This window comes from Ambystoma mexicanum, chromosome 1p (assembly GCF_040938575.1).
Source record: "Ambystoma mexicanum isolate Mex_15411 chromosome 1p, UKY_AmexF1_1, whole genome shotgun sequence".
Lineage (NCBI taxonomy): Eukaryota > Metazoa > Chordata > Amphibia > Caudata > Ambystomatidae > Ambystoma > Ambystoma mexicanum.
The window spans coordinates 817,054,424-818,207,856 of NC_090921.1; the positions used below are offsets into that span (position 1 = coordinate 817,054,424).

Below are 1,153,433 nucleotides of genomic sequence, written 5' to 3' on the forward strand. Positions count from 1 at the left end.
GGTGGTGGCTGGTGGATAACCGCACGTCTATTTGTGCTAGTTGGCAACATTTCTTCCAAAAGTGGGAGATTAATTGAGTTCCACGGTCTGAGACTAATATGGAAGGGAAACCATGTAACCGCACTATATTTTCCATAAATTCCTTGGCCAAGGTGGAAGCTGACGGCAATCCTTTTAAAGGGATAAAATGGGCCATTTTGGAGAATAGATCCACTATTACGAGAATCGTGTTGTAACCACCACAAGGAGGCAGGTCAGTTATAAAGTCCATTGACAAGGTGTGCCAAGGTGCTGGTGGAATGTCCAAAGGTTGAAGTAGGCCGGCTGGCCTTTTCTTTTGACTCTTATTTTGGGCACAGATTCCGCAAGACAACACAAATGACTGTCTTTTCTCCAAGAAGGCCACCAGAAGTGGCGTTTGATCTTTTCTTCTGTTTTCGCGATACCGGGGTGTCCTTCCATTAATGATTCATGATGACGGGTAATGACAAGTTCCTGCAATTCTTTACTTGGCAGAAATAACCGCTCTTGGAAGTAGGGTAAATCATCCTTAACGGTGTAGTGAGGACCCTTTTGACTCCATTCCAGTAAGCCAGAAGAGTCAAAAAGCTGTTTTACTTGAGCTTGGATGTCCTCAATCGTTTGCAATGAAGTCAAGCCCAGAATTCTTTGTTCCGGTATGATTGGCACAGGTTCTAAACTCGAATTGGGTTCTTCCATGCCTATCCGGGATAAGGCATCTGCCTTACCATTCTTGCAGCCAGGGCGATAGGTAATTACAAAATCAAATTCCGCAAAGAATAAAGCCCATCGGAGTTGTCGCGAAGATTGAGCTTTGGCCGTCTTTAAATACTGCAAATTTCTGTGGTCCGTAATTACGGTGATGGTGTGTCTTGCACCGAGAAGATAGTGACGCCAAGCCTTGAAAGCTGATTTAATAGCCAGTAGTTCTTTGTCGGTAATTGGTAATTGAGTTCAGGTGGAGAGAATTTTCTGGACCAAAAGGCTACAGGGTGTAGTTGGTTAGTTTCTGGGTCTCTTTGCGACAGGACAGCTCCCGTGGCCGAACTGGATGCATCGGTTTCCACGATGTAAGGGAGATCTGGGCGCGGGTGCTTCAATACAGGTGCAGAGGTGAATTTGGTTTTCAGGTCCTGAAAGGCTTGTTCAGCCTCAAGAGTCCATTCAAAGCGTTTGTTTTTCTTTAGGAGAGCTGTGATGGGTTGAACAGTTCGAGAAAATTCCGGGATGAACCTTCGATAGAAATTGGCAAAGCCAAGCATGCTTTGCACTCCCTTCACAGAGCTAGGAGATGGCCATTTGAGAATGGCGTCCACTTTCCGCGAGTCCATTCGGATTCCTTGAGGTGTCAGGATGAATCCGAGAAACTCCACTTCTGTGGTATGAAAAACGCATTTTTCGAGCTTGGCAAATAATTTGTGCTGGCGCAATTTCTCAAGAACTGCCCTAACATGGTTTCTGTGATCAGATTCTGAGGAGGAATACACCAGGATGTCGTCAATATAAACGATGACACAAACATCGATAAGTTCCCGAAGAACATCATTCATGAAGTACTGAAAGGCGGCAGGTGCGTTGCACAAACCGAAGGGCATTACTTGATATTCGAAGAGCCCAAATTTGGTGCGGAATGCAGTCTTCCACTCGTCGCCCTCTTTTATACGTACCAGGTGGTAAGCTCCTCGGAGATCTAGCTTGGTGTACACACGAGCATCTTTTACTTGGTCGATAAGCTCAGGTATCAGGGGCAAAGGGTAACGATTCTTAATCGTTATCTGATTTAGGGCGCGGTAGTCTGCGCAGGCCTGGGGTGGATCTACTATCTGAGCTATAACATCTTTAAGCTCTCCGCGCAGGCCTCGATGAAACAATGTGATCCTTTTATTTTCAGGCCATCCGGTTTCCACAACTAGTCTATTAAAGGTGGCGATATAGGACAAAAGATCCTGATTACCTTGTCGTAAGGATAGCAGTTCGTTGTCAAGGGCCTGTCCCTGCGAGTGTCGAGCGAACAATCTTTCCATGCTGGCCTGGAAGCCCTGGAAATCCCGGAGAATGGGATCATCCTGATTTACCAATGGAATAGACCAATCGGCAGCACAGCCACTGAGGTAAGATAGTACAAAGGCTACTTTGGTCTGGTCGTTGGGGAAGGCCCCGGGCCTGCATAAAAAGTGTAAACGGCATTGGTTCATAAAAACGGCATATTTCTTGGGATCCCCCGCAAAACGTTCCGGCGGGGCCAAAGGCATGTGTCCAGGTAGATTGATTTGTACCGGGTTATTCGAACCCATTGTTGTAGAAATATCTCCGGAAACAGGTAAAGGAGTGTGCTCTGCTTGGCCCTGCAATAACCTTTTGGCCAGATCATCAGTTCTTTCCTTGGATAGGATTAGTTCCCTTCTGAGAGCATTAGTCTCCTGGCGGGCTGAGTGCACTTCTGCCCGTAATTCCCCTAAAAGATGGGCCAGCTGATCTGTCTCGGAAGTCTCCATAGCGCCCAGGTGGGAAATTGTGGTATGGCTTCGCGTTCTGTAACGCTCACCTGGTTCCCACGGAGGCGCGGCGTCGAAGGCGCAGAACTCTGAAGATGGACAGGAAGGGCCCCTCTATTCTGGCTTCCCTGGCTTGTTGGATACCCTCCTGTGCGTGAAAAGGGAGTATTACCAACTGTGGAACAATGCTCAAGCCTCCCACTCCCTTTCAACCCTCCACGATACCTCCTCCACGATTCCCCGTGAAGCCTCACCTTAGGGTTTGGAAGGATGAGCTCTCCATCCTGCTTCTGATGCAGGGGCGCGTTGAAATCCAGTTACTTCACTGGATTGAGGATTGATGGGAGTTCAGGTAAGCTTGACTGTTCAGGTAAGGCGCTGTAAAAGTTCTGTTCAAAAGTTCAAGCTTAATAATAATGTTTGTTGTCTAATTGCAGCAAGCGCTAATGCTTATGTCTTTTTCCCCTTAGGGGCCGGGGTTCGGAGTGCCGGAGATATGGCGCCGACCCGAAGTGAAACAGTTCTGGATGCGCGCTCAGGTAATGTCTTTGCATTCGCTCATTCAATGTCTTTGTCTTTTTCCCCCATAGGGGCCGGGGTCCGGAGATGCCAGGAAGCGGCAGGACCCGAAATGCAGTGGGAATAATCCAACAGGTAAGACTTAAAAGGAAACTGAGCTTTCCTTATTCCTTTTCTCCCTCTCACCTTTGTTCTTGTCTTTTTTCCTCTAGGCGCCGGGGCGTAGCTGAATCCAGAAGATCACTGCTGAAGATGGAAGCGCCTTGCAAAGGTGAGTAAAATGCAGCGCTGCAGCGATCGAAACGAAATGCCTTTAAAATGATGTCTTCATTTTCAGGGCCGTTGGAGAAATCACTCCGGGATGCAGATTTAGCAGGTAAGGGCTTTTCTTCTCCTATTCTCTTCCTTTCTCCCCTTGCAGGTGTTCCAGGGTGCTGGCAGGCGTGGCTGAAGTCAGGATGCAGGAGCTGACACGGTGAGCGTCCAGCTGCTAGGTGCAGAACAACGCGAAGCATGTGTGGCTGTTCGGGTGGGGTTTAAATAGTTCCTGGTATGTATCCTTCCCCGACCACACCCGGGTGGTGAAGTAGTCCTACAGGTTAAGTAGTCCCATTCAGGCCTCAAGAGGGCCTGGATGAAGCAGCAAGGTCTGCATCAGGTAAGTGTGCACCCAAGCACTTAAACACATATCCTCTTCTATGAGCCTGGCGCCTAAGGCGCCAGGACTGAGTCCAAAGGGCCCCGACTTGGGCCCGCTGAGACTTCCCTGGGGAAAATGATGTCTGCCTCTGGGGTTGCTGGGCCCGGCCTGGCTCCTTAGAGGTAGGCAACATGACACCTGTAGTCCACACTGAGACAGGCACCTCTGTCATGTCGTCATTAAAATATTCAGGACGTTTTTGTGCCAGCATCATTCTCTGGGGCACCTCTCTTTTGATCACTTTCACCCAATACACGAGATTAACCTCTACTGGTGTTTCATCTATACCTGTTTGCTCTTCAAACAGATCGTCATCAGTGACGTCAGTCAATCTGTATCCTTCCTCAATGGTGATCACTGCGCACCATTGTCTGCCTTCAGCATCACACCCATCGATCAAAGCCACTTTTCCTCATAATATAGCTGTGTGTTTTGCCAATGAAAACACTTGTCCCTTTTCCTCATGCATAGGTATTCTTGGCCTGAGTAGAAACTCATCGGGGGTTCTCATGGTTTTGTCTGCAAGGCCTGGTAGCCCTGCCATTAGTATACGCACTCCATATGTGAATATTTCTGGTTCCAATGGAACAGCTCTCATAGCCGTTTGTCCTGCGTATGCTCTAATCATTTTGCATACCTTCAAATTATGCATTCCTGGAGTTGAACATACCATGCCCTTCTCCGTGAACGAGATTGTCATGTTTAACTTCGTCATTAGGTCTCGTCCCAATATATTTACTGGGGTCTGCTGTGAATACAGTAGTGGCACCTTCATGTCACATTCTCCTATAGAAACTGGAAGTTTGTTTGTAAAAGGAACACGACTTGTTGCTCCTGTGAAGCCCTGAGTATTTATGGCATCGCCGGACAAGGAAAACTTGCCTTCACGTATGCACAAGTGTGTTGCCCCTGTGTCAGCTAAGAAGGAATATTCTTTATCCCCTATAATGACATCTACCCTTGGTTCCTCATGAGGATTTGGTGTCACTGATAGGATAGAATATATAGGTACGGGGGGTGTCCTTCCCTTGGTGTTTTGCTGTTTTACAATCAATTTGGTAAAACAGACTTATGCCTTTTTCATGAGGGGTACTCTGAAAGACGATTCACGTGTACCGTGCCTATTCTTTTCAACCACACTAAGCAATGTAATACACAAGTTCTTATTAAATTGACCAGTATTTATTGGTGGTCTTATTCTGTTTTATAATCTTTAGAACAGAGTAATTGTGGTGATATATACAGCAAACACTCAATGGTACTTGGTGCTATTTGTGAATAAATCCTTTCCCCTCCTGTGACTTGTGTAATACATCAGTTACTGTAGATAACAGTCACATTAAAGCATTCTGTATGAGTACATAGTTGCAAAAGCCAGACATCAAAAGGGGTGGCCTAATCAAAGGTCAACGTCTGGGTATGAATCAATAGTTTAGATGTAGTTGGGGGTAGTCTAAATGAAGACAGTAGGAGGCCCCGGACGTTTCGGCAAAATTAAGTTCAAGAGCCTTTTTCTGTGGTCTGAGAAGATTTCCCTACAGGAGGAACATATAAAAGGGCTAGTATTAGCAGTGTTGCATGTGTATTTATAAAGGTGATTTCAACTCAATGACATTAAAAAGGCAGAAACTTCTGCTGACACATGGAGACAGTACTGGGTGTGAGGTGAAAAGACACTGACCTTCAGTGTGCTGGGACCAGGATCTCTCTGCAGGATAGTGTTACATTTTTCAGGGTATTTGGGGGCAGCGAGTCAAAAGAAGACTTGACCTAGGGTTGTGACACTGTGGAAGACATGTGTGAACATTGTTTAAAATCTGTATAGGTTCGTAAAGTAGCAAGGTGGGGTCTGTGACATAAGAGTAGTTACCTTGCTTCATGAAGATGAGCAGATTCCGATGAGGCTGATTAATGATCTGCTGTCACCTCCTCAGAAAGGGTGGAGAGACATAGTTGTGGTCTGCTGGCCAGGCACCTAAAGTAGGCAGAGTGTAGATGGAAGGTGCGGGATCCTAAACAAAGAGAGGGACCATGTTACTTGTGGACCAAGCAAGGGCTCAGGAGAGTCTAAAGGAAAGAGTGGGAAGGGGCGGGTGGTGGTTCTCACCTGGGTGGGCTGATTCACGCAGCCGGACCAGTAGCTGGAAACAGGATCTGCTCGCTGTTAATGGTGCGGTCCCTGTATACATTCAATCTGAGCTGTAGTATTGATTTGGAGTGCGCATGCGTCGCAGGAGATGCTAGTCTCTATGCGCGCATGCGTATATCACTTATGTTCGTGGTGCTGGGGGGATGTGGAGCATCGGTTTAATGAGGCACCCAGGACTGGGTTAAGAATGTGGGCCATTCTGGGAAATAGAGTCCCTGTATGCTGTGAAGGGGGCGGGCACACCCTGAAATTGCTGGTGCGCGAGTTGCAGGCACAGTGACTGGTGAGCATGCGCCGGGATGGGTAACATACTCTCTGGGCGCATGCGCATCGGTATTAGCTTTGGTAACCATGGAAATGCCTGTAGCTGTGCACGCACGACCTGTATTGCTGGGGTTGGAGGAATCAGCTATATGCCGCCGAGTTGGATGGAGGCTAATGGGTTTGTAAAGAAGAGAATCAACACAGGCAGATGGGAATTCAAGATGCATTGTGTGGTATTATACACAGAGCTGTCTGGCTAAATGGAGCATAAAGGAAGAGATGGCTCGGAAGGGTAATCAAAGGAGTTGAGACCCGAGGTAATGGATGTGTTGCCCGGGGGGAGAGATGGTTACCCGTTTGGGCCACTGGGTACCACCTCGTTCAAACCCTTGGTTAGTGAATTGAGTTTGAACATCCACCAGTCCTCTTTATGATTGAGGGCACTGGTGGTGTTGGAGGAAGTAGATACCATGTCAAGGACCCACCATAGAATATTGTCAGGGCCATTTTGGAATTCCACATAGTGTCTTACCAGGGGAGCTGATAGAGTTCTGCGTCGGATTCTGGACCTATGCTCCCCTATTCTTTTGTGAACATTTCTTTTAGTTTGGCCAACATATCTAAGTCCACAGGGGCATTCTATTGCATAGATTACATTAGTTGTTTTGCAATTAGAGAAGTGGAGGAGGTTCCAGACTATGGGCCTCATTACAGGTCGGGCGGTCCGGAATTAACAGTGGCGGTAAACCCGCCGCCACTGTTAATTCCGGACCGCCCGATCCCAAGTCCTGCAGGCGGGAGGTGATGTTCCCGCCAGGTCTGACCTGGCGGGTTTAACACCGCCAGCCTGCAGGCGGACGTGGAAACACCAGCACCATGTCCTATGGGACTCAATGGGAATGGGGATTTACCGAATTCCGCCTCCGGAATTTCTGGGACACCAGGGTCGTAACGCCCTGGTATTTCCGGGAGTCACAGAGGTGGAATGGTAATACAAGTCTGGCGGTAACCAGGCGGTTTTACCACCTTGGTTACCGCCGGACTCGTAATGAGGCCATATCGTCAATCAGAATGAGGACATTTTTCTGGTAAACCTGCTGCATGAGCACATCCCGCAGGGGTGGTATCTTATGATTTCCCTCATGTTCCAGGTTAAAGATCTGGTGTTCTTCTTGCTCATTCTTGCATTGGTTAACAGATTGTGACTGTTATCTACTGTAACTGATGTATTACACAAGTCACTATCGATTGTCTCCCCGATGCTTCTGGTGTCAAAGTAATCTTCCATATTTGCCCTGGATGTGCCTGATATTGAATCGTACTCAGGAAAGAATTCTTCTATGTCTTCCCAGTCTACTAATGGATCGTTTCTTTCACCTCTCTCTCCAGATATTCAAGATCTCATGCTCTCTGTCTTCGATTGCGTTCTATGTCATCATCAAACTCTCTACGCTTCCTCGCTGACCCTATCTTCTTCCTGTTTCTTCGCATCTCTACGTTCATTTGCCCTTCGCATTTCCTCATCCCTCCGTCTCTTTATTCTCTTTTCCTGTCTCTTCTGTTCTTCTTCTTCTATTCTCCTTTGTTCTTGCCTGTCCTGATCATTAGCTGCTCTCTGCTTATGATCGCGTTTCATTTCTTGCTCTTCGCGATACAACTGCTCTCGTCTCTGTCCATCATTTTTCCTGATTCTTTCGTCTTTCAATCCTTTTTCTTTTTCCTTCTCTTTTCTTTTTGAATTGTCTGGCTCTCCCTTTTTTCTCATGTCCTCAATGCCTTTTCCATCGAGTATCAATAGAATCTGACCTCCCATCCATTCGTTCTGTTTGAATGCCATCTCATCAGTTCTGTCCTCATCTTCTTTCCATCTCTTTCCCCCTCTACCTGTATCTAGAGATGTACTTGCTTGTGCCTGGTCTCCTTTTTCTTTTTATCGCGTCTCTCCTTGTCTCTCAGGACGTTGGAGGTGATATCTCTGTCCCTATCTTTCTCTGGGTTTTCGTCACTACTTTGCGTAGGTGACTCATATGATGGGCTGCTATATCCTGTGGCTGCTTTAAGCTCCCTCACAGGGTATAATCCTTCATCTTTACTAGCTTTGCTTTTTGTTTCAGATGGGGCTGGTGGTGCAGAAGGCGTTTCACCTCCCTCTGTTCATATGTTAAGTATCCAATCTAACGGTGGCTCCTCCTCCTTTTCCTCTTGGTACATCTTCCAAAGATCTAAACTAGCTAGGCGTTTGCATGCCACGTACACTGGCAAAGAGTTAGACAAATATATCATCATGTGTTGCAGGACCGTTTTAGATAGCGATCCGCCCTGGGGTCATGGCATAAACATTTTGTGGGCGATTCCTTTAACCCATTCGGCACTGTACTTTTTCAGCTTAGGTGCATGTTTTGGCAACTGTTTGCACAAGTGTACTAATGGTGTAATGTCTTCCATGCTTAAATTTGTTTATCTTTTCCTCATAATACAGTTTGTTTTACGTTTCTCAAACAAAATCAACAATATGAGCGAGCACCAATCGTCGCAAGCTTCAATCCCGTTTTTTCACAAACATTTCCTTTTTACCTTATAAAACAACAACCATCAATTCATGTCATACAACATTCTGGCTACACAATCACACAATTTTCATGCTATTTCCCCCAAAAATGTTCTTACCTCATGACGTCAGAGAAATAAGAAAAACACAAGATAGACGCGACAGACTCCGGCCGGCTACATAAAACTCATACCCCTATCATTATTCTGACATGGAATGTAAGCCCATTTCTTTCAAAAACATGTTTTTAATCGTTTTGGTCTCCTGGAGCGTCCTTTTTTTCAGGACTTTAAATGCAGGCTTCTTCTAGCGCTATATTAAAGCGTAGGTATCTGGGCGTATCCTCTAGCTCGGGTATCCTCCCGGTATCCTCTCTCTGGCTCGGGTATCCTCCCGGTATCCTCTCTCTGGCTCGGGTATCCTCCCGGTATCTTTGTCTAGCTCGGGTATCCTCCCGGTATCTTTCTCTAGCTTGGGTCCTCCCGGTATCTTCCTCTATTGCTCGGCCACCCTCGAATCAATATTTCTTTCCCCTTATATATACATTATACTCTTACTCTGATGTTATTTTTGTCTCACCTCCCTCCGTTACTTTCCCTTACTTGTTCTAAGTCATGCAACTTTTTGCCAAAGTAGTTAGTCTTTTTTACCCATCGTTTGCATTTATTTTCCTCTCTGGATGCTCGGGATCACCGCCTTTGTTACCGCCTCTCCTTGCTGTTTGTCCAATCAGCTGCTTGTAGAAGTGGAAAGGGGTTTGTGGGGGAAAGCACAGGTTCCTTCAGAACTCAACCTGCAGGGTTTTCACTTAGACTATTCACTATCTACGGGGAGCCTCTCGGTCTACTTAGCCGGATGGCAAAGGACTAGAGATATTGCTGAGTTACTTATGTCGACGGCCAATGGGTGTCTTATCTAATCGATAATCAATAACCATCAATCCCTGCTACCGAGTGTGCAGTTGGACCCCATCTGGCCAATAGGACTGGGGGTTTCCCAACAGCACTTTAGGATGAGCAGCACCACCCTTAAGATGGATGGGAATGCAGATTAATACTCTCGCATCAAATCAATAATGACAAACCGATAGTTTGGCAAATTTTTTATTTTATTTATTTTTTTTTTTTTATTTAATTTGTTTTTTGGTTTTACAAGAAAACCTTTACAAAAGAATAGTGCGTTTCCTTAGATAAAATTACTAACGGTTCTCGGAAACGAGGGAATAGCTAGAAATCCTGAAAGGCCTATGAGTGACCACCAGGAAGCTCATTAGTCTGTGTCATCTTTTAATACTTTGTTAGAATGGTGAGTTCCTCTGATACTTTTACTATCGCTGCAGTGAGCATAATTTCCTGGCCGGAGATCAGTCTGTTCCAGAATGCATCTTGGATTAGGCTCTCTTCTCTGCTGACGAATCTCCTCAGTAAAGACACTCTTATGGCCCATGTGCCTTCGCATTCCAATAGTAAATGTTTCAAGGTTTGGAGGTTCGAGGTTTTGCAGATTTCACAGAATTTTATTGCCTTCTCTCCCTGGTTTCTTTGAGCCAGTATTTCTCCTGTGTAGGCTAAATTCAGACGTAGTCTGAGAAAACTGTTTCTTATTTCACGATCTGGGAATTTTTCCAGATAGCGTGGCATGGTTCCCAGTTTCCTGTCTACTATCAGGAAATAGTTCGGTGATTTTAGGTTTCTGACTCTTGTGATTGTGTCGATCCAGTCAGCCATTTTTAGATTTTTTTTTACTTTCAAAGGGTTTTGTAGCAGGATTTCTGTTGTTAAATCAAGCTTATGCAGAATCTGCCCGATCTTCTTTTCTAGGCTCGATAGCTGGTTTGATTTTGCTTTCTTTAGATGTTGACTTATGTCGAAAAAGAGGGTGGCCTTACTGGCTGTGATTATATTGCGGTATAGTGAGAGAAGTTTCCACTCTGCATAGCAGCTCAGTGAGGTCGATAGTTTGGCAAAGGGAGCCTGTTTAATGACAATTCCAAAAAACGGGGAGTTCATGAATATCAGCAATCGCTCGATCTTCCTTCTCGCTTCAACTCCAATTAATTTCAGAAAAAACATAGTATTTATAACAAAAACTCGTCCTCACTGAAGTGTAACTCTTAAAACTTTAACATGCAACTCTATTGGTTCTAAGAAGGTAACTTTAATATAGGCACTATATCTGTATACGGTAACAGGGAGTGTGGATTGGATAAACACTGTCAGGTGGGGCATCTAAGCCCTTCCTTCAAAATGGCTACTGTAGATGTCATTAAAAGTACAACGTCTCATTGGTTCTACTAACTATAGGACCCTAGATTACTTGGTCCACTATGATTGGGTTGGCATCGACCCCACTCATACTTTTCCACTTGCTTAGCAGTGTGCAGAAGAGCCGGCCAGGTGCAAGGAGTTCGTCTTCAACCCCAGTTTCCCTCCAATTATTGCTACAATCAATCATCGCTTCAGTGGCCATGTGTCAATTATTTCTTTGTGGTTGGCCTCGAGACTGCTTCTTGGTCTGGAAAAGTTAAGGCACCTGTGCATGGCACAGGTCCATGCGTAGGTGTGAAAGTTTCATCCCTTCTTGCTCGTCTGGTCACGTGATTTCAACACAGTGAAATCATCTTATTCTTCATGCAATTGCATGTATTTGATTTAATTCTTCCATCCATTTGCCATCTGTGGCTTATCTTGACCTTTCTGAACAGGATACTCTGTTCTTCTTCTCATTAATTGTATCCACTGTTGGTCTATTTCAGTCGATATGACCATGGCTTCTTGGCACGATTTACCTTTGTCTGGGTTTCTCTCCGTCTTTAATTCTCGATTTGTTTGCTGCAAAGCTCTCCTCTTCAGACCGTTAGTAATCGTTGGTTGATTCTGCTCTTGTATATAGTGGAAGTATACTTATATAAAGTGCTCCTTTTGAGGTAGATATGTATAGGTGGCGCTTGCGGCAATCTATTTTACTACTAAGCTAAGCACGCCTCATGATTTCTTGCTTCTTGCGGTTCCTTTCATATGTACACGTTTAAACTAACTGAATATCTTCATCGCGCATGTGGCATTATTTCTGACATCTTGACATCAATTATTTCACTTTAGACTCAGGATGTCACTTATCCATGGTGTTTCGTCTCTTTTCATCATTCACAGGTCGTCATATCTTCTATATGTGAGTCAGTCCGGGTTCTTGTGATGTCACCATTCGTCTTCCTTCAGTATCTTTTTAGCTTCCTCAGGGATTGCATTCTGACAATCGCCATTCTGTCTCAAGTGTTGATATGGTTTCCTCGATGGGTACCTTACTGTCCAGGTTTTCTTAGGTGTCGGTACTTCAACAGGTGCTGTTCTTCTGATAGGTACTGGACAGAGCCCAGCTGCGGCTCTCTGCTGGTTTATTTGCTCATCATACGTCACATATTTTGGCATGACCATTCCTGGAACTTCAAAATGGGCGGTTTGGAGTGTGAATCGAACCGGGCACCGCCTCCACAGGAGTGTCTTTAAAGGAGAATAAAAGACATGCATAATGGACATTTAAAGCATATTGTATAATATACAAATGGGCAAGTTAAAGCTTATTTTTTTTATTTTATTTATTACATTTTTTAAACTCCCAGACCCTCGGGTATCACAGCGTTTTTGCAGGCATCTTATAATACAATGAACAAGATTCCAAATACATGAAGAAGCAAAGGTACAATACATTATAAAGGTTAATACATTTCAAAGTCACTTACAATATTTACAGTTTCTCATGGCAGTCTACCCGAGGGAGCCATGTATATGGGTCTAAGGTGGATAGATATTTCAGATTGCGTGTGGTTGACTAATATTGGTTGAAAAGCCACGTTTTTTGCAATTTTTTAAAGCAAAGGAAGGAGTCTTTGTTTTTGATGTTGAGTGGAAGCTTGTTCCAGAGTTTCGGTACCATAAATAGGAAGCTGCTGCCGCCTGCTCTGGCACTTTTGAATCATGGGACTCCAAAGAGCGGTTTGTAGTTGAATTTCAGCATTCTCTCGGACGATTATTTGCTTATTGTGTTATTTAAATATGTGGGAGCTTTGTTGGTAAGGTATACCAGTGATTTGAAAATAATTCTCACCTTAATAGGTAGCCAGTGAGTTTCCCTCCTGATGTTAGAGATATGGTCCAACTTTTTGATTCCCAATGCTGCTCGTAGTGCATTGTTTTGCATTAGTTGTAATTTTCCTAGGTTGGAGTTAGAGGTCCCTAGTAGGAGTACATTACAATAGTCTAACTTTGATAGCATTAAGGCTCTGGCTAGGGTAACACAGTTGGTAGGCGTTAGGTACTGTCGACTCAGGACGATCAGTTTGGATGTGTAGGAAGTAGACAGTGATGGTCTGGCATTCACTAGTTGAGTGAAGTTCATGTCTTTGAGTGCAGTGTGTAGGGCTTCTGCTTTGGTGTTCCGCATTTTCGTTGAAACCTAGATTGATATCGCCAAGGATAATGCATTTGGTGTTAGGTTTAATGAAGGGAGCTAGCAACAAAGATATGTCTAGGTCTGGATGAATATTGCTATTGGGTGATCTGTAAATGAACACAAGGTTAAGTGTGGTTTTCTGGTCAGTGGCTAATAGGAGTTCATAACCTAGTAGGGCAGGATCTGATTTGCAATTCAGATTTGGCAATTATGGCTACACCACCTCCTTGTGCATTGGTTCTATCAGTCCTGATAATATTGTAATCTGGTGGGATGGCCAAAGCTAGTAGTGGTCCAGATGCTTGGTGCAGCCAGGTCTCTGTAACTACTAGTTGGTCCAACTGTTGTTCAATAATGAGGTCATGGATTTTAATGGCGTGGGCTCCTAATGAGCGTGTGTTAAGGAGGGCACCTTTAATTTTACATGAAGGATCAGTAGTTGGCTCTAGAGTAGTGTTGGGGATTTGATCAATCATTGCAATATTGGGGTGTTTAGCCGTGACTCCAGAGGGCTTCTTATGCTGTTTGCTATTAGGTTGTGGGTTGGGCTTGGGTTGTTTGAACAGGATACAGACTGAGTTGTGATTAGTGGAGGTGCGTGTTCTTAGTCTATATAGTCTAATAGTATCCTGAATGGGATAGGTAGTTGACTCTGTCAAGTTGTTTGAGGAGAGATTCTGGTCTAGCATAGATGTGAGCTTAGTCGGCGGTGCTATCTCAGGTCTGTCAATGGTTCTAGGTGTATTGACATTCTCCTGGATGGGCAAGAATGGAGATGTGGTGGGTAGGAATGGCGTGGGCCAGGGGACGGGATGGTGCCGGAGGCAGATTGATCTAGTGATGCCGTTTCCATGTATAATGTAAAAGTTGCCTGCAGGGTACGCAGTCTGGCATAATACATAATGGGAACATGATGATGAATAGCAGACCAAGCATGTCTGAATGCTCTTTGGGGGGGGGGGTCGGCAGGTATACAGTTCTCTAATCTGCAATTTAATACCAATTACCTAAATCAAGGGAGAATACCCAGTAACAAATCAGAGTGGCAGTTGGTTTAGTGATTAATTGGATACAATGGGTTGGAAGTAGTATTCCGCAGTAGTACAGAAGGCAGGTACGACTAGAGAAACAGTGAGCAGGTTCGCCAGGTAAAGCCGTGGGTTGGTAAAACAACAATACTATGGTGTAATGGTTAGTATTGAAAAGAATGGGCAATGCTACAGTGGGCTAGTTCCTCTTGAGATCTATAGGCAAGTTAGGTACAGAGGCCATGGGCTGGTACAGCACAGCGATGCAGTAGCCTAGTTTAACTGAATGCAGTGGGCAACAGAATATTTTAAACTAATTCAGCTAGAATTTACAGCATAGGATTTACGCAGTATGCGACGCATCTTCGGTGCGTAGTACGTGGCATGGCGGTGATCAAAGTTGGAGACAATTGTGTGGGAGCTATGGGCAAACATATGGTATTATGCAGTTACTAAGGCAAAACAATTGCTATTGAGTCCTCGCGATTGTATGGGGGTAATGGCTAAGCATGTAGTGTTATGCAGTTACTAAGGCAGTCGAGCGTAGGGTGATACAGTAACCCATAGGTGCTTCTTATGCAATTGAACACATACAGTTTAGAAAGGAAGGCGAGCATTGGTGGGTTTGTGCAATATGAATAGGTTGGAGGCAAATGGGTGAGTTACTGGACAGGACCAAATAGGCCAAGGTCTGTCCCTAGCGCGCATGTAAAATCACCTCACAGTGGGTGGGTACTCTGGCTTCTGGGACAATGCTCCTGCAGTGTTTTGGGGAGCTCCTGTTCCTCCATGGGGGTCACGCTCTTCTGAGTCGGCTCGGGACAGGTTTGCATCTTGCATTCATGTTACATTTGCTGCACGCTGTGGGCTGACTCCTGGTCCCCAGAGGTAGCTCCTACCTAACAGGTGTTGTCTAATACCAAGGAGCTGCTTTTTTTGCTTCTGGACAACAAATCCTATTTTCGACCCAAGTATCGCCAGATTCCACACTGAGTTGAGTCTGTATGGCACTAGAGGATGCCCACCTAACATTGAATGCTGACTGTGTGAATTCAACAAATCAACACTAAAGTTCTTTGGTCACATTTTCTCAGACACAGGTCTACCCCCTGACCGAGACAACGCACAAGCACTGATCACAACTCAAAGCCCTGCCAACATTTCTGCTGTGTGGTCCATTCTAGGAATGGCTAGTTATTACATGCAGTACATTCAAGAATTTGCGTCTAGCAGCACACCACTTTGTTTACTCACAAAGAAGGGCTGCAATTGGATTCCAACAGGCTTTCTGTCTGTTCAAAGACCATATTGCTGCAGGCACATGCATGGCTCATTATTATTCGGACCTACACATGGAACTGACAGTTCACGCCAGCCCACTAGGCCTGGGTGCCATCCTGGCACAACACAAACCTGATTCCTCCTCACCATGATTATGGAATCCTCAGCCGCAGGCTCTGCCGCATTCTTTGACACACTCGCTCACCATACACCAAACTAAACACATAGCACAACACCCTCTGCCATCAGAATGCAGCTGTGTTCTATGACAAAAATTTGGTGTAGCTGGATACATAATTGAGTCTCTTGCACTTGCGCTCTCTCCTGACCTCCCATCCACACGCCTAACCATCATGGGTAGCTCACGGGGGCTTGACCATTCCACCTACTCCCAACTTCGGCCAAATGCACACATGCATTATAATATGCTCTGGCAATATTTTCCCACACCTTGTTCCCCCACACGCGTGTTGAGGCCATTCTAATGGGATAACGGTGCTATATAAATGACAAACTAATACTATCATGCTGTATAGTTTTGTATGCAAGTCGTAGTCTAACCAAGACCGAAAATGCTTATTCACAAGCAGAGAAAGAGCGCCTTGCAGTAGTATGGGCTTTTATTTTTTTATGGGACAAAGTTCACTGTCCTAACAGACCATCATGCATTAATGACAATCTATGGGAAACATAATGCAAGTATGCCACCACCAATAGCTCTGCTGGGTCTGCAGCTGCAGGAATATCATTTTGACATTGTTTACAAACCAGGGAAGGACAACAACCTGGCAGATTTTCTATCCAGACATCCGCTACCAAAGACAAACCACACAAGCGCCGAAAGCTGATGAGTAGGTTAGTTACGTGATACATCATGCATGACCTCGGTGCTTCCAATAGACGTGATTGTGCGTGAATCAGTGGGTGATGACTTGCTTAGTTTTGTGAAGGAATGTGTCAACTCTGCACCATGGAAGAACATACCTGATGCTTCTAGTCAACCAACTGTCCACAGATGAAAGACTGGCATTGAAGACATTCGCACTGGTCAAAGATGAACTTTCAGACACAACACAAGGTGTCCTGTTAAAATACAACAAATGATTCTTATACCAACATCCTTACAGGACAAAAAGGACTACTGGGCATAGGTTTGATGAAGCTGTTGTTAACACAAAATGTGTGATTTTATAAAACTGACACATTGTTGGAGGAGGTGCTAAATGACTGCACCACCTGCAAGAGCATAGCACCTTCCCAGACCGCTAAGAAATGACAAGCTACCCAGTGATGTGTGGGATAAAGTGGCCATTAATGTATCTTGACCTTTACCAAATGACACATATATATTGGAGGCTGTGGACGAAATGTCCAGATATCCAGACCTTCAAATCATGTCTTTGTCAGCTTCTCATACTGTAATTCCAGTACTTGATAACCTGTTTGCCCTCTATGGCATCCAGAGAATAGTGAAATCAGACAATGGACCCCCATTTAGCAGTCAAGATTTTTCCGCGATTGGCAAATATCTTGGTTTTCAAGTTCACGCCCCTGTGACCACAGCCCAATGCGACAGTTTAATGCTTTATGGCTAATTCCAAGAGAACACTACACACATGCTACATCACAAAAGATTAGTCCATACAAGCTTTGTGTCAGTTACTTTGGGATGACCCCTCATAGTACAACTGGAACACGTCCAGCTGAGCTGATGTTCAAAGGGATGTCCGGACTAGAATACCGCGCGTGTGTGGAACTGGTCTGAATGAGAATCATCTGAAGGATGCACAAGAGAGAGATGCAAATAACAAAGGCACAATGAAGCGTTATGCCTATATGAAAAAAAGAGCACAGACAACTTCCTTGATGGTAGGTGATGCCGTGTTGGTAAAACCACCACAATTGTACAAGACGCAATGCCTGCATTTTGCCCGTTGCCTATGGTCATAAAAGACCTTCAAGAATCCATGATCTCGGCTGAAAGAGAGGGTCAAAAGATCACTCATCATTCTTCGGGAAGGCTCCTTTTCAAGGTGAGAGAATGAGTGAAGAGTCATGTGTAGTTTATTTTACCTCATGTGATTCAGAGGATGTTGATGGTGACATTGACGCTGATGAAAGTTGTGAGGAGGTGCCTTATTCTCCAACTGAAGTTTGAGTGCCCTTCCTGCATAATAAGGAAACCTAAGTGATGGATTGGGGAAATGGGTTAAGGACTTATGTCATTATTTAAGGAATGGGGGGGGTGTAGTGTCTTCTGTCTATGATCATTGGTGTATGCAAAACAAAAGAGGTGATAGCTGGAAGTTTTGGAATTAAGGCCAAGCAGTTCAGGCTGGACTGCCCATTTTGGGGTGGGACCAAGCCTGATTTGCATATGGTCTTTACCCCTTTTGTAATGGCTTGACAGGTGAAGAACAATGGTCTGGAGGTTTTCCCATAGGAATGTAAGAGATTAAGAATAATACAAAACCTTCCAGCCATCACCTCCTTTGTTTTGCTGTAGTCACCCTGAGTGGGATGGGTATACCCAGATGTGGGTTCCGTGCCTGCTGGCCCTAGAGACCCAAGCTACTCCGCACTGATGATGCCCAATGAGGCTGAAACATGTTTGGGGATGCTTGTCATCCCGTGGAGAAGGGATGTCAAAAGCAGTTCGGGCTGGACTGCCCCGTTTGAGGTGGGTCCAAGCCTGATTTGCACATGGCCTTTCCCTTTTTGTTTAATGGCTTGGCAGGCGAAGAATGATGGTCTGGAGAATTGCCAAGAGTAATGCCAGAGGCTAAGATTCATTCAAAACCTTCCAGCCATCACCTCTTTTGTTTTGCTATGACCATTGGCGGCCAGCTGGGGAAACAAGGTAGGTAACACATGGGTAAGGGAGGGGGTAGAGCAAAGTAGAGAAATAAAGAAGTAGTTGAACATACCCATGTCTCTTGTATTCTTTGTCAACCTGTGTGCTGCCCATACATACAAGGTCCCCCATAACAACCTCTTCTCACGTTAGTGAGCGAAACTAGGCATTTTGCTGCAAGAATGAAGACAGGTGTTTATGGAGGTTTAATGATTCTTTAACACATTACATGAAAATTGTTGAATTCTTTTATGAATAGTGGGCCTCATTACGAGTTTGGAGGTAGACATGCCCTTAATTTGGGCATGGCTACCCCCAAACCCGGGTTGAGGTCCAGCAAAAGGGAACTTACTGGTCCATTCCGACCTTGGAGGGCCCGGTAATTCCCATTCCCGGGACCCGGACCCGGTACGTCCCCATTCCCATTTGAGCCCCCAGAGGGCTCAATGGGAATGGGGAGGATGGTAGCAGCGGTAACGTTAATAACGGTACCGCTGCTACCATCCTAGTCGTTTCGCGGGTGCCGCTCTGCACGCCTGGTCTGACCAGACGTCCAGAGCAGCACCCTCGAGCAAACTCGTAATGTTGTGTCGAGGTAACAACGGTGCCGGTAGCACTACCGGCGCCGTTGTTGCCTTACCGCAACACTCCTAATGAGGCCCAATGTGTATTCCGACCTTCATTTTATCCTTCAGTTTTCCACCAAGGCAATAGTCTTTGATGCCACGACTTTGCAAGCACAAGGCTTTTCCCAGGAAGAACCATCACTTAAATCTTCCTTTGCAACCAACCCTACGGATAAGGATGTGTCGGACACTTTTACGCCTTCGGCACCTGCTTTCACCCACACAGCTCCATGGCTATGTTTGGACCAGCAGTGCACATAGCACCACAGAATGAAACTATTATCACTTCCTGATCCAAAGAGGTTAACATGCATCTTTTAATGCACACGAATAACTAAATGTAGAGAAATCGTTTTTTTTTTTTAAATGGCCTGTTTCCAGTTAAAACACATTTTTACCTGCTTATAAAATACTCAGATTGGGAATGCGACTTACTTTTTTCTCCCCGAAAAATCCTTTTACTATCAACTTTAAAAAATAGGGAGTAAACTACTCCCACTTGAGAATCTTATCTGCAGCAGTGCTCATTACCCATCTCATCCATGCGTAGAAGCTTGCTAAACCACACGAGATGTTGCTTGTTCCTACAACTGATAACATTTCACAAACATAACTTGTCATTACAGGAAAAACAAATGAGAAATTGAGGAAGATATGGGTTTTGCATATCATGTTAGGCAAAATATTAACCCCCTGTGGAGTGGTCATGCTGTTTCGATTTCCCGTTCATTTACAGTAAAAACTATTGAAAGATGTCCAATTCGCAGATAATTTTGAAGTTGGTTGTTTTAAAATACTAACTCTCTTAACTGAACCAAAGGAAACAAGTTGACACTATGTTGGCGTAGGAGGCATCCGCAGAATAAATGGCTATATCTCCTTTCTCGCTAATTGACCTATTGGATCACCTTGAAATAAACTGTCAGACTGAAACGTCTTATCAAATCCCACGCGGTGTTCTATAGGTGAGTCCTTCTACAAATAAACAGGCAAAAATCGACATTCCTACTGAAAAAGCAAATCATCAATGATTTTCACGTACAGGAACCACCAAATCCATTTGGACCATGAGGAATTGTACTCGGCTCCATCCCTGATATTGCAGGTCTTCAATGGCTTACAAAAGGCTCTCTTTAAGACCCTCGAGAGAGAAGGTACATACTGAGCAAGTCCACGTCATGGCAATGTCCCACCAGATCTGTGAGTGACAGGGCAAATACCTAGAGGACTCTGGAATTGTGTAGGTACAGCCTTTCACGGGCCAGAAACTGCATCTGAGAGGGTCACAATGGTGTTACAAACGCTGGCAACACTTACCTCGGAATCAGTTGCTTGAGCAAATCTGAAGGTGAGCATCTAGGTTAATGCTTCTGGAACCCGAATCCAGCTGAAGAAACAAGTGGGCTGACAGATGAAACAGTGCGAGGTCTGTCTAGAGGTGACCATATACCTTCTGATAGGAGGAAATGGACATTGGGAGCATCCATTTTCTTTTGTCCAGAGGATACCTGGGATTCTACCATGTATGAGATCTTTTGGATATAGTCTACTCTAAGGAAACTGTTTCTGCCCTGTGAAAGCCCAGTGATCTCTTACCAACTATGCCAAACCACTTGATCCTGCCCCTAACGGGTAGTTGATGGATTTATATGTGCAGAGATCATTGAACCCGGAAAGATCACAGCACGCCAAACTTTTGGAATGGGAATCACAGACCTACTTTCAAAGGTGCTATTTGTCCTTTGGAGAGCTCTGGGTTGAAGGGATCCAGAATGGAGGTCTTGATAAAACCTAACAAAGTGCTGATGCTTGTTAGGACAATCTGATGCGCAGTCATGTGGGTGGCACAACAGGTGGGAGGACGGTACCACGTGGCTATTTGTCATCCTCCTCGTCTCAGGAGGATCGCTCCGGGGCAACGTGCTCGCCTTGGAAACAAGACAACATGGAGCACCACAGGTGCGATCCCCGGGCTTGCGCTTAGAAACCTCTGCGTAATAAGCGCATTATAAATAACCTATCATATCATATTTAAGAGCCATGGGAGCGAGTGCACATGACTTGCAGCGTGCCTTTTCCCCACAGATTGATGGCTCCTAGATTCTGTGTGTTTCTGCCGCCACCTTGCATGAACTCATTCTGAACCCTGGGGGCTTCTTATGGTGTTTGTGGCTGCTGCTGCAGGCCCCGCCGCCATCGTGTGCTTTTCCTATTCAGATTTGGCAGCCACTTTCCGTTCCTCTTGCCTCCACCCAGCCCCTTCCTACTTGCGCCCACGCCTGCAATACAAGGATGCAGCTTTTATTTCTCTTCCCTTTGCCTGGAACCCTCCTACCCTTACTCCCACCTGGCACATGCAATTGCTGGTCTCTTGCCTTCGCCCGGGCCCCTCGTACCCGTGGCCAATACTGGCACATGTCGCTGTTGCTCTGGCCTTCCCTTCTGCCTGTCTGTCCCCAACTGGCTCTCTCACTGGCATCCACTCATGGTCAGGGCCGGTCTTAGACTAGATTGCACCCCAGGCAGGAAGCATCATTGGAGCACCCCTCCCCAAAATAACAACAAACATTTGATATTACAAATGTTGTAAATAGGGGCACTCAATAAAGAATGAGATGGAAATAAAGCCATTCAATTTATAAGCACTTTGCGTGTCCTTCACTGAGATCCTGTTTAAAAGGAGCATTGGCAAAAGACAACATGTATGGCTTGTGCATACGTTTTAAGCATTTGCCAGGCACTGCTATTAGAAGCCTGGGTTCTCGCACCATTTTGCACCTGCTACCAACAATGGGTAGTTAATACCACAATGGCTGTGAATGGTAAGTGCCTTTCCATGACCACACAAAAGCTCAAACTGTTGGCATTGCCAATCCTTGTTCGAGTTGTCCTAGGCTGGCCTGGGACATGTCTCCTGCGAGTGTGATCGACCCCCGCTCTGGACTCGTCTCCTCGTTGTTACTCTTTGGAAATGAGGGCAGCCGTTAACACCCATTCTGAACTTTAAAATCATTCCTTGAGCGCTATGTGGTGACACAATGGAATGTGTGCGCAGTTAGCATATGACAAAGAGGTCTTCATGAAGTTATCAAAAGTCATATACATTATCACATTTTCTCATAAATGAGATAAAGAACTGCACAGTATGCTGAAGGAGCTTACTTTTGGCACATCATATTAACAAAACTAACAAATGGCCAGACCTGAGCTCAGTGCACAACCTGAACTGCACATTGCTAAGCAGTAAGCCCAAATGCACTCCTAAAGAACCTCACTTCAAAACCTATATTTTTTCCACATTGGCGGACTATATCTCTTTACAAGTTTCTATTCATCATTCTCATTTGGAGAGATTTGCATACTCAGAATATGTTGGTTCTTCAAAAAACAACTTCAATCAATAATTCAATGAAGAGCAATCACTGAAAAGCAACTGTTTCAATAGACCAAAAAACATATCAAGCAGCGTTTACCACAGTGTTCAGGGATATGGTTATTTTTAATTAACCTGTCACCAATAATTTTCAAAGTTAAATTACAAAACTAAATTTCCATTTCCTGATAAGGTTATACAAATCAGCAATATAAAAAAACATTAAAGTACATCCTATAGTACATAAGTTTTCACATGGCAAAGACATTCATCAAACCTTGCTCATATTACCGTATTGCATATCAAACAACAGATATCGATTTGTCATGTGAAGATCACTTCCCTCTAGGGAGACTATCTATTGGAAGTTTGTACTAAGTAGTAGCTCCATCCAGGGAAGCCCTTTTAGTAGATATTGCAAGTGACCAATGCGTTTCAGATCTATTGATCCATCTTCAGGGTGGGGGCTTCGCTGTTCCTGTATGTAAAGGGTAATTAATGATAGATAGTTTCTTAAAGGCTTATCCTATAGGAAATTCAAAAGGACAGATATTATGATCTAGGCTAATTAGTGAGGCTGGATAACTTGGATTGGAACATGAGAGGTTATGGGTACTGACCTCTCCCCGTGGATAGCGGTATTCAAATTCTGACCTATCAAGGAGAAATAAGAAAGTAACTCTAATAAGTACCTTCCCTTAAAATGGGCAATCAGTTCAAAATGCGATAGTGAAGTGGTACTAGATCAAACCACTCACCCAGTCTTCAATTAGACTCCACTGGAGACTGGGAAGCAGCAAAGTGCGGCTGGCGAAATCCTATAAAAAATGATTGTAATAATTACAATTGGGCTGTCAGCCCTATGTCAGGCCGATTGAGGGATAGGCATGTACTATGCCAGTTACTGGACTGGTTGTACTATTAGTATTTTTTATATAAATAAAGTTAGGATTGTCTTGTATATAAAATCGGAAGGTGAGTAAAGGGACTGCAAACAAAATAGATACGTTCACATTCTTCCCTGCCAAGTCCATACACTTACCTAATGTACGGAGCTTCTCTGAGCGAGCCGACTACTGTAAGGACCGCGGCTCGACTGAGAGAAGCATCTTGTGTAGTCCCGGCAACCCCGCGCACGGGGCCGCCTGGGAGTCAGCCATGTTGGTGTGGGCGTATGCCAGCGTTGCCGTTGCTATGGGAATGCCGCCTGCTAATGGTGTAACTCAAATGGAGTCGATCTCCATTGTATTGTGCAGTTTCACCCGGTCCTCATACAGTTCCAGAGGGCCGTGCCTAATCATGTGGCAATGTAAGGTTAGTTTGGATCGTGCGTCTGTAATTAGTATCCGGGGATCCCTGTGGCATTCCGGATGGTCAAAGTTATACGGCTACATGATGCGAGTGGGGGCACAACCGCGTCTCCATTGGGTCCGCGGGGTGCCCCCATCTCGCATCCATTAAGAGAACGGACTTCATGAGCAGCCATATCTCCGCCGCTAAAGTCAGTGGTAAGAGATCTAGCATTCCGGGTTACAGCACACACGATCCAAACTAACCTTACATTGCCACATGATTAGGCACGGCCCTCTGGAACTGTATGAGGACCGGGTGAAACTGCACAATACAATGGAGATCGACTCCATTTGAGATACACCATTAGCAGGAGGCATTCCCACAGCAACGGTAACGCTGCCGTACGCCCACAAAAACATGGCTGACTCCCGGGTGGCCCGTGCGCATGCGCGTGGTTGCCAGGACTACACAAGATGCTTCTCTCAGTCGAGCCGCTGTCCTTACAGTAGTCGGCTCGCTCAGAGAAGCTCCGTACATTAGGTAAGTGTATGGATTTTGCTGGGAAGAATGTGAACGTATTTATTTTGTTTGCAGTCCCTTTACTCACTTACGATTTTATATACGTGACAATCCTAACTTTATTTATATAATAATTACTAATAGTACAACCAGTCCAATAACTGGCATAGTACATGCCTATCCCTCAATCGGCCTGACATAGGGCTGACAGCCCAATTGTAATTATTACAATAATTTTTTATAGGATTTCGCCAGCCGCACTCTGCCGCTTCCCAGTCTCCAGTGGAGTCTAATTGAAGACTGGATGAGTGGTTTGATCTAGTACCACTTTACTATCGCATTTTGAACAGATTGCCCATTTTAAGGGAAGGTACTTATTAGAGTTACTTTCTTATTTCTCCTTGATAGGTCAGAATTTGAATACCGCTATCCACGGGGAGAGGTCAGTACCCATAACCTCTCTCTTATGTTCCAATCCAAGTTATCCAGCCTCACTAATTAGCCTAGATCATAATATCTGTCCTTTTGAATTTCCTACAGGATAAGCCTTTAAGAAACTATCTATCATTAACTACCCTTTACATACAGGAACAGCAAAGCCCCCACACTGAAGATGGATCAATAGATTCGAAACGCATTGGTCACTTGCAATATCTACTAAAAGGGCTTCCCTGGATGGAGCTACTACTTAGTACAAACTTCCAATAGATAGTCTCCCTATAGGGAACTGATCTTCACATGACAAATCGATATCTGTTGTTTGATATGCAATACGTTAATATGAGCAAGGTTTGATGAATGTCTATGCCATGTGAAAACTTATGTCATGTACTCTAGGATGTACTTTAATGTTTTTTTATATTGCTGATTTGTATAACCTTATCAGGAAATTGAAATTTAGTTTTGTGATTTAACTTTGAAAATTAATGGTGACAGGTTAATTAAAAAGAACCATATCCATGAACACTGTGGTAAACGCTGCTTGATATGTTTTTTGGTCTATTGCAACAGTTGCTTTTCAGTGATTGCTCTTCATTGAATTATTGATTGAAGTTGTTTTTTGAAGAACCAACATATTCTGAGTATGCAAATCTCTCCAAATGAGAATGATGAATAGAAACTTGTAAAGAGATATAATCCGCCAATGTGGCAAAATTATAGGTTTTGAACTGAGGTTCTTTTGGAGTGCATTTGGGCTTACTGCTTAGCAATATGCAGTTCAGGTTGTGTACTAATTTTGAGTCCCAAGTGGTCTTGTGACGACAGCCCGCCTGCACCTGAAATTATATGTGAATTCTATTACTACTCTAGTTATTTTATTCTCTTTAGTTTATGTACCTGGCTGTGCACCCCCAGCCCCACAACAGACTTGGGCTCAGTGCACACCTGCTCTTCAGACCAGAGCAGTCAGCAGTGTTTGCACTCGCGTGTTTTGCATTGTTCCGTTTTGCATTGTTCAGTAAGTGAATGTTACAATGCTCGATTCAAAACCAATGTTTTTTAAGAGTTTATAGACAGCTCTGGCTCAAAAACAAAAGAGTTAATAACATTTCCAATTTCAGTGTGCCTGTGTTCCTCCATTAGTCCCAATGCAATGCCTGTAAAGAGCTTCTAAAACAAAATGGCACAACTGTGGGAATATACTATTTACGTTCTATCACACGATTACAGCCTTGTTTTGGTGTAAATCCCAGGCCCACCTTACAGAAATGGTGCACCGATGCAAGTGCAATTTTGCACAATATTAGCACTCGGTCAAAAATTGCCCATCTGCAAAAAAAGTTTTCTTTCAATGCATTTTTGACCCAGGGCAAAGTTTGCCCTGATGCTAATACTATGGCAAGCTTTGTCCTGGTGCAAAAAGGCACTGAAAGAATACATTTTTTCATTAAGATAGTAACATCGCTTATTAGAACATGTACAAACTTTGCCCTGGTGCAAAGATTCATTGAATGAATACTTACTTTGCTCTAGAGCCAAGTTTGCCCTAGTGCTAATACCATGCAGAATTGCACATGCAGTGGGGCAAAGGTTCTGTAATCTGACCCCACGTGTGTTTACTTTCTCCATCTCCATGTTGCCCTCGTCAGAGGGATGAAAGGACGAATGGACTTCTCTGGGATTTGAACCCCTACCAAGCACCTTGTATAAGGATCTCAACACGAGAAAATGCTGAGTTCTCCTAAAAAGAAGGATTGAACCCAGGACCAAACTGGAGCCTTGGTTTGGACCACAATGAAAATGTTTCCCCTAATCAATAAAGTCATTTTGATCCTTTTTTGAGAGACTGTTGTAGTGTTGCACATTAAGTATATTTGATCCATAACACTGGTCGAAACCTCTAGCTGCACAGCGAAAAACTCATCAACCTGGCCCACTTTGACCAATAAAATATGGCCCCACTAGCATGTTGAGCCTGCACTTCTGACATTGCCCTGGATACAAGCTGTAACACGTTTAAATCTAGGAATTTCCAGGGTATTGGCATTGGCTGCTCTCGTTGGACGTGTGGACGATCTTCTGTTTATCCTTTCAGCAAGGTAGGGTGGGGATAAGTTGTTTAAGCATTTGGAGGTGAGGGAGGCTGTTTTTGGGAGTATCCTGTCAGATATTTTTAGCCAATGAACCTCTCTTCTAGCATCTGAGATGTGTTCTCTCCTAGGGATATTCAGGGCTGCTCTTAGGGCATTATTTTGCATTCTTTGTATTTTGTTGAGTAGAGAGCATTACAGTAGTCTAATCTCGACATTACGAGGGCATTGGCCAAGGTGATGCAACTCCAGGTAGAGAGGAATGGTCTACATGCTCGGATAAGCTTACATGTATAAGCTGTGGAGGATGCCAGTGAGTTGACTTGTTTCTTAAGCGAGAGAGTGGCATCAAGATAGAAGCCTTGTGTTTTGACCACTGGCATCACCTTGATGAGATTGTTGTCAATATTGAAGGTGGTATAGCTAGGGCTAAGTTTTTTTTGTTAGTTTCAGAGCCTAGGATTAGTATCTCAGTTTTATCATCATTCAGGCAGAGGCCGTGAGATGCCCCTGCCTGAATGAGGAGGTAGACTCTGTTTGCTAAGGCTGTGTCCTCCAAAAAAGTTGCCCGAAAGGGGAATGAGGATATGGGTATCATCTGCATAATTTGTGTAGGTGATACCCAGTCTGTCCAATTTGTCGAACAAAGGCTTAGTAAAGATGTTGAACATAGTGGGTGAGACACAGGATTCTTGGGGTACTCCACAGGAAATTTGAGTTGGGTCAGCAGCCGTTAGTGGGGAAAAGACTTGCATTGTCCTGTTGGCCAGGAAGGATTGGACCCAGGCTATGGCTTCCCCTGAAAGGTGCGCCGCCGACCTAAGATGGTTGCATAAAACCATAAGACTGCATGATCCACTAGGTCGAACGCTGCAGAGAGGTCCGGGAGAAGTAGCATAGCTGTTTGTCCCTTGTCCTTCAACTCGTCAATTTGAGTCTTAAGGTCTAGCAGGGCAGTTTCCTTGCTGTGGAGTGGGCGGAAGCCAGACTGTTGTGATCCTAGTAGGTGATTAGCTTCTAGGTATTCCTGAATTTGAATATAGGCTGCTCTATCAATAATTTTAAGTAGAAAGGGGACAGTGGTAATCGGTCTATAGTTGGTGAGGATGGTGGGGTCTAGTGTTTGTTTTTTAAGCAGGGGGGAGGACCCAGGATTCTTTGAGGATATTAGGTACTGTATTGGTTTTAAAGGAAGCGTTTATGAGCTTGGAGATAAATGGGGCAAGGTCTCTAGCCGCATCCTTTATAATTTGTGCCGGCCAGCTGTCGCCCTTGCAGTTAGATGGTTTTAAAGAGAGAATTATTTTTTCCGTATCAAGAATAGAGATTTGTTTAAAGGTAAATGGTGTAGTTGTGTTATGCCCTGTGTCAGGGGATGGTTGTTGCTCAGAGCTCAGAAGGGGACAGAGAGGCTTTTTTGATTGCTATTTTCTGTTGGAGTGTAGTGATTTTGTTTAGGAGGGCTTTTTGAGTTGCAGTGCACCATGGCTTGTCCTTAGGCACAGTGTCTGCAGGTGGAGTTGGGGCTTCCATTTCGCGGAGGATGGAGAACAGTTTCTTAGTATTGTAACTAAATTTTGCAATGCTATTATTGAATATATTTTTTTGTGTTGGTTATTTCTTTTTTGTAGTGTTTAGAGAGTTCTGTTAATTTAGCCTTATTGACAGTAGTCGGGGAGTGGCGCCAGATAGTTTGCAGTTTTCTTTTCTGTAATCTTAACTCTTTAAATTGAGGTGTGAACCATGCATTGAGGTGGGATTTTTGTATGGCTTTGCGCATTTTTAGTGGGGCGGTGGAGTCCAAGGCTTGGGACATGGCAGTATTGAAGATTTCCACTAAAGATTTAGGGTCAGCATTATTGTTAGCGTTGTTCAGAGAAGGGAGGAGATGAGGGAGTAGTTTTTCTGCTGTGATGTCCTTTTTACTTCTTGTGGGGAATGGGGGTGCCATCTCAATGGTTTTAGGACTAAGGCGGTCGAGTGTGGCTGAGAAAGTAATGAGGTGATGGTCGGACCATAATTGTGGTGCATTATCTGTAATAATAATGTTACAGTTCAAGTCAGCCACCCAATCCAGGGTTCTGCCTTTGATGTGGGTAGGGGATAGGACTTTCTGTGAGAGTGCATGATCTTTGAGAAGTGCAGTTATGGCTTGGGTGTGTTTGTTTCCATCCTCATTGAAGTCGAGGTTGAAATCCCCCAGTAGCAGGATTTGTGAGTGTTTTTAGTGTTGCTAGTTATGATATCTGTAAGGTCCTCCTCAAAGGTTCCTAGTGGGCCAGGAGGTCTGTATATCAAGTGGATCGTTAAAGTACGGTTGTTGGATAAGGGAAGTTTGGCCGTGAGCACTTCGCATGTGGGACATGTAGTTGGAGTGGCAAGTCTAATGGAGAGGCTAGTTTTGGCTATGATGGCTGGGCCGCCACCGCGAGAGTTAGGCCTATCCACTATGAGTATCTGGTAGCCCTCAGGTATTGCTATCATGAGGGCAGGACCTGCCGCATCATGGAGCCAAGTTTCAGTTATGGCTAGTAGGTCTAGATTCTCATTGTGTAGTGTGTCTGCAATTTCAGGAGCATGGGCTACTAGGGATCTGGCGTTGATAAGTGATCCAGATAGAGATAGTGTGCCTTTATTTGTAGGGTAGGGGGGAGGTTTGGTTTCTGGTTTATTGGGACTAGCAAGATTTTTTTTTACTATATTGGATGGAATTCGGTTATTAGGAGTAGGTAACACTGTACGGTAATTGGTATTTTTAGGATCCTAGAGCTGGGATAGTCTGGTTCTAAGTCTCATATTTCTATCCAGAGGAGGGCGCGTTAGGAGGGTGGCTAGAGACATAGTGACTAGGAGGCTAAGTGTAAATGCTAAAGGTTGGGTTCTCAGGTTGTCAAGCATGTTCAGGGCTATGCCGTGGGATCTCAGTTGGTGTTTTGGGTCAGGTGAGATTCACTTCGTAGGCTAGTAGCAGGTTAGTGTTGATTGTACAACAATTACACTAGTGGGTTGGAGTAGGCAAGAAATAAGTTGCACAGGTAGGCTAATATCAATTGCACGTGTAGGCTAATATCAGTTGCATAGGTAGGCTAATATCAGTTGCATAGGTAGGCTAGTATCAATTGCAAGGTAGGCTAATATCAATTGCACAAGTAGGCCAGTATCAATTGCACAGGTAGGCTAATATCAATTGCATAGGTAGGCTAATATCAATTGCACAAGTAGGCTAGTATCAATTGCATTGGTAGGATAATATCCATTGCACAAGTAGGCTAGTATCAATTGCATAGGTAGGCTAATATCAATTGCACAAGTAGGCCAGTATCAATTACACAGGTAGGCTAATATCAATTGCACAGGCAGGCCAGTATCAATTACACAGGTAGGCAAGTATCAATTGCACAAGTAGGATGATGTCAATTGCAAGGGTAGGCTAATATCAATTGCAGAGGTAGGCTAATATCAATTGCACAAGTAGGCCAGTATCAATTACACAGGTAGGCAAGTATCAATTGCACAGGTAGGCCAGTATCAATTGCATAGGTAGGCTAATATCAATTGCATAGGTAGGCTAATATCAATTGCATAGGTAGGCTAATATCAATTGCACAAGTAGGCCAATATCAATTGCACAAGTAGGCCAGTATCAATTGCACAGGTAGGCTAATATCAATTGCATAGGTAGGCTAATATCAATTGCACAAGTAGGCTAGTATCAATTGCACAGGTAGGCTAATATCAATTGCATAGGTAGGCTAATATTAATTGCAGAAGTAGGCTAGTATCAATTGCATAGGTAGGCTGATATCAATTGCACAAGTAGGCTAGTATCAATTGTATAGGTAGGCTAATATCAATTGCACAAGTACGCCAGTATCAATTGCACAGGTAGGCCCGTATCAATTACACAGGTAGGCAAGTATCAATTGCACAAGTAGGATGATATCAATTGCACAGGTAGGCTAGCGAGAAGATTGTAAGGGTGAGTAGTAATGCATATAATCAAGCCTGGGACGGTTGCATGCGGCAGTTGTGTGAGCCAGTTGCATATATAACCCATATTGTGTTAAGGGGGTGACTACCTGGACTATCTGGTCATACAGATAAGTAGTATATAGTTACAAGAGGTAGGTGGCATTGTCATTCGAGTCGGATGGGAGTTGGCCGGCTGGTTCACTTGGAATCCTTAAAGTTTAGGATTGTGATATGGGTAAGGGTGTTTGGGCAGGTGGAGGAGTATGCGGCTCAACATTCGTGTCCGCCCGTTAATAGTTTTAGATTTGGTGGGCGGATAGTGGGGCCAGTTCACCGTCGTGCGAGCATGAAGGAGTACGTTTGTGGGGCGAGTAGGGATATAGCAGGATTGAAGAGGCAGGGTTGGATCATACCTTATGCTGTCGCCGACGATAGGGACGGTGCTCATTCAAGCGCATAACAGCGCAGAACAGGGCCTTTTCATGCCGGGTCTTCTCGTGTGAGGGCCGGCTTCCGCCTGCCAGCAGATGTTGCTGTAGACCATGGGTGCACAACATACGGCCCGCGGGCCAGTTGCGGCCCGCCATGCTGTTTTTTCCAGCCCGTGAGGCACAAAGACTTTCCTAATGGAGGGCGGCCCACAAGCATCATCGGACGCCCTCCATTAGGAAAGTCTTTGTTGTCTTCCGGGCCAGACAAAACACTGGCCGTCATTGGCTCAGCACACACGCACCACGTCACTCCTACGAGCCACGTAGTGCGTGTGTGCTGCACCAATGGAGGGCCAGCAATACGGCTGGCGTAGCCAGTAAGGCTTGATGCCGGAAGGCATTTCAGCCTTGCTGGCCACGCCAGCCGTAGTACGATTCCACTTACCTCGCCAGCGTTCCAGTTTACCTGCCTTCCAGCACGTCTCTGGTAAGTGGTCTGTGTGTTTGTGTTTGTGTGCCAGGTCTGTTCTGCTGTATGTTTATGTTGTGTATGTTGAGATGGGGGTGTGGGGGGCGTGTCGGATGTGTATGAATGTTTGTTTTTGAGTGTTTGTGTTGTGTATGTTGAGATGGGGGTTGGGGAGTGTCGGATGTGCATGAATGTTTGTTTTTGAATGTTCGTGTTGTGTATGTTGAGATGCATGTATGGGTGCATGCTTCAGAGTTTCTGTGCTGAGTTGGGGGTTTGGGTCTGTATGGTTTCATGCTTGAGAGTGTGTGTGCTGATTTGGGGGGTGGGGGGTTAGGGTCTGTATGGGTTCATTGTGTATGCTTGAGAGTGTGTGCTGAGTTGGGGGCGTGGGGGGTTTGAGTCTGTATGGGTGCATGTTTGAGAGTGTGTGTGCTGAGTTGGGGGGTGGGGGGGTTCGGGTCTGTATGGGTGCATGTTTGAGAGTGTGCTGATTTGGGGGGTTCGGGTCTGTATGGGTGCTTGCTTGAGTGTTTGGGGCATAGTGTTTGGTTGGGGGTGAGGGGGCAATGGGGCATAGTGTTTGGTTGGGGGTTAGGGACAGGGGGCATAGTGTTTGGTTGGGAGGGGGAGCCATGGGGCATAGTGTTTGGTTGGGGGTGAGGGACAGGGGGCATAGTGTTTGCTTGGGAGGGTGAGGGACAGGGGGCATAGTGTTTGGTTGGGGGTGAGGGGGCCATGGGTCATAGTTTTTGGTTGGGGGATAGGGCGCCATGGGGCATAGTGTTTGGTTGGGGATGAGATACAGGGGGCATAGTGTTTGCTTGAGGCGTGGGGGCCATGGGGCATAGTGTTTGGTTGGGGGTGGGAGCCATGGGGCATAGTGTTTGCTTGGGGGGTGAGGGACAGGGGGCATAGTGTTTGGTTGGGGGTGGGAGCCATGGGGCATAGTGTTGCACTCAAAGAGTAAACTCAATAATAAAGCTAAAACAGGCACAGTTAGGAGATGTGTACACCCTTTGATTTTTTGAGGAAACCTGACTCAACGAAGGCCATACTCCTCTTGGGCAAACCAAACAGCAAACTATAGCAGTCCAATATAACGGAATGTCCAATCAAGGGTCAATAAAATATATATAATTTAATTAAACAGACGATATACAATAACTAAATCGAAATAAATTATAACAATGGAAAATGTGTAGTACAAAATGTAAGTTTGAAATGCAATAAAAATCATTACCCCTCAAAAACATATTCTTTTTCCATGTGTTTAATACAAATCGGGGGTTGAAAAAGCCTCCTGACATGTCCCGCCTACCGCCCCGCCCACTTTTACTTTTCGGCCCACTATAGCCCTCATGTAAGGTACTTTCGGCCCTCTGTCAAAATCAGTTGTGCACCCCTGCTGTAGACAAAAGGAGGCCCGTTGCTTAGCAATGGTAAGCATCCTCAATATGGGGCCGCGTTGCACCAGCCATCTTTGAATCAGGCTGATGTATGAAAACAGCTGATCTGGTGCCGGATTCGCGCAGATGGGAACTTAAACAAGTAGGCAGGCTCGGAAAGTGCTCACCAGTACTGCTGGGAGGCGCATCATCTCAGGATATCTTATTCTGGGAAATTACGGTCCGCAGCTTGCGTCGCTCGATGTCGGTTTAAGGCGGGATGCAGGAGTGTAGCTGCTGGCGTTGGGGGGAGAAGGGCTCCTTGTGCACATGACGCATGAACACACATCTCTTCAGGAGGCGCCTTAACGCATCGAGGTATCTTCTCGCAGATGCAGATCCCTTGATCTTAGAGTCATTAACCATGCAACACACCACATGCGCCTTTGAACATTAATTACTATACTTCGAAAAATAGCATGACAGCCACCTCATCAAGGTAACAGTGGATAATGCATTGCTGGATTATATATACATTTGGTTTTACACTCTCATAGAGTTACAGTTACTTACCAAAAACACTGTTCAATCTTGGCAGTGGCACAGCAGCTGGTACAACAACGGTGGCTTCTCTGGGCTCGGGCTCCTTCTGGCTGGCCTGGGCACCTGACTACCTACGTCCTGCCTGGCTGGCTGGGCCTCCCTTGATGATTCCTCCAGCAATTTTCACGGCAACTGCCACAGAGTCATAGCAGGGCAGGCTGGCTGCTCCCAATCAATTAACCCCTGTGTGACTGTCAGCGCATATGCTGAAGGAGGGCACGTGCGGCCAGGCCTGAGGTCTGGCTGGCAGGCGCCACCCACCTGGGGAAGTGAAAGCAACACAGCCGAGAATGCTCAGTGCACTGCTAGCAATGCATTAAAATCAACGTGCGGCCTGTCTTTGCAGGAGCACCAAAATGGAATGCACTGCAGACACACTCTATTTGAAGTTATATGCACATGTCCGGTCCAGCGCCGGCGCCCCCTTAGAAGTTAAAGAGGAGATCCCTGAGTGACAGAATGCAGGTGAGGAAAGGGACCAATGGGCAACAGACTGCAGTTGAAGGTGAGAGATATTGTAGGTGCGCACTTTACACTGAAACCTACTAAATATGAACATAAGACTAATGCAGGTGCTCAGTGTGTGCTGGACCGCATAGTGCAGGCAGGGTCGGACTGGGACAAGAAATAGGCCCGGTCACCCAAAAAAAAGTGGCCCACCACTCGTCTCACGACCCTTGACCTCTGATGACATCACCCCTTGACAAAACAGGAAGTGCATCAAATGGCATTGTTCCTAAGTACAACACGAAAAATATGGTTATTTATTTTTTTATTTTTGCATTTGTAAAGCGCCTGCAGCCCGGAGGCATCGAGGCCTGTTTCAAGAAAATGTCCTAGTTACGATTTCACTAATGTGATATACATTTCAAACAAGATTGGATCACCATTGTATCATCAATATCTGTGTGTATAGATCCATATTACCAAATTATTGTGAATGCAAGCAGACGACCAAGGCCAAGTGATAATGTTATTGTATAGCACTTATGCTTAAGCTCTTCTTTTATAGAACAAATATACATACAATATCACCCAACCTGTGTTGGTACTCATTTATGGACCTAAGAAGGTTGCAAGGCTTTTTGAGAAAAAAAAATGATGCTCTTTTTCAATTTTCTTTTTACCAAACCGGCCTAGGCATGGCCAAAACCCGGCCCCACTCCCCAGGGATGTTTTCGGCCCAGCCATGGCCCGAAAGGCAGAGGGGCTAATCCGACCTTGAGTGCAGGTGCATTAGGATAGTGCGGCTGCTCACTCTATACTGAACTGCACCATACACGTACTCTGGCACAGGGCAGGTGTTCAGTCTGTAACGAAACTCTAAACTGAGCTGATAACTGCACGTGCACTGCGTCTCGTTACAAGTGTTGCGATACAAGCAAAACACGCAATATCACGAATCTCATATGTTCATACTGACGCCATGATTCTGAGCTAGCACCGCACGTGGTATCATCGCATGGGCTATTTACTGCATGCCACGGCAGCCCTTTAAATTCTGCATTCATTATTCACAAATACTACACAAGGAAAATGCCATGTGTTGTGACCTTAAAGGACGACAGGATGCTGTAAGGGGTTCCAACTGTCTTTATTGTAAGACAAACGGGTGGACCTTAAACTGCCTTAACTCGGGACAAACATTTACTCACAGTTCGGTTCAGTTCAGCTTCATGGCTTCCCAGTTAACTCACTGTGGGAAGGGTGTGCACAATGATGGCACGCTGCAAGCTTCTAGGGCCCCCATGTAGCCTCCTGTGGCTGTGGATTTATGCCCTAGAAGCTGTGACTGGAGGCTGCTCAAAACCTCCTGTTATTGCCTCCTTATCAGGAGCAGCGCTGTGGCATGACCTGCTTGGTCTGCCGCTGCACCAACACTGGTGTGAACATTTTCCTGCAGAGCATGGGCTTGCGAGATCACGTTATGCCGAGATCTCACGAGAACACGCTCCCGCGATTACGTGATGTCCCCACACACCTCCTTTGCTGGGAAAAGGATGGATGGTCATTCCATGACAAAGTCCGCAAACTTGCTGGGCTTCCTTCTCTCTCTCTGAGGTCTGCTTAGATCTGTATCTGGGGCAGGATTGCTGGAGTACTCTTGAGGAGGTGCGGGTGATTCGAGTTCTCCTTGTCTTGTTCTTCGCTGTGCCTCCCTGGGTGTAGTTGGAGAGTTGGGGCTTGAGAACTCGTTGCCATGGTGTGGCTCCAAGTCATCTCTTTCTGAGAGGCAAGGGTTTTCGAATATCCCCTGGCGGTCTTGATCTTCTCCGGTATCCCAGTGTGGTTGTTCCCTGTCTTCCTTCCTGCGGTACATGGCCCCTCTCTCTAGATTCCATTTCCTTCCGTCGCTGGTGCAAATGTGGTTTGACCCTCTCTCCATGACTTCTATGGGACTGCTGTATTTGGATCCAGTCGAAGTGTCTTTGTGGGGAAGGCGTATTTTCACCAGGTCACCTCTGTTAACTGCTGTGTGTCGAGCGGCTCGACGCAAGTCCCCTTGGGTCTTCATGGCTTCTTTGTTGCGCTGCATGCGAAACGCTATGTCATCCATGTCCACGTCTTCGTCAGCCCTCACTTGATGGAGCCAGGGTGGTACCAGTGAGGATGCTGCCCTTCTCCCCCTCAGCAGATGGAATGGTGAAACACCTGTGACGGCGTTGGGGGTGAGGCGGTGGGCTGCTACAGCTTCCTTGACTGTCTTGTACGGGTCTAGGCCCGAGGCATGAGCCAGTTGTCGCGCCCCTTTGATGGAGCGGTTTGCCCGCTCAACCAGGCCATTGGCCTGTGGGTGGTATAGGCTTGCTCTCCGCTGTCGAATGTTGTTGAGCTTGAGAAATTTCTCCATTTCTCGGGAGACTAGCTGGACTCTGTTGTCTGTGAAGAGTTCTTCTGGTAGACCTTCCCGCTGGAATACGGCGGTGAGTGCTTCAATGACTGTGCTTGTGGTGATGTCTGAGGTGAAGTCAGCTTCCACCCATTTGGAGAAGTAGTCGACCATGACTATCCCGTATTTGTGTTCTGGGGGCATGTTGTCCAGGGGCCCAATGAAATCCAAACCTAGTTTTCACCACACCCCTTTGGGGACTTCGGTGGGCAGCAAGGGGGCTTGCCTCACAGCTAGGCGCTTGTCACTGTTGGTGCACTCATGGCACCTTTCGACCATTTGTCTTATGACCTGGTCCATGCCTGGCCACCAGTAGGAGTCGCGTATCCTGCGTCTGGTCATGTTGCATCCCAGGTGGCCTGAGTGTGCTCTGCACAGTATCACCTTGCGGATTCCGCTGGGCGGGATGATTTGATCGCCTCTGAGGATGAGACCGTTCATGGTGGTGATTTCCTCGTTCACTTTCCAGGAGGGACGAAGGCCTTCGGGGATCACTCTCTCGTTGGGCCATCCTTCGCGAACCCAGGTACTAACGTGCCGTAGGGCATCGTCCTGTTCGAACTCCTCCTGCCAGTGGCACTCACTCAGGTCCATGTACTCGCCGTTCCTTAAGTCGCTGATGGAGGCTACGACACACTCATCTTCCAAGAATGTGGTACCGGGGGCGCTTTGGTTCAGGAGTCTGGACATGCAGTCAGCTTGTGCGTTTTTCCAACCCGCAATGTGGGCTATCTCGTATGTATATTCTTGAAGCTTTGCAGCGATCCTGGCCAGCCTCGGGGTGGCAGTCTTGGTGCCGCCCGGGCTCAACATGTGAATGAGGGGTTTGTGGTCGGTGATCAGCTTGAATCTCGTCCCCCATACGTACGATCTGAAGTAGTCGACGGCCCATGAGCATGCCAACATTTCTTTCTCAACCGTGGAGTAATTCTTCTCCGATGATGACAGCGCTTTGGATGCAAACGCCACAATATTCTCAGTGTCTCCCTTCTTCTGGGTCAAGGTGGCCCCCAGGCCATACGCGCTGGCGTCTGTGGTAATGCAAGTGTCCCATTCAGGGTTGTATGGTTTCAGGCACGGCGCGTGTAGAATTCTCTTTTTGATTTCACAGAAAGCTTTGTTCGGTTCAGGGCCCCAAGAGTAGGCTTCCCCCTTCTCCAGAAGCTCCCTCATGGGAGACGTGGTCTCGGAGAATCTAGGGACGAATTTGGCATAGTACTCCGCTAGGCCCAGGAATGAGCGTAACTCCTCTTTGGACATCGGAGCCGGGGCTTCTGTTATGGCCTGCATGAGGTTCTTCTTGGGACTGACGCCGTCACTTGAGATGCAGTACCCAAGGTATTCTACCTTGTTCACTCCGAAGACGCATTTTTCATGGCATAGGTGAATGCCCTCCTCTTGAAGCCTGCTCAAGACTGTCCTGAGTGCCTTGTCATGGGTCTCGTTGTCTTTGGCATACACGAGGATATCATCTTGAAAGAAGGAAACATTTGTGAGTCCTTTAAGTAAGGAGTTCATCATCCTCTGAAATGCGGATGCTGCCGACGACAACCCAAATGGCATGCGGGTATATTGGAAGGTGCCAAAAGAAGTGATGAACGCTGTAAGGGGGCGAGAGGATTTGTGCAGGGGGATCTGGTGATAGGCATCACGCATGTCCAGCTTAGAGAAGAGTGCCGCCTCTTTCATCATGAGGACGATTTGCTTGATGCTGGGGAGTGGAAAGCTATCCGTGATTACCTCTAGATTGAGGCTTCTTAGGTCGATGCAGATCCTGAGGTCGTTGCTAGATTTCTTTTTGACCAAAACTACTGGACTCAGCCACTCTGAGGATTCCACGGTCTCGATGGTTCCTTCTTCGACCATCTTCCGAAGGTGGGCATCCAATGCAGGTCTCGCTGTGGCAGGTACTGCCCTGACTTTGTGTTTCACCGGGATCGCGTTGGGTTTCAAGCGAATCTTGTGGACAAAGTTTCTCACCTTCCCTGGGTTCTCGGAAAACAGGTTCAGGAACATCTCCTTGAAATTTTGCGCTGCTCCTGAGGAGACCATGAGTACCTGTTCCGGAGTGCTGGGATCTAGTTTCATGCTGAGTTTGTGTTGATCGTCCCATCCCAGCACGGCTGGGCCTTTGGGTGAGAAATACACTTTGGTGGTGGTAGACCTCCCTTTGAAATCGATCCGGGCTTTGATGTAGCCTAAAAGGTCGACAGTTGCACCACCGAACACCGTCGGTTTTTGCCTGGTCGTTCTGATCTCTACTTTTGCTTGTCCCATCATCTCCTTGTATGTGTTGATGGGGAGGATAGTGAGGACAGATCCCGAGTCTGCCATGACGCGCGTTTCCATTCCGTCAACCTTAATGGTGCAGTGGGGCTTTTCCCTCCTGGCATGGGGGGCGTTGACCATGACGACCATGGGTCTGTCCTGTAGATCGTCATCATCGCTTGAAGCGCAGTCACCATCGACACGGGAAACAGTTTTCTCCCGCCACGTGCATGCCGGAGCCACGTGACCAATGCGTCCGCACTTAGAGCACTCCTTATTCCTGGCGGGGCAGTCACGATCATTCGCCATGTGCTTGGTGCTGGCGCATCTATAGCATTTGGGTGCCTCCTTTTGCCTGGGACCTTTGTCTCTGGGGCTGTCGCGGGACTGCTTGTCTCTGCGCCCTCTCCATTGTAGTGCCGCAAGTTCGGGCACGGGCAGGTGACTTCCCGCCTCTTTGCGTCTGCTGGAGGTTTCTTCCTCCGCCCTGGCAATTTGGATGGCCTTGTCAAGGGTGACCTCCTTTTCTTTTATGAACTTGTCCTGCACTTTCCTGGAGTTAGTGTGAACGACGAGCATGTCGCAGATGACCTGTTCTGTGTTTTCGCCAAAGGCGCAAAGAGAAGCCAGCTCCCTCATCCTGGTGATGTAGTCGTCCACGGGTTCGCTCCCTTCTTGTTTGCGGGTGTAGAACCTCAGCCTGTGCAGTACAACGGTCTCCTTATTGGTGAACCTCTTCACAATGCGACGAGTCGCTTCCTTGTAGACGTTGTCATCATCATCGGCCGCAGGTATTGCCTTCAAACTGGCAAAAATGCGCTGACCTTCAACCCCCAATGCATTTAACAGCATCGCCTTCTTTCTGACGGGGGCATACCGCGTGCCGCCCACTGCTTCCAGATAGGTGGAGAAAAGGGGCTCCCACTGCATCCATGGAATTGCTGGTGTCCCTGCTGAAGGGAGAAAGGCAGGGGGCGGTGTGGCGCTTTGCATGGTGGGGCCGTGGGTATTTTGATATCCTCGTCGCCAATTATGTTGTGGCCTTAAAGGACAACAGGATGCTGTAAGGGGTTCCAACTGTCTTTATTGTAAGACAAACGGGTGGACTTTAAACTGCCTTAACTCGGGACAAACATTTACTCACAGTTCGGTTCAGTTTCATGGCTTCCCAGTTAACTCACTGTGGGAAGGGTGTGCACAATGATGGCACGCTGCAAGCTTCTAGGGCCCCCATGTAGCCTCCTGTGGCTGTGGACTTATGCCCTAGAAGCTGTGACTGGAGGCTGCTCAAAACCTCCTGTTATTGCCTCCTTATCAGGAGCAGCGCTGTGGCATGACCTGCTTGGTCTGCCGCTGCATCAACACTGGCGGGAACGTTTTACCGCGATCACGTGGGCTCGCGAGATCACGTTATGCCGAGAACTCGCGAGAACACGCTCCCGCGATCACGTGATGTCCCCACACTATGTGATTATGAACTGGAAGGATGCATTAAAGTGCGGTAAATATTGCAACACAGTGCTTACCCATTTCAACATGATGGTTGCTTCCCCCCCCCCCCCCCTGCTTTAGAGTTGAAAACAATCTGGGGCACCGTGGGGTGCACACATTATAATGGAGACAAATATAGCCAGGGGTTAATTGCCGCTGATGATCACGAGACGGCCAGCCAGCCAGCAGGGAGCTGAAACACTAAATGCTCACTGATTAGCCCATCGTCTTTTAACACCGGCTACTCCACATCAGCCCCTTGCTGGTAAAGAAGCATGCATAGATTTTTAGTGGGCCTTTAGTGTTTCAGCTTCCTGTTCGCTGGCCTTCCCGTGATAAAAGGTGGCTATTAACAGTCGGGTGTATTTCTCAGCTTTAAATGTGCTTTTTGCCGCGCTCTTGTTGCAAACTTCATTTGCTGGAGAACCTTCGATTTTGATGGCCACCAGCAGCGCCGGAAGGTGCCCCCGACGACCTGAACAGCTCCAGCAAATGAAAAATCCCGAAAGAAAATAATACCGTTTCATAAATCTGCTGACTGGCAACATAGGAGCAGTTTCTGGGGACACCACTGAGACTCAAGGCCCGTTCCTTTGAAAAAGTTGAAAGGCCCGGACGCCGCCCCTAAGTTCCCGCCGCCTGTAAAGGATATACAAGCAGCACTCAAAATAGAAGCAAACCACGATTGAACGTGCTGGGAGTTGGAGCCTTGAATATGGTCGCTGAGGATGGTGCCAGGAAGCAGCAGAAGGGACAGAGCAGAGGAGAAAGTCGAGGACGAGGAGGCCCACAGTGGAGAAATTGAACCCATCCATCTAGGTGCTCAGAAACGAGTCCTGTACGAGCTAAACAGGACACTTACCGTCCACCTGCACTTACGCCATCCCCGGGGACACTGAGCAATGGCATTGGCGTGTATGCGGCTGTGCGCCATCTTGTAAAGCTCAGGGCTATGGTGCATGTATGTACTAGAGTCCTCTGACAGGCTTTAAAGACCCTCCTGCCAACAATCCCATAGACAGAAAAGAATGCTGCGAAATCCAGCGCGTCTGACACTTCTAGCTTCCTTATCATTCCGGGGGCGTCAAACAGCACTCACATTGCACTGGCACCCCACAAATGATAGCACACATTCAGCAAAGTGAAGCAAAGATACAGCATGAACGCACAGGTGACACCTGAGGACAGCCATTGCATCACACACTGCTGTGCATGCTTCCTGCGATCCGCAAATGATCCCCCCCCCCTCTTCTGTGGAATACCACGCTGCCCCGGCACACGGAGCCACAATCACCCATCATACACCTGGTTGTTCGGGATTTGACATGCCCGTCTCTACGTGTACCACAATCCCTTCACGCTACCCCCTCGCCACTTCACACCCCCTCTCCTCTTGTGCGTCCCCTTCCCCGCTTTCTTGTTCCTGTCACTACTTGTATGTAGCCGCCCCCTCCGCACTCCTTCTTGTCACATCCGCGCGCCGCTCATGCTCGCCTCCAGCGATAGACGTGGAAGGCAGGCATACAGGGACGCACGACGAGGACACCACAGTCACTGCATGCCTGTGTATTTGAAATGGGTGCACGGGCGTGTGTGCCCCCTCTCCTCATGTTTAAATGAGTGCTGTGGGGTAATGCAGGTGTGCAGTTATTCTGGTGCTCGTCAACCCGTTAAGTGCACAAGGAAGTGTGAGAATAGCACGATCTCTTCTGACGACGTGAGTCCTGTGAGAGAGGAGGGTGAGATGTGTATTGGACTACCGGGAGGAGGGCAAGGGGGCAAGGTTGCTGCTGCTGTGCTACAGGGCTGGAGGCGTGTCAGGACTCATTTCCATCCCCTCCTCATTTACTAGGTCGACTAGTCCTCTACGGCACTGACAGCACCGCGGCGGCTCTGGAAAGACGTCAGGGCTATCCATATCCCAGCAGGAAATTATAATGTACTGCAGAACTGAGCCCTCGGGCGCTTGCCACATCGCGCACCTCCGGTCCCCTGACACCCCTGCGGTATTTGCTGTCGCCTGGCGAGAATGAGAATTAATGGGACTGTGCTCATTTCTGCGCGCGCTGTACCGCTATGCGAGCAGGCCCGCCGTACAACTGACACGCTGCTTCCCTCTGCAGGCAGCGAGGTGTTGGTGCTGCCGCCTCTCTGAGCGTGCGGCGCGCCCGCTGCTCGTGATCACGCGTTACCCCTGCATGAGCACGGCGCTGCTTCCCTGCTCTGTGATCCTGCCTGTGCTCTTCCACGCGGTGGCTGCTCTTCCCTGTGATCACGCTTCTAACCTCCATGAGCGTGCTGTGGCTGCTCTTCTCTGTGATCACGCTTCTCCCCTTCGCAAGTGTGCTGTGGCTGCCCTTCCCTGTGATCACGCTTCTCCTCTTCACGAGCGTGCTGTGGCTGCCCGTCATTGTGATCACGCTTCTCCTCTTCACGAGCGTGTGTGGCTGCCCTTCCCTGTGGTGATTATGCCACTCCTCTTCATGGGCATGCCGTGGCTTCCCTTCCCTCTGATCATGCTTCCCCTTTCATGAGCGTGCAGTGTCTGTCGTTCCCTGCGAACATTCCACTCCTTTTCATGAGCATTCTTTGGCTGTCCTTCCCTGTGATGATCTTGCCACTCCTCTTCATGAGCATGCTATGGCTGTCCTTCCCTGTCATGTTCATGATACTCCTCTTCATGAGCCTGCCTTGGCTGCCTTTCATTGGGATCCTGCCTCTCCTCTTCATGAGCATGCCTTGGCTGCCTTTCACTGGGATCCCGCCTCTCCTCTTCATGAGCATGCTGTGGCGGCCTTTCCCTGGGATCCTGCCTCTCCTCGTCATGGGCATGCCCTGTGGCTGCCTTTCCCTGGGATCCTGCCTCTCCTCTTCATGAGCATCCCGTGGCTGCCTTTCCCAGGGATCCTGACTCTCCCCTTCACGAGTATGCGTTGGCTGCATTTCCCTGGGATCCCATCTCTCCTCTTCACGAGCATGCCTTGGCTGCCTTTCCCTGGGATCCTGCCTCTACTCTTCATGAGTATGCCTTGGCTACCTTTCCATGGGTTCCCGCCTCTCCTCTTCACGAGCATACCTTGGCTGCCTTTCACTGGGATCCCACCTCTCCTCTTCATGAGAATGCCATGGCGGCCTTTCCCTGGGATCCTGCCTCTCCTCGTCATGAGCATGCCCCGTGGCTGCCTTTCCCTGGGATCCTGCCTCTCCTCTTCATGAGCATCCAGTGGTTGCCTTTCCCTGGGATCCTGACTCTCCTCTTCAGGAGTGTGCGTTGGCTGCATTTCCCTGGGATCCCATCTCTCCTCCAGCATGCCTTGGCTGCCTTTCCCTGGGATTCCGCCTCTCCTCTTCACAAGCATGCCTTGGCTGCCTTTCCCTGGGATCCTGCCTCTCCTCTTCACAAGTATGCCTTGGCTACCTTTCCATGGGTTCCTGCCTTGCCTCTTCATGAGCATGCCTTTGCTGCCTTTCACTGGGATCCCGCCTCTCCTCTTCATGAGCATGCTTTGGCTGTCTTTCCCTGGGATTCCGCCTCTCCTCTTCATGAGCATGCCCCGTGGCTGTCTTTCCCTGGGATTCCGCCTCTCCTCTTCATGAGCATGCTGTGGCTGCCTTTCCCGGGGATCCTGCATCTCCTCTTCATGAGCATGCCTTGGCTGCCTTTCCCTGGGATCCCGTCTCTCCTCTTCATGAGCATGCCTTGGCTGCCTTTCCCTGGGATCCTGTGTCTCCTCTTTATGAGCATGCCGTGGTTGCCTTTACCTGGGATGTTGCCTCTCCTTTTCATTGGCATGCCCTGTGGCTGCCTTTCCCTGGGATCTCGCCTCTCCCCTTCATGAGCATGCCTTAGCTGCCTTTCACTGGGATCCTGCCTCTCCCCTTCATGAGCATGCCATGGTTGCCTTTCCCAGGGATGCTGCCTCTCCTCTTCATGAGCATGCCCCCATGGCTGCCTTTCCCTGGGATCCCGCCTCTCCTCTTCATGAGCATGCCTTGGCTCCTTTTCACTGGGACCCTGCCGCTCCTTTTCATGAGCATGCCATGCTTGCCTTTCCCTGGGATGCTGCCTCTCCTCTTCATGATCATGCCCCGTGGCTGCTTTTCCCTCGGATCCTGCAGACCCTGTGAACGTGGGTGCAAACCTTTTAGTTTTCACTTCGGGGCACAAAACACCTCCTAAATATGAGCTGATGACACAATGGAGATACCATTCACCTGCGTATCGGCATCTGCGCGGGTACGCGTCCTTCATGGTGGCAATACCGGCATGCCGCAAACAGGAGGACATTACGAGTCACACAGACATGCACTTACCGACATCCAGATGGCAGTAATAAGGGTTACCACTATGCCAGTATCCCCAGCATCGCGGATCACCCATTAATAGCAATCTGCTGTGTTCCCAACTGCCACAGGTGCACACAATCAGCACAGGTGGAGGCAATGGAGCGTAGCCCAGCACAAAAGGAGCACACCCACACACCACACCCCTTCCTAGACCAGAATGATCCCACTTGCGATTTTGGAGCTGGAGGACATGCCTGCGCTGCTACTCCATGAGCAGGCACTACATCAGGTACTGTTAAAGTGTATGAGAAATGATCCTGTAGTTGGAGGAGCGCACAGCTCCCAATATACGCAAGAGCTGAGTGTGTGTCTTGAAGATATTTAGTTATTGGAAGGTGTGCATCAGCAGTGAGGACAAGAAAGAACATTTCTCAAAAAAACCTTCAAGAAAATAATGACAAAATGCTTGAGAGTCTTCACTGTCTGCGCTGCCCACCTATATCAATCAACTAGTCAGATAGAGAGACACAAGTGATCTTGAATGATGTGAAAGAACTATAACAGAGCCACCTTTGGTTGCAAATTTTGTTATTAGACAATATGTGTCGAAAAATTAAAAGTATGAACTTCACAAAGAGTAGTTTCACAAATGAAAGTTTCACAAAGGATTTGTAAGCATAAAATACACAGATTCTAACCCTTGGAATTTTACAAATTCTTGCGAGGTTACAACAGAAAAATCCGCAATATGAAGTTACATCAGAAAAATCGCCTTCTTGCGAAATTACAACAGAAATACCCACAATACAAAATTGCATCAGAAAAAACGCCAACACGTGTTTCAACCCTAACCGGGCCGTCCTCAGGGCGTATAAATCTGTAATTAACTGATAGGTTGGAGGCAGGGTACTGGTTGTGCGCAAGATCCCGCACAATGTTTAGCTACGTTTTCTCCTAATCTTTACGAAACTTCCAGTGGTCAGGTACTTCAGAGGAGGTACTACAGAGGAGATGCAGGAGGAGAAGTAGAGCGAGACAGTCCCAGCAAGTACCACCAGTGCAAGCAGTGGTACGACGCAGGCAGCCACCAATCCCTTGCATAAGGGCCACTCCATTCAACTTGACTCCTGCACAGATCCACACCCTGTACCGCCTGGACAGGGACACCATCACCACCATTGTGGATCTAATACACGATGACATAGTCAGCCTGATTGAAATCTGTACTGCCATCCCCCCTCTACGGAAGGTTGTATCTGTGCTCCACTTCCTGGCCACAGGCACCTACCAGCACACAGTGGGGCAGCTGCATGGCATATCACAACCATGTTTCTCAGGCATGCTGAACCAAGTGCTGGATGCCCTCCTGAAGCACGCAGGGGACTACATATCCCTACCACGGACTGGCCAGGAGGTGAACGACACAAAAATAGGTTTACATGCACTGGCATACATGCCACATTGCATTGGGGCCCTCGACTGCACCCACATGGAGTTGGTGGTCATGCATGCCATGGAGGTGGTGTACCGCAATCGCAAGCTATACCAGTCCATCAATGTGCAGATGTGTGACGCCAGCAAGATGATCACACATTGCTGTGCCCGATTCCCCGGATCAACGCACGATGCAACAGTGCTGCAGAACTCCTCGCTACCCGCTTCATGGAGCGACATGCTGCACGACGTGCCTGGTTGCTGGGTAAGTCTGCTCACAGGCCCATGGTAGGGTTTGGGTGGGGGTGAGACATGCATAAGCTACCTGGGTGTGTTTGGGGGGGAACATGCATATTCTACCTGTGTGTGTTTGGGGGGGAACATGCATATGCTACCTGGGTGTATTTGGGGGAGAAACATGCATATGCTACCTGTCCGTCCTCTGGCCCATGAGCGTGAATGTGGTGGTGACTGGACACTGTCCATACTGGCAAACACTGCGCCCCTAGTCATCCCAACTTGAACATGACACTGACAATGTATGCCGACATACTCTGACCACACCCCAATGTCAAAATGTCACCCTCTCAAGCAGTGCACTACCCTCATCATATCCACTGCACATCATCAGACTGTACCCACAGCACCACAATGCACCAACATGCAGTCACAAGGCGTAATATACAAGACTGCATCAAAGCACCTCACAGATCATGCATGTATGAGTGCGTAGAATTAAATTCCGCTCAGGGAATCCACTGTCACTGGCCCTCCACCACAGGAACAACGCATACCACCATGGCGAAATGTGTAGATGGATGCCAACGCAATAATCTACTTGTGACAAGACTGCTGGAAATCCAACCCATCAAGTAGTCAACATCATCTATATGAGAGCGATCAGAGTGGTGATCATCCACTGCACACCAGCATGCAAGTGGACACCCTGCATCATCAAAAGAACGCATCCCTACACTTGTGGACCATACCACCAAACACATCGTGGCATGATTACATGTGTGCAGACGTGTAGGGACATGTGGATGGCGTCATCAAAATACTGCAAGCATGATACTCCAAACAACATGTGACATGGTGTATATGAGCCTATATCATCAAACACTGGCCTACATGAATTTGGTCATGCCACACATCCCTCACATGTGAGTACATCAGGGTCTCTCTCACTCCATCTGGGTGAGTGGTGAGTCTGATGCCAAGTCTCCTCAGTCCTGCATGTCACACATGCCTACCACCATGGTTTTGCAAGCTATGAACAGGCCAGATAGTTGCCCATATGTGTAGTCAATGGCTGCCATCCTAAATATCCTGCATATGAACATGAACAATGTACAGGCTGAGCACAGATGGAATCGAAGAATTACCCTCACACATACTTTATTGTGCTCCCATGCAGGTGATGCAGGCTATCCCCTGAAGCTGTAGCTCCTCACCCCTGTCAGAAATCCGCGGAACAGGCACAAAGAGGACTACAATCGGGCGCATACATGTTCCCGTGTCGTGATGGAGCAGACCTTCGGCTGGTGAAGGCACGGATTTGCTGCCTCAGCAGATCGGCTGGGGCACTCCTGTACCGGGCTGAGAAGGTGGGCAAGATCATCATGGTATGAGCCATCCTGCACACCATTTGCATCCGACGGAACGTACCTCTGCCGCCTGACATTGACCAGCAACCACTGGGTGTGGATGAGGATGATGAAGGAGAAGGGGTTGCACATCAGCCAGGTGGCGATGCACATGAGGGATGTGCTGTGCGCCAGTCTGTGATATACCAATTTTACTAATGCACATGAATGCAGAGGGTGCCATGGATGTGGGACTCTGGGCACTGGGTGTGGGGGTAGATGGACACTGTGCACTGCAATGCAATAAATTCACACACACCCAATAAGCAATGTCCAGTCATGTTTTTTTTACACAACAGGTATATTAAACAGGTGATATTTACAACGTGCATAGACCCTCCACCTCACACACACACACCCTCCCCCAACACCCCCACCCCCACACCCACACACACACCCTCCCTATCCCCCAAAACACCCTTCCCCCCTCCCCCTTCCCCGCATCCCCTCACACACCTCCTCCCCATCCCCCCACACACCCCCTGCCCCCTCCCCCCAACATCCTCACACATGAAGTGCACTAAATGTTTAATGATGCACTTGCAGTCAACACATGCAAGCTGGCCCTGCTACTTCTGGCCCCTCTTCGGAGAAGGGGGTTGCATTCCAGTGCGCTGCATGCTGCGCAGGGACCTGCGCACAGGGCTGGTCTGCGTGGAGCTGGCAGGTGTGGCAGATGATGAGGTGGATGGTTGCGAGTCGGTTGGTGCTGGACGCTGTTGCTCCATGTTGTCAGCTATTCTGGCCAGGATCTGGGCCACTGCTGCAAAAACATCATGGACCCGCTGGCTGTTCCTGTTTACGGCCTTGATGATGGCCACAGTGTTGGCACGCATTTCACGCCTGTTTGCCTCCCCATCTGCAACATATTGTTTGACGAGTTCATGCATCGCCTGTTGCCGGCCCTCCATCTGTGTCATGCGCCCCTCAATGTCCCATATTGCGATGGAGGTGGATGGTTCATTTGCTGATGTAGTCAATACGGGGGTGTTCTCAGATGGGGACCATGCCGCATGTGTGCCCTCGCCTCCAGACTCCGGCTGAGGGGTTCCCTGTGGGGTGACCTGGGGTCTTGGGGTTTGCACGGCATCCTCAGACAGGGTGCCTCCCTCGTGAGGGTGCTCCTCATCATGACCCTCTTCCTCATCGCCACTTTGGGGCGCAGATGCAGCTACCTCCCCAACAGAACTTGTGCAACCGACTGTGTTCCGTCATGCCCCAATTCATCGGTTGTGGCCATGTCCTGTGTGATGGTTGACTCCTGGGTGTTGTGCTAATAACCACACCGGCACAGTTCCTTGAAGTGGGTTTATTAGCATAGATTAAGAGATACAGACAAGACCCCCAACCTGTTCAGCAACCTCCATCAACTGACAACTTTGAGACATAACAAACAACGTGGAAGTTCTAATAAGAATGCTCTGACACACCAAGCTAAGCATGATGCATAACATTCTACACATTGTAATAGAAGACATTGAGAATGCAATACATTCTATAATAAGCATATACATAACACATCCCCCTCCCTTAATTAAAAAAAAACAAAAACCAACAAAATTCTATACTTTTAGAACAATAGTGTAGCATCTCACTGTAGAATGTTGAACTATCCCAACATTCTATATTTACATACCAATTAAGTGACATCTCACCGTGGAATGTTGGACTACCCAACATCATAATATATACACATTTCCTACTTTTTCATTCTCGCCACTCGGGACAAAGTCCACACTTGTCCACTTTCCAGTCTCACTGCATTTTCATAAACCTGTGTGACCCTCACTGGGTCGGAATACAGCGGTTCTCCCTTTTTAGATATAACGGCTCTCCTTATCCTAATGAGGTCTCCCAGCTCAACTTTTGTTCTTTTTTTAGGAAACCTCTCATTCATTCTTCTCACCAGCTTATCCTTTCTGTCGTCTATCCTTCTTCTTACCTCATCCACAACAATATCAGTTTCTCTTGCTCTTCCTAGCCAGGCAGGTGACAACATTGTGTTACCCTTGCGACCCCTCATAAGCTCGAAAGGACTGGTACCAGTTTCTGCACATGGCGCCATCCGCAAGGCATACAATTGTTCTTTCACTGCCACTTTCTTATCATAACCACACGCATTTGCTCCTCTGACGGCCTCCATTATGGACCGGTTTACCCTTTCAATCATTCCATTACCCTGTGGATAATACAGAGCAGATCTTTTGTGCTTTATACCACATTTCACTAGATACTCTTCAAACAATCTCCCAGCAAATTGTGGACCGTTATCCGTGAGTACGCTCCTGGGTAATCCTTCCCTTTCAAATATTCCAGACAGAAATTCCACAACCTGCTGACATGTTACATCTCTCAATATTTTAAATTCAGTCCATCTTGTGAATGTGTCTACTAAAGCAAGAATAAATCTCCATCGCCCCATTCACATATCAACAGGTCCCAAAATATCAATTGCTACATCTTGCCACACTGCCCTGGGTGCTTGTACCTTCCCCATTGGTTGTGTCACAGCCATCAAATTCTTCCCGGACTTGATACAATCAGCACATCCACCAACCAACTTCTCAATTTCATGCTCCATACCTGCCCGAGCTTTGATTATTTCTTTAGTTTTGTACACACCTATGTGTCTCTGATGTGCAGTTTTTACAAGTCTTTCCCTCAGACAATACGGGACAACCAATTTATCCCACCGGTAGACTAACCCATCCTTTACCGACAACTCAAACCTTACTTCCCATAATGCCCTTTCCTCACCAGACAGCAACCTTTTTTCAGGCCACTCCTCCCTAACAAAATTCACTATCCGCTTCCACATCCCATTAGACTCCATTATGTGTATCCATTCATCTTTTTGTATGATTTCCTCTGCAGTGGCAAAAACCATATTTCCCATCTCAACATATTCCTCTCTCTCCCCATCCTTATTTTCTTTTGTTCTCACCCTGGACGCATGATCTGCTTGTACATTATCTTTACCTGAAACAACCTCTATAACAAATTTGTGACTTTGCAACCTAGTCACCCAACATGCGACTCTCCTTGATACTTTATCAAGACCTTTTATTTCAAAAATCGCCTTCAAAGGTTTATGGTCAGTTCTCAAAGTAAATTCTTGTCCCCACACAAAATATTTGAGTTTTTCTATTCCCCAGTGACATGTCAGAGCCTCTTTCTCCAACACAGAATAGTTGTTAACTGTTTTGTAAAGACAACAAAATTGTTCCGAAATACACTGGGAAGAAACAAAAAACCACCTACCTGGGGATTTATATGGTGAACAGATGTCTGTAGAAACCCTGGTGGATCTTCGAAGAATAGGAGAAAAACCCCTGAGAACTACTCAAAGGACCTGCAAAAGCTTGTCCTTCGTGAAACTCTGAGGGAAACCCTCGTGGGGGATAAAACCCTGGAAGAGCTGCTGGTGGGCGTTGTCTTCCTGTGGAGACCCGGTGAGAGCTGGTCTGGGTATTCTTTCTGGCTGTTTTAGACGAGAGGCCTTTGAAACTGAGCTAAATATAGTGGGTAAAAATGAACCCAGTTATTCCTGAAAGTAAGGAAAGGAGAAGTTCCTATAGAGGGTTCTGAGAGCTTACCATGTGCTAAACATGAAGAGAGCGGAGAGGTAAGGAATCTCCGTTGTGTTGCAAAAGTAAGAGGGCACTATGATGAGGGAAAGAAAAGACCCGTAAGATTTAGGGTGGATGTATCTAGTTCTATAAGAGTAGGATGAACTAGGAGAAAGCCTACCCTTTTACTTCCAAGTCCTTTTGAGCCAGCCTGAGTGGATGAGAAAAATCTGGAGGTTCCCAACAAGGTATTGCTATAAAGGAAGGATGAGGAGTTAGAAACAGAAGTCCGATAGCCGGGAGTGATTGAAGAAGTAAGATGAAAAGTAGATTAGTACCTAGAGACTCCCTGGAGGGAGGTATGGAGGAGATTCCGGGTCTAAGCGTGCTTAGAAGTAGAATCGATCCCGGAAATGCCGGAAATGAAAATGAAAGGTTCCGTAAAGCCTTCTGAAATAAAAGGGAGGAATGGAGAACAAGAAGGTGAGTAAAGTAGACAAAAAATGGTTGAGAGGAAACGTCTTCGTAATCCTAGTGAGGTGAACTTACGAAGCGCGTGCCGGCTCCTGAGAGAGTAGCAACGCATCTTCCTTCTGTTGTTGCTGGATTATAAGGGAGTGAACAGGAAGTGATGGTGGAAGGTTGCAAGGCTTCCTGGGAATTAACAACTAGCCTGCATTGTACGCTAGCGATGGTAACCACTGTGGCGGCCATCTTGGAATCAGTCTCAACTAGACTGGAGTAGACGATTTCCTAGTGCAGAAGTGGCGGCCATTTTGGAAATAGGTTGGAAGGCGAAATGCACATTAGAAACCATCACAGTATGCCCCTTTTTAGACCTGCTTCCTCCCGGTTTAGACGGGTGTTTGAGGTGAAATTTCTTAATAAGGCGGGGAGCATGAATCTCAGTCTCAGGTTCCCATGTGCGGTCGGCAGGAGAATACCCCTTCCAGTCCACAAGATACTGTAACCGACCCAGATGGTACCGAGAGTCACAAATTTCTTTGACTTCGTATTCTGGTCCGGTTTCACACATCTCTGGGGGAGGACGAACCGAGACCACAGGGTGAAAAATACTTCGATTGTCTGGTTTCAATTGTGATATGTGAAAAACAGGATGAATCCGGGACCAGGAAGTCGGGAGTCGGAGTTTAAAAGCTGCGGTACCAATCGTTGAAATAACCTGAAAAGGTCCAAAAAATCGAGGAGAAAGCTTATATGGTACTAAATGGCGAGGGAGAAATCTAGAGGATAGCCAAACCCAGTCCCCTTTCTTGATCACTGATGCTGGGGTTCTGTGGCGATCTGCAAAATGTTTCCTTTTGACTTGTGAATTTTATAATGCGGTCAAGGCGGAGCTATGTCCGTGACGTATCTGGAGCATTAGAGAGTCCACATCTGGAAATCTGGTTTCGGATCTTTTCATTATCGGGAAAGAAGTGGGATTGAATCCATATGTACAATGAAAAGGAGTTGTGTTAATGGCAGAATGGTATGAGTTATTGTATCTGAATTCGGCCATGGGCAGGAGTTCCTTCCAGTTATCTTGGGCTGCAGAAACATAGCTCTGGAGATATCCTTCCAATGTTTGATTGAGTCTCTCAGTCTGGCCATTCGATTGAGGGTGATAGCCTGAACTGAGAGCCCGAGAAATACCGAGGTGTGAACAGACAAGCTTCCAATATCGTTAGGTATACTGTGAACCCCTGTCAGAGATGATAGTCTCGGGTAAACCATGTAAGGTGAAGATGTTACTGATAAAGATGCGGGCCATTCGTGCTGCCGATGGTACTCCTATCAGAGGAGTGAAGTGAGCCATTTTGGTAAGGGTATCGATGGTTACCATTATAGTGGAACAACCCCCTGAAGGTGGAACATCAACAATAAAATCCGTTGATATTATCTGCCAAGGGCGAGAGGGTAATGGTATCTTTACCAATTCCCCAAGAGGTGCTTTTCGAGGAACCTTGGTTTGTAGGCAGACGGGGCAGGACCTAACGTATTCCTTGACATCCTTCCGGAATGTAGGCCACCAAAAAAAACATGAGATCAATTCCAGAGTTGACAGGACTCCACGGTGTCCAGCTATCTGTGAAGAGTGACACATGTCCAAGACTTCTTTCTGAAGTGGTCGAGTGGGAGTGAATGCCTTATTTCCATCAAAATAACAATTGTCTTTCTTGATCAAAGCTGTTTTATCTGTAAATGACAGTTGGTCCTTGGTAATGTGCCTAGATTGGACCTTAAGTCGTGACAAAAATTCTGATGTGGTTTATAAACTTGAAGCCATCAGGGGAAAGATGGGTTCTGTCTTGAAATGTTCGTTGGGAAGGTGTTCCTTCCGTGAAAGAGCATCCGCCTTCGAATTATCCCTTCCGGGAATAAATGAGAAAGTGATCCTGTATGGAGAGAAGAAATGAGCCCAGTGAGCCTGGCGGCTATTACAGGTTTGTGCGTACTGCAGAATCCGGAGGTTGTGATGATCTGTCCTGACTTCAACAGGATGTCTGGCTCCTAAGAGTAAATGACACCACTCCTCAAAGGCTCGCTTGATGGCTAAGAGTTATTTTTCTAGAACAGTATAGTTTAGTTTGGCAGGAGCAAGTGTCTTGGATAGATATGCTATAGGGCGTTCTTGATTAGAATCGTCTAGTTGAAGTAGAACTGCTCCTAGAGCGTACTGTGAGGCATCGGTTTCAACAATCAACCTGCATGATTGATCAGGTGTTAACAGGATAGGAGCTGAGGTAAACAATTCCTTAAGTTTATTGAATGCTTGCTCTGTGATCGGAGACCATAAAAACTTTTTTCCCTTTTTTAGTAGATTCGTCAAAGGTTGAGTAAGTCTTGAGAATTCGGGAATAAACCTTCGATAGAAATTAGCGAATCCAACAAAGCGTTGAATGTCCTTGCCGGAAGAGGGAGTGGGCCAGTTCTGGACAGCAGACACCTTTTCAGGGTCCATTGCTATTCCTTCGGCCGAAAGAACATATCCTAGGTAGGTAACCTGAGTTTGATGGAAGGAGCATTTCTCTATTTTACAATACAAATGGTTTTGTTGGAGCCGCCGTAACACCTCTTCAACATGTTTCTGATGTTTTTGGATATTAAAACAGAATATCAAAATATCATCTAAATAGACGACCATATTATGAAGTACCAGATCTGCAAAGATGTGATCCATAAACCTTTGGAAAATAGCCGGTGCGTTGGACAATCCAAAAGGCATCACTCTGTATTGAAAATGTCCAAACGGAGTTCTAAATGCTGTCTTCCATTCGTCACCCGGTTTTATTCGAATAAGATGATACGCTCCCTTGAGATCCAATTTGGTGTAAATGTTGGCCCCTTTGACTGCTTCAAGAAAGTCGGGTATTAATGGCATAGGGTATTTGTCAGGAACTGTGATTTTATTCAGCCCACGGAAATCTATGCACAGGCGCAGTTCCGTAGAGTTTCTTTTGGAAACAAAAAACAAAGAGGCAGCCGCAGGTGAAGTGGATTCGGTGATCAGTCCATTCTTAAGATGGGTTTGAAGATACTCACGTAGGACCTCCTTTTCGTTTTCAGATAAAATATACATTCGCCCAAATGGTAATGGCTGGTCAGGAACCAGCTCTATAGAGCAGTCATCCCTACGGTGAGGGGGAAGTTGAGTGTATTCTGAGACAGAAAAAACTTCCTGGAATTTATGATAGCGTTCTGGAAGCCCAGATACATGGTTAAGGGAGGTTACCCACTGGTGATTCAAGGGAACTGGAGCAGAGTCAACCATCACCTTTTGCTGATATTTGACCCAATGGGTTATGCAGTATTCAGACCCCAGAAAGAAAGATCCAGACGTCCAGTTAATGAACGGGTTGTGTTTCCTTAACCAAGGTAATCCTAGAATTACTGGATGATGGGCTGCCCGAATGATATCCAACGTGAGAATCTCTTGATGACCAGAGATGTTCATCAAGTTTGGATTAGTTTGATCCTTGATGGGTCCGGAAGCCAAAGGGCTACCATCCACACTTTCCACTGGAATAGGTTCTACCTTAGTGGACCTGGGAATTCTGTGTGAGATGGCCCATTGATCATCAATGAAATTTCCGGCCGCTCCACTGTCCACTAGTGCCGGTATGTTCTGTAGCAGACGATCACCGAAGGAGAAAGAGACCAAGAGTACCACCATATGAGAATCGGTCTGACTAGCACAGAAGGAGGAGTAAGAGGTTTGTGAGGAACCCTGTTTAGGTGTTGGTTCCCGTACCGTGTTTCCCCTTACGGCCGGGAGCTGGCGTTTCCCGAACGCCGAGGCGGTGTAATTGGGCAATCTTGTACCGTGTGGTTATTTGAACCACAGTACATACAAAGACCCAAGGTCCTCCTCCGGTTTCTCTCTTCGGGAGTCAAGGGGCCTCGAGCTGTTGAACCCAATTGCATCGGTTCATCATTGGACTGAGGACGAGAAGAAGAAGGAGAGAACGTAGTTCGTGTATTCCTTCCCTTTTTTCTCTCCATTACTCTTTCCTTCATACGGTAATCTATTTGCATTACCAATGCAATGAATTCAGTTAGTGTAGAGGGGCGAGGGACCCGAGACACCTCGTCTTTGAGGTCTTCAGATAAACCTCTACTGAAGAGTGTGACCTGAGCGTCATCTGACCAAGTGGTTTCGCTTGCCATCTGTTTGAATTTGGTTATGTAAGCCAAAATATCTAAACTTCCTTGTTTTAGGTCAAGGAGGTGTTCTTGTGATGCTACACAAATCTCTTGGCGGCCAAACATGGTACGGATGCTATTGCAAAATGCTGTATGAGAGTCTAAAATAGGGTTATTGTTTGTGACTAAAGGTGTTGCCCAAGCCAATGCTGGTCCAGTCATTTGTGAGACCATATATCCCACACGATCTCTATCAGTATGAAAACAAGCTGCTTTAAAGGCAAATTGCATAGAGCAGGAGTCCAAGAACTCCTTAACCTTATGCGGGTTACCATCAAACTGTCCTCCTGGTAAGGGTCCTGGAGGAACGTCTGAGCAGTGTGGGATACGAGGGGCTGCAGCCTGTTGGGCCGTTTGCTGTTGGAGCTGTCTTAAGGAGGCATTCTCATGCTTTAACTGCTGTACTTAGGGATTGAACAGCAGCAATCAGCTGTTGAATTTGTTGCTGCTGATCCATGACTTGTGATTCCTATGTTTCTACCCAGAGTACTAGGAACAAAAGATAACACGGGCGTTGCTAACTGTTAACTGTTTTGTGAAGACAACAAAATTGTTCCGAAATACACTGGGAAGAAACAAAAAACCACCTACCTGGGGATTTATATGGTGAACAGATGTCTGAAGAAACCCTGGTGGATCTTCGAAGAATAGGAGAAATCCCCCTGAGAACTCCTCAAAGGACCTGCAAAAGCTTGTCCTTCGTGAAACTCTGAGGGAAACCCTCATAGGGGATAAAACCCTGGAAGAGCTGCTGGTGGGCGTTGTCTTCCTGTGGAGACCCGGTGAGAGCTGGTCTGGGTATTCTTTCTGGCTGTTTTAGACGAGAGGCCTTTGAAACTGAGCTAAATATAGTGGGTAAAAATGAACACAGTTATTCCTGAAAGTAAGGAAAGGAGAAGTTCCTATAGAGGGTTCTGAGAGCTTACCATGTGCTAAACATGAAGAGAGCGGAGAGGTAAGGAATCTCCGTCGTGTTGCAAAAGTAAGAGGGCACTATGATGAGGGAAAGAAAAGACCCGTAAGATTTAGGGTGGATGTATCTAGTTCTATAAGAGTAGGATGAACTAGGAGAAAGCCTACCCTTTTACTTCCAAGTCCTTTTGAGCCAGCCTGAAAATCTGGAGGTTCCCAACAAGGTATTGCTATAAAGGAAGGGTGAGGAGTTAGAAACAGAAGTCCGATAGCTGGGAGTGATTAATGAAGTAAGATGAAAAGTAGATTAGTACCTGGAGACTCCCTGGAGGGAGGTATGGAGGAGATTCCGGGTCTAAGCGTGCTTAGAAGTAGAATCGATCCCGGAAATGCCGGAAATGAAAATGAAAGGTTCCGTAAAGCCTTCTGAAATAAAAGGGAGGAATGGAGAACAAGAAGGTGAGTAAAGTAGACAAAAAATGGTTGAGAGGAAAGGTCTTCGTAATCCTAGTGAGGCAAACTTACAAAGCGTGTGCCGGCTCCTGAGAGAGTAGCAACGCATCTTCCTTCTGTTGTTGCTGGATTATAAGGGAGTGAACAGGGAGTGATGGTGGAAGGTTGCAAGGCTTCCTGGGAATTAACAACTAGCCTGCATTGTACGCTAGCGATGGTAACCGCTGTGGCGGCCATCTTGGAATCAGTCTCAACTAGACTGTGGAGTAGACGATTTCCTAGTGCAGAAGTGGCGGCCATGTTGGAAATAGGTCGGAAGGCGAAATGCACATTAGAAACCATCACAATAGTTAAGTTCCGCACCTTTCAACATGCGAGAAGCATGTAATACAATTTCTTCGTTTCCGTCTGCTTTCAATTGCGACATCACCACCCCAATACCCGTATCACTGGCATCTACAGCCAAAATGGTTCTCCTTCTAGTATCAAACATGCCTAATGGCTTTGCCATGTCAATCTTTCGTTTAATACTACTGAACTCTTGCTCGCATTCCTCGCTCCACAAAAATTCAGCCCCCTTCTTCAAAATAGCTCTCAAAGCGGTTACACTATCGGCATAACTTTCCACAAATCTATGGTAGAACTCAATTGTTCCCAGGAACAATCTTAATTCCGCTTTATTTTTAGGCGGTTGCATTATCACAATACCATCCACAGGCTCTCTTTTAGGCCTCAACCCATCCTCTGAAATGTCATGGCCTAGATATTCTACTATCCGGGTTGAGAAGACACACTTTTCACCCCTCAATGTAATGACCTTTGCTTTAAAAATTTCCAAGACAGTTTCAACTTTCTTTCTCAATTCCTCCTCACTGTTACCACAGATTGGGACATCATCCTGAAAACACCACACTCCATTTACACCCTTCAATAACTTATCCATAACCTTCTGAAATACTGAGGACGCAGAGATTTACCCAAAAGGCATGCGTCGAAATTGGAAAACTCCCTCGTAAGTAATAAAAGCAGTACGTTTTCTGTACTCAACATCTAAATTTATCTGGTGATACGCACTTGCCATGTCTAATTTAGCGAAGAATTTCGCATTCCCTATGCGACTTAGCATCTCTCCCATATTGGGAAGGGGATGTCTATCAGCGACCACACAACGATTAAGTTCTCTTAAGTCTATACAAACTCTTAGATCACCATTGGCCTTTTTCACAACTACCACCGGGGAAATCCATTCAACGGCTTTAGCATGTTCAATTATTCCATCTCTTTCCAATTTGCTCAATTCTTCACGGACAGCATCTCGCATGGATAATGGCAAAGGCCTTAGTTTGGCCGTAACCGGTACACTACCCTCCTTCACTACTATCTTGTGTAACATCCCTTTGAGACAACCCACTCCTTTACAAAAGATTTCAGGATAATTGATAATAATATCTTGACCTTTGCATGCAATTTTGTCAGAGGTTTCATTACTGCCCACATTGAGAACTTGTTCCCTGCTGTTGGGATCGAGCTTGATACCAAGTCCCCTCTGCTCTCTCCATCCAAGCAAAGTCTCCCCTTTTTCAGTGACATAAATCTTTCCATAAGTCATCCTACCCTTAAATTTAAATTTTGCATTACAACATCCCAATATCTCAATTTTACTCCCATTGTATCCCCCGGGATTCTTATCAGAGGGACTCAAGTCTCCCATAAATCCTCCAATTATATTTTCGTAAACTAACTTGGACATTAGGGTGATTTTTCAGCATGAGTCAGCCAACATCTTTACCTAATAACCGTTTACCTCAACCCAGGCAGAGGGATGTTCACAGCCATCTTGACCCGCACACTGAACCATATTTACAGTTACAATTTAATTCTCAGAAATATCTCCTTCTTCAGATGAAATATTATCATTATCAATCCATTATCCCTCCCTTTCCCACCACCAATGCGATACTTTCTGCAACAATTTTCAAAGTGGCCACATCTTTTGCAAATGCTGCAATTGGTCCGTCTCCCGGGACATACCGGAGAGTTGGACAGATGTCGCGCACTACCACAACGGAAACACAACCTATTATCTCTTTTGATACCCCCTTGCAGGTTGTCACTTTGGGGCCGTTTAATGTTCGGATCATTTAGACCACCTTTGCTGTGACTGGAACCACACTGCTTGGCTGGCTTTGCTTTATGTCTCCTTTTTTCCTTCATAATGTCCTTCTTTTTATCTCCCACTTTCAGAACTACTGTTGGTTGGCTAGATTTTGTGGTATTGACAGACAACTTCGCAACACACTGCAACGTGTGCTCAATCCTTTTGGCTATACCAATCACTTCCTCCAAATTAGGGTCATCTTTGAGCCACACTTCCTCACGTATTTTGTCGCTGGAACAGTGCATCATAAATTGGTCTCTCATGTGTTCGTCCAATCCCCCACCGAACTTACAGTTTAAAGACAAATGTCTTAAAGCAGTGATGCAATCTTCCACTGACTCCCCTTCATGTTGATACCTCATACCAAAATGATCCCTCTCAAGTACCGTGCTTATCTAAGCTTCAAAATGTTTATCTAGTTTGTGCAGTGCTACATCAAGATCAGTTGCTCTGTCTTTTAAGTCTAACTCCGAAGCATCAGGAAGAGTATCATAAATTCTTTGGCCCTCATACCCAAGAAAGTGCATCAACATCGCAACTTTACGTTCCATAAACATATATTCCCACACGTGGCTTTAACATAATGTAGGAATCCCTTCTTCCAAGGGGCCCACTTGATTCTGGGTGGGCCTGGAGTAGGCATAAATACTTGCGGATCCGGTACACCCGATAAAGCCATTTCCTCCCTAGCTGAGCAGGGGCTGCAAGTTCACTAGCTTCCTGGTGTCTTTATAGAGAATCAGGAATCAATTACCAAAATGCCACCAGAAATGCCACAAAATGCGACTCCACAGGGACTGATTTCCTCCTCACCACAATGTCATTCAGAAAATCATTCATTGAAAGTCAGGGTGGGGTACAGTTAGCACCATCCCATCCTCGTCACCATTGTTGTGCTAATAACCACACCGGAACAGTTCCTTGAAGTGGGTTTATTAGCATAGATTAAGATATACAGACAAGACCCCCAACCTGTTCAGCAACCTCCATCAACTGACAACTTTGAGACATAACAAACAACCTTGAAGTTCTAATAAGAATGCTCTGACACACCAAGCTAAGCATGATGCATAACATTCTACACATTGTAATAGAAGACATTGAGAATGCAATACATCCTTTAATAAGCATATACATAACACAGGGGTGTGGCGGCAGGTGTTTGTTTGTCCTGTGCTGGGGGCTCGGAAGATGGTGGTGCACTGGTGTGTGCCTAGCGTGGCACTCGGACCATCTGACTGCCCCAGGACATCGATGGCCTGGTGCCATCGTCCCCGGCCCTGGCCCTTTTGACTGGTGTACTGGCCTGGGCACCTGCTTCATGCTCATCGCTTTCTGCATATGTGCCTGTGGGGGACAAAGAGAGGCAGGGCATCAGTGATGATGGTACTTGCATCATGCATGCATTGGTCTCTGTGCAGTTTGTGCCATGTAGATCATTGCATGCTTGTTGTTGTGGCAGACAGGTTGTGTGCTATGTTAGGGGGGGTGGAATTGGCATCCCTCAGGTTTTGATATGTTAGCCGTGGTGTCTGCTGTGGGGCCTACAGGTGTGTTGTGGCTTGCATGCAGTGTGACACATGCTGTTAATCTGTGTGTCGGGTGTGTTTTGGGAATGGGTGCAGCATGTAGCATGTATGTTGATGTGACAGTGGTGGGGCCAGCATCTGGACAGGGATATGTGTATGTGTGAATGATGGGCCATGTATTGGCTTACATCACTATCACATTTGTTGGCCGACATTGTACTTTGCATGTCAGTTGTTAGTGGAGACACTCACCTTCATCAGCTGATGATGGGAACTCTGCTGCACCAACTCCTTCGATACCGTCCATGTCTATTGCGGAGCTGCACGTCTCTTCCCACCTTGTAAGTTTTATGGGGGAGTGGGCCCCGCCACCTGTTGCCTGCCCCTGGCTGCGATTTGCCGGCAGGATGTTTCTTACTCGTAGGCTTAGATCGTCCCACCGCTTCTTACAGTCCTTCACGGTGCGTGCGGTGGTTCCAACCACACTGACGTTCTGCGCCACTTCCTCCCAAATCTGCTTCTTCCGGAGCTGTGCCGGACGCCTCAGGTCTGCGCAGAATACCACGTCCGCCTTCTCTGCTAAAGTGTCAGCCAACATATTTAGTTCCTCGTCACTAAATCTTTCCTTGCGCTGGCGGGGAGCGCCTTTATGGGTGGCTTTAGACATCTTCTTCAAGGTGTGCATGGTATTTTGCCAGAACAGGTCCTGTCTATCAAGGATTGCAATGGATTGTGTTTTTGAAGATGGCCGCCAGTGTATTTCCCGTTCGGGTGCAATGACGCTACTTCCGGTTCCGCTGATGACAGACCCGGTAATACCCTTAGCGGTATTACCAGGTCTGTTATCTAGGGGTGGTCAGGGGCGGAGTAGGTATTAGCGCATTTCATGATGCCGCCATCGGGGGTTTGAGGGAGGTTACCGGCATGGCAGTACGGCCTTTACCGGCATGCCGGTACGGGCGTGCACGCACTCTCGTAATCACCTGCTATTTGCGGCGTCAAGGCTACACAGACACATTATTATCACCATGCCGGTAATGACTTTACCGCAAACCACGTAATGAGGCCCAATGTCTTTCCCTTTCTTTTGAGAGAAACACTCACTCATTGTTGCCATGGGAGACGAGAAACGCAATTCAGGTTGCAGGATGGCCTATATATATTTTAATTCTGTATATGGGACACCACTATGGGCTGCCAAACCAGTTAGGAGTGAGACTTCCTCTACAGCAGTATGCTAGTTTAAAGCTTACTCACCACCACTAATGTTACTTCGCCAATAGGTTTGAACTAACAACTCTTAAAAGACCAGTCATTTGACCAGTCTGCTAGAGTCATAAGCAAAAGCAAGAAGTGGACCAATAGGGTAAAAATAACAGGATTCTACGAACTCTAAAAAAGATATGGTTTTTCTTTCACATAACAAAAGTGATACTTTTTAGTAGAAGAGGAAAAAAAAAAAAAAGTGATACATATTTACTTGTGAAAACTTAACATACTAAAAAGGAAGGCTCAGCCTCTACACACCTTCTCCTATCATTCATCATTCATTCCTAACTCATACATACCATCTTCATACTAACACATATTTCAAATGTGTGTAATAATTGTCCCCAAACAAACAATAATTTGAAATTTGAAGTCCAACACTCTCGTGTCTATTAGATGTGCCCCTCTGTGTTAATACAGTTTTGTTTTGTCTACACGTGTTTCGTATGGTAGCATAACCAAGAAGTGTTTGTATACACTAGTAATCTTTTCCTGTAGCTTGTAAATCTGGCGTCATCTGTATGGTCTGTATCAGAACAGAAAAAAGTACCCTTGTGTTTTATTCACACCATTCTCACTGGTGGTGTGATAGGGTCTATATATCAGCAGAGCAATTCTCCCATGGGCGTAGTAAACAATCCAACGAAAGGTGTCTCTTAGGTAGTTACAGCTGTGTTAGTCAGTATCCCAGTCTCAAATCCCGGGTGGATGCAGCCTGCGTGATCCCTCCGATGCCGAACAATGGCCATACAGAATATACCCAAAACAGGGATTCATCCCACTATCAAGTCACCGCCCACTGAATGTACAGTGGAGACTGAAAGGCTCACCCATCCTGTCAAGAGGCAACATACATTGGACAGCTGAACTCCATCCTGATGAAGGTTGGCTAGAATATTCGGCCAAAGAAGTGTCAGCCCACAGTGAACTACTACCGAAACATGTGTAGACAAAAAAAAACCTGTGAAATAAACGCCATATCTTTTTGAGAGTTCGTAAAACCAAAGTAGAATCCTTTTATTTTTACCCTATTGGTCCAATTCTTGCTTTTGCCTATGTAAACTCACCTGGAGGACCATAGATAGTGACCAGGTACCCTTATTGTTATTAGATGGTAGAGTCATAATACACTTCAAACTCGCTCCGCTTAACAACACCTTCAAAGCCACTGAAAACAGACTCGTCAATCCCCAGCATCACCTCTCGGACGCTCCTGGCTGGTGTAGCTGTTGTCACCGGCCAAAATATTTTCCTGATGGCTATTAGCAACTGCAACACTCCCACAAGTCTATATTCTGCTGTTCTCTTCTTGAATTATTTGTGGCACCTCACCACATAAAGCTTTGGTATCTCTGACAGTTAAGGGTAGGATATCGACCTGCAATTGCACTTAGTGGTCTTCCTGGTGAAGAATGTCACTTTCTCTGGGAAACACTGGCGTCTACTTACCTCATCTGCATGTCACTAAGCATAACAACAGCAACAGCTGTGTAATACTCAAGGCGCCATTGTCCTGCCAACTCTGAAACAACTGAAAAATCTTCTGGACGTCCCAGAGAGAAGAGTACTTTGCACCCAGTGTCCTCCACATCTTCCTTCCCTTAATGAGGCAACATACTGTTGCGTGTTCCTCTGCTGCTACACCATCAACCGGGTCATGGCCAGATGCTAAACACTCAGATCGTCCGAACTGACTTCCCTTCCTGCGAAAGACATGCCAGAGACCTCGGCACCTCTACCAGAGGAACTGAAACGGGATGAAGAAATGCTCCCATCTGTTCCAGGATCTCCTGCAACTCTTGGCGTTGCTAGCACGAAGGACACTCCAATGAGCCCTGCAGCCATATCTGGAAGTGCTGGCATCCCCAACAATCCCGAAACCATGCAAGCCACCAGCACGACAGATTCTTCCCAGATCAGCGGGTGACCGTCTCTGACCGGATTCAAAATGACTGTCTCCTACACTTGCAGGAAATCCATAGAAAGGCCCAGAACAACTGGAAACCAAGCTGGAGCGGCCCACCAGGAAACCACAATCACCAACATCGCCATCTCACCCTTTCACTGATACTCTGGAAGTCAGTGCAGCAGGAGGCAAGGCTACGTCATTTCCCGACTCTAGTTCTGTAGCACATCGGTATTGGCTGAATTCAGGTCTGGTCTCCAACTGTGGAACTTGGAGATTTGAGCATTCAGCCTCAAAGCAAACGGCTACACTGGGCGTGGATAACCTCAAATAGATCTCCCAAAACACGTCTGGGTCCAACCTCCAATCGCTGATGTCCAGGAGGAATCATGAGTTCCAGCCCACCACTGTGTCTTCCCGGAGCCTGGCAGGAGAAGCATTGTTTCTTTTTTTTCTTCTTTTCTTTTCCTCCTCTCTCTCTCGAGCACCATTGTTTCTGCTAGCTGATTGTCCAGGCAGTAATTCCAAATGCCCTTTGCCAGATCTGGCAGCAACTTGGACTGTAACCCTCCAAGATGATTTGTATATCTCACCCGTGACTCGTTGTCCATGCGTAAACGTATGGATCAGCTTGCTCTCCCAGCAGTGAACGTAGTGAGCATACTGTGAAAGACTAATTTCAATGTAAGCATTGTATGCTTAGTTTGGGTTTCTCCACTGACCACATACCTCCTGTCTTAACTGACCCGCGTTGACCACCTTAGCCCAATCTGCTAGCGTCTGATTCTATCAGGATATCTGGAGCGTTTTCGAAAATTGCTCAGACAGCTCACACCACTATTTGACGTAACCACCACTCGGACCTGATCTAGGTGAAAATGTGCTGATACCCTATGCCTTTGTGTAACTGCTCTACTATCAACCCTTGAAAGCTGTAGCGGACGTGACATCACACCGCCCTTGACCTCTGATGGCGTCATAAGAAATGATGCCGTTTGACCCCACCCTGAAGTGACATCAGTGGAAGCTATGGAAGACGACCTTTCACCCGTTGACAAAACAGAATGTGGCATCACATAGCATTGTTCCTTAGTACACTACGAAACATATGGTTACAATATCACTGTAACGTGATATACATTTCATACAAGAATGGATCACCATATGTATCATTAACATTCATGTGCATAGGCCCATTTTACTAAATTACTGTGAATGCAAGCAGATGTCAAAGCGCAAATGATAATGATGTGTTATTATATAGCACTCACGCTTAAGCGCTTTAAATAGAACAAATATACATACAATATCAACCATCCTGTGTTGGTACTCATTCATCAACCTCAGAAGGATGAAAGGCTGAGTTGGCCTTGGTGGGATTTGGACCTGCAACCTGCAGATCACACAAACATCACAGCAGTAAGCGCAAAACGCACTGAGCTACTTACCAACTATAGTAAAAGGAGCAATTACATGACTGAATGCTCACAAAGTCAGAAAGCAAATTACACTCTGTAGTGGATACCATTAAACTGGTAACTGAGATTTAACAGCAGGCTGTTTGATCTACACGTCTGATGCAAAGTTGGCTACACGTCAAGCCTGTGTGGATCTACTTTTCATGCTTCAGATGTTGGTAAAATAGATGCCATTGGGTGGGTTCATAACTGCGTATTAAAGAATTTAGAGTAGCACAGTGAAAGTAGCACACTCACTTGCCATACTCTGGGCTTTCGTTACCTTATACATGCAAACAAACAATCTGAATAGCATGCCAGGGAGATAGGAAAGATAGACACATTTCAACAAAGCATTATTTGTGGCACAATGAAATCAAGCGCCACTTTATGTGCTATGGTCAAACATATCTACATTGTACACAAGCTTTTAGGCACAAGGATTTTGTCAAGTAACAGAGGACACCGAGATGGAAGGTCTTCTGATGATTGTAACAGAGACAATGGCAGAAAAAAACATGCGATAACTGCAACTTGCGAAAAGCAAACTACAGAGTCCGAAATGGATGCTTATTCTACTCTAAATGCTTTTTGGAATTTTTTGCCTGCATTGTGAATTTGAGGTGTTTAAGAACAGACTAAATCAGTGACTCACCCCTTGAAGTGTCCTGAAATAAACCGTTATTGAGTCTAGTGTGCTCTAGCACCTTGAAGCGTCCGTCTCATGTGCTAGATGGAATGACCAATAATGATCTCAGACCCAAATTACCGGACAGACTCAAAGATTATGGCAAAGTACTACTTTATTATCAGCATAGAAATAAAGTAGGGTCATCGGGCGAATAACAGGCAGTAATTCACGTGCTCACACCCAAATGTGATTATACAAAGGTTTTATACCTCGATATGGGTCATCTATGACGTTATCCTACGTGGCAAACTAAAACCTATTGAAGGGAGGGATTGGTTAAGGGAACAAATGTACCTATAGTATATATAAGTGTTAGTAACTTCATTGGCTGCTCCTTATCTGGTGGGCATGCCTGAACTAACTCTAAATGCGTATAATACTGATTATAGTGGAACAAATGGCAGCGCGTTGGTCTTTGCAACACTGTATAGCATGTTGCTACATAGATACTCTGATTGGTTGACATGCTTCCCAACCTTGGGCTTTCGTCTCATTAGCAGCATGTAAGCAAAACGAAACTCAGGTGATGCAAGCAACATCAGACTCCTCCCCACTTTCCCAATTAGTCCATCGTCTCTCATCAGTCAGGCCCCAAGCCAAGGGTTCTCCTTTGTATTTGACCTCTAAGCCTGCTCTCTGTTCTGAGACATTCATGTGAGTGTAGGCACACTATTATCTTCATTTTGGGCTTAATGAATAGCCTTTGTTTTAAGCTCCTGAATCACGTGTGAGGAGGCCACAAATGTGTCCATTGCAACCTTCTATTTACTGCTATTTGATTCACTGCTGGGTGTCATTACACTTCTTGGCTTCTGGAGACTTGTTCACTCCATCTTACATGGGTTTTCCGCATAATTAATTGTCTAATACTTGGCTCTTGCAGATGTTTTCTCCTTTGCTTAATATAAAAGAAAAATGTCTTACGTACATGGCTTATCCTATTGACTCGCCTTGTGCCTTGCAATTATTCCTTGAAGTAACATCCTTGATCCCAGGCCAATACACTCCTCTTTATTCCTCACACAAAGCTGTTTTCCAGCATCTCCTGATTCTGCAGCCCTGCTCTGTCTCTGAGGTAGCTTGAATGGTTTTAATACAAGTCCGACGTCCTTCTTTCCATCATAGCCGCTCTAGCCATGTTATGTTTTCCTGTGCAACAAGCTTGTATATGTCTCATCTACCTTGCGTTTCGGCATATATACATTTATTAATCAGCAGGTAACTTTATCTTCTTTGCATATTCAATTTCCTCATATTCGATTCCATATTTCTCTTGTTACTTCAGTTAAATCCTTATTCTTTGAGTATTTGCATATCGTTTCAGTGAGTCTCAGTATCTTTCCTCTATGACGTCACTCTGCTCTTGTCAGATTTCACTTATAGCTCTATGATGTCCAATGGTGTGTGCAGATATTCTTCCACCCTCTTAGTATGAGGGTACATTTGATACGGTTGTCTGAGTGCATATCATCTCTCATACACTCGATGCAGTATTGGGATGAAACCTGGTGTCCCACATAGGGCTCTTCTCCTGTTACAATATGACGCAGGTGAGGGGGCGGGAGCTAGGGATAAAATGTCCACCTGCTCCTCTACACAAGCAATTATTGTATAGAATTCCAGAAAGACAAACTATTTGTTATTCCTATTCTTTCTTATTTAGGGTCACTGCTCAAAGTGTTACACTTGTGTAACCCCCTGTTTTTTATTTAAGAGGCCTGCCACTCCAGCAACAAACAGCCACATGGCACTGGGCTCAGCCCAGGAGCTTCCATTTAAAAGAAGGAAAAGCTTTTTGTTTAGTGGTAGCAAGGGAGATCTCAAATGACATCCCTGCCCGAGAATATTGCTTGTGTCGAGGACGCTAGTATGTCCACAATTCTCACCAACTACCTGATCGACACTCCCCCTTTATGGAATTCTTGAGGTCCTTCCTGACCATTGTCCCCTGTCACGTGACTTCAGGAGTACTTAACATCAGGAGCACTTAACATCTCTCCTGCTTCAATGTGCCGGTCCCCAAAACTGCTGTCTTGCCTGTGCTGTCTGGTGAGGTGACTCACCTCTGGAACTGGACCGCTGCTGTCAGGAGGTGCCTCTCTACCACTGCTGTCACTGCCGGACCCCCCTGCGCTCCATCCAGCAACAAAGCATGGCAGCAGGCTCATCCACCCGGGCCTTCACAGGTCCTCTAATGTGTTATACTTTTCCCCTTTAAATCATTGTCCATTAGGGCGTCCTGTCTTTAGGGGTGGACATCTCAAAGGGTGGTTTTCATTCCCTGTTTGACCCTGTTCTCTCTGGTAGCGCATACTAACCTTTTGTCCTTATTACATTTTCCTCCCCATTGACTTTACCATCTCGCCCATGTCATGATGCTGCTTTGCCCTGCGACAACTTCTGCTTTTTCCCCTCTTCCTACTGATTATGACCTTTTCTATTCCTGTGCACTATTCTTCCAGATCCCCATCTTCCCCTCCATATCGTTTGCGTAACCAGTCTAATCTTACGTACCCTTTACTCTCTTCCACTACTCTATCTTCTATATCTGCTGGACCTTGGAATGCCAGCTCTATCTGTAATGATAGCCTCTCTTCTTCCACTTCCTTTACTTATATCCCTCGTCTCACTGGTAAAGGCAGGGGTGTAGGTATTCTCTATTATTCCTCTTGGACCTTTGCTTCTCCTAGTCCTTCTCTTCTGCACTTTTCATCCTTCAAATACAACTTGAGCACCTTTTCTTATCCTCTCTCCTGCCTTACTCTGTACTGCCCACGGGTCCTATTTCCTCATTTATTAAAGACCTTGACACACTTCTTTCATTCATACTTCCACTGCTTTCCCCCTTTTTTATCCTGGGGGATATCAATCTACATCTTAATTCCACACTCTCATCTTCTTCTTTCCTACTATTTCTTGAATCTTACCACCGGTCTCTCTTGATGCCCCTCTATCCCATATCTAAGGATCCTCTATTTTCCCCATAATACTTCTGTTACATATCATCCTATTTATTCCTCTGATCATTTTCTACTCACCACCCCCCCTTCTGTCCCTCTCTCTACTAATCACTCACCTCTGTCAGCCTCTTTTTCTCAGCGTGACCAGAGTTCAAAGTGGGCGGGAGCGGTCAATTTTCCTATACTTTTATTTTAAAAAGAAACCATTCTGGAATGGTTTAGTTTTAAAATAAAATTTTAGGAAGAAGTTGAAGCGTGCACTTCGGTGCACTGCACTGAAAATTCCCTTAAATAGCAGGTGTGTTTGTTTGGGAGTTTGGATTGAGTGTGGGAGGGTGCAGCGATGGGGTTTGTGGGTATTTGGGGGCAGGCCATCAGGGAACATAGTTCCACTACTTCTTTTCATACACTTCGACCACTGGGCGTGACCTCTGCTGATTTGACTCGTCTTCATTTCTTTCTTCGTTCTCCTCTTCTTTGCCTCCTCCTCATCAATTCTCCACTCTCTCTGCTGATCATGCGGCACGTACACTTCACTTTGGTATTCTGTCAACATTTGACACATATCATCCCTCCTTACCATTTACACCATCTCATAATAGCCCCACAGCTTTGGTTATCTCATCTCCGCTCTCTCCATTCATCTCTTCAGAAAGCCAAAAGAAAATGGAAAAATCCCTGCCTCCCACTGACCTGACAACTCTTACTACTTTACACTCTTTTACTCTCTGCTAAAAAACAGCATTTGTCTGATCTCATGCCATCTCTTTCTGCTCGCCCGCGACACTTAATTCAGCTCTTAAATCAAATTTGTCCTCGTCCTGCTCATCCTTCTCTCTCATCTCCTCCTTCCTCTTCTGCTTTTTCTGACTACTTCACCACTAAAGTTTCCTCTCTTTGAGCTTCTTTTCCATATGCTACTTCTAATCCTGTTCTCACCCCCTCTACTCCCCTGTAGTCCTTCCCTCTCACTTTTCTCACCTTTGTGCGACTGCAACACTTCCTTTTTACTCACACCTGCTCACCTCACTGCATCGCCTCTTGATCCTCTTGCCTCATTACTTATTCCTTCTGTCTATCCATCTCCCATCACATGCTTGACTTCCCTGCTCAACCTTTCTCTCTGGTCTTGTAATTTCCCTTTGCCACTTAAACAGGATACTATCATGCCTATTCTTAAAAGGCCTTAACTGGATCCCTGTTTCCCATCTAATTGTCGCCCAATTTCTCTTATGTTTTTTCTAAGCTACAAGAAAGAGCTGTTTACAACAAAATCTCTACCTTTATTACTCCACACTCAGTTTTCCCACGTTTCCACTTTGTTTGACACTCTTCTCACTCTACTGAAACTGCGGTACTGCATGTCTCTAACTCTTTCTCGATTCACGACACATCCACAGTCCTCCATTCATATACTTTTAGATCTTTCTGCTGCCCTTTACATGTTAGACCATTCTACTCTCCTCTTTACTCTCCTCTCTTCTCTGGCCTCGCTTGGCTTCTCAGGGTCAGTACTTCAATGGTTCTACTCTTATCGTTCTGACCACTTGTATTCTGTTTCATGGGCTGGCCAGACTTTCTCCTCCTAGCTTTTTCACTATGGTGTTTCTCAGGGATCGGTTCTTGGTCCCTTACTCTTTTCACTACATATTCTTCCTCTCTCTTCCGTGATCTCTTCCATCATTGTTATGCAGATGACACTCAGATCTTTTGATCTTTCTCCTCCTCTCCTGACTCTCTTCATTCCTCTGTCTCCTCCTATCTTATGGATATACAATCCTGTTGTCACATTTTCTGCATCTCAATCATTCTAAAACAGAAATCCTTTTTTTTTCTTTCACTTCTTCCTCCCTTTGTTCCCTCACTGGTCTACTAGTTCCCCCTACTTTCCTTCCTTTTCCACTTCTACCCGTAAACCTGGGGTTATCTTTGACTCGTGTATATCTGTTTCTTTATTAATCTCTGACACTGCTCGTATCTGTCGCTTTCATCTATTTAACCTCTGTCCTTCTCAAGTTTTTTCTTTTAGAGCGACCAAGCTTTGTATATTTTCTCGCAATCTCTCTCTTACTGTTTGTTCTTCGTCTATCTTCTCATTTCCTTGGCACTGTGTTCAACGCTCTTCATGGTCTTGCCTCTCCTTTGTTATCATCTCTACTCTCGTTCTACGCTCTCTCTCTGACCCTTTGCTCTCAGTCCCAATTTCTTCTCACTGTGCCTAAACCTCCCAGCTCCACCTCCCGTTTCTGACCATTCTCTCTCCTTGCACCAAAACCCTGGAATGCCCTGTCTCTGTTTGTCAGAGCTTCCCCTTCCCTTCACATTTTCTGAACCTGATTTAAAGCCTATTTTCCTCAATAATCTGTCTGTTTTAAATATCCTCATTTATTTTAATGCATTGTACAGCTTAAATTGTTACTAATGTACAGTGCTTTGGCGAAAGCGCTTAACAAATATAAATAAATACAAATGTTCATCTTCTGTTCCAGAAGCTGGAGTGTTGCTGAATATCATGAAACCTAGAAACTCCAACCGTTTGTTGGGTATCAACCGTTTAATTTTTACTTGTTCATGAGGAACCCTAAGGATTGTAGCAGCTCTGTCACTGAGCGAAGATGTTGCTCAAGTTTCTGCTTGCCCTTCACCATGACGATCATGTCGTTGAGATAGAGAATCAGCCGGATCCCTTTTTTCTGAGGGAAGCCACCACGGCCTTAATGAAACACTGCAGCATTCAAGAGAGCCCAATGGGCAGACACGTGAACTCCCACAGTCTGGCTGCCCACCTAAACTGGAGAAATCTCCTGTCCTGAGCTCAAACAGGAAACGTGAGATGGGCATTGTTGTGTCTGGCTTAGCTTGGTAGTCGGAATGCAGAAGGAATGTTGTGATGTCACGTGGAGTGTTTGTGTCTGAGTGTGGGAATGCCTGAGGGAAGGTTCTATGTTGGGCAGGTAGTCAGCCTGAAACCTGGGTGATGGGCTGCCAGTGTTTCTGTCCTATTAATGTAACTTATTTAAGGACTATGTAACTGCTTGTGAAGGTGTTCTGAGAAGCTGTAATAAACCTAGCATGTCAACCTAAGAAGGCTGGGAGCTGCTTCGTAACATTGGCGATGAGTCGGTCTGAAATAAAGTGCGGAGGCGAGGTGAGTGAGCAATGATCCTTATTATACGTCCCCCGGAGGCGAGGGCTGCCAGTAGGGAAATGGGCTATAGCGTTCCGTGGTGGAACATGGGGAACAGAGCATTCTAATTCCTGGTGGAATGAAGAGATGCTTAACATTATAACATCTCCTTACCTAAGGGAAAGAAGGGAACGGAAAGGAGGGGCGGGGGAAACAAGGAGAGTGGGATGGTTGGCTAAGAGAAATTAACCAGGTAGGCATTGGTGTTCAGTAATGGATGAAATCGTTGCTGAAGTTCTGGATGATCTTGCGATTCCTTTTCGACAGACTCTTGGCCGGTCATTCCTCATTGGAGTGACAAGGTTCGTAGTTTCTTGTGTGTCTGGGGTGGTATGTCTCTTCAGAAGAAAGTTCATTTCTTGATCTTACGCCATCATGTGAGTCTGTAGATGTGCTGGGTCTGCATGTGTCGTTGGTTGTTCTCTTCACGTTCTCTCTTGACCAAGCGTCATTGAAATAGTTTTCGGAAGTGCTGGGTCTGCAGGTGTCATTGGTTATTTTCACGAGGTCATCGTGTGACCATCTCTTTCCATCATCCAATGTGATGGATTTGTCGTGACAAATGTGTGACTTTTTGTGGAGATCTGAATTTGGATTCACCCTTGAGTATTTTCTTGGGTTCTCTAATGCATACCCAGTCTCCTTCCTGAAGGAGCATCTGTTTTGCTCCGTTCTTCTGGTTGTAGTATGTTTTGTACTTCTTGTGCTTCTCCTTTATAGTTTTGTGGATTTGTTCCATGTCCACTTTTGGTTCCATGTTCATTCTTGCCTCACCGGTGTCTAAGAAGATCCATGCTGGTCTCAGTTGATCAGTTGCGGTTCTGCCCCGCATTAAGGTGAAAGGTTCTGAGTTAGTGGTGGAGTGTGGCGTTGTTCTATATGCGTACAAGGCTTCCTTGAGGGTTTCTCTCCAAGGCATAGCATTGGCAGTGGCTAGTTGAATGACACTTTTTATCAGTCTGTTCATTCTTTCTACCAAGCCGTTGGACATTGGGTGGTAAAGTGACGTAGTGATGTGGTTGATGGATTTTTTATCGAGGAATTCTTTAAATTCCAACCAGGTGAACTGGGACCCGTTGTCTGAGACTATGTCTCTGGGGTCACCTTCCCTGTTAAATATTTCGGTTAGGGAGTCAATGACCTTCTTTGTGGTTTCGCTGGTTTCCACCACACCCCATTCAGTCCATTTGGAGGTGTAATCAACGATTACGATGATGAATATTTTTGCTTCCTCCAGATTTTCGAAGGGGCCCATAATGTCTTTTGCCAGCTTTGACCATACATGTTTGGGTGTTTCTACAATTGGGGTTTTCCTTAAGATTTTTGATTTGTCACAGGAAGCGCAGGTACTGCAGTTTTTTACTGTCTCTTCTGCCTCTTTCCACATATTGGGCCACCAGTAGTTGTTCCTCATTCTGTTTTTTGTCAAACTTCTTCCCAGATGTCCTTCGTGGGCTAGGTCAAGTAGTTTCTTTCTGAGTGCCATGGATGGAATTACTCTGCTTCCCCTAAAGATGTGGTTTTCGTTCATGGATATCTCATCTTTAAATGGTGTGAAGTTCGCCAAATTTTGACCAACACCGATCCAATCGTTCATCACAGCTCTTCTGATTTCCTGTTGTTCTGTGTCGGCTTTGGTGATGCGTGTCCATTCATCGGAGGGAATGGCAGGATTTATGGTGGCTATAATGTCCTCGTCTTGAACTTCGTTTTTAACGTCTTGTTTGTTTTCAATGGTGGGTAGTCTGAAAAGACAATCTGCTACTTGATTCTGTGGACCAGGATTGTAGTAAACTTGGAGATTGTATTGCATGATGACCAGAAACCAGCGTCTTATTCTCGGTGAAATAAGGTGTGGTGATTTTGATTGCAGGATGTTGACTAGAGGTTTGTGATCAGTCTTTAGGAGGATGGGTAGGCCCCAAATCAGATTTCTGAAGTGTTGTAAGACCCACTTGACAGCCAAAGCCTCTCTCTCTCGATGGTGGAATAGTTCAATTCAGCACCTCTTAGTACTCTGGAAGCGAACGCGATGGTCACGATGTTGACATTCTGTTGCTGCTCTAGTACTCCACCAAGGCCGATCTTGCTGGCATCTACTGACACTATTGTTTTGGCTTTATAATCAAACATGTTCAGGGCTGGAGCTCGGTTGATGTCGGACTTGAGGTTCTCAAATTTGTTCTTACATTCTGCGGACCATTCAAACCTGTTGGATTTCTTCATGAGATTCTTCATGTTCTCCGTCCTGTTGGCATAGTTACTCACAAATTTGGAGTAGTACTCCGTCATTCCTAAAAAACTTTTCAACTGGTCTTTGTTGGTGGGTTCAGCTAAACTCAATATTGTATGCAGGAGTTTTTTCTTGGGACGGATGCCCCTGGCGTCAATTGAATGTCCAAGATAGGAAATTTGACTACACTTTATGTTGCATTTCTCCAGCTTGAGGGTGAGTCCACTTCTTTGGATTATTCGTAATACGCCCATTAGCATGTCATCGTGTTCTTCCTCAGTTTTGGCTGATATGATGCGACAAGAGTCTCTGGAAGACTGCTGCGGCAGAAGCGAGCCCAAATGGCATTCAATTGAACATGTATGCTCCCAAAGGTGTGACAAAGGAGGTGAGGGCTTTAGAGCTGTCATCTAGAGCAATCTGGTGGTATGCTGAGGAGAGGTCCAAGGTGCTAAAGAAACTTGCCAGTTCCATGGTCGAGAGAAGTTCGGATATGTTAGGAAGTGGGCGTCTGTCGACCCATATGTTCTTGTTTAAATCCCTCAGGTCAACACACATCCGTATGGAATTGTCGGGTTTCTTCACCAGGACAATGGGGCCAGCCATTCGGAACTCTCTATGGGTTGTATGATGTTCTCATTGCATAGACGTGTGAGTTCGTCTTTAAGCGCTGCTTTGGTTCCAAAGGGAACTCCACATACTCGATGGATTACGGGGACAGCACCTCTTTTCAATATGATCCTGTGTTGGAAACCTTTAAGTAGTCCGATTTTATTGCAGAACACTTTGGGAAATTGCTCAGCCAATTGCTCAGCCAAGTTGGATTTGATGTCAGTATTATTCTTTAACACACTCAGAACAGGGATATCTTCCCCGGGATGAATTCTCACTTGGAGGGCTGCTTGCTCTTCCCATCCTACTACAGAGGACCCGTTCTTGGCTATAAACAACTTGCAGTATGTTTGCCTGTCATGAAACTTGAGCTTGATCCATGTGTACCCAATGATGTCAATTGGGGTCTTTCCGTACCCCGTGGCTCTCACCGGAGAGTTTCGTAGATTATGGACTTTGCCAGAGAGTACCTTCACAAGGGTTTCAAGGTCCACCATGGTATAGAGGGACCCTGTGTCCACCATTACTTTCAAAGGTATGTCGTTGACGTACATTTTGACCCATGGACCGCTTGATTCTTGGACGGAAGTGACCGTGAGGATTTGCACTTGTGGGTGTGCCAGATTGACGGATAACATGTTGTCTGACATTTGATCATAGTCCACTGTCTTCACGGACCCGTGTCTGTTGACAGGTCTTCTGTTGCCGTTGCCAGATCTCCCTGGTCTTCCTCGGTTGTTTCGGCAGACTTTGGCAAAATGGCCCAACTGGCCACATTTGTAGCATTCAACATTATTAGCCGGGCACATTTTCCCAGCGTCGTGGCGTTTATACCACCCACACTTCTGGCAGCGCGTGGGGTTTTGGTTGTCATAGGCTGATGCTCTCCCTCTTCTGGAGTGTCCTCTAGTGTTTTGGGGTACACTTCTCACAGCCGCTACTAACGTGCCATCTTGATCATAGTCAGAGCTGCCTTCCACATATTTCACTTCAACACCTTCTTTAAGGGCCAGTCTCTCTTTCATGCAATGATCCCCAAATTCCATACTCCTCACTATTTCAGTGGCCTGGTCCAACGAGGGATTCTTTGTCTGCCACAGTTTTTGCTGTATGCGGGGATCAGCAACATTGAGCACAAGCTGGTCTCTTAAGTACTCGTCACCAACGCCCGTGAATTCACACGTGGACATCAGTACTCTGAGGGAAGCTAGGTAAGTATCGACTGACTCACCCTTAGCCTGCTTTCGAGAAAAGAACTTGTACCTTTCCAGCACCACGTTTGTCTTGCTGCCGAAATGTTTGGTGAGCTTAGTTAAGGCAGTGTCAAATTTTCGATTGCTGTCTCCACCAGCACCATCTGGTTCTGGAAGCGCCCTGAATAACCTCAGGCCCTCGTTTCCTAAGCAGTTCAGGAGGGTTGCTTCTTTGAGGTCATCGTTAAATTTACTCCCGCCTATGGCTCTGAGATATATCTGGAAGCTGTCAAGCCATTGCTCCCAAGGGCAGGTTGGTGTTCCAGGGCAGGGAAGAAACTTGGTGGGATGTGGCACGTTCTGCATGACTGGCTGGTGAGGATGGTGAAGGCTTTGTGAGTTGAGCTGCGTTGCAGTGGTGGGCTATGGCACTGTGAGTGTTCTCAGTGGCGTACTTAGTTGCTGTGAATGACTGACTGATGATGTGTGGCAGTCTGGTGCACTGTCAGCCCATTCAGTAGTGCTAATAGTGTTAAATCATGTCACATTTTTATTTTTTATTTTTTGTATCTGAATATGAAGCACTGTCAATCCAGTAGTTGCTTGATGCACAGTCAATCCAGAGGTACTGGAGGTTATGCAGGGGTAGATTTGGTGCACTGTCAGCCCATTCAGTAGTGCTAATCGTGTTAAATCATGTCACAGTTTTTTTTTAATCTGAATATGAAGCACTATCAATCCAGTAGTTGCTTGATGCACAGTCAATCCAGAGGTTCTGGGGGTTATGCAGTGCTAAATCGTGTCTCAGTCTATTAAATCTGAGATTTCTTTCATTTCCGGGATGAACAGCTGGTGATTCGTTATGTCGAGTACAGCTGGAGCTCCGCGGCGTCGTCGCAACAAGGTTGGGCCTGCCCAAAATGGCCGCACGCACGGCACGCAGAGAGGTCCTTTCCTCTGACCGCCGTTGGTCGGCGAGTCGAAGGATGCGCGCTCGCGCGATAGGATCGTTGCGGAGATAGAGTTTTTGCCCCAAGTATGAAAAATTGGTACCTCTCACGTTGTCCCTGCCTGTGGCCGAGTGGCTGCCGACGGCCTGGCCCCTTCTCCTTCAGGGTAGAAGCCTCGGGGAGGCCGCAGTGATGGAGGGCCGCCGGGGAGAGGGGGCGCCGAGGATGCCGCTGTGGATACCACCAGGAACGCGGAGGAGGAACTCCGGGGGCCGGCTGTCGCTCACTGGGAAACTGGGGGAGATGAGCCTCGTCGCCAAATGAAATAAAGTGCGGAGGCGAGGTGAGTGAGCAATGAGCTTTATTCTACGGCCACCGGAGGCGAGGGCTGCCAGTAGGGAAATGGGCTATAGCGTTCCGTGGTGGAACATGGGGAACAGAGCATTCTCATTCCAGGTGGAATGAAGAGATGCTTAACATTATAACAGGTCTTAAAGAAGAAGAACCCAAGTGAAAGAAAAAGTAGGAAGCTGAAGAAACCTGCTGCGGGGGTGCAGGAAAGGAAAGGACAAGAAGAAGGACAACATTTCCCCCAATACAAGTAAGAGCCATCACCCAGGGTGCCAAAGGGGGCGGAAAAAGACCCCGTAGACCCTGTAGAATGAGGGACCAGCAGCTCATGATCTGGATGGAGAGCTGAGTCCCGGGGGCTGGAGAGGGAGCTGGGCCAGAAGATGAAAGGAAGCTGTGTCCCAGTAATGAAATGAGAAGTCGTGCTGCATAGGATGTAGAAAGGAGCTGGCCCATAGGGAGAAAAGTGATGCTGTCCCGGTAAAGTGTAGTGGGAAGTAGTTGTTTTCAATGTAAAGTGGGAGGTTTGCCCATAAAGGAAGAGCAGAGCTGTCCCATTAGGTGTAATCATATGTCCCAGCAGGTGAAACAAGGGACAAGTCAAACCAAGGGAAAGCTCCCCATGATGAAGAAAATGAAAGTAAATGAAGCCAGGCTGAAGGGATGTGTCCTTTGTACTGGTAAAGCGTAAAGCGATCATGGCGCATAAAGGAGAGTCAGTAGATGCCAGAGACAGTGGCCGTTGGGTGAGCAGAGATCTTCACTACCCTGCGTCTGGCAAGGGAATGGTGACGTCAGTATGGAAGTGAACGGAGTTGGCGAATGAGCCCAATGCTCAGGAGATGCAGGAATTGTTGCTTGCGAGGTTTAAACAAGCTGAACTTTCAGGAGTTGCAAGAATCGGGAGGCTTAAACAATGCGGCTGTATCGCGTCAAGGGTGAGAAATGATGGGAATTTCCGAGTAAGGAACACAAAGGCGTGAGTCTGCGTGTTCAGGATGCAGTGTAACGTTCATTGAGGAATAGTATGGCACACAGAAGTTGAGTGTGCACTGTGTTGTACTGTGGCGGGACGTTCAGGTAGCGGTCTACCCAGCGAAGGGAAAGTATACAATGCCCCGTTGGAGTACTACTTATGCATTCTGAGCGGCATGGAGAGGGGATAAGTCTATGTATTGTAAATGCAACGCAGACTTGGAGATCTATCATTCTACCCACCGAAGGAGGAACGGTGCGGGGGCCGAGGTGCTGTTTGGTTGTCCAAAAACTGATGGACAGACCACTGAGATGGTGACGAGTTATCTTCTAAGGATTCAAGGAAAAGGGACTTAAATATCCTTATGTGATATTATCCTTGTGTGTTGCGCCACTGATATTTGGTGTTTTAAGAGTGGATGGTTACACTTTGAGGATTTGTAGATACATAGGTGACATTGACGTCTTGTTTTAAGGAAATGCATTTCTGTTTAGCTACTTCAGGTAATCGTATGCGTGTTTGCTGAATGGATTTCTCATGATTATTTGTGAGTGGTGTGGGTCATGTTTGAAGACTAGGATTAACCTTTTGAGGACTTTCAGCTTTTAGGCCACTTTATAGCGACATGGACATTTATGATTGTTTATGGAAATGTGCGCATGAGATTTATTGAATTGTATTAGAGTCTAGAACTAACCTTCTTGAGGATTTTCAGCGTTTAGGTCGCTAAATTGCAACATGGACTATTAGGATTGGATTGGTTAGGAATTCATGAAATAGGGTGATTTAAAAAAAAATGCATCATTTCAAATGTATAGAGCAATGCAATGTGAACTGTATAATCTCTTATGTGATGCCTGATGGTCACCCAGCTCTCCCTCCAGATCATGAGCTGCTGGTCCCTCATTCTACCGGGTCTATGGGGTCTTTTTCCTCCCCCTCTGGCACCCTGGGTGATGGGTCTTACTTGTATTGGGGGCAGTGTTGTCCTTCTTCTTGTCCTTTTCTTTCCTGCACCCCATCACAACATTCCTTCTACATTCCCACTACCAAGCTAAGCCAGACACAACACATCTCCTCCCCTTACATTGGCACATTGCACAGAGCAACAATACATAACGCATACACAACAGGCATCCTTCAGATCTAACCATAAAAGCCAGCCTTCTTCTCTGAGATTTGCCCCTCAGAAGGTGTATGCCTTCCATCATGAAGCGTCTGTAAGTAAGTCAACCTTTCACTTCCCTCAGGTTCAGAATTTTTGAAACAGCTACTGGTATTGTGTCTTCTTATTGTTCAAAGTTGAAGTTTGAAATTCACAGACCAGTTTCATCCTGGCACGGACCTGTAATAAGTAAGATTTAAATCACTTTCCCTGAAGTCATTTCCCACAATGCTGGGAGAGAGGTTAACATTGGGGGGTGGGGCAGGAATGTAACATTTTTCAGAGGATAATTAAAAACGTGTGTATTAGATTTATAATTGCCACCTTACCCAACAGCAGCAATTATAAAAGCTTGCACACAAAGGGAACTAAATCAAAGCATATGAGTTAAACACCGCATTAACAAAGCCAATAGATCTTTTGATGTGGCTCTGTTGGATATTTGTGTAGGTTCGCATTACCTTGTATTCTGGAACTTGTAGAATCCATTTAAGGATGGGGAACATAATGCGGCAATCATACTCTTTTTTGCTTAATGTGTTTCTAGAATGATTTCTGGATTGGCAGGTTGCATTATTCTGTGACTTGTGCGTGCCTAAAGTCACCTCTAAAAAACAGAGTTTCAAACCCAAACATTAACAAATATTTGTAACAATTTGGGCCGGAGACTAAATTTCAGACTAGGGGCAAATCCTGGCTTCGCCACTCAACCAAAGTTCATGATCTTTGCCAACTCATTTAATCTAACTGTGCCTTATCTACCCATAATTAGTCCCCAGAAGTGGTTTTGTTTGTATTATACGCTATTCCAAAAAAGTCTCACTTTACTGCACTAGTGTTTCTCCATGTACAATACTAGTACTCATTCTTATTCACCATAAAAAAAGCTTTTGTTGTTTGCAAAGATTTGTGTCGCCCAGAGGTTCTTGGTTGCATTTCAATTGCTGTTGCTCTGGTATCTTGACTCTCTCTTCTGCACCCAAATACTCATTTGCAGCCTCAGCTGAAGTAAAAATGTGCCACAAAACGTATAACTTTGTCCTGCTGATGCCCTTTCAACCAATGACATTCACACCTCCCTCTTCTGGCTGAGAAATCTCTCTCTTAACTGTTCCCAAATGTTGGACTACATGGCATAGAGATATGAATATACTGTACTGGTTGTAGTGCTGTTAGTAGCACTTTAAAATTAATTTTACCTCATGATTGGGTGAATACAAAGAAATTCAAGATTTTTTTTAGGGTAAATGTGATCATGCATCACACTAGTGTGATATATCACATCCAAACCCATGGGGTAGTTGAACCATTCAACAGGTTTATAAAAGACACAATTAGGTGGGCTTGGTTGAACCAAAGAGAATGGAAGATTGTGGACCAGGAGATGATGATAACACATGAGTTCAGATCACATTCCACTACAGGCACATCACCATTTAGTGGTAGGTGAGCCAACATAAGTTTGAAACCCCCATTGTTCCACAAGGCTGGACCAGAAGTAGTCGCCTGAAAGAGCATGGATGACAGGAAAAGGGGAGTCCAGTTGAGAAATAAAAGAGAATATGTTGGGAAAGGTGGGAAAGATCCTGTATATCCAAATGTAGGAAGTTGGAATAGGGTCAGGCTACCTGAACCCATTGAAGTAACACAAGTGTTACATGATGCTGAGGAGACCGAAGATGGTAGAGTTTGGAATATGGATAGAGTGATGGTATGCAAGAGTGGACCAGAAGGAGGTAAAAGGTGTAAGCAATTGGCTTCCTTATCTAAAGATGCATGGAAAAAGCACACCAGTGAAGGGGAGAAGAAAAAAGAAGAACAAGGAAGATACCCTGCAGACCGCACATGTCCAATAGGTAGTGTCGTCTCTGAAAAGAGGGAGGTCTGTCGTGATAATGTGTGAGGAGGAACGCTGGGGAGTTTGAGATTGGGGGATTCGGAGCAATGGACAGGTGAGAGGAAAAGCAGTTGAGGTGGAGCAGAGCTCCTGTAACATTAAGAAAGAGGACTTACCAAATACCCGCCTTGGCTCACTTCATTAGGTGTAATGCTTGACTCCCAAGCTGACAGAAATTTGAAACACGCTGATGTTTAATGCTCCAAAAAACCTCATACATTGAAAAGGGCAGAGGGAGTTCTACATTTTACTTGTGATAAAGCCAAATTGGGGAATACGTGTCTGTGTTTATGGCTCATCTTTGAGAATTTTCTGCCCTCCATTCATAAAGTAGTGCTAAATTTGTTTTGCAAAACCGAAGAGTGATGGTTGGAGGGTTTTGAATAAATCATAACCACTAGCATTGCTTGGGGCAACGCTCCAGACCATCGTTTTTCACCCTGCCAAGCGATTACAGAAGGGGAATTATCATGTGCAAATCAGTCTTGATCCCACCCTAAAAGGGGCATTTTAGCCCAAAATGCTACAATACATCCCTTCTGCATGAAACCACAAGCAACCCCAGACATGTATCAGCCTCATTGGCCAATGACAGTGATATGTAGCTTAGGTCTCAAAGCATGGCAAGCCCAGGCCCCCCCTTCTGGGCATGACTGCCCCTCTCAGGTGACTTTAGCAAAAGAGAAGGGTGACTGCTGAATGATTTTGAGTGAATCATAACCTCTGGCATTACTCTGGACATTCACCCTTCTGCATTTGCAGAACGGGCTGAACATGTGTGGGCTGGAGGGTTGTCCAAAACTCTTCAAGTGTTTTTGTTATTCCGTTCTGAAACCTTCAACCATCACCCTTCTGTGTTGCACATTTGTTTTGACTGAGGAAGATTTCAAACAAAATAGATGTGAGTCGGATATGGGTGAGGGGATATGGAGGTGGGGGCCATGTTGAAATGGGCCACTGCTCGACTTCAGCCAACCCTGCAGTCAAGACCCGGGCGTGGGCACCTGTCCTGTTTCCTAGACGGCGATGCTTGTACAGCAGTTTGGATTCCAGGGATGGCAATTTGTCAGCTTTTCACTTCTCCTCCCTGCCGTGTTTCCGCAGCGTTGTCTTCTATCTCCACCTACCAATTAACCTAAAAATAAACGTGTGAACATTGGAGTTTTCAGAGCTGTGAGTGTGACTCTCAACACAGCACATTTCCTCCCTGTTGCGCACACATCTGTGTGTGTGCAGTCTCTCTTTTCGAGAACTATCTCTCCTGCTCCACACAACCCACACATACATACACACATTTCTGAAAAAGTTCGACTACATGATACTGTGGCGACTTTAAGGGGGGGAAAAGGGACGCGTGGCCCAGGACCCCATTTTGGGTATCTGTGGGAGGGGCGGTGCAGGGGGTGTGGCAGAGTCCACTTGGCTGTCTGATTCAAAGAAGGCAGTCCCCATATTTAAAAAAAACATAAACAGCACATGTCAGGATGTTTTATGGTGTGCTGTTGAGGCTCATAACCTGGCTGTTGTTGACAAGTACATTCTGCTCTGATATATTATCCCTATAGCGCTTTCTGTACACACATCACAGTACCAAATTCCATCAATGCCGGAACAGCCTTTTTAATATCAGAGGTTGATACCCTTGCATGTATATATATCCTTTTGTAATAGCACCTACTGTGCTACAAAACAGCATACGTGCCCTAGATAGTTACAAAAGTAAAAGCATCTGTCATGGGAAAGGTCTAGAGTTCTGTTCCTCCAGACAAGGGATGTAAAAAACTGGCCAGCCACCTCCAGTGGAGAGCATACAGAGTTAGTGGAAAGAGATGATTAGACAGTCAAATTCGAGATTGTGGTACCAATGTGTTAAAGCTCATATCCCAGCTTTGCCAGCGGATGATAAAGAGATACTGGACAAATCATCTTATCTCACTGTATAGTAGTGTGCACTTTTCCTTGAATATGTTTTCCTTCTCATGTATTGGTGCCATTATTTAGCCCGTTCCTTTATCAATATTTTGTATCTAGGACATTTGAGTGGAAGAGACCCTAGACAGAAGAGACCCAACACAATGCCACAGGCATCTGCCAAGCATAGTTCTAGATCTGCTTGTTTGACACACAAAAAACGGTTTGCTTTTTGGTACTATGTGAAAGGTACTTCTGTACATCAAATAATGGTGCGCAAGTATTTGTGTTCAGTGTATTTCAAGATTTAAAATACAATCGAAAATCCATGATACAATATTTGAAGCTCACATCAATTACTATTCTGGTACTTGATGATGGAGAAAATTAAGCTCAAATTATTCTCCTTTTGAATGAAGTGCTTCTATAAAGTTCTGTTTTGAAATATTGTCATGTTGGATTATTATGTGATTTGTGTACTGTCCAAGCCAGTTCTGCAAAACAGGGTACTAGTTAATATCATGAAAGTCAAACATTCACAATTAAATGCACTTTGCTCTATAGTACTTCACCTCTTAATGAAAATGTGTGATCCTGGGTAACACATTTATTGTCATGGCACATAACCCGAGAAAGATACCCAGTCCCTAAACATTTCAGAATTGTCAGTTCCTAAGAGTGATTTAGTTCTCAGCCTATGTTCTTAAAAAATGTATATATTGCACACCACAAAGTCATTTGTTTTGTTGCTAATAGGAACACCCCTTGAAAACCATGGCTATCGACTAATCTCAGTCTGTGTCAGGACACAAGGACCTTTCTGGTAGCTTCTAATCTATATGCACTATCTATGCTATGGTAAGTGCAGCTTTCTTGTTGCATCCAATATGTCTCCATGATTAAGTGCTTTTACATTCTGTGCGGCTTCTAATCTGAGTCATCTGTCTATGCTGGGGTATATGTTCCTTTTTCATAAGGCTGCTAATCTCTTTCCTGCATTTATACTGCACCTTCTTTGTGGCTTCTATTGTTAAAACATGCCCTGCGACCATGCTAGAACACAAGGACCCATGTCATTGGCTACTGATGTTGCCCTTGAAATACCACTTGTTTATTATTTTGATTCCAGCATTTCAGAAGAGGGTAAAGGGACTGAACGGGTGTACCCATGCATATACTGGGTGCTGCTGGGCAGCATGTCACACTATGGGTTGTGATTGTGATGAGAGGGGCATGGCCAGAGACTCGGGATCCCTTTATTTCTTTGGCTTGGGGTTGTGGGGGCCCAAATGCATATGTAAGACAGGCCCCATAAATTTCTTAAAATGGCTCTGACAGAAATCCTTCCTCCTTTCACCAGCATGACTTGGGAATTTGACTTGGACGACACATGACTTCTAGGGCATTGTGTGAACCAGAAGGAAAGACAGAGAGTCTGATAATGAGAATTAGGTGGACCGACACTGTCTAACAAAGCCTCCTAAAAATAATTATGGTAAGCCTTCTTTACTATGCACATAGCTATTGCTATCATATTGTTTGCAGTCTTGAATCGCTGAAAGTTACAGGTGCCATCATTGGCCACTCTAATGTCCATTCATCGACCTCGGAAGTATGATCAACACAGCCTAAATTCGCCTTTCACTTGCAGATTGTAAACAGATCCCAGCAGGGAGAACTTAGCTCAGTTAGCTAGCTCACTAGCTAGTGATAATGAAGGCTATCTAGCTTTAAAAACCTAGCCTTTGGATCCAGATGCAAAAACTTTAGAATGCAGCTGCCCTTCTGGCCATTTTGGGCTGACCATGCTGCAGTTGTGTCTCTTGCAGGTTCTCCTTCTTTTGGCTTCTCTGCCTCTGTCCTCCCTGGTCAGGCTCTGACCATGTCAACATCCAGAGCTCAGCCATTGGCCCAGGAAGAGTCATGTGATGTCACAACATGACTCTGCCTAGGCCAGAGTCTGTGACATCACATGACGCCATATCTTCCTGCCTCAAAGCATCGTCAAAATCCCAATGCCACGTTCTCTCCTACCTCTTTTGAATTCGCCATCTCTATTATTGCTCTGACTTATTCCGTTCATATCATCTATATCTATTGCTCTCCTGGTCCCACTGGACCATTCTTTGATGATCTTGGGCAACTCCTTGATTCTCTTTCCACTAAAAATCACCTCATTCTCTTAGGTGACTTTAACCTTCCCCCTCCTACCACTTCTCAGGAATCTTAACTTCAGACTTTTCTTAGTGACCACGCTCTCTACTCTATCCATATCATACCTACCCACACAGCAGGTAACTCTTTCGATCTCTTATTCATCTCCACCTCTCTCTCACACATTCTGATGAAGTGCTATCTCTACTGATGAAGGCTAACCTCTCTTGTGCCCCACCCGATCCTCTTGCTACTCAGCTAGTTAAGCCTTTTTGCCCTTTAGTGGCCTCTCACCTCAGTGAACTCTTCAACCTGTCCTTGTTTTCCCTCTTTTTTCAAAACATCCACAGTTCTCACTCTCCTAAAAAAGCAAGGAGCTGACCCGGACCTACTGGCTAACCTTCACCCTGTGTCTCTCCTTGTGCACTACTCTTTAGTGCTGGAAAGTGTGTGTTCAATCTTCTTACCAATTTCCTAGACATCCACAACTTTCGAGATCCCCCCAAGCAGGTTTCCACTCCCATCAATCCACAGAAACGGCTCTCATGAATGTGCCCAACTTCATTGCCTCTGCTAAGCTTTCCAACTTATCCTCTATCATAATTCACCTTGACCTGTCTGCTGCCTTTGAGACTGTCGATCACTCTGAACACCTAAATACTCTCTTTTTTTCTTGGGCTTGACAATCAAGCCCTTGTCTGGATTTAATCATCCTACCTCACACCTCATCAGTTCTCTGTATCCTGGAGCAACAACCACTCTGAACTCACTCCTCCAACTGTTGGTGTTCCACAAGGCTCTGTCTTAGGTCCACTCCTCTTTACACTTTACATCTCTGCTCTTGGGGCACTAATCGCCTCCTGTGGGTTATTGTATCAACTCTTTGTGGATGACACCCAAATCTTATTCTCTTTTCCCAAAATCTCCTCTGATCTCTCTATCAACATTTCCAACTGTCTCTCTGCCATTCAATATTGGATGGCTTTGCACTCTCTGATGTTAAATTCTACCAAAACAGAGGTGCTCTTCTTCCCTACCAAAAGCTCTTTCTCATCTCGTCTTCTGCCTATCCAGTTCCCACCTGACACTCTCCCCCAGTCTTCTTCAGCTAGACACCTAAGTGTCATCTATGACCCTTCTCACACCCACTCTGCTTTCATCTACAAAACTGGTACAGCAGGTCACCTCAACCTCCTAAATATTAGAAAAATCAGGCACCTCCTTCCTTTCAACAGTGACAAGTATCTCTTAACTGCTCTTGTCTTCTAAAACTGGACTACTGTGCCAGCATCCTCTTTGGTCTTCCCAACTAAGCTTTCTGTCATCCCGACAAGATCATTAACTTCGCTACCAGGACTCTCTTTGAACTCCCTCGCTTCACACCTACTTCCTCGTACTGTCATCATGCTGGATGGCTGACAATGCAAAAAAGGGCTAGATTTAAAATTTTTCTCCTGGTTTACAAATCTTTCCATGGTCAGGCACCACTGTATCTTTCCTCCTCTATCCAACTTTACGAGCCTTTTCGTAATCTTCGCTCTGCCTCCTCAACTACCTTTGTGGCTCCTCGGCTCCTCGCCCTCCCTGTGCTTCCTCTCGCTTCCGCTCCTTCTCTCTCCTTGCTCCATTTGCATTGAATTCTCTTCCGCTGGACATCTGAGAAACAGTCCACAAGGATTGATTAAAAACCAAATAAAATCCTACCTCCTCACCTCAGAGTTATCCTTTTTACCTACCTCTTAGCTACCATTTTCCGTCACCTCTAACCTGCCTCCGTCCCTCTCTTCCTCTGCCTCCCCTCTAGCACTTCACCCATCATGGTCAAATCCCGAGCACATCTGGCCGTACGGTCTACCTGCACTTAAACATTTGCAGTGTTCATTGTTCTTAATCTATGAATGTGTCCTTATGTATTCTCCCTGGTGACTGTTCCATTTACTCCCCTCCACAACCTGGTCAGAATGTCCCTCAAACTCACCCCATTGTAAGAAACTCCCGGCTTCCCATCAAATCTGATTTCTTATCCAGTGTACGCTCCTTTGTGATCAAAAGAGCATTATTCCTCCTGTATACAAATAAATATTTAACCAGCTTGCTTTCTACTTTGTTCTTGGCCCATCACATTGACCTTCTCACAATGTGGGCAATACTCTTGAATCTTTTCTCTTCTCACTTAAGGATTTCTACCTCTGCTTCTTTTCCCTTTGAATTGCTTCACAATATCATCATTCCTTTCTCTGGTTCTTTGCCTGACTTATGATTCATTCGCCCCCACTTTGGCTATCTCTAAAGTGGGAGTTGGATCCTTCTACCCTCAGCTTGGACTGCCAAACTGCTGGCTTTTATTACCTCCCTTCCCTCTCCATCCTCATCCAGTGCACATGTGTGACCACATGCCATTTATAAGGCTCAGAATGGCAATTGTCCATATTTAACTGGCCTGGCCAGTAAATTGTTCAAAAGCTGCCTGGGACCTAAGGGGTTAAGCTTTCAGATCAGGAGTTCCTGGTGTGATGTAATGCTTGTTGATCGTTGGTAGGGTGGCTATGCTTTTCGGTTGCAAGGGTTTGACAGTAGGTGGCAGTGTGTGTCCCTGTGGAGGCTAGACAAGATTACCTGTTTCTCAGTGACTGAATGATTGACAGTTGACCGAGCCAATGAGTGTGTGGACTGATGACAGGACAGGGAAGTAGGGACTATCTATGAGGGGAGTGTGTGAGGCAGTGAAAGGGAACAGACGCTTTTTCAAGTCAGTGATGCTGTAAACTGAGTCCCTGGCTGAAAAGAGTCCCTTTATGAATTGCCTCAGATTATTTGGAGTGGAAAACTCAAACACATAATGTCAGGAAAACTGCCGTTATGTGAACCAAGACACAATGGCAGAGGTACCCGCTATATAAATGAATAAATAAGAGAGGTGCAACCTCATCAGCTCAGGTATGGGAGAGGCACCCAGGAACGGATGAGACATCATTAGGTACTGATGACAAACTGACAGGCTGGTAGGACCTGTGGTATATCAAATCTAAAATCAGTTATGGAGAGGGGAGCTAAGGGACAGCAGAATCTCTATATCCAGTGAGTTCCAGTGGCTCCGTAAGTATATTGTGACCAGTGGAGTAACTTTGCTGAAAATGTTGGGGGGACATGACATCTGAAGAAAAGGTGCCCCAGCCAAATGAATGGGGACACAAGGGTGTGCCATGAAAGTTGGCGGGGACAAACACCCCTGCCCCCCCCTAAAATTACGCCCATGATTGTGACAGCAACCATATGGTGTGGTGGAGAGAGCTCAAGTCTCACACATCTTGCTTGAGTCTCACACAAATGGAGGTTAGCTTCAGCTGTCACACAGACCTGGTAGGAACACATGCAGCCTGCTGACAACTGCACCTGACCTCCAATGTTGTTATCAGCAACAGCTTTGCAGACCAGGCTGTAGGAATTATTTGGACCACGTGGGGAGCTCTCCTTCTAGTTTGTCCCCCGAAGAGCCTCTCCTCATACATGTGAACGTTCGTGCCAACTGCTAAATTGAAAACGTGTGGCCCTGGCGTCTGGCGCAGACATCTCAACTAACTCGCTTTTGGTCGGTTTCACCTGCAATGGAATCCAGTCACTCACCCTCCAAGCGCCTTACACACCCATTCAATTCAATGGGCTCTCATGCGCCAAAAAAGGAACCTGTTTTCCCCCACCCTGGGGACAGAAAAGGCTGAGAGCTATGCTGGCAGAGGCTGCGCGCAGGCTGGCAAAGAATGTGGAGCGCAGGCCCTCACCTTTCCTGCCTTGGAGGAGGGAGAAGGTGAAATCACCACGGGCCATCCACACAGGCGCGGAGGGAGTGGGAGCAGGAGGGCGGCCATGGACCTACGAGCCTATGATTAGACCTTACTTAAGTTCTTGCCGTCGCAACAGAGATGCTGTTTCATGAAATGTGTTGTAACTGCCAGCGCATGTGTCTGTAACAATGGTATTCAAATTTGTTTATGCTGGCCCAGTGGCCCCCCTTGAGTAAAAATAGTGGTTGCGTAGCCCCCTCCAGTAATAATACTTTTACAGAGCCCCCTCCCTCCCCCACCCAATATGCCATATCTGCTTATATTTTCTATTTAAAGCAGTCCCATATTCCCTTTTGGAAGCACCTTTGACATCCTTTGGGCACCACCCAGGGGGGCAGGCCCACAGTTAGAAGACCAATGGTCTATAAGAAACGAACTTCTGCAACATGTGTATGCTGGGTTTGAGGGGACTTTCCGTGGATAGCGTTTTATAGAAGACAATGTTTAGAGAGGGTCTGGGGGGAGGGGAGGTGTTCATGGTGCAGTTTGGTGTGTACACTCAAGTTATCTTGAAACACCATAAACTAATTCAGAGAGAACACATCAGATGTAAACTTCTTTTCTTCCCGTTGGGCAAAAATAGTTTCCATGTCTTCCCTGCAGGGGAATCAGCTGTTAGAGGTTTTGCAGGGGAGCCGCGAGCCTCTGCCGAATTATCATTGTACCACTGATTTTGCCAAGTAGGCCACAGCCACAACCTTTCATCTTAAGTGCAAGAACAATTTTAAACAGGTTTTCTTTGATCCCCCTTTCTCCTCATCTACTAGTTGCCAGGAAAGCCCTCTTTGTTGCGAATTAGTGGCGTGTTACACATTTCTCCATTTGATTTCACCTTACAGCATGGGTGCACAACATACAGCCCGTGGGCCAGTTGCGGCCTGCCATGCTCTTTTGTCCGGCCCTCGAGGCACAAACACTTTCCTAATGGAGGGCGGCCCGCAAGCAGCATCGGCCGCCCTCCATTAGGAAAGTCTTTGTCGTCTTCCGGGCCGGACAAAACACTGGCCGCCATTGGCTCAGCGCACACGCACCACGTCGCTCCTACGAGCCACGTAGTACGTGTGTGCTGCACCAATGGAGGGCCAGCACTACGGCTGGCGTGGTCCATAAGGCTTGATGCCGGAAGGCATTTCAGCCTTGGACCACGCCAGCCGTAGTACGATTCCAGCGACTTCCAGCTTACCTGCCTTCCAGCACGTCTCCGGTAAGTGGTCTGTTTGTGTTTGTGTGTCGGGTCTGTTTTGCTGTATGTTTGTGTGTGTATGTTGAGATGCGAGGTGGGGGGGTGTCGGATGTGTATGAATGTTTGCATTTTAATGTTTTTTGTGTGTATGTTGAGATGCGGAGTGGGGGTGTGTCGGATGTGTATGAATGTTTGGATTTGAATGTTTTTTGTGTGTATGTTGAGATGCGGGGGTGAGGAGATGTCGGATGTGTATGAATGTTTGGTTTTGAATGTTTTTTGTGTGTATGTTGAGATGCAGGGGTTATCATGTTTGCATCATGCAAGTCTGGGACGCCTGTATGTGTTCTGGACATGTGAGAGGATTCAATTCAATACTACAGCTAAGTCAATGCCTAGTCTGGGATACTGAATGGAAACCCTTATTGATATATCTTTACTTCCAGTTCATGAGTTCTGGATGACTACCCCTATATAACACCCCTCTCTTGGAATCCCCCTGACCCCACTGAGCCAAGAAGTAGTTCTGTTTTGCAAGTTTAAAAGGTTTATTTGATAATTTAAACAATATATATATATATATATCACACTTTATAATAAATTAATAATTGAATATCGCACTTAATCTGAGCAGTAATCAATAATGGATAGTCCGGCACTAGCACACTTCTTTATAATCAATGATGAGTGGTTATAGGATGGATACGATGGATACGATAGCAACAATACTTTTATGGTTTCAAATGGATGCAATGTGGAATGAAATGCAGTACAGAAAATAACTTGATAGGATTTCAGCAAAAGACAATGTAATCCCTTTCTTGGACAATTCACCCCCCCTTAATGCAATGTAAGGAGATGAATAGAATGGGACTCAGTTCTTAGGAATGCAATCAAATAGAGTTCAGTTCAATTCCCCCCCAGCAGCTTATACAACAGATAGGAGTTTTGAAACACAGACCCAAGTGCTTTGAATATGGTGACAATGCAGTAGAAATATGCTGAAAATGCTTTTAATTCCCTTCAGGAGGTTCAGGGTGAGTGGTATCTAGTTAATATTAGTCCAGGCTCACTCTAGCAATGATTCAGGGATGGTTCTTAAAAGGCAAACGAAATTTAGTAGTTCAGGCAAAAGCAGCTATCTTTTTACAAGTAAAGAAATCGGGCCAAATCGCGGCAAAATTCGCGGGTGCGTGAATCGTGATTACGGAGAAAGTATAAGCCTAGGCTTGTTGAAAAGCTGAGATCCTAAGCTTTCAGAGGAAAGTTAAACCAAGTTCCTAGCACAAACGGTTACGGAGTTATGAACGATTTTGTGAAGGTTGTTTTTCGGATTTGAAATTTTAAAAGTTCAAAGCGACAGGTTACAGCTTGCAGCTAGAAAATGACAGGTGACAGCTTTGCAGCTAGAATTGACAAGTGACAGTTAGGAGGCAGTTCTACTTAGATTAAAATAGTTTGGATTAGATTATTTTAACTAAGTGATTGGTTCTGCACAGTTCTGCTAGGTACTCACAATATATTTAGAAATAGGCCTCGCCACGGATCTGGTCAGGTTTTGGACTGGACTCCGGTCTGGTCTCGGCACTTCACAGTGATCTGGGTCAGCTCTCTGGTTCTGCGAACAGCGGTCTGGGTCTCTGGTTCTGGATACTGCTCTGCTTTCTCGGGGTACAGCACTGCTACAGGTTCTGGAGATTGATGGATTTGAAGTCTGGATCTCTGGATGTGAAGTCGTCGATCAGCATGCTCCGCAGCAAATGGAATTGAATGTCCTCTCTAGCTTCCAGTGGCTCTTTTTATGTCTTTTGAAAGTGGGTGTATGTGCAGCATCACTAGCCAGCCCCTCTTTCAACTTGTCATTGGCCCAATTCTCCCCTCTCCCATGATTGGGGAAGGAACTGTGAGTCAGAGTGATGCTGTAGGTTTTATGGGTCAGAGGATCCTCCCCTGGTCAGTTTGCCCACAAATATATATTTGATCAAAATACACATTTCTCAAATACATAGTGGTTTGTCATTGCATGTACATATTACCTATCACATGAGGTAGTGTCTGTCCCAAATCTGCTCTTCCTGAGGGCTTGCATTCAGAAACGGCAACATTTTCGATTTTAGTGGGTTATGCAACTTTGGTTCTTCATTAAAAATTATACACATATACACGGCCTGTCCATACATACTCCAGTAAATTCCCATGTCTCTAGCTTAAACACAGAGTCTGTAGTATCCATAAATAGCGGGGTTTTGCCCCAGAACATCACACAAATTCCCAACGCGTCTTAAAACGTGCACAGAAAAATCACAAGAATTATGGTATCATTTAAATAATGTTGACAAGTCCGCACTGTGAGTTATACATCTTTCTTAGAATCATATTCTGGCCAACAGGGGTATGTCTTTTCAGGTCACATGGTGTAGAAACCAGTTTATCCAGTTTCTGCCAAGTTCAGAGACCCTGCCCCTCCCAGCTTCTGCCAAGAGGAAGCTATTTTACAGCCACCCTAATAAACCATCTGCCTGGGCCCAGGACAGGCCTTTGTTCAACTCCCTGTAGCTGCTCCACCCCTAATCTAATCAGAGAGGTGACAACTCATTTTGGCAAGGGGAAGAGTGGCTGAGCAGGTTTTACTCCTGTGGGGGTAGATGTCAGGCAGAATTCAGTTTCATTAAGCCAGGCTTCAGATAAAATGTCACTTTTTGTTCCCCAGTTTAAGTCAAGACAATTTTTTACATATGCAGCTAGAATGCTGATTCTAAGTTCAAAACTATAACATTTCAACAGTGAGAAACTATGTGACACTCAAAGTAGGTCACTCAGTTAATTTAAACATTTTCGATTTTTGGTAGTTTTAAATCCAGTTTCAGACCTGCAGCGCTCAACCAGTCTTGTTATGAAGATTGTTTTGGGGCTCTTCAACTTCCCAGATTTAGTATGCACACATACTTCATTCTGCCAGATGTCAGCTGATGTTCAGTGAGATTTTTGGATGTGTTGCAATGTTTGAAAATAGGCATTTTGAGCTGGCATTCAGAGAAACCAAAGGTGATTTTAAAGTGCGGTTTTTCCTTTGGCACACATTTCACTCATGGCACCCCGGCCCATCCTGCTCGCACTGGTGGGTGGCAAGTTAGGCAACCATTTTAGTGTGCACAAACTGCGTGGTTCTCCTAGATTCTGGCGCATATGTGGGCTTTTTGGCTATCTTGGATTTTCTAAGCCCACAGCACCAAATGTTGCAGCATGATAGCTCAAACGTGGGTCAGGACACCCAACAAAGCCCCCCCACGTGACTACCCTTTGAATTTGAGTCGATGGGGAGTCGGGTGCACACGGGTTTTGACCCACGCACTGGTCTGTCCGCATAATCTTCTTCCAATTCTGCAAATGGCACAGCTCAGCATCTTTTCCTCCACCCGGTACTGATCGATCGGTTCTCCTCGCCGGTCCTGATGGGAATATTGGGCGGTACCCTGGGCCCCTCAGATCGTCCTCCCAGTCTCCGGATCGTCCTCCTTGGCCAGTCTCCAGGTTTTCTTTCTCCTAGGACGACAAAGGAAGAGCGGCATTACCTTTTCATAGACATTTTTCCCCCACCATTGATATAGTGGGGTGGCATATAAATTTATAGTCAAAACATATGAACATGCACATTTCTTTTTGCATTCAAAAACGAAAACACCCACATTGAGAAACTCAGAATTTGATAGGCGATATGTAGGATATTTTAAGTTAGAACTGAATTCATCTGAGACAGTACCCTCTAGGATTCCAGAGGATTCCTCCAGTTGTTGCAGAGTGTGCCTGGGATGGCAACACTTCAACTGGTTAATGTGGACCCACTTGTCTTCCCCCTCTGCCAAACCGCCTTTGGGGATGCGGATCGTGTAGGCCTCAGGGGAGATCTTGTCTATAATCTCAAAGGGTCCCTTCCATGTAGGCAAAAATTTTCGCTGTTTGGCCTGGTTCCTTTGGAAATTGTATAAATAGACCCAGTCCCCCACCTGATATTCCTTCCTGGAAGTTTTCAGGTCATAGTGGGTCTTCATACTCATGAGTTGTGGAGGCATTTATTAGTGTCTGCTCTTGGGTCCTGTAGAGCAAATGCTGCGGAAGCACCATCTTGCGTCCAGTAATCAACTCGAATGGTGACATTTTGGTTGCAGATGAAGGGGTAGATCTAATGGCCATTAGGACCAGAGGTAATCGGATATCCCAACTTGCCCCAGAATCTGCCACAAACTTCTTTAATATGCTCACAATGGTTCGGTTGTATCTCTCTACTGCTCCAGAAGAAGCTGGCCTGTAAGCAATGTGTAGCTTCCTTTTAACCCCCAGTATCTCCCACATCTTTGTCATTACTTCACTGGTGAAGTGGCTACCCCTGTCTGACTCAATCCTTTGAGGTAGACCGAAAAGGGAAAAGATGTGGTTAATCATCAGGGCAGCTGCAGTTTCTGCCTTGCAATTTGGGGCTGGGAGACATTCCACCCACTTGGTAAACAAGCATGTAACGGTCAACATGTACTTGTTTCCTCTAGTCGAGCGAATCACAGGGCCTACAAAGTCGATTTGCAAATCTGACCATGGCAGTGACATCCCCCTCTTTTGGAGGGGTGCACGGTGCATGAGGGATGATGGCTGAAATTGTGCACACACAAGACACCCATTCAAGTATTGGTCAAGGTCCTGCCCCATGTGTGGCCAGTATGCAACTTCTCTTAAGATTTCCAGTGTTGTGTGAAACCCCCTATGACCGGCGGTGGCCGCATCATGGGCGTGACTTAACATCAGGCTTCGGAATGAGGTAGGAACCACCCACTGATCGTGGCCAGCTTTGGATTTCCTTACCAGCAAACCGTCTTGGATTCGGAACCTTTTTGGACATTTCACTAACACTCTTAGGTCCTCTTTCCCAATGTAATCGGTATCCGTCAGGGGAAAGTTCTCAGGGTCCTCAAGGTGCTGGTAAAATTTACCAATTATTGGATCCCCCTTCTGAGCGGTAATCAAATCAGCATCAGGGGTCTCCTTACTCCATTGTGCAATTGAAAGGTCATTGTGAGCATTTGTCTGGGACCTACTGATAGCAGTGACCTGGATTTCCCCCAACAGGGACTCAATCTCAATTAGATCCCCTTGGATGGCCCCGGTTTTGGCCAGCTGATCAGCTAAGTCATTTCCAGTTTTGTCTGGTCCCTCTACTTTGGAATGACCCTTGATCTTCTTCCAATAGATGGTCATCCCCTTCGAGGTGACCAGATCATCAATGTTTTGGATTAACTTCCCATGTTTCAGGGGTTTGTTATTAGCACATAACATGCCTCTGGTTTTCCAATTAACCAGGTGCTCCACAAACCCGTTCCGTACATAATCCGAATCGGTGATTATGACCAGTTCGTGGAGTTGATGTTGGACAGCAGTGAGGATGGCCTGATGCACAGCCATCAATTCTGCCACCGGACTACTTCGGGGACCAATTTTGTATCCCGCGGAGGGTTCTGGGGACTCATTCACCCATGCATTCCCTACGCCAGCCACCAGTTCTTTCTCCCCGTCGTTGTCAACATGGTAAGAGCATCCATCCACATAGACAGTGGCCATTCCCTCACACTTGTCCTCTTCAAAGACTTTGTGTGGGGAATTAAGGTAAGCCTCCATGTTGTCCTTGATTTTTAGACTTTCGTTCTCGAGACAGTTTTCTCTGGCACAATCATGCAAGTCAGCCAGACCTTGCGCGAGGGGACTCTTCTTGTTTTGGCCATATCTGACCTCCACAGGAAAGCCTTGCATTGACAGAATCCAGGAAGTAATTCGGGAATTACTCACATTTCCGGCCCAGATTCTGTCACTTTGGAGATATTGCAGAGGCTGGTGTGGAGTCTCCACTATGATGTGTTCCCCCTGGATAAACGGGCGGTAATTCTTAAATGCCCACACCGTTGCCAGGAGTGCCTTCTCACAATCGTTGAATTTTTCCTCCACAGAGGATAAAGTTTTGCTCGCATAGGAGATTACTTTATTGACCTTGTCAGGCTTTTGGTATAATACTGCCGTCAAGCACGTATTAGAGAACCCCTTCTCCAGGAAGAACTCCTTGTTTCTGACTGGGTAAGCTAGGCAGGGCGCTTGTGAGAGGCTTCTTTTGAGTTGTCTTACTGCCTCGGCTTGTTCTGGACCCCATTCCCACTTGACCCCCCCCCTTCAGGAGATGAATCAGGCGTCTGGTGAACTCTGCGTAGCCCTCAATGAACTTTCTGCTGTAATTAGTCAGTCCAAGGAGGCTCCTTAGTTCCCGCAGAGTTGTGGGTTCTTTCAGTTTCTGAAGTGCTTCCACTTTCTTTTCCTGGGGACAGAGACCCTGAGGAGTAATCTCATGCCCCAAGAAATTAACACGGGTTCTACACCACTGTGCTTTCTGAAAGAAAAGTTTTGCTCCGGCGGCCCTCAACTGGGTCAGAACATAACGGATCTCCGCTATGTGTTCCTCCACAGATGAACTTTTGATGAGGACATCATCTACATAAGCCAGGTTACCCCTTGCACCCAGGTCGGGCATGGCCTTGTGTAGGAAAATGTTGAATTAATTGCCGGAGTTGAGGTATCCGAAGGGAGCCTGGGTCCATGTGTACTGCTGGCCCCCAAAGGTAAAAGCCAGCTTGTATTGGTCCTCCCTACTGACAGGCACAGTCCAGTATCCATTGGTCAGGTCTATTGCAGTGAATACCTGTGACCCCTGGATCTGGGCCAGCCCTTGGTCAATGTGGGGCAGAGGCCATCGGGAAGTATGGACCCGTTTGTTGAGCTCCCTAAGGTCAGCACAGAGTCTCCACTGGCCGTTTGGCTTCAATATTCCCAGCACCGGATTATTGAAGGTACTGTGAACTGGACAGATTATTCCCCGGGACTCAAGGTTCTTAATTATTTCAGTAAGGGACTCCATGGATGCGAGAGGCAAGCGATATTGCTTCACAAACACTGGAGTCATTCCAGGGTCCGTGGGGATTGTTGTTGTGTGGATGTCGGTGCGACCACAGTCATATGAGTCTACCGCAAAGAGATCTTGGAAATCCAAGAAAGCTTGTTTCAACTTTTGCTTCTGTTCCAGAGTCACACAGGCATCAGCTAGGTTGACTCTCTCTTCCACCATCTGCCTGAAGCCTGGAAAGACTTCTGGTTTGGCTATTTCAGCGGCCTCCTCCAGCTGGGTGGAGTAGTCCCTGGTCAGAGTGCTGATTTGGACTGGAGGCTTCAGGTGGGAAAGGCCACCCTCATGGACCTGGAAAATCACCTCATCCCTCCTGAAGTCACAAGTCACATCTTCCTTACCATAAGGGCAGGAAGTGTACACCAGGAAGTTCCCCCCATGCCGGGTAAAAATCCTGTCTGGTGTTGTATTGTCATCACTGTCACTCTCAAAACAGTCCTTGGGGATTGGTCCTAACAGTCCATTTCCTAAATCGATTGAAAAATGTCGGTCATCAACCGCCATTCCAATAATGGTGCCTGCGGCTAGAGTAATACTCTTTAAGTCGCTGTTATCCACCTCTATTAGAATGGTGTCATGTTCTATGTTGACTAATGGAGTTGGGTTTACCCCCAACCCTTGCTGTTGGAGAGAAGTGTTTAGATGTATATAAGCATCAGGGTTTTTCAAATGTTGTCCTCTTTTAACTTTCACTTCCAGGGAGAATTGTCGGGTCCTTTCTGGGATAGTGACTTCCTCTTTAATCTGAATTTCAACTGCATAAGGTAGCAATTGAGCTGACCTAAATGCTTTTTCTGGATCATCAAAGCCCATGGGATTATCCGCTAATCGGGACCAAGCTTTGAAGTTTATTAGGTCCAAACTAATGGCAAAGCGATTGAGAATGTCACTGCCTAAGTAAAAGGCGGCAGTGACGTCTCGCACGACCCAACAATTATGGACTATGCTCTTGTTGCCAATGGAGATTTTGAGCATACACCTGCTTGGCAGGAGATGTTTGGAATTGGGTGCTTCCAGGTCCATTTCCCATTTATCTATCAGTTTGAATGTGGGAATGGCTGGATCTTTTGGGAGTTGGCGGAACATGGCTTCGCTGATGAAGCTCTTACCATTGTTCACGCACACTCGAGCGAGAACAGAGTCCTTCCCATCATTTAACTGAACAGGGATGAACAACCGCTCTCCAATTTGCTGAATATCAGCCAGGCTCTGAGCTGATTTCACATCTTTCTGGACTATAGGAGTGGGAGTTTCTGATTGTGGATTAGTAAAGAATTTCAGGGTGTTTCCTTCCAGTGTGGAATACCACCTTAAACTGGAAGGAAGGTTGATTTTCAGAAATAGAGAGGACCCCCCAATCACCAGTCTGTTGTCCTACTGCTATTACTGTCACGTCTGGAATTTGGTTGTTCTGGAAGTGAAATTCTACTTGGTCAGATTTTTGTTCAACCATGTGGCAGGTGCCGTTTAAACTAACATGGTTGACACTCTGTTTTAATTTTATTGGTCGGCTAGTCTGGGTCCAGAGGACCTTGTTTACACAATCTATTAGGGGTGACAACCTTCTCAGGAGGTCATTCCCTAGTAAACAAGGGGTGTCCTCTGGAGTCACTACTATGACCGGGTGTTTCACCTTGTGTCACCCAATTTTAATGTCCAAGTCTGCAGTCCCCTCAACGGGAATTTCCTTCCCGTCAAAGTTCTGCAGTTGTCCAGGAAGAGAGGTGAGAGGAATACGGTAATTCTCCCCCCTTCCGGCATTTAGTTCCTCAAAGGCCCTTTTGGACAGAAGGGTAGCTTGGGATCCAGTGTCCACCAGTGCCAAAATTGTACCCTACCCCTGTACTTGTACCGGGGCATAGTATCTTCCCTCCTTCTCCTCAAGGGGGCACAGATAATGCACATTTTTGGACAACTGGTGGGCTAACTTTCTGGGTTTGGACATTGCTAGCGAAGAGATTTGGGCAGAATTCTGTGGAGAGCCTTGGGAATCTGAAAGAAAAAGTTGGCAACTGGAGATCAGAGCCATTGTGGGTTCCCCTGGTTCCGGTTCCGGGCCGCCCCCCCCTTTTTGGAGGCAGTCACCAGGATGGGTTTGAACCAGGGGATTTCGGTATTGTGGGTTCTGGGATGAGATGATGGGCGGCGGTAGCTCAGTCTCCATATCTCCCCAGTCTGAATTGACATCCCTTGGGACCCATTTTTCCTTGGGAGGAGTTCCCCCATCTCTGAAGGAGAAGATCCTTTTCCCAGGATCTTCTGAGGATCCCTCTCCCTCAAATTGGAAGACCTGTACCTCCTCCACAAAGTGGGTCTGTTTGGGTCCTTTGTTTCTCCTACCCCCCTCTGCTCCTTGGGAGGCAGGCTTTCAGGGGCAGGAGATTTTGTTTCCGGTTCCTGGTTTTCCAGGGGCTGTTTACAAGTTGGGAAGGAAGCTTCCTCCAAGGCTTTACACCCCCTTCCCCTTGTGCCTCCTCCCTGGGAACCGGTGTGTTATCGGGGTGCTGCCCCCGTCATTGTTCTGGAGCACCAGGTCCAGAGTTTGGAGCATTCTGCGGTGGCATGCTCATCTGCGGGTTCTGTTGAGCCCTCAGTATGTGACCCAGATCTCGTGCCATATTTTGGACCTGGCGCTCAAGTTGTGAAACCCGCTCAGGCTGATACGGGGCTCTATTTTCTCCCCTGGGCTGATCCCGGGAAGGGTAGCTATCCCTTCTCTGGTAGTACCCCTGGTTGGGAAGATTTTGGTACCCCTCCACCCTTGGCCTCCCCTCTCCCGGATTAGGTTGTCTGGGCTCAGGGAATTGGGGGAAAGAAGGATGGATGATTTTGGGGCTGGAAATTGGGCGGATACCTGGGGAAAAAGTTCTGCCCAGGATTTGGAGAATTTCTGCCCTCCTGTGGGAAGTTGGGAGGGAAGTTCCCTGGGTTAGGTGCTTGGCCGGATCCCCCCCCTTGGGCTGGAGGAGTCCACACATAACCCAGGATTGGTCGGTTTCCCTTATAGCGGGGATTTACATAGTCAGGGGAGCGGGGGACATCACACAAATTCCCAACGTGTCTTAAAACGTGCACAGAAAAATCACAAGAATTATGGTATCATTTAAATAATGTTGACAAGTCCGCACTGTGAGTTATACATCTTTCTTAGAATCATATTCTGGCCAACAGGGGTATGTCTTTTCAGGTCACATGGTGTAGAAACCAGTTTATCCAGTTTCTGCCAAGCTCAGAGACCCTGCCCCTCCCAGCTTCTGCCAAGAGGAAGCTATTTTACGGCCACCCTAATAAACCATCTGCCTGGGCCCAGGACAGGCCTTTGTTCAACTCCCTGTAGCTGCTCCACCCCTAATCTAATCAGAGAGGTGACAACTCCTTTTGGCAAGGGGAAGAGTGGCTGAGCAGGTTTTACTCCTGTGGGGGTAGATGTCAGGCAGAATTCAGTTTCATTAGGCCAGGTTTCAGATAAAATGTCACTTTTTGTTCCCCAGTTTAAGTCAAGACAATTTTTTACATATGCAGCTAGAATGCTGATTCTAAGTTCAAAACTATGACATTTCAACAGTGAGAAACTATGTGACACTCAAAGTAGGTCACTAAGTTAATTTAAACATTTTCGATTTTTGGTAGTTTTAAATCCAGTTTCAGTTAGGCTGCTGCAGACCTGCAGCGCTCAGCCACTCTTGTTATGAACATTGTTTTGGGGCTCTTCAACTTCCCAGATTTAGTATGCACACATACTTCTTTCTGCCAGATGTCCGCTGGTGTTCAGTGAGATTTTTGGATGTGTTGCAATGTTTGAAAATAGGCATTTTGAGCTGGCATTCAGAGAAACAAAAGGTGATTTTAAAGTGCGGTTTTTCCTTTGGCACACATTTCACTCATGGCACCCCGGCCCATCCTGCTCGCACTGGTGGATGGCAAGTTAGGCAACCATTTTAGTGTGCACAAACTGCGTGGTTCTCCTAGATTCTGGCGTACATGTGGGCTTTTTGGCCATCTTGGATTTTCTAAGCCCACAGCACCAAATGTTGCAGCATGATAGCTCAAACGTGGGTCAGGACACCCAACAGACACTGGTCAGGGAAGCGGCCAACTAATTTCAAGGCCGTTAACGTACGGTGGACTAATGACTCAGGTTCCCTCGGATGCCTTTTCTTTTGACAAAGTAATATATTTTGGGAGTTGTAGTCCTGATTAACTTACAATTAATACCTAGAGGTCAAACACTTCATATAAAAATTTTGTCAAGGAAAGCTGCTCTGTTAGTGCCATGCAGTAAAGCTGTTAATATTGGAAAGCTGGGTGCAGGAACTTTATTGTCATTGAATGAAGAAGTAAGCTTGGTTTTCAGTAGAAAAATGTGAAGGGAGACCCTGCTGTGAGGTGGTGCAGGTCCCCACTTTTACCTAGAATTAGAATCTGAGGCTGTGACGAATAAACTTCCGGGGCACCAGTGATTCAGGGATGAATATCGGTTTCTAAACCATCAATCAGCCCCACAGCCTCTAGTAAACCAGAAGGGATCCAAACAGATTGGAAAACAAGTGAATTATAAGACTGCCCTGTCCAATTTTAGTAATGTGGACGGAACGGAAGGCTCATCTCCGCAAGGTCTTGGATCGTTGGTTAGTTAAAACACAGCGAAAACACAATTATTACCCAGTGATAAAAGGTACTGCCCAGTCAAGGTTGTATACAAATATCAACTTTATTATTACTACAACAGACAGTTCTAGCACACTACAATTACAACCAAAACTGTTAAAGGAACACAGAGGACAGACAGTTTCACAAAGGAACGGGATGCACTCTGGATACTGACAGGGGGGTAGTTGGTAAAGCAATCAGTTTTACTTTTTAACGTTATTTGGTTTCAACAACAAAGGGGCAAAGGGTCGTAACTATCTCGAGGGGCCTTCAGAGAATGACCGGGGGGGGGGGGCAGAACCACAATGTACCTGGTGATGAAGAGGTTCTTGGTGCTTGACAGCGTCGAGGCGGTTCCAGGTCGCTTTGCAGCCCTTGAGACAGAGTTAGTGGAGGGAAACAGCTGCAGGTACCAGGTGGCAGGCAGTTCGGCAAGCGGGGCAGGACGGACATCTGCAGGATGTCCGGCGCGGTGGCTCTGGGACAACAATCTTCGTCTCTGTGCTTGTTGGTGGATCGGGAATGCTGGTTGAGGCGCCTCAGACCGCTCTGGTGACTGCGGCATGACAACAGTAAGCAGTGCAGCCGGATGCTGTTCAAGGGCTTGACTGTCTCAAAATTGTCCTTAAGAAGATGGACGCTGGATGATACTTGTATGGCACTCCTCCTAGCTTCTTCACAGGGCTCGTGTCCTTTCAAGGCAGACGGACCAAAGCTCAGGACGGTGTTAGCAAGCAACGGCCTTGTCCTTTGTCCAGAGACTCTCTGGCACGTCCCACCTAGGTAGCTTGCTTTCAGAACCTAGCAGGGCACGCTGTGTGCTGGCTGGGTACCAGTTCTGGAGCTGCTGGACGGGTCCTCTGAGTCACGTATCTCACTCTGTTCCCTGGGAGATGTTTAGGGGAGGGATCCTGCTTCCCCCTTAGACGATGTAAGATAGACTGTACCTTCAGCCTGGGTCCAAATTAGTCCTTCTTACTCCTGGCAAAGCCTTCAGATGATCTGCTTAGTGAAGGATTCAGCCCTCTTTTAAAGCCAAATGGCCCAGTGATTGGTGTAGGATAAGCCCACCTTAATTAACCAATCTTGGGTCCCCACCAACAATCTACTGCTGTGCATTAGGTCAGGACCAAAGTGCTCTGCAAGTGCAACTGGACAGACAACAGATGACAGCATATATCTAAGTCCCACCCACCTTCCTGTCTGTTGTAGATCAAATTGTCTCCCTGGTTAACTGAGCCATCTGTGACTCTTGATTAAAGAGCAGGTTTTCCCATGAAGTATGTTCTGGGAGTAGACTTCCTGTCTCCACCAAACCACACAATTCTCCCCTCTGAAAGGGGTCAGCTCTGCAAGGGGTTACCTACAGTAAATAGTGAACTGGGAACTAGCTTCAAGTTGACACATTGCACACCAAAGGGGTATTAGTCCCGCCTTCCTGTTGTCTCTCCGGCAACCAAGCCTACAGGCTTGCCTCAATTATCTCTCATTAGTATGCACTTCCACCAGCCGGAGAACAAAAGAATGCAGATCCATCGAGCCTTTGATATTTTAATTAGGCAGCTCATGGCTGGAGGAAGGTCTGCCTTCCCACTTCTTGTAGTGCTTTGATGTACCCAGGGCTGTCACATTCCTTGTGAATATGACAGGGGAAGACGGCATCTGTAGGCTGTTTCTTTCCAGAGTACAGGTGACTATGTGTTTGGCAAGAGAATTAGAAGAAATGAGTGCAGAATGGCCTCACTCAGGTTGGTCTCCCATCATTCATTTTCATACATTAAAAAAATCAAAAAAGCCCAGGCGAGGACACTCTCCCTGTGCGGATGGTCGAATTCCTCACAGAGGCATAGGGAAAGAAGGAGTGGCTTAAAGTCAGCTGCACCTGTTTATCTCTCTTCCCATTTTGTCAGTTTTTCCTCTATAACAGCAATCACACCTTGCCAGGCTCAGACTGGCCTGTAGGGTAAAGGGGCAATGCCCGAATTGAAGGCCCACCATGCTAGTGTGGGCTTGTTTTTTTTGTGGTAAAAAAGTGGCCTTTTTTGTAATTGTATTATGGTTAACACATGTTCAACCTCAACAATACCATACATAAAGACGAATATAAAATGTCTTCGAACAAAAGCAGAAAAAATTATAAATATGTGTCAGTGAATTATACAATCCCTTCAATACACAAAAAGGAACAAGAAAAAAAAACACACAGCCCAGCCCCTTAATGCGAAAGAAAAGAAGAAAGAAACAAAATACAAAAATCTATAATTCGATTTACGTGCTAAAAATTACATCATTCATTCATAATGGAGGCACCATGTCGATGAATACGCCCCCAAATTCAAACTAGTAAGAGAACCAGTGACTGCTAAAACCATGGGGATGACATGGCCCCGTTTTTGCCAAATTGGGCCATTTTGATTAGTTACTTCACTATATGCGACTAGTGTTTTGAACACTGTTACTGAAAATATATCCTTTAAAATGCTTAATTTGTAACACATGTGGCTAAATAACGTGCCCTTGGGTACTATTCAAACAGTCTGTTACAAAAGGAATGAATTGCCATTTGCAACTGCGGGCCACTTTTTCATTGCTGCCCCAGACAGTTTTATGCCCAAATCAGACCATGCACCTTACTCTGATGTGGGCCTGCCATCTTTCTGTGCTGCTAGGCTAGATGCAGGCACACGGTCTGACGGGCACAATATAAGACGGTGAAGGGAGGACAACAGGTTATTTTGGTTTGTAAAGCATTTTGCACATCTTGCTATGCCGTCTAATGCTTTATGAGGAACTGCATGCGTTGCAATGTCATGCTATGATCAGCTGTATGTTATTGCAGGTGTGCCTGAGTCCATCGCGCACCTGCACATCATCGTCTCAGACTGCTCTCCTCACTAACATGGACAAGTTCTGTGTTCCGGCACACAACCCCACATGGCAGTTAATCACACCTCCCAAAAGATGTCAATCATCAGCACATTATGCCACAACCAATTTACAACCACAGCCCCATCTCCCCCAATGCATCCCAGCAGTACAGGTACCCAGGTGCCCCCCTGGATGCAAATGCCTCCATGCACGTGACACAGAACATCTAGAAACTGACCCACACACAACTGTCTGCACCCATCAACAAAACAGCAAAGCTACCTTGTTTTTTTGCCACTCCCCACCAACCACACCAACCCCACTCGATCAGATCCACCAACATTTCTATAGACCATAAAAATGGCAGCAGTGCACAGTATAAGTCCCAAAGCCATCACATAATTGTACTGTTTTGCAATATTAATCCCTGGTATGAATGGGCTTTCTAAGGATGCTGCCATCTGGATACACTGTGCTTACTGGAAACACTGACATCTGGCCCCACTATAATGGAATTAGGCCACATTGTGCTTGCTGGTAATATGTGCACCTGGACTCACTGTGCTTACTCGCAGGACTGTCATCTTGCCTCATTGCGCTTACTAGGCTTAATGGAATTACACATAATTGTGCTTACTGGGGGTATTGGCATATAGCCTCACTGAGCTTACTGGGAGCATTGGCATCTGGCATACGGTGCATTCCGATCCTATTGGAATAATGTCTCACTAGGCTTACTATGAGCACTGTCATCTGGTCTCACCGTGCTTACTAGGCTGAATGGAATCACACTCCATTGTGCTTAATGGGGTATAAAACCCCACTAACCTTGCTGGGAGTATTGTCATCTGACATACTGTGCTTACCTGTCCTAATGGAATATTGTCTGACTGGGCTTACTGTGGGTACCTGTCCTCATTGTGCTTACTGGGCCTAATGGAATTGGGGCTCCCTGTGCTAATTGGGGAAAATGGTATCTGGTCTTACTGTGCTTTCTTGGAGTTCTAGAATCTGATCACACTGTGCATAGTGGCGATACTATCATCTGGTTTCACTATGCTTACTAAGCTTAATGGAATGGCTATCATTTTACCTAATGGGACTACTGTGCGTACTCTGTATATTGGCTTCTGACCTTGCTGTGCTTAATGGGCGTGAGAGACTACAGCCTCACTCTGCTTTTCTGGATAATGGTGTATCGCCGTACTCTGCTTACTCGGAATACTGGCTTCTAGGTACTGAGCCTAAGGGAATGTGTCCTCACTGGGAACACTGGTTCACTGTGCTTACTGGGAATAGTTATATTTGTCCTCACACTGCTTACGGGGAGTACTGACATCTGAACTCACTGTGCTTACTGGGGATACTGACATGTGGCCCCACTATGGTTACTGGGCTTAAAGGAATTAGGCATTACTGTGTTAACTGGGGACTGGGCCTGACTGTGCATACTTGGGTACTGAATCTTGCGTTTCTGTGCTTACTGGGAGGGTTGACATCTGGCTTCACTGTGCTTACAGATTGGGGTTAGAAGCCTGTGACGGAAATGTTCGAGGGAAAAAAGACCGAATGTAATCTTTCTGAAAATAACCTTCTGTCTTTTTTCCCCTGAACATTTCCGACTTGGCTCACGCGCCCACCCACACCCACCCCCATACCCCTACACACCTACTTACCTTGCAGCGGCACACGACTCGCTGTGTCCCTGCAACGCCTGTTCCCTTTCACTTGCGTGATCACGAACCGGCGCCACAGGGTCCTTTCCTTTTTTTGTTTTTTTACTTTTTGAGATTGGCTGCGTGGGACACCCCCAAAACCGCTGCTTACAATATAGTGAACAAGGGGGCGGGGTACACTGCCTCAGCCCCCGCAGCCCTTACCACCGAATGGGGGATTTGGTCGAACCTTTCGGCTGTTCAGCTTTTATTTTCTGGCTTTTTGGACGTTTCAGTGCTTACAGCGCCTAATGGACTTAGGCCTCACTGCAGGACCTGGGAATACTGTTATCTGGCCTCCCTGTGGTTACTAGGCCTTGTGAAACTGGGCCTCCCTTTTCTAACGTGGAATAAGGGTACCTGATTGTTATGGTATATATTTCATATATGGCACTGAAACCCAGAAGGCATGCTAACAAAATTATCAGAAGACAAAGTGTTAGATGAGCAAGCTCCCAAAGCTTATAAAGCTCACACTTTTAGTGTACTTACTTACGTAGCCTTATAGAACAGGCCTCACTTTTCAAGCTGGAATGAATGGTATCTATCTTACTGAGCAAAAATAGTCAGACTCTATCCTAACTGGGAATTATGATTTCTGAGCTTACTGTGTTTAGTGGGCTTAATGGAACCAGCCTTCAGGGCACACACTGGAAATAATGATATTTGACTTTATTTCACTTATTGAGCCTAATGGAATTATTGATCATTGGTCTTACTGGTAACAATGTGATTTGACCTTACTGTGCTCATTTGGCCTAATAGAAGCATGTGGTAATTCTCAACACTTACATTTTGCCTTAGTGTGACAATTATGGTGTCTGGCAAGGCTATGCCACTCAACGCATGCACTTAAATGTTCTCTGGGTGTATTGAGGAAGGCTCTCTGTGCTAACTTTATTCCCTTTCCAGGACTCTTTATTCTAGATTGTTGCTTTGCTGTGTGGTGTAGTTTGGTGTTGTGAACTGCAGTTCTCCCTCTCTCCCTCTTTCCCCCCTTCCTTCTCTTCGCGCTCTCTGTCAGTGGTGATCCCTATCTCCCCTATCTTCTCTAACTGCTATTCTATCACCTATCCTATCCCTCTGTCAATGTCTGGAAGATAAAAGTTCAAGAAGGTGCTCCTGGCCTCTAATCCCGGTCTGCCCATCGCTTACACCTATGTCAACGCTGCTTTCAGGCATATTTTCACCAACATCCTCTTTGTTATTCCCTCTCTGGACCTGTGGATTCCCCATATGGTCTCATTGCTCTTCCCTTTCTCTTCCTCTCCCATTAATGGTGGCGCCCATTGGGAAGTACTCTTAGCATCCTTCCTGTCCACTAGGGCCATCATTAATGTCTACCTAAATGGCACTATCATGGTCCAGGGCTCTCAGCCCAACCTCATCCTTCTTGCTAGGCGTCCTCCATCTCTGATCAACTTCCTCCCTTCTCCTGCCACTCCTCCTTCTGCCATCCCTCTGGCCCCTCTGCCATCTCCAACAGGTGTACCACACTCCTGTACCCCTCCTCATAAGACCTTCAAAAGTAACAACCTGCTCCACTTAGCTACCCTCAACTTTTGCTCTGCAGTCAACTATCTGACATCTGCCACCTCCTTGAAGACCTCGACCTTGATGTACTCGCTCTCACCGAGATGTGGTTCATGCCAGCTGTGTCACAGGTTTCTGACACTCTCCTCCCTGAGGGTTGCAAGATCCTGTCTAAGCCCAGGCCTAGCCGGTCTGGGGTGGAGTGGTCCTGATCTTCCCTTAGTGAGTCCCTGCTACTATCATACCCACTCAGGCCTACTAATCTTTCAAATGCCTCGTCTGCAGGATTGGTGTCTCTCCTGTCCTCTCTCTGACTTTGGCCACCATCTACAGACCCCTTGGCCAGGTCTCCCTCTTCCTCTCAGAGTGGGCTGACCTCACTTCTTCTCTCCTGGCCTCCACCTCCAAGCTTCACCTCTTTGGAGACTTCAATATTCACTTTGACTCCCCTGATGTGGCCTCTGGACTCTTACGCAACCTCTGTGACTCTCATTCCCTCTCCATTCTTCCCTCCGGTCCGACGCACTCAGTTTGACACACCTTGGATGCTCTCATTTCTTCAGACATCCACATCTCCAACCCTCTCATTACTCCTCTCTCCTGGTCTGATCATGCTCTCTTGTCCTCCCACCTGGACCTCATGGGTCCCACGGCAAAGCCATGCCCCCACTGCCAGTCTCATTTTCTGTAATGCGACCTATGAAGCAAATGTCAGTTTCTGCTTTTGCCGCCACCTTCATTCCTCCTTCTCCCACTCCAGACACTGACTCTCACACTGACACAGCCCTTACTAACTTTCAACCCTCCATCTCCAACACTCTAGACATCCTTGCCCCTTTCATGAAGATCTGCATGAAACCTGCCTCCAAGTGCAACTCCTGGTATGACTCCGACCTGGCCTCTCTGAAATGCAAGTGTACAGCAGCTGAGGGGAAGTGGCAGGCTTCTAGCAGATCCTCTGACAAACTGGCCTGCCGCCTGCTCCAAAGGCAATACAGACTTTCCATCTGCTCAAAAAAGAGGGTCTGTATCCAAGCCTGCATCTCTGGGGCCACTAACAAACATGGCAGAATTTTTCAAAATCTGCAAGGAACTCACCAATCCTACTGCAGTCTCCATTTCTCCTCTGCCTTCCCTCGCCCTCTGCAACTCTCAAGCCTCTCACTTCATTTCTAAAACTCAGGACATCATGTCCTCTTTCTCCTCTACACCTCATCCTTCTCCCTCACCAGCTGCCAGGCCTCCCTTGGCCCCCTCTCCTTCCCTCCTAATCTCCTCTTTCTCTCCCATATCACCTGGTGAGGTTTCTAGACAAGTCTGCTCTCGAAAGTCTCATCAAAACAAGTGCTACCCTGCTCCTTCAGAACTATCAAGGACAACATTGTCTCCCTTGCTCCAGCCTTGGCGGATTTCTGCAATCACTCCTTTGCCACTGGATCCTTCCTGCCACTCCTCAAACACTCCATTGTGCACCCTCTCCTCAGAAAGCCTTCTGCTGACCCTTCCTGTCTGGCTAACTACCAACCTCTCCATTACCCCCCCCACCCCTGGGCAAATTCTTGGAGAAGGTGGCCATCTCCAAGCTTATCCACCACACTGAAATAGTTGGTTGTCTCCATGACCACCAGTCTAGCTTCAGAGCTGCCAGTGGCACGGAAACTGCACTCCTGAACACTTGTGAGGACTAGCTCTCTAATCTTGATTCCAACGCTCCTTCCATTCTCATCCTTCTTGACCTTTCCTTTGCCTTTGATACAGCCAATCATGCCACCCTTATAACGACCTTCCAAGGTTCAACTGGGCCCCTTTCTCTCCTCCATCTCACTCTCCACCTGTGGTGTCCCTCGGGGCTCTATTGTCTCACCTTGGCTTTTCAACATCTACCTTGCTCCCCTAGCTCATTTGGTCTCTTCCTTCTCCCCTAACTACCAGTTTTATGCAGATGACACGCAACTCTCCTTCAAGCTCCCCACCTCCGCCTTCTCCTCTTCCTCTCTAATTCCTGACTGTCTGCTATTCAGGCAGGGTGCTCTGCTAAAAATCTCTCCCTTAATGGCAGTAAGACTGAGATCCTTCTCATTGGGACTCTAGCTCCTTCCTTACCTCCTACACTCCGGCCACCCTCCATGGGCCCCCTCCCCTCACTTTCCTTTGAGGCAAAACACCTTGGTGTCATCTTCGACTCCTCCCTCTCCTTCTTTCCTCACAAAAAAATCTTGCCAAGAAGGCCCACTTTCAGCTGCACCTCCTCAGAGGCATTCTCCGTTTGCTCACCTTCCCCCAGAAACTCAATATCTCCAGAGCTCTGGTCCTCTTCAGGCTGGACTACTGCAACAGCATCTTCCTCAACCTACCTAACTCCTCCCTTCGGCCCCTTCAACTAATATAGAATAGGACTGCAAGACTTATCCTTGACCTCAAGAACTGCCCAGGGACTGCATCTCTCAGCCCTAAAGTCTCCCCACTGGCTCCCGGTTGCTGTGAGGATCAAGTTCAAAACCCTCTGAATCATGCAGGTTTTCTGGGGCCTGGGACCCCGCTACGCCCAACTCTCTCTCCCTAAATACCTCTGTGGTGTACAGCCCTTCGGTCTTCTACCTCCAACTCTCTGCAGATCAGATGCTTCTCCAAGCAGAGAGTGGTGGGGAGGTGGGGGTAAATCGCTCTCCTCTGCAGGTGCCTCCCTCTGGAATGGCCCCCCTGCCCCTCTTAGACTTGAGCTGGATCTCCTTAAATTCCCGAAGCTTCTCAAGACCCTCCTTTTCTCTTCCTCCTTCCCTCTTGTCTTCCCCTGATAATGTTCCCCCTCTGCCTCTTGACTGGCTGCCTGGTTCCTTACTACACTGCAGTAGGCCCTCCCCGACCAGTCTACCCCTACACTTCGTCTCTCCTGACCCCGCAACCCCAACCTGCACTTTCCCTCTGGGCTCCCTCCCCCTTCACTACGCTGGCTGGGCCTGCACCGCCTGAGCCCTTCCAGCCCGATCCTCACACTTAACACGCGGAATGTCTGCCCCTGCACTCTCTACTCCCTGGGTTTCGTCCTCCTGGCCTCCCCTGACACTCTCAACCCTCTGGCACCCCCCCACCACCTGTCCACCTTCCCCTACCCAATCCCCTGCACTCTGTTTACTGCACTTGCATGATCTGAAAGTCACAATGCCGTTTTTGTTTTTCATCCCTGTTCCCCCCTGTGTTGTTGTGCCTTGAAACACATTGTGTATAGGTGCATTACAAAAACCCAATAAATACATGAACACATGAAATAACTTGGTCTAAAGGTTCCAGTCCCTCTGCTCTTAATCCTAATGATACCAAGCCTGACTGATGGCCATGAATAATTGTACCTCTGCTTTGCCGTTGTGACTGGACATCATTTTCTCTGCCCAAGCTTCCTTTGTTTACTGGCCATAATGGAATCTGGTACTGCCGTATAACGGAGGCAGCTATTATTGCGCTTTCTAGGCATAAATGGATTTGACACTGCTGTCTGAACTGGCATGATGGAATCTGACACTGTTGTTCCAATTGGTATAATGGAATCTTGCACTACTGTGCTTACTGTGCATAATTAAACATAACTCAATTAGACAAATGTCAGGTGGGCACAGCTCTATCGAGGCTGTTTTTATTCTTTGCATTCTGGCAGTTGCACATTTTCTTGTCTTTTCTACATGCAGGACTGCAAGCCCCAGCACGTAAAAAAGGACAGAATGGGTTTCAAGTACTTGACATGGTTCAATGTGAGAGCTTTACTAGATTCTGCCTCAGCTGTGCTCACTTAGCATGAGTGACTGTGGTGGTGACTGACAGGTAATTGCTATGTTGATTACTTGTTGCACAGATGGTGAGACGATATCAGGCACATGACACAAATTTGAGACATTGGACCTCATTACTTGCCGCTGGACTCGTAATATTTTACCGACGCCTGACTTCCCGGTGCGACCGGCTGATTAAGAGTCCGGCGCGCCCGGGAAATTAAGCGCCAGTAAAATGTAAGTCCCCATGGGAGTGGGGACACGGAAGCGCCTGCACCATTGCTAACAGTGCCGGTGCTTCCGTGAGGAGACTGCCTAACGTGGGCACTGTGCCAGGCAAGGTCCGACCTGGCCGGCACAGCGGCCACGTCATGCATACTCTGAGTTTGCTGATCCAGGAACCAGGGTGCTGGTGAGCTTACTGGCACCCTTGTTTCCGTACCGGCAAACCCCTAATGAGACCCACTTGTGTTCTGTCCACGTGGAACATGCCTGAGAATGCCCTAACTACTTTCTCCCCTCTCTTTACCAAGCCTTTTTGAGATGGGTGAGATAGAATAGTCTCTGCAGGGGCCATTATTACTCATAAAGCATGACGGGTGAATTTGCCATTTCGGAATGTGCTTTCCCTTTTATTGATATGCATATGTAACATATGTCTATTTTTTTGTTTTTCGTTTTATTGGATTAATTGCTGCGTAATTTGGGGTCTTTTTATGTACTCTTTCTGATCAACTTCCGGTGGTGTCCCTTCCTGAGATGTCATTGAAGTCAAAGGTCATGTAACATAATTTCATGGGATTTCGTTGAATATGCAAATGAGTGCTCACTCTTAACACTTTTGAAAACCTGAGAGCTCTGAGGTGAGGTAGTGACAGCTTGTCACCCAGGTCAAGGTGCCTCTGTACAGGTGCCCCTCTCTGAGTGTTAAAGGTGTGTTGCCCCTCAGGCAGCAAATACTCCAAACTAGTGTAATAGCCCATGTACACGGGCCAAAGTGCAGATTTTCATTAGCACAGTAGGACCACTACATATCCTAAGCCAATAAGCCCCCTCTAGCGGTGACAACAGGCGAAGCTACTGCATTGGACAAACATACATCTGGCCTTTTATTATATTGTTAGATTAGATGAGTGATGGTTTGGCGTCCATCCTGGTGAGCAAATGTAACCCACTTGTGAAGACACTCACTATGACAGATGTCTTGGGTATTGGAAATGGTGCCAGGAGTAAAAAAAAACACTGTTATTGAAAGGCCAGCTACTTCTTTATTTGGCATTGGTGATAGGTCGGGATGAACTAAATCCTGAAGAGTAAAAACAACATTGGTGACGGGTCATTCCTTTAAATCCAGTATTGAATTCTTATGCTATGGTTCCATCTTTTATGTTGTCAGCACTATGGAATAAGTGTTCAAATATGAAACCTTTATGTAAGGAAATAAAAGATCACACACATCCCTTGGGGATATGTTATGTTATGTTATTTTGCATTTGTATAGCGCCTTATGTACCATTGGTATGATCTCAAGGCGGTGGTAGGTGGAACGCCCTCGGGAACCGCAGTTCAAGTCAGTTGAGAGAGAGAGAGTCGTCAAGTGCGTGGGCGCACCGGGTATGTGTGCAGCCGGTGTGGTTGTTGCATGATAGCTGCTTCTTAGCGGTAGATGTGGGGCTGAGGAGATCAGTTGAATGTGCTCAGTCTGGAGGGTTGACATCCAGACTGAGTTATGGCTGCGTTAGGCCTGAGGAGACGCCTAAGATAGCCGGTGTGTGCTAGCTAGCTGTGTTTTATTAGGATGATGGGTGGTTTGATGGGTCATGCTAGTATGAGAACAGCTTTACTGAATGTGTCATAGTACTGCTGTGTTCTAGTTGAATGGTGGTGTATAGGAGAGAGTAAGCGTAGTAGTGTAATATTGTGGTAATCAGTGAAGTGTATGCAATCAGGCACAATCTACCTACTAAATTTAACTTTTAAAACAGTGACGCTATTAGGATACATTCAATGTTGTTGGTGATTCTATGTTAATTCAACTCTAATACAGTGACTCTAATAGGAGATGCTTCTTGGTTGAACTTTAACACAGTGACGCTATTGGTGCACACTGATTGATGTTGGGAATACTGTCTAGGTTCATTATAAACACAGAGATGCTACAAGGGTGCGCTTTCTAAGTTCAGCTTTAACACAGTGACGCTATTAGGTACACTTTCTAGATTCAACTTTAAGATAATGACGCTATTAGGGCACAGACATTGATGTTGGGAATATCTTCTAGATTTAACATTGAGACAGTGACGCTAATTAGGGTACGCTTTCTAAGTTCAACTTTAACACAGCGACGCTATTAGAACGCACTTTCTAAGTTCAACTTTAACACAGCGGCTCTACTAGGGCACACTTTCTAAGTTCAACTTTAACACAGTGACGCTATTCGGTAGGCTTTCTAAGTTCAAATTTAACAGAGTGACGCTATTAGGGCACACTGTCTAAGTTCAACTTTAACAGAGTGACGCTATTAGGGCACACTTTCTAAGTTCAACTTTAACACAGCAACTCTACTAGGGCGCACTTTCTAAGTTCAACTTTAACACAGCGCCGCTATTCGGTAGGCATTCTAAATTCAAATTTAACACTTTGACACTATTAGGGCACACTTTCTAGATTCATCATTAACACAGCGATGCTATTAGGGCACACCTTCTAAGTTCAGCTGTAATACAGTGACGCTATTAGGACGGGCATACTCTATAGATTCAACATTAACACAGGGACCCTATTAGGGCACACCTTCCAAGTTCAGCTGTAATACAGTGACGCTATTAGGACGGGCACACTCTATAGGTTCAACATTAACACAGCGATGCAATTAGGAAACACTTTTAGATTCAGCTTTCACATGGTGACACTTACTTGATTCAACTTTAACACACTGATGTCATTGGGCACACTCAATGATGTTGGGAATACCGCCTAGCTTCCATATTAGCACAGTGACGCTATTAGGGCACACTTTCTAGATTCAGTTTTAACACATTGATGCTATTAGGGTACATGTTATTTATCACAATGGTGTCTAAGTGCGGCACATGCCAATTCACAATTAAACTAAGAGTGGGACATGCCATCAATCACAATCCAAATAAGAGTGGGATATGCCATCATTCACCGTTCAGCCAAGAGTGGGACGCGCTAACATTCACAATTCCAACCAGGCGTGGGATATGCTAACAATCACAATTCAACTAAGAGTGGGATATGGTATCATTCAGCGTTCTGCAAGAGTGGGACGTGCTAACATTCACAATTCCAACCTAGAGTGGGATATGCTAACAATCACAAGAAATCACAACCTGCTGTGAGTTTAATAATGCTATAAAGGCGCACTTTCTAAGTTCAGCTTTAACACAGTGGTGCTGTTAAGGCACACTTTTTAGATTTAGCTCTAACACACTACACTATTAGGCATACTCAATGATGTTGGGAATACCATCTTGATTCAGCTCTAACACAGTGACGCTATTGGGGCACACTCAATGATGTTGGGAATACCGTCTAGATTCAACATTAACACAGAGATGCTATAAGGGCGCGCTTTCTAAGTTTAGCTTTAACACAGTGACGCTAATAGGGCACACTTTCTAAGTTCAGCTTTAACACAGTGACGCTATTAGGGCACACTTTCTAGATTCAACTTTAAGATAATGACGGTATTAGGACGGGCACACTCTCTAGATATCATTCACAAGTCTATCTAAGTGCGGGATATGCTATCATTCACAATTCCTTTCAGGTATGGCACATGCTATCGTTCGCAATTCTATCTATCATTTACAGTACCAACTAAGTGAGCTATATGCTACCAGTCATAATTCTGTCTAGATGAGGTAAATGCTATCATTTTCAATTCCATCTAAGTGTGGGACATGGTATCATTCATGATTCCATCTAAGTGTGGCTCTTGGTAACATTGTTGCACCTGTCTTAGTGTGAGGCTGGTTAATCTTCATCATTGTCTCTGGGAGTGGCACAAGTTAACATTGGTAAATATGTTAGTATGTTATGCAGGACAAAATGTACAGTCCAGCCTTGAATGGTTTTAGCTTGGTGGTCAAATCTCTCTAGGTGTGCATGGTGGATCTATGGCAGTTTACGTTAATGAAAGATAAAGTAGAGTGGCAGGGGCTTTCTGGAGTAGAGTGATTGCTCTACACCCCACCCATGCCACACTTACAGTTGTTTTGTTGGTGTCTGTTCACTGCTGGCTTCACTGGCTTCCCCTGCTGACACCTGCAGACACTTTCTGGAGCCGCCATTGCAGGAATCGTCCTTTGCCTTGGGGTCCTTAGCCGCAGGGGCTGCCGGGCAGAGGGCTGCCCTGGGATGGTCAGTTATGACCAGGTGAATGTACCAATCAGGGTGGGTTGGAGGGGGGAGAGTAGGACTGGGAAAAGGCCAGACACAAACAAAGGACTACACCCCACAGACTGCACCCTTTGGATGCAGCGCAGACCACAAAAACTGCCTCAGAAGCCAAAACAAGCACTAGACAGACACCAGATTAGTACACAGTGCTCACCAAAAATTATAAATACATAAATGGTTAAGTAAATAAATAAATAAATAATACAATTTGAGGAGAGAAATAAAATGTATTCGAATTTGAAGAAAACACTCACACCACTCCAAAAGAGTGCATAAAGCAGGCCAAAAACGGATTACAATCATTGTGAAACTACTCACTCACAATCAACCAGCACCTAAGGTTGATTCCAGACTGGAGTCCCTGTCACATCCTTCCACATGGCTCTTCGCAAAGCAATGATTGGGTTGTGTACGGGAAAGTTACTTCATGTCTTAAACTAGAAGTCAGGGTCCTGTGGCCCTTCAAAAAATAGGTGGGGAGGCACTGACAAATGATATCCGTGTGTGGGGAGGTACAGCTCTGAGTGTAGGCAGCTGGGAGGAGGGCTTGATCATGTACTCAGCCCTAACACGGATCTCATCGGGTGCCAGGTAGCGCCAGGGAGAGGTGCTCTGGCCTTCCACAATATTGCTACTGCGGTTGAAAACAATTTGACACTCATTCGGATGGCTACACAGCAATGGCCAAATTGCAGGCCTTCCCTTTTTAGGGAAGCGCCTTAAAACCTGTGTAGTACAGAACTTCAAGAGCACCTTTCTTATCACTCCTTGCTTCATTTATATCACTCTGGGCAGCATCCAGGATGCAGCCCCAAGGCTCGCACCCTGCGGTTGGTGGACAATGCATGCACCCACTGGATTGGAGCGTTGCCTGTTTGCTGATGCTCTTTGATCACTGGGAGGAATTTGACAGCGTCGACCATGGGGTCCTGCTTTCATTATTGCCTCTAGCAGGGGTCTGGTGGATCATGTCCTGGAGTAGTTTTCATGTCATATTTGGGCATACTCAATTCATCTACATGGTTTCATCCAGGTCTGACCCTCTTCCCAATGGCGCGTGCCCCCAGTTATTATCTCCCATGCTATTTAATAGCCAGCCGCGTAAAATCAGGATCAGGGATTGCAATCCATTGCTATACAGGTGATAACCAACTCTAACTTTGGGTATCTTTGGCGGACATCCTCCGCCACAGGACTTTTCTGCGTGATACTGAACCCTCGATGTCTTTCTTTCCCTTAAAACTCAATCTACCAAACACTAAGTTTATGTCCTGTGTCATGTTATCTTACAGTACCCTACATAGAACAGGAGACTCAGAAATAGTTAAGTGTTAAGCATTAAATGGAACTGAAAGAAAGCCTTAATTAAAGACGAAACATGACAAGTGAGATTAAAAACCCTGTAGATTAGACTGTCGGGGGAGTGTCTTGCGCTCAAAGTCAGTCCTTTCAAAAGGAAAATCGTTTAAGATAGACATTGCAAAAAGTCCAAATCTTGTAAGATGTGGTGTTTATTATCCAATGAAGAAAAACAGCCGACACGTGTTTCGACCCCTGGTCATTGTCAAGGCCTGAGATTAATCTGACACCAATAATCATTACTGAATTATGAATTTCTCATAAGCCTGCATTAGTATCAAAAAATTGCTTCCAAAAGAGTAGATTATTGAAGCATCTTAGTGTGAAATGGTAGATTGAAAGAATTCACGTTTCATGGAGCCATTTCTGGTATGTATGTTGTTAAATGGCCTTAATTAAATGGAAAATTCCTTGCACAATTCATGTTAGGGAACGCCTTTCGGCTCTTGGAGTGATGTTGTCCCAAAGGGTACCAAAGGGGTCGAAACACGTGTCGGCTGTTTTTCTTCATTGGATAATAAACACCACATCTTACAAGATTTGGACTTTTTGCAATGTCATCTAAAACGATTTTCCTTTTGAAAGGACTGACTTTGAGCACAAGACACTTGAGGGGGAGGTTTGATCTTGCTGCCAGGGTCCATAGATCAACATATAGTTTGGGTTCTAATCTAGCGTGGTCACTAGCGCACCAACGGCACAGATCCCACAGATTTCATTCTCCATTAGATTAAAAAACCTTGTTTAAGTGGCCAGACACAAGCAGAAAAGATACACTTCAATAGTATTTTGAATCTAGCTGGGTTCAAACCTTGTTGCAGCTGGATGATAACCTATTCCAAATCTGCGGTCTCAGCCTGGACCATCCAGCTCACTCCTTTATGAGCTCAACATGCTTTCAGACCAGGCTAATGAAATGGATTTGACCTTTTTAGTCAGATCTCACTTATGATCTCACTGAAGTATGATCGCCGCCTGTGATGCTGGAAATGCATCAGAGGGACAGGGCCTCTGAATCCTTGTCCTTTGTTGCTTTTTATCATGTATGTTCTGACTTGTTTTCCGTGCAGGAGTTCATGTGGGACTCCTGCCGGTGCGGCTCTTCCTGTATTTGGTTTGGTGAACAGACCCTTGGGATACCCTTATGGCACCCATGGGTGGGGGTACGACCCCGTACTCCTAGTGTATATTTTTGGGCACCTGTGTCTGGCCCATAGAGCAAGGTACGGACTGGTGGCAGCTCTGTGCTGAACTGACAGGTGCCCTAAGCGTCCTCCGTTTTGGGATGCCCAGGGCCTGTCATTGGAATCAGTGGATAACTGATGGAGACAAGATGGCCCCTGTGGCCTCTTGCCTTCCATCGCCTGTTACCTTGGATTCCCGAAGTCCCGGGAAGCCCTGACTCTGTCCCTTCCCCCTGACAGGCTGTTAGTGTGGGGAAGTGCCGACCAGACTGGCTGGAGCCTTCCCAACAATCCTATGTTGTGGGTACGCCCATGGGGTGGGACCTGGGTGAATGGGGTGTGTGATGAATATGCATTATGTGATATGGGTGTCTAGTATCTGGTGTGTGACACAATGACTGAGACAGCCCTGCCCGAAACTGGTATGAATGCAGCGAGTAGTGCTGAATGGCAGAGTGCTTGTCCAAATCCACATTCTGTGTTGTGAGTGTCTGGATGGAGGGGAATGGCCTGAATGCACTGTATGCCTGATTGCCTGACTGCCTGAATGCCCTCCTGAGCGATTGGTTGCCTGGGTGTGACCCGGCAGAATGAATGGGAGACCAACTAGTATATCTTGGGGCCTGGTGGGTTTCTCGCCACCCGAAGACCTCAGAGAAGCTGACGAAGCTACTGAATCCAGCCGTGGTCACATCCCGTTCGCCGATGCCAGGCACTGATGACCCAACGCCCTTGTTGGGCCAAAGTTCTTCACTAACTCTTTGCGGCAACAAACCATCGTCATCGAGGTGAACTGCACGCCTCTCCTGCTGCAGGACGTTGTCGATCACTCGTCAACGAGCACCGCAAGGACCGAGATGCTGCCTCAATGACAATGTTCAGCTTTTCTTCATCTCGGAAGTTTGACGACCCGGGGCTTCTGTTTGAAAGGGAGCGCACTCAAGAAGGGCCTGTTGATTCCCTGACGAAGAACTCTAACACACAAGGTACATTTGGGTTGCAGAACTATAGAAGAAGATACGACTTTAATAGACAACATAAGGACTGGGCTTGTAGTGCATCTTCATTTATAGGTTGCCCAGCTGGGGGGGTCCTGAGACAGAACTGTGTCTAGGTAACAGGGTCAGTATTCTGCCAATTGTCTAACCAATTTACCTTCCTCCTAAGTCTATGGTTGATATCGTTTTACTGTGTTGATTTGTATGCTATTTGAACTGAGTACAGTTGATGCATTTGAATGGAATCAGAGTAATAGTGGTACCACCTAGAACTGTATATATTTACCATTTTAGAATTGTCGGAGCACAAAGTGTATTATCGTGATTGTGTACATAACTGTGAACCTTATTTATATAAAGACTATGTTTTAACTAATACAGTGTGTGGACATTCCTTTGTGGGTGCTTGGGGACTACACTGTACTTAAGAACCAGCCCGCAAGCTCCTGAGAAGCTAGGCCTTGATTGCTCCCCACGTTTACCAATATAGAGAATCTTGGCTGGGGTCCTCTGTGCCGCTCCTCTAACATATAAAGAGCAGGAGTACAGACACACCCCCTCCAGTGGTTGCTTTACACCGCCTTTGCCATAGTTGGAGCTAAATAGTATTACAACTCAAAGTACTGCAGCCAATGTTGTATGAGTCATCCCCAATGCCACACGTAGCAATAAGCATGAAACGCATAGCGCAAAACAGAACTCTCATAGTAAATATGTGAAAAGCGTAATGTTACGAACTACACCTATGCATATGAATATGTAGAACACTCATAATTTAGCCTGCCCGATGGATGGAGAGTCCGTTATCGTGCATTAATGACCTACTCCAGTTTTTGCCCGAATTGGCAAGGGTTCTTATCCCAAATGATAATGACCCCTCTTGAGTACTATACGCCTCTTAGTAGTTGGAGTTGTGTAACTAAAAAGAAAAGTGTTTTTATTGTGATGAAAAATATCAGCACTGACAAGTAACATAACATGTTAAATTAGTCATCAGGGAAAAAGTCCTGATAAACTTTTCAAATTGTGTGTTTCATTGTTGTTTGTTAGTCTGCGGAATATAACTGAGCATTCTCCTCTCTGGCTATACAGAGCTGAGACACATTTCTGTGCTGCTTGTCAGTGTGCTGCTGAAGTGAGGATGGGCCTCATTACGAGTTTGGAGGTAGCCGTGCGGGTGAAATCGGCACGGTTGCCGCCAAACCCGTGAAATTACCAGCACCCGGCAAAGGGGACGTACGGGGCATTCCGACCCCGGCTGACCTGGTCCGTCCCCATTGCTGGGTGCCAGTATTCATTACTCCCCATTCCCACTTGAGCCCCATAGGGATCAATGGGAATGGGGAGGTCGGATGCACCGGCATCATTCATGAATGGTGCCGGTGCATCCGACGAGTTGTGCTTGTGGGTGTTGCTTCGCCCGCCAGGTAACACCTGGCGGGCAGAAAGGCACCCACGAGCACAACTCGTAGTTTGCCGGTCCGGTAGTAACGGCGCTGGTAGCTTACCAGCGCCGTTACTACCGGACCGTTCAGCTTATAATGAGTTTTTGAAACAAGGTCTGTGCCAGAGCATGTAGAAGGCATTCTACGCATTCTTATTGGCGGAGAGGAAGTCTATCCAAGTTCTCTAACGGGTGGTAACGGCTCGGGCCGAGTTAAAGGCCCGGGAAAAGCACGGGCTTTTAACTAGGGCCCTGCGATGTTACCACTCATTCCAGCACTTGGAACGGGTGATTAACGCCATTAGCACCCATCCCATGGGCTGGGATGGGGCTCATTTAAAGTATTTTCTTTCCGGGAACGGGTCGCCTTGAGGCGTCTCGTTCATGGAATGAAAAGACTGTTCAAAGATAGCCACCATGGAAAGGGAAGGCAGGGCTTCGTACGGAGCCCCTCTTCCCTTTCCATGGCGGCCTCATGCATGAAGAAGACGAAGAGGAAGCAGCGAGTGCCACTGCCGCAATGAGATAAGTGGGGAGGGGGGATTTGTTAAAAAGGGGTCTGGGTGAGGGAAAGATGGTGGGTGGGAGACACAGTCATCAGGTGGCTTGGCATGCGGGCTAACATCGGGTGAGTCAGCCTGCATTCTTAGCCTCCTGATTGGCTGGCTCCTCCGCTGAGGGTGCTAATGGAATCCATTGCAAATTAAGCTTTTTAGAACCCGCCCAAGGGCCCAACCAGGAGTTAGTCCTGAAGTCCAAGTGAAAGGCCAGAATGTAGCCATTGTCTGCAATGTCATTCCCCCGGCCGTGAATGGTTAGATTGTGATCAATCGGGAACAAATTGAGGATGAAATGTAGCATCCTGGTTACTCCGATGATTTGGGCATTTTCGTGTTAGATTTTATTCGATAATGTCTCCTAGGTCCCAGATCTTTTGTTCAGGGGTGGGTCAAGGACCAGCAGCTGCAATTGCAGTTTTTGAGCCCCATAACAATGGGCCGGTGTGGAATGTGATGATCTCCGCTCGGAGGACTTCTTTGTATCAGGAGGGATTCATCCCTGTGAACTTCAGCACCTTTATGCATTATGCAGTGACTTATGAGCTATCTATATAGCCTGGATTCGATAAAGGCAGCTCTGCCGAAACACGTGTCATCCACAAAGGCTCTAACATCACAAAAATAAACAGGAATTGATTAATCATCACTACTTGCCATTCCATTATTTTTCGGCGCACTATCAAGGGATAGCTCAACCCAACTATTATACATGTTCAGATTACATTACATGTCATTGGGCCTCATTATAAGTTTGCCGGTTTGGGAACTACGTTACCGGTAAGCATGCCGGTACTGTAGTTCCCAGACCGGCAAACTACGAGTTGTGCATGCGGGTGCCTTTTGCCTGCCAGGTCAGACCTTGGGCAGAAAGGCACCCGCGAGCACAGCATGTCGTATGCACCGGCACTGTTTGCATCCGACCTCCCCATTCCCATTCAGCCCTACGGTGCCGAATGGGGAGCATCTTTTTTCCGGCGCCCGCGATTGGGCAATTACCGGGTCTGGCAGGGTCATATTGACCCAGTAATTGCCCAATCGCAGGCGCCGGAAACTTTATGAAGTTTGCCGGCAGCCTGCCGGTTTTACCAGCAAGGCTACCGCCAAACTTCTAATGAGGCCCATTGAGTTCTTAAAAATCTCCTCACTTTTATCAGCTAAACAAGCTGCATCAGGAATCTCTTTTTGTGGTAAGGTGGCCCCAATCTATCAGTGACGCTAGTCGTACACAATCGTTCGGGATGCTGTTTCACACTGTAAAGCATACATCCCTGCACTTCGGTACCGATTCCAAAGAGACAACTTCCAGAGTGCCATATGATGTTTGTAAAAGTGTTATTTCATTCAGGGGTTGCCCCACACTATGGTGATTGTCCCTCCTACCAAGTGAGGCTTCAATATATCTATTTAACCAAAAGAAGGGACACATACATAATCACTAACAAACGAAGTTACCCTCAGCACTCAGAACTGCTACCACAGCCACTCAGCAAATATGGGCTGTGTGTACTATGATTAATAACATGTACACGCCATTAAGTAAAATGTCACCTTTTAATTCATTTACTTATTCGTTGCACAAGTATCAAAAAACATTTTAAAAAACACATATACACCACATAAACGTATGCAATGTTAAAAGTAGTATTTCCAGCACACAGAATCAAGTTTACAATTGCTTGACACACTGCGCAGTAGCACCTTAATTACTCTTGTTTCCTACTGCGGACAAAAAGTGGTGAGGGTAACTTGGTTTGTTAGTGTTTGCAAAAGTGTAGCACTGCGCTGGTCATTTGTCAGAGCCATAATCCCGGTCCCTCGTGTGCATTCAATGTGGCCCCCTCACCAATGCCACCAGCCTTCAAATGCACAATTCCAATCTTTCCAAGAACATAACTTCCCGCCTTGCCAAGGCGTCCCCATCTAAAACTTGTGGGTGTAGGGGGTAAGAGAGCTTGAATACAAGTGGTTATTCAGGCGTTTCATACAGAATGTATGCCAGTACTGCAGTAGCCCCTCCCCACTTAATGGCCCTGTACTGTGGGCTGCCACAAAGGCTGTAGAGCAGCTGCTGATGCTCAGAGTGATCCGATAATAGCATTGGCTATTACAGTGAGAACACATTATGGCAGAGTGGGTTTCCAGCATCAGCTGAAATAATTATAGCAGTGGCTCCTATTGGTAGCTGAAGCGTCGTCACTTGCCAGAAATAAACCCTGGTCAGAAATTGCATCCTGCAGTATCTGCACAAGGGCGCCACATACGAAAATCATGTGACAGTATTAGCCTACTATGACTACTGGATGGGGTTTCAATGGCATTCACCGTCCTTACAGTAATCCCCACATCTCTTACCAACATGTCTGCACCTCAGCCTAGCACAGGAGGCCTGCCAGTACTGACGCAGACCAGGGTGCTTAGAGGCCACAGTGAGTCCTGCCATTATTCTGTACTCTAGCTGCCCATCAACCCACCCGGCTGTAGTAACAGAGACCATAGCCTGTCTGCGAGGGCTCAGACAACTCACGGCCAAGTGCCATTACAGTGTATTGTGCACGTACATGACATGGACCCCTCTTAATTGTGCTCAGTGCGGGGAATCCATTTTAGTGGCCAGGATCTCTGCTAGTACACAATACTCAGGTAAATGATTGATGTCCATTCCAGTCTGGTAAAGAGTTGCATATAGAACTGCCCCCCATGTTTAACCTTTGTGCCACAAGTGAGATGTGAACATTAAAAGTTTGATCTAGCAAAGGTCACAGAGCAGAGCTTGCCAGGTGCTAACCATGTCCAACATGCAGGGCAGTGGAAGGATTGCATTGCTTGACGGTGCAAGGCCAGGGGCTACTTTCTCTCGCTAGTTATTACAGTCCGTAGAGTTGGGGACACTTAAGTGCTTTGTTTCCCAATGAATCATCACAAACAAATCTCCCCGACAGGAGTGAAAGAGCATCATTCTGGCTCAGATAATAATAATAATTTAGCAATTATATAGCGCTAAGAAACCTCAGGTATCTGAGCGCTACTTATTATTACCCACGCTGTGTGGTGCTCATGTATCGACCTCGGAAAGATGAAAGGCTGAGTTTGGCCCTTGCCAGGATTCGAACCTGCGTTAGCAGGCGCTCCACAGATGTCAAAGCGAGCGCTCTACTCGCTGTGCTATTGGACCAGCATTGATTACTGGAAGAGCCCAAATGAAAGGAGTTACAGATAATACTAAAACGGGGGCCTGAAGAGGAGATGGCAGGACATGTGTGGCAATGTGATCAAGTTTAGGAAAAGGCAACACAGCTTGCTGCTCTATATACTCAATTAATTAATGAAATCTGTAATATGACAAGCAATGCATTCAAACAGACCACAAGAGCTCTGAATGAATGTTCAGGATCACATGGTTATGCTGCACTACAATCCTTCCACCCACCCATTGATGCTGTAACTCTTTTCAGGCACAGACAGTATGAAAATACTGAAACTGCTAGACTCTACAATTTGATGTTTGCAAAAGTGTAACACTGTATTTTGTACTTCAGTTACTTTCTGAAAACGCGTGTTCATCAATGCCCACCTGTGTCTTGCACTTAACATGCGAATGGCCCGTGTGGGCCTGTCTCGACCATAAACGGCTGTGGTTGATTAGATTTTTCACTGTTGCTAGAACTTCACTCCTTCCTCTGTCTGTTTTTACCTCATAGAATCGCTCAAGTTAAAGAGGGGAAGTTTCTACGTCAGGTGCACTTAAAATATCCCAAGGAAATTGAGGGTTGACAACCCAAAATGTGGCCACTCCATCTTCTTAAAGGCACGCAGGCCACATTTCCGAAGCCGCGTGCAAGTTTACAGTATGAAGCTGCACTGTACAGTATGTCTCTTTCTTGCTCTCTCTCTCGCTCCCCTCATCCCCTCCTCCTTCTCAGTTTCCTCTCCATTTCTCACATTGGCATGGGCAATCTACAATGCTTGTCATTTCTTTTGCCAGAAACACCTGCTTAGTTGCTGGACTGGTCATTGGTACTTTTGGACGTGGAGGTCTTGGACTCAACCCATAAGTGGGACTTTGAAGGTAGTGATGGCGTGCAGGCTCTGGCACAGGGGGACCTTCCCGTGATTGAGGGAGTGCTGCAAATAGTAGGTGCCAACTTGGAGCTATCCCCTGAACCATCCTGGCCCTCCAGTGAACACAGAATGTGCTGACGGTTACTGAACTTTGCTGTACAATGTGTCTGTATCTTAGCTTTTTTCTAGAATCCCTCAAGTTCTCCCTTGGATAGCGCCATGCAATGGGCGGGCACCAGATCGGGACACCTTCTGGGAACTGGTGTGTCAAATGACCATCTCAGGGACTCTGCAAAGGTACAGTGCAGTGCAGTTGTGCACTTCAAACCAGTTTATCTGAAGCATAAAAGAGTGGTGAAAGTAGAACAGACACTGTATGTGATTTTGAAGGATGGTAATAAGAGTAAAGAGAGAATTGTGAGAACTGATGGTGAAGTACATGGATGATGATGTAAAGAGTGACTGGCAGCCGAGGAAAACATACCGTATTCAGAGAGGTTAATGACATTGACGCAATTGACAATGGTCGAAGGGTATGGACATTTGTGAATAGTGGATTTAGTTGTAACTGGATGAATGTTAACTCACTACTGGCTATTACAGATCCACCATTGCTGCTTTGTTCTGAGTAAAGATGTGAATTTTGTTGTGACAGTAATTGAAATGTAGTGCGTCATGGAAAAAACTGTTTCATTAATATAATTGTATCCAAATATATCTACTGTATTAACAGTGTACATGTTCTCTGAAGGGTCTACTTGTAATCTACATTAGGGTTACAATCAGGGAAGTCATTTCACCAAAATTCCAGGGGTAGAGGAAGTGACATCACACGACCCTTGACTTCTGATGACATCACAGGAAGTGATGTCATTTGACCCCACCCTGAAGTAAGAATCCGGGAAGCGGCATCACAGGAAGTGGCATCACAAAGTATTGTTCCTAAGTACAGTCCGAAAAATATGGTTACGGTATCACTATAATTAAGCAATATAACCCGAGCGGCGGGGGCATTACCGACTCAGGTAATGCCCTGGGGCCCATAGCTATAGGCCCGAGCGAAGCCAATCAGTTCTCACCAATCCCATATTGAGGCTGTCCCCACCATGCCTTCTTTGGCTTCCCTGTCTCCAACCCCTGTGTGGTGTCTGCTCCTGAAAACCGCACGGCCCCACCGGCCCCGATACATGACTCAATGGAAGAAGAGTGTTGGCCTCTGGACTTCCCACTGAAATCCAGGATGAGCGAGTGATTATTGCTAAGTGCAACCACTTCCCAGGCAATAGGGTACTCACACTGTTCAGACATTTGGTAACCGTTCGGCCGTATTAGCAGAGGTACAAGTGAGTCAACTTTCATGATACTGACAACAAGTCCGGGCTGCCTTTTCCTCGGAGGATGGATGGCTATCCTCGCCTTTGTATATGTAAAATGCAAAGCTGATAATTTGCAGCTTTGCAAGAATTGAATCACACATTTGTGTGTATGGAAAGGTGAAATTGCTGGCCCTACTGTGCCCAAATCCCAGCCAAAGCCCTTACCTGCTTGAAACCAAGTGGATCCCCAAGTCCACAGCACCCATGACTTGTCCCAATTGACCTTAAGACCATTATTTAACACAATCCCAGTGTTCCCTGCCTTGGCACCTAGCTCCTTACACACACCTGTTCCTCTTTCATTACCTCACTCGCCCACAATATCAGCCTCATACCTGCCCTGCCTGCACACCACCCACATCTCACCCCACCCTTGTCCGACGCCTCACATTGACCAAAAGGTCAGCCCATTTAGTGAGCCATTTCCCTCTCCCTGGTAAACAGCAATCCCTGATAATCCTTACTGATGGACGCACACCCAAATAAATCATTTTTCATGACTGATTAGCCCACCCCTGGATTTCTGATACCACTTAATGCACTCCGTATAATGAGTGTCACTGATCTACACTATCTTCAGTGCTGCGCATTCATTGATGCAATAACATTTGGATCTTTTACATGTGTCTTTTACTCGTTACATTGCATACTTTATTTGGGGTAGCAACAGCAGAACATGAAACCAGAGGACAGTACAGCACATGTTCAGTATTCTAGATTCAGAACAATGGGTCTAAAAACCAAGAACACTACTCCATTTGCATGCATAGTTCTTCACAGTATTGCTCAAGCATGATGGGACGGACCTTCTTGTCATGGTCTGCATTACGCAGACAGGTGTCAGTATCCTAAATTAAGAGCACACAACTTACTGTGGGAGCATATCTGGCAGTGACTACACATCCCAGCATGCACTGCATTAATACCGCCAAACCCACTGTGGGCACATAACCAGCAGTGACTGCACATCCCAAAAGGTACTGCACTTATATCACAAATCTCGCTGTACAAATATACAGAATTACACATGCACTGCGTTAAGAATACAAAACTCGTGGCACAAATGTACAAAACTACACATCCACTGCCGTAAGAGCACAACACTCATTGTACAACTATACAAAATTTCAGATGCACTGCATTAAGAGGCTACAATTCACTGTGTGCACCCATCTGGCATTGACTACATGTCCCAGCATGCACTGTGTTCATTGTACAACTATACAAAATTACACATGCACCACCATGCACTGCGGTAATAGCACAAAGCGCACTGCTGCCACATAGCTGGCTGTGACTACATTTCCCAGCATGCACTGTGTTACAAGCAGAACATTTACTATAGGCACATATCTGCCAGTGACTACATGTCCTAGCATGTACTATGTAAATTGTACAAATAAACAAACTTACACATGTACTCAGTTATTAGCACAAAACCTGTTTACAAACATACTGCATTTAACATGCACCTTGTTAAGAGCTCAAACCTCACTGTGGGTGCATATCTTTGAGTGACTATATTTCCCAGCACCCACTGTACTAATAGCAGAAAACTCAATCTGCACACATATCTGGCTGTCACTACATGTCCCAGCATGCACTGCATGAATAGCACAAAGGTCACTATACAAACATACAAAATTACACATGCCCTGCGTTAATAGCACAACATTAGGTAGGTGCACTTTCTGTGCATTACTGCACCTCCAGGGGAATTATTGAACCTGAAAAAATCGAAAATTGGAAAAAAGAAGAAAAAAGGAAAATTCCTTAAAATTGTTGGAAAAGCAATGTTTTATTGGGTATTTTCATCGTGCTGCCGTTTTTTTTATTTAGCTTTTTAATACCTGAAGCTGCTTTGCTATTTTGAAAGCATGAGTTTTCCCACTATTGACTGCTTATTTGATTAATTTTTGGCCCTTCCAAGATGGCTGCCATGGTTTTCTTTGTTGTGTAGGCAGGCTGGCTGAACTGCCTCTCCCTGTGCAGCACTCCCATTGGTTGCTGAGTGTTTTCTTCCATCGAATCAGGGACCAGCACTGCCTAGATCTGGTTTCTTTCATCTGCTTTTCACTGAGAGTGAGGTCCTGTTTCCACCCTCCTGGTCATCTGTTGTTTCCTGCACATGTGGAGTTTGTGCCTGGCTGCTGACCTCTCAATTAGGTAGGTGCACTTTCTATGCATTACTGCACCTGAATAATTGAACCTGAAAAATCAAAAATTGGAAAAAAAGAAGAAAAAAGGAAAATTGCTTACAATTGTTGGAAAAACACTGTTTTATTGGGTATTTTTATTGTGCTGCTGGTTTTTGAGCTTTTTAATACCCAAAGCTGCCTTGCTATTTTGAAAGCACAGGTTTTCGCACTATTGCCTGCTTATTTGACTTATTTTTGGCCCTTCCAAGAGGACTGCCATGGTTTTCTTTGTTGTGTATGCATGCTGGCTGAACTGCCTTTCCCTGTGCCGCACTCCCATTGGCTGCTGAGAGTTTTCTTCCATCCAACCAGGGACCGGCAGGCTTTATCCAGCCCTCTCAGCAAGGGCCCACTTCTCAGGCCCCTGTCTGCTCCCTGTCCACTTCTGGAACCCGGGGGACCTCCCTGCTCCTTAACCACAATGATGCTGCCACCTCACTCCTATAAGAACTCCGGACTGCCTTGACATTGTCACCTCCAGAACTATGGGTTAGTTCGCTCCTTTTGGACTCACTCCTACCACCTTTGACTATCACTGTTCTATCTGCTTGTTACTCCCACGTTGTGATCCTGCTGTGCAGTGCTTCTTAAAACCCTTTGCTAACATCTGAATCCCTGATGGGAAAGTCAAATCTTGCTGTTTTTGCCTTTTGCTAGAAAGTCAAATCCTGCTGTTTTTGCCTTTTGCTAGAAAGTCAAATCTCGCTGCACAATGCTAAATTCTCTGTATTTTGCTTGTATATTGTTTCTTCTCTGTAACTTGCCTGCCCAGTAACCTCACCACTCTCTTTTGTCCCACACCTACCTGCCTTAGCCCCCCCCTGTATCTCCATCCTCTCCTCGCTTTCACCCCTATGGCATGGCACTTTCTTTTTCTCCTATCTTTTCCAACTGCTTCTCCATTGACTATGCTTCCCTTCTCACCTAAGCCTGGTAGGAAGAATTTCAAAAAGGATATCTTGGCCTCTAACCCTGTTCTTCCTATCACAGACACCTACTCCAAAACTTCCTCCAGACAGACCCTCACCGACATCCTCTTTGTAGTTCCTTCGCCAGATCTATGGACTCTTCATAAGATCTCTGTGCTCTGTCCTATCTCCTCCTCTCCCATTAATAGTGGCACTCTCTGTGAAGTTCTCATGGCTTCCCTTTGACTCCTCTAAATTCATGATGAATGTCTACCTTAATGGCACTGTCATGGTCCAAGGCCCTCAGGCCAATCTCCTCCTCTTTGATAGGTGCTTCCCTATCCTCATCAATTTTCACTCATCTCCTGCTGTCCCCTCCTCTCACCCCTTGGCTACCTTGCCCTCTCTCTCCTCCTCCTCTGCCCCATACTAGGGCTCTTTCTCCTCCACAGGGCATACCTCTGATCTGTACCCCTCCCAGGAAGGTCTTTAAGGCTGGCAACCTTCTTCAAATTGACACTCTCAACTCTAGATCTGCTGTCAAGCACTCCTCTGACATCTGCCACCTCCTTGAAGAACTAGACCTTGATGTCCTTGGTCTGACTGAGACATGGTTCATGGCAAACTCTGTCACAAGCTTTGACACTCTCCTCCCTGATGACTTCAAGATCCTCTCTGCACCCAGATCCTCCCGGTCCGGTGGGGGGGGGGTAGCCCTGATCTTTCCTGAGTGGATTCCTGCCTCTATCATTCCCCCTCAGACCTACTCCTCTTTTGAATGCCTTGTCTGTAGGCTCGTTCTCTCTCCTACACATTATCTTACTGTGGCTACCATCTATCGGCCTCCTGGTCAAATCACCTAATTTCTCTCTGAGTGGGCGGACCTCTCCTCCTGGCCTCTACCACTCAACTCCTCCTCCTCCTCCTTGGTGAGCTCAACATCCATTTAGACTCTCCTTGTTCCTCATCTGTACTCTTCCGTGACCTCTGCGACTCCCTCTCCCTGTCCACCCTCCCCTCTGCCCCGACTCACCCTGAGGGCACACTCTCGATGTCTTGATCTCCTCTGAACTCCCCCTCTCCTCCCTCTGACTACTCCTCTCTCCTGGAGTGATCATTCCCTCCTCGCCTCTCATCTCCCTCTCTCTCTTCCCCCCAAGCCAAGCCTACCCCAACACTGCCACCTACCTTCTTGGACATCCGGCCCATGAAGCGTGTGTCAGTTGAGGCTTTCGCCACCACCTTCTCTCCCCCCCCTCCACCTCTGGCTGTCTCACATCCTGACACAGCGCTGTCTCTGCTCTGCTCTTCAATTTCTGATACTCTTGATGCTCTTGCCCCTGTCATGAGGATCTGTTTGAAGTCCAAAGCCAAGTGCAATTCCTGGTATGACTCTGACCTCGCTACACTTAAACGTAAGTGTAGGGCGGCTGAGAGGAAATGGAGGGCTTCTTGTTCATCCTCTGACAAACTGGCCTGTAGCCTGCTCCAAAGGCAATACCGACTCTCTGTCCTCACCAAGAAGAGAGTCCAAATTCAAGCTTGTGTCTCTGCGGCATCTAACAACTCGGCCGAACTCTTTAAAATCTGCAAGGAGCTGGCCAACCCTGTTGCAGTCTCTACCTTCCTGTTACCCCCCCAGGTCCTTTGCAATGCCCTTGTCTCTCACTTTATCTCAAAAACCCAGGACATCCTGTCCACCCTCACCACCTCTGCCCCCTCCCCTCTCAGTGTGTACTTGCTGACCACCCTTCAGCCACCACCCACCCTCCTTCTCATCCTTTCCTCTTTTCTCCCCTGATGAGGTCGCTAGACAAGTCCAATCTTTGAAAGCCTCGTTAAAACAGGTTCATCCCTGTTTCTCTAAAACCATCAAAGACCAAATTGACACCCTCGCTCTGGCCCTTGCTGATTTCTGCAATCAGTCCTTTGCCTCAGGATCCTTCCCCTCCCCTCTGAAGCACTTCCTTGTGCATCCTCTTCTGAAGAGACCCACCGCTGATCCTTCTTGTCTGGCTAACTATCGCCCAATTTCCATTACTCCCTTTCTGGGCAAACTCCTGGAAAAGCTAGCCATCTCTCAGCTTAACCTTCATTCCAATTCCGTTGGCCATCTCCATGACCACCAGTCTGGCTTCAGAGCTGCAAGAAGCACAGAAACTGCTCTCCTGAACATCTGCGAAGATCTCCAACCTTGACTCTAACATTCTCTCTGTAATCATCATACTCGATCTCTCTTCTGCCTTCGACACGGTCAACCGTACCATCCTGCTCAACCGTCTCTGTGATAACCTGGTTATCACTGATCAGGCTCTGGCCTGGCTGACCTCTTTCCTCTCTGATCGACCCTTCCAGGTCCAACTTGGGTCCTTCCTATCATCTATCTTCTGCTCTACCTGTGCTAGGCCCCAGGGGTCTCACTTCTCGCCCTGGCTTTTCAACCAATACCTGTCAACTCTCGCCCACTGCATTGCCATTTTCTGTTCAAATTTCCAGTGCTACGCTGATGACACTCAACTCATTTCCAGGCTGCCCCCAGCCACCTCCCCTTCCTCTCTCATTTCTGATTCTCTTAATGCCATTCAAGATGGGTGTGCCGCCAATGATCTTTGAATGCCAGCAAGACATAGAGATCCTCCTAATCGGCACACCTTCACCATCCTTTCCCCCAACTCTCTGACTGGCCTCCCTTGGCCCTCCTCCTAACCCCACCTGCGAGGCTAAGAACCTTGGGGTCATCTTTGACTCTACACTTTCCCTCTCCGCCCACATCTCTGATGTCTCTAAAAAGTCAAACTTCCTACTGAACCTCCTCAGAGGTACTCTGCCTTTCCTCTCCTTCCCCCAGAAGCTCATGTTCTCCCAAGCTCTGGTTCTCTCTAGGTTGGACTATTGTAACAGCCTCTTTCTAAATCTCCCTGCCTCTACTCTCTGCCCTCTTCAACTAATCCAGAACAGGACTGCGAGACTTATCCTTGGCCTCAAGCCCTGGGATCGTATCTCTCCAGCTCTGAAATCTCTCCATTGGCTCCCAGTGGATGCAAGGATTAAATTCAAAACCCTCTGCATTGTCCACAAGGCTTTCTGGGGCCTGGGTCCAAAATACCTTCAGCTATCCCTCGTCAAATACCTCATTTTTCAAGCTCTTGGCTCCTCTACTTCTAACTCCCTCAGGGTCAGTCATTTTTCGAAGAAACGAGCTGGGGGTAGATCTCTGCTTCAGCTAGGGCCTTCCTCTGGAACAGCCTCCCTGCCACTCTAAAACATGAGGAGAACCATCTCCGGTTCCGGAAGCAGCTCAAGACCTTTCTCTTTGCTTCTGCCTTCGCCCTCCCTCTCCCCTGCTGAAATATTCTCTCTTGGCACCGTGCACCTGGCCACCCTCTGTCCTCCGAGCCCAGGTACCTGCTCACCATAGCACCCTCCCGCACTGGCTCCGGGCCACCCCTTGCACTGGGGTCTGTATCTGTACCCATACAACCCCCGACCCCTTTTTCTTCCTGCACTTATCAGACCTACCCTGTCTGCTGCCTTAAACCAAGCACTTGCCACTTCCTTGCTGCACTACCACTGTTTGTTGCCTTTATTATTTATTTATTATTATTTATCTGTTTCTCCTTTGCTCTGCACTTTCCACTTCTCCCCCTTTCCACTTCTCCCCCCTTCCATGCACTTTTCCCCTCCCCCTCTCCCATGCACTTGCACATTCTCAATGTCACTGAGCCTAGTAAGATCGCTGTTTTGTTCTCCCCAGTTCCCCTCCCTTGCCTTGTCGCGCTCTGGAACACTTGTGTACGAGTGCGATAGAAATAAAATATCAATCAAATCAATCAACACTCGCTGTGAGGCATATCTGGCAGTGAATACACGTAGCAGCATGTCTGGTGCACATTTAAATGCCACATTAACAGGTAATCCTGTCTCCCAGAGTGGGAGACAGCCTCAAGGAATTTTGGGAGTGTCCCTAGCTAAACGTGCTCTGTGCCCCCCATGACAAAGGCCTGTCCTGGCTAAACAGCTCCAAGGTAAGATTCCATATAAAACAAAATGGGCAGCTAACATTTCCATTTCACGCGGACGAGAGGAGTAGAACTGTAGATTTCCGACCTCAGCTCTTCATCTCGCAAAGATGTGCCAATTAAATACATTAGTAAATAATTAAATGGGGCTGAAGAGTAATCCACTTATCTATCTGCTTGAGGTTGGTGTCACCGACATGTCTAATTTTGGGGGAAATTCCAAGTCTATCTTCAGGCTGAATGATACCGTCATACTGTAGATTTGCGCTTAGTTGTCTCTTATTAAAATGAAAGTGAAAAGAGGTATCAACTTTATACTCTACTGAAAACTGAATGTAGAGAAAGAGCTATGACCAATACCCTATTGGATGTGTAAAATAAGGGTGGAGACCCTCTTTTCTGTATGGGGGCCTGACTCCAGAGGGTAAAACAAGATTTTTGAAAGAGAGAAAGAGGAGTCAAAGGCTACCCTTGTCATTGACGCACAGGTGGTGGTCAACTATTTTGCAGTAGGGCTAGTTCATCGTGTGTACTATCTTATGGACTCATATCACCAACAGAATAGGAGTGTTTGCAAAATCAAAAACAAGAATTTAATTTTATGCATGGAACAAGGTTTAAAAGGGCAACAAATGCCTTTTCAAGTACGAAACATATGCATAAAACATAAATACAACATTAGATTTGCATGTAAGTGAGTTAGTAAATAGTACGTGACTATTAGTTCAAGTATTGTTGGAATGCTAACAATACACAGACATTGTCTGTAATCTTTTTATAAGTCCATAAGCTAGTATACATGTTGAACTAGCCCCACTGCAAAATAGTTGACCACCACCTGTGCGTCAATGACAAGGGTAGCCTTTGACTCCTCTTTCTCTCTTTCAATACCCTATTGTACACTGTGTGCACTACAGTACTGTATCCTTGCCAAGCAAAACACATGCATGTCCTGCCATGGGACAAAAGGGTACTGTGTGTCCTTGTTGCGGTACAGCTCAGCAAAGCATGATTTATTGCCCGTGTCCCCCTTTTGGATGCAGAATGTGTAGCGTATACCTGTCACTTCAGGCACCAAACCGTTGAGTGAAGCGTTGCACGTGTTCTCGCCAGAGGCCCATCAGTGATAAGAAAAAAAGAAAGAAATCAGCGAGAAGCCGATACAAGGGGTGCAGTCGGGGCCGGCCTTAGTGGCAGCAATGCCCTGGGCTGGTAAAAACATAATTGGTGGACTCCAAGATGGCGGCCGAGCCGGGCAGACGTGCGTGAGTGCTGCTCCGTCTCCCAGCTCGGGCCGCGACAATTAAGAACTGCAGAAGAAGCTCTTCCGTCCCTAAAACCGCGTCTCCCCTGATGGAAAATAGCAGAGGGCAATAAAATAAAGCAAGGAAGACCCATCCCGAGAACACAGACAGAAGGAGGGTCGGCCCGCCGACGGAGCACAGAGCGGCCGCATAACACGCAGCCTCACCAGGACCACCGGCGGAGTGGAGCGTGAGAGGAGACGGATCGGAAGACAGAGGGCCGAATATAATTAAAGTGAGGCCGGGCGCAGGGCAACAGCAGCAAGCCCTCCGATGACAGGATCAGGAGAGGAGACCCACCGCACAGACAGAAGAGCCGGAGCCCGTGCACAGGAACCAGGCAAGACTCCGGCGCTGACCCAAACCCATCTGGTGGATCTGAAAACAAGGCACCAGGGGACAGAGCCCCCGCCGGGAAAGCCAGCTACGCCACGTCTGGGCATGCGGAGAAGGTGGGTCGCCCACTCTCCCGACAGTGGAGATATTCGAATGCTCGGGAGAGGAGGAGCGCAACGACAGAAACAGACCCCCCCAGGAGTGCCCCGATTGACGGCAAATTGGATAGCATGGACCGGGTGAAGCGGATCAGGCCCCGTCACACACATACCCAAGACCAGGGAGTGAGGTATCGGCCAACATTGGAGGCGCCACCCAAGAGGGGAAGGGAACAAAGTCAACTCATACGGTAAGGAGGATTGACCAGATAAACTAAGGGCAACAGCCCATCCATACCCTAAACCTTCCCCCTCTGCATACGAACTCAAGGGAACCCCGGGGGCAACAGAAAAGGAGGCAACCGGGAGACATCAAAGAAGGTCCCCCCACAAATAGGACCTAACAATACTATACGGGGTACAGTACAGGACGCATTTGCTTAGTGGAGGTCCCCCGAGACCCCAGACACATCAGCGCATGCTAACTCCAGGTCCTACATAAGGCTACAACGGAGGAGGAGAGGGCATACACCATGGATAAAGGAGGAACAAGGGGTACTGCATCCGGAAAGAAAATAGACAAGTGCGACCGCCCCCCACTGCACCCCCAATTTGACGACCTGGGAACCAAACGAAAGCACAGAACCATAAGAACAATATTGCCAGAGGCAAGACCAAACTACCCACTCGGATCCCCATCGGCCAGCACCGCGACACCAGCGAAAAACCAGAAAGGGAAAAGGCAAAGAAGTTTAGGGTGCATACATGTCAAAATCCAGGAACCGCCAAACGCAATTGGCAACACAGGCCTTCACCACCAAGGCGAAACAGGACCAGAATCTGGTACACCTCTGGGGGGCAGACACAGGGGCGGCACCGAAGACCAACACACAAAAGGGCAGGGAAAAGAAAATACAAGAACAGACCGAAGGGGCCGAAATGGCCACCAAAGGCGATATGAAGACCTGGTTCAAAGAGTTTCAGGAACAATTTATGTCCTCCATGCACGCACAATTCGATACCATGATAGGAGAAATGAAACAGGTGATTCAAGAACTGAAGACGGACATAGGAAACCTGGAAGAGCGAACGGACACATTAGAGAGAATGGTTCAGAATCTCGATGAGGAAACATTACAGTATGCAGAAGCTCAGGAACGTCTGGCCATACTGTCCCTGGACTAAGAGACTCAATGTGAAGACTTAGAAAATCGGTCCCGAAGGTCTAACATAAGAATAAAAAACATGGCAGAGTTAGTGGAAGATAAGGACTTTCGGACGGCAGTACAGCAAGTCTTCCAAGATATTTCTGACCCACGGAACAGGAGAAGAGATCCAGATATATAGAATTCACAGGGTAGGCCCACATAGATTGGAAGAACCGGGGGCCCGCCCAAGAGACGTCCTGGTAGCAATGACGCAATACACACAGAAGGAACAAATTCTTTGGAAAGCCAGACTTATAGACCATATAAGGATGAACGGTGAAGAAATTCTCCTCTTTCAAGACCTGGCACAATCCACACTCCGGAAACGTCAGGATATGACACCAGTCACAAAGATGCTGACGGAAAAACAGATACGATACAAATGGACCTTCCCGTTTGGTCTCCTATTTACCTGGGAAGGGAAACAGCACAGAATCACCACCTGCGAGGAAGGCCTCCGGATAATGAACATGCAAGACCAGGAGAAGGAACTAACTGAGAGCAGAGAAGCCACCCGCGGTCGGTGAGTCCCACAGGGATGGCAGACAGAGAATAAAAGATCCAGACGCCCGACATGGAATCCGGAAGCCAGCTAACATCACCCCACCATGCTGGGAGGAAAGTCTCGATAAACATCAGCGATAGAGACACAATTCATTGAAAGATCCAAAAAAGGACCAAAGACCGCAACATAGATGCGGCTGGGCTGGGGGACAACCTTGGGACCCATAAAGACCTACCAGTGGGGTTTAGGACTCCCCAAGACAGAGTTATGCCTGAGATTATTGAGGGCATGGTGCGAGGGACTCACGCCCAAGCGATCATAGGGCCCAGTGCCCTCCTCAGGGAAGTTTTTTGGTGGGGGAGGAGTAGGGGGGAAGTTATGGGACTGTTACAAGGGGGAGAAGTGAAAACCACTGGGACGCACTGCTAACGCTGTAAGCCAACCCGAAAGATTTTCGAAAGACATGATTCATACAAAACAGGATGGGGCTGAAAATCTTAACATATAATATCAGAGGACTGAATTCCCCAGTCAAAAGGAAAAAAGATGGAACACTTTCTGCATATGGAGAAGTCTGATATAATTATACTTCAGGAGACACATATAAAGAAAAAGGAAAAAGGGAAGTTCCACCTAAAAGGTTATAACCAGATCCTCCAAGCGAACTTTGGGGAGAAGAAAAAAGGGGTCTTGATTGCATTCGCCACTTCTCTCAATGTGCTAATTCGAGAAACGTTATCAGACAAACAAGGAAGGTTCCTATTTGTGAAAATACAGATTGAGAATTGCCCACTGACAGTCGTGACAATCTATGTCCCAAATATGGGCCAGGACGGATTCATAAGGGACACCTTGAACAAATTAGAAAACTTTGCAGAAGAAGAAGTGATACTAGCCAGAGATTTCAACCTGGCTTGGAACCCCAGAGAGGACCACTCAAATCCCAAGCTCTCACATCAGGGGAACCCGACACAGTCGCTAAAGAAATCCATGGAAAAGATGGCTCTAGAAGATGTATGGCGGAGAATCAGGGGCTCGACCCCGGGATTCACATATCACTCACCGGTTCATGGCACAAGCTCTAGAATCGATTACATTTGGGCCTCGGTGAGCCTGCTATGGGAGATTCAGAATGCGGAGATAGGCTCCATGTCACTATCAGACCATGCACCCCTGTGGATATCACTCCCCACACTCCGTAAACATTCAGGTCTATGGCGATGGACATTACCAAGGGAAATCATACAAGATCCCGTCATGCGAGAGACAATCAGAGAACATATAGCAGAATACTTTGAACGAAATAATACGCCAGAAGTGACAACAACCACAATATGGGAAGCCTTCAAGGCCGTAATGCGTGGGCATATGATTGCGCTGAAAGCGCAGAAAGACAGGCAATCCCGAAAATGGGAAAATGAGCTAGAAAGTAACTTAGCGAAGATTAGAGAGGAAATGTCAAACAACCACACCCTAAAATTGAAGAGAGCCTACCGACACGTACAGGGCCAGTTGGAATCTATCCAGACCAAAAGAGCAGAGAATCATCTGATACATCTGAAACACTGGTACGCAATGAAAGCAAATAAAGCGGACAAACTCCTGGCAAGACAAATAAAAGGAAAACAATAAAACCAGACTGTGAAGACGCAAGTACGATCAGACTAGAACACTGCCGAAGGACATAAAAGATGTCTTTAGAGACTACTACCAAAGACTGTCCACATCGGACAAACCAAGAGAAGAGGAACAGACATCCTATCTAAGAGATATAACTCTCCCAACCATAACACCAGAGGAGAAACTACAACTCGACGGACCAATCACAATAGAGGAGGTAACAAGAGCAATCAGTGAACTACCAAAAAACAAAGCCCCGGGGCCGGACGGTTACACGGCCAGTTTTTATAAAACCTATGCGGGATCCATTACTCCTATCCTAGCAGACCTCTTTAATACCTTTAAGGACACATCCAATATCACACACTCTATGAATGAAACAAAAGTGCTGGTCTTCCACAAGAAAGGGAAGGACCCGGAGTGCCTGAGCTCATATCGCCCCATAGCTTTAAAAAACTTAGATACCAAACTATATACTAAGATACTAGCTAACAGACTCACACCGCTGCTCCCGCAGCTGATACATCAGGATCAATCAGGATTCATCTCCAACAGAACAACAGACGATAAAATCAGGCAAATCACCCATCTGATCAAGAAGGTGGGAATCACTAACATCCCGGGACTCTTATTGGCGATAGACCAGGAAAAAGCATTCAACCGGGTGGAGTGGTCCATGCTGTTCTGCATTCTGGAATAAATGGGCATGGGAGAAACACATATCAAAATGATACGCGCCAACTACAACTCACCCTCAGCCCGGATAGTGGTGAACAGAGAACTCTAAGACATGATCAGAATTGAAAGAGGTACAAAGCAGGGGTGCCCCCTCTCCCCGCTCCTGTACGCAATCTTCCTGGAGCCACTGTTGGTGCAAATTAGAGAAACATCCAACATTAAAGGCATAGCCATGGGAGGGATATCCCATAAAACATTGGCATATGCGGACGACATGTTGACGGCCCTGGCGTACCCGGTAATATTACTGCCACTTCTCATACAAGAAATTGAAGAATACGGAGCCATCTCTGGACTGAAGATCAATAGGCAAAAATCAGTGGTAATGGTCGTGGCCGGAGACAAACAAGAAATCCATAGGTGGGCAGGGGAGCTTCACCCTGGCCAGTACGATCAAAGGCCTCTACGCAGGGAACTACCCGAATCTCGTAGAACAGGTGAGAAAAGACTTGGAAAGTTGGAACACACTCTCAAATACATGGTGGGGCAGAATAACGGTCATCAAAATGACAATCTTGCCCAGACTTCTATACTTCTTCCAGGCGCTTCCCATCTGAATCCCATTCTCTTTCTTCAAAACACTCACCAAAATGGTGTCCAAATACATCAGGCAGAACAGAACTCTGAGGCTCTCTAGCCTATCACTTACAGCGCAAAAGACAATGGGTGGCATGGCACTCCCACACTTTCGAAAATATTATGAGGCAGCCCAGCTGTGGTCCTGAAGGAATGGATTCCAAACACATCCGAGAAGCTATGGGAAGCTCAGGAAAGGAAAGTGGCGACGATAAGCCTCCGGCAATTACTGTGGATAGGCACGGAACATAGACACCCAAATGTTCGCATAAGCGAGATCATGAGCACAACATTGGAGATCTGGAACAGAGCAACCAAGAAAGGAACACTAACAAAATATCATGCCGATACTTGAGAACCTAGATTTCCGACTGGGCACAGAGAGTGGAGCATTCCAAAAATGGGTAGAAGCGGACTGCACAAAGGTGGAGGACATGTTCGAGGACCAACAGATCAGAACATTCGCAGAATGCTGGGAGCTCTTCGGCCTCACGGAAAAAGACAGATTCAAATACGAACAACTTCATCAGTGGCTTTCCACCCCGAGAATAACACAGGCGGCAACTAGACCCCTGCCCAGACAGTAGAGACAAAATGGCAATATATGAAGAGATGGGAAACAACACTAGGAAGAGAAATCACAAGAGAACAGTGGACTTACGTCTGACAAATAATCCCCAAATGGACACGGGCGATCCAGACAAGAGAAGCATGGACAAAGATAATGATCCAATGGCATTATACACCGGAAAGGTTACATAGAATGTACAACACTACACAAAATAAGTGCTAGATGGGCTCTGATGCAGAGGGAAACTGATATGGTGGGACTGCCCGAAACTGCAAGGCTTCTGGACGGAGGTAAAGTCCCAAATGCAGGAAATGTCTGAGGGCGCAGAGGACTTAGGAGAAGAGGTATGGATGTGCGGCAAGTGGGAACCCCGGGATAGGACGATGACAAAAACTCAAAAGAGGAACTTTAGACTCCTTACAGCCGCCTGGCTAGCAATAGCCCAAAAATGGAACCAGAGGTTGACACCATCCAATCTGGAATGGCTTCAGAGAGTGTTTTCATATTTAGCGATGGAGCGCATCACATACAACATACAGGGGGCTTGCCAAAACTTTAAGTCAGACTGGGTTTGGCGACAGAATATCTACAAAGCGATTATATGCAACAGTGGTGCCCACACAGAATACGTATATTGGACATGTTTACATGACTTGATAATGACTCTAAGGGTACCCCTTTGAGATTTCAAGAACTCAGCAGTCTGGTGGAGTGGGGGGAGAGAGGGAGGGAAGGGATGAGGAACGATGTTAAGGGTCCCACTGTTGATGTTTGTTAAAATGCAATAAAAAAATTAAAAAAAATATAAAAATTGGTGCTCCCCCTGACCCTCACTGCGTGCCCCTGGTGAACACGGGGAGGGATGAGCAGGAGGGCAGGAGCACCATCTTTTTTTTCTTTTTAACTCCCCGCTGCGGCGCCTGGCAGGGAGTTAATCACTGGAATAGGACGTTCATGCTAATGTATGAGCGCCCTATTCCAATGAAAACCGCCTCGTTCCCGCGTCAGAGCGGGGAGGTAATTAATTATCTGAATAGGGCGCCTCCTGCACCTTCTCCCAATACGCCAGCTTGGGGGAGCCCTTGAAAGACTCCCCCGAGCTGGCTTTGCAGGGGCCTAATGGCGCCACACACTACATATCAGATAAAGTCAATAAAATTATGGAAACTATTACAAAGTTATATTTAAACACTTCAGGTCATTTCACAATTCACACGTGTTAAAGCATGCATAATGAATACCTCCACACGTTCATGCAAAACATGCAAAACAAAACAAATGTGATGTAGCGTGGTCCTGTGTAGCGCACTTCTGCCACTTTAGCAGCTTTGCTAAATGTCCCTGCAAGAAAAAAGGGGGAGAGGAGTAGTTAGAGGGAAAGGCAGATGGCAGTCCTGTAGTGCTGATGCATACAGACCAGAGGTGCCCAAATGCATTGTCAGTGAATATCTGTGTGGTCCTTGAAAATGACCTTGTGTGTGTGTTTCGTCCAGGCGGGAGAGCCTGAGATTGATCAGTTGGTCAGCACTGTGACCACCTAGTTACCTTCTGATATTGGGGTGTGACGGGATGGTGTGTTGCCACACTTTGTGTGGTGTGTATGTTTCGAGGCACCTTGCTGCCACATGTGGGTATCGATTGTGTGATTGAGTAGTGTAAGGTGGAGAGAGGAGTTTATATTTCTGGGTTAGTTGAGAATGGAAGTAGTTAGGTGAGACTCTTAGGTGAGACTCTTGGGTACAGGGTAGGTCACCCATTGCTGTTTGATTATTAGGTTATACCTGGTTGTAGCCTCTGTTGGCAAGGGTTAGATAAGGGGCATAATCCCAGGCTGACTCCCTGTGAACTGACCTGCTGGTGGCAGCATCAGTTCAATTCAATTTAAAGGTTGTGCGGAGACCAACCCGATTGAGTCCGGTCTCCAAAGGTCCTGCATGGATTGTTTGAGTGCTGGTTAGTGGTATGTACATGTAAGCTAGGCAGAAGAAGTTCTATTTGAGCAATGGTACCGTTTGTGGTGCTTGTTGTTTGAGGTTTTACCCTTGATTTTGTGTTAATGTTAGTCTAAATGGCTGGTCCAGTGTTTGATTACTCAGTTGTAGACCTTGTTGGCGAAGGGTCTTGCTGTTCTGAATTAGCTACTGGGTTGTGGGGAGTTCGGGCAGATGATTCTGCCCCCCCCCCCATACTATTAGGCTGACACATTGTCTGTTGGTCAATTACATAGTGGAACAGTATTCATTCGATTTCGTTTGAGATTGTGGAGAGCTTGACCGAAATGAGTTGGGCCTCCCATAGTCATTTACTGTCAGGTTGTGTGTGGGTTTGCGGCATGGTTGTGTAATTAGGCTATTGTTGATGTTAACATGAGTAGGCGCCATTTGGTTGAGGTTGAATAATCAGGTTTTCAGCTGTTTTGTTATTATCACGTGTTCTTTTTCAATACAGATGGCTCTTTGGCATATAATTCCAGAGTTTGGTTTAGAGGAATGAAAAGAAAGTTTCCGGTAGAGGTTAAGCACAGTTTACAAAAGCTGCGTTATTGCATCAAAGCAGTCTTGATGGATAAAATTCCATGCAGTGGATTTTGAGCCCCTGTGATGGAAGGAGCAGTGGCATATGCATAGTTCATGCAGATGTGCATGTGAGTGAGGCATGCACTACAAGCCAGTGCATTTAATGTGAGTCATTTGTAAGGCTGTGGATCATTTGGGGAGCATTTGCATAGTTGAAGCATGTGAAGCCCAATTTATCAGTAAATGATAGAAGTAGCAGATTCTTGCAGATGTTGAAAAGCAGGGGCAAGAGACTGGATCCTTTAGGTACTCCATATATCAGATTGTTGGCGGGTGTCCTGAAAGGGCCCCATGTGTGTTTGAATCCTCTTGGCTAGAAATGAAGGGATCCAACATAATGTGTTTCCTGTTAATCCAATGTCTTCTCATTTCTTTTTTCAGGATCAAGTGACTGATAGTGCCAATAGGATGAGGGCGCTAGATTGATTAGTGGCCACATTATTTGTTACAAACTGACATATTGAGTATGGATTCTGTTCCTATCCTGGATAGCAACTCACAAAATATATATTTCCACATGACACTTTAGACCACATTATTTTCCCAATCGACTTCATGTCTCAAATGTGTAGCTAGTTAGTTAAAATATAATAATTTGCTTCCAATTGGCAATAATGGCTACAATCACTTACAGATTTCTACTTCCACTACAGATCAACCAGAGAGGCATACCTTCAGTGGGAATTAATGTCTGTGCTCCTCCCCATCAGTAGACTATGCATAACTGTGGCCTGAGAGTCTGCTGCCAGAGGCTGAATAGAAAAAGCAAAGCAAATAATAATGGCATCAGAGAGCATGTCAGATTACTACGCTCTTGAACTTATGGTTCTTTAGTAACGTGCATGCAATGGATGGGTTCACAGAATAACTCTGAGTCCAAATAATCGAACCAACTCAGGAAGATGGCAAAGGTTGCTGTTTTATGAACAATTATCTTAAACAGGTAGGTTACAACTGACATCAGTGGACGTTTGCTAAGCTCTCGTCAATTTTCTCATTAAACATTGACTTGATACTAAAAAGTCTATGTAGCAAATAAGAAAAACCTATACGCGATTATAATTGGTTCCAGGGGAACATCCAAGTATACATTTAATAAGGACTAGGATTGTGCTTGGCTGCCCTTCTGGCAGGTGTACAATTTATGCCTACCTCTAAAACATGTCATCTCCAACACTATTAAGTACACGGTTTATCATTGGTTCTCAAACTATAACGCCCTCGTTATATGGCCCCCTACAATTGGTTGGCATGCTCGTGCCATGTCTGGAACATTTGGTTCACTTAGCAGCACGTAAGCTCAAACCCAGGCGCAAGGTGGTGGACTTGACTTTACCTCCCCACCCAATTAGCCCAACATCTCTTATCACCCATGCCTTCTGCCATGAAGATTGTCTTTGAACTTGGCCATGCACAATATCCTTGTCTGTGAGAATATATGGGAGTACAGGCTCTCACTATCGTTGTTCTAGGACTCGAAGCTCAACTCAACTATTTGCATCCTTGGTTCACGTGACAGGAGACCATGTTTTGGTCTATTTGGCAGCATTTAAATGTCTTAAATAAATAAAACTTGGCACTCTTGGTGTTATTTCTTTGCCCCTTAATAAGGGATGATTCATCGTTCTCACATTCACTGCTTTCAAGAATAGATAACTGACCTTGGCTGCTTCTGTTTTGATGCCAGGCCAGACAGCCTAGCCAGGCATTTCCATGATTCCAGCTTATTCTTGCTGTGACACAATTCCTAGTCTTTCCTCTCCATGGGTTCTGGCGTACTAAAATTCATGACACTGATGTCCAACTTCTATACAATGGCGGCTTCTCCTGCAGTCTATTCACTACATATAGCCAGCTTCTATGATGACTTGGTCTACTTGCGTTTCAGCTTATGTACAATTATTGAACGGTTGATTCTCTCTAGCACTTCGCACACGTGCAATCTTCTTCTCGCACATGAAAGTTTACTTGTTTTTTAACTTCGTCATCAGATTCTGTAAGGTCTATACATTCTCTTCAGCCAGTATGCTCAGGGCGTCACGCTTGTCTCTTGTGACGTCACTAGCTTCTCTCTTTTACTCATTTTCATATTCCTTCAGGGAGTTCCTCCCTCAGATTGTCATCTCTTCGGGGATACATGCGATAGGGTTTCCTCAGTGGATACCCTTTTTCAAAGATTTGCTGCGGTATTGGCACAACTGCTGGTATCAGACATGGCACAGTCTCAGACTTCCAACATATAGGAGGTAGTAGGGTGGGATTTCCTGTAGAGATGTGCAGCTGCTCCTCTACATTCCCCACTCTGGACGAGTCCTCGACCACCTCTTCAATGGTTTCCACAACTTGATATGTTCTCTTGAAGAAGTGCTTCTTCGGGGTCCAGATCTTCATCACCAGTCCTTCTTCCCATCCCTTCTTGGATTTCACTCATCCATAGACTGAGACTTGAGTTTGCTCCCAACATCCAGGTGAGCCAGCTATTTCTGTCACATTGGGACAATTTATTTTCTTCATCTCCTCAATGACCATCTCATCCTGTTCTGTTGCAGAATACACAAGCATCTTGCTTTTCCATCCAGTTTCCTTTTCCATCTGTGTGGTCTTGATATAGTCATCTTGGTATGGAAATGACCATTTCGATCTCCATCATAAAGTGGCCCAAATTCCTTGAAATAGTCCTCTGGTCATACCTGCCGCAAGATGGCTAAGAAACCTAGCATTGTGTACTGGAACTTCTCTGGTGATGAAAGTTCGTACTGTATTCATGGCATAGGGTATGAGAGAGAGCAGACGTAGCAACTCTCCATAGATGTTCTTTCTCCCACTTTTCTCACGTGCTGATACCACATGTTATTGCACAAGTGTGTCGCATTATCTAGATAGGTATTTATACCCTCACTATCTTCCTATGCATCTCTCTTGTGTCTCTCAAAGGTTGTGTAATGATCATGGAGCAAATCAAAAGTAGATCTCATAGTGGGGAGAACCATACAGACCTCTCCTTCAGTGGAAGTACTAACATTATAGAGAGTGTGAAAGATGAGGAACAGAGAGGCAAGGATAATAATCCTGCAAGCATATATTATGCATAAGAACATAGGCATCCATTTCTCGCGCCATCCTACTACTCGTTACACTTGTTCTTCTCCTAGAACCGTGCCATTTTCCTCTTTAATAATTTTTTAATACAATCATCAAAATTCTTTTATACTTGGAACTGCAAAATCTGCTTGATGATGGCAATAAGGAGCCTCCTTACCACTGGTCCATTTTTAAGAGCCTGTAAGAAAGTGCAAACATCAATGTTTCTTCTCATAAGAGCAGGGTACGCTTGAAGTATAAACACAGAGACAGCAAGCAAAAGTCAATGAACGTCACTTTCAGTAAGCACGATATGATTAACTGTTTAAAACAGATATTTTTCATGAAATGAATCTAGATACTGATCTCGTTTCTGATTTCAAATCAAGAACTGACATTTAGGAATAACTCTGAAGCTTCAATGCGTATTTCTAAAAGTTCATTTTCAGCCTACTGAAATTCTCTGCAAGTCATTTCACTCTCTTCTAAAATATCTATAAGGAGTGTCCACTTGAATTTCAGTCCAACATAAACCTGTATTAACCGCTGGTTGCTTTGTCATCCTTCTTTGTCATCGATCGAGTCTGCACATGCTTAAATGGTTCTTGTTGTCTTGCTTCTGGATCAGCAATGGTGGGAGGGCGGGTGTCACCTTTATAGGCCTTTACATCACCCAGGTGAAGCCAAGCTCGTCTCCCTTGGACCTTCACAGCTGAAGGGGTTATATTCTCAATAAAAAAGGGACCATAAAAACGCGACTCATGCCACTTTCTAGTAAAATGCTTGATTAGGACTAGGTCTCCAACATATAACTTAGGCGCTGATGGTAATTTAATTAAGTTGGTTGTTGAATTGTCTTCTTCTGTGTTCTGAGACCAACCCCCTTGCGCTTGACCTGATCTGAAATTAAAGAAATGCTAGAGGTTATTATCTAACGTTTTAGCTACACTCTGGGCATCACTTCTACTCCTAGATAGAGGTGTAACGGGTGTTCCCATATGCTGCCCTGTCACTAGTTCATGAGGGGTGAGGTGACAGTCTGATCATGGCTGATTCCGAAGGGCATATGAGGCTAGAGGTAGGCAATATCGCCATCCCTTCTTCAAAGTAAATTTAATTTTGACAATCCTTTCTTTAAGGAGGCCATTGAGTTTCTCCCATATTCCGTTCACTTGCAGGTGATAAGCAGAAGAAAACATGTGTTTTATACTCAATAGAAACCCTATTTGTTCAAATAACTAATTAAAAAAAATGTGGTCCATTGTCCGATCTCAGCATTTCACACACACCCCATGCAAGTGGCATCAGGGTGTGTACACGTACCTGCCTCGATCCATCTAGAGGAGGGACATGCCACCACTAATAGATACTGTAGAGGAGGAGCCACAAGCCTCTACCAGACCCACCCCTAACCTGCCTATATGTTGGGAGCCAGAGATAGCAACATGGACGACACATGTAATGATGCCAACAACACCAGCAGCCTTTGAAGCAAAATACCCATTGAGGAAGCCATTCTTTATATATCCACAGAGAGCTGATAGTTTCTTAGGGAAGATCCCAGAAGAACGCGAGAAAATGAATGAAAGAGCAGACTGGTGACGTCACAACACGTAAACATGACACACTGAGAAAAGGTAATAGTGGAGACTGTAAAGAAAACATATGAAACCTGATGATGAAGTAAAGAATCGAGTAACCTGTTACATACAAAATAAAGATTACACGTGTGAAGAGCACGGAAGAAAATGCAAGCTGTTTAACAATTGTACAGAGCCAGTAACGCAAGTAGACTAAGTGATCATAGAAGGTAGCTATACGTAGTATATACATTGCAGGCGGTGCCACCAAGGTATATGAACGCATCAGAAATCTGGATGTTCCACATTGTGTTTTAGCAACCTGGGATTCCATGGACAGGAGGTCTGAAAGTGTGTCGCAGTTAACAAACAGTGCTGACGGGCAAGAAAGAATGAAGGAGGCTTGTCTGGCCCAGTGTCAAGAATGCCAGTGCAGCAGAGAACTGGTTGTCTTTTTAAAGGATGCAATTAATACAAGAGATGAGCCAACTCCTGCAAAGGTGCATCTGAGAGACAACGAGTGCCAAGTTTTATTTGTTTAATACCATCCAATACAGAATTGAAGCTTGAAGCGTGGTCTTTTGACACATGACCAAGATGGAAATAGACTCAAGCAGATGACGTTGAGGCAAACAGATGCGAGTATACCTGTTGGGACACAAACCAGACCAGGTAAGCTTAAATATAAGTTTAATGCTTAGCTTTGAAGATACATGGTAGAGACCCCCGACCAGCCCTACAGCACAACATCAACTGCTGATGTCAAGCAATAACATTCTTTGAGGATTCTGACTCGAACTGCGTGACCTCACCACTCAACTCAATGAGAAGTCATACAGCAAACATCAGCACAATAATAACAAGGCATCTTCATAACACACCCCCCTCCCTTATCTGAAACAAAAAAACAATATATACAATGAAGGTGCAGCATATGAAAAGATGAATGTGCAGAAAAGAAAGAAAAGACATAATATCAAAGATTGATAATAATATGTGTGTTGCCAATAGATGAGAAACAACTGAACCTGAAATAAGGTCTTACCTCATTTCCTTATCCTTGCAACTCTGGATAAATTCCCTATTTGACCGCTTTCTAATTTCACAGCACCCTCAAATACTTGAGCAATCCTGACCGGATCCGAATACAGAGGATCACCCTTCTTGGAAATAACAGCTCTCCTTATTCTAATGAAATCACCCATCTCAACAGCCGTTCTCTTCCTGGGAAACTTCTCATTGGTCTTTTTAACCCATTTTTCCTTTCGCTCTTCCATCCTCTTCTTCACCTCATCCACCACCTTATCTGTTTCTCTTGCTCGACCCAGCCATGCTGGAGACAGCAACGTGTTCCCCTTTCGACCTCTCATTAACTCAAAGGGACTGACCCCCGTTTCGACATTTGGCCCCATATGCAAAGCATACACGCTTTCTTTAACCGCAGCCTTCCTATCAACACCACATGCACTCGCCCCTCTAATTCCTTCCATTATACACCAGTTTACTCTCTCAATCATGCCATTCCCCTGGGGATAATAAAGCGCAGTTCTCTTGTGCTTTATCCCACACCTGCGCATATACTCTTGAAAGAATCTCCCAGTGAACTGTGGACCATTGTCCGCGAGCACACTCCTGGGCAGCCCTTCCCTCTCAAAGACTTCCTCCAGAAATCCCACAATACTCTGGCACGTGACCTCCCTCATCACTTTGAACTCCGTCCACCGCGAAAACATATCTATCAGTGCACACACAAACCTACCTCGGCCCTTACCCATATCCACTGGGCCCAAAACATCTATTGCCAGGTCCTGCCAGACGCCTTTTGGTCCTTCCATTTTCTTCACTGGTTGCACCACAGCTGAGAGATTCTTTCCCGATTTGACACAATCCACACATCCTGCAACCGCTCTTTCAACCTCGCGATCAAGATCCGGCCACCAATAATCAGCTTTTATTATCTCCTTGGTTTTGTACGTTCCAATATGACCTTGATGGGCAATGCTAATCAAGCTTTTCCTCAAACAACCAGGAACAACTAACTTGTCCCAATGGTATACTAACCCATCCTTCACTGACAACTCCAGCCTCACTTCCCATGGAGATCTCTCTTCTCCAGACAGCAGCCTCTTCTCAGGACATTCCTCCCTGATGAAGTTGACAATGCGTTCCCACCTTTCATCTGACTCCAATGCTTCAATCCATTCTTCTTTACGAATAACACCTTCTACAGTAGCAAACACCATACTCCCTACCTCCACATACTTGTCAGTATCTTCATCATTGGCATCATCTATTCTTAGTCTAGATGCATGATCTGACTGCACATTGTCTTTACCTGATACTACCTCGATATTAAATGTGTGACATTGTAGCCTGGTTACCCAACAGGCAACCCTCCTCGAAACTTTATTGAGACCCTTACATTCAAAAATCGCTTTCAAAGGCTTATGATCAGTTCTCAGGACAAATTCTTGACCCCACATAACATTTTTGAGTTTCTCTATGCCCCAATGACATGCCAAGACTTCTTTCTCCAAAACAGAATAGTTAAGCTCAGCACCTTTTAACATACGGGAAGCATGCATCACCACAGCCTCAGTGCCATCTACTCCCAATTGGGACATCACAACTCCAATACCCATTTCACTGGCATCTACAGAGAGTACGTACATGGCTAAAGGTTTTGCCATGTCTATTTTAAATTTAATTTAATTGAATTCCCTTTCACATTCTCCGTCCCACTCAAACTCTACTCCCTTCCTCAACAATGCCCTTAACGCAACAACGCTATCAGCATAATTCTCCACAAAACGATGGTAAAACTCTATCGTTCCCAAAAACGATCTCAATTCTGCCTTATTTCTCGGCGATTGCATTCTCTTTATTCCATCTACCAAGTCCCTCTTTGGCCTCAACCCCTCTTCGGATATCTCGTGACCTAAGTACTCCACCACCTGGGTAGAAAAAACACACTTCTCCCCTCGCAGGGTTTTGCCACGTCCTTTGAAAATCTCCAACACCACCTCCACTCTTTTTTTTTGACACAATTCCTCCTCAGTTCTCCCACATATCAACACATCATCTTGAAAACACCAAACATCACTCACCCCCTTAAGCACCTTGTCCATAACTTTTTGAAAAAACCAGGGAGGCTGATATTAGTCCAAAGGGCATGCGATGAAACTGATAAATCCCCTCATATGTGATTAAAGCAGTGAGCTTGCGTGATTCGACATCTAAGTTAATCTGGTGATATGCACTTGACATATCTAACTTTGCAAAAAACTTTGCATTTCCAATCCGACTCTATAGCTCTCCCGTATTTGGAAGTGGATGTCGGTCAGCTATCACACATCGATTCAGTTCCCTCAAGTCAACACACACTCTCAAATCCCCACTGGCCTTCTGTACCACTACTACTGGGGAAATCCACTCTACAGCTTTGGCTGGTTCAATAATGCCAGCCCTTTTCAGCTTCTCCTACTCCTCACGCACAGCATTACACATTGACATTGGCAACGGTCTGAGTTTGGCATTCAAAATAATTTTGTGCACCATCCCCTTGAGACATCCCACACCCTAACTCTCACCCTAATCCCACACCCACACTCTAACTCTGGAACTGCATGACCTCACCGCGCAACTCAATGAGAAGTCATACAGTAAACATCAGCATAATAATAACAAGGCATCTTCATAACAATACCCATGCTCCCTAATATTATCAGGAGATGTGAAGCCTGTAAGGCCATGTTCAAAGGCTAATTGACTGACAAAGAGTAAGACTGATGATGGATGTCAGGCTAATTGACTGGAAAGCTATGGTCAAGACCAGCCCACCAGCACCTGTGTTGCCAGCCTGTGTGCTGCTAGCTAGTGGAATATTCCAGAATGGTGTGAGTGTGCCGAGCAATTATAGAGGGCCACGTAGCAAAGAGCCCTATAGTTTGAGAACCAATTGATCGTTGTGTATTTTGTGATCATGTAGATGACTTGCACTAGAGGAGGCCTTAGGAGCCCACCAGACAGTAGAGACCCAATCATAACTTCAACCCCCATAGAAAGTATATGTAGATGTTCCGTGTTACCCTTTCATAGCCCCACATAGGTTTTGCAAGTTGCCACGTAGTATGATGTCAATGATGATGAATATTTAGTATATAATTATGTTTTCTATGAAATGTGTGGAGATTATGCTGTGTGATATCTGCTGATGTTCGTTGTACTCCCTGTTTTAGATAATTGTTAATAAAACAGTGTACACCTTGCCAACTTCTTGAGTAGACCTTATTATTGGTGTTTGAGTAATTTCTGCATCCCCCATCCTTCCCATAGGAGTGCCACCTCGTCTTAAAATGCCCTTTATCCGGGTTCAAGTAGTAGCGGGTCGGATGGTTGAAATAAAAGGTCAGTCGATTTAGTAGACTGAAGACCTTCAGATTATCCAACACTCTCTACCCCTTAGCTGGAAGGACGCAAAGTTTCCTGTGGAGAACGGCCAACATAGTAAAGTTTGCAAGTAAAGAAGATATACGTAGGACGGGTCCCTCTTTGACAAAATCCCTCATGGTTTCCACAGGCACTGAGTGGACTGAAGGCGACAGCGGCCCGATGGCGGGAGGGGAGAGGATACCGAGGGCCTACAGCTGAAAAGCAAATGGTGAGTAGACTAAGAGACTGGCAATATTGTGGGGAAAAGGGGATAGTAATAGTCAAAAGTAACGGGGTTGTTTTAGTGTATGATGAAGGAAAGTCAAAGATATATGATGAACTGGTATGGTGAGGCGTATATCGCCTGAAAGCCCGATAGTCCTCGTTTAAGAAACACAGAAGAAATCATTTCAAAATCCAAGTGGATAATATAGGCTACACAAAGATAGATCTGTGAAAGGACTCGATTTAAACTCCCATCAGAGTATTTTAGGGGCTACTTGAAAAGAGGTCATGACTTTTATGTGAAGTCGACTGTTTGTCTGTTTGTGAATTTTATCTTTAAAGAAGTGTTAGGAGAAAACTGTAGAGATAGGCTGTGTTGTATGGAGACCAAAAGTCATTACACATTTTAGGTCATTGTCGGCGCTGACTAGAAATGATGTTGATCGTAGAGTCAATTACAATTATTGAGACATAAAGGCTTTGGGCGGCGAGTGTGGAGCACGCTCATATTGATTATTTTTCTGATATGTAATTTTGTGTAAACCCTGGCAAGTATAGACAGTCGATTGAGACTTGTCAAAATGGGAGAGGACACATCACTGATGCATATGTGTAAGACGTTATCCAAACACAGGCCCAAGATCAAACAGTATAGTGCTGAATGGTTGAAAGACATGGCAGATAGGATGTTCATGCCGTGGCCACAAGGGGGAACGCTGTCGAAAGCAGTTTTGCAACATATGACCACATACCTGCACGCAGCATTCACAGGGAAGAAATTAGAGAAAAGATTAGCTATTTTAGAGCTCTGGAAAATGTACCAGGAGGAGCAAGAGGATCCTCCCCCCGAAGAATGGATGCTTAACCAGAGCAAGCAGAAGGGTGTTGAGCCTTCTGCTCCCCCTACTCCATTGGAAATAAACAGCGATAGTACAGAAGATATAGAGCTGTATCCATTTAAGGAAATTAAAGCAGTGACAGGGTATACTAATCCGATACATGAGCCACCCACGTATAGCAGTGGTGATAGTTCGGAAGATAGTAGAAAAAAGAAGAAATCTTTAAGTCCTTACAGAACAAGGAGGAGAAAAGTGAACGATCAAACTTGACCACAGAGATATAGCGAGAGATCAAGCAATGGAAAGGAGAAAAGGATAAAGCTGAGGAGATAACGCTCATGCAGAATAATGGATGGGTGACAGATATTACTTAACCTTGATGGGAAATGCATCGAGGAAGTAAGGAAAGGGGAAGATCAAGCCAAACAAGATTAAAAAGACAGGGAACGAGAAAGAAGGTTGAGGGAAGATGATAACAAGAGAAAGAATAGACAACAGCGAGAACAGGTGTATCAGCAAGAACAGCAGAGAAAAGAAGAGAGGGCAGAGGAATAAAGGAAACATGACAATGGGCAGAGAGCACTCAAAGAACAAGATAGATTGGAGAGGAAAAGATAATGCAATGACAGAGAGATGTGCATAGAGCAAACAAGAGAAGGGAAGAGAAAAGAAAAGAGGAGGAAAGAGTTAGATCGGAAGCGTAGAAACAAAGAGAACTAGATGAGGAAATGGAGCGAAAAGGAGACAGAGGGCACGCGACATTGATCGCATTGAGAAAGAGCTCATGGAACCGAGTCCAGTAATATCGTGGAGCCATATAGAGAAGTTCCTCCCGTCACAGGGAGCAACGACAGAACCGCTTAGAATAAACTTAGAGGAGTTTCTTCCATTAAAGGAAGCAATGCCTAGGTCAGCTACAATAGACCTAGAGGAAAACCTTGAGATAGGATGTATCGGAGATAGAATCAATAAGGTTTATCCAGAAATGAGGACGAAGGGCGAATTGGGAAGCAGGGGAAAAGAAGATCAATCTATAATTACCCAATCACAAGGCAAGGAAGGAAGCCCGTTCAGTTTTAAGCACAGAACCTTGTCTTTAGATAGGTTAACTTTGGATAAGAATGACAGGGATGTAAGCCAAAGTAGTTGGGGACTCTATATGTCAGAAAAAGAAAGGGAAGCCTTCCGAGGGGAAGAGGGAGAAAGTGCATGTGGCCCAGAAAGATGCATGTTGTCAGACAAGGAAGTAAGATGGTCAGATCAAGAACAATATAGAGATAAAATGCCAGAACCTATGGTATGTCCTGAGCGCCCTAAAGAATGAGTGCATAGTGAGAGAGGAGAATCGCCACCATGTGTGAGCAAGCTAAGGTCATTGCTCGGTAGAGGTTGATGCAGAACCATTGTCCCTACTATGGATAGACAGGCGATGGGAGCTCATGCCGGAGTTGGGTATACGCAGTTCCCCCTATTAGAGAAATGAGGGGCCAGGCCACAGTATATCACATGCCGCAGATGGATAAGGATAATTTAAGGTGTAAACTCCCTAGTTTGATGGCTGGGGCAGGAAAATTGATTTATGAGCTAGAGAAAATGACAGGAGGAAATACTCTAGCTATAGGGGACATTAAAGGTCTCCTAGCAGCCATTCTTGGGGAAAGGGCTGATGACATTTGGACACGAGCAGGCTATTCAAGTGACATGGCACAGAATACAGCTCATGATGGGGCACCATTTAGCAATTGTAGAGCAGATGTTTGGAGAGCTATGAGAGTACAGTATTCTGATACCTCAGATATGGGTGCAAATATGGCACATACAATGCAACCAGACGAAGATCCGCTTGCTTACATTCAATCCATCCAGGAGCAATGGTTCTTGGAAACACGTGAGCCTTGGGTGAAATCAGTGGCAGTATTTTACCACATTTTATGTCAAGGACTGCCGGAGCAAGTGCAGAGACAGCTGTTACGCTTACCATGTCTCTGCAGGAGCGCCAGGAGCCTCTGATCTGGTGTTGCATCTGGGATGTGGTTTAGCACTGTCTGTGGGATGGCACCTAGCGTGAGAGAATAGGTATTAACTTATGCACCTCTGTACTCTTCCCCTCCTCTCTATTTTCCCCTGGTTTTGTGTCCCTCTGTGGTTCAGCTCACCTGAATGTTAGTATTGGTGAGCTCTCCGTCCTGCTACCACTTGCAAGGGCACCAAACGTCTGTGCAGCTATATGATGTGCTATCAGTTTCTTCGCTGATGCTCAAGCCCAACCTGGCTGCGACTTAAGGGTGCATCATGAATGTCTTTCCTGTTTTGTGCTGCAATGTATTGCTTCCAAGATGCAGGTAAAGTCTGTATGGAAGCAGACTTGCTGTTGCTTGTAGGTATGGTGTTTGTACTTCCTAGAGTTGTCATAGATCTTGCTGGGTAGTTTGTCTGCATACACGTGTGGAATCAGTTTCATTACGTGCACCGCGTGTGGTTTGTTATGATTTGCGGTTGACTTATTAATTGTGTTCCGTTTTCGTGCACTGCGTGCGGTTTGCTGATTGCAAAGTTTGCAGTATGCTTGTTATGAGCCAGGTCGGTGTGCAAACTGCGTGCGCTTTGCTTTTGTATTGCTCTACGGTACGTTAGCTTGCCTGTTAATGATGTGTTGTTCCCTTCCAGGCGTTCGCGGTGAAGACTGCAAGATCATAGCAGCTATGAGTGGGTCCAGAGCTTCAGGAGCAGAGAATCGGGGCAGCTGTGAGTGGGTCCGGAGCTTCAGGAGCGGAGGATCGAAGAAGCAGAGACACGTGAGCTGGCTGAGTTAAATCGCTGGGAGAGTCTCCTACGGTGCAGCTGGGCCAGGACGAACCATGTGACTTCAGCGGTAAGTGTGGGGTTTGGATTCTGTCTTTCTGCTGCAAGGCTACACCCGCTAACGTGTTGTTCCTTCCTTTGAAGCCGGATTGCCGGTAAGCGTCATGCTGTCTGTATTGGCAGAATAACGCAAAGCACGGCTGAGTGTCTGGGAGTGGCTTATATAGCCAGCCACTCCCAGCAACAGGACAGCAACCAATAATACGGTTCTACAGCCCACTGAACAGCCATCTTGGGGAAACAGGAAGTCTCTAGCCCCTTCACCGTAACCCATTTTTTAAGGGTTATGAGCTAGGTGCCAAATGCACCAAGAATGAAACCAGCTTGCCTTCCTCTCAGTCCTCTGAGGCTTGGACCTGAAAGCACCATGAGTAGGGAAACAACCAGGCAACCTATATCTACAGTGTGAGGGGGGTGTATGCTTGCAGGGTTATGTTGTTGGTCATGACAGTACTCCCCCACCCCCTAAAGCCCCTCTCAAGGATGGGTGGCCGGGTCCAGGCTTAGTTGGATGACTCTGATGAAACCTTTAAACTAATCGAGATGCATGGTTATTACTACTGGGCTCCCATGTTCTATCTTGTGGCCAGTATCCTTTCCAATCAACCAGGTAACATAGAGTCTTTCGGACTATTTTGGAATCTAGGATGTCCTTGACCTCATATTCCGGTTCACTTTGTACAGTTATTGGAGCTGGGGGTGCCTTGACACGAGTGCTGTGTCGGACTGGCTTAAGTAAGGATATGTGGAAAAATTGATGTATTCGCATGTTGGAGGGCAGAGCTAGTCTCATTGCAACAGGAGTAACTACGGCCTCAATGGTATATGGGCCCAGGTGCTTGGGATGAACTGTTCGTGGCCCTTTCTTCTTCTTTTAGTGGCCAGCCATATTGCGCCACCCACTCGATAGGTAGGGGCCTCTTTTTAGTGATGGTCTGTAAACTTCTTGTGCGTTTCCTTGGCTGCTGTCAGTTGCCCAGTTGCTTTCTGAAATACTTGGGAGATAGTTGTGTGCAAAGTTTTTACTGCTGGCATTTCTAGCGCTTCCGGTGGGTCGTAGATGGAAGTCTGCGGATGCCGCCCATATAGTACATAGAAAGGGCTATGTTCAATAGAAGTGTGGTTCGATTTGTTGTAGCCTAACTATTGTTTCCAAAAAGACCTTAGCCAGGGTTGACGCTGTTGGAAGCCCTTTCAAGGCTGTGAAATGAGCCATTTTGGAGAACAGATTCACTACAACCAGAATGGTGTTATACCTGTTACAGGGAGGTAAGTCTGTGCATTGGTGGAATTGCTAATGGGTGTAAGAGTCCTGCCGGTTTTTGTTTTTGGGCGTTATTCTGTGCACAGATCCTGCATGATAGTACGTACTGTGTGACGTCTTTACGACAGGTTGGCCACCAGTAAAACTGTTCAATCTTGGCCATGGGCTTGGCGACCCCCTGGGTTTCCCTCCAATAATGTGTTGTGATAGCTTGTAATAACTTGCTCTTGTAAGGCATGTTTTGGGAGGTACAAGCGCCCTTGATGATACGGTAAGCCATCGAGAATAGTGTGTTGAGTATCTTCAGTAGCCCATGCCTGTTATTCTTCTGCGGACATGTGTAGTTTTACTCCTGCTTTCAGGTCTTCAAGGGGAGAAGCTGTGGTTGCTAGGATGCCAAGGAGCGTGTCTCTTGGGATGATGGCTACCGGTTCAGGTGTAGCATAGGCATCCTCTCCCTTCCCCAGGCATGACAGAGCATTGGCTTTGCCGTTGCGTACTCCAGGTCGATACGTGATGACAAAGTCAAATTCTGTGAAGAACAATGCCCATCCGAGCTGGCACGTTGGCTGCGCCTTAGCCGATCACAAGTATTGCAGATTACGATGATCAGTGATGACTGTAACAGTGTGTTTTGCTCCCAGCAGGTAGTGCCTCCATTCCTTGAAGGCTGCTTTGACAGCTAATAATTCTTTATCTGTGATAGCATAGTTCATTTCCACTGCAGAACACTTCATTGACCAGAACGCCACAGGGTGCAGTTGGCCGGTCACTGGGTTCCTTTGTGAAAGCACTGCTCCCATTGCGACATTGGAGGCATCTGTCTCAACCACATATGGGAGGTCTGGGTGTGGGTGTTGCAGGACTGGGGATGTGGTGAACTTATGCTTTAGAGTCTGCAATGCCTCTTTGGCTTCCGGGGACCAGTCAAATTTCTTGTGCTTCCGAAGCAAAGAGGTAACTGGATGGACTAACTGGGAGAATCCGGGAATGAAACAATGATAAAAGTTTGCAAACCATAAAAAGCTCTGGACTCCTTTTATAGACACAGGCGAGGGCCAGTTGAGGATCGCATCCACCTTTCAATTGTTTATTCTGATTCATTAGGGGGTTAGGACGAACCCTAGAAATCCGACCTCTGAGGAGTAAATAGACTGCAGGTGGTGCCGCCATGATATAGAATCTGGATATTAAATGTCACAATTTTGGTAAGCCAGGACCCGTGAAGGAGAAGGGCTGAAAGTTTGGCGCAGTAGGAAAAACAGCTGAAGATCGAAGAAGGATCGAGAAGGCTGTCTGGCCCAGTGTCAAGGGTTGAGGCAGCCAAGAACTGGTTATCTATCTATGAAGATACAAAAGACGTGAGAAGCGAGACGGGTACCTGTTAAGGTGCAAAGAAAATACACTATGACATCCAAGTTTCATTCATTTAATGCCATTTAATGCGAAGAAGGAGCTAAAACACAGTCTCTGTCACATGGGGTAGATGGAAATAGAAAATGAGCAAGCTGCACCGAGACTTGAAGATAAGAACGTGCTTGCACTCCCTTTTATTCTCAGGAGCAGTGATACTTTGCAATGCGAAGTTCAAAGACAATTCAAATGGCAGAAGGCATGAGTGATGATGGGCTAATTGGGTGGGGAGGCATGGTCAAGTCCACCCAACAGCATCTGGGGTACCAATTTATGTGCTGCTAGCGAGTTGAATATTCCAGAAGGGTACAAGCGCGCCAACCAATTATAGAGGGCCATGTATTGAAGAGCCCTATAGTTTGAGAACCAATGATGTGTCGTGTATCTAACAAATGTCGAGGATGATTTGCACTAGGGGTAGGCATAAATTGTCCACCTGACTATAGAGACCCAATCACAATCAAATCCCCTTCAGAAAAAATATCTAGATGTTCCCAGTAGACCTATCACAATCCCATGTAAGTTTTGGTACTTTGCCATGTAGTATGACGTCACGTATGATGAGTTTTTACTATAAAAGTGTTATTTTTTATGTGATGAGTTGAGATTATGCTGTGAGACATCCGTTGATGTCCGTTGTACTCCCTGTTTTAGAAAATTGAGATTAAAACAGATTAGGTTTGCCAACTTCCTGAGTCGGTCTGATTATTGGTGTAAGAGTTATTCTGCATCTCCATCCATTTAATGACACACTACCTCATTTAAAAGGGCCTAACGGTTCTCTGCTATGGGTATGCTGACCATTTTCTGTGTCTTTCCTGGGTTGGTGTTGGTGTCGTTGGATGGGCATCCTGCTCACAATGATTGCTTCGTGGTCATGCCACCACCGGGTTTTGCACTCCAGCCGTCTTGGTTTCTCGCTTCTGGCATGTGCCGGATTTCCAGCACTTCCTTCGCTTGTTCAGAGCCTTTCTGAACCTACCGGGCTTCGCGATTCCCTTCAGCCTCATCTCCTTCAGGTGTTCTGCTTCCAGGGGGACTACCCTGCCTGTGTCTGCGTCTCTCTCTCTCTCTCTCTCTCTCTCTCTCTCTCTCTCTCTCTCTCTCTCTCTCTCTCTCTCTCCTGTTCGTTCAGCGTGCCCTCCCTCTTTAACCTACTTGTTGCAGTTAATTGGGGATGTTTATTTAAAGAGAGAACTTCTCTTTCTTCCTTGTAATGGCATGAGCTGACTTATTTTTCAGTCAACTCTTGGAACTTGCAATTAGTTTGTGCATTAGATAGTCCCATATATGCCATCACGTGGAGTGGGTTAGGGAGTTCCTCACAGGAACAGGAGTCCTTGTCCCCCAAGGGGAAGTCTCTCCCGGTGAGGTCCCACTTGCGTCGACCCCTAGAGATGGTGTTGTGGAGTGGGCTCCTCTCCCTAGCCTCACAGGGGCAGCGGTCCCCTTTGGGCAGAAGGCACACATTCCATCGATTCATCACAAAACCCATAACAAAACGTAAGCTTTTAAAGAAGTATTAATCCCTACTATTGAGTTGGGTATACTTTAATTTGCTAAAATCTGTCTGTTCATGCATTCTTGTTGTTGCATTGTGTTTACCAAACATTTGTATTGCAGCTATCCTGGAGTTTGCTTGTGTCATTCCAATCAAGGTTGAGACAATTCACTATTCTGTGCATAGTTCATGGTTTGCCCTTGAAGGTAGCACACTCACTTGCCCAACTATTTCAAACTATAGACCAAGAACTCATTGACGCTCAATGATCTGTGCAACCCATCTCTTTTTTCATACTTCCATCTTACATGTTGCTATCCCACTACCTGTCCCTTTGGACAGTTTATTCCCCAGCTTCTCTTATAGGTTCTTTACCACACCTGCCCAAAGATTTCACATTACAGAATTTAGGGTTGTATGTGCAAACTCCGTTTTCTTTTTTCCTGACTGGTTTACCAATGTTTTCCCTAATGAGTCCTCATCAAAGGTCCTATTAGGAAGGCAAATCTGCACCTGAGAGGCCATACACATTTTAGGATTAAGGTGCCCCAAAGGCACCCTGTTCCCTTGTGAGTCTAATTGCTTGGTGTGTGAGTCTTTCTGCTTCAATTGTTGGCAGCTTTTAGTGACTTACAGAATGCTTTATAGTGACTTACAGAATGGTATACCCTGGAGGTGTTCCTAAGGAGAACCCCTATGTAGATCTGGTACAGGGCCTGTAGTGTGTCCTGCATGAGAGTGAGTGGTACATGGATGTTTCCATACATGGTCATGACTTTAGCCTGATTCAATGTGAGAGTTCCCAGAACCTAATATGACAAGTGTATGCATTTCGTCTGAGCTGAGGCCTGGGAAGAAAACCTTGAAAATTCAATCTGGCAGGATCTCAGTGATGGGTTGACTGCCAAGGGTTTGAGTGTGAGCCTGTGAGTGGGAATGGAGTTTCCCACTGAGCCCTTGAGCTATTAAGAAAACGTGTGAGTCTGAATCCTTAATTTGTCAAATCTTAGGATGAGTGCTGAAAAACAGACTAATGGGCTAAGCTGAAGAGGAACTGTGAGGAAGCTCCTTTGGGCCTGCAATACTGACAGAACTGTTCTAGTGATGAAGCTCTGACAATGTTTGCAGACGCTGGGCTTCTATTGACCTGACAGAGGCCAATTGTGTGTACATTTTTCTTGGTAAAATGGAAACAGCTGAGCCACAAGTTCTTTAGGATCCTTTGCTCACAGGAAGCCTTGCTTCCTAGTCCCTGTGCAGACCCGGGTAGACCCCTGGATAGTGAGATTACCAGAGCCCAGCAGAGCCTGAGTCCTGTGGTTGTTTACTCAAAACAGAGATAAAGGCATTTGTCTAATTCTAAGTTAAATAATTGTCACAATGAAATGTGGGAGTGTCTTTTCATTGAATGGAATTTTATTATTTTTAATGGCAATATTCAATCTGATTGCCCTCTGACTTGTACATGATCGAACGCAAACAATTCATCCACTATAGATTATATTGTTGCAAGTAACAAACTAGTTCAGCACTGTAATTCGTTACATGTAGCTCCCATGTTACACAGGGATCACTCATCATTTCTAACAGCATTTTCCATCAAACCGTACGATCTTCCAGATCATTATGATTTCAATATTTCTGTGAACACACACGGGAATCGGGTTGTCTCCTTTAGAAAAGGGGGGCAGCAGTTGAACAACAAGCTAACTTCAATTGTGAATTCTGATTGTCTTTTTGATTTGAAAAGGTCTTGTAGTCCAGGAGAGTTTGTCAATTTTACCTGACATCTAAATTAATCCACCAAAGTCCTCTTCTGATGTCGTTACAACTTCCCATGCTCATACTGTTGACGAAATAACCTATATTAAAAAGAAAACCCTAAAAAAAATGTGCATGTATTAAAATCGGCACATATTGAATTAAATCTTTACGTTTTAGAAAGATCAAAATTGATCAAATATTACAAACGCTGGTCTAGAGGACACAGAGTTGTATGGAGTATTAAAGATGGACAAAATATGTGAATCTCTCTATTGCCTATGCATGCAAGGAATTTCTGGGTGTTGGTCAATACAAAAAACAAGCCCCAAAGTGCTTGCCAAACTACTATTATCCCCTCTGCCACTTGGGTGTTATATTTTACTGACAATTCTAAATCTAATACTTGTTGTCTACCATCTCTTATATAAGTTAAACATCCTGGACCTTAAGGATAGCAGAGGATGACATACACCACATTATTAGTCATCTTTCTAAATCTCGTGCAGCAGGTCCTAATGGTCTCACAAATTAGATATTTCATGCAGAACCTGATTTCTGGGTAGTCATTCTCTGTCATCTTTTTCGCTAGATAATTAAGATCCAAAAAGTAGTTCCACATTCATAGATCCAAGCCATAGTCATTCCTATCTATAATGGTCCTCGCTCAGATCCTGCAAATTACAGACCCATTGCGCTAATGAATGCTGACAGTAAATGTTTTACCAGGCTCGTTTTGCAGGATCTCGAAGCATGGGCACAGAAGAAGGGAATTCTTTCAAAATTTCAAGTCGGTTTTCGTAAAGGCTTATCTACATTGCTTAATGGCCTAATAGTTAATACCTTAAAAACACAGTCTCAAATGGAAAATGCTAGACCATCATATATTGCCTCCATCGATCTTTCAAAAGCTTTTGACCTAATAAATCGGTCAAAACTTTGGCAAAAATGTAAGATCATGGGACATTCCAGAGGACTTGTTGCATATAATCATTGCGCTACATACCAATAGTACCATCAAGATTTTGCTAAATCAAAAGGGTGATTTATCACCTCCCATCTCAATTGCAAAAGGAGTACGGTAGGATTGTTTACTTGCTGCTCTCCTGTTTAACTTATATCTTTCTGACTTGGCTGATTTTCTTCAAAATTCCATCTTTGTATCTCCTATGATCGGCAAATGCAAAATCCATTTTCTGGCTTATGCCGGTAATATAGCTTTAATCCACAACACCCCAGTAGGTCTGCAACGTCTCCTTAATGCTCTTGAGGTCTACGTAACAGATAATTAGCTAGTCGTCAACCCAGACAAATCTGCCATAATCAAGTTTGAGAAACACTGTAAAAGCACACCTAAATTACATTGGTCACCACTAATTGGCCAAACAATTCCCATAGAAAAAAATATCAAATACTTAGGATTTATTTGCCAAATGAAAAAATGATTACATTAATTTTGTAGATTCTGCCTCATATCCGATTTTACAAAGGTAAGATTTTACCTCCAATTTTATATGGCATGGAATGTCATCCCTGTGCCAATAAAATCAATTGAGAACGCCTTGAAGGCCGCTTATGGAAGAACTGCTTATCTTTACCATCATCACTACCCATTGCAAAATTAAGGTATGAGTTACAGTCATAATATCACTGGAAGGTTCTCACTCTTTATATATCTATTCTCATACCTCAAGATCAGTCACTATGGGCCTCATTACACGGTAGGCGGTAACCATGGCGCTAAAAGCGCCATGGTTGCCGCCGGTATTTTAGCGTGTCCGCCTTGATGGATAGCGGAATTACCACCCTATTCCAAGGTGAGCGGGGGTGGTAATTCCCCATTCACCAAGGCTCTTCCCCATTCCCATTTTTGCCCCCATAGGGCATAATGGGAATGGGGAAGGTGCTAATTATGGTACCGCAAATTGCGGTACCGCAATTAGCTCCGAGGTCCCTTTGCGGCACCCTACTTTAACGGCTGGTAAAACCAGCCGTTAAAGTCAGGCCCCGCAAAGGGAACTCGTAGTAAGGCGGTAGGGGTTTACCGGTACCGGTGCCCTTACCCGTACCGGTAAACCCCTACCGCCTACCGTGTAATGAGGCCCTATATGTAGACATTAATATCGATCTTGCTACACACCAGAATCCTTATTTGTCAAGTTTATATACTGAAGTTGATTCTATTCTTCAGAATTGGGACTGCAATGGTGATATATTAAAAGCCAATCCCGATAAGGTGAAACGTGCTTTGATGTGCGCACACTGGATTCAGACCGGAGCTTCTATTAGCAGTTTGAAACATACTAAAAGCTATACTCCATGTGAACAACCAAGTCAGTGGGCCTCATTACACGGATGGCGGAGAACCATGGCGCTATTAGCGCCATGGTTCATGCCGGTAAAATACCGGCACCGCCTTGGCGGAAAGGGCAATTACCGCCCCATTCCAAGGTTGGCGGGGCGGTAATTCCCCCTTCCACCATTGCCCTTCCCCATTCCCATGCGGTACCTTAATTAGCTCCCTGGGTCCCTTTGCGGGTTGGTTTTTAACGCCTGCAAAAAGCAGGCGTTAAATTCCCCAACCCGCAAAGGGACCTCGTAGTAAGGCGGTAAGGATTTACCGGTACCGGTAAAATACCGGTACCGGTAAACCCTTACCGCCATCCGTGTAATGAGGCCCAGTATGTTCTTCCGTATATTAGGCGCTTTCCTAATCCCTCAAGGCGCGCATAATTGTTAAGCTTTCGCCTTAACTTGCTCAAAACGAATGAAATGGAATGTATTTGGAAAAAACTTGATCCCGCAGCTTCCCATTGTAACCTCTGTGGCAAAGGTCTCATACAAGATTAATATCACTTACTCATATCCTGTTCTGCCACTTTTGAGCTGCGAGTAAAATATTTTACCCACTTCATTCACGATCCAGATTGGCTTCTTACCCACGCCTTCTGGCATAGGATATCCTCTGGGAAAGAAATTCCATTATCAACTTCCTTGTTAAAATTCTTAAATGAATTACATTTTTTTTAAATGTCTTTATGAGTGATAATTATGGGATTTACTGATTCCAATATGTTTGAGTTTATATCTTTAATTCTTAAGAGGGAATCAATTGATTCTGTTTATGGCTTGCAAGATTTAAATTGTTCCCTTTTGTTGCTCTCTTTGTTGTGATTTATATGTCTTAGATCATGTTTTTATTTGTCTGAAAGAAATGAATTGTAGATGTTTTTGTTTTATGATATGGATATGTACTGTTCTTTTTTTTCTGCTGTCGATAACATGTTATTTTAGTAATGATAATCTTCTTTTGTAATTCAAATGTGTAATAAGTCCTTTTGTGACTAATGCACAATAAAAAGCTAAATGTAAAATAAAGATAAAGGCAGAAACCTAGGTTCTGGTAGAGAGGGATGCCTTTGGACTTTGTGTCCTTCCAAAGTCTTGATTGTTCTGTTCAAGTCTCCATGCTGAAACCTACAAAGTAGATGTGAGAGGACATTCCCCAAGACACCTGCTAATGAAGAGAAATCAAAGGGTGTCTGACCCACTAGTCCTCGGGCACTTGTCATCCAGGTGGCGAGGACACGGCCATCGCTTTTGGATCCAGTTCCTGGGGGTGGACCAATGCGGGATGATCACCTGGGTGAGGGGCCTTCGGGGAGTAGGGGTAAGACAGCCGATGGTGAGACACGCTATTCGCCCCTTTTTTGTTCATCTACCCCATCCTATTTTGTAGGATTTTCCAAAAGTCTCCCCTTTTTACATAAACAGTGGGCAGAGGAAGAGGGTAACTGAGAGTAACCAGACTAACTCTCTCACAGCATACTAGACATGTCCCGTTAATTGGGTCAGGCAAAGTCAGGCACTTTACACTAAGTGTATACACCTGATACCAGTTAGCTCTCCTCACACGAATAAAAGGCAACACCTAAAGACACACTCTGAGCAAGACGGAACACGAGTATGAGCAGAACTTCTAGGAAGAAGGCACACCTACTGGAGCAGAGCAATGGATCAAGGGACGAGAGCAGCGGGCCGAAAACCCTAAGGGTTCCCTACTGGAGGTCGTTGCCTACGACAGACCGCAAAAGACATGTGGAGAAGGCCAGATCCCACAAGTGAAGATTGCATTGTGTTTCAAAGACGCCAGCGACCCTCTTGCATGAATGGCAGAGTTGGGGAGGTGAAGCCAAGCCTGTGGTACTAAACTTCACTCGTGAACTGGAAATAGCAAAACAAGAAAGATGTGCACACAGCCGGTGAGTTGGCAAGCGACCTGAGAGACTGGTGTGTGTTAAAGCGAATTAAGTAGCAACATTATATCACAAGTGAAGGCTGCACGCGTGTGGATGAGATGCAAAGAAAGGCAGACCTGTGAATGAACTTTGAAGAAAAAGGCAGCTGTGAGATTAGTAATACTAAGTAACGGAGTGGTCCGGCGAAAGAAGTAGCCCGTTTGAAAGCCTCAGTGAAAGGTACATTGTTTGAAGCTATAAAGCGAACAAACAGCAAAAGTGAATTAAGTGAGAGTAAACGTGAACTTTGAGTCGAAGTGGTCCTTCGGTGGTCTGTAAAGAGAGCCTCGCACATTCGAATATCTTCAACATCCGAAAGAGGTCCGAGCCCGATGGAGGGAGACTCGAAGTATTATAAGCTTGGGGAAGGGAGCCCCCCGGCAAGTTTGTGTTGAACTGTGGCGTGAGAGGTCTAAGCCCGACAAAGGGGGACCTACTTGAACTGTGTTCTGTAAGGTCTGTGCCCGGCAGAGTGGGGCCTTTGTGAACTTTACGCTGGAATACAATTTTTTAAGTCAAGAAAGAGACTTTAACGTGGAAGACCAGGCGGGCCTCAATCCACGGTTTGGAACTGCTTAGAGTGTTAGAAACTGAGCCCGAGTGTGTTATCCTGCCTACAAGGACAGACTTACTCTGTGAGGTTTAATGTTAGGAGGAGAGCTGGTTCAACTACCTTTTCTCTTTTGAACACTGATTTTTTCCATTGCATATATTTCTCCTTTTTACACTTTTTGTACAAGAGATAGGGTAGGCATCAGGTTTTTGTTAGCATAGGACATTTTTATTTGACGGATTCCAATAGGAATGTTTTATTTTTAATTTTTTTTATTGTGCATATTAGCCAAAACAAATTTTTACTTTTTACAAAGTGTATCAAAAAAAGAATAAAACATTTAATTGTTACAAATTATACAATCACATAATCGACCAATTTTAAAACTTTAAGTAGTTTAATTACTTCCATTGACAAGAAGACTTCAATGCCAGCAATTATTATTTCCCAAAAATCATTCGGGTCGGGCCATCTCCCTCTGTCAAAAAACCTCTGTAATCTCCCCTGAATAAGTTCCCTTGTTCCCGAACAGGATAGGATGAAGTGTTTCATAGTCTGTTTAGCAATCCCATCACATTCTTGACTAACTTCAGATGGATAGACATGCTTATCATGAATGTGTAGTTTTTCCAACGTTGGTAAAATATTTAATTTAAATCGAAAAAAATTAATCGTAGCCTTAGGGTCCAGAAACTGTCTCAGGTAGGTAGGAGGGGTAGCTCTAGGTCTATCATATAGGGAGAAGTTAGTACATAGTTTAGCTGCCCTTGCCCCCTCAATAGTCCTAGATCAGACCCTTCTCTTGATAAATTCCTTCGATCTTTGGGGGGTTAGAGCTTAGGGTATCGACATCCGAATCTGCTGCAGTGATGATATCAAGACATTTTGATTTGAGCATTTCCCAAAAAATATTATCCCCCTTAATCATTTGGTAATGAACATCCCTGTAGAGAGTTTCACGTTGGGGATCATTTATCAATCTAAACAATGAGACCCATCTTAGTTCCATAGAGAATAAGAGGGAAAGCAGACCCAACTCATAGCTTACCAACGCCATTGGAACAGAATTTGGGAGACTGAGAGCTCTTTTCCATATCTTCGCCTCGACCCGTTCCCAGTTGATAAGGAAGCCTTGAGTGTTGAACTCGAGACCAAAAAGCAGCATTGGTATAACCTTACCCACATAATACTTTATCAAGGGGGTAAGTGTAAATTTACAATATTTTAAATGTATCTTTATCATGAGTGACCCACTTTTGCTGCTTTCAGGTCTAAGATGCTTATCAGATCTGATTTAGTGCAGCATGGTGTGATCTTTAAGCCAATATAAGTGAGTTCTCCCACCACTGGTACAACCGCACCATTAATTTCCCATAAAAATGACTTCGTTTTTGTCAGCGGCCACTTGAAAATCATCACCTTGGATTTATCTTGGTTGATTTTCAGATCATTAACTAATGCATAGTCGCTCAGTGCCCTCATAAGCCTTTGTAGGCCAATTTGCGTCTAATCCAAAACCATTATGTCGTCCGCATAAACTAAGAATGATATCTTAGTCTCACCAATCTTAGGGCTGGCCAACAGAAGAGTCAAGAAGGAATCTAATATATCTGAGATATAAAGATTGAATAGGAAGGGGGCCACCAAGCAGCCCTGACAAACCCCTCTCTGAATTCGAATCAACTGTGATAGATCACCCACAGTCGATAGTCTGAATCTAAGTGTAGAGTTATGATGTAATTCAATAAGAATTGCCAACAGTGGTTCGGGAATGTTTTATCGTTTGATGGTCGAGACTACTCCCATCTTAGTTAAAGAGCAACAGTTTCTACGACCCCAACATTTTCAATAAAGGTTTTACACATTGTATCCATTTTGTCAGTGTCATACTTGTGATACCATGCTTTTCCTACATAATTGACAGAGTCTGTGGCTTAACCAATGTTTTAGCCAGCAAGATCGCCTGGGCCAGGATCCTCATCTTCCCTCCACCAGTTATTGCACATAGTCAACAAAGGTATTACTGGTTGGTGGAAGGAGGATAACTTATATCCCTTTCTGGTGATTTCCTGTCCCGTGAGGGGCAGTCGCCCTCAGTGGGGTCCCACTTGCCATGTCCTCTAGGGGCTGCTAAGTGTAGGGGAATCACCTCCCTAGTCCCAAAAAGGGTGGCTCCCTCTTGGGGAGAGGAGACAAACTCCTTGTATTCATCACAGTGGCCTGACCATAGCACATTTTAAGGCAGTAACTCCAAGATATCAATGGGAGCAAGATGGCAACCTGCAGGAACAAGACGAGGAAGATGAAGTTGAAAATGCAGAGGCAGCAACAATCTCTACAGCCTTGTCTCAGTCTCACGCACGGTCCATCTCAGAAGCAAGCTCAGCAGAAAGCAAAAGCCTGTGACTGAAACAACTCAAGGTGGAAATCTGAAAAACCCAGCTGGCTGAACAGAAGCAAGCCTGAGACACAAAAATGGAGTGCATGGGACCTGAGTGCCTTGAGAGGGAAGATGATCTGGCAGAGAAAGAAAATAACAAGGCTCACCATATCAAGCTGAAGAAAATTGATCTTGAATCAGAAAAATAAAGTAATCCGATCAGCATTCCCAAGACAGGATATGGACATTCTGTCAGTCCCCATCACATTAAAAATGTGGTCAGAGGGTATATTGCTGGTGCCAATATTTTATATTGGTTAATGGGTATTAGGTCAAAAGACCTTTTTTTTTAAAGCGACATTACATTTTTTAATTTAGAGCGGACTTTCTAAATCAAACTGTCGGCCCCTGCGATATGATATGATATGATAGGTTATTTATAACGCGCTTAATACCCAGAGGTTCTTAAGCACAGGCCCGGGGATCAGACCCGTGTTGCTCTGTGTCATCTTGCTTCCAAGGTGAGCACGTTGCCCCTGAGCTATCCTCCCGAGATAATTGTGCGCAGGGGCTGACAAGCACGCCAGGACCCCGAAGCGGCCACGCGGGATAACAGGTAAATTCAAGTGTGTGTGTTTGTGTGTGTGTTGTGTGTGTGTGTGTGTACGTGTTTGTGTGTGCAATGGTGGGGGGGTCTTGGGAGGGGTGGGAGGTGGCAGGGACTGCGGGAGGGAGGTTTGGGGATTGAACCCCCCAATTTTTATCAAATGGGGCAAGAGAGGGTGGGGGTCGGGGGTGAAGAAATGTCATTTATTCTATTTTTATAGGCCGCCTAAAATCGGCCAAAGAAAATCGGTCTTTTGGTTAGGCGCCCTACAAGAATTGAGATAATGACAGAACCATTTAATGGCGTGCACTGTGCACAACGTGAATGAGTTAGATAAGTATACCTGGTTATTTAGACAGTTACCCCAGAGTGGAATTGAAGCAATTCTGCAGCTGAGTAGGAATGCACACAGAAAATGAGTTAGATAAGTATACCTGGTTATTTAGACAGTTACCCCAGAGTGGAATTGAAGCAATTCTGCAGCTGAGTAGGAATGCACACAGAAAATGTAGTAGAATGCCAGAGGCCTTTGTCAAAAGTTTGGAAGAGCTCAGAATCGGTATCTGAGAGGTTTTGAAGACTTCTGTGAGCGTGAACTGGGAAACCTGGATGACTGAGTAATGGCAATTCTGAACGAATGGACTCGTGGCACTAATCGAAACGCATGATGGCCTTTACAGACTCATTAGAGTAGAGCACACTTGTTTGCTTGCCCCTTTGGTTTGAGTCTGCATCTTGCAGAATCCAAGGTTGGCAGCCCCAACTACTAAGTTTCTCAGTGAGTAAACTATAAAGAGAAGCAATCTACAGAGAATCAGGATGACCATCACTAAACTCTCCTCTTACCAGTTGCCTGTACAAGAAAAGGTTAGGACCTCATTGGGTCCTGACTGCTGTTGCTCCCTAATGCCCTGCTCCTCCCCTGATGGCAGGATACCCATTGTGCCCTTCACCTCTTCTGTTGTCTCCCTTAGTGCCATTCTGCAGCCCTGACTGATGTTGCCCTCTGTGTGCTCTGCTGCACCCTTACTGCTGATGTGCTATTATAGGTTATTTATAACGTGCTTAATACCCAGAGGTTTCTAAGCGCGGACCCGAGACTTCCCCTGTTGTGACTTTGTGCCTTTTTGCCTCCTGACTGCCCTTCTAGCACACTTCACAGCTGCCATTCCCTACTCCTTACCCCCTAACATTCCAACAACCCTGCATCACCCACCCGTCTTTGTCTCCTACCGTGAAGGCCACTCACACTCTCCTGCAATCAGGCTTCAGGAGCAATCACTCCAATAAATTGATCCCACTGATAGCCCCGGATTACATCTGAACACCCTTGCCTCTCCTGATAGGTTTCCTACTTCATCTTTCCCCAGCTTTGGACACTGTGGACTGTCCCTCACTCCTTATGACTGTCACCTCCCTTGTCCTTCAAGGACACTTCCCTCCGTTGGGTGGCCTCTTACCTCTCCAACTGTTCCTTCTCCATTTCACGCCCTCTCCCAGACACCTCCCAGACACCAACTCTTATTCATTCGCTAAACCCCCTCCCTGGGTGAATATGTCTCTTCCTTTGACTACCACTATCACCTCTTGGTTGGTTACACCCAGATCCTCTGTGCCTTCTCTCCAACAAAGTTGGCCTCTTGGGACGTTTCATCAATGGCCCTACAGACATCAGTGAAAGGATGAAGGGTAGCATAGAGAGGCCTTTACCAGGTACCTATGGCAAGACTTGTCCACACAAAGGGGAACCTTACAGTATATTGTATGTATACCTTCTTTGTCTATCGGCGAGATCCTCACAGTAGTGATGTGCTCCAATAGGTGATGGTCTGTCCCAGAAAGTGAGGTGTCCGTTCCTTGAGCAGTGTTCAGTTGCATCTAATACAGAAGAGGGGGTGGGGTAATCTCTCTATGATGGTGGAGGTGGAAAGCATTCTAGAGGGAGGGGCTGAGTAAGGAGATGGGAATGATCAGGAAGTTTAATGGGACCTGAGGACAGATAGGTGCAGGTTAGAGGTGCAAAGGGGAGTGCCGAGGAGAATGCAGCCACCTATATATGATAAATGTGTCGATGATGGACAGGGATGTGAGGAGGGGGCGGTGGTTATTGTGCATGGGGAACACTTCAAAGGGTTTGGCCTCATCAATTCAGCCACCTACCAGTTTAATGCAATGACGCAAAGGACAGCCTCTGTGGTATGTATCGCATCTAATGTACCTCATTTCAGATCAACACCTCCACAGAATGACATGATACAATACCACCCGGCGGCACAGCGCCTGTATGCATGCCTGAGTGTGTGGCTCCAACAATGTAGTGTAGTGACACACAGGACCCTGTAGCAGGTAGAATTTAGGACACATGAGAGAATACATGGAATTTGCATGTTCCTAAATCCAACCGTTACATAAACAGCAGTACTCTCCAGGCAAAAGGATTGGCAAGCACTGCAAAGCCTCAATCTGCATGAAAGAGAATGCAGAAATGATGTTCAATCAATCACAAACACGTTGATGTCTGAAGAGATGTCAGTGCATCAAAACTTTGACACTTGTGGGTAAGCAATTACCCAGGATTACCATGATGAACACTACCTCTTCACAGCTGTTCAAATTTGGATGGATCATTGGGAAGGAAATGCATGTTGTATGCCATGGAAATAACATGCAAGCCTACATGCATATCCCAAGTGCATGCAGAGCCCATGATTGTGTCCATAATCTCCATGCTGTTCCCTGTCCCCATCCAACTCTGAAAGCCAGCACTGTGGAAATGTGCGATGGAGAGGGAAAGGTTGCCCATCAGTCATCTGCAAGCACGCCTGTGGAGACACATGGGAGGGGAGGAAACAAAAAACATTGATGTCATGTCCTAGCATATCTACCTTATTTGCAAACCTCAAGCTGTGTCATAGTACCAAGCCATGTACCTGCAAATGAGAAGTCTTAAGCAAGTTTGTACTGTGCACGTCTACTCTCCATAATGAAAGTGCTAGGAAACATCCATAATTAACCTTCCATAGCATCAGTTCCCCATATGCAGGCAAGTCAAAGTCTATTACACAGACAGCCATGTGTGCATGATTGCGGCTCTATGTGTTGAAGTGCCAGCTTACCCATGGCATAACATTACCCCAACCATCTGACATGGAGAGCATAATCTCTAATGCCACTGTGGAATGGTAATACCTGATCAGGGGGTTGAAGTGGATTACCAGAAAGTAAAGGGGTGTATAATCTATAGCATTTTGGCAACAATGACATGGGTGCAAATGCTGGAGCAATAGTAGGCTTGGGAATACCCAATGACTCCTGAGAACCCCAGTCATTTTCTTTTCCTTTAATCATTGCCTACTTATTATTAGGCTCACACCTCGTCACCATCCCTAACCAGTGATGCCATTGACACCTGCTGCCCACAACATAAAGTCCTTATTTCTGGCCAAAACAGCTGCCCAGCAGCATTACATGTGGTGCACAATGGACAGAGAAGATCACTGTTGAGGCGACAAAAGTAAAGTTGGGTTTTATATTTGCACCGTGCCATTTTCAGAGTAAACTGTATCAAGGCGCAGGATAACATTTAAAGTGAACAAATATCATAAGAGTCGGGTCTTCAGGGCTTTACAAAATTGCACAGAATTATCCATTAACCAGTTGTATAATAGAAGAGTGTTCCAAAGTTGCAGCACATCAACAGCAAATCTGCGATCCCCCTATATTTAAACTTGGATTTAGGGACTCCATGTAGATTTTGTTCCGCTGATTGTAGTGAACGGGATAGTCTACATTGGTGAGTTTTGTTTTGCAGATATAGAGGAGCACGCCCCTGCAGGCACTTAGACCGGACGAAGAATTGTGTCTAAGAAGGAACCCAATGAAGGGATTGGCGAAAAACAGTGATCGATTCTACATGAGAAATTTGAAAGAACAAACAAACTGCCACATTCTGAACTTTATGAACTCATTCCAATTGACAGTCAAGAATGCCTAGATATAATGAGTTGTAGTAGTCATTCCTAGAGTTGATGAGCGAGCCAACAACCATGAGAAGATGATCGCTATAAGCATAAGGAGAGCCTCTTCTAAGAAAAAGGACCTTTTGTAAAGAGGATTTTAGATGTTGATTGATTTGAGTATGTAGGTCCAAGTGTTGCCAGTAGAAACCTAAGTTGTATACCTTGAGGGAATAGGAAGGGGGGGACATATATTGGTATGGGCACGTAATTTTCTTTTAGGACTTGTAAGGGGGCAGAAGGTGGAGACCGACACACAGGTGGCATGGTTGTTGGCATACACTTTTATTATCTAATAAATAATAAATCTGAATGGCCTAATCGCCATTCAAAATTGGTCTGCTGCAAATGACCTTTGTTTAAACGCTAACAAGACTGAGATCCTTCTCATTGGTACACCCACTCCATCCTTTCCCCTCTCTCTCCGGCCGGCCTCCCTTGGCCCTCCTCCTGCCCCTCTTTGACTCCATACTTTCCTTCTCTTCACACATCTCGGATGTCTCCAAAAAGTCTAAGTTCATACTACACCTCCTTAAAGGCACTCTTCCTTTCCTCTCCTTCCCCCAGAAGCTCCTTGTCTCCCAAGCTCTGATTCTCCCTAGGTTGGACTACTGTAACAGCCTCTTTCTAAATCTACCTGCCTCCACTATCCGCCCTCTACAACTAATCCAGAACAGAACTGCGAGACTTGTCCTTGGCCTGAAGCCATGGGATCGTATCTCTCCAGCTCTGAAATCCTTCCATTGGCTCCCTGTGGCTGCAAGGATCAAATTTAAAACCCTTTGTATTGTCCACAAGGCTTTCTGGGATATGGGTCCTCTTTACCTTCAACTATTCCTCCGTAAATACCTCCCCTCTAGAGCCCTTCGCTCCTCTACCTCCAACTCCCTCAGGGTCAGTCGTTTTTCTAAGAAATAAGTTGGTGGTAGATCTTTGTCTTCTGCGGGGGCTTCCCTCTGGAATTGCCTCCCTGCCACTTTGAAACTTGAGGAGAACCACCTACGGTTCCGGAAGCTCCTCAAGACCTTCCTCTTTGCCTCTGCCTTTTGCCCTCTTCTCCCCTGCTGATCTGCTTTCTCGCTCAGCAATGCCGCACCTGGCCAACCTCTGCCTTTGGGCCCACGTACCTTCTCACCCTGCCGTCCTCCTGCACTGTCCCCTGGAACCCCTTGCACTGGGGCTTGTATCTGTACCCATCCAGGTCCCCCCACTCTATCTGCACCAGGGGAGTTGCTAGGTCTGGAAAAGACCCGGGGCTATGCTGATGTCGGAACTGTTGGGACTGGGGGCTAGCTAGTCTTTAGGCTGTAGCTCCTGAGATTCTATCCGGGGCTACAACCAAAAGATCAGGGGCTATAGCCCCCTCAGCCCCCCCCTAGCAACGCCCCTGATCTGCACTAATCGGTTACTCCCTATTCTGACTAACCTTGCACTTGGCCCTCACAGGCTGCACTACCACTGTTGTTGACTCACCCTATTTATTTATTTATTTATTTATTTATTTATTTATCCACTTCCTATTTATTTTTCCTCTGTTATGCTCTGTACTCTCCAATTTCTCCCCCATCCAATGCACTTTCCCCCTTTTCCCTTTCCCATGCACATGCACATTCTCAATGTCACTGGGCCTAGTAAAATCATTGTTTTTGTTCTCTCCACTGTTCCCCTCCCTTTGCCTGGTCGCGCTCTGAAACACCTGTGTATGAGCGCGATATAAATAAACTATCATATCATATATCATATCATTATACCAGAAATAAAGAGAAAACCTACGTCTCCATAACTCTAAGAGGGGTCTGCCTACTTCAACTAAAATACTATGTCAGTCAGGATATCCTTCGAAATCAAGAGTCCACTGTCTTGTGTCAAAAACCTACTTCTGTCCCTTACACTGAAAACTAAACTAAAGAAGTGGTGGATCTTCTTGGTCCAGAAAAATGTCTCCCTTCTTCTGGATAATGACAGCTCACATTCTAAGGTGGAATCTCTAACTAAGGAAATGACACACTTCCTGAGGTCTCAATCCCTCACCAAGAAGCAAACAATTTCCCAGATTGTAAAGCAGTAAAGTTCTCAGTTCAAACCCAAAAGGTACATTTCCAGTTCAAACATCAGCATTCCTTTTTGCCCATAATTGTTTCTTCACTATCGGGTACCTGGAGAATGCCTCCCTTCTCCACGTATCTTGTTATCAGTGTTTTCACAATGCCTGGGGAATGACTCCCTTTCCCTGACTATCCTTGGCTTTGTTCCAACACTTTCTTGATTGTTATTTTCACAGTATGCAACACCAAGGGGCATGCCTCCCATCCCAGGGCCTTTTCTCTGGCTTGATTCAGCTCCCAATGTCAGGGGGAATTACTCCCTTCCCCTTCTCAGGTTTCTATCACAGTTCACAATGCCAGGGGGAATGACTCCCTTCCCCTGACCTTTCTCAGGCCTCTTATCACAGTTTACAATGTCAAGGGGAATATCTCCCTTCCCCTGACCTTTCTCAGGTTTCTTATCACAGTTCACAATGCCAGTGTAAATGACTCCCTTCACCTGACGTTCGTCGGTTTCTTATCCCAATTCACAATGTCAGGGGGAATGACTCCCTTCACTTGGCGTGGACCAACTTGGTTCACTAACCTGCCAAGTGTGGTCCTGTTAGTCTCAGTTAGGTGGGCTTCCGCCCCATTTATCTTATTCTTCAGTCTTCCTGCTAATACTGTGAAAAGGAAGATGTCCTCTACCTTCACATTGGCTTTCACAATTTGTGTAGGGTCTCCCACCCAACACTTTCTGTCTTTCTCTGGTTCCTGGGCTTCCCCACCGGTCACAGCAAGAGTTTGGTGGCTCTCTGCAACTCCTCTGTATCTGCCACAGCCCCCTTGGTTCCCCAATGCCTTCACTGCAACCCGCGTACATTTGTGTGTGGTCCGCAAGGGTTCTGGTTTCTCCTGGGCATCTGCCAACAGCTGTGGGGTCCCTGTGGCTTCCGTGGACTTCTGCTGTCCTGTGGTGGCTGCGTCGCAGTCTTTCACTTCTTCCCAGTTGTGCTGCTTTTCTTCTCTACACCTTCCAGGCTTCAAGAATGCCTGTACCTTCTGTCCAGTAGCATGCTGTGCTGTCCTTCCTACTTGGACCGACTTTGGGCCTCTCTGCTACCTCCTCTGTGTCCTAATCTGCTTCCGCTTCTCGTGCCGTACCGCCTTTACACTCGCTGTTCCTCCAGGCAGCGGTAGACCTGTTTTTATTTTTATTCCAGCAAAACAACTAGAACGTCCATGTACTTTCTCTTGGGGACTTTTCATTGCTCTGCATGTTCTCCTCATCCCAGTACTGTCATGCGGGAAGGCAATATCACCAATAGTTATTCCTTATACACCCACTAACCTGGATCAAGTGCAGCAGCTGAATGTGAAAAGTCTCCCCAAAGCCTCTAGTCTTCCGACCAAGTGTAATAAGTTCAAGAGGAAACAGAGGCCTCAGGGAAACCATCTGGGATAAAAAACCCTGATACTGGAGTCGGGTGCGTTGTTTACAGTTGGAGAACTGGACTCAGGTGCATTGTTTGGAGTTTGTCAGGAAACAAGCAGTTATTGTTCAGAAGTGTGGCGGAGTACGGGATGTTCCCAACTGCGGTCTTCCCTGGTGATGACTAAAGGAGAGGTAATAACAGATTATAGAAGTGAAAAGGGATAGTGGAAAGGATCAATGTAAGTAAGGAAAAGGGTGTAACCTGTATCTGTTTCCGTCGTAGTCTTAAAGACCCCAGAGCACCTCAGACAGATTGCGCGGATTTGAGTCGGGACTCTGAAGTTGAAAGAAGAGGAACAACAATAAGTTTGTTCAGTCGAGCAGCGAGCGGCAACGGAACTAGGGAAAGGGGCTTACTGAGTCGGGAGGATCTTTGTATCCGTTCAGGGCTCGACTGCCAGCGAGGGTAGTCAGGGTAGCGCTGGGGATGTCCGCACTGGCTCGCCTTGAAATGGGGAGAGAATTGGGAAGGCAATGCGAGTGAGTGTCAGTGTGAGGTTTGTACGGAAATCAGATGAAGCATCAGTAAGTTGTTAGTAGAATCTAACAAAGGAATACCTAGATTCGAACTTCAGAGCGTCTACGAAAGGATTAGCGACGCATAGCTCTTCTGTTTCCCACTGCTGATAAGCCTGGCTTGACGTGCGTCAAGTCAGGGATCTCGCCAAGACTAGAAAGCAAGTAGGAATTAGAGCGGGAGGCAATACGGCGGCCATCTTGGGTGAAGAACAAGATGTAGGGAGGACACAGTGAATTCCCCTTCTGCGGCGCAACCAAGACCAGCGCTTATAGGGCGTCTTGACAAGTACCTTCCAGGGAAGTCTTTCTAAAGTCATCCCTACTCTTCCTCGTCCCAGTATATTCCAGGGAAGTCTTTCTAAAGTCACCATTACTCTTCCTCGTCCCAGTTAAGCTTATGTTATTAATGCTACAGAGGCAAATGGAAGTGTGGGCTGCAGAGGGTTGATTGAAGGGATGGGAGGATGGGAAGTAGGTGGGTAGAGGTGATAAAGGGTTGGCATACCACGTTTCCCTTAGATGGTCAACACAATACAAAATGGAACCCTTAGATAGAGGATGACAATATATTCACTTGTTCTTTTTATAAATACTCACAAATGATTCAATATCTTCATTTAGAAAAAAAAAATTAAATATTTTTTGTATCAAAAAACACCCAACGGTGTACAAATTGTTTAAAACATAAAACACAGTTTGCATTTATTTAAGATCCACATAAATATTCAACCCTACATACTGTAGGGCTTTCTAGACTTTAGGTGGACTGACTAAAGTCTAGAAAATACACCCTGAAACACGTGTCGAGATACTGTCTGATTGAGAGACAGGCAGATACTCATAGGTTAAGATTGTAGTAAGAGGCTCTAAACAGAACAAAGTTATATTAGAAAATTGTAGGGTGACCTAATGTGTAAGGTTACAGAATATTTGTGTGAATGATGGTATGATAAAGTGAAATGAATGGTATGTAGGGTTGAAGAAACCCAGAATGACAGCCATCCAGTAGCAAATTAAGTTCATTAAAGCTTTGAAGTTGGGATGGCCACTACTTGTTCTAAAAATGTTAACAGCCAAGTTAGACCTGCCACAGACTGATAATTATTCAGTGCCAAAGGATTCAATTCAATAAAGGAGAGAGGATAGAGGATTTCAATTGGACTGTGACAGTAACCTCAAATAACAAATTATTAACAATTAATGTAATTCATTATTTGATGGAATCTGCAAAGGTCTTGGCCAATAGAGTAGGGTGTGCATCTTCTATATGAGTGGAACGAAGATTTCTAAGTAGACTAGAAATCCAAATAATGAATGAAAGAGATATCTAACTAATTAAATTGGCAGTGTCATTCCATCTTTTGATCACGCTTGACTGCTTTTCCCATCAAAATATTTGATTGGATATCTTACATGTTAGAAATAAAATAATCATTTAAGGCAAGACAATGGTCATAAGAAATGGAAATTTTATCATCAGCTACAAGTGGGTTTATTAGCGATTGGATAATTTGAATCAGTTTTCGAAAAACATTATTGCATTGTTCATCTCCTTGAGCAAAAATTATTTTATTGTCTGTGGATCACTGTTTTATATTACGTCAATTTAACCTTTATGATTCGAATTTGAGTTCTTCCAGGTTCTTTCTGCTTGGAGCAGCTCTTCTTCAATTTCACTTTTTTGTGGAGAAAACCAAGGAGTTGAATTCTTCTTGAAGCTATTACTAAAAGATTGAAGTGGGGCAATAGTGTCATAGATTTTGTGGAATGATGATAAAAGCATTCACTACATTAATTAAACTAAAGGGTCCAGTTTATACTGATATTCTTGAGCTCACTCATTAATTGTGATGAAATCAATTTCTTTTTTAGAAATGAAGTGCAAATATTTTCATTGATATAGATGCAGAACAAGATGGGTATTCCATGATGAAAAATGTAATAAGATGGTCGGACCAAGAAACTTGTGGATTGTCATCATGCAATACGGTAAGATCTCTGAAAAACACTTAGTCTAAGCAGTGAACCTGTGAATGGATAGTGGCCACTGGGAGGCAGACAAAATAGTTGAACAAAATAGTTGATTGAGAGGCTTCGTTTTCACACAGTTCTCACAATCTAACCAATCATTCACTGTTTAAAATCTAAGGCCTTATCGTCAGGCCACATTCAAGGTAATCTAAAAACAATTTTGAGGTACATGCTGGATGGTGGTCCAGCAAAGCTCTGAAAGGAAGGGAGTATAGCTCAGGGACAATGCGTTTGTCTTGGAATCAAGACAACGCAGCACAACGCAGGTTCAAATCCCAATCCCGCGCTTAGAAGCCACTTGCTGTTATTAAGCACGTTATAAAAGAACAATTTTAATTATGAAAGTCCTTTGGCTGTATAGTTTGGTAAAATTCATTCAGTTATTGTATGCCAATCAAAATTGTGGAGAGGGCATACTTCGAAAAGATGTTCATAAAAGCAATACTGCAACCATGGCTTTCAGTCCTGTTAAGCCAAGAGATGGAATAGTGAGGAGGAACAAAAGTATGAAAAAAGGCCTCACAATCATCACTGAGTCAGGTTTCTGTAATAAATAAAATGCCTATCTTGGAATCCATGAACACGTCATAAACCTCTGAGGCATTAGCGACGATTGACATCACATTAATTAAGCCACTCTTAAAACATGAGTCTGAAATCACAAAGAGTGATGGAATGCGTTAACTATTTTTTTTATTGAGTCTATATCAGTGGAATTAATATTATTAATATTAAAGAGTGTATGTTGGGAAAAGTTGCCACTACCATTATTTCATAATAAAAGTTGATATCTGCAGTAATGCATCGCAGAAGCAGAAAGTATGTGGAAAATAAGAAGTAACTGGCAGCCCAGTCAACTAAATAGAAATTAAATCTGAGATATTCAAGAAGATCCTATGGGTATGGGAGGGCTATTAGCGCTGGCGCTAATTACACCAAAAATGGGCACTAAATGTTATTTTTACTTCCAGCAAAAAGCTGGAGTTACTAAAGGCAATTTAGCACCAAACTCGCGATCAGGTCAGTCCTTAAATGCAGCGGTAATAGCGTTTCCACCCCATTTAAGGGCTAGCGCCCAACTCCTGTTGAGGCATGACATTGCATGATTCTAATTAAATAATAGGGGAATAAGACTACTCACTTGATTAGGGAGGGAACATTCAGTTCAAAAAGCTTGACAGACACAGATTGGTGCATCCAAGCCGAAGTGCCAGCCAAGAGATGCTGGGCTTGTAGTGGGTCCCTGGTCAGACAAGCGTGTAATACTATGTTAAAATGATACAAACGTTCGAATTATGGTTATAGAAAATAGCATATGTCTATGTGTCAGAACACTCAACTGAACCTAGCGACATATATGTATGATGGCTATATGCATGCAAGTGCTCTGTGCCCCCTAGATGCTGTGCTCAGACACAGGGCACCATGAAAACACCAGTGATGAAGGGGATGATGATGACAACCAAGACGGGACAAATATCCTGGCCAAGACTTTGGGTTGGACTCTGATCCACGGGGAAACCACCCCAACGCCAGCAGCCACAATTGAGGCCCAGCCCTCCACCAGAACAACAAGCCAGTTGCCCAGCCACAGTATTTCATTTTAATTTATTTTATTGTTTAAAGTGCGGACCTAGCTCTGGAGCAGCAGGGCACTATACAGGGTGTGGATAGCCAGCATTTGGGCTAGCATCTTTGAACGGTAGCACAGTGCTGTGAGGTGCCGTTTGTACCTCCATTGGGATTAGTCCTTGTCAAGTGTCCTTGAAAAAGCCACATTTTGATTGATTAGCTAAACTGCAGGATTTTGAAGGCATTTCAAGCTGATACTGGGATCAAATCAAGTTCTAGGGGGTGGGTGTGTGACAAAAGGAGGATTGTTTGTGGGTGCTCTGTTTGCAGATGAATTGTGATTCGAGCCGGTTGGTTGATTTGCTGCATGAGGAACGTGTGCCACCAGAAATTTGGAGCTTAGAAACCAAGCACACTGTTGTGCTGCTTGTGACTGCTTTGTAGATGATACATGCAGTCTTGAACAGGATCCTGCCTTGGAGAGGAACCAATGTGCTTTGCATAAGAAGAGGGGTGACACTACAGAATTTCTGGACACTTGTAATAAGATATGGTGCAATGTGGTGGATTGTTTTTAGGGAAGCCAAGCGAGTGGCTGGCAGCCCTAACAGGAGGGCATTTTCCCCATCAATGTGTGACAACACAAGCGCTTGCACTACAACCCAGAAGTCCTGAGGAGGGATGAAGGGTTTCATTTTTGCAATGGTGGAGATTTGGAGTCGGGCCATTTAGGCCTTCTGGAAGGATCAGCGGTGAAGTCTAAGGATTTAGCTGCATCTGAGACCTGTGTATCAAATCCTTCTAGGTTCATATTGTTGAGCCATTGTTAAACAAGTTGCTGTTTAGGAGGTGGGAAGGAGGAGGACGGATTCAGTCTTGGATGGGTTAAGTTTGAGGAGGGCAGTCTCGATCAAGAACTGGATGATGGCTAGGCAATCGCAGAAATGACTGATGTCCTGTGGGCTTTTTACTCTCATGCACAACTGAGTATCGTCCGCGTATTACCAGATGGGTATATCAGATCTTTGAGGAGTGTTCCCGTATGCTCCATGTAAAGGTTAAAAAGGATTGCTGAGAGGGTAGAGCCTTGGGGACTCCGCAGGAGAAAGGGTGTTCATCTGGATAGCCTGGTGTCTACCTGAGAGGTAGGAGGTAAACTAATTTAGGACAGTACCAGAGAATCCCATCCCGTCAGCGAGGAGGGAAAGGAGGATGTGGTGATCGACGGTGTCAAATGCAGCCAAGTGGTCAAGGAGAATGAGGAAGCATGAGTCACCTTTATCCATGATTTGGAGGGCATCATCCACCACCTGGATGGTTTCTGTCTAAATGCTGCACTTGGGGGCAGAACTCTGATTGATAGTCATTTAGGAGATGCAGTTGTTCAATTCTGACGAGTATTTGTGTAGCAACTACTTTTCCAAGATTTTGCCAAAAAAGGGGAGGTTCGTAATGCCCAGTAGTTGACCAGGTCGTCTGGGTCTATGGTCGTTTTTATGAGACCAGTCTTGAGGGTGCTGGGGAATGGGCCTTCGAGGTAGCTTGCCGGGTCTTCCCACGACGCTTAGCCATTTGAACCCTAGCAAGTGTCGGATATGTTGTGGAGGGAGGAGCCACATGGTGATGTCTTTTGGCAAGTAGTAGCAGTAGGTACTACTTTGTATGTGAAATGCAAGAAAGCAGGTCTAGCACCTGGCCCTATTCTCCTGCTTCCTCTGCTGGTGGTGGTTGCTGGCGTGCCCTCACTCCCCCTTCATCATACCATCGTGCAGTATTTTCAAAGGTGTCATGGTCATGAAGTCAGGGGCACAGGCATGCAGGGGTCGCATACACAGGAGACCTGGGTGGACACTGTCCTGGCGCCTTTGGCATCAGGCTCATGAACAAAAGTAAACAGGAACATCCATTTAACACCAAAAAGCTTTTATTATGGACATAGCATTTCAGATACATTAACCTTGAACATTCCATCCATTAAGCAGGATGCATTAACCTTGAACATTCCATCCATTAAGCAGCCCCAAGTGTATTCTTGGGTGTGGCTGCTAATGTATTGCCTTTGCACGTGCTCACTCTCTAGGAGTGGCAGGGTGTGGCTGGTAAGCCGGCCCTAATGGGCGTGCCCACGATCTCAGCTATATAAGCTGCCCCAATCCTCAAGACAGACGCTTCGCATTATTCTGCACTTGCAAGCAGCGTAACACTCACCGTCGCCTAAGGTCAGACTTACCTTTGAAGATCCTGCTTCCTGGACATCCTGCTTCCTGCCAGCATACTTACTAACTGGGGGAAGCTGTTCTTACCTGTACATCTCTTCGGCGAACCAAGTATTCATCTTTACACTTTCCGGGACGCTGAAATCTTCATCTTGGCACTGCAACACGACACGCTCCATCGTCGACAGCAGCGCCTGCAAGGAAAAACAGAAGACAAGGTTACACATCGAAAAAACAGTCCGTTTAAGGTTGCGCTTCGCCATACTTCATGCTTTCCTTAAACCATCACTTACCTGCTGTCGAACATTGCGGTAGCATCCATCTTCTATCTGGCCGTGTCTCACGTCTCACAGCTGCATTGAGGCCGCATTTCCATCTAAGGGAAGAAAACAGAAGAGACATTATTGCGGGCATAAATAGGAGCAACATATGAAGACATTAAACAGAACGAACAGCATCATAAGAGCTCAAGAAAGACTTACCAATCATAAGGAGAAGGATAGTTGCAGCTGGACTGGACTAATCCTTATTAGGGATCAGTGAAGAAACTAGATCCCATTCGACGCGCCCCTGCCAGAAGTAGCAGGACGGAGAGTTTATCTTCCATAATTCACAGGTGAGCTATTTGGGCCGGCATATGCTCACAGAAACCGTACTTTTGGGTGAAGGGTGCGAGAGGTACAACAATCACAGATTGGCGCACTCACACACTCTTATCTCCACACAGGAGCAGTATCACCACGTACCACCGCTCGCAGCTTTTCTACTGAGGGAGAGGCCTGAAGTGGGCGATTCAAGTTCAGGGAGGGCTGCAACCATGCCCCAACGCCTCCGCAGAGACCAGGTGAGCGTAACAGAATGCAAAGCCTCTAATACTCTCTGCCTGGGAATTATGGAAACTTCAGAAACAGATCAGTTAGCCCTCTTACTAGGGGAATTATGGGCTGAAGTACATGCTTCAAGACAGGAAACCAATGCATTACGGAGGGATCTTATTGTAACTCGAGAAAGAACTGATGAATTGGCAAGACAAATGCTACAAGCACAAGCAGGACAGGTTCCACTGCCTGGAGTGACCCATTCTTCTCATTCTTCCACACCACAACAATCAACACCGGTTCAGGTGGTTCTTCCAGGAGCAGTGCCTCTAGCTCCTCCCGAACGCTTCATCGACGACCCAAACAAGTTTGCTGTATTTATGAACCAATGTCGCCTTCATTTCTTGTGAAGACCAGGAGCCTTTCCTAATGACCAAGCCAAAGTGGCGTTTGTACTCTCGTATTTAGGAGGTAGTGCGGCGGACTGATCTATACCTTTGGTAAATCAAGATGACCCTTTACTCCAAAACTTTGGGAATTTCCAACATGAGATGGAGAAATTGTTTGCCCGTCATACTCAAGGACAAGCTCTGGACAACGAGTTGCTGTCACTCAGACAAGGGAGTCAAGATCTATTAGCCTATATTGAAACCTTCAATCGTCTCAAAGCCCAGACCAACTGGCCAGAAGAGAAGAGGACTACACTCTTTTACCGAGGGTTACGTGGAGAACTTAAGGATGTGTTGGCGCAAGTGGTGAATCCCCCTGAGAGGTGTGCGGACTACATAAACCTGACGGTGCAACTCGATCATAGGTTGCAGAATCGGAAAATGGATCGAGCTAGATGTTTATGTTTATGTTTATTGAATTTATATAGCGCTTTAAGCCAAAGCGCTTTACAATATAACAACAGGTACAAAAGTGAGAGAAGTATATTTACAAACATGAACAGGTCATTAGAACAATAAGTAGAACTATTTACAAGGGGTGGTGGGATAGGGTAGAGGAGGGGGTAGGTGAAGGGAGTTACGGTGTAGGATTTGAGGTGGGGGCTGGAGGGAGGAGGGGAGGGGAAGGCAAGAGGGAGTGATCTGGTGTCCTCATTGCCTTTAAGTAGTATTTGTTACTAATTTAAGGATCGAGGGGAAGGAGAGAGGATGGGGGAAAGGAGGGAGGCTAGGGTAGGAGAGGAGGGCTAGGGAAGGGAAGTCAGGGGGGAGTGTAGAAGATGAGCTTTCAGGGAGTGGCAGAAGGATGAGTAGGTAGGGATGGAGCGGATGCAGCGCGGGAGGGAGTTCCAGTGTTGGGGGGCCAAGAGTTGGAAGGAGCGGAAGTGTGAGGAGGCACATGGGGCTGGGGGTACAGTGAGGAGATAGAGGTTTGCTGAGCGAAGAGAGCGGGAGGGGGAGTAAAATGAGGGAGGAAAGGTAGGGGAGCACCAGGTCATGGAGAGATTTAAAGACAAGACAGGGGAATTGAAATTTCAGTTGTGAGAGGAAGGGAAGCCAGCCAAGTTGAGAGAGAGAGGAAGAAATAGAGTCTCGAGGGCCGAGGAGGCATAGAGTACAGATAGAGGAGTGGTAGATGGATTTAAGGGGAGTTAGGTGAGCGCCAGGAAGTCCAAAGAGGAGAGGGGAGCAGTAGAAGAGGGGGGAGAAAATGAGGGAGGAGATTAGGAGTTTGGAAGCATGGAATGTGAGAGAGGTGGTACCGACAAGCTCGAGATCAGATCAGATCAGAGGGACGGTCAGTTTATGTATGACCTTGTGATAAGAAGTCCCCTTACCAAAGCAGAAAGGGAAAAAAGAAGACAACAACAGCTTTGCCTATACTGTGGACAAGCAGGTCACTTCCTCCGTGACTGCCCGGTAAAACCACCCAAGAAAACGGTTGGGGCAACAGACAAAACTGATGAAGAAGAAGAACAGAACTCAGGAAATGCCAATGCCCGTCAAGTGTAGGGGTCCGCTTGTCGAGCATGAAAAAGGAATCCATACAGACCTCACATCTAGTCCTTCCAGTGCTTTTGGTGAATCACAAGCAACCATCAAAAATACATGCCTTGGAGGCATATATTGATTGTGGAGCTGTGGGTAACTACATTGACAGAAGCAGAAATCGGAAAATGCCACTGCTGTGGACGGTTCTCAGCTATCATCCGGCCCAGTGACACAATACACTGAGAAAGTCAAGCTTCTGTGTCAGGACGGGCATCAAGAGGACATTACTTTCGATCTCATCAGTGCTCCTCAGTTCCAGATGATATTGGGAATGCCCTGGCTGGAGACCCACAATCCTAGGATCGACTGGTGAAAACGAGTTCTGACATTTCCTCATGATTGTGCCGATACATGTTACAAAAAAGACGACACCAATCTGAAACCGAAGAAAGGAATCGTGTTGGACCTCATCAGCTCCCTACCGCTTGAATACCAACATTACCAGGATGTCTTCAAAAAAGAGCAAGCCAACGTTCTGCCCCGCACAGACCCTACGATTGTCAAATAGAATTTGTACTTTGCAAGGAGCCCAGATACTTTTCAGCCGAATTTACGCTCTGACAGAACAGGAAAATCAGCATCTTAGAACTTACCTGGATCAGTACTTGGCGAACGGTTTCATTCGCCCGTCCAAGTCACCTGCCTCCTCGCCCTTATTCTTCGTGCCTGAAAAGGAGGGGGACTTAAGAACTTGCATCGACTATAGAGCCATCAATCAGATCACAGTAAAAAATCAATATCCTTTACTACTAATACCAGAGCTCCTGGACCAAGTGAAACATGCTCAAATCTACACAAAACTGGATTTAAGAGGAGCATACTATCTTGTAAGAGTAATAGAGGGAGACGAGTGGAAAACGGCCTTCCGCACGAAGTACATCCTCTTTGAATACCAGGTCATGCCTTTCGGGCTATGCAATACCCCCGCGGCGTTCCAATTCTTTATGAATGATGTACTCCGTAAACTACTGGACGTTTGCGCTCTTGTTTATATTGACAACATTCTTATCTACTCAAGTTCCATGGAAGAACATGTAGGCCATGTCCGGGCAGTCTTAGAGAAGCTTCGACAACACCAATTGTATGCCAAGTTGGAAAAAAATGTTTTCCATGTAACCGAGGTCGAGTTTCTCGGTTTCATGCTCACACCACAAGGCTTACATATGCATACACGAAAGGTGGATGCAATCCTCCAATGGCCCTCACCAACATCCACGAAAGGAGTGCAAAGCGTGCTCGGATTCACCAACTTTTACTATCCGTTCATACCTGGGTTTTCACAAATTGTACATCCAATTACCTCCTTGTTAAAGAAAAATCAAAAGTTCCATTGGTCGACAGAAGCTGAAGACGCCTTCCCGAAGTTGAAACTAGCATTCACTACAGCACCAGTCCTTCAACACCCACAACCAGATCTACCTTCATAGTTGAGGCAGATGCTTCAAAAATAGACATGGGAGCAGTATTGTCACAACAAGACCATGAAACAGGACAACTACACCTGTCGCATTCTGGCCCTGCAAATTTTCAGCCTCCGATTTGAACTATGCAACCACAGATAAGGAGTTTCTGGCGATTAAAGCAGCATTCAAGGCCTGGAGACATTACCTTCTTGGGGCGAGACATTCGGTCACTGTCATCACGGACCACCGTAACTTGCAATACTTGAAAACCGATGAAGCACAATCCTCGCCTCAACTTCGTTGGGCTCTCTTTTTCGCGGAATACGATTTTATTATCACTTATAGACCTGGAGTACACAATGGGAAAGCAGACACTCTATCACGCATGAGTGAAGAAAAAGAGGCTTTTACAGCATCCAACCCCATGGCCATAATTCCTGAGGAAAGGATTTAAACCAGAATAGCTGCCAGCACATGTGTGGATGACCAAAGAACCAGTTTGCAATCCCTGATGGATCAATCAACACAACAGGAATGGCTGTTAAAAGCTGACCAGTACACCATCGAAGACAATCTACCGTATTTACAAGGAGGATTATATGTCCAAGACCAAGAACTGCAAAAGCAAATAATCACAAATTACGACCATTCATTAGTGGAAGGACACCCAGGAATAGCCAAAACTCAGGCTAAGGTAAAAGAAAACTACTGGTAGCCAACCTGGCGAAATGACATCACCCAATTTATTGAAACCTGCGGTATCTGTGCACAACACAAGTATCATAAACAGAACCCCGCTGGCTTACTACATCCCCTAACAGTACCGTCAGCACCTTGGCATACCCTGTTGATGGACTTCATCGCGGATCTTCCACCCTGCAATGGATACAACACCATATTAGTCGTTGTGGATTTATTCTCCAAAATGGGCCATTTCATCCCTCTGAAGGGATTCCCAACTGCATCAACTCTCGCTTCTGTGTTCCTAGAGCAAATTGTTCGATTGAATGGATTTCCATCAATATTAGTATCTGATCGCAGAACTCAATTTGTTTCTGCCTTTTGGAGAAAGTGTTGTACGATTGCCAAAATCGATCTCTGGTTGTCCACAAGCCATCACCCTCAAACTGATGGGCAAACTGAACGAACCAACCAAACTTTAGAGCAATATCTCAGGTGTATGTTGCAACAGTCTGAGGATTCTTGGAAAAATATACTCTGGATAGCTGAGTATGAATACAACAACTCAGTTCACACAAGCACAGGGCAAACTCCATTCTACACTGTGCACGGAAGACATCCGAGAACATCGTATTTGATCCACCCGATACCCTGGAAATACCAGCCATAAAATCCTTGCATAAAACCATTGCTCCAGTTCTTATCGACATCGGAAGGTAGCTCCGCCTATCAGATTGGAGAAAAGGTATGGTTAGCATCGAAATATATTCCCGTGAAGGGGCCAAGAGCTTTCCGCCGAAGATACCTAGGCCCCTATACCATAAAGTCCATAATCATTCCTGTCGCCATGAAATTGGAGTTACCATTTCACATGAAAATTCACCCCGTATTTCATGTCTCCCTCTCCTCAACCGATGAAGTCCAATACACGGCTTAGTTCTCCGCCAGAGCCCAAAGTAATAGATGGAGAACCAGAATATGAAGTCAAATCCATCCTGGACTCCAAGGTGGTTCGATCAAAATTGTATTGCCTAATTGACTGGAAAGGTTACAGACCTCAAGACCGAACTTGGTAACCCAGTGAACACATCCATGCTCCGCGTTTAATCAGACAGTTCCATCGCAATATCCAACCAAACCAGGACTGGGAGGAGAACCACCCTTGAGAGGGGCCTTGAGGGGGAGTGCTGTCATGGTCATGAAGTCAGGGGCACAGGCATGCAGGGGTCGCATGCACTGGAGACCTAGGTGTACACTGTCCTGGCGCCTTTGGCACCAGGCTCATGAACAAAAGTAAACAAGAACATCCATTTAACACCAAAAAGCTTTTACTATGGACATAGCCCTTCAGATGCATTAACCTTGAACATTGCATCCATTAAGCAGGATGCATTAACCTTGAACATTCCATCCATTAAGCAGCCCCAAGTGTATTCTTGGGTGCGGCTGCTAATGGATTACTTTTGCACGTGCTCACTCTCTAGGAGTGGCAGGGTGTAGCTGGTAAGCCGGCCCTAATGGGCGTGCCCACAATCTCAGCTATATAAGCTGCCCCGATCCTATATACAGACGCTTCGCGTTATTCTGCACTTGCAAGCAGCTTAACGCTCACTGCCACCTGAGGTCAGACTTACCTTTGAAGATCCTGCTTCCTGGACATCCTGCTTCCTGCCAGCATACTTACCAACTGGGGGAAGCTGTTCTTACCTGTACATCTCTTTGGTGAACTAAGTATTCATCTTTACACTTTCCGGAAAACAAAAGAGAGACATTTTTGTGGGCATAAATAGGAGCAACATATAAAGACATTAAACAGAACGAACAGCATCACAAGAGCTCAAGAAAGACTTACCAATCATAAGGAGAAGCATAGTCGCAGCTGGATAGGACTAATCCGGATCAGGGATCTGTGAAGGAACTAGATCCCATTCGACGCGCCTCTGCCAGAAGTAGCAGGACAGAGAGCTTATCTTCCAAAATTCACATGTGAGCATTATGGACCGGCGTATGCTCACAGAAACCATACTTTGGGGTGAAGGGTTCGAGAGGTACAACAATCACAGTTTGGCACACTCACACACTCTTATCTCCATGCAGGAGCTGTATCACCACATATCACCGCTCAAAGCTTTTCTACTGAGAGAGAGGCCTGAAGGGGGTGGTTCAAGTTCAGGGAGGGCTGCAACCATGCCCCAACGCCTCCGCAGAGACCAGGTGAGCGTAACAGAGGGGTGCTGAACTGTTTTCTGCAGGTAAGGATTTTGGGCTGTAACACACCCTAATTGTGCTAGTTAACTTGTTTCATCCACTGGCAGAAGACGCCATGATTTACTGGGAATTTAATGCATTTTGTCTGCATACATCCTAAAAAGCACATGGGGTGTTACATTTACATTTGCTGAACAATGAGGCTTCCCGTTTGAAGATGGCCGCCCTCATCATCGTCCGAGCGTTGCCATTACGCCCGCACAGCACGCTCCTGATTGGCTGTCAGGCGCAGCTTCCAGACCTACCAGGAGCCGGCAGGCGTGAGCCAGCCCCAGCATGAAGGTCCACACAAAGGCCTCTGTCTGGCCTGTCCATCCATGGACACCGGGTCTTCGGTTTCTCTGCTCTGCCTCACCTTTTTACGCCATGCCTTTGCTCCTCCAGGCCCTTGAGGAACCCGCATCAGGCACCTGCAACTTACTAAGGGATACGCACAGCCTGTTCCTTCCCCACTGTGTCGCTGTGTGGTAATCATCTTCCTTGCAAAGCCCTTGTTGCCCTCTTCGCCATGCTGTTTCTGTCTCCAGATCCAAGTCCATTTTGTACTCACCTGGAATGACTTTGCTTGCCCATGTTATTTGCTCCACTTCGTGACTTTGTACGCTCTCTATCTTCTTCCTGCATTCCCATACCGGATATCCAAAAACTGCCTCTTCAACTCCCTGTGTGGGACTTGACCACCCCCCAGTTCCCCTCTTATAATCACTATCAATATTTCCATATGGATGTTGTGAGAAACCTGAAGGTGTTTCACTTACTAGTCCCCGGGGATCTGTCATCCAGGTGGCCAGGACACAGCCATCGCTATTGGATCCAGTTCCTGAGGGTGGGCCATTGGGGGAGGATCACCTGGATGAGGGGTCCTTGGGGAGTGGAGGTGGGACACTGATGGGTGAGACATGGTATCCCCCTTCTTATAGCATCTTTTCCCCATCCTACCACATAGGATACTCAGACACTCTACCTCCCGCCCCCCTTTTCTGACACAAACATTTTCTTACACCATGAAAGACAAAAGACTAATACTAAAGCTGTTTATCTGACATGTTCCAACACAAGGGTCAGGCAAAGTCAGGCAATCAAACAGAACCACACACACCTGACGGCCCTTTCCCTTCCCCACAGGGATAAAAGGTGGGACACAAGAGCAAACTACGAGCAAGGCAAACTGCACAACAAGTCAGCTATCCCAGGCCGGCAGTTCAAGAGGAGGAGAAAGGCAGCAACAACCGAGGGGGCGACAAGGAAAGAAGCATCCTTGCCCTTTTTCGACCCCGACCCACAAAGCCTCTGTAAAAGGAATCCTAAGACCGCGAACAATAGCCACTGTGTATTGAAGCAGATGTCAATGGTACACAGAACCCTCCTACACTGATGATCAAGAAAAGGGAAGATGCTTGCTACCATGGTACCTAGGAGAGCCGCAAGGAAAAGGTCAAAGTGGTCATAGAGGGGTATAGCAAACCCACTTGTACAGTCAAAAGTCTTTAACCGGCACGTTATTGCAAAGCTAAGGGAGGTGAATCCTGCATAGTAAGAAAGGAGAAGGAAACTGTGTGGTTGCCAAGAGTGAACCCGACGGAGGGAGGCCGACAGAATGGGGCGAAGCATGATGCCCCAATTAAAATTGTGTTGACAAGAGTGAACCCGATGAAGGGATGTCCACAGTGGATTGTTTAAACAGACATTAAGACTTGTAAATGCAAAATGAGAAATCTTTTGGAATAAAAGCCGTACTCAGCCCGACGGAGACAGGCTAACATTTGAGGAGGTTCTGAGCCCGGAAGAGGGAGATGTAAGGGTGAAAAGCCATCACCCAACGACTTGTGAATAACACAGGCAAAATCTTTTTAATAACATCTGAGAAGGGTCTGAGTATGGAAGAGGGGGATCCAAGGGTGAAAAGCCATCACCCAATGACTTGTGAGTGCAGCAGGTTAAATCTTATGAATAAAAGCCATAGTGAACCTGACGGAGGTAGGCTGACATTGAGAGGGGTCTGAGCCCGGAAGAGGAGGTCCCAGAGGTGAAAACCATCAACCAACATTACGAAATAGATGGAATCTTGTGAAAACAAAACCTGTAGTTAACCCGACAGACGGAGGCTGCTATTTGAGAGGCATCTGAGCCCGTAAGAGGTGGATCCAGGGGTGTAAAGCCATCACCGACCGTGCATACAGAAAGGAACTTTTTGTTTTGTTATTTTGAACCCATCAGATCCTTGTAGACAGGAGACTTTTTTGTAGAAAAGAGACTTGACCACTGAAGATCCTTATACCTGAGAACGGAACTGTAGTCTCGTGCTGGGAAACTTGAAAATGTGCTACGCTGAGGAGTTCCGCCTTGTCCCGTGTTCAAAACGTGGGGAAGGGAGACCCCTGGCTATAACATCCTTACTTATCATTTGTGAACACTTCTTTCTTTCCTGTGAACACTATCCCACACTCTTTTTGTATTTAGTTGTAAGGATTGGCAATATTTTATTTTTATTATAGGCCCTTTTATTTGACAAGATGCCGCTAGGACTGCCTTATTATTATTTGATGGTTATAGCTTGCCCCAATCTTAGATTTAGGTTTATATTAGGTGTTTTTCCAACCTACCTATACAGTTTAATAATCACTGTTGAACTGTGATCACTTGTGTCTGTCTTTACTGTTACCACCATGAATTCCTTACAACGTATAAACCCAAATATATTTGCCTGATACTATTGAATTGCCCACAGCACCACATTCTACTCTCAAATCAGGGCGTTGTAATATTTGCTTCCCTACTGTATCTGCCTGCATTGTCACACTTGCTCTATCTCTGCTGTTGTCACCACTCCTGTCTGGTTTTAATATATGTGAAATTTTAGTCTTATGTCTGAATCTCAAATCTAGATGTCTCCCACACACCATCTGCATTATGCATGTGAGCAGTTTTAATCATATGTCTGAAATTCGAATCTAGATGTCTCCCACACTCCATGTGCATTCTGTATGTGCGAAACTCTAGTCTAATTGTCTGAAGTTTGAACGTAGATGTTTTGTACTCGCCATCTGCTTTTTGCATGTGAACAATCAACAGTCAAATTCTCACTGGTCACCTACTGTATTACTTGTTTTTCAAATCTATGCTACATTGTTATCTAATGTTGTGCTTTCTGTAATCCATGTGACCTGTCCTTACTTTACATTCCATTCCCGCTCTCGCCTATATCAGCTGCTGGGTCGCCTGGTGGTATTCCAGTAGTATATCTGCCCGACCGTCCACCCCTGCGCCATGCCCATGGTGCTCTCTGTCTCCCCTATCTACTCTAACTGCTACTCTGTCACATACCTTTCCTCTCTTTCGAAGTCTGGAAGGAATAAGTTTAAGAAATCCCTCCTGGCTTCCAACACAGGCCTCCCCATTGCTGATACCTTCGTTCATGCTTCCTCCAGACAGACTATCACTGATATGCTCTTCACTGTCCCTTCTCCTGACCTATGGACTCCTCATATGGTCTCTCCCCTTTCTCCTCCTCTCCCATTAATGGTGGAACCAGATGAGAGGTTCTCTTGGCATACTTCGCATGCTCTAGGTGCATCATTAATGTCTATCATAATTGCACTATCATGGCCCAAGACTCTCATCCCAATCTCCTCCTTCTGGATAAGCATCTCCCATCTCTCATTAACTTCCTCCCCTCTCCTGCCACCCCACCTTCTGTATTCCCTTCTGCCCCTCCCTGACAGGTGTACCACGTCCCTGTACCCCTCCTCTGATATCTGTCACCTCCTTGAAGACTTTGACCTTGACATCCTTGCTCTCACTGAGACCTGGTTCAATGCCAGCCCTGTCACTGCTTTTAACGCTCTCCTTCCTGAGGGCTACAAGATCCTCTCCAAGCCCAGGACCCACCAGTCTGTTGGTGGAGTTTCCCTTGTCTACCCTGATTGGATCCCTGCAACTATCATACCCACTCAATCTCATCCCTCCTTTGAATGCCTCGTTTGTAGGCTCAGTATCTCCCATACCCTCTCCCTCACTCTCACTACTATCTACAGGCCCCCTGGTCCTACCCCCCTTTTCCTCTCTGAATGGGCGGACCTCTCCTCTATCCTTACATCTTCCCCCAAACTTCTTTTCCTGTGGGACTTTAACATTCATCTAGACTCTTCTGATGTGGCCACTGTATCTTTCTGCAACCTGTGTGACTCTCTCTCCCTCACAATTCTTCCCTGTGGTCTGAGTCACCCTGCTGGTCACACCCTTCTTGGTCTTATCTCAGCAGACATCTCTCTTTCCAACCCTCTAACTACTCCTGTCTCCTGGTCTGATCACTCTCTACTATCCTCCCATTTGGAGCTCTCTGGACCCCCGGCATTGTCTCATCCCTCACTGCCAGTCTCCTTCACCATCATTCGACCGATGAAGCGTGTGTCAGTTGCAGTATTTGCTGCCACCTTCATTCCTCCCCCCACCCACGCTTTTGACTCTCATATCGACTCATCTCTGGCTAAGCACTATCTCTCCATCTCTAACACTCTGGCATCCTTGCCCCTGCCATGAGGAGTCGCAATAAAGCCTGCCTCCAAGTGCAACTCTTGGCATGACTCTGACTTGGCTGCTCTGTAAAGCAAGTGCAGAGTTGCTGAATGGAAGTGGCAGGCCTCGGGCACATCCTCTGACAAACTGGCCTACCGCCTGCTCCAAAGGCAATATCGACTCTCCATCTGCTCTAAGAAAATGGCTCATGTCCAAGTCTGCATCTCTGGGGCAATCAACAACACGGCTGAACGTTTCAAAATCTGCAAGGAACTTGCCAATCCTACTGTAGTCTCCTTTTTTCCTCTTGCCTCCCAGGCCCTGTGCACTGCGCTGGCCTCCCACCTCTCCACCAAAAGGCAGGACATCCTGTCCTCTCTCTTCTCTACTCCCCTCCCCACTCCTCCTCCTCTCCTGCTTCTCCTTGCCCCCCACCTTACCCCTTACTCTCCTCCTTCTCTTCCATTACATCGGAAGAGGTATCTAGTGTAGTCCGCTCTATGAAAGTCTCCTCCAAACAGGTGCTCCCCTGCTCTTCTAGAACTATAAAGGACACCATCTCCTCTCTATCCCCTGCCTTGGCTGACTTCTGTAACCATTCCTTTGCAGCTGGCTCCTTCCCACAACCCCTCAAGCATCCCCTTGTACACCCACTTTTAAAAAAGCAGTCTGCTGACCCTGCCTGCCCTGCCAACTATCGACCTTTCTTGGCTAAACTCCTGGAAAAGTTGGTCATCCCGCAACTGACCCTCCACACTGAATGTGTTGACTGTTTACAGAGGCACGGAAACTGCTCTTCTGAACACCCGTGATGACCTGCTCTCAAATCTTGATTCCAACTCTCCCTCTGTTCTGATCCTCCTTGATCTTTCCTCTGTCTTTGACACAGCCAACCACGTCATCCTCATAAATCATTTCCATGACACCCTCGGCATTGACGACCGGGCACTGGCCTCACTGACCTCTTTCCTTTCTAATGGACCTTCCCAAGTGAATCTCTGCCTTTTCCTCTCCTCCACCTCCCTCTCTACCAGAGGCGTTCCTCAGGTTTCTATCCTATCGTCGTGGCTTTTCAACATTTACCATGCCCCTCTGGCCCACTTGATCTCCACCTTCTCTCCTCACTTCCAGTATTATGCTGATGACACACAGCTTTCCTTCAAGCTTCCCTCCGCTTCCTCCTCTTCTTCCTCTCTCATACCTGACTGCCTGACTGCTATTCAGACATGGTGTTCTTCTAATGATCTCTGCCTTACTGCCAGTAAGACGGAGATCCTTCTCATTGGGATGCCTGATCCCTGTTTCCCCCCCACTCTCTGGCCTCCATCCTTGAGCCCCCTCCCCTTACCCACTTATGAGGGAAAAACCCGGGGGTCCTCTTCGACTCCTCTCTCTCCTTCTCCCCTCACATCACGGACCTTGCCAAGAAGTTCAACTTTCTGCCCCTCCTCCTCAGAGGCATTCTCCCTTTCCTCTACTTTCCCCAAAAGCTCAATGTCTCCACAGCTCTGGTTCTCTATAGGCTTGACTACTGCAGTAGCCTCTTCGTCAATCTACCTCTTTCCTCCCTTCACCCCCTTCAACTCATCCAGAATAGGGCAGTGAGACTTATCCTTGGCATTAAGGCCAGGGACTGCATCTCTCTGGCCCAAAAATCTCTCCACTGACTCCCAGTTGCTGCTAGCATCCAATTCAAGACACTCTGCATCATCCACAAGGCTTACTTGGGCCTGGGACCCCGCTACATCCAACTTTCACACCCTAAATACCTCCCTGCTATAGTCCTTTGGTCCTCTAGCTCTAACTCTCTGCTGATCAGACACTTCTCCAAGCAGAGAGTGGGGGGTAGAATTCTTTCCTCAGCAGGAGCATCCCACTGGAACGGCCTCCCAGCCCCTCTCAGACTTGAGACAGATCTCCTTAAATTTCGGAAACTTCTCAAGACTTTCCTTTTCACCTCCTCCTTCCCTCTCCCCCTACCCTGCTAAACTGTCCCCTGCCGCTGTGCCTGGTGCCTGGACCCTTATGTCCCAAACTGGACCCAGGCCCTCCTCATCTAGTCGCCACAGTATCCCTCACCAGCACTTGGCCTTGGGCACCCTTTCCTAACCAGCCTGCACTTGGCCCACCTCCCCCCTGCACTAGCCTACCCTTACCGCTTCCTTCCCTGGCACCTGCCCTCCCGGACCTCCTTTTTGCACTTGCCCAAATCTTGGGCCCCCTTCCCTCCTGCACTTCTCCCCCCTCCCTCACACCTTCCCTTCCTCTCTGACCTTCCCCCTCCCAATTGCACTTATTGCCAACTGCACTCGCACAATCAGAATGTCACAAGGCCTAGTAGGACCGCTCCACATTTTTATTGCTTCTCTGTCCCCTTCCCCATTGTTTTGTGGTGCCTTGAAACACTTGTGTATAGACACCGTACAAATGTTCAATAAATAAAAATAAATTAAAATAAGGCCTAAAAAGGCACAAACAGGTGAGGTCCTTGTCTTCTTCCTTCCTTTGGTGAGGACGCCGGCAATGAAGATGCCAAAGGATGACTGGTCAAATAGGTAATGAGGAGAACAGCTGAGTGGCAGCACCTGGTCATGTGTCCAGCCACCTCCTCAGTGCTGTCTGCATGGAGCTGGCCTGGGTTCCTTAAGTTGCTGCCTGGAAGGCACAAAACCTGATGGTGGGGGCGAGCAACTGAGTGGCAGGGCCTGGTCACGTGACCAGCAGCCTCCTCACTGCTGTCTGCCTGGAGCTAGCTTGGAGTTCTGAAGCAGCTACCTGGAAGGCATACAACGAGTAAGTGTCCTTGACAACTCGCACATGCACCAAAGTATTAATTACACGTTTGTAATGTACACAATAAGCATTTTAACAAAGCAGCCAGAAGTTATCCATTTGTCTTTTTTAATGATGGTATGTCGGTAGGGTGCCAACACATGTTTCGACCCTCCCACAGTGTCCTCTTCAGGGCGTTTCTGGTTCCTTACTAAAATCACGCTATATGCGATGTTCTGAATCTTCCCTTGTTTATGCCTGCTGGTTGCTCATTGCCCTTCTGTTTACATGCACTTGTGTGCCCTCATTATCCTGCAATCTCTTTCCAATACTAGTCTTTGTGCGCGGCTGCGCCCCAAATAGCCCAGTGGCATGCTCTGAGCAGCACCCATTCTAGCTATTGAAAGAGACACTGGGGCGAAAGTTGCCCCCTCCTTCCCACCTCGATCGGTACACCACTGCTCTTTTGGGGGTGATTTTCCAAGTCCCACAGAGTATCAAAGTAAGGCTGAGCCATTATACACTTTACTTTTATTCTTTGTTACATTCTCCTCCATATGAGCTCTTTCAATAGCCAGAATGGGACATTTGGTAATGGGACACCTGGGTGCCAAACGGGAAAGGTTCCCGCTGGAAGGACAATGAGGGTGCCGAGCAGCCCAGTGTTCCTGCTCAGCACCCTCAATGTCCTGGCAGCAGGACACCTTTCCCATTCGGCAACTTCATTGTCAATGAGGGTGCCGAACGGGGGAGGTGTACCTTTGGACAGTGTCCCGCAGAGCTCTGGGTAGCACAGTGGCTCTCCTGAGAACCGCATTGCAATGTGAGCCATTGGGCAGTGATGGGAGGGAGAGGGGACTATTAGCAGGGACTTTTGCCCCTTAAGAAATGTGAATAGGGGTGATCAGAAATGTAAAGGGTGCATAATGCTGCATGCTTCAGGAAATAATGGCTCCGGCTTTAAACCCAAGAGGGCTGTAGTGTAAAGTATATGCAAATTAGGAGGTTTGCATGTATTTTGCCCCGCAGAGCCTGGACAGAGCTGTAATAGCTGAGTTTCTTTCATCTGTAATGATCCTGCAGTTTAATGTTTTTTCCTGTGTGTTAAAATCTCATCTGTCACTAATGCTACCCAAAAAGTTGATTGTGGGGTTTTGGGGTCACGCAGATGACACATATGCAATCATATGCACTGCATTTGGGGGGGAAAGTAGCAGGGCTTTTTTCGTGGCTCGCCTCACCACTATTGCAATGCTGGATACTCCCCTGCCAAAGAGTAAAAACATTTTGCCTGTTTTTACTATTTAATTTTCGTCTCTTTCTTTGTAAAACTGTTTTTTCGAAATGCTATTGTTGTTGGTCCACTGCAGACAATCACCACTATTAACAAAATGACCCCCTTTTAAGGTTCATTTTCCAGCCCCTCCGATCAGAGAAAAAGGTGATACAGACACACAGGGGTGTTGCTAGGTCTGGAAAAGATCCAGGGCTTCACTAATGTCGGGAATGTCAGGACTCGGGGCTAGCTAGACTTTTGGTTGTAGCCCCTGAGCTTCTATCCGGGGTTACAACCAAAAGACCTGGTGCTATAGAGCCCATTTGCCCGCCCCACCCCCCGCACCACTCTAGCAACGCCTCTGAAGACACGCCTGCCTTAAGCACTTTTTTCAGATCCGGGCCATTTTCATCATTTTCGCAGGTGGAGTGGAATACTGCACTGGATGCCTTGCATTCTCGCTCCTCCTGCAAAAACGTTTGGTTTAACGCTAGCACGCACCAACGATTCAGAAAAGAAGTCAAGACCCACCTCTTCAAGCAGTCGCTCCTCCTGAACACCTAGGCCATCACGTTGCCCCTCGCGTCACCTGACTCACTTAATGCCACCACCCCTTTTTCTCCCCGCCGCCCGGTCCTGCTGTACCCCTTCTCTGTGCCCCTCTGTATCCAACCCCCGCTCTGTATCTGTTCTGTGCTCCTTTATGCATCTGTAATGTTGTATACCTCTGTAAAGCGCTATTTTTGCTCCTCTAAGCTAGGTATGCGCTTAATAAATACCATAATAATAGTAATAATACTTAGCAGGATATTTTCATGCTGGTGTTAAACAAATAGATTTCCTCGGAATCCGCCTATACGGAATCCACAGCTGCTAATATCAGGCAGATTCCATAGGACACCATTCTATGTGCCTCCCGCAATCATTAATTGGAAGAGGTATTTACCGCTATTGCAAAACGAAGTGCACAAAAGGGGTTAACCTGGAACTGTCAGGTAGAACCCCTTTTTCACTGCGTCTTGGGAATGAAGAAAATTGCGTGGAGAGGTCAGCATTGCAAGAGAGTGCAAATGGAGCCGGCCTCCTTCATGCAATCTGCTCTTCACCTCAATAGAAACTTTACACCATTGCGTTGAGGCATGCAGATCCCACAAACGATCTCTGATTGTACCTCGGTTGCCAGGTGCCCTTTGGGTGCCTCCTACTATCCCTCCCCCTTTCCACTGCCTCCGATTCCTCTGAGCATCTAACACATCCCAGCTCAGCTGCCTAATAATACCCCATTACCAGTGCCACCTCATTCACTGCATGTCAATGAAGAAGAACAAACCAATGCTGACTGCCAGGGTAGGGGTGATGCCCAGAACGGTCTCTGCTGAAAACAACTCAGTGGACGGCACAGCTTCCCCAAATACACGCAGATACCCCAGTCTATGAACACAACCCACGCGCGTTTATCATTTGGAGTGGAACGAATCCGTGTATTCATTGTCATCTGCTAAATATCAAACTCCCCCCACACCGCAAAATGGAACGGTCCAGTGATCCTGTGTGATGATGTGTAGAAGCGGCTGCTGAGCATCCTTTTGGTACCCAGGATCTGCCTCCTCCTGCATCCCCGTCGGGGCATCATTGGTGCAAGCGCACACACGCACACGCAGGCGTGAGAAGCGGACCAGCGAACTGGGGGCCACCGCCGTGAATACGACAGGGACCCCAGGGCTTCAAAGGCCACAAGAACAGGTAAGGCGAGCAAGGTGCCGGCTCCTACCTCACACTGGCAGGGCATCCCTGCTCGAGACACCCGCACATACACACACCGCCCAGCACAACGGGGGCAACCCAGAGATAACGCTACCTCATCGCCGCCCTCTCTCACCTTCTCCCCTTTTTGTTCCACCTGACCATCTAAGCGCCAGTCCTCGGGTATTTCTGCACCAGGCACACATGTGTTGACGCGGAAGAAGTCCTCTACTCTGCACGCTGTGGCCATTTTGTCCTGCAATCCGTGTCCCCGGCAGTGGCCCCCTCCTCCCCGTCACCTGTCATCTTCCAGCTGTAGTATAGGCGGCCACTGCAGTGTTTCAGCCCACTAGGGCGCCACGTCTGGCATCGCCCGTGGCTTCGAGGGGACGCAGTGTGTATTAAGGAATATGACCTTGGCCACCGTAGTCTGATATTGCAGTGCACGAAGCGCGTGTCAGAGAAAAACAATGACTCGACGCCTCGAATGGGTCTTCGAAAACCATGTTGGACACACTGACAAGAAAATTGTAATTGTAATGCCTTAACACCCAGAGGTTTCTAATCGCGGACCGGGGGATCGAACCTGTGCTGTTCCGCTCCGTCTTGCTTCCAAGAGGAACGCGTTGCCCCTTATCGCTGCATCCATCCCCACAAACACCCCAGTGGCGTTCACGCCATTCCATTCTTAATATTCTGCTAATTAAAACAACGTGTGTTGGTAGGTTGAAGGGAGTTGGTCGGGCGAGTAGTATTTTAACACCACACATGCGTCGCATCTCCATATGGCCCGCATTCCGCGGGTAGAGGGCGAGGGCGCCCCCCGTGCCCTTGCCCCCGTATCGGGTATTTGAAGCAGCTGGCTTGCTGACAGCCCACGAATGAGCGGTGTATCCCTGTCGGTTGCGACACCTTGGGGATGTGAGTGACTGCTGGAAGAGCGAGTGCAGAGGTGGTACGGCGCACTGGCTTTCGAGACCACACTGACCCCCTTCCCCCGATATGTTACCGTATTTATAGTAGGAACAGCTGTCAACGCGCAGGGGCTAGAGATGGGGATGTGGGCCACCCTCTGTCCCCAAGGGCGAGACCCTGGCAACCATCCGTGGAAGTGCCACCCAAAACATGCCACTGCCCGGGGGAGGGGCGGATATTAGGATCCACCGCGGTTTAGCACCCAGGCCCCCACCCGCTCTGCCGCTCGCGATCTCGCTCGGCTTCCAGTTTTAGAGTGTCCGACAGTCCGAGGTGTCCTGGAACAGCGTGGGGGGAGGGGCGGTTGAGCAGTTAATGACCTTGTTGCTGTGCGATGCAAGGTGGTGCGTTTCATCGTTCTGCCAAATATTCCGCTTCGAAGCAAGGGCACTTCCCATGTGCCTTTTTATTTTCTGTGATGACAGATCGCCAGTTCATATCCCCGGATGCTTGTTGCATCTCCGGCTTACGGTGACCTTGTCGGAGGCAGCGCTCGCATCCCGAAGCCGGGCGCCCCCGTATGGGAAAAGGCGGCGGCATTTCCTTAAAGAAGGACGTGAATAACGTACCAGGGTGTTCCCAGCTGGGACTCACTTTTATGGTGCCCAAAGATATTGGCTTCATTAAAAACAAACAAAACACACACATCAACAAGATCTAGAGCTGCACATGTAAGCACCCCTCTGGTCGTGGGAGGCAGACACACATCTCTTTTGCCAGGTCACCCACCGCACTTCGGAGATGTGCTCAGCGTTTTGATGTTATATTATGTTAATACGCTTCGATACTGCGCCCATCACAACCGCAGTGCTCTTACGTTGCCACAAGGCCTTTGGCGCCCGCAAACAAGTACAGCAGCTTTGCTAGAAAGGCATTAGGTGCCTAATAGTGTGTGGCATTGCAGTGCGGATGGGCTTTCGGCTCCAGGTCACAGCAGGGGTGTGTATATTTGCATTTGTATTTCTTTATTTGTATAGCGCGCCTGGCCCAAGGGCATCTTGCAGTGCCATTGGTGTCTCAATCAGGCTTTCATTGCAGTGCACCCGAGTCCGTTGCCTCATAGTGGTTCGTGCTGTTGCAGTCTGCCCGAGGCCTCACTGTTACGAGGCAGCCTCTGGCCCTGGGGATCTTGCTTCAGCAGCCTTTATTTGCGCCAGTTATGTACTTCTCAGGAGGGGGCCATGCGTAACACGCCTTCCACAGCTTTGCGACCTTGCTTGGCATGCTTGTTCAGCTGCAGCCCAGTCCCATCGCATCAAAGCCAAAAAGAAAATGCAGTATCAGAGTTGGTAACATGGGCATTTTTTCTCGTTTCTCTTTTCATTTAATCCACTACAATTGCTGTCCAAAGCTTTGCATAATTGCAATCTCCGACCCCACTCTTAAAGCACACTACAATAGAACTATTCTGTTGTATACATTAAGCCGGTTAAGATAGCTCAGCGGGTTGAGCGCTCACTGCTGCGATCTGAGCGTGATCTGCAGGTCGCAGGTTCGAATCCTGGCAAGGGCAACTCAGTCTTTCATCCTTCAGAGGTTGATAAATGAATACCAACACAGGTTGGGTGATATTGTATGTAAATATGTGCTCTGTAAAGTGCTTCGGATTAAGGCGCTATACAAATAACACAACATATTCTGTAAGGAAGCAAAATAAAAAAAATAAACATTATTAAGACAAGGCAACAACTAATGTGTGCCCTATCATAAACACTCATCAGCCATGCTCTAGGGTGCATCTAAAAACATAAAAAACAGACATAATTACATGTCCCCCTTTCTATCTCTGAGCATCCCTGTCACTCTAACAACCAGCACCACTGTTATGTTCGTGTGCACTGTCAATCAATCATACGTTGTCTCTGAGTTTCCACTACATAGACAGCCTCTAGTACCTCCCATACCTTAGGCACACCCCCAGTCAGTGTCAGCAGCAACTTGTCAGTCCTTGGCATATTTCTCCCAATTGGCACCTTGTATGGTGAATACCTGGTCTCACTCGTAGGCCATTGAGGACAACTGGCAGCCTCTCACTCGACTGTGTGCCTTTCACATCCATCTGCTTCAACAGCGCCTTCTTTAGCTCCTGTTTCTTTTTCAACGAGTCATTCAATTGTCCACGCAGTCCTGTCACTCATCTTTGGCCACGGGCCACCAGGCCATCTCTGTCAGCTGCTGATACCCATTGTCTTGCTCTTTTTCCGCATTCATTTATTGCATCATTTGTTCATCCTCCCCTTGCAGGTCTGCCAGGAGCTGCCCACATTTCCCTTGATCCTCCGTCTTGCCCTTCTGTAGGATCATCTTCGTCACTTTAATCTGTGGGTCCTCCACCACACGCCACTCCTGATCTTCTATGCATGCCAGTGGCTGCAGATGTAGGTCATTGCCAGGTGTCATGGGCCACTCTCGACAAGATGGGATTATCTTAATTATTCTCAGAGCCAACACCACAGATTGTAATTCACCATACTGTGCTCGGTTCCCCCCAACACCATCGAGTCATGCAGCTACTGCACTGATCACCTTCTTTATATGTGGGCACGTCAATGTCCTTCTCTGGTGCACATGCCCTGAAAACATCCTGGTAGGTTTTGACAGTCTCTGACTTGCATTCATGTGGTTCGTCTGACACTACCCCTTCCACTGGCATTTTCTCACTGTCCCATATAAGGTGCACACTGCACAGTTACCCATCCTTCCAAAATCCAGTTTATTTCTTGCCCTTCTGTCTCCCCCCATGCTGTCAGGACCCTGTTTGTATGTGTCAGAATGTTGGTGGTACTCTTAGTAGCGGCCATCGCCATAACCATTGGGACTACCTGTAACCTGCCTCTCTCTCCCTGCAGGCACCTATATGTCAAATCTGTCTTCGCACCCCCTATTTCCAGAATGTCCTCCTGCCCCTCTGTTGCACACAGTTGCCTCACGGGTACCCAGCCAGCATGTGTCTCCACACCGCCCTCTTCCTCCCCCACCGCTTTTTTGGAAATACATAGAGCCGCCCCCACAGCATTCTGCGTCACTCAGCATTTCCTATCTTCATCACCTTTGTGATATCTTGGGGCTTTGCTTGTGGTTCACGATCTCCCTCGTCCTTTCCCTGTGGTTCTCTTTGTAACTGCTGTCCCTGGGCGATCCCCACATCCCAATTGTCCACCATGTTCCTAAACCTCTCCACCACTGCCCTGGACCCTGATTTATATGACAGGTCTGCCCCTCCTACCGCCTATTAAGTGGAGCGGCGTCCACCATATTGTAACTGTCCCCGGTATCGACCACACCGCAAGTTAACTCAGGCTTCCGAGCTCACACTCTTCCCTGTGCCTTCTACAGCATCGTTTTCTCCACGACCAGCGCTCTGACTATATCACAGGTGCCTAAGAATGCTCTGACCCAATTGTAGTCCTGTAGTGACCCTTCGAACCCTGTACCACTCTAGCACTCCCGGGCACTTTCTCTGTGGGAATCCTAGAGTCCCTGGAGAAGGTTACATGTGATTATAATGAATTGAGAAATAACACATTTCTACTGAAGATAAATATGGATTTTATTTTAAATTGCCCCCCGAAAACCCTGTTTACCCATGCTTCTGACCCCACCTCAAACCACCCCACACATTTTAACTCATTTCCCCACCTCCTAAATATTTAACATTCAGTATTTTTTTCAGAAAATTGCATTCGTTATTTCCTATTTGATATAATCACTGCATACCTCTGAAGACTCCAGAGTCCCCGAGTCAAGCATGCAACAGATACAGCAAAAAACACTTTTTTCACTTACCTGCCATATACCCCAGTTGCACACGTGAGGAAGGGGAGCTCCCGGATATTGGCACCAATATGTTATAGGCTCGTCCTGCTCCCCCACGACCTCTTGGGCACTCAGACACAAATAATACACAGGAGACCAGAAGTACAGAGAAATGGCATGTAATACATTCAGACCAGCACATAGGAGGGCTGCTCACTGCCCTACCCCCCACACCGTCAGGTGTGGCTCATCCTAATATACAAATGGAGTGGCTAAAACCATTCTCCACCCATGAAACAGCATGTATAATAACAAAAAGGTCAATTCTAAAGAAAAGGTGTAAGGAGTATAATCGCAGTTGCAAAATGCTTCCTCTGTCATATCTGGGAGGCAGCCTCTGGCTTTGGGGATCTTGCTTCAGCCGTCTTTGTCACGTTAGCCACGTACTTCTCAAGGGGGGGGGGGCATGAGCGAGCCAGGCATCCTGAGGCGTAACTTGCATTCCACAGCTATGCAATCTTGCTTGGCACAGTTGTTCAGCTGTAGCCCCGTCTCATTGCATCAGAGGAGCCTCAGAGGAAACCAAAAAGAAAATGCAGTATCAAAGTTGGTAACACTCACCCTGGGCCCTGATCATTCACTGGTATTAAACCTTGAATAGGCTTTTGGAAAGGGGTAGTTTATAACGTGCCACAAAAGCCACTCAGGGGCCATGGGACAGCAAATCTTCGTATCGTCAGGGGGTCAAGCGCCCCTGTTGCCCACAATATGGGGAGACAATGTGATGGGGCATGCAACTCCAAATAGTGTGAGGATTTGTGGTAGCACTGGACTTTGACCCTGGATGATGTGAGTGCACTCCAAGTTTCCTTGTTTCATTGCATAACTCGTGAGGTTTATCATTCTGCTCCCTGGTCCTTTTTCAGTGGGGATATTTGTGACAAATCAACTTCTGGGGCACCAGTGTTCCGGGGATGAATATCGTTTTCTAAACCATCAATCAGCCCCACACCTCTAAAACAACACACCCTTTAAAGGAATGCAGAGGACAGACAGTTTCAAAGAAGGAAAAGGGATGCACTCTGGATACTGACAGGAGGGCAGTAGGTATAGTAATTAATCACAATAGTTCAAGGAGACTTGGCTACAACACAAAGGGAGCAATGACTTGTAAAATGTCACTAGGGGCCTCCAGAGAAGGACCAGGGGGACAGAACCACAATGTACTGTGTGCTGTAACAGTTCTTGGTGCTTGACAGGGTCGATTCGGTTTCAGGGTGCTTTGCAGCTTCTGCGACTTAGTTCAATACGGGAGACAGCTGCGGGTATCAAGTGGCAGGCAATTCGGTGAGTGAAGCTGCATGGATAGCTGTAGGCTGGCCTACACAGCGGCTCAGGGTCAGGAATCGTTGTCTCAATGCTGGTTGGTGGTTCTTAAGCACTGGTCGAGGTGTCTCGAGCGGTTTTAGCGACTGCAGTGTAACAACAGTCAACGGTGCAGTTGGTTGCAGCTCGAGGGACTCGACTGACATGAAAATGTCCTTTAAGGCAGATGTCGGTAGATGCTTGCTGATGCACTCCTTCTAGCTTCTTGGCGGGGCTAGAGTCATCCTTTAAGGTGGATGGCCCAAAGCTGGTGAGAGTGTAGCAGGCAACTGCCTTGTCCTTGGTTGGGTTCAGAGACTTTCTGGCACTTCCCACATTGGAAGCTTGCTGCAGAGCCTAGCAGGGCATGCTGTGTGCTGGCTGGTTACCGGTTCTGGAGCTGCTGGAAGGTCCTCTGGTTTCAGTATCTCCCTCTGTTCCCTGGGAAATGTTTACAGGAGGGATCTTGCTGCCCTGTTGGAGGTCATGGCCTTCCTTACCTGGCAGAAGATGTAAGACAGACTGTACCTTCAGCCAGATTCCAATGGTGAGTTCTTCTTGCTACTCCTTGTGAAGTCTTCAGATGGTCTTCCAAAAAGAAGGCTTTGACCCTCTTTTAAAGCCAAAATGGACCACAGAAATTGGTGTAGGCTAAGCCTACCTCAATGAACCAATCCTGGGTCCCAACCAACAATCTCCTGTATGCATGAGATCATAATCAGAGTGCTTTGCAACAGAAAAGGTAAAGGGGTGAAAACCCTTAATACTAAGTCCCACCCACCGTCCTGTCTGTTGTGGGCTGGCTTCAGGTTGACACAGTGCACATGAAAGGGTGTTGGGGTTTCCTGTCTCTTTTGTTAGCCTCTACGGCCAGGCCCCATGTGTGCCTGTTTGAATTAAACGCTGATGATTAGTATTCACATGGTGCCACCAGCTACAGAGCTAAACAAAAGGACAGGGCTGGTCCATGGTGCCTTTGTTAGTCAATTAGGCTGGCCATGAAAGGGTGAACGTTTGCCCCTCCCCCTTCTGAGTTTACCTGGTGTACTCCTGGCTGTCCTATCCCAACTAAATAATACAGGGGGGATTGCGCCTGTATGCTGTGTCCCCACAGAGTACACAGGTCTATGTGTATGGCGTTATACAAACAAGGAGCTGACCTCATCCCGGTAAAAATATTCTTCTTATTATAACACACACTATTTCTTCCAGTGTGGTACTCTGCGAGCAGAAGGCTTAAGACTAATTCACCTATAAACCAATGAATGTTGAACCCAAATGCTCTGGATATCTGACTAATTTGATATCCCAGGCTACCCCGAAGCATTCAGTGTTGATGCCTTGGAGCGAAAGACAATACATAAAGGAAAATACTGTAATAGCTCAGTGGCTATTTATTAGTTTTACAGTTGTTGTCTAACACATGAACATGATCTCCCAAAGGAGCATTTACAAAGATGATACTTTCAAAAAGAAGCAGTGGTCATTAAAATGCACAATAAAGTACATCAGATAGTATAGAACATATACTCTGGTGTTGGCAAGAAATAAACATTTTCAAACACAAACCATCCACAAGGTGTATAGCTGAACGAACAGTCTATCTAATGAAAAATAAAGCAAAACAAAAGAAAGGAAAAACGAAGCAAAAACCCCAACACGTCCTGGTTGTGTATGATAGGGCAAAGCAACCAAATGCAACCCCCACCAGAGTCTGGTGTGTTTGTGGCCACGGCCAAAGAACCAAATGTCAAGTCCTAAGGTTTGGAGCCCAGGGCATACGTAGTTCCAAACCAGTGCCAACGGTCAGGTCCTCCTGGTGACTTGGAGGATCAGCTGATGGGAGTTTACAAAGAGATCAATCCTAGGTCAACGTCGGTGGTTGTATTCCTGCTGATTTTGAAAAGTGGGCTGTATAGCAATTACGTGTCCAATAAGGCTTTTCGGCGGGCAGTGAAGGCTACCTTCATCTGGACATGCGGATGTCGCTTTCAGACAAGCTGAGAGTCATGTCAGAAGTCGGCGTGTGCGTCAATCAAAATTTCAAAATCAGCAGGAATACAACCACCGACGTTGACCTAGGATTGATCTCTTTGTAAACTCCCATCAGCTGATCCTCCAAGTCACCAGGAGGACCTGACCGCTGGCACTGGTTTGGAACTACGTATGCCCTGGGCTCTAAACCTTAGGACTTGACATTTGGTTCTTTGGCCGTGGCCACAAACACACCCGACTCTGGTGGGGGTCGCATTTGGTTGCTTTGCCCTATCATACACAACCAGGAAGTGTTGGGGTTTTTGCTTTGTTTTTCCTTTCTTTTGTTTTGCTTTATTTTTCATTAGATAGACTGTTCGTTCCGCTATACACCTTGTGGATGGTTTGTGTTTGAAAATGTTTATTTCTTGCCAACACCAGAGTATATGTTCTATACTATCTGATGTAATTTATTGTGCATTTAAATGACCACTGCTTCTTTTTGAAAGTATCATCTTTGTAAATGCTCCTTTGGGAGATCATGTTCATTTGTTAGAACAACAACTGTAAAACTAATAAGCAATAGCAACACTGGATGCTTCGGGGTAGCCTGGGATATCAAATTAATCAGATATCCAGAGCATTTGGGTTCAACATTCATTGGTTTATAGGTGAATTAGTCTTAAGCCTTCTGCTCGCAGAGTACCACACGGGAAGAAATAGTGTGTGTTATAATAAGAAGAACATTTTTACCGGGATGAGGTCAGCTCCTTGTTTGTATAACAGCGTTTTTGATGCCCTTAACCTGACCTTCCCAATACATAGGGCCTTCCCTTCGGTTTACCTATGTGTATGGCGTGCAGTGAGCATGGGAAAATGTGTGGGAATTAGCCCCACACATTTTCCAGTGGTTGACCTACTAACATTCAATTTCATGTAAAAAGTCTTTAAAAACCAGGCGGGTGCACAGTCACTGTGCAGATGGTCGAATTCCTCATAATTTCCCCCCTCAAGTGTTCTGCATGAGGCTGTCTGTGCATAGCAGTGCCTCCACATGTCCTGTTGTGTGGGCAGGGATCCCGTTTGTGTATGTCACTGCAGTCAGTGTCTCTGGCACCTGTATATGTGAACGGCAGAAATAAACTAAAGGAAACTCTCGTTCAAGAACTATATTTAGGGTGACAAGATTTTTTTTAAAAACCTGGGACGGGCAATGAAAATAGAAGTAGGACTAAAGTAAATATACATACCACTTTAGACCTACTTCTATGTCCTTGTCCTGTTGCGGAGGGATGGAGAGTGGGCGAGGAAGGGGGATGCTAACAGGCAAACTCATCTCATTGGAGCAGAGTGCCGGGGAGGGGAAGGGGAGGAAATGGGGGCATGAAAAGCATTTCACACCCCCATTCGCACAGGAAAAGTTGCGCTGGGACCTGATTTCGGGATTTCGAAATCGGGTCCCGGCGGAAAAAAGGACCGGAGGCGAAACCCCGGAGGGGGTTTATAAAATAAAAAATCTCCCGGGACCCCGGGACATCGGGTGATTCCCCTGCACTGTCCCGGGAAAACCCGGACGTCTGGTCACCCTAACTATATTGCACAACATGTTTATTGCTGTTACCTTTTGTTACATCATAAGGCATGTAACGCTCCACCTGTTTACTACATTTTTCTATCTTTCTTCTAACATTTCATCAGGGTTCTGGATCCATGGGAGAGATCTTATTCATTGGTATAGCTCGGATTAGAGGGGCGCAGTGTAAATATTGAATGACATAACCTAGCATTTCTAAAACACGTTTAAGTGAAAGACATGGTTCACCTTTTGATGGAAGGTGTACCCTCAAATCCTGAAAGAAAATCAGCGGTAGGAAGACCTCCGAAAGCCGCACAGGTGAAGTGGCACAATAATCAGGGGGAAAGGGCGCAGCTGCACTCGGATCTGTGGGTGATCTATAAGGGACTAGTTTAGGGAATATACACAAGCGATTGTTACTTTGCTCCCCAATCCTGCTTCTTCTCCCATTTCAATCATTCTCTTGTTTCTGGAAGGTACTAAACTGGGAGCCTAGCAAGTCCAATACTAAGCGTCTAACAGGCGTTAGTCCATCATTCATCACACCTGGGTGCAAAAGTCTCCCCAGAGTTCAGTCAAACTCCCTGACAGCCCCCTCTCCGGTGGGGCAGATCCATGCTTTCCATGTGTGGTAGCTCCTTAGGAGGGAGGGTCCTGTGCCCTCCTTAAAGCGCAAGCTCCCTGTCAATGGTTGTGCACATCCCCTTACATGATAATCTTAGGATCTGTCTGGAAACTGCTACTTATACTGCCCGCCACACAGCGGGCAGGCACCATGCAAATAGAGGAGGCCCACACAGGTACACCTGGTCTCAATTCCGATTATTTCTTAACTGAGACTTCCTGCCTCGCAACGTCACTTCCCTTCCATCTCCCCCCACCCTAGCCCACCTCCCACATAATAATGTGGAGGCTATAACATGACAACCTTGACGATTTTTAACTAAATAGTCAGCATGCTAACCCATTTGTTCAATGAGTCTAACGGATTTAGTCTTAGCCCGGACAGGCCGGCCTTCCCTGCAATGCTCAGGACAGCAGCGGGGAGAGCCGCTCGGTGATTCCCTACCTTCATCCGCCGAGGCTTCCCTGTCCCCCATGTAGGAGTCCTCTGTATCCTCTCTGGACCAGACATTGTCAGGATCGTCCCAAGGTGCCTCCCAGGAGGTCACTTCACTTCGACACGCTTTGAAGTGTGACACATTTCGAGTGATCTTGCTTCCTTCTTTGTCTGCTGCAGTGATCATGGTGCCCTTTATTCTTGTGACTGTGAGGGGGTCTGGCGCAAACCTGGGATCTTCTTTCCTCTGTTGGGTCTGGCGTTCTACGACTTGATGACCCTCCTCAAAGTTATTCTCTAGAGCACCCCTTTGCTCATTGGCTGATCTCTGCCTTTTGTGTTTCCCCTGGTCATCTGAGGCTCGGATTTCCTAGTCCTCTGGCATGGACCCTCTCAGTGGGGGCCCTTGTGGCAGCTGGGTCCGTAGTTTCCAGCCAAACAGGTGGTCAGCTGGGCACTCAACCGTGCTGCTGTGAGGTGTGTTAAGGTAGTCCCTTAGAAGTTGGTATAACGTCTGTTTGAAAGGTTTGTGGGACAGGTGGGCAACTAGTAGCGCTCTCTTGAGGTTCTCCATGAAACGCTTAATCATGCCATTGGTTTGAGGCCAGAGGGGTGTGAACTTTCAATGTTTGAACCCCATATATTGTGCAAAGTTGGCAAAGTATGCGCTGGTGAAAGTCGGCCCATTATCAGACTTGATTACTTGTGGGACAGATTATGCCATAAGGATGGGGTCCAAGCCCATAATGACAGCTGTCGCTGCTGTGGATGGCACGATCTGCACCTCAGGATATCTTGAGTATTCATTGATGACAACAAGGCCGTGGTGAGGTCGGTGCCATTACGCAGCAGATGGTGCCGTTTTTTTAATGTGTCCTGTACTTGCTTGTACAATTCAGGGAACCAGATCTTCTGTCGAGGCAATGTTTTTGTAGATACGACCCCTAAGTGTCCCTCGGGAGCCAGGTCTCCGACTTGTTGGTGCAGCGACGTGGGCAGTACAATTTTGCACCCCTTCATGATGATCTGGTCTTCAGTGGTAGTGAGTTCATCCCGTGTCAGCACCAGGGTTCTGATATCACCCTGCAATGTCTCATCAAGGTGTTTGGTCCTTTCTTTGGCGTGTTTCATTTTTCCTTGATCAATGCACTGTGAGATGACTGCTAATACTGGGTCGGCTGCTGACTCTTGCTGGAGGGTCTTCCATGCCACCAGGAATGGTTTCATTTGGTGAATAACGTATTGCAGATATGCATCTGCAATCGAGTGTCCGGGTTGTGGCGGTCCTGTCGGGTGGCGTGAGAGATAATCAGCCGGGTTCTTGTCCTTTCCTGGACTGTGTTGGATGGTGAATTTAGAGTCCTGAAGGTTTACCCCCCATTTCTCGATATGTGGCGGCATTCAGGCTGGTGGATTTCTGTAGATAGTGAGAAGCACTTGGTGGTCCGTTACTACTGTGAAGGCCTTTTCCGAAGAGAAACAGGTGAAAGTGTTCACAGGCCTAGACAACCGCCAGGCTCTCATTTTCAGACTGCAAGTATTTTTGCTCTGTGGCCATCAGACTACGGCTGGAGTATGAGATGACTTTCTTGATGTGCGAGGTCCTGGGGTCGTATTGTGCTACTATTGTGCCAAATCACACCAGACTAGCAACCACCATCACTTCGGTGTCATTGATGGAACTGAAGTAGGCCATGTCTGTGGCCAATGTGATGCGTGCCTGCATGTCCTTGAAACTGGCTTTGCATTCGGGGGTCCAGACACATTTTTGGTTGTTTTACTGTTGTGAAGTTCTCTAGGTAGCGGGAACAATAACTTGCTAGTCCCAAGAATTATCTGATACGTATGCTGGGTCAGAGCTTCTTGCAATGCCGCGATTTTGTCTGGGTCGGGGAGCATGGCTTGGTCAGAAAATATGTGCCCAAACAATTTAAGAGTATTTTGCCAAATTCACATTTGTTTTTGTTGAGGGTTACACGGGCCGCTTCCAATGCCATGCAGACCTTATGTTGTGTGAAGGATAAAGGAGGTAGTTGGATAGTGCAACAGTTCAATAATAATTATCTGCATATATCAAAATTTATTAAGAGATTCGTAGATTAAAAAACAACAATCACATCATGTTGTGAAATAAAGTGTATACATAATAAAAACTAGTATAAAAACAATAGTCTTGTGACAGGAAACCCTAATTATTAAGGCACTGGGCCGTGAGTCAGCTCGGTCAGTAGTAATACAGCATCAGAGTAATTATAATCTTTCTGCTTGTAACAGTTATTGTTTTACTTCACATGTATTTCTAGTTAGCTAATACTAGAAATTTAAACTCAACATGTTTCTGTTCTCAGCATTGTTACAGAACATTCATCAGGAGGTAGGCCACTTGGACTATAGTTGCAATAAAATGTTAGTTCTTCCTTTAGTGAAGACATTTTCTCGGAGTTGAACTGCTCCGGCGGGTGGATACAGTGTTGTTCCAAGATCGTTTACATCTGTGGTGGGGTCCTTTAAATGGGTCTAGGTAGTAGTGTAGATTCAATCTGCACGCCTGTCCCTTGTAGAGTAGGACAGGTTCAGTATGGGCGTAGTTCTATCAGCAAGTTCTTTATTAGGAATAGTCAGTATGATCAAGATCAATCACCTTACAAACAGTGTGTCTTCCCTTAGAGCTGTAATTTGCTTTTGGTGTAAAGATCCGAGGTCGGAAAAAAAGCTTTAGCTGCAACGCCACATGAACGGAACGAGTACAGCTCATTAAACCATCCTAAGCGGGAAACTCCGATATTTTCCACTACTGGACGCTGATCAAGAAGAGAATTTCCAAGCAAGAGGCAATAATATGGCAATTAGCAATGTAGAGGAGTGTCTTCCTCAGTTGTGGCCCATCTTGTCCGTGGTTGTTGGAAAGGATGTGGTTGATCCAGAAATTACTACTCTGTTTCGTTGGGATAACAACTGGGAGGTCCAACACACCAACAGGGATGAAGCTTTGAAACACGTTGACCAATCAACAGTGTTACTTGTGACTTGAGTACACACAGCTTGTCCTAAACATGAAACTTTTGAATTTGAAATGCTGCGCCCTCACCTCCGTACAGCAAGAGCGTAATTGATGTACCTGCAAGGATCTGCACCTGATAGCGGGTTATGCCTGCTTTGGTTGATTAAGTGAACAAGAACCTTGTCTTGCAGCCAATGGTCTGCTTTGACTTCCACAGCATCTATGAACCATTCTGGAACCCAAGGATAGCACAACCCCCATTATTCAGTTAACTTATGGCTGAACATCCCTCTGCTCAGCTGATACGCATGATGCTGGGTTTCAATCCACATTCTTGTCCTTCATAGCTGCCAGTGACCTTCTCTCAGGCAGTCCTTTGGGTCAATTGTGGCTGAAGATGAATTGGCAGTCAGGAGCATTGTCCGATCCGCCTCCATGGTTTCAGTCCAGACCATATGCTGGGGAACGGTGCTTGAAGGATGAACAGCTCTATCCTATAAGAGAGGGAGTGTGTAAGGTTATGGGCTGTGCCAATTTCGGCATCCCCATTGCAGAACTTAGAACCCTGCCTTGAGTCGTCCTGTCATTCGAATGAGAATGGGAATTTGTTGGCGTCCAGATAGGGTATTTCTGTCTCCTATCAGAGCCACATCAGGTTTGTCCAGTACTTGATCCACAATTAAGTTTGGGCTATCCCTCATTGTGGATCTTGCGGCAGCTTCCTCTCCTCTTGCACAGGTGGGCAGTACTAGGAGCAGAATGCTTTGGGACTGCTGGAAGAATACATCGAATCCATGTACGGCTAGGGTAGCCTCAAACGCAGCCGAATAACATAACGATCATATAAGGTGGAGCTTTTCCCAATCAACTGGCTGGCCTGCTCCATCATGCATTGGTTGACTTCTCCTTCAGTTGCACGGGATTTGCTACACCTTCCTGATCGAAGCTCACATAGACCCTGGAGCCGAGCTTAGTGTCACATGCCGACGATGCATGGTCTTCCTCAGCATGCTCCCGTACTGAAATAACGCAAGCAGTAGTCACACTGATGGACTGGTGATGGGAGGTCTTCACAGATTCTATTGACATATCGGCAGCAGCCTCAATCTTCTCAGTCTAAGGCCGAGCAATGTTGGTGCCTAAGACACACCATGGGGTGTTCAAGATCGATGCCACTCACGGCAGCAACCATAGCCTGTGCAGGCCAGGCCACCAGGAACTCCATGGGGCCACGCCCAGGGCTCCAGGGGCAACGTGGTACTACCTGTGCAGCCCTCTCCGACACTTCAGAAAAGTCATTATCAATTTCCAGGTCCTCATCTTCTCAGACACTGCACCTTCCTTGGGAAACACCTAGGAAACGCCTGACGATAGATCACATTTCCCCTAATTTGCTTGATAAGTTCCAGACTACAAAGCAAGACTGTCAGCAACACTATCCAGGTGTTTGAGTTTAGCGGCTTCAATAGTTATTGTTGAGAGTGCACAGTGTGCACACCAATCACATAGGGAAATAACTGATGCAACAGCAGCAGCCATCAACCTTTTGGGACAGTCTTTTGCCTCTCCACATGCTCTGCGTAGCTTGCAGCTTGAGTTCCCAGGCATTAGAGTTTGGGGAACCACCCTGGAAATGCACACAGCTACACTAGAGATCTCAGGAGGCGTGGCCATCCTGTCCCTTACTGCTCTAGCCCCAGCCAAGATGGTGGCCATCCCATGAGGGTGGGGGTGTTTGCAACACGTGGGCAGCATGGTATACCTCTGCTTTGGCGCCACATGGTCCCCTGCTCTCTCTACTCTTTGCTGGCTATCCTTTCATTCCCGTCTTAAATTTAATTATCTCTGCATTGTATTCAAGTGTCTTCACAGTCTCTACCCTCATTTTTCTTCTCTTGTCTCATTTTACTCGCCTGCTCGTTCTCTCTGCTCCCAGTCTCTATTCCTCCTAGTGACGACTCGTCCTCCCTGTGCCGATTCTCACTTTTGCTCTTTCTCCCTATTGACCCCATATCACTGGAACGCTCTACCACTCGCTCTATGTTCTCTTTCTTCCTGTCCTTTGTTCCGCTCTCAGGTGTGTGATCTCCTTCATCCTTATTTGGTTCATATTGGTCATGTCTATTCTCCACATATTGTACCATTTTGTTGAATAATTTCTGTCCAGCGCTTTGGCGTATAGTGATTTATAAATATAAATAACATACAAAAACATACACATACAAGTGCAGGCAAATTGCACAGCGCCATAGATGAGGTGCTAGGATTTTTCTCAACAACATCATCTAACACAGTCACATCCAGTAAATTTTGTCTCACATCATTTCTCCAACCACAGCATTAACCACCATTCGACCACTCATACGATTGACATGCCTATTAATGTGGCGTTAAGCACCAAGGGCTGCAATGGGTAATAACGGCCCGGCGGCCCAAGTTAAATGGTCAAGCGAAGCAAGGGCTTTTCAAGAGAGCCCTGGGCATTTACCACCATTTCTAGCCCTTAGAATGGGTGCTTAATGCCATTAGCATCCCTCCCATGGGCTGGGACAGGGCTAATTGAAAGTATTTTCTTCCCGTGAACGGGTCGCTTCGTGGCGTCCCATTCACTGAAAGAAAAGACTATTCAAATATGGCCGCCATGGAATGGAAAGGTGGGGCTCCATACAGAGCCCGTCTTCCCTTTCCATGGAGGCCATCAGGGGCAATGCGGAAGGAGCAGTGGCGGCGGCACTCATCGCTGCCGCAAAGAGGTAAGTGGGAAGGGGGTAATAATACAAATAAAATAAAGGTAACGGAGTGTGGGGGTAAATGGGCAGACAGGGGAACCGGTCATCAGGTGGCTTGGAATTTCCAGTCTGCGTTTACTCCCTCAAGTGTCTTGAATGATCTTGTTTATGTACTAAAGGGCCTCCACCTAACCTGTTGTGGGGATAGGGTCCCATTTTGTATTTGACTGCACGCAGTGTATCTGCCACTTGAATAAGTTAACTTCAGAAATAAACTCTCACACAGTATATTACAAAAAGGTTGTATTGCTTTCCTCGTTTGTTTAATTAGAAGATATTCAACACGCCACCTATATAATCTTCTTGCTCACACATTGTGGCACAGCAGTGTGACTAACACCTGGTAACACCTGGTCATGTGTTGCACTGATGCTGGGCGTTTGGCTCCAGACAATTTGGGTGTTTGTAGTGTTAGTGGTCCTTTTTTTGGTGATTTGTAAGCCTCTGGCACCTTATGATGTGGACCTTTCCGCAAAAAGAATGTTGGATTGTGCAGCGTTTAGTGATAATGTGGGGATTTGCAGTGTTGTTGGGCCTTCGACCACTGATAACATGGGGTTCTGTAGTGTCACTTGGCCCTTGACTTCTGGAAACTCCCAAACAACTTGGCTTTTTCTTTCAAACAAAAGGTTTCCTTGGAAGCAGAAACATGTAGAGGACCTTTGATCCAAGGAATGCCGCCAGTGCAACCTTAACACCCCCAGTGCAACCTTAACACCCCCAGTGCAACCTTTACAGCGTTCTTTTAGAGCGCTGTGCCACCAGCATTGTTCTATTACTGATAGTGCTGTGAAGCAGCTATAGATTTATGTGGTGCATTATAAAACATAAATAAATAAAACAATGCTGCTGGAACCCTGGCACATGCACGCTCCTTTGGGTGGGAGAAGGAGCACAGGCTTCTTTACCTTGAGTCTCCCATGATAGTGGGGGCCCTGAAGAGCTGGGGAAGCTGGCCTGCCATCTGTGCCAGGTGAAGGTGACAAAGCAGTGATGCTTCGCCCCAAACCTATCCTTCCTGCACGCGCAGCGCCTTCCACTTCCGGGGGAAAGGGTTGTAAGAAGGGTAACCATCCTGTGCCTTCCCTAACCCCCTCAGCAGCAATAGGATGGCGGGATGCGGGAGGAGCCAGTGGAGGAGCCAGGGGCTGGAGACCCAGAATGAAAACATGGCTATTAAAAAGCCCTTCTACTCGAAGGAGGCTGTCTCAGGCATCAGCTATGACCTCAAGTGACCTCTAAATCACAAGCCTGACCTTGACATGTACTAATAGGGGGTATTGCAGTCTGGCCAGTGCTGTTAACTCCTGATACTCTGTGTCATGCAGTGTGCTCGAGGCACTGTTGGGGTGCTGCATACTGTCTGTGGCCTTTGACGCAGAGAAATGTGACTTGGGCCCTTGACTCTTGGTAATGTGGGCTTTTTTGTTCGTAGTTTCACAGAATAATTCGGTTAGTCGGGCGCCCCTGACTGCTGCGTTGCTGCCGGGATATTGCATGAGACTTTCCTTTGACCAGTGGTGTTTTCACGGCGAGTGCTGCAGAGAGCCTGGTCTGGCCATTGATTTTGTTGGGTATTGCAGTGCGTCTAGAACTTGGAGTCCTGGTTTTCTGGATTTTCCCAGTGACAGGTGCCCTGATGGCATGTTCTGGAATGATCCAGCCTCTTGCAGTATATCTGTGGGCCTTGCGATCCCGATGCTTGACTTTCTGGGGTATTGCAGTACACCTTGGATGCAGGCTTCTGGGGATTGTTTTTCTGCCATTTTGGAGTGAGTGTGGTTTCGAGTGTATTGCTGTACTTCTTAAATGGTGGTATGCCGAAGCACTGCTGTGAGCTTTGGGTATCTCACTATTTCTTTTCTGAACTCTGACTTTTTTTTCTGGAGTATTGCACTGCGTCTCAGGTCCTGGCTGTTTTTTTTTCTGGAGAATTATAGCAGGCCTGCAATCTAACCCCTTGCTCACTGCTCAGAGAGGCACAGCTCCACCTCACTGATGAGGCCCAACAAGGCTGAAACACGTGTCTGGGGTTGCTGTTGCTACTCTTGTTCAAAAGAGGTTTGACTGGCTTTTCAGTGCTGGACGGTCCTTGTGCGTGGGACAAAGACTGATATGCAAATGGATATTCCTCCTTTGTGAAAGATACAGTGAGCTAAAAGTGATGGCTGCAGACTCTCAAAGTGGGAAAAAAAAACACAGAACAGGTTATCATGCCATGTTCTTTCTAGAGAGGGGCGCCTGCTACTTTTCTTGTATTATGCAATGTAAGGTGTAGGGTTTCTGACAGTGGGCATTCTTGGGTATTGCAGTGTGGCTGAGACTTTTGGCTGAGCTAAAAGTGATGGCTGCGGACTCTCAAAGTGGGAAAAATCAACAGAACAGGTTATCATGCCATGTTCTTTCTAGAGAGGGTCACCTGCTACCTTTTTTGTATTTTGCAAGGAACTTGGGATTGGTAACCCTAAGTTACCTGGGGGAACCCAGACGTGGACCCCTTGCTCACTGTGCTCAGAGAGGCACAGCTCCACCTCACTGATGAGGCCCAACAAGGCTGAAAAACGTGTCAGGGGTTGCTGTTGCTACTCTTGTTCAAAGGAGGTTTGCCTGGCATTTCGGTGCTGGACTGCCCTTGTGGTCGGGACAAACACTGATATGCAAATGGATGTTGCTCCTTTGTGAAAGGTACAGTGAGCTAAAAGTGATGGCTATGGACTCTCAAAGTGGCAAAAAAAACACAGGTTATCATGCCATGTTCTTTCGAGAGAGGGACACCTGCTACATTTTTTGTATTCTGCAATTTAAGGTGTAGGGTTTCTGACTGTGGGCGTTCTTGGGTATTGCAGTGTGGCTGAGACCTTTGACTGCTGGTATTCTGGGGCACTGCAGCAAGACTTTCATTTGTACAGTGATCTAATAAAAACACCAGGTTGTATCAAACAAATTACATTTTTACATTTCAGCTTGCCGTACTTTTTTCATATGAAAAGTAAGACTGATTTTGCTATTGATCAGAGGACTACTGGTGTCTTGTGCCCTGGTATCCATCCAACAGAAAAGTGGGCCTTGGGGAAGTTACAGTGGTTCATGCACCTTGTTGCATACGCCGCCTGCTCCAATCGGTGTACCTGCCTACAAGAGAACAGGACTACATAGCATTTCCTTTCATGTCACTGTTTAGTTTTGGGTATTAGGTGGTGGTTAGCATCACTTGTAAGCCAAAATTAATGCACTGGTGCACAGCTAGGAGGAAGATGCCATACGAGGAAGGACACACAGCTTGTGGGTGTTGTTTGGTATTTACCCACCCCTTGACTGCCATGGCCATGCTATTCCCTAAGGCCATTCCCACCCACTACCTGCCTCTCTCCACCCCAAACACATCCTATTGGGACCTCTTTCAGGTAGCCCTATCAAGCAGTCACATCAAACTTTGGCTTGCCAGTGTTATTTCTAAGCAGTCTGCTGAGATTTGTTGGCTTAATTGCAGCTGTAAATATGCTACTGGTGTAATAAAAATGTCTTAACTAAGTGTGCCACTTGATTTACATATTTTCCTTGTACTGAAGTCCGATTAAAAGTGGGCATTGACAAATCCAACAGTTTTGGCTTGTATATAGGTATAGATAGACATTTGCCTGCCACTGCTATAATATGCCCATGTAATCACACAATTGTCCAGTTGTTGACATATTATGGCCAGGTAGTACCATTATGAGACTGCCTGGCAAATGCCAAATCTATGTCTACACAAAAGCACAAACTATTGCTGGTTAGTCCTTGTAAAAGAACATGCCGCTGGTTGAGTAACCAGTCCGTGCCTACCTTGCAATTGTGCACTCAAGGGGAAGCTTGGATATTATACACTTTTGAATATTAGAATTTCAGAGGGACATCACTTGTATTCCTAACCACATGCATTCTAGTTTCAAAGCACTTGAAAATGCATATTTAACCTTCTCAATGTCAAACAGACACAGGCGACCAATGCTAATTATATACTAATTAAACAGCTTCCATCGCTGAAAGAAGACGCAAAGCCCCGATTTAGGTTAGGGTGCTGGGGGTGGGGGGCCAAGGGGTGGGGTCTTGATGCGGCATAGGGCACTGCTATTCTTTAGTAGTACATGTCAGATGAAACCCTGACATGCGCTATTTTTTCAAAGCGATAATGCATGCGTGATACATTATAGAAGCGCGGTCGCAACTCTATAGTTCAATTTTCATGATAATTTACATAGGAAAATGCAAAATTCTTTTACTCCATAACCTTGGACCTGGTTCGGGAAACGTCAGCAAATTTGGCAAGTGATCTGGCCGGCTCCAAAGATGCCAGTATGGTCAATTTTATAATGATAATGATGTGTTATTTATATAGCACTTTCGCCAAAGCGCTTTACATAGAACATATTTACATTCAATATCACCCAACTGAAGTTGGTACTCATTATGACCAACACTGACACTCCCAGAATAATATGTAGCTAATCCATTAAGCACAATGGACAATGTTCAGTAAGAGCAGAACATGCACTAAGAAGGTTCAACAATCAAAAGCGTAGGGGCGGAACACTGGGCCCAAAGGGTTCTACGAAGGTTTGCAGCATTTATTTTGCCGAATGGCCACTTCGTCAAATTTATTTTAGCCAAATGTGCTTTTTTAAACCATAAACCGCAGGGGAGTCCTCCTGCACCCTTTCCCACCATACCCCAACTTACCAATTACGAGTTTCTGGTAAAAAAAAAAGGCAAAGTAAATGCTGCAAAAACGTATTCAGCAAAGTTGCCATTCAGCAAAAGTGATGTATACCGCCTAGGGTGCATATATGACCAATGAGCAAAGACAAGACACAAGTTCACCATGACCAACAATAACATGCTCATAGCAAGGCACACATATTGCTGCAATTCAGTCAAACAGACACGACTAACGCCCAGAAGTCGTAGGTGTAATGGTAGACTGTACTTGACCACAGTAGCTCAAGTCAACACAAACTATCAACGTGCACACACAACAACAATGTACCGCCTAAAGACAATAGCCAGGGACAACATGCAGGTATCCCATGCTTAATTTAGTTCAGCATATGGTGAGGTAAAATAAATAACCAAAACGCAGACACACACAATTCAATTAAATTCAAAAAAGGGTCTTAAAAATAAGACTAGACCCCTAAAAAAAAATCCCCCCAAAAAATCAATTCAATGCAATATCCAGAGACAACAGGAATGCACAACACACACGTGTGCCACGCATAATCTTAGAACACAACTGATCAGTATGGGCTCAGAGAACACAAATGACCAATATATGATATGGCATTTATAACGCACCTATACACAAGTGTTTCAATGCACAACGATACCAGGGAGGGGAACAGAGGAAAGACAGAGACAACGATCTTACTAGGCCAAGTGACATTGAGATCGTGCAAGTTCAGTGGAGGGGGGAAGGGGAAAGTGCGAGGGGGAGGGTAAGTGCAGTACAAAGGATAACAGTTAATAAATAAAAACAATGAATAAGAACAATAATAAGAACTGCCAGTCAGCTGGTGGCAGGTACATGGGTAAGTGCAGACATCAGGTGCCAAGTGCTGGTAGGGGGCTTTAGCGATCCAGAAAAAGCCCCAAGTGCAAGAGTTGCTAGGGGGGCAGTGCAGGTGTGCAACTGGGGGAGGGGACCTGAGCCCGAGAACAGAGGGTTGCCATGTGACCATTGCAGTTTCAGTTTCAGCCAGGAGTTCAGCAGGGGAGAGGAGGAGAGAAAGCAGAAGCAAAGAGGAAGGTCTTGAGGTGCTTCCGAAACCGGAGGTGGTTATCCTCAATTTTCAGAGAGGCAGGGAGGCTGTTCCAGAGGCACACCCCACCCAGCCAAAGAAAGAGATCTGCCACCAACTCGTTGCTTGGAGAACGACTGACTCAGAGGGAGTTGAGGCGGATGAGCAAAGAGCTTGAGAAGGAAGATATTTAGGAAGAGAGAGTTGAATGTATTGAGGACCCAGGCCCCAGAAGGCCTTGTGGACAATGCAGAGGGTTTTGAACTTAATCCTCGCAGCCACTGGGAGCCAGTGCAAAGATTTCAGTCCTGGAGAGATACGATCCCTGGGCTCGAGGCCAAGGGCAAGTCTTGCAATTCTGTTTAAGATGAGTTGCAGAGGGCGGAGAGTAGAGGCAGGCAGATTTTGAAAGAGGCTATTGCAGTAGTCCAGCCTAAAGAGAACCAGAGCTCTGGAGATAGTGAACTTCTGGGGGAAGGAGAGGAAAGGAAGAATACCTCTGAGGAGGTGCAGCTGATAGTGTGACTTCTTAGAGACGTCAAAGATGTCAGAGATGTGAGAAGAGAAGGAAAGTGTGGAGTCCAAGATGACCCCGAGGTTTTTAGCCTCACAGGTGGGAGCAGGAAGAGGGCCAAGAGAGGCCGGCCAGAGAGTGACAGGAAAGGAGGGAGCCGGTGTGCCAATTAAGAGAATCTCAGTCTTACTGGCATTAAGGCAGAGATCATTGGCGGCACACCACTCCTGGATATGCACACACAACACACCCCCGCATATGATATCCACCAAAATATCTGATCAGGCTATGTACAGATGCATGCACAGTTAAAGCATTATAGGCATCCCTGCGTGTTTTTGTGTATGATGCCTGCACATAGAGATCACACCATGACCAACATCAACGTTTTCGGAACAACATGCACGGACAACAGGCACGTTTGGTAAATGGTGGAACATGTAAGTGCTATATTAGAGCCAACATCAACTCCCGCGAAGGACCAGCAGCAAACAACACGCAGGCGTAGTACGCCTAATGGCAGAATGTCACTATGCACACTTTCGCCCATGATGCATGCATTACCAACATCAACAAGCTTGGAATAACATGTGGAGAAAACATGCGCGTTGCAAATGCCGCAAGTGGAATATAGTCATATGTGCTTTTGCCTGTGACAGATTCGCAGGCAAGACCACATTATCACCAATTTAGACATGCTCCAAAAACCATGCACATACAACATGTACAATGTGAAGTGTGACCATTTTGGCATGATGCATGCACATACAAGCCAACACCTTGGCCAACACCAGTACGCTCGAAATAACACACATACAGAACATATACACATCATACACCTAAAGGCAGATTGTAGTAAGTGTAAGGGTGCAGAAGTACGAACCTTGACACAAGTATGGTGGAAATGGTTATTACACACTTTTATTTGCCCAAAATGGAAGGAAAAGGGGTTGGGGAAAGGCCTAACTATCCCTAACTACTATGAGGGGCTGCCCTGTCTCAACAAAAGAATACTATGGAGCCGGTCAGGATGTCCATCAAAAATGCCCACCGTCCTGTGTCTGGGCCTATTTCCATCCCTTACAAATTCAATCTAAATAAAGGAAAAAGGGATGTCTTCTAATTCCAGAAGGAGGCCTCTCCCGTTCTGGATGTTGACACCAAAGTGCAGTTCTTATGTCAAAGAATATGAATAGTTGAATGTTCACTGTTTACAAAATCAGCCATACTTAAAGATAACCCATCTCCCTGCTCTCCTGTGGAATCCTCTTCCTGGGTTACTAGTTCTCACAAAATAATGTTCCTCATAGGTCCTCTGGGGAATTCCTCTCCCCCAATCCGTAGCACAAAAACGATCTTTCCCAGTCTCTTTTCGGGCCTGGTTCACTAATCTGCCACACCTCACTGTAGACTTTTCAAATAGTGTATCAAGTCTGGTTTACTCACCTGGCAGACTTGACTTCCCCAATGTTCACCTTTATTCTTCTTCTTGTATTAAGGTGGGTCCTCAACCCTTATGCATTCCGCTCGTGGGCTTTGCCCGCTTTCATATGGGTTCCAGACCCTATTCCCTTGGCTTGACAGGATGCTTGTCCCCTCATTACCTAGTATCCACTTGGACAGAGCTGGTATTCTCCCCTGCCAGGTTTTGTCCCACCAAGGTGCATGCCCAATGTTTGTATATGTCTGTATGCCTCTTTTGTTATTTCCTTGTGTTTCTCGGGACATGCTTATCTGCTTCACCCAGTTCGTGCTATATGGTAGATTTTCTTTCTCACTCTGTGTGCTCTTCGGGGTGTTCTTATTGGGCTTATATAGTTTGTATCTATTTGCATGCGTTCCTTTTCATCCCCTTGGAATCTTCAGGGTGTTTTTGTAAAGTTTGCAAAGTTCGTATTATATTTCACAGGATCCCTTTCACTTGCTTGGGCTTTCCGGGATGCTCTCATGAGCCTCTTCAGCTCCCTCAATGCTCCCCTGAATGGTTCGGCCCTTTCCTTACCTTTGGGAACTCTCGGGCGGTTGCAATCTCTTCTGGGGTTGCAGAGAAGCTTCTGTGCTCCTTCTGCTCTCTGCATTCTCCTTCTCGTGGTTCTGCAGCTCCAGCATCTCTCTCTCTCCCTCTCGTCTTCAGCTGCCCACGTCTCTGTTCCTACCCGGTTTTCAGTTGTGTGGCTTCCCGTGTCTCTGCCACCAAGCACGTCCACCTTGATAAGACCTCTCAGGTACCTGTGGCAGTCCGTGTCCTGGCCACCAATCTTTGGTTTCCATGGTACGTGACCAGCATCCCGTTCCCTGCTCTGCCGTGGTTGTTTGCTCGACCACTCAATTAGTCCTTCTTTCCTTTTTACTATCAGACTTGCCTTTGGGCAGCTGTCTCGCGTCTGTTGGTTTGGTTCTGTGGTGGACTTTTGCCTCCTTGCTTCCTCTTTCTTGTCACAGTGATATTCTGCATCAGGCTTTTTAAGAATGCCCTCTATTAAACTGTAACACATAGTGCTGTGAGGGATCAGAGGTACTGGAGTTGGGGTCAAGGACGGTGGAGACACCATAGTGGTGTATGTTCTCCCAGGTCCATTGTCACCAATCCCTTGAAGGGTTTACTTCCGCACAAGATTCACTCTCCGAGGACCACCCTGAGGGGAATATTGTGTAGCGGCCTTACCTCCCTGGCCTCATGGAAGGGGGCCTCCCCCATGGAAGATGTGACAATACCATGGGATTCACCACAGAAGACTCACCCAAATTACATTCAGAATAAACAGGGAAATACGACATGCACTGGAGGAAATAAGTGGAAAAAACACATTTTTAAAAACAGTTATGGACCTTTAGGTTACATTTTGAGTGTAATTTGTAATAGGGAAATACTTAACTTATAGTCTTTGTAATGTAATGTAAGGTAAACTGGTCTTGTATAGCACCCATGCCGTTTTGGAGGCCTTGCAACATGTGGATCTATCTGTACGAAAAGAGGTGGAGGTTGTTAATGGGATAGAGGGAAAGTCGGATGCAAATCCTATCTTGTTGACGCTTGCAGGCCAGGAGTACGCAAGTCCTGAGTGTCAGTGTGACTCCAGGTTGGGAGAGGCAGAAACACTTGCATGTGTGTTTCATCCAGAAGAGAGAGCCTAAGATTGATCCATTGAAGTCAGAGATACGAGGACGTAGTTAGCTGCTGGCGGGGAGGGGGAGGTGGGAATAGGTGGGGGCAGTGTGTGGTAAGGCTAGAGAAGCGGTCAGTGACATGCTGTTATATTGTGGGTTTCTAGGCAACTTGCTGCCATGCGTGATGGCTGATTGCAGGATTAGTCTGAGGTGGAGATCGAAAAGGAGTTGAGTCAGTTAATGGGAGAAGGGGGAATGTGGTTCCAGGTGAATTGGTCCTTTGTAGTTGGAGTATTGTCAGCTCTGTTGATGAAGGGTTCTTGCTGTTCCGGGTTCACTGAGAGGCGCCGGAAGAAGGACCTTAATGAGTCCAGTCTCCCAAAGCTATAGGCTCCTGTTTTGTGTGCAGGTCTGTTATATGTTCACAGACGTATTGGCTCGATTCTATTTCATGGTTGTGGGGCGGGCTCATCTCAGTGGGTCCAATCTCCTCTAATCCGTTCTGGCTGCTTTGGTCGTAAAGATGTCCCTGACTTGCTGCTTTCCACCAACTCTCAGGAAACAGTGCATGTGCTCACTGCACATATGGGACGAGCGGACCAGGAAGTGATCGCTTACAGTGTAAGGTAAGGAGGGGGACTGTGGTGAAGGCTGTGTGTGTGTGTGTGTGTGTGGGTGTGGGTGCGTGTGTGCTATATGTGGGAAACGGAAGGCAAAGGGGGTGACTCAGGAATCTGGGGGGTTGTGCGGTGTTCCTTGCGAACACAGGGCAAGGAGTGGGGCTGTTCAGTGGAGAGAATGGGCATTGCTGGGGAGTCGCACGCATTCAGGGGGGGGCATGGAAAGGGGTGCTCAGATAAAATGGTGTTTCCCTGCAGTGTCGAAAGCAGGCTCGGAGACCTGGGCTTCGGTGAAAATGGCCTGTCGGGAAACATCATAGATCCTATAATCCTTGGCTGATGTGTTGGGTGTAGGTTCATGACACATTCTTATAACTTTCTGGTTTCAGTTAAATAGGCAAGTTTTCAGAGACTTTCTGGGGGCAAGTTCTGCTTCCTGTGTGCACAAATGTCTGGGTGTAGCACCGCTGAGTTTGGTTGAAGGGAAGGAAAAAGAGGATCCTCTGTGTTGTTTCCGACCAAAACATTACACCGGTAATAAGGCTGCCTGGCTGGATCCATGTCTTCTCAATGGTTTGCAATGATTAACTTCTTTCTGGTGAATTCCAGACATGGAAATCCATATGAGTTATACTATTTTGAAGACAACCCTTTGATGGATCAGGAGCCAGTGGAGTCTTTCTCAGGGCCGAGGTCATGTGTTTCTGTCACCAAATTCTAGCTGCCGCGCAAGTGCCAGATAGAGGCTGCTGGCACAGTCTAATCTTCAGAGCGCCTGTGCAGTGACTTGCATGCTTCTGTGCATGAAGGTCAGGTAAGGCACAATGAGCCGGATCCTTCCAAGTTAAAGGAAGCAGCTCCTTGCGAGAGCTTTAAGCTGCAGTTTGAGTGTGAGGTTGCTGTCCAACTAGAGTCCAAGGTTTTTGACCCATGTCATTGGCACAGGGCAAGTCCCCATTTCTTTGGGTCCCAGGTTTGCTGCGGTGGATCAGAAGTGTGGTGCCGCAAATCATAAGCTCGATTTCAGCTGGGTTAAGTTTCAGTCAACCTGTCATCATCCAAGAGTCTGCAAAACTGAAGGCTGGTGGCTGGAAGGTTTTGAATTAATCATTACCTCAGGCATTGCTCTGGGAAACTCTGCAGACCATCATTTGTCAGCTTTGCATGCTGTTACAGAGAAGCAAATCTGCACAATCGGGAGTTGTCCCACCACAAAGGCGGTGATCCAGGCCAAACTGCTGGTTCGCATACCTGCTGCACGAGACCCCAGGCAACCCAAGACATGTTCCAGCCCCACTGGGCATCAGCAGCGGGGTGCTGCTTTTGTATCATGCAGAATGGGGAAGTTAAGTGTGCAAAGCCTGAGGTGCTTGTGTGGGAAGGCCAGGTGCGACAGACGTTTGCGCAAGGCTACTAAATCTTTATATAGGAATATTGACTGCCAACATTGCATTGTGAAAGCTCATTCTCTTCCCTGTCAGAACTCTGACAACTATGGTGGCCCCATGGAGCCAAAGGCATTCTCAGGCATTCTGGCCACCCATGAAAGGACATGGGAACTTTGTTCTAATATTTAGGCACTGTTAAAAGTAAAATTACCATGCAGTCAATTTTCTGCATTCCACTCAAACACACCCTGTGATCTTTATCTTAAAAAAAGGGTAACCTTATGAGAATATTTGAAACACACATGGTCCATATTAGTATCATGAAAGTGGTAGGGGAGGTTTCTTCAGGTACTAAGCTCCACCTTGATGACTACACTGAGTCTATAGCCCCAAATCCCAGCCACGTTTATTTCTGATCATTTTGCGCCTTTTGATAGCGGGTACTAATAAGGCAAAATCACTGTGGGGTAGTGCCCGGGGGTACTGTGGGAGAATGAGAAAGGGAGAAGAGGCAGTGAGTCGCTTCATGCCAGGAGGAAGTGGAGTGAGGCACAAACTTGACACCTGCTACTCACCCAGTGGGACAGAACCGCACGGAAGTCATGCTAGGGAGGAGAAGGGGTGAGAAACTGCCCTCTGTTGGAAACAGAGTGGGGGTCTTGGAGAGAGACTCCTACCTACAGGATACTGGAGACGTAGAGGGTCTCGAGAGGATAGCTCAGGAGCAACGTGCTTGCCTTGGAAGCAAGACTATGTGGAGCAACACAGGTTCGATCCCCGGGTCCGCGCTTAGAAACCTCTGGGTATTAACCACGTTATAAATAATCAATTACTATTACAATAGAACCTCTGGAGAAATGTCCCCTGAACAGGGGAAGATCTGTTGCCGCTTTCACCCAGCCAGATGAAGCGCCATGGGAAGGGGAATTACCAGCAAAAGTGTGGAGACCTTGCAGACACGTTGCTGAGGAGATGGGGGCAGTACCATGGACAGGGGTGCCACAGAGAGCGAACAGCAGAGCTGCTGTCCATTCATTGTCTGTACCATCTAGTGTCAAGGCCGCTTCATCTCGCTTGCCCCCCACTACTTTTCAAAAGTCTACAGGGATTTATAGAAACTGAAGGTGTGCTCCTAGTCTCTCAGTTGACAGAGCTGCCACAGAGAGAAGCGAAGTTGAGGAGCGAGCAATTTAGAAAATAGAATAGAGGGAATGCCACGAGAAGCCACATTGGATGAGAGAAGTGGAAGGGATACCAAGATCAAACTCCAAAAAGTCACACCACCAAAACAGACCCAGTAAAGAAGAACTATGAAAAGGGGAACAATGCACTCTCGCCATTAAATGACGATCCTTGCCATTTTTCTACGTTTTCATGTAGCTGCGGGGTGGAGGCTAACGTTTTCTTCTGGTCCCCGCGCAGCTCTATGCTGTAAACCCACATGCATGTCCGCCTGCATGTAATGTTCACGTGGACGCAGATCCTGGAACCCCTATAGATTCTGGCTTCTTTTTCTACCTGCAAAAACCAGGTGAACGCAAAGGGATGCACGCGAATGCCACCAAGCGTGCACGTACTTGACGGGCAGCATCAACATTTTTTTGTTGGCTGGAAACGGGCATGGAAACAAACACTGGGCCGTCTGTATTTCCCCGCCGGAGCGACGCCTCTTCCAAATGCAAGCAAACCAGCACAGAGAGGAGCGAGCACGCGCACGTCACGTGTTACAGAGAGGAGCGAGCACGCGCACGTCACGTGTTAGAAGTCTTGCTCCTCTTCATGCTATTTCCGGGCCAAGCAAAATGGACGGCACATTTTGAATTCAAGGCAGAATTCACCAAGCCCTACGACAAAGGGGTGGAGCAGAAATAACTAACTGGAGAACCATTGAGAGACAAAGGACCTGGTTGGCAGAGCGTTTTCCAATGGGATTGCGCCATTATAAGACGCTTCTATGTGTTATGAATGCAGAGCGCTACGATGCAGTCACCTGATGTTGGTTTGGTGACCACAGCACGTCGTTTGTTGAGACGGCTGTGGTCAAGTGTGTTAATGAAGTAAAAGGGGCGGGTGGCTCCCCGCTAGCCAGGCAAGTGTAAAGCACCAGGTGACTCTGTGTCATTCCTTGCAGCGCTTGGCTTAGTAGGGCCTGGCCTCCCCAGCACCTGCAACACTGGGAATCAGGCCCAAAGTAAGGTAGTTTAGAAATGGAAGTTGGAATTGCAAGGCACCGCTGATGAAGAAGGGGTAGTTTATTTATTTTAGTTTATTTGATCATTTATAGAAGCACCCATAGCCCATGGGCATCTAGACACCGTTGAGATGAGGGGATCTGTAGTTGAAGAGAGGAAAAGTTAGTTGAACGTGTGGGTTTTGAGTTTCTTCCTAAACAGAGTGTAAGATGGTTAAATCCGCAAGTGAGGGAGTGGGTGAGGGTGCAGGTTGTTCCAGAGGGAAGAAGGTCGGACTTGACAGAGAACTTTGGACACCGAGTGAGGGAAAGAACATTCGTCTACTGGGAATTGGTGTTCAAATGTCCAGAACTCTCAGTTACAGCAAACCAGAGAATTGACATGACATCCCAGCCCTGACCTGAGCGCTTTCTTTGGCCAGAAGGGAATGCTGCCCAGTTCTCTAGCATCTGGCTGTCGATAAGTGAACCCCTATAACAGCCAACAACTGAGATGGTTTAACAAAGCACTTGTCTCAGTTAAACATCAATCTGTGTTCCTGGATAAAGCTAGGGACTCTCTTGACATCTTCGTAGGCTTAATAAAAGCAAAGGCGCTTCAATGATTCACTCATCAACATAAAGGACTCCAACTTGGGAAAGACTGGACTACCAGTTTGAAGTGCTCCCCAGAAATCTAAGGAAGGCCTGATGCGTAGGTTTCACTGCATGTCGGTGTGCATCCACGAGGCATGGGGATACCAAATGACCCCCCGCCTAAATTAAGGGGATTCGTGTCTGTAGTTGCCTCCCTGAATCGGCTATAGATAACACAGTGGTGATGTGCCACAGAGCCAGTGCGGGCTCGAAATCCCCAGATGGTTTCTGCACAAAAGAGGAGTATAGGGTAAGTTCCCCGTCCCTCCTGCTGCTGAGACGTTGCCACCGTCCCTCTCTGTGCCAGAAGAGACAAGATTCTCTTCCACATGCTCTGCTTGCACGATGGCCTGGCTGTCTAATTCTGACCCTTCTTGGATTGGCTGAAGAGATGAGTGGTCTGTAGTAGAGGTTTGTGGTGGTTCCAGGAATCCCGTGGTATGCCCCATCAGGTGCCTGATCATATTTAGAATGAAGATGATCATGAGTTTGCTGGAGTGGGTTGAGCATGGTAATTGGGGGGCTAGGAGCTAAGCAACCAGAATGTCTGGAGAACGGCTCCCCCGGCCACCGCCCCACCTCAAGGGTGCTGCCTGCCACAATACCCTTGAGCTTGAGCCGCTCTTGCTGATGTCTCAGCAGGGAAAGACCTGTCAGATGGCTGTTTGATGTGGTAGATCATTTTCCAATCACCAGCTGTTGTGTCATGAGGCCCTCCATACACACTCAGATCCCGGAAATGCAGCAACACTTTCTATCTGGAATCCAACCTGCCCGGCACTTGCAAATATGACATCTGCCTGCCAACCGCGGCAGATGCAGAGAGGCCATCAAAGGTTCCATCAGACAGTCACCTGCAAGTCTGCTGCATCTCTATCAGAAAAACCGCCCCCCCACCCCCTGATTCAGTAATGAGTCAAGGAGCCGCCAAACACACCATAGCCAGATTTCTGCAAAGTATGCAGCTCACATAATCATATGGCAAGAGAGGACTTCTGCGAAAAGGATGGAATCTACAGGTACAGCAGCCTCAGTGATAGGCCTGTCTGTGCTTAATTAATCCATGCTAATTAATTTAACATCATCCCAGGCTGGCTACCTACCAGCTTCAGATCTGACCAGATTGAAGTATCTAATCACAAATTGAAGGCTCAGCCTTTCATCCTTTTAGGAAAATACTACACATTGCCTTCGCATAGACAGTCCTTTCAGCTGTAGGGCTTCATAGTGTCTTAACCGCTATCTCCTCCTCATCTTCTGATGGCAGGGCTTTCAGTAAATGTGGCCTATCCCTGATAGTCTGGAAGGCTACAGCCAGCTGCACCCCTCTATTACATGCCTTTCTTTTGGGGGAGCATCCGAATGATCACGTCTTGCCACCAGTGCGGCCTTTTTAGTTCCCTGAAGGTAATGAACATCGCTCTGGTGATCATCTCCTCTAACCTTTCCTCCTCAATAATCCTCCGAGGAGAAGGAGGAGGTGAAGGCAAGAGAGGAGGAGAAGGAGGTGAAGGCAAGGGAGGAGGCGGAGGAGGTGAAGGCAAGGGAGGAGGAGGAGGTGAAGGCAAGGGAGGAGGAGGATGAGGTGAAGGCAAGGCAGGAGGAGGAGGTGAAGGCAAGAGAGGAGGAGGAGGAGGTGAAGGCAAGGGAGGATGCGGAGGAGGTGAAGGCAAGGGAGGAGGAAGAGGAGGTGAAGGCAAGGGAGGAGGAGGAGGAAGTGAAGGCAAGGGAGGAGGAGGAGGAGGAGGTGAAGGCAAGGGAGGAGGAGGAGGTGAAGGCAAGGGAGGAGGAGGAGGAGGTGAAGGCCAGGGAGAAGGAGGAGGTGAAGGCAAGAGAGGAGGAGGAGGAGGTGAAGGCAAGGGAGGAGGAGGAGGAGGAGGTGAAGGAAAGGGAGGAGGAGGAGGTGAAGGCAAGGGAGGAGGAGGTGAAGGCAAGAGAGGAGGAGGAGGAGGTGAAGGCAAGGGAGGAGGAGGAGAAGGAGGTGAAGGCAAGGAAGGAGGAGGAGGTGAAGGCAAGAGAGGAGGAGGAGGAGGTGAAAGCAAGGGAGGAGGAGGAGGAGGAGGTGAAGGCAAGGGAGGAGGAGGAGGTGAAGGCAAGGAAGGAGGAGGAGGTGAAGGCAAGAGAGGAGGAGGAGGAGGTGAAGGCAAGGGAGGAGGAGGAGGAGGAGATGAAGGCAAGGGAGGAGGAGGACGTGAAGGCAAGGGAAGAGATGGAGCAGCCAAGGTTGCTTCTATTGCATGTGCAAAGCGCTCGGGCTTCCGTGTGCATATTCAAGAGGCTTCACCACTTCAGAAGTGTTGCTGTGAGAGCGCTGCTGGCAATACAAGCGGTTGCCTAGCACATATGCAGACCAAGCTGTTTGCAAACAGGAGACACTATTCAAATGCACCAGTCGCACTCCATTTCATGTGCACTGATAGTTGTTCCGTCAGTAATGTTGCTGCCAGCGACCATTGTTAAAATGCAGTCAAATCATAGCTCCATTTCCCATACTCTGTGTCTACATTATCTTCCCTTGAGATAGCGCGTGGATGGCTATTTAGTAGATGGCCCCATCTCATTACATCTTACTTACTATTTTGAGCTTTCCCTACTGTCACAGATGCCTGTGTATTAAAGGTTTCAGCGGGGTGCTAGGACCGTCTCTGTCTCGCTCATCCCGATGTGACGTTTATAACCCTAACTCAGGCGCCCCAATCGCCAGGTAAGTAGACAGAGGATATTGATGCCCTACGGTCTATTTTTAGGATAGCTGGTCATGATAGACTGAAGGCAGTTTCCTTTAATATCTAGACTCCCTGAGGGCCTTCGTAGACTCGCCCTCCACTATCACTTGCTAGTGCCTATCAAAGGAGCGGGGATGTGTCTTCAGACACTCTGCCCAACTTGCTCATCTTCCTCTGGGGCCATTCCAATTCTCTCCCTCTCCCTATACTCTTGACTCCTCTTTCTCTACTCTCCTACTCCCAGCTCCTCCCACCTTTACCCCTTCTACTCCCTGCATCTCTCCTCCTTTGTTCCACTGATGTCTCTCACTCCTTCTATACGTAGATGTTACTACTTCCGCCTACACTCTACCACTCCCCCTCCACACTACTTCTCCTTCCTCTACAATACTACTTCTGCCTCCATATTACCACTCCCCCATCACATTACTACACCCTCCTCCACACTGCTACTACAATATCTCCTCCCCACCTTCTTATGAGATGCCTCATTCTCATATTGACATTCACTCCCTCACTCCCTCTCTTAAGTACCACTAGCATTAACACATTCCTCACCCACTCTACAATTGTCCTCCAAGTCCTTCTCCACCATCCTTCCTCCTACTAGCATCATGGTCTGCAATCTCTACCTCTGATTTCACCTAAACATCCCAAAATGTTAAGTTTCCTGGGTGTTCTTTTATAATGTATGCATTTATGTATGTATGTATGTATGTATGTAAGTATGTATGTATGTATTTATTTATTTATTTATTAACATTTATAGAGCACGCAACAGCCCGGTCTCCCCCCCTCTGGTTGCACATCTGGCCCTGGCCAATCTGGCCCTGTCTTCTCCTCCTGGAAGGGATCAGAATTACAGAAGGTTTTAAAAAGTAGGTTTTCTCAACACTGATCTGCCATGCTGAAACAATGGCAGTCTATGCTGCAAAGTGTCTGTGTTCCAGTTAGTGGACCATGGTGTGGTTCTCCTTAAGGTAAATTCAGTTTACAACAGAACAACAACAACAGACAACAACAGTGAGTTGTTGTCGTTCTGTTTTAGGTCCCTGGTGGCCTAGGGTGGCCACATCGGTTTTGCTACTGTGCGTGCCTAGGCGGTGGTTGTGCAGCGTCTGAAATAGCCACGCAGGAGCTCTGGCTCCTCGTTTGTTTGTACTTCCTCCCAGTGGCACCTGTACGCCGATTGCGTAGGGCTCAATGCAGACGTGGAGGTGCTCTAGCTCTCTTTCTGCTGGCTCTCCCTCAGTGGTTGGTGTGTACTATTGGAATGCATGGAAAGCTGACGGGTTGTGTCCTGCGGGTGGCCTCCACTCCTGTTTGTGGTTTCTCTGGCAATTTGGAAAAGAGAGAGACCTTGGCCTGCACCTGTTAAGAGGCATAGGGTGATGCAAATGGGTACTGCAAATGTATAGACCCGGGACTTGTGGAGGGGCCAGGAAATGGGGCCCTTTCAACTCCCACCGTCCCATCTGTGGAAAGACTGGCTCGGGATTCCTCCCAGGTAGGCCCCCACCACAGGCTGAAAGGGGGTTCTCTGCCCTCTTAAAAAGTCAGGTTACTGACCTTGCCACACAATTTTATAAAGATATACTTTATTTAAACCAAAAGTTCAGGAAAAGGTAACCCAACACCTTCTTACTGCCACTATCTTTCTGTGCTATTTATCTACAGCTTATAGTCAATTTATTAGGTTTGTCATTGAAAAGGGATCCTTTTTTTGAGGATGTCAATCAATATCATGTAAAGGAAGAAAACACTGCTTCTATATGAAGCTCTTCTTCAAAATCTGGAGAAAACATATCCCTATTACCTCCATGCAGTACGTCTAGGAAGATTCTACACTGGGAACCAATACAGCAAACTTTCTATTTGTTCAACTTCAGGACGTGGTCCTTAACATCATGAGCACAAAAGAGACTACTGCCCCATATAGACAAATTGCAATAGCACTGACCATTCCACTAAACCATTGCATCCTGTGACATGCACCTGGGTGACAGGATCCTGCACTCTTCCGAAACGTTCTGTCTGTAATGCATCTACTTCTATTACTCAGTTTATCCGTTCTAAAGCCAGCCATTTAATAATGTAATATCCCCACATGTATGATTTTGCGCTATAAAATGGTGTGCATTTGGAACTGTCATATTTTGAGTCCTGATCCTTGATCGACGTTCTTCTATATTGTCTGGGGAGGGTAGCTCAGGGCAACGTGCTCGCCTTGGAATCAAGACGACACGGATCAACACAGGTTTGATCCCCGTCCGTGCTTAGAAACCTCTGGGTATTAAGCGCATTATAAATAACCTATCATGTCTTATCATATACCCTTCTTCACTTGTCTTGTAGTGTGCCCAATATAGATCTTACCACATGGGCAGTATAAGCAGTAAATGCATCTACTTACCAGAGGGGTACAATAGATGTAGACGGGTAAAAAAATAAAATCGGCTAGGTCAGAAGGTCAGAAACTGGACCCAGTAATAACTACGGGTACCGCGGGGTCAGATAGAGGCCAATGGTGCGATGAATAAGAAAACAGTCACCGATTAATTGATTATTAACAAGAAAGAAATGTCAGGGGAAGAAAAGTAAATCTCCTAAAGGTGCCAGTAACAATGTCCAAACTAAAGAGCAAGTTATTCCCATTGCTAAGTAAGTAAAAAGTACTGAGGTCTCGGAAACAGTAGATATGGTGACAGATATATCCTCGGATTACAGTGTGGGTCAATTATTAGGAATTAATGGGCCATTGTTTACTGAAAAATATCACAAACCTATGGGTCCATCCAATATAAATAACTTGTGCAAACCCCTGGACAAATGGATAAATGGGGCCGGCAAGGACATTGTTACTGTGGGACAAAACACTAAAGTAATTGAAAGCACTGAAAGCCAACATCATCTGCAAACTAAACCTCTGCTGGAAGAGGCCGCGTGGGAGAATATTGGTGAGCTACCATCTTTGGGGGACAACACTAAGAAGGCCAAGATGAATAAAATGTGCTATATGCTGGAACAACAATGGGGTACTAAGTACAATAAAGATCAGTGAGATCCAAGCGGGTATGGATAGCTCCTTTCTTAGTAGAAGTAATGTAATATCTGTATTACATAGTTGCATTGATTTACGTGTTGTTATCTCCAAAGACATTGATAAGGCAGAATTCCTGTGGTCTACAGAAGAAGAACATTTGGCATTAGTCCATTTAGTTTCCACTATTATAGTGGATCTGATTATTGTGCACAGTTCAGAGCAGGAGGAAAAGGGTTTCACCATAGAACAAGTGATTAAGGTGGATGAAAGGCCCATACAGCCAGAGATGTCTATTGCGGAAGTTACCTCGAAACAACAGGACATAAAGATTTTGAATAATAGAGCGTAAAGTATTCTCACAATGAATAATCAGTATGTCCCAAGGAAACAAAGCTGGCCAGAAAACAAATAATTGAACAGGATGATACAAGGAATATGGTCCGAGCCTCATCCAGGGCATGACATGAACACGAGAGTTTATAAGTCATTTACCATACACCCTGCTGGGCAAGCTTACATTTTGGCAGCAGACATATTTCTCTTGCAGGAGACCTGGGTGTTGGGGCAATACTCGTTGGATGGGTACCAAATTACACAAAGCCTTGCAACACGCCCTATCAAGGGTCGGCCTTGGGGGGACTTGGTGATAGGGGTCAAAAACGATCTCCAAATGGAAGACTTTGAACTGATGATTAAGAACTCAAATTTATTGGTGGTTGTGGTGGCTCTCCCCCAGTCTCGTGATCAGTCTCATAGCCTTTTTATCAACGTGTACATTCTGCTTGATCATGAAGATTTGGAAAGGAAAACAGAAGCGTTAAAGGATACTATGGCACAGTGGTATTTGCAAAGTCCACAAGGTCATTGCATTATTGCTGGGGACATTATTTTTCAACTATTATATGGTAGAAATAAGAATATACTACTTGCTACGCCCCCTTAATAAGTCCGTATATGGTAAATGGTGTTGTTCATGTATGAGAAACACCAGCCTTTGGGGAGGGTCTATGGCATGAGTTTTTTGCGATACAAGATTTAATTTTTCTGGTGGAGTCTGCAAAAAGTGCACATAAATGTTCTTTCACTTGGATTAATTAATCCAGCCACTCACTGGTAGATTATATCATGTTATCGAAAAAGCTATTTGAAAAGGTCATGAGGTTTCATTTGATTGATACAGTGACCATAAGATTTTAGGATTTGCCATGGATCTGAAGAAGAATAATGTTGGTGGGATTTTGAAAGGGGACATCCAATTACCCAATGTCGGTAACAGAGTGATTTGAACAGAAAAGAATGTTACCACATTTAATGTGTGTTGTTTTGGAACTACCTGGCTGCACCCTTCTCTACAAAAACTCAAGACATCCTTTCCTCTCTCACTTCCACATCAGATCCCACACCTACACCTCTTGACCCTCCTTGGCGCCCCCACGACTTCTCCTTTCTTCTCTCACCATGTCACACCTGAAGAGGTTGCCAAACAAGTCCGGTTTATGAAGGCTTCATCCAAACAGGTGGACCCCTGCCCCTCCAAAACCATTAAGGGCAACATTGACTCTCTCGCTCCAGCCTTGGCTGATTTCTGCAATCTCTCTTTTTCCACTGGAGCTTTTCTAACTCCTCTTAAGCACTCCCTTGTGCACCCTCTGCTTAAGAAACCCTCTGCCGACCCTTCCATTCCGGCAAACTACCGCCCTATCTCTATCATCCCATTCCTAGGAAATCTCCTGGAGAAGCTGGCTATCTCTCAACTCACCCTCCACACTGAATCTGCTGGTTGCTTCCACGATCATTAGTCTGGCTTTAGAGCATCCAGAGGCACGGAAACGGCTCTCCTGAAAACCTGTGAAGACCTGCTCTCAAATCTTGACACTAACATTCCCTCTGTCCTCATTCTTCTCGACCTCTACTCTCCCTTTGACATGGTAAACCACAACATCCTGATCACACATCTCTGTGATACCCTGGGAATCACAGGTCAGGCTCTGGTGTGGTTAACCTCTTATCTATCCAACCGCCCATCCCAGGTGGAACTTGGGTCCTTTCTCTCTTCTACACTCTCTCAACCTGTAGCATTCCCCAGCACTCTATCCTGTCCCCCTGGTTCTTCAATGTCTACATGGCTGCCTTGGGATGTGTGATTGGCACTTCCATCTCTAACTTCCAATTTTATGCGGATGACATGCAACTCTCCTTCAGGCTACCCTCAGCCACCTCCTCTACCTCGCTCATATCTGAATGTCCGCAATTCAGTCTTGGTGTGCTACGAACGACCTGTGCCTCAACGCCAGTTAGACTGAGATTGTGCGCAATGGGACTCCCCATCTCCCGCTTTCCCACTCTCGCTTTGGCCAGCCTCCCTTGGCAAGCGCCCACACCCACCTGCGAGGTAAAAATCCTTGGGGTCATCTTCGACTCCACTCTTTCCTTCTCCACTCACATTCCGGACATCTCTAAGAAGTCCAACTACCAGCTGCACCTCCTCAGAGGTACTCTTCCTTTTCTCACCTTCCCCCAGCGGCTCCCTGTCTCCAGAGACCTGGTCCTCTCAAGACTGGACTACTGCAACAGCCTCTTTCCTCCTCTTTCTTAACCTCTTTGCCTCTGCCCTGCGCCCTCTACAACTCATCCAGAACACAACCTCAAGACTTATCTTTGGCCTTAAGCCCAGTGACTGCATCTCTCCGGCGCTGAAATGCCTCCACTGGCTCCCTGTGGCTGCAAGGATCAAGTTCAAGACCCTCTGCATTGTCCACAAGGCTTTCTGGGGCCTGGAACCTACCTATCATTAATGAAGCCTACCTAAATATTGTCCTTCCCGAGCCCTCCACTCATCTACCTCCAACCTTCTGCGAGTGAGCCGGTTCTCCAAGCAGAGATTTGGCGCGAGATCTTTATCTTTTGCAGGGACTTCCCTCTGGAATAGACTCCCGCGACCCTCCGTATAGAGCCTCATCTCCTTAAGTTCCAGAAACTCCTTAAGAAATTCCTCTTCTCCTCTTCCTTCTCTCTTCCTCTACCCTGCTAAGCTATCTCTCTGCTCTTTTCCCTCCCTCCCCCTTCTCCGTACTGCTTGCTGACTGGCCGCCTGGTGTACCACAGAGTGTACACTTGTGTATAGGTGCGTTATGAATGCCATATCATATCATATCATATCATATCATATCATATCATATCAGTCTCACAGGTCCCTGGCACCACCGCCAGTCCTCCCGCACTTGCATCCTGGCCTTGCACTTCACCTCATCATCACTGCACTTTGTCAGTGACCCAAGAGAGTGGCATCTCTCTGCACTTACCCCAGTCACTACTGACTGGGCGCATTTGTACCCCCACCATCCCCATTGACCCCCCCACCTCCCTGTAACCGTCTGTGCACTTGCGCAAATCCAAACGTACCGTGCCTAAAGATCTGTCTCGTGTTTTCCCCCTGTCTTCCCTCCCTGCATGGTGATGCCCTAAGGCACTTGGAAAAACTGCAGAATTGTCGTCAGACATATTTGCTGTTACCTCTATTGTTAAATGTATTATATGCCATTGTCTCAGAATTTCAAGGACTCTGAATGACTGTTGTTTTTTCCCCTTGTTCCCTCCCTCCTTGAGCCCTTTGAAACACTTGCCTTGTGTATAGGCACTATACAAATAAACATTACCTTACCTTACCTTACCTTACCTTACCTTGTAAGAGAAGTTGTTAACTATCATTGAAATTCTAGGATAGGAATCTGTAATTAATGATATTATCTGTAATATGGTCGGTGTATTGCGGAAACATCACTATCAAAGAAATTGTGAACTAGGAATTCATAAAATGGCAATTACCTGTAGGAACAAGCAATTGAAATTAAAGATGCTAGACATAAATCTATAACCCTGCAGGAAAGGAATAGTGAGATTGCTCATTTGAAGACCGTCTATAAGAACTGCATCCAGGCCCACAAGGTTCAGTGTTATCACCCAGTTGGCAGATAATGTTTAAGGCACTGAGATGCTCAGACTCCAAGAAATTCTGGGCACTCATTAAATGATACTCTTCCCCGGCTCTCAATAAAAGAGATATGAATCCTGGACAGGAACTCACCTGGGTAAAGTACACACGATACTTGTATTTTAGAAGTTCCAAGGAATTGGAGAATCCATCTAGCTATGACCACCTAGTAGGTGATGGCCCTCTGGTTCTGATTCTTGCCAATACAGGTTTCCGCTTAATATGAAGGTCTTTGAACTCTTCCGGCTATTGCCAGTATTCTTTTCCTCATATCATGCCCTCTGTGTTCACTAGATTTGCTAATACTTGTGTTTCAGATAATACAGCCCACTCTCTTGACGTGGTACTGTGGCTTGCTTGGTCACCATGCATTCATTACACTTACTTGTAATCTTCTAGCTCTGGCCAATAAAGGTTTCCTATTAACCTGCAGTTTCTCGAGCTTCTTTAGCTTTGGATAATACATGGTTTCTTATCTCATACTCTTCTTGGTATTTTCTTGACTTTGCCAATACTCGTGTTCCATACAATGTAGTCCATGGTATCTGCTACAAGCACCACCTTTGTTTGACTCCACTCACAAGTGCTCAAAACTTTGCCTTTACTCTGTTTGGCATTCAAAGTGCTTATTATTACTTTCAGTTCATTCAGTGTTCAAAAGTACTTGTTTCAGCATTCAAAAGTACTTGTAATGACGTTGAGTACATTTGATTCTTAGAAGTATCGGTTCGGCATTCAAAAGTACTTGTATTCAAAAGTACTTGTTTCAGCATTAATAAGCACTTGAAATGACTTTCTTTACATTCGATATTCAGAAGTACTTGCTTCGGCATTCAAAAGTTCTTTAAATGACTTTCAGCGTGTTCGGTATCCAAAACAACTATGTTCGATGCACATTTGCCTGTCAACCTGGTGCTTTCCACTCACTCACCGGTCAGAGCTTACACCACTGCAAGGTCACTGCCGCTGCAGGTTCTCGCCTGCCCGAGCTGTATCTCTCTCCTCTCCCAGCGGCTCTCCGTGGCGTTGCTTCCCAGCGATTCTCCACCTGCAGCCGAGGACTTCTGTGACGGCTTCACTCGGTCACTCCCATCTCCCTCATGCGGTCCGTTACAGGCCTTCAGCTTTTCTTAGCTTCGCTTCTTGCTGCATGAACTCTGCATCTGCCACCGGGTCTCGAGTGCTACACTTGCCACGCCATTGAATTGGAGTTGCTTCCCCAGTTGCTGCCTCAGCCTCCACAGCTGACTCTGCCTCCACAGCTGTCCCCTTTTCAAACAGAAGTCGGGTTTTAAAGTGCCTGCCACATACTGAGTCCAGAAAAGACTAGACCACTCATCATTAGAATGGAAGTTCGGTCTTACTCGTGTTGCCCTCCTCTTCATCCCAGTACACAGCAAAGCTCATAGGTTTCTGTATTAACAAAGGAGGTTGACATGTGCCTATATGAATAAAATGAGGTTGGCATGTGTTTGTCCCAACCAAATGAGGATGTGTCTTCCTAGTTGGTCTCTTCCTCGTCCCATTGTTGATGTGGTGTTTCTGGGGGACAGTTTAAAGGGAGGAAAGGGAACGGGACTAACAGTAGCCTACAAAGGCTTGAGGGATAGAGGGTTCATTTTGAAAAGGGAAAGGGGGATACCATGTCTCACCTAAGGACGCCCTCTCCCCATTCCCAAACGTCCCTCCAACCAGGTGATCCTCCCTTGCATGTCCACCCCCAGGGTCAGAATCCAAAAGCGATGACCTTTCCCTGGCCACCTGAGAGGAGGATCCAGGGGCAAAAGAAGTGAGGAGACCCTCAGGTTCCTCGCAGTACCCAGCAGGTGGGTTGTTGCAAGGGAACAGACACCTTGGCTTGTCTGTAGACATTGATGTACCTGATTCGTAAGGCTAAAGAAGATAGATCAACATTATTGTACATATGTTTCAAAGACTATAGAAAGGCATTTGACTCAGTTAACCTAAACATTTTGTGGCAGAAAATGAAAAGTATGGGCCTTCATCACCAGATACTGCATTTCATACAAAGGTTGTACAGCAATACCACAGTGCAGGTTAGGCTTAGTCAGGAAGGCATTCTTAGCAAAGCATTTCTATTAATCATGGTCTTAAGCAGGGGTGGACTTAAGCACCCATGCTTTTTAATTTGTACATCTCGAACCTCGATAGTGCATTGGCTGAATGTAGGAATTTCCCTCCACGTATTAATACCAAAGCCATTGCGTGGTTAGTCTACGCGGATGACTTGGCTATATTTGATACAACTCCTATAGTCATTTATCGCACAAAGACCAACATTATGGTCATTAATTCAAATATAGTAGTTCCAGGTGGAAAATCAAGGAAGAAACTATTGATAAAATTGATAAATACATGTCGCTGGGCATTTCCCTTTTGGATTCGCTGAGTGTGAAGAAATTGGCCTCTGACTTTATCACCAAAATAGTTAAAACATGCAATGCTATAAGAAGATTTTCCGACCATAGGTGTTAAATTTCAATGGAAGGTTAGGATTTACAACAGTTCCACCATACCAAGTGCTCTCTATGGGATGGAGGTGTTCTGTAACGATGAGGTCAAGTGACTCATGCAATTAGAAAGCAGAATTTGGTGAGTTACCTTGGGCATCTCTTCCTCACCTCTGATCAAAGAAATTCGATGTGAGTTAGGTCTTACCTCCCTTGTCACTATGAAAAAAAACGCTACAGGTATCTTCTTTCAATATAGTGTCCTTAAACTCTCAGCACAAGACCCTAAAGGCGTCGGGGTGGCAGTGAAATAAATAAAAAGGTGGGAATTCCCGACAGAGATGCTAACCGCTGCAAACTAAGAAAAAATCGTCTTTTATGGACTTTGTGAAACAGAGTTTTACTATTGACAGGACAGCTATGTACACTTTGAATATCAGAGATCCCAAAGCGAGAAGATTTATATTACAGCTGCGAGTAGAGAAGCTCTCTAGTTGGTCAGGCCTTGCTTCCTGGCTTGCTATCCCAAGACAGGAAAGACTTTTTCGTCTATGTCATTGGGAGAATTCCAGACATTTGTTAAGAGGCTGCCCTATTTTACTGACATTTACTGTAAAGGTTATGGAGGCTTTAAGCATATAAATAATATAAGGGAAGGTCTAATGTGGGCGTACATTTATTCAGGCCAAAATACACATTTAATTTATAATCTGTATCATATCTGGAAATTGATCATTAAGAGAATTGGAAATGTGAACATTTGATCTTTTATCTTTTTAATATTTTAACAGAACAATATGAATTATTAATTATTATGAATTTAAATGTTAATCTATTGGTGAATTTTGTATTATTGTATGTAGTGTTAAAGGTTTTTACTTTGTTGTTGTAACTCCAAACAGTTTAATAAAACAAAATAAAAAAACATATATCTACTTTTTGGAAGTTTGTATGAATTAATAACTTTAAAGGTATGTTTTCATAGCTGAAAACACTAGCTTCAATTGTAAAATGGGCTACCGAACATCTTCCGCAGGGGAAATGCCTGACTACCAGGGATAAATCCCATGATGTTGTAATCAATGGACTTGACACTACTTTTTTTCTTAAGTAATTTAGTAGAGGATCCCTAAGATTGTTTCCCCATTTGAAGGCAAACAATTGTAATCTTGTGTCTTCCAGGTTTTCATCCAATATTGACCAATGCTTTTTGATAGTCTGTTTAATACTTTGACAATAGCGTGAAATTGTAATTGCACATATCAGTCTCTAACAGAGTTTTTTCTGCATGTGGTATAAACGTATCCTCTTCATATATAATGCTCTTTTCATGGATTCTTTAATCAATCTTTTATGTTAAGTATGGTTTATGCGCCCAACACAAATTACTTCTGCTTCCTTACAATAATCTATAGGCGATGGACAATGAAGACTTAGTTTAAGAAATTGTTCAAAAGGAAGCCCACCCCATTGTGATTTTGGATGTTGGCATCTGCATTGAAGAACAGTGCTCCTATCAGTGGGTTTTCTATACAGTGGCATACAGATCTTCAATTTTCCATTCAATGTAACCATTTCCTTGATTTTAACAATTAAGTCAAGAAAAAGTAGCTCTTATATTCTGCTTATTATCACAAAGGTTAAAAGGGGGTCGTTTCATTAAGCTAGAACTCATCAAATGTGTCTTTACTGTCCTTCCAAATGACAATAAAATAAACTGTTCATATTATTGGCATATATGTAGCCCCCCAAAAATGCCAGAAAAGAGTGCCAAGTCCATATATACTTTCTCTATCAGTAAATGTTCTCATGAAGGTGTCTAGCAGCTCCTCTGTGAGCCAAAAGTAAATATGTTTGTTGTCAATGAAAATACATTTTTGCTTCAGGACCCAACCATGAGACAATTTATCTAAACTGTGCAGTGGAAGTGCAGAAATCCTATATCTAGAATGTGCGCGACAGAGCCTCCAAGTCAGCACCCGTGTCTACTAATATATCCATTTACTGATTAAGGTGTTTTGTCAAGTGCTTGCACGTTGCCTCCTGGCCCCTTTGGCGTATGAGTATATCAAAGTATATTTGGCATTTTGCGATAGCAGATTTAGCCCAGATGTGGCCCCGGCACACAGCTAAGGAAATTGTCTCATTTGGCCAGATCCTTGTCCAGTAGTGTGCCAGAGCAGTGATATTTTCAGACCCTTTACCGACCCAGATATGGTTAGTCTTCAGTGAAGGATCAAAGGGTTGTATGTGGTATCAGACAGATCGGCCTCCAGGTGTTTTACAGATGAGCTTGATGGGTGGATGCTGTGGCCTGGCTGAACTTTAGTCGTCTGGTGTTGGGTGCTAAGGTGGTGTAGAATGGGAAGGGAAGCAAGGTAGATGTCCCGGTAGGCTTCCTGTGTGGTGTACAGTGTCTCCAGCCTTTTATTTCACCAGTAGCCACTGGAGAGATATCGGAATGAGTGTGATTTTCTCATTGTTTTTCCATCTGAGGCTACCTTTAGCTGTCTGTGTTCTGCTTTTAAATTATGTGTGGATTCTAGAATTGTCGACTTTGTTTCTTTGTGACTGGCTGGGAAGTCATTCAAAACATATGTCAGTTGGAAAGCAGAGACCTCCTTACAGAAATGGGAGGTAGTGCTACACCCACTGGTAGCCCTGTTGCTTTCAGATGGCCCACTGTCGCCCACTACATTAGACCTGGCTGTACAGTGCAGAAGTTCCTGCCCGCTGTAAACAATCCTTCTGGTGGTGACTTCTGCCGTGCCACCAGCTTGGGCGGGATGTATTGGCAAGGGCCATTCCCCTTTGTAATTTGGACCCACCGCCCAGTCCCACCTCCGAGTGCCAGTTTGGTTTTGTGAGCTGGAGGTCAATGGAGCAAATATGCCCAATTTTAGTGCTGATTAAAATTGGGCAGATTTTGTCGGAGGCTCCCTTGCGTTTCGAGTCAACACGTTGATAGGGGGTCAAGGGGACCCATCTCCCTCTAGGGTTGGTACCACAAATGACCCCTCCCCAGCGGAAGCCTCTACATGGCCTCCCTCTATTGGCTGAGGTATTTCTTTACGGCGGTCGATGTGACCGATGGGGGGAAATGACCAGACAGGCAGTCAATCAGTCAGCACTGCCTAGGTACTTACCGTGTGTTCAGGCAGAGTGGAATTACTTTATGGAATTCCACTCCACTCATACTGGCCGGCGGGAATATTTACTGTCCACTACAGAGGACTGCAGTTATTCTGTAATAAAGCGCTAGTAATTGACGGCGTAAACTGGCAAAGACCGAGTGCTTCTGAGCTACAAAATCCACACAGACATGCTTTTTATCCATGAAGGAATCTGAAAAGTGAATTATGCTTTAGTGTGATATATAAATGTTATAGGTTTTGCATCCAAGAAAGCGCAGTGTTGGATCCACACTAGCTGGTGTTAATAAAATCCAGTGTGCTTACTGGCCATTCCCATGCACACAAATCACCGCGCACGTCACAGTACAAGCGCAGTTCTTGAATTAAGCTATGTACGGTGTTGCAAATTCAAAGAACTTGCAATGTGACATTTTATCATGGGAAAAATGCGAGATAAAATATGATAATACATGCCAGTGTCTACTGCAGTCGAATTCTGGTGGCCACTCTCTGGGGGCCTTCACAAGAGGTCTTAAAGGAAGTGTTTGTGGGTGTGTCGGGGAGAGGCGAGGAGAGAGTGGGACTGCTCCCTCGCCCCTCCACTCAGTCAATGAATACAATTGTAACATCAAAAATGGGCCTGTGAGGTAAGGTTCTGGCACAGCACTGCTCACGGTTGTAACAGGCGAAGCTGCGGGGCATCCAGGGCTGGCCCACTGTCAACAATCCAGGCGAAACAAAATTTGGAACACCCCCAAACAATTTTGGGTTGATTTTGGCTACTTTTCACGGCAGAAGGGAACATTCCAAAAAGTAGGGTAAGTGGGCCAGCAGAAGCCATGTACGGCCTGTGAGACTGTCCAGGGATTCGCTCTGGTGTGAGTTTTGAGCCCCCATCCACCTGTAGAACACCCATAATGGGGATACTGAGTTAAAACACCACTCACCGAAATCTGGCATTAAGGGTATGCAAATGCCGTAGCGTCTCTGCACATTTGGAAGCACGACTATTTGGCAATTGTAAATGCCTGCACATCTCCCTAAATTAGCATTGCCAGAAAAGGAAACCAGTTTATAGCCCAAATGGAGGTCGGAATTAGCCCAAAAGCTGCCACACCACATATTTCCCAATGGGACTACATGTTATGTTCAAAATATGATTTGCGTGCATGAAACACCACTTGTTTAGCACTGTATATCAAAAACTCCAAATCTGGTACAAAGACAGTTGGAACAGATTTCACAGTGAGAGAACATCACTGATTGCATGCAGTGTGTTCTGCCCAGCTGTCCAGTCGCAGAGGTGAGTGAATCGTGATATAAGAGCTGTAGGGAAAGCCCAGACTAGAAGCCCAGAATGCAACGTTAAAACCAAGACTGGACTTGTATTTCCCGAATTAAATGGGGCATGTTGGCATGTATGGCACCGCTCAGTCTTGGATTTATGGCACTATCTATCTATCTATCTATCTATCTATCTATCTATCTATCTATCTATCTATCTATCTATCTATCTATCTATCTATCTATCTATCTATCTATCTATCTATCTATCTATCTATCCTTTGTGTGTTCATAAAGCACCTTTGGCCCAAAGGGCATCTAAGTGCTAAAACTGAATTGAAAGAGGAAGAGAGGAGGCGTTTACTGAAACAGATATGTTTTTAGTTTACGTCTGAAATTCATGAGTTCATCTAAGGAGCATAAATCTTTGGAGAGGTTATTCCACAATGTAGTTGCCTGGACCTAGAATGAGCGTCCCATTGCTCTTGTCCATTTGTTGCAAATACTGAGTGAGCAGATCGAAGATTGCGGGGTGGAAAGTAATATTGGTGGAGATTGTTAGGGTTATTTTCGGTAGTTTTGGCGAGCCCCAAAGATACTATGTTATTCTTGTATTGGGATCATGAGTGGTAAACCAACAACTGGACCTGATGCACACTAGAGCACAATTTCACTATTAGGTGGTATTTTATCTACAATACCACTTTGGTTGTAATCCAAAAAACACTTACCAGGACACTTGAATGCTCTTATTCTTACAACCAGCCCCTGAAATTGACCCAATTCACAGTGACCAGTTTTGTTTTATATTTTACTACATGCAGTTATATGACGAAACCACGTGTGGTAAAATGCAACTACCACCTGCTCCTCATCTGTCTGTATACTAGTACAAGAAACTAGGACACATAATAAGTAGACAGAGTCTGACTTGCTTTTGTTTTTTGTTTATAAGTAGTTAGAATTTATGGAAGGAATTAAAACAATGTGCAATGCACAACCTTTTTCTATAACATCCCTTGTGACTCAAAGTGAAAATAAATAAAGACAGGCACACATACATTTCATTAGAAAGTCGCCCCACAGCAAATAGCTTTTCTCATAACAGGCTTTAAGCACCCTCCTTTTAGTGTTGCAATTCAAAACATTGTTATCAAGAGACCTTGGAACATGGCATCTGTTTTTCGCAGTTTAAAGACTTCAACTATATTTGACACTTGTTACATGGAATGAGTAACACATGAAAAATATCTGTTTACATTTAAGAACACACTTTCCCCAGCCTGCAACTGCCTATAAAAAGCACCCACAGACAACAAATGCACACCTCAATTTTCACTAGAGTCTTACAAAAAATAATGCTTGATTCTGTCTGCCCCCAGTATAGCAAGGTCAGGGCCCCCTCCGTCTACCTTGACAGAGCCTGCACTGCAGAATTTCTTTATCTGGTTTTTCCTTCCCACTCATCAGAGAGAGATATCAGCCTACTCGCCGACAGCAAATGCAGGACATCCACCCAGAGCCGGAGAGACAGCCAGCCTCTCTCTGCAGCTCCTTTTAAACTCCCAATTTGTGACCTGCCCATGAACATGATTGCCTACATAAAATGTAAGAAGATACCGCTTTGAAAGTGATGTCATGTGCCAATCAAGTCACCTCCCTTTGACAAAGCAACTCACTAGATTATTGTAGAGAAATTGTGATAAGCCTGCACCATTAGAAGGCATCAAACAGATGAAAAGTGTTCCAGTTCTCTGCACTGTTTCTTGTTCTGAAAATGAACAATGAGTTTGCTTTAAGCAAAACAGGCTCTAAATTCCGCAGCTCACATTCCTCACATCTTCACTGCAAACACAATTTTTATTCTGCACATTCATTTTCTTATGCGCTCTCCAAACATATTGCACAGCCTGTGTTTGCCATCTCCTATAGGGTGCCAATTTGTATCAAATGTTTGCACCAAAGAGCTATGCACTTAACCACATTGAATATTAGTAAAGGATGGGTTAATGAATTAGGAGTATTAGGAGAATTAGTGAAAGTTAGTTTTATTCTTCATTGCACTCAGTCCATATTACTGTGATGTGATGTGTCATGATAACAGCGCTTACGCAGTGCCAAATTCAAACCCCCCGTTTAGCTGGCATGTGCTCTGTGCATTCACAATACTGACTTACACAAGATTCAGCCCAGAGACTCACACTCTTGCTGACAAGTTTTCATTTTTGTTGAAATTCAGAGCCTCAGTAAAAATTTGGAGCCCTCTTTTTTTCCTACAAGATACTCAGGGCCAAATTAATTAATGGCCATAAATACCAACATAAACGCCTTAAACTTGAATGGGCAGTGACGAGCAGTCAGTGCAATTTATTGAGCGCTGGTGAAGAATGTGCTCTTTGCAGGATGTCTGTTACATTTCTAGCTGTTCTCTTTTGGACACTTTAAAGACAATCTAGTAAGTATTGGGAGGCTCCTAATAGCAGTGCATTTCCATGGTCAATCCTAGAGCTAATAATAGGTCAAGCTATAGATGATGCATGATTTTCTGTAATTAATGGTCTGATTTCTTTAAGGATCATCAGATAATAATTTGATGAACTGACTATTTTGTTGACGTGCTGGGTCATTGTAAGATCAGTGTCAAAAAGGCTCCCGATTACATACAGATTACGGAATCTTAATGTCAATTTTATGCAGGGGAATATCTTTCATGATTATTTGTGATGAAGAATGGCTCACTGCTGTATTGAGACATTGAGCCTCATTACGACCCTGGCGCTAATGGGTTAACGGCCTTACTACGCCTTACTACGCCTTACTACGAGGTCCCTTTGCGGGACCCGACCTGAACGGCTGGTCTAGACCAGCCGTTAAAGTAGGGACCCGCAAAGGGACCTTGGTGACTTAGCACCTTCCCTAGTCACATTGAGCCCTATGGGGCAAAAATGGGAATGGTGAAGGGCCAATGTTCAATGGGGAATTACCGCCCCGCCAACCTTGGAATGGGGTGGTAATTCCCCATTGAACATTGGCAGACTCGTTATGATACCGGCACCAACCATGGTGCTAATAGCGCCATGGTTTAGCGCCAGTATCGTAATGAGGGCCATTCTGTTTTGGAGGCATTTAGATGCAGCAGGTTCGTATTCATCCAATGTTCTCTCTTGTTAATGGTTACTAGTTTTAAGTTCATTTGTAAATTCGCTGTTTGAAGGCGAAATATCAGCATATTTCTGGATGCAAATCTTTTGGGCTCAACGCCAATCATGTAACGGTTTTAGATAAATGTTAAACAGAAACGGGAACAGGCAGGCACCCTGAGGTACTGCACAGTTGACCCTAATGTCTTCTAATTCATATATATCAAGTTTTACGCTTGCAGACCTTCCTTTTTAGAAGGAGACTCATTTGGACACATTATGTGAAACAATGCAGATGGACTTGCACTATCAACTGACAAAGCCAATCACGCACCACCAGCCAAGCAAACAGAGAAGTGACAGACCAGAGTAGCAACTCACAAGGGAGCCAATGACAAGAGGGCTGATGAACCAGATGAGTCGACACACCAAGCAGCCAAGGACCTGAATGGTGACTGACCATAGGGGAGTGACTAACCAGGCAGTCAACGACCAGTGGAGTGATGGACAAGAGGAGCTACTCACAAAGGCTTGCATGACACCATGAACCAGACCTGGATTTTCACTTTGCTTGCTGGTACATTTAGGCACATACTTACAATTGGAAGAACAAAAATACCAGGCCCAGCATTACACAGGAAATGTCCAGACTGGCTCATATTGTCACACATAACATGGGCTACCTGGCAGCTATGCAAGGTATTACAACACAACATAAACAGTTCTTTGGGAGAAAAGATTAACGTAGACTTTACTGACACATTCGTTCCAAGAGCTCTGATTGAAACAACGTCCCAGCTGTCCCTGCTAGAAGAACACCATGACCCTGTAAAGACTGCCTTACCCTAGGTCGTAGGTGATGTGCCGCCTATCTAATAGGGAGAGTGGGAGAAGAAACTGCCCCTTATCACTGCTAACTGAATTGCTTGTGTCAAACCTTTCTCCTTTTAAAAAATGAAGAGAACAACCAATCAACTCTTGTATGGACTGGACTGGTGATTAGATCCAGTCCAAGTGACTAATTGGATGGAGAAATTGGAACCAAGGCATTTTGTATAAATGATTTATTCACCCACAGGAATCAAATATTCCAAACAAGATGGGTACTGCTGAAATAGGTTAGTATATAAAAAAGTCCTGCAAACTTGGGACAACTGAAAAAGCTCACTGCGTGTGAGTATTGATTATATTTATGCCGTATCCACCATTCTTTTCTGGGATATCGCAATGTCCATGAGACCCCTCATGACCAGTTGGTCGACCGGTTTCAATGGAGAATGTAATTTATGCCATCCTCTTCAGGTGCGATTGTTTTTTGAGCGACAATTCAAATTCCAGTATGCATCTGTGTTTGACAGATCAGGTGAGCCCATCCGGTCCCTGTCAGGAGAAAAAACACATAGGAATCTGGGTGTAAGTACCCCATAGCTTAATGCTGTCTACATTTTAACAGAGTGACAGCCGCATCGTAAGATAATCATATATTCTTTTGTGTCTATCTTTGAAAAGCATTACACTGCCTCCTTTCTTTAAAAGGGGTGACAGATGAGAAGAGCCAATGACCAGAAGATTGCGACTCACCAGGAAGCTAAGGACCAGTTGGACAACAAGCCAACAAGCCAAGTATACGCTTTTATAAACCCCATACAAACAAAAAATGAAGAGACACAAATTGTCTAATACTATATGATAGAGCAAAAAGCTTTCTGTACAATTGCATTTTCTGACAATTCGTGTCTCTTAAACGGGAGCGGGGCACTTTTCACTTAAATAGGACACCACCACTATGCCAGGTTGGGGAAGCTTTTCAAGGGCTCCACCATGCTGGCGTGGCAGCATGCCCTATGTAAGAGAAAATCTCCTTTCCCGTAATGGCACTGCCAGTGCCAGCACAGGAGCGGGAAAGGGTTTGCTTAAGCTTGGCACTGCCACTGCGCCACCTTTCAATGGGTTCCCCATGCTGGTGCAGCAGCAGCATCGTGCCAGCATCACAGTGGGGGCTTTTCTCTAACATAGGGCGATGCTACTGTGCCACCCTGGAGGGGGGCTTCATTATACATAAGATGCCGTGGCTGCTGTCCCGCCAGCCCAAGGGAGCTTTTCAAAGGCTCCCCAGTCCTTGTGTGGCAGCAGGGCCCTATGGAAGAGAAACACGCCCCCGCTACTGGATCCGCTGCCCCGAACCCAGAAGTGGGGAGGTTTTTACTTACAGGGGGCTGCTACCGTGCCAGCATGAGGATGCCTTTCTCTTACATAGTGTGCCACGGACGCCATGCCAGCACAAGGGAACTTTTCAAAGGCTCTTCCATGCTGGCATGACAGTGGTTATGATGCCCTGTGTAAATGACATGAATTTGGTGCCCTGGACATCTGACCAAGTCACCCGTACCTAAGGCCGGCGCTGGGGCCAAGCCCTGCTAACATGATCCAGGGGGCGGGGTTTTGCGTCACTTCACTGACCAAAATGCCTTGCTGCTTAGTCAATGATCCACTGTACAAATGAGCAAGGCTCACGTGCCCATCTGAAGAGCTGTGTTCGCATGAAGTGTGGATATTGGTGCCCCCGTTATTTAGAAAGCCTTGCATTACAGCTGGCAGATGGGCATACACATGTGGAGAATCCAGTTTGTTCTGAAAATGTGTAAATAAGCATTGGCAAAGCCAATAATTCGGACATTGCAAACGTAGAGGGTACGTTTTATAAGGTAAAATGTACATGGGGTAGACAAAAAGGCGTTCCCTCTACATTTGCAACGCCAGGCTTATTGTATTTGAACATTCCCGTTTCTTTAGTACATAGAAATAATTTAGTTGGTGTCCTTTATACTGCGTGACACCACAAACTGGGTCAATCATGAAATCTGTTCCAAGTTATAAATACAATCATTAAAGGGGAAAACTACTTTTTTTCACAACAATCCTCAGTGAGACCTTTGCAATTTTATAATGCTGAAAGGAGAGAATGGCAGTCTGCTGTCATTTCTGCAATGTCAGCAGTCCTTTATCACCACCACAATTTGCAAGTGTGCGAAAGAGGAGAGGCCGCGCCTGCTATCCGATTTGCTGCCCTGCGATGCATATGTATATTTAGGCAAACTGGGGAGCAGAAAGGCGCCCCAGCTCTGGGATATTTGCCTCCAGAGCAGGAGTCAATAAGGCCTTCGCGTGACTCTTGACGTTATAGTAGGGTACTCTTGACGTTATAGTAGGGTACTGGAATTTACACCTACATGAAAATCACATTTTAATCGGACTCGGCTCTCAGATTCCCTACAGGACTTGAGAGTTGCACAAATAACACTTTACACATTCCGCCTTGGCACTTGAAACAAAACGACACACAAAAAGAAAGTTGCATACTGCTGTATTCAAATAAGACTTTTCCCCCTTACCATATGTTTTGGTTGATTTTCATTAAGAGTTTGCAAGCCCCTGCTACTTCTTAAATTTCTTGTTTGCGGTAGGACGTCATTATCCAGGATACCATACCTAAATCTGGATTTCGAGATTAACAATTACAATCTCCAGATGTTGGTTATAAAAAAGAAAAAATATATAGTTTATAGTGCACCTATTTTACCTAAGATGTTGTGTGATGTATGCCGGCATACAATAGCTGTAGCTTAACAGCAAGATACGACAATATTGAGCATAAAGGAATTGCAACAGACGACCCAGGTAAGATCTTGAGTTATGTTGAAGACTTGGTTTCTCAAAACATTGAGGTTTGCCCTGCCTCCCATGTTAGGCTCCTGCACTTCCTAGCAAGTTAATATCAAGTTCCACCACTTATGTTGCTGCGTAGCTGCCAAAGGGGTTGGCATAGCCCATTCCCTTCCATGACATCACAGAAGACTTTGTCATTGACATTATTGGGCATATGATTAATGACATCAGGAAAGGCCGTGCGGTGATTTGAAAGGTGATCTTACCAAGAGGAAACTTGCAGTGAGCTTGAGGTAATAACGAGACATGCCGTTTTATGCATTGGGTGGGACAGGGCACGTATCCAGGATCTTTTTCGACCATAGTCGGCAAAGTTGTTAAGTTCCTCCTTCAATTAAGAATTAAAATGTCCCCAAAATTCGAATGACTCTTTCTGGAGTATTAACTAACAAATCACAGGATGGCCACCATTGGAAGATCTAAATTCACGAGATATGCCTTGTCAGAAAAAACAAGGAGCCACATTGGGAGGTTTCTGAATGATTCCGTATTTGTGAAGAAAGCACATAGTTTCAAACACATTGTTTGAAATAGTGGCCAACAAGTGACTCTGAGAGCATGGATAACACCACAAGATTGCAAGCTTATCTCACAGCTTTGCCACCGCATTTCAAAATCTCTCCTGCTACACCATTAGTCTGGAAGAATGGCTTCCTATAAGTGATGTGATAGATGAACACATCGCCATGTTTGCATGGGAGCTTATAACATGACAGCCGAAAAAAGGTGGGCTCCTCTATAGCTCAGACATTGGCACCCTACTCTAAAGCAGACACCTCATGGGGTACAAGGACACTCATATAGTGACAATCAAACACAATGCAGGTTCATTGTAAGGTCAGCAGTGACAACCTAGCAAAATAGTCACCCTTTGCATGGAACACAGACCGTCACATGGTCATAAAAGGGACAGCCTATCAAAACATGGGCTTCTGTAATGGGAAAAGGGAGGGCATAAAGGGATAGCATGTCAGAATGGGGACTTCTTTAAGGACAAAAGGAAGGTCACCAAGTGACAGCCCAACAAAACGTGGGCATCTTCTATCGAACGAAGAGGGCCATGAAATGACAGCCGAGAAAAATGTGTGGATGCATATATCAGACAAGGACAGCGATGATGTGACAGCCTAGCAAAATATGGGTTCCTCACACCAGGGAAGTCCAGAATCATGTCCGAACTCTCCAGGAACCTCTGCCCGCAGAACATGGCCCAGGTGAGGTACACCCAAAAGGTCGGAGCAGCAGGGAGATGGGGTGGGATTGGGGGCCCTCATGTAAATTCAGCAAGAAGGAGCTAACGTTCCTTATCCGCATAATCTCAGAATAGGCCAAAGTAGGCAGTGCTTGCAGCACATTTACTCTGAAACATTTTCATTAGCATTAAGAACCTGATAGAACTTTTTAAGCAATGCCGGCAGGGCGGCCTCCAAGCACTCACCCACAATTGATGTGTTGCAATGTTTGCTCTCAAGTGGAAGTAATGTAAATGCATTCATGCAGCTTTAAAACTACTTCATGAATAAAAATACTTAATTCTGGGCAAACACACTATTTGAAAGTTGAAATTCTTTCTATGTAGGTGAATTCACAGTTCCAAGCATTATCTATAATTTCTTAGAAAGATAACAAAGAAAAGATGCCCGATTAATTTGACATTTTCTGCGCTAACTTTCAAAGCAATACAGGCCTATACTGGTCAAGCCTTGCTGAGAATATGTGCATGCTGAGGGTAAATGCATAGCACTCAGCCTGTCAAAGCTTTATATGGGTGTTATGATGTTAAAACATGATGGCCATACATTAAACTTATAGTGAAAAAGTAATAAACACACAGAACTACCCGCAATATGATGGTGGAAAAATAGGTCGGACCCTCGCAGTTGAGGGAAATTTTAAATCGTGGGCAAAAGCAACTAATAAGTTACTGTGGGTGCCATTGAACATAGGGGACAGGGATGGCACTTTGTCTGTGGTGCACCTTCCCTCCAAACAGCCACCTGGTACCCAGCTAAGGCGCAGTGCCCTGCAGTCGTAGGCCTTGCTCTCCGGCTGTCCCCCTCCCACCTCCATGGACACCCTGAGATTGACCAGTGAGTATGCAGGGCAGACTTGATAGTGGAGACTTTCTGCAATGGGCTAGCAGGGGGTAGGGGCGGAGTAGGAGTGTGTGTTTGTGTGATTTTTATGCAGGCTAGCAACAGCTGTGCTTAACATCCCATCTTCACCTGGCCCTTCCACTCCTGGTAATGAGCTATTGATGAGTGCAAAAAGGAGGCAAGCTTGCACAGTGCACACCCTGTACCCGGCCCACTTCTCAGCCAGCACACAGTAAATGATAAAAGCTGCTGACCGGGGTAGAGGGTGATATGAAAGAAGAGCTCTCCACATGGGGAGCTAGTAAGCTGCATGGCCCTATAGCTCCTGCTGTACCTGTCACAGCCTATACTGTGCAATTTGTTTGTTTAGGGACCTTACCCTGGCTTTGGCCATGCTGCACCTGTACAGTGTAGGAAGGAAACCTGCGCTGGCCTTGCACATGCCGTACTTGTACCAGTCTGTCAGGGAAGCTTGCACTGATCCTATCTGCCATAAATGGACCAATTTGATTGAGGTATGCTCTGCCAATGCTGCACCTGTGCACATGTATGAGGGAAATGTACACCGACCCTGGCGTGCTGTTCCAGTACCTGTTTGTACAGTACTTGCAACGACCTTGCCCATATTGTAACTGTTTGTGAGGGATGCTTGCATTGCCCCTGCACATAATGTATCTTTTTGGGAAGGAAGCTTGCCTGCCCCTAGCCACGCTGTCCATGTACCCATTTGTTAGGGAAATATGTCATAGACTTGTCCATGCTGTACCCGTCCCGGCTTGTGATGGAAACATGCACTGGACGGTCATCGCTATACCTGACAGTGCTTGTGAGGGACGTGTGAATTGTCTTTTGATGTGCACCATCTTACACTTGACCATGCAGAACCGTTTGTGAAAAAGGTTTGCTCTTGTATAAATAGTGTATCTGTTTAAGAGGGCATCTTGCACTAGCCTTTTTCATGCAGTACATATGCATGGTTAAGGGGGAGGTTTTAGGGACCCTGCACATGCTGTAGCTGTTTGTGGAAAGCATCCACTGGCCCTGCCTATGCAGCACCAGACAGTTTTTGAGGAAATATTGCAATAGCCTGGTCTATGTTGTATCTGTTTGATGAACGCATTTGCTGGCCATTCATAAGCTCAGCCTCTGCCCATTGCTCTATTTGTGAGGGAGGAATGTGTTGGTCCTGTGCATATAGTAACTGTATGTGCTGTAGTTGGGAGGAAAGCTTGTACTTTTAGAAACTTTGCAGCACCACTGCTTAGACAGCGACCTATGGGTTTCTGTGAGGGAATTCTGACCTGCTGCCTCCCATGCTGTACCTTTCTGCAGGGCCGGTGCAAGGTATTTAGTTGCACTAGGCGAACTGTCTGATAGGTTACCCCCAACTTGTACCCACCCCAGCCTCCAAAAACCCTGTAGATAGAAAGAGATTTGCCTTATGTTCAGATAGCGTGCGAAAGAGGGGTTTCCACAATTGAGGCCGGGGTGACGGAAAGGAAAGTAGTTACATACAGTATGAAGTATGTGCCGTCACTATATGCATGAATTGGTGAATGAGGAGATAAGGGTATGACTTAGTGTACCATTGTGCATTGTCGGTAGAGGGGTGGGAGGAAGATGAGATATTAGGGTAGTAGAGGATGCGAAACATGGGGAGGGAGAATGACAACGTGATATATGGAGTCCCTAGGTGTTCATCAGTGGCGAGGGATGCGATGGGGCATGTGTTAGTACAACAATGAGGAAAGAGTGGATGCAGAGCTGGAGGCATTAGAGAAAGGGAGGAGAGAATATATTAGGAGATGGAGTTAGAGGAACGAGTACCGAGTGAAGAACTGCAAAGTGTTGGGAGAGGGTGAGGGGAAAGGAAGGGGAAATGATGGATAGCAGAAAGGAAGAGACCCTCATGGTAAAGACGAGGGGGAAAACATACCTAAGGTCAGAATCATTGAACACAAAAGAACACAGTGTTCAAACGTTGTCAAAATGAAGAATGACAGCAGTGTGGCACCTCTTTCTTGTACACCTTTAACAACGCCACTATATCACTACCACATGTGATTCTGGATAGCAGCGACTTAAGAGTCATGGATCCTGTCTATTAGATCCCAATAAACAATGCATTGGACGTCAAAAATGAAAAGTCATCATAAACAAAGAAAATTACTTCCAAAATTAAAACAGTTGTGAGCATCCCAAACATGTGAACATATGTATAAACACAAAGTTTTAACTGTTGCCCTAAATTAGACTAAACGGTTTTGCCCAAAACATTGCACATCCAAATGACTGTCTTACAAGTTAAGGCCAAGCCTATCTGAGAGAAACAGAATCATTGAGCTGAAAATCATTAGTATTATACTAGGATCATTCTTAACTGATCAGTGAAGCTATTGCAGGCCCGATCCTGATTGGTGTCTGCCACTTAGGAAAGACCCAAACGATTCCTCTTTGAACCCTAATGTGATGATAATAGGATCGAGCAAATAGACCTACATTGGTTATTACCGACGGCACCCCAGTGCTGGAGGTGTCCTGTGCGTACAGTTAATGGTGCCTTTCCATCGTACTGGCCTTGCACACTTGCAAAAAAACACTGAACAATTTCGGACAAACACAGAACACGGATATTCGAGTAATATTTGGACTCAGAGAAGAAATCTTAGCCAGCTGTCATCCCGTTCCATGATCAACTTTAAACTCCTTTGTTTTATCCGACAAGGCCCCATTGGATGGGCGCCCAAATTGCATCACAACCCTTGATAAAGTTTCGTCCTCAAGTTGCTCTCATCTACACAGCGTGCAACCAGACTGAAGCCCGGAAGATTTAACCTTGTGCTATTTGGCTTGCATTACATTTCTATGTAAGGAGCAGAAACAGTGAACTGCCTGCCTCTCGACTTCCGGCAGCCAGGGTTTTCGGCTGTCTTTCGTGCAAACGTAAGCAGTATCTTACTGCTAACTCCCACGTGAATGCTTGCCAGTCTGTATCTAAATTTATAATATTTAGTCTGCCAATGAATGAATGAGTGAGTCACTGACTGACTGTCTGAGGAGGGTTGTATAACCCAAAACTGGGACCTCAGTCGGCCATATCCTGAAAACGTTTTGGGTGCAAGTGATGAGACATGCTTTCACATGTCATTATTTGTGCCCAAAAAAGATGCACCCAATTCTAAAAGGGCATGTGAATGTGCCCATAATAGTGCGCTCATTCACATACCCCTTTTTTTAACCCCATTTGTGCAAAGAGGGGGGTGTTTCTGTGTATTTCTGTGGGCATCCTGAATTCACAAACGGAACGTGCACCTGTTTAGGGATGCGCAACACATGGCATGATCAGAGATACATGCCTCAGTGTATGAAACACTGCTGTCACATATGCATTTCTATCCCCTATAGAGGGATCGAAATGTTTTTGTTTGTTTGCATTTCACAGTAATGGGCCCTTGGTGAAATAGGATCCCATAACCAATTTGTGTGCTCAGACACTGTCATACTAGTGTATGCAAGTGGTTTGGTCAGCACAACATTTGCACTGTTTGCACAGCCTCCAAAAACATGCAAGTCACCTTTTTCAATAAGGTGACCTGCGCATTTCTTAAAGTGGTATAAATAAAATAAAAAGCCCATTCTGTGCTCATTGTGTACCTTGCGCAATTTAATGTGAGTCTTGCCCAAAGTCTGTAGGCGCTACCAGGATGAGGAGGTGTTGGCATGAATTTGCAAAGAAGTTAATGTTCAGTCTGTTTTGACTTTCATTGACATCCCTGCAGCCACTATGGCTACTTTTTCTTCCTGTGGAATAGCATTTTTACTGAGCATCAGGGTTAAAGCAGACATGAGTGCTACTATAGTGCTATAATGCCTACATTGGGGCAACTATTCTAGATATATTTTCTAACTGCAGCATGGCATTTTTTACTGGCAAAGCCAACAGGAGAATGTTCTAATATGATAAATCTGTCATGTATTGGTGCAGCGAGAATGACATTTATTTTATACTGGAATATACTGTGGCCAAAGTCATCAAGAAAATTAGTTGGAAAATGATCTGTGCGGTGTTGGTGACTTGCATCTATTGGATTTTTCCATTTGTCACCCTACAAAACCAAATGTAAACGTGGTTTTTGACCCAATCTTTCACAGAAAGTATGCTGCAAAATGCACCATTTTAACCCAATATTTTTTAAATGTCCCATCCCCTACCCGAAACCTCCTTGCTTGGTTTAGGCTCCATCGCTACACATGGTGGCTTATGCACTTTCCTCGGCACGTGCCCATCATCTCCTGTGCCAGAGTTGTACTTATTCAGCACAATTTGGCAAAGCAGCAAAACATCCACAATAATGACGACGGTGGGATATATGCAAACAAAGCAGGGGCTCAGGTGGAAGCGGGAGAGCAAGAAGACCTACACACAACAACAACAAGCTCGGAGCAAAAACACAGCAGCAGGGCACACAGACTAACACCACAGCTGGTATTTCTGCCCACCACGGGCACACTAGTGATCACATTGGGCCAGGGGAGGACCAACTAGAAAGTGTTCTTTGGGCCACTAGGAGCAAAGGAAGTGCTGGCAGGCAGAAGGGCAGCACTGCTACTAATTGCTGTGGGCACTGAAGAGCTGAATATATTCAAAACACCCCCCACTTTGAGAAAAAGCCAGATGGCACAACTACCCAGGGAAAGTGTGAAGGGGCTTTCAAAAGAGTGGCAAAAAGATGCAACTCAAAGGCGAATGCAATAAAAAATACAGCCTGAAATGCTATGTCATAAGACACGGAGATGGTGTGTGAATCGTCATCCAAACTCAGGAAGTGAGCTGTTGCCTGCAATTTCGCAGGCAACACCAACAACACCATAAGGGATTAATTCTGCACACATCTAAGCACACACATGTAACCACTGCAAACAGACTTCCTATGTCGATCACCAGCTGTCTCCTGCACGGAGCCAGCCAGCCCAAAGAAGGCAGGCGCTGTTAAGTTCATAAACAGCAGCAGTATCTGCGCGTGCGTGGTCCTGAACTGGCTCCACCACGAGCTCTGATATGATTTATTGATTTAGGGTCCCATGACCTGCCAGTCACCTCGGATTCCTGACTGGCTAATTATAAATTGCAGATCTTGCCCTGCAAAGAAATTAAAGGAATGTTTTTTTTTAAGTCCCTATGGAAAGTTTCGAGCAAATGAAGCTCAAACTTTAAAATTACAATCACTAGGGGGCATCCATTTTGTGATTGCAGGCAGCCTCCTCGGCTCTGCATTTGTGGCACTAAACAAGCAGCAAAACCCCCCTATTGGGAGCTTTTGCTTACTGCAGCCTGAGCAGAGCTGAGGAGGCTGCCTTCACTTTCATGTTATCTTTTCTGTGCTCCCCAAGCCCAGGGAAGCACAGAAAAAGTCAAATGAAGGCAAAAAGCTGAGGTGCACCAATTAAAAATATAACGTTGTTCTATTTGTGATTGCTGTGGTTGGAAAACCACGGCAATCACAGATACAACAACGTTGTTATTCTGACAGTGGGAGCTTTCGCATGGAGTCTCCTGGACTCCCTCAACCCTGAGGGAGTCCAGGAGACTCCCAGCGAAAGCTGCCGCATTCAGAATAACAACGTTTTTGGATTTGTAAATACTGCAGCATTTATAAATCCAAAAACGTTGTATTTCTCACGGCGGCAGCTTTCGCTTGGAGTCTCCTGCACTCCCTCTGGGTTGGGGGAGTCCAGGAGACTCCACGCAAAAGCTGCCACAGTGAGAAGCACTGTGGCATTTCTAAACACCCACGTTGTGTTTCTGCCTGCAGCGGCTTTCACTTTGGAGCTCTCGGGCTCCCCACGGGGACCTGAGAGCTCCAAAGTGAAAGCTGCGGAGCCTGAGAGCTCCAAACTGAAAACTGCTGTAGGCAGAAACACCCCACGGGGAGCCTGAGAGCTCCAAAGTGAAAGCTGCTGTAAGCAGAAACACTGCGGCATGGAAACACAACCGCGTTGTGTTTCTGCCTGCCTTGGCTTTCACTTTGAGTCTCTGGTGCTCCCCCGGGGGAGCACCGGAGACCCAAAGTGATAGCCACGGCAGGCAGAAACACAACGCGGTTGTGTTTCAAAAACGCTTCGGTTTTTCTTTCTAAGTTTCTCAGGCTCCTCTGGCTCGGAGAAGCCTGAGAAACTTAGAAAGAAAAACCGCAGTGTTTTTGAAACACAACAACGTTGTATTTATGTTTGCGGTAGCTTCAGCTTGGAGCCCATGGGCTCCAAGCTGAAGCTACCGCGAACATAAATACAACGTTTTAAAAGCTGCTGTTTTATGTCTAAGTTTTCCGGCCTCCTCCAGCCCGGAAAACGTAGAAAAAAAAACGCAGCTAGTGCTTATTTTTTTTAAAAAATAGCACTTACCGAGATGCAGCTGCAGCTTTCCTGCCTGTAGTCTCTGGTCCCCGTCCTCCGCGTCTGGCACCAATGAAGCAAAAGCCACCCAGTTGTAGCTTTTGTTTACTACAGCTGGCTGGCTTTTGCTTCATTAGTGCCACAAACGCAAGCACAGGCGGCATCTATTTCACAAAATGGATGCCCCCTAGTGATTGCAATTTTAAAGTTTGAGCTTCAGTTGCTCGAAACTTTCCATAAGGACTTAAAAAAAATATATATTTAAGATATTTGTTTTATTATTGGCCATCTTTTTGGCCAATAATATTTCTGAACGAACTATTCCTTTAAGCAATGTAGCATTCGTTTTGAAACCAAAGTTAACTGCTTCTGCTTTTTCGGGGCCTTAGCAAAAAAAAAATGCCTTAAATGCCGTCCTAACGTTCTGCGCTCTAGGCGTATGACTAACCTCGCCTAATGGACGCACCGGCCCTGCCTTTCTGGTGTGTAATGGTAGCTTGCTGGGTTAATGACCGTGATGCATCTGTCCAGTGTGCGATGGATGTTTTCAATCCTGTTTTGCACATGGGCCACTTGCCATATTGTACCTTTCCTGTATGTCAGGGAAGTTTTAACTTCTGCTGCATGTATTACCTTTTTCTGTGTGTGAATAAAGTTTTCACTGAGTGTGACTATAATGTACCTGTTTTATGAGTTAAGGGAGTTTTGTAGCACACATTCGTGAGGCGCAATTAATGGCTTGAGACAGTAAACTGAGTAGTCCTAGGAGTACCTTTTTCGTGCAGTGTTAGAAATGGGACATTTTAAAGAATGTTTTACCAATAAAATTGGTTAGAACTCCCAACTCCACAGAACACTAAACCCCCTGCTTAGAAAACCTTGAAGAAGCAGAGCCTTTACCACATCTTCCCTCCATCTTGTGGCAGCTGGCGTGTGAGGCAGAGTCACTGCCCCATTTTTGTATCTGGCCCTGATGGCAGTCCGCTCGTGGTAATCAGCCTGGTCAAAGAATTCTCACCAGGCGGATTCCCTGAAAGACCAGATGGTGCTTTGCGTAGAGTACCACCTGCTTGGGGAGGGCAGGGGCTGGTTCACTCCTGTTCTCCTCTCATTTCTGCTCCACCAAAGGAATTTGTTCCACGTGGCTGTGAACGCAGACAAGGAAAGGGTATTTCTCTGCCATCACTGGTACTTGGAAAGAGGATGCGAGGGGTCTACCACCACCGACAGCTTGCTACTGACATCCATGAACACCCTCTCCCTTTCAGTGACTCAAGCAGTGGTTTGTGCCACTCTCTTTCGTGGAGGCTTAAGTGATGCAGTTGGAGTCAAGGCAGAAATATGGCAAAAAAGTCAGCGGTAGAGCCACCTTCATATTGGGGGGTGTTCGCTGAGAGCCAGTGGGGTGCTACCATCGTCTGTTGTTCTCCTGGTAGTCCGGCGTTTGCATTTTTCGCACCCGAAGGATACAAATGATCAGCTTGGCATGGTTTGCTTTCACACCAGACCATATCTCTTTGCTTCCTTTCAAGCTTGATTTACTATTCTCTATCAATTTCATCCATGCCCTTACGCCTTGTTGTCTCGAGCACTCAAATACTTCCGTGTCTGCCTGTTCCTTGGAAGATGTCCTCCCAGGGGAGGCTTTGCAGATTATTCTAGGCACCAGTCAAGGGGTTTGTTCATCATGATACGATAAGTTATTTATAACGCGGACCCGGGATCGAACCTGTGGTGCTCAGTGTTGTCTTGCTTCAAAGGCGTGCACGTTGCCCCTAAGGTATCCTCCAGAGACTATCATGCATCAAAAAGATTTCTTCCTTGTGAACCTGACCTCCAGCTTGCATATCCTAGGCCCTCTGGACCACAATTGAAGTGCAACCTGGGTCATCCTCCGTGACAGCGTTTGGTGTTGACTAGCGACGCTACACCGCCTCCAACCCCCGCCCCGCGCACCCTTCTCCAGCAGAGGCTTTTCCCCTAATTTGGAAGTTCTTGAAGTGCTGGGTGGCACCAGATTCTCGGTCAATGGAGCACAGCTTCTGCAATCTTAGAATGGTAGACGTTTTGTTGAACAAAGCTTTACAAGTCACATCGTCAAGCAAATCACAGAATTACCTATTTCATTGCACATTCACAACAATATGTTCTATTATTGTTCCATTTTTCTCCTCTAAGCACTATATACGAGGCAAGGCGAAATGGACAAAAAAGCATTGACAAAAAAGTGTAGTGTAGTTGAAAGGAAGGTTGTCTGCCTAGGACAAGGCTCTGCTATATCGGTATGAAAACCATTTAAGTTCACTGATAAAATGGTAAATTATCATCCTGGCGAGGATTCAAAATACGTTTTGTCATGTATGGCCAGTGGCCTGCACTTCTAAAAAGAGAGGGACTTAATTCGGCCTCCATTTTTTGGTAAATGCTTTTGCAATGCTAGTATATCTTTCATTAGCCCCCTTGGCGGGTGCATCAGCCGATCCGTTTGCTCCTAACCCGGGCTGAATCTAACGATCCAAGCCCAGCCTCAGAGCAATCCGATAGCTTGGCTAAGATGCTCTGCACCCAACACTGCCTGTCCCCCTTCCTATACTGCCTCCCACCTCACCTTAAGCCCCTCAACATTCCCCGCTCCTTCTCCTTTCCTTAATGGGACCTCTGCCAGGCCCGCACCACTCTGCTTCCTTCTCCACTCCTTCAGCCAGGAATATGGAAGCGGGGCTCAGAGTGAAGCCCTGCCTTTCATTTCCATGACAACCAATCCCCGGTCGCAGCCAACAACGCAGCGCGGCTGGGTTTTTAATTTCTTTTAATTGCACCTTGAGGGTTTGTCTCGGGGTGCTAATGGCAAGAAGCACCCATTCTGGGGACTTCACCGATCTGGTAACTGTACCCAGGCCTGATGTTAAGGCCCACGCTATGCGCGGACCTATATCTTGGGCTCCAGGCCATTACTGGCAGGTAATGTCCCCAGAATGGGTGCTTTCTGCCATATTGAGGAATAAGAGGAGTGCCCAGAAAGTGCCTTATATCCTGGATGTAGGGCCCAAAAGATATGTTCAACAGACTGGCCTTGATACCCAACGTGCAGAGCGTTGTTGTGGCCTCTGTATCTTCTGCCTCCTATACCCTGCTTTTTAACACCTGTTGGACAGTAAGTCAAAGGGTGATTGGCAAAGGGTCTCACCCGTTAGGCTATGTACCTAGTTCACCCTCCTGACACCATGTTCAAGAAAGCCACAAGCACCAAGAAAAAACAATGGGCCTCATTACGTGGTTCGCAGTAATCCAGCAGTGTTTTGCGCAGAATTACTACCAACTTCATTTACTTTTACTGCCACTCGGTCGTGCAGTTTTACAGTGGGCTTAAGAGTGGTGGTAAGCTTGATCATGGATTTACCGTGGACGGTAATTACACCATTGCAAATTCATCTTGCTCGAGGTAAATCCTACCCTTCAAGGCCAAAACTATAATTCGGCAAAGCAGTAAAACAGTGTCACCAATGGAATTACTGCCACTTTTTTACGACACTGCCAAACTCATATTAAGGCCCAATGACCAGTATCCACTCATCCACCAGCGCCTACATACCTAGAACTCCTACCTCCTGCCGGACTGCCCTCAGGGTTTCACACTAATTTCCCTCAAGCCCCACTGGCCTTACAGTCTTGTTGGTTGCTACTGCCCATTTCAAATGTGTGTACCTACTGGTCAGTACTGGACTATTTGTACATGTTTTAACTTTTGTGCACTATCTGCATATTTGCACAATTGTTTTACCTTTTGGTCACTACCGGCCTATTTGTAATTTTCTTTAACCTGTTGGCTGCCCTGGACCCTACTCATCACGTATCAACAACTCCCCCTACAAATACTGCTTGCTACTGATTTCCCAATGCCTTCAGCTCTGCGCTAATAAAACCCCTCCTCCTCCCTCTCACCTCCCCACCCCCACGCCTATGCCTTCCCAATGCTAGGGTTCACCCACAAAAAAGCCACTAGACAGCCAATCCCACACCAACCTCATGCATACCTCCCACCACCTAGAAGCAGTCTTGGCTTCACCCCTTTATCATCTCACACTAGCCTGACTCTCTGGCTCTGGAATGACCAATCATTAGCAAGGAATGTCCTTCCTCTTGACGCACTTTGACTCCCTTCATTCTCAACTTGCAGTGATGGTAGTAACTGAACCTTGATGTACCTCCCATGAGTCCATCACCCGGGCTGCTCTGCACTCCGACTCTTCCACTTTTCCTCAATCCTGCCGGGTGACCAATATAGGGGGCGGTGTCCTTATGATCAACAGCGCTCATCCCTCTGCCTCCTCCTGCCATTCTTTGAACATACATGCCCCTCCCCGCTCACCGTCCGCCTTCCTTACCGAACATCTGTCCTTCCCAACGCCATTTACCCTCTATCTTTAATTTCTCCTTTACTCCCTCTCATCAGGAGCCACACTGCTCTCATAGGGGAGTTCAACTTGAACATGTCCTCCTTCGCCCATTCAAGCTAGATTCTCTCCTCTCCGACCACTCTGTGACATTCCATTCACAACCATCCCACTCACACTCCCTACCTTATCTATCCTCATTATTGACTCCTACCCATCTGACAAAGTACTTATCCACTTTGGGGGCTGAGATCCCCATCTCTCCCTATGCCTCCTATCGCCACATATCCAAATGCAGGTTCAGGCTTGGCTTTCTGTGCCCTATTTTGGGTGAGGTTGAAAACGCTATCCTAACGCTGTCTTTTTCCAAGGTCTCTTTTACCGAACAAACCTTTCCAGGGTTCAAGTCTTAAAAATTAAAGTGGGGGGACTGATCAACAAATGCAATGGCATGTGACATCACCAGAAGTTAGCATATCAAGGTGAAATATGCCCATTTCATTAAATTGGCTTTGTATAACCACCCAAATTGCACAGGACGAATGGCATTTTCCATTCATAAAAACAACACACCCATAAAACCAAGAGAGGATATTTTCTTCTAATAGTGTTTTTGAAAACGTTAACAAATTTGCATGTTTTATACTCCAAGAACCAATACAAATGTTTTCCCTGGGAGTTGCAGTACCGAAATGGGACAATTCATCTTTAGTTGTTTTTTTTCATCAGGTTATATAGTACAGTGGTGGAGTGTCTGGCCTCCAAACCTGTTGACTGCGGTTCGATCCCTGTGGTCAGCTGTAATACATACATTTAAAAAGTACATTCAATGTTTCTCATTTTAGCTAAGGGGGGACTGAGTCCACCCTCTGAAAAAAGTGGGTGGACTCCATCCCCCCACGTGTACCCTCGCCTTGAGCCCTGAACCTTTCTCAACTTTAGCTTTGTTCTTAGCTCCCCGTTAGAGAACCTCCCATATCTTTTCACTCTCTCCCTTCATCCTCAGCCCTGATTTACCCTGATTTCCTTCAGGGTAGAACTGCAATGCATATTAACCTCTGCCAATTGAGAAAGTATTACAGCCCTAAACTGCTTTCGGCATAACAGAATCTCTCCTTGAACTCACTATACCTATGGACAAGTTCAACTGCTTACCTTAACTACTTCTTTCACGCTCACCCCAGCAAACTCTCCCATACTCTCTAAGCAAAGCTGCCTCCTCACCACCTTTAGACTGTATCTCGTTCTCTCTCTGCTAACCACTGCCTGTTTCTTCATGTCCCATAATTCAAACATCTGTAGCGCCCAAACCAATCTTCCCTTCTTCCTCCCATCTCCTTCTCCTCCCTCCACTACCCCTTTGCTATTTTTCATTGAACTTACCCCCATCCTCCGAACAGCCAATCCATCATGCCCACGTGTGGCCCACACACCATTAAAGGTCTTGCACACACTACTTGCTCCTATCTCCTTCCTTTCTTCAAACTCTTCCTCTCTCTCTCTTCTAGGAATTTACATGTGTGATTCAATGTAGCGACAGCACTACCTACTATCAAGAAGCCCTCTCCTAACTCTAATTGCCTGCCAACTATTGGTATCAGGTAATATTGTCCCCTTATATAATGTCGCCATACATACAGTTCCCGGGAAACAGCATAGGTGACATTATATAAAGGGACAAAATATGGGGTAAATGGGAGTGGAGGATGCAGGGGTGTCCCCGCTCCCTTAAAAAAAAAAGGGGAGATGCGGGGGTGTCCCTCGCTGGTTCCATATGATGTCTCTGTAAAAAAAGGCCCCATTCTTACATGGCAACATTTTTGCGGGGACATTATCACATGGAAACCAACTATTGGCCTATCTCCCACTTCTCCATTGTTGCAGAATTATGGACTGTGTGGTCTTCAACAGGATCGCTTGTTATCTTGAGACTAACAATCTCTGCAAGCTTCTCCAACCTAGATTCTGCACCAGTGACTCAGAGGAGATGGCAAAGGCCCACATCTGAGGCTTTCTATCCTCTTCCCACCACTCTAAACTCTCCTCCGTCCTCTTCCTTCTGGATCAGTTCACTGCGTTTAACACAGTTGATCTCCCCTCTTCCCTGCTAACCTTCTCGAACCTTTGAAATCATGGATTGCCTCCTGCCTCACTCGTCCTTCCCGCTCTATGTGTTGGAACACCAACATGTCTGACACCACTTTCTCCCGGTAGGATTCCCTCAGGGCTTTGTCCTTGGACCAGACCTCTTCATGCTCTGCACTTCCTGAGCAAAGTCCTCTCTGCCTTTGGCTTCAACTATTACCTCCCCGCAGATAGAACTAACATCTGTATCTAATTTCCATCCTTTATCCCTGACCACTTTTGGAGTGGCCACGGATAAAGGTCAGGTCAGACCAAAGTCATCCACAAATAAAAAAGCCAAACAACACAGTGCACGGCCAGAGGTATTGCCAACAATATCATAATAAAACCATTGAAGATTACTGAAAAAGAAAACTTCCGTTAAGGCGATGTTAAATCAGGGTGTACTAAAATGCACTAGAAATATGTTTGAAGTGATAATAAGGTTACAATACAAAATAAACATGCACATCCCTGTATCATAGATTATGACACAAATCACATCATTCGTGAAATTACATTGATGACATTGGCCCTCATTACGAGTTCGGCATGTAACCACTGTCGGGGTCCAGGTCCTCGGAATGAGGACTTACCGGGCCATTCCGAGTTTGGAAGGCCCGGTAATACCTCCCTCCAAGGACCCGGACACGGTCCTTCCCCATTCCCATTTCAGCCCCCATAGGGCTGAATGGGAATGGGAGAAGGAGCAAACAACGGGCCATTACGAGATGGCCCGTTGTTTGCTCCCTCTTCCCCTCGCGGGACCCGGTAAGCACGTCTGGTTTTCCCAGGCGTTGCTACCTGGGTCCCGCGAGAGGAACTCGTAATGCAGTGGTACGGGGTGAATGGCGCCAGCACCTTTTACGGCGCCGTTCACTCCGTACTGCCAGGGTCGTAATGAGGCCCATTATGTTATATGTAATCACTGATGTTTTCATCCATAACATTGCAACTTACACCATCAATGACATCACTATGCAAACTGTAACTGTGCTTTGCAGTTTAACAAATGTTACATTCTTGAACTCAACGGAGTCCAAGGTCTGCTGCTGTCCCAGCCTCTTTGTGCGCCACTACCAATCTCGGGAAACGAGGAGAGGGAAATGGCAAGTGTAGCCCGTATCTAAGAGTCAACAGATGGGAATACATTACTGAAATGGTTAATGCAGCAATTTAGCAAACATTACATTTCCAAATGTATGTGCAATTTAGCGGGTCTAACAATTGTATACGCAGGCAACATGCAAATTACGAGTTCAACTTGAGCGTGCAGAGACATATAGGTATCTGTGAAGCACACCAATGCACCACACGTGTGCGAAGCACATGCATATCTGTAATGACTTCATGAGCGCGAGGATTAGTGGATGGCACGGATGTAGGAATGGCTCGGATGCAAGGAATCGAAAGCATCTACCAGGGCTCCAGAAGGAACCTGAGCATAGCAACATACCGATTTTTATTTTTATTTATTTGGCATTTGTAATACAGACAATACAGCAAAAGTGTTTCACTGATTTTTATTTTTATTTATTGGTCATTTGTAATACAGACAATACAGCAAAAGTGTTTCAAGGTGCATCAATACAAGGGGGTGGGGGTGAATGGGAAGAGGAAGAAGGAATACAGCAAAAACAAAAACATTCTTAAAAGGTCTTCAAACATTCAGAACGTGCAAGTGCTATAGCATGAGATCAGGAGAGAGGGGGGAGGGGAAGTGCAGGAGGGGGTAGAGGGGAGAAAGCAAACAAAAGTGCTCTGACTAGGTCTGAGACGATTTAGAGGATTTAGAGCGTGCAAGTGCTGAGACATGAAAAAAGGGATGGAGAGAGTGGGGTGGGGGGAAGAGGGAGAGGGGAACAAAACAAACAAGTTAATTGCAAGGGCAAGTAGTTAAAACTCCATTAAGGAAAAAAGAGGCATGCATTTATGAGAGGCAGGTATAAGTGACTGCAGACTGGAAAAGCCTCGCCTCAAGGAGTGAGTGGCTACATCAGACAGGCAGGCAAGCAGATTATACTAGAATTGACAATGGAGTGGGAGCACAAATATGGAAAGCCTAACCCTAAGGGTCAGGGGGCTACATCACAAATTCAGGTACAATAGGTAAAGTGCAGAAAATGAGGCTTTGCCACAAACAAGGAGAGGGGCTGTGTCAAGTATGCAGGAGGGTCTCATAGATGAGGACAGGCCATGAAGCAGGGTACAGGGCCCAGATAGGCCATTAGATTCAAGCAGAGTCATGTGCCGCCAGAAAGTACAAGTGTCGTGCCACCGCGCACGATAGTGGGCGAAACAGGAGGAAATGCAGCGAGGCAGAAGGTGGAAAAGAGGGGGAGAACAAGTACAAGTACAGAGTAAGGCGTAGGATCTGGAAGCTGGGATCGGTGGTGTGTAGAAATGAAATGCCGCGGCACCATGCAGTAGCGGCCGTGGTGAATACCGCAAAAGTCTGGCCGGGCACACAATATGGTGAAGGGGGATGCCATGGAGAGCAAGGAGCGGGCAATGAGTGTAGCAGATTGTTTGGAGCAACGCATACCAGTGTAAGAGACTTCTGGATGGTGCTCCTAAAGGGAGTCATGAAGGATGGAAAGGGACTCCACCTGCAAGTTGAAAGGACTGTGGCCGGCACACTGGCTACAGCCGGACAGGCCAGACAGGCATCGGCCTTAGTGGAGTGCTGGCCTCGCCTGCCGACTCCCCGGGATTAACTCAATAGATGAAAAGTCAGCCAATCAGCCCTGTGGAGAACAAGAGCCGAAACGGCAATGCAGTAAGGATTGGCAAAGGCGGCGGCCATTTTTAAGAGGCACGCTGCCATATATTCTTAACGCTGTAGCCCAGCAGGGCTTACCTCTTCGGCGGTGGAATTCAGGCCGTGGATGGTGCTGAGGGCATTGCAGGCTGTCGGCAAGGGCATGGATGACGATATTGGGTCGCCCTCACAGCCGACAGACAACCTGCGACACTCCTCACGGAAATAGTCTCTTGCGAAGATCACAGAGTGTGTGCGTGGTGAACGACCCTGAGATGCCAATACCGTTAGCCAGGTAATGTACTTGCCCAAGATTACAGTGTAGAATTGGGAGGGAGCCAGGTAGCGCTTACACTAAAGGAGTCTTCTCAGGCGCCTTTAAACAGGACGGTATCTGCACTTCTCACCAAGACTCCTTGTAACTTACACATATGGCACTTCTCAGCAGGGATGCTATAAATAAGGGTTAATGGGACAGTACCAGCGCTTCTCGCTGGCACTGATATGCTATTAAGGCATTATACGTGCAATTGGACTGAACTGGCAGTTCTCAACAGGGCCCCTACGCTACTTACCAGAAGACGTATGAGTCAGATGGGTGTTAAAGGAGGATATGCAACCTAAAGGAGTATGTAATGGCTAGCGATGGGTATGTATATATATATATATACGTGAGAAGTAGGTACGCGTACAGGTACATTGGCACCGTAACGTCATCATATCATGACATTTCTGATTTTAACTCACTATTGTGACATTACTGTCATGTGTGATATTAGAGGTCCTCATACTGATACCATTCCTATTGGAAGAGAGTTATAACCTTAACGTTCTTTGAAACGTGTTTTTTTCTCCAAGTAATAGCATCCATTTTTTAGTGAGGAAAGTTTCATGCATGAGTTTGATTGTGGCTTCCTAACTGTTTTTATTCTGAGAGTTTGAGCTCAACTAAATGTATTGTGACTTATGAAGTTAGATGTTTGTGAGCCGTTTAGTGGGTTGCATTTGTCATCCTAAATAAACGTAACTCCCTTTAAAACCTGTTTATTTCATAAAAAAATAGCTTTTTTTAATCTAGTCCTTGCTACCTCGTGTTGTGTTTCTCTTTAAATACAAGCGTTAATATTAACCAATTTAATAATGTTATATTTTACTTTTATTATAGTGCACATTATGGCTTTAAATAAAGTTTGTGAACTGTTAGAAATCCAGTGAAATACCTTCACTTACCACTCTGGAAGGGGGCATTGGCCAATCAGGATGCTCAGAGCGCAGGCTGTGTTGTATGGTACAAGCCTGTGTTCCAAGCAGCCTGGGTCCCGCTAGTCAGTGCCCCCTTCCTTTCCAGAGCCCCTCCTCATACCCGTACCCCCTCCCACCCTCACCTCTGAGAACCCGTGTAGATCCTACGTGGGTGCTAAGAGTGTTTTTAACAACAAAAAAGAAAACTTACGCTGTGGTGCAGCGCAGCGTTGCTCCCTAGTAGCTCAGGTCCATTTCCTAGTTGATGATATTCCTGTCATCAACAAATAAAACGGGCCTCAGGTACTACGGAGCATCACCCTGCCGCACCACAAGGTACGTTTTCTTTAAAAAAAAAAAAAAAAACACCATTAGAACCCACGTAGGATCTACGTCACGGAATTTAACACTGAAAACAGACTTACGGAAACAATGGCGTGGCACCGGGCCACACATTCAGGTATGTTTCTTTTTAAAAAAACAAAAATAAAACCATTAGTACCGGCATAAAAAACTAGACAGGTGGTAAAGGCAATGTGTCCTTCGGAAGCGGATGGACCCTGACGGGAATGGCACTCATGCCCACATTAAGGAACCCTCGCTTCACACGGCCCTTAACTTGGGCGGAGGGCCTTTACCGACAGAGTGGTCCCGCTGCCTATGGGAATATCGCTTCAATACAACCCATTATCATAAAATCCAGGACACTTTCTAAACAACCTAATATTTATGTAAAATATCTAAAATCTGATTAGGGCAACATTGGCATAGTTACATTCCAAAAAGATAGAATACTTTGGGCCTGATTTTACCAAAACGTTTTTCAATGTTGCAATCCCATTGGAAAACGCTTTGTAAATCAGGCTCTTAGGATCAAAGAGATCTTTTACTACTTAGTATTCTCGTGAGTAAAGGTTTGGGTCCTGCTGGAGGTCTGGTGATCTGTGCCAACTTTCCCCAGGCATGAGGGTTCCTCAGTTGTTCAAGCTATTCTAAGTGCGTTTAAATGCCACAAGCCTCCCAGCTACCAGGAACCAGATAACAGAAACTTTGCACTAGTGAAAGTGCAATGTTGCACAGTATTAGCACTAGAGCAACGCTTTCTGAAGTGCAAAAAACATTTGGCCTGCATTAGAAAACCTTTGCACCTTCACAAGAGCAATTTTGCATGGTATTAGTATGAGGGAAAAGATTGCCTTTTGGCAAAATACCCCTTCTTTCACTGCACTTTTTGTACCTGTGCTATGTTTATTGTAGTGCTAATATGGAATGGCGTCAGCACTAGGGCAAACATTGCCCTGGTGCAAACATACATTGAAAGTATATGGTTTTTGCACTAGGGCAGTTTTTGCCCTAGTGCTAATACATTAGTAAAATTGCACATGCCATGGTGCAAATGTTTTCTAACGTGGCCCTAATCTGTTAGCACTAGGACACACTTTGCTCTAGTAGCTCTCTATCGACAATTATGATAAGGTCAGAGGGGGAATATTGAACCTGGCGACTATGGACTTGTCGATGGCCTTCCACGCCATGGACAACTCTCGATAGTTTGCAAACAGAAGATGGCTTATCAAATAGCATTAGCCGATTGTCTGATAACAGTGTGAAGAAAGGGGAACACAATGCCACTTTTAAGATATCAAGAGAGGTCCATCATGGCTCTGTTATGGATGCAGTTCTGTTCAATATTAATGTTGATGGTCTGGAAAAACATTGCGAATCTGATCCAGTTGATGTTCCTTCTTTTCTGGGTTGTAAGACACCCTGCCTCGCATATGTGGATGATTTGCTTTCATTGGGTAGAACTCTCAAAGTTCTGCAATTTGTAGTGAATCTTTATGTTAATTTTATGGAGTCTCAGGAAATAAAAGCTAACATTTCAAAATCTGTCTTTATGGTTTAAAATAGAATCATGAAGATGAACTCATCTATTTTTCTAGAAGAAAAACAGCTTGGGTTTACACTTAAAATTCTGCGCCACTGGTTCACTAATTTGTGCATTGGGATTGGTAGTCTAGCATGATAATATGCTTGATAATGTCATCCAACCCTAATGAAATTTTAAGATAATCAAATAACGACAAATCCAAGGGTCAGGCCCCCCCCCCTATTGAATTGGCTGAAAATACATTTGATGCTGATTTATATTCAATGATCAGAAAATAAATCAATTTATGAGCATAACATAAATCATTAGTCAACACTCTGTTCATTCTATACTCTTCAAAAATAATGTATACATATATAAACCATAAATCAATTAATCAGTACAATATTCATTGATGTATATTTGAATCTTAGTATATAATCTGTCCATTTATACATATGCTGCACAAATCAATTAATCAAGGCAGTAGTCATTGATTCATATTAAATCTTCTAATCAATATGTGACAATTAATAATGTGAATTTTTTCAATCACCCTTTATCAATTTCTAAGTTATAATACAATATACCTATTACAGAATTGTTCTTCAGTTAATTCGCTGTAATGAACCTTGTATCATAACAATCAGTAGTCGCACATGAATTGCTAAATTTCTAAAATCAGTTATGGGTCATTATTCAAATGTTACCGAACTAACTGTGAAAATCCTTACGGTTTGCTAAACCATACGCAATACAAGATTTCAAAATAGATGGTTGACTGACAAAATAAATGATGTACAAGTGGTGTGCCGACACGTTTCTTTGCCTTTTCCAAGCTTTTTTAAGGCTACAATTACTGGATTGTTAGAGGTTATTAACTTTGTGCACCTTTATATGGTACGTGAATAAAATGATCAGAAACAACTGTGTGTGTGTCTTGCTGTATTCATTATAGGGATATTCCAATATGTAAGGTCACTTTTCCTTGAGTTAATCTTCACCATTACACTCCGCTTTGTCAGTGTTGAGAATTGCATTCAGGCGACCTATCAGCACGTAAGAGCAAACATTGGTGGACCCCTGCATGCACTTTGTATTTTATTTTAAATTAGCCCTTTGGTGCCATTGTGAGTAACCTTGACTCCTTTTAAAACATGTTGTTTTACTAAGTTATGATATGAGTCTTGTGTACTGTGCACTTCACCGCTGTGTGGTTCTTCAAGTGCTGAGCTTTGTTCGTGTAGAGGTGAATTGTGACCCCCTCCCAGGAAGGCAGCCACCCCATGGCCCGGAGAATAAGTATAAGACAGCGCTTGCTGCCAATGGCTTTGCCATGTCATAGTGCTGAAAATAACAGGCTTAGCCAAGGAAATGCTATTCATTTATAAATCTCGGGAGGATGAACATCTCAATCATCCCTTCTGGGCTCTGACGGGGATATCTGACTTTATAGCTCACCTCTTTTGGTCCAGTCCACACAGATATTCACAGGAGAAAGTTTCAGTAATGTATTTTGAAGTTTAACCATCTTAAAATTAATTTTAAGATGGTAGGGGCAAGTTTGTGCACAGTGTTCCTTGTGGGTTGTACTTATTGTAAATGTTGAAGAAGTCAGAAAGACCCAAGTTCCCAACAGCTTTTTTTGGTGATACGTAGGACCTTGCAATATATACAGTGTTGTGTAATTAGTCAGTAAAGAACATGTGGTGCTCCTGAGAATTGGTATAATTATTTTAGGTTGTAGATCACGACTGCTGCTTTATTCTGGATGGCCAAAGGTTTGGAGAGCTCTTTTTTTGGGAGGTCAGGGTACATGCTGTCGTCGTACTCCAATTCTGATATCACAAGAGTGTGGATTGCCGGCATTTTGCCTTGTAGATCATGGGCTGATGGGATTCTTCTCAAAATGTGTAGTTGGAAGCACAAGATGCTTGACACTGCTACTGATTGTTGGGAGAAGGAGACATGTCGATAAAATAGGACACCTAGATTAGTCATCAGTGAATGGAGGTGGGCTCGGGTAACTGGGACAGACTCTTGGGGTGATCCAAACTGTGTGCTTGGCTGCAGAGGAGATTTTCCCTTTTTCATGGATTCAGGTGGCAATGCCTCTATGCCATCTATTGCTGGCTGCCTGCCAGGCACACTGCGATATTGGCGAGTAAGGTAGGCTCTTACTCAAAATGTATTCTCAATTGAGTGTCAACAGTGTAGATATTGATGAGAAGAATAAAGTCATTGTTAAGTGCTGCCAGACGGAGGATATATGCATTGAAGAGGCAGTCGAGATATGGAAGAGACCGGGTGAGTTTACCAGGTTTGGGCTGTGACTTTGGAGATGAAAGGCCACATCTTCACTTTGATTATGAGCCTCTTCAAGTCTAGGTTCCATATTGCTATGATCCTGGATGAAAAAAGAGGATGGAGTGCTTGGGCCTCATTACGAGGTTGGAGGTAGTCATGGCGCTATTAGCGCCATGACTACCTCCAATACTGGTACCGAGTCTGCCCTCGTTCAATGGGGACTTACCGGTCTATTCTGACCTTTGCGGGACCGTTAAGTCCCCATTGAAAATGCCATTCCCCATTCCCATTTCAACCCCCATAGGGCTCAATGGGAAGTGGGAAGGCGCTAATAACGGTACCGCAAATTGTGGTACCGGTATTAGCTCTGAAATCCCTTAGCGGGCCCCATCCATAACGCCAGGTAAAACCAGGCGTTAAGGAAGGGACTCGCTAAGAGACCTGGAATAGGGCGCAAAGGGATTACCGGCACCAATGTTCTTAACGGTGCCCGGTATCCCTTTGCGCCCACCTCGTAATGAGGCCCCTTGACTGTGTTGTACACCACTGTGAGTCAAGAAGAAATATTGCTGTCGGTTGTCTTCAATGTTTTTCTCTAGTGTTTAGATGGTGGATTTGGTGCTTTCTGCAGGAGGTAGCCAGATTGTTCCTCATGGGATATGTGACTGGATTAAGTGTAAACTTGAAGTTGTTTTGTGAGCAGGTGTTTAACATATTTTCCCCAAATGGGAGTTTGTTTATGGGCTAATGAAAGTCTAAACCGATGAGTCTGCAACAAGGTTTTATAGGAGTGGGTAATCAGTGTCGATTTAAGGGCAATAGGGAGTGTCCCTGCGGTGGAATCTCCACCAGGCCTGGAGGAGTGCTCTTCCACCAGGCTCAAAAGTGTGCCCCGCTCGCTGTCTACCCCCAAAACACTACTCACCTGCCCAGAACCTACATTTCATGAAACATTTTCAAATGAATTCCAAATGCAGCCTATAAACAATTGTCACACAGTCAAACATGAAATTGAACACATTACAAATGATAAAACATTACAGCGTTCACAAACACAAGTTACAAAGAAGTCAGTTAGTAGAACACAGGTGTCAGAAAACAAGGACAAAGATGGCAGCAAGGCAGGTCCCTCCAGACAGAGTTCCTTGCATCCCCTTGCTATTGCTGCCGTCGCCGCATGTGATGCAGCCCGTTAGACAGGGGCTAAAGTTTCTCTTGGTTTGATAGTTTTGATGCTTCTTATTTGTTTTTTGGAACGTGGTTTCCCTGCATGTTGGCAAGGCAGCAGCATGGTCCTGTTGTCTTGAGAGGAGGGGGAGCAGAAAACCGATTAAGGACAACAGGAAGAGACCAATGGATTGGGAGAACACCTTGTCAACTCAAGGATAATGAGGACAGAAACAGGTCTGCACCATAGACCCAAGAGAGCCCACCAGCAGCAAGCATAGTAGAGGAAGATGAAGCCTATGTAGGAGGGACAATATCATAGAAATGGGTCCCTGGAGATGGTCAATAAGACCGAAATCCATTGCACACCAACAGATATGCATATGTCTCTGGAATAAAAGCTTCATTCTATGAAAAACAAATTGAAGATTGTTAAGATTTTGTCAGAGAATTATTACAGTTGAAAATGACCTATGTATTTGAAAATGTATAATTTATTCCACAACTATATGTGAAATATTCGCACAAGGTCCTTCCAGGCGCCTGGGTCGCCCTGACCCAGACATCATTCCCCGTTCCCTGCATGTTGTGCCTTTGTGGGCACCCCATTTCCACTTTGTCACTTTCATGCTTGCTGGCTGTGGTGAGTGTGGTTCCTTTGTCTGCAGCAGCACTTCCCTATGTGTTCTGATCTCCAGGGAGATAAGGGGGACAGGGTGAGGGCAGAAGAGGGGTTGAGCTTGGTTGTTTGCTTTAGACAGTGTGGGTGTTTGGGCTGGATGTGGCCAGTTTTAGAGATAGTGGTTTTTGGGGGATGTCTGTCTGCCCAAAGTGAGGGGGCTGGGGAAGTTTCAGTGAGTGTGGGAGAGCGGATTGGCGTTTGCCTGGCCCTTCGTTGAGTTGGAGTGGGACCCTAGTTAGGGTTCTGGTCTTGTCCTGGACCACCTTGGCTGGATTGTGGTGGTCAGTTGGGGATTTGTACTGCGCCATGGCAACATGTTGGTGAGCTGCTGGTGATTGGTAAGTCAATCTCTGGGGCCTTGCCAGTTTCTACAGTTCTGTCTGCTGGGAAATTGTGTGGAGACTAGGCTCATAGTTCCTACGGTTTTGTGGGCTGAGGGTTTTTTCTAAGAAACATGCGTAAAAGGCCTGCGTAAGACGTTTACGCATGTTTCTTACGTCCCGCCTCATTTTCATGCATTTGTATGGTGGGGGCAGGGGCGGAACGCAACTTTGGAGTGTGCTGCCTTTTGCCCTGCACTTTTGCACCCCCTGTGCAAATGACACAAATTTAGTGGTGGGGACCCGCCTACGTGTATGCCTACACGAAACGGGTCCCCCTGCCGAGTTATGTGCTCATATAAAATAGGCCCCCAGGAGATACAATGCTCGGAATGAGCACCCACCTACGCTCTGACACTCTACCAGATACACGCATGCATGCATGCTCGTGTACACACTCTCACTGATTTTCTAAGATCGGGAGTGCAAAGGTAAGGCATGAAAGCTAGGCGTTCGACATGTACTCCTTACTTTTACTCTGCATGGCGTTTTACCGAAATATGGAGGTGGAGAAGGAACACAAAACAAAACGAACACTTCCCTGGTGCTTCCTTCTGCAACTCCAAAGACTGCACGACTTAATGACCGGAATTCATTTTTATGTTGGCGTTCAACTAATGAATTTCTCTGAAATCCGCCTGCATGTAGCACCTGATAAAAGCAGGCAAATTGCATCGGAATCCACTGTAGATGCTGTTTGCAAATCGTAATTTGGATACAGCATTTGCATGTTTTACAAAATGGGGAGTAAAAGGAAAGAGTGAAGGGATGTCACCTGATTTTAGTCTTTCATTTTTGACACTGTTTTGTGAATGTGCCAAATTTCATGCAGGGAAACCAACATCGCGTAAGTGCTGGTGGTCCCTGCCTAAAAATTCCACTTTTTACAAAATGACCTCCAAAGAGGCCAACACAAAACCGTTCTAAGAAAGAATGACTACCTATAATATGGCACAAAAACTCAGTCCACAAGTAACAACATGTCAATTGTATAAATGTGGAGTTCCAACGTTTAGTGCTAATGAACTATGTCCTGGATGCAAAGAACATCACACCACAAATACACTGAGCACTCCAAGGTTTGCAGACTTTAGCTTTTTATAAGCAGCATGCAGTGTATGTTTGTCTATAAAAGGCAAAGTAAAGGTTATACTTAAAACTGAACTCTATGCGGTGAAAGCGCAAATTCACTGAACAAATCTTGCATTGAACAAAGCAAAATCTCCAAACCATTAAAATGTTCTGCTTTGATTAGAGATCGGTAATCACACAAACATGCACACACACACACACACATACAAGCGCGCAGACACTTGCACACATTTAACAGTATTGATGCTAGGTAAAATCGACACAAATAATTGCATACTTTCATTATTTACAATGCTCTGCACACTGATCAGGGAACAGCTTTTGCTGGCTGAATGCACAATGAAAGCCCCGAAAATGATAGCAATTACACCTATTGTGCGCCTGGCTAGATCTCTTTGGGGCTTTCAAGATGCACACAAAGGAAGGCCAGGCCAGGCGCAAAGCTTCCCTTTGCAAGCGCCACATTATTTCCAATGCAAAAAAGAAAGAAGAGGCTTTTGCCTGAGTTTACCCACATTGCTCACCATCAAAAACGTAAAGAAAAAAATATAATATTTGACAAAGTAAAATAAAAATCATTTTTTTTGCTGTTCTAAGAAAATCAAGGATATACGTGATTTGACTGTGGCAGATTTGTTCACGGTGGAATTGACCATGGTCAATTTCGCTGCAAATACAATTTTGTTGCTGCCAAATCTGGTGAAACCTTCACCCCCACCCCCGCCCCCACTTACCTTTTGCTTCGTCGCTTCCTTCTAACCCTGCGGCATCGGTTCCGTCCCTCTTACGCGGGCACGATGCGACGCTGCAGGCGCCGCTTTTCTCTTATTTTTTTCTCTCGCCTCCAGTCCTCAGGAAGAAGGGGACACCTCTGCCAGCCCCAAGGCAATCACTACCAAACATGGGGAGCAGGGACACCCCCACAACCCACGCTCCCCATGTTCATTATTGATAGCCCAATTTGTTCGAACGTAATCGAACAAATGGTACTGGCCGAATTCAGCCAAATCTACCATGCGTTCAATTAAATGTGAACAAATTGGACAATACCAAAATTAACACCAAAAGAACCTTTTTCATCCACTTGCAGACTTTTCTCTGCAAATTTCTCTACAATATTGCTATTTGTGTTCTTTTTGCTGGCTCACTATGCAATCATGAGGTACTTCGAAGCGGATACTCCTGATTCCGTGGAGGGTTTCACATTACCCTGATCCAGCATGACCACTTTATCCACCAGGAGGCCCTCATCTACCTCAACCAACCTCACCAAAATTGTCCCTGTGTGATAGCTCAGGTCCAGGGCCAGCACCCTGTTGGACACCCCATGTTTAAGAGCAAAAGAGCATGCAGTGTCAGCTTCTGCATCACAGCTCCCGCTCTCTGGAACTCTCTACCCACAAACATCAGAAATTAACGCTCCCTTGCCACCTTTGAAAAACTGGTCAAGACCTGGTTGTTTGACAAATATGAGTATCATCTCTTTCCGTTTCTGCCTTTGCTATTTGTATCTACTGTATTTTCTCTGCCTATGTACAACACGCGGTGATACCCTTGAGTCCAGGCGCTACAAACATTTCTTAAATTAATAAATGATCCCCATCTCTTGCAATTGTCGCGCTGCATATAAAATACCCACCCCAAACATGCCTTAAATCTTGCATCATTCCCCTTCCACCAACCTTGATAGCACATGTCTAAAACCGACCGGCCATGCCTCTGTCACCTTCTTACCCTACCAGCACGAAGGAATGAATGCCCCTCTTCCAGCAAGCGGTGGGCTAGACATATATTTCTGACATTTCCCAACACCGCCAAAGGATAGCTTTCCATCAGATGCCAAATGTGGTGTCCCTTTCCATCCACCTTCTCGGGAAGGAGATTTTAGCACCCGCTATCTGTGCACGGGCCTCGAGAGTAAAGTCAGAGACCATTCAGAGTTTGTCTGGCAGTGCAGGCATGGGATTGGCTGGAGTTGTGGCGACATATCAGATATCAGACATTAGGGCTCATTCCCGAAAGGGCCTGGTGATAGGATGTGATCTGCAGAGTGTGCATCACACCATGCAACCCGGCTGAACAGCATGCAGACCCCGGCTTCACAAAGGGGACCTGGGAGATTTGGGGTGTAAACCTGAGAGCTGTACAGCCCATTATTCACTGGATAACTATGAAGCAGGCATGGGCCTGACACTTTGATACCCATGGTATCCCAGCAGCCATACTGTTAGACGTCTATGAGCAAGTACTCATCCGTCTAGGCATATAGACATGAGACCACATCGCAGCGAACGGGCTTTGATGGGCATGTGCCCTAGATTCTTTGTTTCCCATTTCCACCAATGACATAGGTCTGAAAATGTTAAGCACTATTATAATGCTCATGCTGCCCATGTCCGTTTTGAATGGGACTTTTCAAAGCAGGTAAGGGTCTGATCTATCACCCCTGCCAGATTCATGCAATCCCCTAGGCAAAGTCACACTACACTAGGCATACAGGAAGTGACTGAGAGGAGTGAGCTTCTGGGTGCATCCAGGAGTGTCTCTGGGATGGATTCAGCAATGCTATGGCGACACACTCTGCGTCTGGAGCACATAATAGGATTGCACACATGCAGAACCCCTTTAGTCCCCAAGTGAACCCACTTTCCACTGAGCAAGCTCAAGTTGGAAAGGAGTTTTATAAATTGTCCCTCATTTTTCTGCCTGAGATTGCTTTTTGTTGAGACTGCACATTTTGCTTGTACGCCATTTAGGTGCTGATCGTGACAGCAATGTCTACCTCTGCGTTGCCGCTTGATTTACACAACCTGAAACTGAACCTTTTGTCGTTTCAGCAGCAGGTTGTTTGTGGCTGTTATCAACCCCTGTGTCTTAACCTGCTGCAGCCTCAAAATGTCAATAGAGAGTGGATTAAAAAAAATCTAGAACAATGACACAACATTAAAGCCAGGGGTCACGTGATGTCATGTCTGCTAGCCCTACAATTTTGGTGAAATGAGTCTTCTGACATTTTCCTGCTGCCTTTTTGATTGTAATCCTACACACAACTTTATGAAGCTGTGTATGATAAGTTTTTTCTGAACTTCACAGCGACTTCAAGATCCCTGGTGTGCATTGGAGCCTTTTTGATGGAAGGCAATTTTCTTTCCAGAGCAGATGTTCTTCTGTTCATCTGCGCCAGAAAGTATACGGCGAAGCAGAATGTGCAAAACGAAGGCCTATTCTTCCTTTGCTTATCTGCACACCATACGAGTGGCATTCGCAATGCACATATTTCATAATACATTTGTGACAATCCCATGATCTTTCCTACACCAGACACACATTTTGCGAAACGTGTCATTGATTTTAAGCCATGCAAAGTAATTATTACACGGAGCTCCTCAGTGACTGGTGAGACACCGGACTGGTCGGACCCCCTGTGCCATTGCCCATCACCAGGCTGCCGCCAACGTCAGCCCACCACACCTGCATCATTTATTTGCCAGCCTCAGTCTCAGCCCTAAATTCCCACCCAAAAAAATAGCAATTGCCACTGGGAAGGAGAAAGAGCTGTCCTCCCACTTTGGCAAACGCAAAGCCATCCAAAATCCTAGTGTAATCCTGCTTTCTTGAGAAGAACCTTTTTGTCTGGGTTTCATGTTTGGGCATTTTCCTGTCGGTTGATCTCCCTGGGCTCTTCAGAAAGAATAATAAAAGTGGGTTTCCCAGAAATTGCAGTCTTTATTTATTTATTTTATTTTTACATTTGTATAGCGCACATACAGCCCAAAGGCATTATGGCACTGTTACTTGTGGCAGATTTAGTTACGCAAGGTTACATACATAAAGTTACATACAAGTTGTACATAGAGAATTTGTTGCACAGTATTTGTTACACAATCATTCAAAACGAGTTTATGTTTAGGGCACCTTGAAGCGTTCCAGTGAAGGCGGGGTGCAGGCTAGATTTACAAACATCAGTCTCTCGTTGTCTTGTCCTATTCTCCATGTGTTCCTTCTGCTAGAGGAAGAACTGGTAGCCAGCTGATCCTTTTGAGCTATTTTCAATCTGCCATGAAAAGAGTGGCTTATGCAACTGTCTTGGTTTCAGTTTAGAATACTGTTTACAGCTGCGGCTTTGTGTTCAGGATTTCCACAATACTATTTATTACAGGGCCTGCGTTAGCAGTGCTGTAGTTATGGTTAAATTGCTCAACCCATAGGAAGAGCACTTTTTGGGCTGATTTATGACTTTGCCCCCCCTGGACGAATCCTCACAATACTTTGCAGAGAACGTATGTGGCCCCGTCAGATTGATTCTGCAATGTTTGGTGATGTTTTGTAAGGTGAGGCAAAGTTATGGGGGGGGAGGCAAGGTGTGACATCCAAAAAGTAGGTAAACAAAAGTAATGATATCTGGGTTCGGTCTGTGGACTCACTTCCCTATTCGGTCCACGGACGTGCCTCCGATTGGTCCAGTGGGCGGCATAAGGTTTGCGGATATCAGACGTGCCCTCTGATTGGATGGTAAAAAGCGTCATATAGGTTGGAAACGGCCACCATGTTGGATTCGTGGACAGCACCCCTTGTCCATGAACATCACATTAAAAACACATATAAAAAAAGACAGCATTGTACTTGTCAAACTAATGAAACTATCTCTGAGGAAGTGAGGGTTGATATGATATTGCCATAAAAAGCCCAGAAATTGGTGGTTTTTCATCTTCGAAGTCCGCAAACACATCGGGAACAGTCCTGTGATGTTCGCCGACATCTCAAGTTTTTCAAGAAGCACTGGCAAGGACTTGAACGCGTGAGTTTAGAAATGTGTCTGTGTTTTATTTTTTGAAAAGTGTCATAATGTATGTACAAAAAATAGTCATACATCTTTGGTTACGGAGGTATAGCCGGTGGCCATGGGCAGTGGCCAGATTGTCCGAGTCATGGCCTGTGGCCAGATTGTCATGACTCGGATAATCTGGCTACTGGCCATGACCACGAGGAAGTGGCAATGGGGTTAAAGTGGGTATGGCCACCAGGGACTGCCTATGTGGTGACGTTTTTGAAACTCGGGATAGGTTTGAATGGGAAACAGAATTCTGCCCGTGGCTAAAATTCATCTGTGGCTGCAGCCCGAAGTGCTGCATAGGATTGCATCATCAGATTGCCGTCACTATCGCTGCATACACTCTGAGACAATGCTAATAAGCAGATAATTAACAAGCACGCTGAACCAGGTGCCCACATGGTCACCAGGCCACCCCTTAAAATCACTTCCCTTATATGTGACCGTAGTGGGACAATATATTGGGTGTTTGTCTTAGCAGTGCACGGTGGTGGCGTAAGTTATGATTGCTTAGTTTACCATAACTGGTGAATTTCTGTGTGTTTTCGGTTTTACTTGTAACCGTAACGTCCCTTTAACAACATTCTTTCATTGAATTTCATGGGGTTTTATTAGTGAAACTTAAACCATAACGTCCCTTTAACACATTGTTTTCAGTGAATATACTATATCTACATTCTGCTAAAAAGATGATAATTTAGAATAATTTTTACAAAACTGTTTATTGGTTTACTTATTTATTTTTGCTTCTATAGCACCTTAAGGCAAGGCGTTTTACAAGAATTCATGACTTGGCATAATAATTACAGTGGTGACAATATATAACAGAATACAATAGAAAGAAAGAAAGAAAAAACAAAAGATCATCAGCAAATGTAATGTACTAGGAACCAGAAAGGATATAACTCAAGCAGCATAATGAAATGGTGCAAGACAAAATAGCCCCCTCTCCCAAACAAAAATATTAGCAATAGAGGGGAGCAATTCTTTAAAAAGCCTAACATAACCAATATGCACTTAAGAAACAGTCTACAATTCTCACAACATAAGCCTATCCTGGTCCTGCCCAAGACTGTTTATTTGCATCATTAAGGGCTTAAACATGTTCACGGAAAAGAAGTGCATATTGTATTAGAAATACAACAAAACATGATGCAATGACATATCTGAATACACAATGACACATTGTTCAAGTATACGACAGTTTGTGTTATGAATCCATTTCTTAGAAGACACATCATCAAAACGCAAAATTAAATAGATGTTTCTACAATGGACGATTTAAAGGGCATCATGATAACGTACTACCCATCCCCCAACATTGCAAAGCTGAAAAGTGGAAATGTTAGGTCTGAAATAATTGTTGTGTTTCTAGCTACCATTTAAAACGTACTACCTAAAATGTATTTGAATGAGAGGTTAAGAAGGATGAAATCATTAAGAATTGCCAAGTGGCACCGCCTCTGCCACGGAAGGATAGTTGAGAGTTGCACCAGGCTTTCCAATCCATGTTGAAAGTCTTAACTGTGATAGAAATACCATCAACACATGACATTTGATGTATGATGATTTAAATAAAAGGTATTCTATTTCATCCGTGGCATTGTAATAAACAGTGCTAATTATACATTTGGAAGGGAGAAAGGGGAGCAACTGATGGCTCATTGCAAGCTGCTACTACCAGACTGCTTTTCCCTAGATTTAAAATATATTGCTACCACTGTTGTAAGTTTGGTACTTATCAAGTATGGGTATAGAACAGGTAATAATAATTTTTAAAAAATCAATTTTCAAAAAGAAATACATTTTTGATAATTAAATATTGCTAACCATTACACTGTGAGCAAACGTGCATATATTCTAGTTACTAAACATGTTTTAAGGAGATTAAAAAGCACAAATGGCTTTTCGCAAAGGCTCCTTGAAAACACATCAATTTCTTGCACATTCTCTAGATTTGCCTTAAAATAAATGATTTATAAATCCTATTTTGCTTAAACCTTCCACGTGAATACTTGAGCAAGCCAGGGTCTCAAAGGTTTTAGGGATTTTTTTGGAAAGAGACATAAATCTGAGTATCTTCAGCGTATTGGTCAGACTGCAGACTATGGCTTTCATTCAGAGTTTGCCGGTATGCTGCCGGTGCAACCGGCAGCTCACTGGCAAACTCGCCTTACTGTTTCCGCTGCCCGATATCCCGACGATTCAAGGATATTACGGGTTGCGGCAGAACGTAAGTTCCCATTCATATGGAACTACCAGCAGGCCTGACCTGCCGTTAGTGCACTCCTCCTACCAGCAGACTCAGAGTATGCCGGTCCAGGAACAATGCCAGAGCCGGTTGTACCGCCGTTTTACCAGCATTTTTCCCAGAACAGCTTACTCGTAATGACCCCATATCTCAGTCATATAAACAGATTTGATGAAAGGGCAATATTACTCATCAAATGTGGGACTCTCAAACATGCCTTTCCCACAGTTGATCTGTGCAACACCAGCTGATCTGTGCAACACATGCATCTGGCTTTTTTCTTGCCCTGCAGTCATGGAGGACAATTAATTGCATGAAAGGCCAACTGATTATTATCCGGTCCCACAGATGCTGCAGTAGCATCCTTTGAGTGACCAACGGTACTAAAAGCCGCCAATAGATTCAATATACAGAGGGGTACTAGGCAAGGATGCGCACTATCACCCATGCTTTATATCCTGGGGCTGGAATCAGCTGCAATATATATCAGGAAACAGTTTTGTGATGCAGGGATACGTATAGGCGAGAAATATCATATAATTTCACTATACGCAGATGATGTACTACTCTACTTGAGGGACCCACAAAACAATGCCCCAATGGTCCCGGAAGTGTTGGATAACTTTGCACGCTACTCTGGGATACACTTTAGTACGCAAAAATCTTGTATGTTCCCGCTGGCAGGCTTGAGGGGGAAGGCAATTGGGAATCTACTGGAGGTGGGAATACAGTGGCAACTGGACTCGTTCAAGTACATGGGGGTTAAGATCAGACATACACCAGATCTCACACATGAGCACAATACAATGGCTGTGATACAGGGCCTCCACAACTCAATGAAGTTCCGGTCCAAATTACCGCTATCAATATATGGGCAGGGCATCGATTGTCAAAATGATTATCCTACCGAGGTTTTTATACTAGTTCCAAAATGTCTGCTACTATGTCAAGTCGGCATTCATCTGAAACTTAGAAGCCCTGATCAGAGACTTCATATGGGGAATGACACGCCACAAACTAGCACTGACCTCACTAACTCTGCCTAGCAGGGCGGGCGGTATACAACTCCCTGATTTCGAACGGTACTACTTGGCGGCACAACTCAGCCATATAACCAGATGGCTATCCAATGATGTCACTGCTGAGATGGGACTTTTACAGGACCTGATCACTCCGGCACACTTGAAAGAAATACTGTGGATCCCGCAAAACTACATGAGACACACTGCCATGTTAGTGCTGTTGGGCAGGCAGGTGTGGAATAGGACTAAAAGTGTCTTACACCTGGTGCACCCTTACTCGCCTGAAATGCCAATAATGGCAAAGGTAGGGATGGCATCCGCTGACCTCCAAACCATGAGACACTGGGAAAGGCTGGGTTTATATACCTGGGGGGGCATGTATGAGGAGGGAACATTCAGAAACCTGGAATCGCTTCATGAAAAAGAGGGGCTACCAAAAGGACAATTTCTGTGGTACCAAAGAATTAAACATGTGGCCTGCGGGAGATGGGCCGAGTGGCCGGCAAAACCAACAATAAACCCCCTGGTGACAGAACTATATAACCTGAGCGATGGCTGGAGGCCAGTGTCAAGACCGTTTGCCCAATTAAATGACAGGCCTAATCCCTGTAGCACCACAATGAAAACTAAATGGGAGACAGATCTTGGTGAAATAATTACGGAGAAGGAATGGGAAAGGGCACTGATGCACCCTAAAGAAGTGTACAGGAATGCCAAGTTCAGATTAATACAAATGAATGTCCTATACAGAACATGTATGACCCCAATGAAAGTGGAAAGTTTAAACAAACAATCAAGGGTGTCATGCCCATGGTGCGGCAATGGCGAGACTGGCTTGATGCATATGTTTTGGGGTGTGTGAAAGTACGAAGTTTCTGAACATAAATTGAGCAGGAGTGTCAAAAAGCTGGAGTAAACAGATATGACTGGTCCCCGAAATAATGTCCCTTAGGCACGTACCCCAGACTGAGTAAAATCAAACATATTGTGAAGCTTATGGGCATGGCATTCATATTAGCGAAAAGGACAATTGCAATGGCATGGAAATCAAATGTCGGCCCACAATATGCACGGTGGAAAGGGGAAATGGAACGATGGGCTGCAGCAGAAACAGAGGCATGGGGTGCAGGAACTGCTGGGAACACTGAGGAGATCAATGCTACATTCGAAGCATGGAAGGCCTTGATTAGAGACATGTTCCTCCCATCCAATGATATGTCCCCCTGAACACACGGAGGCAACCGGAAACATAGTTAACACATTGCAAACATAAAAGGGATGCTGACCCACCTCTAACACCATCCTTCAGTTGCGTATTGATGGACTAGAATCATGCCCGTAAAATGTTGAGTGAATGAAGACAGTTAATGTTTATTGTTTGTTACAGGTTGGATTTTATTTTCCACAAATGTAAGTAATGACACTGCAATACTATTTAATACTGATCATTACGGAATACATAACTTATAAATGCCAATAAACAAAGTCAATAGATTCAACATGATACGTTTTGAAATACAGCCCCTACAGTGGCCATAATTAAACAATCTGCCACATAGACCAGAATAGACATCATCCTTCACTAAATCCACATCGCACTGCATTGATCCAACAAGACCGTTCGAAACAGATCCCCCTCTCCAAAACCTTTCTTTAGGAAGTCAGTTTACAGATCAGCACATGGCGATCGCGATTTACCTCCCCCCTGTCAATCCGAATGCTCAGAGTTCAGTCAATAACTACTAGTAATGACTGCATTATGAACATTCTGTTTTCAAAAGTAAACAGGGAAAAACCAATGCTTTTTCCAGGCAAGATTATTGTCAACAGAGCACTTCCTCTCTGGGGGGGTGGGGGTTTGCTGCAGCATCCTATTTAACACAACTAAGAGAAAGCTAAACATGGGGACATCATGCTTTCCCTTTCTTATAGAGAAATGTTTTACTTTTACATGCCACCTAATTGAAGCTTGTGTTAAAAACACTACAATATAACCAAGTTTTCAATTTAAATGCTTAATCTATAAAGACAACCTTTTTTAAATACTACAAAATTTAAAAAAAACACATTCAATTCACTAACTCAATTTGTGTACATACTTTTCTCACTGCCAAAGCAACGTTTTTACTATAACTCAAAAACTCAAAAAACATTTATTGCTCCTACCACTATGTGCTAATAGCTTTATAGACCTCGGTGAGGCTCATTATCACTTGGCATAATGACCTTTCCCCAATGTATGACCGTCGGCTTTGCCTCTGGCCATAACTTGGTGGTAGGTCGATATCCTGTGGTGAAGCTAGATTAGATGACAGATGGAAAGCTCATCATTGTCAATATCCGCTTTCTTCAGGGGTGGGAGCACTGATGCCTTTAGCCATCACCGGGATCTCTTGTGCTGAGAAGGAGCTCAAGTGAAAAGAATCTACCTCGCCGAAACGTTGAACCTGCTACTGACATGATCCTCAGATAAAGTAAATTCTGGAAGCAAATGGATCTTAAGCTAAAGACATTTCCCAAAAAGAAAAATGTGAGGAATCCTTTTTTTATTCCCTTGGTCACTCAGTATAAGTACCTAAATCTCCAGTTTTCAATGCGTACATACTTTCTTCATCTTGATTAGTGCGAATTACTAACCAACCCCTAAGGCAGGAGTGCAAACATGAAAAGACCAGAAACCAGCCTGAACACTGAAAGGTCTCAGGGAGGAAAACCGAAGAAGGCCATTAATGCTAGGAAATACAAGACTCAACAAACTACCGTAGAGAGAGAAAAGAGGAACCCATAAACAATGGTGTAACACACAGGCCCCCGTTTAGGCCATTCATAAGATATCAGTAAAAAGGATGTTATTACTGAGGGTGACATGAATTTGCCAGATGTTTCAGTAACTGTTACACTGCATCTCCTTCTGCAAGTAAAAGCAGATTTATAAAGACCCATTCAAGGGACGCAGTAGAAGCAGCTGATGACAACCCCAGCAGTCAGGACATCTTAGATCTGGTTCTACAACATAGAGATAATATCACGTGACCTCCGGCCATCACATTGGGTCACGTGCTCACTGAATGCTATACTTTAAACTACACATGTTGGAACATTTGGAACTCACTAGGGAAATGACTCAAGCCTTCAAGAGAGTGACCCAGCTCTTAGCTGGAGGGAAATCTGCTGAAATTTCGCGCTCTTACTGCCGGCGGGAAATCCGCCGGCGGTATGAGCACCAAAATTCCCCATTGAGCCCAATGGGGAATGGGGAATTCCCGAATGGGCTTAGTGGGGAATGGGCAATACCCGTTCCGCCAAACCCGTGATCCGGCGCTATTAGCACCGGGGGGGTTTGGCGGTAGGGTTATTAACGCCAGCACTAATAGCGCCGGCGTTACCGCCCAACTCGTGATGAGGCCCTAAGTCTGAGGAGGGGTGAGAGTGATCAGAAGACCAGAATGAGCACACACAGCAATGAACCACAAATTACTCTTAGACAAGGGTATATGAAAAATATCTATACATTTTTATTGTCGGCCGGACAAAATAGACACCAGTAAATTTAGCAATTAGAAGACAGTTATCACAGAAATCTTCAAACTATCAATATATATACATTACGTTTACTAATGCTATACAGTGGAAAAATACAGCCACAACCTGTAAAGAGAGGGTTGAATTAACACATAAATGTCATTAGGTAATTCTTCAGAGTTTGTTCCCTAATCCTTTGAGGTCAACCCTAAGAAGTTGTGCATAAAAACGCACGATTGCGCATATGAGGCAAAAAAATACTTCTTGGGAGGGCTGTAGCAAGTCAGGGGGCTTGAGGCAATGAAGAATCGGTTCTCACTATTCGAGGGGGGCCTGCCCTTGGTGGCAAAGCAGTGTTCAAATGGCGAGAATAGCTAGGGAGCGCAGGCTAACCCAGCCAAGTTCATATACATTCAAGCGGTACTCGTGCGTAAAAGGAATCAGTTGTGCCATGGGGCCACCCGTAAGTGATGCAAGTACTCTTATCCAACATTAGCTTTGAGCCAAAATCGAGGACTCCCAATAGAAGATCTGCTCTCTTGCAGGCAACCCAGACGTCGACCAATCATGGTCCAGAGTAGTCTCGGTCATTCAGGCACTCCGGACACCCTGGCATCCGTAGTGTGGATTAGGACCAGACTGTCCCAGCCCACTTCCTGGGCACACACACGTGATGGGCAGAAGCCTGCGAAAGAGATCTGTTTTCGCAGGAGGCTGCATGCCCAAATAAGGAAACCCGGGTTTCTCGACCCGGATGAATGCCAGGGACAAAATGGCCGTGGGACAGAACAAAAGACTTTGTGGCCCGGTCATTTTCAGACCTGGCAACAGTCTTTAGCCAAACGCGGTAAACTCTGTTTGCCTCAGTAAAAAGAAATAAAACATTATGAAAAGTAGCTGCTGCCACCAGTTCGTCCCAGGCACACTCGTACAATCACCTAAAAAATCCCTCAAAGGTGTCTAGGGACATAAAACAAAAAGGGACCCCAGGACACGGTACAGGAAGGTATAGTGTGCACTGTTAAAAAGGTACCCAGAAATGGTGATATAGTAAAAGACTAGGGGAAACATAGTTTCCCAGTACTGACAGTCATGGGGGCTCCATAAATGGAAGGAAAACTGCACATAAATGAAATCTTTCCTAACAGGTGTGCATCATCAAATGATGCCAATTTGGTGCAGCTGTTGAGGGACCGGCCTTCAACATTACATGGTGATGCTCCCTTTGTGGCCCGAGGTTTCATGGTAGAGGTGTCTGCTTTTCATCTGCACGCCTCAACACAAGCATCACAAGGAACAGACACTCTGAAGATCTAAAAGGCTGATTTATTTATTTTATTTTATTTATTTATTTTTTATTTGTAAGGCGCATATACAATAAATGGTGTTTTAATGTGCCACAAGACGAAAAAGGGGTAGGGGGGACAGAGGAGAAAGATAACGATAATAGTCCTACTAGGCCTTGTGACATTAGAATCGTACAAGTGCAGTAACAACAAATGGAAGGGAGGGGGGGTGCCAGTCTGCCGGGGCTATTCAAGTGCTAAGGGGAAGACGGGTGGGCAAGTGAAAGGGAATTGCATTGCATGAGGTGCAGCTGGGGTGGGTCCACATGCTAAGTGCGAGGAGGGGGGTGAACTGGTGCCTTGTAGAACACAGAGGGAACCAGGCAGCCAGTCCCTGCGGCAGATGGGGGTGTTAGCATCACTTGCAGCATCAATTGGTGCATGAATGCAGTTTGTAGGAAGAATACCAACCAGCCAATATTTTTCCAAATTAACTTGGTATGTCAACTCATGAGTGATGGTGGCATCGGCAGGTAGTACATCACTGATTCCTGTTGTACTTTCACAAAAGCACCAGACATATCAAATCTGGTTCACAAAACAAAACACCAAAAAGCAAAGTTCACAGGTGTAGAATCAAGTCTAGTTTACTATCCTGCCGGTCTTGACTGTAGCTCTTGTTATTCCAGAAAGTATATCATCTTTTAGCAATGGGTCCTCAACTCTTTGTCTCTACTTTTCGTATTTCTCTCTCTCTCTTGTGTGGGTTCCAGTCCCCTCTGGGATATTTTAGGGTCTCCCAGACTTTCTCCATATCTTCGCTCTTTTTCATGTTGGTCCATGACTCCTTTACACTGTCCTGGGGATTCCCCTTCTTGCTGTGTGTCTCAGCCCCTTTTTTGCGTGCTTCTTTAAACTGTAATGGGTCTTTCACCTTTCTGTACTGTTCTTGTGGGGCTTCCCAGACTTCTTGTGGGTCCCAAACGCTAATGCACTGTACTTGTAGGGTTCCCTTCATCTCATTTGGGTCCCAGCCGTCGTAGCCAGGCCTGGTTCAGTAACCTGCCAGGCACTGTTTACAGATATCTGCTTTATATTTTTCCTCAAGTACTGATACGAGGGAGAAAGGGTTCTTTGACTTTCCCCAACTGCCACCTTCGTTATCCACAATCACTACCACTTGCTATGGTAACCAGGGTACCTTTTGTGGTGTTACAGGCTTGCTCAGGCGGCTTAACGGGACTGCCTCTGCTTGCTGTGGGCTCCCGCACACCTTCCTACGCTCTCTGTGTTTCCCAGGTCTGGTCCCTCTTGGCTCGCGTCTCTTGCTCCGACTGCGTGGTCTGGCTTCCTGTTGCTCGCGGACCGCTGAGTCTCCAGCCAGGACAACTTTGAACACAACGTGTGTTCAGTAAGGCTCCGTCAGTGTCCCCTATTCTCTTCGGTGAGCCTCCAGCCAGCTCTCGGTTCTTCCAGGGAGGATCTGCCTTTGCACACAGTCATCTTTAAGGTTGACTCTGATTGACTGCCCCACGTATGTTGGTTCTACAGTGGACTTTATCCTTCTTGCCCAATATTCTTCATGTCAGTAGGTAATGGCACTCCATCGGGTAATTTTCACTCTTCCTCGTCCCAGTATGTTCTGTGTAGATGGGGTATCCTGCTTTACAGAACCACTGGTCTGTGTAGATGAGGTCTCTTGCTTTACAGAAACACCTAGCCTTTTGGGGAACTATAGAGGATGTAGTAGGGTGAGGGGGCAAAAATGGAGGGGCTGCATACCATGTTCTCCCAGGATAGTCGTCACGGGTCCTAAAGATGGTTACCAACCCCATGAGATCCACCCGCTGAGTATCACCCTCTGGGGGACTATCTGGTAGTGGCCTCACCTCCCTGGCCCCATGGAAAGGGGCATCCCCCATGGGAGCAGTGAAAATACCCTAGGATTCATCACAGAAGGGATGATGACCTATTATAATACTGGTACAGGAAGTGGTCTACCTGGCACTTGTGCAAAATGATGTGCAATCGCTATGTTGATCCCGGTGTGTTTGCAGAGTTTTCAGTGTGGCTGGTGCTATTGTCTTAACCACAGGAGAAGTCTTGCAGTGCCCCATATTGTAAATGTGATATTTATAAATATGAACAAGCATTTCAATCAGGAAGACAATGAAGCAACATCTACCCATAGACAACACACCATCTGAGGTGATCATTTTTCAGCCAGTACATGTCAGACGCTTAAAAGTGAAGCAGGGTTGTTTCTTTGTGTGTGGTTGGTAAATGGGTAGCTCTAGTAGTGACTGTAACTGCAAGACCCTGACCATATGCTGCCTTAACCATTCCATTACATTGACTATATTGCAGATAATGTTTTATTGAATCCTGATCAAAGACATATCAAAAGTGTTCATGTTCTCTTAAATGATGCAGCCACTGACTAAGGTTATCTTCTTTTTTCATAGGGCGCAGCCACCGTTTAAGGTTCTCAGGATTTTTCACAGGGCACAGCCACTCATTAATGTTATTGGGTTCTTTTGAAATATGCAGCCACCCAGTAACTATTTCAGGGGTTTTCTCATCACACACCCACCTACTACAATTCTCTGCTCTTTCTAAGGGCGCAGTGCCCACTAGAGATCTCAAGCTCTCACGAAGAGTGTTTCTTAAAATTCAACAGCTCTTCCATTAACTCTGTTACTATAGTGGGTTGGTGAGGCCCCTTGTGTCAGCCCTTCCACCATGACTGTCTCATTCTTTCCCCCCCTGCACAACGCCCTACAGGAGGGAAGGGTGGTGGAGCTCCATATGTCTCCTCAGGTTGGCTGCAACCACTGTGTGGTAAAGATTCCCACTGCTAACAGAGTCCCCCAACCAGTAGGTCTCCCCATGGTGCATGATCTCATCTAGGGATTCATGCTGAATTATGAGTGTTGACACTGGTGGCACACAACCTCTGACTGCTTGTGGGGGTGGCCCTGACAAAAGTGGCCTATTATTGTCTACGGTTGCCGGTGCCATTGACAGCGATTGGGCTGGCTTTATCAGTTCAGGTGTTTGGCCATGGTGTGCCCGATGTTGCTGCTGCTCTGCACCCCAGTGTGGGACATGCTAGGATCCTCCTCCTCACAAGTGGCTGCATGGATGATAGCTTCAGAGGACACGTGTGCATGGTACACCCTTCTGTGCCACTGGCGGAAATGGTTTCCCATCACCTTGGTCACCATGGAATGGCCCCCTTGCCATTTGCCTTGTGCCCCTGCTTGAACTGCTTCCACCAGCCCCCCACTGTGAAGACGACTTCAGTATCCTCTCCCCTCATGGTCTTCCCTGGTGTACGGCTATATATTCTCACACGCAGGATCCTGTTGGATGTGTTGGGGATTTGAGTTCATGGCTACCTGGGGCTCCTCTTCGCCTTCACCCTCCACCACAGATGGAAGATGTCCCTCCATCGCCACGTCTTTCGCTACCTGTTCTTTCTCCTCCCCATCAGGTAGGTCCACCTCCTACTGCAGCATCTCCTTGAGTGTCCCTTCCACTGGGCCCCTCTTGACAGTCCTTCCTCTCATCCTGAGTAGAGTAACATCCTTGCCTTGCTGTGGGAGACAACATCCACCTCCAGGCTGCACACCCACTTAAGATCCAAACACTTCCTCCACATGACAGACATGCCTGCCTGCACCTCCAGTGCCTCAATGGGGCCATCCGCAAGAGACCCTCCCTCCCCTGCATCTAGTGCGTGTCTCCGCTGGGACATCCTCTAATGGTCCCACCTCCTGCTCTCCCAATCCTGTGTCCTCTCCCACTGCCTCCACTTCCCCAACTGCCTTGGACATTCAGCATTGCTCTGTGCCCGTGAACCCGGGTCCCCAAAAAGATTGGCATTCCCTCCTCCTCACCAATCAAGGGGGAATGCAGATCCTCCTTCTGGCCCTTATATAGTGGGGTAAATTCCTTCGAAAGATTTGTGACCTTTGATTTGCTCCACAAATTTACAAACTTGATGAGTCACCCAAGAGGGCCACCACTGAGTAGACGAATCCAAGAAATTCTTTATTCATCACGAGATCCATCATTCCTGATTGGAAAACAAATCATTGTACAAGACACATAAGCCTACCACAGATTGTCTGGACTCGTCAGCACTCAGAAATCCATCCCATTCTCAGGGTAGGTACGCATCTTCTCTAAAAAATGTCTCCACTATTGCGGGTCCATTTTAAAAAAGGTTTGTCCAACATTAGTGAAACCCTTATTAGTTACACCTTATTAGTTACAAAATTAGTTACACCTTGAAAAATGTCCCATCAGTATACTCTTACATTGATTACATCCGTGCCTGGAATGTGAATGGCTTTGCCCTGGCTTTCCCGGTCCTTTAGAAGCACTGGCATGTCACAAAACCTTCAGATGTTCTCCATTAAAGCAGATTAGCCCAGCATTTGACATCACCTAGGAAACCCTGAACAGGTGGGAGGCTCATCAAAGAGAAGGATAAACTCCTCTCATGCAGCCACAACTCAGCCCTTTAAAAAAATGACATCGTCTTCTGTGTAATCAACCTCAATCACCCAACGCTTTTGCATGGAAGCCTTCTTTCAACGAGAAGTGCCACAATAGAAGCAATCAGCACTTGGCCATGAGCCAGCCCTTCATTTGCCATCATCAGAATTCAAAGTCATAATCATACGAGAGGGAAGGTTTGCATAAAGGTATTGTAGGTCATGTTCTTTCATTCACAGAGCCATGCATCAGGTGATTGAGATAATTTAGTACCTAATGATGCAAGTGACGCCTAGAACAAAGTGTTGGTCTGGGAGAATGGTGACTCATCGGGACTCACAACGAGCTGTGCCAATCTCATTACAGCCAGTTTATCTTGCTCACAAGCCTGGAGGTTCCACACAGATGCGTAGCAAATCCCCCAGAGGACAACTATTTCTGAATGTCGGACTGCCAAATATTCAAAGGGTGCTTTTTCTATGCCTACCCCGTGCCCTTGCACAAGACCCAAACCTATTGGAACCTAATAACACATCCCTGGTTGTTGGGCAAAGTTGCCGGACTTGATGCCCCTGTGATGAACTCAGCACATGCGGAAACACAATCGCAGTCTGCCAAAACTCCATCATAGCCACCCATGCCACTGACGCAGCAATCTGCACCAACACTTACCAACCAGTTCCCATCAATCCTAACATCACATGCAGGGGTTATTGAAAATAGTTAGACCTATGCCCATTTAGTGTCACCCCTTTGGGCAATCCACCCATATGTACACTGTGAAAAACCTGAGCAGTTTTCCCTCTCCGTTCCTGGGGATGTTCTATTCGGGGGGACAGATGGCAGCCAAGCAAGGGATGAATATCTGAGAGGAGGGTCCTCAGAGATTGGGGGGACCCCTAGATGAGATAGGGTATCCCCCTGCTACAAGTCACCCACAACCACACACACCCTCTACCTTTTCAGGGTACTTTCAAACACACATCTCCCCCTCCCATTTTTTCAAATGACTGTGAAGAAGGAGAGACCACTGAGAGTAGCAAAGATTACCTGTATGAAACACCTTACAAAAAAGAGAAAAAGACTACCCCTATGTTTTCCCATTATTGAAGTGAGGCAAGGTCAGGCAGACCCAACCCTGACTACACACCTGCAACCCATTAACATCACACAGGTGTATAAAGGGAGGCTGCTGAGGGAGAGAAGTCAGATGCAATGGGGAGAGAAAGAGGCAGGCTGCAAGGCTAAGACTGCCAGAGAATCCCTCTTCAAATCCCAAACACCAGAAGCATGAGCAAGAACAAGGCAAGGTAGGAGAAGGAGCAGTTCTTTTGGGGCAACAGCGAAGCAGGTGGAGCAGGACGGAAAGCTGAGAAGCAGAATCAAGGAGTGCCGAGGCCTTGGATGTCCCGGCAAACTATTGTTACCTCCAAAGAATCTTGAAGGCTGCACAAGTGACCCCGACGAAAGAGAACCATGAATCCAGCATTGTGTGCGAAAGATACCAGCAGCCCTCACGGGTGAGCGACCGAGTTGGGCAGGCGAAGCAGCAGCTGTGGTATCAACCTTGGCTCCTAGATAAAAAACGTGAGCACAGAAACCAGCACAGCCAGTGAGTTAACGAAAGCCATGAAAGGCTGGTCTCTTTTGAAGATAAAATTTACATGCGGCAACAGTGTATCACGAGAATGAAGGTTGCGCATATACTGAGAAGACACAAGTGAAAGTAAAATGTGATTAAGCCGCCAAAGTATTGCTGAACTGTAAATTGAACAAGTGGGACATGATATGTGATAACAGAGTGGTCCGGCATAGTGAAAGTGCCCAATTGAAGGTCTCTGTTTAAATGTGCATGGTGGTGGAAGCGGAAAAGTGAAAAGCCGAGAAACCCATGAATGACAAATGTATCTGACATCAATGGGAAAATGAATACAAAAAGTGAACTGTAATCAAAGTGGTCATGCTGAGGTATTCGTAAAACCTGTTGCACATTCAAAAGTCTTTGATAAAAAAAGCAAACTGTCAGTGATTTGGAGGGTCTGAGCCCGACCGAGGAAGAACTGTAGTGAACTGTGAGAAAGTGTGATTGGAAAGGTCTGAGTCCGACAGAGGGAGGCCTATATAAAGCTTGAGGTTTGTGAACTATGAATCCTGGAGGAAAAGAACCTTTTGTTGAATGAACTCAAGGCAACCTGCGAATAAGAAACTGTGTGCAAACAAAAGACTTTGTGCGACCAAGAGACTATTATCATGCAAGGCCCTGGTTCACCTCCTGAGCTGAATCCTTGTGTCTAAAGCCAGAGTGTGTTCTAAAACCGGAGTGTGCCACCTTATCTCATGCTAAAAATGTGGGCAAGGGAGTTTTGCTCAGTTACCTTGACATGTTGTTTTGAGCACTGCTTTTTCCTTTACGTATACATCTTTCCCTATACACATTTACTGTAGTAGAGTAAGAGCAGGCAATTGTTTTTATTTAGAACAGGCCATTTTATTTTGACTGAAAAATAAAACGACTATGACAGTGTTTTTTGTACTTTGATGGTTGAGAGTACTCCCATCTTTAGCCTTAGGGTAAGCTAGGAGCTTTCCAACCCCCCTTTTCAAGTTACAATAAAGGTTTTTGAACTTGCCCATCTTGTGTCCGTGTCTGAGTACTGGTACCATGGGTATCTCACAACACCCAATTCCAGCATATATTAATCTACTAACACCTAGTCCTACACATATTTCAACAAGGATACTTTCAGCGCAATGACTTAATGCAGTTAGCAGGGGAACCAACATATACACAGTGTCACCCAGGCAGTCATCAATGTTATGACTTACAATTGCTAATGAATGATCATAATATCATATGGCCGGATTATTGGGGAAAGTGACAATAGAAGTCGCCCCTCATGAGCAATCCACAGAAGAAAAACTCAAACCCAGATTAGTCTTCAACTGAGAATACTCTACTCTAAAACACCGTCACCACTCACACATTCTCCGGAATTGTACCTTACCAAATAGCCCATAGAACAACAGAGGGAAATCTGCAGCCCCCTACAGATGTATTGGCCGACAACTCCCAGGATCCCTCACCATTGACTATGCTGGCAAGGGCTGATGGGACTTGTAGGCTAAAATATCAGAAAGGCTGCTGATTTCCCACCACTGCCACAAAGAAACGTACATAAACAAGGCTGTTTGGCATAGTGCCAAGGACCATCTCCCATCTCTGCCCCATGGGCAGCCCATCCTATGGTGATTCTGAAAAGCAGTCCATATTCTGCTGTATCCCGATATTAATCCTCCACACATGCAGGCAGCCATGCGTGCTATAACCTACCACATGGGTTCTAAGTAACCGAGCAACACACTGCTGGAGAAAGTCACAAGACCCAAATCTATATCAAGAAATCAGCCCCTAGGGAAAGCTGATCCCACCTGACCTCAATCTACTATTTGAACCTGCATAAAGCAACCATCAATGCTACGAACATCCAAATAGCTGAAAAGCTATCACACACTACGGAAGCTCATCACACAACCTGATCCAACTCTTTTAGTCAACCTCTACAGGGGACCCCAAAACTAACAGATATTAATCTGTCATGGAAACACACGCATGCACCTCAGCCAAGGCTTAAATAGCTGTGATGCTGGGGCAGCTGATTGACTCCCAACTAATAGTTACGTCAATCTGGTTGTCATAAACTGGCCAACAGGCTAGACTGCGTTGACTGGTAACGGTGGTAGACCCGTCAGCCTGATCAGCAAGTGTATGATGGGGATAATTAACTCAGGGGGGAGGTGGGAGCAGCTAGCAGAGGATCCGGGCATACAAGGGGGTTGGGTGGGAGCAGGGAGGGGGGTCAGAGCGGTGGTGGAATAAGGGGGTCAGAGAGCAGAGGAGTTTGGGGTGAGGGGTTAGGGACAGGTAAGGCGTGCACCAAGGGGGTGGGGTTCAGTGCCAACATGGGGACCACCCTGATACGAGAGAGTGGAGGTGGATGGGAGTGGCCGAATTCTGGGGGCAGGCAAGATGAGGAAAAAGGTGTAAGTGGAAGGGGGTTGTAAAGGTAAGTGGTTGTGGCTCTATAAAGGGGCTGCAATGTGGGGCCCCCTTGCGAACAGGACAGCATGGAGTGCAGGAGTGGAGAGGAGGCACAGGGTTTGGGAGGCAAGGGATCTATTTTAGCCAAGTAGTTGCATAGTTCGACAACCAGGGGTCAACCATTAGGAAATAAAGTGCCTAACACTTGGATGGGGATCACTAGGCGTTGACGAAGAGACTCAACAAGCTCCTTTAGATGATCTTTAGACATAGAAACCACAGCTGTCCGCTCAAAGATTCCATGAAAACTACTATGAAATGCCTTATAAGAAAACATGCCAGACCCCCATAATCCCAGGCCCCCTGAATCCCGTGCCCCCTGAACCCCATGCCTCTGAATCCCATGTCCCCTAAATCCCATGCTCCCCTAAATCCCATGCCCCATGGAATAAGAGGTGACCTGGAGTTGTCTTCCTTTTGGAAACTTTTCAGGTGGCTATTGTGTTCCCTCGGATTCGTTTCCTGCACAGACATGCAGTTATGGCTCTGGGCGCCTAGCTGTTCCTGTACTTTTCTGCCTTTTGTTTTTAGTTGTATTTAATATTTGCTTCAGTTGATTGATCATTTAATCCGAAGTGATAAATAGCAATTGAAAAAAAGCATAAAATTCGAAATCATAATTGCTTAAAAACAAACGTTATACTCTAATAGTGGACTTAAAATATCTAAACGTTCCCATGGACAGCACCCCATGGTTACACCTATCCTGGCAGAGCTTCTAAATGGGGCTGTCGTGCATCCTTGTGGGCGACGCCCTGACTCTGGCTCCAGTCTCGACAGAGTTGACTGGATTTCCAAGGACAGATTGCCTCAGAAACTGAGTAAGTGCCATAGTTTCTAAAAATAGATCCCAGCCTCCTCAACTTGCTTTACAGAGTACAGACAAGACACAAATATACGACTGTTTCCACGGCTGACTGGCATCATGGGCACCGCCAGCACAGTCCCTCTGGTACACTGGTGCTCTGTTTACTGCGGCAGTCTGAGCCTGTGCTCGGAAGCAGCTGGAAGGCAGCATGTTAGTTCCATATAAAGCATCAAAACAAATGAACAGTAATGAGCCTTGTCTCGGCTGGCCTGAACAGCTCCACACCCATCCAGCCGGTGGCAGCTGGCCAAAGCCATGATTGGTTTGGCCTGGGGACACAACAGTCAACTAGAACCTGAAGGTAATTCATCCGGTTCAGCAAGGAGGCCATCCAGTAGCTGCCTTGGAATGGTTCCCGAATTACAGCCAAAAGGCTACAACCAATTGTGTCCAGGGAGGAGCACACCCGGGGCAGACTGAGTGAGAGAAGAGTTGGCTGAAGGCGCCAAGAAAACTTCAGGGCCCACCCACAACTCAGCAGGCCATTGATTGCTTCCAGGTACAACACAGATAATGAGTTTGGCCGGTTCTTAATATATGGGGTTGTTTGCCAGAGCTCAGCCCTGGCACTTACTTTTGAGCCCCAGCACTTATTGTCTCAGACTCACTTTAATTATGAAGTGGTGATAGTAAGTGCATCCATCAGCCACAATGAGCAGGTGCACGCTGTTGTGTAACTCCCTATATGTTGACACTGTGGGGGGCAGCCGTGGTGGTGAACTGGCCACCCACAGTGTTACAGGAGTGCTAGAAAATATTTGGGCTGTGGCACTTCTTTTCTTTTTGCAAATGAAGCACTGACTTTGCCCTGATAGATGTACAAAGCAAAACTAGACTAAGCTCGGTCTCTTCCAGGGTGCACATAGCTCCAGATATGGCTCTCATCCCTGGTGTAGAAATAAAGAACCCAAGTGGAAAAGTGTTACCTGCTAAACCAACTCTTCCGGCACGGGAAGAGTTTACTCTTGACAACTTTAGCTGATGTACATCCCGACCCCCTTTGACGCGGCTTCCATTAAGCTTCCAGTCAGCAAGGGAAGCCCAGCTGACCACCCACCAAGTTTGTGCAAGTGATACCTATAAGCCTAAACTATTGCATTAGAGTACAGATAGGGAGACTTGGCATATGAAGAGGGACACACAGATTTTAAGTGTTATTGGTTATTGACCGCCCATTGCCATGCTAAACCTTACGGCCATTCCCACTCAGTTCCTGCCCCACCCACCCAAAACACCTCCTCATGGGAACTCTTTGAGCTCCCTTTAATCAAGCCTTACCATCAAACGGTGCACTCAAAGTGCCTACCAGTGTTTTTTCAAAGTAGTCTTTTGAGAGTGCATCACTTAATTGGGAATATAAACCCGCTACTGGTGTAATAAAAATATCTCAGCCACTCGATCTATAAGCACTCTGTATGTCCTTCCCTGAAGTACTGTTAAAAACAGGGATTGGCAAAGCCACCGTTTTGGCGTGTGTATAAGTATTAGGAATTTGCCAGACACTGCTGTCAGATGCCCGGGTACTAGCACCATTTTGCACCTGCTACCATCAATGAACAGTTAATACCACTACTGCTTTTCCCATGCCTACACAAAAGCCCAAACTGTTGGCATTGCCAATGCTTGTTCTAATTGCTGCCTGATGCACCCAAAAACCAGACAGTCAAAATGAACCCCCTATGTAGTCGTCATACCCTTGCCTCAGCGGTAAACCCCAGGACAAAAACCTTTCCTTCACCCTAGGGACATCTCTCAACCATGATCTCGGGTTAAATTTCCAATCAAGTCATAAGAGACAGATCCAGAATTTGAAGAATGCAGTACTTGGATTGCGATCAGGAGAGAAGGATTACTAACCACATGCTGAAGGGAACCCCACAGAGAGAACCAGTTCAAGAAGCTGTGCGCCTGCAAGTGGTCGATAAAAGGCTACCTACAGCTGGCTACCTTCGGCACTATTTTTCAAGACATCCAACCCTCTCTCCCTTAATCTCCTCTTCTCCAGGGATTTGTATTGATTCCTCCCCACCCTGCTATGCTCTATATCAGAGGGAGAAAGTTTTACTAGTCTGGTTGGCTGAGGCGCAAGACCATCAATAGCTTTGTAGTCCAGGGGACGGAGAGCGGCTGTGCATGGAGAGTCAACCAGCAATTTGTCAGTAGGCAGAAGTGGGAAGGATCTGGGTAGGTTGTAGAGTTCAGGAAGCAAAGTTGAGGACTGTATGTAGAGGGAGGAAGGCATGGAGGGGAAGGCCAATGAGTAGGCTTCAGAAGTAATTAGGTTTGCTGACCACAAGAGTGGAGATTAGAATTTTTGTAGAGTGGTTGATTGTTACAAAACGTGAAAAAGGGATTAAAATAAATTTCATTTACTCCACTAAATCATCTTCTGTACAAAGCAATATCCAAATCTGTGGCCAGGAGAATGATATATAGTAAATAGATGACTAAATTACCTAGTGGTAAGGATCAGAAAAGAGTCTGAATAACTGCATTGCCTACCAATCTACCAGCATTAATTAAAAAACAAAAATTCCCATGGAGTGTTTTGTTATTCTTATAAATACATATGATATCAATGACATTTATGACATATCACACCACAGTAAATTATTCGGATAAGTGTCCATTAGTTATCACAGGAAAACTGACCTCATGTTCTGCATTTAATCTGAGGATGGTTGTTCTGAACAGACATATCAATTTTACTTCCTCTTGTTGTAAAAGTAACTCTAGATTGCTGCCTCTGATAGTGCTGCATTTATTTTTCAGTCCCAAAAATCTGATTTCCATCTTATCATCTTCCTGGTGTTCCTTGCTCCAGTGTGCCTCCAAGGAAGTGTTGGATCTTGACCTCCTATCCTTGCTATATGCTCTCTCATTCGCATGCAGAGTTCTCATACGGTGCTATCAATGTACATTTTAACACAGACACAAATAATAGCATATACTACATATTTCGTCTTGCAGTTGATCAAGTCAGTGATTTTGATGGTATGTTTCTTCTTTGTTACAAATTCCTTTAAATTGTTATGTGCATATTTGCACATTGCATGTGTTCCACACTTATAAAAACCTACTGTGCTAAGCCAATAATTCGTATTGCCTACATGTGCCATGAAGCTTGGGCATGATCTATTGCGTAATTTAGGTCCCCTAGTAAAAGTAACCTTTCGTTAGTCACCCAAGTATTCTTGCAGAGCGGCATCCATTTGTAAGTGGCAGTGTGTAGATAACATTCTTGAAACAAGCTTGATCTCGCTAGAATACATTTTGATAACTCTCACATGGTTAGAATTAGCTTTGTTGTCCTGGGCTTTCGGTACTAACACTGTGATGAGACTTAGTCAAGATATTTGCATCATACCCTTAATTTCAGTGGGTTTTCTGTATGTCCTTGTATGTAGTATATTTTCTTGCACAAAGATTTTGAGATCTAAAAAACGACCTCTTCCTTGCTAGCTATGCTGAAACATGTATCTCAAAATCATTATTGTTGAGGTGTGTTAAGCATTCTTCAAGTTCCTCCATTGTGCCTTGCCATATCATGAATATATAATGTATATATTTAAGCCATGGTGGTGTAACTGCATATTTTTAACTGCATGTGTTGTTTTGAAACAAATCCCATGAACATGTTACCAATCGCCGGGGCCTAACAAGCTCCCATAGCAATTGCTCTTGTCTGCTTGCAAAACTGCCCATGAAATAAGAAAATGTTGATGTCCATGGTAAATTGTAATAGTTCTTTTAACATGTCATATGATGATAATAGGAAGCTGAACTGTCTTTGAAAAAGTAATCAAGTGCCTCTAGTGCTAGTTCATGCCTGATCAATGTAGATAGAGCTTTAACATTAATTGTTGCTAAAAATTAAATTGGTGCTCCATTCAAAGTTCTCAATCAATTGTAAAATATGCACCGAATCTTGAGGTATGATTTTAATCCCAACACTTTTGGTCTAATAGCATTATCAATATATTTCAAGATGTTTTCTGATAACCAACCGTTACTGCTAACAATAGGTCTTACCTCTGGAAGTTCTTCATATGTTTTATGAAGCTTTGGTAAGAAATATATGTTCGGAGTTTCACAAGATAGGAACATTTTCTCATCATCTTTTAAGAGTCTTCTTCTATACCATTTGGCTATTTATTCTTTTTCATTTGTGATAATCTCTTTGATAGGATTAGCTGTGAGTTCTATGCATCAACCTGGTGTACTAAGGTGTTCTACTCCATGTTTAGTGTAGTCTGCCTGGTTGAGTATGACTACACTGCCGCCTTATTTTGCTTCTTTGATTATTATGGATCAAATACTAACAATGATTTTTCCTTTGTCTTTTCTTTTTGCTCCTCAAAATTTGTTTTTATTATGTGCTTAATCCTTTGGTGTGTTTTTTGCCTTTTTGCTTGGATATTATTTGATGTTATTGTTATTTGGTCTTTTTGTATATATTCATGTTAATGGACTACTTATATGGGTTTTTTAATGAATTTCCATGGTCACTGTCTTTATGCATGATATAAAGGTTTTTGTTGTTGGTATTATTTAGGGAGTCATTTAATGTTAGTCTGCCTTGATAAAGACCAGGCGATCGAAAACAAGTGTTGGCAGCAAATAAAGTATCTAAGATTCTATCTAGTGATTTTGAAGTGGTCTAAAATTGATTAGTACCCAGTGGGGGATGGGGGAAGCTCGGAACGGGGGAATTACCAGTGGTAATCCCCCCACTCCGAGCCTCCTCACGGCTGGAGTCTGTCATCTTCCCCCGCCGGGAAGTGAGGTAAGTGTGGTCTCCCTTTCCCCTCCCTCCTCCCCATCCACAGAATTCCCTCCCTGCACCCCACCCTCACTTACCTTCTTTTGAGTAAATTTTGGGAGCGTACGTGTTCGGCACACTTCTGTGCCCAGCATGTCTGTTCCCGATCTGTGACAGGCCGTCATGGAATGGAGTCCCTACACGTAGTCCCTTCTTCCTTTCCATGGCGGCCATAGTTTTTGTTTACTTTTTTAATGTGCGTCATGGAAAGAGAGAAGGGACTATGTGTCGTCCCTTCTCGCATTTCCATAGAAGACATTTCTTTTTGTTTACTTTTTTCTATTTTTTTCAATGGCCGTAAACAGACTTTGGTTTCCCTTACCCGGCGGGCATTTAAAAAAAAATGCTAAAACAAGATTTTAGGACCCCGATCTTACACTTCACTTGGGCCTGTAACTATGGGCCCTGGAGCATTACCTGAAGTGGTAATGCTCCCCCTGCTCTGGGTGTATTGCTTAAATAGTGACTCGGCATCAGTAATATAGGCGCAACAGTACACATCCCCAGTTAAAAGTGTATTTAATTATTTATTTAGCCCTGCAAAGCTCAGAAATGGCATTTGAGCGCTGAAGAGCTCCCAAACAAGACCAGCAAACCTAAAAAAGGGGGAGAGCCGACAGCTTAAATCAGAAGGTTTTTAATATTTTCTAAAAAACTGAAAGAAGTCCAATGCTGCAAATGTCAACAGGGAAAGCTTTCCAGTGGCTGCTTGAAACTGAAAAGAATGGCCCATTCGCTTTTTCCGTCTGTGTTATGGCATGAAATGCAGAAATGTATGTTTGGTGAGGAGGGCTCTACCTGGCGCGTACCACTTTGCTCGGTTTTTCAAATAAAGGGGTGCAGGATTACATAAATCTTAATGAGCAAGGGTCATGGCTTAAGACTTGACCCAAGACACGACAGGAAGCCAGTATAGTTTCAGCAGGACCCGAGAAGTATTTCATACCATTAGGTAGCCATATTTTGAAGGCCCTGGTGCTATCGAAACAGGTCCTTTTTAGTCCTCAGATGCACAACATTACAATAATCCAACTCGTCACCAACTATGATACAATGACAGGTGTATCAGGGGAAGGGGGACAGCTTCCCAGGATAAGGAGCAGAAGCTGAAGACAATACAGGGTGGGATGGGAGCTGAAAGATTGAGCAGTACTTGATAGCACAGAGGGCGGGACAGAGTTGGGACTCCCAACTTGAGAGTAGTATGAGCTAGAGGTAGCCAGGTAGGGCAGTAGGAGGAGCAAGCCCACACATTGATTTGAAGACAAGAACAAATAATTTAAAGAGAGATTAGTGTTGAATAAGGACCCACCTGCAAAGAGAGGCAGTCAGCAGAAATTGCAGAGAATTGACGAAGTTTAAAGAAAGCACGCTTACAAAGATAAGTACTTGATTGAGTGGGGCATAGAAATAGACAGGAAGTCCATGCAGGAGACCGCAGTAGCCTGATGGGCACAAGAGGGGAAATCAGGGTTTACGTGGAGTAGTAGATAAGTTGGGCTAGGTTTCCACATGTTCAGCTGGTTAATCCTGGACTTTGTGGTAGTGCTGGTGATGAACATTTGGAGTCACTGTTAACGGGAATCCCATGGTAGCAAGCACTGGGTGATGGGGAGAACACATGGGGTGAGTATATAGGAGAGAGTAGGGGTTAAGGATTACCAGCTGTGCACAAGGCTACTCAGTTCCATCCAGTGACTTGTGGCAGCTGGTGATACAACGGCAAAGCTCATTGATGAATGGGGAGAAGGAGAAGATTTAGGCAGGATAGTTGAATAGGTGGCAAGCACAGCCACAAGAGGAGAAAAGTTTGCCAAAGGAGGAGGTGCAGGGAGGCAACAGAGGAGAGACCCTTGGTGGATCCTAACTGGAAAGGATTGGCAGAAGAGGTTCCAGTATTCTTATTTGAGCCAGTGTTGAGGAACAGTAAAAGGTAAAGTTGTCACCAGAGAGATGAGAAGGAGGTACAAGTGCAGGGGTTGGGAGGTCAGGATAGCATGACAAGATAATATTCCTTTCTGCACATCTGGAGGGTAGGACAGCAATTTGTTTTGCCAGCTACGCAAATGCAGTTGTATGGTCACCCTTTGCTGTAGGATCAGAGAGATGGTACACAGGTGAGGGGCAAAAGGGCGTAAAGGTATATCTGTTTTTCTGTCCCTGCATTATTTGCAGGGAGATTATTTAAGATGAGGTTCGTGTTAATGTGCTATCCAGCGAGGAATGCAAATGTAATGTTTTATTGTTATTAGATGAGGATTGGTGTGATGCATAACAGCCCAAACCACTACAGAGTGCCGCAGTTAGGAACAGATATGACGAATCTGGGTAATCACAGAGTTTGCATAAGTTGCAGATACATAAATACACTCATAATGCAAATGGGCCTAGCCAAGGCATTACACAGGCGAGACGCATGCTGCCTCCTAGCACAGCAAGCCCATGCTACACAGTGGCGTGTGGATAGTAATTGCTAACCATAGATATTCCCAAAATAGGCCCATCCTACTCGGATATAACTTAATCACTGCAGGAATGACGCCTTCCTTGGCGTTATTTTGGCAATGCAAGATGCACGTTTGTTTCCTGCAAAACAGTAACCACCCTTCCCAGGAATCTCTTCCTTTTAACTTCCAATGGTTGCTGCCTCTTTCTCACGGCCTACCTTTCCAGCCTCTCATTGCGGGAGAGGGCAGAGCCTACAATGATTTCTTATGGGAATCCAGGACGAACATACCCATTCCTTTGAGATCTGGCCTGCTGCTACTTACCGGGCAGCGTCCGGCCACTGGAGAGATCGCATGAAAGAGGTGAAGCTTCACAATTTCTCAACACACATCGCTACCATCACCATTTGCACCCTTGTCAGGCAGGCATCAGTATCGGGTGTAGCACTGAGGCGGCCGGTGGACGGTGCAAAGCATGTGCTGGTTGTTCAGAGAACTTGTTGACTTATCCCTTTGATCTCTTGGCAGATTCTGGCACCATCTTCCATTGTGTGATACTTTCATTCTTTCCATGTAGAACAGGTTGCAAGACCATCTTTTGGAATGGCTTTGCTCGTTTGTCTTTCGACATACTTAGGCCAGATTGGGGAATTTGTATCTGTTTCCCTCCTGCCTACATGTGTGGTGGGGTCCTCCGCGGTCCCATTCGGTCTCCCGTGTTCTTTTTTTAAAAACTTTATTTTTGAATTTTCAAAAACCAAATCATAACATAACATACATGGAATTACTTGTACTTCTCGTGCCTGCCCCCCCTCCACTGTCCTCCGTCCCCTTTCGCCTTATAACCAAGCCTGGGTCTGTAGTGGTTTGTGGTTAATTGTATTGTTCATGGCGGGACTTGCGTCCGTGGGATTCCGATGAGGTTCAGGTAATGCATCCCGGGAAGCCTCACTGTCTCCGTTGGATATTAGATAAGCTATGTAGGGGCCCCAGATGTCAGGTGGCCGGGCGTGTAAGGGTAACAGTTTGGTGAAGTTTGTTTCCGTGTCTTGGCAGTATGATATATCATTTAGCCATTGCTGTGTGGTCCGCGCGGGACCCCTCCCCCAGGACATCGCAATTCTTCTGCGCGCCAACAGTAACAGCAACCCTCCAAGTTTGCGTGTTGTGGGGGGAAAGTGTTTGGTGAGTCCCAAAAGAGTGATTCTGCGGTCGGGTTCTATGGGTATGTCCACTATTGCGGCTGTCTTTTCCCGAACCGATTCCCAGAAGTGTTGTAACCTCGGGCAGGCCCAAGCGAGGTGGAGGAAGTCTGTCGCTGGGGCGCTACATCGGCCGTACTGTGGGGGGGTTGAGGGATGGTAGCGGTGAATTCTGGCTGGGGTGAGGTATGCTTGGTGTATAAATTTTAGGTGGATCAGTTTGTGCCTGGTGTTTAGGGATATCCTCTGGGTTTGTGCCAGAATGTATTCCCAATCTTCGTCCAGGAATGTGGTCTGGAGGGTTTTTTCCCACCTCACTTTAGGTGTTATCGGGCTTGGAGCTGTGTCTGCTAGTAAGGATCTGTAAAGCATCGAGACTAGCTTGCCCTCACCTTGCGACTGGATAACCCCGTGGAGCAATTGCCATGTCTCGGGCTGTCGTGGAAACGAGGGTAGTATAGTATGTAGGGCGCCTCTGAGGTGGAAATAGATAAACGAGTCTAGGGCAGTAAAGGCTCCGCGGGATCTGGCTTGTTCGGGTGTGAGGAAGTGTCCATCGACAAAGAGGTCACCCATGGTTTTAAGTTTTAGCTTGACAACCCAGTATAGGAAGACTTTTTCTGTGGTTAGTGGGACTCCGGGATTGAATTTAACCGGGAGTAAAGGAGAGAACCTGGTCTGGATCCCACACTTCAACGCTATTTTCTTCCATATTGCTATGGTAGAAAGGACCGTATTTAGGGTTTTATGTGGGGTGTGGGTCAGGCTGAGGATGGTTGCTCTGAGCAGGTTGGGGGAAGCCAAGGCGCATTCTAGGTGGACATGAGGGAGAATGAATTGCGTGGCGTACCAGTGCCCAAGGAATTGGGCTTGTGATGCCCAATAGTAGCGTTCTAAGTCGGGGGGAGCCATTCCACCTTTCTTAACAGTTTGTATTAGTGATTGGTAAGCTATTCTGGCTGGCTTGCCCGCCCAAAGAATTCCAGGATTATGCTTTTTAAATGGTGAAGCTGTTTTTGGGGCACTAGCAGGGGGAAATTTCCGAACAGGTAGAGGAGTTTGGGGAGTATCACCATTTTTACTAATGACACTCGGCCCCATAGGGTGAGCAGAAGTGATTTCCATCTGTCGACCTTCCCTTGTAACGCTTGGATTACTTTACTGTAGTTGTCTTGGAACAGTGTTTGGTGGTCTCTGGCCATTTGAATGCCAAGGTAGCATACATTTGTGTGTTCCCATTTAAAACCATAATCGTCTTGGAAGGTGTGGGTCTCTGGGGTGAGTGGGAATATGACTGACTTACTATGGTTAATCTTTAAGCCGGAGAAGTTGCCGAATCTTATTATGTCACGGATGACTGGGTTTAGGTTTGTTATCGGGTCGCGGATATACAGGGCAATATCATCCGCGTATAGGGAGATTATTAATTTATGGGGACCGAAGGATAGACCTCTTTGTATGTGTTTAGCTCGAAGGTCCGAGGCGAGGGGCTTCATCACCAATGCAAAGAGCAGGGCGGACAACGGGCATACCTGCCTTGTTCCTCTTTGGAGGTTGATCGCCGTTAATCTGGTTTTCCCTAGAATGATGTGGGATCGGGGTTGGTTATATAGTAGGGCTGTCAGTTGGAGGAATCTCTTACCGAGGCCCATTCTCTGAAGGATTTCAAAAAGAAACTGCCATTTGATAGAATCGAAAGCCTTTTCAGCATTCTAGAGGACTGCCACTGCCTGGTGTGCAGGGTCCATCGCCTCTAAAACCCCGAACATGTGTCTAATGCCGAATGTGGTATTGCGGCTTGGTATGAATCCGGCTTGGTCTGCTAGAACCAGTGCAGGCATCAGAGGAATGAGTCTGGAGGCCAGAATCTTGGCCAATATCTTGTTATCTAAATTGATCAGTGATATCCTTTTAGATAAAAACCTAGGAGTATGCTGTCAGCGGAGTGGTTGATTAGAAGGTAATTGACCCACCTTGCTGGCTTACGTAGCCCTCTTTGTGTGTATTGTTTCAAGCGCCCTGATGCCCTCGGGCTTTCGGCGCTATATAAAAATAAATACATACAAATACATACATACATATTGGCCTGTATGATCCACACTCCTCTGGGGGTTTGTCGGTTTTGTGGAGTAGTATCATGTTCGCCTCATGGAGGGTCGGGGGGAGCGATCCGGTTTCTAGTGCCTCCTCATAGACTTGTAATAGTAGTGGGGAAAGAATGGGCGCAAATGTTTTATAGAACTCTCCAATCAGCCCGTCTGGGCCTGGGGCTTTGGTGCCTGGTAGGTCTTTGATGGCCTGGAGGATTTCTTCAATAGTGATAGGTGCGTTCAGGGGTTCCCCTTAACATGGCGTCTACCCAGTATAATTCTATGTCTGCTAGATATTGGGACAGTTCCCTTTGGGTGGCGTGAAAGTTAGTCGTGTATAGGGTTTGATAAAAGATGCAAAAAGTTTCTGCTATTTCCTTGTCGTTGTACACCAGGGTTCCTTGGAGGTTTCGGATTTGTTCAATTTGTGTGGGTTTTCGGTCCGCTGCTATCAGTCTCGTAAGAAGGGCGCCTGGTTTCTGCCCCTCTCCATATTGGCGGACGCAGTGGCCGTGGGAGAGGAATTTCAGTTCTCGATCTGCAGCTGCTCTGAACTTATCAAGTTCTATCTTCAGTGACGCCAGCACCTGAGGGTCGTGTTTGGTCGATTGTAATTGTTCGAGCTCTTTCAGGCGAGTCTCGCTCTGTGACAGTTCTTGTCTAATGAGTTTCAGAATTCCTTGCTCTTTGGATAGACAGACTCCTCTGATGTAGCATTTTAAGAACTCCCACAGGGTCCCATCGGATGCCACCGATCCTTGATTGATTTCGAGGAATATTGTGATTTCTGTGTGGAGTTCGGCGGCGAACACCTGATCCTGCAGTGACCCAGGTTTGAGTCTCCAGTGTCTCCTTCCCTCCGATGGGTCTGGCGGGGTGTATTCCACTGTTACTGCCGAGTGATCGGACATGGTTCTGGGCAGTATTTGGCTATTTGACCATTGAGTTTGGCTGTGTGCGGATACAAGGATGTAATCCAGGCGGGAGCTGGTTTGGTGGACCCAGGAGTGGAACGAGTTCTCTCGGGACTCGCCGTGTTGGCGTCTCCACATGTCCACTAGGTCGTATGCTCTACAAATCTCTAGAACCTGGCGCACGGTTTTGGGAGTAGTTGTGGAGGTGGGGTGGGATTTATCCTTCTGTGAGTCTAGAATGGTGTTCAAGTCACCTGCCCATATGATAGTTGCTGATCTTGTTTCTCCAGGTGCGTCATGACCCAATCAAAGTTGTTGCAACCGTCTGTGTTCGGACCGTAGGAATTTATTAGTATGAGTTCAGAGTTTTCGAGAATTCCGTGTAGTAGAAGTGACCTTCCGTCCTCATCACTTTTGGTTGTAAGTAATTTGAATTTCAGAGTTCTATTTATTAGGATTGCCACTCCTCTGGCGTATGTGGAAAAAGACGCAAAGTATCTGTGGCACCCCCAATCTCGGGCCCACCGGTTCTCTGTTCCCGGGAGGAGGTGGGTTTCCCCTTGTGTGTTCGGAGGTATTGTGTCATTCTCCTGGTTTTAATCGGGTTATTGCCACCTTTGATGTTCCACGTTGCTAGCTTAAATGTTGTGAGTAATTGAATTTTGAGGTGAGTTTTGGCCAGGGTGGGGCACCACCTTGTCGTGGGGTGTTCCACATGTGTTGATTCTGAGTTTCCGCATTTTTAGATGTAAGCTAACTATGGTAAAGCCGTTGGGCGTTTCCGGGTGGCGGCAGGGGGAGCACGGGCCCCTGACAAGCACAATTCCATAATAATAAACCATTTCCCTCCCAATCACGGGCAACCCCCAACTTGCCCATCTGCTTTCCCCTCCCAAGGTTCCGAAACATAACTAAGCTGCGCTTGGGGCGCCAGGGAGCCTCCAAGGACTAGCGCACCTAAAAGTTTAGCATGGAAGTCTGGATCCGGGGGATCGTTTTTAAGCGTCACAGGGCAGCCTATTGACGGGTGGAGATGAATCTCAGGGTGGGTCCCCATTGGCTCGTTCTCTTCTTCGGGGTCTAGGGTTGTCTATGTTTTGTCTACACCCCAATTTATCAAGAAACAAATTCGCCTCCTCGGGCGTATTGAAAAATTGTGACTTGCCGTCGTGTTGGATACGTAGCTTGGCTGGGTAGAGCATGGAATACATCAACTTGTTGTCTTGCAGTCGATGTTTCACGCCAGTGAATGTTCTGCGCAAGCCCTGGACCGAAGGGGAGAAGTCGGGAAAAAATTGGATGTTATCTCCATCGTATTGCAAGTGCCCTTTCTCTCTTGCAAGCCGGAGGATTGTATCTCGGTCTTTGAAGTTGAGCAGCTTTGCGATTATTGGGCGGGGGGCTGCCCCGGGGATGGGGCGGGTAGTTGGGACCCTGTGAGCCCACTCCACCACGAACATGTCGGACAATGCAGGGTTTCCAAATATCTCCTTGCATAGTTTTTCGATGAAGTCCTCCATTTTTCCTGTGGTTTGTCGTTCCCTTACCCCGAGGATCCTGATGTTGTTCCGGCGTGATCACCCTTCTAGGTCCTCGTTCTTGGCCATAACAGCTTTCATTTGTGTTTCCAGCGTTGTCACTCTGGAGGTCATAGAGGTCACGTTATCCTCCACGTCAGAAATTCGTTGTTCAGCCGTGTCCAGCCTGTCCCCGTGTTTGTCTTAACGGTGTTGAAGTTGGTCAACTTTGGTGGACAGGGAGTCTAGCTTGCTATCTATGTTGCCAATCCCAGCTTTTAAATCGAGGAGGATTTCTCTGATGTCTGTATCTGGAGTGGGCTCGACTTCTCGGGGTGTGTCCCCTTCCAAGTTTTCTTGTCCCGCATTTGTTTTGGGGGTTTTCACTATGGCTCCAGCCTCGAATGTCAGCTTCCGCTGAGCTTTGTCTGCTTTCCCCATCGTGATGGCTTGCTATGTTTGCGTTAATAGAGTGGGGGGCCTTCGCCTGTGGTCTCAAGGCTTGTCTCGTGTGGCTGCATTTCAGATGTTTCTTGGGCTGCAGTTAGCCGGCCTTTCCTGTCCTGCCTTTGTCAGTGTTATTGGGGTTTCCTCTCGACCTGGCGGGTTGGTTTAGGTGCACAGCTCCAGCCCCGATGTGGGCATGTAGGATTGCCTGCCGCTTGAACTGTTGGGGCGTGGGAGAGGGGGGGGGGCGCCGAGCGGCCGGCCGGTTCGTGTCTCTCCCGGTGATGTGGGGGCCCTTTGAGTGCTGTGTGATCACCGGGGGCGGGCCCGCAGTCTGGCCGGCCTTGGGCCTGCTGTTGTGCCGAGGTGTCTATGCGGATCTCAACTCCCCGGCGCTTGGTGGGAGCTACCGGGCTCACGCGGCCTCGCGCTGGATGGACGCCGAGGAGGCGGGGGGGAGGCAGGGCGGGCTCGCCACTTGGTTTGGGGAGTTGTCTTCCACCCGCAGGGGGGGCGCAGTCGCCTGTGGAGTGGGCTCTACCCCCCCGCTCCCCTGACCCGCCGGTCCCCAGCCAGCGCCTCCGGTACTGCCCACCTCTGTGTCCGGCCTTGAATCTGCCTCACCTTCGGGGGTTTGGATGGCCCCCGGGCTGAACGCGGCGAGAGGGCTGGTGCTCCTCCTCCTTGTCTCGTTGCCTGTTCGCCAGCGATGCCGCTCAGATGGAACAACCCCGCCGGACACCGCGCCTTTCAGGGGCCGCTGGATCTGCTCACCAAATGCGGCACGCCCAGGCAGCCTCTTGCTGACTTATCTTCTTGCCGGGAAGGTTGTTGATCCCGGCTGCTCTCTCGTGTGCATCTGCCCAGGTCGCCCGTAGTGACGGATCACTCTCCTGCGGCGCCTCGCTTAGATGCCGCCACGGGCCGCAGCCGATCAGGGCCTCCTCGTACTACGCCTCTGCGTTGGATAGGAGGCCGCGGTCGTTCTCCCCATCTTCGGAGGGGGGTGTGGAGGTGGCGGTCGGTGCGCTATACTTTGAGACAGCTGCCCCTCCACTGAGGGGGTCGGATGGCCCCCAGATCCGCGTTATTGGGAAGGATTAATTAGGTGCGCTGATGGCGCTCACACCAGTGCGGCCATCTTGGTCACGCTCTAGCGCCCTCTAGCGGTCTCCTGTGTTCTTAAACATCTACAAGCAGGTGCAGTAATTCAGGCTTTGGCATTACAACCCTCCCCTTTATATCTGAGGCTGTAATATTTGGCTGATGTTTGTTATTTGAGAGAGTGTATATGTGCCATTGTGGACTGGATGTCTCCTCATTTTTCAAATGCTGTACTTCCAGTTTGAAATGTCTTGTTCTTTCGCCCCTGTTTCCTTTCTCTGGGTCTGCTGCACGTAGTGCCTCTGTACATTTCTTGCCTTTTGCAGTTGACCTAATACCAGGGCTACATGGAAATATGTTAATTAATCTTGTTCGATTGCCCCAGAATGCTCAAGACATTCGAGAGTGTATTGCTCCAATGGAAAATCCGTGTTTGATTTCTAATCGATTTCCCCCAAAGCTTCCATAGTTTCCGCACCAAATTACAATATTAACAAGCATCCTGGGGGTGTTTTGCAACCCCCCCCCCGGACAATCCACAAACTTCTGTTTTAACCTCAGGTGATGACACAGATGCTGGATGTATCTGTCAATGCACCAAATGTGGAGGAAACTCTCGTAAAGTAGTTTGGTTGACTGAGGAAGTTACCGCATTAAGAAATCTTCTTTGTAATTTGCTTTCTGCTAGTATAAAGTGGTCCCTTAGTAAGCCTACTGCAAGGTCTTTGTTCAAAACAGCCCAGTTGCCACGTGCCCGTACGCTGACCCAGAACGCGGTTAAAGATAATCCTGGGGAGGTCCTTCACACAATTCCCTCATCTAAGATTCCCCCCTTGGGACCTTTCACAGACAGACAGACAGAATGTGTTGTGTATGACTTTGGTTTCTATAATGACCAGTGCACGTCGACGAAAGACAGCCTGATAAATAAGACTATTGATTGGATTATACATACCAAAGGCTGTAGTTCGATTATATGAAACAATGTTGGTAATGCATGTAGACTTTCTGACCCTGCTTACACTAGTCATGATTTAATCAGACTAACCATCCTAAATCCAAATTTACTTCAAGGCCTCTTGGCAATCGATTACAGACCTTATCCCGAGTGGATCAAACATTATGTTTGATAAGTCACTGAAAGGACTGTTCAGTCTGAAGGGGTTTCTACCGTCTAACCGTCCACCCACTATTCATTTTACTTCGGAGAATTTACCAGTAGCCCAGTAGTGGAGGAGGTCAGAGGTGAACAACCATTCAGGAAGAAGTGATGTGATTTGCTCCCGCTTGACACTGCAGCCTCATATCACATTTCCAGTGGCATCAATGAAAACCTACCTTTTATTGTTTTTTGGAACACAGCAGGCGTGGTTTCAAAATATGACGAACCTGATTGCAAAAACGTCACTGCCATTCCAATCGTTGTCTTCAGAAAACATGGCCAACTGTTCCCTTAACTAGTTCTGGTTTCCCATATGTTGTCATACCAGCCACTCAAGGCTCTAAAGGCCGGCCTTGCAGGGGAATACTTGGTTGGACTCAAGTTACGCTGGGTTAAGACATCAAAGTTATTCTGACAGAATCTCGCAATTTAATGTGTTTGATTTTTTAACTGGGGCCAGTTTAAAATGTTTTCCTGTTTAACCTAATTTAAGACCTTTCAGAGGAGAATTGATTTTAACCCTTTGATGAACTGGAATCATTGATCTATAGTATTTCATTTTTTGGGCAAAACCAAGAAGAAGTAGTGTTTATAGTTGCTGGTGATTTTAATGTTCAGTTGGAACCACTGAACTGTGTATGGGGAGTCGTTCAGGAGGAAGATATTGGACCTCATTACGAGTAGGGCGGTAAGGGATACCGGGCACCGTTAAGGAGACCGTTGCCGGTATCCCCTTACCGCCCTACTACGAGTTCCCTTAGCGGGTCCCTCCTTCAACGCCTGGTTTTACCAGGCGTTATGGATGGGACCTGCTAAAGGACTTCAGAGCTAATGGTACCGCAAATTGCGGAACCGTTATTAGCTATTTCCCCATTCCCATTGAGCCCTATAGGGGCTCAATGGGAATGGGGAATGTTTTTTTCAACGGGGACTTACCGGTCCTGCAAAGGTCGGACTACACCGGTAACTCCCCATTGAACGAGACCGGTGCCGGTACCGTTATTGGAGGCAGTCATGGCGCAAATAGCGCCATGACTACCTCCAATCTTGGAATGAGGCCCATTGTTTGAAATATTCCCGATTTACATCTCCTTTGCTCTAGACGTAATTTTAAAGTTGCTTTTAATATCTCTCTTAAACTATTAAAATTAGCGCTATGGTTAGTTATCGGTCGTACCCAGGTGATCACACTGCCCAACCAACCTTTAGGAAGCATGCAATGTCATTTAATATTGATTTTATTCTGGCAGGTTTAGGTGATTGGGAATGTGTGTATGAATCTTGTGTTATTGGTAGGCATGAGAGTGATCACGACCCCGTCTTTTTATAATTATTTGATTGAAACTACCTGTCGCCTGCTACCTCCCTGTCATTCATGCCTGTCATCTGATTTGAGAGTTTGTATTAATGGTCAATGGGTAAAATTGAATTAACTTAAATTAAGTAAGATCTTACCCGCAATATACTCTGACTTCACACATTTGGTATCATCATATTGAGAAAGGAAGGTCTCCAACCCAGAAGATATAAATCAGGTTTATTCATTGCTGTGTAAAGCTATTACACATATCGTTACATCTATAAAGCCTCCTTCTTCATCTAAATGTCAATGAGCTAATTTGTGGTTAGAAGAAGATGGCAGGGCTGCCAAAAGTACACACACTCAGGCCCTGACGGCCAACTCATGTGTCAACCGTTTACCAATAACCAAATTAAGAGCTGATTATAAATCTTTCAACAAAAGGAAGAAATAGTTAAAAACGATCTATGAGGTATGTTAATGCAGCCTGGTTAGAAGAAGATGGCAGGGCTGCCAAAAGTACACACACTCAGGCCCTGACGGCCAACTCATGTGTCAACCGTTTACCAATAACCAAATTAAGAGCTGATTATAAATCTTTCAACAAAAGGAAGAAATAGTCAAAAACGATCTATGAGGTATGTTAATGCAGCCTGTCAAGGAGTAAGACCATCAACTATTTTGGAACATAGTAGCAAGAAGGGAACGTAATTTGTCCGTAGAGGAGATGGATCTGGTAACTCCTGACTGGCATTGGCCTGGTGGCTCGATGGCCTGAAACTTATTATAATAGATCTGCATACTCCTCTGGCAGTTATCACTGATGATGAGGTGGCCTCTACATTGCAATGACAGACGTTAGATAAGTAGCCCTGACCCATACACCTCTTTTAACGGAGATTGTACTTTTTCAGGTTCCTTTTACGACTATGTTTTTCAATGACATCAATAAGCAAAAGACACTGCCCAAGAGCTGGCTTATAGCTCAGATATTACTTATATTTATATTACTTATATTTAAAAGAGAAGACAAGTCGCTTCCTAGCAACTAAATACCTATTTTGCTTATTGACAGTCTAGCAAAGGTTTTTGAGAAATGTCTGTTTTGGAGGTTTGAAGACGGGGCATAACTAAATTATTTAATATCCTTTGCTCGGTGAGTATTCAGAAAAAAACGAGATACTATTGATCAATGCTTTCTACTTTGCGTCAATATCCAAAAATATCTTGTCCAATGTACTACCCATTTGTTCTTGGTCTTTCTTAATTCTAGAACAGTGTTTGATCAAGTAAACGGACACAATTTTGAGGATGTTCTAACCGATAAGGGTATTCCTCCGCCTTTGGTAAATATGATTCAACTGTTTCCTATTCATAATCAGGCTTCTGTCTGGTTGGGCCAAGGTTGTGAATGCACAGGGGATTTTCAGGTGAATCTGGGAACGCGTCAAGGCTGTGTCCTTGCTCCACTGCACTCCCTTCTGTACCTTGATGAACTGGCCCTATCTGTTGATGGTCTGTCCTGTGATGTCTCACTGTTAGGTAGGAGCACTGGAATCCTCCTCTACATTGCAATGGTGTTTTCATTTCTAAATTTCTTCAGGGTGCCAAGAAACAGCTAATGGCCTCATAAACTTTCTGTGAAACCCGTTCAAGCTCTGTCAATCTAGAAAAGACAGTTTTCATGGCATGTCATCATTCTAACCCTTGTTAATGGCACATTTGAATGTAACGATGCAATTAAGAAAGTAGATAATTTTGACTGGATGGGAATAAGGATCTCTTTAAAAGGGTCCTGGAAACACCAAACAGAAGGCATCAAGTCCATGTGTAGACAGAAGACTGGGGCAGCTCAGCATTTGCATATGCATTTGTGGGAAAAGCAATGCTGCCGTCAGTGGAAGTTTATAAAGCACAGGCGCGTTCAGGATTTTTGTACGGCTCAGAATTATTGAGCCATATTGCGCACAGCCAATTAGAGGTAGTTAAAAGGTTTTCTTTTTTTTTAAACGTCTTTGACTTCTGAAAAGTGCTCCAGCTTTGCCTTCCCTTGTACCTGGATTTGGGTTGGTGTTCAATAGAATAGGAGATTAGCTTTCGACCCCTTTTACTCTGGCTCGGGCTCAACACCACAGAAGCATTCATATTCCATCGAAAAGTTCTATTGGAAATGGCCAATTTGAATGCCTGTGTTGGCTGGAAATGGTTAACTCACATTAAGTGTATTCTTAACCGTTCACGGGTAAACCCTTTTTGGGACCCCTCTTTCGCTATACTTTGGACATGAGCGCCAAGGGACCAATCCAGTGGTGATAGTGCGCGTTATAAATATCCTTTAACAGTAACATTAACATGTAGTTGGTTAGCAGCATGAGGAACGGCGCATTCCATGCCTTGCCTTCTCTAGAGGCAGAACCAGCCCCTCACAGGACTACCTGTCGATCCAGGCCGAATGGGGGCACTGAGCAATATTTGTTCTGGTTCGTCGACCCTAGGAAAATAATGTTTTTCTTTAAGATGAGGTTACATATTTTACAGCTTGCTTCTTTCACCATAAAATGGTCCCCAAACACTTTGAGTAAATGCTGTTAGTGTGCACATGGTGCAGAAGATGAGAAGCACTTTTCTGTTGTATTGTCCTCTGTGTCGTGAGGTAAGAAGAAAGTCCTTTATGCACTATATAATTGAATGTGGGATCTTAAATTCCAACGACGCTTTGGTGTTTTCTTTAAATTGGGCACTATTCCTAGTGTTCCAGTGGCTCTGGAAATGATCTTGCTTAGGAAGAGATTGCATGCCCCAGGAGGTTTTAAATATTTAATTGGATGCCCATGTTTATCCTCTGCTTCATGTTTTTAGATTAGCTTTATTGCTTTTACTCTTTGTTATATTTTACTCTCGTTGTGCCTTTAACAATTGCATTATTTAGCACCCTGGAGGGGTGTGTCGGAGAGTCAGATGGCTTCCCAGCCATTCAGGAAGCTCGGAACGTGGTATTTTCCTCATGGTAAAGCCCCTGTTCCAAGCTTTCTCGGAATTGGGAGACTGTCATCTTCCCCGCCAGAGCAAAGGTAAGTGCGCCCTGTGTCCCCTCCCCCCAATCCTCAGACCTCATCTTCCCCACTCCACTTAAATGTGGCTTCCTTGTTCCTAGCCAGCGCCGAAAACACTCAGTGTTCGTGGTGCATGCCTGTTGCGAGAAGATGATAGCCATGGAACGGGAGAAGGGACTATATGTAGTTCTCTTGTCGATGGTGACCATCTTGTTTTGTAGTTTTTTTCAAGTTGAGAAACATCTGTTTCTCAACATGAACAATATTTATTAGCACACTTGTAAACTAATGCTGGGGTACTAATAGCAATAAACCCCTCCCAGTGGGTAGATTACTGGGTCTACTAATGCCCTGGGACTAATGTTAAGGCCCTTGCTTCTCTCTGGCCTGTAACTCGGCCCGTGGGGCATTACCTGAGCTCTTAATGCCCCTGCCTGTCTGGGTTTATTACTTAATTGTTTGATATTTGTATCTGGAGGTTTACTCACATGATATGGGAGTGGTCTAGTATAATAAGCAGCAAAGTGCTTTGGGGTAAAGAGTCCTAGGCATGGGCGTAATTTTAGGGGGGGCATGGGTTTTTGTCCCTCCCAACTTTCATGGCACACCATTTTGTCCACATTTATTTGCCTGGGGCACCTTTTCTTCAGATGTCATGCCCCCCCAACTTTTTCAGCAAAGTTACTCCACTGGTGCTACCATTTTCCCAAATATAAGAACTTCTTAACTTTAGGAACAGATATGAGATGACATTTATAACGCACCTGTACACAGACACTGCAGCTCTCATTATTAATCTAGTGACAATGATAGAAACCAGGCCGTGTTGCAGATATTGTCTGGTTTTACCAATCACCACATTATACTCCTGGGGGAGTATACCTCAAGGGGCATTCCATTGGAATACTGCATGAAGTAAATACTGCCTAATTGTGAGGTTGAAACCTTCCAAAAAATCCTCTATTTTTACCTCTGATGAAAAGGGGGACATTACAATTGCAAAGTCGAACACAAGTTAAACATATTTGCATATAAGTGAGAAGAAAAAAAACACAGAGCAGGTGAAAGATGGGTCATTTCAGATGGCCACATTCGCGCTTCTTTACTAGAATGGCCCTCCTCTGCATTATTCTGCAGTGCGATTCAGTGCTATCATATCCTGCTGCACACAAAAGTGCATCCTTGAAACAGGGATGCAAATGTATCGAAAGATTCTTTTGTAATACTGCATGTGGATTTTTTGACTCTGCAGTATTTTGTGAAATTCCCTTGCATTGGGGGCGTAGGGGGGGTCAGTGAGTTTGGAACAGTAACATTGCTGGGATCTTCAGATTTCTTCATGCCATAATTGAGGCTCAAAAGCTGCAAAGCTGAATAACCTGTAAGTGGCTCGTAAGCCAATGGCCAGACTATGGAGACATCCTTGACTCCCGACATGAGTGCCAAATGCGAATATCCCGTAACCATTAACCTCTGGTATGGGATTTGATGGAAGATGCTTTATCTAATTCTCTGGCATGCAGATTTGAGATCAAACAAGATGTAAAAGGCAAAAACAACCCCCTTATTTTGATGCATGCAGTAGGTATGTCAGATAAGACCTGGGCTGCATCCATGTACATGTCAGGGATTTGTACCAGCAGATAATGGCAATTTTACACACTGGGGTGGCTAATGGCACAGAAATCCGGACGGTCCCCAGGCTTCCATGCCATATCCATCCTAGGCCGAAAATGCACTAGGCTTACACTAGCTGTGCAGTCTTCAGTAATGGCAGCTGCATTTACCATGGATCATTCTGCCCTTTGCACCTTTGCATACTCAAGAGGACAGGCATACGCCATAGGGAACCCTGTCTCCGCGCCATCTTGCATGGAGCAGGGAAATGCCGGGAGCAGATTTCATGCTCGTGCCCCGCTCCATAGGCAATCCATGTGAAATGGCCTGGCGGTGCAAAAACAGCCGAAGAGTTTGCTGATGTAGCTATTACAAGCAGCTGGCCCTAATTGACCAATCGAAATGAGGCCACAGGAGTGCACGTGTCCCCATGAAGCAGCGGCGCTACCTCTGCCAGTTAATTATGAAGTATTTGCTACATCAGCTACCCTCTCAATCACTAGATCCCCATCCACTGGCTCAGCGACTGGGGGCCATATGCCTCTGGCTGACATGTAAAACGCTGGATTTAATTGGACTGGATTGATATGTATTAGGTGATAAGTCACCTGATCACGCAAGGCCCACTGGGATCATCTCCCGTACTTCAAATGTTTGGAGCTGCATATGTGGCTGGAACATTTCCCGCAGCCGTGATGCTGATCAATGCTAGGGAGCTATAGAAGCTGCCTCGTGATAAGCTCATTATTCATGGTACACTCCGCCTTCCACTGCGGTGGTGGAAGAACCGGCATCCCATTGGAGCCATGCTAGTCACTGATGTACCTGATTCTGGTACAAGGGGAGGACACAGATTTATTCATTGCTGCAACCCCCTCAAGGCCCATATATATGAAATATGAGGACATGAAGGGCTCTCCCCCTACGCCTTCAACTGAAGCCAGAAACCTTTAAATCATCTTCGATTCCTCTCTCTCCTTCCTCCCTCACACTCAGGACATTGCCAAGAAGTCCAACTATCAGCTATTCATTCTCAAAGGAATTGTACCTGTCCTCACTTTCCCTCGGAGGCTCAATGTGACTCTAGCCCTAGTTCTCTCTAGACGTGACTACTGTAACAGCCTCCTCCTGAATCTTCCTTCTTCCACTCTGCAACCCCTTCAGCTTATCCAGAATAGAGCAGCAAGACTTATGCTTGGCCTTAAGCACCGGGACCGCATCTCTCCTGCACTAAAAAGTCTTCACTGGCTCCTGGTTGCTGCACAGATTACATTCAAATCTCTCTGCATCATCCACAAGGCTGTCTGGGCACGTGGACCACGCTAACTTCAACTCTATCTCACCAAACACTCTCTCTCTAGACCACTTCACTCATCTGGCACCAACTCTTTGCGTGTAAAGCATTTTGCCAAACAGAGGGGGTTGCTGACTTTCCTCTGCGAGCTCCCTCCTTTAGAATAGCCCCCCCGTGCGCCTGGAGCAGGATCTTCTCAAATCCCGGAAACTTCTTAAGACTTTCCTCTTTTCCTCCTCCTTCCCTCCTTCTCTCCTCTGCTGATTCCATAGTTGCTGAATATGTGTCCTTGGCCCATATGCATCTTCGGTGCCTTGATCTCCCTCAGCAATTCTACCCAGCTCCTGTCTATCCACAGCACTTTGCATCTGCACATCGTCTGCTCTGGAGACTCACATTGCGCGGCCCAGGCCATGTAGCACTCAACATTCCTGACACTTCATGTATGGCTCATCCACAACCTCGGACTCCCCAGCACTTACCCCCTCTTCACTCTTCCTTTCTGCACTTGCACGTTCTGAATACTCACAAGGCATAGTAGGTTCTTCCCTCTTCCCCTTCTGCTCTTAATTATTGTGTTGTGTTGTAATGTATTTCCCACCCTCGCACCCTCCCTGCCCTGTGCATGCTTTGAAACAGTATATTCCTATTGTTTAAGCACCTAACAAGCAATCAATAAATCAATAAATCAATGAAGTCACAATTAAGATTTTCAAATCCAAGCTTCCTTTAGTTGTCCCTGTTCCTCACTTCCACCATGCACTTTCCCTCAGTTTTACTTCAAATCCTTTCTCTCTCCAATTATATATTGTTCCATTATGCATTTGCAGGGCATATTTGAGGGGCAAATATCCAGGGACTAGGCCCAGCAAAGTTTTTGTTATAGTATAGTTTCTTTGGGGTCCACTAGCCATGGCCTTCAGCCGTGGCCACTGTACATGTTGCAACAATAGGTTTCTTTGGGCCTTCGGACATGGAGACTGTACATGTTGTACCAATAGGTTTCTTTGCAGCCCACGAGCCGTGGCCTTTGGCCATGACCACTGTACTTTTAGTACCAATAGGTTTCTTTGTGGCCCTCTAGCCATGGCCTTTGGCCGTGACCACTGTACATGTTGCACCAATAGCTTTCATTGGGGCCCACTAGCCATGGCCTTTGACCGTGTCCTCTGTACATGTTGCACCAATATGTTTCTTTGAAGACCATTTTCCATGACTTTCGGCACAGAGACCCATTACCCCCTGCCTAGGTGATGTGATCTCCGAGGCAGCTTCCTTCTCGAGCTCTTTGCTACTTCGCCTCCAACTCCCTCAGGGTCATTCGCTTCTCCAAGCAATGAGTTGGTGGTAGATCTCTTTCTTTGGCTGGGGCCTCCCTCTGGAACAGCCTCCCTGCCTGTCTGAAACTTGCGGAGAACCATCTTCAGTTCCGGAAGCACCTTAAGACCTTCCTCTTTGCTTCTGCTTTCTCTCCTCCTCTCCCCAGCATAACTCCTGGCTGAAACTGCAACTGCACTGGTCACCTGGCTACTCTATGATCTCGGGCCGAGGTCCCCTCCCCGCTAGTTGCACACCTGCACTGCCCCCCTGGCAACCCTTGCACTTGGGGTCTGTTTCTGTATCCGTACAGTCCCCCTACCAGCACTTGGACACTTGATGTCTGCAATTAGCCTTGCACTTGCCACCAACTGGCCACAATTCTTTTTATTGTTTATCTGTTTGACCCCCATGAATTGCACTGCCCCTTCCCCTTGCATTTTACCCCTCCCATCTCCCCTGCATTTGCGCGATCTCACTGTCACCTGCCCTAGTAAGATCGTTGTCTCTGTCTTCCCTTTTGTTGTGCCTTGAAACACTTGTGTGTAGGTGCGTTATAAATGCCATATTATATCATATCATATCACTGCAGGTGAAAATAAAATGTCACTCTCTGCCTATTTACACATGATTCCCCTGATAGTCCCCCGATAATGACAATGAACTACACATACAGCAGTATTGAACTACCCATGCCTGTGGGATTCCCCCGGTATTCCCCCGATAACGCTTCCCTGTCCTCACAGGCACTACCAATTGCCCCCCTCCTCTTACTATGGACCCCCAACCCCCTCAATTTTAGTTTTTTTCCTCCTGATGCCTCTCCTGGCCATTACCCCCTATCACTGTTTGGTTTGTGTGACGCATGTTCTTCTCCGAGGTGGACTTGATTGAAATGCGAGTGCTGAATTTCAGGGGTTTTGTTGCCTTAAATCGTATCACCTTAACACTCGCTTAACAAATGGTTTTCCACTGAATCTCAAGGGTTTGACTATACCTTAGTTTCCTCAGGGCCCAGTAGCCATAGCCATCTTCAGTGGCCACTGTACATGTTGTACCAATAGTTGCTGAGCAACTATTTGTCGAGTTCACTGCAATGTGGCTTGTTGCGTTTTTGCTGTTTTGTGTAAGAGGATTCAATTCAACACTACAGCTAAGTCAATGCCTAGTCTGGGATACTGAATGGAAACCCTTATTGATATATCTTTATGTCCAGTTCATGAGTTCTGGATGACTACCCCTATATAACACCCCTCTCTTAGAATCCCCCTGACCCCACTGAGCCAAGAAGTAGTTCTGTTTTGCCAGTTTAAAAGGTTTATTTGAGAAATAAAACAAAATATAGATACCACGCTTTTATAATAAATTAATAATCGATATCGCCCTTATAAATATAATGTTAATCAACAATGGGTAATCTGACACTAGCACAGTTCTTTATAATCAATGAGGAGTTAGTATAGGATGGATAAAGTAGCAAAAATACTTTTATGATTTCAAGGGAAAAGCAATGAGGAATAAAATGCAGTACAGAAATACTTGATATGATTTTAGCAAAAGATAAGATAATCACTTTTTCTCTGGCAATTCACCCCCCTCCCCTATGCAATGTAAGAAATGGAAGGAGATGGAAGTAACACACACAGTTCTCAGGAATGCAATCAAATACAATACGAAATTCAATTCCCACCCCAGCAAGCTTAGAGAAAACCGGTATGAGTTTTAAAACACAGGCCCAAGTGCTTTGAATGTGGTGGCAATGAAATCAGAAATATGCTGAAAATGCTTTTTATTCCCTTTAGGAGGTTCAGGGTGAGTGAGAGATACTTGGGATGAGCTCAGGCTCACTTTAGCAATGCTCTATGATTTATTACCAAGTTGCAAACGGATTTTAACAAAGGAAAGAATGGAGCTGCTATTTTGACAAGTGGAGAAATTGAGCCAAAATCGCAAATCGCGGTAAATTTCGCGAGTGCGTGTCTCGCGATTGCGGAAAAAGTATAAGGAGTTGGAAGTCGATTCTAGGTTCGTTCCTAGCCCAAACGGTTCCAGAGATACGGACGATTAAATAAAGGTAGTTTTTCGGATTTAAAGTAAACTCAAAATGACAGGTGACAGCTTGCAGCTTCAGAATTGACAGGTGACAGTTGTGCAGCTTTACAAATGACAGATGACACGATTTCTAGGAGGCTGTTCTACTTAGGTTAAAATAGTTTGCATCAGATTATTTTAACTAAGAGATTGGTTCTGCACAGTTCTGCTAGGTACTCACAACATAAATTTGAAATAGGCCTCGCCACGGATCTGGTCAGGTTTTGGACTGGACTCCGGTTCTGGTCTCGGCATTTCACAGTGATCTGGGTCAGCTCTCTGGTTCTGCTCACAGCGGTCTGGGTCACTCTGGATCTCTGGTCTGGTCTCTGGCAATTGTTCTTGGCAAAAGAATTCAAACAGCTCGCCCGGCTGTGGAATAGTTCGCAAATGATTCTAAGGTTGCTGAGGCCTGCTGAGAAGAGTTCTCAGTTTGTGGGTTTAGGCCCTTGCTTTAAGTTCTGAAGTAAAGTTCTGGTCTTTGGAGATTGATGGATTTGAAGTCTGGATCTCTGGATGTGAAGTCGTCGGTCAGCATGCTCCGCAGCAAATGGAATTGAATGTCTCTACCTGTCCCAGCAGGCTCTTTTTATGTGTTTTGAAAATGGGTGTGTGCCTGGGCCTAGCTAAGCCTGCCCCTCTCTACTTGTCATTGGCCCAATTCTCCCCTCTCCAATGACTGGGGGAAGGAAATGGATTGTCAGCATGATGAAGTCTGTTTATGGGTCAGAGGATCCTCCCCTGGTCAGTTTGTCCACAAATCTATATTTGATTCAAATACATCCTTCCCAGATATACAATTTGTTGAAATTACATGTGCACATTATATATTCCTTATGGTCCATGCTTGTCTGCCTCTGATCTTCCTGGGGGCTTGCATTAAAAAATGACAACATTTTGCGCTTTTTAACTGGTTTTGCAATATCGGACATTTACCCAAAATTACACACATGTGCGCAAGGAGTATGGACATTAATTGATGAAGTGTCAGATTTTTAACATGCAGACATTTGGAGTGAGACCCTATTTTCCGCTAGCAACCCCCCAGAATACACCACAGGGTCCTAACGCCTCTCAAAATGTTCACAGAAAAATCACAAAAATAATGATATTACTTATATAATTCTGACAAGTCCGCACTATGAGTTATCTATCTTTTTAAAATTATGCCCTGGTCAAAAAGGGGTGTGGCTTCCCACATCACAGGGTGGAATAACTGGTTTATCCACTTCCCCCAAGCTCAGCTGCTAGCAGAGGCACTGCCCCTCCCAGTTTCCCCTAAGAGTAAGCCACTTTACGGCCCCCCAATATAACATTTGCCTGAGTCCAGGACAGGCCTTTGTTCAACTCCCTGTAGTCCCCAGCTGCTCCACCCCTAATCTAATCAGAGAGGTGACAACTCCTTTTGGCAAGGGGAGTGGCTGAGCAGGTTTCAACTCCTGTCGGGGGTAGTTGTCAGGCAGAATCCAGTTTCATTAAGCCAGGTTTCAGCTAAATGTCACTTTTTGTTCCCAGTTTTCTACATTCAAATCAAACTGACAATTTTTACATATACATTAAATAATTACTTCTTTCAAGTCATTTCAGAATATAGTTTTACATTGTATCCACCTCTTAGCAAGTCTTTCCTTGGTCTGGTTTTGTTTCATTTGTTCAGTTTTACACAAAAGTCTGGTGGTTTTAAAACGCCGGCTTTCTGATAGTGGCGAGTACTGGTAATGCAACCATTTTTGGGATTAAGAAAATTAATTCCCCACAGTTCTGAGTTGCTTTTTTGGCAATCAGCATTGCCATTCCCAATGGTTTCAGGCTACTGTGTGTGTAGCCCACTGGTGGTTTTAGGCAGTGCCCTCCTGTGCTCACAACATAGGCAAAAATGGCTGGCAGCCTATTCTTCATGTTTTCCCTGTGCACTCTCTGGGGAGTTTTGGCCATCATGATGTTTTCCATGCCAGTACTGCACAGTTTTACAGTTTTATTGTAGGGCTTGGATGCATGGGTAAAAACATCCCACATTTGTCTCAGCGGTTCCTGGCTCCCCCAGTGGGTTCCAGACGAAAGTGTTGGAAAAGGCTCTTGTACCTCACCCCTCCTCTTTCATTATATCTTGACTTTAGTCAGGGGACTATCCCGGATGGGGCTGAGTTAATTAGTAGACCTGCTCTCCCTTAATTGTAATCATGTTACAATTTGGTGATTTGAGCACAGCTCCCTTTTTAGTCACTGCTGTAACGCTCACCTGGTTCCCACAGAGGCGTCGATCGGACCCGGACAGCTGCGGTCTCCACCAATGTGATGCGTAGTGCCGAGATGACTGTCTGGACTGGCCCACCTAATCTCGTCTGCTTGATCTGTAGAAGTATTCTCCTGCAAGTGGAGAAAGGGATTTAGCCACCCGTGGATGTGAGTGATAGCTCCCTCCCACTGTTCTCGTTCTCCCTTCTTGTCACCTCCGATATCCCCTTTTAGGAACCTCACCTTAAGTATTTAAATGATGAGCTCTCCATCCTGCGTGGATTGAAGGGGCGCGTTGATGCCAGTTACTTCACTGGTTTGAAGGCATGGGAGTGTTCCGGAGAGCATTGACTCTGAGGTTCCTGGCAAAGTTCGATAAGTATCAAGTTCATAGATTTCAATATGTCCGATGATTCACTCTTGCCCCCCCTTCCTTCCTTGTCTTGCAACTAAGATCATGAGTAGATAGCCCTCGTGGCAGTTGGTGGCGCTCAGGTAAGAGTCTGTATTACCCGACGCCGTCCGGTAAATGTTGCCGGTGTTTAACGTGTTGTTTTCTCCCCCTTTGCAGGTGCGGCACATGAAGATGTGGAGAGTTATAGAATAATGCCTCCGGTGGTAATCAGGTAAGTCTATGATGATAATTGTTTTATTTGTTGGTTTTCTCGGCTCACATTGTTGTTTTCTTTTGTCCCTCAGGTGCCGGAGTTCTGCGAAGAAATGGTGGAGGCAGTGCCGAATCGAAAGATGCTGCGAGGACTGGTGAGTATGGCGCGGCGCTGCAGCTGGAGATGCGACGCGTACAGAATTGATGTTCTTTCCAGGTCCGGAGGCAAGATGGATCCGAAATCAGGTGAGGAATTCGAAATAGTTTGTTTTCTAATCTTGTCCTTTTCTTTCCTCTTGGTTTTAGGAGCTCCAGATTCGAGGCGGGCGTGGCAGAAGACTGGATGCAGACTGCATGCACGGTGCGCGTTACGCTGCTGGAGGCAGAATAACGCGAAGCGTGTGCTGTTGTTCGGGTGTGGTTTAAATAGCCTCCAAAGTAGTTCCAGGTAAGAAGTTCCCTAGAACCACGCCCGAGTAAAAAACAGTCCCTGTAGAAAAATAGTTCCATCCAGGCCTCACGTTGGCTTGGACTCACTAGCAGCATGGTCTGCATCAGGTAAGTAAAGTCTATGAGCCTGGCGCCTATGGCACCAGGACTGATTTCCATGATGAGCCTGGCGCCTAAGGTGCCAGGACTGAACCCAAACAGCCCCCAGCCGGGGCTGTTGGGGTTTTAATAAATATCTGGATGCCTGCTCCCGGAGCTGATGGGCTTGGTCCTGATGCCCGGGGGTAGGCATCATGACAGCACCCCCCCCCCTAAGGCCCCTCCTAAAGTGTTTCTTCCCCTTGGCCCTGGTTTGTCTGGGAAGTCTCGATGGAATTTCTTCACTAACCGAGGTGCATGAACGTGGTCACTAGGCTCCCATGACCTTTCTTGTGGTACGTAGCCCTTCCAATCAATTAAATAAAAAAGTTTTGATTTAACCATCTTGGAGTCCAGGATATTTTTTACCTCGAATTCAGGTTGTCCATCTATCAAGATGGGGTCGGGTGGTTTGGTTAATCTTGTTCCTGGTTGAACTGGTTTTAAAAGTGAAACATGAAAGACAGGATGAATTCGCATATTAGAGGGTAATTCCAATTTGACGGCCACCGGGTTGATAATGGCCTTAATGGTGTAAGGTCCCAAATATCTAGGGTTAAAAGTCTGAGTTCCCTTCAGAGGTATGTTTTGTAGCCTGCCAAACTTGATCCCAAATCTGGTATTGTGGAGTTTCACTTCTATGTTGATCAGCATTTTTCTTATATTTATCTTTTGCTTGTTTCAAATGTTCTGTTGCCTCTTTAAAGGCTTGTGTAATAGTTGAGTGTATATGACTAACTGCGGCCATTTCTAAATGCTGAGGCAAATCTAGTTCTGAGGTTTGAGGGTGATGTCCATATATGGTATAAAAGGGGCTTTGTCCGGTTCCTGAATGTACAGAGTTATTGTATGCATACTCGGAAATCCATAAAATATCTTTCCAATTACTTTGGGTCTGGTGTAGCATGCAACGTAGGTACTGTTCAAGGGTCTGGTTGGTCCTCTCCGTCTGACCATCGGTCTGGGGATGGTGACTGGTTGATAACCTCACGTCCATTTGCGCCAATTGACAACATTTCTTCCAAAAATGTGAAATGAATTGACTACCTCGGTCAGAGACCAATACGGAAGGAAATCTGTGTATTCGAACAACGTTTTCGAGGAACTCCTTGGCCAGAACTGAAGCAGAAGGTAATGCCTTTAAAGGAATAAAGTGGGCCATTTTGGAAAACAGATCCACAATAACTAGAATGGTGTTAAATCCATTACATGGAGGTAGATCTGTAATAAAGTCTAAAGATAAGGTGTGCCATGGTGTAGGTGGAATATCCAAATGTTGTAAAAGGCCAGCTGGTTTTTTCTTCTGACTTTTGTTTTGGGCGCAAATGCCACAAGACATCACAAATGACTTTACGTCTTTTCGCCAGGTAGGCCACCAGAATTGTCTCTTAATTTTTGCTTCAGTTTTTGCGATACCTGGGTGCCCTTCCATCAGGGTGTCATGATAATTGGAGATTACAAGTTCTTGTAGTTCCTTGTATGGTAGAAATAGTCGCCCTTGATAATAAGGTAGGTCATTGATGACTGAGTAGTCCGGGCCTTCCTTTACCCAGTCCTGCAGGGCTGTTAAATCGAAGAGTTGTTGGATCTTTACTTGAATATCCTCTAGTGTCTGTAGAGTAGTTATGCCAAGAATTCTTTGTTCTGAAATTATAGACACCGGTTCCGGGTTCGCATATGCTTCTTCCATCCCTATTCGGGATAAGGCGTCTGCCTTGCCATTTTTACAGCCTGGTCGATATGTGATCACGAAATCGAACTCGGCTAAGAACAATGCCCATCGAAGTTGGCACGACGATTGGGCCTTGGCTGTTTTTAAATACTGCAGGTTTCGGTGATCAGTGATTACAGTAATGGTATGCCTGGCACCGAGAAGATAATGCCGCCAAGCCTTGAAGGCGGATTTGATGGCTAATAACTCTTTATCGGTAACCACATAGTTTAATTCGGGTGCCGAGAACTTTCTGGACCAAAATGCTACTGGGTGAAGTTGTACGGTTTCAGGATCCTTCTGGGACAGGACAGCTCCCATGGCTAAACTGGATGCATCAGTTTCAACTATGTATGGAAGTTCAGGGCGTGGATGCTTTAAGACAGGTGCAGACATGAATTTCGCGTTTAGCTCTTGGAAGGCCTTTTCAGCTTCTTCGGTCCACAAGAAGCATTTGTTTTTTTGCAAAAGTGCTGTGATGGGGTGTACAACATTTGAGAAATCCGGAATAAATCTGCGGTAGAAATTAGCAAATCCGAGCATGCTTTGTACCCCTTTAACTGAACTGGGTGATGGCCACTTGAGAATTGTGTCCACCTTTCGAGAGTCCATTCGGACTCCTTTTGGAGTCAGGATAAATCCAAGGAATTCAACTTCCGTAGCATGAAAAACGCATTTTTCCAATTTTGCATATAACTTGTGCTGGCGTAGTTTCTCGAGGACTGCACAAACGTGCTTCACATGGTCTGATTCTGAGGAGGAGTACACTAGAATATCGTCTATGTATACGACAACACAGACGTCAATGAGTTCACGAAGGACATCATTCATAAAATATTGGAAGGCTGCTGGTGCATTGCACAACCCGAAGGGCATCACCTGGTATTCGAATAACCCGTACTTAGTGCGAAAGGCAGTCTTCCATTCATTGCCTTTCTTTACACGTACCAGATGATATGCCCCTCGGAGATCTAAATTAGTGTAGATGCAAGCGTCCTTTACTTGGTTTAGTAATTCGGGGATCAGAGGCAATGGGTATCGGTTTTTAACTGTGATCTGATTTAATGCGCGGTAGTCTATACACGTTCTGAGGTCACCTTCCTTTTTAGGCACGAAGAACAATGCTGAAGATGCAGGGGACTTGGATGGACGAATGAAGCCATTAGCAAGGTATTGGTCCAAGTATTGTCGCAGGTGAAGGTTTTCGGGTTCCGTAAGGGGGTAGATCCTACTACATGGAGGTTGTGCACTGGATGTGAGATCGATTTGACAATCGTATGATCTGTGAGGTGGCAAGGTGTTGGCCTGTTCTTTTTGGAAAACATCCTGGAATTCTTGATATTCCTGAGGTAACTGCACGACTGGAGTAGCAACTGTGGCCAGGCCTGGTTTCAAGGGTTTTTCTGGGTAACAAGTATGTGCACAATCCGGGAAGGTTATTCTCTTCTCTCGCCAATCAATACAAGGATTATGTGTTTCCAACCAAGGTATCCCCAGTATTATTTGGAACTGCGGGGCTTTGATTAAATCAAACACAATAGTCTCTCGATGCCCATCTTGACCCAATAATGTCATCTCTGCGGTGGAATGAGTTACAGGCCAAGAGGCAATTTCAGTTCCATCGACTGTGGTGATGACATCCGAAGTGGTCTTTTTGCAGAGAGGTAGATTCATCCTAGTAGCCAATTCGTGGTCCACATAGTTTCCTAAGGCCCCGCTATCAATGTATGCCCTTACTGCGTGCATGTGTGATGGCTGCCTTGGATCCACAAGGACCATTGGTATGATGAAGTGCGAGGTCTGAGTATCCTTCTTCAAGCTCGGCAAGCGGACCTCTACGCTTGTCGGGCGTGGTCATTTCCCGAATCAGGCTCTGTTTGATTTTTATCAGCAACTCAACTACTTTTTTGGATGGTTTTATAGGGCAATCCCGTAGAAAATGTCCTGAGGCCCCACAGTACAGACATAATTGCATCTGCCATCTCCTTTCTCTTTCCTTTTGAGTTAAGGGTCCCTTGACCCCCCCCGATCTGCATCGGTTCTGGTGCATCTGTTCCTTTGAGGGTAACATTGGGTTTAACCAATACCCGATTCTCGAACTTAGCTCGATCAGCCTTTCTATTCTGAAGTCGGTGGTCTAACTGGACCACTAAGTCTATATATTCTGCGCAATCCTGAGGTGGGTTCACAACTTGGGCCAAAACATCTTTGAGTTCACCCCGAAGTCCACGATGAAATAATGTAATTCGTTTTACCTCTGGCCATCCGGTTTCCACCACCACCCTATTAAAGGTTGCGATATAGGTTAGTAGATCCTGGTACCTTGTCGTAAGGATAAGAGTTCGTTATCCAGGGACTGTCCCTGTGAATGTCTGGCAAATAGTCTCTCCATGCTCAATTGAAACCCTTGGAAATCCCGAAGAAGAGGGTCATGCTGGTTGACTAGTGGAATTGACCAATCCGCTGCGCTGCCACTAAGGTATTATAGTACAAAGGCTACTTTGGCTTGGTCGTTCGGAAAAGCTCCAGGTCTGCATAAAAAGTGCAATCGGCATTGGTTCATAAACACGACAAACTTTTTCGGGTCCCCAGCAAAACGTTCAGGTGGAGCTAAAGGAATGCTCCCTGGTAGAACCACCTGCACAGGATTGCTCGATGAAACAGGAGTTGGATTCCCCCCGAGTCCAGGTAATGGTGTTTGCCCAGCTTGGTTTTGCAGCAATTGTCTAGCAAGATCCTCAGTGCGCTCCTTTGACACAATCAGTTCTCTCCTGAGGGCATTCGTTTCTTGGCACGCAGAGTGCACTTCTGCCCTAAGTTCCCCTAACAATAGGGCTAGTTGATTGGTTTCTGAGGTTTCCATGACGCCCGGGTGAGGATTTGTAGATGGGCTTCGCGTTCTGTTACGCTCACCTGGTTCCCACAGAGGCGTCGATCGGACCCAGACAGCTGCGGTCTCCACCAACGTGATGCGTAGTGCCGAGATGACTGTCTGGACTGGCCCGCCTAATCTCGTCTACTTGATCCGTAGAAGTATTCTCCTGCAAGTGGAGAAAGGGATTTAGCCACCCGTGGATGTGAGTGATAGCTCCCTCCCACTGTTTTCGTTCTCCCTTCTTGTCACCTCCGATATCCCCTTTTAGGAACCTCACCTTATGTATTTAAACGATGAGCTCTCCATCCTGCGTGGATTGCAGGGGCGTGTTGATGCCAGTTACTTCACTGATTTGAAGGCATGGGAGAGTTCCGGAGAGTATTGACTCTGAGGTTCCTGGCAAAGTTCAGTAAGTATCAAGTTCATAGAGTTCAATATGTCCGATGATTCACTCTTGTCCCCCCTTCCTTCCTTGTCTTGCAACTAAGATTGTGAGAAGATACCCCTCGTGGCAGTTGGTGGCGCTCAGGTAAGAGTCTGTATTACCCGACGCCGTCCGGTAAATGTTGCCAGTGTTTAACGTGTTGTTTTCTCTCCCTTTACAGGTGCGGCACATGAAGATGTGGAGGGTTATAGAATAATGCCTCCGGTGGTAATCAGGTAAGTCTATGATGATAAGTGTTTTATTTGTTGGTTTTCTCGGCTCACCTTGTTGTTTTCTTTTGTCCTTCAGGTGCCAGAGTTCGGCGAAGAAATGGTGGAGGCAGCGCCGAAACGAAAGATGCTACGAGGACTGGTGAGTATGGCGCGGCACTGCAGCTGGAGATGCGACGCGTACAGAAATGATGTTCTTTCCAGGTCCGGAGGCGAGATGGATCCAAAATCAGGTGAGGAATTCGAAATAGTTCGTTTTCTAATCTTGTCCTTTTCTTTCCTCTTGGTTTTAGGAGCTCCAGATTCGAGCCGGGCGTGGCAGAAGACTGGATGCAGACTGCAGGCACGGTGAGCGTTACGCTGCTGGATGCAGAATAACGCGAAGCGTGTGCTGTTGTTCGGGCTTGGTTTAAATAGCCTCCAAAGTAGTTCCGGGTAAGAAGTTCCCTAGAACCACGCCCGAGTAAAAAATAGTCCCTGTAGAAAAATAGTTCCATCCAGGCCTCACGTTGGCTTGTACTCACTAGCAGCATGGTCTGCATCAGGTAAGTAAAGTCTATGAGCCTGGCGCCTATGGCGCCAGGACTGATTTCCATGATGAGCCTGGCGCCTAAGGCGCCAGGACTGAACCCAAACAGCCCCCAGCCGGGGCTGTTGGGGTTTTAATAAATATCTGGATGCCTGCTCCCGGAGATGATGGGCTTGGTCCTGATGCCCGGGGGTAGGCATCATGACAACTGCATGATGATAATTTTTGTCTGGAGTGAACCACTATTATTGAATATTGGAAGTGTTGTTTACATTCCCATTATACAGAAATTGTATCTGTTTATCTGACTGTTTTCCTTTGATCGCATTTTTTCTTGAAAGTGTAATTTTTATCCAAACAATGGAACAGTTGTTGCATTTGCTTCACATTCTAAAAAATGCAAATGCACTATTTTTTAGAGCTGTATTAGTTGAATGAATGTATGAATGTCTGCTATATAGGATGTTTTTTTATAAAATGAACTAATTAAAGATTTTTTACAATTTATAACAAAATAAAATGAATATTTGATGTTATATCCTTTGTCTTGTTCTTCAGTTGCTCTCGTGTTCCCGGCACCACCACCTGTTTCATATATCATGACAACTGCAGCCAGTTTACTGGTCAGCAAAATGAGAGGAAGAGGAAAGCACAATAATTTGAGGAGCAATGAGGAGATTCTTGATAAAGAAATTGCACAGGCCCTAGGGAATGTGGACTCTATGCTCTTGCCCCTGCCGATGAAAAGACCAAAAATAATATCTTTTTTCTGCCGATGCCTCTTAAACTTTATAGTGAAGTGGTTCTTCTGATGACAGGGGCAGTGCAATCAGATACGCTCTATCCTAGGAGCACAGGCAGGAGCGGGTTGTCCTGTCCTCTTCTCAAAGCTTAGACACATACAATCCCTCATTATAATTGCACCTTTTAGTACCTTCTTATAACTGACAGTGCATGAGTAAGCATTTTTCTTTGCTTGAGTTCACATTTCAATATTCCAGATTTCTCAGTTTTTCTGTAACATGAATATGTCAAAATGAATATTTTTTAAATTTAACATTTTACACTTTACAGAGCCATGCTATATTTGCGAGTGTAAATACACTTCTTTTACAGTCTGTAATGAAAACTTTCAAAGTACCATCTTGTGTTTAGCAGATAGCTATGCTACGTTATGTCTCTTTTTTCTTTGATCTGTTCTCATAATCAAGTGATAGAAATAACATTTAAGCTGCTACATGTCCTCATCTTGGCATGGCATGAAGTAATCCTTTGACAAAATACTTTTTATGCAAATACAAGCTAGAAGTGAACTCTTTTTATAGGTTTTCTGTCTATTATGCTATTAGCTTTAAAATAATGTATTTTAAACATTCAGATCTTTTCTGGCTCTGCCAGCTTATCCCATGTCACTTACGGTGAACGCTCTTTTATTTATCATGCAACTGATAGGGTTTAATAATGGTTTGTATATTCTTACTTGTGCTTGAAAAGAAAGGCTATCAAAACCAATAACTCTGAAGGCACATATGTGAATATGCATCCCTACATGTGTTTTACCAAACTATGTCAAAGTCAATAGGCAGGTTCCAGGCATGTATGGGTTGCCTTGGATTGAGAGCTGTTCAAATCACAGGTATATTTAGACATTTTTCAACACTATGTCCTGCTCAAAACCTACTAGGTTTCATACTTTCCCCCCTGAAGGCTACCTACAACTCTGAAGCATGAGGGATCTCAGGTCAGCATGAATATCATCTTATCACCGATAACACCATTACCTCTACTCGCTAGCCCTTCAAGTGATCATCACTATTTTTCATCATTAACACACCCCATAGCAACGTATGTGACAAAGTGAGGGAGGTATTGCATCCAAATGACCTTGCACCATACACAGCTTCCATGCAATGTTCCAACAGACTAAAGAAAATAACAAAGTCCAGGGAGCAGGCCATCCCACACAGAGGCTCCTATACTCTTCATTATCAACAAGCCCCATACCAGCAAACTAGACCAAGTACAAGAAATGCTGCAATTCAGTGGTATGGGGCATCAGGAGCAGGGAGAGGCAGAGGGGAACATGGTTCCACTCCTTTTTGTACACAAACACTATGGCACAGTGCACACCTGCAACCTGTATGTTTTTTGATGATGTATCTCTCACATAAATACTATACAAAGCACTCTGCTGCCTGTCAGAATTGGGTCTATGCTTTTTATCACCAATATACTAAAACATAACATCAATTAATTAAATCAACCAATGGGATTGCGCATATTGAAATAGAAGAACGTTGTATATAAGTAATGTTTGCCCTACACAAGTAAATATTCAGTTCTTTTCAAACCGATGCCTGATTTGGTTGGGCTGTCTTATATTATGCCCATTACTGTGGGTGATAGTGTGGTGTTGTGTTAATGTTCGCCATTTCTGCACTTTCTGTGAGGCCGCTGGAGGGCTGTTTGCAGTGCTTAACTTGTGGCGGTGTTTGCATGGGCTGAACTGCAGTACTTATTAATGAGCACCAGCACATAGTTTAACTGTCTGTCAGTTGCACTGCACACATTAAGCACCAACAGTAAGCACAGTCCATGTGCCTATGCATCCCGAGCCAGCTTATAATTCTTTATGAACCTGATGAGCAACCCCTGCACTGCTGTTTTCGTTAACCAGTTTCTTGAATAACAATGAGCCAGAAGGTTTCATTGCTGGGTTATCCGCAGGCAGCCTGGATGATATTGCTGTCACTCCACTGCTGTAAGAAAATGCAGAACTGTCGCAGTAGGGGGTGGGGGGAGAGCTGTGGGGGACTTGGACATGTGAGATGGGCAGCAGCCACTCAGCCATAGAACTGGTGGCAGCAGTAGCAAGGCATGCCTGTGCCAATTTTAGTTCTCAAGGTTTCCCCCTTGATGAATGAGAGTGTCAAGCAGTCCTGATTGTATGCTTTGCATTCTGGAAATTTGAGTTTTGATCATCACATTTCAAATTCAGGACTACAAGTCCCAGAATTAAAATGAGAAAACATGACTGGACAACCTACTCATGCACAGAATGGGGAATCTGGAGTGGTCCAGTGGTATGGCTGGCGCATAGCACGTGGCATACGTGGCTCTATCACTGCAGGCGAGGACACTCAGCAGACTCAGCAGGCACATGCAGTGTCTTATTCAGCTATTCTGCCTTCTGCTATGAAGCCAGCCTGGGGTGAGTGCTGACATGCAGGCATGTGCAAGGCTGTTGTCTCACTGGGCCTCATTCCGAGTATGGTGATAGGGGGTTAACGGCACCGGTAAGGATGCTGGTGCCGTTAACCTTCTACCGCCATATTCCGAGGTCCCTTAGCGGGTCCCACCAGTAACGGCTGGTCTGACCAGCCGTTCTTAGCGGGACCCGTTAAGGGACCATGGAGCTAATAACGGGCCCGCAATTTGCGGGCCCGTTATTAGCTCCTTCCCCATTCCCATTGAGCCCTATGGGGGCTTAAATGGGAATGGGGAATGGTTTTCTGAATGGGGACTTACCGGGTCCTCCACGGTAGGAATGACCTGATAAGTCCCCATTCAGAGACACCGGACCCGGACCCGGGTTTGGAGGCAGCCATGGTGCTAGTAGCATCATGGCTACCTCCAAACTCGTAATAACCCCCACTGAGTCTTAAACATGGGCCTGCTCATCTGTCAATGCCATTAAAGTGGCAGAGGGACACCCGGCATAGGGAGGATAACAATGAGACAGTCACTCACAAGACAACAGTACCACCCTAGGGAGAAGCCAGGGAAAACGTCCCTCTCGAGGTGGAGTGTCTGTCCATAGGGCCGACCAATAGGTGAAGATCTTGCTGAAGTGCTTTACAGTCATGTTCATCAGTTCAGTAATGATGTGTATGGGCCTCATTACGACCCCGGTGGTCCCGTAATGGACGGTGCCAGTACGGGATCGGCACCGTTCATTACGGGATGCCTGATTACGAGGTCCCCTAGCGGGACTCGGAACAGACGTCTGGTAAAACCAGACGTCCTTTCCAGGTTCCGCGAGGGGACCAAGGAGCTAATAACGGAACCGTTATTAACGGGCGGCCCGTTTTAAGCTCCATCCTCATTCCCATTGAATTCTATGGGGGCTCAAATGAGAATTGGGAATGGTTTTGTGCATGAGGAATTACCGGGTCCTCCAAGGTCGGAATGACCCGGTAATTCCTCATTCACAGAACCCGGTATTGGAGCCCGGTATGGAGTCAGCCATGCCCTTCCTAAGGGCATGGCTACCTCCATACTCGTAAGGAGGCCCTATGTATTTGGCCATCATTTTACTGTATGAAGAAAACACTTTCACTCGATTTTTTGTGCATAGAGGGCCACAATGATCGTCTTACCAACTATAGAAACTTGAGTTTAAAAAAAGGGCTACAAATTTGGTGCGTCAGTTCCAGACCCAACTAAAATTGTACTTTATTTTATGTTATGTCTGATTGGTGTTTGGAATCGCACACCTGCCATAGGGAGTGCACCACCCCCATTGAGCCGGACAGTGCTGTAGCTGGAGCCCCAGATATATTGACAGTGTGGAGTGGGGCAGTGGGAGGTGGCAACAGCATGCCACCGCCCTTCCACCCACACATGTTGCACGGGCATACTATACAACATTTGGTCCCTGGCATTTATTCTTTTTTTATTTTTAACAAATATAGCGCTCCTTTTGACAAATGCTGGCTGTGCTGGAGTGTGAAATTATCAAAGATTCCAGTGATCAAACTGCAGCAATGTGTCATTTTCAGGAATCCACTGCCCCCTCCAATACATTCATGGTCACCCGGTGTCATGTGTGGTACCTTCAACCAATCAAGACTTTTTAGCTAACAGCACTTTCTATATCCCTACTTGAAGGCCAATACATATAATGGGAAACACTTCAATTCCCAGAATGCAGAGTGCTTATGCCTGAAAAGCCAGGATTGGCTGAAAGTCTCACATATGCAATAGGGGCCAGTTGGCGTTTGTTGCAGTGTGTGCGCATGTAGGACGGTGGCGTGTGCACTACTGACAGTGCGGATCTCTCGGTAGAGATGGGCAGCTCCAGGCATAGCTTGTCCTGTTCATGCAGCTGCAGTTAAATAGCCGCCGGGCCCCCCCCGTCCCTACTAGCACCCATGCTGTCAATTAAACATGCGGCACTGCACTTATGAGACACGGCAAACAGAGGCGCAGCTGTTTTCATAGTGAGCGGAATACGTGGGTGACATTTGCAGCACTTGCTGCTAACTGCTCATCTAAAGGTCTTCCTGGGAACAATAGAGAGCTATTAGCCATGCTTTAATCAATATGGATCATTGATGCTGCATAAACTGCACACCAGATTCTCTCCTGACGCTTGAGTGTCTGGTTTTATTTCTTCGGCCTTGGGAGGGTGAAAGGCTGTTCGGCACTACAGGGATCTGAATCCATGAGTTTCATGCTGCACAGAGAGTTCTACAGCAAGAACATTAACTCAGTGAGGTATCACAACATGTAACAAAAGGCAATTAACACCCTATGGTTTGTGGATGGCAGTTACAACTGCTCATGCGGTCTTTAAACGTCGATTTCATAGATTTCTATTAATATTAACGGCAAATTGTATCAATAGCTTCAGTGCGACAATGGGTGTCAGAAGTCTCCTTCAGGGAACGTAAGATAGTAGTGGATCCATAGTTGCCTCATTGCTCAGTGAGTAAATGCCTCTGAAGTGCAGATGTGTTTGCAACTCACAAATCACAGAACGAGTATCGATAGGCTGGCTCACACGTTCATCCTTCTGGAAAAGCATGGCACTCCATTGGTTTGACATGCACTTCTCTCAATTGCAGAGCTAAGAAGCTGCAAAACTAGGTCAAGACGCGCTAAATAAAAACAAGGATCAACCAAGGCGTCAGGCTCACCTGCCCCGTTGATTAACCACATGGTCTGCCATGGCCTCAATTCCACTCAAAAAGGACAGCCACTGACCCTTTGAGACAGGGAGAATGTTACAGACTATAAACATGAAACCAAATAAGAAAAGGTCACTACACGATTCATTCCCTCAGATCTTTGGAAGGGTGTCCACCACTCGTATATATTAATTTATTTTTTATTAAATCACTCTAATGACAAGACTCCAATATAATGTGTTGTAAAATTAAACAATGAGTTCTTTAGTCTTTCCAGGCTCAGGCACTAAACCGGGTAAAAAGGCGCCCCTCCAACGCCCATGTCAAGTGTTTGCTTTTCAGTGGAACCCGGAAAAACACAATTTTCATACCTTTGTATTTTGTATGTTAAAGCAATATTGTTCTTGTATCTAAACTGTTTTTGTTTCATAAAATTGTACATGCTCTGTAAATTTCCATATTCAAGATGTCGACATGCAGCAAAAAATCGGAAAACGCTCATAAACGCAGATTCAATTTTTTTATTTTTTGGAAAAATACTATCAGAAATATTCACTGAAAATAGGAAACCTAATTTAAAAGATTATATATTCCCTTTATGGCCATTCCACTCCAAATCTCAGAAAACGATTTTGTGATTCTAGAGAGTGACATTTACAAGTGAAGGGCAGTATTGTCACGCAACATCTTTTCATTGAATGTTAGTGTGTAGAAATGTTAGTGCGGGGAATGAAGTCGGTGAGCCCCGGCAGAGTCCTTTCTCAAGGGACTTTTTGGGACTCTGCTGGGACTGAGCTAAGGCTAGGCACCGGCCCACTTAAAGCCTTGCAGGCAGCTTTGGGTGCAGTGGGTGTGGAAATGGCCAATCTTAAGCCTATGCTGGGCATCTCTGAGAATTATCTGCATATGAATGTAACCCATTTCCAGAGTCTGTGCTGTAGTTGTGTAATTTTGTTGAAATAAGGCAGGAAGGTGAGTTGTTAAAAAAATTATTGGTAACAGGGCGGGAGAGCCAGCCAATCAGGTTGCTGGATCATGGGATGAATTTCACCATCAAAGCCCATGTTCCGAGCAAAATGCAGGCCTACAGACCCAAGCTACTCCTCACTGATGAGGCCCAATAATGCAGAAACAGGTTTAGGGATGCTTGTGGTCTCGTGTAGAAGGGATGTGATCAAGCAGTTTGGGCTGGGCTGGACTGCCCCTTTTGGGGTGGGACCAAGCCTGATTTGCATATGGTCTTTCCCCTTTTGTAATGGTTTGGCAAGCAAAGAACGATGGTCTGGAGGGTTGCCCAGAGCAATGCCAGAGGTTAAGATTAATTCAAAACCTTCCAGCCATCACCTCTTATGTTTTGGTGTTCTCGCGGCCCTGCCATCTTCCCACCACCCACCTCTTCCTTCCGGTCAACCTCCCTTTTCCTACCCACCCCACTACCCCACTTACCTGATTCCTTTGGCAGTGGGGGCAACCGCTGCCAGTCTGCGTCCATGGAAACAATAGAAGGGCTCTGCATGGCGTCCCGCCTTCCATCTCCAAGGGAACCATCTTAGGTAAGTATGTTTGAATGAACGAAATCCTGCAACCGCATCCTGTTGATTCAAACAAAATGGCATTGCATTCAGCATCTCGGGTTTCCTGATTGAAAACACGGGGTGCTCAAATCAATGAGATCATCGGAGGCGGGCTGGATCGGTTATAACTTTAAATTGGGCCCTGGGCCGTTATCACCTAATCCGGTTCGCCGGCTCAGGTCTTATTGCTTAAATATGTGTGCTGGGATTTTTTGTGCTACTGCTAACTTTGTCTTCGGACTGCTAGAAGGGTTGCTCTAGGAGGAGGCAAATAAGTACTGTAAAAACCCAAATGATAAATGAGAGTGAGCCGAACTTCTAGAGAGAATGAAAAGCCATTATGCTTCTGGGAAAACGGGAACTTGACAGAGACTCCATAGACACCACTGGCATGTTCTTTACTGGGCCATAAACTTGCAAAACCACGATAATATCGCTTGCTGGATTAACAAATGACTGCCCTAACCTTAAGCCAATAGGAGGGATGGTTCCACCCCATCCTCCTCCACTAAGTTCCCGAACTCAGATCACTCTTTCCCAACTGAAAAGATAATTGTTTACATTCAAACGTCTTCCATCCCCTGTCTGTGGTCCCGCCCACCTATCCTAACCAGGTACATCAACTGCCTCTCCTCCCACAGCTCTTATTAGTCAGGGTTAGTCCAGACAGAACTAACCAGCCCTCCATTACTTTACCAACACTAATGGAGGGCTGGTTAGTTCTAAACAGTGTAACACTAAAACTGTTAAACTAATCCAAACAGTAACCTAAAGCAACTCCATGAGCTGACCAATCACGCTGCTGACAGTTCGAGTATGCATATTTAGTGACGCCTAAATGACTAAACCCATCACATAAAACTCCCTGAACAAAATGACAAATATTGTTTTCAAAGATGCCACCTACACGGGTGCCGTCATCACCACCGATATATCCCATAAACATTGCCAGATGAGGCGTCCTAAAGCACAAATAAAAACCAACCAGGCAAGGGGTAGTATGCTCAAATCTTCACCGAAGTGGGCGACTCATTCCAGCAAGGTCCTACCCCTTAGAACCAGCAATAGCCTCCAACACCCCCATCTCTGGCGCCCCCTTTTAGGGATTGAATATCATTGGAGTGTGAGGTGTAACATATAAGATGTTTGGGGCGAAGGCACATGGGAGTGGAATGGCACAACAGCCAAATACAAGGAGGTGAGAAACACGCATTCCAACACCACTTTCACAACCTGCGCCGCCACTTGCCCTGTACCCATCAGTACCAAATGTGGGGTTTACTTTCCTGTAGGCTGAATGACAAGCTGTTTTGAGACATTCTGCTGAAAGCAGGCAGAACTTTAAGGTATACCTAGCAGTATCCAGCAAATCACGTGTCCGATCTAGCTCTCTCGCTACCCGACTCGATCTTCTCTCTCTCTTTGTATGCTCTGTTTCTCTTTTGTCTCTCTCTGGCTCTCTCTGTATCTCTATATCTGTAACTCTCTGGCTCTGTCTATTTCTATGTGGGTGAGAGTTATAGAGCCAAGAGCCCATTTGCTAGGGTCATCCCCAGACTCTGGAAGTCCTTCTGTCAGTTTCACAAATTGAGGGAAAAACACGGATACCAGGGCAGTGGGAGAAAGGAGAGTAGAAAAATAGCACCACTGAGGATTCTGGGATGCCTTTGAAATGAAAATTTTGGGAACATAGGAAGGACCACAGATTTGTGTCTGAAAATGTGTCTGTGATAAAAGGGATATATTATTTCCACTATAATCAGTATTACACATATTTAGAGGTAGTTTGAGGCGTGCCTTGCAGCTAAGAGACAGCCAATGGAGTACTAACCCATATAGATTCTATAAGTAGATATGTTCCCTTAAACAACCCCTCATGCCAATTGGTTTTGCAGTTTGCCACGTAGGATGATGTCATAGATGACACATATTGGGCTATAACATCGCTGTGTAATCAAGTTTGTGTGTGGGTGTGCAAGCATCAGTCTGATGTCTGCCAGTTTGCCCTACTTTATTAAACTGAGAATAAAATAGTACTTTGCCATATTCTTTGAGTCAGCCCGGTTATTAGGTCTGAGACCTTTATTGGTAATTCCATCTAGCACAAGAGACGCTCTAAGATGCTAGAACACAGTATCTCATAAATTCAATGCAGCACACACTTGCACTGAGTCATGCGGATAAGATGAAGTGCTTGTCTATCAAACTAATCAGAAATCGCAGTCAACTAAGGAACTGTCCTCGTAATTGTGGTAAATACACATATCTACATCATTAAACAATATCACAAAAAGGTCAATAAAAGCAAACTGTACTTGTTTCTTATTCTAATGGAATTGTTCTCAAAGTGGTGGGTTCACAGTACATTTTGTCCTTTTAGTGAGGTGGGTGGGGATATGTAGATCATGCACATTTTTGGAGCGTGGGAAAGAACACACAAGTGACCCTCGAGACCACTGTGAAAAGTTGGCATCTATGTAAATGTTAAAGAATAGAAGATGAGTGGCAATATTTCTCTTTCCCAGTAGATGTCACTATCAGCCATGTTTAATGATGTCATCTTTGATGTCCTGGGTGTTAGACTTAGCAGTGCACAGTGGTGGCACGAGTTATGGTTGCTTAGCTCACAATAACTGGCTAATTTCTGAGGTTTTTCGGTTTTACTTGTAACTATAACATCCCTTTCACAACGGTTTTTCAGTGAATTTCATGGGTTTTTACCAGTGCATGCTAATTTCCTACAATTTATTAATATCATACTTATCCCAATATAGCAACATTTCTGTCCAATTTACAAAGTTTCACCTTAAAAACCTGCCATTTCCCACCTTCTAGCATCATTGTTAACACTTCTATAGACTTTTTGCAACTTTTTCCACTGTTTTTGCATCCGTCGCCGTTTGCGAACATCTGATGTCATCACTGACATCATCATGACGGACAGCGTCATGTGATCTCACGCGCGCAGCATGATGACGGGTTCGCGAACACGTCCGCACTACGCAATTGTGTCTGTGCTTCGCAGACAGTTCGGAACTACACTTTCTACTGATCTAGCAACTTTCAAGCTCATAATTTACCCTTGCACATCTCCTACACCTATTCTTACGCATTATCCACTAACAATCTAGCACACAGCACATACTTGGAAGAATATTAGCAAAACTGCTACTTATCTTAAAAATGGCATCATCTACTGCCATACCATGCCTCCTCCCCATGAGCCACTACCAGCTGCAGGACGAGCACAACAAAAAAAGCGGTGCACTTCCAAAGATAATTAAGAGGACTAAGAAAAGGAGCTAGAGGAAGTGCCTACCTCTAGCACCAAGAGAAAATCATGGGTATGTCAGTTTTTTTAGCACTATTGGGAATGTACCAAAGGCTAAAGCTATGAATGTGAAATGCATTGAGTGCAACGTTATATTAGTCGTGGTCTACCCTGACAGTACTCCTAGGGGACCACATCCATGTGCCGCCACACCCAATCCAGCAACCATGATGCTCCCAGAAAGGCTGTCCCTTTGTTAGCAAGTAGTAGGCTGTCTTGCGCCACCTGCTCTTCCTCAACCAGTACTATTAGCATGCAGCCTACTTCTGTGGGACACAAAATCCCACCAACTACCTTGCAAGCAATAAAACAGGCTGTTGATCGCTATCTTTTGAAAACAGTCCTCTGTATATACTGCAACACACCACTGTGCAGGGGGAAGCATTTTCAAAGTGCTTTTGAAGCTGTCATCAAAAAGCATGAAAAACACTGCCCCTCCATATTACTGCTTGGTGCCTATACCCTAATTTCTAGCCCCACCTTACATTGTGACCTTTCCTGCACAAAAAAAGAAAGAAAAACAAAGAAATGTTCTGCTAGGAACCACCTCTCACAGTTAAAAAATAGATCTAAAAAAGTAATCTTATAGAATTCATCTACAGTTCAATAAAGTAGATAAACTCAATAAGATTCTATGGGCCGAATTTTAAAGAGCCTCACGGCACTGATTACATTCGCCCTCCCCTAACGCTAACATCACTATACGCTCAGAATGAGCTCCACCTATTTCAATGATGTTAGTGGGCAGCATAGCCAAACATAGATGGCCATTACCAATGTCATAAAGTTATGTTACTCAGAACAAGAAACTTAAACACAAACATCCACAACAAACGCAAAAAGTTTGGTCTCATTTTATTTAGAAGAAAACAGCAATAGTCATGGCTGTAAGAAATACTTTTCATTTTGACACAACAATCGAAAACATTCACTTAAGTCCACGAAACTTTGTTAACTTTTTAGAACACAGTTCATAGCTACCGCACGTTGCAGCGTTCACATTTTCACTGCAATTAACAACTGTAATCTTCTACTGCCAAATCCGATCATCGATCCATCAATGCAAGTCTTTGCATTCTTCACCAAAAATGATTTTCCATAAGCAACGAATGATCTGTGCACACTCCGCTCCATTACGCAGGACAAATTACTGCTCTGAAATTGAAATAAATTCAACACTTTCACATCCGCACTTTTCTAGAACATATATGCAACCATGTTGCTTCTTGTTAATGCAAATGCAAAAGGCCACATTGTTGTCTGGCAATTATCCCATACAATAGTTCTAACAGATCCGTTGTTGATAATTATTTCCCACACACTGTTGAAAAAGCCATTGGCCGGTAGACTGTGAACCCATGACAAGCACAGAGCGGGAGTGTATAACTATGTAAAATAGATAAGAGAACAATATATTTCAGTAAGCACTTTACATTTCAACATACAAATACATTCATATTTTGTGGCTATAAATTAAAGTTTTATGTAACATGTACGATGTCTACTTTTTGCGGCAAATTCAACATTTATCCGTCACAGCATTGATCATATGGCAGACAGTACTTTCCACACTTCAATAGCTTTCACTTAAAATGTTGCTTTCATTATGTTTTGCAAATCCATTTTTCTGATGCTGTACAGGAGGAACCGCTTCACAACACAGTTTTCTGAAATAGAAACTTTACTGTCCGATTGTCTGCTTTTAATACAGTGAATCTTATTATTTCTTTGCAGGTTGTCAACACATTTACTCCAATAAATGTTCAGTCCACTGTTTTGAAGGACACAGAACAATGCCACTCTACATGTAGCAATCAGAGCGTGCCCAAGTCAGTTTCATTTCTGGAAACACAAGACACAACAATTAACACTATTACTATCAAACAATGTAGTATAAAAACAACCAAATATTTCAAGTAAACCACGTATCAGAATATTTAGTTCCATTTCACCGGTATTAATGCGCTTGTTTAAAATACAATTACATTTTTCTTTAAAAGATAACCTTATCTGTGGTGCACACGGGAACCTATTTCCCTATATGTCAATAGTAATCTGCCCATGTGCTCTGAGCTATAAGAAGAATTTCTCTAGCACACAGTTGTAGCAGCAACATCGAATGTATCGTGAAGAAAGAGCTGCAGATAGTGTGTTTCTACGGGCCGGACATCCTTGTCTATGCAACAAGAATCATCAATTTCATCCTTAAAGCAACCACCATGGCTGCATAAAAAGTACCATTGCTCTACACACGTTCATCTTCTAGGTAAAAGTAAGAGGAGGACGATGGCAAGGACCAGCGCTGTGAAATAAGGGCACCATATGTAGCTAGAAAGCACAGGAACCTAGGTGGGGGCCGCGGGGACCCATACGGCGAGTACGGCAGCGCTAAAGCTGTACAATATTACAGCACATAAGCACAGAACAACAACAGTAGTTGTTATCCCCCCTTTTCCCGCCTAAGTTCCAGTTTTCCTTTCCTTTAGCCACACTACAAAAAGGGGTCTGGGGAACCAAAAGGCAAGTTAGGATCTCACACCATGGTACCAAAATGGCCCAGGTGTGACTCTGCAGAACAAGAAAGGAAGGCAAGCAAGTGCGGTATAGGAGGACGGGGGAGTAACACACACATATGCAAAATTGTCAGCGCCAGCCGACCGCCAAGGGAACCAAAGCCACCACCAAACTAATGGCCTACAGCCACAAAAAGCAAATAAAAGGAGGCCTGCCAGCAAGGGTCTTCAATTCGCACAGCACTCCGAACGGAGCACAAAGGAGCTGTTCTGCGACCGCAGAAGACTTCTACTTTTTCACCCAGAAAAATAAGGATAAAAAAAACGAAAGACAGACACAAAAAAGAATGACAGGTCAACAAATGTTGTCATACAGTTGTGGGAAAAGAAGACCGGACAGTGCCAGGGGGACACCCACTGACGCTTGCGCCCAAAAGGACTTTTTCATGTTTTTTTTGCAACATTTTATGAATAAAATATTATTATGATATATGTAATTGTGCAGTACAATCCACAGTCTTTTATTTCCAACACTACCTACAATGTGTCAGTAGTCTTTGGACAACCAACCCAACAAGGAGTAGGGGGTAATAACACAAGAGGCTCAGGTTGCCATTGCTGCTCCTCAGCTTATGGGTTAAGTGCAATAGATCTGGGACAACATTCAATGGACTCATACATATGTTCATTGAAGGAACAAGGTCTTCAAAGAAGAGTCTGCAGACACCAGCAGCGCGGTGTCCATTTGCGGAATAGTCACAGTGCATAAAATACCTTTCTGGTGCACATGGTGTACCATACATTCAGCGTCTCCATCCACCCTGCCCCCTTGCGAGCACACCATCACAGGTGACAACTGCCATTGATACTAGATGGGGGGGTATGTAGTATGTAAGGTTAAGGTGAGTGTCATAGGCGAATGCGTGTTTTATTGCACACCAATATGTAACAACCCGCTTATATGTATGAATGTGTAGTGCACTTACAGAAGTGTCTTACAACTGTTTACCTGCAACTATTTGGAATATTTGTATTATTTTATTTGTTCATCCAGTATGTTTTTTTTTCTCCCAATGACCCACTTTCATAATACCTCATATTACAAACACTTTATACTCCCACTACATTATGGACAATTACTTTACAAATATTGCTACTATGTTAATTCTGGCATTACTCCTACTACATTACCTATAATTACAATATACATACTACTACTGTAGTCATTGTGCCCAGCCCCCCAGAATCTAACCACTGACCACAACACAATTAACTGCATAACAAGTATGTATCATACACGGCGAACTAATGAAACTCACCCTCACCCCCCTGCAATCGAAATGATGTCGGTGAGATGTTTGCGGACACCACAGGACTGCCCCGGGCTGTTTCCAGACATTGGAGAAGAAACATACCAGTTTTCTGGCTTTTTACGGCCATATTACATCCCATCCTCATCACCATTCACCTCCCCAGAGATTATTTCATTAGTTTGACAAGTACAATGTTGTGTTTGTTTATGTTTTTACCACAATGTCTCTGTAAATCCAACATGGCGAGCATCTCCAAAAACCTAACGCGATTCACGCTCTTCACCACCCAATCGGCGAGTGCGTCCGATGTCTGCGAACATCATGTCTGCCCCTGGGCCAATCGGGTGCCCGTCCGTGGACCGAAGAGGGAAGTCAGTCCACAGACCGGACCCCTATATAACACATTTTGTTGGGCCTATTTTTTGGTTGTTTTAAAAAGAACAACTGGACAGATTTACACCAAATTTACAAAAACACGCTTTTGGGACCAAGCTGCTGCTCATGCCGCAAATTTGGTGAAAATCCGTCCAGCAGTTTGGGCTGTAGGCCTGAGAAAATTATTTTTTCCATTGCGTCTAAGGGAAAAACCACACATTTTGGGACCCCCATACAACTCCCCCCCCCTCCTTGATGAAACCTCACCAGATTTAGGAGGATAAATCTGACAGGACCATAAACTTTTTTTTGCAAAGGTTCATGAGGATACGTCCAAGGGGAGGTAGGGGGGGCAAAGTTATAAGCTGCCCAAAAAGTGCTCTTCCTATAGGTTGAGCAACTTAACCATAACTACAGGGCAGCTACTGCACCTACCGCAAGCCCTCTAATATATATACACGCACTTATTAAAATAGATTTGACCTGGTCCATTAGGTCACACTTGTAGTTACAAAGTCCCTAGGTTTTTTGATGGCTCCATAGCGACTTGTGATTCTTAAACTGCCCCATGCACTTCCTGGACCAGCCCCTGATTAACTTCACACCTGTTTATGCTCCCCTTGATTACCAACCCACTAATGAATTAATTAATCTTTTATAAAGCACGAGACGCCAGTCTCGAAGCGCCCGGCCGGGTTTCGAACTGTATTGCTCTGGGTTGTCTTGCTTTGAAGACAAACGCATTGCTCCTAATCTATCTTCCCGGCCACTTATATCTCTGAGAACATCTGTGTGTTGGCAGCTGCTATTTTGCTCAAGCTAAGGTTTGCCCGGTTTCTTTGTTGGCACCCATAGTTTCCATGTTCATATACAGTAAAGGTTATGAAAGCCCCGCATGAGCAAAGCGAAATGCCAGAGCAAGCCCAAAGCACAACTCATTGGATAGGATTGCTTTGCATCAATGCTAATAAGGTTGCCTAATACGTGCTACATCCACAAACTCAAACACAACAATATTATCAAGAGGCAAATAAAAACTAAACAAAAAATGACCAAAAACACAATTTACCCACTCGATCTGAATCCGTCTTCAAAATCCAAAAGACAAGATACCTAGACCAAACTGTCCCTGCACACAATAAAAGTGGTCAGGCAAAGCTGCGCTGCACTATGGTGCAAACTTCAAAATCCCCCCAAAATACTAACAACCAAAATATTTTGCACTAGCCAAAAAATGTGTATTTTCTGGCCACACCAGAATAGTGCAACGTGCTAAGGGAACTAGGGGGGCTATTCAGGAAAGGCTTCAAGATTTACAATTCACAAAGATTAGATTCACAAAGGGGACGTGTGCGCAGGAGGGATGTGGCAGTGGGAGCAAGAGGCCCACAGCCATCGCCAATGACATGTTCATCACTGTTCCTGGTGTGGAAATGTAAAAAGGATGGACATGCTCATGTTTTGCTGGATTTGCAATGTTGCAAGCTGTCTTTGCAGACCACTATCAGCGCTGAGCATTCCCCTGCACCTGGTTTCTGACAGGGGAGACCAGGTGGAATGGAAAATGACTCCGGCACTGTTGCATCCCCGAGCTCATCCCTTTGTGAATCGAGACTGCGCGCGCAGATGCGGCATCCGCTCGCGCACCGTGCCCTCTGCCGGAAACTTCTGTGGGCGTCAGGAATCTCATGGCACGAAGACGTTTGCGTAGACCCTTTCTCTTGTAAGAATACTGCCACCATTAATCTGCAGTTGGCACTCGCAAGTCAGGGAAAGGTTAAGCAGTGGCAGATTTAAAGCAAAGGGCCCCGTAATTGACAGAGGGCCCTGAGGAGCAGGGTTTAGGGTGGGAGCAGCTAATGATTACCACACGTGTGGCATTAATGAAGCAATAGAACCCGAGGAGTGGTCGTGGGGGGGTCATTACCTGTAGGGTAATGCACCACCGGTGATAGTTAGAAGCCCGAGCAAAGCGAGGGCTTTAAGGTAGCTCAGAGGGCCTTACCTGATCGGTAATGCCCCACCCCCAAGGGTGTGTCATATGGGATAACCTGTAAATAAGTAGATACCCTTTGTCTCACGAGAAGCGTGCGTCTCTGCGTGACCCCTATGTGCATTCCTGATCTCAAGTGAAGGGAACCAGGGTGCTATACTCAATGTGCATAAGAGCCTGTTTCTCTGCTTTTGACTGCAGAAGCCAGGCACTTCCAAACACTGTGGCCCTCATTACGACCCTGGCGGAAAGCGACTGACCGGAGCGCCACAGCGTAAATAGCGTTTCCGCCATTGCACGAAGGAGCAAAGTGCGGCCCATTCCGACCCATCGGGCACGAGCACCACGCCACGGCGGAAGTGCAAAGTCCGCGATGGCGGAAATGACCCCAAAACGGCCCACACCGCCGCCGTACGGCGCCCTAGGTGCAATACTGCCACCCCTCTTAGCGGTCACCGCAGTGTGCGCCTACCGGAAAGTACGGTGACCGGAAATATACGGAAACGGAAGTTAAAACATGGGCCCGGAACGGGAAACATCCCGGCGTACACCTATAAAAACACTAAAACCACACAACCACTAAAATCACTACCCTGAAACACACCCCAACCCGTCAACCACCCTAGCGAAACCAAGAAAAATGGGAAAAGTAGCGAAGAAAGCGTGCGACCGCAAGCGGCAGGTCCACTTCTCCCGTGAGGAACTCACCGTGCTAACAGAGACCCTCCAGGAGAATGCTGCCGTCGTCTTCTGCACGCAAATGACCAGGACGGCACTTGCAAACAAGAAGGCCATATGGGCTCTGGTGGCACAGCGGGTAAGTGCGGTGGGGACCGCACCCCGCACCCCACAGCAATGCCGCAAGCGATGGGACGACCTGCGGATACGCGTCCGCAGCATACTCTCTGCCAACCGCAACATTGCCACAGCCACCGGGGGAGGTCCTGAATCACCCATCAAGTTGACCCCCTGGGAAGAAATCTGTGCCTCCACCATCGGAATGGAGAGCATAGAGGGAGTCGGAGGGATGGAGAAAGGCGTGCAGACATCCGAAGATTCAGGTAGGTGGGCCAGATAAAACAATGCCAAATCCACACAGTCCATCCATGTGAAGTACCATGCGTCCACATAGTGCAACAGAAACACATGTCCAGGAGAACGTCCACACACATCGGCCTGATAGCGCACGTTAAAACCCACAATAAATACATAAATAATTAAAAACCCCTAATACACGCACTACACGTGCAGCAGGCACACCCTAACTGCAGGCTGCCAAACAACTGCACCCTCACTCCACACACAAATCAAAGCACCTCCAAGGCCCCGACCCAAATCACCCTCAGGTACCACCCCAAAGCATGTGATACAATGCCATTCCAATTCCCACAGACCCATCAATAACCCTCGCCCTCCTTTACTCCACCACAGGGTCCGATCCAAACGACGAGCTACAGGACACCCCTACCAGCACACCTGCAAAGAGGGCCAAGACCAACGGCCAGAGACCCTCCACCTCAGCTGCACGCATCAAGACACGGCAGCAGCACAAATCAGGTGGCAGCACAGAGGAGGGAACATCAACAGGCACCCCAGCAGCCAGCATGCCCACAACACCACCACCACAGGTCCCCCCAATGGATGCCACAGAAGGCACTGCCTCTGGTGGCAGCAGCACCATAGGTGACACCCCATTGATGGCAGCATGCTCGGACACAGAAAACGGGGATGCCGAAGTCAGATCCATCCATGACCTGTCCCAATCCCCCTGTCTGTCCCATCCCGTACAACATGAGGATACCACGCAGGGGCACCCACAAGACGACGACTGGCCATCCCCCACAAGCCCTGTGGCAAGGCAACATGAGGACAACAGCCCCTCTGTGACACCCCCGCAAATGGCCATGGCCCAGCAGAGGCAACAGTCCCTCGACCAGTTGATCGAACAACAGCAGCAACTGGCCACACTCCTCAAGGACCATGCCGATGAATGTGGGGGCACTAAGGCAGACATAGAAACATCAACTGAGACACTTAGGGCAGAAATGGAGAGAGGTACAGAGACGCTAAGGGCACAAATTGAGAGAAGCACCGAGAGCCTGAGGGGGGAACTGCATGCGACGTCCAAAGACGTATGTGCCGAACTTGCCGCAGTGCGCCGTGTGCTCACTGAGCTCTCGCAAACCCTTAGGGACATGCATGGACGTGAGCAGGCAGACACATCATCCGTTGCAAGTTCCGTCCAGGGCAGCCCCCAACGTAGATCTGGAAGGAACCTGCGCTCCACAGGCAGGGGTGCCCCTGATACCCGCAGAGGGGGCTTGCAATAGCGACAGCCCACTGACAATGAGCATCTTTGGACACTGGTGTTCGGGGGGGAGGTAGGAGGGTGGAGGCGGTGTGTTGGGCTCACTTGGGTGGCGGGTCGATAGGGTCTTCAACATGACATCACATATGCCATAAAAAGTGCACGATAAACCAATGAGATGTGTGGACATTGATCTTTGTGTACTAGGCCATCATAGGCGTAGAGTCCATATTGTGCATGTCCCAGACACACGCAGTGCCACGAGTCCCGTGTCCATGTATCAGCCACCAGGCGTGAGTGCTAGAAGCATACATCAATGAGATGCTGACGAATGTCACGGGCCTCCGGTGCCTCGCAGACTCCATGAGGTGGTGCCACATCCCCACCCTCATCATGACCATCATCAGGTGCTTGCAGTTCTGCGTCAGGGGGCATGGGCACATTTCTACGTACGCACATGTTGTGGAGCATGACACATGCCATTACCATCTTTGCAACCTTCTCATGGCGGTACAGGAGTGCCCCGCCAGACCTGCTGAGGCAGCGGAAACGGCCCTTCAGTAGGCCGAATGCCTGTTCTATGACTACACGGGTACGTGAGTGGGCATGGTTGTAGTCCTCCTCATGCTGGTCCCGTGGGTTCCGGACTGGTGTGAGGAGCCATCTCTTCAGTGGATATCCAGCATCACCTGTATGTGGACGAGAAACGTATGATGTGGAATGCCATTGATACGTACGCACACCCCCCCCCCTTCCTGCCAGGTCATTGCCAATTCACATACCCCACATCATCATGCATGTAATGAGACTCACCGAGTAGCCAGGATCTGTTCCCTGCATGTCGCTCCATGTAGCGTGGTATTGTAGAGTTCCTCAAGACCATAGAATCATGGGTTGATCCAGGGAATCGGGCACAACAATGTGTAATGATCCTGTTGGAGTCACACACCATTTGTACATTCAGGGAATGAAATTGTTTTCGGTTGCGGTACTGGGCCTCCATGGCATGTGGGACGACCAATTCCACATGGGTGCAGTCGATGGCACCAATGCAACCCGGTATGCCGGCAAGTGCATGGAATCCCACTTTTGTGTTGGTAATTTCCTGCTCCGAGCGTGGTAGAGAGATGTAGTCGTCTGCGTGCTGCAGGAGGGCATCGAGCACTTGCAATAGTGTCCGTGAGAACAGTGGCTGAGAAATGCCATGCAACTGTCCGACTGTGTGCTGGTAGGTGCCTGTGGCCAGGAAGTGTAGTACAGACACCACCTTCAGTAGGGGTGGGATGGCGGTTGGGCTATCTATCATGCTGACAAGGTCAGCCTGTGTCATGTCCACAATGGCGGCTATGGTGTCCCGGTCCAGACGGTAGAGGGTGTGGATCTGCTCATCAGTGAGGTTGAACGGATGTGCTCGGAGGCGTGGTATTGCGGGCTGCCTGCGTGGTGGTAGTGGCTGTGCTGGTGGGCCTTGCTGGCCCTGCCTTGGCCTCCTCCTCCTCCTGCGTCTCCTCCGTGCGGCTGGTTGTAGTTGGTGTTCGTCTTCTTCTTGGAGTCGGAGCACTTGCAGTGCTATCAGGTCCCCCAGGGCCAACATCGCGAGTCCTGCCGGTAGCATTTCGGTGTGGTTGTGGGAGGAGACTGGCTGTGCAATTTATGTGTTTCCAGGCTGTATGGCCTCCACCTGTGGTGATTAATTCCACCTGTGCAAACTGCTCTCCCCTTTGGCCGAGCACGTCCCGCGCACAACGCTGCTATTCGGGGAATGGTATCTTGCTATTGCAATCATGTATTTGTACCCGATGGCCGTGTAAGATTGGTTGATATGTTCATTCTGCTGTGGTCCCATTGTTTCCCATACTATCTGTGCAGTCGCGAACAGACTTGTGAAGGGTCAGTGGAACGTAGTACTCGAGTAACGGTGGGCCCTCATGCATCACTGTACCGAGTTGCAACGACGGGCGGGGGCGTCCCATTTGTGGGTGAAGGCAGTTGCCATTTTCACACACAGCCGCACTCGATGGAATAATTAGTGATTTCAAAAGGCCACAGATGCCTTTTCGACGTGATGTTGCAAATGAGGAATTCGAAGGGCGGCGCTTTCGGTTTCCAGCTAGCGGCGAGGAGATGCCCACAGGTCTGACTGCTAATATAACGTTCTATTGTTCAATGTCCTTGAGACAGGGCCCATGGCGAGGGAGCAATGATTGATATGAATAGTTTGGGATGCGCAATAGCTACGTGGGCGATGAGGCCGGCCGTTCCCAAATACATGTTACTTCACAACACTGGAATTACGGGCTGGGGCACTGTGGATTTAGCAGGCTGCATAACGCACAGACTCAATGGATGTTTCTAATGTTATGTGAGTAATTATTCAGGCGTTTTGATCCCGGGATGAGGGAATGATGAATGGATGCATGGGCAGGTGATTTGATACAGAGTTTGCCATGTACAGGGCTTCTTGGGATCTATCCGCCTCCCCTACGCTATGTGATGCAGGGCTGCCATAGTGGGACCATCGTCTATCTGGCCTTGTTGAGCCCTCCCTGTCTCGAGGCGCCCTCAGACACTTGTGTCCATGCACGTTAACATTCCCATCTGATGGATTCTGTTTTGACAGACGCATGCACAGGTACACTCGTTTGTGATGGTGTTTGCACCTCGATATAGATGGTTATGAGTCGCAAGTGGTTTTGGGGTGGTGATGATCCTTTTGAGTGGGCTAGCATGCATATGGCTGTGGATTTCGTGTGATCATTGAAGTGAGTTGTTCGAATGTAGTTCTGATGGCCATTCTGTTCTTGTTCTTTTCTTTTGGTTGACAGGTATCTCCTCCCCTTTTGCCACTGCCATCTGTATGCCACTCCTGCAGATGGATTTTACTCCCGACACCTGCTGCTTCGTGTTAATCAGTGGAGCAGCATTACGATCTTATGGGACGATCGCCAATGGCCCACATGCCCTTACGCAGTACTGGTGGCTCGGAGCAACATTTCGGCCTTTCAGCTGGACTAGTGCCTCCCCATTGGGTCGGCCCTGTGGTTCTGTGCGCTTCCATGTTGCCTTTTCGTACGTGAATGTGGCTCTGTGTACCATGGGGGAACAGGGCGAAACACAGGTAGTGGCTGGTCATTTCTTGCGGATGCAGCCCACAATGGTGATTAGTGTTTTGGAGTTCATGGCCTGATGGCTGTATGGGCTTGGTGACTTTGATGTGCATAAAATTTCTATTCTGATTTGGCCCGTGTAGCGTTTTTCTTTGCAAGTGATGTGGCATATGCCTATTTGGGGGGCGATGTATTGTGAGGAGATCTGCATTGGGTTCCAGCTTCGGGGTTTAGTTGCGTGGTACTGTGCTGGGCGCGTTTGCCTACGAAGCCCAGTGAGGTCAGGGATGGGGGCTGCCAATATGACTGTTTGAATGTTGTCATGCTCAGGGGCGGGGGATTGGGTTTTGTGTAACAGATGCCGGTCAGCCAGGTGGACTGGTGGAATGATGTGATTTTCGGAATATTGCTGGTCACAGGTGCCTGTGTTTGCGTGCGTTTCTTGGTGGGGGACTGTGGTCATGTCCATTGGGATGGCTTCTGTATTCGTGCCATCTGTGCCCTGCAGCTCCCATTGGCCCCTCTTGTGTTTCTTTTGTTCGTTGCCATGCATGGGTGACTTGTACATTTCAATGGTTGCATTGTGACTTCATTGCACCTACGGGGAGTTGTACTTTGTGGGCAGGGAGCGGTGTACAGGCACTCAGTGGGGCCGTTTACGGTTGATTCGCGATGCCGTACTTCTCGCCATGGCGGAATGGTACATTACGCCATGCCTGATGGCGTTAGGTACATGTCCGCTAGGGTCGGAATTGGCGTACCCTTGCGCCATGGTGGTGTTTGCGGTTTGGCATGGCGCGCGCGCGCGTGCTTGGTGCAGTTAGCGTTGGCGTTCACTACGGTGTCGCTAATGGCTTCGTACTTTGCGGTGACGGGTCATAGTCGCACCGAGCGCTATTCGATGGCGGTATTGCATTTCCGCCATCGTTTTTCGATTTCCGCCAGGGTCGTAATGAGGGTCTGTGCCTCATTACGACCCAGGCGGTACGTTACCGCCTGGGCCGTGACTTTACCACCATGGGGTAAACTACGTTTACGCCATGGTGGTTGGCGGACTTACCGCCCCATTCCGAGTTTGGCGGGGCGGTAAGTCCCTAATCCCCATTTTACCCTTCCCCATTCCCATTCTTGCCCCATAGGGCATAATGGGAGTGGGGAAGGCGTTAATTACGCCACCGTAAATTACGGTGGCGTAATTAACTCCATGGTCCCTTAGCGCCATGGATTTTAACACCTGCTAAAAGCAGGTGTTAAATCCGCCATGGCGCTAAGGGACCTCGTACTCAGGCGGTAAGGGTCGGCGCTGTTTACGGCGCCGTAAACCCCTTACCGCCTGAGTTGTAAACTGTGTTCTTTCCGGCTATTTGCACGGCCGAAGCTCCCAGGCAGCTTGGCTCAGAGTGGGACTTTTTTTTTTTATTTAAAGCTTTTGTGGTTCTAGGTCTAAAGTTGGACAATTGCAAACCTCCAATCAATTTGAATTCTGATAGTACAATAGCTAATTATGCTAAGAGGAATAAAAGGAAGAAAACAAAACAATAAAATAATGAAAACACGTTCAACTCCAATTAAAATACACAACACTATATGCAATGCATTGGTGTTCCTACAGACTCGATTATAAAGTCCATGCAGTACAAGGTTGCTATATGTTCTCCAATTCAAGCTAAGCATGTTCTTATGTGTTTGGCTTTAAACGTTGGCTATTGCTGAGAAGGCCTCGGGCAGCGCTATTTGTACTAGAGGTAAGCGCTGCCAGAGAGCTGTTGGCTCACACGCTGGTTGTAGTCAGTCCAACCCAGCCAACCCGCAAGCAGCAGCAGCCGCAGACCCCGCCTGCAGGCAGAGTCTTCATTGCTCCGTCCAAAGCTGGCTGCGGCTTCCCTGGGCTTTGAGGCACTAGAACACCATAAGGTGCAATCAATGGCCTCCTTTCTTTGGGCACACGAGATACAAGGGAAACTCTGCTTGGAGAAGGGAGGGAAGCGCAGGCATTGATTGGTTAACTGGATATATTGGAAACTGGTCATGATGTGCCAAGGGAGCTTAACAGAAACTTTTTCTGCTCGCTGGTCAATATGTAAACTAGCAATGAGAGCCCAAAGTTGGCGCCCTGGCAATAGGCGATTATGTGCCAAATCAAAGCGGCATGGATCTGCTAAGTGAGCCGAATGTATTTGGATAACTGGGCATCATGCAAACTGATAATGACGCACTGCGCGGGGATGCTGGAAAATGCCAATGTTTTGTTAACTCTGCATGGGGTAAACTGCACATTTTGCTCTAGCAAAGTTCAAATAGACATACAGAAGCAAAGCCCACGACTATTATTTATTCAGCAAAATATTGTGTGCCTTCTAGTGGCATTGCCAGTGGTATTAAATGTGTGTTTTGGATTGTGATTTATATATGTGATTCATACGAGATATATGTGAGCAAGTGGTTGGGAAACTGCGAAACGCGTCATTGCGTGTTTTTTTTACCTGTCCACATTATTTAATAATAAATGACTATGCTGTGGAAATTGATGAGCGTGGCTGTTTTTGTTCCATTCAGTTCGAGAAACTTTGCCTTGTCCTTCTGCTCCTGGGGAGTGCAATCCATGGTGTACACCTGTACGCGGTTTTTGAATATAATATGTGTATATATATATATATATATAAAACGGATGCAATGCCAAACTTTAAACATTCAAATAAAGTAGGCAATTTTGTACAGCATATTAATATGTTGATCTATGTGGCACCACGTAGAGGTGTGCCTATCACCACGGTCCATTCATTCCTCCGCACCAGTTCAGAATCACCTTACAAAGTGCAGAGAAAAGCATGGAACATCTCACCATCTCACACAGAGGACGTGTGTGTATATATATATATATATATACTAGACAGATATGTGTATGCACATCTATGAATGGCCTATGGTCTTCTCTCCTTTATGAGCCATAATACATAATTGTGTAATTCTGTAATGACATACCTGACGGGAGGCATTTGCTCCAACAAACATGCCAGTTAAATTGTATAACGTTAAAAGAGGCTAATACAGTGGATTGCTTTTCTAACTCTGTCTTCTTTTCCCTTTAGCACACCTGACATAAGGGAGGACAGAAGCACAACTATATCTAAAACATTCCAACAACAGCATCAGCGAGCTGCTTTCTAGGCCCTCACAGGACACACCAATCACTGGATGCCAAGCGCCTGCTTCTGACAGTTGGAAATTGTGGAGTTTTGTCTTTCACAATCCCGCTTCTATACTAATTCCAGAACTAGAGGTGCTGACCTCCAGATGCACTAGGAAAGCTTTATACCACAAGACGCAGACAGCCCAAGCACCCCTTGATCTGACCAGCAGCCATCATGGATGAAGGCTTCAGAGACCGGACTGCCTTCATACGAGGTGCCAAGGACATTGCCAAGGAGGTCAAGAGGCATGCGGCCAAGAAGGTGGGCAAGAACGTGGATCGGGTGCAGGATGAGTACACAAAGCGCTCCTACACCCGCTTTGAGGAAGATGATGATGATGACGAGCCCCAAGATGGCTATTATCGTGGCGATCAGCAGCACAACAATGACGATGAGGGTGCCTCCAGCGATGCCACCGAGGGCCACGACGATGACGATGAGATCTACGAAGGGGAATATCAGGGCATCCCCCGTGCTGACTCCATGAAGGGCGACCAGCTGGTGGACAACCAGGCAGTAGTTAGCGAGTTCAAAGACTTTGAGGACCTGGAGGGTCAGCGGAAGAAGGACAAGGAGGAACTCGCCCAGCAATATGAGCTGATCCTCCAGGAATGTGGCCACGGCAGGTTCCAGTGGACACTCTACTTTGTGCTGGGGCTGGCGCTGATGGCAGACGGGGTGGAAATCTTTGTGGTGGGCTTTGTGCTACCAAGCGCAGAGAAAGACATGTGCTTATCGGATTCCAACAAGGGCATGCTCGGTAAGTCCACTTATTAATTTTATATCAGTTTATATAGTGCCATTTATTGAAAACTTTTTAGGACTATTGGCTTGGAGCAGTGATAATTCTTGTTATTTATGTTGTTTTAAAGCAGCAAGCATGTGGCATTAAGCAATATATAAACAGCATCCGATGACCAGTACTGCTGCCTTCATATCGAGCTCGAAGAAACCACGCAGGTGGCAACAGTGCGCGGTATAAGAACCTTTAACATAACATATCAGATTAGTCATATATTGAACGTGCTGTCGGTTAACTAGCACATCAGTCCTAGCAGTCACTGAATGTCTGCCCTCCCCCTCGATCCAGTGGCGGATCACAAAATGAGGGGGTATGCAAGCTCTGCTTAGTGGGGCCCCAGCGCTCCTTAAAGAGGTGTATACTGCACCACAGACCGCCGGGCTGGTCTGGGCCAGCACTCATGCGTAGTGCTTGTGATGATCATGCTGCTGCAGGAGCATGCTATGCGCTGTACTAGTTCAAAGATGGCATAGTATAACTCCTTGTAAAGTGCACAGTTGCCCAAATCAGCGTCTATGAGCTGACATAAGTTTTTAAATCCGATCTTACATCTTACACCTAACATGGGAACAAAGGGGTTGGTGCTTGGTCCCAGGCACCAAAATGTTCCAGCCGCCACTCTGTGTGGTCAGTAACATTATGAAGTGCATCCCAGTGGTGCAGGCTGTTTTCGGTGCCAGGGGCTGGATTGATCATGAGGTGGCACTGGCATTGTAAACAATTGAATGTCAGTGGCAGCAGGTGATTCTCCTTAATGCATGGGCATGAACGTCTCCCACAAATTAGCTTGAGCGAACACACATAGCAAGAAACACTAAGTAATGTAAGGGGAGTTGGGTGGTTCTCTCCGAGAACATTGTAAACATTATCTGTTGAAATGGTGCACAAAGTTGGAGACGAATTTGATAAAAAGCCATACAATGTACAATTGGTTCTCTAGGGTACCACATGAAAACATCTATTCAGTGCCATATCACCAACAGTGCATTTTCATGATGCCTCTGTCCATAACATAGTCCAGCATTGCTATTATAAGTTATTATTCGGCAGCTGCCAGCATTGCCACTGTAATAATTTCATGAAGCTGAGACCATAATATATGCCAGCATTCCCATTCTAAATCGCTTTGAATATGAGGCCACAATCTATTCCATTACAGTCTCTGTAAATCACCTTTATGAAGCTGCAAACACAGTCTATGCTAGTATGGTCACAGTGAATCAGTTTTGTGAAGCTGAAGCCGCAAGCTATGTAAAAATAATTTCCAATTGAGTGTATTGGAAGATGCTGCACAAACAACACATCACTCACACAATAAATCAGGAGCTACTGCAAACATGTTGTTTGGGTCACACAGCATGGTCTTTGGTTATCTTGTTTGCATTCAGTCTGCATATTGACTAAGTTAAAAAATAAATTGCTTGTTTATAAATACATTACCCATTTATTTATTTATTTATTTATTTGGATTTGTTAAGCGCCCAACGGCCCGGGGGCATCGTGGCGCTGTTACAGAATATCTTACTTGGTACACGCTAACAACAGTGGTGACAGGCATAGATCAAGTCTGTTTGCGATAAGAAGTGCATGGAGTTCCATGGTTACAGTGGAACAGTGTGAGAACAATTGTTATTAACAATAACAGACAGAGATGGTGTTCCGTGGTTACAGTGGAACTACTTATTGTAGGAGGCAGAAGTGGAGCATAGTTTAGTTGAATAGTTTAGTTTTTAGTGTTTTTCTGAATGTGAGTAGGGATTCTTCTTTTCTGAGATTAGGTGGCAGTGAATTCCAGGCTTTGGGAGCTAGGACTCCAAAGCTGGTACCACCGGCCTTGGTTCTGTTGAAGGTTGGGACTGAGAGTTGGTTAGAGTATTTGTTGCGTTTAGGTCTGTGCGATGGAGCTTGATGTATTCTTTCCACTAGATAGGCTGGAGCTGTCTCGGCAAGTCATCTATGTGTGATCGTGAGGGCTTTTAACGTTATGCGATCTTTGATCGGGAGCCAGTGGGCCTCTTTTCTTGCCTGGGAGATATGTTCTATCTTGGGTATGTTGAGGGCTGCTCTGAGGGCATTGTTTTGTGCGTTTTGCAGTCTGTTAATGGTGTTTGTGGAGGTGCCAAGGAGTAGGATATTGCAGTAGTCCAGTTTTGCTCCGATTGTAGCTCTAGCAATGTTTAGGCAGTTCTTTGGCGATAGATGAGGTCTTACTGCATTTATGATTTTTGATGTAAGGGCTGCTGAAGGGGAAATGGCACTGACTTGCTTATCCATGGACAGTGTGGAGTCCAGGTAGACACCTAAGGTTTTTACAGCCGAAGAGGTGGTGATGACTGAGTCTTCGATGATGAAGGAATTGTATGAGTCATCTAGTTTTTTTAGGGCTTCTTTGGGACCTACCAACAGTATTTCGGTCTTTTCCCCATTTAGGCATAAGCCATTGGCTGCCATCCAAGCCTGGATGTGGGCATATATGCTTTGTAGGGGGTTGAGGTCTTGCTCATAGTTGCCTGTTATTGGGACTAGGATGTGTGTGTGTCATCAGCATAGTTTGTAAAGGATATGCCGAATTCTTCTAGGTCATTGAAAAGGGGGAGAGTAAAGAGATTGTAGAAAGTAGGGGGAGGTGCATGAACCTTGTGGGACTCCACAGTCAATTGGTGAAGGGATGGCGGATGCTTGGTCCAAGTAAACCCTCATGGCTCTACCGTTCAGGAAGGAGGTTATCCAAGCGGTGGCTTCTTGGGAGAAGTGGGCTGTGTCAATCAGATGTCTGCAGAGGATCTTGTGATCAACCAGATCGAAAGCTGCAAAGAGGTCTAGGAGAAGGAGGAGGCAGGTTTTGCCTTTGTCCATAGCCTCAAGAAGTTGGTTCTTGAGGTCAAGTAGCGCCGACTCTGTGCCATGGCGGGGGTGGAACCCTGATTGCCTTTTTCCTAGGATGTTGTGAGTTTCTCGGAAAGACTGGATCTGTAAGTATGCAGCTTTGTCTAGAATTTTCAAAGGGAAAGGCACAGTGGTAATAGGACGGTAGTTGTTCGGGGAGTCAGGGTCAAGAGTAGGTATTTTTAGTAAGGGCCGAACCCAGGCTTCCTTAAGGGTGGGTGGGACGGTACTGTTGGCAAAGGAGGCATTGATGAAGGTAGTGACAAAGGGGTCAAGTGCTGCGGCGCAGTATTTGATTAGGTTGGCTGGGCAGATGTCTCCTTTACATAATGAAGGCTTAGTGTGTTTTATGATATGGAGGACTTCAGGAATAGTTACTTCCCTAAAGCTGAAGGGTTTGGGTGGGTTTTTGCTGTGGGACGTATTTCCCTCTGGTGTGTTGGTGGAGGGGTTAGGTGGTGGTGAACTGGATTTGGGCAGATTCTTAAATTGGGTTTTGATTTTGTTTTTAAGTGTTTTGATTTTGTCTAGCATGGCATGTTGAATGTTGTTACACCAGGTAGCATTTTTCTTGGTAGGTTGTGCCGATGAGGGGAGTTAGTAAGCTCATTGTATATGGCAAAGAGCTCTTTGGATTGCAAGTTAGCTTTCTCTATTCTGGTGTTGTATGTGGCTGCTTTAGCTGTGGCGATGGCTTTTTTATATTGTTTGGCCATGGTGAGGTATGTCTCTCTAGTGAGGGAAGAGGGCTTAGATTGCCAGGCTGTTAGTGCTGCCCGTGCTTCCTTAAGTTCTTCAGAGAACCAGGAGTTAGCATGGAGTATTTTTTTGGCTTTTTTTCCTTTCCAGTGGGGCTATGGCCTCCACTATCTCTTTAAGCGTGGTGTTGTAAATCTCAGCTAATGTTGTTGGGACCTTAGAGGTGGGGTGGGCGAGGGCTGAGGTTTCTAGGAGTGGGTGTAGCCTGTCTGCAGTGAGCAATTTTTTTAGATCTGGCCAAGGTGGCTGGTGAAGGTCGGTATGGGTTAGCTCCTGTTTTTATTGGAATGACTAAGTGCAATAAGTGGTGGTCGGTCCAGGGCGGGGTGTTTGAGCTGATGTCAGCTGTGCAGTTATGGTCGGCGATCCAGTCTAGGATGCAACCTTTGGTGTGGGTGGGGTCGTTCACTCGTTGGGTGAAGCTTAAGTCTACGAGGGCTTTGGTGAGAGCTTTACTTTTTTTGTCTTTATGGTCTTTGAACCCAAGGTTAAGGTCCCCTAGGAGAAGGACTATCGAATTAGCTTTCAGGTTGTCTCCTAGGGTGTGTATGATGTTGGCTTGGAAGTCTGGGCTTGGGCCTGGTGGGCGGTAGACAATATGCATTGTGATGGTGTCATTGGGAGAGGGTGATATTTTAGCTAATAAGATGTCAAAGTTCTCAGCTTCATAGGTCTTCAACTGCCTAGTGTTGAGGGACTCCTTGAGGATTAGTGCAACCCCTCCTCCTTTACTGGAGGTTCTGTCTTGGCGTATGATGATGTACCCTTGTGGTAAGGTTTGGCAAATGGCTGGTCCGGAGGTTTCATGTAGCCATGTCTCGGTAATAGCGAGTATGTCCAAGTCTAGGCCTTGAATGAGGTCATGGATCTCAGTTGCATGTGCAGTTAGGGAGCGAGTATTAATGAGTGCACATTGGAGCTGTGTTTTCTGGTTGTCCCTTTGCTTAGAGTTGTGTAGGCATTAATTGGGGTGTTGGTTTTGTTTGCATTGACCTGCGGGGTGCATGTTTTTGTTGGTGGTGGTGGGTTCTGGGGGTGTGTACTTGGGTAGATCATAGAGTAGTGCGTGGGGCGAGTGGAGCGGACGCCTAGTCTTTGGTTCCTCAAGTGGACAGGCATGGGGCTAGTGGTAGTTTGTGTGTTGTGGTGTGGCTTAGGGGTTGTGGTGCTGTGGGTAGATGTGCTGTCTGGGCAATTGATGGTATGCGTAGGATTGGTGCTGGCCATAGCGAGCGCGGGTAGGAACCGTGTGGGTGGGATGTGGAGTGAGCAGGGAGGAGAGGGTGCCATGGTCAGTGGTGAGCAGTCTTTCTCGGGTCGACAATGAGGTGGGTGGGCCGTTAATGGGATGTAGGTACGATCAGCTTGAGAGACTATCTAGTCAGGTGGCTTAATATATAAATAATTCAATCAGTGAGAAAATCTCCCCCTTTCAGTAAATAAATCTCCTTTTGGGAAGGCTATGGGGTTAAACCGCACAATAGTTCCTGGCTGAATTGCATAAAATCGAAGAACATTTTGGGCCATACAAATGGCTATAGATATTTATTTTGAAGATATATGCCTATGATTGTAATGCAAACATGTACCTATTTTGAGCACACAATGCACAATGGGCTTATTGCTCATTTAATTTCTCACAATACTCACCCTAACAGTAAAATGTCTGCAAACTAGTAGTCATATATACAACTTCCAGGAAGGCTTACTTTGGGCGTAAGGCTTGGGCTTCAGCAGAAGATGACTTGAATTATCATTTCCTTCACTGCATTAATATTCATTTCCTAGCTTAAAATAGATGGTTTGCTGAGACAGAAAAAAAACCTCGTGAGGATCAGAACCTTGTTACAGGGGTCTCTTTTAGGCCCTCCCTTGGGCTGCGGTGGCCCAGAGATACCAGTGTCTTGTCCCCCGGACCGCTTTGGTCCATGAAAGGTGCCAGACGTTCCTGCTGACCTCACCCTTGTCAAAGTGACGCGGGTAAGGAGACTTACAAACTTCCTAAACAGTACTATTTCACGCAGTGTTAAAATCATTAGCAGTGACCAAGTGAAAACATTAACGAGCACGAAACTGGGGTGTGGAATCCTGTGCCGCAGTGAGTAAGCAATGGAAATGCTCACCGCCAAGCGCCTGCCTGCCGCTACGTGAAAACATATCAGGATCGGAAACAATGCCTTTAGGGCCCAAGTCATTAAATGATGTCCAATCCGATTCAATCACTTTGTCACCTAAAAATCACAACTATCAGTTGGCTTGTTGAGTCTTCATTTATTCATTAAATCAATGGTCTATTAATCATATTAAGCGTAGCCGACACGTCTTTCATGCAACTGTGAATAGTGATCAACAGGGCAACATATGTTCGATATGGTGGTCGTATCACTTGTGCCATGGTGAAGGGATGGTTCCCTACACGGGTAAGTCCTTGAGAATCGTGTTAGTTTTGCAAGACTCCACCTTACATTTGTGAAATCTTCTCAAACCAGCAATGGGCACCTTAAAAGATCGAACAACTGTGAGGTACTGTTTTCCATCAACAGCGTCCTCAGATCTGGTAGATGGGTGCCATTTGTTATATTGAAATGTAGAAAACTGTTGACTATTAAAATGGCAATCTCCTTTGCTGGAGGGGTTTAAGAGTCAGGAGTTTGCAAATGATTGAGGGGCACTTGTTGAAGATTGCACTCTCCACATCCTGCCAGGTTTGTCGATCTCTGACTCAAGTGAGATGCCCTTGTCATTTCTGATCGCTGCCCCACCTTGCGGCTCATATGCCACCCGTCTCCCTCTACGTGTCTGATCTCCTTTGCCCTTTTATTATTCTACTGGTCTCCTTCTCCCCTTCTTCCCCAATGGCAGCCATTAGTCATTGAGCCCGGTAGCCTAGCACACAATTAGAAGGGGGTAAAGGGCCCATAATGGTCCCACCTGCTGGAGACATAAACAGACTTTGGTCCACACTTGGGGATGCCTAAGAAGTGGAGGACCCTGCACTGTGATTGCCGGTGGGGCGGGGGCTCTTCCCTGGTTGAGCCCTGGCCAGTGGATGCTGTTTTGGTGGGAACCTCGTGAATCCAGTAGTGACAGCCTTCAGGGAAAGTGCAGATGCAAACTCAAAAGAACATGAGTAAACATTTTCCAGACAGGAACAAGAGCCCTGTAAGAGAAAAGAAACCACAAAAAAGGCAGTAGTATATCAAATGTATATTTATTTACAAAAGGGATTGCTACATCGAGGAATTGTATAAAATGTATTCCGATTTACACAAGAGACCTCTACGTGTGGCCACCAAGAATCCTGCTTAGGAATTTGGGTCTCAATATTCGCTAGTATGTGGATGATACCCCACTGCACCTCAGAACATTATCAATGTATTCTTCTCTCGAGGTCCACTGCCTTTCTGGAATTCAATGCCTTGAAGAGATAGAACGCTTTCTTCTTCTGCTGGGACCTGATGGAGCAATGGACTCCCATCCTCAAATAGCACTGTTGATTTGCATTTAGCTCTTCCTCCATTCTTCTCGTCAATTCTTACTTATACCTTCCTCACTGCCCACTCTGCCTTTCTTCTCTCTGCTGAAATATTGTTCATAAGGGTAGGTCCCTAGAGCGATTTCTATTTTTGATCTCTGTAAAGTGATCAAATAACCTCAGGGTGGAGCAGCACTATATAAAAGCAAAACAAAATAGGTGCTTGAATGATTCCAACCTCTGTAGCTTGATTCCCAAGTACATAAATAGATTTAATCTTATAGCAGCAACTAGGAAGGGGCTGCAACCTGTGGCTCGCCAGATGTTTTGGACTACGCCTCTTATGATTCCTCACAATTGACTAAACTGGCTTGGACTGATGGGATCTGTAGTCCAAAACATCCGGAGAGCTAAATGTTGCAGACCCCTGACCAGGATATTTAACAAGGGTTGATGGTCCGACTCAGGCTGTTGACTTCAGTCGATTCAAATGAAATCTACACGCTAGTCTATTGCAGAGAAAACATGTGAAACACATGAAAACCGTACACATTTAATATGCCCTGAAGTCATTTCAAGTCGTCCCAATTGGCTTAACATACTTTGCACCAACAGAACCCTGTATGTGCCAAACCCGGCCAAATTCCCTACAAATTATGTATCCAAATACTGTTATCTCTTTGCTTGTTCCCCTGTAAGTGGTCCTTAGAAGCTCGCTTTCCAAATGACCTGGAATTACTTCTTCCAAATCCAATTCCCCTCAATTGTCTATGCATCGTCACAGTCCATTAAGGCCATTCTTTCATTTTTAATAGGTAAGCTCTGTGCTTACATTGTCCAAGATGCCCACCTCTCTTAAATTAAGACTCAGGTTGTTGTTTGAATGCTGCATGATTTTGCTCCTTTTTGGCAGGAACCAAATTGTGGAATATTCTCCTGTACTCCCCATATTCACTCAGCACCACTTTCCGTAGGTCTTATCCTTTTGTGGCCACTGGGTAGGTGAAAACACAAGATTTAGTTTTTGGTGGGTGAAAGCCCATTCATACATGTCAACCCTTACGATTTAGGCACGAGACTGGCGATGTTTCAATTTAAAATCACTTTTTCGAACCTAAAATAATTCTAACCTCAATGCAATCCTATGTTGAAATGAATTTCTCCCACTTTCTCTGACGAAATCACCCTCCTCGGTGCTTGAGAATGTTGGCATGGATGCTGTAATGGGCTTGGCGGGTGAGAGAGCTGCATTATGGGGGACACCAACATGTTTTTTTCTGAGGTGCTGCAGTGAAGAGCATTGCAGTAGTCTAAGTTAGACAGGATGAGTGCCCGTGTGCAGTAAAGGAGGTAGTTGGAAGAGAGGTCTGGCTTACGAGCAGTGATGAGCTTTGTAGCATAGGCAGAGGTGGGGGCAATGTGATTCACATGGTGTGTCATGATAAAAGATGCGTCTAGGAAGACACCTAGGGCCTCATCACGAGTTGGGCGGTAACGCTGGAGCTATTAGCACCGGCGCTAATAGCCCTACCGCCAAACCCCCCGGCGCTATTAGCGCCGGATCACGGGTTTGACGGTTATTGCCCATTCCCCATTGAGCCCATTCCGGAATTCCTCATTCCCTATTGGGCCCAATGGGGAAAATTCGCGCTATTACCGCTGGCAGATTTCCTGCCGGCGGTAAACATGCTGAAAATCAGCAAATTTGCCACAGATTTCCCCCCAACTTTAATCTGGGGGGAAATCCGCCAAAGTCATCATCTGATGGACCCTTAAATGCGGCAGTAAAAGACACCTAGGGCCTCATCACGAGTTGGGCGGTAACGCTGGAGCTATTAGCACCGGCGCTAATAGCCCTACCGCCAAACCCCCCGGCGCTATTAGCGCCGGATCACGGGTTTGACGGTTATTGCCCATTCCCCATTGAGCCCATTCCGGAATTCCTCATTCCCTATTGGGCCCAATGGGGAAAATTCACGCTATTACCGCTGGCAGATTTCCTGCCGGCGGTAAACATGCTGAAAATCAGCAAATTTGCCACAGATTTCCCCCCAACTTTAATCTGGGGGGAAATCCGCCAAAGTCATCATCTGATGGACCCTTAAATGTGGCAGTAATAGCGCTACCGCCAAATTTAAGGCTTACCGCCAAACTCGTGATGAGGCCCCTAATGTTTTTACCGAGGTGGTGACTGGGATTGTGTGGCAATCGATGGTAAAGTGGTGGGAGGTTGCGTCATGTTTGCCAAGGGATATGATGAGTAGCAGCTAAGTTTATTCGTTGTTCAGCAATAGGCTGTGTGAGACCATCCAGATTTGAAGGATTTCATACATGTTTACTTTGTGGGTGTCTTGTGAGTGGTTTCCGGGGAAGGGGATGAGGAGTTGAGTATCATCAGCATTATTCGTGTAGGCGATGCCCAACGTGTCGAGGTGGTTGAATAGGGGCTTTGTGTAAATGTTGTGGAGGGTTGGTGAGACACCAGAGCCTTGTGGGACACCCCATGGGATAAGAGTGGGGGGAGGGGCCGGTTTTCCAGCAAAGAACCTTGAGGTTCTGTTGGCTAGGAATGGTGAGATCCGTTTAGCTGCCTCTTCAGAGAAATGTGCGGAGGAAGTGAGGTGATAACAAAGGGTTTGATGGTCGACGAGGTTGAATGCAGCTGAGTAGTGAGTAAGAAATGGACACATTTTCCAAATGTTGAGAAGGCTGCGCATACGTGGTGGTAGGGATGAATTGTTGTGAGGTGACTATAAAAGAACACCATATGGTTGTGTGCCTTGCACAAGGGAGCAAGAAGGTAAGGCGGGAAGAAGCTAGGAGAGGGGACGTGAAGGTTGGCGTTGGAGACCAGGAGAAATATGACATCTGTTTTTAAAGAGTTCAACATGAGGCAGTGGCATGGGAGTAATTTTAGGGGGCGTGGGGATGTTTGTCCCCCCCAACTTGCATTGTACACAATTATGTCCCCATTCATTTGGCTGGGGCACCTTTTCTTCAGATGTCATGTCCCCCCCGAACATTTTCAGCAAAGTTACTCCACTGGGCAGTGGAGAGACACCCAGTGACAGATTGCAGTTAGACAGTTGGTAATCATTCCGGGACGGCGGGGGTGATGGTGGATAAGGTGAAAAAGATTTGATTGCCATCAACAAAGAGATGGCAGTGAAAACCAAAGGACATGATAAGCCTTCCTAGAGCAGAGAAATAACAGATGAGGAGCAGTAGTCAAAGAACTGATCTTTAGGGGATGCTGACAGGGAGAGGGGTGGGATCCGAGGTTTCTGAATTGCAGGAGATTTAAAAGGAGAGACCTTTTCAGGTAGGTGGCAATCCAGACAAGAGAGGAATTGCAACCCACCAGGTCCTGGAGAGTGAGGGGGAGAGAGGAGTGGTTGGCAGTGTCAAAAGCAGCAGATAGGTCCAAAAGAGTGAGCATAAAAGAGAGTTTGCAATAGTGAGAATTAGATAGTTGGAGACATGCATGAGTGCTGCCTCAGTAGAGTGTTTAGGACATAAACCAGATTGAGGTGGATCTACAAGGCCATTATCCTGAGGTGGATCTACAAGGCCATTATCCTCATGAAACTGATCTGGTTGAAGATCACCCACTCAAGTACCTTCAAATAATGATGTTGGTGTAAAACCATGTGATATAGTGTTTGGGTTAGACGGGGGGTATCTTCAAAAGTAGTAGGAAAGTTCCAGATTTGAAGGAGGAAAAAAAGAGTTCAGCAGAGAGAGAGAGAGACGTTAAAGAGCTCAGAGAGATAGTGGCAGGTGATTGGGACTAAGTCGTTGACCGTCTGAGGAGCAACTAAGTCGATAGGAGCACAAGTTGTGTTGGAGCAGTACACGGTGGGTGCTAACTTGGTAGGAGAGGAAGGGGAAGATGGATAGGTGGTGGAAAGACGGAGGATGGAGGACACAGAGAGTAGGGTTGTGAGAGCGTCACGATTTGCAGAGATCTAAAAGGGAAAGCAGTGAGCAAAGTCATTAGCAGAGAGGAAGGAAGAAATGTATATAGACTTGGGAGGTATGTGCAAAGCTTGGAGGGTAGATAGAAGTTTGTGGGGGTGATTACAAAGAGAGTAGATTAGGTTTGTAAAGTAGGAGGTGTTGCAGAGTCCAATGCAGAATTGAGGGCAGCAAGAGGATTTGTGTATGGTAGTAGTATGGTGGGGGTACATGATTTGTGCCAGTGTCATAGGTCAAGGCATATGTTTGTTTTGTAGTTCTGGATCTCAGAAGTGATGCAGGCCTGGGGATGGAAAGGTACAGATGTATATGCTGGATTGTGTTGGCCAAAGGACGTCATAAGTATTTATTTGAAGTTAGAAAAAACTGTCTACCAGTTACTAAGTTACCAGTTAAGGCGTCAACTTTGGTCTGGCTTGAGTTGCAAGACAGTATTCTAGTTCTTCCAAGGGCAGGATCTTCAAAGAGTAGCAAGAATACCTGTAGTCTTTACCTGCCCCTTATTAGTGGGGAAGATATGCATAAGGAAGAAACAAATAGAAGCATGGTCTGTCCAGTCAAGTGGGATGGGATTGAGGTATTTTACCAGAGAAGACCAGGTTGAGTATGTTTCCGCTGATGTGGGTCGGGTTCAGTACATGTTGCTTTACGTTCATGGATTCCTTGCGATGATAGAGGGAATCCCTGGTGCTTTTTGCGGCTTGGGATTCAGATAAATGGGATTACCAAGGAAGATGTTTGTGGAGTATGTAATTGACATCGATGTGATGGGATCAGAGTCATCATTACGAAATGACCCAAACCTGTGAAGTGGGCAAGAAGAGGAGATGAAAAGTAGCAACTGAGGAGCTCAATTGAGTTTGCAGGCAACCAGTCCAAAGTGGTGCAGTCCTCATTGGATTTGTGGATGACTTCCAAACCTCCCCCAACTTTATGTGGGCCGCATGTTGGGTGTTGTACCCTGATAGGAAGAGGATGTTAAATCTGTGCATTGAGGTGGGGGAGAGCCATGTTTTGATGAGCAAGTTTGTGTGTGAAAATGAGGCCAGTAATGGTGATGGCGTGAAGGACGGCTGAGTGAGTATTGAATATCACCAGGCTGCACTAGAGAAGCAGTAGTGGAGTGGGGCAATGATGAGGGGGATGTGAGTGAGAATCCGATGATTTGTAGAGCAGGCATTCTTTCAGTATTGATGATCCCTGCTGTGAATGTGCATGCTGAATAGTGTTGGACAAAAGGAGTCATAAGTACATAGTGAAAGTAAAAAAAGGAGTGGTCAATGAAAGAAGCATGAATAGAGGAGAGAGACAGCAGGGGGTCCTCACATCATCAAGGTAAGGGGCTAGGGAGTCCTGCTTGAATTTCCTCTAGGTCAGTAAAGAGAGGAGTGGAGATGTAGGGTGTGGAGGGGTCAAGACATTGAAGTGAACAGTGGAGTCATCAGAGGGAGAGAGATCAAAAAAGAAACCAGAGGAGGAGAGTGAAGAAGAGAGAAAGACAAGATCAAGAGAGTTACCACCTGAGTGGGTAGGCTGGTTTTGGAGGGGGTGGTCAGGTAAGAGGGAGTCCATTTCAAAGCAGGTGGCTCCAGAGGGTTTGGAAAGGTCAAGGTTCCCCTACATGACAATGGGGATGTCGATGGGAGGTGACAGGTAATTCAAGGTGGAGTCAATAGGACCAGGGAGTCAAAAGGGAGTGAGAGAAGTAGGAAGGAGGAGCTGAATAATGAAATATTCAAAAGAGGAAGAGTATATGTGAGATGTGGAATGGGGCAGTGGTGAGGGCATTATTGATAAGGAATCCCACTCCACCGCTATTCTGAACACATCTGGGAGAGTGGGAGAAGGCAGCAGAGTCCTTGTGGAGAGCCACTAGTGTAGCTCAGTAATCAGGGGAGATCTGGGTTTTTGAGATAGCAAGAAGTGGAATTTGAGGGAGGCAAGAGTCAAAGTGATCAGTTATGTAAGCAGTCTTGTTGCAAAGGGATTGTGCATTCTCAGCATTTCATATCACAAGGCCTAGAAATAATGTAGTGAGGTTGCTGTATTATTTCAATCTCATTGCAACAAAATGGCTACTGCTCTGCAAGTGTACAGGGATGAGTAGTGGCTAAAGCACCTACTCAGCCCCACACTATTACTAAGCAAGCAGTGATCCCAATAATAAAGGTGAAACTGGCAAAGGCGGACAGGCAATCATCCTTTGCCTCTTTTAATAACGTGGACCGCGGGCAGGATTTACTCTGCAGGAGGGGTCTGAACTGGTACAGAAGGTAATGGTAATGTTTATTTATAAAGCACCTATACAAAGGCAAGTATTTCAAAGCGCTCAAGGAGGGTGGGAACATAGGGAAAAACAACAGTCGCTCAGAGCCCTTGAAATTCTGACACCATAATAGTCTGCACAGGCAGAGTAAGTTCATATAATACATTTAACAGTTGAGATACAGCAAATAGGCCTGACGACGATTCTGCAGTTCTACCAAGTGCACATTAAGGGGAGAAGACAGGGGAGAACAGACAGACGATCTTCAGGCAAAGGTGCATCCGGATTTTGCAAGATGCAACACAAAAACAATAAGACGTTGGTAGCAAAATAAAATAATGCCCAACCAAGGTTCTTGGAAAATAGGAACTTTAATAAATACTAGCAAATCACACAACCAACTAAGAACACTTACAAACCACACCTCTAAAGGAAAATCAGGGTATGCCGACTTTGGAATAAAGGGGCACTCTGGGTGAAGACAGGAGTGCAGACAAAGGATGTAAGCAGCAAATGCTAACGCTTTCGAAGATGCCTTTAGAAAGGTAGAGAAAGGGACTTAAAAGTCACTAGGGTCCTTTACATAAGATGAGGGGGAGAAGGACTCTTCAAATCCGTTATGCTCTTGTCTTTGGAGCTCAACAGCACTGAGTCAAGTCTTTTGACATTGAGGCAGGAGTATGGGTGCTTTTCGTGGTCAAGAGACTGGGATCAAGTTGCGTAGCGGAAACAATGAGTTCCAATGATGCAATGCTGTTTGGCAGCGGTGACATATAGTGGGTCGAAGACATTGGTGATGGCGGGCAATGTCGGGTCAGCAGCTTTGGAAGACTTGCAGGGGTCTTGGGTGCAGGGAAACAGACTTTCCTTCGGTAGCGGGTAGGCTCGGCTGGCTCAACATAACATCGGGGTACTTCATCAGGGTTGGCATAGAGCTTCAAGAAGGTGGTAACCAGGCAGGTGGTGTCGAGTTGGGGATACTAGAAGACTCGGTAGATTGCAGATGCAGAGACAGTGGAGCAGAGGTGCATGGGTGGTCGAGTGTTGAGGTCGGAGATGACTATGGCGCTTCCCGTGCAGGGCTTAAATGACGTTGGAGGTGCCCAGACCCGTTTGAAGTTGTTCGGCGATGGAGAGAGATCCAGGGATCACTTCCTTGAATCTGTGGTTGCTGGGCGACCTAATGCCAGGCCTCAGGGACAAATTAACTCATTTCTTCTACCCTTCTCAACCAAGAAGGTTTTTAGATGGCACTTAACTGGATTCTGTCACCTATGGTGGGAAGGGTCCTGGATACCAATTTCTCAGTTGCTTTAGACCTTGTCCAGCCAGCTGGTCACCCCACAAAGGCCCTGGGGAACCGTGAATGGTTAGGGACAATATCTTGCCTCTTGTTTGGAAGTCCCTGTTTTTATCTCGATGGCAGAGAACTTTGGAATATAATGTTTTACCAATGGAATACCAGGTGTATCAATCTAGTCCTGAAGTTCAAAAAAGATAATAAATAAAAAAGAATAATCGATTCCCCCCTCATATAGGCAGAATGTTGCAGTGGATTGGTCCAGAGCAAACCTGATTTCAACTGTCCAATTGAAGCTGCTGTAATAGGTTTTCTTTGTGTTCTTAAGTCATACCCAGCATGCTTTGTATGCAGGAAGTGGGGAGGGGGCAGGAGGTTCATAGAGCCCTAACAGAATCCAAGATGGTGGAACCGCTCTCTGGGCTAAACCTCTAATTTGGCTTCTCTAACTCCGGCCCAATCCTCTGTCTACCTACTTCTAAAGGACTACGCATAGGCCAAGTGACTAGGGCACAGCCCCCCTGTCATTAATGAGTCCCCTCACCACGCTGTCACTAATATGACATCCAAATTATTCTGGCTTTATAAATGTGTGATCCCAGTAGCCACTGCGTCATAATCAGGTATTGCTTATATTTAGATACTTATGTGCCACAAGGCTGCTGGGGTACACAATTACACGAATTTGAACCAGAGTTGCATATGAGCTATAAGCTACCTTGGAAATGTGTGTTCCAGCAGCTGTTCCAGTATGCACAGGTAACCTTTGGAACTGCTCTGAAGCCAATGCAGGGAAGGTGCTGGAGATGTCAGGAGAGAGTCACAGCAAATGTACATGGTTGCAGCATGTTTTTGGCATGGAGCACTATGAAAAGGGTTCTGACTAGCAGGCCTCCCCTTTTTAGAAATAGAATTGCTAAATATCAAAAAAAGTTTAGGATTTAACATTTTTGCAGATGGCATTCCATCAGACCCATCATATCTTCTCCACCTACCAAAGGCCTATCACTGGATCATCCAAGTACATGTCTGTGCACTGTACCATGAAGAGGAACCAGGTTCTTTATTTCACCATAGTTTGCATGCCGCCTGGACGTGGTAGAGGTTTTATTCCACAGTTGCTGGTGATAATCACTTGTACCATTTGAAGATCCACTACTTGGTTTTTTGGGAGACTTCAGCAGGTGGGTTAGTGATCTTTTAGGCACTGAGGGGACACCGTTTTGGACACCTTAGGGTACAGGGATCAATGCACCTAGACTAAACCTCATCTTCAGTCATGTGGTATCTGCAGGGCAGGGTAGTTTCTCTGCTACCAATGAACCGATTTTAAGGTGCTCCAGATAAAAATAAGAGGCACCTTAAACCACCATAAAAATTGTGGTGGTCCAGAGGCATCTTCAGTATGGCCAAACATTGCTTATTTACCCCCCTCTGACTATGAGCAATCATCTTAACTCCTGCCTTGAAAAGTATTATTTTGCTCTCTGTGTGCCAGTGGGTGACATGGTTCCTCTTCTCTAAATTCACATGTACAGGAACCTAAGCAGCCCATAATATTGTGTTGAATGTAAACTATTTAATTGGGATACGTGTGACAAGGCCAGTAATCAGGTCTTGTCAAGAGGGAGCGGGGACCCCGCTCAGCCTGGGGTAAGAGACCTACCAAGGAGCCATCCAGAGCTTGTCATGCCCTGAGGTGGACAGTGGCAACAGACAGGGCCCCAATTCCTGCCTCCCTTGGGCCAGAAATCTTGCATAAAGGCCCTTATCTCCTGCCATGCCTCTTTACAAAGATGCTCGCCAGTGTTTCTCTTCTTCTTACAGATCTAGAGTGATGCCAGATTGTCATCCTGACCAAACCATGAGAAACGAAGAAACAGTGCGACAGACATCACCCGCGTGAGAAATAAGAGCCCCTCAGTGCTACCCAGAGACTCTCGTGCCAGAATGAAGAAAGCAAGAGATACCGAGAGAATGGGAAAGAGCGAGAGAGGGCCACAGCAGTCATGAGCATATGCAGCAATCCCAGAGATAGCATAGTCCCGCCAAGACACACAGGCAGGAGTTCCCGCATACATCCACTAAATCAACGGAGACATTACCAGAAACATACTGACACTGTCAGCATTGAACTTGGCAGGCCACCATTATGCGTCAAACGCCCATGGAACCAGCAGGCAGGCCTAATGCCTCTTTTCAAAGCTTCCCTGTGCACCCATACATCCCGGTATGTGGAGAATAGCCGAAACTGGCTGGGAAAGGAAGAGCAACCCCTGAAAAAGGAGGGATATTTAAAAGAAGGAAGCAGGAAGTTGTGGGCCTACAGGATGGGGTCAGAGGTGGAGGATGACCAAGAGACCAGCAGGAGGAAGAAGGAGCAGTGACAAGGGGAGGAGATTGTTGGAGAAGGTGAGGTGTTGGTTTAGGAGTGGTAGTGATTTTGCAGCGTGAGTGTACTTGTGTGTGAAACAAGAGTGTAGAGAAGGTAGAGCACGGTGTGAGTGTCAGAAGGCTGGTGCAGAGTGAAAGGAGGGTGGTTGAGTAATGGGGGAAGGAGTGTAGTAGTGGTAGAAGGAGTGTAGTGGTGGAAGAGGGGGTGTTGTGATGGGAGGAGGAGCGCAGTAACCAGAGAAGGGAAGTGGATCAGGAGAAGTAGGTAAATCAAAGGGTGGACGCGAGAAGTAGGAGGAGTGAAACATCTGAGGACTGAGAGTTGGTGGGAGGAGTAAGTCCAGGGGAGTGGTAGAAAGAGTAGTAGAGAAGAAGTGAGTGGGTGTGACTGATCAAGCCTGAATACACGCATAAGTGCATGGCACTTTCCAAACTCCCTTCAGAACACTAACATATTACTAGAGTAGGGACAGGCAGGAAGTCTCTGAGGGAGTTTAGACAGCCTGCTGTTAGGGAAACCATCTATAGAGGAGGAGAAGAGTGTAGACAGTAAGGGCTACCAATCTCTAGAACTAACCAGGGGTTATGGATGCCTAAGTTAGGGAGGAGGTTCGAGGGCAGACAGAGAAGGATGGCAGAAGGACCCTCAAATGAAAATAAAATCCCTTGAGCTGTCCACAAGACACTGAGTGTTTTCTGTGCTAAGAAAGAGTGCTTCTGGGGCGAGAGCCACAGGAAGCTAACCCGACGGTCATGCGGATCGGCTGTACAAGAGCACATGCTTCAGTGTGAAAATATCCTACATTACTCTGAGTCTAGACTCCTCAAGAAACCTTGCTGCAGAACTCTTCAGGCTTGTCATATTGGACCTTTGGTACCGTTGACCGTGGCAAGCTATTGGCTTCTCTGCAAGACCGGATGGGGATTGGCAGAACCATTCTTGGATGGCTCTCCATGTTCTTGCGGGGCAAGACCCACAATGCAAGCATTGGTGAATATGATGCCGCCTTTGGGCCGCATACTTTAGTTTGGTCCCTTAGGGTTTGGTCCCTGTGTTGCTCAAAGTGTATGTCCGTGCATTGACCAATAGTTTCAGGCGGTTACATGTTGATAACACCCAATAGTATTCCTCTTTCCAAGGGAAACAGGAGAGTGTGCCCAGGGCCCTGACAAGGTCCTTGGAGTGAAGTGGCCATTGGCTGAGGGCATCCGTCCTGTACCTGTTTGCCAGGTGTGCAACCTGACCGTCCTATTTGTTCAAAGTCTTAAATTGCATGCCCAAACAGCCACGGGGGATGGGTGTCTCCATGTCGGCACTGTCAAGGGTTTGCAGCCTTCCCTTTTATCAGATGACCTGGAATCGCTTGTCCATCCCTTTATCTCGTTGCATTTGGACTATGGGAATGCGCTGTACGCAAAGCTACCCGCGCGCCTGCCACTGCAGCTTATGCAGAACGCTATTGTTCTAATGCGGCACTGTGTTTTGTGCTTCAGCCATATTATCTCCTTTGTGGGCATTCGCCACTAGCTTTCAGTAGCTCTCCATGGGAAGTACAGGTTGCTCATGTTTGGCTTTCAAAGCTTTCCAGGGAGTGGGACCGATATATATCACCAGTCGCAAGTGGTGCACTGGACTGGGACTATAAATAACCGAAGGTCCTCTGACGGGAAGCACCTGGCTGTGCCGAGGGTGTCGCAGTTGACGCTCGGTGTTTGCACCTTCATTAATGAGTTTTGTGAGGTGTGGAACACACTGCACCTTCACCTAGGTGGACACCTTTGAAGCCTCCCTTCCGGACACACTAAAAGACCCACTTTTTCTGCTTGTCTTTGCTTTGTAATGTTAATTGTCAATTGTGTTAATTAGTTTTGGTTGTTTAGAATTTTATTGTGTACAGTGCTCTGTTAATCTCTTTAAGTGAGGGTTGTTTACAATGTAAATAATCCATTTGATTTGATTGGTAAACGGATTTACATCGAGCCGGTTAATAATGATTCCTGGTCTATAAGTCAGTGGAGACAGTCACTTTGTCTCCATTAGATCTGTGATCAATGGTATTGAACGGGGTCTCAAAGGAAAAGTAGCTCTCACACACCTCCCAGGATGCCAAGCGTCAGCCAAGATGCGGTCCTGATGCTCCCACATTCAAAACGGAAGTTTAGGCATCCACCACATTCACAGCTGTCACCACCAAAATGTGGAACTCGATGCCTACAGAAAGCTGAACATTACAAGACCACCTCACATTCTGGAAAGTGCTTCAGTCTCTTCTCAAGACCCCAAGAAAACTGAGAATTCAAACAGATCACATAGACGTCTGATGCAAATATGACTGATTAAGGGACCCACTGACGCTACTTCACAACACCAAACAACGTCGAGGACGTCTGTGCACCAAGGACACATGTAAGACAGAGGAGGCCACCAAATGATGAGGGCAGCGCTAAGCACCCATGACCACATAGACAGGCCTGATTTGTAGTGCTGCAACCAACCAGTGGATGCAGTGATGGACACACATGACCCCTTTTGGATGCCCCGCCTCTGCTCTGACGCTACCACCCCACCCTAGCATTTAAGTCTTCAGTCTCTTACCCTAGCCAACACCCATGCGTTCTGCACATTAGGACCCTGCAGAGACTCCTTCCCTTGCAGCGACCGTCAGCCTTCTGCTGTGTTACACTGGAAGCCTAGTAAGAACCAACTCACTCCCCGCACCGTCACCTTCACTCAAGAGACTAACCAACACACCAACTGCCTTCCTGCTACTATACGTACTTAGGCCATTGTAATCCCTCCAGCCAATTCCCGGCATGAAGCCATGCATTGCCACACACCGCTCATCTCCCTTACCCCAGCACAGAGCACAGTTTCTATCTGCTACACTTTAGAAACTGTGCTCTCCTCTCACTACCACACTGATTATTTTACAGCCGCCGTGCAAACTGAAGCAGCTGTGCATATACAACACAATAAAATGATGTTGCATAACACTGATTGATTTATTCTTGGGAAGTGAGACTGGGGCTCCAGTGGGGCTCACCGGGGCTACACAGGCCTGACTTTGGAGTGCCATACTGATGGTAACTCCCCCCACCCCACTGAGGGCTAATATTGAAAAATGGGGGAGAGTTGGATCCTGGCTAGCTCTACACTACAGTTAACAGAATTCATGCTGCCACATCCTGGTACTTACCAGAGGGATTCAGCCCTGCACACCTGAATCCAATCCACCACCCTGAAGATCACTGAGGCATGAAAGCGTGTAGGAACGAGAACATCTTTGGACTGTTTGAGCTTACTGCAGCTGGGAGCCAGAGTCACACCCCTGCCACCCTTCCTTTTTGTTTTCACATTTGTGCAGCTATGCACCTTGCCACCATTTTCAGCCAAAATTCACTAGAATACCTGGCTGGTTCGAACATGTACGGACAACATCAAATTGTAAGACCACTATGACCATAATTGTGGCATCTAAGTTCTCCTCCCTTTTCCAATGTGGGTGCCCATTATGAGTTTGGTGGTACTTAAACATGGATTTCCATAAGTGGTATTTACAGTTACTGCAGTAGAAATCTCAAAATTACTGCTTCATTATGAGTTTAACTCATTGAAAACAAGTGGTACTTCAAAAATAACACCTGATATGTTTTTCAATAATTACACAAATTCATTTCCATCACTGTTTGAGGGATAGAAATGTAGACGGTACAGCTCCGATGTGAACCACTGCCATACCATCAAGGTTAATGAATTACTAGTAATGGCCCTTGTATGTATAATGCATAACAGAGAGAGAATAAGTGTTTGACGAAAGGACTACTGCTCTGTGCATGGATGCGTAGCGGCTAAAACTCCTGCTAAACCCCACACTACTACTCAACCAGCAATGATCTCAGTCATAAAGGTAAAACAGGCACAGCCCGCCAGACATACCTCCTTGCCCTCTTATGGCGATGTTGAGGGATCGCAGCTAGCAAAGGAGCAGCCAAACAACTATCGTACTGCAATGCCTTAACAATGGAAACTTCCAATGGCAGTTCTATGATAATAGGAGAGTTAACTAAACAAAAAATACAAACCCACTAATAATAATAATAATAATAATAATAATAATAATAATAATAATAGGGTTTTTTTGTGCAAACCTAGATTCAGGAAGCAACAGAGCACTTTACAATCATAGGGGGAAGAACACGGTGAAGGAAGCAGAGAAACAGGAAGCTGGGAGCTAACATCAAGGGAGGAGGGGGAGAGTGGGAAATTCGGCAACAAGGTATGTACAAGCAAGCAGGGGAGGAAGCACTGGGCAGCAGATCACCCCGTCTCAGGCAGGGTGTGGAGTTTTGGGCGTGTGGGCCTAGGTGTTAGAGAGGAATAGCTCTAACCACCCATGACCACACTTGAAGAGGAGGTTCTAGAGCTGATTCTTGAACTGTAAGAATGATGGGACGAGTCTGATGTTGACAGGGAGGAGGTTACAGAGTCTTGGGGCAAAGGCAGAGAAGGCCTGTCTTATGGTTCTTTCCTTCTTGCACTTGCGAGGTTCGCTAATAGAAACACTATTAACACACTGTTGTAAAGGAAGACACGGAATATGCAGACTTTTCAATAAAGAGGGCTCTCATGGACTGAAGATACAGGTAGGCAGGCAATAGTCTCTGCAGCAATGTTCCAGCTGAAAGTATATATCTTGTAGAAAGGTAAAGAGTGGGGTCTTAAATGTCACCTTTCAGACTTGTTATTTGGGCTCGACAGCATCAATCCAGGACGCTAGGAGCTCTCTGAGATGGCAATTCACAATCAGGTTGGTGAGCCGTCCAACACGCAGTATGGTTCAATAAGCAGAAACAGCATTTGGCCCTAAGAAGTTTGGAACAGGCAGGAGATTTCCCGGTCTATTAGCTCACAAGCAGTTTGGGCCAGGAACCAGAGCCCACAGCTGTTTCTTTGCCCTTGGAATGCTTTGAGACACAGCCCAGGATCTCAAAGGATAGGCTGATTCCTTCCTCTGCCCTTCCCAGTCAGGAGAAGTTTAGAGAGTGCACTTGCAGGGCCTCCACTTCCAGTGGGGAGAGTCCTGGTTACCAGTGTTCAGGCAGCAGCACGTCTTGTTCAAACATCAGGTCACCCCAAATGAGGCGATGTTATTGATCCTTCCCTGGAAGTCCTTCTATTCACCTCAGTGGTTGAGGGATTTGGACATAGTGGTACCACGGGTGGATTGGCCAATCGGGAACTCTGAAGATTTCCCAGTAGGCCTCTTCAGCCTGGGCCTCTTTTGTGTGGTAACCTTTTTTATTTCCAAATGTTCTCATCGGAAAAGGGTTGGGCTTGCTGAAAATGTGTAATATGTGGCCTCTTTCAAAATGATTTCAAGGGCCTATTTTGGTTTCCAGTTCACCCGTAAGTAGTAACCCAACAAGACTTCAATGAAATCTTCCTTCTTGTGTCTAAAGATGATTCCAAGGCGGTTCAAGATAAGGATGGTTGGTCCCCCTTATATACCCAATTTAACACAGCCGATTGATGTGTTTCAAGCCTTATGTATGTAAGTATCCAATCCTGGCTGCTGTGACACAAGTCTTTTCCTGATGGTGTGAGTCCCAAGGTGCGTGGTCAGCAGGAGGTAGGGAGGAGCTATATGAAATATGGGTGCATTATGAGATTCCAGGATAGTGGAACCCTTATCTGGACTGTAACCACCCTACCAGGCTTCTCTAACTCCCCCCTCTCTCCTGTATGCACTGCATCAAAGAGGCTCCAATGATTAGCACCCTAGTGTAACTTCTCTATTGTCCTGAAAGGGCTACCCCTTCCGTCCCGCTGAGGTATATCGTGCCTGCTCGGGAAGGTGATAATCCTTTCCGGAGAGACCAAAGGGGTTTTCTAGGGCAGAAACCGGATGGTTTGTTTTTGGTGAAACACAATCCTAGGTGGCTAATACAATAGAAAGCCCTGACAATTGAATGAGTCACTGGAAACCAGTTTGATAATAAATAACATCAATGGTTTTGGCCATTATAACTGTACATTCCCATAGGTCAACATGTCTAGCCAGAAATGTATTTTATTTATTTATTAATCAAACTTCCACCAGGATCTGGGGGTAAACAATAATGTATAATTGAAAACTACTTGTTTACTTTCAGTTGGGCGGTATCCCTGCTGTAATACCACCCAACTGTAATAGCGTTAGCACCCACCGGTCTGGCGGTATTACCGCTGCATCACGGGTTGGGCGTTAACTGTAAATCCCCATTCCTCATTGGGTCCATGATCCTTCGATGCTAATACCGTGCGCTAATACAGCTGGCGGTAATACAGGGCGCTAAATGGGATCTTCACCTCCAGAAAAAAGCTGGAAGTAAAACAGCCCATTTAGCACCCAACTCGTGATAGGGCCAGCTCTTAAATACGGCAGTAATACCGTTACCGCTGTATTTAAGAGCTACAGCCCAACTCGTGATGAGGCCCAAAATGATTTACGTGTTTTATTCCAAAAGAATAAAGCCAATGCACACTTTAGAATAACTTTGGTTTTATGCATGCCAGAAAGAAATAATTCTTTTTGTAGACTGCTACATCTTTTGAAGCAGATTTGGCAACCGAAATTGGGTACATACTTTTTAATGAACACATTGGGCCTCATCACGAGTTGGGTGGTATTCCGACTTACGATATGGGCTGTTGGAGCGGGCCAAGATGCTGGTGACGAAGGACCCAAAGACGAGGATCTTTACAGAACCATCCGAGCTCTGGGATTTGCTGCAGGAGTTGGAGACGCAGGCCATGGACATGCTTTTCCTGAAAGGTACTGGTAAACGAGAGAAGGAAGGGCACCAATCAGATGGAACACCGCGAAGGAAGAGAGAATGAGGGGCGGAGAGAGGTCAGGGAGTGCGTCACAAGCTGATAAGTGACAAACAGTCACTGAGAAATGTCCCAGACTTCAAAAGACTAAGGGAAAAGTCCAGGTCGTCATTGAAAAACTGAGAGCGGTGGTGAGCTATTAAGCAGAAGCAGCTGGGTGAGAGCGGGGAGTATCAGAGGGGTACAAACAGTAGGAACTGAAATTGATTGGGGATGGGAATAGCACTCGGGTGCAGTGGAGGTCATCGCTCACAAACCAGATGCATCAACGGAGAGGCAAGTGGCGAGGGGGAGTTAAGGAGGAAAGTGGCTTGACATATGGGGTTGGCCATCACACCAGAGAAAGATGTAATGGGGGGGAATGTGTGATTCGATTAGACCAGGGACTTATCCCAGGATGTTATGTTATGTTATTTTATTTATAAGGCGCCAAAGCCCGATTGGGACAAAGGGCCTGTGTTGGCCTCAATGGGAGAGAAGGGGGAGGTGAGGAGGTCTGGATCGCCTGCCGTTTTGTTGTTCGTTCACTAGGGTTCTGTTGATTATGTTGTTTATTGTCACAGCAGAGAGCGGGAGGTGGAGTGCGAACTCCGTTCAGGGAGAACAAGAAGGTAGGGGGCTCATGTCTGTTAGGTCACGGATCAGAAAAAGTAAGGTGGTCAGCGACTATGGGTAAGGGCTCTAAGTGCTATCATTATATGTTAATGGCCTTTGGCATTATATTAAGAAGAAGAACCTTCTCCAGTATTTAACCACTCAAAAGGCAGCTATTGCGCTACTGCAGGAGATGCATCTTAGCAAACTGGAAGTGGCCAAACTGCACAGGGAGTGGGTTGGGAAAGTCTGTCACAGTAGCCTGGAAAAAGGAAGGCAATGTGGTGTGGCAATCCTTATCCACAAAGCAATTCAGGTTAGGACCATGAAAATTTGGGAGGATGAGGGAGGGAGGATTGTCGCAATAAAAGCACACATAGGTAATGATAACATAGTCATTGCCTCGACATTTGCTCCCATAGCGCAGAAACAAGTCTTCTTTGCCGATCTTTACAAAGTGATAGCGGAGACGGGGGGATGCCCGGTGCTACTAGTGGGGAATGGAATTTACTGATGGATCCTTTTTAGACAAATCTGCAAAACCTAGGGATGGGAATGCAAAGGACAGGGAGTCCCTGCGGCAATTGATGGCGGACTATGTGCTCTGTGATCCCTGGAGGCGGCTCAACCCCTCAGGCAGGGACTTCACATTCACGTCGTGTGTGCATGAGATGAGGTCCTGTATTTACTATTTTTTGTTGTGTCAGCCAGAGCGGCCTATAATATAGTGCAGTGTGAGATTTTTCAGGAAGGGGTGTAGGATCATGAGGTAGTTAATCTTCTTCTGGACACAGCACTAGTCAGGCAACCTGTGAAGAGATGGAGAATGAATACTAGCTTGGTGAAACGGCCATGCGACAAGCAAGCCCTTAAGGACATGGTAGAAGAGTATTTGGCTCTGAATGAAGGATCAGTTAAGAGCGCCGAGCAGCCTGTGGGCAGCAGGAAAGCTTTATATAAGGGGACTACTGACACAGAAGAGCCTGTGCAGCAGAGGGAAAATAGGGAACAGGCGCAGTTGGAAAAAGAGGGGGCTTGTTTGTCATGTCTTTATGGTAAGACACCTTCTAGGGAGAATCTGCTGGCAGTTAGAGGATCTAAGTATGAGCTGAAAGAGCTGTTCACAAAAAGAGCAGAATATGCACTGTTCTGCTTGAAAGGGACCCACTATGAACAGGGAGAAAAAGCATGGCGCCTGCCAGCAGCTCAGTTGAAGCAGAGGGATGAGCAGAGGACGGTTGCTCTAATTAGGAGGGAAGCCAGGGGAGAGAGTACTATGGACTCGAACGCGATAGGCAAAGAGTTCTGTGACTTTTATGAAAATGTATACATGGCGGAAGCACCCACAGATCAGCAAGAGGAGGACAGATGTATGAGTGCCATATCTCTTCCCACCTTAAGTAGTGAGGATAGAGGCGAGCTAGGAGGTCCGTTCTTAGTGGAGGAATTTCGATGGGCTATCAATGAAATGAGTGCAGGTAAATACCCGTGAGAGGATGGGTTTCCTGTAGAGTTTTATAAGGCTGGGGGTACCAGAATTGCAGAATTGCTGAAATGGCTCTATAACGAGGCTGTGGAGGAAGGAGAGCTGGATCCGAAAATTCAACAGGGCGCTGATAACAGTGCTATCCAAGCTGGGGCATGACCCAGCTTGCTGCAGTAGCTATTAGCCAATATTATTGATTAATGCTGATATAAAGATACTAGCCAAGGTGTTAGTAAAACGGCTTTGAAGGGTTATCACAAAGCTGGTACATAAAAAAACAGGTAGGGTATGTGCTGGGCCACCTGGTGAGAAATAATATGTCACAGCTGTTGCACACACTATGGCAGGAAAGGGCCGGCAGTCCAGGGGTGGAAATATCCCTTGATGCAGAGAAGCGTTTGACAGGGTGGAGTGGGTGCACCTGTTCAGAACGCTGGAGCGCTTTGGATTAGGGGAGGAATACATCAGGAAGATTAAACTGCCATATTCTCAACCGAGTGCGAGGGTGAATGCAGGCAAGCACAGCACAGAACCCCTCAGTATCATGAGAAGAACAAGTCAAGGCTGTCCACTCTCACCATTCTTGTTTACGTTAGCCGTGGAGCCTCTGTCCACAGCCATACGGGAGAACACAGACATAGCAGGGATACAGATGCCGGCAGGGGAGACAAAGGCTCTCTTGTACGCAGATGATATTATGCTTATGCTGGACAACTCCAGCCCCTCCATAGCAGGTTTGATACAGGTGGGGAAAACCTTCTCTACATTTTCCTGTTACAAGATAAACTGGGATAAGTGTGAAGTGATGCAGCTGAATAGGAATACCATAAGGCCAGCGTGTCGCATCATAACATTCTGCGGGTAGAGAGGGGAATGAAATACCTGGGGGTGAATCTTCATCAAGTCCTGGGGGGCATGGTGAAAGACAATACTGAGAAGGTGTGGAACAACGATGAGGTGGAAATGGCCAAATGGAAGTCTCTAAATCCGTCCATCTGGGGGAGTGCAGATTGCAAAGCTGATGATTGTAGCGTGGCTCAATTATATATTTGTAATGTTGCTCAGGAAGTCCCGCCATGAAGAAGATACTGAGGGGATCAAGGATTTTGTGTGGGGGAGCATGAGGCCAAGGCTCAAACTAGACAAACTAAACGTCCCACTGATGGTGGTAGGGCTTAATTGACCTAATATGGAATTATACCACTTGGGGCAGTAGATTTCTCAAGTGGCAGCCTACAGTGGAGAGCTAAAGGGGATGTATGTCAAAGTGGGCCAAGATGGAGCACATAAGTAACGCGAAGGGGATGGCAGTAGTATATAACGGAATGGGCAAGGGCTCGAAGCACCCAATCCTTCAGTCCATGGCAAAGGCATGGGAGCGTGCACACTCCCTACATAAAGTGGACTTCTACTGGCACCAGGAGGATCCATTCTGGAATAACAGAGCCATTAGAGTTGGAGGGCATGCCATCGTGTGGGCAGAGTGGGCAGCAAAGGGAATAATGGGGCTTCTGGATATTTTTGACAGGGATAGACTCGTCAGCCATGAGGAACTAGTAGCCAAATTCAATCTGGGTCCCAGGGTGGAAATATATGCAGCTTTGGCAAATTGTGGCTGCAGCAAGAAAAGGTCTGAGCTATGAGCTAGAAAACTCTATGGTAGCCACAGTGATAGAGCACAGGAAGGCGAGACAGGCTTTGATGGGGGCTCTATATGCAGGGCTGAGGGACTGCTTGTATGGGAACAGGATCAGGGAGGGGGTTGTGGAAAGGTGGCAAGGGCTGCTGGGCACGCAGATTAGTGAGGAGGCGGCAAAAAGTATTATGGAAAAGTATGCCACTGCGAGTCGGGAGGTGCGGCACAAGCTAACGCAGTTGAACATTTTGCAAGAGTAGTACGGGACCCCCAAGCAGTTGCAGAAAGCAGGGCTTAACCAACAAGCCAAGTGTTGGAGATGCACTGCACAAGAGGAAGACATCTTGCATGTGCTATAGGCCTGCCCAAAGCTACTAGTGTTCTGGACGGATATGCATGGCCTGCTGCAGGAAACACTGGGGGAAAAGGGTACTGCTCACCCCAGAGTTATGTGTATTAGGGGATATGTCGCTGGAAGTCTTACCACTCAGGAAAAGAAGTGGCTTAGTACACTCTGCTGGTGGCTAAACAGGTTATATTGAGGCTATGGGGCACACCAAGGATACCAGAGGCAGCAATGTGGATGGTGGATTTGACAAATCAACTTCCGGGGCACCAGTGGTCCAGGGACGAATATCGGTTTATAAACCATCAATCAGCCCCAAACCTCTAGTGCACCAGAAGGCATCCGAACCGATTGAAAACACAAATAAATTATAAAACTCCTTGTCCAATGTTGGTAACGTGGACAGAAGGGCAGGCTTATGTCTGCAAGGTTGTGGATCGTTGGTTAGTTGCAACACAGTGAAAATACAATTATTACCCGATGATAAGAGGGACTGTCCAGTCAAGGTTGTATAAAAATATCTACTTTATTATTATTACAAGAGACAGTTCTAGCACACTGCAAAATACAACTCACCCTGTAAAGGAATACAGAGGACAGACAATTTCACAAAGGAAAGGGATGCACTCTGGATACTGATAGGTGGGTAGTCGGTAAAGTAATCAGTCTTAACTGTTCAAACTTATTTGGTTTCAGTACCAAGGGAGCAAGGGATCGTGAATGTCACTAGGGGCCTTCAGAGGACCACAATGTACCTGGTGCTTGAGATGATCTTGATGCTCGACAGCGTCAAGTCCATTCCAGGATGCTTTGCAGCTCCTGCGACAGAGTTCAAGATGGGAGACAGCTGCATGCATCAGTCGGCAGACATTTCCGTAAGCGAGGCTGGATGATGGCTGCAGGCTGGTCTACATGTCGGCTCGGGGTCAAGAATCATTGTCTCTATGCTGGTTGGCGGATCTGGAACGCTGGTTGTGGTTTCTTGGATGACTTTAGTGACTGCAGCATGATAACAGTCAGTGGTGCAGCTGGTCGCAGTTCGAGGGCTTGACTTCCTCGAAAATGTCCTTAAAAGATGGACGCTGGTTGATGCTTGTTGTGGCACTCCTCCTAGCTTCTTCGCCAGGCTTTAAGTAATCCTTTACGTGGACGGCCCAAAGCTGAGAAGAGTGTTTGCAGGCAACGGCCGTGTCCTTTGTTCAGAGACTCTCTGGCACTTCCCACCTAGGAATCTTGCTGGCAGAATCTAGCAGGGCACGCTGTGTGCTTGCTGTATAGTGGTTCTGGAGTTGCTGGACGGGTCCTCTGAGTTTGGTATCTCCCTCTGTTACCTGGGAGATGTTTAGGGGAGGTATCTTGCTTCCCTCTTGGAAATCCTGGCCTTCCTTCACTGGCGGAAGCTGTAAGGAAGACTTTTACATAAGCCAGGGTACAAATGAGTCCTTCTTACTCCGTTTGAAGTCATTGGATGACCTGCCAAAAGAGGGGCCGAACCCGCTTTTAAAGCCAAATGGGCCCCAGTGATTGGTGCAGACTAAGCCTACCTTAATGAACCAATCCCGGGTCCCCACCAACAAATTTCTGTTATGTTTGAGGTCATAACCAGAGTCCTTTACAACAGGAAAGGTAAGGGGTGACACAATGTACTACTAAGTCCCACCCATCTTCCTGTCTGTTGTGGATCAAAGTGACTCTCTGGTTAATTGCGCTCTCTGTGGCTCCTGATCAAAGCATTGAAGTTTGTAGCGAGAATAGGCTTTCAGTCTCCATCAAGTCACATACTTCTTCCCTCTGAAAGGGGGTCTTCCTGCAGGGGTTGCCTACTGTAAACAGTTGTCCCAGATATGCCATTCACTGCCCTTTATACAGAGGGGTGGGAGCTAGCTTCAAGTTGACACATTGCATATTAAGGAGGTGTTGGGTCTTCTGTCAACTTTTGTCAGTTCTGCGATCCGGCCTATCGCAGGCCTGTGTCAATTAACTCTCATCAGTATGCACTGCCACCAGCAAAACTTAGACAATAGAGAGGGCGGATCCATGGAGCCTTTGATATTTTAATTAGGCTGGCTATGGCCGGAGGAAGGTGTTGCCTTCTCCCTTCCTAAGATACTTTGATGTACCCCTGGCTGTCACATTCCAGCTAAATGTGACAGGGAGGACTGTGCTTGTAGGCTGTGTCCCCCCGGAGTACACATAACTATGTGTTTGTTGTGAGGTGAGCAGAGGAAAATGTGTGTGGCTTAGCCCCACACATTTTCTGAGGTTGATCTCCCATCATTCAATTTCTTTAAAAATATTTTAAAAGCCCAGGCGAGTGCACACCCGTCATGCAGATGGTCGAATTCCTCCTACGCTAATTTGGTGAAAGGGCCATTTACACATAGGATGCAATGTCAGCCAAGTCTAAATGACCCTAGCGCCAAATGACCGGCACTGAGTTGGCTGTCACACCTCTGTGGCCGTGCCGAATGGGGCTCTGTGTCCACAGTGGTGTGCCAAAATGGCCCGCACCAAAACTTATTGTATCAGGGCAGAGGGGAACAAGACTCCAGCCAGCAACAGCTTCAACAGCAGGCACACCTGCACCGCCCCACTTACCTCCCAAATATGTGCACCGAACAATAGAACTGAGTCCCCTGCTGTTCTTGTAAAGTGGGTTTAAGGGCTGCGACCGGCACAGCTTGATTCTGTGGTAGGACCTGGGCCAGACGATACTTAAGTTTACATGCCACTGAGCTGGAGGCAAGGCGCCCTTCAAGGGTTACAGGGGCTGAGGGGGGCACCCTTGTGCATATGCACCCCTTGACCGCACCATGAGCCAGCGCTGACTGAACCTCTTAACATAAGAAGACCTCCGGAATCTCAGCTGTTTGGAGAAAAGCTCTGCTCGACACTAGGTCTGAAAGTGGTAGAGTGGATCGGTTGCAGTGCCTGAGACTACAGTTAGAGTCTGTGTCTCTAACAATGAGCCTAAAAATAACCAGCTCCCGGAGGAAGCCCTGCCAGTGGAGGACAGGGCTTACGAAGAGGCACGCCCTGCCACCGTTTCCACTGATCTTCTAGCCGAAATATCTGTGTGCAGCCACGTCTGAGCGCTACATAAAGCACGCGGAGGCAGACTGCATAAAGGGGAAAGTAGGTCAGGGGGACGTCTCCCTTTTCCCATCCCCCAGTCACTGACATCCCGCGTGACAGATGCAGAGAATGAGCCAATCCGGCAGGGTGTCTAAAGCAGGCAATAAACAGCCCTCTTACCATGGATTAAAGAGGGATCTGTCAGGATGTTCCGTTCACAGCTGCACAATTAATGAACCCGGGAGGCATACGCAAAAAAAGGCACGTGGCATCAGAAGGCAGCACTACCCAGAAACGGTGCCTTTTTGTATGCAGGAATACAGTAAGGTGGAGGATTGTGATATCTGGCACTTCTCTGAAGCAATGGAGTAAAACCGGCGAATCGCAGTATCTGGGCTGCACTTCCATGCAATAATGCAGTGAAACCAGTGGGGTAGCCAGGAATCAAATTTAGAAGGGTCACAGAGGTGGCCAAAGACAAAAGTGGGGGGGAGGAGGGGCACAGACAAAACTGGGGTCCGCCTATGAAAGGTAATGTGTGATGTCACAAGCACTCCTGCAGAGAGGCTTTTGTGCACATCAGCTACTCACACCCATCAGAATGCGGGCAGAAGACCATTCAATGACTAATGGCCCATCATGAGCAGTTTCGTGCAATGCATTCTCATGGGAGGGGCTGCAAGCGGCACCTGCACACTATGGAGGTCTCTGTGCAGAACCTGGGCAGGAACACCTGAGAAGGGGCTCGTGCTCATGTTCATACCAATGCCAGAATGCATGCCAAGATCACTGCTAGCTTCGAGGCAAAAGGACTGTATTTGTCGTGTGATATGCAGGCATTTGCCTTAGTGAGTGTCACAAGGCAGCAGTGCAGTGAAACAAGAGGAGAGCACGGCTATGCAGTAATGCCATGGAACTGATTCCTGGCATGCCATATAGTCAATGCAGTGAAACTGGAGGATGGCATTATATAGCATGACTTTTAGTCTATGCACTAATGCCATGGAACTGAGGCATAGCAATTTATAGCATGCCATTTAGTGCATGCAGTAATGCCGTCGAACTGAGGAGAACAATATCTGACATCTCCTTTATTTTATGCAGCAATGCCACGGATCTGAGTCATGGCAATATATGGCTTGCCATTTAGTCTATGCAGTAATGCTGTGGAACGGGGGGGGTGGCAATATGTAGCATGCCATTTAGTGTATGGAGTAATGCTGTGGAACTGGAGGATATCTGACATCTCCTTTATTATATGCAGTAATGCAGTGAAACAGGTGCAGGGATACAGTGAACCAAAGAGGGCAGCGATTGCTGCCAAGGCCTCTAGACTATGCAGTGGCACTGTAATACCCAGCAAAGCTCGTCATTCTAAGCAGTAATGCAGTAACACTGGAGGACAGCAATTACTTGGATGGCCTTGAGTGATGGAAGGTTAAAATGCATGTGTTGCACTTTTACCACTCTGCAGCAAGGTGATAAAGTGGCTATGTGTGTGGGGTGCTGGGGTGCTGCATTCAAAGCAGAAGAATGACCAAGAATGGAATTCCGTGCATATGCTTCACTCGATGCAGCGTTGCACGGAGAATGGATTGAAACACATATCTGGGTGGTGTTATTCCATGCAGGAATACATTGAGATGGGAGTATAGTTACCTCTGGGATAATCTACTCTCCATGCAGAGATGCAGCGAGACAGATGGGAGATGGGTGCCCAGGGTGGTGGTATTCCATGCAGGAATACATTGAGATGGAAGTATAGTTACCTCTGGGATAATCTACCCTCCATTTAGAGATGCAGCGAGCCAGATAGGAGAGGCGTGCCCAGGGTGGTGTTGTTCCAGCAGGAATACACTGAGATGGAAGTATAGTTACCTCTGGGATAATCTGCCCTCCATGCAGAGATGCAGCGAGACAGATGGGAGAGGCGTGCCCAGGGTGGTGTTAGTCCATGCAGGAATACATTGAGATGGAAGTATAGTTACCTCTGGGATAATCTACCCTCCATGCAGAGATGAAGCGAGGCAGATGGGAGAGGCGTGCCCAGGGTGGGGTTGTTCCATGCAGGAATACATTGAGATGGAAGTATAGTTACCTCTGGGATAATCTGCCCTCCATGCAGAGATGCAGCGAGACAGATGGGAGAGAGGTGCCCAGGGTGGTGTTAGTCCATGCAGGAATATATTGAGATGGAAGTATAGTTACCTCTGGGATAATCTACCCTCCATGCAGAGATGAAGCGAGGCAGATGGGAGAGGCGTGCCCAGGGTGGTGTTAGTCCATGCAGGAATACATTGAGATGGAAGTATAGTTACCTCTGGGATAATCTACCCTCCATGCAGAGATGAAGCGAGGCAGATGGGAGAGGCGTGCCCAGGGTGGGGTTGTTCCATGCAGGAATACATTGAGATGGAAGTATAGTTACCTCTGGGATAATCTGCCCTCCATGCAGAGATGCAGCGAGACAGATGGGAGAGAGGTGCCCAGGGTGGTGTTAGTCCATGCAGGAATACATTGAGATGGAAGTATAGTTACCTCTGGGATAATCTACCCTCCATGCAGAGATGAAGCGAGGCAGATGGGAGAGGCGTGCCCAGGGTGGGGTTGTTCCATGCAGGAATACACTGAGATGGAAGTATAGTTACCTCTGGGATAATCTGCCCTCCATGCAGGGATGCAGCGAGACAGATGGGAGATGGGTGCCTAGGGTGGTTTTATTCCATGCAGGAATACATTGAGATGGAAGTATAGCTACCTCTGGGATAATCTAGCCTCCATGCAGAGATGCAGCAAGACAGATAGGAGAGGCGTGCCCAGGGTGGTGTTATTCCATGCAGGAATACATTGAGATGGAAGTATGGTTACCTCTGGGATAATCTACCCTCCATGCAGAGATGCAGTGAGGCAGATGGGAGAGGCGTTCCCAGGGTGGTGGTATTTCCATGCAGGAATACACTGAGATGGAAGTATAGTTACCTCTGGGATGATCTAGCTTCCATACAGAGATTCAGCGAGACAGATGGGAGATGCGTGCCCAGAGTGGTTTTATTCCATACAGGAATACATTGAGATCTGCAAAAAGTTGCCTACGCAGGAGAGCAACCTCTGCGGATATTTTGGGTGGACCAGTATTACCAGATGTACATTTAGGATTGTGACCTTTGAGTAGTTTTGCAGTGTTAATTCACGAAATTACTCTGTAGTCTCTGTTGCAAAGTAAAAGAGCTGTGTAATTGGGCATAAGGCCGGAAAATGTGCAATCAGTTTTGTAGGGTAACTCATGAAAAAATCCATTAGTTGCAAGTCACCAAAAGTTCACAGCAGCATTTCCCAATGCATTTGCATGCCTTTCCCTGCAATATATGACAGTATAAACAACATTTTCATGCTGGCTTTGCCCATACATTTACATGCTGGCTCCACCAATATATGCCAGTAGTCCCACATAAGAACATAATGATGTTTGCTTTGTGCATAATTCCGTACAGTTGGGGAAGATTCTGCCATCTTGTTTGTCTCTGCCTCTCTCTCTTTTCTGTCCCCTTCACTTCCTGTAGTACAAAGTACTTTCGGTGTGATGTCAGAAGAGCAAAGTCCACTCATTTCAAGAGCAGGGATTGGACCTATAGTAGGCTAGCTTTAGTCCAGTCACCTGTGGAATTTTACCTTTATAAGAAGGGGTCTCACATCACCACTTTGAACAATTTAGGAATCATGTTTTGGACTCTAACCTTTCAAGATGATTTCATTGGATCTCTGTTGGGAGAATTGATCATTTCAAAGTCCTCCACCAGTGAGGTGAATACTGAGTGCCCAAGGTAGAGGGATGCTCTGTCCGCTAACCATCCCCAGGGATCTGCAAGGGTGTACTTCACTGGAACAAGCACCTTCCTCTCTGCCAGCCATGGCGGTACCCATGTGAAAACAAAATCAAAATATCGAGGCTGAGTACCCCAAAAGGAAACCCACCGAACATGGGTTACAAAGGTACATACAAAGTACTTTATTTTATACTGAATCCAGTTACTAAGAACAGAGCAAAAAAATCAGATAGCTATCGGCCCTCAGTACAACACAACGAACTCCAGCATGGTTCAATGTGTTCAGTGAGAGACGCTGTACATTAGAATACATTGGCTTTTTATAATTTTGTGAGCACGATGTCCATCCCCACTTCGGGTTAATATTCCACTAATACATCACCGATCTAGGGTTCATGCCAAGTCTTGCACATCCGCATATAACTGGTTTGCTTTTAATACATATATCAACAAGCCTATACGGCAACTGTGTATTCTGGGATTTTCCATGTAAGTCTTCTTAAACATGAATACAATGTAGTTAAACAAGTGTTCTACGTTCAGTATTTGAATACATTGTTCTTATCGTATACTCATGGATTAGTTTCATAGCACGAGTAATCCTTTACACACAGGTCAATAAAGGACAAGGTCTCAGTTCACGACCTCAACAAGTGGCCTGGAGGTAAGTTACATATTAGCTACATACAGAGGTCAAGACGGCCATGTTGTATTTTGGCATGACATCGTCCACCATTTTAACTCACAGGGTGACTTTTACAAAGCGAACCTAAAATGGGGGATTGACCTAAAATGGCGGCTTACATTGATTCTAAGGTCAGGACCTTGCAGCACGGATCTCTTCGCAAGCGATTTACGAGCAGCTTGGCGTAGGCCAATATACATATACTTATTTCAATAGGAGGCACGATATAATTTCTTTTTTGACAAACCCTCCTTTTGGCCTATGCCAAGTGCTAAAACTACTTTGGATCTCCTTGCAAATAACTCCATGCATCATCGTCCATGCACCCTGAATCACTGTCGGAAATATCTATTGCCATTAGGTCATTTGCTAAAATTTCTTTCAACACATATTCTTTGGAAGTTTTATCTGGGGCATACAATTTATATCCTATCGAACCTATCGCTTGTGCGCAACATCCCCCTAGCATCGAACATATATTAGGTAGACACTGAATACAGCAACAAAGAAACAACAAGATTCCTAAAATAATCAGCAAGACCGAAAATACCTTCCAACCCCAAGATCGCAAGAAGTCCCAGGACCAAGCGCTAAGAACCCAGTTTCCCTCGGGAACATGCACTTCTGAACTAAGGACGTACAGATTCTGTATTGCCTTGAAGGTGGTTGGGGAGGAATCTGGTGCGAAAACACAGCAAGCAGACCCCTCCAATTTACACACTCCACCACGTTCAGCCAGAATGCCATCTAATGCCATCCGGTTTTGAAGTGCTACTAGTCTTATCGCCTTCTGTTCTAATGTCATATTATAGAGTATGTCTGTGGTCCGGTTGATGGTTCTCTCCAGTACTCTCGCTAGTCTTCTGATATCTTCAGAATTCGCTGTCTGTTCCCAAAATGGCACAACTGATTTTGCTATATCCCCCAAGATTTGTGCTCTGGTGTCACCAGTGTCGTCTCGGCGTGGACGAGCCTTTGAAACTTCTTTTGTACTAGCTATAAACACCCCAGGTAACAGGATCCATAAATAACAGGTTCCCTGCCAATCTCTGGGCAACCATGGGAATGCTACATTACCGCAGACAAAGTAGACAGGTTCGCCTACATACAAAGGTCTGTTTTCCCCAGTCAAATTTGCAACGTTGGCACAACCTAGAAAATCTTCCATTGACTGAGTTCCATTCCTCTGTATGCAAAAAGAAACTGAATCGCGGCTATGATTAACAGTGTAAGAAGGAGGCATGGCATCCTTATTGCCTATCGGAGCCATCTTAATGGAAATCAAAGATTGGAAAGGACGAGACAGTCTATCAGAAGGCCTAATAGAAGCAACATTAGGTTTACTCCTGTTTGCGAAAAGCGAGCATCACAGAGGAGTCAAAACACGTTTGTCAAAACTTTTCAAATTGGTGCCATCAAAGTTCCCTGAGATGCTATCATTCCAACGGCCAAAGAACAGTGCTCTAAGAGAAGCATAGCAAGCAGTTGTCAAAGGTAAAGGATGAATATACCAACCTAACCCCTTATCCCCATGTTGCGGTAAATGTGAGCAGACCCAACAGTTAGACTTATTAAAAATGGCATGCGTAGCATTCATGATAAGTAGTAGAGTATTATTGTGGTACCTTTGTCTATGCTGAGAGTCCCAAGGGGACAGCGTATGCAAATGTACAAAGGGAGTAGGAACAGTAGGTATACTTTCAGTAGGTAACAAAAATTCTAAAGAATGAGTTTCCTCAAGGTACCACAATCCTAAAGCAGGGACTATTATAAACCCAAATATCATTATAAAAACACAGCAATACGTTTTCGGGGCCCAGGCATTTTGTCCATTGCCCCGGTTGGTCACCCCCTCATTTACAAGTCCCATACGAGCGGTAGCGGTAGCAGGCATTGTAGTCTTCACACGGATACCCCAATGTTCGTTGCTGGCGACTTCCCGGTCGCACGATTTCTTAGTCATTCCACAACCCTAGCCAACAGAATCCCCTTTCTCAAATTTGGGCAAAAACAAGCCCTCAATGATCCTTTTCTTCTTCGAATGCACAGCCGAACCGTGCCGTAAGTCTATCAAATGCACAGCAAAACCGTGCTGTAAGTCTGTTTTCTTGGACGCAGATTGTACCTTGCTTTTCCCGGTACTGAGTGGTCTGGAAACAATGTGTCGTCACTTCCCGTTGGAAGCAACGTATCAGAGACAAGTGAAGATGCCGAATTTGGAACAGCAGTTTCCGGATCCGAAACTTTTGGAGAGTGTGGAGACAAAATGGCAGCTTCCCCAAGCCTCACAGGCTCAGAGAGATTCTCCGACACACTCTCGGCGCTATTTACTACTTTGGGATCGTTGGTTGCAGCATTAGCGAGGGGTTCTGTTTCTTCTGTAACGTATGGCACTGGGTGAGGAAGTTTCTTGACGTGGGACGCGGGGATCCAGTTCTTTCTGCCAGAGACCTGCACTGCTGTTTGGGTGACCAAAAGGACCTGGAACGGCCCACGCCAGCGAGGCGCAAGGCAGGAAGAGCGCTCAAATGCCTTGATGAGCACCCAACTCCCAGGCCGTATACTGTGGCCCGGGCCCTCGTATCATACAGGTAAAGCTTCTCGTACCTGGTGATAAATCAAATACAGGTTTTTAGTCAAGTGGCTTCAATAATCTCAAAGTAATACATTTTCAACATATCTCAATGAATTGCATTTAGGAAGGTTCCAAATATTGGCAGGTCTGCCCATTACCGCCTCAAATGGAGAGAGCCCAGTCTTAGTTTGAGGGGTTGTATGCATGGATAATAACACGATCGGTAAGGCGTCCGCCCATTTTAGTTTGGTGCCGGCACACGTCTTAGCAAGCTTGTTCTTGATGATACTGTTGTGTCTTTCTACTAGTCCGGCGCTCTGAGCATGTCTGGCCGAATGGAACCACTTGTCAATTTGTAAGGCCGCACATATCTACAGAATTGCAGCAGCGACAAAATGTGGACCATTGTCTGACCAGATAACTCTTGGTAGCCCGAACCGCGGGAAGTATTCCTTTAACATGGTTTTTGCAGTAGTCATGGCTGTAGCATCTTTAACTGGGAAAGCCTCAACCCATTTACTAAAAGCGCAGATGACCACCAGCACATATTTTTTATTGTCACATCGTTCCATTTGAATAAAGTCAAAGTGGATAACTTCAAAGGGGACAGAGGGTGGCCCAAGACTTCCCCTTGGAGTTACTGTCCCCTTTCCCACATTGTGGTGTAGGCAAATCATGCAATCCTGGACGTAGCGCTGGGAAATTTTCGAAATGTTGTAATTTACCCAAACTTTCTCTAACATTTTTGTCATCTTCTGGGCACATACATGCATAGGACCATGGGCTATGATGACCATCATCATTATATATGCATCAGGGAGTAGCCATTTCCCTTCTGCTATGTCCACCCAACACCCGTCATCATCAAGTTTCCCCAAGCCTTCAGCCCACCTCTTGGATTCTTCTAACGTGGCATCAGCTTGGATATCCCATGCAGACCCAACACCCTCATCCATTGCATAAGCATTTACAGTCTCCCTTGAAACATGCATCTCCATAAGGGGATAGTTAGCAGTTTGTCTAGCTATCTGATCAGCGAAAGCATTCCCTTTCCCTATTTCATCTGTAATCTTTCGATGTGCTGCACATTTCATAACTGCTAACTGAGTAGGGAGCACAAGCGCTGAGAGTAGTTGTACTATTAGTGAGCCATGTTGGATTTTAGTGCCATGTGAAGTTAGGAACCCTCTCTCTTACTAAAGTCTCCCAAAGTTGTGAACCACCCCAAAGGCATACTGACTATCAGTATATATATTTACTGCAAGCCCTTTGGAAAGTTCACAAGCTCGGGTCAATGCTATAATTTTTGCGGCCTGCGCAGAATTATGCGTGATTCTCTTAGTTTCCACAACCGTGCTTAATGTAGTGATTGCATAAGCAGCTGTGGATGTACCATCCAGAAGTTTGAAGCAAGAGCCATCACAGAACAGCTCTCCTAGCGGATTATCCAAAGGAGTGTCTTTCAAATCAATTCTACCCGTTGTCTCTTGTTTGGTAGTATACAGACAGTCATGTGACTCTTCAACCGTTGCAAGTAGTATCTTGCGGGAAAGGTAGGAGTTCAGCCGGATTAAGAACACAACACCTCTTAATTTGAATGTGAGGAGCAAACAAGATCAATTCATATCTTGTCAACCATGCAGAAGTGAGGTGTTGCGTTTGGGTGCGGTTCAGTAGAACATCTACAGAGTGAGGCACCATCAGGGTTAGATCATGGCCTAGAACCTCACTCTGCTTTACAGACGCAGCAGCAGCAGCGACAGCTCGCAAACATCTTGGCAAACGCATGCTACAGGATCAAGGGCAGAAGAAAAGTAACCGCACAGCCTATTCTTCCCTCCATGTTCCTGCGTTAATACAGCCAAAGCACATCCATCACATTCATGCAAAAACAACACAAAGGCCTTTTTATAGTTTGGTGTGCCCAAAACTGGTGCAGAGCATAAGCAAGTCAAACGATTGCTGGTGTTCCGCATTCCATGGTAATGGCGAAGAAATGCCCTTCTTTGTCAAAGCCAACATCGGTTTGATTACTAGTGAAAAATTTGGGATCCACAACCTACAGTAAGAAGCCATACCTATCAAGGCTCTAAATTCGTTTTGTGTATTTGGGACAGACATGCCAGAAATGTGTTTTATTCTTTCAGGTGTCAATCTTCTTCCCGCCTTTGACAGGAGATAGCCTAAATAGGCGACCTCCTGGCAACAATATTGACATTTTTTAAGTGAAGCTTTGTGACCATGCTTAGCTAGATGTATAAGCAATAACACAGTGCCCTCCTTACAGGCACTCTCAGAATCAGCAGCTAAAAGCAAGTCATCAACATATTGAAGCAATGTACAAGTAGAGGGCAATTCTAGGGTATCAAGTTGTTCTTTCAAAGCCCTACTATAGATGCTAGGACTCTCTGTGTACCCTTGAGGTGCACGAGTAAATGTGAACGAGCGTCCCCCTAAGGTGAACGCGAACAAGTATCTACTATCCTTGTGCATAGGAATACTAAAGAAAGCATTCTTTAGATCCACCACACTAAAGTAAGTAGCTGTAGCTGGAATCATGGTTAAGATTGTCGTCACATCAGGCACAATTGGAAATTGTGGAGCGACGACTTTATTAATGGCACGTAAATTAATTATGAAACGGAATGGAATTGCATTATCGCCTTTCTTGTACATGGGTAAAATCAGGCTATTACACAAACTTCCTGAAATTTCTTCAATCACCCCGCGATGCACAAAATCGGAAACAATGCATTTCAAAGCTTGCTCGCCCTCAACTGAAATCTTATACTGGGGAATGTGTGGCAGCTCAATTCCATGTTTCAAAACTATCTTAACAGGTTCAATCTGTAAAACACCGACATCATTGTCGTCAACAGCCCATAAGCTCTCTGGTACATTAATAAATTCTGGCGGCAAAGGTCTAGTCAAGAATTGCGAGACAGAAAATTGCTGTGGTGAAATCGTCAAGGGCTCTCCATCAGAAGAACAATAAATCACTGCATTTAATTCTTTTAACAGATTCAACCCCAGCAAGTTCTCTCCACAATTCGAAGACAACAGAAATGGACAGTGGTCCATAAAGGGACCCAAAGAAATGGGTACCGGACAAACAACTGGTGTGCCAGAAAACCCTACAGAAACATTGGTTTGCCCAGACAGTGGAATGTTTGGAACCCGTGAATGAACAATGGAACACTTCTGTGCTCCAGTGTCTATCAAAAACTGATGTTTCCTATTTTTCACCACCATTTCAACGTAGGGACCTTTCTGATTGACGGGAATAGGTGTAGGTTCCAAACCATGCTTCGGGCAATCCTAACGAAACAGAATGTCATCAAAAGGAAGCTCTTCAGATAAATATACAGCGGAAGGATGATCAAATATGTTCCTGGTGTCCACACTCGAAATGTGATTGTCCCGTGAGAAAGGTTGCTGAGGATCCTGTGTAAACTGACTTCTACCAGGGCCCCCTACACCCGGGCGACCTCTGGATCGTCTACCCATATTCCCGAATGTGTTATTCGACCTTTGCCGAAGGACGGGGCATTGTGCACGCCAATGACCCTCTTGGCAACAATAGGCACACTGGTTAATGTTCACAGGACCCAAGGGCACATTCCCTTGCGGGACATACTGACCTCTGATCTAAGAACTACCCCCTCTGGGGCCTCTAACAATTTGCTGCAATAGCACTTTAGTTTTCCAATCACCTTTTCATTTTTCAACTCTATCTTTTTCATTATTGACACGGTTCTCGTAGTACTGAGCCATGTGCAGTACTTCTGATTGCGTTTTCGCCTGCCAAGCGCTCTCAGAAGACATCATTTGTGAGTGGATGTCAGGCAGCAATTCACTCACAAATGTGTCCACAAATAATCTTTTCCCAGACTCTGTGCCTAGGTCTTGTCCACTGAAATCCGAGAATACCTGTCGAACCGATTAAAGAACTCGGTAGCACCCTCAGACTTTCCTTGGACACAGGCCGTAAGTTTGTCCCAAATAATTATTTTCTCTGGAATTATAGTTTTAGATTTTGCAATAATTCTATCAGGCAAAGTCAATATCACCTTAGGCGGTCTTTCACCAGCTGGCCTTTCTCCATCGAGTCTAGTTATTTTCACCCATGTATCTCCCAACCCTGGCACGTCGTCTTTAGTTCTAACTTCTTTCCACAAATCTATGGGCAGGAGAACAGGGAATAACAAATCAATATCACCTAAGGTGAACACTGAGGATTGTAAAACGGACTCTATTTCTTTATAGAATCCTGTCGATTTTTTCCTAATATCAGGAATAGATTGTCTATTAGTATTCACTTCCTGTCTTGAGAACGGGATGTGAACGAACTGTGATACATAATGTGCAGGAATGTTCACAGCGACTATATTTGCTGCAGGATCAGCCGCAATCTCAACCTTCGGGACAAATGTCGGAGGAACCTCTCTCATAGGCAACTGAGAAGTAGGTGGCTCTGAACGCTTACTAAGCAACAGAGCCAAGTCGAGCGCTAAAGCAGTCGAAGAAGTGTCAAGTGAAAAAGCTCTCTTGTATATACTCAATAACGCTGTGGGACAATTAATCTTTCTTTTTACACAATCATCCTGTAGGTACTCTATCATTACCTGTATCACTTTCCTCTGCATTTCTGGCGTATACTGACTATATGTGTCATATACTTCAACTGGAGTTATCGACATATCCGAAATCCATCTAAGTGCGTCCTGCATACAAATTTGTGCTTCCTCAGATATCGATTTACGACAAGGAAGGAACGGTTTCTGCACATACATACTTTCCTCCTCGTCATCCTCATTCTGCAACTTTTCTAACTCCTTTCTATACCCAAATAACCTCTCGACATGCTCATTTACCTTCTCCACAGTGTCTCTAGAAAACGCTAAAGTATTTAGATCCCTTAACCCTTGCGGGAGATCTGTATTATTTAATTTTCCCCACATTACACATAAATGAATCCCTAAACCTTCAATAAAAACATTTTTCTCAGGAAAATTATTCACATTACAAAGTGTGGCAAAAACATTAGCTTGATCATCCTTCTCCATAAAATACTTAGCCCATGCAATCAAATCAAATTTCTTCTCTGGTGGTACAGTATTGCGAGTGACAACCTTTGACCCTGCCCCTCGATCGACTACAAGCGGCTCAGAACCACTTGGAAGAGAGGGAGTAGGCAAATTCAATGGAGGCACTGTAACTGGTGCGATAAGAAGAGGTGGAGGAGCTGGAGGAAGGGGAACATTAGGAGGAGCAGGAACAACAGGAACAACAGCAGGTAGAGCAGGAATAGCAGGAGGAAGAGGCAAAGCAGCAGGAAGAGGAACATACGGAGGTGGCGCAGAGGCACCAGGCCTTCGTTCATTTAACAATTTGTCTATAAATTCATCGGAAGCATGGAGGTCTTTGGAAGGATATATTTTTTGAATTCCAAGTGAGAAAGCCCTGTCCATGTTCCTAGTCGATTCAGAATGTTTATCTTGGTCATACAATAATGCTTTTTCGGCGTTCGTCTTATGACGGCGTGCATGTTTTTCTCTACTTTTAAGTTGCTGCAGCGCTTCTTTTTTCCAATTCTGTAAAACATCAAATGCTGCAGGTCTAGCCTTTTTCTTTAATAGAATTCACTCTAAATACTCAATATGAGGGATTTCAAAACTGCCATTGATTGGCCACTGAAGTTCAGAGGCATGTCTGGTTTGTCTGTGCCAAATGTCATTAAATACTAAACTTCCAATGCCATGCTTACAGTACATAATACATGCCGGCGAACCCTCCTGTGGTGCGGGATGGCTAAATTCCAAAGATTGTCTATCGCTGCGGAACAACACCCTGAAGCAGGTAGACAATTTCCCAGGCATATCAAATTATTGGTGTTACCTGGTCAATAATTGTGTCTGCAGATACAATGCGCCAAATCCAAATTATCAAGGTTGAATTAAGAGTCGGGTCACGACTCACCTGAACAAACCTAAGGAGGTCCGATCGGATTTCAAAGAATCTTACCTAACTAATCTTACCTCGTGTATGGTGATTTGGGCAAATCTGCCCGCCTCAATAAGTGGACCCTCATCAAGATTCTGTCTCGGACCACAAGCTAATCGTCCAGGGATCGGGTCGTGCAGCGCTGCTGAGGAGTCGCGTCTCGTTCAGTGGGGCCCCCTTCTGTCACACCGTCCGATCCCGGTCCGATAACCTGAGTCAACCTTCAACAATCCGGCATCAATCTTGAGGGTCCCTATTCGGGCGCCAACTGTGAAAACAAAATCAAAATATCGAGGCTGAGTACCCCAAAAGGAAACACACCGAACACGGGTTACAAAGGAACACACAAAGTACTTTATTTTATACTGAATCCAGTTACTAAGAACAGAGCAAAAAAATCAGACAGCTATCGGCCCTCAGTACAACACAACGAACTGCAGCATGGTTCAATGTGTTCAGTGAGAGACACTGTACATTAGAATACATTGGCTTTATATGCTTTTTGTGAGCACGATGTCCAGCCCCACTTCAGGTTAATATTCCACTAATACATCACCGATCTAGGGTTCATGCCAAGTCTCGCACATCCGCATATAACTGGTTTGGTTTTAATACATATATCAACAAGCCTACACAGCAACTGTGTATTCTGGGATTTTCCATGTAAATCTTCTTAAACATTAATACAATGTAGTTAAACAAGTGTTCTACGTTCAGTATTTGAATACATTGTTCTTATTGTATTCTCGTGGATTAGTTTCATAGCACGAGTAATCCTTTACACACAGGTCAATGAAGGACAAGGTCTCAGTTCACGACCTCAACAAGTGGCCTGGAGGCAAGTTACATATTAGCTACATACAGAGGTCAAGACAGCCATGTTCTATTTTGGCATGACATCGTCCACCATTTTAACTCAAAGGGTGACATTTACAAAGCGAACCTAAAATGGCGGATTGACCTAAAATGGCGGCTTACATTGATTTTAAGGTCAGGACCTTGCAGCACGGATCTCTTCACAAGCGACTTACGAGCAGCTTGGCGTAGGCCAATATACATATACTTATTGCAATAGGAGGCACAATATAATTTCTCTTTTGACACCCAGGTGCTCACCTCGTTGAAAGACCCCTGCAGTTGTGTGTCTGCCTCCCCCTTGTTTGGGAGCACTAGAAAAGGACTCACTTGCCCATGAGCTCTTCGATTGGGACTCACAGCACCCTGAGAGCCAAGAGAGCTGGGACCCTAGTGTTTTTGCCATTGATATGATATGATAAGTCATTTATAACGCACCTATACACACATGTTTCTAGGCGCGTGCATGAACTGCTTGGAGTCGTGTATTCAGCCATTTAATCAATTTGACACACCAGGACCCTCCTGTGCTGCCTTTTGCACTCTCACAATCTTCAAATTGCGGGGCAGTGCCAAGAAGTCTGGTTTGCCAAGAACAAGGTGCTAATGACTGTTAACTGCCCCCTTGGTCCAGTTCTGGGCCCTAGAGACTGTTTAGGTCACCAATTCCCTTTTTGCATCCAAGAAACATACCTTTTTTTTTAAAGAACATTGCATTTTTTACTTGTCTTACACCTCTGATTCATTACTCAGAGAGCTGCATTGCACTATCTTTGCGTATTCTCTGTTCCTTTCTCAGGGGTGAGTTTTGTGTAGTTTTTTTCAATTTAGTTACTTTGCAGATGTTGTATTGAAGTATATCTATTTTTAAAGAACCTTGATTGCACATTCCCTTTATTTTGGACTGTTTTGCTTTGCTGTGTGACTCTCTACTGACTCACATTCATCCCCCTTCCTGTGGCCCACGTCACTGCAAAAGGCAAAGGAGGTATATTTCTTAGCTGTGCCTGTTTTACCTTTATGTTTGTGTTGGCACTTGGTTTGTAGCAGTGTGAGGGCTGAGTGGGAATTTTAGTCTCTAATCATCCATGTACGTCTGCAGGCCCAGAATCCAGTTTGTCACACTGCACATTGTGCCAGGGACATAACGCTTAATTCTACCTGTTACATTCTGAGCATTGTCCCACTCAAAGGAAGGAGGAGCAACACACATTTGCCCGCTGAAATAATGGGTTCAGAGAAATGGCAAGGTTCCAGGAAGAAAGCTTGTCTTATCACCGGAAGGATGGATGGCTCTCTGGATTAATAAAGAATAGAGAATCAGTCACCTGTAGAGAGGGTTGATTCAGGGAATTTGCTCAGGGACACAAACAAAATTTCCCTTGCTTGAAGAAGGGGTTCTGGGGAGTTACCCATGGACAAAGGGCCTGTCAAATATGGGAAGGGTTTGGTTGGGTGATTTGCGCATGGAAAATGAACCTACTACCTATAGAAGTAATGGTCTCTGGGGATCAGAATAAGGATTGAACCTGCCACTAAAATGGGAAATTGTGCCAGTAAGTTCTAAACAAATCCACATTATTGTTATGTTGGAAAAATTTGTTCTGATAATTACCAAAGAGCTGGTGAGCCAGTGACCTCTAGGAAGTATTATTTCTGGGGAACAGCCCTAGAATAATCATCTAGGTATTTGTGGGAGGGATGGGTTTGGGGGTTTCACCAGAGACAGAGACATTGGTCACCTGAAGGGAGGATTGTTCTGAACATTTAGAGAATTGGATAGCGATGAGGAACAAACAGAAAGGCTTAATTACTAAAGGTGAGCTCCCATAGCACCACATTCAACCAGCCACAGCCACAGGCAGAGATAGGGCAGGTTCCTCAGCAAAGTACCTCTGCTTACACATGAGTAGACTAGGCCAGCCTCAAGTGTTACCTCTGCCAGATGTGTCGGGAATGAATGTCCCACAAGAACAATGCAAGTAAGAAATGTAAAAGACATGTTCCGGAATGGATGAATGAGATTAAGACTGGTAACACTTCCTGTAGAAAGGATAGGTTCTGCGATTAATTTACCCAGGGATAGAAGAGCTGTCACTCAGAAGAACAACCAGTTCTGTGTTTTCAACTAAGACCATACAACATGTCACTTGTAGCAGCAAGGACAGGTTCTGATCAGTCACTCAGGAATTTAAAACGGCTCAAATGTAGCAAAGGTGGGTTCTGTGGGCGCATACAGATGGGAAAACTGTTGACCCTAAAAAGGATGGGTCCATGCAGGGAAGGAGAATATGCTATCTGCAGAGGAAATGGGTGTGGGTATTCTCTCTAGAGACTGGAAGGGCGTCTGAGGATTCATTATGGGGAATTACAACCAATCACATGCAGAAAGGATTTTATCTGGTGACTAAGCATAGAAGATAGTTTGGTGAGCTGCACACTCATCTGAGCCATTTGTGTTTTTAGTCTAGAGGGCACAGGTCAAAAGCCCGGGAAGGCCAACTCAGACCTTCTGCGGTGTGAAGTCTATCCACTTAGTACCATTGCAATGGCTATTAACAACACCTGTTATTACACGGCTTACAGGGTCAACAGGAGGAAGTGCTGCATAAAAGACATTGTTTTTAAGCTGGTGGCAGAGAAACTGTCTAACAAAATAGACCTCTAGAATTAGCACATGTGTTCACAGCTTCACATCTCTCGGGCAGGATGGTCCAGAGGATTGCCACCGGGATGCAGAGGCTCATCCTCCAAGACAGGATGGGCTGCAGTGGTGTTCCAGGGCCTTTCACTTGCAGAGCAGGATGAGGTGAGTGGATCAGAGCAGCCATAGAAACCTAGTTCCCCCAGTACTGATAGTCTGGCGGACCTATCGGTTTCCCCATAACAAAATGAGTGAAAGACCAGGGGAGTGAAGCTGAAGGCTTTACTTCCCTGTACAAAGCCAGGACGGTTTGAAAAGCATCAGCAAAAACTTTGGAGGTTCCATAGAAATATGGAGGGAAAGTTGCCAAAAGAGAAATATTTTCTAACTGCTGCTAAGACTCTGGCCATCGAAGCCTGCGCCAGCCATTATGGTCCACGTTTAGAACCTTTCCTTCCAATGACACCTCTGACCTCACCTCCTTTATAACCACCACCACCACCAGTGAAGCCAGCTCTCAACACGTGCTGCCTAAGGTACCTTTATCTCCTCGGCAGCCTCCCAAGCCACATATTTCTTAAGCTGATTTGGGCACATCCTAAAATGTACTCTTGTGGACTGGATATAGATGTGTCGAAGTCTGCCTGATCTATATGTTTTTTCATGAGCATGTCCTTCAAGTGGTGTGCTTGACTTCCTGTTGCCTGCTCCTCTGCTAGAGGGGGCTTTCTGATGGGGAGCACTATGGCCCAATTGGAACAAGACAAGTTCGCCTTGCAGCCAGACATGCAAAAGGTGGCCTTAAAAATCTGAGACACTCTACACTGTTACTCCAACAATTAGGAGGCTGGATGCGAAGCTCAGACTCCTTCCCAACCCATTTGACAGTGGTACAGGCCCCTTCCGTCGTCCTCAGCCTCTGGACAAACTCCATTCTCCCTCACGGAAAGAAGGCAAAGCACTTTATTCCTTGGTTTGAAAAAGAAAAACTGCTAACTACATTTACGACATCGAATGCAGAAGCCATCCTCTGTGCCTTTCACCTGTCATTCTGCTGCAACCTGAGTGAATTTGGTAATACCTGTCTTCCAACAGCACAGCTCAGTTGCAAGTGGGGTTTTCTAAGACCAAGGCAGTTGTCCATCATATTTTTGAGTCTTCCTTGGGCTAGAAAGTCACACCTTCTCGCAACATGTCCCGGCACTGAATGCCAGGTGCTTGACGTGGCTACAAAAGCCACGCCAAGCACAAATCTGGCAACGCCATTCTGATGTCCTAGAAGATACCTGCAAATACACATTTGAGATGTGGGCAGCAGTCCTCTGCTTTGAGCTATAGGGGACAGCACGCCAGTGGTTTGTAGGACACTGCTTCAGCCGGAGGAAAGGCCTCCACAGTTATTCCCTGTTGCCTAAGGAGACTTTCAGATTGAGGAGATGTCTGGGTCAAGGAGAATGTCTTTGCAAACGTGTTGCTGGGTACCTCTCTGGTTGTTTTGAGGATTTGATCACCTAGTAATAGTCCCAGGATGGCATCCCAAACATGTAAGAAGTCTGGTGCACCTGCTTCCCAGCATCCATGGATTGATCCTGTAGTCTTGTCTAAATCAGAAGAACCGGAAGCCCAGGAGCCTGCAGTGGTTGTGGTCTGTAACCTAAGGGAGTATCAGGGTTTACTTGTGCCAGTCCCAACGAGGAAGAATTCCAGCAGGGACGGCTATTAGCTAGGCTGGGCTCCATCATGCAAGTCCAGAAAAGCTGCAGACGTCTAGACCCAAAGCTTCTTGTATCCCATTTCATCGAGCGGAACTCTTGCCCCTCAGTAAGACAACTCAACTCAATGAGAAGTACATTTTTCATACATTCAAAGGGGTCTACGTTATTACAATGAAGTAAAGTAATTTACTTCTTTGCAATCAATACGAATTTGTTTTTCAAATTTTCTATTTTTTATTTGGTGGGCCCGTACCCATTATTCCCTTTCACTACCACCCCACCCGAAGCCCCAAAACCCACTGTTCTACCCCTTAACCCTTAAGAAAATATACACATTTCGAAGCCTAACTGTTTAAGATAGCCATATTTTGCATTTAGCCTTAATTGTGTAAGGTAGCCCTATAGTTGGCCACTGTGCTGAACTGTGCCCTGCACAATATTTCGCCACTGTGCGTCACGTGGAGATAGAATTATGAAGATTAGCCATGCGCCACATTTAGATAGAACCGTGAAGATTAACCCTGCACAGCACCACGAATGCTAGGATTCAGCTATCCCCCACAATCAATTTGGTCTAACTGCACACATAATCTTTTACTAACTTGCCAATTGCCGCGACCACTAGAATGCAGCTATCCCCCAAGATAAATTCGGCCTAGCTGCACAGATAATCTTTTACTACCTTGCACATCGCAACAAGCATTAGAATGCAGCTATCCCCCATGATAAATTCAGCCTAGCTGCACACATAATCCCACATACCCTACTCACTTCACAGCACCCCATTCATTAGAATGCAGCTACCCCACGACATATTCAGCCTAGCTGTACAGATAGTACCTGTCTCACATACTCTGCACACCACCCCGAGCATGGAATTCAGCTAGCCCCCACAATGAAATCCAGCCTAACTACACACATACCTAGTGCACACACGCACTATTTATTTATCTGACCATTTACACTTACCTGGACTGGGGTCCCCTATGGCGTTCAACCTACAGCATGTTGAGACCATTGGTGAAGGGCACTATGCAAATTCCCATTAACATAACATTAACATAAAAAATCCTTCTGCTCATATCGTTTTTAGGTACAAGAAGACTGGAAAGGGCAAAGGATGTAGCAAAGAAACACACCCTTCTATCCCTCAAACTTGATGGATTCAGAGCTGTTCCCAGGACCGTGCTTGGCAAATTGGCAAAACGATTGGCATCCATATCAACACCACATTTAATTAAGAATGGATGCACTTATAGGACTTTTAAAGGATGCAGAACTCGACAACACACCACTCAAGACTGGAATTGACCAGTAGTGCGTTTCTTAGTCTCTTTCTGGAGGTCTCTTGCATTGAGGTTCTTGAATGTACCTGATCATTTGTTCTTTGGCCTCTCTTTTTAAAAGCGCGACATCTTGTTGTGATATTGGATTCGAGGTCAATGCAGTACTTGGCTTATTACTCTAAACGCTCATCTACAATGAGGCTTTCTGTATTCATGCCCATCCAGTCCTCTCTCTGGGGAGATTTCAAACCAAAGGCGTGGTGCACACTCTATTTCCTTATTTATTCCCTTCTATTCCCAAAAGTGAGGCAGCTCCCTTCATGCCCTTCATCCTCTGCTACGCTTTCCCTGCCCTTCATTATGCCCACATCTTCCCATGCTCCCATTCTATGACCCATCAGCATCACTCTCAATACACTTCACCAGTCTAATCTGGCCTTGTGGTTAGGACCTAATTACAGCATCACTTTATCCTACCAGGAGTTCTGCTCTTACTATGGCTGTGAGCAGTATGTGAGACATGGAGGTGAGGAGACACACATGACAAGTGAAACACAAGAACATCACAATCCAGCGAAGGACATGGGCCAATGCCCCAAAGCCTTTGCCCCATTGATTCCCTGAATACATACATGTAGGTGGGATTTTCAGCTCAGGCAGTTTTTGGGAATGGAATTTGGGACATGTGTCTTTCAACTCACAGAGGAATTGATGGTGGCTGTGTTGAGCTGTGGGCAGCCTGGCTCTCTTCTGCCTCAATCTAGTGTCTGGCATTGCCTCTCTCTCTGGCGTAGTGGCCCGATACTGTGATGATGTGCACACTTAAGGCATGGGCCAGCAGCTTGCTTCTGCATGCAAGCAGACAGCCCTCCATGAGACTTCCAACTCAGAGATTGATATGAATTTTACCTACACCAGGCTGATGCAAGGGCAGCCCCGAGCAGCATGCTGCATGCTGTCTGTTGATTAAAGTAACAATAGGCTGCAGCAGATGAGGCCCAAGAAATAAGTCATAATAAGTCAAGTATAGGCAGCAGCACGTTCACAGCAAGATGAGCAGTTTGGGACAACCCCATCCTGTGACCGTGTTATCGCCAAGCCAGATTAATGTCTTTCAGTGAAACAAAATGAGGGGGTCACCCTTTGACCTGAGATGCTCCCTATGCTCCCCGAAGATGCGCACACCCCACCACAGACTGCCAGGCCTGCCTGGGGCTTCGTGCATGTGCAATTCACATCATGGACATGCTGCCTCAGGGCATGCCACACGATGCACTAGGCAAAAGATGTAAGTATATTTTTTAATCAACCTACCTAAGGGCTGGACTTAATTTATTGACTGTAACCACCTGAATGTTTAGATCTGTGCCTCTGCGCTACATGTACTGCTTCTCTCCAGCGCCCTGATGCCTGAGGGCTTGTACTGCGCTATACAAATGAAATAAATAAAAAAACATCTTTCACCTAGTGTTGAAGCAGGGGGGGGAGGATCCTGAAGATCTGCTGGGTTCTCGCCCGGCAACATTTTGAAAATAGGAAATTCAAAGGGTGCATTTTACAGCATTACGTTTGAGACAAAATTGGTTAAAGGCCCATGTAATTTCCAATTGGTTCTCTAGGGTAACACAGGAAAACATGCAATAAATGTGATGGTGTTACTAAGGGGTGCATGCCCAAAACAATAAATCATGAGACCCTTCAAACATATATTTTGAGTCACACAGCATGATCTCTGGTGATCTTATTGGCATCCAGTCTGCATATTGTAAATTAATCTCTCTAGCTCAATTTGTAAATAAATCACTTTCTTTAAACAAAATATTTTCTCACTCAGTCTATAAACAATTTAATCAGAATGGCTCATTTTATTCAAAGAGGTAATTGCATGCAGGGGATCACCAACGTTAGCACGTACGTGCTGGTGTGTCCCCTGCACACAATGTTCCAGTACTACAAAATGGAGTGCAAACACAAAGAGTACATACAGATGAAATCACTGATACACTTTCATTTTAATTACCATTTTGTAAAAAATGTAAAAGTTGCTAGGAAATAACCGCATTTAAATGTATTCCAATGTAATCAATCCACTTCTAGCATGTGCTAAATGGAGGCCTATTCCACAGGAATCCATTAATTGTATGTCTGCATGGAAACCTCATGAAAACGTATAAAGATGGTTTTGCAGGCAGGGAAGGACTGATGTGGAGGACATGTTGTATCCCTCCTGTCTCCCATTCAACCTGCAAACATTGTTTTTAAATGATCTGTTGCAGTGAAGTAAGTGTATAACACTAGTTTAAGCCTTTTACGGTTTATTTTTACACTTATTTTTCTGCACTGTGACTTGTAAAATGAGTTGCAGTGAGTAGATTGCCCCTTCTGTAAATAAATATCCAATCTAAATGGAGATGGCAACAGGAAGCACCTGGCTACTTTGCATAAATCAAAGAGCACTTTGGGATCATAAGAATGAAAACATGGTTTTATATTTGCTAAATATGTCTGTGGTAGTGACCTAAGCTGAAACCCTTCTGAACAAGTAATGCACTTTGCATTTGGTCCCGTTTTCATCTATCTCAGCACTCACCCTAAAATTGAAATGTCTTCAACACAGTAGACACATATACCAATTTGGTCTCCCTTTCTTTCAGTTGGGAAGCGTGGCCTGTCCTGCTTGAGCAACAGCTGTCCCTTCTAAATGAGTCCTTCTCAGTGAAGGAAAGGGGAGGGCAGAATATTGGGTGAGAACTAAAGGTCATGTTCCTTAAAGACAAGCCACCATTTCTGTGAATGACGATATAGCATTTTGACTGAATTATCCCTCCAAGGCAGGCAAGAGGAGGGTGCATTGCCAGCTTTGGAATTGTTGAGGGTGCAGTGCCCTTCAGCAATGTGGCAACGGGGGGGCCCTTGCAGTCAGACTTCATCTTTGGTCTCCACATTGGTGCACATCTCATCTACATCAGCAATGGTGACTGAGCGTTTAGCTAGAAAAACGAAGGATGCACCCATACCTGCCTAACTTCCGGGTTTATCCCGGAGACTCAGGGTTTTCACGCTCTTCTCCGGGTCTCTGGGTTTTCCGCAGCAGACCCAGAGTTTAAATAACAATACACATATGCAGGCATTTTGCATTAATTGTTAGCTGGGGCTCAACTTTACTGTGGTGTGGGGATGGGCAAAGAACAGGTGGGCTGGGTTTCAAGAGATTGACATCTGCAACATCCTGTGATTAGGAGTAGCTGCCAGACACAATGCCCTGTGATTATCTGTCCATTCACATGGAAAAGCCAGCAAGGGACCCAGCAAAGACACTGAGACATGGCCCCATGCAGTTAGCTAATCTATCCAGCTTGAACCACATCCAGTGAAAGGACTCAACACACCAAAAAGAGAGAGCGCACGCATTGAAATTAGAAGTGAAATGCTGCAAGTGCAGTGTCAAACAGTCCCTACCATTTAAAAATAAAAGAATTGGTCATTTTACGTGCCAAAAATACAAATGGAATTCACTTCTGGGAGACAGAATTTAGATCCAGGGAGGTCTTTTGCAGCTCCTATTCACATTAGACCAGTCCGTTTGCCCCAGCAGTCATAGTGGTTCCAAAAATGTAACAAACTATGGCTGGACCTTAACAATAGGTATATATGCCTTGGAGAGCAAATGCACAGCTCTCAACCATTTGTGTCGCAAACGCGGGTGAAAACACCCGATTTGATTTTTGGCGGGTGAGAGGCCCATTGAAACGAATGGGCGTGCGCGAGGCTTGGCGGGTGAGTCAGCTGTTTACAAGGCGGGTGACACCCGCCAAAAGCGTGTGAGTTGAGAGCTATGGCAAATGCCTGGCCCCCACATATGGCTGCCTGTTTCAAAGAAGTCAGTGCTGTTGATGTGCCGCACCTGCTTGCAGCGTGTGGCTTTGTCGTGTGTTCTGCTTTTGCGTGTTTGGAGTAGCGGCAGGTTTCCAAATGCAAAAGGGCACCCCAAAAATGGCAAATGCGTTTTTTCAGGGCACGGTTTCATTTAGTGCCGTTTTGTGCACATAGCCAATCACACTATCAATTTAGTTTAAGGAGCTGAAAGAATGAATTTGGTGCAAGATAGACAAACAACTTTCTTTTGGGGGATGCAGCTGTACGGTGCATGGATTATTAGAAATAGGGTTTCTAATACTGCAAACATGCTTCTATGGCAGCTACAACAACTGAGTTTACCTTTTTGGTATGTGGGCGGAGCCTTGTACAAGTGGGCGGAGTCTTGTGTAGCTATGGGCGGGGCTTAAATCTCAGGGTTTTTGATTTTCAAATGTGGGCAGGTACGGCTGCACCTGGATTTGCCTTTTTCATATATAGAAAATACCAGCAACCACAGAGGCAAGAGAGCCGTCGCCATCTCATACATGCCAAAATTCCGTAACACTTGGGAGGGAGATTTCTGCAGAAAAATCGGGAGACAACAATTTCCCCATAGGATTGTATTGGGGAAATCATTATTTTAGGTGGGAGAACATTAAAAATAGAAGTATTTTTCATTGAAAAATCAGGAGTCTCCCGCCTAAATCAGGGGAGTTGGCATGTATGCCATCTTTAAAAGGAGAAAGTCAACAATTGTCAGTGTGTCTGTCAGACAGCAGCCCTGTAGAGCGTGGTTTCATGACCATAGATGAAATCAGGACACAGGTGTAAAGGGAATCTCAGATGCAGAGGGTCCTCCTGGGCTCCGCCAGGGGCTGATGTAATGGCAAGTTGGAAAGGTCCATCGTCCCATCTTCATCTCTCATTGCTGCAACGTTTTCCAGAAAAGGCTCATCCTTTTGGGAGGGAGTGGTAGACATCTTCAGGACTTTACGAGCTTCCAGTGCGACGTTAACAGGACTAGTCAGTCGTAGCCTGCCTTTACCACTCTACATTACAACAGTTCAACCAATAGCTTGATTCAGCGCACATTTATGACGTAACGTCTCCCACTGAAGTGTCACGCTTCCCTGTTTGCGCGCAGGCGCCAAAGAGAGCTTTGTGGTCTAGTGAAATGCAGCCCTGGTTATCTGCTCCCCCTACAGGCCGAAACCGCCTTGAAATCACAGAGTGTTCCAATTAACAAAACGGTTTTCAAGGCAGAAGAAATGCATTTCAACATGGGCCAGTTTAAAATTCAAGTCAGGGAAGGAAAATGCCTTGTACATTTCAAAACATGAGGGTTTATACATTATTGTTCCAAGGTAAAATAAAACAACGAGGCTTTAAATGAGGGATGCATTTCCAAAATCCAAAGCCCCCCCCCCACCACCAAGCATGCTCAGCCTTCACTTAAACTTTAGGAGCACACATTTAGACAGCCACTTTAGCACATATCAAAGAAGCCCTGCCAGACACCACTCATTTGTAAATCTACACAAAGTGCCTTCAGCAAAACTCACATAAAATGCATGTTTTCCATACAGGCAATGAATCCAATTAGGGGGGTTCAGAGCCATCCATATGGGGGAAGAATGAATTAGGGAGGCTTTGCTTAGGAGTCTGACCTTCAGGCATTCAGACTCCTGACACAAAACCCACGCGCGCACAGACAACACACACACACCGCCGTTAGACGCCCACAGACATCCCAGACAGCGCCGACCTATCGAGAGCTTGCTAAATGCCACTAGGACACAATGCAAACTCCCATAGACCAGTGTGTTTATCCCAGCAACACACATCCACTCCAGTTTAAGAGGCAGTGCCTATAATACCCACTGCTACAGTTACAGTGTAACCACATGTAACCACCCCGAATTGAACTGAGCGCGTGGTGTACTTCTCCTAACAGCGACTGTGTCATAGTGGGTTGCGGGTCGAGTGCGCTTCCACATTTTCTCAGCATTTGCAACTATTTCCCGAGAGGGGGTGCTAACTGTAAACTAATACTTTAAGTGCACTGTTAGTGGGATATCTTATATCTTAGCTTCTTTTTTAGCATTCTCTCAATATTGACCATTTTTGTGCTCACCTTGGTTTTTAGGTTGTGTATTACTTTGCTTCCCGTTTCATGTTTTATGTGGCATTTCTCATTGTTTGTCTGTTACGCGCCATTATGCCTATGGGTCCATTGTGCGCTTTATAAATAAATAATCAAATGTAAATGTAAGTTTTAAGAGGGCTTTCAAGTTACAGTGAACCCAATGGCCACTCCCTTAGAGACAGATCCTTTCACAAATGCATAGCTACCACACACGTATGCAGTGAGTTGTCTCACTGCTGGTCATTGTACATTTTCCACCCAATGGTATGTTATGTTAATAGTTTTGTATGCAGCACCAGTCATCTTAGTGTTATTGCAGCAGTAAGGCTTCTCCAGAAAGTGTCGATTTGTGCCTCTGCCAGGGGCAATGAAGACACTAGTCTGTGGAGCAGTGGAAAGGATGACAGGAGAGCAGAGTCAGACAAACATGACATATTTGCACAGGTTAATGTTAATGTTAATGTTAAAGGACATTTGTACCGCACACTATCACCACCGGAGTGGGCCCCTGGCGCTCTGGCGGCTCTGAAAGAGGAGGGGAGGTTGAGTTAGTGGGAGGAAGCAGGAGAAGTGCAAGAGAGCAATGATGTGCTGTTGGCACAGGTAAGAGAGGGGATGGGCGGTATGGCTGGAGATTGAGATATTCTACAATCTTGTAGCATCAGTGAAGAGGGATCACACCATACATCTGACTAAAGTACAGTGTTCCGAAGAACGAGTCTGCAACTTGTGAGGGCAGTTTCTAGTGCTGTAAAGGAGAGCTGCAATTCACCAGTAGGCAGTTGCATCATCGGCTTGAATCGTGCTGCGGAGTAGCCTTGAAGTACATAGGCTTGTTTGTAGGGTGTTACCGTAACATGTCAGACCCGAGAAGGAAGCATCTGGCACTGGTTAGCCATATGCCAGAGCACGGGCTGGACTGTGTGCAAGGTGAATGCAGTGGGTACAAAAGGCACAAAAGCAGAAGAGGCACAGCAAATGTGGTCCGGCCCTCAGAGTGCCATACCTACATGGCCACATACTTAAAATACTGTTTCTGGAAAGCTGGTAGGGACTTGCACCCTATCTCAATGTGTTCCACTTGATTTGGCCAATGCAAATCTCAGACACATGTTAAGGTTTGGATCTTTGGTTGTTTTTTTGGAACCATTGCAATATTTGACTGCCCCCCCCCTTATAACATTCCATGGGCTGATCAACGCTGGACTGATTTCTCTTTCTTCTAGCCCGGGGACCTCCTGAACATGCTTGCATCTTTAAAACTGACCTCATACACCGACAATATCCTTTCAACAACCAGTCTGAAAAAAAACCCATGTGCTGCCCTAACAGCTCTTCTTAGTATAGTTAACACCTCCCTCAGCGATAGTATATTGCCAGACGTCCTAAAAATAGGGGCTTACAAACCCAATCCAGAAAAAAACACCCTCAACGCAGACGACCTAGCAAACAACTGGCCAATCACGGTTCCCCCATTTATCAGCAAAATCATTGAGATGGTAGTTCCTAATGAACTACTTACAATAATAGAGCAACTCAGTCTGCACCAGGATTACCAATCCTGGTTCTGCTCTGAATGCCACACTAAAACAGCCACCATGTAGATGGTCAATGACATCTTTCAGATTATGGAGCAGGGGGACCTGTATTCATTGGCTGTATTCATTGTGATTGAACACCATACACTACTCACCCTCCTTGCAGAAAGGATGGGCTTCTGTGGCCCCACCCAGAAATGGTTCTCATTCTATCTATCTGGAAGACACAGGGCTGTCTAGATGGGCTTCCTCAGGACTGAATGCTGCTCTGTCACCCGTAGAGTCACTCAGGGTTCCATTCTCTCTCCGTTCATCTTTAACCTCTATATGGATCTTCCAGGCTCTCTCCTAGATGGCCCCAACACCGGCACACAGATGAGACACAGTTGGACCTAAATGTCAAGGGGCCAGAAGATATAATTCGCCTTTGCTCATGTCTAACATGGAATGACAAATGGCTACTGAAAGCTTAGCCCCACCAAGACAAAATTTGCACTCCTGTGCCACTCCTACAGGAGGAACCCAGTCAAAGGTGGCTTGAGAAAATGAGCTTAAATGGGTTTAATCCTCAAATCACCCACTCAGCAAAATGCCTAGGTTTTATTGTGAATAGGAATCTATCTTTCCAACAACACATTGCGGAAAGGCTCAAATGACGTGGTACCAGGTCTTTCTACTCCACAAGATCAAGCCCTTCCTCCCACCTCAGGAAATCTGAATGGTGGTGCAGGCCTAGTGATCTTGCATATCAACAAGTATAAGACACACCTTGCAGGCAGAGGCGTTGCCCGGATTGTCTAACAAGTGGGTCCTGAAGCTAATGTAGTTGGGCCCACTGCAGTGACATTAACATCTCTAAATGGCACCACAGTGCTACTGAATGGAAATTTACAGATTTTGGGTGGGGCTGGCCCGCTCAGGCCCTTCCCTATATACTCCTCTGCTCGAAGTGCTCCTAGCTGCTCACCTAGCCCTCCACCACCTAGACCTCCTCAAAGCGACCCACCATGCTGCAACTTACCTTATCACTGGCTCTAGGAAATGTGACCACATCACCCTCACCATGCACAAATTACACTGGCTCCCTATCCCAGCTAGGATCTGCCTCAAAATCACATACCTCAGCTACAAGGCAACCAATTTTGGTACTCCCGGCATCCTTCACGCCCAATGCCTCTTCCCCCAACACTGCCTTCTCCAGCTTCCAATCCCTACTATATGACTCATTCTTCTTTCACCTACCATCGCTTTGTTCCACCCGTAAGCCTCAATCATGGGTTACCCCATTCATACTCTCTCTCTGCACAGACATGTATTGGCTGCTGCGCAAATGGAGGCATACTCACTCACATGAGGACCTGCAACTCTATCTCTCTGCCCTGATCGCTCTCAAGTCCACTCTTTATAACGCAAAAAGGGAATTCTACCTAACCTTCATTGACTCTCACTCAAACCATCCTATCAGGCTACAGGGCACCCTAAACGTAATACACACGCCTCCAAATTCTATGACTATCAACTCTACTCTTACAGCTAATGACCTAGCTGAATACTTTGCTGCAAACATTACCAAAATTAGAGACTCTTTCCTGACTTTCCTTACACTCCCTCCTCCTACATTTTACACTCTGCATACTCCAGCATCATCATCTGCCTCTATCAACCACTTCAGTCACACTAATACTGACAATGTCCTATCTCTACTAATGAAGGCTAACCGCTCTTGTGCAGCATCAGACCATCTTGCACCTCAGCTACTTAAGCCCATTGCCCCTTTAGTGGCCTCTCATCTTACTAAACACTTCAACTTGTCCTTCGACTCCTCTTGTTTTCCCTCTGTTTTCAAAACAGTCACATCCCTCTCCTAAAAAAGCAAGGGTCTGACTCAAATCTACCAGTTACCTTTCACCCTGTGACTGCCTTTCCACACTGCTCCAAGGTGCTTGAAAGGGTTGTTTTCAACCGCCTTACCAATTTATTAAACATCCACACCCCTGCAAGAAGGGGTGTGAATGTTTAATAAATTGTCCTGTCACTCCACGGACACTGCTCTCATGAAAGTGTCCAACTTCATTGCCTCTGCTAAGCACTCCAACCTATCCTCTATCCTAATTCTCCTTGACCTGTCTGCTGCCTTTGACACTGTCGATCACCTTGATCTCCTCAATACACTCTTTCTTCTTGGGATTCGCGATCAAGCCCTTGCCTGGATTGAAGCCTACCTTGCACCAATTCTATATCTCCTGGAGCAACAATACCTCTCATCTTACTCCTCTAACCATCGGTGTTCCACAAGGCTCTATCTTGGGTCCTCTCCTCTTTACAATCTACACTTTGCTCTTGGGGACACATCTCCTCTTTGGGGTTCTCGTACCAACTCTTTGCAGACAACACCCAAATCTTCTTCTCTTTTCCTGAACTCTCCTTGGATCTCTCTATTGCAATTTCCAACAGTCTCTCTGCCAGTAAATATTGGATGGCTTTCCACTCTCTGATGGTAAACTCTACCAAAACAGAGGTGCTTTCCTTCCCTGCCAAAAGCTTTCTCTCATCTCTTCCTCTGCCTATCCAGTTGCCACCTGACACTTTCCCCTACTCTTCTTCAGCTAGAATCCTCAGCATTATCTATGACCCTTCTCACACCTTTTCTGCTTTCATCTCCAAAACTGGAACAGCAGCTCACCTCATCTCCTGAATATTGGGAAAACCAGGAACCTCCTTCCTTTCAACACCGCCAAGCATCTCTTAACCACTCTTGCCTTCTCTAAACTGGACTACTATGCCTGCAACCTCTTTGGTCTCCCAAACTATGCTTTCTGTCCTCTCGACAAGATCATTAACTTTGCTACCAGGACTCTCTTTGAACTCACTCACTTCACATCTACTTTCTTGTACCATCACCAGGCTGGATGGCTGACTATGCTAAACCAGGTCAGATTTAAATTTATTCTCCTGGTTCACAAATCTATCCACAGTAAGGCACTGGTTACTCTATCCAACTCTACAAGGCTTCTCATAATCCCTGCTCCACCTCCTCGACTACCCTTGTGGCTCCACGCCCTCCGTGTGCTTCCTCCTGGTTCTGTTCTTTCTCTCTTGTTGCTCCACTTTCATGGAATTCCCTTCCCCGGACATCCGAGAAACAGACCACATGGATTTGTTCAAAACCAAACTAAAAGCCTACATCCTCGCCTCTGAGTTACCCTCTTAACCTACCTCTCATCTGCCTGCTAGCTAACATTTTCCCTCGCCTTTAACCTGCCTCTGTCCCTCACTTCCTCTGCCTCCTCTCTAGCACTTCACCCATCATGGTCATATCCCGAGCACAGCTGGCCGTACTGTCTACCTGAGCGTAAACATTTCCAAGATTGGTTGAACTTATTCCATGTATGTCCACTTATGTATTGTCCACAGTGACTGTTCCATTAGCTCCCCTCCACAACCTGGTCAGATTATCCCTCAAAATCACCCCATTGTAAGAAGGTCACTGCTTCCCGTCAAACCTGATTTCTCATCTATTGTGCGTTCTTCTGTGATCAAAGGAGCATTGTTTCTTCTTTATATAAATAAAAAAACAAATACATACAAAATAGATAAAATAACAATCCCTGAAAGTCAAACCAAAAACATCAGACAGCACATGGTCATCTCACTGTGAGATCATCTCAAGACTGGAAAGTAGACGGTCTTCCAGCGAGAAAACTAGGAAACCTTCTCGGTTTACATTTCAGTCCTCTGGAACTCCACCCTTGTGGCAATCTGGGCCATTCCAAGTCTCAGTCAGTTTAGGAACAAAATGTTGACCTGGCTCTTGCTATAGCACTTTGGTGTAACCTTGTGCACTCCCCCATCCTTATTTTGTGGTGTAATAATTATTACTAGTGATTATTTGATGGCTTGTTAAATTCTTGCTACCAATGTTTTGCCCTATGGCCTGATCAGTGCTCCATTACTTCCGGGCTAGATACATGCTTTAAACATTTATATTAACAATAACTATGATAATAAAGATAACATATTTGTGTAATTTACTTCTGCCCCCAACATATGAGGTAAATATACTTGACGTTTTTTAACTCAGCCTCAAATTTCATATAAGAATGTAGTTTGTCTGACTTGTTTGAACGAAGTTGATTTTGTTAATAACTGCGCATCCTTGGTAGTAATGCACATTTCAAACGTTTCCTAAGCAAACGTTTGTGTTACTCCTCATCAGTTGTCTTCACTGATCGCGAGAGACATTTACATTTCGAAAATCTCATCTTATAGAGTTGCATGTGCCATTTATATTAACTTGCATGTTACTCAGGTTTTAAGCCAATTTCAGACTTCCCGATTCAAACATGTTGTGCCTTGCTCTCATAGACATCCTTCTCTGAGAGTGAGGGACTACATTTACACCTCTAATAAATACATACATAATTAACCCTTCAAGTGCTAAGGACGAGTTTGCATAGGCTTGATTAAAGTTCAGCAGTTGGTACGTGTGTTCGGACCAAATTCCTTATCAACATTTGTTATGTGCTCTAAAAAAGTTATACTTTTATGGGTAGTTTAGTAGATTTTGCACAAGATGCAGAAAATGTGGCCTTTTCCGAAGCTATCATTATTAGAGTATTTATTGAGCGTGGGCTTAGCTTTGGGAAGCAATGGAGCGCTTTACAATCATAGGGGGGAGAATATACAGACAAGGGAGCGGGGAGCTAGCAGAGGAGGAGGAAGAGGGCAGGAAATTGGCAACAAGGGATCTACAAACAACCAGGTGAGGAAACAGTGGGGGGCAGATCTCCCAGTCTCAGTTAGGGTGGGCAGTGGAGGGTGTGTGGATCTAAGTGTTATAGAAGAGCCATTCCTAGAAAGGTTACATGTCTTTATAATGACACATTTTATGTAGAATGCACATATACCGAAACCTTTATAGCAAAAACAATAACACATTTTCTTGGGAGGGGAAACCCCCACCAAAACCCCAATTTCCCACCCCAACCATTTCCCCACTAGATGTAATGCTTTACCCGACTCCCACATACATTTTCGTTATAAAAGTTTCGTTATATGTGCATGTCTGCATAACATTTTCGTAATAAAGACTGTATACCTCCTAGAAAAAGCACTACCGTTTACTGTCAGTTAAATATTTTCTATTTCAAAACTGTAGTAAGGCGTTCGACATGGCTGGAACTAGAAGTGGTAACCATGGTGTGAACCCCACATTCACACCCCTTTTATGAACACTTCTTCACATTGTTTCAGCATACTCAGGATCCTCTAAGTTCCAATAATGGCATCTCCGTGACTTTTTTAACAATGAGCAGCCACAGTATATTCTTTCAGTCTCCTCCATCACCTCCGCCCAACATTGTCCATGATTGTTTCAGATGGGTCACAGAGACCTGCATGCAGGATGCAGCGGCGGAGTGAAAAACCCCTTCGCATTGTACTGCAGTAATTGAACGGGCCATTACTTGTCCATTTGGGACAATTATGGTGGCCCTTGAGTGCTGGAGATGTGCAGCCTGGGGCTCGCTGGCGCAATCTTCATTTCCTTTTATTTATAATACACTTCACCCGACAAAATCTCATCAGGAGAAGTGCGACAATGAATCCACATTTAATGCAACATTGGGACGATAAAACCTTTCACCCCCGGGCGTGCTATAATCTACCTTAAACGGATCGCCTGCCATCGCTCGACATAGGAAGCCTGTTATTGTGTCAGGGACAATCATACACAGAGATCAGTATCCCAAGATGCACCGGGTGCCATTGCAACAAGTATTGGCAAAGCCAACAGTTTGGACGTTTGTGTAGTTATGGGGTAGACATTTGTCAGGCACTGATATAATGGTTCTACCTGGCCATAAGATTGCAACAGCTGGAACATTGACTGATTACCTGAGCCTATGATGGCAGTACCTGGCAAATACCCATCTAATACTTCATGCCAACACTGTTGGCATTGTCATTGCAAGTGATATAAATGAAGTCGTTGATGGCATGCTTTGTAAAGACATTTGTTGTACACCAGTATCCATTGACAACTCCAATTAAGCCATTGACTCTCAGCAGGCTGTTTAGGAATTACACTTACAAGCTAAAGTCTGATGTTACTTCTTGATAGAGGAAGCTCAAAGAGATCTCCAGAGGATGTACTTTGGGCGAGGGGGGGCAGGTAGTGTGTGGGAATGGCCATAGAGATTATTATGGCCATGGGCAGTCAACAAGTGGGGAAATAACCAAACAACTCCCACAAGCTGTGTGATCCTCTTCACATGTCATCTCCGTACTACCTGTAGTCCAATGCAATAGTTTCAGCTAATAGGTGGCACTTGAGGGCCGCCTCATAGCCCAAACTATAAAGGACAGCAGAAGCTCCATGAACACTTATGGGTACAGCTTGCCAGGTATATTGCCTGGTGAGAAGCCGCCTCCACACCCTCCCGCCTGATGGCATCCGCACCCTGCCGTATCAGCTTCATCAATTTGAGACCCATCATCTGTAAAAGATCATTCTCACCCAGGCCTATTACTGACAAATCTTCCTTCATCTCCCACTGTTTCCTCTCCATCTTGAACAACACAGCAGGAGCCGATTCCAGCTCCTACCTCAGCCCCTCCCTCCACACACCATATACCACTCCTGCTTCCGAATACGGCACCCCAATTGCCTTCCACGCGATCCCTGAGCAGTTCACAAGCCACTACCCACAGCACAGAATCTCCTTCATTCTTATGTACTTTTCAGTCAATTCCAAAACAGATAAACAATCAAACGCAAGCTTCCTGTCAGATAGTTGCACAATTGGGAAAACGTGCATTTGACACATCGAGGACACCCACCTCTCCAGCATCAGTGGACTGGCCTATAGGGAGATTTCCCCAGTAGGCCTCTGCACCCTGGCCTCTTTTGTGTGGTAACCTATTTTATTTGCAGATGTTCTCATAGGAAAAGTGTTGGGCTTGATGAAAATGTCTAACATGAAGGCACTTTGCCCATTATTTCCAGGGCCTCTTTTGGTTCCCAGTCCATCCCTGAACACCTCTCATTCCCAACCTGGCCCCTTCAGAATTTGCCTGAATTCGCAATGAAGGGGTACCAAATATCAACAGACCTTCCGAGCCCAGTCAAGCGTGTCTTCATTAGAGCCAACATCTGTCTCCTGTGTACTCGGGCTCGATCATGGTGACCGAAATATTGTCCTTTTGGCCCATGTGCCATACTTTGGGGAGGGTCTGAAAAGCTCTGCCTGCCCAACACTTAGTTCTACCGATCCATTCCCCCACCTGACAAGGCCTTTACTTCTCTGGCCAGTTTGACATTTTCTCACCTGCAATCACACTTCTTCTTAAATCAGGCACACATCTTCCAGTCCGAGAACCGTCAGACTCCTGCCATCCAACAGTTCTGACACCTTGAATGCTCTGAAGAACATAGCAGAAAAGAGAGCCCGGAACATGAGCTGTTCCCAATTTGTAAAAGAATCCCCTTCCAACTCTCGGACCACACCCAGTAGCAGCTTTACTGATGGTGGCATTGGCTTCAACTTGCAGTCTTGTTTGCTGCTCCATTACTCTCTTTCCCATTTCCACTTCTGACATCTTGAAACCACAGAACCATTTCCCATAAAACCATGACTGTAAATATATAGATCATAGATAGATCTCATTATAGTACTGAGCCAACTCTACCGTATCCAGGCACTCAATCTAGTGTGAACCACCGACTCAACCATCTAGAAGCTGACTCAACCCTAGAAGTCTGTCTCAATGTTGACATGCCAAAAGAACAATCCTATAAGGTATTTGTAGTGATTCTGTCTCCATGGCCTGTCTTCAAGAGCCCTAGTGACAATGAAAACCTCACCTGTTTAAAGCGTGCACCTAGCTCGAGAGCAGTGGAGCGTGGTACAGAGTGTGGGTAGGCGGCATTTGGGCTGGCATCTTTTAACAGCAGGGCAGTACTGTGAGGTCTGTGTGTTGGTATTAGCGTTCATTGGAATCAGTCCTTGGTCAGGTGTTGTTGAAAGAGCCATGTTTTGAGAGATTTGTAAAATTGGAGAATCGTGGGTGCACCCAAGCCGACACCGGGATTGAGTTCCAGAGCGTGGGTGCATGAGAAAAGGATTGGTTGTGGGTCCTCTGTTTGCGGATGAGTTGTGATTCAGTTTGGTTGGTCGATTTGCTGCAGGAGGAGCTTATGCCACCAGATATGTGGAGCTTAGCCACTAGGTATGTTGGTGTAATATTCATAACTGCTTTGTAGATGATACATGCAGTCTTGACCATATCCTGAATTGGAGTGGAAGCTAATGTAGTTCACATAGGATGGGGTAATTCGGTCAGATTTCTGTGCTCCCGTAATAAGACGTGCTGCAGCGTGGTGAACTGCTTTTAGGGAAGCCATGTTAGCAGCTGGTAGCCCTGTCAGGAGAGCATTTCCCCCATCAATGTGCGAGACCACAAGGGCCTGCACTACGGTTTGGAAGTCCTGCAGTGGGATGTGGGATTGTGATTAATGCTGTCACAAAACATTCCCCCGCTGTAGCCTTCCCTCCATTTGTAACATCTATTTGCTGCTTTCCCTTCCTCTTAGCTTTCTCTGACCCCCTTTCTTTCTTCCACCTCCCTATGTATGGTCTGAACACACCTGGTGCGAGCACAGTAGGTCCCTCCAAAGATGAGCATAGGTGCACTGATATTACTACGGTCGTGATTTGGCACAGTATGAAATCAAATCAACATAACAAAACAGAATATAACATGAAAGGCTACCACGGCCATTCTGGCTTTTAGGGTGGGACCAGGGACAAGCACAAATCTGCTAACAATTGGAGGCAGTTCACAATGTCTTCCCAATCAATTTCAAGACTTTCACCCTCCTACTTACAACTCTCCTCTGGGGCCAATCAGCCATGCTTCTTCCTCTGCAGCCGGCCCCAGAACCTCGTCCATTGTGAACAGGGCAGGGCTTCATCTATGTGATTGACCACGGCAGGTATATATTGCATTGGCCACAATGTTCCCCTTCAAACACACCAGTACCATTCTTCGCAATAGCCTTTACACCCATGATCCATGTTTGACGGCCTGCTTACCACCATTATCACACTTTGTTCTCTACAAATGTAACTTTCCTGTGCCTCAAAGCTCAGCTCCAAATATAAAGGGTCACCAAAACCAAAGGAATGCCAAGAATGATATACAGTGTAGAGGAGCAGTTGGACATACTTTCCCTAACTCCCACCCTCTCACCATCATCATACTGGAATTGCAGGAGAAGACCTCTATATGGGACTCCATGTGTTATGCCTGTACTGCTTCGGGTGTATGTGAGATGATATGCACTCAGACAACCATATCAAATGTATCTTTGCACAGAGAGTGGAAAGATATCGAGTAGAAGGATGTCAGACCGCACCTCTAGACATCATGGAGCGCTGAATGAAATCTGACGAGGGCAGAGTGATGCCATGAAGAAGATGCGCAAAGACATACTGAATCAATATGAAAATACTTAAGAGTGACGATGCAACTGAATTGACAAGAGAAACATGTATGAAATGATAACGTGATTATATACAAAGAAGACAAGGTGACTTGCTGATTAATAATTGTAAATACGCAGCAAACCAAGGTAGATGAGACATATAGAAACTTCCTATAGAGGAAAATATAATGTGGCAAGGACGGCCATGATAGGAAAATGGACGTCAGCTTGTGTAAAGATTAAATTCAGCTACCTCAGAGGCAGACCAGGTGTGCAGAGTCAGGAGACGCTGGAAAACAGCTTGGTGTGCAAAACAGGTAGGTGTCTATATTGGTCTGGGATCAAGGATGCTATTTTTAAGGAATAGCTGAAAAGCACAAACAGAGGCATACGGATAAGTCGTGGACGTGAGACATATTTCTCTTAGATTAAAGAAGAAAACATTCACAAGAGCTAGGTATTGGACAATTAAAAGTGTATAAAGTCTATACAAGATGGAGTGAGCAAGTCTCTAGGGGCTAATAGGAGCAATGACACATAACATAATTGAATTAAACAGCAGAAAATAAGAGGTCAAAATTGACAAATCTGTGGTCTCTTCACACGTAATCCAAAAGGCAAAAACAAGGGCTATTCATTAAGGTTTGGATGAAGATAGTGATGTGCTCACAGTTCCTTCAATGTCCCAGAATAGAGAGCAGACTACAAGGTTAACTACAGATGGGAAACTTTGGCTAATGGCCAAACTGATGAGAGATGATGGACTAATTGGTAAAGCGGGGAGTAATCTGGCATTACTCAAGCACCTGCATTTCATAGTTTATGTGGTGCTAGTTGAGTGGAAAGTCCAAAGTTGCGTTGGGATGGCAACCAATCAGTGGGTCTCTGGGGCAACCTGCTATACAATGTTGCACATACCATTCTGCTGCCATTTTGTCTGCTATAATCAGTATTATTTGTATTTAGAGGTGGCTCGGGGCGTGTCTTACAGATAAGAGACAGCCAATCGTGTACTAACCCATATGTATTCTATAAGTAGATATGTTCCCCTAACCAATCCCTCCCGTCAATAGGTTTTACAGTTTGCCATGTAGAGTGACCTCATAGATGATGCATATTGGGGTATAAGACCTCTGTGTGATCAAGTGTGTGTGTGAGTGTGCATTCATCAATCTGATGTCTGCCAGTTTACCCTGCTTTATTTTTTTGTTTTTTTGTTTGTATTGTTTTATGGTAAAACAAGTCAACCTTTAACAACCTTGACAATTCATTAAGTTATAATAAACAAGCAATTAATCACAGCAATTAAGCACTAATAAAAAGAAAACAATATCAACACGAGGGAAAGAAAAAGAAAAAACAAAACATAGATACCACATCAGGCACTGCTAAATCCATAATCCTCTTTTTGATCGTAAGATTGATTCCTCTCATATGTCTTTTACCAATAAAGCTTTAAACTAATGATCGAAACACTATTTGGAAAGAGAGAGGAACCCCTCCTTGCTCTGGAGGAAGAGCGTAAGACTGACACCGCTCAGACCATTCACCCCTTAAAATACAATTGATCACAGCATTTTATTAAAAGAAAGATACAGAGTGAATGCAAGGGTCACTTCGTGCCTTGGGATGAATCCAATCAACCCTCATCAATTGCAGCCAACTAATCAGGATCCTATACGGTGATGCCTCAAGCGGACTGATTCCATGCAGTGTAGCCCACAGGACATGCCCAACACCCATCCTTGCAAGATATGCATGTGCCCACTAGCTCAAGTGGTTCAAAATTACTTCACATTGTTCCATGTATGCAGAAGATTCCTCGACCCATCTCATGCTGGATAGTAAAGTTGGAGTCAAATAAATATCAGAGACAGCCTGGACGCTGCCTGCCATTGGGTGAGGCAGAGTTTCATATGTCTTACTTGCAGCTTGCTCTAACTGGTGGAGAGGACAGGAGGATATATGGTGACCGTAAAGGGGAGTAGCCCAGACCCAACGTCAACGTCAGGAGCCTCTGCATCATCTCTGAGGTCGACAGAAAGATTGTATGTCTGGTATTCATAAAGAATGCAAACCTAGCTAGGAAGAGACAGAGTGCTATAGATCAGAAGTGGATCACACACAACGGAGAGGGTGCCTTGCTGCATGATGTAAGTGCACAGATCTGACTGCCAGGTGCCCTAAGGTTCACAGCGCTATTGGAGGAACTGCTTGAACAGAAAGGCCTTCTGTTCTTTCCTGAAGTGCAAGACTGGTGGCCATAAGAGTTGGGTCTCAGCAATGAGGGCCCTCCAGCCTAAAATGGCAGGCAAATGTCATCTGAGCAAGAGTACTGACAGAGCGTGTGCTCCTGGTGCAACTCTGATTAAAAAGACAATTTGTACTATGAATAGTTGTCTGGTTAATGGACGTTCCTTGGTGGCGCACGCCCATAACTGTAAAAATCTTGTTGCAGGGCATTGTCCGAATTTTGTAATAATCTCTGAAACCTGGTGTGGCCCCCATTCTGAGCCTGCAGTGATTCAAACCTTTCCTCCTAATAACGAGCTGGCGCGCTGTGATCGCAGCTCGCTACACCTGGGTGGTGGGGTAGCTGTAATTTAAAAAAAAAGAATAATAATTGTATTACTTTTTATTGGCATTTTTAACAAACAATAACATATTCAAACATGAATGGAACACCCCCCCCATCCCCATTCCCCCCTTGGTTCGAGTAAAGTCCGATCTTGGCAGTTCCCTTGAGGTACACTTGCTGTTGTATGACAGTTATTCCGGTGTGTCGGAGTTATGGAAGAACGCAGTCTGTAGCCCGTTCATAGCTCGCCTTCCCCGGGGCATTCAAATATGCCTAAGAGGCCTATGGTCCTTGGGCACCATACTCCCTTGCACCCTCCCTTGGGTATTTCAGTAGGGACTACCAGTCTGAGTTGAAGCTCTTGTTGTCCCATTGGATAGAGTATGTGAGCCATTCCAACACCACTAGGCTCCAGATTTGTGCCACCCATTCTTAATCCTGTGGGAGGTCCCTGGTGACGTAGAGCTTGCGACCCGACTTGGACGTAATGTCCTCCAGTATCCTGCCCAGTCCTATCATCGCCAGGCCTCTATTCCCCTTGCATTTAACCACTAAGACCTGCTCGGTGGCTTCCATTATGCCCTCCCAGTAATTATCGATTTTGAGGCATTCCCACCATATATGGTTCCAGGTACCCACACCACCGCACTCCCTCCAACACAGCAGTGAGGTCCCTGGGTATACTCTGTGCAGTTTTGACGGTGCGTTTTAGCCAGATATCCCTAATTTGGAGGGATCTTGTGAGTTTGGGGATATGGGCCCATAGCCTCGCCCACTCCGTGTCCTCTACTGTGCACCCTGTGGCGTTCTGCCAACTTCTCATGTATGGCCTTAACGGAGGGTCCTCTCCTGCCTTTATGTGCTTATATATTGCTGTAACCAGACTCCTGTACCCCGGGTCCCTATTGAGGTACTTTTTTTCGAAAGGGGTTAGTTGGCGAGTTCCTGCTTGTTGAAATCTGTTTTTAAGGTTGTTTCCATTGAACTCAATCATTCTCTTAATATGGCTGGCGTTCTTATTCGTATTCCTCTTTCTGCTACCAGCACCTTATATGTTCTCTCGATATATCGCCCTCTGGGCTATGACCGCAAGTTCTGTAATTCATTTCCTGCTCTCGTGGCTATGCTACGTCAGAAATACTTGAACTTGATTATTGTGGGAGATTTTATATTTCCTTAGAATTTATATATCAAATTTATAATATAAGTAGTCAACTGCAGCACAGGGAGGGAGTTTTGTTGGTATAAGCAGATGAATATCAGAGGAGCGTGACACTGGCTAAGGAGAAACACTTGTCTTCATAACAGTGATGTACCCCCGCTAGCAGGGCTCAAGGGGTGCATATCTATGGCACTGCACTGAGCAGGGAACCAATATAAACTGAAACCCAACCTCAACTGAAGAGCCATCTGGGTCATCCTGGTATGCCACTCATAAAACACACTGTTGGTGGGCATTTGGCGGCTTTGGGGCTCGAGTCAAAGCCTTTGGTGCGCGGCAGCTCACGCTGTTTAATGTGAAGTGGACTGAAGGAGTGATGTTGGGTCCATATTAAACAGCTAAACAGAGACAAATCTAGGATTTCTCCATTTGTACTGCAATACATGAAGATGAATAACTCCTGTGGGTGTCGGTCCATTCAATTACTGAAAAAGTGCAGAAAGAGGGCCACATTTGTTATGAGGGTCCCGTATTTTCACCTATAGAGCCGCTGGTGGGAGCTTCTTCCAGAGAACTTCTGCCAGTGCCAGTATTACTGCACTGCGCTTCCTGCTGGGTTCAGCAGATAACCTAAACTGACTGACCCTCCCAAAGGGATAGATGGTAGGTTATATGAGTGGGATAATACTTTACACCGGTGTCGAGGCCTTCTGAAAGTGCTGAGAGTTAAGCGAGTAGTAGTGATAACAGTAGGGAGATAAGGAGAAGCAGGCAGAAGTAGATGCCCTGCAAAAACTTCATGACAAGTTAGCCGATCCGGAAATCTCACCGGCATCCTTGTTTCCGAACTGGCAAACTACGGGTTTGCCTGCCAGAGCCGCTGTGCCCAACAAGCCTGACCCTGCCAGGTACAGCGGTCACGGTAGGCAAAGCTGTCACGGAAGCACCGGCACCTGCAGCTGTGGAGCAGGTACAAGTGGATCTAGGTCAGCTGGCCTAAGCCCTGCCCCCCTGGTGCCTTTCTGGTTGCCGCTCTTTTTCACCACTTAGCAAGCACCGCCCACCTTGTGCCTTCATTCTTGCAGCTCTTTTCCCTACTTAAGGAGCCCCCCAGCCACTTTTCCTTTGTAGCTGGGGAGCAGGTGCAAGCGGATCTAGGTCACCTGGCCTAAGCCCCGCCCCCTGGTACCTTTCTGCTTGCCGCTCTTTTTCACCACTTAGCAAGTCCCGCCCACCTTGTGCCTTCCTGCTTGCTGCTCTTTTCCCTATTTAAGGAGCCCTCCAGCCTCTTTTCCTTTGCAGCTGGGGAGCAGGTGCAAGCGGATCTAGGTATTCTGGCCTAAGCCCCGCCCACCTGGTGCCTTCCTGCTTGCTGCTCTTTTCCCTACTTAAGGAGCCCTCCAGCCTCTTTTCCTTTGCAGCTGGGGAGCAGGTGCAAGTGGATCTAGGTCAGCTGGCCTAAGCCCCACCCACCTTCTTAGCCCTGCCTCTTCCTTCCTGCTCTTAGCTCTTAGATCAAGTTCATCGCTCGCCCGGGTGTCCGAAGCGAAGGGCAGACAAAGAAAAATGCAATTCCTGTTTGGACCTGTTCAGACCCGGCGGATCCAGGGCTGGATTCCCTGCCCAGACAGCAAGTAAGCATGCACCATCATGTGTTTACACCCTCTGTTCCCACATACCATCCCCTACCCCTCTGGTCCCTCGTGATGTTCCCTTCTGCCCCCCTTCTCGCACACAGGTGTTGCCTCTTTTGCTTGATTCTTCTACCCTGCTTCCCCTCCCCCACTCTAGTTCTACTCTATGTGGATTAACAAAATTACCAGCGCCTGACTTCCGGGCCACCAGACTTGTAATAGCCCGGTGGCACCGGGAAGTCAGGCACCGGTAATATTTTACGGGTCCGGTGGCAACCCGCCAGTAGCACCGGCAGGGTTATCGCCGGACCCGTAACGAGGCCCATTGTCTTGAGTACCTGGTGAGTCCACATTGAGCCTCTTTACGGTTCCGGCGGTAACCCTGCCGCTGCACCTGACGGGTTGCCCCCAGACCCATAATACTTTACCCGTGCCTGACTTCTCGGTGCCACCGGTTCGCTGCAAGTCGGGCAGCCCGGGAAGTCAGGCGCTGACAAATTGCAAGTTCCCTTTCCCAAAGAGTCCTATGGGACTCTATGGGAGTGGGGACACAGAAGCACCGGCACCGTTGGGTCGTGTGTTAACCCTTGTGTGATGTTTGTAGTTCTTAGGGGTCTGTGTGTTGGGCATGCTAGTTTGTGCTGTGTTTGATGTGTTGTATGAGTGCAGCTGCTTTGCGTCTGGTGGCTGTTAACCCCTTTACTGCTGCATGCATTTCCCTGTAGTGCTAATGGCAATTAGCAATAAATATATACATCTTTTAAATGAATTCACGGTAATACAGCAGCTTTGCAAACGTTGACAGCATTTCTAGAATGTGTCTCCCCTGTCTCCTCGGCTTTCCTTGCTGGAGTTTAATGAGGCCCTACATTGTGTGCCTTCATTGGTTAATTGTCTGCTAGCATTTGGACATAGGCGGCTATAGTATGGATTAAAGTGTTCTGAGTTCTGCGCCGAATCGGGAGGTGTGCGGATAATTGCGGGGTGCAGCCAGCGAGGAAGTGAGCACTTGCCAGGCTGACGAATACCTGCTTGCCATTAACACCTTGAGAAATGATTCCTTCCACGCTGGATGGTGGGGCTGTTAGTCAGGCCTCGTGATGTGATTTGTGTCGCCTGCCGTCAGCTGTTAAGGCAGTGCGAATTGTCTGGATGGAGTTGTGCCTTACCGTGCCAGGCAGAATCCTAGCGGAACTGCTCTCTTAGGGGCAGCCTTTTGCTCTGCCCCAGAATGCACATCATGCGTATAAACTAGAGCTGGGTGAGACGGGGCTTGGGCCAGCGCGGGTCAAAACCTGGGCTCTGGCCGGACTCCCCTCTCGGGTGAGTGCCTGGCCAAAGCAGGGGCTGGCCACGAGTGCCGCCGAGTGCGCCCCAGGCTGGGGAAAAAGTGTGTTAAAAAAAAGCGTGCTCCCTGGCCGCCTGACTTCCTGTCCCGCCCCAGCCACTCATTGATTGAATGAGACAGGGCTAGAGTGCTTCCCGGTGCGACCGTGCAGCAGCTGCAGGCGAAGTGAGCAGAAACTGTTGCAAGACAGTGCCTACCAACTCTTTGTGCTCCTCTGGTGCTCGTTCTACTTCCCAAGTGCTTCCCCACCCCCCAAAATGCTACCATCCTTTGTTTTCCCTTCCCCAACCTCACACCTTCCCCAAAACACCAGCATTGTCCCTACATCTCAGTCCTCAGCCCCTTTGCCCCAGGACCCATTAGTCCCTTTTCTTGCCCCCAGTCCCTTTTATTGCTCCCAGCCTCCTTTAGCCCCAGCTACTTTTAGACACTTTTGCTGGCCCATTTTCTCTCCCCAGACCGTGTTGTCCCCTGCTGTGCCTCTTTTAGATCATTGCTCAGCCCGTTGGAGCCTTTTCTTGCCCCCAGCCCCTGACACAGGCCCCTCCCTGTTATGCTCAGCCTTTTCCCGGCTCGTGCTTCGTCCTAGGAGCCAGACCAGACCCCAGGCTCGGCCGAGCCCTGAATTCCCTTGCTCTCCCAGGTCTATTATAAACCGGTTCCTGTACAGCTTTACTTATTACAGGGGAGTTGCTAGGTCTGGAAAAGACCCGGGGCTAAGTTGATGTCAGAACTGTTGGGACTGGGGGCTAGCTAGTCTTTTGGCTGTAGCTCCTGAGATTCTATCCGGGGCTACAACCAAAAGATCAGGGGCTATAGCCCCTTTAGCCCCCCCCTAGCAACGCCCCTGACTTATTACGTTACGACTAGAGCGCTGTGTCTGCCATTTACAGGTCCACAAGGTGTGGGCAGCAGTTTTGGTTAACAGGTGGGCGACCCATAGGTGGGTTGGCATTTCACCCTCCCAGAAGTCGTTATGTTAAGAAGCTTGTACTCTGCTCCCATCACCACCGTAGTGCTCTAACGGCGTATGCTTGTGCAGTAGGTCGTTATTTATTGGCAATGCATCAAATGTGAGTGATGTCACTGAGCTTCTGAGCAATACTCGTAGGTACCAATGTTTTTAGGGGGCTTACAGTTAGTGCAAAAGTGAAGGTTGATGGGTGGAAGGTTTTGAATTAACCCCCACCTCTTGCAGCACTGTGGAGAAACTGAGCATCGTTTTTCAGTCTGCCAGGTGATTTCAGATGGGGAAAGACCATGTCTAGATCAGGCTTGGTGCCACCACAAAAGGGTCAGTCCACTCTTAACCGATTGGTGTAACCCTGTCTGCAAGAGACCACAAGCAATCCCAAGCATGTTTCGCCTCGTCCAGCATCACCTTTCTGTTTTGCTTACGTCCCCGTGAGTGGGGCAGGTCTGCCCAGACCTGGGTCCCACGCTGCCTTGCCTAAAGACTCACGCTGCACCTCACTGATGATGGCCAATGACCCTGAAGCATGTATGCAATTCTTTGTGGTCCTGATGTGACCCAGCTGTCCATGCTGGGCTGTCCCTTGTCTTTCCACTAATGTAATGGCTTGGCAGGCTGAACAATGATGGTCGGAAGAGATGCCCAGAGCAATGCTAGATGTTATAGGTCCTTCAGAACCTTCCAGCCATCACCTTTCTGTTTAACCTGCAGGTTCTGCCAGTGCAGGTGGTCATTCTCTCAGCAGGTGCACCAGGCTTCTGATAATGCAGCATTGGAAAAGATGGTGAGTGGCTTGCACTGCTCTTGATGGAGGTCCTCTTCAGGCAGTGCTTGTAATTTGGAAGATAGCAGACTGAAGCGGGCAGCGATTACAATATTTTTTCAGAGTCCTGATACAGCCACCCTCTGTGAGTCAGATACCAGCTGCACCACGAGAGAGACCTCCTAGATGGAGCCTATGAGACCACTGAAGGTTGGGGTGTCTGCCAGTGGGTGGTTGAGGTGATGACCACATCGGGCTCTGAGTAGCTCAGGTGATCAGGGACACCTCAGTGATATGGAACCCTCTAAAAGGGTTTGGCGGGATGTCATTCAGGCTGTTCCTGTGGTGGTGTCTTGCAAAGATCAGCACACGGGCCCAGATGGACTCCCCCAATGCTGACATCAGTCTTTATGCATGGAGCATATCTGAGTGAGGGGTACACGTTCCAGGAGAAAAGCTCGCAGGGGAAGCTCGCAGCTCTAAAATAGGGCCAGCCTGCACCTCGCAAGTGCTTATCCCAGTGGAACTGTGACCCCGGTGGGGGGCAGGATAGGCAGGAGGGCAGCAACGTGCAACACATTTTTCAAGGGTTGCAGCCATGCGGGTTGACTGCCTGTTCAGATGATCCGGATTTCAGTGTTGCTGTAACGGCTATTGGGTGGTAGAAGGGAGATGTGTGCTTTAACTTCACAAGGAACAGTTCTGGAAGGGTGCAAATGGTTGCAGGAAGTAGTGGAACTGTTATCAGTAAAACATAAAAGTAGTGGAACTCTGCTCCTGACCGTTCCTGCTCACTTCGACCACTGGCTAATCCTGGCAGGGGTAGACTCAGCCCTTAATCCTTTCAAGGGTGATACATTAAGAAAACTGATACCAGTTACTAACAGAAATTATTCCAGCACTTAAGCTAATTTTCATGTGCATGCAAAATAGCAGAGAGGCATTAAAGGAGGTGGGGGGTCAAGTTCTCTGCACATTCCTGCACCTCTGCTCCATTTCAATTGAGATTCCCCACACTGATGGGGCGCATGGAGTGGGAAATCCACGCGGCACGTTTCTCCATTCCATGCAGGGAATCCACATGCATCTCCCCCACATCACCTTTTCACGCGGGTGAAGAGGCTTGGAGCCCAACAGGTCCTGCTTATCCTTTTGAGGGTCTTTCATACCACGCCAAATCACCACCGCAGCAGTTTCAGAGCACCTCGACATGTCCATGGAGCGGTGCATATAGGTGCCATGGCCATGGCTGTCTGGACCTGCGTGCAAGACTCACTCCATGTGGATAATCATGAACATACGGCTGAGCAGACCCCAGGCCCGGAAGCTAACTGGGTCTGTGTCATCTAGATATTGGGGCTCATTAAAATGAGGCCGTTAAGTGCTCTGCAATTAAGCAATCTATGTGATATTTTCTAAAATAAAATAGCAAAATACGGATTTTTTTCATTCACCCCCTTTCACGGGATATATATGCTGGGGGAGACCATACCCCTCTACATTTTGTATTAACTTACCCCCCCAACCCCTATGTATGTGTTGAAATGGGTCACCCGAAATTCGGAAATTTTGGGTTTCAGCATGTTTTACCACAAATTAATGGGGCGATACCCCATTAAGTGCTTTAGGAAAACCTGATATCAATATTGTGGCTATTGTTACTACACCTGATCTCCTTTTTGACATTCCGTGTCCACTTCCCCTTTGTAGATACTATTAACTGTTTCCCACGGAGCAGCGGGACCTTCGCCAGCAGCCTCTCCGAGCCCCGGTCGCGGGTCCATCCTTGCTGATTCCTCGATACGAGTGCCATCTTCCTCTGCAGGGTCTGTCTCTTCCTCGCTGACTTCCGTGTCCTCCTTATTCAAACTCCACTCTCTCCCCTACCAAGAACCCAGAAATACCCTGCAACAGAGGTGTTGCTAAGGGGGGGCTGAAGGGGCTAAACCAAAAGGCTAGCTAGCCCTCAGTCCCGACAGCCCCGACATTAGCGTAGCCCCGGATGTTTTCCAGACCTACCAACAACCCCGCTTCACAAAAAAAAAATCATGATCTTCATAAATTTATGTTCTCACGAGGCATATAATAATAACAGTTAACATTTGCTGTTACTTTGACATTTGGAAAGCACTTAACCGTCAGGTGTCTGACCGTGTAGCGCTGTGCGGCTGTCATCAACGTGGTGCTGCTTCTAACTATGTCTCCTGTAGACCATGATGTGATATAGCATGCTTGGTGACAGAGACTTTGCAACATTCAGACATAGACTGACAGGATATACCACAAAAGAACTGCATTTTGGTGCTTGTTGATAGGTGTTCTTTCTGCTCACTTAATGGTACTCATTTTAACAAGAGCGGTCCGAGGGGATCCATCAGGGCTCTGACTGGGGGTTGCACACAGATGTCAGAAGCTGTTCCTTACCTACCATCTTCAACTGCTCAGTCCTGTGTGGGGGAATGTAAGATGGCTGACACTAGGCACTCCTGATTTGGAGAGGGTCGGTGGGCTCCCAAAGCTCAGGATTAAGTGCATATCTTTCTATGGTACTCCCTAAAATAATGCCAATACCCCACCATAGGAAAATACAGAGTAGTAGATAAGCATTTGTGTCTGACTCCTTATGCCACCCAGAGTGCTCGGGTGAAGTGTTCAGCCAAGTGGCACGCGCATCAGCATCCATAAAGAGGACCTCTGCTATGGTTCTGCTTGATGTGAAGACGCGGTAGACCAGGAACATGCTTCTTACATTTACAAGGACTGCTAGCTACACTGATCGATTTGATTACACAAAAAATGCTTATTTTAAATTTTATTCAAATATATTTGTACTTATCTGAAAATACTCATCTGTAATGAGAACTATGTTTTTACCATGTTGAACAATCCCATTATTCCCAAATTCCAAAAATAGGGAGTACAATTCTCTCATCTCTAATGAGCCCGAGGGCTTGCATAACACTCTCCTCGATGGAAGCTAGTAGGAAAGTAGTGAATCTCCCTTTCTGGTGATGGGGAGTAAGATAGTGTCTGCTACTGTTTTCTAGGTAGAAGATAGCTGACAAGCTTCTCATATCCTTTGCATATGGGAGACTCTAGGATAGATTCAAGTAATCTTTGTTGGATGGTGAAGTCAGTAGGGCTGTGAGTTGCCATCGGGCAGGGGTGCAGGAGCCGTGGCTTTTTGGCTTTTTGTTAGTAAATACAATTATGCAGGTAATTCCCTTTCAGGAAGTGAAATCTACTGATCAGATTTCCCTTACACATGATAATGTGTTATTTATATAGCGCTTTTACCCAAAGCGATTTACATAGGACATGTTTGCATACATTATTACCCAATCGAAATTGGTACTCACTTTATCTACCTCGGAAGGATGAAAGGCTGCGTCGACCTTTCCAGGTTTTGAACCTGCAACCTGCAGATGAAACACAGATCACAACAACAAGCGCTTAACCCGCTGAGCCATCTTACTTTAAAACTGAATGCCAAAAATATATATACCTGTGCACTGCTGCCTCAGTTACCTGATAGCAGCACCTTCCCTACAGTGGCACAAAGAAGGTACAGTTCACAGGTGACATCTTGACAGCTGCAATGACAGCCAAGTCTCTGTAGCACAGGGGCTGCATTTAAGACTGAGGATACTGTCCTGGTGGCACATTAAACTGTAAATATAAGCTATACCCGAGTTAAGGTATGATGGTCAGCATCTCTCATAGTTATTCCAGCCACATGTAATTAATATTACACATGTGTCAGCCCTGTGGGCACAGTTCAGCTTTGGAAGGATTATGTGAACTGTTTCCAGACAGGGCTCCCACTGCCCACTGGCAGGACTGTAGCCTCAGGGATTTCCACTCTTTGTTCCTTTGTAAGGGCAGGTAACACCCTTTCCCCAGTGACAGGCACTCCACAGGAAGCTGGCCTGAGAACAAAATGGATTCAAAGGGCACACCCAGGGGTGGACTGGCCTATCGGGAACTCTGGAGATTTCCCGGTAGGCCTATGCACTCTGGGCCTCTTTTCTGTGGTATTTCCAAATGTTCTCATAGGAAAATGGTTGAGCTTGCTGAAAATGTGTAATATTGGGCCACTTTGAAACATTTTTCCAGGGCCTCTTTTGGTTCCTAGTCCACCCCTGGGCACACCTTTCACAAAGGGCTAGGCCCCACACCAGGGTGCTGCATTTCAAAAGGCCATTGATTCTATTGAGTAGGGAAGATGGCTGGGTTAGATGAGACATCTGTATGGTGGAGGAAGCCTTCCACCATCTTATTTCTCTCTGCATCTCCCTCTCCTTCCTGTCCCCTCCACTTCCTCTAAAGCAAAGCACTTTGAGTCTGATATCAGAAGGGCAAAGGCCATGCCTTCCAAGAGCAGAGATTAGAATCCTAAAGCAGGCTAGCTTTAGTACAATCACCTGTGGACGTTTACCTTTAAAAGAAGGGTTCTCACACCACTTCTTTTAATCATCTCTGGAAACCAACAGTAGAAGATGATTTCACGGTACACTGCTAAGAGATAAGTCCTTTCTAAAGTCCTCCAGTTGTGAGGTGAAGGAAGATGTTCCAAGGCAGAGATGAGTTCTTTATCCTACCCATCCCCAGGGACCATTGGGGGTGAAGTCTGCTGCTGCACCAAGACCTGCCACCCTGCCATCCACCCTGTTGACTAGGACATCAATATGTTGCAGTATCCCTCAAGATGTGTGCCAGCCTCCTCCATTTTTGGGAGCCCAAGAAAAGGACTAACTTTCCCCTTGAGACCCTGGAGTGGGACTCACAGCCCCAAAACCACAAACAGTCAAGATCCCTGTTTTTTGACACCGACGCGCTGTGAGCTGCGATTTGAACGTGTTCGATGCTGAGAAAACCTCCAGGACCCTTCAAAGCTGCCTTTCGATGTTCATCACACTCCGAATTGCCATTTGCTTTTCAGCGCCATTCACCCTCTGCACTGCGCCAGCCGAAGCACGTTGATGCCTCTGCTCGAACCAGTGAAGTACTACTGCCTTGCGTTGCTCGAGTCACCATTCAAAGCATCAGCTTCTTCAACTTCGCTCTTGTAAGTCGATCGACCCGACCCTGGTGTTCCCCGAAGAGCAACCTGCGAGCCTCCACATCGAATTGACACGTCTGCGCATCCTGGTACCAGCTCACCGCTGTCAGACTTTGACTGCTGACCGAACTTGATGACCCCCCGATCCGCACTGTTCAAGTAGATGCTTCAAGCCCACAGCTACTTTCCGTTCAACCACGACACAATGCCAGCTTGCCACTGGACCATTCTGACTGCTGCATCCTCGAACCAAAAACAACCCACGAACAACAAGAGAAGCTGGGTTTGACACCATGGAACTGCCAAGATATTTGCAAAGGTATCACTAACTGATAACTTCCACCCTGGTCCATCTTTTGTACACTAGAGACTGAATAGGTGATTTTAATCCTTTTGCAACACGAAGAATTATCCATTTTGAATAGTGTGGTCTTATAATTGCCTTTTCTCCCCCTGTCTCATTACCCAGTGTGCAACATCTTTTCTATCTTTGCATATTCTGTGTTCTTTCTACAGGGGTGAATTTTACAGTTTTTTCTAGTTAGGTTTTATTGTACATGGTGCATTTGATAAAATTATATATTTTTATAGAACCATGATCAGACATTCCTTTATTTTGAACTGCTATACTTTGCTGTTTGGGTTGCTACTGAATGATATTCACACCCGTCTTGAGAGTATAGCCTTCCCTCGGCTTAACGTTACAACAAAAGGCGAAGGAAGTATATCCTCTGTAACTCTACCTGTATTATCTTTATGATTGTGTTGGTTCTTGGTTTGTAGAAGTATGATTGCTGCATAGGATCGCATCTTAACTCTAGGATCTCTAAAGCCAAATCTAGCTCCAAAGAGCTTTTCGTCATTCTCCAGGAGCTTAAAGGCTGTACTACCATTTCACTGCCCACGGCAGACAGTACCTGGTGTCAAAACATCCACAACAGCTTCACCAAAAAAACTCTTACTCATCAAAACAATATTAATTCTCAGGTCAAACTATTGACTAATACCCCCTCCATTTTAGATAACATGGCTTCGCCTAATGACTCTCATGTCTTCACCTTTAAACCCGTTTCTACAGCGGAAGTTATTGACATCGTCGTAAAACTTAAACCCACATCCTGTAGGGGAGATGCCTTTCCGGCCTCCTTATTTAAAGATCATATCCACACCCTTGCCCCATGGGTCACTACCTTTGTCAACAGATCCTTCAGTGAATCATACGTCCCCGAAAACATAAAGGAAGCATGGGTTACTCCTTTGCTTAAGAAGGAAAATCTGGATCCTGCAGAGGCAGGAAACTATCGCCCAATTACTAATGTTCCCTTTTTGCTGAAAATCATAGATAAGATCGCTTATTGTCAATACCAAACTTTTGTCGAGGAACATGATATTCTGGCCCCTCAACAATCTGGGTTTCGCCCCAATCACGGGACTGAGACTGCACTGCTAGATTTGAAATCCTACATTGCTGGCCTTATTGACAAAGGACATACTGCCCTGTTATTATTATTAGACCTATCCGCCGCATTCGATTTAGTCGATCATCAACTACTGGCGGATAGACTAATCACAATCGGCAAATGTTCCCCTGAAGCCTCTGCCTGGTTCAAATCATTTTAGGGACCACGGAACATGAGAGTTACTAAGGATAATGCTCACTCCATGGCCTCCCTACTACTATGTGGTGTTCCACAGGGCTCATGTCTCTCGCCTCTTCTCTTTAACATCTACTCTCGTCTTCTCTGTGCCCTCCTGTCAGCTCTAGGAATTTACTTTGCCAACTATGCTGACGACACGCAGGTGGTTATTAAACTCACTGGTGAGTATCAAAAAGATGTTGAGCACATCAACTCAATTTTCACTGAAATCCAGAAGTGGATGGCCTTAAACTCACTAGCCCTCAACAATGCGAAAACAGAGTTGTTGATTTTAGGCACCCAGAAAAATTTGAAGAAACTAGACACAAACTACGACAACTTTCTGATTGGACAACATACAATTCCTGTATCTAAGTCAGTAAAGACCTTAGGAGTTTACTTTGACCCGCAGTTATCTTTTACCCGTCAGGCTAATTATCTCAAATCCTCGTGTCACTATTACATCCAGCTCCTATGGCAGATCCGTCCTTATCTGTCGAAAGAGAACCTTGCTCTGATTGCAGCCGCCATTGTAAACTGCAAGCTCGATTACTGCAACAGCCTTATGATCGGTACCTCCCAGGCCAACATCAAAACCTTGCAGATCATACAAAACAACGCAGCACGCGCTGTAATGGGCCTTAAGCGCAATATGCACGTCTCTGGCGCCAGGCGTAGCCTTCACTGGCTCCCTGTGAAACAGCGCTTACACCACAAAGGCCTTACTACTGTGTTTAAATGCCTTCATGGCCAAGCTCCATCCTATCTCGCTACCAGGATCAAAAAGAAACCTGTTACCCGTCTCTTGCGCTCAAGTAGCAATATTGTCTTGGTTCAGCCCCCATCTATCCTAAAAAGATTTGGGGGTATTAGCTTTAATTCCTGGGCTCCAGCTCTCTGGAATGCTCTCCCTAAATACCTCTCTAATAGTGAGTCTCTGCCTATCTTCAAAAAGAAATTGAAGACCTTCCTGTTCGATAAAGGCTAGGTCCTTTTCTGCCTTCTTAGCGTAGACCTCTCGGCATCTGAAATTAATTTCCGTTATCTCCTCCCCCTTCTGCTGGCCTCACGAGGCTTCGTTATCACCAAGTCTTCATGTCTTTTTTTTAGTCCTTTGTCTGTCCATTGTTTCTTTGTTGTTTCTGTCCCTTTCCTTCTTTTGTGAGCGCCCTGAGGCCTATGGGTTGGTGGCGCTATACAAGAATATAGATAGATAGATAGATAGATAGGCAAATTAGCCTCTGCTCATCCTTGTACTCCTGTAGGGCAGAAGTCAATTTGTCACACGGACTTCCGCAGCTCGCTGCCGGTGTTCCATCACAGCAGCTTTTTAGCTACCTGAGCACATTGGGAGAACATGTACAGTGAGTGCAAGGACCTTTTGGCACAGGCAGGGACAGGTAGGTTGATGAGCATGGGGCATGAACGGTGTTAGGTAGCTTGGGGTACATAGACGAAAAGTGTTCCTAACGTGGGATAAGTGTAGAGACAGCACAAGGAAAGGAGCTACCGCAAACCCCCAACATACTTTTGTAGTGCCGGATTTTCTGGTCATGGCCCTATCGAGTGCACACATTCAAATTGCCCTGGGCCAGAGATTGACCACACTGGAAATACCCCACTACCCCAGACCAGCTGGCGAGGTGAGGTGCTGCGCAACCTGCACTTAAAGGTATTGAGTCAGAAGATAGGCCTCAAACCTGGGTTCCTAATAACAATCAAGGTACAGTTGGGAGTTCTCAGCCCTTGCAGGCACTTATATTATGAAACCATGCCTGTATAGGCAGTACATTCTCCATAACGCTGTTCACCCCTTCATTTCTCCCACTCACTGTTTGTCCCTTTATTATTGTGGGAGAAACCACCCTCCTAAATGAACCTTGAGCAGGTTCCTAATCTCCCCGTCCCCTGTGCTCCCCTTCCTCCCATTGCTAACTCTTTTTTTCCTCTTACACCCTCTTTTTAATATCACCAGCAGCTGCAGTCTGCCCTAAGTGGAAACTGAGGCCCTAGTCTGTCAGTCCTGGTCTAGATATAGATAATCACAGTGCAGTACTTTTCAAATCTTGAGTCCACCAATCCCTCACTGTCTGTACATCTCCCACTCTTCCCCTGGTGACTGCCCCGGGCTCATTGATATGATATGATATGGCATTTGTAACGCGCCTATACACAAGTGTTGTGCGACCGTAACATGCTCTTCATGCGCATGACATGGCAGTCTCGTGGAACCCATTTTCCTCCGTGGCGATGCCCTTATTATTGCTTGATTAAACAGCCCAGGTTTCCTCCATGGCGGTGTGATTGTTCATGTTTCCTTCATGGTGGTGTCATTCATAATTTTTCCTCCGTGGGGGTGTTTATTGTTCCTGAGTCCTGCCCCGCAGTGGGCCAGAGTGGGTATAGCCTGCATGGGGCTCCAACCAGGCCCTCCGACCTATACTTGCCTACATCCCCCTACCTGAAAGGGTCCCATTTGGGGCAGGGCTTACACTTTCTCTGCATACTGTCCAGCCCACCCCTCTTGCTAATGTGTCAGAGGAACCACCACCAGAATGCAGACAAGAATATGTGTTGACCTCTGTTGTCAACACTTCTGACCTTTTATAGTAGAGTTATAGTATTGTTTGTTTATTTGTATGGCGCCACAAACCTGTTGGCATCAGAGCGCTCACATAAAAACATACACATTAACTAAAATAAATAATACAAACAACACTAAAAAAACAATACAACCAAAACTACACTAATCAACAAAATAAATTACAAGCAAATAAACTAGGAATAAATAATGGAAAAAAGCAGGCAAATATACAATTATTATACAACTTATACAAATTCCACCACTAACGTCAATCTCGAAGGTCTGTCTGAAAACTGTTTGCAAATACTCATAAAATATGGGAGGTTGCGTTTCCCACAGCCAACAACTAGACAGTCTTTGCCTTCTTGAGAGCATCATTCCTTCACATGAATCCTTTGCAGGACCTTCAAATCAGATGATCGAATAACACCAGGCCCCATCCTCTGATGCAACCAAAGTAATACCTTCTCTGGGGTCTGCGGGCGGATGGTGCTATATAAAAACAAATATAGATAGATAGATAGATAGATAGATAGATAGATAGATAGATAGATAGATAGATAGATAGATAGATAGATAGATAGATAGATAGATAGATAGATAGATAGATTGATTTTCCTGAAGGCCGCTCTGGGTTCATTCCTTATCGGTCTCGGTCCTGATAATATTTCTCTTATCAAAGATAAACCCTCTGACGTATTCATCTGAGATCTTAGGCATTTGGGCTTTATCAATGCAAATGTTCCTTGGGGTACCGTTCTCTGTTTATGGCGAGCAGATCTAGCAGGGGGGTACCCTGATCCAATCATGTGATCTGCAGCCATATCCACAAGAAGTATCAATGGCTGATCTTGGGAACAAAATGTGGCCTTCGATCTATAAATAGATTTTTCATCAGCCATGGTCTTGCCACTGTCTACAACTGCAACAGTTTGACAGGCAATACCCCTTGACGGACATTGCACCATTGCCTTCCACAAACTTAAGCCAACACAAGCAATCCTCAAAGTTATTCGACAGAGAAAGATTAGTAATAATACAATCCTTCATTAGCTGCCAGTTAGCCAACCTATTTAGCTCCTTAGCTAAATTAGCTTGTGGGACAGATTGTGCTGGGTGATTTCCGATAGACACGGGATCATCTGTCAATTCTGCGAGTGATCCCTCAAGTGGCTTCTCGTCAGCCTGGTATATCTCCTCGGGTAGTGGAAGCTTCTTTCTCCACCCTCTTATTAACTTTCCACTCTAGTTGCGCTGGTGATGCTGGGACATTAATATGTATTTGTTATACCCTGCATCCACACAACAGTCATCTGTGGATGCTGCGACACACTTAATCCTTGCACTCCCTCCTCTGTCATTCTTCCCAGTGTGCACCTTCATCACCTGTGCACTTTCCCCCATGAGTACCTTTTCCACATTTCTTCTTGTACACTTTGCCCCTTGTACCCATACACCTTTCCTCGGTGCTGCCTCCTTCCGCCTCTCCAAAAGGTGTGCCTTTCCTGATGCTTCTTTCTTCTTGCACCTACGCTCTGATCACCCCCATCTCAGCACCTTCCCTCATGCTGTCCCCCACCACTCTTCTGTTTAGACTCATACTCTGGGAAGGTTGCTGACGCCAGGATACTAAATGGTCAAGTATCAGCACAGTGGAAACTGAATTATTCAGTGCCCCTGCATGGACCGGCAGTACACTGATATTTTAAGGACCGACAACAAAGGATGTCTATAAGTTAAGTGACACTAAGAAGTCTGATAAAGAAAGGGACAGACAGCATGATGGACAGGCCTTGTAGAGGGAGCATCGTGCACCCTGTGTTGGAATGTTTAAAATATGTATATCAGGCACATGGAAGACCCAACTGCATGTGGGCTCAAGAGTAACATAAGAATAGTATATGAGGGGAAACAGAGTCCTGCTTAGAAATACCACAAACTAGGCATACTGCTGCATGTTTAACTTATTGGTATGCCAGAAGTCCAGTATACCAGGCATTTGCGTAGTCTAATCTGGAATTAATCAGAGACCTACTGCCGGTTTGGGTTGTTCTTTATGAAGATACGGGAGGGTTTGGGACAAATGACGGCGTCAGAAAAAGGTGCTATGAGCCAGAGACTCTAACTTGTCCGTGAGCCCCAAATCAGCCTGCCAGGTAGTTCCTAGGAATTTGAATGAATCCACATTGGTGGTCCGGTGACCGAACAGTTTTGGCAGGAGAGGCCAACCTTGGATTTGCCCAGAAAATGGTGAGGGCCACGATTCATCCTGGGTCTTCAAGGCTGTCAATTGCAATCCATTAAGGACAAAACAAGACCCAATGTCCCCCAGGCAGTCTGACAATCTGGAAAAATCTTCCTCTGGTGCACTCATCCTGAGGTAGACCTGCGTGTCATCAGTGCACGAGTGTTAAGAACAGCTGTGAATAGTAAAACGTTCATCAAAGGGCACACATAAATAATAAAAATAAGGTGGGAAAGAGAAGACCCCTGTAGCACTCAACAATTAATACCTAGTAGGTAGATAAGGAATGGTCCCAGTTGAATTTTCTGAGATATATTATCAAGGAAGGTGTGAAACCGTGTGGTTGCTTGTTCTGAAATTTGACCAGAAGCTGTAAAGCAAACTTTAAAGATGTCATGATCCACAGTGCCGAGGGCCGCCGAGATGTCTAATATTAAAAGCAGGGAAAGAAGTACCTTATCAGCGTTCCCTAAGATGTAATCGCAGACTCGGGTCAAGGCTGACTCTGTTCCATGTCTAGGCCTAAACCCCCATTGGAAGGCATCTAAAATGAAGGGCATCCTCTACAAAGAGATGCAATTTTGAGGTAACTACTTTTTCAAGGGCTCTTGCTGTGCAAGGTAGACATACAATAAGTCTATAATCCCATTAGAAAACATTTAGTAAATCAGGCCCAGTATCTTTACAAACATCTTGTATTATGTCTTGTATTTCAGAGATAAAAAAGCTATTTAGGGCCTCACACTCAAAAGAAGGGACTACATTGCCAGGTAGGATTTAAGAAACCCTGAACCTGATGAAAGACCTTCCTTTTGTTTATTTTCGACTAATAGGATCTTTTTGTTTTGGAGAAAAATCCATTTAGATTCAAAGATGAGCTTTTCATAAGTATGCACGTGTTCTCTAGAGATGAGTAGATTGCCAGGTCTTTGACCTTTCCTTCATGCATCACCTTACCTTTGATAGGCAGGTTTGGCTGATTTTATTTCTGGGGTAATTTAGTAGGTGTTTTGTAAATAATTGGAAAATAGTGTCACACATCTGGAAAAAAGAATCTCAACAGAATTTGAAACAGTGGGAACGGGAACCATCACATGTGATGGCAGCAGGATGTGTTCTAGGTCAACTGAGATGAGAGCAAATTGTGTTTACTTCTAAAGGAGGGCTGGGGAGCGCTAAGGGACATTTTCCCGGATGTGTGAAATGGCCTCTTAAGAGGAAATTGCCTGATGTAAAGGTCAATCAAAGGAACAGGGGGAGGTTTTTTTAAAGATACAGACGCATCTCTAAAGTGTATTGGCTCCAGACTCTGCCCTTCTATATGTAAATCTGAACGTGCCTGACATGTTAAGCCATGGGAGATGAAAGAGCTGACCATGTATCATTCTCAGTCAGAGTTTTCAGGATAGTCATTCCAAGTCCTAAAACTCCAAAGAGAATAAAATACTTCAAATCAGAGGTGTAGCCAGGATTTCCTAACAAGTGGGGTCTGAAAATAACGTAGTTGGGCCTGCCACAGTGACATAAACATCTGTAAATGCCCACTCAGCGCTGCTGAGTGGGCATTTACAGATTTTGGGTGGGTCTTGCCCGCTCGGGCCCTACCCGGTCTACGCCTCTGCTTCAAATTCCAGTGCTTCAGACGGTAGAGGGAGACCTAAATCTTCCAAAAAGGGTTTGGAATTTCGTGGTTTAGCACAGTAATAACTAGATAACCACACCCTTACTGGGCTTTAAATTATCCATCCAAAGTTCGGTGGAGTCATCCCACTGTGGGGAAGAATAAACAAAAGTCTGAATGAAAAATAACAAGATCTCCTCCGTGTAGCTCTTTCGGATTTACTATCTTATAGTGCAATTTGTTGGAACGAAGTTTGAAAAAATGGGCCCTGAATCATCCCAGGAAACAGGATTTGGAAATAAAAAGAATGTCAAGTTTGTTGGACACTTTGAGGACAGTAATTGGATTCGCATTTGGGATGGCAGAACTTGCAATTGTGAGTTCACAATAAAAACGTTAGGGTGGCATATATATAGAGGAAATATTGGAATGAAGTCACTGGGAATGCAAATTAGTCCAGGTACTTCTGTAAAGTTAGACCTGTGCTCCTGTAAATCTTGTGGAGTGCCATTTTGTGTAGGGCTCCGGTGAATGCACATTAGTCCAGGTACTTCTGTAAAGTTAGACCTGTGCTCCTGTAAATCTCGTGGAGTGCCATTTTGTGTAGGGCTCCGGTGAATGAAAATTAGTCCAGGTACTTCTGGAAATGTAGACATTTGCTCCTGTAAATCTCGTGGAGTGCCATTTTGTGTAGGGCTCCGGTGAATACAAATTAATCCAGGTACTTCTGGAAATGTAGACCTTTGCTCCTGTAAATCTCGTGGAGTGCAATTTTATGTAGGGCTCCGGTGAATGCAAATTAATCCAGGTACTTCTGTAAAGTTAGACCGTTGCTCCTGTAAATCTCGTGGAGTGCAATTTTATGTAGGGCTCTGGTGAATGCAAATTACTCCAGGTACTTCTGGAAATGTAGACCTTTGCTCCTGTAAATGTTATGTAGGGCTCCGGTGAAGCCAACCCTGCCCACTATTGCAGGAGAGTAACATGAGATAAGCAGAAAACGGCTGAGTCAGTGAAAAAGAATCACTTGCCAGATAGGCAGGGGGCCCAGCACATTGTAAACAGTTGAGAGCACAGCAAAGACCTACCTGTAGGTGGCCATATTAGGCGAAATGAAGAAGGAAAACCAGAGTGGGCCAGAAAATTGCAAAAGCACAGCCTAAACGGGCAAATAGACTTCAGTTGTGGATGAGGTCCCGTGATGATGCTGGCAGCAGCGCGACTCCAAAGGATCATGTGAGGTGAAGTCTTTGAGCGACAATGAACTCGTTGCCATGAGCAGTACTCTAGGATCAAGATAACACTCGTGTTAAATAGATCGTCGCAGACAAGTGCCAACATGCAGGCTTCTGAGCTGCCATTGCTGTGATTTATGATGGGGTGTACAATGGGTTACTTGAGGGCGATTCATGAGGAAGTGGTGAGTGTGTGTGTGAAGCTTTGGGGAACTGCCTCCTGAGTAATCAGAACAGTAGTAAAGGAAGGACTTCTTGGGACGTCTGCAGTGGCCAGTAAAGACATTGATACAATAGTTAAGTAACTGAGGCAGATACGGCGGTAGTGCTCAAAGATAACATTCCCAAATAACTGTCTGAGAACGATGGCTCTTTAAAGCAATGAAGAGCATTCACTTCCTCTGATGCCAAACTGAGACAGTACCTTGTGATGGCGCGTGTAACCTTGGCTGTGCTGATAATTAGGGAGTCGATTGTGTTCATCGGTGGATTAACAATGCACTCTCAATTATGCATTTAATTATAAATGCATGCCCATCAACTACCAGGATATCCGTCCACCGAGGAGTTCTAAAAGACATCTCGAGTTGTCTCTGATGTCCCTCGAAACTTTGAGGCAGAATACGCAATGAAGTTGAAAGCCACCCATCTACAATTTTATGTTGCGTATGGCCCCTGTGCCTCCATTTTCTTCCTTCTGTGCTGCCGTCATGGACCAGCGTTGCTGGGCGGGTAGTGGATCGTTGAGGCATGAGGAACCTACGTATAACATTAAAAATTGCTGTGCTCCTTCTCACCTCAGCCCACAGCAACCCAAAAGGGAAACTGACATATCCGCCATCTGAGATGTCCAAGCAATTGAGCATGGATTCCATAATCCTCTGCAGCGACGCCACCGCAGGAGGGTCCCGCATTCAGAGAAGGAAAAAGCTCCTACTGGCTTCCTATGGGAGCAATGCACCACAGGCAGGACCAGCCTTTGTTTTCACAGCTTAGTGGAAGGATTTCATAATTTGGCAGGTGTGGACATGAGTTTATTTAATCTAGACCAACATTTCTTGTGTTCCTATGTCAATTTCGTTGCTGCTGATGATTGCATGCATGTGAATGCGATAGTGCTGATTACTGGTATTATATAAAACACATTGCAGTGCTGCATCAGCTGATAAATGCCTCTGCACAGATGTCGTGTGCAGGACAACCACCGAGCCACAGTGAGACACAGCACGGGAACACATATAACATGAAGTCAGATCACCTTCTCCCTTGTGGGGTCGGGTAGGCAAACACACTATGAGATGCACCTGTAATGTTTTTTTCTTTCATTTTCTTATTGTAGCTGTTTGCTAGACACCAAGCGTGCATTGCTTTGTTGTTATTTCCATGCAACGCGGAATGTCTGCAGCAGAAACATAATCCGTTGCAACCACGTTTTATTCTAAGAGCCGCACAGTGTGTCTTTATGTCCTGTTCATAGCTCCAGATAAAGCAAGTCACTGGGTTCACTGTCCTTAGGAAATTGAGTTGCAATGGACATCCTTCATAGGTGGGACCAGAGGTGGCAGATTCCTTCCATGCATTCTGGGCAGAGAATTCTTCTTCAAGCGGTTCCGTCCTGTAGTTTACAGCAATAGAACGTCGAACGTAGCGAACATCATGCTGCTATGCAGATACGCAGACGTTCCTTCGTCCTCGTTGCATTGACCTTGGAATGGACGCTGGGCCCAATGGACTATTTTTCTGATCAAGAAATGTAGAGCTGCATTGAAGAATGGAGAGAACCTGATTTAACCAGGCTTGAGCAAGGAATCCCTGTGGAAGAAGCAGGAGATGCGCGGAAGGCCGAGTCTCCGTTCGATAGCTCAGGGGCAAGGCGCTCACCTTAGAAACAAGACTACATGGAGCACCACAGGTTCGATCCCCGGCTATGCGCTTAGAAACCTCTGGTTATTAAGCGTGTTATAAATACCCAATTGAAAAAAAAAATACCCATTTACAGAGGGAATGGTTCCAAATGGGGATCAGATCTCTGTCCTCAAGCCTGCAAAGCTCGCAATCCCTGATAAGGAGAAGACCTTGACTTGACTTAGACGGACAGGGCAGCATCTTTTCTGGAGGACAACGGGAGGGGTCAGCCTTGAGGTGCTCACAGGATACACATGCCTGTATATACTCGCTGTTACTTATCGTTTTTGATTTCAGGTTGGACGGGTTCTTCCTGTGCGAGGGGTCCTTACTCAGCTCTCCTTGATTTGCCTTCGTGCTCAGATGTTGGGGAGATGGAGTGAGGGATTTTGTTGGAAATAGTTTTTTCTTTTTCTTGCAGCCTGTGTGTTTCTCCCACCACACTATCCTCTCCTCCCCGACCACTTCTCCGTAGAGCTTCCTTGGTTTGTGAGACGGGGTGCGGGGAGGTGGCTTTCTACTTGAATTGCTAGAGTGTATTGTCCTGGGGGGACATTTTGTAGCTGTTGGTGGATTCTCTACTGGATAAGGATGGTTGGTTTTTCAACACCTAATTCGTGCTACAAAAAGATTTAAGTCCAAAACAGGAATGAATAAAACGTACAATATAACAATAAACAGAGTATATTTGCTTGTGTGCGACATGTGTGTTTTTACTGCATTTTACAAACCACTGAGGTAGCCATAACAATCTATCTATCTGGAAAAGACTCCTACTGAGGTTTTACTTTCATATAACATTTCACATCTGGCATCGCCAAGTTGCCCTTTTTTAAGTGCTCAGCCCCTGCAGGTGAAGCAGGGAATCGGAGAGGAAGGCGCTGAAGAGTCAGGCTGGGCCCAGTAGGGAGAAACAGGGAATCGGAGAGGAAGGCGCTGAAGAGTCAGGCTGGGCCCAGTAGGGAGAAGCAGGGAATCGGAGAGGAAGGCGATGAAGAGTCAGGCTGGGCCCAGTAGGGAAAAGCAGGGAATCGGAGAGGAAGGCGCTGAAGAGTCAGGCTGGGCCCAGTAGGGAGAAACAGGGAATCGGAGAGGAAGGCGATGAAGAGTCAGGCTGGGCCCAGTAGGGAGAAGCAGGGAATCGGAGAGGAAGGAGCTGCAGAGTCAGGCTGGGCCCAGTAGGGAGAAGCAGGTAATCGGAGAGGAAGGCACTGAAGATTCAGGCTGGGCCCAGAAGGGAGAAGCAGGGAATCGGAGAGGAAGGCGTTGAAGAGACAGGCTGGGCCCAGTAGGGAGAAGCAGGGAATCGGAGAGGAAGGCGATGAAGAGTCAGGCTGGGCCCAGTAGGGAGAAGCAGGGAATCGGAGTGGAAGGCGATGAAGAGTCAGGCTGGGCTCAGTAGGGAGAAGCAGGGAATCGGAGAGGAAGGCGCTGAGAGTCAGGCTGGGCCCAGTAAGGGAAAGCAGGGAATCGGAGAGGAAGGCGCTGAAGAGTCAGGCTGGGCCCAGTAGGGAGAAGCAGGGAATCGGAGAGGAAGGCGATGAGAGTCAGGCTGGGCCCAGTAGGGAGAAGCAGGGAATCGGAGAGGAAGGCGCTGAGAGTCAGGCTGGGCCCAGTAGGGAGAAGCAGGAAATCGGAGAGGAAGGCGCTGAAGAGTCAGGCTGGGCTCAGTAGGGAGAAGCAGTGAATCAGAGAGGAAGGCGTTGAAGAGTCAGGCTGGGCCCAGTAGGGAGAAGCAGGGAATCAGAGAGGAAGGCGTTGAAGAGTCAGGCTGGGCCCAGTAGGGAGAAGCAGGGAATCGGAGAGGAAGGCGCTGAAGAGTCAGGCTGGGCCCAGTAGGGAGAAGCAAGGAATCGGAGAGGAAGGCGCTGAGAGTCAGGCTGGGCCCACTAGGGAGAAGCAGGGAATCGGAGAGGAAGGCGTTGAAGAGTCAGGCTGGGCCCAGAAGGGAGAAGCAGGGAATCGGAGAGGAAGGCGTTGAAGAGTCAGGCTGGGCCCAGTAGGGAGAAGCAGGGAATCGGAGAGGAAGGCGCTGAAGAGTCAGGCTGGGCCCAGTAGGGAGAAGCAGGGAATCGGAGAGGAAGGCGATGAGAGTCAGGCTGGGCCCAGTAGGGAGAAGCAGGGAATCGGAGAGGAAGGCGCTGAAGAGTCAGGCTGGGCCCAGTAGGGAGAAGCAGGGAATCGGAGAGGAAGGCTTTGAAGAGTCAGGCTGGGCCCAGTAGGGAGAAGCAGGGAATCGGAGAGGAAGGCGATGAAGAGTCAGGCTGGGCCCAGTAGGGAGAAGCAGGGAATCGGAGAGGAAGGCGCTGAAGAGTCAGGCTGGGCCCAGTAGGGAGAAGCAGGGAATCGGAGAGGAAGGCGATGAAGAGTCAGGCTGAGCCCAGTAGGGAGAAGCAGGGAATCGGAGAGGAAGGCGCTGAAGAGTCAGGCTGGGCCCAGTAGGGAGAAGCAGGGAATCGGAGAGGAAGGCGATGAAGAGTCAGGCTGGGCCCAGTAGGGAGAAGCAGGGAATCGGAGAGGAGGGAGCTGCAGAGTCAGGCTGGGCCCAGTAGGGAGAAGCAGGTAATCGGAGAGGAAGGCACTGAAGAGTCAGGCTGGGCCCAGAAGGGAGAAGCAGGGAATCGGAGAGGAAGGCGTTGAAGAGACAGGCTGGGCCCAGTAGGGAGAAGCAGGGAATCGGAGTGGAAGGCAATGAAGAGTCAGGCTGGGCCCAGTAGGGAGAAGCAGGGAATCGGAGAGGAAGGCGCTGAAGAGTCAGGCTGGGCCAAGTAGGGAGAAGCAGGGAATCGGAGAGGAAGGCGTTGAAGAGTCAGGCTGGGCCCAGTAGGGAGAAGCAGGGAATCGGAGAGGAAGGCGCTGAATAGTCAGGCTGGGCCCAGTAGGGAGAAGCAGGGAATCGGAGAAGAAGGAGCTGAAGAGTCAGGCTGGGCCCAGTAGGGAGAAGCAGGGAATCGGAGAGGAAGGCGCTGAGAGTCAGGCTGGGCCCAGTAGGGAGAAGCAGGAAATCGGAGAGGAAGGCGCTGAAGAGTCAGGCTGGGCCCAGAAGGGAGAAGCAGGGAATCGGAGAGGAAGGCGCTGAAGAGTCAGGCTGGGCCCAGTAGGGAGAAGCAGGAAATCGGAGAGGAAGGCACTGAAGAGTCAGGATGGGCCCAGTAGGGGGGTCAGAAGAGAACGCGGCGCCATGGGAGCCTCCACTTCCTCTTGTGGCGTAACCTTAGTTTCCGTCTTTAGTATGCACCTCGCTCACTATGTGGTTGGTTAATCAGTTGTCTCTCCTGGGCTATCTCATCTCACCCTCGGGCTCCCTCTAGTCCACCTGGGCCGCTTTAACGCCCTTGTGCAGGGCTCATCAGTAGTTCAATAACATTGAAAAAACCTTCGGGAAAGTATTCGTGTTGGCAAAGCAGCGCCGTCTACCTCGGCGTGTCTCAGCGGGCTCCTGTGGCATTGTGTTCCAATCTAAATAGCCACATTTGATGTAGCGGGAGGCGTGTGGCTGCCGGCACCCCTGCGTGCCCATTGTCTGCGAGTCACGATGCCAGCCGCGTCCCGTGGCTTTGCGCGCGAGGAACACAAAATGACAACGTCCCGCTGCTCCCACCCCGCGGCTCCTTGCTCCTCCCGGCAGTGGGTGGGCCGAGCGAGCGGGGCAGCGCGTGCCCAGCACCGCCGACAGCAGTCGACTGCCGCTCGTTCCAGAGCTTCCTCGCCAATTACGGCGACAAGTCCAACACCCGTCCCTCCCGATCCACCGCCTCCGCACACGCGGCAGAATAATTGAAAAAATGCAAATGTGGGCCCGGAGCTTATCTCCCACTTCCACGGCAAGCCAGCTCCTAATCTTCGCTCAATAGAGGAGCAGGCTTTTGAAAATGGAAATTGAAAATCGTTGGGGGAGGGGCAGTTGTAGGGCCGAGGAGAGCACCGCTGGGGAAACACACACACACACATACAGCGTTAGCATCGCTGACTCTCCCAAAGACAGCACGGCCCCATTGTTCTTGTTTGCTCTATTTGCATGTGTTTGCCGTCATATTTTCTACCGCATGAACATCCAGTTCCATTGTGTATCCCCAGAGCCTTGCATATGCTCCCAAATGCCTGGAAGGCAGAGGCGTTGCTTAGGGAGGGGGGTGGGGGGGCTTAGGGGGCTATAGCCCCGGGTCTTTTGGTAGTAGCCCCGGATAGAATCTCAGGGTCTACAACCAAAAGGCTATAGCTAGTCCTGAATCCCGACAATCCTGACATTAGTTTAGCCCCGGATCTTTTCCAGACCTAGCAACACCCCTGCTGGAAGGCACGATTAAAAAAGTATTGACAAGGCCAAAAGGCCTGGCTTTGCATTGAAAAGCTCTTATGCCTGGAGCAAGAGAGTGTTCTTTGAGTCTTGTGCAGGAATAGAGTTATTTGCAAATAAAGTTACAGTTGAAGACATGATCAAGCTCATTTTACAAGGGGCAGAGCAGGTAATGGAAATGTACAAGAATGGGGCAATGCTTGTATTCCTGCGCCAGGCGTTCCTCCTCCATCTTGTCTGTGCGTTCGTTGCATGGCCTACAACAAATACAGTAGAATCCGGCTTGGTTTTGCACCTGGTAAATACCAGGCGGATTCAATAGGCATCCATAAGTAACAATAACTAATCCATAATAAGTAACACCGCCACATGCAAAGCATACTTGCAGGCACCAATTACCGAAAGGAGAAGAAATTGAAAGAGTGAAATTGATTTGCCTCGCGTTGACTCTGTCCTTCTCCGCTCCACAGAAGTGCTAACATCGGTGGTCCCCGGAGTGCAATTAATAATATTTTGTAGAATGACCCGGCACGTGTGTGTCCAGTAGCCGCTGTAGTCTTGCCAGAGCTAGAAGGCATTGGGGACTTCGAGTTTGAGCCAGTGTGTGCACCCAGACCCTGCTCCCCGCTCCCTCACTCTGTGTACTATTACATTCTCCCACTGTCCCCCGCATTGGCTGCCATTTTCTCCACCCGCGTCCTCGTCCCCGAATGCCTTCACCCTCAGCTTTAAACTCCTACTTTAAGATTAGAACCGCCCCAAAGATGCCTGGCATCCCAAGCAGACACGCAGCACAGGCTCTGCCCATTTCCGAGTCTCAGGTAACACAGTAGGCAAGTCTCCAGCTCTGTCTTTTCCCCAACATTATGCTAGAATGCAATGTGCACATTCTACATCTCTCTCTATCCTCTAAGTGCTGATATCAATGATTGTACAGAGAGTGCTGCATACGCAGCACATTTTCTCATTATTCTTGCGTGAGTGAGATAGAGGGGGGAGAGAGAGGTGGGAGACTGTGCAAATACCTGGCTGGAAAAGCAATATACAAAAAATCTAAAGGTCGCCCCTCAGGGCAGAAAAAAAGTCTCTTTTCCCTCCAATTTCGCAAGGGTGCAATATTATGACATGTGCACTATGGCGTGCAGTATTACCTTCTCGGCACTCTCCTGTTTGCATTTATATTCATACCAATGTTTATCAACGATTGTAACAGCATTCATAGGGTAAAGGTTTGGAGCATGCGGTGGCGTTGGCAGTGCGCCTGGATGTTGCCCTATCCTGCCCACCCAGAGGCATCAGATGGGAAGGCTAGTTCCGTTCACTTCTGTCACTGGCAATGTGTAAAGGCCTTTCCTCTAACGGAAGCCGCCAAATATCGCAGGCCTGCTCAAGAAACCTCTCGACTGCTCCCTGCTGTGATGGTTGGTGGGTTAAGCGCATGTGCATCTTCCGGGTCACAGCCCAGCGGATGCCTTGTGAGGACCAAAAGGGACACATCCCCTATGGGCCCCTCTCTCCGCGTGCGGTGGTATATTCCAAGCTCGGCATGCATTCTTGCCATGAGGGTTGCAGGAGCACAAAGAGCAGGCCGGCCTGGCAGAGGTGCTGCCGCATACATACTGCCCACTTTTGATTTTGTCGGTGCACCTACCGACTCTCCATATTTCCGAGGGTTGGCGTTTTCTTTGGGTGGAATAAGAATTGAGGCTTGTTCTAGACTGACTGTCTAGGGTAGTTCGTAAAGAAAGGATTGAACTGTGGTTGTCTCTGTGGTCCACCACACCCACAGGGCCGTCCTTAAGGGCAGCAGCACCCTGGGCAAATTGGCGCCCACCCCCCTCCCGGTTAACCGGGGGGTGGGGCGGAAGGGGGGGCCATGATGGGCAACTTTTTAAAAAATGTTTTACATAATAGAGCGCGTTAGCACCCTATTGTCATTGAATGCGCCCCTCGCCGTGGACGCATTTGATGACAATGGAGTGCTAAGAGCAGCACCCTCATTGAATGCGCCCGCCGTCGCGGGCGCATTGGATAGAAAGGGGCCGCCTGCCCGACCTTCTCCCGCTGCGCCAGCTCGGGTGAGCCCTTGGGGGACTCCCCCCCAGCTGGCGTGGTGGGGGCTAAGGGCATCCTGGGGGGGGTGGCGCCCCGGGCGGTTGCCCGGCTCGCCCCCCCTAAGGCCAGCTCTGCTCACCCAAATGTACATTGGTCCAGCCAGGGTGGTGCCTTTCCCTGCATGGGGAGCTCTAGCTCCCACACCACAGTGCTTCGACGGGCCTTCCCTCATGATGCAAACCCTATGCTAAGTCTGTTAAACAAGCTTATGCTGTGTTTTATGTCACAACGCGTTTACACTGCACCGAAAAACCACCACAGTAGTCACAGAGCACTGAAACTTGTCTGACGGTTGGCATATCGTGCCCAAAACGCATGAAGGGAGTATATGCTCTCCTCTGTAGTACACAAAGGAAGTTGTAGATTGGGAGGATAGCTCAGCAGCAACGTGCTCGCCTTGGAAACAAGACGACACTAAGCAACACAGGTTCGATCCCCGGGTGCGCTTAGAAACCTCTGGGGATTAAGTGCATTATAAATACGCAACTAAGACATATTCCTGTAACAGCGCCTGGATGTCCCCAGGCTGTGTGAGCGCTTTAAAAATATAAATAAATAAATAAATATAGAACACGATACACTAATAGGTTTTCAATAGCTACACATAATGCAAATAAATGGTGCTGATAACATATATTAAAAGCTGTTAAAACTTTATGACAGTGCGAAGGGTTTGGTCAAAGTATGAATAACCTGACTTCATATTGAACCTGTCCGGTCTATTTAAACCCTTCCACCTTAAGAGGATTAAGTGAGGTGGTGGCCAAGTCCTTCAGTTTGGAGGTGCAGAGTTTGGAGGTGCAGTGTGGCTTCTTTGTCAATACTTTTCAACAAGAAAGAGGGATTGGCAACGGGCCTGTAGTTTGTTGAATTTTAGGATTTGGGAAGCTTTCTTCAGAAAAAGGGGTTAGTGCTGTTTTGTTCAAGGAGGTAGGGATTTCACCCCGAAGAAATTAAATATTAACCAATTCCTAGATCATGGGCCCTAACTCAATTGTAGGGTTAAAAAAACAATTGCGGGATAGCGACCATTAGGACTTGTTTTGGGATTCGTGGTGCTAACAATTTCAACTATTTGTTCTGGATTTACGGGAGATTCGGCATAGACAGGATTGTCTCACAATTGGGGCCTGCAGCTAATGTAGTTGGGCCCACCGCAGTGACATTAATATATGTTAATGCCCACACAGCGCTGCTGATTGTGCATTTACAGATTTTGGGTGGGCCTTGTCTGCTCAGACCCTGCCCTGTCTTCGCCTCTGCGGGAAAACATGCAGTACATCAGGAGGGAGAGGGGTTTAAAGAATGGAGGTGTACGTCAGACTTCCTGTAAAATACCTTTTCTGCTATAAGATTTCTGATGCTACAGAATTTCAACTGAAAGCGGGTAGAAAGAGAGTTGCACGATGGAAGTGATGAAGGGGTGGAATTAAGGATGAGTCGGGGGAGACACTGGCCCTCATTACGAGTTGGGAAAAATGACGGTAAAACAGGCAGCAATACCGAATCCAGCATTTTTCCCAGACCCACACTCTCCAACTTTGCTGGTTGGGGCAGTGAACTAGACCTGTCGGGAGTTCAGGCCCCTACTGACAAAGAATTGCCCCTATCACTTGCACTGCTACTACCAGTGCCAGTGATAGGGGCAAGCCCATTCCATGAAGCCCTACTAGACTCCATGGAATGGGGACTTATCACCGTTGCCGGCACCCGTAATATCCCAGTAACACCGGGATATTGGGCACCGGTAACAGTAAGGCAAGTCTGTCTGTAACCCGCCAGTAACACCGGCGGGTTACTGGCAGACTCGTAATGGGGCCCAAATTTGAAAGAGCTTCTTAAGTGCCGATTGATTGCTTATATTGAACACAAGTGTTTTAAGAACAATGTTAATTCCAGGAGATGAGTCTTTCCTCCATTGCCTCTAAACCTTCCTTAGGTTTAGTTTTAAGCTTTTCATTTCACCATAAAACCATTTGTATTTAGCGCCCAGCCTTATTTTCTTAGAGCGGTGCTGGACAGCACTATCAACAACTGCCTACAGTGAGGAGTTGATAAAATCCACTAGATTGGCATAAACTTGGTAATTTTTTGTAAAGGCGAAGACTTGTTATGTGGTATTTTCTAAAAATGCTGCACTTAGACGCTTAGGATTTCTGCACAAAAAGTCTTTGTTTTGCAGTCTAGTAGGATGAAGATGGGTTAAAAGCTTGAAACGAATAAGATAGTAATCCATCCATTGTTGTGGGTGAAAAGGGCTATTCGCACCCAGGGAAGGGTACTTAGCCAATCAGGTGGTTGGAACAACGGGCGAGTATACGCATTCTCCGCCTGCTGCTTCCAGCCACCCGAGGCCTTTGTCGGGTGGCACCATTTAAAAATAAATGTAGTGTGGGGGGGGGGGGGGGGAGCAACAGGGAGCCTCTGTAGATGTGGTTTTCAAGGATTTTGGCTGGGTAAGGTAGATTCAAAAAAGGTCTGTAGTTGGTAGGGCCTTCCACATTTCTTGTTTTGTTTTTTAGGAGGTGCTTGATGTAGGCTGATTTGAAAGTTGTAGGTACTATTCTCATGTTTAGGGATAGGTTCATTAGCAGTCGAAAGTAGGAAGCTGGTGTTCCGTGTTTGAGGAGTTCTTTGAAGATGCCCGGTCGGCATGGGTCACAGGAGGATGCAGCGAAGTTGGTGTCTTTTATTAGTTTGTTGTATCGTCACTAATTGGTTCAAAACAATTGAGGGTTGTAGGGGTTGGTAACGTGCTGGTTTCTGACGGTTCTCAGGTGTGTTTTTGGTAGGACAGCTTGCATTGATGTCTGTTGTACTGCTTCTATTTTTGTTCTTAGATAGGTTGTGATGTTGTCACATATGGATTGTGATGGTATGACGCATTCGTCGCATAAGGTTGGGTTTTAATGTCCTTGATTTAGAATACTTCTATTTGTGGGTTTGCTGCTGAGTGGATACTTGCACTGTCATTTGCTTTTTTTTGCTTTCAGGACTGCTGATTTGCACATTTGGATTTGTTGTTGGTATTTGTGTTTGTCGAGATTGGTTGTAGTGATTTCTTCATTGTTTTTCCAGTTTGCAATGTGTTCTTGAGTTCCCTCAGTTCTTCTGTGAACAATCTTGCAGCAATTTTCTTTGGGGATATTGCAGGTGCTAATTGGTCTAAGGCGTCTGTGATCCAGGCGTCAAGTTTCTTTTCCGCTGAGTCCGAAGTGATTCTATTTAGCTGGGAGGTGTTTGGTTGGTTCTATGTAATATTTCCGCATTTTAAAGACTGAACACAAAAAAGACAGATTTTTTTCACCTGTTTTTGTGTCGGCTCTAAAATGCCAAAATACGACATATTCCCCTTCCTCGCAAGGTGATCCCTTCTCCACCCCCACCCTCTCCCACTAGTTGTTTTGTTAATCGGGGGAGTTTAATATCTCAAACCCTGCTTTCCCCACCCACCACCCCCTACCCAGCACAACACACAGTTACTACACACACCCATTTGGTTTGGTTGATTCTAGTATTTCTGTTAGTGTTTCCAGGTCAAGACTCTTCCTGTTTCTTTTGTTTGTCACAGGGAGTTTTACATCAGTGGGCATCATGCAGTTTGTGATGTTGACATTGAATGGGATCGTATTGTGATTGCTCCATATGATTGCTATCGGTGGGGCAGTGGTTGAGAATTCATCTCTAAGGAGTGTCCAGCTGAATGGATGGGACCATTTACTATTTGTTTGTAGTGAAAGGTTTCCAGTAGGGGGCTGAAGGTGGTTGCTGTGTTTTTTTTTTTCTTTTGAACCAGATGTTGAAGTCCCCCAGAACAATTATGTTGTAATAAGTGGAGAGGTTGGCAATGGCGTCATGGAAATTCATGACAAAGTTCTGGTTGTAGGATGGTGGTCTGTATATCACAAGGAACAGTAGGCTGGATTGGTCGTTGAGCTTGATCTTGATTAGGAGTTATTTGCCATCTTCTATGTCAGTTGAGGGGAGTGGTGTGGGGTAGATGTAGGTTTTGTGCACTAGTGCGATTCCTCCTCCTCTTAAGTTTTCTCTGTTAGAATTGATTAGTTTGAGGTTGCCTGGTATGGCTTTGTGGGTGATTGGTTTGTAATTGTCCAAAAGCCATGTTTCAGTGATGAACAGCGTGTCAGTGCCGTCTTCACTTAAGAGGTCGTACATTTCTGTTTTGTGCTCAGTCATGGATCTTATGTCGAGTGGACTGCAGTGTACAGTGTGCGTTTTTGCTTGTCATTTGTTGGTACTCTTTTCTCGCATCTCGGTTGGGGTGGTGCCTGTTGGATTTTTGGTTGTCTCTTGGATGAGGTTATTTGCTGGTTGTGTAGTTGCAGCCTCTACCCCTTTGTTGAAGAGTTCAATTGAGTTCAGTGATGGGTGTCTTTGTTCTGGTTCGTGGTAGTCGGTGTTTGGTTGTTCGTGTGGTCTTTTTCAAGTCTCCAGTTATGTAAGGAATATGGATGGTTTGGGATTCTAGCTTAGCTCTGATTCTTGTTGGGGGTTTTCCAAAGATGTTTTTGGAGGTGCTGGGTTCTGTGTGTTGTGGTGTGCAGTTTGGAGTCTGGTGGGGTCAACTCTAGGGTTCAGTGGGCCCATAGTTGTTGGTTGTTTGTTTTCCGTTGTGGTAGGATTGTAGGTGGAGAGGTAGCGGAATGTGTATGCTCTTTTTGTTCTTGTCTTGGTCTGTATCTTTAGTCCGCTTAGTGGTGATCGGTGGTGATTTTGAGGTGTTGCAAATTCTGGTAGGTGGTTCCAGTTTAACGGGGGTGCGATTTCATTCTGCTTTCTTATTCTATTTTCCAATCTTGTTCTTTTCCCTTCTTGGCATGTTTGTGGTCTTTATGTGTTGTGCCGTTGTGACTTAGTGTTGTGTGGCGGGTTTGGTGGTGCGATTACACGATTCTCTGTGTTAGTCTTCCAGCTTGTGCAGTTCTAGGATGTTGCTTTATTCTCAGTTGTATTTGATCTGACTAGATGAGTCGTGGTGCTTAATTGTTTTTGGTTCAGAAGATTGTGGTGGGTCTAGATCTAATGGTGGCTGCCTCCCTGTGGTTCTGGGTTTGTGGTGGCTTGCTTTGTCCCAGGTGTTGCAGATTTGTCCTTTGTTCTGGGTGCAGGGTCCTTCTGGGATGACTTCTTTCTATGTCTCTGTGGTAAGTCGATGTGCTGTAGTCCACAGTGGCGTGTGCCTCGCTGTGGTTGTATTGTTTATTTATTTATAGAGTGCACTAGGCCGTCAGGCATCTGGGTGCTTACAAAAGATTGTGGTTACATTTACACTTGCAATTACAATTGAAGATGAGCAAGAAGGAGATAGCAAAGGAAAAAAACAAGTACATGGAGGCTTAGCAGTTACATGTGCAAGTTACTGATGGGGAGGAGACAAGATGGAGACAAGATGGAACAAGGTCGGACAATGTACAGTACAGGTTACATGAATATATACGGTCTCCAAGTGGGTGCAGATATATACATTTATACAAATAGTGGCTAAGGTGCAGGTAGGTGCTGACAAGTACATCTATGTACATCTATGCAGAGCAAGACTAGGGATACCAAAGTCTTTCGAGTGTAGCCAAAGTTTAGTACTGGTCTTAAAGGCATGGATGGATGGTGAGGCTCTTTAGGTATCCGGGATGGAGTTCCAGAGTTGTGATGCGAAGACTGGAAAACTGGAACCTCCTGTTCTTGTTAGTTTAAAGTTAGGGACTTTGATGCTGTTGGATTGGGCCTGTCTAATAGGGCGGTTGGAGGTATGTTGGGTGAATCTCTCAATTAGGTAGATAGGGGCTTTGTTGTTGAGGGATTTGTAGGTCAGGTTTAGTACTTTAAGTTTAATTCTGTCATTAATGGCTAGCCAATTGGTAGCGCGTCTTTGGTCGGAAATATTCATGCCTTTAGGGATCCCCAAAGCTGCTCTTAAGGCATTGTTTTGGAGGGTTTGAAGTTTGTTGGTGTTGTATCTGCTGGTGCCAAGGTAGAGTGCATTGCAGTAATCCAATTTGGATAGGATTAGTGCCTGTGCGATCATGATGCAGTTTTCAGTAGTCAGGAATGGTCTACATGCATAGATGAGTTTGCATGTGTAGCTGGTTGCTGAGCCTGTGGCGTTTACCTGTTTGTTAAGGTTGAGGGTTGAATCTAAGTAGAATCCTATGGTCTTAACTTCCTTAGCGACTTTGACTTTGATGCCGTCAATGGTGAAGGAGTTATATTGAGAGGGGAGTTTGTTAAGTTTCTTGGTAGATCCGATGATAAGGAGTTTGGTCTTATCATCGTTAAGACACAGGCCATGAGTGGCCATCCAGGTTTAGATGATTTGGTAGATTTTATTTATAAGGTTGGTGTCTTTGTCATAGTCTCTGAGTATAGGGCTGAGGATCTGGGTGTCGTCAGCATAATTAGTGTATGAGACACCCAGATTATCCAATGTATCTAAGAGTGGCTTTGTAAAAATATTGTACAAAGTAGGGGAGACACAAGAGCCTTGAGGTACGCCACAGGTGATGGGAACTGGGTCAGCTGCTGAGGAGGGTGAAAAGACTCTTATGGTTCTGTTGTCTAGAAAGGATTTAATACATGTACTGGCCTCATTGGAGAAGTTAGCCGCTGATTTGAGGTGGTTCCATAACACTTTATGGTCAACCAGATAAAATGTAGCGGATAGATCTAGTAATAGCAGAATTGAGGTTTCACCTTTATCTTTTCGGTCCTCTAGTTGGCTCTTGAGATCGACGAGGGGCGTCTCAGTTCCATGTGTTGGCCTGAAACCAGATTGCCGGGTGCCTAGTAAGTTATTGATCTCCAGATATGCCTGAATCTGTAAATAGGCAGCTCTATCTAAGGTTTTAAGGAGAAATGGTACTGTTGTAATTGGCGTAAAATTGGTGGGGACATTAGAGTCAATGTTCTTTTTTTTTAATAAGGGTAGTACCCAGGCGTCTTTGAGCTTAGTTGGGACAGAACCAGTTCTGAAAGAGGAGTTGATGAAGGTCATAACGAATGGGGCTAGGTCGTTAGCCGCTTCTTTAATGATAGGTGCTGGGCAGGTGTCACCCAGGCACCTAGAAGGCTTGAGAGATTTGATGATGTTTTCTAAATTTATTTGATCTAAATTTGAATTGGTTGAGTGGTTTGGTTTGGCTGTTATCAAGTTCTTGCAGGATGGTTTCTTGAGTTGCAAGAGCAATCTTGTAGAGGGATTTGTTTTTGGCTATTTTGTCTTGGAGCATAGTGATTTTGTTGCATAGGGTATTTTGTATGTTTTTGCAGCAAGTTTTATTTTTGGGGCATGAGTCATTAGGAGCAATGGGGGATTCTAATTCTCTAACTATAGAGAAGATGTCTCTAGTGCTTGAGCTGGCTTTTTTAATTCTTCCATTAAAGGGTTTCCTTTTTCTTTGAATGATTTCTCTTTTTTGTATTTGTCAGCGAGAGAGGTGAGGAGGTATTTATTCTCATTTGTGGGGTTCTTTCTCCAGATGGTTTCTGCCTACCTTTTTACTTTGCGCAGGGATTTTAGGCTAGGGGTGAACCAGGAATTAAGGTGGGCCAGAGGTTTCTCTTTGCTCAGTTTCAAGGGAGCGATGGTATCTAAAGCAGTGTCAAAGGTGTTATTGTATAGATTCAGCAATTCAGTAGGATCAGTGGGGAGGTAGGTAGGGTTGGTGATGGCCTGGATCAGGAGTAAAAAGGTTGGTGACTGTTACATTCTTTTTACACCTCGTTAGGGCTGGTGGAGCTTTAGGCTTAGTTACGTTGGATTGGGGAATGTCTTGGTAAATGTGATCAAGTGGTGGTCAGTCCAGACACAAGGATCGTGGCAATGATGCTTGAGAAGCAGTTAATGTCTGCTACCCAGTCCAAGGTGCAGCCTTTAGAGTGGGTGGGTTTGGTGTTCCTGATAGCGAGGCCTGCTTCAGCAATAGTGTTAGCTAGAATAGTGGCATTAGAGTCTTTCGGGTCATTAAGGCCCAGGTTGAAATCTCCAAGTAGGATAATTTGGGCTCCAGGTTTGACATTAGTATTCAGTAAGGATGTTATATCTTCGTCAAATGTTCCTGGTGATCCAGGGGGTCTGTAGATTGTATGCATAGTAATTGTTCGAGATGGTGTTAGCCCTATTTTTACTCTGAGTAACTCAGCAGACGGGAGTAGCATAGGTTCTACCTCTTTGATGGTTAGGTTAGATTTGTAGATGATTGCTAAGCCACCCCCTTTGGAGGTGTCCCTATCTTTCCTTATGATGTTATAGTTGGCTGGGACTACTAAGCCCAAGGCAGGACCTGCTGCTTTGTGGAGCCATGTCTCAGTGGTGTCTTGTTTTTTCATATTGGTGTAGGCTTCAGGTTTTTTAATATATTCCAGGGGCAGGTGCCGTCCTGGGTTGCTTTCTTTCCTGGGATCAGTGATAGATCGATGTGCTACAACATGATAGAACATATGTGTATGGTCTTCAAATATAGTGCATGTGGTCTGCAACTTGCAGCTTTCCAGATGTTTCGGGCTATAACCTCCCTATCCCCTCACCATTGGCTATGCAAGCTAGGACTGATTGCAATTTTATTTCTAAACATCTAGAAACCAAAGGTTGGCTATCACCGCTCTGGTGTAATATGCTAATTGCGTACACATTTTGCCCCATACATAAAAGCTATTACTGCTTAAAATGGGCGTTATTTTTCTTATTTGGAAAAGAGGAGAATGGATTTAGGTCGTTCTTATTGCAAATTGAATGACATTACTACAGATGTATGGACCACTCCGCCCCTTTCAGTTTGAGTGTATATAAAAGCCTTGGGTGCACGGGCAAGGACTTGGCTAATAAGCAATTCGCTCACCGCAGCGCGTGCACTGTCAGAAATTCCCACCAGAGGGGGATGAGGGAGCTGAAATTGGAAAGGCAGAGGATGGCAATAGGTGACCTGTCGCTTTCTGAAAGGTTGCAATGATGGATTGCAGCATCAAAGGGCACAACGCGCCGTCCTAGCTCACAGTGTTGTCTAGACAATAGAGGTCGCCGCGCAGGTGCAGCCTTTTCCATTAGAAGAGAGGCATGCAGCAAGCAATCACTTGGAATAATTGGGGCCAAGTAGAGGCGGGCGTATCCCCTCCCAGGTGATTCGGAGAGTTCCCCGACAGGCCAGTAGTGCCGTGGTACGGACAAACTCATGCCACCATAGCCCCCCCGTGACTGACAATGCCCCAGGCCTACATGCATCAACCTACTGGAAAATCGAGCGATGGGCACGAGTGACAAATTCTCATGGGGTATTGTGCAGGGAGAGTGGTGCGCATGCTCGGAAGGACTCACGGGAAAATCCTCTTATCCAGCAGGGCTACAAGTGCATTCAAACATCGAGGCAGGGGCGGCCGGTGAATGCTTTAATTGAAGGGGTGTCATTATTTACCACATATTTGTCAGCCCAGAAGCAGCCACAAGCATCTGAAGGGCCATTCAATGTTCTCACTGGGCTGGCTCATCTCCTCCAGAATGGGTGGGGGTTCTGGCGGGTCGGCACCCAGTCACCCGTTATGGACGAGCCACCCCCGGTGGAGGCAGAACCAATATTGTAACAAAGCAATATCGGTGGGGGGTGTGGCCTAAGAAGCGCAGGTAACCAAAGGAGCCTTCATAAGAGGTGTGGCAATATGTACTACCTGACATCCAAGGGGGACGAGGCTTTTTTTTACGAGGTTGTGTTGATATTTGACCAGCAGTATAGACAATTAACATATTCAAAAACTCAAATTAAAAGAAAAATCACAATACGTCAATACAGGTTTCAATTCTTGTAAGATAGCTCAGGATGACTGGCCCTGTGTTGTATAATAAAAGGGAATCAGCTAGCTGGATTTTACAACTTTATTAGTTGTGGCAATAACATGCAGTTAACCTTGAAACTGAGTTCCTTAAATGTTCATGAGCAAGGGAGGTCAGTAATGCAGGACAGGGATGTCCGGTGCTGCTCTGTAGTGCTGTGGCAGTCTTGGGTCTCTTGGTATGGAGGAGTGTCGTGAGCGCGACCTGCTCCTGAGCATTGGCGCCTTCAGAATCTTTCCTCTCACGCTTTGTGCGGCTCTCGCTGAGTCGCAGGGAAGTCTCGCGAGACTGCGCCGTGACGCGTCTCGCGAGGTCCCTACACCCTAGAATGCAGGTAATGGGGCAACACCACACTCAGTGGCAGAAGCAAAGAAATATTCGCAAGGGGGCACACTTCTACCCCCACAGGTCAGAAAATTCCCATTTCATTAAGATAGCTCAAGAGGCTAATGTGCCTGCTTTAGTGATCTGTGAGAACACACCTCTCTCCGCCAAAACAACATTAGACGTATGGTCCCATGCTCACTATTCCAGCCCATACCCCAAATGCTGAATAATCTACTCACCCATGTGCTGCTCAAAAAAGAAAAGAAGCATTAAAAAAACAGTCTTCTCCTTTCAGGGCAAAAATGTGCAAATGTGTTAGAAAAACAAAGGCTTTCCTTCTAGCTGCACCGTGCAGCCATCAGTGGTGGTGAGGTGTTCATTTGCCAATTTGTGTTTCAATAGCCCCAGGCATGGAAGGATAAGCCCCGCTGCTGCTGCTGCAGCACTGCTGGATGGTGGTGGTTGTGAGCAGAGGGGGACGGGAGGCCTTCTGAACTGGTAAAGGGTCTCCTGCTGGCCCCTATCTCCAAGTCGAATAACAGACCTTGCTTGGGCTCAACCCAAGGCAGCAGCATAATACCTAACGGTCTGCTTATTAGCCTATAAGATGTCCTTTTTCTGTGAAATGTGACAAAAGAAATGCAGGGATTGAACACCATTGACGACCTCTTTGAGTTTTGTGGGGGTTTGCAATGAGTATCCTGTTTAAGCAGGCCGGCCTTGGTGGGGAAGACTCCATCCGTTTGTGAGGGCTGAAGGACCTGTGAAGAGAGCAAAGATTGGGGGGCTCTGAGGCTATGGAGCTGTTTATTCTGGGTGACAGATCGAGTTTTGGAGCTCGATACTGTTGCTCGGCTGTTGCTGCACCGGAGGCCTAATCCTTTCACGCAGCATTGCTCTTGAATGGTGAATGCTCTTATATATCTGCAAATTGACGACCTGCTTGTCACCATCCTCCAGCGTTGATGCCCAGAGAAAAGTAAAGATTAAAGGGGCCCACATTATATTGAGGACATGCCCAGTTTATATCACTCTTTGCGGTAGCCTGACACAAGTACACAAGTGGCTGCAAGCTGTCTGCTTAGATCAGTGGTCTTCAAGCTTTTTTGGCCTTAGCTCCTCCTGAGCAAAATGTGGGCAGGCCGGGCACCCTCAAAAATGCCAAATGGACAGTATGTATTGCGCGCCGTCACTGCACCCTACTCCCAGTATAGTCCCAGTATAGTCCCTGGGCTCCCCCACCTGATCCCATCACAGTCAATGGGCTCCCTCATCTCACTCCTACCCAATCCCTGGGCTCTCCCCACCCCAGCACAGACTCTGGGCTCTCCCCGCCCTGCTCCCATCACTATCCAAGGGCTCCCACCCATCCTGCTCCCATCACAGTCCCTGTGCTCCCCCCCCCATTCCCAGCACAGCCCGAGGGACAGTGGTGGCTGGTGAATTTTTTAAGTGGAGGGGCATAACTAATTCCCACAAAAATGCTATAGCGACCGAGCGCAGCGAGTGAGCCCGAACCAATCAAGGGTGAATTTTTGAAAAATAATGGGTCAAAATGTTGCATTTTGGAACATACTTTTAAAAAAAATGGGTATAAAGCCAAACAATTTGCAATTGGCGCTGAAGGGGGAAAGCATGGTATTTTTGACTGGACATCTATGATAGATATCCAGTAAAAAAAAAAAATGCCATCCCTATCCCCTGGGCTCCACAGCACCTCAGAAGGAGAGTGCATTTTGGCAGGTGGCCAGGGGGATTGTGCAACAAAGGCATTTTGAAAATGCCTTTGTTGTACAAACCCTCTAGCCCCCTCAATCTCCCACTCGCCAAAATCAGCTCAGTGGACCAAAACAAACACACACACGCATATTCACACAGCAATCACTTTATCATTCATATGAGCACCCATCACTAAACACTCACTCATGACTCAAGCATACACGCATCCATACCCATATTTAAATAAAGAAAAAATTAACATAAATGTACCTTCTGCAGGGGCCTGCACGTGGGTGCTGAAACACCCCGCAACAGGCTGCTCTGTCCCTATGTGTGAGGAGGCGCAGGAGCTCCCCCTTGCACATACAGGCATGCAGTGCCCCAGCCAGCATTTCCTATGAGCTATGCAAGACTGGCACATCTAAACACCCCCAGCCTTGCACGGGTCAGTGAGCATGTGCGGCTGGGGAACTGAACTGAACTGTCAAATGGAAACAGTGTTTCCCTTTGACAGTTCAACCAGCCCAGGAGCACTCCCTCAGCTGGAAAAAGCAGCTGAGGGAGTGCTCAGTGTTTCACTGGGCTAGCTCCTCGGCTCCTCCATAATGGGTGAGGGGGCCACTGGGCAGACGCTGCCCATTATGGATGAGCCGCCAGGCTCAGACTGCCCTATAGGGCAATAGGGCAATGCCCATACCAAAAATGCAAAAGGCTAGTGTGGGCCAGTCAAAATAGGCCACTTTTTTGGCCAATGTGGGCAAGTTTGGTGAGTTACTTCACTATGCAGCTAGTAGTTTTGACCATTGTTGCTGAATATATATTCTATAAATATCACAATATGTTTATTTTTTTTTTAAAACACCCCCTTGGGTTCTATTCAAACAGTCTGTGACTAAAGGAATGAATATCCATTTGCAACTGCGGGACACTTTTTTGTTGGTGTCCGAGAGAGTTTTATTCTCCAGTCCGACCATATGAGCCACCCCTGCCCATTTCCTCTAATCTAATGCGGGGCTCTCGCGCCCACCTGGGGATGCGGGGGTGTCCCCCACAGTTAGAAGACCTCTGGTTTAGATGCAGTAAAACTAAAGTCCCCCATAGCACAGACTGTATTGTTTTAAAGACTGAAAGAGGCAAATGAGAGTAGGGGGATGGAGGGAGTCTGTAGGTAGATTTTGGTGCCGGAATCACTGTCTCGCAACATTTGCACCATTTTCTGGTCAAAACAGCAAGCTTAACGCTTCATTTTCTACATGCAGACATCGCATCTTTCACGGGTGCCTCCCTGGGAGTGAAGGGAGCAGCAATGAAACAGGCTGAATGCTTCATTTCCTGTACAGTTGGAAACAATTGGCTCAACTATTGGATGACACCATCTCACTGTGTACCATCTCTACTGCCTCTTCTCCTTACTAACCCACCCTGCATTCTTGTTTGCAGATCCGCCTGAGCGCCTGGGGACCAATTCCGTTGGTGACAGGTGCGCAGTAAAAATACCTTTAACATTTACCATTCAACATTTACAGCACTCTGAAATCTACATTGAGCGCCTGGAGACTGCCCCTGGGTGGTAGTGGTGCACGGTATAAATCAACATAACATAACATAACATTGCATACACATCACTGTACCTGCCTTCTTTTATTTGTATTTATATTTATTAGGCAAGAAGGATGTCATTTCTAATAGAAATGACTTACATGGGACACATAACAGATGACAGAGGCATTCCTTGGGATGGCTGCCTGTACAATATAGGGTAGTTGTCGGAAAGCGAGTATACTCCATGATGGAGGGATACAAAATGAGATATAAAATGGGGACAATTACTATGTAATGGTCATAAATAAGATACACATTAAGAGCCTAGTGCTAGAGACTACATAGGAATACATTCACATATTTACACGTGTGACACAATCAGGAGAGAGGGGCTGAGGGTAAGTTGGACAGGTATTGTGAGGGGGTGTGAGATGCCCCTTCATTAACTAGCAAGTGGGGCTTAAATTGGGTCCTGCTCCCACTGTGATGAATCAACTTCCGGGGTATCAGTGATCCAGGGATGAATATCAGTTTCTAAACCTTCAATCAGCCCCCCACCTCTAATACACCAGAAGGGAACTGAACAAATTGGAATAACAAGGAAATTATAAACCTCATTGTCCAATTTTGGTAACGTGGACGGAACGGCAGGCTTATCTCCGAAAGGTCGTGGATTATTGGTTAGTTTCAACACAGCAAAAATACAATTATTACCCAATGATAAAAAGGGACTGTCCAGTCAAGGTTGTATAAAAAATGTCAACTTGATTTATATCACAACAGACAGTTCTAGCAACACTATGAAATACAACCCACCCTGTAAAGGAATGCAGAGGACAGACAGTTTCAAAGAAGGAAAAGGAATGCACTCTGGATACTGACAGGAGGGGAGGCACTATGAATAATAGCCACAACAGTTGAAGGTTTCTTGGCTTCAGCAAAGAGGGAGCAGTATGTCTTAAAATGTCTCTAGGGGCCTTCTGGGAAGGACCAAGGGGACAGAACCACAATGTACCTTGTGCTGTAGGTATTCTTGGTGCTCGACAGGGTCGAGTTGGCATCAGGGTGCTTTGCAGGCTTCTGTGACAGGGTTCAAGATGGGAGTCAGCTGTGGGTATCAGGTAGCAAGACGGTTCAGTGAGCAAAGCGAACGGTGGCAGGCTGGCCTACGCAGCAGCTTGGGTCAGGAATCATTGTCTCGGTGCTGGTGAGCAGTTCTGAAGCACTAATTGAAACATCTCGGATGTCTTTAAGTGAAAGGGGCTTGGCAACGGTCAGCGTTGCCGTTGGTTGCAAATCGAGGAACTGAACTGGCTCAAAAATATCTAAGGCGGACATTGCTAGATGCTCACCGAGGCACTTCTCTGTGCTTCTTGAATGGGTTTGTGTTGTTCTTTAAGGCAGATGGACCAAAGCTGAGGAGTTTGTTGCATGCAACTGCCTTGTCCTTGGTTGTAGGTTGAGGGACCTTCTGCCACTTCCTATCCAGGAAGCTTGATGCAGAGCTTAGCAGGGCACGCTGTGTGCTATCTGGGTGCTGGTTCTGGAGCATCTGGAGGGTCCTCTGAGTTCTTTATCTCCCTTTGTTCCCTGGGAGATGTTTAGGGGAGACATCTTGCTCCCCTCTTTGGAAACCCCAGCCTTCCTTTACTGCCGAAATATGTAAGGCAGACTGTACCTCAGCCAGGGTCCAAGATTGAGTTCTTCTTTGTGACTTCTTTTAAAAGCCAAGTGGCCCACAGTGATTGGTGTAGGCTAAGCCTACCTTAATGAACCAATCCCCTGGTCCCTACCGACAATCTCCTGTATGCATAAGGTCATAACCAGAGTGCTTTGCAACAGGAAAGGTAAAGGGGTGAAAACTTGTGATACTAAGTCACACCCATCTTCCTGTCTGTTGTTGATCAAAGGGTCTCTCTGGTTAATGGATCTCTCTGTGGTTCCTGATTAAAGTGGCAGGTCTCCCTTGAAGCTGCAGTGAGACCAGGCTCTCTAGCTCCTGCAAACCACATTCTCGTACCTTATGAATGGGGTCCCTCTACTGGAGTGTCCTACTATAAACACACAGTCCCAGACATGACAGCTCACTGTCATTGATACTGAGGGTGGGAGCTGGCTTCAGGTGGACTCAGTTACATATGAAAGGTTGTTGGGTTTCCTGTCTCCTTCCTTAACCTCTGCAGCCAGGCCCCATGTGGGCCTGTTTGAAGTACTATCTAATTGGTATGTTAATCGCTGCTACAAGCTGCAGGGCCCAACAAAAGAGCAGGGCAGATCCATGGAGCCTTTGTTTGTTAATCAGGCTGGCCATGGCAGGGGGAAGCTTGGTCCTCCCTCTTCCTGGAGATGACACAGTGTACTCCTGGCTGTCACATTCCAACTAAATATGACAGGGCAGACTGTGCCCGTAGGCTGTGTCCACCCAGAGTTCACAGGTCTATGCGTTTGTCGTAGTTTGAACATAGGAAAATGTGTGTGGATTAGCCCCACACATTTTCCTGAGGTTGGTCTTCCATCATTCCATTTAATTAAACATTTCAAAAAGCCCAGGCGAGTGCACGGCAACCAGACGGATGGTCGAATTCCTCACACCCACACTTACATTTTTGCCAAAATATATATTTTAGGGCTGTGTTGCTTTCCTTACTGTATTAAATGAAAAGAACACGGTACCATAAATCCTATTATTTTATGTACATGCTAATTTTATTAGTTGGCAATAATAGTATCAGAAATAACATACAATAGAAATAGAACAAAGAAATTGCACTGCAAACAACAAAATACATATTTATTCTTCATAAAAACTACATTTCCCAGAATGGAAGAGGCACATTGGTATGTACTACACATAACAAACACACCTCGAGCTTGCTTGTCCCGCTTCTCGGTGACCCCCAACAGAACCAGCTTGTTCAATCGTGATGCAGCTCCCCTCCCCTCATACACTTCGCCTCAACCACCTATTCACACTTGGCAAGTTCTACAGTACAATTCTCTGAGCTTCAGTCGTTATCAGTGACATCAGGTGCACGTGGAGCTGCAGAGGAGTGTGAACTGGCGCCCTTAAGGGGAACACCTGCTGTAGCTGAAGAGACAAACGACTCACTTCAAAAGATACAAATGCATACCTTTGAAAGACACAAAGAGACAAAAGGCCAAAGGTGACCAGACCTTTGCAAAAGAGTCCCGTGCTATACTATCATCCTGGCGCCCAAGTCCGTATTGTTAAACAATACACACAATGACCCATCCTGGATTACTGTAGGTTTTCTTCAACAAGCGGGTAACAAGGAAACCCTTGGAGAGCATGGAACATTGCCTTCATTCAGGCACAGATTACTAAAGTGGGAAGAAAATACAGCCATTCATTAGCATAGTAATGAGCTATACAATTCATAGTTTTTCTCACAAATTGAGTCTTGTCATACCAAGTGAATCAATCACATTGTGGTGTAATAGGCAAGTGGTAAGGACATAAATAAAAAAGGAGGGTGTTGGTTTGGCCCTGAGGTTTCAATTCAAATAGGTATTAGTATATGTATTACTGTATATCAGTATTTTGTAAAAAAAAACAATAATAATAAAAATAGTGCTGGATTTCAAGGAGCCGAGAACCTGTTCAGTGCACTTACACTGTCAATGTGCAAACAAAATCAATACAATAAAATAAAAAAACACAAAGCCAATTAAGATAAACATCAGAGCAGGTTGTATTCTATCTTCTCAATCAGAAGCTAGTGTCTTTACAACTTAACAACCATTACCACCCTGGTGGGGGAAGCCAGCCAATCCGGTGGCTAGGAACATGGGCTTGAACTGCCAGTGAAAGCTTGTGTCCCATGTCGCCTGATCCCCCCTGCCACCATCTTCCCCCCACCCTCCGTCCCCGTTTAATTTCTTTTTATTACCCCAAGTTACCTTATTTTGGCTGCGGCGGCACTCGCAGCCACATATTCCGCTCTGCTCCCGATGGCAGTATGGAAAGGGAAGAGGGGCTCTGTATGGAGCCCTGCCTTCCCTTTCCATGGTGGCCATCTTGGAACAGTATTTCCGTTCTGTGAATGGGACGCCGCAAGGCACCCCATTAACGTAGAGAAAAGACTGTAAATTAGCCTCATCCCATCCCATGGGACAGGTGCTAATGGCCTTATGTACCCGTTCCACAGGCAACACCGGGGGTAACAGCCCGGGCCCACGTTAACTGCACATGCTTCACTCGGGCAGTTAACTTTAGCCCCGACCCATAATCCTCTGTTGATTCCCGTGGAACGGGTCCATAACGCAACAAAGTCATAAACATGACGGCCGTAGAAGCCTTGATGAGCTTTAGCATACCCTCATATGTCGTTATGTGCTTGGCAAATCAACAGGAGGTTCCCATCTCTATAATCTATTAGTGGGGTGCCCTCACCTCACAGTCATCCAAACCCAAAATTCAAAGTTAAGAAATTAAACGAAACATGGAATCCCAAGCAGAAGCGCACATTGCAATAAGAGGCTGCGGCTCAAAATGCCCCCACCATTCTCCATTCCTGCCAAACTCTAAAAATGGACTCTTTCGAGAATACCCTCAGGATGAATACAAATACCTTCCTCTCTGCATCAACAGTACTGCAGTACTGTATAAAACACCAAGCCCATTGCACCCATGGCACCCACCCGTTGTAAATTGTTCCACTGCTCTCAAGCTAGGTTTCTGCTTTAAGCAATGAAATAAAATATAATAAAGAGACTATAGTAAAACATGCAAAAGTTTAATGGGCGGGGATTAGGCAAGTGGGGCAGGGATTAGGATGGCTGTGATGCAGCACCCAATGCAAAACTCAAAGAAGAAGAAGAAATGAGGACCTAAGTAGCCATAGTTTGTCAAAACCAAACACCAAAAAACTATTCAGAATGGTAGCACATGGTATTTTTTTTATTCTTTAGTTGTGTAATTAGGAGATGCCCCTAACAGGATTCAAACCGTCAATGTTTGGGATCAGAGGTTCATGACTGCTTAAGAAATGTCGGCACACTAATGCCTCTGCATTTCAATAGACAGCATCACAGTGCATGGAGAATGGGAATGTCTGGAATGGTTCAAGTGCATTATCACACCATGGACCTGGTAAGCAGGTGTGATGGGCTTACGTTCGCGCGTAGGCAACATGATTTTTGCCTGCTGCCACAGGCCACAACAAGTGCAGATGGTCTACGTTGTATCGATGAGATGGAAATAAAAAAGTGACGTGCGGCCCACAGAGAAGAGAGATATTATATAGAACATCCATGACACATCACTTTCAGCTGAGATTCGAAATGGTGCTGACAAGTATGGAACCTCAGGTGGGTCAGCTGCCATCTTGGAAATGGCTTTGCTCCAACATTATGAACTCATCGGCTATCACTATAGACACCAAGTGCTCAAGATGGCTGGTGGTGCGCGTGCACATCCCAGGCTTCCACATGATGCCTGTGAAGATGGCAGCATCTTGCACTGCGTGGAGACCCTCTGTCTCCAGATGCCACAATGAGTGTGCACTTGCCCATGCAATGTCATGAGAGATTCATCTCATGAGACAGGGTGATGTAGGGCTGCCTAGTGCAATTAACTACCACTCGTAATGGCTCTTTTCTGCAGGGTATTATTCCCTCAGAGCTTAAACAGGATATTATTCACCCACTTTTTAAAAAGCATTCACTCGACCCGGCGGTTCTGGCTATCTATCGTCCTATTTCACTTCTTCCCTTCTTTATGAAATTGCTAGAAGCGTTGGTGTCGCCTCTTTTATCTTCTTTTCTTTAGAACTCAAATGGGGCCTCATTACGAGTCGAGCGGTAGGGGATACCGGGCACCGGTAAGGAGACCAGTGGCGGTAATCCCCTAACACCCGATTCCGAGGTCCCCTAACGGGAACCGCTAGGGATATGTGGTCCGACCACACGCCCCTTACGGGTCCCATTAAGAGACCAGGCCGCTAATTACGAGGCTGCCATTCGCAGGCCCGTAAATAGCGCCTTCCCCATTCCCATTGAGCCCTACTGGGGCTCAATGGGAATGTGGAACGGTTGGTGCAATGGGGATTTACCGGTCCTGCCAGGGTCGGACTAGACCGGTAAGTCCCCATTGCACCACACCGGACTCCGTCCCGTTATTGGTGGCATTCATGGCGCAAATAGCGCCATGACTACTACCAATCTCAGAATGAAGCCCATGGTCTTGATTAGTTTCAATCTGGTTTTCGGCTAGGGCGGGGCACCAAGATTGTCCTGGTGTCGGTGATGGATGATCTCACCTAGCTGGCCGATCAGGATGGGATAGGTACCTTGATATTGTTAGACCTTTCAGCAGCTTTCGACACGGACAGCAACCCCATCCTCTTGTCTCGCATAGCGACAGTAGGCCTCTTGGGAACCATTCTGGCCTGGTTTCTTTCTTTCATATCAGGTCGGGGTCAATCACTTTCTATTCCCCCTTTTCTTTCAGCATCTCACGCTCTATCTTGTGGTGTTCCCCAGGGTTCAGCTTTATCCCCTCTTCTATTTAACATCTACGTTCAGCCGCTGGTTGCCCTCATCCATTCTCGCGGCTTCAGATGCTACACCTATGCGGATGACACCCAGATTTTGGTGCAGCTGGAGCACGACCAATATGAGGTGTCATCTAGGCTGTGCAAGTGTCTGTCAGCCGTGAAGGGCTGGATGGATGGCAACTGGCTTATGCTGAACGGGGTTAAGAGAGGAGGCGATGGTGGTGGGTTTTCCATCTAGGGCTTCTGTCTAGACTTCCTCTTTTTGGCTCCTGCTCTGGGTTACCCCCCTGTTCTGGTGATGTCAGTTCAGAACCTAGACGTCTCCCTTTCATCCTTCATCCTCAGAACATCCTCATTATCGATGGCCTTGCAAGTGAGCATCGTCTGTAAAAAGGGTTTCGTCTCACTGAAGCTTCTCCGCAGGATACTTCCCTTTTTACCGAGGGCCTTACGTCCTCAGGTGGTTCCCTCTCTGATCACTAGTCGCATTGACTATTGCAGTGCCCTCTATCTGGCTCAACCGAAAGGTTTTATTCAGCGGCTCTAGTGCTTATAGAATATGGCGGCAAGGGTTGCCATGGGGTCTCCTTATGGAGCCCACATTAGCACGGTGATCTGTGCTCTTCATTGGCATCCCGTGGCTGAGAGGATTAAGTGTAAGGCCATCTGCTTATTCCATCATGCATACTATCGTCTAAGCACTGAGTTCCTATGGGACAAATGTATGCCTTACATCCCTTCTCAGGCTCCCTGCTCTGAAATGGCTAACCTTGTTATTATTCCGACATTTTGGCAGACCTGGGTGGGTGACCGTGCCTTTTCGGTTGCAGCAGGAAAACTTTGAAACAAGTTGCCTACAGCAATGCGGAATCTTAAGAATCATCTTCAATTCCGGCGTTCTCTTAAAGCAATCTTAGATAGGCTTTGAAGATCGTTCTCTGTTTAGCCTCCTAGCGCCAAGGTGCCCTTGTGGTGTATGTGCGCCGTATGCATTCGAAGAAAGGAAAAAAAAGGGTTGGAAGGTGACAATGCTGCTGTGGCCTGTCCAGACTATTTTGACTGGAGTGGCCCAAGTGGGGCACTGACTTATGCAGGGGTGGCATGAAGTATGAGCACACACACAGATAGTTTAGGATAATGGGGTGGCACCTCAGGTGGCAAATCAGATTCCAGTGGTAGCACGTGCCACCCCAGGCCATTCCGTGGACACAACACTGCAATGCTGGGCATTTGTGCTTGCCTTGACCGCACACTGCTCCAGTTAACCTGCAGGACATTGGTGCAGCTCCGCTACTGTAGTAAGTGGCAGCACTGCCCGAGCAGGGTGAGTTGCTAATAACAGGCCAGTCACCAAACTGCTGAACCAACACAGGGGCAAGGTCAGGGAAAAGGCATTGGCAAGGAGTTCCTGTCCTGAGCGCCAACCTGTGCAGGAAGATCTTGCTGCAGTGTTCGACAGGTAACCTCAGCAGCTCAGTAATCAGTGTACCTGCATTTGTCCATCAATTTACCATAGGAGGAAAGCATGTTTGATCTATTTTCTGTAAATAGATAGTAAATATGTCTCTGGAGGATAGCTCAGGGGCCAAGCGCTTGCCTTGGAAGCAAGACGGCGCGGAGCAACGCAGGTTTGATCCTTGGGTCCGCACTTAGAAACCTCTGGGTATTAAGCACGTTTTAAATACCCAATTACAATTAATTGCCGCCTATATAATCATAGCATAACGTTGATTGACATTTGCAAATCACACACCTGCCACCGTCAGTGTACCTCCAATGAGCTAGTGGGAGTTGAAGGCTTAATCCCGAATATTTTGACACAGTGGTGGCAACAGTAGCTGGGAATCTGAATGCTCTGATTACTTACCGGTAATCTTCATTACTCCTAGTCCTACTCTTCCTCGTCACAGTACTTACTTCATGAGGCACCCGCCTCCGACACAGGACCTTCTTCTATTTCTTTAAATCCATATAACTCCTCCCCCACATCCATGTCACTCAGTTTCATATTACCAAGCCGGAGCATGGGACCTTCCCCGCAGGGAGGGTGAGGAGGGTCGTCAGTACTGTGACGAGGAAGAGTAGGACTAGGAGTAATGAAGATTACCGGTAAGTAATCAGAGCATTACCTCCACGTCCACTCTTCCTCGTCCCAGTACTTACTTCATGAGGTATACCAAAGCATCAACGGGGAAAAGGTCCCAATGAGACAAAGCCAAAAACAGTGCAGCAAAACACACCCACAATAACTCTTAAATCACATCCCCACAGACAAAAACTCCAACCACGAAGGAACCAACCCCCGAGTGGGAGAAACTCAACCCATAGCGGTTGATGAAAATGCCTAGACCAGCCAAGGCAGCAGCCATACAAATCTCTTGCAGAGAAAAACCCTCCTTACATCGGGCCAGGAAGCCGCGAAACCCCTGGTAGACCGCCCCTGATTGTGCGCAGGCACAGGCAGGCCAGAAGCCACATAGGCCCTAGAGATCACAACCCGGAACCACCGGAAAATGGAAACCACAGATGCGTTATGCCCAGCCCCAGCCAGACCACAAGCAATCAGAAGACTATCAGATTGGTGGAAAAGGCAAACCAAGCCAAATACTCCAACGCGTCCCGCCGGACATCAATGTTAAGCCGAGCCGCCACCTCAGGCGTTCTTGGATCATGAAAGAAGTCAGGGAGAACCAGACCCTGAGAGGTGTGAAACCCGAGAGACAACTGAAGGGAGAAACTTCGGACCACACCCCGGCACCACCGAGTCTGGCAGCACCCTCAGGAAAGGAGCGTGACATAAGAGAGCCCCAATCTCCCCAAGCCTACGGGCAGAAGTGAGGGCAATAAGAAAAGCAGATTTCAGTGTAAGATGTTTGATATCAATCTCGGAAATGGGCTCAAAAGGAGGCCCATGAAGGAACCGTAATACAAGAGGGAGATCCCAAAAGGAAAGCCCTTTATCAGCACAAGGAAGGGAAGAAGAAAAACCCTGGATCAACTTCCCCACCAACACCTCCCCATCCAAGTGACCGTCAGAGTCCCCCAAAAGGAATTTCATGGAGGCCCGCTGAGAGCGAAGCCTGGAAAAACTGCCAGGCCCCTGTCAAAACCCCTCCTGGAGGAACCGAAGGATAGCAGAGGCCAGAACGCAGGGGAGGGATCCCAGACTGCCCATACCAGTCTCGGAAATGGCCCCAATGTCTGCCTAACACCTTCAGAGTGGAGGGTCTAAGAGCATCCATTTGGACTCAACTACAGGATCTGAGAACCCCTGAGATATCAACCTAGACTGAGCAATAGCCACACCGCCCATTGCATCCGGTGGAATTCTAACCGCAGATCCCCTTGAAGGGGACACGGCCACCTCGGAACCAGCCAAAGTTCCTAGGAACGAAGCTCCAACAGAGAGGGGAGCCAACTCCGGCGGCACCAGAACAGAGCTAACAACAACACAGTCACCCTGGACACTCAGATGCGCCAAACCACCCGGGGCAGAAGGGGAATAGGCGGAAAGGCGTAAAGGAAAACCCCAAGGCCACTGTACAGAGAGGGCGTCCATCCCCCAATCCCCTCAACCTGAAACCGAGAGCAGAAGAGGGGAACTTCTGCTGAGGCCGGGGATGCAAACAGGTCTAGAACCAAGGACCCTAATCTGACACAGGTCACCGCAAAGACCTGGGCCAACAGGAGTGAAAACCGGCGTCTGAGAAGATCCGCTTGAACATTGTCCACCCTTCTGATACGTGAGGCCAGCAGATACACCAGATGAGATTCCTCCCAGGTGCCTATCAGCGCTGCCAGAGCATTCAAGGAACAGCCGGAACCCCTTTTGCAGTTCACATATGCCAAGGCCGTCGTATTGTCCGATCGGACCAAAAACCGCCGACCGTCCAGCAACTCCTCGAAGTACACCAGATCTTGCACAATGGCACAACTCTTGCCAATTGGATGATCACCGGCTCTCCCCAGATCTCACAACCCTTGAGCTGAGAGGACCCCCAATGTATACCCTTTCTGCTGGTGTTGGTAGTAGGAGAGGTCACAGGAGGAAGGACCATGCACACCTCAGCCTGTAGACCTGAAACCCCCCGCCACCATAGCAGGGACACTCGCAGCACTGGGGACACTGAAAACAAAACTACGAAAGCCGAGATGTCGGGAGCCAGTGGGAGAGAGCATAAGACACCAGGAGACGTAACCGAAGACAGGCTCAAGGAACTGGAAAACATGCAAGCCACGTGCCCTGTAACTTCAGCAACAGGTGAGTCGAGACATACTGCCTTCTGAGAACCCAGCCCAGAACAGCCAGCAAGCGCCCCCCCTGCACAACATCCAGAGTACGCTCTCCCCAGACGTCCGGACAAGCAGTGCAGGGTGTTGAGACCCATAAGCAGGTGACACATCCTAGAAAGCATAGGGACCAGGAACACCCGCAAGTAGAAAACTTGACCCTGAACAGGGAGAGGAACGGGCAAGACGGTATCCCACAACAACCGTTCGGAGAGAACGGATCCCATGGCCAACTACTTGGACCGTGAGCTGGGTACCAAAGTCCTAACCATGCAAACCTGGACAGGAGGAGACAGGAACGGCAACTGATACCCCCTCCAGAAGGAGCCCATTACCCAGGAAGCGGAACCCCACTGGTCCCATACACCTCCGAGAAGATAGAGACGAGGAGCCAGGGAAAACCGCCAGTCACTGCACTTGCACCAGAGGGAAATCACAGGACGTTGAAACAGGCCTGCGCCACAATATAACAGCATGCTTGTCAGCCCACAAAAAGATTTGACCTATCAAAAGGAAGATACTGGACAGCCCAGAAGTCCAGCAGACTATGGCCCCCTCAGCCGACAGAGGAGCCACCAGGCTGGCATCAAAAGGGCAGAGTACTGTCACAAAGCGGGGCAAAGCAATCCATCCCGGATAGCCGACATCAAAGGCAACCCCCTACCTGAGGTATGCTTATACTGGAAAACCCACTGAAGTGACATCCCCCTCCACCGGCACCAGGGGCTCTGAGAACCCCTCTAAGCACAGACATGTGCCACCATGTGCCCTATCACTTCCCACAAGTCTGAGAGGAGGCGTGAAAGCAACACGTCAGCACCGGAGGACCTAGGGCCTAAAAGAAGAGACACTGGGAACCCCCTGCATGGCCGTTACTTCCATGCTCATTTTCCATAATCCCATGCCGGACAAGGGAAAAGCAAATCAACTCCTTTGACTTTCCCCTTGCGCAGTTTAGAGGAAGAGGACAGGACAAGGAGTCTGCGTCCATAGCTAGCACAGACCCAAACACACCACTAACACACCACATGACAGAGAGGTGGCTTGAGCCCTGTATCCAGTAGCTGGTAGCCCCATGCTCTAAATCGTTCCAATGCATCGGTCTAGGAAGGATGAAGGACCGAGTCAGCACCGCTGAGACTCGAACCCGAAGTGTAGACTATGCCAGGCCGGTACCCTTCCGGCCGCTTGCAGATGTGTCCAAAATCTGCGCCGTATTCACAGGCAGCACGCAAGGAATGCAGCCAACAACCGGTGCATACTGGGCTGTGTGTGTCTGAGGAGCTGGTGGTATGTGACATGTCTGTGACAGAACAGAGCCCCGCACTTTCAAATACTCTGTCACAGTCACCCCACGACAAGAAGCAGAGAGGCCTCACAACAAAAAAGGAAGGCTAGCCCATACTACCAAGTGCTTGCCATCATTTCCAATAAAGATGTGTACACAGAGCACGAGGTAACGGCCTTTCAAAGGAGTCAAGATGGCCATACCAGCAAGAGAGGGGAAAACATCAAGCACAGTCCTCCCCTCTCCTTACCTTCCCCCAGAGAATGCAGCTGACATCCGGTGCCAGGACCCGGGACACAATGCTCACGCTGCGGTCCGGAGCCCAGCAAAGAACCGAGCGAGGCAATCCAGCTCAACTGTGACCCCAAGCCCCGCAGGGGGCCCAGGAGCAGTGCCGCACCTGAGGGAGCCGAGGGCCCCGCCAGACAGCCCCCCCCAGGGGGCCAGCAATCTGGTGCTCCCTGGTGCCCCGCACCGGGAAGAAAAAGTCCAACCTGCCGGAGGCAGGAAAAATTTAAACTGAGTGACATGGATGTGGGGGAGGAGTTATAGGGATTTAAAGAAATAGAAGAAGGTCCTGTGTCGGAGGCGGGTGCCTCATGAAGTAAGTACTGGGACGAGGAAGAGTGGACGTGGAGGTAATGGCCCTAGTGTTTCACAGGTCTGCTGGACTATGTTTGGTTCCGAAATATGCCCTAGCAGCACACCGCCAACATCTCGTTGGCAGCGATATGCAGCAAGATCGAGGGAGCCATGTGCAGGTCACGTGCGCCCTATTGTAAAGGTGGCCACTCACAGGCTGAGGCATGGAAGCGTGGGAGCAGCGTCATCTTAAGATGGCCACGGGGAGGCTGCGGCAGCCTTGTCCTTGGAAAGCCTTGGTGATGGAAGGATGAGGCAGTATAATGAACGTCCTTCCCTCCAGCTGCACCGTAGGTACATTCCGCGAGCAGAGCGCTCATGACGGAGAATGACGTCCTGCGGGAGTGGCTGCGGAGTCTCCCATTGCAGCATGGGGTACCCTTGAGGCTCCCCTTCAACTCATCGCCATCACCCGTCACTGTAGCCTCCCCGTGCATTCTGGCGACTCACTGGGCATTGTGCTGTTGCACTGACGCCCCCCCTCCCCCTCAAAAGGAGAACGGCAGCGGCAGGATAAAAATAGGCCTTCCTCCTTCAGGCGGACTTCCGCTCCACTGTGGCTGCTTCTGCCACCGTTTACTGATGTCAAGGGCCAGGCCCAGCTTCGTCTCTCCGCTCCATTTCTCCTCTCTTTCTTTCCGCTTCCCTACTCTTGGCATCACTTGCCTACCCCTGCCTTTGCTATTCAGCCACTCTCACGTCACTCACCCACTCTCGCCTTTAACGTTCCTCTTCTCTCACTCATCTATCCCTCCCACCGCCTTATCCCTTTCCATTTTCCTGCTCTTTGCCCCTTCCCTTAACACTCCCCTTTAGTCCAATTCTCCCCGCCCCTCTCTGTCGCTTTTCCTATTCTCGTCTGTGCCTGCCCCTCTCTTTGTCGCTTTTCTTTCTCTTATTTATGTGAATATGTGTTTGTTTAGCAACAATAAAAATGGCAGCCGTGCTTCCACTGATTGACACCATTCTTTCCTGCTGCAGTGTCCCCATTCCCTGATCGATTAGGACCTAGGCGGTAAGGGGTTTACGGCGGCGTAAACAGCGCCGACCCTTACCGCCTGATTCCGAGGTCCCTTAGCGCCATGGAGGATTTAACACCTGCTTTTAGCAGGTGTTAAAATCCATGGCGCTAAGGGACCTTGTTGTTAATTACGCCACCGTAATTTACGGTGGCGTAATTAACGCCTTCCCCACTCCCATTATGCCCTATGGGGCAAAAATGGGAATGGGGAAGGGTAAATGGGGATTGGGGACTTACCGCCCCGCCAACCTCGGAATGGGGCGGTAAGTCCGCCAACCACCATGGCGTAAACGTAGTTTACGCCATGGTGGTAAAGGTACGACCCAGGCGGTAACTTACCGCCTGGGTCGTAATGAGGCCCCAAGTCTTCTTTGTCAGAATCATTATATACACCCTGTGGCTCTCCAGATGTTTTGCACTACGACACCCATGATAGCAAACCATTGACTACACCTGCTAGGGCTGATGGGACTTGTAGTCTAAAACATCTGACAAGCCAAAGGTTGCAGATAATATGCCTTATAACATGTGGTGAGTCCCAACCTCAGGCAGGGGAAACTTGTGTGTCTCTTAATAGGCAACAAAGTAATCAAGGCTCTAACGAGGAAGACTGGGACCCAGAGTAATGAAGATTACCTGAAAGTAATTGGGAGATTACCTTATGCTCCATCTTCCTCCTCACAGTCCTTACAAACATAAAGCCACCTTCAGTCAGGTATTCCATGCCAAAATACAGATGACAATCAGAAAAAAGACTGGGTACACTGTACTCAACATGAACCTAGTTTACTGTTTCACCAGAACCAGCTCTTGCTGGAGCAAGCACATGTGAGCACTGGGAAACTTGCTAAAATATCCTGAAACCCAGTAGAAAACCAAACTACAGCGCTCTTTTGAGACCACACCGGCTGTGACCTACTCTCTAGAAATGCCCTACACACTCGCCATCACCATTGCGCCCTCAAGAGTTACCGCCATGCAGAATCAGGACATCATGCACAATGCTCTCAGCAGCAAAAGGAGACAGATCTAATGCCGAAAGAGAATGGCGAGTACCCTGTGAGGCAGAGCCCGAGAAGCAGTGAGTACATACGCCTGGCATAGCTGACAACACGCCATGAGACTGAACTGAAAGGATATCCTCTGCTACACCGGTGCACAAAGCACCCCGTCCCCTAGAACGTACGAGCTGAGAAACAAAAAATAGAACAATTCCTCTGACACAACCCAAACATTGTGACTTAGGGAAGAAGAAGTGGAGAAGGCAAGGACAGGAGTGTCCCAAATTCTGAACCCTCAAACTCAAGAGAGAGGCACTAGGGAGCGACGGGTTCTTGAAGCCCAGAGTGCCCATCAAACCTACAGTGTTGTGGCAGGAATAAACACCAAAACACCTTCCTTTCACTGAAGATGCTTCGAGCCGTCCTAAACCATGACTTCATGATGCGCATCCTCATGTGTACGGCCACCGAGATGGATAAGATACTGTCTATTACATGAAAAAATGTCCATGCGTGGAGATAAAAGGTGGACATCAGAGGCAATCCCAGAGCACCAGGAGCAGCTGTTCCCAAGTGACAGGATTCTTCTGACCCATCAGCAATCCTACAAATTATTAATCATACAGAAGAAGGCCTCAGCGCCCAGGAACTGGGAAATATGCATAGTAGCGCGCCGGACTATGACGAGAAAGCGCCTCTATTCTATATACTATGCTGCAGGCCACAGACTCAGACTCGACAGTGACAAAACATTCACATTTGAGGTTGAGACCCCCTGGCCTATCAAGAAAACAAAGACCTTGGGCAGAGGATCGTTAGACAAAGAAGTTAGGACACCAGTCTCAGCTGCTCCGGCAAGTCTCTCCTGGCAGAAACAGATGCCAAATAAGGGTCCACAGCCCAAATGGAGAGACCACCACCTCTAGTGTCGGTTGCATGATGTGTCTCGGGAGATATCAGCATTTCCTCCTAATTTCTTCTACCTCAAGACGGACGGTCAAAAACAAAATATGCGTAATAGATTACCACCTCAATCCCTCCTCAAGATACTACCAGGAGTGGATCTGGTTCCAGGGTAAGTAACATACCACAGAAGCACGGATTTGATTAGGCGCTGTTCTAGAAGCCTGTATACATACACACCATGCTCTCAATTCATTCAGCGCAGCGGGCAAACGTGTGCTTATAAGCATCCCTGGTGGTTAACCCTGCAAGCGCGTGCATGTCTCGAAATTCCACAGCGCTGCAACAACTGAGCTATCTTTACTGTCTCACTCGAAGCCACACAATCCATCCACCCTGGGAGAGCGAGTGGCATGCAGTGTGTGGGCAGATGAACAGGCCATGGAGCTATTGACCTGCGGCTACACATCTGCCCAGGAGAAAAGTATAGGACCTGGAAGCACAGAATATGGAAGGGGTCCCAGAATGAAGACAGATGCTCCCCTCGGAATATCAACTGGGGACTTTTCTGTGCAGCCCAGGACATGGTCCACAGGGCAATACGTGGCACTGCCGTAAACACCACCAGCAGGGGGCGCAATATTGTCTTGAAACGCCAAATCTGCACGACTGATGGGCGGCAACATTGCGCTTTGCTTGAGGCGGCATTACATTTTTTGGAGAACCATCATGGGGTGAAGTGAAAGTAACATCAGCAAAAGAGACGCTGCCCGCGCCACTCTGCGCTCCCCAGCAGAGGGAGGAACGGAGCACGCACGGGTGCTCTTGGGGAGGTCCACCCATTTCTCCCATGAAATGCCAACTGCAGCAAAGGATGCACAAATACTGGGGGTAATGTGGCGTAAAACAGAGTGTTATCAATTCAGCAGTGGCTCTCAAACGCAAAACTGTGATACAAAGACATTTTCTCTCAGTGGGATTCGATAGAAGACATATTGCAGCTTCAGGTTAATTTACATTTTTCTCTTCATGAAACTGCCGCTGTTACCGCTGCAGAGCGTTGTAAACACAGAGGGAGGCCGAAAAGAAAAAAATCTACTTCCAGCCGCCGCTGAAACTGCCCTACAGGCGTGTGGCAAAGAATAAATCTTAGCGAAAAATAGGAAGTGTTGATGGGAGTCTAGGTAGGTCTCCACCAACAAATGTCCATCTGAAGAAGGAATACGTGTGTACTCCGTAGATACGGCAGTGTAACAATAGAAAAAGCCTTTGAGCAATTTCCCTCAGAGAGCACAAAACGGTCGCATTTCCAATAAACGGAAATGCTATTGCGGGCGTCGTTAGAAAAACAGGTGAAAACTGGATATGGCTCTCTGACGTCTTGGCGAGTGCGCCACAAAAGCGGCTCAGCCGCAGTTACTATGTGACGTGACTGTCACACAGAGAATCGGCAGTGCGCGCTCAATTGCACAGACTGTCGCCTACCTTCACTATGAGAAAACCGCCCATAACTGGGAAACATGCGCCATCAGAACACGACTGGGTGACCAAGAAAGAGTATTTTAGGACTGACACGTTGTTTCCTCGCCCCTGAGGCGGGATCCGAACCTGTGAATACAGATTGCAGAAAGGAAGAGAATGCTGAAGGCAGCTTTACCAGCAGCCCTTTCACGCCAAAAGACCCACGCAGCCTCCATAAGGAGGAGAGTACCCGGTGGTGTTTCTACTAATATAGCAACTGGAAGGTACAATAGTACATTTCCCGAGGATTTAGCCTGGCAGAAGGAAAACCACTGCCACAAGACCACCATGAAAAGCGTCCCCCCTTTGATAAAGCAGGATTAGGTCCATCTGTCATATATAGGATGATTACCACTTAGCCTATGTTATAAGGGTATTGGTAGTCGCTGGGGAGCTTAAACGGTCACTGGTGACGTGCAATATCCTAATTATGTATGGCAGGGGGTGTTTTATTTCTTATAATACGTGGCCACACACTTTCAGCCCCCCTTAATACCCGGCAACTTGCTTAGTCTAATGTAAGACGTCTTCCAATTGCCGATATATATAATCAATACGGAATCTCTTGGATTAAAAAAACATGCAACGTCTAATGTGTTGCAGAAAAATAGCCTAAGCAGTATAATCAAATGAATCTAAAACGCGTTGTTCTTTAAAATCAATGATAACACGTAGATCGATTCTTGCTCACGTGTGTATCTCTAGCAGGGCTCAAAAAACATACTACCATATACAGTTCCTTATCAGTTGATGGCTGTAAAGTGTCACAGAAAGATATTTTTCCAGACCGGCATTTGAAACGCTTGTCATGGCTTTAATTAGGTGCTGCAAAAGCAGCTGGAATTCTTCTCTGTGCAGGCCCAAGCACCATGTAGTGTGACAGCACAACTCAGCCATAAAAACCCAGTACAGAGCAATTTTGTAAAATTACATACCAGTAGTGACGTCACAACTAGCCTCTAACAAGTAAATCATGTACAGACATGTATATTGTATTGTAGGCCGCTGTGTATTCCATAAAACATACTTCATTATATTGTGTTAGTTGCCATGGATTTTTGATCTAAAAAATACCAGGTGTTACCATTATCCAAGGCTCTGGTATCCTTTCAGGCCCTGAAAGGATCAGACCCCTACAAGATTGGGAAGCAAAGTGATTGAATCTAATTACATTTAAATATACTATAGCAACTAACAGCTACTGAGACCTGACAGCATTCAACTTCGGGGTTAGCAGTCATATTAATCTGCATTTCTTAAGGCGCCCCATTATCCAGGCAGCCTGAGAGAAGGGCAACTACAGAGACAGTGTTGAGCCCTATTAGCCCCGGTTTGCCACAGGAGTCCACAAGGACACTTGCAGGTATAGTCAGATCCCTCTCGCCCGTCCTGCCCTCCACACCATGGCACCATTTGCACAACACACCAACCTGATCCCGATACCCACACTCACACACTCCAACAAACCAAAACCCTTCACATACACATGTATTCTCCCCAGTTGCTGCCCTGCACATGTACATGCTATCCACAACCTCATCACCGACAACTTCCTTGGCATCCTCTTCCTAATCGAGGCATGGCTCAAATCTGACCACCAACCCATCATCACCGACCTACTCCCCCAGGACTGCACCATCACCCACAGAGACAGACTAAACACACCGGTGGTGGAGTGGCCCTCATCCACAGGTTCACCCTTCACTTTCTAACTTCATTCATGCCACGTACTATCCTTTGAAGCGCTCGCTCTCTCTCTATGCAGCATACGTCTGCACCCCCAAAAATCCCCAAATTCACCACCTCATGTACCAGACTCCTAGCCACAACTCCTCCTTTCTTAAGGAATGGGCAGGCCTCACTCTCACAAACTTATCCTCACCATGCACTGACAATTATCTGGGGGGCTCGGCTTTCACCATTAAGAATATCGTTCTCCGTCTGTGGAGGAATCACGCAGGTACCCCTGTTTCAATGTCCGATAAAGTGTTCACTGCTGTAGCATCTGCCAAACTTTGTGCCAAATGTTTAATCGGCAGTTTTTAACTGTGCAAATGCTGGCGACATCACCTGCAATATTGGTTACTGCGCACATCACCTGATGAGTTGTGATAATTGTGGTTACAATTGAACTAGATTTGAGCGGACCAGTGTACTGCATTTGAGTGGCGCCAGGTTCAAACCAATTCACCATCAGAAAAGGTTTTCAATATCCCCATTATAAAGGTTCATTGTTTCAGTTGTGTTGTGCCTTTTGTTGGCTTGATGCTGAAAACTCTATGCAAGGATGCATTGTTCGGTGAACTACACACCACGGACCATGCTGAACAGAATAATACAACAGGGCCTTATTTGCTATTCTGTACCACGTTACAACTATGTTGTGTAAATGTGAATACCTTTCAGTGTCTGTAGCACATCAATGTGTGAGTTGTGGTGTTAGCATCACTGTGGTGCCCTGACTGAGAAGAAACTCTGATCTTGTGACTTTCAACCAATGATAGCGCTTGTTTTCTAGGTTCGAGTCCTAGTGTTAACACTAAACTATCTCTGTTTGAAAAAAAAGGACTATCTTTCTGACATTCATCCCCTAAAACATTGACCAACGCATCACAGATTCCACGCACAAAGCAGGCAACACCATGGACCATGAACATAGGTGTCATGGTCAGACCACGTCACATTCCAATTCAACCTCACAAATGACATCCACCACCCACACACAAAACCTCTCAAACCACCAAGCAGAAACATCAAACCTATCACAACACTAGCACCTCTCAGCTCAAACTGTCCATACAAGACACCCCAAATACCATGGCTAAACTCTTCACCCTCAACACCACCAGCTCCATAGCCCCGCTGAGGAAACAACATTCCCTCAACACCTCAACCACAGGCCCTGGTTCAATGACTCCTTATTGGCATTCAAGTAACACAGAAACTGGAGAACGCATAGACAATCCACTCCAAAATCACACTCACAACCACTCAAATAAGCAGCTCGGCATACCTCAAACAGATCCAAACTGCTAAAGCTACCGACTACACAAACTCATTACTCATTGCACACAACAGAACACAGACTCTCTTCAAAATACTTAAGTCTCTCACAACCACGCCGCAATCCTCCCACTCCCTCTCCACTGACACATGCATCAGAATCATGACATACTTCAAAGACAAGAAAAATCACATCCAAACCAACATGACCACCCCTTTACCACCACCGCCACCCAAACATGTAACCACGTGGGAACATTTCACACATATCACATCCAATACACTTTCTGCAGCACACCAAATCATTCACTTGTATGAGGGAGCCCACTCCGACGCAAGCAACCAGACACTTCCTTGACCCACTGCCCCTCGTCTGGGAAGACATCATTAAAGCCTCCTTTTCACATGACACCATCCCAGAGTTCTTGAAAGTGGTACAGAGCCCCCCCCTTAAGAAATGAATCCTTGACCGCTCACTCCCTGACAACTACCTCTCATCTCTGTCGTCCCTTACCGATCATGTATCATGGAACATCATGTCTGCACCCTCCTACAAGAAGACATCGCCACCAACAACCTCCTCAACAAAGCACAGGGACAGTCACAGTCAATATCCTCAACAACCTCCTCTGCACTACAGACAAAGGCAATCCCACTCTCCCCATACTACTCAACCTTTCTGTCGCCTTTGACACGAGTACACAAGGCTTACAAAACAAGGCCCTGAGATCAGCCCTGGGACTAAAGCTTTCAGCCCACATTTCCACAAAAAGAAGAGAGGCTCACTGGCTTCTGATCAAAGCAAAAATTGAATTTAAAACGCTGGCCATTGCTCGACGATGTCTGCACCAGAATGCCCCCTCCTACCACATTCCACGCATTTCTGCAAAACCATTGACACGCTCCCTCTGCTGCTCTCCCAGCCGCACTCTGCATATGCTCCGATTCAACCTCAAGCGAACTGGGGGCTCTAGCTTTTATGCCACCACCACCACTCTCTAGGAACACCCTTCCCGAGCTCATCCAAAATTAACTGTGTTTCTTCATCTTCAAAAAACTCTTAAAAACATGGTTATTCAACAAATATGTATAACATGTATTGTACTATGCTCACTGTCTTGGTTTGTCTGCAATCACCTACTTTGTAGAAGCGCCGTGATACCTCTGGGTCTGGGCGCTATATCAAATGAAAAAAAAACCAACAATAATAATACACACCCTCACCAACCAAGGGGTCGCCTTCCACTCGTATTCAGATGACACACAACTCGACCTCCGTATCTCCTCTCTGAAAGACTAACCCACTCTCGCCAACAGCATCCCCCTGATTTCCAACTCGCCGGAATCCTACTTCCTGAAAATGAATCCCACCAAGACTGAATAGCTCCTCATCCACCCACCCAAACTCTGCGTGCACTGCACCGACTGCGAACAAGCCCTGTTACAATGTAGCACACCTGTCTCACAACCAGTGAAATCTCTCATCTGCACACTAAACTACACATTGTGTTTCTCAGAAAACACATTGCCACCAGTGCCAAAACCTGCTTATTCCGACTCCACCACCTTATATGTCTAAAACTATACTCCTATATAATGACTTCTGCACCAATGACTAGGACCTCATCCTATGCAGACTGGACTATGGCAATTCGGTCCTCCTGGGACTCCCAGACTCCAGAGATTTCAGGATCTAACAGGACCTCAGTGGTTCCAATCCTAAGGTGCCATTTTGATCAAGAGGCTGAGGGTGCAAGGTACCGGTGGGGGCAACAGGGGTTTCTTTAGTTCTCTGAGGGATTTGCAATTTCAGATTTTGTACCTGCCGTAACAGCCATCGGAGCAACTAGGTGGGAATAGAAAAAATAGGCACAGAGCACCTTATATCACCAAGAACATTTCTAGTGTGTGGATGGTGCACAAGCTGTCGATTAGTTCCTATGTATGCTAAGGTGTGGATGTGTTTGTTGAAGTTTCAGTGGTGCATGGGTGTTGGTGGTCTTAGTTAGGGTGTAGTTACGTTCACTCAGTTGGGCGCTGATGTTCATTGAGGGGTCAGATGTGGAGGCCAAGGGGACGGTTTTCTTCCAGTGAGTTCATGGGGAGGTTGTTGAATGAATTGTGGGATGTCATGTGTGGTTTGGGTTGGCCCCGGTTGGGGAGAGGTGTTGCGATGGAGCAGGATGGGTATGGCTGCATGGCCTGTCCAGTCGAACGTAGGCTGGAAGATATTCAATGGCTGGCAAGGTGGTGTATACCAGGCTGTGTGTAGCGTTTGTTGTGTGTTGGTTCTGTGATAAGTAGATTGGGGTCATGGTGTAGTGCAATTTGATTGCCATACTTCTGTTTTTCTTTCTAGATTGGCTTATGTGAAGGTTGATGTTTCTGTAGAAGATGTTAGTTGGTTTGTTGAGGAATGCTGTTGTGAGAAGCACTGTGACCTCATTGAGAATGGCCTTGCAGGATTGGGGCGGTCAGTAGATCAGGTGGAAGGTGCCTGCCAAGTTCCATGGATGTAGGTGTGGTCTTCTCCTGAAGGGTGTATGTCCATGCAGTCTTGCGGATGACTGCAAGCCCTCCACCAGTCTTCCCTTTGTGGTCCCTGTATTGGATGCTGTAGTCTGTGTGGACAATGGCATCCAGGATGTGTATGGAAGTCGGGGTGAGCCATGTCCCTGTGACAAAGACTGCAACTAAGTTTTGAGTGTTGTCATAGCACCGGTGAGCATGAGGTCACATGTGTGTTTTGGAGGTGGAGTGAGGGTGGTGATGAGTGGATGAGGTTCGGAGGGTTGGAGGTGCATGGGTATGGAGTGCAGACTGAGTAGTTGCATGTGTGGGTCAGGGAGGGAATGGGAAGGGATGAGTGGGGCGTAATACACATGCTGTTGGCCTACCTGTGTTGCACGGAGCACAGGTTCTATCCCTTTCCAGGTCTTAATAGGACCAAACAAATATGACATGTTCTATGACAGACCTTTACTTCAGAAGCCTGGGCAAAAGCGGTCTTCAGGATTTAAGAGAAAAGAAAGGAAGAAAGGACTGGGACAGATAAAAAAGACAGGATTCGATTAGTAGAGTGGGGTTAGAGAGGGTGGGGTAGGGTAGATGGGTTAGGCTGGGTGGAGTTAGAGAGGGGTGGGTTAGGTTGGGTGGGGATAGAGACAGGGGGTAGGGTGGGTGGGTGAGGGTAGAGAGGTTGTGTGTAGGGTGAGAGCGTCGGGGCAGGGTGGGGGTAGAGAGAGTAGGGGTTTGGGTGGGAGATGGCATTTGATTGGGGACAAAAGACATGAAGAAAGCAGCCTCGGGAGGACTATTCGAAAGTAGCCCATACAAAACCCAAATAGCACATGTAACGGCGTGGGTGGGGCTAGGGTACAGACAGTGGGAGTGGGGTGGCGGTAGAGAGAGTGAGGTTGGGGGCAGAGAGAGTGGCTGTGTTTATAGAAAGCCCACATCAGACAGACAAAAAAGCGATTTGCAGTCAAAAGTAGCCAAAAATACCACAATTGTCCACAAAATAGCCCAATATGAAATGACTGTGCAGCTGTAAAATGAATAGCTGGCACCTGACATTCTTCTTACAAAGCTGCTGATTGGAGCAAATATTTTAGGGAATCTCTCATTGGGTAGTATTGTGGAGGAGTTTGGAAAACATTTTTTTTTGATTTGCCATGACATTGCCATTTGCTATGCCAAACAGATCTTCTCAGTTCAGAAACCCCATTTCCTCCCTCTCTTCTGTAACAATGGTTTCGTCCGTTTTGTGGTGCAACCGCCACAAAAAATTGTCAAAACCAAAGATCAGGACCCAGCTTCTAAAATGGAGTAAATGGCATTTGGCACACACACACTGAAAAATATTAGAAGTGATTAGCAGGTGGGTGAAGGTAAAAGTCACATGACCTGGATCTACTTGCACAAGCTGATCAAATGCAAAAGAAAAAAAAGTTGGAAAGCTGCCCAAGAAGGGAAAGAAGCAGGTGGGGCAGACAAACCATGCAATAGATGAGCAGTGCATCGCAGGTGGGCAAAAGCAGATCCACGCGCAACAGCTGACCAACTTCCTGCACAAATGCCCCACATTTGTTCACCCAAGTGAGTCGTGGCCAGGCACACTCACCATATGCATGAACACGAGGGCATCTCCTTTACACAAACAAAAAATGCGGCGAATTTATCAAGGGAAATCTGAATGCAACCATCGTAGTTATGCACAAGCAGAGGCCCTTTTTTGATCCTTGTGCAAATCCAGGATAGCAGAGAGGGGCATTCTCACACACTGAAAAGAGCATCCTGCATTCCTAAATGCGATGGCATTGGCAAGGGGAGGCCCCCCGCCTCTGTTTGGCATTAAGCAAGTTCCAGTGATGGTTGTGTGACCGGATTGAAATGATTAAGAGCACACCCTGAGAAGCTGCCTGCAGCTGGCCAGGGAAGCAAGCAGGACAGCGCAGGTGTGGCACAAGGACAGAGGGTTGAAAGTGTGGGCTCTGCCTTTCTGCCCATACTGCTATACATTGGTATAGTGAGGTAGCAGTGAAGTAGTACCTTGTGCACCATGTCTTGGTCAATGGGATAAGGTTCAAGTGGGATGCAGGCGTGAGGGTGGCCCTGAACGCGTACCATGGTTGGGAGGTATGTGTGTTTGGGAAGAAGGGATTGAATGGTGCCAGGTACTGCAATTGGCCAACAGGCTGCTGCTGCAGGGCAGTTTGTACCATATACTGTGATGTGGGCCAAGTGGTGCTGCAATGAGCCTGGGATAATGCTGCATAATGCGCAGATACCGTGATGGGCCGGCTTATTCTGATATATCGTGCCTATATCGCGACAGGCCATTTGCTTTCACTTGAGGCAGCAGCTGCATGATTCGCCGCTGCCTTACGCAAATCCCTACCGCTATGTCAGGGGCGGGACTTGTTTTTCCTGCCAACGATTCAGCATGACAGGGCTTGAAGGCTTGTCATTTTGAATTGTCCTCCGAGCACACATGTGTGGGCGGGGAGCCCATGAACACATTAGTATTAGTCATGCCCGCCGAGTAGCATTGTATTCCTGGGGCTGTGCACTGCATCATTTGAGCTGCCGCTCAGCCCTCTCTAAATGCACAGGCCAGCTTTGCATATTCAGTTATCTGTGCATTTCCAAAAATCAGCCACCTGAAAAAAGTGCATCCTCAATCCTTTATCAGTGGCCCAGTTCTTTGGGACTAGGACCCCTAGTGCCACATATGGTGGGCAACTTTACCCCACAGTGGATTTGCAAATGCCTGGTGTACCTTATGAGATTCGCCAGGAGTGTTGCTAGGTCTGGAAGAGATCCGGGGCTACGCTAATGTCGGGACTGTCGGGACCCGGGGCTACCTAGCCTTTTGGTTGTATCCCCTGAGCTTCTATCCAGGGCTACAACCAAAAAACCCGGGGCTATTGCCCCTAAGCCCCCCCTAGCAACGCAAAATCCCAACCATCTGCAAGATGCGCTGAGAAAAGTCACTTGTGCGTGAGAATCTCGCGAAAGCTTCGGAGACCCCCATCTTCTCCATTGCATATTAGATTAAAGGATCTAAGTAAAGACTCCCCTACACCTCCCGGGCGGCTTCTGCTCAAATCTTAATAAAGACAGAAGGCCACTTGCATTTCAAGATACATCCGCGATAATGAGTCCTTCAGTTTCAAACATGGAAACTGACGGCAGAATAGACACAGAGTAAACACGCAGGCACACAGTAATTTGTACCTGACAGCGAGAGTGGTTGCACGGGGATATGGACTTACTAGACACAGTTATTGACAACTGGCACAAGGAACTGCACTGTGCAGGCACGTGGCGATCTGTAGTGGCAGAAAGTGCCGCACCTGGCAAGCACAGAGTGGTTTGGTCTTGTCATTGTGAACTGCAGAGAGATCTGTGTATCCCAGGTGTACTTCCTCCTTTCGCATGGCCACAGGCCAGGGGGTGCTGAGGGGGCTACAGCCCTGGGTGTTTTGGCTGTAGCCCTGGATAGAAGCTTAGTGGCTACAACCAAAAGGCTAGCTAGCCCTGAGTCCTGACAGTCCCAAAATTAGCATAGCCTCGGATCTTTTCGAGACGTAGCAACACCCCTGCATGTGGCTGTGCCATCTGCTAGGAAACGGAACACTGCATAACACCCCTCCCCGGCCAGCTGTGAAGGAAATGCATGTCAGGTAACACATTCTATGTGATATTTCCGCACTTTAAAAGCTGATCACCACAAAGGCTAATTTCTTTCACCCGCTTTTGTGTGGCCCTTGAAATGACGAAATATCCTATTCTGGCCCTCCAGGAAACGTACAGGAGGAGGCTATAACCCGAAGGCGCTGTGCAGAAACCAATAGAGAGACTAAGCACATAACCTAAGAGAGCAAAAGTGTTGAATCTGCATCCAGAATCACCTGTAACATACCCTCTTTAGTGCCCGCCCAAGTAAAAAAACACACCAGACCTCAGGGCATGTCTGCTAAGGTCCCCCAGGAAAGGAGGTATATTCAACACATGAACTGTGTGCATGCTGTAAAAACATTGCTTCTGGCACGCACATGCTACTCATGTTTAATTGGCAGATGCCCCCCTATTAGCCACATATGCCCGTCTGCAATTTACTGGGGTGGATGGCACCAGGTTAGAAAAAACCAACAGCTCCTCCCACCAAGGGCCTAATTACATATCCCGGAGAGGGAAAGCAAGAACAAACGGAAAGAGCAAGTGGTCAGTAAGTGATAGATTGGGTTCATTACTAGTACGACGGTGGTGGAAAAAAGTGGCAGTAATGGAATTACCGCCACTTTTCCGGCTTCACCATACTACGAGTTTGGCCATGGAGTGGCGGTAAGTCCTGCCACTTTCTGCAGAAAAATTGGCAAAATCAGCAGAATTACTGCTGGCGGAATTACTGCCACGGTAATTCCACCAAAATCCCCCATGAAGTCCTGTGGACACCTGAGATTAATGGGGACTAAGACTGCCACCACCACTTGTAATCCGGCGGTAAATCTGCCAGATCAAGTGGCGGTAACAGTAATTCCGTTGGGCAGTATCCCAGTAGATTTACCACTAGAATACTACCTGACTCGTAATGAGGCCCTATGTGTAGACAAATACCACAGTCCCATAGATTGCCTCCCTGCATTAAACACAACCAAATAACGGCTTCCCCTGACAGCTGCAGTCTGCTAGGGGCCATTTTAATTAAATGCCCTTCTGCGGCCCTACAACTGGTCCAGTCTACTGGCTTCCTTGTTTCTCGTAGAGGTGCACACTCCTTGCATTCAAATACTTAGACATATATCATAGACTAGTCCAACAAGCAACGTGGTGAGGAGACAGCACATCTAAAAGACTGAGTGTCGTGCCCTCCTTGCACCCACTCTGCTGCGGGAGGCAGTCTTGAATGCCCTGCACGGCAGGAGCAGCCCGGGTGCTGTGAGGTTGAGTCGGCGTGGAGCTTAAGTCCCGAGCTGTGGTGGTGACAGAGCAGCCTATGTGAAGATCTGCCGCACCGTGCGGAATGAGGTGTGTGCCACAGTGCTCCTGTTCTACTCAGCATGTCCAACAGCACTGTGTGGGACTTTACAGATGTTAATGCAACTACAGTGGGCCCAACTTCATTAGCCTCAGGCCTCACTTGTTAGACAATCCTTGCTACGCCTTTGCTCTGCAACATGGCATGCAGGGACATCGGAGATGAAGGTGGTTCTACAATTGCATTGAAACCTCCCCCAGGAGGGGCAGCCTTAAACAAAGTCCATGTCGACATGTCCCCATGAAGGGGCCGATGAGGGCAGCAGCCCCTGAAGGGATCTGCTCCCCTTTCTTCCTATCTCACTCTGACTGTTTTCCTCACCTCTTCCGAGTGTCCCTTTTGGGTGGCCCCACTGTCTAAGGTTCCATGGGGGGAGCCAGCCCATCATCTAGTCATGAAAGCATGCTAGGTAACCCCTAGCCTAGACCTAACCAAAGACAGGCATGACATGGCTCGTGCCAGTGGGCTTGCCACAGAAAATGACGCCACAGTGGGTTGCCTGCACTGTCCTTATTTACATTGTCCATAACAGCACTAAAAGATGGACACTCATCTTGCATCTGTGCAATGGTGAAGCACTTATTTTAAAAAAAGTACACAGATTGTAACAAAACAGACGCAGTATATGTGTGTGTGGGTATGTGTGTGGTTTTGTTTACATTGCAGAGGGTGGGTATTGGTCCCAAGCATGCAGGGCTTGCGAGTGGCAGGGGTTACATCTATGTAGACACACACGTATCACTGCTTGTTGGACCTATTGTATGTTTTACAAATATATAGTCACATATCTGGAGTCCTGGTCAATGTGCAAGTCACTTGCAGAGTGACAGGTGCTCCAGGCTCGCCGGGTGATGTAGAGCAAGTTGCTCTACATCACAGAAACCACTGATTACATTCCCCGAATGTTCACCGCTGCACATCGCTAATTAGTAAAATAAAAGAGTTCCTCTCCAGCCACACAACTACCCACAGGATACCTGGCCAACGCCTCGCTCAAATGAGCCCCCTTCACACGAGGGCTCACCCACCTCACGAGAGCCCACCCACCTCACGGGAGCCCACCCACCTCTTCAGCGCTGTCTCACTCTAGCATGCACCAGGGCGCGTGATCATGTCGCAGCGCTTTCCAGTGTGGGCAACGCGCCAAGCGATATGTGCTTAACCCTTCATAGCCTCCACATGAACTCCCATGTGTGGCCTTTCCGAATCTCCTCATATGCCACTAAGCCAGGCCCGGTCTGCTCAGCAGGTTCTCCGCATCCAAGCGGCCGCCGTGTGCAGTCCTCAGCACCAGGTCTTCTGTCAATTATGGTAAACACGTTCTAATTTACCAACAGCAACACATGGCAGTTCCCGTCCCTTACTGAAATGTGGTTCACTGATTCGTCGACAGCCAGGCTCTCCAACTAGCCTCAGTATAACACCTCCCTAAAAAATCACAGATAAGGGAGAGTGGCTCAGTTATCTTTCAGTTTCCTGACCATCATGTCACGCATGAAAAAAAAAATGGACCGTTCTGCCCTGTCAGATTTTACAATAGGTTACCATAGGAACCTTCCCAATTATCAGTGCAGTGGCCTTCTATCCGTTTAATTCCCCACTGACATCCTCCACATTTCCCAAATCGCGCTCACCATCTAAACATACTCAGTCCTTCTTGGTGACCGGAATATCTGGGGTGACAATTCATTAAACGCCTTCGCTCAAGGGGTAAGTGACAACATTGGATAGCCTGGCCTATACACAACTGCCCAGAAACCCAGCACCATAGCTGATCAGAGCACCCATCCCTACTCCCTGAAATCCCTGACCTGTGCCTTTTGTTACCAGCCTGTCTCATGGTGCGACCATGTCCTCATCATGTGCAGCACCCCTGGTGAGCACTTCAACAAGGCCACCCTCACAGCTTGCCTGAGTGCCAGCTCCTGGGCTCGGAGCTGAAATAGCCTCTGTGTTCCCAACTGTCCATCCTAGCTCAGAAACAATCCTCTCAGACATCCTAATGAAAAGCAGGAGGTTAAATCGCCCGAGTCAATTAACTATAAATGGGGGACTGATCACCTGTGCCTACTGAACCATCAGCGGATGAGTGGTGGAAAAAATCAGCGGATAAAACAGTGTGCCACATCCCCCGCGAAGCACCAGTCAGAGCACAGAAGTATTACATCAGAACCACATCTCTGAAGTGAAAATTCCTGAAAATAACTCTTTCAAGATTTACTGCAAACTAGTCAGATCCCTGCAGAAGTCGTCCTTGTGACCCACATTCAGAAGATGTGTGATGCTTTATGACCTTCTTCCATCACCAAATCATTATGCACTAATCCAGCATCGGATTTGTGAATCTTCCTCAGTCCCTCGACCGCATAGGGTGAAGGGCCTGTCACGCAACCCTATGTAAGATGGCCATGATCACAAAGCTAGCAGTCCCTTAGATCCTTATCTATCCGACACCTTCAACCCCACAAAAACTACTGACAGCACAAAGGTAGTCAAGTTAGTAAGGGGCACCTTCCCAAGGATAATGAGTACCTACCCACACCACACATTGGGGAAGTCCCACAGGAACCCAAGCTCATCATTGTGACGCAACTTACTAAAAAATACCTTCTCCAGTGCCATAGATTTGGGCAACTTTCTGCCCTGCCGAAGACCTTACGAACAGTTATAACATCATGACTCTCATCAAATATATAACAAAAGTGCCAGGGGCATCATGGCAATACCTGGCATTGGTGCGAGAACCTAGGGATGTGATGGGTATATGTGTCACATGATGTGTAAACATGCTATTTGGCAGGTGATAAGAGTACATGCCATGTGATGGCAGTGTATGCACAAGCACCTGGGATTTAGATGGCAACACCTGGTGTATGAGATGTGAGTTCCTGTCATTGGAAGGGAACACATGACATGATGTGGGTAGCTTGCACTTACAGTCACTATCAAGCATGTACACTTTGAATGTAAAGGCAATACCTGACATGTGCTGGGAGTGTCTGGGGATTGGATGGGAATTACTGACTCCACAAAACCTATTTCACTACACAAGAAACAAAACGTTTGGCTTTTGGCTTTACACATGCGTTTGGCTTTAAACATGCTTGGTTGTACATGCCGTCGACGACATGTAAACATACTGTTCTATGTTATAGGATGCGTTCCCTTGATTGAAAGTTAATATGTTTTCAGATTGACTGTAAATATTCAATTCAACTTTACTAAGCACTGAACATTCATATCTAATATCTAAATCTTCCATTTCAATTGAAATGTTTTTAAAGATTACTTTAATGGTCGGCTCGTCTGTTTAAAACGTTATGTAAAAAAGAAATCATGCTAAATGCATGTAGCAGGCGGTACTAACCGTGGGCCGATAGATTACATGTTTTACTGAGCTATTTTTTGATCCTATCCACCTCTCCTAGAGGTGACAAGATGGAACCTTTTTTTTACTGAACACTGAAACCTTTGGCTTTTTCTTCACTCATTTTTTAAGACATGGGCCTCATGATATGTTTGGTGGTGTCCCTGCCGCTGGTAGATCTGGCGGGACACCACCAAACGGCAATACCGTTACCGGCGCCTGATCTGCCGGAATTACCGACAGATTACAGGTGTCGGCAAGAGTATGTTAATCCCCATTCCATGGAGTCCAAAGGACTCCATGGGGGATTACTGGCATCGATAGTACCGGTACAGGTCACACTGGCGTTTCTTTTGCCAGTGGGGTGCCTGGCGTACGTCCAGCTCATGGCTGGAGGTAAGTCAGGCCACTCCACTGGCCAGCTTGCAGTTTGGCAATGCAGGGAAAGTGGCGGTAATTGCAGTTTTTTCCCACACCACCAAACTTGTAATGATGCCCATTACGAGATTTTTCAGCAAAACCTTTTTTTGCACTGGATTCTGAAACCTTCGAGCTACTGGTTGGTTTTCTTTTTATACATTCGTTATTTATTTTGCCTTTTGGTGCCGCAATGCTAAAAGAGGTGGCGATGCACAACTGACTGTCAACACCATCAAGAAGAGTTACAACCTGGGGGCGAGACAGATTCACTAAAAGAGTTCAAACTTTTGAGATCTTTGAGATACCTCTCGAAACAGCAGTTCTCTGTGAATAAGAGGCTTGAGGCCACAGCGAAGCAAGAACCTCAAGCGACCCTCATAGGTTCCGCCAGCCTAAAAGGCACGTAGGGATAGTTCAGTTCAGATGGACTTGCAGGCGTTTTAGGATCCAGGATTCTCCAAGTGCAGTCCTCGGGTGCAAAATGCATGCCAGGCTTTCAGGCTATCGCCACAAAACAGTTGACCTAAATGGGAGTTGTATAAATAATGAGCAGTTATCCTGAAAACATGGTGTGGTTGAGACTTCAGAAGATTGTAGTTGTCCTCCTAGTGGAGAACCTATTACAAAGCATGACTCTCACTCCCCAGAATCCCACTCAAACAATTTAAAGCGACAAAGAGCCTTTTTATCCATCCTAGCTGTCTATGTTACCTGATAGACACCAGGGGCTGAACAGGATGCGGGTTCCAACAAGGCAATTGGAATTCCTGACCTTATTTGTGGGAAAGGAAAATATGATGCTGCCGCCCCCCCCCCCCCATTCTCCCAGCCCCCTTACTCTCTATGCCGACCATCAGGAGGAGACTGTACTCTTTGGTTGAATATAATCCGCCATGCAGACATTTGGGGAATTTGTCCTCCCCTCTTCTGATGGTGGCATCCAAGGAGTGCCCCAAATAAACAGGCTTTCAGCAAGATCTAAGAAGAGGAGTCTGGAATCAGTGATGTCTCCTCAATAGTCATGTTAAGGTATCTTTCCAGGGAGCACCAGCATGGGGGACAAAAGCGAGGGATGGGATAATGGGGGTGGCTTCAGAGGGATGAGGGAGAGGGTGATATAGGGAGACCAAGAGAAGGGTGAGATGGGAATGAAGAAGGATGAGCAGTAGGGAAAAATAATGGAGAATCTTGGAAGCAACACGTAAAGATAAAAGCTGGAAGCGAAGAAAGGGAAGAAGGGTAAAGGGGTACAGACAGGGAAGTAAGGAACATCAGGAGGTGATGAGAGGCGTGTGTTCAGAAACACAGCCGGGTGGTACAATGCAAACACCATAACTCTCAAACTCAAAATCATTCAATAATTCATTTAAACGTTTTGTGAAAAGCTGGCTTCTTCTGGGCACTGAAAGCCACAGTGAGGGCTGGATGCAAAGGTGGTCCCCTAAACAAGGGGCCATTTCCAAGATGCTGTGGGCAGTCACGGCAGAAACGCAGCGATGAGTCCTCAGACCCCCTTCTGAGCGCACCTGGTCCTGTCTGAGGTGAACCTAATGTGCCGGTTATTTCAAAATCGTTAAACCTTTTTACTGAAATAATCTATTCTCAAACAGTGGTCGTTTGGTTAGAGGATGCCACCAAGTTTTGGGAATCTGACAGTAGTCATATGTTCGACAGATAGCAGGCATGACTATTAGCCCCACCCAGTGTCAATCGTTTTATTGATATCTGCAAGGTGAAGGGATTGACCAAGCCTAAAAGGGATTGAAAAATGACCTTCTTTAATGTCTTCAACAGGGCCACTAACCAACTGAGGCTATCCTGCCACGAGAAGAACAACAGGACACAGCGCTGATAATACATATAATAATACATGCCCAACCTTCCATAAAAAGACAGTCCAACGCCAGATGCCAAGAAACAGCAAAGGGACTGTAAACAGTATTCCTAATGTATGCTCTGGGGTTTTGTGCACAATAGAGATGAATTGTAACTGTATGACAGATGTTTTTCCCAGTGGCCTTTGGTGCATCAGAAACATTATAATGACATTCATACAGAAACATTAAACCAACGCAGAACAGTGAGAAAACAAGAAAGAGAGAAGAAGCATTTTTTTGTCTATGGAGCAATCATCATGCACTACGGACGGTGTGGCACATGAACTCTATTTCTATGTAATCTGGGGTTGGGGTTCATTGAGTAGTAAGTAGTACACAGCCTCTAAGTGGGTATTTTACCCATCTCGTACACCTAAAGTCATGGATATAGGACCCAGTCAAGGGCACAACTAGACCAAATCTTTGGGCAGGGGGTAACGCTTCAAATGGTGGGTAAGGGCCTCCCTTCTGAGGCTGTGTGAGGGTGGGCCAAATTTCCTTGTGGGGGAAATTCATTGCCACGGAATGTTTGTGGCAACTAGTCTCAAGTTAGCAGCAAATAGCAAAAAGTAGAATAAATCCAGCCACTGACACTGCCTGTTAACATAAGAGGATTGAAGGACGCAATGCAAATTTCAATTGCTACTTGTCAGTGTGATATGCTGTGGTCATGATGCAGTGTCTGGTTGGCCTTTCAGCTGCAGCTGAACTGCGCATGTCTAGATGCACTGAGTGACTCTGACATGGCAGAGGAGAGGCCCCACAGAACTGACTACATATGGTGGGGCCTGAAGTTGTACCATGGCATAATGTACTGTGGCTTTGCATGAACTAGCCTAACATCACATAATACAGCATCATAAGGCAGAAATAATGCGTTGCCTGGAAATAAACAAATAAATGTGACCAACTCTGATGTTTTCAAAATGAAACAGGCTGTCACCAGTTGTTGGGGAGGAGTGAGGGGATCTGCTGAGTTAGGTCTCTTAACAACAAACACCTCAAAATCATTCTACCTCTCTTGCCAACTGACAACACATTTCAATACATCTCTAGAACCAAAAAAATACAAGTTAGCAGCAGGGACGTCATTTCACCAAAATGCCAGGGGTAGCAGAAGTGACATCACAGTGCCACGCCCCCAAGAGTGACATCACAGGACGTGATGTCATGTGACCACGCCCCCACTCATCACAGGAAGTGATGTCATTTGACCATGCCCCACAGGAAGTGATGTCATTTGATCACACCCCCACTCGACATCAAAGGAAGTGGTGTCATTTGACCACGTCCCACAGGAAGTGATGTCATTTGACCACACCCCCACATGACTTCACAGGAAGTGGCCCCATAAAGCATTATCCCTCAGTACACTAAGAAAAATATAGTTACGATATCTGTGTGTATAGATCCATACTGTCAAATTACTGTGAATGCAAGCTGACGCCTAAGGCCAAATGACAATATGTTATTGTTTAGCACTTATGCTTAAGCTCTTTTTTATAGAACAAATATTCATACAATATCACCCAACCTGTGTTGGTACTCATTTATTGATCTCAGAAGGATGAAAGGCTGAGATGGCCTTGCTGGGATTCCAACCTGCAGTTCACACACACATTGCAGCAGCGAGCACTCAACCCACTGAGCTATCATATCGGCTATAACAAAATGAGCATTTATTCTGTAGTGGATACCATTAAACTGGTAGCTGAGATTTAACAGTAGACCAGTTAAGTTAATCTGCAGGTCTGGTGCAAATGGTGCAAAATAGTGAAAGCAGCGCCCTCACAGGATATACCATACTCTGAGCACTTGTTACCTCATACATGCAAACATCCCGAACAGCATACCAGGGAGATGGGAAAGATAGAAACATTACAACAAAGCATTCATTGTGGCACAATGAAGTCAATGGTCACTTGATGTGCTACGGAAGAGGCACACTGCTGTTGACGAGTAACCTCTCTAAAACATAGCAGGGGAACACTCAAGTGCACCTGTATGTGCAGCAGCCAACCCTCTCATTGTGTAATCATGCACACGAGAGCAATGTAATTACATTTCTGTGCCTTGAAGCTATAGAAATAAATGTGACAAAGCAGGTACACATGCATATACTTGCACCTTGCCTGTCCAGTAGGATGAGCGTTTCAAATTAGAAATGGAAATTATCGACTAAAAACGAGAGAAGCCGAGCGGAAGATGAGCGCAACAGAAGATATGTTAAGCTAGAGATCCTTCTGGCGGCTGCCATGTTGGCTCCGATGGGGGATTCATGAGAACAATGCATCAACAGATCAGTTCCTTCAGTCCTCTGTCTATGTTCTCTTTATGAAGAATTACCTTTAGTGGCATAGTTATTTTGGGATTTGGCACAGGAAATGTATGTGTGCACCCCTTTTATCATACGACTATCATGGCTTAGAACCTATGTAAACAGTTGTACATGTGATTTTTAATGTGTGTTCTTTTTTTCACACAAAACGCTTCAGTGAGCTAATGTTGACACTTAAACACCTTTTATTAATTCACCCGCATCCAGAATAGTAGATTACAACTATTAAGTTATTGAATGGCTGAGATGGGTAATGCAACTACGAGCAGAGGAGCCCAGGACATGGTGCAGGGTCCACAATGAATCACAACAAAAGGAGCAGCTCCAGGCCCACAAGCCGCTCCTTTTGTTGCGATCATTGCATTTGCAACAACTGGCGCCACGCTGGCGCTACAACATCACTGGATGGGTCCAGGGCCAAGGGCACTGCCAGGTCAGCACGCCCACGTGATTCATTCATCAAAGAAAGGTAACACTTTCGTTTTACCTTTCTTTAATGAATGTATCCGCTGTGTGTCGTGAGGCATGAGCTGGCTGCTGAGCGGGCTGCAGCCTGCAGCCCGCAGGCAAGCCAGCCAGACCTGAGCATACCGGCCCACTTATAGCAGATGGCGGCACTGGCCCCAGGGGGCCTTGGATTCTGCCTACAGGCCAGTACGGCCCTGCTTCAAACTGAACATGCCCCCACCCAAGCAAACCCTCACAGGCACCCTGTCTTTTCTCTGGCTTGTGGTGGGAAAATTGTAATGCGTTCAGGCCCACAGCACCCAGGTATTATGAAGGGAGGTGCCACTTAGCACGCAGCCTGGCTCATGATCCGTTTCACCTGCATTATACCAACTCCACCTATGGGAGAAGAGGATGTCCCATTTATTTTAATAACTAAAGACCACTGCCGCCCCTGACACTTCTAATCGTTTAAGTGGCTTTTCACCTCAATACAAGTGACTTGGCAACTACCCCCTACCAACATCTTGCAAAGCGTCTTAGGCATGTTGGACTATAGACCGTAGTGTCTAAGCAGTATTGCCCACTTTACAAGCATGCTTACATTGTAATGTGTCAAGCCCTTAAACGTTGTTTGTTAGGGTATTAAATGGCGCTTGCCCGCTTTTAGGTTCCCGTAGTACTATGCATACTTGGTCATGTTTACAGTAGTTTCCATGCTCTTTGTAATGCCATCTTAACACCCGTAAATTAATATGTGACGTGCAGTACCACATGGATATTTTTGTATTATAACGTTCACGTCACTAATGGCACTCGTTCCACCCTAAACTGCCTGTGCGATACTGGTTTCCAGCTTTGTGCGTAGATTTGAATCAGAAAGCGAACACAAAAATGAGTTATTTCGAATTGCATTTAAAACCGGATCCACCAGAAAGCAGAGACTCCACTCCAGAAGATTAGCATGGCCCTGACTGCGCAAGGATGACACGCAAATTTGTGAAACGTTCCATATTTTTGGACACATGCACGGACAGAAATGCCCTTTGCTCTGCCTCTGACAGTATCATTGCTGTTTAAAGCATGTCACGAGGGCACGGCACCAGTGCTGACCACGTCGCAGACATCCCGCCGGAGAAGCAGCAGGCAGCCAGGCTGGGTAAGCGAAGCCTGGCTGCCTACTGCTGCTCCAGCGCGTGTGCGACGTGGTTAGCAGTGCCAGTGGCCGTGTGCCCTCGCCTGCGGCATCGCCGCCGGGTCCCTGGCTGCGCTGCTGGCTTTCAATAACAGTGCAGTGCACCCACACACCTGACACCCGCCTCGACCCACCCACCAGTAGTACTACTCACCTTCTTCAGTGGAGTGCTGGATGGTCTGGACACAGAGTAGCAGGAGCAGCGAGCACGCGTTGACACATGCAACTACTAAATAAAAATGGAGGGCCACAGAAGCGTCGCAGCACGCTGTGGCCACGCCCCCTCCTCATCTGATTGGTCGACGGCCAGAGGTCGCAAGAGATTGACAGAGGTCGCTGGCCAATCGGCAGCGGTCACTCTTGCGACCTCTGGCGACCCCCAAATGACGTCCCTGGTTAGCAGGATAGAAGGCACACCATCCAAAGACATGTGTGGCCTAATTTCCCTAAACACACTAACCCACACCAGATACGGCAACACAACTCCCCACCCTCCCCTTAATCACCACTTTGCCAGACACAACAGACATCCACACACACAATTTACATTATGAGCCTGAAGTGTACAATAACCATTGCTCCAGACTAATCACAAAATATCTCAAATTTACACACCATGGAATGCCTTCTCTTTCAGAGGCAGCAGGTGAGTGCAACCCCCCCCCAGGACCCTCCTGTGCCCTGGGGAGCAACATCTCGGCCTGTGTGGCTGACTCCCTGCTTCCGATCACCATCCTGCTTCCCCTGCCTTTTTCCCGCGTCCCTTCTCCCTCCTCCCGCCTCCTGGCCGACCCCCTCCCGTGATTGGTGGAGCCTGACTCCTCGTTGGGCCTAGCGGCCGCAGTGCCCCCTGCCTGCCTCCTTCACACCCAGAGGCAGCAGGTGAGTGCACCCCCCCCCAGGACCCTCCTGGGCCCTGGGGAGCAACATCTCGGCCTGTGTGGCTAACCCCCTGCCCCCGATCGCCATCCTGCTTCCCCTGCCTTTTTCCCGCGTCCCTTCTCCCTCCTCCCGCCTCCTGGCCCACCCCCTCCCGTGATTGGTGGAGCCTGACTCCTCGTTGGGCCTAGCGGCCGCAGTGCCCCCTGCCTGCCTCCTTCACATCCAGAGGCAGCAGGTGAGTGCAACCCCCCCCCAGGACCCTCCTGTGCCCTGGGGAGCAACATCTCGGCCTGTGTGGCTGACTCCCTGCTTCCGATCGCCATCCTGCTTCCCCTGCCTTTTTCCCGCGTCCCTTCTCCCTCCTCCCGCCTCCTGGCCGACCCCCTCCCGTGATTGGTGGAGCCTGACTCCTCGTTGGGCCTAGCGGCCGCAGTGCCCCCTACCTGCCTCCTTCACACCCAGAGGCAGCAGGTGAGTGCACCCCCCCAGGACCCTCCTGGGCCCTGGGGAGCAACATCTCGGCCTGTGTGGCTGACCCCCTGCCCCCGATCGCCATCCTGCTTCCCCTGCCTTTTTCCCGCGTCCCTTCTCCCTCCTCCCGCCTCCTGGACCACCCGCTCCCGTGATTGGTGGAGCCTGACTCCTCGTTGGGCCTAGCGGCCGCAGTGCCCACTGCCTGCCTCCTTCACACCCAGAGGCAGCAGGTGAGTGCACCCCCCCAGGACCCTCCTGGACCCTGGGGAGCAACATCTCGGCCTGTGTGGCTAACCCCCTGCCCCCGATCGCCATCCTGCTTCCCCTGCCTTTTTCCCGCGTCCCTTCTCCCTCCTCCCTCCTCCTGGCCCACCCCCTCCCGTGATTGGTGGAGCCTGACTCCTCGTTGGGCCTAGCGGCCGCAGTGCCCCCTGCCTGCCTCCTTCATACCCCGAGGCAGCAGGTGAGTGCACCCCCCCCAGGACCCTCCTGGGCCCTGGGGAGCAACATCTCGGCCTATGTGGCTGACTCCCTGCCCCCGATCGCCATCCTGCTTCCCCTGCCTTTTTCCCGCATCCCTTCTCCCTCCTCCCGCCTCCTAGCCCACCCCCTCCCGTGATTGGTGGAGCCTGACTCCTCGTTGGGCCTAGCGGCCGCAGTGCCCCCTGCCTGCCTCCTTAACACCCAGAGGCAGCAGGTGAGTGCACCCCCCCCAAGGACCCTCCTGGGCCCTGGGGAGCAACATCTCGGCCTGTGTGGCTGACTCCCTGCCCCCGATCGCCATCCTGCTTCCTCTGCCTTTTTCCCGCGTCCCTTCTCCCTCCTCCCTCCTCCCACCTCCTGGCCCACCCCCTCCCGTGATTGGTGGAGCCTGACTCCTCGTTGTGCCTAGCGGCCGCAGTGCCCCCTGCCTGCCTCCTTCACACCCAGAGGCAGCAGGTGAGTGCAACCCCCCCCCAGGACCCTCCTGGGCCCTGGGGAGCAACATCTCGGCCTGTGTGGCTGACTCCCTGCCCCCGATCGCCATCCTGCTTCCCCTGCCTTTTTCCCGCGTCCCTTCGCCCTCCTCCCGCCTCCTGGCCCACCCCTCCCGTGATTGGTGGAGCCTGACTCCTCGCTGGGCCTAGCGGCCGCAGTGCCCCCTGCCTGCCTCCTTCACACCCAGAGGCAGCAGGTGAGTGCACCCCCCCCCAGGACCCTCCTGGGCCCTGGGGAGCAACATCTCGGCCTATGTGGCTGACCCCCTGCCCCCGATCACCATCCTGCTTCCCCTTTCTTCCCGCGTCCCTTCTCCCTGCTCCCGCCTCCTGGCCCACCCCCTCCCGTGATTGGTGGAGCCTGACTCCTCGTTGGGCCTAGCGGCCGCAGTGCCCCCTGCCCGCCTCCTTCACACCCAGAGGCAGCAGGTGAGTGCACCCCCCCCCAGGACCCTCCTGGGCCCTGGGGAGCAACATCTCGGCCTGTGTGGCTGACTCCCTGCCCCCGATCGCCATCCTGCTTCCCCTGCCTTTTTCCCGCGTCCCTTCTCCCTCCTCCCGCCTCCTGGCCCACCCCTCCCGTGATTGGTGGAGCCTGACTCCTCGTTGGGCCTAGCGGCCGCAGTGCCCCCTGCCTGCCTCCTTCACACCCAGAGGCAGCAGGTGAGTGCACCCCCCCCCAGGACCCTCCTGGGCCCTGGGGAGCAACATCTCGGCCTATGTGGCTGACTCCCTGCCCCCGATCGCCATCCTGCTTCCCCTGCCTTTTTCCCGCGTCCCTTCTCCCTCCTCCCGCCTCCTGGCCCACCCCTCCCGTGATTGGTGGAGCCTGACTCCTCGTTGGGCCTAGCGGCCGCAGTGCCCCCTGCCTGCCTCCTTCACACCCAGAGGCAGCAGGTGAGTGCACCCCCCCCAAGGACCCTCCTGGGCCCTGGGGAGCAACATCTCGGCCTGTGTGGCTGACTCCCTGCCCCCGATCGCCATCCTGCTTCCCCTGCCTTTTTCCCGCATCCCTTCTCCCTCCTCCCGCCTCCTGGCCCACCCCCTCCCGTGATTGGTGGAGCCTGACTCCTCGTTGGGCCTAGCGGCCGCAGTGCCCCCTGCCTGCCTCCTTCACACCCAGAGGCAGCAGGTGAGTGCACCCCCCCAGGACCCTCCTGGGCCCTGGGGAGCAACATCTCGGCCTGTGTGGCTGACCCCCTGCCCCCGATCGCCATCCTGCTTCCCCTGCCTTTTTCCCGCGTCCCTTCTCCCGCCTCCTGGCCCACCCCCTCCCGTGTTTGGTGGAGCCTGACTCCTCGTTGGGCCTAGCGGCCGCAGTGCCCCCTGCCTGCCTCCTTCACACCCAGAGGCAGCAGGCTTTTGTGGCTGACCCCATATCCAGAGGCCTTTCTGATCCCCCAGCAGCCCGCTCCCACTCCGCACCCTCTTCCTTCTCTCCGTTCCCTCCCGCCTCCCAACCCGCTCAGGCCCGTTCTCATTGGTCCTCTCACCCTTCATCACTGGTCCTCCCAGGGCAGCCCTCTGCCCATGCAGCCCCCGGCTAAGGGCCCCAAGGCCAAGGGTGGCTCCAACAGAGGCGGCTCCAGGAAGTGTCAGCAGGTGTCCGCAAGGGGACGCCAAGGAAGCCAGCAGCCAACAGACACCAACAAAAACCGTGAGTGTGGCATGGGTGGGGAGTAGAGCAATCACTCTACTCCAGAAAACCCCTGCCACTCTATCTTACCTACCAATAACATAGAGTGCCATAATACTTCCATGCCCACTCTTAGATAGAATTGTGAACATTGGCCTGCGTCGCATCTAGATTGAATTGTGATACTTAGAATGTCCACTCTTAGATAGAATTGTGAATATTAGCATGCCCACTCTTAGATAGAATTGTGAACATTGGCCTGCGTCGCATGTAGATGGAATTGTGAATGTTAACATGTCCACACTTAGACAGAATTGTGAATATTAGCTTGTCCACACTCACACAGAATTGTGAATATTAGCATGTCCACACCTAGACAGAGTTGTGAATATTAGCATATCCACACTTGGACAGAATTGTGAGTATTAGCATGGCCACAGTTGGACAGAATTGTGAATATTGGCCTGCGTTGCATCTAGATAGGACTTTGAATATTAGCATGTCCACTCCTAGACAGAATTGTGAATATTAGCATGTCCACACCCAGACAGAATTGTGAATATTAGCATGTCCACACCCAGACAGAATTGTGAATACTAGCATGTCCACTCTTAGACAAAATTGTGAATATTGGCCTGCGTTGCATCTAGATAGGACCTTGAATGTTAGCATGTCCACACTTAGACAGAAAGGTGAATATTAGCATGTCCACACTTAGACAGAATTGTGAATGTTGGGGCAGACTAGAGTACGCAGGGCGGACCCGAGCGTGCAGGGTGGGCCGGAATGCATGAGTGCATGGAGCGGACCGGAATGTATAGAGCAAACTGGGGTGCATGGAGTAGATAGGAGTGCATGGAACGGACAGGAGCGCATAGAATTGCGTGACGTGTATACTATGGTCTGAAATGCAGATAACGTTTGAAAGAGCATATAACCCATCATATCACACCATCATGCTTACTCTCTCCTTTACATCACCACTCAACTAGAACACAGGGATACTATGACACCATTCGGTATAACTGTTCTCATATCAACATCCGCCGCTCACTCCACATCATTCTAAGTAAACACTGCTGGTTACACACCGCCCAGCCAGGCGTTCTCCTCAGGCCTAACGCAGCCACATCCGATCTGGATAAATCCTGCCAGAACGAACACATACTCCTGACCTCTAAACCATCACACCTACCGCTAGAAAGCAGCTATTACACGGATACCGCACGAGCTGCACACATACCCGGTGCTCACACGCACCTTTTGACCCTCTCTACTCCCTCTACTGATATGAACTTCGGTTCCCAAGGGCGTTCAACCTACCAGCGCCTTCAGACCATACCAATGGTATATAAGGCGCTATATAAATGCAAAATAACATAACATAACATAACATAACACTGAACCGAGGGAACCTTGCGCTGCTTCCTCCCCTCCTCTATCAGTGCCTAGCACATATATTTATTTTGACTTTCAGTAACTCCAGTAATATGATGTAATCGAATTCACAAATCTCCTAAAACAGCCTGACCATATATAAAGCATTGTATAAAAATGTTGCGCCAAAAGAGCATCATTGTAGGTGTATTTGTCCAAATCCCGAATGGAAGACCACATTTCCCATAATGCAAGCTCACTTTTCGTTGTATGATAGAGTAGTAGCGCTAATGGCTATAAACTCCGCTTTGAAAAGGAGGTTTATTTTGAGACTCAGTTTCTTCCTAGGAGCATTCTTGACTCTATGTGGTGTTGGGCCATCTAACGTCTTTGCAAACAGTCTAGTGAGACTTCTGCTGTAGCTTATACATTAAAAGTTGCAGAACTGTTCTCTTCTGGAACCAAACACTTGAGGACTTCAGTGAAGATGAGTTGTCTCTGCCTCCTCCACACACCCCAAATCACTCTTGTGCATGCAAGTATTGATAGTCAGAGTTAATTGATACCTGACTTGTCATTATTCATTCATTATATGGTTTCATCTGTTTTCTAGTGTGTGTGCCATTTGTTTACAAATTGACTACCCGAGACTCCCTTTGAAAGTCTTGCAAGTACGCACAGATTTTGGGCCTCATCACGAGTTGGACTGTAGCCCTTAAATGCAACGGTAACAGTATTACCGCCAAATTTAATCACGAGTTGGGCGCTAAATGGGCTGTTTTACCTCCAGCTTTTTTCGGTTGTATCGCAGCCGGCTGTATTAGCCCACGGTATCAGCGCCAAAAATGCCCCATTGGATCCAATGGGGAATGGGGACTTACCATTTTTAACGCTATTACAGTTGGGCGGTAATACAGCCGGGATATCGCTCAGCTCGTGATGAGGCCCAGTGTGGGGAATTACAGCTGTGTGGGGGCTTTCAGTTGAAAACATCCCATCACTGGACTGCTGCTACCAATGAAATGTGCTACCAACGTAATGGCCAGACCATTGCTAACAGTGCACACAGCCCTGGAAACCGTGTATCATATGTGCCTTTTCCTGATCAGAGGAGCGTTTGTACTAAAGAAAGTCAGATTGACTCCAGCTACTCTGAACAGCACATGTAAGTTTGGAAGAAAATTGGAGAGACCGAGCTAAGGTCCCCTTCTTTCAGTCGCTGGATGAGCCAGCTTTCATACTTATGTCCCGTTGAGGCATTCCTTATTAAAGTTGAGTGATGTCCTTTTTGCAATACTTGCATTAGTGTTGAGCTCTTACTTCATGCCATTTTAACATAAATTAAATTAGTTTTACAAAAAAGTAGCAATTCATAACTCTCATGGATGCAATTATGTTCACATTGAGACCGATTGGTAGCCACTCACATTGAGTTTACTCCCACCTTACAGGGGGCTTGACAGGGGGTCGTAGTCCCCAATTTTGAAAGGACTCTTCAGTGAAGCCTACTCCATGAGCTCCAAGGCATTTATTTTAAAAAAGAAAACCCGTGGAAGCAACAAGAAAGCAGCGGGTGCCACTTTAGTTCTAATGTGAACTGTGCTTGATTGAACTGGGACTAAGGGAAATGCACTTAATTGAAACAAGCAGGCTAAACCATTAAATGATCACACTCCCAGGCTAGGTGTTATCCTTGTGCGTGCTTGATGCTTAAAGTTCCTACAGAGGGCTCTGCTTCATATCTAGAGGACGTGAGCTGCAGGCCTCGAATAGTGCCCCGAAGTGGCTAATAAGCACATAGCGCGTTACAGTAAATACATTCCCAATATGATAACTAGTGTGATCTTTCGATGTGCAACCATGGGAGCATGGCATGGAGAATGCAGAATGCCCCCCTATTAGCAGAACTTCATTGGTATTGCAGGTATGTTCAACATTTCACATGCCTTAGCTTCTACCGCAGGGAAACAGGTCGCTGTATGCCAATGAGTCTGTCTGAACATACACGTGAGAGCAGGTGAGGCCATATCCGGAGCCCTTTCAGTCTCCGCAGGGATGTCAATTTAACAATGCTAGGGAAATCGGAATTGATGTCACATGCCCGATGACCTCACAGGAAGTGATGTCATATGAACTAAGACCCGGATGCTGTCACAATTCAAAGCCTAACTTAAATAAGCTTAAAATAATTCAATACCAGATATTTACTTAAACCTACAAAAGACTACTGTAGTTACCAACCATATTTTAACTAAGATGCCACCTTGATACGCCCTGGATAAGGCCTTGATATGACAGGACCACACACAGCTAAAAAAGGAGAGCTCATGGGCAATGAATGCCTCCATATGCCACTTTAGTCTTATATGGTCAGATACTGCCTTCTTATGCCAATTTGTATTTGACTGACCTGCTCGTTTGTTATCTCCCACGGATGGTGGTGTATAACCTATACTGTTTTATTTGCTTTCTTCAGATAGTTTATATGTTTTTGTGCTCAGTGTTTGGGCTACTTTATTTCTGTAAATGTTTGTTTGTTGGCGCCCTTAAGCCTCAAGGTCAGTGGAGCGCGGTATAAATAAAATGTCATTTAATTTCAACACCCCTAGAGTCAATCCCTGACCAGGGTGGCTCTACAGTGGGGTGGATTTCTGGATGTGAAAGAACTGGTTGATGAAAGGGCAGAATTGGGGGGGACCTAGACCGGGGACATATAAAAGAGATATAGCTAGAATGATAACCACCCAGGCCGCTAGATATAGTCATGATATGCTACTTGCAGCTCCATAATCCCAGGCGCTAGAGCAGATTCCTGTATGCAGATGCTACTCTCTCATGCCTATTAAAGTGTCACATGGCAGGTAAGTCCTACTACGGAAGGCGCCGCCTCACATATCATGGTGCTGTATTTGTATGGCAAGTGCAGCCTTCAATGCCTCAAAAATGCAAGCTGCTGGTAGGTAATGTCTCATTTCCCTGATAAAGTCATCATATGTAGGGTCATTCTTCAAATGTGTGGGTCTCACCATCCTATACCTAGGGTGGTCTCACATCGCTCAGAAAATTCATATAATGCTTGTTTATGTTTCCTATTATTATTATTATTATTATTATTGGGGTATTTATGGAGAGCTGGCCTAGCTCCAGGAAGCAACAGAGCACGTTACAATCGTACAGTGAAGAACCAGGTTTGAAGCAGGGAAACAATGGACTGTGAATCTAACAACAGGGGAGGGAGGGCAATTGTCAGCAATGGGGTCTACAATTCACCAGGGGAGGAAACAGTGGTGATCAGATCACCCAGTCTCAGGTATGGTGGGGAGTGTATGGTGAATGCACCTAGGTGTTAGAGAGGAGCCATGGTTTGAAGAGGAGGTCTTGACATTTCCTTCCTGACCTGTAGAAGTGAGGGGGCGAGTCAAATGTTGATGGGGAGGATGTTCCAGAGTCTTGGGGTGTAGACAGAGAAGGCCTGTCTTCTGTTTCTTTCCTTCCTGCGCTGGCAGAGTTCAAGTCTGCACATGCCCTTACTTCTGGTGGGTAGTAGGCTAAGTGCGGTGGAGTCATCATAAGCAAGTTCAAATCTCACATGTCCATCATTATGTGTGTAGTGCAGCCTCAAAGACCCCCACAGTGCCATCAAATGATGTTTAACCCCTCAAACACTTGGCAGAATCACCATATGTAAAGTACTGCTTAATATGTGCAGTTGCTTCCATCATATTCCAAGTGCACCCTCAATGCTCTAGACATGTTTACTCCACATACCTTGACATAACAGCTGTCGTCTTGTCTTAGTGATTCGGTCACTCATGTCTGGCTGTCTTCCTAAATTAAGGCCAAGATCAATGTCTCTTGTCCATTATCTAAATGTGCACAACTTTCTTAGTTCAGTTCAGTCCCATTATTACCAGTGTCTGGAATGTTCTAAGCGCCCGCCTTCATCTAACTCAAGACTTCCCTAGAATTCTCCAAATCCCTTTTCACTCTACCACACTGGTTCACAAACATTGTTATGCTGACCCCGTCGAACAAAGAATAATGCTGATGCTGCCCCACAAAATGCTAGAACTACATATATTTTTCTATTAAAAACAATCCCCCTCTTCCTTTTTAACAGAGACGCACAGCCCATCCCCGCCAGATGTCTTCTTGGTATCCCTTGGTGTGTCAGCCCCACAATTTGCAGAACAGCACTCTACACCATGAAACAAATTCACCTTCAAAATGCCTCCTTTATAGATTCTCCAATGTATTCTTATTCTGCATGTAGATATTTATTCTCCTTAAAAACGCTCTTTCGTACATTGTGATTAGCCCCCTGGAGGGGGTTTCTGGCCAATCAGGAAGCTCAGAACGCGGGCTGTATTTGCTGGTCAACCTGTTCAGCCTGAGTGCTGCTGGCCAACACCCTTGCTCCTCCCTCAACCCTTTGCTTGGTGCAGTGTTGAAGTTTCCGAGTCAGTTTCCTTTTTGATGATGTCATGGTCATCCACATAGAAAATGGAGTTCAGAAATACCACGTGGTTATCTTTTTTTTTTTTAAAGTTAAACACACCATTAGCACCTGCGTATAATCTACAAGGGTGCTAATGGCAATATAACCCTCAGAGGTGGGCTACTGCCGCCGGTAACGGCCTGCACTAGTGTTAAGGGGTGATGTGGTCATATTTGCGCAGTCCTTTGATGAGACGTAAGATCATGCTCTAACTCAAAAACAACATTTACCAAACTCTCTTGGCAAGACTCTTGCGTCAAATCACATTAAACTGTGTGCCTCCCATGGGCTATTTCAGCGACATGAATCCATCTACATCATGCACCAGTTTATCCAAAAGAACTCTGGAGCAATTGAAGTTGGCCATCACCGTCCCATTTCATAATGTATAAGTGGATGAACATCTTCACAGCTGTTCCTGCATTAAAACGCAACACTGGCCACTGCAGGGCCTCCAGGCAGGCAGATTAGGAACCACTTCACCTCCACCCCCTATTTCCTGACTGGTAGAGTCCCCATCCCACCATATTTAAGCATGGTCACACTGCATGAAAAGAGTAGGCAAGCCATATCTTACCTGAACACTCGTAGGGCAAGGAAACGGCGTCTAAGGATAGTGCGGAGGACATCCTTTTTTAGATGCCTGATTAAAGTAAAAAAGTACAGGTCATCTTCTCCTCAGAGTTGACATTTCCAAGGGGCTGTGCAGCAGCACACATGATACTCTGGCCAGCCCATCCATTGGTGTTCCTGACACTGATGCATGACCGGCTTCCAGCGTCTACGTGGGTGCTTGGGGCACATTTCAATCTCTGATTGGGGGATAGAAATGCATGAAAGGGTCAGAAATGACCCTCCGATACATTGTAAAGCCCTGTGCGCCGGTTGTGAGCAGGCCCAGGGGAATGGGTTCATTTTCTGCGCACTGCAAAATGCCTCTCATTTCCGAATTCAAGATGTACCTAGCATGGTGCAAAAATGGCCCCTGAATAGTGGAATTGCGCACGGGGGGTGGGGGTGGGATGAACAGGGCGCTGGAATGTACACATCTATGATGCACACGTCTAGATCTCCTTGTGAATGCTGCACAACATTCATGTGTGAGAGTGAAGGGAATGTGTTACTGCAGCCCCTCAAATGTGCCAAACATATTTTGAGAATAAAACTCTTAGAGCACGAGTCACATTGTGATCGCCCTGTGCTAAACATTTCTATTGAGATGTTTCATTGTGGTCACCTATGGCCCTGTGCCAGGCATAGGCGTTCTGATACTACCACAGTGGTGATTTGGCACAGCATAGAAACATATCAGCATAACATAACATTTGTGTTTTAAAAGTTACATACTCTCACCCAGTGCTCGCTGCTTTTCACCTATATTTTAAGAGTTGCACTGTGATGAGCCCTGTCCCTGTGTTACTTCGCCCCTTCCTAGGTCCACAGCCTTAACCCTCCCACACTGCCCCTGGCCACCACATCATGTCCTGACATTTCTCTCCCCAGTCACTCACACTCCTCTGCCCCACCTCGCCCTCCATATAACTCCCCCCTTGTGCAATGCATCTCCCACTCCCCTTACTGCTGCCTCACTCTCCCTCCCTGCTCTACTTGCACTCAGTATGGACTGTCCCCATGGCCTATCCTCATCTTCTCCTCCTTCTCATTGTTCACCTCTTCCTCCCTGTGTCCCTTTCTTGAATCTCATCCATCCTCCTTGCCTCCCCTCCAGTAATCCCTCCATTCGCTCCCCCCGCAGCCCCCCTAGATCCCAGAACTCTTACACTTGTGTTCTGGAATGCTCAATTGAGCGGCAACAAATCCTCCTTCATTACTGACCCTGTTGATTCCTGCAAGTCATTCATGGCTGTCACTGAGACTTGAATCATCCCCTTGGCTCTGCAATCCCTACTGCCCTACGTATTAACTATGCTACATTTTCTCACTTCTCCCGTTCTTCCAAAATAGACGTCGGTGTTGGCCTAATGGTCAACAAGGTGACAGTTCTCCTTTGAATTAACCGCCACCCATCGTCTCCCGTCCACCACTCTTACCATCCTCCTAAATGATCAGCCCCTGCATCCTCCAAACTCCACTTCTTACTTGGTCTTTTCCCTTAGTTCCATTTCCTCTCAGGTCCAAGTAGCACTCCTGCGAGACTTCAGCCTCCCCAAACTCTCTCCCACCCCCCAAAAATTAGAACTCAGCTCACCTCTTTCTGACCACTCCATGACCTCACTTCACAACCTACCCATTAACTCCCAAGGGAACTCTCTTGTCCGTGATTTCCTGTCTTGTCCTCCTCACCCCCTCCCACATCTAATCTCACTATTGACCCCTCTCCTTCTGACCACTAAAGCCTCAACCTCAGAATTGCTGTCCCCTCCCTTCTCTCTCCATCTACCATTGCTACTATCTCTAAATGTGTACTCAAACCTAATATCCTGGCCCCTTCCCTAGCCACAGTCAGCCCCCCTTCCCTCCTGTGCACCTACCATGGGCTTCTTTATTGTGAAGGCATTCCCCAACATACTCCTGTTTCACCACTCCCTCTTTGACCATCACTATCCCGCTTGTAACTTCAGCTCTACTGCTGCTCACCCCTAGCCTTCGATCACGCCTTGGATCCATCCCTCTAAGTCGGCATACAATGCCATGTTTGTACGTTTTAATTTTAGATGACCCTCTTCTCCTCACCTATATGAATGCCCTCCTCTCTTCACAAGGGCTTGTGAATTTGCACACACTTTACCAATCTACTGGTGACCCTCTGTTCTCTCCCCCGTAAACTCTTCTCAACACTAAAAGGTTTGCTGGCTCCCCCTCGGGCTATCTGTTCGTCCCTCTCTGCTAATGACTTTGCCCACTACATCTCATGAAAAATTGATAAGAACCCATGACAACCTCACCACCCTTCTATGCCTCGGCACATTTCTGTGCCTCCCACCCCCTGGTTCTTTCATTCCCACCACCCATCTCTACTACCTCCTTTAGCATTCTATCCTCCATAACGCTCGCTGCAAATAGGCACCCATTGAAGGACTCTTAAGCCCTCCTCTACCCACTGTTTGCTTTGCAGATAGTTATGGAGCCTGCACCTGCTGCCATTTCTCCTCCTTCTTCAACTTCTCTCTTTCACTTGGAGTCTTTCGAGATTGATTCAAAAAAGCAACTGACCTAAGAATGCAAAAGAAGTGCTAGCCTAACCACAATAACTCTGCCAACTATTAGTTTGTTTTGCACACCCACCACTATTCTGAAATCCTGAAATGACTCTTCCTCAACAGGATCTCTTTCTATCAAGAATGAAATGCCTTGTGTGACTTTCTAGAGTCTGGATGCCACATCCATCATTCTACTGAATCTGCCCTTGCCTATGTTTCTAACTTGCTGACCTCTGTTCACCAATACACACATTCCTCTATCCTAATCTTGCTAGACCTATCAGCCATCTTTGATATAGTAGACCACCCCTTTTTTGTGACTCTCGCTGACATTGGAATCCATCACTTTGCTCTCAAATGGGTTTCCCAGGCGTTGGGGGGAGTATAGGGGGCAAGTGCCAGGGGATGCCGCAGGAGGAACTCCCTTCTAAGTGCGAGGGAAGAGGGGTGGATCAGGGTCAGTCGGGATGCCCAACCCACCAGGCTAGAAAGGGAGTGGGGCACGGGAGGGCAGTGCTGGATAGGGGGATGCTGGAATAGACAAGTCAAGGAGGGCCTGGTGCCCAGTAAGGCTCATAAGGGGCCACGCCACCAGTCAATGGGTCGAAGGGGGGCTGTAGCAAGGGTGGGTTAGAGGGAAAGAAGTATAGAAGATAATGGTGTTAAGAAGCTTCTGGAACTTAAGGAGGTCTGGCTCAAGTCTGAGAGGGGCAAGGAGGCCATTGCAGAGGGAGACACCTGTCGAAGAGAGAGCTCTCTCCTCTACTCAATGCTTGGAAAAGCGTCTGATCTGCAGAGACCAAAGGGCTCTAGCACCGAGGTATTTAGGGAAAGAGAGGGATGTAGCGGGGTCTCAGACCTCAGAAAGCCTTGTGGATGATGCAGAGGATCGTAAAGTTGGTCCTTTCAGCCAGGGGAAGCCAGTGGAGGGATTATAGGGCAGGAGAGATGTGCTCCCTGTGCTTAAGGCGAAGGATAAGTCTTGCAGTCCTATTCTGGATGAGTTGAAGGGGATGAAGAGAGGAGAGGAACATGATTGAGGAAGAGGCTGTTGCAGTAGTCCAGCTTAGAGAGGACCAGAGCTCTGGTGATGTTGAGTTTCTGGAGGAAGGTAGGGAAAGGGAGAATGCCTCTGAGGATATGAATTTGAAAGGAGGACTGCTTGGCAAGGTCTGCAATGAAAGGGGAGAAGGAGAGAGAGGAGTCAAAGATGACAAAGGGGGTTTTAGCCTCACAAAATGGTGAGGAGGGGGGACCCAAGGAGGGTGGCCAGAGAGGGAGAGGGAAGCAGGGAGCAAGCTTCCCAATGAGAGGGATCTCAGTCTTACTGGCATCAAGACAGAGATCATTAGCCTTGCAACATGCCTGAATAGCAGTCAGACAGCCAGGAATGAGAGCAGAGGTAGAGGAGGTAGTGGAGAGAAACTTGAAGGAGGGCCAAGTGTCATCAACATAAACATGAAAATTAGGAGAGAAGGATGAAATCAAGTGGGCCACAGGGGCAAGGTACATGTTGAAGAGCCATGGTGATAGAATAGAGCCCTGAGGGACGCCACAGGTAGAGAGTGAGACGGAGGAGAGGGAAGGGCCCAGTTGCCCCTGGAAAGCCGATTAGATAGGAAGGAGGTCAACCGTTCCAGTGCCAGGTCACTGATACCAAGGGCATCATGGAGCTGTTTTATGAGGGTTGCATGATTGACCGTGTCAAAGGCAGAGGACAAATCGAGGAGGATGAGAACAGCAGTATTGAAGTCAGGGTTTGATAGCAGGTCTTCACAGGTGTTTAGGAGAGCAGTTTCTGTGGCGCTGGATGCTCTGAAGCCAGACTGGTGGTCATGGAGACAGCCAACAGTTTAAGTGTGGTGGGTCAGCTGGGAGATGACCAACTTCTCTAAGAGTTTTCTCAGGAAGCGGGTAATGGAGATAGGGCACTAGGTAGCTGGGCAGGAGGGATCTGCTGACAGCTTTTTTAGAAGAGGTTGCACAAGGGAGTGCTTGTGAGAAAGGTGGGAAGGAGCCAGTGACAAAGGAATGGTTACAGAAATCGGCTAAGGCAGGCGCGAGAGAGGAAATGTTGTCCTTGATGGCGTTAAGAATGATGGCAAGGCGTGCCCTCTGGTTCCAAGTCAAGTTTTCCTGCTGTAGCAACAAATTGTCTTCTCCTCCAAACGTTTTTTTGACTCCATCAATCATCAGGGAGGCTGTGTTTCTTTTCCTTTTCAGGCGTGTCTAGTTACATTTCCTTTTCAGGTTAATTCACATTGATGTCTCTAAGGATTCTGGTACTTGTATTCTCACACTTATTTCAATTGCAGGTGACTGGGAAACAACTCCCTCCAAAGCACAAATCTTACCCTTGATAGGGGGAGGGAGAAAACCATGTTTATGGCTCTCCATTGTCCTTGATGGTTCTGGAGGAGCAGGGGAGCACCTGTTTAAAGGAAACTTTCATAGAGCGGACAGCTTTATTGACGTCATCTGGCGCTATGGAGGAGAAGGAGGGGAGTATGGGGGAGGTGGAGATGGGGGTCAAGGGAGGCCAGAGGGCAGGAGGTGGATTAGGGTGTGAGATAGAGGAGAGTGAGGACAGGATGGCCAGGGTTTTGGTTGTGAAATGGGAGGCCAGTGTAGTACAGAGGGCTTGGGAGAGAAAAGGAGAGGAGGAAACTGCAGGAGGATTGGTGAGTTTCTTACAGGATATAGAGATACAGATGTACATGTCATCTCTAGTGCCCACCCCTTCACCTCCATCATACTGGAAGAATAAGAGGAAGACATTGTGTGTAACACCAGGTATCATCCCAATACTGCATCGAAGATGCAAGAGACCTTGTACAATCCAACAACCATATTGAATGTTCCCTCACACTGACATGCTGGAAGGATTTCTGCATACACCATTGGGCATAGAAGAGCTATAAGTGATTTCAGACAAGAGTAAAGTGCCATCATAAAGAGAAAGCACGAGGACACACTGAAACGATATGTGAATACTTAAAGAATGAAGATGTAACTGAAGTAACAAAGTAAACATTTATGCGAATACGAAGAAATCATACACTAAGAAGATAAGTAAGAATAGAACCAGTAGATGTATATATGCAGAAACACAAGGTAGATGAGACATATAGAAGCTTGCTGCAGTAGAAAATATAAAACGGGTAAAGCGGCCATGAGGATAAGATGGACGTTGACTCTGTATAAATATTAAGCAAGAAGCCTTAAAAAGAGAGACCAGGCTGCAGAGCTGACGTGCTGGAAAACAGCTTTGTGCGAGGAACAAAGAATATCTGCTTGGCTTAGGATCAAGGATGCCACATCAAGACGTAACTGCAAGGCACAAGGGGAGTCGAAGAGAATAAGCTACATCCGCACAACATATTTCTCATAGATTAACTAAAGGAGTGAACATTTGGAAGTGCCAAGTATTGAACAATCACAGATGCAGAAAGCATATGCAAGACAGAGCAACCAAGTCTCCAGAGGCCACGAGGAGTAATAGCACCCAGTATAATTGAAATAGCACTAAATAAAAGGTCAGAATGGACGAAATCGTGCTCTCCTCACACGTGGTGCAATGCCAGAAAACAAGACCCAGACGAAGATAGCGATGTACCTACACTCCCTCAAAGTCGACGGGAAGAGCACAGTCAGCAAGGTCCAGGGCTCAAGTCGAGTGTACACGCGGGGGGACGGAGTCCACCCACTTTATTCAGAGGGTGGACTCAGTCCCCCCAGCTAAAAGAGAATCATTGGATGTCCTTTTTGAATTTAAGAATTAACGCCGACCTCAGGGATGAAAAATAACAAACAACTAAAGGTGAAATATCCCATTTCGATACTGCAGGTCCCAGGGAAAACCTTTCTATTGGTTCTTGGAGATTAAAACATGCACACCTTTTAACGTTTCCAGAAACACTATTAGAAGAAAATATCCTGTCTAGGTTTTGTGTGTGTGTTGATTTTATGAAAGGTAAATGCCATTAGTCCTTTTAAATTTGGGTGGTTATGCAAAGCCAATTTAATGAAATGTGCATATTTCACCTTGACATGCTAATTTCTGGAGATGTCACATCCCATTGCGTTTGTTGATGTGTCCCGCCACTTTCATTTTTAGGACTTGACCCCTGGCAAGGTCAACTACAAAGAAGAAGCCTTGGCTTTGGGCCTAACTGATGAGAGATGTTAAGCTAATTGGCCAAGTGGGCAGTGGTCTGACATTGTAGCTTGCACCAGGGTTTTGTTTTGCTTTCGTGCTGCAAACGAGCTGAATGTCCAAGGTTAGGAGAGAATGCCAAACAATCATGAGGGCTTATGTAGCAGTACACCATACAATGTTGCAGGGGCCAATCTGCTGCTGTTACTATGCTATTAATCTGTATTACATGTAGTTAGAGGTAGTTCAAGGCGTGCCTACCAGAAGGAGGCAGGCATTTATGTTACTAACACCTAAACAAACTATAGGTATATATGTTATTTTAACCAATCCCTCCTTTCTATAGGTTTTTACTGTTTGCCTTGTAGGATGACATCATAGCCGATGTACATTGAGGTATAAAGCCTTTGTGTTATTGAAAAGTAGTTGAGAGTGAGTGAGCTGCAATCTGTTTGTTCACCAGGTTTCCCTACTTTATTTGAGTTGATAATAATGTAGTTTTTTGCCATATTCTTTCAGTCTTTCTGGTAATTTGGGTCTTAAATTGTTTATTGGTAATTCCATCTAGCACATGGAATGCTTCAGGTGCAACTGCACAAGATTTTAAAAAGTTCAGCCGTATTGTTTGTGGACCCAACAGTCTGAACTTGGATATGTGCCCTCTTTTTGGAGCAGATGGAGAAACGGTATTGCCTTTGGAGCAGGCGACAGGCCAGTTTGTCAGTGGATATATTTGATGTCTGCCGTTTGCATTCAGCAACTCTGCACTTGTATCTCAGAGAGACTAGGTCAGAGTCATACCAAAGGATGCGCTTGGAGGCAGGCTTCATACAGATGTTCATGACAGGGGCAAGGATGTCAAGGGTGTTGGAGATGGAGAGGTGAAGGTTGGCAGGGGCAGGATCAGTGGAAGAGTTAATGACAGGGGTGGGAGGGGAGATGAAAGTGGTGGCAAAAGCAGCAGCTGACACTCGCTTCGTCGGTCGAATGACGGAGAAGGAGACTGGCATTGCTGGCAGATGCCTTGCCAGTGAGCCTAAGAGCTCAAGGTGAGAGGCGGGGAGAGCATGGTCAGACCAGGAGAGAGCTGTGATGAGAGGGCTAGAGATAGGGATGTCTGATGAGATGAGTCCAAGGTGTGTCTGGTCAAGTGGGTCGGACCAGAGGGAAAAATGGTGAGGGAGAGAGAGTCGCAGAAGTCACAGAAGAGTACAGTGGCCGAGTCAAGATTAATGTTTATGTCTGCGAGGGAGAGAAGCTGTCATGCTGCGCCCTTGGAAAGTATGGCAAAAATGGAAGTACTTGTAGCATGGTGGCCAGTGTTCCGTTTTTGCCGGTCTAGTGTTCTTCCAACATGGCCGCCCCCACTATATTCCTGGGTGGAGCCCATTGCTCAGAGCGTTGTATCTGTTTCCTGGCATACGTTCCGCTGCTCTTCCTGTTGCAGTTTCGCTTTTCCTCTTTTGCTCGTGCTATTACATTTGCCGGTTTCACCTGGTTCCTTTGCCTTGTTACCTCCTCCTCCGTGTCTTTCCTTTCCTTCCTCCTGCTGTCCTTTTGTCTTCCGGTGTCGGGTAAGTGATTTTCACTTGTTATCCCTTCTTTTCGCCACTTTTGTTCGGTGACTTGCTTATCCTCTGTTTACTTTTTCTTTCGCTTCGACTCCGCCTACTCCCTTTCTCCTCCTTTCTATCTCTATACCGCCATGCTCCTTTGGGCACTTATGACCGTAACCTAGCCTTCCACTTTCTTTTTCCTTCCGATATCTCTGTCTCTCTCCTGTCCACAGTTATAATGTTTCTGACTTCCTTACCTGTTCTTCTACTCACTGCTCCTTTCATTTCTGGTTCCTGTACGATCCTTTCCTTTTTCGTTCGGTTCCGCGGATCCTTCTGCCCTCTTTGATCTCGCCCTCTCTCTAGTTCTACCTTTTGGCCTTGTTAGTGCCTCCTCTCCACTGGTGTTCTTCCCGCTTCCTGAACACAGGACGCCTTCCTTCTGCTTGGACAGTCTATCTTCATTTAAGCAGTTCTTCCAGCGTACCTCCTACCATCAGTTCATACTACAAGAATTTCCTCTGGCACCACGAATTTTCCTTCTTGTTTAACTACTATCAAGTACAAGAATCCTTATCTCATTCTTTTGCAAAACCCAACCGGAAGCTCTCAGGACTCATCCATCTCAGGGTTTTTTACGACAAAGAGGCTTTTTCCCTGATATTTGGGGGCTTGCTCCTTGGGGTCCCTCTGGGCCTGGTTACCTTTACAGGTCAAGGTGGCCTCCGAAGGAGCTCGTCCTTATCTTCACCAAAAGAAAGAAAGAAAGATCAAGGAAGTATGAAAGTCTCGTTGAAAAAAGGAGTCAGAGACATACAACAGCACAATTGAAGACACAGGTGAGGAGGAGGATCGGGAGGGTTCACTGGGACTTGACAGAAGCTTGGAGGTAGAGATCAGGAGAGAGGAGGTGAGGTCGGCCCATTCAGAAAAAAACGAGGAAGACCAGCCAGGGGGTCTGTAGATGTTTGCGGCAGTAAGTGAGAGGGTAGGAGAAATGCCAAGCCTGCAGACAAGGCATTCGAAGGAGGAATAGGGTTGAGTGGATATGATGGTAGCAGGGACCCATTCAGGGAAGATCAGGGCCACTCCACCTCCAGTTTGATTGGGCCTGGGCTTGAAGAGGATCTTGTCGCCATCAGGGAGACATTTCTATCTTATGTTGAACTCTTCCAACACAAAAGTCATCTACCTTCTGGCCTCCAGTACCCCCCTCTCCTTCCTTCACCCATCTCAATTCCACCTGGCTTACTCTACCACTCCCCTATGCAACCTTGGGGTCCTTTTTTAGAGTGAATTGAACCACCACTACTAAATTACTTCTACCTACACGGCAGCCAGGGGTAACCTACTTAATGTTCGGGCCAACCTCCTCCTTGGCCTCCACTCCCAAACACTGGCTCTATATAGTGGACCTTTCATGATAAACCAGGCTCTCTTTAAACTATTGCTGACTGTTTTCAAAGCTCTGCCTGGGCTGGCACCACCTCAGCGAGCCAACACAACCTCCCACTTCTCCGCTCTGTAACTCTCCATTCCAGCTCATTCCCAAATCCCCATCCCCTGTCCACCCTGTGCTTCCTCTCACTTCTGCTCCTTATGTCTTCTTGACACGCTTGGCTGATACTTCCTTCCTCTCCATGTTAAAAGCACTACTCCCAGCCACGCCGTCTTATCATCACTTTCGTTCCTCCTCCAAACTAAGAAGAAGCACATCTTGCCTACTCTCACATTAGTCCTCTCCCTTACCTGCGTACAGCTCCACTGCGTAGTCTAATCATTGAATAGCCAGTCCCTTTGGACTGCCGTCTGTAACGTCTGTTCTGTCCCCGGGTTGCGTAAAATGTATTCCCAAATATGCACTGGTCAGTTTCTCACTATCTGTCTCACTAGAGTAAGGTACCACATTCAGGACTGCTCCATTGAATGCTGATTGATGTACTGTTTCCGGCAGGAACACCCTGTATCCTCCTCCGCAATAAATACAAGTTAAAATATAAAATACGGATGTTTCCATGCACTCCACCTGCTAAGGCTGTTCATCACCACATCTGCAATGGAGTCGTGTGAAAAATCATGAGTCAAGAGACGGAATGGAAAGCTTCTCTGTGTATACTGCGAGGGGGGCTTGCGTCATGTCTTGTAACATGCAAACTTTCTGCAGAGTTGTGGCCGCCATTTTTAGGGGGTTTGTTCCATGCTGTATATTGGGAATGCTATGATGAAATGTTTGTCTCTCTTTAACTTCCTCATGGTTGTACAGAGACATTTTCGCTCGCTCTCTTAACAATGTTATTCAAGGGCTATTCACTGAAGCTGTTTGCACAACTATCCTACTTGATCATACCTCAGCAACTCTGTCTACGATACATGGATGCTCACATCATATGAAGTGACGTACACGCTCCCTTAGTTGTCCCAGTATGAAAACAAGGAAATAATATGAGGCAGAGTAACCAAAAAGGAAACACACCAAACACAGGTTACAAAGGAACATACAAAGTACTTTATTTTATACTGAATCCAGTTACAAAAGAACAGAACAAAATTCAGATAGCTATCGACCCTCAGTACAACACAGCGAACTCCGGCGTGGTTCGGTGTGCTCAGTGAGTGCATATATTCATTGAAACAGTCAGGCTTTTATACATTTCTCCAGCCTGTTGTCCAGTCTTTCTTCGAGTTAACCATTCCATAAATAAGTTACTGCTCTAGGGTCCTGTAACGCTCACCTGATTCTCGCAGAGGCGCCGGTCTTGACTGGGCGACTACTGTATCTTCAAAGGTGATGTGTAGCACCCGGTTGGCTCTTTGGGCTGGACCTCTGTGCACTGTATGCCTGACGTGTAGAGTAAGATGTCTGCAGATAGAAAATATGGGGTTAATGAACTGGGGTTATTGGGGTGTCCCTATCTCTTTCCTCTTCTCCTCTCCTGTAGACCCCCAAAGGTTAACGCTCTCACCTTAGGTAAGTGAATGCCGAGCTCTCCATCTGCCTCGGGGCAGGGTGCTGTAACCAGTTTCTTCACTGGATAGGTAGCGCAGGCCTCTTGACTTCAGAGGACTGCTGTCCGTCGTTTACTGCACGAACGGTAAGTTTCGAGTCATTCAAATGTCTTTAACGTCTTTAGTAATGATGTCTCTTGTTTTGCAGGGTTCCGGCGATGGCGGATGACGGGCTGAAGTGAGTTGAAGATGGAGCCCGTGTGATGAATAGAAGCGCCTGGAAGCACGTACGTAAGCGCTTGTTGCCTGCTTCACTATGCGCTCTAACTGTCTTTTTATTTTGCAGGTACGAGTTCGGAGCGGCTGCAGGGTGCCGGAATACCCACTGGATTAGATGTGGAAAGGAGTAATGGCACGTGAGTATTAAAGTTCCCCAATGTCTTTAAACGCACCTTGTTTTGTCTTTCAGATGCGGGATGCAGCGCCGAAGGCCTCCGGAGCGTGCGAAGAGTTGGTAAACTTTTGTCTTTCAGATGCCGGAATGCAGTGTGAAGACCTCCGGAGCGCACGAAGAGTAGGTAAGCCTTTGCCTTTCAGATGCCGGAATGCTAACCTGTTCTTTCTTGTCTTTATAGGTGTTGCTGAAGACTGGATTCAGGATGGTAAGCCTTTGCCTTTCAGATGCCGGAATGCTAACCTGTTCTTTCTTGTCTTTATAGGTGTTGCTGAAGACTGGATTCAGGATGGTAAGCCTTTTTCCTTAGGCCCAGGACCGGATGCAGAAGACACGATGAGCGTTCTGCTGCAGAGGTTGCAGAATAACGCAAAGCAAGATTCATCCACCGGGTGTGGTTTAAATAGCCTCCTGTAGTGCTTAGGTGTCTCCTTCCACAGCCACGCCTAAGTAAGAAAGAGTTCCTGGTAAGAAAAGAGTTCCTGCCTTCCAGAAGAGTTCCAGTGTTCTGAATCTAGGGAGTGGCTCCAGCCCCACCCAACAGGAAAAGTAGTTCCAAACAGAAGAGGATCAGGGGCTCAACTGGCAGGCAAGTAAGCAGCATGGTCTGCTGAAGGTAAGTCCACCCAAGCATTATGAGCCCGGCGCTTCCAGCGCTGGGACTGGGCATATTTATGAGCCTGGTGCCACTGGCGCCAGGACTGGGTCCAAAAGGTCCCAATTGGGACTGGTTGGCACTCGGAACCTGGGTTATGGATCTGCTTCCAAGGGAGTTGGGAAAACCCTGACCTTTTGGAAGCAGAGATCATGACAGGTCCCTTGCCAGGTCAAATCTAGTTCATCTTAGGTTTATACATTAACAAGAAGAAATGGTAATAATGTATGCTCTAGGCCTAACATTACAATGCGGGACTTAATTTATACAATATAGTTAAGCAGGTGTTCTCATTCAATTATAGATCAGTTTCGGTGATACAGGTAATCCATTGCACACAGGTCAGCAGAAGGACAAGGTCTCAGCTCATGACCCTAACAAGTGGCCGGCAGGCAAGTTATACATTAGCTGTACAGAGGTCATGACAATCGAGTTCTGTTCTGAATAACATAGGCTACCATTTTAGCTCACATGGTGACTTTATAGAGCAAGAAAACCTAAAATGGCGGCTTGACCCAAAATGACAGTTTACATGGTTTCTAAGGTCAGGACCTTGCAATGCGAGTTTATTCACATGTAGTTTATAAGCAGCTTGTTAGCAGCTTGGCGTAGGCCAATATACATATATTCATAGCAATAGGAGGCACGATATAATTTCTAGTTTGACAAACCCTCCTTTTGGCCTATGCCAAGTGCTAAACTACTTCTGATCTCCCTGCAAATAACTCCATGTGTCATCGTCCATACACCCTGAATAGCTGTCAGAAATATCTATCGCCATTAGATCTTTTACTAAGATCTCTTTCAGTACATACTCCTTAGAGGTTTTATCCGGGGCATACACTTTATGTCCTATTGTACCTATCGCCTGAGCGCAAAATCCCCCTAGCATTGAACATCCCAATACTTGCCCAGGGGTATCTCCATTCTTGTCCCGCCGTGGGTGAGCCTTAGAAACCTCCAATGTACTAGCTACAAATACCCCGGGTAACAGGATTACTAAATAACAGGTTCCCTGCCAATCCTTGGGCAACCAGGGAAATGCTAAACTACCACAAACAAAATAAACAGGCCCCCCTACATACAGAGGCCTGTTTTCTCCAGTCAAATTTACAATGTTCATACAACCTTCAAAATCTCCCATTGGCCGAGTGCCATTTCTTTGTACACAAAAGGGGACCGAGTCAGGGCTATGATTTATAGAGTAAGAAGGAGGCACGGCGTCCTTATTGCCTATCGGAGCCATTTTAAAGGAAAATAAAAGTTTGAAAAGGAAGAGACAGTTTATCAGACGGCCTAATAGAAGCGACATTAGGTTTACTTCTATTTGCAAAAAGCGTGCATCCCAGGGGAGTTAATTCACGTTTCTCGAAATCATTCAAATTAGTTCCATCAAAGTTCCCTGAGATGCTATCATTCCAACGGCCAAAGAATAGTGCTCTAAGAGAGGCATAGTAAGCAGTCGTTAAAGGTAAAGGGTGAATATACCATCCCAGTCTCTTGTTCCCATGTTGCGGTAAATGAGTGCAAATCCAACAATTACTCTTATTAAAAATGGCATGCGTTGCATTCATTACTATCATTAGAGTGTTATTATGATACTTTTGTCTATGTTGGGAGTCTCTAGGGGACAGAGTGTGAAGGTGTACAGAGGGAGTCAAAGCAGTCGGTACAATCTCGGTCGGTAGTAAAGGTTTTAGAGGATAGATTTCTTCAAAGTACCAAAGTCCTACAGCAGTTATTGCAAAAATAACAATTTTCGTTATCAAAACACAGCAGTACTTTTTCGGGGCCCAGGCACATTGTTCATTGTTCAAGTTGGTCACCCCCTTATTCACAAGTCCAGTGCGGGGAGCAGCAGTGGAGGTGGCAGGCATTGTAGTTCCTCAATCGACGACCCCAATGTTCGTTGCTGGCGACGCTATGGTCGCGCGATTTCTTAGTCCTTCCCAACCCTAGCCAGCAGAATCCCTTTTTTCCCTTTTGTTCAACAGAAACTTTCTTATACTAAGGAAAACTTTCGATCACTTCTCTTCCTCAAATGCACGGAAAAACCCGTGCCGTAGTTCTATTTTCTTCGTCGAAGGTTGTACCTGGTGGTACCCAAGATTGTTTGGTCTGAAAATAGGGTGTCGTCACTTCCTGAGGGAAGCGACGTATCGGAGGCGACGGAAGTCGCGGAGCTTGAAACAGTATTTTCCGGAAGTGATTTTTCAAAAGAGTGCAGAGACGAAATGGACTGTTCCCCAAGCTCCACTGGCTCAGAGAAATTCTCCGACGCACTCACAGCGCTGTTTGCTACTCCAAGATCAGGGACTGTAGCATCAGCGAGGGGTTCTGATTCTTCTGTAACGTGTGGCGTCGGGTGAGGAAGTTTCTTGACATGTGTCGCGTGGATTCAGTGTTTCTTTCCAGCCACCCGCACTGCTGTCCGAGTGACCAACAGCACCTGGTAGGGTCCCTTCCAACGAGGAGCGAGACAGGAAGCCCTTTCGTAGGCCTTCACTAGGACCCAACTTCCAGGCTGTATATCGTGTCCTGGGCCCGTGACCCGTACAGGTAAAGCTGAAAACATCTGGTGATAAATGAAATACAGGTTTTTAGTTAACTCGTTACAGTAGTCGGAGAGAAGTACATTTTCTACATCGCGCAATGCGCAGCTTTTAGGCAAACCCCAAATATTAGCAGGTCTCCCCATTACCACCTCAAAGGGAGAGAGCCCAGTCTTAGTTTGAGGGGTTGTCCGCATTGAAAGTAACACGATCGGTAAGGCGTCCGGCCATTTTAGTTTGGTGCCGGCACACGTCTTAGCGAGCTTGTTTTTTTTATGATACCATTGTGTCTTTCCACTAATCCGGCGCTCTGAGCATGTCTGGCCGAATGGAATCGTTTGTCAATTTGCAATGCCGTACATATCTGTAGAATTACAGCAGCGATAAAATGCGGACCATTATCCGACCAGATAACTCTCGGCAAACCGAACCATGGGAAGAATTCCTTTAATATGGTCTTTGCAGTGGTCATGGCTGTAGCGTCTTTAACAGGGAAAGCCTCGACCCACTTACTAAAGGCGCAAATGACCACAAGGACATATTTTAGATTGTTACATCGCTCCATTTCAATAAGTGGATCACTTCAAACGGGACAGAAAGAGGCCCAAAGCTACCTTTTGGAGTTGCTGTCCCCTTTTCCACATTGTGTTGTAGGCAAATCTTGCAATTTTGGACATAATGCTGGGCAATTTTTGAAATCTTATCATTTACCCAGACTTTCTCTAACATTCTCGTGATCTGTTGAGCGCACACATGTGTGGGACCGTGTGCCATGGTAACCATCATTACTATATAGGCATTAGGAAGCAGCCATTTCCCTTCAACCATGTCCACCCAACACCCATCATCATCGAGTTTCCCCAAGCCCTCAGCCCACCTCTTGGATTCTTCTAATGTGGCATCGGCTTGGATATCCCGTACAGACCCAACACCCTCATCCATTGCATAGGCATCTACAGTCTCCCTTGAAACATACATCTCCGTGAAGAGATCAGAGGCAGTTTGTCTAGCTATTTGATCAGCGAAAGCATTCCCTTTCCCTACATCATCTATGATCTTGCGATGTGCTGCGCACTTAATGATTGCTAACTGACTAGGGAGCGCAAGCGCTGAAAGCAATTGTACTATCAGGGAGCCATGTTGGATCTTGGTGCCATGCGAAGTTAAAAACCCTCTCTATGACCAAAGTCTCCCAAAGTTGTGAGCCACCCCAAAGGCATACTGGCTATCAGTATATATGTTTACTGTTAGCCCTTTGGAAAGCTCACAAGCTCGAGTCAATGCTATAATCTCTGCGGCCTGCGCAGAGTTATGCGTAATTCTCTTGGTCTCCACAACAGTACTTAATGTAGTGACTGCATAAGAAGCTGTGGATGTACCATCCAGTAGTTTGAAGCAGGAGCCATCACAAAACAGCTCCCCTTGTGGGTTATCCAAAGGAGTGGCCCTCAAATCAACTCTGCCTTTTGTATCTTGTTCAGTAGTATACAGGCAGTCATGTGACTCTTCGTCACCGCAAACAGTATTTTGCGGGAAAGGTAGGAGTTCAGCCGGATTAAGAACGCAGCACCTCCTAATTTGAATGTGGGGAGCAAACAAGATTAATTAATATCTTGTCAGTCGTGCGGAAGTGAGTTGTTGCATTTGGGTTTTGTTCAATAGAATATCTACAGAGTGAGGCACCATCAGGGTTAAATCATGGCCTAGGACCATTCCCTCACTCTGTTTTACAGACGCAGCAGCAGCAGCGACAGCGCGCAAACATCTTGGCAAAGCGCATGCAACAGGATCAAGGGCGGAAGAGTAGTAACCGCATGGCCTATTCTTCCCTCCATGTTCCTGCGTTAATACAGCCAAAGCACATCCATCACATTCATGCACAAACAACACAAAGGCCTTCTCATAGTTCGGTGTGCCCAAAACTGGCGCCGAACATAATGCAGTCTTGAGCAACTCGAATGAATGTTGATGCTCCGTATTCCATGGCAATGGCGAAGAAATACCCTTCTTCGTCAAGGCCAACATCGGTTTTATCACTAGTGAGAAGTTTGGGATCCATAACCTACAATAAGAAGCCATACCTATCAAGGCTCTAACTTCCTTTTGTGTATTTGGGACAGACATGCCAGAAATGTGTTTTATTCTTTCAGGTGTCAATCTTCTTCCCTCCTTTGACAGGAGATAGCCCAAATAGGCGACCTCCTGGCAACAATATTGAAACTTTTTTGAGCAAAGCTTTGTGACCATGCTTAGCTAGATGGATGAGCAACAACACAGTGCCCTCTTTACAAGAGCTCTCAGAGTCAGCGGCTAAAAGCAAATCATCAACATATTGAAGCAACGTACAAGTAGGGGGCAATCCAAGGGTATCAAGCTGCTCTTTCAAAGCCCTACTATAAATACTAGGACTCTCAGTATAACCTTGAGGTGCACGAGTAAATGTGAATGAGCGTCCCCCTAAGGTGAACGCGAACAAGTATCTACTATCCTCATGTATAGGAATACTGAAGAAAGCATTCTTTAGGTCCACAACACTGAAGTGAGTAGCCGTAGCTGGAATCATGGTTAATATTGTCGTCACATCAGGCACAATTGGAAATTGCGGAGCGACGACTTTATTAATGGCACGTAAATCAATTATAAAACGAAATGGAATTGCATTATCACCTATTTTGTACACGGGTAAAATCGGACTATTGCACAAACTTCCTGCAATCTCCTCAATCACCCCACGATGCACAAAATCGGAAACAATGCTCTTCAAAGCTCGCTCGCCTTCAACTGAGATCTTATACTGTGGAATACGGGGCAGCTTAATTCCATGTTTCAAAACTATTTTAAAAGGCTCAATCTGCAAAACACCGACATCATTGTCATCAACTGCCCACAAACACTCTGGTATATTACTGAATTCTGGCGGCAAAGGTCTAGTCAAGAATTGCGAAACAGAACATTGCTGTGGTGAAATCGTCAAACGCACTCCATCAGAAGAACAATGAATTACCGCATTTAATTCCTTCAACAGATTCAACCCCAGCAAATTCTCTCCACAATTTGAAGTCAAGAGAAATGGACAGTGGTCCGTAAAGGGACCCAAAGAAATAGGTACCGGTGAAGAAACCGGACAAACAACTGGTGTGCCAGAAAACCCTACAGAAACATTGGTTTGCCCTGACAGTGGAATGTTTGGAACCCGAGAATGATCAATGGAGCACTTCTGTGCTCCAGTGTCTATCAAAAATTGATGTTTCCTATTTCCCACTACCATTTCAACGTAGGGACCTTTCTGATTAACGGGAATAGGTGTAGGTTCCAAACCCTGCTTCAGGCAATCCTAACGAAACAAAATATCATCAAAAGGAAGCTCTTCAGATAGATATGCAGCAGAAGGATGATCAAATATGTTTCTAGTATCCACACTCGAAGTCTGATTATCCTGTGAAAAAGGTTGTTGGGGATCCTGCGAAAACTGGCCTCTACCAGGGCCCCCTACACCCGGGCGACCTCTGGATCGTCTACCCATATTTCCAAATGTGTTATTCGACCTCTGTCGAAGGACGGGACATTGTGCACGCCAATGACCCTCCTGGCGACAATAGGCACACTGGTTAATATTCACAGGACCCAAGGGCGCATTCCCTTGTGGAACATACTGACCTCTAATCTGCGAACTACCCACTCTGGGGCCTCTAACAATTTGCTGTAACAATACTTTAGTCTTCAAATCACCTTTTCTCTTCTCGACTCTATCTTTTTCATTATTGACACGGTTCTCGTAGCACTGAGCCATGTGCAGTACTTCTGATTAGGATTTCGCCTGCCAAGCGCTCTCAGAAGACATAATTTGTGACTGGATGTCAGGCAGCAATCCACGTACAAATTTTTCCACAAATAATCTTTTCCCAGACTCTGTGCCTAAGTCTTGTCCACTGAAATCTGAGAATACCTGTTCAAACCGATTGAAGAACTCGGTAGCACCCTCAGATTTTCCTTGGACACAAACCGTAAGCTTGTCCCAAATAATTCTCTTTTCGGGGATTATAGTTTTCAGTTTTGCAATGATTCTGTCAGGCAAAGTTAGTATCACCTGAGGTGGTCTCTCACCAGCTGGCCTTACCCCATCAAGCCTAACTATGTTAGCCCATGTATCTCCCAACCCTGGTACATCGTCTATAGTTCTAACTTGTTTCCACAAATCTACAGGCAGGAGTACAGGGAATAGCAAATCAATGTTGCCTAGGGTAAACACTGAGGACTGCAAAATGGACTCTACCTCTTTATAGAACCCTGTCGGATTTTTCCTAATGTCAGGAATAGTTTGTCTAATAGTATTCACTTCCTGTCGTGAAAACGGGACGTGAACAAACTGCGATACATAATGTGCAGGAATGTCCACAGCAGGTGTACCTGCTGCAGCATTAGCAGGAATCTCAACCTTTGGGACAAATGTCGGAGGAACCTCTCTCATAGGCAACTGAGATGTAGGCAACTCCGAACGCTTACTAAGCAACAGAGCTAAGTCGAGCACTAAAGCAGTTGAAGAAGTGTCAAGTGAAAAAGCTCTCTTATAAATGCTCAATAACTCTTTGGGACAACTAACCTTTCTCTTTAAACATTCATCCTGCAGGTACTCTACCATTACCTGTATCACTTTCCTCTGCATTTCTAGCGTATATTGACTGTATGTGTCATATACCTCAACTGGAGTTATCGATATGTCTGAAATCCATATAATCGCATCTTTTGTACAAATCCGCGCCTCCTCATATGTCGATTTACGACACGGAAGAAATCGTTTCTGTACATACATACTTTCTTCTTCGTCATCCTCATTCCGTAAACTTCCAACTCCTTTCTATACTCAAATAGCCTCTCAACATGCTCATGTACCTTCTCCACAGTGTCTCTTGAAAACGCTAAAGTATTCAGGTCCCTCAACCCTTGTGGGAGGTCTGCATTATTTAATTTACCCCACATTACACATAAATGAATCCCTAAACCTTCAATGAAAACATTTTTCTCAGGAAAATTATCCATATTAGAAAGTGTGGCAAGAACATTAGCTCGATCATCTCTCTCCATACAATGCTTAGCCCATGCAAACAAATCCTGTTTCTTTTCTGTAGGAACAGTATTACGAGTAAAAATCCTCGACCCCACACCCTGATCAACTACAAGCGGTACAGAACTACTTGGGAGTGAGGGTGCAGGCAAATTCAATGGAGGTACTATTACTGGTGCAATGGGAAGAGGCAGAGGAGCAGGTGGAGGAACAACAACCGGAGGAATAGGAACAACAGGTTGAGCAGGAATAACAGCAGGAAGAGGTACAGCAGGAGGAAGAGGAACATACGGAGGTGGTGCAGAGGCACCAGGCCTTCGTTCATTTAACAATTTGTCGATAAACTCATCAGAAACATGAAGATCTTTAGAAGGATAGATTTTCTGAATACCGAGTGAGAAAGCCCTGTCCATATTCCTAACCGACTCAGACTGTTTGTCCTGATCATATAACAACGCCTTTTCAGCATTTGTTTTATGACGGCGCACATGTTTTTCCCTACTTTTAAGCTGCTGCAACGCTTCTCTTTTCCAATTTTGCAAAACATCAAATGCTGCAGGTCTGGCTTTCTTTTTTAACAAGACTGACTCTAAATATTCAATACGAGGGATCTCAAAACTACCTTTGACTGGCCACTGAAGTTCAGAGGCATGTCTGGTTTGTCTGTGCCAAATTCTATTAAGTACTACACTTCCAATGCCATGCTTACAGTACATAGTACATGCCGGTGACCCCTCCTGTGGTGCCGGACGGCTAAATTCCAAAGATTGTCTATCGCTGCGGAATAATGCCCTAAAGCAGCTAGACAATTTCCCAGGCATTTCTCAAATACTCGGTGTTACCTGGTCAATAATTGTGTCTGCAGATACAATGCGCCAAATTCAAATTGTCAGGGTTGAATTAAGAGTTGGGTAACGACTCACCTGACCAAACCTAAGGAGGACCGATCGGTTTACAAAGGACTTACCTAACGAATTTTACCTTGTGTATGGTGATTTCGGCAAATCTGCCCGCCTCAAAAAATTGACCCTCGTCAAGATGCCGTCTCAGACCACACGGCTATCGTCCAGGGAACGGATCGTGCAGCGCTGTTGAGGTGTCGCGTCTCGTTCAGTCGGGCCCGTTATGTCACACCGTCCGATCCCGGTCCGATAGCGTGCGTCAACCTTCAATAATCCGGCATCAATCTTGAGGGTCCCTATTCCGGGCGCCAACTGTGAAAACAAGGAAATAATATGAGGCAGGGTAACCAAAAAGGAAACGCACCAAACACAGGTTACAAAGGAACATACAAAGTACTTTATTTTATACTGAATCCAGTTACAAAAGAACAGAACAAAATTCAGATAGCTATCGACCCTCAGTACAACACAGCGAACTCCGGCGTGGTTCGGTGTGCTCAGTGAGTGCAAATATTCATTGAAACAGTCAGGCTTTTATACATTTCTCCAGCCTGTTGTCCAGCCTTTCTTCAGGTTAACCATTCCATAAATAAGTTACTGCTATAGGGTCCCTTGCCAGGTCAAATCTAGTTCATCTTAGGTTTATACATTAACAAGAAGAAATGGTAATAATGTATGCTCTAGGCCTAACATTACAATGCGGGACTTAATTTATACAATATAGTTAAGCAGGTGTTCTCATTCAATTATAGATCAGTTTCGGTGATACAGGTAATCCATTGCACACAGGTCAGCAGAAGGACAAGGTCTCAGCTCATGACCCTAACAAGTGGCCTGCAGGCAAGTTATACATTAGCTGTACAGAGGTCATGACAATCGAGTTCTGTTCTGAATAACATAGGCTACCATTTTAGCTCACATGGTGACTTTATAGAGCAAGAAACCCTAAAATGGCGGCTTGACCCAAAATGACAGTTTACATGGTTTCTAAGGTCAGGACCTTGCAATGCGAGTTTATTCACATGTAGTTTATAAGCAGCTTGTTAGCAGCTTGGCGTAGGCCAATATACATATATTCATAGCAATAGGAGGCACAATATAATTTCTAGTTTGACACCAGTCTCCATTTTCTCGTAGGCAAACTCCTATCATGCGGGTAGTAAATCAGATACTTCAGGTATTCTGCATCCCACCCACTCTGTTAGTAGGTCAGATGAGGACAATCAGCGAAAGGGTTTATTTTTGCCATCCACACATGTTGAAGATGGCAATTGTAGGCGATGATCGTGGTGCAGCTCTCATGCCTACCACTTGCTGTGTTTTCTTTGATACCGCTGTTGATTGTGCTCTCATGCCCCTGATTGCTGGCTTGTTGTAGGTGGTGGAAGGACCTCTGCATTACCCACCACACCACCTCTGTGCTTGATGCATGGAATGTGGAGTGTAGAGGCTACCTTGATTTACACAGTTGATGCTGCAGTGCATCGAGTAAGGCGATGCCAGGTACACTGCAGACAATATTTAGTGGGCACTCGCCTCCTGCATCTCCATTATTCCCAACAAGGAGGAGAGGAGCGACCGGATAGGGTATCTTCAGTGAATATCTAGGGGTCCCATAGGGCTTGCTACTTCTATGTATACACCACCCTTGCACTATGGGATATCCAAGCTGCTATAACCTGTAACCTCCCCTTCCACCAACTGCTGTTGACCCCACATTGCTAGTACAGCACTCGGTTGCTTCCTCACTAGGTTTTCACTATATTTACCCAAATACAAAATCCCAAAAGACAAATCCCTCACCATTGACCATGCTGCCGACGGTTGATGGGAGTTGTAGTCCAAAGCATCTGGAGTGTCTGAGATTGTAGTCTCCCGGCAAGGAGCAGTAAGAAAGAGGAAGAGCTGCGGCCCACAAGTAGAGCGCACATGTCAGCAGATTACTCTGAACAAACTCGGAAGTCTCAACGACTGAGTGTTCTTTATGTCTGCAATTAGCAAAAAATGCTAATGTCTGACCACGCATCAAGCTGCACAAAGACACCGAATCGTGAAATGCCTAATTACAACGTGGGGGGATGAATCAGCTGTGACTCAGAGCCGTTTGTCACCATGGAGCTTTCCACTGCCTCCACATCACTGCGGTTGCAAGGCCCGCTGCATGCACCACATCTGTTCACGGCTATCAACATCTTTAAACCCATTCTCATCTACTGTAGAATGCGCCTTTGGGTCGGTGACATGCTGCTAGCATTCCACTTGGCGGTTTCAGACAGAGGAGCCCTTCCATCTTGAAAACATCCACATCCACCCCTCCCCTGTGGTGGGCAGGCTTCCATTCTAGAGTGACTGACAGGCCTACACCATAGCCCTCCTCTGTCATGCAGTTCGTAGTACCCCGCCCGCCACACACACCTCTCTATGGATGGGGCTGGGTGGATGTGAGATATGACATGATAGGTTATTTATAAAGCGCTTAATACCCAGAGGTTTCTAAGCACTGACCCAGGGATCGAACCTGTGTTGCTCTGTCGTCTTGTTTCCAAGGCGCGCACGTTGCCCCTGAGCTATCCTCCCAAAACGAATTCCTGAGATGTGACAGATTCGTTCTCAGCTATCCCTCCTGTTTTCCTTATAATAGCTTCTGTCGTTCTAGGGGTGCTCAGAATGAAAACTTGCAGAGTTGTTTACTGGCCCCATGTCCAGTCCCCACTGTTTCACCAGCATGCTTTGCATCATAGGAGTCTGGGACTTAGTGTTCCATGTGCGAATGGGACTCTCAGACATGACACTTGTGCCACATGCTCAGATTGTCATTGACTGCAGCAATAACAGCCTCTTAATTGCCCTTAACCCTCATTTTCATCCATTTTCATCCATTGCTTTGGTGGGACAGTCAGCTTACCTTGCAGTTGGTACAATGCCTGTATAGCCTGCACAAGCTGGCGCTATTTAAAGAAATATGGCACACCATAATGTTATGTTATATTGATTTATAGTGCACACAGCTACCACCCAGGGGCAGTCTCCAGGCGCTCACGTGGCTCTGCAAGAAAAAAGGGCAGGGTGTTTTAGTGGGATAGGATGATAGGATAGGTCCAGAACCAGGAGAAACAGGTGCCTGTACACGTTGTCTTGCGTGCAGGTTGGTAGAGCGGCCCGGCTTGTTGTAACCGTAAGGGTAAGATTCAGTGCCTCGGTTGTGTACTTGTGTTTACGTTGGATGCGTGAGTTGCGTGCGGTTAGAGTGGAAATATAATAATGTGCACTGGTTTGTTGTATCCCTGGGGGGGGGAGGTTCGGTGTCGTGGTTGTTTGTTACATGTCTGAGGGAGTTGTGTTGGTGTGTGTTTGTAAGGTTGGGTTTTATGGATTGTGTGCACTGGTATATTCCGTCTGACATTAGGTCCAGTGTGTTTGAAGGTGTCTCTGAAATGATGGTGTGCACCGTTGATCAGACACTCATACGCAATTCCGGAGCATGGAGTGCATGAAATGATGAAGGGCTTGGGAGGTTAAGGAGAATTTAATACAAGAACATAACCTGACTGAAGGGAACACATGTTTCCTCAACTCAGCATATTACCAGGGCCTGTGGGACGCCGGCGGAGGGAAACACACACGCATCCTTCGAAACCCAATTAGAGCCGTCCTTGGAGAAATGGAGCACGAGGCTATTTCAATGCCGGAACACGTCCTGAGGATTTTCCGAGCCGAGAGAGATCAGGGCAGATGGAGAGATTTTTCATTTCAGATGGGAAAGGGTACGAGCCCTTCACTTGAACTCTGACGAGGCATAACTGGTACTGGCTTAGCATCCCTAGAAATGTCGCCCGGGTCCAATTCGGGTTGACTTGACGTCTTCTATGTGCACACACTAGCCGTACTTCATTTTTTCAAAGGCAATATATCAAGCAATCTATGTAGGTATTTTTTTATTTCTATTTATTGGCAATCAAGTCAGAGTACAGTGGGTTAGTTAGGATTTACAGAGTGATCATTGAGACAGGTAGAATGGTTACATATCAGCTCTCGGTCAGGGGATATCTGACCTGTATACTTTTTCTCACATTAGTCGCATACAGGTAGAGGCGTGTATTTGTGTCGATTATACAGTAGCTTTTATTCTTGGGTAAGATTAGAGAGGTATGTCTGAAAGTCAGTCCACGTATTCCTGGGCCGGGAGCTGGGGGGCAATGAACCAATGTACCGTTTCCTGCATCCCCCAGCCCAGGTTAGTGCGGACAGCCCTTTCTTGTTGTTGGGTGGGGAGGCGTTTCTCCAGTTGTGTAGCAAGCATCTTTTCGCAATCATGCAACCCATATTGACGAATGCACGTGTCCTTTTGTTTGGAATGTTGTTCCAGATGCCGAATAGGGCTCCCAGAGGTGAGCCTGCAAGAGAAATGTTCACTCCTGTCGATAGGGTATGTAGTACTTTCTCCCAAAAGGATTCCAGCCGGACACAAGACGTGAATATATGTAGGTGATCAGCTGAGCTCGAGCGGTATCTGGGGCACAGATGTTCTGTGCCTTGAGAAATTCTAGTAAGTTTCAGGGGGTTGTAGTACAGCCTATTCAATCATTTAGATTGCATTCAGCGGAACCTAAAGTTCAGCGATACCTGCTTGGTATGTACACACATGCGTTTCCATCAGCTGTCGGATATCTCCACCGCCAGATTGTCAGACCAGCCACTTTGCGCCGCAGATGCAGGGTCAGTTTGGCTGCCCAGGAGCATTCTATATAATGTGGACATTATTCTATGGGTGTCGCTGGAGTTAGCGATACATATTACTTCCTCTGTTTCTAGGGGTTCCGTTGGGAAGCAGGACCATAACGATTGTGCCGCCGCCCTCATCCTGTTATATTGCAGTAATTCCGGACTTGATCCGGCATGTCCCTCCCTCCATGTCTGTGGTGTTATGAATACCCCGTCTGGGATCAGGTCCGCTAGTGCATGGTAGCCCAGTCCTTTCCAAGGTGTTGCCAAAGCATTATCTAATGGGGCACCTAGACCTGGGAATTTCCATATCGGGAGCTATTTATTGTATGGATACATCCCAGGTTGTGCTGCTAGTATGCAGCGCCAGGCTCGTAAGGCGGAGGAAACAGGGTCAAATAGCCAGTCGTCTTTATATGTATGGTTCATGACTAACATCCTAAGGTCTGACTCGCTAGATGATAAGCGTACGAGTTTGAGATGTGGTGGTAGTTGGTTCTCCCCATACCAACAAGAAGCAAATTATGCCTGTGCCGCCACCCAATACAGTTCACGATTGGGGGCTGCAAAGCACCCCCTGTCATATGGCAGGGTCATGTCTGCCCATTTCTTATGGACCGCCCAAGCGTGCCACAGGAACTCTGCGCAGAGTGAGTGTAATTTAGAGAAGAATGATTTCCCCGGACAGATTGGGACGTTGGCAAATATATATAGGAGTTTTGGTACTAACACCATTTTCACCAGGGATAATTTACCAGCCATAGTGACAAGGAGTGCTCGCCACTGAGTTAGCTTGCTTTCCATGTGTGCCAGCATTGCTTCATAATTATCAGTCAGGAGGGATTGTTTAGCCCTAGATATCTTCACCCCTAGGTACTTAATACTGTTGGATGACCAAAGGAGAGGGAATGTACCCTTCGGTTGTTTAGTGTTATTTGTGAGTGGGAATATTTCTGATTTAGTATAATTAATTGTGAACCCAGAGAAGCTTCCCAGGTGGATCACGTCACGGAAAATAGGGTCAAGATTTTCCCGAGGATCCCTTACGTATAACAATACGTTGTACGCATATAGTGACACTATCTTGGGCTGACCAATGAGGCGGATACCCCGGTGGCTGTGCCGGGGGTGAATCATATCGGCCATTGGTTCCATGGCCAGGTCAAAGAGAATCAGGGAGAATGGACAGCCCTGTCGTATGCCCCTACTTAGTGTAAATAGTAATGATTTGCAAGATTTGACTAGGATACTAGCCGTTGGGCTTGCATATAGAAGTTTAATGAAGCGGAGCATTTCGGGGTCAATTCCCATTTTCCCAAGGATCACCCGTAGATACTCATATGACACCATGTCAAACGCTTTCTGGGCATCCAGCGTCACTGCCACTGCTTCCGCCGTGGGGGTCTATTCTTGCCATAACGTCAAATAAGCGCCTGATATTCAGTGAGGTAGACCTACCCGAGATAAAGTCAGCCTGGTCATTGTCTACAATGTAGAGCATTAGAGGGAGAAGCCTGTTGACGAGAGCTTTAGCAAATATTTTGGTGTCCACATTCATCAAGGACAGGGGTCTGTACGACCCACATTCATTACTTGGCTTGTCAGGTTTGAGAACAATAGTAATGGTGGCGTCTCGTAAGGACGTAGGAAGAATGGCCTTGTGGAGTGAGTCTACCCACACCTCCAGAAGGCATGGAGCAAGTGAGGCAGCATGTTCATGGTAGAACTCGGATGTGAGGCTGCCTGGGCCCGGGGCCTTTCCATTGGGTAGGTTAGATATTATCGCTAGCACCTCCTCCAGCGACATAGGATTTCCAATTCTTCGCTGGCATGAGCGCTGAAACATGAGAGGGGGTTCTTTCTGAGAGAGAGAATATGGCCTGCACATCGTGGTGTTGTTCAGAGGTGTGTAGGGAGCTTTAGCAGTTGGAGAATTCTCTCAAGATTTCCTGGTCAGACCATTGGGGGTGTCTCAATGGGTCCTTAATGCAATCAACTTGAGTATGCCCTCTCTCTAATTTAGCAAGTCTGGCTAGGGTTCTGGCCAGTCCTTCCCCCTCCCCGTATTTCCTAGCTGCCTGTGGGCATGAGAAGTATTGCACCTCCCTAAGTGCATGTGATTCGAATTTCTCTAATTCAGAGCGTATTTGTGCCACGGTCTGTGAGTTTGGGTGGTCGGAGTGTTCTCGCTCCAGGAATTTTATTTTGGATTCAGAGCTCCCAAGATCATTTCTTATGATCTTTAGGACTGCCGCTTCTCTAGAGATCAACATTCCATGAATATAGACTTTGAAGTCCTCCCACCGCACCCCAACTACGGTTGTGCCTGCTTCATTACAGGCAAAATAGGTCTCGATGTCTGAACGGATCTATGCTTTGAATACTATATGCTTGAGTGCTTCTGACTTAAACCGCCAGGTGCCACCTGATCTGGGGGTCTCTCTGTGTTTAGGGCCAGCACTACTGGGGAATGACCAGATCTAAATCTTCCTGCCTCTACTCTCTGCCCTTTGCAACTCATCCAGAACAAGACTGCAAGACTTGTCCTTGGCCTCAAGCCCAGGGACCGTATCTCTCCAGGACTGAAATCACTACACTGGCTCCTAGTGGCTGCAAGGATTAAGTTCAAAACCCTCTGCATTGTCCACAAGGCCTTCTGGGGCCTAGGGCCAAAATACCTGCAACTCTCTCTTCCTAAATATCTTCCTTCTCGAGCCCTTCGCTCATCCACCTCCAACTACCTCAGGGTCAGCCGCTTCTCCAAGCAACAAGCTGGGGGTAGATCTCTCGCCGCAGCAGGGGCCTCCCTCTGGAACAGCCTTCCTGCCTCACTGAAACTTGAGGAGAACCATCTCCGGTTCCGGAAGCACCTCAAAACCTTCCGCTTTCTCTCCCTCTCTCCCCGGCTAAAATCACTGAACCTGCACTGAACCTGCAACTGGGCCACTCACTGGTCTCATGTCCTGGCCCAGCCACTCTTCCTTGCACTGCCTACATGCACTACGAGACTGTCTCTGTATCCTACAGCCCCTTCTCCCGGCACTTACCTTTGCACTTGCCACCAGCTGGCCCTATTATTTATCTCGTATTCTATTAACCATGTACCACACTTTCCTTGCACTTGCCACCAGCTGGCCCTATTATTTATCTTGTATTCTACTAACCATGTACTACACTTCCCCTCTCCCCTTCCCCTACCCTTTGCACTTGTGCGATCTGAATGACACCTGGCCTAGTAGGATCGTTGTCTGTCTCCCTTTGTTCCCCCACCCTGCCTCGTCGCGCCTTGAAACACTTGTGTATAGGCGCGTTACAAATACCATATCATATCATATCAGATAGACTATGGGGTAGAATTACCACGCTCCCCACTTTGCCCATTAATGAACCAGATGTGCTATCATGCACTGATGAATAGACCGTGTATTGTCACTCCTGCGTGTTAAGTGTCCCCCATGTGTCCCTTAGACCCAGGTGCTCCATGTGTGTACGGAGTTGGCGAGATGCACGGGATTGGGGTTTGGGAGCCACCCCGGTTCTGTCTATAGTTTGATCGAGAATTAAGTTAATATCCCCCCCATAGAATTGGGTCCCGATATAACAACTGAGGATTAACACTACTTCATCAAAGAATTTGGGGGAGTCAATGTTGGGACAGTAGGTATTGACCAGTAGCAGTTCTATTCCCTTCACAAGACAATGCAGGATGCTAGAACGCCTAGACCGTTTCCATGTCTTTGGTCACCCCAATCCTTGTCTCTGCCTCTGTGATGCACCCGGATTCCCAAGCGAGCTGTGACCACATGGATGCTACATTGGCTGTTATATCGTCCAACTTTTCGTGGACTGCCGCAAATCCCTTGGCCATAGCCTCCAAAATGTTGGTGAGATCTTGGGGAGGAACCATATTTGGTTGTGTTCGTTCAGGCTGCAAACTAGTGGAGGGCTCTGGGGTCTCACAGGTAATGGTTTTGGTGAATGTATCCATTGCGCCTGTCTTCGTTCAACCTCCTGTGCCTCTGGTCATGGCGGATGTGCAGATGTGCCACCGCGCGGGTGGCGATTGGGTCCGGAACCAGAAACTCAAAAGATTGAAGTCTCACTCTGGTTCCGCAATGGTTCTACAAGGCTGATATGTGGGCCCAGGGCCAGCTGTTCCTACTAGCTGGTATGTGCCAATTCTTGTTAGCGTGGGGCCACCCAGGAAAGCCCAGAGGTTTAGGGGCTCTTTCATGTATAGGCAGATATCTCAGACACCTGCCCCCTATCTGGTGCCCCCTAGCACAGTTGGCAGCCGTGCTGGCATGTGTGCAAAGCCAGTGGCTATGGGACCATGCGGGTAATGCAGCCCGGGGATCAGGTGGGTCTCATATCTGCTGGTGATGAGGTTTGACAACGGGATCCAGTGCAGGAGCAATAGAAGGACCGCTCTGTTGCTGGGTGTTTCCTCTGCACCCGGATAGCAGTCTTATCAGTATTACTGAAAGCAGGTTAGAGGCAGGGTCTCACTGTAGGAACAGCAGGGGGAGCACCTTTGGATGTTTCCTCCGCCCCTGGATAGTAGTTCCCTGCTATCAATGCGGGCACAGCCTTTTATTGTTTGCTGGCTCTGATTCCCTGGGCCACAGTGTTCCCAGGTAGCAGTGCAGCAGCCCCTCCCACTCTTCACTACAACTGCTGGTAGGCCACCAAAGTTGGGTGTTAGCCCGCGGGGCTTAGGCTGGCATGCTTGGACACCCCCATAAGTAGGAGGGGGGCCACCGCAGCACCCACGGCCAAAGCACAGTGCGGTGTCGGCAGGATCAATCAGCTGCCGCCCGCAGGGCAGGCCCAAAGAGTCGGGGTAGGTGGGGCACCTACCGACTGCACCCATGGGTGTGCTGGCCAGCTCTCCACCTCCCAATTAGATCTGGTCCAGGTTGCTGTAGCACAGACTCTCTCTGCAGCGTCCCGCCCTGGGCTTTGGGTTTTGTATGCCACTGCGCCGACGTTGGTTTCAGTAAGGTGTAGTCCTCCTGCGGCATCACGCCGTGCCTGCAACCCTGCAGCTGCTCCTTCAAAGGCTCGGGCAAAAGTTTAGCAGATCCCTTCAGGCAGCCCGGTCTCCAGTTCTTCCCGATATTGGAATCAGTTGTTCCCTGTGCAAGTGGCCATCAATGCTTCAAGTTAGAGGGCTTGTCTTTACAGAATACTGCCGCCGTTAAGAATATACTTCGAGCCATTAGCGCAGCTCCAGGGTTAAGCAGCCATCTTGCTGGCTGCTCAGCAGCGTCCCCGCATTCTTTGTATTTTAGTAGCCATCGTAGTAGCTATTTATGTGGAGGAAACATTATGCACACCCTTGTCCTCAAAGGACGAATTACTGAGTTCTGTGCAAATTATGAAAGGGACGGAAATTCAAGGGTATTGAACTGCATGGACCAACAGCTGTCACCACACACTATGATACGCAGAATAAGGGAAATGCACGAACACCCGAGGATCCAGTATTTGCGTGCGTTTTCCTGCATCTGCAACATTCCATGAAGGATTCCTGCACAGAGCAGAGGCGTGTCCAGGGAGTGGCCTGGGGTGGCACGTGCTACCGCTGGAATCTGATTGACCACTCAGGTGCCACTCCATTATCCTAAACTATGGTCATTATCTGTGTGTGCGTTCGTACTCCATGCCACCCCTGTATAAGTCAGTGCCCCACTTGGGCCACCTAAGTCAAAAGAATCTGGACATGCCACTGGCACAGAGTGGGAGCCCTGGCGGAAATCCTCTCTATAGGTTTCCCACACAATGTGGGGGGGAATCCACATGATTCTCTGCAGTCAGGGGCGTAGACTTTTGGTTTTCCTGGCAGCGAAAGGGGGGGCCGGCGGCAACAAAATAAAATAGTCCCATTGTAACATATGGGGACTTTCACGCAATTGGGCTTCACTGGGGAACCGGGGGGTTGGTGGGCTCCAGAGCATGCGTATACTCGGTGCCTGTGTCTGCAGGCATCCATTTTATGATGGCAGCAGAGATGCAGGGAGTCCTCCAGAATTAGCGAGCACTTGACATTTTCTGAAACTAGGCGGAATCTGTAAGAGTCCACTGTATTGACGGCTACCATGCTTTTTTATGGAGGCAGCCATTATTGATCTCCACCATGCACACATCTGTACATGGAGGAAATGAAAGCAAATTCACTGCATACAGCGGTGAAAGGCCCTCCACACTTCTGATGCATTTGATCGCTGCATGAAGTGAGCGATGAGAATCAAGCAGTAACTGCATGGCGCACAGTAGCAGTCATGTGGTTTACATATGATTTTGTGCTACCACAATCAGAATTACCACCACCAATGCCTATGTCGGTCTCACGCCCACCAGCTGTACACACCTCTCTGAAACTGTTCTCAGGATGTATCCTCCCAATTTCTTCAATCTTGATCTATGATCTGCTTTAGGATCAACATGCACCCAAGCTATCACAAACACACTCCTTCTTCCTTTAACCGGCCCTACTCCTGCTTGAACGACACTCTTTGTTTTATCTGTACCCTCGTTCTCCCAATGCTTCAACATTCCCCTTTCCTTTCTGCACAGACTACAGTCTGGCTTTTCCCGGGGATGAGACAAAACACTGCCTACCAGACATGCTGCTTTGAAATCACCAGTGTGGGGATTTGGTGCAGACACTTTGTTTTTCGAAAATGCCGTAAACTAGCATTACCTGTGCATGTTTTATTGCTTTGTGTTGTTATTGTTTCACGCCGTTGTTTGCTGCTTCATCTATCTTTTATTACCCAATGTTCCTTTCCCTTGCTACATGTACTTTAATAATGCCCCAATTCATGTTTTTATTCTATGTCCATTTGTATTGCCTAATATAATGATTTGCCTCGGGTACTTCCTTATTGCTCCATGGTGCTTTTTATTTTACGAATTGTCTATTATATAACCCATTCTCCTTTTTGTGTCTCGTGCCCTTTGATACTGTGCATGTCACCTTGTAATTTATATATACTTTTCTTTAGTGGCATACTTTGAAACACGTCACATTACAACAGAAAAAGAATAGCGATGCTGGTAGAAAGGGCCTGTCAGTCAGACAATTATATGGACAGTGCAAATAATAAGTACAGAAACATGCATAAGGAGCGGGGTGGATCACCCAGCACAAATCAAGAGGATTGAGGATCGGGGAGGTATAGTTCACTTGGATCGTGTGGTCATGGATCATCAGACGTTGACATTGTGTGAAGGAGGTAAAACTTGAAGGGGAACCATATATCTCTCAGACGAGATTGAGGTGGTTGCTTATGTGCCCACTGATCATTGGCCCACGCCACATCTTTTAACCAATGATCTTTGTTGGGGGCATGTGCGCGCATCCAGCGCAGCAGGATACAATGTTTGGCCAAGAGGAAGCATAACCGAACAAATTTATTTGTGGTAGTTAGGGGCTGATAAGAGATATGGAATAGGCAGTAATGGTAAGGGATCGAGAGTTTCACATATCATTTCAGATAGTGTTGCACACACATCCCTCCAAAAGGGTGCAAGTTGGGGGCAGTCCCATATCATATGAAAATACTTAGCATTCAGTGTGGGCATGTTCCAGTGGCCTCCTCTGAGAACAGGTGGAGACGACCTGGGGTATAGTGGTATCGGTGCAACACCTTTAGTTGAATCAGTCTAAATCGGGACTTATACGACACCTTACATGTGTGTGTACACATATCAGACCAGAGGTCATCATTTATATCTGTACGGAGGTCAACAGACCATTTAGCTCGTGCATTATAATGTGGTGTGCCGGACTGAGTTTGAATCAGGTGATATAAGGACAACACGCGTTTGCAGTTGTCACAAGCATTCAGGACAAATCCCAGCAAAGCATTGTTCTCAGCTTCAACCGGGAAGCAGTCCCATAGATTTGTACAGCCACTGCGAGGATGTGTTGCGCTCCAATCTGGGTATATCAGTCGACTGAATGAAATTATCCTCTCGGAACAGTGATCCCAATGTGCAGAATCCAATCCGCCTCCAGACCTCGCAGGAGCCCGAATCCGCCCTTGGTAGGGAGGAGACACAATTCCAGAGAGGTGCAGATGCAGGGGTTGGGGGGCCTCAGAAGAGCTGGCTCCCCAATTGTGTTCCCAGTGGGTACACAGCAACCAGCCAGTGCACCAACAGTGTTATCATGAGGGAGGTGGTGCCGGGGGCTCCAATGTAGGAGTGGTGTTTCACTCGTGAGAGTGGATATCCAAATTAGCAGGAAACCACCTAAGGAGCCCTCTGCAGTGGGTGCTTGAGGAGGGGCCAAGGTTCACAGGCACGTCAGATGGCACAACGTTCATTAAATATGATATTCCCCTCTCTGAGGCTCACCTCCGCTCCGGGCACCTGCTCGGATAGTGTAATGTGGCGAGGGGGACTCACCAGGTGTTGGATTGCCCAGCCACATGTCTCCACTCAATAACGTTGCAGGTGTGCCCTGCGGCGATCAGGTGTTCACTGAGGGGGTCGGAATTCTGGCCAGGAATACCCCTGGGTCCCGATGTGCTGTGGGGTATTCACCGGGTCTCGTCAGGGGGAGTTGCCCCAAGTGCGTCTCCTCCTCTAGCCGTCGCGGAGCAGGCCTTTCGTCCCTCACTCGCAGGATCACGTAGCAGAGCCGGGAAGCAATCGTCAGACAGCTGGCAATGTTGGGATCTGGTAGTTGCCTTCAAATGTTGTGAAGTCCATTTGAATCACACACATCTGTCCTTAGACACCGCCGGGTGCGGGAGCTCTAGAGGAGAGCCGCCATCATGAACGCCGTGCAACAGCACCCCCTCCTTTCACCTTGTTATTGATTTAGGCACCTACTATTGCTCCATGTGCATTTTTATTTTGCATTGCCTCGTCTCACATTTTGCTGCCAAAGGTGTCTGTGCCATACTCCGTGGCCCCTTTAAGTCTCCATTTTAATTGAATTGCATAATTTTATTGTTGCTTGCCCTTTTTATTACCTCACGTCTTTTAATCTCTCCATGCTTCTTTTCATTAGCCATGTCCTGTTCCCCGTGTTTTTTAACCATGAATATCCATTTCTAGCATCCTGTATGCTTTTTTCATTGTCCCATGTTGTATTTTATTGCCACAGTAAATTTTTTAATAATCAACGTCCTTTTTTAATAACCCAGAGCCATTTTAAGGCCAATCGTCGTTTACTATCGCTGCATATCGAGTTCTGTTGCCACCTTACTTTTTCATTGCTCTGCATTCTATTTAGACCGTTGTTGTTTCTATTTTGTTGCAATCTGTGTCTTTTTGTTCCCCGCCCATTTTTCTGTTGGCCCCATAGCCTCATTTTAGTTTTGGTTGGCTGCTGTCGCAGCCACATAGGTTCTAGGAGATTGTAGGAACTAAGGGCCTGATTCATGGAATTGTTTGCGCTGTGCAAAATGACTTTTCACTGGTGCAAAGTGACTTTGCACTGCCAACAAACACCCTGATTCGTGGAGCAGTACAAAGTGTATTTGTACAAAACATTCCATGAATCAGGCCCTAAGTACTGTATTCAAAGCATAGTATCTCGTGGAAGGCTAGCCTGCGGAATGCTGGCCGGGAGACAGAATTCTGTGGCATGCATGCTCGCTTCCCAAGGCTCTTGCAGCACTCAAGTGCAAGCGCTCTGCAGTCATGAAAAGGATGTGAGCATGCGTCAATATAATGCCAATATCTGGCAAACTGCGATTGAAAAACAAATGCCTATGCAATGCTTATGCAAACGCAAACACGGTGTCCTCTCTTTTACCTTCTTCTTCTTATTTTGCCATGGTTTCGTCCAGCATGGCGGTGAGCATCCTCCACCGAATCAGCAGATGCTGCCCATCGCATGCACTCTTTCTAGGATGTCTACCTTGACCGGTGCATGTGGTCATGTGGTGCTGGTGTGCTCATAGGACCAGGGGTTTGCGATACAAATATGACATTTACTAAAAACAAGACCAGTAACTTGAAAAACTCCACAGGCCCAGAGCGTTAAGCGATACAAGTTAAAAGCTCACAGGAAAAACGTGCCAATGCCCCCATTGTCTGGATGGAAGCAGGACAGTTTCTAGACAATATTGCGCCCAGGGTGAAACACCAGAATACGCACCCAACGCAACGCACCGGAATATGCAATCAGAGCAAAGCACGAAAATACACAACCAGTGAAAAACACCAGAATACACAACCAGGGCAAAACACCAGAATACGCAACCAGAGCAAAACACCAGAATACGTAACCAAGACAAAACACCAGAATACGCAGCCAGCACAAAGCATCAGAATACGCAGCCAATGCAAAACACCAGAATATGCAATCACTGCAAAACACCAGAATATGAAGCCAGCACAAAGCACCAGAATATGCAATCACTGCAAAACACCAGAATAGGCATCAAGCGCAAAACATTAGAATATGCATACAGCGCAAAGCACCAGAATACGCAACCAGCGCAAAACACTAGAATACGCATTCAGCACAAAGGACATGCAACCAGCGCAAAGCACTAGAATACGCATCAAGCACATAACCCCAGAAAGGGCATCCAGGGCAAAGCACCAGAATATTCAACCAGCACAAAACACCAGAATAGGCATCCAGCACAAAGCACCAGAATACGTTACCAGTGCAAAACACCAGAGTATGGAACCAGGGCAAAACACCAGAGTATGCATCAAGTGCAAATTCATCAGAATGCGCATCCAGCGCCAAGCATCAGAATATGCAACCAGCGCAAAACACCAGCATACGCAACCAGCGCAAAACACCGGAATACGCATCAAGAGAAAAACACCAGAATACGCATCCAGCGCAAAGCACCAGAATACGCAACCAGCACAAAACACCAGAGTATGCAACCAGGGCAAAACACCAGAATACGCTCTCCCACCACGTTACTACTCTACTGCTACCCCGCAACGCACTTCCACTCCCAAAATCATTAGGTCATCGTAATTTAATACAACAATATTATACAACGTATACAACAATATTAGAAACAGGAACTCATTTTCATTTTCTGATGTTTCTTTGTATTGTTTAAACGAAGGGCACTCTCCTAGATTCTGCTTCCACAAAAGCATCTATTGTTGCTGCCTGATCTATTTTTCCAACACTTTTCCTCTCAATGCAAAGTGTAGCAAGAGCCAAAGTTTGTGAACATAGCACTGAGAGGCTGCTTCAAATGCTCCGGCGGAAGAATGGAAGATAGGTGTGAAATAATGGGAAAGAGTTAAATAGTGAGGAAAAACCAGGCTGCCCCCAGCTGTATTTAGTAAGGTTAGTTTATAAAAAAAAGTGCCTTAAGCTACTTCAAAGCACTATAGGGGCAGGCCCGACAAATAGGTACACTAGGAGGTGAAGCACTCATATTGCCATATCATCGGAGTACCCAGGCAAACTAACAATACCTGCATAATGGTGTCAGTGCCTGAGCATTTAATGGGAAAACCTGGTATATTGTGAGAGTACCTGAGTATAGAATGGCAATAGCTAGAAAATGCTATACACACTTAGCAGTGTGATATCAATTCCTGCCCAATGGGTGGAAGTACATGGGTATATTGTGTGTCGAATGGATAGCTCATGTGCAAAGGGCATGCTTTGAGAATGGGACAATGCCACGAGACAAATCTGAAACCTGGTTGGCGACTAGGCCCTTTATCATTCTGAGGGCAAGGGTCAAACCCTGCCAGTAGGTAATAACAAAACAAATTTATGCACAACGTAGAATTTGAAGCGCTATAAAAATCACTACATTATAATTATGTGATGCAAGTACCATGCCCACATTGAAATGACCTGCACATTTTGCTAGATGCTGTTGTCTGACAGCAAAAGCTGGCCGTTTGTGTGACAGTGATGGTTTGTGTGGCGATGAAAAGCTGGCAATAATATGAGTACCTTAATATATGTTCACAACACCTGTGATAGGTTCTGTGTTAACATGTCCTGTCAAAGCCTATCAAATGATGGTAACTTGGACATGCTATTTAATAGCAAGAAATCGTGAAGGTGCGTGGGCATGTGATACCAATACCTACAGTAGCAACATAGAAAACATTTTCACGGCACACAAGTCAGAACTGTTGGCTTTGTTAATGCTTGTTTCTACATTTGTGCATATTTTTTGCAGTAAATAATACACACACACAATTAAAATTACTCCTGGATACATAAAACAACAAAGGAATTAATCCCTTTAATAGCAATTCCACCAACCTTCAAACCATTCATTTCCCAACTCCTGACCCATTTGCTAAAACTTAAAGTGCAGCAACAAAAATAATGGGTAGCAATTTAGCTTTTTTCCATACTTGCTACTTTTTGTTGTCTCTCAGTAAACAGCACAGTTAGGCCTGGTGACCGCAGGACACCTGAACATGTGTCATGGATTTTCATGCAACATATCAATGCATACTGGGAGTTGTAGTCTCTTTCTTTCAACCGAATTACCATGCCAGAAACAGTGATTTTCATTAGGCCCCTCAGTGGTGCTCAGATGACATAAAGTCCCTCATTTGATCACGCTAAAATAATCCACAAACAGGAAAATTAGCCTGGCCACTTGCTACAAGACCATCCATTTAATTAATGCCAATTTGTCCTTATATATTAAGACTTCCTTTGGCCATTTACTTTGGTCTTCTACTCCTGCCACCACAACCTCCTACTCCTGAAGGCACTAGGCCCATTTGGATTAAGCCAGCCAAAAAAAAAGTTTTTCCCAACATAAGTCACAAAGAGATGATAATTTGCGAGGTGGGAGCCTTCTCAGGAAAACACTGAGCAGAGGATGAAGCCATTGGCTGCATCATGAGTTAGGGTCAGGGCAGGCATATGACCCTGTCCGCATAGTTCTGTTAATTCTGTTCAAATCCAAAGACACTCTGCTCTCCCAGGTGGGAGATTTAACTGGCTCTCCCTGCTGCAACCCTTCCCATCATCTGTGCCCCGGGCCAATGTCCGGCCTGCCCGGCCTTAGAAACAGGACTGGATGGAAGACGTCCTGGGATTGGGGATAGGCTCCCAACTGAATGCAGTGTACAAGTGCCAACTAGTTTTCAAAATATTTTAAAATGAAACTGAATATTTCTCTCTTTATGCAATACTTTGACACCTAGTCCTACTATCTGACAAGACAACACCGATAGGCCAACCACGATTAGAGCCAAGAGGCCACTTGTGGTGACAGAGAGTGTTATAAAACTCTGTGCATAAAATAACAGATTCTTGTGCACTGTGTAAGGAGGACCCCATTACCCCTTTAGCACTAATTACTGCCATGTAGAGAAGTGCAGTCAATGTTCGGTGACCGTCATCTGAGTATTACAGTGAACACATATTTTAGCAAACAGCGGCAGGATCGAGGGCAACGTGGAACATTCTGGATCGCATAATGAGAAGCAATTGCTGCACGTTCTTCCCGCCTTGCTGCACTCCACCGCCACGGGAAATGGCATTTTTATCACACTTAATTAAAAATGAATCCGTCTAATTTAATCCCTGTCGCTGTAAATCCCTTTATTGCAAATGGAAGGCTATGTCACGTATGACGTGGCAGCCTGGCAAAGGAAGCGATAATTAAGTGGCACTACAGCGGGCCCTTCCTGGCATCACGTGCCTACGATATGCCATGGAAGAGCAGCTTCCATCACCATGGCGCCTGCGATATGCCATGGGATAGCAGCTTCCATCACCATGCTGCCTGCGATACGCCATAGGAGAGCAGCTGCCATCACCATGCTGCCTGCGATACGCCATGGGAGAGCAGCTTCCATCACCATACTGCCTGCGATACGCCATGGGAGCGCAGCTTCCATCACCATGGCGCCTGCGATATGCCATGGGATAGCAGCTTCCATCACCATGCTGCCTGCGATACGCCATAGGAGAGCAGCTGCCATCACCATGCTGCCTGCGATACGCCATGGGAGAGCAGCTTCCATCACCATGCTGCCTGCGATACGCCATAGGAGAGCAGCTGCCATCACCATGCTGCCTATACGCCATGGGAGAGCAGCTTCCATCACCATGGCGCCTGCGATATGCCCTGAGGATGGAAGCTGCTCTCCCATCTTCCTCTCGAGCTGCATATTTTTGTGTCATTGATTTTCTTTTACTCTTTTTCATGTACCCGTGGCCGAGAAGGGATGGATGTCCTTCTCTGCTACGGTATTTGAGGCAGGCGTCTTTCCTCTATAAGCATCACATGCAACCAAGGGGGAGCCTTGCCTGCATCCCACATGCATTCAGACCATGTTCTTGGATCCTGGCAAGCACCAGGGGTGTTGCTATGTTTATAAAAGATCCAGGGCTATGCTAATGTCGGGACTGTCAGGTCTCGGGGCTAGCTAGCCTTTGGCTGTAGCCTCTGAGCTTCTATCCAGGGCCACAACCAAAAGACCCAGGGCTATAGCCCTCCCCCCTCCCCGCCACACCCAGGCCCGCCTAGCAACGCCTCTGGCAAACACACTGGAGCGCCATGAGAACTTGACCCTGCAGTTGACATGTGCCCACCTTCCAGTCATAAGTGGAGCTCTGTTTGAGGACAGAATAAAGCCTCTTTTGGGTTTCCCTTAATGTTTAATGTAACACTCAGTGAAATTCCAAATACAGAGTGCTGTTTCCAATTTTCTATCTGCAGAATGAGAACTGCTGCTTTATCCCTTTAACTGTAGCATCAATACCCAATGCACAGAAGGATGTGTCTACCATTTCATAAATCAAAGATGAGTATATGCCATGTCCTTAGTACTGAAAACAGTGCTTAAGACAAAATATACAGGTCCTTGGCACTCAAGCAGTTAATGAAGGACGGTGAGGTCTAGGTGATGCTTTTTTGTGATATGATTTCATTGGATACTGACAGAAACCTTATAAAACAGGAAATACACTTGAAACTATGTAATGTCAGAAATTATTTGCAGCTTTGAAAAACTAGAAAACGAGGAAATCCTTTATGCAGTTGTACTTTTCAACACCAGCAAGGGGACAAACGCGACGTATACTCATTGATTAATGAGAATCTGAGCCGGTGCTCCTGGTGTATGGAAGACAAAAGGGGTTTGATGAAAATGTGTTATCAAGTGCTTGTATCTGACCAACGTTTGGCAGGTGCTAGTGTTGCAAATATCAGAGGAAGGAACCCTGGCACAGACAGCTAGATGACAAGGTTACATTATGACTCCACACGCTCCTTCTCTCCTCACATCTCTGATGTCTCTAAGAAGTCAAACTACCAGCTGCACCTCCTCTGAGGTATTCTCCCTCTCCTCTCCTCCCTCCAGAGGTTCACTGTTTCTAGAGCTCTGGTTCTCTCTAGGCTTGACTACTGTAACTAACTCTTTTTAAATCTGCCTGCCTCTACACTCTGTCCTCTGCAACTTATCCAGAACTGGACTGCAAGACTTGCCGTTGGCCTCAAGCCCATGGATCGTATCTCTCCAGCACTGAAATCCCTCCATAGGCTCCCAGTGGCTGCAAGGATCAAATTCAAGACCCTTTGTATTGTCCTCAAGGCCTTCTGGGGCCTGGGGCCAAAATACCTCCAGCTTTCTCTTCTGAAATATCTTCCTACTCGAGCCCTTCGCTGCTCCACCTCCAACTCCTTCAGGGTCAGGCGCTTTTCCAAGCAACGAGCTGGGGCCAGATCTCTATCTTCGGCGGGCGCCTCCCTCTGGAACAGCCTCCCTGCCTCTCTGAAACCTGAGCAGAACCATCTCCGGTTCTCGAAGCAGCTCAAGACTTTCCTCTTTGCTTCTGCCTTTTCTCTTCCTCTCCCCTGCTGATCTCCTGTCTGATACGGTACTGGCTACCTGGCTACCCTGTGAACCACTGGCCCAGGTCCCAGCCCTCCCAGCTGCACACCTGCACTGTCTCCTGGCAACCCTGCACTTGGGGCTGTATCTGTAACCCTACAGTCCGCCTACCTGCACTATCACTTGCTGTTTTGCACTTAACCTTGCACTGTCACTTGCTGGCCGTACTTCTTGTTTCTTGTTTATGTCCTATGTCCTGCACTTGCTCCTCCTCCCCTTCCCTTTGCACTTTTCCCCTTTCCTCTCCCCTGCACTTGCACAATCTCAATGTCACTGGGCCTAGTAAGATCATTGTCTTGCCCCCACCTGTTCCCCTCCCCTTCCTCGTCACGCTTTGAAACACTTGTGTAGGGGCAAGTTATAAATACAATATCATATATCATATTATGAGAGGAATTTCAACCCTGCACATTTTTTTTGCTGTAATGTTTCCTGTCTAAAGTGTGATTGACTGCATTTTCTAAAAGTTGTTCCTTTTCTCACAATAAAGAGAACACTATTAAACTAGGCAATAATCATTGTTGTTTGGTCTCTTGTTTTCAAGGACCCGCTGTAATAATGTGTCACGTGCTCGAAGGGTAGCATCCTGAAGTGGGGGCAAGTACAGCCTTTTCGACTTTGCATAGATCTCTGAAGACACAACACTCCCCAACTGAACGCAGAGAGTCCAGATTCAGTCACTGTTACTGAGCAAGGTCATCTTGCCAAAGAGAGCCCTCTTAAATTTCAAGCAGTCTGTAGACCAGCTTGGTAAGATAAAACGTGTTGTCATCTGGCATCCCACTTGAAGTGTCACCCATCACGACTTTCATAAAGATCTGGCAGCCGGCAAGGTCTTCTCTGTGCAAGGCCTGTCATGATGAGCACCCCCAATACATTTTGTTTGGCATCCTGGGGTCTCTTTATAGGGCCTAAAGTGTGATCTACCTGCATTGGGCGCTATACGTGTAGTAAAGGAAGCTCTGCTGCCTGGACACTGTTGCCACATAGTGCCTAGAGATCAATTCTGTGCATCACAGACCTACCTGGGACAGATGAACTGCAAGATACATCGTCTGGAGGGGGAACTCTGTGTCCAGAGGAGACAATAACAGCCTTTGCAAGGGCCTGTGAACTCTTTTTTTTAATGAACATTGCTTTGGAGCGTTGGCTGAGGCATTGCTGGATTCCATACATTCCCACAAAGGCTATGCCAAAGCGTGAGTCAATTCTGGCTTTTCCACTGATGGTTGCTGTAGCAACCCTTAGAGCCTGGACCCTTAGCACTCCTTCATGGTACATGACCAAGATGACTCACTGTAGACCTGGGCTGCCTTAAAGGTGTTTAGTTGTCAGCTTTAGCACAGACTTTTTAAAGAGACTTCTAATTGCCAAGTGTGTTAATGAGGCACTATTAGCATCCGATATAAATATATATATATATATATATTATGACAGGGCCAGGGAAATTATCCTGTCAGTGGGGAGTGGGGGGACCCCAACAGGAAGGGGAAAGGTGTCTAAAAGGGTTTTTGTCTGCGCCAGTTATGCCCAAGAGGTCGGTGAGGGAGTTGGGAGGACCCCAGTCTCTGCCCCCGCCCTTTATTTTCCTTGTTAGATGTGGAAGGTACCACTGCCAATACCTGAAGCACCTTGTTCTGGCAGGGTTCTGTTTCTCTAATTTTCAGACTCCATATACCAGGAAGCACTGCAGCATGTGGAACTCGCTGCGCTCTGGGAGAAAGAGTTGCTCACTTCACGTGCAAGACAGAAACAGCAGAAAGAGTCCCACGAACTGGTTCCCCAGTGAAACAAATCACAGCATCTCTGCAGCGGTGACCTGGCCGCTGGGACCCACATAAGAAAGACTAACGTTGTCCCGGAGGATAGCTCAGCGGCAAAGTGCTCGCCTTGGAAACAAGACGACATGAATCAACACAGGTTCGATCCCCGGGTCTGCACCCAGAAACCTCTGGGTATTAAGGGTGTTAGAAATACGCAGGTGACATATTGGTTGTGAGAGAAAGTGGTATCTGTGTGAGTGTGAGTGAATGGTTGTTGGAATGTGTGAGTGGGATTTAGAAAAAAGACCAGAACGATAAGAGAGTAAGAAGAGAGTCTGGCAGAAAGTAGGAGGAGAAAAATGCAGGAGAGTAGGGGAGAGGAGAGAGTAAAGGGCGAGGAGAGTGGGGGGTGAAGGAGACAGGAGAAGAGGTTGGAGAGTCGAGGGGAGAGGCAAGTAGAGAACAGAAGAGGAGGTGACGGGAGAGTGAGAGAGCACAGGGCAGTGAGGGAAAGTGTAGTTAAGAGAATAATCATAGGAGGGACAGGAGGGAGAGGGAGTGCAGTAAAGAGAAGGGAGAGAGTGAGTAAAGAAACATCAGGGCAGAAATGCCAGGACGAGGAAGTGTCGAGGGAGAGGAGCTGGGCACTTAAAACGCATCAGGTCTTACTGAAAACCAAATCCACTGGAGTTTGCAGGGTACGTTTCTTCCCTAGGGACTCAGATAGGACACATGGAAGCCTTCGGCATTTCCAACCCAGAGAATAGCCTTGGCTAGGGAGGTGGGACGATAGAGGGACGCCCCTTAGTGTGCCACATTCCATTCACATAAATACCATCTAGTTCTTGAATCATCTGAGTCCTACCAAATTAAAATCCTTGAACCATCTTGAACCATCATTCTTAAGGCCATCTGTGAATATATATCTTGTAACCATCGCTGGAATTGCACCTCCAATTCAGAGCCACCACAGCAAGGCTCCGGAAAATTGCCTTTGTCTTCCAGGGCAGTGCAACTTCATACATAGCTGAATCAACCCATGACAGTCATTTCTCAAGGCTGCGGACAGCCACATACCCAGCTGTACTCTTATTAGGATCATCTTGCATTTCAGCTACTTTGCATTCCAATGTCTTGCAGATGTGGCTCTGAACTGGAGCTGCACTTCCTGCGATGGTGGCACATCTGACTTGGTTCAAATGGACAATGTTACTTTCACATTTCAGGTGGAAGATTTTTTTTGTCACTCCTTTTTAAACCCACATAACTTTACTGGTGTTTGCATGATATACATCTATTTATAATTACCTGGTAAAGAATTATTCATTTGTTGAGATTGCACAGATTGCATTTATGTGCTGTGCGGAAATCTGAAGCAGCCCGTCCACTTTCTATAGAGAACAGCCTGAGTATTCATCCTGGCTACCAAATTGTGAAGCATCTTCATGTGTAAACCTTTTGTTTGACTTTGGATTCAATAATGCATATGGTAAGGGGCTGGGAAGGACTAGCTTTGGACCTTGCCAAATCACCCCATGGTTTACCAACCAATTCCCGGTCTCAGCCTTTCCGTTTCTCATCAATGTATCTATTCCTTCTATGTTTTCGGCATCTGTCCCAGATGCACTTAGCTAGGCAGCAGCACGTTGCTGTGGGATTATCTGAATGACCTGCTCTAAGTATCCCCCAAGAGCAATCTGAGATGGAGTGGATGGACTGCGTCCAGTGCCTCCCATCAGTGATGCTCCGCTGTCTGGTGGGACTTTGTTCAGTGCTCCTCATAAGTGGAAGGGTTGGACTGCGTGCAGGGCCCCAAGCGGCAGTAGAACCGTACATGGAGAGCCAATGGTGCTGCAGGTACAGTGACTCACCACAGGCTGCTGGGGAATGTGAGGTCAGTGAATGTATCCTTGCCATAGGCCATTTGTGAGCAAATGGAATAAATGAATAGATCAGAGCACATATCAATAGCTGAAGAGTTTCCCGGTAGAAGGATAGCAGATTAAGTATCTATCTATCTATCTATCTATCTACTATCTATCTATCTATCCTGGGAGGATAGCTCAGTGGCAACGTGCTCACCTTGGAAACAAGACAACACAAAGCAACACAGGTTCAATCCGGGTCCGCGCTTAGAAACCTCTGGGTATTAAGCGTGTTATAAATACGCAACTAAGAGACATATTCCTGTAAGAGCGCCTCGATGCCCCCGGGCTGTGTGAGCGCTTTAAAAATGCAAATAAATAAATAAAAATATCGATCTATCTTTCTCTCTCGATAAATATAGATCAGTGTTTGTATTTGGGTATCCATATATGTATTTTTGAACAGATAGTTAAACAGCCTGTCTATATATCAATTCCTCTATGCGTTCATGTGTTTTGCTTCATCTCTCCTACTAGCTAGCTGCATTTGCCATAAGTCTGCCTCTCCAGATAACATGTATGAATGGGCCCCACACAGCCATGCCTCTAGTTCAATGTTCCCCAATAATCTACACATGTCACGATGTCTGCATGTCTCTATCCATCATATGTACAAGCACCAGTAGCTGTCTCTTTTATTCTGTAGTGCTGACTGGCTTTCCTGAGAGGGATGGCTAGAGATACAGGCGGCTGTCTGTAGGCCCATCCGTCTCTCTGCGTGCATCGTGCTAGTATTTGCGTGGCTCAGCCCTGTCACTTCACATCCATAAGGATGGGGGCCAGAGGAGCCCCTCCAGCAGAACAGCAAATGGCATCAATTCATGTAAAGCTCTCCAGCTCAGCGGAGTGTTCACGCGGGCAGTAGGGCGTGGCCTGGAACGGTGGCGGTGCTGAAAATAATATTAAGAATATCACATTGTTTGGGCAAACCTTGATGCTTTATTTCTCCCAATGGGTGGTATTACTACTCAATTCAGTGGTTCACACTTTATTGAGCCACCTGCCCCCCCCCCCCCAAAAGGACCAATGACAGTCACATCTGCAAGGATTTAAACATACATCTCTGGAATACTGCAGTGGTGCCCCTCCTGGACGAGTGGCTCTTATATGGATGGGCAACTGTGCTACTTTGCTGTGTGACTGCTGATGCCTTGCGGTGCTACCGCTCAAGGATGCGTGGGTCTTACACTTTGCAGTGCTGCTTCGTAGGGATCGGTGGATGGAAGCCTCAGCTGTGCCATTCTGAGCCTTTCTGATTACATAGAAACCTGCTGAATTCAAAACCACACGGTTCCACTGTGTGCAGAGTGTGCAGGGTGCCTCACATTGTGTCCATGTAAATCAGATAACAGGTGCTGCAGCAGTCTTAGGAATAAATATGAGCCTATGTGATATTTCCGCATTTTAAAGGTCAAACCAAAATAACAATTATTTTTTTTGATCGATTTTTGTGGCCTTTAAAATCTAACATTCCTAAACCCACCTCCCCCCTGGAAAGGTGATCCCGCCCCCACTCTCTACCACTTGATTTCTAGTAAATCAGGGGGTACCACACTTTCATCACCCACCCCCCTTCCCAGCCCAATACATTCCCCACTCCCTCCTATCCCACAAAGTCTTGCAGGCATATTTCCCCAGGCCCTCCCTTCCCCACCACAAAACATCCCCCTCCTCTCCTGCACAGAAACACACACACTCACTCACTAACACACACACACACACACACACACTAACACTTAAAAAATACTGACCTTGCTCCTGCGCCTTCCCCTGTCTGCTTGCACCTGTCCGCCCCTGCACAGACTTGTGTGCAGCAGGGGCAAGGCAGTTTGATTTATAAAGTGTAAATCGTTTTTCCCCTTTCTTTTTAAAACTATGAATTCACTCCACACCATTAAAAAAATACATATAATATATAAATGATCAGCCCATGTGCATCTTTACGAGTATGTCAGTGCAAGAAAAAAGTGGCAGTAATGGGTTTACCTCCGCTTTTACTACAATGCCTAGCATTGGAGGAAACCGTCCACCACTTGGCTGAAGATATTTCTTCCAAAACAATTGAAGATTTACTGTAGGCAGGATTACCGCCTGTGGTAAATTCTCAAAACCACAATGAAATTCTATGGGACCCCAAAAAGGGGACTAAAACTGCCACTTGCAATTTGGCATAAATACAGAGCAGGCAAGTAATGATAACAATAAATAAGTTGGCAGTATTTCATCTAAAATACCGCCATACTTGTAATCCTCTGCACTCTCACTAATGTTCCCTGAGTATAAAAAAAGGCTTTAGGTACACACTCCCTATTCCCAGTTTACTCAGATACCGAGTCAAAGGGACAGACACACTCTGGGGGTGAATGCAAGCAGGGCAAAGTGATGGGTTGTAGGGACACCCTAGCAGTTAGGGTTGCACCCACACCAGTGGAAGGTGAACCCACCAAAACAACTTAATAGCCCAGTCATAACTAACATCCAGGAACGCCCTCCCATGGTGCAATGCACTCCTGGAGCACCCCAGCTCAGATCTGACCACGCCTCGGCCCGCCTGCACCTTGTGTGGCCATCATCTGTGCCCGCCCATCAGGCTTTGAGCTTTGCCTGCTCCGGTGGCAGAGAAAGGTACATCCTGCCCGGATAATGTTGCTGCTTCCCCCCTTTCTGTCCCCACTTGTAGAGGCATGGCTGTGAAAGAACAAAGAAATATCGAGGCTGCGTATCACAAATGAAATACACCAATCAAGGGCTGAAAAGATATAAGTGTGTTTTATTATTGTACAGTTTACAAAGCAAAACAGATAGCTATCTGGATCCCAACACCTCGCAGTGTGTACCAGCCGACACAGTGAGGAGAAAGAGGTACTGGACATCTGAATACTAGCATTTTTATACATTTCCTACAATATTGTCCAGCCTCTCTTCATGCTAATAATTCGTGGTCTAGAGTTTGTGCCTAGTTCACATACAGCTTTTACAATATCAAACGAAGGATTACATAAATTTGTATTTCCATGAAGACACAATAGTGATGTATGTTCCCGGATCCCGCGGTAAACCTTGTTTCAAGTTTCTACACAATGTAGTTCAGCTAAAGCATACGCTCAAGGTTTGTTCTTCATTGTCCCAATGTTTATACAAGGATGAGGCTTGTGAGCACAGACAACACTTGAATGACAGTTCATATGAAGCACAATGTCTCTTTGCTCAGTTTAAACAGTCGGCTCTCGGACAACCTAAACATTAACAGAACTCAAAGGTCGAAAGGCTTGGCTGCAAGCCGCAAACATAGTCCACCATTTTAGAACATAGAACACACGAGTGAAAATCAAAAAGGCTGATGAATCTTAAAATGGCGGCGAAGTTAACCCAAAAATCAGAACTTTGCAACGTGGTTTTCCGTGTAGCGCGAATGGGCTTAGGCCAATATAAATAATAAGGAGGCACTATATAATTACGTTTTAGCAAACCCTCCTTTTGGCCTAAGCCAAGAGCTTTACTAAAAATATTCGCTTTACTCGTAACTCCACGTTTCAATGTCCATACATACTGAATCACATTCATCAGATATATCGATCACCATTAGATCCTTGACAGTAATATCTCCATTACAAAAACTTTAGTCATCTTCTCGGGTGTGTGTATTTTCGGTCCTAATGTTCCTATAGTTTGCGCAAAACATCCTCCCAACATCGAACATATGGCAGGAAGGCATCGTATGCAACAACAACAGAAAAATAAAACACCAAGGATTACCAATAAGGCTGAGAAGAGCTTCCATCCCCAAGAACGTAAAGAGCCCCAGAACCAAGCACTAAGATCCCAATTTCCCTCGGGAACATGTCCTTCTGTACTTAGGATGTGCAGATTTTGTATTGCCTTGAATATGGTAGGGGAGGAGTCTGGTATGAAAACGCAACAAGTAGATCCCACCAATTTACATACTCCACCATGCTCAGCCAGGATGACGTCTAACACCATCCGGTTCTATAGAGCTACTAATCTAATTGCTTTCTGTTCTAACATCATATTGCAGAGTATATCAGTGGTCTGGTTGATGGTTCTTTCCAATACTCTTGCCAGTCTCCTCATATCCTCGGAATTCATGATCTGTCCCCAAAATGGCACAAAGGATTTCGCTACATCATCCATGACAAGTGAAGGAGTATCACCGTTCTCGTCCCGCCTTGGATGAGCCCTACAGACCTCAGAGGTGCTAGCTACATATACCCTTGGTAGCAAGATACCCAAATAACAAGTACCATGGCAATCCCTAGGTAGCCAAGGATAAGCTTCAATGCCACAAACAAAATAAACAGGGTCACCTACATACAAGGGTCTGTCCTCACTAGTCAAATTCACAATATTGGTACAACCCTCGAAAGTACCCATTGATTGAGAACCATTCCTTTGCATGCAGAAGGAAACAGAGTTGGGGCTGTGACTGATAGTGTAGGAAGGAGGCGTGGCATCCCGGTTTCCTACGGGAGCCATCTTGAAAGAAATTAACGATTGGAAAGGTCTAGAAAGTCTATCAGAAAGCCCAATAGAAGCGACATTAAGCTTGCTCCTATTTGTGAAAAGGGAACATCCCAGGGGCATCAGGACTCGCCTTTCAAACTCATTTAAATTAGTCCCATCAAATTTCCCTGAGATGCTGTCATTCCAACAACCAAAGAATAATGCCGTTAGAGAGGCATAGCATGCAGTAGTTAGAGGCAATGGATGAATATATCAGCCCAACCCATTTTCCCTGTGTTGTGGCAGATGCAAACAGATCCAGCAATTAGTCTTGTTCAAAATTGCATGGGTCGCATTCATCATTAACAAAAGTGTATTGTTGTGATAACTCTGTCTGTGTTGGGAATCCCTAGAAGATAGAGTGTGCAGCTGCACGAAAGGAGAAGACATAGGGAACACTCTCAGTGGGTATAAAAGTTTCAAGTTGACGCACCTCCTCAATGTACCCAAACCCAAGAGCAATAACTACTGTCAGACCAGTTAACATAATTACAAGAAAACAGTACATCCTCACGAACCATGTATTTTTCTGTCCAACATCTTTGTTAGCCACACAATCGATCGGTTGCTCCGTACGAGTGGAGATAACGACAGGCATTGTTCCTCAAAGCTCTTTACCGGAACGTTTCTGCGATAGACTCCTTAAGTTTGTTAGTTGGTCATCTCCTGACCACGTGATTTATCTTGATTGAAGATAACTTTTGCTGGTCTCAGCCACTTACTTATGTTTCAGCAAGAGAGTGGCAAAGGACAAGCTCAACAATCATTTCCTGTAGGCTCAGCCATGCTGTGCTGTAAGTCTAGTGCCGTGGACGCAGATCGTTCCTGAAGACGCCAGGCACTGCATTATCTGCGAACAGTGTGTCGTTGCTTCCTGATGGAAGTGGTGAAACAGAGGCAAGGTTGCTCAAGGGTGCAGAAAGATCCATAGAAGAATTCAGAGACAAAGCAGCAGTCTTCCCAGGCCCCGCGGGCTCAGGAGGAGTCTCTGAAACACACTTGATGGTGTTCAAGACAGATTTATCACCAGAAGCCGAGCAAACAGTTTCCTTCTTTTCGTCTCCATCGTGCGGCAAAGGGAAAGGTATTCTCTTAGTGTGGGTGGCATGTATCCAGTGTCGTCGGCCAGCTACTGGTACAGCAGTCTGTGTGGCTAACAGGACCTGAAACGGTCCTCTCCAGCACAGTGCGAGACTGGATGCTCTCTCAAATTACTTTGTGAGCACCCATTCACCGGGTCTAATTCTGTGACCTGGCCCCTCGTATTTAACTGGGAGGGCTTCTCGCACCTGTTGATACATCAAATACAAGATCTGAGTTAACTGGTCACAGTATTCAGCAAGAAGCAAATGCTCCACATCTTTCAACATGTTGGGTCTTGTTACGTTCCAAATTTTAGCTGGCCTCCCCATCACAATTTCATATGGGGAGAGTCTAGTTCTAGTCTGTGGGGTCGTCCGCATGGACAGTAGAGCTATACTTAAGGCGTCTGGCCATTTCAAATTACTGCTGGCACAAACTTTTGCAAGTTTATTCTTCAGGATACCATTATGGTGTTCTACAAGTCCGGCACTCTGAGCGTGCCTAGCCGAATGGAACCGTTTATTGATCTGTAATCCCGCACATACTTGCAAGATGACAGCAGCGATAAAATGTGGACCATTATCTGACCAGATGACCCTCGGCAAACCAAACCTAGGAAAATATTCCTTAAGCATGTTTTCGCCATTGTCATTGCTGTGGCATCTTTCACAGGGAAGGCTTCAACCCACTTGCTAAAAGCACAAATGACTACCAAGACATATCTGTAGTTATAGCAGCGCTCGATCTCGATGAAGTCGAAATGAATCACTTCAAAAGGCACAGAGGGGGGACCAAAACTACCCCTCGATGTCGTCGTACCCTTCCTCGTATTATGCTGTGAGCACACCATACAGTTTTGGACAAAACGCTCAGCAGTTTTTGAGATGTTGATATTCACCCAGACAGGTTCTAGTAATTTACAGATTTTTCTAGCACATATGTGAGTGGGACCATGAGCCATTGTAACCATGGTGATGACATATGCATCGGGTGGCATCCATCTTTTCCTTTTGTTGTCCACGCAACAACCTTCCTCATCCAGGATTGCTAAACACTTAGCCCAGTATTTAAGTTCTTCTGGGGTGGTATCAGCTTGTATATTCTTAATCGACCTAATCCCTACATCTACTGTACAGGTATTTGTGATTTCTTTCGTGAAATACATTTCCGAATATAAATCAGTAGCTGTCTGTTTAGCTATTCTGTCAGCAAAAGCGTTTTCTCTCCCTACATCAACTACCACCTTCTGATGTGCGGTGCACTTCATGATTGCTAGTTGAGTAGGAAGTGCAAGTGCTGAGAATAGCTGAACTATCAAGGTGCCATGTTGGATTTTTGTTCCGTGTGAGGTCAAGAAACCTTGTTCTGCCCATAGTCTACCGAAGTTGTGAACCACCCCAAAGGCATACTGGCTGTCTGTAAATATATTTACTCTAAACCCTTTGGAAAATTCACAAGCTCAAGTCAGTGCGATAATCTCTACGGCCTGCGCAGAGTTATGCGAAATTCTCTTGGTTTCCACAATCGTGCTTAGCGTATTGATGGCATAAGCAGCAGTGGATGTACCATCCGGATGTTTGAAGCAGGAGCCATTGCAAAACAGCTCCCCTTGTGGATCATTCAAAGGTGTATCATTTAAATCAATCCTGCCTTTAGTTTCTTGTTCTGTGGTATAGAGGCAGTCATGTGACATTTCATCATTGCAAGCAATTTCTTGCGTGCGGAAGGGGTAACAATTCAGCCAGATTCAATACGCAACACCTCTTAATTTGGATATGCGGTGCAAATAGGATCAGTTCATATCTTGTTAATCGTGCGGAAGTAAGGTGTTGTTTGTGTTCTATTTAATAGAACGTCTACAGAGTGAGGTACGATCACGGTTAAAGTGTGACCTAGAACCATGCCCTCACTTTGTTTTACAGACGGAGCAGCAGCAGCGACAGCTCTCAAACATCTCGGCAAAGCGCACGCAACAGGATCAAGTGTGGAGGAAAAATAACCGCACGGTCTATTCTTCCCCCATGTTCCTGCGTTAACACAGGCAAAGCACATCCATCACGTTCATGCACATACAACTCGAAGGCCTTATCATAATTTGGTGTGCCCAAAACCAGTGCTGAACACAGTGCAGTCTTGAGCAGATCAAAACCTTTCTGGTGTTCCAAGTTCCACGGTAGTGGCAAAGAAATGCCCTTCTTTGTCAATGCCAACATTGGTTTTATCACTAGTGAAAAGTTTGGGGTCCACTGTCAACAGTAAGAAGCCATTCCTATCAAGGCTCTGACTTCCTTCTTTGTATTTGGGACAGACATGCTAGAAATGCTTTTTATCCGTTCAGGTGTCAATCTTCTTCCCTCCTTTGACAGGAGATAGCCTAAATAGGCGACCTCCTGTCGACAATACTGAAACTTTTTTAATGAAGTTTTATGCCCATGCTTTGCTAGATGAATAAGAAATAACACAGTACCTTCCTTGCGAGCACTTTCTGAGTCTGCAGCTAAGAGAAGGTCGTCAACGTATTGCAACAATATGCAAGTAGAAGGCAACTCAAGTGTATCGAGCTGCTCTTTCAAAGCCCTACTATAAATGCTCGGACTCTCTGTGTACCCTTGTGGTGCACGGGTGAATGTAAACGAGCGTCCCCCTGCGGTGGACATGAACAAATATTTACTATCCATGTGTATGGGAATACTAAAGAAGGCATTCTTAAGATCCACCACACTGAAATGAGTAGTAGAAGCTGGGATCATTGTTAGTATCTTCGTTACATCAGGCACAATTGGAAATTGTGCAGAAACAATCTTAGTGATAGCGCGCAGATCGGTAATGAAATGGAAAGGAATCGCATTATCCCCTTTCTTATACACTGGCAAAATCGGGCTATTACACAAACTTCCTGCAATTTCTTCAATTGCTCCACGATGTACAAAGTCAGAAACTATACACTTCAAAGCTTGCTCACCATTAACTGAAATCCTATATTGTGGAATGCGTGGCAACTTAACTCCTGGTTTCAAAACAATTTTAACAGGTTCAATTTGCAAAATAACAACATCATTGTCGTCAACTGCCCATAAACACGCCGGTACTTCACGTAATTCTGGCGGCAAAGGTCTAGTCAAAAGCTGTGAGGCAGAAAATTGCTGCGGTGAAATCATCAAACGCACTCCATCCGAAGAACAATGAATTACAACATTTAATTCCTTCAACAGATTCAACCCCAACAAATTCTCTCCACAGTTCGTTGTCAGAAGAAATGGACAGTGATCCGTAAATGGCCCCAGTGAAATCGGTACCGGCAGAGAAACCAGACTAACCACTGGCGTGCCAGAAAACCCTACAGAAACATTATTCTGCCCTGACAGTGGAATGTCTGGAACCCGTGAATGATCAACGGAACACTTCTGTGCTCCTGTGTCTATCAAAAATAGATGCTTCCTATTCCCCACCATCATCTCAACATAGGGACCTTTCCGATTAACGGGAATAGGCATCAGTTCCAGACCCTGCTTCGGGCTGTCCTAACGAAACAATATATCGTCAAAGACGAGATCTTCAGAAAGATAGGCAGTTGAAGGATTATCAAAAATATTTCTGCTATCTACACTAGGTTGCTGATTATCTTGCGAAACTGACTGAGAATCTTGAGCGAACTGGCTTCTACCAGGACCCCCTACCCCAGGGCGGCCTCTGGATCATCTACCCATGACACCATATGTGTTATTCAACCTTTGCTGAAGGATCGGACATTGTGCTCACCAATGACCCTCGTATCTGCAATAAGCACATTGGCTCGTGTGTACAGGACCCAACGGCGCATTACTTTGTGGAACAAATTGACTTCGAAACTGTGTACTTCCACCTCTAGGCCCTCTGACCATCTGTTGCAATAATACCTTGGGTTTTAGATCTCCCCTTTTCTTTTCAATCCTTTCTTTTTCATTATTGACGTTATTCTCGTAATACTGAGCCATATGCAATACTTCGGACTGTGATTTAGCTTGCCAAGCACTCTCGGAAGTCATAATTTGTGACTGAATATCAGGCAACAATCCACGCACAAACGTATCCACAAATAATCTTTTCCCTGAGTCGGTGCTTAAATCCTTTCCGCTAAAATCTGAGAATACTTGTTCGAACCGATTAAAGAATTTGGTAGCACCTTCAGATTTTCCTTCGGTACAAGCAGTGAGTTTGTCCCAAACAATCCTTCTCACAGGAATCAAAGTCTTTAATTTCGTTACTATTCTATCTGGCAAAGTCAGTATCACTTGCGGTGGTCTTTCGCCAGCTTTCCTTTCTCCATCTAACCTAACCAAGTTAACCCACGTGTCACCCAACCCTGCTGGATCATCTACAGTCCTAATATGCTTCCATAAATCAGCAGGTAGGATCACGGGAAACAACAAATCTATATCACCCAGAGTGAAAACTGATGAGTGTAGGACAGATTCCATTTCTTTGTATAACCCTGTTGGATTTTTCGTAATGTCTGGAATCGATTGTCTAATAGTATTTACTTCCTGTCTAGAGAACGGGACTTGAACAAATTGCGATACAAAGTGAGCTTCAATGTCGACGGCTGCTGCACCTGTTGCAACATTAGCCGGAATCTCAACTTTAGGAACGAATGTCGGAGGAACCTTTCTCATAGGCAACTGAGAAGTAGGCAACTCCGAACGTCTATTAAGTAACAAAGCCAGATCAAGCGCTAAAGTGGTGGAAGCAGTATCAGGCGCAAAAGCTCTCTTATAAATAATCCTCAGTTCTGCGGGACAGCAAATCTTTTTCTTTGTGCACTCATCCTGCAGGTATTCTACCATTACCTGTAACACTTTCTTCTGCATTTCTGGAGTATACTGACTATACGTATCATATACTTCTATGGGAGATATCGACACATCCGACATCCATCTAAGGGCATCCCTTGTGCAAATCCGCGTCTCTACACTCATTGACTTACAAGGAGGAAGGAACCGTTTCTGCACATAAAAAGCGTCCAAACTATCACCATCTATTTCATCATTCTGTAACCGTTCTAACTCCCTTTAAAACTCAAAAACCCTCTCGACATGCTCATGTACTTTCTCCGCAGTATCCCTTGAATAGGCTAAAACATTATAATCCCTCAACCCTTGTGGGACATCCGTGTCCATCAAATTATTCCACATTACAGCCAAGTGTATCCACATCCCCTCAATAAAGACATTCTGATTGGGAATACTTTCTAGATTAAGGAGTGTAGCTAAGACAGTAGAATTTTCACCTTTCTCTATGCATTGCTTAGCCCCTGCATTCAAATCTCTCCTCTTCTCTTTGGAAACTGTGTTCCGTGTTACAACTTTTGATTTAGCACTCGCCCCTTTATCAGCTACAAGCGTAGCAGAACCGCTTGGAAAAGAGAGAGTAGACAAATCCTGTACAACAAGTAGTGGAGACACTACCACTGGCAACAAAGATGGATTTACTGGAACAGTAACAGTTGGTAAAGGTGGAGGTACAGGCGGAGGAACAACAACAGGAAGCAGAGCAATAGCTGGCAGCGGAGGAGCAACTGGAAGAAAAGGAATTGCTAAGGGAGGAGGAGCGACCGCAGGAAGAGGTAAGACAGCAGGAATAGTTACATAAGGAGTTGGTGCAGTGGCACCAGGCCTACGTTCATTTAAAAGTTTATCAATTAACTCATCTGAGACATGAAAATCTTTAGACAGATATATTTTCTGTATACCAAGTTCAAAAGCCCTATCCATGTTTCTAACAGACTCTGACTGTTTTTGTTGATCATACAATAATGCCTTTTCTGAATTTGACATATGACGACGCGCATGCTTCTCTTTACTCTAAAGTTGCTGCATAGCTTCCTTTTTCCAATTTTGTATGACATCAAATGCTGCAGGTCTAGCTTTTTTCTTTAGCAATATGGCTTCTAAATACTGTATTCGGGCAATCTCAAAACTACCATTGACTGGCCACTGAAGTTCGGAAGCATGTCTAGTTTGTCTGTGCCAAATATTGTTGAATACTATACTACCAATGCCGTACTTACAGTACATAGTACATGCCGGCGACCCCTCCTGTGGCGCCGGTCGGCCAAATTCTAAAGATTATCTGTCTCTGCGGAATAATCCCTGAAACAGGCAGACAATTTCCCAGGCATGTCAGATTACTGGTGTTACCTGGCGTCGTTTTTGCTCATGGGTACAAATCTACAACCAAATATCAGCATACTTACGAATCGCGCACGACTCACCTGATTCAAAGGACAAATCGAGGTCCGATCAGATTACAAAGGACAAAGGACCCTCGTGGTTGGTGATTTTGGTAAAACTGCCCGCCTCGATATATGGACCCTCGTCAAGATGCCCTCTCGGACCACGTGCTCACCGTCCAGGGATTGGATCGTGCAGTACTGTTGAGGTGTCGCGTCTCATCCAAAAGGGGCCCCCTTTTTCTCAACGTCCGATCCCGGCCCGATAGCCGCGTCTACTCTTCAACGAGGTGGCATCAATCTTAAGGGTCCCTATTCGGGCACCATCTGAAAGAACAAAGAAATATCGAGGCTGATCACGGGCTGAAAAGATACAAGTATCTTTTATTACTGTACAGTTTACAAAGCAAAACAGATAGATATCCGGCTCCCAACACCTCACAGTGTGTACCAGCCGACACAGTGAGGAGAGAGAGGTACTGGACATCTGAATACTAGCATTTTTATACATTTCCTATGATATTGTTTAGCCTCTCTTCATGTTAATAATTCGTGGTCTAGAGTTTGTGCCTAGTTCACATACATCTTTTACACTATCATGTGAAGGATTACATAAGTTTGTATTTCCATGAAGACACAATAGTGATGCATGTTCCCGGATCCCGCGGTAAGCCTTGTTTCAGGTTTCTACACAATGTAGTTCAGCTAAAGCATACGCTCGAGGTTTGTTCTTCATTGTCCCAATGTTTATACAAGGATGAGGCTTGTGAACACAGACAACACTTGAATGACAGTTCATATGAAGCACAAGGTCTCTTTGCTTAGTTTAAACTGTCGGCTCTCGGACAACCTAAACATTAACAGAACTCAAAGGTCGAAAGACTTGGCTGCAAGTCGAAAACATAGTCCATCATTTTAGAACGTAGAACACACGAGTGAAAATCAAAATGGCGGATGAATCTTAAAATGGTGGCTAAGTTAACCCAAAAATCAGAACTTTGCAACACGGTTTTCCGTGTAGCGCGAATGGGCTTAGGCCAATATAAATAATAAGGAGGCACTATGTAATTACGGTTTAACAGCTGGGTAACCAATAAGGGCTCGTTCCTCGAGGGGCCATTGCCGGTAATGTTTACCCAGAGTTCCCTGTGCGTAAATCCCTGGTATGCCACTATGTAACATTAATATTGAAGGGAGCTAAAATGATGCACACTGCAGCCATGTACACAAGAGACGCGTGGCAGCCTGTCCCCTCACTTGGATTCTTGGGCATTTTCCTTCTCAGCTTTGCATGTGGTGTGGACCCTGGCTAGGTTATGCAACAATGTCCTGATGGTGCAAAACTAAAGATAAGAGGGGAGCACATGCATGTGTGGTCTGAAACCTGCAAGACTGCACAGTGTGCAACCAGAAAACCTGGTTTCCACACTTGCACAACCTATGAAATATTGGGAGGAACATCTCTCTACTTAATGGTTCATGTTTGCATTGGCTGCCACAATTGGGATCCCTTCCATGTGATTCTGATAACTGTGCGCTACACAAACAGCCCCACTTATATGTAGTGTGTATTAAACTACAGTGTTGCTCTGAAGATAATACAAACCAAATATTTCTCATTTGTACTGCGCACTCCACAGGCTGGCCTATTGCTATTATTATTATTATTATTATTATTATTTAATTTGTATAGAGCGCCACATGCCAATGGGCCTCAGGGCACACAAAAAACAAAATAGACGAAAACAGAACAAACAAGATTCAAACCCAGGGGAGTGGAGTTCTGGGTGTTTGGGGGGGGTTACCTATTCCGCCAGGTATCCCTTAACGTGCTAATTCCTCTCACTTATGAGGTAGGTTTCTCTCATAACGGAAAAGTGAACAGAGGACCCACTACCCTGTACTGCTGGGCAATAGCATTTGCCTGCGGCATGTTCCTTTACGGCAAAAGGAGCATAGGACAATGTATTATATTCTACCCTGTGCTATGGGCAGTGTCCATGGGTTTCCCATGTACAATCCAGTTTGTGAATGAGGTGGTGTGTGGTCACACTGCTCTGGGGCAAGGAGGATTCTTGCCTCGACATGAGGTTTTCCACCTGTCACTCGGCCCTTTAGTTTCTGGCCTCAATTTCCCCAAATCAGGGACATGCAGGTTCTGCCTGTTGCCGCCACATGAGCCTGTTGAGGATAAGATCCCTAGGGTTTGATCCCACTAGAAGCTGTGCGTGATAACCAAATGCACGTGTGTGTGAAACAAGGACTACACAGGGACTGAAATAAGGATGTGTTCAGCAGGAGCAATAAGTAGCTTGTAGTTATGCACCATCTTCCAGTAACAAGGAAACACCTCTAAGGGATGAGATGCTGGCAAATTGAGAGTTACAAGTCTAACTTCTATATGACCCGCTGTGGTGTAAGTGTTTCTAGATGTTCACTAATGCTCCTTTACACATGTTCCCAAACACTGAGAGATAATGTCACATAGGTATGTTTCTTTGGCACCACCTGGCCTGGGCAGTTCAGTGATGTCATTTCACCAAAATACCATTGGTAGCGGAAGTGACATCACATGACCCTTGACCTCTGATGACATCACAGGAAGTGATGTCATTTGACCACATCCGAAGTGATATCACAGGAAGTGATGGAACACGACCTTTCACCCCTTGACAAAACAGGAAGTGGCATCACATAGCATTGTTCCTAAGCTCACTTCGAAAAATATGGTTACAATATCACTATAATGCTATATGCATTTCATACAAGAATGGATCGCCATATGTATCATTAATATCAGTGTGTATAGGCCCATATTACTAAATTACTGTGAATAAAAGCAGACGTCCATGGCCAAATGATAATGAAGTGCTATTATATAGTACTTACGCTTAAGCGCTTTAAATGTAACAAATATACATACAATAGCACCCAACCTGTGCTGGTACTCATTTATCGACCTCAGAAGGATGAAAGGCTGAATTGAGATATTTAAGAACAGACTAAATCAGTGACTCACCCCCTGAAGTGTGCCTGAAATAACACTTTAATGAGTCTAGCACTTATTGTATAGAATTCTAGAAAGGGAAATTAGTTGGTATGCCCATTCTTTCTTATTTAGGGTCACTGCTGAAAGTGTTAGACTTGTGGAAATCCTGTTTTTAAAATAAACATTTTTTAAGAGGCCTGAACAAGAAAGCCAGCCACTCCAGAAGCAAAGAGCCACATGGTGCTGGGCACAACCCAGGACCCTGCATTTAATTTTAAATTGTTTTCAACTTGATAAAAAAAAATTCTTTAGGGGTAGCAAGGGAGACCACAGGGGTAGCAAAGGAGACCTTAGGGTCGCTGTTACGACCCCTGGAAACACCTAAATGATGTCCTTGGGGCAGTTACATGTTGGTCCTGGAAGCTGTTGCTGTCAGCAAATCAGACTTTTCTATACTTTAAACAGGGGGATAGATAGCGCCAGTTCCTGGCAATTTCAATCCTTGCTGCAGACAGCAGTGTTGTTCTTGGTTGTCTAAGTATTGAAAGTACAGTTGCAAAACACAGGGGCCTGTTTAGGTTGATGTTACTTTATATACTGGTATATAGGGTTTCATTTAGGATGGCAAAGCTGTAATCCCTCTTTTTGCTTAATGTAAAATGTTCCATATTTGTCAGGTTGATTTTAATAAGGATTTGTGTACTTTTAGGTCATCTTTATGAAGCAGCATTATTTTAGCTCCTTGAAACTGTAAATGACCACACATTTTTATCAGTTGAGATGAGAAGTCATGCGTTCGAGTGTCTAAAATGCAGACTGGGATCAAATCCAGTCATGCAGAAAGTGTGGGATACTAGACAGATCATGTATTTTCCCTGTGCCGTATCTTCCAACATTGGGATGCCAGATATAGGGTTCCTGTTAAGGGCCAGGGAGACAGGGCATCAAGTATGGGATTGTGTTGTGGGGGGTGGGCAGGAGGGTGCCAGGCACTGAGTACTTGTTTATGGGACTGGGGAGGCAGGGCGACCGTTATGTCTGTTGCTATTGAGGGTGGGGAGGCAAATGGCAAGGTGTGCATTGTTTGCCGACTCAGCTTGCGTTTATTTTATTTTGTTTATTTGTATAGCGCTCCAAAGCCTAAGGCATCGTTTGGTTCTCAGAGCTAAACTGGGCCTGATCGCTCGGCTCTACCCATGGATTCTTTGGCTCGCCTATCTCTAAAAGGAGATGCATTATGTTTCCTGCAGTCCAAAGTTGGAAATATTAATAGATCTTTACCTCGTTAAAAGACACAATCCAACCAAATACCCACTTGCAATGTAAGAGAACACAGAGTGATGCAAGCTCATCAAATGCATGAGTTCTACTGTACTTTCCAGGCACAGACGTGTTAGGAAGATGTGTCATACGAAATGAGTATACATAGCACGTAACAGTGAACACCAGTTGATAAACAGCATTGAAGGTCACCAGATGACTGCATCTGGGACAGCACAACCCACCTGCGGGCTTTCGTTTATAGACTAATTGCATTCTGGGACATGCAGTTTTGTGACTCTTCAATTAAATAAAATAGACTTAAGTGAAACTAAAGTAAAAGCAACACCCAGTGCTAGAGTAGGGTGCTCCCAGTGACATGGACCAGTTACGATTTTAAAAAGTCAGCCCTGCTACAATGTGAGCCATTTGTGTTTTTGTCTGCTTTACAACACTAAGACACATGGAAAGTAACTGCTCAGTATGGACAATCTAAAGCCTCCCAAACATCACTACTTCATGTTAAATCCCGGTTCTTAAAAATATGCCGAAACAGGGCCCTCAAATTATGTTATACAATTAATTGTGTTTGTATTGTGTACTATTTTGCATTCATGTACACATTATGAGTGCAGGAGAGCATGTAGCAGAACCCAACATGATGTGAACCTAAACATTGTTTATTACATCCTGCCTGGCATGTTCCAACGTGAGATCTCTGCATACAACCATATGCCCGCACTAACTTTAGACTTAGATACAACCAAGAAGAGCCTGTACGATAGTCATCTGCTTGTAGTCAGTGCTGGTTATTGGGCCGGCTCTCGCCGGATCCGAGATCCGGCACCAGATGTGAAGCCGGATCTCGGGATCCGGCCAGAGTCAGTCACCCAAACACCAAACCCATGCTCTCCAGCTGGGTTTCGAAGAGAGAGAAAAAAAAATAATCCCGAAATGGCATGGCGTAGGGGGGCGAAGCAGCTCATTGTCGCCATTAGCGCTCTTCTGGCTCCGCCCCCCTATGTATCCACAACAGCAGGACACCGGAACACACCTTCCTAAGGAAGGCTGTCTGGCACTTTCTCTAGGAGTTCTTCATGCAGGCACCACAGCCGGGCCCGCAAGGTGGGGACTGTGCTGCTCCGAGCAGTCTGCTCCTCCGAGCAGCACAGCCCCCAGCCTCGTGGGCCCGGCAGATTTAATCTGCCCAGTGCGAGAACAGTGCACACAGAGTAGATTACTCTTTGTGCTCAGTGCTCGCACAGGGCAATGCTTTTAATGCAAAATTCAGGGTTCCTATGCTTTATTTTCAATGAAACCGCTCCAGAACAGTTTCATTTTAAAATAGTGTAGGATGAAGTTCAAACTTGCATTTTTAGTGCACTGCACTGAACGTTTCCCTAAACAGCAGGCACTAGGGTGGCCAACTCTTTGATAGTCTTTTGCGGGACACTTGCCCACAGGGCAGTGATGACATCACGTCATTCACATTTGACCCGCCCCTTTTTTAATGTAAATATTTTTAATGGCTCTTAATTCCTGGGTTAATTGAAATGCAAACGGGTTGTCCTTGGGAGGTGATGGTCACGTTTTTAACTGCAAACATGACCATCACGACCCCAAGAACAAAGCATTAGCATTTGAATGAAGCCAGGTGTCAGAGCTTTACAGCTAGACCTGCAGGCTCAAAAGGAGCCAGGGCTGCAGAGCCGCTGGGGAAAGAAAGCAGCAGGCGGCAGCGCCGTGCTGTGTAAATGCCCACTTCAGTTTGCAGAGTGGCTGTGCTGGAGGCAGGTTGTCCCGATGAAACTGCGTCCTCCACAGCCACTCTGCAAACTGCAGGACAGAGTCCCTAATTGCGGGACAATCCCACGAAATCCGGGACAATTGCCCAACCTAGCAGGCACATGTGTTTTGGGGTTTGTTTTGTGCGTGGGAGGGTGCGGGGGTGGCGGTGGGGTTTGTGGGGAGTGGTAATGATATCATATTTTATGGTGCACCAGCACCATGGAAGTGCTTTAAAGTGGAATTGAGATATAGCTTGAAAAAAAAGTAGCATGAAAGAAATTGCGCTGTTTTAAACTATTATTTTGGACATTTCCTTTGATCGGAGGTCACCGGCCAGCTCCGCCCCTCTAAACCCCGCCTCCTCAGACACTGCCCACCCCCAAAACTCCGCCCCCATCCCGGGCCTTGTGGGATCCCCCACCAGATTTTTTCCATTTCCACCACTGCTTGTAGTCCATGTTTGACACATGCAATTATCTTGGTACTAAGCATAATGTGCATTACATTTTTAAATCAGAAACCCTTTTAAAGAGATGCCTAGGAAAATCTTCCTGCATAGGTCTGAGCTGGGAATGTTCAGTAATGCATGGGTTTATTTGTGTTTGTTTGAGCAGCAGCGGCTCCCAACACTTTCCCTCAAAAGATTCCTTTTAATCTGCATAAGCAGATTTTGAGTGAACATTGGAGAATGTACATTCAGCAAACTGCAGTTACAGAACAGAAACACTGCCATGCAAGATGCGTGTATAATCCTTTACATTGGCACATTTTCCTTCCGTGGAAAGCACAGAGATAGTGGAAATCAGTGTATTTTATTTATTTAACACACCCAAGCTGCATGGGGATCTGGTGATTTTATTTTCCTCTGCTTCCCTTTGAGATTGTGTCTGTCCCTTATTCTAGTAACCAACGAAATTCTTCAGCTGGCCAATCATCGCCGCCCCTCGCCTGCATGGGGGAAAGAGACTGGTCCTTGCCCCTCAGGCTACCACCTGCTTAAGCCACTGTTCGCAAAGCCTCTAAAGCACGGGTCTGCAAGGTGTCCCTCTCAAGCTGTCTTGGACTACGACTCCCATGATTCCGTATCATTAATTATGCTTGAAATGAGTCTACCTTCCAGCCAGAGTCTAGAGATTATATCCTCCACAGTTAGAGTTCAGCTGTATTTATTGGCACCTCATTGTCTTCAAGATAAAGCTCTGATAAAAAAAAAACGACTTAGGTTTAATAATCTTCCTCTCGATTTCACAACTAATTCCCCTTCAAATTGTATCAGGTATTTAGCAAGGAAAGGGTTGGGCAGAAAGATTGAAGGATCGTTCTGCCTCCTCTGCTTTAATATTGTGGAGACTAGCATTCTTGTTTTGTACTCTTGCCCACTCATTCGGGACATGCGAGCCAAGACATTCATCCTAATACTGAAGGGGCGGAAAAAGTGCTAGGTAGCGTGATTACACTGTTTCCAGCAACTCTATGACTCTGAAGGGGCGGAAGCAGTGCTCTGTAGCGTGATTACACTGTTTCCAGCAACCTCAGGGCTCTGAAGGGGCGTAAGCAGTGCTTCTAGCGTGATTGTACTCTTTTCAGCAACCCTAGGGCTCTGAAGGGGTGGAAGCAGTGCTGCTGGGGTGATTACACTGTTTCCAGCAACCTTAGGGCTCTGAAGGGGCGGAATCAGTGAGGTAACGTGATTACTCTGTTTCCAGCAACCCTAGGGCTCTGAAGGGGCGGAAGCAGTGTGGCTAGCGTGATTACACTGTTTCCAGCAACCCTAGGGCTCTGAAGGGGCAGAAGCAGTGCTGCTAGCATGATTACACTGTTTCCAGCAACCTTAGGGCTCTGAAGGGGTGGAAGCAGTGAGGTAGCGTGATTACTCTGTTTCCAGCAACCCTAGGGTTCTGAAGGGGCGAATGCAGTGTGGCTAGCGTGATTACACTGTTTCCAGTAACCCTACAGCTCTAAAGGGGCAGAAGCAGTGCAACTAGCGTGATTACACTGTTTCCAGCAACCCTAGGGTCCTGAAGGGGCGGAAGCAGTGCGGCTAGCGTGATTGCACTGTTTCCAGCATCCCTAGGGCTCTGAAGGGGAAGACACATTGCTTGGTAGCATGATTTCACTGTTTCCAGCAACCCTAGGGCTCTGAAGGGGCAGAAGCAGTGCTGCTAGTGTGATTACACTGTTTCACTCACCCTAGGGCTCTGAAGGGGCGGAAGCAGTGCTGATAGCGTGATTACACTGTTGCCAGCAACCCCAGGGCTCTGAAGAGGTGGAAGCAGTGCTCAGTAGCGTGATTACACTGTTTCCAGCCACACTAGGGCTCTGAAGGGGCGGAAGCAGTGCTGCTAGTATGATTACACTGTTTCCAGCAACCCTAGGGCTCTGACAAGGCGGAAGCAGTGCTCGGTAGCGTGATTACACTGTTTTCAGCAACCAAAGGCCTCTGATGGGGCGGAAGCAGTGCTGCTAACATGATTACACTTTTTCCAGCAACCCTAGGGATCTGAAGGGGCAGAAGCAGTGCAACTAGCATGATTATACTGTTTCAAGCAGCCCCAGGGGCTCTGAAGGGGTGGAAGCAGCGCGGCTAGAGTGATTACACTGTTCCCAACAACCCTAGGGCTCTGAAGGGGACAAAGCAGTGCTGGTAGTGTGATTACACTGTTTTCAGCAACCCTAGGGCTCTGAAGGGGTGGAAGCTGTGCTGCAAATGTGATTACACTGTTTCCAGCAACCTCAGGCCTCTGAAGGGGCAGAACCAACAGTGTTGCTAGCATGATTACAATGTTTCCAGCAATCACAGGGCTCTGAAGGGGCAGAAGCAGGGGCGCTAGCATGATTACACTGTTTCCAGCAACCCTCGGGCATTGAAGGGGCTGGAGCAGTGCTCAGTAGCATGATTACACTGTTTCCAGTAACTCTCGGGCTCTGAAGGGGGGGAAGCAGTGCTCGGTAGCACGATTACACTGGTTCCAGCAACCCCAGGGATCTGAAGGGGCGGGAGCAGTGCTCCATAGCATGATTACACTGTTTCCAGTAACCCTAGGGCTATGAAGGGGTGGAAGCTGTGCTGCAAGCGTGATTACACTGTTTCCAGCAACCGCAGGACTCTGAAGGGGCAGAACCAACAGTGCTGCTAGTATGATTACAATGTTTCCAGCAATCCCAGGGCTCTGAAGGGGCAGAAGCAGGGGCGCTAGCATGATTACACTGTTTCCAGCAACCCCCGGGCACTGAAGGGGCTGGAGCAGTGCTCAGTAGCATGATTACACTGTTTCCAGTAACCCTAGGGCTCTGAAGGGGCGGAGGTAGTGCTGCTAGCATGATTACAATGTTTCCAGCAATCCCAGAGCTCTGAAGGGGTGGAATCAGTGCTCAGTAGCGTGATTACAATGTTTCCAGTAACTCTAGAGCTCTGAAGGGGTGGAAGCAGTGCTCGGTAGTGTGATTACACTGTTTCCAGTAACTCTAGAGCTCTGAAGGGGTGGAAGCAGCGCTCGGTACCGTGATTACACTGTTTCCAGTAACTCTAGAGCTCTGAAGGGGTGGAAGCAGTGCTCGGTAGCGTGATTACACTGTTTCCAGTAACTCTAGAGCTCTGAAGGGGTGGAAGCAGTGCTCGGTACCGTGATTACACTGTTTCCAGTAACTCTAGAGCTCTGAAGGGGTGGAAGCAGTGCTCAGTAGCATGATTACACTGTTTCCAGTAACTCTAGAGCTCTGAAGGGGTGTAAGCAGTGCTCGGTAGCGTGATTACACTGTTTCAGCAACCCTAGGGCTCTGTTGCTTTTCCTAAAGAAAGCCTTACATAGAAGGGAAAATGGGATAACACAATTGTAGGAATCCTAGCGGATAGGAGAAAATGTTCAATAGAGAAAACTTCATTGGGTAAGTCACGGTGCTATTTTAAATGATAGTAATAATAAATGTGCAAAATCTGAGTTTTGGAAAATGAGATTGTATTTGCTAATGCGTACTTGCACCCAGCTGTATAAAAAAGGAGAGTTTGGTGGTCTTTGCAATCTCCAATGGGCTTGTGTAGCTATACATCATGCTGGCCCAGCACCCACTGTCCACACCTGTGCACTCGCGCTATCCATTATGGGACCATTTCTTCCTACACCCCTTTCTTCATCTTTTCTACTTCATGACTCCTCAGGTTTTTGAACATCTGAAAATGGGAACATTAAAGCATCGTATCATAATACAATGCAGTACATTATAGCCGGACATTATACCCACAAGATGCGGATAAACACCAGGTTTGTAATGATCATTTCCGTGATCAATCCTGCAGAACAGCTGCTATTTGGATGCACTAACTTTCTTGCTTTACTAAACAAAACAGGCATCATACTTTACCCCAATAGCCACAATTGAGGGATAAAGGGCATACATTCTGATGGATAAAAGTCTCCCGAGATATTTAAACTTAGTAATTGGGCCAAATACTTATCATGAACAATTCCGTCCGGTGATACATTGAAGTGAAATAACTCGTTTTTCTGGACACTTTTAAGACAACACATGAAAAATAGGCAAGAAAGGAGAAGGGTGCCCGTTACAAGACCTCTCCCCAACACACACTTAAGTGCAAATAATGCAGGCTAAACATAAAGGCCCGGCTTCCTATTTCCTTCCCTTTTGCGCTCTTTCTGTTCCTTACATTTGCATTTCCATGCATAAAAGGGACCTGGCCCTAAAGTAAAATGTTCTGTTGGTAGGAAATAAGGAGATGATGGCACTGCCCGTCTAAGTGGACACCATGGAATCGGGCACTGCAATCCTAATTTGACATAATGCGAACTGGCACTCCTATGCTAACTGGGCATTATGCAGTCTGCCACTGCTGTACCAATTGTGCATCAAAGAATAGGGCACTGCTTTGCCAAATGGGCATAATGAAATGCACCTTTTTCGTAACTGGACATAATGGAATATGGCATTGCTTTGCTAAAAGGGCATGGTATACACTGGCACTGCTCTGTTGATTGGTTATAATGAAAGCTGACACTGCTGCATTAACTTATCATGATGCATTATGGCACGACTCTGCCAACTACGCACAATGACATGTGTGCAAGCTGTGCTAACTGGGCATAGTGCAACCTGCCACTGTTATATGCTTATTGAAAGTATTTTCGACAGTGGTATGACAACCTGATCATTGGGTGGCAAGGGGGATTGGATGGCAGTACCCGGTAATGGTGGAAATGATGTGAGCACGTAGGCTTTTGTTGGCAATCGTGCTATATGATGCAAGTTCCATGGCATACAAATGCAATACCTGACACATGAAGATACTCTCTGTCCGTGGGATGTCAGTAACTGGAAAATAGTATTGCTACCTGCACATATGCTATGTGATGGTGCTATGATCCTGTACTGCACCAAATCACAACCACACTGGCTATGAGGACACATGCTTTTACATCGACTTCAAGTACTGTCTTTGTCAAAGTTTGCTTGGAATTCTTGCAACTCATTCCTTCATTCATAATTTCAAATTAACAATGACCGCAGAGTTGTTCATGTTAATTTTAAAGATATTAATACCGCGCACTATCACCACCGTAGTGGTCCCCTGGCGCTCTTTGTAGTTAACATATTTAATGTATTTGTGGGCATGCTGTTTAAACTAAACCTTTACACACTGCCCTTTTCTTTTCATAGACAAAAACACATAATGACACAGTTAATTTTCAATAAAAAACATGAACACAATCAATTTAAAACTGATTTCAGAAAATGTAAAACAGCAGTGCTTGGGGAGATGTCATGTGCATTTCAAATCCGAGCGCCAAAGTATTCAGCCGCAGGAGTGTTCAAATCATAGACACATTACCCAAATATCTCAGAGCGTAACATATAAAGAGAACTACATCCCACGACCATATGCTTAATAAAAAAGTCACAGGGCCCACTATGCCCGTGCCTTGCCCCTCTGACCGCTTTTTTAGCTGCCTCGGCGCTCTGGCCAGATAAAGGCGCAAAGGTCATGCTCAGCTCAGGTCTTCGGCCTCTGTGGGGGTGAGGACTTAACAGTTCATCCCCTCTATTAATAGGGAGAGTACGATCTATTTGAAACAGTGTATTGATTTCGCAACTAGGTATTCTTTTAATTTGATTGGTGCTGCCTGGTTTTAAACTAAACAGCGTTTTTCCTTTCTTGCATTTGACATCATACATTGGTGAGAAGCGCCTACCGCTGGACTCTTGACCTCAAATCATGTTGCTGACATCATTGAATAATAATATAGTTGGTGTTTTATAACTTTATACCAAAGAGGTTTCTAAGCACGACTGTGCTGTTCTGTGTAGTCTTGCTCCAAGACGAGCGCGTTGCCACTGAGCTTTACTACCCAGGCTTCCATCCTACTTCTAAAACCAAAATAGGGATGGTAGATGGTGGGTCTGACTTACAAAGCATTTTTCAATGGGAGAATTCCATTGAAAAATGCTTCCATATACATGGCCCAATGTGTTTTAAAGCCTTCAATGAAAACTCTGGAATCAGGAAACAGGAGTTTAAATCCCAGCCTGCTCCATTGATCACATTTTGTTTTTATTGTTTATTTATTTTTTATTTGTTATTGTTTATGGTTAAATAACTTATACAAAATTTCAAATCGTTAAACGAACAAAATCAAATTAACCAAATTAACAAATTAAAAAAAAAATAAACATATATTTCAATAAAACCACTCAATCAAAAACATATCATTTTTTTAAAAAAAATCACCAAAACCGTACGTGATGAAATGATCACAAACTCAGACATTAATTGATAAAACTTACTTTAGTTAAAGAAGAATGAAAGAAAAACAAAGTAAGTGTTATTTTATCTTATAAAGCTATCATCTCCAATGAAGTATTATTGGTGGAATAACCTTTTTGTAGGTTCAAAGAGTTAAAAAATGAGGCTACAGCAAAAGTTTCTGTAGTATTACACCCGCTCAAACACTGATTCCAAATTTGTTGCTCATTAGCTCATTGGTGGTTAGGATACATTTTTGACAAATAACGTTCTCGCTTTGTGTTCAATTCCTTACAAAAGGAACATAAATGTCTTATTGAGTCAACAGATTTATCTAAGTGGCAAAATCGACAAACCAGTTCCCCAGGATCAATTAGGCCGCTTCGTGCAAGAATTTCTTTTGTATGGAGTTCCAAAGGACCTGCATAAAGGTTTTCCTGTGTTGTTTGTTGGGAAACTTAGAAAAATATGGAGCAGTCACCCATCGTTTCTTATATTCTTTACTTAGATGTAACATTGAGGGGTATCCATGGAGTTGCTCCACATTTTTAATCCAACCAAAATCCAATACTTTCTGTTTTACTTTATTTGGATTTGATGATAAAGTCTCAATATTCTCATTGATTTCATTAAGAATTCGTGCAGAATGCGTCTCAATTGTCTTCACAACATTGGGTTTTTTCCTAACACAATTTATCTGCATACTTTCAAGCAGATTCACGTACAAGGACTCCCCAGTAGATATAAGTATTTTTCTAAATAGGGAAAGCCGAGTCCATGCTACCCTAACAGAAATAGAGGATAAACCTAGTTTGAACCTTATTGCTGGGAGCGGCACACTGTTGGGCACACCTAGAACCCGCCTCCACAACTTAGCTTCCCATACTTCTAGGCATCGCAGGTTAGAATTGTAAATCAATTCCTGGCCATAAATCAATTTCGGAATGTCCTTGCTTAGGTAGAATTTTAAGGCATGTAAAATTGAATAGGAGCTGTAGTTTTTTTTATCTATTACCAATACTTTACATATAAGCATTGTTGCCCTCTGCTACAGCGTAGTTTGCACATTCACAATACCTGGAGTAGCTGAAATCACGTATCCCAAGTATGTCATGCGAGAGGAAGGGATTATGCAGGTGTCGTCCTATACCCATGTTTGAAGTCGCTTTTCTGGGCTTCTTGAAACAACCAGAATTCTTGTTTTATTTGAAAGATCTTCAGCCGTTGTCTGAGGCAAATGCGGAAAAAGATTTCAATAACCGTCCTAGCCCTACGCGTGATTTATCAAATAAGAGGAAATCGTCAGCGTAGGCGAGCCGGGATAGGTGTTGCGATCCCACCTAGGAGCTATTAAGGCAACTGGAGATAAATAATTGCCAGCATCCGACATGTATACATTGAATCAACATGCTGGCAATGTACAGCCTTGTCAGAGACCTGATTCAGTAAAAATACTTCGGGACATGACCCCATCTTTATTTAACCTTATCTTTACAGAGGAGTTTGTATGAAGGCCTATAATTAGTTCCAGAAGTGTATTTGGAATCCCCCCACTGTGAAGTTTGCCCCCACAACCTTTTACGATCCATACTATCAAAGGTGGCAGATAGATCAATTGAGGCCACATAGGTGCAAGAGTCGGGGGTATCCCAGGTGTCTAAGAATAAGGCCATTAAGCGATGTAGAGTACCACATTATGTGAAACTGGGCACGTCACCTTACCTCACTGTTCTTTATTTTCCTTTACTGCTGAAGTCGGTTTCACTTAGCAGTGATTCCACACAAAATTGTATCCTGTCAAAAAAAGAAAAATGAAAAAACCGAGGATGAAAACATCATTTATTTTGGCTGATTTTGTGCAGGATTTTCTTACCTTTTAGTAAAGAAATTGTTAGGGGTGAGGTAAGGTTATAAAAAGGGTTAGTGGGTGCGTGGGGGGGCGTCAGAGGGTCTCCCCACATTACAAAAAGGGGAAAAATGTTTTTCTGTAAATCGACCAAAAATAAATGTATTGTTTTCAGCCTCGGTTTTTCATTTTCCTTATTTTAACATAGATCCAAAGAAAATGGCTTACTCATAACTGGTCCTAATGGTGTAGTGTTTCCCGCTATATGGCACCAACAAGCCACCTATGACATATGTTGCAGTTCACAATTGAGATATAGTGACAATAATATTATTGCCGTGCATGTAGTGCGCACCACAAACTGAATTGTCTTTTAAGTCACTTGTGCTATGGATCGATCTGCTCAGAAAATGTTTTAATATGTGCTATAGTACATGTATTGGCACATGCATGTAGAAAAGGACATATACATACTCTACCCTTTAGTGTCTGTGCTCTTTAGTTTTGGCTGTGACCCTAGAACCCTAAAAATGATTCCTTGAGACATTCCCGATTGAAGTCTGCACCAGGTTGGAGCCCATTTTCCTTTGCTCTTGTCCACACTGTCATTGCCAGCTCATTCGAACCCGAGTCCCGGCACCTTTTCAAATTGCAAGTCACGTGGGAAAAGTGGTTACTTTACTTTTCGTTTTCATTCTTTTCTCAAATGTACTTTTTTTGGTTGCTGAGCACTATTTCAAAATAAACTATTGCTGAAGACAAGTAACTATTATATTTGAGATTTTTTTTTAGTAAATCATCTTCACACAAAAGGGTTTTCGTCATAGTGTTGATTTCTTTGAAATTATGATGGAACACATTTGCAACCCTCAACAGGGGTCTGAGGTTCTATACCATAGCACGCAGTATGAGTCAAAAAACTGATGAAAGCAATACATTGTTGTGTTCTGCTGTTGGCCAATGCATGTTGTTTATTGACAGCTCATTCTACATTGTCTATTTGAATCATTTATTTATTTTGCATTCTTAAAGCGCTCACACAGCCCGCGGGCATTGAGGCGCTGTTACAGAAATTGTTTTGTTTTTTAGTTGCGTAGTTGTTTGTCTTAGTTGCGTATTTATCAAACCTGTGTAGTTTCGTGCTGTCTTGCTTCCAAGGCGAGCACGTTGCCACTGAGCTATCCTCCCGGGACGTCTACTTCTACCTCATTGAGCTGTGTTCTTTGCATTTGCATGTGTTTGTATTCATTGATTTCATTATATAGCACTTACACCTAAGCGATGAACAGAATAAAAACGGTACCATAATGTAAGACAATGAAAAGGAAAAATGTAAAATGTAAGGAAAGAGAGTAGGAAAAATGTATTTCTAGACCAGATTAAATTGCAAGATGTGAAACAATGAATTGGGAGTAGGAACAGAGCTTCAGTGCTTTGGTGTCAGCAGCGAAGAGGAGCGAAAGCAGGGTATTAAATGTAGGGTGGTTAGCATGGATGTCATTTGGGGGCCGCCAGGGGACTTGTTTGTTTTTATTTGTAGCTCCTGGTCTGTAGCCAGTGCCATGTGGCTCTTTGTTCCTGGAGTGGCTGGCTTTCTTGTTCAGGCCTCTTAAAAAACAGGGGTTCACAAGTGTAAGACTTTGAGCAATGACCCCAAATAAGAAAGAATCGGAATAACAAATAATGAGTCTTTCTGGAATTCTATACAAAAATTGCTAGACTCATTAAAAGTTTATTTCAGGCACACTTCAGGGGGTGAGTCACTGATTTAGTCTGTTATTTAACACCTCGAATTTTCAATGCAGACCTAAACTTTTAGAGTTTTTGCGGCCAAAAATGTTTGACAAAAAACTCAGCGAAAAAATACCTGGCGATGTAACAACATTGTACTCTCAAAATAAGGATAGCCATGAGCGTTTATGAAAAAAAAGGTTTATCTACAGACAAGTTCCCACATCCATTTCACTTAAAACAGCCAAAAGATAAAAACTCATAAAAATAGAGTCGCCACCAGAGATCCAGAGCGAGCTCGGCTCTGTACACAGGCTTGCTGGGCTGGGGCAGGCAGTGCTTAATTTGTAAAGATAAGTGCCAGGGCCTACATTTCTTTGAGTATGCTTGTGACTCATCGGGATGGGCAGGTTCCTGTCAATATTGCCACCAACCACGGCTATTTCCCACAGTGTCAACATATTTGTGGGGAAACCTGCGACTCTCACAGGATCATTGGGGTTGATGGATGCAATGACTATGGCAGATGTGCGATTTACAAATACAAATCAACGTACCTCAAAATAACATGGAATGGGGATTTACCTCCCTGACCGCCACTTGTAATGCAGCAGTAATTTTGCCAGACCAAGTGGTGGTAATGGTAAATACGGTTGTTGGGATCCTGGTGAATTTACGGCCAGGACACTGGCAAACTTGGAATAACCTGCAATGTACATCAAGGTTAACGAGGATGGATAGGAAGGCCATTAGCGTTGCAGAAGCAAACCAGCCTCATGCAGACTTTGGATTCGGCAGCTTTGTGGCACTGAGTGATGAGTGCACAACACAGAGGCGGTTTTTGTTGACTGCTGCCAGGTGATGGATCCATGGTACAAAACGTGTTTGATACCGGCACAGTGGCGCCATGATGTACCACTGTACCAGCTCTACAGTATTGTGTGTGAGCGGGGACATGGTTGAGATTGCTGTGTTGGACGGAGCTGAGGGGGGTTAACTTGGAGGGACAATGAAAGTGTGTTTGTCATAAAATGTCCCTGTCTATTTCCATCCCCACTTTAGTGTGATGGACTTATTTTAGACGGTGCGTTTAGCCTTCTCAACAGTGGCATTTGCGATGTTTGTAGACTTTACTTTTGTGTGTTTGGAGTGTTGGGTGTTTGTGTGTGTGGTTGAACATGCATTATCAGGATTCCGGGACATTTCTGAAGGCATATCAGGATGGCCATTGTGTATATAATTGTGCACGTGTGATCCGGATCAGTGAGCGTGGCTCACAGATACACAGTTGCTCATTGCATGTGTGTGTTTGTGCATGCGTAATTGACAGCCATCTGCTTGGTTGTTGGGATCCGTACCCACAGGATTGCCCACAGATAGCCTTGTTGTGAATGTGTGTGTGCTATGTTTTTACATGTTTTATTTGTATTTACGGTGATGTCCGGAACATGAATGCGTATGTATCATGCGGCCACGTGTATTAGGCCGTGCGTTTGCGCTCATGTGTCTGTCTTATACATTTCTGTGATCCTCAAATATACATATCCCTTTTTGTATCTGGACCTATTGCACAGGTTCAAATTATTGGTACATTTTTGGACTGTAAAAAGTGAATATCTCGAGTTTGGCTGAGGTGTTCTTTTAAATGTTTTCAGTGTGTACGAGTTCTAATTGCAAGGCTGGGTGTAGGTAAAAAATAAATGAAGCTGACAGTTTCCAGATATGCGTTTCAAACATATGATTTTCTGGGGTTCAGGCAAAACACAATGCAAAAAAGAACTCTCTGCACAATGGGCCTCATTACAAGTTTGGTGGTAAATCAGCCGGTTTTACTGCCAAACTAGTTTACAGTCACCCCCACTTAGTCCATTGGGTTTCGCACAGGAGTACAAGTCGTGGAAGGGTGGTGTTAATCCCAGTTTCTAGAGTGCATAAGATTCCATGGGAATTTCGGCAGAATTACCGTGAGGAGTATTTCCGCAATGGCAATTCCAATGACATTTGGCCTCCAGCTGGCGTATTTGCCTCGAACATGATGCTGGAGAAAAATCCTCGACTTCAAGGTCAAACTCATAGTGCTGTCGTGCAGGAAAAACATCGATAATTCCATTACCGGCCAAAAAAGTGCTGCCCTTGTACAAGTTTGGTGGTATTCCGGTGATAAATCTGATGGAACATCGAATTACCGTTACCACAACTTGGACGGGTGGATTTACATACAGATTACAAGTGTGGTAAATTGTTTAAACCACCATAGGGATTTCGGAAGAATTACGACTGGCGGTAATTCCACAGATTTTGCTGATTTTTTGGCCAGTAAAATGGCAGATTTACCTCCAGTATTTTGCTGGAGGAGAATCCTCCACCTTACCGCCAACACTGTGGTATGGCAGTGCTGAGAAATGGCATTAATTGAATTGCCTCCACATTACTGCCAGGTTTACAGCACCACTATACTTGTAATGAGGCTTGTCTTTTCACATGACACAGTCATTTAAAGTTCGCTAATATTGGCACGTGTTTGGCTTTTCCAAACACTTTAATTTTCTGAAAGGTTAATAATTTATCAAGATGTATAATCTACTATTAGTACCTTCGGCAGAGGAGCCAGCCAATCAGGTGGCTAGCGACGAAGGCTTGAACCGGCGGTACAAGCCCACGTTCCTAGCTGCCTGATGGCTGGCTCACCCCACGGCCATCTTCCCCCCACCCTACGCCCCGTTTTTTTCTTTATGAACCCCTGGCCCCACCACTTACCTTATTTCGGTTGCAGTGCCCCTTGCCGCCACAGCCTCACCTTCCTCTCAGCTTCCCCCGGCCGCCATGGAAAGAGAAAAGGGGCTCTGTATGGAGCCCCACCTTCCCTTTCCATGGTAGCCATCTTGGGAAAGGATTTTCCTTCTTACACCGGGACGCTGTGCGCGTCCCGTTGTAGGAAGGAACATCCTTTTTTTTAGCACCATGGGTTACCGCTTTGGTAACCCGGGGTGCTAATGGCCTTCATCCCCCCTTCCAGCCCTTGGAATGGGGGATGATCGCCACAATATGTGCTATGCGGTTGCATTAAAGTTGTGTTTTGTACACCTTTACTTTAATGCACGTTTTTAATTTAGATTACTTTATGGAATCATAGATGTGCAAAGATATTTTAATATATAATTAACACAACGATTTCATTATGATGTTGCTATTTTGATATGCATTTAATAGTCTCTACTGTGCTTGATTAAGACAGTTTGCTCAAATGTGGTGTGACAGAAGCCCATTTGAGGAGCTAAATCTCTAATAGAACATTTAATAGGGAAACTGGATGATACCTGACAAACAGGAGGAATTCTCTTTTAATTGCTCAGATACCACCATCAGCGAGGACCCAGCAATGGCTTCAACCATTGGTGGTTTGTTAGCAGCCCTGTGCCACCCCCCCTGTTCCTATGGCACCACAACTGTAAATCTTTTCGTGGGTGTGGGAGGCCAGTAGAGCTAAGATTTGTCAGCCAAGAGTGTTTCAGAGAGAGCGGCAGAGTCTTTGACTCCTGGGGCCACGAGCACTCGATGAGCCCTGAAGGAAGTGTGTGGTGCATCATTTACTCTGCAGCGCGTTGGCGGCGGAAGGTGATTGGGTCACCATGTCGTTATTCTTTCATTTGAAGAAGACACCAGTAGGCTTAGGTGGTGGCAAGAGTAAAAATACAGCTTCCTGTGGATATTTCAGTGTAGTTTGGCTTGTGATATTTGTGTAGTGTGCAGGTCCCCAAGGCAGGGCGGACCAAGACTCCAAATTCTGGGGGGCTGGATGACTGTTTTGAAAGCTGCTTGTCCAGTCGGGCAATTAACGCATTGGGCTGTCGACCTCCCCCTTCCTCAGAGCCCAGGAGGCTAAATAGCTGGTACTAAGAGAATACATTGATTAATTTAAATCGATTTAAAAAATGACCGATTTAGAAAGACCGCTATCAGCAGTCTTTCTAAATTGAACTTTCAGCCCATGCGATATACACGAGTGCACACAGAGGCTGACAGGCACGGCGGGACCCAGAAGAGAAGTTGCAGGAGTCCCACGAGAGCGAGAGAGAGTGACAGTGTGTGTGTGTGTATATGAGAGAGAGAGAAGGGGGAATGTTTGTGATGGGGGTAGGGGGTAAATGTAACTGTGTGTTTGCGTGTCTATGTGGTGGGGGTTGAGTGGGAATGCTTGGGGTGAAAGGGGGTGGGGAAGCAAGGAGGCAAGGGCGTTTGGGGGTGAGACCCCCAAATTATAAGAAAACCCATCAGCGTGGGCATGGGGTGCGGGCGGGTAGGAGAATGGCTTGCCTGGGAGGCCGGGTTGTAAAACCTCCCAGGTATGTGCTATTTCAGCGTTTCGAGGAAGGCACAAAATCAGCTGAAATAAATCAGGCCTTCAAAAAGCGGAAAAATCACGTAGCAGCGAATAGCTATTTTGCCTTCCTTGGGCCCATTAGATACATCTTTTACCCCAATTCAGAGCATGTTCAGTTTCACAAACAGATGCTGGCCATTGGCGGTGTGGGCCACCTAAAGATCTAGTTAAGACTTAGGCTTCCTCATAGGGTATATTGATCTCACCTGGGCGGGCTGTGGTCCTCTGCTTCTGTACTGCTCTCCCAGGTGAGAAATGTGAGAGACTGTCGATCCTGCTGCTCATCACGGCCGAGTGCTGCATTCTGCCTGCAACCTCCTCAAAGTGGGAGGGCTTCAGCCCACCCAAGCTAAGGGCTGGCGCTGATGCTGTCCCGGCACCAAGGTCAACTCAACCAACTCTCCCCAGACAAGGGAGAGAGGCACTGCCCTGCGCCTGCCCATCGAAGGCCACACTGACCTGAGCCGAGCTGCTTTGTCTGTTTCCTCTGCAGGTCTCATCGTGTACCTGGGGATGATGGTGGGGGCGTTCCTGTGGGGAGGCCTGGCGGACCGCATTGGACGCAAGCAATGTCTCCTCATCTCCCTGTCAGTCAACAGTGTCTTCGCCTTCTTCTCGTCCTTCGTGCAGGGTTACGGCACTTTCCTCTTCTGCCGGCTCCTCTCCGGGGTTGGGTGAGTGGCATTTTCTGTATCTCTTCCTCTTCTTGTTGTTGTGTGAGTTCCATGCAGGTGAATATTGATGGGCGGATGCTGCAAATGCTGTGGGCGGTTCTGCTGCTGAAGGTTGCGCGCATAATTGCACATGCTTCATCCAAAAGACATGTATGGAGTAAACACATGGTTGCAGGCTTGTAGCAGCGGGACTGGACGGAGGAAGCCTGTAACTGGAAAAAAAATGTCTTGACCTCTGTCTTTGTCTATCGGCAGCTTGTGCTGCTACTTTCTGAAAATTAAATGTTTTTCATTCCTCCTGTCCTTTCATTTACAGAAAATGTCGGACAACGGTGTGTCTGAAAGCTTGGCAATGCATTTGACCAACTTGTACCGTAGGCCTGAAGTATGGTGACCAGACCTCGTGGTTTTGCCGGGGCTGTCCCGGTATTTGGTGCTGTGTCCTCCTTTCTCAAGATTACGGGCCTAATTCCCAGAAGCGTGTTATAATGGCAAAACCCATTGGAAAAAGTTCTGTGAATTAGGCCCTATGCTTCCAACTGGAAACTGCAGTGGTAGTTTTTGGTAGCAAGTCTTCATAGCTGGCAGCAGGAATACACAGTCTCGCAGAGATGAAATGCTGCATTTTACAACTTAACATAGTTCTTAGTTTGCAATAAATTAATTATAATATGTGTTTCTTTGAACAGTAACACTTAAACCCCCTTCGCTTCCAAATGCTACTGAAGTGAAGTGCCTTGACAGCCACTTTCAAGAGTTAGTCCTACGTTTATGTTAGTGGCCCTGTCCAGGTTTTTTTACTTTTTAAATCTGGTCACCCTAGCCTGAAATAAAAAAGTACCGTAGCCAATTGGTTAACCTAAAACTGGCCCTATTTAGGGTTCCCACATTCTGTGAACAACATGTGTCCATTCCCGCTCGTGAACTTCCCGGTTGAAGAACTGTGGCACACCACCCTGCAGCCTTCCTCCTCCTCCACACCATCTGCTCTGTGTCCGTCAAGGCTGCTCCAAAAGGCGACCCTTCCCGTGGTGCGCCCAAGCAATCAAGCGACACACTAGGTTTAGTGCAGAAAGATCACAGGTTTATTATTTAGCCATGTGATCAGTGTACAGGTTTCCCGCCAGAAGAACACCAAGTGGCGGTTGCATATTACCCAAATGTGGGCAACAGGGTCACAGCCACCGCCCTTAGATAAAAAATGGAGGCTGCTCCTCCAGTCGCTCAGGGCCATCCAGCTGGCATCCAGTTTGCAATTACCGGCATCGGGTTCTCTACCAAGCCCTCATACTGACTGCAGGTGGAGCCTGAGGTACATTTAGGGGTTCTGGCTTGCCCGGTAAGACTGCTTTGACAGTCATTGTGCGCAGCTGTGTACCTTGTTACTACCTAATGATGAGTCTTCAGCTTGTGAGTGTCCCTTTGGCTGCCTTGGCCTACCCGAGAAGTGGGATGTAGCATGAGGGAGGCCCTGGGCGGACCCTAAGTGCATTGCCCTTTTTATAGTCTCGCTAATACCTGGGCCCGCTCTGCAGACAGAGGTGGACTGGCCTATGGAGAACTCTGGAGATTTCCCTGTAGTACTCTGCACCCTGGGCCTCTTTTGTGTGTAACACTATTTTATTGTTTTCAATGTTCTCATAGGAAAAGAGTTGGGCTTGTTCAAAATGTCTAATAAGGGGCCACTTTGAAAATGATGTCTAGGGCCTCTTTTGGTTGCCAGTCCAGTGCTGCCTGCAGATCACTGGCACAAACAATGATAGTGATTCATGTTGATTTGGGCATATACCCACGGGGAACACGCTGAGACCACAAGCGTGTTTCACACAAGAAGTGCTTGCAGATGAAGGATTGCATGAAAAATCTCCAGATGAAATAAGGTTGCAAGTACATTGTCGCAGGGCCATCTTTAGGGATTTTGGGGCCCAGGGAACTGAGATCTTTGTGGCCCCCTCGAAGCAAAAAAAATGAAGGGACCGACGAATATTTCGCAGCAAACCCCTTCAACCCGGGCTGTTCAATGTTTACAATGGATGGAGTGTGCTCCAAAGCTGCCCCATACTAAAACTATGCTATTTTGTTTGTATAACTAGTGCTTTCTGGTTCAAAAATGTTGTTTTGCAGCACAGTATTATCACTATCAGCAAAGTTTGCAGATTCAAGTGTATGCACCTCAGAGCGATATATATAGGAAATCTGCTTTGCCAGGATGTGGAAGTGTGATATGGCATATCAACACAGCTCTTTGAAATTTGTACTTAACACACTGAGATATCTTCTAAACGATCGTGGCACTCAAAGTTACAAACATGCCTTTCAATTTTGTTATTGCATGTGATCAATATATTCCCCAAAGAAAGGTAATACACTGCATGGGTTGTGGGATCAAGCCTTATTTTGTATATGGTCTTTCCCCTTCTGTAATGACTTGGCAGGCAAAGAATGATGGTCTGTAGGGAGGCCCAGAGCAATGCCAGGGGTTAAGATTCATTCTAAACCTTCCAGCCATCACCTCTTTGTTTTTGCTATGTCACCCTGAGTGGGACGGGTATGCCCAGACGTGGGTCCCGTGCCTGCTGGGCCTAGAGTCCCAAGCTACTCCTCACTGATGAGTCCCATTAAGGCCGAAACATGTCTGGGGATGCTTGTGGTCTCGTGCAGAAGGGATGTGACCTAGCAGTTCAGGCTGGACTGCCCCTTTTGGGGTGGGAGCTGTAAAGGATTTCAATCGGGCGTCACACCGGACCAGGACTCTGGCCCTTAGCCTAAGATGTAGCGCTCAAATAGAATACTTTTCCTTTATTTTCTTCGAATTGAGCTGGCATCCAACCTATATCACACCCCCTTTTACAAATACCCCTGGGTCAGAATGGACCATGAACCAGGCCGGTTGGTGGGAATACAATATTTATTTATTTTAAATTCAAATAAAATCACACAGTTTGACTATTGGGCAGCAATCACCAATGGGGTGATAATTACAATGTATACTAATTAAATACACTTGGTTGACCTCCTACAAAAACATAACCAAAGCACGGAATAGAAGCACTTTTTCTATTTGGGTAGATAGCACCCAAGTTAGGATTTCCCCATGCAATGTTCCCTCAAACCCCAATTAATCGAAATGGTGAGTGGATAGGAAGGAGCAGCAAGGAGTCAGGGGTACTATGCAGCAAACAGAATCAAAATCTGACCTTTCCTCACAAAATAGGTGAAAACGGTTTTTTAAAACCCTTTGCAATTGCATAAAAGAACACTCAGAATTGACAAATAATTAAATTATTGTGCGGTTCAATCAAGGAGGTAAATATGATTTATCACAGTATCAGGGATATAATCTCACTACCAACTACAAGGCAAGGTATCAACAAAGGGCCTACAGTTCAGAAAGCAACTTGAAAGTAAAACCACAGTGCGGCCAAATCACACGTTGAAAAGTTGCATTTTACACTTTTTCAGTTTTAAATGTCAAAACGTTTTTTTCAAGAAATTGGTGAAATAGACAGAATCGGAATGCGGTTTTTAGGCTGGGTGATAGATGCACGTCACATGGACAATAGGGAAGTGAAAGAGTGATTTAAGCTGAATACCTGGATGAGATTTTCTATGTGGAAAGAGATTCAGTTTTGGTAAAATAAGGCAGTTAGGAAAGAAAATCGGTTTGGAAAGAAAAAGACAAATTTCACTTACACTAAATTTAATGGCTAGAAAAGAGGAACGCCACCTGTGAATAGAAAAGTTACGCTGCAGTTGTAACCCTTCACGCAGTGTGCCCCTCTTCTTTAGGGAGAATTCATTTATTTAATCAAAATATTACTAAGGACCTACAAGACAGGAGTCAATGGAAGAATGCTGCTAACGCTTAGAAATGAAGGACAGGATGCACAAAGAATTCTGACAGTTTTACACAAGTTATCAGGGTATGGATAGGATTACTTAGACAAAGTAGGACAAAGACAAAGTATCAAGATGGGGTATGCTATGTGGTGCTATGGGATGGGGAAATACTTACAATCCGCACTTGAGTTTGGGATTTGGGACAGTCAAGCGGGTTCTGGACTCAAAGGCTCTGGTCACAGCAAGGCGGCGGACTCTCTAGCAGAACAACAGCTGGGCCTGTCTGGTCACTGGATCACAAGGGTACAGGTGGCATGCAGGTAGTGGGCAAAAAGCTGGTGTGGTCACAGGATACTCGCAAAAGGGTGCCACAGCTGAGTTAGTTCTGCCTGGATAGGAGGGCCTGAACCAACTATCCCTTTTCTTGCAGTGGAGTCTGAAATCTGCAGGGTGGATCTGGAATGTCTGGATACGCAGGCGCTGGAAAATTCAGAAGAGAGTCTCCCTGTCTCTGTCAGCTTCCCCTATTTATAAGGCGGTTGACTCACAGGATTTATTGTGGGGCAGGACTAAGCTAGACCTACCCCGAAGAACCGGATAGGTCAGCCTATGTTGGTCGCCTCCTCAAGGAGGGGACTCAGTTTATTGGGTTGTGTTTTTATGAGGTGCAAAGCCATCCGACATTCATTTTTGCCAAAATCAATCTTAACATAAATCACACATTTATACAGTTGTGACACTTTTGCAAAATACATAGGCAAATTTTATATTTCACACAGAGCATGGTGTTCCCACTCCCAGGTCTGTACGACATTATTTCGCCCTTGTAATAGTTTTTCACAAATTTTAGTGGGAACCGCTTCACCCAAAATCCCCCAATTTTATATATATATGTATATATATATACACATATATATATATATATATTATCATAGGGCACATTTCCATACATTTTTGATGTTTCATCATATGTACCTTTCCCATGATTCACATTCTCCTGGCGTTTACGTCCCATACATGCTGTGGACAGCCACAATATCTTGTTTGAAAGCCATGAAAATTAACTTTAAACTGTAAAAGTTTACATTACTGCATTGTCCGGTTATAGAATTAACAGTCTTTAAAGTTTATTCATTAAATAGTCTTTGAGCTAAAATGGGCTGACCTTTGTCCTCCAACTGGGACCGTTTTTTTCCAGGCAACCAATAAATGTCAGTTTAGCTCAGGGCTGTCCTGGAGTTTCCCCAGTTTGAGTGACTGGTCGGTGTCACTTCCAAAAGTAACACGTAGGTGTCCTAGGATCTATTGTCTCAAGCTGAAGCCCAGACAGAAGTCTGATGGGTGTGTGATATTCTTCCTCTTGGCAATTTAAAGTTTTCAAGGGCAGAAATTAACACGCATGTGTCCCAGAATCTCTTTGTTGCTCCTTTTGGGGGGAGGTCACGCCTGTTGTCAGCACACAAATGTCCATGTAAACTGAGCAGAAAACCTGTTTGACTGGTTCCCCAGTATAGCCAATGCATTTAATTATATAGTTTATTTTATTTTGTTCTGAATCAGAAGCAGGTCTGTTAAAATAAAACATTATCTAGCTTTTACTCAAACCCCCCTTACACTTCTAGGCAAGAACAGGGCCTTAATCACATTGTACTTTTAAAACAGGCATTTTTCTCTTTTGCAAAAAGCACATTTTGACATTTGATGAATTCTGCTGGGATGTACCCTTCAAATTCAGTTTTGTCTCCCATCTGGATTCCAAACATTGTTTGCAGCCTAGTCAGTTCCTCTTACACAGCAGCATGTTCAAGGCAAATGTCCACTGAATTTGACATGTGCAGAGAGAGCTAGGGTTTCTTTTGAAGGGTTTATTTTTGACACTTTATAGCAAAAGTCAAGTGTTTTTCAGTACGGCTGAGAGTAAATTTCAGGTGATTTCCCAGACCTTGCCTGCCACAGCCTGTCATTCAGTGATAATGCTCTCTTCTGCTGGAGTACAATCTGAATATGGATGGGCATAGCAGGGTCTCACTGATAAAAACAGTGGAATGTTGAACAAATGAAAAGAACATCAGAACGGCATCATTTTAAATGTAAAATATTTCCTTTCCCAATGGGAAATTTTGAGCAAGCAGCAAAGCAGCGCTGCTTTTCAGTTCTCTTCCTTGGTGCATGTAAGACAACACACTGGCAGCCTTTCTCAGTGTGCTCCTTGTTCCATCTTGCCTCATAGGTGTTTAGCAAGACAGTGCAGCCATCCTTTGTGGCTGAAAAATGCAGTTTTGATGTGAAGCAATGGTGCTCAAAGGAGCCAGCGCAGCCATTCTGCTGGTAACTGCTGATAGGCAGTTTGGAGTTGGAGAAGAATTCTGCTGGGTGGGTAAATGTAACCCACAGATCAAGCCTGATTTGCATATGGTCTTTCCCCTTCTATAATGGCTTAGCAGGTGAAGAACGATGGCCTGGAAGGTTGCCCAGAGCAATGCCAGAGGTTAAGATTCATTCTAAACCTTCCAGTCATCACCTCTTTGTTTTTGCTTTGTCACCCCGAGCAGGATGGGTATGCCCAGATGTGGGTCCATTGCCTTCTGGGCCTAGAGACTCAAGCTACTCCTCACTGATGAGGCCCATCAAGACCATATCATGTCTGGGGATGCTGGTGGTCTCATGCAGAAGGGATATAACCTTTTGAGGTGGGACCAAGCCTGATTTGCATATGGTCTTTCCCCTTCTGCAATGGCTTGGCAGGCGAAGAACGATGGTCTGGAGGCTTGCCCACAGCAATGCCAGAGGTTAAGATTCATTCTAAACCTTCCAGCCCTCACCTCTTTGTTTGTGCTATAGTTTACTACAGTAAACACAGAGGTTCATGACAGGGTGACTTGGTCAAATCAGAGCACAGTTGTTAAGACCAGCCAGGCAGCAGGCACAGAGTCACAGCAGCACACTAGAATATCAAGACATGTTATTTATATTTTGTAAAATAAATGCACAACCCTTTCCCATTAGGCAGTCAAGTGGAGCCCCCGCCTGGGGGCGGCGGGGGGTGGGGCCTGGGACACACACCCCTTTTGCCCTCCCATAAAGATGTCTCAGCGTTCTCACAATGCGCTAAAGGTGCACTAATCTAGGGTTAGTTAGCATTAGAGTTAGCACCAGGATTAGTGTTAGGGTTGCATTTAGAGTTAGGGTTGGGATTGGTTCTCTGGTTAGGGTTAGAGTTAAGGATGCTCACGGCTAGAGGAACAGCTTTAGGGCACCCATGGTATCACAGGAATACTGCAGACATCCAGAAGATGGCACCTAAGGGCAATCATAATCAGTTGGCTATGTTGCCCCACGCTAGATATATGATATGATAAGTTATTTATAACGCTCTTAATACCCAGAGGTTTCCAAGTGCGGACCCGGGGATCGAACCTGTGTTTCTCTGCGTCGTCTTGCTTCAACGTTGCCCCTGAGCTATCCCCCCAAGATCTAGGCACCGCGAATGCAAACTGTGCCTAACCCCATGTCAATACTTGGCGACCCTAAGGAGCTAGCATTTAGGGCTGGCCAAAAGCTTGGTAGGCAGGAACCCGCCTCCTGTACTCACTCCAGCGATGGAAGTTACTTCATAAAGGCTACCTCCAAACCAAAGCCCCCCTCAGGACTCTACTGAATGTGATGTTGGTAGCTCACAAACCCATAACTGATAGGACCCATCACTAAAGTCCTGGGATCCATTTTGACGTGGAAGTACAGAGAAGATGAAGGTTCACAGAGAGGAGGGTCGCTAATAAGCTACATCCTTATACATGCAGCACAGCCCCTGCTTCAAAGGCGGCCAATGGCAAGCCCATCCCTGCCCCTCATCGCCTTCATGTAGGTAGGTGCACAGTGACAGAGGTGCCCTTGCCTACAAGTGAATGATGTGATTCACCTCAGTGCATCACTGCGCTTCTCTGCTACCGGCCCAATGTATATTGACCCGTCCAATGTGCGTCATCAAAATGCGCAGTCCCAGCTCTCGCCTGATACTCTGATTCTTCCAGGAAGTCAGACTCCTGCAAAGTAATTTCAAGAACACAAATCAAATTTACGTCACAATATCAGCTTTTTTATATTTTAGATCTGGGCCTCGGACTGCAGCAGCAGCAAGGCTTAGATTTATTTCTTAAAACCTAAGTCACCGACGCCAGAGGACAACTAGGTGGCCTGGTAGTCACACAATGTGGCAGCATTTTCAGAAAAAAAATGCATTTGTTTATTTTCTGGTTAAAAAGTGTTCAATAATTGGAGCCTCCCAGCTGTGTTTCAGATGAATTCCTGGGGCCCATTCGGAGAAGGGAATCTTTCTGGACCCATACATTCTGATTCCGTAGAAGAGTTTGTAAAGCCAGTAATATAGCTCGGTGGGTTAATGCTCCTGCTTCCAAATTTGCATGCTACCGCAGCACACAATTCTCAATTCTTGTAGCAGTGACACAATCGTCCAGCATCCCGAGGTCAATATAATAAGAACCATTGAGTTAGATAACAGCAACAGTTACCAGTGCTGAGTGGCAACCCAGATTGCAAAGTGAGTTATTCTAGGAGTGCTGAACCCTTATCATTATTAGTGTAATGTGTTATTATTATTATTATTATTGTTGTTATTATAATGTGAAAGCATGTAGGGAAAATTCAAGGGGTTCCCGTTCCTGAGAATAAGAGAATAAGAGATGCGTCAAATACCCTCTGTACTCAAAGCAGCACTGGAAGTTACAATGTAAGGTGCTGCTGCAACCCAACCACCCTCAAAGAAGCTAGAATTAATGGTATGACAGCATGGAGGTAGAACGATAACCTGTTTTAGCACATGCAGATCATTACTGACCTCCTCCCAGCCAATCAAAAAAATGCTTATAGTACAGTCAATAACTACTGGTATTGGTTGCATTCTCAACATTCTGTCTTCAGAAGCAACAGAGCAACAACAATGCAATTTACAGTCCATTTTTTTCTCAAAAAGATACTTCCTCTCTGAGCTCCTTTTTTTGCTGCAGCATGCGATTGCACACATGAAAGAGAAAGCTAGAACACTGGATAAGGTTTTCATTTTCTTGCAGAAAAATGTGTTGACTTTTAAATGACACCTAAGGCATGCTTATGTTATGCCTGTTCCATTTCAGCCAAATTGCAATTAAAATGCCCTGCTTATGAAAGCAACCATGTTATTTACGTACTACAAAATAAAAACACATTTAATTGACTAACTTGTCTCTTTACTCACACTTAAAGAAGCATTTTTTTACATCACCCCCAAAACTCAAAACATGTTCTGCTTCTACCACTATGTGCTAATAGCCTTATAGACTTCAGAAGGAGTCATTATTCCTGGGGATAATGACCCTTCCCCAACTTGGTGGCGGCCATTATCTCAGGATAACGACCACTCCCGCAGTCAATGATGCTATATGACAGCATTACTGGTCATGTTCACCTTTCCACCATCACAGAGTGTTGGGGCTCTGATTCTTCCCACCGCCTCCTCTCTAATCCCCTTCTTCATGACTGCAGCTCCCAGAGCTAAAACAGAGAAGTGGGTGGCTGGCGAGGGCAGTGGTGGGAGGGGTCTTATGCTATGATGACAATATATCTGGCAGAGGAATATCTGTACTGTGATACCACTCCTCTTGAAGCATTCATTGGTTCAGTGCAGCTTCTCCCCCACCTCCTTATTCTTGGTAGCTGTCGTCAGTCACCAACTGAAAGGGGAGCTCCCTTCCCTATGGCGCTTGCTGATCTCCTGCCTCTTGCATACCTTTCCAGCCATGCCCGCCTGCACGGCAACCTCAATGATCCATCTAAGGGCTCTGTGCAAGGGCTAATCAAGGACATGGACTGCCTTGGCTTGCAAGCAAACAGCTCCAAAAAGGCAAAGGCTGAGGAGTGGGTGGTGAAGAGACAGCCGTGCATTATACCAATTGTGCCAACAGTCACAGGTGGACTTCTGGGATACCTTAGATCATCACTGTATCATTGATTAGCAGCAGCCTTCTCAGCCCAAGCAATTCCCATCCTGGCACAGGAAGAACATCTCAGCAGAAGACACCATCAGTGCCTTCCTTGCCGCTGGCCACAATAACCACTGCACGCTGAAATGTTGCAAAAGAGCAGCACTGTCTCAATCACCCACAGGTGCCAGGCCAAGTCTACCCCCCTTAGCTCTCACAAACATTCAAAAAAGCTCAGTCATCGAGACCAACTCGTTCTGCATATGCTCAATGTCTCACTGTCTCATCTCTCCTAGATTGAGACTAGCTAGAGCGGGCGGAAACAGTTTCCTGGTCATTGCAGCAAAACGTTGGAACTCCCTACCACTGGCCCTGCGATCTGAGCAATCGTACAGGACGTTCCACAAACACCTTAAAAACTGGCTCTTTACCTAGCAGACCTCCCCTTAAGACTCAATCACCTGCCCATTGTACGAATGCTTGCCCTGTAACTTGTCATTCAACTAGAGCCTTAATGCCCACGGGTTTAGAGTGATTTACAAATGTAAAATACATTTTTAAAAAAATAGTGTGCTTGGGAACATTAAATCAGAATGCTTCCCTGACCATGTGATGTGTCACAGCCAACAAAATGCTTGAGAACTGGGGCCCCAAATGTGCTCGAGCTTGTTATGAACCTGGCCATGGCCATTATAGTCCCTCCAAAACTCTGGAGGTCCAAATCCAGCAAAGTCAAGGCCAACACGTGGTTTGCCAACAAACATTGCCATCCGAAGCATCAACTAGAGAGCTAGAGTGTCACTGGTAAAAAATGAAAATCCTCTTCTGAGCATATGACATGGAAAATCTGTAAGGCTTCAAGCTTCTGCAATGGAGGCTTCTTGCCAGGCAGTAGGCGAAGGGGGCAAAGTGCTTATTTAATTTATTTAGTGGGTATTTATAATGCACTTATACAAAAAGACAGATGCGGGGTGGGGGACAGATGACAACAAACAAAACGGTCCTACTAGGCCTTGTGACATTCGGATCATGCAAGTGCAGAAAAGGATGTGCAGTGGAGTGGGGAGGAGCGGGGGAAGTGCCGGTCAGGACAGAAAGCGCTAGTGCTAAGGAGGGAAAGGAAGTGCAGGTCGGAGTGGAGAGAGCGTAAGTGCTGGGTGGGGGAGGAGGAAGGGGGCAAGAGGGCCGGTGGGATAGGGCAGGTGGGATAGGCGAACACGGGAAGCCAGGTGGACAACTGCCAGGAGAGAGCAGGGGAGTGAAGGTCCACAAGCAAGTGCTAGGACGGGGCTGAAGGACACAATGTGGTGCATGCCCAGCCAAGCTAGTGCAGGGGGGGAGCCCTGGAGGGCAAGTGCAGGTTGTGGGGAGGGGGGAGGGGAGAGGAAGTGCTGGGGTCGACTGGACGAGGAGGGCCTGGTGCCCTGTATGAATCAGAAGGAACCAGGGAGCCAGTCACAATGCGGCAGAGGTGGGTCATTAACAGGGGAGGGGGAGAGGGAAGGAAGAAGAGAAAAAGAGGGTCTTGAGAAGCTTCAGGAACTTAAGGAGATCTGGTTCAAGTCTGAGAGGGGCAGGGAGGCCAATCCAGAGGGAGGCTCCTGCAAGAGAGAGATCTACCCCCACACACTGCTTGGAAAAGCATCTGATCTGCTGAGAATTGGAGCTAGAATATTAAAGGGCTCTAGCAGGGAGGTATTTTCAGGGAGAGACTTAGATGTAGTGGGGTCCCAGGCCCCAGAAAGCCTTGTGGATGATGCAGAGGGTCTTGAAATTGATTCTCTCAGCAACTGGGAGCAAGTGGAGAGATTTTAGGGCTGGAGAGATGTGGTCCCCGTGCAGTAGTCCGGCCTAGAGAGGACCAGAGCTCTGGAGATATTGAGTTTCTGAGGGAAGGTGAGGAAATTGAGAATTGTTCTGAGGAGGTGCTACTAAAAGTGGGCCTTCCTGGCAAGGTCCATGATGTGAAGAGAGCAGGAGAGAAAAGAGGTTAAGATGACACCAAGGTTTTTGCCTCACAGGAGGGTGAGGGTAGGGGTCCATGGAGGACAGCTTCCAATGAGAAGGATATTAGTCTTACTGGCATTAAGGCAGAGATCGTTAGCAGTGTACCAAGCCTGAATAGCAGACAGACAAACAGACAGGAATGAGAGGGGAAGACGCAGAGGCAGTGGTGGGAAGCTTGAAGGAGAGCTGCTTGACATCCGCATGACACTGGAAGTTAGGAGAGAAGGCGGAGATCAAATGGGCTTAAGGGACCAGGCAGATGTTGAAGAGCCATGGTGAGAGGATAGAGCCATGAGGGACACCGCAGGTGGTGAGTGTGATGTGGGAGAAAAGTGCCCAGTTGAACCTGGGGAAGTCGGTGAGAGAGTAAGGACATCAACCAGTCCAGAGCCAGGTCCGAGATGCCAAGGGTATCACAAAGCCAATTTGTAAGGGTGGCATGAATGACCATTTCAAAGGCAGAGGAAAGGTCAAGAAGGATGAGAACGGAAGGAGAGTTAGAATCGAGATTAGAGAGCAAGTCTTCATGGGTGTTTAGGAATGCAGTTTCTGTGCCTCTGGCTGCTCTGAAGCCAGACTGGTGGTCGTGGAGACAACCAACAGATTCAGTGTGGTGGATAAACTGGGAGATGGCCAGCTTCTCCAAGAGTTTTCCCGGGAAGAGTGTATTGGAGATAGGGCAGTAGTTAGCCGGACAGGAGGTGTTGACAGAAGGCGTTTTGAGGAGAGGGTGGACAAGGGAGTGCTTGAGGAGTAGCGGGAAGGAGCCAATGGCAAAGGAGTAATTGCAGAAATCAGCCAAGGCTGGAACAAGGGAGGCGATGTGTTCCTTGACAGTTCTGGAGGAGCAGGGGAGCACTTGTTTGGATGAAACTTTCATAGAGCGGACTTGTTTCAAGGCCTCTTCAGCTAATATGGGAGAGGAGAGAAGGAAGGAAGGGGGGGTGCATGGCCAAGGGAGGCCTGAGAGCAGGAGAGAAGGGAGTGGTGTAGAGGAGAGTGAGGACAGGATGTCTGGAAAATTACCACTCAAAGGCTCCTAGAGCGTGACCTGAAACACTATACAAGTTCTTCATATGAGCATTCTTTTTTTAAAGACTGTGTAAGTTCAGTCATTTTCAGATATACAAATAATGAGGAAAACTAATCTGGTGAGCAAACAACTTGCAAATCATCAAAGGGAACGGATTGATCAAGAATATTTAAAGCATCGGTCCAGTGCGCTAACACCCCTCCGCTAATGTTCTGCCCTGAGAAAAACCCATGGTTGAAACACGTGTCGGCACGTGTCGGCACTGAAAGCGCAATCAAGCAGCTTATGACTTAAGTCTGGAAAATGTACGCCAAGATACATATCACACATGTGAGAAATATTTCAGGCAAACGTGCAAAACTGACCATCTGGTTCAATAAATACATCTTATGTCAAAGCCCAAAATGGTGTCACCTATCATTGAAGACTGAACCTTGAGTACTCCAAACTGAAACAGGTTAACACCTGATCCAGCGGCACTGTGCAACAGGGTTCCAACCCCAAAAAAACATACATTTGTAAAAAAACTGGGACTGCAGGAGCTCTGTCCCTTTGCAAACCTACACACAGGCTTCAGGAAATACAGCTACAATCAGACAAATATCTACTATTTATGGATAAACGGATATGCGTGCGCCAGCCCAGAGATCCACAGTTCCGTTAAGCTCCAACCACTAAACATAACATGTTTAGCTCTGGTAATGATGAGAATGTTACAGCAATTTGTGAAAATATTGTAAAAAGAAACAGAATATGTAGACGGAGTGGTGTGAACAGTTCACAAGGTCATTTTTGTGGCCTTCCAGATGTTGCCAGTTCTAGTCAGCCTAATCAGAAGAAATTGATCATGGGGGTTGTCGTCCACACCTTCTGGAGGGCCACATAATAAATAACCACTGATTAAAGTAATATACAGTGTTGCATTGCCCTGCCAAGACATGCCAGGGAAGAGGAAGAAAACAAGACACCAACTTGCTAATAAGCTGATGCATTGCATTAGGAATGTGATCACTCAGTTGTAACATTATACATATTGCGTGATGGACTTTTATGGAACTCTCTATATGTGTTATGTATGTTTGGGTGGTTTTATGTCAAACAGAAAAAATGAATTTGAATTTTGAAATTTATGATGGGAGATTGCGGGCATAAGCTCCAGAAGAGCTCGCCCTGCTGGTGAAAAGTTAGAATGCAGGTTAGTTCCCACATCTGCTACTGAAACACATCCACTCTGCAGCAGCTCACGGAGGCAAAGATCTAGGAGCACAGCGGGTTAATCACAGCTTGACAGGTCCTGCAATTCATGTATCTCCACTTCAGTCAAATATGACAATGCACAGCGTATATCATCATGTGTTCCACCTGTGCAAATGCATCAGTTTCATGCCCGTGATTCAAGCAATAATAGGTTTCCAAAATAGGCCCATCCAAAAAGAGGAGGTGTCCCCAGTGAAAACTGGGGGGTATCCCCACTGGCCGCCAGTGCCCTTGATAGGGAGATATGGCTGGGAGCAGAGTCACTCTGTCTAGTGCAAAGAGACATGAAACCCCCTCTGCTTCCATTCTTACCAGACTCTTGGAGGATGTGGTCTGTCAGAAACTCTGCAGGGGTCCCAGTAGCGCATTGGTTCACAGACAAAAAAGCATTGGGCATTCCAATAGATCTGGCTTCCAAAATGCAGAGGGTAAGATTTGTTTTTGTACAGCCCCTACCCCCACCATCTACAGTCAAAGTTATACCTATTGACTTTGCCTGTGCTCGTTGTTGAATTTTTTGACATTGGTTGGCCATGAACCAATCTTTGGAGAGCATCAGAATGCTGTGCTTTGGTAAGGCTTAAAGGCATTCTCAAGATATCGAAAGGGGGGATGAGCAGACAAGGCTAACCAGAATTATGGTTTCTGAGAAAAATGGCTCATTCTTTGAGTAACATAGGTTCTCACATTGCAGAAAAAGGACAACGAAACGAAAGCTCTCTCGTGTTTGTCTTCAGTTGGGCTCCACTGCCCTAATCCACTATCTTTGAGGCAGCCTGGTCCTTCCTTCCATGTAGCGGTCTAGGGATTTATGAACCCCCTTCTTCCACCACAATCACAATGTTCCCAAGTTCAAGGCACAGCAGCGGTAATGGATCTTCTCCAGGAGCTCAAGATGGTATATGACCCTCGTTCAGACCACTCTGACTTGGTATTCCTGTCTACCTCCCTGACCTAAGCATCTGATCTGAGGCTCATCTCCCTTCTACAAGCCTCTGGTATTTTTCCCACTCCAACACATCTTCCAGATAGTAACTCCCCCCACCCCCAGAAACATTATCTCTACCTCCAGTCTCCTTCCACCTTCTTCCCCATCAAAGCACCTGTAGCTCACCAACTGTTTCCAAATTCTTGTCTCCAGCTCCTTCTAAATAAAATAAAAACACAGCACTAGTTTGGTTCATCTGCTTTCATGATCTGATCTCTCCTCCCTTGAGGTGGAATTTTCAATCATGGTTTGCAAGTTGTGAGTTGATGTGGGATTGGGCCATGTGCATAGAGTCGGGTGAGCTGAAAAGGCATGTCATGAAGTTATCTCTCATTATTCCCCTCTCCGTCTCTTTTTTCTCTTTCTCACTCTAGCTCTTTCCCTCCCACCAGCATGGAACTATATGTCTTAAGTACTACCCCTCTATATGCGATACATGGGATTTAGAAGCTAGAAAAGGTACGCAGGCAGAGGTACATAGAGGAATGAGTGAGTGTTTGCTATACAAGTTCTGCAGTACTGTATTTCCTGTGGCATTTCACATCCAAAGAGAACAAGTGTGGATTGCTTCTAGCTTTGTGCGAAAGACAAACATACATTTTCTCCACTGCTGGGTGAGTGGCAGGTGCGATTGTGTATCCGCGGACCATGTTTGTTACAGTTTGTTGTATCATTTTCTCGCTTCAGCAGGGATATGGGGAACATATTGATTTAACCACTCTTCACTTTGTATTAACAGGCATAGCTCATTTACCCTAAGGGGATATTTGTTCATTCCTGTGTTGGAGGGTTTACAAGGAATAGTGTGCTGGGGACATTCTCCCCTGGCCCCGGCTTGTGGTCAAAATGGTTAATGTTAATTCACATATTAGCCTTGATGAAGACCCTGAGAGGTCAAAACATGTGTCGGCTGACCACTTAAAATCATGCAAATAGAATGCACGCAACCCACTGCAAACAGAAATGTGAAGAGTAATTTTTTAAGCGCACGGTATCTGGGCCCAACTACATGATAGTGCTGTGGGCCTGTATTTTGAATCTAGCTACTGTTCTGTGCCACTGCCACTACCCTGCACCTTTCCCCACAGGGATATTGCTGTAGTCCTGCTTCTTGAATATAGCTGTTGTTAAATCTAGCTACTGTTTTGTGCCACTACCCTGCATCTTTTTCCACAGGGACAGTGTTTCAGGCTTTACCTTCACAGGAATTAGGTGCTATTTCTCTCAACTCATTTTACTGCCCCTTCTCTCCTCCTCCATTCACCCGCCTACACAATACACCCTATAAGAGTTCTGCCTGCACACTCATCCGACTGTCAAGGACGTCTCACTCGATTGTGGCTTCCATCGACTCTCTTGCCACACTCATACACCTCCCTCCGTAGGACTGAGGCTGCAGGAACCCGCCATTCTAAGCAGCTCCAAAATTAGAGGGGCTCTCTGGTGAACCATAAACCTGTCCACACCATCGCCCAGAACCCATACATACCACCTCTCCCTCCTCAAGCTGCCCCCTGCAGGAGAACACTCCTGGCCTTCCCAGACTATTCCCCGCCCTCCCACCCAGGCCTCCCAGGCCACCTGCGTCTCTCCCTGCCCCACCCAGATCCCTCCTCCTCCAGACCTTCCCACCCCCCTTAGATTCTCTCCTATCATCCACACCACCAAGATCCACTTTTTGCATCCCTAAACTCCACCTGTGCAATCCTAGCAACAACCCATCACTGCACTGCCCCTCTGACTCTCACACACACACCCCAGGCCCCCAAGAATCTCACACCGCAATACCCGGATGCTTTCTCAACTGAACACCTCACCTTATCTCTTTTCCAGACCCATGACATCCCTCCTCACATACATCCTTACGGCCTCCCCCATGTCACCCAACCCAGTGAAATCCCTCTTCAACCTACCATACTACTCACCTTGCACTCACGCCAAATGCCACTCCGCCAGCTCCTCTAGAAGTCACCCCACTGACCCTGACACCGAACTTACAAGACATTCACCTGCATCAGGAATCCAGTACGACTTCCCCACTCGCTGCCCTGCACAACCACCTGCACACCCACCCTCCTCCCCACCCCAGTATCCACTTCCCATCTCACACCTCAGAACTGGGTCTCCACCCCTCAGCCCACACACACTCCCCCACCGCCATTAACCACCACACCTGTCAATACCCATCGGACCCTAACCTCGCAAGCTCTCTTCACACAAACACCTTCGATGCACTCAACCTCCCCCACCACTCTTTGGGACAGAGACAATAGGCCCAACCCTAGAAACCTCTCACCTCCCAATAAACTACCAGCCACTACTCCACCCTGTCCCCTCAAGCCCACCCTCACAGCACACTCTTGCCATGCAGGGGGGCCCTCCAGTGGACCTCAGCTCAAGCCCTGCCCTACCCTCTCACCCACAACACCCTTACACTGCCTACCTGGGGGCAGTCACTACCTCTCCCATAGTCCCCCCATAATACTCTACCCCTCGCATCAAACGCCCTCCCTAGCAACAGACTAGTGTGCATCCTAACCAATGCCAGATCTGTTGCAAAAAACGAGCACAATATTTATGACCTAATATCCTCTGAAGGCCCTGACATCCTCTTCATCACAGAAACCTGGTTCTCCTAGGACTTCCTACCCCTTGCACATGAGGCCTTCCCTTCAGGCTACACCCTTATTGTGCATAACCGAACATGCAGGGGAGGTGGAATTGCTATCCTCCATAAATCCTGGCTCTTCATCTCAAACTACGAGGAACAAGCCTGAAACTTAGTCTCCAATTCTCGCCTAGTGAAATTTCTCATCACCCCTACACATACTCACAGCTTCTTACTCATATACTGACCCCTAGGTTACAACATACATTTTGCTGAAAACCTCAGCGACTCCTTAGCTGCCTTGCTAAGGGATCTCAATATATGGTTCGACGTCCCACATAACCCCATTACATGACCTATCCTAGACATTTGAAATCCCTTCATCTGACACAACTAGTATCAGACCCCACACACTCTGCAGGCCACACCCATGGCACAATCTTCAGCTCCTCTGATTCAATCACCATGCTCCCACCTCAACCACTAATATGGATGGACCACACAGCCATTTTCTTCACCCTCTCGACTGTAGACGCTCCATCCTTCCCGACAGCCCCCGGACCTACCTCCTCCTCCCCTCTATGGAACAAGGTCAAAGTAACCGAGGACTTTGCTGATTCCCTGCTGGCTTCCCTACCCTCCCACCCACTCCATTCGGGTCAGCTCCGCATCAACCACTTTGACCTATGGCTCTCTAAAGCTTGCAGCCCTCTCATCCCGATCAGAGCCTTCTCCAATAGTCAAGGCCCCTTTCCACAGATGGTTTATCCCAGCTCTCAAATCTCTCAACACCCAAAACCACGTCCTGGAACGCAGATGGTGAGCGGACACTTCACCACAGACTAGAACATCTTACACCATGCAGATCAAAGCCTACAGGGCAGAAATTCGCAAGGCCAAAAAAAGCCTTTACTGGAATAGAATCACCAATGCCCCCAACACCTGTAGGGAACTCCACAAGATCATCTCAGAATTCAAGGCCCCGCTTTACACCTCCCCATCCCACTCCCAAGCACTCTGTGACTCCCTCTCTGACCACTTCCACAACACAGCCCTGGAAAGAAATCTCACCATTGGTTCTAAAATAGCATTGCTCCTGTCTCACTCCCCTACATCCACGTCCAGGCTCTCAGGCCTACCTGCCACTCACCCGCTCTTCTCTTCCTTCACTCCTATCTACCACCCAGAATTTCTAAAGCTACTTGCTAACAGACGTCCCTCGTGATCACCTGGAGATCCCTGCACCCCTTCTCTTCTAAAAACAAATCCTGTCCTTAACTTGTGCCAGCAGCATTGCAAGATCGATCAATAATATATCTCACACCGAGGCACTTTCCCAGCAGATTTAAAGACTTACCACATCAAACTGCTGCAGAATTAAACACCATTCACCCCAGCTACTGGCCAACTACAGACCTATCTCAAATAATTGTTTCATAGCCAAAATATTTACCCGAACAGCCTACACCCAGCTATGCCTTTTCACAGAATCTAACCTCCTCCTCGACCATACCCAATACGGCTTCAGACCCTTATGAGGAACTGAATCATGCCTAGTCTCCATCTGGGATGATCTCAATGGAACTTCACACTTGGAAGGTTGTGCTGCACTTATCCTTCTCAACCTTTCAGTGACCTTCAACATCATTGATCACCGCACCCTCACAGACAGACTCCACTTGCTCGGCATCAGGGATGCAGCATTGAAGTGGATCTCCTCCTTCCTCTACAAGAGATCCCAAATAATACACTTGCCTTTGTGAGGAACGTGAGGGCGTCCTCACTTCTTTTCCCCCTTGATCCTCCTCTCAGCTGCCCAGGGAAAGGCCATTGCTTTTGTATCCCGACCCTGGGGGTGGATATGCGAGGGATGATCACTTGGGTGGAGGGAACTTGAGGAGTGGGGAGAGAATGTCCTTGGGTGAGACAAGGTATCCCTCATTCCAATTTCAGAAAGAACCTTCTATCCCTCAAACCTTTGGAGGCTATTGTCAACCCTTTCCCTTTTCTACCCTCTGAAATGTCCCCCAAAAATACCACCTAAACACTGGGACGAGGAAAAGACAAGCTAGGAGGTCACATCCGTACTTGGGTTAGATAAACACATGTCAGCCTTATATTGTTAATACAGACACATATCAGTCAAGTACCAAGACATGGAACAATCACCACAGATATGCACACTTCCTTTAATTCATATATCCCCAAACACCACTCTGGTACTGGGACAAAGAAGAGGGCTATGGAGCAGTACTGATGGAACAGCCAGGCACGTCCAGCTAATGAGTTTCACTATGGTCAGGCAATTGAACTGAATGACCCACACTTGGGGTCATTATACCATTCCAATAAGTATAAAAATCCTTTCCACACAGCAAGAGAGAACACAGAAGCGGACTGGAGAGAAGCTGGTTGGAGAAATAGGAGTGGGAGATAAGAGAGCCAGGAGCCATGACAAGCAGGAGAGAGAGGGACGCTGTGGCAGAGGCTAGCCATGAGAGGGTATGGAAGCCCTGAAAGCACCCTTGCTGGGTGCACGCAGCAGGAGCTGTGGAGTGGCAAGCACTCCAGTTGCTGCAAGAGCCAGGAGAACTAGCAGTGCTCTCTATTGCCTCCACGAAGGGAGAGCGGAGTCACTGGAAGCCGGAAAACAGTGAGAGGAGCAGAGGAAGCCGAAGGGAGCTGCCATATGGAGCCGGTGAGTGAAAACAGGGAAACCCTTCTACTGGGGCGCTCCGGGAGCCTGAAACATGCACGCTTGAATATTGAATGAACTGAAAAGGTTAAAGGCACTTTTGAATGCTGAAGAAAGTGCTTTAGCAGATCGGACAAATTGAAAGTTGTTATTAGAACTTTTGAAGGCTTAAACAGATACTTTTGAATACTGAACAAATTGAAAGACATAATAAGTACTTTTTGAATGCTGCACCGAGGCTGCACAGAGAAAAAGCAAGTTATAAGTACTTGTGAATAGAATAAAAACAATGTGGTGCAAGTAGTAAATCAAACAGCATGAATTTTTTTAGATATAATTGTTGGCAAAGACAAGAGAATACCAAGAAGGGTATATGAGAAGTAACGTAGTATTGGGCAAAGCTAAAAGAGTTCAAGGAACTGCAGGATAAGGAAAATCCTGTATTGGCAAGAGCCAGAAGAATACAAAAGGTTTTACTAAGTGCACAGTGGTCAACCAAGCCACGGTAAAGTATTTGAAGAGTGTGACACTAATAAAATAGACACGCTTCACTGACAAAGGAAAGCAGGGGACAGTTGTTGATGAAAAGCAGATAAGAAGGCATATCGGTGACCTGTAATGGGACCGTGTGGTCCGACAACTGTGCCTAGACTGAGTGTCCCCTCTATGGGAAAGGCCCATGAAAGTATCCACAAAGAGGCTTGTGTTTTGCAACTGCCGCTTTTGTGATTCTGAAGTCAAGAAACAGACTTATCTTTATGAACCAGTGAAAAGTATTGATGACAAGAGAACTGGAAAGTGTCTCAAGGAAAGGTATTGTTTTGAAAAGCTGGAAGATTTGAACTCTTGTGGAAGGGAACTCCGATATTTTGTGAACTGTTTTAAACTTGGAGAAGGGGAAGCTAATTATGAGCTAAGAGCTTGAGGAAGCTCAGAACGTACACATAGAGCTATATCAGAGCCTTGTCGGTATCCTGGCAGTAAAACCTGAGAGAGTTGGAGGTGGTTGAGCGGAGAGCTCGAGAAGGGAGATATTTAGTAAGAGAGAGCTGGAGATAGTGCGGTCCCTGCCCCCAGAAAGCCTTCTGGACGATGCAAAGGATTTTGAACTTGATCCTTGCCGCCACTGGGAGCCATTGAAGAGATTTCAGAGCTGGAGAGATACAATCCTTGGGCTTGAGGTCAAGGACACGTCTTACAGTCCTGTTCTGGATAGGTTGTAGAGGTCAGAGATTAGAGGCAGGAAGATTTAGAAAGAGCCTGTCGCAGTAGTCCAGCCTAGAAAGGACCAGAACTCTGGAGACAGTGAGCTTCTTTTGGGAAAATGAGGAAAGGAAGAATGCTTCTGAGGAGGTGCAGCTGACAGTTTGATTTCTTAGAGACATCAGAGATGTGAGGAGAGAAGGAGAGGGTGGAGTAAAAGATGACCCCAAGGTTCTTAGCCTCACAGGTAGGGGCAGGAAGAAGGCCCAGAGTGGCTGGCCAGACAGAGAGAGAGAGAGAGAGAGAGAGGAAAGGAGGGAGCCGGTGTGCCGATGAAGAGGACCTCAGTCTTACTGGCACTGAGGCAGAGATAATTGGTGGGACACCACTCCTGAATTGCGGTCAGACAATCTGGAATGAGAGAAGGAGAAGAGGTGGCCAAGGGGTGCCTCAAAGAGAGCTGGCTGTCATCCACATAGCACTGAAAGGTGGAGCAGAAAGCAGTGATGCGGTGGGCAAGAGGTGCCAGGTATTCGTTGTAAAGCCAGGGAGAAAGGTTATACCCCTGGGGAACATCACAAGTGGAAAGAGAATTAGAAGAGAGGAAAGGTCCCAGTTGGACCTGAGAAGGTCGGTCAGTGCGAAAAGAGGTCAGACAGACCAGGGCCTGATCAGTGATACCCAGGTTATCACAGAGGCGATTGAGCAGGATGGCATGGTTGACGGTATCAAAAGCAGAAGAAAGATAGAGGCGAATGAGGACAAAAGGAAGGTTAGAATCAGGGTTCGAGAGCAGGTCCTCACAGGTATTCAGCAGATAAACTTCTGTGCTTCTGGCAGCTCTCAAGCCAGACTGGTGATCGTGGACACAACCAACAGATTGAGTGTGCAGATTAAGCTAGGAGATGGCCAGCTTCTCCAAGAGTTTGCCCAGGAAAGGAGTGATGGAGATCAGGCGATAGTTAGCCAGAGAGGAGGGGTCAGCAGAGGGCTTCTTTAGGAGGGGGTGCACAAGGGAGTGCTTAACGGGGGAGGAGAAGGTTCCAGAGGCAAAGGAGTGATTACAGAAATCGGCCAGGGCTGGAGCAAGGGTGTCAATGTGGTCCTTCATGGTTTTGGATGAACAAGGGAGAACCTGTTTTGACGAGACTTGTATAGATCAGACTTGTCTAGAAAAATCAACAAGGGTGAACAAGGGAAAGGAAGAGACGAGATGAGGGGAGACGGCCACTGGCGGGCTAGGAGTGGAAGAGGAGGAGGAAGAGGAAGAGAGGGTGGACAGGATGTCCTGAGCTTTAGTAATGAAATGAGATTCCAGGGCCGCACAGAGGGCCTGGAAGGGAACAGGAGAGGTAGAGACTGAAGCAGGATTGGCCAGCTCCTTGCAGATTTTGAAGAGTTTGGCTGAGTTGTTAGATGGCGCAGAGGCGTGGGCTTGGATGTGGTCTCTCTTCTTGGCGAGGACAGAGAGTATGCATTGCCTTTGGAGCAGGTGGCAGGCCAGTTTGTCAGAGGGTGCACCTGATGCCTTCCACTTCCTCTCAGTCAAACTGCACTTGCGTTTGCGGCTGACGAGGTCAGAGTCATACCAAGAGTTGCACTTGGATTTGGGCTTCAAGCGGATCCTCATGATAGGGGCAAGTACATCAAGCGTGTTAGAGATAGAGAGATGAAGGTTGCATAGGGCTGTGTCAGGGTGTGAGTCAGTCAAAGGTGCAGAAGGAGGAGAGAAAGCAGCGGCAAAAGCCTCAGATGACACCTGCTTCATGGGTCGGATGACCGAGAAGGTAGGTGGCAGTGATGGAGTTGGCTTGGCCTGAGGGGTAGAGAGAGAGGTGGGAGGAAAGGAAACAACCCGCCTACATCCCACGAAGAGTCGCACAAATTACGTCCATCGTCCTCTGTGGCCTAGACTATGCTAACACTCTATACCTAGGCACCCCTGCATCTCAACGTAGGAAACTCCAGCGGGTCCAAAACACTGCAGCAAGGCTCCTTTTTGCCCTGGGCCCAAGAGAACACATCACATCCACCTTCCAGGTCCTTCACTGGCTACCGATCGCACAACGGTCCACTTTCAAGGACATGTGCATCCCCCACCATGCTCTGCACAACACAGGCCCAGAATATCTACAGTACAAGCTTATCCCCTGCAGGCCCAACAGAAACCTGAGATCAGGAACAACTCTCCCGCTTGTCATCCCATTCGTCAATCGACCAGAATAGGGGGATCCTCCGACTCCATCCAAGCTCCCACTATATGGAATTCTATCCTGTTTAGCAGGTTCCATGTGATATTTTCGCCGCAAAAATATCGCCATACAAAAATTTCGCCATGTTTATGCGGTGAAAATAACACATGGACCCTGCGGGGGACACCCCCGCAACCCCTGCATCATTTTTTTATGTGCGGGGTACACCCCCGCAACCCGCGCACCTAATATTTTCGCCACCAAAAATATTGCCTATGGCCGTTCCCGACGACCATATGTACGGCGATATTTTTGGTGGCGAAAATATTACCTGATACCGTTTAGCATCCGCCACATAGAGAAACACCTTGCCTTCCGGAATGCACTCAAGACCTGGCTCGTCCATTCTGCATCCTGACCGATCTAGTCCACCTCATGGGTGAACTATGACTCACTGACAGATAGGTAGGGGAATTGTTGAACCACGCGAGGAGACAAGACAGTACTGAGCACGCACAAAAAGGTCTCCAGTCGATCCGCATGATACAAGCTGCCTTTCCTTATTTCAACTACAAATCAGCCATAACTCAATGGTGCATATTGCACTCCATCTCAATGAAAGATTTATTCCAGGGGCATGACCATCAACCTGCATACATCTGCAACAATCCACTACTCGAATCTCATAGCGCACGTCACATCTGCCACTAGAATGCAGCTGTGTCCCATGAAAAAATGTGGTGTAGCTGGGCACATAATCAGTCTCCTTGACTTGCATACTCTCCCAACAGCCTATCACAGCACCCAGCCAGATCTCCATGGGTCACTAGCAGGGACTTAGCCACCCCTACCTACCTTTGAACTGGCTAAAATGCACACACACATTCTTAAGTCCTCTTATCAATTCTCATACCTCAGACCTCGGTCCTCCAAGGGCGTCCACACACAGTGCTTTGGGCCATACCAATGGCGTTAGACGCTATACAAATGCCATATAACATAACATAACATAACACAACACCTTATACATTAGCGAATAGTTAAATTAAGGAGTTTTGTGCACATAAAAGTAACACACTATGGGTAAATTATACAACAAAACAAATATTAACTCACATACCAAAAGATTTCAAAAACATACAGTTGTCAGAACAAAGTTCAGCAATTGGAATTGTAAGGGTACAGAAGAAGGAAACTGACCAGGAGGTGTCATGGTGGTTGGCAAAGACTTTTATTACATTCAAGAACCTAGATATACCTTACTCTTAGAGAGGTTTCCCTGCCTCAAACTAAAAACGAAAGGGTCTGTAACTAAACAAAAGCACCATCCTGAGTCAAACCCTTACCTCTATCCCTTGCACTATAGCCAAAGAGTCTCAATCAAAAGTAACGTTCTCTCACCAGGCGAATGGCTCGCCAGGACTCCAATCAGTACCAAGGGGAATAACTCCCTGACCCTGGTCTTAGTTTACACACAGTGCCAGGCATCACAAGGGGGAATGTCTCTCTTCCCCTGGCTTCTTTGGTAATCTTCAAGCTGGATCCAGGCAGAATAATTCCCTTCCCCTGGATAATGGTTTCACCAAAGTTCCATTTGGGTCCAGGGAGATTGACTACCTTCCCCTGGATGTTAGTAGCAACAAAGTTCCAATTGGTTCCGGGGGTAATGAATCCCTTCGCCTGGATGTCTAGTTTCAACAATGTCCTAGTTAAGATCAGGGGGAATGACTCCCTTTCACTGTCTTCTTAGATAATTTCGTAAAGGTTCAAGGCTCACCTTAGCCTGTCAGTCATATCTTCTCTACTACTGGTTAGAGGGTTCCTCCCTCTGATATTTCCCTTGTGTTTATTTTGGTCCCAGACCCTGTTCTCTCACTCCTTCTTGTCAGGTCCACTTGATTCACTCCCCTGCCAAGAACTGCCACTAGGAAGATGACTCATATCAACATAGACTTCACCTCTGTTCGGGTCCAAGACCCTTTGTTCTCTTCTCTTCCCACTAGGCCCACTTGGGTGACTCTCTTTCTGATTACTTCCATTAGGAAGATGCTTCTTATCGCTATAGATTTCCCCTTAGTTCGGCTCCCAATCCCTTCATACTCTTTCCTTCTCACTAGGCCCACTTGGGTGACTGTCTTCTCAAGTACTGCCACAAGGAAGGTGCTTTGTATCTTTATACCCACGTGGTTTGTCTCTCTCCAGCCCCTCCAAGCCCCTATTAGTCCCCACGACGTGCACTTTACCTTAGTTAGCCCCGGGACTCTGGGCCCATGCTTCCTGGGTGCTTGCTTCTTCTCGCCCGACTTCATGGGTGTCTCTGGCTTCTGCTGCTCTTGCTCCGCATACCTTCTCCCGGTCTCTTCACCAACAGTGTGCGCGCCGTTACTGGACTGCTCGGTCCACCTACTGAGGTTGTGCCACCATCTGCCAGGCCATAGTCACGACCTTGGCCTGCCCCGCAACACCGGGCGGAGGACTCCCGTTGTCGGTCTCTTTCCTTTGGGAGCAGACTGCTCTCTGCTTTCCCACCACATCTTCCGTGTCTCCTTCAAACTTCCCAGGCTGGACTGTCATTTGTGCTGTCATTTGCTGTCATTTGTGCTGGTCTGTGGCTCTCTTTCTCTAAGTCCTTTGACAGTTTTTATGTATTTCACAGGACAACTCCCCTGTGGAAGTCTATACCGTTCCTGTATCTTCTCTGAGCCATTCCACATGGCTCCTGGTGGCCACCTTGTCTCAGTACTGGCTTTGCTGTCAATCTACATGCTTTGGGTGATCTTTTTCATGCCAGTACGGGAGTCAGTCATACTATCTGTATTGTTAGCAATCGTCTTCGTCTTAGTAGAAATAACTGAGATAATGTTACAATAACAAATATAAGTGCTATCAAGGGGGGTTGGTGGAAAGCTATACACACATACCTTCCCTTGGACTAACATCCTACAATTCATATAATCAGGCAATGACCAGGAAATACATACACAAGTCTATAGTGGAGGAGACAAGAGTGTCTAAAACAAGTCACAGATCAGAGAGTGAGCCAGCACAACATGCACAACATAAAGTCAACACTTGGACCTGTAAAAGAGTACTCAGAATGTACTTTGTATTTTTTTGTTTGTATTTTTATTGCATTTTTATAGCACTTGATGCCTAAGCACTGTACAAAAGAACCAATCATACACTCACATAAGCAGATAAAAGCACAAGGAAACCGACAGATTACATAGTAAGGAGTCTTATAAATAGACCAGGAAGATATAGAACACAAAGAGAGAGGGAGAGAATTCAAATTCATTTGGGCCAAGAGGGCAAAAGAACGGGACTGAGAAGAGGCACAGGGAGCACGAGGGACAGCAAGAAGAAAAAGAGATTCAGAACAAAGAGAATGAGCAGGAATGTAAAAGGAAAGTAGCGAGGACAGGAGGACAGATATGGAGGCGCAAGACCATACAAAGAAAAGAATACAAAGAAAATAAAAACAAACGATTTTCAAAAGAGAGCCATTGCAAACAATCTAGAGCAGAAGAAATAGAATCCCGAGGAGCAAGAGAGCAAAGAACCGAAACTGAAGACCGATAAATTGAACGAAGAGGGGCAAGGTGAGATGCAGGAAGGCCAAAGAGGAGAAGAACAATAAAACAAGCGGGAAAAGACCGAAAAGGAAATAAGTTTAGCAGAGGGAAATTAAGGACACAAGTTATTTTATATTAAAAAGTTGATATTGACAGGAGCGAGAAATAGAGGAAACATGAGTAGAAAAAGATAAGGAAGAATCAAGAATAATACCAAGATTGGGAGAAGCGGAAGGCTTAGGAAGAAAAGAAGGTGAAGGTAGAGGTGGGGAATAGTCAAAGCTGGAAACAACAGAACCTCAGTCTTGGTGGGATTAAGATGTAAATACTGGGCCGACGTCCAAGATTGTATTGCAAGCAAGCAGGCAGAAACAGAGGAGTGAATAGAATCAGTAAAAGAAGGAAAGGATAGATACATTTGTGAATCATCTGCATATAGGAAAATCCAAAAGATGAAATAATAGAACAAAGAGAAGAAGTATAAAGAGAGAATCAAGGACCGAACCCTGGGGGATACCATGAAGAAGCGGGAAGGTAGGAGAAGAGTGCCCAGCCCAATAGACAGACAAAGTACATCCTGTGAGATAAAAATGAAACCAATTTAACACTGAACCCCGAAAAACCCAGGTTAGAACGAGAGAAGGGAAGAATAGTGTGCTTGGCCATATCAAAAGCAGCTGAGAGATCAAGGAGAACAAGAAGAGATGAAAGTTTAGGGTGACGAGCAGACAGAAGAGAATTAGTAACAAACAGAAGTGCACTAACCGTCGAGAGGCGAGGCCCGAAAACAGACTGAAAGGACTGTAGCAAAGAATGTGCGTTTATAAAGGAGGAAACTTGTAGATCAATAATATGCTCACGGAACATAGAAAAAAAAGGAAGGAGAGAAATAGGGCAAAAGATTTGAGGGCAGAGTGGGATCAAGAGTAGTTTTTTCAAAATATGAAGTATAGAAGCTAATTTAAAGCAAGAAGGAACAGTAGAAGTAGAAAGAGAGATATTAATAAGAACAGCAAGATAGGGTAAACGTGAAGAATAAACCAGGAAAATGAAAGAAGAGGAAAGAGAATCATCAAGAGAAGAGGTAGGATTAGCCCTAGCTAGGGGTTGAAGAAATACTGGCGTGCAGAAGAGGTTGGAATGTCGATAATTCAGACCAAGTTTAAAGTGAAGGAGATACAAACGAATACGATATAGATGAACGAAGTAAAGACATTATAGTTATTAAGTATATACACTTTTAGTGCAGCTTTTCATAAATAGAGTGTGTGTGTATGTGACATACATATGAGGACAGATGCTGAATTCCAAACCATTCCCAACTAAAGTCTATTCAACAGATAGAAAACAATGCAGAAGTGTCAGAACTACTCTGTCACCCTGGGTCATTATGTGCTCACTCTTAAAAGGGGGGAGGACGAGTAATGTGATCTTCCCATGCTGGGCACATATGGCAGCATGAGCACAACACACAAGGCAGACAAGGATTGCACACATGAAGTGTTTATACCCAATACATTGTACAACAACAAAAGAGAAGGTACACTAGGTCGACAGCAGTGCATGTGCATATTTAGTGTGCACTCTCCATGCATGCTATGTACCTTGTAAATTGACCAATGGCTGTGCAGGTATCCAATCGTGTTTTAGTGTGTGCTGCGTGGACTTTGAGTCAAAAGATACTATAGGGCTCATTTTCATCAGCAATGTAATGTTAACGGAATCCGAAAAGGCTTTTACTCCTTCCATTGATGCCACAGCTGATTTTCATTCTTTTGTATCGCGGAGAAGAGGGGCAGAATGCAACTTGCGTTTCGACCACCTCATTTCCTCTCCACCATACTTATGCCCCAGCATTTGCCCTTCATGCATTTTCATGCTGGTGCTAATGCCGGGGATCCCTGTAGAACCAGCTGGCTTCATGCACCTGCATAAAGCAGGCACACTCCATGGGGATGCATTGTGCATACTGTCCGCCATGCAAATGTGCAGGACAAAAGATAGCGTAAATACATGTACACCGCCTTTTGCCCTGCACATTTGCACTCTACAGTGCGTATGACCACAATTTGGCAGAGGGGAGCCACCTACGTGTACGTCTACACGTAATGGCTCCCGCTGCCAAATTACGTCCTGGAGGAAAATGAGCTCAAATGTTTCATGTTTATGTGGAGATGGCTGTAAATGCACACATACTCTGTGGAGCTCATTTTCAATATCCCCTGAGCGTAATGGAGGTGCTAAAGACAGGCGTATAACAGCTACGCCTATATAAAGGCCTCTATTCACCTTCTGGGGATTTTAATTGTTTTTGAAGGCATAGTGCAGGGGCGTAACAGGAGTTATGTTTCTTCCTCCCGTTTTGCCTATTCCTTCAAAAACAATTTGGTTTCACGCCAGCATGAGATTTTGATGCTGGCGTGAAACCACTGACTTCCTATGGAAACCGCGTGCTTAAAAGCATGCGGTTTCCAGAGGAAATCATGTAAACACTGCCTGCCATTCATACATGGGAGGCAGTGTTTACTCTATTTACATAGGGGAGTGCAAATGGAGAAGTGCAAAGAGGCTTCTGCAGTCTCGTTACACTTCTAGTTGCACTCCGCAGAGCAAATGACACATTAGTTAATGTTAAAAACTTTCATGCCGCACACCAATGTACCTTGTGTGATCTCCAGGCGCTCAGGCGGATCTGTAATGCAAGGAGGGAGGTTGTTGGTTAGTAGGGTTGAGTGGGAAAACAGCAAGATGCAGAGCCAATTTCGGAAAAACTGTTCACTGAGCATAAAGGGGATTTTCAGAGGTTGGCCACCATGTGCTGTTGTGGGAGATTATGTGTGGTTTGTTTTGTTGTTGTGAAGTATGTGCAGACTGTGGTGCTGCAGAGGTCTGGTTGTGTTAAATCCAGAGTTCGAGAGGTGTATGCAGAGGGGTGTGTTTTAGGGATTGTTGGGGGTACACCTAGGCTGAGAGTCTCCCTTCCCTGATTTTACCTCCCACCGTTTCCCTTGAGCCTCCTTCCCTAGCCTCCTGTTTCTTAGAAGTCCCTCTTCAGTGGGTGGGGGGGGGGCATCTCCGTTTAAGGTCTGTCTTCACATTCCTGTCCCTTATTCCTTTATTGTTTTCAGGCTACTTTTCGATTTCAGTGCTTGGCTGGTTATGAGGCGTGCGGGTGCTGTTTAGTCGGTTTAATTGAGTATGGAGCTGAAGAGCCAGGTTTTAGGAAGTTTTCTGAATTTTGTATGGTCCTCCATAGTTTGTATTTCTCTGGGAAGGTTGTTCCATAGTTTTGCGGCTAAGCATGTGAATGCTCATCCAGCCAGTCTTTTCTTTGTGTATTGTTAGGGTTCTAGGCAGATGTCCTTGCAGGATTTCAGGGTTCTGGTTGGTTTGTAGATGGAAAGTTTATTTTGAATAAATTCTGCTCCCTCTCCATGTCTTGCTCTGTGCATTATGCACATTGTTTTAGGTGATTCTTTTTTTGACCAGGAGCCAATGTAACTTCCTAAGAGCTTGTGTGATGTGATCTCTTCTGTTGAGTTTAAGGAGAAGTCTGGCTGCCACATTTTGAATTTGTTGCAGTTTCTTTAGTAGTTAGTCTGGCATGCCGAGGTATATGCTGTTAGCATAATCTATCCTGGACATGATGAGGGATATGATGGCCAGTGCTTTGTGCGTAAATGAGAGGAATGGTAGAATGTTTTTAATCGCTTGAAGGTGGAAGAAGCACTTCTGGATTATCGTATTGACTTAGGGTTCCACTGTTAACTCTTTGTCCATGATGATTCCAAGGTTTTTTACAGCCCCAGATGGCGTAAGTGCGTTTCCCAGTTCTATGGGCCATAGGGTCCGCTGATTGTTTCCCTTGTCTTCAGGTGTAATCATGATTTCAGTTTTGTCTGGGTTAAATTTTGAGTTTGATGATGTTCAACCATCAGTAGAGCTCCTTGAGATACTCTATTAGGGGTGCCTTCTCTTCTTGTTTGTCACTGTATTTGAATATGATTTGTGTATCATCTGTGTAGTTGTAGAATGTTACTCCAGGTTTTTTGATGAGGTTGATTAATGGTGTCATGTAAATCTTGAAGAGTAGCAGTGAAATCGATGAGCCTTGGGGTACTCCGCAGGTGGTGTCCCGTGGTGCGGATTTGAAAGGTTTTAATCAAACTGTTTCTGTTCTTTCAGAGAGGAAAGATTTGACCCAGAGAACTGCTGTGTCAGCAAGCCCTATTTCTTCCAGTCTTTGTATTAGGATGTTGTGGTTGACTGTGTCAAAGGCAGTTGAGAGATCCAGTTTTATCAGTGCTGATTTGGTGTTGGAGTCTGTGTTCATCTTTAGATCGTCCCATATGGAGACTAGGGCGGTCTTGGTTCCTCTCAATGGTCTGAAGTGTACTTGCGCCTGATCCAGTAGATGGTTATTTTCAACATGCTCCAGTAGTTGTTCATATACGTAGGTTTCTAATAGTTTTGCTGGGTATGGGATGTTTGAGATTGGTCTATAGTTTGAGAGGTCTTCCACATCGCCAGTTGTGTCCTTGAGCAGCGGTTTGATGTAGGCCGTTTTGAATGCTCTTGGTTGTAAGTGATTGGTTGAAGAGGTCTAGGTAGTATTCCGATGGTGTCTTGTTCGAGGATGGCTTTATAGATGTCTGGAGGGCAGGGGCCCATTGGTGAACCTGCCTTATTACACTTTTTAAACAGGCTTAGTAGTTTTTCTCTTGTCATATGTTGGAAGCAGCACATTTTGTTGTATGGTTCAGGGGCTGGTGGTAGATGGTGCATTGTTTGGTCTGCTTTTTATGACTCGGTGTATGTTGGTAATTTTGTTCTAGAATTGATCTGCGAGATCATTGCATAGTTTTTGAGAGGGTACTGGTGAGTTGTTGCATCTGTTTCTCATCTCATTTACGCTTCTTTTTTGCTTTGAAGATTTCCAATTGTTATGATCAAATTTGTAGTCAGTATTTTTCTCTTTTGTCTTGGCCATAATGGTTCCTCTAATCATGTGCCAATGTAAGTTGTCACCTCCGGGCAGTTCCTATTTTGATGGAAAATTAGCTCCTGCATGTAAATCTTGCACAAAACCTTGGGCCTCATTACAAGTTTGGCGGTAGCCTTGCCAGTAAAACCCAGCAGGCTGCAGCCAAACTTGCAAATTTTTCCGGCCCCTGCCAATGGGGAAATACAGGGCCATTACAACCCTGTAGGACCCTATAATTCCCCATTGCCAGGGGCCGGAAACTTTTACTCCCCATTCCCATTGAGCCCAATAGGGGCTTTCAGAATGGTACTGGTGCTACCGGCAGTGTCTGCTCGCGGGTGCCGGTAAGCCGCCAGGTCAGACTTGGCAGGCGGGAAGGCACCCGCGAGCAGAACTTGTAGTTTGCCGGTCTGGTAACAATGGTACCAGCAAGTTTACCGGTACCGTTGTTACCGGACCGGCAAACTTGTAATGAGGCCCAATATTGTCTATTCTGGCTGTATGTTAAATGGCTGCACCGAGGCTTGTGCTATGGCCTCAGTGCAGCACATTGTGCACTGGTACTCAAGCTGTGTGCATCGTGCAACAAGGGGTGAACTTTGTAAATTATGCAAGGCTTTGTATGCTTCTACGCACCCATTGTAGTTTGAGGGCTACATCCTAAGCAGCACAGACTTAGCTATGCATTTCATAAAGTGTACTCTAGGCTGCGCATTCATACTCTACAGCACATCAGGTCTTTCTTGGGCAGTATATTCTAGCCAACTATGCACTGTGTTTTCTTGGCTGTGTTGTATGTTCAGTGTTTCCCATGCTATGGGCTGTGTATCCAGATGAGTACACTTTTCAGTGCATTCTGTGCACTATGCTAAGGACTTTTTGTATTGCTTATCGCGCAAACCTAGCTCAAGAGCAGCGGAATGCTTTGCAACAGGAGGGTGCCAGAACTGAGCTTGGCATTTTAAACAGTGCCCTAGTACTGTTGGTGGAGGGAGAGAGGGCCTTTTACTTGTCCAGCAGGTATTGTTGAAAGAGTCACGTTTGTAGTGTGTTGCAGAAATGTAGGATGGTGGGGGGATTTTGAGCCTCTAACGGAATTGCATTCCAGATAGTTGGGGCTTGTCAAGAGAAGGACTGCTTGCAAATCTTCTCTTTGCCGGATTCCTTGGAAGGAAAGGCTATGGTCAACTATGATGCACAGGGATTTGGCTGAGTTTGACAGCAGAGGGGTGAATACCTCCATGCACATGGTATCCAGTCATTATTGCACAAGTTGCTGTTTGGTGGTGGGACCGATGAGGACAATTTTGGCCTTGGTTGGGTTCAGTTTGAGGTAAGCATTTGACATCCATATTTGGATAGTAGCCAAGCGTTCGCGGAGGCAATAGCAATATCCTGGGAGCCAATGATCTTAAGGTACAGCTGTGTGCCATCAGTGCACTGATGGATGGCTATGTTGGGGTCATTGAGGAGAGTTTGAATGGGTTCCTTGTATAGATTGAAGATGATTGGGGAGACAATAGAACTTTGGGGAACCCCTAAACATGACGGGGAGTTGGATGGATCTGAAGGAGCCCATCTGTACGACCTGTTGCCTATCAGATAAGTAAGAGGCAAACCATTTTTGAATGGTTCGAGAGAAGCCCATCCTGTTGGCGAGGAGGGAGAGGAGTATTTGGTGATCAACTGTGTTGAAGGCAGCTGAGAGGTCTAAGAGGCCTAGGAGACACGAGTCGCCATTGTCTGTGATTTTGAGTGCATCATCCACCACTTGGATGGTTGCAGCCTCAGAGCTGCATTTGGGCTGGTAGCCAGACTGATAATCACAGAGGAAGTCAAGCTAGTAGATTTGATCAAGTAGTTGGGTTGCAACTACTTTCTCGATAATCTTCTAAATGAACAGGCAGCTTGCGATGGGTGTCTGGGTCAAGCAAGGGTTTTTTGAGAAGGGGTCAGATGAGGCCTGTCTTCAACATGTCTGGAAATACCCCTTCACTGAGGGAGGCGTTCACAATATCGAGGGATGCATTAAGTGATGGGCCAGTGAGTTGTTTATTGAGGGAGGCTGGGAGGAAGTTGTCCATGTAAGTAGTGGATTTAAGTTAAGAACGTGTGCCTGAGAGATCCTTAGGAGAGAAGAGGGTGAAGTCGGTCCAGAAGGACAGTGCCCGTGGGGGTGGAGGTGGGGTGGATAGCAAGGCTCTGTCTGGTTTTGAGGCATACATACAACCTCAGATTCTCTCCATTTTGTTAATGAAGAAGATATTTATTCTGTTGCATTTCTCTTGTGAATCTGGCACCTCAGGGACAGGTGTGGGCTTGCAGCAGTGCTTGACTACTTCAAATAAGGCTTTGCTCCTGTTAGAGGCTGCCTCAATGGTGGAGGTGTAGTAAGCCGACTTAGCCTGGAAGATCATGTGTCTCTCCCACTTGTCACATCTGTGTCACTTGGTGATGTACAATACATGCAGAGCATTCTAGTCACGTGCTGCATGCCATTGCTAAGTGTTGTGATTAGAGTTTCCTGAGTAGAGTATGCCACGTACTCAAGATGGAGTGTGGCATGTCTGCTTGGCTATACACTCTCGCTGAAACTTAGATGCATTGTGCAGACACAGTGAAGCTTTGATGTATGCTGCTTTGAAGTAACCAAGATTGTATATAAGCCAATGCTTAAATAGGTAATGTGCTATTTGGTGCGCTCTCCTCCAAGATGTTTCCTGAGCAGTGATGGTCCACAGTAAAGTGTGGAATAGGAATACACACGTAAGGGCGCAAGACAGCGTTCCCAGAACAGGCAATCAAGACCTTATCAAACAAAGTCCTGATGAAGATAACCAGAATGAGATATGGTTATGAAACCGGTCGACTCTGATATAGCATGAGCAGGACTCATGTGTTTTTAGATCTATGTGTAAAATGGTTGCCATAGACTGTGTTAGAAACTCTAGACATTATATTATGTCATATGTCTACACTAAGTTTTAGATCCTTAGAAAGGACCCTTCGTTCAGAGGTGCCTTTATAATCTAAGTGTTGTGTGTTCACAGTACAAGTTGTTGGATTTTTCTATTCGCTGGCACCTGAGTGGCCATTAAAGTATTCATACACTGACGTGCAGATATAGCACTAGAAAAATCCAAGTACATTGGCATTATCTAATGTAAAATGCCTTATATGTTTCTTTTGTTGTGATTTATACACTTGATTCTGTGTTTTAATTGCTGGAAGTGACAAAATTGAACTTCCTCTCTATGTTGGAGATTATCATCAACATATTATAAAAGTCTTGTACTGCTCTACTGCTCTGATGAAATGTTTTTACATATTAAAATCTGTTTAGTAAAACCACTTTCTCTATAGATCGTGATTGAGTGTGATGATAAATTTATAAATTCCCGGTAAGAATGGAAATAAAAACCTCATTATAGGTATAAATAGACTTACCCTTGGTGTTCTGGCTATACACTCTACCAGGTGCTGTGTATCATGTGCTGTACAGTGTACCTTGTGCAACCAGGAGATTTAGGACATTTCACCCTAACCCTGGCTGTCCGACCCCTTCTATCCTCCTTAACCCTCTGTCAGCCTCCAAGGTGCTCCCCGCCCAAGAAAACAATCCTTGTAAATTATGTACTCAATGATGAAGCAGATCACATCATAGCAATGGGGCATTGACCCTCTGGCAATCTTTAAAACCCTCATAACACAGAAGCTCCACTCGGGACTAGGGGGCAGAGGCAAGTGCTACACACACTGACAGACGTTGTGCACGCTTAGCGCCACCTTGAGCTCAAAGATTTTGGTACGGTGAAACACCCATCTTTTGCCTGCGTACAGAGGGCGCAATACAGTTGTGAACACTCCCAGGGCCCATCTGTTGAAAGCATGTAAAAAAATAAGCGAAACACATCAGTGTATCAAGCAGCAACGAAGCAAAACATACGTTTAAAGGCGTGAGTACCTAATATGTCCACCTACAGAGACCATTCTACTGGCTCCTACAAATTGACCACAGCTGGGGCAGAGTTTTCAGGTGGATGCACTCCCGGATTCCACACACTTTTGTCTAGAGCGGCTTTCTTTGATTTTCAATACATTTTAATTGATTATAATTGGGAGAGAATTGCCACCAAAGATGCACTCAGTATATTTCCGGCATAACTAAGTCCTTTTCTGACCTGCCTCCTAACCCTCCTGCTTTCTTACAGCATCGGAGGCTCTATCCCCATCGTCTTCTCCTACTTTTCGGAGTTCCTGGCCCAGGAGAAGAGAGGCGAGCACCTCAGCTGGCTCAGCATGTTCTGGATGATTGGCGGTATCTACGCCTCTGCCATGGCTTGGGCCATCATCCCTCACTACGGTAAGAGGAAAGGGTCAAAATACCTCTTGCTCTTGTATATGCATCTGTATCAATGGCGATTGCCTGTTTTTTTACTAGACGTTCAATACTGTAAAGGTCTTGATGAAGTTCTTGAAAAGTGTTCCCTAGAGTCTTCTCGAATCTCCTGCTGAGGTTTGGACTCCTCACTAGTCTTCAGAAACCTTTCTTGCACCCTGAGTTTACCTATGCGGTCCCAGAATCGTTATGGCAGGTTTGAAGCAGATTTGAATCAGGGCATTGATTTGTGATATAATAGCTACAATGATGCCTTCAAAAGGAAGTGAAGCTGCAGAATGGGGCTTGGTGGGAAGAGGGGGCTGAGGTTAGGCTAAGTAAGGGGCTAGCAAGAGAAAATACAATGCTGTGCATCTAGAAATGTTAACACTGGGAAGACTGAACATTCAACTCTGAAGGTCCCTATCTCAGTGGGTTGATGCACCTGGTGCGCGTAAACTGTATGTCACAGATTTGAAACTGTTTGGGGAAGCTCTGCTTTTTATGCTTCTGAAGTTGATGAACTGCAATAAGTACTGTTTAAGCGAGCTATTGGGCAGTGCCATGGGAGACCCCCCACATCTGTAGGTCTGTAGCTGAGCCATTCACATTTCAGGCATGCCTGTGCAATGCCTTTCATCCAGCAAAGTTCAGGAGAATGAGTGAGCTTGTCTAACAATGCTGGTTAAGAAACAAGTTGCAGACATAGGTCAACCTTATGGCGAATCCAAATGAAATGTTAATAGCTGTCAGCTAAGTGGTTCTCCCTATATTGTGGCTGCCCAATACAATAATAGAAATATTACTTAATTGGGTGATCCAAATTGCGCCAAATATTAGAACTATAAATGAAAATCTTAAAAGTCATGTGAGTATACAACTAGTAATTTAGTTGAAACAAATCAGGAAAAAATGTAATTTAACAGGAAAAAAAATTGAATGGATTAATGGTTAAGTGGTTTTTTGCGACTTCGGAAGTTCATTTTGACAGTTTCTCAAAATAACTGTTCCATTTGAGAGGTAGTTTTTCAAAGCCTTTGTCTTTCTTCAAAGATTCTTTGTATACGCATTTCTAAGGTGCTTGTGGTTGATTTCTCAAAATTAAGTTTGAAAAAGTATTTATCTAATTTGCATCCAGTTGTAGCACCTTTTGTATTCTTGTCAATGACTGAAGATTGTTTTTTAGACTTGTATTTGAATATGCTTCTGATTTTTGGTTGAGTAATCTCTTTATATTAGCCTCTAACAATGCTATGGTATATGGTGAGTTAATGTCTGCCATGCTATGTTATAGTACGTGCAGTCTGTAAAGGGCACATCTGCCATTTCTATAACATTGCGGTACTAATGCACCACTGGAAGACATATAGAGCAGGGCCATGTTAAGCATGCATGATGCAGCTTTTCATCTCTCAGAGGCTGCTCGCTTGAATACAATGATGTTTTATTAGGTGAGTTTATAGCAGACTTTTACCTTCAAAAAAGGCGTGTTGGGCTGGGACAGTCTGTCAAATGCCTAGCTTGCATGATGTTACTTTACAACTCTGTGCCCTTGCCATAATGAGTACTAGTTATATGGGATATAGTGCGCTGCTTTGCGACCCTGGCAATCCTTTCTTTACATGTGAAAGACCAGAACAACGAAGATTGAGAAGGGGGTTCTTTTATGAATTTGTTATTTTTGAATTCTCAAATACATTGCCACAGCAGCCTTGCAAGTGACTCTGGCTTTCCTTGAAACTCTCGTTTGAAAGACAATGCTCTGACCTTTCCCACACAGTGTTCCTAGAAAATGCCATCAGCTCGTAGCTGTCATTAATTTAATCACAACTGAACACATGAACATCTTCAAAGTTCGGGAGGTTTGTCTACTGAAAAACAAAACGTATACATAGTTTGGAGTTCTGCTAAATTCGCTCACCCAGGATTAATAATGGTGTTCAGTTTGTTTCCAACAGTTCCAGGCATAATATTTCCAGGAGATCATATATCGTCCAGGAATCAAAAATGACAATTGCTTACAATTATTAAAATCTTGTTATATAGCCTAATTCTCAGAAGGGAATCATGCATAATTTGGGACTTTTCTGATGTCATTTGAATCTGTTTTGGGCAATTTCTTTCTGTCCTTTTAAACGCCTTTCATTTTACTACTTAAAAATAATGGTTGTGAACAATAGAATTGTGCTGCAGATCACACGGCACGTAAAATAAAGAAACGGAGAACATGAACTCCCAGCGCCTGAACGCACAAACATCGCCGTGGCATCAAGGCCACGCCTCCTCTGTGATCTCGATTGGCTCGGTTTGGCTTTTCGGGGCTGCTGTTGGAGATTTTCTGATCCCATTGTCAAGAAATATCCAACGGAAGCACATTTCCGAGTCAATATCAGGCCTTTGTTTACCTAACCATTGAACCTAGAGCACCCATGTGATGAATGACATGGGTGTCAGAGTACGGCACATCTATTTCAGAAAGGGAGGCCATATCACCCAGAGCCCACACTGACGCCATGGGAAACACCCTACAAAGAGTATCCAGATAAATCCATGCCAGCAGGGGCACCATGCCCCAGTACTGTGCTTTCACTTCTCCATCAATTGCCTGCTGGGAGCTGCAGTGCTGGATCACTGCAATTGAATAATACTGAAGTAAGGAAAAAGCCAAGTCCAGGACTGGAGTATGGCGTCCTTCATGAGGTGGAGTCACCTGGCAACCCTAACCCCACCACAATGCAAGTTCTATACTAACTCCACCCAATGCAATGTTACACTTGTGTTCCCAGTTTTCTGACACTGACCTTGTCTCACAAGGATTGAAGACCCTTATGTCAACCAAGTCCTCAGAAATGTAGCCAACCTGCAGCAGGCGGCGTGGCCCAGCCTCAGCAATTGCCACCCCAGGGGCTGGTGAGACTTATGAAGCCTAATGTCATTGGACAAAACTGGAAGGGGCCAGAATGGGCACAGCGATGAGGAGAACACCTTTCATGGCCATCCATGCGGCATTAGAACAGAAAACACGTGCCTCTGCAGAGAGATTAGAGAAGCGAGCAGCAGTTCAGGGTAATGCAGCACCTCACGCCGCCGAGGCTGTCAGAAGCCTTTTAAATGTCAAATGATAAAAGCAACAAACAGCCAGACTAGATATTTTTGTCTTCACTCTGCCATTTGCCTTGTCGTTTATCCTTATCCTAAATCAGCCCAGATCCTGGAGGCTGAGAGTTCAGTGGGTGAATTCCCCTGTTGCAGAGATCTGGTCGTCATCTACAGATCACACGCTCGAATCCCAGTGGATCCACCCTGCCTTCCACCATTTCGAGATCTGTAAAACGAGCACAACTGAGTTGGGGAATAAGATCACTTTGAAACACAGATGCTATACTACTAGCTATACACACATTATACATGAAGAAGAACCACCAGGATTCCATCCCCACTTACACCATCCTTCTCAAAACCTTCTTCAACCCACTGACATTTCTCCAGGCTGCTTTGTTGGTTTTGGTGAAAAGAGTGTTAGTTCCTCAACGAAGCAAACAGTAACGTTAGCAAAAAAAAGGGGAAGTGACACGCATGAAAGACACTCATGTCTGTCACACAGAAGGAAGTCCTGGATTGCAGCATTTCGCATAACAGGGAGTCCTCGTATGTAGGTCTGCTTCTTGTACAGCTGCATTCCTACCCTAAGCACGCCTTGCCGGTAGCAGCGTGTTTACATTCTGTGTCTACCGGCCCTAAACAGATCATGCAAATATTAAAGGGACTGCTGTCTCTGGGCTGGCTGCATATGCAAAGTGTACATGTAAACCACAAAAGAGAATTACTGACCGCCTAAATCGTCGTATGATTTATACATCGGCAATCATGGAAGCAAAAACAATGCTTCAAAGCTGCACAGATTGCTACAGCTGATCACTCCCCTCAGAAGCTTTTTTCATCTGTTGAATTCTTTGAAAACCTCGGATGTTGACATTCGGCCAAAATCCATAATCAGTCCTCGGATGGCTGGAGCTGTGAATTACAACTATATTTTCTTTAACATTTTTTCACACATTTGGAAAATAATAATTTTTTCATAAACTCGATTGCACACACCAGGAACAATGCATCAGTTAGTCCCTCTCTTTGCTTTGCATTCCACCACACTTTTTGATTTTAAACCTACCACCCTTTCTTAAAGCGAAAATCTGTTATTTCTATTCTTAAACCCAAGCGACCCATTTCTCTCAAAAATTGTTCAATAATATGCAAGGAGATTAGCTCCCAGCAGAAAATTCCTGCACCTGATAATTTGAAGCCATCTTTGCACCCCACTGATTGCTATATCACTCTATTATCAAACTGCCTTTTATGATAAAGATTTAGGACAAAATAGCACATTCACAGGTTCAGGTGCGCGTCGAGAAGAATCAGATTCTGAGATTTTGGATGAATAGAGGCACGGAACCTGCCTATTTCGACGTCAGTGAATCTCTTCTTCATGCGCTAGGCCACGGTAAGACCGGGCTCCTAATGCTGCCGGATTTGCCAGTCGTGTGTGACATTCTCGACCACTCTACTTTGATCCAACGTCTTGCGGAGTGTCCGACAAGACCATCCCCTGGATATCCTCATGTTTGGGGAATAGAAACTCCAAAATAAAAATTGGCTCTTTTGAAGCCGACGCTAAATATATCGGCTGTGGGGTCCCACAAGGCTCTTCCATCTTCCCCTCTTCCATTCAATATTTATTTAAAGCCATTACACAATACCATTGTGGAGTGCAGCACCACATTTAAAAATAACACTGACCACCTGCAGATCATCTTCACGCTGGAAAAGTATTCGGCTGAGTATGAGTTGCGCATAGTGATCATTTTTCATTAAATCGATAGATTGAGAAAGGAGTATTGGCTTTGTCTGAATCAAGACAAAACCACAAATCACATTGTACCCACCCCCATATGCCTCAGAAAGCTGTTATGACATATCCCATATTATCATTTCGAATCTAAACATCCCAGTTCAATTTAAAGTGAGATCGCTTGGGGTGGTCTTGCACTTTTCCTTGTCTATGGGTCCTCCACATTTCTACTGAATGCTCTTAAAACAAGTGAGACCAAAGAAGACCATTTCTACCCAAACATCACTGTGCCATCATACCTCTCTCCATTAGTGGAGCTAAGCTGGACTATTGTAATTCGAAGCTTCACCGAATATTCTCCGGGGCGCTCCATCTTTCTGGACCTCCGTAGCGAGGATTGTCACTTGCAGCGGCGACTGGTGATTTCTTTTTTTATTGGAGGGGTGTGAATATTTCCCACATATATATGGGAGCAATCGAGTGTAACAAGGGAGCTCAGCTCAAACCGACCATGGCGGGTTTGGAATGGATTCTTTCCCCAAGATTATTTTTAAATGTGTTAAAATGGTGAATTTTACAGCACACTTTATTTGAAAAATTGGGTAACAAGCCACACAGTTTCCAACCAGCAACGTAGGGTAATTCATGCAAATATTCAATAGATGCAAGGCACGTACAATGCACAGGAGTATTTTTCAATGCATTTTAAGATGCCATTTCCCAAAATGCATGCCAAGATAAAAGGCATTTTCATGCTGGCTGTGCCCGTATATTTCCATGCTGACTACACTAAATATATGCTAGTACTCCATACAAGAACATGCACATGTTCGTTTTGCATATAATGCCAGTGTTGATACTATACGAAAATATGTCCATGCTGCCTCTGCCAATATATTCCAGTTTTCCCACATAAGAATATTCGCCTGCTTGCTTTGCCAGTAAAAGTGCCATGCCACAATAAGAAAACCTGTCCAGACTGGCTGCACCATATTAGACACCCAGGGCGCTTCACATATAGTGCATTTCCTTAGAAAAGAGATCCTGGGTGGTTAGATGATGCAAGGGGCAGCCAACCTTTGAGAGTCCTGGGATACATACTCAGGCTTAACTACTTCTGTCAAATAGGATTCCAATATTCCACGCATGGCTAGCAGGCAAAGGTCACACACCACTGATTAATGGCAGTACACATGTTCCCTGACACCATCTTACGTATTATCAAGTATCCCAGCGCCATCTCATGGAATGAGACCTAATCTGTGTGCCATCTGGGTACCCATGTCATGGCGGACCATGCTGCTGAATGCCTGGCCTAACACATACATCCAATAGCATGGAGCGATTGATCCCCACGCAACCACAAATCAGACTGAACCCGCTGGTCAGATGAAGGGACCCATGTTCACCTATCATGAGTCGTCTTTTGGGTAAGAGGAAACACAATGATTAACTGCTCCGATGATGTACTGCAGATGGTTGTATACGAATTGTTCGTTTTACAACTGTTCGAATGACAATTGACCTTTTCACAATTGACCGAATTGTGAAGGTCAATTATACCATATATGTGGGGGGAAACCCCCCACAACTCCCCACCCAACAAACCCCCCAACACCCATATATATATATTACCAAACCGATATATATATATATATATGTGTATATATATATTCCGTCAATTGTGAAAAGTTCAATTGTGACACTTTAAATTCGGTCAATTGTTCATTCGAACGATTGTAAACAAACAATTTGGGCAATACCCCGCAGATAGAACAGCATGCCAGCATGCCCCGCCAGGACCAATGGTGTCCGCGGCCAGTGATCTATTGCAATAGCTGTCAATATTAAAGATGACCTTATATGAAAATCCCACAATGCTGATTATCTTACACATTTCAAGAAATGTCCTTCTGGTAGAAATATGACAGAAAGACCAAAATAAATTCAATTGAGAATTAGTCCTCATCAGGTTAGGATACAGGGTTCACCCCCACACTGCCTCACTACAAAATGATGTTTCGAGTGCAGGACACATACTAAAGCATTGATCAGTGTTAATCCTTATGAGCAACTTCAGACGCCCATTTGAAGGACACCCCAGTGAATGAGAAAGGATTGAACTTTCACACCCCAGTCCAGCTGGGCTCAATCAAGACTGTGCTTGCACGTTACACAGTGAAAAGAGCCTGGCGTTGCATACTGCTGCTTGCACGACAAACACAAAACGGCTTCGTTGAAATACCATTGTAGGTTATCATTGAATTCTATATAGAACAAGCCTCCAAATCTGCTGAAGAACTTCTGTAACCTCGTCTTTATACTCTGTACATGCATGTGCAGCTCCTGGGGTGTGCTGGGTAGCATTTTATTGATCACGCTTTCCTTTAATTACACCAGCACTGTCAAGCTATTTAAATGACAGCCCTTCCCTCCAGCTTTCTCTTAATTTCTTGCCTCCTTCCTGTTAAGGCAGTTTTTGTTCAACCCTCTGTTGAGGGATCTACAATCACTGGCAATAATAGGGGGCTGACACACCTGTCAGGAAGCAAAGCCAAGCCTCTCTTAAAGGTCCTTAAGATGGGCAGAGCGACAAGGCCTAACTCTCCGGAAGGGGTAGCAGGCTGACACTAAGGTGCAACTAGCCCACCCGCTTATCCTTAGAATATACACCACACTGATATGCTGATAAATACACATACAGATATCTATCAGGTCAAATAAGTAGTTAGAGTACTAAAGAATACACAGTATATTATAAACACAATACATTTCTTCGAGGACTCTCCTCACCCAATATTGTATGTGAGCCGGCTATCAGAGATAGACACCCAACATAAAATGACCAAGAGGGGGTGAGGGACAAGGGGGCCAGGCAGCCTAGCAAATCAGGTAATTTGGCCTAGGGCCTGCACATATTAGCATAGTGTTTTAAAAACACATCCCATCCGTGTGATATATGGTGATGTCCTAGATCAGGTGGTCAGCACCCAACACACATAGGCAAGGGGAAGAAAGAAAAGGGAACTAGACGTTTTAACACTCTTCTTTCCTATCTAGAGACCAAGGTCTGGTGACACCCTGGCTGGGTCACAATATACTGCGTCTCAGGCAAAGTCAGGTGCTGTAAGACCGCGACAGTACAGTGGTGAAGGGTACAATGTAAATGCTGGATAACATAACATAAGGCAATAGAACATAACATAACACAGGAAAGATAGTCCTAAAGCCCCTTAAGAACAACACCAAGCATCCGCATTAGTTCTGTCCCTCTCTGGCATCGCATTAAAAGAATCCAAATGCAGAGATAAAAATTAAAAGCAGGGCTAAAGGGTGGCAAACTATTTCTACACACAGCACGGTGCCTCTAGGAAATCAGGGTACATTCTAAACAGACACTGCAATTCACTCCAAGGGAAAATAACTGCACAGTTACCAACATTAGCAAGAGTTTATGTAGTAATTCACTTTAGCCAGAAAGAAGAACATACATTTGAAAATTATTTTAAAATTATAGGTAAGCCCTAACATTCTAGTTATTGGCATAGAACTTCATGACCCCAAGTGGGTCCAGGAAAATATCCAATGGCAAATACGTAACCCCAAAGTAACCTTTAGGGGTGCACCACAGTAAGTAGACATTTCAATAGAAATCAATGGGCCAAAGCTGGAGAGCCATCCACTTGTATGGGTAAAGTGAAGGTAGGTCTCTATTTTACACGATGTGCGAAGGGAGGTGGGCACTGCTATGATAGATACATAAGTATACCTGCATGTAGATGTATTTAGTTCAAACAGTGAAAAGTAGTATTCGGAGCAGGCAGGTAGAAAAGCCCTCAGCAGAAGGGTATCAATATTGCCACAAGAAAGGTTCAGAGAGTCGCCTGGAACAACCTGATGCTGACAACATTTTCAAAAATGTCATTGTACATTCATTCGTTCAGTATCGCCATTAGATGAAGTCCTAGTTGTTTCGAGAAATGAATATTCTTTGTACTTCAATCTATCATTATACATTTATTCGTTCAATATTTCTATTAGGTGAAGTCCTAGTTGTTTCGAGAAATGAATATTCTTTGTACTTCAATCTATCATTATACATTTATTCGTTCAATATTTCTATTAGGTGAAGTCCTAGTTGTTTCGAGAAATGAATATTCTTTGTATTTCAATCTATCATTATACATTTATTCGTTCAATATTTCTATTAGGTGAAGTCCTAGTTGTTTCGAGAAATGTATATTCTTTGTACTTCAATCTATCATTATACATTTATTCGTTCAATATTTCTTTAGGTGAAGTCCTAGTTGTTTCGAGAAATGAATATTCTTTGTACTTCAATCTATCATTATACATTTATTCATTCAATAATTCTATTAGGTGAAGTCCTAGTTGTTTCGAGAAATGTATATTCTTTGTACTTCAATCTATCATTATACATTTATTCGTTCAATATTTCTAATAGGTGAAGTCCTAGTTGTTTCAAGAAATGTATATTCTTTGTACTTCAATCTATCATTATACATTTATTCGTTCAATATTTCTATTAGGTGAAGTCCTAGTTGTTTCGAGAAATGTATATTCTTTGTACTTCAATCTATCATTATACATTTATTCGTTCAATATTTCTATTAGGTGAAGTCCTAGTTGTTTCGAGAAATGTATATTCTTTGTACTTCAATCTATCATTATACATTTATTCGTTCAATATTTCTATTAGGTGAAGTCCTAGTTGTTTCGAGAAATGAATATTCTTTGTACTTCAATCTATCATTATACATTTATTCGTTCAATATTTCTATTAGGTGAAGTCCTAGTTGTTTCGAGAAATGTATATTCTTCCTACTTCAATCTATCGACTCAGTCATTATTTATTTAATCATTGGAATGCAGTAGGAAGTACAGAAGCCAATGCAGCTCGGAACAATGTCTGTCGTCAGGGCTAGCAACTGCATTCAGTGCATAACGGCACGTAGAACTGAGTATTATCTTGCAACCCGGCTAATTGTTGTTAAGAGCACTGTTATCTCCCGACTCACTGATATCGATCAGGAGTCTGGGTTCCTGTTTGGCCCGTGCATTTCTCGAAAAAACGAGGACTTCAACTAATAGAAATATTGAACGAATTAATGTAAGATGAAATGTTTGAAATTTTTGTTGTGGCCTCAGGTTGGTACAGGGGACTCTCTGAACCTTTTTGTGGCAAATTTCAATATTACCCCACAAGTGCGGGTTCCACAGCAGGCAACCCCAGTGAGGACCAGAGGAGACCCACAATGAAGAGATGCAGAGGTCAGTTGAAGAATAAGAAGCCCAAAGAGAAGGTTCTAAAAATCAGGAGGATCCCCCAACGTAAGACAATGGAACATGTGGTTGAGACTCATCTTAAAAGAATCTCTCCCATCAACCAAAAGGACCCCTGAGAGTGAGTATCAAGGATAAGCGTTCACCCCATTCCCGTCGGTGCATACTAATATTGAGAACTTTGGCATAAATGGCTCCAGCGCAGCAAAGCAAAGAATATGCTTCTTCTTAAGTGGGGTTTATAGGAATATGATGCCAAGCGATTGGAACCCTCGACCGATGACTGCCCACACTGATGAAAGGCAAAACAAGCAGCCTTCCCACGATGATAAACTTCAAGCCAGGAGTGAACAATCCAGTGAGGAAGACTATGAGAAGACGAAGGAACTGTGGGGATAGATCCCGGTAGCTCGATGGACAATGAAGGTAGCGCAGTAGAAAACCATCCCAGCATGGAGATAATGGCAAAGGAGACATCCTCGGATGTCATAAGGAGCAGATCAGGTGGGCTGTGGGTGTCCCAAAGCCCGTCCTTGCAGTGGCAGCTTCCAGCACCAAGGCAGGAAACCCTGGCGGTAAATGACAGGAAGCAGCTCTAAACAGCCAGAAAACAGTTCCAGCATGGAAGGATTGACAAGCGCATGAGAGGAAGCAGCAGGGGAATGCAGGGAGCCCAAAATGAATGCCCAGGAGCAGAGAATACGAACTGGCATATGCCCAAAACATTGGACCTAGCCAGTATGGTCAAGTTTATGGACTTCATAAAAAGGAAGTCCAGGAGAGAACATCTCACCCTTTGCCAGCAAGATCTACGTTGGCTTCCGATTGTGGCTTGCCTACAATTTAAGGCGGCAATACTGGTCCACAAATCGTTACATGGCTCTGTACCAGCTTACATCAAATACCTAATGTCTCCTTATGAGCCTTTAAGAAAACTGCTATCATCCACATTAGCACTGGTGGAAATCCCAAAATGCAAGCTTGTCAATAGCTCAGGAACATATTTTTCCTGTTACAGCTGCTAAGGTATGGAATTCTCTTCTTCTGGTTCTTAGACTGATAAAGGAATTTAGTGTATTTCACCGACAACTGAAAACATTGTTTTTTCACTAAAACTCCCTTAATCTCCATCTGCTAGTCCTGTTTTCTTTTTGTTTTGTTCCCCGTATTTTTGTTGGTGCCACGATGCCTGCGGGTTTCCGGCGCCATATATAAACAAATAAATAAATAAAATAAATGAGTGAGGGCTTAAAATGGCACAACCAGTGGGAATCACTGGGAAAACTCCTTTAGTTTATCGCCAGATGTTCTTATTCCAAGTTCCAAAAGAAGAGAGCTAGGAGAGAGAGCAAGGACCAAATAGAGTCTCAAGTACCACTGCAAAAAGAGGCTGGTCAAGGGCCAGCCCACCAATCACTGGAAGAGGCTGAAGGCAAAGGGTCAGAGGACCAACCAAACTGGTTGGTCATTAGGGGTGCGGTTTAACCTACAATAGTGAGATGGAGAGCATAGGAAACTAAACTGGTTTAAAACAGTTAGAACCAATATGAAGGATGCTATGTGGGTTCTCAAAGAGCCCACTTGATCAGAAAGGCCGTTTTGATCCTACCTCATGGTTGTCCTGAGCAAAAGGAGCCATAAAATATGAAATGGCTCAGAGGAGGATTAATAAAAATACATTGGTACCCAAATGACTACCAAAAAGCTACACTGGGTTACCCATGCAGTAAACGGTGTGCTCTCCTGGTGAAGACAAAACTAAAGTACAGCTGCAACCAACCTCATGGATGTCATTTGGTGGATGCCAGGGGTCGCACCTGTGACCCCTGAGGTCTCCATGGCTACCGCTGTGGTCTCCCTTGCTACCCCTAATAAAAAAGAAAAAAATATTGATGTTCTTTTTTTTAATGTATTTTATTTGTATTTGATCTACAAAAAACCTTTACAAAAATCCATACAATACATCCTTAAATACAATAACACATCATAAAGAATCCAAACAACCAAGCATAAGAAGAGAATCACAAATGAACAGAAAAAGAAATATAAATGATGAATTAGACTCCTAAAAGTACATTAAAACACGCTGTCATCACACCGAATTAAAACACAAAAATTCATTAATTCATCAAATTCAATTCAACAAAATCACTACATCAAATTCATAGTTTTAATAAAACCTGCCACCGCCAGACCTTCTTTAGTAGAAGTAATGTTAAGGCATCTATTCACAATTCATAGAACACCAATGAAGGGCCCGAACAGAGAAATTAGGGAAATATTTCATCCTAATGATATTTCATTCAGCGCATTCCAAGACCAAATGTTGCGCAGTCTCAATCGAACCCAAGTTACAAAATCTACAGTTGGTGTCCATCATAGGGAGTCTTCCTCTTCTTAACAAGATCTCTCTACTTAATAGAAGATTCCATTTTAATCGTAACAACATACTTCTATAATATTTATTAGGAAACTGAAAGAATCATTGTTGGGGCTCCCTGCCTTCTATGGTGAAATGACAAATTATGGAGCGATGGATAAGAATGAAAGGAATCCGAGGTACAGAACCAATCATAATCTTAAAGAGCTTTCATCACTCTCCTGGTGTTCGTCAACAGAGGAGCCCTGTCTATCGCCAAATCATTCAAAATAGAGAGAGCCCTCTCTTCTAACTGGCAAAGAAAGTTGGAATTATTCTTTGTAGCAAAGAGTTGTTTTCCCAGTAACTCATAAAGAGTGTGTGGAATCGGGTCGACTAATTTAGCTAATAAAGCAACTAAATTCCACTCCACCCGAGCTCTCATCGAGACCATCCATAAATCAAATCTAATCGCTGCCAGTGGTATCGCATTTGACACATTCAATGTTTTATGCCAGATTTTTGCTTCAATAAGGTCTAAAACCTTAAAGATAAAACCATCTACCAACTCCAAGCCATAGATTAGTTAGCATTTATTTATTGTAAATGTAAGCTCCTGGGCTGTGGCCAGCACCATGTGGCTATTTGTTTCTGGAGTGGATGGCTTTCTTGTTCAGGCCTCTTAAAAAAACAGGGGGTTCCACAAGTGTAACACTTTGAGCTGTGACACTAAATAAGAAAGAATAGGAATAACAAATCATTTGCCTTTCTGGAATTCTATACAGTAATTGCTACACTTATTAAATGTTTATTTTAGGTGACACACTTCAGTGGGTGAGTCAGTGATTTAGTGTGTTCTTAAACACCTCAACTCAGCCTTTCATCCTTCTGAGGTTGATAAAGGTTGGGTGATATTTTGCATGTATATTTGTTTTATAAAAAGCGCTTAAGCGTAAGTGCAATAAAATAACACAACATTATCATTTGACCTTGGACGTCAGCTTGCATTCCCAGTAATTTGGTAATATGGGCCTATACACACTGATATTAACGATACATATGGTGATCCATTCTTGTATGAAATATATATCACATTATAGTAATAATGTACATATTTTTTGTAGTGTACTTAGGAACAATGCTATGTGATGCCACTTCCTGTTTTGTCAAGGGGTGAAAGGTCTTGTTCTATCGCCTCCTGTGATGTCACTTCGGGGTGGGGCTAAATGACATCACGCCCTGTTATGTCATTAGATATCAAAGCTCATGTGATGTCACTTCCGCTACCCCTGGCATTTTGGTGAAATGATGTCCCTGGCCAACCTCCTCTATAAAACCATTGCAGGGTGATATAATCACCCTATGGCAAAACGGGTGCCTGAGAGGTCCCCCAGGAGTGGGCACTTTAGGGGCGACCAAATACTATATACCTTAAGTATAGGGGCGACCAAATACTATATACCTTAAGTAAGGCAAAAAGGCTTGCAGTGGCAGGGGGACTTCAGGAGAAGGCCTTCTGACCACAACACATAAGCCATGGATCTTAATAATTGAGGGGAAAAAGAAAACATTGAGAAGCACCAGAAAGTGGCCCCAGACTTCCCAGAAATGTGAATTCCGTCTTAACGGCTCCTCTCTCCATTTCCCCGTAACCTCTTGATAGTGACGTCTTATGCCCAGGCACTTCATGGTGCATTTTCCCTGGTGCAAGGTGGAGAATTATGACACCAAATCTGAGGTTCTGGCCCAGGCCTGGTATTTGTACAAGGCAATGCTTGGCAGCTTCCCAGAGTGCCAAAAACACAGGCTACCATATTGTTCCTCTATGCACCAAATGCTGGTTGCTTTACCAGGGATTTGAAGTCTTCAAATGTTACTTATCCCATGGTGGCAATCAACCCTACCCGAACTTCAAGAAACTGGGTAACTGACCAGTGCAAAGTGGGCAAGGGTCGGAAACCAGGATGTGCTGATATTAGCGAGTCATGTCAGAACGGGACACCTGGAGACAGAGCAGGCCTTGAACTCGAGGGACAGGGTAGTGGTATCATTGCTACGAGAGAAAGCATTGTGTGACGAGCCCAGGACAGAATGAGCATATGGAAGAATATACTGTTCTACAGGACACTACTATAACTTTATTGCAAAACTAATGGCTAGTTCCCCCTATGTAATTTCCAACTTCCGCCAGTTAGTTTCATCCATAGAACACCCCCTTACACCCTGCAACATCCTGCACCCTTTCTCCATCTTCTAATATATTTTCTGCAATCTAAATCATCTAGGAGGGGTGGTAATATGACCATGCATCCCAACAGATTCGACTCCTGGTACATTTCACACTAAAGGTAATGCTAGGTTAATCCACCAATCAATCCAATGAAGGGCATGGGGCATGGCTGTTACTTCATCTACACTGGAATCATTAAACACAATTCCTTTATACCATACTGAACCAAATTCTGTGATCCTGAGGACATCACTGTAGCTCTGTGTGCTACGCTGATCTGCCAAAATTGGGAGATCTTAGAAAGAGGCTAAAATGCTACATAGATAAATAGACATTTAAATCTACTAATTTTTTAATTACATTAAAGGCCTCCTGTAAAAGTGTGATATTTTAAATGCCGCCTATGTTTAAAATACAACCCTATTTTGAGTTGGGATTGCATAGGATAGGAATGTAGTATACTGAAAGTTTTTCACAGAGTATATAACACATATTTGCATGATGCAGACATTTTTAAGTATGCAATCTGTTAATCTGAATTGATGGTATTTTAAAAATAGAGGTAGTCAAAATACCACATACTTCTACATTACCACCATACTCATAATGAGACCCTAAGCAGACGGAAGTTTGTATCCTTCACATTTACCAAAAATAAGTCTTTCAACTCTTTGGGTTCTCGTTTATCGATAATGTTTCCTTTAAGAAGAAACCTTGTGTGATACATTACTGCAGGACATGGAGAACCAAGAAAATGAGGCTAACATTGTTCATTTATTATTGCATCTCTGACTCTGCCACAGCTCTGGCAGTTTTTTAGCGGTGGCAGCCCGTCAGCAAGGTTCCTAATGTATCCCCAAGTCCAGACTGCCTCTCCTGTCCTTTGCTCAATCTTCTCAACAGGACATGAGACGTTCCACCTCGCGTTGACCTACTCTGTCCTCTTTCTCTTTCCCCAGGGTGGAGCTTCCAGATGGGCTCTGCGTACCAGTTCCACAGTTGGCGTGTCTTTGTGCTGGTCTGCGCGTTCCCTTCGGTCTTCGCGATTGGTGCCCTCACCACCATGCCGGAGAGTCCTCGCTTCTTCCTGGAGGTAAACGTACAGCAAGTGGTATGGCTCACAGGGGGGCAAATCACTGTGTTTCTCACTGGGAATAGACCCAGACACATCACTAGGGATTACATGTTTAAAGGTAAAGCTCTCAAAATAAGACTGCCCTATCTCGACTGCCCAAATGTGGACGTTTAAGCTCTAACATTAAAATGACCTAAAGGCGACTCCTGCCGGTCAACCATTCTAAGCCACACCGAGCAGGAAATGTCAATGGATAAAAGCAAATGAAAATCTCCTCCGGGAAGTTGCTGTTCCCTCTTAATTATCACTATATATTAACTACTGCCCAACACTTTTTTTGAATAAAAGTATTCAACAGGTAGCTTTTTTATTATGAAAATAAGCAAAAAACATTACCCCAAAGGAAACCAGAGAGAGGTTCTTCTGGTAAAGGTTCCCTCCTTCTGCCCTCTCCCGAATAAAATTGTTTAAATCCAGCAAGTGTGATATATAAATGGAAATTGATTAAAAATTGGTGGGAGAGTGGGGTAAGGGAGATGGGGCGGGCGACCCTCCAGGTCTACCTCACAGTACCTTCCCCCAATCTTTTAAGAAAGATAAAGGTTACAGCAGGAAAAGTTGGAGCGTTAGGGAGGGGACATTTAAGGTAAATCGGCCAAGTGGTGTCACATTTGGAGTCGTCGTATTCCTTGAGGTCGAGATTGGGACGCGATGCATTCACGGCCTGGCCAGAGCTGGGAGCTTAGAGGTTTTTTTCCCCCTCTAAGCCATCCCCTGATCAAAGGCACCAAAGCACAGTAAGCAGCACTGCTCAAATCGCAGCTGGGTATAGTCAATAGTGTCAGTATAAGGGCCAATGCAAGAACACCAATATGATCATCCCCATTTCCTGCTGGTCATCTCAGGAACAGCAAAAGCTTTAGCAGGTAATGGGCCCATGGAAGCGCTGCCCTGTCCTGACGTAATCAGCACAAGAAGGCACTGTTTCTAGAGGTTTCGACTTCTGGTGACAGCGGCATACCAGTGCTATGGAGGTGCCCTGCCCTGACATAACTGACTACTTAACAGCAGTAAATCAGGCCTGAAGCTCACGCGGCTGAAATACGTCACGATTGCTAGGCCCGACTTTCTTCTGGCTGCTAGAACCTGTGCCTCCGAGGGATGGTTGCTACATCTTGCTCTAAAGTAAAACGACAAACACTTCTGCCTGTCCCCAAACTTCGTGATAAGCACCGGCCTGCCCCTGTCAAGCTTCTGCCAGTGGTACAGATAATGGCTGCAGGAAGCACTTGGGAAGTTCCTTTCAAGCTTAGAGAGCTGTTGCTGCGCGTGGTCCCTCATGACGCCTGTCATGACCCATGTCTGTACTTATGTCAGCAAATCAAACCTCCATATTAAGATCCTTTTGTGAACAGTGAAACAACTGGTGGCGCCGCCCATTACCATGTAGGTCTTCCACTCCTTTGAGTCATTTAATAAACCCTTTTAAATTCAGATTAAAGTTGGCCTGACTAGGATTCAGACATGCAATGCGATCATAGGGACAGAGTGCAGGTATTATAAATATATTATATGACGGTAAGGCGACCTTCCTCAGCCCCACTTTTAGATGTAGGTTTACAAAGTCCCGGGCTGTGCCTGGCACCGTGCACGCAGGCCACGCCAGATGCTTCTCGTGGCTCTGCACTCCCTTTGACAACAACGTAATGCCCATTGAAGTGCACTTGAAGTGCTTGGGAGTGGCACAGCATGGCTTAAGTGCTGACACTATATACACCACGCCGATCTGAACGTACGTCCTTATCACTATCTGAAGTCCCCCTTAGGACCAGCTGCTGTTCACTTTCGTAAATGATGTTCAATCCCCATTTGATTCCATCAACAACATTTCAAATACACAACAATGAGTTTGTAAATGACAAATGTCAGCCTTTACACAACGTTGGCGACCTCTCAATGTTTTGAGAATGTTGTTTTGTGAAATAGAATTTTAGTTGTTGCAGTATCTGAACGGCTGCACTTGGGTTGCAATGCTGAGGCTGATCAGAATGTTGAGAAAGTTAAGGAAGAGGAATGATGGAACATGGTGTTTGCGCGCTCTTTATGTTTGATAAGATTTGCTTCTTTGTTATAGGTCTGGTCCTTTCTTAGTTGAATTTCAGACAAGACTCCTTATGTAGGATAACACTATCTTTATTTCCAACTGTTGTTTATAAAGGAAATTCAACTCAAAAGAATCCTTATTTGTAGATGGAATTCAAAGAGAACCCTCTACACGTGTTTCACTTTCATTGCCTCATTGACAGATCTTCAGGAGGGATAGTCCCACATTGGACTTCAGTTTGTACACAACTAGAAAAACAATGAAAAATAATAAATGCTGTGCATGTTTTACAAGGTTTTACTTTTCTTGTTGCAGGTCTAACATTCGAAATGCATTTGTTCAAAAGAGCACATTTGTCTAGACATATTTGATCAATACATTATTCAATAGAGCCAACCTTTCTTTCTGGAACCAATGATTAGCATGCGTAAATGAAATTAGTACTTAATTTTGTATGCTAGCTTTTGTTATGGCTTTGGAAATCCTAAAGATATCCTGTATGTTGAGGTCTGTTTCCTAGCTTAGATACTTTTTTACTCTATATATAGTTGGCTGTTTCCAGATTTTTTGTACCTAAAGGAAGGTAAATTAAGCTGTCAGAGTTGTTTTGAATTTAAATTATACTCATTTGGGTTCTGTTGGGATTTCCATTCCATTCCCCCAATCCAAATTTCTACTACTTTCTATAAAAAAAAACATCCTCGTTTTACAAGATTTGTTATTTCTAAACCTAAGCTGATCATACACTGCTTAGGTGTTTGACAAAGTATCGCCTAGCAATGGACTCCATACTAGTTTCTAAATCTGATGCTAGACTACCGGTTTATGGTTGCCAATTTTTCTGTCTTTGCACATTTTGGTGTATGTGCCTCGCCAGGAAATGCCTTTGAGTCTTTAGTAGCTCTTCCGTGTAACCCACCTGGTCCTCGTTTTCGATTTCCGAGTGTAACCCCGAGCAGTTTCCTTACCCAACCCCTCTTGCTTCGTCCTGTCCGCTCATGGAGGCCATTAACAATCTCTTGCCTTATACATTATTTCAGAACGGGAAGCATGATGAGGCCTGGATGGTGCTGAAACAAGTCCACGACACCAACATGAGGGCCAAAGGCCACCCAGAAAGAGTTTTTTCGGTAAGAGCATTCTCCCATTGAGCACCGCCTCCCTATACTCAGATTTTACAGGTGTTCTTCCCCATGGCAGTTCTGTAAATTCCTTCTGTGTTTCAAATGTGCCAATTTCATAAAACCAAAGTCAGGCTTCCTAAAAACATGACTTGTGCACCACTGTTTTCAAACTGTATCTTTAATGGTGAAAGTGACAAAGTTACATTTGTTATTGGAAATGGAAAATGTGCATTTCCCCTCAAAGAAGACACTAAACAAAGCGGAAAATGATTTGTGCCAATTTTTAAGTTGCTTAAACTACTAACGACTGACTTTCTTTAGGAAATGGTTTGATTGCTGTAAGCCTGGACTGGAGTTCTTTCAAGTAATGTTTCATCATTAATAGTCTCCAGGCACAGAGAGAAATGTAATGGGGAATCTTCATATGCGAGCAATACAAATGAATAGGTAAACCCATTGGGGCTCATTTTCGAGTTGGCCGTAATTTAACGAGGGGGACCCGTTACATTTATACCGTTAATGTAAGTGGGTCCCGGCTGCCAAATTTTGCTAAGTTGCATTACGGGGTGCAAATGTAAAGGGTAAAAGGCAGTGTACAAGAATGCATGCCGCCTTTTGCCATTCACATTTGCACTCGGCAGTGCAAAGTGAGGAAACGCTGCCAGGCAATTTTTACTTTTGATTGTGAAATTACAATTAAACCGGAGAGCACTGTTTACCATGCGTGCATGGTAAGCAGTGTTCACAATTAAAAATAAAAGCTGCCTGACATGCTTATTTCTAATTGTAAATTCTGCTTACGATGCAAGCATGGCAGGAGGCGTTTACAATGGATCCCTATTGGGTCTGCCTGCTTTATGCTACTGCATAAAGCAGCCGGACAGCAGAGGGATCTCCAGGATTTGCACCTGCATGAAAATCCATGCCCGCACAGATGCTGGATCATTTGTATGGTGGAGAGGAAGAGAGGTGGCGGAAACGCAAGTTGCGTTCCACCCCTTCTCTCTGCCATACAAATGAATGAAAATGGGGGTAACATAAGGAAATGCGTAAAAACCATTATGCAAGGCTTTTTATGCATTTTTCTTACGTTACGCCCAGCAAACATGAACCCCACAGTCACATGTGGAGATGGCCTTGTAAAAGGCTTTTGTGGCTGGGTACATTATTAGGTAATCAGAGTCAAGCTGTCATAAATGAATGGAAGGAGTTGCTGAGGCTAAAATGGGATATAACCCGACATGAATGTAGTGATCACTGCATCAAGTTGTGCATCACCTGAGAAGACAGCATCGAAATACAAATGCTGTTCCTCACAGGCCACAATGCAGAGGTATTTTAACAATGGGCGCAATACAGCAAGGCTAGGTTTCGAACTTCCCGAATTAGGCCCCAGCCATGCCACTATCCTGATTTATGACCGAAACCACATATTGACCCAGAGTTGCAGATGCAGAATTTTTTAAGCTTGGTGAATGAGTAGATCTGAGAAAATAATCACCCTGAAGCAGGTTGTGCTTGAAGTACAACACACCCACGATGATGATCGTATAACAAGCCTTTGAATGTGGAAAACGCAACCCAGAAAGTATCAGCCTGATGCTATTGCTTGGTGTGGATGAAAGCAGTGAGAAGGTGTGTCTGTGGGGAAAGGAAATTCGTTCTTGAAAGCATACAGACCCCCACAGTGTCTCTTGTAGATGCTGCCAATGAATATTGCGAGACCATTCCCAGCAGTTGCACAAAATCATATTTATATGTTAGAAGGGGTCGTCAGGTTCATACAGTAGATGGGGGAATATGAGAAGGAATCTCAACCCCTTGGTAAAGCATTTGGGAGAAACATTTGTTTTCACACATAGTTTTACAACTACACTCTCGTCGGGTATAATAAAGTAGACTGACCTGTGGTCTTGTGTAGTCAGGTCCGTTGGTAGCAGAGAGGACGAAAGGAGGACTGTCCCTCTCTGACTACTATAAGCCCTGCAGGAACAAGGGCGACAAAGGGAACAGAAAGGGCCAAGCCCCGATAGAGGGAAAAACCCCAATAAAGGGGAAACAACCCTGTTTGTTTGTAGAATATCTCCAGGAAGGTTATTTCCAGCAAGGACAGCTGTGGTCTGCAAACACAGCTGCTTGTTCGTATTGTGGTCACAGGTGGAGTAAATAACTCTTGCTGGTGTACCATCCCAGAAAGACACAGCGTCTGAGAGAGTCCTTGTATAGCCGTTTAGCAATGAAGATAAATGGAAGGTGGAACAGCTGTGGGTGGCAAAGGGCAGCAGCATAAATTAGAGTCCTCTTTGCAGACGATGCGTTCAGCCGCCACAGGAGTCGAGGAGCCGCCACAGGAGCAAAGAGTCCAACAACACAGGAAAGCAGGAGCAGCAGCCAAGGGTGGCAGAGGGCAGCTGCTGGCAGTAATGCAGTTCCAAGTGGCAAGAACAGAAAAGTGGTAGTTAGCTAGGAGGAGGCAGCAACGCCTCGGAGCACAGCAGCAGAAGAAGGAAAGATAGGGTGAGAGGGAGAATAATGCAGGAGTGTGCGAGGCATGGAGGAGACCTGCTCAAGGGCACGTTAGGAAAGCAGAAGCACTGAGAGACTCGGCAACAAGGGAATGCAGCAAGGTCAGCGTTAGCTCTAAGGGGTTAGAAGCAATGTGCTTACTTGGCTATTCGCCGCAGTAATATAGAATGCAAGGAAGTCTTCCGACTCTCGGGCACCATCTTGGGATAAGCTAGAAAGTTACTTGCAGAAACACACAGAGGACCAACACAGCCCCACCTTGAATATCCTAATATTCCATAAGGGTGTCTTTTCCTCCACTTGTGCCATAAGGACCAGGTGTGTGAGGTAGTCCTAACACATAGGCTTCTTCAGTCATTCCATATACTTTGAATCTTAGTTAAGTTCACAAAATATAAGTTTTCATCCTCAGTGAAATGGATTGGTTGAAAGGTTCAACAGTAACTTTGAGTATAAACTGGATTTCTTTATTTGGCACACCCGATGTGAGGGGGGCCTTTACTTCCTTATGGTTTAACAATACATGTATAAAGTACCCATCTAGTGTTGTTCCACATCCGGCCATACTTTTTCAGAAATTGTTATGGCCTGTAAAACTCTTTAAATGCAAACTTTCCACAGGAGTACCAAAATAAGTCTATGTGGTTTTAGAAAGATTACATATGTTCTAAAATGGGGCTTGTGAAAAAGCAGCAAGAAGAAAAACAAAAAAGTAGCAGGGCTTTTATGAACAGATAGTGACTTATATATGTGAATTCACCTGTGACTTGACCAAAATGAGGAATTAAAAACTGTGAGAGAAGCTTGTGCGTATTCACTGTGTAGTGTTTCATACTCATTTTCTATGAATCTAACTGGTATTCCTGTGTAACACATTATATCTGCCAGAAACGCTACATGCAGCCCTTGTACCTGAATTATATTATATGACAGTCAGTGACATAGAGTGACTCACATGTGGAAGGGTAGAACACTATTGCCAAGGATAAGAATGTTCCAGTCCACCATTTGTCATGGATATATCTTGTATGTCTCAAATATAACTGAAACAGGAGATGGGAAGAGGAGGTAGGGTTGGGAGGCAGATGCATATATTATTATATTTTTTTGTTGGAGAAATCAGTTTATTACAAACTTTTAATTACAGTTTTCAGTCACTCACAAGAGCATAATCACCATCAGTTGACATTCAGATGACGTTTTCATGACACCTTTCCTTAGTTAAACACTAAGTTGTTGATTACCTAGAACTAGGTCTAAAAGGTCTACAACAGCACACATTGCCATTTGATTTTGACCCCGTAATATCCATAGCTTCTCCACTCCCCCGCACCAATACCACAGAGGTGAGAGACGATACTCATTGAGACAGCCGTTCTGACCTTTTCCCCTGCAGATACAGCAGGGTTTGGGAACAATCTGGCAAAAGCATTCAAACTAAGGTTGCAACAGAAGAAAAGCATACACAAAGCACATATGCATTCCACATGATGAACATGAACAATAGCTAACATATGCATGTAGACATGACGAAAATGAACATAGCATGTACAGACATGAAGAACACCAACATGACCAATGTATAAGGTGGAAAACAACATGAACAATATACAAATATAGCTTGCTAACCTAGAAACAAGAGTGTAGTAAAGCAGCCATCTTCTTAAAAATGGAAGCCAGAGCACGTCTCTGAATGAGCACAGGCCACAAAGCCTTGGGACAACTCAAAAGGCTGAATCCACATACATACATATCGGTGCAGAGCTCAGACAGTAGCTGGCAATTAGTGCCAAGGTTAAAGTGAAATAAGGGATGATTGGTACGGCAAAATGAAGGCACAAGATAGCGGTTCCCAAGACGCAAGCAGTATACTTCCAGATTAAAGTTTTAGAAGAGCACAAACAACCTTTGTTAGCCAGGTGCAACAAAACAGTAAGCCAAAAGACTCCATGGAGTATAACTCAAGAGTGTCCCCAGTGTTAATAGAGACACAACACAGACATTAATATTAGCCAAAATCTCAATAAATAGAAGGTGAATCTATTCCACCATTTATAAATCCTTAGAGACATGCGGCCCATCAAGTTGTATGCCAACCAACCCCTTTTTCTGAAGATGATGTAGTTTAACCTTTATGAATATAGCGGTGGTTCCAGGTGGAGCCATCAGATATGTGTAACCCAATGAAAATGTTTAACCTGTATGGTATCTATATGTAGTCCAACCCACTAACCTATCACTGTTCCCCGTAGGTTTTGTCAACTCAGATTATGTTATAACATCATTGATGACAAGTTTGCAGTACTTAAGCAATTGTTTTTGATAAGTATGTCAAGAGTGATGAGATGTTAATGCTTGTTTGCTGTTCCAGCTTTGTTTCAATGTGAATAAAGTTGGATTTTGTCATGCACTTTGTCTACTCTGTCATTGAGTCTGGTTTGGATTGACTCTGCTTTCTCTGGGTTTACCTGGGACTTTTGGGCAACAGTAGATTTACTAAAACAGTTTCTGTGCATCCCATTGGCTTGATGCATAAAACATAGAGGTGAAGTAAGTAAGGGTGTGGCGTTATAGTTGCTTCACCCTAAGAAGAGAGCAGCCTAACAAACAGGATCAGGGGACATATCCATTCGTATGATTCTTTGGAAACCTCTGCTATTTGCTGGCTTGGTTACAAACTCTATTATAAGTTACAATGTGTCAGTTGTGGTAGGTCAGAAGGAGGAGACAGACCAATGAGTACCACTGTCAACAGATGTATTGGAAAAATAATAAAGTAAATGCCTACCCTTCCCTATCCTAAGGGTTTCCCTACCTAACAGAACTAAACTTGCGTGCTCGTTGCCAATGGTGAAGTCCAAATCAAGTCTGTCCTCTGTCTGAAACTAACCTAGGCTGACCCTACCACTATTACTACACAACCAAAAGAACAAGAGAATGACTCCCTTCTCCTGGGGTGGTTTCCACAACGTTCTCCTCAATATGGGATCTTCAGCTAGCCTTCGCTATCTCCTTTACTAAGTCCTTCACTTCCTTCAAGGGGCTTTTCCAGGCCCTTTTATATTGTTTTCCCTTGGCTTCTTAGATTCCTTTCTGGGGTTCTTGACTGAGTCTCTGAATATGTGTTGTACTTCATAACCCTTACTCCTTCCTTAGGGCAAACGAGTATGTTCTCAGAACTATTCTTTCCTTTTGTTATTTGTCTTCTCACTGAAACCATTAGGTTGAGTCCTTGCCTGACTCTTGCTCTTCTTAGGATCTTGCCACTCACTGGGATGAGAATGATGAGCCCCTGAATGATTACTACTTTTATTACAATATTGCCATTCACTGGGACATGTATTATCCTTAAACAAGCTTCATTCCCCACTGGGACGAGTGAGCGCACTTCAATCTTTATATTTCTACTCTTTCTGTGCTTGTATATACTCAAAAGAGATGCCCCGAGCTCTGGGTCTCCAGCTCTCCCTGTAATCTCTATTATACGGGGGCTGCATCATCGGGCCAGCATTTGGCATTCTGTGGCCTTCGGTCAGGACGGCTCCTTAGTATGCACACTGAACTCCATTGGACACACCACCTTTTGTGGTATCGGCGAGTAGAGGGTGTGGGTTTCTCAGTTCTCTCACGCCACCATGCAAGTCTCTTTCGCTCGTTCTGGTTTCCTCGTTCAGCAGACAGAATTTCCTGTACTTGTCTTCAGTGTGCTTTACACTAAGCACCTTTGGGTTGGGGCCTCTAGGGACCACCGACGATGGGACCGACTTCCTCCAGTTGGTTTCTCCCTTCATGCACTATGGGTACTTCTTCTTGCATGCTGACTGTAGCCAGGTAAAGCAGCGTTCTCCCCGAGTCACCAGCTTCACGTCTCCAGCTTATTTGTCACTCCTGGGTCTTGTTCTGACGTTCCCTTGTTCATCCCACTTTGTTTGCACAATGCTGGGGCTTCCCAGATTCTTAGGATAGTCCTTCATTTGTGTTTAAGTTATACTGCTCTTTTGGTTTTTCATTTCAGTGATTGACGGACAGGTATTCTTATACCTCCTATGTTCTCATGGTATTCTACCAAAACATTGTAGACCATCACTGTGATTTCGATTTCCATTGATTTTATTTAACCAAAGTTTTCTGCATATATATGTGTGGGGGGAGGAGATAATAAATGTGGGGGGATATGCATGGCAGTCCCTGCATATATATGATGTGAAATGGGTTAAAAGAAGAAAACAATCAATGTTATGGGATTTGCAGTGATTTTTTGGATGTTTTCCCATAGATCAGTTCTGACTCTTCGCAGAAGCCAGGCAGATACTTTTCTTCTGTCATTACATTATAATAACATATGTAAGAGGAGTCTGGATGTCTGTCAACTGATATGGTTGTAGTGAGTGTTTGAGGATAATGAAAAGGGAGTTCCTCATTGGAAAGGGACTACTTGTTCCCTAGATGGGAGTCTCCCCCTGTGAGGTCCTGCTTACCACCATCCCTAGGGGGAATGTTGTGTAGCGGGCTCACCTCCCTAGCCTCACTGGACGGGGAAGGGTGCTATTGTGGCAGTTTGTGGGTAGAAGCTCTAATATGTTTGTAATACGAGTGAAAAAGCAAGAAAAATGAAGTAAAGAGGAAAATAGAAATGTGCCATGTTTTAAAATATAGGAACGTGTTCTGCAATTTCCACTAAAAAGGCTGGGAAGACACGCAATGGCACAAGTCATTAATGGGGAATGTCAGAAATGAAATTGATTGGCGCTGTTCTGATCTCTGATTCTGATCCTGGAGACCTTCCCTTCTTTCAGGTGACGAACATCAAGACCATTAAACAGGAGGACGAGCTCATTGAGATCCAGTCAGACACGGGGACCTTGTACCGGCGCTGGATGGTCCGGATACTGAACCTCTCTCAGCAGGTACTGGATGAAGCTAGAACGCGTTCTACCTTCACGGTCCTTACAGCTGGAGAGCCTATACTATGCTTTCAGGGCCATGAAGGACTGAAGATGCTTTATATCTCTTAGTAGCCACTATTTTTATTTTTAAATTTGTTTATTGACATTTATCAATGTTATTACAGTAGCTTAACATAGAAATGTGCATTGTTAAAGGATGATGTGGGTTCCGTACTATGCATGTGTGTGTTGCTGTCTCAGTCTTTCATGTGCTTGTGTGTCTCAGTCACTTCTCTTCCATGCAGCCTCCCTCCTGTTGCTTTGGTACTGTATCCTGTGCATGTGTGTGTTGCTGTCTCAGTTCTTCATGTGCTTGTCTGTCTCAGTCACTTCTCTTCCATGCAGCCTCACTCCTGTTGCTTTGGTCCTGTATCCTGTGCATGTGGGTGTATCTGTAGAACCTTTCTTCACATCCCCATCGCTCTTGTTTCCTGTGAACCTTTTCATTTGTGGGTTTCTTTTGTCCTGCTGCCATTGCCTGAACTCCCATAGCAGCTGGCTAGCCCACTTGTTCTTTAGCTCGCTCTGAGTGCCTTATGAATTCTGCCTTTCTTGTCTCATTGAATCAGGATCTCTAGTCTCCCTATACCAATGTATCCTCCTTGTTATGTAGGATGTAGAATATATATATATATATTTTTCTTTTTTAATTTGAGTTCAATTGATTTAACAATTTTTACAAAACTGATCAAGTCCCTACAGTCCATTTTTGTTAATGTCATTGTTGGGATGTATATATATATATCTGTCCTTTTTCACCTTCCTTGTTTATTTGAGCCAGGCTTTCTCAAATTTCTTGATTCGGAATGAATGACTTTTTTTGTTGCATCCAGTCGGGACAGTATTTCGCTAGTCATTGAGTCTGCCGCAATCGTCCATGAGGTTTTTCCACCGTTCATCAGGGCTCTCCAAATGTCTCCTTCTTAGAGCGCCCTGTAATTTTCCGTTAGAGCCGTAGGTGTCTTCTTCTTAGAATATAATTGCATGGGAAGGAGCCCCCCCCTCTATTGTCACTTCTTGCGAGAGTTTATCAATAACGTTTCTACCCCTTTCCAGCCCCCCATTGCAGTCACTTCCACTCGTCTCTCCAGTCTTCTCAGCGTGTCTTAAAACTCTAGTGTCCCCTGCTGCATGGCATGCTTTTTATTTTCCTTGTTCTTTCTCCCTCCTTCTCTTTTGCTAGAACTGTAACGGTGATGTTGACTCCACAAATAACAATCAAAACTATATTACATATTTCCCCTCTAACTATCATTACAATCACGTGAGCACCGTGTATGCCTAGTCACTTATCACAGCACCCTACAGGCACATGGCAAGCCTTGTTCCCAAGCCACTTGCACCCCTTGCATGGACAGGGCATGCTGTATGTTTAGGATGCCCAGTTTCCTAACATACTAACTGCAGCTATAGCAGATCAGCCCCAGAACTCCTGCCAACTAACTCCACACCCAACCCCCCTCCAACTTAATCCTATTTCTTATGAGCCTTTAGTTTGGAACTCTGTATTTGGACTAAAATATAAACCATTTTTCTTTTTGTTTTACACCACCTCTCAAATATGAATGTCTCTTCCTTTTATTTAAGAAGTATACATATTTGAAACGGGTCTTGTTTACCAGAATATCAATCGAGGCCACCATTTTATTTTTACTATCAAGTAAATATTTGCTTTCAAATCAAAATCCTTTGAGCGAAAGCCACATCATCTCAAAGCCCTATCGGGTTCATTGGAACATTACACGCACACTTATGGTAGTCCAGCCCATTCATCCCTTTAACAAGTCCAATATGCCCTGGAAATTCAGCTCTGCACAAACTTACATAAACCTCCATTAATATCCCCAATAACCAACATGTGTGTATGGCCAGCACATGATTCACACAAAACACACATGAAACAGTAGTTATTTTCTTCCCTGACCCTACAATTCCCTCCATTCACCCTCTATCTCTTTCCCTCTGACGTCTCTTCCCATTTCTGCCTCAGCACGCAGTCTTGGCATCACCTTTGCCACTTCCCTTAAAGCTTTTATCTCTACTTCTATCTCTAAATCTTATCGCTTTCAGCTTTTCAACATCTACAGAGCGTCTCGCTTCCTAAACCTTTAGAAGCCACTAAGCTCCTCACTTCTTCTCTTGTCTTGTTTCTGCTTTTCTCTGCTTCTCTACTGATCCAGTCGTCTTCTTGGTCTTCCTGCCTCACACCTAGCCACCCCCTCTTGCTCCATTTATCATGCCTCTATACTTTTCCTGTCTGCCCTTTATCCCTGTGACTAAGCTCCTCACTTCTTCTCTTGTCTTGTTTCTGCTTTTCTCTGCTTCTCTACTGATCCAGTCGTCTTCTTGGTCTTCCTGCCTCACACCTAGCCCCCCCTCTTGCTCCATTTATCATGCCTCTATACTTTTCCTGTCTGCCCTTTCTCCCTGTGACTAAGCTCCTCATTTCTTCTCTTGTCTTTTCTCTACTTCTCTACTGATTCAGTCTTCTCCTTGTTCTTCCTGCCTCACACCTAGCCCCTTCGCTCCATCTATCATGCCTCTATACTTTTCCTGTCTGCCCTTTCTCCCTGTGACTCTATTTCTGCTTCCATACAACATTTCTGCTGGCTTTCCTTTGAGGCTTGTCTTCTCTTTCATTTGCTTTATATTGTTTCAAATCTCTACATGGTCTTGCCTCTCCCCAATTCTCCTCCCTTATCTTATTCTCTACTTCTTCTCGTCCTCTCTGCTTCCAATTCATTTTTCTTTTATCTGTCCCTTAAATGTGGTTTTTAAATGTCACAACTATCCCTAAATGTTTACATTCTTCTCTGTGATCAGTTAATTCACGGTTTTATTTACAGGTCATATCGAGCCCATGCCGGTAAAGGATATGACGTTCATTCTTCGACAGTATTTTTTAATGGAACTTTTGCCAAATTTCTTTCCAGAAAAAAAGGGGGGTGAGTAGCGTAAAATTAACAGGGGAGAGGAGCATGTGGGGGAACCCCATAGAAAATAAAAATACAATTTTCTGATGTTTTTTTTTAAAAGAAAAACTTTTTGGCAAAAAAAATCAAAAAAACACTGTTGATGAATCAACATAGAACCCTGTAAAAAGCGTATGTTATGTTTTTGCGATCACTGCCAGATTTTAGTGGTGTCCATGGACCCGTGTGGGGCCTTTTGATGTCTCTACTGCTCCATCGCACTCAACGATATTAACACTGTATTATTTGCGTATAATAATTAATAATAATTTAGCATTTATATAGCGCTAGAAACCCTCAGGTATCTGAGCGCTGCTTATTATTACCCACAGTGTGTGGTGCTCATTTATCAACCTCAGAAGGATGAAAGGCTGAGTTTGGCCCTGCCGGGATTCAAACCTGCATCAGCAGGCTCTGCACAGATGTCAAAGCGAGCGCTCTACTCACTGTGCTATCAGGCCGGCTGGATATGCAGCACCCCACCCCACTGTCTCTGTGCTGTTGAACAAGCAATAGTAAAGTGTATTACCACTTTAACTTTGTGGTAGATACCTTTCCAGATTACATTATCATTGGATAACATCCACTATCTCTCCTTAAACTCACTCTGCCCCCACATTAACATGTGGGCAGAGTTTTTTGTCACAATAAACTGCCATATCTCCCCCACACCCCACATTTTCTTTTAATTTCCTGCTGGTGGGCCCTTGAAATATTTCTTTCAGAGTGCCCTGGACTCTGACTTCGAAACCCCAGAGTCGATCTCTACATTGCATGCCAACTGTGATCCATCACAAATAGCGATGACCTTTCAAATGACCCTTTAGTATCTCCCACTTGTTGCCAACACTAATTTGCATCCATGTCTCCTATTGCAAGAACATGCCTCCTGTTCAGACACCTGTGTGCATTTTCTTCCCAGGTCTGGGCCAACTTCCTGCAGTGCTTTGCCCCGGAGTACCGCAGGATCACCCTCATGATGATGGCAGTGTGGTTCACCATGTCCTTCAGGTGGGTGGCAGACAGAGCACTTTGAAATGTTGCAATATGACAGCGCTGATCGACATAGACGGAGGTCCTACTGTGGTAGTGAAGGGGATATGCCGAGCAGCTCCCCTGCTTTCCAAGGATGGAGAGAGCGAGAGAATGGCAGTGCGATTGCTTTGGGTGGAGTGGAACCCGGCTTGCAAAGGCAAAGGGCTTCATTCAGTGCCTCGTCGAAATAAGCACAGCTAACAGAATGTAACTGGAGGGTAATCCTCTAAATTAGAATTTTTTGCTACTGCCCATTGTGAAGACCTGCAGAAGTCCATGGGGTTTTGCTGTCAACGGTAATTCCACCGGTGATAATTGATCAATTTCTTGGAGTTTCAATGAGCACTACAGGCCCTAGAAGAGCCGCGCCGCGACCAAGCGAAATCCCTCATCTTGGCACCGCACTGCACTGTGGTCACAGTCAGTGAAGTGACAGTGACCACAGTTCCAAGCTGGGGGATATTGGTTGATCGTGCAGCGCGGCTCTCTATGCTCCGTGACCATCCGTCACCTCACCGTGCCCGGGACGTATTAACAGTGAGCATTTTCAGAAAATCAACACGCACATGAATATTTTGTCAGTTTTGAAAGTAAAAAACATGCACACTTTTTAAACATAATAATTTGTACCAAAATATTCCCTGTAAGCCACTATCGAAATGAGACACCCAGCAAGACTTAACCTTTCATGTGGGCTGGTTCCTGGTCACCTGACAATCAATCATATCAGTACTGTTCGAGAGCACGAATTCACGGAAACAAGCTAATTTGTTTTTACTGTTGCCTCAAACACCTGGGACCAATGGGGGATTGGCTTCCACCCACCTGTACCCTTGACTTTGGGCATTGTGGTACCTGTAGTCCTGCATTTATAGAACACAAAAATGCAATTTTAAATATGCTTAAAAACAGTTTTATCGGCATAACAATCGTTTGTGGGATTTTCAGCTGGTCTGCTACTAACCATGCAGATTGCTGTGTGTGGCGAAGCCGCAGAACATGTGCTCATTGGGGATCCCCACACACAAGGACTTTAGGCGTTGCACGACCACTGAGAGTGACCGCCGGTGCCGGATTCATGGATGGATACTCTGGACTGAGTCAGAGACCAGTGGCGATCCATCTGACCATCCAATCCACCCGACCAGACGGACTAACTTCTGGTGTTGTAGCATGGCTCAGCCTACTTCAAGCAGCATCATGGCTCAGGTTCTCCCCTGAGCCGAGCATAGATGTGGGGCCCGCGGGTAAACAGGTCTGGCCCGCCTTGGACTAGCTTAGGGTATGCGTCGTCAAATAGGCCCTTTCTGCATTCCCCAGATCAGGGCTCCAGGACGGTTCTGGAGCACTGTCCTGTCCTGGGGAAGGAAAGCCAGGCATGCGGCAGGCCCACTCGTCTCTGACTCCTACACACAAGAAGTGAATAGTATTTACATACCAGCGGCGTGGCAGGCAGCAACAGCTTCAGGTCAGGCCGGTGCACATGGTGGCCACTGACCTCACTCTGCTGGTCTTCTCTCTGAGCAGCTTGGAGCTTGCAGCAGTCCACATGCACTCATGACCCCACCCACACACTCAAATGTAATTGGCTAGCAAACAGCCAATGGCATTCATAAAAAATAGTTGCTATGCCTCAGCCTGCTACTGCTGCTGCGCTGTATGCGCACAGATCAATACTGCCGGGGCCACCCCTCTAGCATCCCACCAGCATCTTAAATTCGACAAGCTCCAGACATATTTACTGCACAAAGAAGCGTAAAAAGAGACGCGTCCCTGTGCCGGTACCCAACATTGCAGAGAACACAACGCGGGCCCGACACATAATCATTTATTTTACTACAATACCTTCTTGTACTAGTCAGTACTACATTCCGCGCGCCGCCACCACGCCAATTATGCATCATTCACGCAGATCAGATTCAGAACTTCTGAATCTGTTCTGCATGTAAGTACCGGGCCCTAGCTGGGGAGGTAGGGGCAGTGCCCCCCCCCTACCCTATGAAAGCGGCCGCCACTGACAGAATGTGAAATGTTGATATTTCTTATAGCGCCGAGAGCTACATCCAAAGACTAGCAGAGTGCTTTGCAGAGGACATTCATCGTAGGAGGAGCATCATGAGGTGATGTGCCTAACATGGCAGTGGCGTGAGAGGCCCAGATGCTGCCGGTTGAAGAGGTCGAAGTGCATGAAAAGAAATTACTGGCCTGCCCGCACTCCCCATAAACCCCATCACCACGCTCCTCCCAGGCCCAATTCTAAACTCCCAAACACATGCGCCTGCTGTTTAAAGGAACATTCAGTGCACAAAACAGGAACATTCAGTGCACTGCAGTGAAGGGCAAGTTTCAACTGCTTCCAACACTTTTATTTTAAATCAAAACCATTCCGGAACGGTAACTTTTAAAAATAAAAGTATAGGAACGGTAAAACTTAATTTAAAAAGGCAGACGAGCACCGCTCCCAAACGATTCAGATGTGAAAATGTAATTGGGGCAAAATATTATCACACTATGTTTTTTGTTTTTACATACTTACATTACCGGGAGGCAGAGTGATTCCATTTGTAATAAACCAAGTGCGTAATCCCGGATCTCGAAGTTCCAAAGCGGGCAGTGTAGCCACTGCACCACATCTCCTCCCTGGCGGGAAACACTCTTCTAGAGCGAGGCAATGTTTACTGCTGAGCAATAGCCAGCCAGCCATCCATATACACAGGGTAGGAAATGGGCCGGAACAAGTCGGAGATCCAGCAAAGTTTGTGTTGTCGGAGGGCTGCTGGAGCTCTGCTGCATCATCAGGCCCAGGGCTAGTCCAGGAAACTTCCAGATGCGTCCTCTTCAGAAGGCTCGGCGCAGCAGACTGAATGCGGAAACAGCCAATGCCTCACACACGTATTAGTAGCTCTCCAAATAGATATATATGTCTTGCAATTTGCAGACCTTGTTTTGCTAGGGTGAGTACTGTGACTAACGAAAAGCTTCCATTACTGCTCCAAAGGGTTTCTTGCTGAATCACTATCAGAAATGTTTAAAATGTGAAATTGTGGGCATTCTTGTGGTCCCATAATGCTCTTTCCTTTTATGTAAGCAGTCAGGCTTGTTTTATATGAGGAGGTACTGTGTTGCGTGACCTGACCTGGGGCCATGTCCCTTTGGCGCCGCCCACTCCCTCCAAGGAGGAGAGGGGGGCAAATTAGTGGGCAGGTAATGTTGGTATAATATGGCTTTGACTAAAGGCAAAGTAGTTGAGGATTTTCTGAAGAAGACTACAACCTACTGGTCACAAGGGGTTATTAGAGCAGCATGTATCTCTTAGTGCTAGTATGGAGATGGCAGACTATGAGGCATTAGTGACATCTGGTGGTCGATTTCAGTAACACATGTATTTGTATTTGGTTTATTTATAAAGCGCAACCAGGCCCAGGGGCATACGGGGGCGTAATTTTTTTGATCATGTTACATAACAGTACAGTTACATTAGCAAGCAGCAGGCAACAGTTACAATAGTTGCGGTTACAAATAAATACATGTATTGGTATTACAGGTACAAGCATACATGTTGCAATTATGGCAGTGGGCCGAAGGTGAGACAGATGGTGATATTATTTACAATATGTACAGTGGGTAGGAAGTAAATCTAAGCTCTAGGATGTTAAGCTGTCAATGTGTCCAGGTCATGAAGCCAACGTTTGGTGTTGCGTTTAAATAGGTTGAAGGAGGTTACAGACCTGATTGGAACAGGTAGTGTGTTCCATAGCTTTGAGGCTTGTACAGGGAAACGAACTCCTCCCGAGTTATGGAGTTTGAATCTTGGTATAGACATAGTGTTAACTTGAGCTGTTCTAAGTGGTCTTGTAGATGTATGTGGGGCAAGTTAGTTAGAGATGTAGGATGGTGCGAGGTTAGCCCTGGCTTTGTGGGTAAGGGCAAGAACATAGAGGGATATTCTGTGCTCTATTGGGAGCCAATGCAGATTACGTCTAGTCTCAGAGATATGCGACTTCTTAGGGATGTTGAGGGCTGGCCTAATGGCGTTATTTTGAGTTACTTGTAGTTTGTGAATATTTTTGTGGCTAGTGCCTAAGTAGAGGGCATTACAATAATCTACTTTGGACAAGACTAACGTTCTAGCAAGAGTAATGCAGTTGGGAGTGTAGGTAAACGGCCTACATGCGGTAATAGGTTTACATGTGTAGGCCGCTGAAGACGCTACTGCATTGGTTTGTTTGGTGAAGGATAATGTGGCATCGAGGTAGATACCAAGGGTTTTAGTATTATTAGCGACAGGGATGGGGTTACCATCAATAGTGAACGATTTGAAAGCAGTATTTAGTTTTTTTAGTTTAGCGTGGGTACCAAGGATAATCAACTCAGTTTTTTCATCATTGAGACAAAGTCCATGGTGTGCCATCCACGCTTGTATTACTGCGTATATTTCATGGAGGGTTTTGCTATCAGTTTCATAGTCGCCAGAGATAGGAATGAGTATCTGGGTGTCATCCGCATAATTAGTATACGTGACACCCAGATAGTCAAGGATATCGAAAAGGGGCTTCGTAAATACATTATAGAGCGTTGGGGACACGCAAGAGCCTTGCAGGACGCCACACAGGACTGCAGTGGTTGGGGTCTTTCAGTTCATTAATGTATTTGTCTTAATTTATATGCAGCTTTATGTAGTGTCAACCAGGCTCCAAATTACATCAAAACACGGTACTACAAGCATTAAAGTCGTACATAATCCTTTGTCCATTTACCCACGGTGGAGTACGCTCCACTAGCCATTAAAGCCGCACCCGAGGATTCCAGGGGCCACATCGTCTGAAGCCTCACCAGCACACCGCTGCTCTATTTGTACAGAGTATGCTGGCTGCCGCTACGGGGTCGGTGGAAAGTCTGCGCCGCAGGACGGTCCTTCCGGCGGGGCCTGGGTGGTCCTTTTTCCTTGTGGCAGAGTCTGGAGTCTTTTGGGCACCCTCTCCCCCTGAGGACAGGGGAAAGTGGAGGACACTCTCCTTGAGTCAACTCACCAGGTGGGGACCAGCTGACGGGAGTGGGCAGGGCCCCCCCGGTGGGAGTTCTTTCTCGCTACTTCACTGGCAACAGTCCCACCGCATTGCGGTTCTCTGCAGCTGTGGCGAAGGCTCCCCAGGCAGGAATTGACGGCAGTGCACTTGGGCCACGCCGCCTTTCCTGGCTCACCTTTTGCCTGCCACACAAGCTCTCTCTCAGGGGAGAGCCACTGCCGGGCCAAGGCTGTTGCATCCTTTGTTGCCTCCCCCAGGCATGAGTTCGCTGTTACTGTGGTCCAGGCCGCCCCAACTGCGGGCTCCTCCTGGCGGGAGGTCACTGTCATGGGCTCCATGGTACAGCCACTGTGACGGTGGTTCTTGCCGTGTCACTCTTCTCGCGTTGACAGTGTTGGGGACATATCCTGGTGCATGATCTACTCTTCCCACTTCAGCCGCAAGGATAGGCACAATCATGGTTGTGGCTTCCGGTGAAAGCAACTGTAGCATCGGTTCTTGAATAGCCGTTTTGCTCCCCCAGGCAGGAGTTTTCATCAACTGTGCTGGCATGGTCCACTGGTCTCCCACAGGCAGGAGCTTAACAAACATGTGGTGGAATGGGCCACCAATCTCCCGCAGACAGAAGCTTATTTTGGCAGTGCACCTCTCGCCCAGACATGAGTGCCTCTACTGGAGGCAGTGCACCTCACCCCCAGACAGGAGGGCCTCTATTACGTGTCCAGAGGAGCAGGGTGCTCCTCTTTCTTCTTCCCCTGGCAGGGGTCTTTTAATTCCAGAACAACGGCAGTGGTCCTTACGGCACCACTATTGTCGACTTTAGTGGCAGTGTGCCACTTCTTCTCTCCCCCAGTCGGGTGTTCTAATATTCACTACTTGTGGCAGCTGTGGCAGGGGCCGCACCACTCACTCTCCCCCAGGTAGGAGCACTGAAAACTACTGTAGTGGCATGGGTGGCCTGCTCTCTCCCAGGCAGGAGAACTGAAAGCTACTTTAGAGGCATGGGCTGCCTGCTCTCCCCCCAGACGGGAGAACTGAAAGCTACTGTAGCAGCATGGGCTGCCTGCTCTCCCCCCAGACAGGAGAACTGAAAGCTACTGTAGCAGCATGGGATGCCTGCTCTCTGCCAGGCAGGATAACTGAAAGATACTATAGCAGCATGGTCTGCCTGCTCTCCCTCAGGCAGGAGAACTGAAAGATACTGTAGCAGCATGGGCTGCCTGCTCTCCCCCCAGGCAGGAGAACTGAAAGATACTTTAGCAGCATGGGCTGCCTGCTCTCCCCCCAGGCAGGAGAACTGAAAGATACTATAGCAGCATGGTCTGCCTGCTCTCCCTTAGGCAGGAGAACTGAAAGATACTGTAGCAGCATGGGCTGCCTGCTCTCCCCCCAGGCAGGAGAACTGAAAGATACTTTAGCAGCATGGGCTGCCTGCTCTCCCCCCAGGCAGGAGAACTGAAAGATACTATAGCAGCATGGTCTGCCTGCTCTCCCTCAGGCAGGAGAACTGAAAGATACTGTAGCAGCATGGGCTGCCTGCTCTCCCCCAGGCAGGAGAACTGAAAGATACTGTAGCAGCATGGGCTGCCTGCTCTCCCCCCAGGCAGGAGAACTGAAAGATACTATAGCAGCATGGTCTGCCTGCTCTCCCTCAGGCAGGAGAACTGAAAGATACTGTAGCAGCATGGGCTGCCTGCTCTCCCCCCAGGCAGGAGAACTGAAAGATACTGTAGCAGCATGGGTGGCCTGCTCTCCCCCAGGCAGGATATCTGAAAGATACTGTAGTGGCATGGGCTGCCTGCTCTCCCACAGGCAGGAAAACTGAAAGTTACTGTAGCAGCATGGGCTGCCTGCTCTCCCCCCAGGCAGGAGAACTGAAAGTTACTGTAGTGGCATGGGCTGCCTGCTCTCCCACAGGCAGGAGAACTGAAAGTTACTGTAGCAGCATGGGCTGCCTGCTCTCCGCCAGGCAGGAGAACTGAAAGATACTGTAGCAGCATGGGCTTCCTGCTCTCCCCCCAGGCAGGAGAACTGAAAGATACTGTAGCAGCATGGGATGCCTGCTCTCCCCCCAGGCAGGAGAACTGAAAGATACTGTAGCAGCATGGGATGCCTGCTCTCCGCCAGGCAGGAGAACTGAAAGATACTGTAGCAGCATGGGCTGCCTGCTCTCCCCCAGGCAGGAGAACTGAAAGATACTGTAGCGGCATGGGATGCCTGCTCTCCCCCAGGCAGGATATCTGAAAGATACTGTAGTGGCATGGGCTGCCTGCTCTCCCCCCAGGCAGGAGAACTGAAAGTTACTGTAGTGGCATGGGCTGCCTGCTCTCCCACAGGCAGGAGAACTGAAAGTTACTGTAGCGGCATGGGCTGCCTGCTCTCCGCCAGGCAGGAGAACTGAAAGATACTGTAGCGGCATGGGCTGCCTGCTCTCCCCCCAGGCAGGAGAACTGAAAGATACTGTAGCGGCAAGGGCTGCCTGCTCTCCCCCCAGGCAGGAGAACTGAAAGATACTGTAGCGGCATGGGCTGCCTGCTCTCCCACAGGCAGGAGAACTGAAAGATACTGTAGCGGCATGGGCTGCCTGCTCTCCCCCCAGGCAGGAGAACTGAAAGATACTGTAGCAGCATGGGCTGCCTGCTCTCCCACAGGCAGGAGAACTGAAAGATACTGTAGCGGCATGGGCTGCCTGCTCTCCCCCCAGGCAGGAGAACTGAAAGATACTGTAGCGGCATGGGCTGCCTGCTCTCCCACAGGCAGGAGAACTGAAAGATACTGTAGCGGCATGGGCTGCCTGCTCTCCCCCCAGGCAGGAGAACTGAAAGATACTGTAGCGGCATGGGCTGCCTGCTCTCCCCCCAGGCAGGAGAACTGAAAGATACTGTAGCGGCATGGGCTGCCTGCTCTCCGCCAGGCAGGAGAACTGAAAGATACTGTAGCGGCATGGGCTGCCTGCTCTCCCCCAGGCAGGAGAACTGAAAGATACTGTAGCGGCCTGGGCTGCCTGCTCTCCCCCCAGGCAGGAGAACTGAAAGTTACTGAAGTGGCATGGGCTGCCTGCTCTCCCACAGGCAGGAGAACTGAAAGTTACTGTAGCGGCATGGGCTGCCTGCTCTCCGCCAGGCAGGAGAACTGAAAGATACTGTAGCAGCATGGTCTGCCTGCTCTCCCTCAGGCAAGAGAACTGAAAGATACTGTAGCAGCATGGGCTGCCTGCTCTCCCCCCAGGCAGGAGAACTGAAAGATACTGTAGCGGCATGGGCTGCCTGCTCTCCCACAGGCAGGAGAACTGAAAGATACTGTAGTGGCATGGGCTGCCTGCTCTCCCCCCAGGCAGGAGAACTGAAAGATACTGTAGCGGCATGGGCTGCCTGCTCTCCCACAGGCAGGAGAACTGAAAGATACTGTAGCGGCATGGGCTGCCTGCTCTCCCCCCAGGCAGGAGAACTGAAAGATACTGTAGCAGCATGGGCTGCCTGCTCTCCCCCCAGGCAGGAGAACTGAAAGATACTGTAGCGGCATGGGCTGCCTGCTCTCCCCCCAGGCAGGAGAACTGAAAGATACTGTAGCAGCATGGGCTGCCTGCTCTCCGCCAGGCAGGAAAACTGAAAGATACTGTAGCAGCATGGGCTGCCTGCTCTCCCCCCAGGCAGGAGAACTGAAAGATACTGTAGCAGCATGGGCTGCCTGCTCTCCCCCCAGGCAGGAGAACTGAAAGATACTGTAGCGGCATGGGCTGCCTGCTCTCCGCCAGGCAGGAGAACTGAAAGATACTGTAGCAGCATGGGCTGCCTGCTCTCCCCCAGGCAGGATTCTCTTGGCTGCACACTGAGTCTTCTCCCCCCAGGCAGAAGCTGATGCAGCCACTGCTCCTATCCCCTGGATGGAGGTTCATACTCCTAGTAATATAGCGGCATGGGCCGCCCTTCACTCTGGCACAATTGTCAGTATTAGATGTGCACATTAATTCTTTGTGCACTGTCTCCTTGCACTGCAGCAACGGCTGCTGCACTGCTCCCCCCACCCCAAGGCGGGAGATTGACATGTTCATTGTTTTCCATTGTGGCGGCGGCAGGAGCGGCACCACTCCTCATCCATTTCAATCCTACTTTGTTTTTGATTTTTCCTTTCTACAGCGGCGGCTAGGCAGCACCACCCACTCCACCTCAGGAGGAGGAACTAATACTTTATATTGAGGCTGCTCCTCAACCCAGTCGGGAGCATTTCCTTGTCCTTTCCAGATGGCGGCAAACCCGCTGCATTCTCTCCCCCAGGCGAGAGATTTAATAATGTTTTTTTCTTATGCTGCAGCACTGGAAGGGGTTGCGACACACGCTCTCCCTCCCCGGGCGGAAGAGGGACCCTTTGTAGGGTTGCAGCGGCGGTCCTCACCAGACTGCCTCCCTCCCCTAGGCGGGAGCCGTACTTTATCCTTGATGTGTGTGGTGCCGCTTCTTCACTCCCCATGCGGAGCGGCAAACCTCCACCCATTCACCTGGATGCGGCGGCAGCCGTGCGGATCCTGCTCGCCCTCCCATGCAGGGGCAGATGATGGTGGCCATAGAGGCCGGCCGTGCCCAGAGGTTCGAGCGCTGGGCTCCGGCAGTGGCTGCCAGGCTGTGCTGGGCACGGCCCAGCTCCCCCAGCTGGGCGCCTTGGTGCATCCTGGTCAGCACTGCAGGGGTACCAGGTGGGGGCGGGAAACCCGTGCCCCATGGCCAGCAGAACAGGGAGAGGGCGGGGGCAGTAGCACAGAACCAACACACACATGGCCCCCTCCCTCTTCCCAAGTAGCTTTCATGACTGCCCTGAGGGCAGCCATGCTGCCGCCACCACAAAACACCTTGCCCTTCTTCACAGAGGTGCTAAAGCCAGGAAGTAGGCAGGGACCAACTACAGACATGCACCCAGGGTGCTATTGCCATCGGCACTGCCGGACGGGGGGCGGGCAACACGCCCCCCTCACAGGGACAACAAAGACCCAGGGTCAGCCCTGGGTCCAATATAAGGAGTTGCCTTGGCAGCAGAAAACCAGAAATCAGTTTGGGTCCCTGCACAAGGACCCAAGCGTACCAGTTTGGGTCCCTGCCCGGAGACCCAAACGAAAGAGTACTTTGCGTACACAGAGTCTCTCTTCTTTTTCACAGAACCCTCCCACCCTAGAAAAAGGGAGAGAAGAAAGAGAAAGAAGACAGGTCACTGTACGGTGATCACACTGTCGTGGGACAAGGAAGACGGCACGGGCCAGATGGGGGAACCTCAGGACCCGGTGCCCAAAAGTACAGCATATTATGGTTACTGTACTTATGATTATGTTTGTTATGACCATAATTTGTGCAATAAAATTCCACAGCCTTTTATTGCCAAAACTCACCCAATGTTTTTGTGTACTACCTGGGGGGGGGGCAAGCACAGGGGGTTCTCACCGAGGTTGGGTTTCTATTCTGTCTGCATATGTGTCCACTGGTTACCTTCCTTCACTTGTTCTTCTTTTTCTGGGAAACGCACACAGGAAGCAACGCATGGAGACGGAGCCCCTCGGCGCCAGTTGATAGGGGGCCGGGGTCATGCAGGGCAGCCTAGTAGGCCCATTGTCTGTTAGCCACGCAGCGCGGCAATGACTGCACAGATACAGCTTTTGGTGGTGACCTTTATTGGTTCGTGTCACATGCTCTTGCATGTGACCCATAACATGTGACCAGGCACGAGCCCTGTGGCTCATCGTCTACTTCACAACAGTATACAAATTTAACAATCCCGGTAGAAAGAGTTTAGATAAAAACAAAATGAGCGAGGAAAAAGGTTAGGTGGGGCACTGCCCTCCATAATGGCACTTTATTCTTACGTGGGCCCCACTTGGTTGTCAGAACCCGACTTCCTGCAGCCTGTCTGTCGTTATACTCCACTACTCCCATCCATGCGTGAAGCCTGCTTACAGAATGCAAGCACACGAGTCCTGCCCTGCACCGGGAGGAAAGGGAAGGAGATGGAGTCAAAACGTGCCTTTACAATCCTCTACTGAAACTGCTGGCAACTAACTTTGGTTATGATGTAAACCCTATGTTAAACAGGGACTCACTAAAGCACATGTCTGAACAACAGTTAAAGAATGCCTATACAATTACTTTGCCATTAATGGTACAGAAAACACTTTGAACGTTAAGGAAAGTTCAATGGTTGTTATTGTTTTGTTCATGGGCCCTAGGGCCGTCCCAGCCTCTCTCGCCTCCCCTGGGTTTTCCACCCTAGCCCAGGCGTCTGTAACCCCGGCTTAGTGTTAATGAATGGTAGCCACTGTTGTCTTGCTTCTTATGCTTATAGTAGCAATGGTTGCCCAAAGTGCAGGCTCACTGACTACCTCAGGGACTTCCTCACTTTCCCTACACTTGCCACGTGTTCGTGTCTGCAGCTGCTCCGCAGGAATCTCCTCCACCAATCACACCCAATCTCACATTTACCTTCTACTGTACCTGCTCCTCTTCCCCCCGTCCCTCCCACTGGTTTTCTTTCCCTCCAATGGTTCACTCCTCCTGCCTCCTGCTTCCACCCTTTGAGGTTAACTCGCTCTTTACGCCTTCTCAACAGCACTGTTTCCACCTTAAAATTCCCACTCTACTCCTACTACTCTTTGACTACCGCTACTACCTTCCAACCACTAGTGCTCTCCTCTCAACACAACTACTCTTCTCTGACTACTTCAGCTCTCCTTCCACTACTCCTACTCTCCTCCGAGAGCCACAACTCAAGCACCCTCCTTTCAATCAATAACAGTCTTCTTACAGTCACTCCTTACTCTATCCTCCCTGCATACTTATCTCACATTCACTCCGTAGTCCCAATCCCTCACCAGTCTTTTCCATGTTCCGCCGCTCCCTCCACCTCCACTGCTGTCATCACCCGTTACACCTACAACTTCCTGTTTACTTTCACATCTTAAGTAGACCTCTCCTCTCAGGGATTGTTTCTGTTCCGCTAAGCAATCTGCTTGACTGTACCCGCCCTGGGACGTGTGTGTGCAAGGAAAATCTTTCAAAAGAAGCCTAAGCCCTGCCCACTGGTTCTGCAGCCCTTTGCTGTGTAAAGGCGGCATATATCAAGACTCTGGTAATTGTTTGTTTCCTGCCTGGAATATGTCCCCACTGCTGTTTAACAAGTCTGTATTCTCACTGGTGGGTGAGCAGAGTTAGACTGCAGCCCCTGCCCGGACGTCCAACCAGGACTGCGACAGTTCTCTGATTTCTGCACACACTCTTGGCCGCTCTAAGCAGCTCTCGTTTCCTCTATGGTTCTTCGGCCCGCTCTGTGCTGTTTCAAGTGAGGTTGTGAGTTGCTCGCAGTAGTCCAGCTTCTCCCGGGGTGCAGGTGCTGTTGCTAATGCTTGGTCAGCCTGTTCTGGTGGCCTTACGGTTAGTCTGCAACAATAAGAGAAAGTGTGGCAAGTATCTGATTTATGCGGTGTGGCAGGAGATAGGTGTTTGCACAGCAGCATATGGGCACAGGAAGGGAGGACAGCAATTGGGGCCCTCTCTGCTGTCACCGTCCACCACAAGGGTAGCACTGGCTCTGGGTGGCCCCCCGGTAGGCCTCCCAACCCCCCAGCTGAGGGGAGTTACTGTGCCCTCCTGAAAAGGCCAGGTTACTGACCTTTTAACACATCCCATCACTGTGCCATCACATTACTGTGTTCTGGATCTCAGTGTAAGTTCATAGGTTCTGTAAGTTTTCAATCATGCCATTAGTAATCTATTATAGACAAAAAATGGTTCCGATAGTCCTCTGAAGGTTATGTGGATAAATAATATCAATACTGGACCAAACTTGAAAGCCAATATTGGAATGCAGCCCTCAGTTTACCTATTTCTGAATCCATTTGTATTATTAGACACAAGTTAGGCATGATATCTTTATATGCCTTATATAAATGGAGGATGTGTAGTCTTTACCGTAAATGTATTATGGCTAGTTCTACATCAGATCTTTTAGGGATACTTGCTGCATATATATTAAACTCAACAGACAAGTTTTCTAGTACATGGCGCCTTCTGATTAAAAAAACAGTAGAAGATGCAGGTTTTTCAATCGAGACATTATGTCATAATCCAGACAAAGCAATATCTCGTCTCTGGGAAGCTGATTGGATCAAGACACTAACAGCCTGCCTTAAATATCAGAATTTCAAACAAAATCCCTTTGCCCTGAAACGATATGGGTCTATGGAAAGCTATCTTGTTAAATTCCCAAATTCCTATCAGAGGAACATGTATTCACGCTTTCGTTTTAACCTATGGCCAACGTATGAAGTATTATATATATGCAGATTACTCCCCAAATCAGATGCTCTATGTCGCTTCTGTAATACGGAATTGGAGACTCTCAAGCATCTATGCACTGAATGCCCAAAGTTGAATGTTAAACAATCTGTCCATCTTAAACCTTTGTTTCTTGATTGTTATGAACTATCGCGAGAAAGAGCATGGGGGTATGTATTCCATGCTGAGGGAAGAGCAGTAACTTGGACTTTACAGTGCTTGGACTTATCTAACAAACTTGATTATGTTGGTAACTCTTGACCTAAACAGCACTCATTTGATATAACTATTTAACTGTTAGCTCTGGTCTTATTTTTTGTACTTTTAATTTGGGGTTGAATACATGTTATATGTCTGATTATAGCAATATAAATGACAGATGTTCTATTTAATTTAATTGGTGGAATTTTATACAATTAATTGATTGAATTTGTCATTTAAAAGAATAGACATGTGTGTTTTTATTATTAGTATGTATATATTAGAGATGTAATTGAAGTTGTTTTTCGATTTGTATTTGCTTCTTTTATTGAAATTTCTGTTATTGTTGTAAAATCAAGAAATGTTCTTGATTAAATCAACTTTAATAAAAGAAAAATAAAAAAAAGTAAGTTCACAGTTGTTTGATAAAGATGTTGAAATCCTCAGACAAATGTGAAAATCAAAGCTAAACAGTTATAGCAAAATACAGAAATGCCTGTATAGATTTTGTTCCTATCATCCTTGCTGGACTGGAAGTGCAGGGGGGCAAGGGGGATGGGAGTTACACGGATATATCACCACAGACATTTCAGATCAGCAACTTGATGCATTAAGACAAGTGCCTCCACTTGGGGTTTGGGGGGTTTATAGTACCTAGAAAACCTTTGCTGTAAAGGGTAACAAAAACGAAAGCAACACTTAAGAAACTGCAGACAATTAAATATTCTGTACTCTTTCCTTTATGTAAATGCTTACAAGTAGGAAAAATGAGGCAAGGCAACCATATGCGCTTTCTGAACAAGCCTCCTTTTGTCAGATGAAATAAAGCCAGTGCATAACACCCACCGCCAACCAATTTCCCCACATTCTGACTCAATTCATGTACATGCTATGGACTAGAAGTCCCACAATAGTATTTATAATGTATTTATTGGCGTGTGTGTGCCTATGCGAAACATGTTTCCTCAGAAGTGGAGGTACAAGTTAGAAATTAGCCACATTATGTTTTGGCTTTTTTTTTTACTGTACATAAGCGAAGCAGAGGCTCACCCCTTCAATACATTAAACAAGCATTGGCAATGCCAACACTTTTGGGTTTCATGTAGGAATGGGAAAGGCATTTGCTAGGCACTGCCGTGGTGATATTAACGGGCCACCGCTGGTAGCAGTTGCAAAATGGTGCAGTACCTGGGAATATAACAGCAGTGCCTGGAAAATGCCTAATGCTTATTCACGAGCCAATTCGGTCGGCTTTGCCAATACTTTTTAACAGGACTTTAGTGAAGGACACGCATAGTGCTTATAAATCGAGTGGCTGAAGGCAGACATGGTTAAGACATTTTATCACACCCTGTAAAATGACCAGTCTGAAGACGTATTTTGCCCGAACAGAAAATTCCTTTTAATCAGGATTGAAAGTGGCACTGATAAGCTTAATGGTGACTCAAAGGTATTTTAAAGTTAGAACTAAAAGTGAAGTCCGGAGATAGGGATGTTTTATGCGTTTCCCTCTGTGGCACTTCAATAAGCTCAACAGAAGCTTTCGCTGTCCTCATTCCCGCACTCATGGTCCGTAGTGTTCTGTGGTTTCTCAGAACAGAAAAAGAACAGGGCAAAACGTTAGGGCTCCTGTCTTCAGTTCCTTCCCTCCCCCATTCTGGCCAATCAGATTAGTGTTTGGTGACACACAGCTGATCACATCCCTCCTCCCTTGGCGTATGACGGCCCACAGTTCGTGTAACCCCTTCATTGCCCGGCTCCAGCCCTACATAGCAGCTGATCTTTGTGGGATCGGCGGCGTATTCTGAGGGGGTCAGTGGGGGGTTTGTCCATCGGATAGGGGTTGCTTCTTTATGCCAAACAGTGAGTAAGGGGCATCACACCTGTGAAACACCTGTGTATAGGCGCGTTACAAATGCCATATCATATCATATCACAAGCACGGCAGAGCTGTGCTTTATTTTTATGTGGAGCAAGTGAACGGCCCAGGTGATTGTAGGACCACAGGCTGTGCTGCACTATGGGAGATGTATTTAGTGGGAGTGGTGGGGCAGAAGGTGTAGAGCATGTCTGGCTTCCTGGGAAGCAATAGATTCCCTCTCACACACCCCCACCGAGGGGTCAGGCCGATCGGGTGGGTCCACCCATCATGGCAGATAGTCAGCCACCAATTGGAAGCTGCCAGGTTTATGAACAGTGGAAACATTCAAATGGCTGCAGGGTCAGAAACCACAGCAGGACCCGGTGGTTGGAATCCTACTGAAGGGCCCGCCAGTGAAGAGGGGCGTGATCCATGAACAAGGTGAAGTGGTGGCCCAACAAGTAGTATTGCAAGGTCTCAACAGCCGACTTAATAGCAAGTCACTCCTTCTCAAGGGTAGAATAGGGTAGTTCATGGGATAGTAACTTCCGGCTGATGAAAGCTATAGGGCGAATATCGGATTCATCACCCTGAGACAAGACAGCCCCAAGACTGCAACCCGATGCATCGGCCTGCAGAAATAATGGTCTAGAATAGTCACAGCAGTGTAGAACTGGACGGCACGTGACTGCCAAAACCAAGGCATGAAATGCTTCAACGGCTTTGGTGGATAATTCAGCTGGATGATTGGCCCGAAGAGCGTCAGTCAACGGGGAAGCAATGGTAGAAAAATGAGGGATAAAGCAGCGGTAATAGCACACAAAGCCTAAGAAGGCTCTTATACCCTTCTTCGTACTGGGTACTTGTAGTTCCTGTATGGCTTGGATTGTGTAATCCCACTTCCTTAAGTGTGGTTATCGCCTGTAAGAGGTGATGAAGATGTTAATCCCACAAAGAACTGTACACAACAATGTTGTCCATATAGGCACCAGCATAAGCCATGTGAGGTCGCAGAATTCTATCCATCAGGGTTTGGAAGGTGTCCGGTGCTCCATGTAATCCGAAAAGGAAGACAGTGAATTGAAAAAGACCCTGTGGTGTTGAGAAAGCAGTCTTTTCTTGGTCTGCAGGTTTGAGGGGGATTTGCCAATAGCCCTTAGGTCTATTCTATTGTGATCAAATACCTGGCAGAGCCCAGGTTTTCTAATAGTTCATCTATTCATGGCATACGATAACCCTTGTATTGGGAAATTGCATTCAGCTGTCTAAAGTCCATGCAGAACCTTGTGCTATCATCCGGTTTTGGAACCAGTACTACTGGAGAATACCATTTGCTTTTCGATGGTATAATGATACCCATCCTTGGCATTTAATTAACTTCTTCATTGATCAGCTCTTTTGGCTTCTGGGATTCTATAGGGTCGTAGTCTTATTAATTGTCCTGCTTCTGTTCTGATTGAGTGTTCTGCTTGGTTGGTTCTGCCCGGCAAGCTAGAAAATGTTGTCGCCACAGAGGCCAGTACCTTGAGTAGTTCCTTCTTCTGGGTCCCAATCAAATACGTCATTGATGTCCAAGTAGCACAATCGATTTGTTCTGGTACTGAGAGATCAACGTTGGTTGTATTTAGTATAGGGACTGCTGGTTCCTTTGAATATTTCAATATATTGATGTGGTAATTCTGTAGGGGTTTCTTCCAATCTGGCTGTTTGATTTTGTAATTTACTGGCACCAACACTCTAACCACTTAATAAGGGCATCTCTATTGTGCCAATAATTTGTTCTCACTGGTAGGTAGTAGGACCAACACTTTATCGCCTACTTTGAGGGAACGCACAGAGTGGTTCAGTTGTAGTACTCCTCTTGTTGGTTCTGTCCTCGTCCCAAGTACTTATGGGCGAACTCACTCAAATGCCCTAGATGTTCTTGTAGGTCACACATGTAGTCTGTTAAGTTTGTCTCATCTTGGTTTTCCAACGTCTCCCTTAGGAACTCTAGAATAGTTTTTGGTTGCCTTCCAAAAAGGAGCTCAAAGGGGAAATCCTGGTAGAGGATTGAGAAGTATCCCGAAGGACCATTAGAACCCAGGGGAGGGTCCGATCCTAACAAAGTCCAGTGGGTCCTGTTGCACGTCGGAGCATTTGTTTGATGGTCTTATTGTATCTCTCGACGAGGCCATCTGTTTGGGGATGCTAGACAGTGGTTTTTATGTAATGAATGCCCTGGGTTTTGCAGATCTGTTTCATCATCAGGGACATGAAATTTCTGCCTTGGTCTGTGACTATTTCTTGTGGCAGTCTGACTCATGCAAAATATGGTAACAATACATCACAAACCTGCTTTGCTGAGGTCCCCCTCAATGGAAAGTCCTCTTGATATCTAGTTGCATAGTCCACAATTACTAAAAGATATCTGTGTCCTCTACTGCTAGGATCGAGGGGACCTACCATATCCATACCTATTCCCTGGAAGGGTTCATTGATGGTGCTCTAGGTAGTATATGGGCACTTGTTTTCTGGTATACGGGACAACCTTGGCAATATTTAGCTACATCGTGGCATATACCGGGCCAGTAGAACCCCTTTAGGAGTCTTTTGTGTCATGGTTTCGGCCATGTGTCCTCCCGTGCCGTGGTCATGGGACAACAGGATGTGACCTTTCTGATAAAATAGGGGTGCAAGTAGCTGTTCTTTCTCAGACTGATCAGCCTCAATCGTTATTCGATACAAAAATACCTATTTTGCCTTAAAATAGGGAGGAGTAGGAGGGCTGTTTGTGGTGACTTGCGTCTGTTCCCTTACTCTAAGTGTTTCATCCATTTCTGTTTCAGTCCGGAAGGATGGCAAATGGTCTTCCAGCTTCCAATCGACAAGACCTACCTCCAGAAGATTTTACCTCCATTTAGCTTTTATCTGTCTTTTGGTTGAACAGGATTTGTACTGGATGGAACGATGTTTGATTTAGAAAAAGGTGCCTCTCTTAACCATTCAGCTGTGGATAATATAGAAAATCTGGAGAGGTCAGTAACTAGCAGGACTGAAGCCGGCAAGGAAGGGATCACACTTTCATTGGTATCAATGAACCATGCACCCCCAGTTGAATATTTTTGGTCAGGTACATTCTAACATTGCCATGCACACATTTCACTGGGATCCACCCGTCCAAACTGTTTGGTCTGTCACTTACTTGGGGCTGTATCGCTGTTTGTCGACTGCCGCTGTCAATCATGGCTTGTGCAGGCCTGCCATCGATCGTGACTTCAATGGTGTAAGGGAGACGGTTCCTGCGGTACTCTTGCTTCTGTAGAGCACTAATATCCATGGGCTCAGGTTTAATCTTCCTAAGGCAGAACCAAGCGATATGCCCCCACTCACCACAGATGAAGCACAGGGGCTGTTGTGGTCTGGGCATGGGTCCTTCCGGAGGGATACATGCCTCGGGTCGGGCCGTGGGTCATTCTGGGACCATTTGGCTGGGTCATTACGGTTGATTGGTGCCTCGCTCCCCGGCCTCCCTGCGTTGGTTGCAAACACTCTGGATACTCCAGCCTTTTGATAGGCTGTAGCCACACCAATGGCTTCAGACAGCGGCAAGTGGTGGTGTTGCCGGACCCACCTTTGTATAGACCCCGTTAAGGCCTCCACAAACTGTTTCAGGGGGACTTTATCTCTTACATGGGCGAACATAGCAGTACTGGTCTGGAGCCATTTATCAGCAGATCCTGTGTACGGTAGAAAAGTTGACATGGGCTCTCACCAGGTTTCAACTGGGTCTCTCTGTACTGGAGGCAATAGGTTTCCTCATCCATGCCCAGCCTTTCGAGTATGTCTTTTTTTAGCTCTGCGTACGGTGTATCACCTGTTGGGTTGGCGGCTTGATGAGCCATGTGCATTACTACAGTGAGTAGAGGGGCAATAAAGAACCCCCATCTCTCGGCAGGCCACTGGGTCGCTCGGCAATATGCTTGAAATGTACGAAATAAAACCTTGGGTCATTGCGGGGCTGGTATTTTTGCAACACAGTGGGGGGGTACAGCCGGGTGTGTTTTGCCAATGGCTAGAGCTTCTTCCAAAAGTCGTAAAGCCTCCCGGCTCTGGTCTTGTGCAGCGCCTTTCAGTTGAAACGCCTGCTGCAAGGTTTGCCGGTCTGCCTGTGCCTGGTGTCCTTGTACTTGGATCAGTTTTTGTAGCTGTTGTTGGACGTCTGCAAGGGTCTTAATGATATTCTCCATGCTCGGGAAACAGGGGGCGTTGCATTATCCCATCACTGCCACCACTGTAAAATGACCAGTCTGGAGATGGATTTTGCCTGAACAGAAAATTCCTTTTTATCAGGATTGAAAGTGGCACCCGTAAGCTTAACAGTGACATCGAAGGTATTTTAAAGTCCCAAAAAAAGTAAAGTCTGGAGATAGGGATGTTTTCTATGTGTTTCGCTCTGTAGCTTTTCTATAAGCCCAACAGAAGCTTTCGCCATCCTCACTCCAGCACTCCGGGTCCGTAGCATTCTGTGGTTTCTCAGAACAGAAAAAGAAAAGAGCAAAACGCTAGGGCTCCTGTCTTTGGTTCCGTCCCTCCCCTATTCTGGCCAATCGGATAGTTTTCCAAACGCTGCATTACGTGGTGACACACAGCTGATCACATCCCTCCCCCTTGGCGGATGACGGCCCACAGTTTGTGTAACCCCTTCACTGCCCGGCTCCAGCCCTACATGACTGGAACCCAGCTATCTAGCATTTAGAAAGCATCTTAAAACTTACCTGTTTCAATAACTAAATCCAGACCTTTGGATAGTTGCTAATTCAGGTAGATTGTCTTAGTCATGTCCGTACTTCATGTTTTGTGTTTGCGCCCTGATGCCTGTGGGTTTTCGGCACACTATAAGCAAGTAAATAAAAATAAAATACATAGCAGCTGATCTCCGTGGAACTGAGGCTGTAGTATTTGTCAGGGGGGGAATGGGCATGCACCGGATAGGGGTTGCTTCTTTATGCCGAACAGTGAGTAAGGGGCATTACGAGTACGGCAGAGCCGTGCATTCATTTTATGTGGAGCAAGTGAACGGGCCAGCTGATTGAAGGACCAGAGGCCATGCTACACCATGGAAGATGTAGTGTTTAGTGGGAGTAGAAGGGCGGGAGGCGTAGAGCATGTCTGGCTCCCCGGGTAAGCGATAAATGCCCTCTAACACACCCATACAGAATGTTCAGCTCCAATTAAAGGCCTGATTGACAGACAGAAGCGTTTGATAATGGCGCAATCCCATAGGAAAATGCTCTGTGAATCAGGCCCTATGTTTTTAACTCTCAGAAAACTGCTTTGAAAAAACACTTCCAGGTCCTTCCAGCACAAAGTTTGATGTAACGCTTGATAAATCCAGCTCAAAGAGATACTAGGATATCCAAAGAGAATTCTTGTTCTCGGGTCTCCTTCTCTTCCTCCATGGGCGGCCCTTGGTTAGTCAGCGGTTCTCCTTCTTCCATCTCCATAAAGGGGAAGCCCATTATCTCTGTCTCGGTCGGAGCAGGTGTCTGACCTGCAAGGAGTTCTTGGTGAGTTGTTGGGTGCTGCTCTTGGCGGTGGCCATCGTTCCTTTCACCCTTACAACCGTGAAGGTGGTTGGAGCATACTGTGAATCGGTTTTCCTCATGACTCTCTGCTGTATGAGTATTTCTTCTCCCGGTTTAAACTCTTTCTACCGCACCTCTTTCCTGCGATCGGTCAATTCCTTCTCTTGGCGCTTCTTGGCTTCTTCTCGCTCCTTTATATGACTGTCTCTGTCTCCCTGATCTGCTGATTTCGGCCAGTGTTTTGCCTGTTGAATCATGGGGAGTGTTCTGATAGTCTCTCGGCATTCTGCAGAGAGCTTGGTGACTTGATGTGCCCTCTACCTGTGCTCGCTGGATCGTGTTTGTTATATTGAACATAAATCTTTTGGCCATCCCATTGGCCTGGGGCCACAGTGGCGTTATCTTCTGATGAATGAATCCCATATGTTTGGCAAATCTTGCAAAGTTCTGCCCATTGAACGGGGGTGCGTTGTACGACTTGATGGTGTGGGTGTTTCCCCATTCGCTCAGAATCTCATCCAGGAGGGCCGCCACCTCTGGGGAATGCTGTTGTTGATACCCATACAACCGTGAAGGGGGTCGGAGCATATCGCAAATCGGTTTTCCATATCCCCTTTCTCATGTCCATTTGTTGGCTATGCAGGTGTCTGGACATTTAATCCGCAGGGTTGGGTCACCTCCCTGCCTGTGCACTATGGTGTAATCATACTCCTGTAGCCAGATTGCTTCATCATCGCAAAACTGTGCGATATGCAGTGCACTAGTTTTTGTCTGAGGTGTGTGACAAACTCATCAATGGTCTCCTGGGCTTTTTGAGTGCACTGATTAAAGAGGTATCGGTCATAGGCGGTCATTCCGAGTTGGGCGGTAGGGGTTTAACGGCACCGGTAAGGATTCCGGTGCCGTTAAACCCCTACCGCCGCATTCAGAGGTCCCTTAGCGGGTCCCGCAAAGAACGTCTGGTCAGACCAGACGTCCTAGGGGACCAGGGCACTAATAATGGGCCCGCTATTTGCGAGCCCGTAATTAGCGCCTTCCCCATTCCCATTGAGTCCTATGGGGGCTAAAATGGGAATGGGGAATGGTTTTCAGAATGGGGACTTACCAGGTCCTCCAAGGTTGGAATGACCCGGAAAGTCCCCATTCCGCCTACCCGGACCCTGATTTCGAGGCAGCCATGGTGCTAATAGCACCATGGCTGCCTCCAAACTCTGAATGACCCCCATAGCATCTATTTGGCTTGATTAGGAGTTGTATGTTAAGAGCTGCTATCAAGGCTTCATAGGTGTCTTTTTCCACATCCAGAATGGTCTTAATAATGGCTTTGATTTCTTTGCCAGCTAGGTTGGTGAATAACTTGGCCAAAGCCCGTGATTTATCCTGCCCCACCGCTTTAATAAAGTCAGTAAATTCATTTACCCATTCTGCCCGCTGGGGTTCCTTGTCCTGTTGTGGTGTCAGCGTGAATGGGAGAGGCTTCCTGAGAAACGCCGCTCTGGAGGTGGTGGATGGGAGGGCCTGGTGGGCATCATCACCTTGTGCCGCTAGCTTCATATTTCTAATGTAGGGGGGTGTCAAGGTGTGGCAGTATGGGTCTAGCAGTGCTTTGTCACCTGGTCGGAAAGCGGCTGGCAGACACTGCCAAGGTGGTTTTCTCTTTTCTTTTTTTCTTTTTCTGCTTCTGTGCAGCCGGAGCGATTTAGTGGTTGTTCTCTTGCAGTGGGGTAAACCAGATTAGCAGGCTGATGCGGGGGCGGCCAGCCAGTATCCTTGACCGTGAGGAGTCTTCCTGGTGCTGCATTTGTTCAGCCTGGAGGAGCAGCCAGGCCTAGAATGGGCCTTCTGTTGGGTTCCATGTGTTATAAGCGCAGCAAAAATGGCTGTTTACACATAATATCACTGCAAAAAGGCTGAGGTTTTGCCACTGCAATCCATGTAATGGATGCGAGGGACACCCCTGCAACCCTCTGACCCATTATACTATTTAAGGGGAGCTGGATAAACCCCTGCAACTCCTGCTCCGCTTAAATGGAATAATGGGGACACCTTTAATGGGTCAAACCATGGCCTTTTTTCCACAATTTTGTTTACAGATTACTTTTTTGCCGCAATTGTATTACTGTACACCCTCTGGTGGATATGGTGAGGGTTGTGGGATCAGTTGTTCTAGGCAAGAGCTTTCAGCTGGACGGCGTGCCTCTCTGTGTGCCTTGTGTGTCCCCCTTGAAGGAAAAGAGCAATGTAAAGCAGGGAGGTGGGGGGCAGTCCTTGATGGGATCACATGCCCGAGAGGAGAGCACTCGCGTGTGCTCAAACAGAGTCGTTGTAGAGCTCTGGAGGTGTCTGTGAGCTCGGGATCAGCATTCGCAGGGCTCTAGCTCTGAAACAGGATGCACTTTCAGGTGTGTTAGGTGGATTAGCCTGGGGGGCGCAGAGGCGCCGGTGGGCTTATTGCAGAGGAAATGGGCAGGCTGCATTTCCAGCGGGACCGCTGGTGTTGTTGGGCTGGCAACCTGGCCGAGCGAGGCGGGATCGCCTGGTGAGTAGGAGGACCAGCGGGATCGCTGGGGTGGAGGTGGGCCGTGGTATCGCCTTATAGGGCGCCTGTGGGTGTTGGAGCTTCGTCGCCAGTTGCTGTCTCCCCCAGCAGGTCAGGACACGACGAAAGGACAACACACCAAGTATGTTTTATAACGCACCTTTATTGAGTGCGTCTAGCATCCTCTATCTCCTGTGCAGTACTGACACTCTCCTCCTCCCCCTCCCTTCTCGTTACATGTGTCCCAGCCACGTGGTTCAGATGGTGATTCTCCTGTGCTGGCAACAGGGATTAGCATGACCATGGACAATCAATGGGTGGGTACATTACATAAGAACGCCTACAAGCATTGTGTCCCTCCTCATACGCCATTTCTCCCTAGCTGTTCCCTACTGCAATAGTTTTGGCTTATAAGCGCCGTTTAAGAGCTAAAACTAAAAACCTTTTGCAATGGGCCATGGTAAGGGGGCCATCCAGTGCTGTGCTCCAGATGGCACTCCAATTAGGTAGGGAGTGGGGTCGGACCGCTCTGTCTTCTAGATACACTTGCTGCCATGGGGCCCCAGCCACGGTCAACTGAGCTCCCACAAGTGCAAGCATCCCCCTCGTTCTCTGCTGTATCTTTCACCCAAGCAGGGGTGTTTCCAGCGGATTCTACCCCTGCCATTCAGGTGTCTGATACTCAGGCCACGACCGCTGTTTCCGCTTCCATGCTGGGTCCTGTTACTCGCGACCGCATCACTGCCTCTGCTCACCAGTGACAGGCACCAGAGATATGCCGTGGCGGGCAGGATCCTCTGGATTTCTTTCCTGGGGCCTTTTGGTAGCAGTTTTCTGGAATGGCTCCCATGCTGAGAATTAGCCTGGACTGAATATGAAAACCACATCCCTATCCATTTCAGAAACAAATCAAAGTTGATAATCATAAAACCCATAGTCACAGAACGTGAAAAAACAAAGAGAATTGAGAGACTAATCTATTATAAATCAAAACAATAGAGTTTATTATTCATTCAAGGGCAGATTTCCCTCTCAACTGGAAACTCTGCCGAGACTGCTGCAGTGCTGAGCATCAGCGGAAGCAAAGCCTTGAAGCCATATGCGGAGGGGAATTGCAGCGTGCATGTCACGTGATTCCTGGGCCGTCCCTAACAGAATGTACCAGAACTCCCCAGATCCGTCCCGAGGGGAGTGGGGCGGGAGAAGCTGTCTTGTCTATCCCTTCGTCCCATCTCTGCTCGCTGTTATCAGACACTGATTGCGGCTAAAAATACAATCCTGGAAGAAATGTGCCCATCTGAAGCACGCAGAGACAATTGCTCCTCGTGCCCCATGATTACCAAAGGAGCCTGTCGCAGATTCTAGAAGCAAGTCAAGAATCGAGCACCCAGGGTGCTTTATTTCTAGACGTTATTCGTCGCTTGTTGGGTTGTCATTTGGGTTTATTATTCCTGTTTTAATTGAAATTTGACAACCTTCCTTTTGGTCAAGTGTATATCCCTACCAACTGAAGATAAATGATAATGTTGATAGCTTTCACTCGCCGAAATCCCCGAAGTGCGGATTATAGATGTGTCTATTACCCCTCTAAATTGTACCTGTTTTATCAAGGACTAATTCCTGGGGGGCTCTTCCATAATGGGCACCATGGCACCGACCCGCCCATTCCGTCACCCATCTTGGAGGAGTTGCACCAGCTCAGTGTAAATGCAGAGCGCTGCATCAGTGGCTTGCTACAGCTGAGGGAGCGCTCCTGGGCTGGCTTAAAGTGTCAAAGGAAAACATAGTTTTCCTCTGATAGCTCTGTTCCCCAAAATGCTTGTCCATTGGACTATGTAGGGCCGGGGGTGTTTTGTTCCCCAGCCTTGCATGGTCTATGGGACTTGCAGGCTGGGGAACTGCACCCCGGACTGTGCGTAGGGAACACTCCAGAGCCTCCCCTTACCTTCAGAATTCCCAGACATTGTTGACGCAGTGCTCCGGCTCCTGTGTGTATGTCATGGGTGGCGGCTCACGGCAAGGAGTAGAAATAGGAGCAGGGCTGAAGTTAAGTGCAGAAATGTGTTTTATATGTATGTTTGTGTATGTTGTTATGTTTGTATGTATGTGTGTATGAATGAGCGAGTGTAGGGGTGCTCGTCTGAATGAGTGAGTGAGTGCTGCATGCATGTGTGTGTGAATAAGCAAGTGATGACTTGTGAATGTCAGTTGAATGCGAAAGTGAATGCGTGTGTGCTTGTATTTGTGCTGCCCATGATGCCGATTTGTGTGGGAGGTAGATCATTATTTACTGAACATCTATGATATAGGAAGCATAATTGTTATTACGTGGCTAGAATGGCATTTTGGTGCCACTAGTCGAGCAATTTCTTACTGTGACATGACATTTTATTCCCGGGCATCTATGATAAAGCAAGCATGATAAGTGTTATTTCATGGCTAGATTGGTATTTTGTTGCAACCAGTCAGCCATTTGTTATTTTGGCAAGGCATTTTTTACTTACTGTGGCAAGGCATTTTTTACCTGGCATCTATGAAGAAGCAAGCATGATAAGTATTATTAGGTGGGGCATATTTTCTTATTGTGGCACAGCATTGTTAATGGTCAAGCCAATAGGATTATGCTGTTATGTGGGGATACTGGCATATATTGTCAGCGACAGCTTGGAAATTCTTTCCTATAATATCATTGCTGGCATTATGTGCCAAACAAACATGAGTATGTTCTTATGCGAGAATACTGGCATATACTGGTGCAGCCAGTATGGAAAGTTATGGGCAAAGCCAGTGTGAAAATGTTTTCCACACTGCCATATATTGTGAGGAAAGTCATCATGAAAATGCATTGGGAAAGGCTCCTGTGCACTGTGACTTCCATCTATTGGATCTTTTCATGGGTTACCCTACAAAACCATTTGCACAGTGTCTGTATTTTTACCCAATTTTTAACAGAGAGTGTACCGCATAATTATTCCAAAAATGTTCTTGCAGGGCTGAACCCACCCAACCCCCCTTGATTGGTTGGGGCTACCTTGTTACACTTGGTTGCTCTTGCATATTTGTGGCAAATATTTACCCCCCTCCCTTTTATAAAAATCATCAGTCGCAAGTGGTTAATCCTTAGTTCTCACAAAAGTAAATAGGGAGAAAACCCCAGAAAAAAAGACTTTTTGCATTTTCCTCCCCATTCCCATTTTCATTTGGGTGTGAGTCTTCATGCAGCACCGCAGACATGTCGGACATGTGTGCAGATTGATATCCGGCCGAAATGTGGCTGTGAATGGCATTGCTATTTACCAGTGGGTTAACAGGGAATTAGTTGCAAAATCCCATACTTTGAACAACCATATCTGATATCATAAATCTCATTGATGGTTATTCCAGGGGATCGGAAGTGTGGTTTGGTGCAGATATGGGAAGCCAGCATGAACATATGCATTCTTAATCACCTAAACACTAGACATTTTGTAAAAAATAAGCTTTCATGAATATTATCCAGGTTCAGGTAGAATTGGGGCATGCTTGGTTTAATTTTGGTATCATTCCTGTAGGCAGAGATAAGCGGCTACTGTGCCAGTTGAGCAAGTAGGCCTTAGTTCTGGGTGAGATTAAAACTAAAATATGGCTTTGTTGAGTGGGAGATGGAATACTAAAATAGGCTTTAGTTGAAGAAGAGAAAGGCAAATACATTAGGAGTTATCTGAGTGAGAGGTTGACCATTAAAATAGGATTCATTTGAGGGAGGGACAGAAAAATGAACTAGAACAGGACATTTTATTCTGACTACTATGTACTGACGACTACTAGAGGTGTCTTGTGTGGCATACAAACACACATGACCATTTTTGTCAGTGACAACAATAGAGCAGAAAGGAAATCCCAACATTGTTTGGAGGCAGGCATTCAGTGACTTTAACTGGGCATGCAATCTTTTTGTGGCAAAACAAAATACTAATTGTGGGGGAAAAATGAATCCTCTGGAGGCAGGAGGAGATTATAGTAATTTCCTTTAACTCCGTGTGGCAGCTGTTTGCCACTAATGGAAGAAAATACTAGTTGTAGGGATACATTTTACAATTCTTTGTAGGCCGCAGGAGATTATGGGCCTCATTCCGAGTCGAGTGGTCTGGTAAAAAAGTGCCGTATCCAGCACTTTACCAGACCCCCCCCTCCCCTATGGGTTTGTCGTGGGGCATCTGGGTTACTTCCAGAAAAATGTGCTGGAGGTAAGCCAGAAACCCTACCAGCCAAAAAGCCCACATTACCACCACCAACATTGGCGGTGGTGGTAATGATGGAAAATCCCCACTCGGACTCCATGAATCGAGATTTACACCGTCATGCTGGCACTCGTATTTCGACAGCAATGCCACCGGCCCAAGTGCCAGTAAAGGTAAGTATCAAATGCTGGTATCCTGGTGGCTCTACCGGCACACTCGGAATCAGGCTGTATATTCTGTGGTGGTAACCTGGTGCACCATATTTTTCAAACATACAGGAGAAATGATCATTCTGAAGACACAGTCTTACAGTTATTTAATGTAAATGTTCAATTTAAGAAAGAGATTGTATTCACTAGCTGTAACTCAGTTGGCATCTTTTTGTGATAAAAGAAAATAGGAGTTGCAGAGAAAGTCTTAGAATGCACTGGGTGCACAAAGACATTGGGCCTCATTCAGAGTTTGGCAGAGTGGCAGAAAAATGGTTGTAACAGAATGACCACCACTTTTACCACAAATACCTAGTTTGGCCATGAAGTGGACAATTTTCTTCCAGCACCAGGCCGGAGGTAAATCCTCGACCTTGCCACCCAAAATTGGCAAAACTGGCAGAATTTCCGCTGGTGGTAATTCCGCCAAAATCCCCATGGAGTTCAAAAAATGGTGATTTACACTGCATACCACCACTGTAATCCCGCGGGACCAAGTGGCAGCAGTGGTCATTCCGTTATCAACACCTTTGGTTAGGCATCACCCTGTTGTGAAAGGTAAAATAGCACACGTTCAGATACTGCAGCCAGTGAAGAAGGAGGTTTGGGCCACTGTCTCTGTGGCGTTACAAGAGGGAAGTTGCAGATTGTTACTACTCATGAGGCGGGAGAAACAGCACACCGTGCAGAGGTGCAGGATATCAGAAGTTCCTGGCCACCCTCTGCACCACCACCACCACCCACATCCACAGGTGAGACTTAGAATGATACTGATGATAATAAGCCAGAGAAAGGTGGCATATCCAAGTCTAGACCACAACACAAACCTTTGCTAACCAGTGACCCCGAGGTGGAGGACAATGCCACATTTACAGAGTATGAAACACAAAACTACACTTCCACCTTTGTACATTGTCTATTACAGACAGCCCGACAGGTCGGAAAGTGCAAAATATCACAATGTGGATCCACACTCCAAACGCCACTACCACCCCCATCACAGTCAGGTGATCATATGAGCACATGTCTTGGCCCAGCAGGAAAAGGAAAGTGCAGATGTTCTTCATAAAGGGGAAAGGAGTTACAGCCTCTCGCTGCCTTCACTCTGCGCGTACACAGACAGTCATAGGTGTATTCACACGTGTTACAAAGTAATTATACACACTGGTTAGGTCCAGGAGAATGTTTGTGTTTTATAGATGACTCTGCGCAAGAGCACTTGTGTGCAGGGGAAATTCTGGGACCCAGTTGGTTACCACATCTTTGAGATGCCATGTGAAATTACATCATGCATACGAATGGGATGACCCCAGACTATCTCTACTGCAGCCCTCTGATCAGCAACCAGTCCCCATGCCATCTACTGCCCAAACTATCGCCTCAGAAAAGGTTGTTGCTGTGCCGTAGCTCTTGTAACTGACTGCAGTCGCCACAAACCGTAACAGGGAGAAATGCCATTAGTATTAGTAATATTACTGTTCTGCTCTAAGGTCATGCTCTTGCTATTTTACAAACACAGTAATGCAACAAAAGAGCTTCCTTCCAGCAGGGCAGAATGTAACACTGGCATTTCTTTCCAGTTTTCTCTGTTAAACAAGTGCTGCACAAGTCAGCATTTTTGGGGTACTTTGCATTGTCCCTGCCACATGGCAACTGGAAACATGCAAGTTCAAGCATCTGTCAAAGTTCACCCAGAACTGGAGCACACATGATTTTTAGGTTGAGAGTCGTTCAAGCTTGTTCACACAACACACCTCAATCATATATTCTCAGGCGCCATTATCTAACTTTATATTCTAGCGAATTGTAACTGTAATCATTTCATGTTTCACAGTATGTACAGCCTTCATCTGCCCACAACTGCAAACATTTAAACAGTGCATTTAACAGTGCTGTTAACCCCAGGACATCAATGACAAGATGACAAACTTTCAAAACAACAAAGTATGATGCTCAAGCAATCTTACTAGACTATCTGGTTTTTTGTAACATTACCTCACACCCTCTTCAAAGTGTTACATTTTTCGCATCTTCTATGCTCAGATCAGTTAATATTAACATTGTATTTAGGCGTGCTTGATGCATTTTCCATACGACTCCACAAATCTAAATACACAGTGTGCTTTCTTCTATTGATGACAGAAGAATGGGCCAAGGAGCCCATTCCGAATTGGCAGAGTTGATGAAAACTGCAAATATGTCAGGACAGGTAGAATAACTGTAATTAGATTTCTACCTTCTGAATATATTTAACAGTGTGTTCAGTCACAGGTAAGCCACTATTTGTTATCTTGAGCCAAAATATGATTTGGTGCAATTGGGGCCATTAAATTGATTCTGAATTAACTCATTTAACTCGAATTAACTATACATTTTATACTTTTTTCTCCCCTTTTTAAACTCTGAAGGCAGTAATGCAACTTCCAGTGTGGAGTATGGTTGAATTCTTTTCCACAAAACAACAGGATGTGAAAGAGGCTCCTGAACTTTGTTCACATTATGACCCTTTCACTCAATTGAAGAGCTATGAACTCCCTCACTATTTTGAGACTATCCTTTCGAGCCTTACGATGGTCACTTCACCATGTCTTGCCTTTTCCTAGCCTCTTGCCCAAGGCCCAGTCACCTAGAAGAGGGTAGAATGTTGCTGGAGCATGTGCCTCTTCCAAGGCATGCTACACAACTCTAGGGTACATCTATATCTGACTAACGGTCATCTGATAATAATATGATGGTCATCTGACAATGTTCACCGGGTGGTAGGAGGTGGTGTGTGGAAGGCAGCTTGTGCAGCTGTGTCCGTCAGCCGCAATGAGCAGGTGCGTCATGTGAGGAAACCGCAGACACACAGTCATTGTTGCACCACTATTAGAGGGTGCACTGGAAGAGGTGTCACTTGAAGCCAACGAGTCAGGCCACGCTTCGGATTCATATCCTGTTGCATTTCTGTAGTTCCCACAGTGCAACCCATCCCAGGTAAACCCTGCTGGACTACTGTGTTCCATGGATTGCATTTCACAGTGTCTTTTCCCCCATAAAAGTCATCCCCTCCTTCAAGCAAAAACCGTCCCAGATACACAATGCGGTGCACCCTCAGTCTCCTTCTCCTTCCGAGCGATGTGCTGGAGGAGTACCTCTTCCTCCTCCACCTGTCGCTCTTTCATCTCATGCACAATCACTGCCTGCACCCTGTCCTTGATTGTCTCTGAGGTGCCCCAGGCCCGTGCCACACCCTCTCCCTGCTGAGTTATCACCACCTCCACTCCAACTCCTTGGGTGAACAAGTCAGAGGCATGGTTCAGGAAGTCCTGTGGTGTGTGCCCAGATACCACGTCCTTGTGAATTACCATGTTAGCTAGAGCCTGCCAGTCTGACTCCCCTGACACCTCGGCAGCTTCTGCCTCTAGCACAAGTGACCCTCCCACTAGCATGACCCCCGTCCCACGGCCCTGCTTCCTCCTCTTGTGTCAAACCCTCTTCTGACAGCCCTTCATCCTCCCACTTTCCTAAGCCATCCCCCAATGCCTAAGGTAATACCGGCTGTGGGGTTCTATGTTCATTTGTTGCCATTTTTCTTTTCTGCATGTGGCATTTCTGGAAAACCACAGGCATTATTATATATATTTTTTTAAAACATCCCCCCTCATTTTGAGGACGGAAATGGCTTTTGTACAGTAGCACTTCCTACTGCTACTAAATGTTCATTCACAAAAGGGACATTTCCGACCCATTTATTTATTGATTTATTGTTTTTAGTTCACTGAACATTTACAACAGTGCAATTAGTTTTTTTTACATAAAATACTCTAATGAAGAACATATTTTACTTCATCAATTAATCCATAAGCATATCACATGATATCAATGAGTCCAACCAATCATCAAGATTTTGCAGCAATTCAAATGCATATTACAGGATTCATCATGGACTCTGCCTTAGACCATACATTATACAAGGCAATCATCATGGGTTCAGAAGATGTATTTATACATAAATACCAGACATGTATAGTGGCAATGGAGGTGCGATGATGGGCATATCGTTCATACATATTCCTATATAAGGAATCAAGTTTGGGACACCCAGTCAGACTATGCCTAACAGTCTCTCAATTTCCCTCAATCTTGCAGATATGACAGTAGCGTTGATCGAGAGCCAATTTCCATTGAGTTCTGTAGGTGGCTTTAACAGGCAGTCAGTCAAGCCTCATGAGTAGTCGAAATCTGTGTACAGCAGGGCTATGGCATCGCACTAGATATTTTTGAGGGCAGCGAAACGTATATACAATACCCTCCAAGTAATGACAATTATGTTAATTGCTCATGTGGCTAAATTTATCTTCCCAATCTTTCTTCTGGGATTTCTTTTTGAAGGCTATTTTAATGGCCTTATATCGACCACACACAGAACGCTCAACTGACCAGTTCAATACAGCGTATGCGTCCATGCACAGTGCATCATATTTGCTTGATCGTTTCTTTTCTTTATTTCAATAACATTTTCACCATAATGATAAGCATCTCACTTACAGGGTGGGTGACACATAGATAGGAAGCAGATTTCTTTGGTACTGAATAATAGCTTTTAGTGATGTCATTCTAAATTCCACCCTAATGTGTAGGACAAGTCGGAGGGAGGCTTAAAATAGCGCACCAAAAATAACCTTCTACTTTATTCAACCATGACAAGTTTTCCAGAATAAGGGCCTCAAGTCCACAGGCCAATACTGGTATAAACCACTGGGTATACAGCAACATAATGCCCTTCAAGGAGTATCCTGCGTATTGAGAGATATAATTCCGAAAAAGCATGGCAATTTTGTCTGGCACGTTGCGTCTTTCTAGCAATTAAAGGCAAATATCCAGTTTTGCTGTCCATATCGACTCCATATTGATATTTATAGGAGTCCGTATATACAATGGTGCCCCATCTTATTTCCATTTGAGGCCTATTAACCCCCCTAGCAGAGAATATCATGGTCTTTGTATTTTTAAATTGATGATCATACTGTGTTCAGTGGAAAACTGGCCCAATTCTTCCAATATAGCTTTCATGCCTTTATGGTGCGATCAACAATCACAAGATCATCTGCATGCAATAATGCAGCGAGCTTGGTACTGTTAAATTTAACTGGACAGTTAGCATGCTTTCGACCCTTTTGTACATTGCATGGCAAAGGGGTGCCCCCTTCTCATGCCCTTTGGATGTCCTTAAGTAGGATATTTTTCGTGCAAGTGCTTCCTTTCACTGCAGGAAAAAACATGAAAAATAGTCTAGGGAGTTTATATGGGAATGCATTCGGGTTTTTTCGTTATTTGAAACATATAATCAGGCTGTATTTACGACATGTGGTAGTCCTACAAATACCACACACCTCATATGCAGGTGGAGCAGTAAAACAGGTGGTATATGGTTGTACTGCCTGTTTTACCATTGCCACCTATCTCTAAATGAGGACCTTAAATGGTTAGACCGATAAATAGAACTGTAAAAAGACAGATGGAGTAAAAGATAATTAGATAGAGAGACAGAGAGATAGACAACTGGAAGTTATGTTATGTTATTGGGGTTTATATTACGCATGGCTGCCACTGGCATCAGGATCTGGAAGGGAAAGTAGGGGATGTGGTGGTTGGTTAGGGGTGTGAGAAATCTATGTGTGTTCTCCCATTCGAACCCTGAGAATCTGCTTTTCGGGTGGGCAGTGGAGGGCCCTCGCTATCCGATCCCAACACTGGGGGTGGACAAGCACGGGAGGATCACCTGGGTATGGGAGTCTGTGATCATTCTCATGAAGGCGAGACACGGTATCCCCCTTTAACCAGTTATCCACAATTGCACACCCCCTCTGTCTTTTTGGGGTATTTTCAAACACATAACGCCCCACCCCCCATTTTCACATAATACAAAGAAGAAGAGGCAACCTAGAGGGGTGAAGATTACCAGTGAAAAACCAACTAAGACGCAGAAGACAAACTACAACACTCTGACAGAAGGCTGTCCCCTTAATGAGGACAGGCACGGTCAGGCAGACCCAACCCTGGCAACACACCTGCAGACAATCGACATCACACAGGTGTATAAAGGGATGCTGCTGAGGGAGAGAAGTAAGATGCAGTTGGAAGAGAAGGAGGGAGGCTGCAAGGATGTGACCAGCAGAGGATCCCTTTTCAAATCCCAAATACCAGAAGTGAGCTGGGAAGGTTGTCTGGAGTGGAGAAGCCAAAAGGCTGGGGGCTGCTAAGGAGATTCAAAGAAGGATGATGTGCTACAACGCTGGCCCGGTGAGAAGAAAGGGCTGCAGCGTGTTACAGGAGCCGTGCCTCCTAAGTATTGGACTCAGGCAGACATGCCTTTGCTGGCAAGGACAATTGCTCGTTTCCTTGGGCCCAGTGACAACCCCAAGGAAGTCTGAGGGGCAGGATGTGTGACCCTGACCTGCGCCCACAGATCTAGAGGAGCTACCTGCCCACGCCATTCTACCTGGGTGAGTCAGAGAAAGCAACCCAGTGGTATGCGTGTGGCTGAAGAGGACAGAGATCTGCAAGTGGACATTCTAAGTTTGAAATTAAAAGGCAAAGGAAGAAGTGCATTCTGGGATTGGTAGTGAACTGAGATCGAACATTCTTTTAACATGCACAGACGTTACCTGTAGTCAAAGAGGGTTTGAGCCCGAGAGAGGCAAACCCAATTGAGAAAGACACGTTTGAGTATGACGGAGGGAAGCCTGTGTTGAACTATGCATTGATCAGAAAGAAGATATTGTGTTATCAAAGTGCCAAAAGGCGGAAGGTGAACCAAGAGTGCTAGAGAGAGCACGTACACATTTACCAGAAAGCACTCGTGCCAGGAGAGCACGTACAAACTGTGTTAAGTGTGAATCGGAGTGGTCATGCTGAGGTGCATGTTAAATCCTTGCACACTCGAAACTCTTCAACAGGAAATTGAAAGAACAATCAGGAAGTGAAATTTAGAACACTACGGCAAAGAGGTGTCAAGACTCAGTTGAGAGGAACCTGTTTGGAAATTGTGTTGTAACGAACTTGAAAGAGCGGTACGAGAAACCCAGACTTACATCAAGAGAAGCCTGAGAGGTCTGGTTTGAAATATTGATGTGCCAGAATTGTGATGAGTCTTTTTTGTTGCTGCTTGGAACCAAGATGAGGGAAGCCTACAAAGAAACGGTGTCTTTGAAATTAAGGCAAGGAAAGCCTGACAAGATTCTGTTTTGGAAATATTTTTGTCAAGGAAAAACTAATATTATGAATCGTGCCGAGTGGTTTGAAGTGTGCGAATCATGTGAACTGTATGAGCCAGCCACCCGGCAAGAACTGTTTAAAAAAAACAGTATGTGAACGTGGGGAAGGGAGTTACCCTTGGCTAACATGGACATCCTGAAATTTCTTTCGAATACCCATTTTCCTTTTTGAACTACACATCCCCTTTTCACATATTTTTGTATTAGAGTAAGGGCAGGCATTTGTTTTATTTATTATAGGCCATTTTTATTTGACTAGGACTGTTTTCTTTAATGTTGATATTTGAGATCACTCCCATCTTAGTTATAGGGTTAGATAGGAGTTCTCCCACCTATCCGAACATTTAATAATACAGGTTTTGAAACTGGACCGTTGTGTCTGTATCATACTTGTGGTACCATGCCTACCTTACATGGGAGAGGAGGGAAACGTCAAGGAGTTGATTGTAACTGGTGGTGCATGCAGAACCAGGGGCAAGGTGTGTGTGTATGCGTTTTCTAGGTGGATAGTGATTTGCACACAGGAGGCGTTTTGTTTTAAGTTGGGAGACCTCAAGTATTTGATTTGTCGGGGTGCTTTGGCTGGTGCTAGAACTGGTTGCACGTTGATTAGAGAGATGTTGAGTTGTGTGTGTTTGGTAAGGGGAGAGGGTGTTGCCTTACCGTTTGTGCTGGTGTGTGAGGGGTTGTGCATGAGGATGAAAGTGGGCTGGGTTCTTTGTTGCTGGTGTCTATGTTTCTTTTGATGTGCTAGGGGATTCCTTACTGGTCTCAGGTATGTTCTTTGTTGCTGGTGTCTATGTTTCTTTTGATGTGCTAGGGGATTCCTTACTGGTCTCAGGTATGTCGAATGAGGATGTATATTTCCTTTATTTTGTTTCTGGGCAGCGTTGAGACGATATTAATAAATGGGCTTGATGGGTTGTGTATGTATGTCATGCTATTCTGAAGTATTTTGAGTTTATGCATTTTGAGTTTTTTTCTGCTGCTTCTTGCTTGTTGTCTGTTATTGTAAAATGTCCTTTTTAGGTGCGTGCCAGGCCTTCCGATAGTGATGCTAGATGGGTTGCGCATGTATCGCATGCTGGCCCAAAGTTATTAGAGCTGCTGCTGGTTTGTTCCTTGTTGAGTGATTTTCCTTATGTTCATTTTGGTGCAGTTGTGCTTTTTTGGTGGGTGCCAGGTCATTTGATGGTGATAGTTTATCGTTGTGTGCTGTAATTTAGTTTCGTTATCGCTTGGTGGGGAGCTGCCCTCTACCTTGGAGTATTAACACGGTAGATTTTTAGCATTTTTGTGAAATCTAGGCAATCCACAGTTTTGCTATGAGGGTGGAGAAAGCTGTGCCCCTGTATTTGCTCTTCTCGTAGTGCTTGGTTATGATTAGCATGTCAATTCTAGATCTGAGGATCCTTCATGGTTGGCAAAGCATGATTTTGGATTGAAGGAATTCTGCTCCAAGACCGTCTAGTGGCGTTTGTGCGATGCAGAATGCTTTAAGATGAATGCTTTTCTTCACCGGTAGCCAGTGGAGGTTTATCAGGGCTCGGGTGATGTTCTACCGCAGGTCTAGTCTCCATAAATGTTTTGATGCAATGTCCTAGATGCATTGTAATCTTTTGGTGGAGTAGTCTGGCCTTCCTTGGTTTGAGCCGTTAGCATAATTGGTTCTTGAGAATATCAGCAAGATGATGGCGAATGTCCTGTGTGGGAACCTAAGATACAGCATGATATATCTGATGGAAGGCAGATGGAAGAAGCATTTTCTTACTCTGCCATTGACTTGTGATTCTAGTGTGAGGCCAATGCCCATGAGTATCACAAAGTTTCTAAATCAATGTGTACGTTTCCAGTCTCTTCCCTATTCTACATAGCAAGGAAGTGGTGCATGTGGTTCATTGTTGTTTTACCATGATGTCCATTTTGTTTGGGTTTAGTTTCGATTTAGTATTGGTCATCCATATGTTTATCTTGCTAAGGCAGATAGTGAAGGAGTTGTATGAGCCCAGGTCATCTAAATGAATTGGATGGTGTCCGCATAGTTGCATCATATAGGCCTGTGCTTTTTAATGATTCTCATGAATGGGGCCATGTACATTTTGAAAACTAAGTGGTGAAAAACATGATCCTTTTGGCACAGCTGAGGGTTTGCGTGTTTGCAGTCAATGGTGGTAGACAGGTTGTTTGGGTTCTGTCTGTAGGGAAGGATTTTATCCAATGCAGTGCAGTGCCACGAATATCGGATTATTCAATTCTCTTGATTAAGGTTGTGTGGCTGGTGGTGGCGAAAATTCCAGATATGCCCAGTAGTATGAGCACTGAACATTTTCATTTATTTAAATATATTTTATATTGTGCAAACCTAACTGCAAGGCATTGGAGTGCAGAACAAAAAAACCTACATTAATCTAAATATCAAATAAACGTTATAGTCTGCGTACATTTGTAGGTCATCCTAGAAAGAGAGAAGTGCCGATTCGGTTCCTCTCTTTGGTCTAAAACCAACTTGGGCTTGCTCCATTGCTCCATTTGGTTCTATTTGTTCGAGGATTATTTCTTTGCACATGTAACTTTCCAGGATGTAGGCTGGGCAGAGTAAGTTGGATATGGGTCTGTGGTTGGCAGTGTCATCCACTCTTCTTGAGAAGAGGTTTAATCCAGGCCGCTTTGGGCTGGGTATTTGGCCAAGCTGGATTTATTGCTGTCTTTCACAAGTTTCGCGAAAGTTTCTGTGATACTGTGTCTAGCGTGGATGAGCTCTGCTGGTGTTATTCGGTTTTTGGCATGGGGGTTGTTCACGATATCTGGGTAGCTGCATATTGGTGATTTGGTTCCTCAAATGGTCAGAGATGTCTTTGCACAGCTTTTGGGAAGGTGGGGACGCGTTTTACATGATGCATGGGTTCTCGTATCATTCATGATTTTGAAACATTTTCTTTTGTGGGTTTTTCGCTGTTATGACTCTTTTGATGTAGTGTAGTTTCTTAGCTTCTAAGATGTGCTTTGTATAGATACATTTGTTGTTTCTATTTGACCTTGTCAGCCTGTTAATATGGTTTTCTCCAGGCTTGCTCTTATTTCCGGTTTATTTCCCACCCCAGAATATCCCTTCTAGAAAGTAGCTCCCTTCATAAATTGCACAAAATGTGACAGAGGTGGAGGTTTAGGGTTCGGCCAGGGACATGTTCGTGAGGGGGTGGAGAAACGTCACTATGTTTGTGAGGGGGTTGGAGAAACGTCACTAACATCGTTGCACCCTCTGGGTTCTCCTACTCATGACTAGAGCACCCATTCTCAAGGCTGGATTCCACCATTCCCCTCAAAGGAGCAGACCACCATTTTTGCATTTCCCATTCTGTCTGACAGCCATCTTGTAGCCCTTGAGCTTGCAGCATCTTTCTTGGCAAATGGAGGCCCCCATGGATGCTTTACAAACAAAAGAAGAACGACTTACTCAAGGAGGTAGACTTCTTTGATGCAAAAACAGCTTTGGCATTGCTAGGGCCACAATACCCCAGTCACGCAGACACGCCACCCACATGTTGGGAGGGATATGGCAAAGTACTGCCTTTCATTTGGGAGATATCCTAATCAAGCCCATTGCCACTCTTATTGGTTTCCTTTGAGTTTATAAGTGTTATGACTTTTGTTATTCCTAGAGCAAGCACGGTCAGGCGGTAGGGTCTTTGGTGGGTGACACTAGACTGACTTTCTTGCACACATTCCAGCCTTCAAAAGGAGTATGAAGGCACATGGGCGAGAGCAGTCATATCCCACACTCCAAGTGTTATCTCAAAAGATATGAGGAACAATAACCTGGCTCCCCCTGCATATCAGCCATCATGCACTCTTAACTTTCACTCACACGGTGGGACACGGGAGGTCTGTGTAAACATAGGCAGTGTTAAAAGAAAGAAGGTTTAGCTCAGTTGAGGCCGCATGACTCATCAGTTGAGAGACAAAAGTGACAGTCATTTATTTATTTTATTTGTTACACACCCAGACCCTCGGGTGTCACGGCGAGGTTACAAGACAGTTTAGAAATTAATAAAACAATGTTACATTGGTTACGTTACATTTTTGGAAGGTAGGTGCAGAAATACAGTGTACAAATATTCACTACAGGGCACTTCAGTACGGAGACCTGACCTAGGTGCTAATATTTGTTGAATAACCAGGTTTTTAGCAGTTTCTTGTAGGTTGTGAAGGAGGATTCTTTTTTATATTAATAAGTAGGGTGTTCCAGTGTTTGGGGGCTAGAGCGGTGAAGCTGCTACCCCCCGCTCTAGTGGATTTGAAGCGGGGAGGAGCCAGAAGGTGTTTGTCGTTAGATCTTAGTGATCTCCTGTCATCTTTTGAGTGAAGGGTGTTGTTGAGGTAGATAGGTCCTTTTCTAGTCAGGCATTTATGTGTGATACATAATGTTTTAAAGAGGATTCTGGCTTTGATAGGGAGCCAGTGAGCGTCCTTTCTAGTCTTGGAGATGTGGTCTGATTTTTTTATACCTAGAGCTGCTCTTAGGACTTTGTTTTGCAACAGTTGCATTTTGGCTAGGTTGGTATTGGATGTGCCTAGTAATAGTACATTGCAATAATCCAGTTTCGATAGAACCAGAGCTCTAGCTAAGGCGAGGCAATTTGCTGGGGTCAGGAATTGTCGGCTGAGAGCTATGAGTTTGGAGGTGTAAGCCGTGGAGAAGGGCAAGTGCATTAATCTGTTTAGTCATAGTAAGACTGGCATTAATGTACACTCCCAGTGTTTTGACTTGCTTCAGCACGGGGATAGCGGTACCATCGATGTTGATGGTAGAATATTCTGGATGGAGGGTTGCTATTTTGGCTGGAGAACCTACGATGTGGACTTCTTTCTTCTCATCGTTAAGACAGAGGCTATTTAAAGCCATCCAATTTTGTATGATGGCGTGTATTTTATTGATAGTCACAGTGTCCTGATCGTAGTTACCTGTGAGAGGTATGAGGATCTGGGTGTCATCCGCAAAATTTGTGTATATGACACCCATATCATCTAGTGATGAGAACAGGAGTTTGGTGTACGCATTGTACAGTGCAGGGGAGAGACAAGAGCCTTGGGGAACTCCTATAGGAACTGGGATGGGGTTGGCCGCTTCTTTCCCTATGGATACTCTGGAGGTGCAGTCGGTTAGAAAAGATTTCACCCATGCAGTGGCCTCACTGGTGAAGTTAAATTCACGGGCGAGTGAAGTACAGAGTTTGTCGTGGTCCACCAGGTCAAAGGCCGCAGAGGGGTCCAACAGCAGCAGAATACAAAGTTACAAAGTTTCCCAGAATCTCTGATAGCATCCATCTGGATTTTGAGGTCCAAGAGGGCTGTTTCTGTGCTGTGGTTAGGCCTAAAGCATGATTGTCTGGTGCCGAGTAGCTGATTGGATTCCAGATAGGATTGTATTTGGTTGTAGGCTAATTTGTCAATGATTTTAAGTAGGAACGGTACCTTGATTATGGGGCGATAGTTGGTCAGAATGGTGGGATCTAGGTTAGGTTTTTTTAGAAGTGGGGTAACCCAGAACCCAGGCTTCTTTGATGCAAGTTGGAACTATGTTGGACTTGAAGGAGACAGTGACAAATTTGGTGATGGTGGGGGTCAGAGTAGAGGCACAGGCTTTGACTAGTTTGGCTGGGACGGTGTCCCCTTTGCAATTGAATGCTTTTAGTTTGGAGATGGTGTCGAATACAAGATCTTGGGTGACAGGTGTGAATTGGAAGGGGGAGTTGGCGTTGTCACTGGAGGAGACAATGGGGTTAGGGGTGGGGGAGTTTTTATCTGCTAGGAGTAGTCTTTTGGTAGTGATTTTGTTCTGCAACATAGACATTTTGGAGGGAAGTGCATCTTGTATGGTGGTGCACCGTTCTTTACTTGCGTTGGTGGGTGTGTCAGTAGGTAAGGGGTTTTCCATTTCTCCAAGTATAGAGAAGAGCTCTTTGGAATCTGATGCTGCATTACTGATGCGAGCATTGTAGGCGTTGGCTTTGTGGGCGATGGCGATAATGGTTGTTTTGTAGATGGTATTAGCATCTTTGAAGGCTTTGGCCGAATCAGGGGATGGGTGTTTACTATGGGCGTGTTCGAGAGAGCGTTTTCTTCCTTCTTAGGGTGACTAATTCTTCGTTGAATCAGAAGTTAGATTTTTTATGAACACGTCTTAGTTTGGTGGTGACTGGCACTATTGTATCGATCGCTGTGGAGAGGCATTTGTGGTAATACTCCGCTATGGTGGTAGAATCAGTATGTGTTCCAGCTTAAGTAACAACTGTTATTGCTTTGTCTAGCTTGTAACTGCAGCTCTTATTTGAACACCAATTTGGAAACCGTCATGGTATGTTTTCTGCCACATTACTACATGATTTCAAAGGGAGGCAGAGCGGGCATACAGCATGATGCAGGATTGACATACCTGGCTCACATTATTGTACAAGTGCTCTGGAATAAGCAGGGCAGGGCAGGAATGGGGCCGCCGCGACTCAGAATGGCAAACCTACAGAATCATCTGGCCAGATTGACATAGCGAGGCAGCAGTGGCTTAACACAAAATGAGGGTCCCACTCCTGCAAGGCCTGCTGAGGCAGCCCTCCACACTGCCACTGGGCCCCACCGCAGGGCATGGGCAGCATGGGGCCCCCTGCAACGCAGGGCCTGCAGGGGCGCATGTTACGCAAAGGTGAGGTGGGCTGTCACAGCATTTGATAAGGCCCAGGGCAAAATGTTTGGTGAGGCCCCCTTGCTACTTTTTGCACTACGCCAGCAGCACCATGAACAGGAGATGCAAAATCTCTCCCTTTGTGTTTCTGTGGAGGGCTTAGATATGTTCATGAGGCCCTCTGGATGCAGCCGGGGTAAGCTGAAATCTTGTTGTTGGTCCAGTGCACATACCATCAAAATGATTTGTGGGGTAAATCTGGAGATTAAACACATTGAACATCTGGCAAACATCAAGTCATGGTCGCTCAACATATGGCGTCTTCCACCAGTGTACATTCTAGGGTCATGCACCATGAGTTTGCCTTACACACTCTAGTCAGATGGACGCTGTGTGCACATTGCTGCTAATGTGTGCTGAAGTATGACATTTCTATCACAATACCCACTGCCATTCACTATTTCATGTGCTTTTTGGCTTTTTCCAATGCACTTTATTCGCAAATGTACAACTGGAGAGTAGCGTGTGTCTTTGCAGGCCTGGCAGACTGGATACCCCAGATCCAGAGCCAACTTGATTGTTTTATGTTTCTGAGGCCTATCATTTGGTGCAAACAATACTCCATGCTTTGTATACACTGTGGCCTAGATTCCCCTGTATCCAGATATACTAATTCATATCATACCATATTTTTAATTATAGAGCTTCATGTCTGATGACTCCTGCTTCTAAGCACTGTACAAATAGGTGTTGCGACCAAATATAATAGTATTTTATTAATCAACATCAAAAGAATGAAGGGTTGATTCAGCCTTGCTGAAATGGGAACTTGGAAAGTGCAGGCTGGTACATGTCAGAGCCGAGCTTTTAACTCTCTGAACTATGCTGTATAATCAACTGTACAGTTAAAATGAACATTTACTAGGATATCTACCCACTACCATCTTCTGTTCCTTCTAAAACTTTAAACTAACACTACTATCATCATGTTTACTAGTGGTTCATTACATATTCCTCCAGCTTCTAACCACTGTAATAATAAGTGTTATATTAATAAGAAATGTCACGCACAAGAGCCAATGCATTACTAAATTATCCAGATTGAAAAATAAATAGTTAGTAAGGTAGCTCAGCGGGTTAAGTATTCACTGCTGGAATCTATGTATGATCTGCAAGTCACAGGTTTGAATACTAGCAATGTCCACTCAACCGTTTATTTGTCCGGGGCTCGACAAATGAGTATTCATTTTGGTTTCAGGGTAATAATAATTTCAAATCAGTGTTTTGCTCTATATAATGTGAGGGATCAGTAATGCGAGGCAGACAACTGCTTGTAGGTTTTTCAGCATTAGACATTTTATTAAAAAAGAACATTGGTGCAAATAAATCCTCACTAAACCTCCTCTATCAGGGAGATCCCTACCTAGACTACAATCAAAGGGAATCACTCCTAACAAAAACAAACTGACCCTCACACTAAACAGCAAAACATGTAATCATAAATGCACAAATAACAAACAATCAGTAATTTGAATGACCGTCACCTGTCCTTGGTAATCCCATTCCTCAGGATTGTTCCAAAGTCAATTTCCCCAAGTGTTCAAACGAAAGAGTAAAGTCTTGAGAAAGTTCTTTCAAGTTCCAAATGAAATAAAAGTTCACCAAAATAGAAATCCACCGGCAACCGTTTTCTAGCTTCCAGTTGAAAAGGTCCCTTCTCAACTTCAGCCAAGGGAAATAGCACCAATGTTAATCCTGGATGTCTTCCTTCCAAGATTGCCTTAACACAGTTAGAAAATAGGTTAACCACTTCTTCTTCTTCAATTCTGTAAAGATTCATACCTTCTGCAGTACATCTGGTATAAATGTCAGGATGTTTCTTCATGGGTTGTTGTTCACTCCTTCACAACCACCCTTCTGCTACTATTACTGTGGTAACAGACTCCTTAGTTCCACAGTATGCCACTACTTCAACTAACTTGTAGGTGCCATCTACTGACAGTATTATACACAACCACAGTTCTGGTACCTCTGCTACAACTTCATATAGTAGAATGGTTAGACATTTTTATAGGCCAGACACTTCAACCTCTATAGGTAGGCAATGCACTCTTCTTTCCTGTATTATAAGAAAAGGGCAGTCTTTTTGCCTCTTCCGGTCTGTCTTACCACCAAAAACCTCTGCTTCATCTTTGAACATGAGAATCAGTAGGTATTTTGAAGGCAAGACACTTCGACCTCTACAGGTAGGCAAGGCACTCTTATTTCCTGTACTCTAAGAAAAGGGCAGCCTCCTTGCCTCTTCCAGTCTGCCTTACTGCCACAAGAATAACCTACTTTTGCTTCCAGACTGACTTCCTCCCCACTCCAACAGTCTTAGCATCACAGGTTATTGACTTGATTTTCTTACAGGCACCCAGCTCTCTTCCCCAGCTTTATGTACATCTTCTTGGTTCCATTTTTAAAGCTATGTTGCCATATGTCCAATTGCAGTTAACAAAGTCTCACTTGTCTCGGAGGACACTGGATCTTTAACAACTTTACCCGATAGATGGATTAATTCAAAAAGGGTTTTCTTTTGTATAGAAAGGGATCACCTCTTGGCTTGTGTATTTCCTGTTCCCTTTACTAATACAACAACTTCTGCTACAAAAGAATATTCGTTCTTAAAGTTACAAGATTCAGTCTTCACAAGGAGAACAATTTTAGGCATACATGACCACTGCTTTGGGTAGATTTTCAGCTTTAAATGTGTGTACGGGTCGGTATTCCTGTGAATAAACGCAGCAATACTTTCTATTCCTGTCGGGAAAGTATAATTGGTCACACGTGACCTTTCTTTGATGTTATAGGTTCTTGTAATAAGTTGTGAATGTCTGCTTCAGAGTTTTCATTGTTTAGAATAGTTTTTACAACAGGAAAACAACTTCTACTTGCTCCTGCTCTTACACACGCCACTTTAGAGCTGGGAACAGTTACCGGCAAGAGTTTAACAGTGAACCTGGATGCCAAGCTCCACTCACTGTCTCCAGGAACACTGCAGTTGCGGGCCGCTTCAACTACCCGACTTCTGCTTCTATGGCTTTAGGCCCACCTGGGACCCATACCCTTATACAGTATGGGTGTCTCCCGTCAGGTCATGCTAACTTGCAGTCTCCTGCACTTCCTGTCACGGGCCTCGGGATTCAGAAGGGCTCTGCAATCCCAGCCACTAGGCGCACCTGGGAAGACCTTCACTTTCAACACATCTGTCAGTGCAATCTCATAGTCTCATACAATCCAAGCATAGGCTTAGAATATTGTCATACGCTTAAATTATTGTCGCTTTCAGTGTGACTTCTGTGACAAATTCAGCTTCATACATGCCTGCATACAATTTACCCAGGTGCGCGTTTGCTTCCTTGAGATATGTGTAAGTTTTTACAGGCATGCCTGAAGCTGAATGAGATGGGGTTATAAATGCACCAGCAGTGAGATGGAGGCGCCTTTACACAGCTTGCTGGAAACAAAAATCAGAAGGATATGAATCTATAAATTGTTACATATAAATATATACATATTTAAATACCTACAAATTAACTCTTCTGGGCACGTTTCCTCCTGAAAACTGAATAAGGCAGTTGGGCGGTAGTGGGGTGGTCACAGACAGGAATAAGGCCTGAGATCATGCAGGAAGCAGGCCGTCCAAGCGAGTGGCAGAGTCCAGGTGGTAGGGAGGGGATCTCTGTGTCCATAACAGAGAGGAGATAAGGGCACAATGGGAACTGCGGTTACACTCCATTTGAAGCCAGCCTGAACCCAGCCATGTCCCTGATGGAAGCTGACAGGTGTTAAAGCAGAGGATGTGAACAGTAGCCTGTTGGCACCAGCAAGTTAACACTTACCTTTCAATATATCCCAGTTAAAGCGTGGATACGTTCAGAGGTAGGTGTTAACGAATGTAGTCTGCTGGCAAGAAGGTGACAATAGCGTCCCCAGTACGGGACCTGTGGAGAGCGAGGCCTGGAGCAGTTTGTCCCTCCCCTTGTGACAGCCCTCTACCTGGGTGAGCTTACATGCAGCTTACATACAGGGACAGCTGCTTCATCATATTGTAGAAACAGGACAAAGAAAGTCACAGGGGCTCTGCTCACCTCTGTCAGCTGCTGCTAGGTCTCCGACAGCCCCCTCCTGCAAGAAGGTGGACAGAGACCTAGGAAAGTGACCAGTGGAGGGCTATATTTCGGCCTCTCGTGGTGCTGTGAAAGCCAACCTTTGGCTCAGCAGAACTACAGCCCCAAGCCACAATGCCCAATGAGTGCTATGTATCCACCGCCCTCTGCCAGCCTCTCTGGCAGGGCCTGCCTTAAGGCAATGCCACCCAGCGACTGCCCGGACACTGCCACATTTGCCCGCCTGCCACGCCAGCTTGGGGAGTCTTTCAAGGGCTCCCCCGAGCTGGCTTGGTGGGTGAAGGTGCGGCATGCCCTGTATTTTCATAAAATGTGCCCTGCTTGCCTGCTTGTGCTGGGTGCAACAGCATGAGAGCAGGGCGCTTTTTATTACAATACAGCGTGGCTGTAAAATCAGAATGGGGCAGAGACCAAATGCTGGCTTGACAGCTGCGATGTATACGTGTTTAACTCCCTGCTCCTGCATGGGAGTGGGGAGGTAAGCACTTAATTAAATACAGCATCAAAACATGTGGGCCACCCCCCCCCCCACAGGGACCTGGGTCGGGGCCACCAGGGCCTCCAAATTTGACTGACTCACCACGGGTGCTTCCAGAGTTAAGGCCGGCCCTGCTCTTCGGGGTCTCTCTGTGCAGTCAATAAGCATCACACACCTTTGTCCCATCCTTCTCACATCTGGGCTTGATAGTAAAAAACAGAGGAAGGAGGCCTCACATAAAAGACATTTCCACCAGGAGATATGCACACACCTATGCAGGCAGGGCTGGTGCCGCTTGGCCCTGACTGCATCCCTAGCCCCACCCCCATTGCTTCTTGCTAAGCACTCTTAATGAGGGGGGGGGGGGGGTGTTCTGATCAATTGGGATGCGATATAGTGTGAAGAGGACCTCGCCTAGGTTGAATTTGTCATTCATGGCCTTCTATATTCAATGCCGATGTCTCACTTACATTTTGATTGTGTTTTTGACAGCTACTATGGATTGACAGTCTGGTTCCCGGACATGATCAAACACCTGCAAAACATTGAATACGCATCGAAGACCAAGACCTACGTGCGCGAAAAAGTGGAGCATCTCAATTTCAACTTCACTCTGGAAAACCAGATCCATCGAGACGGCATGTTCTTCAACGACAAGTATGTTATCTGGGGCGCAGGAGAGAGGGGCATCAGTTATAGAAAAGAAAAAAGGGGGAGTGATCAACCCTTAAGCTGAGAAACTGTAGGACTGATTACGGAGCTGGAGACCTTGCTGTGTAGAGCGGGTGTAGGGAGGGGCGGGTGTAATAGGTAAGTGCAGGGACAGCATTAAATAAGGTTAGGATGGGATCATTTTGGGATAACCATTTGAATCAAACACGCACAGCCGCGATGGTGGTAATGGACACTCTCCCCTCTGCGAAGTTTGCAGCACATATGGGCCACCTACTGAACCCACCCTGCTTTGGACCAGTACTTGGCTAGCAAAGTATCAAGGGGACCAAAGCTGTACCTGACGATTATCTCGGGCCCCCAGGAAGTGTGGCCCCTCTACTAAATGGCGATTAATTGCCCTTCGCTGTCGAGAACAAGCGATTGAGGGAGGGCCCAGAAACGTGCCAGTGTGAAGAACACAGGACTACTTGGCTTTATTCTCTTCCATGTATAGGGCAGCCAAAAAGTATTTGCATCCACCTATCCTATAAAAGCAGCCAGCCCTTACTGCAATATAACTCCTAATAACCTTCCCTCACAAGTAAGAAACAATGCGAGACACAATGTGCTCAGTCTGGAAGAAAGCCACTCACTCAGAAGATGTTATTCTTGCATTTAATTACTACATAAACGAATTAGAATCAAGCAACAGTTTTCAATAGTATGAGAATTAAAGTGCAAGCTCAGTAATACAAATTATCAATCACAGATGAATATGCAATTATTCTTACGCTCCTAGGAATCGGTGATGCTGATACGATAGAATCACACCCAGGACCCACGCCACTCAGTGCCCGGCACCACTCAGGGACTGGCCTAGCCCCCGAAAGCCTGCACCCAAGCGGGAATGTGATGCCAGGAGCCTCTGTCCTCTAGTGCTGGATGGTTGTCCAGACGCTGTTTCTATCCGTGCGCGTGTCTCGCAAACAGCCCAGGAAGAGTCCTCCCTAACTGGCCCAGGTATAGATCTCTTATTAGGGGCTGCACGTCAATCACTGTGATGTACCAGCTCTTCAAGAATCTTCTAGGCTAAACCTTTCAGGCAGCAAAATATGTTTTTGACTGGAAAGTTACTGCCAGTCTTGGCTCTCAGGCTCTGTGTACATTGTTGTGGGAAGCGCCTTTTACATTCCTGTGTTGTCAGTGCACCTGACTCGCAGAGTGCAGAAGAGGATGGCAGTGCCTGGCTCCTAAAAGATGCGCAGGGCTTCTTGCAAAACTAGATGTTTTATGTCTCAAGAAGGGCCTTCACAGTTAACCCCTCGCAAGCATGCTGGCTCACTCAGTTCGAGAGGCCTGGCTGGTTCAGCATTTTCCTCCACACTTTGAATAAGCTCTAAATACATGCAAGATAGCTCAGTAGGTTAATGCAGTGCAGGTTACCGCAAGTGCCTAGATGCTTTTCACGACAGGCTACTAACTGCTATTTCAGCCCTCCAACAGCGCACCTGCTACTTTGGCAGGTCCCTTGACGATATGATAAAATCCTCCAGGTTTGCAATAACCGATCGGCTTTTATAGTAGATTTTGTTGGCCCTCTCAAAATTCACCCATAAAGTACCTTTCAGAACAAAAACAAGTGATTTACCCCCGAGCATGTGGCAACAAAAAAAAGAGTGGGAACCCAGAAAGGAAAGTGCAGTTAACATGTGCTTAGGCTAAGCAGACCCGCAAGGTCTGAGATGTGCCTGGGACCTTTAGAACCGTCTGACTGGGCTGCCACTACCTCTACCCAAGAGCTCTTATGTTGGTTTGATAACCCCTAAATCACTTGTGTATTCAGTTACTTAACTGCTTCTTTTAATCACTTTGCGTGGTTACCGTGTTAGTTTTTGGCCACAAAAAATTCAAAACATTATCCGATGTTCTGCTCTGTTCTCATGTGTTTTTGTAAAGCGCCCTCTGCGGGCCTCCTGGGATTGGCAGCTGCTTGGTTCATGCGTAGGGGCAGGAACAGAGTCCTGGGAATATTAATATTTAGCAGTTTACGTTTTTTTCTAGGTATGCATCCGCGCCTTGTGGGGGCTTGGTTCTTGCACCTTTCCTGAACCACCATGTGTGGGATGTTAGGTTTTCGTGGGAGAAGTGTGCTGTGACCTAGCGCTGAGGGCTTTCTGGATGTTTGGGATTTGCTGGAAGTGGGCTCCACACCATGGATGTCCACCACAAGTTAGCACAGGCACGGGAGATGTTCTCTTTAGTAAAAGTTCACTCCCATGCCTTATACGGTACTCCTGTTACAAGCGAGTCACTACTCCTGTTCGCTGAAAAGTGTATATCGTCCTAAACCGCCCAATCCCACGACTGTAAAAATGACCCATACTTTACAAGATGAAACACCTTTGCTTCCTTTAGCAATACCTGGCACAGAGGGCCTAAGATGGCACTCAGCATGTGAAGCTTGCCATCTCTGACAAGGCTGGCAGCCCAGCATCTTCAGGCCTTTGTCCGGCATCACCACCTTGAAGATTCTGCATAGGCAGGTTTTCAACCAGCAAGAGGCACACAATATGTGCTTGTGTCTATCATTGGTAAAATGGATGGCAGAGGAGAATGACCGTGTCACTCCTCTGATTTTATTAGACTTCTCAGGTGAAGTTGACACTGCCAACCGTACCAATTTATTGTGTCACCTGAGGCAGGTCAGATTTCCCAATTGTGTGCCACCTTTTTATAGGAGCTGTGTCAGAAATGCTAGTCAGCCTCCTGTCCAGTCCAATCTCATTGCATGATTTTTTGTGCCCCAGGGCTTGGCTCGTCTCTGTTGCCCATCCAGGCAATTTGTACATCCACCAAATAGGAGAAAAGATTGCTTTACTTTGGTTGCTATGCTGGCCACACCCACACCCTTCTTGAGGTTAAATAACATTTGATACATTCAGCTTCTCCCCAAGAACTTTACTCTGCACCTCCAGTGGCATAACCGCAGCTTGCGCTACTCTCTTGTGCTATGCTCTGGCACAGTCTCTCTGATTGATGACATTTTCCTTGGCACAATCCTTCTGATACACATGACTGCAGTTCTGATTGCAGTGAAGCCATAATCTCATGCAAAACAACTATGACAGCATTACCTAACAAAGAGCTTCTTCAGCCCCATTAATCCTTAAGGATGTGAGAATCCTTGTTTTCTTCAAGATGTGTAACTTTCTTTCAATCCGAATCTCCTGAAAAAATAGGAAAATATGAACCAGGGTTCTATGGCAGAATACCAGTATCTCCTGCCCAAGAGAGTAGGGCATTGCCTTACCAAGGGTTCCTTTTGAAACTGCCACTCTGAATTCACATGGTAGAGAAAGTTTAAATGTTTCCCACTTACCATGGACAGTGTACATCCCAATTACCATGAACTTCTCTGTGTCCGAGACACCAGAATGCATTTCCATTTTCTGGAGGGATACGTTGAATACAAGGGTATCTCCCTCCAGATTTCCCAACCTTTCTCTTCTCAAGGCTCTTCCTAATCAGATGGATTTTAGGTATGCAAACTTGCTTGGCTGGACCATCGCATGATATCCTTCTGCAGTGTGGAGCTGGTGAATGTTAGCCTTGTTTTCACCTCAAACCCTAACCCTAACTGCAATTCTCTATATTTGTCGCAGCCGATTGGCCTGATAGAGTGGCTTTAGCGCATGCAGAACTTGGCGGGCAGGCTAGCCACTGGGATTCCCTATGGAGCTCATATTTCTCCAGTGCTCCGCCAACTTCACTGGCTTCCGGTGGGCCAGCGTGCCCATTTCAAGTCACTATGTATTGTCCGCCGGGTGGTCTATGGCCAAGGAGCATAGTTTCTGCAGACAAAATTCTCCCGTTATATCCCTGAATGGGACTTACGTTCCTCCACCACTAATCTTCTTGTTGTTCCTAGGTTCAATCGTGAAAGGGTTGGCGGTAGGGCTTTCTCCATCGCAGCTGCTAAACTCTGGAACAATCTTCCACTGGTACTAAGAAGTGTTCCCAACCACCTTGGTTTCAGAAGAGCCCTTAAGACCATTCTGTTTTAGCTTTCCACTCTTTTGGCTCTCCCTCCTGTGAGCAGCTCTCCTCTCTAGCGCCATGATGCCCTTGGGCGACCGTGCACTCTACAAATATAGATAACATAACCTCTAGTCTCCATTTTCCTCCTGCTAACTAACTTTGGTGGTCCACTCTTACCCCTCCTCTGATCCCCCCAGAACACCGTCTGTACCCCTCTTTGACATCCTGTGGTTCAAAGGGACATTGTCTAATGTTCCTGCTCAGTGCTTAATCTGTGGGGGTGTTTGCCAGGGCTCAGCCCTGGCATTTATTTTGGAGCAGATCTTCTCTGCACATAACTTCATATTATTGGGTCTTGTGGGCTTCTAAAAACGCTGATGTATAAGTTCTTAGGCATCGTATTTTCGATGGCCATAGTAAGCGGCACACTAATTCCAATTTCCATGTTTCATGGCATTTATTCTGTGGGGTAGATTAAGCAACACCATAACGGTGATCGTGCCATGTGTTGTCCTCAGCGCTAAGGCACTGGTATATATTATCAAGAGCACAAAGGCAAGTATGGTTTTCAAGTATCTTTTAAAAAGAAATTGAAATAAGGGGCACAGGAAGATAAAGAAAGAACGACATGGGCTTTCCATCCCTGCCTCCTCCCGTTTTGTCAGAAGCGATTCCTTTCCACGGTTTCCTAGACATCGAGACTTTTGTATTGGTACCTGTCGGGGCACAGAATGTTGAGCAGTTTCTGGAGCACTGGCACTGGTGGTAACTGTGAATACACATTAAGGGCAGCTCTGGTATTGAGTGTGAAAAGTGGTAAATGCTCTTCTACCAACCAGTGGGCACTGGCACACCAACACTGATGGCAACTAATCAGGAAAGCTAATATCTTCAGCTTCTCCTCTCGGAAGCCCATCGCTAGATTTCTACACCGGGTCTGATCATTAAGTATATCTAGATGACAAACAGCACAGGGCATCACTTGTCAGTTGGCCTCCCAAACACTGAACGTGAACATCACCACAGCAGCGCCAAAGCATACACAGGGTTTAACGTATAGAGAACACGTCACTGATTTCATTTTGGGCGCCACTGGTGATCGGGGCAGACAATGTATTCCTGTTGCGCCGCGGCTGTCAACGCTCCTGTAAGCCCAGCCCTTCGCTTTGCGCCCACAGGTTCATCGGTCTCAAGATGAAGTCTGTCACCTTTGAGGATACCCTGTTCGACGCCTGCTACTTTGAGGACATCACCTCCAGCAATACCTTCTTCAAGAACTGCACCTTCATCTCGACCATCTTCTTCAACACAGGTAAGGGTCGCCCTGACCCCTGCACTGCCGCAGCATTTATATAGGTAATTTTCTGGCCATGTCAAGTCAGCTATGCTGCCCAGGGGGCTACCCTATATGGGAACCTAGCGCTGGATGCCATGAGATCATTAGCATTTGGGGGAGAGAGTGATGAGTGGGACAATGTTATCATTCTGATTTAGAGATTCGTAACACTCCCCGGGGATATCGATCAATGCTTCTGGGCGCTGAGGCAAAATAAAGGTTAGGGTGGAGGGAGGAAGGAGGAGGACAGGATAAGAAAGGGTGGGGGAAAGGTTAACAGCAGGTAAACTTTCACAGCTGACAGCACATATTATTTAGGGTATTTATTGAGCACTGACCTAGATACACGAAGCAATGGAGCGCTGTACAATTATAGCGGGAAGAACATGGTGAGGGAAGCAGAGAAGCAAGGGAGTGCAGATATAACAAGAGGGGAGGGGGAAGGTGGTCAATTTGTCAGCAATGGATCTGCAAGCAACCAGCGGAGGACAAAGTGGGACATCAGATCATGTTGGTTTCCTGCACCAGATACATCACAGCATTTATGTTTCTTAGCAACAGAGTTAGGGCCGTCTAATTATGTTGGGAGTACAGCACACATTTCTAGTCTCAACAAGTCAATAGATATTACGTACATGGTGTTCTGTGAATAAAACAAGCGCATCTTGGTCACATTGCTAAGCCTGTGGGCTGCTGCCTTCGCGGGTTAGTAGAATAGTCATATTTTCATTGCTTTCTAGGTTTTAAGGTGATCCCTGATTCCAATCTCATTTCAATGGGGAGTTTGTTGCAAAGCACAGGAAAATTTCATAAATGGCCAACCCCCTGATTACACCCCATCAATTTACAAGAACTGAGCCTGAGAGCAATGGGAACACCTGTTCCTAGAACGAGATCAGTTCAGTGATCAGGAGAACTTTGAACTTTCATTATTTGGAGAAAACGAAGGTTAAAAATAATCACAAAGGCATCACTAATAATTTTAGATCAGCCACATGTTTGCAAGTCATAACCACTTAGAAGCATTTCACTTATGGAGATATAGACATAGCCAATCCATCCTGCTGGCCACGCATTACAAATGATGGGTTCTTTTCTATGACTTTGTAAAGGAATAGACTTTTAGAATTGCAGTAAAATATGAATTAGAGGTGAGATATCATTTTATTCATGTGGGTTAACCATTCAGTGCAAAACCCGGACAAGACATTGAATAACTGTAAATTACTCCTTAGTAGCCCTTGTTACCCTTCCAGGATTGTGGTGACCGTTAAGAGCAAGCGGAAGGCTAACATTGATGCAATTCATGACATAGCTCCATTAGTTACTGACCCGGAAGCTGTTGGTTCCATTTTGTCTCTCATTGTATAATGAGCTGAATCTGGTTGCCGTACAAATCGCTGAAAAACATGTTCATAATTCTTGAAACCATTTAAACCTTCCAAGTAAAAAAGATTCTTGATCAACGGATTTGTAGCCATTTCAGAAGCCGGAATCATGGCAACTCTTTCAAGATTTACAATTTCAAAACAGCAGACCGCAATTGTCTTTCTAGCAATTTTAAGTGTCTGGAATCTATATGACAGAAGTATTAAAGAATTTGTTTCTGACCATTTCCAAGAAGTGTAGGACATGAACGGTAAAAAGTAAAAAGTTACTGTGGCTGTTTTTTCTATAGTGGGTTAGAACCTGAATGAATACAGCTCCTAGCAGAGCAAAGCAATGGTGGGAATCGCTGATGCCGATCCCGGACCCTAAAAGGGTAGTTAGGTCACACCAATTGTTGGAAACACAGAGTATAGTCTCAACAGGAATACGTGCATTTGTATAATAAAAAGTTCTTCGTGTTGACATTCCAGTTATAGGAAATCAAGACTGGGTCTCACTTGCCCTCCCTCGCCTGTTGTCCCCCTTATTGTAACCTTAATATTCTAACCTTCTAACTGCATTCATACTATTGTACGCCATGCCATGACTGTATCCCCTTGTTGTACAGTGCTCTGTTGCTTCCCGTCTAGGTTTCCACTATATAAGGCCCAAAACATAAATATTCTTTTATTGGAAACACATGGCTTAAATTAACATTTAATAACATTTAATATCACAAACATATCCAATATACAAGATATAATACTATTAATAGTTCATGTCATTACCTTCAATTTTAAAAGTTATACAAAATTCCATAACTCTACAACCCTCACTTCATATATCTTTTAACCGTCACGAATGATGCTGCATTAATGCCAGACCATGCACAATCCCAAAAGCTTTACTTTGCACCCCAAAAAACCCTCCTGGACAGATTTGCTATTATCTACTAGTCCCAGATGAGGAAAATTCCAATTGCCTGTCCCTCACCAAAGATAGACATTGTAGAATTAGATACTGTAAAGTTACAATTTGATATGTTCCATTGTATAAGTTCTCACATTCAGGGGTTCTGCTGACCATTGGCATAGAATGTCATTGATAGGTGGTAAATTCACTCTAAATTTCATAAAAGTTCAACTGCGTTAAATACCTTTTAGTTTAGGGAGACAGCTCAAAAGCCCTAAAATTAACCTCAAGAGATCTTACAGTTTACACATGGCCCTCATAATTTCGTTTTTGATACTGTATCATTCTAGATCTTAAGGTATTCCAATAACCTTCTCAGTCACCTGGGTTCAAGTAGGCTTACGTTTTGCTCCAAACAGATCTACAGGGCTCACCTTTGCTTGATAGGCTAAAAGAAGAAGCTCCAATGTCTACCCTGTGAATCGCCCATCAAAACCCAACATTATGGCAATAATTGACCTTGCTTCCCAGCTAGGTTCCTAATGTACTAAACCCAACACATATTTCTCACTGTGTTGTCTAAATTAGATCTCATCTCACATTATTGATGATGATAAAAAATGCTATATAACGGGATGTGGGTTAACAAAAATAACACCAACTTTTATTGCAACAATTGACAGCTAATGTACATAATTACCATATTGTGATAGAAAGTCTCAATAAGGAATAACCTTTGGCCATGTTCATTGGCCTTTGCTAAGGACAACCTTAAGCCAAATAAGTACAGAGCCATTTTCTCAATAATGAGTCAGCCATTGCGAGCAAACTCTTAGGCCAAGAAAGCTGTGAGCCGAAGAATATGTTGGCTTCAACACTGAAAGAGCAAATAAGCAGGGATATCTCTTTTCATTAACCCAGTTCATGGAACACATATAACCAATGGTAGGAGTTACAGCATACCTCAAGTTGTATACAATAAGAAAATATATACATTTGAAAAAAACATATAACAGAAATTCATTTGATTAAGCACCTTTTCACTAACAAAAGTAATTTGTTGTGTCAATGTACTTATGTAATTATTCATTGTAATATTTCTTGGAATGTATTATATCAATAATATTCTTCATGCATGTTTTAAACTTTATTTGACTTCAATTTACTTTATTGGATGATGTCATGTCTACTTTGAATCATGCTGCACATGAATGTTATTACTCTGAAATCCCTAAACATTACATATTTGTGTCATAAACCTGTAAGTGGAAACCAAGAAAATGAGGAGCAGATAGACCAATTGTCTGTATGTACTATGTTGAACTTTCAGTAGATTCTGTGAGATTTAGTTTGAGGGGACTACTCCTCCAGGTAAAGGGAGCAAGAACCTTTACAAATGTTTTTTCTTTTGATTAACATAAATGACGTTAAAATACTTATAGTATTACACTGTGAAAATGTCTTCCTTTATGCACATTAGCCTGTGTACACAGGCTTTTCCACTAGTGTACAATAAATGGTGTTGCTTGGAATTAGTTTATGGGTAACATTTTTCCCCTTGAAGGCAACACCAACTTAAAATGCGAAAATCTTAAACGAGAAGATACTTTTGAAATATATATGACAGCTCTAAGGGGCAAAAAAGCCCTGTGAAACAGATCATAATGCAAATTGACAAGCACCGATCAATTTGCTGGTACAAAATACCCACAAACAGGAGAAACATTTTGGGCCAATTAGTATAAATTATTAAATGTTAAAAAGACAACTCCAGTTCTAATTTATGGCCCTATATAGTTTTCCAGAAAATCAATATCTTAACATGCTTATTTATTACCAAATTCTCCATTACTCCGATCACATTTTAAACCCAAGCAAGTTTTAAAAAGTAAGAGTGAAAGCAATCCATTGTTATTTGAAAGAAAGATCTGGGTAGTGATAAATATTCGGTTCTATGTCTTTTTTTCGCTTTATGTGGGTCACCTAACCAAAAGACCGATTTATTTTGGCCGATTTTAGGCAGCCTACAAAACGCGAAAAGACTACAGCCCTGATTCACAGAGCGTTTTACAATGGTGTTTTGCCATTATAAAATGATTCCATTAATTAGGCCCTATGTTGCTTACCCCCACCCAAAGACCCACACGCCCCCACACACCCCCACCACACCACCACCCTCTCTTGCTGGATTTCTTCAGCCCCTGCACATGCCTCCCCACCCAAATGTCCCCCAAAACACACACAGGCACGCAACACACACACACACACACCCAGACACACACATACATTTACCTGTACTCCCCCGATGCTGCTTTCGGGTCACAGTCAGTCTGTCAGCCTCTGCGTGCACTTGTGTGCGGCAGGGGCATGACAGTCTGATTTAGAAAGACCGCTCTGTGTGGGCACAGAACAGTCTTTCTTAATCGGTCTTGGATATAATCATTTTACATCACTTAGGACCAAATATTCAAACACAAAGTTACAGAGAAAGGGATAGTGTGTCTGTGCGTGTACACGTGTTTCTGTGTGATAAAGAAAAAGAGAGATAAGGGTTACAGAGAAATATACAGGAGAGAGAGGGATGCAAAGAAAGGGAGAAAGAATGAGATACAGTGAGAGAGAGAGTGTTTGTGTGTGTGCGTGCATGTGTGTGTGTGTGTGTGCGCGCACGCCTGTGTCTGTGTGTAGGATTAATGGTCTTTTGTTCTAGGACAAATGTAGAACCACACATATTGTGCTGTGGTCTTTGCACACACCCCTCATGCACATCGCTTAAGCCTAGATCTGCAGAGTACACTTACAACTCTCTTCAAACACAAATCCCTTCTCAAAGGTATTCTATGTGGGGCACACTACAAGCAGATGAGCATGGCCCAAAAACATTTTCGGATACTTTTTTTTAAAAAAAGCTCATTTTGTGATTGTGTACTGACGGATACATCTTTACATCATTCAATAATAAAGAAAATTAGGAAAGTTACATTGAACATTTTAGAGTACAAGGATTGAACATGATCTATTCCATGCATGAGTACACTGGCCACAGGAGTAGGAAGGGAGGACAGGTGGGGTTGTGAGGGAGGCCGGTGGAGGCGAGGGCCAGATGTGAAAGGGACCTTGAATGCAAGATGTGCCCAGATCAGGACAGAGGCGCGTCAGGGGAGACTACGCAAGCCCAGCGCCTCAATTTAGGATAGAGATGCCAACTAATCAATTCCACCAACAATTTCCCCCTCTGCAAACACCTCTCAAACTCCAAACCAAACACGACCACAAACCTACAGCACAACAAACCGCACAAACTTCACTATATTGCAACAACAAAACAAAAACACACACAGACTTGCACAACAGTACACAACGACTACCGACCACAAAACACCCCGGGCCCAGCCAACGGACCCACCGGGTTGAGGCCGCCAACAGCACATCACTGCTCTCTTGCACTTTTCCTGCTTCCTCCCACTAGCTCACCCTCCCTTCCTCTTTCAGAGCTACCAGTGCGCCAGGGGACCACTCCGGTGGTAATAGTGCATGGTACAAATGTCCTTTAACATTAACATGAGGTGTACCTGTCAACTAGAGAATAGGAGTCCCTACACATTCAAGGAGATGAGTTTTGAGTTCTGTTTTGAATTTTCTGAGGGAGTTATGAGACTACGTTGAAGGCGAGGGCCTTCCAGTTTTGTGGTGGCAGGATGGTAAAGGACTTGGGTTTGTGCTCAAACCGGTATCCAGTGGGGTAAAGGAATAGGCTATCTGCAAGGTTTGGGAGTCAGAGGCTGCAGGAATGCCACTAAAGGGAGAATGAGTTGTAAAGTGACAGTCATAAATGATGGTAAATTAGTGGATGGGGGTGTTTACTAGATCTTGGAAGGATGCACGGGGAGAAAGTGGTAACATCAAGGACACATTCAATTGGTTGATAGAGTAATGGGGGAGGCCAGGAAGGAGGGCATTACAGTGGGGCATCCCTCTGAGGACTAGCTCTTTAATCTAAAGTATGTTCTGAGTAGAAGGCGAAGTTAGGCATATTTTGCGCGGGTGGCAGTGGATGGAGGTCACGGTCTATGTGATGGATGTGTTTTGCATGGGAGGGAGATCCTTTTCTGTAGAGGTGCACTCTCTTATAGTAAAATATGCTGAATTACTAGCAAAGACCTGCAGGGCTGGAGAAGACTGCGTTTGATGTCAGACACTCCCTGCAATGCTACCGTCGCCTCTCCGGCCCAACCACTTTCAGAGGGGGCTCAGTTGGGGGCTACAAACCCAGCTCTGTGTGGGGTCATATCTCAGTCTATTGTTGTGAAGTGCTTGTAATGTATGCATGTGTATGATGAGCTTATGGGATGTTTGAGTGCTGTGGCGGAATGTTTGGGTGTGAATGCTGTGTAAAGGTTCATAGTAGGAGTCAGTTGTATGGGTGGGTGTGGTGTCCCACAGGGATTGGATGGTCGCGCCTTCCCAGTGTATGAGTATGTATGGTGCCCCACAGGGTTGGAGGGTATCGCCATCCCATCCATTGAGTATGATGTTCCACAAGGATTGGGGGATGCGCCTGCCCTGTGTATATGTGGGTGTGGTGTCCCACTAGGATTGAGAGTAGTGCCTCCCCTGTGTGTGAGTGTGGGTAGGATGTTATACAAGGATTGGGGGGTCGGGCCTTCCCAGTGTATATGTGGGTGTGTTGTCCCACAGGGATTGGAGGGTTGCGCCTTTCACTAGAAAAGTGAGAGTAAGCAGAATGAATTCCGTACCAAGTAAGGGATGAAGGCATATCCCAAAATGTTGAAGAGTGCTGCATGGAAGCCAGCAAATGTAGAGGCAGTGGGGGGTGCCCCCGTGTATGGATGTGGAGTATGTTGTGGGGGACGCTCTGCAGACTTTTAAGAGTGGCATCTCTCCTTAAAAAGATGCTGCGTTAGTGTGTTCCCCATGTATATCCTTTTGTGGTTTTGTGTGTGTAGAGAGGGAGATGTGTTGTGAGGTGCTTGCATGCATGCATGTGTATGATGAGCTGGGAGAATGTTGGAGTGCTGTGGCAGAATGTGTGGGTGTGAATGTTATGTAAAGGTTCTAATCTGAGGCAGTTGGCAGAGGCTAGCCTGGGTGATGAGTCCCAGTGGTTTGCTCCTTAACATCTTGTAATGAACTGTGAATAAAGCCTACATGAAGAACCTAAGCAGAGTGTCAGGAAGATGGCTTTTCTACATCTATGACATAGGTCAATATTCACTTTGCTGCTTGCTCATTTCAATCTCTCTCGTTTTTGCTCAGATCTCTTCGACTACAAGTTCATCAACAGCAGGATCGTGAACAGCTCCTTTCTACACAGCAAGGAGGGCTGCCAGCTCGACTTCAGCGATGACAACAATGCGTACATGATCTACTTTGTTAGCTTCCTGGGCACGTTGGCTGTCTTGCCGGGCAACATTGTATCTGCCCTCCTCATGGACAAGATTGGGAGACTCAGGATGTTAGGTACGGCATGGCTCAGTGTGACACTGGTAACTTCCTTTTCAGTAGGTTTGGGGGTGTAGCACGTATCAAAAATGCATGCACCTGTGCCCGTTCATACAAAGACTGACATGGGTTCATGAGTAGCTTCCTCTGTCCGAGCAGAAGTTCCCTTACTTAGGTCATGTGCTTAGCATGATGGCAGACTGTCTCTTGACCTGGTCACTCAGCAATGCTGTCTGAAGACTGAGACCCTGTGTTCCTGGGAACTGCAAAGCACTGCACAAGGGTACGCAGTGCCTGCGTTTCGGCACCAGGCATCATTACATGGAAGTGGAAAACAGCATATGAGGGCAAGGCCCCTGTATTTGCCACTGGGCACCAAAAGATGAGAGCAGGAAATCCTTGTCCTCGACTATTATAGTGCCCTTGTATCATGGCTGGCAGACCCTGTACTAGTGAACCGACAACCATATGAGGACACAGAACATGTAGGCCCTGAACTTTGTTATTTGGGGGCAGAGGGCCCCTGAAGGTGAATACTGAGTGGAACTGCACATGGGTACAAAGCTGGTGTAAGTTTTATTTAATTTATGTATGTTACTCATAAATAAAAAAGAACTTCTAATAAAAAGCACAAAAAGCATGAAAACTATTTGAAAAACTAAAAATATTAGGAACGTATCAAATCAGTATTTAGAAGTGAGTTTTCAGTAATTTCCTAAATTGTAACAGGGTACCGACAGTAATAACAGGGACAGGGATTCTGCAACAAAACAATGAAGCCGCAATGGAAAGCACCTGTCTGTGTGCCTGTACTGTCTTAACCTGGGGGATATTTAAGACATGTTTGTCTTCGTTATAGGACTTTTAATTTCTCCCTAATAAGCAGAGTTTATCAGCAATGCAGGAAGGATGGCCTCGTCGTAGAGTTTTATAAATTGGGCAACCAAGTTAAAAAAAATAAACGTGCATGAGAAGGAAGCCAGTGTAGAGGCGAGGTTATAAAATGGGAAAGACGGACTCAAATTTCGTGGCTCCTACAATCAATTTAGCAGCTGCATGGAAGGCTATTGTCCAAAGTGATCAAAGGCATTCAGATGTTCCAATTAAACTTGCATTGCCTCCATCAATCTGTGACAAATCCAAGGATTGCACAATAGAAAGGAAAGAGGCAACACATCTTTCATTCTACGAACGCGAGACAATGGGTAATATACCAACTGCAATGTCTTACTTATACGAGAAGCCATTGAAAGCTTGTAATCAAGCAGAAGAACAAGAGGTTTAGCGGATGCATTTGCTTCAAGGGTTATGTTGCCTGCAAAGAAGATGTCCAAGATTGGGCAGCGTTAAAGAATTTATCTGAGTCAATCCATCGAAATTCTGTTTTAACATTGTTACATTTTAGATTTACTGAGTTCATCAATTTTTCAATTTTCATCAATTTTTCAATTTCCAGAAGTCAATGACCCCGACGGCAGACGTCATCCTCTGACGACATGGAGAGATACAATTAAACTAGTTATCCCAGTGATTCCTTATAAATATTGGGGGGAAATGTGGACATGATGGATCCATGTGGAACACCACAGCGGATGGGAAGGGAGGAGGAGTTCAGTGTCCCAAGTGGAACAATTAGATGCCTATTTGAAAGGACAGATTGGAACCAGTGTAATACCATTCCCACTGGCCCCATACACCTAGACAGAATGTTCAGAGGTACTGAGTGGTCCACAGTATTGAAAGCCGTTCAGAGACTGGGAAACACCCAAAGGCAGGCCTGCCCCATCGGAAATATGTAGGATGCCATCCAACACCTAGATAGTAGCTGTCGCCGCACTGTGTTGGGCTCTGAAACCTGACTGGCAGGGACCTTCACTGGGTGTGAAAGTCCCTTACTAGCATTGAGCACCATTGCAGAAATTATGAAGGCTTGAAGGGATGTGCAGAGCGTTCTTGTGAGTAAACACCCTTTCTAGTAGGTAAGCTGTTTACACTTGATTGGACACACCTGGAGCGTCTATACCTGAGCAGGGAGCTACATAAATGAGAAGGGAGCTCCTATATCCAGACAGGGAGCTCATACACCTGTGTACTGCTCTCCTTTAACTAGGTAGTGAGGTCATAACCCCCGAGTACCTATACCTGGACAGGTAGCTGCTATACTTTGGCATGGAGAAACTACAGATAGGCAGGAAGCTCTAACGCCTAGGGGGGACTTACTGCAGCTGGGCAGGGAGCTGCTGCAACTAGGGTGCGTGTTACCATACATTGACTCCTATACCCAGTCAGGAAGTTCCCATATCCGTGCGGAGAGCTCCTATGATTGGTCAGATAATTCCAACGCCTGGGTGTATTGACCTCTGCACTCGGTGCACTTTCACTCACGGTACTTTGAGTGTTCAGAATGATGGAGGATCTTGGTGTGCATATCTGTGGTGTGTTGCTTTTTTAATAAGGAATGCTATGCGTGTGCACAAAACATTCCAACATCCCCGACATTCATTTTTTTGTTCAATACTTCTACAGAATACAAGTTTTTTGCAAAATTGGTGCCCAGACAACAGGCATGAAATCCACTACCACAAACCACCAGGGCAGACACGGCCGGCGCACTGAGCTCCAAAAGCATCCCAAGTAAGGGGGCCACCGACTGATGACCACAGGCACTCATTCCTACCAATATGCTCACTCTCCCCTTCACATCAACAAATGATAGAATGCAGCCACACAACTCGGCCTAGCAGCACACATACATACGTTGCTCATAGAACACGTCAACAGTCTGGTAGAATGCTGCTATACCCCCACGAACAAATCAGCCTAGCGGCACACAATCTCTTTCAAATGCCCCACAGCAGCCGGAATTCAGACTCGGAAACCACCCTCCTTGCTGCGCACATTACACTGATCTCTGACAACCACTGCACCACACCTAGCATTAGAAAGCAGCCAACCCGCGCAAACCACTCTGGCTGCTGACATACCAAGTGCAACCCAGCACTATATGCTACACTACTCTCTCAACTGACATGGACAACGGTCCCCGAGGGCGTTGAACACACAGCACTTTGAGATCATACCAATGGTACATAAGGCGCTATACAAATGCACTATAACATGTGCTTGGGCACCATTATCATGTTATCATGTGATTCTGTTCCTCATCCCTAATGAAACTAGAGGGAAAGCACAACACATATTTCTGCGTTGCATTTAAAGGTAACTTAGCAGGTGATCAAAGCTTTCACTGTCGCAACAAGTGTCCCTAAAATAAAGAATGTGAGCACAACGGCTCCATGAACATCGAGGCTTGCTTATCTAACATCGTGTATCAGAGAGCGGTTTGATAGTAATGAGTCAGTCAAAAGGTTGTCAATTATTGTATTAAGTTAGTCCTAAAAACAAATCATTGCAACACAGGTTTTAAATATGCTCAAAGCTGCTGCTGGTCCGTCCTACCTGTGGGGCACTCGCCTGGGATGTGACTGTGGGTGTGTGCTTGAGGCATTCACATAGAGGTTTGCGTCCAGCTCAATCCCCTCTGCATTGATGGCTTCTGGCAGGCGCTTAGGCCTCGTAAGTGACGTCACCAGAGAGGATACCGAGATGCAGAAAATGACTGCGTGCTCCATAGGGACCATGTTTTGAAATATTTTAGGACCTGGAAGGAGATTCTTACCCTTAAAGATGGCAGTGATCTGCTGCTGCCACTTCCTGTATCCAGGTCCCTGCGTGTTTTCCAATGGAGTCAATTCAAAGAATTTAGCACCCGAGCGATGGCGTCACTAAAGGAGAAGCGCTCTCACTGGCCAGGGTCCCACTCATGTGATGGCCTCACGCAGACACTGAGGCATACATAGTGATGCTAGGATTATTTGCTGGTGGTCTTCATTACTCCTAATCCTACTGTTCCTCGTCAGAGTGCTTACTTGTGCGGTACCCACCTTGATGCCAGGAACCCTCTCTTTATTTCCATTATTTACTCAATGCACCATACTTACCAACAGGAGTATTACAACTCCATTACCCTGGCACACTTTAATTAATTACCATTCATTTTGCTCACTCCATCCATGCCCAAGGGGGCGAGGCAGGACATAAGTACTAGTCCCACTTTTTGATTCAGATGATTTTGTTTTTTTGTAATTCTTCAAAAAAAAACAGTATTTGGTTGCATTTTGTTGCCTTCATATCATATAGTGACTGTCTTCTAAGTGAAACATTTTTTCAACTTTATTTGGTTTCTATGGAAGGCAGATATTTAAAAACCTGCAGGTCCCTGGTAGGTGCCAGACCGGTCAGCTCACCTTGATATCCTGTCTGTACAGGAAAGAGACTAGGATAAAAAAGATCCAGCGCACAGACTACTGTCCGATCTTTCCACCAAATAAAAGGAAAGATCTAGATTTTTGAACACCCAGCGTTTGAAGTTGAAGAGAAGTGAAGAATACTTCACGCATGAGGACAGAGGAGAATTTATTTCAAAACTCCGGTCCATTCATTTTTAACTATACCCAATTACACACACCACAGCCTCATGGTATGAACGGAATGGCACCTACCAGGGACCTGCGGGCTTTTAAATATCTGCCTTCCATAGAAACCAAATAAAGTTGAAAATATGTTTCACTTGGAAGACAGTCACTATATGATATGAAGGCAACAAAATGCAACCAAATACTGGTCTTTTTTGAGGAATTACCAAAAAACAAAATCATCTCAATCAAAAAGTGGGACTATCATGATTAAGGGAAGATTCGGTGTCAGACTACCCTTAAGGTCCAGCACGTGGATATCAGGACATAGGTACTGTCATGAGGAAGAGTCGGACTGGGAGTAATGAAGATTATTGGTAAGTGATCCAGGCATTACCTTCATATCCCTTTTCCTTGTCACAGTATTTACTTGTAAGGTATACCAACTCCAGTGATGGATGTTCCCAAATAAGCCACTCAGACGACCAGATACCATACGCACAAACCATCACCAATGTATTGGCAGATGTGGAGTAACAGGTGTACATTTAAGTCTAAACCAGCACTCAACACACCAGTCCAAAATGCACCAGCCCCCATCCTCTGCAGAGTCAGATGTTAGTGTCTAATATGAGTGGTTGGATCCACCCAGGTACCTGCTCGACATATGTCCTGAATTGACAACCCATGAGTTCCCACCCATGATGCGGCCATCGATCTTGCTGATCTCCCATCAACTAGGGGTGTACCGAATAGTAAATTTACTATTCAGCCGAATGTCGAATAGTTTACCAAAGTATTCTGCCAGAACTGAATAGTGAGCCGAATAGTGGTTTACTACTAGAAATGTGGCAATACATGTATAGAAATAGATCTTATTGATTGGGACAGTTGGCACTATGAGACTGCGCTGGTGGCAGGGTACTAATCAGTGCTTTAAATGGGGGAAAAAGAAGTGCAGGTCACTAAGCTAGTAAACCGGACATTCCAGCTCAGCACTTTTGGCAACTGCATGATTCCAATGTTTAAATGTAGAGTATACCACTCCATAACCTTTACTATAGGCAACAACCTCTTAGTTACAAGTCACAAAGTATATAGCATTATGTTGCATTTCAAAGTGTGGCCGCTTGACAGGGTGTGTTATGGTGTATGGGATGCACACAATTGCCAGGAAGACACCCATGTTGATAAAGATACACGTTGATTAGCAACAATATCAAAATGATATACTAATAATTAGGAGTACATTTTGAAAGCTGGAAGTTGAGCTTTTGCACTAAGGAGTTTATCGTTGAGTGGTGAGTCCTGCACCTGAAGCTTACCAAATCAACATGCAACTGCCCGGTATTGAACGTGCATGCCCTGCTCAAAGCTTCACATTTTACCATGTGCACTGCAGAGGGCACAAGGTCCCAGCATGTACGTTATAGCTGTGTAGGGACGCATTTAAAAAGGGACATTCCCCATTTGAATGGGGTGTTTCCCATGCACATTATGTAATCCCAATAGCACCTTTTTATGCATTGCAGTATCAAAGCATGCAGCAGGGCAATCTAGCAGAGAGGGTTCTTCTGCAAGAGTGCCCCCCAAAGGGTTTTAGTTTGCTCATAAGAATAGTTTTGAACTGGCCTCCCACATAGCATAATAAAGAGAGTGTGAACGGTTCATGTTTTGAACATTATATCATTGTAAAAGCTGTTGTCTCTCCCATTAGGGCATCAACGCTTTAACATATCTATGTACATCACAATTGCCAATAAAACAATGTTCAAAGCAGAGCCATTATGCAAATCGCAGTCCATATGCAAACCCCAGCTTGTAAATCACGTAAAAAGGTGAAGCCCACTTAGCAAAGAGGCTCAATGTTGGTAACTCCTTTTGTTCTGCAGTGTGGGCCCTGAAGGGGACTTGATGGACACTATGGGTGGTTGAGCATTCGTGTTTGGCAGCTGGCTGGGCACTTAACATGAGTGTGTCTGACAAGCACCCAGGCAATTGCATTGTGCCTCTCTGGCTGACATCCTGCAGTGGAGTTTCAGGCACGCCCCTTACCCCATCGCAATGCCCTTCCCTCTGGAACACATGTACATGGGGCTGCCCAGGGTTCCTTTTTTAAGAGCACAGCGCCAGACCTGATTACATTGTTGAAAAACCTTAATGATTGTGAGACTCTTGAGAACCCTTGTAAACAAGTTACCATGCAGCACAAACTGACACCGTATTAAAGGCAAAAGAAAGGACAGTTCTGCTGCGTGATGCGGGTAAGTGACACCGCTCTGGGCGACAAAGCAGAGTCAGAACAGAAACAGCCCAGTTCCTGGCACGCTAAAACAAAATATAACTGCATGAGCAGTATTGGTCCATATGTAAGGAAGCAACGGGTGACGAAGAATGCATAAACATTAGGTGAAGGAGCTTCTGTAGCACAAAAAATGAAAGCCGACAGGCAGCCGTCTCAAAAGTAGCAGTAGATTAAAGACTCCGATTCTTATTTCCTTAAACCTGCAAATGCTGTTCTGCAGCAAAATACAAAGACATTTAAGTACATAAGCTTGCCTTCAGTGCTTGGAGCCTTGAATCATACATCTAAATTCCACACCAGTGGGCTGTTCATGCTGGGAGCAGTGACCAATTCCTCTGTGTTATGCGTTCTTCCCAATTTACAGGCGAGCCGCCAAATTGCATTTTACACTGAGGCAATTATTGGGAAAGAAAGGCTTTATTGTCGTATGATCACACCTCTCCGGCTGACGTCCCGCACTGGAGTTTCAGGCGGGCCCCTTCCCTCTGGAACACATGTACATGGGGCTGACCAGGTTTCCGTTTTAAGAGCACAGCGCCAGACCTGATTTTAAAGTCCTCGCAGCTGCCTTTGCGTCGGGAAGTTGAAGCGGGAGAAAGGCGCCTTCAGTTTCCCTCCTTACCCTGCCAGGTCTGAGAGTACTGACCTGTCCTGTGGATTTTCCACAAGATAGTTAATGTTTTTATTACCTTAATAGCAAAGAAACATGTGCTATTATTCACGCCTCCCTATCTCTGCTTTCAACGTTCAGTGACCTGCATTCACATTTAAATGCTGATTCTTTTTCTGCTCGCCGAGTTTCTGTCAGGTGACCTCATTGACGCCCCATGCTCTAGACGACCCCTCCCCTGCCACTTAACTATTTGGCTTCAAGTTATAATTAAGAGTTCGGCCGAATGCCGAATAGCTAATTTCAGCTGGAATTCGGCCGAACACTTACTCGAAGCCGAATTTCGGTACACCCCTACCATCAACCATTGGGTGAAGGGGCTTCAACTATCTTTGTCCATCTACTGATCATGGCACTGTGGCGTTTCTGCCTGGGCAAGAGCCACCAAATGTAATTAACAGACTGTGTGATCCCCTGAGGGGTCCTGACTTCTCCAAACACATCAGTACTGCCCTCCTAAAATCCAACCAACCCCACTCCACCTCTTCCAGCGAAGAAGGGTTTGAGAAGAATGAAGAAAGAGCAATCTCCTGTGATACATGAAATGTGGACGCCATATTGGGCAGAAAAGCCAGATCACACCAAAGAAAGAGTCTGCCTGGACCAGTAGATAAGGTGCTTTGCATGCGAGAGCGCAAATCTCTCCCAATATTCTTGCCGCAATGATGGATAACAATGAGCAGCATCTTAAGGGTGAGCAGCTTTAAAGCAATCTCACCCAGGGATTCAAAAAGTGAAGACTGCAAAAACATGAATTCCTTGGCACACTTGGATGGCTCTGCTGGAGATACCCAGGATCAATTACTAGTTTCAAGATTAGGGGTACATCAGGACCTGCAAGACCAGAATGGAGCCCCCAGGAAGACCTCTGCCAATGAATCCCAACTCTTTAGTGCCATCTTCGGTAGCAACTGGAAGGAGGGAAGGCATACAACAGACCCTTCAGCCTCTGAATGGCCCTCACACCTGCCCCCCCCCCCAGGCCTCCGTGCAGGGGAACTTGGAGCAGAACTGGAGAACACCAGCGTGCCAATCTTCCTGCAAATGCTGAGGAGTGCCTTCTGCTGCAATTTACGTATTGCTGTTGGGAACACTTTGCTCAGCTTGTCTGTTTCGGAATTGTCTGCTGCCTTGACGTGCACTGCCTTGACAGACAAGGGGATATTCCTTGCTTATCCCCCGGCTCCTTTGCCAGCATTTCCAGGATTCTGGAGTGACTCCTCTCTTGCCTGTTGATGTATGCCATGGCAGTTGCATTGTCCCTTTGTAGGATTACTGCTCTGCCCGAAGCATTGGAGGCAAAAAGCTCAGGACCCAGAGACCTGCTACTAGTTCCATCCAATTGGAAAAATGAGCTGCCTCTTGAACCAACCATCATTCTTGGTGCCTTAGGCATTCAACCGCTGCTTCTAAACCCATCTCGCTATTACGAATGATCATCAAGGGCTGTGTTGGGTGAAAGCCTCTTAGATGGTTGCTATTCTGTAACCACCACTGCAACTTCATGTTTAAGCCTGGTGTGACCATGACAAGTCCTCTGAAGTCCTGGGAAATGCTACCTCCGAATCATGTGCAGATGAGATAACAGTGGCCTTATGTGCAGTCATGCCCACTGAACCAGGAAGACACACAACACCATATGGCCCTGGATCTGCAAAATCTACCCGGATGCTACCCGAGTCCTGTACATTCGATATTTGAGGACTAAGAGTCCAGAAAGCCCTGGCAGACCGGTTTACAGCGCTTTCTGGAGCATCACGTTCCCACTTGCCATCCGAAATTTGCTCTGATGAACTGGAGATGCTGGAGGGGGCAGAGGGTCACTATTAATTCTCTTTTTTGATTATGAACCCACTGACTCCAGAGTTCTGCATGCTAACTGTGCATGCTGAAACAGCTGCTCCTGTGATGATGCTTAGAGAAGCAGGTCATCCAGAGAAGATGCGGTCTTGAGCCTGAAAGGTAGGACTCCAAATTGGAAATAGCTCCTGCCCACAGCAAAACGCAAGAACCGCAGGGTCTTTCTGAACTTCCCTTGGGGCTTTGGTACTAGGATCCGAATGGAAGGGGCACCATCCTGATTCCCCTGCAACATGGCTCTCATCTTAGTCCGACCCCTGGGCATGGAGTGTGAATGGTCAGCAATGGCATCAGTGCTGAGCTAAATTGAATCAGGTACCCCTAATGCATCAGCCTGTTGACCGAAGCACCCATGAAAATTCTTTCTTACCCTGAGAACCACCAGAGTTGACCCCCAACTAACCTGACATCAGGACTTCTGAGATTTGGGGGTTGACTGAGGCTGAATGCTTTTCTGGGACAATATCTTGGTCTTCCCCCCAGGGTGTCTCCACGAAGCGTAGCGTAAATACTGTTGCTGACCACTTCTTCTTGAGGAATACAAAGGTTTGGATTTAAGGTCTTACTTCTTTCTCAACTTTCTGGCATGCTTATTCGCTTTGTGGCTTCCTCCATTCCATCAACCTCTCTTCCTTTACTTCCGGGAGCAGGGGAAGCTCCATCTTCAGGGTGTGCTTGAACTGATTGAGCGAGAGCAGAGGCGCTCTGGTTGCTTTGTTTCCTAGAAGAGGGGGATCCGGATCTGAAAACCCAGCTGCAGTTCACTATCTGCCCCAACACAGATACCACTGATTCTTTATTCTTCAAGTATTTTCCCTTCTGATTCTCCTCCCGAGACGAAATTGAATTGGGGACAACTCTGGGGAGAACCAGTAGGAAGAATCTGCAGATGAAGATGAAGATGACCTTGTATTTTTCTTTCTTTTAACCCCCTCTTCCTTAATAGCTTTCGTAAATAACTCCAGCAACATAGCAGATTTTCCTTCATGCCTCTTCCTGGATTTCTCTGGGGATGAGGAACTCAAAGACTTTATATCTGCATTTACCTGTGTTAATTTCTATGTGTTCTTCCCCAACCCTAGAAGCACGTCAGGAACATATATCAAGTCAACCAGTTTGCAGCATAGAACTACCACGCCTGGCGGGTCCAACCCACAATGGCCGTCTGCTGCAGCCACACTTTGCCGTAGCAACTCACCTGCCCATCATGCATAGTCTAAATCAGCAAAATATTTTGCAGAAGAATGTATCTTGCCCCAGACTTACCAATGACCCAGCTCTGTGCCGAAGCCTGGGTTATGCATCTGCAGGCTCATGCACCACTGTGCCATTTCGCGAATCACCCAGTCTGCCAAACTGCTGGCAGTTTTGCTGTAGCATGCTCTGCTTAAATGTTCAACCGTGGAGACGGAGGACCGGACATCAGCAATGAAAACCAGTAGGGCTGTTTACAACTCGACAAAAGACAGGCGGCGGAAGAAGTTTTCCATGCATTTCCTGTATAGGTATATCTTTCCTAGATCCTAAACAAATTAAAAGAGCAGTCGAGGAAGGCAAAAGGGGTTGAGGATGAGGCTTATTTTGGTAAAAAATGGTCTACCAAAGTTCCCTTAAAAAAGCAGGAATTATCTGATCTGGTATTAGTTGGAGAGAACCTCAGTGTCAAAGGATAATGTTATTTTGATGCAAGATGGATCTCTCCCACTATTAAGCACTGTAATAATATTAACTCATGTATAATGGCCGACATCAAAGCAAGAAAGCTGCCTTGTCAGGCTTAGAACTTGCCAACTACAGGCTGGCTACATGTACGCCGAGCAGAATGATACTGCAGTTCATTAAAATCCACCATATAGATGCCACCAATGCGGCCAGTATACTTGGTCACTGCTGCTTCACTGCAGTTGGTGAAAGAGGCATTTTGCTGCGTTTTCTGCTGTTTTTTAAAGTATGGGGTGGACAGATTAGGGTGCATTTTGTATTGAATTTTAAGATACTGGTGTGGGTATTGCGATGGGTTAAGTGGTCAGAGGGGCGTAAGAGGGTCTGACCCCATAAAAAATAATTGCAAAAAATACAACAAAATGACCAAGGCGATCAGATGTCGCTGATTCGGCACCAACATCAAAAGACTGCATTTGGATTCCAAGATGGCGGCCGCTAGGGGAAGATGTATCTGAGCGTCGCTCCATCTCCACCCAGGGCCGCGCCACTAAGAAGGACAATGATGCGGATACCGAGCTCCAGATCATACCATCCCAGAGGGAAAGGAGCCGTGGAAATCCAGAGTGAATGACGAGATCACCCGAAACAATGCAGGACTGGTGTGGGTGAAGGTGGACTGGAAAGAGTGAATTGACCAGGTTCCATGGAATCCGCCCGAGCCGCCAGAGGTAGCGGCGACCAGCCCCTTCCTAGGGACCATTCTCCTAAAAATGTGACCCGGAGTCGGCTCCATCCACCCCACACGAAGCGAAGAGCGGGCTCGGAGTAACGTCCTCATCCAGCAACAACGAGAACACCCGAAAGGGAGCAGCACGGACAGAAAGGCACAGCCCGGGTGGACGGCGGAGGTAGGTGTCGTCAGTGTGGGAGCATGGGGGGTGAAGGAACGCCAACAAAGAAATCCAGGTGGCCCAAGGACCCAACTGCAAATTAAGAACCCCCCCACGACAAAGGGCGGCTGCCTTGGAGGCGCAGCGGACCCAAGTGGCCTGGGGGAGGAAGGAGATCACCCATCAATGGCCACCCCCAGACACCGGAGATACGAGAGAATCAGAGGACGTGGAGACAGAGGACCGGACATCAGCAACGGCACTCAGCGCATTTCCCAGCAACGTTTCGAAAAAGCGGGAGCTGGGGGGCGCCCTCGGTGGACTCCCACTGGGCACAGACAGCAGGGCAGACAAAGGAACGGAACTGCAGCGGGCGACCCAGACCTGCGGCTTCTCCCCCAACATACGCACCAGGGGACAGCAACCAAAGCAAGAGAAACACATACTACAAACTCTCCACCTCCAGAGACAGTCAGAGGAGTTGATCCCCATGCAGGTAAGCTAAAAGAAGTGTCGCAGGCCCGGGGTGGGTTGGCTAAACCAGAGCATAACCAGTACACAACCCAGAGCCAGAGCAGGACTACAGCCACCCACTCATCCCTGTATGAAGGCGCACGGGGGTGACACAGGGAAAGCTATGTGCGCCTTAGGGACGGATAAGTAATTCAAAAGCCCATAGCATCAGAAATACACAAACGGGAAATTCCCGTACACTTTGGAAAATAAAAGCACGATACACTGAAAAGAAGCGCCAGGCGTGAAGGCACGTTGGGCCTGCAACATAACATAGGTGCACAGCAGAGACCTACCCCAGTCAAGACACAAGCGCAGGAGGCAGAGCAAAGCCTCCTCTAAAAGGGACTCAGAGCGAACCCAGGAGGGGGACAAGCAATATCAGAGGACCACACAGATCACCTCATAAGGGGAAAAACATCTAGCAGAGGCACAAATGTCAAAATCCAGGGCAAAGCAAGTACAGGCAGGAGCACACACCCCACAATCAAAACAAGAACCAAATCTAGTCCAGCTGTGGGGAACAGACCACGCTCCACTCACCAAGGGGAAGAATCTAACAGAGCAACGGGGGCAAACGGCTGTGACGTACCACGGTCAGAGATGGCCACGAAAGAGGACATGAAGTCCTAGTTCGGAGAACTTCAAGCACAGTTATTGTACACGGTGCAATCCCAATTTGAAACAATGAAGAATGAAATGAAGCTGGCTATACAAGAAAAAAAAACACACGTAGCGAACATAGGAGAAGGAACAGACACACTGGAAAAAATTGTGCAACACATCGAGGAAGAAGCACAACAAAGCGCAGAGTCACATGAGCACCTGGTCTGCCTAGCCCATAACATGGAACTCCAGTGTGAGGACTTAGAAAACCACTCCCCGAGATCGAACATCTGAATAAAACATATGGTGGAATTGGTGGAGGACAAAGACTTGAAGGTGGAGGTCCAGCAAGTCTTTAAAGACATCATTGCCTCTGATGATGACACAGCTATCACCATCGATAGAATACATCTGTTTGGCCCACGCAGACCGGGTAAACCGGGCGCAGGCCCCCGGGACGTCCTGGGAGCGCTGACATCCTACACCCAAAAGGAGGAGATACTTCAGAAAGAGAGAACTATGGACCACATCTGAATGAACGGAGTGGATATCCAACTGTATCAGGATCTAGCACAGTCAACGCTACAGAAACGGTGAGAGATGGGCCCGGTCGTGAAAGAACTAATAGCACAACAAATTTGATATAAATGGACCTTCCCCTTTGGACTGCTCTTCTCATGGGAAGGGAAACAACAAAGAATAACTTCATGTGAGGAAGGGATCCAGATCTTAAACATACAGGAACGAGAAGAGGAACAAGGAAATCGAGGTGACGGGCCGACACTGCGGAGGACACTCAGAGGGTGGAAAACTATCTACAGGAATACCAGGAGACCAAGCCAAAAAAAAAAACCCACACGGCCCTCGTGGGCACCATTTGACCGAACATGTTCCCAATTGTCCCACAGGATGACCACAGGAACCCACCGAGAGCAGTATCCAACTTACAGGTGATGGCCGGGGGAGGGGGAATCTCCTCTGAGCTATTGGTGGAAGCCCAGTGGGGTTTATGACTCCCCACAAAGTTTTCCCTGAGTGTTTAGAGGGCATGACTCAGTGGGCTTCATGCTTGAGCGACCATAGGCCTCAGAGCAATCCTAAGGGCAGTTATGGGGGTTGGAGGGTGTTATGCAAGTTGGGGGTTGCAAAACAGGTGGGGACAGGGGGGAAAGGGAGCATTCCGGAAGGATAAGAGCATGGGCAATAACAAGATGAGGAAGAAAGGAAAAGAACTCACATAAACCAAGAGATGAAAGGGTTAAAAGTCCTAACGTTTAACATTCAGGGTCTGAACTCCCTGGTAAAGAGGAAAAAGATGGAACACCTCCTCCACAAAGGGAAATTTGATATCATAATGTTTCAGGAAACGCTTATGAAGGGGAAAGACAAAGGGAGGGTGTGACTGAGAGGCTATAATCAAATCATTCCAGCCAAAGAACAAGAGAAGAGGGTGGGGGTCCTGATTGCCTTCCATAACACCCTAAACATCAAAATCCACAATACACAGGCAGACAAACACAGGTGGTTCCTCTTTGTGAATACACAGATAGAGGGATACTCCCTGATGCTGTCGGAAATATACACCCCAAACTCAGGCCAAAATGCCTTAATTAGACATGTCCTAGACAAATTGGAACTCTTTGCCACAGGGGAGGTGGTGATGGGGGTGACTTCAACCTTGCATGGAACCTGAACATAGACCACAGGGACAGGGTGCCCGGTCAAAAGCCTTAAGAGAGAAGATGGGCACGCTTGTACTAGTAGATGTGTGGAGGACGCTGAAGGGGCAACAACAGGGATACACACATTTCTCCTGCGTACAGAACACCATGAAAGAATAGAATATCTTTGGGTTTCGACCGGGCTCCTGGGGAAGATACAGCAAACAGAAACAGGAGCGATATCACCATCAGACCATGCACCACTCTGGGCAGAACTCCCCTCTTCCGTCAACACACAGGTCTGTGGAGGTGGAAGTTGCCAGGGGACATCTTGCACACCTGGTCTTGGGAACAGAGATCAGGGAAGGTATAGTGGAGTATTTCTCCAGGAATTACCAGCCTGAGACCCCCAGGGAGACCCTTTGGGATACCTTTAAGGTGGTGACCCTGGGACGGTTCATTGCTCACAAAGCAAAGAGGGACAAACAAATCTGCCTGTGGGAAATTGAACTGGAAGAGAAACTGACAACGATTTAGAATGAATTGGTATTGAAACAATCCATAAAACCGAAGAAAATGAGACACCCTACGCTCCAAAAAGGCAGAGCACAGCCTCTTAAAACTTAGACACTGGTATTATATCAAGACAAATAAGGCAGACAAACTTCTGGCCAGGCAACTCAAGGGGCAACGGGATAGTCAAACGGTGAAGAGCCTGATAAATAGGGAGGGACACACTATGACTCGCATGTCAGACATAGGGAACACCTTCAAAGACTTCTACCAGACACTCTATACATTAGACCACCCCGACAGCGGGGCCCAGGAGGCATAATTAAGTGCCACCTCCCTTCGGTCAGTGTAGGAGGAGGAAAGAAGAGCCCTAGACAGGGATATCTCAGAAGAGGTGCTAAAAAAAAATCTGAGACTTGCCAAAAAACAAAGACCCAGGGCCAGATGGCTACACAGCACAATTCTATAAGAAGTTAAGAAGTACTGACAGACTCTTTAACACATTCAAAACGGAGGGTAACATAACACAGTCCATGAATGAAGCAAAATTACTAGCCTTCCACAAACCGGGAAGAGCCCAGAACTCCCTACCTCATATCGCCCGATTGCTTTAATCAATCTGGATGCCAACCTATACACCAACATTTTGGCCTGCAAGCTCTAGCAGGTCCTTCCCAAATTGATTCATCAGGAGCAGTCAGGTTTTATTCCAAACAGACAGCCCCACGATAACACAAGAAGGTCAATCCACTTGGTAGAGAAAATCGGGATCACCCAAACCCCAGCAGAATTATTGGCACTTGATGCGGTAAAAGCGTTTGACCGTGTAGAATGGTCGCTTCTCTTCCGCATCTTGGAAAAAATGGGGATAGTGGAACACTATCAATATGATACGGGCCAACTATATCGCCTGAGCGCACGCATAGTAGTGAATGGTGAAATATCGGACAGGATCCAGATAGAGAGAGGAACAAAGCAAAAGTGCCCACTCTCCCCGCTCCTATATGCGATATTTTTTTAACCCCTGTTGGCATGTTACGGGATACACGTACGATAATGGGCATAGAAATGGCAGGTAGCACACAAAGTGGCAGCATATGCGGATGATATGCTAGTGGCAATGGGAGACCCGGAGAGGACGCTACCGATCCTCATACGGGAGATAGAAGAATATGGAGCGACTTCAGGGTTGAAAATAAACAGACAAAAGTCAGAAATCCTTATTTTGGCCGGGAAGAGAGGGGCAATCATACAGCAGGCCACAGCATTACAACTCAAAGTAGTGGATGAAGGGTTGAAATATCTGGGAATAACATTAACTGATGGAATAGATAAACTTTATGGAGCAAATTACCCCCAACAATTGGAGAAGTTCAAACGGAAAAAAGAGATGGAATCCCCTGTCAACCTCATGGTGGGTAAAAATGACTATTCTTCCTCGTATTTGTTTCAAGCACTGCTGATAAGAGCGCCTCGGTCACATTTTAAATCCCTGACCAAGCAGATAATTTCATATATTTGGGGAAAGAAGACCCACGGCTGGCAAGAGCTATCCTCACCACGCCAACACAACATGGGGAATGCGCCCTGCCACATTTTAGGAAGTATTATGAAGCCGCCCAACTGTGGGTACTGAAGGAATGGATTCCGGGGACCTCACAGAAAATATGGGCCGCACAAGATAAGGAAGTGGCCACGACCCCCCTCAGACATCTCCTCTGGAAAGGAAAACAATGTAGACATCCAAATCTCCAGATCAGCGAGGTGATGAAGACAGCGCTAGAGGTGTGGAACAAAGCCACAAGAGAAGAAAGCCTGATGAAAGACCCAGCCCCTTCATCCCAATGTTTGGAAACCCAGAATTCCCCCCAGGCATGTAGAAGGGTGCATACGATAAATGGGAGGAGGCAGGATGCGACAAAATAGGAGACATGTACCAGGCCCAGGAAATAAGATCCTACGAAAACTGTGTGGCGCTGTTAGCCTTGATGCTGACAGACAGATTTAAATCTGAACAATTATGCCATTGGTTGCAATCCCCAAGGATCATGCAGGTAACAACCAGGGACCTGCCCCCCTTCAAGGTGTATCTCACAACACACCAGGGCACAAAAAAGCTGGTCTCTGATATTTACAAGTTCCTGATCACCTCGAAGGAGGAGGTTAAATGATAATACATGAGGAGGTGGTAAAAGACTCTCAGGGGCACCCGACCAAAAGAACAATGGGAGTATTTATGGGGGGCAATTCCCAAGCTCATGGGAGCAATCTGTTTGAGGGAAATGTGGATAAAGATCACTATGCAATGGCATTACACCCCGGAAAGACTATACGAAATGTATAGAGCAACACCAAACAAATGTTGGAGGGAGTGCAGGGGGGGCCAGAGACTGGAAACATATTTGGTGGGACTGCCCTACCATCCAACACTTCTGGGGAGATGTCAAAATGCAAATGCAAAAGATGTTCCCGGAGGCGGGCTTGGGGAAGAGGTTTGGATGTGTGGGCTCTGGAACCCCTGAGACAAGCGGATGAACAAAATACAGAAAGGGTTCTTGATGGGCCTCCTAATAGCGGCATGGCTTGTGATTGCCCAAAAATGGAAGCATAACACCCCGCCGTCAATATATGAATGGCTACATAAAGTATGGACGTTCCTCACAATGGAACAGATAACGTACAATATCCAGGGGGATAAAATCAGATTCCGGACAGACTGGGGCCCAGCCCTCTCTTACCTCCAGAGCGATTACATGGAACAATGGTGCCCACACAAAATATTGATACTCTATCTGTTTGAATAGACCCACAAGTTATTCACCGAAACATGACAGAACTCTACAGAGACACCTTCCAGAGGCGGAACAAGAGTTATGGTGGGTGGGGGGGGGGATGAGCTGCGTGGGAGATATATATTGTTTTACTGTGTTATGTTTGCGGTCATTCCGCTAAAACTCACTAAAAACATGTTAAAAAAATACATACTGCATTCAAGGTGGTCTTAACGCCCCCCTACATTCCTGTTTCGACAGTGATGCAGCCCAAACACTTGTCCAGGAATCCTTGGACTTTCAAAGGGACAGGTGTGCCTTTACACTTTCGTGTTATTGTGGCAGTGTATATTCCCAGAGTGTATTTTGGGGCCACATGACTATTAAAGCGTCCACAGATTACACCTGGCAGTTTATATTTCAATAAATAAAATCATAATGTGCACTGAAATTATAGCAGTTTCATAATTAAGGATGTCTTTTATTAAGTTTGATTGCCACAAAATGACTATTTTGTATTTGTTCTGTCATGCTGGAAAATTGTGAAATCCGTACTTCAACAGTCTGCAGGTCTTTTGTGCTGAGGATAGCTCTGTGTTTTGTCCCTGTGGTCCTGCTTTAGCATTGATCCTGCCATATCGACTCACCTCTGACATTGCCTGACGAATATAGTGGCAGAAGCATTATATAAATTGAATAGTCTTTGACGAGGAGTTTGATAACAGTCAATTTCCAAACAGTTATACCTAGGTCTTCTTCTGATCTAACATGGCGCCTGAGCTAGACCAATCTTGTCCTGATCTGAAATGGTGCCTGGTGTCAGGAAGAATGCTTTTTACTGAGAGAAACCGGATGCATGCTGATTTAATGATGGCTGAGTTCAACACAAGACTATCTAGTGTTTAACAATCTAAGCTGGCACCTGAACTTAAAATCCCAGTCTTGTCCTAACCTAAGATGTGACCAGATGTTAAAACCCTGGTCTTACCCCTAGCTTATGAAATTAAAATCCAGGTTTTATCCCACAGTAAGATGGATCCCAAAGTTGAAAAACTGATCTTTGCCTCTTTTTTCCCATTTCCTGCTACCCACACCTGACAGCTGGGTCCAGTGTCCTGTCCTGCATCAGCTGCTTCTTCCTGTCCTTTGGAAACAGTGAATCAGCCATGATCGCCCTGCTCTGTCTCTTTGGGGGAGTCAGCATCGCCTCGTGGAACGCCCTGGATGTGCTGACAGTGGAACTATACCCTTCGGACAAAAGGTACAACAACAAATTCAACAGATGGTCGGTAATGTATGCATAAATGAATTAACACATTGAGGCAGCATGCAATACCACATCAGGGATCCTCTAACCACTCCCAATTTTTAGATTTGGAAAATGATGCAATTTGCCCAAAATGATGTGCCATGTAATTGGGCCAAATTGGACCTAAAAATCAAGTTCTATAAAAACCCCAACCTACAGATGTCTTCTTCTTCAACTTTTGCCCTCTGGCATTTTCTTCCACCTTTAAAAATGTTTAATCTTTACTACCCATACAGATAACCTTATCTTTAATGTTTAATATTTTCTGCCCTAACATGTGGTGCCTGTGGACATCCAAAGTTTGGTGAAAAAAAAAAGGTTATGGCCAAACTATAGCATTTCCCGAAAGAAGGAAAAGTACTCCATGGTCACCAATCAGGTTACCTTCCAAGGCTGGGGGTGCAGAAAGAGCTTTTTGCAGGACTAGGGAGTAGATGACATCTTGGATGCAATCAGGGATGTTCTTTCCATGCCCATATTGCTTGACCTCCAACAGTTGCCTTTTATCTGGTGAGGTCCTAGTAGCTCCACGGCCACAGCCTCCTGTAAAGGTCTTCTTGAGAGCAGCACAGAGAGAGCATTGTATCTTTGGTGCAGATGTTTAGCCCGTCTGTACATTCTCCTAGATCGTACAGGTAGGAAATCAAGATATATCCTGTGTCCTTTCCCATGACCAGCCTCCTTTCATGCAGACTCCCCCTACCATTGTGCAGAGTGGTACTTTTCCACCACTCTAGGTTTCTCTACTTTCGAACTCGGGATGATAGAAAGATCATTGTGAATTAAGCCTGAATTCATGTATTTGGTGAATTTCCAAGCAACGGGAAAGTCGAGTGATTTTCTCTGTCTGGCATGGCCCGGGGGAGGATTGAAATAAACTGATACTTGCAAGGTGCTCTGCAGGCCAGTGGGATATGTTTCATTTTTACTTTACCCCTCCCAGATCTGCAATAGACATAGATAAAGTACTGGCCGAAATTCACAAAGCACATTCAAGAGAAAAATCTTAGGGGCAAAGGCCCCTTGCGTTCTGCAGCACACAAATCCCTTATGACATTTCAAAAACAAAGAGTGAGCTTGCAATTTATTATGTAAGAAGTAAATGACGACTCAGCACGCTCATATATTAAAATTGACCTACATATCTGTAACTTTTAATTACACTTGTAATCGAGAGAAAAACACAAAGTGCACTTAGGCCTAAATCTTTACGCCAATGTGTGCAATGTCAGTGTTATAATTCGAACCTAGTTAAACTATGAATCATTGAGAATCTGTGAAAAATGGGTACTGATTTCCTCATCTTGGGATGCCACTTTTTCAAATAAACCCACTGGCAATTCATTGCTCCTTTTTGGATTCTCTTGCCCAGTACAGGTCCTTTATGCATGCATAATGCCCTTGATTTCGTAGCAGAGACCTTACTGTTTTACTTGGGAAATTGTTTTTTTTTTTTAAATAAACAAATTAACACAAAAAAAACACAATGCAAATTGAAAATTTGCATTGCACAAAAAGTTATTACTTCACAAACTTTGAATGCAGTTTTACCAATCTGTATAAAGCAGTAGTGAAGTGCCGCACTTAATTACGCTATCCCGGTTCCCTTCCATTATAGTCATAAAATGTGTTGTTTTTGATAAATTAGCACTTTTCTTTAGCATACACATATATTCATTAAACCTTTTTTTCATTTTCCTAAGTGTGTGCTTTTAGTTACATTTTTTTAAATATGTGTTGAGTTTTAGATTATTGTTATGTAATGTGAAAAAAAGCCAGAGAGCGGTACTGGGCGATATTAAATCCCCCAGAAGATCTCAAGTGTCTTCTATGCAGTGAGAGATTGACACACCTGTGAAGGGAGGTGGTCCATAGACGAGCTTCTGTCACCTGTGCCACCAGGTCCGTGCACCTCATGGTAACATGGGCGGCACCAGCCCCTGGCTAGGGACGGCTGAAGCCCCCCCACTGCAGGGATGTAGCAGACAGAAGGCAACACGTCACCACAATCCTCTGCCTGGGACGCAGATGGGAAACGGCTGCCATGGCAGGAGCCTTCCAAATGCCTCACCTGGGAGAGCCGGACATTTACATGTAAACTTCATCAACATAGCAGCAGCAAACATACAGAGACAGAAAACGAAAGCCTGCCCATGTGACGCCAAGGTGATCCCTGTGATGAAGCCAAGGGCTTACATGCTGGGCTCATCTTTGAGATTGTTAGATGGCCCACACCTGCAATGATTAGCAGTGCTTTGTGAAAATAAAAGGCCCCTGAAATGGGTGCAAGAATCATCTGATGGGCCAAAGGAAGGCCCAATAGCTTTCAACCTCCAGGTCAGAAGGCGGAGAATGGTGGGGGTCAACAGCACAATGGTTTAAGGCCCCCAATCACAACCAGTTTTCAAACTATTACGCGGCCCTCCCCCGCAGATATTTGTGAGGCTAGCTGCGCCCCGGCGTAAATGCAAGTGCAAGGAGGTAGCAGCATTGCCCCCGCCACCCTTCAGCTCTCTGCTGCCTACTAACACGAGCACGCCTTCAGCCACTCACCTCTGCCAGGGTGGGAGGCAGAGGAAGCCAAGCTACCAGAGACCATTGACCACCCCTGCAAATCAAGCAGAGGTGACATTTTGCAGGCTAGGTTGCCAGAAAGGGCCACGCGCCTTCTTCCTCCAGCCCCTAAGTGAAGGCCTAAAAGGGGACAAAAGAAGTCAAACTGAAAATTCTCTTAAAAAAAAAAAGCATTCAATCAACATAAAAGTGAAATAAAGGAATAAGATGTGACTTGTGATTTCCAACCAGTAGGTCTGAAGGAAAGTATAAAAAAAGATTTCCAAGCCACAGTCATGTATGTTTACCACTGCAAGCAATGTTAGGCACGTTTCCACATTCCCAATGGCAATAGCAAACGACCAAGATATTAGAGAGTGTCAAACATAATGGAAACCACCTCCCACATTTGGCCACCTTCTTTGCTTTGAAGACAGAGTAAGCAAGTCCAACAGTTAGAGTAGTCCCCTCCTCTGATGCGCAAACCAGTCAGGGTCCCGGGGAGCAGCCCTGGTGAGGCGAACTTTGACTGGGAAGTAGTGTCCCGAAACAGACAGAGCACACGAAATGGAGGCTGAGCTGAAACCACCACACGCATTTCACATGTTTACCGGTAACAGCCCCATGGATATGTATCACAAAAGAAGATTGGCAGATTAAGTCAAAAAATGTCCACAGCGCTTGTAAATTAATAAGAGAGTTAGCACCAGGCAGCGGGTGTCTGTGAGGTGTGGGTACACTGCCAATGTAATACCACGGTACATATACAATCAACAAAGGGTTCACAGACACTGTGCACCAAGAAAGTGCAAACATAAACTGCGGTCTGATGTTTATTCAGAGAGTTCAGAACAGCCTGACACGGGTTTCGAGCTCAATCGGCTCTTCTTCCGAGGCTGATATATTACAGTAATAAATCCAACATAATATTTCAACAAATGGAATCAAAACATAAATTAAGGATAAGATTTATAACAAACATGACACCGGTTTAGGTGGCAGTGAGGGGCAACAGGTTAGATAAATCAAATATAGAAATCACATCAAGGATTGCATCACATACATGTCGCAGGAGAGATAAGAAATTAAATAAACATATTTATACAAATGAAAAAACGCAAGAGGTGCAAAAAGGCAATGGGGGAGGGAAAGGGGAAGGAGAGAAATAAAAAGAGCAAAACGGTAAATACGAATTTGTTCATGCAGCGCGATCAGAGACATTTTTGTCAAATAGCAAAAAAGGTAAAATGGTACGCTATGGTTTAAATGAAAGGTTCAAATGCATAAAGGCATAAAATTGCCTGCGGTGGTGATAACTGTTGTGAAGAGATAAGGTATACAGTACATTGGTTAATTAGCCCAAGAAAAGATTCCCATTGGTGCGTGGTGTAAGAGATAAAGAGTAATAAATTTACCTCTAATGCTCAGTGGACGCAGAAAACTTCTAGAGTCAAAAAATGTAGGTTGAAAATGTAACTGTCAACTTAGAGAGAAATTTACAAAACAAAACACTGACTTATTTGCGATTAAATTACTGGAATAGTGAAAAGCCTACAGTATGCCTTTTCATGAGATAAACATGCGGTACTCCGCAAGATTAATACAGTGACCTAATTGGATTAATAAATAAAGACCACGTTGTGGCTAAGAACAGCTACAGCGAGGCCCGTGCCTGAAGTCGGCCGCTGGCGGCTGCAACGAGAATTACTTGCCAAGGATCGTGTGAAGGGGGTCTTACCTGCACGGCAATCAAGATTACATAAACACACGGCTCGAGCACGAGGCCGCTACTGCTGGGGGACATATAAACACAAACCTCCATGTCTATGCCCAGCTAGACAGTGGAGTAACTACCTAAGGAGGCCTAAAACACAGACGCCATCTTGGATTAGTCAAAGCATACCGAAAACTTGGTTAGGAATGCAGCTGGGCAATGCCCTGTCCATATAATGGACATGTATCAATCGTGGAAATGTAAATAAAAATTATCAAGAGCGAAGTACAATTTTATATACTGCCGGACAATTAATGAAAATAAATTTTTATTTTTATTTTTGTTTGTTATATTAGTTGCGCCGGCTCGCCATGTACTAGCATGCCTCGAGGAATTTACAAAAGAGAAGACTTAGATTAGTCAAGGAGCATTAATTAGGAGAATTAGAGCTGGAATGGGTCATGTTGAGGTAATGGAAAAGACCTAGAGTTGTATATATGAAGTGAACCTGCCATGATGTGGAATGTGTTAAGGAATGAGCATAGAAAGCCACGAGGTGAGACTAAAATTGGGATGGAGACTACTTGAAGTGAAGGCACTTCTATTTGACAAAGATTGTACAGAGATTACGCTGCATAGTTACATTTGAGAAATTAAAAGAAAAATTACAATTGCATCATATAATATACAGTCATGATTTAGACTCAATTGAAAAGTAGGGCAAAGGTGGGAGGACATTGACAAGTAAAATTACATCTAGACCAAAGCATGTGTATTGTGATATGCTCATAGCGCAGAATTTATAAGAATACTGCAAATTCATGGTCAGAATTCAGGCCGTTATAGACTGTTCACTATTTACAGATAAGGTGAGCCTCAAGTTGGCGGAGCTTCAGTAGTAAGTTACCTCCTCTGGGGGTCAATGAAACTTTCGCAAGGCCCACAGACCTGATAAGGTCTTTGCTATCAAGTTGATGTTGCACTTGCCAATCTGCTGCCAATGGGTATTTGGCTTCCTTGCGGCCATCATTAATCATTGCAGAGTACCGCATGTTTATCTCATGAAAAGCCGTACTTTAGGCTTTTCACTATTCCAGTAATTTAATCGCAAGTAAATCAGTGTCCTGTTTTGTAAATTTCTCTCTAAATTGACAGTTACATTTGTAACCTATATTTTTTGACTCTCACGTTCAGCAGTTGAAAAAATGCACTGTACACTCAGAAAGTGACTGCATTCTTAGAACTCAAGCAGACATCACTCCCAGCAGAGCTTTAAATAATCTGTAGTTATCAGAAGCATTTAGCAGAAGAGACATTGCTTCCAGCTCAGCTTTAAATAATATCTCTTCTGTTAAAGTGACTCTTTTTGACTGGCTATCATTCATACCTCGGTTTCAAATGATAGTCAAGGACAGTCTGTTTAGCGGATGAACTGTCACCTATGGGCGCACAGTACCAGGGGAAAGGCAGCAACTGATCCCTTGGTACTTTAGCAATGGTTGCAGGAATCTCACGCTGGTCCTATAGAATTGTGTACAGCTTTCATTTTCTAGCTGTACATCCCAGTAGTGGAAACAAGGTAACAGAAGGGACTGCCCTATATGTGGGAGCATGTAGGGCAACAGAGTTTTACAGCACAAAGGTGTCCTACCACAGGAGAAGTGTTTGGCAACACATTATGCATGGCCTGCCACTCAAAGTATGAGGAGCCTGGTAGCTTTAAGGAATTGGCTATGTGCACCCAGACTGGACACTATTTTGGATGTGCAGGATCAATCTGCACAGATATCAACAAACAGTTATTTGCTTGAAACAGCTTTATTTAATTGGCTTTCAAGTGGTCTTTTAACTGAATCACTTTCATTTGCTATTTTCAATGCATGATTTTTTAAGAAAGCAGTGACATGGTACCAGATAACACAATCTTTGTGTACAGATAAACAAACAGGGATACATTGTAAAACAGACAGCAAGTGCTGAAGACCATCAAGGCCGGGGGTGTTTCCCCCCCCAGGTGAAGACCAATGGGCTGGTCATCTCCTACTTCTATTTGTTGTTAGGACTGACCCATGGATTGGTCACCCCTCGCCTATAGTTGTTGTTAGGATTCAGGCACTGGCCTTATGACAGAGTTGTACGCAATCTCAGCCCAAGTTATCTAAAACTGGGGTTGTGTTTTCATCTAGGTGCACTGCTCAGTATGCCTCCAATTTCTTTCAGTCAGAGCCACTATTCAGGGCACAAATAATTACATGAATCAGGTCCGTAGTGTATTTTCTTTTTTAACCAGTCTTTGCAAAAAAAGGAAGGAAAAAAAACAGTCCAGTGCCAACCCTACCCAGGGCTTCAAGTAGGACCGAGAATGGTCCTGGCAGGGTTTTAAAATCTACCACATGGTGTTCAGTGCCGAGACCCACAAACACATAAGGTTTTACAACTCCTATCCATGGTAGAGTCAGATCTCGCGATAATGCCGCAGCAGGGGTGAACTTCCCATGCCTCGCAGCATTGCAATACAAAAAGAGACAATCATTGGACTGATATCCCTCAGTGATCACCCCAGAGTGCTTCTAGTAGGAAACCGTTTGATTTTGCTAAAAGGCGCCTTCCACCTAGGAAATGACGTTTGCATCCCTTGTTTTTCGTTTATGAGCAGTACATTGGATGATACATGTCTTGTTGCTTATGCTTTATAACCCTACTCTTTTTGTTTCCTCCTTCTCTTCAGGACCACAGCCTTCGGATTCCTGAACGCCCTGTGCAAACTGGCGGCCGTCCTCGGTATCAGCATTTTCACCTCCTTCGTGGGAGTGACCAAGGCTGTCCCCATCCTGCTGGCGTCGGTGGCCCTGGCTGTGGGCAGCTCGCTGGCTCTCAAGCTGCCAGAGACCCGGGGCCAAGTGCTCCAGTGAAAGTCGAGTCTGCGCGGAGGAAACATAGATTTGTAGACACTGTGAAATGTCTTTTAATTTGGGCCCTGACCGCTCCAGACGCTCCCCTCCTTTGTCCAAGCCCTCCCTACACCCCTTATCTTTCAAACATGTTTTGTTGTTGAATTCTGTGTATGTGGTCGCCCACTGGAAGTGACGTTCCTTCTTAGGGGAGGAACGGTGAAGACTGGGGATCCGGTAGCCATTCCACCCCATGGCTCATGGCCATAGGTTAAGGGCAGCAGTGGCGGGAGCGTTGGTGCAGTAAAGGTGGCCGGTCACGAGCAGCAGCTCTCTATCCATTTAACTTGAAGAGCAGGTATTCAAATAATACATTTTGCTCAGAGGTAAACCAGTTTTGTGGTGTGCGCTACATAAATTGAACCATATTACTAGTTAACCGCATTCAGTCAGAGACCCTGACTTATTGGTAATATTCCTAGCTCTTCACGATGGCCTCAAATATCCTCAAAGGCTAGGATAGGTCTAACTGCGTCCATTTACTCTCACCTCTTGTCTGTATCGTTTTGCCATTGAGGTGGGTGTACTTCCCTTGTGCTTATGTGTAGTCCGGCAAAAATTCAGAAGTGTGTAATCATTCTGCAAATAAGATAACTGTACATATTCATTTTCTTGTTGGTTTACACGTAGGTTTCACAAACGTGTCCGAGGACACGTGTGCACATTGTAAAATGGGGTTAGAGTCACACATGTTAACAGAAACGGCTAAAAAAAAAGAAAAGAAAAACAGCCCAAATGCAAAATTAAGACACTGGTAATTTGTCATTTACTTGATTTACGTGGATTCACTATGCCCCTACGTATGATTTTGGCAGGACAATTGCTTGGGTATTGTGTTCAGGACTACTACTGCCTTTTTTCCAAAAGTTGTTTTTGAGTTGCTGGTGCATATAAAGTGGCAACTTTTTTGTCCGCTTGGTGTCAGTGTTGTACTATGAATTAATTTCAACGTGCCATTACAGTGGATGTTGACGGAATGAATTGGGGCACATGCAATCCACTCCACAGATTTTAGTTTTCTTGTCGAGGACTGCAGGAAATTAGCTTTGTATTGAAGGGTTCTCGTAGCACAGTGAACCTCTGTGTCCAGCCTCTGAGTTTTACAAACCTGTTCAAGGTGACGCGAATGCAACTGTTCTCCATTTTGGATTTCGGTTTTAAGAGTGATTTGTGCTCTATGGAAGGAAATACTCATGCGCCCTTTTCTTAATGATTACGTTTTTACTAGCTACAGCTTTGAAAAGGTTTAGTATCATGAGTCAGAGTTCCAGGCCACGCCTTTGTGGGAATCTGTGAGCGTGAGGTAGGGTTAGATGCGAGAAGGGTGTCCGTGACCAGTGAGGGCTAGTATACATTGACAAAGTAGACTTAAATCTAAATGTGACCATAGAGAAATGTTGGTAAGAGTGCCATCTGCTAAATCCGTTCCTCAGTCTCTCTTGCATTCTGAAGCATGGCTTCAGTAATAATATTAAGGCAAGGCGGCTTGATTGACAGGGGCCATTCTTACCCTCTGGTGCGTCCAACATCCAGCACACTCTTTCGCCATTACTTCTAGTCTTCTGGGCCTCGCGGCCTCTCCCGAGCAGATGATGCAGTCCCCGGCACGCTTGTCTCGTTAACTCTTTGGAATTGCCTTATTGGTTCTTTGGTACGAATTTAGTCTGAGCTTTTCTGGTTGGCAGCTGCGCTGCGCGCTCTCGCATAAGTACAGGCATCAGTTGTATGCTCAGCTGCGCATCTTCCTCAAGCTCATTTCGTTTGCCTTATTATCTATTCATGTATTTAGATTTTAGCTATTGAGCAGCATGCTTTACAATATGAATTTGCGTTCTTCTATGACGCAGTGCACGCCAGAGGGGCCAATGCGTCCTCCACGTTGGGGTATTGTGCGTATAATGGGGCCTGCTGATGTGTAATGGGAAAGCCGAGACTCAGCTAGCATCTTATTCAGGCAATAAGCCCAGAGCTGCAGGCCAATCCCATCTCGGGAGGATAGCTCAGCGGCAACGTGCTCGCCTTGGAAGCAAGACGACATTGAGCAACACAGGTCCGATCCCCAGGTCCGCGCTTAGAAACCTCTGGGTATTAAGCATATTATAAAGAACATATCATACCGCATAAGGTAATGCCCCCGGCCCATAGTAACATGCCCGAGCGTAGTGCAGCGCTTATTGCCCGATTAGTACCTGGCGCAGGTTATTGTTAGTGTAACAAATGCACCAATTGATGCGTTTGCAAGCCTTACCAGGCGTTAAACCCGCACACGCTGTTTCGCGTCCCTCGCACTGGTGTTCGCTCGTTTATTTTTTTTTCCAGGCCATCATGAAAAGGGAGAAGTTCTTTGGTATACATGGTGCACGATTTTTTGCTTTAAGCCGTGGCGTATTCTTACATCGGTGCAGGCATTGGAGTGCCTTAGCATAGGTAAGGGAGTATCGCTTTACATTTTCTTCAGGGAACAAGAAAAACAGATTCGGGAAGGCGGCATAGTACAAAAAAAAGGCATGGACCGATGAGGGGCCTGTCCCCACTTTGTAAAAGCACCTTGGCAGGCTTAGGTATGGCAGACATTTAATGACTTGAATGTTGTTTTATTTATATTTTGATATTTATTTTAATTATTTATTTGGGGCATATGCAGCGGGCATCATTCTCGCCAAGCTGCTTCAGCGTGTAGCATATAGCAGCAAGAGCGGGTGCAAATAATAGGTATCCAGTGATATAAAGGCACTATCTAACACTTCCCCAAATATTCTAATTGCACCAGCCCTAAAATATGTTTGGGAAGGGTGCTTATTGCCTTTAAAAAATAAAAAAATAAATCGAGTTCTATGTTATTTCCAGCTATTATATCACGTAGAACCAGATAATATAGCAGCACATTGACACGGGTTCCATTAGAGGGCGAAGATGGACAGCAATAAAGGGAGTGTTGCGCGAGTCTTAGGTTGGAGTGCCAGATACACGCTTCTGCCCCCTTTCGTACCTTTCCAGTTTCCCACATGCAGTTTACAGGATCCAAGGGGGGAGCAGGTGATATTCAAAGGCTTTTTTTCTGTAATAAATAGTTCCAGGACGTCTGCACTAAGTGAGGCAAAAAGTGAAACCAACCCGCCATTACGATACAGGCCCATTGGAGTCAAGGCTAACCATGAGGGGTATTCGTTGCCATTGGGCCTTACCTGCCCACCATCAGACCAGCCTTTCTAGCTGACATTTGTGTGACGCCTTCAGATGTACTTTTTGAGAAGAGGCAATTTCCAGGGGGTGGGGGGAGGCAGAAGACCTTCCCTTACAGCAAGCACCGACCCTGCCAACACAGTCAGGGTTCACACAAGTGAGATAATGTTGTCCTCAGGGGGAATGATCGGGTGCCCCCTCACTCTGCTTGCAGGGCCTCTTATACCAATAGGTACAGATCTGAGAAAGCAGCTACTTCCTTGTGCTGCTCCAGGGCAAATTTCCAGCCTTGCACCGCATATCTTAGGGTAGGACAACTGTTAAAGAAGCACGCTGGACTAAAGGAGGCCAAGCTAGCATCCTAAATCCATGTCAGTGTAGGGGCGGGTACGGGGGGGGGTAGTATGAACCCATTGGGAAAAGCCATTTCATGCAGCTCCGGGTGGGGATCTTAGAAAGCAAAAGCCAGAAAAAATTATTGTGAAAACACCAGGAAAGGGAGTCCGTCCCAAAGGCCCAGAGAGCACATGAATGAACCAGCTTTTACATTTGCAAGATTTCAGCTGAGCACTAGAAAGTGCCTCCTTATCAACTAGAGATATGAAGCTAGACATTGCTGTGTGTTTTCTGTCAACCTTTGAACAGTTTTAGCACTGGTACTCCCATAACCTCCTGTGCTGGAAATTGAAAAAATGTACTGGGGGAACTGTCGCCCTCTTTGGAGGGGCAGGGCTGTGTGAAGGAGGCGGCGTGGTCCCCGGCCAGGTTGAACAAAGTATCTCTTCATAGAGCCCAATCCTAGCAATTTGCATAAAAACAAAAAGCATTATGGGAACATCAAATGACGACAATTTAAAATGTTAAACTTGTCTTATAGTGATTCATTAAGAACCCCTTTTAAGTGAACAAAGGACTCTGCTGTTTTGATTGGTCAACATATTCACCCTAATAAAGAGATGTCTGTAAATTGCAGAACATATATACTAGTTTTGACAGCTGCAGCACTGTATGTGAGGCTTCGGCAGTATGTTTTGCCAGAGTGCTGCTCTGTCTTGTTCTGGCCCAGCATGCATAACAGGGCCAATTTAACATAGTAAGGGGCTGGTGCAAGCATTTTGGCTGAGAGTACCCACTTCCTCCGGTGCTGGCACACTTCCACTGAAGTTCTTCTGTCATTGCGGATTGATGTCTACCAAAAAAAGACACATTCCCACCAAGGACTAAACCTACAAACATAAAATGAGGCTCCCAGCAGTATCAATTGGAAGTAGGCAACACTTGACTCTCACTTTAGGAAAACAAAATCCCTTTCAGGCCGACGCAAGCGTGCCAACAAGCTTACATCTTCCTACTGTAGAGCTTCTTGACCAGTAGGAGGGAAACCCTTCATGTCCAGAGGCTGTAGAGTGGAATAGGCAGTGGCTGTCCAGATTTCACTTTCATGGCCAAGCACTCATTCCTGGAGTGTCAAAACCTTTGGTAGCACAGCCAGTAAGCAGGCTTTCCGTAAACTAGTCTGCTCCTTCAGCATACAAGCATCACAGAAAGGCGCTGCCAGCTAAACCACTACACAGTAAATTCTACGTAGCCTACACAACATCTGCTGAGAAAGATTAGGCAACATGGGCAGAATGACTTCCCACTAAGCCGGCTTACACATTTTAGCAGGAAAGACCACCCTGTTCACAGTCCATAACGAGAATCTTACATCACAAGGGGCATAGCATGAAACCTCCAGCAGGACAGCAGCAATGTTTCCAAGGTGTCCCTCATACAGATTAGTGACAAATCCTGTCCAAATATTCACCTCACAACAAAGGGGCGTGCTTTTTTGCTGTTCGTCTTCAAGGAATCCAGCTTCACGATTCCTTATGCTCTCAAATATCGCTCTGAGGTGAACCACCTAAAAACGTCCAGTCCCTGTACAGGCTACAGCCCTTATCTTTTAATGAACGATTCAAAGCTTACAGATATCCCTAAAAATGAGAGGAAAAAGTAGCCTTGCTACTGGAAGCTGGGTGGAGAGTGGCACAGTGAGAATTGGGCATGCAAGGTTCTCCTCATGGCTGTCTCCCCTTAGCCAACCTTTGATATTTTTACTTATTCAGAAAAACTGTTGCTCAGGGTCCCTATTCCACCTTTCACCACAAATTCTAGTAATAGGACATCTAGAAGAAAAAAAATATTACATGTATATACTCAGGCATCCCACTGCAGAGAATTCATATGCAAATGGTGCCAAGATTTTCAATTTAAAATAGACGCCACTATTTACAAACATGGTAACCCTAGTTTCCTATTCGCGTGGGAAATCATTTTTCAGCACAATAAATGTAAGCTCTTGGTATTAAATTCTGCCGCTAGAGTCTGGTAAACCTGGGAAACTACTCCAGAGGATAGAAGAGGCGAGCTGGAGCTCCCTGGTTTTGTCCTGGGGTCAGTGGTCACAGACGTATGAAAAATGGAAGGCGAGGTGAGAGTGACCTTTTAGGTCCGAAACAAGGTAAGGGAGAGGATAAGGACATTTCTGCATGCAGCAACTAAAAGGTTTTCAAATATTTTCCAATCTTGGACTTTTCTCAGATGATTTAAATGAAATCCAAACATACTTTCAAATACACTGGGTTGAATAATACGCAAATACATAACTGACGGTGACTTGACTGTACCTTCTTATGAAGTACAGAATAGAATCAAGTCACCGGGGATGGATGGAAGAAATCGGTCAATTCAGGCAAAGAATGATCTAACTCTTGCCATTTCAGGCTCCCCCAATGTCCCTCCATTTCTGGAGAAATAAGCGGGCCCATGATTTTATACGCACCCTCTATCCAGTGGGTCTTCTCTTCCTAATCTAACCCCGGCTGAACTTGGCTCCCCTTAACTTACCTGGCTGGTGAGCCCTGGTGCAAAGAGAGGGAGCTTAACTCCAAATCTGTGTGGAGTGGTGGGAGACACATTTCCACATTCTTATTTGCACACAAAATAATGATTGCATAGAGGGCGAGACACTGGGGCGCACATTTGCAGCAGAAATGGAGGACGGGTGCCTGGGTAGGTCGTCCTATCTCAAATTTTATTTTAAAGCTACATTATCTATGCGTCCCCACATCTAACAAAAGGTCACGTGTGACTATAAAGGTGCGCTTAGGAGAGCTTGGGAATATAGGATGTCAATGCAGGGTGCATACAGGGCTCGCCATATCTATGTGTGTGTTTGCGTTGGTTGGCGGATATAATGTCCCGTTATTAATCGTGGCTGCACTGAGCCATTATAGCACAGGTAAGGAGAGCGTTGCAGACTCTCAGCCAACTTCAAGAATAATATACATATAAAATACATTTGCTCTGTAAATCGAGCTGGGAAAGCGATCACTAACCTTACGGAGACAAAATATATCACGAGGGTCATTCACAAACCAGCAGCTAGAGTTAAAAATCTATGGAGAAAATTTGTCAAAGGAAAAGTTCTTAAAATAAAATCACTTGGTAGGTCACCGGGATTCTTGTAGAAGTGTGTGTGAAACATGTAAGTCCAATGCTTCGGGTTGTCCGAATCCCTTATTTTTCCGAGGTCGGTCAAATTTGAACCGATGTGTTGGACAATAGTATCCATTGGTACAAGAGTGTTTTGAAGTTGGGGGAAGATGTGTGTGGAACCGAACAGAAAAATTGACATTACATATTCTCATCCTAGGAAGGCCCCTGAAATTAACAGCCTTTTTAATTGACCAGGTTTTCATTCTTTCTTGTAACCAGGAACGGTTTGATGACAAAGAGGCACACAGAACATATCAGGTTTTAGAACATACAAGGGTCAGGGGTCGAAGGGCCGAAAAATCTTGTATTTTTGTAAGATCATAGGCAGTACTGCTACTTATGAACAGGATTCTACAATTACTGCGCCCCCCGAAGATGGCAACTTTTTTCTCGACCCCCTTTTCATCCCATATATATGTGGGGCATGGGTACAGTATATAATGGATGAATGGGGAGCTGTGGGGGGTGCCCACCACATATAAATGGGGTGAAAAGGGTGTCAAAATAAAAAAGTGACCATTTTCGGGGGTCGCAGTAAACGGGGCACAGTAATCACATAGATCCCTTATGAACACAGTCTATTTTAAAAAAAGGTCAGACTACATACAGCTTTTTCCAATATTTCTGGGGGAAGAGGCATGGGGAAGGGCTGGGTGTAAAGAACATCATCAAGGTGACATTTGAGTGTATGGCACCTCTCCCACCCCAACCCCACCAGGCAGGGTTTAGGAAGGAGCCACAACGCTTACATAAATCATGACTCCTCTGTACATAGCACACAACTTATCAATCATCATCTAAAGTGTATAATATTGTATATAGAGCAACATTTGGTCCGAGAGCAGAAATTACACAAATATCATTGAGTTTTCCTTTGTATCATTACATCATTAATTCAAGAGTAACACAGGGCATGTTGCTGCCATTTGCCACATTCCCCACACCATCTCCGAATCAACACACACCTGGTTTGGCATTTCCACATCACAGGTCATCCATGCTTCAAATGAGTTTGGCCAACTTCAAAGTTCCTGTCCAAAATGCAGGCCACTGTACATTTAGCCCCACTTTTCCACATGTGCAGCACATTCTTAAACAGGCTTTAGGGTGCTCTATAGAATGCTTTTCTTACTATGGATTCACTGGGCCTCATTACATGTTCTCCGGTCCGGAAACAAGGGTGCCGGTAAGCTCACCGGCACCCTTGTTTCCGGACCGGCAAACTACAAGTCTGGCTGCCTGAGCCGCTGTGCCCAACAGGTCTAAACCTGCCGGGAGCAGTGGCCACAGTAGGCAGACTTGTCATGGGAGCACCGCCACGATTGTTAACGGTGCTGGTGCTCCCGTGTCCCCATTCCCATAGAGTCCCGTAGCACTCTATGGAAATGGGGATTAACAAATGTACCGGCTGCCGGACTTGTAATAGCCCAGTGGCACTGGGAAGTCAGGCACCAGAAAATTATTACAGGTCTGGTGGCAACCCGTCAGTAGCACCGGCAGGGTTAATGCCAGACGTGTAACGGGGCTCATTATCCTGTTATTAATCATGACTGCGCTATATATAGCAGGTAAAGAAAGCATTGCCGACTCTGAGCCATTTACCATTCCATATTAAAAAAAAATACATTGGCCCTCATTCAGAGTTTGGTGGTATCCGGCCAGTAATTCCAACGAGATGCTACCAAAACAGAATTAGCAATCTCTCCAAAGGCTATCCTGGTATCATTGTGATATTACTGGTGGCAGGGAATGCTGGTAACTCTGGTTACCGGGGATTGCTGCAATTACTGTCACCGGTAGAACCAGTACCAGTCACTGCAGCATTTATTTTGCTGGGGGCGGAGGTGGGCATGATCTACCGGAAGGTCGAGCCTGGAGGTAGATATGTGGCCCCCACTGGCAAACTTGTGTTTCCCCAAAGCGGTAAAAAAAATGCCAATGCTGGAATTTCCAGCAATTGTACCAGTATTTCTTCCAGACGGGGAAACTGGAATGAGCCCCATTGGCTCTGTGAATCGTCTGTAAAGGAGATCAGCAGACTTCATGCTCGACGCTCCAGTCGAGAGAGATATATTTCATTTTAATCATCTTCAGAAAGTATGTATACAAAAGAACTGAGGGGCGTCTGAAAAGTAGCAAGGCCCCTTACCATGCATTTGGTGAGCAGGTGCTGTTGCTATACAGAGGAATCGTGAAGCATATTCTTAATAGAATGCACTGCGCGGCTTCACATCTGGGGAAGAATACACCTTTGTTGCAAATCATTGCAAAAACAGTGAGGCAGAGTTGCCTCACTCAGGTTTGAACACCTCTGGTTTCCCCCTGCTCGAAAAGGGTGTGTGGATCACACTTCCCTGGTATATATAATATGGAGGGGTGTACATATGTAGATGTGTGTGTGTGTGTGTGTGTATGAGAGAGAGAAATATATAATGTAGCCATGAACAAAAAGATATCTGCAGGTCACAGAAATGGGCTGTACTCTTCTTTAAAAAGTCTAGATGTGATATCAATCGGCTATCCCTGACAAGTAGATCGAAGCACAAGGAGTTCTATAAACATGTCATTAATTAGCATGGACCAAATTCCAACTCTACTGACAGGGTAGCAAAATGGAGCTCCATCCGTGCCTTGGGATTGGCTAGCTCACGGAGTCAACCAGAAGATTCTCCTGGCCTGCCTCAAAACTACGTGATCTGTGGTTGGTGCCAAATCCAGCACCCCACAACATGTTTTTCTTTTCTTTTGGGGAACACATAGCTGATGGGAGCGGAGATCAGCAAGGCTGTTTACATGTCCTATCTGTTTCTCATGTGCAGTGTTTTGGTATTTTTTCTTTAATCCAATGAAGGGGGACCTTTGAAATCACAGATCGAGGGTACTGGCGGGAAAAAAGCAGAATTGGATATCTTTCATCCAGCAGAAATGATCTACTTTTGCATGCTGGCGATCATTTTCCCGCATAAACGTCGCGTAGAACACATGTGTTTGTGAATATGCCACAGCTAAAAGAAAGTCGCAGCTTTCAAATTACATTTGGAGTTTAGAAAAATTCTATTACGCACAAAATCCCACTGCTTTGGGTTTTCCTCCTGCAGGAGGCGATCACCGGCAGAGGGGTTGCGCTTTTCACATCATTGGAATCCAGCACATGTCCTGGGCTACCACAGAACACCGATAAGTCCAGGCTAAAATTCCACGAAAATCAGGCTATATGGCCATTCCAAGACCTTGAGGTTGGCGTTACAGTTCACCAGTAGGGATGGTTGATGTTTTTCTGTTAAAAAAAAATAGACAGAATCAGTTTTTATTTGAAATCACAAAATCTTGTACTTTTTGCGTATATTATTGAAATTATCCATCCCTACTTCCAAGCCTCCACAATTTATTTTTGTTAAAAAAAATGCCAGTTGATGTAGGATCATCAGGGAACTGAAAGGCACAGGAAACTCATCACAGTCAACGTGTCACGGAAGACATTGTGACAATCAACCTTGTGCTCCACTATGTGTGTGTATGTGTATGTCACCCATAATTAATTGCCAAATATTTTTCTACTCATTTTATTTTATTTTTTTCTTCTTCTACAGTTTTCGGACACCAACTATAAATAAAAAAATGCAATAGTCTTACGTAGACAATGTGTTTGGGGTATGATAGTGACGGACGGGCTGTGGCTGACGCAGTAGACTGCGGGGCCTGGTGCAAGTGACTCCCTGATCAAGTGTTCCATGGGTTGAGATTTTGCACATTGGAAGAGCGGAGGATTACGGCATCGGGAACCTGTCAAAGCCAACACTCGCTGAAGGTGCTTTGTTTTAATTCCTAACTCCCCAAAACCAAGGGATTTAAGTGGGCCAGAACACCAGGTAGTTATCAAAAAGTGCTCCCGAGCCGGGGCTCTGTCGGGCTCCCTCCTCCCCGCCTCCGACTAACCCAAGAGGCACCAACCCTCTTAGGCAGCACAGCTCTCGAGTTAAAGGGGTTCCTTGAGGTATTTGTCACCAAACACAAAGAAACAAAAGTAGAGGCGGGTAACAGGCCTATCAATGCTTTTGATACACCCTCTCCTTTTGTTTCTTAATCAACAGCTCTGATGCTTTCAGCCCGCTTTGCACGCTTGTCTTATACTAACCCCCTCACCCCCCAGCATATAGGCCAAACCCCCTTGTTAGAGCCCACTCTCAAACACTCGCCCCACTTGAAGCACTGCTTGGGCCTTCGATATTTCCAAATCAGCACAGACCACTAACTCCTCAGGAAACACCTGTGTTAGGCTGTCTGCACCCGATCCATTCCATACATAGTTAAAGTTTTCCATACCAGAACTTGCTAGGTTGCAATTTTGAAATCGACCAAAAAATAAACTAAGCCCCCATTTTGCATAAAGAAAACAGTGTAGCTGCCCCAGAAGCCACTGTTATTGAACAACCAATAAAAATGACCTGGACAGAGTGACTGATGAGAATGATTCACTTACAGGTGTTTTGACAAATCAGTGGTTCATCTCAGCAGGAAAAAGAAACAATGAAATGCTACTTTTTCCCCCATCAGGAAACGTGAGAACAACGTTATTGTAATGGTGTCTTGCCAGAGGCGAGGATTCTCTGCCTGCAGCAAAAAAAGTGTTCTCTCAGTAGTGCCTCCCCCTTTTAAGGCTTTTGCCCAATTGACGATTTTGACATTGCTTTTTATAATCCTTTTCTCAGCCAGCAACCAATGGAAGCACACAACTGAGAAAAAGACATTGAAGGAAAATAAACGCAACAACTAAACCGAAGATTTGTTTGCTTAGCTAAAAATCTCGTTTCATTGGAAATGAAGAAAAGTCTCTAGGAATACGGGGAGGCGGGGGAGATAGGGAGGTTGAGGGGGCAAACACGTCCAAATGTGGAGCCATCGATTGGCTTTGCTTCTAGCACATCGAAAAGAATAGGGTTTTGTGGACCAAAGTTTAAGACGTGTATTTTTACCAGCAGTGAATGAAAGCACAAAAAAAACCTTTATGACTTTAAAGCACAAGTTATACAAATGCCCTTTAAATAATAGAATTGCACATATGATAACACCACGTGTCTGGAGATGTTGACGTTATTTCAACAAGAATTGTGCAAAGCCTAGAAGAAAAGATCAAACATAGAGGAGACTGTATCTAGAGCAACACAAGACTAGTCTTTCCTTAAGATATACCCACAGCTAGCGGCCCCCTCCCTATTGGTAGAGCAACACAAGACTAGTCTTTCCTTGGTATATACCCACAGCGAGCGGCCACTCTTAGAAAAGCAATATTAAAACAAAAACAGAAAGTAAAGGGTTCAAAACCTGCAACCGGTGTTTGGGCATCTAGGCAACAGGTCATTGACACGGAGGTGCACCCCTCCAGCTTCAAGACAAAATGGCTAGTTCCCTGCACGTGGAGATCCATACAGCCATTTTTAAAGGTGAAAAATAGGGGTACACATTTTTTTTTTATATTTGAAATTTAATTTTGAGACAATTTTTACAAAAGACGAAAGATGAAAAAATGGTGAGGAGTAAGTTGCTCCAACGAGCTCCACATTTTTTATCCAAAATTTCAAAAGTTGGGGGGCCAACAGTCCTAGTTTGTTGGTGAAGGATCTTCGCGTTGGTCCAGGTCAAGCTCTTTAAAGAATTGGTGACTCCAATCACCCACCACGTCTTTGTCCCCCTGTTTAAGGGCGATCCACCAACTCTCTTCGTCAAAAGTTTTTAAAGTTGCTAGAATTTTACTCAGGTATCTTTCTCTAATGGGTTGTGTTCCTGTACCGGACAGTAAGAGGTGGTGTCTAGTTTCTATCCTGTCTTTTTCCTCGCATAACCGCATTTGTTTGAGGTAGATTGTTTTCTTGCCGCCAGTACTTCGTTAGTCTTTATCTGATTCAATCTGAATCTTAGAAATAGCCTAGCTAGGAGTTTGTCTGGGAATTTCTCTAAATAAAATAGAGGTGCACTTAATTTGGTTGACCAACGTGCCCGTCTGATGCTGTTGAGAAAGCCTATTAGGATAAAAGGGAGTCGATTTCGTCTTCGAAGGATCCCCAAAGTCAAAAGCAGACAGCGTGAAGCATTCCCAAAAATGCTCCCAACAGCTTCAGCGAATAACTGCCATTGCAGGATCTGTTTCAATATAAAATGCCGGCAAGAGGACATTCCAAAACGGTTAGTTGGATTCCTTGTTTGCAGCACCTTTGCCTCATTGCACAAACTTCCAGTATCTGAAGATGTGGGGTTTTAATTGGCGTTTATGCCTCTGCGTAACTCGCCTGGACATGTCTGCATTGTGCAGAATGGAGCACATTTTTCAACACATTTTTCAACACACACACACACACACACACACACACGTTCCACTGTGCAAAATACTTCAAGCCCTCTGTAGCTTTGAGAACGGAATGCTTGGCCTGACTCTGTAATGGCCGGTGATATAAAACATTTTGCTTTCACACTAACCCTACAAACTATAAATTCTAAATGTGCAAAATAAAACACTTTAAAAGGCATCATTGGGGGTCACCTGCACCAGCCCAGCAAGAAACAGCCAGCCCAATCCCGTTTCCAAAAGTGATCCGTCTGTGTATCTTCTTGTCTTTGGAGTAGCTGCTCTTTGCATATGTAGTACTCTCTGTATACAAGTCGTAATGTGCCGTAGATTTTAGATGTTTGTAAAGAACAGGTGTAAAAACTAAAAAAATACCAACAAAAATACAACTATTACAACTGTGGTCTTCAATGTGTCTATTTTGTATAAATAAAAAGTGATTAGATATGACAGTTATTTCAATGTCCTGCTGGAATGGTGCTGTGCAAGGTGTGTGTGTGTGAGAGAGCGAGAGACACACTTGGCTGGACGGCATTGTGCCATATGTCCAGCGAAAATGACAATATCAATAAAAAAATATATATGTAAAAATACATTTGTACAGGGTCTATTTTTAAAAAGTGGTTTAATCGGTAGAATCGATGAAAGAGTCTTCTTCCAGGAGCTCCTGCCTCATTCTACTAATGCTTCTTGAAATATGTTGATGTTATCGCCGGTTTTAGATGTGTGCCGTATGTATCGGCGGAGAGGGAATTTCTCGATATAGGAGCATTATTAAAAGCAGGAAACCCTGTGTGATACAAGGGGGCGTGAGGAAGGGGGGGGCAACAAAAAAGCTGGTGGTAAATTGGGGGAGCTAGTTTCAATCAGGTGTTGATGTCTCTGTCTACACCGCTGGACCCCAAATGGTCCCCAATATTCTAGAATCTGTCAGCAGAAAAGCAGTTCAAGGTCTACTTGAACTCGGAAACCAGCTTCCAGCTTCACAGGCTTGTCTTTGTGTAAATCAGTCATTGTAATTTGGTACTTTTGATCAGTCGGATGTATTGAGGTAACCCATGCCGGTTACCTCCAGAACGCATTTCGCTTGTTAACTGAAAGAGCAAATTGGAAAAATGCTGTCCCGTTGACACTGATTTTGATCAGCCTAATTCAGGCTTCCCCCAGGTGTGGCACATTTTCCCTGTACAACTGCACCATGACTAATCAAACCTTTATTAAAACGTACTCCTCCCCAAAAACCTACCTTGAAATTTCAGTTCCACACAGAAGAGTACATCCTGTCATGTCACTAATGAGACACTAAATACAATCCTCTTTCTTACACTGTCGCTTCTGACTTAGTATGCATAGCCCGCAATCCCAAACTCTGTGGCTGGTTGCCAGATTGGGGAAGCTCAAGCATATACAACCCAAACAGGATCCAACTACACTGGACTGCTTGAGTACATCTTGAGCCCGCCAGGCAGCCAATCACACTCACCACTGGGCAACCTAACTGTTGGTTCCAGATCTGCCAGCTAGACTACAACTCTCAAGGCATCACATCTCAATATACTTCAAATGTTCTGCACTTCCTCTACCTATTTATTTATTTGTATTGCGCCGGTAGCTCTCGAGCTTCGGGCGCAGAGACAAGAACACAGAGACAAATAGTAAGACAATAAGACACGTAGCACGAGACATTAGAGCTGCATAGGTAGGTGGGCAGGTTGTAGTATACGTATTACTTGAAGATGTGGGTTTTCAGTTGTTTGCGAAAGCATTGGTAATTGGCTTCCATCCTTAACTGGTCAGTGAGGTTGTTCCAAAGGCCTGCTGCGGTTATAGGGAAGGATTTACCTGCCCCGTTTTTAAGTCTGAAAGGAGCTACCACAATCAGACCTTGTTTGGCTGATCTTTGCTCTCTCGTAGGTTTGTATGGAATAATTTTAGTTTTCAGGTTTGCTGGGGCTTTGCCAAAAATACATCTATGCGTGAGGGATTTAAATTGGACTCTCTCTTCAATTTTTAGCCAGTGAAGTTCCTTCCTGGCTTTGCTGATGTGCTGATTCCTGTTTTTTGCTTAATGATTCTCACTGCATTGTTTTGCAGAACTTGGTAGCTGCGGTAGCAGTTTTTATTAGATCCTAGAATTAGCGCATAGTCTAGGCGAGATAAAATGGTAGCTCTTGCAACCGTGGCGCTAATTTCCTCAGATAAGTAGGGTCTTATGGCTTTTAGTAGGCTCAGGTGGTATGAGCATGTTTTATTAACGTGAAGGGTTTGGGCATCTGATCCCAGGGATGCTTCTACTATCATCCCCAAGGTTTTAACCTTGTTTAGGTCCTTAATGTGGGTATTTTTGATGATTGGAGCCAAAGAACATAAGCTCTGTTCTGTTGCCGTTTAGGCACATCCAATTTTGGTCCATCCATTGCTCTACCGCGTTGTAAACTAGGTTTAGCTTTTTGTTGTCCTTTTGATGGTCTCCACTTAGTTCAATTACCAGCTGAGTGTCGTCAGCGTAATTGGTAAAGAACGTGTTGATGTTGTCGAGGACTATGCAGATAAACCTAAGGTTTAGGTTAAACAGGAGTGGGGACATGCTGGCACCCTGTGGGACTCCACAGGTGATTTCTTTTTCTATTGAGAATAGGTTTCCCCAATGAACTCTAGATGTTCTGTTTTGTAGGAAAGACATGATCCAGCTTTTTGTTTCATCTGAGCAGTTTGCTGTTTTCTTTAGCGCTGTCTTGAGTGGGTTGTGATCTAATAGCTCGAAAGCAGCGTTCAGGTCCAAGAGAACGAGCAAGCCAGCTTTCCCCTGATCAATGATGTTGAGCATCTTAGTCCGTAGATTCAGCATAGCTGTTTCTGTGCTATGCGCTGGTCGAAAACCAGACTGTTGGTGGTGGAGGAGGTCTGAGCTTTCTACGTGTTCTTGGAGTTGTGTGGTGGAACTCTTGTCCAATATTTTAAGTATAAAGTTGCAATTGGTTATGGGCCTTAGGTTGTTTGGGTCCTTTGGTCTAGATTTGGTTTTTTAACAAGGGGGGTGGCTGTTACCCTTTTTATACTTTTAGACATGATTTGATCGCGGAAAGATGAGTTTATCACTTTGGTTAAGGCTGGTGCAAAGATGTCAGGGTGGTCTAAGATGATGCTGGTCGGGAGTATGTTTTCGGCGCAAGTGGTGGGTTTCATGGATGCTAGGGCTTTTATCATGTTGTTGGCAGTAATGGCTATAATATTCGTGGCCTTATCAATTTTGTTAAAAAATGCTATCTGAGTTGCGTCACATTCTTCTTGGATGGGGGAGAATGTGGGTGTGATGCCTTTTGTTTATCTATAGATTTCCATATATTGAAGAGTCTGCTGGTGGAGTTGGCTGCCATTGAGATCTGTTTGTCATAGTAGTTCTTTTTTTCCTCAATCTTTATAGGTTTTCTCACTGATTTTCCAAAGTGTTTTCTTGTCCGGTGTGGGTTCTTTTTTCCACTCATTTTCCCTTTTTCTTTTGAGTTTTTTCTGTTCGAGGAGTTCCTCTGTGAACCACTCTTGTTTTTGTCCTTAGGCCTAGAGGTTTCGGTTAGGAGTGGAGCGTCTAGGTCCACTAGGGCCTGTAGGTGGCTAAGTAAGTTGGATAGGGTGGCCTCACATGTGTCTTCGTTATTTACCTGTGTTTCAAATGTGTCTAGACATTGCATCAGATGCTCTTTGCTGATGTTTTTATAATTCCGCAGTGATTTTTTAACAGAGAGGTTGGGAAGTTTGGGTTTTTGAGTGGGGGGGGGGATATATGGAAGGTCACACTGTAGTGGTCCGACCATATGCATGGGTCAGTTTTATAGTCTTGGGATGCGAGGTTGTTGGTAACAACCCAATCCAGTAGATGACCATAGTCCATGGTGGTATCGGTGTTCATCACTTGATAGTCTATGTTACTCAAGAGTTTCTCCAGTTTAATGGCCTCTTTGTCTTTGGGGTCTCCCCGCCACCGATTGAGATCTCCTAGGAGTAGAGTGGCGGTGTTGGGTCCTTTAATCATGTTGAGTTGGTGTGTTATTTCTTCATTAAAGTTGGGCATGGAGGTAGGTGGTCTGTAAACAACAATTAAGTTGAGGCTACTATTATTGGTTTGGAGGTGTTTAAGGTGGAGGATTTCAGTACCATTGCATTGTTCTTTAGTCGGGAAAAGTTGAATGGTGTCTTTAACTGCCACCCCCCCCTTGTCCTGATTCTCTGTTGGTGTAGTATATGGAGTAGCCCTCGGGGACCGCTAGGTCGCAGGTGGGGCCGACGGGCTCTTTTAGCCAGGTCTTGGTGATACACATGATATCGATATTTTCCACAGATATCTTATCATGAACGCTAATGGCGTGTTGTTTGTTGAGGGAGCAGGTATTGAGAAGACATCTTTAGATCTGGGGGAGGTTGGGAGGGCACTTTCTTATTGATGAAGGTCTGTGATGTTCTTTTTTCATGTCTCTTAATTGCCAGTGGCAGTAATTTTTGTGTTAGGACTAATTCTTTCGAGGATTGAGTCACAGGCAGCTTTGGCGAGCTTTGTGTTTTGGTAGTTGCGCAAGATGGTAGCAGCTATATCAAAGGATAGTTGCCCCATGGTTCTTTTTAATTAGCTGTGGTTTCTGGGCAGCGTGGTGTGCACTGGTTGCCGTGGACGGCGAGGACCGGCGCAAGACCGGCTTGGCCCAGAATCGCCGGCGCTGAAGCGCCTGACGTTCCTTTAAGAGGGATGTTGGCGCTTCTGGGAGTTGAAGTCCCAATATGTCTTTCAGCCAATGGCAGAGGCTGAAACAGCCTTCTACTCACGTGAGCTATATTAAAGAGTAGTTTAACACGCACCACGAAGCGGCTGGCGTTTGCCTGAGCAACTGTACAACTCGGAGCCCCAGAGTCAGCAGAGCAGGGACTTGCAGGTGAGTTGTGTGGGAGCGTCTATTAGCTAACAGTGCTTGAACTGATTTTAGCACTTAGAGGCTTGCACAGGTGGTTTCCTTCAAAACAGGTCAAAGTGTCAGCAAAAGCTATCAGCTAGGCACCGCAGTTCCTGTTAGAGTTGCAGTTTCTGTGGCTACAGGTAAAGCAATTGTTACAGAGCAGACATTTGTTGCTTCATTCACACAAAGGTATCAGGCGGGCTAACAGCGAGTTAGTACTTCTAACAATAAAAGCAGTCACTAGAACTAGGAAGCTGAGCCCACTCACACCTCCAAACAAACACACCCCACCCAACCTCACTGCCTTTCCTTGTGTACCTCCTACTGATTTCATCCTGCTCTCCACCTCCCTCTCTACCCACTTCCTCATCTGCCAACCACAGACCAAGGGGCTGAAAACACAGAAGTGGCCACAACATGTTATATCCACTCTACATGCCCCAGCATAGGCATAGTGGAAACAGGAGCTGTATACATGTCTATTACATCAATTGCCTAGACACACTAAAGGTCCGGAACCCATGGAACAGTGGAAAATATGTCCCAAAGCGGCTGACTAGAGTCTACAAATGAGGCCATTCCACGGCTGACAATTATGTGATATGCAATGCAGAGAGAGATAAGCTACAGCAATCAGTCAATCGTGAATTGTATATTAGAAGAATAGAAGTACAATTACATTAGTCACTACCATGAACAATGGGCTTATTCCTACATCCCCTCATTCTTCTTCAATCCAATTATGATATGATATTTATTTATAGCGCACCCAATTAAATAAAGGTAGTTTTTCGGATTTGGAATGTTAAAATTCAAAGTGACAAGTGCAGCTTGCAACTAGAAAATGACAGGTGACAGCTTTACAAATGACAGGTGACAGTTAGGAGGCAGTTCTACTTAGATTAAAATAGCTTGGATTAGATTATTTTAACTAAGAGATTGGTTCTGCACAGTTCTGCTAGGTACTCACACTATATTCTTGAATTAAATGGGCCTCGCCACAGATCTGGTCAGGTTTTAGACTGGACTCTGGTCTGGTCTCTGCACTTCACAGTGATCTGGGTCAGCTCTCTGGTTCTGCTAACAGTGGTCTGGTCTGGGTCTCTGGTTCTGGATATTGATAGATTTGAAGTCTGGATCTTTCTGCAGAGCTTTCTCTACAGATTGATGGAGGTAAAGTATGGATTTTCCTGGCAGAGCGTCCCGCAGCAAATGGATTTGAAGGTCCCTATCTGTCCTGACTGTCCGCTTTTATGTGTTTTGAAAATGGGTGTGTGTGCAGCATCACTAGGCTCTACCCCTCTCCACTTGTCATTGGCCACTTCATCCTCTTCCCCTTGATTGGGGGAATGAAATGAAGTGTGTGTCATCATGATGAGGTCTGTTTGTGGTACAGAGAACCCACCCCTGTCAAATTACACACAATCTATATTTGATCAAAAAGACATATTTCCACAGGTACACATTTGTTTAAAATTACATGCACCCATCACATATCACAGGAGGTATACCCTGTCCAAATCTGCTCTTCCTGGGAGCTTGCATTCAGAAATGGCGACATTTGCACTTTTTAACTGGTTTCGCAATATCGGACATTAACCCAAATTTACACACATGTGCGCAAGGAGGATGGACATTAATTGATGAAGTGTCAGATTTTTAACATGCATACATTTTAAGTAATACCCTCTTAACTGCTAGTTTGCCCCCAGATCATGCCACCAGTTCTAAAAACCTCTTAAAATGTGGGCAGAAAAATCACAAGAATTATGGTATCATTTAAATAATTTTCACAAGTCCGCTCTATGAGTTATTCATCTTTTTCTAAAACCATATTCTGGCTACAGGGGTGTGGTTTCCCCCGAGCACAAGGTTGAATTTCTGGTTTTTCCAGTTCTGCCAAGCCAGCATGCTCTCACAGGCAGTGCTCCTCCCCTTTACTTCCAGGAGGAAGCCACTTTTTACGGCCCCCATAATAAAACCTTTGCCTGAGTCAGGACAGGGCTTTGTTCAATTTCCTGCAGAGCCCAGGTAATTGAATCAGGGAAGCGTCATATCCCTTTTGGTGGGAGCAGCAAAAGGCAGATAGGCCTGGGAACACAGCTGTTGTGCAAGTCTCAACTCCTGTCGGGGGTAGCTGGTGGGCAGAATTCAGTTCCTTAAACCAGGCCCCAGCTAATGTCACTTTTGTTCCCCAGTTTAAGTCAAGACAAATTTTTACATATGCAGCTAGGATGCTGATTCTAAGTTTAAAACTATGACATTTAAACAATTGCAACCTATGTGACACTCAAAAGTAGGTCACTCATTTCTTTTAAACATTTAGGTTTTTAGTGTCTTTCAGTCCAAATTTAGTTAAACTGCTGAAATCCACAGCTCAGTCAGTCTTGTTATAAACCTTGAAGTCACTTCAGAATATAACTTTACATTGGATCCACCTCTCAGTAAGTCTTTCTTTGGCATGCTTTGGGTTCATCTATTCAGTTTTACACATATAAAAAAAATCTGGTGCTGTTTTAAAACGCCGGCTTTCTGATAGTGGTGAGTACTGGTACTGCACCCCTTTTTGGGATTTAAGAAAATGAATTCCCCACAATTCTAGGTTGCTTTTGGCAATCAGCATTGCCATTCCCAATGGTTTCAGACTACTGTGTGGGTAGTCCAATGGTGGTTTTAGGCAGTGCCCTTCTGTGCCCATAACATCGGCAAAATGGGTGGCAGCCTATTCTTCATGCACTTCCCTGGGCATTTTCTGGGAAGCTCTGGCCAACATGATGTTTTCAATGCCAGTACTGCACAGTTTTTGAGGTAGGGCTTGGATGCATGGGTAAAAACATCCCACAGGAGTGTGACTGGTGGGGGAGGGGGCCTGGGCCCGAGATCAGAGGGTGGCCAGGTAACCAGTGCAGTTTCAGTATCGGCCAGGATGTCAGCAGGGGAGAGGAGGAGAAAAAGCAGAAGCAAACAGAAAGGTTTTGAGGTGCTTCCAGAACCGGAGATGATTCTCCTCAAGTTTCAGGGAGGCAGGGAGGCTGTTCCATAGGGAGGCCCCAGCCGAGGAAAGAGATCTACCACCAACTCATTGCTTGGAGAACCGGCTGACCTCGAGGGAGTTGGAGGCGGATGAGCGAAGAGCTCGAGGAGGAAGATATTTAAAAAAAGTTACTATAGTGGTTTCCTGCAACCACGGTCTGTGAGTGGACATTTAGTTAGACCTATTTGGGTAGTTTGACCCAAGAATATGCGTATGTATATGTAGGAGGGTATAGAGCAGGGTGCATGGGGGCGCATATGGGGGGTACCCTCATTAAAAAGAAACAGGGTTGAACTACCAACAACAGGTCTAACTAAATGTCCACTCACAAACTGTTGTTGACCAAACCAAATAGAAATGTAATACATATATTATGTAACTTTACAGTCCAAAATATTGCACATAATGAGGAGATATAATCTGAGGTGGTGGAAAACCGTGTCACTGATGCCGATAATGGCAGCGTTGCCCATGTTAAGTGACCCTTGCTTGGCTCAGGCTCTTAACTTGGGAAGCAGTTCCATTACGAGTGTGGTCGGCCTGTCGCTGAGGGTTTTATAACCATTAGCACTCATGAGTAAACACATCTGGGTGGTAAAGGAGAAGTAACAACGCACCTTTCTTCAATCTTGCGATGCTGCATTGGGAACAGGAAATTACAGTTCTTTCACTCTGATAGAACATCCTAAAACCATCAAATCTCACCATGTGCTCTCTGTATTCAGGAGAAAGTCTGAACAGAGATGCTTTTATTCCCCACCCAGACTCCGAGTCACAGAATAACACTTTCGATAATGTATATCCAATCTCAAAATCTCAAGTCTTCCATATGGCTGGAAGCTCTCAAGTGGAAAAGGAAGCCATGTTACAATGGCCATCAACCCAATCGATAATGGCAATATAATAATATAATATGAAGATTAAATCCTAAAGAAAACATTACAGGTTTCTAGCCCTGTAAGAATTCAATTAAAACATTTATCAACTCTGCCCCCTCCTCTCAGCACATTTTGTGTATGCGCCACAAATCCACAATGCCTTTTAAGCAGAGCAGGTCATCATTGGGACCCAGTGCCAAACCTACCTTTAATCAATACCACGTCAACATAACCCTCAACCACAATCCACCACGCGGGCTAGAAGCAAGATCCAGACTGTCTGCAATGATCCATTAGCGACTATCCCATGAAACGAGTTTAACAAGAGTGAGAGATCCCCCTCTACTGAGAATGAACATGGTTCAAATAACCAGTTCTATGGAATTTCATCCACTCATATCCATTCGCATACAAGTGGGGTCCCACCCCGAATGGCAGTCCAGCACCAAAAGGCTAGGCAATGCGCCTCTGAACCACAGTACCACCATGGAGCACTTGCTCACGGTGCCTTAAAGAGGCTCAGCTTCACCTCACTGAGGGGGCCCAACAAAGCCGAAAAAACTCACTACGCATGGAAACATTCAGAGAACAGTGAACAGCAAATTGAACCCTACCACCCCTTGCAAATAAACCACGCTACTTGGATCCGTCTAGACTCGCAGACCAAAGTAGATGCAGTGCCCATAAAGAGTGAGCATAAAAACATCACCAGAACCGAAACTGACCATGACTCGAGAAGTTCCCGTCCACACAGTATGCTCCGTAACACCTCGAGTAAGGAAAACTCCCCATCTAAAAGGTGAACATTAGATGTAGATCAAGAAAACACCTCTCATGCAGCCCCCCACAACCAGATAGACCCTATGAAAATTCCCCTCCAACAATCCAGCACCTCCCACTTCAATACAATCACAGCATCCACTGAAAACACACATAGGTGCACAGGACAGGAACTGCAGACCCCTCAGGGGATCCAGATGAACAATATAAGGAAGCGTCGCCATCCCGCATAAATCTCTCCCAAGAGCCCCTCCACCCAAAACTTCATTTGACTTTTACAATTGCTCAGAGATCAAGTTCAGAGCATGCAAAGATCTGACCTAGGCAATCCATGACACAGTCACAAAGGCGGACTATAAGGGAGGACAACTCCATTAAGCAGTTAACATCTCCAATGCACTCCTGTACAGTAAAGAAACACGATATAAAACGAAATATCAAGACGTATGGTGGCACATACAATATTTACAAAAATGGAATGTGTTGATCCTAACTGTAATGTTTCTTCTTCTGCCTAGTTCCCTGAGTGTGCAAATTCCAATCAACCTTATTTGCAATGTTTTTGTTAGCATCTTTCTTGTTACGATTGTCCTCCATTTTGCAAGCTGCTATCAATTTCTTTAAGAGGAAGTGACATCAAAGAAGAAGAAGTGAATTCGGCAGATCCAGTGTAGCAGAAACGGGGCATAGTAAAAGGTTACATTTGATTTGACTTTACACAAACAGGTTTACTTACCTATATAGTAGTGGTACCATAAAAATGCTTACAAATCAGTTTTAAATAGGTAGATAGGAATTTTGTTTTTGACGTTAACATTTCAGAAGATAAAACATAAACGGTTCTGAACAGTATATTTTTGTAACGATTGTATGTGCCTTTAATACAGACACAACAAACTCGACCCGGTTTAACAAAATGCTCATCAAATGTGGTCCCTACAACAGACAGAACAACGACAACCCTATCCCCACCACCCAATCTTTCCTGGCACAACCACTCATTAATATTGTGGACTTATCATAACCCCCACAAAAATCGGAGGGGCAAGAGACAACATGACTACCAGGCATCCTGATTTGGAAACTATCCTCCTTCAACCAAATGTTAAATAGTCATCTTTGGGAGACAAGGAGATGGGAGTTGCCACCACACCGTGTTGCAGGCCATACCGAGATTCCATAGACTCTCCATTCTATCCCCGTCTCGTATTTCTGAGAATTCCCGCTGCCCTAAGAACACTACTGACTGATAATCATGGATTAAATGATGAAATTACACTTAGAAGAAAGTTGTACATAGAACTGCCTCAGCAAGCTGCATTGTTCATATAAGGAATCCGGGTTGTCCAATAGAGAACAGTTCATGAGCAGGGTCGGATCGGCCCGTGGCTGGGCCGAAATCACTTGGAGGCGGGCGAGGGACGAGGGGCCGGTTTGTTCGTGTGCTTTGTTAGTACACCATGGAGTCTCGTGCCTGGGAGAGGCTGGGCTGGGCAGGCCGGGGCTGCCTCAGCCCGGCCCGCTCCCAGTGTTTTGTAAACAAGTAACAATTCCAGTTCGGGCTGTATTCAGACTGGCACCTGGTGACAATTTAGGAGGGGGAGGGCCTGCCAGCGGAGGCGTACTGGGGTAAGGAAAACAGATCTTGGATATTTAAGCAGACGAGAAACTGGACTCTGCAGATGTATTGTCAGAAAGGGGCTAACGCAAACCATCCATAGGAACGCCAGCCATGTTCACTGAGTAAGCACAGTACTGAGACAGTCACGGCCAGTGCTGGATGGGGAGAGGCTGACAGCAGAAAGTACCCTACCAAAAAAATCTGGATTGAAAGTGGATTGCTACTGGATTTTCCCAAACATTTAAATCCTCTTTAAATCCTATTTAACTCCAGAAACTCCCATTGTACTCAGAGGATTGCTTTTGGCTTCTTTTTGGCTTCATGCACCCTGAAATATGTTAATTAGCAATCCTCAGTGGAATGGAATCCCAAAACAATCCAAGCAATCCAATCCCCAAACAATCCACTAAAAATCCAAAAACAATCCAATCCCCAAACAATCCACTAAAAATCCCAAAACAATGCAATCCCCAAACAATCCTATAAAAATCCAAAAGCAATGCCATCCCTAAATAAATACAAAAGCAACGGATTACAGCTAGCTTCCTTTTGGCTAAATGTACCCTCGTAGAGATCCAAAAGCAATGCAATGCAATCCCCAAATAAACCTTTTGAAATCCAAAAGCAATTAATGTAGTCACCAAATAATACTTTACAAATCAAAACAACAAAGCAATCCCAAAAATATTCTTTAACAATATAGGCATTGTTTCGGTTTATGAGCTGGAAATAAATTTAGGAGTTTTAACAAAAATAATGTTTACTATAATCCTGAAAAGAAATGCTTAAAAACACATTTGGTGCACCTTGTTGAATTGGGCTTTAAAAGCGTCACTGTGGCTTAATTGCTGCCCAGTTCAGAGAGTTGCATTTTGAATTGCCTTTAGAACAATAGTGATGACTAATTAGGTCACAGTCATTTAGGTAAAATGGCCATGAAAGTCAAGACCATGTAATGGCATATAAACTATATTTAAAAAGAAGCGACACGTTTTTTTTTTCCCAGACTATATTTATTAAAAAGAGGCAGAGGTTCAATCGGACACTGTGTACATAGCACAAAAACACAACTGTAGCAATCCCAAACACGGGTGCTTCACAATTTAAAAATAAAGGGTGAGAGGGGACCCAGAACCAGTCAGGTTCGGTCCAGCCCAGGGAGCAAGGGTGATAGGGGACACGGAACCAGTCCAGGGGTGTCACACGAGTATACAGGCCCAGCCTAGGGAGCAAGCGAGTCCGGTGGGGACCAGCCCAGGGAGCAAGGTTGAGAGGGGAAAGAGAACCAGTCCAGGGAGTCACACTACTATCCAGGACGAGGCAAAAGAGCAAGGGAATGTGGAACTACACTTGTGTAGAAAAGACGAGGTTTGGCTCCTTCTTCATCCGGTAGTTCCCAATTTTGTTTTGGAGGGCTTTTCTGCACTCGGATGCAGAGAGTACTGGAAAGCCCATTTCCCTGGCTTTAACATGGATACATTCTGAAATGCAAAAAAGATTTGTGTAAAAAGTTTGAAAAGAGCAAGCAAAGTACTTTTTGGTTGACACATGGCTGTGAGAAATAAAGCATAGACAATTTTCACTGTACACCCTCTAATGTGCTTTCGTAATTCGAATTACTACATTTCTCAAAGCTGTAAATCTGGTTGAAACCATGGCAATTCCTTAGAATTTAATATAGATTAGTGTCACTTCCCCAGGAAGTGGCTCTCCGTTTATCTTCTTTCCATAATTGGTATATTGTGAAGAAATTACCAATCTCGTGTTTCCCCCATGGACAGTGCATTGGTAAAGGAGCCATACAAGCAAAACAAATACACAGGGTTTGAAATTGAGCGGAGCTGGGGGCTATTTAGCCCTGTTTGTAGCCTTGAAGAGCCTGGTTAGCTTTACACCATGCTTACCAGGAGCTAAATTTGGCTCCCGGGCCAACTGATGCCGATAACATAGACCTATGGGAATTTAACTATGTGCGTGCTTGCTTTTGTAACAATCTAAAAAAATAACATAGGACACCACTATGACATTTGAAGCTTAACGGGTCATAAGTAATGGACAAAGCAATATGTTTGCATGTGGGCATATAATGAGTGATGGACAATAACCGGTTAATACATGAGCCACAGTATTTGAGCTACCTTTTCCCACCCTCTGACACAGTCGTCTAGAAGCCCTATGGCTTCATAGGAATGTTGGGGAGGAGGGTTTGAGATTGGGGTGGAGACACAGAAGCCTACAACCGATAGTATTTGGATAGAGAAAAAGCATTTATTTATTTCATAAGGGCACAAACCAACTTTTGGTTAACTCTAATGGCACTTACCTCTGATGCAGTTGATGGACCAGGGTTGGGATTTGCATCGGGAAAGCTTTATCTGTGGCTCCCGTCCGCCTCCTCTATATCCACTGAATGGCCAGTTCCAAGCAGTGCTCAACTGCTACCTGCTGACGGGAATCCACTGTGTCCCAGTATGCTGAAATAATAGCACAAATATTAATATTACACATTTTAATACAGTACGTATTCTAATGACAATTACCAAGACCCGGAACCAGCGCAGGGAGCCAGGTGGGTACCCAGACACAGCCCAGCAAGTAAGGAAGTTCGTTAGGAACCCACCCATGGAAGTGTCTCGGGCAGGTGCCAGTCTTACCTGAACTTCTGAAATGGTGAACACCTAGGCACACAAAGCCAGTAGGCGTTTGGTTATTTGCCGAAATATTGACTGCCCATGGTCATTTTAATCCCTATGGCCATTTACACCCAGATCCTGCCCCTCCCAAAATACCTCCTTATGGGAACTTTGAGCTCACTTTAATCAAGCCTTATCAGACTTTGCGCTTAAAGTGCCTGCCTGTGATTTTCAAAGCAGTATTCTAAGAGTTAATTACTTAATTGGAGTTGTAAACCCACTACTGCTGTGATAAAAAAATGTCTTAACCAGGTCTGCCTTCAGCCACAAAGCAGTTCAACAAAGCAACTGAACAAGTCTGGAAGTGTTAAGATGAAAAAAGTAGGATATACCCTAAAGTATGGGTGCATAACATACGGCCCGCGGGCCAGTTGCGGCCCGCCATGCCGTTTTGTCCGGCCCGCCAGCAACAAAGACTTTCCTAATGGAGGGCGGCCCGCAAGCAGCATCGGCCCCCTCCATTAGGAAAGTCTTTGTTGTCTTCCGAGCGTGTGTGTTTGTTGGAGCTTTGTGCTGCTTGTATGTTGAGATCCGGGGATGGGGTGTGTGTCGGGTCTGCCTGAATGTTTGTTTTTGTGTGCAAGTCCAGTGTATGTTGAGATGCGGGGTTGGGGTGTGTGTCGCGTCTGCCTGAATGTGTTTGTGTGCAAGTTCAGTGTATGTTGAGATGCGGGGTTGGGGTGTGTGTCGGGTCTGACTGAATGCGTTTGTGTGCAAGTGCAGTGTGTGTCGAGATGCGGAGGGGGTGTGTGTGTCGGGTCTGACTGAATGTGTTTGTGTGCAAGTTCAGTGTATGTTGAGATGCAGCGGTGGGGTGTGTGTCGGGTCTGCCTGAATGTGTTTGTGTGCAAGTGCAGTGTGTGTTGAGATGCGGAGGGGGTGTGTGTGTCGCGACTGCCTGAATGTGCTTGCGAGTTTGTATGGTGAGTTGGGGGTCTGTATGCTTGTGAGTTTGTGTGCTGAGTTGGGGGTGGGAGTTCGGGTCTGTATGGGTGCATAGTGTATTGGTGTATGCTTGTGGGTTTGTGTGCTGAGTTGGGGGGTGGGGGGGTTCGGGTCTGTATGGGTGCATAGTGTATTGGTGTATGCTTGTGAGTTTGTGTGCTGAGTTGGGGGGTGGGGAGTTCGGGTCTGTATGGGTGCATAGTGTATTGGTGTATGCTTGTGAGTTTGTGTGCCGAGTTGGGTGTGGGGGGGTTTGGGTCTGTATGAGTATGTATGCATGGTGCATGCTTGGTGGCATGGGGCATAGTGTTTGGTTGAGGGGTGGGTGTCATGCGGCATAGTATTTGGTTGGGGGTGGGGGGGCCATGGGGCATAGTGTTTGGTTGAGGGGTGGGGGAGCCATGGGGCATAGTGTTTGGTTGAGCGCCATGGGGCATAGTGTTTGGTTGAGGGGTGGGGCCAAGCCTCCCGCCACGCCTGCTGCGCCTACCGCCCCGCCCACATTTACTTTTCAGCCCACTATAGCCATCATGTAAGGTACTTTTGGCCCACTGTCAAAATCAGTTGTGCACCCCTGCCCTAAAGAATAACCATTTTACTCAAATGTATGTTGCTTTATAACTACTTCTGCTGTTCAAATACAACATTGTGCTTTTGTCAGGCTGATCCAACAAACTGAGCCAGGATAATAATAATAATAATTTAGCATTTATATAGTGCTACGAACCCTCAGGTATCCGAGTGCTGCTTATTATTACCCACGGTGTGTGGTGCTCATTTATCGACCTCGGAAGGATAAAAGGCTGAGTTTGGGGCTGCCGGGATTCGAACCTGCGTCAGCAGGCTCTGCACAGATGTCAAAGCGACTGCGGTTTGATCAATCATCTCCACCAGCTTGTCAGAGGTGCTGGGCATTCAGTGGAATGGACCTGGTCGTGAAATGGCACCATCAATGTGCAACCGCATTCATGTGCCATCGTTCAGGCCATTTGCCAAAAAAAATTGCAAAGACGAAAGCAAACCAGCCATTGCTAAGTGCTGAAGACAGACATGTTTACATTCCAGTGGTTGCGAATGTGCATGTTCCATGCCACAGGGGGGGTCTTGCAACAGCCGATTAAGGAAAGCAGGAGGCAATATTTCTAAGGCATCTGGCAAGGGAGAGGCAGCCATGAATGTAGAGCATCAACAGGGAAGGGAAAGATGATTCAAGGGGAGATGGACCACCACGGCGCCTGCCCATTTTGCCCCATTTATCTATGGGGGCGCACTCCCAACACCCACAATTACTTAATTTTCCCCTACCCCAAACCCCATAACAAAAATGCAGCAAAAAAACCTGGCAATGCAGTGAAACAGTTGTGACCAACTACACCCAGATGATGGCACACGATGTAGAGCTAATGTGTACTCGTGTGAAACGCCTCAGGTTACCCTTGTGGATATCTTTCCAAACCACCCCTCCTCCCTTATTGTCCCATTCAAGTGCAGGCTCCCAAGTTAGACCTGGGGAAAAAGGGGCTACATATGCACGAACTTTCTTAATCTGTATGATTTATTAGAGGACAGCCAAATGCGGGTAAATTGAAAGGGATGTGGTCGTTTTGAACACAGTCGTGGCCTCAGTGAGCTTTCAAAATGCACAGTTGGGTCAACATATTCATTAAATTAGCCCCCCCCCCATCGAACCCCACAGATGCTGCTCTAACTGCACAGCTTCCAAAGTAGGATTTACGACTGCAGGCTCCTTTTCTTTGAGGTGACACCCATGCGTCATGTCCTATACAACGGCCCCTCCCGAAAACTCAGCTGGTTTTGTGATAAAGTGCAGTTGTGCCAGTAAATCAATTGCAGTAGGTCTAGGCGCGCCCACTGCACCCCTTCCCTCCCACACTGCCTATTATACACATACACCCAATCCCAGCTCCGAGTACAATCGCAGCTGCATATGGTACGTTAATGTGTTTTGGACTGAAACTCCCAAAAGTCATAGCTGGCATATATGACGCTGGATCATTGAAGTCGTATGAAAACAATGGAGCACAATGTTGCAGACACGTGTGTATATTATATGTTCTCCTGTAAAGCTCTAGCCTGCTTGAATATCACTTGTAAAGCAGGTTAGAGTAATGAAATGTGCCTGTTATCCAGGGAAGGAAAACATCCCGGTGTCCTGCAGATACACGCACTGTGCCGGCCTTTAGCAGGAGAACATATGATATACACCAAGGGTCTGCAACAGTGCTCCCTGCTTGGAGGCTCACGGAGAAATGGGGGCGCTGGTCCAAGGAGGCGGATGGGGGCGCTGGACGTGGGGGGCGCGCACTACAAAGGCAGAGTCTGCCTCATAAATCAACACAACCTGTCTGACTCCCGAGAGACACACTCCTCACTCTGAAATAAAGCCTAAAACGTGTACATCAGCTCCTTACCCAATGATTCTGGCTTTGTTTATCGATCCCAGCAGCATGATCCACGCTCGAATCTCGTCCGCCATTGCTCAGCTGGTGTCCAGTGTTCCCAGGTGGAAGGAAAAAACGCGCTGCATCGCCGTACGAAAAAAGCCCAAAACAAGCTGACCCACCCAAATTAACCGAAAAAAGCAAGCGCACATGTAAACGCCATGAGTGGGTTTCAAAAGTAAGAAACAGCACAATTCAGAAACATAGAGAAAACACACATATACTAAGTTAAAATAAAAAGTAGTGTTAGTGGCTTGTTTTTACTGAGAAAGAAGTCAGTAAAAAAATCCCAAAAACTCCTGCAGCCCAAGACAAACAAATCGTTGCTTGGAAAAAATCCCCCAAATCCAAAATAAATGGAAAAAAAATCTGAAGCTTGAAAACTTTTAAATAAAGACACAATTCTCTCAGGTGTCACTTTGAACATTTCTCAAAACTCTGCCATTTTCTAATTTCTGAGCATTTCTCAAAACTCTGCCATTTCTGACTTACAAAAGTGTCTTTATGCTTTCAGTAAATCAGAAAAGTGGTACAGCCATCTGGGAAATGTGCAGCTTACATAGGAAAGACTTGCACAATAGATGTTAACGATACCTCACAGGCACCGTATTTTAACTCCTTTTTGCGCTCTGCAAGGAGAATCCCCAGGCAGTGCCTGTCCTGCACTCCTCAGAGGCACTATGGCCATTGTCAGGACATATTAGGGACACTGGAAGCTTTGATGTCTGTACCCCCACATTCTTAATGTCACAGAATACGGTGCTTTTAGGAAAAGTGTTGTTCCACCAAGGAACAATACTTTTCCAATTTTACATGGACTTCAGAATTGGGCCCATGTTTCTGTAAAGTGAAAAGCAGTTTACATTTTAAAAATGGAGCACCTGCAGCCCAGCAGGTCTGCCAAGGCAACCTGACCCGAGATGTAAGCTACATGGAGACAGCCCAGTGAGGGAACTGCAAAGCCCTCCACCAATGGTCCCATGCCCTGACCTGCACGATTTCATATGAAGAGAGCCATGTCTACATTGCCAGGATGCTGCCAGGCCTGGACTGGCCTACAGGGCAATGCCTATATATTTTTTTATTTGTATTCCGGGATTTGTAGCGCCATTACAACGGCAAGACTACAAGTCCCAGAATGCAAACATAAAATTAGGACAGTTACACGTTTTCAACGATCTGTGTGTCCCGGATACGCATTTTTATTACACAGTGCTGTGTGTGTGTGTGTGTGTGTGTGTGTGTATATATATATATATATATTCATTCAATAAAAAACTTTGTTAAGGGGACGTTATGGTTAATTTCCTATGGGTTTAGCAACTTAACCATAACTACATGGCCGCTACAGCAGGCCATGATATATATATATATATATATATATATATATATATATATATATATATATATATATATATATATATATATATATATTGTGGTCGTACGCCAGTTCAGGAAATCAGCCCATCAAACAACAGCAAGTTCGTTCACTTATCCAGTATATATATAATTTGATGTACAGGGTACAAATGGGGATAATGGTTATATGTTGCACAAGCGAAAACAGTAAGACTGGCTGTGTATGCATTTCAAATAGTGTTTTAATAGTCATAGTGCTGAACGTATTTAGAAGGTGCCATTTGCTGGACACATGAGTATGGTGTGCACGAACTGAAATAGTAACAAGTATTATTTTTTTTACAATTGTGTTGCTTTCGTATGCAGGCTATATTGAATCTGAACAAATATCAGGAAATATTTTACTTCATGAAACGTTTTGTTTTACATGTTCAATACATCTTGGATGTTTCCCGGTGCAGCACCCAGTACCAGGGGCGCCAACTTGTGGTTATCCCGGGGACAGCCGGCAGCGAAAAAAGCCCAATTTTAAGAATAGTTTGCGATACATAAACATGTTTCATGGTGATGCTCTTGTAGTAATCGGCAAGTCATCCCAGAATCATCCCCAAATCATCAGGGCCAAACATGCTCTTCAAGTAATCAGCAGGTCATCCCAGAATCATCAGGAACAAAGAGTTTTCTAAAATAGGGATGATGTTGGCATCATCAGCAAGTCATCCTAAACCCATCCCCAATTCATCACCCACCATTCTGAGACATTTGCTGATGACTTTAACAGCCTGATGACTTCTGATGATGTGGGAATGACTTCTAATGTAGTTTGATGATAATCGGATGACTCCAGGATGGTCTCTTAAGTCATCCTTTTAGACCTGGGTTTCTCGACCATGCACGTGTTGCCTGCCTGCTCTGAGCCACTGTCCTTTGATCCAACAGGCAGTGACACCCAGTACCCCATCTGACCCTTCTACAGGGTCATTGATTCTGGCAATTTCAGTACTGTGGTCAATGGCCGCAACATTTTGCAATGTGTTTTTACAATACATGCACAGTTTCTTCAAAGATCCAGCTCCGGTCACTGTGGTACCAAACTGTTTAGTGTTCAACCCTCAGGCGCAGCGTTTAGATGGTTTTAATGGCGCGCTGAACAGTTGGAAGTAAATAAGTAACGCATGACACAGGATAGGCTTTGCGTTTAAAGACAGCAGTGAGATTGAACTGCCATTCTCTTTTGCCCAGTTGACATATATTTACAGTTGGCTCCTTTGACGGCAGTTGCAAGTTTGTGCCCCTGCCCTGGAAATGGGAGTAGGAGACATACGTGGAACCGGCTGTGCCATAAATCTCCAGTTCATAGTTGTGCTGGGCTAGATGGGGAGTGCGCCTGCTTGTGTTGACGGGTTAACTTTGTTTCTCGATCAGCACACTGCTCACCTCCTGAATTCCTCTCTAAACCTCCCTCGGCAGTCCCTCGGGCCTCAGAACAGGCCTGTCAGAGCCTCCTTCCTTTCCGGCATGACTTTGAAGTCAGATTATTTTTTTCCCGCATCTCCCCTCCATGCCCCTCGATATTCGTGGAGTGCGCAGTGCTCCAGATTGTGTCCAGATACACATCCACATAAATAAAGGTGCCCTAAACGTGTGCACACTTACCTCTTGTATGGTATTTATCCAGTTTTTCGTGCCCACAAGGAGCACGGCCACCACCGTATCTTCTTCTTCCGCCGCCATTGCTGCCCACGCTGCCAGGCCTGGAAAAAAAAAGCTGAATGACCCTGCAAAAGAAGCCCAAAACAAGCCGACTCCCAACTAAATAAGCAGGAAAGAGCACTCATTTAAAACGCTGTGGTTAGGTGTCAAAATTAAGACATTTAACAGAATACCATAACTATACATAGAACAGAGTGCATACCCAGCAAATTTAACCCCACTCTCCTCAGAAACTCTTTTTTAAAACACATTTTGTTATGAACAGCACAGTTAAATTAAATTCTCTTTATTAGTCAAACAATGACTAAATGTAGGTGACCATATTATTACCACAAAATACATTTTGTTGTGTGTCTAAGCACATTTGCAAACCCCATCGAGCTTAAATACAAAAGAGGTAGCAGGCACACCTCTCTAGAATAAACATGGCATAATAACCTGTTCAATGGTTTTTACCCACTTGAGAGTCCGCAGCCATCACTTTTTGCTCACTGTACTTTTCACAAAGGAGGAATTACCATTTGCATATCAGTCTTTGTCCCGCCCACAAGGACAGTCCAGCACCAAAATGCCAGGCAAACCTCCTTTGAACAAGAGTACCAACAGCAACCCCATACACGTGTTTCAGCCTTGTTGGGTCCCATCAGTGAGGTGGAGCTGTGCCTCTCTGAGCACAGTGAGCAAGGGGTCCACGTCTGTGTTCTCCCAGGTAATGGAGGATGACCAACCCCAAGTTCCTTGAAAAAATACAAAAAAGGTAGCAGGCACTCCTCTCTAGAATGAACATGGCATGATAACCTGTTCAGTGGTTTTTACTTGGAGATTAGGCTTATATTACTTCTGGTACTTGTAGCTTTCCAGTGAAAATGGGGAGGAGGATGGGTTGGGGCAACAAAAATTGTGTTTTTTTTCTTTTTCGTGTTACACATATTTCTATAAGGAAATGTTTGTCAGCGTGGTTTATCATGTGATTTGCATACTTTTTAAGCCATCTCCATCAAAACCCAGACATGTCCACAAGCTGTAGCTGGGAAGATATGTGGTTAAGTACTTTAATTGCAAGACTGGACTCCAATCCTGATTTCACCACTTCCCTAAAGTGTCTTATCATGGGAAAATCATTTTGATCTTGCTGTCCCCAGTCTAGTATACCTTGAAATTCTGAGACGATAATAGTCTCCAGAGGCACAGTAAGTGTGTAATATACATTTAACAGTTGAGACACTGCAAATAGGCCCGTCAGCGATTTTGCAGTTTTACCAGTGCAATTTAGGGGAGAAGACAAGGGAGAACAGACAGAGGATCTTCAGGCACGTTGCATTTGCATCGTGCAAGTGCAATGGGAAAATCGGCAGCTATTAACCCATGGCTGTATTTCTTGCTCTCCATTATGATGTATGCACCCCACAGGTGCCTCAGACTGTTTTGCATTGTAAGCAAAGGGTCCCCCAACCATCATGTTGAATTAGGCCCCCATACCTCTTCAGCCAGGCCTGACTATAAGACTGGCCTACATTGTACATCCAGTTTGGACATGTTTTCTCACTGTGATATGGCATTTTTAAAGCTAAACCCAAAAGGAGTGTTTTCTTAGGTGGGGAGACTAGAGCTAGGAGATCCCAGCGGAGCTCGGGCCAGCACAAGCCTCACCTAGGACTCTGGCCTAACCCCCCATCGTGGCCCAGTGCCTGCCAGAAGCAAGTGCCGGCCATGAGCCCCACCTGTTAATCATATTATTTCTTTTCTGCTTCTTTTCTGCTTGGTTTACTTACATCTGCATAAGAAATGTAAATTATTTAAGAGTACCATACATAGTATTTATTGTTTGGGGTAGAGACAGTAGGCTATTCAGGCATGGTTTGCTGCCAATGATCCAAATGTCACAAGGCATAGCCGGAATGTTGTTATCTTTCTCCCTTGTTCTCTCCTGCCCCCTTTATTTTGTCTTGAGGTGCCTTGAAACACCATTTTATGTGTAGGGGACTTACAAAGTATCCAATAAATAAAAGAAAGAAATAAAATAGTAATTGCGGGTGCATTCTTTTTTTTCAAACGTAACAGAACAGATATACAGCCAGGGGTGGTAAACAGAGGAGCACATAGGAGGGGTACAGCTGTACCGGGTGGCAGGCAGGAGACAGTCAGCCACCATCCAGCGAGTCAGGTGGCGCGATGGGAGATGGGATGGCCGAGGTGTTAGCATTCCTTCTACCCATTGCTGCAAATTGATACACCCTGAATGATAGCGACTGGGCATTATTTACTGGAGAAATTAGTTAAGTGCAGTTTGACATTATTTTTCCAACATTTAAATGAAGTAAAAATGTGTGCCTATGTTACTGGATTGTTTTTACAGAGATACAAGTTGGAAAAAATCAAAAATAAATCTTCCAATGTAGCCTTGCTTGCAAAAGAATCCCAAATAAATGCAGTAAAAATGTGTAGTGTTGCTGGATTGGTTCTATTGAGAAACAAGATGAAAAAAATACAAAATAAATCCTGTAGAAATGCCTGCCTGCCAATTAGTGTTAGTGGATTGTTTTTACTGAGAAACAAGTCAGTAAAACTCCAAAATAAATCCTTTAGAAATGCCTGCCTGCCAATTAGTGTTAGTGGATTGTTTTTACTGAGAAACAAGTCAGTAAAACTCCAAAATAAATCCTTTAGAAATGCCTGCCTGCCAATTAGTGTTAGTGGATTATTTTTACTGAGAAACAAGTCAGTAAAACTCCAAAATAAATCCTTTAGAAATGCCTGCCTGCCAATTAGTGTTAGTGGATTGTTTTTACTGAGAAACAAGTCAGTAAAACTCCAAAATAAATCCTTTAGAAATGCCTGCCTGCCAATTAGTGTTAGTGGATTGTTTTTACTGAGAAACAAGTCAGTAAAACTCCAAAATAAATCCTTTAGAAATGCCTGCCTGCCAATTAGTGTTAGTGGATTGTTTTTACTGAGAAACAAGTCAGTAAAACTCCAAAATAAATCCTCCTACCCAAGGCAAATAAATCCTTGCTTGAAAAAATCCCCAAAAAATCCAAAATAAATCCAAAAAAAATCTGCAGCTTGAAAACAAGCCAGAAGCAATCCCAAAACAATCCAAAAAGTGGATTTCTTTTTTACTAGGGTAGCATTATCTGAAACTGAATCAGAATTGTGATAGAGCGGCAGCACTGAGGAAGGGATTCGTTTTGGACAGAGAGCAAAGCACCAGGGAATGGGTCCCCGAGAGCGCTGGTGAGGTATTGTTTGGGTGGCCCAAGCATTTTAAAAGCTTGCACAGCCTTGCCACTAATCAGATTTTTCTGGTCGCCCTGCGACTATTGCAGTCTCTATAGGACGTATTGGATATATTACTGTTGGGGCCAAATTGACCTTAAAGGATTCCATATAATCCCCTTCAGAGTCTATTAGCGGGCATTGAGAGTCCATTCATTCTACAGGGGTGTACTTTCCAACTTCTCTGCACATTTCACACTGCCGCAACGCAAGCATGAAACTGGGGGATTTCTTGGGATGGCGCTGCTGGGTGTGCGCTCTCGTGCTCTATGTAGTTCTTGCCCCGGCGCAGTTGCAGAAGACCCCAAAGCGGAGGTTGATCAACAGTGCTCAGCGCAAGGAGCCGGCCTGCTGTGAAGGCATGCAGGAGCTGAGGGCGCAGCTGACCAACCTGAGCAGCCTGCTGGAGGAGCTGGGCCGAAAGTAGGAGGGCGCCTGGGTGAACGCGTTGGTGCAGGTGATGGAGGTAGAAGGCGACCACAAGCTGCTAGAGGCCCTGCTTGGTGAAGCCGAGAGCCGCTAATCAGAGGCCAGAAGCTCGCCAGCTGGTGGAGTTGCAGGCGGCCCAAGCAGTGGCGCAGAGCTCAACAGCTAAGACTCTATCACTATCAAGACCCACCCGTTAATGGCCGCCCGTCACCCCTTTCACAACTGGGACTTCCCTGAAAGGAAAACATCCACCTCTACGAATCTGACAGGCCAGCAGCCATGCACAGCTCACTGGTAAGAATCCACTCTGCACCAGTATCAACACCATCCTTCAAACAGAGCCCTCAAAATCGGAACACCACAAACACAGACTAACAAAGACCCACAGCAAATCATCGAAGCTGATGCAGAGCTCATCATGTATGAATACACTGCACCTGACATCCTTCCCATAGTCACAACCAGCCTCAATAAAAAAATAAAAAATAAAAAAAGCATCTGGCTACACAACCAGTTACTGTCAACTAATAACCTGCACCCTAGGTCTCGGTGTCCTCGATCACTTGACAAAATCCTTGCGCCTAAAAGCTTCTGTACAGTGTAGAACTATTTGACCATAGCACATCAAGTGGCCATTGACTTCATTGTACCACAATGAATGCTTTGTTGTAATGTGTCTATATTTCCCATCTCCCTGGCAGGCTGTTCAGGATGTTTGTTTGCATGTGTGAGGTAACGAGTGCTCAGAGTATGGGATGTCCTGCGAGTGCGCTGATTTCCCTATTTTGCCAATCTCTGAAGCCTGAAAAGTAGATGCATGCAAGCTTGACATGCAGACAAATTTGCACCAGACCTGCAGATGAACTTAACTGGTCTGCTGTTAAATCAGTTATCAGTTTAATGGTAACCACTACAGAATAATTGCTCATTTTATTATAGCCGATATAATAGCTCAGGGGGTTGAGCCCTCGCTGCTGCGATGTGTCTGATCTGCAGGTTCAAATTCCAGAAAGGCCATCTCAGCCTTTCATCCTTCTGAGGTCGATAAATGAGTTCCAATACAGGTTGGGTGATATTGTATGCATATTTGTTCTATGAAAAAGAGCTTAAGCGTAAGTGCTATACAATAACATATTATCATTTGGCCTTGGACGTCTGCTTGCATTCACAGTAATTTGACAATATGGATCTATACACACAGATATTAATGATACATATGGAATCCATTTTTGTATGCAAAGTTATGTTATTTTATGAGTCGTGTTGTGATGTAACAGACACATGAACCCTCCATAAGTAGCATCTTCTGTAAAGTCATGAATTGACACGATTCACGTATGATGGTTTGAGGGCTACTTTTTTTGAGGCAAGGGGTGGCCCACTTTTTTGAGGCGAGGGGTGGGCCACTTTTTTTCGGGTGTCCGGACCTATTTCTTGTCAAGCCCGACCCTGTTCATGAGCCCTGCGCATAGCAGTTTCCGGAGGCCCAGAGATCTCAAATGTCAAAGACAGGGCCGGCCAGCCTTTTTTGGACCGTATTGGTGTGAGGGCGGCTGCCCCACTAATTTAAAAATGGAAGACACTTTTTGTAAGCTCAGGGAGCTAAGCATTACATTTCAAAATCCAAACAGTTTGGGGGTTTATTAGCTCGCATAGATTATACACAATTAGTGGAAAAAGGCTCACAACATTTACGCAACTAAATACCATTCATACGGGCACTTGGTCTGATTCCCGCCCTGCAGCTGGATATAAAAAGCAGATGATGGATGCAAGAGTTAGGAGTCGGTGTGCAGAGGTGTACATGCAGAGTACAGTGCGGTGGAGCAGCAGGGAGAGGGGAGAGGATGTGGAAAGGTAGGCCTGGCAGAGAGGAGAAAGAGCAGAGAGGAGAAAGAGCAGGATAAATGGCAGAGCATAAAGGAGACACAGGAGCAAATTAGATGGCGAGGAGAGAAAGGAGCAGGGAAAGAGCTGAGAAAAGGAGACGCGTGTGAGACAGAAGAGAGCAGAGCAGGCAAAAAGGAGCAAAAGAAAATAGAGAAAGGAGAAGGGGGGGGGGCCCTGGGGGGGAACGCGTAATGTTTCCCCCAGGGGTGGTTTTGGGCGCTGCACAGGCCGGCGAGCTGGCCTGCGCATAGCGTGCCGCTGGGGGGGGTATTTAAGGGGCAGGGAAGGTTCGAGAGCAGGCGACCGTTGAGGGCGAGTCTTTGTCCAGGTCGCCTGCTTTCGAGCCTTCCCTGCGTAGGGCCTGGGTGATAGTATGCAGAGGTAGGGAGGAGGTTAGGGTAGAGCTGGAGGTGGGGGGAGCGAGTCCGTTATATATATATATATAAAAAAAAACAGCAATACGGGGAGCGATAGGTGCCGATAGGGGAGTTGCCGTAGATAAGGCAGTCCCAGGGCGTACCTGCGTTATAGGAAGGGTAGACCCCTCAGTACGTGGGTTTCCTCTCCGTTTGTAAGCAGCTGGGGGGGGCGTGGAGGGGCAGCTCTGCAGTGGTAGGGTTTAGCTGCAGGGGGGTCGGCCCCGGTGGGTCAGGCGTTGTACGCGGCGTCGGGTGGCCGAGCACATAAGCCTGTTGAGGGCGCGGCGGAGGGGATGTGCCGGAGGCCGGGCGTGTGCTTGCAGGAGCCGCGGGCCTCGCCAGCTTGTTGCTGGGTGCAGGCCTGCCCCTCTCTGTGGCTCCTCGATCAGGGTTAGGTGGGCGTGGTGCGGGCAGACTGCCGCCAGGGAGCAGGAGGGGCTGGGGGCGGAGTCAGGGGTTCTGTGCAGTAGCTGCTGCTTTCTCAGGCGCTGCAACACCGCAGGGCCAATTGGGGGTGTGGATTGTGCCATTTGTGTGGGGAGTTTGGGCAGGTGGGGGGGTATATATATAAATAAATTAATAAGCAATCGGAATACAGGTAGGTTATTTAATTATTTTATTAGGGTAGTGCTTCAGGGTGATTTACCTTCTGTAGGTTTGGGGATACCAGATTGGCAGGGATACCTGCTATTCTCCCCCCTTTTTATCTGCAGGGCTGTTGTGTCCAGTATTGGGGCCTCATTGGCTTAGGATATTGTGGGGCACTGACTGGGGGTTGGGGGCCCTGGGGTGCTTGGCGGGCGTTATTGCATGTAGCTGTTGGGGTCAGGCAGTGGTGGTGTCCGTGCAAGTGCCTGGCAGAGCTTGTGAGTAACTGGTGCAGGGGTCAGCCTGCGGCGACTTTTTTTTTTTTCTGGGGCCGAGGAATTTGTGCCGGGTTCGGTCCCTCTTTTCTTCCTTGGGGCGGAGAGCGCTTTGGAGTGCTAGTGGTCGTGTTGGTTAGCGAACAGTGGTGTCGCTGGGCGGTCCGTTGGCTGTGCAGTGGTAAGAGGAAGATGGTGGGCCAAAAGGCGAACAAGGACAACTAATTGATGCCAAGGCACTGAGGGAGGCCCTGGCAATTATCAGCAGGGCTTCCAAAGCACAGCTTGAAGTGGCGGTGTCGGAGGTTACGGGGGGTAAGGAAGGGGAGGGAGGGAGACCACAGAGGCGAGCTGCGGCAGATGGAGTGCTTGCAGCTGTAGTCGCATGTAGCCCTGCGGCCGGAAAAGGCGGAGCCTGGGAGGGAGGGGGCAGGAGGTCCAGGAGGGAGACTCTCAGGAGAGCAGCGGGAAGGGTTGGGAGGGGCGGTAATGGATATAGGATTTTGGAAGTGGGGGATGCAGGCAGAGATGGAGAGGATTGGGCTTGGTGGGGTGGGGCAGGCAGAGGAGGAGAGAGGGGGAGAGGTGGCGCAGAAGGGGTCGGTAGCGCAGAGAGGTAAGGGAGGTAAGTATCTACAGAAGAGCATGAGGGGGAGAAGGAGGAAGAGGTCACCAGACAGCAGTGAGGAGAGGGAGAGGTGTGAAATGACCTCCCCATTGAGGAGGGCATCGGGTGGAGGGTTTGGGGCGGCCCCCACAGTTCGTCAGGAGCAGCCAAGGGAGGGTTTGAGAACGCCCCCTTTACAGGATGTCAGGGTGCAGCCTAGAGGGCGCAGCACGGCCCCTAGCGAGGAGGAGCACCGGGTGGAGGTGAGGACCCGTCGCCCAGGAAGAGGAGAATAGGCAGGGGTTCCTACGGCCCCGCCTAGAAGAAGGAGAAGGAGCGGTGGGGCGGACGCCCTGAGTTCACCTGAGGAGGAGCTACCCGGAACGATCATGTGCTCGCAACAGCCCTGGTATGGCATTGGGGATGATGATGGGGTGGAAGAGTATGCGGGGCAATGGGGTGATGAGAGCTACAGGGTGGGTAGGAGGAGGGGGAGAGGGAGTGAGGGGTTAAGGTGGGAAGGGGATGTGGAAAGGTATGGAGGTCAACAGCTGAGCAGCCAGGGGAACATTTGGTTAGGCGAGTCTTCTGACATGTTTTCTTCCCGCAGCAGGAGCCCATTGAGGAGGGAGATGAGGAGCGTTGGAGTGGAGGCAAGGCTGCAGCCGGGCGACGGCAGGGCAGAGCGAGGTGAGCAGGGTAGGGAGTGGTCAGCTACATGGCAGAGGGGAGACACAAGGTCGGGGCTAAGTGGGGAGGGAGTGAGGATGCAAGGGGTGGGGAGAGATGTGGGCATGCAGGCTGCGGGGGCTTTTTTCTGGGAGAGAAAGGTGTCGTCAGTGGTGGTCCAGACTGACGGGGAGATGGAGGCCGGGGCAACAGAGGTGCATGCAACAAAAGATAAGGCGACAGTGGGTAAAGCGAAAGACAAGAAGCTACATATATGGGCACCACTAAACCATTGGGCGCGCATTTGATGGCTTCGACTAAGGATAAGATTTGGGCCGGTGAATTTGTGGACGTTTTCAAGCTGTTACACAGGGAGGTCAGAGCCAAAGAGGGATCAAAGGAGGAGGAGAGGGAGTTAGCATTGCGTCTGAAAGTTCCGGTGACAATAGAGAATTGGACATCAGCATTTATCATATACGCCAGTGTTTACTGCAAGAAATTCCCAGAGAGGTGTGTAGCACTGTGTAAGTATATGGATGTCATTAGGAAGGCTTTCACAAGCTTTGGAGGTTTTGCTTGGGTGAGATATGACGAGGAATTTAGGGCGAGATTGGCTGAGGATAGCCAGGCGGTTTGGGGAGGAGATAGATATGGACCTCTGGCTGCAATGGATGGCGCAGACAAGGCCCGCGCCAACGGTGCACACTGCAAGTGGCTTACCCGTGCCTTACCGGCCCTTTCTTGGTTGCCCCGCTCCCGAGGGGGGGGGAGGAGGCAGGGGTCAGCAGTCATGTGTTGGGGTTTTAACAAGGATGGCTTCACACGGACGGCGTACAGGTTCAGACATGAGTGCACCAGATGTAACCGGGTGCCGGTTACACAGTGCTTCCAGCAAGGAGACCGTGGGCGGGGGTGGGGAGCGAGACGCGGGATTGTGGGGAAAGGCTTCTACCCCAGTTAAGGTAGCGGTTCTGGAGAGGTGGCTCAGTTTTTATCCGGACAGGGAGGGGGTGAAGATCCTGGGGGATGGTTTTAGGGACGGTTTCAGGTTAGGGTACCAAGGTCCGTGGGTGCGCAGATGGGTGGAAAATCTGAAATCAGCCATGGAAAAGGGGGATGTGGTTAAGGAGAAGTTGCTCAAGGAAGTGGCAGCCGGGCGGGTGTTTGGTCCATTTGTCGATTTACCGGGTGATTTGGTGATATCCCCGTTGGGGGTGGTGCCCAAAAAGGTGCCGGGAGAATTCAGACTGATACATCATTTATCCTGGCCGGAGGGCTTGTCAGTCAACGATTTCATCGCCCCGGAAGATTGTGGGGTATCATATGCGAGCATGGACCAGGCAGTGGAATTGATAAGGAAGGTGGGTCACGGAGCATTTTTGGCCAAGTGTGATATCAAGGCAGCATTGAGGTTGCTGCCGGTGCACCCAGAGGATTTTTGGTTGCTGGGAATGCAATTTGAAGATTGCATCTATGTAAACAAGGCTCTACCGATGGGTTGTGCGATTTCTTGCGCGTTGCTTGAACATTTTAGTTCATTCTTGCAGTGGGTTTTCACTTATAGTTCGGGTGCGTAGGGGGTTTTGCACTACCTGGATGATTTTTTATTTGTCGGCGGGGCGGGAGATGAATCTGAGTGCAGGGACATGCTAAAGACTTTTCAGGCATTGATGCAGGAGTTGGGGGTGCCTTTGGCTGAGGATAAAACAGAAGGGCCGCCGGTGGTTTTGACATTTTTGGGGATTGAGTTGGATTCCAGGACAATGACATCACGCTTGCCACACGACAAGGTGAGTCGTTTGGTGGGTTTGCTGGAGAAGGAGGTGGTGGCGCGGAAGATGACTTTGCTTGAGATGCAACAATTGGTAGGGCATTTAAATTTTGCATGTAAGGTGGTGGCCCCGGGGCGTACCTTTTGTAGGAACATGTTGAGGGCCATGGCGGGAGCTAAATGCCCACATCATCGAGTGAGGGTTTCAGGGGCGGTGCGGGAAGATTACATGATCTGGCTACGTTTCTTGGAAGGATTTAATGGGGTGTCCATGTGGCTACAAGGGGGCCCAGTAGTTTGGGAGGTGCAGATATTTTCGGATGCAGCAGGTACGGGGGGTTTCGGAGTTTTTTGGCAAGTTAGATGGTGCGCAGAGAGGTGGCCGTCGAGGTGGCTGGAGGAGGGGAGGAGTATTGCATTCCTTGAGTTCTTTCCATTGTTGGTGGCATTGGAACTGTGGGGCAGGGAGTTGTCAAATAAGAAGGTGAATTTCAGTGTGGACAATGAGTGCGTGGTCAATGTCATCAACAGGCAATCAGTGAGGGACCAGAGAGTTTGTGTTGGGATGCCTTGAATGGAATGTGCTGTTCAAGGCTACGCACGTACCGGGTAAAGATAATGGCTTCGCTGATGCATTATCTCGTTTTCAATGGCAGAGATTCCGTGGATTGGCACCTGGAGCAGACCGGATCGGGCAGCGGATCACGGAGGAGCTGTGGAAGCTAGGAAGTTGAGAGCTCTGTCGCTAGTGGAGGGCTCCCTGGCACCGTCGTCTAGGGCAGCGTACAGAAGGGCGTGGGAAGAATTCCTAAAAAGGGAGGCTCATAGCTGGAAGGGTTGGGAGGATGCTGAGGAGCGCAGACGGGATGATGTGGTTAATTTTCTTTTGTGGTGTATGGATAACGGTTGGTCAAAGGCAACCATAGCGGGGAAATTGGCGGGAATAGCCTTCTACGGCAAATGGTTTTGGGGATTTCCACCTAATGGGGCGGGGGGGGGAGTTGGCGAGCAGGATGTTAGAGGGCTGGGCGAGGGAAAAGGGTGGGGAGAAGGATAGCAGAAGACCGATATCTGCTACCCTGTTGGTCAGATTATGTCGGGCCCTAGAAGTAGTTTGTTGGTCGGGTTGAGAAGGAGTTCTTTTTCAGGCTTGCTTTACATGGTTGTTTTTTGGGGCATTCAGAGTGTCAGAGCTTGTGGGGGCAAAAGGGGGTGCGGGTGGGTTGCAGTCGGAGGATGTCCATTTTTTAAATTTGGGGGTGGATATTTGGATTGGAAGGTCAAAAACGGACCAGAAGGGAAAGGGCTGCTGGGTGTCGCAGGGGTGGGGAAGTAATGAGCTGTGCCCAGTGAGGGCAGGTTTGGCATGGAAGGAATTAGCGGGAGGAAGGTCAGGGATGGTTTTTTGACCTGCTGAGGGGTCAGAGGTGTTGGCAGCGCAGGTGCTGGGGATTCTGAGGAAAGCAATGGGGGTGGTGGGGGAAAAGCCTGAGGATTTTGGTACGCATTCATTTAGGATGGATACGGTATCTGAGGGTAACCGTTTGGGGTTGTCGGAGAATAAGGTCAAGAGTTTGGGTAGGTGGAAGTCTGGGAAGTATAAGGGATATATCAGGGAGCTGGGGAAAGGGTCTGGTTGAGAAGGGGCAAAGGGGTCGTGGTGGGAGGGGTTCTTTGGGGAGGTGGAGGTTCGTAACTGACATTGTGATTTCTTTTTCAGAGACAGCGAGGAGGCCAGGGCAGATTCGGCAGATTCGGCAGATTTGGATTGTCGGGCATTCGATTGTGAAGTGGGCGGGCAAAGAGGCAGAAAAGAGGATTTTTGGCATGCAACTGGGCTGCAGCTATGAAATAGGGATTGTGAGGTGGTTGGGTCTTTGGGGGATGCGCTGGGATCAACTGCTGCCCATGCTAGCGGGGATGAAGGAGCGTTTTGGGGCCCGGACAGGTTAATCATACATGCTGGGGAGAATGATGTGGTGCGGGATACAGGAGTAGCTTTGTTAAAGAAAATGAAGAGGGACCTGGCATGGCTTAGGGAAATATGGCCTAAGGTATGTTTGGTATGGACTAAGTTGTTACCGAGGAGAGCGTGGAGGGGTGCAGTAATTGAAGGCACGGTGGAGTGAACAAGAAAGAAGATAAACAGGGAGATGATAAAGTTTTGTGGCCTGGCAGCAGTGCGAGTTCTTGAGCAGAAGGAGATTATATATGAGAACTTTGAGGTTTTTAGGGAAGATGGAGTTCATTTGTCGGTTTATGGAAATAGTTACTATTTTACGGATTTGACGTTGCTTGTGGAGGGTATGGTGAAGAGTTGGAAGTGTTAAGCGACTCAGTGGTGGGGCAGAAAAGAACACCTCAGGGGAGGGTTTTTTCTGGTGCCGGGGGGCATGGCCCCTTTGGATGAGGGGGAGGCAAGCAATGGGGGGGGTAGCGTGGGTAAGGATGGGGGTGGTGCTGGTTGCACGAATGGGCTACCCCGGGGGTGCATAGAGGGTAGCAGGTCTGGAAGATGGAGGGGCATGGCCCCGGGGAGAGGAGGGCAGAAAGTGGGGATGAAGGCTGGTGAAGATGGTAAGGGATGGTAAGGACCTGGCGAAAGGTAGGGAGGAAGTTGGGGTTTATGCATTTAATTGTTGAGGGCTTAAAGAGTTAATTATTTATTTAATGTTTGGCGAACTGTTAAAGCGGTTAATTTTAGTCTGCAAGGCCAGGGGCCAGGTTAGCGTTTATTTTGTGAACTTTGGCCTGTCACATTAAAGCAACCTTTTCCACTTTTAAGCGAGTCTGGGTTGTTGTGCAGTAAGCCCAAAGAGGGGCTCCGGGGGGAATGCGTAGTGTTTCCACCGGGGTGGTTTTGAGCACTGCACAGGCCAGCAAGCTGGCCTGCGCATAGCGCGCTGCTGGGGGGGGGGCAGGGAAGGTTCGAGAGCAGGTGACCGTTGAGGGCGAGTCTTTGTCCCCGCCCCTCCCCCCCATTTTTGTGCGGTACATTGGAGTGAAGTAAGGGTGGTTGATTTGTGAGCGGGAAGTCTGTTTTCAATTTTCCCCAGGTCTTGGGTTTTTTCCGGTTATTAGTGTGTTTAGGGCATAAGGTAAGGTGTTTGATGGTAGTTTTGGTGTGACAGGTCGCGCGTTAGTTTGGAGGAATGTTAAGAGGTTTTTTGTTGCTGATGTGACAGGTCGGCCTGGCTGCGCGTCGGAGGAAGGAGGAGATTGGTTTTGAGGGGAGTTGTGGGGGTTCAAGAAGTAGGTTTGCCGGGGGGCATGGCCCCTTTGGATGAGGGGGGAGGCAAGCAATCGGGGGGATAGCACGGGTTAAAATGGGGGTGGTGCTGTTTGTACGAATGGGCTACCCCGGGGGTGCAGAGAGGGGAGCAGGTCTGGAAGATGGAGGGGCATGGGCCGGGGAGAGGAGGGCAGAAAGCGGGGATGAAGGCTGGAGAAGATGGTAAGGGGATGGTAAGGACCTGGAGATAGGTAGGGAGGAAGTTGGGGTTTATGCATTTAATTGTTGGGGGCTTAAAGAGTTAATTATTTATTTAATGTTTGGGGAACTGTTAAAGAGGTTAATTATAGTCTGTAAGGCCAGGGACCAGGTTAGCGTTTATTTTGTGAGCTTTGGCAAGTCACATTAAAGCGACCTTGTCCACTTTTAAGGGAGTCTGGGTTTTTGGCAGTAAGCCCAAAAGACTGGCCAGGAGAAAGAAAGGAGGAGAGGGGGAAGATAAAGACAAGTGCGGAGGATATAAATGTCATCAACAGGAGTTGAAGTAGACAGGAGAGAGCAAGCAATGAGTGGTGAGAGGGTGGTAGTGAGCAGACCTTACACATTGGAAAGGTGAGAGCGCAGATCTTTAATATCAGAGCGAGAGAAAGAGAGCAGGAGGGCGGAGGGAAGCAGAAGAGAGAGACAGACCATGCCCAGGAAGGAAGGTACATTCCCCCAATCAATTTAGTACTTGGGTGACAAACATATACAGGTGGTGTAGGAAGGGCCAGCGTACGTGCTAAGAGCCTAAGATTAGGCCTATTCAAGAAAGCAGCTAGAGTAGCCAGCCAAGGAGGGGAAGGCATAAGCAACCTGTGGTCCAATTAGAAGTACTTCACCCCGGCACCAACACTTTTAAGGAAACTGCAGGTCACTATAAATCCCTGATGCTGAGCGACTGCTTTCTGCCAAGAAGGGTGGCATTGGTCAAGGAGGAGGGGGCAGGGAAAGACTGAATAGCATGTTCCCAAAGAGAAGTAGGTTGTTATTATAACTAACCCTTACCCCATGTGTGATCAGTCAAAACCGAAATTATACTATAAACTCCGGCCCTCTCGCGAAAACATGTCAAATGGATCTGCTCAGTCGTGAAAACGTACATGTGTCCAACAACTGTCCAAGATCACTCACGTCATATAAAAAGAGCCATGATCCTTTTTCTGCATGTTCCACAGTTCCATTTCTGCCATAGCCTACATCTAATTAGAATAGATAATCAAGGGATACAATATCGATTTCAGAAACCTGGCTCGTTACGCTTTCACAGACAGCAAGGTGTCTCCATTTACATTAAAAGCAGCAGGTGTTGCCTCACACACATCTGATAACCCATGTAAACAAATCCACACGTAGAGATTCCCATCCATTAATTGCTTGGAGATGGGAAGGAAAATCCCCCACCATATTAGTCACACTCAGCATTATTAACAATTGCCAAAGGGCAACACATCGATCACATGATCAAAGTTAGTGAACGTATCTACCTTGGGAACTTCAAAGTCCACTGAGAAACATCTCAGATGTGCTGGGCACACCAATCTCATCTTTCTTCAGTGACAAGGGCCTTACAAAACATGTGTTTTACACACACCCATTACAAGGGATCAACGCTCAACCTCATCAATTACAAACCAGACACTCTACAAGTTGTGACTAAGTTCCCTGCGCGTGCCTGGGGAATCACAGATTGGGGTACATGGGGACCGGGTGCCACCAGCTGCCATGTGATGCTGGGTCGGGAGGCGATACATGGGGGATCCGCCACACCGCCCCACATAGCCACTGGTCTATGGCAGAGCACTGTCATAAGAGTTACACTTCCTATTCCCCCGCCGCTCTGAGAAGTCCTCATATGTTGGGTGCTATGGTGAGCCTGTGAATTATGGTTCCCTTACATGGCCTTGGGAATAAAATACTGTAGAAAGCATTACTGAGTTGGATAACCCCTGTCTTGCAGGAGGAGTCTTGAGAAGTACTAGCGCAACCGCTGTCAGCCAGAGAGGCACAACACATGGGCAGTCCTCTTGGAGGTGGACTGAACACGCATGAGACATGCAAAATGGTGAAAATGACTAAAGAAGGCTTTGTCTGTGTTGCCATGCACCCCAGCATTGAGATTATACACAGGCAATGTAGGTCCCCAATCCTTGCTACACCAATCTGTACACCACCCTCATTATGCCGCATAGCTGTAAACACCCCTGCACAGAATGAACCTGGGGGCATAGATCGGGCCCAATAAAAGCTGCTGACATTCTGGGAACAAGGTGAGGAGCGTGAGGTGTTGGCAGCATAGTACAAAAGCGAGGCATAGTTAGAACATTGAAAAAGGAGGAGGAAAGAGGATGTGAGAAGGAGGGTGAAGGAACCGATATGAGAGTTGGCAAGAACATTAAAGTAGTGTGGTGAGCAAGAGAGAGGACAGTCATACAGCAGCAAGGAGGAGCTTGGGGGGAGAGAGAGAGAGGAGGCTGTTCGAGATATCAAGAAGGGGTTTACAGAGGGCGATATGAACTTTAGGCAGTTTATGAAGTTGGAGGAGAGAACCCTAAAGGAGGAGAAATGGAGGTCTAGATGAGGTGTGAGTTGTAGAGAACACAATGATGTGGAATGGAGGTGCAACCCCGACAAACAAGGGTGGTCTGGCAGGGGAGGAGGGATGAAATTGTGGAGGAAGTACAAGAAGGGAAGGGAAGGCAAGGAAGAGGATAGGGGGTGCAGCAGAAGTTCCCTTAGCACAAGACCATTGCGGCCCATTAAGGAATAGGCCAATGAGGGGTATAGTGGGGGGGGCTAAGCAAGGGCCCTAAGCCAGAGTGGTGGCAGAGAAGCAGACATTGAACCAGTGACCCAACCTAGATTGGCAGACTTCTGGTGGTTCCTCTATAGTTTATACAGGGCACTATCATGCATGTTCAGCCTCCTATAATAGAGCCCAAATTGACTCAAGGAGCAGACCAAGAAAGCTCCTCAAGATTGCAGGATAAGCAATAAAGTTAATGGCCTAAATTCCCAGCCTGTGCTCTAAATCTAGGAATTTAAAATTCTTTTTGAGAAAGAAATTATTAAGATGTCCACTGATATCATCTACCACAGACGTAGCCTTCTTCAAGCGAAAAACACCTAAAATCAGTTTGAATGATTCACACTCTCACTGGATTCTCTTCACAAATGTCCCCCTTTGTTGGAAGTCAGGGAATCGACTGTGACACACGGGCTTGAGAGAGGATTTGGATTATCTCACCCCCATGGGAGTCCAACCTGAAGGTAGTGCCAGAAGATGCCCAGAGTTTGCCATAGAAATGACATAGAAACGACCAGTCTCTTCCTCCTACTTTTAACAGACTCTCAGTGGAAAAGAGCCAGGGTAAGAAGAGTACTTTGTGGGCAAGCAAGGCGTGCTTTATCAAGGTTTTTTTTAGAAACAATATGACTGAACAGATCATTAAACACTAAGTTCCATACTTTTCTCAGCTTGGATTTCTAAAAGAGATCTTTATGGAACAGGAGTCCACAATCATGTCTACATTGATGTTTGAACTCAAAGACCCATTACATATGGAGACACTCCGCACCTCCACCTAAAGGCCTCAAATAGAAGGCTTAATCAAGGGAGTTAAGCAGACATTGAAGAACCTCAGTTGGAACTGGACAATCCTCTACCATGGGCCCCGTTTGCTGTGCTGAAGATAGTTTAGGCCTTACCAGGATTTTCCCCCATTGAACGAATGTACGGTCAAGTGTCCCGAGATGCTTTTAACATCCTGAAAGTAGTATGGGAAAATGAGGAGGAGAAACAACACGGCCCAATTTGTCCAAACAACATGAGCACACAGGGGATTGGCGACAAAACATGTTCATCAACACCTACATGAGAGTATAGAAAAACAAAAGCAATTATATGAAGGCCAGGCCAGTTTTAGAACATTTGAAGTGGGTGATCACATTTTGGTGCTCCCCTCCTTGTCCGAGAACAAGCGCTTAGCAAAATGGTATTGGCCCTATAGAATCACAAACGTTCCGAGTGACTTCAGTATTCGGGTACAGCCAGAGGATTGCCAGAAGACCTTAGAAGTGCATATACCAACCAGCTAAAGTTACAGAAAGACCGAGAAGAACCAGTAGTTATGGCTAGAACGGATATCTATACAGCTCCGACTTATAACCAGCAGTCTGAGGAAGAGGATTCCAGAAGAGCTCTCAAGCTAGGAATCTGCAAGATTAAGATGTGTTTGTGTACAAACCTGGAAGTGTGACAGGATTTGTACATCACATCAAAACCATTTTGGGAAATGTATCTAAATCCAGCCCCATTGCTTGCTAGAAGTTTGGCAACAGGTGGTCCTTGCCAAACTTCAGATGTTGGAGCAGAAAATCATCACGCCCAATCCAGAGTCATTGTTCATCACCCATCATGCTGTTTGCTACTTGCATGCTATTTCAGGAAGGGGAATTAGATCACCATGTTCAATGCCTACTGTCAAGAAGCAGAGTCAGAATCAATAAGACACAAAGTAAAAAGAGGTGTTATTTGCTAAGTAACAACTGTGAAAAGGATGTAACTCAAAGATTCCAAGAAAAGATGGCTTCTCCTTGAACTGAAACAAGTCATCAACAAAATAACAATATTACCGCTTTTTGGGTGCAATAAGTAAACAAAAAAGTCTTTTTGGATTTAACAAAGACTGGGCCTTCCTGCCTAACTATCCACATGGGATGACATGGGATGACATTTACTCACAAGTCCAAGGGCAAGGGTCATCAACTGCAGCCCCACAACCTCTGTGTGGTCTTTGAGGGGTTGTCTTGGAGGGTGAGACTGTTCATTCTGTCTTCAGTGTTCCCTGATCGACTCCCCATTCCCCCCTCTGAATGCCCTCCTCACTCTGCCGTAACACACTCATTCCTAGGTGTTCCTTGTCCTCTCTCTCTTTGCTTTCACTACTCACTCCTGTTAAGTGACTTCAATTCAGCAATCCCACTAAGTCAGTGCCTCGTCTGGGACGCCCCAGGGAAGCCCTTATTTATATATTTTTATGACAAGTTATACTCTGGATGATAAACCCTTATATAACACCCCTCTCTTTGAATCCCCCTGACCTCACTGAGCCAAGAAGAAGGTGTGTTTTGCAATTTAAAAGATTTATTGGAAACATTAAACAATATATATATCACACTTTTATAATAAATTAATATTTGATATCACACTTTAGAATATGACAGTGATCAACAATGGATAATATTATAATTGTACGCTTATTTAATTACTTAGGAGTTGGTATAGGGAGGATAAAGTAGCTGAGAATACTTTTATGATTTCAAGGAAATGCAATGATGAATAAAATGCAGTACAGAAATAACTGATAGGGTTTCACAAGAGATAATATGTTCCCTTTCCCCCTGGTGGCAATTCACTCCCCCCCTATGCGATATAAGGAGATGGAAGAAGAGCACACAAGTTTCAGGAATACAATCAAAATGCAATACAGAGTTCCAGTTCCACCCAGCGAGCCTATAGGAAAACAGGTATGATTTTAAAGCAGGCAAATCCTTTTAAATGTGGTGGCAATGAAGTAAAATACGATAAAAATGCTTTTAATTCCCTATAGGAGGTTCAGGGTAGGTGATAGCTATTTAAGATTAGTTCAACTCACACTGGCAATGCTCAATGAGGGATTAGCAGGTTGAAAACGAATTTTAGCAGTTCAAGCAAAAGCGACTATTTTGACAGGAGCTAATTGAGCGAAATGACAATTCGCTGCACTTTTTCCGAATGCGTCGAGCGCGATTACGGAATAGCTATAAGGAATAGAAAGTCGGGTTTAGGCTTGTTGGAAAGCTGAGAATCTCGTCCCTAGCCCACGGTTCCAATGATACAGACGATTTTGTGGAGATAGATTTTCAGAAATTAAATTAAAGTTTCAGAATGACAGATGCGCTGTGGAAGGTTTTGGATCAACAGGATGGACACACAATTCTATGATGCAGTTCTAGATAGGTAGAAATGGTTTGAATTAGATTATTTTAAACTAAGAGATTGGTTTGCACAGTTCTGGCTGAGTACTCACACTATAAATTTGAAATAGGCCGTCAAGGTCTGATCAGGTTTGGACTGGACTCCTGGCGGGTGGTTCTGAAGTCACAGATCTCTGGGTCAGCTCTGCTCTGCACTTCACAGCGGTCTGGTCTCTGGTTCTGGCAAAAGTTCTTGGCACTGCTGAAAAAGTTCTGAAGTCTGGATTCTAAGTTCTGGAGATGGTCCTTCTGGATATTGTGTGGACCGGCAAAATGCTTTGCAAGAAAGTGGAGAGTGAACGTCTTGCCTGTCCAAAGCAGTCTCTTTATATGTGTTTTGAAAATGGGTGTGTGCGTGGGCATAACTAAGCCTTCCCCTCACAACTTATCATTGGCCTACCTCTCCTCTCTCCCTTGATTGGTGGAAGGGATGGAGTGTCATATCAATTTTATGGCATACAGAAAGAACACTCCCCTTGTCAATTTGCACCCAAATCTATTTTTGATCCAAATACATATTTATCTATGTACCATTTCTCTAATATTATATGTCCAGTTAACATATTTTCTGTAGCACCAAACCATCCGATCCCCGTTTGTAAGATGTTGTGTCCACTTATGACAGAATTCTGCCCTTTTCATCAAGAACACAACCTCTAAACTCTAAACTTTTACAGAATTTGCACAAACATGCACAGGTAATATGGGCATCAGATGATAAAGTGCCAGATTTTTAACATACAGACATTCGGAGTAATACCTTATTTTCTGCTACTACCCCCCAGAACATACCACAGAGTCCTAACACCTCTTAAAATGTGCACAGAAAAATCACAAGAATAATGATATTAATTATATTATTTTGACAAGTCCGTACTATGAATTATCCATCTTTTTAAAATTATGCTCTGGCCCAGAGGGGTGTGGTTTCCCAAAGCACTTGGTGGAATTTCTGGTTTGTCCACTTCCTCCAACTCAAGTTGCTCACAGAGGCACTGCTCCTCCCAGTTTCTCCCAAGAGGAAGCCATTTACAACCCCTCCTAATTTAACATTTGCCTGAGCCAAGGAAAGCTCATTGTTCGGTTTCCCTGCTCCCAGGTGCTCCTCCCCTGATTCAATCAGAGAGGTGTAATCTCCTTTTTGTGGGAACAGCAGAAGGCAGCCAGGCCTGCGAATGCAGTCGCTGAGCAAGTTTCAACTCCCGTTGGGGGTAGTTGCCGGGCAGAATTCAATCTCTTCAAGACAGGCTTCAGCCAAATGTCACTTTTGTTCCCAGTTTTTCTTCATTCAAATCAAACTTACATTTTCTACACATGCAGCTAGAACGATGATTCTAAGTTCAAAACTATGACATTTAAACAGTTGCAACCTATGTGACACTCAAAGTAGGTCACTCATTTATTTTAAACATTTCGATTTTAGTGGCTTTAAGTCCAATTTCACTTCAGCTGCTGACATCCACAGCTCAGCCAGTTTTGTTATAAACATTGTTTTGGGTACTTCATCTTTCCAGATTGTGTATGCACACAAGACTACATTCTGCCAAATGTCTGCTGGTGTTCAGTGAGATTTTTGAATATCTTGCAATGTTTAAAATAGGCATTTTTAGCTTGCATTTCAGAGAAACAAAGGTGATTTCAAAGCGCTTTTTGAGCTAACAGGCACTGCTGTTTTTCCTTTGGAACCACGTTTCACTCATGGCGCTTCTGGCCCATTACGCTCGCACTGGTGGGTGGTAGGTCAGGCGACCATTTTGGTGTGCGCAAAAACTGCGCGGTTTTCCTGGATTCTGGCACAATGTGGGCTTTTTCGGCCATCTTGGATTTTCTGAGCCCAGAGCCCCAAATGTTGTAGCATAATAACTCGAACATGGGTCAAAACCCCTGACACTCCTCCCTTACTCCGATCTCCTTTGATATCATCATCGCTTTGCCACATGCTCATGCTGCCTACTACATCAAGTGATCTGCCAGATCTTGGACATCTGGGTCATCTTCCCGCTCCATCTCTACATGCCCAGGTTTCCCTTTGCCTCCTCTTTCAAACTCTATGTTCAGTTCTTCATCCACTCATTCCTCCTTTCTCCTTGTTGCCTTCCTTTCTGGGCTGTCTCTGTTAGTAGTTTACAGGGATATCTTTTGTCAAAAGTGACAGATGGTACTGTGGGAGTTGGCCCTAGGTCCTCAGGCCCCACCCTTTTAAAGTTTTGTTTTTTAAATACATTTATTATATAAACACATGTGTTTATGTTTTAATTTCCTTTGTATTTCTGTTTATATATTTAATGTATGCATTATCATTTAATATTACATATATGTATTCATTCTTTTTATTATATTTTTTAATTTTGTATTTGATTTTTAATTGTTTAAGGTTATTTTTTCACCCTAAAACGTAGGGTATCATGATCATGCCTCAGCCCCACTGTTTGCTGCATGTGCATCAAAGGAGAGTGAGCGTTCCCTGCATACCTGAGCAGCTGCTGCACTGGCGGACAGGTCATTGCAAGTCAAGTGCAAAGTAAAAGTCCTCCAGCTCTATGGCAGGGGACTGCAACCAGTGGGGCTCGCCAGATTTTTGAACTACAACCCCCATGATCCTTCAACATGGACTAGGCTGGGTTGGCTTGATGGGACTTGTAGTCCAAAACATCTGGCAAGCTAAAGGTTGCAGACCCCTGCTCTAAGGGAACCGGGTCTGAGGCATGTCTGGAAAACAATCAGCAGCCCATACCAGGGACACACATATGTTATGTATCGGGTGGTGCTGCATGTGTCTGTATTGTATATAAAAAGAAAAATGCGGGGCTCTGTTTGAAACATACATTATTCATCAACTGATAAAAGGTGTCTGTGCATAAATCAAACATTTTTTAAGAGAAAGAGACTGACGGAAAATGGCAGCAAATGTTTGATATCATCCTCAAAGTTGAGGACACTTGCGAAGGGCCAATGGATGTTGTTAAACAACACTGTCTATTGATTGCTCATGATTCCTGGAAAAGTTGCTGTTGGGACAAGGATATCTGGTAAACAGAGGTGACCATCAATGTTTTGGAACACGAGATTGAGCAAGATGCACCTTAAGACCCATTGCACATGGACATTATGAATGGAGCAGAGAACTACAGAGGTTTCTATGAGGTTATGGCAGGTCAGAAGGAGAAGACCGACTAGAAGTTGCCATGTTACAGTACCTTTTTTTCAAATAATAGAAAAAATGCCTGGCTTTCCCTAGTCTATGAGTTTCCCTACCTAATATCTAACTAGGGTGCTCGTCGTGAGTTTGCGAAGTCCTAAAGAAAAGTCTGTCCTCGGTCCAAAACTAAACTTTGCTGACCATACCATTAAGACAAAACAACTAAAGTCCAGGAGAATGACTCCCTTCTCATGGATCAGCTTGCTCAGTTCAATTGCTTTTTAATAACCCATCTTCAGATCGTTCTTTGCTATTTCTTCCACAAGTTCGTTCAGTTCATTAAAGGGACTTCCCCAGTCCACAGGCTTTGCCTTCCCCTGTTCCTGAAGGATTCAAAGTTCCTCGTTTTTGTCTTGGATTCCCCTGGCCTTTCTTAGACATCGATAAAAGTCCCTCTTTCTCTGGTTGATTCTCACCCTCTTGGTTAGTCACTTTCTCACTAAGGTAAGAATGGTAATCCCAGTATTGGCTCTCACTCTCTTGGTTATTGGCTTTCTCTCCCTCTTGCCTCTTAGCCTTCACACTTGAATTAATAGGATAAACCCATTGGTGATTCTCACTCTTGATTACTGCTCCTCTCACTGGTACAAGTAGGATGCCCACAGTAATTATTCTCACAGTTCTCAATACTGGGAGGAGTATGATTAGCCTAGTAGTTATTCTCACTCTTCTTGATACTGGGATGAGTATGATTAGCCCAGTAGTTATTCTCATTCTCCTTAATACTGGGACGAGTATGATTAGTCCAGTAGTTCTCATTGTCCTTGATACTGGTTGGTCCAGTAGTTATTCTCACACTTGTTGCTACTGGGACAAGATTGATTAGTCTAGTAGTTATTCTCACACTCGTTGATACTGGGACAAGTATTATGAACATAGTCATTATTCTCATTCTTCTTGTTAATCTTCAGTACCACTGGGACGAGTAGGATTATTCCAATCATTATATTCATGTTTGATACTAGGCTGACTAGGGGGTTTATGGCAATCATTATGACCACCTCTCTTGCCCGGTCTCCCGCTCTCCCAGTTACCTTCCTTGTATTGTGGCCACGTCACCGGGTTGGCGTTCTCCTCCTGGACTTCTCCCTCTTTCGTTGGGACAGCTCTCTTATTTGGTTTTCTTGCTTCTCCAGATAGTCTTCGATGTACTTTGCGAGCAGAGAGATCGGCACTAAAGGGACACTCGCTCTCTCCCTTTCTTGGCCACCACCTCTCAGGACAAGTCTGGTCCTCGCCTCAGTATATGCTTCTGTCTCCAGCACCGCTCAGTGTGCTTCCTGGTACGTGATATCGGCAGAGAGAGGGGTTTCCTCTCTTCCCTTCTCTCAGCCACCACTACTCTATGCTGTGTCCCTCCTGGGACGACAGTCTGCTTCACAGCCTCTCGGTAGGCTGCCTTTGGAACGGTCCTTCCAGATCACCTGTTCCTCCGTGGTTCTTCCCTTGCTGTGTGTCAGCATTCTCTCTGGTTCACCAGCCTCCCTCCAGGAGCTGGTTTGAAACCCCCGAGTCCCACTCTGTCAGGCTCTCTCCTCCCGCTTTTAGGACGCTCGTCTGAGGCTACCCTGGCATCCTTTTGGTGTCCTTTCTCAGTGTTTGTGGCATAATCCCTATAACTTCCTTAGGTTTCTTTGTTTCAGTACCTAGCAGGTATTTGTTCTGCATGACTTCATGTATCTTCTTCGTCCAAGTAACCAACCGATACTCGTTTTGTTCTGAGACCCCATAATAACAAACATAAGTACATTTCTCTTGTTCTCTTCCAACAGAATAATCGTGGTGGGATTAGAAAGGAAGTTCCTCATCAGAACGCCAATCCTTATCCCCAGACATGGGGGATGGGGAGTGGTGAGGTCCCGCTTGCCTCTACCCCTATGGAGGGTATTGCACAGCAGGCTCACCTCTCTAGCCTCACAAGTAAAGGTTCCCCCCAGGAAGAAGTGAGTGAATCCCTCGATTCATCACATGCGTCTAGAAGAAATTGTTGTGCAACACTTTGAAGTCGATGCTGCTGCAGCAGAGGAAACCCTGGAGAGTGAAGCCACTTACTTTGTTGGAAATGTAAGCATGGGGCAATCACTAATAAATGCTTTTACTAAGGAGTCATTTGAATTGTAAAAGTCAGCAGCTTGTTATTCATTTTTTTTCCCATCAAAATGTTAAAAAAAAAAGAAGAGGTGCAAACTGAACCAGGTTATCTGCCTCACACGGCTGTTCGCTTCTATTGCCCTTGATGCTCAAATAAAGAACCCATCTCTGTACAAAGTCAGGACTTGTATCAGGATTGTCAGTTTGCAAAGGAATTGATAAAAATTGAAACTGGGATGAAAAAAGTGCGACTATTGGTGTAGGTGTCTGTTCAAGGTGTAGCAGCGGCTTTGATGAGTACTTGAAACGGAATTATTACAACGATTGTTATGATCATCGCTACCACGACCAGCAGCAAAAGGTCCATGAATGTCTCAGAGACTCCAACATTCGCAAAAATGTGTTGCAGGTTAGACAGCGGCAGATACTTTAAGACACTGAACTTTGTATGTAGTATATTCAGGTTGCCTGTAGATCTGCTACAGTTAGAAACAAAGCCTCGAGAGAGATATGGTGCGTCATCAATCCTAGATAATTGAAATCCTACACCAGAGATGAAGCTGTGATCTCACATATATCTCTCCCTCTCCCTCTCCACTCGTCCGAACGTGGGTGTATATGTCCAGGGAGTATATCCGGTCCTGCATAGATACTGGGCTATCTATACAAAAAAAAGGTAAACATTTGCTGATGCTGTAACCGCCTGTTGGTCCAGAAACCATGCTGAATCAACTAAATTGACTTTATTTCTGGACTAAATCAAATTGGTTGTGCGGGCATTCATTGTATGACCTGCTGTTACAGAATGCAAACTAACCTGAGAAAATGTGCTCAATGAGAGTCTTTACGTGCGAAAAGTTTCCTGTAGCTAAAGGGGAGCACATTGGATAATTTGATGTGCAAAATCTACAACGACAGGGGATCAAAAGACTGAATGCAATAGTGTTATCAGGGGAGGATTCTTCAACTCTACATGAACCGACAAGAAGGTATTACCCCAAAGGGTAACAAGAACCAGAAAGGCAGATTGTTGATGGCAGGTCGATTTAATAATATATTTTAATTAATCAGCAAAGCACAACACGGTTATAAATATATGTTAACAGTCAGACTTCTTATCCAAGTACGTCTTTGTGGCGATTCTAAAAGAAAGATGAGGATCTGTGTGACTAACGCTTTCAAATCAATTTTCAAACAAGATTAGACACCAATAAAACTACAGACGGACGAGAGTAAAGAGTGTTTGAACAAGTCACTCAGAGCATTTACAAGCAAACTGAACACACACGCATGTATATGAATCCAAGTGGTTTAATAGAACATTAAAAAACATATTATGGCACTATCCTAGTTCACACAACACCTACAGGTGCACCACTATCTTATAGATGTTTAGAAGGAGGAATACTGCTAAATACAGCGTGTCCAGGGATCAATATGTTCCCTGGATATATGACGCCCGATAAAGCATTGATGGATGACAGGACATTTATGCCAAAATATACCACTCGAGAAAGCGCCTACAAGGTGCGTTTACCAAGGAATACCAACAAACATATGGCAGAGCGGTTTATAGTAAATGAAGTAGGTAACAAAGGAGGCATAGCCATCTACCACCTGAAAGATGAGAAGCCTTTAAAAATGTCAGCATCTGAGTACCCAATGCCTGCAAGAGCTGATGCTGACCCCACAGACCACCCGGAGCGTCCATTGTGCAACTCCTGATACAAGCTACACCCGAAGGACCCTGAAGAGAAAGGGGGATGGGATCAAAAATAATCTAGGACTCTTCTGAATTCGACATATCTGCACAATTTAAGAGACACAATGAAAAAATATATTAGAACGATTACACAATAATTTCCCCCATCAAACGTTCCCATCCCTCTATTCCTCTTATACTTTATATGCCTCCTCTAATAGCCTATTGGCTATGGAGCTTGTCTATTTTAGAATACTTGCGTCTTCTCAAGAAGGGTCCATCACTGTGGTAGTTTTATTTTCACTATCTCTAAATCCCTGTCAATGTTAATGTTAAAGGACATTTGTACAGCGCACTATCACCACCGGAGTGGTCCCCTGGCGGCTCTGAAAGAGGAGGGGCGGTTGAGTTAGTGGGAGGAAGCAGGAAAAGTGCAAGAGAGCAGTGATGTGCTGTCGGCGGCCTCTGCCCGGTGGGTCCGTTGGCTGGGCCTGGGGTGTTTGCGGCCGGTAGTCGTCATGTACTGTTGTGCAAGACTATGTGTGTTTTTGTTTTGTTGTTGCAATGTAGTGAAGTTTGTGCGGTTTGTTGTGCTGTAGGTTTTGGTTGCGTTTGGTTCGGGGTTTGAGAGGTGTATGCAGAAAGGGAAATTGTTAGTAGGATTGGTTAATTTGTGTCTCTATCCTGAATTGAGGCGCTGGGCTTGCTTAGTCTCCCCTGATGCGGCTCTTTTCCGATTTGGGTCGGACTGGTATACAAGGTTTCTTACTCCTCTGGCCCCCACCTCTAACATGCTCTCTCATAGCTCCCCTTATCCTCCCTTCATACTCCTCTGGCCGGTGCACCTGCCTACGTCAGCCTCTTAGGTAGTGTGGTTATTGCCAATATCTTAACAGTTCCGCGCTACTGTGGTAGCTGGCAGTAACTCAGGGGCGGGCGAAAGTGTGGGATTGTCTGGGATAGTTGATCCAGTCTCTGTGCGTGCCACCTGTGTTCCAATCTATCCTGTGTCACCCGTCCAGGTGCCGTGGGAGCTACCCTCTCGGGTTTGGGATGTCTGTGTCCTTTCCGGCTTAGTCGTCCTTTTTTCGGTTTTGGTTTCAAGGTTTAGTCTGTGGTGTTGAAGAGCCAGGTTTTTAGTGATTTCCTGAATTTTAGGTGATCTTCAGTGTTTCTTATTTCTTTTGGGATGTTGATCCAGGTTTTTGCAGCTAAGTGGTAGAAGGAGGTGCCTCCAAGTTTTTTCTTAAGGTATGGTTTGAGTTCCAGGCGGATTTCGTTGCTGGATCGGAGGGGTCTCGTTGGTTTGTAGACTGTTATTTTCTTTTGTAGGAATTCTGCTCCTTGTCTGCTGATCCCTATCTTAACCTAACTACTTACATTTTAACTGTTGAACCGATCATTCTTTTCTTCTTCCTTTTCACTTTCCTTTTTTATGAATTGATCATTTTTGGTTAGTCTCAGCCTCTCTCAATAACGAAGACTTCCTCCTGCTTGTACCATATAGCAAGCTGGATTTACTTCAAATCATTGATTAACTCCATCTTTGTCTTCTTGTGAGCTTATTTCCCCTTGTATTTCCTTAAAAAAAATATGTGCAGTTTCCTACCCTCGATTTGTTCACTGCTTGCTGAGCATTCTTATTCTGAGACACTACTTTTCCATCTCCTGCCAGAAGACACTATGCCTCATCTAGATGCGCGCTCCCTCACTCTTCAACTCATGCACACAGAGGTGTTAGTGACAAAGCAGAGGCCTGACACGGTCAGTCTTCTCCTCCAGCCTGCACAGCTCCTAATCAACGCTCTCCTACTTGCCACATACTCTGGCCACGACCAGGCACGCACTTCTTGTAAATATCGAAGACTCCTCACCAGATTGCTTCCCTACAATCTCAAGAAATGCTCACTGTCCCTCACAATTTGCCGTAATCTACACCGCTTTTTCTGTGAACGTGTGGCTGTACTGCCTTAGTTGCGGTAAGCATCACATTTGTAAAGTTATTTTTTAAATTCCTTGTGAACAGTCTTAATTCCATACATCTTCTCAATGTCTATATTGCTGGGTTTCTTTTATTTGCTCTGTGCCTGCTGACTCTTAATTAAGCTACGCTGCCAATATTTATTTCTGGAACATGTCACTTGATGAATCAGAGTACTTTTGGGAGATTTTACTGATGCCATTTCTGAGTTTCTTTTACAATAACACAAGACTCAGTAGGGGGTGCTTCTAAAGGCAGATTAGAATCATCTTCTCAGTTCTACATTCCAGTGTAGTTCTCTGACCAAACCAGGCCTCTGTCTCCCCCACTTCATCTTGACTTGGGAAAGACCTAGTCATCTGAAAGGAAGCCAGTCAAGGAAATCAACTAAAGAAACATATTCCCAACCCCCATCAAACAAGTTATTTCAATTTGCCCCCTCCTACTAACTAATACTTCTTCTTTACACCGTGCACCCAAGACACCTTGCAAAAAGATGTTTTTTTTCATACAGAGGAGTTGTAGAAAAAAAAATAGCCTAACAAAGTATATCACATTGAAATTCTTTTAATTAAAAGGTAATTCACAATATATAAAGACAATTGATCAGGGTGACCCCGGTTGTACAAACAGACACAAAAACAAAGTAGTAGTATTTATAACATAAATCTCATACTGTGTGTTACATACAAGCAAATGATAGCCACAGGTAAGTGTACCGGCACATTCCCAACACAAAACATATACAGCGTATCTAATCACAATAACAATTTGTACATTTTTTGAATGTCTAATGGCTCATAATGTACACCTCCTTACACTTTGAGAGGGATTGGTATCAGTGTTGAATTAAACAAACAAAAACTAGGTGGCCGGTATGTGTGATGGACACTACATATTTATAGAAAGTTGACAACTATGTTTTGGCCTATTGCTTCTTTAGATGGCTGTAGATAAAGCAGCCTTCATCAGGACCAGGAATTGTGGTCCAGGTTCTTCATAACCTTGCCTGTGGTGTCAATTGTGCCTTAGTAATGTAACACCTAATATCTGTTGTACCTGTGCTGTTAGCTGCAGCCACGTTGTTTCCCCAGTGGTGTGTGCATGCTCAGAATATGATTGTCCTAAAATAGGACCCCAATAATCAGTGGTATTCTGTCTGGAAGATAAGCTGGAGACTGGAGAATGAGAAAAAAGATTGAAGGAAGGTGAGCGTAAAAGAGAGCAGGGAACAACGAGAACAGATGTTTCAGGAGGAGCAAGAGAAAAAAGTAGAACGGGCAGAGGAGCAAAGAAAGTATGACAACAGACAGAGCAATAGAAGATAGGGACACGAGAAAGGAAGAGAGAATAGAAGGAATCACAGAAATTAAGGGACAAAAGAATACAGAGACGGAAAGAAGAGGAAGAAAGGAGAGCAGAAGCAAGGAGAGAAGAATAAAGACAAGGAGGATAGAATTATAAGGGAGGCGAGAAAGCAAAGAGAATTAGATGAAGAGTTAGAACATAGGAAGAGACAATGGGAGGATGACATTAGTCCGATTTGAAAGGAGCCAATAGGGCCAAGCCCAGCAATACGATGGGATAGAATGTTAGAGTTCCTTCCGTTAAAGGGAGATACAGGGGCATCTAGAGTAGTAACAGACGAAGAAGACCGACATAGGAATTATTGGAGACAGGATCGATAAAGCTTATCAAGAAATAAAGGGAAGTAGCAAATCAGGAAGTCGAGGGAGGGGAGATCAATCTCTAGTATTTCAATTACGAGACGAAGGAGAAAATCTGTTCAGCTTCGAACACAAAGCCTTATCCATAAGCCGATTGAACTTTTACAAAGGCATAGGAGACAAAAGTCACACTTGTTGAGGACTAGATATGTCAGATGAAGAGAGAGAATCCTTCCACGAGGAAGAGGGAGGAGGTGAATGTGCTCTATAGGAGAGCGTGACATGTCTGTTCCATTGTTCTATTCACGACAGACGCCAGTTAATATTTTGGGGAGAGACTTGATGACAAAACTAAACCTGACGCATTCATTTACGGATGAAGGGATAGTGTGTTCCACTCCCGGAATACACGACTTGAATGTGGATAAGTTTATACTGGCATTCACAGTGCAAGTGGCTCTGCGAGGCAGATGTTTTTCTTTATGTGAGGAGCATTCTATTGACATGGATACCTGATGAATTCTTGTTTAGACTGCAAATACCTTTGGACGAAGAGGGGGGACAGACAATCCCCCTAGAATTAGAAGTAGCCATAGTACGAAGGGAAATGGCGATGCTTCAAGGAACAGATGAGGGTAGACCAGTGACAACACTAATAGCTCTCAAAGAAGGATGCAGACTGGCTGACATTACTGATGATGACATGTCTAGAGACGATCCAAGACAATGAAGTAGTCTTCTTTATGAGCATTACATACTGGATAAGAATAGAGAAGATGGAAATCCCACAGCGAATGGCAATCATGTGGCAGCATCCAGCATTTTCTGAGGAAGACTTGGAGAAGGTGTCTAGCGTCCTATGGACTACAGGCCCTTATGATGTAGGACTGTTGAAGGGAATGGGGGGACATTAAAATAAAGCTGAAGCCAGGAGCATTTTACCTGGAGCAAAACAGTATCCCATGTCTCTAGAAGCTGATGAGGGAATATTTAAGACCATTTCAGAACTGATGAAACAAGGTATTCTGGTGCCATCATAATCCTCATGTAATACAGCAGTGTATCCTGTGAAAAAAATCAAAGGAGGGTTGTGGAGATTTATACAGGACATGATACCAATTAACCAGATTGTAGAGGCAAAGTTTCCTTTAGTTCCTAACCCAGCGATGATAATATGCAGCATCCCAGTGGAAGCATGATATTTCACAGTGATTGATTTGAAGAATGCGTTTTTCTCAATCCCGTTGAACAAGGACTCGCAAGACTGGACTTCATTTACGTTCCAACAGACTCATCTGAAACAAAGTAGGCTGCCTCAAGGCTATGGTTAGCCTCCATCTATCTTTAACAGAGTCCTAGAAATGGACTTAGGCAGTTTTGATTTGAAAAGCACAGTGATATAATACATAGATGATATGTTAATTTGTAGCACTACAGAAGAGGAGTGCAGGCAAAACTCGATTCAGTTGATGACTATCCTAGCAGACAAGGGATACAAAGTAGATAAGGAAAAGTTACAGTATTGTCAAGAAGAAGTTTTATACATAGGACAGTTGATTTCACATGAGGGAAAAAAGGTGACGCCTGAAAGGGCTGAGACAATCATGAAAACTGCAAAACCGCACACGGTGAAGCAGATGCACCCATTTTTAGGGCTATGCAATTATGTTAGAGCCTGGGTATTTGATTACAGTTCATCTCAGAAGAATGGCTCAGGGGCAATGTGATCGCCTTGGAAGCAAGACGATACAGAGCAACAGAGGTTCGATCCCCGGGTCCGCGCTTAGAAACCTCTGGGTATTATGCACATTATAAATAATCAATCATATCATACACAAGACCCCTTTTGTAGGCTTTAAAGAAAGCACAGGTGAATGAGGTTTAAATAGAATGGACTGAGGAAGGGTGTGAGGGGTTGAAAAAAGCGATTTGCGCAGCTCCTGTTTTGGGAATCCGCAATTATGCTGAGGAGTTTTTCTTATTTTCACACACGAATGGGACAGTCAGGACAGCAGTGCTTACACAAAGGACATTAGGGAACACACCCCCAGCATATTACAGTGGGATTCTAGAACACGTTATGAGAACACACTTTTCTTGCAAACATATAGTAATGGGCTGCTCTATGATGCTTTTTGTGAAACATGCTTTGTTTGCCATTTTAGAGATACCCAAGGGTACATTGACATCCCAGAGAGCTTCTGCTTATGAAGTAATGATTTTGAACCCAAAGATCAAAATTGTAAGATGTAAAATAGCGAATCCTGCCATATTTGTAGCTGAGCCAGTGGCAGAGGGCGAGCATGCGCATGATGACTGTGCAAATTATGTTTATTTTTATGATGATATACCTTACATAAAAGAAAACGCTTGTAAGGAGGGGAAATTCTCTTTATTGATGGTTCTTTGAAAATTGATCACACAAGTGGAGAAAGGCATTCTGGTGCAGCTGTAGTGAGGCATAGAGCAAATAGCGAGTTTGAAATTGTAGCAAGTGCTGGACAACCGTCTTACTTTTCAGTGCAAGCAGCAGAATTGGTAACGCTTATGGCCATGTTCGAGAAACATGAAGGGCAGGAAGTGACAGTGTACAGTGACTCTGCCTATGTGACATCAACCGTTCACGCAGGGCTAGCACGTTGGAAAAGGAGGGGCTACCTCTGAGCAGATGGCACTCCAGTGCAGCAGGCATCCTTATTGGATAGGGTTAAGGCACTACAAGTCCCAGTAGCCATAGCAATCGTTAAATGCACAGCACATACTAAGCAAAGAGATTTTATTTCTTTTGTGAATGAAGCCGCAAAAGCCAAAAGGATTGTGTATATCTCATGTTTTGATACTCCAAATGTCGAAGAGAAGGTAGTCATGATTATGGTAATGCAAGAATGGTTTAATCATTTGCCAAAATTAATGGATATCCAAGGCAGTGCACCACAGGAGGAGCAGGAGTTATTGAAACGATGGGGGTGTTCTTTATCCTGCACAGAAGCATTATGGTGACAGGATAACACTGGAAAGCCAGTAATGCCAGTAGCATTATTGAAGGTGACGCTAGAACAGCTGTATTATCCTGCGCATGTGACTAGGGAAAGTCTTGCTGCAACGATTGCGCAAGTTTGGTTTGTTCCAAATTTGTTACAACGTGTTGCGTTCTTTGTAGTGAATTGCACCAGGTGTCAAAAGTTTACTGCTGGGCATACACTAAGAACGATTAGAGGAGTTATTCCTCGACTGAATTGTCCTTTTCAGCATTTACATATTGACTATGTTGATATGCTGCAGGTGTGTAGAGGATACAGGTATTTGATAGCAGCGATGTGTCCCTTCTCTAGGTGGATCGAGGCAGGTCCATGCACACACCCTGATGCCACTTGCGCACTGAGGTTTTTAGTACGAGAAGTCTTTTCAAGATGTGGTGTGTGTGAAGTGCTGAGAACCGATAATGGGCCACATTTTGTCAATGAAGTATTTGAACAAATAGAATTATTATTGAGTATTAAACACATGTTTTCTTCTGCTTATCACTCGCAATCGAACCGGGATATGTGAGAGACTCAATGACCTGCTCCTTAAATAAAGGATTGCCAAGTTCCAGCCAACATTGAAAAGGGGATGACTATATTTCCTGCCCATAGCTTTATATGCCCTAAGGAATCAGCCTGGTTCGGACCACCTACTCACCCCCACAAACCAGTAACAGGCAGGCAAATAAGAACCCCCCTTACACCTCCATCAAGGAGTAGAAGTGATGCCCAGAGTACTGCGAAACTGCTAGGTGACGAGCTGCATAATTGACATGTATGACCTCTATCATCTCATTTCAATCAACTCAAGCGCTGGGGGTGGGGGTGTTGGTCTCAGAACACAGATGAAAACCATTCAGCAACCGGATTTCCTGAACCATGATCAGCACCTCCATTACTTGCTGGTGACACAGTACTAATTAGAACTTTTACCAGAAAGTGGCATGAGCCACAGTTTAAAGGCCCCTTTTGTGTTGAAAATGTCACTCCCTCAGCAGTAAAAGTCCAAGGCAGACGAGCTAGGCTTCATTTGAATGACGTGAAATTGTACACCGGCAAGACCGCACTACACCTAGCTGCCGATCCAGAAGCAAGACAACAAGATGAATTTCAGTGTGTGCAGACTCGATCGATGACGAAGAAGGATGATAAAGCAGCTAGCTGATAAATGCAGATTTTGCATTTGGACTGTTACTCAACTTGGACACTCCTTATATATATATTATAGCATGCAAGCAACTTTTTGCGGAGAGTTCAAGGAATCTTGAAAAATTAACTTTACTAAAGTATTGATGTGTCACAAATATGCCTGAGCGCGACTTTGAATTTGAAGACTGGAAGCGAGAGCAATATCCTGACTCGTTTCGCACTGAATATCTATTTGGCTAGCTCTATGGTTTTAACAGACGGGGATGTCCACATACTTATGCTTGCTGTTTTTGTATTGATCCTTCAAGCTTATCCTGCTCTTGTCAGAAGAGACGTCGATATTCGCACTTTTTTACAGGATCCTAAAAATGGCCCTGTAATCAGAAGACTGCTCGTAGCAATAATAGAGGAGATATTACAGTTGCAGAAGCAAAAGTGTTTTTGCATTGAAGTAAACATGAGGAATGTTGAAGCTAGTACAATTTTAGGGAATGACCAAGCCCAACCAATTCCAGAATGCCACAAATGGTGTGGGTTAATATGTTGGTTCTTGATATATACATATGTGCAACTATACTCTGTCTCTTTCCATTTCTGTTGATTAGCATTCCCTATTGATATATATCATGGCATTTATAACGCGCCTATACACAAGTGTTTCAAGGCGTGATGCAGCAACGGAGGGGGAACAGAGGGAAGACAGACAACGATCTTACTAGGCCAGGTGTCAGTCAGATCGCGCAAGTGCATGGGAAGGGGGAAAGGGAAAAGTGCGGGGGGAGGGGAAAGTGCAGTACATGGGATAATAGAATAAATAAGATAAATTTTAAAAAACGCCCAGCTGGTGGCAAGTGCAAGGTAAGTGCAGACATAAGTGCTGGTAGGGGGACTGTAGGGATACAGAAAACAGTCCCCAGGTACAGGGGTTGCCAGGGAGGCAGTGTAGGCGTGCAACTGGCAGGGCCTGGGCCCGAGATCAGAAGGATGGCCAGGTAACCAGTGCAGTCTCAGTATCAGCCAGGAATTCAGCATGGGAGAGGGGGAGAGAAAGCAGAAGCAAATAGAAAGGTTTTAAGGTGCTTCCAGAACCAGAAATAGTTCTCCTCAAGTTTTAGGGAGGCAGGAAGGCTGTTCCAGAGGGAGGCTCCAGCCGAAGAGAGAGATCTACCCCCACCTTGTTGCTTGGAGAAGCGACTGACCCTGAGGGAGTTAGAGGCAGATGAGCGAAGTGCTCGGGAAGGAAGATATTCAGGAAGAGAGAGTTGAAGGTATTGAGGCCCCAGAAGGCCTTGTGGATGATGCAGAGGGTTTAAAATGTAATCTTCCCAACTGGGAGCCTGTGCAGAGATTTCAGTCCTGAGAGATACGATCCCTGAGCTTGAGGCCAAGGACAAGTATTGCAGTCCTGTTCTGGATGAGTTGCAGAGGGCGGAGAGTAGAAGCAGGCAGATTTAGAAAGAGGCTGTTGCAATAGTCCAGCCTAGAAAGAACCAAAGCTCTGGAGACAGTGAGCTTCTGGGGGAAGGAGAGGAAAGGAAGAATACCTCTAAGGAGGTGCAGTTGGTAGTGTGACTTCTTAGAGACATCAGAGATGTGAGGAGACAAGAAGAGTGTGGAGTCGAAGATGACCCCAAAGTTTTTAGCCTCACAGGTGGGAGCAGGAAGAGGACCAAGACAGGCCGGCCAGAGAGTGGCAGGAAAAGATGGAGCGGGTGTGCCCATGAGGAGTATCTGTTAGAACACCTACCTGTGCGGGGCGACGGGGCCCTAGGGGGCGTGCTGGTTCCTGGCAGTTGTACCCACGTCTCAGGTTGTGGAGACGACGCACTGCTCTGAGCACATTTCCCCGGCAGAGTCTCTCTGTCCTGACCCGTGTAGGGCACGGGTGCCGTTCACGTAGCTGTTCGAGCGAGCTTGCGTTCCAAGCCTCGTTCGCGCGGCGGCACCCGTTCGCGCATGCGCATTGCAGCGCGGTTCAAGCCTCGGTTTCACACAGGACCGCTACTTTAGCGATCCGATTTTGTTCTTCACCGCGTCTCAACGCGGTTGGTTTCCTCCCGCTTCGCTTCCCTGTTCCTTGGTTTCTTGGGTCCTGGGCTGGGTCATCTCCTGTTCCTCCTCCAGTCAGGGATGCCCTACTGCTTCTTCTTCCCCCTACCTGTTCTCCTGTGCACCCTGGAACCTCTCCCCCTGGTTCCCCTTCCTGCTCCTTTTCGATTTGCCTGAGTTGCCCGCCTCCTGCTTGGGTTCCTGTGGTCCTGGTCCGCTTCTCCGGCTTCTGTGGATCTCTGTTCTTTATCCTGCATTGGTGCCCTGGACTCACTGCTTACCTGCACCGGTACCTTGGGGCTTACTGTTTACCTGCATTGGTACCTTGGACTTGCTGCTACTCGCATTTAGGTACCTTGAACATTCTGCTTACCTGTACTGGCTACCTTGAACTTTCACCACCCTGGATAGCTGCTTGGAATACTTCGCCAGTATTTGCCAGTAACATCTACGACCTTCCCTATCAGTGCTTGCACTGTTCTGGTGCCACGTTAATATTGGGAAGTGTCATTCGTGGCGTCAGGAGCTGGCCCCAGTTCAATCCTGTATTACAGGACGGGTCCGGGGTCGGTTCTTTGCGTCACTTTTCTTCATTTGCGGAAGACTTCACCAGCTACTTGTCTACCCCTACCATGACCCGGCTACCTCAGCACGCAAGACTCCTGGAGATACAGGTACGCCTCGTCCTCGGGACGCTCAACTTAACAGTATCTCAGTCTTACCGGCATTAAGGCAGAGATCATTGGCGGCACACCACTCCTTGATAGCAGACAGACAGTCGGAGATGAGTGAAGGAGAAGAGGTGGTTGAAGGTAGCCTGGAAATTAGCCGAGTGTCATCCGCATAGCACTGGAAGTTGGGGCAGAGAGTGGCAATGCAGTGGACAAGAAGTGTCAGGTATTGGTTCAACAGCCAGAGAGAGAGGGTAGACCCCTGGGGAACACCACAGGGAGAGATAGAGATAGAGGATAGGAAGGACCAGAGTTGGACCTGGGAGGGTTGATCAGAGAGGAAAGAAGCCAGCCACGGCAGGGCCTGACTGATGATACCCAGGTTATCACAGAGACGGTTGAGCAGGATGGCATGGTTGATTGTGCCAAAGGCAGAGGAGCGATCAAGCAAGATGAGGGCACATGGGGTGTTGGAATCAAGGTTGGAGAACAGATCTTCACGGATGTCCAGGAGATCAGTTTCTGTGCTTCTGGCAGCTCTGAAGCCAGACTGATGATCATGAAGACAACCAACAGATTCAGCGTGGAGATTGAGCTGGGAGATGGCCAGTTGATGCGCCCGTTGAGTTAGGAGGCACTATGATTTCCCCCACTGCAGGAACTGCTTTTGATGTGCTTACTTCCACTGCAGTAGAGGCTCCTATGGTTCTCCCCACAAGGAGAACTCTTTTTGATATGCTTCATGAGTATTACACAAACCGTGCATTGGGAAGCTACAAGAGAAATGCAGAGGAAGATAATGCAGGGAGAAACACTTCTCTAGATAATTCAATTCACATGGGTAATAACATGTGGTATCAACACATGAGAAAGGTGGGAGGGAGAACATCCAAGGAGGGTTGTTACATGTGTTCTCTAATGCCTTATGCTATGGGCACCTCCGAAATATCCATATCTACAGAAGTACCAGTGAAAAAAGCCCATTGTCTGACACATCTCACACTGTGCCTGACAAGAGGACAATTCCAGGGGCGAACAGTATCCATAGCATGGATGGATAAAGCGACATTTCAAAGAGAAGATAATTATATGCAAGATTTAAGGACAAGAGAGAAGCCAGAAACAAAGCCTTGAATAATAAAATATGAACAGCCTGAAATGAAAGGATCAGGATAGAAGAAAATAAGATGTTAAATTGCCAAAACAAGAATAAAGAAGAGATAAGAAAATGTTGGGAAAGAGGACAATTACAAATTAAAGGAACAGTGCTGACTCACGAAGGATGGACTGATGGATTGGTTGTGTGCAAAGCAGCAGCATTAACCGGACAGTGGGAAGACGTTGTGTTAAATGCAGAAAAAGAATGCAAGGATCAATGGCCGAAGATTGCAAAATTGTTGACATAGGTCAACGATAAGGGAGGACATTGCATATACTACCTCTAAAGAGTTCATCCTTATGTTTCAGAAATAATGGCACAAGGAAAGTTGGAGAGAATCACCAGTGTGGCTGAATATTTGATCTACCAGGAATGAAGGAAGGAACAGCCGTCTTGATGATTATTACTCGGCTTGTGGGTCCAGAGCCTACATGAAGTTGCCCAAGGACTGGGGAGGGATGTGTTCTTTAGTGCTCATTTATATTCCAGCATTAGTGATTCTGCAGAGTGACCTGACATTGGTGAATTTCCGAAAGCAGATGCCCATTTAAGAAGACGCATACTCGAATTTTCTCAACCAAACTAAGAGTGAGAACTATTTTTCAGCAAAATCATTAGAAGCTTTTGATGCTATTCCATACGAGCACAGGTTGTTGAGCCAGACTGCTGCAGTATTCAAAACTATCTTTATGCCAGGGATCCAGACAATGTTGAATGCTAAATGGTTACAAATAAGCAGATGGGAACTCCTGCAGACGACCAACACTACAATTAAGGGATTCAATGCTATCAAAGAAGAATTGAGGGCCATACGATTGAGGACCCTACAAATAGATATGTCCTTGACATGATCACAGCAATGGATGGAGGAGTTTGCGCCAAAATTGGGCCATCATGTTGCACATTGATACCTTCTCACGATGGTGTGAATGGGACCTTGACATATGCCAGAATGTTGTTGACGAAACTGCACAACCAGATGGAAGACGAGACAGAGGCCATTGCAGATGACGGTTGTTTTGCGTCTATTTTCACATGGGTCCCACAATAGATTGCAAACATCTTCAAGTTCCTTGGAGCAGTACTATTGATGGTGATGTTTGAATTCTGTGTGATCAAGATAATAATCAGACAACGAAGAAGGCAGTTGGAATGAAAATCATGATTGATGTCAAGTCAGGGTTTGGACCTAAGGAGTTGACAGATGAAGATATCAGAAAATATATAGAGGCCAGCATCGTAGCACCTGAGGGAAAGAAGTTTTTGTATCCGAAAAATCACAAGTAGTATGTTGGACGATGGGTCTATTGTAATCCGAATGGAAAGTGCAGCTACATGACCGGGAGCGTAGATGACCATGTCAAATCAGCGGGATCCCTGATGGGAGTAGTGGACATTTGGACCCCGCACAAGCACTTCAAGAGAAGAAATCAAAATATGGAGATTAATTAATGTGTGGTCATTGAGTGTAGAGGTCCGCCAAATGCCTCTGCAGGAAGTCCTGACCACCTCCTACCTATATGCTGGAAGCCAGAAATCGTGCCATGCACAACACCAGTGGTTATGACTATTCCACGGAGTGTCTTTGAGAAAAGGTTCCACTAAGAAAACCCTATTTGATGTATCCTCGTAGAGATGACAGTCTCTTGGAAGAGGTCCCCGAAAGACTATGACAATAAGAGAAAGAGAATTTGATGACGTCACAAGAAGCAAGCGTTACACACTGAGAAGACTGGCTGATGAAGAGAATGTATGGAAAAGTACTGCAGAACATGCAAATCATTCAATAACTGTACAGATGAAGTAACGCAAGTAGATTAAGTGATCTTAGGGGCTAGTTATACGTAGTGAATAGACTGCAGGCGGTGCCGCCATTATATAGAAGCTGGACATCAGTGTCACAATAACTAAGTTCAAACCCACGGATAAAAGGCTGAAGCTGTGTCGCAGCAAACTAACAGCTAAGATCGAGGAAAGGCCTAGAAGAAGTGCCTGGCCTGGTGTCTGAAGCAGCCAAGAACTGGTTATCTATCCCTGAACAACAGAGTACGAGACACTGAATCATCCCTTGTTACGGTGCAAAGAAAGAACTCCACGAGTGCCAAGTTTATTCATTTAATATAATTAAATGCTAGAAAAGAGGCTGAAATGCAGTCTCCCATCACTTGAGGTAAGGATAGAAATAGAATTTGGGCATGCAGTCCAGAACCAAGATAGCGCATGCTCACACTCCCATATATTCTGAGGAACAGGGATATTTTCCAATGCCAAGTTCAAAGGCAATCTGCATGGCATAAGGCATGGATGATCAGATGTTGGGCTACTGGGGTGGGGTGACATGGTCAAGTCCACCCCCTGACACCTGGTGTACGAGCTTATGTGCTGCTAGTAAACCGAATGTTCAAGAAGGGCATGAGCGTGCCAACAAATTGTAGAAGACCATATAACCAAGAGCCTTATAGTTTGATAGCCAATGATGAACCATGTATCTATTTACTAATGAAGGTGACTTGTACTAGGGGTGGGCATGAGTTGTTCACCTGATTGAAGAGATCCAATCACAACCAGATCACTTATAGAAAGTAGATTTAGCTGTTCCCCTTGAGCCACCACAACTCCCCGTAGGTTTTCTTATTTGCCACATAGTATGACGTCACGTGTAACACGTTGTTGCTATACAAGTATAATTTATTGTGAAATGCTTTGAGAGATATGCTGTGCGACGTCCGTAGATGTCTGTTGTAAGTCCCTGTTTTAGATAATTGATAATAAAACAGTAAACACACTTTGCCGCCTTCCGGCGTTGGTTTGATTATTTGGTATAAGAGTTAATCTGCATCTCACCTACTGCATGATACCTATTAAGGGCCATAAGTTCAGACCCTTACACTCTAAACTCAAGCTAATGTGTACAAGGGGATTTCTTTGGGCTATACACTTATAGCTTTCTTTCAGAGTTCCAGTTGCAGAAAAGAAAATCCCATTAGAGAAAGGGGTCCTCCCTTCCCCAAAGTTTCCTTCTGGTCTTTCACTGTCTATCCAGCACCACCAGATAAGGATCAACAATGATACACTGCTCAAATAAATGAGGGGGCTCCTCCCCTGCATTTCGCTTTCCTTCCGATATTTTACTTTTCGTTTAAAGGGAGACAACCTCTACCTTGTGTTTCTCCACCTTTTTATACTTCTACAGTTTATAAGGAAAGTACCTCTTTTCCTGGATACTTTCTGCTTCACGTAGCAGTTCATGTTTTACTCCCAGTATTTCACTTCACTGTTACTTCCACAGCTTATAAGGAAACTACTTATTTTGCTTGATACATTCTACTCCCCTTAACACAGTTCAAGTTTGTCCAATGGGGATGAATCTTCCCATGAGCTTCCTTTAAATGCACAATTTTTTTAAATGTTCAGTTTCTCACATTTAGTACTTGCAGTAGCCTCTTTATCTCCCTGGTGTACTCTCCTCTCAGGGTAATTACAACTTTCTCACTGATCCTTAAAAGGGAGACGATTCTTCATTTTTACTTCAGATTTACTTCCCTTGGGATTCCTGGTTTATTCTCCTGCCAGGATGTCACGTTACTGTTTCACAAGTTCAGGTTCACTTCTCTTTCCATTTCTGGTTTACTCTCCTGCCAGGATATCACATTACTGTTTTACAAATTCAGGTTCACTTCTTCCCCTCCTGGTTTACTGTCTTGCCAGGATGTCACACTACTGTTTCACTTTATCTTCCTGCATGTGTGCAAGTCCCAGACCCACTGTTTGCCTGATTCACTAACCTGCCAGGGCTTTCCTGTTCTCCAATCACCCTCTCTTACATCCCCATAATAGTGATTTTCCAATATTGGGTCACCAACCCTTTCTCAGCAAAGTTTGCATTTACAATAATGCCTGTTCTGAAATATTGTGTCGCTGACCCCGTATTGATGATCGCATCCATATCAGTTTCTTTAATGACATCACTTTCACTCTTTCATGCTGTTAGTGCGACACAGCATTCACCTTTAAGCACTCCGGTAAATCATTAGCTTTCCCTGGGTTTACAGGGCAGCTTTGGTGTTTATTGCGTCTTTCCTTCTCCTTCCTTTTTGATCCTCTTACTCGCTGTGCGTCCAGTTAGCCGGTTAACCCTCGCTTTTCCTTTGTCTGCTCTGTGCAGCATCAGCTACTTAAGTCCATCAAGCGGTGAGTTTCCTTCAGTTCGGTCTTTTTGCACGCTGTTCGTGTCAGCCTCCACTACTGTTTTTTAGTCCGTTTGCCTTCAGCGTGCTGACCAGCATCAGAACTAGTTACCAGTAGTTTCAGTCTCTGTCTCTCTCGCTCATTCTTGTCAGCTGTGTCAGCTTTAAACTTCCTGTCCTTGCTTAACATTTTCCAAAGACTATAACGCAGCATTGGCTTCCTGCTTCTTGTCTTCTTCATTGCTCTATCTCCCTTCCTCGCCTCAGTAGGAGGGCAGGAGGGAGCAAATAAGGTGGTTGGTTGACAAAACCTGGGAATTTTTTAACTACTTAACAATAAGCCATGTAGGTATGTTGCAGAGGCACACAAGTGTCATTAGGAATTGTGCCTGCAAGATTATTTTGATCCATTGGCTGTCTGCCTCTCTGGAGTTTTGTCTTCCCCACGTGGTCCTCCCGCATATAACCTCCCCCAAGATCAGAGTCGGGTAGCTTCTGCCTTTCCCTGGCCATGTATAAGAAGCTTTTCTCCAGAGAAGCAGTGACGATATTGCTAGATTTGTCACAGTAGATACTCATTAATACGATTTCGGGTAAACAAACTCTCCCAAGGCCGAAATGTAGCTAGACAGAATATTGAAAAACAATGTTGTTTATTGTCCTTTTTGACTTCTCATACTGGAAACGACATTTCACTTTATTATCTTTTGTCAAGTGGACAAGATTAACACGACAATCACTCTATTGCCACTTTTAAGATTAAGTTATTTTAGAATGTGTAGGTCTGCATTATTCTTTTTACAAATGTTACCAGATGTTCTTATTGCCTGGGCTGGCCAGCAATTTCTTCAAGCGGCACTGAAATACCACAAAAAGTTTGAATGTGCTTTATTCAGAATGTATTATGATGAAATGTATAGTTATTTAAAAAGTGATAAATCATTTTCTGTTTTTAAAAGCAAATATTATATACTAAACCATTTTCTGTTTTTAAAAGCAAGTATTAAATACTAGCAGAAGTACCCGTTCTTCCAACGGGTTCTGTAGACAGACATAATAACACTGATCCTGTAGGTCGTCGTCCCAATTTATTGCTTGATGTGCTTTGCACTCTGAAGTAAACTGCATTGAGAATGGGTGCATGTGGCGTGCTGCCATACCCTGGAGCAGATGTTGGGCGAGGATAGAGTTGGTATGCTGCTGCATACTAGGACCTTCTGTGCCATCTCCCCCATCTGTCACCTCACCCTGGCATGGTGCAGTTCGTTGCGGTGCAAATAGGTTGGAAACCATGCATACTAGAGCCTCAACATTGAGTTGTGCTCCTCATGTCAGGACCGGTCCTTCTACGATCACATTGATGGTTTGACAATTTCGGGCAACCGTCTCATGCTTGAAGGTGCTGAAATCCGGGGAAAGAGGTGGTGTGTCCAAATGTAATGTAGCCAGTAATGTCCGGAGGGTCCGAACAGGGGACTATGTAAGATTTGGTGCATATTGGTGAAACAGTATGGAATTGTATAAGGAACAACACTTTGCCACAAACACATTTTGACTTTTATATGTAGAAATATTTTTTACTTTGTAATATTTTTTATACATACTTTGATGTCTTATCCAGCCGAAATACAGACAATTAGGAGGTGTAATGATGAAGGCTATAGGAGCAGTTAGGAGAGGGGAGTGAACATTAAACTGGAGATGGGAAAATGATCAAGAATTCAATCAATAAGGCGGTGAATGGCGAGAAAGAAAACGAAGAAGAGGATGGAGAAGATATCAAAAGGGACATTGGAAAGAGACAAACGAGGGGGTTAGACAGGGGGATAAAGGGAAAATCGGAGGAGATATCATGGAGAAATATGGAAAAAGGGAGGGAGTGAAGGTATTTAGGAGAAGGGGCAAATAATGCCAAGGAGGAAAGGAGATCTAAGAAAGAGGTGGGAGACACTGAGCAGAACAGAGCGACTTGGAGTCTGGGGGAGTATGGGGACCGGGAGTTCTGCAGAGAGGCTACAGCTGCCTTGGCAGCACTCGCCGCGAAAACCACACTTGCCTCAGCAGCCAACGCAGCATTCACAGCACTGGCTCTCACTGGAGAGGTGCAATCTGCTGCAGCAAGGTGTGCAGTGGACCCAGTATTCGGGAAGAGGCAACCACCACTTGGAGACCCACTTCACCAACAGATCATAGGGGATTCAGAGAATGCCACATTTCAGGGAGCAGCACCCGCCGCCTGGGACATAGCCTCAGCAGGGAACAGGGCTTGCAGAGAGACCATATTGCAGCGTCAGTAAGGGACCACCATCTGGCCGCTGAAAGAGCCTTAAAACAGTGTGATGGGGAAAAGAACTCTGGAACAGCAATAAGATGGATGCAACAGTACCTGGGAAGGCAGAACGCCACAGGGTTAGTAACAGATGGAAGGAACGGAACAGTAGGGACCAGAGTACACAGGGGAAGAACGGCAGCCATGTAAGGAGGCAGGGCTTACACTGGAGAGAAGGGAATGGAGGCTCTTGGGAAGGCGGAAGTGGATTGGCTACAGCAGGCAGGTGGGACTATAAAAAGGAGAGGAAGGAGGCCACCAGGGGACGCAAGAAGGAGGACACCCTGGGTGTTTTTGGTCCCCAAGCCCCCATTGACCCCCTCCACTCAAGGGTCAGTGTGGCACCTTGATTGTTGAGTATGGCCTGGGGCAGTGCTGAGTGAAAACTGGAGCCAATAGTATCAAAGTTCCCAGAGATACGGGGCTCAGCATCCTGATCGGCGAACAGCTGCAGACGACCCGAGGTAGCAGCTCCACGCGTCTTCCAGGCGAGTCTAAGGAAAGCCCGGAGGCCTGTCAGAGTGTCGCAGTCCAGCCGGGGGAACACTGCCCCAGCCAAGAGGTTTACAGAGGACCCGCACAGACAGCGGACGGCTGCCCAGAGACACCGCTTGTTGGTCCGATCCCAAGCAGTCTTTGAGACAGCCCAGCGGGTGGGCCCATCGTGATTTGGGCTGATGAAGTCCTGGTTGGTGAGGCACTCATGGCCATCCAGAACGACCAGGGTCAACATGCTCCTCTGCCTCAGGCCTTGGCCAGGTGCCTGCCGCAGGTCCTGCAAGGTAGGAGAAAGGAGAGCGATTGCCGGGCGGCAACCGGGCCCCGATCGGAGAGAACATCTACTTTTGTGGGCTGGAAGCATCGGAAGGCTGTGTAAGAAGATTCAATTCAACACTACAGCTAAGTCTATGCCTAGTCTGGGATACTGAATGGAAACCCTTATTGATATATCTTTATGTCCAGTTCATGAGTACCCCTATATAACACCCCTCTCTTAGAATCCCCCTGACCCCACTGAGCCAAGAAGTAGTTCTGTTTTGCAAGTTTAAAAGGTTTATTTGAGAATTGAAACAATATATATATATATCACACTTTATAATAAATGAATATCTGATAGTACACTTAGACATATGATGTTGATCAACAATGGGTAATCTGGCACTAGCACACTTCTTTACAATCAATGGGGAGTTAGTATAGGATGGATACAGTAGCAAAACTACTTTTATGATTTCAAGGGAAAAGCAATGAGGAATAAAATGCAGTACAGAAATACTTGATATGATTTTAGCAAAAGATAAAATAATCACTTTTTCTCTGGCAATTCACCCCCCCTCCCCTATGCAATGTAAGAAATGGAAGGAGATGGAAGTAACACACACAGTTCTTAGGAATGCAATCAAATATAATTCAGTTCACCCCAGCAAGCTTAGACCACAGATAGAAGTTTGAAACACAAGCCCAAAGTGCTTTTAAAAGGTGTTGGCAATGAAGTGAGAAATATGCTGAAAATGGTTTTAATTCCCTTTAGGAGGTTCAGGGTGAGTGAGAGATACTTGGGATGAGTACAGGCTCACTTTAGCAATGATTCAGAGATGGTGATTAAGAGGCAAACGAATTTTTAGCAAGGAAAGAAATGACTGCTGATGGTTACACGTGGCTGTATTTTTAACCAAATCGCAGTAAAATTCGCGAGTGCGTGAATCGTGATTGCGGAAAAACTATAAGGAGTAGGAAGTCGGTCCTAGGCTTGTTGGAAAGCTTAGATTCTAAGCTTTCAGAGGAAAGTTAAATCGTAGCCCGAACGGTTCCAGAGATACGGATGATTAAATAAAGGTAGTTTTTCGGATTTAAAGTAAACTCAAAATGACAAGTGACAGCTATGCAGCTGCAGAATTGACAAATGACAGTGGTGCAGCTTTACAAATGACAGGTGACAGAAGGCAGTTCTACTTAGGTTAAATAGATTGAATTATATTACTTTAAACTAAGATTTGGTTTTGCCCCGTCCTGGTTGTACTCACAAGATATTTGGAAGGACTGGGTCTCGTCACGGATCTGATCAATCAGGCTAGCGGCACTTCACAGCGATCTGGTATCTGGGTCTGTGGTTCTGCACGGTCTGGTCTGGTCTGGCACTGGTCTGGTCTGTCCGGATACAGCGGTCTCTGCATGGCTCCTGGATCTCTGCACTGGTCCTGGCAAAAGTTCTTGGCAAGGGATTCAAGCAGTTCGCCCGGCTGTGAGTAGCTTGCAATGATTTGAGGCCTGCTGCAGAGAACTCAGCTTGTGGTTTTAGGCCTCTGATTTAGGTTCTAAAGTATAGGTTCTAGGTTCTGGAGTATGTAGCTGGAGTCAGTCTGGAACTGGTATCTTCTGGATGTTGTGTGGTCCGGCAAAACGCTCCGCAGCAACTGGATTTGAATGTCTCTACCTGTCCCAGCAGTCTCTTTTTATGTGTTTTGGAAATGGGTGTGTGCCTGGGCTTAGCTAAGCCTGCCCCTCTCTACTTGTCATTGGCCCAATTCTCCCCTCTACCATGATTGGGGGAAGGAAATGTGAGTCAGAGTGATGCTGTAGGTTTTATGGGTCAGAGGATCCTCCCCTGGTCAGTTTGCCCACAAATCTATATTTGACCCAAATACATATATATATATTTTTTTTAATTGTATTTACTTGTGTATAATCACAGGGAGTGATTTTTACAAGGATGCGTCCTTTGAAGTGAGGACAGCTAAAAATGTGTAGAGCCTGAGTCAAGGCGTGTCGAGTGCAATAGCTATCTCAAAGTTTGTGTATGGCGCGGTCATCAGTTGTTGGGTGCCTGGGCACTGAAGTTCAATGGCCAGAGAGACGTCTAGGTAGCAGCGTTGATTTTGATGAAGGCAGCTTCCATTATTTTGGCCGTGACGGCAGCCCAGCGGGATTTTTCGCCAGACCCAAATACATATTGCACAGATACACAGTTGTTTAAAATTACATGCACCCATCATATATCACATGAGGTATACTCTGTTCAAACTCTGCTCTTCCTGGGGGCTTGCATTCAGAAATGGCAACATTTTGCGCTTTTTAGTGGGTTATGCAACATTGGTTTTTCATTAAAATTTATACAAATGTACACCCTCCTACTACACATATCTCAGTAACTTTCCAGGTCGCTAGCTTAAATACAGTGTCTACAATATCAATAAATAGTGGGGTCTTGCCCCAGAACATCACACAAATTGGAGTTTGGGCTTCAATTGTAGGCAAAGTTTCCATTTTAAGGTTCCCCACATTTCACAGTTCTGTCATCCGGTTACCAAGAGTTATCAGTGTTTCTGTAAAATATATATTTTGCTTTCAATTCAGTTCTCAGAGTGTTGGAGTCCGCCTCCAAGACTTGGGTGGGTCAGTGATCACATGCGTCTCCTGGCCCGCAGGTCTTTGTTGACAGGAAACAGTCAAAATCAACATATTCTATTCAAGTGCAAGAGCCTATTGTGTGGTCTCCAGGAGGCTGCCAGCCAGTCTGCCTTCTATCAATCAAGAGGTCATGTGAGATTCTAACTCCTGGTGTGAATCTCTGGAGGTGAGAGGTTTCCCAGCCTTTTGGCCTGTTAATCAAATCAGATTGTCTCTGGGAACAGCAAGTGGTTAAGTTTTTAATTAAATGCAGTCTTTTGATGTCTCAGTTGTCACAGAAGGTGGATTGGCTTCTGAAGTAGCAGTTCTCCTGTCAGATTTTAGACCGCTAGCGCCGCCTTGAGGTATTTATCGGTACTGCGTCCATTTTTTGGATCAGTCTTGAATGAATGCATTCCAAACAAGAGATTTTACATGGAAGTATATTATCCCGGTTCAGCACATGGCACTGGTGTGGTTCTGCAGTAAAATAATGTTGTGCCCATAATTTAGCCATGTTTGACCTGAAGAAAATGAATTCCCAATAGTTATGGGTTGCTTTTGGCAATCAGCATTGCCCTTTTTGCAATGGTTTTCAGGCTACCGTGTGTAGCTCAATGGTGGTTTTAGGCAGTGCCCTCCTGTGCTCACAACATAGGCAAAAATGGGTGGCACCTATTCTTCATGGATTTTCCTGTGCATTTTCTGGGAAGCTCTGGCCATCATGATGTTTTCAATGCCAGTAATGCACAGTTTTTGTAGTAGGGCTCGGATGCATGGGTAAAAACATCCCACAAGCCCCCCTCTTGCGATGGCCATTCTGTTTCACTGATGGAACTCGCAAGATCTGGGATGTTCTCATCTTCTTCCGGTAGATGGCACAGTTCAGCATCTTTTTCTCCATCCGGTCGGATCGATCGGTTCTCCTCGCCGGTCCTGATGGGAAGATTGGGCGGTACCCCGGGCCCCTTGGGTCTCTGCTCCCGGTCTCCGGATCGTCCTCCTTGGCCAGTCTGCAGGTTTTCTTTCTCCTAGGACGACAAAGGAAGAGCGGCAATACCTATTCATGGACATTTCTCCCCCACCATTGATATAGTGGGGTGGCATATATATTTTAGATCTCAACAGATATGAACATGCACATTTTTTTAAATTAAGCGACAGGAACTGGTTTATGTGGACCCACTTGTCTTCCCCCTCTGCCAAACCGCCTTTGGGGATGCGGATCTTGTAGGTCACAGGGGAGATCTTGTCTATAATCTGAAAGGGTCCCTTCCATGTAGGCAAACATTTTCGCTGTCTTGCCTGGTTTCTTTGGAAGTTGTATAGATAGACCCGGTCCCCCACCTGATATTCCTTCCTGGAAGTTTTCCAGGTCATAGTGGGTCTTCATACTCTCAGCTGATCTTTCTAGATTCCGCTGAGCATAGGCAAAAGCATGTTGAAGGTGTTTCCTTAAATTCTCCACATACTCATGAGTTGTGGAGGCATTTATCAACGTTTGCTCTTGGGTTCTGTAGAGCAAATGCTGGGGAAGCACCATCTTGCGTCCAGTCATCAACTCAAATGGTGACATTTTGGTTGCAGATGAAGGGGTAGATCTGATGGCCCTTAGGACCAGAGGTAATCAGATATCCCAACTTGGCCCAGAATCTGCCACAAACTTCTTTAATATGCTCACAAAGGTTCGGTTATATCTCTCTATTGCCCCAGAAGAAGCTGGCCGGTAAGCAATATGTAACTTCCTTTTGACCCCAGTATCTCCCACATCTTTGTCATTACTTCACTGGTGAAGTGGCTACCCCTGTCTGACCCAATCCTTTGAGGTAGACCAAAACTGGAAAAGATGTGGTTAATCATCAGGGCAGCTGCTGTTTCTGCCTTGCAGTTTGGGGCTGGGAGACATTCCACCCACTTGGTAAACAAGCATGTAACGGTCAACATGTACTTGTTTCCTCTAGACGAGCGGATTACAGGGCCTAAAAAGTCGATTTGCTGACCATGGCAGTGTCATCCCCCTCTTTTGGAGGGGTGCACGGTGCGTGAGGGATGATACCTGAAATTGTGCACACACAAGACACCCCTTCAAGTATTGGTCAAGGTCCTGCCCCATGTGTGGCCAGTATGCAATCTCTCTTAAGATTTCCAGTGTGGTGTGAAACCCCCTATGACCGGCGGTGGCCGCATCATGGGCGTGACTTAACATTAGGCTTCGGAATGAGGTAGGAACCACCGACTGATCGTGGCCAGCTTTGGATTTCCTTACCAGCAAACCGTCTTGGATTCGGAACATTTTTGGACATTTCATCAACACTCTTAGGTCCTCTTTCCCAATGTAATCGGTATCCGTCAGGGGAAAGTTCTCAGGGTCCTCAAGGTGTTGGTAAAACTTACCAATGATTGGATCCCCCTTCTGAGCTGTAATTAAATCAGCATCAGGGGTCTCCTTACTCCATTGTGCAGTTGAAAGATCAATGTGAGCATTTGTCTGGGACCTAGTGATAGCAGTGACCTGGATTTCCCCCAACAGGGACTCTATTTCGATTAGATCCCCTTGGATGGCCCCGGTTTTGGCCAGCTGATCAGCTAAGTCATTTCCAGTTTTGTCTGGTCCCTCTACTTTGGAATGACCCTTGATCTTTTTCCAGTAGATGGTCATCCCATTCGATGTGACCAGATCATCAATGTTTTGGATTAACTTCCCATGTTTCAAGGGTTTGTTATTAGCACATAACATGTCTCTGGTTTTCCAATTAGCCAGGTGCTCCACGAACCCGTTCCGTACATAATCCGAATCGGTGATTATGACCAGTTCGTGGAGTTGATGTTGGACAGCAGTGAGGATGGCCTGATGCAGAGCCATCAACTCTGCCACCTGACTTCTTCGGGGACCAATTTTGTATCGAGCAGAGGGTTCCGGAAACTCCTTCACCCAGGCATTCCCTACGCCGGCCACCAGTTCTTTCTCCCCGTTGTTGTCAACATGGTACGAGCATCCATCCACATAGACAGTGGGCATTCCCTCACACTTGTCTTCTTCAAAGACTTTGTTTGGGGAATTAAGGTATGCCTCCGTGTTGTCCTTGATTTTTAGACTTTCGTCCTCGAGACAGTTTTCTCTGGCACAATCATGCAAGTCAGCCACACCTTGAGCGAGGGGACTCTTCTTGTTTTGGCCATATCTGACCTCCACAGGAAAGCCTTGCATTGACAGAATCCAGGAAGTAATTCGGGAATTACTCACATTTCCGGCCCGGATTCTGTCACTTTGGAGATATTGCAGAGGCTGGTGTGGAGTCTCCACTATGATGTGTTCCCCCTGGATAAACGGGCGGTAATTCTTCAATGCCCACACCATTGCCAGGAGTGCCTTCTCACAATCGTTGAATTTTTCCTCCACAGAGGATAAAGTTTTGCTCGCATAGGAGATTACTTTATTGACCTTGTCATGCTTTTGGTATAATACTGCCGTCAAGCACGTATTAGAGAACCCCATCTCCAGGAAGAACTCCTTGTTTCTGACAGGGTAAGCTAGGCAAGGCGCTTGTGAGAGGCTTCTTTTGAGTTGTCTTACTGCCTCGGCTCGTTCTGGACCCCATTCCCACTTGACCCCCCCCTTCAAGAGATGAATCAGGGGTCTAGTGATCTCTGCGTAGCCTTCAATGAACTTCCTGCTGTAATTAGTCAGTCCAAGGAGGCTTCTCAGTTCCCGCAGAGTTGTGGGGTCTTTCAGTTTGTGGAGTGCTTCCACTTTCTTTTCTTGGGGACAGAGACCCTGAGGAGTAATCTCATGCCCTAAGAAATTAACACGGGTTCTACACCACTGTGCTTTCTGAAAGGAAAGTTTTGCTCCGGCGGCCCTCAACTGCGTCAGAACATAACGGATCCCCGCTATGTGTTCCTCCACAGATGAACCTTTGATGAGTACATCATCTACATAAGCCAGGTTAACCCTTGCACCCAGGTCGGGCATGGCCTTGTGTAGGAAAATGTTGAATTCATTGCCGGAGTTCAGATATCCGAAGGGAGTCCGGGTCCATGTGTACTGCTGGCCCTCCAAGGTAAAAGCCAGCTTGTATTGGTCCTCCCTACTGACAGGCACAGTCCAGTATCCATTGGTCAGGTCTATTGCAGTGAATACCTGTGACCCCTGGATCTGGGCCAGCCCTTGGCCAATGTAGGGCAGAGGCCATCGGGAAGTATGGACCAGTTTGTTGAGCTCCCTGAGGTCGGCGCAGAGTCTCCACTGGCCGTTTGGCTTCAATATTCCCAGGACCGGGTTATTGAAGGTGCTGTGAACTGGACGGATTATTCCCCGGGACTCCAGGTTCTTAATTATTTCAGTAAGGGACTCCATTGATGCGAGAGGCAAGCGATATTGCTTCACAAACACTGGAGTCATGCCAGGGTCCGTGGGGATTGTTGTTGTGTGGATGTCGGTGCGACCACAGTCATATGAGTCTACCGCAAAGAGAGCTTGGAAATCCAAGAAAACTTGTTTCAACTTTTGCTTCTGTTCCAGAGTCAAACAGGCATCAGCTAGGTTGACTCTCTCTTCCACCATCTGCCTGAAGCCTGTAAAGACTTCTGGTTTGGCTATCTCAGCGGCCACCTTCAGCTGGGTGGAGAAGTCCCTGCTCAGAGTGCTGATTTGGACTGGAGGCTTCAGGTGGGAAAGGCAACCCTCATGGACCTGGAAAATCACCTCATCCCTCCTGAAGTCAAAAGTCACATCTTCCTTACCATCGGGGCAGGAAGTGTACACCAGGAAGTTCCCCCCATGCCGGGTAAAAATCCTGTCTGGTGTTGTATTATCATCACTGTCACTGTCAAAGCAGTCCTTGGGGATTGGTCCTAACAGTTCATTTCCTAAATCGATGGAAAAATGTCGGTCATCAACCGCCATTCCAATAATGGTGCCTGCGGCTAGAGTAATACTCTTTAAGTCGCTGTTATCCACCTCTATTAGAATGGTGTCATGTTCTATGTTGACTAATGGAGGTGGGTTTACCCCCAACCCTTGCTGTTGGAGAGAAGCGTTTAGATGTATGTAAGCATCAGGGTTTTTCAAATGTTGTCCTCTTTTAACTTTCACTTCCAGGGAGAATTGTCGGGTCCTTTCTGGGATGGTGACTTCCTCTTTGATCTGAATTTCAACTGCATAAGGTAGCAATTGAGCGGACCTAAATGCTTTTTCTGGATCATCAAAGCCCATGGGATTATCCGCTAATCGGGACCAAGCTTTGAAGTTTATTAGGTCCAAACTAATGGCAAAGCGATTGAGAATGTCACTGCCTAAATAAAAGGCGGCAGTGACGTCTCGCACGACCCAACAATTATGGACTATGCTCTTGTTGCCAATGGAGATTTTGAGCATACACCTGCTTGGCAGGAGATGTTTGGAATTAGGTGCTTCCAGGTCCATTTCCGATTTGTCTATCAGTTTGAATGTGGGAATGGCTGCATCTTTTGGGAGTTGGCGGAACATGGCTTCGCTGATGAAGCTCTTACCGTTGTTCACGCACACTCGAGCGAGAACAGAGTCCTTCCCATCATTTACGTGAACAGGGATGAACAACTGCTCTCCAATTTGCTGAATATCAGCCAGGCTCTGAGCTGATTTCACATCTTTCTGGACTATAGGAGTGGGAGTTTCTGATTGTGGATTAGTAAAGAATTTCAGGGTGTTTCCTTCCAGTGTGGAATGCCACCTTAAACTGGAAGGAAGGTTGATTTTCAGAAATAGAGAGGACCCCCCATCACCAGCCTGTTGTCCTACTGCTATTACTGTCACGTCCGGAGTTTGGTTGTTCTGGAAGTGAAATTCTACTTGGTCAGATTTTTGTTCAACCATGTGGCAGGTGCCGTTTAAACTAACATGGTTGACACTCTGTTTTAAATTCATTGGTCGGCTAGTCTGGGTCCAGAGGACCTTGTTTACACAATCTATTAGGGGTGACAACCTTCTCAGGAGGTCATTCCCTAGTAACCGAGGGGTGCCCTCTGGAGTCACTACTATGACCGGGTGTTTCACCTTGTGTCGCCCAATTTTAATGTTCAAGTATGCAGTCCCCTCAACGGGAATCTCATTCCCGTCAAAGTTCTGCAGTTGTCCAGGAAGAGAGGTGAGAGGAATACGGTAATTCTCCCCCCTTCCTGCATTTAGTTCCTCAAAGGCCCTTTTGGACAGAAGGGTTGCTTGGGATCCAGTGTCCACCAGTGCCAAAATTGTACCCTGCCCCTGTACTTGTACCGGGGCATAGTATCTTCCCTCCTTCTCCTCAAGGGGGCACAGATAATGCACATTTTTGGACAACTGGTGGGCTAATTTTCTGGTTTTGGACATTGCTAGCGAAGAGATTTGGGCAGAATTCTGTGGAGAGCCTTGGGAATCTGAAAGAAAAAGTTGGCAACTGGAGATTGGAGCCATTGTGGGTTCCCCTGGTTCCGGTTCTGGGCCGCCCCCCCTTTTTGGAGGCAGTCACCAGGATGGGTTTGAACCAGGGGATTTTGGTATTGTGGGTTCTGGGATGAGATGATGGGCGGCGGCAGCTCAGTCTGATTATCGCCCCAGTCTGAATTGGCATCCCTTGGGACCCATTTTTCCTTGGGAGGAGTTCCCCCATCTCTAAAGGAGAAGATCCTTTCCCCAGGATCCTCTGAGGATCCCTCTCCCTCAAATTGGAAGACCTGTACCTCCCTCCACAAACTGGGTCTGTTTGGGTCCTTTGTTTCTCTTACCTCCTCTCTGCTCCTTGGGTGGCAGACTTTCAGGGGTAGGAGATTTTGTTTCCGGTTCCTGGTTTTTTTTCAGGGGCTGTTTACAAGTTGGGAAGGAAGCTTCCTCCAAGGCTTTACACCCCCCTTCCCCTTGTGCCTCCTCCCTGGGAACCGGTGTGTTATCGGGGTGCTGCCCCCGTCATTGTTCCGGAGCACCAGGTCCAGTGTTTGGGGCATTCTGCGGTGGCACGCTCATCTGAGGGTTCTGTTGAGCCCTCAGTATGTGACCCAGATCTCGTGCCATATTTTGGACCTGGCGCTCAAGCTGGGAAACCCGCTCGGGCTGATACGGGGCTCTATTTTCTCCCCTGGGCTGATCCCGGGATGGTTAGCAATCCCTTCTCTGGTAGTACCCCTGGTTGGGAAGATTTTGGTACCCCTCCACCCTTGGCCTCCCCTCTCCCGGATTAGGTTGTCTGGGCTCAGGGAATTGGGGAAAGAAGGATGGAAGATTTTTGGGCGGGAAATTGGGTGGATACCTGGGGAAAAAGTTCTGCCCAGGATTCGGTGAATTTCTGCCCTCCTGTGGGAAGTTAGGAGGGAAGTTCCCCGGGTCAGGTGCTTGGATGGATCCCCCCCTTGGGCTGGAGGAGTCCACACATAACCCAGGATTGGTCGGTTTCCCTTGTAGCGGGGACTTACATAGTCAGGGGAGCAGGGGACCCCATTTGTGGGACTACCTCCTCGACTCCCTGTCTGTGACTGGCCCGAGGGCCTTCTGGGCTGTGAGTTATTTGGTGCAGGCAGGTTTTTAGGCCCCCCCCATCTCCAAATCTAAAACGGGGGTGACCTTTACCTCTGCCACCTTGGCAGCAGCAGGGCTGCTGTTGGTTTTGTGGTTTTTCAGCGCGTTATTTCTATTTTCGATAGGCTTCTGCACCTCATAGATCCGGGTAGCCTGTTCAATGACCCAGTCTAAAGATCGTTTCTCATGAAAATCTCTCACGAGCTGGGTCATTATATATTTAGGGAGAGCATGGAAAAATGTATTGACAAACTCTTTGCTGTCTGTGGGCACCCTTCTGGTGGTCTGCGCAAAAGCACGCTTTAATTCTTGCACAAACTCTTGTGGGGCCTGATCCTCCCCACATTGCAAATTGTAGGCTGCCTTGCGAGCCTCTTGAGGATTTCTGTGAACAGAAAAATGTTTCAAGATGGCCGCCCTGTAGGTGGACCATCTTGAATGGTTTTGGTCCTCCAGCCCCGCAAAGAAACTGGAGTATTCTGGTGAGACGGTCCACTTTACATATTGAATACAGCTTTGGCTGTCCTTCAAATGGAAAGTCTCCATCATTTGCTCGTAAAGCTCCAAGTGTTCCCAAACAGAATACTTGGCGTTCTTGTGATAAGGCGTGATGACACTCCTTAATGTCTTTATTTGCTTCAATGGGTCCTTAAGCAAGGCCCTTTTTGCCTTATTGGCCTTTTTGGTTCGGGTAACCCTGGTCCATTCATCCTCTGACTTAGAGGCACTGCTTCCAGAGGTTCCTGTCTGATCTTCCAGGTTTTACCGGATTCTGCGAGTCTGGGAATGGCTGGCAGAATGTGGGGACCTGGTCTCCTGTGTCCTGCACCATTCAGAGGAGTCTTCAGATTCCTCCTTGCTGCCAGGATTTGATGGGTACCCCCCCACTGACCTAACTGGGCAGGGGTTTTCAGGATGCCCTTAATGGGCCTACTCTCCTGGGGTTCCCCACTAAATTGCACTGTGCTTGGGTGCCCATACCCGGATGCCCGCCCCTCCATTCCTGGGAGGTACTGGCCTATGAGCCCCATACTTCTGGTTGGATAGCAATCTGCCATCCCTGTGGCCCGGTGCTCATGTGCGCGAGGGGACATGGGGTTGGCAGAGTCCAAGGACTGGGAGAGATGAAGGCCTCTGGTACTAGGGCTCCTGAGGTTATGCTCAAGAGTCTCCCTCTCCCAGCAAACCTGGTCTCTATCCGCACCTGCTCCCTGTTGCAATGCAAGAGCCTGCGCTTTCAGTTCCTCGGTTAAGGCCTTACTAGACTATCACTCTCTCCTGCATTGCTACCTGTTGTTGGAGCCTATCATTGTGCTGACAGAGAGCCTCATTTTCTCTCTGTGCCTCCTGATTGGTCCTGGAGTACTGGGCCAGTCTTTGCTGCAGGAGGGTTACCTCCTGAGTCCCTTCCCTACTGGCCTGCTCCTTTCTTGCCAGAGCCTCCTCCACCCTCCTGGTGTGCTCTAACAAGTTCTGGTGTTCTTTTTGGAGGTCACCCAGTCCCTGGAGGGCCAGGTGATTTTCTTCCATTTTCCTTTTTAAATGGCAGACTTCCTGGCCTAAGGTGTCCCTTTCCTGACTAAGAGTCTGCATCTGTGCCGCCAGGTCGTCCCTTTGCCTTTGGAAGGCACCAGCTCTCTGGCGCTCCTGATAAAACTCTGCCTGGGTATCCAGGTCTTTCAGAATCAATTTATTGCTTTCTGCCTTTTCCTTATCTAGGTGGCTTTGCAGGGTGACTACCTGCTCAGCACATACCCTATTGAAATCTAATTGTTGCTCCAGCTTTTTCTGGCTCTGTAGTAGGGAGTCCAAACCTTCTTGGTACTCCTTTTGCAAGGCCATAAATCTGGTATCCTGGTCAGCCTTTTCCTGTTGCAGGATGTCCATATCCTCTTTTATTTTAATGATATACTGCCTACTATCATTTTCTAACTCCTGGCTCCTCTGCAGCCTCTGCTCAGAAGAGAGCAGGTCAGATTGGACCTTCTCTAACGCCATCTGTCGCCTATTTGCCAGATCTTGGCTTTCAGTACATTTATCCTGCATGTCTCCCATATATAGGTACAGGTATGCCGCTATCCTGGCAATCTTATTGTGTTCATCTTTGGCTTTAGGAGCCATATATAGTTCACTCGGGGCCACATGTAATGGACCCTGATCTCTCCATATATCTGACCCTGTTTCAGTGACCTGTTGCGCGATGGCCTGCAACCAGACCGTTTGGTCCTGGTGAGTCCACTCACCTCTCACAAATAGCTTATGTAAGAGGTGCTCCCTCGCTATTTTCATGTCTACCAATGTCGTCATTCTAGAGATTGATCTCTGTCCTGACTTACAGAAATTAGTATTTTATTTTTGCAAAACAGACCTTTTCCTTAGAGTGTCCCTTTGAAGAGTGCTTTACAGCGTAAAACAGCATGGTGATCCGACCGGATGTATGTATCCCGTCAGTTAGCACCCTGTATTAAGCTGCACAAGTGATAGATCTAACCCAGACGTCCGGCTCGAGCCCCCAATTTGTAAGAAGATTCAATTCAACACTACAGCTAAGTCAATGCCTAGTCTGGGATACTGAATGGAAACCCTTATTGATATATCTTTATGTCCAGTTCATGAGTTCTGGATGACTACCCCTATATAACACCCCTCTCTTAGAATCCCCCTGACCCCACTGAGCCAAGAAGTAGTTCTGTTTTGCAAGTTTAAAAGGTTTATTTGAGAATTTAAACAATATATATATCTCTCACTTTATAATAAATTAATATCTGATAGTACACTTAGACATATGATGTTGATCAACAATGGGTAATCTGGCACTAGCACACTTCTTTACAATCAATGGGGAGTTAGTATAGGATGGATACAGTAGCAAAACTACTTTTATGATTTCAAGGGAAAAGCAATGAGGAATAAAATGCAGTACAGAAATACTTGATATGATTTTAGCAAAAGATAAAATAATCACTTTTTCTCTGGCAATTCACCCCCTCCCCTATGCAATGTAAGAAATGGAAGGAGATGGAAGTAACACACACAGTTCTTAGGAATGCAATCAAATATAATTCAGTTCACCCCAGCAAGCTTAGACCACAGATAGAAGTTTGAAACACAGGCCCAAAATGCTTTTAAAAGGTGATGGCAATGAAGTGAGAAATATGCTGAAAATGGTTTTAATTCCCTTTAGGAGGTTCAGGGTGAGTGAGAGATAATTGGGATGAGTACAGGCTAACTTTAGCAATGATTCAGAGATGGTGATTAAGAGGCAAACAAATTTTTAGCAAGGAAAGAAATGACTGCTGATGGTTACACGTGGCTGGATTTTTAACCAAATCGCAAATCTCGGTAAAATTTGCGAGTGCGTGAATCGTGATTGCGGAAAAACTATAAGGAGTAGGAAGTCGGTTCTATGCTTGTTGGAAAGCTTAGATTCTAACAGTCAAAATCAACATATTCTATTCTATTCAAGTGCAAGAGCCTATTGTGTGGTCTCCAGGAGGCTGCCAGCCAGTCTGCCTCCTATCAATCAAGAGGTCATGTGAGATTCTAACTCCTGGTGTGAATCTTTGGAGGTGAGAGGTTTCCCAGCCTTTTGGCCTGTTAATCAAATCAGATTGTCTCTGGGAACAGCAAGTGGTTAAGTTTTTAATTAAATGCAGTCTTTTGATGTCTCAGTTGTCACAGAAGGCGGATTGGCTTCTGAAGTAGCAGTTCTCCTGTCAGAGTTTAGACCGCTAGCGCCACCTTGAGGTATTTATCGGTACTGCGTCCATTTTTTGGATCAGTCTTGAATGAATGCATTCCAAACAAGAGATTTTACATGGAAGTATATTATCCAGGTTCAGCACATGGCACTGGTGTGGTTCTGCAGTAAAATAATTTTGTGCCCATAATTTAGCCATGTTTGACCTGAAGAAAATGAATTCCCAATAGTTATGGGTTGCTTTTGGCAATCAACATTGCCCTTTTTGCAATGGTTTTCAGGCTACTGTGTGTAGCTCAATGGTGGTTTTAGGCAGTGCCGTCCTGTGCTCACAACATAGGCAAAAATGGGTGGCACCTATTCTTCATGGATTTTCCTGTGCATTTTCTGGGAAGCTCTGGCCATCATGAGGTTTTCAATGCCAGTAATGCACAGTTTTTGTGGTAGGGCTCGGATGCATGGGTAAAAACATCCCACAGCTGACGGTGGAGAAGCAGCCAGCGAAGCATTGCAGGAGTGGAGGGAGGGAAACCAGGCCCCCCCTCTTGCCCCTACCCGAGGCACTGCTCCTGGGGATTCTATATAGGTGGACCTGTGTATTGGTGGCCGGAGGGGGTAGCAGAGGACCAGATAGTGGCCACAGCCCCTTTGCCGGCAGCAGTGATCAAGGAGCAAAGGAGAGGAATGGACAGTGAGCTTCTGCAGCGTAGACTGGGATCTGCAGCCTCACCCCCAGGAGTACTCAGGATTGGTGGAGGACCTTGGTTGCTCCGGTGTTTCCGCTGGCTGCACTGTGCGATCCCCTCGAGGTGTGCAGGAGTGGAGGGCTGGCCCCTAGATCAGGATCCATGTAGGGCTGGCCTGGAACCAGAGTCTTTCTCCTAGAGTTCCCCCCCCACCCCCCAGCGTACATGACAACTCTGGGTGACCCTGTCTAGTAGACAACAGTTGACAGCCCACTCCTGGTCTGCTGCAATAGGTGGAAGCAGCAGCCTGGTGACTTGAGCCCCCTGTGGGTGGGTGAAGGGCCCCCTGTGACAGGGTGTCCGCCCGGGGTTGATTGCGAGTGAAACTCAACGGACCGGTTTGGCCTCCTAAGACTGGTGGTGAAGTAGGGTCCGTAAAGACTTGGAGGCCCCAAAGGAGAGCAACATCTTTGGGACATTGCAGAGGGGCTGGATGCAGAGTGCCCATGACCCAGAGTTGTCCCACTGTGAGGTGGAGTTGGGGACAAGATTGTCCGGGCCCCGGATTGGTGAAGGGCCCTGGTTGACCCCAGCTCATGCACTTGCTGGAATTGGAGATGGTGTTTGCCACATGGCTAGGTGAGGAGCACCCTACAGGTGTGTAGCCTGGACCTCGTGGTGAGGACACTGTTGGATACTGTACCAGTTTGCCTTTAACGCCTGTGGAAAGTGGTCTTTGCCACAGGGCCTGCTATACAGACTGCAGGGCTGATTTTCTCGTGTTCACCAGTCCCTATGCTGTAGTTTGTTTGTGTGGTAAGGAATTATTGGAACCCCAGGTGGATATTCAGCTGGGCCCTACTCGCCCCTCACACTGATGGACTGGAAGTCCTGACTGCAGAGGTTCCACTTTGGTAGCTCTTGGCCCAGTTTCCACAAAAAAAAAAAAAAAAAAGACATAGCGGCTTTGGTTGAGGAGATTCATGGTATCCGTGCCGATATTGGGATGCGCATGGATACTCTTGGCAAGAGAGTGGACAAAATCGAAGACAGATTGTGGAACTAGGAAAACAACCGAACCTCATTGGATGTGATTGGAAGTACACATCGACATGCAGTTCTACCAACTTGGAAGGCGGGAATAGGAAATGACACTCAGAATGGACGATTTTGAGAATCATGAAAGGCGGAATAACCTATTTTTTTGGGATTCAGGTGAAGGGGGGGAATGGAGAGATATTAAAAAAGTAATCTACGAGGTGGTAAAGCTCTTGTGTGGTTGAGATTCTGCTGCCAAACCTACTATCGACAGGGTACACCAGGCGGGAGGAGGGGGGGTAGGGACCCGAGGTTGGTGTTGGCACGCTTCGACTATTATGAAGAGAAAGTGAGGATTCTTGACTAGGCAAGGAGGGAGGGACCGGTGTTCTTGGGTGACAAAGATAACTGTTTTTCAAGACCTGTCAACCTTCAGGCTGGCAAGGCAGCGTATGTGTGCTCCCCTCATCCGGTATTGCTTGGGGTTCCCTTTCTCCCTCTCCTTTGACTATGACAGTCGCACATATAAGTTGATTACGGAAGACGACATTCAGAGGGTTATGGCTGAATTGATGGGCCTCTCAGGTGAGCAGCCCTGAGAGGATGATGGACTTCGGCACTATGGGTTTCAGAAGGCTAATGGGGGCAGGCGCTGCAGAGTGCCAGATTCCAGAAAGTTTACAATGCTGAACAACCCCTCCCAACCCCCCGAGGGGCATCTCTTGAGGGACATTGAGGGCCTCTGGGTTAAGTGATTGAGCGGATGTTGATGACCTGTTGCACTACCGTTAGCTGGTTTATATTCTTGTACCACATGGGCGGTGGGGGTTGAAGGAAGGGCAGTGTCCACACCATGCCCTAGATCTAGGTGATGTAGGTAGGGGTATATACTCTGTTTGTGTACCTTATACGGATTGCATTGGACCGGCCGCTCACTAAAAACATGCAATGGCTGATATATGGAGCAAACACAGTGGGGCTGCTTGGTTTGGGAGAAGGGATTGGCCAGATACCAAGTTGCTATAGGCTGATAATGTGGAGATTTGTAGCTCTTCGGGGCTGCAGAGGTGTTGTTACAGGGGGTGAGTGGGGGATCTCCCGAGGGAACTGGCTTTTTCTGGGGGTTCGGTCCCAAGCCAGTGATAACTTAGCAGGACTGGACGCCAGGGTGGGGGGGATGGAGGGGGTGTTCTAAGTTGCAGGGGAAGGGAGTGTTGGAGGGGGGAAAGGGGTGGAGTTTGTTGTTGGTTTGAGACATGGGGGCTGCAGAGCTTGAGGATTCACTCTTGCCGAACATTGTTTTTTTTTTTGTTGCCAATATGTCGGATGTCCAGGTGTGACCATCATGGGGACCGTACTGCTTTATACTGGCTGTTGTGAATGTTGATTTGGTGGTGGATGTCTCAATGTCCGGGCGGTTAAACTCCCCAACAAAGCGGTTCCTCGTACTCCGTGAATTCAAGATATCCAATCTAGACCTGCTTCTCTTACAAGAAACCCACTGGGTTGGGAGGTGTTTACCAGGGCTGAGTTCCAGAGGTATTGGGGAGGTGTTCCAGGCCTCAGCCACCACGACTAAGAAAAGAGGGGTGGTCATTGTTGTCGCACCCACGCTAGGACTGACGGTTTGTGATGTGCTGCATGACCAGGAGGGGAGGTACATCGTAGTCAAGGGGTTGCTGAGTGGTAGCCCACTTGATGTGGTGTCGGTCTACAGACCCAATGAGGGGCAGATTGTGTTTTGGACCACCCTCAAAGAAGAATTGAAACTATTTGTTGAGGGGCAGCGGATAATTGGGGGAAGACTTCAATATGGTCCTAGACCCACAGAGGGATAGAAACGCCCACATGGGGGAAGAGTATCACATGTTGAGCGGTCCCAGGCCAAGATGTTTCACAGCATTAACGCTGACCTGGGGGTTGTAGACACCTTCACATTGAATGCAGGAGAGAGTCCCCCTTCACTTTTTATTCTCGAGTCCATGACTCTTACTCCAGAATCGATTTAGTCCTGGTCGATGCAGCTCTGACGAGATATGTCAACTTTGTTACTGTCACTCCGGTTCTGTGATCCGATCACTACCTTGTGCGAGTGGCATTTGGGGAAGGATGGGCACGTAGGCCCCCGGGGAGGTGGATGTGCAACAATTTGTTGCTGAAGGATAAGGAGCTAGCGCAGATGCTTTGGGCTCACATACAAGAGTACTGAGAGTTCAATGGCTGGGGATATCAGTCCACAGTTTGTGTGGGAAGGGTTCAAGGCCACTATTAGAGTGGTGTTGATAGGATTAGGGGCACAGAAGAAGTGAGAGGCAGATGGAAGAGGCGGATCTGAAGTAAAAGATTGAGGATAACAGCCCTCGGGGGGGGATTACTAGAGCGGGAGGTCAGAACCCACAACTGATCCAAGATAAAGAAAAGAAGTTACTTTTTTGAGGCAGAAGTATCATGAAAAAGGTGTCGGGTCAAATAGAATTTTGGCATGGCGTTTAGGGGAGGCCCAGAAATCCAAGGTAGCCCAGAGCATTAACAATTCGGTGGGGAGATATCGCTTCGACAAAGGGGCAATATGAGAGGAGTTTCGTATGTTTTACAAGGCCCTGTACTTAGATTCCCCTGGGGACAGTGGGCTGGTGTCCCACTTCCTTAGCTCACTACAGATCCTGGGTGGCAGACAGCATAGATGGCCCGATCACTCCGGAGGAGGTAGCCCTCAGGATCAAGAGATTAAAGCCAGGAACCACATCGGGGGATGATTGATTTTCATTTGAGTTCTACAAGACACTTCGGTCTCTTTTGGCCCACCACCTGGCCAATATCTTTAACAAGGCGTTAGACAGAGGTTTTTCCAGCCTCGATGCTAAGAGCCATCATAGTGGTTATCCATAAACCAGGGTAGTGTTCCTCATATAGGCATATATTGCTTCTAAAACCCAATGTGAATATTCTAGCTAGACTTCTGGGACGGAGGCTTGAGGGATTACTTCTAACATTGATCCACAGAGGCCAGGTTGGCTTTATTCGGTATGCAGTGATAAAATCGCGGTAAAGATATTGGGCCTCATTAGGACCCAGGCGGTAAGGGGTTTACGGCGGCGTAAACAGCGCCGACCCTTACCGCCTGATTCCGAGGTCCCTTAGCGCCATGGAGGTTTTAACACCTGCTTTTAGCAGGTACGACCCAGGCAGTAACTTACCGCCTGGGTCGTAATGAGGCCCATTGCCAGTAAAAAAAAAAAAGATTGCGGCAAAAATGCAGTGGTTTGACCAGTTAAAGGTGTACCCCCCTTACACCATTTATGGGGAGTGGGGGCTGCGAGGGTGTCCCCCACTCTTCTTAAATGGTATAATGAGTCCAGGGGTTCCAGGGGTGTCCCCCTGCATACTTTACATGGATTGCAGCGTCAAAACCACAGCATTTTTGCCGTGATATTTTGTGTTCACGGCCATTTTCGCTGCGATTTTAACACATGGAACCCTTTATTCAGGGACGCAGGGGTCGGATAACATTAGAAAAACTATCGACATAATGCATGTGGCGAAGGGGGCAGACCTGGATGCAGCAGTGATTTCATTGGACTCAGAAAAGGCATTCAAAAGTGTCAAATGGCCGTATATGATCCAGGTCCTAGAGAAGTTTCGGATGGGGCCACATATGCGTCAGTGGGTTGCTGCCCTCTATGGCTCCCCTGGTATTAGTTACTGGAATTCTTACTGCCTCCTTCCCACTGACTAGGTGGACAAGGCAGGGATGCCCCCTTTCACTACTGCTGTATGCTATGTCCCTGGAGCCCTTGTCGATTGCGGTCTGTGCTAACCCAATCATTAAGGGTATTCTTTGTGGGGCAACGCCCTTCAAGCTGTGCCTATTCGCAGATGATATTTTTGCATACTTCATTGTTGTGCACTCGTTGGTTCCTGAGCTCATGTCTCTCATTACGACTTTTGGGCGGTTTTCAGGACTCAAGATCAATGTCCATAAATCTTGTATTATGCCAGTCTGACTAGGGGGTTCCTGCTTAGAGAACAGAGCTCAGTTCAAGGGGATGAAAGTAGAAAATGAGGCACTTGCGTACCTCGTCCAGCTTCCCAGAGACCCGACCACGCCGTTTTCCCAGAACTATGCCCCCATGTTTGCGACGCCGAGAAAGGATTTGGCGAGGTGGGCTCCCCGGGTGGTCTCGTGGTATGGCTGGATGGTCTCTGTCAAAATTAATGTTCTCCCTCGACTGCTTAATCTCATCTCGAGCCAGCCCACGGTGGTCCCCGTGGATTATCTCTGGGAGTTGAAGTCCATGCTGGCCCGATTTGTCTGGCAGAACAGAGTCCCCAGGATTAAGCATTCAATGTGAACATTGCCTTGAGACATGGGTGGATTTGCTTTCCCTGACTTTTAGATCTATTATAAGGCGACTCAGTTGAGGGTGATGGTAGAGCATTAGAGGGATGACCTGGGCAACTACTGGACCTTCCTTGAGGACGTCGCTACACACGCAAAAAAGGTCAGAGATTCCATTATCAGTATGCACTCACCCCAGCTTAGGGGTCCTGTGGGTAGTGTGGAAGGAATCCAAGACTAATTGCCGCCTGTCCTCCTGGCCAATTCCGCTTTCCTTGGTGTGCGGGCCCCCTAATAGACCTAGTGAAACATGGGTTTCGACACTCCCAGATCTGGTCAGACAGAGGTGTAGCGCAGGCGGGCCAGCTGTTCTCGGAACTTTCATAGGTTACAAAGCTTGTCCAATATTGTAGGGAGAGACTAGATGTTCATTTTTGAATACACAAGTTTCAGTTGGATGCTCACTGACGGGAAGTGGGAAAGCAACTTGTCAAGGAACTTGACAATTCGAGTTTGTCCTGGCTTCCGTAGAGGGTCAGAAGCGTATCCTTTTTGCGACGATGTAGGGCTGTGACCACGGCCGAGATTGGGAACAGACAATACTTCAAGCAAGGGTGGGAGACCTGGCTGGGGAAGGAAATACCAGAGGAGACGTGGTCCAAGGTTTTTAAAAGTGCCTTCCTTGGGAACCTGTTCACGTCCACAATAGAGCACAATGTTAATGTTCTCCATGGCTGGCATACAGATCCAGTGAAGCTCTCATGTTTCGGGGATCCTCCCCGCTGTGCCCCCAAGCTTGTGGACAGCAGGGCATGTGGTGGGACTGCCCAGTGATCCAGCTGTATTGGTCCTTAGTTGGATCAAGGATGTCACAGGGATCCCCCTAGCTCTAGACCCTCTTCAGAACGTATTGGGTGACACCCATTGTAAGGTGGAGAGACAAGGTTGCCTAGACTCTGGGAATCAATGCTTTGTGTGAGTAGGATTGCGCTTGCGCAAAAATGGAAGTCCCTGGAAGCCCCTGACAGGCCAATCTGGGAACAGAAACGTGGAGACATCTACACAATGGAGAAGCTGACAGCCATTGTGAATGACCAAGTGGGATTGTTTTACAAGGAGTGGGGCCCACTGATCGGTAAATGGGGAGTGGGTTATGAGGCGGGAGGGGGGACCCTGTGAAGAGGGACAGAAACACGGTGTGGGGATTGTGTTCAGATGCCTGGGTGGGGGTGTGTGGGGGGAGTTTCACCACCTGAATCACCGAGTGATGTAGATGTATGAGTCACAGGTCTCAATTTGAAGAGCTGGTTCACAACTGGACCCCACGTTACACACATCTATTCCTTGTTAGGCACACATATTGTATCTTTTGTTGTTCGCTGAAGCAAGCACTGATCGAGGTTTGGGGGTAGGTGATAAGAGGGGGAGACTTTCAGCTGTTTTGGGGTGCTTTTGTACTGAGTCATATATGCTGTAACTGAAAACTGTTTGCTAAAATGACACATTTAAGTTAAAAATAACAAAATAAAAACACAAATAAAAAGGAAATCCCAGCTACAGTGTTGCACATTTTGGCTTTCAGGACGTCCTGCTGCCAGAGGAAGACCCAGAGGAATTGTGGGCCTATCAGGAGCAATAGGAGAAAAGTGAAGAGCCCTTATTTAGACTGCTTGACCCAGAGCAGATCTTCTGAACTGAAGGGGGTAAAGTAACCCCGCACTAGAGTTTAACAAAACAATTGGTTTATGTTTTTGAATAAACCTGAACTCTGAACTACATCCCGAGTCTGCGTCCGCTGTCAATCTAACAGGGAGGTAAACCAAACGCCAAAACATGGTGAGCTTAGGAGGGAAGGAAGTACGAGCTTGGGATGGAGCATTGAGCAGGCGCAGGAAGCAGGAGCAAGGAAGAGAACAAGAGGTGCAGCAAAAGTTAACTCAGGTATAAGATCATTACAGACCATTGAGGAGGATAGGATGGGCAGGCCAGTGGGGGTAAAGCCAGGAGCATATGCCAGGGAGGTGGCAGAGACATAGATTAAGCCAACTTGGGCTGTCAGCCTTCTGTTGGTCGATCTAGGGCTTCATCAGTTCCTATTTATTCAGCCACAGCCACCTCCCTTCTGCAGTTCTGTGATGCAGGTGCATGTGGTTTTTCCGAGAGCCACGAGCCAGTGGGTCTTTCTGGAGAAAAGAAGAAGATAGCCAGAAATCAAAGTTTGATCATCTTATCAGGTCATGGTAAAAGGAGTAAATCCTCTCAGGAGCAGTTTACGACACAACAATAAAATACATCAATGAATTAGTTTCACTCAATCAGAGAAGAAATGCATTTACACCATGCCCCGTGGGTCCCAGCAGCATCCATCCACGTGAAACCCTGTTAAAAAAATGTGCACACTAAGAGCAGGTCGAAAAATTACAAAAGTAATATGCACGACAAAGACTCTGATAATAGCAATCAAAACTGACTCAAAGAACAGACTGAGAAATGGCCATGACTGGATTTCCCAGCCACAGCCTTTGGAGCAAGAAAATGTAATTGCTTAAATATCGCTGTTACATCCACCGTGAAGACATCCTTCAAATTCAAGCACATGATATTCACAAATTGGTATGTTTGCTCCACAGTCTCCCTGGAATATCAATTTACCTCTGTGCTTAAACCAACAACCTTCTTTGCAGATTGTCCAGCCTCCCTTGTTAAGAAGGCTTTCCGAAGAATAGGTCATGTTGTCTAAAGTTAGGTCCCATCTCCTTGCTTTAAAGAAAGAAAAATCTGCTGATCCCGCGGACATAAGCATCGTTTGACCCATCACTGGTCATCTGACAAAAAGAACAGAGAGCAGTGTTGCCAAACAAATCAACCAATTCATTAATTAGAACATACTTGGGCAATACCATTCAGGCATTGGAGAGGGTGGCTGCAGGGAAACTGCTAATCAATTCGCTGTCAATGCATTTAGTATATTTAACAATGGAGATACCTGCCTTCTGATTCTCTTAAATTGCTCATGGAGAATTTGATCACGTCAACTATGGGTGCAGCAAAATTCAGCTTTGAATAAGTATTCAGTGTAATTCAGGCTGAAAATTAGTTAATCAGCTTTGGCCGAATACTTAAATAATTATCACTTGAAGCCAAATAGTTTCCCCGACAAAATACATTAAGTGCTTTGACTATTTGCCTGGAATCATTCAGGCATGCCATGTTTATCCTTTAAAAGGATCATTCTCTCTATAAATAAATCAATCAATCATACAAATACTGCTGTCACTTTTATGATTGAGTATAGGCAGAGTAGTGGTGTGAATGTGCAAACAAAATACTTGCCCTTCTTGTGCTGGACATACTCATCAGGTGGTTTGCTGGGAGAGGTGAGCTGAAACAAAACTCCCTTGTATTTTGCAGTAGAAAACCATTGAGCCCTCGAGGGACATGGACCTGATGCCATCGACGCAGGACGCCCTCTGCCGAAAAAGTTTCCGAAGTGCACAGCTGTGGACATTACATGTCAAAGATGTGGAATGCGTTGGAGGACACAATCCATTCGAACAATAGTTTATGAAGCCGCTATTGGAAAATTGTATTTTTTTTGGTCACAGTTGAATTGCAGATTCCATTTTAATGTTAAAAGGTGTATATATCACCTTCACCAACATATTTCGTCCCCAGGCACTCAGGTGGATCTGTAAACAAAAAGGTGGGGGGTGAGTTAGTGGGTGAATAAGGCATAGGAAAGTGAGAGGTGGTGTACTGTTGGCCGCTTCAGTACGGTTTTCACTGTGCGCTGAGCTTGGGTGTGCATATAGAATCGAAGAGAGTCCTTGCGTGCTGTTGTTTACGATCTATGTGTTGATTGTTGTTGCGGTGTGGTGACGTCAGTGCGGTTTGCTGCGAGAGGTAGTTGTGTGGGTTTTTGTGTGAATTAAGTATGCAGAGAAATTTAGGTTTTGGTTAGTGGGTTGTATGTCTCATAATCCTTGTAGTTTGTTTAATGTATCAGGTTGTCATACTGGGTAGGTACATGTGTGAGAAATCTGAAAATTAAGGTTCCAATCCCACCAATTCCCAATCCAAATAATATTAAGTGGATTAATATAGCTGTTGCAGAGATCCCAGTAAATTCCAAACCCGGAGTAAAATAGCTCAGGCGGTCGCGTGCCTGCAGAAAAGAACTGTATTCAGCCTGCAGGACAAGGTTATAGAGAAAATAAGAGGGTTTAGTGGGAAGTGTGCCTGCGGTAGAGATGTGCTTGCAATATCGAAAGATAGGTTACAATTCCTGCCCTCCAACTTTCTTATGCTGCCAAAATAAGTCCCTTTGAATTGAGTAAAAGTGAAAGAGGTTACTAAAGAACGTAGCTATATTAATTTAACCAAAATACCCTAGTTTGTGACAGCAGAAATATTTCTCCCAACATTAGAGAGTTCAAAAAAGGGATATTTGTGTACTAAAGACAAGGAGATGCAAGTTTACAATTTAGAAATATTAAACCAAATGGATGTACAAGTGAAACAAATAACTGAAATAAACATGCCCATGCCAATTAAAGATCAGAAAATCTGCACTGTCCCTCACTATATGGTCAGCCAAGAACCATGGAGGACTCAGTACTATATATTTTTGTCTGGTGGATTTTACCATGCCCCAAAACACCACAAACATACCGCACCAAAAAAAGAAAGAAAAATACTATTAATGAAAATACATTTTTCAAATGCCTCATCCCTACTCATTATAACAGGTGGAAATCATGGCTTCAGCATCCCAAGGGATTGTATTCAGTAGTAATTCAGCAGTCAGCCGGGTGCTAACTGATGAAATCATTCTTTTTTAAAAAATATTTTTTATTTTGTTTATTACAAACTTTTAAAAAATGTGTACAACAAATATAAATTCCAATCGCCTATATAATCCACATTTAGTTACAATCATTCCTTTTGTGTTTCAGTGCCTTGCTGGAACCATGGGCAGGCCTGAAAGTAACATTTTAAAGCACAAGTAGAAAAATCCCAGTCTACTTTAACGGCGATTGCACACATGAATACTGAACTTTTGAATTAGTCTTAGTTATTTGGGCCCTGCAAAACAAGTGACTTTGGGCGTTATTGAACACTTTATTTTCTGATAATGTATTTCTTTCATGGTTTACACAAACATCTTACGCAGACAACAAAGAAAAAAGAAATGCAATAAATAATGGATACACATTTTAAAGTGTGTTTTTAATTTACAAAGTGTTTTTTGTGTCTACAACTATGTCAGCTCTGGCCGAATACTTGTCCTACTATTCAGTATTTGGCCGTATACTTAAATCTACTATTCGCTACACCCCCAGTGTCAACCAAATAGTATACTGCCCAGCGTTGCCTCAATTTTATCCCACAAAAAAAAGTATCCCACAAAAAAACTGAGTGCCTACTCTGACTCATCCTGCGGATTCAAATCTGGATGAAAACATTGACAGAGTTTTGTATCTTTTTTACTCGGCCACAAATACCACAAAAAGCCTTGTCCCATGAGCAGATTTCCACTTGGCGATCTAAGCTCTTGACATACTCTACTCACTGGTCTCCCAATGAATTGTATGGTCCACTGAAGGATGTTCAACTTGCAGCAGTGCATCTGATCTCTGGCGCCGACCACTAACACCTTCACTACACCACGTTGTTTTCATCACTCGACATTTGTTTCCTAAACAATCCTGTTTCAACTTCCAGATGGCATCTCTTAGTTACAAATCTCTACGCCACAATTGCTCACTATCCCTGAAGAACAACCACTTTATTTCAGGTGATTGGATTGGATGGTTTTCCACAAAGGGCAATACCTGCCTTGACATTCCCAACTTCAAGAAGATCTGGAACTCACTTCCTCTCCAGCTACATTGCCCTCCTATTCTTCCCCCTTTCTGGAAAGATGTCAAAAATGTACAATTCAGACATTTGCAACACAAAATATTTTCCTTCTCCCACTGATTTTCTCTCTAATTCCTAATAAATAATCCTTGAGAATGTGTGGTGTATTTCTGCTCACCAGTCCCCTTGCTCCACGTACATCCAATTCAACCTTTTCCACCCTCACCCCCTTTGGAGTGCCTGCTGATGATTTCAATATATGTTTCTTATATGGGTTCAGCCGGAGCATATAGTGTATGCCTTCTGGGAAACAGATAATCAACACAAGATACTCTTTGGGCTGCATGTAAAACAAGACAAAGGAAGGGACAGATGTTATCTTGGGGCGTAGGAGGCAATCTATGTACAAACGAATTCACAAGAGGCACAGTGAGGACACTACAGAACACTTCCCAGACGCCAAGAGGGGTTCAAGGAAACAAGAATTAAAAATAGGAACGTATGAGCTAGGACAAGGAAACCTGTAGCGGGGCACTATAACTACATCAAGGGACTAGAACGAGGTAGCTGGAAACAAGGTAACTAGTTATCTGCACAAAGGGACTGAATCTAGGAATCTGGACCAAGCGGAAAAACTGGACTTGAAAACACGAGCTATAGAAGGCATAACCATGAGACCATACATTAGAACTAAGGGGAAAGGAGCAAACAGGAGAAGACTAAACAGGATAAAGATCGAGGCTACATTCACTTTACAAAGCAAGGGAAAAACAGAACAAAAAACAGGAGGTGACGACTGCAAGAAAGCAGTGAAAGGAACAATAACTGGAGGTTGCAAGAACACAGTGCAAGGAGCAGAGGCTTTAGACTGCAGGGACAACAGCATCAGGTGCAGCAGCATGGTACTGTAGGCAGTGGTAGAACTGTACCGAAAAAAGTAGTGGCGCTATGGTCTCGGCAAGGGAGCGGGTAGGCAGAAGCATAGTGCAACATTTAACAAGGTGTTGAGGCCGAGGCATTGCAATAGTCTAAGTGTCTAGTAACTAAGACTCCTATTACAACTTTACACTTACACACGGACATGAGGCTGGAACTACAGGGACAAAGCACAGTAGATGAGCAGTAGACTGGCTGTAGAGGGGGGGGGACTGAGCATCCAGGGCAAGATCGAGTAAAAAGGAGCATGCAGCACAGGAACTGAAAATAACCAATGGCAAGGTAGAGAGCAAATGAAAATAGTTTCCAGTTTCAAGAGGTTCAGAACTCAAAGCATGAACAAGGAGCTTCAGGGCATGGCAGCTTGTAAGCATTGTCAGCAGATAGCAAACCTAGGGTGGAGTCCTATGATTGGGCTGCACACAAGCAGTCAGTGCTGTGATTAGTTGCAATCCCTGGCCTGAGCGAGGATCCAGTGCTGACAAACTTCAGGAGTTTCTTTATGGATATGAAAGCACAGTAATTGCCATGTCATTCTTAATATTGCAGTCCTTTGAAATATGCTTTCCTTCTGCCATTATGAAAGCGGAGTACATGCAATTCAAAATCTGAGAGAGATTCTTGATCAGGCTGCCACATTTTCAGATATCTTGCAAGAGCTTTATGGGAAAGGTAGTCCAAATTTCTGGAAAAACAGGTTTGTGCAGGGAGAGATTGAATTGTGATTCGGGGTCACATCGGATGACTGCTGTTAACACCCAGCTGGTTTGCAGACTGACCCCCAGAAGCAGAGAAGCAAATTCATGACACATAGGGACTTGGACTAAGATGCATCTTCCCATGTCAAACAATGCACGGGCACCTATCAATCAAATAAGCAAACAGGATATACCTGTCAAGCAGAAGCACAATACAACTTTTGGCATAACGTTTGCAGCGCAGCAGATCCTCTTGGCAAGAAAGCTTTTCCTTGAATTTTAACACGGCCATCCGAATGTGCAGTTATATTTAATTACCTTGTTAATGGTGGATATGACACCTTTGCCTTTTTGTAACACTTGCAAGTGTGCTGATTGGCGATCATATGAAGCGACCTCCATACTAGAATGGCGGACTCCGAAACTGGTAGAAAAAGTTATCTAAGCTAGGGACAAGTGGCACAGCAAGTAGAGCACTCGCTTTGACATCGGTGCAGAGTCTGCCAACGCAGGTTCGAATCCCGGCGGGGCCAAACTCAGCCTTTCATCCTTCCGAGGTGATAAATGAGCACCACACACCGTGGGTAATAATAAGCAGCGCTCAGATACCGGAGGGTTCGTAGCGCTATATAAATGCAAAATTATTATTATTATTTTATCTGGAAAATGTAGAAGTATGGTTTCCTTATGCAGTGAGTTTAAATTCATAGAAGTGACGCCTTTGCACAAAGTCAGGACAGCAGAAATGACACAAAGCTGTGCTAGTGGTTGTATGCATGCATGCATACATGCAACTTTGTCTCAATGCCCTATGCAGAACAATACTTACCTGTAATAATGGTTCTCCAACAAGGGCATCTTCCCCGGATACAGCTGCTCTTTATTAATACCCTACCACCTTACTGGACTCCACAACCTTTCTTCATTTGCATTCAAAAAATGATGTCGGTTTCCCATTCTTCAAACCAATGAGAACAAAGGAAAGGATTTAAAGCCAGAAGGATAACGTGCTTTCGGAATCGATTACGACACCCACCATGTTCACAGAACTCTCTGCACCAAGGCGTGCCTTTTCAGTTCATTTTCAAGGTGAATGTGCAAACTTTGTCTTGCAATGTGGGGAGAATGGAGTATCACTTTTCAATGTGGTGACGATACCACTGCGAATGTATTGCAATGTAATGTGAAGTGGTCTTGAATACACATTTCTGACATTTGTGTGGCCCCTTCACACACGTTTCTGGAATGAAAGGGGTGAGAAAGGGAAGGGCTCCTAGGGGTAGAGAGATAGAAGCAGGTGTGAAACGTGAGGCATTCATGGTTGTGGACCTTTCCAGATCTCAGTGTTCACGTCTGATTCTAGGTGCATGTTATGTTATGTTACTTTGCATTTATATAGCGCCTTATGTACTATTGGTATGGTCTGAAGGCGCTGGTAGGTTGAACGCCCTTGCGAACCGAAGTTCAAGTCAGTAGAGAGAGTCAAAGGTGCGTGTGAGCATCGGATGTGTGTGCAGCTGGTGTGGCAATTGTGTAATCGCTGCTTCTTAGCGGTAGGTGTGGTGGTTGAGAGATCAAGAGTATGTGTTCGTTCTGGCAGGATTTATCCAGACAGATTGTGGCTGCATTAGGCCTGAGGAGAACGCCTGGCTGGAGGGGTGTAACCAGCAGTGTTTAGTTAGAGTGATGGGGAGTATGAGGCAGATGTTGGTATGAGAACAGCTATACCGAATGGTGTCATAGTATCTCTGTGTTCTAGTTGAATGATGGTGTAAAGAAGAGCGTAAGCGTGGTGATGTGATATGATGGGTTACATGCTCTTTCTAAAGTTCCATGCACTCCAAACCATTCCATGTAAGTCGTGCAATTCTATGCACTCCAAACCATTCCATGTAAGTCGCGCAATTCTATGTGCTCCAGTCCGCTCCACGCACTTGAATTCGTTCCATGCATTCGAATCTGTTCCATGTACTCCGATCCGTTCCGTGTATTTCTAAGTTGTTTTATGAACTCCATCCACGTATTTGACCCGTACAATCCACATACCTTTCGCATATTACCCTCGTTCATTCCACATACGTCACCCGTTCCATTCACATACGTCGACCATTCCTTCCACATACTTCACCCGTTCCGTCCGCTCTACGCACTCATCCGCTGTAGGCATTCATCCGCTCTACACACTCATCTGCCCAACGCAGTTATCCACCCTACGTTCTCGTCTGCTCACCCATCCGCTCTGCACACCCATCCGCTCTATGCACTCATCCACTCTATGCACTCTTTCTTTCCATGCACTCTTTCTTTCCATGCACTCATCTGCTATATGCACTCATTTGCTCTACAAAGTCATTCGCTGATAAACACTCATCTGCTCGGCACACTCGTCCGCTCGACACACTCGTCCGCTCGACACTCTTTAGCTCTATGCACTCATCCGCTCTACACACATCCGCTCTGCACGTTCATTTGCTCTAAGCACTCCTGCGTTCTACACACTCATCCGCTGTTAGACACTCGTCCGCTCAACCCACTCATCCGTTCTATACACTCATCCGATCAACACACTCTTCTGCTCAACGCATTCATCCGCTCATTGCACTCATCCGTTCCATGCGCTACATCCATTCTAATGATTTCAACCGCTCCATTCACTTCGTTCTTTCATCATGCATTATCGATTCAGGCCATGTCACTTGTCATATGCAGTGGATCCGTTCCATGCTCTGTTTCGTGCACTACACCCGTCTCATGTATTTGAATCGTCTATTCTGTACTTTCCATTTATGCCATGCATTCATACAGTCAGTGTCTTCTGTCTGCGTACTCATCAGTCTCTTGTATTCATCTTTCCATCCTCTTCTCTTTATTCATTTCGCCCATTTTGTTCATTTTGACCATTGCACACATTACATCCATTTCATTAATTTAAATCTCATTACTGTTTTCATACGATTTATTCTTTTTATCTACTTCACTGCGATGATCTACTTTATTTGTTCTATTCTGTTTGTCCTTTTAGTTTACATTAGCGGTTATTAGTTGTCGATTTCTCGCATGGATTTTGATGTTGTATTGTTATGTGCCTTATTGTTATTCAAGATATAGTGGTTTTTTTGGTGTCATTGAGATGCTGTTATTCAGTTTGGGTTAGTTGGCGTACGGGTTGGTTTTAGGGGAAGAGCCAAGTTTTCAGTAGTTTGCGGAAGGACATTAGATCTTCAGTTAGGCGGATGTGGGGTGGGAGTGCGTTCCACAGCATGGGGGCCAAGGCTGAGAATGATGATCCGCCTAACCTGACTGAGTTGTGTACGTGGATGGTGATAGGGTTTTAGCTTGTCTTGAAGATATTGAGGTCCGGTTTTATACAATGCTCAATGAGACATGCATAAGGTTTTGAAAGTCACCCTTCGGGCCACTGGAAGCCAGTGCAGAGTTTTAAGGGCTGGGGAGATGTGGTCTCTTGGGCCGAGCGCTAGTAGCAGTTTGGATGTGGCGTTTTGTGCTCTTTGAAGTTTATTCAGTTGGTAAGCTTGGACTCCGAGGTAGAGGGGGTTAGCGTAGTCCAGTCTTGATATAACAATTAATTGGACCGCGGAGAGTCTGTTGGGAAAGGAGAGATGTGGAAAGATGCGCCTAAGAGTTTTAAGGTGGTAGTGGCAGGACTGAGACGTTGGCGACTTGGCGCGAGAGTGTTAGGTCAGCATCAAGGGTGCATCCAAGGTTTTTTACTGAGTTAGAGGGAGTGGGTGAGTTGCCCATGGCAGATGGCCAGGGTAGTGGGTGTTGAAGAAGTTCGAAGTTGCCACATACCATGATTTCAGTTTTGGAGGGGTTTAACAATAGGTGGCTTTGGGTCATCCAAAGCTCTATGTCGAGGAGGCAGGAGGCGAGGTCAGGTCGGCAGTTGGGTTTTGAGTTGAGGAGTTTTAGAATTAGTTGAGTGTCATCAGTGTAGTTGTAACACACAATGTTGTATGAACAAATTATTGGTGGGAGGGTGATCAAGTAGAGATTGAACAGGAGGGCAGATATGCATGCTCCTTGTGGAATTTCTGTGTTGACTGGTCGGGCTTGGGAGGGAGGAATAGGTGGAGAGTAGCGTTATTTGGTACCTATCTGAGGAATGAAGCTATCCATTTGAGAGCGGTTCCACAAATTCCTAAGGAGTGGAGGCGGTCAAGGAGGATTGAGTGATTGATTGCATCAAAGGCGGCGGATAGGTCAAGAAGGATTAATGTGGCACATCCCGCGAAGTCTGCCATGATTTTAAGGTCATCCTAGATTGAGGTTAGGGTGGTTTCAGTTCCGTGTCGGGCTCTGAAACCTGATTGTGCGGGGTCTAGGAGATTGTTGGCTTCGACAAAGGCATTTAGTTGGGAGTAGGCGGTTCGGTCAATGAGTTTGGCAAGGAACCTGGTGTTTGAGATGGGGTGGTAGTTTTTGGGCTCAAGAGGGTCGAGGGAAGGTTTTTTTATTAGAGGTTTGACATGAACCGTTTTGAATGCGTTGGGAAAAATACCAGAGGAAAGGGAGTCATTTATGATGGATCTTGCGTGTTCTCCTGTGCAGGTAGAAGCGAAAATGTCTTAGAGGGTTGTGACCGGGCAAGGGTCTAGCCGAGAGCAGGATGGTTTGCGGGCAGAGAGCAGTTTGAGGAATTGGTCGGGTGATCTTGGGCTAAAGGAGTCGAACGTTGGTTGCGCATTGGTCGCAGGCGATGGGTTGGCCGGTATAAAAGCGGAGAGAGAGAGAGTCGCACAGTGATTAAGAGGGGGTTGGGACGGTGGTAGTGCATGCCAGTTTGGTGAATTCAGTGATGATTTTGTAAAGTTCTTTGCTGGGGTTTTTGCAGTTTAGGATTCGGAGTTGTAGTGGGCTTTTTTTGCTTTCCGGAATTTGGCCTTATACTGATGGAGGCGTTGGGCCAAGGTGGCTCTACTCTCTTGGGTTTTGTCTTTCTGCCATTTGAGTTCTAGGTATTTATATAGTTGTTTAGTGGTCTTCAAATCAGGTGTGAACCATCTAGGGAACAGGCCACGGCGGGCTGATGGTTTGCAAGAGGGTGTGAGCCGCATTAGTGAGGTGTTGAGCCACGAGTCAAAGGCGTCGGGGGTTAGTTGTTTATTGAGTTGCCAGGTAGGTGGAGGAGACTGGAGGAGTGCGTCGGCTAGGTCAGGAACGATTATTTGTTTTTTCCAGCATTTGCATAGATTCGGAGGTTCAGGTTCGAGTGCGGGAAGCGGGTCGGGTGAGCGAATGGCGAAAGAAACAATGAAGTGATCGGACCAGATGATAGGGGTGGGTGGGTCTAAATGAATCTGTAAATCTTATTACCAATTTAAGTACATATCAGCTCTCTTCAGCTGAAATATCTGTGTTGAACAAGGGACTCTCTTTTGCCCCCACAGTTATGAATAACTTCATAGACATCCAAATTGATTTGTTCAAGTTTATTCGGAAATTTAAACTGAAGAAATGTTTTGCTACACAAGTACGGACTTATAAACCTACGCCACCGACACCTATCCGGTCTCCCATTTCTCTTCAAACTCTATTTACCACTCATGTACTCATGACTTTGGATGATGCAATATCCAATACCTCTACTAGCGTTACAGATGGTTCTTAAAGAACTTGATATTGTACAGCAAAATGTGTGTATTAAGGAACTGTCCAGGAAATCTAAATTTTCACCAACATTTCCACCTGATAATATTATTGATACATTTTATCAGGCGGTGTTAAAGGATATTCATCATTTGGAAGACTATTTCTGGACGCACATTTAAAGTGAATTGTAATTTGAATAAACTTGAAAAAGTTGCAATCTATTATTTGTCTCGTAACAAAGATTTGATTATTAAAGAGGCTGACAAAGGTGGCAATGTGGTCATAATGAATAGGTGTGACTACATTGCCATGGGTATGCGCAACTTAGATTCGGCAGGTTGTTACTTAATCATTCCGCACAATCCTCTACATTCTATTCATGAAATGGCTAATGCACTTATTTTGAAATGGCATAAATTAGGTTGTTTAACTGATGTTGAAAGGAATTTCCTCACAGTTGACGGGCCCATCATGCCCACTGTATATTTTCTTCCGAACATCCATAAGGCTTTCTCAGATATACCTGAGGGGAGACCGATAGTTAGTGGAGGCGGTGGGGTACTTGAGCCAATATCCATCTACATTAATGAATTTTTACTACCAGAGGTATTGCGGACCCCAACATTTATTAGAGATACCATGCACATTTTGGAAATGTTAGATCACCTCAAATTTAACCAAGACGGTTGGTTACCTTAGACGTCAAAGCTCTGTACACGTCAATAGCTCACCACAAAGCATTGCAAAGTGTTGATTTTTTGTTTCGAGAATTTTCTGCTTCTTATTTTGAGCATCTAGAAATGGTCAAGGAATTATTATTATTTACTTTGCAAAACAATGTTTTTGTTTTCAATCAGATGTACTTTAAGCAATTGATTAGTATAGCCATGGGTGCAAGCTTTGCACCTGCACTGACAAATGCTTTTATGCATTGTTTCGAGCAAACATGTGTGTTTTCTAAATCCATGTATTCACCTTTTATTTATTTGTGGAAACGTTACATCGATGATGTCATTTTAGTGTGGACTGGTACAAAAGATCTTCTTGTTGAATTTGTATCCTGTTTAAATGATAATGATTGGGGATTACAATTTATCTCAACCTTTAGTCAATCTCACATTGACTTTTTGGACCTTTCCATAGAACTAACCCCTAACGGCCTAATTACCAAAACCTTTCGCAAATCGACCTCAGTGAATGCCACGTTACATGCAGAATCATGCCATAAAAAACATGTCATTGCCAATATTCCCAAAGGGGAATTCATTCGTGCTAAGAGAAATTGCTCCCAATTAGTGGATTATGATCAAGAATGTGCTCTTATCAAATCCCGGTTTTTGAATAGAGGTTACCATAAGAAGTGTGTCGAACAAGCATCAGCCACAATACGTCAGGTTAAGAGAGTGGATCTATTGGTGCCGAAAACTCGTTCTAAATCATTAAACTCTGAAAATATCAGGTTTATCACAAGATATAACTCTGATAGTCACAAAATACATGTTATTTTAAGTAAACATTGGCACTTGTTACATCTCGACAAAGACATCTCAAATTGGTTGGACACTAATGTCAGTGTGACTTACAGCAAAGGTACATCCCTTAAAAATGTATTGAGTCCATCATTTATGAGCCCCTTATCTATACCCAAGACTTGGCTCAATTCCACCAGAGTCCTTGGTTTTCATAAATGTGGTGTTCGTAATATGTGCAACTATTTGAAACATCCGCAATCTCTTTTGGGCTACGAGGTAATCATGAAATCAAGTCTTTCATCAATTGCAATTCTAAGTTTGTAGTGTATTGCATAATATGCACCTGTGGCCTGAAATATATAGGGAGCACTATTCGCCCACTTAAAATTAGAATTCGTGAACATCTGGCTTCCATTGGGAGCCAATATGCCAAATACCCCCTTGCCTATCATTGGCAAAAATCTCATCAAATGGACTGCAAAAATGACATTCGTTTTGTGGGGCTGTGCAAAGTGTCATTGCCCCCACGGGGTGGTAACCTTACAGTAAAATTACGACAATTGGAGGCCAAATTAATTTGTAAATGTCGCACTGTTTCTGAAGGACTTAATTCGGATCATGAGTTGCCATATTTTTATAATTCATATTTCCTCTGTTGGGGTTGACAAGTGCCTTTAATTATCCTCTTGGGGGGGATCCCCTCCTGTAATTATATTCTTGTTCCACGTGTATTATTACTGTGCAATGTGCCTTTATTTGTAATGTTGTTCATTAGCAGCGCACTCAGGCCCCACACTTTTTTTAGTGCATTGGAATTGTTGGTTTAATTAAATACCACTTCAATTATTAATGACTAGCTGAGGCTTGTTACTTTAAAATGAATTTTGTCTTTAAAAAAAAAAAAGTATTATATATATATATATATATATATATTACATGGCCACGGTAGTGGCCATGTAGTTATGGTTAAGTTGCTGTTTCCATAGGAAGAGCACTTTTTCGGTGGCTTATAACTTCGCTCTCCCTGGACGGATCCTCACCAAACTTTGCAAAAAAAATATTTGGGTCACTCTGAATGTTTTTGCAAAGTTTGGTGAGGATTCGTCCAGGGGGGCAAAGTTATAGGGGGGGTCCCAAAACTTTTTTTTTTTCCCATAGACTGAATGGGAAAAAAGTTTTGCTTGCGCCTACAGCCCAAACCGCTGGACGGATTTCCACCAAATTTGGACCAGGAGCAGCGGCTTGGTCCCGAAAGCGTGCTTTTGCAAATTTGGTGAAAATCCGTCCAGTAGTTTTTTTTAAAATGACCAAAAAGTAGGTAAAAAAAAATTAGTGATATCTGTGTTCGGTTCGCGGACACACTTCCCTGTTCGCTCCGCGGACAGTGTCCCGATTGGCCAATCGTCTTGCGTGATGTTTGCGGACATGCAACGTGTGCGCCGATTGGACGGCGTGGAGCGTGAAGCGCGTCAGATTTTTCGGTAGCGCCCGCCATCTTGGATTCGCGGACCTCCGCGGACAGCACGGTGAAACTTTGTTCAAAATGTGTATTTAGTGGAGTGTGTTGGTGTGTAGGAGTGTTTGGGGAGGGTGGGAGTGTATGAGATAGGATGAAAGTTGTGTTTTTATGTGTTAGACGTTCTTTTTGTGTTCTATTTGTTTGCGGACATCACGGGTGTTCTGAAATGTTCTAAATAAACTGACTGGGGGGTGTTCTAAGGACTCAATATGTGTCCATTTTGTTCGCAAGCAAAGTGAAACTGTTCTAAGAACACTCGCAGTGTCCGGGGAGTGTTCGTAGGGGGTGTCCTGAGGACGCTGTCCGTATTGTTCTCTGTCAAGTTGAATGTGTTCTAAGAACACCCGCGGTGTCCTGAAATGTTCGCAAATAAACAAAATGGGGGTGTTCTGAAGACGCTTCTAAGAACACTCGCGGTGTCCGGGGAGTGTTCGTAGGGGGTGTCCTGAGGACGCTGTCCGTATTGTTCTCTGTCAAGTTGAATGTAAATAAATAAATAAAAACAAAAAATATGAAATTGTATAAGTATTTTTATAAAGGTTTAAACATAGATTGTGTTTGCATGCAATTTTGTTTGAATATATGTAGTCTATATATTTCATTTAAAAAATGTTAGTTTAACATGATTTGAGTGTGTGTGTATAAAGAAAGTAAATAGTATAAAGGTTTATAAGTGATAGTTGATTTTAGGAAATTGAAAAAAGTACAGTAAATTCATTTTACAGATTTTACAAGGTAAAAGTCTGTTTGAAAATGTGTTCATCTACTATACAGAAAATATGCATACCTGAAGTTTGTGTTCATGCATATGGATATGCATGGAGCTGCAAGTAGAAATCTTGAAGACTTGTACAGTATTTCTGGTAGATGCTGCTTGCCAATGATATGACACTTGTACTCAGAGAGATTCAGAGTACATTTGCAGTGCTGATCTATGATGATGCAGTTAGATGTAGAGGTCTTGAATGGGATTGGTGCATGGTCATGTGATTTTTGAGGTACATCCAATGAGGGAATGGCAGAGAGAGTGTAGTGGAAATGGTAGAAGGGCTGTTCATGTTACGATATGTCCGCGGACATGGCGGTAGTTCGCGGACATCGGGAGTTACATCCGGGGATTTTTGGGTTCAGAAGTCATGCAAATGAGAATAAGCACTGAAAGGGATTGGTCAGGAAAGTTTGGTGGGTGTGTTGTGCCAGGAGAGATTTTCTGATACTCTTTTTGCTGAGAGAACAAAAGATAGCTATGGCTGTGTGTTTCAGAAAACAGATTGTTTGGATTTTAGGAGATTCGTGGATACATTGGTTGAAGGTGTGTGCAGAAAGCTGTGGAGTAGCTGTAGATCTTGGATTCCCACATGTGGAAGTACACTGGCATGGACTACGTGGAGTGAAGTGGTTGCACTTGCTACCTCTCTGTGCTACTTTGGAGACAGAGCAACATCCAGACATAATTGTAATTCATTGTGGAGGGAACAGTTTAGGACATGTGACTGGAATTTTTTTGCAATTTGCTATGAAAGAAGGATTTAGGAAGGTTATGGACATGTTTCCTAATTCTCAAGTGATATTTTCACGGATTGCGCAGAGACAAATGTGGCTTCGTTCTTCTTCATTTGGTCCACAAATGGAAAAAGCAAGGCGCAATGTTAATAAGGCTGTTTGTGCCTTTAAGAGATTTTGGCATGTCTTCTTTTCACAATGAAAATATTATGTTTTGTAGTACATACATTTTTCGCAGAGATCGAGTCCATCTTACTTATGCTGGCAATCAGATTTTTCTGAGAAATGTACAAAATGCATTGCGACCTTTTTTGGAATTACAACAACGATTTTGAAGTAGATGTTAAGCATTTACAATTTTTGACTTACAAACACCACCCAAAGGCTCTTATCAGAGCCACCACTTCTTTCCACAGAAAATTACAATGTTTGTGATGGAGTAGCAACCCAATTTTTTTAATGTTCGCGAACTGTCCGCGGACTTCTAAAAAATACAAAGAGCCCTGCTTCATTTATTTTCACTTCTATTTTTTAACTGGGAAAGGCGTCTCTGATTTTTGTAATTTTGTATTTTTTTTGGTTTTTCAGACACAACACACTAGGAGAGGAAGGTAAAGGAGGGTAAAGGGGGGGACACCAACCACAGGGATAAGAAAGGGCGAGCTGAGAGAGGAAGATGTAGAGTGGGTTTTATTTGGGTAGTGAGCAGGTCTTCTCGTGCTCTGAGACGATAGTCTCAAAAGCACTCCGAAGTCGCTCCCCCCTGCAGAGTACTGTGTCACAGTACATACATACAACTGTGACCCTCGAAAGGTAAGGGTCATCAGCATTCTGTATGGCCTGTGAGGCAGCTTGAGGAAGACGCTGTCCCACAGAGGTGGTCCTTGTGGTGACAGGATCAGAAACAGAGGATGAAGTAGAGGAAATCAACCTGCTACGTTCTTCACAAGGTACAACCCTGCGAATAGCCCCAGAGTGAAATGACCTCAGGTCTCGCTTCATAGTAGTGGTCCCAAAGCTGTACTTACCGTGCTTCCCGCGACTGAGTATCATTTTGCACTCACTGCAGGTAACACGGTTTGCACGATCCTTAGGAACATTACCATGAATGGTAAATAACTGCCACACCCAAGACTCACGCCTAGTGCGGGTAGTAGGGTTTTCCTCTACCTCATTCTCATCATCCTCCTCCGCATCCTCACTCCTGTTCCCCTCTTCAGGCCCTTGGGGGGGTGGGGGTGGTGCTGAAGCAGGTGCAGCACCAAGTAGCAGTTCAGCAGCCAAGGATGCCAGCTCGATGATGGTGTAGTCTGCAGGTGGCAGCAAAAATCACTGTGTTCTGAAGAATAGCCAGAAACACAATGGGAATAAGCTCTTGGGCGTGGTCTTTTATAGGGGTGCATGTGCGCGGTTCGCGGACATGCGCACTGTCCGCGGACAGATCGAACACAAAAAAAGGATCGGAAAGTTTGAAAAGGTATATAGAAACTCAAGATTGTTATGTGGGAATTGTGCCATGGTGAGATTTTATTGAAAAATATTATGGATTAACTAAAAATGTACTTTTAAATTGTTCGGGGACACGAACAGTGTCCGCATTTCAGGACACACGATGAGCGTGGGCGCGGTCATATGATCCGTTCGCGAACTAGTCCGCGAAGGAAGCGCCTGTCCGCAAGACACCAAGTGCACGGAGATTGGTTAGCGCATGCGCATTGATGTCCTACGGACACTGTTCAGGTTCTGAAGTAATTAAAAGTGCGTCACACGTGAAACGAACATTTCAGGACACCGCGTGTGTTCTTAGAACAGTTTAAACTTGGTAGCTAACAGTAAGGACAGATATAGTGTTCTTCAGGACACGTGTAATTTCATTTATGTACGAACATTTCAGGACACCAATTGTGTTCTTAGAACAATTTCAATTGGGTAGCAAACACTACGAACAGTTGTACTGTTGTTCAGGACACATCATTTTCGTTTATTTACGAACATTTCAGGACACCAATTGTGTTCTTAGGACAGTTTTAAGTTGATAGCGAACATTACGGACAGATATAGTGTTCTTTAGAACACTTTAATTTTTGTTTCTTTACGAACATTTCAGGACGCCACGTGTGTTCTTAGAACAGTTTCAACTTGCTAACGAACAGTACGAACAGGTGTGGTGTTCTTCAGGACACCTCCATTTTCGTTTATGTACGAACATTTCAGAACACTCGCACTGTCCGCGGACACTTTTATTGTAAAAAAAACGGAAACTATTCACAATACAATATAAAATTTAAACTTTATTTAACATATATTAATAATTTATGACAGAGAAGGTGAGGCAGAAACAAACAAAAACAGGAGAATTTGGGGTTTCAACATGATTGGTATTAGGTGAAGAAGGGATGGAAGTCTCATCAAAACGTTTTGGATTATGGAGAGGGTTTGGGGATAATTGACTGGGATATGGTGAGGAGGGACAAGTACATGTGGGGCAATGGTACGAGGTTTTTGGTTTGAAATGATTTTCTACAAAAGTTTTTAAATTATTAAAATTAGCCAACAATACATCAATTTTTTCTTCTATATTGTGAAGACTGTTATCCATAACAGGGTTTTCTGAAGTTTTTTCTATTTTGGTATGCTCTGTACAAAAAAATAATATATATGTTAAATGTATATAAAAAAAGAATAAATAAATGGTTTATATTATAAAGTGTTTACCATTAGTTTCACTATCTTGTGACATTTCTTCATGTGGGAAATTGTCCTCTAGCCATTCCAGAGTACTAGGCATTTATGTGAGAAAAAAAAAAAAAGATAATATATTTTTTAATCTAATACAGAAAGTTTATAAATATATGAGTAAAATGAAGTACACTTACTATTTCTGGTAAGATAAATCCTATGTATTCAGTGGATCTGGTCTTGTTCTCAGTTCTGTTGTGTCTGTGAGGTAATTATGTTGGAAGCCAATTTATCTTCTTGTGGTATATTCCATTTCAGAACATATTGTATTTAAATGAATGGTTAGTGTGTTCCATATATGGGTTACATTTCTTATGTATTACTATATATAATGTGTTTGTGTGCTGCTTTTTGAATTTGTTAAATGTTCCTATATTATGATATAACAATCAAACATACCCCACCACCCCCCCCCCCCTTACAGTTTTTAGGTAGTGGTACTGTTCTCCGAACAAGTCTGCGAACATTACATAAGTTCGCGGACATCAAGTTCATAAGAAGAGATCTAGTCAGTTCCATATGACATGTATATAAAGTCAAAGTCATTATTGTTAAGTTGTGCTACTAAAAAACTATGAAATTCAGTGAAAAAAACTTTGTTGAAGGGACGTTATGGTTAAGTTGCGCTACTAAAAACCTATGAAATTCAGTGAAAAAACTTTGTTGAAGGGACGTTATGGTTAAGTTGCGCTACTAAAAACCTATGAAATTCAGTGAAAAAACGTTGTTAAAGGGACGTTATGGTTCCAAGTAAAACCGAAAAACCCTTGAAATTCGCCAGTTATGGTAAGCTAAGCAACCATAACTCGCGCCACCACCGTGCACTGCTAAGACTAACACCCAGGACATCAAAGATGACATAACAAAGTTTTTTTCACTGAATATATATATATATATATATATATATATATATATATATATATATATATATTTAAATAAATACATTTTCTCAGCAAAACATGAGTAATAATTGTTTGCTAAATTCTCCTTTTTATTTTTTGGCTAATTTGGGTTTATGGACCGGTTTCACTAAATTAGGCTTTTCTAAAGGTGTGTTTAGTTCACCCAACATGGCAATCCTTTTTGCCCCTTTCTGTTTGTCTTACTTGGAAGGCCATGCATTGTGCTATACTGCATTCCAGTATATTTAGTCCTACCTTTCTTTCATGCATTGTGCAATGGCAACACGAGTAGACTGAAACAAACGGTCATTGAGGTAGGTCTGTTTATTTGGCTCTCCCCATGTTGTAGTTTTAACTTTTAATTGTTTTTTTTGGTTAACCAGTCAGGAATTGTCCACAGTCCTTTTGAATCACAAGTTAATTGGAGTTAATCTAATGGGTACTTTGGTGGTTTTTTGAATACTTATTTGAGATTTATTTTCTCTTTCTGGTTTCTTTGGCTAAATTAGTTTTCCGCAACTGCGAGGCATTTCGAGGTATGTTTTTATTGATTTTATTGACAGCATTACGGTTTGTTTTGGTAACTTACGTAATATTCTTCTGCAATTGGGTTTCCAGTAATAACTTAATCTATCTGCCTAGAGAACTGTATCTGGCATTGTCCTACTCTAAATGTGGAGTTCTTATTGCTGCAACCTAAGGTACTTATTTTTGGAATACATTACAGTCTTTGATTTAAGACTTAGCTTACTAAGTGGAACTTGATTGCGCTGCTATGTCCAACTTTTGTTTCTAAAATTATGTTTCTTTTTCTCTGTCTGTCAACGGACTACTACGAATGAAATTGGCTAATTTGTGGTAACTTAATTTCTACTTTTTTACTCTTCCTACATGTGATGTACATGTGTTATATTTTTTGTGGTTGCATCGCGCCCTGGATTGCTTGCTTACAACTTGTGCCTATGTTCCTTATGTAACAATTATTTGCACAAAACAATCATGTGTATGTTTTATTTTTAACTTTACCCAATTTGTATGGAAATGATGTACTATGCAATTTAAGCCTCTGATGAAAAGCTGTACACAGCTTGAAACACGTGTCAGGCTTCTCTTCACAAACAATAAAGGCTTCTCTTTGCACAAACAACTAATTATAATTTCTTGGCGCAGTGAGACTGGGAACATCTTTGTTTTTATTCAACTATTCCTGTGGATGTGTATTGGCAGTACACCCACACCGCCCAGATACCCGCAGACTTGATGTTTATTTTCTTAATCACTGTATAAGCGCTGTGGACTTGTGACTTTCTGCCATAACTTTGTTCTTGGGTTTAAATGTATCAGGTTGTGGGGGCTAAAGCTGGCATCAAGAGTGTGTCCTTTATAGTGAGTCAGGCCGTTTATGTGGGGTTGGAGGTTAATCGCGTCTAGACCGTCAACCATAGGCGTGGGGATGTCGAGCCATATGTTGAAATCTCCAAGAAGGGTGAGGTTGGGATGGTTTAGTTGAAGGGTGGCAATAAAGTTGCAGAGGTTGTTTGATGATTGTCCATCGTAGCCAGGGGGTCTGTAGATTATTAGGAAGCTGTGTGAGAAAAACAGGGAGAGGGATAGTTTAACGAGTGATTTGCAGGAAGGAATGGAAGGTTGATTGTCGATGATTGTTGCGTGGAAGTGAGACTTGAAGACGAATGCTATTCCCCCTCCTCTAGAGGGACGGTTCAGTGGGATGAGGGAGTAGTCGGGGGGGGGGGTGGGCAAAGGGGGGAAGGCTTCATTGGCGATTGGGGGGGAGTCGTCAGAGAACCAAGTTTCGGTGATGAAAACTAGGTCTGGTTTGTCAGAGGCGAGGAGGTCAAAGATGGTGTGTCTGTTTTTTGCAACAGATCGGGCATTAAATAGGATGCAATTTACTTCGGTAGGTGAGGTTGGTGTCGGAGCTGCAGCAAAGGGGGTGGGGTGGAGAGGGTGCAAACTGTAGAGGGAGAGGGATGGGGTGGTTGATGATCGATGGGAAGAGTGGGCGAGCAGAAATGTTGGCGGGTTTCGGTGGATGCGTGTGTTAGGGTGATTGGGTTTGGCACAGGGGATTTGACGTTGGGGTGTGGGCGGTTAGGAGTTTCAGTTGCGGTCGGTGAGAAATCGAGGGAGAGGGGTTTCAGGAAGCGTGAAGCAAGGGGGGATGGTGGCGATTGGGGGAATGAGGTGGTGGGTCGAGACGGGGAGGCGATGAGTGCTGATTGAGGGCAACCAGATAAGTTTCCTCTTTAGTGTCTTGGTTGCGACTGGTGTGCGAGAGAGGGTAGGGGGATCAGAGGGGGAGAGGGATGAGGCTCCTTTTCTTGCTAGGGCTAGGCGTGTGGTTTTTAGGGAGGGGAAAGGGTGTGGTCATGGGGGGATGATGGCATGGGTTAGTGGGAGAAGTGGGGGGTGCATGATTGCAGCGCAGTGTGTGCCCGGTATGATAGTGAGGGGAGCGGGCATGATCAACATAGGCTGGTCGGTGATGGGTTTCGGGGGAGCAGTGGTCTTAGGGTGGTTGGCTCGCTATCGTGCCCCTCTGGCTTGGTGTTTGGAAAGGGGATGTTTAGGTGATGTGGAGGGTGGGATGATTGGGAAGGAGAGTGGAGGCGGTCCACGGTGGTCATTTCCGGCCGACTCTGCTGGATTGGGTGCACTCATGGTTAGTACGTTCTATTAGGTGTAGTTTCAGGTGCAACTTACACTTTATGTTGGACTTTATAAGTTCGGCTATATCACTGGGTGAGATTAGTCTTGTTTTCTGGGTTACACTAGGCAGGGTGATATTATTCATTTATTCTAGGTTTTAGTGTACTAATTGTAACTAGGCTGCGGATATTAGGCCGTTTCGAAGTGTAGCTACACTTTAAGATATGCTTTTAGGCAGCCTATTTAGTTGCAACTACAGTACAGTTACGCTGTTGGGTAGACATTCTTCTAGCGGCCTGGAATACAGGTAAGCTATTAGGGAGAAATTGAATGTAGCAACGCCACAGGTATGGTTTTAGGTGGACTTTAAGAGCAATTTAGGAGGACTTTCTAATTGTAGTTCTAAATACAATCGGGCACACTATTAGGCACACTTCTGGATTCAAGCAAGGGGCACTATTATGCCCACTTCTAAATTTGAGTTTTGTGCAGATAGGATATTAGGGATGTTTCTATATTCAACTAATAGCTCAACGCTAATGGGCACACGTTGCACAGAGAGGGATATTATGTACACAGAGAGGATATTAGGTACACTTCCAAGTTCAAATTGCACACAGAGGGTATTGGGGACACTTCTGAATTCAACTAGGCTACGTTATTAGGCACACTTCTAATTTCGGGCAAGGTGCGCCATGAGGTCTACTTCTAAATTTGGCTTTGCACAGAGGATATTAGGGACACTTCTTAGGGACACTTCTAAATACAATTTCCTTTTTTTTTCTTCTTTTTTTGCTGGAATATTTAGGCACACTTCTAAATTCTACATTACACAGAGATGATATTAGGCACAATTCTAAATTAAACTTTGCACAGAAGGGATATTTAGGCACGCTTCAAACTTCCAAGTTTTGCACAGAGAGGCTATTAGGTACACTTTAAATTCTACTTTACATAGATCGGAAATTAGGCACTGTTCTAAATTCAACCTGGGTGGACTATTGGGCGCCCTTCTAAATTCAACCAGGGCACGCTATTAGGCACACTTCTAACTTCAGCTTTGTACAGAGAGGCTATTAGGGAATACTAGTCAGTCGAACTAGTGCACGCTATTAGGTACGCTTCTAAATTAAACTTTGCACAGAGAGGATATTAGGGACACTTTGTCAGTTCAACTAGGGCACGATATTAGACACACTTCTAACTTGAACTTTGCACAGTGAGGATATTAGGCTATTTCTAAATTCATCAGGGTACGCTATTAGGCACACTTCTAAATTCAACTATGCCCAGTCGGTTCAACCAGGGCACAATTCAAATTCGACTTTACACAGAGAGGATATTAGGCACAATTCTAATTCAACTTTACAGAGAAAGGATATTAGGCACACTTCTAAATTCAATTTTAGACAGAGGATATTAGGCATAATTCTAAAATCAGCTTTACACACAGGATATTAGGCAAAATTCTAAATTCACACTTCCAACTTCAAATTTTGCAGAGAGAGGATATTACGCACAATTTGAAGTTCACCAGCGCACGCTGTTAGGCACACTTCTAAATTCAACAAGGGCACGCTATTAGGCACACAGAGGGGATATTTAGGCACACTTCTAAATTCAACTATGCACAGAGGGGATATTTAGGCGCACTTCTAAATTCAACTATGCACAGAGGGGATATTTAGGCACACTTCTAAAATTCAACCAGGGCATGCTACTTGGGTGTCAGTTCATCCAGATCTACCAACTGCCAAAATTAGGGTTGTGGAGGAGCCGCTTATTATGGGCCAATTGAAGGAACTCAGTGAACAACCTGGAGATTTGAGGAATGTCAGGTTGTAAGTTATGGTTTGCTTAGTAGGTTGGAATTCAGTCTAAATGAGAAATTAAGACAATCTGAAAAGTAGAAAGGGCTGGTTCAAATGGGTGTAGCGTAGATTGTTGTGTTTGCAGACTCTTTAAAGTTGTTGCCCTCACCAGTGTACCTGGTGTTAATAAGTGAGTCCAGGACACTTGTATATGGAACAAGTTACTTACCTGTAACTGTTCTCCAGCATGGGTCTGGCATGGATTCACATGCTCATGAATATTCCCCGTCAGCCTGGGAATCCTCGGTAAAGAAAAAAATCAGTATCGGTTTCGTTTCTGATCTGTCTTTCTCAGTAGTAACCAATCACTGGTCTCTGGGTCATACTACCCCCAGCCAATGATTGCCCTCTCTCTAAGCCCCGCCTCTGGCAGCCATCTTCAGATTTGGTAGCACGCAAAGTGGGAGTATGACCAAGTGAAGAGCCGTAGAGGGGCAGGAGGGAGGGTTCGCATGTGAATCCATGCCAGACCCATGCTGGAGAACAACAGTTACAGGTAAGTAACTTGTTCCTTCTCCAGCATGGGGTCTGGCATGGATTCACATGCTCATGAATATAAGAATACATGGCAGTACACATGCACAACCACGGGAGGTGGCAAGGCTCAACATTAAGCATTACATAAAACTCAACATTAAGCATCTCTTACCTCCTCACCAGGCTCACCTTAAGCAAACAGGTTGCGCAGCACTGCCTGGCCGACTCTGGACTCCTCCCTGAAATCCCGGTCGACGCAGTAGAATCTCGTGAAGGTGTGTGTCGAACTCCCACGTAGCAGCCCTGCAGATGTCCAGCAGGGGCACACCAGACAGGAATGCCGTGGTAGCAGCGATCGCTCTGGTCGAGTGGGCTCTCGGACGGCCGGACAACACATGATGCAGCCGGAGAGCCATCTGGAAATGGAAGCCTAGCCACATCCAGCGAGTGCAAAGTCCTCTCGGCCAGAGACGAAGGCGACGGGAAGAAAACAGGTAACACCAAGGGCTCGTTGAGGTGGAAGTCCGACGGCACCTTGGGCATAAACGAGGGGTGCGTCCTCAGCACCACCCTCGTGTCGTGGCCGGAGAGCCATCTGGAAATGGAAGCCTTCGAGATAGCCTTCCCTTGGTTCACAGGTCCAAAGTTCACAAACAGATGTGATGTCTTCCGAAAACTCTTCGTTCGGTCCACTGGAACTTCAGCGCTCTAGCCACATCCAGCGAGTGCAAAGTCCTCTCGGCCGGAGACGAAGGCGACGGGAAGAAAACAGGTAACACCAAGGGCTTGTTGAGGTGGAAGTCCGACGGCACCTTGGGCATAAACGAGGGGTGCGTCCTCAGCACCACCCTCGTGTCGTGAAAAGTTAAGTATGGAGGCTTGCTGGATAGGGCCTGGATCTCCCCCACTCGCCGTGTGGAGGGGTTTAGGTCGAAATGACTGAAAATAAAAGGTTGAAACGACCAAAAGCTCTAAAAATGCTGCCACCAAAGGATCGAACACCAAAAGTTCGATCCTTTGGTGATAGCATTGAAAAAAAAACAGGGGCTGCGGGGGTGTACCCCGCATTGCCCCGCTCACTATACCTACCTTCCTACTATACGGACTCCTTCCTTCCAGCCAGTTGGAGAGACGAAGGTGTCGGTCCCTGATGGTCCGTTGCGACATGTTCCTGCAAAACGCACAGTCCGTCTCCACGTGCGTTTTGTCCTCATGAAGGCAGTAGAGACATTTCGAATGCTCGTCCTCCTTGAACACATTCTGTAGCTAGCATCCAGGGCAGACCCTGAACAGCTTTCCGGGCGTCGAGCTTCCTTTCTCCTGGGCCATGTTCGGGTAGGCCGCAGAAAGTTCTGGAATCCTCCAAGAAGCGAAACTCGACAAAATCTTCACCCTTGAGGGGCGTCGAAAAATCCGACACGGATCCCCGTTAATTGGATGTAGAGACGGTGGAGCTTGAGGCTCTATTTGACCGAAAAATGAGAAATTTTCTTTGAAAAAAGTGCTAAAACGCAGCAAAAGCTCGAGAGATAAACACAAGGACTCCCAACACTTGAGCGTGTGGTAAAAATCTGAAGATGGCTGCCAGAGGCGAGGCTTAGGGAGAGGGCAGTCATTGGCTGGGGGCAGTATGACCCAGAGACCAGTGATTGGTTACTACTGAGAAAGACAGATCAGAAACGAAATTGATACTGATTTTTTCTTTACCGAGGATTCCCAGCCTGACAGGGAATATTCACGAGCATGTGAATCCATGCCAGACCCCATGCTGGAGAAGTTTAAGAACACTATTTGCTCAGGGACCCCCATCTTGGAATCCGAGATACTATAACATCCACTAGATGTTTAATGTAGGCATACTACTTACATTCTTATTTGTATTGTTCTGCAACCTACCTCCTTGGGAAGTGTGCTTTGTATTTCCAACTCTTAGGGCATGTTCAGCGAGGAGAGTGATCCCATGAAAATCCATAGAAGTGGGAATAAGCCCATAACTCTTGCGTCTCTTTGAGGGAGTCTGGGATCCCACCCTTTGACGAAACTAGTAGTGCCCTGCAGCATCAGCATAGGGAGGACTAGTGGTATTTAATCTCCTACTCAGCCCCACACTACTACTGAAACAGCAGTGATCTCAATAATGAATCGGAAACAGGCACAACAAACAATAAGCCCCCTTCGCCTCTTAAGGTAACAAGGGCCGAGGACATGATATACTCTTTAGGATGGGGGTGAGCCAGGAAGATGGCATCAAAAACAACACTAGCATTGTGGTTCCAAAAATAATGTAAATGTCGAATCAGATACCTATAATACAAGACTGTAATCAAACTAAAAAGGCAGACATTAATCAAAACGTCCATGAAATCACGTACTCGCATTGTCAGACCATGATGACATGTGAACTTGGTTGTTGTGGGAGCATACTGACAGTTGCACATGCCCCATTTATAAAAAAACAAAGGGGCTAGTTTTGAGCAAGCTTGGATGTTTGGGGTGGTCTGGCCAAGGATCAAGAAAAGAGGGACTGAGTTGATTCTACAGAGTCTTATTCTTGGTGAAGATGAGTTTAGGTTTGGTAGTAATATAGGATCTAAGATCCGGATCCAAATTTAACAAATGCCAATATTTATTCAAGAGCTTGTACAAGCACTCACTGTCCTGTACAAACTTGGTAATAAAATTAACCTCTTCGAGAGGTTTAGTTGCCTTGTTACTGGCATGTTCCAAGATGGAATCCCTGGTCAGCAAATTGGTGTTGTGTAAAGCCTTGTCAATACACTGAGGTGTAGCCTCGTTTCTTGAACCTTTGTTTGATCAATTTGCATTCTTCCTCGTGTCAAACTAGAAATTATATCGTGCCTCCTATTGCTTTGAATATACGTATATTGGCCTACGCCAAGCTGCTAACAAGCTGCTTATAAACTACATGTGAATAAACTCGCATTGCAAGGTCCTGACCTTAGAAACCATGTAAACTGTCATTTTGGGTCAAGCCGCCATTTTAGGTTTTCTTGCTCTATAAAGTCACCATGTGAGCTAAAATGGTAGCCTATGTTATTCAGAACAGAACTTGATTGTCATGACCTCTGTACAGCTAATGTATAACTTGCCTGCAGGCCACTTGTTAGGGTCATGAGCTGAGACCTTGTCCTTCTGCTGACCTGTGTGCAATGGATTACCTGCATCACCGAAACTGATCTATAATTGAACGAGAACACCTGCTTAACTATATTGTATAAATGAAGTCCTGCATTGTAATGTTAGGCCTAGAGCATTCATTATTACCATTCCTTCTTGTTAATGTATAAACCTAAGATGAACTGGATTTGACCTGGCAAGGGACCCTAGAGCAGTAATTTATTTATGGAATGGTTAACCTGCAGAAAGGCTGGACAACAGGGTGGAGAAATGTATAAAAGCGTGACTGTTTCAATGAATATTTGCACTCACTGAGCACGCCGGAGTGCGCTCTGTTGTACTGAGGGTCGATAGCTATCTGATTTTTGTTCTGTTCTTTTGTAACTGGATTCAGTATAAAATAAAGTGCTTTGTATGTTCCTTTGTAACCTGTGTTTGGTGTGTTTCCTTTTTGGTTACCCTGCCTCATTATTTCCTTGTTTTCACAGTTGGCGCCCGAATAGGGACCCTCAAGATTGATGCCGGATTATTGAAGGTTGACGCACGCTATCGGACCGGGATCGGACGGTGTGACATAACGCGCCCGACTGAACGAGACGCGACACCTCAACAGCGCTGCACGATCCGTTCCCTGGACGATAGCCGTGTGGTCTGAGACGGCATCTTGACGAGGGTCAATTTTTTGAGGCGGGCAGATTTGCCGAAATCACCATACACAAGGTAAAATTCGTTAGGTAAGTCCTTTGTAAACCGATCGGTCCTCCTTAGGTTTGGTCAGGTGAGTCGTTACCCGACTCTTAATTCAACCCTGACAATTTGAATTTGGCGCATTGTATCTGCAGACACAATTATTGACCAGGTAACACCGAGTATTTGAGAAATGCCTGGGAAATTGTCTAGCTGCTTTAGGGCATTATTCCGCAGCGATAGACAATCTTTGGAATTTAGCCGTCCGGCACCACAGGAGGGGTCACCGGCATGTACTATGTACTGTAAGCATGGCATTGGAAGTGTAGTATTTAATAAAATTTGGCACAGAAAAATCAGACATGCCTCCGAACTTCAGTGGCCAGTCAATGGTAGTTTTGAGATCCCTCGTATTGAATATTTAGAGTCAGTCTTGTTAAAAAAGAAGGCCAGACCTGCAGCATTTGATGTTTTGCAAAATTAGAAAAGAAAAGCGTTGCAGCAGCTTAAAAGTAGGGAAAAACATGTGCGCCGTCATAAAACAAATGCTGAAAAGGCGTTGTTATATGATAAGGACAAACAGTCTGAGTCGGTTAGGAATATGGACAGGGCTCTCTCACTCGGTATTCAGAAAATCTATCCTTCTAAAGATCTTCATGTTTCTGATGAGTTTATCGACAAATTGTTAAATGAACGAAGGACTGGTGCCTCTGCACCACCTCCGTATGTTCCTCTTCCTCCTGCTGTTATTCCTGCTCTTCCTGCTCAACCTGTTGTTCCTATTCCTCCGGTTGTTGTTCCTCTACCTGCTCCTCTGCCTCTTCCCATTGCACCAGTAATAGTACCTCCATTGAATTTGCCTGCACCCTCACTCCCAAGTAGTTCTGTACCGCTTGTAGTTGATCAGGGTGTGGGGTCGAGGATTGTTACTCGTAATACTGTTCCTACAGAAAAGAAACAGGATTTGTTTGCATGGGCTAAGCATTGTATGGAGAGAGATGATCGAGCTAATGTTCTTGCCACACTTTCTAATATGGATAATTTTCCTGAGAAAAATGTATTCATTGAAGGTTTAGGGATTCATTTATGTGTAATGTGGGGTAAATTAAATAATGCAGACCTCCCACAAGGGTTGAGGGACCTGAATACTTTAGCGTTTTCAAGAGACACTGTGGAGAAGGTACATGAGCATGTTGAGAGGATATTTGAGTATAGAAAGGAGTTGGAAAGGTTACGGAATGAGGATGACGAAGAAGAAAGTATGTATGTACAGAAACGATTTCTTCCGTGTCGTAAATCGACATCTGAGGAGGCGCGAATTTGTACAAAAGATGCGATTAGATGGATTTCAGACATATCGATAACTCCAGTTGAGGTATATGACACATACAGTCAATATACGCTAGAAATGCAGAGGAAAGTGATACAGGTAATGGTAGAATACCTGCAGGATGAATGGTTAAAGAGAAAGGTTAGTTGTCCCACAGAGTTATTGAGCATTTATAAGAGAGCTTTTTCACTTGACACTTCTTCAACTGCTTTAGCGCTCGACTTAGCTCTGTTGCTTAGTAAGCGTTCGGAGTTGCCTACATCTCAGTTGCCTATGAGAGAGGTTCCTCCGACATTTGTCCCAAAGGTTGAGATTCCTGCTAATGCTGCAGCAGGTACACCTGCTGTGGACATTCCTGCACATTATGTATCGCAGTTTGTTCACGTCCCGTTTTCATGACAGGAAGTGAATACTATTAGACAAACTATTCCTGACATTAGGAAAAATCCGACAGGGTTCTATAAAGAGATAGTCCGTTTTGCAGTCCTCAGTGTTTACCGTAGGCGACATTGATTTGCTATTCCCTGTACTCCTGCCTGTAGATTTGTGGAAACAAGTTAGAACTATAGACGATGTACCAGGGTTGGGAGATACATGGGCTAGCATAGTTAGGCTTGATGGGGAAAGGCCAGCTGGTGAGAGACCACCTCAGGTGATACTAACTTTGCCTGACAGAATCATTGCAAAACTGAAAACTATAATCCCCGAAAAAAGAGAATTATTTGGGACAAGCTTACGGCCTGTGTCCAAGGAAAATCTGAGGGTGCTACCGAGTTCTTTAATCGGTTCGAACAGGTATTCTCGGATTTCAGTGGACAAGATTTAGGCACAGAGTCTGGGAAAAGATTATTTGTGGACAAATTTGTACGTGGATTGCTGCCTGACATCCAGTCACAAATGATGTCTTCTGAGAGCGCTTGGCAGGCGAAATCCCAATCAGAAGTACTGCACATGGCTCAGTACTACGAGAACCGTGTCAATAATGAAAAAGATAGAGTCGAGAAGAGAAAAGGTGATTTGAAGACTAAAGTATTGCTACAGCAAATTGTTAGAGGCCCCAGAGGGGGTAGTTCGCAGATTAGAGGTCAGTATGTTCCACAAAGGAATATGCCCTTGGGTCCTGTGAATATTAACCAGTGTGCCTATTGTCGCCAGGAGGGTCATTGGCGTGCACAATGCCCAGTCCTTCGACAGAGGTCGAATAACACATTTGGAAATATGGGTAGACGATCCAGAGGTCGCCCGGGTGTAGGGGGCCCTGGTAGAGGCCAGTTTTCGCACGATCCCCAACAACCTTTTTCACAGGATAATCAGACTTCGAGTGTGGATACTAGAAACATATTTGATCATCCTTCTGCTGCATATCTATCTGAAGAGCTTCCTTTTGATGATATTTTGTTTCGTTAGGATTGCCCGAAGCAGGGTTTGGAACCTACACCTATTCCCTTTAATTAGAAAGGTTCCTACGTTGAAATGGTAGTGGGAAATAGGAAACATCAATTTTTGATAGACACTGGAGCACAGAAGTGCTCCATTGATCATTCTCGGGTTCCAAACATTCCACTGTCAGGGCAAACCAATGTTTCTGTAGGGTTTTCTGGCACACCAGTTGTTTGTCCGGTTTCTTCACCGGTACCTATTTCTTTGGGTCCCTTTACGGACCACTGTCCATTTCTCTTGACTTCGAATTGTGGAGAGAATTTGCTGGGGTTGAATCTGTTGAAGGAATTAAATGCGGTAATTCATTGTTCTTCTGATGGAGTGGGTTTGACGATTTCACCACAGCAATGTTCTGTTTCGCAATTCTTGACTAGACCTTTGCCGCCAGAATTCAGTAATGTACCAGAGTGTTTGTGGGCAGTTGATGACAATGATGTCGGTGTTTTGCAGATTGAGCCTGTTAAAATAGTTTTGAAACATGGAATTAAGCTGCCCCGTATTCCACAGAATAAGATCTCAGTTGAAGGCGAGCGAGCTTTGAAGAGCATATTTTCCGATTTTGTGCATCGTGGGGTGATTGAGGAGATTGCAGGAAGTTTGTGCAATAGTCCGATTTTACCCGTGTACAAAAAAGGTGATAATGCAATTCCATTTCGTTTTATAATTGATTTACGTGCCATTAATAAAGTCGTCGATCCGCAATTTCCGATTGTGCCTGATGTGACGACAATATTAACCATGATTCCAGCTACGGCTACTCACTTCAGTGTTGTGGACCTAAAGAATGCTTTCTTCAGTATTCCTATACATGAGGATAGTAGATACTTGTTCGCGTTCACCTTAGGGGGACGCTCATTCACATTTACTCGTGCACCTCAAGGTTATACTGAGAGTCCTAGTATTTATAGTAGAGCTTTGAAAGAGCAGCTTGATACCCTTTGATTGCCCCCTACTTGTACGTTGCTTCAATATGTTGATGATTTGCTTTTAGCCGCTGACTCTGAGAGCTCTTGAAAAGAGGGCACTGTGTTGTTGCTCATCCATCTAGCTAAGCATGGTCACAAAGCTTTGCTCAAAAAGTTTTAATATTGTTGCCAGGAGGTCGCTTATTTAGGCTATCTCCTGTCAAAGGAGGGAAGAAGATTGACACCTGAAAGAATAAAACACATTTCTGGCATGTCTGTCCCAAATACACAAAAGGAAGTTAGAGCCTTGATAGGTATGGCTTCTTACTGTAGGTTATGGATCCCAAACTTCTCACTAGTGATAAAACCGATGTTGGCCTTGACGAAGAAGGGTATTTCTTCACCATTGCCATGGAATACGGAGCATCAACATTCATTCGAGTTGCTCAAGACTGCATTATGTTCGGCGCCAGTTTTGGGCACACCGAACTATGAGAAGGCCTTTGTGTTGTTTGTGCATGAATGTGATGGATGTGCTTTGGCTGTATTAACGCAGGAACATGGAGGGAAGAATAGGCCATGCGGTTACTACTCTTCCGCCCTTGATCCTGTTGCATGCGCTTTGCCAAGATGTTTGCGCGCTGTCGCTGCTGCTGCTGCGTCTGTAAAACAGAGTGAGGGAATGGTCCTAGGCCATGATTTAACCCTGATGGTGCCTCACTCTGTAGATATTCTATTGAACAAAACCCAAACGCAACACCTCACTTCCGCACGACTGACAAGATATGAATTAATCTTGTTTGCTCCCCACATTCAAATTAGGAGGTGCTGCGTTCTTAATCCGGCTGAACTCCTACCTTTCCCGCAAAATACTGTTTGCGGTGACGAAGAGTCACATGACTGCCTGTATACTACTGAACAAGATACAAAAGGCAGAGTTGATTTGAGGGACACTCCTTTGGATAACCCACAAGGGGAGCTGTTTTGTGATGGCTCCTGCTTCAAACTACTGGATGGTACATCCACAGCTGCTTATGCAGTCACTACATTGAGTACGGTTGTGGAGACCAAGAGAATTACGCATAACTCTGCGCAGGCCGCAGAGATTATAGCATTGACTCGAGCTTGTTAGCTTTCCGAAGGGCTAACAGTAAACATATATACTGATAGCCAGTATGCCTTTGGGGTGGCTCATAACTTTGGGAGACTTGGTCAGAGAGAGGGTTTTTAACTTCGCAGGGCACCAAGATCTAACATGGCTCCCTGATAGTACAATTGCTTTCAGCGCTTGCGCTCCCTAGTCAATTAGCAATCATTAAGTGCGCAGCACATCGCAAGATTATAGATGATGTAGGGAAAGGGAATGCTTTCGCTGATGAAATAGCTAGACAAACTGCCTCTGATCTCTTCACGGAGATGTATGTTTCAAGGGAGACTGTAGATGCCTATGCAATGGATGAGGGTGTCGGGTCTGTACGGGATATCCAAGCCGATGCCACATTAGAAGAATCCAATAGGTAGGCTGAGGGCTTGGGGAAACTCTATGATGATGGGTGTTGGGTGGACATGGTTGAAGGGAAATGGTTGCTTCCTAATGCCTATATAGTATTGATGGTTACCATGGCACACGGTCCCACACATGTGTGCGCTCAACAGATCACGAGAATGTTAGAGAAAGTCTGGGTAAATGATAAGATTTCAAAAATTGCCCAGCATTATGTCCAAAATTGCATGATTTGCCTACAACACAATGTGGGAAAGGGGACAGCAACTCCAAGAGGTAGCTTTGGGCCTCCTTCTGTCCCGTTTGAAGTGATTCACTTTGACTTTATTGAAATGGAGCGATGTAACAATCTAAAATATGTCCTTGTGGTCATTTGCGCCTTTAGTAAGTGGGTCGAGGCTTTCCCTGTTAAAGACGCTACAGCCATGACCACTGCAAAGACCATGTTAAAGGAATTCTTCCCACGGTTCGGTTTGCCGAGAGTTATCTGGTCGGATAATGGTCTGCATTTTATCGCTGCTGTAATTCTACAGATATGTACGGCATTGCAAATTGACAAACGATTCCATTCGGCCAGATATGCTCAGAGCGCCGGATTAGTGAAAAGACACAATGGTATCATAAAAAACAAGCTCGCTAAGACGTGTGCCGGCACCAAACTAAAATGGCCGGACGCCTTACCGATCGTGTTACTTTCAATGCGGACAACCCCTCAAACTAAGACTGGGCTCTCTCCATTTGAGGTGGTAATGGGGAGACCTGCCAATATCTGGGGTCTTCCGAAGCCTAGGGCATTGAGGAATGTAGAAAATGTATTGCTTTCAGACTATTGTAGCCAGTTGACTAAAAACCTGTATTTCATTTATCACCAGGTACGAGACGCTTTACCCGTGCGATACGAGGGCCCAGGCCACAGTATACAACCTGGAAGTTGGGTTTTGGTCAAATCCTTTGACCGATCTTCCTGCCTTGCACCTCGGTGGCGGGGCCCGTTCCAGGTCCTGCTGGTCACCCAAACAGCGGTTCGTGTCGCAGGCCGGAAGCATTGGATCCACGCGACGCATGTCAAGAAACTTCCTCACCCAGCGCCACACGTTACAGAAGAAACAGAACCCCTCGCTAACGCTGCAACCTATGATCCCAAAGCAGTGAGTAGCACTGAGAGTGCGTCGGATAATCTTTCAGAGCCCGTGAGGCTTGGGGGAGCTGCCATTTTGTCTTCGCACTCTACGAAAATTTTGCTCCCGGAAATTGCTGTTCCAACTTCACTTGCCTCTGATACGTTGCTTCCAACGGGAAGTGACGACATCTTGTTCTCGAATCAAACAATACCAGGCACAACAAGATACAACTTCCGGCCATGAAGATAGACATACGGCATGGTTTTGCTGTGCATCTGATAGACATACGGCACGGGTCGGCTGTACATTCAAGGAAGGAAAGGATCATCAAGGGCTTGCTTTTGCCCAAAAAAGTTGAGGAAGGGGATTCTGTTGGCTAGGGGTTGTGGAAGGACTAAGAAGCTGCGCGACCGTAGTGTCGCCAGCAACGAACATTGGGGTCGTCAATTGAAAATCTACAATGCCTGCTACCGCCACCGCTGCTGCTCGTATTGGACTTATAAATAAGGGGGTGACCAACTCGGACAATGAACAATGTGCCTGGGCCCCGAAAACGTATTGCTGTGTTTTTATGATAATATTTGGTTTTATAATAGTCACTGTCTTAGGCCTTTGGTATTTCGAAGAAACTCATCCTTTAGAGTCTTTGCTGCCGACTGAAATTGTACCCACTGTTCCTACAGCTTTTGTACATTTGCATACTCTGTCACCTAGGGACTCACAGCATAGACAGATGTATCACAATAATACCTTGTTTCTTATAATGAATGCAACACATGCCATTTTTAATAAGACTAATTGTTGGGTCTGCTCACATTTACCGCAACATGGGGATAAAGGGCTAGGTTGGTATATTCACCCTTTACCTTTGACAACTGCTTGTTATGCTTCACTTAGAGCACTGTTCTTTGGCCGATGGAACGATAGCATCTCGGGGAACTTTGATGGCACTAATTTGAATAGTTTTGAGAAACATGTTCTGACTCCCCTGGGATGCTCGCTTTTCGCAAATAGGAGTAAGCTCAATATTGCTTCTATTAGGCCTTCTGATAGACTGTCTCGTCCTTTCCAATCTTTGATTTCCTTTAAAATGGCTCCGATAGGCAATAAGGATGCCGTGCCTCCTTCTTATACTGTTAACCATAGCCCCGATTCAGTTTCTTTCTGCATCCAGAGGAATGGCACCCGGTCAATGGGAGATTTGAAAGGTTGTGCCAACGTTGCAAATTTGACTGGGGAAGACAGACCTTTGTATGTAGGCGAACCTATCTATTTTGTTTGCGGTAATGTAGCATTTCCATGGTTGCCCAGGGATTGGCAGGGAACTTGTTATCTAGGAATCCTGTTACCTGGGGTGTTTATAGCAAGTACTGTAGAGGTTTCGAAGGCTCGTCCACGGCGGGACGAGAATGGCGACAATCCAGCACAGGTTTTAGGAGATGTAGCAAAATCATTTCTTCCATTCTTTGGGCAGATAGCGAATTTCGAGGATATCAGGAAACTAGCGAGAGTACTGGAGAGAACCATCAACCGGACCACAGATATACTCTATAATATGACTTTAGAGCAGAAAGCTATCAGATTGGTAGCGCTTCAGAACCGGATGGCATTAGATGTCATTCTGGCTGAACGTGGTGGAGTATGTAAACTAGTGGGGTCCGCTTGCTGCGTTTTCGTACCGGATTCCTCCCCAACTATTTTTAAGGCAATACAGAATCTGCACATTCTTAGTTCAGAAGTGCATGTTCCCGAGGGAAATTGGGATCTTAGCGCTTGGTTCTGGGACTTCTTGCGGTCTTGGGGTTGGAAAGTGCTTTCAGTCTTGCTGATTATTTTGGGAATTCTGCTATTTCTTTGTTGTTGTATCCAATGTCTACCAAGTATATGTTCAATGCTAGGGGGGATGTTGCGCTCAGGCGATAGGTACAATAGGACATAAAGTGTATACCCCGGATAAAACCTCCAAGGCGTATGTACTGAAAGAGATCTTAGTAAAAGATCTAATGGAGATAGATATTTCTGACAGCTATTCAGGGTGTATGGACGATGACACATGGAGTTATTTGCAGGGAGATCAGAAGTAGTTTAGCACTTGGCATAAGCCAAAAGGAGGGTTTGTCAAACTAGAAATTATATCGTGCCTCCTATTGCTATGAATATATGTATATTGGCCTACGCCAAGCTGCTAACAAGCTGCTTATAAACTACATGTGAATAAACTCGCATTGCAAGGTCCTGACCTTAGAAACCATGTAAACTGTCATTTTGGGTCAAGCCGCCATTTTAGGTTTTCTTGCTCTATAAAGTCACCATGTGAGCTAAAATGGTAGCCTATGTTATTCAGAACAGAACTTGATTGTCATGACTGTACAGCTAATGTATAACTTGCCTGCAGGCCACTTGTTAGGGTCATGAGCTGAGACCTTGTCCTTCTGCTGACCTGTGTGCAATGGATTACCTGTATCACCGAAACTTATCTATAATTGAATGAGAACACCTGCTTAACTATATTGTATAAATTAAGTCCTGCATTGTAATGTTAGGCCTAGAGCATACATTATTACCATTTCTTCTTGTTAATGTATAAACCTAAGATGAACTAGATTTGACCTGGCAAGGGACCCTAGAGCAGTAACTTATTTATGGAATGGTTAACCTGCAGAAAGGCTGGACAACAGGTTGGAGAAATGTATAAAAGCCTGACTGTTTCAATGAATATTTGCACTAACTGAGCACACCGAACCACGCCGGAGTTCGCTGTGTTGTACTGAGGGTCGATAGCTATCTGAATTTTGTTCTGTTCTTTTGTAACTGGATTCAGTATAAAATAAAGTGCTTTGTATGTTCCTTTGTAACCTATGTTTGGTGCGTTTCCTTTTTGGTTACCCTGCCTCATATTATTTCCTTGTTTTCACACTCGTATGCAGCCTGCAAGTTACAGTTCCTGCATGCACTGTGAAATTCCCCAGCTGGGATATTGTTAATTACTGCTCTCTTACGACAATTGCTAGCGTGTAACATAGCATTCATAGCTGTGGGTTTCCTGAAGATTTTAGTGTGTAAATTATTGTTGATGATGTCAATCCTGAGATCAAGAAATTCAAGCATCTTATTATTGGTATGGCCAGAAAATTCAATGCCAAAAGTATACTACTTTTGGCATTGAATTTTCTGGCCATACCAATAATAAGATGCTTGAATTTCTTGAGCTTAATGCTTCCTATGATGAACCTTGTCTGCATGAACACACTGTAAAGTCTGTAAATGTACATGCTAGTTGCATAATCTGGTATCCGTCTCAGATGGAAAGGTTCTCTATAGGCAATAATGTGCCTTTGGTATGAATTTGCTCTAATGACACTTGTACTTCAAGCGAGGGGAAGTTTACGTTTGCCCTCAGTGTGTCTAGTGCCCTTGCTGCATCTCAGGCATAGGAACATTGGTCCCAAGTATATACACATCACAGGCATTTTTCATATACCCAACGTTCCAGGTGGGGAAGCCTTCGCCAATGGATAAACCTTTTGTTCCCCTATAACTTCACATGGCATAACATTCATGCATTAAGCCAATTATTGAAAGAAAAAAAATTGAGCCAAGGACATACTGCCAGGCTTGAGAAACATCTCAACCTTTTAATCTTTTCATGTATCCTAACTCGTATCCATTCTTCATCATCTTTTCCAGTTCGAGTTTTTACCTATTCAAACTAACATTTTGTGCCTTCCGTTAGATTTTACGGATACACCCTTGCCTCTTAACTGGATATAATATTTATTCCATATATCTTCTGACAGGCGTATGGAGCAGATCTATTAACACACAAGAATGTCTGTTTTATGTCTTACAGACTCGCATTAACCTCAATTAATATCCCCTCTGCACATTTTTCCTTTCCAACATATATTTGCCCCTGTCCCTTTAAGGGAAGGCGGGACATCCTTGCGGGATATCTGGCCCGTGACATTGTTTCCAGCATAGGTCATGTGACCTACTTATACCATGTGACATAGACCGGCACTGTTCCTTTGTTATTTGGAAACCTACTCATGGGAATGACTAACTGCGGAAACGTGCGTCCATTCACCAATGCTGTAATTTGTATTTAGTTATCTGTGATGTATCACAAACTGACCCAAGGTAATCTTTGCAAACACAGTTTCGTAACACTGTGTTCCGTGATAAACTCTGTTCGAAGGTATTCGATTCATAGCAATAATTACACATGGATGTTTATTTCAGGTAAAATGTATGCACAACCAATTAGGAAAGACATTCCATTTTTCTCTTTGCTTGCATGCAAGATCTTTTGAGGACACACAACTATAGCAGCACCCTCCTTAACTATCACCTAGCACCAGGTGGGACGTCGCCCTAATTACTTTTCAGAGCCTCACCATCTATACTGTAACTTACCACATGATTATTTCATGCAGTATCGTTGAACACACCGTACATTTCTTTCTCAGGGACACTTTGATTCTCTTGTGTCTAATGTTTCATATTTACAGAACCTTTCAGTGACAATACAATACATACTTCTTGGCATCTGCTCTAGACCTAACAGCATACAAGGTTCGGCTCTGGAGGATACATATATTCTTACCAACAACACCAAGTTGACCTATACCACATGACCTAGTCTCAAGTAGCGAATATGTACTCTGACAAATATTTATCTATTTGTATTTTTTACTTTACCTATGACTCAGGGAGTGACCACATGTTTGAATCAATTTCCCTTGTATCAGTTGTAATCTAATCTTTGACAACCATATTCTTCAATACTATGGGTATGTTTGAACCTATACATTGATACATTATTATTTGTTCTATATCTACCATACTAGGGTAGACCACAAGCAAGAACCCATTGCATGCTGAATCGGTGACCCATAAGAGAAGACATACTATCCGGGGGTAACCGTTTGTGTTGCCAAGTGACCGTTTGGGTTTTTTTTTTCCTCAAAGATACAAGTAATTGTTCAATTTCATTAGCACAACTTGCATATACAAAACCATTGTAGTCACACCAGTGGATTGATGTTACACGTCTTGTAGATCTAGCGGGGGATATTTCTTACACAGAGGCCCGTCAGTAACCAACCCTACACGAGCAATGCCCGTAATAATAGGATTCACAAATGTCACTTTTTGGTTTCCTTCTGTATGTCAACTAGATTTTCTATTGATTCGGCTAGATGCCTTGAATCAGTTTTCTTTCCCTGTACATGGATTGCTATGGGGGTGGGTTTTCTTGCATAGATCAATTTGACATTTCAATAACGGTTATTTTATTACCAATGAGAATGAAATCAGTACTGGCAAATGCATTACTAATTAGGTTTTTGTTTGTTTTTTCCCCTTTTTTCTATTTCACTTTTTACCGTTGTTCCTAATTTCAATATTATGTCATTGTCCATTTTTCATAATTGGCATTTTACCTTTTGACATGTATACCGTGATGCCTGAAACATGGGTCCTCTTCCCTTACATTTCCATATTTTATTCATCTTCCTTTGTATCGCATTCTATGACAAGACAGAGGCGAGCATTATGCTTTAAATTCTTTAATTACTGCTCCCACAGCAATTCAACCAAACACTTTTTTAAAAAAATTGGTAACACTGTTTTACACTTCCAGACTCCCTGGAAGCTTCCCGTAAACATAGGGGTATCATGTTATTTTATGTTATTTTTTCAAACTGTAAGACCTCTTTGGACTACTAATGCCCACAATCCTCTGTGTCCCTGTAGCCCTGTAACAGTCACTTTACCCAATCAGGACCAACCCCTGTCCATAACAGGGACCCGGACTGCTCTTCAATCCTCTTTCTTTGTTGCTGCTCCCATAAAATAAGTCACCTTATGAATGTTTTGTTCGATAAGTGATCTAAATATACTTTATTTAAATGCGACCGCGGCGCGCTTTGCGTGCTTTACTTCGCTTTGTGCTGCAACACTAGCGTTCCTTTGATTTTCACAATAAACTGAGATTATCCCCGTGAAGTAGACGTGGCGTAAGGAACGCCGGTTTCTCCCGTGTCATCGCCGCGGCCCGAGGGCCCCTTTTATCAGTATTTATCAACATCGAGGAGCTGAGGCTGGAGCTGCGGGCGATCGCGCTTGCACTAGGCTCCCAGCCCCGTCTCCTCAGCTCGGCATACTCCAGTGCGTTGAGCAGCCTTCCCCGTGGGCTTTAGGACCCAGCGGGAGCCCTCAGCTGAGCTGGTACGCCCCATCAGCCTCCGCGCACAGCTCTAAACTGCGTAGTGTGAAGGGGAGAGCGAGCAGAACGACGCGGGTTACGGAGCTCTATTAATGAGTTCTAGTTTCTCAAACGTTAAGTTCCAGGAGAGTCGTGTGGGCGGATTTAAGTGTGCTACATTTCTCGTCATATATTAATTTTAAAAAAAAAGTTCAAGGGATATATTTTTTCCTTAAAGCTATACAGAGGAGTATAGTGAACTCTGAGGTCCCATTCCATTATTATGCACAATATAAAGAACCCAGATCCAGATCCACAACACCAGAGTGGACTTCAGATGAGTGGGTAGAGGAAACCATTCAGGAGGACCAGGACCATAGCTCGAGTTTTAAAAGGGTCCTTGGGGATTCATTATCCCAGGCAGTGTCGGAAGGAGTCCTCCCTCTCACCCAAAAACTTGATCATTTGGAAGCTATGTTAAATAAACAGAAAGCTGAACAAGACCAGTCCAGGAAGAGGAGGGCGCTTAGCCCTAGCGAGGGGACCTCAGGGAGACACCCCAATCCTGGGGTTGATCAGAAGGGCTGTAAAAAGGCTTGGCAGAGCAGAGACTCTATGAGGCCCCCGAGCAGACCAGAAGAGGTAGGATTAACACCTCAAGAGCCAGTTGGCCCAGTCAGCAGACTAAAAGAAGCATTTCTGAAAAGGGCAATGGAGCCAGGCTCTCGACCCCCTGCCCCAGGGGAGTACAATTTAAGGGAGGAGGATGCTGGTTATACACCAGACGATGAGCGGGGATGAGGAGGTCACCCCTCATCTGCCTGGAACGCAGGATCAGCTCCCGGAAGACGAACCATTGGGAGATATGTTTGATCCAGAAGCGATAAGGCATCCTAGATGAACAGACTGGGTGCCGTCGCCCAGTATATGACTCTCCACATTAGGAAGCCTCTCGACCGAGAGATAAGGTCTAAGATGTGAGCAGAGTGTCCCAGACCAGAGCTGCCAGGCAAGGTCACTGACACACCAGACCTCGACCCTAAAATGGCCACCTTTGTGACGAAATCCTCCAAAGATGTTAGAAAAGGAGTAGACTGAACATGGTGAGGTTGCCAGGATAAGTTACTGGACCTCTCCGGGCCCCTCGCAAAGATCATGGACTTGGCCGAGAGGGCCATTGACACAGGCACCCCGGTAGACCCCCAAATCCTTGCCAACTGGGCTCAACGTGCTGTCTGTTTGCTAGGAAATGCGAACTCTCTTCGGAGAGAAGACGCAGAATTTTGTTGAAAATTGACAGTAAACGGAGCAGTCTGTCTTCTTATGAGGCAGGCAAAGGGGCAAAAAGTATGTTGTTCGGAGACGCATTCGCAAAAGAAATGAACCAGTTTGTGGGGACATACTCGGCCCTGGTGAAAGCACAAAGCTCCATCAGGAGGATCTTCCCCAGCCGTGTTTTTTCCAAGACCGGAGGTCACAATACTGGGAATCGCGGCAGCTGGACAACTTCTTCCCAGCGAGGAGCCGCTTCCCTAGAAACAGAAGAGGGAGAGCAGCTTATAGACAACAAGCCGCACCAACTGGCGAGTACTACGCCAGTTCCCTAAAAAATAGGGGGCAGGGCAGCAGGGCAAGCTTGGCGCAAACTATCCAGCGATGCGTGGGTTCTACAGACAGTGTCAGGTATGCACCTAGAGTTTGTAGGTACTCCCGTTCAGGCGCAAGCCCCAATTCCTATGTTCAAATCGCAGAGCGAAAGAGCTCAGCTCTTCAGCGAATTACACATCTTAGCTGCCAAAGGGGCGATAGAGAGAGAGCTATTGCAGAATCCAGGCTTTATCAGCAACATGTTTCTAGTGCGCAGAGGGGAGAAAGTCAGGCCCGTGATAAATTTGAAAAGCCTGAACGAATGGATAGTTTACAGGCATTTCAAGATGGAGGGGATTCATCTTCTTCGGGATCTTCTCAGGACAGGAGACTGGCTCGTCCGACTAGATCTCAAAGACGCCCATCTCACAGTACCGATTGCAGACCGCATCGGAGGCATCTACATTTCCGGTGGGGTGCTGAAGTGTGGAGGTTCACCTGCCTACCTTTCGGACTAGCGTCCGCTCCGTGGGCCTTCACCAAGCTCATGCGCCCAGTAGCAGCAGCTATCCGCGAAAGGGAAATAAGGATTATTTACTTAGACGATATACTGATTCTGGGTCAGAGCGCAGCTCAGCTGCAGGTCCAAGCGGAATGGGTTTCCACTCTAGTGACATCCCTCGGTTTCATCATCAATTCCGAGAAGTCAGATCTCTGCCCCGCGCAGAGGATAGAATTCTTAGGATTCATGAGAGACACCAAGAAGGCAGTTCTAGAACTGCCGTCTCAGAACAAGAAGGCAGTTCTAGAACTGCCGACTCAGAAAGTGCGAGCAATCCGGAAGGAACTAACGGGAGTCATAGCGAAGGTTATTTCGCTTCGCAATCTAGCCCGCATAGTGGGTCTGCTAACAGCCTCCATTCAGGCAATTTTTCCAGGTCCCTTGCACTACAGGGCCCTGCAACGGTTGAAGGTCAGACATCTCTGAGGAGGGCTCAGATACCACCAGCTAGTATCACTAGATCAAGAAGCCATGACAGAACTACACTGGTGGTTGCAGAATATGGAAAGCTGGAATGGCAGGGCAATTTTTGGGGACTCCCCAGACTTAGTAGTGGAGTCGGACGCCAGCAGAGCAGGATGGAGAGCTCGCTGCGGAAGCCTTCAGACAGGAGGAAAGTGGTCCCAAGAAGAGCTCAAGCTCCACATAAACTGGCTAGAGCTGGTAGAAGGTTCCTTTGCAGTCAAGGCATTTACCAAAGACTGAGTGAACTGCTGTGTCCTTCTCAAGATGGACAACATTTCAGCAGTCCGGTATATAAACAAGCTAGGAGGAACCTCCTCCAGAATGTTAGAGTTAGTGAAGGATTTCTGGCATCATTGCTTACTCCAGCAGATATCAGTTTCAGCAGAGTACTTACCAGGGGCTCAGAACATGATAGCGGACTGGAATTCACGATATCTGGTAGACTCCAGTGATTGTAGGTTACTCCCTTCCATCTTTGACAGCCTCCGACATCTGTGGGGCCCATTGTGCCTGGACTGGTTTGCCTCCAGGCTCAACACGCATTTACCCATGTTATACAGCTGGAGGATAGACCCGGAGGCAGTAGGAACAGACGCTTTCCTGGACGGAAGGGGTGCTATATGCATTTCCCTCGTTTATCATGCTGACAAGAGTGTTAAAGAAGGCGAGGAGAGATCAGGCAGAGCTGGTTCTCGTAGTCCCGATGTGGAGGTCACACCTGTGGTTTCCAGTAGTGATGGAACTTTCTACAGATTTCCCAAGAGTGATTCCTCACGAAGCGAACCTCCTACTGAGCCCCGGTCAGCCTCACCCGCTCATAGTGGAGGGCACGCTGACGTTGCTAGCGTGCAGGATTTCAGGCGACGTTGGGAGTTGCCAGGCATTTCGCAGTTTGCTGCGGACTGTATTAGAAGCTCATGGGCGCCTTTCACCATTAGGAGCTACGGTTCCGCTTGGGATCGATGATCGTCGTACTGCACAACCATCGGTATGGATCCCATTTCAGCCACTCTAGTTTACATGCTGAACTTTTTTTGCACAAAAGTTTAGCGAGGGCTGTGCTTACAGAACTTTAGGAGTGTACAGATCTGCCATATCAGCAGGCCACGACAAAGTAGAAGGGCACCCGATAGGAGGGCACCCTGCAGTGATTAGGCTTCTAAAAGGAGTGAAGAAGAAACCATCAGAACCTAAGTACGTCTCTACGCTATGGGACGTATGCTCTGCATTTCAATTGTTTGTGTCCTGGCCGGATAATAAGGATCTCTCTCGTTCCCAACGGTCAGGGAAGCTAGCCATGCTCCTATGTCTCATAGCGTGTAGACGAGTATCAGATGTAAAAGCTTTAGAGATAGACAGGAAGATTTTCTACCCAGATGGGGTGGCGTTCTCCATAGCGAATAGAACGAAGTCAGACTCTTCGGTTATCTCGTATCCCTATTTCCCGGATAACGCTAAGCTTTGCGTAGCACAGTGTATCAAAGACTGTGAAGCAGCTACAACAGCGTTGAGGCCTAGAGGAGTGACGCAGTTACTGATTGCGCATAGAAAGCCTTTTCACGCAGTTGCGACAGCCACCATAGCGAGATGGGTTAGAGAAGTGATGCAGTGGGCAGGAATAGACTTGTCACAGTTTGGGGCGCATTCAGCGAGAGGCGCGATGGCATCCAGCGAATTTGCATCAGGTGTGTCCTTGCAGGACATTATGAAGTCAGCTGATTGGTCTAATGAACGTACTTTTAAAACTTTCTATTTTAAGCCCATCTCACAAATTGCTAATAGAGTTATTAATGACTTTGAGCAAGCATAATGCTCGCCTCCGTCTTGTCATAGAATGAAGATTGTCCAGGCTTAACAGCTCAGGCAGTCTTGATTCTATTAATGACAAAGAGGCGAGCATTATATCCCACCCTCGTGGGTCATGACAGAGCATGAACTGCACTATGATATTGTGTTGAGCAAAAACCCACCCTTACGATCTAGTCTTCCATTGATTTCAGGGGAAGACCAGAAGCAAGCATGAATAAGAATTTGTGATCTCGAATAGTGGAGTTCGTGTGGGAAAGTTGTACAGCATCATCTCTATGCCAGAGGTTCGGCGAGAGGAAGGATTGCAGCCCCGCGGTTGTTGGTTTTACATTGACTGAGGGGTTTGGGCTAAAAGCATTGGTCGCCAGCCAAAGAAAGAGGATTGGAGAGCAGTCAGGGTCCCTCTTATGGACAGGGGTTGGTCCTGATTCAGTTAAGTGACTGTTACAGGACTACAGGGACACAGAGGATTGTAGGCATTAGTAGTCCAAAGAGGTCTTATGTTATTTTATGATATTTTTTCAAACTATGATACCCCTATGTTTACGGGAAGCTTCCAGGGAGTCTGGAAGTGTAAAACAGTCTTACCAAGTTTAAAAAAAAAAATATATATATATATATATATATATATATATATATGTTTTGTTGAATTGCTGTGGGAGCAGTAATTAAAGAAGTTAAAGCATAATGCCCGCCTCCTTGTCTTTAATAGAATCAAGACTGCCTGAGCTGTTAAGCCTGGACAATCTTCATTATTGCATGTTTTCACTGTTATAACCATGTGTGGTACCATTCATTATACTGTTTATTTACTCAGCCTTCCCTTGAAAAAGACCCAGGAAGGGTCAAAACACGTGTTGGCAAAGTTGGCAAAATACGGGCATATTTGCTGTATAACTGTGATTAAAACACAGACGGTTATAATTCGGATTTTGTGTATCTTTACTCACGAACTAACTGGAGTGACAGCGCATTTCCATGGAACAACAAGTCTTGTTTTTGCTTATTTAGAGTAGTCTGGGGAGCCTACAGTTCCACAGGTTTGCAGCAGTCACGTTCTCCCAATCTCAAAACCATTAGCATAGCAGACTGGTATCCCCAAGCACGCTACTACCTGGTACCCCACAAGTCTGTTACCCTTTCATGTCTGTCTGATCAAAGAGATTCCAGTAATTACCCCCTGGTGTGCCACCCCCACCCCCTGTTGTGCTGATACTTAACCCCAGTTAAAAAGGTCATTTTCCTCTGGAAAGGCGTCACGCCTTCCTATTCAGAGACCAAGGGCCAGCCTGGGCTGGACTCGCCCTCCTTTGTGAGTTAAGCCCACAGACCCACAATGTGATACACAAAAAAGCACCGACATCTGCAGGAGCCATGGGGAACCAGTTGAAATTAAATGGCAACAGATGGCTTTGGCAATATGACAAATATTACTTTCCAGCTTGTGTTTGCTTAGAATCACATGCTATGCACAGTCCGCCATCTAGTGGTTGGCTCAGAAGAGAACATTTGTTTGCTCGAAGTTGAAAAATAGGGCATTGACTGGGGCGTTTCCGTCACACTAACCCTATCCTACCCATACAGCTACCCATGATCTCTCGTATGTCGACATCCTCAGATTGTTTTATTTCCGCCATTTGATGGCTTTGGCAGTATAACCATGTTTCCTCAAAGGCCTCCACTATATGAAATCAGATATACCTTCATAAAACCAAACTACCACCAAGCCTTGGGGATATACAGTTAATACTTGACACCTATATGTGTACCGTTAAACAGATTAATGTTTTCATTCCAAAATAAATCCAATGTAAAAACGTATAATAACTTTGGTTCAAGTCATGGCAGCAAAACATTCTTTGGAAGGCGCCCGATATGGTGAGTAACGCTTTCCTATTTGTACACTGCTGGCATATTTGTAGCAGATTTGGCCACTAAAAACTGGTTTACACTTTGTAAGCGAACAAATCAGCTGGGCACTTTTGAAAGTGTCACCCCAGTGCTGCTACTTAATTTAACTTTAGCAGACAACTAGTAATTACACACTATCCTTTCCCTCACCCCATAATACTGCATTAATAAGGAGACATGGGTCAGACAGCTGAACGATGTGCAGAAGGTCCCTTATAGCCAATTACGCTTTTAAATACATACCCACTTGAGAAACTGTTACTCAGCTTCTGCACGTGTACATTTGCTTCTGTGCATACATTTATGTTAGGCACTGTGTCCAAACAGTTGGCGGCATGCCATTTTCCGATGCCAAGCAAACTGTATAGATGGGGTGTCTTCTATATGGATATTGGCAAGTCCAAATATACACCCAATGGCCGGCCTGCCCATTAGGGGTAAAAACAACAGTTTTTAAAACACAGAGCACCATCTGCAAGCAAAGATTGTTTAGTAGAGCTGACTTCATGGCAGAATCCATTTATTAGAGCTCCAAAAAATGTAAAGAAAAATAAAAAATCTAAATCAGGAAGATTTCCTCTGTTACATGCTGGTCATGTTTTTCCTCTGAACTGGGGCCACTCCCCTCCAAGAACAGGAAGGAATGTGTTAACGAATAGCTTGCACTAAATTCCAATAAATCAAAGTGATACAATGATTTTAGTTGGACCTCATTACCAGTGCCATTAAGTCCTTAGTCCACTTCATGGGTGCATGTCTCAACATAGTGCTCTGTTAAAAGAGAACAAGGAAATGAACCCTTTCATCAAGGTGGTATTACCCAAAAAGACTGAATCCCAAAAGACTGAATTTGGAATGCCCAAATATATATGTAACTGCGGGGGTCTTACACCCGCCCCTCCCCCCCGCGCCGCCAAAAATATATGCAGTCAATGGGGGGGCGGGGAATCTAGTCTTTTGGGAATTCGTTTATTTTCGAACAGCTGATGGTAAACCCATCAAGGTATGTGTCATTGCGCACTCAATGAGAAGACTCGACTGTTAATGAGAATTAAATGGCACTTTTCTATTGCCTTAGTTTGTTTCCCCTAGAATTGAAGGTATTCTTGCTGAGGCCTCGTGTAGAAACAGGTATATAGTATTAGACAGATCCTGCAAGACACCAAGACCGAGCGGTAAACCACTTTACTAAGCTTTGGGCTGGTCTACCAAATAAGGCCCTGCATCATTTTCTGCAAGGCACCCCTCTTGGCAGGGACAACACTACATAAAGAACGTGTTGTTTCCCCATCATATAAGGAAAGATGCGGAAAGCTAAATGTCTTAATAACGTGTACCTCATATAGCACTTTATACTACATTTCTACTCTTTCACAGATGTCAATAAAACAGATTTAACAATACCACAAGTTAACTACAGTCAGATCTTCGGTTACATGCGCCCATTGCCAGACAGCAGATTAATACTCGGGCAATTGATGAAGGAGATTTAGGGTTTACGTCTAAGAGAACACAGAGTAAGGAGGCAAGGGTTGATAGTAAACCCTGGTAAAAGTTATTCCTATTTGTCAGGGATGTTGAGTGGGAAGTAAGGGCATCACAGGTAGCTTTCCAGAACAGCTGGTACCAGAGGAACCTCGAGAACTATAATTGAGGGTACCCACAAAGGGTGATTGGCAATGAAGTACCCAGCCTGATAAGTCACAACTGGGATAGTGCACTTTAAAGAGGCTTTGGGTGTAACATTTTTAGATTCGATAGACTTAGAGGAGTATTGCAGACTTAATGACATGGGAACTATCCTGGGCGTCAAGGCATGTAGATAAATTCACATGCTGACCCAACATGGGATCCATTTGTAACTGTTGGCAAATATATAATGCTCTTGTGAGAGGATATGATGAAATCTGTTTACCCTGCTGTCACAATAGTGTACTCTAGTGATGGACAGGGCAACTATAGATGACAAAGTTTCCTATATAAGGGTGAAGGAGAGGCAGGTAGATGGGCCAAGGTCCACAACAGACTTCTTCCAATAGATAGCTTTCTCTTACACAGTAGTAGCTCATATAAATCATAAGGGGCACAAAATAGGGTATCCGCAGGAGCAGCATTTGCCAGAGAAATGCACACTGATTGAATTAGTTCTTATCCAAATCAAAAGGGTCTGCCTGGAAAGAAAATCTCGCTCAGGCAGGTGGCCGGCACAGAAAAATATCTACTTACCTGTTCTGAGTCCAATACTGTTGAAAGATGCTCTGGGAGCTGCCTGTTCAGGAATGAATATCTTGTTACTATGTAGTAGACGGGACAGGAATCGGGATTTAAAAAAGGGCAAAAAGGTACACTGTAGAGGTTACTTTGCGGTTAGAGGATTGAAGTGAAGAGTAATAAATCACAGCACAGGACTGGATGGGCCACATTTTTGTATACCGGCTGTCACATTTATATGATTTATCGACACTCAATTCACACAGAAAGGTGCACAAGATTACTTTATTATAGAAACCAATTCAAATGTAAAACTGTTAGCAGTGCAAAGCTGTAGACTGTCCAAGAGTACCTTTGCTTTGCCCCCCTTCAAAATTAAGCCTGGTTGCCCAGTTTACTGCTCATTTGCGGATCATTTTTAGAGCCTCCCAGGCAGGCAGGACTCTTGCTCACGCTTGGGTCCTCTTTCCACTGCTGGGGCGCCTTTGCCTGGATGGAGAGTGCATGAACTGGCCCTGCCAGCTCGTCCTTCAGGGCTTCATTAACAAGTCTGTGTCTTTGCAACTGTGGCATTCCCTCAAACAGCTTGCATACCACCACTACCTTGAAGTGGGTCTCCGACCCCGGGGGTACACTGTGCATGTTGCTCTCATTGTAGACCTCCAGGTGGATGGGTTCCAGCTGCTGGATGAGTTTGGTACGGATGGACGATTCTACTGGCTTGTCCATGCTGGAGAATGCAGCAGGACACCCAAGTTCCAGGACCAGCTGACGAAAACCTCTGCAACTCCTCAGCATGTGCAAAGAGATCATCGGGAAGAAATCTTCAACCCGACAGCTGAAATGGAAAGTGTGACATTCTCAATGATCGATACGACACTTCGCCCGCTATTTAACCCTCCACTCACTTCTGATCATCTCGCCAACATATTCACTCACAGCATGTGGCCCAATATAACGAGTTGTATTGTAACGCTGGCCTCACAATCATTTTTTTGGTATGCTACACACTACCAACCAAAATGGCACGCCTTTCGAGACACTGGACTTAATAAATATGCAATGTCTAAACATGCTAACAGCCGATTCACAGAAATCAGATCAATCCCTTATGGCAACCCCACACCACCCAACCATCATTAGCACCCCCACAATGGGCACTGTGCATGTGCTGCCTAATCAGCAATGCTTACAGCGATGCATTGTTTCCTTTTAGTTAAGCTTGCACACCTATGTAATCCAGCATGCATTCTATAAGATCAAAACAGCCCTGTTGTGTACTTCAATGGTCAAAAGTAGAATGGAGCTCAGACTGCGTGGACCTAGGTTATGTTGTAATAGGTGGCTAAGCAAGAACCTAAAAAAAACCAAAAAACTCCTACCGTGAGACGGAAAATGATCTTCGTTATTTTAAGAAATGATGTCCACAACACCTCAAATGCTCCTCAGGAAATAAATATTACAAATAATCGCATGAGAACACCCCATATAAATCCAAATGTAGCATCAAGGAGAGTTATGAAAGCCTGCTCTGTATATGACAAGCTTAATGGTAAATCACAAATTTATTTTCTTCACTTGACAACTGAGACTTTTTAGTCAGACAGTTCTCTGCAAAGGGTTTGCTGACAACTTACTTTATTTTTGGTTAGTTTGATCTAATCCCTTCTTTTATTCAAAGATGGAAATTTTTATGAAAGAACACGGCTTCCTTTTTAATGTGTACATAGATGCCTGTGTGACAGGTGGGGGAAGCAGCTAGGATACCCAAATTCATCACATACTGATTGATGAATACATATCTTCATTTTATTTTATAAACAATACATTACAAGAATAAAAAGAAATGAAAAACATGTACAATTATAAACCTTCAAAACCTCCTGTTAGAAGAACAGACAGAGCTGTATGCCTAATAAATTGAAGCTGCTTGAAGTACATATTACAGAACAGATAGTTGAAGATGGTGAGGTCCGCAGCCCCAGAAAGCTGTGTGAACGATGCAGAGGGTCTTGAACTTGATCCGTAAAGGCACAGGTAGCAAGTGGAGGGATTTCAGGGCCTGAGAGATGCGGTCCCTGGGCTTGAGGCCAGGAATAGGTCTCATGGCCCTGCTCTGGATGAGTTGAAGAGGGCAAAGAGTAGAGTAAGGCAGATTGAGAAAAGGGATGTTGCAGTAATCCAGACTAGAGAGAACCAGTGCTCTGGAGACAGTGAGCTTCTGGGCGAAGGTGAGAAAAGGGAGAATGCCTCTGAGGTGCAGCTGGAAATGGGCTTTCTTGGCAAGGCCCGTGATGTGGGGAGAGAAGGAGAGAGAGGAGTCGAAGTTGACCCCAAGGTTTTTGCCTCACAAGAGGGTGAGGGCACAAGGAGGGCGGACAGAGTGAGGGCAGAAAAGCAGGAGCAAGGGTCCCTATCAGAAGCATCTCAGTCTTACTGGCATTAAAGCAGAGATTGTTGGCAGCGCACCAAGCTTGAATAGCAGATACAGTTAGGGATGAGCGAGGAGGCGGCCAAGGAGAGCCTGAAGGAGAGCTGCGTGTCATCCACATAACACAGAAAGTTAGGGGAAAAGGTAGAGATCAGGAGGTCCAAAGGGGCCAGATAAACACTGAAGAGCCAAGGTGAGATGATAGAGCCCTGGGGAACACCACAAGTGGAGAGAGAGGTGGTGGAGAGAAAGGACCCAGGCTGAACCTGGGAGGGTCAGTCGAAGAGGAAGCTCAGCCACGCCAGGGCCTGATCCGTGATGCCAAAGGTCTTGCAGAGATGATTGATCAGGATTGCATGGTTGACCGTGTCAAATGCAGAGGAAAGATCAAGGACCACTTGGACTAACAGAAAATGGCTCAACTTTTTTAAATACACACACACACAAACCTCTCTCAGATCGCTTGCCAACTCACTGGCTGTGTGTGTTGCTTTCTTAGTTTTACGATTTCCAATTCACAAGTCAAGGTTAGTACCACAGGCTTGGCCTCGCCTCCCAAACTCTGCCGTTCACCCGGGAGGGTCGCTTGTGTCCTTGAAACACAATGCAGTCTTCTCTTGCGGGATCTGGCCTTCTCCACGTGTCTTTCGCTGCCTGTCAGAGGCAACAACCTCTGCTCCAGTAAGTTTGCCTTCACCCCAGAAGTCCTGCTCGTACTCGTGTTGCACCCTGCTCAATTTTTCTCTCAAAATTGTCTTTGGACTTCAAATCCCAGAACCTTTTATTCTGATTTTGCTCCAACTTCACTAGCTCCCCTTTTGGCACTCTGGCGGTTTTGGGAGCTGCAGGAGTTCAAGGGGATACCTGTTGTGGTCAGGTTCTCGCCACCTGCCCCTCAAAAGCCCTGTGCTTTCCTGCTTTGGCCAGGGGAGGAGCTCTGGTGTGGTCACCGCCAGGTAACCCCAGCTGCCCCTGGTTAGGCTCCCTGGGAGGTACAGTTCCCTCTCCACACTGCAGCCTCCCCTGTACTCACAGGTCCAGCAATCAAGCAGTAGTTCTTCCTCCATGCCTTCAAGGGTGTCTCCAGCTCGAATTGTCTCCCTCTGGCTTCCGTGGACCATCCAGCATCCCCAACTTGCTGTGTGCGCCCGTTTGTTCCACATTTTATACTTCTTGGGAGAGTCAACCAGAATCAGGTGTGAATGGTTGTAGAGGGAGGCCTGACCTTGCCTTTTGCCTGTCCTTGTTAAGGGGACAGTCTGTTAAAAGGGAAGAGTCTGTCATCTGTGTCTGAGCTTGTTTCTTCTCAGTGATCTTCACCCTCTCAATCCCTCTCTTCGTCTCAGTGTTTGTAGGGGGTCTTGGGAAGTCAGTGTTATCTGTTAATTATGGGAAAATTGAGTAGGGTATTGTGGGGGGAGGAGGGAGGTGGATGTAGGGTTGCAGGTACAGGGCTTCTGGTTTCCCCCACAAGGCTCTCCCATGTAGACTGGCGAGGGGGGTGTTCAAAAGGGGAGGGGGTACTGAGTCTCTCCCAAGGGCATTCCTCCCGCAGTCCCCAAGGACCCTTTTCCAGGTGATCCTCCCGACTAGTCCACCCCCAGGGTCTGGTTCCAAAGGCGATGGCTGTGCCCTGGCCACCTGAACAAAAGATCCTCAGGGTCTATCCGTGAGAACACCCTTGGGTTTCTCACAAAACCAACAGATTCAGGGTGGAGGATTAGCTGGGAGATGGCCAACTTCTCCAGGAGTTTGCCCAAGAAAGGGATGATAGAGATCGGGAGATAGTTTGTCGGAATGGAAGGGTCGGCAGAAGGCTTTTTTAGAAGAGGGTGCACAAGGAAGTGCTTGAGAAAAGAGGGGGAGAGGGGAAAGAACCGGAGGCGAAGGAGGGATTACAGAAATCGTCCATGGAGCGAGAGAGAGACAATGTTGTCCCTAATTGTTCTGTAGGAGCAGGGGGTCACCTGTTTGGATGAGACTTTCATAGATCAGACTTGTCTAGAAATCATCAGATAAGAAGAGGGGAGTACGGACAGGCAGTCCTGGGTTTTACTGGTGAAATGAGAAGCCAGAGCCGTGCAGAGGGCCTGGGTGGGTGTAGAAGAGGTAGATCCTGCAGTAGGATTGGCCAGCTCCTTGCAGATTTGGAAAAGTTTGGCTGTATTGTTAGAGGCTGCAGAGATGTGGGCTTGAATATGGACCCTCTTTTTAGAGAAGATGGAGCCTCTGAATTGCCTTTGGAGCAGGTGGCAGGCCAATTTGTCAGAGGGCGCGCCCTATGCGCCACCCCCCCACTTCCGCTCAGCTACTCTGCACTTGCGTTTCAGAGCAGCCAGATCGGAGTCGTACCAAGAGTTGCACTTGGTGGCAGGCGTCAGGCCCCTGTCCCGACTCATGATAGGGCTCAGGATATCCAGGGCTATAGAGATCGAAAGGAGTAGGTTGGAGAGGGCTGTGTAAGAGTGGGAGTCAGCTGCAGGAGTAGGTGGGGGAGAGAAAGTGGAGGCAAAGGCAACCACTGACACTCGCTTCATAGGTCGAAAGGCCGCGAAGGACGGTGGCAGTGCTGGGTGGGGCTTGGTCAGAGGTACACGAAGCTTCAAGTGAGAAGAAAGAAGGAAGGAAGTGGTCAGTACAGGAGTGAGGTGTAGTAGGAGGATTAGAGAGATGGATGTCTGAATAGATGAGAACATCCAAGGTGTGTGCAGCTGAGTGTGTCGGGCCAGAGGGTAGAATGGAGAGAGAAAGAGTTGCATACGTTGCGGAAAAGCCCAGGAGGGATCTGGGGAGCCCAGGCAGATGTTGAGATCTCCAAGGAGGAGAAGCTGAGAGGTAGAGGAAAGGAGAGGGGAGGTGAGGTCAGCCCATTCAGAGAGAAAGAGGGTGACCTGGTCAGGTGGCCTGTAGCTGGTGGCCAAGGTCAAAGACACCGGGAGATATAGAGAGCCTGCAGACCAGGCATTCAAAGGAGGAATAGGTCTGAGTGGGGATGATGGAGCAGGGATCCACTCCATTACACCTCCAGGCCTGGGCTTGGAGAGGATCTTGTAGCCCTCAGGGAGGAGTTTGTTAAAACTCGTGACATAGCGGGCCTTGAGCCAAGTCTCAGTAAGAGCGAGAACATCCAGATCCAGGAGTTCAAAGAGGTGGCAGATGTCAGAAGTGTTTGACAGCAGAGCGAGAGTTGAGAGTAGCCACGTGGAGCAGGTTGCTACTTTTGAAAGACTTCCGGGTAGGGGTACAAGAGAGGAATACCCATCGGGAGTGGCAGAGGAGCCAAAGAGGTGGATGGAGGAGGCGGCAGAGAGCTGGTAGATGGCAAGGAAGCAAGAGGGGGAGGCTGGAGGTACCAAGGGAGCCGGGGTGTGGGGGTGTTGGCAAGGTAGCCAGAGAGGCAGTAGATGGCAGGGATGCCAGATGGTGTATGACGGAAGTGGTTGAGGGGCCAGATAGGTAGTAGCTGGCAAAAAGGAGCCAGAGAAGTGGTAGAAGGAGTAGAAAGCAAAGGAAGGAAGTTGATGAGGCGAGGGAGGCGCCAACCAAATAGTAGGAGATTGGGCTGAGGGCCCTGGCCCACGACAGTGCCATTTAGGTAGACATTCATAATGACTCTGGAGGACAGGAAGGAGGCCAAGAGGACCTCCCACCTGGTGCCACCATTAATGGGGAAAAGGAAGAAGGAGAGAGAAGTGCAACCATATGAAGGGTCCATATGTCAGGCGAAGGATCGACAAAAAGGATGTTGGTGAGAGTCTGTCTGGAGGAGGCACTGACCAGGGTGTCAGCGATGGGAAGGCCTGTATTGGAGAACAGGGTGTCCTTCTTGAGCTTCTTCCTTCCAGTCCTAGTGAGAGGAGTAGGATAGGAGATAGAGAAGCAGTTGAAGATGGGGGAAATTGAGAGCACCATAGACGGTGAGAATGGGGAAAGGGAAGGACAGGAGAGAGGAGAAGAAGAGAAGGAAGCACTGCACAGAGCTATGCCACACAAGGTGGGGATTGGAGGGAATAGAGGGACGGGACAGAGGGGGGGGAAGAAGGCAACAGCACAGCGCAGACAGAGATGAGTAACAGGGGCAGCAAACCAGCAGTTAAAAAAAAAAGGAAAGAATGCGACACTCTGGGAAGGGCCTCGGGTGGCTGGAACAGCAGGAGGGGATTGTGCATTTTCACCAGCTGTTCCAGCGACCCGATTGGAAGAGTGCCCTTCCCGGGTATGCATTTGCCATTTCCAGAGTTCTTAGAAAGTCAGTTACACCATCAGTGGCAAACACTCGACAGAAGCTGCGATACGCCTACTCCTCCTTGAAGGACCTTGCAGCTATGCAAAGAGCCATACGAATATGGTATACAACAAACCATCAGTTTTCTGTGCTTACCTTCCATAAGCAAAATACGGCGTGCCAATGGAGTTGAAGAAAATATAACATCTAGTCCAGACAGAGTTGTGGGCCCTAAATAGAAACAACTCTTCCTTCAGATTGTTTCATCTCTCATAACAGGATCCTGTCACAGCCAACATTCAATATATAGCATTCCAATAGGTTAACTAACCTGTCGGACAATCTACATCTTCAAAGACGTAGTCTACAGAAATTGTACTAAAGAACTAGAGGGCTAACATTCTATACTGGAAGACAGCACCAGTGCGGCAGACATGGACACAATGCTGGTGGATTAGGAGCTCTAGGTAACCAGCTCGACTGGCTGATCACTCAATCTCGAAACAGATGGCTACAAGACAACGCCACGCATCTGGACGGATCATTTTAGAATATCCATCACCCTCACTTTGCTGTCACCAAAACAGAAAAATCCCAATGAGCCCAAGAGGACACAAAGTCGTAATTAAGAAAATCGAAAGGCTGCATTTTAAAACAGTGTATCAAAGTAATCCTGACAGACCTCAAGGAAGAGGACACATGTGAGGCCATCCTGTCTAAATTCTTGCATCATGTCAAGGAATTGGTCGACCTGAAGGCCCCATTAACATCTATTCGACCCAATAGCAACCATCAAAATTGGTTCAATCCTGACCTCACAGCGTTAAAAAAGGAAAAGAGAAGGAAAATAGCTGAAAGAACCAGCCATAACAAATAAATACCGCTGGAAAGAATCTAAAAAATCCTATAGGGAAAGTACCTGCCATGCAGAGATATCTTTTTACAACCACCAAATCAAGTTTGCCGACAATGCCACTGGCAAATTATTTAATATTCTTAAATCCATTGAAAAGCCTGATGCTAAAACCCCAACATTCACCCCCTCGCAGGAGTCCAGACAGTCTTTAACAAAATCAAAAAAGCCCGGGATCAGTTAAGTGCTCAAACTATTCAGGCCATTTTTAACCAGCCGCCCCCTAGGGCCACACCGAACAATATAGAAGCCTTTGGTTTCCAAGAGATCTCGATAGAAGACAGATTGAACATTCTGACCTCCATGAAGCCCACAGCGTGTGCAGAGAATATTCTGCCCCCTAAAACGATATTGGAAAATGCAGATATATTTGTGCCACTCTCGAGGATAATCAATGCCTCGTTTCACGAAAAGGAAGTGCCCCCTAGCATCAAGACAGTCATCGTCACTCCTCTTGTAAAGAAGCCCAGCCTTGACCAATGAGATCCGGGCAACCTACGACCCATAACCCATTGCAACTTCATCCTCAAGGTGATGGACAAGGTTGCCACTGCTCAACAGGGCCATGTTGAGGCGAATGAGATCCTACACCACCAAATCCAGCTTCCGTGCAGTGCTGGACCTTCAAACATACATGAACATCATGGACAAGGGGACCACAGGATTCCTCATCCTCCTTAACCTAAGCGCAGCATTCGACTTTCTCGACCATGGTCAGATCCAACCAACTGGAAAGAGTCGCCAATTGTTCTGAGAAGGCAATTAGTTGGCTCACATCATTCCTTACTAACAGGAAATCCAAGGTACACTGGGGAGATAAATTCTCCCAGGTAATGGACATACTCTGTGGGGTTCCACAGGGAGCCAGCATATCTCCCCTACTGTTCAACCTATATCTAAGACTGCTATGCAAAGTCCTGAATAACATCAAGGTCTACTTTGCAATTACGCTGACGATACTTAGCTGGTGGTGGAATTGAGTGGAGACTACACTAAAGACAGCAATACCGTCACAAAATTTTACAATAAGGTTGAATCAAGGATGGACCACAATTGACAGTGCCATAACAGCAATAAAACAGAGCCGATATTTGGATCTCACCAAGCCCAAGCCAATCACACACCTCAATATGAGTCCTTCCTTATTAAGGACTTTCAATAAAGGTAGTGGGTAAGGTTAAGACGCTGGGAATGATCATGGAAGCCTCAATGAGTGCTGAAGCTCCGGCCTCGTATGCGAGTAAGAACTGCTCCTACTATCTCAGGCTATTAAGAGCAACCAATCCCTACCTTAGCAAAAAGAACTGCACCACTATAGGCAGGGCAATCATACTCTCGTGACTGGAATATGGGAATGCTCTAATGCTGAATGCAAACAAAAAGTGTATTGCAAAATACCAGCTCTTCCAAAACAAGGCCGTCAGAATCATTAAGCAGAAATCTAAGACAGACCACATTAGCAACGCTACAAGGGAGATTCACTGGCTGAAGGTGGAAGACAGGGTCCCGTTTAAAGCCATGACTCTGGTCCAGAAATGTCTCCATGGGAAAGCACCAGCCTATCTCAAATCACTCAATATGTGCCAGGTTGCACACTAAGATATGAATCAATGGGCCAAATCATCATAGCCCCACACAAGAGATCAAACGGATTGGGTAAATCTTTTCCCACACCCGCAGCAGCAAAATGGAACAATCTACCTTTAAATCTGAGATTAGAAACCAACCTCCTGAGTTTCAGAAACAAACTGTAAACTCACTTCTTTAAATACATCTCTGCTCATCCCATAACTATTTACACTGTCTCCCTGGTTGCACCAGTTGTCTTCACATTTTCATGTTAGTGGCGTCCCTATGTTGCACCCTGATGCCCACGGGTGGTCGGCACGATACAAATAAATAAAAAATAATAAATAGGCTCCCCAGCATTTCATATGGAGGAGGCTGCAGAAAAATTGCCAAATGTGGGTTTTAACTTCATAGATTTTCATTGATAAATAAAATCCACTTTAAAAATTATCTAAGAGTCCAAGTGTGCTTTCAGTGCCAGCTTCATGCAACTATAGAAGGCAATACAATAATGCAATCAAAGACTCCCCATATCCTCAATACCAGTGTGCTGCCCTTCAGCATTGCGGTTGTTTAATTCCTCCACTTTGTAGTTAATAGCATAGTTGAAAATAGTTCGATTTTGATAAATGTGTGCATTGCCAGAATTGGATTATTTACACAAGCCAACATGCCCCATTCGGTTCAGATATATGCTCAGACCCACTCCTACACATTCTGGGCCTTGCTGTCCAGGATGTCCGATGGGAAATCCATGCAAACAATAAAATAAAAACCAGGAGTGGACACAAATACTTGCACAAGGCTTGCTGTGAAAAATAAATTACTTTCTTAATATAGTCTCCGCTTCAGGTCTGTTGTACAATAAAGTTGCTAGTTAAATGTTCCCACTAGTCCAGTTGTGCCGCCCTACTTTCTGAACCATTGGGATTAAAGCCACTGAGCAGTGTTTTGATAAATTCTGTAGGAAAAACTGGAAAAATTATATTCAGGTACGCTTTAGAACTGTTAATGATTTGTTGTTGGCAGTTAGCACATCAACACTTGCTTGCTAGCATTTCTGCATCCACGATTTGGCTTACTGATGGGCTAATTCCCTGGTAGAAACAAGGGTGTCATCATGCCCCTCTCGCCCCAGAAGGCTGTGAAATCCAGTGTGTTGAAGAGCCAGTTCAGGTTGTTTATTGGAAACAAAATCTCCCCCACTGTGTTGCAAACAGGTTCTATGTGATCACATCGGGGAGATTTGGTCGAATCCAAATCCATCAATTTTCTTTTAATCCATTTGGCTGCAAAGATAAACATGGGGAGACCCCCCCCCCCCAACCTTATTACCCTTACCCCCCCCCGCCCCTCATATATTTGTAGACACATTCGGTCAAAGAAATTCAATGTATTTGGATTGCAACAAATCTTCTGCGCAGTAAACTTCCTAGCAGGCTAGTCACAGCTTCTCAATACTATGCGGTCTTCCTTAACTGTTAGACATGGAATAATTATGAGTTATAGGTCCTGGCTTACAGTAGATGGGTGCTTGTCTACAGAGCACCCCCTTGGGTCGAGTCTGCCTAAGGTAGTCTGGGAACTAGTTTAAAGAAGTCCAGTGTGTGTTGTCCTGGCATGGCATTTCGGTTTTGGAATAGGTTTGTTTTTACTCACTCTCCTGAACAACTCCATGCAGGGGTGTAGCAGGTGCATGAATGTACACTGCAATAACAGTCTAAGTGGACACTGCAGCAGGTTGGATTGGGTTCATCAGTTTTTAAACCAGTACGAAAGTCATTTCTGTTGAATAAAGGTATGGGTTTTGCAAGAACATTTGTAATCCTCCCCTTCTGCTTGTTCTCTCCAAGTTTCAATGAACATGTAGCGGTGCTATATCTATCGATTACCTGGCATTGTTATTCTTGGATTTTTGTAGTGGTGGCAGAAAGCATCATTTGAAGGAGGTGCATGGTAACCTCAGGAGGAGGGAGAAAGAGAAACAACAGCAGAGAGGAAGGAAGAGATACAAGGTAGCCAAGGATAAGGAAGGCTGAGGAGATGGAGGAGAGAGAAGGCTGCCAAGTATGGCATATGCCCGACAAGCTAGAGTGGAGGGAAAGCAGTATGAGCACATGGGAAGGCACTGAGAAGGCATGGGGAGAATCATGTGAAGATTCAAGGAGTAGAGAGTATTGGGAACCAGTGTCCGATCTCCTAGGCCACAATCAGAATTGTGTTAATCTTTCAAGACAGACTACCAGACCAGTAGGCCTGACTCTTGGTGGAATCTCAGGGGCCTTGCATTGCTGCCTCCTCTCTACCTCTTGACATGTTACAAAGAGCTAGTGAAATAGTTTTAGATCATACTGATTGTGGCAAAACTGGTTTGCACCATTCCCTATTGCAATAGCAGCAACATTGCTGCTAACTGAATTTGCTCCATTTCTTTCACAAGGGCATTTAAATTCTCAGGCTGCAGGACGAGAAGCAGAAGATGACAACCAGAACCAAGAAGAATGTGGAGGCTGTGAGAAACCTGAAGGTGTCTCACCCGTTAGTCCCGGGGGATCTGTCATCCAGGTGGCCAGGATACAGCCATCGCTTTTGGATCCAGTTCCTGGGGGTGGACCTGTGTGGGAGGATCACCTGGATGAGGGATCTTCAGGGAGTCGAAGTGGGACACCAGAGGGTGGGAGGCAGTAGCCCCTTCCTTGTAACACCTTTTCCCCATCCTACCAGGTAGGATGCCTAGGAACTAAACCCCACCCCCTTTCTCAACACGAACACTCTCGCTGACAGTTCACTGAGAGACAATGACTTGTCCCAATAGAATGGTCAGGCAATTACCGATCATTACAGACACCTGACTTCCATCAGACTTCCCAACAAGGATAAAAGGCGGAGCACGAAAGCACACTGAGCGAGCAAAAAGGCACATGAGGAAACAGCAGTTCCAAGATGGCAGTTTAATACAGGGAGAAAGCCGGAGAGACCAGAGAGGGTTGCAAAGAGGTAAGTACCCTTGACCTGTTAAGATTTACTTTTGTGAATCTAGGAAAGTAAGAAACCAAAGACCAGGAACTAAGGCTGATCAAACCTGCACAGTGCGTCAGAGGTACCCGGGGCTCTGCTGCGCCGATAACCAAGGCAGGGAGGAGCGATTGCCACCATTGTACTGTCTTGGACTCCTACAACAAAGCAGCGTCAGAAAAGACAGCACAGCCGGTGTGTCGGAAAGACTGATACCAAACAAGCTTGTGATTTGAACAGAGGTTGCAAGCGCAATAGTGTATAAAGAGAACAGTGTGTGAGGCATTTGGGATGAGCGACACAAATAGAAGAAGTTGAACTTTATAACTGAACATTGGGAGGCCATACACCGAGTGGTCCGGCGCCAAGTGGGTGTTCTTTCGAAAGTCTCTGTTAAGTGTCCAATTGTTGCGGAGTGTGAGAGAAAAATATTGAGATTGAAGTGGTCATGCAACGGGTCAAGCTAAACCCTGTGCACATTCGAAAGTCTTTGATAGTATGTCACAATTGGTCCGAGCCTGGCTGAGGGAGACTAATTGAACAAGAGAAAGGGATCCAAGCCCAACAGAGGGGGATACGGGGTGAACCGAGAGTCACCCAAAAAATAATTCTCTGAAACTTGTTTTGAAAAGGATCTGAGCCCAGCTGAGGAGGATCCAGGGTGAACACCTGAAACAAGGAAAATAACATTTTTGGTACAGCAGGCCCTCTGCATGAAGAGACTTGCAAGAAGTAGAGAGACTTGGACACAGAAGGTCCTGAACTGGGAAAATGGAACTGTATCCTCGTGCCGCAAATGCCAGAGTGTGTGCTTTGCTCAAGTGATCTGCCTTGCCCCATGGTGAAAACGTGGTGAAGGGAGGCCAACGGCCCGAGCATCATGACATATTATTTTGTGAACACATTTCTTTTTCAAAAACATTACCCCACATCATTTGTAAATTATTGGTAAGGATTGGCAATAGATTTCGTATAGGCCCTTTTATTTTGACAAGACTCCATTAAGACTACAATATTATTTGATGGTCGTAGCTTGCTCCCATCTGTAGATTTAGATTGGCGTTTATCACACCCTTGTGCAAGTAGAAACAAGATTGTGAGACTGTTTATGGACTACAGAGACTATCTTGTTGAAATCCATGAAGAAGTCATCCCGTCATTTTGTTTCAAGTTGATCACAGCTAGGTTTACCCATATGAATCTTTACCCGTTTAAAACCCCACTCTTCTGAAGCGTGCCACTCATTGTAACACCCCTAGGAGGGCTGTTGGCGCTAACAATGTTTTGAGGGACTCCTGGTTCCTTTTCTTCACAAATCAGTGGGCAGAAAAAGTTATCATTGTGTTGCTATTCTTTGAAAAGGGAGTCTGTGAAATGGGCGGCCTTTCCTTCCATCCTCTATAATCCTAATAGACGCACTGTCTCACAACCCTGACTAACTGAAGACCATCAACCTTCCAAACAAACTAACATTCGTTTTTCAGAAATGTTTTACTTTTGCCCCACTTCTTTAATGGAACCGAAAGGTCTGCCACTCCTTCGACACCACCTACGTTTCTATCTACTTCTCCAAGGAGGTAGATGTACCAAGAAGGGATCAGTGGGTGGAACGCAAGGATTCTGGTGAAACAGATGTACTAGGAGCAATGATGATTACCATTCATAATTTGTTATTAGATACGGACTTGGAGTATATGTGACTAGAAACATGTCTTTTTGCTCAATGTCAAGACTAGAATTCTTGGCTGAAGCGAGAGAAGTGATGCATCAACGTAGCTAATTAAGCAAGTTGATATTCAATGCCATTGCTACCTATTGTTGCAAACGGTCCATGAGAGAGAAACGTACTGGATACCTTATGTTCTCCAGTCTTAGTTAAGGACTAATTTATATCCTAATTCGTTAGACAAGATGAATATTAGAAAGAATTGTGAACATGAAGCCGGACTGTTTAATAAACATGATTTTTTATGTCAGCCTTCCCTGGGACTAGAACCATAGATGGCATCATAGAGATGGGGAAGTGATGGAAAATTCACTGTCTGGTGACCAGAAATTAGGAACTACTGGCAAACCAGTCCAAATCTGTCAAAACAAGTGTCTAGCTTCCTCGGGCGATAAAAGGAAGAAGCCAGACCTGAGGCTTAGCTCTTATTTTTGAGGGTTTCAGAAACCTTGAAGAATTGATATGTAGAGACAAATCAACATGCAGGTGTACAGCAGAGGTGGTGTGTCCAATTATGTTGGAGCTGAAGTAACTGAACCCAGAGATAAGAGAGCAGAGTATTCTAGATGAAAGACTGAGATGCAGGATAGGACTAGCTGGTATGGAATGTGGACATGTGGGGGGGAATTAGGGGCGAGATAAAGATTGCTTGCCTAACAGTACCTAGCCGGACGGCTCAAGTTCTGGGCCTAGGCAGGACCAAATTCCGGTGCTCAGCACACTCAATGCCTACATCCATTACCTTGGTAAAGCATGATAGAGTTAGTGGTTACAATAAAATAGTAGCAGAGGGAGGAAAAAGGTGGAGAAGATGCACTGGCAGAAGAGAAGAGATGGAAGTGGGACACGAGGAACCACGGATCTGCAAGAGCACATTTAAATAATGGAGCCTTTGCTCTATTCATAATAAACACAGGCAAGGAGTCAGTTGTTTGAAGGGAAGCAGTTTCCATACTTGGGCCCTCCAACTAGTATCTCAGCCACCTGCTTTCCTAACCTTATAAAAAGATAGGAACTTCTGGAAGTTTCTTTTAAGTTGATGAGTTGTCTGTCAGGGAGGTAAGTGCAAAACAGGTCATTCAGATAAGCTGAGGCGCCATTAGTTTGCAATTTATGGACCATATCGTTTTGTGTACTGGTTACCAGTGAAGTTTTCTTCTGGCTCACATGACAAATTATATTCTTATAATGTACCCCACTCATTTGTATGCACATTGTTATAATAATGAATTACATTCCTCTAGTCAAAATATAGCGTACAAATGAAGTAAAATGTAAACATACTTCCAGTTTCAATGAGTTCAGTGAAAGCAATCAGTTCTAATTCTGGACAAAACCTTGTGGTAAAATGCAAGCAGGATGCCAAGCCATTCTATTATTTGAAATTAAATTGCAGATCTAGCAGATAAGAGGGATAATTTGTAGATTCGCAAAGCCCATTCAATGAACAAGACAAGAGACCCACCAGTAGAATAGACATTCGTTTTGTCTGAACTCAACCTAGTCCGGGATGAAACTAAAACAAAACATTGATTAGGAGACAAGATAGAAATTTGAACAAAATATGCAGGACACACAACTAAATTGCACTTCATTCAGGGTTGGATGCCATTAACGGGAATTGTCACTATAATTAGGGATGCAGAATCATAACATCACGATGTGTGATGTGAGAAATACAACTATCAATGGTCACAAATATTTAAAGAATTGATGGATTTAGAAATACATACAAAATACATAATAGATAGTGCTTGATAGTTATTATTGGAATATGTTACCAAGAGCTCATGAAACATAGGTGGAGGGTGCTTGAGGCAAATTCTAATAAGCGATTTTAACTAAAGATTAGTTCTAGTGCCAGGGTGCATTCTGCAACTGGCGTACGCCCACCAGCTGTTTCGATATACTGTCCTAAAGGGAATTACAAAGTCAAGTTACAAATTGACTAATTTCACAAGCAGCCTGTTTCATATCGGGATTTAGGGAAGTATTATTTTGAATTTTCGCCTCCCCAAAAAAGCATGGTGTGACTGCCTGATTAAGTCACACAGCAAATGACAGTCCTGTCCAAAATGATTACCATGCTTTTAACCTAATCCCGATAGAAAATATCCTACCGGACAATATAGGGTGGATTGTCAAAAACTTGTCAACGTGACGGCAGGATCCTGGATTCAAACTAATAGCTTTCGTTTTTTATTTGTTTTATTGAAGCCAACCCTCTCTAGAGGTGAAATAAAACTTTGAGGAGGCAAAGTTAAAAGCAGCTCCTGAGTAGGAGGCATCACCCAACATGCAAGAGGTACCTGTGGGAATGAGATTGGTGTGCAGTAGATCTAACTTCTAAATGAGCAGCACAAGTTAAAGTTTTGTCCATCATATATTACCCATTATGCTATAAATGTCTTAAGAGGTTTTTAATTTCCACTTTATACACATTCCCAAATAGAGTTAACATTGCATAGGTATGTTTGCATGGCTCCAGTTGGCCTGCAGAGCTCAGTGGTTCATGGTTAGCTGCTAGTATCACTTAACCAGGCTCTTATATGATAAGTAACCCCCAGCTCCCAGGAATTATTATTCCAGATCTTTCTTCAATATCGGCATTCGATTTAAACATTGCCGACGTTTATTAATTTCGTTTTACATACCTCCTATTGCGATATACAGTTGAGCATTACAAGGTCCAACTGAAGGTCTATAATAGCTTTGATAGTATAGGGAAGGGCAGACACAGATATTGAACAGTGATGGGCACAACAAGGCCCTCGGAGGGACCTACATGAAACCTTACATCTAACCTCTGGTCCTAATCTGTAAAACGGAAGATCAGTGGCAAATAAGCAAGCAGTTGTCAGGAGTATAAGAAATATTTCTTTTTTTATTTTTCTTAATCAGTAGCTGTAGGCAAGGAACATCCACCAGCACCATCTTTCCTCTAGATGGTCTGTTGTCTAGCACTGCTGCAACATACAACATTCCATTATCACAAGCTCAAAACACAACACACCTCCTTTTCACATGACCAAACAAGCCAGCAACACATCCAGCATCCAACCAAATTAGGGGACATTACTAAAAGACACTCAACATTCTAGCTTTTACACAAGAAAAAAATAACATGCATACTGAATACATTTGAATGACCTATGCCCCACAGAAAAAGAAATTGCAATCACACAGAGATGGGGAAAAGAATGTCAAACTGCACACAAACGTGCGCTAGAGAGTGCATGACCAAGAAGGTCGCTCCGCACTGCGCTGCGGCAGAGACAGAACAGTGAGGCCATTCCAAGTACCTTGGTCCGTTGAGCCCCCTCAAAGGTGCAGTCCTGTTGGGTGACATCTCCCCTGCAGGCTGTTTGAGATTGGTGGCAGCGCTTCACCTCTACAGAACGCGCTGCAGGCCTGATCACCCCAGGCAGGGGACTTGCAGGCCTGGTGTGTGGCAGGAACCGAACCCTATGCAGGAGATACTAGCGATCATCACCTGGACTCTTCTGTGTTGTGCCCCGGGTACGGCTGAGGCGACGAGGGGGCTGACAACGCTGGGTGGCTACCGGCTACAGGGATATACTGACCGTTACTGAAGACGCTGAGCTGAGAACATATCCCTTGTTATGACAGGCAAGTTATTTGTAGCGCGCTGCCTTTGGTGAAGAGCGGACTCATTTGTTACAGAATTGTGGTGTGTTGGGTGCAGCAACTTGGATTACTGTCGTAGAGACCATGGATGTCAATCTGTAGGTCTTTTGGCTATGCCATACTTGTTTCTTTTGTGCAGACCGGACCAGCTCAGTTTACCCTGCTTTGGTGCGGGGAGTGGGGAGCTCCGCAGGAGCTGGTGCCCTGGCTGTTGGGACTGGGAAACTGCATGTGTCCTCAAAGGAGGTGCGACCATTCTGATCACTGTTGGCTTGAAACTGGTTCCTCCTGCAGCATCTAGTCTGCTGCAGAGGGGAGCTGCGCATGTGGCCAAGGTGAACAAGCTTCGGTCAAGGACGACAATCACACAAAGAGTGTTAGGACCTCGCCAAAGCCCTGCCCGACTCAGCAAGGCTCACTGGTTCCCGAACTACATGCAACTTTCTCTTCCAAAAATACCTTCCTTCTCGGCCCTTCACTCAGCTACCTCAAACTCTCTGAAGGTCACCGACTTAGGTGCTGTAACTGTTAGCCAGAGCCCTCTGTCTCCTTGCACTTACCCAGAACCGCACTGCCTTGGCTGCACTTACGACGAGCAATGCTGCCCTGATCACACCCACGTCTCTTCCCTCTCCTTGGCACTTCCCCCCCTCCTCCCTTCCCCTTGCACTTTACATTGCCACACTTGCACGATCTGAATGACACTAGGCTTAGTAAGATAGTTTGCCTTGTCATCCCTCAGTCTTGAATCCTTTGTCTTGTCACGCCTAGAAACACTTGTGTAAAGGCACGTTATAAATGACATATCATGTTCGAATGCTCCATCCGAATTGTCCATTATCCTGGCCCAAATGAAGACCAGATTTGGGTCAGTCAATGGCAAGCCGGATAACCTGGTCTTTAAAAGGTGGATAGGATGCAGCAGCGTACTGAGAAAGAGTGGAGCATTTCGGAGGTGAAACACATTATTGGGACGTTGGAAGATACCAGTTCCGAAATGTGCCAAGAATTGCTGGCTCTACTACAAGAGGTGAAAGGGATTTGTGTGAAGAACAATGACCTCGAAGCGTTATCTAGAAGGAACATACAGGTTGTCGGTATATCAGAATTGGTCCCACCGTAAAAGATGGTTTTGTTCGTGGAAGGCATCATTGAGGTGCTGTTGGATCCCCCACTGTCTTCACAGTTTCTTGTGGAAAGGGATCATTGCATATCTTCTCAGGTCCCCAAGCCTGGGCAGTCCTTGTCCGGCGATCACCCATATGCTCATCTACAGAGATAGAGACACTGCTCTGCGACATGCACGGGAGCTAGGTGAACTGCATAACCAGGAAGCCAGGATTTCCCTTTATCCAGACATCACTCCCTCGATCCAGAAGGCCCGCCTATCTTTTGCTGCAGTGAAGCTTCAATTGCTGGAGTAGGGCCTATAATATGCTATGCTGTATCCCTCAAAGCTGCGAGTGGTCCACAATAACATGGATCACTTTTTGGTGATGCAGCAGATGCCCTTTCCTTCCAAAAATCCTTGCGAAAGGCTGACGGAGTGGATTTGTGGGCGATTGGGATTGGTATGAGTGTCCAGGGTAGTACAAAGTCTAGAGAATGATACAGGAGTCACCTCGAGGTATGCCTGGGACTTTTGGAATCACACAGAGTGTTGTTCTCTGTGGGGTTTTTATTCAGGATTAGGAATGTAACACCTTAGCCCATCCTTGGTACATACAAGTTGGTTTATGGGCCTGCTCTCCTCCCATCGGCTGTAGCGGCAAGGTCGGTGCTCCAAGACGCCCCGGATGGTTGCCCAAAGTTAAAGGTTCGGTGTTGTGTGTTCATGTGGTTTGGGGTCTTCACAGCGGGTTGGGGTATTGCAGTGCGGGGAGGGGAGAGTGGGGTTGAAGGTTTAATTTTTAGAATTGGTTAGCATCATGGGTGATCACTTGCAGTGAATTGTGGTCCTAGGATGACGGGTATAATGCCAGAGACTACTTTGGCTTTATCCTCCTTGATGTGCCCTGGTATGCCGCCTCCAGAGACTTGCTCTTTGATGAGCTAGAACATTAGGGGGTCTGAATAACCCCATTAAAATGCACAGGAAGTCGCTTACTGTGATTGGCAAGGGGCAAAGATAATCCTGCTCTAGGAGACATTTACCCAGGACTGCCAAACGAGGCGCTGGCTAAATCCTGGGGTTCTTGCAGATTTTACACTTCATTTTCCCCAGTCTCATGGGGTGTTATTACCCTCGTCCATACGTCTCTTAGATTCCAGGTGCTAGAGCATGAGCAGGTACCCGTAGAGCTGATGTTATAGTTTCAGGTATTTTAGCTTGCATGCACTTATATATATCAAAAACACAATAGCCCCTACGCGGTTGTAACACTACAAAAAAACCACATAACGGGCAGGTACAAAAAGATCCCAGCACACAAAACCTTGCTACTTTAAAATGACATCTTTATTATAACACTTCACAGCACATCATTAAAAACAAAGGTGAAAGAATTCACCCCTGACACAGCAATAAGGTTGTAGAAAAGTCACTCACCCCTAGGGTGGAAAAAAGTCACGCGTTCCGCCTGAATGGTCAGGCTTTCTCAGACTGTTGAAATCCAATTGTGCCGGTAACACCAAAGAGTTTAAAAGGGGAAGAAAGTTGCAAAAACGTTTCAATTCCTGTTCTATCACGTGTTTGGCAGTCATGTCACCACATCTATGAGAATCTCTAACAAACCCGTTATCAAAACCTCCATATTGGAGTGGTTAGTTTCATATATATATATATATATATATATATATAGTACTAGAAATTATGTTAATACTCTGAGAGAATTAAATTGTGCAAAATTCGCAAATTGGAAAAAGAAGAATATCTGATTCGACCATGTCCCATAGTAGAGACAGATTAAGTGCAAGTTGCAATTCCTATGGCATAAATGCAGTACTCTTAACTAGCAACATTGAAAATGTGCAAAATGACAAATCTAATATGTTCAAAAACATCTCAGCATATGGATGATAAGATGAAACATAGTATAAGTGGCAATTACTGTGTTATCCACTCAATCTTGTTCAATGGCAATCCCATACAAAAAAGTGCAAAATAGCAAATACAGTAACTTCTAATCAGGGGACCAATAAGCCTAGTTAAGACACATCCATCTTTGGCAAACGTCCTAGTTGATAGTTTGAGATGGTGCCCATTGATTGTAATACTCATGTTTGTAAAAACACATACATTTCTGCATCTATGTTGAGGCCTTTCGGTCTCAGAGTATCAAATTTACAGATCATCGTTGCTTCTAGTTGCCTCAATTTCAGTTGACGATTGCCTAGTCTTTTGTTGGGCGGTATATGGGCCAACCCCAAAAAGGATAAATGTCTCACATCTCCATTATGTTTCTCTTGGAAATGGCTAGTGAGTGGATAGGTTAAATCACCATTCTTGATGGCTCTATAATGCTGTAAAATTTGCATCTTTAAAGGTTCTATAATAGAGCCTATGTAGTGTAAACCACATGCACATGTTATCACATAAACTACAAATTTTGTAGTACAGGAGAGTCTGTGTTTCTATTTCCAACATAGACCATTCACGCTGATAAAAGGAGCTTTAGACACATGATTGCACATTTTGCAATTAGCATTGTAAAAGCCATTCTTGCTTAGATTCCTCATCTTGGTACTGTCAGCTGCTTTGGTTATTGCCATACTAGGAGACAACATAGTTTACGGTATGTAATATTGGGGGCATCATCTAGAACTGATTTAAGATGTGGATCAGTGAGTAGAACCTTCCAATGTTTGTTCATGATCTTTTTGATTTCTTTAGACTGATGTTTAAACCCTGTGATGAGCCTAATTTTGTTGTTGGGGCTAGTGTGTTTTTGATAATTAACGGATTTGGCTAAATTTGTTTTCCTAGCACCAGCCACTCTTGGAGGCAGAGCACCGATGTTAATACCATTTTGTATACCACTCTGGATAGATCCAGTATGGGCCCAAAGGCCCCGTCATTGTCTGCATGTGAAATTCATCGGATTGGGCCAGAGGGGTTGAGGACCTTGAACTCCTCCAAATATGGAGAACGTTGCACCCTGAAGACAGGGAATATACTTATTATTCTGCTGTTCATAACACGTGGTCATGGATCGATTACATTCTGGTTGGGGTTAGGCTATTGCACAAGACCAAAGAATGCACCACTGTGACCAAAGAATGCACTCTCCTTCCTAGAACTCTTTCAGACCATTTCCCAATAATGTGGAGATGTGAAGTTGATAGTGGGGTTATTGTGAGAGCGTTCTGGCAATTTTAGTGTCAGACACTGCAAGATGTAGTGTACTGTAGCAACATTTTGGAGGTCACCACCACATTTGTTAAACACAATATTGGATCAGGGCCCTTGATGGGAGACATTTAAAGTTTACCTTTGGGGTCACAGTATTGATCTTGAAAATGGTGTTCTTAAAACTATTAGAAGGTGCCTGGACGATCTTGAGAAAGAGCTGGGTTGTCTTGAGCAACAGTTGGGACAAGCAGCTGATGAGGGTCTTTTGGCCTCTTAAGTTCACATTGGACTTGTTTCGCATGCAGGCAGATAGGAAAGTAAAATTCCTGTCGGCTCCCAGGTTGGCTCGCAAATACGGTGAAGAGGATAGAATGGGTCATCTTCTAGCTCGCCTGCTGAAGAGTGAGGGTGGCCCCGTTGCGTCAGGCACAGTGACAAGAGCTTAGTGTCAGATCCGGATTCAATTTTGGGTATTTTTCTTCGATATTGTGAGAATTTGTATGCTGGTAGTGGGTCACTTAATCCCGGGGAGCTCCATACATACTTGAGCGATATTCCCTTGCCTAGACTGGACCAACTGCCTGTTATTGCTGCTGTTATTTGAACTGGCAATCAAGCTACTTGCTGCCTGGCTGAGACTTAGGCACCGTGATCGTGGCCTGACCTGGAGGGGAGGGGGTGAGACAGCCGGTGTTGCTATATGCGGATATTATAGTTCATATTTAAGACCCTGAAAATAACCTAGCGCCCCTTACGAGGGAAATTGATAGGTTTGGCGACTTCTAGAGATTATGGATAAACTGGTCTAAATCCATCTTGTTCCCATTGAATGGCAACACCTCTAAACAGAGTGGGTTTGGCTCCTAAAGGTGGGAGCAGATGTTGGTACAATATCTTGCCAATAGGGTGAGCAGGGACCACACCTCCCTTTTAAAAGATAATCACTATGCACATTTGAATCATCTATGATGAAAGATTGAGAGGTGGATCACTCTTCCCCTCTTGACATTTGGCTGTATAACAGTGGCTAAAATGCCATTAGTCCCTAAATTGTTTTAGTTTTTTCAGACTATTCCCATTTGGCCCGAGGCTACATTTTTTTTGCGGAACTTCATTCGTGGTTAGTGCAGTTAGCATGATACCCCAAGTTGCCCAGGATCCAGTGGGAAACTTTTGCTCGACCCTATGACCAGGGCAGTTTACGTGCTATCACCTAGTGGCCCAATCGCATTTTGCATCATTTTGGATGCCTTGCTCACTGCCCTTCCACCTTGTTAGGATTGAGTGGATGTCGGTTCACCCCTACTCTGCAGGCGATCCTTGTGTCCACAAATGTCAAGGATAAATGCAGGTTTGACACAGTATCCTGCGGGGCTGATGCACGGAGGAGGTTATTTAAGCATTTAGCCGGAATTGGGGGTTTGGGGTATTAAGGACATGGACCCTGCCTGTGATGAAGTGACAGTGCAAGATTGGATACAAATAGGAGTGAATTATATGTATGACTGATACCCTGGTGGAAAATGTGTTTCTAGGGAACAGTTTGCACTGAAGTTGGGACATGGCTATCGACTGACTTACCAATATTTTCAGCTGTGTGTGGCTTTTTGAGCCTGGACTCCTGGTTTCCCTCAGGAACCTCTTAGAACTCCTATCTTACAGTACATTGTGAATTCGGCCAATTCTAAGAAAATTGTTTCCAAACAAACATGGCCCTCTCTGTGTATTGTAAGAAAGGCATGGCATCAACAGTAAGACGGACAAGTGACCACAGTTCAAGGGTGTTTATTGAACTTCAGAAAGGGTTGGAAAAACACCCATATAATCCTAAATCTATAGATGTGAGCAAGTTATGACCATTAACAGAACAGTCCTAGTGGGGTCTTGTCAAAATAAAAGGCCTGTACTAATAAACCTATTCCCAATCCTTAACCTGTAAATACAAATAGTGTGGTTAACAGTTTTACAAAAAAGAAAGAAGTGTTCCCAAAATGATATGTCAGGCCGTTGGCCTCTCTTCCCCACATTTTCAGCACGGGGCAAGGAAGCAGACTCAAGCTTAGCACACACTTTGGCTTCTCCAGCATGAGGATGCAGTTCAGAACAAACAGCAGGGCCTTCTGCGACAAAGTCCGTTTCCCCTTGAAAGTCTCTTATTCGTAGAATACCATGGAGTGCAAAATAATATTTAAAGTTTGCTTCTCTTTCAGGTTTAGACAATTGAAACAGAATATCCTTCCCCAACCTTCTTACTGCCAGATTCACTTTGCTTTATTGTCGGCGACTTTCGAAACTATATGGCTTTGCTTTAATCCTGTACATGACCACTCCGCCGCTGCTGCATTCTGGTACTTGTATTTCCCAAGATCAATTCCTTTTACTTTACATTCAGTTCAGTTTCTATTCACTTTTCCTCTACTTAGTGATTTCCCCGTTTTGGCTTTTAGTTTCATTTGCTTTTCAGTGTTCACATCACTTCCCTTCACTTCAGGGACTTTGCTTTCATTTTACAGAGACTTCCGATATTGTGTTCACTCACAAGGGGTCACTCTGTTTTGGCTCTTATTATCTTTCAGGTATCACTTTCTCAGGTGATTCAGGGTTCACCCTGGATCCCCCTCAGCCGGGTTCAGATCCTCTTAACACAATGTTCAATTAGTCTCCCTCCACCGGGCTTGGAGGGAGCAATTTCAATTCAACTTTCACCTTCCTTTTTGATTTTGGGCCACTTGCCCACTTTACTTGGTGCCTTCCCTCATGCGCTCCGCTTCCCACCTGCTCACCAGAGTCTCTCGCACTCTCTCTCTGATCAGACTCACCGGGCAGCATTGCAAGGTCAGCGGCTCCGTCCTTTGGTGTGGGGAATGAGGTCAGGGTCTCACCACTTGCCCATTTACATCCTTGAGGTCGGCACTGGCCCCAAGGGAGCAAGCAATTGACCGGACCGCAACAGTAAGGTCCTGGCTGCCTGAATCCAACACGTAGGAGGCTGCAGCCCTTCCTTCTCACTGGGCCAGCATGCTGCACGCTGTCCTCCTCTGGATCACCTCACAGCTCCGAGTCTCCTGGTTTCTCAGCTCCCGACAATGTTCCCAGCTTGCTTTCGGTGTTTGGGAATTGAAGAGGGATTCTCTGCTGGTCTTACCCTTGCAGCCTCCCCCTTGCTCTCCCAACTGCATCTGACCTTTCTCTCTCAACAGCCTTCCTTAATGCACCTGTGTTAATGGGAAGCAGGTGTGCGATTAGTGTTGGGTCTGCCTGACCTTGCCTGACTTCATTAAGGGGACAGCCTGCTGTCAGGGTGTTCTAGTGTGTCTTTTGTGTCTTAGTGGGTTTTTCCACTGGTAATCCTTCTCAGTATTATGTGGAAATGGGGGACGAGTGTGTTGTGCGTTTGAAAATACACCCAAAAGATAAAGGGGTTGTATGGTTGTGGATAACGGGTGAGAGGGGGATACCGTGTCTCACCTAGGGTATTCCCATGAGAATAACCCCAGAATCCCCTACCTGGGTGATCCTCCCGCACTGGTTCACCCCCAGGGTCTGGATACAAAGGCGATGGCCGTGGCCTGGACACCCGAATAGAGGATTCTCGGGGTCTAAATGGGAGACTACCCCAAGGTTTATGTCAGTATATACACACAAACAGAAAAGGTTGCATTGAACACTAGATTTAAGCAGTGTCAATATAAGGTCTGCATCGGGAGTATTAATCTCCATCTCGCCAAATTAAGTTTGATAAGTATGATGGAAAGTGCCCCTGATGTCACATGATCTGGTAATGTCCGGCACTCACCACATTCTGGGACTCTGTACTGTCTACAACTACTCAAATAATTGGGAAGGAGGTTCCCATTGACCTGTGCTGCTTGTTTGGGAGGATATCTTAGCTCGCTATAGATACCAGGAAATTGCTGTGATTATGTATGTTGTTGGTTAAGTGATGTATCTTAATGAAGTGGTCAAGTTCTGCTCCATCCTCGACTCATAAATGTCTGATTGATGCAACATGGTTCTGTGATGCAGAGCTGGGTTATTTTTTAATGTTGATGGACACTCTTAGACCTTGTAATATCTGGGAAACATTTCAATGCTTTCTTAATAATCAATTTGCTGAAGGGGGGACAAAGTGCATGAGCTACGATTTACTATTTTGCCTCCCTTGAAAAATACCTGTGGGTGAGCTGGGCTCCTGAATATTTTCCACTCCTACAGTTAACCGATCAATGTTGCTGTCTGAGTAACCTCATATGGCTCGTTGGCATCCTATTTTTGTTATCATCCTCTTGAGCTGTAGGTTTGCATTATACTGGAAGTAATGTCAGATCTTATTATGCGGTATATGTGACATGAACCCTTGTACGGGATGTGAACCTTTCAAGTATTTTTAAAAAGCTACACACAATAAAAACAGGAGGTTTTTCGACTTACAGGAAATCTATCAAAAGGAGGGGTTTTGTTCTCTTTTTCACATCAAAAACAGGAATATTGCTAAAATATCCCTGACAATTGGTCCATTTTTATAAAGGTTAGCACTAAAAAGACTGCAAAGCAATAATGGAACAAATATCATGTTGGTTCAGAATGCTTGTGAATTATCAGTTGTACATGGGTACCAGTAAAACCTTAAGAGGTTGCGTCACCCATCACCTCAAATCACCTCGCTGGCTTATTCAACTCATCTGTTTCAAATGGTACTTCCTAGCCTATTATGAAACAGCCACAGTCATATCACTCCAAAATAAACCAAATTCCGACACCAACAACTCCTCATTCTACAGACCAGGACTGATAGCGTAGTGCATATTTGCAGGGCAATGATCAAGTTCATAAGTGCTATTAGTGCTTGGGTTGGTAGTTCTGCTAGATAGATTCCTGTTAGGTAGTTCTGCTAAATACATTCACAGATAGGTGTGATTAGCAAAATAAGTGCTCTTAGATTTCCAGAAGAGTAGGATTAGCAGGCCTAGCGTAGTGCGTAATTGCATGGCCTTGATAAGGCTCATGAGTGCTATTAGTGCCCGAGTCTAGCAGTCGGTCCAGATTATTGGCGATAGATAACTCTGGGCCTCAGAGCATAGGTTGTTGGGTGTCTTGACCCACGTTCAAGTTATTATGCTGCAACATTTGTTGCGGTGGGCTCAGAAAATCCAAGATGGCTGAAAAGCCCACATTTGCGCCAGAATCCAGGAAAACCGCGCAGTTTTTGCGCAAACCAAAATGGTCGCCTGACCTGCCACCCACCAGTGCGAGCGTGATGGGCCAGAAGCGCCATGAGTGAAACGTGGTGCCAAAGGAAAAAACATCAGTGCCTGTTAGCTCAGAAAGCGCTTTGAAATCACCTTTGTTTCTCTGAAATGCAAGCTAAAAATGCCCATTTTAAACACTGCAAGATATTCAAAAATCTCACTGAACACCAGCAGACATTTGGCAGAATGTATTCTTGTGTGCATACAAAATCTGGAAAGATGAAGAGCCCAAAACAATGTTTATAACAAAACTGGCTGAGCTGTGGATGTCAGCAGCTTAACTGAAATTGGATTTAAAACCACTAAAATCGAAATGTTTAAAATAAATGAGTGACCTACTTTTGAGTGTCACATAGGTTGCAACTGTTTAAAGGTCATAGTTTTTAACTTAGAATCAGCGTTCTAGCTGCATGTGTAAAAATTGTAAGTTTGATTTGAATGAAGAAAAACTGGGAACAAAAGTGACATTTGGCTGAAGCCTGGCTTGAAGAGTGAATTCTGCCCGGCAACTACCCCCCCCCGACAGGAGTTGAAACTTGCTCAGCCACTGCATTCGCAGGCCTGGATGCCTTCTGCTGTTCCCACCAAAAGGAGATGACACCTCTCTGATTGAATCAGGGGAGTGGCACCTAGGACTGGAAGGAAACAGAACAATGAGCCTTCCTTGGCTCAGGCAAATGTTAAATTAGGGGAGGTCGTAAATGGCTTCCTCTTGAGAGAAACTGGGAGGGGCAGTGCCTCTATGAGCAACTTGAGTTGGAGGAAGTGGACAAACCAGAAATTCCACCAGGTGCTTCGGGAAACCACACCCCTCTGGGCCAGAGCATAATTTTAAAAAGATGGGTAATTCATAGTACGGACTTAAAATTATATAATTAATATCATTATTCTTGTGATTTTTCTGTGCACATTTTAAGAGGTGTTAGGACTCTGTGGTATGTTCTTGGGGGTAGTAGTGGAAAATAAGGTATTACCCCGAATGTCTGTATGTTAAAAATCTGACACTATCATCTGATGCCCATATTCCTTGTGCTTGTTTGTGTAAATTTTGGAAAGGTTTAGAGGTTGTGTTCTTGATGAAAAGGGCAGAATTCTGTCATAAATGGACACGACATCTTGCAAAGACAGTGATCGGATGGTTTGGTGCTACAGAAAATATGTTAACTGGACATATAATGTCAGAAAAATTGTACACAGATAAATGTGTATTTGGATCAAATATAGATTTGTGTGCAAATTGACCAGGGGTGGATCCTCTGACCCATAAACTACTTCAGGAGAGCTTGGCCAATGATAAATTGTGAGGGGCAGGCTTAGTTATGCCCACGCACACACCCACTTTCAAAACACATAAAAAGAGACTGCTTGGACAGGGGAGACATTCACTTTCCACTTTCTTGCGACGCATTTTGCTGCACCAGACAATATCCAGAAGAACCATCTCCAGAACCAGAGACTAGCAGAACCAGAGACCAGACCGCTGTGAAGTGCAGAGCAGAGCTGACCCAGAGAGCTGTGACTTCAGAACCACCCGCCAAGAGTCCAGTCCAAACCTAATCAGACCTTGACGGCCTATTTCAAATTTATAGTGTGAGTACTCAGCTAGAACTGTGCCAGAACCAATCTCTTAGTCTAAAATAATCTGATTCAAACCATTTTAACCTGTCCAAAACTGCATCATAGAATCGTGTGTCACTTCTCCGATTTTAAACCTGTAAAAGTGTAATTTTGCCATTTTGAATCATTTCATTTCTGAAAAACTACCTTCATAAAATCGTCCGTATCTTTGGAATCGTAGGTGCTAAGAACGAGATTGTCTTTCCATTCCTTATAGTTATTCCGTAATCGCGCTCGACGCATTCGGAAAAAGTGCCGAGATTTGACATTTTGCTTCATTTCAACCACGTGTAGAAAGATCTGTCCTTTGCTTCCATTACTGAAATCCGTTTTCAACCTGATAATCCCTCATTAATCATTGTTAGTGTGGACCTGAACTGATTTAAAGTATCTCTCACTCACCCTGAACCTCTAGAGGGAATTAAAATCAATTTTAGCATATTTCACTCCCTTGCAAATCACCTGAAAGTCTTTCGCCTGTGTTTCAAAATCATCCCTGGTGCTATAAGCTTGCTAGGGGGGGGGGGGACTGAATTTGTACTGGACTGAGATTGTACTCCTGAAGACTGTGCGTGTTACTTCCATCGCCTTACATTGCATAGGGGGGTAAGGGGGGAGTGAATTGTCAGAGAAAAAGTGAGCATATTATCTTTTGCTGAAATCATATCAAGTTTATTTCTGTACTGCCTTTTATTCATCTTTGCATCTCCTTGAAACCATAATGCATTCTCAGGTACCTTATCCTCTATACTACTCCTAAGTAATTAAACCAGTGTGCTAGTATAACATCATCCATTGTTGATCACCGTCATATGTCTAAGGGTGATATCAAATATTAATTTATTATAAAAGTGTGATATATATCTATTGTTTAATTTTTCAAATAAACCTTTTTAATTTGCAAAACAAACCTACTTCTTGGCTCAGTGGGGTCAGGGGGATTCTAAGAGAGGGGTGTTATACAAGGGTTCATCATCCAGATTATAACTTGCTATAAAAATATAGAAATAAGGGCTTCCCTTGGGCATCCCAGACGAGGCACCGACTTAATGGGATTGCTTGATTGGAGTCACTTGACAAGGTATTCCTGTGGATGAAGGTAATGAAACAATTCCATCAGTGACATGGGTGCCACTAGAAGCCCAGCTTCCATTCAAGGCGCAAAGGCTCCAGGTAAAAGGGGTAGATATCGTCTGGCTTGAGAAGCTATGAAAGGGTCTGAATGGAGCGGGATACGCCACCCGTTTAGTGCTCCTGATGGTAAGTTGAGTGATTCACGGCATTCCCTTATGTGTTTTTAGACGAAGAGTAGGATTAGCAGGCATGTGCCTTTTTGGACTGATAGCGTAGTGCGTAATTGCATGGCCTTGATCAAGCTCATGAGTGCTATTAGTGCCTGGGTTACAAGTCTAGCACAGTTTGTCCAGATTATTGGTGATACATAACTCTTGGCCTCAGAGCGTAGGCATTCCTGCAGATGAAGGTAATAAATCAATTCCATCAAGTACATGGGTGCCACTAGGATCCCGGTTTCCATTTATGGCGCAAAGGCTCCGGGTAATGGGGGTAGATGATATCTTGGCTGAGAGTCTATGAAAGGGTCTGTATTGAGCAGGATACCACGCCAGTTTAGAGCTTATGGTTAAGTCGAGTGATTTACGGCATTCCATTATGTGTTATTAGGCGAAGAGCAAGGTTTGGAGTGCTTTCAGGAAAGCCATGTAGTCTTCAGTGTGTCCAATGCGGGGAGGCAGTGAGTTCCACAGTGTTGGTGACAGGGTCGAGTAGGCGGACCCTCAGATTCTGGATGAATTGGAGGTGTCGACCACTAGGAGGAAGTCAGCGCTTGACCTTAGAGTGCGAGTTGGGTGGTAAGGTGCAATCTTTTTTTGTAGGAATTTGGGGCCTGCTTTGTGCACCGCTCGGTGGGTAATGCATAAGAATTTGAAGGTGGTTCTGCGTCCAATTGGGAGCCGGTGTAAGGTGAGGAGAGCAGATGAGATGTGGTCCCTTCGTCCCAATGTGAGAAACAGTGGCAGCTGAGTTTTGTACTCTTTGAAGGTTTGTTTAGCTGGTAGGCCGGTGCACCTACGTAGAGGGAGGTTGCATAGTCAAGTCCAGACACGACGAAAGACATAATTGCAGCCATTCTATTGGGGTAGGTGAGGTAAGGGAAGATGCACCTTAGAAGCTTAAGGTGGAAATGGCAATGACAGGATTTGGATACATTGTTGATGTGGTGAGACAGAGTTAGGTCAGACTCCATTGTGTAGCTGAGGTTCATCACAGTGGTGGTGGTCGGGTAGGGGGCGGGGGGAGGAGGAGTGAGGTTGGCCCGGGAGTCGGTTGGGGAAATAGAGCAGTTCTGCTGCATACCATGGTCTCCGTTTTACACGGATTCAGAAGGAGATGGTTAGTTGTCATCCAGTGGTCAATGCCCGAGAGACATACCGATATGTCAGGGAAAGGGTAGGTAGTAGATTTAGGAATTCACAAGATGATTTGTGTGTCATTTGCATAGTTATAGCAGGTGAGGTAGTGTGAGCAGATAATCCAGGGCAGGGGTGTCATGTAAAGGTTGAATAGAAGGGGAGATGGGTGATTTTCTGTGTTTTAGTGAGAAGGAGTGCAGTTGTCAAGGAGGATTATGTGGTTAATGGTGTCAAACGCTTCAGAGTCTGCTGGGACTTTGAGGTCATCCCAGATAGAAATCAGCGTGGTTTCTGCTACGTGGTGTGGACATAAACCAGATTACGCGGGGTCCAGGAGAAAACGGTATCCCGTAATAAAACAGGGTCAAAAATGTCGCAGAAAAAAATAAGCGCTGCAAAACTACCTCATCATACCATTTAAGGGGAGCAGGGGTTGCAGGGGTGTCCCACGCTCCCATTAAATGGTATAATGGGTCTGGGGGTTCCAGGGGTGTCCCCCGCATCCTTTACATGATTGTGGTGCAAAAAACCACAGCATTTTCGCCGCGATATTTTGTATTCACAGCCATTTTTACATGGAACCACAAAAACATTGAGCTTCAAGTATGCAGTGCGGTCAAGGGGTTTTGCCAGAAATCGGGTATTGCAGATCGATCTGTAGTGGATTGGTAGGAGAGGGTCAAGGGATACCTTTTTAAGCAGAGGTTTGACATGCACAGTTTTGAAGGATTCTGGGAAGTTGCCGGAGGTGGGGGAGTCGTTAAGAACCTACCTTGCCAATTCTCCTGCACAGGTGGAGGTGAAGATTTCTTTGAGGAGAGAAGCGGGACAGAGGTCTAGGGGCGAGCCAGAGTGTTAGCTGACGGATAGTAGTTTCAAACTCCTTGCTAGAGGTCAGGTTGAAGGAGCATAAATTAGGGTTCTTGGGAGGGGTGGGAAGTACAGGGGGGGCAGATGGATCTGGTAGAGCAGGTAGAGAGCGGGTGGACAAGATGGAGATTTTAGCGTTGTGGGTTGGGGTCCTGTCTAGTGCTGTTTTGTGATAGTGTTCAGACAGGGAGTTGCAGAGCGTTTGTGAGGAGGCAGTCAGGGCTGCGCTGCAGGGCGGGTTCATGAATTCTGTGATGATCCTGTGGGGCTCTTTGCTGCCGCTACAGCAGTTCTGTATCCTTTTATTATAATAGGCTTTTTTGGCCTTTCGGATCTCTGATTTATAATATCTGTGGTGGTGGGCGAGTACTGATTTGCTTAGTCGGGTTCTGGTGGCTCCCTATTTGCACTTGAGGGAGCAGTTATAGGTTTTTAAGAGTCTTCAGGTGGGAGGTGAACAATTGGGGTTAGGTCCTTTGCAGGGGGAGGGGACTTGGAGGGGGTTAGGAGAATGAGGGAGTCATTTAGATTTATGGTTAAGGTTCTAGGTGTGACCGAGAGTGAGGGGAGTGTTGCTTAGCAGCGCCTAGGCCAGGTCCGGTAGTACCTTGACTTGTTCCAACACTTGAAGTTAGATGTAGGGGCAGATGATGGCTTGGGGGCGGGGGAGGTGGCAGCGGTGTGAGGAGAGCTAAAGGTATAGCAGAGTGGTCTGTCCAGATGAGGGGTGGGGGGCTGGACGTGGAGTTGAGGTCAGAAGAGCTGAAAATGGCGTCGAGGATGAGGCCGGCAGTATACGTACGTGGGTCCTCCAATATGCTGGGTGAGGTGGAGTGCCTTTAGGCTGTCAACCTAGGGTAGGGCCATGTAGTTGGGGGGGTAGGGAGGGTGAACCAGATGTTAAAGTCTCCCAGTAGGGCGAGTGCCGGGTGGTTAAGTAGAAAGGCTGCTAGTGAGTCGCTTAGGCTGTTGGCGAAGCGTCTGCCTTAGCCGGGGGGACATTAGACTAGTAGGAAGCTGTGTGAGAGTTTGACCAGCAGGGATTCACAGTTAGCCGTGCTGGGTTGTGTTTTAGTGGAGGTAATAGAGATGTGAGGTTTATGGAGGATGGCTAATCCTCCTCCTCTAGGAGTTCTGTTGTGGGTGATGAGTGGATAGTGTGGTGGGAATGCCTCGTGAGCGATAGGTTTGAGGTTGTCCGAGAACCAGGTTTCCATGATGAAGATCAGGGTTCTCTGAGGTTAGGAAATCATAGATGCTGTGTTTGTTCTTGGCTACAGAGCAGGCATTGAAAAAGAGGGAGGTGACTTTGTGAGAGGTAGAGTGGGCAGTGCTTTCCCAGATGTCTGGGGTTGGCAGGACTGGGTCCCCGGTAGTTTGATGTTGGTGGCAGGGAGAGGGTCAATTGGGTAGGGTAGTGTACTAGGATGGACGAAGGTGGTGGGGGAGGATATTGCAATGGATGCGTAGAGGGTCGTGGGTGGTTAGAGACCGGGAAAAGAGGGTGGCCAGACACAGGCTTTTGGCCGAGTAGTGGCGTGGGATGGGCGGTTTGGTCGGTAGCAAAAGGCTCTGAGGGTTGAGGCGTGGTGCCGAGTCGTTTGGCTGTGTCCGACTAGCTGGTGTTATGGATTGGTGCACAGGAGATGGGAGAGGAGGAGCTGATGAGGGTTGAAGGAGAGGGCAGGGGATGCTGTCTTCAAGGCGGGAGGTGTGAGGCAGGGGCGACAGGGGGACGAGGAGGGGCTAGGAGAGGAGAGGTGGAGCGAGGGGTGTGGGGCAGGTGAGGCATGCAGAGTTGACGGCGAGGGGCGTAGTCTACCTCCGAGTCTAGTACTTTTGGGTACTGAAGGAGTGTGCAAGAGGGTGGGGGGGTCTCCAGGGAAGGGGGTTGAGGCGATGGTTCAGAAAGGGCAAGATGTGCCAAGCTCAGGGAAGTGAATCGGGTGGCCCTTCTGGAGGTGGCCGGTATCATGAAGATATTGGTAGGTAGGTTGGCAATGCTTGCTGGAGGGAGGTGTGGTTGGGGCAAGGGAGCTGGAGGTAGCATTGGGGTTAGCAGAGTAGGTAGGCCTGGACAAGGCAGGGTTGGGCATAAACTGTTGCAGCAATCCCGGGATTCCTCTGGGTTGGTTGTGGAGAGAGTGTGGGACAGGTCAAAAGTGTGTGTGTGAGGGAGGGTTGTCTGGTTGGCGGGTACGGGAGGACAGGAGGGGCAGTGGGCCTGAGAGGAGCCTCCCCTCATTTGAGAGGTAACATGTTGAGGCTGATGTGTGGTGGTCCTGGGTTTGTAGCTGTGGGCGCGAGGGAATGGGGCGTGGCGCAAGGTTTGAGCTGGCGGAGAGGCAATGTTTTTTGGAGCGCTGGAGGGCTCCACTGATCTGAGAGTTGGACGTTGGGTGGTGTGATGTTTTGGAGGGGGGGGGGTGAGGGAGGCCTTCCGCCTGGAGAAGCAGAGAGGGGAGGACGGGGAAATGGGAGTGGTTGGGCAGGGGTTGATGGGAATGATGCAGGGATCAGTTATTTCTGGGCACACAAGAGTGCCCGTCTGGTCTGAGAGTTGGTGGGTCGGTGCTTAGAGGCTGTGGGATCGCTGGGATGGAGAGCACAGGAAATAAGGGTTTGGAGGATGGTCAGTGGCGGTAGTTGGGAGGGGGATAAGCAGTGTCCGACTCATGGTGGAGCAGAGAGCTCCTCTGGTCTGAGAGTGGAGGGTGTGTGGAGAGTGGGGGTGGCAGTGGGTCGGGGTGGGGGGGTGTCAGCGTTAAAGAGGATTTGTGAGTGTGCTGTGGGTTCAGGAATGAGGGTGAGGGATGCAGGTTGGGTGGGGTGTATTTGGGAAAATCTGGGAGCTCCATGTATAGGAGAGTAGGGTAGTGTGTGGTTAGAGGCATTGTGTATGTGAGGGATTCTGGGTGTGTTACTGGGTTTCGGGAAAGAGGGTGCAAGGGTGAAGGATGAGGGGTGGATGGAGCGTGTTCTGGAAGGTCCGAGTGCTCCTTATGCAAGTGAGTAGGTGGCGTGGTGAGATGAGGTGTGCGTTTGCAAGATTCCGGGAGTGTGTGGTACTGGGTTCGAGAATGAGGGTGAAAGGGTGGATGGTGTGGGGCGGGTGTGGTGTATTCTGGAGTGCTTGCCAGCTGCTCATGTATGTGGGAGGGGAGATGTGCGGTGAGTGGAAGTGTGCACGTGTGTGAGTCTGGGTGAGTGCGGTAGTGATTTACGGGAAGACGTGTGGGAGTAAAGATCTAGGTTGTTTGTGCGTCTGGCTTGAGGGTGTGCTGATCACCAAGAGTGTGGCTAGAGGCGCTGGAGGTGGGTGGTTTGAGGCACCGAGTTGGGTGTGGTTGAGATACTACTGTAGATGTGAAGGCTAGAATGAGAGAGTCTGATCAGTGCGTGAGGAGGCCCAGATTAGAGGCAAAAGCGGCTAGTATAAGCAGCTAAATTACAAGCAGCATCATTAAGTGTAACTGTTTGAGTAGAGGTACCTGGCTGCCTGGGTATGGGGAGATGGTGCATAAAATGGGGGCGCACAACAGTAAATGCAGCAGTACCCACACATGGGACACCTGGAGAGAGGGAGAAGACGCCTACAATGGTCCACAACAGTAAATGTAGTAACATCTACTTATTTATTGGGTATTTATAATGCACCTATACAGCAAATGGGGTTTCAAGGCGCAATAAGACAAAAGAGGGGGCGGGGGGAAACAGGGATGAAGGATAACCAAAACAGTCCTAGTAGACCTTGTGTCATTCAGATCATGCAATGGCAATAACAAGAAGTACAGGGGAGTGAGGGGGTGGGGGAAGTGCAGGATGGAGTGGGGGAGGAGGCGGAAGAGTGGTGGCCGGGGGGGTGAGTGTTCCTGGGCTAGGCGAGTGCTAAGGGGAGGCCAGGTGGACAAGTGCCAGGGGAAAGCAGAGCGTGTAGAGGAAAGAAGGTCCACAAGCTAAGTGCGAGGAAGGGGCTGTACTGGCTCAATAGGGGTGCATGCCCAGCCGAGCTAGTGCAGGGGGAGGGAGCCCGGGAGGGCAAGTGCAAAGGGGGTGGTGGGGGGGGGGGGGGTCAGGGGAGACTGATGTGCTGGGGTAGACTGGGCAAGGAGGGCTTGGTGCCCTGTAGAATTAGAAGGAACCAGGCAGCCAGCCAAAATGCAGCAGGACGGACATTAGCAGGGGAGAGGGAAGGAAGAGAAAAGGAGGGTCTTGAGAAGCTTCAGAACTTAAGGAGATCCGGCTCCAGTCAGAGGAGCAGAGACGCTTTCCAGGGGGAGGCTCCTGCGGAAGAGAGCTAACCCCGACTGTCTGCTTGGAAAAGCATCTGATCTGCAGAGAGTTAGAGCTAGAAGACCAAAGGGCTCTAGCAGGGAGGTATTTCGGAAGAGCGAGTTGGATGTAGCGGGGTACTAGGCCCCAGAAAGCCTTGTGGATGACGCAGAGGATCTTGACCTTGAACCTTGCAGCAACCAGGAGCCAGATGAGGTTTTAGGGCTGGAGAGACGCGGTCCCTGGGTTTGAGGCCAAGGATAAGTATTGCAGTCCTATTCTGGATTAGTCGAAGGGAGGTTTTAGGCAGATTGAGAAAGAGGATGTTGCAGTAGTCCAGCCTAGAGAGGGCCAGTGTTCTGGAGACATGGAGTTTCTGGTTAAGGTGAGGAAGGGTAGAATGCTTCTGAGGAGGTTCAGCTGAAAGTGGGCCTTCCTGGCAAGGTCTGTGACGTGAGGAGAGATGGGGAGAGAGGAGTCGAAGATGACACCAGGTTTTTTGCCTCACAAGAGGGTGGAGGGAGGTAGCCCATGGAGGGCAGCCTGAGAGTAGGAGGGAAGGAGGGAGAGGAGGTCCCGATGAGAAGGATCTCAGTCTTACTGGCATTAAGGCAGAGCTCGTCAGCAGTACACCATGCCTGAATAGCAGTCAGGAAGTAGAGAAGGCAGTGGAGGGAAGCTTGAAGGAGAGCGGCATGTCATCCGTATTACACTGGAAGTGAGGTGAGAAGGCAGAGAACAAATGAATAAGCTACAGCAAGAGGATAGAACCCTGAGGGACCCTGCAGGTGGAGAGTGTGACAGAGGAGAGAAAAGGGCCCAGTTGAACCTGGGATGGTCGGTCAGAGAGGAAGGAGGTCACCCAGTCCAATGCCAGGTTTGTGATGCCAGATTTGGGATACTTGTCTAGAGCGTGAAAGGGTCTGAAATGGGGCAAAACAGTGGACAGTAGATAATTGGCCTACATGTAAAATATGGTTACCTAAAACAATTTGCCTGCATGCGAGATATCGCTGGCACAACAGATTGCATTGGCCAGCCATATCTCGCGCTTAGACAGATCTAAACGCGAGATATGGCTGGCTAATGCAATCTGCCTAAATGTGAGCTATGGTTACCATACAATTGTGAGCTATATGCATCAGACTAGAAGCTAATAGGTGATAGGATTGATAGGACAATTTAATGGGGTGCAGTAAAGGCTATGCCCCCTGCCCAAACCACACTTCCCTTGTCAGTTGCTGCAGGTTTCACAGGCTAACACGAGCTGCCCTTTGCCCTGGGGTCCTTAGCCGGAGGAGCTGCACGAGCAGAGGGGCCACTATGGGTGAAAGGTCCTAATTGGACCAGTAAGCCAATCAGGGTATGGGACGGGGTGGGAGACGAGAGCGGTTGAGGGAAAAGCAGGAAGAGGCTGTGGGGGCGTGGGGAGGGATCAGGGCTGTAGGCACAGGCCGCAAAGCGGCTAAATGATAGTAAAAGCAAATAAATATCAGGAGCTCTGGTCACAATGAGGGCACTCGCCACGATTCGTAGGAGGCTGAACGAAGAAGATACTTCTCAGGCTCATTCTTACTCAAATTTTCTTTGGTACATCTGTGAAGCGTCAGATGTTTTTGTTATCAAGTTGAAGTTACAAAGAACTGTGTTGGAACTTTGTTACAAACCAGGATTTACTTATTTCCTTTTGAACTGTGGTGTAGAATCCTGGGACAGGGGAATTCATCCAGATCATAGGAAGGGACTGTGGTCATATTACAAATTCAATTGTCATAATTAATTTTGTTGTTTGGAACCATCATGCATTTCCTTATTGATTTATTGAATGTATAAATGCAAGGAACAAATCTCCTTTGTTAGAGTGTTTCCTTTATTTTAGGGAGGGAAATCCTCATCAGGGTAGGGATAGTGAGGTGTTTATCCAACCTTTTTATTTAATAAAATGGCGAATTTTGAAAACTCTTTTCAATGTTGTCCCCCTCACATTTCTGAACCCTCACACCACCCACACCATATTGTGGGTATTTAATATGTGGTGGCTCACCGGCCGCCATCTTGAAGTGGCAATGCAGTATTGTATTGAACATACAAAATACCCCTCAGACAGTGGCTCGAGCATATAGCGAGATGCAATAGTAACTGTGGAAACTATGATCACAATCAATAGCATATAAATTATGTCCAAAGAAGAGAGCGCAGAGAGGAATTATTCTTGCGTGTAAATTAAAATTCTTCTGACTGGAGGGACCCATCTGTACAGTCCATCAAGGAATTCTGCACATCAAAATGAAACAGGAATATAAACAACAATGAAAATAAAATCATCAAATATACACCTGAAAAAACAATGCAACAGATTAGCCAAAAGCATGAATACAGTTAATTAAAGAGTGGTCTAACATTCACCATATCCATCTCTGAATGTGAAAAGAGTGTGCTGGATGGCATTAATTGCTGCCATGGTTTAACCACTTGATTGAATCATATGTCAGAAACCTGAAGCTGTCTCACTCGCTAGTCCCCAGAGATCTGCTATCCAGGTTGCCAGGACACGGCCATCGCTATTGGACCCAGTTCCTGGGGGTGGACCACCTGGATGGGGGGTCGTCGGAGAGTGGAAATGAGACACCGAAGGGTGAGACGCGGCATCCCCTTCCTTTTAACACCCTTTCTCCATCCTACCAAGTAGGATATCTAGAAACTCAGCCTCCTCACCCCCCTCTTTGCAACACAACCACTTTCTCACGGGCAGTCCTTGTGAGCAACAACAGACTAACACTGGAGCTGTATACCGGACATGTCCCAACGCAAGGGTCAGGGCACTGCTAATTACAGACACCTGACTTCCATTACTCTTCCCCACATGGATAAAAGGTGGAGCATGAAAGCACACTGAGCGAGGACAAATGTACGAGGGAGCAGCTATTTCGGGATGGCAGTGTCGAGAAGACAGGGATACCAGAGTGGACGAAAAGCAGGGAATTGCCCTTGCCCTTTTCAAGAAAGGATTGCGACTTTCAGGAAACCTTAAGGAAAAGAAACATAAGACTAGGGGTAACAGCTGAAGAACAATGCAGCTTTTGTCGAAGGTACACAGGGCCCTCCCGCTTTGATGGCCAAGGCGGGGAGAAGATATTGCCACTGTGGTACCGTCCTTGACTGACAACAAAGCAAACGACCTCAGCACAGCCTGTGAGTCAGGAGAAACTGATAGCCAGCCGGGCCGTGTGATGCTCAAGGTTACAAGCGGCAACATTGTATGAACCTAGAACTTGTGTACGTTTGAACTTTATAAAACCAAGAACAGCATCAGAAACTGAGTGGTCCGGCACCACGTGGGTGCTCACTCAAAAGTCTGTTTTGGTACGGTAGAGCGTGTAAAAGATTGCCAAAAGGTGAATCTAAGTGGTCCTGCAACGGGTTGAGTGGAATCCCATGCACATTCGAAAGTCTGATCGCTTACGTGCCTAAATTGGTCTGAGCCCAGCTAAGGAGGACTAATTGTGGGAAAAGGGGATCTGAGCCCGACAGAGGGGTATCCCGCGGCGGAGAGTAAATCGCCCGACGTGAATATCAAGGAAGAAACTCTTTTTCTCTTTATTGTTTATTGTTTATTTACCATCAGGCCCTCTGAGGCAAGAGACTTTGCACCAAACACTTGGGCACAGAAATGCCCTGATAAAGGAGAACGGAACTGTGATCTCATGCTGGAGAAGCCCAGGAGTGCGCTGTGCTCATGTGACCTGCCTTGTCCTGTGCTAAAAACGTAGGGAAGGAGAGGAGCCCCAGCCTACACATCCGGACTTATTTTGTGAACACTTCTTTCCTTTTGTGAACATTATCCCATGCTATTTTGAAGCATAGCTGTAAGGATCTGCAATAGTTTTCGTTTTTAGTATAGGCCCTTTTTTAATTTGACTAGACTCCACAAGGACTGTATTATTATTATTTTTATTGGATGGTCGTAGCTTGCTCCCATTGTAGATTTTGGGTTAGATAGGTGTTTTTCACACCCCTGATGAAAGTTCAATAAACACCCTTGAACAGTGAACACTTGTGTATGTCTTACATGGATACCATGCCTTCTTTACATATATAGTTGTAAAGGTATGGAAAAGTTACAATAGTGCCCAGTTGATGTTATTGTTATGGCCAGTAAGTTTTCAAAATCCATTTTTGTTCAAGGATGCATAGCAGGTCATGTGACATTGATCATTCTTCTCGACCTTCTTAATATAACCCACGTGATGTCTTTATAAGAATGGCCTGGAGCATTCAAAGTTTTAGAACGAGTTCTGTAGCAGTGTTCTCTGATCCTGTTCGTAGCTTTGCAGCTTGTCATGCCAATGTATCTTTTATTGCATGGACATGTATTCATGTATATGCCGTTTTTAGACTGATAATTTGTGAAATGTTGAGTATCCATGTACAATTTTCTAATTTAACTGGTGTCTTTTTTGGTGTTTTCACAAGATACATAGTTGCCACACAGGAACGGTCACAGGATTCATGCCCCATACAACTGGGAATCATAGCTGTTCAAAATTACACCGTCCTTATTATTATGAATACAAATATTGTCACCTATCTTATGTAAGCAGGGTCTGAATGGCGTACATGCTAAAGCCGGTTAATAACAAGCCTTAATGCACACTGGCCTGCTCATCTGAACACCACATATGTACCCTACTGACTATTGGGTTTCACGAAACACACACAGTTTACAAATGTGTTCACATGTGGTATGGAAAACGCTATTTAGTTCAACATGTATTTATTGACACAGACCTGGGCCTGCAAAGTGACATTGCTATGCAGTGTTAACAATGCCCTAAGAATAGCACATTAATGAATCCTTTGTTTTGTGAAAACTAAATATTCACTTAATGGAAAACAAATTGTGTAGACGGATTTAGATGGTCTGTTTTTCACATGCATGACATGAATGTATACATGTTTTTAAAACATTTTATTGATTAAAGCGCAAACCTAGCTTGACGGCCGTGGACCGCTGAACAGAGCGTTAGATTGCTTATTGCTTTGAAAATGTGCTCCATTTAATTGACAGTGGTACAATTGGACATAAAGGCTGCTGTCAAGTTCACAAAGCAAATCAAATTGTTTTAATAGAACACAAAGAGCTTGTATATAGAAAGAATTCAGGTTTGGCCTGTTGGCCTTCGGTTATGATAATAGTCAAAATCATTTTTTATATTTAGAAAAAAAATAGATGCCCTTGAATAACGAACAGAGTTACTAACGTTCACTAGACTTATTTTAAAGAAGCATCTGTATAATTTGGCTTTTTAGCCATTTGGAAAAGTCAATTTCACAGAGAAAAAAAAAGAAAGACTAGACCAGTACTTGAACAGTTCATGGTTATGGGAGAGGAATCATTTAGTTGCTGTTTACACAAGAAGTTTGCAGTCTTTTCTTTTCAAAATAGTGCTACTGGCTTGTTGAGTTTTATTGTGAGCCCGATGTGTTTTATGGGAGGAGACCCAGATTGCAGGCGATGACATCACCATGTCATTCATTTACAATCGTGTTCATAAAAACAATCAAACTATGGGCAAAAAGTGTAGGTGGCTGGTTAAAACGATCAGAATTGGTATTACACCAATGAGGCCATTGACCAGGATTGGCTGGCAGGAAACGTGTGGTTTACATAAGCCTGCCTTCTGTCTATAAAAATATAGCTCCAACGGGCTGCGGTAACCCAGAGCTTTTGGAGTTTCCTTGTAAGAAGAGTATACAAGGCGCAGAGTTTGCAGGCAGAACTGATAAACAAAGTTGAAGGGACTGACTGACCTTGTTAAGGAAAGGTAGCATAACAGCTAGAGCTGAGTAAATCTGCTTTCCAGGCTTAGAAATTGAAGTGTTTTCCACATTCTAACTGTATGCTTGCTTCCATATTTTATAGACTGGTTTAAGCCTTTTATTTAACCAATTTCTTACATAATTTTCTTTTCCATGATCTTTGCCAATTAAGAGTGGCCACAATGTATTTATTTTTGAGGCTATTCCTAACCTCTCTCTTGTGCGTGGTGGTACACTAAGACAAGCATCTGGGCAAAGCATATCTAAAAACCTCTGCTCCTCCTTGCAGTACTTTAGCTAGGATAAGTGGATTAGCATATGGGCTGGTAGATGGAAGGCAGGAATCCAGAAGGAGGATTTCAAAATGTTATGTATTTATAATCCATGGCTTTCGATTGTTTTAGCCCTTTCCATTTAATGGGTTTACAGTGATTGGGAACCATTACCTGGCTAGTGATAGCACTGCTGTGGGTCTCTATTGAAGTTTCACTGTGCAATTTGTAGGTGGCTATAAATATTTGTTGGTTTTAGTTTTTATATAATCTTGGAGGTGAAGAAGGAGGAGGATACTAAGACTTTATTCAATTATATTATTCAGTTTTCGAAATTGTAGAGAGATATTGAGCTCCTGCGTCCAGCCTAGGCGAGCCTGGTTAACTCAAAAACCAACAGTTAGCAGGAGCTACTTTTGGCTCACAAGGCCAACGGTTGCCTTGCAAACATGCATTTGTGACATTAACTTTCGAGTCATTTAGAATGTAAATGAAGAAGAGTTAGAAGAAATTTAAATATAATGGATCATACATAATGGGCAAAAAGTTAAAGTGTGCATCTCATGTCGAAGTTATATTTAAAGTGTGCTGTGTAATCGCTCCCGATTCCCCAGCAGTAGCTCCTGCCTACTGGGTGATGCCCGACATCCAGGAGGTAGTTTTAGTTACTGCTCATCGGATCTTCATTTCAAAAACTTGTATTGCTATTATTGTGGACTATTTATTGTTGGACTATGCTAATTGCATGCTCCTATATCTCTACAAGAAAATAAATATACGTATATGCTAAATAAAAGTGATAGAATTCCTTATGTGATTCTATTCAGGCGTATAAAGAGGCAATACAATTGCAAGAGTAAATTCTTGTTTTAGTGATGAGCTGTATAGCAATGTTAGCTATGACATAATCTTAATAATTTAATCAAGGGTAATAAGAATTGGTGTCTTTTGTTTTGAGGGTAGGCCCAAGGTCATATTGCTGTTCACAATAAACCTGTCGGGTACTCTGCGATATTGGTTTCTCCTGAACTAAGCGCAGTGATCCAGCTCTCGCCAGAGCATCTGGAATAGTACTATTTTCTGCAGCAAAACAGGACACAGCCCCAAGCGGACATTTTGAACACATCTGGGGTAGTAGATGTTAGGCTCTGGCAAATGGGATATAATGAATATCGTGACAGCATAATGTATCAAGTGTTGTTGGTTCATAAATGCAACTTGACCTTGTCAATGAAATTTCATCAAATTTGACAAACGACTAATATGGCCATAAAGTCAGAACTCTCATGGCAAATTTAGTAAGGGTTCATCTACATTTTCATGTAGAAAGAATGTTGAACAAAGGTTATTTTTGCATTTGGTTTACACAGACCCCCAGAAACCATGCATTCGGGCTGCAATCTGTTTGATCCCATTTTTGGCAAACACCTATCCCTTGCATGTACTAGGGCATGCCATACAAATCTTATCAGTCGAACCCCGACTATTGACATATCCATATATGCACAGTAAGAGCATAGAATATACTAATATCCAATCTGCATATTGTGCATGCGCATACAAGACAATACCATGTCCAACAAAACGATGCTCAAAATAATTTGTGCAACACAATTCGGCACAATGGCCAAAAAGAACCGGCACCAACAGCAAGCATGAATCATATGAGGAATGGCAGAAAACAATTGGCAACAATGGGTCCAGACAACACAAACAAACAACATGCATGCACAAAATACAAGTTTGCCACCGACAACAGGTGCAAAGAACACACACAAATCTTAAGCATAGCAGAAGACAAAGAACAATAGGCCCAGACAAAGCACACAACCATTATGCATAGAAAACTCAACTGTGAACACTAGCAGAAACAACCCCAAAAACACGTAAGGAGCATATGCAGTGGGGAAATAGAAATGACAACCTGGCTGACCAATACACACCACGCACCCCACAAAACAGAACCCACCTCTCTTATTACTCGTACTTCACCCTAGCCCACCACAACTAAGCAGACTGTGTAGCTTAGCCACCTCTCTCACATAGGTGAACTATGTCCTAACTGAGCCAGTTAGCAATATCTTGCATCTGGTCCAGGCAGGGAGAACAAGCATTACTGCTCTCCCTTGGGCTGCCACACCACTCTTGGTACCTAGTGGCTTTAGCATGATGCACAACGCCTGCAATGGTTTAGCGATCATATCCTGCACTAAAGCCATTATGTTAGCTAGCCATTCTGGATAACCCTCAGACGACCCACCTGCATCATCACCATTTATCCTACTCCCAAAGGCACTCTGCCTCCTAATGTCCATCAGCCATAGCCCGCATTTACCACACTTGTACAAGGTAGCCATCCTGCAACCAGCCTCATCAAGTTAACCACACTTTGTATCATGCCAATGATGTTGGCCACTCATGAGTTTGCATTTGAGCATGTAGGGAGGGGATAGTATTGTGAATTGGCTAACATGCAACACATCCACACAGAATTGCAAAGATAATCACTCATCTCATCTAGATAGAACTTTGAAGGTAATCATGTGTCTCATCTAGATAGAACTGTGGAGATTAGCACGAGTCACATTTAGATAGAAATGTGGGGATTAGCATGTGTCAAATCTAAATAGAACTGTGAAGGTAATGATGAGTCACATCTAGATAGAGCTGTGGATATTAGCATGCATCACATCTAGATAGAATTGTGGATATTAGCATGAGTCATATCTAGATAGTGATGCCATTAACCAACCCTACTAAAAATCTCACCCCTCTGCATACACCTCTCATACTCAAACTAAACACAACCACACCTCCAAGCACAACAAACAGCAGGTACTTCACTACACCTCAACAAAATAAGCTACACATAGTCTCGCACAACAGCACATGACAGCAACCAACCGAAAAATGCACTTAAGCTCAGCGAACAGTGATAACCGAACTGATGCTGCCAACAGCACATCACAGCTCTCTTGTTCTTCTACCGCTCAGTCCTACTAACCCATCCCACCCTCTTTCCCTTCCAGATACACCAGAGAACCATGGAACCACTCCGGTGGTGATAATGTTAAAAGGATATTTATACCGTGCGCTAACAACATGTAACATGCATAGTCACACTGTCACAAGGGGACAGGAACCCCTCTCGGCTACGGGTAGGAGTCCTACCAGAGAGGAAGCCAGAGCCAGTCCTACCCCACCCCCTCCAGTCCAGAGGGGGCAGAGACAATTGAGAGGGCCCCCAATTCCTGTCCCTTTCCCCATGTGCTGGTTTATATTTGTGCAGTACCAACTTGCATCACCACGTGCCTCCTTTGAAGGTTGCTGGACAAGTGTTCCCTTTCTTTCCTAGAACCAAAATGAATACAGAAGCAGGGTGGAGAATTCAACCCATCAGTGCCCCAGGCTATCTGCCTACAATTGTGTTAGGCCCCGAACTAGCAAAGAGAGAGCCAGCAGACAAAGATACAGAGCGCTTACCCAGTGCCCTGACACGCTGTGCACTGCTTCCAAGCACAGGCAGGCATTGTAGCCGAGCTGCTGCGCAAAGCGTATCAAATGAAAGACTTGAAATGGAGCAGCGTTCGCCCAGTGAACTTTCACTTACCTTGGAGTTTGCCACACACCTAACACGAACTGGGACACCACCGAGGACCGGCATTGTTGCAGCATGGCGGCCCCATGCTGTGAAAGGAGGCAGGGCTTAACCAGCTATTTGTTACTTCCAGTGTTTGAAACATGTCCCGGGCTGGAACAGATTAGCAGGGCCAGTGTTTCAATGGGAGGAGGAGGAGGAGGGGTGGGCGAGAGGGGCAACAGGAAACAAGAAATTGTGGGTTGTTCAGGTGAGAGGAGGGTGACCGAGTAGAAGGTGGGGTGGAGTAATAAAAGAAGTACTATGGAGGAGGGAGACGTGTGGCAGAGATGGGCATAGTGCGGTGCAGAAGAGATAGGCATAGTGCAGAAGAGAAGCATAGTGTAGAAGAGATAGGCATAGTGCAGAGGAGCAGCGTGGCAGAGCAAGGAGTAGTAGTGTAGAAGGAGAAGTGTAGAGGAAGGAGTAGTAGTGTAGAGGAAGGAGAAGTAGTTGTAACATGGAAGGGTGGATGCAAGTGAGAGACATTGGAGAGACAGGGGACGACATTCGGAGAAGAGAAGTTGGGTGGAATTAGATGCTGGAGAATAAAGAAAGGATTATAACATTGTCAGGGAGAGGAACATCAGGGTGTGAGAGGAAGGAGACAATAGGTAGAGTGTCCGTCAGGCGAAGTCCCTAACTTCTTTTAGCACCAACAACATCAATAGCGTATGGCTAGTTTAGAATATCCTGAAGGGAGCTTAGCTTAGCTCTCTCCATCTGCTTAGCTTAGTTTAGCAGATGGAGAGAGCATTTGCCTCTAGGTTTCTTTTATAGCAAGCTAGATAGTGGACAGTAGGGGGTCAATAGTCTTATCAAATAACCAGGGGATTAGGGATGCCAGGGTTAGAGTGGGAAACGCAAAATCTAGAAAAGAGAGCGAGTGGTGACCCTAGCACCCCATCAAAGAAATCAATACAAACCCTTGAATCTGCTCTGGGAGTTGGAGTGTTCTTTGAGCCATCTGTGACAACCACAATATGCACACACTCCCAGCCCAACAAATGAGTGGTGTATCAGTAACTTTTACTGTCTAAAAATAAGAAAATACTTCCAGATAGCGAGTAAAAACAAGGAAACCGACACATAGGAGCCTGTACACCTGCTTTCACCTGCACATCTCCATGGATATGTTTAGAACAATAGTACATGTAGAACCATGGGAAGAAGCTCTATTAATAAAACTGCATGATCTGAAGATTTTCAATATGCAAAAAAGGCTAGGCGCAAAGAAAAATGTATTACTAAATAATTTCTGTTTTACAGTTAAAAACATATGACTTGCTTATAAAATACCATTTGGAATGGGACTTGTTTTTACTCCCCAAAAATGATTTCATTCCAAACTTGAAAAAAATATGGAGTAGAATACCCTCACTTCAAAACCTTATCTGGAGCACTACACATTCCTTTCCGAATGAACAGTGAAAAACTGTGTGGAAAAACAATTGAGGTGGTGAAGGCTACAATGCCAAAGTTAAGGTACACACAGTCAAAAAGTAACTTACATCAATGCTATAGATAAAGTGACTATTGTGAAGTTGTGGCGTAGTCTAAGTGTTCATTAAAGGTGGCATTTTCAAATTTGGAAAATGTCCATGTGTTACCTTACACATGTTTGTAATTTAACGTTGGCATATATAAAATTTGATTTTTTTTTTTTCTTTTTTACAGGAAGCAACCTTCCTTTTTTGTTTCCACTATCATATCTAAACTATTTGGACAACGTTACATAAAATTTTACACAGGAAATTGCAAAAATGCCTTGCTCTGCAAATTTTATTCCCGTCTATCATAGAGTTTTTTCAATTCGGCACACTATTGACATGGCCAGATCCAAACATGTGTGCCAAATTTGACAAAGTTTCAAATGTTTTCATGCAGAAAAAAGGATTGTTAAAAACGCAAAAAATATTTTTGGGATTGGGTTCTCTCAAAATTGTCCATTTTGATTTTTGCAGTGGGTGTTTGGCACACACCACTGCCCTAAGCCGAATTAGAGGATACCGCAAACATTTTGAAAATTGCATAAACCAAACCTGAGATATTCACTATTGGGTCAAAAAAATGTATTGATATTTTGAAGCATGAGCAATAGGTGCAGGGGGGGGATAAACTGAATGGTGTTCATACGGCTCACTATATAGAAACATGCACACAGTGCACACAATACAGAACAAGGGTGAATAAAAGTCAGAAGGACCAACAGAATTAACTTTATACCGGCCAACCTTTAAACCACCTGACCATACAACAGAAGAAAATTAAGTTTATTCTGCACTCACACCAAACATGAAACGCATCCAACACACACACGCACCAACCCCCCTCAGACCCCAAAGCCAACCATTAAAAAAGGAATCAAGAAATGGTCTCCAGGAACATGTTGCCAGTATGTTCAATAGCACACGTAACCAAACATAATAAATGTACCGTTTAAGTCATGATATTCTTAGAACGACAAAAAGATATTTTGCATAACAAACATCCAATATTTTGTGGTATAAAATGTTGTTGTGGTTAGTTAAAAGTAAATTCATCCACATGCATGCCCATGTTCTATTCAACGTTGTTAATCTTGCGATGTACTGCTATGCTTCTGACCTACGGATCTATATACACATGAAGAAAAGGTTGAACAATGGTAACTGCTAGAAACTGCACTGTGTCAGCCCTCATTTTTTTAAGAAGGCCTGTGCTTCATCCACATATGTAAGTATGGCATAGGCCTGAAAACTGGGTGGGGGGGGCTAGGGGGCGGTAAAGGAAATAGCTGCTAACAAGGGTCAGGAAAGATCACATGATAAACCTTGTTACAGGGTAATAAGAAGAGACTAATACCTCACTAGGAGTTGAGAAGATGGCTGTAGTGCGTTTATTTGTGGAATAATTGCTGGCGCCAGCATTATGATGCAAGACAGCTTAGGATTTGTATAAAGTGGAGTTTTTGTGTATATTGAGGAGGGTGTGAAGTTGTGGTGTGGACCGAGGAGAATGGTCCGGTGTGGGAGCACCAAGGTGGGGCTGTTCGGAACGTGAGCGGCGTTTGTGGTGTCGGTGGTCTATTGAGGGCTTGTCCAACCTTTTTGAATGTGCGGCCCAAGCATTAACTTTGTCACGCAGTGGGCCAGCGAGCCAAAAGTTTAATATTTTGATGAAATAGTGGGAGCAACTGAGCGTAGCGAGGGAGTTATAAGGATCTAGGGAGGGTTTGGGCGGGGGTCCATTTATTTCAAATATGTGGTTGAAATGGTGCATTTTACAGCAGAAAAACTGACAAAAAGCCATATAGTTTACTATCAGTTCTAAAGGGGAACATGAACATTCCAGGTCACCAACAGCACATAAGAACATTTTACAACACAACAAATTTTAAGACCGCACTGTCACTGATGTAACACATTTTCATGCTGGTTTACACAAAATATGCCTCTGTAGCAACATGTTTATGCTGACTGTGCCCAATTTAGGCCAGCATTGTCCAATACACATGCCAGCTTATCTCTGTAATACACATTCATTACTTATGTGTTAATGAAAGAAGCATAATCCAAATCAACAGATAGAATGTGGAAAAGTGATCACCCAAAAGGTGAAACTAATTGAAGCACAACCTCAAAGTATGAAGAACTTTTTTTATTGCACGATTAGTACATTTTTCATAACCTTTCCTGAACAAGTTAAGCCACGCAATCAAAAGAGAAACAGAAGAAAACAAAAGCCAAACAGTGGCCACAGTAGGTTTTATACTAGAGCTGGGATAATTTTCTCCAAATAAGATGGGCCCAAGATTGCCAATTCTCCTGTCTTTTGCATATTAGTCTTGTGCATATTATTAAGTCTTAAAAAAGCATTCAGCCCATTAACATCTTCAGGCTCATAATTATGGGCATTCTGATTCAAAGGGAACCATAAAGGCAAAAAAGAGAAAGGATACAACTATTTTAAGTTCTCTAATAAAAGCACACTTCAATCCAACCTAACTTCTTAGATGCAAAAGCGGTTTAAAAATACAACATCATTAAGAAGTCTACAATAATTCTACCAACACTGCAATTAACTCTGTTTTCAGTGTGACACTTGGCATTTTTTTTGTTTGCACAAGCGCTCAATATCTGCTGGCATACTTAATGTGTCAATGTTGAGTATTCCAGATAGGTGTCCGTCTGTCAAACGTGTTCTTGATTTTGTTTTTATGTTCTTCAATCTTGAGAAAAGCTGTTCACAACAGTAAGTCCTGCAAAAAGTGCAATGAACCGAAGTGCATGATTTGACAGGTTTGGGAAAGAGTCCCATGTAATGTATCTACTATAAAATGTATGCAAGTTATTTTCTGAAAAGGCTCTCTTCAGGTCGCCATTATTTTGGATGTCAATTAATTCAATTTGGAACATGCCAGGGGCATTGGTGACATTAGTACCAAATGGATCTGCAAACATCTTCAGCTCATCATTCTGCTCCCTGAAATCTGAAAATCGTTTTTTAAATTCATCCAAAAGATTACCAATCAGTGCAGAATACTTCTCATGGTTGATACCCTGAGCAGATCTTGTAAAAAGTACTGTGAAATGAGTGGCATTTTTTTCATTCAGCTGTTTCTGAAACTATTCCAGCTTATAAACAAAGGATTGGATGTGCTCATGCAGCCTATTCACAAACTGATCCTTCCCTTGCAATTTTATATACAGGTCAGAAAGATATTTGGTTATGTCAACAAGGAATGCCAGGTCATTCAACCAGCTATTATCATCCAAGAAGTTGACATCTTCCCCTTTGTTGGTCATGAATGTTTTAATTTCATTAAGCAGTGACCAGAATCTGGATAATGTAGCTGCCCAGCTAAGCCAACGAACTTGGCAGAAGTAAACATCATCATCATCATGGTCTGCTCCCATCTCTGCAAGAAATGCTTGGAATGGTCTATGATTAACCCCTTTTGACCTTATGTAATTCACTGTAGAAATAACCTTTTCCATCACGTGCATCATCTCCAGGGCCTTTGCACACAGTTGTTTGTGGTGAACGATAACATTCTGGGAAACAGATTTTGCCAGTAAACTGACAAATCCATTGTGTTTGCCGATCATAGCTGGGGCCCCATCGGTTATCAGACCACAGAGTTTGTCCGCTGGCAGATTGAATTTCAACAAGACACGTTTCACTTCATTGAAAATGTCTTGTCCCGTGGTTTTGCCTTTCATTGGACATAGGTCAAGCAGCTCCTGAACAATTTGGAATTGTTTGGTCACGCCTCGTACAAAGATCGTCAGTTGGGTGGTATCGCTCACATCTGTGCTTTCATCCACCCCCAAGCTGTAAAACGGACAGGCACTCAGTCTTTTCGCCAGTGTGTCTGCAATGTTTGATGATCGGTCATATACTAGTCTAGCAATTGTCTGATGTGAGAGACTGATTTTCTCCACCATTGCTTGATTGTCAGGGAATGCCCAGATGTAAATATTCCCAAACAATCTTTGACAAATTCTCCATCGGACAATGTTTTCCCTCCCCTAGCTTTGGCGTCAGATATCAAGTTGGTTGCTGTCTCAGAGTTCTGCCTGGTAGGTTTGAAGAAAGATTGTTGCCTGATCATGCTCTGCTTTAGTGAGTTCACCCGATCAATCCTAATCTGGCCAATCAGGTTGTCAAATTCAGTTGCATGTTTTGAAGTATAATGCCGCTTAATGTTGTATTCCTTGCAGACAGCTACTTTTTCCTGGCAAATCAGACAAAGGATGTTCCCGTTTTGTTCAAACACAAAGAAATCCTTGGCCCAACTGTCCTTGAAAACAAGACATTCAGCATCGATTTTTCTTTTCTTCCGATTCGCCATCTATTGAGAGTTGGGTAGGTTTTAGTCATATGGAAACTACTTCGGCAGTGTCCCATAACATTAAAAACAATTCAAACATAGTTGCATTACAAATAATAATGTTGTGGTTAGAATATAGGCACTGTATGGCACCATTAAAAAAAGCCTCACGCACAATTTTATTCCATAAATATATAACAGTGACCGCAGTGATGCAGTGTTTGGCATATGCTACACAAGTCAGTTGGGGTGGGGGTGGACAGTCTGTGGCACTCTTGGGTTGCTACTTAAATAATAATTAATACAAAGGAATTATCTATAATCTCACGTGGCAGGCAGCCAGAGGGGAGCTGAAACACAAACTGCCACTGAAAAAATTGTAATAGCTCGGTCAGCTATGTGCTAACGCATATAAACCCAGAGGATAGTGCTCTTACCTGGTGGTGGGCAGAGAGGGAGGTCAGCGATAATAATCAAGTAAACTGGAAAAGGTGTTGCTGAGGCGAGCTGATCGAGTTGGAGGTGGCCTTGCTTACTCAAATATATATGCCTGTTGAGGGGAACAACATGTTTTATTTTTTATGTCGTGCTTGTGGCCAGAGTCGTCCTGCTTTACAGTGCTGCAAATTAAAAGGCAAGGCTATTAACCAGACAAGGGACATGTGGGCATGGGCAGGCTGAAGACCGATGGTCTGAAAAGGTTTGCCACCAGAGTGACTATGCCAGAGTTTGAGATCAATTTTAAACAAACTCCTTTTGTTTTAGTAAATTATGTTCATGCCATAGACTGACTTTACCAAAATGCTATTCTAGTCACATTCAAACTCCTGGAAAAGCTGGCCATCTCCCAGCTTAATCTTCACACCGCCTCTGTGGGCTATCTCCATGACCGTCAGTCTGGCTTCAGAGCGGCCAAAAGCACGGAAACTGCTCCCCTGAACATCCGTGAAGACCTGCTCTCCAACCTGGATTCCAACATCCCTTCTGTTCTCATCCTACTTGATCTCTCCTCTGCCTTTGAACGGTCAACCATGCCATCCTGCTCAACCGTCTTTGTGATAACCTGGGTGTCACTGAGCAGGCCCTGGCCGACCTCTCCTCTCTGATCGACCCTCCGAGGTCCAACTTGGGTTCTTACTTTCCTCCATCTCACTCTCCACTTGTGTTGCTCCCAAGGAGTCCAACCTATCTCCTTGGCTGTTCAACAAATATATGGCACCCCTTGCCCACCGCATTGCCACTCTCTGCTCTGCTATGCGGATGACACTCCGCTCGTTTTCATGCTTCCCTCCACCACCTCTTCTCCCTCCCTCATATCAGACTGTCAGCCATCCAGGAGTTAAGTGTGCCACCAATGATTTCTGCCTTAATGCCAGTAAGACGGAGATTCTCCTCATCTGCACACCTGTACCCTCCTTTCCTGTCACTCTCTGGCCGGCCTCCCTTGCCTCTCTTCCTGCTCCCACCTGTGAGGCTAAGAACCTTGGGGTCTTCTTCGACTCCACACTTTCCTTTTCCCCCCTCACATCTCTGACATCTCTAAGAAGTCAAACTACCAACAGCATCTCGTCAGAGGTATTCTTCCTTTCCTCTCCTTCCCAGAGAAGCATACTGTCCCTACAGCCCTGGTTCTCTCTAGGCTAGACTACTTCAACAGCCTCTTTCTAAATATGCCTGTTTCTACTCTCCGCCCTCTGCAACTCATTCAGAACAGGACTGCAAGACTGGTCCTTGGCCTCAAGCCCTTGGATCGTCTCTCTCCAGCCCTGAAATCGCTTCATTGGCTCCCAGTGGCTGCAAGGGTTAAATTCAAGTACCCCTGCGTTGATTGTCCACAAGGCTTTCTGGGGCCTGGGCCGAAAATACCATCAACTCTCCCTCTGTAAATAACTTCCCACTCGAGCTCTTTGCTCCTCCACCTCCAACTCCCTCAGGGTCAGTCGATTCTCCAAACGAGTTGAGGGTAGATCACTATCCTCAGCTGGGGCCTCCCTCTGCAACAGCCTCCGGTTCTGGAAGCACCTCAAGACCTTGCTCTTTGCTTCTGCCTTCGCTCTTCCTCTTCCCCTGCTGCCCTAACTGCTTGGCTCTGTGCATCTGGCGATTTCGGGCCCAGGTCCCTGCCCACCTAGCCACACACCCCCACTGCCTCATGGCAACCCTTGGCACTTATGTCTGTATCTGTAACCCTACAGTGCCCTTACCTGCACTTATCAGACACCCCTTTTTCTGCGCTTTAAACCTCACACTTACCTCCCTGCTGGATGCACTACCAGTTGTTGTCTTATCCCTTGCTCAGCACTTTCCACCTCTCCCTTGCACTTGCTCCCTTCCTTCTCCCCTGCACTTGCGTGTTCTCAAGGTCACTGAGCCTAGTAAGATCATGGTTGTTGTTGTCCTCCCTTGCCTGGTCACACTCTGAAACACTTGTGTATAAGCGCGATACAAATAAAATATCTTATCATATCATAAACACATACACCAAAGAAAAACCAAGTGGGAACTTAAGCTCCTACCTTTGGATGTGAAAAAGTACACACAATGTTATATGTTGACTCACATCAGCGGGGAGGGGGCTAATGTGGGCATTTGATTTTGCTGAGGCAGATGGGTGATGAAAGTCTTGAACATAGCTTTAAAGTTTTACTGTTTTAGTGCAAGTACATTTTTATGCATCCGTTTGCAGAAACACAGAGTAAAACGTTAATGCCGCCAGTTTTAGGAAAGGCTTTCTTCCTCACTGATTTGCCAACAACAGGTGTACACATCAGCCCCTTGCAGGCGTGCACCTAGGCTAAAATATCAGGGGATGGCGTGGGCTAACACTTCAAATATTGGTTGAGGTGCTAACTTCAGAGAACGTCAAGCTGAGGCAAACTTATTTGTGTGGGGCTTCAATGTTAAAAGCTGTTAACTCTGCCCTTTACCTGTGAGAGCACTAAAGCATCCACTTAGGGACTGCTGTGAGAAGGAGCAGTCATCTTCTGTGCTCCTTCTACCCTTCCAATCACTCCCCTGGCACGCAAGTGCTAACGCCACATCACGATTTCAATTGCTTAACAATGTATGCATATAAACAAAGGTGTTAACAGTGAAATGGTTTACGTTACTAATTGCAGCATTTTTATCAACAGCAAAGTCTAGGTGTCGTTTAACATCTGTCCGGCCACTGCCAGAAATTAACCATGATCCTAATGCTTTCGTCTGTGAGCACAAAATACAGTGAGTCACAGGAGAGAGGTAAATGTCCTGAAACACACCTGAACTAAGAGCAGCTAGCTGCGTGCGGATAAGGGTTCATTCAGTGTGCACAATAAATCAAATCACCTGCTGCATAAACTGGAAAAAACTCTGGACTAGAGTGGTGGAAAGGGAAAATGTTGCGCTGAATGGACAGAAACAAGACAGCAACAAGTGTGGTGAAGGCACCAGAAGACAGCCTGACAAACATAATAACCAGGACACAGCTGCATACATTTTTGTTATTAAAAATAAATAAAAACGGGTCAGTAGTGTATGCTCACCTACCTTGCAGGAAGGAAGTGACTTGTAGGGGTGAGTGGTAAGACTGCTCGCTCTTAGAGCATGAAGTATGCATGCTGTGTAAAATGAAAGAATAGTATAGCAGTAACCCCTGCCCCCCAACATACAATATTTAACAAGCTTGTCTCAACCTTTGTATAGTGTGCTCCAACATCGGCCTTGGTGGTCCATAAGAAGCAGCAAAGCCACCTTCAGGTCGGGGCAAGTCCTATAGAGCGTTGGTTTTTTTGTGCTACCAACGTGCACAGTCAACACATGAGAACTCCCCCACCAACCAAGGGCTGGTTCCTTATAGGCGGGGGGTTGGTTATGCAGGCATGACAGTTGCAAATCATATCGGTCTTGAAAAACACAACTGCAGCATGGTTTTTCATGGTAATGCACCACAGTGAAACTGAGAAATCAGGAGCGCCGCAAAGCACCAGTTCAGTTTGTAAAGACTTCTCAGAAACTATCAGTGGCGAGGCACACATCGCGACCAATGTCCACGTGCTCCCATTAATGGGATGCGGCTCTCGGTGGTGGTTTCAGTTCGTAAAAAGCTTTGAATATTGTCCATAGAGCTTTCCACCTGTGCACAAAGTTCAGTAGCATCCGATGCAGAGGCATCATCCAAACAGTAGGTTCGGTCGGGTTTCTGACGCCCATGGAAGACTGCAGTACGAACGGGACCTGTGCTGCCTTAACACCCCCTCCTCTCCCGCTCCCCTCCACTTTTAATAGGCCGCCCCTAGACCATGCAGCAGCCTAAAAAAGTGGATTTCAAACTCGCTAGACACCCCCTCCCCAGATGGACTGTTTAACCAACCGATTCAGCCGAATCCAAACCCATCTCCCCGTCAGGCGGTTATCCAACCGAAAAACAAGATGGCCAGCAGTATCTTGGAGTCGCATCCATGGAAACGTAAGTAGACAATGGAACTACTAAGGCTCAAAAGCAGCGCGTGCTGCCTGTGTAAACAGAACATAGGAAAATAGATAAGGCAGTACTAATTTACCACTGTTGGAGACAGTCGACCATCAATTCAGGTCAGGGGTGGGCCAGGGCAGGCAAACTCAAGGCAAGGACAACTAGGCCTCAGTGTGCACTGCACATGGCACTGTCCGGCTGGGCTTCTGGCTCAGGCAGGCTCTGCCCTAGGCTCGGGACTGTGAAGTGAGACGGTGGCACTGAATGCCTGTCACTCAACCCACACATCACGATTTCAATTTGCTGACAAACAGCCAATGGAAATACTGTTACCATGCAAGGCAATTATTTATATCCACGACTACATCATATGATTGCCTACTCTGGAACTAATATTGCAGCGACAACCCTCCCTGTGTAGAAAATAATGCAGAAATACAAAACTAAACCTAATGCTTTCTCTGTGCTCTCGGGGGGGGGGGGCTACGCGGGCCAAAGAAAATGACTTGGCGGGCTGCATGTTGGACATGCCTGGTCTATTGGAAGGCATGGGGGCCATCGAAATTAAATTGATAAACAGAGCTATTTTACCACAAGTAAGACAATATCCCATGTCAAAGAAAGCTGCCGAAGGTATCTATGAAACTATTTCTGCCTTAGTGCGATAAGGGATATTATTGCCTTCAGAATCCCCATGTAGCACAGCTGTGTACCCGCTGAAACAAAGTGACAGGGGGCATGGAGATTTATCCAGGACTTGCACCCCCTGAATAATGTTGTTGAGGCAGAATTCCCATTGGTTCCAACGCCTTCCACAATGCTATGTAACATACCATCTAAAGCTAAATATTTTACAGTGATTGATTTAAAGAAGTCTTTCTTTTCGATCCCCTTGCAAGAAGAGTCACACTATTTAACCATGTTCACTTAACGCAGAATTAAACGAGCACCTACTTGGTTACCCCAGGAGTACTGTGAATCCCCTTTGGTCTTTAACCGAGTGCTGCAGATAGACTTGTGAAATGTACAGCACAGTAATACAATATGTAGATGGCATTTAGTGTGCAGCAACATGGAGGAAAAGTGCAGTTGTCAAAGAGAAAATGCAATATTGCCAGGAAGAGGTCCTATATATAGGCCATATAATATCAAAAGGAAGGAAAGTGACACCTGAGGAGGTCATCAATTTAGAGGTGGTTGCAGGAGGAGCCATCAGACAAGCAATACCCAATTCGAAATTTCACCTCTACAGAATTACTTGCATTTTGATTGTGAATATTTATAAACACGCTCAGGACAGACCTAACCATATAAAAGGCACAGATAAAGCAGGAAAAAAGGTGGATGAGAAGTCACCAGCAAAGCTGCCCCGTTACTAGTTAAACAGGAAGGTTTTTAGGTCCTTCCGAAACTGGACAAGTGTCCGACAGTCCCTAATCCCAAGAGGTTAACTAGTCCAGAGTCTAGGACCGAAGACAGTTATTTCTGTTATTGAGTCCGGTTTGATCTGGCTCCAGAACGTCTGTATAATTTGGGACTTTACAGGCCATCTTAACCAAAGTCTTTTCCAGACAGAACAAAGGCTTTGCTGGTGCTGAGGGAAAATGGTCTGTTTTGAGCGAAACTCGGTTCCAGAAAGTGAATACACAGCAGGCCCTGAACGAAATGGTCACTACAATCAAATCTGACAATAAAATGATACCCAGCAGTTTGACCAGTATAATTGTAGATTCCCAGAGGCCTCCGTGTCAAAACTAGACATGGCTTATATTTAGATACTAATCTGCTACCAGGTCATGGGACCACACAATAATGTACTTGGAGCAGGGCTTGTTACCTGGCACATTTCTGATTCTGCACTTTCTTTTGGTTGAGGTACATCACATCTGAAGCAGGAAGACTGGCCTAATGATTTGGCATAAGGACTGGCCTAAAACATCTAAACAATGAAAGCAGATATTGCAGAGAACCACCAGAGCACAACCAGCCGAGCTAGCTGTGGAATGTCTGCAAGCCAGGCCTCGAAAGATGGGCATCAACAGCCCTCCCTTCTGAGAAGTACGCGGCTCTGAAGCTCAAGCTGCTGGCTGAAGTCCCAAGGTCGGTAAGAGCCTGCTTTGCAAAGACAATTTGAAATGTACTTTATTCGCTCTCTTCGGCGAAATGACCTGTTATGAATAGTACGGCTAATGGGAGGAGATTAATATGTAGGTTTGCATTGTACATAAATATGAGCCAGGCCTGGCTGGGAGGGGGCAGAGTCGATGCAGCCTCCAGAGCCTGGTGTGTGTGTTAACATTACAGCTTTTACACCCAAACCTCTGGCTTCGCGTATTATTTGTGTCCAAGTGCCGAGTGCCTGGAATGTCCGAGATGATGTGAGGGAGCTAGATGAACACTAGTATCGGGGGGGAGCAGGACGGACGAATGTAACATATGGTGCCGTAACCCGGAAGCTCCTCTTCTCTTCATGAAGTGCATGGCATGAAGATAGAAATTACAGCAAACCAACGGGTAAGTGAAAAGAATTTTTTCGCTGTACATGCTGCACTTTTCAATAGTGGACATTGTGGAATTTGGAGTCTTCATGGACTCTAGGAAGAATACAAAGATAGGGCAGAGCATTCTTAGGCACCTCTAATACAGTCAGAGCACCGGGGCGTGGAGAGTGGGTGTAGGGTCGATGCGGTAGAGGTCTGGGAGTGGGAGGTCTGTCTGAAGGTTGAGTTAAAGTGGAATAAAATAGATTAAAGAATGCAGATTACAGAATACAGTTTCAGTGGCAACATGGCAGATGCCGGTCCACTGACAAGGCAAGAGGCAGCTGGAGATTTGTCATATAAGTGGGGAGCAAGGGCTGTTCTGGAGAGGCTGAAGAGCACGTTGCACAATTGGGATGTGATCCTCCAGGCGGCACAAAAGATGGAGGTGGGGGCTGTCCAGGAACATCAGTTACAAAGGGTGGCGGAAGGGAATGTGGAGGAGAAGTTAAGATCCGCCCAGTGGTGGGCAGACATGCTGAATGCAGCTGATGACGCATGGCTGAGAATGAAAAAAGCAGTGTCAGTGAAGGAGGAGAGGACACACAGAGAGGCAGGAATTAGAGGTGCCAGCACCAGTGCCTGTGGGGGTTGGGGTGGATGACGCAAAACGCTATGGGGGTGGCTGTATGTATTTCCAAGAAAGAGGAGGAAGTGGGGGAAGACACCGGAGGAGGCAAATGTGTGCAAAAGAGGGGAGGGAGGACATTTTGGAAAAAAAAGAGATGCAATGACTGATTTGGCAAACGGGGTCCTGACACAATGGGGGGAGGCATGTCCGGACTAAGTGGCAAAAAATGAACTGGAGTTCAGAAGGAAGGGTGACTGTGGAGTGTGCACCAGACAAGGAAGTGAACAGGATGCTAGTGAAAGGTGTAGTGTTGAGCAAATACATGTCAGAGAAAGTAAAATCACAACAGGACGCTTTCAGGGCGTGTGCACCAGAGAAGGACATTGACGTGCCCACATATGAAGTTAGTGGTCAGTGTCAGCGTGACTTAATAGTGTTTGGGGGGCAAAGAGCAAAGCATGGTGAAGCACAATCAGTGGTGCTGGCTCTGGGAAGAAAGATGATAACGGCATCTGAGTGAGAGTGGCCCGTGGCACCTGACAATGACCCACAGCCACAGCTAAGGGCATCTATAAAAGATAAGGTGTGTCATGCGAGGAGGGGCCACAGCCTGAAGTGGTGGAGATTATCCTACAGAAGAGCAAGAAGGAGGATCAAAGGAAATGTGAGTGCCTCCTGGCCATTTGGAAAGCAGAGGATGAACTAATGATTCAGCCTCTCAATGCAGAGAAAGGGCAAGACAATGCATTTCAGTGCCCGACAGAGATGGCCTGGTGGCCAAGGGCAAAGGAAGGCTAGCAGGAGCACAGGAACATTTGTGTGGCTCAGTGGAAGAAAAAAGTGAAAGAGGTGCCAAAGAAGGAGCAGTTCAAACAGATGGATGGGAAAGACACAGAGGGAAGAGTGCCTGTCATTTGTTCTCCATGGACTGCTGAGAGTTTTCAGCGACCAGGTATTCACCATGCAACATGCTACTGCAGAAAAATATGACAAGCACTGACGAGTTGCTGCTGACACTGACTGCGGGTGCACCTAGGGACTGGGAGGTTCTGGTGGGTTACTATATACTGGAAAGTAAGGGAGACACCACTGACTTGGACAGTGCAAACAAACATGACAGACACATGAATGGGGTGTTGCTGAATGTGAGAGTGACAGGGATGCTCAGAGCTAGAAAGGGCGGGACATGTAGTTATGCCTGTTTTTGGTGTTTTAGATGCACCCTAGATTATGGCTGATGTTAATAGATGGCAGTGTTTATGCAATACAGTACAGTGAATGGCTTTAAATGAGTAAACAACAAACCCAAAGTGGGAACCTCAACTTTCACGGATACCTAGAGGTAACACCAAGCATTATGAACAAAAATGGTATCAGGGCCTGATACCATTTTTAAATGAGTAAAGACATAAATAATCTGTCTTAGTTTGGTAATGTTTGTTATTTTTCTGGCATCCTTGTTGAGTAAGAATAGTTTGTATTGCAATATGCTTATGTAGAAGTAGTTCAAGGGTTTTGGTTAGCGATTCATAGATAAAATAAGAAGAGATGAAAAATAAGTGGGCACATGTTACCCGGCACATTTCTGATTCTGCACTTTCTTTTGGTTGAGGTATATCACATCTGAAGCAGGAAGTCTGGCCTAATGATTTGGCATAAGGACTGGCCTAAAACATCTAAACAATGAAAGCAGATATTGCAGAGAACCACCAGAGCACAACCAGCCGAGCTAGCTGTGGAATGTCTGCCAGCCAGGCCTCGAAAGATGGGCATCAACAGCCCTCCCTTCTGAGAAGTACGCGGCTCTCAAGCTCAAGCTGCTGGCTGGAGTCCCAAGGTCGATAAGGCCTGCTTTGCAAAGACAATCTGAAATGTACTTTATTCGCTCTCTTCGGCGAAATGACCCGTTATGAATACGTACAGCTAATGGGAGGAGATTAATATGTAGCTTTGCATTGTACACAAGTATGAGCCAGGCCTGGGAGGAGGCAGTCGATGCAGCCCTCCAGAGCCTGGTGTGTGTGTTAACATTACAGCTTTTACACCCAAACCTCTGGCTTTGCGTATTATTTGTGTCCAAGTGCCGAGTGCCTGGAATGCCTGAGATGGTGTGAGGGAGCTAGATGAGCACTAGTATCGGGGGGGGGGAGCAGGACGGACGAATGTAACAGGGCTGTCCACAGTTGAAAGGCACCCCTAGGATGTTGGAACATTGAATTCCATCATGATGAGCGCAGAAGTATACATGTCAATCTGTAATTGGCAGGTTGCCAAACTACAAGGCAACTCCTGAGAGGTGTCCGTAGAGAGGTTTTGTAGAGTTACAGGTTTGCTCTATGCTTATCAGCATTATGAAAGGGAGTCTAATTAGCAGAGCTCACTTTCACAGGCAGAATTAACCCCATGGTGGTGGATTACAAAAAGTAAAAAGCACAGGCTTGTCCGCCCTCACAAATGGTATTCTGCCACACAGGCATTTAGCACAAATTGAAGTTTATGGGTGCTTTGTATAAAATCAAGGGTTTGAAATTGCTGGGAGCTATTTAGCTCATGCTTGGAGCCATGAAGAAAACAATTAGCCTGGCACAAACAGCTTCAAGGAGTTACTTTTGACTCCCCAGACCAACTGGTGCTGAACAAACAAACATAGCTGACATTTACTCTGTGTTTGGGAATATGTGTAAAGGAACATCATGACATGTTTAGAGCACAATAGGCCATATATAATAGATAAAGAAAAAGGTTATATTATGCATCCCATGTAAATGTTTGATTCAGGGCATGCTATATATTGCTGTGTATTAGTTCCCTGTTCCCCACAGGTAGCTCTTCTTATTGGGAGAGGTCTAATATCGAGGAGCTGCTTTTAGCTCCTGACATCAAAATCGTATTTTAATCCATTAACTATAAGAACGACTGTTGAGCCTTATATTTGACAAATAGTCTGTGAAAAAAGGGTTGTGTGAACCACTATACATGACGCACGCTGGGCTTTCTGCTAATTTAAATTTTTCACAACACTAACCATAACACTGAAGATTCTGTAACCACGAACCATATAATTTTAGAAGAGGAGGGTTAGAGAAGGGAAGGTAGGTCTCAGGTCTAGAATATCCATACGCATGCCGGCCCCTAATGCAAAGATATCCTTAGAGTAGTGGTCTTCAGACTGTGGGGCTGGCCCTGCGCCTGAAGGATAGCCAGGGTGTGTGAGGCTCTTTGGAAATGGAAATGTGACTGCTTTGAATAAAAAATAAAGCAGATATGGCATCTGGGGGGCTTTGCGAGGCAATTTTTACTCACGGGTTGTGTGATTAATCCGATGGAGTCATCACTGATTTCCTAGCAATGTGGCCAGGGGGCGGCAGCCGCTACCTGATCCTTGGGGCTGCTATATAGGTGAGGATCACATGGGGTAAATAACAGACAACCTCCGGGGAGATGTCATGGCTTCATTGGGTGAGACCCTTGAAAATAACCACCCCAAGTCTAATGCCCTCATGGCCTATTGTCATACATCTACTCATTCCCCCTGTGAAGGACAACCTTTTCTCCAGACCAACCTTCCAACATTGGTCTGCCTTGTGAAACCTATGAAGCCACCTTCACCAGTTCCACCTATTAATCATCCAGAACCGATTTGCCATTTAAGACCACTGAAAATACTTCTCCAGGTTCCATCATGAAAAATTGCCTTCCTTTCCTAGAATTACCAAAATGCTGGGACGAAGAAGAGTGATCGAGGCATGCAGAGCGAAGGAGGCCACAAGCCCAGTGAACGCCTGGGAAATGCGTCTGCTGCTACTGCCGGTGGGAGAGAGCTGAACCTCCGCAAGGACCGTGAAAGCGAAAGGCTAAGACCAGCGTGGTGCAGCCAGGAGGCTCACCGACAAAGAAAGTAGCTGCTGCGCGAGCAAGACGTGCTGCGGGAAAGCCAGGACCCAGAAAGAGACTCCTGGGTGTTCACAGGCGACAGAAAGCAGAGCTTCACTTACCGGAGCCTGGAACAAAGCAGACATGTTAAGTGGAAGCCGCGAGGGATGGAAGAACGAAGAGAAGGTGGTCGCGAGAAGGAAACAAATGGAGAACTTTCAGCGGCTGACCATGGGAGAATCCAGGAACGCCAACAGGAGCCGGTGAGTCTGCCCAAGTCAGTAGCAACATAGCTTTGTCCGACAGTGTTGTTGTTGGTCAAGAAAGACAAAGGGAGAGAGGGGGAGAGAGAGGGAGAGAGAGACACCCAGGGGACGGGAGCCACCCCGGTGCAAGAACCTTTTATCTCTGAAGAACTTATATTTTGGAGCCATTTATTCTTTCTTCACAAACACTTTTTTTAAAACCACCCAAGGGTAAGGACATTTCCTTCTTCACCTTAAGTTTAGTTTATCATGCGAGGGTCAGAATAAAATTTTGGACCTGGGACAGTTTTGATTTTGACATCCTGACACAGGCAGATCCTTAGTTTTTGGTAGGGAAATTCCACTTAGAGCAGGACCAGAAAGGCATTTTAATAACACTTTTATTTTCAATAAAAGTCTTTAACCAAAATCATGGCTAATTTGTGTCTGGGTTTCATTCCGGACTCCCTCACAGATGCCCGATAATAGGCTTACTCAAGGAGAGGCTCAGTGTGACAAAGTTTGAATACCACTGCTGTAGAGAATTATAGGTCACTCGCCAGCTCATGCTATAGAAGCACACAGCACACCATTTCTTACTCACCAAGAGCCAATGGCTAGTGTACATTTTGCTCCCTGTATCTGTATATATGATTCACACACACATTCTAATTTTAAAACACAATGAACAGGTTATGCACAAAAACCTCATACTACAGTAATGAATGTCGAATCTGGCTAATCTGTGCCTGAAGCGTTTGAAGTAATCAGGCAGAACAATGCCATTTCAAGAAAAGGAAGTTAATGCAATAGACAAAGAAATGAGTTGTTAATAACAAGAGTTCAACTCCCATACACAATATCTGACAGATCACACTAGAGCAGTACTCGCCCTCTATTCAGAGCAGAGGCAGCATTGTACAATCCAGGCAATTCTCCTTTTGAAGTGAGACGCTCCACAGCTTCAAAGTTCGCTTACATCCCTCAGCAACAAAGCAAGACTTTATATCCTGGGGTTGTCCTGCAGTCCTTCCTCTATGCCACTAAATGCATTAAAGTGCATTCCAACTGCATGCTCTTCTTCAGTCCCACAGAGGAATTAATGCCCCTCATCTCCCAATGCGGCATCACACACTTGGTATCAGTTGTGTCAGTCCCACATGTGTTGCATCCCAGTTGGCTGCCCTACACTTAATCAGATGTGTGGAAGGGTCACAGATGGCAATGGTACTCGCCCTTCATAAATCTCCTTGCCAATTTGAGTGGGCTAGTAGATTTTGCAAGCCCCGAGAATGTTCTTCCTGAAACTCTCTGCCAGAGAACCGTTATGTTATTTACCCCATTGATGGCAAAACTGGTGGGTCTTATATTAATGAAGTTCCAAGTAAATAAAGAACTTATCTGATGGCATAGAAACCTACATCTACTTTTCTCAGGTGGTCTCCCAATGACTCTGTGCTGTGTTTGGGGCGGGGGTTGGCAGTCCGCATTGGACCCACTGCCCAAGAGAAGCTCACCACCCACATAAGCCGTGTAGTGCTGATAGAGATAGATGTCCAACAAGGTCCTGGTTGTGGTTGGTGCAAGACTACAGTGCACAGGTGTTGCTACGCTCCAAGACACTTTCATTGCTGTTGTGGGTTCCAGGAGCTCAGATTTTGCAATCTCAGAAAATAAGAGTCCCTATATTTTAGGAAGAGAGTAGAGCTGAGTGTTTGGGGCCAAAGCTCATGACCTAGACAGGGATCTGAGGAAGCAAACAAACACACAACAGGGAGAAGCTCAGGGCATCTTCTCTCTGCTGCTTCAACAAGTAAATGACAATGTCCGGTGCGATTCCATGAGTCCCGCTCTTAAAATGGTGGCTCCTCATCTGATTTTAACCCACCCAGCCCCTGCCAGATAGAAAATAGTCAAATGTGATTTTTCTTGTAACAATAAACTATTCTATGCTGATGGTTTGAGTCATTAAAGTGGTAGCCTCGAGGAGCCCAGGGGCGTGCATTGGAGGTCTGCCTCACATATGGTAGTCAGCATGCGTGTAGAGGGAGAGCCCAGAAAAAGACTCGAAAGAAACCAGATAAGCCACAGCATCTTGGGATTGATGGAAGATGAATATGTTATGGGGGATAAATCTGGCACTCACTCTGGCTGAGATGTCTAATGTGAGGCTTTGCTTTCACGGCCAAACTGCTGCTGTCTGAAGGACCCCTCAAAGCGTTTACTCCAGAACTCCTCAAGTTGTTGCTAGCATCAAGATGGCTGGGGCACAATGACTGGGTTATGACAGCTGTGGCCCCATTTGTAGGTCATGCAATAAGCACGTTTTAGTGCAGTTGTGCAGTGCCCGTTGTGAAGAATCCTACGGATCCCTCACTGAAACCATGCATAAAGTCTCCTCCCAGATGGCCAGGGGATGGCAGACGCTTCCTGATCCCAAACCTATGGGTGATGTACTACGGGAGGAGACAAGGTCCAGGGTGGTGAGGAGATTTCGTGGGATGAGACACATTTTTCTACTGTACCTAAAGAGGTTACGGACTATTGTAATTTTAATGTCTCTCAACCTCATATGAGATCTAAGGTTGTGAACTCCAAGAGTCAGAACAAATTATACCGAAAGAAAGATCCTTTTTGGTATACCAGACTAAATCCTTGTGAACGGAGGATAACACAGGGGCAACACACATTGGTCTTGGAAGCAAGACTGCGCAGGGCAACAGCGGTTCGAATCCCACATCCGCGCTTAGAAACCAAACTCCTCTATGGTATTAGGCGTGTTATAAAAAAAATAAACAAATTAAATACCTTCCTCAAACCCAAGGCTACAATGTAAAGGATTATGGAAATATCAATGTCTTCACTAAACCATCTTCCTTTATGATAGCTAATTCCCATAGCCCTCTGTAAAAAAAGCCTCTGTAAAAATCCTTAAGGGACTTTCTAACGACAAGTACCAGAATCCTAGAGTTACCGAGACGAGGAAGACGGATTAAGAGGCATGCAGATGTAGTATTCAGGCAATTAAGCCTAGTATTCATTGCCGTAGTCAGGCAATTAAGGCCAATGACCCACACCTGAAGCCTATCAACAAACCTGTGAGGCATAAAAAGGCCCCATTGGAAAGTAGGAGCAAAAGAAGATGGAACGAGGGCTGGAATACTGGCTGTAGCAGAGAAGCACGAGGCTGGCAAATCACAAGAAAGCAGACTACTAGAAAGGAAACCGGAGCGTGGAGACAGCAGATTTTGCCTGCAAGCTTTGAGAGGGTCCTGTTCTCCCAAACTCTTACATGCAGAGGAAGACTTGCCAGAGGTTGGGTTTTGCCCATATGAGCCGTATTGCAGCGATTGTAGAGCCGTTGCTATGCAAGTGACGAAGGCCAGAAGCAGAGGGTCTCGGGAGAAAAGTAAACTCCCACATCAAGTGGCCGGACCGAAGACAACCATGTTGGAGAAGGGTGTGGGTCCCCAGTGAGCCAGAAGTGGTAGCAGAGGAAGTCAGGAAAGCAGTAAAACCGCAAAACCAGTGTCACTGAAGCCGGTGAGTGAAGCACAGCTTTTAGATACAGTGCGCAAGCCTTGCCGGTAACTGCAGTCAGCTCATAAGTGACTTGCATAGTAACAGCTGTTCAATATAATTGAAGTCTTGTTAAACAATGGACTTGTAACACTGGCGCTTATCGTGAAAGCTTTAACGTTTGTATGAGAAAGAAAAGGCATTTAAATATATTGTTCAACCTTTTAAAACTTGTAGCTGACTAGCAGAGTGGTCGTGTGTCCTTAATTGTGGAAAGAGAACACTTTATAGCACATTACCTGATTCCTATAATTTACGTTATACCTGATTCCTATCATTTATGTTATACGAGTTACAAGTACAAAGTCAAAATTCCATCAAAAGGTTGTTCATGGGCACCCAATTAGGTTTCCCCAATGGAAGTTAAGAGTTGAACTTAAACTTTGAATTTCTATCTTAAAGAGAGGTTGCGTATGTTTAATTGTGTTCACTTGAAAGACAACGCCAGTATCCAGAAGTGACATTCTTGCTAATGCAAATAAGTAACAAGTCTAAAACACGGAGAAGAACAAGCATTACCCAAGCCAAGAGGCAAACCCTTTTCATAATAAAACCTGTCTTGCCCAGAGTTAAAGCACCATCAAAATACACTGAAGTTGTTATCAAGTGGTAGACCTGAGGGCGCTAGAGAGCACAGCCAAGATGGCGGCTCTTCCGTGAGCTCCGTGCAGAGCTTCTATTAATTCTGCATAATCAGAAGCCTGGAGCGAGAGAAAAACACTTCCCCGTCCTGGCGACCATTGTGTTGAATCTCGCTGACTACAACAAGGGGTCAGTGAGACCACAAAACACCCTGTGAGGAGGGAACCATGGGGCGGCCGCTGTGCGCAGCGCGGAGCCGGACCCTGGCCGAGCACCATCTGACAACCGGCCATCTGGGGTAAACGTATAAAACTGCCAAGAAGTCACCCAAGGCTGCTCCCCACCTGAAAACGGCCCGGAGACCTGCTGGGGGAGCGAAACGCCTGGCAAACGACCCTCCTAGTCTGCCAGCCTCGGGTTGCCGCGAGCTCCCACATGCGGTGCTGGGCGAGCAGAGGACGACAACAACAGTGCCGTTGAGACACCATTGTAGGGCGCAGACTCTGTGCCCCACGTGGCCGGTGCAGAGCCCCGCAGGACCCACATCGCTCCAACCACACTGGAAGAAGGATCGGGGCTCCGAGTTCCCTGGAGGACGATTCCAACTTTCTCCCAAACAGCAGGAACACCACACCTGTGGAAGTGGCTGTGCGGAGTCCGCCCCTGCTCCAGACTCACCCGCGATCCTGCCCAGCACCTCCTGAGCTTTTCCTGGTCCACAGAGAATGTACCGGGCAGTCGCCCCCCGCCGACACTACCGACAATCATTAACACAGCAGCTGCTCCGGGCCCTCAGAGAGGTGGCCCCGCTGCTCCAGCCGGCCTGAACCATGCACCTGAGAGGTGGAGGGTGCGAGGAGCATGGCGGACTAGATTGTGGATTATAAACTGACCCGTATGGGCCCAGACCAACGACCGTACCCCACCCCCCACCAAACTCAAATCGCTGCCGGCACCAAGCCCATGTTCGGGCCGTGAATAAAGCTTGTCCGCATCAAGAGCCAAAGCGGAGACTCCAGCCGACAAACACCCGGCCACAGTCCCTGCTAAGCAAGACACTCGCCCTAACATATGCTGCAGTGAGGCCCCAGACCAATACCGGAACCACCCCTTGGAGCACGGAGACCACAGCAATAACCCCCCCTCCCCCACGGTGCCCTGGGGGGGGCAACCCACTGTTTGCACGAAGGAGGCATCTCATGTAGCGCGCACCAACAGCACAGACCTGATCGGACCCTGATGCCCAAGACAGAGCGAGGTGAGTAAGGCAAACACAGGCCTGGACGTCAAAGCTACCCATAACAAAACAAACAGAGTAGCGCTCACGTGAAACTAGAACTCTGCCCCGCCTGCAAAGCACTGCAGCCCCCGGAGCATATCACCCCGTGGGGCCAACAACAACATGCGCACCCAGCGGTACACAAAGAAGCGAAGCACATATTTGCACGACCCGTGACCATAAGGAGCAGAGCCCAACGCTAAACCAAACTTTGCTATTGCGAGGGCCCCCCCCTACCCAACACCTCAGGACCCTTGCTTCAGCCCGACACCCTGAAACGGAAGCCCTAGGACGTTACAGCCATAGGTCCAGACAGGTGGAGGACAACCCTTACGTCCCTCCTTCTCCCCAGACCACCCAGGTCCGTTGCCCATCTCCCGCTGCTGCAGAGAGCGGGATGACGCCAGAGCCCGGCCAGCCACATCCCCTGCTCCTGACGCGGGCATATTTGGCGGCGCCCCTCCAGATAAGCAAACATAACCTGAGCTCTTCAGAGGAGATGACAAACCAAACAGTGCAGCTGTGTGCCTCGAATCACCCGGCCCGCGGCCGCCCCACATTCCATCTCTGCTGAAACGCGGCCCCCCGCCAGGACATGCAGTACTCCCCTGACGCCAACCTAACACCAGTTGTGGCCTACGCCTTCCCGTCATGACCAAGAACACAGGAGTTGTCGACCCTCCCTGTCAGCGCCATGACTCGCAACGCCCAATAATCGAAGAGAATCAGCCCACATCCCACAGCGACCCCTACACAGCCAGAACACTACCTATGCTGCAACACAAGGCCAGTGAAACATAAGACAGCGTTCTGTATACCGCTTTCAGCAATCACCAGCGGTGAGGGTCCGGGGTCCCCTCTCACCCCCTCGGAGCCGGAGCGCCACCGCAGAACAATATTCCAGCCATTGCAATCAAAAGCCTTAGCTGCCCCTGGGCGATACCCGCAGGATACCCCTCTACTACGGACAGCAGGCTTTGGAACCAAATCGGCATGCTCTGAACATCACCGACAAGACAACCACCAATCTCGGTGAGACACCGACCCCATCAATCACACCTCGAAGGCCCATCCAAGCCACCCCTCCAACCCCTTTCCTCAACTGCAAACAACCTAGCATGGGCAAATCCGATAAATCCCAAAGGAAAATGAACTTCGAGCCTAGAGCAATAGTCAAGACCCCCAAGACGCACACCCAATCAGGCCTCACGACACCAGCAATGGAAGAAGATGAAGAGCCATCTCAAACCCGGCCATCACATTCGAGAAATCCTGCTTGAACTCAAAGCCGGCATAGGCAACCTAGACTCCAAACTAGATGCCCTCTCGTCTAAAGTCGATCTACTACAGAACCAGCTATACAAGCACTGTGACAGACTTGACTCCGTAGAACAGAGTCTCTGACCTCCACGACAGCAATGCAAGACTGGTGACCAAGGTGGCGACACTGGAGAGTCAAATGAAAGCGGTAGCCGCAAAAAACAAAGACCTTGAAGTGAGGGCCCGCCGCAACAACATTCGGCTGGTAGGGATGAGGGAGAGGCAAATTTCACAATGGAGGACTTCGTTGAAAACATGTGCAAAGAGCTATTAGGCGCATCTGTGCTTTCCCAGCTGTTAGTCATCGAAAGAGCTCCAGGGTGTCAACCACCCGCCCGATCCCAGGGGCTACCCCACACTCCATCATTGCTAGATTAACTTCAAAGACCACGACATGATCCCGAGACTCGTAAGCGACAAGGATGAACTACAATTTGACGGAGGCAGCATCCAAATTTACCCCGATTTCTCACCAGCAGTGCAAGCCTCACGGAGATCCTTTACCGGCATCAAACGTCGCCAGCGAGACAACCAAGTGCAATAGTCGCTCAGGATCCAACATGCTGGAAAAGCTCAGTTCTTCAATTCGCCAGAGGAAGCAAATGCTTTCTTGGATGAACTAGGCTGCCGACCCCTAAGCAATAACCCAAGACCAGCAAGGAGAGACCACGTCAGAAGAGACCCGCCATGACGACGTTGAATGCTGCATTGCACTCTGGTCACCCACAGTATGCCACCTCGCACTCAGGCACAGCGTAAAAAGTTTACTGAAGGGAGCTACTGAACTTGGATGGGCACTAGTGCCCCGAGCTCAGCATTTTTTGTTAATTACCGGTTGGGGTGGAGGGGGGGGTGTAGTTACATGACGGGCGGGTTGGGGATTGCCCACGAGAGGGAGGGGGGGGGGAACCTGGCTGCCGACTATGCTAGATAGGAAGCAACATACAGGGAAGGGGAAATTAGCATGGGAAGGCGCCGCCTGGGAGCCCGAACACCACCGGCTGACCCCGTGGTGAACCACTAACAACCAGAGTGCACGTTAATTATAGCACCTGCCACAAACATCACTCATACGCGACACAATAATAACAACCCCCTACTCCATCGAAGATAGCAACCTGGAACATCAGGGGGCGGGGGGCAATAACCCGACCAAAACCCGGAAAGTATCGCAGTACCTCAGGAGACACAATATCGACATAGCCTTCATAAAAAAAAACACATCTCCTCCCAATGTCTGAGAGTCGCTGGGCACCTGATTGGGGGTGGCACAGGTACTACTACTCCTCCTACTCATACTCATACTCATACTCATTGTATGCTAGAGGGGTGCTTATACTAGACAACTAGAAAACGAAGTTTAGGCTGCTGTCAACAGACAAGGATAGCGAGGCCAGAGCACTCCAGGTCCACGGGGTACTAGAAGGCAGTGAAATTTTCCTGGTAAATTCCTACGGCCCAAACATAGATGGGACAAACTCCTTTGACTGGGTAATGACACATCTGGTGGGAGCAGACTTAGCTATGATCATATGGGGCGGGGACATGAACACCACACTAGATCCCAAGCGAGACAAATCACGCACGAATGCCAGCACTCCCTCCAAGAAGAGTTTCCAGATATACGAGATTTGCAGAGCCTACAACCTGGTAGATGTAGTCACCAAAACACACGGGACTATACATTCCACTCCTGGGTTCCCGATACCAGCTCGCGACTAGACTGCCTGTTGGCGTCCAGAAATGGACGATTCCAATGGGGAACATGTCAGATACTTCCTAGAACACTCATCAGCCACCCACTGTCACTTTTGACTGCATCCCAACAAACAGGCAGGACAGACCCCACTGGAGATTCAAATTCGGGGCACTCCAAGACCAAGCATTTGCCCAAGAACTCTGTGCCGAGATCACCTCCTTGCTAGCCATCAATCGTGACTCTAACATCAGATGGGAACCTCTAGGAGACACTAAAGTGCTATGTTAGAGGAATATGCATAAACGGGATCCTGAAAACGATTAAGAGAGAGCTCGCTGCTAGCGAGACACGGCTGAAAGAACTTGAACAAACATACGCCGCCCTGCATGACTCCCATTCCCTAGCCCACCTCAAGGAAGAACTTAACAATTTCAGGTCCACCGCCGACCGCTAAACAAGATTCCTAACACAAGGCCACTGCATTCGCCAGTACCGGGAAGGCCAGAAACCAGGGGCCCTCCTAGCAAGGCTACTAGCGGCAGACAGAAAACCCCTGCAGGTAGAATGTATCCCTAATTCCAAAGGCACCTTGGTCTACACAGAAGATGAAATAGTCGAGCTCTTCCGTGCCTTCTATCAGGACCTATATAGTTCAAAACAAATAAGCAGCCCATAATCCATCCAACAATACCTAGACGACATCGAACTATACTGGGTTAGCGGTGCCCTGAGAGAACCCCTTAATAACTCTCGAGGAAAATCGTAGAGGCAATAAAAGAGCTTCCAAGCACCAAAGCCCCAGGCCCAGACGGGTTAACAGGGGAATTCTACAAGGCATTTGCCCCGATCCTAGCACCCATCCTACTTCAAGTATTTGAAGAAGCACTAGAGAAGGGCAGTTTATCCCCCCCCCCACACACTACGCGTAGCCAATGTAATCCTTCGGCAACAAGGGGAACCCCCCCCTTTTGAGCGGGTTTTATCCGAGGTCGCAACACAACATTCGGTATCATACGTCTATTTGGTGTCATCGAGGTGCTTGACCCATCATCTCAAGCCATGGCATTTCTGCTGGACGCAGAAAAAGCCTTCGACACAGTCGAATGGCCATATATCTTCACGGTCCTGAAGAAGATGGGCCTGGGCGAACGCTTCCTAGCCCTGGCCTCCCTTCTCTACAAACACCCCCAGTCCAGTATCGTACTCGGAAAAACAAAATCTGCATATTTAGAACTACAATAGGGTCCCAGGCAGGGATGCCCCGTCAGCCCTATTGTTCACAATAGCAATGGAACCCCTGGCCGCAGGCCTCGGGACCAGACAAATAGAGAGGGGTCTCTCCCTGGGCCCCCACAAGCTAATACTATCACTCTACGCCAGAGGTCTTCACCATGGCTGGGGGGTGCGTGATGCCTGGCGCAGAAGAAGAGTAACGCTTTGTTATTTTTATTTTTTTTTTTCCTGCACTGAACTGAGCATGTGCAATGGGGAGCCACTGGCTCCCATGCACATGCTCAGCCAATGGGATGTGCTGGGGGCGTGGCCATGAAACAGTAAATAAACGCAGCCTGGACGCACGCTTTCCTGCATTTGTATCGCGCGTCCAGGCTGCGTTGTGGTGTCCTGTGTTCCTTGCTCCTGCTGCCGCCGCCTGTGAGAGGTAAGCGACCCTTTATTTAAAACGCGGCGCCCCCGTGGCAATCTGCCACGGGGGAGTCGCGTTATTAATACAGTACCGGTCCCCCTTTCGCCCCTCTCCCCCTGCGTCCCCCACATTAAGGGGCATGGAGGAGAGGAGGCGAGCGGGGGACCAAAACTGCTCTGCCGGTGCTGTATTAATAACGCAGCTCCCCCATGGCAGATGCAATTTGCCATGGGGGAGCTGCATTATTAATACAGCACCGGCAGAGCAGTTTTGGTCCCCCGCTCGCCTCCTCTCCTCCATGGGGCACGGAGGAGGAGAGGGGAGCAGGGGACTGAAACTGCCCTGCCGGTGTTTTTTACAACGTGGCTCCCCCATGGCAGATTGCTGGAGCCCAGCAATCTGCCATGGGGGGAGCCGCGTTATTAATGCAGCACCGGACCCCCCTGCGCCCCTCTCCAACCCCCCACATTAGGGGGCATGGGGAGAGGAGGCGAGCAGGTTTTGGGATTCTGAAAAATTGAATAGTAATGCTGTTGATGAAGGCAGCGCTTTGAGCGGGAAAAGCAGAATAAATTCTGTTTCTTCTTGAAGCCCATCTACAAATCATTTGAAGCGCTAAGAAGTTGATTATTTACCTAAAAATCCTTACAAAATGTATGATATATTTCATTCAAATTTATCATATTGTGATGATCATTACCGCTCTGCTCTAATGATCCTTACCTCTTCGAGAATTTACTCTGAAGAAGTATCCTAGTGTGCAGGGCACGGGAATATCTTTTATTCTTGGAGACCATTTCTTGTGACTTTTTTGGCATTCACTCCTTCGTTAGGGGCACCATTCTACTCCAGCGCGCGATAACCGTTCGCAACCGAGTACAATTTTGGAGTCCATGTTTATAGGGGGGGCCTGGGCCGGAGAAAATTTTCTTAAGGGGGGGTCGGGGGTCAAAAAGTTTGAAGACCACTGCTCTACGCTGACGACGTTGCTCTCTATTAGAGACCCTGCAGAGAACCTAAACCCAGTAATGCGAGAAGTCGTCAAATTTTGCACCCTCTCAGGCCTAAAAGTTAATCAAACAAAATCTGTCATATTTTCATTAACCCCTGAAACCAAAAGGTACAGAGATGACTATGGGTTTAAATGGGAACACACAGGAGTGCGATACTTGGCCCGGCAGCGCCTAGACCTTTTCTGTGCTAACTATGGAGGGTAGTCGACACTTCACGCAACAAAATAGCCAGGTGGAAACCCCCTCGGCTCACACTATGGGGCCGGGTTTCCATAGTAAAAATGGTTATCCTGCCCAAGCTCCTCTACCCGTTTGTAAACATCCCCCTGCTACTATCGCAGAAGTTCCTCCAACTACTGCGAAGCTTAATTCTTGAGCTAATCTAGGCCGGCAAACCAGCGAGAGTGGCCCACGGGACACTCACCCAGCCAATCGCAAAGAGAGGCCTGGCACTGCCAGACCTCGAACGCTACTACTGGGCTGCCCAGGCCCAATTTCTGGGACACTGGTATACCACCCATTTCATCAGATCCCATATCCAAATCGCACAGGCCCAAATAACCCCCAATCTACTGTGCACACCCAGGGTTCCATGTAATAATGTTGCCACAAAAATATCGCCATACAAAAATATCGCTGAAAAATGGTTGTTTTTTGTGGCGACATTATTGCATGGAACATGCGGGGGACACCCCCGCAACCCCAATTTTATTTATTTTTCTGCCCCTGTCGCCACATATATGGTCACCCAAATAATATCGCCACGCCATTTTCCCGGTGATATTATTTACGGCGACCATATATGTGGCGATATTATTACCTGATACCCATTATAGGTGTTATCCAGGTACCACCCACAACCCTGACCATTGTACACCCTACCTATGTGATATGGAAGAAAAAAGCGCAAAAATGCAATGTCTTGCTCAGGTTGCCGAAAAGGTATACCTCCAATGGACCAGCAAACTCCAAATAGACACTATGCGACTTATTCATAGATGGGACCTTTTTAACACCCGAACAAGCACAAAAACGGGGAGCAGACTCTGCCCTTGACACATGTATATATTTTCGTCTCCGTCACACACTCCAATCACTTTTCCCCACATTCCCGGCACAGCCACCAGTATGGCAACTCCTGCATGGAGTGATTCGATCCGAGGGAGAAGGGAGGTTGGTGTCCACCATCTACAAATCACTACTGTTAGATACCACTATCCGTCCGACGAACCCGAAAGCAAGGTGGAAAAAAAAAAAAAAAAAAAAAAAATTGAAATAAAAAAAATTGAAAAAATAAATTAAAAAAAAAAAGAAATCGCTAGGAGTCACCATCCCAGACGAAGACTGGGCAAACCCAGAAAGTGTACTTAAACTCCCGCTATAAACTGATACACTTTCATTTCCTGCACCAGGTGTACCACACCCTGGCCAGACTCCACAGTCAACGCCCATCCATGTCAGCAACGTGTGAGCAATGCGGGGTACCCGTAGCAGACTTCATACATCTGGACTGGGAGTGCCCACCAATCAACCACTTCTGGAGATAACGAACCTCCGCAATAGTGGGTGACCAAATCGAGTATAGCCCCAAAATCGCAATGCTAGGACACACAAAAGACGCATCCACCTCAGTGAGGAAGCTGGTCGGCCTGCTGCTGGTACTAGTACGACGGAGAGTCGCCATGACCTGGGGGAGAGACCAACCGCCCCACTTCACAATCATGGCTACGAGATATAGCATATAGTCAAGACACTGACGCAAACTTATTAAGACCCTGCCCCTTCACACAAGGCCCCCTGACATATGGGGACCCTATGTCAACTATCTAATGTCTACACCAGACTGAAACTGGCCAAACAGTCTACACCATTCATTTATGAATCGTCGGACTTCCCACCCTTTGGCAGGTGTCCCAAGCTGAACCTACTACATAATTGTACGGCTGTTGTATATACTTATATCTCATTATCGGGGGAGAGGGGCGGGCAGGAAACACGTGGCGCACTGTTGGAATACGTTTTGTTATTTTAAAATAACCAAAATAAAGTTTTTTTTTTCCTTCAAACAATCAAGTGGTATAAGAAACAAGTACACCATTGTTACCCGAAGCTGAAAGATTGGCACATAAGCTTCTAGGTAATTACTTGGGCTGATAACTGGCAGAAAGGTGGGAACAAAGCTGGGGAAGGGGAAACAAATGCTTGCGAAGAATACTCTTAAGTAGAATACAACCTGTGGTGCGAAAGACTACCGACGCTGGGAAGGAGAGAGTCTTGTGAGCAGAAGCAGTTTGTTCTTGTCGTAGTTAGACAGACTGAAGAGGCAAAGAGGCTGACCCCATTTAGAAAGTCATAAAAAGGAAGATTGTCTTGCCTACCTAAAGAGGTTGAAGCGTCTTGTCCAAGCCTGAATATATATTCCAAAGTACTGAGCAGTAGTAGTTATAATTGTACTTGGCGATACATTACGTTGTCAGCAGATGCCACATTGAAGTGGTTTGAAGCGGTAACATACTATGGGATAAAGAGGACTGTTCTCAGAGTACCAACAGTAGAAGTGTGGTTCTTAAGAGAAGCAGCAGCCCAGAGAAAGCATCCTGACAAATATACCAAATGTAAAAGTTGTAGCTGAAAAAGTCCTAAAGAACTGTGCATTATTGACTTTTGGTAATCCTTCACAGTCTTTTGAACTATGGCTGTGAACTTAAAGAAGAGACAATTTACCATCATAACGGAACAAATAATTGTTACCAGTGGATTTTTGTTTTGATTTTGAACTCAAGAGCTGGTTAAAAAGCTCTTTTGCTGAACATTTTGAGTGAACTTTGAATCCAGAGGAAGGGATCTTACCCAGGACAGGAGAAGGCCATTCAGACATTGTGTTAATATTGTTTATTATATTGGGTTGAATTTCCTTTGTATATTTGTTGTTTAGTGTGAGGGCCAGTTTGCACATGCTAGAGAATGTTCCCTTAGCCTTTAGACTAGGTAGGAATGTCTCTGTAGAATAGGGCAAGTAAGGTATTGTCTTCATATAATTACTTTAATAAAATGGCATATTTTGAGAAATCTACAAGCAGTTGTCCGACTCGCCTTACTGACTCCTCACACGGTCTGGTGGTGCTGACACGTTTATGGTGTGGCCCGATAAAGTTGCATGGCTATTAGTATGACGAAAGGTAGCGTTAAGCAAAACAGTTCGTACTTAGCAGCCCATCAGTGCTGGGATTAATTTGGAATATTTTAAGTATTTAAGCATTTTATCTACATGCAGACTTGTGGGTACTTGGAATCTTTTTTAGTTGGTCCTCACATTTCTTTAGGTGGAGTAGAGGGCATTGGGAGGTTTTACTCAGTCTAAACTGTTCTCCACAGGCGAACTGGTGGGTGTGGAGTGTACTAAGAAATTGTTGTGCGTTGTGTTAAAGTTCAAAATGTAGAATGCGATGGCACAGAGCTCCCGACCCACCTGCAATCAGTTTACGAGACAGTAAATTGGTTCTGTTCCGGTTCAGCTAGCCGTTTTGCTAAATGTGATGCTACATTGCTCTGGTACCTCCAAAACAATGTGTGTGTTCTATGCTTGTAGTAAGCATGCTCCAGCAACTGGCAACGTTTGTGAGCGCACACGTATACACCAAAATGCGGCCTAGTTCCTACTAAGGTTGCAGGTCGAGGCTAGGCTGGCATTGCGGCGGTGCTGGGTTGAACCGTTGGATGGGGACATGTTTTCCGACTTTCCCAGATATTCTCCCTGTGCGCTTCAATACACGTGAAGCACGTGGTGCCAGTGTAGTTAGCTGTCGATACCATTATCCTGATGTCCGGGTGCGTCTCCAGATGTTGTCCTGGCTTCTGGGTGCTGTTTTCTTTTAAGACTGCTCTTGCTGCTTGGTTTAATGCTGCTTGGTAAAGCTATATCAAGGTTACATTGGTCTCCTGTCTGCCTCATCAGCACACCAGTAGCAATTTCACGTTTGTATGTTAGGTCTTTTGTGGTGGCCCTAGTTGGTTGTTGGTTTGATATTCCTCATGGCAAGCTGGGGGGGGGGGGGGGATTTATTTGCTGAAATGGTCCCCTCAGGGTTGTAGTGCGAGCATCGAATGCCGATCTTGTTTCCTCATGTGTTTGGGTCATGTTGTCTGTGAGTGTATGGTAGTTATTGGTTGCAGTGAGACCTTGTTGTTTGAAGAGGGAATCAAATGAAAGACCGGTTGATGAGCACCTCTGCATCTTGTTGTCCATTAGTGTAGCGGTTTGATTATTAGTGTATGGTTGCAGTCTGGAGGTAGAATAGTAGATCTGTAGTTTAGTAGGTCGGGGATTCTTTGTTCGCTATGCTAACACCAGCTGGTTTGCTTGTTCCTTTCTGTCTATCACCTGTGGTGTATTTCAGTATATGTGAAAAGAGGGAGGTGCGTCGTATGTGCTTCTTTCGCTGTGCCTGTGTCAGGGACAGGCCTTACCATGGAGGTCTTGCGTGGCTTGTGATCGAAGAGGCAAGGCCGGTGTCCCCTGGTAGCCACGCTGCTCTGATATAAACCTGAACAGCCAAGAGGTTACCCAAAGAAGACACTCTCAAAAGAGGAAAAAAAAAACAAAGGGGAAAAAACCTCCAACCTGAGCAGCAGGTGATACTGCAGTTCAAAAATCCCAGGCACTGAATTCCGAAAATACTAGCAGGCTGGGTCATGGACTGAGGCGGATAATTAATGGCAGGAAAAACAAGAGGCTGAAAAAAGGGGAGGCTCGTAGGCAAACGGGCAGCAGAAGGAAGGAGGTTGCTAGCAGCAGGAATAGGAGCAAATTAGGGACCAGGAGAATCAAGGTGGATAGAGGGGGGAACAGGAATACAAGACCAGGAACAAGCGCCAAAGCAATGAAAGTACAGGATCAGATTGCGACGCACCACTTACCCGAGAACCAGCGCTCTTAAACTCATGATAAAGCGTGCCATCTTGCACGTCTACGTCATCATGTTGTGTGATGCCGGACGTCAGCGCCATCTTGGGATGGGCAGACGTCCTATATATCGTCACCATAGTGATGTAAAAGCTTGTAACTGCCATGCCCGGGAGCGGCAGTGATGGATCGTGACACCCTGTCCATGACCTTGGATGTCACTGTGAAGTGATGTTAGTAAATATGATTTCATGTGTCAAGTAGTGTGGTGCAGAAAGTTCCCTGCTGCAGTATAATGCACATTATTTTTATGTCAGTTACCGGGTGGTGGAGCACAGGTGGTGCCCTATATCAATGTAGCTCCATCGAGTTCATATGTACTTATCTGATTAAGAACTTACCTGAAGGCACAGCTTCCTGCATTTTCTTACCCGAGGGGTGTGCTTCACTTCACCACACATGTGCATCTACATTGCCTTTCCATGTTCCACTTATTGTAAAAGAACACATCTCCCTAAAGGGTATCCTGGCACTTAAGTAATATGACAAAGGACACATAAAACAAAAGGATGACACTACGCACTAAGATAATGGACCAAGCTGAAACAAGTGGAGAGAAATCAATATAAGCTGTATCATGAATCCATTCAGGAAAGTGCTAGGCCGCAGATGACTGAATTAAGAGATAATCCTCAGCAGAAGCCCCAACCAAAGTGCACATAAAACACAAATAAGGGAAGTCTGATATCCCTGCAAGTCCAGCCCCGAATAAGAAGGAGCACAGTAAGGGAGGTCACTAATAAATGGGTAGCAGCGGGCCAGAGGGGGTCGGGAGAAGTTCCCCCAACGGCCCGCCAAACTGTGTCCCAGCCATGTGAAGTTCCCCTCTTAACTGACCCCAGTACGCTGAATTAAATGTGGCCTGTACTGTAGAGTCCACGTAGTGGCTGCTGTGCCCCTCAGCGAATAGTTCAGTGCAGTCCTTGGATAACTGCCAAAAAGCCATCTACCAGTTTTGCTGTGTGAACGCAGTGGGGCATAAAATCAATTGCTCAAACAACTGCAGTAATCCTCCAGCGTTGCCTTAGCTCCGACAGCTCCCTGCTGACAGCTGCTCATCCAGCATTAGCGACATCATCTTGCGCAACAGCTTGTCCCTGACCATCCGCCAAGCATTCCCAGTTCTGATGAATGCCCCTCACTCCAATTTCTCTAACCTTTACCAAATCCCTCTTTTAACCATTCCCCCAACCTCTTGTTCTCTGCTCCTATTCACTAATTCTTATTAGCGCCCGCGCTGCCGTCTTATGCGCGGCCAACATTGTCGCTCTGATCACCAAACACTAGCTCAATGCTATCTTCATCACTGAAACACGGCTCTACTCCACCTACTCGCATGTGTTCCTAACCTTCATCCTACCCAGATAAAGCATCCAACATGTTGACCGGATGGGGAAAACCGGGGAGGCATGGCAGTCACACACAAAACCAATTCGCCTGGCAGAGTGCGAGCCTGGCGGTAATAAAGTCCATGGAGACCCTTACACGCCAATCTGCACTATCACAACAAGGAGTCCAGCACTGTTCTCGTCTGCAAACCACTTTGCAGGTTCGGGCCGTTCATGGACGAGATAGCTGATCAGTCTTCTACAGCATCTGTTGCATGCTCAAACAACACCTTCCTTTGGCAATTCAACCTACATGGGACCCAGGAGCCAGCACCAGAGATGCTCTCCTTATACTGGCAGACTTCCTGCACATAACTCAACATATGCAAACACTCACCCACATCAAGTGAAACATCCTTGACTTAGTTCTCTCACCCTCCCTCTCATAAAATGTCTCAATCCCATCTACTCGACTTGGCAGACCAAAGTGCCATCCCTATCCTGACACACACCCAACCTACCCACAAGGTAAAACCACTGTGGCTGCTTGCGTCTCCTTTAAATACTTTCCAATGGAAGCACAGGAAAATAAGACCGACCTTTCACACCCTTCAAACCTTTACAGCCTATTGTAAACCCGCAAACAAACCTCAAAAGGAGTTGGCTGATACACACTCCCCCTTAAAACGATGTTGCATAAGAGTCAATGCCTCGGCCATGTATTTGTATTGGTTTATTTGTATAGCGCGCCTGGCCCAAAGGCATCTGGGCGCATATCTTAGGTTACATACACATTGTATACATCATAGAAAAATGTACAGAAGGGCATATTGGGAGGATCCCAGATATACATAAGGAGTCATGTAGCAGGCATTACGTTTACTTAGAGAAGGTAAAAAAGACTATACAAGAGGAGCAATGGCAAGAGATAAGCAGAGTATATACATAAGGTAAGCAACCTCAAGAGGGAGGTGCGAGAGTACATGAAGGAGTTAATGTTCAGACACACCCAATAGCTGTATGACAAGAAAAAGACAATTTGAGTGCATGTTAATGCCTGCACAAGCTGAAGGCCCTCCCACTGCGCTTAAAGAACTGCATATTGCACGTCGTGCACTATCACCAAAGCTAAAGCTGTCTACTACTCTGCAATGATTGTGGCAGACTCAACAGGGGCAAATCCCTCTTTTTTGTAGCCAAACACTGTTCAAACCTACTACCAGTGCCAGAAATAAGAAATACCAGAATCCCTGTAGAAATGCAAATTCAACACTAAAATCAACACACATTCACCTAAATCAGCCGTTGATTATCCAACCTTGAGTAGCACAACCCTTGATGCCTTCATGCTCATATTCCCAAAGCCCTTGCTCAAACGATTTTGTCACTATAGCTATCATGTTACTTTCGACGTCCTACATTCCTCCATATTAAAAAAAAGATCACAGGTCCGACCCTCAGCCATTTCCTCCAAATAGTTAAAACCGCTATCAGTGAGGGCATTTTCCCAGACTGTATAAAACAGGACTTATCCCACCCAGTCCTTAACCATGGACCCAGCGGACCTCGTCAACTACCTGCCAATCACCAGCCTACCATCTATCTGTAAAATCAATGAGAAGACAGTATGCAATCAAATGCATGAGCACATCAGCCGCCACTGCCTGCTCATGGATTACAACACTGTTTTATGTCCCAAATGCAGCACCGACACGCCTACCCAGGTGAAACACGATGCTCTTTAGATCATGGAGAAATAAGCCTCTTGCCTCCGGGACCTTACTGCCACCTTTCATACTGACGACCATCGCACTCTTACCAGCCTCCAGCACAAAGAATGGGCTTCTCAAGCATCTCAACTGGTTCTCCTCTTTCCTATTATATAAACGCCAAGCTGTTCAGAGGGCCACAATCACATCTGCCCGTGCACTGTTACCTGCAGAGAACCTCAGCGCTCGATACTCCCCACCGTGATCTTCACCCGGTAGATGGAGCTGCTGGGTTCACTCCCCGATGACAAACATCTCTCTACACCAAAACCCATATGATACCTTTAGGTGAACTGCTCCCACAACATCACACGGCCCTAGAAATGCCTTGCAACCAATCAAATATAAAATGCCATACCGAATACTCAACCCCACCAAAATTGACTTTTTGCTGCTCAGTCATCCATCCAAACAGGAAATCATCAAGGGAATGCACATGGATGGATTCCCTCCTCAGCTCATATCCAGTACCAAATCCCTTGGATTCATCGTAGATACAGTAACATCTCCTTCTAGCAGCATATTAGCAAAAGGGCCAAGATCGTTCTGCTCTGCAAGATTAAGCCCTACCTCCCACTAAAGGAATTCCGTATTGCGGTAACGACCCTTGTGATTGCACAGTTGCACACTGATGGGGGGAGGGGACTACACTCCTTGCTGGGCTTCTTGACATACAGCTGTCCACACTCAAGAGGCATCTCACAAAGTGATGAACCGCCTTAACAGGTTTTAAACCACATCACTACACTGGCCATCTATCCCAGTCAGGATCCTCTTTGAAATCACCTGCATTACTGTGATGAAATGTCTGTTCTACAGAAGCACGAAGCACAGGGGTGGCTAAATGGACTACTCTTAACCACACTACTAAACCAGCAGTGATCCCGATCATAAGGGGGAAACCGGCACAGCCTCACAGGTATATTCATCTTTCGCCTTGCTTGCCAACGTGGGCGAAGAACAGACTATACTCCTCAGAAGGAGTGAGCTGGTACAGCTGCAACACAAACAGGATGATGATACCAACATAAAAGAATGTCAAACCAAGCAAGGTTCTATTAAAATAGGATCTTTAAATTATACCAATAAATGCACACAAGTAATAAAACACTACTGGGCCATCCCTGTAAAGGTAACACAGAAAATACAGGCTTTGGACTAAAGGGGCCCTCTGTGGCTACAGGGAAAACTGCTCTGGCAAAGGATTTTAAGCACCTAATATCAACGTTCAAGGAGATGTCTTGTAAAAAGCAAAGTGGGCTTAAACGTCACTAAGGTATTAGTGGGCCTGTGGGACAGGGACTCTTTTTATTTGGAGCTCAAACAAATTGAATCAGGCTTCTAGGTGCTTTACTGCAGTTGAGCTGGTCGAGTCGCAATTTCCTAATGGTGAGTCGGCGTAGAGTCAGTTTGAAGCATGGGTTTCCGGTGGATCAAGTCAGTGTTCCAGATGGATCGAGTTAATAGCTTCCAGAGGTTAGAGTTTGCATGTGGCAAAACTTATACTCGGGTCAAGTTAGCACTTGAGACGAGCCAGTAGGTGGCTTCCAGCAGATCGAGTCAGTTGCTTCCACAGAGTCAAGCTGGCGATCGGGTCTGCTTCAAATGGTAGAGCCAGGGTCTGAATGGCTGAAAGAGCAGGTAAGTGGTCTGAAGCGCTCAGAGCACCAAAACAGTACTGCAGGTCTTGTAGCAGCTCAAAAAAGAGCCGAGCACCATCAAGCCAGCTTGAAAGTGCTTTGAGGAGGTACATTTGGTCCCGGGTAGCTTCTGAACTTCTGGGTTGCTGAGAGACCCCCCTTCAGCGTGTGGGATCCTGGGTTTTAGTGCACAAGCATCAGAGAGGCCTTGATCCACAGCAGTTTCTTCTCAAAGGTGTCCCTGGAGGTGGACAGGTACAACAGCTTCCTTCTTCCTTGGAGCCTTCTGCCTTCACCTTTATAATGGAGGACTCTGGAATACACTGTATACCCAGCAAAGTTCCAGGTGAATCCTTCTTGTCTTGAAATTCTAACATGAATCAATTCAGGGCAATATTTCTTGTAACAGCAAAATGGTACAATGGATTGGTCCAAGGCAAGCCTGTGGTCAGGGGCCCAATCCAGGTTGCTAACAAGTGCCCTATGCAAAGTGTTATGTCTGCGGTGGGGAAGGAGCAGAATCCCCTTCTATTAAGCTGATCCTCTCCTTTGGACTACTCCAAGTCCACCTCCTTCATCTGGTGTGAGAAAGCCATAGTCATGTTGGGACAGTCTCTGAAGCACCAGGTCACAGTGGACCTCCTGGGAGGGTTCCTGTGGGTCATGCGTCCCAGAGGGCGCTGGTCTCTTTGGGCACGCTGGAGACACCTGTGTGCTGTGCTTCCTGGTTCCCCCAAGATGGCTCCTGTGCACAAGGGCTGCAGTGCAGTCCTTTCGGTTCCTTCGCTCCTGGCACGGCCCCCTCCTGCTGGAGGACAGGCTTATTGAGTCAGCGTGTTGCTACTCTGCATAGTGAATGCATACTAGCCCCGCCACCTGGAGCATCTCCCCCTTCAGCCACATGACTCAGAGCCCTTCGCCCGTGTTAGACACTCAACTATCGCCTAGCAACGCAGAATCATTTGACAGCCCCTGCCGGTCGCATTGTTCTTCACTGACCCCTGCTCCTGTCTTACGATCGCAGAGTGCTCTATGCTCAGGAGCACGTTTTCGAGTCAGCGTTCTGCACGGACAGCCAACGCTGTGCAGAAACATCAGTACCCGCCCAGCAGGAATTCCCTTCCACAATATCTACACAAGCTAACTGGAGCACCATCTGACAATGCACCATCATTCCACACGATGAAACCTTTCAAGATTTGAAACCTAACACAGCCCTTCAGGTACTGACAAGACAATTCCTGGCAGGGTTTTCTTCCCCAGAGGTTTCCCTGCCGGTTCTGTCCCTTCCATTCTGGTGTTATCCGGACGGGAGGCACAGAGTCCTCGGGGGAAATCTTCCTCAGCAGCTTCCACGCTACAGATCCAGGTTAGCGCAGAGTGTACAAATCTATTGCCTTGTTTTCTTGCCAACAAAGTCTACATTTGTGACACTGTCTTGCAGAAAGGTGTCACCCTTCCTCAAGCGGTCAAAGGGTGAGCTTCCTAGGCAGGGTCCTACATGGTTCTTGTGGGTACACTAAGGCCAAACAGCTAAAACACACCTTGCCCTATCGTGAGTGAATCACCTCACCAAGCTGACAATACTTTGAAACCCAAATACTGTGGATGTATAATTGTGTAACCTTATCAGCCACCATGTCATAACTAAACAAGTCTGATATTCACAGTTTACTGTGCCACTAGGCAGTTGGGTACATCATTTTTATGTTTTGAACCAGGAGGTGCAGATGATTAAAAAGGCCCCTCTATCTGTTGTAACTTTGTACTCCGGCAGCTGTCAGGAATGCATGCGTGACCCTGGGACATGCCCTTCTGCCATTGAATCACCGTTGCTGGAGATGGTCACAGCAAGGGTGGGGACAGATTTACAGGCCTCCCCTTTCAGAAACTGAATTACTTGCATCATTTTATCAATAAAAATCAAAAAGATACAGGTTATCCTGTCCCCACGAGATGACATTCTGTCACAATAGTATACCACCGCCTAAACACCTCCCAACCTTACTGCCAAATGTACAACTCTGGAAGCACATGCTCCTTCAGGAGCCAGAACGTCACGAGGATTGAAACAAAACTGACCTGTATGGAGAAGACCAGGAAGCATTCCATCTGTTATGCCACATTACATCTGCTTTGCCCGAGCATACTGGAATACCATCTCCATTGGGCTCAGGACCACACCAGCAGCCAAGAAAATAACTTAAGACCCTGCTTTTAGAGAATTCCTAGGAATGACCAAGCATAACATTTTCCCTGGGATTTACCAACCTGTGTCTAGTAAACGTACCCAACTTGTTCATGCAAAGTATGCCTTTAATCTCAAGCTAGGTTTGAGCTATATAAAACATGAATACAAATTGGGTAATTAGAGACAGGGTCCACAACAAGCAGATAACGCACAGCGAATTTTCTATCAATTTTTGTATTTAGGTCTTGATAATAGTTTTAAAAACACAATTAATTTGTTTAGGCTCACTTTACTTTGCATTCTGTTACTGTAAACTCCCATTCCTTCTATAACAATGTACATATTGTTAGGTTAGTTTACTTGCAATGTGTGTACTTTTCAAAGGATCTATGTAAAACTGATCATAGAAACCTAAATCTTAAAAAAATATTTGTACAAACTAGAGGTAGGAAGATATGCGTGCCTAAATCATCAATTGGCTTACTATTGAGTTGATACATATAGTATAGTGATCATTCGTATACTGCACACCACAATGCTGTCCCGGTTTACTAATGGAAACTTCGTCCAATGTGATTTTGCCGTTAAGGTCAAACTGATAAAGCTCCACGTCATTTCCTTTTCTGTGATGTAACTTCTGATGATGTCAGCCTATATGCAAATTGGGCGTTCCAATACCAGCCAACATTCTTTGACTAAAAAGGGTTTTTCAAGTTGCAAAAATAAATTGGCATAATGATGGCATCACAGGTAATGGAATCACATGATTTATGACTGAATGATGGTTAGAGAAGATGTATTGTGGCAGTCCCTACTTGTCCATTTCAGACCAGGTGTAAAGCAATCCAGGAGAAAATGACAAATCATGGCTCCCTGTATTTCGCATGCCAATGAGGAAATATACTTTGAACAACTGGTTAATACAGGTAAATGAAAGACAAACACTGTATTAAAATTAGGAAATAGATGATCAAAGCCAGCATTCTGAAGCACCTGGGAGGGAGACTTTATTAGAGATCGGGAGAAATTCATTTTCCTGTAGGAATGCATTGGGGTAGAATTAATTTAGGGAGGAGAAAGTGAAACATGGCAATATTATTAATTGAAAAATCGTGAGTCTCCTGCATAAATCGGGAGGCATGTATGAATGTGTAATTCCTGTATGGCGTACTTTCATCTGCATCTTAAACACACACTTAAAAGCCCATTCGAAGAAAAGCTTGGAGTAGACATGCAGCTTCTCAGTTATCCCATACCTCTCAATGCATACACTTTTGGCCGGTGTCACCCGCCATCGAATCGGATCACTGACCCACCAAGCACCTTAGCTATGTATACACTTAAACGGGAACTGACCCGCCAAAAAACCCAAAGTATCTTTGCATAGGCCCCGGACCCTCACAGACACGCCCACAAAAGTGCAAGTAGGGGGAGTGAGCTAATTGCTGTTTTAACAGCCAAAAAGACACACAAAATGCGCTGTTGTTGCATCAAAAATCAAAATAGAAAAAAGAAACCCACCCGCACCTAAATATACCTGCCGCTTCTCAGAGATGTATACGTGCCTTATAAATACACACAGAAAAATAAATACCTGCCAGTGCACGGCACAGAGTACTCCTTCCTCAGTGATTCTCTTCCTAAGCACGTAGACGTCCTACATGAAAACGTCACGACGTGATGTACGTTTTAACCCCGTAAAGGCATTTCAGAAAGAGTCGGCAAACTTTTAAACAAACACACAATGCCATCAGGGTTGTTGTATTGGTAAGAGGAGCCCTTTTGCAACCTCTCGGAATGCACGTTGAAGCTATATTTCATTGTATTGTACTTATCACATGTTGAAATTAAACATTGTAAGTACGTGGCTTGCTAAACATCTGGTTTTGAAATTACACCGGGCAGCCTGTTGTTGGTATCATAGACACAGTACCTGCCCCAAAGCTAATTTACGATACAGTTCAGGCTCTTCGATGCTCGCAGACGCAGTAACCGCTATGCAGCTACTATACAGACCATGCTCTGGTGTAAGTGACTACGTATATAATAACTGTTCTAAGTCTAATGGCTGCAGACACAGAAAGAACACCCCAATTAATATCGGCAGACACCACCTTCTCTAGCACTAATGGTAAAGGCTCATCACATCCTCTGGCTGGAGGATACCTGTTCTGGAGCTAATGACTTCCGAAACAGTACGTCGTACCTGCTCATCAACTACATAACTGCCCTGGAGCAAATAATTACAGACACAGTACCGGATCTTAGATACTGATTCCAGACACAGTACCTGCTAATCTGTTAAATATGACAGAATACCTGCGCTGGGGCTTATAACTACAGACACAATACCTACTCTGCACAGTACATACTCTGGGGTTAACGATTACACTGCTGTTGAGCCAATGGTATTTAAAGGATAGTTCCGGGACTTTTTTTTTATTGTCCCTACGGTTCGGCCATGTGTTTTTAAGCATAAATCGGTAGATCGTAGAAAACTTTCCTATGGACCTTACCCGACTTTTCGTCCATTAACGCACTCGAAATCAGCCGCCATTTTCTGATAATCCTATCATTTCCCCCCATCGACCTGGCTCACCTGCGTTTGCGGCACTAAATCAAATCCCCCGCCCCTGAGCCTGACATCAGCAGACGCGTACCGCCCATTTCCCAACGCCAAAGCACGTTTCGTGTCAACAATCGCTGCGCCTCAGCTAATGAAGTGTCGCCATGGAAATGGCAGGACGCCTCTTTCCTCAATAAGTATAAACACACCGTTTCACAACACACAGCAGCAGATTTTCGATTCCATTACTCTCTCTGTGTTACTTTGAGTATTCTGTGACTCGTTTCTGTGCTCTGGTCAGCTACCTTCGCCGCTTCTAGGCCTTGTGAACACCTGTACCATCTCTGTAAATTATTTTACTTTCTTTACCACACAATGGCTACAATAATGCCGTATATGTACGAGCCCGAGTACACCGAGGAGGAACTACTGGAAAGGCAAGCACGCGAAAACGATGGGGATTCGGACGGCAGTTGGGAGGACCAGTCAACGAATGAAGAGCCTGGACCATGTCGCATGGACGGCGTCTCCACCTGTTGCACGTGCAATCGGTGCGAGCTAATGCCAACTGAGGAGGAGAACTGCTGCTGCCGTGAAAATTCCGGGTGCTTGGCCTACATTTCGGAAGGCGAGCCAAGTCCGCAATGCATCACCGAGCTGCCAGAGTTCAGGGAAGCCTGCCTCTCACGGACCGTGTTAAGGATGATGATGGTGCTTATGCACGAACTTCGCGGCACTGTTCGTCCGCGTAATCCGAGTAACGAGTAAGTATACTCTGGTTGTGATGTCAGTGATGCCACTACTATTTCATGGTCGTTTCCCACATATAAAATTACATCTACATATCATTCGAACGCATGTAAATTGGTTCCATATTGTGCATTTTCTAGATAGAATTTTTTTCAAAGCAGAATGACATTTTTTACATGAATCGACATTGATAAGAAAGTTTTGTCATTTTAATACAGTTTGCATCTTTCTTTTTCACAGGTGGTACAGGCTGGTGGCCTATCGTTGCTTCACTTGGTGGCTTCACGGGAGGCTCGGACACCGCGTTCGGAGAGTAATACCTGCCTGTGCGGTACTTGCCATTAGACAACATTTCCCCAGCGACAGTGGACAATACCGCGGATTTTCCCTGGATGTGCTGCAACCGGAACTTTACAATGTGTAATGTTTATTATTTATGTTCAATTGAAATTAAGATCTAAAATAAAACCCAACATATATTTTAACAATGGTTGTTTTGATTTTTTAAATGAATCTAGTGTGTCTCCATTGAATAGTCTTCCTGTGCCTTGTCTTGTCACACCACATGTCTCCGGCCAGCATCCTCCCTCACGCTGGCCGCCCACCTTCAATCCACATAACCGTTGAACCCATATGCAGCAGACATACATATGTTATTTTGCGGGTTGGCATCAAGCCTCCCGGCCTTGCCTCCTCCCCCAAAAATACTTACCACACCACTTTGTTCAAGCGTTGGCAATAAAAGGCCGTTGGATTTTATTGATACAAAACATGGTTATAGGTAAATAATCAATATGGTTGATCATAATAAATCATCCTTTTGGGCACCGGGTACAGAGATGACCCCCTCTGGCCCGTGCCGCCTTGCCACCACAGGCCAGCCTGCTGCTGACTAACTGCCTAGGCATCCAGGGTCTCCAGGGTGAACTGCACCCATATATTCTCCTGGGAGGGTGAGGTATTTATAAACTCACCCCCCTGCCTTCCATGTACTAGATCCTGCAGCCTGCCTCTTACATGCAGTTAGATGGCCTCTCCTTGGTGAGGCCCTGCGGCAAACGAGTCTTGTTTGCACGACCACCGCCCCAATCCACCCCCCCCCGCCCTATCAAAGGCAGTTCGCACCGGGGTACTTGTGCTGGCAAGTGGAGCTGTCAGGGAGCGATAAAGGCCACGAGGTGCCAAAGACCATGTACACTTCAAAGTGGTCTATAGAGCATGGGTTGTTGTTCCCATGTCTACCTCCAGACCCCGTGTCTCCTGCCAAGCATCCCCCCTCACGCTGGACGGCCCCCTGCAATCCACATAAGTGTGTCTCCATTCACGAGTCTTCCTGTGTCTTGTCTGCACGACCACCGCCCCAATCCACCCCCCCTCCGCCCTATCAAAGGCAGTTCGCACCGGGGTACTTGTGCTGGCAAGTGGAGCTGTCAGGGAGCGATAAAGGCCAAGAGGTGCCAAAGACCATGTACACTTCAAAGTGGTCTATAGAGCATGGGTTGTTGTTCCCATGTCTACCTCCAGACCCCGTGTCTCCTGCCAAGCATCCCCCCTCACGCTGGACGGCCCCCTGCAATCCACATAATGCCACGACATATACACGTCATTCATTCACAAACACACCCCTGTTTCGAATTCTTTATAACCCACTTCATATTTCTAATGAGAACTTCTTTGCGCTTTGCTAGCGAACCCGTGAAGGTGCTGGTTATCTGCTCTTCGTCTCTGTGAACTTCCGTGACCACTTCGAGGAAACTCGTCAGTTTGCAAACCTGTGAACTGCTCCCTGTTCTACGACAAGAAACTACTCTGATCCCTGCATCTAACTGTTTGTTCGTCAAGGTAAGGCCATGTACCATAATCATTTTGCGTCCAATTTCTTTTCGTTCAAGACAGTACATGCAAGGAACTACTCACATGTTCTGAGTTTAGTCAAATTATCTTTCTATTTTTTTTAAGTTATTCAAATACTTATCCGCATGTGAATAACGTGTATAGTTCCAAGAACCAAAACGAACCTTGCATTGAACCTTTTATGTGTCATTTAATTTTTTAACACATTGGTATTCATAGAGAATTGTTGATCTTTACTTTTCAGAACTTTCCACAATGCCTGCCTGTTCCATTGGCGGTTGCCCTTCGAAGACCCATAATAAATCTGAAGGTACTATAATGCATGTTTTCCCTAAGACAATAGATCAGATAAGAGAATGGGTCCGATATTGCGGATATCCACCGTCTGAGCTTGAAAGTAGAGTCCTAGAAGTCTTTGCGGACAAGAGGGGTGATCGATACCGCATCTGCAGCAGGCACTTTAGCTCAGACATGTACTCCACATCATTGCTAATAAAGAAGAACACACCGCGAGCGAGGCGAAAATTGCTCTCAACCGCTATTCCCACTGTATTCGTCCACATCCCTCCACTGGTGAGTCAAGTTTACGTATTTATCTCTCGGCCTTGCGGTAGTGTGTAGCATTAGCTAACAATAATTTCCCCATTTATGTATCCACTCAATATGAAGGGGGAAGATTCTCCATCCGTGTCGTTATTGCAGTCATCAGCCACTTCAAGCGCCTATCGGGTAATCTTACTTAGCTATTCTGCCACTGACTTGTTTTGGGCATGTAAATCAATAGTTTTAATTTATCGTGTGATTATTTTACCTAATGGTACACCCTTGTACTCGTCCTCTAGTCTTTGTTTTCAGTTATAATTATTGTTATCCAAAATAATGCAAGTACTGTCTTTCAGGGAGATGCTGAGGAGTCCAACGTATTGACGACAACCGTTGATGTCACTCAGATGCTCGAGGTACGTTTCCGGACAGTTCCATCGATGGAGATCATCAGATCTTGCATTCTTGTAGCGTGATTGTTACACACAATGTTTCTTTCGTTTTTAGCCATTGATATGTCCTTCTGTCGTCGCCCTCCTATGTGTCTTCTTTTTTCAATATTGTGTTCATTACTAATGAAAGTCCTATGTTTCAGGGAGTCGATGGAGCATTAGTCCAAGAAGAAGGGGGAGCATGCAGTTACGGGTCGGCGCAACAGCTTGCAGAAGTGTGCACCGCAGTTACATCGTCCCTGGATGTTCTTATGCATTTCGAGGTATGGATACTGACAGTTCGATCAAGCGAAATCATATGACGTGATTACATCCGCTATACTTCCTTCTTTATTAACGCAAGTACTATGTTTCAGGGAGATGATGGAGCTTCTTCTACAAGAACATCACCCCTAGTAGTTGATGCAGATCTCTGGGTTGTGACAATTCCAACGATCGAGCAAATCGAATCATATTTACATATCCATTATTTATTTTAGACAACTGATCATTTGTGCAGGTCTATTTAGATGAGCCGTTGACGCCTGCACAAAGTTTATGTTCTTTTTAACAAAATAGAAAACCATACTAATGCAATTACTGTGTTTCAGGGAGTTACTGAAGCATCATCTTCAATAATATCATCAATGGAAGTCTATGAGGAGCCCGAGGTATGGATCTTGACAGTTCCATCTAACTAGATCAACAATGCGTGAATAATTGTCGTTTGAATGTTCTACACAAAGCGTTCATTCGTGTTTTGCTATTGAGATGTACGTGGGTATTGGTCCCCAAGCACATTTTGTGTTTTCAATATTATTATACATACTAATGGAAGTTCTATGTTTCAGGGAGTCGATGGAGCGTCAGTGCGTGATGGATGTGCTTATCATGAAAATATAGTCGTTGCAGCGCAAGAGGAAGTGGAGACATGCACACACGAGTCGGAGCAACAGCGTCCTGATGTTGAAGTTCGAGGCAAGAAAGTTTCAAAGAAAAGAAAGCAAAAGAAGGTTAGTGTCCTGGTCACTATATTATGTTGTTTTTCACTGTTAATAGTTCAATACTGTTAAGTTGTGTTTAAACTGAACATCCCTTTTCCAATCTGTCCTCTATTTGCGAGTGGGTGTACGAACTAGATCTACACAGACAGTGAAGCGAACAAGAGATGTTGCTTGTCAAACCTTTTGGCAGGGACTTGAGACTGGAGATGCATCGTGCCAATGGGAAGAATATGAAGTGATTGACAACGGAGCTATACCACCACCAGCCATTGATAGTGAATGTCCTCCTGGTAGTTCGGATGCAGTCGGAGATCAATTTACAGAATCCACACCCGCAAAAACTAAGACCGCGAGAAAGTTGAAGAAATTGTTTTATTCACCCATCGCCGGAGAAGGAACAGATGTTGCAATGGAAGAGAATGAAGTGGACGACAATGAAACACCATCAATATCACTGAACATAGCGGAAGACGATATCAGAGATTCTACCTTTCATGTGAGTGACATGTCCTCAACGTTACAGGCCGAACCAGCTGGGATGCAGAGTGACAGTATAAGGAAAGAGGCCAAATTCATTGTATTCGATAGTTGTTTGATTGATATTATTATTCGGATGAAATGTGGGCATTCGGTTGGTGGGGAAGTATGTGGGGAGCCATTGATTAATGTGACTCGTGCAATTCGAGGCACTAACCTTAAAATACATGCCACCTGTACAAAATATCATCCTTTCTCATGGTCTGCACAACCCATGCTGGGGCAACTGCCAGCAGGCAATCTACTTTGTGCAGCGGCTGCACTTTTTAGTGGTTCAAGTTTTAAAAAGTTAGAGTCTTTCTTTCAGTTTGTGGGAATCCATTTCATTGCGAAAACTCAGTTCTACAAATACCAAACCGATTATCTATTTCCAGCCATTAGCGAAGCTTGGAGAATCGAAAAAAATGTCTATTGATAGTACATTCGCGGGCAAACGGTTCAGGCTAACCGGTGATGGACAGTGCGACAGCCCAGGATTTTCAGCCAAGTACTGCACCTACCACTTTCAGGACATGGAAAGTAAGAAAATTGTGAGTTCGGTGGTCGTGCAGGTGTCACAAAGTACATCCTCAGTGGCCATGGAGAAAGTTGGCTTTGTAGCATCATTGCAAGAACTACATTCGCGGGGAACGGTGATTGACCTGATAGCCACGGACAGACACGTTTCAATTGCCAAGACAATGAGAGAAGAGTACAAAAATATAAATCACCAATTTGACGTTTGGCATCTTGCAAAAACAATCAATAAAAAAATGTCGGCTGCAGGTAAAAAAAAAGATATGCAAGGTATTTCACAGTGGTCCAAGTCAATCAGCAACCATCTTTGGTGGAGCTCAAAAACATGTGGAGGGTCGTTGGAAATTCTACTGGAAAAATGGCGGTCAGTAATGCTACACTGTAGCAACGTTCACCGCTGGACCACAAACCAACATTTCCACAATTGTGAACATGGCCATTTGTCCACAGAGGAGGCACGGAAGAAGAAGTGGTTGATTCCTTCATCACCCACTCACAAAGCCATTGAAAAGATTGTATTTGATAAAACTATAACAAGACATTTGAGGGGACTCACGGAATTCTGCCACACAGGAGATTTGGAGGTGTTCCACAATATGTGCCTAAAGTACAGGCCAAAATGATTGCATTTTGGCATGGAGGGCATGATAAATCGGACTCTTTTAGCGGTCTTGACACATAACCATAATGTTGGCCGTCAACAAAGTAGGACGACCGGAACTTTAGGGACGCTTCGCTACAATAAGGCCTTCACTAAAAGAAGTAAACAATGGGTTATCAAACCAGTGTTTGAGGATATGCAATATGACTTTATTGAGAGACTTATTGTTGATGTCCTAGATAGGCACATACATGGAGTTGTGAACGAACCTGTGCAGGGGACAACTGCATTGCCACCCAACATTGCCTCTGTTCCATGTCCACCTAAAGAAGAGCTCATTGAGAAATACACATCACGGTTTAAATGATTGTAATTTGATTGTCTGTTCTCTCGAGTCTCCTCATGTCGCAGGCCCATTGAATATGTGTAGCTATGTATTGTGTAAATAAAAGTGATTGCTCTGTGAGTCCTGTGAGATGGCCTTACACTGAATGTAGCTAACTAGGAATGTGTGCTCGTTCAAAGTGAAGGTCAGCTGCTTTGATTTTTTCTCGGGTGCCGGAATGGCCCACGACTCAGTATAAGGTTCTATTGTTATTTGACCTTGACAGGCCGGGACCATCCCGAAAGACTTCTTTTTGGGGGTGTGGGGCAATAACGTAAGAAACGATAATGAATATAATTTCAGAAACGAAAGCCATTTAATGTTCGTTCATTAGAAGAAATAACGTCAGCATAGAAGGAGTGGTATTTCGGGGCTGCCCTACGCACAGACACAATGGAAAATGCAAATATAATGTAAGTAACTCTTTAGATGAGTTTATACCGCAATTTAATTACTATACAGTAGCTTTAAAGACGGGTTAAGTTGTACTTGTTCGTTCTATGTGGCATATTGTTTTGTACCGCGCACTATCTTGAGGAGAACCATCTCCTTTTACGGAAGCACCTCAAAACCTTCCTCTTTGCTTCTGCTTTCTCTCTCCCTCTCCCCTGCTACAACTGGTCCACTGTCTGCGACCTCGGTCCTGGGCCCTTCCACTCTCCACCTGCACTGCCTCCCTGTCAACCCCTGCACTGGGGGACCGTCTCAGTATCCTACAGCCCCCCCCTTGACGTATAATACCCAGTTGCACTGTCCTAGCTATGAAATAATTTCCCGACCTAATATATAAAATGAATAATTTTAATAAAGATCTGATGGTGAGACTAATTTCATTTTTTATGTTTTTAAAACAGGTACATCCTTCATTATTGTATGTGTCACGAGTACCAGACACCGGCGGATGGCTTTTTCAACCGCCAGTTGCTTCTCCGCATGAACAACGTTACCACCCTGACCATTTTATGGGACGATCGCCAAGTACAAGTATGCCCTTACGCGGTACTAACGGCTAGATGCAACATACAGACCGTTGTGGTGGCCTAGTGCCTCGTTGTTGGAACAGCCATGCGATTATCAGTGCGACCGAATAGCTTATTTTATCGTAAACCAACACCCTGCGTACTGCACACGAACATCGCTTGCCTCAAGACGAACTATTTTGGATCGAGAGCAAAGAAAAATGCAAATCGCTGAATATTCTCTAAACATTTGATGTCCAATAAATGTACTTTGCCAAATGTACAATCTTGCCGTTTGCTTTTAAACTACAGTTTCTTATTCCAAATTGTGGCGCTGTATTGTGAGATGATCTAAGACCCTGTGTACAGCAAAGGAACATCGCGTGCCTCAAAACGAACTTTTTGGAACGTGAGCAAATAAAAATGAAAATCGCTGAATATTCTCTAAACATTTGATGTCAAATAAATGTACTTTACCAAATTTACAATCTTGCGGTTTGATTTAAAAGTACAGTTTCATATTCCCAATTGTGGCGCGCTGTGTTGTGAGCTGATCTGTGTTGATTTCCGGGTTCTGTGTGGAGTCGCGTAGAAGACGCCTGGGCGCGTTTGCCTACGCAGCACAGTCACGTCACGGATAGAGGCGGGGAATATGGATGTTTTGATAAAGTCTGTTTCAGGGGCGGGGGATTTGATTTAGTGCCGCAAAAGCAGGTGAGCCAGGTCGATGGGGGGAAATGATAGGATTATCAGAAAATGGCGGCTAATTTCGAGTGCGTTAATGGACGAAAAGTCGGGTAAGGTCCATAGGAAAGTTTTCTACGATCTACCGATTTATGCTTAAAAACACATGGCTGAACCGTAGGGACAATAAAAAAAAAGTCCCGGAACTATTCTTTAACATAATACCTGCTCATGAGCAAATCTGGGTTTAATGACTGCAGAAACAGTAAAAACCCCATGCACCCTTTCGTTCTCGTGTGTCCTTTACCATTCCTAATTCACTTCTGAGACCTCGAACCACACTTTCTGAAATGAACGTACAGCGTAAAGAAGTGATCAGTAGGGATAAACAATCGTGCCAAGATTGTCAAAACTTGTTTGGTGCAACTGATGGGATGCTCATTCACTTCACTTGCGCCAAAAAGGTGGTGAACCGTGCACAAAGGACATTTACATGTGTGCATTATAGTTGTGCACATTGAGGTGCTCTTTTCCCACCAAATGCACAACTGCACAAGGTAGAGGGTGCAAAGGGGATTTTTGGCATTTGCAAATAAATCCCGATTTTCAAAGGATGTGCAGTTTTCAAAGCACAGGGAAAACAAAACCATTTCCCTGTGCCTACTTGGAACAGGTGCAGGGGGATATAACATGTATGGGTAGGTCACTTATGATCCTCCGATGCAATGAGTGAGGGAATGCTTTGTGTGAATAAGCGAGTGAATGTTGAGTCAAATAATGTGTGTGTGGGTGTATCTGTGCTGGACCAGGGAGCTGATTTCGGCTTGTGGGGGCAGCACAGTAACAATGCACTTTTAAATTTTTCTTTTATTTTATTGGCATTTTCAACAGTAAGAACACATGTAACCCCTCTCCCCATCCCTTCTTGCCTCCCACTTTCTCCCCCTTCTGTGAGTGGCCAGCTCTCTCGCCAGCCGTTGTACGGCCCTTGCACCATTTTAGAACCCCCCATAGTCCTCGTCTCCCCTAGAAACCTCAGCCATATCTCCCCCCAGCTCAGCTTCCTTTGAAGGTGCCCTCGCCAAGTGGAGCGAGTACTCACACCAGCCCCAGCACCCTCGCCAAGTGGAGCGAGTACTCACACCAGCCCCAGCAATCTCATTTTCCTCGGGCACCATGCGGCCCGCAAGTCCCGCTACAGGTGATGCAGGCCAATGTCCCAGTGTGAGAGAAACCTTTGGTGATCCCCTTGAATCGAATAGGTCATCCACACCAGTGCCACACATTTCCAGTTTTTACTAACCCATTAGTGTTCTTTGGGGGCAGCTTTTTGGTTCCATTTGTGTGCCACCACAAGCGGTGTCGCCACTTTCAGGAGGATGTATGTCTTTCTTTGAGCTTTCGAGGGTAGATTTTCCAGAACCCCGCTCATTCCCTGGATGCCATCCTTGTGTTGTCTGAATACTATTCATTGCTACGCAGGTCATGTCCCAATAAGGCTGTATGACTGGGCATTGCCACCAGATATGCTTCCACAATCCCTGTTCCCCACATCCCCTACAGCAGAGTGCTGACACAGTTGGTTCGAATTTATGTAGTTTTTCTGGGGTGAGATGCCATTGGACCATTATCTTAACCCACATCTTCTGAATCTGGATCGCTTGTGTGAGCTTGGGGATAACTGCCCATATTTGAGTCCAAAGTTCCCTTCCAGCGGCTGCCCCATTGCAGTTTCCCACTGCTCCATATAGTGCTATGCCTGGCTCCTTACCCCTTCTGCTATAATCCCATATAACGGTCCTACCAAATGCCTATCCCAGTGTCTATCGTTACAAACCATTCAAAGGGCGTGAGATCCATTTTGGCCACTGACCAGTAAACCAGTGCCTCAGTTGAGAGTAGTGATACCTCTCCCCCTCATCTAGCCCGAAGTCCTGCTTGCACTATGCAAAGGATTTAATGTCCTGATGGAGAACATGCCGCAGTGTTTGCGGCACCCTGCTGCCGCCACCCATTGAAGGCACCCCTTTCCATACCCGGTGTGAACTGGGGATTGCTAAACAGCGACGTCTGCGGGGAAGGGAAGATGGTAAAGTTCACCCTCTGCACCAGCTCATGCCATGAGTTCCCCACTAGGGCCCCTATCCTGCTACGGTACATGTTTGTAGGTCTATCCCCCTTTGGTCGCCACACACCTCGTACAGCGGCGAGCCCACCACCGCTTTGTCCATTCGACACCAGACCTTCCCGCGATCGCCCCTCAACCAATCTCAGCTCACTCTGTTTTGAGCTGCAAGGAAATGGAAGCAGAAGTTTGGCGCTCACAGCTCTCCCTTGCTTCTCGGAGACATTAGCATCTGCATAGCAATCCTGGTTCTCTTGCGGTTCCAAATAAATGACCCCACATGTTTTTGAATGGTCCTGAAAAAACCTTGGGGAACCCCCACTGGCAGGGCCGTGATATAGTTCAGGATTTTTGGCAAAATCACCATTTTGAGGGCATTTATCCTCCCCATACGGGATATTGATAAGGACACCTATTCCGCAAGCAACTGGTGCAGCTTTCCGCTAAAGGCAATGTCATGATGCCCGCTCCCGGGGAGCCGGTTCGAGCTCTGCGTCCCCGAAAGCGGACATCTAGTCCCCAAGGAAGGACCCAGCAACCCCATATAGGGGCCCTTTGGACAGTGTCCTGGCGCCTATGGCGCCAGGCTCATAAAAGACATCAGTCCTGGCGCTATAGGCGCCAGGCTCATTATGGGAGTGCTTGGGTGCACTTACCTGATGCAGACCATGCTGCAGGATCCCGGCCTCCTTGAGGCCTGAAAGGAACTACTTTACCTGTGGGACTAATTTACCATCCGGGCGTGGTCCGGGAAGGATACATACCTGATTTGAGGAAGGATACATACCTGGAACTTCTTCCAAGGCTATTTAAACCCCACCCGAACAGCCATACGTGCTTCGCGTTGTTCTGCATCTAGCAGCTGGACGCTCACCGTGTCTGCTCCTGCATCCTGACTTCTGCCATGCCTGCCAGCATCCTGGATCACCTGCAAAGGAAGAGAAGAAGAGAACAGAAGAAGGAAAAGTCCTTACCTGCTAAATCCGCATCCCGGAGACATCTCGCCGACAATCCTGAAAAGGAAAACTTTTATTTAAAAGCTCATCGCGTCGATCGCTGCAGCGCCGCATTCCACTCACCTTTACAGGGCGCCTCCATGTTCAGCAGCGATCATCCGGATTCGCAGTCACGCCCCAGCGCCTAGGGAGAGAAAGACCAGAACAAACGGTGAGAGAGAGAAGGGAATAAGGAAAGCTAAATCTCCATGTTAAGACTTACCTGTTGATTCATTCCCTCTTCATTTCGGGTCCGTGCCGCATCCTGGCATTTCCGGACCCCGGCCCCTAAGGGGAAAATAAGACATCAGCGTTAATGAGCGAATGAAATGACATTACCAAAAAAAAACGCTCATTAAAGACTTACCTGATTTCTACAAGGATTTCACCTCTCATCTTGGGTCGGTGCCTGTTCCCCGGCATTCCGTACCCCGGCCCCTATGGGGAAAAAGACACTAGCATTAGTACATTAATGCATGGACACAAGGGGAACCTCTTATCAAAAAATTTACCTGGAAGCCAAGCAAGTTTGGTTCTCACCAATCCGAAAATCCAGTGAAGTAACTGGATACCAACGCGCCCCTGCATCAGAAGCAGGATGGAGAGCTCGTCCTTCCAGACCCTAAGGTGAGACGCTACGAGGAATCACAGAAGGGTTTCGAGGAGGGTGAGAGGGGAAAGTGGGAGGCCGATTGCATTACGCTGCAGACAGTTAATCCCCTATTTTCGCCTACAGAAGGATACTTCTGCGAGCCAGACAAGCCAGATTTGGGGGCCCGGTCCAGTCCGTCTTCTGAACCCTGCGCATCACCTTAGAAGAGGTCACAGCAGCACAAACCAGGCCAGCGCCTCCGTGGGAGTCAGGTGAGCGTTACAGGCAAGTACTTAGCACGGTAAAGAGCACCCAGAGAACCAGTGATCTGGAGCCCCAAAAATCTAATGCCGGTTTCTGTCCATCTATTGGGTACTATACCCCGCAATTACTGAACCTTTTCTGGAGGAGGCTGTCACTGTTAATAACTCTGACTTGTGGGCATTTGTTTGTAACACTGCCACCTCCCTAAAGAGAAGAAGCTCCTGTGGGATCCCTGGAAATTAGGTTTCTGGCTCCGTGATCAAGAGGAGCATGTTGTCAGCAAATGCTGCGACTCTATGCTCCTCACCCCCAAAGGGTATCCCCCTAATATCCAGGGGAGGCCCTAATGCTGGCCAAGAGCTGCTCTAGGTGGATGGCACATAAGAGCGGGGGCAACCCTGCTTAGTGCCTCGTGAGACTGTAATCCTCTGGGAAAGTTGCCTATTGATTGCCAGGCACAAGGAGGGAGTTCGGTAGTTTGTTCTTACCATTGAAAGGAATTTAGAACCAAATCCCATAACCTCCATGGTATGGAAGAGGAATGGCCATTCGACCCAGTGGAATGCCTTCTCAGCATCCAATGCTAGTATAAGTGCAGGGGTTCTAGATTTATTTACTTTTTCAATCAGATAACAGACCCGCCAAATGTTATCCGAGGTCTGCCTATGCCTCATAAATCCCGACTGGTCGGGATCAATCAGTTTGGGGAGGAGCTTATCCAGGCGTGATGCCAGAACCTTGGTGTAGATCTTTGTGTCTAGATTAATTAGGGCAATCGGCCAGTACGAACCGCATGGTGACATCCTTACCCGACTTTGGGAGCAGCACAACCTTGGCTTCTTCCGTTGTCGGGGTGATACACCTTCCCCCTCCACGCCTCCCAAAAAGAGTTGAAGAGCTGGACTAAGCGCAGTATCAGTGCCTCTCTAAAGGTTTTGTAGAAGCATGCTGGAAAGCTTCCTCGGCCCAGAGCCATTCCTGATGGCAAGGCAGCTAAAGCCGCCACTTACTTCTTCGGGAGTAATGTCTCCCTCACGTTCTTCCCGTTCTTGAGGAGTGATCTTAGGGAGAGGGCACTGGGACAGGTATTCCCTTTGGGCTCCCTCCTCGGGGGAATCTGATGTGTACAGGGATGAATAATATTCTGTGAAGGCTGAAATTATGTCAGGTAGAGCAGTGCTTTCTTGACCCCCCACCTTTATTTTCAGGATTGTCCTTGATGCTTCTTTTTTCCTAATCAACCTCGCTGACAGGCTTATTGGCTTTGACATAATACCTCTGTTGAAGGTAGAGCAATGAACGCTCTGCAGCTCTAGTCTGCAAAACATCTAATTTCTCATAATCAGCCAATATTTCCTTTGCAGCGTACTCCCAGCGTTATTTGCCATTTGAGCGATTATTTGTTAAAGTTTAGCTTCTGATTCCTCCTATAAGAGACCTAGTTGTTTGTCCCTCTGTCACTTCATTGCAATGAGCTCCTCCATCAATGTAGCCTTAAACACATCCCAGACCACCTGGTCCCATACACCTTCTGTTGCGTTAAGTGCAAAGTAATCCAAGATTTTATTCTTTATGTCCTCGCATAGGGCTCCATCCTTAAGGATGTGGCTAGGGAACTTCCACCGCCATAGGCCTGGTTTGTTCTGCCCTATATTTAAGGTAATCCTTATGGGCGCACGGTATAACTGGGCGATTGTTACGCTCACCTGACTCCCATGGAGGCGCAGGCCTGGTTTGGAGTGCTGTTGCCTCTTCTATGGTGAAGCGCAGGACTCGGAAGATGGACAGGACCGGACCTTCAAATCTGGCTTGTCTGACTCGCAGAAATATCCTTCTGTGTGTGAAAAGGGAGTATTAACAATCTGCGGGATAATGTGTAAGCCTCCCACTCCCTTCGCACCCTCCACGAAACCCTTCTGCGATTCCCCGTGAAGTCTCACCTTAGGGTCTGAAAGGACGAGCTCTCCATCCTGCTTCTGATGCAGGGGCGCGTTGTAATCCAGTTACTTCACTGGATCATGGATTGTAGAGAGTTCAAGTTTGCTTGACCTTCCCGGTAAAGTACTGTGAGAATTCTGTTTATAAGTATGAGCCCGAAATAATAATTGTCCATTGTCTCTATTTCAGGTGCAGAACAAAGATTCCGAGATGAGCAATGGAACCGACAAAGGAAACCCAGGTGAGTTGTTTGATGAGAGGTTCCTTTAGTGTCCTTGCATTAATGCACTAATGCTTGTGTCTTTTTTCCCCTTAGGGGCCGGGGTTCGGAAATGCCGGAGATATGGCACCGACCCCGAAGTGAAAGGTGCAGTTCCAGTAGATATCAGGTAAGTCTTTAATGAGCGTTCAGGTAATGTCTTAGCATTCAATCACTAACGCTGATGTCTCTTTTTCCCCTTAGGGGCCGGGGTCCGGAAATGCCAGGATGCGGCACCGACCCGAAATGAAGTGGGAATGACCCAACAGGTAAGTCTTATGATGGCAAATTAAGGTTTTCTTATTCTCTTCCCTAGCTCACCTTTGTTCTTGTCTTTTTCTCCCTAGGCGCTGAAATGTGGTTGCGGATCCAGATGGTCGCTGATGAACATGGAGGCGCCTAGTAAAGGTGAGTGGAATGCGGCGCTGCAGCGATCGATGCGATGTGCTTTTAAAATGAATGTCTTCCTTTTCAGGATCGTCCGCAAAATGTCTCTGGAATGCGGATTTAGCAGGTAAGGACTCTTCTTTCTCCTATTCTCTTCTCTTCTCCCTTTGCAGGTGTTCCAGGATGCTGGCGGGCGTGACAGAAGTCAGGATGCAGGAGCAGACACGGTGAGCGTCCAGCTGCTAGATGCAGAACAACGCGAAGCGTGAGTTGCTGCTTGGGCGTGGCTTAAATAGCCTTCGAAGTAGTTCCAGGTATGTATCCATCCTCTCAGGTATGTATTCTTCCTCCGGCCACACCCGTGTGGTTAAGTAGTCCCCAAAGATAAAGTAGTCCCATTCAGGCCTCTAGATGGCCTGGATGTTGCAGCATGGTCTGCATCAGGTAAGTTTACACCAAGCACCTTTAAACACAAAGTCATCTTTTATGAGCCTGGCGCCTATGGCGCCAGGACTGTTGTCCAATATGAGCCTGGCGCCAAAGGCGCCAGGACTGAGTCCAAAGGGCCCCTACTTGGGGCTGCTGAGACTTCCCTCGGGGACATGATGTCTGCCTCTGGGGTAGCTGGGCCTGGTCTGGCTCCTTGGAGGTAGGCATCATGACAGTACCCCCTCCCAAGGCCCCTCCCAAGTTTGTTCTCTCCGGGGGCTTTGGCTTGTTTGGGAATTTTCGGTGGAATTTTTGTATTAATCGCGGAGCGTGTACATGGTCGCTTGGTTCCCAAGATCTCTCCTGAGGTCCATACCCCTTCCAATCAACTAGATAGAAGAGTTTTGACTTTAACACCTTGGAATCCAATATGTCTTAAACTTCAAATTCTAATTCCCCATCAATCTGAATTGGTTCTGGTGGTTTGATCAGTCTTGTTCCTGGTTGCACCGGTTTCAACAGCGAGGCGTGAAAAACGGGATGAATTTGCATGTTCGCTGGTAGATCGAGTTTAAAGGCCACCGGGTTGATTATAGCTTTGATGGGATAGGGTCCTATGTATCTGGGGTTGAAAGTCCGGGGTCCTTTGAGAGGTAAATGTCTAGTTGCTAGCCACACCTGGTCCCCTATTTGGTACGGAAGTGCTTCACTTCGATGTAAATCAGCATTTTCTTTGTACTTTCTCTTGGCTTGCTGAAGATGAGTCGTAGCTTCTTTGAAAGCTCGGGTTATCGTGGAATGCAAATGATCTACCGCAGGCATTTCCAGGTTTTGAGGAGGGTCCAGGTCTGAGGTTCGAGGATGATGACCATACAAGGTGTAAAAAGGGCTTTGTCCTGTTCCAGAATGTACAGAATTGTTATATGCATATTCTGCGATCCAAAGAATGTCTTTCCAATTGCATTCAGATTGGTGCAACATACACCAAAGATATTGTTCAAGGGTTTGGTTAGTTCTCTCGGTTTGGCCATCGGTTTGGGGATGGTGACTGGTGGATAGTCGTACATCAATTTGCGCCAGTTGACAACATTTCCTCCAAAAATGGGAAATAAACTGGCTTCCTCGATCTGAGACTAATATGGATGGAAAACCATGCATACGAACTATGTTCTCCAGAAATTCCTTGGCCAAGATGGAGGCTGAGGGTAACCCTTTTAAAGGGATAAAATGGGCCATTTTGGAGAAGAGATCCACAATCACCAAGATAGTGTTGTATCCATAGCAAGGAGGCAGGTCGGTAATAAAGTCCATCGACAAGGTGTGCCAAGGTGCCGGTGGAATATCCAAAGGTTGTAGAAGACCGGCTGGTCTTTTCTTTTGACCTTTATTTTGGGCGCAAAGTCCGCAAGACATCACAAAAGATTTTATGTCTTTTCTCCAGGATGGCCACCAGAATTGTTGTTTGATCTTTTCCTCAGTTTTAGCGATACCTGGATATCCTTCCATTAATGTATCATGATAATGGGCAATAACGAGTTGTTGCAGTTCTTTGTTAGGCAGAAATAATCGCCCCTGGAAGTACGGTAAATCGTTATTAACGGAAAAGTGTGACCCCTTTTGGCTCCATTCTTGTAAGGCTGTGGAGTCTAATAGTTGTCTAACTCGAGTTTGAACGTCCTCAATAGTTTGTAAAGAGGTCAAACCCAAAATGCTCTGTTCAGGTATAATCGGTACAGGTTCTAAGCTCAAATTTGTTTCTTCCATCCCAATCCGGGATAAAGCGTCCGCTTTGCCATTCTTGCAACCAGGGCGATATGTGATTACAAAATCAAATTCCGCAAAGAATAAAGCCCATCGGAGTTGACGTGATGATTGGGCTTTGGCCGTCTTTAAATATTGCAAATTTCTGTGATCTGTAATCACCGTGATGGTGTGTCTTGCGCCGAGGAGGTAATGACGCCAAGCTTTGAAGGCGGACTTAATAGCTAGTAACTCCTTGTCGGTGAATGCGTAATTAATTTCAGGAGCCGAGAATTTTCTGGACCAAAAGGCTACAGGGTGTAGTTGGTTAGTTATTGGATCCCTTTGAGACAGGACAGCTCCCATGGCTAAGCTGGATTCGTCAGTTTCAACAATGTAAGGGAGATCTGGGCGTGGATGCTTCAACACAGGTGCAGAGGTGAATTTAGCCTTTAGGTCTTGAAAGGCCTGTTCTGCCTCATGAGTCCATTCGAAGCGTTTATTCTTCCGTAAGAGAGCTGTGATGGGTTGGACCACTCGAGGAAATTCCGGGATGAATCTTCGATAAAAATTGGCAAAACCAAGCATGCTCTGAACCCCCTTCACAGAGCTAGGAGATGGCCATTTGAGGATGGCGTCCACCATTCGCGAGTCCATTCGGACTCCTTTAGGTGTCAGGATGAATCCGAGAAACTCGACTTCTGTGGAATGAAAAACACATTTTTCGAGTTTTGCAAACAGTTTGTGCTGGCGCAATTTTTCAAGAACTGCCCTGACATGTTTTCTGTGATCGGATTTCGAAGAGGAGTACACCAGGATGTCGTCGATATATACGATGACACAAACATCGATAAGTTCCCGAAGAACATCATTCATAAAGTATTGAAAGGCGGCAGGTGCGTTGCACAATCCGAAGGGCATCACCTGATATTCAAAGAGCCCATATTTGGTGCGGAATGCAGTCTTCCATTCGTCGCCTTCTTTTATACGCACCAGGTGATAAGCTCCCCGGAGATCTAACTTGGTGTACATACAAGCATCTTTTACCTGGTCGAGAAGTTCAGGGATCAGAGGCAGAGGATAACGATTCTTAATCGTTATTTGATTTAGGGCGCGGTAGTCAATACATGTTCTAAGGTCGCCTTCTTTTTTCGGCACAAAGAACAGAGCTGAGGAAACAGGAGACTTTGACGGGCGAATAAAACCATTGGCAAGGTACTGATCTAAATACTGACGCAAATGAAGGTTCTCAAGTTCAGTAAGAGCATAAATCCTGCTGCAAGGCGGTTGAGCATTGGGTACCAGATCGATTTGACAATCGTACGACCGGTGGGGAGGTAACGTGTTGGCCCGTTCTTTTTGGAAAATGTCTTGGAATTCTTCGTACTCAGCCGGTAGTTGAATAGTGGCGGAAGTTACTGAGGCCAGGCCCATATTTGGATTTCTTGGATAACAAGTTTGTTCACAATCAGGAAAGGTTATTCTCTTTGCTCGCCAGTCTATTCGAGGATTATGTGTTTCTAACCAAGGAATTCCTAGAATTACTTGAAACTGTGGGGCCTTGATTACATCAAACACAATAGCTTCCCGATGTCCATCCTGACCCACTAGTGTCACTTCTGTAGTGGAATGAGTTACCGGCCCTGAGGCTACTTCGGTTCCATCAACTCTACTAATGACATCCTTGTTAGTTTTCGGACGGAGAGGGAGATTAATCCTGGAGGCCAATTCACGATCTACATAGTTTCCAATAGCTCCACTGTCGATGTATGCCTTTATAGCATGCAACCGCCGAGGCTGTTTCGGATCCACGAGGACCATTGGCATGATGAAATGCGAGGTCAAAGAGTTTGTTTTCAAGCTCGGCAAGCGGACCTCTACGCTTGTCGGGCTTGGTCGTTTCCCCAATCAGGTTCTGTTAAATTGTTGTCAGTGGCTCCAACCACCTTCTTAGGTGGTTTTACCGGACAATCTCGTAGAAAGTGACTGGAAGCTCCGCAATAGAGACATAATTGCTTTTGCCGCCTTCTCTCCCGTTCCTTCTGCGTTAACGGTCCTTTAACTCCACCGATTTGCATAGGTTCTGAAACGTCGGTACTCTTGGGGTTAGCGTGAGTTTTGATCAACACTCTGGTTTCAAACTTGGATCGATCTGCTTTTCTATTCTGAAGTCTGTGATCAAGTTGGACCACAAGGTCTATGTACTCCGCGCAGACTTGGGGTGGATTTACTATTTGGGCTAGCACGTCTTTAAGTTCTCCGCGCAGACCTCGATGAAATAATGTGATCCTTTTATTCTCTGGCCACCCAGTTTCCACAACCAACCTATTAAAGGTGGCGATGTAAGATAAGAGATCCTGGTTACCTTGTCGTAAGGATAGCAGTTCGTTGTCTAGGGCCTGTCCCTGAGAGTGTCGAGCAAATAATCTTTCCATGCTTGCCTGGAAGCCTTGAAATTCCTGGAGAATTGGATCATCTTGATTTACCAAAGGAACTGACCAATCGGCAGCACTGCCGCTGAGATAAGATAATACAAAAGCTACCTTGGTCTGGTCATTAGGGAAGGCCCCAGGTCTGCATAGGAAGTGTAAGCGACATTGGTTCATAAAAACGGCATATTTCTTGGGGTCCCCAGCAAAACGTTCAGGCGGGGCCAAAGGCATGTTTCCAGGTAGATTGATTTGTACTGGGTTATTCGAAATCATAGAAGTGGCATTACCCCCGGAACTAGGTAAAGGAGTTTGTCCTGCCTGACCCTGCAACAACCGTTTGGCCAGGTCATCAGTTCTTTCCTTAGATAGGATCAGTTCTCTTTTGAGAGCGTTAGTCTCCTGGCGATCGGAGTGTACTTCTGCCCGTAATTCCCCCAAAGGCTGGGCCAGCTGGTCTGTCTCGGAAGTTTCCATAGCGCCCGGGTGGGAAATTGTAGGTAGGCTTCGCGTTCTGTTACGCTCACCTGACTCCCACGGTGGCGCAGGCCTGGTTTGGAGTGCTGTTGCCTCTTCTATGATGAAGCGCAGGACTCAGAAGATGGACAGGACCGGACCTTCAAATCTGGCTTGTCTGACTCGCAGAAATATCCTTCTGTGTGTGAAAAGGGAGTATTAACAATCTGCGGGATAATGTGTAAGCCTCCCATTCCCTTCTCACCCTCCACGAAACCCTTCTGCGATTCCCCGTGAAGTCTCACCTTAGGATCTGAAAGGACGAGCTCTCCATCCTGCCTCTGATGCAGGGGCGCGTTGTAATCCAGTTACTTCACTGGATCATGGATTGTAGAGAGTTCAAGTTTGCTTGACCTTCCCGGTAAAGTACTGTGAGAATTCTGTTTATAAGTATGAGCCGGAAATAATAATTGTCCGTTGTCTCTATTTCAGGTGCAGAACAAAGATTCCGAGATGAGCAATGGAACCGACGAAGGAAACCCAGGTGAGTTGTTTGATGAGAGGTTCCTTTAGTGTCCTTGCATTAATGCACTAATGCTTGTGTCTTTTTTCCCCTTAGGGGCCGGGGTTTGGAAATGCCGGAGATATGGCACCGACCCGAAGTGAAAGGTGCAGTTCCAGTAGATATCAGGTAAGTCTTTAATGAGCGTTCAGGTAATGTCTTAGCATTCAATCACTAACGCTGATGTCTCTTTTTCCCCTTAGGGGCCGGGGTCCGGAAATGCCAGGATGCGGCACCGACCCGAAATGAAGTGGGAATGACCCAACAGGTAAGTCTTATGATGGCAAATTAAGGTTTTCTTATTCTCTTCCCTAGCTCACCTTTGTTCTTGTCTTTTTCTCCCTAGGCGCTGAAATGTGGTTGCGGATCCAGATGGTCGCTGATGAACATGGAGGCGCCTAGTGAAGGTGAGTGGAATACGGCGCTGCAGCGATCGATGCGATGTGCTTTTAAAATGAATGTCTTCCTTTTCAGGATTGTCGGCGAAATGTCTCCGGAATGCGGATTTTGCAGGTAAGGACTCTTCTTTCTCCTATTCTCTTCTCTTCTCCCTTTGCAGGTGTTCCAGGATGCTGGCGGGCGTGACAGAAGTCAGGATGCAGGAGCAGACACGGTGAGCGTCCAGCTGCTAGATGCAGAACAACGCGAAGCGTGAGTTGCTGCTTGGGCGTGGCTTAAATAGCCTTCGAAGTAGTTCCAGGTATGTATCCTTCCTCTCAGGTATGTATTCTTCCTCCGGCCACACCCGTGTGGTTAAGTAGTCCCCAAAGATAAAGTAGTCCCATTCAGGCCTCTAGATGGCCCGGATGTTGCAGCATGGTCTGCATCAGGTAAGTTTACACCAAGCACCTTTAAACACAAAGTCATCTTTTATGAGCCTGGCGCCTATGGCGCCAGGACTGTTGTCCAATATGAGCCTGGCGCCAAAGGCGCCAGGACTGAGTCCAAAGGGCCCCTACTTGGGGCTGCTGAGACTTCCTTCGGGGACATGATGTCTGCCTCTGGGGTAGCTGGGCCTGGTCTGGCTTCTTGGAGGTAGGCATCATGACAGCGATCACTCCTAGCTCTATCACCACGACCCTACCCAATAGTGACCACGAAATCCAGGAGTGATCTATCCTTGAGAAGGATCTATGAACATGGGACTAAAATGTGTAGCCACAGCCTCAGTTCCCTCCAGCCATCTACCAACGCCAATTGGGCCATGTGTTAGTTCAAGCAGATAGATGGCGCCACCTGGTTGTGGAACACCCTTGCGCTCCTGTCTTCTCTTGGATCCCAGCCAGATTAAAGTCGTCTACCAATATTATCTGCCCTTTGGCAAAAATCTCTAATTTGGTCAGTGTCGCCCGCAAGAACCCATCTTGCCCCGTATTGGGGGCGTAGATTGCTGCCACGGTATATGTCCCCGTCTCCCATTGGAAAGAGGCAGCCAGATACCGACCCTCTGTGTCCCCTTCTGTAGCTATGACCAGGAAGACTGGGATGTCTCGAATAGCGATTAACACCCGCCCCACACCCCCATCTTCCCAGAGGCGTTGCATTAAACAGATGGCAGTACCCCTTGATTTTCAGTTTATGCCTGTCTTGCCTCTGAACGTGCGTCTCTTGGAGGGCTACAAATCCCGCGACTTCCCCTGCTCCAAGAACTGTTTCACCTTCCTTCTCATAACCCTGGAAAGTAAGTCCCCTGATGTTTAGGGCGGTCCCCTGAAGCATTTCCCTCTTTCCCGTGGTCGTCTTACTGTGCGGCTCGCACTAATGACTAGCTGCCGTTGGGATCCCCCGGAACCCCAACTCACCTTCACCCTCCCAGCCACCTCTGGGTGGGCTCAACCAGCCTCCAGCTTCCCCCGACCCATCATCTCTGGAATTGAGCCCCTGTAACAACCCAGAGTAAACCTGTGTGGGTCCCTCTAGACCCATGTAGATAAACCAAGACATCCTGTACCACCCGCCTCCCCCCAGTACCTTTCCCCTAACTACCTCCCCCAGGCGGACTACAACATTCCTTCCTGTAACCCCCCTTTTCCCTCAACGTGGTGCTCCAGTGTCAATGGGCGTGTGGGCACCTTCCACTCCTGCCCCTCATCGGGGTGGGGGTTAAACTGGGCCCCTTAGGCCCTGTTTATTTTAGCCCCTTGTCAAAAAACGTTTTCCACTCTCACATTTACCTCTTGAGCGGTTCTCTTGCCGGTCTTCGTTCTTGCCTTGGTGGCCCATCGTCCTTAATCTTCAGTACCCTCTCACCTTCCTCGCGATGGTAACCCGATGCTGTTTCCCTTCCCATTTGAACAGTAGTCCAAAGGGAACGGTCCATTTATAGCATATGTCCGCTTGCATTAGGGCACACACCACTGGGCCCATCATCCTACGCTTCACCAGGGTGGTCTTGGTTAGGTTCTGGAATCGCTGAAGTTCTGAGCCATTGTAGCTGATTGATCTGGCCCGCCTGGCAGCCGACAGCACTTTCTCCTTCTGCCCATACTCGTGTAAGGCCACCACTGCATCTCTGGGTTTGGCCCCTGGCTCTCCCCTCTTTGAACCCACTCTGTGTATGTGGTCCAGCTCTATCCCCGACCAGTCTTCCACCTCCAGCAGGTCTGCAAACACTTCCTGTACCATCGTGCCTAGATCCTTGTCCGCCACCGCCTCAGCAAGGCACTTTATTTTATGGTTAGATCTTCTCGAGCTGTTTTAAAGGTCTTTGCTCTGGGTCTCGAGAATCTGCGTGACCCTTGCTAATTGTTCTACCAGCTTGTGGATCTTCCTTGTGTCCCCTGCGACCACTTGTAAGGCTCTCTCTTATGCATCGGTCCGCTCCTCTACTTTCGTTATGTCCCCCTTCACCTCTTGCAACGATTGGGACAGTTCCACTCGCATCTTTTGCAGTGCCTACCAGCGTCCCCAAATCCTCTCCTGCCCTGGGCCCCTGATCTTCCCCAGCCGGTACCTCGCTGTCTCTGCGCCAGAGTCTCTGCAGATTGCCCTCCTGTGGTTTCTTCACAGACTTGAGGGCAACTTGCATGTCCTTCCCCTTGTTCTCCCTGATATTGTTTCGCATCCTTTGGACCTCTTCTGGCCATTTTTTCAGCTCATAGAACCTCCTCCCTCTGCCGCTTTGTGGGACTGCCCTTGATTGTGCAGGGGGTCGGAACTCCCCTCTAACTGGGCACAGGTGAGCCACTGTTTGTCCTCCTCCTTGGGTTTCAAATGACCCTACTCCTGGCCTTGATGCCAGGATCACTCTTCCCTGAGCCCGACCAAATGGCCTCTCCCTTATTCTTCCTTGCCCACCACAGATGTAGATGGACTCTTTATTCCTCTATTCAGCCTCAGGATTGGTCCATGAAGGCCAGGCCCCACTGGTCACTTTCTCCTATGCCTGGTGCTTCTGGATGGGGGTGTGCTGGCTGGAGCACTATATGCAGCTCCAAAATCCAAAATGTACCTCAAATGGGCCTCCAGCTGCCCCGGCTATAACTCCACAGGGCCTCCCCTAGTCTTCTCTGCAAAGTGCTTTCTTCAAAGCTTGGACAGGGGCCCTCCCGCCATGCTCCCCCACTCCTCACCATCACTCTGCTCAAAGCTGGTGATCACTGCCTGCTGATCACTGCCTGCACTGGCCAAGCTCTGCCTGTTTGCACCCGTTCCTTGGGCCAGCTGATCTGTGATGGTTCTTCCCCAAGGGAGGGTTGCGGGGGAATCGAGCCCCTCAGGGTCGCTGCCTTCCTGCTCTTGACTTTCGCTGTACAGCTGCTCCCGGGTCTCTTGGCTGCTCCTGTGCTCTTCTCACCTGTGCAGCTCTCAGCAGTGGGCTACGGGTATGGTTCCTGCAGATCCTCCTGATCTCTTTGATGAGACGCTGCTTCTGCGGCGCAGGGGAAGCTCGTTCCCGCCTCGATCTTCCCACTGGCGCTCGCCAGCAGGGGAGCCCCCATTCTACGAATCCAGCCCCGGTGGGCCTCCAATATCGCAGGCAGCTCCTTCCTGACTGGTTCCTCTGCTGTCCGACAGCAGCTGCTTTCCCCCTCCCCACCTCGCAGCCGCACTGGATCCTCGTCTGCTCTGGTTCTCCCAGAGTGGTTCTTCTTGCTCGCGGTTTGCGAGCGTGACTCTCAGCTTGGCCTGCACCGGCCATGGGCGCAGTGCCCCCACACCTCAGACACTGCAGAGATGAAGGCTGCACACCCACCACTTCCGCAGTCCCCCAGCGATCCTGGCTGTTGCACTCCACCACCTCAGCCTACATTGATAAATCCCTGCCTGTGGAAGGCTCTTTTAATCTATCATTATTGTCTTTGGCCCCAGGGGGTTTGAGCTTCACGATCATGCTGCTCTCCCCTCGGCGGCCATCTTGGAATCTCAATCACGATGCACTTTTTAATGGGTGTCCATCATAGATGCCAGTACAAAATGCTTTATTTTTTTTATTTTTTATAGAAAGGGTGATATGTGCTTTTATCTGGCTGCACTGGCATTTTGGGGCACCCAGTCTAGCCATTCTTTGCTGTGGCATGACATTTTTTAAAACTGGAATTCTATGACCAAGCATGCATTATGAGTGTTATTATGTGTCTAGACTGGCATTTAGGGCAGCCAGTCAAGCCATTTCTTACTGTGGCGTGGCTTTTTTCACTGGGTATCAAGGTTAAAGCAAACATGATAAGCATTATTACGCATCTAGACTCGCCTGCATTGTGCAGCCAGTTTGGACATGTTTTTTTGTTGTGACAAGACATTTTTAAAGGCAAAGCCAACAGGAGTGGGTCGCAGAGCCATGTTATGTTATGTTATGTTATGTTAATAGTATTTCTAAAGCGCACGGTCACCCAAGGGTATCTTGGTGCTGCGGGCGGAAGGAGACAGCCGGGCTAACGCAGCTCAGCCGAAAATAAGTGAGTTTTAACAGACTTTCTAAAGGCTAAATAATGAGATGTTTTCTTATTGAATAGCGGGAGGTTGTTCCATAGAACTGCGGCGGCCACACAGAACGCCCACCCACCCGTGCCCGTTTATACATCAGGACCACCAGCCGATCAGCCGAAGCAGAACGTAGGTTACGGCTAGAATGGTAGCGGGTAAACTTCACTTGGAGGTATTCCGCACCCTGATCATGGAGGGCCTGATGAACTATGCACAGTGCCTTAAAATTGACCCGCTGGGTCACCGGGAACCAGTAAAGGGCTCGAAGCACAGGAGAAATATGTGCTCCAAAAGGTGGCCAGTTGCCACACGTGCAGCTAGATTCTGCAATCTTTGCAACCGCTGAATCAGGCCTTTCGGCTGTGCCAGATACAGGGAGTTGCAGTAGTCTAGCAGTGATATCACCATGGCTGCCACCACTGGAGGACGCAGTGGGGCAGGAATAATGGGAAGCACCTTCTTTAAAATGTTTAGCTGGAAGTGGTCAGCTTGACAGACCGCAGTGACTTGTTTGTCCATAGATAGTGATACTGAAAAGATAACCCCCAGATTTTTCACCTTGCCGACCAGCACTGGGAGAGGACCCAGGGATGAGGTTCAGAAAGAGGACACCCAGAGTGCAGGATCAGGAGGACAACCCACCACCATCACCTCAGTTTTGTCTCCATACAATTTGAGCCAATTGCAGTTCATCCACTCTCCCACGGCTGCCAGACACTCCTGCAAGCACGACAATACCTCAGCCCGATCAGGATCTAATCGGATCAGGATCTGAGTATCGTCGGCGTACGAGTAGCAACTGATGCCGAAAGAGCGGATCAAACATACAAGGGCTCAAATGTAGATGTTAAATAAGATTGGAGACAAGAAGGAGCCTTGTGGCACTCCGCAACTGAGGTGACAAGGAGCTGAGAGAAAGCGGGGGCATAGAGAGGGTCTGTGTACGATCCACCAGGAATGACATGAACCAGGCCAGTACTTGCCCTGATATACCTAACTGGGCCAGGTGGGATAGCAGAATGGAGTGGCCGACGATGTCGAATGCCACTGACAGGTCTAACAGAATCAGGGCGCCCACTCCACCTGCGTCTACCAGCATGGCCATGTCATCCTGGATGGCGACCAGTACGTTCTCAGTGCCCCTACCTGGCCTAAAACCAGACTGTGCAGGATCCAAAAGATGGGATGATTCGAGAAATGTAGAGAGCAGGGGTGACACCAGTGACTCTAGAAGTTTAGATAAAAGAGGAAGAAGTGATATAGGGCGGAAATTAGATAACACTGCAGGGTCCAAGGATCGCTTCCCGAAGAGGGGAATTACCCTACCTGCCTTCAGTTCCAGCAGAACCAACTCAGACTGACATGAGTTGTTAATGGCCACCGTAATCTCTGAGAGGAGGTCCGGAGCAATGTCTTTAATAACCCGTAAAGGGTTGGAATCAGAGGGGGAGCAGGATTTAATTTTTTGAATAGCCGCCAAGGCATCGAGGCGCTGTTAAAGGAATTTTATTTTTTTTTAGTTGCGTAACTGTTTTTTTTGTGTGTCTTAGTTGTGTATTTATAATGTGCTTAAATACCCAGAGGTTTCTAAGCGCGGACCAGGGGATCGAACCTGTGTTGCTTCGTGTCGTCTTGCTTCCAAGAAGAGCACGTTCCCGCTGAGCTATGCTCCGGGACATGTTATGTTAAGTTGATTTCTACCGCACCGCTACCACCCAGGGGCAGTCTCCAGGCGTTCGTGTGGCTCTGCAAAAAAATGGGTTGGGGGTTAGTGGTGAAAAGAGTGAGAGGATAGGTTCAGAACCAGGAGGAACTGGCGTCTGTGAGTGTTTTGCATGTGGTCACTTGTGAGCAGCCTCACGCATTGTAACCGCATTGTAATCACATGGGTAGATTCCATGACTCGGGTGTGTGGTATTTTTTTGTGTTTGTGTTGTGTGGTTATGATGGGTTGGTCGTGTGCACTGGTTAGATAGTGTCCATAAGGAATTCAGAGTCACAGGTGGTCGTAGCTTTAAGGTAGTCTGGCATCTTGGTGTGTTGTTGCATTTTAGATGGTTTTGGGCAATGTGGGTGGTTCACTCTGAATGTCGGCATAGTAATGGTTCTCTTTATGTTTGAGTGTGGTTAGTCCAAAATCTAGTGTAGAGGTGTTAGTTATGTAGGAGGAACAGGAATGGAAGAGGGTTAGTATAGTCAGTCAGTTCATTGTCTAGAGAGACTCTGGCTCAAAACCCCCTCTCTCCCTAACCAAACCTCCTATTTCTCTTACCACGCTCTCTTTGACTCTTGTCTTGCCTCGGCTAAATGCTCCTAGTACTCTAACCTTCTCCACTCCCAAGCCTCCCACCCTCGCCTTATTTTCCAAACTCTCTCTCGACTCTTCTCCCCTCCCACTCCTGATCCCTCCTCCTCTTCCACACTTTCACCCTCTGACTTTGCTAACTTCTTTTCCTCCAAGATTCTTACCCTTCGGCAAAAAATCAACTGCTCCTCGGACTTCCCCTCTTCTCCTCTCCCTGAGCCCCCCTCATCCTTCATGTCCTACTTCTCACCTATCTCCCCTTCTGAAGTCTCCACCCTCCTCTCCAAAGCCCACCCCACGTCCGCCCCAACTGACCCTCTCCCACTCTGTCCTACTCCACTATTCTCCCTATCTCCCTCCAGTTAATTGCTCTTGTTGCTGTTTTGTTGACTGATTCATATTGTAACATTGCTTCTACTGTTATATTGTTTACGTTTATGTTTTATGTATTAAGTTGTTCACTTGTACAGCGCTTTGGTGTAAAGCGCTTTATAAACCAATAAATACAAATACAAATACAAAATTGTGGTCTCTCTCTGGGGCGGCACTTTGGATGCTGCTTGATGGTATCTAGCCAGGTTCTTGTTTGCAGTTGTTTGGCCCCTCTCGTCTTCTCTCTAGTTCTTTGTCTGCTGTGTTGTTGTTGCTGGTGTCCTTGCTAGTGGGGTTGAATACTTTTCTTTGCTCTGTCCCTTGAAATGTATTGGGAACACATTATGCCTACAGTTTCTGGTGGCAATATTGCTGAGATGGCGTCAATTAAGAGGTTTAATTACAGTCCGTACCTTTTTGACTTTTACAGGCACCACGGTTGTAAATGAACATATATTTTTGTTCCGACCTTTGAAATGCATTGGGAAAGCCTTATGCCCACAGTTTCTGGTGGCAATATCGCTGAAATGACATAAATGAAGGGGAGTAATTACAGCTTGCACCCCTTTGACTTTACAAGCACCATGGTTTAATTGCTTTTAGGTCACTAGCCCTTCCACGAAATGCACAGGAGTTTAGTGAGGTCATTGAATAGAAATTACGAACTAGTGGTAAAGCCATAAGTAATTTAGACTTAAGGGTAGATGCGGGTACTTATTAAGATTTGCCGTGTATACGCTCCGCTACGAGACCATTATGCAGCACACTGTGTCCTGCAATGGCAGAATTAACGCTTTACTACATGTTTCCCACAGCAACTGTAGATGCTGTTCCGGTATTAGTCTAGTGGGAGAGACGTTTACACGATTGTCCTCACCAAAGTTGAATGAGGTCAACATGCCTCGTAATTCAGAACGAGGTAATTACAAAAAAGCCACTTCGGCGGGATTAGTCTTTAGGATACACTACAGCTGCGTGTTGTCCTCAGCGTGAGTAACAGTGCACAATATGTATTGTTTACAGGCTCTTTCAGTGACCTATGAAGAAGGACCCATAGAGTGAATCTCGGTTGTGCTGTGAGTTCCTGCTGTGAGGGATACGCTGCTGGAGGCCCTTGACTTGCGTTTGCCCAGGTGGGGCAATCAAGCTTTTTGGTAAGCACACCGAGCACGATGATGTCGCTAGGGTGTCGTTTTCCTTTCGCCTATGTATCATTACTAGAAGTGTGAAGCTAATACAAGCGAGTCGAGACCCGCTTGATTGGGCCTGCTTTTTCACAGTTGGGGGAGACAAGTAGTGTTATGGTGACTAGACAGGATGAGCCATCGCGTTCTCATTTATGTTTTTCCTTTACCATTGTGCCTCCGTTAGAAATTAACCTTTCCATGTCATGATGCCCTGGTGGTGTATGAACTTGGAGCAAATTTGTAGCTCCTCAGACGATGTAATTTAACAGTCTTCTATGATAGAGGGATTATTTATTGGTCTCTCTATCTCTCGTTTGTTCACAGGTGTGTGTTGTCCACCCTCTGCTGGAGTAAAGTTGAAGCTGACTACTAGAGCAGGAAATAGCTGCCTTGTTGCTGTTTTTGAGTGGTTAACCCTCACATGACAATAATAGTGTGTGGGATGGTTTAGTATGCGTTGGGAGTACTCAACTCTCTGATCTAAACAAAAAAGGACTACCTTTGTCTGCATAACCCTTCCAAATCATATAAATAATATTGGCACAAATTGTTTTTAGATATAAGTGCATGCCCCTGATGAATTTCCCCTGACTGTGTGCGTTTGGAATGAGTGAGGAATGAAATATGTTGGGTTGGATGGAAGTGAAGGAGTGTGAGATTGAGCGGTGAATTAAGTTTATTCTCATTTTTGAAATTAGTCAACTTTACTTATGTTTGGCTGATAACAGACAATTTATACACATTTTTCTGTTTCTCTGTCTGAGTTTTTAAACCTCAGTTTTTCTTGGGTTTATTTACACTTCCTATCCCTGTGTGCTTTTTTTGTAGTGGTGCCTTTGTTGATTTGCCATTTTTATCGGATTGTGTCGAATAATTGTAATAACTGTGGAATGGGTTGTGTTCCATTTATTAGTGATGTTTAATTATTGTTAATTGTACAAATAAAATGTACATGCTAATATTTTGCTCACTCTGTATCACTCAGCGTTAAGTTTGCTGTTTAATTCTTCAGTAAACTTGGCCATTAGCCTTGTATGGTCACAAATTCTTCCCCATTTAGGCTCTCCCCAGGGGAGGTTGGACATCCCTCCTGTGACAATACACTGTTTACCAAATCCGTAGTTTATGAGCTTTAGGCTTACCTATGTTAGGGGGCCATTTTGGTGAAGCAGTATAAATCTCTTTCCCCTTTTCCTCCTTGTTAGTTGGATTGTTGTTGCTTTTTTCCCTTCTATGTTGTCATTGTCTGCTGGATAGCCAGGTTTTGAGCAGTTTCCTGAAGGTGATGTGGTCTTCTGTGGTTCTAATTACTTTGGGCATGTTGCCCCTGCTGTTCTGCTGTATTTCCTTTTTTCGTGGTGTTTTGCCTCTATTTGTAGGTTGTTGCTGGATCTGACTTCCCTTCCTGGGCGATACTGGATAATCTTGTGTTGGAGGAATTCCGCTTCCTGCCTGTGCAAGGCTTTGTGGGCGATGCACAGTGATTTGAATTTGATGCGCTTTTTTACTGGTAACGGTGTAGGATTTTCAGTGCTGGAGTGATGTGGTCTCTTCTGTTTTACTCTTAGTAGGATCCTGGCTGCTATATTTTACACCCTTTGGGGTTTCTTGGTGAGTCTTTCTGGTATTCCTAGGTAGAGGCTGTTTGCGTAGGTAATTCTTATCAGGGATATGATTGTGGGGTTCTGTGGGAGAAGATGAGGTAGTGAGTAATCCTCTGAGTAGTTGTAGGAGGAAGAAGCATTTTTGGGAAATTGCGTTAACTTGCGGTTCCTGTGATAGTCCATTGTCCATGAGTATTCCTCGGTTGTTTACTAAATTGGTAGTCTCTAGTTGCGTTCCCATGCCGATTGGCCAGTCCAATTGTATGTTCCCTCCGTCGAACCCTGTGGGTGAGAACATTTTTGGCCGAGTTCAGTTTGAGGTTGATCGTTGTCATCCAGTTGTATATGTCTGTGAGGCAGTTGTTGAGGGTTGCTATTTTGTTGCTGTGTTCTGTTTGTTTTCACAGTCAGTTGTGTCATCTGTGTAGTAGTATGGGGTAAGTCTGTGGGATTGAATGATTTTCATCAGTGGGCACATGTAGATGTTGAAAAATAGAGGGGAGAAGCTGGAACCCTGTGGGACTCCGCTGGATATATTTTTGTTTTTTAAGGTCAACAGTGGTAGGTAGGTTCTTTCAGTTCAGTTTGTTAGGAATAAGGTTAGCCACTTTAGGGCGGATTCCTGCATGCCACATTCCAGCAATCTTTTTATTAGTGTTGCGTGGCTGATTGTGTAAAAAGCCGCTGAAATGTCCAATAGAAGGAGGGCTGATTGGGTGTCATCTGCGTTTATTTTCAGGTCGTTCCATATCGATAGAAGTGCCAATTCTGTTCCTCCCATCAGTCTGAAGCCAACTTGTGATTGGTCAAGTATTCTGTTTGTTTCGACGTGTTTAAGATGGATTTTGTAGATGTGGTTCTCCAGGATCTTCGCTGGGTAGGGCACGTTGGATATCGGTCTGTAGTTGCTTGGGTCTTCTCCGCTTTCTGACCTTTATGAGTGGTTTGATGTATGCTGATTTGAAGGAGGACGGTAGTATTCATCTTTTGAGTGATAGAGTCATTAGGTTCCTGGAAGCGTCTCACTGGGGTTCTGTGGTTGAAGATTCCTTTGAAGACATTCGGGGGGCAGTGGTCCCTTGGAGATCCTGCAAGGCTGATGTCCTGTATCAGTGTGGAAAAATGGTCTTCTGTGATTGGTTCTAGGCAGATGAGTTTTGTTGTAATCTGTGTTTCGTCTTGTGTCTTGTCAAAATGTTTTTTCTCTAATACCGCCGATAGTAAATATTGGCCTAAGCACATTCACATCGCACTGTAATATCCCATTGAATGAACCTGAAACAGGCTGACTACGCCGCCATTTTGAGTTGTCCACCATTTTGATCGCCTCCTGCTTTCTGTTGAAGTGATTTCAATCCGGCACACACCCAAGTCTCACCCAGCATGTAGTGCGCAATTGAAGCCCTTATTCATTTTTGTCTATAAATTCAATATTCTGAATGATATACTACTCATATCACACCCTTCTCCTGAGACCCCCCCTCACCCCCCGGTCACACTGAACCAGGAATCAGGCTAGTTTGCAAAGAAATTGTCTTTAGAATTGACTGAGCAAAAACACCAAATGTGGTCAAAAACACTTACATTATTATAAATTCCTATGGATGCAGCTTTGATCATTTGCAAACAATCACAAACAATGGTTTAGTCAAAAGAAAACAATTGAAATCTCAAAGTCCAAGTTGGGAGCAGTTTAAAGCTAATTCACATGTGTAAAAACCTTTCAGAATTGTAATTCGCGGCAAACCTTTCCTTTGGTGATATTCGCTATTACGGGAGAATCGCACTGTTTTGCAATGTAGCTTTGGGTTCTATAGCCAAGGATGTTAGGTACAAGTAGGAGTTGATATTTCATTTCTATCATAAAAACTGAGGGAGTTATAGCGGTTTTAGTAAAGGTTGTTTTTGTAAAATAGGCACGAGGATGAAAAACAGAAATGCACTTTGAAAGACAGATGGGTTGATTACAATAGATTATGACTATGAAAAAGAGAATGCCACAGATGATTCATACAGTGACGTGATCAGCATAACCCGCCTGCTGTGGATACTCTACTTCTTCAGATGAGAAAAGAAATCAGCGCAAAAATAGTTCTAGCAAGACGATGGTTCTGAATTAGAGATGGGATGGTTTTGAGATAGGGATCAGACAATGCAGATATATTAGGGTCACTTTTCTTCCTATTAATACTCACAGAATAAGTTATTAAATTGGACAATCAGATCTGGTCATGGATTGGGCAGGTCCACTGGCAAACAGGCACCTATGGAGGGATTTGGGTCAGCGGCGCGGTTCTGGTCAAGTTTGGACTGCACCTCAGACTGGATTTGGAAGGGCCCCTTCTGGTGACTGGACGCGGTAGATAGCCGGATACAAGTTTTCGGCGGGCAAGCCTAATGGTAGCCAGCCAAGCTGAAGTAAAATTAAATCCCTTCAGGTCTGGGATTTTTGCAATTGGGTCAGGATAGCAATCATTTTGCAATGCTAGAGTCTGGATTCTGCAAGGAAATCTGGATCTCTCAAAGAATTCTGGAGTCAGCTACAAAATGAAGAGTTCTGGAATAAGGTGCTGCACGGACATCTGGGTGGGTTCTGGAAGCATGGTGTTCTGGAAGCAGATTGTAGAGTGCCTATGTGTAGTGCCCTTCCTATATGTATCTATTACAAATTTTATGGCATGGGCAGAACTTCAGAACACACCCCCCTATCTGTGAGTGGCTACAGGCGTGCGCTTCGTTTTGGTTGGCAGCTTAAACAGGGTTGTCATTTTATGACAGGATTTGGGAACTCCCACCTGGATTTTTACCCAAAACATACTTTTGCACAAATGTCAATTTCTACCATTATGTACCCTCTTAAAATTAGACAAATATTTTTCACATTTGATTGTCTAGATTTACATCCAATTTCCATCTTTGTGAGAGCTGTATTGGTAATTTCATGGATTTTTGTCAATTTTACCCAGAACACTTTGGATTCATCATTTCTAATTCGATACACCTCTGGGCGCTGATCAGTGGATCGTGTACATACAATATTAAGCTTGCAACATTAATAGTTTTACCATAATCAGTGTTTTAGTGTATCTTTGTTTCCTTATGTAGTAACAACTCCTACCACATCTTCAACTGTCTAGCATGAGTTCAGGTTTCTAAGTTTGTATTTTTCACTGGTCTACTTATTGTGGCTGTCATGTTAAATGTTATAAAGTTATGAGGCAAAAAAAGTAATTTCCCTTTAAAATCCAGTCCAGGTTTTTTTTTCTTGCTTCCCAAAGTGAGCAGATGGCCAGTTCACTGAGAAACCTCCCCCACATCCTGCGCCTCCTTGCAGAGGCCAATTCTCAGCATTTCCTTTGTTCTTTGGTCAGTCAGCAGACAAATGTCTAATTGCAGCCCCTTTGAGTGGCTTGCTGGGATTATGTGTGACCCATTAACAGCCATTATTGTTCCTGTTCTCAAGGGAGTGTCAACTGGGGATGTCAGTTTCCCCAGGCCAGGCCCTGTCAGATCAGAATTCACATGTGGATTGGCTTCAGACTGGGTTCTTGGACATTAAAATCTTTTCAGTTCACATATAAAATATAAGTACAGAGTATAAATCATTTAACCATTTTAAAAGAATTAGCCCTTCACTAACATACTCAAAAAAGTGGATTTTGAAACTTTTCAGGACAAATAAATACATTTAAGCTAAGTTTTACAGCCATATTCTTTAGGCAGTTGTCAGGCTGTGATGCCTGGATTCCTCTGACTACCTTGAGGATCCATGATTCTAGCACACTCTCCTTTCAATAATTCACTGGGGAACATAACTGAAATTAGTGCCAAAACAGCACTTTGAAGTTTGCCCTTGATTAGGAAACTGTATGTAGGGGCATTTTCAAATTTTAGCCATTCTGTGGGCTTGATTCTAGTGACAGATGACAGCAGGGATGCATGCTTTTACACCACTTCGCCGGTGTATTTGGCAGGGCGTGCAGCTATTTTGGTGGGTTATGAACTCTGCGCAAATTTGCAGACTTAGTGCGCACAGGGGCTATTGCCTCCATTCTTGGTAATTTCCTTTGCCCATTGGCAAAGGGGTGCAGTGTGGCGCAGTGGCGTGGATATAAAAACTCCACACATATCCCCCCGACTCCATCGTGACCTCTGGTCGTGGGGGAATTGTGCAAGTGATATTATTTTTCTTCCGGTCCATGTGAAACATCCGGTTGCTTCTCCCATCAGTGATAGATGCAACACTCTCTCCTTGCTGGTTCTGGTTGGGAGTATGGAGTGACACTCCGGGCTCTTAGTTTCTTTTCCAGAACCCGAGGAGTCCTCCCTGGTGATTACATGATCCTTAGTTCCAGTGCTAGAAAACAGAACATAGCGTGGTTATGGAAATTTCCCCGATACTACTCCTCGAGGGATGTAGTGGGGCAGATGCATGCATTGAATTACAATATTCAATATTCCCCACCTATGTTTAATCATGGTCTTAACACTCTTCTCGCGCATACATAGTGAACATTGAGTAATTATTTTATGTTTCCAGATCTTCCCCCTCTGGGTTTCCAGTCGGCTCCTCTAGTTGCCGCAAGGTATGCCTGGGATGGCAACTTTTTAGCTGGTTAATGTGGACCCATTTGTCTTCCCCTTCTGTCAAACTGCCCTTGGGGATGCATATTTTGTTGGCGACTGGTGAGATTCTGTCCACAATTTCAAAAGGACCCCCCCAACTCGGGAGGAATTTGCGCTCTTTGGCTTGGTTCCTTTGGAAATTATACAAGTAGATCCGGTATCCTACTTGATATTCCTTTTTAGATGTCTTAAGGTCATAGTGGGTCTTCATACTGTCGCCAGATCTTTCTAGATTCCGCTGAGCATAGGCAAAAGCATGTTGAAGGTGTCCTCTCAGATTCTCAACATACTCATGAGTGATGGAGGCATTTATCAAGGTCTGCTCTTGGGTTCTGTAGAGCAGATGCTGGGGTAGCAGCATCCTTCGTCCAGTCATCAGCTCAAATGGAGACATTTTTTTTGCAGAAGAAGGGGTAGATCTGATGGCCATCAGGACAAAGGGTAATTGAATGTCCCAACTTGGCCCAGAATCTGCCACAAATATTTTTAATACACTCACAATAGTTTTATTGTACCTCTCAACTCCACCACTGGACAGCCGGTAGGCAATGTGTAGTTTCCTTTTTACCCCAAGTATCTCCCACATCTTTGTCATAACTTTGCTAGTGAAGTCTGACTCAATCCTTTGGGGTATTCCAAAACGCGAGAAGATGTGATTGATCAGCAGGGCACCTGCTGTTTCTGCCTTGCAATTTGGGGCCGGGAGACATTTCACCCATTTAATAAACAAGCATGTTACAGTCAACATGTACTTGTTCCCCCTAGAGGAGCGAATCATGGGCCTGATAAAATCGACTTGTAAATCTGACCAAGGCAGTGTCATCCCCCTCTTATGGAGGGGAGCACGGTGTGTGAGTGATGTTGGCTGAAATTGTGCACACACAAGACACCCCTTCAAGTATTGATTGAGGTCCTGCCCCATGTGTGGCCAGTATGCAACCTCTCGCAAGATTTGTAATGTCGTATGAAACCCCTGATGTTTGGCTGTGGCCGAATCATGGTCGTGACTTAGCATCAGGCTTTGGAATGAGGTTGGGACCACCCGCTGGTCATGGCCAGATATGGATCTCCTTACCAACAAACCGTCTTGGATGCAGAATATTTTTGGACATTTCATCAACACTCTGCGGTCCTCTTTCCCAATTTAATCGGTATCCGTCAGGGGAAAGTTCTCAGGGTCCTCAATGTGTTGATAAAACGTACAAATTATTGGATCCTGTTTGTGAGCCATAATCAAATCAGCATCTGGGGTCTGCTTACTCCATTGTGCAGTTGAGAGTTCATTGTGAGCATTTGTCTGGGACCTAGTGATAGCAGTGACCTGGATTTCCCCCAACAGGGACTTGATCTCAAGTAGATCCCCTTGGATGGCTCTGGTTTTGGCCAGCTGAACATCTAGGTCATTTCCAGTTTTGTCTGGTCCCTCTACTTTCGAATGACCCTTGATCTTTTTCCAGTAGATGGTCATCCCATTCGAGGTGACCAGATCATCAATATTTTGTATTAATTTTCCATGTTTTAAATGTTTATTATTAGCACATAGCATGCCTCTGGTTTTCCAGTTAACCAGGTGCTCCACAAACCCATTCCGTACATAATCTGAATCAGTGATTATGACCAGTTTGTGGAGTTGGTGTTGGACGGCAATGAGGAGGGCTTGACGCACAGCCATCAGCTCTGCCACTTGACTACTTTGGGGACCGATTTTGTACCCAGCGGAGGGTTCTGGGGTGTAATTCACCCATGCATTCCCCACGCCGGCCACAAGTTCCTTTTCCCGATTGTTGTCAACATGGTAGGAGCACCCATCCACATGGACAGTGGGCATTCCCTCACACTGGTCTTCTTCATAGACTTTGTGTGGGGAATTAAGGTATTGCTCCATGTTGTCCTTGATTTTAAGACTTTCGTCCTTGAGACAGTTTTCTCTGGCACAATCATGCAAGTCAGCCAGACCTTGTGCGAGGGGACTCTTCTTGTTTTGTCCGTATCTGACCTCCATGGGAAAGCCTTGCATTGACAGAATTCAGGAAGTAATTCGGGAATTACTCACATTTCTGGCCCGGATTCTGTTACTTTGAAGATATTGCAAAGGTTGGTGTGGAGTCTCCATTATGATGTGCTCCCCCTGGATAAACGGGCGGTAATTCTTCAATGCCCACACCGTTGCCAGGAGTGCTTTCTCACAATTGTTGAATTTTTCCTCCACAGAGGATAAAGTCTTACTCGCATAGGAGATTACTTTATTGACCTTGTCATGCTTTGATATAATACTTCAGTCACGCATATATTTGAGAACCCTGTCTCCAAGAAGAACACCTTGTTTTTGACAGGCTAGGCAAGGCGCTTGTGAAAGGCTTCTTTTGAGTTGTCTTACTGTCTCGGCTTGTTCTGGACCCCACTCCCACTTGACTCAGATGGGTCAGTGGTCTTGTGATCTCTGCATAATCCTCAATTAACTTTCTGCTGTAATTAGTCAGTCCAAGGAGGCTCCTTAGATCCCGCAGAGTTGTGGGGTCTTTTATTTTCTGGAGCGCTTCTACTTTCTTTTCCTGGGAACAGAGACCCTCAAGAGTTATCTCATGCCCCAAGAAATTGACACGGGTCCTGCACCACTGTGCCTTTTGGAAAGAGAGTTTTGCTCCAGCAGCCATCAACTGGTTCAGAACATAACGGATCTCCGCTATGTGTTCCTCCACAGTTGAGCTTTTGATTAGAACATCATCTACATAGGCCAGGTTACCCCTTTCACCCAAGTCGTGAATGGCCTTATGTATAAAGATGTTAAATTCATTGCCGAAGTTGATGTATCTGAAGGGAGTCCGGGTCCAAGTGTACTCCTGCCCCCCGAAGGTAAAGGCCAGCTTGTATTGGTCCTCCCTACTGACAGGTACAGTCCAGTACCCATTGGTCAGGTCAATGGCCGTGTATACCTTTGACCCATGGATCTGGGCCAGCCCTTGGTCAATGTAGGGAAGAGGCCATCGGGAAGTATGGACCTGTTTGTTGAGCTCCCTTAGGTCAGCACAGAGTCTCCACTGGCCGTTTGGTTTCAAAACCCCAGCACCGGATTATTGAAGGTGCTGTGGACTGGACGAATTATCCCACGGGACTCAAGGTTCTTAATTATTTCAGTAAGGCACTCCATTGATGCGAGAGGCAAGCGATATTGCTTCACAAACACTCAAGTCATGCCAGGGTCCATGGGAATTGTTGTTGTGTGGATGTTGGTGCAACCACAGTCATATGAGTCCACCACAAAGAGGTCTTGAAAATCTAAGAAAACTTGTTTCAATGTTTGCCTTTGCTCCTGAGTCTCACAGGCATCAGCTAGGTTGACTCTCTCTTCAACCATCTGCCTGAAGCCCGGAAAGACTTCTGGTTTGGCTATCAAAGCGGCCTCCCCAGCTGGGTGGAAAAGTCCCTGATCAAAGTACTGACTTGGACTGATGGCTTCAGGTGGGGAAGGCAGTCCTGGTGGACTTGAAAGATCACCTCATCCCTCCTGAAGTCACAGGTCACACCTTCCTTACCATAAGGGCAGGAAGAGTACAGCAGGAAGTTCCCCCCATGCCGCGTGAAGATCCTGTCTAGTGTTGTGTCATTGTCGCTATCACTGTCAACACAGTCATTGGGGATTGGTTCTATCAGTTTGTTACCTAAATCTATGGAAAGATGTCGGTCATCAACCGCCATTCCAATAATGGTGCCTGTGCCCAGAGTGATACTCCTAAGGTCGCTGTTATCCACCTCTATTGGAATGGTGTTGTGTTCTGTATTGACTAATGGTGTTGGGTTTAACCCCAACCCTTGCTCTTGGAAGTGAGCAATGAGATGAACATCGGTGTCAGGATTTTTCAGTTTCTGTCCTCTTTTAATTTCTACTTCAAGAGAGAATTGTCGGGTCTGTTCTGGGATGGTGACTTCCTCTCCAATCTGAATTTCAACTGCATATGGCAGCAGTTGAGCTGACTGAAATGCTTTCTCTGGGTCATCAAAGTCCATGGGATTACCCGCTAATCGGGACCAGACTTTGAAGTTTATTAGGTCCAAACTAATGGCAAAGCGATTGAAAATGTCACTGCCTAAATAAAATGCAGCAGGGACATCTCGCACAACCCAACAATTGTGGACTATGCTCTTGTTGCCTATGGAAATTTTGAGCATACACAAGGAGTTGTTTAGAATTGATTGTTTTCAGGTCCATTTCCCATTTGTCTAACAGTTGAAATGTGGGAATGGCTGGATCTTTTGGGAGTTTTCGGAACATGGCCTCGCTGATGAAGCTCTTACCGTTGTTCACGCACACTCGGGCGTGAACAGAGTCCTTCCCCTCATTTAATTGAATAGGGATGAACAACTGCTCTCCAATTTTCTGAATGTCAGCCAAGCTTTGAGCTGATTTCTCACCATTTTGGTTTATAGCAGTGGGATTTTCTGATTGTGAATTTGTATAGAATTTCAGAGTATTCCCTTCCAGTGTGGAATGCCACTTGAGACTTGAAGGAAGGTTGATTTTCAGAAATAGAGAGGACTTCCCATCACCAGTTTGTTGTCCTACTGCAATTACTGTCACGTCAGGGATTTGGTTGTTTTGAAAATGGAATTCAATTTGGTCAGGTTTTTGTTCAACCACGTGGCATGTGCCATTTAAACTAACATGGTTGACACTGTGTTTTAATTTTATTGGTCGGTTAGTCTGGGTCCAGAGGACCTTGTTTAAACAATCTATGAGGGGAGACAATCTACGCAGGATGTCATTCCCTAGTAAACATGGTGTGCCCTCTGGAGTCACAATTATGACCGGGTGCTTAACCTTGTGTCGCCCAATTTTAATGTCTAAATCCGCAGTCCCCTCGACAGGAATCTCCTTCCCATTGAAGTTCTGAAGTTGTCCAGGAAGAGGGGTGAGAGGGATTTGGTATTTCTCCCCCCTTCCCGAATTCAGCTGATCAAAAGCCCTTTTTGACAGAGGGTGGCTTGAGATCTAGTGTCCACCAGTGCCAAAAATGTACATTGCCCCTGTATGTGGACCGGGGCATAAAATCTTCCCTCCTTTTCCTCAAGGGGGCAAAGATAATGCGCATTTTTGGCCAATTGGTGGGTTAATATCTTTGCTTTGGATTCTGACAGAGGGGTAATTTGGGCAGGATTTTGTTTGGGATCTTGGGAACCTGTAAGAAAAAGGTGACAGTTGGAGATGGGGGGGTGTTTTGGGCTCCCCGGGTTCTGATTCTGGGCTCCCTCCCCCCTGCCCCCCCATTTTGGAGGCAGTCACCAGAATTGGTTTGAACAAGGTGATTTTCTTGCTGGTCATTCTGTGGTTTGATGATGGGGGGTTTTAACTCGGTCCCCACATCTCCCCAGCCTTCATCAGGATCTCTTGGGACCCATTTTTCTTTGGGAGGAGTTCCCCGATCCCTGAAGGAGAAGATCCTTTTCCCAGAATCCTCTGAGGACCCCTCTCCTTCAAATTGGAAGATTCGAACGTCCTCCACAAAATCGTTCTTTTTAGGCTCTTTATTTCTCCTCCCTGCCCTCTGTTCCTTAGGTTGCAGACTTTCGGGGGCAGGAGAGTTTGGTTCCGGTTCCTGGGTTTCCAGGGGCTTTTCACAAGTGTGGAAGGAAGCTTCCTCTAAGGCTTTACACCCCCCCTTCCCCTTGTGCCTCCTCCCTGGGAACTGGTGGGTTGTCAGGGTACTCTCCCCGTCATTGCTCTGGAGCACCAGACCCTTGATTTGAGGATTTCTGAGTTGCCATGCTCATCTGAGGGTTCTGTTGAGCCCTCAGCATGCGACCCAGATCCTGTGCCAAGTTCTGGACCTGGCGCTCCAGTTGAGACACCCGCTCTGGCTGGTACGGGGTCCTCTGGTCTGCCCTTGGTTGATCACGGGAAGGGTAACTGTCCCTTCTCCCATAATACCCTTGGTTGGGATCGTTTTGCTACCCCTCCAGCCTCGGCCTCCCCTCTCCTGGATTGGGCTGTCTGGGCTCAGGAAAGTGGGGAAAGAAAGAAGGTTTGTTTTGGGGGTTGATGTTTGGCGGGTACCGGGGAAGAACACTCAACCCGGCGTTTGGGGAATTACTGTCCTCCTGGGGAAAGTGAGGAGGGAAGTTTCCTGGGTTGGCAGCTGCATGGTTGGATCCCCTCCCCCCCCCGAGGCTGGGGGAGTCCACACATAGCCCAGGATGGGTCTGTTGCCCTTGTAACGGGGGCTGATGTAGTCAGGGGAGTTGGGGGTCCCATTTGTGGGATTACCTCCCTGACTCCCTGTTTGGGATTGGCCTGAGGGCCGTCTGGGTCTTTGATTGGTAGGATTTTGCGCAGGGATGTTTTTAGGCCCCCCCATCTCCAGATCTAAAATGGGGGCAACCTTCACCTCCGCCACCTTAGCAGCAGCAGGGGTGTTGGTTGGTTTTGGGTTTTTTATTGGCACTTTTATTTTCTACTGGCTTCTGCACTTCGTAGATGAGAGTTGCTTGTTCAATGACCAGTCTGGTGATCTTTTCTCATGAAAGTCCCTCACCAGCTGTGTCATAATGTATTTAGGGAGGGCGTGAAAGAAGGTATTGATAAATTCCCTACTGTCTGTGCGCACCCTCCTGGTGGTCTGCACAAAGGCACATTTCAGCTCTTAGACAAATTCTTGTGTGGCCTGGTCTTCCCCACATTGCAGTTTGTAGGCCGCCTTGCGGGCCTCTTGAGGGTTTCTGTGTATTGAGAAATGCTTTAAGATGGCCGCCCTATAGGTGGACCATCTTGAATGGTTCTGATCCTCCAGCCCCGCAAAGAAGCTGGAGTATTCAGGTGAAAATGTCCACTTGGCATACTGAATACAGCTTGGGCTGTCCTTCAGGTGGAAAGTCTCCATCATTTGCTCAAACAATTCGAGGTGCTCCCAAACTGAATATTTGGCATTTTTATGGTAGGGCGTTATGATGGTCCGAATAGCCTTGATTTTCTTCAGTGAATCTTTCAATAGGGCCCTCTTAATTTTTTTTTGGCCTTTTTAGTTTTGGTCACCCTTGTCCACTCATCCTCTGACTCAGAGGCACTGCTACCAGAGGTGGCTGTCTGATCCTCTAGGCTCTCCCTGATTCTGCGGGCTTGGGAATGGCTTGCAGAATGTGGGGGCCTAGTCTCTTGAAACCTGTGGCGCTCAGAAGAGTCTTCCGACTCTCCCTTGCTCCCCCGCCCCACTGTCCTAGCTGGGAAGAGGTTTTTAAGATGCTATTTGTGGGCCTATTTTAATGGAATTCCCCACCAAATTTGACTGACTGATCCCTTGGTAGGTGGTATTTCTGAGGATCCAGTTCTCTGATTCTCCCCTCAATGGAGTCTCCCTGATCAGAGAGGCTGGCCCTAATATTTAGGAACCTGTACATAGATTCCCGCCCATCCATTTCTGAGAGGCGCTGATCTGTCGGTGCCATATTTCCCATTATGTTGAAATCTACCATTCCCGTGGCCCTTGGTTCATATGAGCCAGTGGACATGGGGGTGGCAGAGTCCATGGAACTGAAGGGATTAAAGTCCCTGATGCCAGGGGTCCTGAGGTTATGCTCAGGGGTTTCTCTTTCCCATTTTACCTCATCTCTTTCAGCCCCTGTTCCCTGATAACATGCCAAAATCTCACCCTTTTGCACCTCTATTAAGGCCTTAGTGGTCTCTATGATTTGTTCTTTCATGACTATCTGTTTATGGAGCCTGTCATTGTTTTCACAGAGAACCTCATTGTCTCTCTGTGCTTCCTGCCTGAATTGGGAGTATTGGGCCAATTTTTGCTGTGAGAGACTCACCTCCTGAGTTTGGTCCATATTAGTCTGATTGCTCTTTTCCAAAGCATTCTCAACCCGCATGGTGTGCTCTAGTAGCTTTTTGTAATCAATTTTAATTTCACCAAATTCCTGAAGGGCTAGGTGATTTTCCTCTAATTATGTTTTGAAATGGCTGACTTCCTGGCCTAAGGCGTCCCTCTCCTGACTTAGAGTGCCCCTCTGCTCAGCCAGGTCGTCCCTCTGTTTTTTAAAGGCACCAGATTTCTGACTTTCCTCATCAAACTCTGCTTGGGATACTAGATATTTAATAATTAATTTATTATTTTCTTCTTTCAATTTGTCTCTGCGGTCTTGTAGGATAACTAACTGTTCTGCACAGACTCTGTTAAAAGTTAATTGCTGCTCCAGCTTTTGTTGACTCTGTTTTAAGGAGTCCAACCTTTCCTGACACTCTTTTTGCAGTGTCTGTACCTCTGTGTCTTGCTCTGCATTCTTTTGCAGTAAGAGAGCCAGATCTTCTTGGAGTTTGGTGGCATACTGCCTAGCCTCTGTTTCAGATTCTTTGCTATCTTGGAGCCTTCGCTCTGCAGAGTCCAGATTGCTCTGGATTTTCTGCAGTGCTTCCCCTTGCCTCTTTGTGAAATCTACATGGTCTGTGTACTTTTCCTGTATGACTCCTATGTGGAGCTACAGGTAGGCCGCTATTTTGGCAATTTTACATTGCTCCTCTTTTATTTTTGGGGCCATGTACAGCTCGCAAAGTGCTTGATGTAATGGACACTTGTCCTGCCAGATATTAAGGTTGACTTCAGTGATTTCTTGTTTTATTCCGTGCAGCCATACCTGTTCGTCCTGTTCTGGCCATTCACCCCTGACAAACAATTTGTGCAGTAGGTGTTCCCTTGCAGTATTCATTTCCACTGGGGTCGCCATTCCAGAAATATTAATTTCCTTCTGGCTTATCTCTTTACTTTTGCAAATAGGCCCAATGCCTTTGAGTATTTCTTTTGAGGGGTGCTTATACAGTGTAGCACAGTATGGTAACCCAACAAGGTGTATGTACCCCGTTGGCTAGCACGCTGTGTTAGACTGTCATGAGTGGTATGTCTAATTCAGGATCGCGTGACAAGCCCCCAAGCTGTAAGTGATTTCAATCCGGCACACACCCAAGTCTCGCCTAGCATGTAGTGTGCAATTGAAGCCCTTATTTATTTTTGTCTATAAATTCAATATTCTGAACGATATACCACTCATATCACACCCTTCTCCTGAGACCCCCCTAGCCCCCCGGTCACACTGAACCAGGAATCAGGCTAGTTAAGGGTAAATATTTATTTATACATGTAAAATGCAATCACAATATATTTTAATAGGTAAACAACAATCATCAATGGGGTGATAGAACACTGAATAGTATCTTTAACGCACTGGGAATCAAGGAATGAGCATAAAATAAATGCAGCACAGAAAATAATACTTTTTTGTTGGTTTGGTTTAGATGGCACTATGGTTAGAGGTTCCCCCTGCAAAACCCCTCAACCCTCCAATAGGCAATGAATAGATGTGAGAAGAGAGCAGGTATTCAGGAATAGCTCAAATCAAACAGAATATCACTCCCACCTTCCCCCTTCAAACACAAGAGAAAAACGGAATTGACTTTTCATCTGTCAGATTGGCTTTGAAATTGTCTTTAGAATTGACTGAATAAAAAAAAACAATAGTGGTCAAAAACACTTAAATTATTATAAATTCCTATGGGAGCCGCTTTGAACAGTTGCAAACAATCACAAACAATGGTTTAGTCAAAAGAAAACAATTGAAATCTCAAAGTCCAAGATGGGAGCAGTTTAAAGCTAATTCACACGTGTAAAAACCTTTTAGAATTGTAATTCACAGCAAACTTTTCATTGTGCGATATTCGCTATAACGGGAGAATTGCACTGTTAGGATGTTAGGTACAAGTAGGAGTTGAAATTTCATTTCTATCATAATAACTGAGGGAGTTATAGAGGTTTTTAGTAAAGGTTGTTTTTGTAAAATAGGCGCGAGGATGGAAAACAGAAAAGCACTTTGAAAGACAGATGGGTTGATTGCAATAGATTATGACTATGAAAAAGAGAATGCCACAGATGAATCTTACAGTCACGTGATCAGCATAACCCGCCTTCTGTGGATACTCTACTTCTTCAGATGAGAAAAGTAATCAACTTTTCTTCCTATTAATACTCACAGAATAAGTTATTAAATTGGACCGTCAGATCTGGTCATAGATTGGGCAGGTCCACCGGCAAACAGGCACCTCTGGAGGGATTTGGGTCAGCGGCGCGGTTCTGGTCAAGTTTGGACTGCAGCTCAGACTGGATTCGGAAGAGCCCCTTCTGGTGACTGGACGCGGTAGATAGCCGGATACAAGTTTTCAGCGGGCAAGCCTAATAGTAGCCAGCCAAGCTGAAGTAAAATCCCTTCAGGTCTGGGATTTTTGCAATTGGGTCAGGATAGCAATCATTTTGCAATGCTAGAGTCTGGATTCTGCAAGGAAATCTGGATCTCTCAAAGAATTCTGGAGTCAGCTACAAAATGAAGAGTTCTGGAATAAGGTGCTGCACGGACATCTGGGTGGGTTCTGGAAGCAGGGTGTTCTGGAAGCAGAGTGAAGAGTGTCTATGTGTAGTGCCCTTCCTATATGTATCGATTACAAATTTTATGGCATGGGCAGAACTTCAGAACACACCCCCCTATCTGTGAGTGGCTACAGGCGTGCGCTTCGTTTTGGTTGGCAGCTTAAACAGGGTTGTCATTTTATGACAGGATTTGGGAACTCCCACCTGGAGTTTTACCCAAAACATACTTTTGCACAAATGTCCATTTCTACCATTATATACCTTCATAAAATTAGACACATATTTTTCACATTTGATTGTCTACATTTACATCCAATTTCTATCTTTATGAGAGCTGTATTGATCATTTTATGGGTCTTTGTCAATTTTACCTGGAACACTTTGGATTCATCATTTGTAATTCGATACACCTCTGGGCGCTGATCAGTGGATCGTGTACATACAGTTTTAAGCTTGCAACATGAATAGTTTTGCCACAATCAGTGTTTTAGTGTATCTTTATTTCCTTATGTAGTGAACACTCCTACCACATCTTCAACTGTCTAGCATGAGTTCAGGTTTATAAGTTTGTATTTTTCACTGGTCTACTTATTTTGGCTGTCATGCTAAATGTAATAAAGTTCTGAGGCAAAAACAAGTAATTTCCCTTCAAAATCCAGACCAGGTTTCTTTTGTCTTGCTTCCCAAAGTGAGCAGATGGCCAGTCCTTTGAAGTTCACTGAGAAACCTCCCCCACATCCTGCTCCTCCTTGCAGAGGCCAATTCGCAGCATGTCCTTTGTTCTTTGGTCAGTCAGCAGACAAATGTCTAATTGCAGCCCCTTTGAGTGGCTTGCTGGGATTATGCGTGACCCATTAACAGCCATTAGTCTTCATGTTCTCAAGGGAGTGTCAACCGGGGATGTCAGTTTTCCCAGGCCAGGCCCTGTCAGATCAGAATTCACATGTGGATTGGCTTCAGAATGGGTTCTTGGACATTCAAATCTTTTCAGTTCACATATAAAATATAAGTACAGAGTATAAAGGATTTAACCATTTTAAAAGAATTAGCCCTTCACCAAAATACTTGAAATAGTGGATTTTGCAACTTTTCAGGACAAAGAAATATATTTCAGCTAAGTTTTAAAGCCAATTTCTTTAGGCAGTTGTCAGGCTGTGATGCCTGGATTCCTCTGACTACCTTGAGGATCCAAGATTCCAGCACACTCTCCTTTCAATAATTCACTGGGAACATTAACTGAATTTAGCGCCATAACAGCAATTTGAAGGTTGCCCTTGACTAGGAAACTGTATTTAGGGACATTTTCGAATTTTAACCATTCTGTGGGGTTGTTTCCCGTGACAGATGACAGTGATGCCTGCTTTTACACCACTTCGCCGGTGTATTTGGCAAGGCGTGCAGCTATTTTGGTGGGTTATGAACTCTGCACAATTTTGCAGGCTTAGTGCGCAGAGGGGTTATTGACTCCATTCTTGGCAATTTCCTTCCCCCATTGGCAAAGAGGTGCAATGTGGCGCAGTGGCGTGGATAGTAATACTCCACACTGTTCCATGTTCAGAACTTGTGTTTTCGGCTTCAACAGAGCAAGATGAACTTTGTGCTGCTTTATGATGTTAACTTAGGTAAGCATGTTGAAGCTGCTAAGGTGGATTGTTTATCCTGTACTGAAGAACATTGAAGCTAAACAAAAGCTGTACTAATCAGTAATTTAGGTGCCACCTGTCCCAACAGTGCCTTCTCTGTTCAAACAGTAAAGTAGAATAATGAATAGCTGAACGTGCTCTTCTTCAGAAATCCTTGTTTTCTCTCCTTGGAACTAACTGACTTTAAGCTCAAAGAATAAATGCTAGTCAAATATGAGCAAAATGAGGAATGTTACCTTGTGTCCTGTATTTGGAAAACATGTGAATTGTTTGATGAAAAACAGCAAACTATGCAATGATGTTTAAATATGAATTAGTTATGTAGTTAGGTCACAAACCCTAGGTTATGTATTATGCGAAGAGGGGCTGGACGATGTGTTCAAGGCTGTGAAGAATTTGTATAAATATGTGTACTTTTGGAATGTTCAGTAGTCTCTCATCTCACAGTGTCTGCTTGCACACATTGTGGGGTTTTGAGAACCAAGTGGTCACTTGCTAATAAATACAATTGTAACTTTGACCTTGTGACTGGCCTATTTCTATTATGTGGTAGTATGCCTTGATATTTTTAATCTTTCAGTCTGTGGTTGTATTTGCCTCGGCTAGGTTGATGGTCTCCTGTATTGTCTATTTGTGCTCTCAGTGGGTTGGTGATTTTGTCACAAAGTGTTTGTGTAGGGGTGATGGAATTTGTGCAGCAAGAGTTTTTTTATCTTTGATGATTTTGAGGTGTTCTTTCTGTGGATTATTTGCTGATTCTATTCTTGTGGCGTAATAGAGTGTTTTTGCTTTGAGGACTGCTGCTTTGTACAGTTTGAGTTGTCTTTGGTATTTTATTTTGTCTTGTCTGGTGTATTCTCTCCATTTTGTTTCCATTTTGCGGTTGTTATATTTTGAGTTTTTTCAGTTCTTCTGTGAACCATTTTTCTGCCAGGTTTTTTGGTGTTGCTTTGAATGTTTTAGCTGGTGCTAATTGGTCAAGGGCCTTGGTGATCCAATTGCTGAGTGTGTCTTCTGTTGTATCTATGTTTGTATCGTTGGGATCTCTATCGAAAGGGTGCGGTTGTGTCTAGAAGGTGTGTTAGGGCCTACAGGCACAAGTTCTTACAATTTCTTTTCTTGATGGTGTGTGGAGTATTTCTTTCCCCGCCAGTAAGCGGGTTTGGGGTGTGATGTAGAATGGTGTCCAGTAGTGGTCACTCCACAGCATTGGTGTAGGTGGCGCTGATGTGCATAGCTCTTCCCTGCAGAAAATTGCATCCAGGGTGTGTCTGGCGTCGTTTTTGGATCCATTTACTATTTGCTTGAACTGCAAGGTTTCCAGGAGTGCGCAGAGTGATTTTGCTGTGTACACATTTTCTTTTTTGAACCATATGTTGAAATGTCCCAGTATGACTAGGTTATCGTGGTGGGTTGATAACATGGTGGCCTTGTCCGCTAGTTTTGTTGCAAAGTTGGGGTTGTAAGAAGGTGGTCTGTAGATCAGGAGGCATACTATGTTGGATTTGTCGTTGAGTTCTATCTTAATTAGGAGGGATTCATAGTCTTCAGTGTTGGTTGTGATGATTGGAAATGCTCAGGCGTGTTTTTTGTGTATTATTGCGATTCCGCCTCCTCTTCAGATTTCTCTGTTGGCGTGTATAAATTTCTAATTGTTGGGTATTGCTTCATTCGGGATGGCTTTATAGCTGTCCGATAGCCAGGTTTCTGTAACATCTGTGCCTCCTTTGCTTAGGTCATTGATTTCTGTTGAGTGTTTTGCCATGAATCTAACATTGAGGAGGCTGCAGTGCAGTTTGCTTAAATTCCCTTTTGTGTTGTTATTAGTCTTGTTTGTTCTGACCGATGTGTTGATGGTTGGGTTTCCATTCCAGGTGGGATTTCCCCGGCTGAGTCTTTTGGGTGGGGTGCTTCTTTTTTGGTCAGTCGCTTTGTCGAGTAGACCGATAAGGTTTATGGCAGGGTTGGTTTGTTCCAGTTCATTCTGGGTGGTAAATAGGGTAGCTACCCCTCTGTTGTTCCAGTCTTGGTGATATAGGGTAGTGTAGAGTGTGATGTATTCCAATTTGACCCTTGTTCTGGTTGGGGTATGTCCATAGTGAAGACCGGGTTGGGATGGTTTAATAGTTGCCACATTCTGTTTGGTGTCCTGGTTGGGTCTGTATTTGTGACGCTGGTTGGCTGTCGGTTCGTTGTTGCTGTGCGGTTTTTGTTTACCACGTCGTATGTGGACAGGTTGCAAGCAATGTAGTCTGTCTTTGCTCTGATATTTGTATGTCTCCTTAGGCCATCTCAGATGTTTGTCAAGTTTTTTGGGGTTGTGGGATCATGCTGGTCGGTGCCTTCCCGAGTGGTTTGGTTTTTCTTATTATTTCTGTTGTCTGTTCTGGCTTCTTTGTCTTTCTTGTGGCGAGGCATGATGTGTGGGTTGTGTTCATTTGAGTGGGTGTCCCCTTTCGATTGGTGTTTTTCCTGGTCTTTTGAGTTTAGTCTTTGCTGTTTGTGGGTTGTTGTTGCTTGTATTTGGTAGGTTGTGGGTAGTTGAGACCTTGGTTGATGGGACTTTGTGGTTCCTTTTGTTTATTGCTTCTGTCTTTTTTGGATCCTATGTGTTTTCCTTTGTTTTTTTTATCCTGGAGGTCCTTTTGGTTATGGTTTTTGATTATTGGATTATGCGCAAAGCAAACATAAGTACCGTGTGAAGGAGTACCTGTGAATACTGGCATATATTGGTGCAGTCAGCATGGAAATGTATTGATTGTGAGGGTGCTGGGTCCCTGCTTTTGACTGGGAAGGCAAAGGATTCACACCCATGGGGTGCATGCTATGTTTAGGCCTCTGGCTTCCACTTTGGCCTAACATAGTCTCAAGCTTTACCCATGCCACATTGGGGATTGTCAGGGTCCTGGGTACCTGCGTTTGATTGGGATGGCAAAGCATTCTCACCCAGGGGGTGCATGCTATGTTCAGGCCTCTGGCTTCCACTTTGGCCCAACATAGTCTCAAGCTTTACTCTTGCCACAGTGGGGGGTCATTCAGCATAAGTGCAACTAAGCAAAAACAAAATGACAATCTGTATTGGGCCGCATATCTTCCTACAAACTCTGATGTTCTGAAGTAATCAGCAGGTCCTCCCAGAATCATTCCCAAATCATCAGGGACAAACATGCAATCTCTTGAAGTGATCAGCAAGTCATCCTAAAAGCATCCGGAACAAAGAGTTTTTCTAAAAAAGGGATGATGTTAGCATATTCATTATGTCATCCTAAGCTCATCCCCAAATAATCACCTGCCATTCGGAGACATTTGCTGATGACTTTTACAGCGTGATGTCGTCTGATGATGTGGGAATGACTTCTAGTGTAGTTCGATGATCATCAGATGACCCCAGAATGGTCTCTAAAGTCATCCTTTTAGACCATGGTGTGGACGCAGCATCTTGCTAGACTTGCTCTTTGTTGAGGAACAGAGGGACTCAGGAGAATATTTTGAGAATCTGCAGGAATTCCGTAGATATTGCCTGGAGGAGTGTGTGACCCGAGCCAAAGAGGATCTCAGGAACATTCTCCATAAACACAAATATGCAGGCAAAATGGTGGTTCTGATAAAGGTTTATGGAGAAGAAGATGAAGTATACCAGAAACTAGTTACAGTGGCAACAGAGTTGTACTAATATTTAATGCAGCCATTTAGAGACATGTGAGAACTTGCATGCAGTGTTATACAAGCTGAAGATCCAGACGTCTTTGAAAATGGATGCTCTAGGCCCCAAAAGGGTAGAGTGTCTGGAGAGGAGGCTGACAAGTGGGCTGGACGAGCTGAGCAGCCTGTGACCTCCATTCAAGATGTGGCGGTTGGTTACTTTAGAGAGACCGTGAAGGCTCTGGCTGCAATGCAGATGGAGATGTACGAGAAGCGATTTAGCCACAATGCCTGGGCCACTGCAGTGCCATGTTTGGAGAGGCTTAAGTCTATGCTGGCCAAAGAGACCCTCCAACATGTGAGGGCAAGAGAGCTGTGTTTAAACTACAAGAAGATGGAAATTCAGAGGAGCACGGAGAGGCTAGCAGAGACTGAGCAGAACATGGATGCCATTGACCAGCTGGAGATGCAGAATTGAGAGCTATTGGAGCTATATGATGTTCAGTTTGAGATACTAAAGCATGAGGAGAGACTCCTCATAAGAACAGGAAAGTATAAGGCAACAGATCAAGGAGAAGCAGGAAGAGGTTGTTTACTATGATATAAGTGAAAATCCAGAAGAACTTCAACAAACTGAGCTGAAGGTGTTACAGCATTATTTTGAATCAGTAGAGTTAAAAACCCTTAAAGCAAAGGCTCAGCGTCTGGAATCTAAACGAGGAAACATCTGTGCAAGAAGAGATTATCTGAGGCACAAGAGTGATCAATGCAAAGAAACCCAAAAGCTGAAGCTGAAGCTGCATCAGTCCGAAAAGAACATCCATGAGTTCCATCAGCATCACACAGTATACAAATAAAGCAAAATCAGAAGGACGAGGAAGATAGGAAGAAGAAAGAGTTTTTTTTTCACAGTTCAAGGGTGTTTATTGAACTTTCACAAAGGTGAGATAAACACCTTTCTAAACCTAAATCTACAAATGGGAGCGAGCTACTACCATCAAATAATAATAATGCAGTCCTAGTGGAGTTTTGTCAAATTAAAAGAGTTTATACTACTACTAATTTACAAATATTTTGGGATGATGGCCATGAAAAAGAGAGAGGTGTTCATAAAATGATAAGTCAGGATGTTCTGGCCATTGGCCTCCTTCCCCATGTTTTCAGCACAGGAAAAGGTGGTTCATTCAAGCAAAGCACGCACTCTGGCTTCTGCGGCATGAGGATACAGTTTCATTTACACAGTTCGATATCTTCTGAGTCCAAGCTGCTTTACTTCTTGCAAGTCTCTTGACACAGAGGGCCTGCTATACAAAAACAACACAAACACATTATTTTTCTTGTTCCAGTATTCAATTTGGGTGTTCACCCTGGGTCCCCCTCAGCCAGGCTCACATCCCTTTTAAACTAAGTTCAGATAATTCTTTCTCGGGCGACTCACGGTTCACCCCAGATGCCCCTCAGCTAGGCTCAGATCCCATTCCTTCACTCAATTAGTCTCCCTCAGCCGGGTTCGGACCAATTGTGATGTACTTTAAACTATCGAAGACTTTTGAATGTGCACAGGGTTTATCTTGACTTTGTGCATGACCACTTTGATCTCAAAGTTCTTTTTACTAACATTCAGCATCAGTTGGATACCTAACAGAGACTTTCAAATGAGCATCCACGTGGCGCTGGACCACTCTGTGTATGGTCTCTTTTCTTGACCTCCCAATAGTTCAATTGTAAAGTTCAAATTTTATCTGCCTTGCTCTTTGCAAACGCCTCAGACACTGTTCTCTTTGTGCAATGTTGCGGTTTGCAATCACTCCTCCCCGCCTTGGTTATTTATCGACACAGGGTGCCCCGGGTACCTCCGACACTGTGCAGGTTTGATCAGCCTTAGTTCCTGGTCTTCGGTTTCTTACTTTCCAATGCTCAAGAAAGTAACGGTCTTTAGAGGTCACGGGTACTTCCCTCCTTGCGACTCTTGTCTCACCGTCTTTCTCCTTGCACTAAACTACCATCTTGGAACTGCTGTTTACTCATGCAGTTTGCCTCGCTCTGAGTGTGATTTCGTGCTCCACCTTTTATTCATGTGGGGAAGTGTGATGGAAGTCAGGTGTGTGTAATAATCTGTAATTGCCTGACCTTGCCTGTCCATGGTGTTGAGACATGTCAGGTATACAGCTCTGGTGTTAGTCCAGTGAACTGTCTGTGAGAAATAGTTTGTGTCGGAAAAGGGGGCAGGGGTTGAATTCCTAGGTATCCTACCTGGTAGGATGGGGAAAAGGTGTTATTAGGAAGGGGGTACTGCATCACAACCTCCGGTGTCCCACTTCCACTCCCTGAAGACCCCTCATCCAGGTGATCCTCCTGCACTAGTCCAACCCCAGGAACTGGATCCAAAAGCGATGGCCATGTCCTGGCCACCTGGATGATAGATCCCCGGGGACTAGAGGGTGAGACACTTCAGGTTTCTCACATTGTTCTACCACTTGTGTGTGTGTGTGTGTGTGTTTTCAGCTTGTTTTCTTTTTTTAATACATTTTATTGATCTTTTCACACAGGTTATGCACATACATCTGTAACATTCAATTTTGCGAGTGTACAACATACACTGGTTAACATTCTTATATGCTCGGATTCTCCTGATCAGCTAGCTCTGCCAAATATTGTTTATACCGTGACCATATGTTCCTGGGTTTAGAGGGGGGCATTACTGAGTCTATGTACAGTTCTTCGGTGTCATTGGCCCACATCATGTCTCTATTCCAGTCCTCCTTTGTTGGAGGTTTTATATTTTTCCATCTCATTAATATGACCCTTTTAGCTATTAGTAGGCTTCTGTTCAACAGTTTTCGCCACGTTGGGTTAATTTTCCCAATTGCCCCCAACATACACATCCGCGGTGTCCATTCAACCGGTTGGTCTGCCATCTCATCAAGAGCCCTGCAGACCTCAGACCAGTAGTGTCCTAGTTCCGCACAGTCCCATAACATGTGAAATATGTTAGCATTCTCTGAGTTGCATAGTGGACAGGTTCCAGGTGAAGTGGGGTATATTCGCTTGAGCTTTAATAGTGTGTAGTGTGTTCTATGAACTATTTTGTAGTGAATCAGTTTGAATCTCGAATTGCATGATATCAGTCTGGTCAATGCACAAATCTGGGACCATTCCTGGTCTTCTATTGGTTGCCCCAGATCATGCTCCCATCTGTCCTTAGCCGTGTGAGTTACCGCCGGGCGTGTCTGTATTATGATTTTATAGAGAGCGAATGCCGTAATTTTTTGAATCCCCCCTGTGTATATATATCGTAATCCCATGTTTATTTCAGGTTCTTCTGGGAATGTTGGGTAGATGTGCTGTGTAATGGCAACTACCCTTTGGTATTGTTGTTTATGTGCATTCGTGTTTCCCACCGTATCTTTAATTTCTTCCCACTGGAGAAAGCGCTTCTCGAAGAATAGCTGTCCCCATTGTGTAATGCCTCTAGCACTCCAATGTATTGCCATTTCACTTTGTACGGAGAAGGGTGTATGGGGGTCAGCCCATATCGGCATGCTTGGATGATATAGCTTACTGGTGCCAAATATGTCAGCGATTTTGGACCATGCCGTGAAAGTGACCTTGGATGGGTTTATCATGCTGTACTGTTTAGGGGTGGGCCTGGTTATCCTTTGTAGAGCCAACGTCGCCTCGTACTCCCTTGAGGAGGGGGGGGCAGGGATTAAGGAAGCATGTGGCCCAACCAGCTGCATGATGGGCCTGCGCTGCCAGGTAGTACAATTGCATGTCAGGTGCCACCAGTCCGCCCCTGGGGTAGGTGTCTGTCAGAACCCTCCAGCTCAGTCTAGGGTGCCCACCCCAAAGAAATGCTATGCAGGCGCTATTCATTTTTTAAAACAAAGCGCGGCCCGGCCACACAGGTACCGTACTAAAGAGATAAAACAGTTTTGGCAATATTACCATTTTGATCAGTGCTATCCTCCCCATCAATGATATGGGCATAGCGCTCCAACGCTTCATTTTGGCACACAGTGCTTCCGCTAGTACACTGTAGTTCAATGTGCGGGATAGTTGGGCGGTTCTAGCTATATGAGCGCCTAGATAAACAATGTGTGCCGGACTCCATATAAGACCATGTAGGTTTTGGGGTTGAGTGGTGTTGTCAGTGAGCGGAAATATCTACGACTTATTGAGGTTTAGGCGTAAACCTGTCATAAACCCACGGCCCGCATTACGCCCTCAAGGTAAGAACAAAGGCAGGGTGGTTGCAGGGATTGTGGGAGGAACGTTTCTGAGTCGCTGCCACCTTTGTCCCCAGTGCAGATGTGCTTGGTGTAGGGGTAAAAGGTGTGCAGGACACAGAACCCAAGGAAGACTACGCTTCCCAGCAGCCCCGGGCCTGAAGCTACAGCTCCAGCAGCCCAGGAAACGCCCTGGACAACTCCCGACGCAACACGCATGCGCAAAGAAGCTACCGCGCATGCGCGATCCCGGAAAGCTTGTCCGTGCTCGACTCTGCTGCCGAGAGGACGCATCTGACGGAGCTCCAGCAAAGCTTCTTGCGGGGCCGCCCTCGCCACTGGACACACCTTCAGGCCCCGCGATGTCAAAGATAAGTACCCTGTCTCCTTTTTAAAGTTACCAGAGGGAAGTTTAACACTGGAAAGAGACTCCGCTTGCCAGTGACTTTTGAGAAAACCTTAATAACTTCAGGGGAGATACGCGAAAGTTCGCGAACTAACTATTAACCCACTAAACTTGCATGTGACATGCATTCGCCAGTTGCGGGTGCAAACGTACAGTATGCTCGCCTGTTGCGGGCCATTCTATGCCGTATTCGCAGTTGCGAGCACTTGTGAAAAGCCAAAAGGCGTGAAAGGGCAAAGCTAATTCTCTTCCTTTTTGTCAGGAGTGAATCGCTACCTACAACGACCTGATTGTTTCGCAACGCACAGTCTGCGGAGCCGGCGGGCGGAAGAAGCGCACTGGAACACTTGGAACACTAGAGCTAAGTGCATTATGTAACCAAAGCATTATATTTGAATTTATGTTTACCCTGTGGTGATATGTAAAAGGGGGAAACGTTATCTGCATATGAAGTCAGATAGAATATTGTGTTTATAGAAATCCAAGACTGGAGCAAACTTGTGAATGAGGTGAACAAGTGCTGGGTTCCAGTCTGAGGGTATGCATGCATGTGGTTAGAATGCATGACTGAATGAATGCTCAAGGAGTTAAAAAGGCAACTACCAAGGTGAAGGTAGTCCAGACTCAGAAGGTCAGAGTCTGGGAACAACTCATCCCCAAAACCCTCTCCCTATCCATAACCTCTCCCTAACCCTCAATCCGGTTACCCCACCATCCCAAAACCCATCCAATCCGTGGACCCCAACCCTCTTTCCCTGTGGGGGTCGCGGTGACCTGCGTTTCAGCTAATCCAGGCGCCAAGACCGTCAAGGGGAGGTAGGAGTTCTTGCTACTTCCGCGTTGGGACGGACTTCGCCTTGACAAAACCTGAGTAATCACCAAACTTTTCTACTTCTGCCAGCACCCTGCCCAATGTGCGATCGGGATTCTTTAAATATAATTGAATGTCGTCTGCATAGAGCATTATGATTTGTAGTTTGCCCTCAAGCCATATCCCGAATGTGCTATAGCGTGATCTAAGAATGTCTGCTAAGGGTTCTATAACTAGTGCGAAGAGTAGCGGGGGCAATGTGCAGCCTTGTCTGGTGCCACCTTGCAATTCCAGTATGTCTGTGAGGGACCCACTAATTCTTATCTTCGCATGAGGTCGCGTATATAATATTTGGATCAATTTTATGAGTTTTGGGCCGAACTGGTAATTCCGTAATACTCCGAATAGGAAGGGCCAAGAGACAGTGTCAAATGCTTTCCGCATGTCAAGAGAGACGGCTATACCTTGGGTCTGGGGGGGTATCGTGGTTATGATTTGATGGCATTGTCTAATATTTTTTGCTGTGGACCTGCCCGTTATAAACCCCGCCTGGTCCTCATGTACCATATACGGCATCAATGGTGTAAGTCTGGTCGCTATTATCTTCGCTAGGATCTTGGCATCAGTGTTTATAAGGGACAATGGCCGGTACAACCCACATTCTCTGGGGGGTTTCCCCGGCTTAAGCAAGAGTGTAATTATTGCTTCTCTGGTGGTTTCGGGGAGTGCACCTATGTCTAATGCTTCCATCCAGACGGCGTGCAGTCTGGGCGCTAGTAAGTGGCTAAATTCCTTATAGAATTCAGCTCCCAGCCCGTCCGTGCCTGGCGCTTTCCCGTTAGGAAGTGCCTTTATTGCTTCAATTATTTCAGCCTCTGTGATCGGTTCCTTCAGTGATTCTCTAGTTACATCAGCTGTAAGAGTTGTTGGTATCTGAGAGAGATAGTGCTCTATTTCGGCATCTGTGACGGTACATTGAGGGGAGTACAGGTCTTTATAGAATGCGTAGAATGTTTCCTCAATTTTGTTCTGATCTGTGGACATTGTACCGTCCATCATTTGTATGCAGGTTATAGTTGTGTGACCCCTCTCTCCCCGCACTGTTTTAATAGCTTCCCCGGGCGTTCCCCTTCCCCATATCTGCGTGCTGCAGCAGGTCTATCGAAGTATCTGACCTCTTGATCTGCTGCTTCTATATATTCATCCACTTTGGTCTTTATTTCTGAGCTGAGTTGGGGTGACGGGGAGATTTCTACTGGGATTGCAATGACGTTATTTGTGTTTCCAATCTGGTCAGCCCACCCCTAATGTCTTTAAGAATTCCACCTTCTGTGGATATTGACTGACCTCTTATGCATACTTCAAATGCTTGCTATAGTGTAGCCTAACTTGAGACCGAATGTTCATTGATATCAAAGTATTCCTGTATATATTGTACCATTGAGTTTTTATAAACCAGGTCTCTTAGGGCTGCAGGTTTAAATCTCCATGGTGGCCTGCTGCTAACCCTGTCAGGGATTCGTAGTGTCAGTTGTATCGGGGAATGATCCGAATAGGTCCTAGGGTGTATGTGAGAGTCAGTTACCCATGCCATGCTGTCTCCATCTAGTAGCCATAAGTCAATTCTGGAGTGCATGTCGTGGACAGTGGAGTAGTGCGTGTACTCTCTTCTGGTAGGATTTAATGTTTTCCAAGCATCCCTCAGGTGTAGGTCTGACATGTGTGTAAGTATTGTCTCTGCTGCTTTGGTTGGTGTTCTAGTTTGTGTTGTTGTGCGATCATGTTGTACATCTAGAATTGTATTAAAATCCCCACCACATAGCACCTGGGCCGTAGGGTAATTCTCTATCTTTTCCGAAATTGCGGAGTAGAAATTTGGGTGGTCAATATTCAGACCGTATATATTAAGGAAAACTATTTCCTTATCACAGAGATTGCCATGAAGCAAAACATATCTCCCTTCTGGATCACATGCAGCTTTGATGCATTCGAATGGTAGCGCTTTGTGTATCAATATTGCAACCCCTCTCGCCAGGCTGGAGTATATTGTGAAGTATCGATGTGACCCCCGTTCGGCATCAATTGCTCACCCTGTCGGGGGCCTGTATGGGTCTTGTGCAGGAAGATTATCTTAGCGGCTTGTCTATTGAGGTAGGGTAGGATCTTCCTTTTCTTGATCCTAGACCCTAGGCCCCTCACATTCCAGCTTAATACATTCATATTGTTTTTGCCTGTTTTAGCTATTATCTATAGGGCGTTTGCTTTCATATATATACCAATGTGTTACTGTTGTATGCTCAAATGCCTTTGTGTCAATAACCTGTGTGCTTCCCTCCTCCCTTCACCCCCCTCCCTCACAGTTCCCCTAACTTCAACTGTGCCATTAAGTTTCCCGCCTTCCCCTCCCAACAACATCACGAGCACCTGCTACAGGGGGGGCTGCAGCATCTAAGTGCCCGTGCCAACATTAATTATGAGTGTTATATCCAGTTCTAGCTCGTTGCTCTCACTTAATATAACGTCTTTGGGTTAATGCTTTCAGTGTACTCTGTACTCTGTAACATGAGTCTTTAGAAATCTCGGATGTCGGCCTCTTGGAGGGAAGCCCTTGTCGTTGCAGTTCCTTTGTACCTCTTGAACGTGGTGGCAGTGATCTGGCCTCAGAACTATGTAGATCGCCCTCCTTTCAGGTTTGTCCATTATTGGGGGGAATATGTGTTTCTATAAAGTTCGCTGCTTCTTCAGGGAATGTAAAAAAATATGACTTATTTTGATGTTGGATCTTAAGCCTGGTGGGGTAGAGCATTGCATACTGCACTTGTCGATCGCGCAGAATTTCCTTAATTCCTGTGAAGAGCTTCCTTTCCTGTTGCACGGCCAGAGTGAAGTCTGGAAAGATGCGTATTATGTTTGCTTTCCATTTTAGCTCCTGTTTCTCTGTGGCAGTTTTCAGGATCAGGTCCCTGTAATTTATCAGGCGTGCTATGATAGGCCTGGGATATGCCCCGGGTTTCGGTTTCGGGGCTAGTGACCTGTTTGCCCTCTCCACTATTAACATTGGTGACCGTCCCAGGTCTCCTAATAGTGTACGCAAAAGGTCCTCTACCGCTTTCTCCATTGATCCCTTAATTGCCCGCTCTGGCACACCAATTATGCAGATGTTGTTTCTTCGAGACCTTGCTTCCAAATCTTCGCACATGGACTTCACCGTCCCTAGTTCAATAGCCATTGTGGACACCGTGTTCTTGAGGGCCTCCAAGGTGTCTTCTGCGCCTGATATCCTTGTTTCTGCCTCAGTCATGCGAGAGTTTGTTTTGTCAAGTTGCGTTTTTATATTTGCAATACTTGCTGTGATTCCATCTAGCTTATCTGTAAGCACCGCAAAGCCTTGCTGTATAGCCTGAAAGACAGCTTGGGGATCCATCATGGAGGCTGAGGGGGCCTGCTTTTCCTGATGGGCATTTCTTCATCCCTATCGAGCTCGGTGTCTTTCTGCATCGTAGTCGTGTTTTTATCTATAGTGCCTTTGCTTTTATTAGGGCCAAAGTGTTTGGGCATCGTTCCTGATCTGGAGGAAATATCAGAAAGGTTTATTCCACAATTTCCCCTTCCTACTGTCTTGTATTTGCAATATATCGCAGGAACATGGATGTAGAGCGTGATGAAAGGAGTAGGTCAATATCTGGTTCTCAGCGTGCTCTGTATTGTTGTATTTAGCTGGTGCGAGCTTGGGTGGCATCCAAGGAGGATTTTCGTTGGTGGTGGCTGCTTCTGGCCACCAGCTCAATGTCCTGATGAAGATTCACCACACGCACCTGGGGGGTTTAGGTTGTCTAGGAGTCTTGTTGCGCGGTGATCTAGAATGGAGGTGTCTGCGCTGGGGCCCTATGGGAGGGCCATGATTGTCCTGCCTTGTTTTGCGCTTCGCCGCGTTATACAGGCTGCCAAGATGTAGTTGCGCAGTGGTCCGTTACCCCCTCTCCGCCTGTCAGATGGGCCTTATACTTAATTGCTCAAGCGTCTTGGTCGCCCCGGGGGATTGTGTCGACAGTGCTGGTACCCTTGCCAGTGCTTATTGGTTGCCACTAGCATCCCTTATGGGCTCATTTATACGAGTTAATGGGCTATCTGCTCCTCTTGCCAGTGTGTGTGGGCCTTCTGTCAGTTCCTGGGCACTAGTGGGTCCAAGGGAGGAGGAGGCTTGGATGTGCGCCGTTCATGTAGAGAGTACCGGGCCCTCTCGTGTTCTTACGGAGTTGCGGACCGTATGATCCTTGTTATCTATGCCTACATTTTACAGCTGATCAGCCTTTCGTTGTTTAGGTGGACAATCTGCCCGCCCACCTTTCTTGTGGTTCCCTGGGAGCCGCTGTGCCGCCTACAGGCCAAGCGGAGGGGGAGGCAACCAGCGCGGGGAGCGGGCTCGGTTTACCTTCCCTGCGGCGGGCCCCGCCAGCAGCGGGCTTCCCCTTCCAAGGAGTCGCCGCTGTGTTGAGGGTGGAGGAGGGGTCTGCAGGTGCTCAACGATATACGGAGCGCCCGCGACTCTCCCTCGCTGGACGGGTGAATCGAGCAGTTCCCGCCTCCGCGCACGTAGTCCTGGGGCCGGTCTCCTCCCCTCTATCCCCGGTGGCCACGTCCTGTACTGCCTCGGGGGACTTCGGGCTACACAGTTCGAGAATCGCTTGGCCGTTCTGTCCCAAATTTCTTGTGGGCAATCTATAGATGTTGCCACACGTTCACTGCAAAAATCACGTGGAACCGGAGTCAGCAAATTGTCTATTTTGGTATTGCGGCCCTGGATACAGCCGGAGCTTACCCGGGAGCCGCCATTTTCTCTCATGCAGAACAGCGCCCCCAAAGAAGAAGAAGAAAGAGTTTGTTGACCATGAACGCCAGAGGACACTAGAGAGGTTAAAGAAATTTAAAACAAAGTGCCTGGCTCAGTTTATTTTGAAAACCTCTCACTCGCAACCTCAAAGAGTTTAATTGCAGCAGGATAGTTCCCTCCTCCCTTCACCTCCTTTCCCCCAATCTGGGTCAGCCACCTCAATACTGTTGAAAAGAAAACCACAACCCAAAGGCGTTGGAATTGTGAAGACTCAAACCACTCCTGTAGATATTCCCATACAGATTTTTGTGTCTCCTAACATTCCAAAGCAACAGAACTTCAGTGATGGGCTGGCCGTAGCCCCAGCAAATGTGCCACCACCACCATTTCCCCCACCCCCTCCTTCAGCACCACCTCCCCTTCCTGTTTCAGCACAAGCCATCTCTCCTTCAGTAAAGTTGAATCCTTTAAACCCAAATAAGCCCATGAAAATTGATGGATTGATTGCAAGTGCTGCTGGAGCCAGGGCAGAAGATACTGGGAAGACAGTTTGAAATCATTACTCTGGCTGGATGGACGAGATATTAGTATCCTTTCCTCCATCAGGCAAGGAGTACAACTTAGAAAAGTTGTTTGTGAGGACCGGACAGTGTTATAAAGTCTTGTTGGTGTTTAATAAAGCTGGCACTCAACATACAGACCTGCTGTCGAGTCAATGTAGTTTCCATCAACATTCTGACAGCAAGCACTCCAGGCCAGTGACATAACATGACAAGACTACATTACAAGAGACCGATTCATGCAGTGACCCAAAGAGCGAGCTGGAACGAAGTATCAAAGCAGCCATGCAGTGAATTAAAAAGGTATCCGCTGACTCTGAAGATGAGGAACTAAATGAGTATAAAAGTGGAGAATGGGGCAATTAAGTATAGCCAAGTCAAAGACAAATACTGCACTCAAAATTCACTGTTTTTCCATCAGTGGAAATTTTTTATAGCTTTCAAAAGCTACATAAGACTCCAGCACGGAGTAAATATGTATGTAAGATTACTCTTTTATAGTGCATAATATATTTTTGGGTAAACATTTTATTGAACTTTTTTTAGGGATTGAACTGGTGGTTCCAGTGCTTGTTTGTGCATATATCTAAAACACGATTGAGCGTGAATGGAAAACGTAGTGAGAACCGGTTAAATCACTAAATAATGTTACTTTTTATGATATCATTGTATTAGCTATGACACATCTCTGAATTGTGGAATTATTTTAGGTGGCATGTTCACAGTGAAGCACAGCTAATGGTGCATTTTTATGTGGCTTGTAAAATTGTTGAGAAGCACTCAAAAGGCATTTTTAACTCAGTTTTAGTTCTTTGGAGTCCTGGGGCACAACTACTTTTATTTAAAAAAATATATATCTGAATTAAATATGTATAAACTGATCACAGATGTGCTTGCATCGATGATCTAAAAGATGGGACTTCATATAGGAGGCGGAACCTCTGGTTGGAAGGTATCACCTCAATTTTAGAATGCCCTGAATAAGCTGGCCATCTGCCTCTTGCAGTAGGGTTAGCCAAGTCACTGCGGTCAGATCTGTATGTTCTGCCTCTTAACAGAAAGTCCATCCTTGGATAGTGGTCGGTACCTTTTTCTTTTTTTTAAACTTTATTTATTGATTGTGGTACACAACACTGCAACAACATGACATTCCATACATGTCTACAACAGAGATGTTTAGTTCAGGTTTATAACATGATATGTGGTATTTACAGATCTGACACATTTCTGGGCCCTGTTGGGCTGTTACTGGGCGAGCCCAAGTCACATAGACGCACTCTGAACTGGTCCCAGATGTCCTTTGGTTTACTTGTCTTCGGGAGTGAGATTACATACTGTTACTCGCACTCATTAACATACATTAGCTCTTTGAGGAAGTGATTTATGTGTGGCGCATGTACACTCTTCCATTTCTGCAGTATACACTTCTTGGCCACTGCGCACGTGATATTGAAGAGCCTTCTGGTCACCTCAGATCTCTTTCCTATATCCCCGAATAGGTGTTTTTGGGGTGTGAGGTCTGCCGGGACCTGCGTGACCTATTCCAGAATGTTCGCCACCTCCCCCCAGAACCCGCATATGTGTGGGCAGCTCCATCACATGTGAAATGAGTCAGCATGTTCAGTCCTGCATTTCTGGCATCTACCGGGGCAGTTTTGTGTGAATTTCGCAATTTTTTTTGGGGGTGTAGTGTAATTTATTGAAAACCTTAAGTTGGATCAGCCGGAGTCCTGCGTTCATGGATACCTTCTTGGTCAGTTCACATTATCTCGCCCAGGATTTGTCTGTTATGGTTGTACCCAGGTCTGTTTCCCAGGAGGCTTTTATTGTATTTACCGTCGGCGTGTTAGTCTGTTCAGCCGTGTAAAGTCCTGAGACACTGGCTCCCGACCGGGTGGACAGAGCCACGAAGCATGGGTGTGGTGGGGGCTCGTCTGGGAACCGTGGCCATCTAGCCTTAAAGGCCATTTTCATTCTGTGATACTGTAGTATCTTCAACTGGTTCCTCCCCATCCCCGTTTTGAATTTGAATGTTATAAATCTACCATTGGGTAAAATGTCCCTGATTTTAAATTCCCCCTCAGGGTCCCACGTCTTCTGTACATCTGGATCGTATGAGGGTGCTATACCGTGAAAGTTCCGAATAGTATGGTGTCTCCAGTTTAAGCCTATGGTAGATCTTGGACCATGCGTGTACTGTTGTACTGACTGGATCGAATGGACATTCATCTTTGTGTTTAACTTTAAAGATGACGGACCTCAAGTCGGTTGGGTGTGCTGCGTGTTTCTCTAAACAGATGTGTGGTGAGATGTCTTGATCATCATACCAGTCTCTGACAAACTGGGCCTGTGCTACTAGGTAATATAATTTGAAGTCCGGGGCTGCTATGCCACCTTTGTTATAGGGCTCCACCATTTTTTCCCATTTCATTCTGGCTGACCCCGCACCAAACGAACTCTACAGCCATGGATCTAAGAGTATCGAAGAACTGTTTACCAGGCCATATCGGGATGTTAGTAAATATATATAATAGCTTCGGTAAGATAACCGTTTTCAATATAGCAACCCAGCCGATAAGCGAGATAGGGAGCTTAGCCCAAAAGCAGAGTTTGGTAGAAATCGTGTTTAATAATAATTTATGATTGTCTGAGTATAGGGATACTTTGTCCCCCGACACGATAATATCCAGGTATCTTATTTTAGTGGGAGACCACTGTAGACCTTGTGTGTTGTTCGGGCACCTAGTGGCAGGGGTTAGGGGAAAGATTTCGGATTTGGAGCTCTTGGTTCTATATCTTGAGTATTCTGCAAACTCGTGTATGGTTTCTATTGCTGGCCCCAGGTGTGCATCCGGCTATCGGATATACCGCAGAGTGTCGTCTGCGTATAATGATATTGGGCCTCATTACACGTTGTGTGGTAAAAATCCACAATTACCGGCATGGCGCTCTTAACGTGTCCGCCCTCGCAAGAGGGCGCTAATAGCGCACCATTACGAGTACGCAGACACGAGCATAGCGCCATGCCGGTAATGACCCAACTGCCATGCTGCTAAAGACCCCAAAAAGTCACTTACCGCCCTCGACGAAAGTGCAGATAGCACCTCCGCCCTCACGCTGCATGCAAATAGCGTTGACCGTTAAATTGCGGAACCGGAAATAGCGTCATCGCACAGGAACGGGAAAGAGCACGGCGGCCATCTTTAAAAACACAATCCATTGCCATCCTCTGCCCCTTGGACCTGTTTGTGGTACTTTGCTGTCTGAGATTCACTGGAATACCCTTACCATGCCCAAGGCACTAAAAAAAACAACTGACCGCCAGCGGAAAGAAAAGTTTTCTAATGAGGAGTTACTCATGCTGACCCAAACCTTAGCAGACAATGCTGCAGTGGTCTTCGCTAACGAGATGCGGCGGGAGACCCTCCTTAAGAAAAAGGCTATCTGGGCCAAAGTGGCAATGAAAGTAAGTGCCGTGGGTACCTGCACGCGCAATGTGCGTGAGTGCAGGAAAAGATGGGATGACCTGAGACTCCGGGTCAGAATGATCCTGGCAGAGAATCATAAAACTGCCACCGCTGGCGGATGTGGGTCGCCAATCAAGCTAAAGGAATGGGAGGAGACATGCGCCAACCTGATCGGAGTCGAATGTATCGAGGGAGTCGGGAGGATGGAGCATGGCGTGGCAGACACGTCGGATGGAGGTAAGTGTACTGATGAAAGCATGCAATGTGTATCTACAGGTCCCCACAAATGTCAGCCGAGGCTCACCTCATGGATGGCCATACATCCACACATGCATCCCACCCTGCCCATGTCAGTGCCAGACCCAAACACACACACATGCACACATCAACAGAGCCAAGTGCCACACACAACACTGCATGGATGAGCCACTGAACTGGCACATCACCTGCACCCTTCACAATGAATTGCAAATGCCCACAACTGCATTGATGATGTATCCTGCATTAAGTACATCGAACCCTAACCAATGACATCCCCCTTCTTGTCCCCGACAGGCTCACATACTGACAGTGAGGATGCATCCCAGGCACCCCCTGCGCAGAAGAAGAAAAGGCCACAGCCCACCGAGGACACCCCCACGACATTAAGGGGAAAAGGCGCAAGGCTCCATTTGCAGAGTTCCAAACATCGTTCGAGCGCCACTGCCAAGGCCACACCAAACCCAACAGCCCCACCTCAGGAGGTTCACTCACCACCACCACTCACAGCCACCGAGGGACCACCCTCAGCTACTGCTAGTTCGGCAGGAGAGGCGGCAGCCACCGCACCATTAACTGATGTGGAGGACCCAACTGAATTCGAGCTGGGCATGCACACCCCAAGCCCACCTGGAACCCCCGAGCCATCACCCCATCACACACCTGGCTCCAACATCACTGGTGACGAGACCATGGGATCCTTCAGTAGCCCCCCGGTGCCTCCATCTGTACACCTGCCAGCATCACAATGCACAGCAGCCACACCACCAGAGGCCGACACTGCCCTTGACCTGGCCAGCATCATCCAGCGGCAACAGGGTCTCACTGTGCTGGCTGGTCAGCATGTGGCGGAGGCTGCCCGTCTCAGGGCGGAGATTGGGGAGACATCCAGGCACTCCAGGGTGAGTATGGAGACCTGCACAGACAGGCTGTGTGGGGAGCTCATCAGAGTTCGTGAGGTACTCGCACGCATTGCGGATGCAATGGACCGTCAATTTCCACCACCACCAGCACCAGGACAGTCTGCCACTTCTTCGTCCGCCGGTTCGCGGCAGACAAGCCCACTCTGACGCTCCGCACGCACCACCAGGTGCTCCTCCCGGCAGCCTCCAAATGCTGGATCAGGCAATGACCAATAGGGAGTGAATATCCATGCTTCCGCGTGCATGCCTGAATGCAAACATTGTGGAAGAATATGAGGGACAGTTGTGGGGGTTGGGGGGTAGGGTGTGATGGGACAGTTGTGGGGGGTGGGGGGCAGGATGTGATGGGACAGTTGTGAGGGTGGGGGGTAGGGTGTGATGGGACAGTTGTGGGGGTTGGGGGTAGGGTGGTGGGATGTTTGGGTACATGCACATTTTCCTGTTTGAGTTCATAAATACACTGGTGTTAGAGCAAAACACAGGCCTGGACTTCTTCATTGTGTATGTTTGATTTATTGACGCCAGGGTCCATTGTGAGCTAACAAACAGACACCAGTGCACCACTAGCCATATCCAGGTGACAGTACGAGAACTTGTTACTCAGAATATTTGGTTGATCAGATGCTGCCTCACAACACATCCCTCCTGGCCATCCCCTCTTGCATGACCTGCATCCCCTTCACCTCCATCCTCATCACCATCATCATCCTCATCAGGTGATTCTATTTCAACGTCAGGGGGCAGTGGCACATTCCGTCTGATACACATATTGTGCAGCATGACACATGCCATGGTGATCTTGGCCACCTTCTCATGGCCATACAGGAGAGCGCCAGCAGACCTGCTAATGCACCTACACCGTGACTTCAATAGGCCAAAAGTCTGCTCGATCACAATGCGGGTACGGGTATGTGCACAATTGTATTCCTCTTTGTGCCTGTTCTGTGGGTTCCGTAGAGGTGTGAGGAGCCACCTCTTCAGGGGATAGCCAGGGTCACCTATATGGGCGAAGGAATGGGGTCCTGTTACTGTTCACCTCAAGTGTGGCCTGTTCATTTCATTGGCTTAAATCTGTATGTGCATTTGGACGATGGACTACAGGCTACACCCAGTTGGAGTATCTATCTCTCCCCCCCCCACGCACACCCAGTTGGAGTATCCATCTCTCCCCCCCACGCACACTGCCATGTGCTTGGCCTGCTACTCACCAAGTAGCCACAAACGCTGTCCCGTTTGTCGCTCCATGTAGCGTGGGATAGTTGAGTTCCGCAGGACCATGGAATCATGAGTAGATCCGGGAAATCGGGCACAGCAATGTGTGATTATCTTGTTGGCGTCACATACCATTTGGACATTGATGGAGTGGAATTGCTTCCTGTTTCGGTACACTACTTCATTGTGATGTGGGACGACCAATTCCACATGTGTACAGTTGATGGCCCCGATGCAATTTGGGATGCCTGTCAGTGAATAGAAACCGACTTTGGTGTTTGCAATCTCCTGGGCAGTCCGTGGCATGTACATGTGTTCGGGTGCATGCTTCAGGAGGGCATCGGGTACTTGGTTCAGTGTGCGTGAGAATACCATGCATCCTCCCCACTGTATGCTGGTAGGTGCCTGTGGCCAGGAAGTGGAGCACAGTCACCACCTTCAGTAGAGGGGGGATGGCAGTTCTGATGTCTATGAGGCTCACAATGTTGTGGTGTATCATGTCCACGATGCTGGTGATGGTATCCCGGTCCAGACGTTACGGGGTGTGTATCTGCTCGGGTGTTAGGTTAAATGGACTTGCTCTGATCCTGGGAATTGGTGGGTGCCTCTGTGGTATGATTAGGTGCTTTGGTGGTGCTTGCTGTGCCTGTCTTGCCCTCCTCCTCCTCCTGCGTCTCCTCTGTGCTGCCTGTTGTTGTTGCAGCTGTGCTGCTATCAGGTCCTCCAGGCCATGTATTGCTGCTAGTATTGGAACCATCTTGGTGTGGGAAGGGGTGTGGTGTGCTCCTTTTGAGCAGCCACAGTCTCCATTGCCTCCACCTGTGCTGATTGTGGCCACCTGTGGCAGGTGGTAACACTGCACAGTTATTTTAACGGGTGGTTCGCGATGGTGGTTTTAGCGGCATGCCGGTAAGGGGTTTTGGGGGCTTTACCATGCCGCTATTGGCATGTCCGCTCGCCTTGTGATGGTGTGCTATTAGCGGCATGACGTTATTTACGGGATGGAGGGTCGCGCGCCCGCGGACTGGCTGCTATTAGTGGCACCGTACTTAGCGGTGCCGCTAATAGCGGTGAGCCGGGTCGTAATTAGCATGGGGTTTAACGTTACCGGTATTCCATTACTGGTAACGCTAAATCCCTACCGCCTACTGTGTAATGAGGCCCATTGACTGGGTTAGGCCAGCCATCTTTATACCCCTCTGTCCTTGATGTTCCCTAATGGCTGCTGCGACCGGTTCCATTGTAAGGGCAAACAGTATGGGGGAGAACGGGCATCCCTGTCTCGTACCTCTGCCCAACCCAAACCATTCAGACATGGTACGGTTAGTCAGTACCCTAGCTCCGGGGCTAGTATATAGTAGCCTGATGCATTTTAGAAAGTATGGGCCTATTCCAAATTTCTCGAGTACCATAAACAGGTACATCCATGACACCGAATCAAACGCCTTTTCAGCGTCCAGGGATACGGTTACTGCCTGGGCTTCAGGTTTTATCTGGGCCATGACACCGAACAGCCTTCGCAGATTCAGTGCCGTTGACCTGGTGGGAATAAAGCTGCACTGATCTGCGTGTACCAGCATGGGCATATTGGGTAGGAGTCTTGTGGCCAAAATGTTAGCAAATATTTTTGCATCACAATTTATTAGAGATAGGGGCCGCTAAGAGGACATCTCATTTGCGGCCGCCTGGGCTTCAGAAGTACCATTATTATGGCCTCTCTCATGGATGCTGACAGGGTTCCTAACTACATGGCTTCCTCTCACACCGAAAGCAGCACCGGGGCCAGCTCCTCATTGAGCTCCTTGTATAACTCGGCTCCCAGTCCGTCTGAGCCAGGTGCCTTTCCATTGGCTAATTATTTTATTGCTTCCGCTATCTCGTCAATTGTTAGGGGTTGATCTAGCAGTAATTTATGCTCTCTGGGCAATTTCGGGAGTGTCATATTGTCTAGATAGTCTCTAGTGTCAGTGGCTGATTTCAGATCATGATTAGTATATAATTCTGAATAAAAACGGGTGAATTCTCTATTTATGCCCCCCTCACTTGTGGTCACTGTACCGTCTCCTGCTATTATGCTGGAAATCAGCATATGATGTCTCTCGGCCTTTCACAGGTTGGCCAGGGTGCGACCTGCTCTGTTTCCTTCGTCGTAGCGGCGTACTCTGATTGGAGTTGTCATATATAGTAGTTCCCTGGTAGCTAATTTATTAAACTCTTGTAGGTTGCTATTGATGTCTGCCAGGGTTTTATCATCATGTGTGGCTGAGTATCGCATTTCTAGCTCTCCCAAATGTTTCTCCACTTCCACCAGTTCCACCCTGACAGACCTCAACAGACCCATGGATTTAGAAATCAGGATCCCTCTCACCCATACCTTAAAGGTCTCCCATAGGGTTGCATACCTATCAACTGATCCCTTGTTGGTTTCAAGGAAGTGTTCTACCTCTATATGTAGCGCATCCACTACTGCTGGGCCCTTAAGGATATCAGGTGGCATACTCTATCTCCTGACCGGGGGTTTTACATTTTCTAGTGTCATGTCTAAAAGGATAGGGGAGTGATCTGATAGGGTACGGAGGAGTATCTCGCTATTATTGATTTGGTTCATGAGGAAAGCTGACACCAGCCAGTAATCTATACGAGATTCGGTGTTGTGCACTGGGGAGTAAAACTATTATTGCCTTTTATTTGGGTGTAGTATTCTCCAGGCGTCCACCATTGTCAGTTGCAATAGGATGTGCTGTAAGACAACGGATGTTCTTGTGGGATTCCGGTGTTTGGAGGTGGAGCGGTCTAAAGTGATATCCAAGATGGTGTTGAAATCTCCCCCCCACAATATCTGCTCGCCCCCAGAGAAGCCTATCTCATGTACCACATTTGTGTAGGGTACGGTGGGCCATCCACATTTGGCCCATACATATTCACCAATACCAGTTCTTCCACAGCAATGCTGCCCCACACTATGACATACCGACCCTGAGAGTCTATTTTCCTTTTTTTAAATCGAAAGTCAGCAGAGTGGTGGATCAGGGTGAGGACTCCTCTTGCCTGTGAAGAGTAGTCAGTGTAATACCTATGCTGCCCGCATCCTCTCAAGAACTCATTGTTGACCTTCCGGAGTGCATGTGTTTCTTGTAGCATAATCACCTGGGGATGGTGTCTGGTGACATAGGCTTCCACCTTGTTTAACTTAGTGCGGTTGTACAGTCCACGGACATTCCATGTAAGGAGTTTTAGCTCCAGCCCTTGAGCCATTGTATTAGTGTGTGCCATGTCTGCATACATTCATTATGTCCCTTGTCTCAATGTTTCTTGGGAGTGTTTCATGTGCTGCAGTGTGACCACAAATTTTAACTTGTAGGACCCCTCCAACTGGGTCCCGGAACCTCACTCCCCTCCCCATTCCCACATAGCTCAACGTAGCTAAACATCCTGTGGCATTTTGGCCCCCCACCTGCATCATCTCCCCCAATTTGATGATGCTTCCCTTTGATTCTCATTCCCTTGAACTGGTGGAGCTTTCCTGAGGGTCGCCTGTTGTAGCCATCTGGCTAACCCTAATAGAGGCGCACAGCTCGATTAACCATAAACCTTTGTGCAGACCATCCTTGCTAGTGTTCCTTTAATCTTGTGACGGAAGGCAGGTGGCATACTTTTGTCAATCTGCAGGGTCTCGCCTCTCCTCTCCCGGCTGTGGTCTAGCATTTTGATCGATTGCCCGATCTCTGGGAGGCAACGGGATGGAAGCTTCCATATACTCTATAGCTTCTGTAGGGTTATCGAAGAAGTGAGCTCTTCCCCCGTGTTGTATTCTCATTTTCGCCGGGAAGATGAGGGCATAGGGTACATTGCGCATCTGTAGCTGTTTCTTCACCATTTCATAGGACCTTCTTTGTGTTTGTATGTTAGCTGAGAAGTCTGGGTATATGTGGATTCTATTTTGCTCATAATGTAAAGTTCCTTTCTCTCTGGATAATCGAAATATAGTATCTCTGTCCCTGTAGTTAAGGAGACGTGCGATTATGGGGCGGGGTGAGCCCCTGGCTTCAGAGGTGGTGCTAGGGTACGGTGGGCCTTCTCAACTAGAAAGTGCTCCAAAAAGGATTTGGCTCCTAGGATATCTTTCAACAGGTTTCCAATTGACTCTCCATGGGTCCCTTACCAAAGGTTTCCGAAACCCTGACAATCCAGATGTTGTTCCTCCGAGATCTCGATTCGAGGTCTTCACACTTGTTTTGAGTTTTATGCAGTTCTGTTATGAGTTGGGCTATGTCGCGGCCGTGTTGTGAAATCGTATCCTCGTTCGTGCTTATCCTATTCTCCGCTTCCGTGATGCGCGCGCTCTCCTTCTCCACTCGTGCTTTCAGGGATCCAATTGTCGCCACTATATCGTCCAACTTGACATTCACCGCCATGAATCCATTTTGTACCAGTGTTGCTAGGCGAACTAATGGATTTCCCTCCTGTCTGTCAGGTGCTTATGGCGCTCTCCCGGTCACCCCGTGTGGTTGCGAACTGGCAAAGGTGTCCATTGGGCCGGTCATTTTCCCTCCTGTGCCCTTCTTCTCGTTGCGTCCCATGTGTTGTGGCTTACGGTTTGAGGGTGGACTGTGTTCTCCCACGTATCACTAACAGACGCAATGTTATCCAGGAGAAGATGGGGGAGTGTTTCCTCTATGCCCATTCCTAGCTCAGGATGTTTTGCACGTGTACCGGGAGTGTCTTTGCCGCTCCTTTAGCGGCTAAATCCTTGCCAGGCTTACCCCCAAGCCTGTTTGAATTATTGCCTTGCTGAGGTTTTCGGTAGCGCTTCTGGTGTAGTTGGGATCTTGCCTGCGGGGGCTGTCTGGCTGTGCCCGTTATGTTTAGGATACGCTAAAGTTGCGGGCAGTTGTCCCTCATTTGAGGCTTTATATTGTTGGCAGAAGCTCCCCCCTGGCCTCGCTCCACTTACTTGGTGTGGGGGGTAGTGTCCTACCCCCATGCGTGCCTCTGACTCCGGCCCGCTCTTTGTTGTGGAGCTTCAGGTAGTGTGAGTCGCTGTGTGGGGGTGCGGACGCGGGGGCAGGACCCTGCGGCAGCTGCAGCGCCTCCAGCCACGCACCCGGTGGGAAAGACACACGGCCTCCCTTGATATCGCCGGTGGTTCTCTTTGCCCTGCTTCTCTCCTCTTCCTGTCTCCCGCCGCAGGTCCCGAGAGGCGCCGGCCGATGTTGATGCCGCACCAGGGTGAGGCGGCCACTCAGTGTTCTTCTCTGGCCCTGGGGTGCCGCAGGCAATGTGGCGCCCCTCCCCCAGCGCAGCCTGTTGTTGGCGTTCTCCTCCCGGCTCACAGCCGAAGTCTCGCGGAGCCGCCGGGCGGCCGCACAAAAGCCTCCTGGCCGCCAAAAGTTTCGGAGGCGATATCTCGGCTGTCCCTCAACGGATTTGCACTGTTTTTTCAGGGGATGTGCATTCAGCTCTCCGCCACCGAATTTTAGCTTTTCAGTGTGTCTGGAACGGTGCTGGGAGGATTAATTGATTTTAGGATTGCTTTCGAGTCAGAGCTCTCCTTTCAGGCAGCCATACTTGATGTGCGCAACAGCGCCCCCTGTGATCGGTACATTTTTAAATGATAACCTTCTACTCATGCCTGCAGGAATCCCAACGTCGGTAATGAGTTGAAATATGGACGTGGGGTTTCCTGTTTGGCTGTTTAAAAGCAATTGGATCTTTATATGCCTGTTTTTATGATCTGGATTGCAGTGGATCAGTATCTTTGTAAATCCTATTGAACTACAGGCTACAACCTTGAATGAATACTGAATTGCATGATTTATTGTTCAGATGTTCGCACTTGTGTGCATCATTTTTCACGCAGAGAATGCACAGGGATGGCGATGATAGCAGGCCTACTAGACTACCTATCATCTGCCTTGAAACAACATGCAATGCTTAGGCTCCAGCTTTGCCTTTGTTTTCACACAGCCAGTACTAATTTTCATCATTCTTAAACCGTAATGCTAACCATTTATTGGTATTATGCATTTTTTCCAAATAGCTTTTGTTGAATTTTTTTATCACTTTTAGTTCCTATTTTTTTTTTACCGCAAAATGCAGATGGTAAATTGGTGTAAGACATTTAGAGGGGTGCGGTGGAGAGTAAGTGCTGGGTGCATGGGGGTCCCCCTCACATTTTTGCAGTTTAAAAAAAAAGTGGTAAATTCCGTTTTTAAAAAAATGTGCAGGTCGGTTAAAAATAAAAGTCATCTAACATTCATAGATCTCTTTTCTTGTGCAGATAACCTATTTTCACTGGAAGTGGCCCCTGCTTCAATGCCAAGGGTACATGCACAACATTATAGCAGAATTATTCTCAGTCTTTGCTTTGTAATTAAAGGGAATCCTCACTTTATGAGTCACTTTATGAGATCTTGAACATTCACCACTGGCACAATCAAAAATACGAATTGACTAATGAACACATATATGGATAAAACGTTTTGCTGAAAAGGCTGTGATTGATTAGTGGTTAACAGTTGTAGAGTTGTTATCTGCACCATGCCAACAGGAACCACTTTATTCAGTTGGTAACCTCTCACATATAATGGAAAAAGTGAAACTACACAAGCAGATCAAGGGCTGTTGACTACTGCAACCAGTTTATTTGTTGTATGAAGATACTCGCCCCCCTCCTGCCTCAATTCTGGCGAGAGTAAGAAACCCAATGGGTGTTCAGGAAAAGCTTTGGTGTGGGACCTTTACATTTTGTAAACATTATTTTACTCACTGGCAATAGGAAACACTGGTTAATTTAACTTTTTGGTTAATAAAGTGCCGTATAATATAGCTTTCCCTGTATTGCGTTGAAACGTTGTGATAGTGCTTCCTCCTGCAGGCAGTTGGGCTTCACATTATCATTTTATTAAAAAAGCACACTTTAAAGGCGGCACAAAAGTATTTGAGTCAGTTCTTGTCTATTTTTATTTATTTTGTCCTCCTCTGAATCTTTCTGTATTCTTATTCTCTTGCATTCATTTAACCTATAGTTTGATCCTGCTTTATGGGCATTTAGTAACCTAGAGAACACCCTCTCTGAACTAATTCAAACCCCTTTTGGACCTCTTCATTTGCCAAGAATGCACACAGACCTCAGAGGTCCAGTATTCCACACCAAGGATTTGATTTGAGAGACAAAGCTACCTTTCATTAACAGAGAACCATTGAAAGAGGTTGCCATAAAGAGCTCTGTACCAATCTTCTTCTAGAACGGTCTAGATCCCCTGCGTTAGGACTACATGCCGGCCCTGCCCATGGGCTGGGAAGGTGCAAGGGGTAATTTCAAGAGCCATCTTGATCCTCCGTCAGCAATGCCTTATTTACATGTACCTCCTGATGGTCTTAACGTTGTCTTCTCCATAGGGTTGTGGGTGTTGCATATACTGATAAGCACTTAGATCACGGACTAGGGATTAAGTATTTCTCAACCTTTTCTCAACTCGGGAGCTAGTGTCCTCAAATTCCTTTGGAAAGGGCATTTTGTGTTCTGGAACCCCATTCCCAGCTACACGGAAGGACCCCAACAGGGGTTGCACAACTGGGGAGCTCCTTGTTTGTGATTTTGCTCATTCACTTCCTACCTGATCTCTGAAGCGGTCCAGGGGAGGTGCAACTGTAGCATATCTGGACTCTGTTCCAACTCTCTGTAATCCAAAAGCTTACATATTCTGGCAGGGCTGGGAATTCTCACCTCTGCCTATACATTGTTTCTGAGGGCAACTGGCCCTTCCCAGTTTGTATAACCTAGCACCTAGGGTAGCCACTCTCACTGCAGTTTTCTTGCAGCTGGCTTTTGCAGATGAGGTCACATTCAGACTGGCCCTGCTCAATGTAACTTGGCGACTTAACACTTAAGGTACCAGCAACACTCTGACCCTTAATTTGTGTTTTGTAGAATGGAAAGAGCTTGAATATCACAGCTACATTATTATGTAGGTTATACCACAATGCTAAAACTAGAAAAAAAGTTCTCTTGATGACCTGTATCATCTACTATACAGATGAAGAATTCCATTGAAGATATTGGATGAAATAGCCACCCCCGATTGCAGGCTTTTATTTATTTATTTATTGTGATATAGTTTAAATTATAAACTTTACACAAAGGATAAGAAATAAATTTCATAAAATTAGCATAACATTAAAATATGCAATAAAAAAAAAACAAAGATAAAATATCATCTTCATGAGTCCAATATTGACCATACAGTTATCTATAATACATATATTAATATACAATTGTTCGTTCCCTACAATTATTTAGAGTGTTATGTCCAGCCTGACTTCAATCCTCAGCCAGATAGTATACAGTGCTGTCAACAAACGCATACTGTTAGAATTGATACAATGGTTCCAAAAAAGATCATCCTTAATATACTCATTGTTGAAGACATATTTGTCCAACAGGGGTTTGAATGTGCTGGCCATCTCAGTGCATTCAGTTAGAAGATGCTTTGCCGTTTCCAACAAATCTAGAACTTTACATAAACGGCATGTTCGCAACGCAATTGCTATCTTGGCTTTTCTTCCCGTGACAGTTAGCGTAGGCAATTGATCCAGTCTGAGCAACAGGATAAACCGTCTAAGTCTAACTGATGGACATATATTAAGATATCTCTGTGGTTTCTTAAAATCGTAAAGTCTATGTTGAACAAATGTATAGCTTCTCAGCTTCCCTAGATGGTCAAAGTTTTCAATCCAGTCCCAGAGGTCTATACGTTTACACAGAGCCCTTTGAGCTCTCTCTGAGTAGCCCCCCTCCTTGTTTTGCCACCCAATATCAAAATACAGTTTAGTCATTTGGTCAATTGTTGTGGTACTCGATTTCTCCCTGGCTATTTCTTGATGGACAGCTGTTAATAAACCATTACTGGTATCTCGAGTCATTTTTAAATAGATTGATGCTCGCTTCTTCAGTACAAGTGCCTTTAGAGAAATCAAGCCCAATTCTAGTCTTATTGTAGCCATCGGTATACAAGGGGCAAGGCCAAGGATACTACGCCAAAATTTTCCTTCGATTACCTGTAGCCAGCCTAGATCCATCTCCGATAGAGATTCTAAGCCATAGATTATGGCCGGGGAGAAGGCTTGTATGTACAGCTGCCGAATACCCCATAGCGTAAATCCACACTGCTTAATGGTGAACCTGTGAAACAGGGCCGTCAATTGAGCCGCTCTGATTACACGCCCCTGTTTACAGGCCACATAGTCGCCAGTTGTTTCAAAATCTATACCCAAGTACCGATATTGGGGAACGTAGGTAATATCCTCCAAACCTACCTTAAGTGATACACGTGATACTCTCTTTTTTGTGTATCTCATAACCTTTGTTTTCCCCAAATTAATACTCAGGCCATTAGCCTCTGCATATTTCCAGAGGGCCGCGGCAGATCTGCGTATTCCACTGATGGTGTAGTCGAAAATCACCAGATCGTCGGCATAGGCCAGGACAGGGCAAGAGGCTTTGCCAATTTTTGCCGGGCAGTTGTTTACGGCGGCTATTACTTCGGGGATGTCAAACACATATAGATTGTATATTAGGGGCGCTGTAACACAGCCTTGCTTAACACCCTTATTTTGTATAATATTAGGAGTTGTGTGCCCTTCTTGATCGAGTTTCAGTTTTACTGTGTTGTTTTGATGTAGTAATCTCATATAATATATGAGACCTTTGGGACAACCCATTAAATTTAATTTCCACCATAAACGGCTTCTGGGGATAGAATCAAAGGCTGCCGCAAAGTCTATATATAGGGCATATAGGGGAGGGGCCCCCGGTTTTAAGGCTCTAGTTCGTAAGATATCCATGATCATGATGTTTTGGGAGGTCGAATATCCCTGTCTGAACCCACTCTGGAATTTGGACAGTACACCAGAATCCTCAGCCCATGTTTGTAGTTCTTTTAATAATAATGAGGCAAATATTTTCCCCGTGGCATCTAGCATTGAAAGCAATCTGTAATTACTAGGATCGAGTCTATTTCCTTTTTTAAACACGGGGATCAGTATTGCCTTTTGCCAGGAACTAGGTATTTTACCAGTTTTGAAAATTTTCTCAAATAATGTACTCAATAGACTGGCCCAAAAAGTGGGATGCGATTTGATAACAATATTGGATAGTCCATTAGGTCCTGGTGCTCGTGATGATTTTATCTCTTTTATTTTATTAAGAATAGATTCATATGATATATTAAATGGAGCAACTGTTGGAGGACTATCCAATAGTGATAGGTTAATGTCCTCCGCCTGCCGGTTTTCCAAGTACCTTTCCCAGACTCTGGTTTCAATGGGATTGGTCAGTATCGCCTTTTGTGGGTCACGTGCCTCATTTAACAGGGACCAGATGTCACGAGTATTCCCTTTACATATGGTCTTCACTGTTTTTTGCCAGGCCAATAATCTGTCTGCTCTTTTTTTAGCTTTGATGGCCGCTCTGTATCTGTTTTTAATCCCTCTGACTATTACGTAATATCTTTCCCCATGGGCCATGTCTTTTTTTACCTTACGGAGCTCAGCTCTTAGCGCTCTTTTCATATCTCTAATAACTTTGTCATAGGGAATTCTTTTTTTATTTTCCGTACTTATCGTTAGCCCGACTGGTGATGATACATGCCTTTCTGAAAAAGCCAAAACCCAGTCTTCTATGTCTTCAATTGACAGCTCTTTAAAATTAGGCAACTTTATGTCATCTGCCATTCCCAGAGCCTCAGTTGCCAAAGAGATATTTTTATCGGACCAAGAAATCCTAGTACCGGATTTATTAGTTTTTACCATGCCTATGTTACTAGGCGGAGGCAACTCTCCGGAAATACTAATCTTACATTTCAATGCGGCGTGATCGCTCCATTCATTAGTGATCACTGTCATATCTGTCACCAATTGTTGGAGCCTAGGGCACACAAAAATATAGTCCAGTGTACTGTATGAGGTCCCATTTGACCATGTGTGGTGACCAGGGTAATCGCTAGCTGTTCTGCCATTAAGCATCTCCATATCCCAGGACTCGAATAAGTAATCCCAGGCCCCCCCCTCGGGATCTTTTTTATTGTGTATCATAACCCCGCTTTTTTCTAGTCTGGGATTCGACATTTTACTCACATAGCCTGACATATGGCAATTAAAGTCCCCAACGACAAGTACTCCAGAGTCTCTAGATGTATATAGCCACTCTGCCAATAGCTCTTGAAGTGAGTCCTGTAGTTGTTCGCTTAACTTTGCCCCAGGAGGATTATATAGAGTGACCAGCAAAAAGGAGCCCCTGGGGTTCTTGAGATCCGGAATTACTTCGACTGCCATCATATTGCATTCAGCATTGCAGTCAATCTGTCTCGAGCCCATTGTATTGGCCACCCCAATGGTCAGACCACCATAGGGTCGACCTTTTTCACCTCTCTTTGCTGCCACATGATATAATACATAGCCATTCAAAAATAAGGGATCTATAGCCCATGTCTCTTGTAAACAAAAACAGTTACATTTATCCAGCAACTTTATTGAACCCTCCGGGGATAGTAGATGAGTAAAGCCACGGGAATTCCAAGACAGTATCGTTAGATCTCATTGATTAGTAATGATCTCAGGAAGCGCCTCCGCTAACCATTTTAGAATTTGTTGAGCTTCTGATGCCACCATCTTCTTACCCTTAAGTAAGTTTGGATAATCTGCTGTTGCTGGAACCGTATCTTCTTCTACTGTAGGCCCGTCTGGCTCAATTTCATTAAGATCAGCGTCGATTTCGACGTCTACTGCTTTTAGCTCCTCTTTATAGTTCCTTAACATATCTGCAGTAGCCAGGAACTTGCAATGTAACGCAGATACTTTGGAGTTGGGGCCTTGTAAGGGTTCGACAAATACAAAATCGTCAGATTTAAGGACCCGCAATTGTGGGACAGAGTCCAATCTTGTCAAGAAGTCTGAACGCGATAGCCATTTACTATTTTTACTATGATATAAGTTCTTTATCAGACAAATCCTATTTCCCCTTGTCCCCCTTTTGGTTTTGTTGACAGCCACTACAGGTGTTTCAGGGTTTTCTGGGTCCATAGGCATTTCCGTAATTTTCTCTGGTTCAGGCTCTCCGTTGTATTCCTCGTCCAACTCTATACTCATTGTCTCTACTTCAGACTCCTTGTCGGCCCCTTGAACAGGCAGCAGCCAGCTGGTGAGATAACCCTCTTTGGTCGCCTTCCGTTTCTTGGCTCTTGCCACTCTTTTTCTACTTTTTTTGGTAGGTAGTCCCGTCTCTCTCTGTTCTTGCACCGTTCGTGCCCTAGTACCACCTCTTTTGCCTTTTCCAGCCCTTTTAGCTAGTCTCTGTTGTTTTCGTGAAAAAAGAGGATTAGGGCTAGGCACGTCCTGCTCAGGTTCCAGGCAATCTTGCTCTTCAATTTCATTGGCAATGTAAATTGCTTCTGATAAATTGGCTTCAGCCTCTTCAACTGCCGTCTGTCTTCCTTTATTTTCCATAGCAATCGACTCCGTATTTGCCAATATTCGCCCGGACATTTTAAGGAGAATCTTAAGCGCAAACTGTAATGATGCTACTGACGCCTGGATTTCCGCTATTTCAGAGGCCCCTGAAAAGGGCTTGTCCTGGGACTCAATTTCCACATCTGGGACATCCTCTGTGGAAGCCATTGCCAAATTAGGTGAATATGACAGTCTGTCTGAGCCTGGACCCACTACAATTGGTCCTAAAGGTGAGGTTATGGTTCTCTCCATTTGTGTGACACTATTAATGCTTATGCTAGCCGGATGTGGTGTCATACTTTTTTGAATGTTTAGACATAGATCTAATAGTGAGTTGTTGTCTATGTCCTCGAAGTCTATCGATGCAAGGCCTCATTACCGCAATGGGCTGGTATATCTTCATCAATAGCAGTGGAGTTAATTTCGCCAACTACATTCAATGGAAAGAATTCCGTAATCACTCCTTGTTTTACGGGAGGTGTCTTCATTACTTTCTTTTTTGACCTAATTTTTTCCATTACAGACACCTTGTTGGCAAGGGTCTGGTTTACAATTTTCACCTTAGGTTTCCTTAGGTTATATGTGGTTTGTGCCCGTTCTATTCCTGCTTGCATTAGGGCAGGAAGTTATTAGTCTCTTTGCGTGATGACAAATCGTTTTCAGTCCGCACCTGGATCAAAGGCACAAGGCCAACAGTCTCCTGGTGGGGATATTGCGACTATAGGGACTTTTACCTATATGGGTGAGACCGTCTGTATGTATGTAGTCCTCTGTTTAAATTCGTGGGTGGTATGGTGTTCCTTCTTTAAAGGACTTAACCGGTTATTTATCTCCAAATCGCCTCCACCTCTTAACACAGATAGCAAGAGGAGAGGCAACGAGACTCCACCGAGGCACTACTCCACCGAGGCACTACTCCACCAACCGACGACATCACCAACTGGTGAGTCAATCCCAAGGCGCTTCAGTGTGCTCCAATATTCACAACCGTGGCGCATAAAAGATCTCTGCCTGCTTGCAAGCTTTGCAAGGCAGCCAGTTCACCCACAGTTCCTCAGAACACGTTGGGGATCCCACTCCTCTGCGGTCACCCGCCACCAGCAACCCTAGCCGCCTTATAAGCCCGAGGCTGATAGCCCGAGGCTGGCTATCTGCCTGCCTACTCACCCCCAGTACCCCCAGTACCTTCACACCGGCAGATTCAGCAGGGCTCCCACAATCCGCCGCCTACTGGGAGTCAACTGGAGGCCTCACTCTCCAGCCGCCTCCAATGCTGCCGTTGCTCCGCACCTGGATGCGACACTCCTCGGGCAGCCCGCGTACTCCTCTCTCCGGGCCCCGTTCTCGCAGTCTGCGTCCGGATCGAAGGATCCGAGGAAGGGACCTGCAGCCGTGCCGCCGTCACACACACTCACGCGTCAAGCCGCACCTCGGAAAAAGCCTCACGTGACACGCTGTGGGACTCGTAGCAGAGGCCGCTTCCGACAAGTTCGTGTAATTGCATGTGGACAATGCTCGTGCTGTCCTTTTGTAGAATTGCAGGCTTTTGTAGAACATCATGTGTTACTGGGAGACCACAGTTTTGCTTTCGACCACGGAATTGCCTCTAATTGACATCAAGGATACGTTACATCAACTAATTGATGACAGCGATTCTGAACTTCTTATGCTCTTGGACCTATCTTCAGGATTTGACACTTTAGACCTTTAGTGTATTAATCCTGCGCTTCCAGGAGGCTATCACCGCCTCAGATACTGCAGCTGTGTGGATGACATCCTTCCCCTCTACTAGATTATCTACAGTAAATATTGTGAATTCTATATCACAGCAGGAAATATACACTTGTGGCATGCCCCAAACCTCCTGCATATCACCTGTTCAACATCTATCAGAAACCCCAGCTTGATATACTACTTGAGCTTGGTGTGATTCAAATTGGTGTTCTGCCAGCCAAAGATCAACACTCCAGTGCCACCCGCATACAGTATTTCTTGGCTAAGCTCGAGAGATGAATGGTGGATAACAGATTTAGACTTAAACCCTGACCAGACGGAAATGTCATTTGTCTCCTCCTTCAAATCACTGTTACATGTTTCATTACTTTATCCTGAAAACTACCTATCTAGTTTCTCTTTTTTCCAGCTGTTAAGACACTGAGTCATTCATGACTCCACACTTTCTATGAGACCCTAGATTAACTCTGTTACCTCAGCGTATTTTTACCCAATGCTGCTTTGCCAACAAACGCCTCTACTTTCAGAGACACACTGCCACCATAGTTAGAGCTGTTACTGGCTCAGAAATTGATTATTGTAATGCCCTAAATGCTGGGTCAACGAAATATGCAGTTAACCGCTTTCAAATTTTCAAAAATACAGATGTACATACGTTGCTATTAACACTCCTAAATGTATGCATGTTTCCCTCTGTTGAGGAAACTTCATTGGCTTCTTGTGAAATCTCAATTCGCATTCAAACACTTTTACTTTCGACCATAAAGCTTTATACAAACTCAACCCTCTCTATATCAAAAGTTGTTTAAAAAGAATTTCAGCTTGTGTCCTAAACTCCAACTACTTGAATTCACCCACATTCCTCGATGCAAATATACCCGTGGCCTACGAGATGCTTGTATGCCCCCTGGAGCCAGACACTTGAACTCTATTATGATTGATGTTCGCTGCAATCCCCTCCCTTTTTTGAAAGAAAGTCACTCTACTTTGAGCTCCTCTGGTGTCACGTGTGAACCCCTGTGAGACCTTTGAGTCGTAGAGCTAAATCTGTTTTGCTTTTCAGACTCGTGTAATGACCTCATATTACACAGGCTAAACGTTCTTGGACTCAGGAAGGCAATAATACATGCAACTGATTATACATGAATACATGTACAAGAACGAACATAACAGGTATACATCACTGTTAGGGCAGTTGTAGGACCACGCTTCATCTCAGCCACAACAACACTACCCAGTCCCAAGGCAGGTAGGCAGAGAGATCACGCATCAACTAACGGGGTGTGGAGCAGAGCGTCCTCCCTCGCAGCGAGACTTCAACACCCGGGGTTCCAATTCTCTGTCTCCTCATTGGGACCCTCTCCTCTTAAAGGGAACGAATTCCCGCCCCTCATAGGTTGCAGACTGCCCCCGGCCAAAGGACAGACAGCAAGCATGGGAGGTAAGAGTAGAAAGATCCAGACAGTGGAAAATCCCAGCTAGTCTTCCGCGCTCTCGTTCCCAGCACCCCTTATCAATGAACCTGCACATCTCTTCCTCCCTTCTCGGCTCGTCCTTGAGCAAACAATGCAAAAACTATCCTCCACAGTGAGCTTATTTGCTTCATACTAAAATATTGCAACCGTTGCAGAAATCCTGTCTGCCTTTTAACTGAGCTTGCAGAAGCATAGACTTTCATTGCGGTTTGGAAGTGAATGTCCAAAATGGACGCGCATCAGCGGCATGTTATTTAGCTAATTTTCGCATACGCACTACAACATCTTAAAAATGTGATTCATAATGGAAAACTAGGTAATGTAACATAAATAGGTCATAACACTCTATAAGATGACCTTTGCAGGATCCATAAATAACCTCTAACTGTAAGCAAAGTTTACTGATGAAGAATGATATCATAAAAGTGTAATTCTGGGAATTTCAGAAGGTGCATAAAAGCAGAGTAACATACCGGTAATAGTGCATATAACTCTATATGATGACTTTTATGGCTGCAAAAAGGATATATATCCCTATCAGCGAAGGGGGGTAACATCTCAAGTGTGGTTTGGCGGAGTTCGAAATAAGCATTACAAGAAGTTTAACATAACATAAATGGCAGTCCAAAAGGGGCCTCACTATCCTCAATCTATGCCAATGAGGAAGGACACCTTAAAAGTAGGATTCTCTGATGTTCGAAATTCGTATTAACAGCTGAGTAATGTAATGCAACAAAACACACACAACTTAATACGTTGACATTTTAGAGATCTAACCATTGAAATGGTCCCTATTACCAATGAATACTGATGAGGATAGATAGTTTAGAATGTGTTTCAGTGAAGTCTGCAATTTGCATTATTAATGAGACCGTCATAAAAAAAATACATTTCCTCCAAACAGGTGAGTCAAACTATAGTGTTTTAGGACATTCGATTTTGTGAAAATGCATACCATATTCACTGCACATGTCCAGGACGGAGGCAAATTGCATAGCTTTATTTATCACTTTAAAAGTTCTTTAGTGCACACTCTCACATGGACCTTTTTGTATTTACTATTGCATAGCCTTCTAGTTTCTAATGCCTATTATTTATGGTTGCCTTAAACGGTGAGGGTCATGTTTAGACGGATCAATGTATCTCACATCAGCTCTTATATTCACATAATGCCCATGGGAGTCTTCCTTATATTGCTTAACCTCTTATACTTTTGATGTGTTTTATGACTTCTATATACTTTGGGCTCCATTGCACATCATTGTCCTTTGTGGTCTGTTAGTACAGCATCATTCATGTGTGGTATAATTGGTTGCATGAAGTGGTTATATTATGATAAATTATTGGCTTCATTTGAAATTCGGAAAGTTCTGATGCTGCTCGATTTAATCTTCAGTGTTTTACATGTAAAGGTGTCAGGCTTTCAACATATGCTGCAATATGTCAGTCGGATTGTCCCCCCACAAACCTGCCCCTTTCTACACAGTCTTTTCTTTAATAGGCCACAATCTGTCCTCCGACTGGGCAGTCTCGCAATTAATATCCTAGACTTTGACCTGCTGTATAACTTAAATGCAGGCCTGAGCAAATAAAAAGTGAAAAAGAAGTGGGCACTAAGTGTTCATTCATAAAAGATTCAAACATAAAAGTCTCTTCTTTTGTTCCTTTTGAAAGTTGGTGCATATACTAGGAGCTGCCAGGTTCCAACACGGATTTGGGACAAGGACCAAGCACCTCACCAACCACCCCTTTTTTAGACAAAGGACAAGGAGAACAAGGAGGGGGAAGAGGAAAACAAAAAGAAGGACCTTCGACGAGACTGAAACAGAGAAAAGTCTAGTATTGCATTCATCTTCAAGAATACTCACAGAACAAGAAATTAGAACCCTCTATGAGGGTTTAGATTTTGTGCCCACCTATAGTAGTTCTCTCTTTGACACCAAGATAGAACTCTACAAATTGGTAAGAAAAATGAAGCAGAAAGGTATTTTTTAATGAACTAGAGGAACCAGAAACAAGACAAACACAGGAAGACACATTTAAAGAATTCAGAGGTAAAAGCGGATGTATTCCGCCCATTAATGTACCATCAATTGAAATTTTTCAAAAACCAACTATTAAAGACCTTGAAAAGATCAACTTTAAAAGCAAAGGATATGGCAAAATGAAACCTCATGAGTTGGAACTCATAAAGAAATTATATGGAGATATTAAAAACTGAAGACTACGATGCGGAATGCAGGAGACAGTTGAGTGACTCTAATAATTATGCATTACTAGATTCAGATCCCACCATTACAATCAAGCAAAATCTAGATGAACTACTTGCAAAGGCAGAAGATCTAAGTTGGATAAACCACCACACAAGGACATTTCTTACAAATAAGTATCCTAAAATTCCACATTTCTATACACTACCAAAAGTGCATAAGGACCTCATTAAACCACCGGGCAGACCCATAGTTGCAGGCACTAACAGCATATTACATCCATTGGGAATCTACGTCGATTTCTTCATGCAACCATTGATACAAAAAACTAGAACATATGTGAAAGACACAACACATTTCTTACAATATCTCAGAGATTCAGAATATGATGCTACTAACATTCTGTTCACAATAGACGTAAAGAGCCTCTATACGTCAATCCTGCATGACCAAGGGAGAGCAGCAATGGAGTGGTTGTTACTTCAAGAGGAAAACATCCCTGCACAGAGAGTTTATAATGACCTTACTAGAGTTTATAAGGGAGAATTCCTACTTTCAATATGGAGTACAGTTCTATTTACAGACTGCTTGAACATCAATGAGTGTGACCATGGCACCATCATATGCAAATGCATTTATGCACACATTTGAAGTAGACCATGTTTTGAGTCAAGAGGTTTGCAAACAGAAGATCGGGTTATTGATCCTATATATAGACGATATATTTGGCATATGGAAGGACACAGAGGAAGAACTATTGAGATTTCTTCAATATTTGAACAGCATAGACCAACGGATCCAATACACGTTTGAGTTTTCAAAAGAGTCAATACATTTTTTGGATGTGAACATCTTTAATAGTGCCAGGGGTTACAAGACCCAATGTATACCAAAAACCGACAGATAGAAACAATATTTTACACAGGCTCAGCTTCTATGAACCGAGCTTGATATGAAACTTACCCTGTAGCCAAATGCTAAGGGTGAAAAGAATTGCAAGTGATCCAACAGATTATGAGGAAGAAATAACGCGTATTGGCGAGAAGTTTCTTAATCGTGACTATACAAAAACTGAGATTGAATTGGCAGAAACAAGACTGGGTAGTCAAAATAGAGAGGATTTACTGAATCTGAAACAAAAAACTGAGGAAACCCCACCATTGGTATTTGTATCGAAATATTCCAAACAAAGCAGACGGATCAAGAGCATAATAAAAAAGAACTGGAGTGTGCTCGCATTGGATGAAAGAGTGGAACCATTGTTTAAAGAACTACCCACCGTCGCTTACCAAAGGAGTCAGAACCTCAAAGACAAGCTAGTGAAAACTAGAAACTTGAACACTAAGAAAGACATGACGAAGATTGGAACATACCCTTGCTTAAGCTTCAGCAATTGTGGATATGTACTAAAAGGGAACATGGTAAATCATCCACACACAGGAGAGAAAATAAAACTCAGGAACATCGCGACGTGTGCAACAAGTAACAAAATCTATTCCATTAAGTGCCCCTGTCGGCTTTACTACGTGGGGCAATCCAAACGCTCAGCCAAAGTAAGATGGAATGAACATCGATCTTGCATAGGCAATCATAACAAGAATTCAGCGGTGGGACGACATTGGGATGACAGGAAACACAATCTATCGCAAATTAAGTTTCAAATCTTAGAAGTGATCAAGAAGAGAGAACCACAAGTGAATATCCAAAGGAGACTTGACCAGAGGGAATCCTTTTGGATAGACAGATTGGGGACATTAGCCCATAAAGGATTAAACGAAGAGATACATTTTGCTTGTTTCTTGTGAAAGATATCCTTACAAGATGGGTTACAAAATGACTTTGATGTATGCTGCAAGATGTTTCTTGTTTTCTGTTATTTTATTTTATTTTCCTATGGAGTGGTTTGCGTAATTATGTACACAGTAAAGTTTACCCGGTTCTTATGAAAAATACCGTTGGGAGATGTATCATAATATGTTTATGTTTCATACTGTATGGTGATCTCTGAACACACGCATGTTGATGTTTATTTTGTTGATTATTTTGGTTGAAATCCCCTATCGGAGCGTAATTACAACACAAGTGGATAATTGCTGTTCAGTAGATTTCACAACACTGATACCGTTGACATTAGAGACGATATATCAGAGATCCAGTGATGCACATAACTACATACCACCACATCAGGTTTTGAAGTATGGCATTTGTATTTTCCCTATCAGAGTGCTATTACAACAGAAGTGGATAATTGTGGTTCAATAGACTTCATAACACTGAAGTGTCGACATGGTTAACATTAGAATTGATATATCAGACATACAGTGGTATACACATCTGCATACCACTCCATTAAGTTTTTATGTATGGAGTAAGGCTACAGACACATGTTAATTATAAGCTTGGGTGCACGTGAAGGACAATTACACATCCTCCACGTTGGCAAAGAAAGATAAGGCCGTCTTAACACATCAGTCGATTTCTGTACGCTGCGGCTTTGCCGTGTAGAGATCAGAAATAATTTCGAGTGATATCTCTGTTATTTCAGTCTAACCCATGTATACACGTGTGGTGAAGAATATTTCATTCCATAAACAATCAACTCCCAAGTACATATACATTGTGCTTTAACCCGAGTTTAATGTTTATTTTTTTTTTTAAAGTATTTTATTGGTTTTGAGGTAAGAACGAAACAATACAAACTTGCAACTGAAATAAGAAAACAAAAGAAACAACAAAAATGACAGTCTTCATGTGGTATTGCGTATAGGGTACGAGATGACAAATTAAAATAAAGTTCTAGTATCTCAGGAAGTGAGGGGGGACAGTTTCGGTTAACATATTCTCTGTGTTGGTGTTAGGAATCAGTTTCTGTAGGACGCTATAGTTCTTCAGGGAGGCTTGTAGTCTGCGTTGAAGCGCATATCGCTCAGAAGGGCCTTCCAGGAGTCCAGAGTGCTGCTTGCGACGTCCCCACTGGTTATGATTCCGTCTTGCCAGGCCCTGGTTTCAGCAGTCGTCCATCTCGCCATTTCGTTCAACCATCGTTCATGCCTGGGTCCTGCTGGAGTCTTCCAGGCCATCGCTGTAGTTCTTTTAACCAATATGCATGAGATGTCCATCAGTTTCACCACATGTTTGAGTTTGCTTGGTCTAGGGTATGTTCCTAGTAGGCATTCTCCGGGTGTCCAGTCGCACCTTTCCATTCCGGCTTCTATGCAGGATGGTTTAGCTTTGGACCAGAGTGACATCACTTTAGTGCAGGTCCAGAACATGTGGATCATGTCCGCCTTGTCGTTTACCGCACCATGGGCATGCCGGGGATACCTTCTTGTTGAATGAAGCAACCCTGTGGGGAGTCATATATGTCCGGTAACGGACATTCATCTGTATTTGTCCAAATCTGGAGTTCCGCGACACTTTCTTGGGGAATATTAATGCTCTTTCCCATTACTTGTCAGTAAGTGGGGATTCAAGATCTGCTTCCCATCTCGCCTTCAGTGCCTGTCCTTTGGGATTAGGTTTGTCGATAATCTTGTTGTAAAGCCTGGAAATCGGTCTCCATCCGTCCGAAAGGTCGTGCATTTCCTGTAGCAGCAGGTCTGGGGTGGGTTCTTCTGGCCAGCTGTTCCACCGCTTCTTGGCGATCTGTTTGAACCAATGGTACCAGAGAAACTGGCCCTTGGATAGTCCTTCATTGTCTTGTAGTGACTCGAAGTCCCTAAATTCCCCTTCTGTGAACAGGTCAGCCCATGTGTATATGCCAGCTTCTTCCCACCTCCTTGCAGTGGGGAGTTCTGCCTCCCTTTTGCACACATCCACCATTATGGGGTTATCTGGAGAGTACGGATGTTTCACCTGCCTTATGTAGCAGGTCCTGGCCCATACCTGCCTGCCGAGTTTAACAACCAGCGGGGTTTCCGAGGGTTCCCGAAGAGGGTGCCATAGAGTTTCCTTGGGGATTAAGTTGATGGGAGACTGCCTCAGTAGTCCCAATTCAGCCGATGGTTCGTCTGACAGCCACTTCGTGATGTGACTGAGCTGGGCAGCCAGATAGTAGAGCTGGAGATCTGGGAGTTTTATTCCTCCTTCTTTATGTGGGAGAGATAGCGTGGCCAATGTCAGTTTGTGCCTACGGGGACCCCACAAGAAGTCCTTAATAATGGCCTCTAGTGTCTTGAAGAAGGGCGGGCGAACGTAGTGGCAAATGTTGAAGTACAGGAATCGGGGAAGAATTATCATTTTAGCAATCGCCGCTCTGCCCACCATTGACAGTGGTAGTTTGGACCAAAATTTTATAGATCGCCGAAGGCTGGTAATTGCAACTTCAGTGTTATGCTCATGCGTGAGCTGCGGAGTGTGGCCCAAATCGATTCCTAAGTACCGGAACTTGTCGAGTTGCCACTTTATCCCAGTGGGCGGGAGGTCGTTTTCTGCAATGCCCCGTAGTCTGGCTAGGGGGAATGCAGAGGATTTGTGTCTGCTGAATTGTATTCCTGAGTATTTCGCATAATTGTCGAGTACCCCCAGTACTGTTGGTGCGTTGACCTCATGGTTCCTCAAGTATAGAAGTACATCGTCCTCATATAATGATATTATATTGTAGACATTGCCCACCTTAATGCCAGCATCGAAGAACTGTTGATTGAAATATATGGCTATCGGCTCCAGACCCAGTATATACAACATGGGCGAGAGTGGGCACCCCTGTCTCGTGCCCCTTTGTATTGCCCAGGATTCCGAGACAATTCTGCCTGTCTTAACCCTGGCCATTGGAGAGTTATAAAGTACCTGGATCCATCTAATGAAGCCCTTTCCAAAACCGAAGCTCCTCAAAACCTCCACAAGCCACTCCCAGTAGATGGAGTCGAAGGCCTTGATGGCGTCAACTGACAGTATCGCCAGGTCTTCCTCACGGTCGTGGGTTTCGGCCATGATGTGTTGAAGCCTCCTCAGGTTAGCTGTGGTGTTGCTTCCTGGGACGAATCCATTTTGGTCTTCATGGATTATGGATCCTACCACACTAGCAAGTCTGTTGGCCAGTATAGAGGTGAGAATCTTACTGTCATAATTTAGCATGGCCAAAGGTCGATAAGAATCGCAATCGGTGGGTGACTTGTGCGGCTTAAGCATGGGGATGACTATAGTCTCTTTCATAGTGTTGGGCAGGATACCGTTTGTGTAGGCTTCCTGATAAACTTCATGCAGGATGGGGGTGAGAATGGATTTGTACATTTCATAAAACTCAGGCGGAAGGCCGTCACTGCCGGGGGCCTTGCCGTTAGCGAGCGACCTGATGGCCACTCTCACATCTTCAGGAGTGATCTCCAACTCCAGCTCGTCTCTCTGCTCACTGGAAATTTGGGGGAGGCCTATCTCCTCCAGTGTTTCTATTAATTCTGCGGTTGGTAACTGGGCTTCGTGGGCATACAATTTAGAGTAGAATTTGGCGAATGCTTCATTGATCCCCATTTGCGTCTTGTGGGATACTCCTTCTTCATCCCTTATCTCCGTTGGTAGGTGCTTGGGGTGTTCTCGCTTGCAGAGCCAAGCTAGCAATCTACCCGGTTTGTCCGACTCTTTGTGGGATCTGGTGGTGTATGTTGCAAAGTCAAATTTCTCCAATCTATCCCATGATTCCTGACATTTTTCACGGGCTGTTTTCAGCTTCTTCTCGATCTCTGGGGAGATGTCAGGGGTGGACCTCAGGCGTGTGATCTCTGATTCTTGAGCCTCAAGAGTCGACTTTAGTTGTCTGCGGGTGCCACCAGCTCTTGATATGATTTCTCCCCTGGTAACCACCTTCATGGCTTCCCACAATGTGCTCCAGGTGGACACCGATCCCTTGTTGATTTTGACGTATTCCTCTAATCTCTCGGCGAGGTCCTCTCTGAACTCTGGGTCTTCTAATGCCGCGGTGGGCATCCTCCACATGGGGATCGGGGGTTTGGGTCCCCTTAGTTGCCATTGCATGACCAGCGGGGAATGGTCAGAGATAGATCTCCCCAAGTACTCTGTGGCTGTTGCCAATGGTATCTGTTCCTTATCAACAAACAAATAATCGATTCTTGTGTGGAGTGGACGCTGTGTGGGGCTGAGTAGTGTGAGTAGATTCTGGCAGCTGGCTGCTGTGCCCTCCAGATGTCCACCAGGTTAAGTTGGTCGAGTGTTTCCGTCAGGGTGCGAGTTGTGGGATTGCTTGGTTGGGGAGGAGGGAGTGATCTGTCCATACATGTGTCCATGACGCAGTTGAAGTCTCCTCCCCATATGAAGGTTCGACCTCGATGGTGTGGCAACTTAGCGCTCAACACACTTAGGTATGACGGGATTCCATGCTGTGGAAAGTATGTGTTAGTGAGGCAAATCGGGGTCTGTTCTATGGTGCCCCACATTGTTACGTATTTTCCTGCCTTGTCGGATTCCCACCCTTGTAGCTGGAAGGGCACATTCGGGTTTTCCCATATTAGTCCACCTCTCGCATATTTGGAGTATGGGGATCCTCTCATAGTCCCTTCCCATCGGTCTGCTAGTTTGGATATGGCGTCCTCCGTGAGATGGGTCTCCTGTAATATTGCGATCGAAACTTTCTTCCTCCTGAGGTAGGACTGTATGCAATTCCTTCTGAGGTACGAGCCCATTCCCCTCACGTTCCATGTCATCACGATGAGTTGTGACGCCATCCGGTCAGTGTTTCGGTTTCAGCATGGGGTTCCAACCTTTTGGCCTGGTGTGACGTCGATCCACGGATAGCGCGCTGCAGGCAGGAGGCCCCTAGTACATGAACTCTTGGGTCACATCTTGCCACCATCTCGTATTTTTCCATCATTAACGAAACGAAGACTGTGAAACTAATAGAACTACTAACATAACTCAAACTGGTGCGCCCAGCGACTACAACACTGTTGCGGTGCTCAGGCGCTCTCGAGCCATCTGAACCCATCCGGGAATCGGGCGCAAACTGGGTCGGGTGATGAACTGGCCCAATTGGGTTTTTCGCTGGGGGTAGGGTTGGTGTGAGGCGGCAGGGCCGAGCGAGGGCCGTTTTCTTACGTCAAACTGTTGATTGGATTACCTTCTGGAGTCCGGTTGTTAGCGATGTAGGCGGTGTAAAAGGGCTCAGGGGTTTAGTCTACTTTCCGAGGGGCATCCTTACCATCAGCGAGGTTATTGTCGTCGAGCCACATGTTGGCCGCCTCCGGGTTATCAAGAAATATTGTTCGCCCATTATGGATGACTCTTAGGCACGAGGGGTAAAGCAACCTGTATTTGAGGTTCAGTTGACGAAGCCTTGCTTTGATCGGGACAAATTAATTCCTCTCCCTCTGCACATTCTGAGTGTAGTCGGGGTAGATAGTGATTTTAGCGTCCCCCCTTTCAATAGGACCTATTTCCCTGGAGTCTCTCAGAATAGTTTCTCTATCCTGAAAGTTCAGTATCTTAGCTATTATTGGTCGTGGATGCGAGCCGGGGGGAGGGCGTTTCTGGAGGGATCTATGGGCCCTTTCGACCGCAAAGCCTTGAGTCAGCTTTCCGGCCCCAATCTCCTGTAGCAGGAGGGTTTCGACATAAGATGTGGTGCTCGAGCCCTTGGTTCTCTCCAGGACACCCAGGATCCTGATGTTCCCCCGTCTGGCCTGGCCTTCGGCCTCCTCCGTCCTTTCTTTCTAGGAAGGCAACCTTCCTCTTTAGATCTGAGACTTCGGTCTGCAGGGCTGAGGTGACCCCGGACGTTTCCTCTGTGGAATTCTCAATGATCGTCACCCTCTCCGCTAAGTTGCGGGCATCTTGGCGAATGAGTTGTATGTCAATTTTAAACTCGTCGATTTTGGAGTCTATATGGGTTTTCAATGAGGCAATAGCGTCCAATATTTGAGAGTGATTATCATTGGCTTCCCCTTCGTTTGGCCGGGTGATTTCAGAGGAGCTAGTTCTGGCTTGGGTGGGGGTCTTTGCCTTGGCTGAGACAAAGGAGTCCATGGTGGCAGCTCTAGTTTTTTTTTCCGCGGCCATCTTGGGATAACAGTTGCTGCTGACCTGGGGCTCAGTTGCTGTGGTGCCGTTAGGGTGAAAGTTGGGGCCCCTCGTTTATAAAGCTTGAAATGAGGAACCCAAGTTGACCATGCCCAGATAGTTCGTAGCCACTGGTTGGGAATAATCTGGGGTGCCGCACTAGTGGCGTGTGGTCCTCCAAGCCAACCAAATTCAGACTGAAGCCACTGCCACCACTGCGGCACCTATACCCCACCCCTCGGCCTCGGGTGTGTTGATGTCTGGTCACACGGGGCTTCAGGGGTGAATCGAGGCCAGGAGATGGGAATCGTCACCCCCTAACGTGAGGGACTAATTATGTGCCCAAGACAGTCCAGATAAGGAACCAAATGCCGGCGGCCACAGGGGGCGGCGGTGACAGGGGCCCCACTCGCGGGTATTGTGTGGTCTCACACACCTTAAGCTTTAGGCTTCAGCCTTCAGAGCCTTCCGTGGGACCTCTGACTGCTTCGGCCAGGATCATGTCCCCTGGGTGAGCCAGAGGATCGGAGTGCCTCGGTAGCAGCTCCTCCGTTGTCTCTGCTTCCTGGAGGTGGCTGCGTGGCGATCAGATGGCTGGTGTTGTCGCCGTGTGTCCCCTCATGCACCCCCGTCCACGGGATACAGTCGTGCAGCAGTGGTGCGGGACTCCAGCGATGCGGGAGCTCCCGTGTGTTGTGTGCGGTGTGCGCGTAGGACCAGCTGGGGCGGCCCTCACACGGCAAAGGAGGAGTAAGTCGGGAGCCCGGGAGCCTGGTTCCGGTTCCGATCTGGTTTCGCACAGAGGTCCACTCCGACGAGCAATGCCTCTTCACCTCACCCCCGGCGCTAAATCCCAAAGCGCGCTGGTGGAGGTCCTCCACTCGGGGGCTCCGTTAAGCCGCGCAGGGTGCCATCTTGGATCCAAGTGCGGCGGGGAAGGGGGTACGTTCCGGAGCCTCCTCTTCCCCCCCAGGGGGTCCGATAATCCAAACCCTCGAGTAATTCTTGACGGGGACCGCTTCTCCCACCGTCGCGTGCTTTTCAACTAGCTGCAGCTACTCGTGCACTGGAGAAAAAGGATCAGGAAACGGCGTCTCGGCCGGAGCAAGGCAGATCAGCCACTGCACGCCATCGGCTCCAAGCCACACCCAACCGGAGTTTAATGTTAACATTCCTCTACATCACCAAAGCGACCACACGTCCCGCCTACCCATTTTTATGGGGAAGCGGAACGCGAGGGGCGTCCATGACGCCCATTTCCGGCACACAGACGACCCCTGGAGAGTCGCCATGGCAACAGATAAAAACAAAGAAACCCTGCGTGTTCGCGCACGAAGGCCTAGCACTGAGGAGCTGAGAAGGCAAGCGCAATAGGTAAGCGTGACGGTGACTTTGTGGTGAGCTACAAGAATGTAAATTAGATCAGCGTTACTGAGCAATATATATAATTGTTACAGGCAGACCTTCAAGCCCCGTAAAGGCGCATATAGATACGGAACATGAACGCTGAGGTAATTTCTAGCGCATGTATTGAAGAAGCACGGGTGATTTTGGTCTTTGAACTCACTATAATGGTGGAACTGATTGGAATTTTCATTTTGTTTTGTTTTCTTTATGAACCGGAATATCAATAACACAGAATTTGGAATTGCAATACCAGTATGTACATCTAATATTGATAATATAAAATGTTTTGTGATATATTTTGGAAAACTGATATATAATAATGATGTGATTTGTGAATATATAGCCCTGAAGATGGTGCAAGACACCAAAATGCATTGGCAATAGCATGTTCACACGAGACCAGGAGTCTTTTTTTCGCCTTAAATAAACCGTGTGAATAAAACACGTTTTTACATAAAATTCAAAGGATTTGGATGTTGATTTTGAATATGAATACAAATATTTTTTGAAATAACAGAAGCAAATTGATGATGAATTAACTAAACCATTAATTATGTGCAACAGAAATCTATTTAAATTAAGGAAGGAATTTAGCTCTAATAAAGAGCAAGGTGTGAGCACCAGGACTTATTGGGTGGTTTCCACCCGATTTTTCGTTTTTGCAGTGGCCTGAGCAAATAAGCCACCAAATATTTTAGGATCTCCCGAGTACATCTCAAGCCCCTCATGCATCCAAATATTACAGAGTGTACTAATTATCATATTCTCCATATCTACTATGTAACATATTCGTTTCTATGACATACACATTAGAATAGATCCAACATAAATCTTATGTTAACTCCAACAGGCCTGCCACGCACCCTTCTCACCACAAACTACTCTCCAACACTCCCCCAACCCCCCACCGCTTTCTCTCTCCCTCTTTGTTTTTGTTGCACATAGCTCCCCTTAACCCATTCTCTTATCTTTATTCTGGTCCGTTTCCTTCTTCAGACTAAAGTCTAGAGCCCCCTGGGAAACCCACTAGGGGTACTGCTGAGTCCAGGCTCGGAGTGGCCTGTAGTGAAATGTCCTAAGTATAGGCCCAACATACTAGTGAGATCCAGCTTCCTTTGGTCAAAGTGCGCCAGTTTGTATGGCCTAAGTGGGCGAGTTTGATGAGTTAATTACTGTACCTTTAAGTCGTTTTGGCCAGTGCCGAGGAACAATTTGCAACATGTATTACCCAAAAACCTCCCAGGCGGGTAGTACTCAAACAGTCTGTCAAAAGAGGAACACATTTCCATTTGCGACTGTGGGCCACTTTTTCTTTTGATCCCGAGACAATTTTACGCCCCAGTCCCATCCTGTCTGAGACTACTAAGATGGTGATTTGGCACAATTTTAAGTGAAATACTGTCCTTTTAATAGAACAAAACATGGAGCTAGTTGACAATTCTCTACTTGTAACAAGAATAACCTGGAGGATGAATAACCTGTAGCTTTTAGCGGTATTATCTTTCTCGGTAGCTAGAAGTCGTAGGCAGTACACATGGTTTAAAGCTGATGATGGTAGCAAAAGCTACAAAATTACACAAAACAAATATAATGGAGCAAATGTATTTGTAAATGAACACAACAATAGTAAGTCTTTACTTTGTCTAAGTGTGCAGCATTTGGCTAATGCAGCCAAACGCACAGGCAAAAGGCAAATGTTAAACCATCTTCATTGCATGTTTCTCCACTGGCTTTCTTCTACACCACGCGGATGAATGGTGGGTTCAACTCACCTTTATTGATGTACAAGTAAAGTGGTTAACAGGCCCCCAGATCTCCATTCCTTTTACCTCCTTCTCCAACTGCTTCCCAACTTCAACAACAACCCATAGAACCCCAGAACATTCTTTCAGCAAGAATCCCTTTTAGTATGAAAACGCTGTTCAACTATATACAATGGAGCCTGCAGACATGCAATAATGAAACATAACACATCTCCCCCTTAAATTGACAGAGTAACTTCAAAACAGATGAGGCCTAAACTGGGTGGTCAGCCTACTGGCATCTTGGCCACCCTCCCCTTGTTCCATAACATCTTCCAACACAATGGCATCATCGAGTACCTTCCCTACACGTTGCACCCCCCCCCCCAAAAGCCTACTAGCCCCTTTGGCACATATTCCAGTTTTCTCAATCTCTCACTCTTCTCCCTCTAATATCTAATTTTCATTCTCTCTGCCTTTCCCTCAACCTTCTCTCTCAGTTGCCGCACATTTTAATCTACAGAAATGTGGCGGGCACACTGTTGTGTGCAGCTTTCTATTCCTTAATACATTAAATGGCACCAGGCCCGTTGTGGCATGCGGAGGAAGCTTGTACGCACACATCTTCCTCTCCACCATCTCTTCTCTCACACACAGCCCGATTCAACAGACATACGGATACCATGCATGAGCATGCAAATAAACCGCTCCACAGCCCCATTGGTTTCAGGATGGTAAAGTGATGTCTTGTACTCTACTCCACAACCTCCCCAAAATTCCTCCACCCCCGAAGTAAGCTGTACTGCATTGTCCCTGAGGATCTTCCTAGGGAATCCCTCTCTCTGAAACACTGTATCTAGAAATCCAACCACTGTGTCCGCCTCCAACACAATTTATAGAATCCACACATTTAGAGTAGCGTTCCATGACGACAATGACATATTTCTTCCTTCCCTCTCTGACCCACAACAGGACCTAAGATATCCGGAGCAACCAAACTAGGCACCTCAAATGGTCTGAGCAGTTGAGTAAGTGACTTGTCACCTTCACAACATAAATTGCAACTCTTCGCTAGACTCAACTTCAGAATCCAAGCCTGGCCACCAATAGTCAGATCTCAGTCTCCCTTTGATTTTGGTCATACCTAGATGACCTTCGTGTCCTATCTCAAAGAGCTTTCCTCGCACCCCCAATGGAGGCACTATTCTCACAGCTTTATACAGAAAATTACCTTCAATACTCGACTTCCCTAACTCTGTGAAATGCTACTAAACCAACATCAATAGTCCAATCATTCCAGCCATTCCTAACACCGACCAAGCTCCAAATCCTCCCTTGCAGCTTCTTCTGACAAATGTTTGCATATGCATTACCACACACCAAAAACACTTCAACTTCTTCCTCTGTCTCCCCACCTTGCCTTGCCCTACAGAGAAAAGGTGCAAGCGTGTTCTCCCTTCCTGGAACATGCTCCACCACATAATTATGACCTTGCACTGAGGTTACCCACCTCAATATCCTGGGAGACATCCCATCCAACCCTTTGTTCATGAACACACCAGAGGTTTGTGGTCTGTGTGCATCGTGAATGCCCTTCTCAACAGAAATGCTCTGAACCTTTTTAAAGCGCACACCACACTGAGGGTTTCTTTGTCTATGACAGAATATTGTGCCTCTGCTCCTTTATGAACCCTTATGGAAAACACTTCACCCCCTGTCCACTTGCCCATGCTTCTGCATGAGAACAGCTCCTAGCCCTGTCTCATTGGCATCCATCATGATAAATGTGTCACAGTTGGTATCAAAGTTTGCAAGTGCAGGTGCTCTGGAAATAGAATTCCTAATGTCCTAAAATTCCCCCTGACAATCTTCAGACCATACAAAAGTGGTTCCCTTCTTGCAGAGATCTCTAACAGTCTTGCACCTATCTGCAATGTGCATCACAAATTTGGATTAGTACTCAACTAGTCCTGAGAAAGGCATCACTTCCTGCATATGTTTAGGCAGTTAAACTTTACAATCGCTTTGACTAACCCCTTGTCACTTACTATGTGCCCCATGTAGTCAATAGGATGCACCCTGAACTTACATGTTTCCTTTGGTAGGGTGAGACCCACCTCGAATAATATTGTCAAAACTTCACTCAGTCTGGCATCATGCTCACAACATATTTCTCCATGACGAAAACCTCATCTTGAAAATATGTCACCCCTTTGTTGTTCCTCAACAAAAAATGCGGCAGCTGATACAAAGTTAAATGGCATCTTTTTAAATTGGAAAGTTCCCACATGAGTGACAAAGGTGGTAAGATCCTTAGACTCTGGATAGATCCTTACTTGGTGATACACCGATGCTAAATCTAGAGTACTAAATACTTTTGCACCAGCCGCCATGCTCACCATCTCCCCTATGTTAGGGAGAGGAAACTTGTCCACCAGCACTTCTCAATACAAGCCTCTCCGGTATAAACACAACCTCAATTGGCCATTTGGTTTGCGTACCACCACTACCGGAGAGACCCACTCCAATGCATCCACAGCCTCAATTACCTAGTTTCTTGATCTCACTGGAAACCTCTTCCCTCATACAAATGGGTACCGTCCTCACTTTCACGATGACTGTTTTAGCACCATCTTTTAGGCAAATGCAGTGGTGGTACCCTTTCAAGCACCTCACCCCTTCTGTAAATACTGCTTCAAAACTCCCTTCAGCACACATCTGCACTTCTTCATCGACTCCGGCTACATGCCCTGGAACCTTGGGATCACCACAATCCCCATCTTCCTTATTTTTACCACCCCAACAGGCTTCCACCCTTCTTGGAAACGTACACATTCGCCACAGTGATATTGCCTTTGCATTCCACCTTTGCTTCAAACACACACAATATTCTGATGTGTACTCCACCATATGCATTTATCTTAATGTTGGGGCAAGAAAGATACGCCCCTTTGAATCTATCAACCCAAACACTGCTATCAATGATGGTGTGGTCCGACCACGTATCCACTAGCATTGACACTCCCCTGACATTCACCACAGTGGTTGCGTGTGGTTTCTCACCTCTGGGGGCAAGACCCCATGGGGCGCACTGATCAACTCACAGTTACTGCTGACTCCCGTTCAAAGCCATCCATATCATCCATATCATCCTCTCCCAATTGCATTCTCACATCTCTAATTGTCCCACAAGAGAAATGCCTGCAGCAACTGGCAAAATGTCCCTTCTTCCCACCCTTATGTAACCTTGAGTCCAGGGCATGCCCCATTACTTGCAAAGTGAAACGTGCTACCACAACGGAAACACCTCTTAACATTAGACCCTTCGGCCTTCTTATCATCACTACCCTAAGTGGCAGCCCCTTTCTTCAGCACTTATCCCTTTTGTGGAACTGCCTGCTTCTTCTGGACCCCTTTCTTATTGGGAGTCAGAGTGTGAGACATGTGCAATGCCAGTGAAAATACCTATACCGAAATGAATCATGGAACTAAGGTACCCATTAAGGAAACCATATATGCACTCACAACAATATGATGGCCATTTGAATGAAATCCCAGAGGAAGTGTGAAAATGAGCAAGAGAGAAGATTGGTGACGTCATGCAAAGCAGAGCTGACACATCCAGAAAAGAGGCAAGAGACTGAAGAACATAAGCATTCTATAGGAACTAAGGGGGACGTGTTAAACATGAGCAACATTTCGGGCTTGAGATGGAGATGTTCATGCTACAGAAACGATGAAGAAAATGCAAAGTCATTTTACAATTGTACAGACGCAGTAACGCAAGCAGACAAAGTATTCTTAAGGCTGGCTACGTATTGAATCGATTGCAGTGATGCGTCAACGTATATGCATAGGAATGTATGGAATATGGATGTTCCACAGCGCACTTTAACAGAGTCTGGACCCAGTGAACAGAAAGGCCTTTTCCAGTGTGGCGCAGTTGGAAAACAATTTAATGACAGAGGTGAATTCAAGAAAGGCCTGGCTGGCCCAGCACCAAGAAGTTAAGGCCACCGTGAGCCTGGATGTTCATCCAGTAGCTACAAAACGTGTGAAAAGAACAAACTCCTGTCTGAGGTGAGGAGGAAGAACATTGAAGACGGCAGAGGTTAATCATTTAATAGTAGTTTAAATGCAGCAAAAGCTCTGAAACATCGTCTCCAGTCACATGGTTGGATGAAAATAGATACTGGATTGAGCTGCATTGAAACCAAGAGACAAAGTATGCCTATACTCCCTTTTACCCTCAGGCACGAAGGAACATTTGCAAGGCCATGTTCAAAGGGCTAATTGACTGGCAGACAGCAAGAGTGATGCAGATGGCAGTTTAATTAGGTGGGAAGCTATGGTCAAGACCAGCCGACCGGCACATGGGTGCCAGCTTGCGCACTGCTAACATGTGTGTAATATTACAGAGGGGTATAAGGCTGCCAACCAATTATAGAGGGCCACGTAATAGAGAGCCCTATAGTTTGTATAATCAATAGGACGTTGTGTATTTGATGTTGTTCGTAGTGACTTGCACTTAGTTGCCCACCTGATGTTAGAAACCAAATCACCTTCCTTGACAACGTATACCTAGATGTTCCCACTAAGCCTATCACTTTGCCAAGTAGGTTTTTGTAGTTTTCCACGTAGATTGATGTCAATGATGTTGAGTTTTTACTATATAAGCTATGTTTTTTATGAAACTCACTGAGTGAGAAGGTTGAACTTATATTCGTTGATGTTCGATATACTCCCTGTTTTAGACAATTGCAAATAAAACAGACTTACTTTGCCAACTTCCTGAGTCAGTTTGATTATTGACGTTTGAGTATATTCTGCATCCCCATCTATCGCAAAGTATTGCTATCTCGTCTTAAAGGGCCTGTGTTGGGTACACAGGTTCATGTGTAGCAGAGATGATGGTTCATGATCCATCGTCCAAGTAGGATTTTAATGGTCTCAGAATATCTATATTTAGCTGGAGGAATTTGAAGCTCTCTGTAAATATTGGCCAATAGTAAAAAATTGCAAGTCACTAAAGAGCTAGGTGGGACGGGTCCCTCTTTCATGGAATCCCCTCCCGGTTTCTACAGGCAGCTGAGTGGACCGAAGGCTGAAGCGTCTGGTTGAGGAGGAGGCAATCCTGAGGGTCAGAAGTTGAAAATGTGAATGGTGAGTAGACTGAGAGAGTGGGCAAACAATGAATGGGCACTGAGTGGGGAATTTCATAACGGGATAACAGGGAAAGAATAACAGAGGGTTGGTTGAGGTATTTTGGTTTAATGACAAAGATGGTCATAGTTTAAGGTATACAGACGAGGAGTGATCCATATGATAAGCCCAGTATCCTACGTCAAGGTCGTTTACAAAGAGTTGTTTTAAAGTCCAAGTGGACATACCTAGGCTACGAACGATTAAGGATCGTTAAAGAGAACAACTCGTACTCCGATTGGAGTCATTATTAGGGGTGAGAGTAGTCATGAGGAGCGTCGATGGAAGTATATGTGGGCCGGCCAGTCTGTCGGTCTTTCTGTCTGTCTGTCTGTTTATATTGTCTAAATGTTGTATGTGGTAAAGAAATGATGAAATATCGAAGAACGAAAAGTAATAAGATTGTGTTAAAAGGCTGAAAACTGATTATTTAGTTGACTGATGGTGTTCATTGAATAGGTAGATTGAAGTAAAACGTAACATAGAGGCTTGGAGCTGCGATGATTGGTGCAAGCTCAAATTGTATTATTTTTCTGAAAGGTATTTATCTGTGTAAAATAACGGTGAGTATTGACAGTCAATTGTGACTAATCATGATGGAGGATGTTACTCTGCTTATACACTTGTGCAATCAGCTGCCAAAACACGCACCGCAGCTTAAACAGTACAGTGCAGAATGGGCCATGGGCATGGCAGATAAAATGTTCATGCCATGGCCACAAGGGGGATAACTGTCCAAAACAGTTTTGAAACACATGATGACATACTTTCACACAGAGTACACGGGAGAAAAGCTAGAAAAGAGGTTAAACAGCTTAGAGCTTTGGAAGATGTACCAGGAGGAAAGGGAAGACCCGCCTCCTGAAGACTGGATGCTTAACCAGTGTAAATCGGGGGGTGTTGAGCTTTCAGCTCCCCCTACCGTGCCTGAAGTTAATGGCGATAGTACGAAAGATGAAGGATTATATCCTTTAATAGAACATAAGGCAGCGACCTGGTACAGTACCCGACACATGTAGCAGCGACGAGAGTCCAGAAAAGACTCCAGAAAGGGACGTGAGCTCTAAAGACCCACGGGACAAAGAGAAGTGAAAGACAAGGTATGTCTCTAGAAATAGAAAGAGAAATAAAGAGATGGAAAGGAGAGAAAGACAAAGCTGCGATGTAACGCTCATACAGAACAAATGGATGGGCGGTCAGATATTGCTCAAACCTGATGGAAAGAGCATTGAGGAAGTAAGGGAAGATCAGGACGAACAAGATAAAAAAAGACAGAGAACCAGAGGAACGATTAAAAGAAGACGAGGCTAAAAGAAAGAATAGACAAAGACGGGAACAACTTTATCAAGATGAACAATTGAGAAAGCAGGAGAAAGCAGAGGAACAGAGAAAGTATGATAACAGACAAAAAGCAATCGAAGAACGAGACAGGCTAGAAAAGAGAAGAGAAGAAGAGGAAGAACAGAAATTAAGGGATAAAAGAATGCAAAGACTCACAGATGAAGAAGTGTGTAGAGCAAACGAGAGAAGAGAGGTGAAAAGACAGGAAGAGGAATGGGTTATGGAGGAAGCAAAGAAATGAAGAGAGGTTGACGAGGAAGTGGAACGAAAGAGAAGGCAAAGGGCACGCAACATTGATCGCATGGAGAAAGAGTTAATGGAACCTAATCCAGTAGTGCCAAGGAAGGACATAGAGGAGTTCTTCCCGACTCAAGAACCAATGGCAGGACCCTCTAGGTAGAATTAGAAAATAATTTTGATATAGGAGCTATTGGAGACAGAATCGCAAAGGCTTATCAGGAGATGAGGACAAAAAGTGAATCAACAAATAAAGGGAAAGATGATCGATTTGAAGGTAGACAGTCGTGAGGCAAAGAGGGGGGTCTATTCAGCCTCGAGCATAGAGCCTTGTCTTTGGACAAACTAACATTAAACAGAGACGAGAAAGAGGGAAGTCACACTAGTTGGGGACAAGATCTGTCAGACGAAGACAGAGAAACCTTCCGTGGGGAGAAGGGCGCTAGTGCATGTGGTCCCAAGGGGTGTTCTCTGACAGATAAGGAAGTAACATGGTCACATCTGGACCTACCTAAATCGAGGATGCCAGAGCCCCTAGCGTGGCTAGATTGACCTAAAAGGTGACCTCTTAGTGAGATGGGGGGAATCGTCACCCTATGTGAGCAGGCTAAGGTCATTACCAGGAGGGAGACGGTGTGGAAATATTGTCCCTGCTATGTAAAGGCAGACGATGGGAGACAAGTGCGATTTTGGGGTTTCGCAGATCCCCTTTTTAGAAGAAAAGGAGGGGCTAGACCCCAGTATATACCGTGGCCCCAGATAAATAAGGATCATTTAAGGTGTAAACTCCTGAGTTTAACATCCGGTGTCGGAAAATGGATCTATGAATTAGAGAAAATGACAGGAAGAAACACGTTAGCCATAGGAGACATTAAGGGTCTTCTAGCCGCTATCCTTGGCGAGAGGGCTGATGACATTTGGTCGAGAGCAGGATACGTGAGTGTCACTGCACAGAACACAGCGCACAATGGAGCGCTGTTTAATAATAGTAGAGTGGCAGTCTGGAAAGTGCTTGGAGTACAATGTCCTGATACGTCAGATATGGGCGCTATAATTGCACGTAAGATGCAGGAAGGGGAGGACCCGGTTATTTCAATTTAGAATTTTCAAGAGCAGTGGTCTTTGGAAACGCGAGAGCCATGGGAAAAATCTATACCTGTATTCTATCATATATTATGTCACGGGTTACCAGACAAGGTAAAGAGACAGCTCAAGAAGCTGGTAAGTATGGAGGCAAAACGGTGGCCAGAAATACAGCTGACCATTGCACACCATTGCCGACTGTTGCAGGAGAGAAATTAAAAGAGAGATGATGCTAGGAAGATTGAGGAGGCTAAGCTAGTACAGAAGAAGCTATCGAAGTACGCTATACAAGGGGCGATGTTAGCTAGTGGAGAAGGGCCAGGATCACAGCAAGCAGCAGGCATGCCACAGGTGAATAACCAACGGCAGTTCAATGAAGGAGGTAATTGATTCATACCAAGAGATAGGGGAAGCTTCCGCGGAGGAAGTTGCTTCCAGAATAATTAAGGACATTTTCTGAATAACCAAGGCGGGTTTCAGAATATGCCAAATGACAATCAAGGCATGCAGGGAGGGCAAATTAGAAGACTCCCTCCTGTATGTTGGACATGTGGAATGACAGGGCACATAGCGCAAACATGTGGGAGCCAAGGGTATGTACAGACTGGCCAATTCTCAAGAGGGGGGGCGCTTATCCAACAGCATGCAGCCCACAAAATAGGGACGAGTTTGCCCAAGATCAGACAGTGTATTGAGCACAAGCGCTGCAAATACAACAGGCTTTGCAACCACAGCAAGCACCATTGAATCCTCCACAAGGGCAGTCATAGCATGCACCTATGCAGATACAGCAGAGCGCAAACACAGGGCAATTATTGACTCCTAGAATAGGGGGTGTCACTGTCGAGGGTGGGAATCCTTTCACAGGCACAGGAATAAGTATGTACCCACAATCGGACAGCTCTCTGGGTGACTTGCTGTGTTCAGTACTATCTGTGACTCCCAATCCTCAAGAGGAACCGAGGGTTGACGTCACTATAGGAGGCAAATCTTTTTCTTTTTTAGTAGACACAGGTGCAACACGCTAATTTATACGAGAGGGAACATTTTCATTATCTGGAAATGCCATGAATGCTCAAGGATTTTCGGGAGCTACAAGTAGAGTTCCTTTTACTGAGAAATTGCCAGTTTCTATAGAAGAATGTGATATGCCTGTCCCATTGTTGTATTCAAGGCAGACATCAGTTAATATACTGGGCCAAGATTTAATGATGAAAGTAAACATGACGATTTCTTTCACTGATGAAGGCATAGTGTGTTCAACGCCAGGAATACATTATTTAAACGCGGGCTAATTTATCATGGCATTAACAGGACAAATAGACATACGAGGGATGCCGTTAGAACCAGAAGTGTTTCACTATGGGGTACGCATTTTGTTAACATGGCTGCCTGGTTTAGTGGGAAAGACTATGAGAATACCTGATGAATTTCTCTTTAGGCCAGAGATTTCCATGGACGAAGAGGGGGGACAGATATTTCCTTTAGAGTTACAAGCAGCTCTAGTGTGAGGGGAATTGGCCATGCTCGTAGGACTTGATGAGGATGGCAGATCATGGAGTACAGTGATTGCTATTGGAGAGGGTTACAGATTGACTGACGTTACTGATGAGGACATATTTAGAGATGACACATCTGATGACCAAGTAGTTTTTGAGAAGAGCATTACATGTTGGGTCAGGGCAGAAAGACGCGAGGTTCCACAAAAAATGATGATAGTGCGACAGCGTCGCTCATTTTTTAACGAAGATATGGCAAAAGTGCCTGTTTCTTTATGGACCATGGGACCCTATGACGTAGGCCTATTAAAGGGGGTTGGAGAAGCCAAGATTAAACTGAAGCCAGGAGCAATTTTACCTTGAGCAAGGCAGTATCCTATGTCTCGAGAGGCAGACAAGGGTATTTTTAAGACAATATCCACCATGATGGATCAAGGCATTTTAGTGATGTCAGAGTCACCGTGCAATACTGCGTGCACCCTATCAAAAAATCTAAGGGGGGGTTGTGGCATTCAATTCAAGACATGAGGCAAATGAATCAGATTGTAGAGGCAGAGTTTCCACTAGTTCCTTATCCAATGACGATATTATGTAGTATCCCTGTTGAGGAGCGATATTTCACTGTGATTGACTTGGAAAAATGCATTTTTCTCATTCCCATTGCATAAAGATTCTCAAGATCTGACGTAATTTACGTTCCATCAGACTAAGCTGGAAAGCACAAAATTACCTGAAAGGTATTGTGAGTCACCATCGATTTTCAATAGAGTCCTGGAGATGGACTTAAGCAATATTGATTTGCCAAGTGTCGTGCTGCAATATGTAGATGATATTTTGATCTGCAGCACATCAGAAGAAGAGTGCAGACGTGACTCAGTTAAGCTAATGATTATCCTAACAGAGAAGGGATATAAAGTGGACAAAGAGAATTTTTTTTTAATTGATTTAGTTGAATTTTTACAACTTTTCAATAAACAAGATAGAACAAGGCATCAATAAAAATACTATACATAAATGATCGAAGTATAAACAATCATAAAATCATTAAAACATACGCTATCAAATCCAGGCAATATCATCACAATGATCATATCATTAAAGTTGTAACATGTGCAATAGCAATGCACACATAAGGTTCAATTACAGTTTGAAAGTAGAGCTTGTGGATTATTTGGTTTATCTAGTTTTAACGAAGACAAGAAATTTATAGTGGCTATTTGGATGCCCAACAAAGTAGAACCAAAGATGTAATTCCAACAAACGTTGGGTTCAAACATGGCAAAACTTGAACAATACTTATGAAAGTGTAGATGTCTAAGCGAGTTTAGCTGAGTACATTGTGTGATTAAATGAGCCAAAGTTTCAGGATATTCGACCGAGTGACAAAACCGACAATTGTTATGAGTGGAGGAAATTAGTTTACGCGTGCATAAGAGAAATTGCAGTATTGCCTAGAAGAAGTGTTGTACATAGGTCAGTTAATCTTGCATGAAGAAAAGAAAGTTACACCTGAAAGGGCTGAGGCAATTTTGAAAACCTCAAAACTGCACACGATAAAGCAAATGCAACCATTTTTGGGATTATGCAATTATGCCAGAGCATGGGTGTTTGATCATAGTTCATACACAAGACCCTTGTTGCAGGCCCTCAAAAAAGGCACAGGAGAATCAGGAAAAGATTGTATGGACTGGGGAAATGGAGGAAGGATTTGATGAGTTAAAAAAGGCAATTTGCACAGCTCCAGTTTTAGGGATCCTCAATTATTCTGAGAAATTATTTTTATTTTCACACACAAATGGAATAGTCATGACAGCAGTGCTCACACAGAGAACTATGTTTGGATACAAGCCTCTAGCATATTGCAGTGGGATTTTGGACCCAGTAATGAGGGGTCACTTCCCTTCCCAACAATCGTTGTCAGCCACTGCGTTCGCCATTGAGAAGTCTGCCAGCATAGTAATGGGGTGTTCCGTGACGGTATTTGGTGAACATGCTTTATTTGCTGTTTTGGAAAAACCTAAAGGTACACTGACATCTCAAAGAGCTTCTGCTTATGAGGTGATTATATCGAATCGAGCGATTAAAATAGCCAGATGGAAAATGGTGAACCCTGCCACGTTTGAAGCTGAACCACTGGCAGAGGACAAGCAGGTACATGATTGCTCAAATTATGAGGAATTTTATGATGAGATCCCATGGGTAAAGGAAAATGCTCTAGCAGCTGGGGAGACTCTCTTTGTTGATGGTTCTTCAAAGATCGATCAAATTGATGGACAAAGGTATTCAGGTGCCGCTGTGGTAAAACACAGGGCCAACAGAGAATCCAAAGTAATGACAAGTGTACGACTACCATCTCACATTTCAGCACAGACTGCAGAATTAGTGGCGCTGATTGTCGCGCTCGAGAAACACGCAGACCAGGAAGTAAATGTGTACAGGGACTCCGCCTACGTGACATCAACAGTACACGCAGGGCTAGCACGTTGGAAAAGGAGGGGCTACCTCAGAGCGGACAGCACTCCAGTGCAGCATGCCACCTTATTGGACAGACTTATTAAAGCACTACAACTCCCAGTAGCCATCGCAGTAGTTACGTGCGCAGCGCACACTAAAAGAGCAGACTTTATTTCACGCAGAAACCAAGCCGCAGACGAAGAGGCAAAAAGAGTTGCATATTCACCTGATATAATGAACTTTGATACGCCTGATGTGAAAGAAAGAATGGTGGTAATGATGATTGTGAATGAAAGCTTTAATCATGTATCGAAAACACAATTGATGGAAGTTCAAGGTGGAGCCCCACAGATGGGAAAGATATGTGGACACGGAGGTGGTGTTCTTTATCCCCTTCCGAGGCACTGTGGTGACAGGACAGAACTGATAAACCGGTGATGCCTGTAACCTTATTAAGGATGATGTTAGAACAGCTACACTACCCTGCACATGTCACTAGGGAGAGCCTCACAGGAACCATTGCAGAGGACTGGTTCGTACCGAACCTGTTAGAACACGTTGCTTTTTATGTAGTAAATTGCATCCTATGTGAAAAGTTTACTGGTGGGCACACGCTGCAATCTAATGGTCCTTTTCAGCATTTACATTTACATATCAAGTATGTTGGTATGCTGCAGATCTGTAATGGATATAGGTACATGATATTGGTGGTGTGCCCCTTCTCTAGGTGGGTCGAGGCGGGCCCATGCACACACCCAGACTCCAATTGCACTGCAACATTTTTAGTTTGAGAAGTATTTCCTAAAAGGGGAGTATGTGAGGTGTTGAGATCAGACAATGGCCCACATTTTGTGAATGAGGTTTTTGAACAAATACGTTTATTATTGAGCATTAAGCATGCATTTTCTTCTTCTTATCACCGCAAGCTAACAGAATATGTGAGAGACGCAACGGTATGCTCAAAGAGAGGATAGCTAAATTAAAGCTAACATTGAAAAAGGGATGGCTGCATTGCCTGCTCCTTGCATTATATGTATTAAGGTATCAACCAGGCTCTTACCACCACCTCACACCCCACGAACTAGTCACTGGGAGGCAAATGAGAATGCTTCTAACCCCTCCACCGAGGACTCGAAGTGATGCCCAGAAAACAGCAGAATTGTTAGGAAATGAGCTATGTGCTTACTTAACATCTATGACTACAAGTATCTCTGTCATTTCAGATCAACTCAAACGGACGGGCTGTCGGTCTCAGAACACAGATGAAGACCATACAGCAACCGGACCTGAAGAATTACGTCTTCCAAGACTTTTTCCAAGTGATAAAATCTTAATCAGACATTTCACTTAAGTGTCTTTAAGCCCAGATTTAATGGCCCTTTCGTAGTGGAGGAGGTTACTCCATCTGCAGTGAAGGTCCTAGGGAGATGCGCTTGGATACACCAGGGAGACGTAAAAGTCTACACTGGAGAGGCTGCTGCACCCCCACCCCATTTGGAAGCAAGCCACAGAGAAGAAGTTCAGCATGTGCAGACTAGATCGATGACGAGGAAGAAGGACGAAGAGACTGTCAAGTAGACAGAGGGAAAGTGTGCAGATGGAGTTTGGTTCATCCGAGACACTCTTTGTAGCTGCTAAGCAAGGAGTGAAAAGGCTTTTGTTCTTGAGCCACAGGAGTTTTCTAACATTGGACTGTGAAGCTTTGAGATCCTGAAGAAGAAAAATGACAAATCTCAAGTTCCTTTTCGATGACTGGAAGAGGGAGCAGTTTCCCGACTCCTTTATTACCGAATTTCTCTTTGGAGGTGCCCATGGTGGTGTCTTATTGCAACACTTATCGGATCGTTCTTGCTGTTTTCCTCTTCATTCTTCGTGCATATCCTGCACTGGTTAGGAGAACTTGTGACATTCACTTGTTTTTGCAAAATTGTCCTATTGTGAGGAGACTGCTCACAGCCATCATTGAGCAGATCCCCCAGTTACCTGAGTATTGTATGAGAAGAACAGATGGCCCTATCTGATGAAGATGCCCACAAACTGTTGGCATGATCTTTTATTTTCTGCTCCACAAACATCCCTATCTTGTTGTAGGACGGACCAATACGTATGTATTTCTGAGAGATCCCAGGAATCGACCTCCAATAAATTAGCTGATACATGAGATCATCAAGCAGATTCGTCTACTACCTGAGCATCTGACAAACTTGCCTGATTAATATTATTTTTTCCTTCCTTAAAAGTAATCACAGGCAAGATGGGAAATATTGATAGCAATAATAAAAATGTAGCAAACAACGAGAGAACACAGCGACCAGCGAGAAGCCATTGTTGCTGGAGTTGGAGGTATTGATACATAATGTATACATGTATCATATTTATTATTATTATTCTATTTCTCACGATACACACTGTTTATTATGTTGGTCCAAAGAGAGCAGTGGTTCCTTTGTATCTTCCTATGCAGCAGGAAGGTACAAATATAGCAATCATACGAAAACCAAGGGCTTATGTGATTGTCCCTATACCAGTAGCACATGTAAAGACACCAATTTCACTGACAAGTGTCCCTATGATTCCCCCAGTAAGAAGAAATTATGCTGATATACTTCATGAGATGATCATTCGAGCTCACGAGGCAAGAAAGAGACGTGCAAGAGAGGATGATCATGAGTTAAATGATTACCTGGATAGTACAGCACATTTGGGGAACAACATGGGGTAACAGCACAAGAAAGAGGTGGGAAGGAGAACCTCAGAGGAGGAATGCTATGTGTGTCCACTCCTGCCTTACACTATAGGAAAGTCTAACATATTCATAGCCGTTGAAATAGATGTTCAGACAGCACATTGCCTATATCACGTAGCAATCTGCCGGGCAAGAGGTCAGTTCATGGGCCGAATAGCATCTTTGGTATGGACAACAGAATGGTCAGCTCCAGATAAAGATGATTATGTTCAAGACTCCAAGACAAGGGCAAGGAAATTTACCAGAAATCGTGTGATATAAGATATGAACAGCCTGGAGTGAAAGGAGCTGGAATCAGATGGGAAGTAAACAGAAGACTTGAAAGCACTGGAAAAACTGCAGAAGAAATTTGAAGATGGAAAGAAAGAGGACAGATGCAGATCTGTGGATCAGTACTTTCTCCAGACGTGGGTAGTGATTGGTTACTGCAAACCAACCATTGACATTGTAGAAAAAGGATGCAATCCTTTATGGCCAAGACTTGTGAAACTACTGACATGTGTCGAAGACAAAGGAGAGCATTTACAGATAGTGCCTCTGGACAGTGCAAAGCTATGTTTCACAAACAATGGTATGAGAAAAGTTGGAGAAAATCTAAATTGTAGTCGAATCTTTGATGTGCCAGGAATGAACATTGGAACAGTAGTGATCATGGATCCCTGCTGGGCCTGTGGATCCATAGCTTATTTGAAGCTGGTCAAAGATTGGGGAGGACGGTGTTCTATAGCGATGGTCCATCCAGCGTTGGTGATTCCTAAAAGTGACTTGAACATTGGCGATTTTCCAAAAGCAAATGCTAACCTGAGGAAGAAGAGATTTGTTGAGCTACTGAGCAGAATAAAGAGGAAGAACTATTTCTCAGACAAGTCAATAGAAGCTTCTGATTCCATCCCCTTTGAACACAGATTGTTCAGTCAGACTTCATTGATATTCACGATAATCGTTATGCCCAGGATCCAGATGCCAGCAAATACCAAATGGTTACACATAAGCAGATGGGGGCTTTTGCAGACGATCAACACTAACATAAAGGGATTCAATGCTATCAAGGAGGAGCTGAGAGTCATACGACTGATGACTCTTCAGAATAGATATGTCCTGGACATGATTACAGCTATGGATGGAGGTGTTTATGCCATCAGAGACTACGTGAAGGCCAGCCTCCATGCACCTGAGGGAATGAAGTTCCTGTACCCAAAGAATCATAAGAAGTACATGGCGAAGTGGATCTACTGCAGTCCCAATAGACAATACATGCTTATGTCCTGGAACAAGGATGAGCATGTGAAATCAGCAGGATGCCTGAAAGGAGTCATAAAGATATGGGTCCCAAAGAAGTATTTCTTCAGACGAGGATGTCTAGATATGAAGATTGATGAGAGAGTGGTCGATTAATCGCCCACAGGGGGAGTGTAGAGAAGGAGCCAAGTATCCCCACTCAAAGCACCACTCCCTTTCTGCCTATATGTTGGGAGCCAGAGTGTGAGACACGTGCAGTGCCAGTGAAAATACCTATACCAAAAAGAATCATGGAAGTAAGGTACCCATTAAGGAAACCATATATGCACTCACGACAATATGATGGCCATTTGAATGAAATCCCGGAGGAAGTATGAAAATGAGCAAGAGAGAAGATTGGTGACGTCATGCAAAGCAGAGCTGATGCATCCAGAAAAGAGGAAAGAGACTGAAGAACATAAACATTCTATAGGATCTAAGGAGGAGGTGTTAAAGATGAGCAGAATTTCGGGCTCGATATGGAGATGTTCATGCTACAGAAACGATGAAGAAAATGCAGTCATTTTACAATTGTACAGACGCAGTAACGCAAGCAGACAAAGTATTCTTAAGGCTGGCTACATAGTGAATAGATTGCAGCGATGCACCAACATATATGGATAGGAATGTATGGAATATGGATGTTCCACAACACACTTTAGCAGAGTCTGGACCCAGTGAACAGAAAGGCTTTTTCCAGTGTGGCGCAGTTGGAAAACAACGTAATGACGGAGGTGAATTCAAGAAAGGCCTGGCTGGCCCAGCACCAAGAAGTCAAGGCCACTGTGAGCCTGGATGTTCATGCAGTAGCTACAAAACTTGTGAAAAGAACAAACTCCTGTCTGAGGTGAGGAGCAAGAATATTGAAGACGTCAGAGGTTCATCATTTAATAGTATTTTAAATGCAGCAAAAACTCTGAAACATCGTCTTCAGGCACATGGTTGGATGAAAATAGATACTGGATTGAGCTGCATTGAAACCAAGAGACAAAGTATGCCTATACCCCCTTTTATTCTCAGGCACAAAGGAACATTTGCAAGGCCATGTTCAAAGGGCTAATCGACTGGCAGACGGCAAGAGTAATGATAGATGGCAGTCTAATTAGGTGGGAATCTATGGTCAAGACCAGCCCACCAGCACCTGGGTGCCAGCCTGCCTGCTGCTAGTGTGTGTGGAATATTACAGAGGGGTACGAGGGTACCAACCAATTATAGAGGGCTACGTAATAGAGAGCTTTTTTAGTTTGTATAACCAATAGGACGTCGTGTATTTGATGACATTCATAGTGACTTGCACTAGAGGAGGGCTTAGTTGCCCACCTGATGTTAGAAACCCAATCACCTTCCCTGACAAGTATGGAACATATACCTAGATGTTCCCTGTAAGCATATCACTTTCCAAAGTAGGTTTTTGCAGTTTGCCACGTAGATTGACGAGTGTTTACTATAAAAGCTATGTTTTTATGAAACTCGCTGAGTGAGAAGATCAAGCATATATTCGTTGATGTTCGTTATACTCCCTGTTTTAGGCAATTGCAAATAAAATAGACTTACTTTGCCAACTTCCTGAGTCAGTCTGATTATTGACATTTGAGTATATTCTGCATCCCCATCTATTTCAAAGTATTGCTATCTCGTCTTAAAGGGTCTGTGTTGTGTACATGGATTGACGTGGTAGCAGAGATGACAGTTTCAAGCACCACCTTTCTAATTATGGATGCAGTCACTACCCTGTAATGGCTTCCGTTTTGCTTTGTTGATGATTTGTGTACGTCCATGGCTCATCAGACATAAAATACTGCAGGTTACGACAGTTCCTCCATTTTGAGCTTTCAGCAAAACATGCACGAGTATTTTATTTAATCATTTCATGTTTATTTAGCTAATTCTAATCGGGTCTCATGGTACCTTTGTTTCCTACATCTGCTTGTGTATGTTGAAGCTTTTATTATTGTGTTATATGGATGTGTAATTTTTGTTTTTATTTTTTCCTTTTGCAATTGGAGCAATTCATTATGAAATACAAGACATGTTCATCAATATAATCAATCTTTGTTACTCTCTACTTTTCAGTCAGTATGTTTTCATCATAACTGTTCATATCAGTGATAGTTACTAATCTCTACGGTACTAAGTAACTGTGAAGCGGATCCCGAAGTGGAGGGGATAGCGGGACTTCACGGGCTCATGGCAGTCGGCCGCGAAACGGAAAGGACATCCCCATCCCACATATCCTTACCTGACTTCGCCGGCTCCGGCGTCGAGGGCTGTGGCATGGGGTCCGGGCTGGTGGCGGTGAGCCTGCGGGAGACGTGTGTGGCAGCGGAATGCAGGCCCACACAGCCCGCCGAGCTCCTCTCGCCGTCAGGAAGGACACAGAGGGAGAGACGGCTTGCTCGGAGAGGCGGCCCGCTCTACAGGGGCCGGGATGTGTTGGCCCATGTGGAGGGAGCGAGGAGAGTGGCCGGGGTCTTCCAAAGGGGGGGGGCCTTGCAGAGCAGCCGGGACTGGGGTTGTAGGGAAGCCACCGGCAGCCTTTAATGGAGACGGGACATGGCTGAATCAACCAATGGGAAGCCCAATAGACAAGGAAGGTTCCCATTGGAGGGGAAACAAGTCAATCGCATCATATAAAAGCCCGGGAACTGATCTACACTTTGTTGTTGCTTTCTCTAGTCATACGGAGAGGACGAGGAGAGAAGGAACGACTGGTGGGCCTATCCGGACACAAAGAAAACTTAGGAGTGCTAAGTTACATCCCTGGAAGGCTACCTGAGAGTGAAGTAACTTTACAGGAGTTTATGGACTAAAATTTCTTTTGGTAACCCTTTATCTGAATAAAGCCTTAATACAGCAAAAAAAACCAACCTGGTCCGAGTCTTAATTTGTACATTGGTGACGAAGGTGGGATTCCGACAACGCGATGGAGACCCTAATTAAAGCCCTGACGGATGGCCAACAACAGTTGCAGCAACTAATACAGCTGCAAACACAACAAGCGGCGGCGGATCGCCAGGCATTCCAGCAAGCCATCCAAATGCAGGGCACCTTACAGACCACGGCCCAAGACAAACAACACAAAACCATTACCAGACTCACGGATGCTGTGGCCAGCACAAGGAGTCAGCCCATGGTGCCGTCCACCCTACTCCAGAAGTATAAGGAAGGGGAAGACCCGGCCCTTTTCTTCACTAGTTTTGAAAGACTTTCGAGAAATGCGCAATGGCCACCTGAGCGGTGGGGACAGTATGTTGCTCCCCTGTTGTCTGGAGTAATGCAGGGAGCATATCAGGCGGTGAACCCGAATGGCAACACTCCATACGGGGAAATCAAGACAGCCGTCCTGGATCGTTTAGGCCTGGATGAGGAGGCCTACCGCATCCAGCTAAGGGACACCAAGCTAAAAAACAGAGAGAGTCCCAGGCAGTTATATAACCGCATCAAAGATCTGACGGAGAAGTGGATACAGTTACCCACACCAGCTAATCAACCCCTCCTGGACAAAATAATACTAGAACAATTCATCAAAGCCTTGCCAGGCCTAATGCAAAGATGGGTTAGGCAACATCACAGGCCTACATTGGCAGAAGCCGTGGACATTGCGTCGGCTTACCAAAAGGTTGGATATAGTCGCTTTCCCATGAGTAGTATACCAGGAAGGATGACCTCATCTAGCATTGAACCTCCGGTACAAAGAGCCCCAAGAGTGACACATACCAGATGGAGGCCATTAGAGGAAGCTTTAAGGAAGCCAGAAGAAAGGAAGATTGGATATGAGGAAAAACAGTCTCCGATCTCCCCGGTGTTTCAACAGCCCCAATGCTTTAAATGCAGTGAATGGGGCCACATTGCCCGATTCTGTCCCAGAAGGCATAGCTCTCAACCATTTGTGTCGCAAAGGCGTGTGAAATCACCCGATTTTGTTTTTGGCGGGTGAGATGCCCATAGGAATGAATGGGCGTGCAGGAGGCTTGGCGGGTGAGTCAGCTCTTTACAAGGCGGGTGACACCCGCCAAAAGCGTGTGAGTTGAGAGCTATGAGAAGGAAGACTACTGAACCTATGGAAATTGGCTATATGAAGCCGCAGCCGGAAGAACGCCGACCGGGGACATACATTGTGGATATAAGGGTGGATGGAAGGCCAACTCGGGCACTGCTGGACAGCGGGAGCCGACAAACAGCCATATCTCCAACCGTGAGTAATACCCCTAATTTACCTAACATTTCTATACCGATAAGATGTATACATGGGGACGTAAAATCATACCCAGTGAAGGAGATACAGATAGAGATGAACCATTAAACCACTCAGTTAAAGGCTGCCGTCCTTCCTGCCCTACCCACCCCGGTGGTCCTAGGAACAGATCGGCCTCACTTTGATAAAGCACTAAAAACCCTAGATGAGGAAAGAGGGATGGGGTCAACAACAACACCACAAAGTTAGGTGACCTCAGAAACCCTCCCGGACACAAAAGACGGAATAGACTAGAGTGGTGCCAAGCCAGTTACATGACCCGACCCATCGACTGGAAACCCGAAGATCATGAAGATTCCCTGAGGGGGGAAACCCTGACAGATCCCACCCTTCGTGAGAGAGCAACTAATGAGAAAGATCCAGATGTGACGAAGGGACCTGGCTTTCTATTCCTTCACGGACTATCGTACCGAAAATTCAAGGCGGATGATGGGGATGTAAAAGAACAACTGGTATTACCTAAACCACATAGGATGGTCATAATGCAGCTAGCACATAACCATCCCTGTGATGGACACATGGCATCACTGAAAACACAGCAGAACATTCTGAGAAGGTTCTACTGGCCAGGCATATATGGTGAAGTAGCTCAGTTCTGTAAGGCTTTCCCCACTTGCCAGCTAACCAGTGGCGTTTTATCCTCAAAGGCCCCTTTGCAGAAGATGCCCCTTATTAATGTTCCTTTCCAACGGATAGGTATGGACATCGTTGGACCAATAGAACCCACTTCTCGAGGATACGAGTATCTACTAGTCATTGTCGACTATGCTACGCGGTATCCGGAGGCATTCCCCCTGAAGGGAACATCAGCCCGAAAACTATGCGATCAGCTCATTCCCTTCTTCGCAAGAGTGGGATTACCCTCCGAAGTTATTACCGACCAAGGGACCAATTTTATATCCACCTTACTTCGGCAGGTATGCGAAAGACTGCAGATCCATCAGTTACGCACCTCGGTGTACCATCCCCAGACCGATGGCCTTGTCGAAAGATACGACAAGACGATAAAGAAGATGATACGGAGAGTAACCGGACCAGACGGGAAAAACTGGGAACGCATATTGCCCTTGGTCTTGATGGTATTACGGGACACCCCACAGTCGTCTACCGGCTTTTCTCCATTTGAGTTCCTTTTCGGAAGACAACCCCGTACAATATTAGATCTTGTAAAGGAAGAATGGGAGACTTCGAAGGAGATCACATTAACGGAGTACACCGAAGAGCTAAAAGAACATCTGACAGCACTCCGTTCAATGGCCGAGACGAATCTAGGACAAGCCCAATTAACCCAAGAGAAAAACTACAATAAAGGAAGTCGGATGAGAACATTTCAAAAGGGGGATCAAGTACTGATCCTACTACCCACCAGCTCTAACAAACTGTTGGCCAGATGGAGAGGTCCTTATGAAGTTAAGGAAGTTCTCAGCCTTTGACATATCGGATCCACCAACCCGATCGAACCACACCAGACAAGGTATATAATTTGAACTTGCTAAAGGCATGGACTTCACCTGTATTAGCAGCAACAATGGACACCAGAGAAGATGCCTCAGAACAGCATGTGAATCATGAACAAGGCAAGCTGGAGGATGTTCAACGGGGGACCATTTTGACACCTTCCATGAAGTCCGAACTTTTGACCAGACTGGCACCCTTTAAAAAAACATTCTCAGCCTTACCAGGAAGAACAGATATAATTGAACATGAGATCAAAACCGATCCCCGACAGACTGTCAGGCTAAGACCCTATCGTATTCCAGAAGCAAGAAGGCTAGTTATCAAAAACGAAGTGGAAGATATGCTCTGCATGGATATAATCGAACCGTCAGCCAGCTCAGGGTCCTCCCCGATAGTACTGGTACCAAAGCCGGACAGTACAATTAGGTTTTGTATGGATTACCGTGAACTGAATTCGATTTCCAGTTACGAAGCCTATGCCATGCCACGGATGGACGAGCTGTTGGAAAAGCTTGGATCCGCCAACTACCTAAGTACGTTAGACCTGACCAAGGGGTATTGGCAAATCCCCTTGAAATCCACAGATCGGGAAAAGACTGCCTTTACAACTCCCCAATGTCTCTATCAATTTAAGGTTTTACCATTTGGTTTACATGGGGCCCCTGCTACCTTCCAGAGACTGATGGACGTCGTACTACGTCCCCATGAGAACTATGCTGCAGCTTACTTGGACGACATTGTCGTGTATAGCACCACCTGGAGGGACCATCTACATCACTTAGAATAGGTGGTGACTGAGTTATATAAGGCTAGCCTACACATTAATCCAAAGAAAACAGTATTGGGGGCTCACAAAACGAAGTATCTGGGACTCCTAGTAGGCGGAGGCCCCTTACGACCCCAATTCTTAAAGATCAAAGCCATTCACGAGATCCCAACACCTACTACAAGAAAACAAATTCGAGCCTTTTTGGGTTTCATCGCCTACTACCGAAGGTTCATTCCTGATTTCTCCACGGTGGCAGCTCCCTTAACCAATGCTTTAAGAAATAAAGGATCTCCTGATCTAACAAATAATACTGCTGCTTTGGAAGCTATCGATGTCCTGAAGCGAAGGATCACTTCGAACCCAGTACTTCGGTGCCCCGACTTCCATAACCATTTCCTTCTTCAGACAGATGCATCGAACCACGCCATTGGAGCAGTCCTTTTGCAGGAACAGGATGGTGAACTTCGACCGGTTTGTTTTGCAAGCAGGAAACTCGTACCTCATGAGGAGGCCTATTCCACTATTGAGAAAGAGTGTTTGGCCATCAAATGGGCGGTAGAGACCCTCAAATATTATCTTTTGGGGCGCTGCTTTACGTTGTATACGGACCATGCACCCCTACAGTGGCTTGCAAGACATAAGGACAGCAACCAGCGTGTACTCAGATGGTTCCTGTCTTTGCAACCATTCAATTTCCTTACCTTACACAAACCTGCTGGATTCCAACTGGTGGCCGACTATCTGTCCAGAAATGCTCCCTTGCCCGATCGGCCAGAATTTGTGATGGGGAGATGTGAAGCGGAACCCGAAGTGGAGGGGATAGCGGGATTTCACAGGCTCGTAGCAGTCAGCCGCAAAACGGAAAGGACATCCCCATCCCGCATATCCTTACTTGACTTCGCCGGCTATGTCGTCGAGGGCTGTGGCATGGGGTACGGGCTGGTGGCGGCGAGCCTGTGGGAGACGCGGGCGGCAGCGGAATGCAGGCCCACACAGCACGCCGAACTCCTCTTGCCGTCAGGAAGGACACGGAGGGAGAGACGACTTGCTCGGCGAGACGGCCCGCTCTACAGGGGCCGGGATGTGTTGGCCCACATGGAGGGAGCAAGGAGAGTGGCCGGGACTGGGAGCGGATTTCCCCTGAAAGGCAGGAGAACCAGGTGTTAGGGAAGCTGACGGCAGCCTTTAATGGAGGCGGGACATGGCTGAATCAACCAATGGGAAGCCCAATAGACAGGGAAGGTTCCCATTGGAGGGGACACAAGTCAATCAAATCATATAAAAGCCTGGGAACTGATTTACACTTTGTTGTTGCTTTTTCTAGTCATACGGAGAGGACGAGGAGAGAAGGAACGACTGGTGGGCCTATCCGGACACAAAGGAAACTTAGGAGTGCTAAGTTACATCCCTGGAAGGCTACCTGAGAGTGAAGTAACTTTCCAGGAGTTTATGGACTATAATTTCTTTTGGTTACCCTTTATCTGAATAAAGCCTTAATACAGCAAAAAAAACAACCTGGTCCGAGTCTTAATTTTTACAGTAACATTGGAAGCATTTTCACATTTTGGCTGTGAAAAGAGTTATTGAGGCTTTTGCCACTACAGCATCACTAGCAAGTTGAATTAATAAGCATAACCGAAATTACTGCTCCATTTCGTACTGCTCATTCATGTGATTCTACTATTTTCAACAATTATGTTTAAATCTTACGTGGTACATAGAGGCACTGTTCGATGAGCTAATTCAAAAGCATTTCTTTCTTGATTCAAATATTGCTTCAATAACCTATAACTCTTTCCTCTTGCCCAAGAGTCTCTGCACTTTTGGCAACAATTCTTGTACATTCTGGATACAATAGGGTTTATGCTCTTTCCATCTCATTTTTTGCATCGAGGGACATTTCCATCAAATATTTTGCAACGAAAAGATTTGCATCAAATGCATTTTTTTCCTTTTTTTTGTCGGGGGGTACCGCCTCCAACCCCCCGTCTTTTACCCTTTAAAACCCACCACAACAAAAATTAACCCTTTAGCCCCCAAAAACATGCATTTGATGCATATATTTTCGGTGCATTCGATGGAAAAGTGTTCGATGCAATGGGAAGCCATAGTCCTGTTTATGAGAATGAACCTTGCATCAAGTTCTGGCCCGTTTGGATGCACAGAGTTATTATTTAGGAGACACATTCGTGGTCCATTTGGTATCAGTCCTTTGGCAGTTCCCTCCCAACAGATTCCACCTTTATTTTCTCCATACAATGAATTGGGGCTGATTCTTTCGGTCAGAAAGTCCAGTCATTTCCAGTTCGGATCCACAAGTCGTATTTCATTTCTGGAATGATCACCACATATCTATTCGATCCTCCTGGAACTTGGATTTCCCAGACATCGCAGTGCTCCGCCCATTCATATCTACGGATGCCCACATTTCTCGTGTTGGGTCCATTATTCGTCTAACCTACCATGCTCTTTGAAGGGGCATCTTGCCTATTTAATGTCACAGTATCAGCTAGCAAACTTCCATGAGTTCCTACAGGGCCACAGCACTACTCCCGAATCTTCACTCAATGCCTTTGGCCAAGATTGTTGTCCGACGTCATCCTGGATTGATCACTGTTGGTCATCGAAGTATTCTTGCATTTCGCTCTATGCAATGTTTCATTCGACCCTGCAACCTGCAGTAGTGATTTGAAATATGAGATTCATTATGGTGGCTTGTGTGATAATCCTTAAATAATTGATGATGTGCACATCTCCTAGGCTCACATCTACATTGGGTAGCTGTGACCCATTACTAACCCAGTTACTTTTTTGAACTCTCCTAGCATCTCCACATGAACGAACCCCCGCTTGGCATTCTAAACCTCTCTGTGCTCTTCTGTTCATCAACAGCATGTCCATTTGCTGCACTAGTATTATAGTTGCCCCACCCAAATACATTGGAAATGAGACGTTACTTGAAAGTTCAGTGTTGGCAGATAAGTGTGTTTAAACAAGGACAGTATTCAGGATGGTCCATTTTGTAGGAGTTGTTCCATTACTGGGTGTTTGATACCACACAAAATATTGGACAACCCGCCCCCACCTAGTCTTGCCCCCCTTGCCCCACCTAACTAGGGGGTCCAAAGGATACCGGGGTGGGGGGGGGGAGATGAGAGGCAGGCTCTTAAAAAAAGTATTAAGGTAACCGCTTTTAATAGACAATATAAGCAGTAGCAAGTCTGCTTATATTAAAAACAGTAAACTTAATCCTTTTTAAAGAGTTATAGTCCTCTTAATCCCTTTTTAAAGAGTCTGGTGTCCCCCCTCGATATCCTTCGTGCCCCCCAATTTGTAGACAATTGGTCTAAACAATGCATTTTCTCGTCCTTCACGCAATAGTGATACAAAGACTGGTCAGAAGAGACTTAATAGGTGTAAGTGTAGCATTTTCACTCTGGGTTATCTCTCTTCAGTGGGTATACAAGGACCTGGGTATCATCGTGTCTGACGTTTTTGGAACACCATTTTGTAATGCATCTTGCCTTTGACGTATTCAGGAAAATCATCAAGATCTTTACCTCTCACATGCTGCCATCGGTCGTCCATTGTATCCCTCAATGATTCTGCTTAGCACGTTCGAGAAAATACAGATGACTTGAACAGTAATATGTAAAGATTATTCTTAGCGTTGGTCTTGTCCGCCCTGATCATTTGGGCTTTTCTACCACTTGTTTGGGTCCGTTTCCCTGTACAGTATTTGTGTCACGTGTTCTTTTTGTGGAGCTCACTCTGAGTTAAATGCTGTCTTCGCAATAAACTCATGCACCTAATGATTTGGTATCCACTCTATTAAGAACCCTGCAAGCTGATGGTACTTTCCAATATGCATATTCACCTGCACCAGGAATGAAGCCTAGACAACAAGTCGCCCCACGTTCCTGTGAAGTACTTCCTCAATTCCTGCACTGCCAGCAGTGCTCTAGAAAAGATTTTGAGGTGGGAGTATTTTACTCCCTATTTTTAAACTTTGAGAGTAAATGTGATTTTAAGAAAGTCAAAATGATTTTTCTCCTTTGCAAAAGAGTAAAATGGATGTGGCGTCCAGCCAACTTGTGCAAAAACTGCATGGAGATCATTACTATGCCGCAGCTTTTTGCATTGTGACAGAATACAACTTTCATTCATTCTCTAAGGTCTGGTCATTCTATCTCTCCAGTATATATCTAAATGTTGGAAACACAAAAACCTAGCCAATTACATAGTAAAGCAAGCATGAATTGTGTTGTGTGCTTTGCGGTTCAATAGCAGAATTATCTTTTGATGTTTAATGGAAGTCCTCATTTCCTGGAGCTATTACTTCCTAATGGTATGCCAATGTTATGATACAACACTGCAGAGAGGCAAGGGCTCCATGCTAAATTCTATATCTTATCTCAAGGTCAAATGGTTATTCATATAGTGCTTTTGGCAAAGCGCTGTGCATAGTACATATTTATCACAATTATCACCAAACGGAAGTCGGTACTTGAAAGGATGAATGGCTGAGTTGGCCTTGCTGGGATTCAAACCTGCAACCTACAGATCACGCACAGATCACAGCTACAAGTGCTCAACCAGCTATGATATGATATGATATGGCATTTGTAACGCGCCTATACACAAGTGTTTCAAGTGTTTCAAGGCGCGACAAGGCAGGGAGGGAGGAACAAGGGGAAGACAGACAATGATCCTACTAGGCCAGGTGTCATTCACATCGCGCAAGTGCAGGGGTAGGGGGAAGCGAGAAGTGCAAGGGGAGGGGGGAAGTGCAGTACAAGGTAAGCAGAATAAAATAAATAAAGGGCCAGCTGGTGGCACGTGCAAGGTAAGTGCAGACAAGTGCTGGGAACGGGGGTTGTAGGGATACAGAGACAGTCCCGCAGTGCAGGGGTTGCCAGGGAGGCAGTGCAAGTGGAGAGTGGCTGGGCCCAGGACCAAGGTCAGCGAGAGTGGCCCAGTTGCAGATTCGGTGCAGATTCAGTGAAGAATTAGCAGGGGAGAGGGAGAGAGAAAGCAGAAGCAAAGAGGAAGGTTTTGAGGTGCTTCCGGAACTGGAGATGGTTCTCCTCAAGTTTCAGGGAGGCAGGAAGGCTGTTCCAGAGGGAGGCCCCTGCCGCGGATAGAGATCTACCCCCAGCTCGTTGCTTCGAGAAGCGGCTGACCCTGAGGGAGTTGGAGACGGATGAGCGAAGGGCTCGGGAAGGAAGATATTTAGGAAGAGAGAGTTGAAGGTATTTAGGCCCCAGGCCCCAGAAGTCCTTGTGGACAATGCAGAGGGTTTTGAACTTTATCCTCGCAGCCACTGGGAGCCAGTGTAGAGACTTCAGTCCTAGAGAGATACGGTCCTTGGGCTTGAGGCCAAGGACAAGTCTCGCAGTTCTGTTCTGGATGAGTTGCAGAGGGCGGAGAGTGGAGGCAGGCAGATTAAGATAGAGGCTGTTACAGTAGTCCAGCTTTGAGAGAACCAGGGCTCGTGAGACAGTGAGCTTCTGGGGGAAGGAGAGGAAGGGAAGAATACCTCTGAGGAGGTGCAGCAGGTAGTGTGATTTCTTAGAGACGTCAGATATATGAGGAGAGAAGGAGAGTGTGGAGTCGAAGATAACCCCAAGGTCTTTTGCCTTGCAGGTAGGAGCAGGAAGAGGGCCAAGATAGGCCGGCCAGAGAGCTGCAGGGAAGGAGGGAGTGGGTGTGCTGATGAGTAGAATCTCAGTCTTGCTGGCATTAAGGCAGAGGTCATTGGCGGCACACCATTCCTGGATAGCAGACAGACAGTCAGAGATGAGGGAAGGAGAGGAGGAGGCCGAGGGTAGCCTGAAAATGAGCTGGGTATCGTCCGCATAGCACTGGAAGTTGGGACAGAGAGCGGCGATGCGGTGGGCAAGGAGTGCCAGGTACTGGTTGAACAGCCAGGGGGAGAGATTTGATCCCTGGGGGACACCACAGGTGGAGAAAAAGATGTCAGAGAGGAACGACCCCAGTTGGACCTGGGAGGGTCGATTGGAGAGGAAAGAGGTCAGCCACGCCAGAGCCTGACCAGTATTACCCAGGTTATCACGGAGACGGTTGAATAGGATGGCATGGTTGACAGTGTCAAAGGCAGAAGAGAGATCAAGCAGAATGAGAACACACGGAGTGTTGGAGTCAAGGTTCAAGAGTAGGTCCTCACGGATGTTCAGGAGAGCAGTTTCCGTGCTTCTGGCAGCTCTGAAGCCAGATCTGAGCTATCTTATTGGCTAACATCCTTCAGAGGTCAGTTAACTGAGTATTGACAGAGGTATAATAATCACAGTGCCTAGATGTTAGACAAACCATGTGTGAAGCATTACCTAAAGTTAAATACCTATCTGTTTTTATCACAGAGACATGTTTTGCTGAGTTTCTATTTCAATTACAATTGTAACTTTCATTTGTTTGTTTTTGAACAGCACTTGCACTTCCTGGAGAGTCAGGTTTTAGATGTTTTAATTGTCTTGAAGATTTGAGAGGCTAGAACACCTGTGATTGGTGTAATGACAATCACTCACCCTTGAAGAAAGACTCGGCTGCCACTGACCATTTATAGTAATGTACCCCGTTGACTGCAAGGTTGAATGGATGGAAACTAGACTGTTCATAGTAATCATTTAATTTACACTCTAATTATAAAAACATTGTGCAAAATTATAAGTGTAAAAAGGATCTGCCTCTGCATGACTATGCACACAGCAGAGGAACTCTGAAATATACAATTGTGCAATACTGGTTTTCTTTCACTGGAAAAAAATGCATAATTTGTCACAAAATATTAATTCTCAATTGCAACTTTGCATCTTATTAATTTTACAATCCTAAAATGCTAGGATCATAAATATGCACGGTGCTTCTGTTTGCTCCATGAACAGCAACACAGCAGAAGCTGAATGGAGATCGCAGTGTGCAGTTTTGTTTTTTGAAAGGCTTCAGAGAAATACATTCTGTTTCAGAGGCTTTTATTCATGGCTTGCAATTACATCCATGTAGATACAAATCAAAAGAAGCGTTCTGGTTTCTGTCAAGTAACCTGACCTTTGCACTGCCCTCTGCTCTAAACTTGTGTGTAAATGTACACAGGAAAATAATAAAGCTGTCATATTTACAAGACTTCCATGCATAAAAAAGCCTAGTACGCACCTTATATGGAGGCCTGCCTGCCAACTCTACTATACTTCCCATCTTCCATATTCCCAATTTCTAATATCTGCAGCAGTTACTTCCTGTGTTCTTCTTTTTCCTATTTGAAATATTCATCTTTCAGAAACAGTCTTCCTCACCTGAGTACTGGTTATCAAACAAATTATGTGATGGACCAGAAATGTGAGGTGGACAACTTTGTAAAGAGTTTTCAACTTTAGCCATTTTATTAAAGAAAACAAGTTGAATGAACACCCCACTATCGCTACACTGACAAGGATTTACGTGCCTAAAGTAAACTAAAGGAAACGCTCTAACCAAAGGATATCTAACCCTCACAATTATACAACAATCAAAACAAAAAGTAAATATATGGCAATTCACTTCAACAGCAATGTATAGCATATGACCTTGTTCACAATGTGAGCAATGTCATCACAATCTGGATGAAATGCCTTCCCCAGTTCAAAAGGAAACCAAGGAAATCCAGTTTAACGCAAAGTTCCAGTACAGTTCCTAAATTCTTGTACTCAAATGCACAAAGTTCTGTTGTTTCAATAAAGTACCTTGGAAAAACGTTTGTAGGCTCTCACTCCTCCTGAAATAAGAACTGTCTCACAGGTGTAGTGACAAAACGCAATTTGGTCAGCATGGTTTATCACAACCCTTAACTGCAGAAATAATTGTAGCTTTTCGTCAGTTAGCTTTCATAAATCTCCCACAACTGACACAATTCAACATGTTGTTTTGTATTAGTAGCACTCTTCAGCACTTGCACCTTCTACCTTCACCAGGTTTCTTCTGGGCAATCACTTCTTGCATATACTCACCTGCCCGTCTACTTCTTTAACCACCAGAACAAAAAAGTGCTTCAGTTGTAACTTTCAAATTAGAATAACAACAACTTTAACAGTCTTCTTTGGTATCATAAATTTTAGCAGCTTTCAGTGAATATAACATTCACATTAATCCACATTAGGGTTGATAGCTCATTCCAGAGGGGCAGCCTGTTTACCACCTTTCTTTCCCTGCTCCTTCAATGGTAACACAGTATCTAGGATACAGTTTTTTCCTATGGCTACCTTGGCTCTGTCAATGTGAGTTTTAATCAGGCACATTCTTCTCAACATGGGAACAACACCTCCTACACCCCTTGGGATTCATATTGCTTCCCTTTGGCTTATGGCAATGCTTGGGGATCTAATATTGCTCAGGTTTAGCTTCCTTTTGTCTTTGGCATTGATTGCATGCCTTAGTTCTTAATGTTGTTTCACCAGTGGGTTGTTCACAACTCACAAAAGGAACATCACAGCTACTTTGTTTAATTAGCCTTCACCTCTGTGGGTTTTTGATAGTCCAGTATTCAATAGGAGTGTCAATGTTATTCACACACGAACAACACGGCTCACCTGGTGCACGCGAGTTGCACCCAAGAGCTCTGGTACCACTTGCAAGTGGGGAACTCACCAGTAAGTCACTCTTGCTCAGCGATCGCTGGCCGTTAGCTTCTGTGGCTCTCCTTGACCTGGCAAACAGTTCCTTGTTGTTCGCACTCGCCGCCACACCGACTTGGAGCTTCCCAAGCTCCTACGAGTCTCTGTGTGATCCAGTCACCAGAGATCTCTCAGTGTTTTCCACCAGGCCGACATTCTGCTGCACAACCTCTGCAAGGGGGGTAAGGAGAGGCACCAACCCTCTCAGGACCCTCAGTAGTCCTGTCGTCTTCTCACTCTCTTAGTCCCGCCTCCACCTGCAGACACAGCCCGCATAGCCTACAGTGCTTCCACTGCCTCTACCTCTCTGGCTTCTTCAGCTTCTCTGCAGTCTGCACCTGTGGGGGCCATTTAAACTACCCAGTCTCCTTCAGGTGTGGACAATCTCCACAAATTAACCAATTACTACAGTTTTGTTCCTCTGCATCCCTCTTCCCCGTCCCAGTACTAAGGGAATTATGGGACTTGAAGTCCTGAACCATAAAGTTAGTTTTCTTAAATGTTTTCTTCCTCTATTTCTTATAACCTTTAGTAAGGGAATATGCAAATCAGTCATCAGACTGGTTTGTAAAGAGCAACATAGGTCTTTAGATGAGAATTGTCTGAGTTCCCTGAATTTGAGAAAGACGTCTATCTGTTTTATGCATACATAGTTTCTGATTAATTTCACTCGCTCTAAAATGGTTAACTCGTGTAACAGAAAGGTTATGGTGGCAACAAGCCATGATCTATTTTGAGTGTAAAAACGTCTCTTTTAAATGAAGGCAAATACTGTGTCTCATGCCCTGTATTCCTCTCACCTCATGAGCCCTTTCTCCTCCCATGTGATCTTCACGCAGAGCACCACCCCCAAGGTCAGGATCAGGAAGAGTCTGCCTTTCCTTAACAACCTGGGAGAAGACTTTAGGCAGAGATTCAGCGAGGGATCCATATGATTCATCACAATTACTACCCCACTAAGCAGGATTCCCCACAGCAGGATCTGCAGGTAAAGTGCCAGTCGATGCCATCGCTGGTTTGCAATTGCAGATGTTCCAGGCAGGAACATCTCTGCAACACAGAAGTGTATTTGTTACCACCTTGAACAGCCCAGCCAACCTTACTGATAAGCAATCTGTTATATAATGATGCACAGGTGCAAAACCTGCTCGGCTAACTACATTTTGCACAAATGCGCAGCTTGCAAAGGTAGAACAGAGGACTGAGTTTAGTGGCTAATAGAGGCATGTATTGAGCACTTGCAGACCTGCAGTATTAAAGCATTATAGCAGCTAGATGGCCAGTCTTGTAATACTATGACACTAAGTAGCAGAGTAAAGGTCTGTAGAGCTTGCTCACTAGGGGTTCATTGCAATGCATATTTTTCAGGCCCTGAAACATCTGCCATCCTTTGTAAACAGGCACTCATTCCGCACAAGAGAGAAAAACAGCTTGACCCGAGCACGTCTGATAAGAGACATAACAGAGATTTTTGCAGCTGGGTTCCAAGTTGGGAGGGGTAGGAGTACCTTGTATCGCTACTGAGTGGTGTTTTTTCACCAGCACAAACATGTTTCGCATGGAAAAAGGGTTCTGGACCATTGCGTCATACTGATTGACAGACCAACCTTATAAAAATGTGCACATACGTTGGCAGGCAGGCACTCTCCTGTGGCCTTGTGCCAAGCGTGTGCAGGTGCCCGTGCTTTGATTTGCCCCTGCAGCATTCCTTGCTTGCTACATTCTCACTTAAGGGCTGGCCGGAGCAGAAGGGAGTGCAGTGTCTGACCAGAGGGGTGCTTTCCGGTGATGGGAGGCCGGTCATTAAGCTGAGGAGGGTCCTAAACATTTGCTAAAAGGAACGTGGGATGTGACTGTGTTCTAATATCTGTGATTTATAACGTGTATTTCATTCTTTCCATTTTACTAAAATTGCTGTTTGTTTATTTGTTCTGCTTAGTGTTAAATAAATGCTAAGTTTTTATGCTTGACGTGTTATTTCTCTGGCATGAGGTCATGGCTGTAGCACAAAGTCGGATCTGAAGCGGTGGTGGGGAGTGTTTTATGGTAAGTGGACTGGTGCCAGAAGTGTGCCTACACCCTTCCCAAGACACAGTCCTCCCTACTGCGGGTCTTTGTGAAGAGCTAGAGGTCGGGCTGGCAAGATGACACAGTGCTACTGGTTCTGTTGGGTACACCTCCTGAAAATGTTGATGAATACATTTCACAAATGTAACTAGCTCTTGGCAGCGTTGCAGTATCTCATCAGCCATTAGCTGAACATTGCCCTGGCTCAAAGCCAAGGCAGAGCCTCTGGTAAACACATCCTTTTGCCAGTGAGGATTTTATACAGACTCAATCATGTAACCAGGTTAGCAGTGACTTGCATAAAACATAAAAGTGAGCAAGAGCTAATTTGGTGACTTCAAATCGGCTTCCATGCATTTTGTTTTTCATGATCCTGTTTTCTTTCCACCACCTCTGCATATTTAGCAGAATGGAGCTTCGGCTGAATCTGCTGAATATTCAGTACCTTACAGAGCTCCTGTATCAATGTCCCTGTGAAGTGTGATCCTCTGTCACTGTAGATACTCACAGGAACACCAAAACAAGGGGAAAAATCACTTGTTAGCTCCTTCATTTTGGCCTTTGTATCAGCCTTACAGTAATGCCTCTACTTCCTTCTGAAAGCATGTCAGTAACCGTGGGAACACTATTGGCTGTTGAATAAAGTTATACTGTATTTGTGCAAATGGGGCTCCATTTGTCTGGGTGTGCCTCCTGTTTCAGATTTACGCTCTTGTCCACATTTTGCTGCTGACAAATTAGGCATTGGTCACAACTGTTCTGCTTACTGTTCCTTTCTTAGTTGGGTTACCATCCACCCATTTGCAACATGCACCACGCAATGTAGCATGCACACCAAATTAAGCAAAAGCACTATGCGAGCCACTAAATTACCTTCATACGAGTGCCACTGCTTATTGATGTGAGGAACATCGTACTTTGCTCCACTCATTCTTTTCAGTATCTGGAACTGTCTCTTGGTTTTCTACTAGCTCCTCGAGGCTGGTGCAGAGTGGATCTATAGACTTCACATGTCTTTGCAGCATTAATTTCTCTGCCACAGAAGGAGAGGACAGGACAGCCCCTCCTCTTGCTGTCGCAGAGTTCCTTAGCTGACATCATGGCATCTCTTGGGGTTGGTGTGAGAGGCACTTCACAAATGGTAATTCTTTGGCCAATGTTATTGATTCTAGACAAACATTCACATGAAGTGCATTATAAATCTGTGTGACTGCAGCAGTCAAAAATAACTCTTCTTTCCAAAGTATCCCATAACTGTGTACTGCCCTACACGTGGAACAGGAGTCTGTGAAAAAAGCAACCCTGTAATTCTTCGCTATAGTTCATGCCCGTGTTAAGGAAACAAGTTCTGCTATTTGTGCTGAGTATACACCTTGGGGTTGTCCTCTCCCAATCACAATGTGCATCATGCACACTTCAAAGCCTGATTTTTATCTAACCCATCTCCTTCCTTAAACAAGAACCATCCATATACACCACCCTTCATCAGATTTTGGTTTTGGGACTTCTGCTAAATCTTTGTGTAGTTTAGTGTGTACTGCTTTAGTTAAAAAGCAATCATGGGGTTCCCCATTTATCGAGCCTGGTGATGTTGAGTCTGGATTTAACACTGAATATCGTGAGAGGGTTGCATTGGCTGAATTCAGTATATTGAGTTCATGTTTGATGTTTGAAGAGTCTGGATACTGGCAAATGTTGTGTTTTTGTTTTAAGTAATAGTCCAGTTACTGCATGCAGCATTGCTGCGACAAGTGATGTTCCTAGCACTATGTTCTCTAAGATTTGTACCGCTAGTGCAGATGCGGTCACTGACTATAAACCGGGTGGAAACCTTGCTCCCACATGCTCTCTGTTCTATAGTAAGCAATCAGTCGATGTTTATCACCATACTTCTGTGTTAATATTGCTTGTCCATATTCCTCTTTCCTCCGACAATACAGATGAAATGGTTTTTGGTAATCTGGCATCCCAAGTGCAGGTGTACTAACCAAAGCGTGTTTTATTTCTACAAATGATTTCCCTGATGCTTCTGAGAATTGTAAAGGTTCTGGTGTATGCAAATAAGTCATTATGTGCAATAGATTAACTGTTGTGGCATACCTTAGCTTCCACTGTTGGCAGTACCCTGTTGCCCCCCCAAAAATGTAATCTGACTAATTCTAGTTGGTTTAGGTCGTTTTAAAATGGCTTCTATTTGTGCTGTTATGCTCCTACGCCCTTGTTATGCTCCTACATCCTACAGTTATGCCATGCCCCAAATGATACACCTTTGCTTTGCATAGCTTTGGAAGAGTTGCGTCCCTTCTCTGCCAATGGGGTTAACAATACTAAAGTGCTTTGCTTACCCTCCTCAAAAGAAAGTGCAGTGATCAGTAGATCATCCACATATTGTACCAGTATCGATCTTCCCGGGCATCATCAAAATCCTTCAGAATTTGAGAGAAGATGGGTAGGCTCTCGTGAATCCCTGTGGGAGGCAACAACATATACACTGAAGCCTAGAATCAATAAAGGTCAACAAATATTGTCTTTCTGGGCAATAAAGAAGAGAAATAAAGAGCACAAATCTACCATTATGAAACATGTAGCTAATAGAGAAATACATTACTCATTATTTCGCTGAATTGGGTACTATTGGGAATGTCAGTAAAACTACTGCCTTTTAGGGCCTTACGTGTTTCTCCATAGGTAAAATAGGGGTGTTTCATGGGTTTGTTGTGGGGACGATTATTCGCTGTTTGAAAAGTGACTTATTTACCTCTAAAAAGCCCACTTCTGCCCCCGGTTTTTATAGATATTGGAATGTTCCTGGTGCTATGAACTTGAATGCATATTGGCTATGCTATTAGTGCCAGTCCCTCCTCATTTGTATGTTATCATTGCTTTAGGGCTGGGGAGGACGTCCTATGACGATTTCTGTAGCACTGCGAGTTTCATTTCATCTGTCCCATACCCCTTTTTGTCTGTGGGTTGCTCTGCATGCAGTAACACTATTACTTCATTTTCATGCTCAAATGGGATGTCTAGGAAGACACTGTCTATAGTGTAATAAGTAGTGTTCCTCAATTTACACAGCATCCTAATGTTCTTAGTGACAAAGGGCTTAGAAGGAATGTGTACTCATCTGAGATCGGGACACTGGACACTGAATGTTTGGTTACTGGATCAATCATTTAATTTTTAGCAATACCAACCGCTTGCACAATTTCAGAAGAATATGAACACTCAGAAAATCTTTGCATTTGGTTGCTGAATGGTTTGCCCCGGTGTCTTTTAGGCACTGGGTATTTTTCCCAATTATCTCCAATTTATCAAAAGGCCCTTCTTGCTCTACTGGATGAATGTGTAGGGAGAGACATCACTCTTCCCCTCGCCACGAGTTTGTTGTCTAGCCTGCAGCTGGTAATTCTTCACATTCACGTTTGGAAAAGGAGGGGCAGATGGAGCAATGGTTCCCATAACTTGAGGTTTGGTCTGATTTGGGGATTCAAACGTCCAGTGTCCTTCCTGCTTGCAATAATGACACTCTGTGTCCCTAGTCACAAAACAACTCTGATTGTTTTGTGGGTTAGTGGTATGTTGGAGAAGGAAGGTCATTGTTAATGTAAACAACTATTCTTACTGACTCTTCTGCAGAAGACGCAATCAGGCACCTGCTCTACCTTCCTCCCTCTGTTCTTTGGGCATTTCTGGTTCTCCTCTCGGTTGGTTTAAATCTTACCTTGGTCATTCCTACTCTGTATCCTGGGCTGGCCAGCATTCTTTCCCACTCCCACTTCTATATGGTATCACCCAAGGCTCTGTTCTTGGCCCACTTTTGTTTTCACTTTACACTATTCCTCTTTCTTCTCTCATTTCATCTTTCAGTCTTTCCTGTCACTTTTGTGCCCAAATCTTTTTTTTCCTTTTCTGATTTCTTTGCTACTCTTCACTCACAAGGTGCTGCCTGTCGTTTCTCTATCAAATCCTGGATGCTTTCCCATTTCCTTCCTCTTAACCCATCTAAAAAGGAAGTTCTTTTCTTCCCTCCATCTTTCCCCTCCACCATTTCTTTCTTTTCCCCCTCTAAATTCTTTCTTCCTCTGCCCGGAATCTCTATGTCTTTGATCCTTCCCTCTCTTTTTCCTCTCATATCTTTCTCTCTCACTACACGCAACTCTCGTTTTCTCTTCTTTCATCTTAATCACACCCGCCCCTTTCTTTCCATGCTTGTAAACTTCTCATTTTAGCTTTTTTTTCCTGTATCGACTATTGCTCCTCCCTCTTGATTGGACTGACTGTGGCTCATCTCACCCCTCTTGGTTCCATTTATAACTCTGCCATAAGCCTTCTCTTGCCCCCGTACCTCAATTTCCCCCTCACTTCTATCTGCCTCGTTTCTACCATTTGAATCTTGCCTCCTATTTCACTTCCTCTCTATTATTTTTAAATGTCTCAGTGGTCTTGCCCCATCTTGCTTCATTAGTCTTTTTTCCTCCCCCACTCGTGCTTTACATTCCCACTCCACCTACCACCTTGCTGTCCCCAAACCACCCAGTACCTCTTCACGCTTTTGTTCCTTTTCCCTTCTTGCTCCTTTTCACTGGAACTCCCTCCCCCTTACTAATTCCTTTTTCTACATTTCATATTTTCTGTACCCGCTTAAAGGCTCACCTCTATCTACTCCATAATCAGTTGATGTGTACTGCCAAATTTGCATTGTAATTTTCTTATACTGTCCCCTTTTTCTTTTTGTGAAAGTGCTATGGCGAAAGCGCAGTGTAAGTACAAACAAATACAAAAGTGCCGGTATTGCTGGCCCCTGTGTCCAACCGCATTAATACTATGTTATGAGCCCATGGCCATGTACTTATCCACCTGGTGGTGATGGCAATTTCACCTGAGGGAATTACTGGCAATATCCACTACCGAGTGCTAACTCTGCCAATATTTGTTGGAATTACTCTTACTGCAAACAGTAATTGGAGGAATTGCCGAACGACAATTGGCTAAAAATTCACAGAATTAATGTAATGCAGAAATAGGATCATGAAGGAAACTGGTAACTGCATGACAGCCATCTGTAAAAGTCAAACCATTAAACATCAACATTTTCTGCAGCCATCCAAGGGTCAAGGTCAGTGGAAACATGTCTGAGGGCAAAAGTAAAGTGTCTACAATGTGGATCAGGAAGTCAAAGGTCACTGAGGCTTAGCTGATTATATTGGCAGAGGAGGTTGCAGGCTATTCCAAAGACCTCTATGGGGCCCAGAACAAGAAAACACACCAGGAAAAAGCCTTCATCTGGAATGAAGTGCGGGACTAGGTGGTGGCTGTAGGTATGGTGCCCAGAGACATCAATGACCTAAAAAGAGGTGGAATGACCTCCAATCCAGGGTCTGCTCACTCCTGACTCAACAATAGCCACAGGAGGAGGAACAGTTGAGCTCCCCAATTTCACCCCATGGCAGGAAACTGTCAGCTCCATCCTCCACATGGCTGGCCTGAAGGTTATAGGTGCGGCTGAGGTCTGAGCCAGAATTTGAGCAGACTTTGGTGAGTAAATGTATAACCTATTGTCAATGACCTAACCTATATACAGTATAAAGTCATGCTCTGCCTGTAATCCAGCAGACTTGAATCATACGATACTGCCACCACGTGTCTGTCTGACCTACTGAATGATGTCACCAATAAGCACCTGCTACAATGCCAATGCAATATGCAACCAATCAATCAGAGGACACAACGCGGCAAGTCCCAACAAGCCTCACTTGCCCAACATTCCCAAGACACAAACACGGCCTGTGTCCAAGTGCATTGCATACACAACGTCTATGACCATGGGAAAGGTTTTTCAGGCCCACCTGGCCTGAAAACAAATGTTATCACATAGCAGCAGTTTAAACATTATTGTGTGCATGCATGTCGGCATGTGGGCATTCATCGGCTGGATTCTTCTCCTCTTTACAATCTGTCTTCTTTCCCCACCACTCCCTTACCCTTATCCAGTGGCAATGCACTGCAGTGGCACCATGGGTAGGTCTCTGACTCCAGCACTGTTGCTGAGGACCTATTGGTGCATAGTGTACCTGTATCAGGGAGGGAACAGTCCCCCCAACCTACCATCCCTGGAACCCCAGATTAGCACTCCAACAATATGTAGGAGACTGAATTTGATGGAGCAGCTCCAGGATTGCATGGAGACGATTGCAGAGGAGCAAGTGGGCCATGCTCAAGCTAACAGAGAGGCTGTGTGGTGGGCATCAAGATGGGTGACCAGTGCCATGTAGAGGCAGAGCAGGTGCTTTGCCGATGGCAGAGATACTTTCACCTTGGTTGGGCAGAGGGTGTAAGAGTTGATAGAGGTCATGTAAGCCACCAATGAGACAGCTCTGAGAGCTATTACACTCTCACTACATGATATTGGGGGCGGGGGGATGCAACCAACTCCATCTCTGTCACTCCCACAGAGGGGTCATTACCCAGCATTTTGGTATGGAGATCATGCTGGATACTCTCTCACCCTCTACCAGGACATGATAAGCACCAGTGAATGTAGTGTGAGGGATCAGAAATGTGAAGTGGACAAATCGGTTAAGGTTTTTCACAGGTAGCTATTTCATTAACTCATAAGCATTTGACAAACGCCTCACTATTCCTAACCTAAAGAGGATTTCCCTGCCTATCAAAATAAACTAAAGGAAAACACTCAAATAAAAAGGACTCTGTCCCTCACATTTATACATACATCATACTCATAAAGGTAATGTAGGCAATTCAAATGTAACAGAAATAACAGTTGTATTCATGAGAAATCTAATAACTGGATTCTTGTAACCTGGGGCAGATCCCCTTCCCCAGATTCAAAGCAAGATGTTCAATCAAAGGTTCAAATAAGAAAATCCTTGTAGCCACATTTTGACCATAAAGCCCTTCTTATTTCAAATGTCTTTCACTTGGATGTTCACAAAGGTTCAACCAAATAAAGTCTTTATCTCTGCACATATAGAGCCAAGAGTTCAACACAATTTCTTCTCCTTAAGAAAACCAAAATACTTTCACAATTGTTCTGTATCAACAATAATGTTTTGTCAGGAGGATTCCACAACAATTTTTGTGAACACTTTAGTGGTCTTGTCACTTCTTCTTCTCCATAACCTTAAACCACAATACAGTACCTCAATGATTTCTTCCTGGTCCACTACCCTGCCAGTACTACCACTAAAAGCTGCATATCCTGGTATGCTCGCCTGCCAGCCCAGAACAAAAAGCTTCTAACACTACTACAAGTACTCTGTGATGAGGTTAACTTCAAACCTTTTGTAAAAGTCTTTAACTTTGAACGTCATTGAAATTCACTACTTCTTTTCGGAAGACATGATACATATTGGTGCTGTTTATTCCACTGTTGTGCTTGCCACATGCAATGCAGGTTATGCTCCTCTCCTCCTTGCTACCTTCTAAAAGGAGGGCTTCTGTCCTGCCACTCTTGTTTTCCCACTTTCACATTAAGTAACTGCTGACAATGTTTCTTTATTACTGTCAGGATTCGCCGTCCATGGAAGTTATGCAATACCTGGCGTCTATAGAGCTACAAGGAATAGACTTCACGGTCTAGTCTTCATCCAACATGGTGGCAGAGATTATAAAGGGTAACCATGCCCACCTGTCGACGCGTTGTATCTGTTGTTTGTTTTTTCCTAAACTTCCAATGCATCGATACTCTGCTGTGTTTTCTACGGCTTTGATCCATACTTTCTTCCTTACCTTCTCGGTGCCTTTCCCTTTAGGTTACCGCCCGCTAGCTTTCCGTTCGTGTCATTTCATTGCCTTAGCTTGTTTTGTAGTCTGTACCCTCTCGCTCCGGTTCCTTGCCAGTGCGTTCTACGCTCTGCCTTCCTTCTATCCTATCCTATCTCCCTCTCTCTCTTACCCTTTTCAGCTCCCTTGCTGTCTAACCTAATCTTTGCTTAGTCCTGTCCCCCTCTAGCTCTCATTCACTCTCGCTCTCAGACTCGGTTCATGCCACGGAATCGGCACGAAGTGTGCTTTGTTCCTTTTCACTCACCTTCCTTTCTACTTTCCATTTCACTCGCAGTGTTATTCCTTTCTCTCTGGTACGTGGACTTCAGTATTCAGCGGTTTACCGCAGGTCTTCTGTTTTTATATTTATCTTACCTTCTCCGCACAGCTTTTCTGGACTTCCTGTAGTTCTGTTCTCCCCGTCCTGTATTTTTCGGTCACCAAGACCTTTGGAGACTGTTTGGTGGTGACTTTCTATCCTTACTTCGCCATCAAGGACATTCCAACATCCAAACCTCTTCAGCCGGCGGTCTTCTTTATCATCCTATTCTTTTGCCCAGTTCATCTCCCAGATCGGAATCATTACAAGCTTCTCTGTGGACTATTTACATACAACCATACATCATCACAGAAGCATCTATAAAAGGACCAAGGCTCAGATTACATCAATCAGGGTTTTTTATTGCCCAGAGGCTTTTTCCCTGTTCTTGGGGATCTAGCTCCTTCGGGTTCCCTTTAGGTAGGTTCCATTCCCTACCAAGGTGGCCTCTGGGGAAGCTAGACCCAACTTGCACGACAAGAAGAAGAAGATACCCAAGGAAGGCTTACTCACAGACCACAAGAGATCAAGAAGGAAGACCTTAACAGAGTCCAAGGACAGTTCATCTGAAGGCCCAGGTAAGGAGGAGGGTGGGGAGACAGTACATTTGTCTGACAGAATACAACGCCCCCCAAATCCAATGGCGTACTTGGAGGAGTACCAGGAACTGGTAGCAGCAATGCAGAATCTCACAGCAGAGCTACAAGCCCTTAAGACTGAAAATGTGGAGCTGCGCCAACAGATGTTAGAGGTGATTTACCACCTGTGGCCCTGTTTTACAAGAAGTATGATGGTCATCCCGGAGGATTGAAGGACTTCCTCAACGCTTGCCAAGTTCATTTTGCCTTCAGGCCACACACCTATGACACGGCCAGATCCAAAGTCAGTTTCATCATGGCAAATCTAATAGGGAATGCATTAGCTTGGGCAACCCCACTTGTGACTAACAATGATCAAGCTTTGAATGATTTTGACCGCTTTATAGGACTTTTATGAGAGCGATTTGATCGTCCTTAAGCATTGTACACCTCGTTTGAAGCTATTTTGGATGTCAGACAAGGCACTACAGATGTCCAGACCTACATCTCCCGGTTTTTGAGACTGGCAACAAAGGTGGATTGGCCAGACTCGGCCAAACAGACTATCTTCAGAAGAGGGTTACACGAAGACCTAAAAGATGAGTTGGCTCGGGTGGCTCGACCAGCTTCCTTCCAAGAGCTCATGACTTTAGCACTACAGATCGAGTTTCGATTACTCGAGAGACGCCAAGAGAAGAGAAGACCACAGCCTTTCCTTCCTTCAAGTTTCCCCTATCCTCCTCCCAATGAAGTTCCAGTTAATGAAGAACCCATGCAGATAGGAACAACCCGTGGTCCGCTGACACCAGAGGAACTTAAGAGGTGTAGAGATTCAGGACTGTGTATGTACTGTAGCTCATCTAAACATCTCCTCCTTAGGAATTTCCCAGAGTTTCCACCTCATTGGAAGGAAAACACCAGCCCCCGAACTTATGCAAGGGAAGTGTCGGGGGAACAGCCAGTAGCCCTTGCTACATCACAGGATCAATAGAAGACAGCAAAGACAATCGTACCATGGTATTCAAGATACACTGTGGCTGTCGGAACCAGAACCATTGGAAGTATTGGCGATGTTGGACTGTGGAGCCGCGGGCAACTTCATTGATGTTGAATGGGCTTGTGAACAGCAAGTGCCCGAATGACTCAAACCAAGGCCAATTCCAGTTGAAGGAGTGGATGGCCATCAGCTTTCTTCTGGTCCCATTGTCAAGGAATCCATTCCTCTAAGGATGAAGTTGGGACAGCATCAAGAACTCATTGTATTTGACCTCATTAGAGCGGTACACTTCCCGTTAGTCATTGGCATTCCTTGGTTGAGGAGACATAACCCTCTGATAGACTGGGCCTCAAATAGAGTGAGTTTCAACTCTTCCTACTGCCAACCTCACTGTATGGAAGTGTCCGGTTGTAAGAATAAGATGGAAGAAACATTGACACTGTCATGCCCTGGCGGATCTGGGATCGCTGGAAAAGGGGCCACCATTAAGTTGTGCCAGCACGTGTTTTCCTTATGTGCTTTGCCGGTCTAGTTGTTCATCTTCCCGTCCTGCCGGAAGTATTTAGCCCATCTCTTCTGGGTTTCAGACACGTTGCAACTTTTGGTTTCCCTTTGTTGTTACGCTCCGTGAGTTTTCCCTTGTGATACATGCCCGCTTTCTGTCTTCAGCTGCTTTCGTGTGGTTTCTTCCCTGCTTACCTCCGGTACTCCTGCTCTTGTCTGCCGCCTGGCTCCTCCTTCTTCTTCGGTCCTCCAGACTTCTTCCCTGCCCTTCTCTTAACCTACCTGTTTCTGTTCGCTTGTCTTCTCTCCTTGCTTCTTCCCGCCTGTCTGCTGGTGCACTTATTGTTCCATCATTTGAAGTTACCTCCCGTTCTGAGTGCTTCCCGCCATTGGATCCTTCATACCATTTGCCTTCCGTGGAGTCGATCAACAGCTGTCTTCCATCCTTGTGGTTGCGGTTTTTTATGCCTTGGGCTTTTTTCCCATTCCTGACAGTCACAGGGAATTGACCACAGCCCACTATTCTAGTGGCACTGTGGCGTCCTTCCATGGCCGTCCTTATCTTCTTAAAAAAAAAGGAGAAACCAACCCTGAGAGGAAAGAAGAAGAGAGACCCCAAGCCACAGATTAAAGGTGAAGAGGAAGGGGAAGAAGAGTAGACAGAGATTTCCTCAGAGGAAGAGGACATTTCTGAACTTTTTGATAGATTGTGAATGTAAGCGTTCTTAATTCTGCACAGAGTGAGATGGAGGAGACACTGGGCATCTGCAAGAGGCAATTCTTGTGGCATTAAAACTTTAGGTGTGCCTGAGGCACGGGGGATCAGGGAGCACACGTAGCAGCTTTCATTAGCTGTTCGTTTAGCTGTGGAGCTCATGTCTGCATACCATTTATTCGACTGATGTGGGTGCCTGGGATCTTCTATTGTATCTAGTCCCAGGCCATAGTATTCATCATATCTCTTCCTACCCGCCTCCCTCCTTTCATGTTTTTAAGGAATGTTTTCGCGTGTCTGGCTGCGTGCAATAGGGACTCCCTCTCCCCGGCCCCCCCTTCTCCCACTCTTCGTACAGAGTCATAAACTTGTCAGCCATTTTAATATTCTCTTTCATTCTCTCATTTTCTCTAGGAGGATCGGTTGTCATTGTGGGCAGGCTACCAGTGGTGTCATATAACCATGATATAACAGATGGATGTCGGTCATTTAGCTCATGTACACTAAAATTTATAGCATTGTGTTGGGGCTTCAGAGGAGTGGTCGACTTGTTGTTAGTATCGTTCTGACGTTTTGCCTGGTCTGGATGTGTGCCGTGCCCCCATACCAGCTGAAAGCCATCCCATATTAAATAGTTACCCTCCTTAAACGGTTTGCTTACATTTTCCATGCTGGTTCCATTACCTCCCCCCTCATTTATCTCAATGGAGATAAATGCTATTATCCAATATATTGTTAAGCCAAACATGAGTGTTTGGCTTAACACTCATTAAGTCAACCCGCATTCATATGAGTATGTTCGTAAATCAAAAACATTTCTACTCCTAGCGTCCCTATTTCTAATTGTCGCAGGCGGTCTGTTCGTTGCCATGGTTACTCCTATATGTTGAAACATAAAAAAGGTACATTAAGCATATATTTGCAATCATTTTTGCATTTCCACCTTGGAATGATGATCTAGAGAGAGAGAGAGAGAGAGAGAGAGAGAGAGAGAGAGAGAGAGAGAGAGAGAGAGATCATTTTAATTTAATACTCTTTCTCATCTTGCCATGAACATTGTTATAATACAATCTGGAATGCGCATGTTTGTAAAATTCCTGTGCTGTGTGCATTCGTCTCCCTGTCACAATCCCATGGGGCGACAAATGGTGGTCTTTGCTGGGCTGGTTCCTCAGCTCAAACAGGGCCAAGGGGAGACAGTGCACCCAGTTTTTCTTAAGGGTGAAACAAAATTTTGAGAGTCTCCCTTTTAGTAATACGTTTATCTTTTCTACCATACCGTTACTTTGGGGGTGATAAATCGAGCATAATTTGTGTTTTATTCCTAGCATTGATGTTACTTCCTTAAAGAGGTCATTCACAAAATGTGTGCCGTTGTCAGAGCGAATTATGTCGCAAATTCTCCAGCGGGGGAATACTTCCCGCACTAGAAACTTTGCAGCGCACTTAGCATCTGGGCAGGCACAGGGACCTGCCTCTACCCACTGTGAAAAGGGGCAAACTACCACTATCATGTACCTCACTCCATTGCATCTTTCACCCATATCTGCATAATCTATATGCAGCTCTCTGAAAGGTCCTACCGGCTTGGGTATCGTTCCCCTCAGTGTTCTTAGAGTCATGCCGGAGTTGTATATTTGGCACGTTGTGCATTCCATTGCTAGCTTAGAGAGTTGTTCCTGTAACCCTGGAATGAACCAGTGTTCTTGTATCTCGGCCGCAATGTGTTGTCTTGGATTGTGTGCTGGGAAGTGTAGCTGCTGGAATGCTATGTCTAATAACTTAGTTGGCATGACTACTTTACCTGTGTTGTCTTTCCGCCATAATAAGTCAGTGGCGGACTGGCTCCACCCTCTTTTTGTCCAGAACACTTTTTCGTCCTCTGTTGCCCCTTCCTGTAGCTCCAATATTTGAGACACTGGCATGGCATTGTACCCGCCCGGAACATCGTCCTCCAATTCTCTCCGCACTAAGTACTCACCTGTATTTTCCTTTGTTAGATATGATGCTTCTTTGGCAGCTGCGTCTGCTGCCGCGTTTCCCAAAGAGACAAAATCTGTATTATTGGTGTGGGCCTGGCATTTCACTATTGCTACCATGGTGGGTTCTTTCAATGCTTCTATGAGTTCCTTTAGTAGTTCTGCATGTTGTATGGGTGAACCATCTGCCCTGTTGAACCCCCTTCTTCCCCACCCGGCAAGCCCTCTGTGTACTGTTGTGGCCATGTAGGCTGAATCTGTGGAAATTGTTACTGCGCACCCCTTTGCTGCACGTAGTGCTTCAATTAATGCTACCAGTTCTGCTGCCTGTGCTGAGAAATGAGCTGGCAGTCGCTGCTGTATTAGGACCTCATACTCACCTTCTTCCATTCGGACGACCGCCACCCCCACATGTTTTTCTCCAGTTTCTGAATTTAATGAAGCTGACCCGTCTATGAAAAATACCTCTCCTTCTGCCAGTGTGTTCTCACTCACTACAGTTGTACCATTTTCCTCGCCCTGATATGTTGCACAATCATGTGCCTGTACATCCTCCACAGTGCATGGTTCTGAGATGAATCTTGCGGGGTTAACCACCTTGCATCTTACCACATGTATATTGGCGCTTGACAGTATTACCTCATATGCGGTGGCTCTCTGTGTGGTTAATGTGCTTTTTGATCTCTCTAGTATGGCGAACAATGAATGCTCTACATACAGTGTCAGTGAGCACCCCATTACTATGGTGGCACTTTTCTCAATGGCGAACGCAGCGGCTGCGAGAGCCTGTTCGCACGCGAAATGTCCTTGCATTACTGCGTCTAATGTCCCGCTGTAGAATGCCAGAGGCTTTAGACCTAGTGATGTTTTCTGTGTTAAGATTGCTGTCATGAGTGCCCCCTTGCAATGCGAGAACAGGTAGAACTCGCGTTCATAATCTGGGTTCGCAAGCACTGGTGCGCTTGAAATGAGTTCTTTGAGCGATGTGAATGCATCGCACGACTCTGAGTCCCACAGTATCTCTGTATTTTCCTTCTGTGCTTCTTTGAGTGCCTGGAGCAATGGGCGTGTGTATGCAGCATAGTCTAATATCCATGCACGACAATAGTTGCACATCCCTAGGAATTTTTGCATGTCTTTCACTGTCTTTGGTCTCCCAAAAGCCGAGATAGCTGCTACTCTGTCTGGGATTATTTTCTTGCCATCTTTTGAGATCAATTGCCCTAGGTACAGCACCTCACGTTGACAATATTGCAACTTTTCTTTGTCCACCTTATACCCCTTTTGGGCTAGTAATGTCAGAAGGGCAATGGAGTCTTTAATTAACAAATCGTCCACATACTGTATTATTGTGCTGTCGGCTGTCATGTTTCCAAGATCTTCGTGCAATATTCTGTTGAATATGCTGGGACTTTCGCAATAACCCTGGGGCCATCTGCAGTGTTCGTACCTCCTCCCCCTAGGGTGAATGCTGTCAGGTATCTGCACTCTTCTGCGAGTGGTATTGAGAAGAATGCTTTTTTCAAATCCACCACGGTGAAGTGAGATGCGTCTTTTGGGATGCTCTATAGAATGGATGCTGGGTTCGGGACCAAAGGGAACTCTTTCTGGATGATGTCATTTAGTGGGCATAGGTCCTGGATCATCCTGCAGGCCCCTCCTTTCACTTTTTTGATTGGGTAAATACAGGTGTTACACGGGGAGTTTGAGGGTACTATTATCCCCTGTGTGAGTAGGGCATTTATGGTTTCTTTTATTCCCTCTTCTGCTTCCCGGGACAAGGGGTATTGTTTGACCCGGGGCAGAATTGCTCCGGGCTTGAGGTTGATCTTCACTGGTGTGACCCCGCGTAGTAGTCCTACATTGTGGGGACCAGTTGTCCAGAACTGCCAGGGCATCGACTGCATGTCATCATTAAAGAACGAAGGTGGGGCGCCCATTACTGCCATTAACTGTACTGGCACCTGCCTCTGCTGTATCATTATTTCACAAGGGATGGATATCTCCATGATTATTTCTCCAAAACTCTCTGAATCTGTGAAAAGCTCCTCGTCTGACAAATCTTGGAGTGCAATGTCAGCGTTTATGCATAATACTGTACGCCACTCACAGCCATGTATGTCCATTGCAATTCCAGCTATTCTTTTAGCTGTGATTTGTACTGCATGTATGTCCAGTGACATCACTGTCCATGGCATTATCTTGGGCGGGCTATTGGGCGGAAGACAAATTCTGCTGGTACTCTCCACTCAAGTTTTTTCAACTCTGGGACCACCCGTGCTAATGTTTTTAACCCCTGGATGAACATATCCGAGTCCACGGGTATGCCGCGCACCTCTGGGCATGTCGCTCTTGAATATATCACTAGCATCACATGCATAGAACACATCCCCGGGGTTGAGCAAACAATCCCTCCTCTTTTGGTAAAAGAAATAGTCATGTTCAGTTTTCTGAGGAGATCCCTTCCCAGCAGGTTGATGGGGGATTGCTCATAATACAATACAATAGGGGTGCCCTTACTGTTTTTCCCCCGACTGTCACATCCAAATCTTCTGTGTAAGGAACTTCGACCACCGCCCCAGAGAACCCCTGCGTCTCCAATTTACGATTAGATAGCGGAAACCGGCCTTCACGTATGCATGATTTTTCGGCTCCTGAATCTACCATAAAGATGAATTGTTTATTTCCTATCTCTGCTCCTATCAATGGTTCCTCGCTTGCATTGAAGGTTGTCGATAGGATTGGACACGCAAGTGTTCTCTGTGGGCTGTCCTATGCTGGATGCCTGGTTGTTCCCCCCTGGCTGAAAACGTTACCTGAAACTACCGCTTCTCCTCCATATGGGGCAGGCGCTCCATTGGATGTTGTAGTGAAGGGCTTGTTTTGAGTGTATGGAAGGTGCTCACTGCTCTGTGGATGTTGTTGAACGTTGTGTGGTCTTTCCCTGTACTGCTTTTGCCCCCTTTGGTCTTTGCTGTTCTCTTCCCCCGTCCCGGGGCAACCCGTATGGGCTCCCCGGATGGGGGTGCCCGTTATATTGGTCATCTTGGTAACTCGGGTTAGGCCTGCTTCTGCACTTGCTTGAGAAATGTCCCCACCTCCCACAATTCCAACAGTTTCCTTGTCCCTCTCTGGGTCCCGCCCCCCCATTTCTGCCATTACCTCCGTATCCCTGTCCACCTCCTCATCGCCCTCTGTACCCACCTCTCCTGTTGCTGGGGTGCCACACTTGCCACTGCTGTCCTCCGTATTCCCCCTTTCCATTCCACTGTCTTTGCCCGTTGTCTGCCCAATTTGCAGCCATCCTCCCCTGTATCGCTACCAGTCCCTCCTCCTCCTCTGTGTCTCTATCATGTGGGAGTGCTGCTACAGCTGCAGCGACCTTCACCAGTTTCGTTTGTACTAACTTGGCCTCGTCTACCAGCCTTTTTTGTGCCACCTCCTTCTCTCTTTCCTTGATTCTTTTGCAATGGTGCACTATTATGCTCTGTATCTATGGCCATCCTTTCGCTTCAATCCCTGCTATTTTGTCAAGAACTTTTTGCACTTCTTTTGGAAGCACCCTCTTTATTATGAAGTAAAATAACGATGTTGACTGGTCATATGGTGTACCCATTTCAGCTCTCCACATCTCCTGTACTCGAAAAATGTAATCCATAACTTCTTCCCCATCGTTCATAGTGCATTGCATTACTGACTGTAAATCTGGTGTGTCTGGAAATGGTTCCCTCAATGCGTCCCAAACGCGCGCGTGCACTGTATTGAAGGCAGCGCCATCATGTCTATCACTATCCAGTGTTATTCCCGGGAAACCTGCTTTTGCCCACACCCGGTCTGATTGGTCCCCTACTGCTGACACGAGTAAACTTTTAACATCTCCTATGGCCAGGGGCACCCCTGCAGTGTGTTTCTCGAAGGCGTATATCCACTTGCTAGCTCCATCTGATAGCCGGGGCAGTGATTTTAGTAAGTTTGCCTTATCCATCTGTGCCCAGGGTATATAATTTGGTCTTCCCGCCCCCTGATGTATTAGTGGGAGTTGTAATCGTCCCTTATTTCCTTTCCCAATAATCACCTTTGTTCCTTTTTTCCCCACCATGGCTATCCTTCCCGTCCTGTTTCTTAATCTCCCTGTCCATTCCTGTCCATTACCCTCCCCAGTGGTGTTTCCCCTAATTCCACTAAACTACCTCCTGCCGCCATTCCCAATCTCCCAGCTTCCTGCTCGTCTTCTTCTAGGTCACAACACAGCTCTTCTCTCCCATCACCTTCCACTTCTCCTCCCTCTACACTTCCTCCTATATTGTTCGCTCCTAGTTCTACTATCCGGGTGGGCTCCTCTTGTGTTCTGAATAATATCTCCCCTTTCTTCCACCCTTCCTCATTTGATTTATCTAAGGGGTGGGACCGGGACAATCGTTCTGACCTTGTTGTACTGGGCTCACCTTGTTCACATAGGCTTTGTATCCTTGACAACTCTTCTCTGGCCATCGAGAGCCTGGCGTTTAAGTCTTCTGTCAAGTTACATATGTTTATATCGGGGGGCACTCATATGGTGGTGGTGCAGTTGGCCTTGCTGTGGGTGTGGGGGTGCTAGTGGGCACATATGTGGGATCACTGTATCCTTCAGTCGGTGGGGGCTTATTCAGAAGTGGGCACAATTGAGTCACCTCTATCACTCCCTCTTTTCCCTCGTCCTCCTTGCTACCCTCTGCTCGTGCTGATGGGGTAGCCGTGAGGGCAGGTTGATCAAGTGTGGTGTCTATTTTCTTTGGTGGAGGTATTTCCTCGAATAATCGCCAAAGATCTAGTATCTCTATCCTGTTATGAAAGTGTTTTCCTTTGTATTTTAGGAATATCCAGGTTACTACCATGTCCAGAACATTTTTATCAAAGGACCCTCCTTGTGGCCAAACCTGGGGGAGACCCTCCCCCTTTAGTTCCGTGACCCACTGGTCATGGTACTTAGTTATTCTTTCTGCATGTCCCGGCAAACTTTTACAGATGTGCGCTAAGGGTGTCTCCGCTCCCATGCCTAGACCGGTGTTACTCTATTCTCTTGTATTAGTCTTTTCTGTCATTATGTGTGGGTCACTGTGTGCATGGGACCTCAATCACTTTCAGGTTCTAATAATCAATTCACACTTTTACTCAACAAAAGGTGCTGGTTTGCCAAATCTTACCAGGTTACACTTACTTTGACCTTACCTCCTAGAAAGGTACTTAAAACAGTGCTATTATATAGAGTCAATTGATTGCAAAAAATCATAAACACACGATGTGCACAACACACAACAGACATTCATCATAACTCAGCATATACATATAGCATTTACCCTCCCTGCCTTGCCCTTCGCCTTCTACGCCGACCCCCTCTAACCCTCACACAGCCTCTTTTTGTTTATCTATATACATTTTATTTTTTTAAGACCTTATTTTGCCCTGGATGAGAGGAATTAGAGAAGGATAAGAGAAAGAAAAGCTAGTCCTAACGTATTTTCCGTGTCCCTTCACTCAGACACCCTTAATTTATGTTTTCACTGTTTTACTTATTCCCAGCACTAGTCAAGATAGCACTACGTGGCGCCGCCTTCTACCCTCTTGCAGAGTTAGGTTCCTGTCCTTTAATTTATGTTTTCAATGTTTTACATATTCCCAGCACTAGTCAAGATAGCACTACGCGGCGCCGCCTTCTACCCCCTTGCAGAGTTAGGCTCCTGTCCTCTTTTCCCGTTTTCACTGTTGTATCCTAATGGCCATATGCAAAGAAAGAGAAAGTATTAGAAGTTAAAAGTCCCCTTTATGTCCCCAACTTGTTTCCCCTTGTCCTCCAGATTTTTTCCCCTTTTAATATCACTCGCACTTAATACTCACATGCCCGTCTTGATCCGAGACTCTCCAGATTGGGTCCGTCCAAGCGGTGTGGCCTCGCACTCAATGGCCCCACCTGACTCCGGCTAGCGGTACTAAGGGTTTTTTCAAACGGGACCCGTACCCTCTCGCCCTAACTGCGTGCGCACGTCTCTGCGTACCAGTTGCCGTAGGTGGGCGGCTCTGTTGAGCGGGTGCGCCGTGCATCTCCACTGCGACCGGGGCCGTATCGTGCCAAGGGGACACTTTAAAAATATATCACGTCTATGGGGTCACCACTGAATGTAAGCGTCGCCAGAAACGCACCCCCCTTAGTGAGAGGCAATAAAGGACACACCCCAGAAGGGGAATGAGGCCAGGACCAAGTGTGGGTGAGATCAAAAGATCTTTATATAGATCAATATAAGGCATGCAAAGGACGCTGCAAACTCCGAGAGCGCTTTGTCTGACAATTGCAAAGACAGTCCTACTTATTACAGAACTACGTCACGCACGACACAAGCTATAGGGGGAACATAGTCTTAGGGATTGGGTGGTGATGGCTAGATGGTATACATTGTATACAGTTGCTTCTCCAGGATTGGTGGACATTGGTGCTGCGCCACGTGGGGTGGAAGGTCAGCTGGGCTCATCGGGGTGGAGTGCCGGGCCGGACATGCCTTGTAACGATGATTGATAATTTAACTAACATTTGCCCTTTTGGCCACACATTCCCACCCATTCGTCATACTTTATGCTTTCCGTTGGTTTGCAACTCTTGTAAGTGCTGACCTGAGATCAATATGTGGACAGGAACATTGAAATGCGATCTGAAGTGTCTCAATACATCAGTTTGGAGGATACCTTAGGTTCAAACAATCTGCTCTCATGTACATAGTCAGGGGCATGGGAGGGGTCGCTTGACCACACTGTCTTGGCAGTTTAGGTGAGGGATGGTATTACGATCTGGTACATGTGTGGGCGCCCCCCTTTTTAGGGTCATTAACTTGGGGTCGACAGAGATACCACTGGCCCGTGGGGGGCATGTGACTGGAGCCTGAGAGACGGTGGGATTTAGGACCAGGTAGCTCATAAGTCATGGAGTCAGGCTGTGGCGGCCTCTGATATGGGGGAGGCGGATGCTTGAAATGGGTCCAGCAGGGTCAGGAGGGGAGGCGAGGCTGTGCTGTTTGAACACCAGCTATCTCTAGAGGGCCTGGGCAGGAGGAGGGGGAAATGGCCTTGGAGCTCTGTGTGCGGCATCTTGCACAAGGCGGTATGGCGAATAACAACACTTTGCGTCTCTAAAATGACTCGTATACATTTGCATTAGAAGGAATACTAACTGGGGACCATACCCTTTAGCACAACAATTCACATCTATAGTTGACATACGAACATGAGGTAGTGTTAGGCAGGTGTGTGTATAAAGAGGGCAACACATATTATTACATCTTGTTATCAGCTAGCCAGTCTTTGTACATCTCTACATTATAAACAATATTGGTTGCATATTTACTCTTTACCCATTCGCCTTCACATTAGCAGCGAACGTTAGTCAACAGGACATATATTACATACATGGTTTCTACACATTGCAGTTTTCGGGGTAGGTATGGGTATGAGGCGCCACGCCGTCTAACGTTGGGGGCTTGGCACAGGGTCAGGGCCTGCAGGTTTTGGGCTGGTCTCAGTTACTTCCTAATGTTCCCGTTCATGGCTGGGGCAATGATGTACTGCGGAAGGTTAACAGCTACAGTGTTTTATTTTGTTGTTTGTTCGTGTCTAGTGGTTCGTGAGAACGAGTCCTCAGCGGATCTGCCATGCAGTGGGAGGTGGGGGAAGTGCGGGCCTCTGTGAACGCGGTCGAGTGGGGGTCAATCTTCAGCTTTCAGTGTGCACGTTGGCTCTGCCTGGGTTAGATCTGAACGTCTCTAGCAAGATGGGTTTGGCTTAATACAAGATGGCGTCTGTGCTCTGCCACATAACGTGGTGGTGCAGCCCAGGGGCCGGTGGGCTGCCGACGAGTCATGAGTCTTCACCAGGGTGGGACATGCAGTGAGAGGGGGGTCCTGTTGACCTACCCTCCCCTACAATTGCAACACCCGAATCTACCATGGCCACACCACAACAACTCCAAGAACTAGTAGCTGTGGTCCAGAATCTGAATTTGGAGGTTCAGAATTTAAAGAGCGCCAATGATACCTTACAACAGAAAATGACTGAGAGAGAACAATCCTCGAACGACCTTCCTCCGCTTCCATTGGTCTCAGGCAAATTCGACGGATCACACAAATGGGTTAAAGAGTTTTTGGATACCTGTAATCTACATTTTGCCTTTCGGGGACACACCTTTTCTTCAGACCATGCCAAAGTGGGTTTTATGATTACCCACATGACTGGTCATGCCCTAAATTGGGCCACTCCTTTGGTGAATGAAGCTGATCTGGTCCTCCAGGACTACAGTGCCTTCAAGACACTTCTTCAGCAGACGTTCATGAAACCGAAAGCACTTACATCGCCTCAGAAGATCTTTTGGATATTAGGCGAGGGAACACCGACCTATTATCCTATATTACTACCTTCAAGCAAGTTGCATCTGAGGCAGGATGGCAGGAACAGGCACAATATGCCATTTTTCACAGAGGCTTAAGAGAAGACCTCAAGGACGAACTTGCTCGCATAGCCCGACCTCAGACCTTTGCAGACTTACTTACAGCTGTACTACGCATAGATTTCCGTCTAAATGAACGTCGCTCAGAGAGAAGGAAGAACAAGAATTTACAGCCCTTCCCAGAACCACTTCCCCCTGCTTCCTCACCCACCACACGACAGCCTAAAGAGGAACCGATGCAGATCGGCACTACTCGAGCACCTCTAACTCCTGAATAACGGAAGAGGCGGAGGGAAGGCAGTTTATGCATGTATTGTGGGTCCTCTACTCATTTGTTAAGAGACTGTCCAGATGTTCCCTCTAGACGGTCAGGAAACGCTCGCCCTCGGTAAGTGTAAGGACTAACTTCCGAGGAGCTCAATCAAGTCCTTATACTACCCTTTCCTTGGCGTCCTCCTTAACATCCGAAGAATATCGACTCATGGTGATTGTGGTGTCATTGAGGATTGGGTACTCCGACATCCAGACTCAAGCTCTATTGGGTTGTGTAGCCGCCGGGAACTTCATAGACACTAAATGGGCTGAGAAGATGTGATTACCCCGCGTTGTCAAATCTGAAGATCAGAAGGTCGAAGGGGTTGACGGGGAACCCCTGAGTTCTGGTCCCATCACTCATACCACTGAAGAACTCACGATGAACATCCACCAGCATTCAGAAAGGATTGTGTTCGACATCATCCGTGCCGCCCATTTCCCCCTTATACTCTGCATTGGTTGGTTACGAAGGCATAACCCTACATTAAATTGGTGTCATGATGCCTGCCCCCGGAAGACCAGACCAGGCCCAGCAGCCCCGGAAACTGGCATCATGCCACTTGGAGCATGCCCAAAAGCCCCAGTTAGGGGCTGTTTGGGTGCAGTCCTGGCGCCTATGGCGCCAGGCTCATTTTGATAAAGTCAGGCCTGGCGCCATGGGTGCCAGGCTCATTATTGATAACTTACCTGAAGCAGATCATGCTGCATACTCACCTGAGACAGACCATGCTGCATGAAGACTCAAGCCAAATGAGGCTTAGGAGGAACTATTTTACTGAAGGGACTATTTTGTTACTTGGGTGGGGCTGTGGAAGAATACTTACCTGGAACTTCTTCCAAGGCTATTTAAACCACGCCCGGACAGCCACACGTGCTTCGCGTTATTCTGCTTGCTGCAGCGTAACGCTCACCGTGTTTTCAGCAGCTCCAGTCTTCAGCCACGTCCACTTCAGTCCTGGGACTCCTGAAACAAGAAGAAAAGAAGGATAAAGGTTAGAACAGGAGTTTTAACTTTAATCCTTACCTGAATCCTGATCCATCTCGCCACGGAGCTGAAAGACAGAAGTCTTTGAAGCATCGCTTCGCATTCTTACGGCGCCACGCTGAACTCACTTGTTTGGCGGTACTTCAGCATTCCATCATGCTCTCTCCATCTCGCGGCCGCCCTCCGACACCTAAGGAGACAAAGACAGCAAGGTGAGCAAGGGGACTCTCTAAGGCTATACAAGCTACCCTCAAGGACTTACCTGATTTACCCCGGGGGGTACTCACCTCATCTCGGGTCGGCGCAGTCAACTCTGCTTCATCACCATACCCCGGCCCCTAAGGGGAAAACCACAATAGACTTACCTGAATCTTACCAATTGCCATTAGAAAATCTTCGAGTGGATTAATCGGCAACCTGCAAGGAATCGGACAGAGTGAAGATCAGACATTTGAACTCTTATGAACAATTGGACTTTAGAGTCAATACTGGAACTCACCAATTCCTCTACGCCAGTGAAGTAACTGGTCATCAACGCGCCCCTGCGGTCGACGCAGGATGGAGAGCTCATCCTTCCAAACCATCAGGTGAGACTAAGGAGGGGACATCAAGAGTGATCTGTGGGAAGACAACGGGAGTGGGGAAGGTGGGTTGACACTCAATTGCACGGGTGGTTAATTCCCCTTCTCCTTTGCAGAAGAATACTCCTGCGAGCCAGACGAACAAGGCTGAGCGGGCCAGTCCAGTCAGTCATCTCGGCGCTACACGTCACGCTGGTGGAAACAACAGCGGCCCAGTTCCGGTCGACGCCCCCATGGGAACCAGGTGAGCGTAACAATGGGACCAAGAACATCCTCAGCTTCCATTCCACTTATTGTAAGGATACATGTTATCCAGCTCACTACATCCGCCGGCAGGCGGATGTGCCGGCGGCCCTACGAAGGCCATACAAAGGCCTGTTGAGAGCCTGTTCGGAGCCATAGGAGCCAGGGGCCAGGAACTCTGCCCTCACCGCTCCAGGTAAGCCAACGCTACCACCTGCCACCTGTTTCTGTGCCTGCCTATGCCCGACTCTACCCTCTGCCATACCCTATGCCCATCTTATACCAGGTAACTTTCGGCCAACAACACTGCACTACTCCCAGTTACCTACTGTCTCCAGCACTATGTGCGTCCGTGACACCCCAGGAAATAGTAACCAAAGTGCATAACCCATGTGCACCACAGGACTGCAAGGTGTTACCCCACTGCATTTTTGCCAAATTGTGCTATTTGAAGCTAGGTGTTACCCCACTGCATTTTTGCCAAATTGTGCTATTTGAAGCTAGGTGTTACCCCACTGCATTTTTGCCAAATTGTGCTATTTGAAGCTAGGTGTTACCCCACTGCATTTTTGCCAAATTGTGCTATTTGAAGCTAGGTGTTACCCCACTGCATTTTTGCCAAATTGTGCTATTTGAAGCTAGGTGTTACCCCACTGCATTTTTGCCAAATTGTGCTATTTGAAGTTAGGTGTTACCCCACTGCATTTTTGCCAAATTGTGCTATTTGAAGTTAGGTGTTACCCCACTGCATTTTTGCCAAATTGTGCTATTTGAAGCTAGGTGTTACCCCACTGCATTTTTGCCAAATTGTGCTATTTGAAGTTAGGTGTTACCCCTTTGCATATTTACTGCCTACCACTATTCCCGCGCATATTCCGTCTACAAAGCCACCTTTTTCAGATAACACCCACTTTGCTACTCCCACTCTGCTCACATAACGCCAGCGCAGTACTGCAGAAAATGCTAACTATATTACTCATCTTCTGTGCAATGGCCACGCCTGCATCCCTAGACATTCCCATCCAGGATACCGACTCAGGAGCCCCCCCTCACCAGCCAGGCACTAGTCTCACCTACACAACTAGGTACTATCCTGACCCTTCCTACCCAAGATATCATTGCAAGTCAGGTCCTACAACTTTTGC

At 45.9% G+C, this 1,153,433-nt stretch overlaps 2 protein-coding genes, 3 long non-coding RNA genes and 2 pseudogenes across 5 annotated transcripts; 3 read left to right on the plus strand and 4 right to left on the minus strand.

Annotated features, from left to right (window-relative positions):
- Positions 1–129,530: 129,530 nt before the first annotated feature.
- LOC138581253 (uncharacterized) lies at positions 129,531–202,901 on the minus strand. The gene is made up of 3 exons (XR_011304485.1): positions 202,658–202,901; positions 145,047–145,126; positions 129,531–129,926 (listed from the first exon to the last, which is right to left on the minus strand). It is a non-coding gene; the product is annotated as an uncharacterized lncRNA (long non-coding RNA).
- Positions 202,339–773,719, plus strand: SV2A (synaptic vesicle glycoprotein 2A). Its single transcript, XM_069652429.1, has 13 exons — positions 202,339–202,521; positions 366,751–367,612; positions 605,882–606,062; positions 642,631–642,782; positions 658,496–658,629; positions 661,756–661,845; positions 669,162–669,272; positions 673,206–673,294; positions 720,329–720,493; positions 725,707–725,840; positions 733,422–733,625; positions 752,638–752,797; positions 759,841–773,719. The coding sequence occupies exons 2-13, from the start codon at positions 367,027–367,029 to the stop codon at positions 760,022–760,024; spliced, it is 2,190 nt and encodes a 729-aa protein (XP_069508530.1). The 5' UTR covers positions 202,339–202,521; positions 366,751–367,026; the 3' UTR covers positions 760,025–773,719.
- On the plus strand, positions 517,053–517,119 carry LOC138461668 (U6 spliceosomal RNA; annotated as a pseudogene).
- An 11,654-nt stretch (positions 773,720–785,373) lies between the features above and the next one.
- On the minus strand, positions 785,374–790,675 carry LOC138581239 (uncharacterized). Its single transcript, XR_011304481.1, has 3 exons — positions 790,453–790,675; positions 786,706–786,856; positions 785,374–785,863 (listed from the first exon to the last, which is right to left on the minus strand). It is a non-coding gene; the product is annotated as an uncharacterized lncRNA (long non-coding RNA).
- A 119,385-nt stretch (positions 790,676–910,060) lies between these two features.
- BOLA1 (bolA family member 1) lies at positions 910,061–997,964 on the minus strand. The gene is made up of 2 exons (XM_069652449.1): positions 997,876–997,964; positions 910,061–910,627 (listed from the first exon to the last, which is right to left on the minus strand). The coding sequence occupies exon 2, from the start codon at positions 910,600–910,602 to the stop codon at positions 910,165–910,167; it is 438 nt and encodes a 145-aa protein (XP_069508550.1). The 5' UTR covers positions 910,603–910,627; positions 997,876–997,964; the 3' UTR covers positions 910,061–910,164.
- LOC138581266 (uncharacterized) lies at positions 959,116–997,663 on the minus strand. Its single transcript, XR_011304488.1, has 3 exons — positions 997,538–997,663; positions 962,029–962,141; positions 959,116–961,612 (listed from the first exon to the last, which is right to left on the minus strand). It is a non-coding gene; the product is annotated as an uncharacterized lncRNA (long non-coding RNA).
- On the plus strand, positions 973,196–1,050,849 carry LOC138513725 (WASP homolog-associated protein with actin, membranes and microtubules-like; annotated as a pseudogene).
- Positions 1,050,850–1,153,433: the final 102,584 nt, after the last annotated feature.

Bases quoted from the DNA above. Each gene is read 5' to 3' on its own strand.
- SV2A (XM_069652429.1), top strand. From the start codon at position 367,027: ATGGATGAAGGCTTCAGAGACCGGACTGCCTTCATACGAGGTGCCAAG. The intron at 720,494-725,706 runs GTATGTTATCTG...TTGCGCCCACAG, and splicing joins GGCATGTTCTTCAACGACAA to GTTCATCGGTCTCAAGATGA. The intron at 752,798-759,840 runs GTACAACAACAA...CCTTCTCTTCAG, and splicing joins CTATACCCTTCGGACAAAAG to GACCACAGCCTTCGGATTCC.
- BOLA1 (XM_069652449.1), bottom strand. From the start codon at position 910,602: ATGATCTCTTTGCACATGCTGAGGAGTTGCAGAGGTTTTCGTCAGCTG.